Consider the following 1037224-nt stretch of genomic DNA (forward strand, 5'->3'; position numbering starts at 1 on the left):
TGAAAAGGACACTATAAGAAACACTGACCTGATCAGCTCTTGTCCTGACTCTAGATGTACAATGTAATATTTATCATTTTTAGTATTTGTTGTTGTTGTTGTTGTTGTTCTAGTACTAGTGGTTGAACTCTGTAATTAACACACAATTATTCTTAAGTGTTTAAATTTTAACTGAAAAGTGATCCCTGTTAAATTTAAGAGTGGAAAAAGAGAGGGAGGCGATGTACAATTTGGGACATGCTCAATCGGACTTGCCCCAAATGGTGGAGTTAGAAATGTGCCAGGGGATTCCAATACAATCCCATAAGGTGGCATGTACTAATGCCATCTCACTAGTCCAAGTGATCAATTTCAGTTCACAATTGATGACTCTGATAAGTCTAAGAGTCAAAGGGATCACACAAACAAGACAAGTGTCTGCTAATACTAACTGATAGAATCAAAAAGGGAGAGAAGGATCTAACATGGGAAGCGGGATACACAGCAGACTCATAGAATGGCAGATGTCCTAAATAACACTCTGGCCTCAGAATCAGCCCTTAAGGCATTCAGATCTGGCTGAAGAGCCCATGAGAGTATTTCAGGCATGGAAAGCCAAGATACCATGGAAAAGAAAAAGACCTAAATGAAAGATCTCTGTGAGTGAGATCCCAGTGGAAAGAATGGGGCCATCAAAGAAGGAGGTACCTTTCTCTGAAGGGAGGAGAGAACTTCCACTTTGACTATGACCCTATCGGAATAAGATCAAAGTCAGCGAACTCTAAAGGCTTCCATAGCCCTGACAACTCGTGACTAGAGCCTAGGGAGATTGCTGACACCATGAACAGGAGTGTCAAATTGTTAAGTCAGCAACAGGAGTCACTGTGTACTTACACCCCATGTGGGATCTGTCCTTAATGTGTTGTCTATTGTGAAGTGATGCTATAACTAGTACTGAAACAGTATTTTTACACTTTGTGTTTCTGTGTGGGTACAAACTGATGAGGTCTTTACTAATTATATACTGAATCGATCTTCTGTATATAAAGATAACTGGAAATGAAAAAAAAAACAACAACCCTGGTGTTAAATTGGAAATGGCATAGAAAATTAATTTTAAAAAAATATTATGTAGGATCTCTGTCTTTAATGTGCTGTACACTGTTATTTAATGCTATAACTAGTACTCCAACGGTAGTTTTTTCACTTTGTGTTGCTATATGGGGCAAACTGTTGAAATCTTTACCTAATATATACTAAACTGATCTTCTGTATATAAAGAGAGCTCAGAGTTCTGGCCACCAAGAACAGGGCTCTTTTTGCCTACCCTGCCTTTACTGTGGGCATTAATAGTCCCATATCTTCTCCTTCCACAAAGACTGTCCGAGCCTCAACTCTGTATTCAGAAAGAGTGAGATGTAAACCTTAATAAAGCTGTAACCACTGATGTCATAGTATCACCAAGAAAGGTTACAAAAGGAGTAGGGCATCTGAAACCGTCTAGCTACCCATGTACCTTGGTGACTTAGGAGAGCCAGGCTGGAGTTCCAGGTAAGCACCAGCCAGGCAGGGTGGCAGAGACGGGTACCTGCGGCTCTTTCTCCAGCCTATGGCTGCTCAAGTTTGGGCAGCTCGGGGAATAGGAACAAACTTTCCCGTGCTTATATGACCAAGCCTGGTCCAAGGATAGGGCCTGGGAGCTCAACAAACATCGTGATAATAACAGCCCAGGAGCCAGGGGCTTTACATTATCGGGAAGCCTCCTACCATCCCTTGGAGTTACACAGTCTTTTCCCTGCTTTACAGGTAGGACGTCTGAGAAGCAGAGAAGCACGTGGCATTCCTAGCACCTACAGCTTCTCTGTGGGGAAGGTTCCATTGTAGCCCAGGCTGCCTGACTCCAAAACTGAATGTTCTCTTTCTCCTAAGTTCCACTGCCTCTCCCAGGGCTCTGCCTCCACCCCATCATACAGAGTGTGGGGGAGGGGCCGCCATCTGTGCCTGTGCAGCAGGAGCGCTTGCCACTCACCGGTGGAGTCAAGAGAACTTATCGTACTGTGATGTGGGGAATATTCAGGGATTTAGAACACAGGCCTGCACATAGCAAGTACCTAGTAGTCGCTGGTTCCTGTTGTCATTGTCATTGTCATCCTCATCATTAACCCATCCTCTGATCCAGGTCCCTATCTATGCCATCTGTGTCTCTACCCTCAGGAAACCCTAGATCCTCCCACTCCTGTAAGAGCAAAATCTGAAATAAGAGCTGAAACAGTGATTTTCAGGATGTGACCTTATTATCCGCAATATTAGCATCAGCTGGGAACTTGCTAAAAATACAAATTCTCAGGCCCTATCTCTGACATAATCAGCAATTTAGTGTGGAGACCAGTGATGTGTGTTTTCACGAGCTTGCTGGTGATTTCAGAGTATGCTAGCATTGGAGAATCCCCAGGTAAAGGGATCTACCAGCTGCTATAATAGATAACATCACACACACACACACAGATGAATTTTCTCTTATTCACACAAAGACCTAATAATGTATATTTCCGATGACTGGGACGTTGTCCCCCAAGGGGAATTTTGTGGATCCAAACATCTTCCATCCTGTAGCACTACCATCCACCAAGGCCCTGGACTCCTGTGCATCTAGCCAGCAGATAGGTGAGGAGAGAGTCCTACGTTGGAGGATTCTCTTGGGTCATGGTAACTGCAAGGGAGGCTGGGAATGCAATCAAGCTAAGGGCTCTGGAAGAAGTGGGATCATAGAGATTTTGGTGAACACAGCAATGATCACACCAGTCACTCAACACCCCTCCTGGCCTTTCCCTGGCCTCCTTCTTCTGATTAATCTCCCACAAGTGAGGTTTGATCCTGGACATTGGAGAGAAGTCCAGGAAAAATAAGGGGCCTAGGATTATTGAGCTCTAACCCCATGACTGATATTATGCCAGCCACTGACAATAAAAAAATTATATATCCTATAAACAATATAGGAATTTTAAGACTCACTCTGATAATAAAATTCTACTATCTCATATTTCTTAATCCTTAACTGGGTATGTTCCTGACCTCTTTTGTAATTCTTGCAGGCCATTTTTTTGCAAGAGAATGTTACCCATGAAAGCAACAAGAATGAGAGATCCCAGGTATTCAGGGAATCTGGTAAGAAGCATTGAGCGAGGTAGCCCAAAGCTGCCCAGATGGGAAAATAATAGGGAGGAGCACATGGGAAGACTCAAGATGAAGACTGGAAAAGGAAGGTGAAGAATGAGTGGCCAAGGAGAAGGGATGTTGACCTTAATCAGAGCAGAGCTGGTTGTCATGAATGCTTGTAAATTAGGCTTTGGAAGGCAGGTGATGCTGAATCTCACTTCTTCAGGCCCGTTTGCCAGTGGATCTTCAAGCTACAAGAAGCTGAGCAGATTGGACAAGAATGACCACAGGGAGTTTCGTATTTCTTGGAGCCAGAGACTCCTGCAGATTCAAAGGACTGACTACACCTTCTGTGATAAAGGAAGCTAAGGACTAAAGTGGCCCACACTCTTGAGTAAGTTGTTCTAACATAACTATGTATCTAGTAACAATTCTATGAGGACATTTCAAAAAGTTTGTGGGAAAACAGTAAAAAGATAAGTTTATTTGAGTGAAAAACAATTTTAAAATCCATCCATAGTGTTTTCATAATGTGCATTTTCATGCATTTTTAAAGGCCCTTCAGATTTGGCTTCATGTTACGTGACTAAGACAATGCCTTCCTCTGCCAGCCACAATCCCAGGCTCTCCTATATCTACCAGCTGCCAACCAAGTCCCTATAAGATGGCATTTAAAAGCTGTCACTCACTGTAAGCCCTGAGTTCTGATATGTAACTTGCAGCATGGTGGGGGCTGCACCCCTACCTCTTTACTTTAGGTCAGAGATCAGAGCCTAGCACAGGTTATTCAGTGGGAGCTCAAAAATTTCCACTCACTTAAGTGGGAGAGGCTGAAAGGTTTCATTCATTCATGCAATTTACCATCCAACTCTCATGCATGTTGAATTATTCCTTCCTTTTTCTTATCTTCCTGCTTGTAGCATACTCAGTGCTCTTCCATTTAAAACCAAAGACCACTTCTCTGGACTTCCCATTATCTTCTCTACACTTCTCCCAGAACCTCTCCCTCTCAAATTCCTTTGCAGACAATTACCTGATTGTCTGTACTGGGAGATTTTTTCCCCATTTATAGATAATTTCTTGGTTTCTGGCAAATTTTTCCCATTCCCATGACTTTAAGTATAATTTACATTTTGATTGGTAAACCTCGATCTCCAGCCTAGACCTTTGAATCTGTGCATCTAGATACTCTTTGGGTCTACTCAACTGAATGTCGACTGACACATTTCAAAGTCAACATGTCCAAAGCAACTCCTATCTGCCCCTAAATTCACTTCCTCTGGAGCTTCCATATATGGATGGCACCTTCAATCACCCCATTTACCTGGGTGCTACTCTTGACTCTCCATTCTTCCTTACTATACACATTCAACCAAACAGTAAGAATCTAGAGATTCTCCATCCCCTATAATATCAGCTCTTCTTGCATTCTTTCTTTAGGGGACATGATCACAGAGCCCTAAAGTTTGTGAAGGGTAGAGAACCTAGTCAGAAGCTCCTGGGAATTTGAGGACCAGGAGAGTCTAATGCCCCAGAACACATGGTCCTTGCTAGGAGCCTTATCAGAAATTCTTCTAGAGCAATGGCTCTTGGTGGCATCTCTAATGTCCCTCTCTACCACACCTATGTGGACTCTGGTCAAAAACCCACATGGAGGAGCCGGCACTGTGGTGTATCAAGTAAAGCCACCACCTGCAGTGTCAGCATCCCATACGGAAGCCAGTTTGAATCCTGGCTGCTCTACTTCCAATCCAGATCTCTGCATGACCTGGGAAAGCAGTAGAAGATAACCCAAGTCCTTGGATCCCTGCCCCTGTGTGGGAGACCTGGAAGAGGCTTTGGACTGGCACAGCTTTGGCCATTGTGTCCATTTTGGGAGTGAATCGGGAGACGGAAGATTTCTTTCTTTCTGTCTCTTCCTCTGTCTCTGTAAGTCTGCCTTTCAAACAAAATAAAGAAATCTGTAGAAGAAAGAGATATCAAATCATTCACTCTGAAGTCATTTCCGAACTCTGATGCCCAACCCTAAAGCATCTGCAGGATAGCCAGTCCTAGCTAGGAAAGGCTCAGGGGCCTGCCACCTTGGTGCCCACATGCTTGGAGTGCCTCTACATCCTTGGCCCTTTTTCTCTCTTCTCTTGTTGATGTTCTGGGTTCTGGGTAGTTCATACCTCCTCCCTCACACCTTTTCCAAGACATCATTCCATGTGGGTTTCTTTCTTTCTTTTCCTTTCTTCCTTCCTCCCTTCCTCCCTCCCTCCCTGCCTTCTTTCTTTCTTCCTCCCTTCCTTCCTCCCCCCCTTTCTTTCTTTCTTTCAGATTTATTTATTTATTTATTTGAAAAGCAGAGTTACAGAGAGGAGGCAGAGGCAAAGAGAGGTCTTCCATTCACTGGTTAACTCCCCAAATGGCCGCAATGGCCGAACCTGAGCCAATCCAAAGCTAGGAGCCAGGAGCCTCTTCCAGGTCTCCCACATGGGTACAAGGGCCCAAGTACTTGGGCCATCTTCCACAGCTCTCCCAGGCACATTAGCAGGGAGCTGGATCAAAGATGGAGTAGCCAGGACTCAAACCAGTATGCATATGGGATGCTGGCGCTGCAGACGGTGGCTTTACCTTCTACATCACAGCGCAAGCATTATCTCTTTCTTTTATCTCTGACATCTAGACCATCCACAAAGTACCTTAAAAATGAACCCTAAATCGAACCATTTCTCACCACCTCTCTCACTACTATCATTGTCATGTGTGTGTATGTGTACGTGTGTATACAGAGAAAGACACTGTCTTCTACCCTAGAAAGTAAGCTACATCGTAATAGGGCTCTTGTTTGCTGTTTTATCCCCATAGACCAAGGAAAATAATTTTTGTACATATTTGAGGGCTAATGGATCTTACTAAGTAAATAGATGGATGAATGGATACATGGATGGATAACTGAATGAATTAGAGAGACTGTATAGATGATGTGGAAATGAGTTCTTCTGTAGCTGAAAGTGTGTATCAGTCAGAATTACATGGGTTATGCTTCAGTAACACGCAGCTCCAGAGTATTGGTGATTTAAAATATGAAAGCTTATTCCTCACCAGATATCCATTGTGGAGCACCAGAGAAGCCTTGCTCACTGTAGTCACTCAGGGGCCCAGGACCGTGGAGGTTCTGTGTTGACATTGGTTTCACCAAGCAGGGAAGGAGAGTGTGGTAGCTCATGCCCTGGGAGTAACAGTTCCTTCTGAGTGTATTACTTCCACTCATGTAGCTAACTGAAGTTAGTCAGATGGCCATGCCTAATCATAAGGGAATTGAAAGTGCCTGCAAGGAGATAAGAGGAATCTCTGTAGACAGACTCGTGATTACCAAGGCGAGTGGGTTATGCCCATGGAGAGAGAAGTGTGTGAAATGCCACTGGTGTCAGAGTAGGGGAGTGAATCTGTGTTAAACTCCAATGGAAATCATCAAACGATAACAGGGTTATGAAGATCAGTTGTTTGCATTCTCTCCCCAGATTGCCTAGCCCTTGCCTTAGGGCTGGTCTAGTTCCCCAGGCCTTCCCCTGGGTCAATGCCATTCTGTTGGAACAGACAGGCTCGGGCTCCGCCGTACCTCAACACCAAGTCTGCTTCTCTCGGGAGGACCTGTAGTACTTTGAGCCTTGCTTTCATCAAAATAAAGGCCTTTGACTCTTGGAATTGGTGATCTGCCCACCTCCGTAACAGACCAGCAGTTCTATCCTTCTCAGTTTCCCCATACTGCATCTAAGCTACTTTCCACTTTCCATTGCTCCTTCATTTCTTCTGAGGATTCCTGGTGGATGTATGGCTGCCCTTCTTCTAGCCTCACCCCACAGACATGCACTGACTCTCCTGTAAGATAAGACAGAGGCACCATGGGAAGAACATGATTTTAGAAGGAGACTTAAGCCCAGATCCTGACTTTGCCACTTACTGGCCACCTACAGCTGATCTCTTTTATAGCAAATTGGAGATAAAAATATCAGCCTCCATGGATTTCTGGAGGAGTCGAATGAGAAAATGTATATAAATCACAGCTGGTTTGTTGTGGTGAACTCATGACCATGTATCAAATCTTCCCTACTAGACTGAAAAGCCCTCGATGGAAAGGGTCTGGGTTATTGGACACAATGACTCCCTGGCTCTGGATCTAGAGCAGTATCCAGAACCTAACAGGGGTTTAATAAATTTTTTTCTTTTTTTTTAACTTTTATTTAATGCATATAAATTTCCAAAGTACAGCTTATGGATTACAATGGCTTCCCCCCCCCCCCATAGCTTCCCTCCCACCCGCAACCCTCCCCTTTCCCACTCCCTCACCCCTTCCATTCACATCAAGATTCATTTTTAATTATCTTTATATACAGAAGATCAGTTTAGTATATATTAAGTAAAAATTTCAACAGTTTGCACCCACATAGAAACACAAAGTATAAAATATTGTTTCAGTACTAGTTATAGTGTTAAATCACAATGTACAGCACATTAAGGACAGAGATCCTACATGAGGAGTAAGTGCACAGTGACTCCTGTTGTTGACTTAACAAATTGACACTCTTGTTTATGGCATCAGTAATTACCCTAGGCCCTTGTCATGAGTTGCCAGGGCTATGGAAGCCTTTTGAGTTCACTGACTCTGATCATATTTAGACAAGGTCATAGTCAAAGTGGAAGTTCTCTCCTCCCTTCAGAGAAAGGTACCTCCTTCTTTGATGGCCTGTTCTTTCCACTGGGATCTCACTTGCGGAGATCTTTCATTTTGGTCATTTTTTTTTTTTTTTTTTTTTTGCCAGAGTGTCTTGGCTTTCCATGCCTGAAATACTCTCATGGGCTTCTCAGCCGTTTAAAAATTTTTTTCAATGAATGTAAAGTGGTTTGTGTGTGTGTGCTTACACACATTTATGCATACAAATGTAAGACCTGTATGTGTATATATAGATGCTATATATACATATCTCTATGTTATAAATATGGAACTCTGACGTGGACAGATAGCACAGATATCAAACCAAAGCTGGACCCGCCTCTTTTAAGCTGGTCTGCAGTTGGCATTATCTTTAAACTTATCAAGAATTAAACACATTATTAAAGTTTCTCAAAGTGACTTCCCTCCCAGCTGGTCTTCAGGCTGCAGTGAGATGACAAAAATCTGACATCTTCATCATAAAATTACTAAAGCATCCTTCTTGAGTTGTCACTTTGAAATATTTGCCTAATTTAGCTGGAGTTTGGGTTTAATTACAGGAAAAATGTGGGCTTGAGTTAGGTTGAATTAGATTTGGGGAAACAAAGAGCAGATAACTGGGTCCCTTTCAGTTGCTGAAAGACTTTTGCTGGCTGGATAACACCCAGAGAAGACCGGGCTTGTCAAATAAAGCTAGAGACACAAAAGAACCTTGGAAATTTCTTTGGAGAAAAAGAGAAGGTCATGGAACAGGAGTACAAGCAGACCTCACTCTAGCTTCAAATGCATCAGTGTCACTCCAGGGCCTCAAGATTTGGGCCACAATGAGTAGCCTGCCACCCCCGCCCCAGGATCTCGCCACCCTTCCAGTCTTTGCAAACCTCCTTGCTCCTGTTTCCAGTTGTAACCTCCGCCACTGATTTTGTGGACTTCAGGGCTCCCCCAGCTTCTGTATTAATTGGTCTGGTTTCACATCTTCTCCTCTGCAGCGGCCTACACTGGGCTGGCCTAGTCCATCAGTTAAAGAATCATTGGGCACTTCCTACATATCCACCATGCTTCTAGATGCTGGAGAGAAAGCAGTTAACAAAACAAAATAAAATTTTCTGGCATCAAAGAGGAAACAGACAATAAAAATAAACCACATGGATAAACTATGAACTCTTTGAGATGGTGATAATTGCTTTCTATATTAGTTCCTCTTTTTTATGACTGGTAAGTGAAAGTAGAAAAACAAATTTGTGCTTGATTCAATGTATAGGGTTTTTTTTTTTAAGATTTATTTATTTATTTGAGACAAAGCCACAGACAGAGAGAAAGAAAGAGATGTCTTCCATCTGCTGATTCACTCCCCAAATGGCCTCAATGGCTGGAGCTGGGCTGATCTGAAGCCAGGAGCCAGGATCTTCTTCCAGGTCTCCCAGATAGGTGGTGGGTTCAGGGTCCAAGCACCTGAGCCAGCCTCCACTGCTTTCCCAAGCCATTAGCAGGGAGCTGGATCAGAAGTAAAGCAGCCAGGACTCCGGCTGACACTCATATGGTATGCCAGCTCCACAGGTGAAGGCTTAACCTACTATACTCAGAGCTGGGCCTGATGTGTGGTTTTTAAAAACATCTTCCATATATCATCTAAAGACTCAGGCAAACACCCGTACCCTTCCCTAACGTGAGACCATTAACTGATACCTACAGCATATAACAGGTCTTTATATTCATATGGAAAAGGAGCTGTTTAAGACACTGCAGACTACAGAATGAGAGGTCTACTGGGGATAAGAATCACTGTGAGCTGGGCCCCCTGACCACGTGACAGCATCCTAGAGAGAAGCATGGATCTTCCCAACCCAGCCCCATGGAAATAATCATTGCAGAAGTCCTTGTCCAGGGAGCACCTTCTATGGCCAGACGCCATGCCAAGCCCTCGACGTAAAATGCCTTTTTAGTCAGTAGAAAGTTCTCCCTGGTAATCCTCACAGCTCCAATAACTGTGGGAAGTACATGGAAATTACTAGCTGCTATCAATATTACTGTTTCTAAAACTACCGTTTTCCCCTGCATTAGAACAATCTGAACATTGTTAGACAAAGACATCTAAGTAATTTTAAAATTATTTGAGTCATGACAGAGAGACTCACAACTGAAATATTTACCTTTCAATTTCAGGTGAGGACGTTCCCAGAGATGGAAGATGTGACAAGTTTCTGCATCGCGTGAGCTTCAGAGAAAAGTTCCCCTGACAAGCCATGTGCAGAGACAGGAACTACTGATTAGTGAGAGGATTAATTTTATCTGCAAGGGAAATACAGTTAGATTTATAGCATGAAGGGCTGGGAAGGTCCTTTGAGGTCTCCTGCTCAGCCCTTTTACCTCACAGACGGGAAACGGAGGCCCAGAGCCGAGAAGGGTGGCCTCGTGTTTCACCCTTTACACTCCCCCCTCCAACCCAACTCCCACACGAGGGCTTGTTGAATGAACAAATGAATAAAAGCAAGGGGAATTGGGGGTCTTGGTTCATCCAGTCATTTATTCAACAAATATTTACTGAGTATCTACTATAGTCAATGGACATCTAGCCATAAGCTCGGCAGACAAAAATCTGCCCTCTACTTGACCTTCCCTGTAAGGAGGAAGCAGACTGCATAGACTGCCACACATCATACAACCTACCCAGAGGGAGCCAGCATTGTGGCACACCAGGTTGAGCTGCCACTTGTAATGCTGTCAACCTGCATGAGCACGGTTCAAATCCTAGCTGCTGCACTTATGGTCCAGCTCCCCGCTAATGCACCTTGGAAAGCAGAAGATTGCTGGACCCAATGGGAGACCTGGATGGAGTTCCAAGACTTCTGACTTCAGCCTGGCCCAGCTCCGGCTATTGAAGCCCTTGGGAAGTGAACAAGCAGATGGAAGATCTCTTTTCCTCTTTCTCTATAACTTTGCCTCTCAAATAAATAAAAATAAATCTTGGGACTAGCACTGTGGCATAGTAGGTTAAGCCTCTGCCTGTGGTTCTGGCATCCCATATGTGCGCCAGTTCAGGTCTTAGCTGCTCCACTTCTGATACAGCTCCCTGCTGTGTCCTGGAAAGATGGCCCAAGTGCTTGGACCTCTACACTCATATGGGAGACCGAGAAGAAGATCCTGGCTCCTGGCTTCGGATCGGCGCAGCTCCAGCCATTGCAGCCATTTAGGGAGTGAACCAGCAGATGGAAGACCTCTCTGTCTGTAACTCTGCCCCTCAAACAAATAAATGAATATTTAATGAATAGATACATAAATACATAAATTCTAGGGAAAAGAATAAAGCAGGAAGAAGAACCAGTGAGGGGGAAAGTAGGAAAGTGAAGGGGGGAGGGGAAGACAGTGAAGCAGAGAAAGGGAGCCCTGTGGCTATCTGGTGGACAAAATAAAGAGAGAAAATCACAAAGGAGAAGGTAGAGGCCCGGGGTGTCCAAAGAACCGAGGAAGCAACTGTGGCTTCGGTGGACAGAGTGAAGTATGAGCTGTTGGATGAGAGTCCAGAGAGATAAGAGGGAGTGACCTGTCCCGAGAGTCCCTGTGTATCAGTTAGTTTCCTCGCAGATATTCGGGCCCCTTCCTGTGCTGCTCCCTTGGCATTTGGCTTCTGGAGAGGTTTGGCCAATGGCTACACTGTCAGATGAAAGAGAGAGAGAGAGTGAAGAAAAACTGGGTTTATCTTCTACTCTGTTTCAAGTAGTGTCTCTTGGGGGAAACAGTTTCCCATGGCTGCAACTCCCATCTCTCCCTAGGGAAGTGGTGCACCTGTATTTGCTAATTTAGGGATTGCCTCATCTTCCCTTAGTTGTTTTTCTGTCTCTTCCAAGATATTTATAACTCATCCCCCATAGTAAATGATCTCTACTTAATTATCTGGACATATTGTGGTTCCTACTGGACTCTGATTGATAAAACCCTCACAGACCCCTGTAGGACTTGGTCTCTTTTTTTTTTAAAGATTTATTTATTTATTTGAAAGGTAGAATTACAGAGAGGCAGAGAGAGAGAGGTCTCCCATCTGATTGATAAAACCCTCACAGACCCCTGTAGGACTTGGTCTCTTTTTTTTTTTAAAGATTTATTTATTTATTTGAAAGGTAGAATTACAGAGAGGCAGAGGCAGAGAGAGAGAGGTCTCCCATCTGTCGGTTCACTCCCCAGATGGTTGCAATGGCTGGAGCTGTGCTGATCCAAAGCCAGGAGCCAAGAGCTTCTTCCAGGTCTCCCACACGGGTGGAGGGGCCCAAGAACTTGGGCCATCTTCTATTGCTTTCCCAGGCCATAGAGAGAAGCTGGATTGGAAGTGGAGCAGCCAGGACTCGAATGAGTGCCCATATGAGATGCTGGCACTGCAGGCAGCAGCTTTACCTGCTACGCCACAGTGCCGGCTCCAGGACTTGGTCTTTTACTCCAAGTAAAAGAGGCAACCATTGGTGAGCAGAAACCCATGAAGAGCTTTGAAAGCCTGGATTAATGCCTTCCGAATGAATGGAAATGAGGATCTCAGAAACTTAGAAGACAAGGATATGTGCTTTCATGTTCTTAAGCAATTTTGCAACTCTTTGAACACCTGGAGATGACAGCTAGGGCTGTCATTGAGAGGACTTCAACACAGTAGAAAATGGATTTTCTCTAGTTGATTTACTGGAATGGTGCCAGTGTCAGCAGAAAGGGGAAGAAAAGCTAACCCTTGGGGATCCCCTGCAATACCCTAGGCGTCCTGCCAGGCAATTTCACATGGGAGGGCTCACTTCATCCAACAAGGACACTGGATATTATTGCCTTTATTTCAAAAAACAGAACCTCTGAATTTCGGAGAAGTTAGTTAATCTAAGGAAACACATCTTCTTAGTCCATCAAAAAGTGGATCAAGAATTTGTCCAGCCAGCGCTGTGGCTTAACAGGCTTATCCTCCACTTTGCGGCGCCGGCACACCGGGTTCTAGTTCCTGTCGGGGCGCCGGATTCTATCCCGGTTGCCCCTCTTCCAGGCCAGCTCTCTGCTATGGCCTGGGAAGGCAATGGAGGATGGCCCAAGTCCTTGGGCCCTGAACCCGCATGGGAGACCAGGAGAAGCACCTGGCTCCTGGCTTTGGGTCAGCGAGATGCGCCGGCAGCAGCGGCCATTGGAGGGTGAACCAACGGCAAAAAGGAAGACCTTTCTCTCTGTCTCTCTCTCTCACTACCAACTTTGCCTGTCAAAAAAAAAAAGAATTTTTCCAACCCTTAGAGGTGGCTATCAAGAAGCCAGAGTAGAGGAGCCTTTGGGAAAAGTCCTTGTATGTGAAAGCCAGGTCTTTGGACTAAAAGTCATTTTGTCTCTCTGAGTCTTGATTTTCTGAAATAATGTCAATGATATCTATTTCAAGAATGGTAAGAATTTTGTAAATTCTGAAGCTCTATTATGAAGACTGTTAATCTGAGGGTCATTCCTGAACTTTGAGTTCCATGAACCCCTTGAATTTGATGCCAAACCTGATAACTGCAAGCACAGCTCTGCTACCCCCTCAACAACCTGAGTTTTCTCTTGCCTCTTCTAGCTAAGCTTCCTGCTGTGCTGGAAGTGATTCTGTTATTTGAAGAAAGTCTTTTTAATACCACATGGCTCAGAAATGTAAATCAAACCATGTAGTCTAGACTTTCAGTCTTGATCTGCCTATACACAGATTTTGCTTCACAGACCATCCTTAGAGCCCAACCCCTGCCTTATATGTGACTCCTCTGCTTGTGCCTTTGTGACAAGAGAGTTTGTGGCTTCCAGCAGCAGATTTTCAAAGGAGAAAATGGTTCACATTTGTTGAGGGGCACCATTTTAGACAGACATATTCAACCGTTACAATTTTTAAATGATGAATATGCTATGATGATTATAATTACTATACATTTAGTGAGCACCTACTCACTAAATTATGTCAGGCGTAACTCAAGAGTGAATGAGAGAGGTTTATATCCCCAGAGGGCTCCCAATGCTGTGGGGGCAGCAGACTATACGCAGTTGGCAGGTTTCTTGGACTAAGTGGGATATAAGCTGAATCCTAACGAGAACCTGAAGAAAAGAGAGGGGCCTGCTGACCAGGAGGGATGTCCTGGGCAAAGGTTTGGAGGGAAGAATGTGGCAGAGTCTGCTCAGGGAAGGGTGTGACTGGAGTAGAGAAGCAGAAGAAGTGGGCTTCAGTGTCAGCCAGGATACAGACTCTACTCTCCGTCCCAATTTCTATAACCCATTTGGCCCTTTTGTTCCCCTAAGTACCCATTCTGGGCAAAAGTACTCTGTGGATTCCCAAAATTGTGTTGTCTTGAGGGAGGCAGACCCTTAATCTAGGTAAAAATGAGGCAGGCAGACTTGCATTCTGCTTCATCTATTGGCCAGTAGGGTGACCTTGGACAAGACCCTTCCCCTCTCTGAGTCTCAGCCTCTTCATCTATCAAATGGGAATGAACATACACTTCCAGCAGTAGCCAACAAGGTGTTTGGCACATAGTAGGAACTCATCTCATGTTGAACTACCTTCTCACAAGGGGCAGCAAATGAGACTGTAGATGGTCCAGTGATTGAAAGAGGAAGGACAGTCCCAAGTCCTGTGCTGGAGCAGCCTTCAGCCCTCCAAGAGGCTGCAGACATTCAGCCCTCTCCCATCACACCGGACTCCTTCTGCAGCAAAGGAGACAGGAGGGAGATTCATCACTTGTGCAGGCTGTGGCCAGACACTGGAACTCTCCCATCGCATGCTAATGCCATCGGCCCTTGCTGCGATGTGCTGTGCTTTCAGACAAGTGTCTCTGACACCGATTCACCTCTGGAAAGAAGAAAGCTTACATTGTTGATATGAAGGAATACCAGAAGAAAGAAATCTGCCTGAACAACAACTCTGCCCAGGTCTCATCCTTCTCAACTTCTGCGTGAGTTTAGATAACGCACCCTACTTAAGAAGGCCATCATGCTATCATTCACTCTCTGCACTTTGAGCGGACCCTGTGCTGGCCTGGGAGCACCGAGAAAGCACAGAGAAGACCTATGCTGAAGAAGCTCACAGCCTAGGGGCCGATAACAGCTCAGCCAATGAAGGCAGAGGATGGAGCTAGCCCAAGTAGCTGTGGGGATGGGGAAGAGACCACCCACTACTTGGAAGTGGGAAAACTCATGCTCATTTGGAAGATGTCAGGCTCCCAATAGGCTGGGCCCACCTACAACTCCAGAGCTCCCTTCAGCAGCAGCTGTTCACACCATCTGCCCCAGCCATGCCAGTGACTTGTGGCCTTTCATCTGTACCAGTCTATTTCATGCATTCACAGAACCAGGTTTGGGAACCAATGAATAAAGGGCCTTTCAGAAGAGTGTTCCAACAAAGTCTTCTAGCTGATCGCTGAGCCGGATCTTGAAATAAGTAGGAGTTCACCAAAGGAGGAGTCAAGGGGTGTCATCCCGCATTTGGGCAAAAGAGAAAGCATACGCAGGGAAGAGTAAGATCGTATAACTAAAGCATAAAGTAAGGGTGGGAGAATGGTGGGAACTCAGTCTGAAGACAAAGCTTATGGCTGCCAAAGCCCTCGATGCCAGGCTAAGGGTTGGGACTTTATACTATAAATGATGGAGAGTCCTTCAGTGGTTTGGGTTTTGTTTGTTGTTCATCTGTTAATGAGAGGCAAAAAGACAAAGCAGGCTTCCATCTACTGTTTCAGTCCCCAAATGCCCAAGACAGCCAAGTCTGGACCAGGGTGAAACTGGGATCCAGAAATTCAATCCAAGTCTCCCACAGGGGTAGCAGATATTAACCATCTGAGCCATCACCACTGTCTCCCAGGATCTGCGTTAGCAAGAAGCTGGAATCTGAAGTCAGAGACAGAACTCGAACCCAGGTACTGTGATATGATATGAAATATGTTAACGCGTGTCTTAACGGCTAGGCCAAATACCTGCCCCTCAACAGTTTTTTTTTTAAGTTTTTGCAATTTAGTAATCCCCATGAAAAATTTGCGCAATCACTGTAAATAAGATCACCGAAGAATCTTGACTCTTTGAACTTCTTGCCAGCACCAACCCCTGACCTTCTTCATCTTGTTCTTGCACTCCATTCACTGCCCTCTTGAGGGTGGTTTTTTTTTTTTTTCCTCATACAGACCTTGTCTTGCTAGTCTCTGTTTGAGTTCAGGGAGACCCCACGCAGTCATGGAGGAAAAGAGCTGACTGGTTTTTAAGCAAGGTGGTGACTTGCTCAACCACAATAATGATCCTGACATCCTTCAAGTGAGCTCGTAAGAGACCAGGCTTCTATAAGTTGGTGGATAAAAAGCTGCTGAAATTTGACCCAAAGGCAAGAAAGTGCATTCCAGGCTCCAAGGAAGTTTCAGGCGATCAACCTTCCCCCGCCAGCCTGCGAGGGGACGGAGGCTTCCCAAGGTCATCCTGTCCTGATGGCCTTGGACGTCACTACAATTTCTCCCCCACCTTCCAAGACCATTGCCTTTCAGCAGTCTCTGTACCAAGGACAGATTTGATGGCGAGAAAATGGCCCACTGGAGAAATAAAATGCTTGTGTTTCTTTAGCAGGGAAAGCTGTGAGGTTTTTTTATTATCATTATTATTATTTTTCTCTGAGCTGAACAAGTGACAGGACATAATAATATCATTTATTCTAACTTGCTCTTGCAAATCAGAACTTTTTAATATTTTCCTTTCAAATGAAAATGCCATTTATCATTATCAAATGAAGTGCTAATGAAAACAACATGTAGAAGAAACACATTCACACAGCAGAGCATGATGGAGCACCTTGTCAGCAGTCCATAGTCTTGCCGTTAATTTGATTTCTGCCAAAAATCACTTAAGTGAGACTTGGATATTTTTTTTTCTCAATGCTCGAGGCCCTTCTACTGAGGCCTGTTTATTCCCCTCTCCTGAGAAGGCACTGAAATCCCAAGTCAGTTTGAATCTGACTTTTAATGGAATTCCCATTGATTGCATAAAAGAATTGAGCATGTCTGGAACCATTAGGAGCTATGCTCGTCTGTCTGAGTCTTATTGCTCATTTCTTTCACCCAACACAAATTTGGCTGGTGGGCCTTGGCTGTGTCCTTATTCAGGGTGTGTGTGTGTGTGTGTGTACTTCAATCTGTATGTGACTACATGTTTTTTGACTGCAAACCACAAGGGTAGCAGTCTGCATATTCACTAGGGGAAGCCCAGCATCTGATCTACTTCTTGACACATAGTAAGCATTCAATAAACATTTGTAAAATGAGTCAGTAAATGTGCCTGCCCACTTTCATGGAGCATGGGCATATTTCTGGATGGGTTCAAATATGTGAGCTTCTGCTCCCAGGGTGAGACCTTCAAGGGTGGGAACTAGCCCTGAATCTCTAGTGTTTGTAAAATGCCAGTCACATGGCAGGCGCTTGGTAAGTATTTGTTTTTGTAAAACATTTATTTATTTATTTATTTATTTGGCAGAGGAACAGAATTTGGAGAGAGACAGGGACAGTGAGAGAGAGAGAGAGAGAGAGAGAATCTTCCATCTGCTACTTTACTTCCTCGGAATGGCCTCAACAGCCAGGGCTGGAACTCCATCTTGGTCTCCCAGTGGGGTTTCAAGGACCCAAGCGTGTGATCCATCATCCACTGTCTTATCCAGGTTCACTAGCAGGGAGGTGGATTGGAAGTGGAGCAGCCAGGACTCCAATATGGGATGCTGGCATCACAAGCATCACCTTAACCTGCTGTGCCAAAATCTAGGCCCCTCATATTTGCTACCCATGTCTACATGAGTTTCCATATTTTTAAAGATTTATTTATTTATTTGAAAGAGTTAAATAGAGAGAGAAGGAGAAGCAGAGAGAGAGAGAGAGAGAGAATCTTCCATCTGCTTGTTCACTCCCCAATTGGCTGCAATGGCAGGAGCTGTGCCGATCTGTAGTCAGGAGCCAGGAGCTTCCTCTTGGTCTTCCCATGTGGGTGCAGGGGCCCAGGCACTAGGGCCATCTTCTGCTTTCCCAGGCCATAGCAGAGAGCTGGATCAGAAGTGGAGCAGCTATTGCAGGCAGCAGCTTTACCCACTATGCCACAGCGCTGGCCCTGAGGTTTCCATATTTTTAAAATTGTGGTAAAACACAACATAGAATTAACCATTTGAAACGTACACTTTGGTGGCACTTAGTTCATTCACAATGTTGTACAATCATCACCTCCCTCGAGTTCCAAAACATTTCATCTCTCTAAAAACAAACGTTGTACCCATGGAACCAGTCACCCTAACTTCCTCCTCCCTCCAGCCCCGGTAACTCCTAATCTGCTTTCTATCTCTGTGGATTTACCTGTGCTAGAGATTGTATATAAATGGAATCACGTACTATGTGACCTTTGTGCCTGGACCCTTTCACTTGGCATAATGTTTCCAAGGTTCTCCATATATGTTATCTTGTTCATGTATGTTTAAGTCTGTAGCAGGGTGCTTATGTGTGTGCTTTCTGGCAGCACTGTTGTGTCCCTCAGAGGGTCTGCCTAGGGCCTGATGAAGAAGAGCTGAACAGCAAGGAAAACTCGCTATTCCTCTCTCTCACACCCTGCCAGGAACTTCTGGACCTTTGCATGGACTATTTCTTGGACCGCATCACCTTTCCTCACCCCCACATCTGCTGTTGCCTTGAGCACTCTATACATGCCTAGAGAACTTAGCAAGCTCTCCAATGTGAATCCCATAGCTTTGAATACAGACACCTTTCTTCACTTGATAAAGCATAGCTAAGGTTTCTTCAGCGGTCAAGGCTATGACATGGAGATTGTTAACTGTTGGTATATGATTGGCCAAGGCAGTAAGTTCATGAAAATGGGTTGCAAGAAACATGCAAAAAGCAGCAATCTGAATGATTCCTTGGTGATCTATCCATGTGTTAGCTACTGCGGGCAGCCTTTCCCGAGCCTGGGTTGGGTTACAGGACTCTCTCTGGACTGCCATAGCTCCTCTGCGCAATCATTGCCAATTCGTCTTTCTCTCTGCCTTCTAGCTCATGAGTTCCTAAAGAACAAGAGATGTACCTTCCTTACCTGTGTGTTCCCAGTGAGCATGATAACTCACTTATAGCAAGTATTCTGCAGGTATTGGTTAAATGAAGTGATTAACTAATTTTGAAAAAAAAAAAAAAGTCATTCCACAGGGACAACAGCCTATACAAGAGCCCCAAGGCATGAGTTTGTTAGAAAAGATAAAATAAAATAATAAAATAAACACAGCAGTTTGGTATGAGCTAGCACTATGAATGAAAGTGAGTTGAAATACGAAGCAGTAAGTAGGAATGGCCTGTCATGAACCATTGCCTGAGGGCAATGGGAAGTCCTTGAAGCATTTAAGCAAGGACCCAACATAGTCATGTTTATGGATTAGATAATTCCTTTAGTTACCAGGTGAAGAATGGATGGAAGAGGAGCAGAGTGGGTAAGAGTGGTCCATTTAGCAGATAACTACAGACATCGAGGCAAGCAGTGACACTGGCTTAGACCAGGATAGAGGCAGTGGAGTTATAGAGAAAAACTTGAAAAGTACTCAAGAGAGTGGCCCATGAGCTAGAGCTGATCTGTGGGCTGGAACCTGTCCACAGCAAGGCAAGTGCAAAAAAGGGGAGAAGGGGAAACATGGACATAGAAAACTTTATGACAACTTGACATGGTCAAGACATTTTCTTTGCAGCTTACAAAAGTACTGGTCCTCAGCATTCTGCAGATAGAAAAATAAAATGTCCTGAACCTAAAGACATGCTAACAAGGGGTCTGTTTGGAGGTGGGAGAGAGGAGAATCCGAGACGCCTCCACCAAGACTATTAATGACAGGGGCCATGTCTGAAGCATTTACCTGTGTGTCCTCAGACCCTGGGGAAGGAAACAATTGTAAACCTGAACTCCCAGAAGCTGAACAATGCCAGGACTTCCACAGCATGCCAGGAAAGGTAAAGACAAAAGACTTGGCAAAGGAAGATTGTGAGATCTGAGCCCAGTGGCCATCAGCTGTAGAGGAGTCCAGCCAGGCTTCCACCTTCAGCTTCTTTCAGCTTTGCCCTTGCCCTGCTCTGAGGCATAGGAAATTATAAGCTTGTGCAGAAACTGGGAGTCAGGCTGACCTACTTCCTGGCCTCTGCTTAATTAGCCACCAGGGACTGTGACCTCAAGAGCAGTGTGGCACTGAGACCATGAGCTCTGCAAATAGGCTTCCTGAGTTTGAACCCTGACTCCACCACTTACTAGGTATAAAACCTTGACTATGTTTCTACACCCCCTGAGCCTATTTCTTTGGGTTGTTGTGAGAACAAAATGAGTTCTATGTTAAGCGCTTATAACAGCACTTGGCATATGGCAAGAGTTCCATGTGTTACCCATTCTGACTACAGTTCTTGCATTGGTTGCTTATACTTTCTAAGCATCTAGTAGATGAACCTTCTTTCTCTACATTCTTTGTACCACTGCCCTGGTCCAGGCCACCACCATTTCTACCCAGACCTAGCAAAAGCCTCCTCCTCACTAGCCTGTGGGGTCCTCTCTTACTCTGCTCGGTCTCTAGAATGCTCCTTCTGAACATGAAGCTGGCATGTCTCCTCCCTGCTTAAAATCCATCAGTTGGTGCCGACCGCCGCAGCTCACTAGGATAATCCTCCACCTGCGGCTCCAGCACACCGGGTTGGGGCACCAGATACTGTCCCGGTTACTCCTCTTCCTGTCCAGCTCTCTGCTGTGGCCCAGGATTGCAGTGGAGGATGTCTCAGGTCCTTGGGCCCTGCACCCGCGTGGGAGACCAGGAGAAGCACCTGGTTCCTGGCTTCAGATCAGCACAGTGCACCGGCCGCAGCGCGCCGGCGGTAGCAGCCATTGTGGGGTGAACCAACGAAAAAGGAAGACCTTTCTCTCTGTCTCTCTCTCTCTCACTGTCCACTCTGCCTGTCAAAAAAAAAAAAAATCCATCAGTTGGGCTCATCCTGTCCTTTGCCCCCAGGATGAAGTCCAGACTCACAGACATAATTCACAAGGCCTTGCATGATTCATTTTTTTCTTACCCTACACAGCCCCAATATTGACCACAATTTCTTTTGCCCTCCACTATGGGTTACATGAGCCTTACTCAGTTTCCTAAATGGCTTTGGCATTTTCTGATTCATTGGCTTGTGCTGCCATCCCCAACTCATTTACCAAACCAGTTCTGCTGCCTTCAAGTCTTAGCTCAGCAGTTGCTTCTTCAGAGTTGCTTTTCGTGACTCCCCAGGCAAAATTAGGAACCACTTTTTTATGTTCCTAAAAGTCCTTGACATAGCACTAATCCACAGTGTTGTGTTTGCTTGAACATTTCTGCCTCCCCAGACTGCGAATTCCTCCAGGGCAGACCCTAGGCTTGACTCATCTGTGTGGATACTTGACAAACCCATGTGAAATGGAATTGAATTGGAACCAGCCCAATACTGCATTTTTAAGAGCCAGAAAGCAGAAAAAAGTGGCTGGATCCAACTTCTCCAGGAGCGGCTCGTGCGTGGGCAAGGGGAGCATGAGATGTTCTTTTCTCACACCATCCTCTTCCTGCTGCCAACCCCCTCCTAGCTGCGTGAGTCTCGTGCATCGACTCCAGACTAGATGGGCTTGGCAGTGGCTGCCTGGCTGGGTGCCCACCACACGTGGGCGCCCAGGAAGTATGCTGAAAGGAGATGAGCACCACCCAAGCAGTCCTGCCCTTCAACTCCTACTATAGGACGTTGGGGGTAGGAAGGGATAGAGAGCAGAAGCTGGGCTACCTGTACCTACAATATCTCTAGGCCTCAGCCTTCCCTTCTATGAAATGGAATCAGCACTCCCCACCATAATGGTTGTCAGTGGAAGTCAAGGGTATCACAGATGTGGGCACATAGTGGGCACTTTCTGCTCCTGCTCAGACTCTGTTAACTCTTGGAATCACCAGGGTAACTGAAGTGAAGAGAGTCAGGAAAAGTACAACTTGGGTGGATCCCACTTTGGGGCAGCCGAGGTGAGAATATTTTCTGCAAACATAGGATATATTTTGTGGATTGAGATTGTTTGCAAAAAGCTCCCACAGGCAGTGAGCCTGGGCACATATTTCTAACAGGATGCAGAGATGAGCAGTTCAAAAAACAAAGATTTGTATGTACATAGGAGTTGCAAGGGAGAGGACTGAAACCCAGTAGACTGGGTAGCACCAGTTGTTTACTCTGGGGACCATGTGGCTGGGTAGGGGTGTGGCTCACTGCCACTGTCCAGTGTTGCAGAGTCTTGGACTGCATATTGCTGCTCCAGGAAATTTCAACATTCAAACTAGAAGTGTTGTGAATGTGTGTGACTTTTATAGCATTGTAAACTCAAGCAATTGTAAGTTGGGAATTGTCTGTACTCTACTGCCAATAATAGCTAATATTTATAGAGAGTACTTACTATGGATAGGACACTGTGAAGGACTTGGTACGTATAATCTCAAACCTCACAGCAACACCGTGAGGAAGGTATTACTGCTATTGCTCCCATTTCACAGATAAGAAAACTAAGTCAGAAGGAGTCAAGTAATTTGCCCAAAGACCCATTCAGCAGCCAGGATTTAGATTCAAAGCCATATGGTTATCTGCTCTTTCCATGCTGTCCTGGATGTGGTCCACTGCTCTTCCATGTGCCAACAGGGCCAGAAACCTGAGAAGTTATTTATCAGGTGCCCGTGCCACCTGAGTTCCAGTCTGGTTCTGCAGTTGGAAAACACGCATGGGCCATAAGAACACAGGGAGAAAATGGAAGCCATTTTTGACTTTTATCACCTGTGGGAGTACAGACTCTTGGATTCCAGTAGCTGCACTGACATCAGTTCCAGGCATGTGTCTGTAGAGGAGGATGCCCAGCCTCTACTGTCCCCCTTCTACTTCTCCTGACCCAGGTGCAGTCACGGTTCCTTGCAGGTGCTGATCTCTGGAAGCAATCCCTTCCCCCGCTTGTTTTCCCACCATTGGATGGCTTTGTGACCACATGTCTCTGAAATACCCAGAGAGATTTGCTTCATGACTGGCACATTATTGCTCTTTCTACTCTTTCAATCAGAGGCAACACTTTTAGGATCAAGGTGTCAGCCAAGTAGGCTGGAGGCAATGCTGAAGCCTTTGTAGGACACTGGGGATCCACAGGGGAAACCAAGATAAGCATCTACTGAGCCAACACAAAGAAAGGAGGGTGGAGGTCAAAGGGTTCCCATCAGGCACCAAATATGCTAGGCTCAGGCCATGAGCCTAATTCCAGAGCCCATCCATTCTTGAGGCTGGGACAGTGAGCCAGCCAGCCAGCTTCAGAGTGCCTCAGGGCCTGAGTGATGCATGGGAGCCTTGGAGCTGGGAACTGAGCATGCTGAGAGATGCAAGGTCAGCACAGTATTTTCTGCCTACCCATAGGAATCAATGCACCTTGGGTTGGCTAGTCTCCTTTGAGAAGCTGACTGAGAGCAAGTTTTGGGGGATGGGTTCACATTTCTTACCAGCTGGTTGTGTGTGTGACCTGATTGCCTCCAACCTAAGCTTCAGTGTCCTTGTTTATAAAATAGGGGGCTGCAAGGCCCCACTGCACAAGCATGAAGACTGAGTGAAGCTATGCATGTGAAGAACCTCTCCCAGCTCCTGGCCCACTGTGAACGCTTAACAACTAAGTCTTACACTCTCTCCTCTTCTGAAGCAAAGCCCCCTTCCTTAGTTTGTGCCTCTCAATGTCCATTTTAAGGTCTGAGAAAATGAAGACCATGTTGTAGCCTTCTTTGCCTTGCTCAGAGAGCCTAGTTCATTTAAGAATAATAATAGACTGTGTGGCCAGTGCTGTGGTGGAGCAGGAAAAGCCCATGATGCCGGCACCCCATATGGGCACCAGTTTGAGTCCTGGCTGCTCCACTTCCAATCCAGCTCCCTGCTAATGCTCCTGGGAAAGCAGAGGAGGATGGCCCAAACACTTGGGCCCCTGCACCTATGTAGGAGACCCAGAAGAAGTTCCAAGCTCCTGGCTTCAGATCAGTCCAGCTCTGGCCCTTGTGGCTATTAGGAAGTGAACTAGAGGGTGGATGATCTCCCTCTCTCTTTCTCTCTTTGTCTGTAACTGTGCCTTTCATATAAATAATTTTTAATATGAAAGGCACAGTTACAGAGAGGCAGAGGCAGAGAGAGAGAGAGAAAGAGAGACGTTCCAAAACCAGGAGCCAGAAGCGTCTTCTGGGTATCCCATGTGGATGCAGGGGCTCAAGTGTTTGGGCCATCCTCCTCTGCTTTCCCAGGCGCATTAGCAGGGAGCTGAATCCAAAGTGGAACAATCGGAACTTGAACCGGCACCCAAATATGCTGGCAGCACTGCAGGCAGCAGCTTTACCTGCTACACCACAGCGCCAGGCCCAATAAAGAAATCTCTTTTAGGCCAGCACTGCGGCTCACTTGGCTAATCCTCCACCTGTGGTGCTGGCACCGCAGGTTCTAGTCCCAATTGGGTAGCCGGATTCTGTCCCGGTTGCTCCTCTTCCAGTCCAGCTCTCTGCTGTGGCCCGGAGAAGGCAGTGGAGGATGGCCCAAGTGCTTGGGCCCTGCACCCACATGGGAGACCAGGAGGAAGCACCTGGCTCCTGACTTCGGATCGGTGCAGTGCGCAGGCCATAGCAGCCATTTGGGGGGGGTGAACCAACGGAAGGAAGACCTTTCTCTCTGTCTCTCTCTCTCTCTCTGTCTTACTCTGCCTGTCATCAAAAAACAAACAAGCAAAAAAAGAAATCTCTTTTAAAAAATTAGACCATTAATAGTAAATAAACCTTCACATTCATAAGAAGATGATAAGAAAAGAAGCATCTCTGTTCAGCTGAATATGGTGCACTGAGAAAGACTAAAGTTCAGGATCTGGTCAATTTATATTGATATAACTCGGTATTTCTCTATCCATCTCCTTCCTTGCCTCCTTTGCTTTCTCCCACAAAGTTTACCTTCTGGGCCTGGAAATACAAACATCAATAAGTCCTCACCCTGTGGAGCCCAGCTTCTAATGAGGGAGATAGTGGTGTAATCAGGTGACAGCCTGCACCTATGGAGCACTGGAGGACAATGCCAAACGCCTGAATGGGTGCCCAGACAGAGGGAAGCACAGTGGTGTGGAGTTAGGAGAAGACCTGAGGAGCCCAGGAGTCTTCCTGGAAGAAATCGCTCAGAACCAAAGACTGAAAAGGACTGATACGAAAAGGCAGCAGCAGGAAGACACGGGAAAAGGAACCCAGACACAGAAGGCTCCTGGGGTTCACCTCTGTGAGGTGGGATAAGAACACCCGCTGAACAGGGTGATCATGGGATGACGACAACACAGACAGGACCTGAGGAACAGTGGGAGTCAATGAGTGGCAGGAGCCTCCTGACACCATTGCAGCAATGGTCTTTCCCAATGGACTAAAAGCCCAAAGTTAGAAGGATGCGTGGTTACAATATTCTGTTTTAGTTTTTTAGGGCAACTCGTTTAGTTTGTAGAAAAACCAGTAGGTGGTACGGAGTTTCCATATATTCCCCCTAACCCTCACATATATTCCCCCTAACCCTCAATTGTTCAAGTCTTACATGAGTGTGGTACGTTTGTTGTTATTGATAAAACACCCCTGGAAAATGCTTCGCTGGCTTTGACATGAGGAACAGCTTGGCACCTTCCCCACTGGATCTCTTTTCAGAGCAGGGCTTGCTACTAATTGCAAAATAAAATAACAGTGATATGAGTGAACATTGTGGTGCATCAGGTTAGGCTGCTGCTTGAGACTCCCTTGTCCCATCTCAGAGTGCCATTTCAGATTCCAGACGCTCTGCTCCTGATCCAGTTTCCTGCTAATGCACCCTGGGAGGCAGCAGATGATGGTTCATGTGCTTGGGCCCCTGCCTCCCAAGTAAGAGACCCAGATAGAGCTCTAGGCTCCTGGCTTCCATCTGGCCCAGCCTTGGCTGTTGTGGGAATTTGAGGAGTGAACCAGAGATGGAACATCCTCTCTCCCTCTCTATCTCTCTCTCTCTCTCTCTCTCTACCCACCCTTATGAAAATAGGAAAATAAGCAAACATTTTTTAAAAAGCGGTGAATAAGAATCCAATCTCTTGCCCACACCCCAACACACACAGCCCTGAAGACAGAAGCACCCACAACATAAGCAGGCTGAGGGACTCCTCAGCTTTCAGGAGCCCACTCAAATCTCATTTCCCATCTGATCTTTTAGGTTTAGAGCACCGGCACACACGAAGAAACCATCCTTGACTTTCTTTTTCCCTCTTGACACAGAACAAGTTCTTGAACTTGTCAAACATAAATGCAAAATTATGAAAAACAATCATAAGTAAAAACTTCAGTTATTAAAATGTATGGGGATTAATTATTGATCTGATGATATGCTGAATAAAAAGAAAGAGACACGCTTGGATAAACGGAAATCGTTTAAAGTCATTAATATACATGTGTTGACTTTTCCTCGTCTACACTGGAAGCTGCAGCAGGGCCGCATTGTCTAAGAAGTAAGAGCAGGTGACAGTGCCACGCTCAGCCTGATGTGCGATGTCTCTCTACTCACACGTATTCATTTCTGCCAAATTAAAATGAAGGTGCTCTCCCTGCCACAGGCCATGGCAACGTGTAATGCAAATACACATGCCATTGGGAGACTTCGCACACCAGCCTGGAGCTGTTTGAGAACACACAGGAAACTGCAGCGATTTGCTGCTCCCAACACTAGGCAGTGCCTAAAGCGGGCTCTTCCAGCAGTGGTGCCACCTTGGCTCTCCTCCTGTAGGAGGCCCTCCCCCTTGCCACTTCCAGGTGCAGTGCCAGCCCTCAAGTCCTGCACCAATGCCCTGAATTCCATTCCAAAATGATCCTACCTCTGTGAGCCTTGGTTTTCCCATCTGCAAACTGGTTGTCTTGCGCCAGGAGGCCTGGTATCATGGTAAAGACCCGAGACTGTGGAGTCAGGCAGACGTGGCTTTCTAACTATGGGATCCTGAACTGCGTGACCACCCTGAGACCCTACGTTATCAGTAAAAGGAGGAAACGGGGACTGGCATTCCAGCACAGTGGATTAAGCCATGGCCTGCTATGCCAGCATCCCATGTTGGAGCACCTGTTCAAGTCCTGGCTACTCCACTTCCGATCCAGCTCCCTGGTGATGTGCCTGGGAATGTAGGAGATGACCCAAGTGCTTGGGCCTCTGCCACCCACATGAGAGGCCCCGATGGAGTTCAGAGCTCCTGGCCTTGGGCCTGGCCCATCCCCAGCCATTGCAACAATTTGGAAAGTGAACCAGTGGGTGAAAGGCCCTCCGTTGATCTCTGCCTTTCTTTCTTTGTCACTCTATCTTTCAAATACATAATTTTTTTTAAAAAAGGGAAAAAATAGTCATATAAACTTCATGGATTGTTTAAGGATGTGATAATATATTAAAGTAGCTGGAGCTTGGCACGAGGCAGGGCTGCTACAATCAGCAGCTACTGCTATTGTTGTCTTTCTCACAGCTAAATTAAATCATCTAAATTATGTGAAAACAATAAACATTTCCTCAAAATAGTTTCTCAAATTAAAAAAAATGCACACACACAACTAGTTCTAAAGTCACTTCTTCCAAGTTCTTCTGGTACACTGGCGAGGCCAGATGACATCTGTTTACACGCTCCTCGGATCTCTGCTGAATCCTTGGCAGCAGGATGCAATTGGAACAGATTTAAGTCTGCTCATGTGCAATTCTTCTCCTGCAGTTCCACATGCCTAATCCTGTTTGTCTGTGTGGCCTCCTCCAGGAAGCCTTCATGGAGTGCCCCACCTCCTATGTTCACTCTGGAACCTTGAGTTATAGTTGTTCCTGCAGGGAGGGCAGGACCTGGGCCTGACCTAGCTCTGGAACCAAAGGTTGAGCACAAGGCCCAGCCCAAGAAAATGAACAAAGTAGCTAGATGTATGACACATTTACTCTGGGTTGGGCACTGGACTGACCAATTCACAAACACAATTTCACTTAATCTCAGAGAGCTTAACGTGATGAGAAGAAGCATCCCTCAATTGCACAGATCAGGAAACGCAGGCTAAGAGCGGTCAAGTCCCTTGGCCTGCGTCACACAGCTAGTAAGCGGTGGATCCTTCTCAGACTCCACATCTGTCTTCCTAGAACTTTTTTTAAAAAATATTTATTGATTTATTTGAAAAGCAGAGTTACACAGAGAGAAAAGGAGAGGCAGAAAGAGAGAGAGGTCTTCCATCAGCTAGTTCATTCCCCAACTGGCTGCAATGGCAGGAGCTGCACCCATCTGAAGCCAGGAGCCAGAAGCTTCTTCCAGGTCTCCCATGTGGGTACAGGGGTCCAAGGACTTGGGCAATCTTTTTCTTCTTCTTCTTCTTTTTTTTTTTTTTGTTTTTGTTTTTGTTTTGACAGGCAGAGTGGACAGTGAGAGAGAGAGACAGAGAGAAAGGTCTTCCTTTTCCTTGGTTCACCCCACAATGGCCGCTGCGGCTGGTGCACTGCGGCCAGCACACCACGCTGATCCAAAGCCAGAAGCCAGGTGCTTCTCCTGGTCTCCCATGCGGGTGCAGGGCCCAAGGACCTGAGACATCCTCCACTGCAATCTTGGGCCACAGCAGAGAGCTGGACAGGAAGAGGAGCGACCGGGACAGAATCCGACGCCTCGACCGGGACTAGAACCCAGTGTGCCAGCACCGCAGGCAGAGGTTAGCCTATTGAATCACAGTGCCAGCTGGGACATCTTCTACTGCTTTCCCAGGCTAAAGCAGAGAGCTGGATTGGAAGTAGAGCAGCTGGGACCCGAACCGGCACCCATATGGGATGCCAACACTGCAGGCAGCAGCTTTACCTGCTATACCACAGCACCGGCCCCTCCCTATAAATTTAAACCACTCTAGAACCTCCACCTGAACCACTGCTGCTTAGAAAGAAGAGAGGCAGAAAGAGGAAAAATTACATCACTTGCCCCTCAGCTTGATTGGGGCAGGAGCATCAGTTGGGAAGCTATTCCCGGCATCCCAGTGGAGGGTGACAACGTCCCCTCCAGGGCAGGGAAAGAACAGGAAGATGTTCAGGAAGGAGTGGGTGCTGAGGGAGATGGAGGATGGATGGTTAGACGGCAGTGCTGTTGACAAAAAGGTCGACTTTGAAGCATCACCTGATCGTCATCATCAACCACTGCACTGACTACTGGACATCACTCTCCCCCTCGGGCCTCGCAGCGCCTTGTGAGCAGCTGTTCTTGTCCCTACTTTACAAAGAGAGGATGCGGGCTTCCAGGCAAGACCATACTGGTGACAGCCCCAATTGGCGAAAATTACTTAGACCATATATACATATAAATGTTTTACCTTAAATAAATATGTTTACCATGAAATGTGTTATCTGGCTTTTCAACCCTTCCCTCTGACGTGAGGAGGTTGGGGTAGCCCCTGTCCCCCACTGTTTGCCCCAGACCACATTCCAGTGTAGGGAGTCTGCCAGTCAATCCTAAGGCGTTCTCCAGGCACTTCCCCCAGCAAGTTTAGAACCAATGGAATAGACAGCCAAGGGTTCTTTCAGGAGCAGGCAGACAAGTGTCCAGTCACCAGTGCACTCAGATTTGTGATGTACACCTGAGGCCTACATTCCACTGCTCCTGAAATCCCCATCGTGGCAGCCCCGGCATCAAGGTCACAGCCACTTGGCACCCCCACCGCTGGAGAGCCATCAGGATGGGGTAAATGCAGCTGTTCTTTTGAAGGAGTAAGTTGAGGGCACTTAGCGAATCAACTTCCTAATGAATCTTTTCAGGTCTAGGTGGAAGCCGCTCCGTTACTATGGAACTTGGCTTGATTTGAAAATTAATGTGGTAATTTACAGCCACTCTGTCAGGCAAGAATTAAATGAAGGAGAGGGAGAGTGAGAGGAGAGATACATCTACAATGACAGGCTCCAGAGGCACCAGTCCGGGCATATCTATAGAGACCTGGGCCACATGCATGGCACCCGGAAGGTGCCAGGCTAGACCCATGTAGGACACAGGCAAGAGGGACACTCTGCAAAGCGGATCCAAAAATCGACACCCCAGGCCCTGTTGGAGGGTCTTCTCGTTAGGGATTATTTACACACACACACACACACACATTTTCTATTCCCTGGCTCCCACGATTCTTGTCCTAGTCTCAGTATTTTTGCCATGTCTAAAAGTCACTCATACCATTATTTATGTTATATTTTTCTTTAAAGTTGCTCACTTTGCACCTTTTTAAAAATAAATATATACATATCTGTTTTTAAAAAGGTTTATTTATTTGAAAGTCAGAGTTACACAGAGAGAGGAGAGGCAGAGAGAAAGGTCTTCCTTCCATTGGTTCACTCCCCAATTGGCCATAATGGCCGGAGCTGTGCCGACCCGAAGTCAGGAGCCAGGGGCTTCCTCCAGGTCTTCCCACGTGGGTGCAGGTACCCAAAGACTTGGGCCATCTTCTACTGCTTTACCAGGCCACAGCAGAGAGCTGGATTGGAAGTGGAACAGCCAGGACTCAGGCCTATAGGGGATGCCAGCATTGCAGGCAGCAGCTTTACCTGCTACACCACAGCACAGGCCTCTCAGTTTGTACCTTAAATGAATTTTATAGATGTCATCATAATTGGAAAGCCAATATTACATACCAGAAAGAGAAAATAACTGTAAAATTCATTACACGAAGACAAAACAAAATTACTGAATTCTAGAGCAGACGTTTCCATCGAAGGTTCTGAGTTTGACACCTGCTCCTGTTGGGCAGTGTTTGAGGGGTACTCAAGGCACCCTCTGCAAAACCAAGGTGTAATCAGAGGGAAAGAAGTGTTCAATGGAAACCACTTTCTCCCTCTGTGAATCAGTGTTTTCAATGCTATAACCTTCACATTCTCTTTGACCAATATTGACATAGCATGTGCAATGTATCAGAGGCTATTCTAAAAGCTTTATAGAATTAAGTCATTTGATCCATTTAATTCACATAATCACCCAGTGTGGTCTAGCATTATTCTTATTTTAGAGAGCAGAAACTGAGGCATGGAGAACTTTAATAACTTGCTAGAGATCACCTCAAACCATCTTACTTGTGTGCTGGTCCTTCCACTCTGCAGTGGAGCACACGGCCCAGCGCTCCTCCAGCCACTGTGCAGCCAGAGCTGCAGGCCCACAGCCAAGGGCACTGTGCAGCCAGGGGACCTCCAGATGGCTGCAGGTGGATTTCACAGAGCCCAGGCCTGGCCAGTGTTTTATCGGGGGTATCTCCCTTCCCCCTTCCAGCCATTCCTGCAAGGCCCTCTGGTACCTTCCCTCTGACTGAAAGCCTGGGTGCTATTGTGCTCCACAAGACACAGCTGGAGGCCGACCCAGAAAAGCATCTCCCACAGAAGAGAATGGAGTGGTTTCCGAGGGTTTGGCTTTTTTTAAAAGATTTTTATTTATTTATTTATTTGACAGGTAGAGTTACAGACAGTGAGAGAGAGAGAGAGAAAGGTCTTCCTTCCGTTGGTTCACTCCCCAAATGGCCGCCATGGTCGGCACTGTGCAGATCCAAAGCCAGGAGCCAGGTGCCTCCTCTTGGTCTCCCATGTGGGTGCAGGGGCCCAAGCACTTGGGCCACCCTCCACTGCCTTCCCAGGCCACAGCAGAGAGCTGGACTGGAAGAGGAGCAACCAGGACTAGAACCCAGCGTCCATATGGGATGCCAGCACCGCAGGTAGAGGATTAACCTAGTGTGCCACGGCACCAGCCCTGGCTTTTTTCTTTTTTTTAAGATTTATTTATTTTTTGAAAATCAGAGTTACAGAGAGAGGGACAGGAAGAGAAGTATCTTTCATCCACTGGTTCATCCCCCAGATGGCAGCAACAGCCAGGGTTGGGCCAGGCCTAAGCCAAGACCCAGGAGCTTCATCCAGTCTCCCACCTGGGTGCAGGGACCCATGGACTTGGGCCACCTGCTGCTGCTGTTGCAGGCCATTTGTAGGAAGCTGGATCAGAAGTGGAGCAGCTGGGACTCAAACTGGCGCCCATAGGATGCTGGCATCACAGGTGGCTCTTTATCTGCTGCATCACAACACTGGCCCCCACATTTTTTATAAGGAAATACAACATAAGCCCTTGAGCTGCTGTGTTTGTCTGCATTGGAGGGTGTGCATGGGGTCAATGGGGAGACAAGAGATGCTCTGTGGAGGGTTTTGTTATCGGCTGCCTGTGCAAATGCAGGCAGATGCCGGCAAGAGGCCCTCTCTGGGAGTTCCACGCCAAAAAGCCCATGTCTGGTTCTGGTCTCACAATGGAAGGTGGGCTGCAACCCTAACCAGAGGCTGGGATGGGTGACAGAGGCCCTACATCATTGTCATGAGGCTAGAGGTGGAGAAGAGGCGATATTTGGGGATTTGGTAAAACGTGATTCTCTCTGCTGCTTCAAGTACATGAGCCTTGCCCAGTCTGAACAATGGAAAGTTGTGAATCTTTCAGAAGGAATTCTCAGAGAAAGATGAAATAGTATGTAGTCTCTGACACTTTTTTTAAACAATTTATGTATTTAGTTTAAAAGTAGAGTTACACTGTAATTAACACACAATTATTCTTAAGTGTTTAAATTTTAACTGAAAAGTGATCCCTGTTAAATTTAAGAGTGGAAAAAGAGAGGGAGGCGATGTACAATTTGGGACATGCTCAATTGGACTTGCCCCAAATGGTGGAGTTAGAAATGTGCCAGGGGATTCCAATACAATCCCATCAAGGTGGCATGTACCAATGCCATCTCACTAGTCCAAGTGATCAATTTCAGTTCACAATTGATGGCTCTGATAGGTCTAAGAGTCAAAGGGATCATACAAACAAGACAAGTGTCTGCTAATACTAACTGATAGAATCAAAAAGGGAGAGAAAGATCCAACATGGGAAGTGGGATACACAGCAGACTCATAGAATGGCAGATGTCCTAAACAACACTCTGGCCTCAGAATCAGCCCTTAAGGCATTCGGATCTGGCTGAAGAGCCCATGAGAGTATTGTAGGCATGGAAAGCCAAGATACCATGGAAAAGAAAAAAAAAAAAAAGAAGAAGAAGACCTAAATGAAAGATCTCTGTGAGTGAGATCCCAGTGGAAAGAACGGGGCCATCAAAGAAGGAGGTACCTTTCTCTGAAGGGAGGAGAGAACTTCCACTTTGACTATGACCCTATCAGAATAAGATCAAAGTCAGTGAACTCTAAAGGCTTCCATAGCCCTGGCAACTCATGACTAGAGCCTAGGGAGATTACTGATGCCATGAACAGGAGTGTCAAATTGTTAAGTCAACAACAGGAGTCACTATGTACTTACATCCCATGTGGGATCTGTCATTAATGTGTTGTCTAATGTGCAGTGATGCTATAACTAGTACTGAAACAGTATTTTTATACTTTGTGTTTCTGCGTGGGTACAAACTGATGAGATCTTTACTAATTATATACTGAATCGATCTTCTGTATATAAAGATAATTGCAAATGGAAAAAAAAAAAACCTGGTGTTAAATTGGAAATGGCATAGAAAATTAATTAATTTTAAAAAAAAATATATTATGTAGGATCTCTGTCTTTAATGTGCTGTACAGTGTTATTTAATGCTATAACTAGTACTCCAACAGTATTTTTTTCACTTTGTGTTGCTATATGGGGGCAAACTGTTGAAATCGTTACCTAATATATACTAAACTGATCTTCTGTATATAAAAAGAATTGAAAATTAATCATGATGTGATTGGAAGGGGAGAGGGAGCGGGAAAGGGGAGGGTTGTGGGTGGGAGGGAAGTTTTGGGAAGGGGGAAGCCATTGTAACCCATAAGCTATACTTTGGAAATTTATATTCATTAAATAAAAGTTTAATAAAAAAAAGTAGAGTTACAGAGAGAGACAGAGACAGAGACAGAGATAAAGAGAGAGACAGAGACAGAGATCTTGCATCCACTTACTCATTCCTCAAATGGCCACAACAGTCAAGACTGGGCCAGGCTGAAACCAAGAGCCAGGACCTTCTTCCTGGTCTCCCATGTGGGTGCAGGGGCCCAAGGACTCGGGCCATCTTCCACTGCTTTCTTAGGCGCATTAGCAGGGAGCTGGATCAGAAGTGGAGCATTCAGGACTTGGCTCCCAAATGGGATGCTGGTGCTGCAGGCCATGGCTTTAACCCTACTGCACCACAGTGCTAGCCCCAGCCTCTGACATTTAAGAAGAAAAACAAGGATTTTATCTTGGCCAGAACTAAAAGCATCTTTCCCTCATGGGAAAGAGAGAAGGCTCACAAACAAGGCCAGATCATCAGCAGAAAAGGATGCATTCCTTCTGCAGGTTTGGGTTGGAGGGTGGGTTAAACCTGGGACCCTACTCTAATAGTCAGCATTGGCTGAGTGGTTCTGTAGGGTCAGGTTGCATTTTGCACGCCTGGCCTCATTTAATCATCTAAAGAGTCCTGAGGTTGGTGCTTTACTATTCCCATTTTATGGATGAGGAAAGAGGGGAAGATTAAGTAGCTTGGTCACAGCCAGACCCCAGGAGGAGGCAGAGCAGGGGTGTGGAGTCTCAGGCAGGCCCCTGGTGCCTTTCTCTAGACTGCACTCAGTGTCCCCAAGAGGCAACCAGGCGCCATGGCCTCTGTGACTCACACGTCCCAGGAGCAACCAGAGCACATCTTTAGGAGAGCATCTCTCATGTCAGTCAAGGCCTCTCCCGGGAAGAAAGGGTCATAATCCTCATCTGGCTGCTCGGAGGGGCTGGAGCACTTGAAGGAATGTAAAGGCCCCGCCCTGGGGACTGCGGCAGTGACTGCCTCTTCCTGCACCTCCCCAGGCCTTAGATTGATCAGCCTGTGCTACTGCACTCCGATCCCACATCACCAAGGTCCTCACCAGGCCAGGACGTGGCTCGTCTCAGCAGCTCAGTGAGCCCCGTGGCTACAGCAGCAGCCCCACCAATGCACTTGAGGGTCACTTCTGCCAGTTCTCCAGGCTTTACCCACTACACCACAGCACCGGCCCCTAATGTTCCTCATTTAGAGAGAGGAAAACAAGAAATAGAGACAAAATGAATTATTCATGATTATCTAGTCAATAACTGGCAGAACCGGGATTTGAACCCCTACAAGTTTCTCTAGAAAGATGAAAAAACGTGGTGAGGCAGAGGCAAGCTGCTACCTGGTCAGAGGTTTGATTTTGATGTATGATCCTATTCAGGGAGGTCCAAACTAACTTTTCAGCTAAAGCACATCTTTTTGCTGATCCTTTACAGCTCATTGATGGCTCCAAGTCCAGCTTTCTGGGATGAATGAGAAGCGTCAGTAATTCCACCTGTTCCCATGGCCACAATTACACCCAACTCACTGCAGAACAGAAATCCCAGGTGTGGAAGCACAGGGGCATAGCAGCACAGACTAGAAGAAGGTGTAAGAAATGGAATATTATTCAGCCACCAAAAATTTGATATGCTGACATTTGCAGCAAAATGGACAGAACTTGAAATTACTAAGTGAAATAAGTCAGGCACATAAAGACAAATATCACTGCCCTCTCTAATATGTGGACATGAAAAGAAAAATCGATCCAAACTCAGAATGGTGATTACCAGGAGGTGGAAATGGTGAGGGGAAGGGGATTAGGAGTGTGGATTGCGGGTACTGAAGCACAGGTGGAAGGAATAGGTCCTAGTGTTACACTGAGCAAGGGGCGACTACAGATCACAATTGTGTAGCACGTGCTGCAGAAAGGACTGAGGGGAAGAGCTGCCAGGCTCCAAACACGCAGCAAGGGTGGGGAGGCAGGGATACTGATTGCCCGATTTCAGCCATTTATGCCGTATGCCTGTGTTCAAATATTGTGCTGTGCCCCAAAGAGATAGAGAAATATTACATAACAATAAATTTCTTTCAGATAAAGAAAACCATGTGAGATCTGATGCTGAGTATGATTCTGTACAAGTTTCTGATCCACTCCGAGCTCTTTCCTTGTCTGAAAAACAGGGCTACAAGACCCACCTCAGAAGTTTTGGCAGGGTCTAGTAACACAGTGGATGTCAAAGCTGTGAGCAAGCAAGAAGCAACTCAACCAACGGCTATTCAACAAGGACCTATCTGTGCCAGGCACCATTGCTACCAACAGGGGTGGGGTGGGGACGAAAACCACCCCTCTCCCTGTGGAGTTCACATTTGGAGGTGACATTTGCAATGGAATAATTCCCCAGATCAGGTCTTCACGTGGGAGCCATCTGCACTTACAAAACCACATGTTCCTTCACATACCAGGACCTGAGTCTTCAGTGACAGGTAGCCCACTGCCCCACCCAATTCTGCGCCCCTTCTTCTTCCTCTGTCCCCACCCATGTCCGTTTGAGGCGTCTTCCCATCCCTTCTGTTCCCTGGGTCTACTTCCCCCCTTTCTAAAATAAGGAGTTTGGAGCAGGTGGATTTGCAGGCCCTTCCGGGTGGTCATGCTTGGATGCATGGTTTGTTACGCCTTCCCATCTTCATATGGCGAGGACCTTTGGAGATTACCAGGGAAATCCTCATGGAGACCAAGTCATGATTTTAGTCTTTGGCCCCATTGAGCACCTGTAAGTTCCCTTTACCTCTGGCTGAGAACACGTGCAAATTCTCACTCCGTGCCTTGGCCTGTGCTGCTTCCTGTGCCTGAGGCCTGTCCTCCATTCCTTGCTTTACCTCCCCCATGGAAATTGCCTCCTCCTTGTTGGTCTGTGTTTACATTCAGTACATCAGGGCATAATCTCATTTTCTGAATGTCTCCTACTATCATAAGAGCTACTCCATGGCAGGAACTATATTTTCCAATGCTGTGCCCCCATCACCTAGGCAGGTACCTGGCTCATAGCAGTTGTTCAGTTGATATTGGATGGGATGAAGTGAATGTGACTTAAAGTCACCTGCAGGAGTTCCCAGTCTCAGGAATTGGCAGATGTAGGGCTTGAACCCAGGCCTGGGGACTCCAAGTCCAGCACACACCATTTCCATGCAGTTCCAGTGGCATGGAGAAGTCCGCCTGCCAGAGGAGTGGCCTCCCCCTGGGGTGGAGGAATCCATGGGTGGTGAGGCCTTTTGAGAAGGGGTTCAGGAGGTTGGGATATGCAGGTACTGTTGTCCCAACAGCCCAGTCCCTGGTTGGCTGAGGGCTTAAGTCAAGACACACACACATGCGCACACACACACACGCACACGCCTCCCACTGTTTCCCCAGACCTCTGTCAGTGCAGTGGGAACCTGTCTTTCTGAATGAGATGTGAGGAGACAGGGAGAGCCAGGCACTCCCATGCCTGCTGAGTGCCCAGTTCATATTCCTGCTGCGACTGTATCTGAATTTGCAAATCGTCACCCCTCGCCCCACCATCATGTGTCATCTTTTATGCATGGCCACCTCGGCTGCGCTGCTCGGCCAGTTGCTATGCAACCGACGACCGCGCCGCGGGGGCCTGACATTAGTGAAAGCAAATTGACCAGAGGAGCCCTCATCCCGCATGCAAAGCAGCCAGGGCTGCGGTCTTCAGAGAGGCTGTGAGAGCAAAAGCCCGGCCACCCCTCTTTCCATTGGGGCCAAAGCCCTGGGCCGCAGCTCCCCAGACCCAGTGGCAGACCAGGTAAGACCTGGCCGGCTCTCCTAGCCCAGGAAAGGCTGAAATCTGGCGACAGGAGCTGCCTCCAGAAGGGAGGAGGGGGAAGGCGTCTTCAGGCTCTAAAATTCTCAGCATCCGCGGGGTTGGACCCTGGCTCTGCAGGAAAGGGAAAGAGCTACCATTCACTGAGCACTTACTATGTGCTAGGCATGGTGCCAAGTAGAGCACAATGCAGAAGGCTCCACCTCCCGGGATTCCAGCCCAGCTCCACTGTTACTCAGCTGTGTGCTTTGCATGCAAATCATTTGTCAAGACCGACCCAGCCACTGAAGGGGGGCTGTCCTTAGATGTCTGAGAGTGATACAAGGCTGGATAATGAGCTGGAGGGCAAGGGAGGCAGGAGAGCAGCGGGAAGGAGAAGATGAGAGAAGGCCAGGAAGGGGGGCTGTAGCTCGCACACCTGGTGCGGAAGGCCCCTGAGCCTCCTGCTGCGGTGCCCACAGTTCTGATCTCTCCTCTGCTTAACCCCTCACCTTCGCCAAGAACTTGACCTCACCACTGCCCACCTGAGCATCTATTGTTTCGCTGTAGGAGGCAGAGCAAGGGCTTTGGAATTGTTTCGGACTGGCCTCAAATCTCAGCTCTCACCCTTCCTAGCTATGTGACTACAGCTATATGCTTGAATTTTGGTTTTTCAATCTGTAAAATGGGCATGAAGATAGATACCTACCTAACAAGGGTAAACGACGGACATATATAAAGTGCCCAACAGAAAATCAGTAATCACCCTCCTGCCCCAAAACTCTTCAGGGGCTCCCAATTGTCAGAAAAACAGGTGGGTGGGGGTTGTGACTCAGCAGGTTAAGCAGCCGTTTGGGACATCTCATGTTGGAGTGCCGGAAGTCCTAGCTGTTCCACTTCCAATCCACCTTCCTGCTAATGCACCTGGGAAGCAGTAAGTGATGTTCCAAGTGTTTGGGTTCTGGACTCATGTGGGAGACCAGCAGGAATTTCTGTCACATAAAATAAATAAATCACTAAAAGCAATTAGAAGAACAGGTCAGCATCCTTAGTGCCTCCTGGCCTCACCCACCTCCCCAGTCCTCCCCTCTCCCACCCTTGAGCCTCCCCCACGTTTTCTGGGGTTGCTGCTTCTCCCTAGAAGTCCCTCCCTAGCTATTTGTTTTCAGAAGGCTAACCTGCCTCTTGACTTAGGAAAAAAAACCTACAATGCAGCTTCAATAAGCAAGCCCAGCCCAGCAGACTGCCCTCCAAACCATCCCATGGGAGAAGGAACAGGGGAGGAGTTTGAGGAGGGTTCCCATACTTCATGATGCAATCTCAAAGCTCAGTCGCCTATTGCAGAATTTCATTCTGTGGCTCCTGCAACCTCAAGCACATCTCCCCTGAGGGCAGGCACAAAGGCAGCCTCAGAAGGCACAGCCCAGGCACTTGCTGGACACCCAGCATGGTTCCGGGTACCATAACAGCACCTTGCTTCTCACCAGTGTTTACCACGTCACAACCACTAATTGATTCACAGCTATCTGTTGCATACCAACAACGTCTTCAATTTTGTATCGATCATTATACTGATATACTCCATTTACTGAGGAGGAAACTGAGGCACAGAGATGAAACGTGACATGTACACAGTGGATTGATGGGCAGGTAGGGAGTTCCATGTGAGAAAGTGCTATGAGGTGGCAATGTGTGGACTTTTTCTATATATTCAATCACCATTAATGCTTGAGACCACTCAAAAAAAAATTTGCAAGCAGCTGGTGTTGTGGTACAGAGGGCTAAGCCACTCCCTGTGATACCTGTCTTTCATATGGATGCCATATGGAGTCCCTCCCAGCTGCTCCACTTCTGATCCAGCTCCCTGCTAATGTGCCTGGGAAAGCAGCAGAGGGTGTCCCAAGTGCTTGGGTTCCTGCACTCATGGGGGAGACCCGGAAGAAGGTCCTGGCTCTGCTGCAGCTTGGCTCAGCCCTGGTTGTTGTGGCCATTTGGGGAGTGAACAAGCTGATAAAAAACCTTTCTCTCTCTCTCTCTCTCTCTCTCTCTCTCTCTCTCTCTTCTCCCCTCCCTCCCTCCCTTCCTCCCTTCCTCCCCTCCTCTCTGTAACTCTGCCTTTCAAATAAATACATAATTTGGAGGTGGGGGAGGGAAAGAAATGCACAAGTTGCCAAGCAAAAAGATATTTAGCTGTTCTTTGTAAGGGTAGAACCTCCACCAAACCCAGAGAAAGGCAGCAAAGCACATGTAGAGGACAGCAGCTCAGCCCTGAGCCCCAGGGCAAGCTTCCTGGAGCCTGTCTTTCCTCTCTTGAAAATGAGAGGTAAGTTATCCACCTGACTTCCAGGCCTACTTTGAAGGGCAAAAATGTTACAAACACTATAGTGCTATGTATGCAGTCTTGCTAGGCATTAATATAACCTCAAAAGTGGCCTTACTCCAAACCAGAGGTCACAACCTCTTTCTAACAAGTACAGTTCTTTAATTATTCAATGTTGAGAACTGTGTTGTTGTTTAAAAGAAGGTATGCCATGGTATTGCCTTTGGGTTGTATTGAAAAGCATTTCTTCACTATTTGGACTAATTTCCAAACAAATTAAAAACTGTTGTAGCAGTCAAGCTCTGACTGCTCCATCTATTCGATTTAGAAGATGGCACATTCCTTAAAACACAGATATAAACAATTCTGATTACACAATCTGATTTTATAATGAATTTTCTGCCTGGGAAGGCAAAAGTTCCTTTCTTTGCCCTTGAGTTCCTGACTGGTCTCCCACTTCTGACAGATTCTTGGTTAAAGAACACTAGATTCTGTCACCTGGGATTCTGCTGCATGTAAAAAGACAAATCTTTCCTCCAATGTCCCTTGATCACAGAAACAGCCAGGTAGACGAAGTCAACAACTTCATCTATGGGGCCGGTGTTGGGGCACAGGGGTTAAGCTGCCACCTACAACCCAGCACCTCATATGAGCACCGGTTCAAGTCCCAGAAGTTCCACTTCCAATCCTGCTGTCTGCTGATGCACTTGGCAAAGCAGTGGAAGAGGACCTGGGTGCTTAGGCCCCTGTCACCCACGTGAGAGACCAACATGAAGTTCCAGGCTCCAAGTCTCAGCCTGGTCCAGCCCTGGCCATTGCTACCATTTGAGGAATGAATCAGCAAACAGAAAATGAATCTCTATGAATCTCTCTCTCTCTCTCTCTCTCTCTCCCTCTCTCTCTCTTTCTCTGTAACTCTGTTTTCAAGCAAATAAAGTAAATCTTTTAAAAAAAGAAAAAGAAGTTTGCCTATGACTAGGCAGCCTTTATTGGCTCCTGTCTTTTCCCAGTGCAGGCACAATGAACATGTCCTCATCAGGACATGGTCACTCAGCCAAGCAGCACTGGTCAGCAGCCTGTGCAGGCTACACTCTGTGCCAGGCTGTGGGGCAGACAGCCAGCAAGGCTCACAGTCTACTAGAGGTATGAGGCTGAAACAGGTGAAACAAGGAGAGGAAAACCTGTGTGCAAGGAGCTGTATAAATAGCAAAGAGGGTTGGCCAGACTGAACACTGTGAGGTAATAGGCATATTAGATGGATCCATGTTTCATCTATGACCAAGTTCAAGATTCATTCTGGGGCCAGGTTCTTGGTTCAATCAATAGGTAGGATCAGACCTCAGCCTGGGACCAAGGTCAGAGCTCAGGTTGTGACCAAGACCAAGGTTTAGACTATGATCAGGTCTAGGCTTAGTCTATGACCAGGATCAGAGCCCAGGCTGAGGCCAGGATCACTCAGCCTATGGCCAAGATTAGGACTATTGGGACCTGAGGTCCAGGACCAGTCTCCGGCCAAGGCCAGACTAAACTGTGGACAGATTCACAGCATAGTTTATGATTGTGGCTGTGGGATTCATGAATGGTTTAGACCCAGTGTCTGGTCAAGGATTCCATAGTCCAATCAGAGAGACAATTACATTATTACTCTACCAATTTTTGAAGTCGTGATAGAAGGAAACATGAAAAAATGAAAATGCAGTAGAGTGTCATATGTTCCAGTCTCAGGGCCAGGAACCACCTTCTAGGGATGGTGGTACTAGGCCTATGTTCAGAAGGACATGGGTGGCTTCGTTTCAATGTCCTTTCCCATATCATTGTTTTGAGTGTATGACTTCATTCCTTCTGTGGTTCTCCAACTTCCCCCACACTCTGTGCTGTGTCCAGTGTTTATTGGAAGGAACATTCTTACTCCACCTGTGGACAACCAGGTCCTGGGGAGTACATCATTGTCTTCAACCTCAGTAACCCCATTATTTCCATCATTCAGGCATTCTGTTTGGCCCTGACTGATTCTCAGACACCTTTGCCTCTTAGGTTGCATGAACTGGATTTCTGGGCAAGGATCCATTTACTCCCTGTACTTCTCATCTCCATCTTACAGAACAAAGGCATGGACCTTTTCTACAGGGTTAGACCCAATAACCCACAGAGGAGTAGCCTGGAAGAGAAAACCATTCAATGAAGTCAAGGAAACCAGAGGAGCTGTGGAGCTTCAGGCAAGATTTCAGCCACTCTGAGCCTCAGCTTCTTCAATTGAACGGAGCTGGCAGCTGTCTTGCCTCCACTCCAGAATTGTTTTATAGGCTTCTAAGGAGAATAGTGATAGAAAAGGCTCTGGAGATGGGAAAGATGACAACAAATCACTCTTGGATGGATGCAGGACAAGTCCAGCTTAGTTTCACAGGACTGGCCAATTCTCACTGGGGCACTAGGAAGTGGAATCTATGGTCCCCTGTGTCTGCTCACAGCCCATGAACGGGAGGAGGGGATAAAATGTTACTTAGCCATTGCTCTGGGGCATGAGTACAGTTTGCATCCATTGTTACACCAGTTCACGTACCCACACATGTGTCTTAAGCTGATTTCTCAGAGCAGACCTTGACGTGAATATTCATATTTCCAGGAGGAACCAGTGAGAGAACAGGGAAAATAGGACAAGAAGGGGGAGGAGCCAGACAAGGGGCCATCTTGGACAAAGTCTGGCAGAGGGTAGATTTTTAGCCTAATCCTGAGGGAGTGTAAATCATCCAGGCTCAAGGCAAGGAAGCTGGGCTTTCACTCTCTCCCTTCCAACAATTCAACACTTGTTGGCAAACTCCAAACCCTTTGGCTACTAGTGGGCCAGTGCTGATGTCCAGTGAAGAGCTACAGGTGCTATTGAGAGCACCGGAAAGGGACCTGTGTAGAGCACCAACACTGTCTGCTCTAGGGTTCCTGTGAGTGTTGGTTTCCCCAGGCTTTGTGTTGCTTTCCTTGGCCTCACTGGCAATCCCTTCTCATTGTCTTTTTTTTTTTTTTTTTTTTTTTTGATACAGTATAACTCCCTCACAACATTTTAGTAACCCCAGGTCAGTCTTACAGTATTCACTGTTACTAGCCAAGTAATGTCCTATAAAGCCACAATTTTAAAAAGTAAGCTATTAATCCTCAGTGACGTGCCCCTATGCTGAAGGGTGGCCAACACATAAGATGTCACAAGGTACGGACCTCAACCTCACGTTCACCATCTGTGTCAAGATTGAGTCTCAGCTCTATCTGAAAAGCCAGCAGTTTGCACATTACTGGGACATTCCTCAGGCCCCATTGTCCTTTTTGAGCTCCACTTCCTATCCCTTAAGTGATGGCATGTTACCTGCTTAGAACACTTCCCTGGACCCTGGCTGCCTTCTGGATAAAGCCCAAGGCCCTTCATATGATTAAGAGGTTCATTTGGCCCAGCAGTTCAAAGATTTATTTTTTATTTCTTTGAAAAGCAGAGTTACAGAGAAAAGGAAAGAGAGGGAGAGAGAGAGAGAGAGAGAGAGAGAGAGAGATATCCTCCATCTGCTGGTTCACTCCCCAAATGGCTGCAGTGGTTGTGGCTAGGCCAGACCAAAGCCAGGAGCCTGCAACTCCATCTAGATCTCCCATGTGTGTACAGGGGCCCAAGCACTTGAAAAATCTTCTGCTGCCTTCTGAAGTGCATTAGTAGGGAGCTGAATCAGAAGTGGAGCAGCTGGGTCTCTAACCAGCACCCACAATAGGATGCTAGTGTCACAGATGGCACTTAACCTGCTACACCACAATGCTGGCCCTGTACAGCAGTTTAAGATGCTGCTTAGGACACCCATGGTTCAAGTTCCACCTCCACTTCTAAGTACAGCTTCCTACTAACGTGCACCCCAGGAAGCAGCAGGTGAAGGCTCAAGCACCTGAGTCCTTGCACCCACAAGGAGATACATATTGGTTTCTGGGCTCCTGGCTTTGGCCTGTTTCTTTTTTTTAACTTTTATTTAATAAATATAAATTTCAAAAGTACAACTTTTGGATCATAGCAGTTTTTCCCCCCGTAACCACCCTCTCATCCACAAACCATCCCATCTCCTACTCCCTCTCCCATCCCATTCTTCATTAAGATTTGTTTTTAGTTATCTTTATATACAGAAGATCACCTTAGTATATACTAAGTAAAGATTTCAACAGACTGCACCCACACAGACACACAAAGTATAGAGTACTGTTTGAATACTAGTTTTACTGTTAATTCACATAGTACAACTCATTAAAGACAGAGATCCTACATGGGGAATAAGTGCACAGTGACTCCTGTGGTTGATTTAACAATTGACACTCTTATTTATGACGTCAGTAATCAGCCGAGGCTCTTGTCATGAGCTGCCAAGGCTATGGAAGCCTCTTGAGTTCACCAACTCTGATCTTATTCAGACAAGGCCATAGTCAAAGTGGAAGTTCTCTCCTCCCTTCAGAGAAAGGTACCTCCTTCTTTGGCCTGGATCTTGCAGATATTTGGGGCATGAAGGATTAGATAGAAGGTCTCTATCTCTGTCTCTCCACCTTTCGAATAAATATAAGTAAATAATTAACTTTTGGGGGCCAGTGCTGTGGCATAATGGGTAAAGCCACCACCTGCAGTGCTGGCATCCCATATGGGTGCCAGTACAAGTCCCAGCTGCTCTACTTCCAATCCAGCTCTCTGCTATGGCTTAGGAAAGCAGTGGGAGATGGCCCAAGTCCTTGGCTCCTACACTTACATGGGAGAACCCAGAAAAAGTTCCTGGCTCCTGGCTTTGGATGAGCCCAGCTCTAGCCTTTGCAGCCGTTTGGGTAGTGAATCAGTGGAAAGAAAATTGATTCTCTCTCTCTCTCTCTCTCTCTGCCTCTGCCTCTGCCTCTGCCTCTCTGTAACTCTGCCTTTCAAATTAATTAATTAATTAAGTTTAAAAAAAGTCCCTTCATGATCTATTCTCTGCTCACCACCCTTAAGCTGCACATGGCCTCCTCACTCTACACCAATCAGACAAGAACTTTCTGGACATGGGGCTTAGTGGAAGGCCCTGGGTATCCTTCAAATAGCCCAATGGGGATTACAGGAGTACAAAAGGAAAATTCAGAGTTTGTGGAAATAGAGATAGAGTACCCAACCAGGCTGGGTTCCATGAAGACTTCCTGGGAGAATAAATGTTAAGACAAGGGCTGTAAAGTAGAAAAAGAGTGCTCAAAGCAGGATTGGCTGCAGGTGGGGGAAGGCAGGGAAATGTGTGAAAGCAGGCACGGCAGAGGGCAGTGACAAACTAAACACCGCATTTATGCAGTGAGTCATGAATGAGTGACTATAAAGATACTGCGTATACTGGGCTTTGGAATTCAAAAGCCTTAACTCCTGTCACCTCAACTTCCTCACTGAGAAACATCCAACAAAGCATTTAACTGTTCTGAGCCTCAGTTTCCTCATTTGGGAAATAGCTTAATGCGTATATTTAATATGAGAAGATGGGAGGCCAGCGCCATGGCTCACTTGCCTAATCCTCCGCCTGAGGCGCCGGCACCCCAGGTTCTAGTCCTGGTTGGGGCGCCGGGTACTAGTCCCGGTTGCTCCTCTTCCAGTCCAGCTCTCTGCTGTGGCTCAGGAAGGCAGTGGAGGATGGCCCAATTCCTTGGGCCCTGCACCCGCATGGGAGACCAGGAGGAGGCACCTGGCTCCTGGCTTCGGATCGGTGCAGCACGCAGGCCATAGCAGCCATTTTGGGGGTGAACCAACAGGGGGAAGACCTTTCTCTCTGTCTCTCTCTCACTGTCTATAACTCTCTGTCTCTCTCTTTGTTTCTCTCTCTCTCTCTCTCACTGTCTAACTCTGCCTGGCCAAAACAAACAAACAAACAAACAAACAAACCGAGAAGATGGGAGTAAAAATATTTTGTAAATTGCAGAGTCCTGTTCAAATACTGGTATTTATTCACTCATTTATTTATTTATTCCAAGAATGGTTTTGAGTCCCTTCTCTATTCTAATCCATCTGCTGTGAATCTGACCTACAAAGAGGAATTAGATGGGACTCTGCTGACAAATAGAGAGGAAACAAGTTTAGGAAAAGGGAAAGAAAATAAGGAGAGAAGTTTAGCTCCAAATGAGACAAGATGCTGTAATCATGATCTGGGAACTCAGGGACAGCCAGATACTGTTGTCTAAGGAGGAAGATTTCCCAAAGAAGGCCAGATTTGTAAAATTGTGCCTTTAGGGACAAGTGAGGTTTGCCTGTGAAGAAGGGGTCCAGGTAGAGAAACATATATGAAGGCACAGAGGCATAAAAGGGCAGTGTGTTTAGGCCACTGGGAATGGTATAGTGTCCATGGGATGGTGTTAGGATGTGGGGAAAAATGGGAGAATCTATTGAGGACAACTGGTGGCCAGGGAGTCTGAATATTTTTCTACAGGCAGTAGAGAACCTCTTTGGCATAAGAGTTGCAGAGGCCTGCAGATAAGAGGAATACGTGGGCAAAGACTGCTGGAGGCCCAGGAGGAAGAGCTGTGGGAACAGTACCTTAAGAACTGGAGAAGGAAGACTAGCACAGACATTCCCTGAGAGGGGCTACCCAGAGGCACCTTTCCCAACCAGAGTCCTCACCACCCCCCAGAAAAAATCCACACACACACAAAAGGAACTGGAGAGACTTCTGGACCCCACAAACATACCACCAACATGAAGCCACCACCATCAGCACTCACTTCAAGAATCTCTCCCTTGGACATTTTCTCACCATAGAAATTCCTGCCCAGCATGGTTCTGCTTAAAAACTCCTGTTCAAACATCCTGGTGGTCATTGCATGACATTTCCTGGTTATCTTAATTGTGTTTCTACTGGCATGGTGCAAGATGAAAACCTTCTCTTTTTTTAAGATTTATTTATCTATTTGAAAGTCAGTTACACAGAGAGAGGAGAAGTAGAGAGAGAGAAGTCTTCCATCCGATGGTTCACTCTCCAAATGGCTGCAACGGCCAGAGCTTCACCGATCCGAAGCCAGGAGCCTCCACCAGGTCTCCCACATGGGTGCAGGGGCCCAAGGACTTGGGCCATCTTCTACTGCTTTCCCAGACTATAGCAGAGAGCTGGATCAGAAGTGGAGCAGCCTGGACTAGAACCGGCACCCATATGGGATGCCGGCGCTTCAGACCAGGGCGTTAACCCGCTTCGCCACAGCGCCAGCCCCAAAACCCTCTAGTTAGTAAAGAATATATCTCTGAATAGCTTCACTGGTTATCTATTTCTGTGTAACAAACTATCCAAAACTTAGCCGGCACCGCAGCTCAATAGGCTAATCCTCTGCCTTGCAGTGCCGGCACACCGGGTTCTAGTCCCGGTCGGGGCACCGGATTCTGTTCCGGTTGCTCCTCTTCCAGGCCAGCTCTCTACTGTGGCCAGGGAGTGCAGTGGAGGATGGCCCAAGTGCTTGGGCCCTGCACCCCATGGGAGACCAGGAGAAGCACCTGGCTCCTGGCTTTGGATCAGCGCAGCGTGCCAGCCGTGGCAGCCATTGGAGGGTGAACCAACGGCAAAGGAAGACCTTTCTATCTGTCTCTCTCTCTCTCACTGTCCACTCTGCCTGTCAAAAAAAAAAAAAAAAAACTATCCAAAATTCGTCAGGTTAACCCAATCACCTATTTATATTATGATTTTGTAGGTTGGTAATTTGGGCTCTCCCTAGGTGGGTGGTTCATATGCTGGTCTTGGCAGAGCTCATTTGTGTGTGTGTGTGTGTGCGCGCGTGCATATAGAGCTGTGGGTCAGTTGGTTAGCTCTGCTTCTGGAGGTTGGTTGTTCATCAACAGAGGTGATAGGGAGCAGCTTACCACATGTCTCTTATCATGTGCCCAGCCTGGGGTCAGTCACATGCTGTTAGTCTCAATGTTCCAAGAACAGCAAGGGAGGAGGTTGCAAGTCTCTTGATCTAGACTTGGGACTTCCCCATGGGCTGGCTCTGTGGCATAATAGGTTAGGCCCCTGCCTGTGGCACCAGCATCCCATATGGGCACTGGTTCAAGTCCTGGCTGCTCTACTTTTTTGATTTAATTATTTATTTGAAAGTCAGAGTTATACAGAGAGAGAAGGAGAGGCAGAGAGAGAGAGAGAGAGAGAGAGAGAGAGAGAGAGAGAGAGAGACGGGGAAGGGGTCTTCCATCTGCTGGTTCACTCCCTAGATGGCTGGAATGCCTGGAGCTATGCTAATCTGAAGCCAGGAGCCAGGAGCTTCTTCCAGGTCTCCCATGCGGGTGCAGCGGGCCCAAACACTTAGGCCATCTTCTACTGCTTTCCCAGGCCATAGCAAAGAGCTGTATCAGAAGTGAAGCAGCTGGGACTCGAAACAGCACCCATATGGGATGTTGGCACTGCAGGTGACAGATTTACCCCCTATACCACTTGGCTGCTGTACTTTGAATCCAACTCTCTGCTGGCTCACCTGGGATAGCAGTAGAAGATGGCTCAAGTGGGAGACCCGAAAGAAGCTCCTGGCTCCTGGCTTTAAATTGGCCCAGCTCTGACCATGGCAGCCAATTTGGGAGTGAACCAGTGGGTGGAAGACTTTTCTCTGTCTCTACCTTCTCTCTGTCTGTAACTCTGCCTCTCAAATAAATACATCTAAAAAAAAAAAAAAAGAAAAGAAAAGAACTTACCCCAATGTCATTCTTTATATTCCATAGCAAGTACAAAGTCAACCTCAACTGCACTTCACATCTTAATCAGAGAACTTGTAAAATACTGTGGCTATTTTTGCCTTTTACCACAAGGTATATGATCTTTTTTCCCATTAATCTTGGCATCTGCAAGGAAGAAAGGATAGAGAACATTCCAAAAAAAGGTTTTTGTTATTGCTATTAATTAAACTATTGCTTCTAATCATAAAACACTGGGAACCTAGTGAACTTCCTGTTGCTTATTATTATATATTATTATTTATTGATATAAATAATTTGCCAGAGATCAGCTAAATAACTGTAGAAAAATATACACAGCACTTGTACACAAGGAGCTTACATAGAAAACATCGTAAACAAGTATTTCAGTGATTTGGTAAGTATTATGTTTGAAAGTTTTATTGCCTTAGTGATCTTTTTCTTTATGATTTTTGTCATTGGAGTACTGAATTTCAAATGTTACCCTAGACCAAAATTAAATAAATATTGTTTTTCCTAAAGGATTTTTGATAGGAGGAAGTTGTACCCCTGGCTAGAGGCTCTTTTTTTTTTTTTTTTTTTTTTTTTGACAGGCAGAGTTAGACAGTGAGAGAGACAGAGAGAAAGGTCTTCCTTCTGTTTGTTCACCCCCCAAATGGCTGCCACGGCTGGCACGCTGCGCTGATCCAAAGCCAGGAGCCAGGTGCTTCTCCTGGTCTCCCATGTGGGTGCAGGGCCCATGCATTTGGGCCATCCTCCACTGCACTCCCGGACCACAGCAGAGAGCTGGACTGGAAGAGGAGCAACCGGGACAGAATCCGGCGACCCAATCAGGACTAGAACCTGGAGTGCCGGCGCCGCAGGCAGAGGATTAGCCTAGTGAGCTGCAGTGCTGGCCAAGGCTCTTTTAACTTGGCATTCCCTGTGAACAAATGAAAGTCCAACTAGAAGGTTGAGACCAAAAGAAGGAAAACCTCAGTTCATCTCCAGGCCTTGGCTCCTCCTGGAAAAGACCAATGCTATTATATTTTCTCATTGTGTCCCTTTCCCAGGTGCACGCCATTCTAGAGAGGTTAGAGGCTCTATTCCAGCAGCCTAGGCTTAATATTAACACCCCAACTCCAAGCTCTTTTCTGGTCCATATCTCCTCTTGGGTCCCACTATGTTCTGATATGCAACCTGGTGTGTAACTGGACCTCTTAGCAGTATTTGACTGGATTTCATTCTAGTAGATGGATGGATGGACACACACACATACACACTTATCTTCATTCCCTTAACATTGTATTAGGGACACTACTTTAAGGGCCATAAAATAAATAAATCAATATTAAAGTATTATATAAGAAAAACTGTTCAACCACCTCTCCTTGGAAGATCATCATTGAAACTGGACCAGCTCAACGGTGGGCATGGCTGCAAGAACCCTCTCTCTCTTACTGCCTGGGCCTTGGCCTGGTATTTCCTTGAATCACAGGGGTAAGATTTAAGACCTGGATTTGCATATTGGTGTCCTGTTATGGTCTGGGGAAATGCAGCCTTAATGAGTCCCAGAGAAAGAAGCATGGGCCAGCTCAGCTGCTTGGTGTGCCTGAGTTCTAGGCCAACATGGCTCTAGATTCCATCTTCTTGGAAATGCATACTCCGTGGAGCAGAACATGATGGCTCAAGTAGATGGGCCCCTGCCATCCATGTGGGAGACCCAGACAGAGTTCCAGGCTCTTGCCTTAAGCCTGGCCCAGCCTAAGCTGTTTTGGGCATTTGGGTAGTGAATTAACAGATGGGAGATTCATTCTCTCTCCCTTTGCCTCTCCCTCTCTCTTTGAAATTAATTTCAAAGCATTAAAACAGAAATATGGAGGAGAGAAAGTAGGGAAGGGGAATCTCTGTTATGATGGGATACACCTGATCTCGGATCTCTCAACCACAGCCTCATTGTGTAGCAAGCTTATCTTACCAATATTGCCAACACCCAGCATGAGATGTAAGAAGGAAGCACACTTCACTCATTTATTTGATTAAAATCTACTCCTATGTGTAGTGCTTTTCTAGATGCTGGGGTTGCAACAATGACCAAAACAGATCTGAACTCATGCCCTTGGTGAGTTTGTAGTGTGTTCAAAAGGTAAATAGCAAACAAGATACAAAAGAAGAAAGAGGAAATGAGCAATGTTTTGAAAGATAGTTTTAAGTGGGAGTGGCCAAAATAGGTCCCAAGGAGAAAGTGACATTTGAGCAGACATTTGGAGCAAGTGAAGGAGGGAAGGGTGCAGGAGAGCAACACAAAAATGTACCCCAAAATGGGAAGGAGGCAGGTCACGGCGAGGTTCCCAGGAGTCAAGAGAACACCTCTGTCTGCCTGAAGAGGACGAGGGCAGTGATCAGGGAGGTGAGAGCTGAGAGGGCATGTTAGGTATACACTGGAGTTTGTCCAACACAAACAGGCAGAAGGGAATCCAGCAGCAAAAGTGTGTATGAAAGAATGATGGAGCCAGAAACATGTCATGGTGTGAGCCACAAAACTCAAGAGTGGCTCAATGACTTACCCAAGGTCACTTTAATAGATATAAAGCAAATCCATGTTGGAGAGTGGTGAGTTTAGGGGCTGGAGGAAGGACAGGTGTGTAGCCTAGCAGTTAAGATGCCCACATCCACACTGGAGTACCTGGGCTCCATACCCAACTCTGGTTCCTGACTTCAGCTTCCTGCTAATGCAGACCCTGGCAGGCAATGGTAATGTATCAAACAGTTGAGTCTCTGCTACCCACACAGGAAACCTGGGTTAAGCTCCTGGTTTCATCCCAGCCCAGCCCCAGCCATTTCAGAAACTTGGAGAGTAACCAGAGGTTAGGAAATCTCTCTCTGCTCCTCAAACAAATAAATGTAAATTTTTTAAAAAATAAAGGAGAGTGAGAGTTGTGGTTTAGCAGGTTAAAGCTGCTGCTTAGAATACCTGCATCTCATGTCCAGAGTGCCTGAGTTCAAGTCCCACCTCTACTTCCTATTTCACTTCCTTCTAATGTGCACCCTGGAAGGCAGCAAATGGTGGCTGGAGTTCTTGGATCCCTGCCATCCACATGGGAGACCTGAATGGAACCCCTGGTTCCTGACTGTGGCCTGGCCCAACTCTGATTGTTGTGACATTTTGGAAAGTGAACCAACAAAAGGAAACTCGATCTCTCTCTCTCTCTCTCTTCATTCTCTCTCTCTCTCTCTCTCTCTCTCTCTCATCTCTGTCTCTCTGCCTTTCAAAGAAATAAATAAACATTAAAAATAAATAAATAAGTGTAATGAGTACATTCAACCCTTAGTGGGCTCTTACTGCAAGGGAAGTGCCATTAAATTCCTTCTTTTTGTTGGGGCTGGTGCTATGGCACAGTGGGTTAAAGTCCTGGCCTGCAGTGCCGGCATCCCATATGGGCACCGGTTGCTCCTCTTCTTTTTCTTTTTCTATTATTTATTTGACAGGTAGAGTTATAGACAGTGAGAGAGAGAGAGACAGAGAGAAGAAAGGTCTTCCTTCCGTTAGTTCACTCCCCAAATGGCTGCTACGGCCGGCGCTGAGCCAATCCGAAGCCAGGAGCCAGGTGCTTCTTCCTGGTCTCCCAAGTGGGTGCAGGGACCCAAGCACCTGGACCCATCCTCCACTGCCCTCCTGGGCCACAGCAGAGAGCTGGACTGGAAGAGGAGCAACTGGGACTAGAACCCAGCGCCCATATGGGATGCCGGCGTGGCAGGCGGAGGATTAACCAAATGAGCCACAGCGCCAGACACAGCTGCTCCTCTTCTGATTCAGCTCTCTGCTGTGGCCTGGGAAAGCAGTAGAAGATGGCTCAAATCCTTGGGCCCCTGCACCCACGTGGGAGACCCGGAAGAAGCTCCTGGCTCCTGGTTTCGGATCAGCACAGCTCTGGCCATTGCGCCCATCTGGAGAGTGAACCAGCAGATGGAAGACATTTCTCTCTGTCCCTACTTCTCTCTGCAATTCTTTCAAATAAATAAAGTAAATCTTTAAAAAAAAATTTCCTTCTTTCTGTTGACCTCCTTAACCCTCACAGCAACTCTCTGAAGGCCATTCCTCACCTGGTTTTACTAAAAGAGCTCAGAACTCACCCAAGTCTGCACAGCTTGTGAGTGCTGGAATCACGTTTTGATGCCAGCAGGGAAGCCACACACTCTGCCTCTGCAGCTCAGAGCCCTAAAACTGCACTTTTTCCCACCAGGCTAGGCAGTGAACTAGCCTTCTGCAGTTCACATGGTCCTGCCCTTATTTCCAGGCTGTAAGAAATGAACTTCCTGGGCCGGGCCGGCATTGTGGCATAGCAGCCAAAGCTGCCACTTGTGACACCAGTATTCCATTTGGGTGCCAGTTAGAGTCCCAACTACTCCACTTTTTTTTTTTTTTGACAGGCAGAGTGGACAGTGAGAGAGAGAGAGACAGAGAGAAAGGTCTTCCTTTGCCGTTGGTTCACCCTGCAATGGCCGCCGCGGCTGGCGCGCTGCGGCCGACTCACTGCGATGATCTGATGGCAGGAGCCAGGTGCTTCTCCTGGTCTCCCATGGGGTGCAGGGCCCAAGCACTTGGGCCATCCTCCACTGCACTCCCGGGCCATAGCAGAGAGCTGGCATGGAAGAGGAGCAACCAGGACAGAATCCGGCGCCCCGACCGGGACTAGAACCTGGTGTGCCGGCGCCGCAAGGCGGAGGATTAGCCTAGTGAGCCGCGGCGCCGGCCCCAACTACTCCACTTCTAATCCAGCTCCCTGATAATGCTCCTGGGAAAGTGCCAAAGGATGGTCCAAGTGCTTGGGCCCCTGCACTCACATGGGAGACCCAGATGAAGGCCCTGGCTCCTGGCTTTGGGCTAACCCAGCTCTGGACGTTGCAGCCATTTGGGAGTGAACTGATGGAAGATTTCTCTGTGTGTCTGTCTCTCCTCTCTCTGTGTAAGTCTCCCTATAAAATAAATAAATAAATCTTAATGAATGTCCTGAGTTGACAGAGTAGGCCCCTGAGGCCCAAGGAGGTGAGCGCCCCCTGAATTCCCACAGGCAGCGAGGGAGATGACTTCTGTGTGCCAGGGCACGACGCCAAGCAGCCCCACCACAGCAGATTCTCTTCGCCTTATAGACAAAGCACCTGCAGCCCATTCATTTTGATGCCTCTCAGTCTTTTTTCATTATTGCCAACCAACAGAGTCTTTTAAGCATTTTAAGTTTATTTATTTTTTATTTATTTGAAAGTCATAAAGAGAGAGAGAAATCTTGCATCTGCTCGTTCTTTCTCCATATGCCCACAACAACTGGGGTTGGGCCAGGCCAGAATTCTATCCAGGTCTCCCATGTGGGTGACAGGGACCCAAGTACTCAAGCCATCACCTGCTGCCTCCCAGGGTGTGCGTTAGCAAAAGCTGGATTGGAAGCAGAGGTGGGACTCAATCCCAAGCCCTCCAACGTGGAATATGAGCATCCCACAGAGCAGCTTAACCCACTGTGACACAATGCCCACTCCTAAGCATTTTTTTCTCCTTCCCCAATAAAATGTTAAAGCCACATATATACTCTGTATATGTAATGTATGTATACATGTATTACACATTTTTTTAAAAAAAGGTAAGCTCTTGGGGCCTGTGCCATGGCTCACTAGGTTAATCCTCCGCCTGCAGCGCCGGCATCCCATATGGGCGCTGGGTTCTAGTCCCATTTGCTCCTTTAAAAAAAAAAAAAAAAAAAAAAAAAAAAAAAAAAGGTAAGCTCTTATCACCCACACACCCAAGAACCACTTAGCACCATTTGAGGGGTAATATCACTGCCTCTGAGAATGGATGATCTAATTTAATCCGTTTGTTTCATGGTTGAAGAGAATGACACTGAGGAGCACTAGTGACTGCTTTCAAGTCATTTAGCTCAGACCAATGGAATCCAGACCAAATTTCAGGTCTCAGGGCCAGCTTGTGGTGCAGTAGTTTAAGCCATTGCTTACAATGTCACCATCTCATATTGGAGTGCTGGCTCAAGTCCCGGCTGTTCCACTTCCAATCTAGCTCCCTCCTAATTTGCCTGGGAAAGCAGCAAAACTTGGGTCCCTGACATCCACATGGGAGACCCGGATGGTGCTCCTGGCTCCTGTCTTCTACCTGTCCCAGCCATTGCTATTGCAGTCATTTGGGGAGTCAACCAAAGGATTAAAGATTCATTCTCTCTCTCTGTGTGTCTCCCTCTCTCTCTCTCTCTCCCTATCTCCCTCCCCACCCCCATGTCACTCAGATTTTCAAATAAATAAATAAGCAAGCATCTAGAAAAACAAAATCCCAGGGCTCCTGGCTGCTCTACCCTGACATGGCCTCAACACAGCCCTGGAGGCCTTCACTGCCTTGCCCCCCTACCTGTCACCCCTGCCTTTCCTTCCACACCCCAGGGCTTCATCCAAACTCAGACCTCCAATTTTCCGAGACCTCCAATTTTCTTTCTTTGTTTTTTTTTATTTGACAGGTAAAGTTATAGACAGTGAGAGAGAGAGACAGAGAGAAAGGTCTTCCTTCTGTTGGTTCACCCCCCAAATGGCCACTACGGCTGGCACTGCGCCAATCTGAAGCCAGGAGCCAGGTGCTTCTTCCTGGTCTCCCAAGTGGGTGCAGGGACCCAAGCACCTGGACCATCCTCCACTGCTCTCCTGGGCCACAGCAGAGAGCTGGACTGGAAGAGGAGCAACAGGGACTAGAACCTGGCACCCATATGGGATGCCAGCACCGCAGGCGGAGGATTAACCAAGTGAGCCGCGGTGCCAGCCCTCCTCCAAGCCCCCCTCCAATTTTCTTATTCTGAAACTAAGGCCCCAGGTGCCTCCTAGTCTCCATGAGTCAACAGCCACAGACTAGTCCATCAGGATAGCCAGGGGTCAGCCAGGGCTCCCTTTACAGGGGGCCAGCCTGCAGGACCAGTGCTGTTCAGCTCAGGTCTTCATGTGGGGCCAACAGAACTCACCCTGGCAGCCTCCTTGGAGGCCCTGCCCCATCACCTTTTCCAAATGCAAGACAAGCATAAAACTACTGCAGCAGTGGAAAAAAAATCAACTTGGAAATAATTAACCAGTAAGGCAGCCACCCATAATGATATTCTGCAGCACACTTTGGGGACAGTTTGCTGCAAAAGCGCCCGAGCACTCCGGTTGTTTAATTAACATTGAAACGGCAGTTCCACAAGAACTAAAAACCCTGCTAATTTATGTGTCTCTTAATGATGCTCATTTAAATACTGTCAACTTTCCCTCGGTTTAATATTCATGATTTTGAGTCATTAAAACACCATGATCGGCTTGGGTGAGGGGAAGCAAACCCAGAAACACAAACTGTCTAAAGGCAACAGTTCCCGAGCTGCTACCTTTCCCTGGCTCCTGGCACAGGCTCAGCCCCTGGAGAAGCTGTGGACCAGCTGGGGTGTTTTCGGGACTGGGGCAGAGCAGGGGGTGGAGTGTGGTTTTATCCTTTACTGCCCATTCACCTTCAAAACCAAGTGGGGCCCATTCTCATTGTCAGCAGCGACCGAGCTGAGCAGCCCAGCTGGCAAAGGCAGGCACTTGATCTGCACCAAGAGACCAGGCTCCAAGCGCCAGGGTGTCCAGCAGTATTTTAATCACAGCTAAGAGACTCCGCTTACCCTGAGATATATTTCTGGGAGAGAGGGGCATGAAGGGCTGGTCAGGGTCTGATGCTCGTGAGGTGAGAAGGCACGAGTCTCAGAAAGGGGTGGGAAGGCCCTTAAGGAAAACATGCAGGAAGCGTATGCAAGGCACCACCCACAAGCTGCATACACACACACACACACACACCATGCAAATTATAGTGAGCCCACGCAGATAATGCAGATTCAACATGAGCGAACACTCACTGAGACACATGCACACTCTGTAATAGCACATGGAAGTCTTCAAGGAGAATTTGATTCATCCCTTTCAAGATTACTAACTCTGACTACAATCCACACAATATGCTGGGCTCTGAAGATTCCAAACTGATCAAGTGGAGCAAGAAGACAGCCAACAGGCAATGACCAGAAGAAAGGACATGAACCAACGCAGGTGAGGGTGGGAGGGTGTGGGGAGCACAGAAGGGGCATGTGGGCGGGAAATGGGACTGGCATCTGAACACCAGGCTGACACAGGGTTGCACTTCCTAAATGCTAGTTCCCAGGCACTTCTCAGTTCTCTCTGCAGGATCTGTTGACAACACTGGGTCCTGCTTTCACTGAGCTCAAATCCAAGTACGAGGCCCAGTCAAATCTACCAACATCTCCTTATTTATTTATCCCTTTCTCAAGCACACAGATCATGACAAGTATCATGGAAGTGACTGGAGCAGAGGACAGAGTCCAGCTTCCACTCCACCCAGAGCTGGATACCACTTGTTATCCATATGAGCCTGGGCAGAGTCAGGTGATAAATGTCTAAGCTTCTTACCTGTGAATCTGAGAGATAGCACCCAATAGCATTCTTACTGAACACATCTGTTAGCAAATGTGTCTTCCCCACTAGAATGAGCTACCCTGGAGCAGGAACAGTATCTGATTCAGCTCTATATTTTCAGGGCAAGGCACAGCGTAGGGACCAGACGGCTGCTGCGCTAAACCGAACGGCTGACTTCACAAGAGGGGCTCAATGGACAAATGAAACAAGGCAGAAAAGGGGCACTTTGTGGGCTGTCAGCAAATTACTTGTGACATGAGAGAGAGGATCAAAGCAGGTTTCCAGAGAGAGTATGAACCTAAAGTGGCCACTGAAGGGTGGTACAATGCAGGCCAAGGAGAAGAGCACCTGCAGTGGAAGGCACAGAATGTGAAAAGGTTGGGCCGGGAGAGCTGCACCTGCCTGTCTCCTTCACTCCACACCTGGCGCCACCCTTAGGCCTTCCTAGATGGTATCAGGCTCTCTTGCAGCCCCTTTTTGTTCTCTGAATATTCAACTTTCCCTGATCCTCCAGCTGACTTATCATGCTTCAATAACTGGTTCAGGAGCCACCTCTTCCAGGTAGCCTCCTCTGATTCCCACCCTCTTTCAGGTGCCTTGTCTGGCTCCTGCAGCCCCTCCATTCCTACCTTATTATACCATGTGGCCATCACTGGTGATGCTCGTGTATCTATGCCCAGCATCCTGCAAGAGCCCGGCACAGCAAAGTTTGTGCCTAATAGATGGTACAGTGGTTCATTTCATGTGTCAACTTGAGTGGACCATGGGGGGCCCAGACTGAGCATCATTTGGGCTGCGTCTGTGAGTGTGTTTCTGGATGAGATTAGTGTTTGACTTAGGGACTCCGGAAAGCAGATTACTCTCTCCAATGTGGGGGCCTCACCAAATTCATTGAAGGCCTAAAATAGAACAAAACAAGGAGGAAGGGGGACCCATCTCCCTCCTGCCCACCTGCTTAGGCTGTCAATCTTCTCCCTCCTTAGAACTGGGATTTACACTAAGTGCCACCCCTACTCTGAACCTCAGGTCAGTGTGACTGGAGTCACACTGGAATGACACCACTGACTTCCCTGGCAGGGGACCTAGCTTCCCTACTGGCATAAGCCAATTCCTTATTACATACATCATATACATAATTATATATTCTCACTTCTATATGTAACACATATAGAGTTAGTTAGAAAACTGACTGGGGCCGGTGCTGTGGCATAGCAGGTAAAGCCACTGCCTGCAGTGCCAGCATCCCATAAGGTTGCTGGTTCGAGTCCTGGCTGCTCCACTTCTGATCCAGCTGTCTGCTATGGCCTGGGAAAGCAGTAGAAGATGGCTCAAATGCTTGGGCCCCTGCACCTGCATAGGAGACCTGGAAGAAGCTTCTGGCTCCTGGCCACTGTGGCTGTTATGGCCATTGGGGAGTGAACCAGTGGATGGAAGACCTGTCTCTCTCTCTTTCTCTGCCTCTGCCTCTCTGTAACTCTGCCTTTCAAGTAAAAAAAAAAAATTAAAAAAATAAAACTGACTAAGACAAGTACTGATGAAAAGCAACAGCAATTAAGGAATGAAACCCCCACATCCACTGCACACGGACAACCCTCAGTAGTGGTTCCCTGAGCTAAGTCACCAAGGCTTAGGCCAGCTCTTTCTTTTTTCACACTCCGCACACCCCTCCCCCATCCAACTGTCATCCACCAGGGGTCCTATTTGCTAGTAGGCTGCTGTTCCATACCTCCCTCCCTCTGCTTCTCTTTCCCCATCCCACTGGCCCCCGCTTGGGCCCACCAACTCTCCAATCTTTTCACTCCTCCTTGCCTTGAGCTGCCACCCCTCCCTGCATATGCGTAGCCAAAGAAACTGAACTAACAGCCAAAATCCTTCCTCAGCAGAAGTCCAGCCTCCTGGCCTGACCCGGGAGGCCCTCTGGGATATGTGCAGTGCCAACCTCTCTCCCTGCCTGGACTTCCCATCTCGCCATCCTGCTGGCTCAGTCATTCTCTCTTTCACCTCCAGGCTTTTCATCTGCTGTTTCATCACCTGGGAATGTTTTTCTCCTCCTCACCTCCCCTTTCCCAGGAACCTTCACTTTACCTTTCCACTTGCACTTCCTTATCACCTCCTCTGGGAAGACTTCCCCGATCCCCCTCAGGCAGAGTTAGCCCTCTCCTATCTTCCTTCGGTCTCTCTGTCTCTCCTAGGACACTGGACATTTGTAAGACAAGTGGGAACACAGGTCACGTTCTGGGGTGGAAGACAGTCTCCTGGAGGGCTCACATCTTCCCGGCTTATTTCACTCTGATGGGCAGCTCTAGGATGCTCCCCTAGGCCTGCCCAGCGCATCTGTGTGGGCTGTGCCAGGGCAGTGAAGCTGCTGGGGCAACGTGGCTTCCTCCTGACCTTCTGCCTCTGCACGTTTCCCTGACTCACTGATGGAAAACATCCACCCCTTCTGGGCCTCTTCCTTATTTCATCACTTTAATAAATTAAGAACAGATTGAAAAGCAGGAAACATTGTCTCCCGGGCCCCAGCACCCACATTCCAACTCAATTACAGGATTTGTTTTTTGGTCTGGCCAGACGCAGAGGCAGCTGGGATGCAGAGGGAGAGAGAGAGACCAAGAAGGCAATTCAGATACCAGCTCAGCTACTGATGAGTGACCTCAGGCAAATTCATTGACCTCGCTGAGCCTCTTCATCCTAACCCCAACTCGCCTTATCTGGAAGGTGGGTAGCTCCCAGGGTGGTGGGAGAGTATAGAATGGCATAGGGTAACAAGCTGCCTTGTCAACTGTCCAGTCCTAGGCCCCAAGAGACATAGGTGGCTGCCAATTCTCTTGTTTGGAGCTGACGGGGCCTCAGGTCCTCCCTCCTTTCTAATAGTTTAGCCCTGGAACTTCGAATGGAAACTCTTGTATTCCTTGAGGTTGGGCCTTCATTCTCCTACTCCTTATAGCAACTAGCACCAGGAAGAGGAGTTCTATTGGCCTTTGGTAATATACACAAATGTTACTGCTGCTGCTGCTGTTTTCAGCTGATATCTGGAGTGCCATGTTGGGAAAAACAATAGGTCTGAGTGGGCACTGGGAGGCATAATTTTGTTCCAAGATGCACCACTTGATTTCTTGCCAATTGCGTCATTTCTGTGGCTTGAAGTTTCAGTTTTCATGTATAAAATGAGGGCACATGGAGAATAAGTCAATAGTCCTTGTCTTGATAAACTCATAGGTGGCCATTGACATCAGATAACTAGACCTTTTATAAACTGTAAAGCTCTGTTCCAGTGTAAACAGTTGTTAATAATTAATTAATTAAAAAGGATATTAATAATTAATAATGACTAAAGAGTGATGAAGAAGAAGAACATTCCAACTAGATAATAATGACTCCTCTTCTTCAGGGAAGAGAATTGCATGCCCTCCTTTGATCAGCCTTTCTGAGTTTCTTATAATCCATGACATAGGAAGTCCATTCTGTAACACAATCAACTCATGCGTTAGGTTAAGCCATTCTCATTTTCTGCTTAGTTGGGAAGGAGAATAAGGTCACCATATTCTTTAAGAAAACTTTCACCCAATTTAAGACATTTGTAAGACATACTTCTTCCTTCTGACAAGCTATCTGAAGAGTACATTGGAGGGAACTGATGAATTCTGTTTTGGAAGGGTAGGTTAGAGGTGCATGTAGAACTTTCAACTGAGGTGCACAATAGGCTAGCTGGAAATAAAGTCTGGAGATTCAACAGAGTGCTCTGTGCTGAAAATAGTAGTTCAGGAGGCCTCAGAGTAATGGTAGCAGATGAATAGCTTCAGTCTCATTAAACCACTCTCCATTTCCTGGCCAAGCCATCTACCTTCAATGCCTCTCTGCCTTTGTTCCTGCTGTTTTCTCTGCGTAGAACGCCCTCTCTCCCTTATCCAGCCTAAAACCTTATGCATCACTTCCAGAGAGGCCCTAAAACTGCTAGAGATTTCACTCTTGCTTCAACAAAGTATTGAAAGACAGCTTCCTTGTTCCAGGCGCTGCACAGTAGCTTTATAAGCTATATCCGATTTAGTCCTCACAATACCACTATGAGGTATTGTGATGTAAAGACACTAATCATTATCCGCATTTTAGAGATAATAAACAATTTTTTCCAAAGCCATCGGCTAGTTAGTGGTAGAACTAGGATTCAAATCCAGGTCTTCAGATAAGACTTTTGGAGATTTCACAACTATAAAATTCTGCCAATTACTGCAAGAGCAAAAAATGTAAGGCAAGGGTGGACTAACTTCCAGTTCTAATATAGACTCAGATAGCAGTTTGTCTGAATTTAGGAGGGAGTCATTCTGGCTGGGGGTTGAGTTGATCAGGTGTATCTGCTGGTCACCGGCCAAGGCCTTCCTTTGTTTCAGGAGGTCTTCGCTGAGATTAGCCTCCCCTAGAGCTCTCCATGGTACTGACACAACTTCCCATTCACCAGCCCTGAAACTTGATGTGTTCTCCCCATAACCCCTGTGTAGATTTGTCATGGATGGGATGTTGGGCATTTCCCAAGCATATCCCCCATCTCAGTGCCCCAAACTCATAACAAACCAGAAAAAGTGTCTCTTCCTACTTGAAAAGAACTCGCAATCACAAGGCATTCATTGAGTAGAGTACCCAAAAGGGTCTTGCTTCAATTATGGACAGTAATTAGCTCCAGAATGGGAGCTACTATGGTTCTGCTTAGCAAATCTTAAAATAAAGATCCAAAAGGATCAAATGGTTTCCAAGTAACTCAACTGCATCTAAGAACAAAGGTCAAGAATATTTAGAAAAGTATAAAAATATCCAGTCCCCAAAAAGGTAAATTCCACAATGTCTGGAATCCAATCAAAGACTAGCAGGCATGCAAAGAGGGAGAAAAAAATATGGCCCTGGGGATAAACTCAGGAGAAAACATCAATCAATAAGAACTGACCCAGATATTAGAATTAGGAAACAAGGGTGTCTAATAAGTTATTATGACTCTATTCACTGTATTTAAAGCTAATTAGTCATAGAAGATATTTAAAAAGACCTAAATTAAATATCTACAGGTGAAAACTGCAATGTTGAAACAAAAAGAAATATTCTAGATTGGATTAAAGATAGATAAGGTCTTGCCAAAAAAATAAGTAAAATTGAAGAAATAGAAACTTTTTAAAACTTTTATTTAATAAATATAGATTTCCAAAGTACAGCTTATGGGCCGGCGCCGTGGCTTAACAAGCTAATCCTCCACCTTGCGGCGCCGGCACACCGGGTTCTAGTCCCGGTTGGGGCGCCGGATTCTATCCCGGTTGCCCCTCTTCCAGGCCAGCTCTCTGCTATGGCCCGGGAGTGCAGTGGAGGATGGCCCCAGTGCTTGGGCCCTACACCCGCATGGGAGACCAGGAGAAGCACCTGGCTCCTGGCTTCGGATCAGCTAGATGCGCTGGCCACAGTGGCCATTGGAGGGTGAACCAACGGCAAAAAGGAAGAACCTTTCTCTCTGTCTCTCTCTCACTATCCACTCTGCCTGTCAAAAAAAAAAAAAGTACAGCTTATGGATTACAATGGCTTTTTCCTCCCCATAACTTCCCTCCCACCCACAACACTCCCCTCTCCTGCTCCCTCTCCCCTTCCATTCACATCAAGATTCATTTTCAATTATCTTTATATACAGAAGATCAATTTAGCATATATTAAAGAAGAAATAGAAACTATTGAAAATGATGGATGGGAGAAAAGGAATTTTTAAATGAAAATATCATCAGAGAGTTGTGGGACAACTTCAAGAAACCTAAAATTTGTATAATTACAGTCCTTGAGGAAGAGGACAGAAAAATTATTTGAGGAAATAATGGCCAAAAGTTTTTCAAAATTTCATTAACATTTCCAGAACCAAGAAGCCCAACAAACCCAAACACAAGAAAAATTAAGAAAACTACACTAAGTCACATTATTGCCCAATTTCTTAAAACTGGTGATGGAGCAGGCATCATGGCATAGCAGATTAAGCCACTGCTTGACATGGACACTTCCTATATCAGAGTGTAGGGGATTAGGTCACAATTCTGCTTGCTTTCCAGCATCTTACTAATGCAATTGATAGTTAAGTAATGGCCCAAGTATTCAGGTTTCTGCCATCTATATTGGAGAGCCAAATGGTCTGGGTTTCTGGCTCCCAGTTTCAGCCTGGCCCAGCCCTGGTTGTTGTGGGGATTTGGGGAGTTAACTAGTAGATGGAAGATCTCAATCTCTCTCTCACTTTCTGTCTCTCTCTTCCTTCTCCTCTCTCTCCCCTTTCTCTCTGTTGCTCTTTCAAATTAAAAAAAAAAAGATAAAATCATAAAAACCATCAGAGAAAAAGAAACATATAAAGATGAACAAAGATAAGATAAAAACAACTTTTTGTTAGAAATAATGGAAGCCAAACAGCAGGCATTTAGCTTAGCAGTTAAGATACCTGCATCCCACATGGGAGTGCCTGGGTTCAATTCCCAGCTCTACCTCTGACTCCAGCTTCCCTCCACTGCACAGTGATGGCTCAAGTAATCGGGTTCCTACAACCTACGTGGGACACTTGGATTGCATTCCTGGCTCTTGGCTCCACTCCCAGTCTAGCTCCAGCTGTTGTGGGTATTTGAACCAACTGATGAGATGTGATAAATAGAGAGAGAGTGAGAGGGAGAGAAATACACAGATAGAGATAGAGACATGTCTTCTCTCTGCATCTTAAATGTAAAAGAAATAACTGATATAAACCAAAGTCAGTGGAGCAGGATCTTTAAAGGATAGAAATGAACCTCTATCAACTTAGAATTTTTTAAAAAGATTTATTTGAAAGTCAAAGATACAGAAAGAGAGAAGGAGAGACACAGAAAGGCAGAGGTCTTCCATCCACTGGTTCACTCCCCAAATGGCAGCAACAGTCGGAGATGGGCTAGTCTGAAGCCAGGAGCCAGGAGCTTCTTCTGTGTCTCCCACATGGGTGCAGGAGCCCAAGGACTTGGATCATCCTCCACTGCTTTCCCAGGCACATTTACAGAAAGCTGGATCAGAAGTGGAGCAGCCGGGACTACAACCAGCACTCATGTGGGAAGCCAACATTGCAAGCAACAGCTTTACTTGCTACAACACAACACTGCTCCCTCCCCTTTTTAAGATTTATCTATTTGGAAGGCAGAGTTACACACACACACACACACACATACAGAGAGAGAGAGAGAGAGAGGGCCAACCCAGAATTCTATACCTGATGAAACTATCTTTCAAAGGTTAAGAGAGAATAAATCTTTTTCTGACATACAGATGTAAATATGGATACTCACAATGGGATGAAGAGTATCAGAAATGGCAACTACATCAGTAAGTATATAACATTTTCATATTATTATTTAAATCTCTTTAAAGGATAATCGGCTCTTTAGACAAAAATAGTAACAATGTATTGTGGCGTTTATAAGAAAACATGTGACAAAATTAACATAAGAACCAGCAGGGAACAAATGGAGGCAGATTATTGTAAGGGTCTCACACAATACAAGGAAGTTTCAAAAAGTCATGGAAAATGTATGTAAGAAAAATTATGCATGGATTTACTTTTTTCTGTACCACAGTAAATGTATCTTTTAATTTCATTTTTCTATGAGCTTTTAGAAGTTCTCTCACATGTGAAGTGTTACAATAGCATTTGAAGGTAGACTGTGATGTTAAAGATGCATACTACAAACCCAAATGTAACCACTAAAATAACACATCAAAGAATCCCTAAACCAACAAAAGAGATAAATTGGAGTCATTAAAAAATATTGTGGATCCCAAAGACAATAGGCTGAAAGCTCCCCACTTAATAACTGCATCAAATGCAGAGGGCTCCTCGTCCCCCAGAGCCTGTCTAAAGGGGCATCTCCAGAGCACTGAGCCCTCACAGCCATCCTCAGAGGCAGAGAGACCACCGTTCACTCTCGCCTACCCTAGATTGGGAAGCTAAGCCCTCCTGAGGGAGGGTGATGCACGGGTCAGCAGCAGGTTAGCCAGTGCACCCTGATCTCATCCTCCTAAGCCGAATCTGCTTCAACCAAGCCCTGAAACAGAGTCCTCCCTTCAGAAACCCATTTATTCCCACCGACCCCCACTCTTCCTTCGCTCTCCCGTTCTCTTTCTCTCTCTCTCTCTCTCTCTCTAGAAGAAATACAATTTGGTATGAATTAATGATGAGCCTGCCTGGCCAATTACCAAGGCTAAGTGCTCTCCCACTGGGAGTGGCTCCACACAGCACTAAGTGATGCTGGACGAGGGGAGGGCCCCGCCCAGCCAGACCTCGAGCCCTCCTGGGTCCAGGCTCAGAGGAAGCAGCTTTCCAATTAGCTCTTGCCAGACAGACTGGCTTCTCCGCACAGCAAATTGGGTTACAAAGCTCTCCCCCAGCTGGCCTCCCAGCCTGGCCCCACCCACCCCAGCAAAGAAGATGCTAATCAACCGTGAGGCAGACCATAGGTTTCAGGCAGCCTTGGAGGGAGGTATGCATAGACCTAGGCCCTGTCCCATTCAGCGGCACCCCATGAGCCTCTAAATATGCCCTCCACCTCCCAGACAATGGCTTCAGAACCTTGGAACGCAGGCACCTGCGCTAGACTCAGAAAACAGTGCTGAGGGAAAGAAATTGAAGTCCTAACACCTTCTCCATGCCCACAACAGGTCCACAAATAAGGTGGAAGTGAGGGACATCTCTCTCTCCCTCCTCTCTCTCTTTCTGTTTCTCTCTCTCTGTCTCTCAGACATCAAGCTGGGTTTTCTCTGATTCTTCTAGTCTTCTCTGGCCATTCAAAGACAGCCCAAAATGTCACTGGAGAGAAACGCTGAGAAGAGGGGAGACACGGACCTCATTATGCTGCACTCCTGACCCTGTATCCCCCCCCCCCCTTTTTTTTTTTTTTTGTAGCCCAGAGTTGGCCTAGAGTCCTTGCGTATCTAAGCAAGGAGGGCCTGGCCTGCTCTGCCACTCCCCCTAGTGGGCATCGCGGTGTTGCAGCGCCGAGCTTCCTCCCTCTGAGAGTAAAAGCACAAGGCCTCCTGTGTCTCAATTCACAGACTTTCAGAGACGTTCTCTTACTTGACCCTCACAATAACTCTGCTAGGCAGCTGAGAAAGGACTGCGGCTCCATGTGAGGACTCAAGAAACCCTTGCAGACACGTGCAGAGAGAGCGCAGAGCCAGGGTGAAGGAGGGCTGGTCCTGAAGCCCGGTTTTCTCTCCAAGCTGCCGCTGCACGTGGGGTGCTCTGGGCTCCCCGACAGCATCCTGTGCTTGCTTACTGGCAGGCTTCGGGCAGGGGGTGGCTTCAACTACGCTGTAAGCTTGCCCTTACATCTCACTCACACCAGGCCTAGCTCAGAACCCAGGTTAGACTGGAAGCAACAGGGAAGGGTCCTAGCACAATTTAGCCTCGTATAAAGCCAGGCAGCCAGCACACACTGATGAGCGCCTACCTGATCCAGGTACTGGGGACGCCAGACGAATGAGATCAAGTTCCTGTCCTCAGGGAGCACAGTGGCTCTTTAGGAAAATGGACAATGAGACAATAGACAGTATGAGCAGGGCTAGCCATGGCAGAGGTGCCACAGAGGCTGGGAGGGGTCCGGGGTGGGTGGGCAGAAGCACAGGTAGGAATTCAGTGGGCCAAGAGGAAAGGCTGGGCAGGCAGAGGGCACTTCAGGCAGGAGGAACTAAGAAAAGCGAAATCACAAGATGCCTTCTGGAAAGTTTCCAGTCTGGTTGTAGCCTGAGGCATGAGGGTGCAGGGAGGCCGAGCAAAGGCGGAGAGGTGGCAGGGCCACACCATGAGGCTTCTTGTGGGCCCAGCTGTCCAGGTCAAGGCTCTGTCTGGGCCAGCTCTCTGCAGCATGGTGGCTGCAGTCCCACAGCGAGCCGGTTTATGGCCAAATGTTCTTCCACCAGTCGGGGAGCTGAGCAGAGACAGCGCCTCTGGGGAGTGAGCAGCTGGCGATGCTGAAAAGTGTCTGCCAGGAGAATTCAGCTGAGAACACTTCCCATTCCCAGGAGGTCAAAGGGCCCTGTTGTTTCTTCCTGGTGGAGGCACTGAGATCACACTGTCATTCATAATTCACTCAACAAACACTCACTGGGCTCCTGCCTGTGCCAGGCTCTGAGCTAAGCTCTAGGGGCACAGAAATAAAAATACATGGGCCCTGCCCTTGAGAGATGCAGCTGGGGGTGGGGTGGGGAGACAGACTAGGAAATTATCGCAGTTGGGGGTGGGGATGGGTGTGGAAGGGGAGTAGCAAATCTGCGGGAACCAAAGCAGGCAGGGGAGTTTGTGCTGGATTTAGAGGGTGGGTTAGAGTGTGGTGTGCAGGCAGGGGCATTCTAGGAAGCAAGAGGAGTGTGCAGAGCACAAGGTCATATGACAGGGAGGTAGAGACCCCAGGGAGCAGGGAATCAGCACCCACAAGCCTCTACCGTGGCTGGCTCTCCACAGGACCCAGTGAAGAAGTGAATGAGCAGGGGTGAACAACTGCAGGAGGGAGCTGGTGGCCTACGTGGTGGGGGTTAGACCCCAGGACACTGGGTTTCCCCACATGGAGGGGCAGGGATGCTACCCGGGGGTCAGGTACGGGTTTGATAAAGAGAACTTTGGCAGAGACTGTGAATGACTGAAAGATGAGCTCTGATAGATCTCTCTATCCTAAGAGATAGGATGGGCAGGGCGAGGGAACCGAATGACTAAAGGAGGAGATAGTCATTTGTATCCTGCTTTTTAAAAATTGCCACCCTCTGGGGCAGGTATTTGGCTCAGTTGTTAAGACACCACTTGGGAGGCCTGTATCCCATATCGGAGGCCTGGTTCGAATCCTGGCTGGTTCCAGCTTGCTAAGGTGTACCCTAGGAGGCAGCAGGGGATGGCTCAAAGACCTGGTTCCCTGCTACACAGGCGGGAGACCCAGATTGAATTCCTGGCTCCTGGCTTCAGTCTGACCCAGTCCTTGCTGTTAAAGGTATCTCTAAGAGTATACCAGCAGATGGAAAGTATTTCCTCTCTTTCTCTCTCTTTCAAATAAAAACAAATGAATAACTGTCATGCCCGGAAAAGTGAACCTCTTCTGCAGGGTAGATGTGAGGGTTGAGGATTTAATTAAGCCTTAACTCCAATGGAAACCTCTGGCACAGACACTCCGTTCACCCCTAGTAATAAGAATCAACACACAATAAGATCTACTGTAACTGACTCTCTATAGACTCACAGAGTGGGTAAGGGAATGAGCAAAGGATGACCAAACAGATGAGGAAATTGATGACCTGTGGGTCCCACCAGATGCATTGGAACACGCAGGTCCCTGTGCTCTGCCACAAGTTCAGGGGAGATGGCTGCCCAGAAGCCCAGCTTAATGGTGAGTGCTTCTTAAAGAAACGCGGGGGAAGGTGGATCTCAGGAGCATCCTTGGGACTTGGGGGCCTGGCCTTCACTTGTTTTGCTGGTGTCATATGATGGAGGACTGATTGATCTGTACCTGACTCTGAAGGGCTCCCATCCCTAGAACACGTATTTGGATCTGACTGTCCCGTCCTCACCATACAAACCTCAGTAAGTCAAAAGACAACACTTAAGAAATGGAATAATCCTCAGGGAGTAACTGGCATCACCTAGTCACCTACTATGCACAGGTACTGTGCTAGGTCCATCATGTCTACTATCTCATTAAATATAGCAATCCTGGCCGGCGCAGCGGTTCAATAGGCTAATCCTCCGCCTACGGCGCCGGCACACCAGGTTCTAGTCCCGGTCGGGGCTCCGGATTCTGTCCCAGTTGCCCCTCTTCCAGGCCAGCTCTCTGCTATGGCCCGGGAGTGCAGTGGAGGATGGCCCAAGTCCTTGGGCCCTGCATGCCATGAGAGACCAGGAGAAGCACCTGGCTCCTGGCTTCGGATCAGCACGATGCGCCGACCTCAGCACACCGGCCGCGGCGGCCATTGGAGGGTAAACCAACAGCAAAAGGAAGACCTTTTCTCTCTGTCTCTCTCTCACTGTCCACTCTGCCTGTAAAAAAAAAAATATATATATATATATATAATATATATATAGCAATCCTGAAAATAGCAGGGGTGGTTTATGCATATTTTACTGTTGCAGAAACTGAGGCATAGAGAGACTGTAACTGTCCCAACTGGTCCAATAATATCATGGACCAAATCTACCGATTTATGTAGAATTGAAGCAACACATTGTAGAAAGTTGGAAAAGCCAAGGAAAAATACTTGCAATTTCATCGTCCTAACAGCAAGCATGATTTTGCATGTCTCCGGTGTGTTTGGTACATACCTGAGACTTTAGTATTCAGACAATTTGGTCTTCCTTTTTCCTTATTTAATACTATACCACAAGCTTTTTTCCAGGTTACTGTGTTGCCTTCAGAACGGTCAATTTCATGGCTGTAGATGGTCAAATCCAAGTGTAAACACAGACTTTACTCAACCATTCCCCATGGTTAGGCCCTTATATTATGTCCCCTTACTTGATATTATAAAGAATCTATCGATCCTTTTATTTTGGATCATCTTCCTTTGGCAAGTATTTTGCTTAGGGCAGACTCCCAGAAACAGGGCATTTTGAAGACTTATATTCCTGCTACCAAATGCCTTCCCCGTGGGATCTTTCTCCCTACTGCCCCAAATCTCTTCAGCAAACCATCCCCCATACCACACGTGCGCATGCGTGCACACACACACACACACAGCTCCTGCCTGGCCCCATCTTCTCATCTGTAAGACAGGGAATGGCCCTGCCCTGCTGACCTCAGAGGCTGGCTTCACAATGCTGCAGAGACCCCACAAGGGGCAACACAGCGTGGCAGTTAAACGGTAGAACCTTGGTGCCAGACTGCCTGGGTTTGATGCCCAACTCTGCCACTTAGAAGCTCTGTGGCTTTGGGGAAGTTACTTAACCTCTCTGTGCCTGAGTGTCTTCATCTGAAGGACATCAGTGATGACAGCGATGGCAATCCCCAGGGCTGTGGATAAAGCTTCAAGCAGCCGCAGGTCTGCTGTGGGAGGCAGCATTAGCAGAGAGAACTCAGCCTTCCTCCCCACGGGCGCTGCCCGAGAGGCTTTTTGTGGGAAGGGCTGATGTAGCTCTAATGGCAGTGACCATCACCCCTCCCTACAGCCTCCTCAGCAGTGCAGGGTCTGGGTCTCTCCTGGCCCCCTCCACTCCGCCCTCTGGCTGCTGTGACCTGATCTTATCCCTTTCTCATCAGGCTGCCTAAGTGACCGGAAAATGCAAACGCATCCCCAAATGCAGGCACTGCCCCCCCCACCCCCCTTCCGGGAAGCAAGTCCCAGCGCCAGTCTGACGAGCAGCACTTAATTCTTTATTGAAAACCATTAACGGGCGTTCAGTTCTCTGAGCCCCAGTTTCAAATTACCCACAGGAAGCGTGGCCTGAGAGTGGCTTTCAAGGGCAGAGCCATCTCCTGTGGCAGACTGGCTCAGGACCGTGGCTGCAAGGAAGGACGGCAGACCCCTCCACTCTGCCCATGCGAAACAGCTGACCGGGCACCCCCTCGCCCTCCCGAGTGAAGCATTGTGCCTTCACCCACCCCAGAGGAGAAATCTCCTGGCCTCAGGCTCACACAGGCAGGCAGAGACTGAAGCCCACAACCCTCCCGACACAGCTCACAGCCCACCCACAGTGGGACCTTGGCCTACGGAAGGTCCAGCGGTGGAGGGGGGGAGATAGGTGAAGGAGAGCGGACCCTTGCCCTGGAGAAGCTACCAGTTTTGGCTGGGAGGAGACAGACCTAGAGCCCTAGGTTCTATCCTCAGAGCCACTGGTTCTGTCCTGGACCTTGCTACCAACTAGTAGTCACGCTGCGGCTGTTAAGTACCAATCATGGGCCATGAAGGGACGGTCAAGGCTAGGGGAGCTGGACGGGAGGAGTGAGGGGTCTGAGAAAAGCGTGTCCTTGGTTGTCTGAAGATTTCTGGACAAAAGGAAACTTCATTCATTCATTCCCTGCGAAGCTCTTAAGATCACCTGTGTGCTGGGGACTGCACCAAGTACTTTTCGAATACTTCTCACCGAATCCTCCAGTGGCCTTTGAGGGAGAAACTATTGCTCATCCCCACTGCCCCATGAAGAAAATGAGGCTCAAGGAGGTCAGATGACTGGCCCACTATCACACATCAGTGTCAGGCTTTGAACCCAGGCTACCCTTCCACCAAGACTCGAGCTGCACTTTGTATGACTAGCACCATTGCTATCCTACAAACCACCATACACTGACCCCAGAAGAGCACCAAAGCAGTGGAAGAATGAGAGCTGACCAGATGAAAGGGGCAGGAAGGATGTCCCGCCCACGGGCAAGAGCATGGGCTAGGGCAATCAAAGGACAAGGCACCTTAAGGCAAGTCAGGAGTGAGCGAGTGAGCACAGAGAGCAATGAGGGGCCCTGCCGTGGGGAGAGACGGAGGCCTGTCAAATGACAGGGTGTCTGAAGCAGACTTCATAAGAGTTTTATCCGAGAACAAAGTGTTCTGCTGTGCACCTTGCCTCCTCCTCATGGTGACCCCAAAAGCAGCCAAACAAGGAGACCCTGGGCTAGGAGTGGCAGAGCCCAGGCCCCAGCCAGAGGCCTGTTTCTAGAGGGTGTACTAATACCTATCACTCTCTCTGAATCAGAGACAGTCCTGCGCTACAAAGGGGCCCTAACACCCACTTCCCAGCAATGTATATACATCACCGTACTTAATTATAGTTTGGAAATAATTGATTGGATTTTATTCTAATTTATCTCCTGCAAATGTAGATGCTGAGGCTCAGAGCTAGCAGGGCTTTGCCTAGGGAAATGTGCAGAAAATGCTTGATCTAAGATTTGACCTTGAGTCTGGTGGATTTCCCTGCTGCTCTGTCACTTCCACCCACCAATCCTAGTTTAGCCCTCTGGAATCCAGCACAATGAGCCTGCTCCACTACCCCTTTGGATTCATGAAAACAACAGATGGGTCCCCAAATCTCCTTTTTCCAACAAAACAGTCCCAAATTTTCACCCACAGGATTTCCCGACCCTCAACAGGGTATAGATATCCTTGAGGAAGAAACAGGACAGAACGAACCACAGAGGGACACCCCGGTGCCCTGACCAGCAAGGAAAGAGCCCCAGCATCAGCACCAGCAGCCAGGCACTGAGGCTCGGTCACAGCCGACTCCCCGGGGAAAACAACAGTCACAGCCTGTTTGTCTCCTGTCCATAAACGGCCATGGCGGTGCTGGATATTTGCTCTGAGTGCCAGGGGACCCTTCTCTGCCCAAATCTTGTCTCTTCCCTGCCCTGGATGGCCCTTCTTTGAGCTGGATCCATTTTCTTGGCCACCTTGCTGCAGGTGGTGCACACTCATCCTAGAAAATGCTGACCTCTGCTCCACGCCGCCTTGTCGGCAGTTTCCCAGACATATCTCGACTGTTTATTTATTTATTTTTGTGTTAGCAAAGAGGAGAAAATCACATCGGCTACAATGAATACTAATGAAATGCCTTCGTTAGCTTCCTTTGTGATAAGAATGAAAAATTGGATTTCCATAGAATCGCAAGCTGTATATTTCTTTCTCCCAACCTTTTTTTTTTTTTTGCCCTTTCCTCTGATAGCAAGATTAGGGACAGCCAAGAAGGAGAATAAAGTCATTTCATAAAAAATATCTGCATTTTTAAGGGCGCCTTTGTTGCAGAGGGACGTGGCGGTGCAATTTCTCCAAACCCACTTTTCTCAGCCTGTAAAGCAAATGTACCTATTTGTCCTCTGCTGCAACAATGCCAGCTGCATTCAATCAACTGAGAAGCTGCAAGCCATAAACCTTCTTCCCCAGCTAAGGGGGGGGGGGGGGAGCAAGAAAGGAGGCACGCTATAAAAATTCATCAGAATAATGTAGGGATGAGACGCGTTCCGATCGCCGGCAAGCAATCAACCAATCACTCATCCCGTGGCATTTACAGCACGTCTCATTCCCCTGTTCCTTAAGGACAATTGATTTTTCCTGATTCCATTAGCATAACGGCGTGGAAAATGTCTGCAGTGCAATATTTCTGGAAAGTTCCAACAAGTAGGCTGGGCACTGGAGTGTGACCATCTCCATAAAGCTTCCTCGGGCTCTGCGGCAGACGCCGCCACAGCCACCGCAGAAGGCCCAGAGAGCCTGGCGCAGTCTCCAAAACTTGGGGGCCAAGGGCATCTCGAGTGTGTCAAAGCAGGTAACTTGCACAAATACAAAACCTGCCACCTTCTCATCCCTAAACACAGAAGAACTCTGTTCTACAAGATGAGCTGCCGTGGGGTAGCGAGGAGCAAGCAAAACCCACCCAGCCCAGGAGGGACAGCATCACAGGTGCAGAGTCCATCTGTGGCCTTCAGAAGCTCCTGGACCCAGGAGCTACAGAAAGAACGCTTGCTGTGATTACCCCCTCATGTCCCAGGAGCAAGGCTGCAGGGGCGGGGCTCAGGAGCCGTTCTGCTCCTCTGTCAGCTGCGTTCTCCAGCACAGCCGTGTTGCATGAGGAAGGAGTCTGAGGCGTTTGGAGCCACGCAGATCTAGTCTGCAATCCTCTTTCTTTGCGTGCTTGGCCACAAGCCACCGATAATTAATGCCTATGAGCCCAGGCTCTTTATGAAAACTGGGGGGTTCACCACTTCACTGGATTGGGAGAGAATTGGATGAGAATGTGGGGATGCACCTAGAATGGTGCTGTTGCACAGTGACTGTGCAACAAATCAAAGCCTCCTCCCTCCCTGCAGTTCATTTTCCTCCTATCCCCCAGCAACACTACTCCCTCAGTGTCAGCTTCCTCTGGTCAAGAAAGTGAGGCTTCCCCACACCAAAAGGCAATGTGTAAAACCCAGAATGCTGCCACCCGCTCTGGCAAGCAGGATTAAAACCTGGATATGCCTTGTAGGATGTGCTTGGGGAGACTGCTGCTGTTGCTTCAGTCTCCTGAGTCATCCCTGCCTCTCCTCTCACACCCCTGTTCTCAAGCTGCACCTCAGAGATCTTTCTAAAACACACGTGTGACCTTGTCACGTCCCCTGCTTAAAACCTTTCAGTGGCTCCTCATGGCCATTTGCTTTCTTAGGAAACAAGCAATGATTATCTCAGGTTGGGCCCCCTCCAGGAAACTTTCTTAGACTCCCACTCTCTTTTAAAATCCTACAACCCCTGTGCACATCTCTTACTGTGTTCATGTCTTCCCATCCTACACTGTGGGCTCCTTCATGGCAGCGTGCCAGTTCTGTGTCCCTGGCACTCAGAGTGCCTGATACCTAGTAGAGGCTCAGTTGATGTTTGTTGAGAAAACCAACTTACAAAAGCAGTGCTGATCTCCTTGGCTGAGACAGTCAGCTTCCCTCAGTGTTTATAGAAGGCATTGTGGGTGCTGGTCATGGTCCTGAATCTTTCAGCACTGAGGACAGAACAAAGCAGTGATAAAGAAATCTTGAGTGTGATGAAAATAGCCCTCATTTATTTAGATACTCTGTAAACAGCCTGTCTTTGGATAGCACAGGGAGGTCATGGATTCTAGGGATTAGGTTCCAGTCCTGGCTGTGATGGGAAAACTCTACTCAAGGCACAAAACATTTATGGATTTCCATTAATCTCATCTGTCAAATGGAGATAAAAGGTGACCCTCCTATGTCATCAGAGTTTTCTGAACATTACAAAAGATGATGCCTATGGATCTCTTTACAATTTTTTGTTAAAGAGCTTTCCATTAAAGACCTTGGAGTTTCCTTACAGCCCTTTCAGTGTCACTGATCATGAGATATCTGCACTGGCCAACTCCACCTGCTCACCTCCAACTTGCTCCTCAGCCCATTCCCACATGGCTTCTAGACTCACTTATCTGACTAAACAACTCTCAACAATGACCTCCTGCTGCTAAACCCATTTTTCAGTCCTCATTATACTTGCTTTCCTAGGGCTATGCTTCGTCCTTCCAAGCACTTATCTCAGGATGTAATTATATATTCATTTATGTGACTGTTTTATTAATACCTGCTCCCCAACTAGACTGAGAACTCTATGAGGTTAGGAATTGTGTCTGTGTTTTTCTCACGATTGCACTCCCAGATCCTGGCACAAGCAGCTCCCTCATGACTTGGCAGGAAGGCAGGCAATGTGTCCAGAGCAGTCCTGGTCATGTCCAGTTCTTGGACAGCAACAGGAGGGCTGAAACCCCTGTGAAGTCCCAGAGTTAACTCCTGACAGTGCCAGGACTTCAGAATTCAATATTTCTTGACTAGACACCGGATAGTGATAAGATTAGGAGAGTGAATGTCAAGGGGTAAGAATGCTGACAGGAAGCAGCTCACAATCCTATTCAACCCCAAATCCCAGGAAATAGGAATGGTCAGTCTCAGGACTTGACATCCCTAAGGTCTAGCACTGAACTCCAGGGTGAAGACCTGAAACAGATCTGGTACTGAGTTCCTGCTCAGTTTCCAACCTGTTCACTCAAGAAACAAACCATCCAATACTTTCCTGAGAATGAGAGAACATCAGTTTATGACTCACTCTTGCAGGTAACACAAAACACAGAATATTTTACTAATTTGAAAGCCAGGGAAACTGAGATGCCTTCATACATCCTTGGTGATGCAGAAATAAGATGCACTAGCCAGGGTTTTCCAGAGGAAAAGAACCAATTAGGGAGTGAGGGAAAGGCTATAGATATAGATAGACATAGACATAGACATAGAGATAGACATAGACATAGACATAGACACAGATAACAAGGGATTTGGTGTGGGAATTGGCTCATGCTATTATGAAGGCCAGGGAGCCCCTGTGATCTGCCATCCACAAGCTGGAGAACCAGGAGCACCAGAGGTGAGATTCAGGCAGAGTTCAAAAGTCTGAGACCCAGGAATTCTGAAGTCCAAGGATAGGAGAAGATGAGGGTCCCTGCTCAAGCAGAGAGGGTGACCTTGCCTTCCTCCACCTTTTTGTTCTATGCAGGCCCTCAGTGGGTTGGATAATGCCCCCCCACACACACACAGATTGGTGAAAGCAGATCTTCACTCAGTCTGCTGCTCCAAATGCAGTTTCCTCTGAAAACACACTCACGACACAGCCAGAAATAGTGTTTTCTCTGGGTCTCTCTTAACCCAGCCAATATGGCATACAAAATTAACCATCACACAGGGGTTCTGCCGCCATAACCTTCGGCTACAAACTCCAACACCTCTCTTGCCGGCTGTATGCCCCGAGTCAACACCGAATTTCTGTGGATGAAGGTGGCATTGCCTCTGCCTTCAAAGGGTTAACAGGCTGGTGATGGGGAAACGAAATGTCAGAATGTGATTAAAAGCCCCAAAGACATCGCTGGGAGAGGCTCACAGCTAACGGGGACGGAAGCTCTCCAGAAAAGACATCACCTGAGAATTGAAAGATGCATGGGATTTTAATGGCAAAGGAAGGCGAAGCTTTCCTGGTGAGCGAAGGAGAGAGCAGGCATGCTCCTGGGATGGGAAATAAGCCTGTTTGACTGGAGGGCATGAGGGGTGTGTGGCAGAATAGAAAGGGAACCTGGGGCTATAACAGTAGTGAAATGGGACCTGGATGCCACTGAACTGCTCAGAGCTTAAGGAGCTTGTCCCAGGACACAAAGAAGCAGTGCGGCAGCTGAGGACTGGACGCCAGCACTCTACCCCTTCACTGTCTGCCCTCATATTCAACACGAACAGCGGCCAGGAGCACTGGAAAAGTAACAACCAGAATTAGTGTGGCTGTAAGGGAGGGGCATGAAGACTCTGTTTGACAAATAGAAAAGTGAATTACAGGATGAAAGCAGGGAAACGTGTTCTGCTGCCTATCAAAGCCGTGCTTGGAATATCTCACTTGTATGAATGGATATTAATCTGCACTGCAGGCACATTGTGCTAATGCATTAGACATCCCTCTGGAAATTTCTTTGGAAATAACTGTCTTTGCTACGACTTCTCGGGAACACTCAAGAGTAAACTTCAGGCCCCCTCACAAATTCTGAATTATCACAAATTGTGAATGTAAGAAGAGGGAAGCCGAGGTTGGAAACAAGTTGGCTCATTGACACATTCAGCAGCTTTGGAATGTTCTATCAGAATGTTGCTGCAGCCCCCAGACTCTGACTCAGCCAGGCCCAAGTCCCAGGACCCACTCAGACACTGACCGGCTCTGTGACCCTAAGACCTCCATTCTACCTCTCTGGGCCCATCTCATATTCTAAATATAAAACAGATCAGGTAATACATCTGGAGTCCATCAAGCACCCACAGCCTGGAGGATAAAGACAGCAGAGAAACAAAGCAGGTGAGGCGGGATGCCCGCTCACAGGGACGCTTCCAGGCTGGAGGCAGACAGCCTTTTGGGTATTTCTGGGAAGCCTGAGGCCAGCTTTTCCTCCTGCCTTTCTGAGAAGCACCAAGCTTATCCTTTTACGTAAGCTATTTCTTACTGTTGTCAGGCAGGTCCTTATGTCTCGTGAAGCTCAGAGAGCTTAGTAATTTGCCCAAGATCACACAGCAAAGGGGCAGCAGCAGCTGTGCTTTCAAGGCAGGGCCTCTCTAAGTGTAAGGCCTGTGTGCCCAACCTCTACACTTATGCCTGGTGGGCATCATCACGAAAATCTAATCTGCATATTCACCTTGGAATTCTGGGAAGAAGTAGAGTTCCAAAGGCATGGGACAGAGGCAGTGTTGTAGCACAGTGGCTTAAACCACCACCTGCAATGCCAGCATCCCATATGGGATGAAGCCCCAGCTCTTTCACTTCCAATCCAGCTCCATGCTAATGTGCCTGAGAAAACATCAAACAATGGCTCAAGTATTTGCCAAGTATTTGCGCCCCTGACACCTATGTGGTAGACTCCGATGGAGTTCCAGGCTCCTGGCTTTGGCCTAAAGCAAGATTATCTCCACGCAGCATGGTGATTTAAGGTAGATGCTCCACTTGAGGTGCCAGACAGTTGAAGCATGAAGGTGTCTGTGCAGAAGTTAAAGGCCCAGAGGTCACAAGGGGACCTTAGCTTAGGACTTCAAAAGCAAAGGAGGTAGGCAGCACTCATCCAGGTTGAGGTTCTCAAGTTCTTCCTGCCTCCCACAAGCACAGGCTGTGCCAGCATGGAGCCTGAAGTCTGAGCGAGGGGAAGAGGCTGGACCCTGTGTGAGGCTCATTCTCTTAAGGTGGCACACCCATGATTCAGTAAGAGCAGGGCCAGGTCTTCTGCACACTTCCAAGCCTTGCTTGGCGGCATTAGCTCTGAGGTGCTTTCCACGACCTCTGGCCTCGGTTTGATTAGGCCCTCCAGCTGGCTGTCCATTGTGACATGTTCCTAACCACACAGCCGCTGCAGTGCTCCAGCTGTCTCCTTGTGCACAGAGGGAGAGATTCTCTGGGGCACAGACCAGCATCCCAGGCAGCTCCGGGTCCCCAGTGCCTACCGTAGAATCCTGCTTGGTGCAAACTCAGGGGCTCTTTGCTGAGCTGCATAACACAGAGAATGAGGATCCTGAAAGAACTGCAGAGGCACAAGAAGAGTAGGAGGGAGGGGCTGGGGGGGCAGTTCCTGGAAGATGGACGTGCGGAAAGGAGAGCTTTGTTCAAGGAAAGGAGGAGGCCAGGCCCAGATCCTGCCCCGCGGGCTGGGACTGAGTCGAGCTTCCTCCCAAGGCCAGTCCTAGAGGGTGTTCAGATGACGTCACTGCTTCCGGGCGCTGCAGTGGTGTTCATCAGCAACCACGGGGCTGTTCTAACGACGCTGAACTAATCTAAACCACTTTCAAGCTGATGGACACCTTTGGGGGCAGAAATGCAGATGGACACTGACCTTTGCTGAGAAGTCTCCAAGGTTTAAACTGGGCTGACTGTCTGGGCAGAGCCTTCCTCTGGCCTCCCCGTGTCGTGGGGTGCTGCCCTGGGCCTCTGCCGACCGCTCTCCTCCACCTTTGCCATGCATGGTTGGCTCACATCTCTGGGCCTCTGCAGATGCTGCTCCCTCTGCCAGAAACCTAACCCCCACATCCACACCCCAACCTCACCTACCCAATCGCTCCCCAGCACGGGCTCTGACACATATTAGAAACTGGCTGAGTTTGGGTTTCCCCAGAAGCAAATTCTAAAACACAGGTTTGAGGGCAAGTAGTGCCTTTGGAGGGGTGGGGGAGTGGGCTACCTATTCAGCATCCCCATTGGCTGAAAGCTGTTCCAGGCCAGGGGCAAGAGAGAGTGGCATGAACACCCTGATACTCCGGACAGATCTGAAAGGTAACAGCTGACACCAAAGGAGGAACTCAGACCCCTCCCAGCCCTGATATGACAGTCTTTCAATTCAAACATCTTCCTCCTGCCTCTTCGGACCATCCCACTTGGGTGCACAGTCCCCCAGCACAGGAAGTAAAAGCCACCTCCGGGAATTCAGGGGAGAGGAGCTTGTCTTCCTACCTCTCGCACCTCCCACCAAGCTAAGGATCCCAGCACACTGGCTACAGGAAGCTCCAACCCAGAGCCTGGGCTGGGAGCCAGGATCAAGTCCCAGCACTGTGTGACCTTTAACAAGTCACTTCACTCAAGTCTCAGTCTCCTCTTCTGTAAAATGGCACCCCAAAGGGTTATGGTGAGCTTGTGGGGAAGCCTCAGCACACAGTAGGTACTCAAGGACAGGCAATTCACATCCTTTGCTATGAACAAGTGTGCTGCTATTTCCACTATGGAAAAAAAAATCTTAATGTTCACTTTAATTCTAAGCCCCGGAGGCCTTTAGCAGGGCTGACAACTTTGTCTGGAGGATGGTAAATATTTGTCTATTTCAGAGGCAGCATTTATCTTCCAAGGAGCTCGTGCCAGTCCTTGTGCTGACAAGAAACTTGTGTATTCATTACCCTAACAACAAATAGATTGTCAGGCCTGCAGTCTCCACACATGTGGACATGGATGAGCCCGCTCCGAGCCAGTCCAGGCTCTGGCCAGCTCTGGCCAGCAACCAGGGTCCTGGTTACCTTCCACGCTTTGCCATTTATTATTTAATTTGTTCTACCCAAAAGCTCCTCATTTCAATTTATTTATTATTCATTATTAATTTAATTTGAAAGGCAGACCAGCAGAGAGAGAGAAAGATCTTCCATTCATTGGTTTACCTCCCAGATGACCACAACAGCAAAGCTGGGTGAGGCTAAAGTCAGAAGCCAGGAGCTCCATCCTGGTCTCCCACATGGCTGGCAGAGGCCCAGTTGCCTGGGTCTCACTCTGTGGCCTTCCCAGGCACATTTACAGTAATGCCGGATTGGAAGCAGAGCAACCGGGACTCAAATCAGTACTCTGATATGGGATGCCAGCATCACAGGCGAGGCTTAAACCCCTGGACCACAATGCCAGCCCCAGCCCCTCCTTACTGAGTCCACTCTGTGAGCCTGGCCCTGAGCTGGCCCTCGGCTGCAGGAAAGAACAACACAAGGCCATTGTCCTCAAAGAACTCATGGTCTAGACAGGAGCAGATGGTGATAAAAACAATAATGATGGTGGTAATGATAACAATAATAGTAACAGAAAGCACTTATTCTGAGCCAGGCATTGTGCTAAGTGTTTTTTTTTTTTAACTTTTATTTAGTAATTATAAATTTCCAAAGTACAGCTTATGGATTACAATGGCTTTTCCCCCATAAAAAAACTTCCCTCCCACCCACAACCCTCCCATCTCCCGCTCCCTCTTCCATCCCATTCACATCAAGATTCATTTTCAATTATCTTTATATACAGAAGATTGATTTAGTATATATTAAGTAAAGATTTCATCAGTTTGCACTCACACAGAACATAAAGTGTAAAATACTGTTTCAGTACTAGTTAATAACATTAATTCACATTGAACAACACATTAAGGACAGAGATCCTACATGAGGAGTAAATGCACAGTGACTCCTGTTGTTGACGTAATAAATTGACACTCTTGTTTAAGGTGTCAGTAATCTCCCTAGGCTCTAGTCATGAGTTGCCAAGGCTATGGAAGCCTTTTGAGTTCACGGACATCGATCTTATTTAGACAAGGTCATAGTCAAAGTGGAAGTTCTCTCCTCCCTTCAGAGAAAGGTACCTCCTTCTTTGATGGCCCGTTCTTTCCACTGGGATCTCACTCTCCGAGATCCCTCATTTAGGTGTTTTTTTTTTTTTTTTTGCCAGAGTATCTTGACTTTCCATGCCTACAATACTCTCATGGGCTCTTCAGCCAGATCCAAATGCCTTAAGGGCTGATTCTGAGGCCAGAGTGCTGTTTAGGACATCTGCCATTCTATGAGTCTGCTGTGTATACTGCTTCCCATGATGGATCGTTCTCTCCCTTTTTTATTCTATCAGTTAGTATTCACAGACACTAGTCTTGTTTATGTGATCCCTTTGACTCCTAGACCTATCATTATGATCTATTGTGACCTGAAATTGATCACTTGAACTAGTGAGATGGCATTGGTACATGCCACCTTGATGGGATATTGGAATCCCCTGTGTGCTAAGTTTTTTACACATGCTAACTCATTTATCCCTACTAACAAGTAGATACTATCATTATCCCATTTTATTGATGAGGAAACTGAGGCAGAGAGAATAAAGGGCTTGTCCAAGGTCACTCCTATAGAGAGCAGCACAGAACAGGGGCAGATGCCAAAAGCGATGTAATAATTATGCAAGTACGATAAATTTTTCAGTGGCAGCCACAAAGCTTCCCAACTATTCCTGCAAGATGCCAGATACATTCTTACCTCAGGGCCTTTGCACCTGCCTTTTCTTCTTCCTGGAACAGACTTTCCCCAGGTACCCATCTTGCTCACCTCTTCAGGGCGCCCTCCCACACTTACACTTGTAGCCCCCACCTGGCCCTCCTCCCACTCCCCACCCCCTCCACCATGCTTAATGAGCTTCCAGAGCACCCCCCACCATGGGTGAGGTTCACTTGTGCTCACTGACTGCCTCCTGGCACTAGAATGTGCACTCATAGCAGGAAGGACAGAGCCTGGCTCACGGAAGGTGCTCAGGTTGTGGGGAATGAATTACGCCCTGGGGTTTAAAGATGACATCTCCATAGCCTTCCCTGAGCTGCGGGTCTCTCCTGAGATCCTGACCCTCTTCCCGCTGTCACCCTGCCACTCTCCCTGGGGGATTTCACTCCCTCCCTTCTTCAGGTTCTTCCCTCCTCCAAGGCCTCTTGGATCTCTAGCTGTAGATCAGAGCTGGCCCCCGGGCTCACCCGTATGGGTGGCAATTCAGGCAACGTCTCCACCCAGGTCCCACCTGAGCCAGAGTCCACCACCTTCTGCCCAAATGTGCCCTCCTCCTGGGGACCCATCTCACAGCCATCCAAGCCAGGAACCCGAGGGTCAGCCTTGACTCCTCCCCTCAGTCAATAGTCTCAAGTCCCCCAATGCATTGCTTATCCACCGCTTGTCTTTCTCTACCTTAATTCAGGCTATCGTCACAGGGTGATGCTACAGTCTCCCTCTGGACTGTTCTGCCAGCAGTCCCTCCCTGGGAGCCCATCCTCCCTGGCATCTCTGACATGCTGGGATGCCCAGGCAACTGCCCTGCTCTGCAGTCTTCAGTGGCTCCCCAACACCCAGCGACCAAGGCCAAGTCTCAGCCCCACCTCCTTGCTGTCCTTGGCCTTCTCCAGTCCCTAGGCTGTTTCAGTTTCCCATGCCGGGCTTGGGCAGCTGCCCCCTTAACATGAAACGTCCATGCCTGTCTCCTCTGCATGGAAAGCTCCTCATCACCCTTCATGATCCCACCTAGCTGTCACCTCCTCCATGCAGCCTTCTCTGAGAGGAGAGGAGGCGGCCTGGTGAGGACATGGACGCAGGGGAGGATGAGGCACGTTTGGGGAAGAATAGACCTCGCAGCTTCGGGGAGCCCTGGTCAGGGCTGGACTTCTGGAAGCTTGTGCAGTTGACCTCGCTGCCAACTTTGGGGGGACGGCTTGTCCTCATCTTTGGCCAGGCCCTCACTGTGAGTGCTGACGGGCCCGTGGACCACCTGGGTCTCAGAAGCTTGTGTCACCCGGAGCCTGGTCCCAGGGCAGTGGGGAGTCTGGAGGGAAGAGACCCCTCCAGTCACCTGAGGCAGCACCTCTCACCACTGGCCAGAGGTCAGGGCCCACAGTGACATTTGCAGCTAGATTAAGGCACTACAGCCTGGCCGGAAAATCCCAGCAGTGAGACAGAGCCATGACTCGGCACCTTCCACAAGGACCAAGGTCTGTGGAGGTAATCCTGGGTCAGGCGGGGTCCCTCTGTGGGTCCTTCAGAACTTGTTCCAACCTACCTGCAGTGCTCTCCAAGAAGCCCTCCCTGACCCTGCGCCCCTGGTTCTGTCACTCTCTCTTACACACTGGTCGCAGAGCAAGGCTGCAGTTCCTGATGGGCAGAGTCTACCCCAGGGCAGCTCTGCAGCCCCAGTGCCTAGCCTGGGGCCAACATGCGTTTCTGTTCCATATCTAACCTGCCAAGCCCTCCCCAGCCTATAGCCTGTGGCCTGGAATCAAAAGCCTGTGGCGCTTGCCAGGTGCTGTGCCCTAGGAGATGCTTTCGCCATCTCATCCCTGGGCTCCTTGGGGAAGATTTCTGGGCCTCCAAAGCACTGGGTCTGTTCCTGACCTGCTAGGGAAGAAGAGGGGCCAGGCCTTCCCTGTGAAAGGCCTCTCTGGATAAAATTAGAAATTTAACCACCTGCCTGAGGAAGGCACTGGCCAATCAGGGGACCCCTGCTGTGCTGGCCATTAACCCTGCACTTGCTGGACCAGAGGAATGAGGAGCCCAGAAGGGAGGACAAACAGCGATTTGCCAGCCAGTGTAAACATTCTGAAAACCAGTGCAGCTGTACTGTGCTGTCCCTAACAGCCCAGCTGTTAGATCTGGGTATGCAAGGAAGGGGACCCCTGTCCTCGTCCTCTAGGAGTTGACTGCCCAGTGAGGACGTGCAAGACAGGTGCTACAGAAGAGCTGCACGCACAGTGTTCCTGGGTCCAGGGAAGAGGGAGGTCTGGGCTCAGCTGAGTCTAGGCTGTTGGAGGAGGAGGCATCTTGCTCAGCCTGGAGGTCTGCCTGGGTCCAGAGGAGGCAGGGAAAGCAGCCAGGACTGGGACTGCGACTGGGACCATGAGGAGCACGGAGAAGGAACAGGGCCAGCAGGGAGTATGGGAAGTGATAGAGGTGAGGCAGGCAGGGCTCAGCCTATGTGGGTGGGGATCCTCTGCCAAGCCCAGGAGTCTGGAGCTACATTCAGCTGGCAGAGGAAAGCCCAAAGTGTTTCAAAAAGCTGAGTGGCGGGGCTGGAACTGGCAAGAAAACTGCGTCTGGCTTCAGTGTAGCAAGCGGGGCAAAGCAGGGTGAAGCAGGACAGAGGGGAGGCAGGGAGGCTGCACAGGGACTGCAGCAGGGCCTCAGCCGAGGGGCATGGAGAAGCCAGTGAGACGGAGTGGGAAAGCTGGGGGGTGGACGTGGGCAGCGCCTTGGTGGGAGGAAGAAGTCAGCCACAGTAGCCCGGCGGCAGGAGCACTGAGCTGCACCAACACAAAGACCAAGGGGCCCTGCATGGATTTTGGGTTTCATCCTCATGCACGTAGCCAGGTCTGGCTGCAACAACCAAGTACAATCGACCACCTGCGTCCCCAGAGGGCAGCACCCATGTTGTGACTGCCCCTGACCTTGGAAGAGCACTGGGGGAGCATCCCCAACACATGCTTCCTTTGCTCTCTGCCTTGCAACAGTGGCTCTGCTGGCCAGGTTTGCCAAGGGCCTTGGGCAGCAGTCAGCCCATCAGGGACGAGCAGTAAAGCAGGCACAAGGTCACGGTTTGAGGCTGAGCCAGGAAACAACATCTCAGGCAGATGTCCCCAAGGCTGCCGTTACTTGGCTGTGAAATCTGAAGGGTGTTGGTGCCTGCCCCTTAGCTTCAGCTCCATCACCACTAGCCAGCGGGCCATTCCTTACCTCACCAGAGCTTGGTGCCTCTGCTCCCTGCCCATCTTCTGCTCTGTGGTGACAAACCAGCTACCTGACCCCTCAGCTGGTCCAGAGACAAGAACAACTATTTATTAAGCACCAGCCATGTGCCAGAATTTGTGACAGACACTGAAAACACAAACACACACACACACAGAGTCTGCACTGCAGGCAGACACCTACATAAAATGATCGCCATTTTAGAAATCAGAAAATGAGACTCTGAAAGGCTCAGTCACAGGGGATAAAGGGCCAAGCTGGGATTCAGGCATGGATTTGTTGGATGCTAGCAGGCACACGTTTTCTGTAAGACCAGACATGTTCCCAGGTACAAGAATGAGAATGGGACTCCTTATCACCATCAGGCCCTTCTGCTCTCTGCATGCTTGTCTCCCACTCTGAAATAGAAACAAACCACCAGAAATGATATATTAACTGCCTGTCCCCTAACCCTTTAGAAAAAAAAAAAAAAAGCCTATGGCCAGTGTTGTACGGCCAGTGTTGTGGCTCAGCAGGTTAAGCTTGCGACACCTGCATTCCTGTATTGGAGCACCAGTTCCAATCCAGCTCCTTGCTAATGCACCAGGGAAGCCAGCAGATGATGGCTGTCCCGACCCGCGGGACAGCAACTGGGGTCGAGTACCTAGAAGGAGAAATGAGAGGGGCAGGAGACACAAGGATGGCAGCAAGACAAGTGCTGATCAAGCTGCAACTTTATTTTTTGAACTGCTCACTATATATCATTGAGGCATGGGAAAGAGGAAGGGCTTGTCTTCGCTACTGCAGTGCTGACGCAATCAAGAAAAACCCGCGGGGCCCTATTACGGGAAGGGGCCCTGTTACGGGAAGCTACAAGATTAGGGAAGGGGGGTAGGGCGGTTACAGGCGCATGGCTTCTACAAGATTAGGGAGGGGGGCAGGGCGGTTACAGGCGCATGGCTTATAGTACATTTTATCTGACACGCCAGGTTTTTCTATTACCAAGAGGTAAGGCCACCTACTGCATGGTCCCTGACATATCCCCCTTCTTTATCAATTTAAGAAGGATAGCTGTGGTTTAGGCCAAGTTTGACGAACGAGCAGTGCCTGTCTTAGGAATCGACCCGAAACCCTAACACCTCTTACCCGTCGCTGGATATCCTTGCCAGTCCCCAAGGACTCCTGTCTTAGGCGGGTGTGGGTACGGGAAGGTGCCCGTCATTGGCTTACTGCTCATTTTATTGATAGGCCTGGGGCCCTTCCTGGGCTCCCGACTGGACAGCAATGAACGGGGGAAGGTTAGCTGTTGAAAGGACCGTGACCTTATTGGCTATACTTTATTGGCCGGAGAGGGGATGATAAGTTTCCATGGGATCTTGCATGGCTAGACTCTGGTAATGTATTTGAATTGGCCTGGCTGCCAAATTGTCTACTTGTTGTTTGATGAAGGCCACGAGTCTATTGAAGAGACAAGGACCTACAGATAGTATAATAAGTATTCCAGCAAAGGGGCCTAGAAGTGGCAACAAATAGGGAAGCAGTCCATTCCATCCAGTCCAGAAGGGGTTTTCAGCCAGGGCACGTCGACGACGTTCCAGGTCTTCTTGAAGTGTTTTGATTTTATCACGAACAATGCCGGACTTGTTGGCGTAGAAGCAGCATGTTTCCTGTAAAGCCAAACAAATACCTCCCTGTTCGGCAGTAAGCAAGTCTAAGCCTCTACGGTTTTGGAGAACGACTTCCGCTAGGGAGTCAATTTGATCCTGAAGGTCCTGAATGGTGGTGGATAGGGTTTGTACATCATTAATAAGCTGTTGGGACAATTGTCTATATTTGTGGACCGCAATTCCTAGTCCTGTTGAACCTGTAACCATCGCTGAGGAGATTCCCAATGTAGCTATTAAAGGAATAAATTGAACAGCTCGTTTCGGTCGCCCCGCAATATAATCAAAGGAGGGGATGGGAACAGGGGTATCTCCCGAAATGATTTCAATATTGGGGAAAAGCGTAGCATGTGCGCAACTACCGCTCCAATTTGCTGGTAGGACAGTATAGGCTAAATTATCCTTGCATACAAATACGGTGGAATTGGGGGCGTAAAGAGGGAAATCTATTGTTTCATTATCTGTACAAAAGGGAGCGAGGCCTACATCAATATTAAAGGAATTATTAAGGGGAGGTTTATAAAGGCAAGTGATGTTTTCAGCTGGGTAAGGAAGAACAGGAAAGGGATGTGTAGGCTGAGCGTTAGAGGAATCATTAAACATAGAGGTACTATTAAGCGGTAAAAATACGGCAAGAGGAAGGGGGGGTCCCTGGCGCAGACAGAGCCAACAGCTGTTTGCAAGGGAGGGGTTAGAGATATTAAGTAATTTATGGGACTCGGTGAGGATATCGGCGGTGTTGGCATCTAAGCCTTCCATTCCTCGAGATCGGATGTTAGCCAGAGGGTGGTATTGGAGAGAAGGATAAAGGCTTTCGAATGCGGTTTCGAGCATCTTTTGTGTTTTTAACCTGGTAAGTGTGTCCTGAGGGCCACCACCATCAGACACTCCCACAGGGGCTGCAGGGTACCAGCAGGCCACTTGTCCCTTAGGGGGGCAGGGAGGAGAGCTGAGGCGTGAAGACGATAAGTCTCCTCCAAATATTCCCCCATGATCTCCTGTTATAGTGGCAAACAATAAATGTTTACTCCCCTCATTACAGGTTTGATACTGAGTATAACAGGAGGAGTGCACAGAGTAGTGGATAGTACTATTGCATTCTGATGGGCATTGATCCTCAGGGCGGGAAGAGTCTAGTTTAGGTTTGAGAGTACACTGCCATTTGGAATCTGTGGCAGCCCGATATGCAGTTTTATCTCCACAGTCATGTGTAAAATGAGGCTTACGATTGAGGACTCGGGATCCATAGGAGGTTGATGTTTGTGGGAGTAATACTGTTATGCCCCCCGAGCAGGTACAAGGGTTATGCTGTTGAAGGAGTTTTTGAATGGCCTGAGGGTTGTCAAACCCTGCAAAGACTGGTGGAGCCCAATGGATGGTGTAGATTGCCATTATCAGGAGAGCAAGGAAGAGGGACATTTTGTTAGGGCCCTTCAGAGGGGTTAATCAGTGAGCCCTCAGGAAATGTGGTAGGGGAAGAGCGAATAGAGAGAAGATAAGATACACAAATAGCAACAATGGCAACAATACCGACAATAACAAGGAGTCCTGTAATGAGTCCCAGTAGAGTCCAGCCGGGTCTTTTCATTCCTGTAAACACAAGGGGAAAATATCCTCAGGGCCAGATGTAGGCTCTGGTGTAGGGTTAATATTAGAAGAGTTTGACGAATTAACTTGTTTAACTAATCTTTCAGGCAGCCATCTGGGTGCCGATTGCTTTTGATCCAGGATGCAGGCTGAGCCGCGGCCCCAGATAAGTACTGGATCTGGGCCATGCCAGCTGTTGGTGAGGGGGTCTCGCCACATCACCATAGGTGGAGCCGTATTAGGGGAAGGGTGCCAGTGACGGTCAGCAGCGGAATGACCATTATTATCCAAAGTTAAAAAATTTGTCACAAAAAGCGCATGATTTAAGCGATCGCGGGGAGAGGTAAAAGAGAAGGAAGTGGCTTTAAGCCGAGTGAGCCAAGTTTTTAATGTTTGGTGGGCTCTCTCAACTATTCCTTGTCCCTGTGGGTTATAGGGAATGCCTGTAGCATGGCTAACATGGAGCGCTTCACAGAATTGTTTAAACTTAGTGCTGACATAAGCAGGACCATTGTCTGTTTTAATTTTAGCAGGTTTTCCCAGGACAGAAAGGGCAGTGACAAAGTGTGAGATGACATCCCTAGCAGCTTCTCCTGAATGGGGGGAAGCAAAGATAAAACCACTATACGTGTCTATAGACACATGGAGATACTTTAATTTGCCAAATTCTGGGAAATGCGTGACATCCATTTGCCACAACTGATTAGGGAGAAGACCACGCGGATTGACTCCTAAATGCGGTACAGGGAGGCTTGTGATGCATGTGGGACATTGTTTTACTATTTCACGAGCCTGATCTCGTGAAATCTTACAAAGTAAACGGAGGGATTGAGCATTTAGGTGATGTAACTTATGTAATTTTTGAGCTTCTTGTACTGATCCCATAATTATGGGGAAGGCAAGCCTCGTAGCTGCATCTGCCTGGGCGTTACCTTCTGATAGTGGCCCTGGTAGGTTTGTGTGTGCCCTGATATGTCCCAAGTAGAAAGGCTGTTGTCTCTTGTGAATTAACTTTTGAATTTGTGCAAATAAGGGCGTAGCGTTAGAAGTTGTCTTAAGAAAAGGGGAAGTTTCGAGTAACGGGATAGATTGAGCCACATATGCACTATCAGTAAAGATATTTACAGGCTGATCGAAAAATTGTGTAAAGACTTGAAGTACGGCATACAGTTCAACCAACTGAGTTGACTGATAAGATGTTTTAAATACATGAGAACGGTTATTTGCCACGAAGGCGGCCATCCCATTGGAAGATCCATCTGTAAACACCGTGACAGCCTTTGGAATGGGGTTACTTTTTGTAATTTTTGGGAAAATGAAGGAATAGGACTGGGCAAACTGTAGTACCGGGTCATCAGGGAGGTGATTGTCAAGAATCCCCATAAAGCCTGACATGGCTATTCCCCAGTCGTCAGATGTTTGAAGAAGGAACTGGGTCTGTTCTTGAGTATATGGCACTATTATTATATCGGGATCCTTTCCAAAATACTGGCGGGAAAGGGAGCGAGCCTTAATGATTAATGAAGTGGTTTGGGAAGAGTATACAGAAATTACCTTAGACGAGGAGGTGGGGAGATGGACCCAGAAAAGAGGTTGACCCTTTTTACCAGGTGTGAGGGCCTTTTGCCAAAACACTCCAGTGGGCGTGTGTGGCGTGGCTAAGACAATAAAAGTTAAAGGGAGGGTATACGAAATTTGAGAGACAAATTGTTGGCTGATGGCTTGTGTTACTTGGTTTAACGCCTCTCTCGCAGCCGGGGTGAGTTCACGGGGGGAAGAGGGATCTGAGTTTCCTCGAAGGATGTCGTAAAGGGGCAAGAGAGTGTTGTTAGGGACCTTTATATAGGGCCTGAGCCACTGAATATCTCCTAAAAGTTTTTGAAAGTCGTTAAGGGTATGGAGGCAGTCTAAGCGAAACTGGATGCGAGGCACGAAAACCTCGTTTTGTTGTAATTTTAAGCCTAAATAGGTAAAGGGGTCTTGTAACTGAACCTTATCAGGGGCAATTTGTAAACCAAGGGCGAGAAGGGTTTTAGTAAGGTCCGTGAAGCAACGAAGTAGGTTTGATTTATTTTGGGCTGCCAATAGAATATCATCCATATAATGTAAAATATAAAGATGTGGCCAGCGTAAACGAATTGGGTCTACTGCTTGTGCCACAAATTTTTGACAAAGGGTGGGGCTATTGGCCATTCCTTGGGGTAAGACCTTCCATTGAAATCTTTGCATTGGTCCCTGGAAGTTAACACGGGGAAGGCTAAAGGCGAAGAAAGGACGGTCATCAGGGTGTAAAGGAATAGTAAAAAAGCAATCCTTAAGATCTATAATTATTTTAAAATAACCATTTGGAATGGCTACAGGGGTGGGGATGCCAGGTTGGAGGGCACCCATGGGTGCCATGACCTTATTAACGGCACGCAAGTCCTGTAAAAGGCGCCATTTGCCAGATTTTTTCTTTATGACAAAAATGGGTGTATTCCAGGGAGAATTAGAAGGCTCTAAGTGTCCAGCCTCGAGCTGCTCCTGTACAAGCGCTGTAGCGGCATTTAGTTTTTCTTGAGTAAGCGGCCACTGGTCCACCCAAACAGGAGTTTGAGTATTCCATGTGATTTTATCTGCATGGGGTACAGGAAGGCCAGTGGCCGTTGCTAAAAATCCGAATATCCGAGCCCGTGTTTATCTGTTTTAGAGGGAGTTGTAATGGGTTGAGTTATGCCCTGTCTTGTTTTTCCAAGTCCCGTGCCAGGCACATAATCCATGCGCAGCATTTGTTGTGTGACCACGTTACTAGGGCTGCACAGGATAACTTCCATTTGGGAGAGAATGTCACGTCCCCACAGATTAACAGGAAGGCCTGGTAATACAAAAGGAGTTACAGTGCCCTGATTGCCTTCACTATCCTTCCAGTGTAATACCTTTGAGCTGACTTGGGGGTTATTAGATTGGCCTATACCTTGTAAGTCAGTAAAAGATGCGGTCAGCGGCCAGTGGGTGGGCCAATGATCTTGAGATATGACCGTGGCATCCGCCCCCGTATCTAGAATGCCCTTAAAATCCTTTCCTTCAATAGTAAGGGTTAGTGTAGGTCTATTTTTTGTGATTGGCTGGACCCAATAGGCATCCGAGGAGCCCAAAGGGGTAATGCCTCGGGGCCTGGAGGAAATTGAGGATGTATTTTTAGTAATTAAAGGCATAAGAATTAGTTGTGCTAGGCGGGTGCCCTGTGGAACGGCAGCCACTCCGTTAATAGCGGCTGCTAGAATCTTTATTTGTCCGGTAAAATCACCGTCAATAATGCCAGGAAAAACTTGAATGCCCTTAAGGGTGGCTGATGCTCTACCAAGAATAAGAGCACAGGTACCCGAAGGCAGAGGGCCCCACACCCCTGTAGGGATAATTTGTGGGCCCTGGGTGGAATCTAATATTGTATCGGAGGCGGCACAGAGGTCCAGTCCTGCGCTACCTGGGGTTGCTCGTTGGAGGGAAGTAATTGTTGAGGCATTTGAGGAACTTGTTGTTGGGCTTGGGCCTGAGGAGGGACAAACCGTATCGCCCCAGGGTTTGTCCTTGGATAATTTGGGGCCAGGGGCTGGCCCCTCTGGGAGTTTCCCGGCAGCCTAGGAGGGAGGGGCTGGCCTGAAGAATTAGTCTTTGACCTACATTCATTTGCCCAGTGATAACCCCTATGGCATCGAGGGCACAGGGTGGAAGGAAGTGGCCTACCTGGAGGGGATGGGGTTATATTTTGTGCCATAGGCCTGGTTGATGAGGCAGTGGGACAATCACGGGCAAAATGTCCAGGCTGTTTACAAGCATAGCAAGTGGAGGTTTTTGCGGAGGGGTTGTGAGCCGATTTAAATGCAGCTCCGATAGCCAGACCCATAGCGTGGGCTGATCCCACGCCAGCGCAGAGCCTCACGAATTCTGAAAGGTCATTTTTATGTTTATGAGGCCGAAGAACGTCCTTACAAACTGGATTGGCGTTTTCAAAGGCAAGGTGTGTAACGAACGCGCTTCCACTCTCTCCCGGGCCGACGAGTCTCTCAGCTGCCATATTAAGGCGCGAAACGAAATCACTATAAGGCTCGTCGGGCCCTTGTTGAACTTTAGCTAAAGAGGCGGTGACCGCTCCTCTCTGAGGGAGTTTTCTCCATGCCCCCATGCCGGCAGTGCTAATTTGTGTTAGTAACCCAGTAGGGAATTGGGCTTGTAAATTATTGGAGTTATACGGGGGATCTCCCAAAAGTTTTTTGAGGGTCCAATGTTTTGATGAGACTTTAGTAAGGTTTTGTTGAGCTAATTCTTTACAAATTTGAACATAATCAGCCCTCCACAGGACGTAATCACCCCCGCTGAGAGTGGCTCGGGCAAGAAAATCCCAATCATTAGGCGTGAACCAGCGGGTTTTTTGGTTTTCTAATAAGGCCTGAGTGTACGGGGCGGTGGGGCCGTATTGGGTGCAAGCTGTTTTAAGTTTTTCAATAAATTTGAGACTAAGCCTTTTGTAAGATGACGGTTGTCCATCTCCCGGTCCCTGATGGGGGGCCTGATCCTCTCCCTCTGACCCCGGATCCTCACTGTCTTCCTCATGTTGGTGGGGTGAATTATCCTCATCCTCATCTTCCCCATCAGTGGTAGGGTCGGACTGGCCTTGGGCTTGTCTCCTGGTTACAGGGAAAGCCAGAAGGGGTTGGGTTTTGGGCTTAGTGTTATTTTGCTTAGATCGTGGAAGGGGTCGTTCCAAGGCGAGATGGCGGAGCTCATCATCGAGGGTTCTTAGTTCTTTAAGGAGCTGGATGTGCTCCCGCCTGGCTTGAAGTGACTGCCGCAGAGCCGACAAGTCAGGTATAGGTGGGTTAAGATCGTGGAAGGAGGGGGCGCAAACGGTAAGGGGTAGGTGAGGATTATATGGCGGGGGTTTAGGGGGATCTGGGGCACTATGGGCAGTCTCCTCTCTCTCTTCAAAGGCTGACCGGTCTCGAATAACAGGATATAGTTGGCCCGTCTTGTTGGAGAGGGAAGGGGTGGGCTCCTCGATCACATCTGGGGGGTCATCTGGGGTGCCATTATCAGAAACAGGGGGCATATCTAGAATGACAGAAGGGCATCTAGAGGGGGGTTGGGAGCATCGCCGTAGCGTCTCCTCGCCTTCCCTCACCAGGGCGTCGACAGCTTTATCTGTATGCCGGGTTTTTATAATATCATTAATTAGATTCCAATATGAAAAGATGGTAATAGGCACCTTGGCAGGGCCAAAAGTCTCATGGAAATCTTTTAGACAACTTCCAACTCTATTCCACTTAACCTCGTCGATTGTGCCTTCCTTGGGAAACCAGGGACACAGTCTTTCTATATGATCAAAAAACACTTTTAAATCTTTCTTTTTAACCCGAACTCCTCGTGTCTTGAGAGTATCTTTGAGGCTTTTAATGAACATTTCCCGTGACGATAATGCCTGCCCCATGGCTGTCACTTACCTTGCGCCGTCTTCGCTCCTCAGCGTCGACCGATGCTGATGATCTCGGGTGGGCAGTTCCGAGCTGGTCGCACAATCACTTGGATCCAAGTTTTCCTCCTGGAAGGCGGCGTTTCTCCAATCTTACAGGCACTTCGAGCCCCAAGGGCCACACTCGAGCCCCACGTATTTGGGTCCATTCCATCCACATAAGAGATCTGGATGGAGTTCCTGGCTCCAGGCTCGATCTGGCCCAGCTCTGGCTGTTGTAACCATTTGGAAAGTGAACCAGTAAATAGATTCTCTTTCTTCCTTCCTTCCCTTCTCTTCTTCTCTCTCTCTTTCTCTCTCTCTCTTTCTGTGCTTCACATAAATAATAAATAAATTTTTAAAAAAAGAAAATCTGGAGGCTGGCATGGTGACATAGTAGGTAAAGCTGCCACTTGCAATGCCAGCATCCCATATGGATACTGGTTCGAGTCCCAGCTGCTCTACTACCAATCCAGCTCCCTGCTAATGGCCCGAGTGACAAGAACAACCATTTAACAACTCTTCCAAGGTCAAAAGCAGCAGAAGATGATCCAAGTGTTTGGGCCCCTGCCACCCACATGGGAGACATAGATGAACTTCCTGGCTCCTGGTTTTGACCATCTGGGGAGTAGGCCGGCAGATGGAAGATTTCTGTCTGTCTCTCCCTTTAACTCTGACTTTCAAACAAATAAATAGATCTAAAAAAAGAAAAAAGAAAGTCTATGCACTTTCTGGTGGAAAACATAAATGCAGTTATGATCCCATCTCCTCGTTGTTCCTAGGGAGTAGTAGTTATGAGGTTAGACTTTGGTGTCATTCAGGCCTGTCACTTACTAGATGTGTGACCTTGGACAGGTGTCTTAACACTCTGAGGCTTGATCTCCTCATTTGCAATGACCAGAGTCTCCTTCTCGTAGGTTTGTAGTAAATCCACGTGGTGCCTTTGACAAGCCTGACCCGCAATGCTGCTCCGTAACAGCAAAGTCCACAGAACAGATTGTGGATCCAGACCGGCTGGATTCCAATTCTGGCTCCACAGCTGGGTGAACTTGGGAAAGTTATTTAACCTCTCTGTGTCTCAGTTTTCTCATATGTAAAATGGGATACTTACTGAACCTCTCATAAATGGTTGTGAAGATTAAATTAGTCAGTACGTGTAAAATGCCTGGAAATGTCTAGGCATGTTATCAGCACTCAAGACGTGTTACCTATCGTAGGCAGCCCTCACCATCTGCTGCAAAACAAACTACAGAAAATCCTTTACAGACTTGTTGACTCCCTCACAAATACCCGACACCCTACAGAGAACAATTAGAAGAAGGGAACTTGGACTGGGGGGAGGTGATAAATTGAGATTAGCAGGTTTAAAGGGCCAGGTTGATTGTGGAAGGTTGAAAAGGAACTCAGTGCCAGGTGCTGGCTAAGACAGAAGGAACACTCACTCCTTCTCTCCTCCCTCTTTCTCTCAACTGCTGTGAAAGTAAAATGGAATGATGATGTGTGGTAGACTGGCTAGCTCTTGCCCTGGGTCCTACCTAGGCTACACTTCTCCGCCTCCTGACATTAGGATGAGTTTAAGACTGCCTCATAGCCAACGAGATGTGAGCATAGTGACACAAGCCTCTTCCTGACCGTCATGAACAGGTCTATGCTCTTCTCCTTTCTACCTCTGGGTACAGTTGCAAGCAGACCTCTGGAGCACATGTTGAACCTGGCACAGACACGATTTGTAAGGAGCCTGAATCTGACTCACCACATGGAGATCAGCCCATCAGTGCAAATCCCATTCTGGGCTTTACCAGAGAAAGAACTGACCTCTTGCAGTGGCTAACCCGTTATGGGTTTGCGTGTTACAGCAGTTAGTGATAGCCTAGCCAAAGAGAATGCTTTCAAGCTTAATGCTGTTCCTGGAACACAGAGAGCATCCAGTCTGAGATAGCCAGGAACTCAGGAGCTCAAAAAGTCCAACAGTGTTATAGGGCACCATCAATGTCAACATTTGAATTTTAGAAAACAAGCCTTTTGTTCTCTGTCTCTTCCAAACCCAAAAAGTACAGAGAAGAGCCTATTTGTTTCTCTGTGAAATAGACAAAGTAATTCACATCCAAGAGGGTAACCCCAAAGAAAAAAGGAAACAGTTATAATGTCTACCATTTTATCAAAATACCTACTGTGCATCAGGCATTTAACTACTGATTTTACCTACACTATCTCTTGTATTTTACCTAAATACACTAAGAGTTCCCATATCACAGATGAAGAAACTGAGGCTCAGAGTTTAAATAACTTTCCCGAGTCACACAGATAGTAAATAGACTACCCAAGACAGCATTTGAATTCAGATCTGACTGGCTAAGGCCCAACCCCCTAAACCACTGGCCTTCCCTGGACAAAGGGAATCACCTCCAAGGCTTGTTTTTGTTGGATTGACTCCACTCCTGGACAACAGTTGAGTCTGGAGTCACAAGGAGCAAGAAACTGAGTCTAAGATTTTGGGTCCTGCTGGCTCAACCCTTCTCTCCAGGCTTAACCCATCCTCAGCTCCTGGGACCCGGCAGCTGCTGCCAATGCCAGCATTGGTGCAGAATGTGAAAAGCTAGAAAGAAAGCAACTCACCAGCAGGGAGGAGGGAACTTGTCACCCCACTCCCCTCCACCCTATGCCCAGACTCCCAGAAGGCAGCTGGAGATTGGACCCTGGCTTTTTCCCCAAGGTCACCTTCATGACAATTCCACCAGGGCTCCGGCTGGCAGCACCCGCCAACGCCAGGCCGTGATGGATTACTGCTCGCTCTGGCTACTGTTCACTGCACAATCCAATCTAGCAGACACACATATTTCTCAATTCAGGGACTTCTTTTATTTTATGAAAAATCAGCCAGCTGCTCAGGCATGAGTGGCTGAGCTTGGCAAGCACCATGGATTTTGTGAGCTTCCTCCAGCCCTGTTGCTTTCCTGAACTTCTCTTGCCTTTGCCCTGGTCTACCCAGTACCCACTCTCAGCCTTGTAAAGTGTGGAAGAGCCCAGGTTTGGAAACCAGTTAGTCCTAGGTTCAACCCCACTTCTTCCACTTGTTCTCTAGGGAATTTTGCACAATTCTCTCAAGTTTTCTGAGCCTCAGTTTCCACCTGCAGAAGTGATAACTACACTATCTGCACCTCAGAGTTACTAAAAGGCACAATGAGGCATGGGTGTGGTATTCCTGGCACAGCCAATAGCTCACCTGCACCCCTTATGTATAGGAACTAGCTCCATTTCCTCTTTTCCACTTTCATTCTTAACCAATTTCTCCTTATTCTTTCTGTTTTCTGTGCCCCCTCCTCTCTCCTTTGCTCTACTGTAGTTCATGTCAGTCTTAAAATTTCCAGAGCATGCCCCAGACTGCTCTATTGTAAAAGCCTGAGCAGTTACCATAATAGGCCTCTTGAACTAAACTTGTTCTTTACTTTCTGCCTTTATCTGAGCAACTATGGCCTACCTTGTGTTGCCGTTAGAACATATTCTTTATGACCGAGATAAGAATGATGCTTTGACAGGGTCCCTGACCTCCAGAAAGACTGATTTCAATGCCCCTATAAGATGTGCTGTCACTATCCTAAACTGTAGTGAACCATTGTTTCTACCTCTTTATCCTTCACCCTTCTGATTGAATGGGATACCCCTGACAACTCAGAGAGTGGGAAGTGGGAAGTGACCAAGAAATTATCTTTATGAAGCTGGGTAAACACAAGACAGCAGCCTGATCTGGCCCATGAGCCCAAGTTCCCCGCCACCTCATGGACCACTTGAGTCATGTAGATCACAAACGTTTTGTTCGTTTGTTTGTTTTTGTTTTTTTGACAGGCAGAGTGGACAGTGAGAGAGAGAGACAGAGAGAAAGGTCTTCCTTCTGCCGTTGGTTCACCCTCCAATGGCTGCCGCAGCCGGCACACTGCACCGATCCAAAGCCAGGAGCCAGGTGCTTCTCCTGGTCTCCCATGGGGTGCAGGGCCCAAGGACTTGGGCCATCCTCCACTGCCTTCCCGGGCCATAGCAGAGAGCTGGACTGGAAGAGGGGCAACCGGGATAGAATCTGGCGCCCCAACCAGGACTAGAACCCTGTGTGCCGGTGCCGCAGGCAGAGGATTAGCCTATTGAGCCACGGCGCCAGCCTAGATCACAAACTTTTAAATGGGCAGAAGAGGAAGGAGATGGTTTAGCTATGAAATCAAAGCCAAATTAGTGCTGTAAGAGAAGGTAAAAGCAAGCACAGTCTCAGACGATATCTCCATGTCTCTTTTTCCTGCTGCCAGCTTGAGGATTAAAGCAGGTTGTCCTTCAAACCAAGGACCATAGACTGTGAGGCAAAGAGAGCCACTCCCCGAGTGCTGGCCCCAGCAGCCAGAGCAGAGATAGAAGGCCTAACGTTCCTCAATCACCTGTTACCACATGCCAGCCCCACATACAGCATCTTTCCAAATATCCTGATTTCTCTGCCTTTCCCACGTACTCAGCCACTGTCCAAGCTCTCTAAGTAGCTATCAAATCTGCCCCCTTTTCCATATTCCCACTGTGTCTTATTCCAGACCCCACACTGTTACCTGGGTCACTGCACCAGCCTCTTCCTTGGGCTTTCAGCCTTTCCTCCACCCCAGTTCTCTCTGCACAGCGACAGAGTGATCTTTTCAAAATGCCAAACCATGTCCCTTTTCTCTTTGAATCCTCCAAGGTCTGCTACTGTTTTCAGGTTAAAATAACTTCTTATATCAGCAAACTTCTGTAAAGGACCGGGAAGCAAATTTTGCAGGTTTCATGTTTGTATTGGTTCTGTTGCAGCCACTCAGTTGTGCCTCTGCAACAACAGCAACAGGCAGTAAGCAGATAGGTGGGTGTAGCCATGTTTCAACAAAAGTCAGCTTTAAAAATAGTCAATCAGCCAGATTTGGCCAACAAGTCACAGTTTGACAACCTCTGTGATTTAAACCAGCTCACAATGCCCAGAGCAACTTGTCCATTGCCTCACAAAGGTTGGCCTTGTCACTCCCATGCAACCATTTGTACTTTACAGTCCACTTACATAGCATTAGGGAACTTCAAAAAGTTTACGAGGGTGGGGCCAGCACTGTGGCATAGTGGGTAAAGCCGCCACCTGTGGTGCCATCATCTCATATGGGAACCAGTTCAAGTCCTAGCTGCTCCACTTCCGATCCAGCTCTCTGCTATGGCCTGGGAAAGCAGTAGGGGATGGCCCAAGTCCTTGGGCCCCTGCACCCACATGAGAGACCCAGAGGAAGCTCTTGGCTCCTGGCTTCAGACTGGCTCAGCTCTGGCTGTTGCAGCCATCTGGGGAGTGAACCAGAGGATGGAAGCCCTCTCTGCTCTCTCTGCCTCTGCCTCTCTGTAAATTTGCCTTTCAAATAAATAAGTAAATAAATCTTTTATCAAAAAAAAGTTTGTGGGAAATGTAATTAAAGAATAAAATTAAAAACATAAGCTTTATTCCCCAGCATAAACTCCATCAAGTTCAAGACATTTTTGGAAGTGATGTTACCACTCATGTGACCATCCCTGAAGAACTGAGGGTCCTGAAATGTAATCACAGCAATGCAGTCTTTTGCTCTGAAGAAATATGGGTGCCCTTTAAAGGTCTGTAATATTGGGAAACAAAAGAAGTCATCAGGAGCCAAATCAGGACTGTCAGGTGGATCTCGAATGATGTCCCATTGAGACTCCTGCCCTTGTCTGGTTTTAGGAATGAGCAGGAGCATTACTATGGTGGAGAAGGGCTCTCTAGTGAAGTTTTGAACTAGGAATGTTTCTGCTAAAGCTTTGATTAATTTTATCAAAACACTCTCATTATAGGCACATGTTACTGTTCTCTGGCTCATCAGAAAATCAAGAAGCAAAATGCCTTCAGCACCCCAAATCACTGATGTCATCATTTTGCTCTTGATCAGGATCAGTCTGCTTTTCCTTGAGCTTGACCATTTCCACCTTTGGAGCCATTGCTCTGTGGCTTGTCTTCAGGATCATACTGGTACAACCATATCTCACATCTTTCTATAATTCTTTGAATAAAGTCTTCAGTATCTTGATCCTACTTGTATAAAATTTCCACTGAGAGCTCTGGTCTAGGGGTTTGTGTTTGACATGGTGATTAAGATGCAGCTTGGGTTACCTGCACAGCATATCAGAGTGCCTGGCTTCAACTCCTAGTTCAGCTTCCAACTCCAGCCTCCTGCTAATGTGCACCCTGGGAGGCAGCAGAAGATGGCTCAAGTAGTTGGATCCCTACCCTCCATGAGGAAGACCAAGTTGAGCTCCAGGCTCCTGGTTGTTGTGGGTATTTGAGGATTGAACCAGTAGATGAAAATTGCTCTGTGTCTCTCTCTGTCTCTCCAGCTTTCAAATTAAAAATAATAATAATAAATTTAAAAATATGTAAAAGCTCTGATGTTTTCTGAAGTTAATCTTGGTACAATACTTTCAGCACCAGAAAGTTTACTCCACTTTAATTTTTTCAGCCAGAATTGTACACACTGAATCAGTAGAGCTATATATGGTATTGACTATTGTTTCTTCTGTTAATCATCGGTCCTCTTCCATTAGGGCATGAACAAGATGAATTTTTTTCCTCACAAATTGATGTGGATGGCCTGCCACTGCCAGCTTGATTTTCAATGCTGTCTTAGCCTTTCTTAAAATGGGCTATCCTGGGATTGGCACTGTGGCATAGTGGGTAAAGCCACCATCTGCAGTGCTGGTATCCTATATGGGCACCAGTTCGAATCCCGGCTGCTCCACTTCTGATCTAGCTCTCTGCTATGGCCTGGGAAAGCAGTAGAAGATGGCCCAAGTCCTTAGGCCCCTGCTCCCAGGTGGGAGACCTGGAGGAAGCTCCAGGCTCCTGACTTCAGATCAGCCAAGCTCCAGCTGTTGCAGCTGCTTGGGGAGCGAACCAGCGGATGGAATACCTCTCTCTCTGCCTCTGCCTCTCTGTAACTCTGCCTTTCAAATAAATAAATAAATCTTTAAAAAATAAAATGAAATGAGTTATCCTTTTGTAAACTGCTGGTTTCTTGGGAGCATTATCTCAAAAGCATCAATGGTTTTACCATTCTTCCACCCAAGCTTTACTATAAATTAGATGTTTGTTCTTGCCAAAATTTTAGCAGAATTCATGTTGTTTTGTTAGGAACCTCAGGCTGCATTTTATCAAACCTCTAATCATGCTGGTCCCTCTGTCCATGTCTTCCCTTCACCACTCTTACTCTTCTAACAAGACTCAACTCAGTGGTTGGAGGGAAACTTGGTGATTCCTGTCACAATGTGAAATACATATACTTTCTGTTTGACTCAGAAATTCAACTTCTAAGAATTTGTCCCACAAATTTACCTACAAGTGTCCAAAGATGTATCTATGAGAATGTTTAGTGTTTGAAAAATGGAAACAATCTAAATTTCATCTATAGAAGATAGTGACTGAAGTATAGCATGCACATATAGTGGATATTATGCTGAAGTTAACAATAATACAGTAAAATGTAAAGAGGTAGATTCAGATGTTCTGAATGGAAATTATTTCCAAGAGTACTAAGAAATCAAGATGCAGAATTTTGTATATGGCATAATCCCATTTGTTAAAGAAACATACACACAAATGTTTGATAGGTGTAGAACAACTAAAATGATACAAAACATGTGAAACAATTGTTATCCGTGAGGAATGGAACTGCATTGAAATGTTGTATCCGGGCTGCCAGATATGGTTGTAAAGCTTGTGCACTATGCAAGTGCACACACTGAAAGTAGAATGGCAATGGTGTCCCCTGGAGTTGAACAAGACAGCAGCTGTTCTGGTTTTGGAGAAAGGAAACTTTCATTACCTACTCTTTCATATGATTTTAATTTTTATAACACCAAAGTCTGGAGCCTGAGAATTAGCCCTAGATGTGAACATGGTACTACATCTATCTGTCTGCCTGCCAAGTTTTGAGTCCTTTGAGAGCAAAAAGCCTACCTTATTCACAGCACAGTGTAGACCACACTGTCGAAGAAAAATGCAAAAGATACAAGGAGAACACAGGTTAGCCTGACGTGCAGTGGGATCTCGCCAGACAGAAAAAAACAGGGAAGAGCACTTACGCCAAAGGGAACACCAAGTACGAAGGCTTAGATAGGTGAAAGAAGTTGCATGCTCACGAGGTGTTCAGAGTAGTATAGAGAAACAGACTGCGTGTGAGCATGTGGGCCTTAGATTTAGCAGTCCCTAAACCTCCTGTGCACCAGAGAGTGTGCTGGACAAGTTACAGTCTTCCGCAAGGCCAGGCCAGGCCAGGTACACAGAGCACGACAAGCCATGCCTTTCATGATTTCAGCGCTCTCAGGAAGGAAAAGAACATGAGAACAAGCTCAGAGCCCTTAATTTAAGGCAAAACATTATGCTATCCTGGAGGGGCTGGAAGAGTGGATTCATGAAGAATCTGGCACAGGACACGGTACACAAGGATGAAGAAGGTTTCACCAGGCAGAGACAGAGCAGAGTGGGGCGGGCTTGACAACATCTGAAGCAGAGGAAGGGAAATAAGAGAGCTGAGCCCTAGGCCATGGATGAAGTGGGCAAGGTTGTCTGGCTGGCTGGGGAGGGCTTTAAACATGAGGCTAAGGATGCTGGCCTGTTTCCACGCCATTGGTAGAGTCTGGGTTTCCAGCTGACATTCTCGGAAGCCGAGGGTCATTATCTAGGACATTAAGTGGCTAATGGGCCCATCTCAGTGCCCTGTGCAGCCCAGAGCACAAACGTTTTCCAAATGCTGTTTTTATCTCTTGGCAACAGAGAAGCCAAGCCCTCCAAGAGACAAGCCCTATGCTTGTGTGGTTCACTCTGCTCTCTACTGCTTATGGCCTAACGCCCTGAAAGGGTCTCTTCCTCATTGCCCCTGCAGCCCAGCCCAAGCCAGCTCAGCCTTCCCTGGAAACAAAGCCGAGCCCACACCTGCTCTCTCTGACCTCATTTCTTCTCCACTAATTGATCAGAGCACAATAACAGCAGGCAGCAGGAGGACTGGTCCCTGACGGGTCCAGGACTCAGGAGAGAGCCTCAATTATTAATCCTGAGCCAGCTGCTGGAGCCATAGGCCTCCTGGGTGCCCAGAAAAATGGCATCACCCTACGTAAGGGTGATGTTAGTGTCGAGGGTGGCTGGGTGATACCCAGCAGCTCTTGGGCTATACTTGGAGCCATGGGGCCCCAGACTCTGGTGCCTGCCCTGGCAGTGGGGAGACCTGCTGGCCACCACTGATGATGCCCAGGGTGTGGCCATTTGGAAGGCCCCCAAAGGACACCCTCTCCATATGCTTCTGCCCATCTGTAGTGGATTCTCTTTCATGTTGTCTTCCTTTCCCAAATATGTCCCCTGGGTAGAACCAGAAGGAGAACAGTCCAGAGATTTTCCAGGCAACCTGGCTAGGTCCAAGCTTAGTACCTACCAAGGTTCATAGCCACGTCTTCCTAGGGGACTGGGATGGAGACATGAACACAATTCCCCTACCTCTGCTGGATCCAGCTATACCCAAACTCCATGCTATCTAACACAAGACTTGCCTCTTCCAGGCAGTCTTTCCTGATTGCTTCTGCCCTCCCTGGCTCATTTCTGGGCTGAATTCCTTTTACTGAGAGCCTCTCTGTGGAATTCACAGAATTATAACTTGGTTTCCAGTGTTCTTTTATTGCCATGTGCTGCTGTATTCAAATGCAGGGCTCTGTCTTCTCCTTGCTTATGGGAAAAGGGGAAAAGCATGGGATTGGGAGACATAAGAATAGGTTTCAAGCCTGGCCTCTGCCACTACTGAACTCTATGACTTCAGAGAAGTTGCTCAACCCCTATGACCCTCAGGTTCTTAATCTGCAAAATGGAGATGATAACACCCCAGCCTCCAGGGAACACACAGTGAAGGGACAGTGGGGCTGCGCCATCCCTAACTCCTACCCAGGAAGCTTCACCCTCCCCTTGGGACCCCTACCCCCACTCCCACAAATGCTGTGCTGTGTACTCCCAGCAGAACCTTCTACTTTTTAATTTAAAATTAACTGGCACAACCAGTTAAAGCCCTGGCCTGAAACACCAGCATCCCATATGGGTGTCAGTTCCGGTCCCAGCTGCTCCTCTTCCAATCCAGCTCTCTGCTGTGGCCTGGGAAAGCAGTAGAAGATGGCCCAAGTCCTTGGGCCCCTGCACCTGCATAGGAGACCCGGAGGAAGCTCCTGGCTCCTGGCTTCAGATTGGCACAGCTCCGGCCGTTGCGGCTGTCTGGGGAGTGAACCAGCGAATGGAAGACCTCTCTCTCTGTCTCTACCTCTCTCTGTAACTCTGTCTTAAAAAAAAAAAGATATAAAATAAGGTGTGCGTTGATGACTTACTGCAACCACCAGGCTCCTTAAAATGAAAGTCCCTGGTAGAGAGGACCTTGGGATATCTTTTAGAACTCACTGGGGTTGCAAGGAGGGGCTGAGGGACACAGAAACTATGGGAGCCACTCAGAAGTAGGCCAAGTCCTAGATCATCAGATAGTAGCTCAAAACCCCTTCCCAGTATTCCTACCAGGCTTCCAGTATTCCTCTGAGCTCATCTTCTCATCTGGGGACAGTCCTACCTCAAAGCATTAGTGCAAAGAAAGACAACAATCTCTGAAATGCCTTATACGTATGGTTTCTTTGTTTTTTGGGGGCTTAGGTCAGCTTTCTTTAGGGTAATTTATATACTATAACATTTATCAATTTCAAGTATATATCTCAATGAGTTTGTCCAATGGATATATTCAAGTGGTTGCCACTGCAATCATAATAAAGAACATTTCCAACACTCCCAAATCTTTCCTGTGTGCCCTTCAGTCAGCACACTTGCCCTGCTCGTAGCCCCTAGCAACCACTGATCTGACTTCTGTCGTTACAGTTTTCCTTTTCTAGAATTTCATGTACATGGAATAACGCATTCTGGAGTCATGTCTCGCTCCTTTCACACAGCATCATATACTTGGATCCACTCACAGGGCTAGACTTGTCATGTCGGTAGTTTATTCTGTTTTACTGATGGGTAGTTTCCCATTGTGTGAATATACAAGTTTGTTCATCCATTCACCAGTTTGATGGGCATTGGGTTGCCTCTATATCTTGGCTATTCTGAATAGCACTACTACAAACTTTGGATCCAAAAGTTACGGTTGTCACTGCAGAATCACAGAACACCAGAGCTAGACGGGTCCTCAGAGATCACCCAGCCTGTCTTCATCGTCACCTTCACTCCTCATGTAGTCTAGGAATCAGCGGCATCAGCACCATGGGAGTTCATCACAAATGCAGAGTCCTAGGCCCCACCCCAGACCTGGGAATCAGAATATGCACTTTAGCAAGACCCTGATGTGCTTCAGAGAGGTACTCAAGTTCCAGAAGTACCAGTCTGGCAGGCAAGAGATGGATTTGGGATTAGATACAAAGCTACCTGACTCCCAAGTCAAGCAACTTTCCCCGCATCACAGTAACTGGCAATGAGGGAGGAAGCCAATTCAGGTTCTGGAAAGCCCCACTAACCTGAGAGGGGTCTGGCTGGGTCAGCCACGAACAGATCTGCAGCTGCCCCTGTGGCCTCTTGGGAATGTAGGGACTTTCAGTGTCTAGGTCAGCTTGGGTCTCAGAAGTCCTGGGGTCCTTAATTGCATATCTTAATTATTTATTTAGATGACAATGCTGTTAGCATGCAGAATTAATGACAACCTTGTGGTCCAGGTTGCAGCAGGCAGAAGGGGAGGCTGAAAGATTCCTGGGTGGGACTTTCAGAGCCCTGAAGTGCTTGATATACTCACTTCTCACAGATACCGCCTTAACTGCATCATGTCCGCCACAGACACACACGTGCAAAAGTACACTTTCCCTTAAAGCTTACATCAGAGCTTGACTTGTTTCCCGGTTTAACACTGTATCTAATAGTTCATGGCTGTTATTAATGGGTGATGATTTCAGAATGATGAGTGAGAAGATTGACAGTCATGAAACTTCCCTTTATCCTGTAATTGGCTCCAATGGTGTATTTCATTAGGAAGCACGCAAACAACTTGGTTCACCCCAGCAGGGGCTGCCCAACCAGCAAATTCAGCACTAAAAAAGAGAGGCTATCACTCTGAAGTATCTCTGATCTCCAGACATTTACTGAGTGCCTAAAGTGTTTGCCAATTGAAAGCAGGGGCAGGGAGATGTGGATGGGCCCTGCTCCCTGGGAGCTTACAGACCAGTGAGGGTCAGGGGAGATACAGGAAAAAAACTGAGACACAAATAAATAACCATACAAGGGAACCTACCCATGATCAGTGTTGGTGTTTCTGTAGCTTGCAGAAGAGAATCCCTGTGTCTGGACTGAGCAAGGCTTTAAAGAAAGAAAAGGGGAAGATGCCCCGGAAAGGGAGGGCAGCTAGAGCAGAGGTGCAGCAAAGGGAAACAGACATGCTGCGCATGGCCCCTGTCTGTGGGGTGTGGAGTGAGAGAGCCAGTGCCCAAACCAGGCTGAGAAGGCAGGACTTTGTCTTAAAAACAGAAAGGGTGGGGCCAGTGTGGTGGTGTAGTGGATTAAGCCATTGCCAGTGACGCTTGCATCCTATAGGGGTGCTGGTTCGAGTTGGGGCTGCTCTACTCTCAGTCACACTCCCTATTAATGTGCCTGGGAAAGCAATGGAATATGGCCCAAGTGCTTGGGCCCCTGAACCCATGTGAGAGACCCAGAAGAAGCTCCTGGCTCCTAGCTTTGGCCTGGCATACCCCTGGCTGTTGCAGCTATTTGAGGAGTGAACCAATGGATAGGAGATTTCTTTCTCTGTGTCTCTCCCTCTCTGTAATCCTGCCATTCAAATAAATAAATCTAAAAAAAAAAAAAAAACAGCAAGGGTCATGGAAGGGTTGAAGCAGGGGCCCAGGATGGCCATGTTTGTAACTTAATCTTGAGGAAATTAGAGACCCATAATGTATTAAGCACAGGAAGAAGCAACGTGGGCACCAGGGTAAAGGCTGTGCATCACCAGCACCTTGTTGCTTGTTAGAAGCACAAATTTCTGGGCTCCACTCTGGGCCCAATTAAGGAAAGCTCTGAGGTAAAGCCAGGAAATCTGCTTTAGTTTAAGAACACTGATTCTAGTTCTGTTTGAGAACATTCATTTTAAGCCTTGCATTTTCCACAAGGGAAGACTGACGCCCAAGTAACAGAACCAAGCCTCCTGACTCCAGAGGCCACTCCAAGGTTCCTCTCTCACCAGATTGATTAAGGGTGTGTGTGTTTTGGTTTATTTCTAAAACACCCGTACTAGCAACCCTGTGCCCTTTATATATCCCCAACAGGACTATCTACCCACATCCTCCACAGTAGGAAACATTTTGGTCCTTTCTACTCATCCTTCTCCATTTGCTGCCCTCCTTCAATATCCCCTCCCGCCCAGGCCATTCCATGCAGAGCAGCCACAGCTGGCTCAGATTAGCCTTTGCAGGGTTTTCCTGTTGCTGTAGAGACACTAATGTCCCCCTGCATCTGCTGAACCCAGGTGAGGGGTGTCACATGAGCAGATTAGCAGTAGGCAAAGGAGGAGTCAGTCTAATTGCATTTCATGACATAGAACACAGAGACCTCATTAAGGGTCAAATTCTGCAAAGCAATTATAGCTTCTTCCTTATAATCTTTAGCCTACCCTGCTCTCTAGCCCCAGATCCTTGGAACTCGTTTTCACAAGTAGGCTGGGGGTAGAGGATATTGAGTCATGCCTCTTAGTGCAGATGGATCTGCCTTAAATAAAGACCAGAACACAGACTTAGGTCGAACAATAATATGCAACTCTTAGTACAGTAGAGGAAATATAGTTAACAGTAATTTATGTACATTTCAAAATAACTTGAAGATTTTGCATCTCCTTACCACCGAGAAATGATAAATGTTTGAGGTGAAGGATATGCTAATTACCATCACCCGATCTTGACACATTATCATACAGTCATACACACATGTATTGAAATATTTCACTGTACCCCATAAATATTTACAATAATGTGTCAATTAAAATAAAGTGATAATATGCATCCCTTATATAGTGCTTACTCTGTGCTAGGCACTGTTTTACATTTTTATTCTTTGTAAGAAAACAAGGAGGTAATTACTATTATGAGTCTCAGATAAGGAAATTAAGACCCGGAGAGGTGAAGTGACTGGCCCTGGAGCTTCAGGCTAGTGCATGGAAGAGCTGGGACTCAAACACAGGCAGTCTAGCTCCAGAGCCCATGCTCCTAACCACTGCTAAACCTTCTGTGGCCAAGCCCTATGCTGTGAGCTGGACAAAAAGATGAACCAGAACCAGCATCAGGGGAGCTCACAGTAGAATGGAGGGACACAGTCACTGACACAGGCAATAATGACAGTGTGATCAGGGTGGAGACAGAGAGAAGCCTCTGGCTTTGGGGACCCCCAAGAGGAATTGTACCATCCCAGACTGGGCATCAGGGAGCATCTTAAAGGACAGGGCACCTGGATTGCTCCTGAAGGATAATCATCTGCCAATAATTGCTGCCCAGGAGGCAAGCCAGCATTTGCTGTGCCTGGGCCAGCACTGGTCCTGATAATCCCTTCCCCTTCTAATTGGATCTGTGCAATTCTCATCCAGATTTGTCCTGCCGAGAGACGACTCAGCCAAGCCCTATCTCCTGGATTCAGTGTATCCAGGCCCCATCAGAAGTCCTCGCTTAACAAGCTCCCAGGCTTCCATGGCCACAGAGTGGAAGAGATTCTTTACAATAACCCCTCCCAGGAAACAATTCAATTATGCCCCAAACCCAAGTCAGAACGATTCTCCTCTCTTCTCCCTTCCTTAGGATATTTATGGGAAATAGAGCACACATGAAGAACTAGCTTCATCCATCTGCTGCAGGGGTTTTACCAAGGAAGGGCCATGAACAGAGAAGTGGACAACTACTCCTAGACCATGGTCTGTATTATGGAGAGGATACTTCTCCACTGAGATCAGAAACAAAAGAGAGCATATTTGGGCTGAGACAGACTGAGCAGCTGAAAGCATGCTTAAGGGGTATGCCAGCTGTGCCAGCCTCCCATCTGGAATCCTTTGAACAAAGAAAAAGGTACAGGTGGTTCAATGTGTGATTTTGAAGGAAGAATGCATGCAAGTGAGACTTCCAATCCAACTCTGGGAGACATTTTACCAAGCACTGCCAAGGCTAAGTACTGAATGGGGGATAAAGACTGGCTCTGCCCCCCAAACTGACTTGCATGAAGACAGAGTTCTGGGCACTAGGTAAGTGGGGTGGACAGAAAGAAAAGGTGAGGTGTTTGAGACTCAGCTTCGGGGCTGAGTCCCAGTTTTTTCATCTGTAGATGAGGCCAATCACCCTTGATGGGTCCAACGTCTCTCACACAGCCGCTGAGGGCAGTGGATGGGATTGCTGCTGTGAATTCTCTTTAAACATAGATTAAAAGTATAAGTGTGAGTTCAGAATAACAATGCCCAGCTTCCCATTCAGGAATACAATACAATTTAGCTTGTTTACATCTGCCATTGTAGAATCACACATCTCTTTTCATTTTGAACAATTCCTGTGAGGTAAATGGGACAGGGATTATCCCATTCCGTAGACCAAGAAGCAGGTCCCAGAGAAATGTGTGTGTGTGTGTGTGTGGCATTGGATGCAATAACAATGAATGCATACATCACTTTATTACCTTATACTAAAGCACTTTCCCTAGAATGTTTCCTCATTCTTGCCACCTTTAAAAAAAAAACAAAAGATGCTCCCTCCCATTTTATAGTGAGGGACTGACCCTCCATAAATAAGAACAGCAAGGCCTGTGCCACACAGCCAAAAAAACAGAGTCAGAATTGGAACTCAGCCCTTCAGATTCCAGATTCAGTGTCTGCCTCTCTGCAGTGTCCCAGCTGAAGCCACTGTTCAAGCATACATTCCTTCTAGTCAGTGGCTTTAGAAGTTAGGAGATAGGTTTTAATTTTTGGTGCCTGACCTTGACCAGTTCAAGTCTTTTGAACTTTGAGTGTGCTACTCTTTAAATGGATACCTCTTGCATTCTAAATGCTCTGGGTCTCATACAGACGCGGTCATCACCTCTGTTGTACTTTGCTGTACCTACTCATGTCCGTGTCCCACCTTCTACAAGTCTGGGAAGCCTTTGAAGGCAAGGACTCAGTCTTACCTCATCCCTGTGTCTACACACAAAAGCCTCTTATCAATGTCATTGTGATAGTGGACATTCATCCTCACTTTTCTGGATTTCAGTTCCCCTCTCTCTCAAATGAAGGGGTAGAGGTGGCCTGCGCCACGGCTCACTTGGCTAATCCTCCACCTGCGGTGCCGGCACCCCGGGTTCTAGTCCCGGTTGGGGCGCCGGATTCTGTCCCGGTTGCTCCTCTTCCAGTCCAGATCTCTGCTGTGGCCTGGGAAGGCAGTGGACGATGGCCCAAGTCCTTGGTCCCTGCACCCACATGGGAGACCAGGAAGAAGCACCTGGCTGCTGGCTTCAGACCAGCGCGGTGCGCCGGCCACCGCGGCCATTTGGGGAGTGAACCAAAGGAAGGAAGACCTTTCTTTCTGTCTCTCTCTCTCTCACTGTCTAACTCTGCCTGTCAAAAAAAAAAACTGTTCAATTTAAAGAGAATGGTGCTTCCTCTACTTATCAAAATCTCCCTCACCCTCTAATGCCAAGTCAGCTCCCTCCTCCCCCCCCCCCGAAGATTTCTCCATTCCCCCAAAGGTTTTGAGACCACTTCCTCTCCTGCAATGCCACAGCAGTCACTTTCTGTGCCACTTACCAGTTCTCCACACCACCTCATTCTATTAACTGCTTCCTGAGTACTTATGCCTTTTTCCACATATTGGAGCATGTAGCTTATCTCCACAATTGGATTTAGCTTGAGAGCATGAGCCATGTGTTTCTATCTCCTTACTTTGTAAGTCCAACCTTAGGTTCATGGATAAGAACTGGGAGAGTTAGATCCTTCTCATAACTTCTTCATTGATTTTCTGTGCAGCCTCCCATGAGCCACAAGACACATGAGCTTCAGTTTCCTTTGGCATATGGTCAGACTTACATAACCTGCTTCTAAAATTATTGTGAGAATCAAAACTGGACAATAGGCAAAAGGTACTTGGCAAATTATAATAATCTTGCAAATGGAAAGGATTGTGTTAGTCTCATTGGTATTTTGGAATGGCTGCTATTGGATTTATTTGTCTATGAAGGAATAGAAAGAGCATGCATGTGTTCGTTTCTTCAAAAAAGTTTTCCAGGCAGTAGGCAGGTTCTAGATGACAATGAAGGTGAACCAGACTTGACCTGTACCCTCAACGGCCTCCCTGACTACTGGAACATCTCAGTTAAAAGAGCACTGAATTTACAGCCAGAGATTAAGACTTGAATTTCAGTTCTGTCACTTATAAGTTAGGTGACCTTCGGTCAAGTCATTTGAACTCTCTGAAATTGAATTTTCTTACATGTATTACAAGGTAGTTCAACCAGCCTTCCCTTCCAATTATAAGAGTCTTGGATTCTAGAAAATAGGAAAATTTGTAGGGGCCAGCACTGTGGTGTAGGGGATTAAACCACTGCCTGCAATGCCAGCATCCCATATGGTCTCTGGTTCGTGTCCCAGCTACTCCACTTCCAATCCATCTCCCTGCTAATGTGCCTAGGAAAGCAGCAGAAGATGGCCTGTTTGGCCCCTGAAACCACATGAACTACCTGGATTAAGCTCCAGGCTCCTGGCTTCAATCTGGCCCAGCACCAGCTGTTGCAGTCATTTGGGGAATGGATCTGTGGATGGAAGATGTCTCTCTGTCTCTCCCTCTCTGTGTGTCACTCTGTCCTTCAAATAAATAAACAAAACACACCTTTTTAAAAAAAAATTGTGACATCTTTTTAAACTTTAGTAGATCTGGGGTGGGGGTACACTTGGTTAACTTCTGAGTGGCTGCTGTCAAGGATAGGAAATTGAAAAGTGCATCACGCCTAGAGCAGAAGGTGCTGTCCTCACACAGCACCTCTCCTAAGCACCACCCGGCCCTTTCCTGCCTGTGTCCTTTATCCAGGCCGTGACTCAGAGGCTGTTTCAGCACCACGGATAGCTCTGTGGTGCTGCCCCCATGGCCTGGAGCCTAAACAGCCCTTTCCACCAACAACCAGATGTTGCTGCTTTCTCAGCCAGCTTAAGGCTAAAACAAACCTTTTCAACCAGGGTTTATCAGAGTTTCTAAATTACATACTGGGAAGAAATTTAATTGGTTTAATTAAGAAAGTTTATTTCATGGTAATTCAGTTTTGTTATGCTGCGAGACTTAATGCGTCCTCTGGTGGGAGCGTCTGTTATAAATATTCATTGCCTCACTCAAATACCCTCTCCTGGTCCTAATCTCTGTTCCCTACCCCCATAGAGTTTGAAAGTGTGTCTGAAGGATAGTGGGGAAAGTGAGGCCTTCCTGAGCAAGGACACCAGGCCAGGACAAAGTCAACTGAATTCAGCATGGAAGGCTTAGAATGTGGGCACTGAAAGAGCTTCTGGAAGTATAGCATGCTGCTTCTGAGGTTTATAGATAGGCACAGGGAAACTGAGGGCTGCAGGAGGAGGAGCAGATCACAATGTGAATGACAGAGCTGGAACTAGGTGCCAAGTCTCCTGACTTTCAAGGCATTGCTTTTGTCTCCCAAATTCTCAATCCAAGTTATTTTCAAACTAGCTCTAGAGACCATATGGTCACCTGTCTTACATACAGAGGAGAATACCAAGGCCTAGACAGGAGGCTGACTTGGTCTAAGCCACACACCACTCCATCTCCTTCCTTCTGCATGATTCCCTAAGCCCTGAGAATCATGAAACTTCTGCAGAATCACCTCCAGCAAAAACACCACAGTATTACCTTTGTACACCTGATGCTAGTCATAGTGAAGACGTAGAAATGAGACTTGACATTGTCCTTCCTGAAAGGAGTTTATAGTCCAGTTGGGCAAAGGAGATATAGTGAAAAATAAGATGCAAAATGAACATCCCTTGTGTATTATTGAAATAAACTACTCGCAGTTTCTCTAGCGTGCCCTGTTTTTTCATGGTGCTGTGCCTTCGTACGTGGACATCCTTCCCTAATGCCACAGCCTCATCAACCCCCATTCATTCTTCAAGACCCCAGAAAATCTTTCCAACCCTCCCCGGACACCACAACCATGACTAAATCCCTCTTTCCTCCATGCCCCATTATACTCATCCTATCCCATAGCATTTGTTACACTGCACAGTACTTTTTTAGCTGTCTGTCTCCCCACTAGGGTAAGCTCCTTGGAATCGCCAGTGCCAAGAACATCGTCTGGCAAAGACTAGAAGCTCAGCAAATACTAGCTAAATGGATGAGTGTGAAACTGATTTAATGCAGAGTTTCAGCTCACTGGGTTATAAACCTGGAATAGTTTTATTTTTCCAGTAACTGCTACCAACTGTGCTCTGTTGAACAGCCCCTCACACCTTTTCCTGCTGGGTGGTAGGCTGAGGCCATAACTTTTCAGTCACTTTCAGTGATTAGAGCAGTCTCATTTGAGTTCCTTAGGACTCAGTCCATTTACTTGTGTTTTTTTTTTTTATTCCTATTCTTGATTCAAAGCCCTTCCTACCCCACCCCTGTAATTCTCTACCCCCTGTCCTCATATCCCTAACCTACTTCTGGCTCTACATGAAGGGAGTAAAGTCAGAGTTCAGTCCTCTCCTTCTTCCACTGCTCTGGTGTTGGGGTACAAGGAGAGAGGCAAGAAGTGGCAGACTCCTAGTTTGACTGCTCCTAGTGAGGCAGTTCTTTCCTACTTGTGTCCTAACCACTGAGCTGGTTTGTTGGTGGTGAGCTCTTTAAAGGTGCAGGGGAGGCCCCTGTAAGCTCTGCTGAGGGCCCTCTGTGAGCTGTTCCTTATGCATGGTGATCCCCATCGGGATTTGCCTCATAATTGCCTGAAACCCCTCCCCCACATACACACACACACACAGTCTCACAACCCAAACCCCTGATGCTTCTCATTGCATAAGGTCTCTAATCTCATCCGATGTCTGCTGGCCTCAACCAGAGGCCTGTGAGCACATCTGAGACCTGAGTGGGAGGCGGGGTTCTGTCCTTGCCTCTTTTCTCTGCCCAAACAACCATCTCTCCCCCATTATGACAAGTCAGGAAATACAAGTATAGGAAGGAAAAGTGTCAGTCTTCCTTTCCTTGGAGCTCCCTACCTCGCCTCCTGAAGGGAATGGGATGAGAGGTAACAGCTTTCCCTCTCCTGACTCTCCTCTTCTGGGGACTGTTTTTGCTTAAAACCAGGAGCCTCTTAGCCAGTACTGTGGGAACGCAGCCACACTGATCAGTTTCTTCAAAATGTGGAGACTTTGGGTGTTTTTCTAAGCTATAAACTTTAGGTATCAAATACTGGGGGAGAAAAAAAGAGAGAAAGAGGAAGGGAAGGAAGGAAGGAGTGAAAAAGATCCACTCTGCGCCATTCTGTCCTTTCCACTGGTTCCTGGAATTGGGGCTAGCACAGGAGAGGTTCAGAAAAGATGGATTCCCTGAGGGGGAGGATGGGAGACAGGGAGAACTTCCTCCAGGGAAGAGGCTGAAGCTGAACCTGAAAGACCAGATAGAATTAGAATTTCTGAAGAAAAGTAAAGGGCAGCTTTGGCATGGGGGAGGTGAAAAGGAATAGTTAAGACATTGTATGATGGATAGCACAGTGCTTACCACATAGTAGCCACTCAATAAATAAAATGGATTACATTTAATCTGCATCTGGAAGCTCTTCCTGAAAGAGAAAAATAGCAGGGAGTGTGCAGAAAGACTTAATTCAGATCACCACCCTCCCATTAATGTGGCATCTTCTCCAAGTGATCAGACCTCTCTGAGCCTTTATTTTCCTATCTGGAAAAAGATGGATAATAAAACCATTTAGAGGATTGTTGTGAGAATTAACAAGGTACTTGGTACATTGTAGCTGATAAAATGTTCTGTTCTCTCAAATAGGTTTATTCTCCTCCTGGGCACAGAGCTCAACTCCTTTGCTCAGCCTTCTTGAGATACCATGAACTCAAATTCTGGTCAATGGAATGTAGGCAGAAATGAGGCAGGCCCCTTCCAACCCTGGCCTCCCACATGACTGTCCATGCTTTCCCTCACCCTGACAGTGAGGCTGAAAGATAGAAAGGAGCCACTCCCGAGAGCTACCTGGCCAACTTTTTACTATGGTGGAAGAGAAATGGACCTTTGTTATTTATTCCACCGGGACTGAGGTTGTGTGCTGCAGCAGCAAACATTAACTACTTCTACTAACACCCACATAGGAAATTTGATAAATGTTGGTCCTTACTATTAGTCATTTTTTATATCATTCTCTAATTCACAATGTCTTCATGTAATTGATCCTCACAGTGCCATTATAATAGGAATGGAAGAGAAGAGAAGAGTACTCCATTTTAGAAATGAAGGATCTGCGGTCAGATGTGCTAGTGAACAGACATATCCACTAATCATACACAAGGAAGTCACATGACCAATACCAAAGCCACTGTACTCAAACTCCTCTTATCCTACCTGAGCCCCAGAACCAGCCCCAGCACATCCTGGGATCTGTCCAGGCTGGAAGGCGATAGTACCTAATGGGAACCCAAAATATCTAGGGGCAGGGGCAAGGCTTGTGACAAGGCTTGTGTGTGGGCAGAGAGGCCAAAGCCAGGCAAGATGACATCATCATTGTTTGAGAAAACACATGGAAAGAATGAGGAGATATGGATTCTACCTCTGTTTGCTAGCATCTTGCAGAGTGATATTGGGCAAGTCACTGTATCTCTCTGAACTTTGATTCTAAATCAAAGTCAGCATCAGGACTGAGGGGGTTAGCCTTGCTTTCTGAGTTGGTGGACAGCTACCCATCTCCAGAGGACTTCAGGATATCTCCTCAGAGGCCAACTGAGAGTGGGCTGGTTCCAGCCCTCACCCCTACCTCATGTAGTTCCTCATCCTCCAAATCCCCAGCCAAAAGGCATCTGTCACCAGAACAAGTGGCCACCACTCCAGCAGGAAGCAAGAGCCAGGAATAAATGGTGGTTTGTTGAAGCAATGGTTTCCAGTAGCAAGTCCCTTTCAGGATGGATTTTTTAAAAAATTATACTTGTTCACTAATTAAGTTGAGACACATAAATATTTCCAATGTATAGGTAACAAATGCCTCCATCTAAGGAACTTAGATGCCCTCAAACTGCCAGCCCAGTGAATTACCACCCACCAGGGCTAGAGGGACCTGAGAGCAGAATCTACAACATGAGATCTGAAGAGAGGGACTCACAGAAGGTCAAACACAAACCAGAGGCAAGGGCGAGAAGAAAATGAAGGCTGTCTCAATCCTGAGGGTACTGTAGAGCTGGTAATTGTTACTAGTATAAGTTCTATCATTACCGTCACTACTATTGTTATTTTAGAATGGCATAGATCTAGGCTTGAAAATGCCTCTTCCCTTACTATTCTTATACCCCTCCTTTTTTAAGATTTATTTATTTATTTATTTAAGGTAGAGTTAGAGAGAGAGGGAGAGACGTAGAGAAAGGTGTGCCATCCGCTGGTTCACTCCCCAAATGGCCGCAATGCCTGGAGTTATGCCAATCTGAAGACAGGAGCCAGAAGCTTCTTCTGGGTCTTCCACGAGGGTCCAGGGGCCCAAGGGCTTGGGCCATCTTCCACCGCTTTTCCAGGTCACAGAAGAGAGCTGGATTGTAAGTGGAGCAGCTGGGACTTGAACTGGCACCCATTTGGGATGCCGGCGCCTCAGGCAGAGGATTAACCTACTATGCCACAACACCAGCCCCATGCCCCTCTTTAAGTCACAATTTTTCCATCTGTAAATTGGGTGAAAATTTCCATCATGTCAGGATGATCAAAGGAAACTATATATAGTGTCCGGCACTCGGTAATCCTTTGGTAATTCTTAACTAACATTTAAAAATAAGTAGGAGGGGCCAGCATTGTAGAATAGCAAGTAAAAAGCCGCCACCTGCAGTGCCAGCATCCCACATGGGAATCAGTTCATGTTTCGGCTGCTCCACTTCCAACCCAGCTCCCTGCTAATGGCCTGGGAAAACAGTGGAAGATGGCCCACTCACATGGGAGACCCAGAAGAATCTCCTGGCTCCTGGTTTTGGCCTGGCACAGCCCTGACCATTGCGGCCATCTGGGGAGTGAACAAAGGGACAAAAGATACCTCTCTCTCTCTGTCTCTCCCTCACTCTCTGTAATGCAAATGAATAAGTAAATCTTAACAATAAAAAGAGAAAAATACCCAAAAGTAAAAAGCAGTACTGTGGTCCAAAGCAGATATAGAGCAGAATCGCCAGGTCTAAACTCACTGCATTTATGCTAATACCTTGGTTTCTTCATCTTTCAAATGCGGGCAGTGCCGATGCTGCCGCTGCGGCTGGTAGTATTAGCACACGCCTCAGAGGGTTCCATGAGCATAGACACACATGGTCAGTACTATAAAAGTGCTAGCAGTTAAGACACAGGTTAGGGTGCCCATGTTCTATATCAGAGTACCCAGTTTGATACACAGCTCTGGCTCCTGATTCTGGCTTCCTGCTAATGCAGACCCGGGAAGCAGCAGGTGATGACTAACTAATTGGGTTCCTGCCACCCATGTGGGAGACATGGGTTGAGTTCTAGGTTCCCAGCTTTGGCCCCAGCCCAGCTCCAGCCGTTGCAGGCATTTTGGGAGTGAACTAGCAGATGGACAGTTCTTTCTCTCTCTCTCTCTCTCTCTCTCTCTCTCTCTCTCTCTCTCTCTCCTCAAATACATTGCCTTAAAACTGCTAATGCTTATTATTTGTCACTTTGTCCCACTCCTGTTTGGGTTTTAAAGGATTTTCATGCCAACCTCTCATTGTGGCCTGGAAATTGAAAGGGCAAAACTTCTTTCATCTCCTTCACAGAGGCCTAGTGATTTGCCCAGGCCACACATCAGAGACTGGCAGAGCGAGGACTTGGACTCCAAGTCCAGCTGTGAGTCTTACACCCTCCCTGGCCCCTGACAACAGCTACCTTGGGCCACAGGGCAGAAGGAGGAGAGAAGGGTTTTCCAGCTGCCCTACTCTGGCCCTGTGCCAGGCACCCCAGGGGCTGAAAGGGGACCTAGGGGGCAATGAAACAATGAGATGAACGAGAATGGATCACGCTGCATGGCTGGTTTCAAAAGTGGGCAGAGGACGAAGAGACAATCATTTCACTGGATTGATTTCACCTGTAGGGCCATTAACTTAATGCCTCCCACTTGGTTAGAAGTCTAGCCAAGCCTGGCTGAGCCTCTGTAGAGGGCAAAAGGGAAGAGAGGGGTCACCATGGAGGAGGCCAGACAGAGTCAGGACTAGAATGAGACCAAAAAAAAAAAATGCCTAAAGGGCAAAATTCAAGGAGGCCCTCACCCTCAGAACCCTGCAAGTGCCTCCCAGCATCTCACTGGCCTTGCCCTAGCCCTGATCATGAGGCAAGAAAAGGCCCCTGGGCCTGGGCATCAGGACCCGAGTGCAAGCCCTGCTCCTGCCGCTTGCTGGATGTTCACTTTGGGCAACTGGGGGTGCCTACCTTGAAGGACGGCATGAGCGTCACATAGATGGCAGCCTTGGTGACCACCTGTTCTGCAGGCAAGGAGACATGTGTTCTAGCCTCTCCCAACATCAAGGTCAGCTGAGCCTGCCATTGTCCTCCTTAGCCACCCCCTCCGCAGCCCAGGCTGCACAAACACACTTAGCCCAGCCACACATCCTGCAGAGGCTGCTCTGCCCTCCTCACCTCCACCCTAGGCCACTCAAGCCCTCTCCTCACCACCGTGCTCCTCCTTGTACCCTCACCCCTTAGCTCCATAGGACACCTGACCTTCTCTGACTCTGAATCATCTTCCATGTGCTGGCCTTGAATCTCCAGCAAGAAGGTGTAGCAGTTCATTGTGCCTCCCCACGCTAATCCTCAATGTGACTTTATGTGGAGACAGGACCTTTATGGAGGTAATTAAGGCTAAATGATTCCATAAGGGTGAGAACTTTGTCCAATAGGATTGGTGTCCTCATAAGAAGAGAATAGAGGTCTGTGTCGTGGCACAACAGGTTAAGCCACTGCCTGTGACATGGGCATCTCATATCACAAAGCCAGGTCAAGGCCTGGCTGCTTCACTTCCAATCCAGCTTCCTGCTAGCCTAGGATCAAGTGGTTGGGCCCCAGCTGCCCACATGGGGATCCAGATGATTCCAGTCTTCTGGTTTCAGCCTGGCCTAGCCCTGGCCATTGAAGCCTTTTGGGGAGTGAATTAGCAGATGGGAGATTTCTCTCTCTCTCTCTCTCTCTCTCTCTTTCTCTCTCTCTCTGTCCCTTCCTCTCTCCCTCCTTCTCTCTCATTCTCTCTTTCCCTCACTCTCTGCCACTCTGCCTTTCAAATAAATAAAATGAGTCTTAAAAGAAAAAACAAAGAACAAGACACCACAGACAAAAGACCATATAGAGCCACAGTGAGAAGGTAGCTGCTTGTAAGCCAGGAGGACAACGCCCATCAGAAACCAGCCTGACAGCACCGCAACCTGGGACTTGCAGCCTCCAAAACTGAGAAAATAACATTTCTGTGGTTGAAGCCACCCATGTCTGCGGTATTCTGTCCTGGCAGCCTGAGCAGGCTAATACCAAGTGCCCAAGTCACCTCTCATTTGTCACCTTTGGTGGTCACTTCCTTTCTCTGAAAAAAGGAGCCAGCTATATGGAGAGAAACCCAGGAGCATCTTCACAGAGGAGACGCTCAAAAGGGAGGTGCTGGCAGCAAGGATAATTTTCAGCAGAGAGAAGTCACCCAGCAAAGCCCTGGAGGCTTGCAGCAGTCACACCTGCACTGCCAGGTAGGGCATGGTCTGAAGGTGTGATGCACAGTGAGGTTCAAGGGCAGGGACAGGTCATGGGGCCCCTCTTGGGCCACAGGAGGGCTGTGTCCAGTGGAAGGGCCACTCTGGCTGCCATTTGGGGCCCAGATTGGAAAGGGAGGAAGGAAGCTGATACGGGATCTCTAACACAACTGTGGGGGGAGGGACAGTGTGCATGGTGTTGGAAGAATGGACAGATGTGCTGGTCTGGATAGGGGACGGGACGGGAGGGTTGGGCTGCATCCTCGTATTTACCTGGGCAGCTGTGGATGGGGCTGAACTGGAGTAGGGAGGAGCGTGGCTGTGGAGGTGCTTTACGAGTTGTGGGAGGGGCCAATGTCACCCAGCCACCTACAGAACACTAGGAACCCGAGAGATGCTCAGTGAACACTGACTGCACGAACAGAATGGAAGCTTATCACCTTGGCCACACCCTTGCTCCAAAATGGGAATCCTGACCCCATCTCAGCAATCCCTTCAATGACCTCACGGGCCCTCTCAACAAACCACACCCCAGCAGGACCAGAAGCAGAACTCAGACCCTCCAGTCTAGAGACCACGCGCTGTGGGAGCAACGCCAGCCCCCTCAGTGCCTTGTGCAATCCCTGCAGTGCCTGCCCTAGGCAGGGGGCATCAGCCTCACCTTCAAGACGAGGACGCCAGGACTCAGAATGCTGCAGCCACTGACTCAAGGCTTCCCAGGCTGGGCTCCCTCACTCTGTCCCATGGCCTTGGTTGCCTGAAAGATGGTGAACAAGAAAGAACTCCTGGAAGTCCTCTGCTTCCCTATTTGGCTAGAAAACCCTTCTTTTAAGAAGATATGTTTTCAGCCGGTGCCGCGGCTCAATAGGCTAATCCTCCGCCTATGACGCCGGCACACTGGGTTCTAGTTCCGGTCGGGGTGCCGAATTCTGTCCCGGTTGCTCCTCTTCCAGGCCAGCTCTCTGCTGTGGCCCGGGAATGCAGCGGAGGATGGCGCAAGTCCTTGGGCCCTGCACCCACATGGGAGACCAGGAGAAGCACCTGGCTCCTGGCTTCAGATCAGCACAGTGCGCCGGCCGCAGCGCACAGGTGGCAGCGGCCATTGAGGGGTGAACCAACGGTAAAAGGAAGACCTTTCTCTCTGTCTCTCTCTCACTGTCCACTCTGCCTATCAAAAAATAAATTAATTAAATTAATTAAAAAAAGAAGATATGTTTTCAAGGCCAGCACTGTGGCACAGTGGGTTAAAGCCCCAGCCTGCAGTACCATATGGACACTAGTTCTAGTTTTGGCTGCTCCACTTCCAATCCAGTTCTCTGCTATGGCCTGGGAAAGCAGTAGAAGATGGTCCAAGTCCTTGGGCCCCTGCACCCACGTGGGAGACCCAGAAGAAGTTCCTGGCTCCTGACTTCAGATCAGCCCAGCTTTGGCCATTGCAGTCATTTGGGGAGTGAACCAGCGGTAGAATCTCTCTGGTTCTACTTCTCTCTATAACTCTGTTTTTCAAATAAATAAAATAATTCTTAAAAAAAAAAAGAATAAGAAGAGATATCTTTTCAGCCTCTCATTTATTCTTCATATTTCAGTCTTGGGCCCCAGCTTTTAACTGAATCTGCTGGAAGATATAGCACTGCCGTATGTCCGGCCACTTTTCTGGGAGGTTCGGCTCTCCGTCACTGATTATCCTTGCTTCTCCTTAAGAATATTCATTCATCCCATCCCACCTAGGGCCCAGTAGGCCCTCCCTGAAACACATAATTAGAACAAAATTGGAAATTCAGAGTCAGAACAGGATGGGGAAGCCGAGGCGCAGAGAGGTGAAAGGCCCGACGGGTTGGGACTCAGCTGGGACTTGACTCCAGGCTCCTATCTCCCACTCGGGCCTCTTCCCACCGCCCTGGCGCACAGTACATAGAATCAGAAACCACGTGCAAGTCCCTGCTTTGGGTCCGTTCGCCGCTTCTTTGAGATGGATTTTGCGGTTCGGTTCCCCAGACCCAAGCTGTCCGCTGGGCTCTCCGGCTTCGGAAAAAGAAGCACCAGCGCACGGCCCTATCTCCTCAGTTAATCCTCCTGTCTACCCTGCAGGTGGAGTGATAATGTCTCCATTTCAAAGATGGGCCACGGGGACGCCCCACGGCGTTCACAGGATGCGACGGGCGCCGCTGTCTAACAGCCGGCTCTCCCTCCCACACCGGCCAAGTGAGCTGCCACAGGTTTTTTCCCTCGGCGGCCCCATCTGGAAAAGAAGCAAGTGTGGCTCCCTGGATTTCAGAGATCCAAGGGGGAGGAAGTACTAAGAGGCACGACCAGAAGAGATAAAAGAGCAGCGAGCCTGTGCAGACAGAGGCCGCCAACAGAGAGCTGCCGCAGAGCAGCAGGGGCGTTGCCCACACCCGCCCCAGGCGCCCTGTCAGTCTGACTCAGGCCCTTGCAGATTGCGCCTGGCTTCCTCGGATGTCCCCCCACCGATAGCGCAGTGTCTGACGGGCTTCCCTCAGTCTGCAGTTGGCTCCCGGACTTTTGAGATCCTCAGCAAGGTTCACAGCCTCCATTCCTGCCAGGGAAGCCAGAAAAGGGAAGGGGGCGGGGAGTGACAGGGAAGCCAGTGCGCCTGCGTGCCCTGTGAGCAGGGCCAAGTCACCACCGTGCCAGGCACCGCCATTTCAGCCAGAGGCTGGCGTTTTGGGGCAGCGGGTTAAGCTGTGGCTTAGCTTCCCATATCTGAGCACTGATTCAAATCCCAGCTGCTCGGTGTCCATCCAGCTCCCTGCTAATGCACCTGGGTAGGCAGCAGAAGACAACCCAAGTGCTTGGGCCCCTGCTGCGGGTATGAGAGACCTGGATGGAGTTCCTAGTTGGTGGCTTTGACTTGTCCCAGCCCCAAGCATTGTGGCCATTTGGGGAGTGAACCAGCAGATGAAGATCTTTCTCTCTGTGTCTGTCATTTTGCCTTTCATATAAATAGAATACATATTGTTTTTAAAAGCGCCTGAGCTGTGTGAGGCACAGTGCAGGGACAAACACAAAGCTGAAACAAAGAGTCAATCCAGTTGAAACTCAGTTTCCACATCTGTACAATGGAACCGACTTTTCTCATTTAATCCATAAGCAAAGCTATCAGGTCAATGAAATGTTAACCCCGTGAAAATTCATAGGAAGTGAAGTGCTCAGTGAACAAGAGCTATTGCATTGCAGAAAAGCTCCAGCTGGTGCACCCAAGTGTTAACATCTGCTGCCATTCACTGGACAATTCCTCTGTCCCGTGAACTGAGTCCATGATATCTCCAACCTCCACAGAATCCTACAAATCCCAGCATCTCCACTTGACACCTCAGGAAATTGAAGTCCCCAAAAGGAGGAACACCTTGCTTCAGGCCTCCCAATCAGGTTTCCACAGGTCTCCTCCTGGCTCGTACTGCTCTATGCCATGATCGGACATTCATACTTCTGTGCTGCCAGGGTGTGTGAATGTGAGCATGTGTCTGGCTCCAGCTATGGTTCTACCTCGGTGGAGGCAGCCCACCTAAGAGGATGAAATCATATGCAGGGAGAAGCAAAGATAAAATATGGGAGGATGGGGAATGAGCAAGCAAGTGAGAGAGAAAACAGAGTTCACGGCCAAAGATGGCCACTCTAGGATAATCCCAGCCAGCTCCCTCCAAAGTTCATTTGTTTGCCTGCTTTGAGAATTAGAGAAACAGTGAGACAGACAGAGCTCCCATATTCTGGTTCAAACTTCCCAAGTACCTGCAAGAAGCCAGGGATGGGCCATGCCAAAGCTGGAAACTCCAACCAGGTCTCCCAAGTGGGTGGTAGGAACCAGTGATTTAATTCGTCATCACTGCCTCCCAGGGTCTGCATCAGCCATAAGTTGGAGTCAGGAGCCAGAGCCTGGTATTGAACTCGGGCATTCTGATGCCAAGCCCATGGCCGTTTAGAGTTTCCCTGTTACAGAAGCTGGTGTTAAGTAGAAACCAGGACCTTGGTCATTCCAAACTCCTGTGCAGAACTCTGGAGAGCTTTGCTGTGTCTCTCGGTTCCCTCTGCCTCATCCTCCTGCCCAATCCCACTCACCCATAACATCTGGCTCTACTCTCTCTTCCTTCACAGAGAAGTAACTCCCTTTCCCCCCACACCCACCCTCTAGGCTGAGTGGACTCCTCCCCGCTCTGCACCACATAGTACCCAATATTTAGTGAGTACTGACTATGTACCAAGGTCTGTGCTAAGACGTTACGATCATTATCTCTGCTAAGCCTGGCAACCGTGTACTGGATGCCTGTATTCCCATTTCAGAGATGAAGCACAGAGGATCAAGTCACTTGATCAAGGTCACACAACAAATAAGTAGCAAAGATAGGATCCCAACCAGGGCTGGCTGACTCCAGAGGCCCCACCCTTAACTGTAACACGGCCCTGCCTCTACATAGCCCCATTACTATTCTCACATCCTGTAAGAATTTCCCCTGTGGTGGTATTTTAAAATGCAAATTAAATATAATATGATCCTTTAATTAGAGAGAACAATTGATACTGAGCAGATCACGGGAAGTGGAAACACAGTGGAGAGAAGGAATCTGCTGCAGGGGAGCCAGCAGAAGGGACGGTGGGGACTGGGCAAGGGGGTATCCTGATGCCTTTAGGATGCTATCTTGGAGGGACTTGGCATTCCGTTACTCCAGTAGTGGATGTCAAGGTGACTGGAGGGTGAGAGCTGTCTGGGCTGGTGACAGTTCTTGGCTGACAGGAGGAAAAGGCTGCTGCTCTTGAGTAAAATTGTGAGGGAGCCTAATGCTGGGTTTTCTCTGTGATGCTAAGGCTTTTACAGCCATACACTTAGAACTGTAAAAGTACTTTTATTATTGACTTTCCCGAAGGGAAAATAACTTTGCTATGGTGAGTCTGAAACTCTCTAGCTCCAACCTCTTTTTCCCCATTGGAACAACTGTTTCTGTAATTCTATTTTTCATAACACAAGATTTCTTAGGAGTAAATCTCCACCTCTTAATGGAACATAGCATGTGACTTGTGACTTGTGACTTGTGACTTGTGACTTTCAGGATGTCTGTCTCCTTAGTTGAGCTCCATGAAGCTGAAACTAGGTCTGCTCCATTGCCAGGGCCTCAGAGATTGGTTCAGAGACCAGCATGCCTGGCATGGAGCAGGTACCCACCTCAGTTACCACCCACCATCCCACCATTCCTCTTGAGAACCAACTTTTATGTCCTCTATCTGTCGTGTCTTTTGGAGAAGATAACGTCACCAGCTGATCTGACCCACTCTGACCATTCTCCCACGAACAGCCTGGATAATTGCCCAGAGCCCATATTCATGTGAAATCACAACTCCCACCATCACACATTGCAACAATTACCAGTGCAAGACTCAAAACCTCTGTGGCCAGTGTTGTGGCACAGCAGATTAGGTCAGAGGTTGCAATGCTGCCATCCCATGTAAGAGTGCAGTTTTGAGTCACAGTTGCGTGCTTGCAATCCAGCTTCCTGCTAACATGCCTGGGAAAGCAGCAGAAGAGGGCCCAAGTGCTTGTGCCCCTGCCACCCATGTGGAAGACCCAGATGGAGTTCCTGATTTCAGGCTTCCTCCTGGTCCAGTCCTGACCATTGTGCCCTTTGGGGAGTGAACCAGTGGATGGAAAATTTTTCTCTCTGTGTCTCTACCTTTCTCTGTCACTCTGTCTTTCAAATAAATAAATGGAAAACTTTCAAATAAATAAATGGAAAACAACAACTTTTAGAAGCCCAAAGAGACTTGGATTCAAATCTTAGCTCTACAACTCCCTAGTTCAGTGGTCTTGGTCAAGTCGTGCAGCCACTCCAAGCATCAGTTTCCGCATCTGTAATGGAGATAATAACAGCTGGTCCACAGGGTTCTTGTGAAGATGAAATGAGATAATGCAAAGAGCTAGCATAGTACCGGACATAGAGGCATTACCTAGATGGGAGTTGCTATTACTTAGTACTGTTTCTTCCCCCTAGAAGTCCTAAGAAAGAGGCAGAGATGGTTCAGATATTATTTCATGTGACAAGATGCAGGAAGCCTAGGTGGTGAGCCCTGATCACACAGGCCCCACGGACTCCTCCTGCTCCCTTCCTGCCTGAGCACACAGCAGGCCCCAGGGGCCCACACAAGGCAGGAAATGGTGCCATGAATGGAGGGCAGGCAGTTCGCCTAGTGGTGGAGCGTTTGCCAGCCAAGCCTACACAGTCAGATCCAGTGCACTGGATCTACACTAGCTCTGCTTCTCTCAAAAATCCCAAGGCCACATTAGTCACAGGAGGTTGACTACTGGCCACCCAGGGTCCTCCACCAAGAGCTGGGGGCGCTGAGCTCTGGCTTCTGCTTCATGAGTCAGCAGCTGTGTGACTGACAAAGGCACTCCCACTCTTTGAGCCTCCATTTCACATGTGTCCTTCTCCGTGGATGCTAACAGCTGCTCCGAAACGTTACTCAAGGATCCGATTAACTACTGCACACACAGTGCCTAACACAGGACCTGCTTCACACAGGTTTGCTCCACAAATGGAAGTTGCTTGAGGATGATGATGGTGGTGATATTGGCCATGACCATGATGATGTCAGAACATCTCTCCTCAGGGCTCCGTGAGATACGGGGGCCCACCTGGGTAAGGACTGAACATGCTTCTCCTCATGGGTCAAGGGACACTGTTAGAAAACATAGTAAGGGCTTCCTGGTCTGGCTGAAAAGCCCCTGAGAGCATTTCAGGCATGGGAAGCCATGACACTGTGGCAAAAAGTGTCCCACATGAAGGATCTTGGTGGGTGAGACCCCAGAGGAAAGAAGTGGCCAGCAAAGCAGGTACTTTTCTCTAAAGGGAGGAGAGAACTTCCACTTTGCTTATGGCCTTGTCTAAATACTCATGGAGTCTGTGGATTCAAAAGGCTTCCATAGCCTAGGCAGCTCATGTCAAGAACCTTGGTGGTCACTGTCGTCACACATAAGAGTGTTAATTGTTAAATTAACAACAGGAGTCACTGTGCACTAACTCCCCATGCAGGACCTCTGTCCTCAATGAGTTGTGTTATGAGAATTAATTGTAAAACTAGTTATCATGGGGCCGGTGCCATAGCACAGTAGGTTAGTCCTCCACCTGCAGCGCCAGCATCCCATATGGGCACCAATTTGAGTACCGGCTGCTCCTCTTCCAATCCAGCTCTCAGCTGTGGCCTGGGAAAGCAGTGGAAGATGGCCCAAATGCTTGGGCCCCTACACCCATGTGGGAGACTGGGAAGAAACACCTGGCTCCTGGCTTTGGATCAGCACAGCTCTGACCCTTGCAGCCATTTGGGGAGTGAACCAATGGAAGGAAGATCTTTCTCTTTGTCTCTCTGTCTCTCCCTCTCACTGTCTGTAACTCTACCTCTCAAATAAATAAATAAAATCTTAAAAAAAAAACTAGTTTTCAGTTTGTGTGTGTGTGCAAATTGTTTCAATCTTTACTTAGTATAAAGTTGCTCTTCTTCATACAAAGTTAATTGAAAATAAATCTTAATGGAGAATGGGACTTGGAAGGGGAGAGGGAGGAGGAGGAGGGGTAGGAGTGTGGATGGGAGGGTGGGTTCGGTGGGAAGAATAACTAAAGTCCTAAAGTTGTGCTTAGGAAATTTGTATTCCTTAAAACACAAATAAATAAAAAAGAAAAGAAAACAGAGTGAACCCAGGTGCCAACCGACGTCATTGTGCCCAAACCTCCTCTGCTTTCACCTCTATTCCTCAAGTCCCTGAGGGAAGGAAGTGTCCAGGACAATAATTGGAAAATGGGTGGCTCAGTCACACTGATTTTTAGCAGATACTTTGGCCCTAAACCCAGCACTGAGAAGGAGCTGGCCCATGGGGAGGGCTCAAGCCCTCTGGTCAGAACCCAAGCAGGTCCCCCAGCCATGAGTAATGAAAGTCCCAGAATTACAACACAGCTGCTCTGAGCCTGGGAGGAGGAGACAGAGGGTGAAAGTGAGAAGCTTTGAGCACTGTGGCTGCCCTGGGCTACACAGAGAGCTTCCAAAGATCCAGGGATCAAGAAACACCCCAGGGGATTGTGGTGTTCGGTGGCAGGGGTTCAGACACCACTTGGGAAGCCTATATCCCATATGGGAATGCCTCAATTTGAGTGCCGCTCCATTCCTGTTTCCAGCTTCCTGCTAATGCACACCCTAGAAGGCAGCAGGTGATGGCTCCATTACTTCCTGCCATCCATTGGGACACCAGGATTGAGTTCCAGACCCCTGATTTTGGTCTGGCCCAGCCCTGGTTGTTGTAGGCATTTGGGGAGTGAGCCAGATGCAGATGCCAGTGTTCACTGTCTCCCCCCTCCCCCATTTCTCTCTCTCTCTCTCTCTCTCTCTCTCTCTCTCTCTCTCTCTCTCTCTGTCAGCATTTGCTAGCATTTAAACAAGCAAATAAATAGAGAGTCCAGGCTGCTGCAGGGGGAGAAAAAAAGGCCACACCCTACAGGCTGACCTTGACCACCTTTGCAATTTCCAGAAAGCCCCAGGTCCAGAAAGGACCACTTAGTTCATCTCTCCTCTGAAGGACAAGCAAGAAACCCCTAGACTCCACCAGGTCCTCTGAGTGGGCCCAACACTAGTAGCTGGTGCTGGGGCTACAGCACAAGCCCCAGCCCTGAACCTTCATCTTCCACTGTTCCCAGGTCTCTGCTCCTGCGAGGTCAGCCCCTTGCTTTCACACCGCTTCTGTGCCTTAGGATCCTGCCCGAAGCCTCCAGCTTTGGGTTCCATGCCCATACCACCCCCAGCTGTGGCAACAAGACCAATATGCCTCCACTTCATGCAATCCCATCCCGCTCTAATTCCGGCTGCCTCCAGGGAGCCCTTTCTGCCTTCCTAAGTGCCCTGCTTCTTCTGAACTCCCCCAGCCCTTTCTCCCTAGTCTCTGCTGTGATAGATGTGCCATAAAACCCTTTATCAGAGAGCACCTTGCATTGTTCTATGGTTGTATATGATCCTGATTCCCCAACTATACAGGAAGTCCCCTGACCTCTTAATGTGGCTGAGCCTAAGTTTCCACACATGTGAAACAGAAACATTCACAAATAGAATTTTAGCACCTACTCTATTCCAGCCCTAATATGAGAGCTTGTGGAGAACACAAAAGAGGGAATGCATGGTCTTTGACTTCAAGCCTCTCCAGTCAGTTAAGAACTCATTCATTCATAACTGGAGCCCAAGACAGTAAGAGATAAAGGGACAAGAGAGGAGGACACCATAGTGGGGAGGGTTCAGAGCAGGGAAAGATGTGGGGAGGCTTCTTGCAAAGGCAGTATTCAGGCTATTTCATGAGAGATGATGGATTCCAACAGATGCGAAATAGAGCATTCATGGCAGGATATTACGGGCAAGAACTTTAGAGATGAGAAAATTTCAGAGCCTATGTGGGAACAGCACGCATTTCCATTTGCCCGGAATATACAGTACTAGCAAGGATGTAGAGGAAGCGCCCCTGATTGATTCAGACTTTCAAGTAAAGAGCCTTGAATGCTACAGCCAGTTTGGTAGACAATTTGCCATTGTCTTAACTGGTAAAAATTTGCATATGTTCTCAGTAACCTTACAACCCAGCAATCTCACTCTTAGACCAACATTCTCCAGAGCAGCAATTAAACTGTAGTCCAGGGACCAGAGGCTTTTTCATATAATCCATGAAGTCAAAAGACGTTATTTGACATTTTCACTCTTCTTGTCCCACAAATGCGTGGTGGAGATTTTCAGAGGATGCATGACACGATACTGCAACAGGTTGGACAGAAGCAGATATGAGAATTCAGTTGTCTTCTGTTAAGCTAGATATAAAAGAGATTTGAAAAAATGCACATAGTGCTACACTTCTCATTTATTTTGTCTTAAAATAACTATTTTCATTAAAACTGTGATTTATGTTAACATAAATAATGTCATTTAAAATAATAAACAATTTTTTTGTCTTTTAACCTCTATTATATAGTGAATAACCACTGATAAATTTTAAAAAAATAACTACACATAAAGAAAAGCTCTTTGGGAACCTGAGACTAACATGTTTGCTAACCACTGCCCTAGAAAACTCCTGCCATGTGTGCTGGGGATGGGAGCAGGAGGTCTGTAATGGACCATCTCAGCAAAACATTCCTGTAACAGAAACCTAGCTAACAGCAGAAACTGGAGATAACTCAAACATTCACAAGCCGGTAAATGAACAAATAACTTATGCTGTAGTCCCACAATGGTGTGCAGTAGCCCCCTGACTTATGGGAGACGTATTCCAAGACCCTTTCATGGATGTCTGACCCCACAGACAGAACTGACCCCTATATTTACAGTATTTTTTCATATACCTACATACGTAAATTTGATGCCTTTCCCATGTTACCAAACACTGTTCATGCACTGTGGCTACAGCTTTTGCAGTATGAGGTGCAACAACAAAACTAGCACAAATCTCTTTTCTCTTCTTCAGAATTGTGTGGATATATTTGTTCTTTCTGTAGATCTGAGTGAACTCAGCATATGATTTTTTTTTCCTTAAGTTGAGAACTCTGAGCTAGTCACTTGAAGGAAACACTTTTTGGCTTCTCTTTGGCAATATCTGAATTGCCAACATCACAACTCTTGTGCCTTTGGTCCATTATTAAGTAGATACGGGCTGACCTGCATGAAAGCACTGAAATACCGTGGCAGTCGAGCTGAAAACCAAACAGTTGCTGAGTGATTACGGGTTGAGCAGGGTATACATTGTAGATACACAGACAAAGGGATGAGGAGTCGTGTTCTGGGTGGGATGGAACAGGATGGTGAGGTGTCATTATGCTACTCAGATCAGTGTGCAATTTAAAGCTTATGAATTGTTTATTCTTGGGATTTTCCTAATATTTGCAGTCCACAGTTGATTAAGGGTAACTGAAACTAAGGAAAATAAAACTGCATATATGAGGGGGGGGTGGCTACTGTTACACAGCATTAAAAATAAATGAACTGCAGCTAAAAAACAATAGGATAAATACTCACTTGGTTAATCCTCCACCTGTGGTGCCAGCATCCCATATGGATGCCAGATTCTAGTCCCGGTTGCTCCTCTTCCTCTCCAGCTCTCTGCTGTGGCCCAGGAGGACAGTGGAGGATGGCCCAAGTCCTTGGGCCCCTGCACCCGCATGGGAGACCAGGAGGAAGCACCTGGCTCCTGGCTTCGGATCGGTGCAGTGCCATCTGTAGCAGCCATTTGGGGAATGAACCAACGGAAGGAAGGCCTTTCTCTCTGTCTCTCTCTCTCACTGTAACTCTACCTGTTAAATAAAAATAAAAAATTATACATATATATATGTATATATATATAGACTAAAAACCAAGACAGGCCAGAGAAGACAACATACAATGTAATTTTTATAAAAATCAAAAGCAAACTAAACTAAACAAGTATACTTAAGGATACACACATATTGATAGGAGCACGTGTCATGGCACAGTGGGTTAAACCTCTGCTTTTGTTACTCTAATCTCATGTTGGAATGCCAGTTCCAGTCCCAGCTGTCCCACTTCTGATCCAGTTTCCTGCCAATGCATCTAGGAAGGCAGCAGAAGATGGTTGAACTGCTGAGGCTCCTACTACCCATGTGGAAGACCCAGATGGAGATCTTGGCTCTTGACTTTGGCTTGGCCTGGTCCTGGTTGACATAGCCACTTCTGGAGTGAACCAGTGGATAGGGGATCTATCCCTCTGTCTGTCACTCTGCTTTTCAAAGATAGGTCTTTTTTAAAAAATGCATATTAAGAAAACTTTTTCATATAAAAAGCAAGAGAATGATAAATACACGATCCACTCTCTTGGGTGGAGACCGAGGATTTAGAAAAAGGAGGAACACACATGGAAATAAATTGTCGTTGATAGTTCCAGTTCTCACGGCAGATAGTGGCATGTGGCAGCCATTTTGTTACTGTGCCTCCTAATTACATAGATGACACATCTGTTTTTGTATATGTATCAAGGATAATTTTTTTTTTTGACAGGCAGAGTGGACAGAGAGAGAGAGAGAGAGAGAAAGGTCTTCCTTTTGCCATTGGTTCACCCTCCAATGGCCGCCGCAGCCGACACAGTGTGCTGATCCGAAGGCAGGAGCCAGGCGCTTCTCCTGGTCTCCCATGGGGTGTAGGGCCCAAGCACTTGGGCCATCCTCCACTGCACTCCCGGGCCACAGCAGAGAGCTGGCATGGAAGAGGGGCAACCGGGACAGAATCCGGCCCCCCACTGGGACTAGAACCTGGTGTGCCGGCGCCGCTAGGTGGAGGATTAGCCTGTTGAGCCACGGCACCGGCTCAAGGATAATATTTAAAAGATAACATAACCCCTAACACTCGACCCAGATTGTAGCCTCTAAAGACCATTTTCCACTTATGAGGAACAAGGGCTCTCTGGAGTGGCTGTCTGCAGGTCTAGTGCAGGAAGTGTACAGAATGGAACATCTTGTCATTCTAGAAAGTAGGGGAACAGATACTACTGGAATGATAACCAAAAGGATTCAGAAGACAAGCTGAAGAGGTTTCCATTAGCCAAAAATGGGATAATTTGAGCATCAATAAGGATAAAAAGCAAAATGGATGGAAAAAATCATTTACTTAAGCTCCACAAATTCAAAATTATACAAAATAACTTTTGGGGGGCTGACCCTATGGCACAGCAGATTAAAGTCCCTGCCTGCATACCATATGGGCGCTAGTTCAAGTTCCGGCTGCTTCACTTCCAATCCAGCTCCCTGCTAATGTGCCTGGGAAAGCAGCAGAGGATGACCCAAGTCCTTGGGCTCCCACACCCACATGGGAAACCTGCAAGAAGCTCCTGGCTCCTGGCTTCGGATCAGCTCAGCTTTGGCCCTTGTGATCATTTGGAAAGTGAACCAGTAGATGGAAGATTCTCTCTCTCTCTCTCTCTCTCTCTCTCTTTCTCACTGTCTCTGTCTCTCTGTCTCTCTGTCTCTGTAACTCTCTTTCAAATAAATAAAAAAAAATCTTTAAAAAATCATTTGCTTAAGGAACCAGTTCAATATTTTAGAAACTGAAAACAAACGGAAAGAAGCAGTGTTTACCCTGCCTTTCCTGAATGAACCAAATATTTGAGCTCAGACTGAGCTCCTTAGTGTTACCAAACAGTTTATGAGATGTTACTCTTTAACACAGTCCTGCTAACTAAGGAAAAAAAGATAGCTTTAGAACGCCACTCTTGTGCAAACTCGGAAGAAATGATGGATCCCATCGGTGAGCATCAGCGACTGCTAACAGCAAAAACCGAAATGACAACTAGATGGTTTGCACCTCTCTGTAAAAGTTCATGCCATCACCACTGAAGCATTTCTTGCCAAAAAAGCAAATTCGAAATCCGGGCATTTGGCACAGTGGTTAAGACTCTGCTTAGGACACCCACATCCTATATCGAAGTGTCTGGTTCAAGTCCTGACTCCACTTCCAATCCTAGCTTCCTGCTAATGCATCCCCAGAAGGCAGTGGTGATGTCTCACTTGGGGTCCCTGCCACCCATGTGGGAGACTCAGATTGAGCTCCTGGCTCCTGGCTTTAGCCTGGCCCAGCTCTGGCTATTGAGATCATTTGAGGAGTGAATAAGTCTTTCAAACAAAATGAAAGTAGGTAAGTAAATATTTTTACACAGAGAATAAAATGAAAAATAAATTTTAAAAAATCAAATCTTGGACTGGCACTGTGGCGTAGCAGGTAAAGCTACTGCCTGCAGTATCAGCATCCCATATGGGTGCCGGTTCAAGTCCCAGCTGCCCCACTTCTTATCCAGCTCTCTGCTATGGCCTGGGAAGGCAGTAGAGGATGGCCCAACTCCTTGGGCCCCTGCACCCATGTGGGAGACCCAGAAGAAGCTCCTGGCTCCTGAGTTTGGATTGGTCCAGCTCTGACCGTGGCAGCCTGTTGGAGAGTGAATCAGCAGATGGCAGACCTCTCTCTCTCTCTCTATCTCTCTCTGCCTCTTTGTAGCTCTGCCTTTCAAATAAATAAATAAATCTGTTTAAAAAAACAAATCTGAATCTGATGAAGTTTCTAGATTTAACTACTGATACAAAGGAAATACTAGGGACAGATGAACACATCCCCTGTCATCATGGCACTCATTTAGCAACATCCAGATGTGGGAATCAGGATGAGCAGTCCAGCTTCTTCAACAAATACGTAGTTGGGGAAAAAAGAAAGAGAATCCACAGATTAAAAGATGCTATCAGCCAAGTGCAACATACAGAATTCATGAAGATCCTAAGTCAAACAAATTCTGAAAGGAGAAATTATGAATTAACCTAAGAAATTCAAACACAAACTGCATATTTTACTATGTTAGAGAATTTTCTGTTTTTTTAAGGTGTAGCTAGGACATTATATTATATATCTTTTTTTATTAAACTTTTATTTCATGAATATAAATTTCCAAAGTACAGCTTATGGGTTACAATGGTTTCCCCCTCCCAAACTTCCCTCCCACCCACAACCCTCCCCTTTCCCGCTCCCTCTCCCCTTCCAATCACATCATGATTCATTTTCAATTCTCTTTATATACAGAAGATCAGTTTAGTATATATTAGGTAATGATTTCAACAGTTTGCCCCCATATAGCAACACAAAGTGAAAAAAAAATACTGTTGGAGTACTAGTTATAGCATTAAATAACACTGTACAGCACATTAAAGACAGAGATCCTACATAATATTTTTTTAAAAAAATAATTAATTTTCTATGCCATTTCCAATTTAACACCAGGTTTTTTTTTTATTTCCAATTATCTTTATATACAGAAGATCGATTCAGTATATAATTAGTAAAGATCTCATCAGTTTGTACCCACGCAAAAACACAAAGTGTAAAAATACTGTTTCAGTACTAGTTATAGCATCACTGCACATTAGACAACACATTAAGGACAGATCCCACATGGGATGTAAGTACACAGTGACTTCTGTTGCTGACTTAACAATTTGACACTCCTGTTCATGGCGTCAGTAATCTCCCTAGGCTCTAGTCATGAGTTGCCAGGGCTATGGAAGCCTTTAGAGTTTGCTGACTTTGATCTTATTCCGATAGGGTCATAGTCAAAGTGGAAATTCTCTCCTCCCTTCAGAGAAAGGTACCTCCTTCTTTGATGGCCCCGTTCTTTCCACTGGGATCTCACTCACAGAGATCTTTCATTTAGGTCTTCTTCTTTTTTTTTTTTTCTCCCATGGTATCTTGGCTTTCCATGCCTACAATACTCTCATGGGCTCTTCAACCAGATCCGAATGCCTTAAGGGCTGATTCTGAGGCCAGAGTGTTGTTTAGGACGTCTGCCATTCTATGAGTCTGCTGTGTATCCCACTTCCCATGCTAGATCTTTCTCTCCCTTTTTGATTCTATCAGTTAGTATTAGCAGACACTAGTCTTGTTTGTGTGATCCTTTTGATTCTTAGACCTATCAGAGCCATCGATTGTGAACTGAAATTGATCACTTGGACTAGTGAGATGGCATTGGTACATGCCACCTTGATGGGATTGTATTGGAATCCCCTGGCACATTTCTAACTCCATCATTTGGGGCAAGTCTGATTCAGCATGTCCCAAATTGTACATCTCCTCCCTCTCTTTTTCCACTCTGAAATTTAACAGGGATCACTTTTCAGTTAAAATTTAAACACCTAAGAATAATTGTGTGTTAATTACAGAGTTCAACCACTAGTACTAGAACAACAACAATAACAACAAATACTAAAATGAATAAAGTATTACATGGTACATCTAGAGTCAGGACAAGAGCTGATCAGTTCATTGTTTCTTATAGTGTCCATTTCACTTCAAGAGGTTTCCCCTTTGGTGCTCTGTTGTCGTCGATCAGGGAAAACAAATGATATTTGTCTCTTTGGGACTGGCTTAATTCACTCAGCATGATGTTTTCCAGATTCCTCCATCTTGTTGCAAATGACTGGATTTCATTGTTTTTGACTGCTGTATAGTATTCTATGGAGTACATGTCCCATAGTTTCTTTATCCAGTCTACTGCTGATGGGCATTTGGGTTGGTTCCAGGTCTTAGCTATTGTGAATTGAGTTGCAATAAACATTAATGTGCAGATCGCTTTTTTATTTGCCAAATTAATTTCCTTTGGGTAAATTCCAAGGAGTGGGATGGCTGGGTTGTATGGTAGGGTTATGTTCAGGTTTCTGAGGAATCTCCAGACTGACTTCCATAGTGGCTTAACCAGTTTGCATTCCCACCAACAGTGGGTTAGTGTCCCTTTTTCCCCACATCCTCTCCAGCATCTATTGTTGGTAGATTTCTGAATGTGAGCCATTTTCACCGGGGTGAGGTGAAACCTCATTGTGGTTTTGATTTGCATTTCTCTGATGGCTAGTGATCTTGAACATTTTTTCATGTGTCTGTTGGCCATTTGGATTTCCTCTTTCAAAAAATGTCTATTGAGGTCCTTGGCCCATCTCTTAAGTGGGTTGTTTGTTCTGTTGTTGTGGAGTTTCTTGATTTCTTTGTAGATTCTGGTTATCAACCCTTTATCTGTAGTATAGTTTGCAAATATTTTTTCCCATTCTGTCAGTTGCCTCTTCACTTTCCTGTTTCTTTTGAAGTACAGAAACTTCTCAATTTGATGCAATCGAAATAGTTAATTTTGGTTTTGACTGTCTGTGCTCCTGGGGTCTTTTCCAAGAAGTCTTTGCCTGTACCTATATCTTGCAGGGTTTCTCCAATGCTCTCTAATAATTTGATGGTTTCGGGTCGTAGATTTAAGCTTTAATCCATGTTGAGTGAATTTTTGTGTAAAGGTGAAAGGTAGGGGTCTTGCTTCAAGCTTCTGCACGTGGAAATCCAATTTTCCCAGCACCATTTATTGAATAGGCTGTCCTTATTCCAGGGATTAGTTTTGGATCTTTGATCAAATATAAGTTGGCTGTAGATGTTTGGATTGACTTCTGGTGTTTCTATTCTGTTCCATTGGTCTATCCATCTGTTTCTGTACCAGTACCATGCTGTTTTGATAACAACTGCCCTGAAATCTGGTATTGTGATGCCTCCGGCTTTGTTTTTGTTGTACAAGATTGCTTTGGCTATTCGAGGTCTTCTGTGTCTCCATATGAATTTCAGCATCATTTTTTCCAGATCTGAGAAGAAGGTCTTTGGTATCTTGATTGGTATTGCATTGAATGTATAAATTGCTTTTGGGAGAATGGACATTTTGATGATATTGATTCTTCCAATCCATGAGCATGGGAGATTTCTCCATTTTTTGGTATCCTCTTCTATTTCTTTCTTTAAGGTTTTGTAGTTTTCATCGTAGAGATCTTTAACGTCCTTGGTTAAGTTTAAGCCAAGGTATTTGATTGTTTTTGTAGCTATTGTGAATAGGATTGATCTTAGAAGTTCTTCCTCAGCCGTGGCATTGCCTGTGTATACAAAGGCTGTTGATTTTTGTGCATTGATTTTATATCCTGCTACTTTGCCAAACTCTTCGATGAGTTCCAGTAGTCTCTTAGTAGAGTTCTTTGGGTCCCCTAAATAAAGAATCATATCATCTGCAAAGAGGGATAGTTTGAGTTCTTCCTTCCCAATTTGTATCCCTTTAATTTCTTTTTCTTGCCTGATGGCTCTGGCTAAGACTTCCAGAACTATATTGAAGAGCAGTGGTGAGATTGGGCATCCCTGTCTGGTACCAGATCTCAGCAGAAATGCTTCCAACTTTTCCCCATTCAATAGGATGTTGGCCGTGGGTTTTTCATATATTGCTTTGATTGTATTGAGGAATGTTCCTTCCATACCCAGTTTGCTTAGAGTTTTCATCATGAAAGGGTGTTGTATTTTATCAAATGCTTTCTCTGCGTCTATTGAGAGAATCATATGGTTTTTCTTCTGCAGTCTGTTAATGTAGTGTATTATGTTGATTGTTTTGCAAACGTTAACCGTCCCTGCATACCAGGGATAAATCCCACTTGGTCTGGGTGGATGATCTTTCTGATGTGTTGTTGCATTCTATTGGCCAGAATTTTATTGAGTATTTTTGCATCTATGTTCATCAGGGATATTGGTCTGTAATTCTCTTCCAATGCTGCATCTTTTTCCGGCTTAGGAATTAAGGTGATGCTGGCTTCATAGAAAGAATTTGGGAGGATTCCCTCTTTTACGATTGTTCTGAATAGTTTGAGAAGAATTGGAGTTAGTTCTTCTCTAAATGTCTGGTAGAACTCAGCAGTGAATCCATCTGGTCCTGGGCTTTTCTTTGTTGGGAGGGCCTTTATTACTGTTTCAATTTCTGTGTCAGTTATGGGTCTGTTTAGGTTTTCTATGTCTTCCTGGCTCAATTTAGGTAGGTTGTATGTGTCCAAGAATCTGTCCATTTCTGATAGATTTCACTGTTTGCTGGCATACAAGTCCTTGTAGTAATTTCTGATGATTCTTTTTATTTCTGTGGTATCTGTTATTACGTTTCCCTTTTCATCTCTGATCCTATTGATTTAGGTCTTTTCTCTTCTTTTTTTAGTTAGTTCGGCCAATGGGGTGTCAATTTTGTTTATTTTTTCAAAAAACCAGCTCCTCATTTGGCTGATTTTTTGTAATGTTTTTTTGGATTCAATCCTGTTGATTTCTTCTCTGATTTTAATTATTTCTCTTCTCCTACTGGGTTTGGGTTTGGGTTTGGTTTGCTGCAGATTTTCTAGATCCTTGAGATGACTTGAAAGCTCATCTATTTGGTGCCTTTCCAATTTCTTGATGTAGGCACCTATTGATATAAACTTTCCTCTTAACACTGCTTTTGTTGTAGACCATAGGTTTTGGTATGTTGTGCCTTTATCCTCATTTACTTCCAAAAAATTTTTGATTTCTCTTTTAATTTCTTCTATGACCCATTGTCATTCAGGAGCATGTTGTTCAATCTCCATGTGTTTGCACGTGCTCTAGGGATTCCCGAGTTGCTATTTTCCAATTTCATTCCTTCGTGGTCTGAGAAGCTGCATGGTATGATTCTAATTCTTTTGAACTTGCTGAGACTTGCTTTATGGCCTAGTATGTGGTCAATCCTAGAGAAAGTTCCATGTACTGCTGAGAAGAATGTAAAGTCTTTAGATGTAGGATGAAATGTTCTGTAGATATCTGTTAGATCCATTTGGGCTATAGTGTCATTTAAATCTACTGTCTCCTTGTTGATCTTCTGTCCTGTTGATCTGTCTATCTCTGAGAGTGGAGTATTGAAGTCCCCCAGTACTATTGTATTGGGGTCTAAGTCTCCCTTTAAGTCCCTTAACAAGTCTTTTAAATAAGCTGGTGCCCTGTAATTAGGTGCATATACATTGATAATCGTTATATCTTCCTGTTGAATGGATCCCTTAATCATTAAATAGTGCCCCTCTTTGTCTCTCCTAACAGTTTTTGTGGTAAAGTTTATGTTGTCCGATATTAAGATGGCTACGCCCGCTCTTTTTTCATTTCTTTTGGCATGGTATATATTTTTCCAGCCTTTCACTTTCAGTCTGTATGCATCATTGTTGGAAAGATGAGTTTCTTGTAAGCAGCAGATAGATGGGTTTTGTTCTTTTACCCAATCAGCCAATCGGTGTCTTTTAACTGGACAGTTCAGGCCATTAACATTCAATGTGACTATTGAGAAGGAGTAACTTTGCCCTGTCATTTGCCAAAGATTTTTTCTAATATATGGTTTGAGACTCCTGTGATCTTTTGCTGTGAGGTTTCCTTCCTTTATCTTCTTTCATATTGGTGACCGTGTTTCTGTGTTTCTGTATGTAACGCATCTTTAAGCATCTTTTGCAGGGCAGGATGAGTGGCGACAAATTCTTTCAATTTCTGTTTGCTGTGAAAGGTCTTTATTTCACCTTCATTCACAAATGAGAGCTTTGCAGGATATAATATTCTGGGCTGGCAGTTTTTCTCTCTTAGTACCTGGGCTATATCTCGCCATTCTCTCCTCGCTTGTCGGGTTTCTGATGAGAAGTCTGCTGTGAGTCTAATTGGAGATCCTCTGAGAGTAATCTGGCGTTTCTCTCTTGCACATTTTAGGATCTTTTCTTTGTGTTTCACTGTGGTGAGTTTGATTACAACGTGTCGTGGTGAGGATCTCTTTTGATCATGTTTATTAGAGGTTCTATGAGCTTCCTGTACTAGGATGTCTCTGTCTTTCTCCAAACGTGGGAAGTTTTCTGCTAGTATCTCACTAAAAAGGCCTTCTAATCCTTTCTCCCTCTCCATGCCTTCAGGAACTCCTAGAACCCGAATGTTGGGTTTTTTAATAGTATCCTGTAGATTCCTGACAGTATTTTTTAGATTTCTGATTTCTTCTTCTTTTCTTTGATTTGACTGTTTCCTTTCCTGTTCTCTGTCTTCTAATTCTGATATTCTCTCTTCTGCTTCACCCATTCTGTTTTTAAGGCTCTCTAATGTGTTTGTCATTTGATCTATTGAGTTCTTCATTTCATTGTGGTTTTTTGTCACTATCACAGTTTCATGTTCTACTAGTTGTTTCATTTCATTTTGATTCCTCCTTAATATTTCATTTTCACAAGAGAAATTTTCTATCTTGTCCATTAAGGATTTCTGTAGTTCAAGAATTTGTTTTTGAGAACTTCTTAATGTTCTTATCAATTTTTTGAGATCCGCTTCTTGCATTTCCTCTATCTCTTCATCTTCATAATCTTGGATTGGGGTGTCTTGTTCATTTGGGGGCATCATAGTGTCTTCCTTGCTCTTGTTACCTCGGTTTCTACATTTGTTGTTTGGCATGTTGGAGATAATTTATGGTTTTTTTTGTTTTGTTTTTTGTTTTTTGCTGTGGTGTTTTTTTCTCGTTATACTATGCCTCTAAGTGGGCTGTCTGCTTTGATGGATCCTTAGAGGCTGTGATGGGTGTGGCCAGAGAGCTCCACTTGATTCTTCAGGTTTAAGGCTGTGCAAAAAGCGACTCACCCAGATTGTTCTCTCCCTTGCTCCTTGCTGGATTGCTCTCTCTCTTTTTTTTCTTTTTTTTCTTTTTTTCTTTTTTTTTTGACTCAGTTGGGAAGTAATTCCGCATAGGTGAGTGGAATTGAGGGTAGTTGAAATCTGGCCTCTGTGAGTATTCGTTTGATCTACCCCTGGGACCACACAAAGAGTTTATGCAGCCCTCAATGTGTTCTCAAGTTTCACCAAAGTTCCAAAGTTACTGAGTTTGTGAACTCGTTGGCGGTGCTTTACATATGTAAAATGGCTCCTGCTCTTTGTTTTGCTCGGTGAGTGAAGAGAGAGGCCTCTGCTTTTCCCCCCAAATGTCTCGGGTTTCTGACGTCTTTGTCTTACCTTCCGTTCGTTCCCGCGCTGGCGAGATTCTGCGGCTCGTCTCCCGCAGTTGGGTTTCCACGCGGTGGGCTCCCTGTAGGTCCTCTGTGTCACATCCACTAGATCCGGAAGCGTTTCCTCTGCAGTTTTTTTCTTGAGTCTTTTCCTGAGGCTACAGTAATTCCACTTTTATGAAACTTTATTTTCCCAAACTACGGCACACGTCCTCACTATCCGCCATCTTGGCTCCACCCCCTATATATCTTAATACATCTTTATAGATGTGAAGAAATGTTGTCTAGGTTTTCCTGTGAAATAATCTAGAGACAGAATAGGGTGGGAAAAATGGGTGAGAGGGCCCAGCACTGTGGCACAGGGGGTTAAAGCCCCTGCCTGCAGCACCAGCATCCCATATGGGTGCCAGTTCAAATCCCAGCTGATTCTCTGCTGATCCCACTCCCTGCTAGTGCATCTGGGAAAGCAGTAGAAGATGGCCCAAGTCCTTTGGGCCCCTGCACCCACCAGGGAGACCTGGAAGAAGCTCCAGTTTCCTGGCTTAGAATTGGTCTAGATCTGGCCATTGCAGCCATTTGGGGAGTGAACCAGCAGACGGAAGACCTCTCTCCCTCTATCTCTCTCTACCTCTCTCTGTAACTCTGCCTTTCAAATAAATAAATCTTTAAAAAAAAAATGGTTGGACATTGAAGTGAAATGGACACTATGAGAGACAATGACATGGTCAGCCCTTGTCTTGACTGTTGAGGAACAACTTACTATTTTATTCCTTTAGTATTTTTGTTGTTGTGGTTGTTGCTAAGTGAAATGGACACTATGAGAGACAATGACAGGATCAGCCCTTGTCTAGACTGTTGAGGAACAACTTACTATTTTATTCCTTTTAGTATTTTTGTTGTTGTGGTTGTTGTTGTTGTTGGTCTTTTTGTTCTACATAAGACCACTGGTTGAACTCTGTATTCAATGCACAGTCATTCTTAGGCATTTAAAATTAACAGAAAAGTGATCTATGTTAAACATAGGAGTGGTAATAAGAGAGGGAAGAGATATATAGGTTGGCACATGCTCACTTGGACTTACCTCCAATGGTGGAACTAGAAATGTGCCAGGGGATTTCAAATCAGTCTTACCAAGGAGGCAGGTACCAATGCCAGCGCACTTGGTAAAGTGATAAGTATAAATACACAACCGATCAAAAAGATAGGGTATGTGTCGAAGAGATTTCACAAATAAGACCAGTGTAAGCAAATAATGAAGGATAGAATTAAAAGGGAGAGAATGATCCTGCGGGGGAAGCAGGACACACAGCAGACTCATAGAATGGCAAATGCCCAAAACAGCACTCCTGCCTCAGAATCAACCCTTGGGACATTCGGATCTGGCTAAAAGGTCCATGAGCGTCTCACAGGCATGGAAAGCCATGACACGGTGGCAAAAAACAATCTAAATGAAAGATTCTGGTGAACAAGACCCCAGCAGAAGGAACAGGCCATCAAGGAGAGAGGCGCCTTTCTCTGAAGGGAGGAAGGAACCTCCACTGTGACATGGCCTTGACTAAACAAGTTCAGAGTCGGTGAACTCAAGGGACTTCCACAGCCTAGACAGCTCATAGCAAGAGTCTCGGGTGATTGCTGACGCCATAAATAAGAGTGCCAATTGTTAAATCAACAACCGGAGTCACTGGGTACATGCTCCCCACGTAGGATCTCTGTCCTTAATGTGTTTTACTATGAAACGTAAAAACACTACTAGTCGAACAGTACCCTGTACCTTGTGTGGTTGTGTGAATGCAGCCTGTTGAAATCCTTGCTTAGTATATACTAAGTTGATCTTCAGTATAGGAAGGTAATTGAAAATGAAACTCGATAAAGGGCGGGATGGGAGAGGGAGAGGGGAGGGCCATGGGAGGGAGGGAGGTTGGGGGGGAAGCCACAACAATACAAAAGTTGCACTTTGTAAATTCACATTTATGAAATAAAAAAATTTAAAAATTTTTTTAAAATGGGTGGAGCAGATGGAACAAGGTTGGTCATGGGTTGACCACTGCTGAGGCTGGGTCCATTATGTTATTCTCTCTTGTTTGGTATTTGTTTGAATTCTCCATAATTAACGTTTTTGTAAAGAACAAAGGCAAAACAAAGATCCTTCCAAACAGCAACACAAAGGCAGCAAAGCAGCAGGAAGCGGGTGCAGCCATTCCAGTGGAGGCTGCTGAGGCCTGGAGAGAAAACAAGAGAGGCAGCCTGGGAAGAGCAGGGATGAGCTGGCTTGACTTGTGCTGGCTCGGAGAAGCCACACACCCTCGCTCAACAGCCATGCAGAAATCCATGTGTCTTGGAAAAACCGCCTCGGGATCATTTTTTTTAAAAGTCACAACTAAGCAGATCGGCTCCAGCACCGCCATGGAGGGCCCTCCTTCACACTGCCCAGACAGCGGCTGATCCTCCCCCGGGCTTCCTGTACACACACCAGTCCAGCGTCTGTAACAGACAGCTTTCCCGGTTCCACAGTGACTCAAATGCGATGCAGCTTTCGGTGTCTTGGAAACCATCAGAGAAGGGAGGAGACCTGCCAGAGGGCCAGGAGTGCATCTCAGATTAAACAGGTTCACCACACCTGAAAGAGAGAAACTGAGGCTCAGAGCATGGGTGCTGTGCACCAAACACAGGGCTCACCCATGGGCGAGCCAGCAGGGAAAGCAGGAAATGGAGCTGAGCCCAGCCCTTTGTCCCCTGCCAGGCGGCCCCTGGGTGAGTTCTGCATCTCTCTGAGTCTTCAGCTCCCCACCTGTAAGCAGCGGCCCGTGGTCATGCGTGCATGGCACAGCAACCTGCAAGCAAACATGGCTTTTAAACTGTCAAGAACATTACACTCATTACTCCTGGGCTATTATTTATGATATAGGAAATTCAAACCTGGAGCCTCCTACCTGGGGCCATTCCACCACGTGATCACCAACCATAGACACTCCCTGGGCACCGGCCCAGTGTCAAGCACAACTCCCCTCTCCTTACCTGCCTGTTCTTGGGTAGACGCCATCAAGTCTTCCTGTCTGACACTCGAGGAGCTTCCAGCAGAGGTTAGGAGCTCAAGGCTTTCAGCTGAGAGGGACTGGGCAAGGGGGCGACAGATAAGCAGCATTTTAAAACAAGGAACTGGGGCCAGCGCCATGGCTCACTTGGTTAATCCTCTGCCTGCAGCGCCAGCATCCCATATGGACGCCAGTTCTAGTCCCGGTTGCTCCACTTCCAATCCAGCTCTCTGCTATGGCCTGGGAGAGCAGTAGAGGATGGCCCAAGTCCTTGGGCACCTGCACCCACAGTGGGAGACCAGGAAGAAGCTCCTGGCTCCTGGCTTCGGATCGGCGCAGTTCCAGTCATTGCAGCCATTTGGGGAGTGAACCAATGGAAGAAAGATCTTTCTCTCTGTCTCTCTCTCCTCTCTCTCACTGTCTGTAACTCTACCTCTCAAATAAAATAAATAAAATCTTTAAAAAAAAAAAAAGGAACTGTTTTTCACCCCATGATCTCTGGTCATCCTTTGGAAAAATCCATGGCTCCCAGCAAAAGTTCAAATCTATGGGGACTGAGAACTGCTAAATGTCAGCCTTTGGGATTTCCCCTACCCCTGCCACCTCCCATCCAGGTCCCTCTGCTCACCCAAACCAGGGCCCCTCCCCCCATCCTATGTTAGGGAGCCCCACCACCCAGACAGAAGCCAAGTGAGCAACCCTGGTGCCTAGTCCCAGTCTTCCATACCCCACAAGAAGATGGATATTATTATCATTATTGTTGTTATTATCTATTGAGCACCGTCCAAGGGCAAGGCTCTTCTGTTGTTGAGAACACATCAGAGATACAGTAAGGACACAATCCATGCCTTGTGGGGCTTTCATTGTCATGGAGGGAGGCAGACAATAGACATAACAAGTGCATTATGCGTCACACCAGAAAGCACAGGAAAAAGACTGGGGTGGCAGTGATCGGGGTGCTGGGTGGTGGGCTGTCAGTCTGCATCCCCACTGCCCCTGCCCAGGCCTCATGCCCTGCCACATGGGCCACTGTCACAGCCCCCTCCCTGCCCTCCCGGACCCCAGCCAGCCCCTGAAGTCAGGTTCACCTTGCTCCTCAGATCTGTCAAACCCTGTGCTGACTCCTGCTGACAGCAAATCCCTCCCGTCCCTGGATGTGCCTGCAGGTACTGCCTGTCTGCTCGGCTTCAGCACCCACCACACGCCTCACACGCCCCCACTACACCAGCAAAACTGCCATTCCTGCCAGTCCTGACCCTCCCACATGGATGCCCAGGTGCGTCCCGAGTTCAGCAGCTCCCTCGCGACAGCCCACTGTTCCTCCCTTTGCGGGTGAATCTTGCCCTAAGAGAACCTGAGAACTCAGGGTCGCTGCTACCTGAAGAGGTGGCAAAGAGCGTGGGCACCGGGTCCTCTGCCTGGCGTGCGTGTTGTATGCAGGCTCACTGGAGCGCGCCCTCCGGAGTCACCTGCACCTAGGTGTAACCTCAGTGGGCTGCAATCGGCAGCTTGTCTGAGCCCACAAGGAACTTTGGAGCTGGGCCCTCAGGACTGCCTCAAACTGAAGGTTGAGGGCCGGGCTTTTATCTCCCTGCATCAGCCAGTCACTGGCCACAGCCATCCCCAGTGGAGGGTTCTGCAAGGGTGAGGTGGTTCCTGCAGGCCAGGGCAATTCCCAACTGGCAACCAGCAGCCAGCATTCCCAGAGCAGCCAGTGGTGGTGGCTCCCGGGAGAGCAATCTGGACAAGGTTCACTACAGCCTCCAACTGACCCGAGTTTGAAACTTGCTCCTGTCACTCACAGCTGTGTGATCCTGGTAGAGACAATAATGGGCCCTGCCTCTCACTGGATGTTGGGAGAGAGACGGCAGCTTTAGGGGCCGGTGCTATAGAGTAGTGGGTTAAGCCTCCACCTGTAGTGCCAGCATCCCGTATGAGCACTGCTTTGTGTCCCAGCTGCTCCTCTTCTGATCTGGATCTCTGCTAATGGCCTGGGAAAACAGTGGAAGACCACACAAGTGCTTGGGCCCCTGCACTTGCAGGGAGACCCCAAGGAGGCTCCTGGCTCCTGGCTTCGGATCAGCTCAGCTCCAGCCATTGCAGCCATTTGGGGAATGAACTAGCAGATGGAGGACCTCTCTCTCTGCCTCTCCCTCTCTCTGTAGCTCTGCCTCTCAAATAAGTAAATAATTCTAAAAAAAAAAAAAGATGTCAGCTTGAATTTCAATGTTTCTCTCCTCTCCTTCCCTATACCTTCTCCCCCAAAAAAAGATAGTAAGGAAAAAAGAAGCTCAAGAATTCATCATTAATAAGTGAAAGAGCTCAACACATTTCTGTAAGACTGAAGGGGGATGAGGGGTGAATTTTGCAGAGGGCAGAAGTCACAGTACAACCTAAGCTTTCAGCACCCACCACCACTGCATGAGTGCTCTCAGAAGGGCCTTTGTGGGCTGGAAATCAGCTAACCTGTGCCCTGGCAGGCCCTGTGCATCTCCTGCAGCTAATCTCTCTGCTTTCCCAGAAACAATTGCTTATTCCCAAACCTGTTTATGCCAGTTGTACTAGCTTTTATAATTATGTGATTCAATTTAATATTAATAAAGCAATAAAAAATGATTGTGAAAAGGGAATTGTTTTTATGAAAACTAAGTTGAAAGATTCAATGAAGGCAGATTACTATAAAAAAAAGTGTTCAGATGACTTACAGACAAGCAATTGTAATGCATTGGGAGGAAATCACACAAATCTAGAAGGCAGAGGGAGAGTACACAAGACAGAACTCTTCTACCCACTGGTTCACTCCCCAAATGGTCACAATGGCCAGCTCTGGGCCAGTCCAAAGCCAGGAACTTCTGAGTCTCCCATGTAGGTGCAGGGGCCCAAGCTCTTGGGCCATCTTCCACTGCTTTCCCAGGTGAATTAACAGGAAGCTGGATCTGAAGTGGAGCAGCCAGGACACAAACCAATGGCTACATGGGATGCTGGCATCATAGGTGGTGGCTTTACCCACTAGGCACAATGCAAGACCCCAAGAGAAGATGATTTTTAAAGAAAAAATAAAACCTCCCAGAACTTAAAGACATGTCTCCATATTGGAAAGGGCCACCCAGGGCCCCACAATGATGACCAAAGTCACCAGCATGTCATTTGCATCGTGAAATTCCAGTATTCTGAGGCTAAAGGGAAGATCTGCAAAACTGTCCAGAGAGAAAAGATACACAGAAAAAGAACAGGATTCAGAAGGAAGACGCTTCTCCGCGGTGACTGCAGGAGCACGCAGTCCCAAAGGAGGAGTTCCACCCCAGAGTTCTATGCTTAGCTCAATTATTGATCAAGTTCAAGGGCAAAATGGAGACACGTCCACAGACCTGAAAATCCCTCACCCCTGCCCAATGTCTTAAGAAGCATCTGAGTTTCCAATACAGAGAACTGAGAAACAGGGGCAGGGGGAGATGGCCTTGGGAAAGAGGACCCCTGCAGGCAGTGGGTAGCACAGACCTGAAGGGCCAGAGCTGGAGACAGAACCGGGGACATGATGGAGACTTTGTGGGCACGAGGGGGAGGATGGGAGGAGAGGTGACTGGCAGTTGTGACTGAGCCGAGGGGGAACCGAGCTACATTTACTTAATAGCAACACTTAGTTCCCTACAAGTAGTGCTTCGGGTACACTGGGCAGGCCATGGCACTGGAGGACAGCTAATTCTGCATTTATTCCAACAGGAAAATAATAGGTAATGTCTAACATGAGTAAATTAAGAAATAGCCGTATAAGCATATGATTTTGAAATACGTGAGTAAACGCCAGAAAATACAGGTGAAAACGACTAAAATGGTTGCCCCCCGTGCAAGAACCGGGAAGATGGATCGGGTGAGGCAGGGGACGGCTGTTTTTCAATAAAAGCCTTTCAATTTGCATCCGGCCTGGGCCTCAGATTTCCCAAAGCATTTCCACACTCAATATCTCATCCGCTCGCTCCAGGAACTCCCCATTGCAGACGCAGGAAAAGGGGGGCCCAGACAGGGACAGGGACCTCTCAAGGTCACACAAGAAAGCCTGGACCCCCAGCACAGGTTCTGTGGATCCCACCCCCACCCCGTCCCCCACACCCCTCTACACAGCGAGAGCCAGAAACTGGCTCAAGGTCAGCGGGGGCGCTGGACGGCTCACCCTGTCCCCTCGACGCGCCAGACCGCGTCGCCGATCTCAGCCCCGCAGCCGAAACGTGGGCGCGGCCGACCTCAGCCAGCCACTGCCTCGCGCCGCCGCCGTGACCACACTGTCCTTGGGAGGACACGCGGGGGAGCTGCTCACGGTGCGGCAGCGCCCCCTGCCGGGCGCTCGGCTCCCAGCCTCCGGGAGCGGTGCTGGGGACAGGAGTCCCGCGCCGCCCACGACCCGGGTTCCCAAGGGTGGCCGACCGGTGGCCCAGGCAGACTGGACTGGAAGGCGCCCCCTCCAAGACCACAGGCTGTGTCGGCGGCTCGGGGCCCCTCCTTGGACAGGCTCTGAGGCAAGTGCGGGTGAGCACCTTCCCGAGGTCATACGGCACGACAGTGGCACACCAAGACTCGGACCCGCGCTCCCTGTGGAACCTTCCAGGGGCCCACACCGCATGCTTTCCAAAGCCCCTGGGACTGGCCTTTTGGGTTTTGGGGTAGAGCCAGGGACGTGGCAGGGAGTTGGAGCTTCGCGCCGTTGACAAGCACGTCCGGGTGGCCTTGGGAGAGACCTCCCGCGTCTGGGGGCCGTGGTCCATTCTTGGGGCGGGTGACCTCCAAGGGTCCTTCCCGCGCCGGCAACCGGGCTGCGTTCCGCCTTTCGCAGCCGCTCTCGGCCGACCCCCCGCGGCGGAAGGACGACGTGGCGCGCGGGCCAACTGCGGTCCGCGCCTCCTCCGCCCGGGTGACACCCGTGGCAGGCACCAGGGCAAGTCTGCGGGTGCGGGCCGCCGCGCTGCGCTCCCGGCGAGAAGATGAGCTCGGGCCGCGTCCGGGCCGCAGGAGCGGTCCAAACACCTCTCTCCGCGACAAGTGTCCGCGGACAGGGCTTCTGGAGCCGCGGGGTCGTGGTTAAGGGCGTGGACTCTGCAGCCCGACTGCCTGAGTTTGAGCTCTGGCACTGTCTTTCCCCAGCTGTGTGACCTTGAGCAAATTACCATCAAGTCTGTGTCTCAAGTTGTGCCACCGTAGAACGGGGGTCATTCCTAGCACCCCTACACTTTGGGCAGCCTGAGAGGTAGGTGCAGTTACCCCGGTTTAACAGTCACAGGTAGACTGTCACTTAAACAATGTCACCCAGGAAAAAGGTGGTGGAGCTAGGACACAACTCAGTAAATCTGGAGGCAGGGCCACTGCTGTCATTCACAGGCTAGACCGGGGCCACTGCTGTCATTCACAGGCTAGACCAGGATGACAGCAAGCACACATAAGGGTTGTCGGGAGACATCTTTGAGCTGATATAAGTAGAGTGTTGAGAATGGTGCCCGGCACATAGTGCTGGCTAAGTGTTACTGGGATGGTTCCCTGAGCACCTGCTGTGTGCCGGGCCCTGCACCAGGCACCCAGGATACAGCAGGGGGCAGCTCGTCCAGCCTGGAGGGGCAGATGCTGAGCAAACCTGAGAAGATTCAGGGTGCTCGAGTCAGGGGCCCAGGCCAGAGGTGACCCTGCTGCAGGGGTTGTGGGGGACGGCAGGTGGGCGGGCTCTGGCAGGATTGCAGCATAAAGGAACCCAGAGCAGGAGGCAAGTGCTGCAGGCTGGGGAAGCAGGCACGTGCAGGGGGGTGGCCTCAGAGTTGAGCCTTGTGAGCCAAGCCAGTGGCTGGCACAGGTGAGAGGGGGTGAAGGCCCCCTCCCTCAGTGGCAGCTGCTTGCTCCACCCCTGACCTGGAGTGACCTGGAAGTCCTAAATCCCCTTAAGGTAGCAATGATTTGCAAGTTGGTTTGTATTCGCAGAAGTTGTCTTGGTGCACAGAACAGCTCCCCAGGCCGGGAGGGAAAATCTGTGTTGTGAGAGCCGGGACAGGAGGCCTCAAACAGGTGAGCACAGGAGGCTGGAAAACCAGCTGGATGGCTGGTGCCGCGGCTCAATGGGCTAATCCTCCTCGTGCGGTGCCAGCACACCGGGTTCTAGTCCTGGTCGGGGCTCCGGATTCTGTCCCGGTTGCCCCTCTTCCAGGCCAGCTCTCTGCTGTGGCCCGGGAGTGCAGTGGAGGATGGCCCAAGTGCTTGGGCCCTGTACCCGCATGGGAGACCAGGAGAAGCACCTGGCCCCTGGCTTCGGATCAGTGCGATGAGCTGGCCGCAGTGCGCTGGCCATTGGAGGGTGAACCAACGGAAAAGGAAGACCTTTCTCTCTGTCTCTCTCTCCCACTGTCCACTCTGCCTGTCAAAAGAAAAGAAAGAAAGAAAGAAAGAAAGAAAGAAAGAAAGAAAGAAAGAAAGAGAGAGAGAGAGAGAGAGAGAGAGAGAGAGAGAGGAAGGAAGGAAGGAAGGAAGGAAGGAAGGAAGGAAGGAAGGAAGGAAGGAAGGAAGGAAGGAAGAAAGAAAGAAAGAAAGAAAGAAGAAAGAAGAAAGAAAGAAAGAAAGAAAGAAAGAAAGAAAGAAAGAAAGAAAGAAAGAAAGAAAGAAAGAAAGAAAGAAAGAAAGAAAGAAAGAAAGAAAGAAAGAAAGAAAGAAAGAAAGAAAGAAAGAAAGAAAGAAAGAAAAGAAAACCAGCTGGAGGGCCCTCCCAGTGCCAGGGAAGACTGCTTGTTCCCAGCGTCCTTGCTGAGGCCCCAAGAGACGCTAAAGGGATCCGGGTCCCACTCTGCTCAGATAGCCAGTGCTGTCGGGCTGTCTCCTACCGCAGCTGCCCGCAGCTGAGCTGGCAGCAGGGGCGTGTGAGCGGAGGTGATGGTCCAGCTCACAGGCTCTGTGGAGAGCTGTGGAGAGCGGGCAGGAGGACTCCCGGAGCACCGGGAAGCGGCACACGGCTCTGAGCCCCTCTTTTGTGTCAGGCCCCTGAGTAGGGGGTGGCTGGGTGAGGTCTGGGTGAGACTTCCTCTTCCCCGTCTTGGATGTGCTGGAACCAAGACTCTAGAGGTGCCTAGCTCACCCAGGGTCACAGGGCTGGCCAGCAGCAGGGGTGAGATTTGAACCCTAGCCTGGTCACATTAGGATGGGAACTGTTTCTAGCACATTCCAGTGCTTCCTTGGGGAGGCCCGATTGGGGTTGGGGGTAACAGGCAGGCAAAGGCAGAGAAATGCAGGCCCCCAGGGCCACACACAGTCAGCTGGGCTGAGGCCTCCTCCCTCTGCAGGTATTTTTAAAACCACCCACCTCTCAAACTCTTCTGGTTCCGTGCTTTAAAGTTCCTCTGAAAAGTTGGAATAAATTTGCCTGTCTTTTCTCCCAGACAAATGCAGAGGAGGAAAAACAAAAAGAGCACGTATTTTACAAGCGCAAATTTGGGGCAGTGACACCTCCAATCATCATTTTACGGCACGATGATATACAGTAATTAGGTGTCAGGAGTAATCTATGGCCATAAGAACAGAGTCATTGCTGTGAAGAAAAAACCACTCTTTCCTCCCAGAAGGAAGCCTGGGGAGCTGGAGAGGAGGGGGCGGAACCCAAAGCCAAAGAAGGCGCTGCGCAGCTGCCGACTGGGAACGGGGTGAATGAGACGCGGCAGCTGGGGTGGGTGCCCACCAGGGAGAGGGGAGAGGGGAGGGGGCCCTCCTCCCAGGTCAGGGGGCAGCCTGGGTTTGAGTCCAGCTCCTGGCTTGGACTCCCCTTTCCTGCTGGGTGAATCTGGCCAAAACGCTTGCCCTCACTGGAAGGCATTTTTGGAAACTGCTGGGGCTAGAGCCTGCTTCCCAGGGTTTCTGGGGGGTAAAGTCGACCCAGGGCCAAGGAATGGGGGGAGATGGACATGAGGGAGCAGGAAAGGCCTCCAGACTGTGGCACTGGCCCAGACAATGGTGTAGCAAGAGCAAATCTGTTCCAAATACCTGCTTACTGGAAAAAATGTTTTTAAGACAGCAGCATTCATGAGAACTGCCAATTCCTTTTATTTTCTTTTTTTAAAGGCTTTTAAAAATTAATTTACTTTTGTTTGAAAAGCAGAGAAATACAGAGAGAAACAGAGAGATCTTCAATCTGCTGGGTTTTTTTTAAAGATTTATTTATTTGTTTGAAAGTCTGAGTTACACAGAGAGGGAGAGAGAGAGAGAGAGAGAGAGAGAGAGAGAGAGAGAGAGAGAGAGAAGAGAGGTCTTCCAGCCACTGGCTCACTCCCCTATTGGCCACAACTGCCAGAGCTGCACCAATCTGAAGCCAGGAGCCAGGAGCTTCTTCCAGGTCTCCCACATGGAGACCACATGGGTGCAGGGGCCCAAGAACTCGGGCTATCTTCCACTGCTTTCCCAGCCATAGTAGAAAGCTGGATCGGAAGTGGAGCAGTGGGGACTTGAACCGGCGCCTAAATGGAATGCCGGCACTGCAGGTGATGGCTTTACCCACTATACCACAGTGCTGGCCCCTCAATCCGCTGGTTTTTTCCCCAAATGCCAACACCAAGGACTGGGCCAGGCAAAAGCCAGGAGCCCAGAAGTCCATCCACGTCTCCCACATGCATGGCAGGGATCCAAGGACTTGAGCCATCATCTGCTGCCTCCCGAGGTGCACATCAGCAGGAAGCTGGATCAGAAGCAAAGCTGGGACTCAAACCCAGGCACTCTGAAATGGGGTGCAGGGATCCCAAGTGGCAGTTTAACTACTGCATCCACCCCATGCTTTAATTTCTGTGAGATAAAATGCTGAGCTTGGGCCAGCGCTGTGGAGCAGTAGGTTAATCCTCCACCTGCAGCGCCGGCATCCTATATGGGCACCAGTTCAATTCCGGCTGCTTCTCTTTCAACCCAACTCTCTGCTGTGGCCTGGAAAAGCAGTAGAAGATGGCCCAAGTCCTTGGGCCCCTGCACCGCGTGGGAGATCCGGAGGAAGCTCCTGGCTCCTGGCTTCAGATCAGTGCAGCTCTGGCCGTTGCGGCCATTTGGGGAGTGAACCATCGGATGGAAGATCTCTCTCTGTCTCTCCCTCTCACTGTCTGTAACTCTACCTCTCAAATAATAAATAAAAATATTTTAAAAATGAAATAAAATGCTGTGCTTTACCTTTATTTTCTAAACAAAAACATTGCCCCAAAGGACACTTCGTATCTGACAACCTGGGCTCATGGCCTCTACCACTTCCTCAAGCAAGTGGCCAGATCACTCAGCCTCCAATTTCTCATTTACAAAAGGGGGAGGATTGCAGCAAGGTGGTTGTGAATCCAGTATGAGACAATACAACCAGATCCCAGGCCAGCATCTGGGATGAGTTTGCCCTTGTCGCCCACAGATCTCAGGTGTCACCTTCTCAGGGAAGCCTTCCCTGACCACCCACCTGGAGGAGGAGGTCCAGGCCCTTGCGGCTTAAAATTCCCCTCTTCTCCAGGGTGAAAGCTCTTTCCAGGGTGAAAGTCTTCCTGCAAGAATGGAAGCTCCATGAGGCCCTTCTCTGTCTTGTGGGCAACTACAGTTCTCCCGGCACATGATAGGTGCCTAATTAAATTCTTGTGAAATAAATGAATAAATACAGAACACAATAGGTCTCAGTGGTGTTAGCTTTTCTCTTTCCTCTGCCTCACCCTGTCCTTCTTACCACTCTCTTTTAGCCAGGACCCCAGGGATAATGAGGGAAGCAGAGGAGCCCCACTCAAGTGGGCAGACTTGCAGGTCTCTAAGACCTGACATTCCCAGTCTGTGCGGTCACAGGTTGCACTGAGACGTCTAGTTGGCGTCTTGCTCAAAGGTCGTAAGTGACAAAACCCAAACAGGTCCTAAGTGACCTCGGAAAGCACAGGTGCAGAGCACAAGCTTCCCACCACTGCAGCACAGGCCTCTCCTAACCTATGTGTCTGAACACTGCTGAGCCCAAAACAGCTCTCAGTGCTTCCCACGCACTATCTTTCTAAGTGATCTGATTCTCAGAGGTAGGCACTATTGTCTATTTTACAGTTGGGGGAAATTGAGGCTCAGGAAGTGTGCAAAACTTGCCCAAAGTAATCTACGAATCAGTGGTGAAACCCAGCCTTGCACCAAGGTGGACCTGACTTCAAACCTGTCAATGTTTTTCAGTAGATTTTATATCTTGAGCAGTTTGAGGTTCACAGCAAAATTGAGCAGAAAGTGCAGAGTTCCCACATAATTCCAGCCCCCCTCCCCCCACATGCACAGCCTTCTCCATGTCAACATGCCACACCAGAGCAGTACTTTTTCATAATCAGGGAACCTGCAATGCCACATCATTGTTGCTCAAAGTCTATAATCTACTTTAGGGTTCACTCTTGGTGTTTGGACAAATGTATAATGACATGAATCCACCATTAGAGTATGTTCACACAGAAAGTATTTCATAATATTTCATACAGAATAATTATACTACCCTAAAAACCCTCTGTGCCCCACATGCCCCTCTGCCAGCCCCTAGAAACCACAACTTTTTGCTGTCTCCATACTTTTGCCTTTCTTGTAACGTCACATAGCTAGAATCATACAGAATGTAGCCTTTTCAATTGGCTTCTTTCACTTAACAACAAGCATTTAAGTATCCTCCATGCCTTTCCATGGCTTGAGAGCTCATTTCTTTCTAGTGCTGAGTAATATTCTGGATGTACAAAATTTATTTATTCATTCACCTACTGAAAGACATCTTGATTGCACCCAAGTTTTGGCAATTATGTACAAAACTGATACATCCTTGTGCAGTTTTATGTGTAAACATAAATTTTTAACTCATTTGGATAAATACCATGAATGATTGCTGGATCATATGGCAAGATTATGTTTAATTTTGTAAGACACTGCCAAACTGTCTTCCAAAGTGGCTGTACCATTTTCCATTCTTGCCAGCAATGAATGAGAGTTCCTATTACTTCACATTGGACATTGTTAGTACTCTGGATTAGCCATTCTAAGAGCTGTTAGAAATGAGTAGTGTTGTTGTCTGTTTTAATTTCCAATTCCCTAATGACAGGTGATGGTGAGCATCTTTTTACATATTTATTTGACACCTATATTCATTCTTTGTAGAGGTGGATGTTCAGGTCTTTTGCGCATTTTTAAATTGGATTTCTCAACTTTTTTATTGTTAAGCTTTAAGAGTTCTTTGTGTATTTCAGATAGCAGTTCTTTATCAAATATGTTTTTTTGCAAATATTTTCTCCCAGTCTTTGGTCTGTCTTCTCGCACTTCAACATTGCCTTTGCAGAGCCGAAGTTCTTAATTTTAATAAAGTCCAACTTATCAGTGATCTCTTTCATAAATCATGGCTTTAGTGCTGCATATACAAAGTTATTGACAGGGTGGGGTGTTTGGCACAGCAGTTAGGGTGCCTTTTGGACACTCACATCCCAGTAGCAGATGCCTGAATTTGAGACCAGGCTCTGCTCCTGATTCCAGCTTCCTGCAAATGTGCACCCTGAGAGGCAGCAAGAAATAACCAAGTGCTGCATTCCCTCCCACCCTTGTGGGAGCTCTAGATTGAGTTCCTGGCTTCTGACTTCAGTCTGGCCCAGCTGTGCCCGTTGTGAGCATTTGGTGAGTGAACCATCAGATGGATGATGTGTGTATGTGTGTGTGTGTGTGTGTGTGTTTCTATTGTTCTGTCATTCAAAGAAATAAAGATAAATAAGTTTTTTAAAAGTCATTGCCATACTCAGGATCATCTATAATTTCTCCCCATGCTATCTTTCAGGTGTTTTATCATTTTATATTTTACATTTAGGATTATGACCCATTTTAAGTTAATTTTTGTGGAAATTTCAAGGTCTGTATCAGATCCATTTTTTTTTGCATGTGGATGTCCAGTTGTTCCACAATCATTTGTTGAAGAAACACTCTTCTCCATTGTACTGCCCTTGCTCCATTGTCAAAGATTAATTGATTACATTGATGTGGATCTATTTATAGGCCTCATTATTTCTGTCTCATTGATCTTTTTTTATTCTTTCACCATGCCACACTGTGTTTTTTAAAAAGATTTATTTATTTATTTGAAAGTCAGGTTACACAGAGAGAGGAGATGCAGAGAGAGGGAGAGAGAGAAAGAGAGAGGTCTTCCATCTGCTGGTTCATTCCCCAAATGGCCGCAACGGCTGGAGCTGCACCTATCTGAAGCCAGGAAGGAGCCAGGAGCTTCTTCTGGATCTCTCACATGGGTGCAGGGGCCCAAGGACTTGGGCCATCTTCTACTGCTTTCCCAGGCCATAGCAGAGAGCTGGATCAGAAGAGGAACACCTGGGACTAGAACTGCCACCCATATGGGATGCCGGCGCTTCAGGCCAGGGCGTTAACCCACTGTGCCACAGTGCCGGCCCCTACACTGTATTAATTTTTGTAGCTTTATAATAAATCTTGAATTTAGGTAGTGATAATTCTTAGTGCCAGCTATGTTGGGTCATTTGCCTATCTATAGAAATCTTAGTCTCAGTTTGTCATTATATTGGATTTATATTGGATTATATTGAATTTATAGATCAAATAAGGAAGAACTGACAAATATATAGAGTCTTCTTGTCCATGAACATGGGAAATCTCTGCATTTATTTTTTAATTTTTTTCACCAGATGTTGCAATTTTCTCACATGTATCTTCTACACATGTGCTACATCTATACCTAAGTATTGCATCTTGGTGGGTGCCAATGTAATGATAGTGTGCTTCATTATTTCAAATTCTAGTTGCTAATTGCTGGTATATGGGAAAGTGACTTTTTTTATATTAATTTTATATCCTGCAACTTTTCCATAATTGTTTTATTAGTTCTAGGAAGGCTTTTTTTTTTTTTGTCAGTTCTTTCAGATTTACTGCATAGGTAATCATGTCATCTGTGAATACTATTTTATTTGTTCCTTCCGAATCTTATACCTTTCCTTGTCTTGCTTGGACTTCCAGTACAACACTGAAAACAGGGTGAGAGGGGGACACACTTGCCTTGTTGCTCATTTTATCAGAAAAGCTTCTAGTGTCTCATCCTTAACTATGATGTACTTGCAGTTTTTTGTAGATGATCTTTTTATTATTATTATTATTGCACATCATTCCTTTATTACTCTGATCTGGAAAAAAGATTTGGTTCAGTTATACTCAAGATGAATACTGGGCCCCCGTGGCAGGGCCAAGCAACTGGAAAATATGATTCAGAATTAGACAGCAAAAGACAAACTTGGATCAAAGAGGCATTTCACTGCTACAAACAAGGCAGGGAAAGGCTCTTTCTTTCTTTCTTTTTTTTTTTTTTTTTTTAATTTGACAGGCAGAGTGGACAGTGAGAGAGAGAGACAGAGAGAAAAGTCTTCCTTTTTCCGTTGGTTCACCCCTCAATGGCCGCTGCGGCCACTGGGCTGCGGCCGGCACACCACGCTGATCCAAAACCAGGAGCCAGGTGCTTCTCCTGGTCTCCCATGCAGGTGCAGGGCCCAAGCACTTGGGCCATCCTCCACTGAACTCCCGGGCCATAGCAGAGAGCTAGCCTGGAAGAGGAGCAACCGGGACAGAATCCGGCACCCCGACCAGGACTAGAACCCAGTGTGCTGGCGCCACAGGTGGAGGATTAGCCTAGTGAGCTACGGCGCCAGCCGGAAAGGCTCTTAAGATGCATACCAGGAGGCACTCCTCCCCCTTAGAGGCCAGGCTTACCCTTTATTGATGTGATAAATGGGTAATTTTCTGGTGACCACAGGAGGGACTTTGAACTGCCACTAAGCACCCCAGAAGGGCTATTGTTTACTATCAGTTTATATATATATATGTCTATAAATTATATATAAATTATATATAAGTATATAATTCATTTTATATATACATATATTTATATATACAAATACATATTTAATATACATATATAATTCAAATATATATAATTCATTTATATGTATATAAATAGTGGTGGTTTGTGTAAGTCACCATGCAGGTTACATTCACCTGCCACTGGAATGACTAGACACCCACACACATACACACCCCACACCTCCCTCCCACAGTGAACTGACTGCAGAAGCACACAGGACAGGCTCCTGGAAACATAGCAGACTCTCCTTATTGGTCAGGACTTAGCATGGTTCCTCCCTTTCCCTATTTTAGCAGGCCCTTTGTAAATAGGGCACTATCACACATGGGCATTTAGATCTCTCAACTCTATTGGAAGAGGACCCTTCTCTCTGCTTGGACTGAGAGCCAGTACCCCAGGGTTGCTGTCCTAAGTAGATTCTGTGAAGGGAGTGATGCAGGAGACAAAATGGCTAAAAAGAACGCAGGAGCCACCGGTCCCCACCTGCAGCTACAACCTAAGGTGCCTACAGAGGTGATCAGTGTGACGTGCACAGGGGACAGGTGCAGAGGAATGAGCAGGTGGGAAGGGTGGTCCTGGGGATAGTGGTCTGCCTGCTCCCCTGCATTTCTTGACCTTGACCTGGGCAGGCACAGCTTCCATGGCTTTATGCACGGTCTATTCATGCCCCAGGTACTGCATGGGCTTGTTGGGCTCCAATTCTCGTCAAATTCATGGGCAATGGGAATACCAGTGGAGGTTCAGCTCCACAGTAGCCTCTTCAGAGACCCTCCAGATGCTTGGCAATGCCCCAGAGGCGGTTGCCATGGCTGCACCCAGTACCCATTTCTCCTTGATCTGGGGACAAGATCTCTTCATTCCAGAAAGGCGGGGCTCTGGCTACAGTGTCCATCAGACTCTCACAGGAGGGCAGCTGATGCACAGTGAGGTCTGCATACCTGTGATCCTCACCGATGTTCCTGCAGTAGTGGTGGTCAGGCTCCAAGGTGGGTGGAGAGACATCAAAGGAGCGCCCCTAGAGCTTCCCCTGGGCCTCACCATGGTAGCCAGCAGTTTCTGCTTTATTGAGGCCAGTCAGGCCTCATGGTGCTGCTCACTGACGCTACAAGTCCTCATAACCGCAGCCACATCTGGTCAGTGGCAGTGGCATCCAGCACCGTCCAGAGGGTCTGGATGGTTCTTTTCTGCACCGAGGCGAAGCAGATGTCAAGTTCATAGCCACCGTCTCGCAGGGCCTGCCTGCCGCGCCTGGCCTCCTTGTGGCCAGCACGGCTCACGGCTCAGGTCAGTGTCGTACCAGCCGCTGAAGCAGTTCTCCAGGTTCCAGGTGCTCTTGCCATGCCATATCAGCATCAGCTTGTAGCCGGCCATTGTGGCAAGGCAGAGATGTGGCGACAACTCTGCACATGTTCTTTAACAAGCTGAGAAAGTTGCATTCTATTCCTAGTTTTCTGGGAGTTTTCTTTAATATCATGAATGGGTGTTAGATTTTGTCAAGTGCTTTTCCATATCTACAGATGAGATCATAATTTTTCTTCTTTAGCCTATTGATGTGATGATTCACAGTTGATTTCCTAACATTGAGCCAGCGTTTTGTACCTGTGATGGATTCCACTTAGTCATAATGTAAACAAACTTCTCAATATTTTAAAGTTTTTCTTATGGACATTTTCAAAAACATATAAAAATAGAGCAAATGATGATCCTGCACATGACCATCTCCCAGCCTCATTGGCTACCAACCCCTAGCCAGTCTTTTAAATTTTTATTATTTATTTCTATTATTTATTCAGAAGGCAGAGAGACAGACAGATATTCCACCCACTATATCACTTTCCAAATGTCCACAACAGCAAGGGCTGGGCGAGGCCAAAGCCAGGAGTCAGGAACTCCATCTAGTTCTCCCACATGGGTGGCAGGGACCCAAGTACTTGAGCCATTAGCAAGAGACTGGATCAGAAGCAGAGCTGAGACTCAAACTCAGGCATTCCAGTATGGAATGCAGGCATCCCAGGCAGCATCTTAACTACTGTGCCATCTTGATTCATCTGCATTCCTACCCACCCCACCACCCAACTCCTGAGATGTTGTGGGGCTTTTATTTTTTTAAGGTTCATTCACTTATTTGAAAGGAATGTTGCAGAGAGAGAGGGGTGGAGTGGAGGGTGGGAGAGATATCTTCTATCAATTAGTTCACTCCCCAAATGGCTAAAATGACCAGGGCTGGACCAGATTGAAGGCAGGAGCCTGGAACTCCATCTGGATCTCCTACATGGGTGCAGGAGCCCAAGCACTTGGATCATCTTCTGTTGATTTCCCAGACACATTAGCAGGGAGCTTAATCAGAAGTGCTGCAGCCATGACTCAAACCTGTGCTTATATGGAATGCCAGCATCACTTGCTGTGGCTTAACCTGCTGTGCCATGATGCCAGCCCCTGGTATGTTTTTTAAATCAACTTCTATTCATTTCATCCATAAATATTTCAGCATGTATCTCTAAAAAGTAAGGACTCATTCTCAGTTTTAAACAAATACCCTTATCCACCTTAAAATTTTAAGATTATTATTATTAAAAATGCAGCCAGCACCCACAGTATTTTCAATGTTGGTATACAAAGTGCATACAGAAAGTGTGCTAATTACACATGTACAGTCTGCTGAGTTTTCTTTTTTTTCCCCAGAAATCTTTTATTTAAGGTATACAAACTTTATGCATTTCATAAATACAACTTTAGGAACACAGTAATTCTTCCCACCATACCCATCCTCCCACCTGCACTCTCACCCTTCTTCCTCTTCCCTCTCCCATTCCCATTCTTATTTTTTACTAAGATTTATTTTCAATTAATGTTATTAAGTCTATACTAAGTAAATAGTTCATCAAATAGTATGGGAAAAAAAATGTTCCTCAACAGTCGAGACAAGGGCTGCTCAAAGTCATCGCATCTCAAAGTATCAATTTCGGCCGGCGCCGTGGCTCACTTGGCTAATCCTCCACCTGCAGAGCCAGCACCCCGAGTTCTAGTCCTGGTTGGGGCGCCGGATTCTGTCCCAGTTGCTCCTCTTCCAGCCCAGCCCTCTGCTGTGGCCCAGGAAGGCAGTGGAGGATGGCCCAAGTGCTTGGACCATGCACCTGCATTGGAGACCAGGAGGAAGCACCTGGCTCCTGGCTTCGGATCAGCATGGTGCACCGGCCGTAGCGGCCATTTGGGGGTGAACCAAAGGAAGACCTTTCTCTCTGTCTCTCTCTCACTGTCTAACTCTGCCTGTCAAAAAACAACAACAACAAAGTATCAATTTCACTTCTATAGATTACCTTTTAGGTGCTCCATTAGTTGTCACAGGTCAGGGAGAACATATGCTTTTTGTCCTTTTGGAACTGGCTTATTTCAGTAAGTATGATGTTTTCCAGATTCGCCCATTTTGTTGCAAATGACAGGATTTCATTTTTTAACCACTGTGTAGCATTCCATGGCATACATATCCCATAATTTCTTTATCAAGTCTTCATCTGATGGACATTTGGGTTGATTCCATATCTTAGCTATTATGAATTGAGCTGCAATAAACATGGGGTATGGATAACTCTTTCATATGCTGATTTCATTTCCCTTGGGTAAATGCCCAGGAGTGGGATGGCTGGGTCATATGGTAGGTCTATATTCAGATTTCTGAGGTAACTTGATACTGTCTTCCACAATGGCTGCACCAGTTTACATTCCCACCAACAGTGGATTCGGGTACCTTTTTCCCCACATTCTCGCCAGCATTTGTTGCTTGTTGATTTCTGTATGAAAGTCATTTTAACGATGGTGAGGTGAAATCTCACATGGTTTTGATTTGCATTTCCCTGATGGCTAGTTATCCTGAACATTTTTTCAAGTGTTTGTTGGCCATTTGGATTTCCTCTTTTGAAAAATATCTGTTTAAGTCCTTTACCCATTTCTTTTTTTAAAGATTTATTTATTTATTTGAAAGTCAGAGTTACACAGAGAGAGGAGAGGCAGAGAGAGAGAAAGAGAGAGGTCCTCCATCCGATGATTCACTCCCCAGATGGCCACAATGGCCAGAGCTGTGCTGATCTGAAGCCAGGAGCCAGGAGCTTCTTTCCGGTCTCCCACATGGATGCAGGGGCCCAAGGACTTGGTCCCTCTTTCCCCTACTGCTTTCCTGGGTCATAGCAGAGAGCTGGACAGGAAGTAGAGCAGCCAGGTCTCGAACCAGCGCCCATATGGGATGCCGGCACTTCAGGCCAGGGCGTTAACCTATTGCGCCACAGCGCCGGCCCCCTTTGCCCATTTCTTAACTGGGTTGTTTATTTTGTTGTTGTTGAGCTTCTTGATCTCTTTATATATTCTGGCTATTAATCCTTGATTAGTTGTATAGTTTGCAAATAAAGCCTTCCATTCTGTCAGTTGCCTCTTCACTTTCCTAAATATTTCCTTTGCAATACAGAAGCTTCTCAGTTTGATGTAATTCCATGTGTTAATTTTGGCTTTGATTGCCCATGCCTGTGGGGTCTTTTCTAAGAACTCTTTGCCCGTGCCAGTGTCTTACAGGCTTCCCCCAATGTTCTCTAATAATCTGATGGTACCAGATTATTATTAGGTATTATTAGGTCACAGATTTAGGTCTTTGATCCATTTTGAGTGGATTTTTGTGTAAGGTGTAAGGTAGGGATCTTGCTTCATACTTGCACATGTGAAGATCCAGTTTTTCCAGCACTGTTTGTTGAAGAGACTGTCCTTGCTCCAGAAATTGATTTAAATGCCTTTGTCAAAGATAAGTTGTAGACACATGAGTTGATTTCTGAAGTCCCTATTCTGTTCCATTGGTCAATCATCTGTTTTTTTGTTTTGTTTTGTTTTACCAATACCAGTCTGTTTTGATTATAACTGCCCCATAGTATGTCTTGAAATCTGGTATTGTGATGCCTCTGGCTTTGTTTTTGGTGTATAAGATTGCTTTAGCTATTCAGAGTCTCTTGTGTTTCCATATGAATTTCAGCATTGTTTTTTCTATATCTGATAAGAGTGTCCTTGATATTTTATTTGGTATCACATTGAATCTGTAAATTGCTTTTAGTAGTATGGACATTTTGATGACATTGATTCTTCCAATACCTGAACATGGGAAATTTTTTCCTTTTTTTGTGTATTCTTCCATTTCTTTTATAATTCTCATTGTAGAGATCTTTGATGTCCTTGGTTAAGTTTATTCCAAGGTATCTGATTTTTTTGTAGCTATTGTGGAGTGGGATTGATCTTAGAAGTTCTTCCTCAGTGATGGCATTGTCTGTGTATACAAAGGCTATTGATTTTCGTGTGTTGATTTTAACTCCTGCCATTTACTCTTCTATGAGTTCCAATAGTCCCTTAGTGGAATCTTTTGTATCCCCTATATATAGAAGTATGCCATCTGCAATAGGGATAATTTGACTTCCTCCTTTCCAATTCGTATCCCTTTGGTTTCCTTTTCTTGCCTAATGGCTCTGGCTAAAACCTCCAGGACTATATTGAATTGAGAGTAGGCAGCCTTGTCTGGTACCAGATCTCAGTGGGAATGCTTCTAACTTTTCCCCATTCAATAGGATGCTGGCTGTGGGTTTGTCATAAATTGTCTTGATTGTGTTGAGGAATGTTCCATCTATACCCAATTTGCTCAAAGTTTTCATCGTGAAAGGATGTTGTAGTTTGTCAAATGTTTCATCTTCATCTATTGAGATAATCATATGGTTTGTGTTCTTTAGTTTGTTAATATTTTGTATTACATTGATTAATTTGTGAATGTTGAGCCATCCTTGCATATAGAGATAAATCCCACTTGGTCTGGGTGAATGATCTTTCTGATGTATTATTGGATTCAACTGGCTGGTGTTTTGCTGAGGATTTTTGTGTTTGTGTTCATCAGGAAAATTGGTCTGTAGTTCCCTTTCTCTGTTGTATCTTTTTCAGGTTTAGGAACTAAGGTGATGCTGGATTTATAAAAGGAGTTTTGTAGGATTCCCTCTCTTTCAATTGTTTTGAATATCTTGAGAAAAATGGAGTTAGTTCTTCTTTAAATGTTTGGTATAATTCAGTTCTTCTTTGAATGTCTGAAGCCATCCAGAACTAGGCTTTTCTTTGTTGGAGGGTCTTTATTACTCATTCAATTTCTGGCTTGGTTACTGGTCTATTCAGGTTGTCTATGTCTTCATGGCTCAATTTAGGTAGGTTGTATGTGTCCAGGAATCTATCCTTTCTTCTCAGTTTCCCAATTTATTGCCATACAGCTCTTTGTAGTAATTTCTGATGATCCTTTTTATTTCTGTGGTACCTGTTGTCACATTTCATTTTTCACCTCTAATTTTATTGATTTAGGTCTTCTCCCCCCCCCCCTTTTTTTTATTAGTTAGGCTAATTTGTTTATTTTTTTTAAAACCAGCTCTTCATTTTACTTTTCTTTTGTATTGTTCTTTTGGTTTCAATTTTGTTTATTTCATCTTTAATTTTAATTATTTTTTTCTCCTACTAGTTTTGAGTTTGACTTGCTATTGTTTTTCTAGGTATTAGAGATGCATTGCTAGCTCATTTGTTTGGTGCCTTTACAATTTCTTGGTGTAGGCACCAACAGCCATATCCTGTTATAACCAGCCATAGCCTTTTCTCTTAACAGCTTTGGCTGTATCCCATAAGTTATATATGTTGTATTATCACCGTCATTCATTTCCAGAAATTTTTTGATTTCTCTTTTGATTTCTTCAATGACCACTGTTCATTCAGGAACATGTTGTTCAACTTCCATGTGTTTCTTGCTGATTTTTCACAAGGCCCACTGCCTGCCACCCAGACCAAAACACAAAACACAACATTATTCCAGAAGCCCACTTTACCCTAGAGTAATTCCATCATGTTCAGAATACAAACCCGAGGTTTTTGGGGACACAGTCAAACAAGAGTAGAACCGTCCCAGAGCTCCATGATCCCCAAACACCTGCGACAGCCAGTGTTATGCCCATAAAAGCTAGGAGCCAGGAACTCAGTCTAGGTCTCCCACATGGGTGGCAGAGACCCAACCACTTGAGTTGCCTCCCAGGGTTTACATTAGCAGGAAGCTGGAATCGGGAACCAGAGCTGGGTGTCAACCCTAGGCTCTCAGATATGGGACACAGGCATCCTAACCAGCATCTTAACTGCTAGGTTGAACACCCAGTGATAATCTTTGTATCATTTCACCTTCACTCTGACCTTGTGAGGTTAGCACAAGAGGCAGTTCACTTTCTCCCCCATTTTATGTATCAAGAAATTGAGGCTTGGAGAAGTGATATATGTGCCCCAGTAGAGAAAAAGGGAGGCAATTGCTTGTGTTGGGAGCTTAGCATGATGTATGTCATGTAAACCTCACAGCACCCCTAAAAGGAAGCTGAGGTCCAGGGAGATCGAGCAACTTAGCCAGATTGCACAGCTGATAAGTGGCAGAAACCAGGATATGAATCCAGCACCACTCACCCTCCCCTGGGCCACCCCTCCTGTTGAATCTGAGACAGTCTCACTCACATTCATGGTGGCCACCCAGCCCCTTGCATTCAGCTTTAACCCAATTCACGTCCATTCAGCTTTAACCCAACACAGTCACCAAGCATCCCAGCGTGGCACAGAATTACAGTAGTGATTCCTTCGGTCCAGCACCAGGCCTTTCCCAGGGCACTGAGATTCACGGACCAGAAGGAAAATGAGCACCCTCTGAACTCCAGAGGCAGGGAGGCAGGGAGAAGAGTGGCTCCAGAGCACTAAGAGACAATCGGTCATCTCTGATGCCCTCCATCCCTCTCCCTCTCCCCTGCCCCCTTTCCCACAGGCAAGCTCCCTGGTCCCCAGTGCCTTCAACAAGTGAAGGGGTGAAAGTTAAGGCCAAGCCTCAAAACAGAAAGACAAAGGAGAACAGTGGACATCAAAGTCGCTCCCGCACCAGGCAGCGGGCACCGCCTCCCAGACCAGTGCCAGCTGGGAGACCCCAGTCACTGCGATTCTCTCAGCTTCTCATTACCAGCGACCTGTGACCAGTGCTACAGAAAACCAGAGCGGGGCACAAACGGAGAGAACAGGAAGACGGGCAGGTGGAGGAGCAGGTCGGCCAGCGATGGGTAACGGCTCTTAATTCTAACCACCTCTGATTTTCTGCCTGGTCGTTGCCTGCAATTTCTCTTTCCCCTCCTCCCCATTCCCAGCTGAACAATGATTTCCAAATTAGCGGCTCATTCTGGCTTTATCGTACAGTACATCCGTGGGCAGCACACTTCTCTCGTGGGAGACACCAAATCAGTGAGTGCCCTGAAATGGACCCCCTCTTCCAGAGCAAAGGGAGCTTGGGGGCGTGACCTTCAGTAAGGTATTTGACCTCTGAGGTCATCAGCTTCCTCATCTCTAAAGCGGGGACAGAGAAAGATTGATGTGCAAAGCGTCTACAGAGCCAGGCACACACTAAGTGCTTAATACATGCCAGCTGATATTCCTGCCAGCACGAACAGCAATGCCAGCTGCAGCTTCGCGGCAGATTCTGCCCACCTGAGGCACAGGATGCCCCCGGGGGCGGCAGGGTTGCTGTCCAGCACTGGGGTTTCACCAGTGAGGCTCGGCTTCGGTGCCTCTGGGTCCTCGGTGCACTGCTGGCCCACAGTAGTCACTTCCTCCTTCACCTTGGAGAACTCCATGCCGTTTCAAGACCCAGCCTCCGTGACTTCTCAGACCACTGGCCCCTCTATGCTCAGTGCATCCTGGCCTCATGGCGCAGAACCTGTGCCCGGGAGCCCTTCTGGAGTCCCTCCTTGTTCTACTCAGCCCAGCTTCTAAGTCCATCAACACAGAGAGGGAAAATACAGAAACACGGCCAACCTCAGCCAGACACGGAGCCCAGCTGTCACCAAAGGGGACGAGCCCCGGCCCTGGCGGAGCACCCACTGGTGGCTGGGCCCCCGTGTTCCTTATGGCCCTTCCTCCCTGAAGGGCAGGCGCTACTGTCCATGCAGAGATAAGGAAACTGGAGCTCTGGGAGGGAAAAGGACTCTGGGCCGCACAGCCCGCGCTGCAGTCCCTCCGTAACATTCACACCAGCTCAAAACCACGGCCTGCCTTCCTCTTCGCCCTAAACGCTCAGCCCGGACAGCCCCTCTGCCCAGCGTGGGTCTCCCGCAGTCCCAGGTCACCCACCCGGAAGGCGCAAGATGGCAGCTTGCCTGCAGCCCATTAGGATGTAAACCTCGTTCTGTGGGAAGACCCTGCTCCAGGGACCCGGAGCTTAGTGCTTAGTGCGGGGAAGGAGCGCACACGCCGCAGCCAGGCGCCGGCTGGGGGGCACTGGAGGGCACGGCGGTCCCTGGGACCGGGCGCCCTGAGTCCGTGAGAGCCCCCTCTCCTTCTTCTGGCCCTGGGGAGGCTGTGGGCGTTTGTTGAGCGGTGTTCAGAGCTTTGCAGCCGCCGCCTGCAGGGAGGCCGCTCTTGGCTTCTCAGCCCCTGCAGCTGCCGCCTCCCGCGGGACCCAGGCTGAGCGAAAGGTAGCAGCCTCTGAGACTGCAGGTCCGCCCCGGCTCTGCCGCCCTTGGGGACGTGACTCACCCTCTCTGAATTCCTGCTTCAGGTTCTTTAAATATAAAAATGCGTCCGGTCGCCAGATGACTCCAGGGCCCCTTAGTGGGCCTCCACGGGGGCACTTTGCTGGAAGCCTGGGCTGACAGACATTTCAGGGTTCTCTCCCCTCCCCCCACGGAAAAGACAACTGAGCCCAGACCCTGCCTCCTGGACACCCCCCGCCCCCAGGCCCCAGAGACAGACTGCCCCCTCTCTGCTCAAGTCCTAATATTGGTGTCACGAGGCCAAAGCTTTCTTTACCGGTCTCTCCCCCAGAAGGCACACTGAGACCACGGTGGGCGGTGCTGCCACCAACAGGACTGGGGGCTGCAGGGGCCAGACCCTGGGCAGGGCACATCCTGTGTGCCACATCAGCTCGGAATCCTCAGCACTGTGACTGGACATCCGCCCCGTACAGAGGGCCTGGTGGAGCAGGCAGCTGACTCTGTGTGAGGGAATCAAGGAAGACAGCCTAGAGGAGGTGACTTAGGAGCTCCCATAAGGCCCTCTCCTTGACCCCTCCTGCCTTTGCAGTCTGGGGGCTGAGGTCCATAAAGTTGTTTTTCAAGTTCAGATCCTGGGCTGTTCAGGCCCCAGCCCGGCCCTGGCAGAAGCAAAAGTTCTTCTCAACATGCCCTTGTACTATTCAACCTAGTGCAGGCCTAAAACACAATCTTTCCCGGTGCCGTTGAAGTGTGGAGCAGGGAAGGTCTCCTCTGCCAAGGAGCAGACTGTCCTGGCAGGCATTCTCAGGGAGGAGGGGTTTGGGGAGAGGGGGAGAGTAGTGCAGGAGCAGGCCATGAGGGAGAGGGGGGGAGGCCAGGGGAGCCAGCGGGCCCAGCTCACTCCTACGGAGCAGGGCGAGGGGCTGGTGTGGGCGGCTAGCCCCGAAGTCACAGCAGCAGTGTCATCTACTGCAGCTGGAGCTCCAGGAGAGGCAGGGCCCTCGGCCACAGGCGTGTGACCGCGGCAGGCGGCTCATGCCCCACCGGCTGAAAGCTGAGTTCGACTCAGGAAGGGGCAGGCTGGACCTGCACGTTGGGGACATCGTGCCCAGTTGGGGGCTGAGGGAGACCATGGAAGTGATCTATTGCGGGTGGAAGATAATGGGGAGATGATGGGAGAGAGTCTGCTGGCAAAGGTTCCCATCTGCCTTGCTACTGTTCAAACTTCCATGACCTCTGATTCCTCGTAACTCCTAAAGAGAATCTGAATGTATGAAAATTTTTGCCAGTGCAGAAATAGATACACCCTGGGATTGTAATGGCTTAATGCAATGGAAATGTAGTTCCTTCTCCCGTTCCTGCTCAGACATCCTTCCACGTGCTCATTCAGGGACCCAGCCTCTTTCCATATTGTGGCTCTGCCAGCCAATAGGTCTTTGGTGTGCTCGTCATCTGTCCAGAGATGGAGAAAGAGCATGGAGGATTCCCTGGGTGTCTCAGCGCCAGGCCTGATGGTGGCCTGCACTCACTTCCACCCACCTGTGTTGACCATAGCTCAGCCCCACTTTCCTGTCCAGGAGACTGCAAAACAGTCTGTGTGCCCAGGGGGAGAGGGCAATGGGTGTGACGAACAACCAGCCGGTGCCTGTCACTTCAGATCACCCTTGACACTTGGAATCACAGAACTTTAGAACTCAGAGAACCTTAAAAATATGTCATCTGGAACTTCCAAATCTCAAAGTTACAGAGTCCAAAAATAGTCTAGAGCCAGACCCTGAAGAGCGAGTCACAGACCCGCCCATTTCCCCTGTAGGCCGCCAGTTACCTGAGGACGGGGAGTGCATCTTCTGGGTCCCTCCCCCCCCCTCCCCCCCCCCCGCGTGCAGTGACAGCAGCATCGGTGGTAGGTGTAGAAAGGTGCGGTGCCTACCATGCACCAGGCACTCTTCTAAGCACTGTGAATATTTTAATTCCTTCAGGAGCCCCATGCTATTATGCCCTGCTATTATCCCCAGTTAACAGAGGAGAAAACTGAGGCAGAGAGGTTAAGCACCCTCCAGAGCGTCAGGTGTTGAACGAACATGAATTGCCATCCCCATCTGCCTCTTTTCCCTTTCCTTTGTCTCTCAGTTGCAAGAGAAAGACAGTGTGAGTTGTCAGGCATGACTGAAACAGGGAAGAGACGCACAGAGGGAGAACAACGCCCTTTGTCGTTTGCTCCCCAAACTTCACGGACATCACAAGGGGAAAGTCAGTCTCGGGGCAGAACGGGGAGCTCTGGCAGGGCTTCCCCCTTCCCGGGCTCGCTGCACCTAATGAACAATCAACCAAATGCCCGGCACAGTCCCCTTCTACATCTGTAACATGCTGACAGTCTCCAAATGCCAGCCTCCGCCTGTGTGTCAGCGAAATGTCACTGGCGACATCTGATGCAATTTGGAGATGAAAGTAAATCCGATATTATCGCTGACTAAACAACCACAGGGCAGTCAGAGGGCCCCGGGGCCCCAGAGCAGGAAGCGGAGAGAGGCAGCTCCTCCCCAAGCCCCAGCTGCCTGCGGGCAGGAAACCAGCTTGCCCGCCTATTTCTGTGTGTCGCGGGGAGTGGTCCCCAGACCACCTGGTTGGGAGCAGGGGCTGTATCCCGTCTCTGAGCCCCGGTTGCCTCACCTGCTAAAGAAGCCCCAGGGGAGCATGGATGCCCTGTGGTGTGTAGTCGTTCGTCAGCCAGCCTCGAGTCACTGCGCGGCTGGTATGTGACAGCTGGGTTCCGGGTGCTGGGGCTGCAGCACTCCCTTGGTTGTCCTGACCCCCTCTGGATTCTGTAGGCCGCATGAGGGAGGCACCTTGTCCACCTTGGTATCCTTCCTGGCCCATATCGACTCCAATACGTGTCCATGGGATGAAGGCACAAGGGCACCTGTCTGTCCGCCCACGGGCCCAGGAGCTTCTCGGGGGCTGTGTAGGCCTCAAGGGCAGGGAACAGGTGTCTCTTGTCTCCTGGTGCCCAGTTTCCATCAGAGCAATGACAATCACGATGCAGACTGGAGCATCAGCATCGTAGACAAGGAACTGCTGAGGGAGGCTCCCAGCTACAGGAGACGGAAAAGACAGGACTACGAAACACAATACTCGCACGTGATCCCTGGCTGGATGACAACTGGAGGGAGAAAATGCACTACAGGGCATTACTGGGTCAATGGACAAAACTGAAATAGAGTCAGAATTCATGGAAGTGTTTCTATTGCTGCTAGAACAAATGACCACAAAGATAGCGCCTTAGAACACACACCTCTGTCTGGGATCAGGCTACACTGGGGAGGCCAGCCTTCTGTCTGCCACAGAGTGTCGTCTCAGCGCTACATGTCCTGGGGTGGTGCCAGCCCCGTGCTCACGCCGGGAAATAGCCTTCTTTGAATACCTGCACGGAAGCTCTCAGGGCAGAGGGTTGCATGCATGCAGCTTTGTCTCAGAGCAGCTCAGGAACAACAACACAGTGTACACAGAGCGAGGAATGTGGTGACTTCCAGCAGGTGACTGCAGTGGAAGGGAGCACTTGGCAAATCTGGAAATCTGAAATAATTTCTTTTAAAGAAGATGTATTTGAAAGGCATAGTTGGAGAGAGAGAGGAGAGAGAGGAGAGAGAGAGGAGAGAGAGAGAGAGAGTGAGAGATCTTCCATCCACTGGTTCACTCCCTAATTGGCTGCAATGGCCGGAGCTGTGCCAATCTGAAGCCAGGAGCTTCCTCCAGGTCTTCCACGTGGGTGCAGGGCCCCAAGCACTTGGGCCATCTTCTGCTTCTTTCCCAGGCCACAGCAGAGAGTTGGATCAGATGTGGCACAGCCAGGACTCCAATCGGCACCCATATGGCATGCTGTTTGTGGCCTGCACCAGCTTTACCCACTACGCCACAGTGCCAGCCCGGGATAATTTCTCAAGTGTGTGTGCGTGCAAGTGGAGTCTCAGTACGTGGGGCTGCCAAGAGCAGGGAGAAAGTCTTTCCTGTGCCTGTTTCCGTCTGACCATCTGAGCAGAGCTCCCCAGGGATCCACACTGCAGACAGGAGAAACCCCATGTCACTATGTCCATCACTGGCATCCAGGCTCCTCCCTGACCTCCAGCCTCCTCCTCTGACAGCCGCCTCTTCATCTCCCACCGATTTCACCATCATCTCTCGAAACCGCCTCACACCAACTGCTCCCTTTAAGTAATTGTAGCCTCTGGTCACAGGTGCGTCCTGCGTCATTTCACTCAATCCCGACAGCAGCCCTGCAAGTCAGGTACCAGTATTTTCCCTTACAAATGGTGAGCAAGAGGCTCAGAGAGGTTAAGTGGCTTGCTTAAGTGGACACAGCAAGATCCAGACTTTAAATCAGATCTGATTCCAAAGCCAGTGCACGCACTGCACTGCCCCACCCTCCAAGAACTAACAAACATTTCCTAAGCCCGCACTCCGCGCTGGGCTCGGTGCCAGTCACCAGGCACAAATGCAGTGAAGCCCCGCCCCCAATCTCCAGGAGGGTGGCTCTGGCCCGGGAGACAGGACCGGGGCGAAGGCGAGGGTCGGCGGCGTCAGGGACCTGACCTTGAAGCTCCTTCTAAACCGAGTGGTCCTGTAAATAGAGGTGAGACGTCCTTCCTCAGCCCCCAGATCTGGGAGCCAGGCGTGGCCCGGCTTCTGCCACTCTGGGCTGGGGCGTTTGGCTGACGTTGTCTGTGTTAGTCAAGGCTCTGCTGCCCTCTCGTGGTCACTATGGAGATGACGGGCACGGGGCCTCGCCCCCCAGCGCACGCCTCGCCTCACTCTCGCCCTAGCCGGGAATCCGCGCCGCTTCCCAGGCTGCCAGGTGGAGAGGCCTGGGTTGGAGGTCCCAGTCTAGCAGGCGTCAGCGTGCTTCACCAGGGGAGATGCTCAGCTTCGCTCAGATCCAAAACTGTGCCCCTCCATTAACTCCCGACTGAGCCCGGGGCCTGAGCCTGGCCTTGTCCACAGACAGTTCTGACTTCGGCTGTCTGGCTGTCTTGACCAAGGCGATCCTCAGACCCCGCTGGAGGTCTGCCCTTCCCCTCCTGGGCCGCTCCCCAGGAGCACTTCCGCCGCACCCGGCATCCCGGGTTTCCAGAGCGCCTCTGCTTCTCCTTGTCCCCCACCCCCACACCTCCTGTGACCCACGCCCATGTCCCGGCCCCACCCCACCAAGGGCTGCTCTGGGCTTCCAGGCTGGCCACCCAGGCCGCAGCTGTTCCCCACAGGAGCCCGCGCTTTCTCGCGGCCTCACACTCCCTCCTGCTCGCCTCTCACTCCCCCTCGCACATCACAAACCTCTCCTCCAGCTTCTGTCCAAGTCCAGCCTGCGCCCTCCCGGGGCTCCCACCATCGGCGCGCTGGCCTTGGCATGGGGAACAGGTCCCCCAGTCTACAACGCCTTCAAGTTTCTCCAGCCCTAAAGGCAATGAGTCTCCCTCAACCAGGTGCCCCTTGAACTAGCACCAGTCACCTCTTCACAGCCAAGCATGTTCTCACTCTGCAGCCAAACCTCTTTTGTTTTTTGGAGACAATAGAGAGACAGAGGAAAGCTCTCATCTGCTGGTTCATTCCCCAAAAGCCTGCAATGGCCTGGGGTGGGCCAGGAGAAGCAAGGAGCAAGGGACTCAATCCCACATGGTTGGCTGGTGGGAGCCCAACTACTTGAGCCAGCACCTGCCGCCTCCCTGGGTGCATGGTCGAGGGAAGCTGGAATCAGGAGCAGAGCCGGAACTCCGGCCCGGGCACTCTGATACGGGATGCAGGCATCCCAAGTGGCACCTTAGCCACTGTGCCGATCGCCCACCCCTGCCACCAGACTCCACCTGCACCCTCCCAGCACTGCCCTCCCCAAGGTCCCCAAGCATCCATCACTCCCTGCCCAGCTGCGCCTGCAGCCACCACTCCTGGTTTTGCTCCTACTCTTCAGACTGTTCCTCCTCTGCCTGCTTCACAAGCCACCCTTCCCCTGCCTGTGTGGGGGTGACCATGCTGGTGGCCCCAGCCTCCATCCTAGGCCCCGGCTCTTCTCTCTCCACTCACTCTCTTTTGGAGATCTTGGTTATTTGCATGTCAGCTGGCATTCTTGGTTATAAGTACCAAATTCTACTGGAGTCAGCTGAAAATAGATTATAAGGATGTAGGGGATCACAAAGTCCCAAGGATCTCAGGATGTGACTGGAACCAGGGAGCCTCTTGGTCTTCCTGCTTTTCTCTGAGTATCTACCTCATTTTTCTCTTTATTTCCCAATTCATATGACAAAATTCCCCTGAGATACATAGCTCCCAAATTTACCCCTCAGTTCATAAGATTATCCAAGTTTAACAAGAATCTTTGAGTCTCAATTCCAAGTTCAAAGAGAAAGACCTTGATTGGCCAACCAACAAGTACCCTCCCTACTCTTCAGTCAATCAACAACAGCCAGAAGCTGGGGTTTCTGAAGAAGATGTCAGTTCTATGGCAACCAAGGGGATGGGTCAGGGTGAGACACACAGGTCCAGAAAGACAGGATGAGACATACAAGTCCGGAAAGGCAGATACACTGGGCAGATAGAGCACTGGTGACATAGGTAGGGAGTGGAAAGGTGGGATTTAAAAATGGATCTGTCCAAATGCAATGCCAGGGTTCTTTCCACCATGCTGTTCCTCACAGAGGATATCCGCTTGTTTTTAATGTATTCATCCATCACTTACTGGAACAAACTGAGGGCTGAGTTCTGAAGTTCCTCCCACTGTGAACAACAATTAGGGAGTCTATACAGGCTATTGACATGTCACCATGACGTCATATCCAGCTTCTGCTTGAACACTTCCAGGAATGGGGAACTCATTACATCAAAAGAAAGTCAAATCCATTATTGGTCAACTCCAGTTAGGAAGATGATATCCAGGTTTTAGAGAGGAGCTCTGAGATTTAGCAGGTCCAAACCCTCATGTTCTTCAGGCAAATAAATGACTCTGTCTTCAGGATGTGAGTTGTCACTCACACCCTTACAAAGGTAGCAGCTTAAACACAGTAAGAATTCTGTTCCCCTCTTCCTGTGCGCAGGAGTAGTCAGGGAATGACTGGTAGACTCTCCCGGGGAGAGGGAGCCAGGCCTCTTCCATCCAATTTCTCCAATATGTTTGGTTCCATTTCCAAGGATCCACCATGGTGCAGGGTGGCCACTGGTAGCAACTTCTATGCCCACATTCTGTCCTAAGTGAAGAAGGGCATACCAATACCCTACTGACATCTCAGCCAAGTTGCAAGCATCACTTTCATTTATTGCACGTTCACCAGAAGGTACCCATACAGTTGCCTGGAGCTACAAGGGAGAGTGGGAGCACAGTGTTGACTCAGGGCAACTCCATGTACAACAGCAAAATAAGAGTTTCTGAGCCCTGGGGACCAGAGGTCTCTCCTGTAGGAGTCCTTCCTTGTAGCTGCCTCCCATTCATCTCCTCTATTGGAAATGATGCTCTCTGAAGTCACTTAGCACAAAGCCATGCCCTTTTTCACCCAACAGCTGACGCCAACTCACACCAGATCATGAGAGCCCTTTGTTAATATTTGGAAGAATTCTGCAAACCAGTTGTTCAACATTGCCACTACTAAGAATTACAATATATAAACTTACAATTAAATAAGCTACATGGAAAAACTAAGGTAATCAACACACATGCATAATACAATGCATAAGCTCCTGCGGCAACTCAGGCCGACCAGGTCTACCTGGGACAGGTGCTACGCACTACCGCACATCACGCCACAACTCCGAGCTGCACAGCAGGGAGAGGAGTTACAAGCACTCCAGGCTCGGGTCAGTGTTCTGTTGATTGCTAGACCGGGACTCAGCACACAGTGGCCAACAGGAGACGTTTGAATATTGACCCAAGAGTGATTTTTGGTTTTTAAAAATGTTATAAAAATAGAACAAAGGGGAACCTGCCGGTGAGACCCCAGGAAGCTCTGAAAGCCTAAGTGGTTAGCATCTGGCCCTTTACAGAAAGAGCGTGCGGCCCAGACATTAGAGAGAGATGGGGAAAATGTCAACAGTGCACATCCTCTCAAGTCAGGCCTCAGCTGCCACATCATAGCACGCACGCATGTTTGAGAGAATATTTTTCAAGCATTTGAAGACTGTGATCAAATGCACAAAAAAATCACTCACATCTTTGACAAACAGGTGAAACTGCAGAATATGTGGTGCTGACGCTGAAAGAGGTTTATTAATGACTATAATTTGATGTTTGGGAAGCTGTTCTAATGTAAATCATATATCAGATTTAATGACAGCAGATTTAGGGAAAAGGAGCAGATTGGGATACAATTCTATTTGTCAAAATATGGTTAAATCACAACCATCAGCTACAGATACGAGTTTGGGGTAAAAAAAAAAAAAAAAAAAAAAAAAAAAAAAAACAAAACAGTGAAAGTGGGAAGGCAAATATTTGGCATAGCAGTTAAGATGCTACTGGGGACACTTGCAGACCATAGCAGAGTGCCCACACTCCAGTCCTGGCTCTGCTCCCAATTCCAGCTTCCTGCTGATGCACACCCAGGGAGGCAGCAGGCGACAGCTCAGGTGGTTGGGTCCCTGCCCTGCCACCCATGTAGGAGGCCAGGATTGAGTTCCCCACTCCCAGAGGCCTGGCCCAGCCCCAGTTATTGCAGGTTTTTGGAGAGTGAACCAACAGATAGAAGATCTCTGTCTCTCTCTCTTTCAAATAAATTAACTATTTAAAAAAACAACAGCAGGGGCCAGTGCTGTGGCATAGTGTATAAAGCCACCACCTACAGCGCCGGCATCCCATCTGAGCACCAGTTCCAGTCCTGGCTGCTCCACTTCTGATCCAGCTCCTTGCTAATGCACCTAGAAAAACAGCGCAGTTTGGCCCAAGTTCTTGGGCTCCTGCAACCACATGGGAGCCCAGGTGAAGATCCTGGCTCCCGGCTTGCAGCCATTTGGGGGGCAAACCAGAGGACAAAAGGCCTCTCTCTCTCTCTCTCTCTCTCTCTCTCTCTGCATTTGCCTCTCCCTCTCTGTAACTCTGAGTTTCAAATAAAATAAATAAATCTTTAAAAAAAAAAACAGTGAAAGTTTGTGAATCAATTGGCTATATAGAATATACAATAAAAGAGTAATGTATATTTTATTATCTTAGCATTGTTGTTTCAAATCTGTAATAAACGCATGTGTGTGTAAGTCTCCCGTTTTGGAGAGCCAGTTGTTAAAACTTTGCTGGACAGTTCTTCAATATCAGCAAACAGGAGGGCAGCTCCCAAGCCTTAAGAGGCCCGGCTTGCCTGTGTCTGCAGACACCCAGGCCCTCCGTCTGTGGACCTGGCCTCCACTTGCTCTGTTCTCTTTTTCTGGAACCCTCACCTTCCAGAATCCAGACCTCCAGTGTCTGTTTGCACATCATCCATCTCTGCCTCTATTTTTCTGGTTAGTTCCTCAGCTTTAGCTCTTAACTCCTCAATCGAGTTTTTCATTTGTGCTCTCAAATATGTAACACCCAAGAGTTTCTTCTTCTTGACCGTCCCCTGTTAAGGCATCCTCTTCTGTAACAGGAGAAAAAGCTTCTCTTGGCTCACTAAAGGTATTAGTGAGAGCAGATTGGGTTTTTTATAAAAACATCCTCTCCCTCTTTCATCTCTGCTTCTGCCAAGTAACTTTAAAAAAAAATGAAGTGCAGAGATACAAATAGACAGAAAAAGAGGGAGCTCCATCCTCTGGTTCACTCCCCAAATGCCAGATATGGCTGGTATTGGATGAGGCCAAGGCCCAGAATTCAATCCAGGTCCCCCACGTGGATGTCAGGAACCTAACTGAGCCATCGCCGCTCAGGGTCCCAGGGTCCGCCGGAAGCTGCAGGCAGGAGCCGGGGCCAGGGCTCAAACTCAGGCACGCTGTGTGAGACACGGACGGCTTCCCTGCTCGGCTGAACGCCCTGCCCCCTAAGTAGCTTTTCTCGGCTTGATTGGTATTTTGGTTTTGTTTCTGTCTGTTCTATGAAGCTCTCCTTGGCTGATTATTTTTTGCTTTTTGCCAAGTCTCCTCAAACAAATGACTGATTCTTCCTGTCCTGGAGCACAGAAAGTGCCGGATGAGGCCAGAATATCTTCGTGACAGAAAGTGCCCAGAGGGTGCTGGAGACACTAAGCTGTCACATCAGCCAGGCCGTCCCATCAGGCTGAGCGTCCGAGGGCCCCGCAGGCTTCAGCAGAATAAATGAGCCAGCTTGCAGGAGCTCCCAGTGGACAAACCTGGGAAAATAAAAATATGGCAAATTGAGCACGAAAATATATTATCAATGTGAAGAAACTGAGCCTAAAATGCATGTCAATAATAACAGACTAGAGCTCATAGCTTGAATATGGTCCTTAGGTCTACACTGGTACAAAGTGAATGAAAATACTTCACAGAAAAAAAACAACTAATAAACTGGAAGGAACGGAGAAATTAGCAACTCACACCAGATAACAATCGATTCAAACAGGAATCACCAATGAGGCCCAAGTGGTGAGTGGCAGATACTTATTAATTACAAAATAAAACCAGTGACTTTACACTGGGAAACCTGACCGCTCCCTAGAAGTGTGATTAGAGCTAATGACGCCAGTACTGTGGAAGTGGACTCCAGGTGCCTCCTGGAGGGGCACCAGCGACACCCTGCAGGGCCCCTGTCAATCAATGTCATGAAGGCATTGAGGAGCTGCTTCTGAGGGAAAAGAGCCTAGCTAGACAGGACAACTCAGTGGAGTCCGGGACCCGGCCTCTTCTGCCGAGAAGGACGTTACTGGCCAGTTAGCAAAGCCCGCATTGAGTCTGCAGGTCGGATAACAGCGCTGAGTCACTGTTGAGTTCAGTGCTAAAAAGAATTTCCTTTGTTCTACGAAATATTAAATTATTTGGGAGTAAAGGGGCATCATCATAAAAAGCGCATAGACAGATTTTAAAGGGAATATTGTGATTCTACTCTAAGTCTGATGTTATTAGAAGCGGAAACAGTTGTTTTATTTATTTTTTATTAAACTTTTATTTAATGAATATAAATTTCCAAAGTATAGCTTATGGGTTACAATGGCTTCCCCCTCCCAAAACTTCCCTCCCACCCACAACCCTCCCCTTTCCCGCTCCCTCTCCCCTTCCAATCACATCATGATTTATTTTCAATTCTCTTTATATACAGAAGATCAGTTTAGTATATATTAGGTAACGATTTCAACAGTTTGCCCCCATATAGCAACACAAAGTGAAAAAAAATACTGTTGGATTACTAGTTATAGCATTAAATAAGAGTGTACAGCATATTAAAGACAGAGATCCTACATAATTTTTTTTAATTAATTAATTTTCTATGCCATTTCCAATTAACACCAGGTTGGTTTTTTTTTTTTTTCATTTCCAATTATCTTTATATACAGAAGATCGATTCAGTATATAATTAGTAAAGATCTCATCAGTTTGTACCCACGCAGAAACACAAAGTGTAAAAATACTGGGAAACAGTTGTTTTAAAGGAAAAGGTTAAAGGTGATTGGGAGCGCTGAGCATAAGGGTCTGGCTGACGGACAGCCGCTGCGGACTGGATCATTTCAGTGGGTGTCCCGCCCCCGCCAGCACCCGGGGTCATCTTCCAGTCTGCTGCCCAGAGGTGTCTGCCTGGCCCTCAGGTACCGGGTGCGCACTGAGGCGGGGGAGGGTGTGCCGTGCCGGGCGCGGAGGCCGTGACCGCTCCCTTCATCGCCTGTTTTCAGCGCAGAGCTCCCGCCCTCTAGCGCCCCCTGCGGGAGGCCGCAGACCCTCTGTTTGTCCTCGGTAAATAAGCGCCTCGCCTCCTCCCCTGTTGCGGGAGTTGCCATCTGGCCCCTAGAAGGGCCTGCGCTTTTGGGGGTCCCCAGAGGAAATCCATTTGCTTGGGGTGTCAGATGGAGCTTTCTGGGGTCTGCTGAGTCTGTGTTGCCCTCCCGCTGGCTCCCAACACGCTGCTGCAATAGTGAGGTATGATCTGCTTGAAATTTGCTGAGAGGAAATCTTAATATTCTCATCACCAAAAAGCTCAAAGTAAGTGTGTGACGTGACGGATAGGTTAGTTAGCTTGATTGTGGTAATCATTTCTCAATGTATACAGACAAGGGTACCCAATAGCTCATGGAGTGTACCTGGGAGGCAGCAGGTAACGGCCGAAGCACTTGGGTCCCTGTCACCCAGGTAGATTTAGATTGGGTTCTGGGCTCTGCCTTTGGCTGGCTCAGCCCTGGCTGTTGCAGGCATTTTGGGGGTAAACCAGTGGATGGAAGACCTCACTCTCCCTCTGTCACTCTCGTTGTCTTCCTCTCTCTGTCTTTTAAAATAAAGATTTCTTTAAATTCAAAAATGTCATGGAAAATGAAATTAAAAGATGAGTTTATTTGAGTGTAAAAATTTAAAATCCATGTACGAGAAGTCTTTAAAATGATCATTAAAATGTACATTGTGAAAAAACTATGCATGGATTTCAAATAGCAAACTTCAAAATATCACATTGTATATCTTAAATATATACGATTATATTTGTCAATTATACCTCAATAAAACCAGAGAAAAAGTATAATGTTGCTCCTACCATCTCCTCTGCTGTTCTCTTTATCTTGTGGCTTTAAATATTTTAATAAGAGCTCATCACTGTCTTTTTAGTGGTTTCAGGGGAAAGCACATATGTCTTTGTCACGCTTAGCTGGAAGTCCTCTGCTGCATTGCCCAATCTTTCCACAGCGACCCTGCACTACTTGTGCAATTTTAAAATACACTTGGGCACATATAAGATTTAGACATTGAGGGGCCAGCACTGTGGCGCAGCAGGTGAAGGCCCTGGCCTGAAGTGTCAGCATCCTATATGGGCACCGGTTCGAGACCCGGATGCTTCACTTCCGATCCAGCTCTCTGCTATGGCCTGGAAAAGCAGTAGAAGATGGCCCAAGTCCTTGGGCCCTGCACCCGCGTGGGAGACCCAGAAGAAGCTCCTGGCTCCTGGCTTCGAATCAGCGCAGCTCCAGCCATTGTGGGCAATTGGGTCATGAACCATCGGATGGAAGACCTCTCTCTCTCTCTCTCTCTCTCCCCCTCCTTTCTTTGTGTAACTCTGACTTTCAAATAAATAGGTAAATCTTTAAATAAAAAAAGATTTAGACATTGTGAAGCCATACAAAACAACCTAGGAGGAGGATGTTCAGCAGGCTGTGGGAAGAGGCGGTGATGTAAGAAAATTAACTGAAGGTGGCTTGGGTTCAATCCCAGCGCAGTATTTCCCTGACAGTGCCACAACGGGGTACACCTGCCCTGCGCGTGCAGCAGCTTCCACGGCTGCGGGAAAAGCGCGTGCAGGGCGAACTGCACCACGTTTGTGGACTCCAGAGGCAAACAGGGGCTCCTGACCGGGCCAAAAGTCAGCTTTGGGCCTGAGCCTGAGGCAGGAGCTGGGCAACTCCCAGGGACAAGGCAGAACTGAGGCTACAGCCCGGCCTCCGTCCGCCGCATTAAGAACAAGGACAATCATAATGAAACCCGGGGAGTGGATCGGGTCAAACACCCGGTGCCGAAACCCTAGGGCGGCCGCACGGATGCAGAAGGCGCCCCACTCCCGGGTCCACCAGCTCACGTCCAGGGCCGGTCCAGGTAGGTGCGCTGGGCCCAGAGGAACGCGGAGCCGCCTGTTCACGGTGGGCCACACGGGGGCAGCAGAAGACCGGCGGAGAAAACCGAGGGTCTTGGGGACGTGGGTGCGAGGGCAGGAGACGGAGGAATCGACCCAGAGAGGGAGGGAGAACACGGGCGCGCGCCGCAGGGCGCAAGCACTGAAGAGGCAGGGCACAGCCGACACGTGCGGTGTGGCCGCGGCAGGAGGCCCGCGCTCCGGAGGGTGCTGAGGGCGAGAGGGCACGCAGTGGGCGGTCGTGTCACAGATCAGGCACCAGCCGGTTCGCTGGCCAGGCCATTTAACGTCCCTGTGCCTTGTGAGCTACCTGGAAGAACGCGTGGGACAAGGCTAACGCGCCTCGCCCGTCCGCCGTGCGGGTGACGGGGCACTCTCCATCTCTTGTTCCCCTTGAAGGAGAGCCCTGGGATTCCAGGGCCGCTGAAAAATCCCACCCCCACCCCCATTTTATAGATGGAGAAACTGAGGCCCAGAATACTGTATGACAGAATTCATAAACCAGGTCGTTCGAGCCTTGCTTCCCCACTCCTCTGCCCCGGCGAAGAATGGAAAGCGGCCCCGCCCCACACCTGGGAGCTGAGTGTAGCCCCCTGCCGCCCTGGGCTCCCGCTAGCAGGGAGGGAACGCAGGGGCTGGACAGGCGGTGGGAGGGCTGCCCGCGCGCTCCCCGGCCCTGCCAGGGACAAGAGGAGAAGTGTCCTGGTGCTACTTCTGCCCCACACCCTCAATTTCTGGCCTGCTGGAGACAAGTGGCACCAGGAGAGACAGCACATGGCGGAGGAGAAGGGCTGCACCTGCTCAGCGTTGGCGGCCGAAGCCCTGGAAAGGCTGCGAAACCTCTCTCCCCCGCCGCGGCCTCTTCACCTGCAAGCCCAGGAGACCTGTGACCCTGCCTTCCTCACAGGCCGGGGGGGGGGGGGGATGGCAGGAGGTCCTAGATGCCATGGGGCAGCCCCGCCCCCAGGCTGTGCCCAGTGCACCGTGGTGCCACCGTCTGCAAAGGCGGAGCGCTGTGGCCGGGTTGTTTCAAGAGCTGAGCTCTACCGACCGCCTTCATCAGATGGAGCACCCTACTGGGCAGGGTTGAGGCCCCCTGGGAGATGCACAAGCAGTAGAGCTTGGTCCTTTCCCCCAGCAACAGTGACAGAGCCCCTGGCGCCTCCCCAGCGCAGAAGAATGTGTGTGAAGCAGAGCAAGCTTTGGCCAATAGTCCCTCAAGGAGCCCAGGATTAGCCCCTCGGGGCCCACCGATGGCCCAGTAGTTGTGTGTGTGTGTGCGCACACGCCCTTGGCCCTTGGCCCTCCCTCTCTCAGCCCTGACCCTACGCCCGCTACACAGAGCCCGCTAGACAGAATGAATGACACCCCAGCCTTCTCCTTCCGCGGCAGAATCCTCTGCCAAGCCCCCCGGAAACACACGCCTCCCCCTCACCTTCCCCAGCTGCTAAACATGCCCCCCACCACGGGCCGACCTCTCCCCTAGCTTCCATCCCCACCCCACCCCCAGCCCCGCCTCCTCAGCTTTCTCAGCGGCTCCGAACAAGCATGGCGAAATTTCCAAACAGAACGCAAGGCAAGCTGCTCTCTGTTTGCCACGGCGACACTCCGTGGGGACCCCTGTGCTCCTTCCACGCCAGGCTCGGGGCTTTCCCCCTGCCTCTCTGCCCACATGCCCCTCCTCACCTGCACAGACGAAATTCCGAGCCCAGCCCCGCAGGCCCGGCCCTCTGCATCCGCACCAACCGTCCCACGCTGACCCCCAAGTCAGAGCCCAAGCTGGAGCAGCGGCTCCCTGCCCTGGACGCAGCCCCTCCACGCCGCAGTCAGCTGCAGTGCAGCCAGGAGCTGCTCTCAGCACCAGGGCGGCCAACATGTCCAGCACAGGCCCACCTGCCTGCAGTCAGTCCCAGAGGTCACTTTTGCCTCCTCTGGGAAGTCTTCCCCCCTTGCCCCAGGCACCATGAGGGGCTTTCTCCACGTCCTGTTATCTAAAGAGTGAACGCACAACTCCAAGACCAAGGTCAGCCTTCAGCCGTGTGGTGGTCTCTTCTTGCTGGGGGCTGCCAGGCTTTTAAGAATGAGACACCAGGCCAGCGCTGTGGGGTAGTGGGTGAAGCCGCTGCCTGCAGTGCCCACATCCCATATAGGCGTTGGTTCAAGTTCCGGCTGCTCCATTTCCGATCCAGCTCTCTGCTATGGCCTGGGAAGGCAGTAGAGGATGACCAAGGTCCTTGGGCCTCTGCACCTGCATGGGAGACCCAGGAGAAACTCTTGGCTCCTGGCTTCAGATGGGAGCAGCTCCAGCCATTGCGGCCAGTTAGGGGGTGAACCAGCAGATGGAAGACCTCTCTCTCTGCCTCTCCTCTCTGTGTAACTCTGACTTTCAAATAAATAAATAAATCTTTAAAAAGAGAGAGAGAGAGAGAGAGAGAGACACCACCCACGGTGTTAGAGAAGTACCACAAATCTGGCAGTTTCAAACAATGAGAAGTCTTCATCTCCCAGTTCTGAAATCCAGGTGCCGGTGCCTCAGGTCCCTGGTGAGGCTCTGGGAAGAGTGTTCTTGCCCTGTCCAGCCCCTGGTGCAGGCTGCAGTGCCTGGGTCCCTCCACCAGTGACAGCACAGCCCCAGCCCTGCCTCTGTCTCCCCCGCCCCTCCTCCCTCTGTGCCTCTGTTTTGTTTGCTCTTCTGGGGATGCCCAGACTCCATGCCCTCCCTTGTTCCTGGGACCAACTCTGAAAAGAACCTATTTCCAAATGAGATCACAGCCTGAGGTTCTCAGTGGACACGAATAGTTGGAGAGACAAAGCAGGAGAGTTTTAATATTGATTCATTTGTTTATTGTCTGAAAGGAAGAGAGAGTGAGCCCTCCCATCAGCTGATGCACTTCCCAAATGCCCGGAGCCAAAGCCAGGAGCCTGGAACTCCATCCAGGTCTCCCACGTGTGTGGCTGAGACCTAAGTGCTGGAGCCATCACCTGCTGCCTCCCCGCGTGCGCATTAGCAGGACGCTGGAATTGGAAGCGGAGCCATCCTGGAGCTGTGGGATGAGGCTCCAGCTGCCCCAGTGCACCTTGCTGCAGGAACATACGCTCTGTTGTCTGCCTTCGCCGCCCTCCAGCGGAAGCACTTTTGGGACCACCTCCCAGAGGAGCTGTTGGCACACAAGCCTTCTTCCCAGGATGGAAAAAACCAGATCTGGGCAGAGAAACAAGGCCTGTTGGCCTTACTGCAGTCCCGCCCATGGCACACAACGCCATGCATGAGCACAGCACAGCACAGTGGAGCTCCACTTCGGGCCAGGGCTGGACTAGGGGCAGGGCTATGGTGATGAGGGGGCTGTTATATTCCTTGCCTTCCTGTAGGCTCTACTCCAAGCAAGACTGGCTTTCAAGAAAACAGAGGCTGTTGCCCACTGGGAAAAAAATCCACCTAGGAATGTTAAAAAGTGGGGAAAAGCACAAGTCACCCCAGAGCCAGAACTAAAACAAGTGAGCTGGTCCTCCTTTGACCTGGCAAATACCCACTGAGCACTGATTCAAGCTCTCCTGGGCAGGGCATGAACATGTAAGCAGTAAAAGAGAATACCCTGAGGTCAGTGTTCAGCAGAGAGCACAGCAAATGTGGCAGCACCAAAGAGGGCCCGACTCCTCCTGGCAGGCTGGGAGGACTTCCTGGAGTAGGTGTCACCTGAGCTGGATCTTGAAGGACGAGAAGGCATTTGCAAGATGCAGAAAGGGGAAAATATTCTAAGTAAAGGAACCTCCACATGGAAAGGCAGGCAGGTATCAAATTGGGTCTGTTCGGGAACTACGCATGGTTTGGGGTGGCGGGGTCGGAGGAGAGGGTGCAGAGGGAGGAGAAGCAGGCAGGGGCAGGTTTGTGAGGGAGCTCCTGTGTAGCCTGAGGTCTTCAGACCTCCGAAGACTCGGTGTGCTCCTCGGCGGGGTGAGCCCCGTGAGGCTGTTGTGAAGACAGGATGCACCAGCACAGGGGAAGATCTCTGTAGACGTGGGCATCCTCCAGCCCCGGGACCAGTGGAGAACTGCACAGAGACGTGGATTTTCAACGGCACAATGGCGAGGGGTCAGCTGGTATTCTAGAGATGAGGCAGACGGGCAGCCAGCTAGAGTTCTGACTCATAAACCAACAAATATCAAGAGCATGGAGGCAGAACACTGCCAATCAGTTGCTACCATGGAAACATCGTAACCCAGTGAGTTTGGAGACTTGAGCCAGGTCCTGGACGGAGTCCTTTGATTAAAGGAGTGGTCAGATCACTACGATGCCATAGCAAGTGAACATAATACAGACGTGGAAAAGGAAATTCAACGGCTATGTGTTTTCCATAAACTTTTGAAGATCTCTTATTTTACTCCTTTCCCTAAAAGCCCTGTGAGCAGTTACCACATTAGCTGTACACTGAGAAAAGAGAATATCCAAGGTTTTTATAGCTTCATTAAAGTATACTTGACAAATAAAAATTGTATGTATTTAAAATGTATTTAAAAGGTACTTCAAAAAGTTCTGCAAGGAGCAAGTGTTTGGTCTAGCATTAGGACGCTGGATGAGATGTCAGCATTTCACATTGGAGTGCCGGGGTTCAATTTCCAGCTCTGGCTCTGGCCTCCAATTCCAGCTTCCTGCCAAGGTAGACCCTGGGAGGCAGCAGCAATGACTCAGGCAGCTGGGTTCCTGCCAGCCACATGGGAGAGCTGGATTGAAATCCCAGTCCCTGGTTTTAGCCTCCCAACCACTGAAGGCGTTGGGGACTGGACTAGCAGTTGGGTGCTCTCTCTTCCTACCTGTCTGTCTCTCTTTTCTTTCTGCAGCACTACACCTCTTGAATAAATAATTATTTTTGAATTTCTAAAAAATGAGATTAAAAGTTTATTTGGGTGCAAACATTTTTGAGATCCATGTAGTTTTTCATCATACACATGTTCCATGAACTTTGTGAAGTGCCCTCATACAAGGCAATGTTTTGGCATACATAGATACTGTGCAAGGATTACCACAATTCAACTGCTTAACATGTCCATCACTTCACACAGGTGTGATTCTGTGGTACATGTGGTGAGAACACTGATCAGATCCCTTAGCAAATTTCAAGCATGCAATAGAGTCACCATGCTGTAAATTAGAGCTCCAGAACTTTTGTTCCATTTGACAAACAACTTCCCGTTTCCCCCCTCTCAAGCCCTGGCAAGCAGCACTCAGCTCTGCCTTCAGGATTCAAGTTTGGGATTCACATCTAAGTGAGGTCATGCTATCGGTGTTTCTGTGTCTGGCTGATTTCACTTAGCGTCGTGTCCTCCAAGCTCGGCCATGTCTTCCTAAATGACAGAATTTCCTTTTCCTTCTCTTTTTAAGGCTGAATAATATTCCACTGGATGTGCAAGGGTATTTTAAAAAGTTAATGAAAATGGAATTAAATGATGTTTATTTTTTTGCAAAACTTTTAACTCCATGTGCAGTTTTCTCATAAGTTGCATTTTTCCATGAACTTTTTGACGATCCCCTCATATGCAAAGAGCGAGAGAGAGCTTCCATCTACTGATTAACTCCCCAAATGGCCACAATGGCTGGGGCTGGGTCAGACTGAAACCAGGAACCAGGAGCTTCATCGGGGTCTCCCATGTGGGTGGCAGGGGCCTACGCACTTGACCCATCATCCAATACTATCCCAGGCACATTAGCAGGGAACTGGATCAGAAGTGGAGCAGTCAGGACTTGAATTGGAGCCTATAGGGGAATGCTGATATCGTGGATGACTTCTTAGCCTGCTGTACCACAACATTGAGTCTGTGGGTCACTTTGGGTGGCATGGACATGCTAACAATATTAATTCTTCTGATTCATGAAAATGAGATGTCTTTCCATTCATCTATGTCTTCTTTAATTTTCTTCACCAATGTTTTACAGTTTTCAGTGTTCAAGTCTTTCTCTACTTTGGTCAGGTTTACTCCTAAGTATTTTATTTTTTTGTTGCTGCATACATTTCATTGCTTTCTTAATTTTCTTTTCCAATAGTTTCTTTTGTGTAAAAATGCAATTACTTTGTATGTTGGAGGTTTTTTTGCTACCACTTTGCTGAATTTTTTTATTAGCCCTAACAGCTTTTTGTTGTCATTGTATCGTCAGAGTTTTCTACATATATCATCATGTAATCTGCAAATTAAGATCATTTTACCCCTTCTTTTCTGATTTGGATGCCTTTTATTTCTTTTTATTGTCTAATTGCTCTGGCTAGGACTTCCAGTACCATGTTCAATAGAAGTAGTACCAGTGGGCATTCTTGTCTTGTACCAGATTTTAGAGGGAAAACTGTTGGCTTTTCCCCCATTAGCTACAGTGTTAGCTGTAGACTTTTAACAGTCTTGATCATGTTAAGCTCCTTCTATAACTATTTTGTTGAGATTCTTAATCATGAAAAAATTTTAAACTAGATTAGATGCTTTTTCTGCATCTATTGAGATGATTTCTGTGGCCTGCATGTCCCCCCAAATTTGTGTTGAAACTTAATCCCCCGGTGGTGGGTTTAAAAGGTGAGGGGGTTGGGGAAGAGGTTAGGTCACGAGGGCTCGGATGTCATGAAAGAATTAGCACTTTAGTAAAGAGCTGGAGGGAACAGATTAGACAACTTTTGCTCGCTTGCATTTTGCCCTGCGAGGACACACGTCAATCCTCTCCAGAGGATACAACACAGCACCACTTAGAAGCAGAGAGATTGGGCCCTCATCAGCCACTAAGCCTCCTGGCACCTTGATCTTGGACATCCCAGCCTCTAGAAGTAAGAAGAAATAAGTATCTACTCCTTATAATTGTCCAATCTCAGGTGTTTTATTATGGTGGCACAAAGACAAAAATCATATGGGTTTTTCTTTTATTAATGTGATGTATCACATTGGTTGGCTTATAAGTTAAACCATTTTTGCATCCCAGGGATAATTCCCACTTGGTCATGGTATATAATTCTTTTAATGAGCCGTTGAATTCAGTTTGCTAGTATTTTATTGAGAACTTTATATCTATATGCCAGGGACATTAGCTGGAGTTTTCTACTTTTGTGGTATCTTTGTCTGGGTTTAGTATCAGGATGATGATCATAAAGTGGTTTTGGAAATGTTCCCTCTTCTCATAATTTTTGGAAGAGGTTAAGAAGTATTGGCATTAATTCTTTCAAATATAGTATTATTATTATCAGCTATAATTTATCAATTTCTATGTCCTAGGCTTTTGCTAAGCACATTCATTGCATACTAAGTATGTTTTTTAAAAATATTTATTTATTTATTTATTTGAGAGTTACAGAGGGAGAGAGGGAAAGGCAGAGAGAGAAAGATCTTCCACCTGCTGGTTCACTCCCCAAATGGGCACAACTGCCGGAGATGGGTGGGTCTGAAGCCAGGAGCCAGGAGCTTCTTCTGAGTCTCCCACATGGGTGTAGGAGCCCAAACACTTGGCCCATCCTCTGCTGCTTTCCCAGGTACATTATCAGAGAGCTGGATTGGAAGTAGAGCAGCTAGGGCTTGGACCAGCACCCATATGGATTGCTAGTGCCACAGGCGATGGCTTTATCCACCACATCACAGCGCCAGCTAAGTATGTTTATATTTGTAACATTCTTAGAACACTGCCTAGACCATAGTAAACTCTGCATTAGTATTAGCATTACATTTAAAATTTTTATTTTTATTGTGGTAAAATATTCATAACATGAAATCTACCAATTTATCATTTTAAGTATACAGCTCAGTAGCATTAAGTACATTCACCTTTTTCTATCTAAAATAATGAGAAACTAGATATGTGTAAGGTGTCAAATTATAGGCTCACAGATTACTTACAGGGCATGTGGTGCAAAACACACTTGAGTGACAGCGGAGTCAGACTATCGCCACCTGAATGCACTGGCCAATTCTCACATCTCTGTCGGTGGGACTGTTGGACATGGTGTGCATTCTGATGGTATGTTATATACACAGCATCACCTATGACACATGCTTACCAAAAAAGAGAAGACGCAGACCAGTGAAGGAATGACTGAATTTTGAGGGAAGTGGCGGAGGAAGAACTCTGGGACTCAGCGAAGGAGTGATAGGAACTCTAAACAGCACAGAGACTGGAAATGGCAACATGGTGAGAGGAACGAAATGCATTGTAAATATGACTCTGACTTTCTGGCTATAGGGAACTCCACAATGTCAGGAAAAGACCAGCAGGAAATCCCCCAGTGCCCCTATCATCACTGTGATCAGCAACCCTAACTATAGGAGAACTATACAGTCCTCACAAGCTTTAAATCCAGTGTGGAGAGCTTCCGGGGGCCCGTGACTGCTTTGCTCCAGAGAAGTAACTCACAATCAGCCTCTGCACCAGCCCCCCAGAACCCAAGCAGCTTTTAGCACAGTGCGGTCATCACAACACCTTCACGGCTAGAATCCATCATGCAACCCCGAGATCTCAGCTGCCACCTAAAGCCCCAGGGCCAGTGCTCACCTCCTGGGACCTGGGGACAGGTCTCTCCATGTCCCATGGCTCTAAGGCCACAGCTGCCATTGCCACAAGCCCTAGCACCATCAGTGCTTACCTTGTGGGTCAGGGGGACGGGTTTCTCCAGAACCAGCAGCCCTGGGACTGTGGCTGCCACTGCAAGTGCCCCGATTCCACCAGCACTCAGCTTACAGGGGCTGGGGCCTGGGGCAGCCTCTCCACAGTCTGCAGCTTTTGGGTCATGGCTACCACCACCATTGGCACTCCATTCTGCAGGGCTGGGGGCAAGCTCCTTTGGAGCTCACCTGCATTTCATATTAGAACGCCTGTTTCAAGTCCTGGTCATTCCACTTCCATCCAGTTTCCTGTTAATGGTATCCTGGGAAGCAGCTCAAGCATTTGGGTCCCTGCCACCCACGTAGGAGACCAGAATTGAATTCTTGGCCCCTGGCTTTGGCCTGGCCACATCTTGGCTGTCGCATACATTTGGAGACTGAACCAGCAGAGGGAAGATCTTGCTCTGTCAGTTGCTAATGCTCTCTCCCTCTCTCTCTTTGTCTGTCTGTCTCTCTCTGTCTTTCAACTAAAAATAAAGTCAACAACTGATTGTTTAATAAAAATTATTTCTTGAGACATAAAATAAAATAATATTTAAAAAGAAAGAAATCACACAAGGGCTACACTTCTGTGTTCACTTAGAACCATAGCCAAAGCACTTATCCAGCCAATACCTTGTATCCCGTCTGTGAAAAAGTCTTTTCTGGGGCTGCTGCTGTGGCATGGCAAGTTAAGCTGCCACCTGAAGCACCAGCATTCCATATGGCTGTTCTTCCAATTCAGCTCCCTGCCAATGGCCTGGGAAAGCAGCATGTGAGAGGCCCAAATGCTTGGGCCAGTACACTCACGTGAGAGGCCCAAATGAAGCTCCTGGCTCCTGGCTTCTGCCTGGCCCAACACATCTGTGGCATGAACCAACAGATGGAAGACTTCTCTTTCTCTCTGTTTCTCTCTTTCTGTATCCATCCCTTTCAAATAAATAAATAAATCTTTTTAAAAAGTCTTTTCCTATGAAAGCTATTCCACACAATTGGGAGAGGTGGTTATTACACTGGGTGTGCCGACATCAATGATGGGATGCAAACATCAAAAATCAAAAAAGCATGACACCTGCAAAGAAACAGAGGTATTCTGCAGAAATAGACCCTAATGAGAAGCAAATCTATGAAATGTCTGAAAAGGAATTCAAATTACAGAGGAAATTCAGCAAGATGCAAGAGAATACCAATAGGCAATTCAACTAAATAAAGAAAATAATTGACACTAAGCATGAGAAATTCAGTAAAGAGACAGAAATTATAAAAAGGAACCGAACAAATCTTGGAGGTGAAAAATTCAATCCAACAAAAAATACAATTGAAAACTTCAATAGCAGAAGAGACCTATGAAGCTTGTGAGCTACCACTAAGGCAACAAATATTCACATTTTGGAGATTTCAGAAGGAGAATAAAGGGGAGAATTCATTGAAGGCAAATTTTTTTAAAGATTTTATTTATTGGAGCCGGCACTGTGGTGTAGCAGGTAAAGCCGCCACCTGCAGTGCCGGCATCCCTTATGGGCACCAGTTTGAGTCCTGGCAGCTCCACTTCCAATCCAGCTCTCTGCTATGGCCTGGGAAAGCAGTAGAAGATGGCTCAAGCCCCTGGGCCCTTGCACCCACGTGGGAGACCTGGAAGAAGCTCCTGGCTCCTGGCTTCAGATCGGCGCAGCTCCGGCCATTGAGGCCAAATGGGGAGTGAACCAGCAGATGGAAGACCTCTCTCTCTCTCTGCCTCTCCTTCTCTCTGTGTGTAACTCTAACTTTCAAGTAAAATAAATAAATCTTTTAAAGAAAGATTTTATTTATTTATTTGTGAGGTTGAGTTACAGACCAAGAGAGGGAGAGACAGAGACAAATGTCTTCTATCTGCTGGTTCACTCCCCAAGTGGCTGCCATGACCAGAGCTGGGCTGATCCAAAGCCAGGAGACAAAAGGCATGAGCTTCTTCCAAGTCTCCTATGCAGGTGCAGGGGCCCAAGCAGTTGGGCCGTCTTCTTCTGCTTTCTCAGGCCATAGCAGAGAGCTGAAGCTGAAAAGAAGCAGTCTGTACTAGAATTGGCACCCATATGGGATGCCAGAGCTGCAGGCAGAGGCTTAGCCCACTATGCCACAGTGCTGGCCCTTGTTGAAGGCAAATTTAACAAAGTAATAGGTGAAAATGTTCCAAGCCTTGAAAAAGAAATGGACATCCATATTCAGGAAGCCCAAAGGACTTCAAGTAGATAAGATCTCTTCCACGGCATATTTTAGTCATTGTCAAGATTAAAAGAGAATTTTAAAAACAGCAGGTGAAAAGTATCAAGTCACATATAAAGGAATCCCCATTAGACTCACAGCAGGTTTCTCAGCAGAAATCATATAGGCCAGAAGAGAATGTGGTGATAAATTCAAAGTCCTGAAAGAAATACACTACCAATCAAGAATATATATAACAAAACCATTTTTCAGAAATGAAAGGGAAATGAAGTCTTTCCCAAATTAGCAAAAACTAAGAGAACTCATCACCACTAGACCAGCCTTTCAAGAAGTGGTAGGGGTTGGGGCAGCATTGTGGGGTAGTAAATAAAACCTCCATCTGTGATGGGCACTGGTTCATGTCCTAGCTGTTCCATTTCTGATACAGCTTCCTAAAGTGCCTGGGAAACAAGTGTAAGATGGTCCAAGTGCTTGGGCTTCTGCATCCATGTGGAAGACCCAGAAGAAGCTCCTGGCTCCAGGCTTCAGCCCTGCCCAATCCCAGCCTTTGCTACCATTTGGGGAGTGAAACAGTGGATTGGAGATTTCTTTATGTGTAACTCTTTCGAGTAAAATAAATAATTCTGAAAAAATGTTTAGGGCGCTCTTTCACTCCGTCTCCTGATCTCTCTCACTCTCTCTGTCTCTCTATGTGTGTGTCTCTTGTTCTCTCACTCTCTCTCTCATTCTCTTTCTTGATCTTTCTTACACTCTCCTCCCTCTTTTCCTTCTTCACCCCTTCCCTACTATCTGTCAGGTTTCCCCCAATAAACTTTTCCCTTACTCCAGTGTTTGGTGTGTTTTGTGACGGCCTCACATTGGTGCCATGACTCGGATCCAGGCTTCCCCAGGATCCGAAAGGATGCTCTCCTTTTGGGGATCTCTGAGCTGCCTTTGGGTCCTGGATTTCTGCCAGTCACAAAACACACGCCCGGAACTCCTTCCACGCCACTGAACGCTCTGCGATCTCCATCCACACACTGGCCTTCAGACACAGAATAGGACATTCCCACGGTGACTTCTACTGCGAGTTGTGGCTCTACTCCCGTCTAAAAGTCCTAGTACCGGGAACAGACCACAACTCCCTAAGGACTTTTGGTCCTACAGACTCTGTCCAGGCAACAGTGGGTGTGGTTGACGATTCAACCTCCTATTTCCCTTCTACGGGCTAAGCTCTGGGCTCCAGTGGGCACTTGGGTGATGACCCCCACCCTCTGTTCCCATATCCTCTCGTCAGTCAGACAGCCAGGAACTCGAGGATGCCCAATATCTGCCGATCTGACTCTACAGGTCGCCATGGGAGCTTCTTTCTTCCTGCATTCCAATCAAATAATATGGTCCCTCTCAAATTGGCTCCAGACCGCAAACACTGACCCTGATAGCTTTATCACTTCTGTGAGTGATCAGGAAAATGCAAGGAGATCCGATATGTTCAAGCTTTTTGTATCTTTGATCTAAACCTTCTATGTGCACTTTCTGCTCTCTGGCCCAGGTCCCTTGGGCCTCCAAAGTTTCCACTAGCGGTCAAGGGCCTGAGCGGAAACATCTTCCTTCTACATTTGCGGCTCCCACCCTGCACTGTCTTGGCTCACTGTACCTTCTCCTCCCACCTAGGAATTCCAACTTTATCTTAGAACCAGGCCTGGTCCAAAGTTACTCTCCCAGTCTTAACGATCCTCCTGAAAGTTTGGGAAGGGCCGTCTCATGCTTTCACCCTCCAGCTCTTGTCCTCCAGCTGGTCTTTACCCCTCCCTATCCTGTTCCAGTTTTACCATAAGAATAGCAAGGGAGTGGTAATCCCATCCTTCTGAGCTCCCAGATTATTGAAACAAATTAGGTATCCCACCCTTCTGTTGGCTCTTTTCTTTTTTTCTTTTTTTTTTTAACTTTTATTTAATGAATATAAATTTCCAGTGTACAGCTTATGGATTACAATGGCTTCCCCCTCCCATAACTTCTTTTCTTTTATCATGAGCAAGCCAGACAGGAAAATTAGGTCTTTTGACCTCCACACTAGTGGACTTCTTGTCTTTGGTGCATCGGCCCCTGGCCCACAGTCACCTTTGGGACCTGTCTGGCAGCTGCCTGCACTTTTGTTTCAGAGGCAGTCCCAAGTGGCTGACTGTTGACTAGGGCATCATGGGCCTAGGGTGTTCTTAGGGTAAAAAAAAAAACTGTAACTAGATGCTCAGTTTGAAAAAATTTCTCTTTGAATCTGGGAAGATCACTACCTTTAAAAATACTGCTTTGTAACTTGCTGAACTTATTTTACAATTTATTTTAACAGGTTTCCAGGTGATCAGTACTCAGTGAAACAGAAGTGGGTAATTAGTATTTTTTTTAGATGAATGTAATTTTAATTTTAATTGAATTCGGATGGAGATATAATATAATATAATATCAGCATCTTAAGTCACTTAGGTGTAACTGCTAATTTAAATTGGGTAAAGGCAAATGAGATAAATGCATCTAATTGTAAACTTTGGTACTCAGCATGTTATATTCTATAGAAAAACTATTTGGGTTTGTTTAACAAATATGTTTTCATAAACTATCCATGAAAAATAGTTCAACACTGCTTAAAGTAACTCAGGCTGAAATTTGATGTATAACCTTATTTTAAAATGTTGTCTTAATTTGGAGATTTTTATCAGGTTGATTCCAAAGGCAAGTCAAGAAAATTGGCAGATGGAAAACATCACAAGTATAGAAATGTGTGTTCGGTAAGGAACATTAAGAAGGAAAGAGTATTGAATAAAGGACATGGTTTGTAAGAATGACTTCATCCTGATGGCTAGTTTACTCTAGACTGGAATGGAAATGATAGAACATTTCAAGTAAGTTGAAGATGGTGTGTGGAAGTCACAGAAGGTTATGAAAGAAATTTTTGGATACAAAAGCTATTACTCTATTTCTCTTTTACATAAATGTAGAATCTGATCCTCTGTTAAAGCAATGAATTAAAATAATCGATTATGTTCTCTTAATGTCTCTGCTAGGTCCTATTGTTTAGAAACAGCTGAGTTTTTATTAAGAGTTATGATTTATTTGAATATATGCTTATTATAAATCATATGAATAATCACCTTGTAACAATGATCTAGTTTGGTCTATATGATGTCATGATGTTAAGGGATCTTATTTCAACCAGGTATTTTAAGCCTTCTTGGCATCCTTGACAGGCATTCAAAAAAAAAAAAAAATCAAAAATCAAAGTTCCAAAGAATTTGGACTCTGAAATTTCCAGTAATTTGGATTTTGATTTTTCCAGTTTGGGCCCAACTGGAAATATTGAAGAATATATGTCTCTCATCTTGTAGAGACACCAACTAATCAGGCTATTTGGAGTATATTAGAAGTACTGTCAATGGCCGGCGCCATGGCTCACTTGGCTAATCCTCCGCCTGCGGCGCCGGCACCCTGGGGTTCTAGTCCCAGTTGGGGCGCCGGATTCTGTCCCAGTTGCTCCTCTTCCAGTCCAGCTCTCTGCTGTGGCGTGGGAAGGCAGTGGAGGATGGCCCAAGTGCTTGGGCCCTGCACCTGCATGAGAGACCAGGAGGAAGCACCTGGCTCCTGGCTTCAGATTGGAGCAGCACACCGGCCACAGTACACCAGCCGTAGTGGCCATTTGGGGAGTGAACCAACAGAAGGAAGACCTTTCTCTCTGTCTCTCTCTCTCACTGTCTAACTCTGCCTGTCAAAAAAATAAAATAAAATAAAAAGAAGTACTATCAAGATATGAAGTTGTGCTAAAATTTCAAGGTTTTTTAAAAAAGATTTATTTATTTATTTGAAAGTCAGAGTTACACAGAGAGAGAAGGAGAGGCATCCGATGGTTCACTCCCCAACTGGCTGCAATGGCTGGAGTTGCACTGATCTGAAGCTAGGAGCCAGGAGCTTCTTCCAGGTCTCCCACATGAGTACAGGGGCCCAAGCACTTGGGCCATCTTCTACTTCTTTCCCGGAGCACAGCAGAGAGCTGGATTGGAAGTGGAGCAGCCAGGACTTGAGCCAGCACCCATGTGAGACTCCAGTACTGCAGGTGGCAGCTCTACCCACTACGCCATAGTGCCGGCCCAAAATTTTAAGTTTTTATAAAATAAAATGCTTCTGATACAAATGTCTGAAAGTTAAAAAGTAATGATCTTGTGTTACTAGACATGGTGGTTATCTTAATGAGAAAGGTCCAGAGGCCTGAAAGGGTTAAATGCTTTGTGGAATCCTACAGGTGCTTTTGAAAATACTGTGTGAAGTAAGCAAGTGCCTCTTGTTGGTTAATAAGTTTATAATAGTAAACATGGCTATTTGAAGTCTTATGTCATCCACAATTTTGTATATCAGATTTGCTGCTCATAAAACTAAAACATTGTTCTGTGTTTAGCTGTCCTCCTCTAGGTTCTGATGAACTTTTCCCATCCACTTCTATTGTATTCAGTACTTTGGGATGGTTCTGTAAACAGATGAAGCCAATATCATACCATAGGTTCCAACTGAGAAAGTATGGTTAACTGAGGTTACTAAGAGCAGAAAGTAGTTTGAATCAATCAGCAGTTTACAAAAAGGAGTTAAAGATTTTTGAAAGCTATTACTGAAACAGCTGAAACTGCTTTTTTGTTCTATCTTTTATGTTATACGTGTATACATAGTGTATGTCTACATGGGAAAATTTATTAATAACTGTTTGAATTGTCTTATAGATAAAAGGTTGCTCATAAATTTTTTTTTTGACAGGCAGAGTGGACAGTGAGAGAGAGAGATAGAAAGGTCTTCCTTTGCCGTTGGTTCACCCTTCAATGGCCACCGCGGCCAGCGCGCTGCGGCCGGCGCACCGCGCTGATCCGATGGCAGGAGCCAGGTGCTTATCCTGGTCTCCCATGGGGTGCAGGGCCCAAGTACTTGGGCCATCCTCCACTGCACTCCCTGGCCACAGCAGAGAGCTGGCCTGGAAGAGGGGCAACCCGGGACAGAATCCGGTGCCCCAACCGGGACTAGAACCCGGTGTGCCGACGCCGCAAGGCAGAGGATTAGCCTATTGAGCCGCGCCGGCCATAAATTTTAACTGCTAAAATTAATCAAAGTTGCATTTTGATTCATGTGACCTGAACCTCTGTATCAGATGTCTTAAATCTGTTGGTAGAAAGAAACTAAAAATGCTTTTATATGCTTGTGCTTGAATTTGCTGGTTAAACAAGCTACCCCTTGTTTGATATTTAAGAGATGTTTCCAAATACATGTATTCTTAAAATTTATAGAAGGCATTGGACCTTCTGGTAAATGTTTTCCTAAGTTGTTATCTAATGGTTGAAATTGCTTGCTAAGTTTTCATTTGATATTGCTATTGTCAGTAAGCTGTCTGGGACTTGCTCCCTCATTTCTCTATTCTAAACCCAACTTTTCCCTCATTTCTCTATTCTATTCAAGGTGGGAAACTGACTATATTGAATGAAGGGCTCTCTAGGATGCACAATTTTATTTTTAGACCTTATAAAAGGGATGGCTAACATTTTCTATAATACCATAGCCAAAATGAGAGCTTAGATTATAATTTCACAGCTAGATTTACTTCACCATTGGCACAATAAACAGGCAAAGCCTCTCTTTCAGACCAAACAAAAGGAGAGCCAGTTTTAAAGTAAGGATATAGCTTTCCTCATGGGCATTGTCTACCCCAGAATAAACCACTATCAGAACATACCTGTGACTATAGACTTCTGGTTTAGGCCACTGAAGATTAGAAGTGGGACTTGAGCAACCCCTTGACTTGCATCCTCTGGTCTGCTTAAACAAAAACCAGGAGAAAAAGAAAGCCAGGCAACAGAAGCAATGGGTGGCAGGCCTATTAATGGCTGATCTGTACAGTGATCTGCCCTCAAGGAGACCCAACAGGCCAGTCCACTGCAGTGGTTTTCGATGTGGAAAGCCTGGGCTTCAGCAGAAGTCAGCTTGTGAAGAGTGCTGGCAGCTCTGCCAGCTAGGATTTGGATCACTGGAATTGGAACTTCCCTGGAGTAGAAGAACGCCCAGGTCAGAGCCACAGATCTTGCTGGCTCTAAGCTGGCAAGCCCTTCACTCGGCCCAGCTTCCAAAGTAACCACTGCTGCTGAGGGGACAGCCAAGTAGGGTGAGTAACATTGCAGGCAGGACTGTAAATTTCCTGTTAGAGATGCCACCTGCCTTTACCTGGCCAGCTCTCCTCCCGGGCAAGCTAGGTAATGGAAGTCAGCAGGGTGCCTTCCCCAGGAAGTTCACACCTCCCTTCGGATGTACCCCATGTGAAGAGATAGATAAGTCTTGGCCTCATAACTGACAAGGCCTTAAAACCCACCTGATTATTATTAAGCCCCTTCTGTCAGTTTCTATTTGCCTCTCAGATGGAGAACTTATTCGTGACTTAGCACCATTCTTAGGTCCTCTAATAATGATTCTGTCCTTTGTTCTAGACCCTGTCTAGCCCACTTGGGGCCTCATTCCTTTGTAATCATAGCCTCTACTCTAACATCAATGGCTCTACTCCAGACCTGTGTGTATTGATGGTCCTCCCCCAACTCAATGTTGTATGATTGTTCAGAATTTCTCTACAGACAGACCCCTCTACCCGGAAAAGATGAGTGGCTTTTCTCCCGGTCTTGGTTGGGATCAGCTTTAAACTACATCCATCAGACGGTCTTCACAGGGGTCCAGAGACCCCCCTCATTTCCTCTCCTTTATGAAATCCTCTCATTTATTGGTTAATGCCACTCTTGGGATCATTGGTTGCTATTCGCACTCTGTCTTTTATACTACCGTGTCTGTTTAAGTGTTTACAGGAGTAGATAATGGAACAAACCAAGGCCTTCACAGCTGGGCGTTCAACCAAATGCTGCTGCAGGGATATACTCAGCTCCCCACCCACAAGACAGCGGCTTGAGACAATGCCCCATGACAGCAGAGAGTGCCTCATTGCCCCATGCAGGCAGGAAGTAGCTCTAAAGACAGATCATCGTCCCTTTCCCCTCCTGGGCTTTTTGGGCTAATGTAACCCCATAAAACTCCTGCTTTTTAACAAACAAAAGGGAGAATACTAGTAAAATGGCATAGTCTTATCTATGGGGCAATCTATACCCCAACACCATCCTAGGCTCTAGCGCCCACTGCCATTGCTAGAAGCCAGGTGACCACATGGCCCAACCACCAGTGTCAGCTCCACCCCATCCTAATGGGATTTGCTGCTCCTACTTCCCTGCCCAGCCTCCCCCCCCGACCCGTAAAATTTTAAAAGGACCTGTTCTTGAACATGTGGCTCTCTTTCTCTCCGTCTCTTGATCTCTCTCTGTCTCTTGATCTCTCTCTCATTCTCTCTCTTGATATCTCTTATGCTCTCCTTCTCCCTCTTTTCCTTTTTTGCCCCTTCCCTCCAGTCTGTTGGGTTTCCCTCAATAAACCTTTTCCTTTAAAAAAAACAAATGTTTAAGGCAAAAGGACAATAGCCACCATCATGAAAACACATGAAAGAATAAAACAGACACAAAAATGAAAATGAGAAAGGAATCAAAACTACAGAAAACTACCAAACTACAATGGGAAATAAAAAGAGAGGCCAAAGTGAACAAATATACAAAATAATCAGAAATCGCAGTAACAACCTTGTATTACCCATCAATAATAAACTTGAATGTAGTGTGTTCAATTTTCCAATCAAAATATACAGACTGGTTCAATGGATTTAGAAAGGCGGGAGGGGCTGTCATTGTGGTACATTAGGTTAAGCTGCCACCTGCAATACCAGCATCCCATATGAGTACTGGTTTGAGTCCCAGCCATTCTGTTTCTAGTCCAGCTCCTTAATAATGTGCATGGGAAAGCAGCAGAAGATGGCCCAAGTGCTTGTGCCCCTTATACCCACACGGGAGACCCAGTTGTACTTATGGGCTCCTGGTTTCTGCCTGGCCCAGACCTAGTCATTGCAGCCATTTGGAGAATGAATCAGAAGATGGAAGAGCCGGCGCCGTGGCTCAACAGGCTAATCCTCCGCCTTGCGGCGCAGGCACACCGGGTTCTAGTCCCGGTCGGGGCACCGGATTCTGTCCCGGGTTGCCCCTCTTCCAGGCCAGCTCTCTGCTGTGGCCAGGGAGTGCAGCGGAGGATGGCCCAAGTGTTTGGGCTCTGCACCCCATGGGAGACCAGGAGAAGCACCTGGCTCCTGCCATCGGAACAGCGCGGTGCGCCGGCCGCAGCGCGCTACCGCGGCGGCCATTAGAGGGTGAACCAACGGCAAAGGAAGACCTTTCTCTCTGTCTCTCTCTCTCTCTCACTGTCCACTCTGCCTGTCAAAAAAAAAAAAAAAAGAAGATGGAAGAGCTCTCTTTCCCTCTGTGTGTCTGAGTGTCTGTTTCTTCCTCTCTCTGTAACTCTGCCTTTCAAATACAATAGATAAATCTGGAAAAAAAAATCTTACTATATGCTGCCTACAACGAACTCACCATTAAAGAATACATACAGTGAAAATGAATGGAAGGGAAAAAGATATTCCACGCAAATGGAAAGCAAAAGCAAGCAGGAGTAGCCATGCTTATATCAGAGGAAATGACCTTAAATTATAAAAAGGGACAGATATCATTTATCAATATAATAGGATCAATTCAACAAGAGGATATAACAATTATAAATATAAGTGCACTAACACTGAACCACATCAGAGATGAGCAATACGAAGGAGAAGGTAGACTTAACAGACATTTACAGGACATTTCATCCTTTATTTTTATGGGTACATGCAATATTCTCCAGTGTAGATCTTACGTTAGTCCACAAATCAATCTCAATAATTTTTAACAGAATTCGTACTCTTGGCCAGCGCCGCCATAGCTCAATAGGCTAATCCTCCATCTGTGGCGCCAGCACACCGGGTTCTAGTCCCAGTCGGGGCGCCGGATTCTGTCCCAGTTGCCCCTCTTCCAGACCAGATCTCTGCTATGGCCTGGGAGTGCAGTGGAGGATGGCCCAAGTGTTTGGGCCCTGCACCCTCATGGGAGACCAAGAGAAGCACCTGGCTCCTGGCTTCGGATCAGCATGGTATGCCAGCCGCAGCACACCGGCTTCAGCGGCCACTGGGGGGTGAACCAACGGAAAAGGAAGACCTTTCTCTCTGTCTCTCTCTCTCTCACTGTCCACTCTGCCTGTCAAAAAAAAAAAATTCTATGGGGTGGAAGTCAGTATTGTGGCACAGTGTTGTGGCACAGCAAATGGCCACATAAGAAAGGTCTGGGCCATATACCTGGAACTCCATCCAGGTCTCTTTGTGGGTGGCAGGGACCCAAGGACTTGGACCATCTCCCACTGCTTCCCAGGAGCATTAGCAGGGAGCTGGATCAGAGCAGAGCATCTGGGACTCCAACCAGCACTCCGACTTGCAAGTGTCACAGACAGCAGCTTAACCCACTGTGCCACAATGCTGGCCCCTGCTTATTCACTAAACAAATGTTTGTTTTTAATTTGTATATATTTTTAAAATATTAATTTATTTAGTTATTTGAAAGGCAAAGCAACAGAGAGGGATGGAGAAAGGGAGAGAGCTAGGGAGGGATGGAAAGGGAGAGAGAGATCATTCAACCACTGGTTCATTCCCCAAATGACCACAACACAGAAGCTTGGAACTCCATCCAGGTCTCTCACTTCTTCTGCTGCTTTCCCAGGTGCATTAACAAGAAGCTGGATTGGGGCCAGTGCTGTGGCACAGCAGGTTAAAGCCCTCATCTGAGGCACCGGCATCCCATATGGGCGCCGGTTCTAGTCCCAGCGCTCCTCTTCCGATACAGCTCTTTGCTATGGCCTGGGATTGCAGTAGAAGATGGCCCAAGTCCTTGGGCCCCTGCACCTACGTGGGAGACCCGGAAGAAGCTCCTGGCTCCTGGCTTTGGATTGGCGCAGCTCCGGCTGTTGCGGCCATCTGGGGAGTGAACCAGCAGGTGAAAGACCTCTCTCTCTGTCTCTACCTCTCTCTGTAACTCTGTCTTTCAAATAAATAAAATCAATCTTTAAAAAACAAAACAAGACAAAACAGGAAGCTGCATTGGAAGCATAGCTGCTAGGATCAAACCAGTGCTTCTGCCCCACAATATCAGCCCCTGTTTTGTTTGTTTGTTTGTTTTTTGTTTTTGTTTTTGTTTTTTTATTCTGGTATCTTTGATAATTTCTCCTGTATTCCACTTCAAAATTTTATTCTTTTTTAGATGAAAATGTCCATTCTTTTCATTTTATGGGGCTTAGTCAATGGCCTTCTCCACAATTTTTTTTAAAAGATTTATTTTAGTTTTTGAATGGCAGAGTTACAGAGAGAGAGGGAAAGATAGAGAGATCTTCCATTTTCCGGTTCACTTGAAATGGCCAGTGCTGGGCCAGGCTAAATCCAGGAGCCAGGAGCTTCTTCCAGGTCTCCCACGTGGGTAGCAAGGGCCTAAGCACTTCCTAGGCACATTAGCAGGGAGCTAGAACGGAAGTGAAGCAGGTAGGATTTGAACCATCTCCCTTATGGGATGCTGGCATTTCAGGCAGCAGTTTAACTCCTTACACCACAACCCCAGCCCCTGCTCCATGATTTTTATGTGCCAATCTTTAAGAGCGAGTTTCAGTAGACATTGTTCAAGGTTGACTCTGAATCATCGCAGATATTTTTGTGTCTTATTAACCTTATCTAAAACTTCATGGAGTATAACAAAAGATAATTCTAAAAGTAAATCATGTTGGGGACCAGCGCTGTGGAGTAGCAGGTAAAGCTGCTGCCTGCAGTGCTGGCATCCCATGTGGGTGCTGGTTCCAGTCCTGGCTGTTCTGCTTCCAATCCAGCTCTCTGCTATGGCCTGGGAAATCAATGGAGCATAGCCTAAGTCCTTGGACTCCTGCACCCGCATGGCAGACCTGGATGAGGCTCCTGGCTCCTGGCTTCGGATGGGCGCAGCTCTGGCCATTGAGGCCATCTGGGGAGTGAAGCAGCAGATGGAAGACCTCTCTCTCTCTCTCTCTCTCTAACTCTGCCTTAAATCATGTGAATTAAAAGATAAATTATTAGCTCTTATATCCATGCTTTAATTTACATTGCATAATATTCCAAAAGTTAACATTAACTTTTCAAAAATTGTCCTTACTGTGCACACAGCTTCATTTGCCTTGGGTAGTCTATTTCAATGTTGTATCTACATTCGTCAGCAGTTTTTATAAGTGAGGTAAGATTGAAAAGGATAATGTTTCTACAAAGTTTGAAAAAAAAAAAAAAGTCACACATTAAAAAGAACTTCCAAAAGTGTGAACTCCATAAAGGTTCAGAGAATGTACAAAGCATAGATAAGTATTTAGGATTAGTCTTTGATTTTTATCTGAACTACACGATGAATATCAAACAAAAATATTGCCCTCAGAATTCACACTTTGAATTTTAAGCACAAAATCTCCATGGGGTCACATAGAGTGACGGAACTCAGATTCTGAATTTAACTCACTATGTTATTCTGATTTACTTTATAGCTACTGTTTTGTTTTGCTTTTTTGATTTTCATCTATCTAAAAGGCAAAGTGACATAGAGAGAGATAGAGATCGGGAGTTATAAGGAGATAGAGATAGGGAGTTATAAGGAGAGGAAGGGGGAGAGGGAGAGAAAATCTTTCATCTTCTGGTTCACTCCCCAACAGGCATGGCACTGCCCAGCCAAATCCAGTAGCCCAGAACTCAATCTGGGTTTCCCATGTGGGGCCCAAACGTTGAGCCATCTTCTGCTCCTTCCCAGGACGCATTGGCAGGAGGCTGGATAGGCACTCTAATTTGGGATGTGGGCATTCCACGCGGTGGCTTAACCTGCTGTGCCACAACTACTCTAAGCACAGGAATGCTTAGTGCCACTGAGGTGGGAGTAATGAACTGCACCCTAAGTAAATTCCACTGATTCCGACCCTCACAAGGCTCCTCTTGAAATAAACACTGAGTGTGCGTCTGTCGGGGCCTGCCACCTAACTGGGAGTCTTCTGAATTGACTCCCACATTGAACACAAGTTTATTAAAGGATGAGTAATTCAAAAGTGATCATTTTGTTCTGGTTTCAGTTAAGATGGAACAGCACATACCAACTCGTCTCCCACACTGAACACAACGCAATATCCTGGAAGGAATGCACGGAGAAGGGTGAGCATTTGGCACAGCAGTTAAAATGCCTCTTGGGATGTCATCATCCCAAGATGTCACCATCAGAGTGCCTGGGTCTCAGTCCCAGCTCCATTTCTTTCGTTCTTTTTAAGATTTATTTGAAAGGCAGAGTTACAGAGAGACAGAGAGAGAGAGGTCTTCTATCCACTGGTTCACTCTCCAGATGGCCACAACAGCCAGAGCTATGCCGATCCAAAGCCAGGAGCCATCTGGACTCAAGGACTTGGGCCATCTCCCACTGCTTTTCCAGGCCATAGCAGAGAGCTGGGTTGGAAGTGAAGCAGCCAGGACTTGAACTGCTGCCCATATGGGATGCTGGCACTTCAGGTGGTAGCTTTACCTGCTTCACCTCAGTGCCGACCCTCCTTGCTCCATTTCTGATCGAGCTTCCTGCTAATGTGCCTAGGAAGCAGTAAATGATGATTCAAGTATATGAGTCCCTCCACTTACATAGCAGACCCCAATGGAGTTGCTGGCTCCTGCTTTTGTCCTGGCCTGGTCCTCGCTGTTATGGCCATCTCTCTGTCACTTTGCCTTTCAAACAAAACTTTTTTTAGAAAAAGTAAAATAGCCTCAAAAAATTAAACCACTATAAATCTAACACATAATTGTGATCAGTATACAGAAAACATACTGTGCTGAAAACAAAGTGCTGATAAAATAAATGAAATAATGCTTAAGTGGTGGGAAAGACATACCACGTTCATGGGTTGGAACGTTCTATACATTTTAAATTCTCTCAAGATCGATCTATAGGTTTAATACAATTCCAATCAGTTCCAATCAATTCCTAGTATCAGCTCTTGTGTACATAAACAAATATATTCTAAAATTTAAATGGAGGAATGAGCTCGTGGGTTAAGATACCACCTGAGATGCCTGCATCCCAAGTTAGAAGCTCCACTTCCAACTTAGCTTCCAGCTAATGCATATTCCAGCAGGCAGCAGGTGGATGATTTAAGTACTTGGGTCTCTGCCATCTACATTGGATGCCTGGATTGGGTTCTGGGCTCTTGGCTTCAGCCTAGTCCAGCCCTGGCTCTTACAGGTATTTGGAGAGTGGAGTAGCAGACTGGAGATCTCTCTCTCTCAAATAAATAAACATTTTAAAAAATAAATGGAAAGCCAAAGAACAAGAATAGTCAAAACAGTTTTGAAAAACAAGCATAAATTTGGAGGATTTTAGCAAAGGAATAGATACATAGACTAATGGAAGAGAATATAAACAGACACATACAAGTGTGGCAAATTGATCTTTTGGCAAAGCTGCAAAGACAAGTTGGGAATATTTATTTTCAATAAATAGTGCGTGGAACAATTGTTCATCCAAATGGAAAAGAATAAACTTAAACTTAAACTTCATATCACATAACAATTAACTCAAAATGAATCATGGATCTAAAGTCAAAATGCCAGAGTATTAAGATATTAGAAGAAAATGTAGGCATAATCTTTATGACTTTAGGTAAGACAATGAGTTCTTAGATATGACAACAAAAGCACAGCCTATTTTAAAAATTACCAAGTTGGACTTAATGAAAATTAAAGACTCAACTTTGTGAAAGTATTGTTAAAGGAATGAATAAACAAGCTATGGGTGTAAGCGTTTGTGATAGCTGTTATGGCACTGCTTGGCATGCTCACGTCCCATATCAGAGTTCCTAGGGAGTGCCAGGGTTTGATCTAAGCTCTGATCTCCATTCCAACTTCCTGCTAATGCACACTCTGGGGACAGCAAGTGAAGTCCCTGCCACCTGCCTGGGAGGCTTGAATGGAGTTCCCAGATCCTGACTTTGGCCTGGCCCAGACTGGGTTGTTGTAGGCATTTGGGGAGTAAACCAGCAGATGGGAAATCTCTCTTTATCTAACTCTTCCCCTGCCTCCAATCTCTCAACCTTTCAAATAAGTAAAACAATTTTTAAAAAGAAAAAACAAGCTGTAGACAGGAAGAAAATGTTTTCAACAAAAAATTTTATCAAAAATACATAGATAAATCTGAATACTGAATAATAAAAAGAACAGCTAAAACAAGTATAAGGAAGAAAATAATAAGATTAAAGTGGACATTAATAAAAATAAAGCTGGAGTGGGCACTGTGGCACAGTGGGACAAGCCTCTTAGAACTCATGCATCCCATATTAGAATGCCAGTTTGAGTCCTGGTTGCTCCACTTCCAATCCAGCTTCCTGCTGATGTGCCTGGATGGGCTACAGATGAGAGACCAAGTACTGAGGACACTGCCACTTATTTGAGAAACCCAGATGGAGTTACTGGCTTCTGGCTTTGGTCTGGATATTGTGAGCATTTGGTGCATGAACTAGTGGATGGAAAGCGCGCTCTCTCGCTCTCTCTCTCTCTTTCTCTCTCTCTCTCTCTCTCTCTCTGCTTTTTGAATAAGTAAATAATCAATTTAAGAAATGTGTGTTTAAAAATTTTTTAAAGAAAAATAAAATTAAGAAACAATTCCATTTATAGTAACATCAAAAAGGATAAAATAGGGGCTGGCACTGTGGCTTGGTGGGTAAAGCTGCCGCTTGCAGTGCCAGCATCCCATATGGGCTCCAGTTTGAGTCCTGGCTGCTCCTCTTCTGATCCAGGTCCCTGCTATGGCGTGGGAAAGCAGTAGAAGATGGCCCAAGTGCTTGGGCCCCTATACCCACCCGGGAGACCCGGAAGACGACCCTGGCTCCTGGCTTCGGATGGGCACAACTCCAGCTGATGTGGCAATCTGAGGAGTGAACCAGTGGATGGAAGATACCTCTCTCCCTCTCTCTCTCTCTCTCTCTCTCCCTCTCTCTCTCTCTCTTTCTGCCTCTGCCTCTCTGTAACTCTGCCTTTCAAATAAATAAATCAATCTTTAAAAAAATAAAAAAGGATAAAATACTTAGGAAAAAATTAACAAAATAATGCAAAACTTATACTTTAAAAATTATAAACATTCTTGAAAGAAATTAAAATTCCAAAAAAATAGAAAGACATCCCATGTTCATGTATCAGAAAATTTAGTATTTTTAAGATGTGAATACTTCTCAGATTGATCACAGATCCAACACAGTCCACACCAATATCCAGCTAACTTCTTAGTTATGAGTTTTTAATCCTGAAATTCATATGGAAATTAATTAGGCACAAAATAACCAAAATTATCTAGAAAAAGAAAACAAAGTTGAAAGACTTCTGCTTCCAAATTTCTAACTTACTACAAAGCTCAAGTCATCAAGACAGTGTTGTGCTGGCATAAATACAGACGTAGCCATAAGCCCTCACATTTAGGATTGAGTTCTGTGAAGGACCAAGACAACTCAACAAGGGAAAGAAACATGGCCAGTGTGCTGTGGCGTAGTGGGCTAGGCCTCCACCTGTGGTACCCATGCTGCTCCTCTTCCAATCCAGCTCTCTGCTATGGCCTGGGAAAGCAGTAGAGGATGGCCCAAGTCCTTGGGCCCCTGCACCTGCATGGGAGACTCGGAAGAAGTTCCTGGATCCTGGCTTTGGATCGGACCATCTCTGGCTGTTATGGTCATTTGGGGAGTAAACCAGCAGATGAAAGACTTTTCTCTCTGTTTCTCCCTGTCTGTAACTCTGCTTCGCAAGTAAATAAATAAAATCTTTTAAAAAATAATAATAAGGGGAAAAACCGTCTCTTCAACAAATGGTGCTAGGGGCCGGCCCTGTGATGTAGTGGGTGATGCCTCTGCCTGCAGTGCCGACATCCCATGTGGGCGCCGGTTCAAGTCCCAGCTGCTCCACTCCTGGTCCAGCTCTCTGCTGTGGCCTGGGACAGCAGTGGAGGATGGCCCAGGTCCTTTGGCCCCTGCGCCCACGTGGGAGATCTGAAAGAGGCTCTTGGCTCCTGGCTTCGGATCGGCACAGCTCTGGCCGTTGTGGCCAATTGGGGAGTGAATCAGTGGATGGAAGACCTCTCTCTCTTTGCCTCTCTTTCTCTCTCCATGTAACTCAGACTTTCAATTCCTTGAGCCATAACCACTGGTTCCTAGAGTCAGCAATGGCAGGAAGCTGGAGTCAGGAACCAGACCCAGAAATCAAATCCATACTCTGATATGGGAGGGGGGTGTTGTAATTGCTAAGCTAAATATTCTCTCTGATATTAAAAACTTTCATTCTTCAAAAGACACCACCAAGAAAAAAACAAACTGCAGAATAGGAGAAAATACTTGTAAATCATCTAGCTAATAAGGGGCTTAAATCTATATAAAGCATTTCCACAACTCAGTAAAAAGACAAATAACACAATTTCAAAATGGGAAAAAAAAACTTGAACAGACATTTCTCCAAAGAAGATATACAGATGGCCAAAAACACATGAGAAGAACCTAAACATCCTTAACCATGAAGAAAATGCAAATGCAAACCACAGTGAGATACTGCTGCATAACCACCAGGATGGTTAGCATAAAGAAGATAGACAAGAACAAGTGTTAGAGTCATATCTATGAAATATATGAAATCTGTTCTCTTTATAGTAATAAAAATTTTTTAAAATAAATAAAAGAATTAACGAAGAAAAATGTTGTCAGGGATATGGAGAAATTTACACCCTATTACACTGCTGGCGGAAATGTAAAATGATATAGCTGCTATGGAAAATAACCAGGTTATTCTGAGACGTAAGTTAGCCAAAAGGTTAAACACACAGAGTTATATGATCCAGCAATTCCACTCGTAGACATATACCCAACAGAAAAGAAAATGCATGCCCACACAAAAACTTGTGCACAAATGTGCACAGCAATACTATTCATGATAGCCAAAAAGTGTAAACAACTAAGATGTCTATCAACTGATGAATGGATAAATAAAATGCCATGTGCATCTATATCCAGATATGTGAATATTATTTTATAGTGAAAAAGAATGAAGTATTGATGCATGCTACAAAATGTTCTTTAACTTTGAAAAAACTGGTATGTCCATGCAATCAAATGCTACACATCAGCAAAAGGCGTGGACTATTGACATATGCAACAACTTGACTCTCAAAAGCCTTATGCTGAGTGAAAGAAGCCAGTCTCAGAAGGTTACATAGTGTATGATTACATTTACATAACATTCTGGAAAAGAAGAAACTGTAAGAACAGAACAGAGCAGTGGATGCCAGGGGTAAGGAGTGGAGAAAAAGATTTTTTTTTAAAGATTTATTTATTTATTTGAAAGTCAGAGTTACACAGAGAGAAGAGAGGAAGAGAGAGAGAGAGAGTCTTCCATCCACTGGTTCGCTCCCTAGATGCCACTATGGCCAGAGTGGTGCTGATCTGAAGCCAGGAGCCAGGAGCTTCTCCCAGGTCTCCCACGTGCGTACAGGGGCTCAAGGACTTGGGCCATCTTCCACTGCTTTCCCAGGCCATAGCAGAGAGCTAGATAGGAAGTGGAGCAGCCAGGTCTCAAACCGGAACCCATATGGGATGCCAGCACTTCAGGCCAGGGTGTTAACCCGCTGAACCATAGCACTGGCTTTTTTATATATATATATATATAATTTTTTTTCTTTTTTTTTACTTTGCGAGGAAGCCCCGCCGCTTGCGCTCGCGCACGCGCACTTGCGCTCCAGCGCCTTTGCCTCTCCGCCCCTCGTGCCTCGACTGGACCCTGGCCCGCCCCCCGCCCTGTCTGTCAGCGTCCTCGAGAGCCAATCCTTTTTTTTTTTTTTTTTGACAGGCAGAGTGGATAGTGAGAGAGAGAGAGAGAGACAGAGAGAAAGGTCTTCCTTTTTGCCGCTGGTTCACCCTCCAATGGCCGCTGCGGCCGGTGCATCTCACTGATCCGAAGCCAGGAGCCAGGTGCTTCTCCTGGTCTCCCATGCGGGTGCAGGGCCCAAGCACCTGGGCCATCCTTCACTGCCTTCCCGGGCCATAGCAGAGAGCTGGCCTGGAAGAGGGGCAACCAGGATAGAATCTGGCGCCCCAACCGGGACTAGAACCCGGTGTGCTGGCGCCGCAAGGCAGAGGATTAGCCTGTTAAGCCACGGCGCTGGCCGGGTTTGATCCTAAGAGCAGCACAAGCAAGTTTTCTGGGGTGATGGAACACTTCTGAATGCTGATTGTGATGGTAGTTGCACAAACCTATCTATAAGTTCAACCTTTTAGAAATGTAATGCAAAAACATAAATTTACAAAAATGAAAAATAGTGACAATTTTATATGTATGTAAAAAAGACATATACATTGCATTCATATATATAAATAATTTAAATTCAAAGATCACTATAGGGGCCAGCACTCTGGTGCAGTGAGTAAAGCCACCGCCTGCAGTGCCAGCAACCTGTATGGACATCAGTTCAATTTCTAGCTGCTCCACATCCAATCCAGCTCTCTGCTATGGCCTGGGAAAGCAGTAGAAGATGGTCCAAGTGTTTGGGGCCCTGCACCCATGTGGGTGACCTGCAGGAAGCTCCTGGCTCCTGGCTTCAGATCGGCCCAGCTCCAGCCTTTGCTGCCATTTGGGGAGTGAACCAGTGGATGGAAGATGCCTCTCTCTCTCTTTGACTCTGCCTCTCTGTAACTCTGCCTTTCAAATAAATAAAATAAATCTTTAAAAAATCACTGCAGAGATTGTTTAGAACTTAGCCCACCAGCAAAGGTTTTTTGAGGTGAGAAATATTTTCTTTTATTTTGACATTGTTTAGATTTGTTGGGATATGGTAACAATTTTAGAAGCAGACCAACTTTTAGTCAATAATATTATTGGTTTCTTTTAAGATTTTATTTATTTTATTTGAGAGTTAGAGTTACAGACAGTGAGAGGGAGAGACAGAGAGAAAGGTCCTCCGTCCACTGATTCACTCCCCAAATGGCCACAATGGCCCAAGCTGCGCCAATTTGAAGCCAGGAGCCAGGAGCCTCCTCCAGGTCTCCCACGTAGGTGTAGGGGCCCAACGACTTGGGCCATCTTCTGCTTTCCCAGGCCACAGCAGAGAGCTGGATTGGAAGAGGAGCAGCCGGGACTAGAACCTGCGCCAATATGGGATGCCGGCGCCCCAGGCGGAGGATTAACCTACTGTGCCACAGTGCTGGCCCCAATAATATTATTGTTTTAAATTCCCTACAGTGTGCACTCTTACTCCCTTTCTCTGGAAAGGACAGCTCCCATCTTCCCAACCCTGGTTACACTCTCTTCTGTGGTTCTGGAATAAAAGCTCTTGGGCACAGAAAAACTGATTCTGGATGTTAGAAATCACTAGGCGGGGGCTGGTTGTGGCGCAGCAGATTAAGCAGCTGCCTGCAGTGCCAGCATCCCATATGAACAGGGTTCTGGCTGCTTCCCTTCCTATCCAGCTCCCCGCTGACTTGCCTGGGAAAGCAGAGGAAGTATGGTCCAGGTCCTTGTGCTCCTGAACCCACATGGGAGACACAGATGGAGGTCCAGGCTCCTAGCTTCAGCCTGGCCCATCCCTGGCCATTGCAGCCATCTGGGGAGTGAATCAATAGATGGAAGATCTCTCTCTACCCCTCCCCTCTGTCTTTCCTTTTATTTGTAACCGTGCCTTTCAAATATATAAATCTTCAAATAAACTAATTAAAAATCAAATAAAAATCAAATCAATGGGTTGAAGGGCCCAAGGGCTTTGAGGAGGGGAGCTTGACAGTATGTTCTGCAGACGACCAAGTCATCATTCCAGCAAAATCAATTTTTAAAGCACTCAAATGTAGACAGTTGGGTAAATTTTGACATATATTGGGTATTTTGTAACATTAATTATTTTAATTAATAATTATAATAATTAATTTATATATAATTACAATATGTTGATGATCAGTGATTTGTAAGAAAATGTCCTCATGTCTTAAAAAATATATATTTTAGGGGCCAGCATTGTGATACAGCAGGTTAAATCGCTTCCTGCAACAATGGCATCCCATTCTGGAGTGCTAGTTCAAGCCCAGGTTGTTCCACTGATTCTGATTCAGCAGAAGATGGCCCAAGTACCTGGGCCCTTGCCACCACCCTGGGAGACCGGGATGGAGTTCCTGGTTCCTGGTTTTAGCCTGGCCCAGCCCTGACCATTGCAGCCATTTGGGGAATGAACCAACAGATGGAAGATCTCTTGTTTTCTGTCTTTCTCTCCCTCTCTGTCACTCTGTCCTTCAAATAAAATAAATCTTTTTAAAAAAGAAATACATATTTAAGGGGCAGGCATTTGGCATAATGGTTTAGACACCACTTCGGATACCTGTGTCTCTTATCCAAGTGCCTGGGTTTGAACCCCAGCTTCACTCCTAATTCCAGCTTCCTGCTACTGTACACCCTGGGAGGCAGCAGGTGACAGCTCAGGTACTTGGTTCATAATCACCAGTGTGGGAGACCTGGAATGAAATTCAGGCTCCTGGTTTCACTTAGCCCTGCCCTGGCTGTTGTGGGTATTTGGGGGGTGAACCAGCAGATATAAGATTTTTTTAAGTTTTCAAAGTAAAACACACATCAGAAAATCCCAGAAATATTGAATCATTTACTGCCTGCACCAGCAAACTCTCACTCCAATAAGGTCCCATGACCCTATGGCCCATGATGATGATGGTGTTGGTGTTGAACCAAAGAAAGCATGGAGCATCTCAGTGTTCCTTGGAAAAGAAAATGAAAAAGCCAGGAGTATCTCTATAAAATGTCTACCCTAAAGTGCTTGAAAAAATTGTTTAGGGCTGAAAGGGCAAACATTCAACTATTCTGAAAGCATGGTTTTCCAGCGGGCCCATTGCCTGCAGAAGCCCAGTAACAGGGCTGACTGTAGAGGGGACATGGGCTGCCGCAGCCTGCTGTGCATCCATCCCGTTTGCCCTTGTGGAACCATCTGTCCCCACATGCCTATTTGTGTGTTTTGTTGGGCTGAGCACTCCTGTCCCATTTCAGCAGTGAGAGCAGGGATTGGGCCCAGCCAGGCAATTATGAGACTGGTTCTGGGATGGGAAGGTGGCAAGAGTCTAGCCAAGGAGTCAGTGCCAAGACATGCTGTTTCACTACTGGAAGAGGAAGTAACACACAAACCTGAGGCCATCGGTGGCCATCTGCACTTCATTTTGAGAAAGCCTACCAGATATGAAGTCAACTTAGAGTACGCTGCTCTAGGAGAGAAAAAGAGCCCAATGGGGGTGTCGGAGCACCGGACTCCAGCTAGTCCTGGAATACACTTTGGACATTTTAAATAAATAAATAAATAAGAAACATATAAAGACTCATATTTTTACTTACTTATTCATTTGTTCAGAGACAGAGAGAGATGGCCAGAGAGAGAGAGAGAGAGAGAGAGCTCCCATCCTCCAGTTCACTCCCCAAATGCCCACAGTTACCTGGGCCAGGGAGAGGCTGAAGCTGGGAGCCAGGAACTCAATCCAGGTCTCTCATGTGGGTAGCAAAGCCAATCAATTGAGCCATCACCACTGCCTCTCAGGCCTGCATTAGCAGAAAGCTGGAGTCAGAAGCCAGAGCCACGTATCAAACCCGGGTACTCCAATATGGGGCCTGGGCATCTTTAGAAAAAAAAAAAAAGCTTTATTTATTTATTTATTTGAAAGGCAGAGAGAGAGAGAGAGATTGAGAGAGAAACAGAGAGAAATGTCTTCCATCTACTGGTTCAATCCTCAAATGGCCATAAAGCCAGAGCTGGGCCAGACTGAAACCAGGAGCCAGGAACTTCTTCCCATCTGGGTACAGGGGCCCAAGCTCTTGGAACATCTTCCACTCTTCCCAAGCTATTAGCAGAGAGCTGTATCAGAAGAGGTGCTGCCAGAACACAAACAAGAGCCCATATGGGATTCCAGCACCGCAGGCGGTGGCTTTATCAGCTATGCCACGGCACCAGCCCCATGGGCATCTTTTTTTAAATATATATATATATTTATTTTATTTTTATTTGAAAGGCAGAATTACAGAGAGAGAGAGAGACAGGGAGACACAGAGAGAGGTCTTCTACTCACTGATTCACTCCCCAAATGGTCACAATGGCAGGGGCTGGGCCAGGCTGAAGCCAGGAGGCAGGAGCTTCTTCCAGGTCTCCCAGGAGGGTGCAGGAGCCCAAGCAGGTGCATCAGCATGGAGCTGGATCAGAAGTGGAGCAGCTGGGACTCAAACTGGCACCCAGAGGGGATGCCGGCACTGTAGGCAGTGGCTTAACCCACTGCACCTCAGTGCTAGCCCCAGGACATGAGCATCTTAACCAACATCTTAGCCCTTAGGCCAAAAGCTCACCCCTGGACATTTTAGTTTTTCATAAACATTTTAGTTTTTCATAGAGTTTTTCATAAACATAAAGAGGGGGAGGAGGAGACTGAGAAATTGTCAATTGCTTCTTGTTAGGTGGGCATAACTTGGGTGTCAACAGCCTGCAAATACTAGTCTCATCACTTCCTATAAGGCTAGGTGTAAAGGACCACATGGCTTCCACTTGGCTCACTGCGTCACTTTCCTTGGAATCCCAGTCAACATGTAAGATGTCAGATACCCTGAGACCACCATGATGGAAGGACATACAGGTGCTCCCCTCGGCTATCCAGCAGAGCCCAGCCTTCCAGCCATCCGTACTAAGGCATCAGACATGTGATTGAAGCTGGCCTGCACCGCCCCAGGCCAACACATTCACCAGCTGAATATCATCAAGAGATCTTGATCAACAACACATGCAGCACAAGATGACCCAGCCAAGATCTGACCAAATGCCAGACCCATACAAGTATGATATAATTAAAAGGCTGACTGTTTTAAGCCACTAAATTTTAGGGTTATGTGTTATGCAACACTGGTTAGCAGGAATAGGAAGCCAGAAAGTTAGGTATACCCATCTTGTTCAGTGGCAAATGCAATTTTTAATGGGACCTGATGCGTTAAGAGAAAGAAGTCACTTGAGCATGTGCCTAAAGTGCAGGAGCTTGAGAGGGACCTGTGCAAGTGAGGAGCTCCACTGGTGTTGTCATAAATGTACGTTTGGGGCCGGCACTGTGGCATAGCAGGTAAAGCTGCCGCCTGTCATGCCGGCATCCCATATGGATGCCGGTTTGAGTCCCGGCTGCTCCACCTCCGATCCAGCTCTCTGCTATGGCCTGGGAAGGCAACAGAGGATGATCCAAGTCCTTGGGCCCCTGCAGCCACAGGGGAGACCTGGAAGAAGCTCCTGGCTCCTGGCTTTGGATTGGTGCAGCTCTGGCCTTTGCGGCCAATTGGGGAGTGAACTAGCGGATGGAAGACCTCTCTCTCTCTCTCTCTCTCTCTCTCTCTCTCTGCTTCTCCTTCTCTCTGTGTGTAACTCTGATTTTCCAGTAAATAAATAAATATTAAAAAAAAATAAATGTATGTGGTGGCTGGGCCTCGGGGAGGGGAGGGCAGTTCTCAAAGTAGAGGATAAAGGGAAAGGCTGTCCAGGCAGAGCAAGCTGCATGGCAGAGGGGCAGGAAGGTACCCGTCTGTTAGGTGGGCCTGAGGAGCTCAGCGCAGCTGGATACAGAGGCACAGCGAGGTGGGCATGGACAAAAGGGGAGAGGGAGAAAGGCAGCAGCAGTTAAAGCCCAGGAAGGGGACTAGTGGGACAGGGACAGGTAGAAATGGTGCCATGGCAAATCCTGGGATAGGCTTCCTAGAACAATGATCTTTACAGGGCGTGAAAGTTTAGGAGAATGATTGTAAGAGATCAGTCCGCTTGGTATGAGCAGAAATGGAGAGGCCGAATGCCCATCGTTCGGGTTTGTTTCAGCACCCCTCACAGGCCCACGGCCTCCAGTAGGGAAAGTCTCGGTTCCATGGGAGATGTGGAGGTGGGGGAGCATGCAGGGCCTCCTCATTCCTCCCACAGCCCCACTGCCGGCGGCCGACTCGTTCTCCCACTTGCTATCCACACTTTAGAGGCCCTGTGATAAAACCATTGAGGCCGCTGTTGAGTCAAGGTCTGGAGCAGCTCAGTGTCAAAAAGTTCATGATGAAATCAAATTAAAAGTAAGTTCGTTTTGGTGCAATATTTTCTTGAAATCTACATGCGTTTTTTTCATTATACACGTTTCTCATGCAATTTCTGAACGTGGAACCTATTTTCTTGTCTCTGCTCCAAGGGCTCCTGTCTCTAGTCCCCAGCCCAGACACCTGGGGATCAGCTAGGAGCCCTCATCCTGGCTTATAGGTCTTGCAGGGACCTTTTCTTTCCTTCTCCCTGACCCACGCATCATTTTTTTGGCATTGCCACTTTCCCTAGCTGCTCCCGGGAAGGGTGGGGCCTTTCTCAGCACAGCTGTCCAAAGCTCTCGGTTCCATTGCTCTGAAACCCAGGCGCAGGAGGCGCTGCACGGTCTGACCTCTGATCCCTGCTCTCGGTCCCCACTTCTTCCCTTGCTGTGTGTGGGTCCCTGCTTCGCTCCCCGACCTCCCGCTCAAGGCAGCGCCGCCCTGCACTGGCCCTCAGGCCTGGGTGGCAGCCTCCTCTGCTCCGAGAACCTCGCGGCCCCGCCTGTCTCCGTGACCCCTGGCTCCGGGCAGAGCGTCTCCCTCACTCTGCCACACGGCAGAGGATTCAGAGCCCCACTTGCTCGGGTCCCTCAGCCCCCTCGGAGCTGTTCGCGCCTCTGCTTCGTGGGACAAGACCCCACCGAAGGACACGAGGACTGTGGTCGGGAACACCTGCCTAGTGGGCAAGCGCCGAGCTAAGAGTTTTTCACACTTTATTTCGTCTCGTGCTCACAGCGCCAGAGACAGACGCCGTGTCATTGAGGAGACAGCGGAGGAGGTTCAGGCGTCGCCCGCCTCGCGCGGCGCAGGCAGACCTGGCGGCCGGCCGCTCCCGGCCACCTCCGCCGTCCGCTGCCCGCCTCCTCCCAGCGCCCCGGCGGGCGGGCGGGGCGCCTGTCGCGCACTTGGGTGTCGCGGGGCCGTGGGATGGGCCCCGCGCACAGGAAGTACACACTCGGTCAATATTTGCCCACCCAAGTAATCCGCGACGAATAACCGCGGCCGGGAACCAGCCTGGCTGTGGGCTGCGGCTCGGGTCACCCACGCAGCACGGTCCCGCTGGGCAGCTCGCTTAGGACACAGGACCTGGCCGCACCGTGGGGCCTCGGCAGAATGTAGCCGCTTGGAGTGCGGGGGCCAGCATTTGTAATTCCGTGAATATTTCTCCAACGGTGGGAGCTGCCTCGCCGGGCCCAGCGCCCTGTCCTCTCAGCGCCCAGGCAGGCTCGGCTCCAGCTGGCTATCGGGGAGGAGTAGAGAATCAGCGGGCACAGTAGCGGCCAAGAAGGGAACTCCATTTCCCCCTTCCCTTCCCAGGAGGCAAAGCAGCAGCGCGGCCGCCGCCTCCTCTCGCCCCGGGGCACCCAAAGTGGATGCCAGCGGCCCTCCGGCAGCAGGGCCTCCCGCCCGCGGCGGAAGCTCTCAGAACCTGGAGGCCCCATTGCTGCCTAGGAGGCCCTGCGAGAGTCACTGCCGGTGCCTGCGCCTCGCTCTTCCCGACTGCGCAGTGGGCGCTGGGTCAGGCGCGCGCCGAGGGCTCTGACCCACCACCACCCAGGACGGCGGGTGCCCGGCCTGGGCCACCAAGTCGCGCCGGCCGCAGAGGGGGAGGAGCCTGGGAGCCCCGCGGCCTCGTCCTCGGGTCCCCACTGCCCATGGCTTATTCCTGAGCACTCAGAAGGGGCTGGCGGGGCGGCCCGGGGCAGGGCAGGGCCTCTCTGGGCTTCTCCCCTCCGGGCCACAAGTGAACACGGGAGGAGTGTTTCGGCAGAGCTCCCCGCCTTTGGCCAGTAGAGACGGCTCCTGAGAACGGGAGAAGGGCCACTGGGCCATGGAGAGGAAAGGAGATTCCGGCCCGCGGACAGTGGGACAAGTCCCTGGGTCACTCTGGACCTCAGTTTCCTCCTCTGTAAAATGGGGCCGGAGATAAACGACAGCGGGGTTCTCCCCAGGCTTGCTTCGAGGATGAACTAAAAATAGCCATCCTGAAATCCTCCAGGCTCCAGAAGTTCTCGGGAGCAAGCCTGAAGAGCCCGCAGGCCTCCCACCCACCGCCCAGCCTCCAGCCCTGGTCTAACCGCCGGCGGGACCCCAGGGGCCACCAGGGACCCAGTGTAGGTTCCTCTCGAAACCAAGAGACCTGGATCGATCTCAGGTTCCCCCCGGGTGCGGCGAGGCCAGGCCGGGGCTAGGGAGGTTGGCACCTCCAGGCAGAGCCGGATCGCAAGGCCTCGGAACCCGAGCGGGGGCCGCGGAGCGCGCGGCGAGGAGGTTCGCCCTCAAAGGGGCCCCACGCGCGTTCCCGGACCTTCCCCTCCTCTAACGCGCCCCTCTTTTCTCTCTCTTCGCTCCTTCTTCCCCCTAGCTTCACTCCCTTTCTCACCCCAGGTCTCTTTTGCCCGCATCTTTCTCCTCTCGCTCCTTCTCCCCCCACTTCCATCTCCTCGTCACTCTCGCACTTTATAACCAAACAGCCAACCCCCCTTTCCAATTAAAGTGGAATTAGGCAACTCAATCAAATTAGTTCCCCCATTAAAGCCCTTCTTTATTAAACCGTTTTCTTGTCCTGCTATTAAGTTTCACCGCCTGGCGGAACTCGAGCCGGCCCCAGAAGTTTACCTTGGGAAGTCGCCGGGCCCAGTCTAGGGGAGGGGGCGCCCCATTTCCTAAAGAGGGGGAAATCACCCTTAGGGGGAGCAGGAGGATGGGAGAAGAGGGTTGGCTGAGGAGCCGCTAATTTGCTCCACTCCGCGTGAGACGAGAAGTAAAACGGGTACTGGGTGAGATCTGTCCCAAAGGCGCGTCCTCACCGCCTTTCTCGTTCGACACGGCTTCGCGGGAGGGCAGCAATCCTCCCCCATCCAAATAACTCCGAGCCCGCAGATCGGTCGCGGCCACCCCTCCTCAGCCTTCGTTGGCATTTGTTCCAAACGTCTCCAACGAGGGCGGAGCGCACTGTGAGCCCCGGGCTGCACTTAAATCCGCGCCCCCGGGGAGAGCAGGACCTGGGCCTCCACACTCGCAGGAGCCCAGTCTGGGTGCGCGCGGCCTGCAGACTGCGGACCCAGAGCACAGACAAGGCGACCCCGCGTCAGCCGGAGCTGGGAGGGTGCCCGGGGCGCAGCGGGTACGGCTCCTCCGTTTCGAGTCGCGCGCCGGGAGCCACAGGTAGTTTCCGCTCCCGGGACCCCCGAGGGTCGGGCACTGAAGGGTCCTCGGTAAAGATTCTCCCTGGCACCCGCGGCCCGCGCGGCAAATCTTTTCCACCCGACAGCCCGAGGAGCGGGACGGGATATGGCGTTGTTTTCTTAGAAAATAACATTTATTTCTAGCTCATATCTATGCAAAGGAAAGCACAAAGTGAGCGGTGCTCCGCAGCAGCGATTCCCGCTGCCGGCCCTTCGGCCAGGGCGTGTGGCGAGTCCTGGGAGGCGAGGATGGGCCCTCAAGCGGGCGGTTCTGGCTCAGTCACGCGTCACTCTGCTCCTGCTTCAGCGCGCACCTCGACGGCCACTTAGCGAGTGAGACCGGCCGCAGGCAAGAGGGGCGGGAGGGCAGGGTTATTCCCGAGTTTACAATATAGTTAACCTATAAAACCTGATAAGCACAATTGCGCGCATAGTCTAATTTTTTCCATTTTGTCCTTTTTTTTTTTTGCTTGTTTTTGAATGTTTTTCACGTTAATACCGAGGTCACCTACAAATTACAATTAATAACTTAGAATTCCATTTTATAACATTATACACTGGCTTGTATATATATATGTATAGATTATATATAGATTTATACATATATAAAAACTCACACTGCACCAAGGAAACCCATGCTTGTCTGCATAAGCAACAAAGAGAGCGACAAATACCGCAACGAGGAAAGTGCACCTTAGAACTTGTTTCCTTTTTTTTTTTTTTACAATTGATATATATGTGTGTCCCAAAGACTCGACTCAGTGCCAAGAGATTTATACATCCTAAATTTATATTTGTTAGAGCGAATATTTTTAAAAAAAAAAAATTTAAAGGGGTAGGGAGAAACACCGAAGAGACCCTCGGACTATCCTGCCATCCATTTGAGGGCGCGGGAGAGCGGGGTGACCGAGGCTGAAGGCGCGGCAGGAGCCTGCGCGGCAGCCGCAGTCCGAGAATTCTCCGGAAAGGAGGGTTGGGGGAGCACTGGGGAGGGGGCCGCCCGCAGGAGATATGAGGATCTGCACCTGTCGCTGCTCCCCTTTGATCAGCCTCTCCGCCCTCCAAAACAAGACAGAAAAACCACCTTGGGGCGGCGGGACCCCAGTCAGGGCGCAGAGAGCACCCCGGGCCGCGGAGGGGTCGGCCCACGGGTACAAGGCTGGGGTGCCTGTTTCGGGGTCGCCCGGCTGCCGGGCCCCGCGCCCTACTGCTTTTCCGGCGCGCCGTTGACCATTGGCCCGTAAAGGCCTCCGCCGTAGGTCGGCTCCTTGTGCACAGCAGCGGCCGCGGCGGCCGAGCGGTCGCGCATGAGATCGCTGAAGGCGTAGTCCATGGGCGGGCGGAAGCCGAGCGTGGGCACCAGGCCCGCAGTGGAGTAGGGCGCCATGAAGGCCAGGCTGCGACTGTGTGCCGCCGCCGCCGAGTAGGCCAGGCGCAGAGGGCTGAGGCCGAGCGGCGTGCCCAGAGGGTAGGCTCCCGCGTCGGCGCCGAAGTGGCTGGCGTTGGGCTGCAGTGGCGAGAAGGCGGAGCGGCTGCTCAGCGAGCCCAGCGCCCCGGGCGCCATGGCGCCGGCCAGCAAGGGTCTGTGGTGCGGAGGTGCTGCGGGCCCAGCTTGCAGCGGCGCGGGCAGCCCGGGACCTCCGGCCGCGGCGGAGGCGGCGGCGGCGTCGACGCGGCCCGGCCACGCGTCGTCCGCAGCCGCTGCCGCACCCACCGCGGCCTTATCCGGGAGCGCGGTGGGGCCCAGGCCGGCCGCCAGGCCTCCGCGGTGGTGGTTCAGCACCTGCTCGATAGCCTGCACCACGTCGCCGCCGCAGCCCTGAAGCACCAGCTCCAGGACGCCCCGCCGGTGGCCCGGGAAGACGCGCGTCAAGATGTCCAGCGGCGTCCGCTGCCGCGGACCAGGGCCTCCGCCCAGCCCTGGCGCCGGGGCGGCCTCGGCCTCTTCTTTGTCAGCTTCCGAACCGGACTCGGAGCCCAGAGGGCTGGCGGAGCCCGGGCTGTCCTCCTCGCCGCCGCCACTGGGGCCAGCGCTGCTGGGGCAGCTGCCACCCGCCTCCTTGGAGGACCGGGCCAGGGGCGACCCCGAAAAGGACTCGCCGTCGCCGTTCTCTGAGCCTGAGCCGGGCCGCACGTCTGGGGACGACGTCCCGGGCCCCGAGTCCGCGCCGTCGGGTGACAAGGGTTTCACCGGCGGCGGCTGCGGGCTGCCCGGGCGGCCCGACTGAAGCAGCGTCTTGGGGAACAGGTCAAAGGTCAAATTTCTGCAGCTTGGCCTCTGGCGGGGGAGAAGAGGGGGCAGTGAGGAGCGGTGTCAAGGAGCCAGCAGCGCTCTCAGCGGCTCAAACCCTTTGATCCCAGGTTTCTCTCTCCCCCTGAGCCGCACACCCCCCACTCACTGCGCTCCAGGGCTCCCCTTTCTGATGCGGAATCCCTGCCTCTCTGCGCTCCTCCAGCCCTGCTTCTCTTTCCCTGCCCAGGGTCTCACTCTCTTTTCTGAACCCAGAACTGCAGCCTCCTGCGTGCTGGACTCCAGGTCCAGAGCTGCCTTTCCCGCCTCAGCGCACCAGCACCTCCACCCTCAATGCCTTCCCCGGCCCAACCTGCCCTGGAGCAGTGGCTGGGTCCAGGGTTCAAACAGGAGCCAACTTAACGTCTACGTATCCCATACACTGCAAAGAAAACCTCACTCCTGGATCCCAAACGCAACCCTGCCCTGGGCAGCTTGGTCTGTTAAGGGACAACACCTTGGGTATCTAGCAGGTTCTAGCAGCCAGAAGTAGAACTATTTCCCACAACTGAGACCTGAGAAGTTCTTCCTCCCAAACTGGGAGTGGAGCCCCACTTCCCCTACCCGCCAAGGCCCCGGCCCAGTTTCGGCCAGAGAGAAGAGGGTGGGCTAGGCAGGTAGGAGACAGGGAAGAAAAGGGACCTAGGAAGTGAGAGGGTGCGTGCCCCAGGCAAACGCGGACGCGTGGAGGAAGAAGCGAGACAGGAAAGGAGGGCGCAGCACGCGGCCGTTGGGGATAGTTGGGAATCACCCGGAGACAAGCAACTGCGGCATCTTTAGTGCCTGGGGAAAACGAAGCGGGCGGGGGTGGGGGTGGTTGGAGGGGATCGGATTTCTGAGGTGAGCTAGGAAGGAGCCGAGGGAAAGGCGCCCGCCACGCCAAGTGCGGAGACACAGACAAGATACGAAACGCGGGGTTCGGCTCTGGGGAGAACAGCCCTCCAAGTGAGCGGGAAAGCAGGGACCTGCCCGCGTTTGGGTAGCGAAAGAGGTGAAAGCGTCTACATTTGAGCCCGCGGTGGGAAAAAGTCAAGTGCAAATGTTCCACAAAGGGGAGAGAGGAGATGCAGATGTCTACGCCTGACTTCAGGGGCTGGGTGCACGGTGAACTCTGACACTCGGAGTTTGGAGTCAGCGATTTTACCCTCTCGGTATCGACACAGGTCTCCGGACCGTAAGCCCGGGGCTCCGACCCCGCTGCCCCAACTCCCCCGCCCCGGCCAGGCCGCGCTCTCACCTGCGCCCCCTGCGCCTGCCGCGCCGCCTGCAGTCCCCGCGGGCGCTCCAGCTCCTGGCCCCCCGCCGTCGGCGGCGCACACCGAGCCAAAGACCTCGTAGGCGGGCCGAGGTGGGATGATGCCGTTGGCGGCGGGCCAGCGCCAGGCCCTCGGCAGTGCCGTAGAGCAGCTGCAGCTCGCGCGCCTCGTTCTCCTCTTGCGCCTGCTGCCTGCGCAGCGCCACCTGTGCGGCCATGACGCGCTGGCGCTCGGCGATGAGCGTGCACTTGGCGCACAGGCAGTCCTTCCAGCGACAGTAGCGCTTGTGGCCCTTGAGCGCCGACACTACGCCGTGGTTGCGGCAGCGCGCGCACTTAGGGGTCCGCGGGGTACTTCTCGGCCGCCCGCAACAGCAGCGGCGGCGCCCGCAGCAAGCCGCCTGCCACGCTCACTGGCAGCGACGCGGCCGCGGCCTGCGGCCGCTGCCACCGACGCCACCGACGCCACGGGCGGCCCTGTCGCAGTCGCAGCCGCCGTCGCCGCGCCGGGCACGCTGGGCAGCTCCGAGCGCAGCTCCATGGCGGAACCTGACCTGGAGAAAGGTGGGGAAGGGGGAGAGAGCTGGGTGAGGAGCCACCGTGCGCTGGGCTCAAACGCAACCTCGAGGGGCGCAAGCATAGGGAGGAAAGCTTGGGCCGCGGAAGTTGGGGTAGTGGTTGCCAAATGCTGGGAGGAGGCGCGCTGGGAACTCCTCGGGAATCGGAGCTCTCCTACCCCTGCCCGTCACAGATGCTCCTGTGTCTGATTTACGTGCGGGGTGTCAGATTTCGTTTGAATCAGTGGTTCCACTGAAGGGGAAAAAAAGTAAAAAGACAATGTTGAAAGCCCCTGGAGCAGATGGACGTAACAAGAATTTGAAAAAAGAGAAAATATCCCCCAAAGCTTAGCTTCATTGGGGTGAGTTGGGTGGAGAGAAATGTTTGCACAGTGGTCTCGGATTAGAGAGGAAATCTGGGCCCATCAGGCTGACGACAGAGGCAAAAACAAGAAATCCCCGAGCCAAACGTGGCTTGGTGGGACGGTGAAGGGAAGGGCAGAGGTACCTAGGCAGAGAGAGGAGTTGGCTGGAATGGAGTTTTGTTTTTAATGTGGATGGGAGCAGGAGAGTTTGAGAGAAAAGTCGGGAACAGGAAGCTTAGCTTTTGCAAGTAGAGCGAGGGCCGGGGAACTGCCCATAACTCCGGGACAAAGTTAGGCCCTGGGACCATGGACAATATGGGCCCTAGGAGGCCCGCATCACGGGAAAGAGAATGGGTGTGGAGCTGAGTTTCCTAGGCCTTGAAGACAACGTTGAGCTGAAGAAACTTTCTTTGGATAGGCAAACACAGCCCGGAGATCAGCTCGGAGGGCCAGGGAAACCTCCACAAGCAGCCCTTACAGGTATCTGGGACCCCCGTGCACCCACCCGAGCGGAACAGCAGTGCACAGAACAGGACTCCGCTGGGAAAGGCTGGCGGCTGGCTAGGGTAAAACCTGTGGCACGGCTTTCAGCCTTGGAGTCCGGAGAAGTCGTTAGAAAGGGCAGGAGCAGCCTGCGAAACGCTAGGCCTTGCTGGAGGGGGCCCTTTTTCGTTGGGCACCTCACCCCTGCCCTTCCCTCCAGGTTTAGGGAAGGAGTCGTTAGACACGCCCTCCCCATGCTGGTGTCCCACGGGCCCCCGCTGGAGCGCAGGTTCCCTCGTTCTGCTCTCAGCCCAGTTTCTGGGACTTGGATGGCCCCCCAGGCCACAGTGGAGCAGAGAAGTCGCCTCCGCAGTTGGCTGGGACCGGACGCGGGAGTCCCTCCTGCGCCGCAGCTCCCGAGGCCTAAGCAGGCCCAGCGCTCAGCCTCCGCCGGGGCCTCCTCTGGGCCACTCCCCCACCCGTGTTCCCGCCGGAGCCCGGAACCGAATTCTGGTGTCTCGGTCCGAGACTCCCAGCCCTCGTCCCTGTGCGCGGTGCCTTCGCTCCCCATACCTCTCGGGCCTCCCAGTCCCCAGGGCCCGCCAGGCCAGGGCCTCCGCAGCAGGGGCCACAGGCCGAAGGGCTTCCTCTGCTTCCTCTGCGGCCCTCAGCTACCTGCCTTGGGCTCCGGGGTCCTCCTCCTCCGCGGGCGCCGCACGCGCCTCCCGGCTCCGCTCGCGACGCTGGCGCTCTCGGCCTCTTTCCCTTGCCCCCGGCCCCTTATCTGACCGCGTCACCCTCCTTCAGTCACCATCTCCGAACTTCCGGACCCCCTCAGAAGGCGGCGCGGCCCGACCTTGCCGTCGGAAAGCCGAGCCGGGGGCCCGTGTAGGGGCCGGCCAGCCAGAACCCGCGAGCCAGCTCTCGCAGTGCCGCGTGCCCTCGAGGTGCGCGCCGGACGCTGCGCGCAGCCGGGGCCCAGTTGCCCGGCGCTGCCAGACTCTCAATGAGCCCGCTCGCCCGCTCTATTGTTGCTCCTTAGGGCTCCATTAGACAGAATTGGACAACAATGTGGCGCCTGCCATTGGCCAGGGGAGGCAGACGGCGCTCTGATTGGCCGGACCCGCGCCCGGGGAGCCCCTCATTCTACAGTGTCCGAAAGATTCGAAACTCCAAAAGCGCCACTGTGTGCCTCGGGGAGGGGAGGGGGCGCGCCGGGGAAGGAAAAAAGTGGGCGAGGAGGAGCATTGAAAATACCGTGACAAGTAGTTTCCGTGCGCCCGCGAGCGTGTGAATTGCTCCTAATTACCGTGTCCGGTGCGCCTCTCTACGTAGACGGGTGTAACCCCTGGGCTCCGGGGGCGCCGGCTCGCCCGCGCCGCTCTCCTGGCCGGGGGGCGCTTGGCAAGGCCGAGCTTCCCTAGTGGCCTCGGCGGCCCGGGGCGGGATGGGGGCAGGTGACAATTCAATTACCGCGGTCAGGGTGGGGGTGGGACGGCGGTGCGGGGTGGGGAAGGGAAGGTGTCTACGGCATAAATGCCAAGACAATTTTTTCCTGCCTCTTTCCGGCTCGGTTTCGACTTTGCTCCCAAGTTCAACGCATTTGGGGTGGTTAGGGCTTTTTTTTTTTTCTTTTTCCCTCTGCAGTCTTCAAAGCTCAATGCCTTTATTTTAAAAGTCCTGATATGATAGGCATCCCGGAGGGTAAGTCTGGCCCGCGGGGGAATTTTTCGCTTTTCATTGAGGAGCCCAGCCGGGGGAAAGGAGTTGCGCTTCCTGCCGGCGCCCGGCGCGTCCCAGTGACTTTCCCCGCCCCCCACCCCGGCCCTCTACTCCTCCCCTCGTTTCTCCAGCACCTTGATGTCTTTTCTGTGGTGGGATTGGGGGTTTGGGTCGTTGTTTTCAATGGACGAACAGTTTGCTTTCTACCATTTTTAAACGAAAGTCAAAAGCGGCCTCTGTGTCTCCCCAGATCTCTTGGAAGCCAGACGCGCCTTCACCTGCGGGTCCCTCCCGGAAAGAGGCTGCGGCCCCCCGGCAGCGCTTTTCACTTTCGCTTTACTTTCCCCGTCCTGACGTCACGGCCCTGAGGAACAGCTCCGTCTGCAGAAGAGGTAACAGGTTTCGGAGTTTGTTCCCCTCAAGAACGGCAACGTCGGGAGCCAGCGCCGCGGTCCTCGCCCGGGCGCCCTCGGTTCCTCTCGCTCTGCTTCCACCTCTGTGCCTTTTCTGTCTTTCCCCCTCGTGTTCAATTACTCCCATTTTTATTCCCTGCTTTTCTCGCGCGCGCGCCTTCGAAGTAAAGAAAATTCGTTTAAATAACGAGAAAAACGAGCTTCTCTGTTGTCCCCCTTCTCTCAAGACCGTGCGTTTCTGCGTGGCTCTTTGCAACTCCCAGGGTGGCCGGGATCTGGCCCACGCCGTCTTGGGCGCGGGCTTCCTGGGCGCGCAGACTCGGCCCAGGGCACCGCGGCCTGTCTGGCACCACACGTGGGTCGTGCCCTGCCAGCCCCAACGCTTCTGACCCACGGGGCTAGGGAGTGCGGGAGCCGCCTCCTGCCACAGGGCCCCACGGAACCTCGCGCCCTGGGCGACCCGCGGCGCGCTCCCCTGGAAAAAGCCAACCCAGAGGTTGGGCTGGAGGGGCCTTGTGGAGGATGTGCCCAAGGGCCGGCAGGAGCGCTTCCAGAACGCTGGCCAGACCGAGCCTGTGATGGCGACAGCAACCTGGCCGCTGGCTCCCAGCAAATCCCGCTCACTGGAGCCTGGGCGTGGGTTTGGGGAGAGAGAAAGGTCAGCTTCCGTGAGGGGGCTCTGCGTGCAGTGCGCGAAGGGGAGTGCGTCAGGGATACCGGGTCCTCTGGCGCTCCCACCACGGGCGCCTGGAGGTTGTGAGCCGGAGTACTGCACCCTGGCGGGCAGCGCGAGGGAGCGCGCAGAATCGCGCCGGATTCCGCCTGGGGCCGCCAGCCGCCTGCTCCCTGGGCTCGTGCAGACAAAGGTTTCGGGAAATAATTTCAAGCCCCAAACGAAATAAACTAGACAAATCTGCTGAGCTTCCTGGGCGCGGTGACCCAGGTACCCTTCTTGGCGCTTGCAGCCGGGCCGCTGGGAGATTCCCCCCACTCTAGACCTGGGGGAATCCGCGGAAGCCAAGGTCAAGTCGCGGGGATTCGGACACCCGGAGCTCTGTGGCGGAAGTCTAGGGAACCTCGTTTTCTCAGGAGGGGAAGGGGCACGCCCTGGGACGCAGCCCAGCCCAGACAGATGGCATCCTCCCACCTTCACGGCAGGCGCCGGTCTTCAATCCACCCTCTTTCCGCGCGTTCACATCCCCGCAGGTCCGGGACCCGCAACCTTTCCGCCCTCACCCCCAGGTAGGGGTGCCCGCGTGAGTGAACGTGTAAGGGAGGGAGGCGGGGGAAACCCGTCGTAGATCCACACCTGGGCAGGACAGAAAGCCCCTCCCCAGATTTCCAGTCCCCCCTGATCCAGACCGCAGTCTGGAGAGGAGAGGATCTGAGGGGGTACACGCCAGCCAGGGGTGACCGGGTTGAGGCAGCAGGCGCTATCCCTCCCCGCCCCCCGCAACGAGTGAGGCTTCACACTTGGGCGCACAACCCCGCACGTGTGACCTCACTTCGCAAAAGTTTTGGCCACACCCTCACAGCTGCTTGCAGTGGGCGCCCACGGGGGCGCGCTCACCTCTGACGCTGCCCTCCCACCCAAGGGAACCCCTTTAGAGAAAGTTTGACCTCACAGCTTCTCATAAGCGTGCTGTCAGCCTGCGACGTCCACTTGGCGTGTGACTTAACACCCAAGAGCCCACAGACCGCCACCTGGGTGACTGCACACCAGACACGAGCACATCCTTGCGTGTAACCCCGCGCTGGTCCGCGGAGCCCCAGCCCGGCTCCGCGCTGGCCGTGGACACCGGAAGCCGGTGGAGTGGACCTCGGCCACGAACCAGGCGGCTGAGGGCAGAGGCGGTCCTCTCTCGAACACGTATAATGGTTTGCTGACACCTGTGCGGTGCCGGGGCTGGGGTCCCGAGATAACACCCAGCCAAGAAAAGCCGCCCCGCCCGCGGTGTAGACCGACCCCTTCCCCCACGCCCACACCAAGGCCAGGGTCCAAAGGGACTATCCTGGTGGAGACCCAGGGCGAGGCTGGGGTTGAGGGCGCGGTGTGGGGGCGGGGGCCGAGGGCGCGAGTTCGGTGGTGCTGAGTGGGAGAAGGGCCGGGGGCGCCGCTGGGGGACCCCGGAGGCGCTGACTTTTGCGCTGTTTGCCCGCAGCCTCGGAGCAAGCAGACGCCATCTGTTTGCCGGCTGCGACGCGTCCCGTTTAATTACCCTCCCGGCAGCCTAATAGAGATGATATTAAACTAAATCTTTCTGACATTAAAAGTAATTATCCCCAAACCGGTGGCTCCGGGACGGAATCGTCCCCTCCCGCCCCCACCGCTTCCCCGGCCGCGCCGGATTCCGTTAGTTTGGCTGAAACTCTTCACCCGGGAAGGGGGCGCACAGGAAAACTGGACGGCGCCCTGGGGAACAGGCGTCTCCGCGGGCAGGCCGACCCGCGGTTCCCGCACCGCCGCAGGCGCTTCCGCTCGCGCGTGGACGCAGACACGAAGCTTTCTTCCAGATCGACCCACGTTGATTTCAACCCGCAACCTCGCGCAGCCCTGAGTGGATAGGGCGAAGCGCGGCCTGGCTTGCTGTCCATGACCCCTGACTCCCCAGAGAGGGCCCTTTTCCGTGGTCAAAGCCACGAATCTAACCTAGGCCAGGGCCAGGGACCAGGTACAATTTCGGAGAGCCAGAAAGAACCGCGGTTCTGGGTTTCTAGGGCGCTCTTCCTGTGAGGGGCCCTGTGCCAAGCGCCTCTCCTAAAGTGTGTCACCCACGTCACACCGCCCTCTGCGGAGCAGGTCCTACTCCCTCACTGGTAAGGAGAGAAAACGTGGCCTCGTTTCCCACTAGTAGGCAACAGGGCGAATTCGAACCCGGCAGTCCCGCATCCCACACCGATGGTTGCACAGTTCCACGCGCGGGCTAAGGCCGGGCGCCGCGAACCTCTGCCTGGCATAAGGCCTCCCTCGGTACCCGCTAGGCCCGGCTCCGGCTGGTGCTCAGCTTCTTCCCGGGTCCTCGATCTCCCACCGAAGGAGGCGAGGAGCCAGCTGAAAGGCGAGAGAGCAAGAGCACTGCCACACGGAACCCCGGCGGCCACCGCGCTCCTCCGGATCGAGCCCCTGCGCCCACCGTCGCCGACTTATTTCCACGACCTTCTGGTTGGGCGCTTCGGAGCCTTGGACAAGCGCGCGGAGAGTAGTGTTCACCGCTTATTTGCCTCTTGTGGAGCGCCTACTGTGTACCGCCGCTAAACGCTTGGTGTGGGCAGTTGGTTCCACGTTTTAGACACGAGGAGGCCAGGCGACATAACTTGCCTGGGGCACGGTGCTGCTGAAATCCAGACCCAACACTCACTCTCAGAAGACTTTTTTTCTCCTCATCTAATGTTCTGGTGGGTAGGATCAGAACAAGGGGTTTCCATTCCGTTCAGTTTTAATTCAGTTCACCGATCCATTCACGGAAACACTGGAGAAAGGGCCATTCATTCTTGTAACGGCATTTGTTGAGCGCCTAGTATGTGCCAGGCCCTGAGGACCCAAGATAAATCAACCATGATGGGCCCTCGCAGAGCCTGCGGTCCAGCTGGGGCGCGGTCACCCAGAGCCTAACAGAACAGGGGTGCAGGGGGAGCCTCCATTCTCGGACCGGGAAAGGATTCCTGGAAAGAGACCCCTGTGGTCTTTAGGTTTCCCAAATGGAAACACTGTTATAGCAAAATGTGCTATTAACCATTTCAGACATTTCAGCAAAATGCATTTCATATATATTTTTAGAAACTTTTTTGTGTACCCATATTTACAAAAATATACTTTTTATTACTTGATTTTGTTGCTTATAAATATGATAAACACTTTTCATAGTAATATATCTACAAAATTTTAAAGGCTTTTAAAAATATTCCATCATATGGATGTATTAATCTCTATATTAATGAGTATTTAGTTTGTTTTCACTTTTTGCTCTATTAAACATTGCTACCATGAACACCCATTGTGAATTTGCCTAAATATTTCCTTATGCTAAATTCCTGGAAATAAAGATTGAATGGTGATATCTTTTTTTAAGGCTTTTAATAGCTAACTTGGGAAAAGGTTGTGTCATTGTACACACTCAACGGAAGTGCATCTTGCTGATCTTTTCAATCTTTCCCGATCCAGGCAAAACCTATAGTATCTCATTGTCTATGTCATTTGCATCTCCTTAGTTTTCCCCTTATGTTTTGGCCACTTGTGTGTGTGTGTGTGTGTGTATTTAAATTATTTGTATGTACCGTTGCTTATTCATCTATCATAGAGCTTCTCTTTTCCTTAATTTGTCAGAGTGATTTATGCATCAAAGATAGTAGTAGTGTCCTTTCCTCTGCAACGTGTGTGGATTTCCTGATTACTCTGTTTTCATGTGTCCTGTTGTGCTGTTGTTTTTCTGGAGTTGTAAAGTCTTTTATGTAGCCAAATGTGTTACCTTTTCCTTACGGATTCTGTTTACAGTACCATACTAATGATTTTTCAACTCAGTCTTCTAAAGTATTAACCTATATCAGTTCTATATTTTACATCAGCTCTTTTTCATGATTTACATTTATATCTTTAGTTCATTTAAATTGATTTTGGTAGAAGGTGTGACATTTGTAACTTTCCCCCAGTTGATCACCTAGTTAGCATAGCACTGCTGAGTGATCCAGCCTTCCCTGATGCAGCCGAAATCTCAGATGGCTTGGGCAGGTTTCGGTACTTCCTCTTCCAGGGACCTGTTTACTCTCCTGCCCCAGCCTCACCATTTTAATTATTTTAGTTCTGTAACAGTTGGGAGGGCAAGTCATATTTATGGTTCCTGATTCTTCTTTTTCAGCATTCTCGTGGCTATTTTAAAAATACAGTCTTCTGACTAAACACAAATTTTGTAGGTGCAAAGAAAAATTTAAAAAAAAATGGAACTTTGATTTAACTGTCTTTAGAAATTAACTTGAGGAAGAGTAGGCATCTAGGACATGGTGACTTTGTTCACAACTCCTAGCTCCTCTGGTGAATGCTGTTTCCTTCCTAGACTTCTCTTTCTCCTCATTTTCTGTAGCTACTGAAATGGGTGCTTTTCACCCACTGCATCTAACCAGTTAGGATGGAAGCATGAGAAAGTTACTGATCATATTTATCTTGGAACCAGTCTCTTTTCTGACCTCTCTCTCATTTAAAATCTGAAATTCTCACGTTTTCCGGGCTGAGTCTGGAAGGACCTGGATTGACTAGGAGGAGGGAGGGCAGGGATGCAGAGAACACAGAGCGATTTGAAGGTCCCCTTCTGGGGCTTAGAGGACAGTGTGCACCTGCAGGGTGCTCGTCTTTGAACTGTGCTCCTGGATCCATTTCCCGAGAGGACCCTTGGAAATGGTAATTCTAAGAATCAGCTTCTGGGATGACATGCTACCCAGCCATGAAGCCTCTGCCAAGCTGTGTGACCACAGATGAGTTGCCAGCCCTCTCTGGGCTTTCCTCTCTGCCACTCCAGGAGGACTGCAGCAGCCAAACCACTGCAGGGGATGGTGGGGCGGGGAGGGAAGGGACTGGAAAGGGCAGTAGGGCAGCTGCTGAGCCAGATCAGCCTAGGTTTTAGTCCAGTTCCCTCCTCAGAAGTGCAGGGCTTTAGCAGCCACATTCTCTCAGCCTATAATCCCCACTCAACAAACCCAAGATAAGAGGCGTGGATCTGGGAGGAGGAAGGCTGAGTGACCCCTGTAGGCCCCCTTTCCTGCAAAGGAACGCTCCCCCACCCTTGGCTTCTTTCCCTTAAATAAGGGAAAGCCCTACTCAGCTTCTTCCACTCCCACCCCACCCCCATTTCCTGTTGGGAGCACAATCTCTTTCTAGCTTGCATGACTGGCTCAGGGCCTGCCTGGCCGGTCCTGCTCCAATTTGGAGCGGAATAGATTTTGTTAACTCAACGTATGCACTCTTTCCTGTTGGGCTTGGGGTAGAGGAGCTGGCTCACACATGGCCTCCAGGCTGGAGCTGGCAGTGGTGCGCAGGTGCCTGCCTCCTCTGGCTTCACAGTCCCAGGCCAGTTACCCTGAAGACTCGTGCTTTGGGCCCTAGCCTCAGCTCTCTTGTCTGAGGCACAGCAGGCACGTGTGCGCGGGCTCTCCCAGCGACTCTGCACTCTGGCTTCTCTGACACCACATACCCTCTAGCTGCTAACGGGGAACTGAGGCACAGAGAGGCACACAGTGAGAATTATTCCTTATATCTACAGAAGAGAGACTGGTGGGAGACGAGCAAGTGGAGGTGAGGCCACGTTTCCGGCCACATTCGCGGGGTGGAGGAAAGGAGCCTCTGTCTTTGAGGGCTTCTCCCCCCACCCCTTCTGTGCGCTCACAGCCTGCTTCTCCCTCGCCCCGTGCCCCCAGCTCACCGTTGTGTTCTCGCTGCTGGGCAGGTGTCTGGAAGCTGAGCTGGACTGGAGCCCCCCCATGTAAGCTGGGGGTAACAGGAACTCTCACCGGGTCACCGGGAGGAGTCAAGACAGCAGTTCACGCGACCTGGTTCTCCGTCTGGCACCCAAACACTCGGAGCTTCAGTGTTACTATTTGCTAAACAGTTGCTGAATGAATGTCTCTTCACTTTTACTCAGAAAAAACCTGCTTCCTTCTTAGCACCTTTTTGCCCCTAAGAGGAGGAAAACTGGAGAGCTGGAGCTGGCCACAGGAGGTGCCTTCCCAGGTACCTGGGACTTTGAACCCTAATCTGAGGACTCCCCTGGAACCAGAATTCTGGTGGATCTGCATGGCCCAGAGACCTTCCAGCCGGCCTGGGGTGCTCAGGGTCCCAGAGGTGCTCTGGCTCCTCTCCCTCCCTAGGTCACCTCACCCATTCCACCTTCTATCCTCTCAAGGCTCCATTAATTGGAACATGTTTGCTATGAAGCCCAAAATGAAACTGGACCCAGTGAGACACAAGCAGCACAGCCCAGGGCCTGCCCCACACCTCTCTGGCAGTGTGCCCTCCCCCCTTCTCAAGCCTCCATTTTTCAGATGTACCTGGACACCGCTGGGTTCCCGTGGGGCTCCCCAGGACAGTACTTTTATTTCAGAGAGCCTGTTCTTCCCTGTGCCTGTGACTCCCATCCCATGTAATAAAACATGAAATGCACCATTCGGAGAAACTGAGGCATACAGGGGATAGCTGTGCAAGCCAGTTCCTCGCTGATGCTTGCCGTGGTTACAGGTATTGTCAGGATGGAGGCCCTGGGCGAGTCACTGCTCTGCCCTGGGCCCTGGTATCTCCATCTGGAGAATGGGTACAAGCAGCCCTGTTGCGTGAAAAAACTCAGAATCACGAAAGGGACCTGGTGGGCTCAGTGCTCATGGGGGACGCTCAGCTGAGGCCTTGGGCCATCTCTGAGAATACAGTAACCTTGCGGGCTACACACCTGGCTTCCCTTATGTGTGCTTCTCCCTGTCCCCAAACACAGGGAGAAATGTTTCAGAAGACTCTCCTTGTTGCCAGCTCCTCAGAAAAGTCCTTTACACACGTTACTCATGTGTGTCCAAGGCAGGCAGGCAGGCAGGCAGGCAGCGGAGACCTGCGCGCGAGGGCTGGCTCCATTCTTTTTTTTTTGACAGGCAGAGTGGACAGTGAGAGAGAGAGAGACAGAAAGAAAGGCCTTCCTTTTCTGTTGGTTCACCCTCCAATGGCTGCTGCGGCCGGCGCACCGTGCTGATCCGAAGGCAGGAGCCAGGTGCTTCTCCTGGTCTCCCATGGGGTGCAGGGCCCAAGCACTTGGGCCATCCTCCACTGCACTCCCTGGCCACAGCAGAGAGCTGGCCTGGAAGAGGTGCAACCGGGACAGAATCCGGCGCCCCGACCGGGACTAGAACCCGGTGTGCCGGCGCCGCAAGGTGGATTAGCCTATTGAGCCGTGGTGCCGGCCTGGCTCCATTCTGATGCTGTGGGGTGCCTTCCTTCTCTGATGCTGAATCTCAAGGACTGTGAGGCTCAGCAGGCCCGCTGGGCACAGGGTGTTCTCTGGGCAGAGCCTGCAGGTGGGGTCTACCTCTCCCCTGGCGTCTTTCTGCTCAAACATACCGTGGGCCTCGTGGGGGTTCCTACAGCCCTTGGAACGCCTTGAGCTCATCCTGAAATTGGGGGCCCCAACCTACCCCAGCTTGAAAGTTCTGGGTCAAGGCTGGAGGCTGGGAATCACGTTTAACAAAAGGCCTCAGTGATGAATGAGTGAGTCAAAACCAATGCAGTCTCCACAATGGAGAAACAATACTTGCTTTGGAGAGACACCGCCCGAGCGTGGGTCGTGGCCGTGGACTAATGGCCTCTCCAAGCCTCAGTTTATCAATGTAAGAAACAAGAACAGTAAGATCACATAGTTTTGCAGTTCAGCCATTTCTATCACATTTATTGTCTGTGCAAACAATCACAGCAAGGTAAAAACGGCCATCCTAGGGCCACACACGGGGATGAGAAGAGGCCCTCACCTTGTCCCAGGAGGTTTCCTGGAGGAGTGGAGCGCAGCAGTAGTCGAACTCTGCAGCCAAGCTGCCTGGGCTGTATTCCTGGCTCCGTGGTTTCCTAGCCGTGTGACCTTGGACAAATCACCACATCCCTGTGTCTGCTAACAACGTGGGGAGAACAGAACCAGCTGCTTCACAAGGTTGTTGTGAGGAATAATGAGTCAATACAAGTACACCTGTCCATGCCTGACTTAGGAGCACAATACACATAAGTAAGTGTATTTTTATCCACAGGCATTGATTTGTGCTGAAGGATAAAAGAACAATTCAGCTTGACTTGACGCTCATGGAGTTGATACCTTAGGCAACATCTGAGCTGCTCTCCAAGTACAACATGCCTCTTCTCTTGGTAGGGTTTGAGAGGAGACCAGAGGGTTGATGAAGGAACTCAGGGACCGCTGAAGTCTAGCAGCCCCCAGACAGGAAAACTCCGCAGACAGACGGAGGAGGGTCTTCCCCTGAGGCAGGAAGAGACAGGGGAGCACAGGGTCCCTGAAGGCAAGGTTGGGACGTAGGAGCATCACTGGGTTTCCGTGGAAGCCACACCTCGTGAAGCTCCTCGTAGAGGAGGGTACCGGGGCAAACAGAGGGCCAGTTTCTTTCCTCCATTAGCTGTGTGTTTCCGAGACAGCGACACAATGTCTCTGAACCTGTTTTCTTAACTGTAAGATGAGAACAATAGCACCAACTTTGCAGAGTAATTCTAAGGATGGCGTGGGAGGACACGGCATACGAAGTCCCTAGCACCGTGCTGGGCATGGCTACGTACTCAATCCCAATTCCTTTACTCTTTTTCTTTCCTCAGCAGTCCCAGTTGGTTTTGCTGCAGCTCCAATTAATTAACTGCTTCAGTAACCACTGAGCGCGTGACCGCGATGCGGCAGACCCTGCGCTGGCTCTGGAAGTGAAGACAGAATTAAGATCTGTCTGTGCCCTCAGTGTTCCCAGACGAGCTGGGTGTTAGAGACTTTAGTGGCCACCTTATTAGTACACAGATACCATGCTTGCTTTGTTTAAATTGAGTTAATAAATTCAAACTTACTGTGTGCTTATTAGGTGCTAGTCATTTTGCTAGGCTTTGAGGATATGAAGTTACTCAGACCCTTTGGGGGTTGAGAGTCTGGGGTTGGGAGAAGGAAGGACATGTGAGCTCAGTTACGTGATCCAGTGCTAGCCAGGAAAGGGCAGATTCACAGCACAGGCGGCCGTGAAGGGGTGTGTGGCCAAGGTGGAGGAACCATCTTGGATGAAGCCAAGTCCACACTGAGAGTGAAGGATGGGTGGGCTGCAGAAGCCTGGGTGGGGGGGGGGGGAGTAGGGAGAGTGGTGTCTAAGGCCAGAGAGGACAGCGAGCTGGAACTTTCAGCAAACTGCAGATAGCTGGGGGAGGGGGCGGTGAGGGCAGACTGGCAATACAGATGCCAAGGAGGTGGGGGCCTCATGACAGGCGTTTTCAAGCCAAGCCGAGGGTCTGGGTTTTGTCTGCAGGGTAAAGGGAAACCTCGGCGAGGATCAAGGCAGGGGTGTGACATGGTGAGGCGGGTGTTTCAGAATGCTCTCCTGGCAGCCATGTGCAGACCGCTGTAGAAGAGAAGGGACTGCAGGAGGCAGGTCGGTGAGGATGTGGTCTTACAGCCATGTGAGAGATGGCCACGGTCTCAAGGGAAGGAATGGCAGGGGGGTGTGGATTCTGGAGGAGTCAGGGAGGTAGAAGGTACAGGGTTCGTCTCAAGTCACTGCATGCACTTCAAAGTCAAAGGCACTGCTTAAATTCTGGCTCAAGCCACCTTGGAGACTGAGTTTTCTATGAAGCTGTGGGTTTCTCTCTCTTAGCACCCACCAATACTTTAAAAAGTTATTGTTGTTCTAATTACGATTTGAAATGCCTTGGTAAGATGTCGTACTTTCCTTGAAGGCAGAATTGCAGTGTCCTGAACACTGCAAGGCAGGGGCTTTGGAGTCAGGATCTGGGTCCAGAACTCTGCTCTGCTCTTTATTAACTGTGGAGCTCGCGCCAATCACTTCATCCCTTAGAGCCTGCAGCCTCTTCAAAATAAGGGCAAGACCGTCTGTTGCTGTGAGGTTATGCAAGGTAGGGTCTGCAACGTTCGGAGCGTGGTACTAGGCACACTTAGCATCCCCCCCCCCCGCCCCATTCTATCCCAGGCTTCTCCTTATGGACACCAGTGCTGCAGGGACTCAGGGACTCAGTGCGCGGCTCTTCGACTCTTCCTTGAAGGGTCCTAGAAACAGTGCTCTTGGACTTGTATTCACTCTGTTTTGTAAAAGGGAATTTTGAAATTTGTTTTCATCTTATTTCAGAGAAAGGAAAGGGGAGAGAGGAGGGCGATAGAGATGCCCAGAACAGCCAGGTCTGGCCAGGCTGAAGCTAGGTGCTTGGAACTCCATCTGGTCTCCCACTTGGATGGCAGGAACCCAAGTACTTGAGCCATCAGCTACCTTCTCAGGATATGCACAAGCAGGAACCTAGATCAGACACAAAGGAGCTGGGACTTGAACCAGACACTTAACATGGGATGTGGGTGACACAAGCTTCAACCACGGAGCCAAATGCCTGCCCCTGTGTCCACTCTTCATGTCTTCTGTGTCTTCTCCCATAAACTGCCACTTCCCACTGCTGGCATCACCACCTCTCCTTTCCTATCATAATCCCACAAGAGTTTGCAGAACAGATAAAAGCTGTTCTAAGTGCTTCACCTTAATTCAGTTAATCTTCATAAAACCTGATCCCCCAGGTACTGTTCTTATTGCCATTTTATAGCTACAAGCTGAGGCACAGGAAGGTGAAGTGACTGCAAGCACACACTGCTAGTGAGTGGAGGAATGGCCTGGACCCAGATGATGTGGCTCCAGAGGCTGTCTCTCTCTCTCTCTCTCTCTCTCTCTCTCTCTCTCTCTTTTTTTAAGATTTTTATTTATTTATTTGACAGGTAGAGTTACAGACAGTGAGAGACAGAGACAGAAAGGTCTTCCTTCTGCTGGTTCACTCCCCAAATGGCCGCCACAGCCAGAACTACGCTGATCCGAAGCCAGGAGCCAGGAGCTTCTTCCGGGTCTCCCACACGGGTGCAGGCGCCCAAGCATTTGGGCCATCTTCCACTGCCCTCCCAGGTCACAGAAGAAAGCTGGACTGGAAGAGGAGCAACTGGGACTAGAACCGGGCACCCATATGGGATGCTGGCACCACAGGCGGAGGATTAACCTAGTGCGCCACAAAGCAGGCCCCCAGAGGCTGCCTCTTAACCACCCGTTACCCCCAAACCCCACGCCAAGAACCGCAGTGTGCAAAATAAGTTAACAGACCGAACACTGGAGATCTGCTGTTTTTCCTTCGACCAAACTTTCCAAGGGAGAAATTAAATGCAGAGGGAGGTTCAAGGCAAGAAAGCCTACTGGTTGCATTTCATCCTTTTTGGGGTTTGACATAAAAAATATGACTTTGTAAACAAAATGGACAGATTCAACTTCCCAAATGATCTGATGTTTGCATGGTGTCAACAGTGGTTCTTCAAGGCCAGTGCTGTGGCACAGTGGGTAAAGCAGCCACCTGCAATGCCTGCCTCCCATATCGGGAGCTGGTTCAAGTCCCCGCTGCTTCACTTCTGATCCAGCTCTCTGCTATAGCCTGGGAAAGCAGTGGAAGATGGCCCAAGTCCTTGGGCCCCTGCCACCACTGTGGGAGATCTGACTCAAGTTCCTGCTCCTGGCTTCAGCCCCGCTCAGCATTAGCCACTGCAGCCATGTGGGGAGTAAACCAGCAGCTGGAAGTTAGTTCTCTCTCCCTCTCTCTCTCCATAACCTTGACTTTAAAAAATGGATAGATAAATCTTTCTTTTCTTTTTAAAAGGTGGTTCTTCAATCTTTTTGATCAACAGTTCCCACTGACCATCTAAGAAATACAGATTCCATTTCCAGAAAAGACATTTACCTTTTTGTTTGTAATTGTAGAGGATTCCAAGATCCATTCTTGGAGATGAATGAAGTGAAAAATCAGAGGTTAGGGCTCGAGTCCTGATTCTACTGACATCTGTGTAACTTTAGACCACTGGGCCCTGCATTCCAAAGTGGAATGCCTGTCCCTGCCTCGTCTCCCTCATAGCAGTGGGCTGTGGCAGAGTGTGGAGGCTGTGGTACGCTACAAAGCGCTACCTGAATGTTGTCAGGACACTGACGTTCTGAGAAGTTACTCACCTTCAGGTCAACAGGTATCAAACAGGAAGACACTGAAATGTTTAGAACGTGTATGGATCAAATGATATCATGCATGAAAAAGGGTTATATAGACTGTAAAGTATGATGCCTATGTGAGTTACTTGTGGGCAGAGTTAGGACTCCATGTCCCATCTACCTGTGGGACCTAGGACTAGGTGGTTGAGAGGTTGAAAAGCTTGCGTGGAAATGTGTCAGCGATGCTACTGATGGGAATAATTAAGATCCTTTCTTAGACCCAAATGAAAAAAATCCATGCTTTTGAAGACATTTGCCAGCACTCTGCTACCTCTTAAAAGTCCATTCCGGGGCAAGTGTTTGGCATAGCAGTTAAGTGGCTGCCGGGGACACCCACCTCTCATGCCAGAGTTTCTGGTTTGAGTCTTGGTTACTCTGCAACCGATAAAGCTTCCTGCTGATGTACCTCCTGGGAGGCAGCAGGTGATGATGGCTCAAGTACTTGGGCCCCTGTCATCATGTGGGAGACTGAGTTCTGTGTTCCCAGCTTTGGCCTGGCCAGTCCTGGTTGTTGCAGGCATCTGGGGTATGAGTCAGTGGATGGAAGATCTCTCTTCATCTTTCTCTGCTTTTCTAATAAAAGATGAAAATATGAAACAAAACCAAAAAATCTATCTAACTGAGTTAGCACACTTAGGTCAGCATGTTTAGCTTTTGGGAGTTGCAATTTTTTTTTAAAAAAAAATTTATTTATTTATTTGAATGCTAGAGGTGGGGAATGGAGAGAGAGAGAGAGAGAGAGAGAGAGAGAGAGAATATCTTCCATCTGATGGTTCATTCCCCAAATGGCAGCAACAGCCAGGCCTTGGCCAGGCTGAAGCCAGGAACCTGGAACTCTATCCAGGTCTTCCACATGTGTGGCAAGGGCCCAAGCACTTGGGCTATCTTTTGCTGCTCTCCCAGGTGCATTAGCAGGGAGCTGGGTAAGAAGTGGAGCAGCTGAGACATGAACTGGTGCCCATAGGAGATGCTGATATCGCAGATGGTAGCCCAACCTGTGAGCAACAATGCAATTTTAATGTGGGAATAGTAATTTGAATGCAATCACAAACTTATTTCACATTTCTAATGTCACCAATAAGTAAAATCTGTAAGAGCCTAAATCTTATTCTCTTACATTAAAAGAAAGATCCCATAAAAATGTGCTTGTCCAACTCCAACTGGATGCTTGCACCTGTCTGTTCCCTAAAACTATCAGTGCCAGAGAATTGCAACATCTCAAACTAGAGTCCTCTAAAAAAACTGTACCTTCTGAAAGGCAACAGGATACTGGCAAAATTTCTCTAAAGGAGAACAACTTTCTAAAACAAGGATGAAAAAGCATATATCAACTTGTTTTTTTAATGGTACATTTTTTTAAGACTGACTTATTTATTTGAAAGGCAGAGTTAGAGAGAGAGAGAGAGAGAGAAAGAGAAAGAGATAGAGAGAGAAAGAGAGGCAGGCAGGCAGAGAAATCTTCCATCTGCTTGTTTACTCCCCAAGTGGCTGCAATGGCTGGAGCTGAGCTGATCTGAAGCCAAGAGCGAGAAGGTTCTTCTGGGTCTCCCACGTGGGTGCAGGGGCCCAAGCACTTGGGCCATCTTCCACTGCTTTCCTAGGTGCATTAGCAGGGAGCTGGATCAGAAGTGGAGCAGTCAGGACACGAACCAGCACTCATACAGGATGCCAGTGTCGCAGGGGGAGACTACCCACTATGCCACAGGGCCGGCCTCATGTGTGTATCAACTTTACACATTTAGGTAGCATTTAATAATTTTTATGAAATTGTTTTCAGAGTAGTCTACATTGTTGGAATACAGAAGTAAAGATAAGTAGGAGGGAACATTATGATGTAACCAAATTCAAATCAGATGGAACAGGTTGCACATGAAAGTGAATTCAGAGTCCCTTCCCTCAAAGCCCTACCCACACCCCAGCTGCTGTTCCTGAGTTTAGGACTGCAACTTCTCCATAGCTTCTACAGAACAAGAGCTCCTGGAAGAAAAAAAAGCTGATGCCCCAGTGCCCCTTAGTACTGGAAATGACTATCCTGTGGAGTCTCTTGGTTAGGAGGTAGGGGTGGAACTGGACAGGAAGTGCCCTGGTTGAATTCCTCCCACCAGTGGGTGTTCCTCTCAGTCTCTCTAGAGAGGCTCCTGGGGCCACAGAGGGTCCACACTTAGACGCAGCACTAGTCTATTAGGAACACTTCATTTTTAAGAGTGTCTACAGGAGGTCCCTGGTTGAAACATCAGAGGAAAGACACAAGCTGGCAGTAGGCCAACACCTACTTGTGGACAGAGGGAAAATGACCAGGCATATCTCCAACTTTGGTTAGAATCTTCTGAGAACCCCTTTACGAGGGTTGGGAGAACAAATGCAGAATTTAGACTCTCTTTTTGAACAACCCCTAGGATAAAGACCAAAGGTGATACAAAAACAGACATGGAGAAGCATTCTAAGATTAAAAAGAAATCACTGCCTGTGAAGGTACAAATTGTATTCCTATGAACTAAACTCCAAACCCCAAATCCAGATTAACAAAAGTCCGCATTTACTAAATCAAATTCAAAACTGCTCAGTGTAGTTCCAGGCAAGACAAGTCCTGTGAGCTGAGCCCCCAAGTTTGCTCACATAAATATATCACGTCTAAATTTTCAGCCATAAAAAGAGATTCCTTTCATTTGAGAAGGGAATTCTCATCTAATCCTCAAATGATAAATGAATGAAACAGTAGAACCAGTTCCCCATTACAGAAGAGCTCATGGGGCAGCTGATCTGATTTTGGTGACAGGTAAGAATTGTGTTCGGTGTACACTGATGAACTAGCAACCTGGGTGCTGGTATCTAGGAGGTTCCAACTGCCAAAATGCAAACCTAAAAGCAGTTTCCTAGAGCTGGTGTGGATATCAAAGCCTTGGTCTGGTCCTCTCCACGCACTAGGTCCTCATTCAAACTGCGCTCCTCCGTACTTTCCCAGGCTGCAGAGGAACAGCAATGTGTCCAGGGACTGAAGGCAGAAGCAGTGAACAGCTATCTTGCCTTTGTGTGAAATGCAGTCCTCAAACAAAACCTTACATCTTAGTACAGAAGTCACAAAGTGCCAACAAAAGTGATATGCTTTTTTTTTCCTACAACGTTTAATCTCCACACCAAGAATGTCTCATTTGTCTTCCCCCCCAACCCCGCCTCTTAAAATTAGGTGACAAAGTAGAAATCCAGTCATGAAAATAAAAAGGCAGTGTTGTATGAGGCCTGGCTCAATGAGACATACCAAATATCTCAAGCATCTTGGCGTTGCAGGTCAGAAAGAACTGTCCCAGACACTGTGGGGAAAAGACGGGCACCGGAGAGGTAAAAATTCTACACAGCGATCACTCACACGGAGCAGTGCATTCCTTAGTTATTTTACGAGGGTCAAGTGCAGGGGGAGAGGGGACAGCAGAGCTGTCATTCTCTGGAATGAAGGTCGGGAACATATACTCGTGGAGGGGAAATTTTAAGTAGGTATGTTTATTATTACTTTTTTTCCCAGCAATCTTGCAAGAGGCAGAAGTGTGACACTGAATTGAGTGAGACGAGAGTGTGGGTGGGTTGGCGAGGAGCCGTTCTCTTGATGCAGGCCGCTGGCTTGTCAAGGAATGGCTGGTTCCACCGCTGGGCTTTGTTTACTCTTTTGCTTCAAGGAAAAGGGTTTCTTGAGGGAACAACTTTACCTCCAATAATGATTTATTTGGGTCCAGCTGAGTTACCTGAAAAAAAAAACAAAAAAACAAAACACACATACACACACACACACAAACATATACACAAATGTTCAGGAGACTGGAACAAGGACTATTTTCTCCACATGGCATTCATTTTATCTATGCATGGTGACTTTGAACTTACTGTGCACTGGCACGAGCATTTTTACATTATTTCATTTCATCTTAAAAATAACCTTGTGTAGGTACTACTTCCATTTTTAAAGCATGGAAAGCAGAGTTCAGAGAGGTTGTCTTCAAGTGTAAGTCAAGTGGAGGAACTAGGAGCATCTGTCCTCAGGGCATAAGTTCTGGAGACTCAACCTATTTCTGGGGGGTGGAGCTCCCTTGCGTCCGGCACAGCACAGCCTGGCCAGCAGAACAGGGGCCCTCAGGAAAGATGCTGCCTAAACAGCCAGTCAGCATTCCCAGGGACTGCCACAGGCTCAGTTCATTCCTGATAGCAGGGGAGCCTTTTCGAGGGTGATCTTCCTGCTAACACTACATGCAGTAAACTGTAGAATGGCCATAAAGTGTCCAAAAATGAGTGTTTCCCTTAGTGAGGGAGGCTCCCTATGGAGGCCTTGCAGTCTCTTGCTTACTGTGAAAAAAATGAGTCAAATGCCATAATGCAACTTTCTGTTTAGAAATAACAAAATAATTATTGCATATAACCAACAACAAAGTAAATATAGACAAAATGTTCTTGACTCAATGGACAGGCTAGTTATACAGGGATTTTAAATTAGTTTTAGGGGGCTGGCACTGTGGTGTAGCAGGTAAAGCCACCACCTGAAGTGCAGGGGACATCCCATATAGGTGTCGGTTCGAGTCCCAGCTGCTCCACTTCTGATCCAGCTCTCTGCTATGGCTTGGGAAGCAGTAGAAGATGGCCCAAGTGCTTTGGGCCTTGCAACTGTGTGGGAGATCTGGAAGAAGCTCCTGGCTCCTGGCTTCGAATTGGCCCAGCTTGGCCGTTGCATCCATCAGGGTAGTGAACCATTGGATGGAAGACCTCTTTCTCTCTCTGCCTCTGCCTCTCTGTAACTCTGCCTTTCAAATAAATAAATAAATCTTTAAAAAAAAATAAATTAGCTGTATGCTCTCCTAGGTCAGGGGCAGGGATTGTTTTCCCAGTCTGAGAGTGACTGTAACAAAATTTTTAAAAGTAGTCAGGATGGATGTGAAGATGAAATGAGAAAAAACATTATTAGCACAGCACAGGTATTTAATAATGGCTGGTGTGTGTGAGAGCAACTAAGGATGGGTGGACACACAGACCAATGGGCAGCTATGAGTGATATGAGGCCAGAAAAACCCCAGATAGGCTTCAAGCTGCTGCTCTGCTAGATATCATGAGGGCTTCTGGGTCTCTGAGGCAGGCAATCTTGTCTTCTGCTCCACTCTAGCCACTAATGAGCTGGCCCTGCTATCTTTTTCGGGCTGGGGGAGGAGATGCCCTGGGGGCCAAGGCCAAGTGTCACAGGAGCTGGCAAGCTGAAAGGGGAACAACACTATCTTCAACTGTATCCATGTGGAAATCTGGTATGCCCAGGAGGGTCATCAAGAAGATGCATCCGCCCCTAGAATCCTCTCTGCTTATAAGAACCTAGAACAAAGCTCACTCTACTCGTATCTCTTGGGTTGTGGGCAGATGGGCCCCCGCACAGTGGCAGGAGGGCCCGGCCTGCTGTCTGTCTTCCAGCGCAGTGGGGCAAGCTGCTGGCAATGTTTACCTACTTCCCCAATCACCGTGCAGGCCTGCGCAGGCTTCTGTCAACAAACAGAGCTGTGCTGTCTCTGCTTCCCACTCTTTGGCATTTTCTGTCCAGCTGCTTCTGCTATTGTTCTTAATTAACATGCCAGAGCTCTTCCGGCATCTTCTACTTTGTTATTTGTGGTTTGTAAATATGATGTTTGCTGGCAGAAAGAAAACCCATAGTAGTGCCAGAGCTGTGAATGCAGGCAGGGTTATGTGCTAGGAGGCAAAGGAGGCTGGGAAGTGGAGTATCGGGCCTGAGTTGCACTCTGCCAGGGTTATCAATATGCAAGGTCAGAGATTCATAAGTCATATCCAGTTGTCACAGAAAACTGTGTCCAAGAAAAGGTAAGTGATTTATTTTTCAGACAATTTAAGTGAGAGAGGGTTTGGAAAGGAGGACCCTAAAATTTCTAGGATACCTATTACTTGCTAGGCATTTAAAGTATATTATTTCATTTAATGCATACCACAACCATGTAAGGTAGTGAAGATGAGAAAATTGAAGCTCAGAGTAGATACAATCTGTTTAAGGTCATACAGCTAGAAAAGGCCTGTGAATGTAGTATAATGGTTAAAAAGAGCAATGCAAACCTAGATTCAAACCCTTCTGACCTAGATGACTGTGAAGAAGTTACACAACCTGGGAGCTTCAGTTTTCCCACCTATAAAATGGGACCACAGTTTCTCTAACTTCATAGGTTGATGGTTAGATGGAATAGCGCTGGAAAAGCTTCCGCAATAGTTCTTGAGCAGACACGGTGCTTGGAAGGTGGCAGCCACTACTGGCTGGGCACTGCCTTGGGTAGGAGCCCTAGACTTTCCAATTTTCAAGCTGAAGCTCTTATCTCTGAATCCTCCTGAAGCCTTTGTTTTTAGCCCAGCTCCCAGCAGGAGTGTTGCCTTCTCTCTCATGTACTGCCTCACTCTCTGGAGACCCCTTTCTAGAGCTTCCGTGAGGCTGCGGTGCCAATGGACTACTGCAAAGTGAACAAGGCTCTGCTGGGGTGCTCCCTCCCATGTCCCAGATCCAGCCACGTTCTCCCTGAGGTCTTTTTAGACAGGCTTTTAAAACAACCAAAGCTAAACTATCCATTCTCGCTTCCCTGGCATGGACAAATTAACTAAGGGAAACGTAGGGGGTTATAGACACCATGCTTCTCCTCAGCAAGATACTGGCCAGACTGATTCCTGTCTGCAGTTTTCTGGGTCCCATTCAAGAATGGCACAGATGGTTCTGGGTCTCAGCTGCTTTGTTTCCCAACTAGGCCCCTGCTAATGTGCCTGGGAAAACAGTGGAGGATGCCCAAGTGGTTGTCCCCTGCCACTCACATAGGAAACACAGATGGAGTTCCTGGTTCCTGGTTTGAGCCTGGCCCAGCGCTGGATGGAAGCAGATGGAAGAGCTTTCTCTGTTTCTGTCTTTTGAATGAATGAATGAATGAATGAATAAAATAAATAAATCTGGGGGTGAGGTGGAGAAGATGGGCATGGTGCATGCCAGGAAGGACCTACTGGTAGGGAGGAGCTGAAAAATTGTTCTTTGAGAAACAACCCAAGCACTGGAGATGTCTGCCTGGAGGGCACTGAGAAGTGGTTGTGGGGCTGCTGCTACAGGGACAAAGAGGGGCCGTGTCAGCCTTCTTTGAGTATCTGAAGGGCTGCATGTAGAAGACAGAGCACATGTGTTCTACGCAGCTCCAGTGGATAGAGCTAGGGCTGGGGAGTTAAATTGTGGGGAAGCAGAACTCAGCCAGGCAGAAACAATTTCTTTTGAAGAGTTATTTATTTATTTATTTATTTAAAATGTTAGAGTTACAGAGAGAGAGGAAGAGACAGAAACAAAGGGAGAGGGGGAGAAAGAGGGAGAGAGAAAGAGGGAGAGGGGGAGAGGGGGAGAGGGGGAGAGGGGAAGAGGGGAAGAAGGAGAGAGGGGGAGAGGGGGAGAGGGGGAGGTCTCCTACAGAATGTCAGAGGCCCAAAGACTTGGACCATTATCTATTGCTTTCCCAGGTCATTAACAAGGAGCTCAACTGGAAGTGGCACAGCTGGGACTCAAACTGGCATCCATGTGGGATGCTGGCATTGCAGGTGGTAGCTTTACCTGCCATGCCATAACACCCCCTGAAAGAACTTGTAAACAGATACAGCAGTAGCTGTCAATGTTGCTACCAGTGCTTTTCTCTTTTACCTTGCTTCTTCCTCCTCCTCCTTTTATTTTCTTGTTTTTTAGTCATCATCATCACAGCAGCAACTATCATTTACTGAGCCCCTACCAAATGGCTGGGAGCATGTTAAATACTTTGCAGATATAGTTCCTTAACTAGTCTTCACAATGGTTGCATGAAATTAGTGTTGTTATTGATTGGTTACAGCCAAATTTACCATAGGTTATCTTGCCAAAGATCTGACTTCAAGCTCATGATAATCTGAATGCATCTGGCCACATGTGGCTAGGCCATCCTGGGGTAACAGAGTGGGAGGGAGAAGTGAGGTTAGTGAACTCTGCTCTCCCTAGAGCATTCAAATAGGGGCTTACTAAAAGATGATGAAGATAAAGATGCTAGTAGATGCTTCACTGAGCATCTACTTTGTATCAGAAATATTCAAAGCACTTTACATTTACAGAATAATTTAATTTTCATAGTAACCCTCTGAGGTGGGTGTTATTATCATTCCCATTTTAGAGATGAGGATACTGAACCACGCAACAGATGAAGTAACTTGCTCAAGGCCTCACATCTATTAGTGCAGAGCCAGAATACGAATGGAGGCACTCTTGCTTGGGCCTATCTGACTACCAGATTCTACCACCAAGGGATGGTGCTGAGAGTGGGATCTACACAGAAAAAGAAGCTGGAGAAGATCCTAAGGTTGCTTCTAACCAAGCTATCAGGATATAAAATCTCCACCCGAAAATGGCAAAAGGTCAAGGGTCAAGGGAAAAAAAATTCCTGAAATATTTATAAAATACGAATACAAAAACCCAATGTGAGCTTGTGTTTTGCCATTTACTTGGGACTTTACTGAATTATTGACTCTGTAAATCAACAGAGAAACCCACCCTTTGGGAAACCCCTTAGAGGAGGAGGGGCGTTCTCAGGTACGAGGTATTGGCTGACTATCCAGAGTTAGAAAATGAAAGTCAACCACCTTGACATTTTCTTCACTGTACTTTAGAAAACCTGAATTGATAGGTTTTCTTATTAAATTAATAATTTAGCAAATGGCTTTGTGAAACAGTTTATTATTAGCAAAAATGGGACATATTATGGGACATATTCTCTGCCAAATAGAGCTATACTTTTTTTAATATATTGCAGGCCACATGCGTGACCTTCCCTTCCTTCCCTTCTTTCCTTTCCTTCCCTTCCTTCTCTTCCCTCCCTTCCTCCCTTCCTAGATTTCTTTTACTTATTGGAAAGGCAGATACAGAGAGGGAGGGAGGGAGAAATAGAGATTTTCCATCTGCTGGTTCACTCCCCAAACTGCTGCAACCAGGAGCCTGGAACTTCTACTGATCTCCCACATGGGTGGAAGGGGCCCACACACTTCTTCCTCAGGCTCATTAGCAGAGAGCTGGATGGGAACTGGAATAGCCAGGACTTGAACTAGAGCCCATATGGGGTGACAGGCATTGCAGGCGGTGGTTTAATCTGTTATGCCACAGTTCTCGATCAATTTTCTCTGCAGTTAGAAATTTCACATACATTTTACTTTTATTACTTCTCTGGGTTTCAATTCCTTTTCTACAAAGCATAACATTGCTATTTGGAAAAATGTGAACCAATGAGACAGAGTCTCACCCTTGGTCATGCTGTGAATTCCAGAATGTTAAGGTACTGAAGCTTCTTAAATGCCAAACAGCCCTTCATTTCTGGTGGGCAACCTGGGGCACTGAGAGGTGTCTGTGACTGGGCTCAGGTCACACAGTTGAGTAGCAGCAGACATGCAGTTCTACTCGAGTTTCTGCCTTGTTTTGGGGATCTTTCTAGCCACATAGTTCTACCTCTCTCTTGTTTTTCATACCTCGAGTATAAATACACTACAACTATTACCAGGCTGGGAACTACTTGAGGGCAACAGCTAAGTAATACTAAAAACAGTAACAGCAGTGATATTTGTATAGTACTTTATAGTTTGCAAGATCTTTATAAATTATTAACTCACAATCATGTGGGGGTAGGTGTTACTATCAACCCTTTTTTTATTTAGTTTTGCTAAGGTATTGCTTTTATTTTGAAACTTAGTAAAGGAGTCTGGATCTAGTATTTTATACTTAGGAAAAGGGATTATCTTTTAAAAATATTATCAATGTATTTTAACAGCTTACAGAAGAAACAGAAGAAACACACTGCAAGAGTACTTGGAAATCAGCCTATTGGACTTGCCTATGATCATACATATAAGTGGTAGAGGCAGAACCAGAACTCAGGCCTTCTAATTTTTCTCATAATTCTCATAATAACACCTCACCCCCTTATACAAGTGGCCTAATAATGTTCTCTCTTACTCCATGAGTTATAGCCTTCAGGTTCAATGTGTGGAATCGGGAAGTAAAAAACTAAGAAATGTTTTTCAAAGTATTTTCTAACTTTGAATAACATTTGCACTTCAGAAAATTCCAGCACCTTCAAGACAGAAAATCTGTGTTGTCAAAAGTTTGCTGTAGTATTTATTTGCCTGTTCACTTCTAGAGACCAACTACCACCATTTTCCAGCCTGCGTAACTGGGCCACTGTGACCAGAGAGACCCCTGCACAGTCTGGCTCCAAGGAGCAACCCTGGGAGAACACTTCTAGTTCATACAGACAGCAAACACCAGGACTTAGCTCATGCATGTCTTCTTCCTCCCATCAATGTGAGAGAGAAGCTGGTCCCATCCCTCAGACACAGACAGACCACAATAAACGTCCCCAGGCTTAAGGAAATCCATCCGCTTAGTTATGGACTATGTTTCTGAAAGTCCACCCTCTCCTTCAATTCCCCAGCAAGCTCAGTCTCAGAATTCCTGTGCAGGCTACCAAGGCTGTATGCTGTCTCATGCTGTCATTGTGGTCCTGGTTCTAGCAATATGACTGTGGACAAGGCACTTTTCTAGGCTTTAATTTTTTCATTTAAAAAAGATGTGGTGATGGGTAGGCATTTGGTGTTCAAGACACCTATATTCCATTTTGGAGTGCCTGGGTTCAATTCCTGGCTCTGGTTTCTGAATCCAAATTGCTGCAAATGCAGATCCTATGAGGCAGTGGAGATGGCCCAAATGAATGGGTTTCTGCCACCCACATGAGAAATCTGGACTGAATTCCCTGGCTTTCAACCTTGGCCTGGCTCAGTTCCAGTCACTGTGGGCATTTGGAGACTGAACCAGGAGATGGGAGTTCTGTGTTTCTTAAAAATAAAACTTTTTTTTTTTTTTTGACAGGCAAAGTTAGACAGTGAGAGAGAGAGACAGAGAGAAAGGTCTTCCTTTTCCGTTGGTTCACCCCCAATGGCTGCTGCGGCCGGTGCGCTGTGGCTGGCGTGCTGCGCTGATCCGAAGCCAGGAGTCAGGTGCTTCTCCTGGTCTCCCATGCGGGTGCAGGGCCCAAGCACTTGGGCCATCCTCCACTGTCCTCCCGGGCCACAGCAGAGAGCTGGCCTGGAAGAGGAGCAACTGGGACAGAATCCGGCGCCCCAACCGGGACTAGAACCCAGTGCCGGCGCCGCAGGAGGAGGATTAGCCTAGTGAGCCACAGTGCCGGCCAAAAACAAAACTTTTTTTTATGCTAGGGTTAGTGTTTCTTTGGAGTCAACAGGACTATAGGTGGGCCTTGGAAGTACAAACACTTGGGTTCAAATCTCAGCTCTTAGCCAAGTCCGTGGGATGCTTCCAGTTTCAATTTCCTTTTCTACTGGGTGAAAGGATGATTGTGGGGATTACACCACAGAGCCTGACATGGAAGCTATAATGATTCAGTACTTGTTTTATGTGTTAGTAGATATCAGCTCCATGGTTTGAGCTCTCCAATGGTTGGGATGGTTGAAGTATGATCTAGGGAAGGATAAGGAGGTTGGATTTCTACTGCTGTAACTCCCTAGCTCATGTACTATGGGCAAGTTACTTAATCTCTGGTTCACTGTTTCTTTATTTATAAAGTCAAGACATTTTTTGTCTCCCAGAATTGTGAGAATCCAGTGAGAGCTTATAATCTTTACTATGGGGAATATTTCTTTCTTTCTTTTTTTTTTTTTTAAAAAAAATATTTATTTATTTGAGATACACACAGAGGGAAAGACAGAGAGAAAGTTCTTCCATCTACTGGTTCACTCCCCAGATGGTTGCAATGGCCACAGCTGGGCCAATCCAAAGCAAGGAGCCAGGAGCTTCTTCCAAGTCTCCCATGTTGGTGCAGGGACCCAATCACTTGGGCTATCTTCCACTGCCTTCCCTGGCCATAAGCAGAGAGCTGGATTAGAAGAGGAACAGCCAGCCGGTGCCGTGGCTTAACAGGCCAATCCTCCGCCTAGCGGTGCCGGCACACCGGGTTCTAGTCCCGGTTGGGTCGCCGGATTCTATCCCGGTTGCCCCTCTTCCAGGCCAGCTCTCTGCTATGGCCCGGGAAGGCAGTGGAGGATGGCCCAAGTGCTTGGGCCCTGCACCCCATGGGAGACCAGGAGAAGCACCTGGCTCCTGGCTTCAGATCAGCGCGACGAGCTGGCCGCAGCGGCCATTGGAGGGTGAACCAATGGCAAAAAGGAAGACCTTTCTCTGTCTCTCTCTCTCTCATTATCCACTCTGCCTGTCAAAAAAAAAAAAAAAAACAAAAAAGAAGAGGAACAGCCAGAACATGAAACACATCCATATGGGATGCCGGTGCTCAAGTGCAGGCTTGGCCTACTACACCACAGAGCCAGCCCCACTTTTTCTTTTTTTTAATTTTATTTAATTTCATATATACAGATTTAGGAACACAGTGATACTTCCAACCCCACCCTTCCTCCCGCCTATACTGCAACCCTTCTTCCTCCTCCCTCTCCCATTCCCACTCATAATTTTTATAAAGATCTATTTTCAGTTTACTTAATGATCATATAGTTAACCCTACACTAAGTAAGAGTTCAACAAATAGTATGAGGAAAAAAAACACCGTTCCTCAATGGAAGAGACAAGGGCTATAAATAGTCATTGAATCTCAAAATATCCATTTCACTGTAATACATTACATTTTAGGTATTGTATTAGTTACCTTGGATCAGAGAAAACATATGCTACCTGTCTTTTTGGGACTGGCTTATTTTGCTAAGTATATTGGTTTCCAATTGTGTCCATCATGTTGCAAAAAAATAGGATTTCCTTCTTCTGTTTTTTTTTTTTTTTTTTTTTTTTTACAGCTGAGTAGCACTCCATAGTGTATATATACCATAATTTTGTTATCCAGTCAACAGCTGACGGACATCTGGGTTGATCTTTTTTTTTTTTATTTATTTATTTTATTTATTTTTTAATTTATTTTATTTATTTATTTTTTTATTTTTTTTGACAGGCAGAGTGGACAGTGAGAGAGAGAGAGAGACAGAGAGAAAGGTCTTCCTTTGCCGTTGGTTCACCCTCTAATGGCCGCCGCGGTAGCGCGCTGCGGCCGGCGCACCGCGCTGATCCGATGGCAGGAACCAGGTGCTTATCCTGGTCTCCCATGGGGTGCAGAGCCCAAACACTTGGGCCATCCTCCACTGCACTCCCGGGCCACAGCAGAGAGCTGGCCTGGAAGGGGGGCAACCGGGACAGGATCGGTGCCCCGACCGGGACTAGAACCCGGTGTGCCGGCGCCGCAAGGCGGAGGATTAGCCTGTTGAGCCACGGCGCCGGCCGATCTTTTTTTTTTTTTAAGATTTATTTACATATCTGAAAGGTAGAGTGACACAGAGAGGGACACACATACACAAACACACACATACAGATCTTCTATTTGCTGGTCTCTCTCCAAATAGTCTCAATGGCTGGAGCTGTTCTAAGCTGAAGCCAGGAGCCCAGGACTCCACCCAGGACTCCCACAGGGGTGGCAGGGGTCCAAGTATTTGCGCTATCATCCATTGCTTTCCCACATGCGTTAGCAGGGAGCTAGATCAGAAGTGGAACAGCTGGGACTGGAACTGACACTCATCTGGAAGGCCAGCATCACAGGTGGAGGCTTAACCTGCTGAGCCACAATGAGAGCTCTGGGAAAATTTATTCATATTCACGTTTCCAAGTGGAGGGACTTGTTTGTTGAGTCTGAGAGAAGAATCTGAACTTAGCCTCTTCCTTTCCCTTTTCCTGAGCTAACCTGCTCTTTTGCAGGTGGACAAGTCTGTCAACTTCAGGGGCGAGAGCTCTATCAACAAGCCCCTGGGCTGCAGATCCCAAACCACATAATCCCTGATCAACTCTTCAGGTAACAAAGGTGATCATTTGATCCCCACTTGAGTCCTACATCTATCTTTCAACTGTTCTTATGTCTTTCAATCAGTCTTGAACCAGTTAAATGAAGGAGCATTATTTAATGGCCCTTAAAGCCCCAAATACTTCTAATGAATAGGAAATTGCTTGACAATTATGATTTATATAACATGATACAAGGATCATAGCCCTTTTTTTCTCAAAGTCTTTTTGTTCTTTATTAAAATATGAGAATGTCAACCAGTCAAGGCATGTATCAACTTTAAAATACAGTTCCTATCTGTAACATACAGGTATAATAAAGCTTATTTTTAAATAGAAGTTTCTGGGGCCAGCGCTTTGGCGTAGTGGGTTATCGCCCTGGCCTGAAGCGCTGGCATTCCATATGGGTGCCAGTTCTAGTCCCGGGTGCTCCTCTTCCAATCCGGCTCTCTGCTATGGCCGGGGAAAGCAGTAGAGGATGGTCCAAGTCCTTGGGTCCCTGTACCAGCGTGGGAGCCCTGGAAGAAGCTCCTGGCTCAGGCTTTGGATTGGTGCAGCTCCTGCCATTGTGGCCATCTGGAGAGTGAACCAGAGGATGGAAGACTTCTCTGTCTCTACCTCTCTGTGTAACTCTTTCAAATAAATAAAATAAATCTTAAAAAAGAGCGAGAAGCTTCTTTAAAGTTATTTGAGCACAAAGCAAACGTGCTAATAAACTTCCTTCTGAAGAATGCCCACATAATAATAATAATAATAATAATAATAACTATTATTTACAGCTTTCAAAGCACTTACAAATGTATTAAACGTCAAAACTACCCTAAGAGATTGGACTCATCTTACAGATGAGAACGGCAAAGCCCAGGCAGGGACATTGCCAATACAAAAATCACATGGACAGGAATTACTGGCGCTCACGCTGGAACCTGGTCTTCTCACTTCAAATTCCAAGCTCCTTCTACCCTGAGAGGCATAACAAGGGCTTCATTATGCTAAATCTGCAGATTCTAGCAAAAGTGAATGTATCTGCTTTAACTTTGTTCAAAACTAGCATTTACTTTGAAGTTGGGTGAACAATTCACCTTTTTGGCTTCCTAGGAGTAGCTTATTCTATTAGTTATTCTATTAGAAAAACATATTTAATAAATAATTGTTAACAACATGACTCCAAAAAAGGCTACCATTTATCAATTCTATGAGATAAGTATTCCTATTACCTCCATTTTGTAGATGAATTCTCTGAGGTTAAACATGGTTATGGGGCTTGCCCAAGATTACAAAGCTAAGAAAGATAAGGCCAGAATTTGCACCCAGGTATGTGAGCTAGCAGCCTAAATCCAACGCACTGCCCTTCACTGCCTCTCAACTTTTGATCCTACTTCTAAACAGAGAACAGTTACCATGACTAACTGGCTTTCCCTTTGGGCATAAAGAAAGCTGCACTCTGCAGCTGTGTCATGGCTCCTGTTCCTATTGTGGGATGGGCTTTGTCATTCCCGGTAGGAACACAAACTGTCTTTTGTTACTGTCAACTTAGTCCTAACAGCTAATTGCCCATTTTCTTTAAACACCTTTTGGGAATCCCCAAAGAGGACAGTTACACAGAGTATCAGAGGGAGAACTGAAGAGCTAATCTGTTGGTCATGTGCTGATCAGGGTGTAAAAAGCCTTTGGTAACTGAAGTCCTTTGCAAACATAAGGGATCACTATGACTACTATTAATGGTAATGAACAACAACAATAAGCACACCACAACAATGCCAGTTGTAGCTCTTGGCAACTTCTCTTCTATCTTTGTTGCAGGTGGTAACATATCCCCAAAAGGAACTTCCAATCTGGAGAGGTCTCCTTATGCCACTACTCTATGGTTGATCTTCAAATCTGCTTCCTGTGCAGCTGCTGGGCCAATCTGTTTCCCTGAACCACAGGCACAGTGGCATTTCCAGAAAATGATGACAGATGCTGTGTTTCCCATTATTGAGCAACTGGGGTATTAGAGAGCGAGGTTGAGTGTGCTGCTGTGGCTATAATGAGCAAGGTGCCTAGGACATTTCCTTTCTTTGCTGAGTTTTTTTTAGGTGAGAAGAATGGAGAAGGAAAGAAAATTAAATGAAGAACCAAGGGAGAGAAGGTTTAGGTGACAAAGAGGTGGTGTCTTGTAAACTACCCAGTTGTTCTTTGTTTTCTCACATAATAATGGTAACAACAGTTAACATTAATTGAAAGCCTACTAGGTGCTAACTATGCTAAATATTTTATAAACACTACAACAATCTGATGAGGGAGGTACCATTATTTTCACTTTAAAAATGAGGAATAGAGGCTAAGAAAGATTCTATAACCTGTATAAGACTGCACAGACAGAAAGTGGTAGAGCAAAGACTTAAAATCAGATATGGCTCCAAAGTCCACGTTCTTAACCACTACCCAAGATTATTTCGCATTGTAATCATGCGTTGGACTACTTATTCCAAGTCTCTATTTGGAACAACTGTCCTCTTCTTGTGACTGAAGTGCATGTTCTCTTGTGACATAGTGTATTATTACCTTAGGCCTCTGGACTAATTTTACTCATCTAGATCCTCAATTACCATAGAGTTAGTTATTGTTAGAGCTGGATGAGTCTTTGTGAGACAGAAGACATCTCTGTAACATGCAGACAGAAAAGCCCTGAGAGTGGAACTTACCCAATGTTACTCAGTAAGGAAATGTGGATTCTTTATTCCCAGCCTATGCCTTTAGATGGGCTATTTAATGAATAACTCTAGAATGTTAATAATGTTGAAATAGCCTCAATCTTGGCACACTGTTGGAGACACCATGGACGTGAAATAAGAGATGTCACCCTCCCCTTGTATTGGTATCCTTGATGGTGGCATTGGTCACCATTCTATTACACAACAATGTTAGATGGGAAGGCAAAGAGGAAATAAAGGATTCTAACAACAATGGAGTGAGGAGGGAAAGTTCTTTTTCATTTAAAAATAAGAGATCTGGTCTGCAGAATGAACATGAAAATAAAAGAAACAAGAACACCTAAAGAATATAAAAAGCATAAGAACAGACATGTCTCCCACTCTGGGAAGTCAGTTCCCAAGATAAGTCCTTCATGGGATCTCGAAGATATCATTTCTAGTAAATAGCATGTTTACTCCTGCCTCACACACCAGCTTGCAAGCTTGCTGTCTCTAAAAGCAGTTAAACAGGGGATAGGCAAATTCAAGTATGGGATTCTGTAGCATAACAAGAGAAACCCAGTGCAATTTAGTCCCAGCTGTGTGTCAACAGCCTGGTCTCCTCATCCCCTGGGGCAGGCAGAAGCCTCAGGACTGGGCTGCTTCAGACTCTGGACAACCACATATACACCATTTTCAATGTGTGTGGTCACTGCAAAGGCAGGGAAGCATTCATCTAGAGGACATGCCTCACTTTCAGAGGCGGCGCCAAGGAAGGCAGCCAGGTCCTTGTTCCTGGGATGCCTCTTATCAAAGATTGGTCTGCAACATTAACCACCATGTTAATGAGCAGAGTATTAAGAAACAAATGACAGCTACCTGTTCACTGGTTAGGTTCAGAGCTGTTAATTCGGCTTAAGTTTTCTGAGAAATCCTGATGATTGCCAGCCCCAGAATTTCACCACTGGGCGCTGATAAAGAGTTAGTAAGGCAGTAAGAAAGAGCCCTGGTTGTTTTACAACCTGGCACCACAGGTATGTTCTTGAGCAAGTAATTTAACCTCTTCTCACGAGATTAAATTCAAGTTTCTCTATGTAAGCTCCTAATATCACCCAACATCCAGCAGTCCCACATTGAGCCATTTCCTTCTGGCTCTTGTCCGTCATACTACACTTCCACTTGAGAAAGAGCTAAACAGAATGTCTGTTCCTATCCATATCCCACGTAAGAGTTTTTAAATGATTCATTAATGAAACAGGACTGTTCCCTTTTGCTTTGGCTCATTTTCCCAATTTGTTTCTGATAAGGCTCACAGAAGGCCTATAATGGATGACCTGTCTGGATAGTTTGGAGCTTAAATGCCTTATTAGTAAAGTTTTGAAAAAAATTCTTTCTCATGGGCTCCACAGAGATCTGATGGGGTGCACTAGAAGTGCTCTTCAGGCCGAGTGGCTAGGGAGAAACTGAGCATTTTGGGTGCATTTTAATATCTAAGCAGGGCCACGAGAACTGGTGTGTGTGTAACTCCGCACGCAAACACTGCTCAAGAACTGGAGCTTTGAACAGGAGTTAAAAGAGTTGAGTCCCTAACGACATACAAAAGACTTGCTGGTGTGATTTATTCTGATGTATTTACTTATCCAATTACCAAAACAGCAGGAGATCATTAAATTTTCTAGTTACCAGATGCAGCACATTCAATATCTTAAATGTTACCAAGGCTCTCTCTGAGCTATTTTGATATTACATTTCATCTGCCCAAAAGCATATGAAACTGGAAGGCAAGAATCATGAAAAGAGCAGGTATTTTCTTTGAAGGCTATTCCAGTAGGTGCCTGTACAGTACCAGACATTTACCAGAAACTCCCAAACTCTTGGGCTTAAGGGAAAGTAACATGAGGAAGAACAAAATTATTTAGGAAGAAAAGTAGTACTTGAAGGTGGCTGGAGACATCCATTTTTACCTGGACAGTCTTTTCTTCATGGCCATTTCTTATCAGTTCAATCCCTGTGTCCTTAGAGGGTGAGAGCTCAGAGTGTCAGAGCACAAGCATCCTCTGTGAGACTGCAAACCTGTCTCCTGGTATACTGCTCTGACGACCTGTGGTCTTGGACAAGTCACTCTTTCATTCTCAGAGTTTTATTGTCCCTTGAACAAGAATGTTGAATTTTGAAATCCATGCATAGTTTTTTCATAAAACACATTTTCATGAACTTCTTGAAGGGTCCTTATTAAGTATGGATTTCAAAGAATTTTTTCCACCAAAAGAAACTTTTCTTCTCTATAAAATTTATTTGAGAGGCAGAGAGACAAAAACAGAGTGCTCCCATCCACTGGTTCACTCTCTAAATTCCTTCCTAGACCAGAATGAAGCTGGGAACTCAATTCAGGTCTTCCACCTGGATGGCAGGAACCCAACCACTTGAGCCATCACTGCTGCCTCCAGGATCTACATTACCAGTGGCTGCAATTAGGAGCTGGAACTGGGGATAAAACTCAGGCACTCTGGTGTGGGACATGACATCTTAACCACTGTCTTAATCGCTAGGCTAAATGCCTGCCCCAAACCTATCTTTATTTTTAAAGGTTTACTTATGTATTTATTTTAATTTGAAAGGGAAGGAGGGAGAGAGAGAGAGGGAGAGAGAGAGAGAACAAGAGAGATTTTCTGCTGGTTCACTCCACAAATGCTTGCAACAGCTAGGACTGGGCCAGGCTGAAATCAGGAGTGAGGAACCCCATCCAGGTCTCCAATGTGCGTGGCTGAGGCCTAACTACTTGGGCCATCTTCTGCTGTTTAGCAGGGAGCCATATCAGGCCAGGCTGACATATCACATAACACAGATACTGTGATATGGGATGTTAGTGTTGCATGCAGTAGCTTAACCTGCTGTTCCACAATGCTGGCTGGCCCCTCCTTGAATTTTTTGAAGTATCCTCATATATCCTTTAAAGCTCAGCTCAAATGCTACTTTCTCCATGAAACCAGGCCTGAGTGACAGAGTTTAATCCCCTTATCCTATTCCTGTAATAGTTCATCATAACTGACAACTTCTCCCACTCTGATGGAACACAGTGACATAAATGTTCATCGTGGTCTCTCCCTCCTGGACCTTCTCCATTGCTCTGCATGTGACCAAACCTTGTTTGCTGAATGAACACCTTTGTTTTATCTTAGCTTCTTCCAACAAGGCTCCAGACAACATGAGCTGGCAGACTCAAGGTCAGTGTTTAATTGGAATGGAGGTACTGGCAGTGCCAATCCTGTCCTTTGCTAAAATGGCACTCTATACTTTGACTAGGCAAGGGGTCCTACAGGATCTAGCTCAAAGGATCATCTAGGGTCTCATGCTGAGTTACCTGCCTATTGTCTCTTTCAGGCAATTTTGCAATTATTTATGAGTCTATCTCTTCAGTTATGTTGAATTCTGAAGGTAGGTTGAATTCTGAAGGCACAAGAAGTTCCACTGGCCACCTGTCCCTAGGACCTGGTATTCTGCTGGAAACAATATGAGTTCACAAATTTCTGTGGAAAACTGAACTACTGAATGACCGAATGAAGTTTCTTCACTGCTCTCCAAAGCCCCCATCAATCCAAAGACACGGCATTTAGAGGAGCTGTGTCCTCAGACCTCTTTGTCCTACCCTCACTCCCAGAGCAGGCAGAGTGTCAGTGACACTGTTAGCAGGTCATTCTAGTAGGTCCCTTGGCTCTGGACATTCTCTGGTCCTAGCCTCAATCAGTCCTGCTGCATAGACACAACAGCTGATAACAGGTTTCCATCAGTTACCCTTTCAGAAGGGACAGATTTTTCCCTATTTAAACTGCTGTTGGAATTGGCTAATTAGAAGGATTTAAAAAATCTTAATACTCTAAACAGAGAAAACTGGTTCTGAATTATTAAGCAACATTTTCAATGCATTTGAATAACCTTAAGTGACTTAGCTGCCACCTGATCCTAAGCTCTGGCTCAGATAAATAAATGTGAAATATTGTCAAAGCCTCAGCTTATAGAAGCCTCCAGCTACAGTAAATAAAAGCTTAAATCCCAACAAACTGCTTGGGACACAGATATTCTCATATAAGAGGAGAGAAGATGGTCTTAAAACCAGCTGAATTAGGAAAACAGTGGTTTTGCTCTAGGGGGTTATCATTGGGGCAGGTACTAGCAGCATCCAGGTCATTTAACTACAGAAACACATAGTAACAGAAGCTGAAAGAAGATTAAGAAAGAACCATTTTAATTTCTTTATATTTCAGATGATGAACATAAGATCCAGAGAGAAGCATTTGCCTTGCTTAAGATGACACAGTAGCTGAAAGAATAAAGATTTTGCCTTAGGATGCCTGGCTCCCAGCTTAGTCCCCTTCCCACTGCACCATGTTCTTCTAAGAATGTCCTGGTGCTGATGTCAAAATTACTGGCTGACATTTGGCTGCTAAAAGATACCTGAAAATTGGAACCAGATGTGTCATAAAACACTCCATGTTTGTCCCCCCAGATCTGGGAGTTCTACTTCCATGGCCACGCAGGGAAGAAGCAGAATAAAGGGAGGGAGGGAAAGAAACAAGGAATAAATGAGAGTGAATATTAACTCTAACATTACTCATGATTTTCTGCCTGGTGATTTAGAAAATACAAAAACAAACAAAAACAGCAGATGCACAAATGGCCAGGAACATTTTATTTTTCCTCATGTATTTACTAAACAAATATTCTCTGAGTATTAATGACATGAAAGAAACTGTGGTAGGTTCTGGAATATAGTAACTAGAATATAGTATTTTTGTTTTGTTTTGTTTTGCTTTTTTTGTTTGTTTTTTTTTTTTTTTGTTTTTTTTTTGCTTTTGACAGGCAGAGTGGACAGTGAGAGAGAGAGAGAGAGAGACAGAGAGAAAGGTCTTCCTTTTGCCATTGGTTCACCCTCCAATGGCCGCTGCGGCCGGTGCACCGCGCTGATCTGAAGGCAGGAGCCAGGTGCTTCTCCTGGTCTCCCATGGGGTGCAGGGCCCAAGCACTTGGGCCATCCTCCACTGCCTTCCCGGGCCATAGCAGAGAGCTGGACTGGAAGAGGGGCAACTGGGACAGAATCCGGCGCCCCGACCGGGACTAGAACCCGGTGTGCCGGCACCGCTAGGCGGAGGATTAGCCTGTTGAGCCACAGCGCCGGCCTAGAATATAGTATTGAACAAGACACTGTCTTTGTCTTCAATGAGTGCAGTATAGGACAGAAGTCAGACGAGAAAATGGCACTCCACAACTGAAAGCAGTAAGGAGCTATGAGAGGGGAGCACAAGGACACTAAATGCCCAACTTGGTCTTAGGTTGGTGATGAGCTTCATGCTTCTCTTTCCTCCCACCTCATTCTAATAGGTACAACTATTTTCTATAATCCAGCCATTTTACTAATACTTTTATGTAAAATAAACCAGTATTAGTATGACACACATACTACTGTGTGTCAGGCTCTATGTAAAGAAACAATTAGATAAATTACATAAAATCTCAAATAACTTCAAACTTAATGTGTATAATTCTTAAAATCTAAAACAATATATATCTTGGCCGGCGCCACATTCACTAGGCTAATCCTCCGCCTGCGGTGCCAGCACACCAGGTTCTAGTCCCGGTTGGGGCACCGGATTCTGTCCCGGATGCCCCTCTTCCAGGCCAGCTCTCTGCGGTGGCCTGGGAGTTCAGTGGAGGATGGCCCAAGTCCTTGGGCCCTGCACCGGCATGGGAGACCAGGAGAAGCACCTGGCTCCTGGTTTCGGATCAGCGTGGTGTGCCGGCCGCAGCGCACTGGCTGTGGCAGCCATTGGAAGGTGAACCAATGGTAAAGGAAGACCTTTCTCCCTGTCTCTCTCTCCCACTATCCACTCTGTCAAAAAAAAAAAAAAAAAATTAAAACAATATATATCTTATCTTCGCTTTGCGACTATGTAAACCTGAGCCAACCATTTCTACTTCTGGTATCTGGTTTTCCTAAGCTTTGGGTAAGTTATTTTTCTGTTTCTGCATCTCGGTTTTGTCATCTACAAAACAAGGGCCTTTTCAAGCTCTTACAGTTTAAAATTCATGTATGAAAAGGGCCTGTTCATGCAAGGTTTACACAAAGCCAACTAAAGGAAAGAAGGTGAAATGAATTTAGACATAGAAAATGAATCTACAGGATTTGGGATGCAACCATAAACATTAAGCCTTGAGGTCTTGGCTCTGGGTGAAGAGTAGGGTGTGGCCTGGGTGAAGCAGGTGCAGGCTGGGGCTGGGACTGGCAATGCAGGGAGGCCTGGGGGATTTGGCATGTTGATGCCTGTGCTAATACACTCTGGAACCCTAGCACTGGCTTTGAAAATTACAAGGAGTGTCTAGAAAAGGTTAATCTGCGTATATACACGTTTGCAGTTGTTTGTATTTACAATCAGGTTATTATACAGACTTTAAGTGAGCAAAGGATCTCTGTAGAAGCACCTAGAATACTGAGCACAGAGCTAATGATTTTTTATTCAGAGCTGGACAGAATCAGATTGAATTATAGGTACAGCCTTCAGAAATTCATTTGATTTCTGATAGAGCAATTTTGTGTGGTATAATGCTTTATAAATACCTTACAAATTAAGTTCTGGGCAGAGTAGTTAATTTTGGAAAGGTTTAAATACATTAACATATCTACACATAATCAGTAGTAGTCACTCCATTTTACATTCAGCATAGTATGGGAAAAGGACGTGGGTTTTGAGAATCAAATACTGTTATTGACACTTCTTGTGCAACCTTGAGAAATTTAAACTCTTTAAGCTTCCCTATTCTTATCTGTAAAGTGGGGGCAATATCTATTTTGAGAGAACTAATATATCTGAAGCACTCAGCATATAACAGGGACAAAAGAAATGGCTATATTCATTGTTGTCACTCCCTGCCATTCTAAGTCCTTGTAAATGAGTTAGAAAGAGGCAAGGGCAGATTTTATTAAGGCTCTGAATTCTACTCAGCTCCCCTGAAATGGCTGTAATTACCTCAAATACATTTAAAAAATTCCTTTGTGTATTCCTTTGATCCAGTCAGGAGCACAAAATGATGGGTTTTCTCATATCATGATTGGTTCCCACAATACTTCTGTGTTAGCAAGATCTTTTCCCTTTCTTCCCATCAACTTTATCATAACAGCTTATTTAGATTGGGAATTTATGTTCTAGTGTTTTATAAATATCACTTCGTTTTTACAACAGCCCTGTGAAGTATGTGCTATCATCATCATTATCTTTCAGATGAGGAAACTGAGCTACACAGAGGCTTAGTGATTTACCCTGCAGAAAACAGGAAAGGGCAGAGTTGAGATTCAGTCTGAGACTCCAGATCTGTAACAGCTACCCTATGCTAACAATCACTTGTCTTCTTTAAATCTGCTCCAGTCACCTACAGAGGCATATTCTGCTGTCAAGCCAACCTCACAGCTTAAAATTCTTTATCCTCTGCTAGACTTTCTCTTGCCCCCCTTCCCCCAGACTCAAGAAATCCTAAAGTGCTACCCTATCTGCCTGTCTTGATTTCTCCTGTGGTACTGCCATCTTTCTAGTCATTCAGCCTGGGACTCTCCAACTCACCTCTGCCAACTATGTCTTAATAGCCTCCTTGCAACTCTGACACTGCTGTACAGGCACGGATCCTTCTTTCCTCTTGATTCTGCTGTTGCCTCTTCATCCCTATTGCTGCCACTTTAGTGCAGTCTCCCCACAGCCTTTGTTTTGTCTGCTGCAATAGTCCTATACAGGCTCTCCTTACTCCAATCATTCCTGATCAAAACAATCAACACGGCTTAGACAGTGAGAATAAGACATATATGTGGAATCAAAAGGTCGAGGTAGAGCCACTGCTCTCCAATTTATTAGCTATGTCAATTTGTATATACTACTTGGCAGTTCCAAGCCTGAATGTGTCATCTTTAATACTCACCTAAAGTAGTTCAAAGTAGCACTTAGCATGGTTTAATGAGGACAAGAACTTTGTCCCCTGTTAGTGAACATATAGTATGAATAGTTCTATGACAATCTTTTCATAGACTAGTTCTTAGAATAGTGCATAGTTCTCAAGACAGTTCATAGAATAGTTCTTCACAAAACAGTTCACTACAATATCCCTAATGTCTTGTGCATTAAGAGGTACTCAAAATTTTTTGCTATATTAATGTATAGAAAGCTTTTCAGGATTTTTCATTTCTTATTTCCCTCCATGTCTGACTTCATACTCTAAATTCCAATCACAGCAAACTGTATAATTCCCCAAGCATATGATATAGGCTTATATTCTGACAGTTTTGTTCATATTTGTTCTGCTTGGCAACTGCTCATTTCTTTTTTAAAAAATCATTTTATTTTGAAATAATTATAAACTCATGTTGCAAAACTAGTAAATTCTTGTGTGCCATTCACCCTGCTCTTCCAATGGCATTTAATATAACTACAATTTAACATCAAAACCAGCAAGTTGACATGAATGATTCTGTTAATTACATTCAGGTTCTATTCACATTTTATCAGTTTCTATATATACTCATTTGAATGTGTGTTTATGTGAACATGCAATTTTATCTCAAGTACAGATTTGTGTGCCTACCACCACAACCAAGAGATAGAATGAATCTGAAAAATTTATGGTCAGGGGCCAGTGCTGTGGCATTGTGGGTAAAGCCACTGTCTGCAGTGCCAGTATCCCATATGGGTGCCGGTTTGAGTGCTGGCTGTTCCACTTTTGATCTAGCTCTCTGTTAATGTACCTGGGAAAGCAGCAGGAGATGGCCCAAGAGTCTGGAACCCTGCCATCCATACTGGAGATCCAGATGAAGCTCCTGGCTTCTGGCTTTGGATTGGCCCAGCTCAGGCTGTTGCGGCTATTTGGGGAGTGAACCAATGGATGGAAGATCTCTCTCTGTCTCTCTGTCTCTTTCCCTCTCTCCATAACTCTGCCTTTCACATAAACAAAATAAATCTTTAAAAAAGAAATTAAAATAACACTCACCCCCTACAAAACCACTCATTTGTTCTCCATCTCTATAATTCTGTCAGTTTAAAAATGTTATATAAATGGAATAAGACAGCATGCAATCTTTCAAGATTGCCTTTTTTTTTTACCTCAGTGTATGCTCAGTGATTCATTCAAGTTGTATGTATGTTGTTGTATACATATGTATGTATTCAAGTTGTTGTATGTCATTCTGGGGTGGGCATTGTGATACAGCAGGTTAAGCCACTGCTTGAGCTACCTGCCTCCTATATTGGACAGCCAGATCAAATATTGGCTCCACTTCCAATTCAGCTTCCTACTAATGTGCCTGGGAGGCAGCAGATGATGGCTCAAGTACTTGAGTTAATTCCATCCACATGAAAGACCTGGATGGAGTTAGTATCTCCTGGCTTCAGCCTGGCCTGGTCCTGGCTATTGCAGGCCTTTGGGGACTGAACCAGCAGATGGAAGATGTGTTGCTCTCTCTCTGCCTTTCAAATAAACAAATAATCCATAAATAATTACATTTTTTAACAAGAAAAGAATTAGTCTTTATTGCTGAGTAATAGTCCACTATTCTTTGTTAAAAAGCAACGTGTTTACACTCTGTTTCTTCTGTGTAGATTTACCAACATCCAGGTAGAACTACACAATCCATTCTTCCTTGGGTTCCCACCACAGGCAATGACAGCATTTTTGACCTTTGAATATCTTGACTTATTTATACCACTATAAGGCCTTCGGTGACATCTTTGTATCTCTGGCACCCAGCAAGTGCATGGTAAAGCCAGGTAAGTATTAAATGTTTATCAAGGGGCTGGCACCGTGGTGTAGCAGGTAAAGCCACCAAATGCAGTGCCTGGCATCCCATATGGGTGCTGGTTTGAGTCACGGCTGCTTCTCTTCTGATCCAGCTCTCCGCTATGGCCAGGGAAAACAGTAGAAGATGGCCCAAGTCCTTGGGCCCCTCTACCCACGTGGAAGACCTGGAAGAATCTCCTGGCTTCAGACTGGCGCAGCTCCGGCCATTGTGGCCATCTGGGGAGTGAACCAGTGGATGGAAGACCCCCGCCTCTCCCTCTCCCTCTCCCTCTCTCTACCTCTCTATAACTCTGCCTTTCAAATAAACAAATAAATCTTAAAAAATGCCTATCAAATTAATGAATATAGAGTTGTACATAAAAGTATCTTGAAAGTGGCAAATGCTAGTTAAATCTTACTAAAAGCCTACAAAGCATAAAAAGCACAGGCAGTTATCATTATCTGCAGATCCCTTATTTGTGCATTTGCTTACTTGCAAATTTTTTTTTAAATCTTAGAATCAATACTTAGAGCACTTTCACAGTTACTGGAGGACATGTGCAGAAGGGTCAAAAGTGGTGAGTGTTTAGCTGCCTGATGCTGCCATTCCTAGCTAAGGCTGAACAAGGTAACACTCTTCTTTTTCAGCTCTCATACCATGTACTGAAGTGCTGTCTAGTGTTCCTAAGTACAGCAAGGCTGTGGTGTGCCTTAAGAAAAAACTATGGGCCGGCGCCACGGCTCAATAGGCTAATCCTCTGCCTGCGGCGCTGGCACACCGGGTTCTAGTCCCGGTCAGGGCGCCGGATTCTGTCCCGGTCGCTCCGCTTCCAGTCCAGCTCTCTGCTGTGGCCTGGGAGTGCAGTGGAGGATGGCCCAAGTCCTTGGGCCCTGCACCCGATGGGAGACCAGGAGAAGCACCTGGCTCTTGGCTTCGGATCAGTGCAGTGCGCCGGCTGCAGCGGCCATTGGAGGGTGAACCAACGGTAAAGGAAGACCTTTCTCCCTGTCTCTCTCTCACTGTCCACTCTGCCTGTCAAAAAAAAAAAAAAAAAAAAAAAAAAAAGAAGAAGAAACTATGGTTGTTAGATAAGCTCCATTCAGACCTGAGCTTTAGGACCTTGACTGTGAGTTCTGTTCTAAAACCAGTAGTTCCCTGAAGCCTATAGAATAAAATTCTAATTTCTTAATTTTAAGTACATCATTCACTATAGTCCATACCACTCTCAGAGACATTTATGTGCAGTCAAATCTGTGCATTCTTTGTATTATGCCTACCTTGGCAATAAGTGTTCCATGCCTACCAGAGTGGTCACCAACTTTATCTCCCCTATCATGTTTGGCCCTTGCAGACAAGACCATGTCACAATCATTGTCACACCCTCCCTAGCGTGTAACTTCCATTCACCTCCCTCCTGCCCACAATTCAGTGAGCTGCTACTTTGTGCCAGACCTTTGTAGGCCCTGCAACAGAAACTCTGCATACAAAGTAAATCACAGTGTAGCTACTGCTCCAAATGATTTTACACAGCGCAGGTCCCAGAGGCACCTGACATAAATGAGGCAAAAATATTTATGAGGAAATAAGCCTGAGGACAGGAGGAGAAAAATAATTTTCAGAGTAGAACAAGAAACAGTGATAGTGACGGGAAACCATAATGAAATGAAGAATTCAATAGATCAAATGACAAACACATTAGAAAGCCTTAAAAACAGAATGGGTGAAGCAGAAGAGAGAATATCGGAATTAGAAGACAGAGAACAGGAAAGGAAACAGGCAAACCAAAGAAAAGAAGAGGAAATTAGAAACCTAAAAAATATTGTTGGGAATCTACAGGATACTATTAAAAAACCCAACATTCGGGTCCTAGGAGTTCCTGAAGGCATGGAGAGGGAGAAAGGATTAGAAGGCCTTTTTAGTGAGATACTAGCAGAAAGTTTCCCAGGTTTGGAGAAGGACAGAGACATCCTAGTGCAGGAAGCTTATAGAACCCCTAATAAACATAACCAAAAGAGATCCTCACCACGACACATTGTAATTAAACTCACCACAGTGAAACATAAAGAAAAGATCTTAAAATGCGCAAGAGAGAAACATCAGACCACTCTCAGAGGATCCTCAATTAGACTCACAGCTGACTTCTCATCAGAAACCTTACAAGCGAGGAGGGAATGGCGAGATATAGCCCAGGTACTAAGAGAGAAAAACTGCCAGCCCAGAATATTATATCCTGCAAAGCTCTCATTTGTGAATGAAGGTGAAAGAAAGACCTTTCACATAAACAGAAACTGAAAGAATTCGTCGCCACTCGTCCAGCCCTGCAAAAGATGCTTAAAGATGTGATACACGCAGAAACACAGAAACGCGGTCACCAATATGAAAGAAGGTAAGGGAAGGAAACCTCACAGCAAAAGATCACAGGAAACCCAAAAATGATAGGGCAAAGTTACTACTTATCGATAGTCACATTAAATGTTAAAGGCTTGAACAATCCAGTTAAAAGATACCGATTGGCTGATTGGGTAAAAGAACAAAACCCATCTATCTGCTGCTTACAAGAAACACATCTTTCTAACAAAGATGCACACAGAATGAAAGTGAAAGGCTGGAAAAAGATATACCATGCCAACAGAAATGAAAAAAGAGCGGGAGTAGCCATCTTAATATCAGATAACATAAATTTTACCACAAAAACTATTAGGAGAGACAAAGAGGGGCACTATTTAATGATTAAGGGATCCATTCAACAGGAAGATATAACGATTATCAATGTATATGCACCTAATTACAGGGCACCGGTTTATTTAAAAGACTTGTTAAGGGACTTAAAGGGAGACTTAGAGCCCAATACAATAGTACTGGGGGACTTCAATACTCCACTCTCAGAGATAGACAGATCATCAGGACAGAAGATCAACAAGGAGACAGTAGATTTAAATGACACTATAGCTCAAATGGACCTAACAGATATCTACAGAACTTTTTATCCTACACAGAAAGATTTTACATTCTTCTCAGCAGTACATGGAACCTTCTCTAGGATTGACCACATACTAGGCCATAAAGCAAGTCTCAGCAAATTCAAAAGAATTAGAATCATACCATGCAGCTTCTCAGACCATAAAGGAATGAAGTTGGAAATTAGCAACTCGGGAATCCCTAGAGCACGTACAAACACATGGAGACTGAACAACATGCTCCTGAATGAACAATGGGTCATAGAAGAAATTAAAAGAGAAATCAAAAAATTTCTGGAAGTAAATGAGGATAACAGCACATCATACCAAAACCTATGGGATACAGCAAAAGCAGTGTTAAGAGGAAAATTTATATCAATAGGTGCCTACATCAAGAAATTGGAAAGGCACCAAATAGATGAACTTTCAAGTCATCTCAAGGATCTAGAAAATCAGCAGCAAACCAGACCCAAACCCAGTAGGAGAAGAGAAATAATTAAAATCAGAGAAGAAATCAACAGGATTGAATAAAAAAAAATTACAAAAAATCAGCCAAACAAGGAGCTGGTTTTTTGAAAAAATAAACAAAATTGACACCCCACTGGCCCAACTAACTAAAAAAAGAAGAGAAAAGACCCAAATCAATAGGATCAGAGATGAAAAGGGAAACTTAACAACAGACACCACAGAAATAAAAAGAATCATCAGAAATTACTATAAGGACTTGTATGCCAGCAAACAGGGAAATCTATCAGAAATGGATAGATTCCTGGACACATACAACCTACCTAAATTGAACCAGGAAGACACAGAAAACCTAAACAGACCCATAACTGAGACAGAAATTGAAACAGTGATAAAGGCCCTCCCAACAAAGAAAAGCCCAGGACCAGATGGATTCACTGCTGAATTCTACCAGACATTTAAAGAAGAATTAACCCAAATTCTCCTCAAACTATTCAGGGCAATCGAAAAAGAGGGAATCCTCCCAAACTCTTTCTATGAAGCTAGCATTACCTTAATTCCTAAGCCAGAAAAAGATGCAGCATTGAAAGAGAATTACAGACCAATATCCCTGATGAACATAGATGCAAAAATCCTCAATAAAATTCTGGCCAATAGAATGCAACATCACATTAGAAAGATCATCCACCCAGACCAAGTGGGATTTATCCCTGGTATGCAGGGATGGTTCAATGTTCGCAAAACAATCAACGTGATACACCACATTAACAGACTGCAGAAGAAAAACCATATGATTCTCTCAATAGACGCAGAGAAAGCATTTGATAAAATACAACACCCTTTCATGATGAAAACCCTAAGCAAACTGGGTATAAAAGGAACATTCCTCAAATACAATCAAAGCAATTTATGAAAAACATACGGCCAGTATCCTATTGAACGGGGAAAAGTTGGAAGCATTTCCACTGAGATCTAGTACCAGACAGGGATGCCCACTCTCACCACTGCTCTTCAATATAGTTCTGGAAGTCTTAGCCATAGCTATTAGGCAAGAAAAAGAAATTAAAGGGATACCAATTGGGAAGGAAGAACTCAAACTATCCCTCTTTGCAGACGATATGATTCTTTATTTAGGGGACCCAAAGAACTCTACTAAGAGACTATTGGAACTCATCGAAGAGTTTGGCAAAGTAGCAGGATATAAAATCAATGCACAAAAATCAACAGCCTTTGTATACACAGACAATGCCACGTTTGAAAAAGAACTTCTAAGTTCAATTCCATTCTCAATAGCTACAAAAACAATCAAATACCTTGGAATAAACTTAACCAAGGACGTTAAAGATCTCTACGATGAAAATTACAAAACCTTAAAGAAAGAAATAGAAGAGGATACCAAAAAATGGAGGAATCTTCCATGCTCATGGACTGGAAGAATCAACATCATCAAAATGTCCATTCTCCCAAAAGCAATTTATACATTCAATGTGATACCAATCAAAATACCAAAGACATTCTTCTCAGATCTGGAAAAAATGATGCTGAAATTCATATGGAGACACAGGAGACCTCGAATAGCTAAAGCAATCCTGTACAATAAAAACAAAGCCCGAGGCATCACAATACCAGATTTCAGGACATACTACAGGGCAGTAGTTATCAAAACAGCATGGTACTGGTATAGAAACAGATGGATAGACCAATGGAACAGAATAGAAATACCAGAAATCAACCCAAACATCTACAGCCAACTCATATTTGATCAAGGATCCAAAACCAATACTTGGAGTAAGGAGAGTCTATTCAATAAATGGTGCTGGGAAAAATGGATTTCCACGTGCAGAATCATGAAGCAAGATCCCTACCTTTCACCTTACACAAAAATCCACTCAACATGGATCAAAAACTTAAATCTACGACCAGACACCATCAAATTATTAGAGAGCATTGGAGAAACCCTGCAAGATATAGGCACAGGTAAAGACCTCTTGGAAAATACCCCAGGAGCACAGGCAGTCAAAACCAAAATTAACTATTAGGATTGCATCAAACTGAGAAGTTTCTGTACTGCAAAAGAAACAGTCAGGAAAGTTAATAGGAAACCGACAGAATGGGAAAAAATATTTGCAAATTATGCAACAAATAAAGGGTTGATAACCAGAATCTACAAAGAAATCAAGAAACTCCACAACATCAAAACAAACAATCCACTTAAGAGATGGGCCAAAGACCTCAACAGACATCTTTCCAAAGAGGAAATCCAAATGGCCAACAGACACATGAAAAAATGTTCAAGATCACTAGCAATCAGGGAAATGCAAATCAAAACCACAATGAGGTTTCACCTCACCCAGGTTAGAATGGCCCACATTCAGAAATCAACCAACAATAGATGCTGGAGAGGATGTGGGGAAAAAGGGACACTAACCCACTGTTGGTGGGAATGTAAGCTGGTTAAGCCACTATGGAAGTCAGTCTGGAGATTCCTCAGAAACCTGAACATAACCCCACCATTCAACCCAGCCATCCCACTCCTTGGAATTTACCCAAAAGAAATTAAATTGGCAAACAAAAAAGCCATCTGCACATTAATGTTTATTGCAGCTCAATTCACAATAACTAAGACCTGGAACCAACCCAAATGCCCATCAACAGTAGACTGGATAAAGAAACTATGAGACATGTACTCTATGGAATACTATACAGCAGTCAAAAACAATGAAACCCAGTCATTTGCAACAAGATGGAGCAATCTGGAAAGCATCATGCTAAGTGAATTAAGCCAGTCCCAAAGAAACAAATATCATTTTTTCCCCCTGATCAGCGACAACTAACTGAGCACCAAAGGGTAACCTGTGGAAGTGTAATGGACACTATGAGAAATAGTGACTTGATCAGCTATGGTGCTGACTGTCGATGTACAATGTAACACTTTATCCATTTTAGTTTTTTTTTTTTTTTTGTAAACCCTGTAGTTAACACAGAATTATTCTGAGGTGTCTAAATAACTGAAAAGCGATCCCGGTTAAATATAAGAATGAGAAAAGGAGAGAGAGGAGATGTATAATAGGGGACATGCTCAATTGGATTTGCCCCAAATGATGGAGTTAGAAAAGTGCCAGGGGATTCCAATACAATCCCATCAAGGTGGCATGTACCAATGCCATCTCACCAGCCCAGGTGATCAATTTCAGCTCACAACTGATCACACTGATAGGCCTAAGAGTCAAAGGGATCACACAAGCAAGATTAATGTCTGCTAATACTAACTGATTTAAAAAAAAAAAAAAAAAAGGGAGAGAAGGATCCAACATGGGAAGGGGGAGACACAGCAGACTCATAGAATGACAGATGTCCTAAATAGCACTCTGGCCTCAGAATCAGCCCTTAAGGCAATTGGATCTGGCTGAAGAACCTATGAGAGTATTTTAGGCATGGAAAGCCAAGACACGCTGGGGAAAAAAAAATATGAAGAAGAAGAAGAAGACCTAAATGAAGGATCTCAGCGAGTGAGATCCCAGTGGAAAGAACGGGGCCATCAAAGTAGGAGGTGCCTTTCTCTGAAGGGAGGAGAGAACTTCCACTTTGACTATGGCCTTGTCGGAATGGGATCGAAGACGGCGAACCCTAAAGGCTTCCATAGCCTCGGCAACTCATGACTAGAGCCTAGGGAAATTACTGACGCCATAAACAAGAGTGTTCAATTGTTAAAACAACATCAGGAGTCACTGTGTACTTACATCCCATGTGGGATCTGTCCTTAATAGGTTGTTGAAGGTGAAGTAATGATATAGCTAGTACTGAAACAATATTCTTACACTTTGTGGTTATGTGTGGGTGCAAACTGATGAAATCTTTACTTAGTATATACTGAAGCGATCTCCTGTATATAAAGATTTTTTAAAAAATTATTTTGCAGAATCTCGGTCATTAATGTGATGTACACTGTTATTTAATGCTATAACTAGTACTCCAACAGTATTTTTTTCACTTTGCGTTGCTATGGGAGAGCAAACTGTTGAAATCTATATATATACTAAACTGATTTTCTATATATAAAGAGAATTGAAAATGAATCTTGATGGAAATGGAAGGGGAGAGAGAGTGGGAAAGGGGAGGGTTGCGGGGGGGGGGGAGTTGTGTGTGTGTGGGGCCTTTGTAATCCATAAGCTGTACTTTGGAAATTTATATTCACTAAATAAAATTTAAAAAAAAATAATTTTCAGGATTGTTTCCAACTACAAAATATCTCTGTTGATTTGGCAAAACAGAAAGCAGATATTTAACACCAGGTATTTCCACTTGGCATCATTTTCAACCTTTTGTTATTAGGCATGAAAGCATACTATTTTCTATCTTTACTTGAAAGCTGATAGCTTCCAAACAGTTAATATTAGAAAAATGCTATTGTTTTGATGTGGTTTGTCTTCCAGAGTCTGTGTATTGGAGTCCTCAGTGTGGCAATACTGGGAGATGATGGGGCCCAGTGGGAGGCCCTAGGATAACAGGGATGTCCTCTGAAGAAGGATTAAGGTATTTCTTGTTGAGAGCCTGGTTACTTCTCATGATAGCACTGTTATAAAAGCCTGAGCCTGGCCCCATTCAGGCTCTCTCGGGCCTCCTTTATCAAGATAATTCCTCTTTCCACATGTGCTCCTGCTACTTTTCATGGTGTCTTTGTCAGAGATTGCACTATACTGTTTGAACCTTTAGCTTCCAAAACTAAATCAACGTCTTTCCTTTATAAAGTTAGTATGCTTAGGGTACTTTGGTACAGTAATGAGAAATTAATGCAACAAAGATTCTTTACTTTCTTGAAACCAAAACATAAAAGAGAGACAGGAAGGAGGCAGTGAAGCTTACTATCACACCAGCTATCATTATTAGATTTTTACTCTGTATTTAATGCTATTTATAAGCCATTTTACATTATTTCTTTAATGCTGACAACAAGTAGGCATTGTTACTTCCATTTTAGCAATAAGTGAAGTAATCTAAGATCACTTAGAGAGGAGCAGATCCAAAATTCAGGACAAGCCCCAGTTGCCTAAACAGCTTGTGTGTGTTTTTATTTCAGTTCTACAACATCTCTGAAATGTGACTGAAAGGGAAAGCAATGTTAAAAACAATCGTGCTTATAGTATTGGTATATATGTGTTAATAAAACAAGCAAAGAAAAATCCCAACTCCCCCCCTTTATTTTAAGTAGCTGGTTTGAAGAAAGTGTTCTCCCTGGCACTGAGGCGAAGTGGCTGTAGCCCCAATGACAAATGCAGGGCCTCTGAACAGACAATTACAGAGTTTGGGGAAAATTTACATCAAATATGTTAGTATCCTACAAAGGAGGTGATGGCCATCTTGACTGCACTTCCCTTAAATTTTCTTGAAAATACAAGGTTAACTGGTTCTTCCTCTGAGATTATTTTTAATCTCCGCCACAGGACTAAATTCCACCTTAAAGTGGAAGGTAAAATAAAATACTTTGAAGTTTCTCTATTTACAGAGTTCCTCCTACAGTTCTAGCAGTAAATCCTAGAAGTGATTTTGAGATTTGAATATATTAAAAAAATAACACTACATGTGCAGAAAAGGGTTAATATAGTAGGGCTAATTGCTATTTGACTTCACTTGGAGAGGACCCTTGGAAAGTTACACTTCATTTCCCCTGGAATATTGTCCCAAGTACATCTCTTTGTTGATTTTGCTTTGTAACCTTTCAGTCATACACTGAGTCCCATGAGTTTTGCTAGGGAATCACTGACCCTTGGAATGGTCTAGAGGATTACCCAACACAGCTGATGTCAGAAGTGAGATTGAATAGACTGACCCTGAAGTCCTGGAATATAGTGAAAATTTGTTTAGGAAAAGAAAGGATGAATGGGCAGGGTATGATGATACAGAATCATCTATCCATGGTATGAAACAGCAACTTAGCTGCTGCTGTGAGAGGTTGAAGTTACCTATGGTTATATAAAATGACAGATCTGGGGCTGGTGGTGTGTGATGCAGCAGGTTAGGCCTTCACTTGTGATGCTAGCTTCCTAAATTGAGATCTGATTCCAGTCTTGGATGCTCCTCTTCTTATCCAGATTTCTGCTAATGTACCTGGGAAGGCAGTGCAAGATGTCCCAAGTACTTGAGCTCTTGCCACCCATATGGTAGATGGGGATGGAACTCCTGGCTCCTGGGGTTGGCCAGGCCCAGACCTGGCTGTTGTGGCCACTTGGGGAGTGAACCAGTGGATGAAAGATCTGTCTCTATCTCTCCTTCTCTCTCTATTGTGATGCCTTTCAAATGAATAAATACATTTTTTCCAGTTTTTTTATGTCATTAACCATTTATTTTTCAGGAAAAGAAACATCAACTGGTTAAGAAACCTGAGAATGGAATACACATAAACAACAGGTGCTCAAAATTTCCAATTAAGTTTTAAGTTTGGGTTGATGTTTTAAAGTCACTTGGAACCAAAGAACTTTCAAAGTAGTTATTAAACTGACACTACAAAAATAATACAGTGGGGTTGACATATATGTCAAATTAAAATGTCAAGAATGGATTGCAAAATTTAATACAATTCACTGATATGTATTATTTTAGTCAGTTCTTGATAAAAGGAATAGTTTGGGGTTGCACTGTGGCATAGCAGGTAAAGCCTCTGCCTGCAGTGCCAGCATCCTCCTATATGTGCACCGGTTTGAGTCCTGGCTGCTCCACTTCTGAGCCAGCTGCCTGGGAAAGCAGTGTAAGATGGCCCAAGTGCTTGGGCCCCTGCACCCAAGACCAGAAGAAGCTCTTGGCTCCTGACTTCAGAGCAGCCCAGCTCTGGCCATTGCGACCATTTGGGGAGTGAACCAGTGGGTGGAAGACCTCTCTCTTTCTGTCTCTTCCTCTAACTTTGCCTTTCAAATAAATAAATAAATAAATCTTTTTATTATTGTTATTTGAGAGGTAAAGTTACAGACAAATTCTTGCCTTTGCTACTGCTCCTTTTGGACTTCTGAATCCACAAATCCTAAGTGTCTGGATCTGACTAAGCCTGAAAAGTGTCCACAGTGAGCTGTTTCATATTTCAGCCTCAGATTGTGCTGTGTTGAGCTAAAAGAAGGCACAGGCTCCAAAACCAGGACTTCAACTCTAGAGTTTCTGTAGACTGAGTGCACCCCTCCGGGGGGACCTGATAATGTGAAAACATCCTGGATACTATCTGTCCTGTCTGGTCACATAGGAAAGGACTTTTTTTTAAAGTAATTTTTTTTGGGGTTTTCCAATTTTCATTTATTTGAGAGGCAGAGAGAGAGAGAGAGTGAGCTGCCTATCTATTGGTTCACTCCCCAAATGACCATACTTGCCAGGGCTGAAGCTAGAACTCAACACATAGGTAGCAGGAGCCCAATTACTTGAGACATCACCCCTCTTTTAGAGTTGGTCTACATTAGCAAGAAGTTGGAGTGAGAAGCCAGAGCTAGGAAATGAATCCATGTAACAGGCTTCTGAACCTCTAGGCTGAATGCCTACTACTAGAGCTTGCTTTCATTTTGTTTTGTTGGTGGGACCACCTGAAATCACGCAGCCAATCACATTATGTGTTAGAAACTGATTGCATTCCTGACACGTGATTCCTGATAAACACTGCAAGTTGAGGGCAGGCACATAACAGATGTGCTATCTCTGCCCACTCCGGACATCAACTTTCAATTTCCTTTGGAGGATTCTCACTGCTGTTGACTTCTGTTTGACTTTTTAGATCAGCTATAGTTTGTATATATAGTTTGTATGTATAGTTTGCAAATTTTGACTAATTTATAGCTTGACTCCACCCCTCCCACCTTTCTTATGATACACATTCTGATTATTACATGCACCTGTTTTCAAAAAACACATTGATCTTTTCTGGGCTGTTCTCTACACACCTAGTAAAGATGAAAGGGGTAGCAGGTTATGTATATTCATTGTGAAATTTTTTTATAGCTCAAGATTTTGTCCTGAATTATTCCTGAACATGATGTGTCATTCTGGATAAGTTTGTATATAAATTCTTTTTTTTTTTTTAAGATTTATTTATTGTTATTTGAAAGGCAGAGTTACAGGGAGGCAGAGGCAGAGGCAGAGAGAGAAAGAGGTCTTCCGTCTGCTGGTTCACTCCCCAGGCCACAATGGCTGGAGCTGCGCCAATCCGAAGCCAGGAGCTTCTCCCAGGTCTCCCATGTTGGTGGAGGGGCCCAAGGACTTAGGCCATCTTTCACTGCTTTCTCGGGCCATACCAGAGAACTGGATCGGAAATGGAGCAGCTGGGACTCGAACCAGAGCCCTTATGGGATGCTGGCACTGCAGGTGGAGGCTTTACCCAATATGCCACATTGCCTTCCCCTAAATGATTTTCTATAAAAATGCTTTTGTCCCTCTTGTATACCCAGAGGAAAGGTCTGGATGAAAGTAGGGGATGATTTTTTAAAATGTAGCTGTGGCACAATGATTTTTTAAGAATGGAGAAAACAAAACTCTGGCTACAAGGGAGGTGAAGGGGAAGGAAGATGGAATTAATGATTTTTTTCAGAATGGTTCCTGGAAACCTTCCTCTCTTCCAGAAAGTAAATCTCCTATGTTGCCTTTCTAAGCTGCTGTGAGTCCTTTGCATTCAAACTGACTTCCACGGCTACCATCATGCATAAAGTGGGGAACCGTGAAACAGTAGGGGGGCTGGTCTCAGCTTCTACACTTTCTATTCAAATTACCTCCAGGTGTTATCCACACTCTGAGGCGAGTGTCATAGAAAAGCAAAACTATTTGGAACTGACCATGTTAGGCAGTCACTTGGAAACTGAGCACTGAACTCTATGATTTGGATTGAATGAAAACTCTAGAAAGGCCCTACAGTGGGAGGCCACATGCTAGGGGCCCTGTTAATTTGCACTGCCTAATATATGTCCTGCTTGAGCTGTCCTAACAATTGTAATAGATCTGTTTCCAGGGATACCACATGTATCGTCTGGAACTGTACTTCTGGTGTATATGCTATTATGATACCACTTTAGTCCAGGAAGGCCTTCAGGTCAGCTTCAACTTAGCCAGAGCTGCGCTGTACTGAATTGATGGCTTGATTCCAATACAATAAAGGTTTAACATGGAAACTTAAGAAGGTGGAAGATGGGGCCAGCACTGTGGCGTAGTGGGTAAAGCCACGGCCTACAGTGCTGTCATCCCATATGGGTGTTGGTTCTAATCCTGGCTGCTCCACTTCTGATCCAGCTTTCTGCTATGGCCTGGGAAAGCAATAGAAGATGGCTCAAGTCCTTGGGCTTCTGCACCTGCGTGGGAGACCCAGAAGAAGCTCCTGGCTCCTGGTTTTGGATTGGTGCAGCTCTAGCCATTGGGGAGTGAACCAGTGGATGGAAGACCTCTCTCTCTCTCTCTGCCTCTCTGTAACTCTGCCTTTCAAATAAAATAAATAAATCTTTAAAAAAAAAAAAAAAGAAGAAGGTAGAAGACACCAAATGGCTTTCCAAGATAGAACTTAATGGTTAGTGGAATTTGTTTTAACTGACAGGACCCTGAAAAAGGACAACAAAGATCAACTCTGCAGGTTGTTTTCACTCTAAGTGCCCATGCCTAATAATTTTTCTGTAAAAATGCCTGGGTTCTGGGCCAAGGGACTACTCTGTGCAGAGAAAGGTTAACATAGCAGGCCTGACGGCTATTCATTGAAAGGCCTACCTACAAAGTTGGCCTGTGGCTAAGCATCTGTGAACTTGGGTTTCAGAAGTCTTCCCACTATTTCCAGAGCTGATAAGAGTGCTCATTATGCCTAAACTGAGCAAACAATATGGTTTATACTGAACATTCGCTTCCTTCTGGGAGTCTTGCACATAGATATGTGCCAGGTGGAGGGTACCTGCCTGGTCAGCCCTGAATAAAATCTTGGCCTGGGGCTGGCATTTGGTACGGTAGTTAAGTTACCACTTGAGAGACTCGTTTTCTATTTCAGAGGGTTTGGCTCAAATTCCAGCTACTCTGCTTCTTTTTTTAATTTTTTTTTTGTATAAGTTTCATGTATTTCATATATACAAATTAAGAAACAGTGATCCTTCCCACCCTACCTCCCTCCCACCGACCCTCCAACCTTTCTTCCTCCTCCTTCTCCCTTTCCCACTCTTAATTTTTACACAGATCCACTTTTAGTTTACTTAATGATTGTAAGGTTAACCGTATACTCAGTAAAAAGTTAAACAAACAGTCTGAAGAAAAAAAAAATACTGTTCCTCGATACAAGAGACAAGGGCCATAAACAGTCATCAAATCTCAAAATGTCCATATGTCCATTTCACTCCAACATATTACATTTTAGGTACTCTATCAGTTACCCAGATCAGGGAAAACATTCTATCTGTCTTCTTCTTCTTCTTCTTTTTTTTTTTTGACAGGCAGAGTGGATAGTGAGAGAGAGAGACAGAGAGAAAGGTCTTCCTTTTTGCCGCTGGTTCACCCTCCAATGGCCGCTGTGGCCGGCACATCTCGCTGATCCGAAGCCAGGAGCCAGGTGCTTCTCCTGGTCTCCCATGCGGGTGCAGGGCCCAAGGACTTGGGCCATCCTCCACTGCCTTCCCGGGCCATAGCAGAGAGCTGGCCTGGAAAAGGGGCAACCGGAATAGAATCTGGCGCCCCAATCAGGACTAGAACCCGGTGTGCTGGCGCCGCAAGGCGGAGGATTAGCCTGTTAAGCCACGGCGCCAGCCTCTATCTGTCTTCTTGGGACTGTCCTATTTCACTAAGCATAATGGTTTCCAATTGCATTCGTTTCTTTTTCTTTTCTTTTTTATAGCTGACTTGTACTCCATAGTGTATATATGCCATAATTTCTTAATTTACAGGGCCAGCACTGTTGCATAGTGGGTAAAGCCACCACTTGCAGTGCCGGCATCCCATAAGGGCGCTAATTTGAGTCCTGGCTGCTCCATTTCCAATCCAACTATCTGCTAATGTGCCTGGGAAAGCAGTGGAAAATGACCCAAGTCCTTGGGTCCCTGCATCCACATGAGAGACCAGGAAGAAGCTCCAGGCTCCTGGCTTCAGATTGGCCCAGCTCTGGACGTTGTGGCCTTTTGGGGAGTGAACCAGTAGATGGAGGACCTATCCTCCCTCTGCCTCTCTGTAACATTGCCTTTCAAATAAATAAATTAATTAAAAAAATTTTTTTAAGGATTTATTTATTTATTTGAAAGGCAGAGTTACAGAGAGGCAGAGGGAGGCAGGGAGAAGGAAGAGAGAGAGAGAGAGACTGACTTATATCCACTGGTCACTCCCCAAATGGCCACAATGGCCAGAGCTGAGCAGATCTGAAGCCAGGAGCCAGGATCCTCTTCTGGGTCTCCCACGTGGGTGCGGGGGCCTAAGGACTTGGGCCATCTTCTGCTTTCTCATTCCACAGCAGAGAGCTGGATTGGAAGTTGAGTAGCCAGGACTTGAGTCATTGTCTATATGGGATGCTGGCACTGCAGGCGGCAGCTTTACCTGCTAAGCCACAGTACTGGCCCCTAAATAAATAAATCTGTAAAAAAATTTCTTTATCCAGTCTTCAGTTGATGCACATCTGGGTTGACTCTGCTTCTTATACAGCTTACAACTAATGTGCACAGTGGCAGGTAGCAGGTGATGGCTCAAGTAAGTACTTGGGTCCCTGCCACCCACATGGGAGACCTGGATGGAGTTTTGGGCAACTAGCTTTGGCCTGGTCCAGCCCTGGCTGTTGTGGGTATTTGGGAAGTAAACCAGGGGATAGAAGATTCCTTACCTCTTTCAAATAAAATGAAGATAAAAAAAAAAAAAAAACAAAAAAAAAAACCACTCACTCACAATGCGTTTTGGCCCAGAATACCTATACACTTCCTTGGTTGGTATATTTCCCATGTACTGTTTTAAACTGTTCCTGGGGAAATCAAATGCATCCTCTATGATTCCACTTTTAGTTTAAAAGGATACAAGGCAAAATCAACAAAGTGAAAAAGAACCTGGGACAAAGTTGAGAGGAAACTGGTACAGCCTTCCAAGTGGCATCATAGAGGATGCCACACACATAAAAAGCACAGGACTGGATGGCTTTACTGCTGAATTCTACCAAACCTTTAAAGAAGAACTAATTTCAACTCTTCTCAAATTATTCAAAACAACTGAAAGGGAGGGAATCCTCCTAAACCTCTTCTGTAAGGACATGATCACCTTAATTCCAAAACCAGAAAAACAGCAAAGAGAACTACTGACCAGTATCCCTGATGAACATAGATGCAAAAATCTTCAATAAAATACCAGCTAATTGAATCCAACAACACACTGGAAACATCATCCCCCTGGACCAAGTGGGAATTATTTTAGAGCTCAACATACACAAATCAATAAATGTGATACATCACATTAAGAAACTGAAGGAATAAAGCCATATGATTATCTCAATAGATACAGAGAAAGCATTTGATAAAATACAACATCCTTTCTTAAAGAAAAAAGATCTTAAGCAAATTGTGTTTGGAAGGAAACACAATCAAGGCAATATATGACAGACCCACAGCCAGTATCATGTTGAATGAGGAATAGCCAGAAGCATTTCCACTAAGATCTGGTACCAGACAAGGATGCCCATTCTCATCATTACTATTCAATATAGTTCTAGAAGCTTTAGCTGGAGCCATTAGGCATGAAAAAGAAATCAAAGGGATACCAATGGAAAAGGAAGAGGTCAAATTATACTTGTCTACTGATTATGTGACCCTATACATAAAGGAACCAAAAGACTCCACTAAGATACTATTGGAGCTCATAAAAGAGTTTGGCAAAGTTGCAGGATATAAAATTAACATACAAAAATCAATAGTAGTGGTTGTAAGAATTAAGTGAGGTAATGTGAGGGCATAGACATGGCATATGATGGGTCCTGAGAACATCTGAGGCCTTAAGATGTGTAGACCTTGTGCTGGGAAGAAACAGCACAGCTCACCAACTGGACTTCCCCCTAGCCAGGGCACTGTGTGTGGGAAGAAACCACATCATCTTAATATGAGTCCTACTTTCCTCTAGGGAAGCATACTCTCCCATTCTCTCTACAGATTTCCATTTCCACAACGCAAAACCTCTCAGGTAGGGGTGCATAGAAATGTAACAACACCAGAGAGACTTTTCAGTGAGTTGTGTTGGTACATTTTTCTGTTTTGTTTCAATAAGATGGACCTAAAGCTTTCAAGAGGAGGTAGATCTCTAAGGTGAAATTTGTCTTTAAAATTTTTAGGGGTAATCTGATGATCTCTTTGGTTTTTACAGCCTTTTTCAGATTTCATTCAAGTATGGGAGTTAACTATTATTGATGTCTTACTCCGTGCCCTGCACAGACACTTTAGAAAGTGTTCTGTACGGGCCAGTGCTGTGGCACAGCAGGTCAAGTCGCCGACTGCAGTGCCAGCATCCCATATGGAGGTCAGTTCCCTGCAACCGCATGGGAGACCTGGAAGAAGCTCCTGGCTCCTGGCTTCGAATCGGCACAGCTCCAGCTGTTGCGGCCAACTGGGGAGTGAACCAGCAGATGGAAGACCCCTATTTTTCTCTCTGTCTCTCCTTCTCTGTGTAACTCTGACTTTAAAGTAAAATAAATAAATCTTTAAAAAAAATAAAGTGTTCAGCCGGTGCTGCGGCTCAATAGGCTAATCCTCCAACTGTGGTGCCGGCACACCAGATTCTAGTCCCGGTTGCTCCTCTTCCTGTCCAGCTCTCTGCTGTGGCCTGGGAGTGCAGTGGAGGATGGCCCAAGTGCTTGGGCCCTGCACCCGCATGGGAGACCAGGAGAAGCACTTGGCTCCTGGCTTCGGATCAGCATGGTGCACTGGCCGCGGCGCGCCAGCCGCAGCGGCCACTGGAGGGTGAACCAATGGAAAAAAGGAAGACCTTTCTCTCTGTCTCTCTCTCTCGCACTGTCTACTCTGCCTGTCAAAACAACAACAACAACAACAACAAAAATAAAGTGTTCTATCATTAAACTTTATACAAATACTGAGGCATAAAGTAGACCCATTTTATAGGTAAGACAAGTGAGGATGAGAGACGTTAAGTAATATTTTCAAGGTAACATATATAGTAACTGGCACAGTTGGGTATTCTCTTTATCCTAAACAAAAAGCTTTTCTGTATAAGGTTTTGGAATCCCTAAGAGTCACCTTCTGGGTCACTGGTTTCTTAGGATGACTCACAGGACTCAGTGTGTAGTTCTACTCATTGCTAAATGGGAGCTTCACAGGATACACAAACAATGTCATGGCTAAGAAAAATCTTGGGAGATCAGTCCTAATCACAACAGCTATGAAAAAATTTAAATATCTTGGAAGAAATTTAACAAAGATCATGAAAGTTTTTATAATGACAATTAGAAAACAGTAAGGAAAGAAATAGAAGACAACACACATAAAAAGGAAAATTCTTTCAAGTTCATTTATCGGAATAATTAATATCATCAAAATGTCCAGACAGTCCAAAGCAATTGATAGGTTCAATGTGATTCCAATAAAAACACCAAGGACATTCTTCTCAGATCTACAAATAAAAAAAATCCTAAAATTCATATGGAAACACAAATGTCCCTGAAAAGCTAAAGCAATCTGAAACAATTAAAAACAAGGCTGGAGGCACCACAATAGCAGATTCAAGACATACTACAGGGCACTTATAATTTAAACAGCCTAGTAGTGGCACAAAAACAGACATGCAGACAATGGAACAGATTAGAAACTCAGAAATTCATCCATGCATCTACAATCAACTGATCTTTGGCAAAACTCCCTGGGGAAATGACAGTCTCTTCAAAAAATAGTGTTGGTAAAATTGGATCTCCATATGCATAAGTATGAACCTAAACCCCTACCTTATACCCTATACAAAAATCAACTCACAACAGATCGAGAATATAAACCCAAGACCTGAAACCATCAAATTGCTACAGGAAAACATAGGGGAAACACTGCAAGACATTGGCTTAGGCAAGGACTTGGATATGACCCCAGAAGCACAGGTAATAAAAGCAAAAATAGACAAATGGGATTATATAAAGTTAGGAAGTTTCTGTACAGCAAAGGAAACATTCAACAAAGTGATGAGGCAATAGACAGAAAGGGAGAAAATATTTACAAACTATATATCAAATAAAAGGTTAATATCCAGAATATATAAGAAGCTCAGAAAACTCAATAACAACAACATAAAATCCACTTAACAAATGGGTTAGAGTCTGGCATTATGGCATAATGGGTTAAGCTGCCACCTGTAATGCTGGCATCCCATATGGTTGTTGGTTTGAGTCCTAGCTGCTCCACTTACGATCCAACTCTCTGTTAATAATTTGCCTTGGAAAGCAGCAAAGAAGTCCCAGGTCCTCGTGTTCCTATATTCTTGTAGATGAAGCTTCTGGCTCCTGGCTTTGGTCTAGTAAAGCCCTGGCCACTGTGGCCATTTGGGGAGTGAACCAGCAGATGGAAGACTCCATCCCCCACCCCTCCCCCCTGCATCCCCTTCTACCTTTCTCTCTATGTAACTCTGCACTCCAAATAAATGTCTTTTTTTTTTTTTTTAAGATATATATTTTTTTTAATGTGAGAGGCAGAGTTACAGACAGGGAGAGGGAGAGAGAGGTCTTCCATCTGCTGGTTCACTCCCCAAATGGCTGCAACAGCAGGAGCAGGGCCAATCCAAAGCCAGGAGCCAGGGGCTTCCTCCAGGTGTTCCCTGTTGGTACAGAGGCCCAAGCACTTGGGCCATCTTCTGCTGCCTTCCCAGGCCATCAGCAGGGAGCTGGATAGGAAGTGGAACAGCTGGGACTAGAACTAGTGCCCATAAGGGATGCCAGTGCTGCAGGCGGAGGCTTAATCTACTACACCACAGAGTTGGCCCCAAAATAAATCTTTTTAAAAAATGGGCTAAGGATATGAACAGGTACTTTTCAAAGGAAGAAATACAAATAGCCAACAGACACATGAAAAGATGCTTAGGAACACAGCTTTCAGGTAAATGTAAATAGAAACTACAATGAGGTTTTACCTTACCCTAATTAGAATGGCTATTATCAAAAAATAAAAAAATATTAAATGCTGGTGAGGATGTGACAAAAAAGGTGTCCTAATGCACTACTGGTAGGAATGTAAACCAGTACAGCTGTTATGGAAGACAGAATGGAGATTCTTCAGAAATCTGAAAATGGATAATCTACCTATTCCACTCCTGGAAATTTACCCAAAGGAAATGAAATCAGCTATGAGCTGTCTGTACCCCCTTGCTTATAGCAGCTCAATTCACAAAAGCTAACATATGGAATCAACCCAGGTGTCCATCAACTGACAACTGAAGAAACCAAATATACTGGGTGGAATACATCCTGTCTTTCAAAACAAAATGCATGCAACTGCATGCATACAGTAAGCGAAATAAGCTAGTTCCAAAAAAATCACGTTTCTCTGATTTGTCATAACTAATATATAGAGTACACAAATATAATGTATATAAATGAAACTGACATCTTGAGATTTGATTGCTGTTTATAGCTCTTGTCTATACTCTTGAGAAACAGTGATTTTTCTACTTAGTACTTGTTGAAACCTTTATTTACTGGAGGATTAAGATTGTAATTATAAAGTAAACTGAAATTATGTCATTGCAAAAATCAAATGATAGAGATGGAAAATTAAAGGAAAAATAAGAAAGGAAGAATAAGGGATGATGGGAGTGAGGGAAACAGTGGAAAGTATCATTATGTTCTTAAAACTATATACATATGAAATACATGAAATATGTTCCCTTTGTATAAATAAAAATGTTTTAGAAATTCTCACAACTACTTCATATATGACTATTATTAACTGTATTTTACAGATGAAAGGACCAGATTAGAGAGGTGATGTGATTTGCCCAAAGTCCCCCTAACAACTGACTCTTCATGTCATTATACTCTGTCATGACTGCCAAGGCTTAGAACAAATCCTCCCTGCACCAAGGGGACCACAATAAATAGAGCCCTTTGTTCCAAGGAAGGGTCTGTTATAGTGCAAGTGAAAAATTACAGGTCACACTCATATTGAGATGAGGGATGCATCTAAAAATTTATTTTTTAAAGGCTACAGACAGATCAAAAGTAGTGACTTGCTGGAGATGGATCAAAGCAGCTCAGCATTACCAACTCAAACAGTACAGCCCCATCTGCCATTTATCACAGTGCATCTGTGAGGACCAATGGTACTATCCTTACTTGAAACATGAGGTAACTGAAATACAGTAAAGAGAAATGATGTTGTGAGTGTAACTCAGAAAATAGGTGTAAATGCCACAATTAGATAAAGATAGGTTTGACTCCAAGCATAGAGAGGGAATAGGAGAAGCTACAGAACCATTTATCAAACATTTAGGTTAGGCACTGTTAGCCTTTACATACAATCACCTCTCCAGAATTTTCTCCTGCCTGGTATCATTTTTACAATCTTGTTTTAAAGACTGAAATGTCTTTGACTATTCTTCTGGCTAAAGTCTTTTTCCATGCTAAAATCATCTTTCCAGGATGCCAATGAGATATAACAAAAAAAAAAAAAAAACCTGCACCATCATAATTTCTTTTTTTTTTTTGACAGGCAGAGTGGACAGTGAGAGAGAGAGAGAGAGAGAGACAGAGAGAAAGGTCTTCCTTTTGCCGTTGGTTCACCCTCCAATGGCCGCCGCGGTAGCGCGCTGCGGCCGGCGCACCGCGCTGTTCCGATGGCAGGAGCCAGGTGCTTATCCTGGTCTCCCATGGGGTGCAGGGCCCAAGCACCTGGGCCATCCTCCACTGCACTCCCTGGCCACAGCAGAGAGCTGGCCTGGAAGAGGGGCAACCGGGACAGGATCGGTGCCCCTACCGGGACTAGAACCCGGTGTGCCGGCGCCGCAAGGCGGAGGATTAGCCTGTTGAGCCACGGCGCCGGCCAACCATCATAATTTCTATCTCTGCCATTTCCTGGCTATGTGATCTTAGATAATGTATAATTTCAGTTTCTTTTTGTAAAATGAGATGATGTTATCCTGGTATAATAAATGTTAGACATGGTTCTTTTATTAGAATTTTTTTAACCTATTTGAAGGGCAAAATGATAGAGATAGGAAGGAAAGAAGGAAAGAGGGGGCGAGGGAGGAAGAAAAGAAGAAACAAGTATCTTTCATCTGTTGGCTCACTCCTCAAATGTAAACAACAGCCAGGGCTGAAACAGGCTGAAGCCAGAAGCTATGAACTCCCAAGTGGGTCTTTCATGCATGTGGGGTTGCAGAGACCCAAGTATTTGAGACATATGTGCTGCCTCCTAGAGTAAACATTAGCAGGAAGCTGGGATCAGAAGTGGAGGTGGGACTTGATCCCAGGCACTCTGACATGGAATATGGGTGGTCCCATGCAGTGGCCTAACTTGCTGTGTCACAGTATTCATCCCTCTTGGAGCTTTGAACTACTTATCTAAATTGTAAAGTAAGGATATACCAATTTTAGAGGAGTGTTGAAAGAATTATTTATCATACCTATAAAGTCCCCAGCATGCTAAGACAGCATGATCATTACTTCATAGGCTATTTGTTCATTTGCATCACTTAGATAGTTGCTGAGCACTGATTAGGTTGTAGGTACTACTCTTGATAGCAGGAACATGGTCATGAACAAATAAAGTTCCTGCCCTCAAAGAGCTTTCATTTTAGTAGGGGAGACAATAAATAGCCAAATATCTATCATGTCTGATGGATAGGATACTCTATATTATACTGAGGTTGTTAGTCTGGCAGGATAGGGAAGGTGAGTAGGGAAGGAAGACTGATATTTTATATGGGTTGGTCAGGAATGAATGAAATTAATGACAAGGTAACCTCTGAGCAGAGACTGAGGGGCAATAAGGATATCTAGAGGAAGACTGTTTCAGTAGAAGAAAATGCAAATACAAAGGCCTAAAGTGGTTAGATGTTGCATGATGCTTTCCAAGCAGCAAGGATGTAAGGGTAACTGGAAATGACTGTGTGGGAGAGGGGTCTGAGAAATGCTATGGAGTTCAATCAAGAAAGGTCTTTTACTCTGAACTAGAAGGGGAATCATTAAAGGGTTTAAAAAGAGAAGTGTCCTTAATGTGTTGTCCAATGTGAACTGATGCTATAACTAGTAATAAAACAGTATTTTTACACTTTGTGCTTCTGTGTGGGTGCAAACTGATGAAATCTTTACTTAGTATATACTGAATCGATCTTCTGTATATAAAGATAATTGAAAATGAAAAGAAAACCTGGTGTTAAATTGGAAATTGCATAGAAAATTAACCAATTTTTAAAAAACATCATGTAGAATCTCTGTCTTTAATGTGCTGTACACTGTTATTTAATGCTATAACTAGTACTCACACAGTATTTTTTCACTTTGTGTTGCTATGTGGGGGCAAACTGTTGAAATCTTTACTTAATGTATACTAAACTGATCTTCTGTATATAAAGAGAATTGAAAATGAATCTTGATGTGAATGGAAGGGGAGAGGGAGCGGGAAAGGGGAGGGTCGCGGGTGGGAGGGAAGTTATGGGGGGAGAAGCCATTGTAATCCATAAGCTGTACTTTGGAAATTTATATTCATTAAATAAAAGTTAAAAAAAAATATAAAAAGAGAAGTGACATGATTTGCTTATTAAAAAAAAAACTCACTGACTTTTTTTGAAAAAAGATTTTTACGTGGGGGAGGGGAAAGAATTGTTGGAGGCTGACAGGTCAGTTAGATAGTGAGGACATCATTACAATAATCTGGACAAGAGATTACAGTGGCTTCTGCTTGGGCTAGGGCTTAGTTGTAGAGGCAGTGAAAAGCAGATAAAATCAGCTTTTAATTATGAGTTTCATGAAAGAGGAGTCAAGGATGACTCTAAGATTTCTATCCTGACCAAAAAAAAAAAAAAAAAAAAAAAAGAAGCTGCCATTTAATGAGATGAGGAAGTCTTACGGAAGGAGCAAGTCTGGGGGAGGGCAGAAACCAGGAGCTCAATTATGTCTATTTGAGATGCTTATTAGACATAAAGGGTAGGTGTTGAGTAGGCAGTTGCACAAACAGATGTCTAGAGTTGAGAAAGGAACCTGGGATGGACACACTGGATATATATATATATATATATATATATATATATATATATATATATATATATATTTGGAAGTTATAACGCTATTTATGACATTGAACATCACAAGACTAGATAAGATAATGAAGACAGAGATTAGAGAACTAACATTTGTTGAGCATCTGGTATGTGACAGGCAATGTGAATATGGATGGTATGGAGTAATGTATGAGGAATTATTATTGTTTTGATGATAACCAGAACGAATATATCATTTCTTTACTCAATAAACTTTACATGGAATAAAGAAAAGTTTCTTTGCCTAGTATCCCAGGTTTTATACATTCTGTCCTTAAAACTTCTTCAGTCTTTTTCAAGGGTATTACTAACAAACCCAAGATTATAGCCAATTTGGTCTACATTTCATTGTCTTGACACACCTGCTTTCCAACATTAGCTCCTTTCCTGAAGCTGTCTCAGCTTTGGAGAATGTTCTTCCTTTATCAATTCACCCAAAATCCTATCTATCTCACCATTTTGTTCAGTTGCTACCTCCTTTTCAAAGCCTTTTTTGGTCATCCAGACCAACTGGGATCTTGGACAACTCTAACACTGACTGTTTCTTTTATCTGTCTATTCTTTGGACTAACTGCATGAACTGTACCATGGGATTATTTGCATGAGAGGCTAAGATATTCTCAAATGGGGGATAGTGTCTTACACTCAGCATAGTACCTGATAAAATAAAAGTTTGCTGGATAAGTAGAGTATGAAACACAACTAAATAACTTACCTACATTATCTGTGACCCAGGAAAAAAATAATAGAGACAACATGAAGAAATTAGAGATGATGAAATCTTTTCAAATATGCAACAGTTTGCTTTTTTACATTAAAAATATTTTTCTAGATGATAATCAACTACACTAATGTATTCTGTATCTGGTTCTGGAGGCATATATCTAGATTTGTGTCTGGTTCTGACTGTGAGCAAATTACTTAACCTCTTCTGTGCCTAAGCTTCTCCTTCTCAAAGTGGGGACGGTATGAGTATTTAGCTTTAGAGTACTTTCTAGGATTAAATGAGATAATGCATAAGTGGCATTTAGAATAGTGCTATTACAGTAAGCCCTCAATAAATATTATTATTACTTAAAAATGTATACTGAACACTTGGTTGTTGGATAACCATCATGATCATTACTTTTTTTTTTTTAAAAGGCAGAGTTAGAGAGAGAGACAGAGACAGAGAGAAAGGTCTTCCTTCCATTGGTTCACCCCCCAAATGGCCGCTATGGCTGGCACGCTGCGCCAATCTGAAGCCAGGAGCCAGGTGCTTCCTCCTGGTCTCCCATGCGGGTGCAGGGCCCAACCACCTGGGCCATCCTCCACTGCCTTCCAGGGTCACAGCAGAGAGCTGGACTGGAAGAGGAGCAACTGGGACAGAATCCGGCGCCCCAACCGGGACTAGAACCTGGGGTGCTGGCGCTGCAGGCGGAGGATTAGCCCGGTAAGCCGTGGCATCAGCCATGATCATTACTTTTCATATTTGAATAGTACCTCACAGTTTACAAAGCATTTTCATGCACATTGCTTTATTTGAGTACTATTGTGTTCCTCAAAGAAAAGCAGAATTTACTGTTTCTATTTTATAGAGAAGAAAATGGAAATTAGAGAAGGGGTTTGCCTGTTTCACACTGCACATTTCACATTGCTACTGAATGACCTACTGTTTCTCAGTCCAATGCTCCTCTTCCATAACTTTGTATGCCACTGCTTTCTTTTTTAAGAACTTTTCAAATTTATTTATTTGCATGCATTTCATAAATACAACTTTAGAAACATAGAAACACAGAAACTTCTTGCCGTACTCGCTCTCCCACACTACCACCCCTCTACCTCTTCCCTCTTCTGTTCCCAGTTCTGTTTTTCACTAAGATCTATTTTCATTTAACTTTATACACAGAGTATTAATTCTATTCTAGGTAAAGAGTTCAACACTTTTTATGGGAATGAAAGACAGAAAGGAAAAATTGAAAACAAAAACAAAAAACTATTCCTCTAAAGTACAGACAAGGGCTGTTCAAAGTCATTGCATCTCAAAGTAATTTCACTTTTTTTTTTTAAAGAATTATCTTTAATTATCTTTAAAGAAAGAACCCAAGAATAATACATCTTTTGCTAGCACTTAGACATAATTATCACTTATGAGACATAAGAATATCCTCCACTTAATACATTAAAACGAAGTAGTTCTTTGAGAATAAATTTTACTATTAAGTCTCATAATACAATGTGAGGATAGAGTTCCTGCATGGGAAGTTGATGCACAGTGACTCCTGTTGTTTATTTAATAATTAACACTCTTATGTATGATGTCAGTGATCACCTGAGGCTCTTGACATGAGCTGCCTAGGCTACGGAAGCCTTTTGGATATACAAATTCCTTCAGTACTTCGACACCACCATAAGCAAAGTATAAGTTCTCTTCTCTCTTCAGAGAAAAGTACATCCTTCTTTGGTGGCCGCTTTTTTCCACTGGGGTCTCACCTACAGAGGTCCTTCATGTAGAACACTTTTTGCCACATTGTCTTGGCTTTCCATGCCTGAAATGCTCCATTGGGTGTTTCAGCCAGACCAGAATGCCTTAAGGGCTAATTCTGAAGTGAGAGTGCTACTCAAGGCAATCGTTATTCTACGAGTATACTGTATGGACTGCTTCCCATGTCAGTGCATTCACTCCCTTTTAATTCTATTGGTCATATTTATATGATCACTTCAACACTTAATCCTAACCATATAATCTCTATAATACTTAAAAGCTATTTTTACCACCCAGCTTAAGGGGATTTGGGTTCCCATGGCAAATTTTAAAACTGTACCCTTAGAAGTAAGTCCGTAGGAATGTATGCAGAACTACACTGCTTTACAGTTACAAATTTCACACATTTCACAATTATAACTAGGACCATGGTGACAGTTGCCATTATGCTGGCTTCCCCACGCACACTCCCCCCCTTCCCTCTCTTGTTCTCACTCTTATTTACTAAGATCTATTTTCTGTTAACTTTATACACATATGGTTAACTCTATGTTAAGTAAAAGTTCAAAGATTAGCATGAAAGAAAAAAGATAAGGAGAATATGATAAAGGAAAAGAAAATAATAATAATAAAAACATGTTCCTCAACAGTCAAGACAAGGGCTGTCCAAAGTCATTGCTTCTCAAAGTGACAATTTCACTTCTACAGGTTGCCTTTTAGGTGCTTTATTAGTTATCACAGTTGAGGGAGACTATATGGCATTCATCCTTTTGGGACTGGCTTCTTTCACTAAGTATGATTTTTTTAGTTTCATCCATTTTGTTGTGATTGGATTTTTTAACTACTGTATAGTATTTCACAGTGTACATATCCCATAGTTTATTTATCCAGTCTTCAGATGATGGGCATTTGGGTTGATTATAAGTCTTTGCTATTGTGAATTGAGCTGTGATAAATATGAAGGTACAGATAGCTCTTTCATATGCTGATTTCATTTCCCTTGGATAGATTCCCAGGAGTGGGATGGCTGGGTCTTATGGTAGGATGGTAGGTCCGTATTCAGACTTCTGAGGTATCTCCATGCTGTCTTCCATAGTGGTTTTACCAGCTTATATTCCCACCAACAGTAGATTAAGGTACCTTTTTCCCTACATCCTCACCAGCATTTGTTGTTTGTTGATTTCTGTATGAAAATCATTCTAATGGGGGTGAAGTGAAACCTCATTGAGGTTTTGATTTGCATTTCTCTGATGGCTAGTGATCCTAAGCATTTTTTCAAGTATTTGTTGGCCATTTGGATTTCCTCTTTTGAAAATGTGTAAGTCCTTTGCCCATTTCTTAATTGGGTTGTATGTTTTGCTGTTGTTGAGTTTCTTGATCTCTTATATATTCTGGTTATTCATCCTTTATCGGCTGTATTGTTTGTAAATATTTTCTCCCATTCTGTCAGTTGCCTCTTCACTTTGCTGATTGTTTCTTTTGCAGTGCAGAAGCTTCTCAATTTGATGTAATCCCATTTGTCAATTCTGGGTTTGACTGCCTGTGCCTCTGGGCTCTTTTTCCAAGAATTCTTTGCCCATGCCAATGTCTTGTAGGGCTTCCCCAATATTCTCTAACAATTCGATAGTATAGGTCATAGATTTAGGTCTTTAGTCCATTTTGAGTGGATTTTAGTGAAAGGTATAAGGTAGGGGTCTTGCTTCATGCCCTTGCATGTGGCAATCCAGTTTTCCCAGCACCATTTGCTGAAGACACTGTCCTTGCTCCATGGATTGATTTTAGCTCCTCTATCAAAGATAAGTTGGTTCTAGATGCTTGGGTCAATTTTTGGCATTTCATGTGGGAGACTTGGGACAGTGTATCTGGTTTCTAGCTCTAGCTCCAGCACAGCCCCAAGTATTGGAGGCATTTGGAAGTGAATCATTCAGTGGGAATTCCATCAAATAAATTAGAAAGTAATTTTAAAAATTACTAGGCTTATTTCCACTAAGATCTGGAACCAGAGAAGTATGCCCACTTTCACCACTGCTATTCAAAATATTCATGGAAGTTTTAGTCAGGGCTGTTATGCAAGAAAAAGAAATCAAAAGGATACAAATTGGAAAGGAAGAAGTCAAATTATCTCTGTTTGCAGGTGACATGATTCTATATATAGGAGATCCAATAGAGTTCATTAAGAGACTATTATAACTCATAAGAGAGTCTGGTAAAGTTGCAGGATATAAGATCAACACACAAAAAAGGAAGGAGGAAGGTGGATGGGAGCATGAGCAGGAGGGAGGGTAAAGTGGGAAGTATCATTATGCTCCTAAATCTTAATATATGAAATACATGAAAATTTTCACCTTACATAAAAAAGTTGCTAAAAATATAAATAAATAAATAAAAAGATCAGAACAAGAATTAGTTATGTAGGCAAATGTTTGGTATAGTGGTTAAGATGCCACTTGGGATGCCTATATCCTTTGTCAGAGTGCCTGAGTTCGAGTCCTGGCTTTGCTCCCAATTCCAGCTCCCTGCTAGTGTGTACTACAGGAGGCAGCAGTAATGGCTTCAGTAGCTGGGTGTCTATCACCCATGTAGGTGACCTGGGTTGAATTCCTAGCTCCTAGATCTGGTCTGTTCCAGCCTGGCTGTTATGGGCATTTGGGAAATGAACCAGCAGATGAGAAGCAGCTCAACTGATCTCACTGTGCCTTTCAAACAATTACAATTTAAAAAACAGGGGGCCAGTGCTGTGGTGTAGCGGGTAAAGCTGCTGCCTGCAGTGTCAGCATCCCATATGGGTGCCAGTTCCAGTCCCAGCTGCTCCAATTCCCATCCAGCTCTCTGCTACGGCCTGGGAAAGCAGTAGAAGATGGCCCAAGTCCTTGGGCCACTGCACTCGTGTGTGAGACCTGGAAGTGGCTCCTGGCTCCTGGCATCGGATGGGTGTAGCTCTGGCCATTGTGAACCAGCAAATGGAAGACCTCTCTCTGGCTATCCTTCTCTCTCTATTTAACTCTGCCTTTCTTTCTTTCCTTCTTTCTTTCTTTTTTTTTTTTTTGATATTTACTTCTTTTATTTATTTTAAAGGCAGAAAAGAGAGTAAGAGAGAGAAAGACAAAGACAGATATCTTTCATCTGCAGGTTCACTCCCCAAAAGCCAGAGTTGAGTCAAGCCAAGCTGGGAGCTGCAAGCTGAATCTAGGTCTCACACATAGGTTACAGAGACTCGGTCCCTTCAGCTGTTATCTTTTTTTTTTTTAATTTCATAAATGTGAATTTACAAAGTGCAACTTTTGTATTGTTGTGGCTTCCCCCACAACCTCCCTCCCTCCTGTGGCCCTCCCCTCTCCCTCTCCCATCCCGCCCTTTATTGTAACTCTGCCTTTCAAATAAATAAATAAATCTTAAAAAAAAAAGATTACATGATACTGCATGAACTAATGAATAATTATGTAATGTTACGGCTTTCTTTCTTTCTTTTTTTTTTTTTAAAGATTTATTTTATTTATTTGAAAGACAGAGTTACAGAGAGAGGTAGAGAGAGAGAGAGAGAGAGAGAGAGAGAGAGAGAAGAGAAGAGAGAGAATCTTCCATCCAATGGTTCACTCCCCAAATGGCTGCAACAGCCAGAGCTGTGCCAATCTGAAGCCAGGAGCCAGAGCTTCTTCTGGGTCTCCCATGTGGGTGTAGGGGTTCAAGGACTTGGGCCATCTTCTACTGCCTTCCCAGGCCACAGCAGAGAGCTGGATTGGAAGAGGAACAACCGGGACTAGAACCAGTGCCTATATGGGATGCCGGCGCTTCAGGACAGGGCTTTAACCATCTGTGCCACAGCGCTGGCCCAAGAAAACATTTTTCGGAAGCTATCTATACCTTACAGCAATCTGCAAAAGTATAATTTTGTGAATGAATTGAAACATTTCTTTTCTCTCTACCCAACTTCCTTTAGAATTTAAACTATTCATGAGCAGTCTTATTTTTATGGCATTACAAGTTATTTGTATAAGTTCAGTAAGAATCCACCTTCATTATAACCAATATACTAGTTATATTACCAAGGCTTTGATTGGATTGTCATATTTGAAAATGTACACAGAATGAAGTACCCTCAGGTGAAGTCTGAAGTTTGACTTGGTTTGGTTTCCTATCCTTGAGAGGTTTTAGAAGTCCAATCTGAGGTCCTTACTAAAAGTTCCAGCAAAGTGAAGGTAAAAAGACTATTACAACTATTACATTCATTGTTCTTGCTGCACTTAGGTAAATAATCAGGTCAAGCTAAACTTTATAAATGAATGAGTCTTATCTTAATTATCTTTGGTAGAAATGGGAACGATATATAGAGAAAATGTTTTCTTTAAAAAACAAACTGTAGTATACTTGTTATTAGATTATAGCTCTATTCATTGTTTTCAAGTTTTTAATCTACCCGTAGACAAGACTGGATCCCGAATTCTTCCAGTTTCCTCCAACATTTGGCTGTAACTCTCAAACTAAAGACAAGCACTGCTCTGCTCCTGCAGCCCTGTAAACCAAAGCTAGAGAACTCAACACAAATGGCAAGGGACAAGTATCATGTCTAACTTGGGGGCCACACAGAGAGTTCCCTAAACTGCCTAATGCCATAACAAGAGATGTTCAGACTACAAACAAGGATGAGAAGTCCATAACTTCATTCTGTGGACAGCTTTTCCAAAATGTTAGAACAAGACTCCTCATCACAATGGGACTCTGACCTCTCAATCTTTCCTTGCTTATGCCTACCTCCTTTACTTAGCAGGATAATTCTGTAATTAGAATTTCACAATCAGTATCTCCTATGGGTAAATTTATCAAGTGTTGGATCTGTCATGTTAAACCTAAAACTTAACATGACTTAACAGATCCTTTAGTTTCACCTAGTGGGTAACTTTATTATTGTTGAAACAGTCCCTTTTGTAGAATCAGGTTTCTAAACTCACTAGCTCCCAATCTCTGCTTTAATTTAACCCAGTCATAAGATGCTAGATAACAGATTGGACCCTTCTGGCTGAGCAGACAAGAGTCTGTGCAGTTGTCAACACTTCTTACTGTATATGGATAAATATATCAAGTATTACAGAGACTCAGTTACAAGAAAACCAATGACTAAAATAGTTGGGTAGATTCCTCATCTGACCCATCCTTTGACTTACTCAGTTTTAGCTGGTTTGGTTCATAAGAACCCTAGCTAAGGAGTGTATTTCAGGGTTTTGGAATTATCCTCTTGGTAGTCTTAATAGTAGTCTCTGTGATGTTCTATATTCTCTAATGTTTCCAATGTTTACATGTGGCCATCTGCTGAATGTGAAATGGTCTCTCCCAGGCTGGAATGACAAAACCTCAAAGAAATGTGTGATCACAAGGACACTGTAATCTATAAACAATAATGCGCTGAGCTTAGAAATCCAAAATGATGGCAACTTAGGTCAGTGTAATGTTCTAAGTTTTGATTGCATTCTCATGTAGGTGACAGCCTAACCAAAAGGAGGTAATTGTTAAAACTATGAGAAGCCATTGTTTTGCATTGAGTTCCTGCTTTAGGCCCTAACAGACCAAAATGGAGTCACTCATGCTAAATGCCACATAATTAAATTTTAAGGAACATATACCAACTTTAAAGAAGCAAACAGATACCAAAATAGACAAATTTTTCATCAAAACAGGAATCTGGTCCACCTGAGTCAATGTAGTAAGTCCCCTCCACTTTAATCTTTATGAAAAAAATAACCTGAAGTCACCTGACATTAACTCATCAGGTTCCTTTCCATTTCTTTCCTTCTTTCAACTTTACAAAACCCATTGCTCTATTGATGCTCAGTCAATGGAACCTCTCATTCTAGTTTCTAGAATGGAATGTATCTCAATTCATAAGCTGCAAACAGAAGCCATTAGATTTCTAACTAATATTGTTGTAATTTTGTCTTTTTAAAAAATTACTTATTTATATTAGTTAAGAGAGAGGGCGGGGGGGGGGGGGCTCTCATCCACTGGTTCACTCCTCAAATGCCCCTTAGAGCTGGGACTGGGCCAGGCTAAAACCAGGAGTTGGGAATTCAACTTGAGTTTCTCACATAGGAGGCAGCGATTCAACTACTCAAGTAATTTACCTGCTGCATCCAATAAGTGCACCAGCAGGAAGTTGGAATTAGGAGCAGAAGCAGAAATGGAAGCATAGCCAGGACTTGAACCTAGGTACTCTATTATGCAGGCATCCCAACTACTATGTCAAATGCCCACCCTGTAATTTTGTCTTTTGACATCATATGAAACACCAGTTCTTGAAGCATATCCCTTTTCCACCTTTTCTAGTACTCTCCAGTTATTTTCAATATTTTTTAAAAAAGATTTATTTATTTATTTATTTATTCATTCATTTGAAAAGTAGAGTGACAGCAAGAGCAACAGAGAGGTTACCTTCCATCCTCTGGTTCACTACCCTAATGGCTATGATAGCTGGGGCTGGGCTGAGCCAAAACCAGGTGCCAGGAACTCCTTTGGGTCTCCCACATGTGGCAGTGGTCCAAGCACTTGTGCCATGATCTGCTTCCTTCCCAGGCACATTAGCAGGAAGCTTCATCAGTTATGTATGGGAAAAGTCTCTGACTGATGTATATATGAGTAGGCAAAAGAAAGCAAGAAGGAGGCAAGAAGGGGAAGAATTGTGGGGTAAAGTAATGAGGATGGACAGTGGAAAGAAGTGGGGGAAAAAAAGGACATAATAAGATTTAAAGGAAAAAGGTGAGAATGGGGAAGTAAGGAGGAGAAAAAAAGGGAAGATAAGAAGTGACACAGAAGAGGAAGACTGGGGAATACTGATAATCTAATACTAGTGGCAAGAGAGACAATCAGCTTTTCTGGGAAACACCAGTATATGGGCCACTGTAGGTCCAGATATCAGACTGCCCACTTTCTCAGGAAAGCTACTAAATGTGATAACTATGATGGCCTGATTGATTCTAAGCCACTCCAATCAGAACTCGCCTTGGCAGCATTTCTATATATCAGTTCCCTCCTACCTAATTCATAAAGCTTTCCCCAAGAACCCTACCCTCAATGTGTCTGGGAGATAGATTTGGATCATTTCTCCTGCCCCTTTACTAGCCATCAATAAAGGCTTTATTTTCTCAAAACACCAATACTGGGAACAGTGGAATAAGCTGCCACTTGCCATGACAGTATCCCTTATCAAAGTGAAAAAGAAAGGAAGGAAGAAGGAAAGAAGGAAGGAAGGAAGGAGGAAAGAAGGAAGGAAGGAAGAAGGAAAGAAGGAAGGAAGGAAGGAGGAAAGAAGGAAAGAAAGGAGGGAGGGAGGGAGGGAGGGAGGGTAGGAGGAAGGAAGGAAGGAAGGGAGGGAAAGAAAGATTTATTTATTTATTTATTTGAAAGGCAGAGTTGGGGGGAGGGGTTCAGGAGAGAGAGAGAGAGATCGATCTTCCATCTGCTGGTTAACTCTCCAATGGCTGCAAGAGCTAGGGATAGGACAGGCTGAAGCTAGGAGCAAGGAACTCTTTTCTGGTCTCCCACATGAGTGGCAGGGGTCCAAATACTTGGGGCATCTTCTGCTGTCTTCCCAAGCACATTAGCAGGAAGCTTCCAGTCCACAGCACTGGCCCCAGTAAATCTTTTTTTATTTTTATTTTTTAGATTTTTTTTTAAACTTTTATTTAGTAAATATAAATTTCCAAAGTACAGTTTATGGATTACAATGGCTCCCCCCACAAAAAACTTCCCTCCCACTCGCACCCCTCCCATCTCCCGCTCCCTCTCCCATTCCATTCACATCAAGATTCATTTTCAATTATCTTTATATACAGAAGATCGATTTAGTATATATTAAGCAAAGATTTCATCAGTTTGCACCCACACAGAAACACAAAGTGTAAAATACTGTTTCAGTACTAGTTATAGCATTAATTCACATTGGACAACACATTAAGGACAGATCCCACATGAGGAGTAAGTACACAGTGACTCCTGTTGTTGACTTAACAATTTGACACTCTTGTTTATGGCGTCAGTAATCTCCCTAGGCTCTAGTCATGAGTTGCCAGGGCTATGGAAGCCTTTTGAGTTCTCTGACTTCGATCTTATTCAGACAGGGTCATAGTCAAAGTGGAAGTTCTCTCCTCCTTTCAGAGAAAGGCACCTCCTTCTTTGACGGCCCCCATTCTTTCCACTGGGATTTCACTCACAGAGATCTTTCATTTAGGTTTTCTTCTTCTTCTTCTTTTTTTTTTTTCCAGAGTGTCTTGGCTTTCCATGCCTAAAATACTCTCATGGGCTCTTCAGCCAGATCCGAATGCCTTGAGGGCTGATTCTGAGGCCAGAGTGTTGTTTAGGACATCTGCCATTCTATGAGTCTGCTGTGTATCCCGCTTCCCATGTTGGATCGTTCGCTCTCTTTTTTATTCTATCAGTTAGTATTCACAGACACTAGTCTTGTTTGTGTGATCCCTTTGACTCTTAGACCTCTCAGTGTGATCCACTGTGAACTGAAATTGATCACTTAGACTAGTGAGATGGCATTAGTACATGCCACCTTGATGGGATTGTATTGGAATCCCCTGGCACGTTTCTAACTCCACTATTTGGGGCAAGTCCGATTGAGCATGTCCCAAATTGTACATCACCTCCCTCTCTTATTCCCACTCTTATATTTAACAGGGATCACTTTTCAGTTAAATTTAAACACATAAGAATAATTGTGTGTTAATTATAGAGTTCAACCAATAGTACTAGAACAAAAAAAAATACTAAAAGGGATAAAGTATTAAATTGTACATCAACAGTCAGGACAAGGGCTGATCAAGTCACTGTTTCTCATAGTGTCCATTTCACTTCATCAGGTTTCCCCTTTGGTGCTCAGTTAGATGTTGCTGATCAGGGAGAACATATGATATTTGTCCCTTTGGGACTGGATTAATTCACTCAGCATAATGTTTTCCAGATTCTTCCATCTTGTTGCAAATGACTGGATTTCATTGTTTTTTAATGCTGTATAGTATTCTATAGAGTACATGTCCCATAATTTCTTTATCCAATCTACTGCTGATGGGCATTTGGGTTGGTTCCAGGTCTTAGCTATTGTGAATTGAGCTGCAATAAACATTAATGTGCAGACAGCTTTTTTGTTTGCCCATTTAATTTCCTTTGGGTAAATGCCAAGGAGTGGTATGGCTGGGTTGTATGGTAGGGTTATATTCAGGTTTCTGAGGAATCTCCAGACTGACTTCCATAGTGGCTTAACCAGTTTGCATTCCCACCAACAGTGGGTTAGTGTCCCTTTTTCCCCACATCCTCTCCAGCATCTGCTGTTGGTAGATTTCTGAATGTGAGCCATTCTAACCTGGGTGAGGTGAAACCTCATTGTGGTTTTGATTTGCGTTTCCCTGATTGCTAGTGATCTTGAACATTTTTTCATGTGTCTGTTGGCCATTTGGATTTCCTCTTTTGAAAAATGTCTATTGAGTAAATCTTTTTTAAAAAATAAACATGGATTCAGGCCGGCGCCGTGGCTTAACAGGCTAATCCTCCACCTTGTGGCGCTGGCACACCGGGTTCTAGTCCCGGTCGGGACACCGGATTCTGTCCCGGTTGCCCCTCTTCCAGGCCAGCTCTCTGCTGTGGCCAGGGAGTGCAGTGGAGGATGGCCCAAGTCCTTGGGCCCTGCACCCCATGGGAGACCAGGAGAAGCACCTGGCTCCTGCCATCGGAACAGCGCGGTGCGCTGGCGGCAGCACGCCTACCGCGGCGGCCATTGGAGGGTGAACCAACGGCAAAAAGGAAGACCTTTCTCTCTGTCTCCCTCTACTGTCCACTCTGCCTGTCAAAAAAAATAAAAATAAAAATAAATAAACATGGATTCATAAAAATGGTAACAAATCGGGGTGGTGCTGTGGCACAGCGGGTTAATGTCCTGGCCTGAAGCAACGGCATCCCATATGGACACCAGTTCTAGTCCCAGCTGCTCCTCTTCCGATCAAGTTCTCTGCTACGGCCTGGGAAAGCAGTGGAAGATGGCCCAAGTCCTTGGGCCTTTGCACCCGTGTGGGAGACCCGGAAGAAGCTCCTGGCTCCTGGCTTCAGATCGGTGCAGCTCTGGCCGTTGCGGCCAATTGGGGAGTGAACCATTGGATGTAAGACCTCTCTCTGTCTGACTCTCTCTATGTAACTCTGACTTTCAAATAAATAAATAAATCTAAAAAAAAAAAAAATGGTAACGGGGCCGGCACCATGGCTCACTTGATTAATCCTCCACCTGCAGCACCAGCATCCCATATGGGCGCCAGTTCTAGTCCCGGTTGCTCCTCTTCCAGTCCAGTTCTCTGCTGTGGCCCAGGAAGGCAGTGGAGGATGGCCCAAGTGCTTGGGCCCCTGCACCCGCACAGGAGACCAGGAAGAAGCACCTGGCTCTTGGCTTCAGATTGGCACAGTGCCAGCCGTAGCGGCCATTTGGGGAGTGAACCAACAGAAGGAAGATCTTTCTCTCTGTCTCTCTCTCTCTCTTAGTGTCTACAACATTTACCTCTCAAATAAATAAATAATGGTAACAAATCAAGACAAAATTAATTACATAAGACAATGAATAGAAGGTTTGATGGTTTCTGCGTCTTTTATTTAAAACATTGTTTTTGTACTTAGACTGTTTTTAGTTTCAGATACCCTAGAAAAGCTTTTCCTTGAGACGTCTGTAATTTACAACATGTTAGTTTTCTTTTGTAAACAAGTGCATAGCATCTACCTTTTCCTCCTTACTTAATTTCTCCAAAGTTAAAAAAACAATGAGTATTTTTTTGGCAGTAATGTGATTGTTTACATATTCAGTTAAAAAATCTGTTCTTTTCCTAATAGGATATAATTGAAAACACTGGCATATTTAGAAGTACACACAAAATGTCTTGCTTCTAGGGTTCCCAGCCTTACTGTGAGTACATAAAATTGTCACTTCTTAATTGGCCCTGAAACATCAAAAAATTAGGGACTACAGATAAAAGGCTAAAGTTTGTCTTGATTTGACTTCCTAAACTTGGAGTTTTATGTATTAAGATTTATTTATTAACTTGAATGGCAGAGTTAGAGAGAGAGGGAGAAACAGAGGGAGAGAGAGAGAGAGAGAGCTTCCATCTGCTGGTTCACTCCTCACATGGCCACAATGGCCAGGGCTGGGACAGGCTGAAGCCAGGAATCAGGGGCTTCTTCCAGGTTTCCCATGTGGGTGCACGGGCCCAGACACTTGGGCTGTCTTCTGATGTTATCCTAGGCACATTGGCAGGGAGTTGGGTCAGAAGTGGAGCAGCTGGGAGTTGAACTGGTGCACATATGGGATGCTGGCATTGCAGGCAGTGGCTTTACCTGCTATGACACAATGCCAACAAACCTGGAGTATTTAAAAAAAAAAAAATCCAGGGCCAGTGCTGTAGTGTGGCAGGTGAAACTACCATCTTTGGTGCCAGCATCCCATATGGGGGCCGGTTTGATTTCCTGATGCTCTACTTCTAATTCAGCTCCCTGCTAATGTGCCTGGGAAAGCAGCAGAGGATGGTCCAAGTCCTTAGGCCCCTGTGCCCAAATGGGAGGCCCAGAAGAATTTCCTGGCTCCTGGCTTTGGACTGGCCTAGCTCCATCTGTTGTGGCCACTGGCAGAGTAGAAGATGGAACTCTCTTTGCATCTGCTTCTCTGTGACTCTGCCTTTCAAATAAATAAATATAAAAAAATCTGAGATTACTATCTATTAATTTTCTTGTTGCACTCAGGCAAATCGTCAACCCAAACCTATAATACATCTGTTATTAGATTATAATTCCATTCATTATTTTGATACAAACTTGATTTGCCTGTGATATTACTGATTTTATTTTGTACTTTACTCAAAGAAATATTTATTGACTTATTTGAAAAGCAGAGTTACAGAGAGAGAAGGGAGACAGGGAGAGATCTTCTATTCACTGGTTCACTCCCCCAAATCACTGCAATGGCGAGGACAAGGTCAGGTCAAATCCAGGAGCCAAGATCTTCTGGGTCTCCCATGTGGTACATGGGCCCAAGCACTTGGGGCAATTTCTGCTTTCCCTAGGCCATTAGCAGGAAGCTGGATTGGAAGTGGAGCAACCAGGACATGAATAGGCACCTATATGGGATGTTTGTGTTGCAGGTGGTGGCTTTACTTGCTACGCCACAACATTGGCCCCCTGGACCCTATTTTTTAAAGATTTATTTATTTTTTTTGAAAGTAGAGCAGCTGGGACTTGAACCGGCATCATTTGGGATACTGGCACTGTAGATGGTGACTTAACTCACTAGCGCCTGACTTAACTTGCTGTGTCACAGTGCTGGCAGGGCTATTGTACTTTAATTTAAAATTTTAAGTCTGTCAAAATTCTGCGAAAGTGTAACTCCTAATAAAACAATGCTGGCCCAATTTTTTGAGATGATGACTATTACAGAACAGATAAAGTTAAATTTAACAAATAGATTCCAAGTAAACTTAGAGCCTAAGAAGCACTCCTTCCAAAACCTCTTTGTTGTTTAATATGCCTAGAACAGTTTTGACACTAATTACTGGTTGTCAATCACTCCACTGTGGGACTAGATTAACAACCAGCATTAGTCCATCCTGGCAACACGGGACAAACAAAACCTAGGTATAGGATGAAACTGATCAGCAATGCTTTTAAAATTTTGATCTCAAGATGGGGATATAAAGATTATCAGAATCAAGATGGAGTTACTTGTGTTAGTTTTAAACAAAAATAAATAAAGCTGGGAAGTCATGAAGTGTTCTCATATATGATTGCCTGATAGTAACTCTCACAAAAGGCTCTGCCTGACAGAACTGCCACCCATACAAGGAACTAACATTTAAAAAAAATTAAAAAAAAAAAAAGATGTTAACTGCATATGATGACAATATTGGAGAAGGCATTCTTGGGGGCTAGTGTTGTGACAGAGCAGGTTAAGACACAACCTGCAACAACACCATGTCATAGGAATATCTGTTCAAGTCCTGTTGCTCCACTTCCAATCCAGCTCTTTCTCAAGTACCTGGGAAAGCAGAGAAAAATGACCCATATGCTTGGGTCCCTGCCACCCAGGTGGGGAACCTGGATGAAGTTCCAGGTTTCTGACTTTGGCCTGGTTCAGCTCTGGCTGTTGCAGCCATTCGAGGAATGATCAATGAATGGAAGATCTCTCTCTCTCTTTGCTGACTCTCCTTCTCTCTCTGTAACTTTACCTTTCAAATAAATAAATCTTGAGAAGAAAAAAAAAAAAAGGTATTCTTGGTATTCTCACATCTGTTGCTGGTGTCTGCAAAAACCAGGACAAGACTTAAAATCTATAAACTACTATTGGTCAGATAATAGCTTAAAACACTGTTAGGAATACAAGTGCTCAACAGACATCTCTGAATTCCATCCCCTGTATAGTTTCAGATAACCAAGTTATTTTAGACTATTAGATAAACAAGGAGGATTTTAGGCAGTTTCTCAATATCACTTCCTGTACCTACATTAACACTTCTGGAAAAATAAAAATCTGAGTAAATAAAGTAATACAAAAAGATACATGGTTATTAGAATAGAGGAGAGAGGATCCTCTACATGACTTGTTCAACTATTTGCAAGCTCAACTGGCTTTTCTGCTAGGGACTACAAATTTTTATAATTCATGTGGGCAATTTAAATTAATTAAAATGAATTTAATTCTTAGGGCGGGTATTATAGAACAAGGGGTTAAGCCACTGCTTGAGACACCCACATCCCATATCAGTGTGCCAGTCTGAGTCCTAGCTACTCTACTTCTGACCCAGTTTCCTGCTAATGTGCCTGGGAAGTAGCAGATGATGACCCAAGTATTTGAGCTCTTGCCACCCACACGGACAACCCAGAAGCCAGGAGGGTTGGCTCCTGGCTTCAGTCTGGCTCAACCTCAGCTGTTTCAGCCATTCTGCGAGTGAATTAGTGATGACAAGATCTCGCTGTCATTCTGCCTTTCAAATAAATAAAATAAATATTTAAACAGTTAATGCTCATTATGCTCAAACTGATTATGTTTTACATTTCCAGATTTTTCCAATAGACTCCACCTAAGATTGTGCTGATACACAATCAGCTTCTCCACAGACCAAATCCTGGAACTCAAGAATATTTGAAATTAAATAGAAAACAGTTTCTTTCTTTAGCCCATAATCTATGCCCCTGGTCAGTAGGAAGTAGCTAGAGTGGTAATGACCCTATTTCCTCAAGAGTGACGAACGGGGGCCAGTGCTGTGTATAGCAGATTGAGCTTCCGGAAACCTGCAGTGCCGGCATCCCATATGCACACTGGTTGAAGTCCCAGCTGCTCCACTTCCAATCCAGTTCCCTGCTAATGGCCTGGAAAGCAGTGGAAGATGGCTCAAGTGCTTGGGACCCTGCATCCACGTCAGAGACCCAGAAGAAGTTTCTGGATTTGGATCAGCCCAGCTCTGGGCCATCTGGGGAGTGAACCAATGGATGAACTTTTCTCTGTCCTTCCCTCTCTCTGTATCTCTGCCTCTCAACTAAATAACTCTCTCTCTCTCTCTCTCTTTTTTTTTTAAAGTTTACATACTATGTGATTTCATTAAAAAAAATGATGAACAACAGAAAAGGAGAAGTGATACCAGACAACTTTCCTTTAAGTTCCTGCTTTCTCAGGAAAGCTGATTCACATCATAGCAGTACAACTGGCCTGACTGATTCCGAGCACCACCTACCATTCACCCCACACTCAACCATAAGAACTTGTCTCCTCAGCAGTTTCTACATTTAAGCTCCCACCTACCTAAACTAGAAAGCTTTCCCCAACATGTCCCACTGCCTCCTATCAAGGAGGCAGATTTGAGCTATTTCCTAAGCTTCCTCACTGGTCAACATTAAGGCTTTTCTTCTTTCAAAAAACCAGCATTTTGCGTATAATTGGGAGCAACAGACAGTGATATCTATCTTGTTCTGTAACTGGCAGCATCTCTTACTCTGACTCCAAGACAGGGTGACTAGTGGTTTCAACTTGGTTTTTAGGATTCACTCCCAGGGAAATGCCCAAATAAAGCAGATGGAACACTGATGTTCATATGGTTCTAGTATGTCAAACAGGTAGAGCTTAGTGACCTAAACTCAGGGAATAAATAGTATTATTCCTCTTGATAACTGTTATTAGCAAAATGAAAAAAGAAAAGAAAAACAAGCAAATGAAACTCACTGAAAACAAATAGCTCAATGTTCCTAGCAACTCGACAACCAGCTTTTCTGGGGAAAGCCAGTGTCTGCTGCTATTTTAGTCATCCCACAGTACTCAGGTTCAGTGAAGTATACCCAGCAGACATTTAGTAAATAGTTGGACAGCTGGGAAATCTTAACATGAAGGATTGTTTTGGAAGGGAACAGGGGCACAGAAGAAAGTTTAACAGGCCCTCTGGTGAGAAAACCAGTCTCTGCTTTGTGGAAAAAAGGCTGAAGACACAATAAGACTCCCAGAGTTAAGTCTTATATTATTTGTTATTAAAGAAGCAAGGTTTTAAGATGTGCTTTTTAACAGTCTTTAGTTTGGCTGTAATTTAAGATGACTTTTACAAATTAGATCCTAATCCTTGCAGACACAGATGGCTGCTACAGAATAGCCTTGCAACAACACCAGTTCTTCAACTTGAAAGAGCAATCAGAGAAGGATGAAGGGCCATTAACTCTCACCCTACCCCTGGCTCTGAGAGAACTAAGGAGTCCTGGGTGGGCTTTCTGGGTTTAGGACTGGAATCTGGGTGGGCCTAGGGCATCTGTACTCATTAGGAAGAAGCTCTCTCCTTCATTCTGGAACCAGAGATTTAGGGGGCCCTGAGGTCATTAAATGTTAAAGTTGAGTAACAGTTACTGAATGCCTACAAATGAGGCACCATGGTGGTAACTACAGAGGAGGCAGATTTGAGGAAGATATGAACTCTCTGGAAATCATTATGTAACAATAGGACAAGCACTATTAGAATATACAAACTGCAATGGTCCATAGTAGGGAGCTTGGGAGAAAAGAGAGGGCTTCACAGAGGGAATGACACTTGAGCTAGACATTAAAAGATGAATTTAGGGACTGACGTGTTGTAGTGAGTTAAGTGACCGCCTGTGATGCCGGCATCCCACATGGGTGCAGATTCAAGTTCCGGCAGCTCCACTTCTGATCTCTCTCCCTGATAATGTGCCTGAGAAAGCAGCAGAAGATGGTTCAAGTGGCTGGGACCCTGCCATTCATGTGGGAGACCTGGATGGAGTTCCAGACCCCTGGCTTGTGGCCATTTGGAAAGTGAACTAGCAGATGGAAGAGCTGTGAGCTGGTTTTCCTTCTCGCTTTAACTCGGCCTTTCAAAGAAATAAGTTAATTAAAAATAATAAAAATAAAAGATGAATTTAAACAAGAAAATGGGGAGGGTAGACATTCAAGGAAGAGAGAACAGAGTATATAAAAGTGTAGAGGCAAGAGAGTTTCTTGTGCTTTTAATCAATAGTGAATTTCCTAGTGATAGAAAATAGAAATGATAGGCAGGAATGGACCAGATGGTAAAGAGTTTCCAAAAACATTCTAGGGGTCCTTATGTATCCCTAGGGTCACTAAAGAGTTCTAAGCAAGAGGGAGTGATCACTCTCTGTGAGAGAGAATTTAAGGTTTATCAAGGACCATGAGAAATGGACTTGTAATGGGTATTAGAGGCTCCTGATTTCTTCGATAGGAGCAAATCTCTCTGGTTTGACTTTTTCTCTGGGGAATTGGGCCTACCCTGGTCTCAATTAATTGTGGGATGGGGATGGAAGTAGAAATGGGGTCAGATGTGAAAGGGACATTGAGAGGAGAGACCAGATTGAATAGTTTACATCAGCAGTACAAAACAGAAGGTGAGTGATGGAATACCGTATTAGAAGTAGATTCACTCTAAGTGACTAGCTCTTCATTTAGAGCTAATTTGTACTGACACAATACAGTCTGTACTGAAAGGGCTGCAAACTTGCTCAGCAGAACTCAATGCTACTCATAGGTAGCACTCCAAAGTTCCTCTGTACTTCACGTCACAGTTTCCTTGCTTGCTTTCAACAGTTTCCCCTGCTTGCTTTTATTTTTTAATTTATTTTTTATTTTTTAATTTTTTGACAGGCAGAGTGGACAGTGAGAGAGAGAGAGTGAGAGAGAGACAGAGAGAAAGGTCCTTTTCATACATGAGTCTTAAACTGTAAGAGCTTGAAAAGGCCCTTGTTTTGTAGATGACAAAACCGAGATGCAGAAACAGAAAAATAACTTACCCAAAGCTTAGGAAAACCAGATACCAGAAGCAGAAATGGTTGGCTCAGGTTTACATAGTCGCAAAGCGAAGATAAGATATATATTGTTTTAATTTTTTTTCTTTTTTTTGACAGGCAGAGTGGACAGTGGGAGAGAGAGACAGAGAGAAAGGTCTTCCTTTGCCGTTGGTTCACCCTCCAATGGCCGCTGAGGCTGGCGCACCACGCTGATCTGAAGCCAGGAGCCAGGTGCTTCTCCTGGTCTCCCATGGGGTGCAGGGCCCAAGTACTTGGGCCATCCTCCACTGCATTCCCGGGACACAGCAGAGAGCTGGCCTGGAAGAGGGGCAACTGGGACAGAATCCGGCACCCCAATCAGGACTAGAACCCAGTGTGCCGGTGCAGCAGGCGGAGGATTAGCCTATTGAGCCGTGGCACCGGCCCTCCCCTGCTTGCTTTTCATAATCTACATTTTTACCCTGTGGGATGAGGTTGCTAATATTGATAAAACAAAACAAAACAAAAACCTACCTTCTTTTAAGAGGTCTGCTCTCTGGGCACTTTCAGTAATCAGGCTTAAACATTAATTTGAGGGGCCAGTGCTGTAGCAGAGTGGGTAAAGTCACCACCTGTGATGCCAGCACCAGTTCAAGTCCCGGCTGCTCCACTTCCCATCCAGCTCCTTGCTAATGTATCTGGGAAGGCTGTGGAGAATGACCCAAGTGCTTGGGTCCCTGATACCTGAGACCTGGATGAAGCTGCTGGTTCCTGGCCTCATCCTGGTCATTGTGGCCATTTCGGGAGTGAACCAATGGAGAGAAAATCTCTGTCTCTTCCTCCCTCTCTTTGTAACTCTGTCTTTCAAATAAATAAATAAGTCTTTAAAAAATTAATTTGAAAGAAAATAAAGTTTAAATTTAAAACCCATAAAGGTCCTTAGACTCCATTTCTTCCAGTACTCTCATTGCATTTATTTATTTATTTATTCATTCATTCATTCATTCAAGATTTATTTATCTGAGATGCACAGTTACAGAAAAAGAAAGGAAGAGATACATCTTCCATCTGCTGGTTAGCTTCCCAAATGGCCATAATAGCTGGAGCTGGGTCAATGAGAAATCAGGAGCCAGAAGCTTCTTCTGGGTCTCCCACACAGGTGCAGGGGCCTAAGCACTTGGGTCTTCTTCCACTGCTTTTCCAGGCCATAAGCAAAGAGCTGGATCAGAAGTGGAGCAGCCGGGACTCAAACCGGAGTCCATGTAAGATGCTGGCACCTCAGGCAGAAGCCTAACCTACTAAGCCATGGTGCCAGCCCCTAGTACTTTCATTTTAAAAATGAGGCCCAAAAGAAGAGTGACTTAAAATCTAAAAGTTGGCAAGAATTAATTTAGCTCCTAAATTTTAATGTTCTCAAGGTGTCAAGTTTGTCATAGAACATAAATAATAAGAATCAGGGTGATCTTTAATATCTTTTGACATTGCTTCTTTTATAAATATTTAAATGTTCAACTTCAGTGACAGATTTAAGGTAGCTTCTTACCTGCCTCCGTGGCAAGAACATGTGCATGTATGTGTTCCCATGTGCATTTTTGTGTACCCTCTGTACAAACAAGGGGGAATGGCTTGGAGCAGCAGGTGGGGCTAGTGAAAGGACCTATGACTAGCACTTGGGGTCCAACATGGACAATCAGGCTTAGAGATAAGTGAGCGGTAGGACCCTCATTCCACCCAGTGGGGATTTGTGGCTGAGCAGAGAAGCTAAAACTATACCACTGGTTTCTGTTTCAGTTTGAGGGATTTAGATGAGCCCTAACTAACTTCTTGTTTTTGGTATCTTGGGCAAAGTCTAAGTTACTAGACCTACATCATAAAGGAATCACAGAATATTAAGACTATGTATCTTTGGAGTTAAGCTAACTCAAGTATCATTCTATACAAAGCAGGAACACCAAGAACAGACCCCTTTTATGCATATCCATTATTGAGGAAAAGAATAGTACTTGATTATCTCTAATGACAGAGAAATTACTACAACACTAGATACTCCTTTCTTAGAAAATGCTTTTGTACATTAAGTCAAAATTTGCCTCCTTTAACTTTCAACTCTTTGGTACCAGTTCTGTCTCTAGAGCCTTACAGAGTCAGATCCCTTTTCTATATGGCAGGCCTTCAAGGGGCTGAAGAAAGCAAACACACCTCTGTGGTCTTTGTTCTCTAGAGGAAATGACCCTCAAATGACAAGATTTCCAGTTCTTTCAAGTTCTAAATAGATCTGCTGTAGACATGCAATTTCTCCAGGTTTCCTATTTCAGCACAAAGCCTAAGGACTCTTCAGGAATAGTTTAAAGTAAGGTGGAATAGGATGACCAAATTCTCCTCTTATTGAAACTATGCCTCTAAAAATGCAGCTAGCCTTTTTCTCAGTAGCCACAACAACATTATTAATGTTTATTCAGTTTAATCTAACCATAGCCTCTGCTAAAGTAATATCTCTATGTATTTCTATAAAATTTCAGCAGTACCATTTTGTCTATATTTTCAGTATTTTAAGGTTTTCATAAATCTTATTTTTAATAATTTGTAAGTCTGATAAAGTCTTCACTTAGGATGCCAATAAATATGGTGGGAAATAAAAGATTAAATGCAGAGCCTCTTGGTTCTCTGGAGTGAGATGATAGTCAACACTTTCTGACCACAACCATTTAATGAATCTACCTAATTGTAGAGCTACATCTCTCTACTTTGTCTAAAAATACAAGAGTCTATTAAATATGTTGGTTAAATGCAGGTACTTAGTAAATACAGGTCACCATCCCTGACTTCCAAAGCTAATAAGACCAGCAAATCATAAAATACTGGTAGGTATCACTTGCTCTTAGTGAACCTATAATCATCAATCTTGATTCACTGTTAAGTTGTTGGGCATATAACTCTCAGATATACTCTGAGGTATACAAAGATGAGACCTCAGGAAAGGCTGTATGAATGCCAGAACAGGGGAAACAGCTCAACACCTAGAAAGGAAGAAATACCTAGTACCGACATAGGATACTAGGAATATGTCTGTGGGCCTAGAAAGCCATATCTTCTACAAAAAAGAGAGAATGATGTACAGAAAAAGAAGGTCCCTGGGTATCTTGTACTGGCCTGAACTCTACAACTTTTCTTGAACTATTTTGTACAGCCCTAACGATGGAGTATTTCCCATTTATACACACTCCCTGAGATGAGTATGACAACTTACGTCTCTCCTAGGAAAGGTGCTCAATAACTTGAATTCATCCCATGGAAATCCTTTGGAAGCTACGAAATCAAAGACAATCTGGAGCTTATTGCTGGCCAGGAAACGACGCTCCAGGAACTCGCCACTGGGGGTCCGGATCCGCAGTTTGCTCACGGGCTCAGCATTTTCTTCCTTTGGCTCTGGAGGCAAGGCTTGCTCTAAAGAAAGCCGGATGGCCTAAGTAGGACAAAAATCAGGTGTTAAAATGTGGGATGGATGGAGGGGGAGGGTGTGAGGTAGGACGGAGATTGGAGAGGATGAAAAGAAGCTGCTGCTTTCTGGAAATTCATCAAAAAGTCATTGCTCCATTTATTAACCAAGCCAAAAGCTCAACAATAGAATTGTGTTTTTCATTTCTTAATATTAGCCCAACAAGCAATTAATTAAAATAATCCCACCTTGATGACACATATTAAATTGATACGTAACTACATCAAAAAGAAAGGCCGGGCTGGCGCTGCGGCTCACTTGGCTAATCCTCCGCCTGCAGCACTGGCACTCCGGGTTCTAGTCCCATTGGGGTGCCGGATTCTGTCCCGGTTGCTCCTCTTCCAGTCCAGCTCTCTGCTGTGGCCCGGGAAGGCAGTAGAGGATGGCCTAAGTGCTTGGGCCCTGCACCCGTGTGGGAGATCAGGAGGAAGCACCTGGCTCCTGGTGCAGCACCGGCCGTAGCGGCCATTTGGGGGGTGAACCAACTGAAGGAAGATCTTTCTCTCTCTCTCTCACTGTCTAACTCTGTCTGTCCAAAAAAAAAAAAAAAAAAAAAAGGCCCTTTTTTAAAACTAAAGAAAATTGTGAACAAGGAAACAGCCAACTGCTTCCTTTCTTGAGTATGAATTAAGTTCTTTAGAAGTATTCATGAAAAATATACATGCACATATTTATATTGGTGAAAACATATTTCTCAAGTAGAAATAACTGAAGAGTTTGCAGAACTTTGCATAATATGTTAATGTCAAAATAGAATGGAAAGATTCTGTTTAGCGTGGTAAAAATTTTTGGAAACAGTGGTGATGGTTTTATGACAGTATTGTGAAGGTAAATACTATGAATGCTATTGAATTTGCTCATTTTCTAAAAAAGATTTATTTATTTATTTGAAAGTCGGAATTACAGACAAAGAGGGAGAGACAGAGAGAGATCTTCCATCTGCTGGTTCACTCCCCAAATGGCTGCAATGGCTGGGCTGAGGAAGGTTGAAGCCAAGAGCCAGGAGCCTCATCCAGGTCTCCCATGTGGGTGCAGGGGCCCAAGTGCTTGGGCCATCCTCTGCTGCTTTCCCAGGAGCATTAGTAGGGAGCTGGATCAGAAGTGGAGCATCCAGGACTTGAACTGGTGCCCATATGGGATTCCAGTATTGCAGGTGGCTTAACCTGCTACACCAAAGCGTCAGCCCCCTGAATCTGTACATTTGAAAATGTCAGATATCTGAAATATATATATTTCATCTCACTTTAAGTTTTTTTTGTTTGTTTGTTTGTTTTGTTTTGACAGGCAGAGTGGACAGTGAGAGAGAGAGACAGAGAGAAAGGTCTTCCTTTGCCGTTGGTTCACCCTCCAATGGCCGCCGTGGTTGGTGCGCTGCGGCTGGCGCACCGCGCCGATCCAATGGCAGGAGCCAGGTGCTTCTCCTGGTCTCCCATGGGGTGCAGGGCCCAAGCACTTGGGCCATCTTCCACTGCACTCCCAGGCCACAGCAGAGAGCTGGCCTGGAAGAGGGGCAACCGGGACAGAATCCGGTGTCCCGACCGGGACTAGAACCCGGTGTGCCGGCGCCGCAAGGCGGAGGATTAGCCTAGTGAGCCACAGTGCTGGCCTTCACTTTAAGTTTTTTTTTAAAAAAGGAACAAATTCAAATAACAGGTTTTCTGAAAGCAGGAGACCACTGTCCTAGTTCCAGCTTTGCCTCTTACTTGCTATGGGATTTGGTCAAGTCTCAGGATAGTTTTCTGGACCTATGAGCAAACACTTCATTTTACAGATGTGAATACTGACTCAAATAGGTCAGATAAATTGCCGAGAGACCTCATGGCTATAGCTGGGCTTAAACTCAAGTTTCTTAGATCTCAATCTAAAGTAACTATAATATTTCACATTCATAACATTTCACTGGAAGGAAGTTACAAGTTTATAATGGGGGCTGCACTGAGATAGAGAGGGTGAAGCTACCGGCATTCCATGTGGGCACCAATTCAAGTCCCCGCTCCACTTCTGATTCAGCTCCCTGCTGATGCACCAGCGAAAAGCAGCGAAAGATGGCCCAAGTGTTTGGGCCCATGCGAGAGACTAGGATGAAACTCCTGGCCTCAGCATGGCCCAGCAGTGGCTATTGTGGCCATTTGGGGTGTGAACCAGTAGATGGAAGATCTCTCTCTTTCTCTCTTTCTTGCTCCCTCTTTAACTCTGCTTTCAAATAAATAAATATATCTCTATTAAAAAAAGTTTATAAGGTCTATGAAGTCCCTGCCTATATTGGAATCCATGACAGAAATTCACTAAAATCTATTTTTGCTCCTAGCAGCCTGAGAGGTTCTGTAGTTGAAGAAGTCTGGTATTAGCATGTTCTGCTTCATAGTAACATTCTGTCCAGTGCTGGGCCAGGCTGAAGCCAGGCGCCTAGAACTCAATCCAGATCTCTCACGTGGGTGGCTGGGACCCAAGTGCTTGAGTCAATACCTCTGCCTCCCGAGGTCTGCATTAGTAAGAAGTTGGAACTGGAAGTGGAGTAAAGACCCAGACCCAGGCACTCTGATATAGAATGCGGGTATCCTAAATTATGTCTTCACATTGCACTAAACACCCCCTCGAAAGTAATGTTTTTAAAACATCTAGCAAGTGCTGACACAGGGTCAGCATTCAATAAATGAAAAATGCTGGGGTCGGTGCTGTGGCGCAGTGGGTCAATGACCTGGCCTGAAGCGCTGGCATTCCATGAGGGCACCAGTTTGAGACCCGGCTGCTCTACTTCCTGTCCACCTCTCTGCTATGGCCTGGGAAAGCAGCAGAAGATGGCCAAGTCCTTGGGCCCCTGCACCCGCATGGGATACCCAGAGGAAGTTCCTGGCTCCAGATCGTTGCTGTTGTGGCCAACTGGGGAGTGAATCATCGGATAAAAGACCTCTCTCTCTCTCTCTCTCCCCCTCTCTTCTCTCTGTGTAACACTTTCAAATAAATCAGTAAATCTTTAAAAAAAAAAAAAGAAAAATGCTTAGGATCAATTCACATGCTGTATAACACTGTGATCAACAAATGACAGCTATTGTTATTATTATTTTTGTTATGATTATTCCTTTGTACCTACTTTTAAAAATCAAAACAATGTGATATTTCCTGATTTTTCTCCTATTCTTCCTTTAATCCACCTGTCTATATGTTTTCTATTTTGACATTTCCCTGCACAGTACAACAACAGATGCTACATTATTATCTGAACTCAACCAATTATATATTACAGAAGAATAAACAACAGTAGCTCATTGATTCATTCAATGTGCAGACAATATCTGCTACTCAATGTATGCAGTCTCTGGGGCTTTTTACTAGTAAGAAAAAAGACCTCAGATACCCCACACCAATAGAACCAATGTGGAAAACAATGCTGAGATATAAGGTAAGCCAGCAACCCTGGGATCTGCATACCCAACTGTTTCACTGGACAAAAGGCTAAAAACACATCAAGAGTTTAGTTTCAAATATGATAGTTAAAAACAAAGGCCTTATGTAAGCAAACACTGTTGTAAAACAACAACACAAAGGGCACCTACACTCAAACAGCAGTCACAGTAAACACTATTGTTAAACTTCAATTTGATTTGTTCAACAAATAGTTTTTTATTTGCATTATTTTAGATTTGTAATAAAACACGGAAACCTGGTATAAGTTAGAAATATGAACTGATCCTGGATTTTTTGTTGTTGTTGTTTTTATAAAAGTACCTGAATACTGAAGCATTCACATGAGGGATGAGAAATAGGGACACTGTTTGAAATGAAATTAGGCAGTGAAAAAGATACACAAGAAAGACTGTTTCTACATATTTTCCTTTTAAACAGAAATCATAATATACCATTTTCTTACAATAAAAAGCAAAGACTGGTTTAAACATATACAATCACACTCAAATACATGCACACACACAGGCCTGTAGGTTTCTATGAGCATATACTAAACAACAATTAGTAGCTGGCTAACACTTTGTGTTAAATAGGCTAACACCTATTTATTGTGCACCTTCTATGTGTCAAGCATGATTCTAGATGATGAGAAAACTGTAGTGAACAAAACAGATACCAATTTTTGCCTATATGGACCATATATTCTAGCAGTATGTAGATTAAAAAAATGAAGTCAGATTAAGGAAAATATATAGCTATCACATAATGATGAGTACCATGGATGAGTGAAGGAAATGTTGGCAGAAGGAAGGGAGAGCTATAATTTTAAATATTGCAATCCTCAGTATGGAAAGGCCTAAAGTGCAGGGTCTTAGTCCACCCGAACGAGGATGGACTGGGCCTGAGGAAAGGTAAGTGCGCCACTTGCCCGTTCCCCAGCCTCCTGATCCCGGAGACAGTCAGACGCAGCGGGGAGCCAAGTCTAGTAGCAAGGACTCATTTACTTTGTGCGTAACAGAACTTTTTATAGCACAAAACTGCAGAGTCATTGGGGCAGGGCTAAGGACCAACCAATCACTTAAAAAATGACCTTGGGGGGGGGGGGATTTCTATAGGACTAGCCCTATGTCTATATACTTGTTACTAGTTTTGTTGCCTCCCCTGATGTTGCGCAGCCAATTAGTTTTAGTGGTAAACAACTTTGGATTCCGCCCATCTTACTTCCTCTGGGCGCCATCTTACTCAGCTCCGCGCGGCTCCGTTCTGCGCAGCTCGGGCGGGGGCACCCAGGGGCAGCTGCGCATGCGGAGCCCCCGGGCCTGGCCTGGCTGCACCATGGCCGCGCTCATGCCCCGCACTAAAGGAGAGAGGAAGCCACGTGGACTAAAATTTAGATATGTATGGGTAGGAGTCACAGATAATGCCAAGGTCTTGGTGCCTGGCTTGATTGAAGAACAGTAAGACACTTAACGAGGCTGAAACAGAATGAACAAAGGGAAGAGGGTAGGAAGTAGAAGAAACAAAGTAGACTGTATGATTAGGTTATGTATTACATAGAGTAAAATCCACTCTTTAAAATGTATAGTTCTTAGCTGGCACTGTGGTGCAGTGGGTTAAGCTGGCATCCCATATGGTCATCACTTTGAGTCTCAGCTGCTCCACTTCTAATGCAGCTCCCTGCTAATGAGCCTGGGACAGCAGCAGAAGATGGTCCAAGTGCTTGGGCCCCTAAATCCATGTAGGAGACCCAAAAGAAGCTTCTGGCTCTTGACTTTGGCCTGGTCCAGCTTTATGGGGAGTGAACCAGCGGATGGAAGATCTCTCTTTCTTTCTCTAATTCTGACTTACAAATAAGTAAATAAACCTTTAAAAATGTTACATAAGCGTCATCCTTCATTTAGAATAATGCACTTGAGATTCTTCCATGTTACTGAATATGTTGGTTTGTGCCTATTTATTGCTAAGCAGTATTTCATTGCTCAACTACAGTTTGATTACCCCTTTTCCACTTTAGTTGTTTCCAGTTTTTGATAGCTACAAATAAAGCTGCTGTAAATATTTTCATACAGACTTTTGTTTGAATGTAAACTTAACTGCTACTCCCATTTCACAGGTGTAAAGACCTAGGAGTGTGACTGCTGGCTTATGTGTGTTTAAGTGGATGTGATACTTTGCTTGCCCATTACTAAGGTTTAAGAGTTCTAGTTGCTCCTCATCTTTGTTAATATTTGGTATTGTTTTTTCCTTTTAAAAAGCCATTCCAAATGGTGTGCATCTATTGTGATCTTATTTGGCATTTTCCTAATGACTAACAATGTTGAATGTATTTTCATGCATTTATTTGCCTTCTATGTGTTTTCAAATATTTTCTCCATGATATATTTTTTAAAGATTAATTGAAAGGCAGAGTTACAGAGAGGCAGAGGAAGAGAGAGGGAGAGAGAGAGGTCTTCCACCTGATGGCCCAATACCCAGATGGCTGCCAATGGCCAGAGCTGAGACAATCTGAAGCCAGGAGCCAGGAGCTTCTTCTGGTTCTCCCACATGTATGCAAGGGCCGAAGGACTTGGACCATTTTCTATTGCTTTCCCAGGCCATTAGCACGGAGCTGGATCAGAAGCGGAGCAGCCAGGACTTGAACCAACGCTCATATGGGATGACAGCACTGCAGGAAGCAGCTTTACCCACTGCGCCAGAAGACCAGCTCTAGCTTCAAACTTTTTGATAATAATGGTCTTTAATACTACTTAACTTTCCTACATGAAGAAGCACTGAGGCTTTTTGCCTATGAGTACACAGGCAAAATATGTAACTTACTTTGTCCTAAAGGTTCTATTAGCAAAAGACAATAGCTTTGTGTACATTCTTTCCCACCTCTGATTTTCTAAAATGTGGGCTTTTTAACCATAGCACTAATTATTGAACTATGTTCTAAATTTGTCCATATACTGTTTTCTGAGTAAGCCCTGTGTCTTTGTCCCTTTGTTCATGATTATCCAGCCCATACCCTGCCTTTTGCCCTCCATCCAACCATTCTTGCATCTACTGATCAATTCAATCAAAATGTTCTTCTACTTCCTCTTAAACTATCAGAATCCCTCTACTCCCCCACAGCTTTCTCCCTCTGTGAAGTCTTTCTTATGGCCATCTTAATCAGAAGTTATCTTTTACCACTATGTTCACTACTTGGTGTTATGTTAATGGTTTTTATAACGTTTAATACATTTTCCTAGAGTTATTTGGTTAAAGGAAGCTGTCATACATGACTTGCTATTGTAGCTTTTGGATATAGCTGGGGATAGTTTTTACTATATCACAAACCTTCCTCTTTGAAGAGGAACTACAGGAAATACTGCTCTATGGTCACAGTGCTAGAAAAATCTGGCATCTTCTGAGAGATTAGCCTTTTTCTGATGTTATAAAAAAAGCATAACTTGCAAGCTATCATATTTTCCTTTGTTTTGGCCCAAGAGAAGGATAGCGCAAATTTTGAGGCACATATTGAGCACGTCTACAAAGACCTATCAGATGCATTTGACGTCTGTACTGGATTATCTGTTGTCAACATGCGAATATTACTTTTTGATCTATCTTCCTTTATTTGGTTTCTGCCTTGAATTCTGTATGTATCTTTTCTTTTTTTCATGCCTTTGAATTTCATGCATTTATGCGTGAGTTGAAACTGATTTTAGAAAGAAAAAGTAAATACATAAATTAGTAAAATGGGAGATCTTTGCTTTTCCTTCAGAATGGTCTTCAACATTAAGCCAAAAGCATGCCCCTAGAATAGTCTTACAACTTCTTCCCTTATCATGGACAAAGACCAAATCAATATACCTTTCTACATTTTACTGATTCACTTCAACAGTTACACATAGCAAAATGAGGTCAGCTACTAAGGAATTCCCTATGACCAAAGTCATTTGACTATTCAATGCTCCATTTTTCTAAAGGATATTGAAATGCTGGAGATAATAAAAATAATAAAACCACTCTTATTCCTCAATGTAATTGTATGGGTTAGGGTTTCCAGTAAGAAGGGAGGCAGTGTTACTGCTTCTAATCCAGGTTATGTGTTCAACCAGTTTGGTGGCCACAGGCAAACTGTCTAATCTTTCTGGGTCTCAGTTTCTTCAGAGATTGCACAATATCAGCTTTTCCCTGGTATTTGGTTTGTAATGCCTAGTGTGCTGAATCATATTCACTGCTGTCCCATGAAAAAAAGCGTCAAATTAATTTAGATAAGACTGGATTAAATTAAGATAAACACAATGTGGCTTTTAAGAGCTTTTAATTATGTCTCAAGTGAGGAAGGGTAGAGTGCCTTTGCACTCTATGCATTTTATGGTAGCAAATCAATGGACAAGTCCAAGTAATAGTTAGCTGCCAAATCTGATCTTCCCTCCTTTCCTCTATGCCTCATCCTTAAATGCTAGTGGCAAGAGTATATACACAGGTTGAGGCTATCCCTCATCCGACAATGCGTGGAGTCAGGAAGAAATGTTTTAGAATTAGAATTTTTTTTTGTTTTGTTTTGTAGTATTTGCATGCACTTAATGTGTTATCTTGAGGATGAGGTCCAAGTCTAACCATTGTTAAGTCACTATTGTTTCATACATACCTAATACACACAACCTTATGGTAATTTTATATAATATATTTTAGTGCATCTGCATTTTGACCAGTCACATGGGATCAGGTATGGAATTTTCCACTGGTACCCAAAAGGTTGAAGCTTGGCATTTTGGATTTTTAATTTTATGGGATGCTCAATCTGTACTGAGTTTTGCTAAAGGATATTTATAGGTTTTTTTTTGAGAGGTCAGGCTTTACCTACATTTGGAAAAAGAGCAAAAATTTTAGTCTGGTAAATTAGGTAAATCATCTGAAGACAGTACATATGCTACCAAGGTCTAAATCTGGAACATGCAATTAATTGTGTATCTTTGACATTTTAGCAAGACAGTACAGCTGAAGATACATTTAGCTATTAAGATAAAGAGAGCATATGTGAAAGAACATGAAGATGCAAGAATCCTAAGTTCTTGAATTATATTTCTTTTCAAAAAGTATTTATTTATTTATTTAATTGAAAGTCAGGGCCGGCGCCGTGGCTTAACAGGCTAATCCTCCGCCTTGTGGCGCCGGCACATTGGGTTCTAGCCCCGGTTGGGGCGCCGGATTCTATTCCGGTTGCCCCTCTTCCAGGCCAGCTCTCTGCTATGGCCCGGGAAGGCAGTGGAGGATGGCCCAAGTCCTTGGGCCCTGCACCCGATGGGAGACCAGGAGAAGCACCTGGCTCCTGGCTTTGGATCAGCGAGATGTGCCGGCCGCAGCAGCCATTGGAGGGTGAACCAGCGGCAAAAAGGAAGACCTTTCTCTCTGTCTCTCTCTCTCTCACTATCCACTCTGCCTGTCAAAAAAAAGAAAGAGTTACACAGAGAGAGAAAGGAGAGGCAGAGAGAGGGAGAGAGAAAGGGATAGAGAGAGAGAAAGGTCTTCCATCCGCTAGTTCACTCTCCAATTGGCTGCAATGGCAGAAGCTGTGCCAATCAGAAGCCAGGAGCCAGGAGCTTCTTCTGGGTCTTCCCACATGGGTGCAGGGGCCCAAGGACTTGGGCCATCTTCCACTTCTTTCCCAGGCCATAGCAGAGACCTGGATCAGAAGTGGAGCAGCTGGGACTCGAACCGGCGCCCATATCAGAGGCTGGCACTGCAGGTAGGGGCTTTATCTGCTAGGCCACAGTCCTGGCCCCTCAACTGTATTCCTTAAAGCAGCTTAAAAGGATCTCTCTCTTATCTAAAGTTTTGTGAAACTGTACACACATGACCCATCTAGATAAACATAATAAATGGCCATGTGCTGGAATGGAATTTGAGAACAAGTACAAGCTTTACAGTCATAAAGACTTAAGTAAGAATTAATTGTTCTCATTTCTCCATGTGTGAGTCAATGAGCTAGTTTTCTCACTTATAAAGAGAAATCGCTACTCTTGTAGTTTGTCTTAATGGTTAATAAGCGAGCATATGTAAAGTAGAAAACCTGATACACAGAAGATGCTCAACAAAATAATTTCTATCTTCAGAGTGCATAGATTAAGGCTTGTCAGGCCTAGCGTCTTCTTTGTATATGATAGGTACTCAGGAAGTGTTTGAACATGAATAATAATTGATTTCCAAACGATCAGAGTTCATACATCTTTTAAGATCTGACTCAAATATTACTTTTATCATATGTTGTCTGATAATCAAAGTTGTACAATATTTTTCTTCTCCTCTGAACTCCCTAAGTATTTTGCTTTTACTTCTCCTAAGCAATTTGGCATTTTTATTGATTCGCTCTTACTTGTAGACATGTATCTTTCTCTCTAAGGTGTAATCTTTTCTTGCAAGTAGAAAATATTTTATTATTCTTTTACTTCTCCTAAGCATTCTGGCATTTTTCTTGATTTGCTGTTACTTGTAAACATGTATCTTTCTCTCTAAGGTATAATCTCTTCTTGCAGAAATATTTTTCTTGCAGAAAATATTTTATTATTAAATTATTATTAAATAAGAAAATATTTATTATTATTTTATTATTCAATAAAATATTTTATTTCTTTCACAGTACTCCGCACAGTTCTCATTCAAAAACCAAAGCTGAATCAATGGAAGAGGTGGTATCCTTGACTAAGAATGATGACTAATGGAGTTTTCCTCAGCCACAGTCAGGGCCCCCTCCAGATCATTCTGTCACATGTTAGATGGCTGCTTTCTTGTGGCTGGCTTTGTGGTACAGCAGGTTAAGTTGCTGCTTGTAATGCCATCATCCCATATTGGAGATCTGGTTCAAGTTGCAGCCATTCCGCTTCTGATCCAAATCCCTGCTAATTGCATCTGGGAAGGCTGATCCAGCTCCCTGCTAATGTACCTGGGAAGGCAGTGGAAGATGGTTCAAGCGCTTGGGTCTGCCACCCATGTGGAGACCTGGATGGAATTCCTAGCTCCTGGCATGGGTCAGGGTTGTGGCTATTTGGATAATGAACTAGCAGATGAAAGATCTTCCTCTCTCTGTAATTATGCCTTTCAAATAAACAAAATAAATCTTGAAAAAAAATATGGCTTCCTTTTTAAATAAGTAAATCTTGCTAGGGCTGGTGCTGTGGCATAGCAGGAATAGCCACTGCCTGCAGTTCTGGCATCCCATATGGGTGCTGGTTCAAATCCTGGCTGCTCTACTTCAGATCCAGCTCTCTGCTATGGTCTGGGAAAGCAGCAGAAGACGGCCCAAGCCCTAGGGGCCCCTGCACCCATGGGGGAGACCTGGAAGAAGTTACTGGCTCCTGGGTTTGGATGGGACTAGCTAAGGCCGTTACTGACTTCTAGGGAGTGAACCAGTGGATAAAAGACCTCTCTCTCTCTGCCTCTGCCTCTCTGTAACTCTGCCTTTCAAATAAATAAATAAAATATTTTTTAAAAAAGTAAATATTGCCATTAGTCTCATGTATAGAATTCTCAAAATCATTTTCCATGAAGCCATCCTGAATTATGACTCTCCTGACTTGCTTTTTGCTTGTTCCCAATGGACTTTCAGCCTGCCTTTCTCTAATTTTTACATATAGTGCTATAATTTCATTTTTATAAGAGTATGAACTCCTAAAGAGCAGGATCCATATCTATATCACTATTCCTTAACAGATTTTGCATACATAGTAAGTATTCAAAGAATGTCTGCAAAATGAGTGAATGAAAAATTCTCTATACTGGTATGGGTATGATATGCAAAAACAGCACTCATGCTAAATGGATTTCCTGTATTTAAGGACCCAAAGTAAGATGATGCAGAAGTAACTAATCTTCAGCAGGTAAAGCCTGAGGAAGGGACAGGAAAACACAATGTTTATATTATTGTAATGAGACAATATCTAAGAAGGATGGGAAGCATTTCTCAGGCAACCAAAGAGAAACAGAATTGAAAACAACAGAAAACTACAAATCTAGTACAAGATCAAATTTTCTAAGAGTTCCATATAATAGATCAGGAATGATTATTTTAAGGAATGGTTTAGTTTTCTACATCAAAATGAGTATGGGAAAAGTAGGAAAAAGTAAGTTGCAAGAAATATTAACAGCCAGCCTTGATACTGAATACAGTGGAAATAAACTCAGTTTTTAAATAATTTTTCTTTAAATTATGCCCTACCTCACGTTCCTCTTCTTGCTCTTTGCGAATCTGCTCCAAACGAAACTGTTCTGCCATCTCTCTCTCATGAGCTTCTCTCTGTTGATAAAATAATTGGGGCACAAGCAATCAGTAAGTACTTGTTTATCTCAAGGGGCAAAAAAAAAAAAAAAAAAAAAGGCACTGGCTACCTGGCTACATTCAAAAGGCTTACTCCCAATATGACCCAGAAGTACACCTTGGTAATGGAATGTTTTTCTCTGGAACAAGAATGGAAATGAAACCCATAACGAAGCACAGCTCTCCAAGCATGTTGAGTTCTTACTCGAACACCTTTCTTAACCCTGTGTAATGTGATATTTAGGTCCTTCAGGATCTTCCTTGTTTTTTCTTTGTGGACTTTTCTGCTCTTTTTTTCCATAGCCAAATCAATTCACATCACCTCTATGCACCCCCATGCTTTCTGACTTCTAGGCACTCACTCAGACAAGATCAGACGTGTTCAGGGTGGAATGGCTGTAGCCACTCACTTATATCATTTCTTCTCCCCTCCCACTCTCCTTCTCTGTTTAGTTCATGTATTAAACATTCTCCAGTAAATTCTCACTTCCTGGTTTTCAAAAAAAAGCTGGAAAAAATTTTCCACTGAAACTCCTGCTCACTGAACTGTCACAAAATGCACTGCTTCCCTTATGACGCTTTGGATCCTCACTTTATGTTACAACCACCTGTGTTCTTGACCACTCTACCACCTTGTGAGTCTTCCTTTCAGAACAGAAACTGCCTTATTCATTTTCATCTCCTTCAATGCCCCAAAAAGAAGCAGGTGATCAAGAAGCACTCGTCAGTGGTTCTCTACTCTGACTGCCCATTAAAACCACCGAAAGAACATTTCAAAGAATGCTGGGTTCTATCACAAGAAACAAAATAGATGCTAGGTTCATTTTTGTTTTTCATTTTTAATGATTCTTGACAAATTTTATTTTCTCAAAATGAACTATGCTTTAAGAACTACAGACAGAATTATAATCTTTTGGTTAATGGAATCTAGCTTCCTACATTGCAAACTCAATATTTTTAGGGATCAAGTGATAAAAGGGTTGGAACTTAAATAATGAAATACTTTTAGGATTGAGTTCTTTATATCCCAGAAGTACCTTGACTAAACCTACCTTTGCTCTGTCAGCCTCAAGTGAAAGGCGATAGGCCTCATCTTGCTCTCTTTTAACATTTTCTCTGGCTTCACGTTCATCCTTAAAAGAAAGAAAAAAGATTCAAATTTGTTTTACCTATTCTTTAAAAAGAAAAGAAAATCAATTATAATACCCTTATTTTTATTCCTATGTGAATTTATTATGAAATAAGGAACTTTCAGTATATAGCAGATAAATAAGTATATAAACCTACATGATACATAGTGAAAACAATGTTTGAATTCTGATTGTACTACTTACAAACTGTATGACTTTGTGTTATTTAACCTCTCTACCTCTCAGCTTTCTCAACTGTAAAATAGAAATATCTGTTTTATATTGTTATTATGAAAATGAAATGCAATAAAATATAAACTAGCAAAACATCTGACACTTGTTTAAGTTATTAGTCCTTTCTCTCTTCCCCCTGATAAACTTGGAGACTTTAGGATTGGGACCAAGGACTGACTAGGAAATAGTCCCCTGGTCAGTACAGAGAGAGGCTAAAAGTAAACATCTTGGTAAACCTCACTCCACACCACTAAGTTTTCGTCATTAGATAATCTCACTACAGCTGAACTCATACAGTGTGGATAACAGAAGTTACCTAAGTTGAAATTTTTTAGAACATGTTTAGCTTTTCAAGTGAGTTTATATGTACTTAATAAATACCAAATACCTTGTCTAACTCTGTCAAATAAATAACAAAAAAATAAATAAATAAATACCCATACCTGTCTAATCATAGTGTAGGTTCCCCTTTTAGTCATTTGCATATTAGGTTGAACTACATAAAATCACACACTTGACTTTTTGTGACTACAGAACTGGAAATTTCATATGGCTATTTTTTAAAATCTATTTATTTAAAAGGCAGAGAGACACAGAGAATGGGAGGCAGAGATTTTCCGTTATGTTGCTTCACTTCCTACATGGCCAAGGCTGGGCCAGGCTGAAGCCAGAAGCCAGAACACCATCCTGGTCTCCAGTGTTTGTGGCCCAAGTACTTGGGCCATCTTTCACCGCCTTCCCAAGCATAATACCAGGAAGCAGAGCAGTTGAGACTCAACCAGCACTCCCATATGGGATCCTGATGTAGCAAGTGGTGGATTAACCTGCTCTGCTACAACACTGTCCCCCATATAGTTTAACTGCATATTTTCTTTTTCACCAATTTACTATGTGCTTATTTAAGGCAGAGTATATGCTCATCATTTTCTTGAGTGCTCTTTCTAATGTCTATTCAAGAGTGACCTGCTCTCTGATGGTTGATACTTGTACTTTTCAAAATAACTAATTCCAAAAGCACTGGTTTAAATAATACTGATTCCTAATTTTTAAAATAAAAAAATAGGAAGAATTACATGCTGTTCACCTGAAGCTATTATATTAGCCATGATGAAAGGGAAAGGACATGTGGGAACAAAATATCAGTAACCCTGTTTAACCTAATTGGCAGACCACTCAGGTTGCAAGGTAGTCAGAATACTTCATGTGTTGTGTAACACACATGAATAAAAATGGATTTTAAAAGCTTGTTGGAGGGGCCAGGGTTGTGGCATAGTAGGTAAAGCTACTGCCTGCAATGCTGACATCCCATATGGGCACTGGTTCATGTCCTGGCTGCTCCACTTCTGACGCATCTCCCTGGTAATGGCCTGGGAAAAGCAGTAGCAGACAGCCCAAGTCCTTGGGCTCAAGTGCTTGAGTAGGAGGGAAGAAGTGATATAAGTGAATGCTAAGGAGCCAGAAGCATGCGGGTGGATTAGGTGATGTGAACTGATTTGGATACAGGATTTGCCACTGACATGGGAGACCTAGAAGAAGTTCCTGGCTCCTGGCTCTGCCTGGCCCAGTCCTGGTCATTGTGGCCATCTGGGGAGTGAATCAGTGGACGGAAGATCTCTTTCTCTCTCTCTAACCCTTTCAATAAATAAATAATTTTTTTTAAAAAGCACCTATTAGATATCTATATTTAACAGCTTATATTTTAAAGAATATTTTAAAAAATATTTTCATTTAATTCCAACTATCTCTCACTTTAGTCTATTTAGTGAGGTTTAACTATAACTAGATGTAACAGCCTAACAAGGTGAATTTTGTGTATTTCCTTTTATATTTGAATTTCCCTAATTCATTACTCTGTAAACTCTGTCCTCTACCCAAAACACAAGTTTGTACCAAGTAGCCACTTAACAGTTTATATGGCTATAGCTGATCTATATTTGATACATTCTTTCTCTGTTTTTCAAGTAATTGAGGAGAGTTAATAGGAAGATAAGCAGACTTGTGTTAAAGTCCTAACTCCGCCAGCAGCAAACTATGCATTCTTAGCCAAGTAATATCTCCTTTTTCGGTCATCTATTTAAAGACTTCTAAGGATCTTGAGCTTCTGTGGATTAAGTCTGTATTTCCAAATTTATATATCTCTAGAATATAATTGACAAATTATGAAGTAATCTTATCTTTCTATATTTGAAATGGAGAACAGTTGTCAATTTTTTTTTTTTTTTAATTTGAAAGGCAGAGTGACAGAGAGAGAGAGAATCTTTCATCCACTGGTTCACTCCCCAAATGACCACAATAGCCAGGCTAGACCAGGCTGAAGCCAGGAGGCTAGAATTCCATCTGGGTCTCTCACATGGGTGATTGGGACCCAAGTACTTTAGCCATCACTTCTGCTTCCATGGTCTGCATTAACAGGAAGCTGAAATGAGGAGCAGAGCTGGTATTTGAACCCAGGCACTTCATATAGGATGCAGGTGTCTTAAATGGCATCTTAACCATTTTACTAAATCTACCCTGAGAAATATTTAAGGTATTTAAAAATTTAAATTACTTTCCTGAATTCATGCCTTCACATTAGTTTACAGATTAGGTTTATCTCCCAACACTCTATACTTTCCTTTTAAAGCATTTATCACTATTGCAATTAATTAATTATTATATAATTAGTTAGTAAAGGATTCCCCCATGATACTATACACAGTGTGTATGCATTGCCTAATCTTTGAGAGGTATTTAATAAGCATATCTTGAATAAATAAGTAAGTTTTCCAGGCATAAAATATTTAATTGTTTGCAGTAAAAACTGAGGAAAAAGATAAGAGCTTATCCACAAAGTGGCACTATCCAAGTCAATGCATTTACTGGCTGGGCAAGAATGATAAGTTATAATATTATGTACATACAACAAGGGGACAAGCTTCACAGGTGGAAGCCCTTGGAGCACAAGTACAGTATATAATAAAAGTATCTGAAGTAAACAGTTTTGTTTCAGAACAGACTGGTGCAGATACAAAAGGGCATTAAATACAGGGATCTCAGCCAAACAGTGTGGCAAATGCTGAAACAGGATTTCCTGAACCAACTTTCTTCCTTCTTGTCTTTTCTTTCTTCTGTTTTCCTTTCCTCTCATAGTCATTAGGCACCAATTTCATATTAGGCATCACATTTGCACAGAGGACATAGATAAGGGGAACTGTTTATTAGGGGAAGACATGGATAATCATGATTGCAGCACTTTCACATTAGTTTACTGATCTAATGTTAATAGTTCTCAGTGCTCACGCTTTACATTATTTTTTTCTTTTGTTCCTTAAATAATGTTGTTCTTCTACCTTGGAAGACTTCCTGTTCCATCAGCCTTACCATTCAAAATCTGACCAGTCCTTCATACACTTTAAAAATATACAAGACCTTTCTCTCTCTGTCTCCCTCTACTGTCCACTCTGCCTGTCAACAACGACAAAAAAAAATTTATACAAGTGACTGGCAGCAGGCTTTCAGTAGTGGTTAAGAGGCTTGTGTCCATACTGAAGCACCGCAGTTTGATTCCCAACTCTGGACCCTCCAATCCTCACTAATGTAGACCTTGAGAGGCAGTGGTGATGGCTCAAGGTTCCTACAGTCCACATGGGGGGAGACATGGATTACAGTTTTGGCTTCCAGCTTCAGCTTAAAGCCAGCTATGGGTATGGCAGACTAACATGTCCTAAAGAGTCACTTAGGAGATGAAGAACTGAAACATTAAGAAGGTAATTGATTTTCATAATCCCATCCTAGCTGGAACTTTTCATTTGTAGTATACTTGTCATTGCTCTCCATACTACCCTGTGCTACACTCATTAGTGTATTTGCCTCACTGCTCCCTAACTGAAAGACTCCATTTTTTTTTTCTCTTTGTAGGAAGAATGCATGGAATTTGAAGTGCTCGACAGTAATGTATCAAAAGCTCTGAGGGGCTGACACTGTGGCGGAGCAGGTAAAACTGCCACCTGCAGCACCTACATCCCATATGGGCACTGGTTCGAATTCCAGCTGCTCCACATCTGATCCAGCTCTCTGCTATGCCCTGGGAAAGCAGTGGAAAATGGCCCAAGTCCTTGGGCTCGCACACCTACATAGGAGACCTGGAAGAAGCTCCTGGCTCCTGGCTTCAGATCAGTGCAGCTCTGGCCATTGTGGCCATTTGTGGATGGAAGACCTCTCTCTGCTTCTGCCTCTCTGTAACTCTTTCAAACAAATAAATAATTTTTAAAAAATAATGTATGTACCTTTTTGCTGATCTATAGTAACCCAGTCTTTTTAAATCCTAATTGTTGAATAAAACAGAAACTAAAATGAAATGAAAGTAGTATTTCTTAAGTGAAAGATAGCTGAGATGTTATTTTTGCTTCCAGGAGAGCCATATAGAGGAAAGGCAACCCATATTATTTTAGAATAATGGTGATATACTAGGATTGAGATTGAATCCTTTAGCAGCCAGGCAGGATATTGGAAGACAAGACCTGTATTTCATTTTGAACACAGTCCCTACAAAAGGTTTCCAAACAGACATGTAAATTTCTCACACAGGAACATGTTCACTAAGAGTATACACTACAAGAAAGTAACACAGACACAAACATGTATTTCCTTTCCAATATGGCAGCTTTGTTACAAGGTAGGTCTTGCTATGTGCTCTGGAGATTTTTTGGGAGTGTGTGTGCATCTGTATGCCTATGTGCAATGGAGAGATGATACGGTGGTCTCTGATAAATCCTACTACTGCACTCAGGAATCCTTCCTGAAACCATACAGATAAGATGGAAGGAGGACGCTTACTTTCAATTACAGGTCAGCAAATTATGGTCTTTGGGCCAAAGACCATAAATAAAATTCATGTAAATAAATTTTTGTAATAATAAAATTTTTTGTAAATAAAATTTTATTGGCACATGGCTATGCCCATTTATTTATGTATTGTCTATGGCTATTTTTGTGCTATAGTAGCAGAGTTGAGTAGCTGTGACAGAAAACATACAATCCCTAATGCCAAAATATTTACTATCTGGAGCTTTCTAGACTTTCCAACCCTTTAAAAACATTATCAATGCTGATTACAGCCTTTTACATTTTCAATTTACTAAGTAGGGAATAAAAGCCTAATGGGATTTGAAGTTTATGGGCAACTTCAAGAAAAAAAAAGTATCTAGTATGTCTACTACAAAATAATCAGAAGCTATAATCTAGCTCTGACATTACTGTGAAAGATTGAAAATCACATATCTCACAGCAGCAATTTCAAATTTTATATGGGCTAAGAAATAGAAGGTCTTGAGAGGGATTTAATGCAATATATAGAAATAATTTGATTAATTATATGGGCCGGTGCCGTGGCTTAACAGGCTAATCCTCTGCCTTGTGGCGCCGGCACACCGGGTTCTAGTCCCGATTGGGGTGCTGGATTCTATCCCGGTTACCCCTCTTCCAGGCCAGCTCTCTGCTATGGCCCGGGAAGGCAGTGGAGGATGGCCCAAGTCCTTGGGCCCTGCACCCGCATGGGAGACCAGGAGAAGCACCTGGCTCCTGGCTTCGGATCAGTGCGATGCGCTGGCCGCAGTGGCCATTGGAGGGTGAACCAACGGCAAAAAGGAAGACCTTTCTCTCTGTCTCTCTCTCTCACTATCCACTCTGCCTGTCCAAAAAAAAAAAAAAAAAAAAAAAAAAAAAAAAACTTAAAAAAATTATATGAATGCAGGAGAAGACTGGACAGGTTCTAATCATCTAGGAAAAAAGGAGAAATAATTTCCAACTCTAGACGTACTTGAAGAAAACCACCTGTTTGCAGGCTTTCTGTTCTGAACCACTTGGTATTTGGCTTAATTTTGAGCCATTATTCCATTCCACACCTACTATCAGGAATGCACTAGGCCAGGTACAAAAAGAAAGAGAAATATTAAAATAGCTTACACTTCTGAAAAAAAAAAAAAAAGATACCCCCTTCCTAATTTTAAATGAGATTTTATAATTATATACTGCTGTTACCAAATTACTATTATTGAAAAAAACAGTATTAATAAAAGAGTGACCTTTCTAAAATGCAAATCATATCTTAATATTCCTTTCTGATAGTGATTTCCACATACTTTAAAAAAGTCTAAACTTCTTAGCACAGCAGGCCTCACACACTGTAGATCAACTTCACTGTCCATTTCCTTTCCACATACCCTGATGTTGACTCACACAAACTCTCTCAAAACTCCCTGGACAGACTAGGCTTTTCTATGCCTCCCTGCCTTTGTACACATACCATTTATCATTGGCCTGGACTATTCTCCTTTCCCTCTTCTTTAGGCAAAGTCACTTCATTTTGTGCTCTAAAGATTATAACGCATCATATAATTATATATTTATGTATTTTTTTCTCTCACTAGACTGTGAGTACTTACAAGGCAAGGACATTGTCTTATTAGCTTCTGAATTTCCAGCATAAGTTAATATATGGTTGGCACTTGATAGATACTAGTAACAGTAGTTAACATTTAGTGAATGATTACTGTATGTCAGGTACCCTTCTAATCACTTTATACATTATTTTATTTACTCTTCATATATGTTGTGGGAGAAAAGAGAGATGATGGGGCCGGCACTGTAGCTCTGAGTAAAGCCACTGCCTGCAGTGCTGGCATCCCACATGGGTGCCGATTCCAGTCTTGGCTGCACCACTTCTGATTCAGCTCTCTGTTATGGCCTGGGAAAGCAGTAGAAGATGGCCCAAGTCCTTGAGCCCCTGCACCCACATAGGAGACCTAGAAGAAGCTCCTGGCTCCTAGCTTCGGATTGGCCCAGCTCTGGCTTTTGAGGTCATTTTGGGGGGTGAACCAGTGGATGGAAGACCTCTTTCTCTGTCTCTCTCTGTGTCTGCCTCTCTGTAACTCTGACTTTCAAATAAATAATCTTTTTTTAAAATTTTATTTATTTTATTTTTTTTGACAGGCAGAGTGGACAGAGAGAGAGAGACAGAGAGAAAGGTCTTCCTTTGCCGTTGGTTCACCTTCCAATGGCCGTCGCGGCTGGTGTGCTGCGGCCGGCGCACCGCGCCAATCCGATGGCAGGAGCCAGGTGCTTCTCCTGGTCTCCCATGCGGGTGCAGGGCCCAAGCACTTGGGCCATCCTCCACTGCACTCCCTGGCCACAGCAGAGAGCTGGCCTGGAAGAGGGGCAACCGGGACAGAATCCGGCGCCCCGACCGGGACTAGAACCCGGTGTGCCGGCGCCACAAGGTGGAGGATTAGCCTGTTAAGCCACGGCGCCGGCCTCTTTTTTTTTTTTTTTAAGAGATAATTATGTACATGAGACTGATCTCAAATATGTCGGTAGCCTTTGCATGCTAAATGCTCCTGTTTCACTTTCTTTTAACTGACATTATTGCCGTTAGCCCTTTCTTGGGGTCTGAGCTTTCTAAGATGGCTTGAGGGAAATGTTAAGAATGAGAATGAGCCAACAGCTCTACTGAGAAAATGTATCTTCTTATGTAGGATGCTAGGTTATTAAGACACTATCCTCTGTAACATAATATACATGGGAGATATTTCTTTTCAGGCATCAAATATTTCTTATGATAACTTTCGAGCACAGTGCTTAGCACACAGTAGATGTTAAATAAATATGGACTGAACTGAACTAGAACAACTGACTTTCTAAGGCACTGTGCTCAAACTACTTGGTTGGTGTGAGAACAGAGGGAGGAGAGATTTCAGTAGTTAAACTACTTTTATTTTTTTGGTGAGTGTTTATTTATTGTCAAGGGGTAGGGGAAAGGGAGACAGCAAGAGACAGAAAGAGAATGAATACACAAGAATATCTTCTATCCACTGGTTCACTCCCCAAATATCCACACACAGCCAGGGCTGGGGAAGGCCAAAGAAAGGAGTTCAGAATTACATTTGGGTCTCCCATGTGGAGTAGCAGTGGCCCAAGCACTTGAGCCATCATCTGCCACCTCCTTGGATGCATTAAAAGGAAGCTATACTGGAAGCAGAGTAGCTGGGACTTGAACTGGCACTCAATTTGGGATGTGGGAATCCTATGTGCTGATTTAACCTACTGTGCTACAATGCCCACCCCTACACTGTTCTTAAGGAGAGTAATTAATTAGGCATCAAAAATATTTTTTCTTTGTGAATTTCATATCAGGATAGATATTTAAGTGGTATCTGGTATTTTCTAAGTATTAGTATTTTCCAAGTATCTGATATTTTCCAAAGAAGATAAACAACTGGCCAACAAAGATAGAGAAATATAGCAAATATCATTAATCATTTGGGAAATGCAAATCTAAACCACAATGAGATACTACCTCACACCCACTTGCATGGCCATTTCTTTTTCTTAAGGAAAAATTACAAGTTCTGGCAAAGACATGGACAAATTGTACCCCATGTACACTGCTGGATGGAATGTGAAACAGGGCAGCCACACACCCTAGAAAACTGTATGGTGGGTCCTCAAAGACTTAAACATAGAATTATTATGATCCAATAATTCTACTTCTAGGTAAGTAGTCAAAAGAATTGAAAACAGGGACTCAAAGAGATATTTATATGTAAATGTTCATCATATCACTATTCACAACAGCCAAGAGACAGAAACAGCCCAACAGTCCATCTAAGGTAAATGGATAAAACAAATGTGGTATGCTCATTGAATGGATATAATTTAGCCACAAAAAAAATAAAGTACTCATACATGCTACAACATGAATGAACCTTGAAAAAGCCAGACACAAAAAGCATATATTGTATGATTACATTTACTATGTTCATATAACAACTAGAACACACAAATCTATACAGACATAAAGTAAATTAGTGTTGCCAAGTACCGTGTGTAGGAAGTAGGGGAAAAGGGAGTGACTATTTAATGGGTATGATGAAAATGTCTTGGAACTGGACAGACATGATAGTGTACAACATTATGAATGCACAAAATACCACTAAATTATACATTTTGAAAAGGTTAACATTTTTAAGTGAATTTAACCTAAAAAAAAAGTATCAAAATTATAGAAGGCAATCACATGAGTTGCTGTCTTGATAACTACAAACAACAAAGATGTGAGGAATACTTTCAATTTGTTGCACTCAAGGTGTAAATAATGAAGGCACTGTTTGAAAAGTTGCATTAAACTGGCATTGAAAAAATGTGCTGCCTGGTGGTATGGGCTTCATGGTGTACTGTGGCTAGGACTTTCATTTTCTAGCCAATGCCGTGGATTCTAGTACTTATTCCATCCTGGTAGCAAGAACAGTCTAAAGAAAGGTTTCAAACTGAGACGACATGGTTTGAATTCTGGGTCTGCCATTTAATTTCTGTGTCTTTGGGTAAGTTCCTTGACACCTTTCAACACTGATCAATTTTATCTCTAAAATAGGAAAAAACCTTTTAGCTAGAAAAAAGATTTTACTTATTTGCTATTTATTAAAAAATTTTTACTTATTTGCTATTTATTTGAAAGGCAGAGTTCTAGAGGGAGGGAGAGAAAGGGATCTTCCATCTATTGGTTTACTCCCTACATGGTTACAATGGCTGGCACTGGGAAAGCCTGAAGCCAGGAGCCAGAAGTTTCTTCTGGGTATCTCACGTGGGTGGCAGGGGCCAAAGAACTTGGGGCATCTTCAGCTGCTTCCCTAGGTACACAAACAGGGAACTGGATTGGAAGTGGAGTAACTGGGACATGAACTGGTGCCCAAATGGGATGCTGGTGCTGCAGGTAGCAGCTTAACCCACTACGACACTGCACCATCCCCAGTTCCCTTTTTTCTAATAGCTAGATGTATGACCTTAGGGCAAGCAGTTGAATTTTTCCTAAGAACTGCCTAAGGAGGACATAAGTAAATGATCCCTTGCAAGTAGCATCATTTTTCTAGCAGTAAAATGGAAGTAGCAGAGAAGAAAAGCAGGGGAAGGGTCATGATCAATCACATGCACATGAATCTTGGGTTGCTTAAGTATCTGCCCATCTGCTATACCCTGACCAAGGCATTCTGTAAGCGTGTTCCTGGATTGGTGTCTTAGGGCCTCATATAGGAACATCAGAAGTTCTATTCACTGATTACATACTAGATATAATTTGGAAGAAAATAGTTAGACTAAACTGAGAATACGTTTCAAAAGTCTGATGAAATTCTTACTGTTCTTATAATGGTACTTTAATTTCTCTGAAATGCCAAATTTTAAAAAGATAGCCATTTCCCTTTTAATTTTTACAGTCTATCTGGTTAATCCACTCTGTTGGTTCTGTAAGCATTCAAGTCTGCCTTCAGTAACCACACTCTAAGTGCAGGCAGTGGGGGCAAAGGGTAGGAGGGCCCAGGGCAAGCTCATAGATATGCTCTACTTTAGATCAGCACAGATAGAGGAACAAATGGAGAAACATATGGTGGAATTATGCTCTGAAATGTACTAGTTAATGGAAATCAGCAATGACTTGGAAGCCTGCATCTCTATAGTAAGAATAAATTCTGTGGTCTTAGGCCCAATTTATCACTGTGGTTTCTAGTCTATAAAAATTCTTGTTTCATTAAATCTACCATTAACAAAGTATTTGCAAAGAAAAATATATTAAGTATGAATGAATATCCTCCTATCTATATATCTTTGAAAAGATTTACTTCTTTGAAAGAGTAATACATGCACATCAAGAAAGAGAGCAAGAAATTGATTTTCTATCTGCTATTTCACTCCCCAAAGGGCTGCAACAGCTGAAGCCAGCAGCCTGGAACTGCATCTGGGTCTCACACATGGCAGGCAGGGACTAAAATACTTGGGCCATAATCTGCTGCTTCCCAGGCACAGTAGCAAGGAGCTGGATCAGAAGAATGGCTGGCACTCAGATATGGGATGCAAATGTTGCAAGTGGCAGCTTAACCTGCTGTGCTGTAAAGCTTGCCCTTCCTACATTAATGTGTGTCTGTATATAAGATTCCTTAAAATCATGACATAGACCAAATCTGTTACAAAGTGATTATTCAAATCTTTGAAAATAAGCACATATTCAAATAACCCATAGCTCTTAATAAAAATGCAGAAGTTTTTGAACAATTAGAATTTAACAGACATCAAGAGAACATAATAGATTACTTTAACACATTGCTTTAACAGAGCATCAGAGTTTAATTCTATGTCAAAGAGAAACTGAGCTTCCTGTGATCTTTTGCTGTGAGGTTTCCATCCTTTACCTCCTTTCATATTTGTCTGTAAATCATGAGTGAACTGCTGGTGCTTCAAAACAATGAAATTAGAATTAAGACAAACCTGATATTCAACATTCTGCCAGAGATTATCTACTACATCAAAAATAGAGCCTAAACCTTAGACTAACTGGTTATTTTTAAAACTCTTGTTACCAAGTTTTAAATAGAGAAATTTCAGAAGAGTTCATGTAGGACTATGAAAACAGAGAGATGAACTCAAAGTACTAAGTAACTTGTAAGTGCTGAGATTGTCTTGCTTTGCTAGAATGTCTCTGGAATTTCCGGTGGAGATGTTTAGAAAAGATTCTTTTTCATCTGGATAGAACTGGTATGTGGGGTGAGTTGAAAAGCTGGATTTAAGACTGGTCTGCTAATTTCTTTAGTGGCAAGATTTCAAATGATGGGTTGCTGTCTCAGTGTCTGCTTTACAGGAAATTAGCATAAACTGAGTTTTTATTAAGGCTAAATGAATCCAGAAACAAATTACAAATTTTCCTGGAAACTTAAGACTCCAACCCACATGTTTTTTAAACAAAATGTCTCAGTTTGGACCCTGGCATCTCTCTCCCTCTTTTTTAAAAGAGTAATTTATTTGAAAGTCAGAGTCACAGAGAGAGTGCACGCTTGAGGGAGATCTTCCATCCAATGGTTAACTCCCCAAATGGTTATGATGACAGGGAATAAGGCAGGATGAAGCCAGGAGCCAGGAGCTTCTTCCAGATCTCCCACATGGGTGCAGGGGCATAAGCACTTGGGCCATTTGCTGCTGCTTTTCCCAGGGCATTAGCAGGGAGCTGGATCAGAAGTGGAGCAGCAGAGACACGAATTGGTGCCCATATGGGATGCCTGTACTGCACGCGGCGGCTTTACCGGCTATACCACAGCCTCCAGTCCCTGTCATCTTTTGGTCAGTCTATAGCCTTAATCTCTTAATACATCTCCCAAATTCCAGTCCTTCTCCATAAAATTCATTCATTCATTCACATTTATAAAACATTTATTATACACCCAGTAGATGTTAGGCCTTGTGTTACAAACTAGAAACAGTATGATGAGTAAGACTTTCTTTTCTCACCTATTTATGGGAAAGAGATGTATAAACTTGGAAAGGAAGGCAAAATATACGAGGGCCCATTACTGGTGAGTCATTTTACATATACTGTTTGTTTTCAACCCTAAAATATCACAATAGGGTTTCATTTTCACCGGACAAATAGGGAAACCAAGATGTGAACTGGATATGTAATTTGTCCATGGTATATACATAATAAGGGAGTGAATAGCACTTAGGTCTGTGTGATTCTAAAGCAAATCTTCTTTCCACTAAGCCAATGGTTCTCAAATTTGATGATACATAAAAATCACTAATTACACAGGAATTTGTGAAAATACAGACTCTCTCGACCACCAGCAGATTGTGATTTAGCAAATCTAGCATAGAAAGCCAGAAATCTTAGACATGTGTACTCAGTGGAACACACTTTGAAAAGTACTGAATTTCAAAATGCATACAAAATAAAAATTATAACAAAATAGTACCATGGTAAAGATATGAACAGAGTGAGCAAATGCCAGAGCCATCAGTATTAAACTTCCTAAATCACAAATCTAATTATGTGAGTTTCTACTTTGGAGAAGTAATGAATGAATACTCATTGCCCACAGTTTAAGGCTTTTTTTTATTAAAAAAAAAAAAAAGATTTATTTTATTTATTTGAAAGCCAGAGTATATATAGAGAGAATCTTCCATCTGTTGGTTCACTCCCCAAATGGCCACAGGCCAGGGCTGGGCCGGACAGAAGCCAGGAGCTAGGAGCTTCTTCTGGGTCTCCCACATGGGTGCAGGCCATAGCAGAGAGCTGGATTGAAAGTGGAGCAGCTGGGACTCAACTGGCGCTCTTACAGGATGCTGGCGTCACAGGTAGCGGCATTACCCACTATGCCACAACACCGGCCCCAGCTTAAGGCTTTCTATAGAAGAATGTAAATATACCTTCAAGGAAAAGGTGCCCTAATACAGAGTTTTGAGCTCCTCATTCTTTCCTTCTATGAACAAGTCCCTCTTACTGCATTATTTCTCCCACATGTTCCAAGCTCCATTACAGTTCCAAATTGTTAAAATGCCCTTCTTCCTCAACCCAAGTGATTACCTCCTATTCATTCTTCCAAATTCAGTTCATAGTATTATTACTTCAGAAAATACTTCCTGAGTATTTATTAGATGTCAAGCATCGGTCTAAGCATTAACACATATCACCTGATTTAATCTTTGCACGTACCTTATTAAGTGGCTACTAATAGAAGGAACTGAGTTAAATAAAGATTAAGTGATTTTTTTTAAAGCTAAAACAGCTGCTCGGTGGCAAGTTAGGATTCTAATTCAGTCAATATTCTTCTTAAGCTCTTGACCACTGATCTATAGCTGTCTCTGAGACAGTGAGTAACTCCTGGAACAAAGAGACTCTTCCACCTACCCAGGGCTAATTCAAACCAACTCTTCCTTTAGATTCCTCTAGCCCACTCACATGTCTTCTTCTTCTCAACTTCCTTCCACTCCACTTGCACATGGACTATATCTCCCCACTGTGAACTTAATTTTTCTCTAATTACTTCAGATACTGAGGTTTTAGTATTAGAGTTAAGTGGGAAGCTTGCTGAGGGTAGAAACTGTGTTATCCTGTACAGCTTGGCCTGTGCTTGTCACATAGCAGGCAGTGAAAGAATTTTTCAGGGCAATACAGGGTAAGCATTTTACTGGATTAATTGTGTTCAGTAGTTAAAGAGAAAGCACATGAATGGGTAAGGAGCAGTCTCTTGAAACTTAGAAGTGAGGGAAGAGTGGCTATGTATATGTTAGACAGTTTCTTCACAGAAGACTGTCATTTTGAGAAGTAAATATAAAAGGGCTCTCAAGCATAAAAAGGTATGCTCTCCACGGTTGGTTGGTCTGGACTGTCAACATGAAATCCTGTAGTTCCATTTCCTAGTAAATAAAAACTAGATACCTACAGGTATACATTCAAATTGATCTTTGGAGCAAAAAACTATGGAGGTTTCAACTTCTTCCCAGGTAAAATACGTGCACAAACACTTCGGGTAGGCTGCAAAGCTGAATCTTTCTATTGCTTTGCAAGAATAAACAAATTCAAGATGTTCTTTGTCTCAGTTACACCTGGTATATTTGCAGTGAACAGATGCAACAGCTTGTATTCTTTGTGGTTTACATATAATTATTCTATCCTCTACAACTTCTAAAGTAGAATTAAATCTATCATATATGTGTATAATATAAAACTTATGAAACAAGATTTAAAGAAATACTTTATAGCAAAGGTATAATTTTTAAAGCAAAAATGTTATTTAAAAACAAAACAACCCCTTCACCAACTTGCTGAAATTCAAAATCATTTGCAAACCTCCTCCCTAATCCCCCACAACTTACTTGATGTCCCATAACTAAAAAAATACTTAAAAAAACACCAAAGGGAAGAAAAATAACAATAAAAAACTAGACCCTTTATATATATATGTATAAAATCTTATTTAATCCTCAAATCATGCATAACGGCTAGGTAATTATTATCTCCATTTCACTTAAGAGGAAATTGGACTCACTCAACAGGTCAGAGGCTTAGGAATGTATTTTATTTTATTGATTTAATATATTTTTAAAAATTATAATAAGAGCTCAAGAGAACGAGAGAGAGAGAGAGAGAGAAAGAGAGAGAGATCAGGCGCTCTCATCTGCTGGTTCACTCCCCAAATGCTTGGGAGCCAGGAACTCAATCCAAGTGTCCCATGTGAGTAGCAGGGACTCAACTACTTGAGCTATCACCATTGCCTCTCAGGGAGTGCAATAGCATCAAGTTAGAATGGGAGCAGAGATAGGACTTGAACCCAGGCACTCTGATGCAGGCATTTCAAGTGGTGTCTTAAACACTGCATAAATGTCTGCCCCAGGAATGCAGTATATATTTATATGATTGTACAATCTTAACTGTTGTCTTTAAAATCAGATTTTTCCAAATGGCACATTACTTGTGAAAATCATTAAATGTTCTGTGCCTCAGCTTCCTCTTCCATAAAGTGACTTTTAATACTTGTCTTTCAAATTTGCATTTGGCCTGGTTTTATGCCTACTATCATAGGCATGCAAAAAGGTTAATAAAACATATTAAAAAACAATTTTGCTGAAATCCATTTTAAAGTCCATTCTAAGGACTACTTTCCTTGTTCTTAATTTTATTCTCAAATGAATATACAGTAAAATGGATCCTTTTGGGTGTACAGCTCTATGAATTCCAACACAAGTATTAATTTATGTAACCTTCACCACAGTCAGAATATAGTTTCATCATCCCAAAAAACCTCTCTTGGTAACCCTTTCCAGTCATACTCTCTCCTGAATCCTCGAAATTTTTCATCAGCTCTCATTCCCTATAGCTTTAATCTCTCCAAAAATATAATGTAGTAGGATTCTATAGTATGGAAAGTTCAGAAACTGGTTTCTTTTACTAAATATAATTCCCTTGTGATACACTGAAGCTGTTATGTGTTTCAATAGTTTGCACCTAATTTATTAGTTTTCATTTTATTTGAAACGCAGAGAGCAAGTGAGAGAAAGAGCCAGAGAGTGAGCGAGAGCCAGAAAGAGAGAGAAGAGTTGATTCACTGGTTCACTCCCCACATACCCACTCTAGCCAGGGTTGGGCCAGGCAGAAGTCAGGATCTCCCACGTGGGTGGCAGGGACCCACGTACCTGAGCCGCCACCTGCTGCCTTCTAGGATATGTAATAGCAGGAAGCAGAATAGAATGCAGAGGAGTCAGGGCTTGACCCAGGCACTCTTCCATGGGATGCTGAGTGTTCCAAGCAGTATCTTAGTCACTGTGCCCCCAAATGTTTGACCAGTTGTTCCTTTTTATTGTTGAGCAGAATTGTCATTAACGTAACAGTCTGTCCATTCACCTACTGAAGTTATTAAATTGAAGACCACAAATTTGGGTTGTTCTGTTTCAATAATTATGAATAGAGCTTTGAAGAACATCCGTGTACAAGTTTTTGTGTGAACAAAAGACACAGTTTTCAAGAATAATACCTAGGACTCAGTTACTGGGTTATGTGTCAAATATATGTTTAACCTACTGGCAAACTGTCAGAACTATTTTTCAGAGTGGAAGAACCATTCTTTATTTCTATCAGTTTCAACTGTTCTCTGTTAGGCATCTTATCACTCAAGGAAAATAAACATCTTTAGTTCAAGGCCTTAAAGCTATGAAAAGCTATAAGTATTTCAGCACAAAAGTGGTAAATTGCTTTAATAAAACAACAATGAGCAGCTAAAAATTCATAAAGCAATTCTATTAAAATAGTTTTCTCTAGTCTGCTGGAATTTCCTATAGGGATGTTTTCTGTTTCTGGATATTTAAAAAACAAGACCTAAACTTCCAACAACAAAAAGAAGTGTGGAATGAGGAGAACCATTTCTTCTTTGCTTTGACTAACTCTGATGCACTTTATGCTACAAATGGTCTGCAACAACGAGTATAATAAGAAATGGGAGGTATATATAATATATATGGCTATTGTTGATGTAAAATATCTAATCTGAAATCAGAATCATTCTGCCTAACCAAGTGGCTCTCACTTTATTTTGATGGGTGTCTCTTTTGGCTGATAGTATATTTTAATCTAGTAATCTACTGAAAAGTAACCTTTATTCTAGAAGAAAGTTCTCTACAAATCTACCTGCCACAATTTTGCTAATCTTTTGAGTTTCAGCTTAAAAGAATTTTCCCCAGTGTGACCTTTTTAACTCAATGTGCTTCATAAACCTCCATCAAGGCAATTATGTCATTACACTGGAATCCTATACTTGCATGTCAATGAAATTCTAAAGAACTGTGTCAGCCTTCTATCTACTGGCATTGAGCACAATGTAGGCATACAGCAGGTCCCTAAAAAAAATGCAGAGTTTAGTGGCCAAAACAAATAAATTAATGGTGGATTGCCTGTTGAACAATATATCATCTTTAGGGCTCAAATGTTTCCTCCTCTGTGAAGTCTTTTGTGTTATGTCTGTCTTTGCTTACTGTCATTGCTGTTTTCATACTAAATTACATGTACTTGTTTCCTGGGATGACAGGTAATTGGATAGGGTAAGTGGAGTGAAAGCAAACTTCTAGCTAGAGGAAAGGTGTTAGAGTATTCTCAGTATCTCCTACGAGAGGCAAAAATATCAGAGAAAAGTAATTTGGTACAGCAAAAGTGATTCATTAAAAATGCTAAAGAAGAGGCCCATGTGTGGCCCAGTGGATTGAACCACCATTTGTGACACCAGCATCCCATGTACGCAACTGTTTCAGTTCCAGCTGTTCTGCTTCTGATCCAGCTGCCCGATAATGCACCTAGGAAAGCAGCAGCATCTGGCTCAAGTGTCTGGGCTCCTGCCACTCACACAAGTCCCCCGGATGGAGTTCCAGGCTCTTGGCTTTGGCCTACTCTAGCCCTGGATGTAGTGGCTATTTGGGGAGTAAACCAGTGGATAGAAGATCACTGTGTCTCTAACTCTGCCTTTCAAAAAATATTAAATAAAATATTTAAAAAAACACTGAAGGGGTGAGTGGGCCTTTAGTAGAGGTAATAAAATGCCTCCATCCATATTAGAGTTTGATTTCTGACTCTGGCTCCTGACTTCAGCTTCCTGTTCATGTAGATCCTGGGAAGCACCAGTGATGACTGAAGTACCTAAGGTTTTGCCACTCACATGGGAGATCTGGCTCCCAACTCCTGGCTCTGGCTCTCACCATGTCCCATTCTAGCAGTTGCACACATTTGGGGACTGGACAGTGGATAGGGGACCTGTCTGTCTCTCATGAAAGGCAGAGTGACAGAGGGAGAAGAAGACACAGGAAGGGAGATCTTCTATTCCCTAGTACATTCCCTAAATAGCTGCAATAACCAGGGCTGGACCAGGCCAAAGTCAGGAGCCAGAAACTTTATTTGGATTTCCCATGTGGGTGGCAGGGGCCCAACTACTTGGGACATCTTCAGCTGCTTTCCCAGGCCCATTAGCAGGAAGCTGGATTGGAAGCAGAGTAGCTGGGACTTGAACCAGCACTCCGATATGGGATGGCAGTGTCAAAAGTGGAGGCTTAAACTGCTGTGCCACAATGCCTGCCTTGAGAAATCCTTTCTAACTATAAAGATGGATCCTTCTGTAGTCTTATACGTTGTATAATAAACTTGTTAGAGAGATTTTCATAAGGATAGGCTTTGGCTATCTAAATTTAGATAAGTTCCTTAAAGAATAGGATTAGCCCTCATACTATTTAAAAATGAATTTTTAGTCAAACATTTTATATATATATATATATATATATATAATGCACAACATAATGTTTTGAAATATGTATATATCATAGCATGGCTAGTCAAACAAAATATCACATGCATATTCTCACATGGTTTTGTGTGTATGTGATGACATCTTATACCTTTTTTTAGTCTTCTCATGAAACAACCAGTAAAAGTTCCTCAGTTTGGTAGCAAACAAATTCAAGGTAAAGGAAGAATATCCATGGAAAAGTACTTTTAGCCCCCAAGCACCTTCTCAAAAACATGACCAACTAAGTGAATGGTCCTGTAGGAAAGAAAAATTTCTGAGGGATACAACTGTCTCCCAAGATAGGGATTTAAGTTAGTGTAATACTTAGGACATGAACAATTTCTTCTAACTCATTTTAAAGGATTTCTGGAAAGGGAGAAAATGTTTCAGTTAATATTTTCTTTTAGTGCTTGTCAGGTTTATGTTATCAGGAGCGTCTAAATATCCACTTGAGAAGACTTTAGAAGGTTTACTTTTTTATGTGGAGAATGCTAATATAGCTACTTTTTAACACAATATTAAATACAAGAAACTAAAATAACTAGATGTATTACCCCCAAAGCCAGCTAATATTTCATAACTAGAAAAGTAAACATACTTTGTTAGGCCTTACTGTTACTGAAAGCAAAAGTTGGACAGGTTGGGCCATCTATTTAACAATGAATGCTTTTACAGTAATAAGTGGTGACAGCCCAAATCGAAAAAGACTGCATTACTGAGATATCATCAATTGTGTTCTGTCATTACACAGCAGCTCCACCCAGTCTAAGCTTGTCAAAAAGTGTTACTGTAATCCATGAAGAAGTCTCCACCTCAGGCAAAAGACCCAAAAATGTGAAGGGGGGGCTCTGAACAGGTGTGTTGAATTATAATGCCAATGATGAGTCACAAATCTCTTTACATTAGTTTCATATATGACAATAATTAATTTCAACTCTGAGGTGTCATGAATGGATGAATTAATCTATTACCAGGCACTTTAAGAGCAACAAATGAAAATAAAGAGGGTGTGGCTCTATCTTTTTAACAGTGAGCACTGTGCCATGCAAAAAAGTAGACAGTTATGACAAACTCTTTTTCTACTCAAGTGAATATGATATTTGGGAATCCAAGCATGTCTCATTTATTCTTTAGGTCAGCCCAATTTGATTCTGCCTAATCTTGGTAAGAGCACTGATCCCATGCATCTTGAACATAATTACAAGGTATCATGATATATGAAAGGCATGTGAGTGTGTATTCTGGATTTTCCATAGTTTTGTGACATTTGAATAACCTCTACAAGCCTCAGTTTCCTCCTTAATAAAGTATGGCCAATAACTATCTCATGAAAACTGGAAGACATTTACACAGAGTATTGATCACAATGCTTGGCACTAACACTCAACATATGCTTAGTTCCTTCTTTAAGCTACTTCGCCTATCATCCTTGTTTTCCTAAGAGATGAAAGTATGGGATTGAATGCAAAGTAATAAACTGCTCATGATTAAAGCTCATGAAGGCAGAGCTTGAATCCTTTCTACTCTGTCAGTTCCTCGTAATCTTCAGCAAGTACTGAGCTCAACAACCAACAATTTCTTAAACTGCCCGTTAACAGTAATCTCCCACTTCTCCACACTCAAAAGAACTAAGCATTGTATGTATTCATGTACTTTGTGTTCTTTCTTTTTTTATTATGGTAAAAATATACATAAAATACAACATACTTTAAGTACATAATTTAATGGCATTAAATGCCTTCATAATGTTGTGCAATTGCCATACCATCTATTTCTGCAGCATTTAAAAATCACCTGAAAAGGAACTCTGTACTCCTAAACAATAATTTCTGTACCACTCCACTAATGCACTTTTTGTCCCTATGGATTTGCCTATTCAAGACTTCTTTTTGGCAAAAATTTGCCTATTCAAAAATCACTTAATATTTGTCACTTTGTGTCTGGCTTTTTTTTTTTTTTTCACTTTAAGCATAATGTTTCCAAGTTTTATCCGTGTTGTAGCATGTTATCAGTATTTCAATGCTTATTATGGCTGAGTAATATCTCATTATATGGCTATATCACATTTATTTATGCATTCACCAACTGATAGACATTTGCATTGCTTCCACCTTTTTGCTATCATAGAATGAACATTTGTGTACATATAATTATTTGAGTCCCTGTTTTCAATTCTTTTGGGTATACCCAGGAGTAGAATTACTGGCTTTTATGGCAATTATTTGTTTAACGTCTGAGGAACTGCTGAACTGTTTTCTACAGTGGCTGATGTTTTACCTTCACTGCAATGTACAAAAGTTCCAGATTTCTCTACATCCTTGCCAACACTTTATTAATTAGAGTCATTCTAAGGGCTATTTCATTGTGCTTTTGATTTGTAGTTCCTTAATTACTGATGATTTTGAATATTTTACATATGCTTGCTGACCATTTGTGCATATATATATATATATATATATTTATTTTGAAGAAATATCTATCCAACTCCTTTGCTCATTTTTGAATTGATTTCTTTTTATTATTGAGTTAAAGGAGTTAGCTATATATTCTGGATATTAAACCTGTCTGAGATGAGTTACAGTTTTGTTTTTTTTTTTTTTTACTTTCCTACAGGTTGTCTTTTCACTCTATTAACAGTAGCTCTTGATGCAAAGTTTTAAATTTTGAGAAAATCCAGTCTATTCTTTCTTTTGTTAGCTGTGTTTTTGGTGTCACATTAAGAAACCATTGTTGAATCCAAGCTATTCCTTTATGTTTTCTCTTAAGTATTTCATATATTTAGCAATTAAGTTTAGGTCTTTAGTATATTTTAAATTCATTTTTGTACATGGTATAAGGTAAGGGATCAATCCCACTCTTTTGCATCTAAATATCCAGTTTCCCTGGCACCATTTGTTGGATACTGTTGCTTTTCCCATACATGATCTTGGTATCCTTGTTGAAAATCAACTGACCACATATGTGAGGATTTATTTCTGGGCTTTATTTTATCTCTCTGGTTTGTATATCTGTCTTTATGCCAGTCCTGTACTGCTTCCATTACTGAGTCTTTGCAGTAAGTTGCGAAATAAGGAAATGGGAATCTTTCAGCACTGCCTGGTTGGGGGTCCCTAGAGATTTCATATAAATTTTAGGATGAGTTTTTTTTTATTTCTATCAAAAAAAGTCTTTGAAATTTTGATGGGGAGTCCACCAAATTTGTAGATTGTTTTGAATTTGCTTATTGTTAAAATTATGCTTTTCAATCTATGAAGAGGGTGTGTTTTTCTACTTAATTAGGTCTCCTTAATTTCTTTCAGAAGTAGCTTGTAGTTTGCAGTGGACAGCTTGAGCTTCCTTGGTCAAATTTCTCCCTAAGTATTTTACTTTTTCAAAAAAGATTTTGTAAATACAACTATCTTCTTAATTTCCAGTTCAGATTTCTTACTGCTACTACACAGAAATGCAACAGATTTTTATATGCTTATATCATCTGCAATTTTGCTGAGTAATTTACCAGTTCCAAGACTATCTTTGGTACACTATCTTTATTTTATATTATATTTTGCATATATATATGATCATGTCATCAGTGAATACAGATGACATTAGGTCTTCCTTACTAATCTGGATGTATTTTATTTCTTGCCTATTTGTTCTGACTAGAAGTTCCAGTACTGTTGAACAGCAGTAGTCAAAGTAGGCACCCTTGTCTTTTTCTTGATGTTGGGAGACAAGTTTTCAAGGTTTGATTACTGAGCATGTCCGCTGTGGTTTTTGACTAAATGGTTTTTATCATGTTGGGAAGTTCCCTTTATTCCTGGTTTATGTTTTTAAAATGTAAGAGTGTTGGATTTTGCGAATTATTTTCTGTATAAATTGCATCTCATTAGGTTTACAGAATAAGTTGTATAATAATGTGAACATAAAAAATTGTGTGCATAGTCCTAGCCAATTCATTCATGTTAACCTGTATTCCCCATAATTAATTTATAATAAAGTTGACTTTAATTCCTTTGATATTGAATACATGATACTGGCCCATGTGCAAACTGCCAACTTTGTGAAAACTGCTAAGATTATAACTTTTAGATTAAAAAATATTTAATTAATACAAGTAATAGTTTTTAAATCAGTTAGAAGGTAACTGATACATTTGAAATATTTTACCAACATTATTTATATAGTTTGTTGGATCCCACTTTCAGCAGAAGTCATCTTATTTTCTTTTTTTCCTATCATTTGAAAATCCCAACTTGAGATTAGTAGAAATGAAAGCAGATGCTTGTCAGTTCTTTTTTTTTTTTTTTAAAGATTTAATTTGTATATTTGAAAGACAAAATTACAGAGAGAGGTAGAGCCAGAGAGAGAGAAAGGTCTTCCATCTGCTGGTTCACTCCCCCAATGACTGCCAACGGCAGGAGCTGAGTCAATCCGAAGCCAAGAGCCAGGTCTCCCATGTGGATGCAGGGGCCCAAGGAGTTGGGCTATCTTCTTCTGCTTTTCCAGGCCATTAACAGAGAGCTGGATCAGAAGTGGAGCAGCCAGGACTCAAGCCGGTGCACATATGGGATGCCAGTGCTGCAGGCTGGGGCTTTAACCCACTGTGCCACAGCTCTAGTCCCTGTCAGCTCTTTCATTTGTGTCTGAATATTTTGATCAAATGAGGACCCAAGAGGCTGATGTTGTGGTGCAGTGGGTTAAGCTTCCGCTTGTGACGGTGGCATCTCATATGAGCACCAGTTTGAGTCCTGGCTGCTCCACTTCCGAACCTGCTCCTTGTTAATGCACCTGGTAAGGCAGCAGAAGATGGCTCAAGTGCTTGGGAGACCCATGTAGGGGGATCCATATGGAATTCCAGGCACCTGGCTTCAGCTTGGCCCTGCCCTGGCCATTGTGACCTTTTGGAGAGTGAATTAGAGGATGGCATAGAAGATCTCTCTTTCACTGACTCTCCCTCTCTGTATCTCTGACTTCCAAATAAATAAAATATAGCTTTTAAAAAAGGATCCAAGTGGACATATTTCTTTTTTTTTTTTTAAGATTTTATTTATTTATTTGACAGGTAGAGTACAGACAGTGAGAGGGAGAGAGAGAGAGAAAGGTCTTTCTTCCGTTGGTTCAATCCCCAAGTGGCCACAACGGCTGGAGCTGTGCTGATCTGAAGTCAGGAGCCAGGTGCTTCTTCCTGGTCTCCCATGAGGGTGCAGGGGCCCAAACACTTAGGCCATCCTTTACTGCTTTCCCAGGCCACAGCAGAGAGCTGGATTGAAAGAGGAGCAGCTGGGACTGGAACCAGCGCCCATATGGGATGCCAGCACCGCAGGTGGAGGATTAACCTATTGCGCCATGGCACACCAGCCACCAAGTGGACATATTTCTAATAAAATAAGTGTAATAAAAACTCTGTCACACTTTTAAGTCGATGAGGTTAAACAAAAGCAAAATATGAAAAGCTGACCGCTTAACCTTGGGAGATTACTAGCGCGTTTTTTTGTTGCTCTTACTCTAAAAAAATGTTTTTCAGTGTTCTGTTGTAGCTTTGAGGACTTAAAAGATGATCTATTACGTATCTTTGATTTCTCACATTAAAAAATAACAAAAAGTTTCAAGTTTTTGAAAAGATCAAACTCTTGATAATGAAAGTTCATTTTTTCTTAAGAATAAAGTTCTTATATATTATTCTAAAAATTTGAAACCATGCATTTTTAGCACTAATAGATCTCAGAAACACAAACTCTATTGCTAAGATATAAATTTGGATGAGTTCTGTGGATTTTTACCATATAGGATTTGTGCCATGAAAAGTTTTTTACTTCATGCTTCATTACAGAAGCTAATGCTCACACTTTTCTCTCAGATTAGAAGATCTCAAACTTCAATGTGCATCAGAGTTCCTTGGAAGACTTGTTAAAACAAAGATTCTGGGTCCCACCCTTGTAATTCTGACTCAAGAAATTTGGAGTAAAGCCCAAGAACCTGTATTTCTTACAGAATCCAGGTCATACTTAGAAAACACTGCCTTCAATAATCAGTACACTTGAGGAAACAGATTCCCTTTCTATTATTTTAAACAATCTATTAGAATAATTTCCACTATAGCTGCCAAAGGTATTAGCAATTTTTACCATTTTCTTCAATGTTATATCAACTATTAACTACTATTCATTGTATTAAAGCTGAATGTAGATTGACATTCAAGTGCAATCATTTTTTATTTGAGTAGCCATGATCTTCCTTCAGCAACCTTACTGAACTAAGTTTAAAAAAAAAGATTTATGGGCCGGCGCCGCGGCTCACTAGGCTAATCCTCCGCCTTGCGGCGCCGGCACACCGGGTTCTAGTCCCGGTCAGGGCACCGATCCTGTCCCGGTTGCCCCTCTTCCAGGCCAGCTCTCTGCTGTGGCTAGGGAGTGCAGTGGAGGATGGTCCAAGTGCTTGGGTCCTGCACCCCATGGGAGACCAGGAGAAGCACCTGGCTCCTGCCATCGGAACAGCGTGGTGCGCCGGTCGCAGCGCGCCAACCGCGGCGGCCATTGGAGGGTGAACCAACGGCAAAAGGAAGACCTTTCTCTCTGTCTCTCTCTCTCTCACTATCCACTCTGCCTGTCAAAAAAAAAAAAAAAAAAAGATTTATGGGTGCTGGTACTGTGGCACAGTGGGTTAAAAGCCCTGGCCTGAAGCACCAGCATCCCATATGGGTGCCAGTTCTAATCCTGGCTGATCCTCTTCCGCTTAAGCTCTCTGCTATGGCCTGGAAAAGCAGTGGAGGATGGCCCAAGTGCTTGGGCTCCTGCACCCACATGGGAGACCCAGAAGAAGTTCTTGGCTCATGGCTTTGGATGGGCACAACCCTGGCCGTTGTGTGAAGCAGTGGATGGAAGACCTCTCTCTCTGTCTCTACCTTTCTCTGTAACTCTTTCAAATAAATAAAATAAATCTTATTTTTAAAAAAAGATTATGTAAATTACATAGCATACAATTAATCCATTTAAAGTGAAAAATTCAATGCTTTTTTATTTTTTTTTAAAAAGACTTATTTTATTTACTTGAAGGGCAGAGTGATTGAGAGAGAATGACAGAGAAAGAGATCTTTCATCTGTTCCCCAAATGGCTGCAACTAGTAGGGCTGGGCCAAGGTGAACTCCATCTGGGTCTCCCACGTGGGTGGCAGAGGGTCAAGGATTTGGGCCATCTTGTGCTGCTTTCCCAGGAGTATTATGAGGGAGCTGGATGGGAAGTAGAGCAGCCATGATTCAAACCAGCACTCCAACAAGGGATGTCAGTGTCACAAGCTGTGGCTTAACCTGTTGTACCACAACACTGGCCCCAAGCAACACATGACTATACTACAGATAATTCAATGGAATCACTGAAGTGATAGGTGGAATATACCAATGTTAAGTTTAAATAAATTCAGCCCTAGGAAGCCATCACCCAAACCTGTTCACTAATTTTATTTTAATTGCAGGATTAAGATCACATTTTACTTGTAATGTAAAAAAATCCTTGCAATGCACAATTAAAAGGCCAATGTTTCTTGCCTTTTATTCAGCATATAACAAATCATTATGATCTAAGCAAAGTTCAAAGAGGTGTTTTTTTTTGTTTGTTTGTTTTTTGTTTTTTGACAGGCAGAGTAGATAGTGAGAGAGAGAGAGACAGGTCTTCCTTTGCCATTGGTTCACCCTCCAATGGCCGCTGCGGCTGGCACGCTGCGGTGGCGCACCGCACTGATCCAAAGCCTGGAGCCAGGTGCTTCTCCTGGTCTCCCATGGGGTGCAGGGCCCAAGCACTTGGGCCATCTTGCACTGCACTCCCGGGCCATAGCAGAGAGCTGGCCTGGAAGAGGGGCAACAAAATCTGGCGCCCCGACTGGGACTAGAACCCAGTGTGCCGGCGCCGCTAGGCGGAGGATTAGCCTGTTGAGCCATGGCGCCGGCCAGAAGTCTTTAAACTTAGAAAAGCTTTTGCACAGGAGCACCAGTTATAAAACCTGATAACTTTCATGACACACTAAAAACAAAGAGAAATCTTTACCTCTTACAGTTAAATTTCAATAAAAATTCAATTATATGGAGCCTTGGATTTTTCTGTAACCCTCATATTAAATTTTGTGCTCAGTATTAAAGGAATTAAAGTCAATTTCTTTACCAATGAATTATGGGGAACACAAATTAAGATGAGAGAATGTACTGGGAATATGCATGCAAATATTGTGCATTCATATTATTATACAGCATAATCTGTAAATCTGATACTAATGAGACTCAAGATTTAAATGGCTGAAGGATGTATTTAGTGAATTATTGTCAATCAATGCCTCTGTTCTAGGATAAATGTAATCTTGAATGGCAACACACCTATTATTACAAATTCCTAACTAAGTACAGTACTTCATTATTTCAAAATGTCACTGTCAATTTTTAGAGTAACAGATAAACATCTTTCCATCATATACTTGATTGCCTTTCTTTCAAAGTAAACGAAACACTATCAAGAAAACTCAAAAATTTTACAGCAATAAATAAACCTAATGAATATTAAAACTAAACCATAAATAGCAGACAAAATTTTCATATTGTTATTTTAATCAGGGATTATACCATTGTGACAAAATAGTTTTTTAAGTGTCTTATTTCATGTAAAATTAATTTATTCAATGTTTAACAAATATCTGAGTGCTAACTTTGTCCTGGGCATACTGTTAAGAGATAGATTTACAAACACAAATTTGTTATGAATCCTGCTCTTAACGAATTCACAGGCTGTTGGAAGACAGCAGTAAGTAAAATATAGTAGTACAGGGTTACGTTAAAATTGTCTACATGTTTCACATTTGCAGTAACTACATGGTACTTCTATTAACAACACTCATATTTTATCATTACACAGAAACCACACTCACCCTTATTTGCTCTATGTAAATCTTGTTTTTTAAAAAGTAAAAGCAGAAAAATTAAAAGGATAATTTTACAAATATCTGTGAATTTAGCACCTCAAATGAGAAATGCTAGTATTTGTCTCATAATTTATCTTAAGGCTATTTTTCAATTCCAGAAATTTCTCTCTTGAGTATTTAATGGTTACTTTAAAATATTATAGCCTCTACTGGCTATATGATTTTGTCCAGTTTTCCCTATTTTGAATCCCAGTTTTCTAATCTGAAACGTGGAGATAACAGTAACAATCTGTGTTAGTTTATCTCTCATTTGTCTCTCAGGATCCATGCTCTACACAGCTTTTTCTTAAGGAGGTTGTCACGGCTTTCAGCCACTGACTGGGTTAGGTAAATAGGAGGTACTGGAATAGACCGTGATAAGAAAGGAAGACATGATGATATATGTTAAATTTTCAGCACAGTGCCTAGCACATTATAGCTACTTAGTAAGTGTTGAATACTATTATCTTTATCAGTGTACTGCTGTTATTTTATTTAAAGTTCTATGCTCATATTATCTATAACATCTGAGTATGGAACAATAAAAAAATTCAGAATTCTAGAGACTTTTTACTGATTCTCACAATACTTAAAAATACATCCAAATATAAAATGTGTTTATTGTCAATCAATCTCAATAGTTAAAAAGTGTCAGGGAATCTTACAAGTGAGTGATAAAACCTATATAGTAGGCCGGCACCGCGGCTCACTAGGCTAATCCTCTGCCTGCGGTGCCAGCACCCCAGGTTCTAGTCCCGGTTGGGGCGCCGGATTCTGTCCTGGTTGCTCCTCTTCCAGTTCAGCTCTCTGCTGTGGCCCAGGAGTGCAGTGGAGGGTGGTCCAAGTGCTTGGGCCCTGCACCCACATGGGAGACCAGGAGAAGCACCTGGCTCTAGGCTTCGGATCAGTGCGGTATGCTGGCCACAGGGCGCCGGCTGCAGCAGCCATTGGGGGGTGAACCAAAGGAAAAGGAAGACCTTTCTCTACCTGTCTTTCTCTCTCACTGTCCACTCTGCCTGTCAAAAAAACAAAACAAAAGAAAAGAAAACAACAACAAAGAAACCCAAACCTATATAGTAGCCATCATTTCCTGGAGAGTAGTATCTTCCGTAAACATGCCTGTGAACTCATTTCTCTGAAACTGATCTCCTGTCACTACCCCAAATCTAGAAAAGTGTAAAAAGCCTATAAATTTAAACAAATTATTGAGCCTTGGGGTGATGAAAAGAATAGACAGAATGGTAAACCCAACTGCATAACCTCAGATGCTATATCACGTGACAAATTAACTCATGAAAATCCTGTGAAAGGTCTGCTTAGCCTTGTCCTTACCTCATCCTTTATGTCTTCCTGTTGCTGGGCTGTGAAGATCTCCATTGCAGCCATGAGTCTCATCATTAACTCATCCACTGTTGTGTTACCTAACAATACATAAAGATGGCCAAACCTTATTTTAGACAAAGTTTTTATATGCAAATTCAACTGATTAAGTTATTTAAAAGTAGAAAGGCATTTTAGAAGTAATCTGAAAGGACTAACTATAGTCTAAAATTTATGGACTAGTATACTAATGTCTAGTTAAAATACTTTCATGTTTTCATGTAAATTATTTTTATGTTCAATGAAAAAGTAAAGTACTATACCAGCAGCTAAAGAGTTAGATTTGAAGAACTTTTCAAACCACAAAGATGAATGTCTAAGTCATGAGGTTTAAAAGTTCTTTCAAATTATGAAAAGATATCAGGGGCCAGCGTTGTGGTGTAGCAGGTAAAACAGCTGCCTGTGATACTGGCATCCCATATGGGTGCCAATTCGAGTTCACGCTGTTTCACTTCCTATCTTGCTCCCTACTAATGGCCTGAAAAAAGTAGTGAAAGATGGCTCAAGTCCTTAGGCCCTTGTCACCCACGTAGGAGACCTAGATGAAGCTTCTGGTTCCTGGCTTTGGCCTGGCCCAGCCCTGGACACTTATGGCCATCAGGGTAGTAAACCAGCAGATGCAAGATCAATTTCTCTATCCCTCCTTCTTCTCTTCATAATGGACTTTCAAATAAATAAAAATAAAAAAGATTTATCCATCTAGCTCTTTTGAAAAAAAAATCTACTTAATAAGTAACAACAACTAACAAATGTTTTACATGTCATTGATCAGGCTACATACATACATATATTCTATATTATTTAATCTACAAAAATTCTATGAAGAGGGTTCTATAATTTGGATTTTAAGGAGATGGAAAATGAGCCTTAGAAAGCTCAAGTAATATACCTAACCAAGGTAAAGCTGCTTAAGTGATGGGGCCAGAATTAAACCAGATGAGTCTGACTCAAAAGCCTGCCCTCCTGGTGCTGTGGTGCAGTAGGTTAATCCTCCATCTGTGGTGCCAGCATCCCATATAAGCGCTGGTTCTAATCCCGGCTGCTCCTCTTCTGATCCAGCTCTCTGCTATGGCCTGGGAAAGCAGTATAAGATGGCCTAAGTCCTTGGGTCCCTGCACCCATGTGGGAGATTCAGAAGAAGCTCCTGGCTCCTGACTTTGGATCAGCGCAGCTCTGGCCATTGTGGCCATTTGGGGAGTGAACCAACGGAAGGAAGATGTTTCTCTCTGTCTCTCTCACTGTCTGTAATGCTACCTTAAAAAAAAAAAAAAAAAAGCCTGCCCTCTCTGCCAGTACAGTGCACAGCCTTTACTTAGATTTATTTCCTGGGGCTGGCATTGTGGCACAGCAGGTAATGCTGCTATCTGCAGTGTCGGCATCATCATACGGCTGCTGGTTCAAGACTCGGCTGCTCCACTATCAATCCAGCTCTCTGCTGTGGCCTGAGAAAGCAGTAGAAGATGGCTCAAGTCCTTGGACCCCCGCACCTTTGTGGGAGATCCAGAAGAAGCTCCTGGCTCCTGGCTTCAGATCAGCTCAGCTTCGGCTGTTGTGGAAGACCTCTCTCTCTCTCTCTGCCTCTCTGTAACTCTTTCAAATAAGTAAATCTTAAAAAGTTAATTTACTATCACTAAAAATTCTGTTATCAAACAGTAATTTCAAAAAACTTTATTTCTTCTTTGTTCAACTGATATTTTCCCCTTTCACCTGCTTTCAAATGAACATAATTTTATGAACATATTAAAAATGTTCAATTTTCCTTAATATCATTTTATCCATATCCAAGTCAATCACAAACATATAGCACACTCATGTCATTTCCTGTATGCATTAAATCCTTGTTACTTGCTTGGGATATACCTACAAGAAAGATATTCATGAGGCTATATTAAGATATGGCAATTACCTCCTCTCAAACCTATAGGCATAAACAGTTAAGTTTTTCTTTAGGGCCTGAGAAGAGGTCTCTTGCTCTAGTAATTAAATGAATAGGACAATGAAAAGCAAGCATCCTTGCTAGTGCTTTTCCAAAGTAGGGCTTGACAAACACCATCTTCCAATGGCCCTTTCCCTATTTTTCCTTATGATTACTAGCAACATGAGATTAGGGAGCATCTGTGGTCCTTAATAAATGATTCAATGCATTCACATCAGCATTACTCTTTCAATAAATAAAATAAAGGACAAATGTTATCTCTACACTAAGAAACAATAATTGGTTTTGGAATCAGAGCCCCCAATGTAGCTTTGCTACTTATAAGCTATATAACTCAGTACCTAGAAATTGTCTAGCTCATGACAAGGGCTTAATAAATATTTGTTTAATAAACAGATGATGAGTAAGAGAACAAGTAGATTGGCACTAAGGACCAATTTCCTTATTATCAAAATGAAGATAATAATGAAGATAATACTTTTCTATAAGGTTCTTAGAAGGATCAGAGATAACGTAAAACAATCAATGATAGTTATTAATATATATGACAGATGGCACAAGACGTGCAGGAGCACCTTCAATGTAGATTTTGTTACTGGGCAAGTCTCTGGATTTCCTTTTCTCATTTGCAAACTGTAGTGACTACAACTTACAGCATAGGAAATGAATACTTTATGGAGTATGCTAGAATAATCAATGGGAAACTACTATAGTTATTATAGTAGACCACATACCAGCCATTAATTTTCAGGCTTAAGCCACTGCTCATCAGTTATGCATCAGCTCTAACTAGGATCCACTGTCAAATTGGACTCATAGGTAATTTACACTTAAGTCTAACGATCCAAGAGAGGGAAAAGGAACCAGTTAATGCAGTTCAGGGAAAATTTACTCATTATAGATTTTTATAGTGTTCTAAAGAATTTCTACTCAAAAAACTTTTGTTGATGTGGGTTTTAGCTACCAATAGTTACTATGCTGGAAATTAAAACTGAAGTATTTAAAGCATTTATCATTCATTTACAAGTGATGATAACAAACCCATTACATATTAATATAAATATTACATTTTTATGAAAAATATTTTTAAAGAAAGTTTTATGAGAAGAGCGGCACTGTTAATAGTTTTGCAAATCTTTGTAATGTCTGCCTTAAAAAAAAAAACTTTATTTTCATATCTCCTTCTGTATTACACCAGGTATGCTGTGCTGGTTGCAATTTATGAAAAAAAAAAAAAATCTTGCCCTTCATGGATATGCAACTGGAAAAGGTAGAAGTATTTTAATAAATAATTGGGGTTTTTCTTGGTTAATACTACACTGAAATTAACATCAGCAAACTTTTCTTTTTTTTCCTTTCTTTCTTCTTCTTCTTTTTTTTTTATTTTTTTAAAGATTTATTTACTTGAACAGCAGAGTTACAGAGAGAGAGAGAGAGAGAGGGAGAGAGAAAGAGGTCTTCCATCCACTGGTTCACTCCCCAAATGGTCACAACAGCAGAAGCTGGGCTGGTCCAAAACCAGGAGCCATGGAGCTTCTCCTGGGTCTTGTGGGTGCAGGGGCCCAAGCAGTTGGGTCATCATTTGCTACTTCCCCAGGTGCATCAGCAGGGAGCTGGAACAGAATTGGAGCAGCCAGAATACGAACTAGAGCCTATGTGGTATGCTGGCACCACAGGCGGTGGCTTTACCTGTTATGCCCTAGTGCTGGCCCTGCAGAAGTTTCTTCAAATTAGATACATCTGGCATTTGAAATCCTATCAGTGAGCTTTCTATATGTTGGTATATATATATATATATTTAAAGATTTGGTATATATATATTTAAATTTTTAAATATATACATTAAGATTTATTTTATTTATTTGAAAGACAGAGTTATAGAGAGAGGTAGAGACAGAGAGAGAAATCTTCCATCCGCTGGCTCAATCCCCAGATGGCCACAACAGTCGGAGCTGCACTGATCTGAAGCCAAAAGCCAGGAGATTCTTCCAGGTCTCCCAAGTAGGTGCAGGGGCCCAAGCACTTGGGCCATACTCCACTGCTATTCCAGGCCATAGCAGAGATCTGGAGCGGAAGAAAAGCAGCCGGGAATAGGACTGGCACCCATATGGGATACCAGCAACTCAGGCCAGGGCTTTAACCCACTGCACCACAGAGCCAGCCCCTGTATGTTGGTATATTAAAATCAATAGTCTTTCAAGTGGATCTTCTACTCATGTGTAATTTTATATCACAAATTAGTCATTTGGAAAACCTTCATTCATAGATTTATGTATTTCTTCTGAAATTAACAAACTTCATTACATGACATCGAAAACTTATATTGCTAATACCACCACTGATGTCATCAGAAAAACATTTCAGCTGTCTATGTCAGAGGATACAAATTTTTGTTTGAAAACTCAAATTTTATCATTGGTGACAAATATCATCAATTCTTTTAATCAGAAGTGATAGATTAACTTTGTTCATTTTGGAGAAAATGTCTGCCTAATACCAAATATGCCTATCATATATTTTTAAAATTACTTTTACTTTCTTTATTTGGAAGGTAGACATACAGACACACATACACACACACAGATACAGACAGGAGATATTCTATCCTCTGGTTCATTCCACAAAGACCCACAACAGCTGGGATTGAGCCAGACCAAAGTCTGGAGCCGGAACTCAATCTGGGTCTCCCAAATGGGTGGCAGGGATCTAAGCACTTCAGTCATCAAAGCTGCCTCCCAGGGTGTACATTAGCAGGAAGCCGGAATTGGAAGCAGAGCTGGGACTCAAAACTAGGCAATGCTAAGGGATGTGCACATCTGCTATACCAAATGCCTGCCCAGTCACATTTTCAAGTAAAAATTATTTCTGTTAAAAAAAAACAAAACAAAACAAAACAAGTAGTTCATCTCTAATAAACACACAGTACTTTATCCATATCTCCCACTGTGTCACACAAACTAAAGGATTAACATTTAATAAAAGTAATAATTTTTATTGCTTCACTAAGGATAATTCTTAAATGACTTTCCTTTCCTTTTGTTCTTCTTCCCCTTTTTACCTGCATGTATGTGGCAGTGAAAAATATGATATTAGTATAATTTTGTGCCATGGTCTGATTTGTGCTAACATATCATCAGTTTTATGAATCATTGCTTTTAAGTGACTAGTGTAAATGTCAAGGCAATAAAGATTTCTTTTTTCTTAAGATTTATTTTATTTTATTTTTTATTTTTATTTTATTTTTTTGACAGGTAGAGTGGACAGTGAGAGAGAGAGAGAGAGAGAGAGACAGAGAGAAAGGTCTTCCTTTTGCAGTTGGTTCACCCTCCAATGGCTGCTGCAGCCAGCGCACCGCGCTGATCCAAAGGCAGGAGCCAGGTACTTACCCTGGTCTTCCATGGGGTGCAGGGCCCAAGCACTTGGGCCATCCTCCACTGCCTTCCTGGGCCATAGCAGAGAGCTGGCCTGGAAGAGGGGCAACCAGGACAGAATCCGGTGCCCGACCGGACTAGAACCCGGTGTACCGGCGCCGCTACGCGGAGGATTAGCCTGTTGAGCCACGGCGCCGGCCTTAAGATTTATTTTATTTATTTGGAAGAGTTACAGAGAGAGGTAGAGACAGAGATAGAGGTCTTCCATCCTCTGGTTCACTACCCAAATGGCCGCAACGGCCGGACCTGCACCGATCTGAAGCCAGGAGCCAGGAGATTTCTCTTGGTCTCCCACGGGTGCAGGAACCCAAGCACTTGGGCCATCCTCCACTGCTATTCCAGGACATAGCAGAGAGCTGGAGTGGAAGCGGAGCAGCTGGGACTAGAACCGGTGCCCATATGGGATGCCAGCGCTTCAGGCCAGGGCTTTAACCCATTGCGCTACAGCGCCAGCCCCAGCAATAAAGATTTCTAAAAAAAGTATTATATTATGAGAATAATTTTGACCATGCAGATCCCTGAAAGGTTTAGGCTATCTTTGGAGTCTATAAACCACACTTTGAGAATCCCTAGCTATTGTAATACTGCGTCTGACAGTGAAAGCAGGAATAAAATGCTATGCTATCTTCCTTATCCATTTATCCCATGCCAATCAATTACATCAGCAAGTCTTTATTTTTTTTTTTTAAGATTTATTTTGACCGTCAGAGTTATAGAGAGAGAGGAAGAAAGAGAGAGGGCAACAGATCTTCCACCCACTGGTTCACTCCCCAAATGGCTACAATGGCCAGTTCTGGGCCAGGATGAGGCCAGAAGTTTCTTCTGGGTCTTTCACATGGGAATCAGGGGCCCAGGTAATTAGGCCACTTTCCACTGTTTTCCCAGGACTTTAGCAGGGAGCTGGATTGGAAGTGGAGCAGCCAGGACTCATATCAGAGCCTATGTGGGATGCTGGTATCACAGGTGGCAGCTTTAAACACTACACCACAATGCTGGCATCAGCAGGTCTTTTCTAACACTGCTTATGAATTGAATGCTTTAGTTACTGAGAAACATAAAGTACCACAAGTCTGTTTTGTTTGGGGTTTAAAAGCACTGGAATTTAGATTACCCTTTCTGTATTAGACTTAAATGAGGACAGTATCCCAGACATAAGAAATCTTTTTCTTGGTAGCATAAAGTTACACTGTTTTCACTTTAAGTATTGCCACAAACAAGTTAATTTTATACCATTTCCCAGAGGGCAGTAGTAACAGCAAAAAACAAAAACTGTATTCTTTTTTTTTTTTTGGTCACGAAAGTATACTACTGTTAAATTCATAGGCATCTGATAGCTTCATGCCTCAGGGTTGTATCCTAGACATGGAATCACACAAATCAGGAGAAACAATTGCCACTGTGGACAATTCAATTTGCAATCTATGGTCACTGGGTTTTCCAAATAACTAAACAGAAGCATTTCTTTCAATTAATACACACTACTATCATAAATCAATATAAATAAGAAACATTATATTTGGTAACTGATTATGACCTAGCTGCTAGTTTGGAGAATTTTGCAATTCTGAACATTTGAGTTGAAAATTTCATGTCATAAGGACTGTACAATTATATCAATATGGTTCTCTTGGATTTTTATGCAGCATATCTTATTTTCTATGGCACTTTTGGAAGACATTTTTATTCAAGAGGTTCTATATTTTAAAACACAAAGACATTTACCAATACAAAGACATACTGTCAGCTTTGATGTTAAAAATCATAAAGTTACAATAATGCTCAAGATTCTACTTCTCTTGTGACATGTACCTTACCTTGGATCACATTTAACACTTCGTTAGATGACCGCTTTCCCATAATAATTAGGAAAAGTGGAAACTGGTCTGTTTTCTGGGTCCGAATGGTTTGTGCAACAACACTGCCAAAATGTCTGTTACACATCGTCAGAAATCTAAAACAGGAAACAATTCAAAGTAAGTTTTATTTCACTCTAAAAACAACAACAAAAAACTGATTTACTAGTTATGTAAAAATTATACAGCTTACCGATATTAATTTATACAATCTTGCTATACTGAGTTCAACTAAATCTTAAATGATATAGAAATGATTAACATATTGAAAAGCAGAAGACAATTTAAATGATGTCTGGGGCTGACATCATAGGATTCTTAGTCTAAAACATGCAAGCTGAACTATCCTAAATTATAAGAACAAAACATAAATTCTGAGATGAGAGAATTTCTTAAATAGGACCAACAGGATAGTGTGGTACAAAGGTAAATTGATAAAACTTATCCCAAGAAATCGAATTTAGAAATCTTTTCTCAAGTCTCCAAATGAAGAACTGTACTTCAGAACTGTTTTCTCCAGTAGTAGAGGTCTTCTAGTTTCATACTTAGTATGGGATAAAAATAATAATTCTAAGCTTTTAACCAAAAAAAGCACAGAGATATTAGCATACCAGAGTCTAGCATTAGTATTCTTAACACGATCTGGAATAAATGAAAAAACTGATAAAGCTTTTCTCTTCTATTAGAGGACTGTTTGAAATTAGCATTTCTTTCAAGAGAAAAGGGTAGCTTATGATATGTTTTCAGATCTGATGGTAAAAAGTAAATGTCATAATAATAATGAATTATGAAAGACCAAATGCAAATATAGAATGCTTTAATAAGATCCAATTTAATAAAGTCTGTAAAAATAATGGACTTTTAATAACACAGGTCACAAAAGGCAAAACAGTGGAAATTCTGGGGACTAGCCACTGGTACTGGCTTATTAATTCTTAATTATGTTCATGAAAGGCAACTTAAATCGTGTGTTTTCTTATGCCTTATGAAAATATTTTAGGTAACAACTCCTCTGAAATGTATGTTCTAGCTGATGAGCAAAGTTCTGTCGTCACATGCATTAGAAGGTAAATCTATTTGAAAAGACAAGCAGCATTAAAATGTCATGTTCTCAGATTCATTTGATAACCAAATTTAAAACAGAATCAAACCTCTTAATTTTTAAAGACAATATATTTTCTGTCTATAGAAATCCATCTCTGAAATTTAGGCTGAATTACCTATAAAACCTGTGCTGTGACAGAAGAAGTTAAGGTGCACTAAGACTGTCAGCAAGAGTGTCAAGACAAGTTAGCACCATGCAGTAAGTTCATTGGGAGGTAGGCTCATTTACACAGTTAGATCAGCAATAACCAGACCTTATGGCAATTTGAAATGACAAGGCCTTAAGAAATCCATCATCAGCCATGAAATATCAGTGCCCCCATGAAAATTCAAAATCTCCACATTCCACAACTATTATGGGATAAAAGGTGCTCAAGCAGCCTAAGCCTCCATACCAAATTTCACACCCATATAGCTTTAACTCAACAATGGAGATGTTTAGGTCAGGGGACTTAGAAAGTTAGGATCTCATTTTTCTTTCTGCTTCTTAGCAAACTATTTTAAATCAGTCTTGACTCTGATCTGATCACTGTCAACCTCTAAAATTAAAGATGTCAAAAACAGTTGGAATGCCATCTCCCACAAAAAGAAACTAAGTCCTTGTTGCTTTCACACCAATGAATTAAATGGATATCACACTATAGAAGCCCATCACAGCAATAGCCTTACAACTGAGAGTAAATACTATCAAAACAGTATGCCCTCCTCCCATAAAAGGAAGGAAGAAAGCAAGAAAGGAAGGAAGAAAAGGAAGGAAGGAAGGAAAGGAAGGAGGAGCAAGGAGGCTTAGTGGTATTAAGAGTTCCATTTCAAGGTATTTTTGCCGAGAAACTGTATAGTTCCCAAATTCTCTCTTTGTGAAAATGAGTAAGAAGTCAAAATAATTATGAAAATGTAGGTATCTGATGGGCTTTAAGTAGCATGACAAATTTCACAACTATTCAACACACTTTCAAGGGATGTATAGTCTTCAAAGGCACATAGCCATTCAATTAAATATAAAAAAAAAACAAAAAACACAAAGATATCAGTTTTTTTCTAAGTATCAGTAAATCGTTCCAAACTTCTGGAGCTAGTTGCGAAATATACAGGGATCACACACTGAGGCCGACTCTCTCTAGTAGCTTTAATTCTAATCAAAGAGAGACTGTTAAAATTTTAATTAATCTGGGCAGCATAGTAGTACTATATTTAAGCTACTGCTTGGGACACCTACATCCCATATCAGAGTGCCTGGGTTTGAGTCCCATCTCTACTTCACATCCAGTTTTCTGCTACTGCCTACCCTAGGAGACAGCAGATGATGGCTCCAGTGCTTGAGTCCCTACCACCCCTGTGGCAGATCCAGATGGAGTTCCTGGCTCCTGGCTTTTACCTGGCCCAACCCCAGCTGTTGAAGGCAACTTGGGAGTAAACCAATGGATAGAAGATCCAGTGTTTTTTTTTTCTCTCTCTCTCTCTCTTGCTCTGCCTTTCAAATAAATACAACTTTAAACATTTTTAATTACTCTGATTCATCTTCTTAAATTCTGAATCATGTCTGAGATTTTTCAAACTGCAATCACTGAGAGTCTGTACAGTCAATGGACATTACCAACTTACAAAATTTCTACTGTCCAGTTCTTCCAATATAATTAAGAAGTACTTGAGGTAGCACTTCACAGCACTGACATTCAATCTTTCTCAAAGCTAAGAGGCTCTGCTTCTCCTTCTTAATTTTATTTACAGCACAAAGTTATCCACAACACACTACCTACAGAAAAAAATTCAGCTCAGAACATCAGAAGAAAAACAAAGATGGGAAAAACAAGTCATTTTAAGAGAAAAAGTATGGTTCTTACAATTTTACAGAGAAAGCTCCCATCTGCTGGTTTACTCCCCAAATGTCTATATCTATATCAGAGTGTCTGGGCTCAAGTCTTAACCTCTAGGTCAAATGCCAGCTCCTAATAATGTTAATTTAAAATTAAGAATTGTTATCAAAATTTTTGACTCTTTCTCCCTGAACCACATCTTTCTGATAATGTATGAATCACTTCTCCAAAATGAGAGATTACTGTGCGGAAGAAAAGAAATGTTTAACCATACGAAGGACTTCTCTAACATTGCTGAGCTAAGCCTTTCCTTAGCTGCAACTGCTTACATTCCATTACTTCTTTTGAAGCCATGTCAGTTTAAGCGTGTAAAACAGGCCAAACAAGGAGTTTTTGCTATAGTAATAAGCCTCATCATTTACACATTCATGTGACCTGGGTGTGTTCAGTGAAATTTATGTAGATCTATAGAAAAATAAGAATGTTAAGACAGAAAAAGAACCTCACATCAAATATATACCCAGCTAAAATGGAATTCTCCTTTCCCCTTTAATAGGAAAATAAAATCAAAGCCCTTTAACACATGAAGTGACACCTATCAAGTCACTAGCTCTGTCAAGAATACCACAATCATGCCAAAGAGTGCTGTTTTGAAAGGTAGAGTTACAGACAGTGAGAGGAAGAGACAGAGAGAAAAAGGTCTTCCTTCCATTGGTTCACTCCTCAATTGGCCAATCTGAAGCCAGGAACCAGGAGCCAGAAGCTTCTTCTGGGTCTCCCACGCGGGTGCAGAGGCCCAAGGACTCGGGCCCATCCTCCACTGCTTTCCCAGGCCATAGCAGAGAGCTGGATTGGAAGAGCAGCAGCCGGATCTCAAATCGCGCCCATATGGGATACTGGCGCTGCAGTCAGAGGATTAACCAGCCCCTTTTGTCATTTGAGGATGGCTTTGATTGCTAGAAGTAGTTTGATTTCTTTGGTTCAAACTGAGTTAGGGAAACAGGGTAAATGAGTAAGCTGGGGGAGTCTGACTAAAAGGGCAGTGATCATCAACCTTTGGTGACCTACGAATCACCTAGAAAGTTTCATTAAAAGGCAAATTCTAGGGCTGGTGCTAGGGCACAGCGGGCTAAAGCCATGGCCTGCAGTTCCCGCCATAAGGGCACCAGTGGATGGAAGATCTCTCCTGTCACTCCTCTCTCTCTATACCTCTGTCTTTCTAATAAATAGATAAATCTTAAAGAAAAGAAAAGGCAAGTTCCTTAGCCCCATCCTAAGATTCTGATTCAGTAGATCTGGGGTGAGGCCCATATCTTGTTTTTGTTTGTTTGTTTGTTTTTTAATTTATTTATGGGGCCAGTGCTGTGGCACAGTGGGTTAAGCCATGGCCTGCAGCGCCATCATCCCATATGGTCAATGGCTAGAGTCCTGACTGCTCTACTTCCAATTTTGCTCCTTGCTAATGCGCCTGGGAAAGCAGCATAAGGTGGCCTAAGTGCATGGGTCCCTACCACCCACATAGGAGACCTGGAAGAAGCTCCTGGCTTCTGGCTTTGGCTTGGTCCAGTTTCAGTCATTGTTGCGGGGCATGATCGCAGCCATGGCGCGGCCAGGCCAGGCCCGGGGGCTCCGCATGCGCAGCTGCCCCTGGGTGCCCCCGCCCAAGCTGCGCAGAACGGAGCCGCGCAGAGCCGAATAAGATGGCGCCCAGAGGAAGTAAGATGGGCGGAATCCAAAGTTGTTTACCACTAAAACTAATTGGCTGCGCAACATCAGGGGAGGCAACAAAACTAGTAACAAGTGTATAGACATAGGGCTAGTCCTACAGAAATCCCCCCCCCCCCACGGTGATTTTTTAAGTGATTGGTTGGTCCTTAGCCCTGCCCCAGTGACTTTGCAGTTTTGTGCTATAAAAGGTACTATTATGCACAAAGTAAATGAGTTCTTGCTACTAGACTTGGCTCCCCGCTGCGTCTGATTGTCTCCGGGATCGGGAGGCTGGGGAACAGGCGAGCGGCGCACTCACCTTTCCTCGGACCCAGTCCATCCTGTACGGGTGGACTAAGACCCTGCATCTGTGGCCATCTGGGGAGTGAACCAGCAGACAGAAGATCTCTCTCTCTGACTCTGCTTTTTTCCTCTATAACTGCTTCAAAGGTAACACTGATGATTTTGACTTTTTCTATCTGATAAAAAAGTATCATAACATGGCCAAAAGATAAATGACAAATGGATAAAAATTTTGAATTTCAAGTCACATAAAAAGGTTAATTTCCTAAACATAAAGAACTCTTATAAACCAAAAATTAAAAATCAATAAATAAGACAAAAAGACAGCTCCCAGAAAAAGAAACAGTAATGACTCATAGGTATATGAAAGGTTACTGAAAATAACTCATAATGAGCTAATACCCAATTAAAGCTATATTAAGAAAGCATTCTTTACTTGTTAGATTAGTAAAGATAATTGCACACATTCTTTCCCCTCAGCAATTCTATATCCAGGTCTTTAATTTATTTTCATGTGAAAATCAACTATGTACACAGTTAATTACTGTGGGTTTGTAATGACAAAATATTAGAACTAATCCAAATGTCCATCAGTAGAGCCTATTTGAATAAAATAATACTACTTTAATGAAATTTAAAGAAAACTATGTAGCCATAAAATAGAGAGCTCTTTATAAACTGATAATGGATTATCTTTAAAATCTAGCATGAGTAGAAAAAGTAAGGGGATCAATAGTCTGTACCATCAAACAGAAAATATGGATAAATAAGAAACTCAAAATATTGTCTCTGGTTCTCAGGTTCATGATCCTGATTTTTAGCAATGTGTAGTTTTTATATAATTTTATTCTATGACAATGTGATTTAGAAAAGTGGTAAAACATCCAAATATTAACATACTAAACAAAGAACAAGTTAGTGGAAATAGCATAGCATTATGGGAAGAACAAAGACTTTGGAGTTGAACTTGATCTTGATAGTTGTTTCTTATTATTACTTATAAGTTGTTTCTTTTTTTTTTAAATTTTTTTTTTTTAATTTTTGACAGGCAGAGTGGACAGTAGAGGGGGACAGAGAGAAAGGTCTTCCTTTTCCATTGGTTCACCCTCCAATGGCCACTGCGGTAGGCGCGCTGTGGCCAGCGCCGCGCTGTTCCGATGGCAGGAGCCAGGTGCTTCTCCTGGTCTCCCATGGGGTGCAGGGCCCAAGCACTTGGGCCATCCTCCACTACACTCCCTGGCCACAGCAGAGAGCTGGCCTGGAAGAGGGGCAACCGGGACAGGATCGGTGCCCCGACCGGGACTAGAACCCGGTGTGCTGGCGCCGCAAGGCGGAGGATTAGCCTACTGAGCCGCGGCGCCGGCCATAAGTTGTTTCTTTGGATTAACTAAATCTGAGCCTTTTTAAAAATTTTAAGACATACAAATTTCATGTGTTCATATATATACATTTAGGAAAAAACTTCCAACCCTACTCTCTCTCCCACCCATGCTCCCACCCTTCTTCCTCCTCCGTCTCCTATTCCCACTCTTAATTTTTACAAAAATATATTTTCAGTTTACTTTATACTCATAAGATTAACCCTACACTAAGTAGAGTTCAACAAATAGTATGAAGAAAAAAACACTGTTTGTTCCTCAACAGTAGAGGCATGGGCTGTAAACCACCTTATACATTACATTTTAGGTACTCTATATTAGTTACCACAAATCAGGGGAAACATATGGTGACTGTCTTTTTGGGACTGGCTTATTTCACTAAGTTTAATGATTTCTAGTTGCATCCATTTTGTTGCAAAATACAGGATTTCATTTATTTTTTAGTTGTTGAGTAGTGTCCCAAAGTGTACATACTCCATAATTTCTTTATCCAGTTATCACTTGATGGACATCTGGGTTGATTCCATATCTTAGCTTTTGTGAATTGAGCTGCAGTGAACATGAGTACAGATAATTCTCTCATATGCTGCTTTCATTTTGTTTAGGTAAATTCCCTGGAGTGGGATAGCTGGGTCATTTGGTAGATCTGTTTTCAGATTTCTGAGGTATCTCCATACTGTCTTTCATAATAGCTGTACCAACATTCTTTAGTTTTTTCTTTTTAAAGATTGATTGATTTATTTGAAAGTCAGAGTTATACAAAGAGAGGAGAGGTAGAGAGAGAGAGGTCTTCCATCCGATGGTTCATTCCCCAATTGGCCACAATGGCCAGAGCTGTGCGATCCAAAGCCAGGAACCAGGAGCTTATTCCAGGCCTCCCACGTGGATGCAGGGGCTCAAGGACTTGGGCCCTCTTCTACTCCTTTCCCAGGCCATAGCAGAGAGCTGGATCATAAGTGGAGCAACTAGGACTTGAACTTGCGCCCGTGTTTCAGGCCAGGGTGTTAACCCACTGTGCCACAGTGCCCAGCCCCTCCACCAACATTCTTTGCATTCCCATTAACAATGGATTAGGGTACCTTTTTCCTCACATTCTTGCCAGCATTTACAGATTGTTGATTTCTGTCTGAGAGCCATTCTAACTGGGGTGAGGTGAAACCTCATTGTGGTTTTGATTTGCATTTCCCCCATAGCTAGTGATCCTGAGCATTTTTTCAACTGTCTGTTGGCCATTTGAATTTCCTCATTTGAGGGGTGGGTATTATGGCATAGCAGGTAAAACCACTGCCTGCAGCACCAACATCCCATATGGGTGCTGGTTCAAGTCCTGGCTGCTTCACTCCCGATCCATCTCCCTGATAATGTGCCTGGGAGGGCATCAGAAGATGGCATAATCCCTTGGGCCCCTGCCACCCAAAGAAGCTCTGGCTTCCGCCTGGCCCAGCTCTGGGGGTTGTGGCCATTTTTGGAGTGAACCAGTGGATGGAAGATCTCTCTCTTTCTGTAACTCTTTCAAATAAGTAAATCTAAAAAAAAAAGCCCGTTCAAGTCCTTTGCCCTGATCCTGTTTTTTTTTTTTTTCTTTTTCTTTTCTTTTTTTTGCAGATGACACAATTTTAATATGAGTATAGAAAAACCCACAGATTCCCACAAAAATGTAAAATAAAAACCTGTTAAGTGAATTTATTAAGATTACAGGATACAAAGCCGGCGCCGTGGCTCAACAGGCTAATCCTCCGCCTTGTGGCACCGGCACACCGGGTTCTAGTCCCGGTCGGGTGCCGGATTCTGTCCCAGTTGCCCCTCTTCCAGGCCAGCTCTCTGCTGTGGCCCAGGAGTGCAGGGGAGGATGGCCCAAGTCCTTGGGCCCTGCACCCCATGGGAGACCAGGATAAACACCTGGCTCCTGCCATCGCATCAGCGCAGTGCGCCGGCTTCAGCGAGCCAACCGCAGCGGCCATTGGAGGGTGAACCAATGGCAAAAGGAAGACCTTTCTCTCTGTCTCTCTCTCTCACTGTCCACTCTGCCTGTCAAAAAAAAAAACAAAAAAACAAAAAAAACAAGATTACAGGATACAAAATCAACATATAAAACTCACTATTTTTTTTAAAGATTTATTTATTTATTCGAAAGTCAGTTACACAGACAAGGAGAGGCAGAGACAGAGATAGAGAGTGGGCCCATCAACTGGCCCACTCCCCAAATGGCTGCAATGGCTGGAGATGTGCCTATCTGAAGCCAGGAGCCTGGACCACCCCCTACCCCCAAGTCTCCCAAGGACCTGGGCCATTCTCCACTGCTCTCTTAGGCCACAGCAGAGAGCTGGATCGGAAGTGGAGCCCCCAGGACCCAAACTGGTGCCCATATGAGATGCCACTGGCAGCAGCCTTACCTGCTACGCCACAGCGCAGGCCCCAAAACTCATTATTTTTATACACAAATAACGAAATTGTTTTTTGCAATAGAGAAATCAGGAAAGCAATCTCATTTATACTAGCTTGGTAAAAAAAAATTCTGAATAAATTTAATCAACAAAATAAATGATTTACACAATAAAGATTGCAAAACATTGGTAAAGAAATTGAAGGGGCTGCTCTGTGGCATAGTTGGCCAAGCATCCGCTTGCAGTGCTGGCATCCCACATGGGCACCCGCTCCAGTCCCAGCCGCTCCTCTTCCAATCCAGGTCACCACTAGATCTCTATCTGGGAAAGCAGTAGAGGATGGCCCAAGCCCCAGGGCCCCCGCACCAGCATGGGAGACCAGGAGGAAGCTCCTCCTGGCTCCCGGCTTTGGACCGGCCCAGCCTCAGCCATTGTGGCCATCTGGGTAATGAAGCATCAGATGGAAGATCCCCCTGTCTCTCTGCCCCTGCCTCTCTGTAACTCTGCCTTTGAAATAAACAAACAAATCTCTTTAAAAAACAAATCTTCTTTAAAAAAGAAATTGAAGAGAATATAAAAAAAAAGAAGACATCCCATGTTCATAAATTAGAATTCATATTGGTAAATTGTCCATGCTACCCAAAGCAATCTACAGATATACTGCAATTCTTATTATAACACCAATGAAATTCTTCACAGAAGTAGAAAAACACTCTTAAAATTTGTATGAACCAACTTATAAAAGACTTCAAACAGCCAAAGCCATCTTGAGCAAAAATAAGAAAGCTGGAGGCAAAAACCATACAAAGCTATAGTAAGAAAAACATCACAGTTATCAGCACATAAACAGACACTAGACTAATGGAAATGAATATAGAACTCAGAAATTAATCTATGTACACACAAGCAACTGATTTTTTTTTTTTTACAAAGATACCAAGAACATTAGAGAAAAGAAATCCTATTCAATAAATGATACTGGGAAAAGTGAATAGCTCTATGTATAAACTGCATATCTGTAATGCCTCAAAATACATACCTTTTTTAATAGAAAACTTTTATTTAATCAATATAAATTTCAAAAGTACAACTTTTGGACTATAGCTATTCTTCCACCCATACCCACCCTCCCACCAGCAAACCATCCCATCTCCTACTAGCTCTTATTTATGACAAAAGTAATCACCCAAGGCTCTTGTCATGAGCTGCCAAGGCTATGGAAGCTCTTAAGTCCACAAACTCCAACCTTATTTAGACAAGGCCACAAAGTGGAAGTTCTCTCCTCCCTTCAGAGAAAGGCACTTCCTTCTTTGATGGCCCATTCTTTCCACCAAGATCTCACTCACAGAGATCTTTCATGTAGGTCATTTTTTGCCACAGTGTCTTGGCTTTCCAAGCCTGAGATACTCTCATGGGCTTTTTAACCAGATTCGAATGCCTTAAGGGGGCTGATTCTGAGTGCTGTTTAGGGCATTTGTCATTCTACATATCTGCTGTGGATCCTGCTTCCCATGTTGGATTGTTCCCTCCTTTTAAATTCTATCAATTATTATTAGCAGAAACTGGTCTAATTTATGTGATCCCTTTGACACTTAATCCTATCTTTAAGATCAGTCATAAACTTAAACTGATCACTTTAACTAGTAAGATGGCATTGATACCTGCCAACCTAATGGGATTTGGAGTCCCATGGCAAATTTTTCACTTTACCCTTAGGGGTAAGTCTGAGGGAACGTGTGCCAAACTGTACATCTCCTCCCTTTCTTATTCCCACATTTATTTCTAACAGGGATCAATTTTCAATTGGATTTAAACACCTAAGAATAATTCTATGTTAAGTAAAGAGTTCAACCAAGTTCATAACTGATCATAAAGATAGAATTAAGTGAGCCTGTTTTATTAATCTATAAAATAAAAATAATATCTGCTTTTGGAATTGGTTGTTGGATTAATAAATACTACTACTTTTTCCTTCATTTTTTATGCTTCAGAGTAAAATTAATGTGCACTTTCCCAAATTAAATATTTCATAGAATGTTCCTTAAAATAACTTATAGCAGTAATCTCAGACTCATATACATACAGAAAAGTTAATTTAATATCATGCTTGTCATTATATTATATTGCTATATAACTTTTAGATTATAAATTATGAGATAATGCTCTATTCTAGCATAGAGACATTTGAAGACATACTTTTTTTTTTTTTGACAGGCAGAGTGGACAGTGAGAGAGAGAGACAGAGAGAAAGGTCTTCCTTTTGCCGTTGGTTCACCCTCCAATGGCCGCTGCGGTAGGCGTGCTGCGGCCGGCGCACTGTGCTGATCCGATGGCAGGAGCCAGGGGCTTATCCTGGTCTCCCATGGGGTGCAGGGCCCAAGCACTTGGGCCATCCTCCACTGCACTCCCTGGCCACAGCAGAGAGCTGGCCTGGAAGAGGGGCAACCGGGACAGAATCCGGGTGCCCCGACCGGGACTAGAACCCGGTGTGCCAGCGACGCAAGGCGGAGGATTAGCCTAGTGAGCCGCGGCGCCGGAGACATACTTTTTTGTTATCATGTTCTTAAATTTTTTCTAGCTGCCAAATTTGGAGATTTTGTGGCTATTATTACGTAAAGGATTTTCAATGTCATCTATTTCAGGGTTGGTTGGTTTCTATGGGAACCTTGGCATTTATATATAATTTCCTTAGTTCCTGAAAAGAATTATCACTCTAATAGATTAAAAAAAAAAAATGTGAGAGTGCGTTAGTAGGAGTTCCATGCACAGAAGGGAAGTCTTTAAAAAAAAATAAATGGACAACAGCAGTCACTCATCAAAGCATCTGAGCAAGAATCTACTGCAACTCAGCACTTGATAATGGCTCATTTGAGACAGCTGATGGTTGACAAATGAGATGAGACTATGTTGACTCTGTATGCTTTCCCTCCACACTTCATACATTATGAGTTGAATCATCAAAAAGGCATATTTAAGGACCAATTATTTATGCTCCCTAAAGAACTGTCATTATTAAAAAAAGATTTAACACAACTACACAAGCGATTAATATTGAAAACATCTATTTAAAATATCTTCTGTAAAACAACAGGAGATAACTATTGCTTTTCCCAATGGCTCTCAAATAGGAAAATCATGCAGCAAAATTCAACATTGAATCTGATGCTAGGAAATCCTAAGATTTCCTACAAATATATTTCCTGTATATCCTATATTTCCATTTCTCAGAAAATGATAACTATAAATGGCAAACTGAAAGTTTATGGTATCATATCTGGCACACAGAGAAGCATACTTAACATCTACCAAATGGACAAATGAAAAAGTATATAACTATGACATCTCCCTTTTCTCTGTTAGATGCCGAAATTACAGAGCTGAATTCAGTGTTTAGGTATAACGTTTAAGTCAATCCAAATGCTTATTTTTTAAAAAACATTTATTTATTTATTTGAAAGAGAGTTACAAAAAGGCAGAGGCAGAGAGATAGAAGTCTTCCATCTATTGGTTCACTCCCCAAATGGCCACAATGGCTGGAACTGTGCCAATCCGAAGCCAGGAGCTTCTTCTGGGTCTCCCATATGGGTGCAGGGGCCCAAGGACGTGGGCCATCTTCTACTGCTTTCCCAGGCCACAGCAGAGAGATGGATAGGAAGTGGAGCAGCTGTGACTTGAACCGGCACCCATATGGGATAGTGGCAATGCAGGCAGCTGCTTTACCTGCTATGCAAAAATGGTGGTCCTCCAAGAGCTAATTAATACTCCTTTATTTCCCACTTAAATTTTATTTTTCTGTTTAATATCCCATTTGTTTTTTCTTTTAAAAAGATTTTTTTTTTTTAATTTGAAAGTCAGAGTTACACAGAGAGAGGAGAGGCAGAGAGAGAGAGAGAGGTCTTCCATCCGATGGTTCACTCCCCAATTGGCGGTAATGGCCAGAGCTGTTCTGACCCAAAGCCAGGAGCCAGGAGCCTCTTCTGGGTCTTCTACACGGGTGCAGAAGCCCAAGGACTTGGGCCATCTTCCACTGCTTTCCCAGGCCATAGCAGAGCTGGATGGGAAGTGGAGCAGCCGGGTCTCAAACCTGCACCCATATGGGATGTTGGTGCTTCAGGCCAGGGCGTTAACCTGCTGCGCCATAGTGCCTGCCCCATATCCTATTTATTCTTGTTCAGCAATTCAATCAATTTTTGACAAAGATTTATTTATTTGAAAGGCGGGGTTACAAAGAGGGAGAGGCAGAGAGGCAGAGTGAGAGAAGTCTTCCATCTGCTGGTTTCACTCCCAAATGATCACAATGGCCCGAGCTGGGCAGACTAAAGCCAGGAGCCAGGAACTTCATCCAGGTCTCCCATGTGGATGCAGGGGCCCAAGTACTTGGGCCAGCCTCTGCTGCCTTCCCAGGCTCATTAACAGGGAGCTGGATTGGAAGTAGAGCAGCCAGGACTCCAACTGACACCCATACAGGATGCCAGTGTTGCCAGAGGTGGCTACACCCACCATGCCACAGCGCAAGCCCTCCAATCAATTTTTTTTTGTCTTTTGTTTTGTTTTGTTTTGTTTTTGACAGGCAGAGTGGACAGTGAGAGAGAGAGAGAGACAGAGAGAAAGGTCTTTGCCGTTGGTTCACCCTCCAATAGCTGCCGTGGCTGGCACGCTGCGGCCGGCGCACCGTGCTGATCCAATGGCAGGAGCCGGGTGCTTCTCCTGATCTCCCATGGGGTGCAGGGCCCAAGCACTTGGGCCATCCTCCACTGCACTCCCGGGCCATAGCAGAAAGCTGGCCTGGAAGAGGGGCACCGGGACAGAATCCGGCACCCCAACCGGGACTAGAACCCGGTGTGCCGGCGCCGCAAGGCGGAGGATTAGCCTATTGAGCTGCGGCACCGGACATCCAATCAATTTTTTAAAGTAGTCAAATTGTAAATGCTAAAATGGAAAAAACAGATACATGAAGGTTCTTTAACAGGTATGTAGAAAAATGGGAATTAAAGATAAATTTATTTTGCTACAATATTTCTTTGAAATCTATACATTGTTTCTTCATAATATGCAGTTCCATAAACTTTTGGTTTTTAAAGATTTGTTTAGTCTATTTGAAAGGTAAAGTGTCAGAGAAAGAGAGAGAGAGAGAGTTATCTTCCATATGCAGGTTCATTGCCCAAATTGCCGCAATAGCCAGGCTGGGAAGCTAGAAACTACATCCAGGTCTCCCATATAGGTAGCAGGAATTCAACCAATGATGGTTCATATGGGTCCTTGCCATCCATGTGGGAGGGATCCTGGCTTCAGCCTGCTCATCCCTGGCTGTTGAGGGTATTTGAAGACACAGCCAGCAGATGGAAGATCTGTCTCTGTCACTCTGCCTTTGAAATAAATAAAAATATTTTTTTAAAAAGAACTCCTTTTAAAAAAAAGTTCAGAGAAGTAAGCTTTTTTTCTCAGTCCGCTAAAAAATCTAGAAAAGCCACTTAAACAAATGGTTTATGAATACTCAGAAAGAATATAGTATGATAACTAGAAGGCAGCATAAGCCATTAAGAATGCCATGCCCAACTAACCATGAGCTTCCTAGACTAAAAACTCACAAGTATTTTATAAGCTTTAACATTTGGGCTTCAGTAAGGCCTATAATGAGATATTTCACAGAATCTTTCCAGATAAGATTTAGAAATACAGGCAAGGTTAGTAAGTTCATTTTTCCCTAGGAAACTGACTCAACAGAGTACCACCAAACTGAAAGTGGTTTCAGTTTACCACTTGGCTTTTCTCTACCAACATTTTCATGTCTAAGACAAAGAAATCATCGACAGACGCAATGAGTATTTTGCACCAGACTTTTAAATCAATTTTACCATTAATTCTAATAACAACTCTGTGAGGAATATGGTTTCATCTCCATTTTACCACACGAAAACTGCAATATAAGAGGTTTAAGCAACTTGCCTAAGGGCACTATGGTGACCTACTGGCTTAGATAGTAGCATAGCAAGAATTCAAATTTTGGAATGATGAAATCCAAAGCTCATTTGAATTATTATCCAATATCCTGTCTTGCACACCTACAATATCCAACAAACAATTATTAAACATTGTTAGAAACAAAAATGAAAAAATTGATATAACTCTTGCTCTTATAAAGCTTACAATCTAGTGGAAGAATAACAAATACATTTTAAAAAAGCAAAAGTAATAGCTTATGGAAAGTTTTGGGAATGTATTACAAAAGATAATGATGGTAAGAAGCTTCCTTTAGAAATGATCACTGAGAGAGAGAGAGAGACAGAGAGAGACACAGAGAGAGAGAGACAGAGAACACCTTCCATCCACTGGTTCACTTCCCAAATGCCTGCAAGTCAGGAGCCAAGAGCTTCTTCTGGGTCTCCCACGTGGGTGCAGGGGCCCAAGCATTTGGGCCATTTTCCACTGCTTTCCCAGGCCATAGCAGAGAGCTGGATTGTAAGTGGAGCAGCTGGGACTAGAACTGGCACCCATATGGGGTACAGGCACTGCAGGTGGCGGCTTTACCTGCTATGCCACAGCCCCGGCCCCACAGATCTTAATCAAATAGGTCAAGCCCCTATTTACAGACTAAAATAAAGATCTGGAAATATAATCACACTTGCATTCTATCATCTTATTCTTCCTAACTTCCAAACTGACTGAAACTCACTTCTTAATTGCTCTCTATTTTATAATTTATGAAATGGTTATACTGAAAATCATTTTTTAAATAATGATTGACATATTTATGTACATAAAGATTTTAAGAAATAATAGATTGTGCCAACACTGTGAGGTAGTGGGTAAAGCCACCACCTTCAGCACCAGAATCCTGTATGAGCACTGGTTTTGAGCCTCGGCTGCTCCACTTTTGATCCAGCCTCTTGTTAATGTGCCTGGGAAAGCAGCAGAAGAGGGCGCAAGCCCCTCGTCCGCTAGGAGACATGGATGAGGCTCCTGGATCCTGCCTTTGGCCTGACCCAGCCCTGACAGTTTTGGCCATTTGGGAAGCGAACCAGCAAATGTGAAATCAACTTTCTCTCTCTCTCTCTCTCTCTCTCTCACTCATTGCCTCTGCTTATCTGTAACTCTTTCAAATAAAATAGTATTTTTTTAAAAAGAACCAATAGGTTAATATTATATAGCTTTCATAATAGCCACAGTATCCACTTTTGCTGCTGAGACTGAGTGATTTCTTTGGGAACTCCTCAGAGAGTCTAACATCTCATTTATACTGGGAATGGGCAACATAATTTCTCAGACTGAGGCATAGCAAAGCTTCTTTATTTTTCATGTAACCTTGCCTCATTCCTTTCTTAATTGAAGTGTATAGAAAAGTATATGGTAAAGAAGACTTTTTGAGCGCTGATTAAGTATTGAGAAAAAGGGTTCATGAACAGACTGTTTTGGATTCCTTAAAATGTTGCTGCAGCTACAGGCTGAGTTAGCCAACAGTAGATAAAATGATAGATGGCTTTTTAAAAAATCCTGATACTTGGGGTGGGCATTGTGGCACAGAACGTTAGGCAGCCATTTACAATGCCAGAACTGTGTATCAGAGTGCCTGTTTGAGTCCTGCTTCCTACCTGGCTTCCTGCTGATGCACCTGGGAAGCAGGTGGAGGACAGCCCAGGGTGCTTGGGGCCCTGCCACTCATGGGGGAGACCATGATGGAGTTCCTGGCTCCTGGTTTGGACCTGGCCCAGCCCTAGCTAGTTGTGGCTGTCTGGGAAGGTAACCAGCATAGGGAAGATATTCCTTTATCTCTCTCTCTCTTTTTTTTTTTTTTTTGACAGGCAGAGTGGACAGTGAGAGAGAGAGAGAGAGAGAGAGAGAGAGAAAGGTCTTCCTTTTTGCCGCTGGTTCACCCTCCAATGGCCGCTGCGGCCAGCGCATCTCGCTGATCCGAAACCAGGAGCCAGGTGCTTCTCTGGTCTCCCATGCAAGTGCAGGGCCCAAGGACTTGGGCCATCCTCCACTGCACTCCCTGGCCACAGCAGAGAGCTGGCCTGGAAGAGGGGCAACCGGGATAGAATTTGGCGCCCCAACCGGGACTAGAACCTGGTGTTCCGGCGCCGCAAGGCGGAGGATTAGCCTGTTAAGCCACGGCACCGACCTCCCTTTATCTCTTTCCCCATTCTTTGTTGCTCCTCCTTTCAGACAAATAAATAAACAAATAATCTTTAGTCCCTACATTTGTGAACAATAAAAACATATTACCCTTTTCAATTACCCTAATGCTATTATATTTAGAGACACAAAAATATGCTTGAGGCAAGGACATCAAATCTATTCCCTAATAATTTCCTGCACACAGAAGACACAGCCTTCCATGTTACACCCAAATTTCAGACAGAAATTTTCAGGATTTTTGGTAGTGTATCTGGCAAATTAAATCACTACAACTGTTGGGCACTGCAACCTCTTTGAGACTGACAGGCAAATATTGAAAAAAGAAAAAAGTCAGTTTCCATATATAATTTTTTATGATGAAATAACATGTTTGTTTTATAATTTCTCTGTTTTACTACCAATACTTATGAAAGAGGAACAATATGCAATTAATAAAATGGTATAAGTAACATACTAGTAAAAGCTGTGCATAAACAATCATGCATATAAAAGTTATTAATAATGGCAGAGTATTTAAAAAAAAAACACAAATTGAGGGGACCGCATCATGGCATAGCATGTTGAGCAGCCACCTGTGATGCTGGCATTCCATATGGCCACCGGTTCAAGTCCTGCTGCTTCATTTCCAATTCAGCTACCTGCCAATAGCCTGGGAAAAGCAGAAATGGCCCAAATGCTTGTGCCTCTGCCATTCTCACGAGTGATCTGGAAGAAGCGCCTGGCTCCTGGCTTTGGCCTGGCCCAGCACAGCCATTGTGGTCACCTGGGAGTGAATCAGTGGATGGAAGATCTCGCTCTCTCTGTCTCTCCCTCTTTCTGTGTAACTGACTTTCAAACAAACAAATAAATCTTAAAAACAAAAACAAATCAGAAAGCTTTTCAACTTTAGGCAAGAAGAAAACAAAAGACATGATGGGGTGTAAATATTTAAAAAAATTTTTTTAATTAATTAATTAATTTATTTTTAGACAGGCAGAGTGGACAGTGAGAGAGAGAGACAGAGAGAAAGGTCTTCCTTTGCCGTTGGTTCACCCTCCAATGGCCACCGCGCACTGCGCTGGTCTGAAGGCAGGAGCCAGGTGCTTCTCCTGGTCTCCCTTGGGTGCAGGGCCCAAGCACCTGGGCCATCCTCCACTGCACTCCCTGGCCACAGCAGAGAGCTGGCCTGGAAGAGGGGCAACCAGGACAGAATCCAGCGCCCTGACCGGGACTAGAACCTGGGGTGCTGGCGCCGCAGGCAGAGGATTAGCCTATTGAGCCGCGGCGCCGGCTCTTTAAAAATTTTTTTTAAAGATTTATTTATTTATTTGAAAGGTGGAGTTACAGAGAGGGAGAGGCAAGAGGCAGAGAGAAATGTTCCATCCGCTGGTTCACCCTGCAATGGCCTGGGATGGGGCAGACTGAAGCCAGAAGCTAGAGCCAGGAGCCAGGAGCTTCATCTGAGTTTCTCACGTGGGTACAGGGGCCTGAGTACTTTGGCGATCTTCTGTAGCCTTCCTAGGCACATTAGCAGAAAGCTAGTTAGGAGTGGAGTAGGCAGAGTTCAAACCAGCACCCATATGGGATGCAGTGGCTTAACTGGCTATACTACAGCTCTGGCCACCATTGAGGTTTTATAAACATCTTACTATTTAGAAGTTACTTTTTAGCAACTTACTTTTCAGACGTGCTTTACTAGATGACTCATTAGAAAATTAATGCTTTGTATCATCAGATAACTCATGATTTTTCAGCCATATTTATTTGAACCTGTATACTCTAAAATACTAGTATAGGGGCAATGTTGTAGCAGAGAGGGTTAAGCTGTCACTTGTGATGCTGGCATCCCACATGGTAGCACCGGTTGGAATCCTGATTGCTCGACTTCCAATCTAGTTTTCTGCTAATGTGCCTGCAAATGCAGCAAAAGATGGCTCGCGTACTTTGGCCCTTGCTATCCATGTTCTGGCTTTGGCATGGCCCAGTCCTGACCAACATGGTCATTTGGGAAACCAGAAGAAAGAAGATTTCTTTTTCTCTCTGTCACTCTTTAAAATAAATAAAATAAATCTTTAAAATCCTCCACCTAGAGGTGCCGGCACACCGGGTTCTAGTCCCATTCGGGGCGCCGGATTCTGTTCCGGTTGCCCTCTTCCAGGCCAGCTCTCTGCTATGGCCTGGGAGTGCAGTGGAGGATGGCCCAAGTGCTTGGGCCCTGCACCTGCATGGGAGACCAGGAGAAGCACCTGGTTCCTGCCATTGGATCAGTGTGGTGCGCCGGCCGCAGCGCACCAGCCGCGGTGGCCATTGCAGGGTGAACCAATTGCAAAGGAAGACCTTTCTCTCTGTCTCTCTCTCTCTCACTGTCCACTCTGCCTGTCAAAAATAAAAAATAAAAAAATATATATTAGAATAACTAATTAGCTTTGGAGATTTAATGTACATGAGTATACCATAAGGGTTCAAAGGAAAGGAAAGAATTTAGCAACAGATCACAAAAAGGAGCAAAGGCTTGCATATTATTAATTTTAATTCAATATATCTCAAGACAAGACATTCTTTTAACTCTGTGACTCTCATAATTAATATATTTAGAATATTCTAAGCACAGAGTGTGTAGCAGAAAGACCAAGGAGACCATCAACAGAATAACAGGACAGATACAATGCCAGAGAAAAAACAGGATTAATAAAAATTTACAATGTTGTCCTTTGGATTGGCTTGTTGATAGCATCATACTTGCATTGTTCTTTTCTAACAACAGCTTTCACACAGGCATTATTTACAGCTATACCTAAGTGCACACTTCTTGAACAGCACTAATTAGATTACTGTGGAGGGAAAACAGGCTTTTAGTTTTCCAACATAAGTATGCTTTGATTCAGATACAATGCATACACCACTAGGCAGTAATAATTATAGTTCTAGGCAGTAGTGTGCCAAGTATCCAAATCAGAGTTAAAAGTGTTTGAAACTGGGTGATTTTAAATCATCTTGAAAAGCATTTTTAAAAAGAAAATCTATTTTAAAAAGAATAAAGGATATATTATAAACAGTTTAGCCATCATCTATATAGAAACTGGCTTGTTCAGAGGCCATCACCTTTTATCCACCCCCCCCCCCCCATCCTTTCAGTAATATTAGGAAACTATTCACAAGTGCACCCCTGGACAATGCTGAGCAGTAATTATGACTTGCTGACAAAAAGATATGAACAATTACTGAGCCCATTTTGAAACCTTACACTAATAAAGTCATTAGATGCTGCCCTTGCCATGATCCTTCTAAAAGCTTCTGAAGTTACAAGAACACACGGCATTGTTTGCAGGGACAATTGCTGCTGGCAGAACGCAAACCTTGAGTTAAACCATGCTGCAAATTGATCTTGACATTCTGTTAAGACCGCCACTAAAAATCAAAAGCAGAGGAGAAAAGGAGAAAATGAGTGGGTAGGATGTAATCATGGAACAGGAGGGGTTCCTCCTCACCTTCTCTCCTCCCTCTTCACAAAACAAACCAGGGAGAAAATGACAAACTCTCCTGGTGTTTTGGAACCTTTATTTTAAAGCATTAATTAAGCCCTTGACCTGGGATGTTCAGGATGGCAATACACTTCCTTTAAAAGTACTGGAAGGAAAATGTTGCACAAAGGCAAGAAAGAAGTTTGGGGGAAATTTTATGGAAATCTGCTATAAAGGCTCTCTGGAAATCCCTGTAGCTTGATTATATCCTGTTTATCTATTTTATCGCCACCTCTGCAGAATTCGTATCTGCTCCCAGTGGAGCAGACAGACACTAACACTTCTTGTGTCTTCCATGCAGACCCCACACTTGGGCAGCATTTGCTGGATCAAATGGAAGTGTAGGGTTAGAGTAACATGGTCAGCTAGGCTTCAACCAAGCATGAATCACTGAGTAGTCTGGAATTAAGGGTAAGCCACTGTGAATATGGCTAATTACTGGGATGGAAAGTAAGGTGAAGACAGTCTACTGATAATAAGCACTTTAAGTCAATTAACTCTTGCCAAAGAGTAAGAAATGTGGGAAACTATCACTTGAATATTAAGGCTAACAAGTACCTGTCAGCACAGCAGCGGAAGTTTGCAGTGACCCGAAATGTTGCACCCAAGGGCATTAAGTTCAAAAGCTAATACTGAGAGGCAATAGAATTCTGCCTGTGAACACTGGTACTGTGTATACAGAATATAACACAATGCTATGTATATGTCACAGGCAACTCACGTAACCCAGGCACTATCAATTTATAGGGAACTATTTGTAGCTACTCTGAACACTGCTTAGAAATAGTGTGCAATGCCTGATTTAACACTTTGTAGTATGCACACTGATGTGTGAAACATATTCACCTCAGGAACATAGATATAAGCAACCCATTCTTTAGCACTCATAGCTGGCTGACTAACCAGCTGGCACTGTAGTGAAATTCAAAGTTTCATTCATGTTTTCTAGAATCAAATGGTTTAACCAGAACCTGTGCTTTTCTGTGAGCTCCCCAGGTCATAACTCAAGATATTCACTAAACTACATAATACTGGTGGTTAACTGTGAACATAGGTTATGTGACTTTCCTTGATGAAGCAACTTCAACCAAGAACTCACAGCTCAGCATGAAGGGCAGGCATACTTATGTGCCAGTGCTCCCACGCACCCAGTATTTAACTAAGTAACTTTTAGTGCACTACTTAAGATACTGCCTGGGATGGTCAGATACCATATTAGAGTGCCCGGGTTCCAATTCTGAATATGTCCCCTGGGAAGCAGTGGGAGGCAGCACAGGTATTTGGGTCCCTACTCCCTATGAGGGAAACCCAGATAGAGTTTTGGGTTCCTGGCTTAAGCCTGGCCTAGTTATGACTATTACAAGGCACTTGAAAATGAACCAGTAGATGGAAGATCTTTCTGTCTCTCTCTCAAATAATAACAAATAATTAAAAGGTATTTTAAATTTTTCATTTATTTTCACTTTATTTGAAAGCCAGTGAGCCACATGGAGACAGACAGATGGTGGCAGGAACTTAAGTACTTGAGCCATCATTTGCTGCCTCCCAGGGTATGCATTAGCAGGAAGCTGGATTAAAAATGGAAAAGCTAGGGCTTGAACCAGGCATTCCAAGTCACATCTTAACCACAGCACTAAACACCTGCCCCTAAAAAGCTACAATAGAGGGACCGGCACTGTAGCGCAGTGTGTTAAAGCCCTGGCCTGAAGTGCCAGCATCCCATAGGTTGCTGGCTCTAGTCCCAGCTGCTCCTCTTCTGATCCAGCTCTTTGCTATGGCCTGGGAAAGCAGTAGAAGATGGCCCAAGTCCTTGGGACCTTGCACCCACATGGAAGACCTGGAAGAAGTTCCTGGCTCCTGGCTTTGGATCGGCGCAGCTCCGGCCGTTGCAGCCATCTGAGGAGTGATCCAGAGGATGGAAGACCACTCTCTCTGTCTCTACTTTTCTCTGTAACTGTCTTTCAAATAAATAAAATCTTTTTTTTTTTTTAAAGCTATAATAGAGAGAAGCAAATGAACACTTACTGTATTGGTGTCTTGATGGTGACCAATTGAAAGGTGCCCGACTTCTTGGTATATCTTAAGATGTAACCAGTCTAGCACTCATGTATCATGTATATATTTACTTTATTCAATGGTACCACCACTGCAGAAGGTTCAGTTGTACAAAATAGCTCAGTTTGGAGAGCCAATTGCTTCTGGGGTGTTACAGAGACCTGGTGAAGTCTGAAGAAAAACTCTGGAACTACTGAAAAAAAACTCATCTGGTTTGGAATGCAAGCCTCTTTTCAGATGTGCAGAGGGAATCCAGACACAGGACCACAGGCCACAATATTCTGGGGCCCTACAGGGCAAACAGATGATGAGGTACTCAGTTTAGATATTTTTAACTCATACTATAATTTTTTTAAATTATGTATTTGAAAGTTAGAGTGAGAGAGAGAAAGACAAAGCTTTTCCATCTACTGCTTCACTTTCCAAATGCCTGCAACACCTTGGGTGGGGCAGGGGTGAAGCAAGGAGCCTGGAACTCAATCTGGGAAAGTTTCCTGCTGCCTCCCAGGGTTTACATTGGCAGGAAACTGGAACTGGAGGTAGAGTTGGAACTTGAACCCACACACTCTGATATGCAGGTGCTCTAAGCAGCATCTTAACCACCTGAATAAATGAAATGATCGCCCCTTAGCTTTATTAGTCCTATTAGTAGCTATAGGGAAAGATCACACATTTAGAGAAGGTAGCAGCATTTCTGATGCTCTTGCCATTATTCAAGGTGGTTCTCTCTTATCCACTGTTTTTCATTTAACCTATTAGCATTTATTTATTATCAATACAGCACTTCAGTTTTTGTCATTTATATGTTACAATCCAGAAGGGTTTAAACGTATTTTGACTGACATGTAATAATTGTTCATCTTACAGGGTATAGTGTGTACTCATCGAATCATGGTTATTACCATTTCTTTTATTTTGGAGGCTTTGAGTGCCTCTCTTTTAGTTCTTCATAAAATATAAAACAGGTTTTAGTGAACTATTATTACCTTACTGGTAATGTGGAACACTAGAACACATTCTTCTAACTAACTGCTTTGGGAACAATCTCCTTTTATTTCCCTTCCCCATTCCCAGGCTCTAGTAATCACCATTCTGCATTCAGATCAAAATAAACTTTCTAATTCCTCATATACCACATTTCTTTATTCATTTGTGAGTGAGTTCCTAGTTTGATTCTTTATATTGGCTAATGTGAATACAGCACAGGCACTTTGCTAAAGCAATGACATTATAGATATACCTCCCTTAGGGAGTGGACAACCTTAATACATAATAAAGTGTAATAGTACAAGTTAGTATAGAGATTTTATGGGAGCATATAGAAAATACATTTTAACTCATATGGAGGCAGGGGAAGGATGAGGAGAGGCGAAACTTCTTGGAGGTGATATTTTTTCTGGATTTTAAGAAATTATTCCTTCATGATAAGCACTCAATTACTATGAATATACTGTACACAGAAATATTATTAGACCATGATGGCTTTTTATGTTATACATATAATTTAATATATGATCAGCACTTCACAATCTGCCTGTAAGCATAAGTCAATTTTAGGATGAATCATTAACAAAAGGATGTCTTTCGATCTGTCCATCCTGACTTTAACCCTCTTCTGTTTCAGATCATACGAGATTACAAGACCAGCTCCCTCTAATCTTTCTCTCCTCCATAATTATCTCAACCACTGATCATTCATTCCAGATATCTAATTATGAGGCTTATTATTAACCTTTTTGTAAAGAATAGCAAAATCTGTAACCCCAAAAATTAGGAATATTAATATAAAATTTCTCTTTTAAAAGTATTCATTTATTTGGAAGGCAGAAGACAGACACACAGAGAGAGACAGAGACAAACACACAGAGAGAAACAAAGAGATCTCCCATCTGTTGGTTGATTCTCCAAATGCCTGTAACATCAGGGGCTGGGACAGGTTGAAGCCAGGAATCTGGAACTCAATTCAATCTCCCATTGAACTACTTCAACTACTTCAGCTGTCATGGCTGCCTCCTAAGGTCTGTATTAGCAGAAAGCTGCAATCAGGAGCTAGAGCCATAAATAAACCCAGGTCCTCTGATGTGGAACTTGGTCTCTTCTTCTTGTCTTTTTTTTTTTTTTTTTTAAATAAGATTTATTTATTTCCAAAGTCAGAGTTACAGAGACACACACACACAGAAGATAGAAAGAGGAGAGAGAATCTTCCATCTGCTGGTTCACTTCCCAGATTGCCCCAACAGCCAACACTAGGCCAGACCAAAACCAGGAGCTGGGAGCTTCATCTGGGTCACCCACATGGGTGGCAAGGTCCCATGTACTCGAGTCAGTCTCCCACTGTTTTCCTAAGCACATCAGCAGGGTGCTACATCAGAAGTAGAGCACCTGGGACTTGAACCAACACCCATATGGGATGCCGGCATCACAGGCGGCAGCTTAACTCTATGCTACAATGCCAGCTCCAAGAGACCTGGCATCTTAACTGGCTTTGCTAAACTCCTGTCCCATCCACACTCTTAAAGTATGTTATATAAAACTCATATATCTTGCCTTTTAGACTATGAGTGTTTGCAGAGTTAGGTTTGTATCTTACTCAACTTTTCATCCTCAGTGCACAGCACCATTCTTGGTTCATATTAAATATTCAGTGTTTACTCAATGAATAAAAATGAAGGAATATACACCTTTCTTAAGATATTTTTAGTTACTTTCAGAAGTGATTTTGCAGGATCTACTTGCTTACAGTTATCTATTTTTTTTAACTCTTTCATTTATAGGTATATCCAACATTTCTATCAGGATCACTGGTCAAATAGATATTTAAGAAATTATACTTTCTAGCACATCTCTTAAGACTAGCAAGTACTTTCTGCCTACTGCTTTAAGAATGGTTCTGAAATCTAATCAGAAATGATAGTTAACAAGACTACACAATCACCCAAGCAAGAAAGTTCCACTTAAATATGCCATCTGGAAATTATAAGCAACATTCTAGGACAGAGTAAGACACGTACATTTATTTTTTAAATATTTACTGAATTTCTTTCTCCCATAATTTTTAAAATACCTTGTTTTTAATGAGACAAATAAAATGAATAAGCCCTTCTTATTTAAAAATTTAGTAAGAGAGAAGAGAGATGCTAATCACTAACTGGTAAAGTCTAGTGTTTTGGTCTATAATTGGAGTGGTTCAAAATCAATTAGAAGTTATTATTATTTTTTTTTTTGACAGGCAGAGTGGACAGTGAGAGAGAGAGAGAGAGAGAGAGAGAGAGAGAGACAGAGAGAAAGGTCTTCCTTTTTGCCGTTGGTTCACCCTCTAATGGCCGCCGCGGTAGCGCGCTGCGGCCGGCGCATCGCGCTGTTCCGATGGCAGGAGCCAGGTACTTCTCCTGGTCTCCCATGGGGTGCAGAGCCCAAACACTTGGGCCATCCTCCACTGCACTCCCTGGCCACAGCAGAGAGCTGGCCTGGAAGAGGGGCAACCGGGACAGGATCGGTGCCCCGACCGGGACTAGAACCCGGTGTGCCGGCGCCGCAAGGCGGAGGATTAGCCTGTTGAGCCACGGTGCCGGCCAGAAGTTATTCTAATACATGTTATACAGACATAAGTTGTTCAATCTAAGTATTCAATTTAGAGAAAAAGTTACTAAAATAATTTTAGAGGCTGAAAAATCCAAATCAACATATTCTGAAAAATACAAATCATCAACATATTCTGCAGAAATGTTTCTTTTTTTATTCCAGTTTGTTAGAAAAATCAGAAAATTATAATAGCAAATGACACTTATATTAGGGTCACTTCACCAAAGTGTTCCCTTAGCCTAATATCCTTCACTTATCTTCTATACACACAAGAGATTAAAAGTAAATTTCGATTGGAGGACTAATGTTTCTATAGACTTAATCACAGTACTCCTTTAGCAAAAGTGTATGACATTAATGTCCCCAGCCATACTCAGGGGGTGCGCCAAGAAAACCACTATGGAAACATCCAGACTAAGGAACTCACAAGCCTGAATTTTTCTCTACAGTTTTATATGGCTAGCCTGAGCTGGGATAGCAAATTAAGACCAGAGACTATCCACTAGGAATTTATTTCCAAACTGTTCGATCTGTCATAATCACAGTTAGAAGGAACTTCACAGTCTAGAAAACTCTTCCATATTTCCATATATTAATATGTCCCATTTAGTAATATGTGAATCTCTCTGTGGTAATGTACAAATAACAGTATAACTACTTATTTTTAAAAATATTTACTTATTTGAAAGGGCCACGGGGTGGGGGAGAGGGGGAGAGAGAGAGGGAGGGAGAAAGGGAGGGAGACAGGGAGGCAGGGAGGGAGATCGATCTTCCATCTACTAGTTTATTTCCCAAATGGCTGCAAGCCAGGAGCTTCTTCTGGGTCTCCCACATGGGTACAAGGGCCCAAGCACTTGGGCCATATCCCACTGCGTTACCAGGCATATTAGCAGGAAGCAGGATAGGAAGTAGAACAGCTGGGTCTGGAATCAGTGCCCATATGGGATGCTGGTGTCACAGGCAGCAGCTTTATCTGCTATACCACAATACTGGCCCCAGTATAACAACTTTTGATATGCAGCCTACTGATCATTAAATATTAGTATAAGCAGTCTTTCACTGAATTGAGTGAAAATTTCAGGTTTTGTTATTCAAAGTTGAAAACATCCAATGAATGATTCAATCAATTTTAGTGATAAGTATCTTTGGATAAATGTAATGTTAAAATACAAGAAAGACTATAAAGCAGGAAACCTAATGAGATAACTTTATTTAGATGTATCTATGATAGGTGCTAAGCAAATTATCACCAAGTTAAACCTTTTTTATGGGCAATAAATCAGCCTAACGAATTCTCTTACAGTTTCATATATCAAAGGAAATCAACTTTATTTTGGAATATGCCAGTTTAATGAACTTTTATCTTGTGTGTGTAAAATCTGTACTTTCCGGCCGGCGCCGCGGCTCACTAGGCTAATCCTCCGCCTGCGGTGCCGGCACACCGGGTTCTAGCCTTGGTCGGGGCGCCAGATTCTGTCCCAGTTGCCCCTCTTCCAGGCCAGCTCTCTGCTGTGGCCCGGGAAGGCAGTGGAGGATGGCCCAAGTGCTTGGGCCCTGCACCTGCATGGGAGACCAGGAGGAAGCACCTGGCTCCTGGCTTTAGATCAGCATGGTGTGCGGGCCGCAGTGCGCCGGCCGTAGCGGCCATTGGAGGGTGAACCAATGGTAAAGGAAGACCTTTCTGTCTCTCTCTCTCACTGTCCATCCTGCCTGTCCAAAAAATAAATAAATAAATAAAAATCTGTACTTTCCCATTTGCCTTAATAGTACCAGTGATGGAACTATACATTAAAAGTGGCAATGTAATTTTGTTACTTTAATATAGAGGAACATGATACCGTAAAGGAATTTTAAATTTTTAATATGGACAGAATTAGATTTTGAATAATGATGCTACCTTAAATTTGAGAAACCATTCCATTCTCTTTCACTGCATTGCCTCATTTGTGGTTCCTATAATTGTTTATTAAATTGAATTCCTAGGTGTTTCTATTTTTAGTTTTTAACATCACTTGTTTTATTTTGATGGCAGTTACTTAATAACGGATGCTACACTTTAAAAAATGAAGACTGAAATATTCTATCATACTTCATAGTCGGTCCTGCAAGTCATTGAGAAATAGCTCTAAAGCCTTAAACAAGGCCTTTATTTAGTGCTTTTAAAAGAGTGTCATAAGGAGTTAATAGGACACAGCTGTACTGGCTCTTTCTAATAAGCAGCTTCTGTCGCTTTGGTCACCACAGGTGTCTCTGTAACCTGCAAACTCTTATTACTAGTGTATCAAAGTTGTGCTACTTAACAGACTTCTTTAGTAAAACATAACAAAGCAATTACATGGCTGTTGATTGCAAGTCATAAAAAAAACCCCTCAAACACTGTTTTTCAAAAGAAACTACACTGCAATTTTTTGTCATTGTAAAATAAAAGGAACTAAGGAATTAAATGGAAGATAGAACAAAATAACAGCAGGTAGCCTGCTGAACTTAGCCACTACAGATGGTTTAGAAATAGTGTTTCCTTCTCTATCAAGTTTTGGATAAAAGGAAAGGAGGAGATTCCTTACTGCCAGTGAATGGCAAAAGATTTAGCCAAGTCTCTAGTCTACGTATTTTACTTCATGAAAGACCTTCGATGCTGCATTTTTATCTGTTTTTGGCACTGCTTTTCATCACCTTTAACTGAGTGTGAATAATAACCTAATTTAATTTAAACAAATACAGGTGCTAAAGGTTCTTTATTTATGTATAACGGAATATTTCCAAGGCAGAAAGGAGTCATCCTGGAAATTTCCTAACCATTTGCTTAAAGAAATGAAGTATTAGATGAAGAAATTGCTTCAACATTGTTTTGCCTCACATTTAAGGGAAGAATCATCTTTCTTTTCAGATTCAGATTACATAAAACAAAATCTGAATGATGACCACAAAAAGCCAGTGAGCTGTACAATAAAAAGACAAAACAGATGATTTCTAATTGTTATATAATTGCTTAAATTAGGTAGCTATAATAGGCTTGTGTTGAAATGAATTAATTTAATCTTCTTGTTCATAAGCCATCAGCCTTTGATTATGATTGTGTTAACACACCCATAGTAGCATCATGGGATGTTACGGACATATGTGAAATTAAACATGATTAAACATATTTGAGATGGGAAGCTCAAATAGGCAAAATATGAAGAATTATTCATCACTTACAGATATTATGATTAACAAACTAAGTAAACTTATCCTCACAGTTAGGAAAGGGATTTTTTTTCCTATTGAGAATATGGATGTATTGCTGGCTCTGTGCAAAAGAATGTGTGCAATAAAGCGATGACATCAATTAGCATATGCTAGAGTTAAGCTATTTCCAATTCCACTGGACTGGTTTAGAATGTCCTGCCTTTTTCACTGAAGTTATTAAAAAATAAACTTACCACTAGGATTGTGTATTAGATTTACTTTGTCTTTTCTGGACATCATTAAAAACATTTTCTTTAAATGTTCAATAACATTTTAGAAATGTAGTATACCTGTTTTATTGCAAAAATAGAGGACAGACATGTGTTTTTGTTCTTAGATTATTTTTGAATTTAAGAAGAATGTTTTATAAGTTAAGGTATTAGTTTCATAATTTTAAATAACTACTCATGTCAGCCAAAACAAATAGCTTTTATATATTGAAATGTAATGGTAGTGAACTGAGTGCTAAGGATGAAAAATGCTTATGATGAGAAACTAAACACAATGATATCTTTAAAAAAAATTAGCAGCCCAACTTAACCTGTGAACAATAGTATTACCTTGCTCTGTTGGCATCCTTTGTCAGATCCCAAGCCCAGGTTATAAAATTTTGACTCAGATAAGAAACAATAGATTCAGCACAAAGCATTTGTGAGCAGAACACATTGGTTAGTACACTTTCATCATGGTGGAGGTAGATAGCAAGAAGCTTTCTCTGAAAAGAAAAGAAATGAAAAGATTGATCAATGATAACATCCACCACTGGTAATATTTCTTGAATTTCAGAGAGGCATTGAGGCATTATCAATCTATAGAAACAACAGAAACAAAAATTAAATGCTATTTTCTAGAACAGTATCTTACATTTCTCACATTTGGAGTTCCTAAAGCATCTACTAACATGAATAAATTTTGCTTCCCTACACGCTAAAGAAGCTCCAATAATTACAATTAGCTTAAAACACTGCCATTGCATAGTTCTGCTGACATGTATAAGCCCATCTCAAGCAGATATCCTATAAAATTGAATTTTCCTTAAATTAATGGGTTTACTATTCTTTACAATTATGTATTTAACATGTAAAAAGAAATATTAACTTTGAACTACCCAACTAAACAGAAAAAATATTGATTGAATGGTAAGATCCCTCTTACATACTTTTTTCAATATGAACAGAGAAAAATCTCTTCTACTTGAAAGGAAAGGTCTGAAATGAAGTTTTACTTCCATGGGTAATTACAAATTCCTTAATGTGCTCCTATAAGTCCTGATTTAAGAGCATGTAACATCTTTATCATTTTAAAAAGATAGAAAAAAATATTTAGTTTACATGTATTGTTTCCTCCTTATTTCAGAAAATGTTCCATGTGGTTTCTAATATGGAAAATTATAATAACAGTTTGGTCTCTTAAAAGTTTCCCCTTTAACAGACATTCAATAAAATAAAACTAAAAACTGAAATCGAACAACATAGCTCACAACAAATCAGCTTTAACCACAATAAAATGATGAAAAAAACAAAACTGTTGTTGATTTAACTTCTTAGTGCCACTTTACAGAAAAGCTGAATGTGAAATTAGTTAAAATGATCAGACAAAAAGGAAAGATAGAATTTGATGGTAAAAACAACCTACAAACCAATCTGTGTAATTCTACCCAAGGAAAATTTCAAAAAGCTTAGGCTGTTTCCCCTCATATGAAATAACAGTGTAATAATAGTCAGTATATGAAAATTTGCTTGTGTGGGATTCTAATCAAAAGAAAGACACTTAAAGAAAAATATAAGGGTCATACTGATGAAAGACTAATCAAGTCTGATGCTTGGAATTATTCTGATAAAGAATGCAAACAATAATAAAGTTCTTAATAAAATATTTTCTGTAAGGGAAAATTTTGTACTAGATGAGGACAGCCAGAGGTAGACAGGCACATTAAGATTCTAAAAGCATGTACTATAATAGGATACCCTATTAGTCACTCTCACAACCATTACGGACTTTTATCTTCAGAATAACCCTGTAAATAGGTACTCTTCACTTCATTAGTACATGAGGAAACAGAGGTTTAGAAAACTGATCTGTCCCAAATTTCCACGGCTAGTTGGCAAGAAATATACTGGGAACTGGAACCCAGATCAACTGACCATGTCTAGTGTTCCTTCTCTGAGACTACTGAGGCAGCAAGAATATCAGCACTTAAGGCTTGTGGGAATGCTCATGTAACATGAAGATGCCAGACTGCATATAACATCAGTGCTTCTGGGCTTCTGGAACAGCAAGTAATGGGACTAAGGACAGGACTTCTAGGTATAAGTAGCTCCTCAGAACTAAGCTTGCTTTTACGTGTTAATTCACTTATTCAATCATTCAACAAGCAGTTGTTGAAATACTCTTTGTCAGGCCCAGCAGGAAGCACAGGCAATAAAACGGTGAACAAGAAAGACTCAGGGTTTCTTCATCTATGTTGATATCTGCAGATAACAGTTGCAGGGCTTCTGGGAAGTTTGTTAATCTGATACATTGTTAGAGAGATACTTATCTAGTAAATTCCTACTCAACCTTTAAGGATCAAAACAAATGCCTCTATGAAACTTTTCCTGCTCTCTCTTTCCATTAGTATTACAATTGTTTACCAGTTTCCCCTCTAGACTAAGTCTCTCAAAGGTGAGGACTGGATCTCCTTGAGTCTTCTTTATACCCTAAACTAGCATGGGTCACAGCCAGTTTAAGGAAAGAAACATAAATGCTGATATCAACTACAGTCTGCTGGCATAAGAGACACCAAATGGCAGCAGCAATGCCAAATCAGTTTCAGTAAACCAAGCAATCTGCTGCTTTAGGGAAAAGAACATGAACCCATCAGCACTAACAAATTCAGAGCTCCTCTTCTTAGGAGCTCTCTCGCTGAATAGACAGAGGGATGTCAAACTCTAATTCGGCTTGATCGTATCTCAGCAACTACATTTAATGAGACACTGGGAACAAGGGAGCTGTCCACTTTTAAATCAGCATATTTCTAACCAAACAATAGCAATGGCTAAATCTTTAAAATGCCTATCTCTCCCAAGAACATTGAAACTGAACATTTAGACTTTGAGAAAGAGATTAGTGATCCACATTGCTATCTCACTGATTTAATTTAAATGCTCTTCCAAACCAAACACACATGTGCCAAAGAGACTACCAAGAAACCCAACATGCAGAGTTCCCTATAAGTGCAGCCGACAGTGTTGACTGAAACTAAACTTGGAAATCCAGGGGCACTAATGCACAATATCAAGCAATAAAACAGCATCTCTTTGGCAATATTTAATTTAAAAAAGAAAAAAGAGGCAGGCGAAGATCAGGCACTGTCTGTTTTGGAAGATCAACCATTCTGCATTTCAAAGCATTGGTCCCTGCAATATCCAGGTTACTGTGCTAGAATCTCCACTATTATATCGCAGTTGTGAGAGGGAGGGCAAAGATGTGTTTACTCAGTGATTAGGCCCTTAGAATAAGCCTCTAGCTCCTAGAGAGACAGCTCACCACTTATTCATTTGGGCCAATTCACAAAGCCTAGGAAGATTAAACATCCATGCTGAGAAGACAAGCGAATGCAGACGGCGAAAAAGAAATAAAAATTCTTTAAAAACTCTGAGATGACTTCATTATTTTTCCACAAGGAAACTTTAGGAAAGTGTTTAGTTAGAGAAAAACCCACATTGACCTCTCTCTAAACCCTTAATCTTTCCTTTGTGGTGGCACTGCTTTGTGGTAAGCGACTGGCTCGCCTCGCCCCTCTTTTCACTGGAAGCTGAGAGAAAAAAGGCTCTGGAGAAACAGTTTTCGTTCCAGGGACACAAACCCCTGACACTGTTAAACATGAGATGCCAGCAAAATACACTTAAAAAAATTCCCACTTTAAGCTCTAAACTGAATGTGAGAAAAGAGATGATAAAGAGTATCAGAAGAGAATCTTCAGGATGAGGGTACTCTCCTAACAGCTTTGAAAGGGAAAACTGAATACTCTTAAAATAATCTTTTCTTTCTAATATGCTTCCAATAAAAATTTTTCTCCTGCTTTTATGACAGTAAGCAAGTAAAAAAATAAAGACTTAATAAAATGCGAAGACATTAAATCTGGGCAACAGAAAACTCTGATTAAATTATAGGCATGGCTAAATGAGCTATAGACTCAGATTTCTGATTATCTTATTGAGCTCAATTAAGCACAGGCCAAAACAGTGAAAACTGGGTTCAACATATCAACCAATCTGGGAAAAGTTGAAATGGCAAAGAAACCGAAAAACTGCTTTTGTGAAGAAAGAGCAACTAGTACATAAAAAAAGCGTAAGAAAATGTTGTCTTCCAATACTATAACCAGTTTTCCTTTTGGCCCATTAATAATTTATTTCAATAACATTTACAGAGTGTCATGTAGTAGGCACTATGAATATATAGATGAATAAAACAAAGTTCCCTTGCTATCAAAGAACTGAGCGTGTGGTGGGTGGTGGTGGTGGTGGGGAAAACATTTAATTGTGGCACTGTATAACCAGTGGTAATACTGGAGCATTAAAGAGAATGTATTTTATTTGTCCTTTCTAATTTGGAAGAAAGGGTTCTATGCCTTGTAGACCACAAAGGCAAGCAACTCTGCTATACTATGCGCAAACCCACTGTTTGTGACAGTTTTCATAACACAACATAAAGGAAAGTCTCCAGGTTTTAAGTTAATAGAAAGCTCTATTTTCAAACCAGTTTTGCTACTTATCAGCTATGTGTCCATGAGGTACAATGAATTGTTAGTAAAGATTGGGGATAAAGTACATTAAGTACTTTTTTATGATTCCTGGCCCATCACAGTTGCTGAATGAAAGTTAGCTATTAAGATATTTGTGGACTGTCTATGCAAAATAAAGCATTTTGAAAGCAATTTCAAGAGAAATGATAGCTATGAAAATGAATTAAAGATTAAGTAGATCCTTCACCTTTCCTTCTGGCAGTAATGTCTGGGATGCTTATTGTGTCCCTGCCTGTAGTGCCTCACTAATCTTCACATTCAGATCCAGGAGCTAAGTCATTAATTGATGCCTAGGAAACATCCAGAAACTAATGTGACTTGGCCTTGAGCTACAGATGCTATTGTATTTAGATACCTAGTATCACACAGAACATTACAGCTGGAAGGATTGAACTATATCTCAAAATAAGCCACTTAGCAGACACTCAGGAAGTATTTGCTGATGGAATAAAAAGGAAGTTTCTTTTTTAGTACAAGAATATCTATAATCTGTGTGCTTAATGACTTTAAAGCTTATATGACAGATAATTTTTATCAATGGTATTTAAGGTTTTTTGAGTCTAAGAATTAAAGTATAAAATAATTACCTTTGTGTACACCAGGACCTGATTTCATTTCTCTTCTTACTCTTTCTGCTATTTTTCCATTATCATTATCATTACCATAATAATCTGAATAATTATCACGATGATTCATTTGTTTTTGTTTTAAATTTGGAATGGTTTAGAGATACAAACAACTGATACACTGGTAGATCAACATTCATTTATCCTTTATGTAGATTTACTAATTGCTAACCTCTTGCCATATTTGTTTTCATTAATCTTTTTTTTTTTTTTTGACAGGCAGAGTGGACAGTGAGAGAGAGAGACAGAGAGAAAGGTCTTCCTTTTGCCGTTGGTTCACCCTCCAATGGCCGCCGCGGTTGGCGCGCTGCGGCCGGCACACCGCGCTGATCTGATGGCAGGAGCCAGGGGCTTATCCTGGTCTCCCACGGGGTGCAGGACCCAAGCACTTGGGCCATCCTCCACTGCACTCCCTGGCCACAGCAGAGAGCTGGCCTGGAAGAGGGGCAACCGGGACAGAATCCGGTACCCCAACCGGGACTAGAACCCGGTGTGCCGGCGCCGCAAGGCGGAGGATTAGCCTAGTGAGCCGCGGCGCCGGCCTTCATCATTCTGTTTTAAAATTCTTTCCCTAAAACATTTGAAAATTGTAGACATTATTACACTTCCACTCTAAATACGCTAGTATTTGTCTCCTAAGTACAATATGCTCCCTTACATAACCATCACATCTTTATCATACCCAGGACACTTAATGGTTACACAGTATCATCTAATAGAGGGTGCATATTTAAATTTCCCAAGTGTGCCAGTGTCCTCTGTAGTTATTTGTTGTTTTAAATTCAGGATCTAATTTGGATCATTCTAGTATACGGTTTACTGCCAAAATCCTTGAATATAGATGTCCACAGGTCCTACCCAGCATCTAACCATGACTCAGGTAAGTGCATGTGAGAACTGAGGCAGGGAGGGATGAAGCTACATTGTCCGAGTTAAAATTCCCACTTTGCCACCTGTTAGCCACACAACGTCGGGAAAGTTACTTCCCTTTTCTATGCTTGGGTATGATATAATTCCAGAGTTGTAAAATCCAATGCTCTGTCTGGATGGGAGTGGTGAGTTAGTAAAGCTAACGAATCAGTGATCAGGAGTGCTGTAGTAATAAAGGTGGTTTCAGGGTCTAGGCATGAGAATCAGACTGGCTGTTTCTTTGTGAAAGTGATACGTGATCTGACGTTTATTTATTTATTTATTTTTAAAATTTTATTTAAGTTATACAAGTTTCATGTATTTCATTTATATAGATTTAGAAACATTACTTCCCATCCCACCCACACTCCAACCCTTCTTTCTCCTCCCTCTTTCATTCCCACTCTTAATCTTTGCAAATATCTATTTTCAGTTTACTTAATACACATAAGGTTAACCCTACACTAAGAGTTCAACAAATAGTATGAAAAAAAAAATCACTGTTCCTCAACAGGAGAGAGAAGGGCTGTAAACAATCATCGAATCTCAAAATGTCCATCTCACTCCAATAAATTACATTTTAGGTCCTCTACTACTTTGTGATGCTGACAAAATTTTACTGTACTTGTTTTAAAGATGTTTGTTTCATTTGTTTGAAAGCCAGAGTGAGAGAGAGAGAAACAAATATGAGAGGGAAAGAAATCTTCCATCCACTGGTTTACTCCTCTTATGACCTCAACAGTTGGGGCTGATCCAAGCCAAAGCCAGGAGCCCTGAACTCTGGGTCTCCCATGTGGGTTGTAGGGGCCTAAGCACTTGTGCCATCCTCTGTTGTGTTATTCCAGGTGCATCAGCAAAAGCTGGATGGGAAGCAAAGCAGCCAGGACTGGAACCCACACTCCAATTTGAAATGTTAGCGTCACAGGTAGCAATTTATCCACAACGCTTGATGTTAAATTCATAATTTTTTAAAGACATATACTCATTTATTGATTTGAAAGTTAAAATTACTGAAAGAAAGGGAAAGAGAGATGTTTCATCTGCTGGCTTACTCCCCACATGGCACAATGGTGATTGCTAAGCCAGGCCAGAGCCAGGAGCCAGGAGCTTCCTCCAGGTCTCCCACATGGGTGGCAGGGGCCCAAGGACCTGGGCTATCTTCTGCTATTTTTCCCAGGCCATGAGCAGGAAGCTGGATTGTTAGTGGAGGAACTAGTTCAGGAACCGGCACCTGTATGGGATGCTAGTGTTGCAGGCGGTGGCTTTACTTGCTACACACAACACTGGCCCCCAGATCCTATTTTTCAAAGATATTTAAAAAATTTTTTTAAAGATTTATTTATTTATTTTAAAGTCAGAGATATACAGAGGACTGGCAGAGAGAGAGAGAGAGAGAGAGAGAGAGAGAGAGAAAGAGAAAGGGGGGGGGGCTTCCATTCACTGGTTCATTTCCCAATTGGCCCCAACGGCTGGAACTGTGCTGATCCGAAGCCAGGAGCCAGGAGCTTCCTTGGGGTCTCCCACGTTGGTGAAGGGGCCCAAGGATTTGGGCCATCTTCTACTGCTTTCCCAGGTCATAGCAGAGAGCTGGATGGGAAGTGGAGCAGCTGGGTCTTGAACTGGCACCCATATGGGATGCCGGCACTTTAGGCCAGGGCATTAATCCGATTTATTTTTTTGAAAGGCAGAGTTACAGAGAGTGGGGTTGGGGAGAGAGAGAGAGAGAGAGAGAGAGAGAGAGAGAGAGAGATTGATCTTCCATCCACTGGCTTACTTTCCAGATGGATGAAGCGGCTAATGCTAAGCCAGGCCAAAGCCAGGAGCCAGGAGCTTCTTCTGGGTCTCCCAGATGGGTGCAGGGGCCCAAGCACTTGGGCCATCTTTCATCGCTTTCCCAGGCGCATTAGCAAGTAGCTGGAATGGAAATGGAGCAGCTGGAACATGAACTGGCAGCCATATGGGATGCCGGCATTGCAGGCATCAGCTTTACTTGCTGCACAATGCTGGCCCTGTGGACTCTAAATTTTAAATTTAGTTGATAGAAAAATAAGCATGAAAAACAGAAAAAATAAAGAGAAAACTTTTGGAGAGTTCCAGTGGGGCCAAAGAACTCCAAGCTAGAATGACTGTGTAGGTTGTATTGAGATGAATCGTTAACAGTTTGTCTTGTTTGTCTGCAAAGATGATTTCAGAGATCAACAGGCAGCAACCAATGTGGAGAAGTTCCAAAAGGAAATAACCAGTTATTGAAGATGAGGTGATGCCAGGGAGATGCCTTTTTCATCTCATTTCCTGCAGCAGAAGTAGGGATAGCATACTTTGAAGGATGCAGATATCTCTGAGTCCCACACAGAAGCAACTGTCATGTGGATATCAGAGGATTTTGAAAGAAGCTTAATGTAAAATCCAACTCTCATAAAACAAGCTTTAAAAAAATACACTGCATAGATTTTTATATTTCATTGCTAACACACTGCAATACTTAGAATATAAAAAAATCTAGGAAAATCAACATGTGACTAAAGTTTTTATGAATAAAGAAATTAGAAGCTCAATTGACTGGATGCTCTTTGGGGAAGCTAGGATCCTAGAGGGAGTTTGGAGGCATGGAAGGGTAGCAGCAATGTTCAAGCTAGACAAAGATTTTCCAGGAGAATACTCAGAAGCAGTACTAAGACTAGAAAATGATCCTCTTAATGGTTTTGATCTTCTACTATTCTTTTTTTTTTTTTTTTAAGATTTACTTTAATTGAAAGTCAGAATTATACAGAGAGAGAAGGAGAGGCAGAGAGAGAGAGAGAGATCTTCCATCTGTTGGTTCACTTCCCAATTGAATACAGCGGCTGGAAGCCCGGAACTTCTTCCAGGTCTCCTATGTGGGTGCAAGGGCCCAAGGACTTGGGCCATCTTCCACTACTTTCTCAGGCCATAGCAGAAAGATAGATAGAAAGTGGAACAGCGGGGACTCAAACCGGTGCCCATATGGGATGCTGGCACTACAGTCTACTGTTCTGAGAGGGACAATAGCACCCTGAGTCCATCATAGCCAGAACAACATGAGTGTGAATGTGAAGCGCACATTTTTTTAAAAAATTATTTATTTATTTATTTGAAACTTGGAGTTACAAAGAGAGAGAAGGAGAGGCAGAGAGAGAGAGAGCTAGAGAGAGCGAGAGAAAGGTTTTTCATCGTTGGTTCACTCCCCAGCTGGCTGCAACGGCAGGAGCTGTGCCTATCTGAAGCCAGGAGCCAGGAGCTTCCTCTGGATTCTCCCAGGCAGGTCTTCCACACGGGTGTAGGGGCCTAAGGACTTGGGCCATCTTCTGCTGCTTTCCCAGGCCATAGCAGAGAGCAGGATCAAAAGTGGAGCAGCTGGGCCTCGAACAGGCACCCATATGGGATGACAGCACTGCAGCCGGTGGTTTTACCCCCTACACCAAAATGTTGGCCCCGAAGTACAAATTTTCAAAGGCAGAAGTGAAAAGCACTCCTTTTCCTACTTTTAGGCCACTGAGGAAGAGAAAAAGAACATACAGACTATTTCTCTTTTCTATTGCCACATTCCAAGGGTGTAAGAACCACAAAAACAGAGAATTAGAGATGAATTAACAAGAATTTTTCTTTACAAAAGTTTTGATAATACTGCATTCTTACAGAAAATCATAGGAATTACAATCATTTGTGGGTATATATGTTCATTGCTTTTTAATACCATCAGGTATTGTCTGACAGACAGATTTCAAAGCAGAATATTGTAAATTATAAAAAACAAGCTGAGTTTAAACACAAAGCCATGGTAATTATTAATTACTCATTTAATAGGAGTGGCAGAGACATTATAATTGCTGCTGGCCTGGCGCCACGGCTCACTTGGCTAGTCCTCTGCCTGTGGCGCCGGCACCCCAGGTTCTAGTCCCTGTTGGGGTACCAGATTTTGTCCCGGTTGCTCCTCTTCCAGTCTAGCTCTCTGCTAGAGAATGGCCCCCTACACCCGCATGGGAGACCAGGAGGAAGCATCTGGCTCCTGGTTTTGGATCAGTGCAGCGCACTGGCCATAGTGGCCATTTGGGGGGTGAACCAACGGAAATGGAAGACCTTTCTCTCTCTCTCTCTCTCACTGTCTAGCTCTGGCTGTCAAAAAAAAAAAAAAAAATTACTGCTGGCCTGAGGGAAATGACCTAAAAATCATTTAGAAAACAATCTTTGTAGCTCTGGCTAGTGAGAAGAGAGAACAATTCTTGGGAATTCAAATAAGAACCATGATCAGATGAAAGGAAAATAAGGTATGGAAGTTGCTACTTGGGGTTAATCTAGTCTGGATTGTATGCAATAGGGCAGAGAGAACTTCAATGCTAATATGTGGTCCACTCTTTCTAACAGAGAACACCTATTGGGATTTGGAGTAATGGTGCGGTATACATCTGCATGTCCCAGAAATGCCAGATTACATAGATTTGAGGCCCAATACATGGTTGAAGTAGTAGCAAATGTTTAGTCTGGTCTGGGTACTTTTACTATTTATTATCTAACTAGCTATCTATCCATCTAGCTACACACAAATGTAATTTTTATAACATAATAGCAAATATACTATATATGCTCGTATGCATTTCACTTTTTTTACTTATGTCTTGAAGATCATCCCATATCAATACAAATGAAGTGGTTTCATTCTTTAAAAAAGATTTATTTTATTTACTTCAAAGAGTTACAGAGAGAGGTAGTGAGAGAGAGAAGTCTTCCATCCAGTGGTTCACTCCCCAAATGGCTGCAACAGCTGGAGCTGAGCAAATCCAAAGCCAGGAGCCAAGAGCTTCTTCCAAGTCTCCCAGGTGAGTTCAGTGGCCCAAGGACTTGGGCCATCCTTCACTGCTTTCCCAGGTGCATTAGAAGGGAGCTGGATCAGAAGTGGAGCAGCCAGGAGTTGAACCGGCATCCTTAGGGATGCTCACACTGCAGGCCAGGGCTTTAACCTGCTGGGCCTCAGCGCCAGCCCACTAAGTGGCTTCATTTTTTTTTCATGGTTACATAGTATTCAATTGTATGAATGTGTCATTATTTATTTAATCAGTCTTACTGATGGAAATTTAAAAGTTTTTGGTATTATAAACAATGCAATAATAAATAGTCCTGCATTAATCTTATTTTTCTTAGGTATTTATGTACAATTTTGCTACTGAAATAAGCAAAAATGGCATACTAGTGTTTTTTTTGGAAAAAAAAAAAAGTTTACTTGAAAGCCAGAAATACAGAGAGAAAGGGAGAGAGAGAGAGACAGAGAGAGATAGACCATCCATCTACTTTCACTACCCAAATTGCTGCAACAGCTGGGGCTGGGCCAGGCTGAATCAAGGAGCCAGGATCTTCATCCAGGTCTCCCATGAGGATGCAGGGGCTTCCACATGGTGCAGCACTGGCTGTTGCAGTTCTCTGGGGAGTGAAGCAAAGGATGGAAGATACATAGATCAGTCTCACTGTTATTCATTTATTCCTTCAAGTTCATCTTTGCTACATATTAATTTTTCCATGTTACAGTTCAGACACTGTCACTTTGTTATTCAAAAGCTAATCCATGGGGCTTAGCAGGTAAAGCCGTTGCCTGCAGTGCCGACATTCCATATGGGAGCTGGTTCGAGTTCTGGCTGCTCAACTTCTATTCCAGCTCTGCTATGGCCTGGGAAAGCAGTACAAGATGGCACAACTCCTTGGACCCCTGTCCCCATGTGGGAGACCCAGAAGCTCCTGGCTCCTGGCTTTGGACTGGCGCATCTCCAGCCATTGTAGCCAACTGGGGAGTGAACCACAGGATGGAAGAACTTTCTCTCTCTCTGCCTCTCCTTCTCTCTGTGTGTAACTCTGACTTTCAAATAAATAAATCAATCTTAAAAAAAAAAAAAAAAGCTAATCTCTGCCCAACACGAAAACATGTCTTTATCTGGCATTCAGGGATTTCTAGGATTAGACACCTCCAGACTTCCATCTTCCAGCCCTATCTCCCATTGCTTTCTTACACACACTTCAGACCAACTAAAATGGCCAATTCATCTTTTCTAACATGTATGTATGAATAATTCAGCTATGATTAAGGTAAGACTTCATTATTCCAATGTAGGTTTATTGTCAAGATGCTTTTACTTCCAGCTCAGAGAAAACAGAAGTTTATATATGTAGTCAGTATCAAGGTCTAGTCTTTAGATCCAAATGTGCCTAATTCAGTCAATTTCTATGAGCAAACATTTCCATAATGTTTGTTATAGGTTTCAAAGATGTTTTACATGTATATTATTAAGTTTAGATTAGACAACCTTTTAAGGTACATACTATAATCCAAAGTTTCAAATGCTAAAAAAAATAGATCCTCAGAGAACTTGAATATACTGGTTATTTTTTTTCTTTGTTTGACAGGCAGGGTTAGACAGTGATTGAGAGAGAGAGAGAGACAGAGAGAAAGGTCTTCCTTCCGTTGGTTCACCCCCCCAAGTGGCCGCTACGGCCAGCGCGCTGCACCGATCCAAAGCCAGGAGCCAGGTGCTTCCTCCTGGTCTCCCATGCGGGCGCAGGGCCCAAGCACTTGGGCCATCCTCCACTGCCTTCCTGGGCCACAGTAGAAAGCTGGACTGGAAGAGCAGCCACCGGGACAGAACCGGCACCCCAACCAAGACTAGAATCCAGAGTGCCAGCGCCGCAGGTGGAGAATTAGCCTAGTGAGAAGCGGCGCTGGCAGAATATACTGGTTATTAGCTAGGAAGTAGGAAGCTAGAATACAAACCTGAATATTCTGATTAGTACTCTTTCTACCAGATCACGCTTTTTAAGTACTAGGATTAGATATGAAACACTTATTGAACTGATATGTGAAATACGTGGAGACCCAATTTAGCTTTTTATTGTTTTAACATAAGTAATATGAATAAAAAATATTTTTTAAAATCAGGGAGGGCCTTTTAGAAGAAATAATACAGAAATAGGTAAAGTCTATAAATGGAACTCAGTCTTACTTTTGATATTTTAATAAATTTTACTAATATTTGTTTTTCAAATATGGTTACCCCAAACCAGGAGGAAAAGAAAGCTAGGCATCAGAAGCAATGGGTGGCAGGCCTATTAATGGCTGATCTGTACAGTGATCTGCCCTCAAGGAGACCCAACAGGCCAGTCCACTGCAGTGGCTTTTAAAATGGTAAGCCTGGGCTTCAGCAGAAGTCAGCTTGTGAAGAGCCCTGGCAGCTCTGCCAAGAGTTGGATCACTGGAAATGGACCTGCCCTGGAGTCGAAGGATGCCCAGGTCAGAGCCACAGATCTTATTGGCTCTAAGCTGAAAAGCCCTTCACTCAGCCCAGCTTCCAAAGTGACCACTGCAACTGAGGGGATGGTCAAGTAGGGTCAGCAACATTGCAGGCAGAACTGTACATTTCTTGTTAGAGATGCCACCTGCCTTTACCTGGCCAGCTCTCCTCCCAGGCCAGCCAAGTAATGAAAGTCAACAGAGTGCCTTCCCCCAGGAGGTTCACACCTCCCTTAGGATATACCCCATGTGAAGAGATAGGTAGGTCTGGGCCTCTGAATTTACAAGGCCTAAAGCCCACCAGATTATTATCAAGCCCCTTCTATCAGGTTCTATTTGCCTCTCAATCAGAAAAATTACTTGTAGCTTAGACAGCACCTTTCTTAGCTCCTCTAATAATGACTCTGTCCTTTGTTCTAGACCCTGTCTAGCGTACTTGGGCCTCATTCCTTTGTAATCATAACCTCTACTCTACCTAGCCTATTCAATAAATGGTGCTGGGAAAATTGGATTTCCACGTGCAGAAGCTTGAAGCAAGACCCCTACCTTTCACCTTTACACAAAAATTCACTCAACATGGATTAAAGCTTAAATCTACGACCCGAAACCATCAAATTATTAGAGAGCATTGGAGAAACCCTGCAAGATACAGGTACCAGCAAAGACTTCTTGGAAAATACTCCAGCAGCACAGGCAGTCAAAACCAAAATTAACATTTGGGACTGCATCAAATTGAGAAGTTTCTGTACTGCAAAAGAAACAGTCAGGAAAGTGAAGAGGCAACTGACAGAATGGGATAAATATTTGCAAACTATACTACAGATAAAGGGTTGATAAACAGAATCCACAAAGAAATCAAGAAAATCCACAACAACAAAACAAACAATCCACTAAAGAGATGGGCCAAGGACCTCAATAGACATCTTTCCAAAGAGGAAATCCAAATGGCCAACAGACACATGAAAAAATGTTCAAGATCACTAGCAATCAGAGAAATGCAAATCAAAACCACAATGAGGTTCCATCTCACCCCGGTTAGAATGGCTCACATTCAGAAATCTACCAACAACAGATGCTGGAGAGGATGTGGGGAAAAAGGGACACTAACCCACTGTTGGTGGGAATGCAAACTGGTTAAGCCACTATGGAAGTCTGTCTGGAGATTCCTCAGAAACCTGAACATAACCCTACCATACAACCCAGCCATCCCACTCCTTGGAATTTACCCAAAGGAAATTAAATGGGCAAATAAAAAAGCCATCTGCACATTAATGTTTATTGCAGCTCAATTCACAATAGCTAAGACCTGGAACCAACCCAAATGCCCATCAAAAGTAGACTGGATAAAGAAATTATGGGACATGTACTCCATAGAATACTATACAGCAGTAAGAAACAACGAAACCCGGTCATTTGCAACAAGATGGAGCAGTCTGGAAAACATCATGCTGAGTGAATTAAGCCAGTCCCAAAGAGACAAATATCATTTGTTTTCCCTGATCGGTGACAACTGAGCACCAAAGGGGAAACCTGTTAAGTGAAATGGACACTATAAGCAACAATGAACTGATCAGCTCTTGTCCTGACTTTAGATGTACAATGTAATACTTTATCCTTTTTAGTATTTGTTGTTGTTGTTGTTGTTCTAGTACTAGTAGTTGAACTCTGTAATTAACACACAATTATTCTTAGGTGTTAAATTTTTAACTGAAAAGTGATCCCTGTTAAATTTAAGAGTGGAAAAAGAGAGGGAGGAGATGTACAATTTGGAACATGCTCAATCGGACTAGCCGCAAATGGTGGAGTTAGAAATGTGCCAGGGGATTGCAACACAATCCCATCAAGGTGGCATCTACCAATGCCATCACACTAGTCCAAGTGATCAATTTCAGCTCACAATTGATGGCTCTGATAGGTCTAAGAGTCAAAGGGATCACACAAACAAGACAAGTGTCTGCTAATACTAACTGATAGAATCAAAAAGGGAGAGAAAGATCCAACATGGGAAGCGGGATACACAGCAGACTCATAGAATGGCAGATGTCCTAAACTACACTCTGGTCTCAGAATCAGCCCTTAAGGCATTCGGATCTGGCTGACGAGCCCATGAGAGTATAGTAGGCATGGAAAGCCAAGATACCATGGAAAAGAAAAAAAAAAAAAAAGAAGACGACCTAAATGAAAGATCTCTGTGAGTGAGATCCCAGTGGAAAGAATGGGGCCATCAAAGAAGGAGGTACCTTTCTCCGAAGGGAGGAGAGAACTTCCACTTTGACTATGACCCTATCAGAATAAGATCAAAGTCAGCGAACTCTAAAGGCTTCCATAGCCATGGCAACTCATGACTAGAGCCTAGGGAGATTACTAACGCCATGAACAGGAGTGTCAAATTGTTAAGTCAGCAACAGGAGTCACTGTGTACTTACACCCCATGTGGGATCTGTCCTTAATGTGTTGTCTAATGTGAAGTGATGCTATAACTAGTACTGAAACAGTATTTTTACACTTTGTGTTTCTGTGCGGGTACAAACTGATGAGGTCTTCACTAATTATATACTGAATCGATCTTCTGTATATAAAGAGAATTGGAAATGAAAAAAAACAACCTGGTGTTAATTGGAAATGGCAAGAAAATTAATTAATTAAAAATATTATGTAGGATCTCTGTCTTTAATGTGCTGTACATTGTTATTTAATGCTATAATTAGTACTCCAATGGTAGTTTTTTCACTTTATGTTGCTATATGGGGCAAACTGTTGAAATCTTTACCTAATATGTACTAAACTGATCTTCTGTATATAAAGAGAATTGAAAATGAATCTTTATGTGAATGGAAGGGGAAAGGGAGCGGGAAAGGGGAGAGTTGCGGGTGGGAGGGAAGTTATGGGAGGGGGGAAGCCATTGTAACCCATAAGCTGTACTTTGGAAATTTATATTCATTAAATAAAAGTTTTAAAAAAATTCTATTAAAAATAAATTGATTAACTAATTTAAAAAATACTTCTGGGGCAGGCATTGTGGCATAGCTGGACCTGCATGGAGGGAGTGGGAGCACACGGCTCAGGACACAAGCGGCAGAAGCAACGCACCAGCGCTGGAACACGAGGTGAGCCGAACCTCAATAGCCCAAGACACCAGCGGGAAAGCAGAAGGAGGAGCCTAGAGGGAACGAGGCTTGAAGCCCCGTGGGGAAAAGCTCACAAGGCTAACTAGAAGAGAGAGGAAAAAAAAAAAAAAGTGACCGGTACGGACATGAGTTTCTCTCTCTCCGCTTGCCTCTCAAAGGCGAGCAAGACAAGAGCAGGAGCCATTTTGGACATACGTCATAAGTGACATGATCTCAGGGCTGCACCCGCCCACAGCCAAGCAGAAAAACCTGACTCTGGGGGTGTGAAATAACAGGAGGTTAGGACCTAGTGGATGTGTGGAGCTAATGAACTGAGACTGTGAAAAAAGACGGTGGGTGAGAGAACTCACAGAATTCAGGTGAGTACTCTCCAGAGACGCTACAATTCGGTAACTTTGGAAACCCAGTGGGAGACTGCAGAAGAATTTGAGCCCACACAGAGGGCAGCAGAGATTCCCTGTGTGGTCCTTGGGAAACAGCTTCCAATCTCTGGCTCCTGTGGGTATATCATTCGCCTGCTAACTACCTCCGATTCTGCTCAGCTGAGGGAGGGAGGGAGGGAGGGAGGAAGGAAGGAGGGAGGGAAGGAGGGACGGAGGGAGGGAGGAAGGAAGGAGGGAAGGAGGGAGGGAGGGAAGGAGGGAGGGAGGGAGGGAGGAAGGAAGGAGGGAGGGAGGGAAGGGAGGGAGGGAGGGAGGAAGATATACCATGCCTAACCTGGGAGTGTCACCTTTGGCACACTCTTAACCCTGAGGAACCAAACAGCTCTCTGGCCACACCCATCTCAAGCCTCTAAGGCTCCATCAAAAGCAGACAGTCCACTTAATACAGCCATAGTATAAAGAGAAAAAAAAAAAAAAAAACAGTGAGGGAAAAAGAATCCAAAGAATATCTCCACAATGCCAAGCAACAAATGCAGAAACAGAGGAAACAAGAACAAGGGAGACACTATGCTTCCCCTCAATGAACAAGACACCCCAAGCCAAGATTATGAAGATGATGAGATGGAAGAAATGCAAGATACAGATTTCAAAAAATTTATAAGAACATTTAGAAGTTTTCAAAAACAAATGCTTGAGCAACATAAATCCTTACTGGACAAGATAGAAAATCTCTCTCGTGAAAATGAAATATTAAGGAGGAATCAAAATGAAACACAGAAACTAGTAGAAAAGGAAACTGTGATAGTGAAGAGAAATCAAACTGAAATGAAGAACTCAATAGATCAAATGAAAAACACATTAGAGAGCCTTAAAAACAGGATCAGTGAAGTAAAAGAGATAGTATCGGATTTAGAAGACAGAGCACAGGAAAGTTTACAGTCAAACCAAAGAAAAGAAGAGGAAATTAGAAATCTAAAAAATACTGTCAGGAATCTACAGGATACTATTAAAAAACCCAACATTCGGGTTCTAGGAGTTCCTGAAGGCATGGACAGGGAGAAAGGATTAGAAGGCCTTTTTAGTGAGATACAAGCAGAGAACTTCCCAGGTTTGGAGAAGGACAGAAACATCCTAGTACAGGAAGCTCATAGAACCCCTAGTAAACGTGACCAAAAGAGATCCTCACCACAACACGTCGTAATCAAACTCACCACAGTGAAACATAAAGAAAAGATCCTAAAATGTGCAAGAGAGAAACGCCAGATTACTCTCAGAGGATCTCCAATTAGACTCACAGCTGACTTCTCATCAGAAACCCTACAAGCTAGAAGGGAATGGCGAGACATAGCCCAGGTACTAAGAGAGAAAAACTGCCAGCCCAGAATATTATATCCTGCAAAGCTCTCATTTATGAATGAAGGTGAAATAAAGACTTTTCATAGCAAACAGAAATTGCAAGAATATGTTGCCACTCGTCCAGCCCTGCAAAAGATGCTTAAAGATGTGTTACACATAGAAATACAGAAACATGGTCACCAATATGAAAGAAGGTAAAGGAAGGAATCCTCACAGCAAAAGATCACAGGAATCTCAAACCATATATTAGAAAGTATCTTTGGCAAATGGCAGGGCAAAGTTACTACTTAACAATAGTCACATTGAACGTTAATGGCCTCAACTGTCCAGTTAAAAGATTGGGGAGCTCCGGAAGATGGTGGAATAGGGAGGGAGCACACCGATGGTCCCTGAAGGAAAAGTTCGAGGAGAGGGAGAGAATTTGTAGTTTCATGGAAAGGGAAACTCTTCTGAGACTGGGGAGACGGGGTGGACCTGCGAGGAGGACGCGGACACCTGAAGCGCAGGACAACAGCAGGAGTGTGTATGCACCAGCGCTGGAAGCTGAGGTGAGGCAGGGCACTCACCCAGGCACCGCTGCACCAGCCGCTGCCGCCCTTCCCCTCCAACCCACCCTGGGAGGAACAGTGAGACATGCATGACTGAGTGGGGGAGAAAATCGAAAACAGAATAGAGTAGCACCTGCGGAAAGAGTGCACGATTCATGGGGAGAATTGAGGGACTACACATGCCAGGTTCCCTTGTTGCCTCCACCCTCCCCCAAATCGGAGCTGCAGCGGGTGGGAAGCAGACATCTTGTTTACATTCGGGCTTAAAGGTGAACTGCCTCTGCCTCCACGCTAACCTCTGGAGGCGGAGTCCAAAGGTGGAGTGGAGCAATAGGACACTCCTTGAGCAGGGGGTGGGCGCAGCGAGGTAGGGCAGCTCAAAGCCGCAACGCAAGCCTACTCAAGTTACCAGAGTGGGGGGAAAATCGAATAGCACCTGCGGGAAGAGGGGACAAACCGAGGGATCAAAAACGCCAGGATCTTCCCCACAATCAGAGCTGTAGCGGGCAGAGAGCAGCCATCCTGTTTGTTTACATTCGGGCTTAACAGAGGCTGGCCTCAGCTCCAAAGGAGGAAGCAACAGGGGCAGAGTTCAAAGGTGGTCGCACTGAAGACACTGTGAGGGTGAGTGGCTGACAAACGAAAACCAGGCACAGACCCGTAAGGGGAAACATAGGAACAGGGAAACCGGCCCCCAAGGGGCGGAGATTGGCACCTCAAAGCCCTGACATCAGCCCACTCAAGTTACAAAAAAAATAATAAATAAATAAGTAAAAAATAAATAAACAAACTCTAGGAGGTAGAGCAGCCTGCTTACACTGGATATTGGTACAGCCCCACAGCAGCCTATAGCAGAGGGAAATCAACCTGAAAAACAAACCAAACACAATGCCAAAAAACAAAGCAAAAACCCAAAATAAGAATATAGAACATATAAACTTGCCAATGGAGCAGGCTAAACCAACCATAACAGAGGGTGAAGAAGAAGAAAAATTTGAAACCATGCCAGAAAAAGAATTCAGAAAATTAATAACCAGATTACTTAAAAATAATGAGAAACAGATTTGAGAGCTGAACGAAAAACAAGCCCAAGGATTAGAGATCCTAAAGAGAAGCCAGAATGAAATACTGGAAATGAAAAACTCAATTGACCATATAAAAAACACCGTGGAATCCCTCGGAAATCGAACAGATGAAATAGAAGAGCGAATATCAGAATTCGAAGACAAACTTCCAGAAATAATAGTCAGTTCAAACGCAGGAAGAAGAAATTAAAAAATACGGTCAGAGACCTGCAAGATTCAATCAAATGGTGTAATGTTCGGATAATAGGAGTCCCCGAGGAGGTGGAAAGAGAGCATGGATTGGAAGGTGTTTTCAATGAAATAATATCAGAAAACTTCAAACAAAGGCAGCTCAATAACAACACCCAAATTCAGCAGATAACCAGGACTCCCAACAGGAAAGCCCAGAAAAGAAATTCACCGTGACACATTGTGGCAACACTCAGCTCAGTGACACACAAAGAACAAATCCTAAAATGTGCCAGAGAGAAACGACAAATCACATTCAGGGGTAAGTTAATCCGACTCACCACAGATTTCTCATCGCAAACACTACAGGCAAGGAGACAATGGCATGATATATTTCAAGTTTTAAAAGACAATGCCAACCTAGAATACTATACCCTACAAAGCTATCATTTCTGAATGAAGGGGAAATAAAGATCTTCCAAGACAAACAGAAACTGAAAGAATTTGTATCCATGCGTCCAACCCTATAACACTTGCTCAAAGACGTGCTGCACACAGAAATACAAAAACAAGTACTTCACTACAAAAAAAAAGCGAATGTAGAGAAAGCTACAAACAAAGTTCAAAATACATAAACAGCTCGTTTCAGGAAACATGACTGGGAAAAGACAGTACTTAACAATAATCACACTAAATGTGAATGTCTTAATTCTACTACCAAGAGACACAGACTAGCTGATTGGATCAAGAAAGAGAATCCATCTATATGCTGCCTTCAGGAGACACACCTTATCAGCAAAGATGCAAGCAGACTGAAAGTGAAAGGATGGAAAAAGATACTCCAAGCTAACTGAAATCAAAAAAGAGCTGGTGTGGCCATCCTAATATCAGACAAAATAGACTTTAACAAAAAACCATTAAAAGTGACAGAGAAGGGCACTACATAATGATTAAAGGATCTATCCAACAGGAAGACATTACTAATATAAATGTATATGCTACTTGAAAGAATTACTAAAGGATTTAAAGGGAGATATAGATTCAAATACAATAGTAACAGGGGACTTCAACACCCCACTCTCACCAATGGACAGATCAACCACACAGAAATTTAACAAGGAAACAACAGAGCTAATTGATGCTATAGACCAAATAGACATAATAGATACCTTCAGAACTTTCCACCCCACAGCCACAGAGTTCACGTATTTCTCCCCAGTACATAGAACGTTCTCTAGGATCGACCATATGCTAGGCCATAAAGGGAGCCTCAACAAGTTCAAAAAATTTGAAACTATACCATGCAGCTTCTCAGACCATAGCGCAGTGAAACTCGAAATCAACAACCCAAGAATCTCTACACCATATGCAAATATATGGAGAATGGACAACATGATCCTAAACGAACAGTGGGTCATTGAAGAAATTAAAAGAGAAATCAAAAGATTTCTAGAAACAAATGAAAATGATAACACAACCTATCAAAACCTGTGGGACACAGCAAAAGCAGTGCTAAGAGGAAAGTTTATAGCAATTGGTGTCTACATCAAGAAGCTGGAAAGGAACCAAACAAATGAACTCTCCATGCACCTCAAGGATTTAAAAAAACAGCAGCAAATCAAGCCCAAACCCAGCAGGAGGAAAGAAATACTAAAGATAAGAGAAGAAATAAACAGAATTGAAACAAACAAACAAAAAAAACAATACAAAAGATCAACAAAACCAGGAGCTGGTTCTTTGAAAAAAATAAACCAAATCGACACACCATTGGCCCAACTAACCAAAAAAAGGAGAGAGAAGACCCAAATCTGTAAAATCAAAGATACTAATGGAAATGTAACAACAGACACAACAGAAATAAAAAGAATCATCAGAAACCACTACAAAGAGATGTATGCTAACAAATTGAGGAACCTGGAAGAAATGGATAGATTCCTGGACACATATAACCTTCCTACCTAAACTGAGCCCTGAAGATATAGAAAATCAAAACAGACCCATAACCAGGGAAGAAATTGAATCAGTAATAAACGCACTACCAAAAAAGAAGAGCCCAGGACCAGAAGGCTTTACCGCTGAATTTTACCAGACATTTAAAGAACAACTAACCCCAGTTCTTCTCAAATTATTCAAGACAATTGAAAGGGAGGGAATCCTCCCAAATTCTTTCTATGAAGCCAATATCACCTTAATTCCTAAGCCCGGAAAAGATACAACAGAGAAAGAAAACTACAGACCTATCTCCTTGATGAACACAGATGCAAAAATACTCAACAAAATTCTGGCAAACCGAATCCAACTGCACATCGGAAAGATCATTCACCCGGACCAAGTGGGATTTATCCCTGGTATGCAGGGATGGTTCAATATTCGCAAGTCAATCAATGTAATCCATCACATTAACAAATTGAGAAACAAAAATCATATGATTATTTCAATAGATGCAGAGAAAGCATTTGACAAAATACAACACCTTTTCATGATGAAAACCCTAAGCAAATTGGGGTTAGAAGGAACATTCCTCAACAAAATTAAGGCAGTCTATGATAAACCAATGGCCAGCATCATATTGAATGGGGATAAGTTGGAGGCATTTCCATTGAAAACTGGCACCAGACAGGGATGCCCACTCTCACCATTGCTATTCAATATAGCCCTAGAAGTGTTAACCAGGGCCATCAGGCAAGAAAAGGAAAGTAAAGGGATACAAATGTTGCGGGTGGGAGGGAAGTTATGGGGGGGGGGGAAGCCATTGTAATCCATAAGCTGTACACTGGAAATTTATATTCATTAAATAAAAGTTAAAAAAAAAAAAAATGGGAAAGGAGGAAGTTAAACTATCCCTATTTGCAGATGACATGATACTATATATAGGTGACCCAATAAATTCCTATAAGAGACTACTGGAACTCATAGAAGAGTTTGGTAAAGTAGCAGGATACAAAGTCAACGCTCAGAAATCACCAGCCTTTGTATACGCAGATAATCCTGTGGCCGAGGAAGAACTTCTAAGACCAATCCCATTCACAATAGCCACAAAAACAATAAAGCACCTTGGAATAAATTTAACCAAGGATGTCAAAGACCTCTATGATGAAAATTACAAAACACTAAAGAAAGAAATAGAAGACGACACAAAAAAATGGAAAAACCTGCCATGCTCATGGATTGGAAGAATCAATATCCTCAAAATGTCCATTCTCTCAAAAGCAATTTACAAGTTCAACGCAATACCAATCAAAATACCAAAGTCATTCTTCAAATACCTAGATAAAACAATGCTGAAATTCATATGGAGAAACAGGAGACCGAGAATAGCTAAAGGAATCCTTTATAATAAAAACAAAGCTGGAGGCATCATAATTCCAGACTTCAAGACATACTACAGGTCAGTTATAATCAAAACAGTCTGTACTGGCACAAAAACAGATGGACAGACTAATGGAACAGAATAGAAACAACGGAGATCAATCCAAATATCTATAACCAACTCATATATGACAAAGGACCTAACACCAACCCCTGGAAAAAGGACAGCCACTTCAACAAATGGTGCTGGGAAAACTGGATGTCCACATGTAGAAGTATGAAGCAAGACCCCTGGTGAACAAGACCCCAGCAGAAGGAACAGGCCATCAAGGAGGGAGGCACCATTCTCCGAAGGGAGGAAGGAACCTCCACTGTGATACGGCCTTGACTAAACAAGTTCAGAGTCGGTGAACTCAAGGGGCTTCCATAGCCTAGACAGCTCATGGCAAGAGCCTCAGGTGATTGCTGACGCCAAAAATAAGAGTGCCAATTGTTAAATCTACAACGGGAGTCACTGGGTACAGGCTCCCCACGTAGGATCTCTGTCCTTAATGTGTTTTATTATGAAACTTAAAAACAACACTACTAGTCAAACAATACCCTATACCTTGCGCGGTTGTGTGAGGGCATCCTGTTGAAATCCTTGTTTAGTATATGCTAAGTTGATCCGCTAATACTAACTGATAGAATCAAAAAGGGAGAGAACGATCCAGCATGGGAAGCGGGATACACAGCAGACTCACAGAATGGCAGATGTCCTAAATAGCAGTCTGGCCTCAGAATCAGCCCTCAAGGCATTTGGATCTGGCTGAAAAGCCCATGAGAGTATTTTAGGCATGGAAAGCAAAGACACTCTGGAAAAAAAAAAAAAAAGACCTAAATGAAAGATCTCTGCGAGTGAGATCTCAGTGGAAAGAACGGGTCATCAAAGAAGGAGGTACCTTTCTCTGAAGGGAGGAGAGAACTTCCACTTTGACTATGACCCTTTCGGAATAAGACTGGAGTTGGTGAACTCAAAAGGCTTCCATAGCCTTGGCAACTCATGACTAGAGCCTAGGGAGATTACTGACGCCATAAACAAGAATGTCAAATTGTTAAGTCAACAACAGGAGTCACTGTGTACTTACTCCTCATGCGGGATCTGTCCTTAATGTGTTGTCCAATGTGAAGTGATGCTATAACTAGTACTGAAACAGTATTTTACACTCTGTGTTTCTGTGTGGGTGCAAACTGATGAAATCTTTACTTAATATATGCTAAAACGATCTTCTGTGATGTGAACGGAATGGGAGAGGGAGCGGGAGATGGGAGGTGTGCGAGTGGGAGGGAAGTTATGGGGGGGGGAAGCCATTGTAATGCATAAAGTATAGTTTGGAAAATTATATTTATTAAATAAAAGTTTAAAAAAATAAATAAAATGTATTTATATAAAAATGTAAAAAAAATCTCTGTATTATTTTCATTTTTTCCAACATTTATATAGTAAAAACATTTTCCTAAAAATGTTATATTAGCATTTTAAGTCATCTCACACACGTTGAGGATGTTGTTCTAGCTGTCATATGAAATTACTCTAAAAGATACTGTTCTGCCTTTAAGGAATTTCAATTGAAAAAATAACACAGACAAGATGAGCAGACTGGGCATATTTTCCAAAGCACAAAGAAATTTGTTTGCCGGGTTTTCTGGATGATGGGCTGCTAAAAACTCACCAGCTACAGCTGTGATTTTAGATTTGTATAGATATTATTTTTCTTAAAAGACATTAATTAATGATGGCATTAAATTTCTTGCAACCCAAGGTATTAGAAATAACATTACTTTAAAATGGGCTGATTTTTAAAAGTAAAGATAATAAAACATGATAATAAGCACTGTTAGAGTGAAACACTAATTTTAGTGATGGAAATGCTCATAGGGGTTCTTAAAATTCCTTTCTGGAACTTTCCTTCGAGCTAGTTTGTAAACTAAATGAGAAAATTAGTTTTGTTCTTAAATTTTTAAAAATTTATTTATTTGACAGGTAGAATTATAGACAGTGCGAGAGAGAGAGACAGAGAGAAATCTATTTAATTGACAGGCAGAATTTTGGCAGTGAGAGAGAAATAGAGAAAGGTCTCCCTCCGTTGGTTCACTTCCCAAATGGATGCAACGGACGGAGTTGCACCGATCCAAAGCAGGAGCCAGGTGCCTCTTCCAGGTCTCCCATGCGGTGCAGGGGCCCAAGCACGCAGGCCATCCTCCACTGCTTTCCCAGGCCACAGCAGAGAGCTGGACTGGAGAAGGAGGAACCAGGACTAGAACCGGCACCCATATGGGATGCAGGCACTACAGGTGGAGGATTAACCTAGTGCACCACAGCACCAGCCCCGTTACTAATTTTTTTTTCAAATTTGTCCAAAACTGTAATAGCACCTCCTATTTTAGCCTCAATGTTGGGCATATATATGGTAATATATATATATATATATATATATATATATATATATATATTTTTTTTTTTTTTTTTGCCAGTATTCCACTTAACCCTTAGAATAATCAGATCAAGTGGATATTATAGTCATTATTTCCTTGCATTTCTTTTTTCAGATTAGGAACAACCCATTACTTGTTTGAGGTCACAGTACTATTGAATGGGAAATAAGGAATTGAGCACTGGATTCCTTAATTTACATATACAATATTTAGAAGAAACACTGAGTCTAAGGATAGCAGATAGAAGAGCTCCCTCATAGATACAGGGTTGTAACAGGACTACTATCAAAGCCCAGTCTCCCAAAGGGATGCTTAGGAAAGGAAACAACCCTGGGGCCAGTGTTGTGGCTGTGACATAGAAGTTTAAGTTGCCTCCTGTAGTGCTTGCATCCCAAAGCACGGGCTCAAGTCTCAGCTGCTCTACTTCCAATCCAGCTCCCTGCTTATGCACCTGAGAAAGCAGCAGAGGATGGTCAAATACTTGGCCTACTGCACTCATATGAGAGAGAAAGAAGCTCCTGCTCCTAGCTCAGTCCTGGTTATTGCAGCTATTTGAGGGAGTGAACCAGTAAATGGAAGATATCTCTCTCTTTTTCTGTTTCTACCTGTCTTTCAAATAAATAAATGAATAATTTTTAATGGCATTATTATCAGAGAGATGAAATACACATTTTTTTTCCAAAGATTTATTTTATTTATTTGAAAGAGAGTTACAAAGAGAGGTAGAGACAGAGAGAGAGGTCTTCTATCTGCTGGTTCACTCCCCAGGTAGCCGCAATGATTGGAGCTGCGCCAATCTGAAGCTGGGAGCCAGGAGCTTCCTCTGGGTCTCCCAGGTGGGTGCAGGGGCCCAAAGACTTGGACCATTTTCCACTGCTGCTACCCCAGGCCATAGCAGAGAGCTGGATTGCAAGAGGAGTAGCCAGGACTAGATCCGGCACCCATATGAGATGCCGACACTTCAGACCAGGGTGTTAACCCGCAGAACCACAGCGCCAGCCCCAAAATACACATTTTTTTTAAAAAAGGAACAATCCTTTACAAGGGAGATAAGCTTTGGCATTGGGATTTTTATCGTTGTTGAATTTTAGTTACTACAAGTATCTAACCATTCTTTAGGGTATATCTGATTGTGTAGATGAGAGTTTCAGAGGCATAGGCATGAGACATGGTGAGGCCATTAGGAGAAAAAGGAATCTTTAAGTCCCAGGGAATGATGGTATGACCAGTGGTAACTCTCTTGCAAACTTAAGGAGGTAAACATTGGCTTTACTTATCTAAAGATAACACACAAATTTTATTCAAGAAGTGTCTTTTAAATGCCTGCCAATGCCAGGGAATCACAGCTCTCACATTGTCTCACTTATATACAGCTCCCAGGCTCATGCCTTACAAAGCAACTCTCTGCTCTGTTTTTTCTTTTGCTCTAGTAACACTAAACTAGTTTTCGTTCCCTCATTTGAGTCTCACGTTGCCCTTATTTTGACTTTTCTTTGGTGTAGAATTCTATTATTTGGCCAAGTATTTTTACCTTTTCAGATTCAGGTTAGCAGTATCTCCTCTAGAAATCTTACTCCTAAGGTTGCTGAGGGAGCTATTCTCTTTGCTTTGATAGCATCATTATATTATATAGATCTATTTGTATTGTCTTATCTTTCAGAACCTCTAGAGTGAGTTTATCAAGGGCAGAAAACTTCTATATCCCAGATACTTAGTGGGTTTAAGAAAATTATTTAAAGCCCTCATTTGGAAGAAAAGAAAGAAAGACGCTGAATTTAAAATACGTGCTTTACTGCAGCTAGAGCTCTGCATTGATAGTAATGTAAATTCCTCAAGAAATAAGCAGAAAGAACTAAGAGCACTCTCACATCATCAAGTGCTCTCAAATGAAATCAGTTTGAAGCAGTTTTCATTAAGATGGATTGAATGTGGCATCGTGAGAAACACTTTATCAAATGTAGTGTTTTACTTAGTGATTAACTATATACCAGTTGATGAAGCTCCCCAAATCCTTTGTAATCCCACCACTCCAATAAACATTTAATGAGTATATAAGTTCAAAAAGCCTAGCAGAGGATTTAAACCTTCAATCTTGTTTTTATTTACTCTTGAAACTCAATTTCTCACTTCAAGTAAAGAATGTTGGTGCTTGAGGCTCATCTGTTGTCCTGGTAAAATTAATGTGCCTCCCACAGTTTAAATTAAACATGTGATATTTAAGATGAAAAAACTTTAGTAAGAGTGCGACAGTGTTAGTCACACTCACTTTAAAATGTCTGAGCATAAGCAAGTTTCTTAAATATAACTTACTCAGAAACTTTAAAAAATAATATTAAATAAGATTAATTTTAACTCTCATGTGAAATCTGAAAAGAGATAAAGTTTAATAATTGAATTTTGCACTGCAGAAGTTAACAATGAAAAATGAAGTGTGGAGGTATTTTGGAAACCATAACTTATATGTATTAGAACAAGAGAGCTGTTATTTGGTCTCTACTACTTAATATTGATGTATCTTTGGGCAAGTTATGAAGTTTTTCTGAGTTTTCTCATCTTTAAAATGGGAATATAGATACTGTATGTCCCGATCTCACTAGTTTGTTGTGGGGTTCAAATGGGATAGGTAAAGGACACCATAAGGCACAGAGCATCATATAAATCTAAAGTAGTACTACAATTACTATTTTGTACACAGAGTTAAAAGAATATGTGTACTTACCAGCTGCTTGAACACTGCAATAAATGTACCTATGTAGCTTTAATTTTGAGTAACTATTCTGTCATGAGGTTAAATTTTACTTAACTTTAGAGAAATGTAGTAAACTGCATAAATGGTTGATTTAAACTTTGAAATGAAAACAACTCTGGACCAGGGGAGAAAGATAAAGACATTTTAGCAGTACAGGGAAGTCAATGAATTTTGGTGCAAATCTCAAATTAACCAAAATATTTAATTACATGAACCAATGATGTTCACCTGCTAAAATATTTAGATACTAATCAAAAGCAAACAATCAATTGTTTCACTGGAAATATCTAGGATTTAATAAACAGGAGCTTATGGTCCTCAAGGAATTATCAGTGTGAATAAATTCAGATACCAATTTATGATACAAGACAGTAAAATTTTTTTGTCTATAATATGTTGTTATTTAAATATCTGCATTTAGAGCTTTACCGTATGAGGTATGCATACTCATGGTATATCTTACAGATGCTTTTGAAATGGGATTTTAAAAATATCTTTGCCTATTTTGGGAGCTATAATTTAAGGTACAAAATGCCCCAACATTAGTAGTTACCTCAACTGCAATCTTGCAGAGAAACAGACAGATATATCCCAAACATATTCTTATTGCGGAACGACTTTGATAAATGGATGAAGTAGAAGCTATAATCAGATATTCTTTGGAACATATTTACATCCAGTAAAAAGTGGCTGTGTATATATAATAGCAAGGGGCTACACAATGAAAGATTTCATAATGGCTAAAAATTGTGTTAAAAACAGTATTACTTACTAGGCTTTCTTGCAAAAAAGTTTTTCACTTGAACTGAACAAAGCTTTATACTTAAATCTAGTATTCAAATATAATTTTTCATCCTTGAATTGATTGTGGTTCCAAAAAGAAAAACAAGGTTATCTATAAAGATATTCTGGGGATAATTGGTGAAGTCTGAATGCGTACTGGATATTAGATTATATAAAGACATTTTCAATTTTGTTATGTGTAATAAAGGTATTGTGACTGAGAGAGAATATAATTAATGATGGAAAATACATGATGAAATTTTTATGGGTCAAGTATAATGTTTATAATTTACATTGAAATGGTTTAGCAAATAATAATAACTATAAAGGGTATTCTAAATGTTTTGAAGAGTTTAAGTTTTATTAACTTCAAAAGCTTAACAGCTATGAAAATAAAAACATTAAAAACTTTATTACTTTATTTTATATTTGTTTTATGAATTGTATTTTTTTTCTGTTACAACAACATTCCTATTTTCAGCCAGAGAGGAACTGAAACAAAAATTATAAAAATTTATTCATCAAAATTACAAATCCAAGAAAGTTTATAAGATGTAAGTAATTGTTTCAAATATTGCTATTTTGTCAGTTTGTAGTGGTTAAACTTCTGAAGCTACTAAGTCATAACACTCTATTAAGACTTTAGGAAGCCTGAATATGGAAAAAAGTAAAACTTTTGAAATAAAACTTTATTTTTTAAGTGTGTATTTGTTTGAGAGGGCAGGGAGAAAGAGGGAATGATAGAGCTCTCATCTGCTGAGTCATTTCACAAATATCTACAATAGCTGGGGTAAGGTCAGATTGAATCCAAGAGCCAGGAATTCAATTCAGGTCTTCATATAAGGGCCAGGGCTGCAACTACTTGAGTCATCACCTGCTGCCTCCCAGGGTGTACATTTACCAGGAAGATGGAATTGGGAGTAAAGGTGGAGAATGCATCTAGGCACTCTCTTATGGGTAGTGGATACTCCAATATTGGCTTAACCACTAGGCTGAATATCTGTTCTTCATAATTACTGAATATTACATCTAAGGGAATTTGGTGTTTATTATACTATTCTATTTTTTGTATTAGAAACTTTTTATAATAAATGTTAAAATACTATGAAAGAATATATAGTTAAGAAAATGACCACATACTATCAAAAGGTGAAAAAAGCTACTTTAGAATTATAACATGATCCAATTTAATATATATTCATAAATATTCATGTAAACATACAATAAAATATGGAAAAATATATATCGTAAAGTTAATAGTTGATCTGTATTAGAATACTTTCTCTTTGCTTTCCAGCATTTCCCATTAACTTGTATTTATGGAATCCATTAAATATATTATAATAAACATGCATTTCTTTCAAAAATAAAAGTCATTTCATACAGATTTAGTAGTTAAAAAATAAGTGCTGGGGGCCGGCGCTGTGGCTCACTTGGTTAATCCTCAGCCTGTGGCACCAGCATCCCATATGGGTGCTGGGTTCTAGCCCCAGTTGTTCCTCTTCCAGTCCAGCTCTCTGCTGTGGCCCAGGAAGGCAGTGAAGGATGGCCCAAGTGTTTGGGCCCCTGCACCTGCATGGGAGACCAGGAAGAAGTACCTGGCTCCTGGCTTCGGATCAGCACAGCGCGCCGGCCGTAGCGGTCATTTGGGGAGTGAACCAACGGAAGAAAGATGTTTCTCTCTGTCTCTCTCTCTCTCACTGTCTATAACTCTGTCAAATAAATTTTTAAAAATGCGTAAAACAGACTTTAAAAAGCGTTATTCTATTATTTATTCTTAGAGTAAGGAACAGTTTGTTTCTCCATCTACTTTATTTAATTCTTAAAGATAGCTCCAAGTTTGCTAATTATCATCTTAGAATTCAATTTTAAAATCTATACACTATTACTTCCTCCCTCCCTTTTTCTGTTCATTCATTAAACATTTATTATCTACCATGTGAGTGACATAAGGGACACAGTTCCTACTCCCCCCTCAAAAAAAATCCAATCTCCTTGGAAGATATATATAAAGAATGGGTAGTTATAAACAATGTTAAGTGTAACAATAAGATAAGGATGGCTATGGCCATTGTGAGAGAAATAGAAGAACCAGAAAAGGTGAAGTATCAAAGGAAGAATAGGAGTCATCCAGGTAAGATCATGGTGAAAGCATACCTGGCAGTGGGGAAACATGAAAGAATAAGATTATAGGGAAACATAAATGGTTTACTACTGCCAGGTTTGTTAAATACAAGGGAGTGCCCTAGCTCATTTTCTGCTGCTATAACAGAATACCTGAGACTGGGTATATTAAATATAAGTTTATTTGGCTCATGGTTCCAGCGATCGAAGTTCAACTCTGAGGGGCCATGTCTGTTGAGGACCTTTTGCTGCATCATTACATGGTGGAAAGCATCAAGGAGGTGGGGGGTTGTGGGGTAAGGGATTTGGCACAAAGTCCTGAGACAATTAACCCATTTCTACCATAAGGTCCTTAATCCATTCAGGAGGACAGTGATCAAGGAAGTAAACATTTTTAAAGATACCACCTCTGGGGCCGGTGCTGTGGCGCAGTGGGTCAATGCCCTGGCCTGAAGTGCCGGCATCCCATATGTGCGCCAGTTCAAGACCCGGCTGCTCCACTTCCAATCCAGCTCTCTGCTATGGCCTGGGAAAACAGTAGAAGATGGCCTAATTCCTTGGGCCCTTGCACCCATATAGGAGACCCAGAAGAAGCTCCTGGCTCCCAGGTTCAGATTGGTGCAGCTCCAGCCGTTGCGGCCAATTAGGGGGTGAACTGTCGGATGGAAGACCCCTGTCTCTCTCTCTCTCTGTCTCTGCCTCTCCTCTCTCTGTGCAACTTTGACTTTCAAATAAATAAATAAATAAATCTTTAAAAAAAATAAAGATACTACCTCTGAACACTGTTAGCAATGGCATTTAAATTTTAACATAAAATTTTGGAGAAGACATTCAAACCATAGCAGGGAAGTAATGAAGCTGCTGTTAGGCAAGACACATTATTGAGTCTTACCTGCTGTGTCAGCATACAAATAGAGTGATGAGAACTTTCTTGCTCAGAATGTACGTTCTGAATTTTTGCTATAAACTTTAATATAATTGATTTTGAGATTATAAAGCCTGTTTCTATGTTTAAAAAATGTGTTTTTTTTTCCTAAAAGTGACTTTTGAGGAAAAATACTGTCATTATTAGATATCTACAGTAGCTCCCCTTATCTTTAGTTTTTCTTTCCACGGTTTTAATTATCTGTGATCAACTGTGATCTGAAAACATGAAATAGATAAATCTAGAAATTAAAAATTCCAAAATTTCAAATTGCATGCCAATCTGAGTAGTCTGATAAAATCTCATACTATTCTGCTCTCTCACCTTATATATTACTATACATGCTATTTTATTTGAGTATCAGAGTAGTCACTTCACTTACTTGATTGACTCTTGTGGTATCACAGTGCCCTTGTACTCAAGTAATCCTTATTCCACCTATGGTCCCCAAAATGCAAGAGTACTGATGGTGGCAATTTGGCTATCCCAAAGTGAAAAGGTGAAAATAAAATAGAAACAGACAGAAATGGGGGACATGGGAGGACGACCACAATAATGTAACTTTTATTTCATTATATTATTATAATTGCCCTGTTATATTTGTAGTTAATGTCTTACTGTGCCTAACTTAAAAACTAAACTTCATCATAGGTGTATACGTACAGGAAAACAACAAAATAAGAAATTTATTTTGCAATACTTAGGAGCAGAAGATTTTGTAGTTCTTCAGATCTAAAAATATTTTATTTATTAATTTTTATGTTATTTGAAAGGCAGAGAGACAAAGTGAACACACTTTCATCTGTTGGTTCATTCCCAAATGCCTGTAATAGCCAGGGCTGAGCCAGGACAAAGCCAGTAACCTGAATTTAATCCAGGTCTCCCATATGGGTGGCTGGGATCCAACTACTTGAGTAATCACATGCTACCTCCCAGGTTGTACATTAGCAAGAACCACACATGGTACTGGGACTTGAACCAGACCCTCTAATATGACCCTGTCAGAATAAGATCGAAGTCGGAGAACTCAAAAGGCTTCCATAGCTTTGGCAACTCATGTCTACAGCCTAGGGAGGTTACTGACGCCATAAACAAGAGTGTCAAATTGTTAAGTCAACAACATGAGTCACTATGTACTTAGGTTTCATGTGGGATCTGTCCTTAATGTGTTGTCCAATGTGAAGTAATGCTATAACTAGTACTGAAACAGTATTTTTACACTTTGTGTTTCTGTGTGGGTGCAAACTGATGAAATCTTTACTTAGTATATACTGAATCGATCTTTGGTATATAAAGATAATTGAAAATGAAAAAAAAAACTTTGCTTTTAAATTGGACATTGCATAGAAAATTAATGAATTTTTAAAAAATATCATGTAGGATCTCTGTCCTTAAAGTGCTGTACATTGTGATTTAATGCTATAATTAGTACTCCAACAGTATTTTTCACTTTATGTTGCTATGTGGGGGCAAAATGTTGAAATCTTTACTTAATATATACTAAACTGATCTTCTGTATATAAAGAGAATTGAAAATGAATCTTGATGTGAATGGAAGGGGAGAGGGAGCGGGAAAGGGGAGGGTTGTGGGTGGGAGGGAAGTTATGGGGAGGGGGGGGAAGCCATTGTAATCCATAAGCTGTACTTTGGAAATTTATATTCATTAAATAAAAGTTTAAAAAAACAAAATAAAATAAAATAAAACTCAAAAAATTTTTTAAAAAAATTTAAAATCTCTTATATCCATTGGTTCATTCCCCAGATATCCTCTGCCAGGGCTGGGCCAGGCTGAAGGCAACAGCATGGAGGTCAATCTGGGCCTGCAATATGGATGACAGCAACACAAGGACTTGACCTATTGTCTTCCAAGATGGAATCAGAAGAGGAGACTTGAATTCATGGCATAAGCATGTCCTAAATGGTGCTTTAACTACTGTACCAAATGCCTGAAAAGCTAAGAACAACTTAACCTATAATCTGAAACTCAAAAAGTGCTCAAAAAGTTTCAAATTTCAGGTTCCAAATATACAGAGTCTGGTACTGGGGATCTTGGAATGATTCCCCAGGGATAAAAGGGGAGCACTGGACTATTACATGAAATAATTACTTTGGGAAAAAGAATGAAAGACAAATTCTCTATCAAGAATCTGTCATTTTTGTAACTGAAAAGAATAAAAATATGTAGCATGGCTCCTTCTAAGCATGTCCATCTTTGGCTCACCCACCAAAAAAAAAAAAAAAAAAAATCCCTAATTCCAAATTTACAAGGCTTTCTGGAAGAGTCGGCAGTACCCTACTACACTAATGCTCCTCTGAAACAGGCATTTTGGTGAAGATTTGGTTGGTAGATGAACAAGAAACAAAATTAAGTCTTCAAACTTAAAACACAAAACATTAATCATTGCCTCAGTGGTATACTATGCACTTTTTTTTTTTTTTTTAGGATGCACTTTTAAATCAGTAAAGGTGGAAGATTGCACTTACATCTCGGGCTTTCACAAAGAAGGCCTCTTGAAAAGCAGCTTCTAATGAGCCAATAAAAAATACAGGATGGCAGTCACCATATCTATAGGAAAAATTGAATCTATTAATGAAGATACAGACCAAACAGTACAATATTTCTTTAAAAGCTTGGAAATGAGTTCCATTAGTTTTTAGAATTATTGGCCTATACTGATATTTGAAACACTGGAATTTCAAGTAAATTTAAGTAAAATAGAGTAAATAGATTTAACAAGTAAATGAAATTATGCTATTATAAAGAGTAATTCTTGATTAATGAGTTTCATAAGATTTTTCTGGTCTACATTAGCCTTAAATTCCCTTGTTACTTCATTTATTTAGGAATTACAACAGAGACAGGGAAATATTGTTTTTTCAGTTTCCAAATCATATTACATCAGAAAATAGCACTAAAGAGAAATATTATTTATACACCAAAGTTGAGGGTTAAATATTTATCCTCTTTAAATTTATTTCAGCAGACTTTCAAATAATATAAAATGTTTTATATTACACTATTAAAGAAAATGCTAAACAATTCTAAAATAAAAATGGAAAGAAAAAAATTCACTTATATTTATAATTTTAAAATTATCTTTTTACTTAATATTATTCTATCTGTTCTGGTATTCTATATTTTCGTTCTCTTAGGTATATAATTCAGATAGTAAGTCAGTGATTCATTTATTGAACTTCTATAAAAATATAGCAATAAGTTGAATAGATCTTTGAAGTAGCATAAATGGCTTAGTAGTTATATTACATTAAATGGTATGTGTTTCCCTATCTGGATAGTATAAATTAATAAGTCTATTCTTTGAATACTTTAAGAAGAAATCTTGAATAATCTATGATTAAAATTGCCCCAGAAAAATCACAGTTGCATACAAGAACATCAATTTTATATAGTTAATATCCTAACCCTACCTTGAAGAAAACTCTGCTGTAAATTGTAATAAGGCATCTCCTTCATTTTCTGCGTTTTCTGGCACTAAAAAACAAACAAAAGAAAAAACAAAAACAAAAAAAAACCAAAACAAATAGACACAAAAAACAAACCACATAACATCTAATCCCACATATAAGAAATATATGTAATCAATAAAGAGGAAATAAAATTAAATCTTAGCTTTTGTGATATATCTGAAGGGACATTTTAATTCAGCATACATTAGAAGATTTCATCAAGTTAGAATGAAAAAGAACCTTCAAAAAACTACCAGCTTACAAATTTTGAAAACTGACACAATCCTACTAAGCATTTAAAATATATGCCAGTCATCAAATAGGATTTCAGTGTTTTCTTGAAATAAATACCTTGTGATTATATTATATAAAAAGGGTCTTGAAATTATTTTAAAAGCCTTACAAATTGGGAAAGTAATAAGTTTTATGTAAATATCACATCTGTTTCGGCCCACAGAAGTTCCTTAATTTCAGAGTAAGTGAGTAATTTAAGGACATATGTTAGCAGTCACTTTGCATATAGTATTGCTTACTGTTCTACAGCATGCATCTCATAAGTGCAAGTGAGAGAGATGGCATATATATTTTTTTTTCCAAAGATGGCTACTATTGAATTAAAAAGTAGTATTGCTATTCTTAAAAGTGATTCTGTGATAGTATGATAGGAAACAAGTACAATCACAGAAAGTACAGCTGTTTGTTGATCAACCTCTAGGTTTAAAGGAAAACAAATCTTACCCTATTGTATATGTGAAACCAAAGTAACATTCTCTTGCATTTTTTATAAATTTTACTAATATGCTGGGAATTCGATGGCTTAATAAAATAAAAACAGAAAAGGCTCTTGTTCTAATAAAGACTGTCCACTCACTATATTTCATCTTTTCAAACCTGGAGGTCATTTAAGAGATTTTTAAGCTCACTGTTCTTGAAAGTTGTGTACTAGAAGAGAGAATTATAATATTGAACCCAAAGAGTTATCAATACTCACTCATTGGAGATTTTCTCAGGGCAGATGATGCCATGCCGAATACTTCTCCATCATCCACCCCAAATTCTGTAGCATCTTCAAAGTCATCTCCATCACTATCACTAACCATATGAACATCGGTGCTTTGCTATTCAAGGAAATTTCTGATTAGTTTCATAGTGATTTTATATTTATAGCATCAAATTTAATGCTATATAATCGTAACAGGACACAGTAAGTTTTATCAATACATCATTTAATAGAATAAAGCTAAGGCTTACATATATCTCTAAATCTGATGTGATTCCTATAGGCCAAAGGTTGGAGTGAAAATGAAGGATGATTACAAACTTAATAAAACAGATTACCTTAAGCTACAGGATATAGTTAAGCACTTTTTAAGTAAGGAAATGGGTACAAATGCACAGAAGGAAAAGTAAGCTATGGATGTCTCAAAAAGCTCACACTAATCTATATTGAAGACAGAACCAATGCTCAGTATTATCAAAGTTGGAATTTCCTTACTGCAATGGTTTTTAAACTTCTCTTTAGTGAAATGAGATAAATATGGTAGACTATCCTTATTGTGTTATTGGAAGATAATATGAACTACACTACTCTTTGTAAACTTAAAGCTATTAAATAAGAAATAAGCTTAAGGTATTAAAAACATCAGCTTTGGTAAGTAGACATTCAGCTGCCTGGGCCCAAATTCTGGCTCCAGTTCCTGATTCTAGCTTCTTCCCATTGCAGACCCTGGGAAGCAGAAGGTGACAGTTCAAGTAGTTGAGTCCCTGCTACCCACACAGGAAATCTGAATGAAGTTCCTGACTCATGGTTTTAACCAGGCCCAGTCCTGGCCATTGTGGGCATTTGGGAGACTGACCTTCGTGCCCTTCCCTTCCCTTCCCTCCCCTCTTGTACCCTCTTCTCTTTCTCCTTCCCACTCCTCTCAGTTTATCTCTCAAATAAATTAAAACAAACAAAAAATCAACTTCAAAATATGAACTAGGCTGCTGTTTAGTTTAGAATGGGATTCCATGATCATGACATTTAAAACATTTGAATCAAGTTGTAAATATTGTCAAAAATACTCATGCTTCAGTAGAGAAGAGGTACAAGCAAGCTATCTGTTTAAATGCCTGTCTGTACCCTATTCAATAATTAAAGTCTACAAGGGCTATTTAGTAAATAAGATTTCTCTTTTAAAATATAGCTCTTTGTACTTAAGTTATAAAAATGGGAAAATAATTCCATCTTTTAGTCTACGCAGAAGATCCTGCTTTAGAAATAAATATCTGCCAGAAAAGCATTAAGATAAACACAATCAAAGACTCTTATTTAGCTACAGGGAATGTCAGAAATCAGCCAGTTACTGAATCACAGATTTTAAAGCTGGAAGAGATCTTAGAGATCTCTCAGCAGTAGTTTTCTACCTTATTTCAAAGGGTTACCCCTGCCCCGCATGCTCCACGGGCCCAAATAAAGCATGTATAATGACAATGCATAATATATTATGCAAATTACAATAGACAGAAGTAGAACTGCTCTGCTTGATGTTAGAGGGCTACGGCCATGAGTGTTTTAAAGCTCTTGGATTTGGCATTTTCTTCCTCCCACCCATTTGACAGGTAAGGTATCTCTGAAGAATCTCAGGATTCTGTGGAACCATTTTTAAAACCATTGGTTTGGTGGGTCTTGTTGTTTCAAATGTGGAGCTAAGATATTTACTCCATTTGACTCAGTATGTTCAGCATTTTCTCCTCGGGTATATCCAAACATTATTGCCAACAATTATATTTTCACTCTCATTTCTGTCTTTCTAATGCTTTGTATAGACAGGTAACAAAGATATACTTTTTAGATGAATAAATTAATTGTCTGTGCTATAAGCCATTTACTGCCTCTTCTGATTCTACCTCTATTTTGCACAAAATTTGTTTCTAAATGAGATCCTAATCCTTTCAATATTTTTTTCTGCAAAACCAAAATCTTCCAGTTTCAGCTATTCAATAGCTTAAAAATTCAAAACTCCTTCTTATTTCAAAGCAATCAGAGAGTCTCCTCTACACAATAACATATTTACTAGGATAACTGTGTTTGAATGTCCTGTTTCATGCAATCAAATGTCTGCAGCGTGAAGTTCACTTTAACACTAAGACTTAGTTTTAGATAAAGAATCAAGACCTACTGTATGTTACTTTTTAGTGCTTGGTCAGGTTCTCAACCAAGTGGAAAGAAAGGAAGGCCCAGGGTGACAAAACTTCTCACAGCTTCTCTTAGCTGAGCTATCCTCTTAGTCTTCACATAGTCTTGCCTAGTATACAGGCTTCTCTTTGAGAGGCACTAGTTTAAGAATAGTGGTTGGGGGACACAGGGAAGCAAAAAGGGAGATGTTCTATAAACAATTTCTCATTCTTTCATCCTTTATTTCACGGTGCTACATCTATCCCCTTTCTCAAAATTCAGCTTCCAATCAAATAATAGCCCTTTTTCAATACAACAACACTTTATTTCATACTGATAGTGATTTTGATTTATCCATGTGTCTACCTAAATCATTATTTGTCTTCAGAAAGTACAGAGTCCTCCAATCTCTTAAAATCCCTGAAAATGAAATCCTACAACCAAAACATCTTCAAAGGCAGGTATCTAAAAAGCCAATTTTGTTGAAAAAAGTATATTTCAAATATGAATTATTGAAGTAACTGCAAGAATGAGCTACTTAATTATGTATAAGGAACTCCCAATCTCTTCACATTTTCTTATCAGTCATCTAACAGGTTAGGGAAAGCTTTTTCTAAAAAATGAGATAAACAATCTTTTTTCATTAATGTTTGCTGATGAGAATAGACAATCTCTTGGTATCTGTTATAGCTGTCCTAAAATTGTTTGAATCCAAAGAAGCTATTGATTCAGAATTTTAAAAACAGCTCAAAATTCTGTGATTCTATTTTGGCCTTATTTTATTCATTTATTCCTTTCATCATTCAACAAAATTTTATGAATCCCTACTTAGTACCAAACTGTCTGAAGCTGTTTAAAAGACATAGCCCATGTTCTCTCAAGGAGCATTATCTATGATAATTAGATAATTATAATATTGAGTGATAAGTGTCATGACACATAAATTCAAAGGAGAGCAACAAACTCACTGGGAGTGGGAGCAACAAGAAGAAATTCTAAAGGAAATGGTGACAGACAAAAATTCATATTAAAACAAGCTTATAAATGAAGCATGTTTCATTCCAAAAACAAATTACCTGTTATGTTCAGGGACTAGGTTAAAAGGTAGGGATATAGGAATAAAACAAGACTCCAGGCTTCAAGAAATTCCCATTCAAAAAGATATTTATTTAGAATGTGGTATATGTGTGTGTATTTATAAGAAATACAATAAAGCTATAAACAAATGATATTGGAGAATAAAGGGGACAGTGATAAGTGATTTTAGAACTAGTAAGGAAGAGTGCAAGGTCTTACACAAGTGTTAAAACTTAACTCACACTTTGAAGAAAGGTATCAAGGTTCATGCGAAGACAGGGGCAGAGAGACTTGTAAACTAGGTAAAGAAAAAATTCAAGGAAGTAAGTATATATTTTAAAAATCAATAAAAAAATTCAGAAAGACAAAGTGAATCACCAGCCCTGTATGTAAGAAGAAAGTGTGGATTGGTAGTAAGAGAAAATGTTTGATGGAGGGCTGGTACTGTGGCGTAGCAGGTAAAAAGCTGCAGCCTGTGGTTCTGGCATACCATATGGGCACCAGCATCCCATATGGGCACCAGATTGCATCCCAGCGGCTCCACTTCCAATTCAGCTCTCTGCTACGGTCTGGGAAAGCAGTAGAAGATGGCCCAAATCCTTGGGCCCCTGCACCCATGTGGAAGACCCAGAAGCAGCTCCAGACTCCTGGCTTCAAAGCGGCCATTTGGAGAGTGAACCAGAGGATGGAAGACTGGTATCTCTCTCTCTCTCTCTCTCTCTCTCTCTCTCTCTCTCTCCATCTGTAACTCTGCCTTTCAAATAAATAAATATTTAGAAAAAATGTTTGATAGAAATTCAATTGTGGCAGTCCTTAAAAAGACGTGCTAAGATATTTGGATTTAACCCTGAGAGCAAAAGGGAAATCACTAATCGTATTCAGGCAAAGGAATGTTCAAGGAAATAATTCTGATGGCTGTGTGTGTGCCTAAGAGGGAGAGATAGAGAGACAGACAGACAGACAGAGAGAAGGTGTGATGGCATATGGCAGATTACACATGAAGATATGAGGAGGGAGACCAATTTGAAGTATTAGAAGTATTAGAAGTTAACAGCCTACACTTGAGCAACAGAAACTGATTAAAGGTGACAAACCAAAAATATAGTACAATAGAACTGAAAGAGGAGAATTGTTGACCAATGATCTTTGGGGAAGAACAAAATGGAAAAGGCAAAACAACATCAAGATGTCTACAGAAGGCCAAATCTGGTGAGGGACAACACGGAGGCTGGTTCTCATAAGAATAAACTTGAGGGGCCGGCACTGTGGTGCACTTGGTTAATCTTCCGCCTGCGGCGCCAGCAACCCATATGGGTGCCGGGTTCTAGTCCCGGTGGCTCCTCTTCCAATCTAGCTCTCTGTTGTGGCCTGGGAAAGCAGTGGAGGATGGCTCAAGTGCTTGCACCCCTGCACCCACATGGGAGACCAGGAGGAAGTGCCTGGCTCCTGGCTTCAGATAAGCGGAGCTCTAGCCATTGTGGCCACTTGGGGAGTGAAACAACTGAAGGAAGATCTTTCTCTCTGTCTCTCTCACACTGTCTGTAACTCGGCCTGTCAAATAAATAAATAAAAATCTTGCCAGCGCCACAGCTCACTAGGCTAATCCTCTGCCTTGCGGCGCCGGCACATCGGGTTCTAGTCCCGGTCAGGGCACCGGATTCTGTCCCGGTTGCCCCTCTTCCAGGCCAGCTCTCTGCTGTGGCCAGGGAGTGCAGTGGAGGATAGCCCAAGTGCTTGGGCCCTGCACCCCATGGGAGACCAGGAGAAGCACCTGGCTCCTGCCATCGGATCAGCACGGTGTGCCGGCCGCGCGCGCCAACCGCGGCGGCCATTGGAGGGTGAACCAACGACAAAAAAAAAAAAGGAAGACCTTTCTCTCTGTCTCTCTCTCTCACTGTCCACTCTGCCTGTCAAAATAAAATAAAATATAAATAAATAAATAAAATCTGAAAAACAAAAACAAAAACAAAAAAAAACCTTGAAGTAGCCTTAGGGCATCAGGTGAAATATATCATAGGTAGACAACAAGGAAAAAAAACTTTCCAGGAACTCAGGAATAAGATCAAGAAGAGACTTAGATTTGTAAGTAATCAGCATATATTTATAAATAAAAATATTAGCTACAGAAAGGAATAAGATCACTGTTGGAAAAATAGAGGGGGAAAAAAAGAATAAATAGAGGAAGAGTGATAAGGATAAGTATTTATAATACCTCCATATATGGTTCATATTTCTGTAACTTTACTTGTACCTGTATCAAGAAGAGAAACCAGTAAAACACTAAGCGAGATGGCTATAAAAGAAAAGCAAATTAATTCAGAGAAAGTCAAAGAAGGTCAGAAAATTCCTAGAATGGGAAGGAAGACAAAAACAAAGTAAATTTAGTAGGATTGGGGCCGACACTGTGGCATAGTGGGTAAAACACCACCCACAGTGCTAGCAACCCACATGGACAACGGTTCGAGATTCGGCTGCTCCACTTCTGATCCAGCTCTCTGCTGTGGCTTGGGATAGCAGTGGAAGACGGCCCAACTTTGGGCCCCTGCACCACATGAGAGACCTGGAACAAGCTCCTGGCTTCCGGCTTCGGATTGGCACAGCTCTAGCCGTTGCAGCCATCTGGGGAATGAACGAGCGGATGGAAGAACTCTCTCTCTCTTTTTCTCTCTTGGCTTCTCTTCTCTCTGTGTGTAACACTGACTTTCACGTACATAAATAAGTCTTTTAAAAAAATTTAAGATTAAGGAAGACAGGCTGGTGCTGTTACCTAGTGGGTAAATCTGCCAACTTCAAGTCCCAGCTGCTCCACTTCTGATCCAGCTCTCTGCTAATGAGCCTGGAAAAGCAGTGGAAGATGGTCCAAGACTTTGCACCACCTGTGAGACCCAGAAGAATCTCCTGGTTCTCGGCTTTGAATAGGCCAGGCCCTGGCCCTTGCAGCCATTTGGGGAGTGAACCAGCAGATGGAAGATATCTCTCTCTCTCTCACTCTCTTTCTGCCTCTCTGCCTTTCGAATAAATAAAGAAATCTTAAAAAGATTAAGGAAGAAATAGCTATGGTACATAACAAAAAAAATAACTATCAAAGACAACTAATTTAAATTCAGAAGAGGTGGAGTTCAAGAATCTACTATGCTCTGAAGAACTCTGGGCAAATGTCTTCATACTGCAAGAGCAGAATATGAGCAATGCTGACCCATGAAGTGTTGTGAACATTTAAAGATATGACATAGTATAGTATCTGACAAAAACTGTAAACTGAATTTAATAGTCGGATTCAATTTTAGTCAGATAAGAAGAAGCAAATTAGATTGACTTAAGTGAATAGAAGATGAAGGAGAATCATCCGGTGTAGATCATTCAAAGAAGCTTGGCTGTGTGTGTGCGTAGCAGGGGTGGTGATGGAGTTGCAGCTTGAGGGGGAGCCAGGTTTGAATGAATATTTTTCATGATGATAAGACCTGAACATGTTGTTAGGATGAATAGGAACTAGATTAGGAACTAGGAAGGGATAAAAATGCAAAAGACTGTATTTATCAGTTCACTATTGTGACAAAGGCAAGTAGCAGTGGAATCAAGATAATGAATTGGCAGAAGATAAACTCTTAACAGCAAAAAAAAAAAAAAAAAAGAACTTCTCAACTAACAAATTAGGGTAACAAATTTAACGTGAATATAAAAATAATGTGTGAATATTTAAACAGGCAAAGTTCATGAAAATCTCAATGTATCAGATCAACTGGTACAGTTTCAAAGAAGCATTAAACCAACGAGTGAAATAAATAAATATACATATTTTTGGGGGGTTGGTTCAATGATGAGCATTAATATGAGGAAGGAGTTGGATATTGAGAAGAACATATTAAGTTCAGTTTTGCAAAGAGTAAACCTGAGTGGTCATTTCAACAGAGCTATTTAGAAGGCATTCAGCTTGCTACATGTGGTATAATGCCATCCTCTTGTCTCTTGCTTACCAACATACAACGGTCTCGACAAGTTTCAAAAGTGAAATACAGATTTTGGCGATTACCTGCATTTGATTTCCTTTTTTTGTTTGTTTAAGTATAAGTTTCTTTATGGTAAGAATTTGCTTTGTTCACAGCAATATTCCCAGCATTTAGACCTGAACATGGCATACAGCATGTAATCAAAATTTACTGGGGCTACCTTCTACTGCTTTCCCACGCCATAGCAGAGAGCTGGATCAAGTGGGGTAGCCGAGTCTCAAACCGGAGCCCATATGGGATGCTGGCACTTCAGGCCAGGGCATTAGATCTTCTTTGATCTACTAGTTTTTCAGGAGCACACTGATTTGCATATATTTTGACTTTTCCAATTTTACTTCTGTTATTGACTTTTAGTTTCATATCCATGGTTAGAAAAGATGCTTGATATGATTTCAATTTTCTCAGACATTTTATGACTTTTTGTGGCCTAACATATAACCTATTCTGGGAAGCATTCTATACACATATACTTCAGAAGAATGTGTATTTTGCTATTGATGGATTAAATTCTCCAAATATCTTTTAAGTTTATTGGGTCTAGAACAGTTCAAATTCAATGTTTCCTTACTGATCCTCTGCCTGGTTTATCTGTTCATATATTTATGTATTTAGGTATTCGGATGTTGGGTACATACATATATTTACAATTACTATATCCTCTAGATGAACAAACCCACATTATTATATAATGTTTACCTTTGTCTCCTTCTACAGTTTTTGACTTAAAGTCTATTTCCTCTTCTACATGCCCAGCTATCCCCACTTTCTTTTGGTTTCCATGCATGTAGAATGTTTTTCTTCCCTTCACTTTAAGCCTAGGTGTGTCCTCAAAGATGTCAGTCTCCTGTAGGCAGCATATATTTGGAACTCTCACAAGCACTGTATATCTTTATTACTTCATTTACATGGAAGGCAATAATTGATAGGAAAGGACATTCCATTTTGAATTGTTTTGTACAGTCTTTGTTCCTTTATTCATCTCTTGCTGTTTTATTTTATGATTTGATGATTTTCTCCAGTAGCCTGCTTAGTTCCTTTGTTTTTATCTCCTGTGTTATCTATGACAGGTTTGTTTTTGTGGTTATAAAGAGGCTTACATAAAACATCTTATACTTAAAACAGGTTATTTTAGGTTGATAATTTTGATTGCATACAAAAAGTTGACACTATAATCCTGTCTCCATATTTTATGTTGTTGAAGTCATAACTCATGAAATTTCATGTTGAATATTTATGAACAAATTACTGGAATTGTAATTGTTTTTCATAGTTTTGCCTTTTAATTCCCATAGGGGAAGTATAACTAATTTCTATACCACCATTACAATGTTAAGAGTATTCAGAATTTGGCCGGCGCCGCGGCTCAATAGGCTAATCCTCCACCTGTGGCACTGGCGCACCGGGTTCTAGTCCAGGTCAGGGCGCCGGATTCTGTCCCGGTTGCTCCTCTTCCTGTCCAGCTCTCTGCTGTGGCCTGGAAGTGCAGTGGAGGATGGCCCAGGTTGTTGAGCTGTGTACCCGCATGGGAGACCAGGAAATGCACCTGGCTCCTGGCTTTGGATCAGCGCGGTGAAGCCGGCCGCAGTGGCCATTGGGGAGTGAACTAACGGAAAAAGAAAGACCTTTCTCTCTCTCTCTCTCAATGTCCACTCTGCCTGTCCAAAAAAAGAGTATTCAGAATTTGATTGGGTAGTTACTTGTACTAGAGTTTTACACATTTTTATGTTTTAATGTTACTAATTAGCATAATGCTCCATAGAGGTAGAGGAACCCTCTTCTGCATTTCCTGTGAGGTAGATCTAGTGCTTATGAACATCCTCAGCTTTTGTTTATCTGGGAAAGTTTATCTTTCTCATTTCAAAAGACAGCTTTGATGGGTCTCAAGTATTCTTGGTTGACTACTTTTTTTCCTTCTTCCAGTTCTTTGAATATATCATTCCGATCTCTGCTGGTCTGCAAGGTTTCTGCTGAGAAATCAGGTGTCAGTAGCAATAGTAAGACTTCCTTATAAATGATATGTTTCTTTTCTCTTGCTGTTTTCAGAATTTGAGTTTTGGAAACATGGTTATAATGTGTTTTGGTGAACTCTTCTTTGGGTTGAATTTAATGAGAAATCTCTGAGCTTCCTAAACTTGGATGTTCATATCTTTGCCAAGATTCGGAAAAAGTTTTCAAAGATTATTTCTTCAAGTAAGCCGTCTATCCCTTTCTATTCTCATTCTCGACATTCTACTCTGCAAATATTGCCCCTTAGTGGAGTTCCACAAACTTGAAGACTTTCTTCAATCATTTCATTCTGTTTATTTTTCTCCTCAAACTAAATGATTTCAAGTCACTGAAATCATTCACTTTTCAATCATTCATTTATGCTTTCTCCTGCCACATCTAGTCTGTAGATGAATCCCTCTATACCATGTTTTAGCTCAGTAATTCTATTTTTAAGATCCAAAATTTTTGTTTTCCAATTTCAGTTTCATTGCTTAGCTTCTTGTTGTACATTGTGTTCCTAAATTGTTTATTAACCGCTAACATTCATTAAGACAGTTATTTTGAACTCTTTATCAGAAATTTGTGTAATTTCAATTCTTGGGAGTCAATTATTACAAGTTTGTATTTCTGCATCAGTGTCATATTTCTCTGATTCTCCATGATCCTGGTATTCCAATGATGATGTTTGGGGATTTAAAGAATGTTCCAGACTTTATAGACTGACTTGAGAAAGATCTTCACTTGTGGGAGAAGTCGGGGGTTGGAAGGTGGTATTCTGTGGCTCTGAGTCTAAAGGTGTGAGGCACTAAGTGTGATGGTGAATGGTAACTGCAGATCTGTAGAGGGGAACCACTGAATCTCTTTGTCTCCAGAAGCTGGAGTCTGTGATACTGGTATTGACATGGTTCTTGTTGGCAACAGTTGTGAAAAATCTAGAGGCTGTAAGTGCTACTGCAGTCCTCAGCCTGTGCTTGTGTGTCCAACAGCTAATGGCCAGAGCTGACAGTGATGGAGGCCAGAACCAGTGGTGTGTACATGCTCCACAGCAGAGGTGGGCTGCAGTCATCTTCACACATAGGTGTGAGGGCTGGGAATTCAGGCAGGGAGTGGGGTTGAGTGTAGGAATACATGGGACAGAGGGGGCTGGAAGCTGTTGCAACTATGGTGGCGATGGCAGGAACTGGAAGGCAGGGAGAACTGTTTATTCATGAACGACTGTGGGAGCCAGGGCTTGCAGTATGCAATAGTCCAGCTGCAGGTGTCAGTCCTGGTCATATGTGATAGTGGGAAAAAGTATGTGATGGGGACTATTTGTGAGCACACATACAACAGTTGTACTGTGACCTTCAGCCAAAGCATCTGTGGAGGTAGCAAAAAGGGTGGCTCTGGGCAGAATGGATTGTGGCTGAGTCACCCAGAGAATGTGAAACCTGCTTCATTGGGATCCTGACTCAGGCAAGAGCTGCTCACATGGCTCTGAGGCTAAGAGAATTGGTGGGTGAAACACCCAGAGCCAAGGATGCTAGGCTGGGAGTTCTAGGACAGGGCAGAACACTTTGTCTATTTTTCATTTGGCTGCCTTTGCCTTTGGTATCATACATAGTCCAGAAATCACTACCAAATTCAATGTTATAAAACTTTTCCCTATGTTTTCGTCTAAAAATTGTATTGTTTTGTGTCTTACATTTAGGTCTTCGATCAAGTTTGCATTCTTTTATACGTTAGGTAAGGATTCAACTTCATTCTTTTGCATATGGATATCCAGAGTTCCAGCATCATTTGTTGAAAAGATGGTCCTTTTTCCTTTGTTTCATTGTCAAAAATCATTTTATCATATAACCAGAGTTCATTTTGGGGGTCTCTATTCTATTCAGTTAGGTCTATATGTCTATTCATGCCTGTGTTATGCCAGTATCACATAACTTTAATTGTTGTGACTTGGTAATAAGTTTTGAAAAGAGGAGGTATCAGTTCTGCTATTCTCTTCTTTTTCAGGAGCGCTTTGGCTATTTGAGGTCTCTTGAGATTTCATATGAATCACAAAAAGTTTTTTCACTTGGGTTTGGTGCTGTGGTGCAGCGAGTTAAAGCTATAGCCTGAAGTGTTGGCAACCCATATAGGCAATGGTTTGATTTGTGGCTGCTCTGCTTCCAATCCAGCTCCCTGCTAATGTACTTGTGGAAGACAACGTAGGATAGTCGAAGTCCTTGGGCCCTTGTACCATGTGGGAGATCTAGAAGTAGCTCCTGGCTCCTGACTCTGGCTATTAGGGAGTGAACTAGTAGATGGAAGATTGATCTTTCTCTGTCTCTCCTTCTCTCCCTCTGTTAACTCTACCTTTCAAATAAATAAATAAATCTTAAAAAAAATTTTTTCAGTTGTGCAAAAGACATCATTGGGATTTTGACAGAGATTGCCATGAACCTGTAGATTGCTTTGGGCAGTATGGACATTTTAAGATAAATCTCTTCACCCATGAATATGGAATGTATTTCTATTTATTTATGTCTTCTTTAATTTCTTTCAGCAATGTTTTATAGTTTTCATTGTATAAGCCTTTCATTTCTTTGGCTAACTTAGCTCCTAAGTATTTAATTCTATTTGATGCTATTATAAATGAAATTATTCAGGTTGAATGGAGTTATTCATTAACAGCAATGTATAGAAATGGAATGATTTTTGTTTGTTGACTTTTATCTGGTGATTTTGCTGAATTCGTTTTTTTTTTAAGTTCTAAATAATATACTGGTGGAATTTTTAGGGTTTTCTATACACAAAAGCATATCATCTGTGAGCATAGATAATTTTACTTCTTCCTTTCCAATTTGGATACTTTTTATTTGTTTTTCTAGTGTTACTGCCCTGACTAGAACTTCCAGTACTCTGTTGAATAGAGGTGGTGAAAGCAAACATTTCTGCCTTGTTCCTACTCTAAGAGGTAAAATCTTCAGTCTTTCACCACTGAACATGATAGCCGCTGTGGGTATTTCATAACTATATTGAAGTAGTTTCCTAATATTCCTAGTTTGTTGACTGTTTTTATCATGAACAGTGTTCAAATGCCTTTTCTGAACCATTTGAGGTGTTCTTATTGTTTTTCCTTCATTCTGTTAATGTGGTATATTACATTATGATCTTTTGCTTGTTATTAGTACAACAGACTCCCACCTGATTTCTCTGACATCAGATTTCTTTAATTTTTTTTTTTTTTTTTTGACAGGCAGAGTGGACAGTGAGAGAGAGAGACAGAGAGAAAGGTCTTCCTTTTGCCGTTGGTTCACCCTCCAATGGCCGCTGCGGCCAGTGCATCGCGCTGATCTGAAGTCAGGAGCCAGGTGCTTCTCCTGGTCTCCCATGCGGGGGCAGGGTCCAAGCACTTGGGCCATCCTCCACTGCACTCCCTGGCCACAGCAGAGAGCTGGCCTGGAAGAGGGGCAACCAGGATAGAATCCGGCGCCCCAGCCGGGACTAGAACCCGATGTGCCTGCACCACAAGGCGGAGGATTAGCCTGTTAAGCCACGGCGCTGGTCCAGATTTCTTTAAAATCTAGTTTCTGGGCCGGTGCCACAGCTCACTAGGCTAATCCTCCGCCTGTGGCACTGGCATCCCAGGTTCTAGTCCTGATTGGGGTGCCGGATTCTGTCCCGGTTGCTCCTCTTCCAGACCAGCTCTCTGCTGTGGCCCAGGAGTGCAGTGAAGGATGGGCCAGGTCCTTGGGCCCTGCACCCCATGGGAGACCAAAGACCTTTCTCTCTCTCTCTCTCTCTCTCTCTCTAGTTCTGCCTGTCAAAAAGAAAAAAAATCTAGTTTCTGCATAGCAATTAGAACAATATTCTCTAAAATGTGTATGAGGGGAGAGATCATTCTCACTTAAAAGTATATGGATCAGGACCGACACTGTGGTATAGCGGGTAAAGCCACAGCCTGCAGTGCTGGCATCCCATATGGGCACTGGATGGAGTTCCAGCTGCTCCACTTCCGATCCAGCTCTCTGCTATGGCCTTAGAAGCAGTAGAACATAGCCCAAGTCCTTGGGCCCTTGAATTCTTGTGGGAGACCCAGAAGAAGCTTCTGCCTCCTGGCTTCGGCACAGCCCTGGCCACTGCAACCATTATGGGAGTGAACCAGCAGATAGAAAACCTCTCTTTCGCTCTGCCTCTCGCTCTGCCTTTCAAATAACTCTTTTAAAAAAAGGAAAAAAAAAGGTTTATGGGTCCCCCAAGTACAACTTCTCAATGTGACATACAAAACCTGTTCTCTTTCAACATATCTTTCACGCCTTTGTCTCCCATTTTATTATGCACCAATATCAAACTGCATTTATCTCCTTCCATACACATCAGATCATACTATTTGTTCTGAATGAAATATGATTCCTGGGATTCTTTATTTGGATGACAGTGACTCATTCTTCACAATTCAATTTGGACTTCAACTTCTCTAGTCTTTTTAAAATATACTTATTCACAAATATTTATTCTATGTCTGGTACACATCGCACATTATGCTAGGCATTAGGGCTATGCAGGCAGATAAGGCAAAAAGGTTCTTCAATGAAAATGTTTTTGAAATTTACCCCCACCCCATCTGTTCCCCTAACATCTCATGTTTACCTCAATTTTTTTCTCATTAATCATATGTATGAAAATCTAAATTAATCTTACCATCATATACTGAGCATTTAAAAAATGTTTCTATAACCAAATCTATAAACTAATCTTTTAACATTAACTACATTTTGGGTTGGAGGAGGGGAAGAGTTATATGTTTCGATTGCCCTTTGGCTTCCTTCTCCTCCTCCTCCTCCTCCTGCACTGTCACTCATGCATTGTCAACTGAGCTTTTGGAAAAGAGGCCAGGGTCCACTGGGCCCCTGCACGGTCTCACCTAAGCAACTGAGAAAAGCAGGCAGAGGTACTGCATAGAATCAGAACTGTTGGGTGGGAGTTGGCATTGTGGCATAGTGGGTAGAGCTGCTGCCTGCAACCCCAGCATCCCATATCAGCGCCAGTTCAGTTGTTTCCAAGCTGTTCAACTTCCAATCCAGCTCTCTGATAATGTGCCTGGGACAGCACTGGAGTGTGGCCAAGTGCTTGGGCCCCTACACATGTGTGTGAGACCCAGAAGAAGCTCCTGGTTCTTTTTCTTTTCTTTCTTTCTTTTTTTTTTTTTTAAAGGAAAACATTTATTTAATTAATATAAATTTCAAAACTACAACTTTAGGGTTATAGCAGTTTTTCCCCCCATAACCACCCTCCCACCGGTAAACCATCCCACTTCCTACTCCCTCTGCCATCCCATTCTTCATCAAGATTCATTTTTAATTATCTTTATATACAGAAGATCAACTTAGTATATACTAAGTAAAGATTTCAATAGTTTTCAATGTGTCACACTGACACACCAAGTAAAAAGTACTGCTTGAAGATTATTTTTACTGTTAATTCCCATAGTACAACACATTAAGGACAGAGATCCTACATGGGGACTAAGTGCACAGTAACTCCTGTTGTAATTTAACAATTGACACTCTTATTTATGACATCAGTAATCACCCAAGGCTCTTGTCATGAGCTGCCAAGGCTATGGAAGCCTCTTGAGTTCACAAACTCCGACCTTATTTAGACAAGGCCATAATCAAAGTGGAAGTTCTTTCCTCCCTTCCGAGAAAGGTACCTCCTTTTTGGATGGCCCGTCCTTTCCACTGGGATCTCACTCACAGAGATCTTTCAATTAGGACATTTTTTTGCCACAGTGTCTTAGCATTCCACGCCTGAGAAACTCTCATGGGCTTTTTAGAAGCTCCTGGTTCTGGCCTAGCCCAGTCTAAGCTATTGTGGCCATTTGGGGAGTGAACCACCAGATGGAAGACCTCTCCCTCTGTTTCTCCCTCTTTTTCTGTACCTCTGTCTTTCAAATAAATAACTCTTTTTTTTAAAAAAAAAAAAAAAAAGGAACCACTGGGTAGAAGCTAGAAGGACATACATTTCAGCTTAAGCCATTTAACAATGGAACTTGTTGTCTACAGTGGATAGAACCATATCACTGGAGATAAAACATCAGCATATTTTGGGGGCATTCTGGTGCAAATATTTGATATCTACCATAAGATCAAATAGATGTTTCATTGAATGCAAGATGGAGGTGAGTATAAATGTAAGTTGGGCCAAAAGATCTCAAAAATCCCTTCCAGCTTTGTAATTCTTTGATAACATAAAAACTAAGTCAAAGCTTCTCTCTCTGTCTTACCAACTACCTGGAGGGACTGGATTTAGAATTAGAGAAAGAGGCCGGTGCCGTGGCTTAACAGGCTAATCCTCCGCCTTGCGGCGCCAGCACACCGGGTTCTAGTCCCGGTTGGGGTGCTGGATTCTATCCCGGTTGCCCCTCTTCCAGGCCAGCTCTCTGCTATGGCCCGGGAAGGCAGTGGAAGATGGCCCAAGTCCTTGGACCCTGCACCCCATGGGAGACCAGGAGAAGCACCTGGCTCCTGGCTTCGGATCAGCGAGATGCGCCGGCCACAGCGGCCATTGGAGGGTGAACCAGTGGCAAAAAGTAAGACCTTTCTCTCTGTCTCTCTCTCTCACTATCCACTCTGCCTGTCAAAAAAAAAAAAAAAAAAAAGAGAATTAGAGAAAGAAAGAATATTAATAGATTCATCTCAGATAACCTGATGTTAGGATACTATTGAAGCTGTGACTATTGCAGCTTGGCAAAGCCTCCTTACCCCACTCTAAACTCACAAAAACTGCTTCCCACTTTATGGCATTTACTTCTCTCTGTTAAAGGGACACATAAAATAGTGAGGAAGAGGAATAAATAAATGAAGTAAAGCAGTTACCTGTCACCTCTCAGGGCGCAGAGTAATTAAGTTTTGGTTAGAGCAAGTTGGCTACATTTTAACGTTAGTGGATTTATCCATAAAAAGTTGAGGTAGTATACTTACATACATTGCCATTATAAATAAACTCAAGCATTACAAAGAAATGTCTCATTAGATTATTTCTGGCAATTTCTGCTAAGCAGTGAAACTCAATATTATTTTCACAAGGATTAGTGAGATACAATGTTGGAAAAACAGTGTGAGCTTTAAAGAAAATTAATTTTTGGAGACTAAGTATAGCACAGTACAGTAATACAATAATACTTCAAATGGTTCATGGAAAATGGAATTAAAAACGTTTTAATGCAAAAAATTTTGAATCTTGAAGGCCATGCATTGTACTTTTATAATACAGTACTTTCCATGAACTTTTTGAATATCTCATATATTTGCAGCAGGGAAAAACGACTGCTTCTCCGAGATTTCTAGAAAACGTAAAAAATTAAAGTGGCAAATTCTCATTTTCATAGATGATCACAGAATGGAACTTCACTTAGACAGCTCTGTATCTCTTTCACATATTTAAGTGATAGAAATATGAGGATGTCCTGTGGCACTTCATTAATGAGTATCCAAACATATTAGTTTAAATAAAAATAAGCAATTACATTTTAGATAGAATGCAAGTGGAAAAAAGTTTTATTAGACTAGCCCAAACTTTTGAATACTTCAATTATAATCTCTTCTACAAAACTCAGGTGTAAATGATGTTTTCCTGTGGTATATAGTATGACCTTTGTTGGATACGCTTTTAAAGATGTAGTGATGGCTAGAACATACGAAGAACCCAAATAAACACTTGTTAGATGAGCAAGTTGTATAAGTCCATGTTCTCTTTCACTTTTTTTTTTATAGTCAAGGTTAGAGTCAGGCATGAAATACTATTGGCAGCCATGGAACAGAATTATGTTACTGCTTTTTAACAGCCTTCAGGTCCATATATCCACAGCATATACACAAACACGTTCAATCTCATTAGCTCTCCACTCTTTGTTTCTACAGCATCCTGTGCACATTACTGTCACTGTGTCTTCCCATTATACCATCATCAGCTTACTGAACTATCACCCTTGATTCTGAGCATCTTGGTATGGCTTCAGTGTGCTACTAATCTTTGTTTTCTAATAACAAGCACAACATCTAATTCATAGAAGTGTTCCGAACCAATATGTTAAAGAACTTCCAGGATCAATCCTAATAAATGTCTCATCTACAGTCAGCAGATACAAAAAACCCTGTGTTGATCTGCCAGTTCTAAGGAAAAATCATTTCAAAGAATCTACCGGAATCTTTTCTGTTGAAATACAGAAGTAGTACATTACCAATAACCTTGCACAAATAATTTCTCCCTTCAAGAATTTAACGAGATTTTATTCATGCTACATCAGCTTTATCAATTAAATGCTGTAATAAATAAAAAAGAATAGGAAGTAGGCAGGTGGGAGGAGGATAGTCAGTCTGTTCAGTGAAAAGCTGGAAAATGGGCTTACCTCTTCAGAATGTTCCCGGGTCTGTGACGGTGAAGATCTTCTTCCTACTGTAAGTCGATGGCAGGGATAAGATAGCCCTGATTCTGCAAGACACATCTGTAAAAAGCAGAATCCACAATTTGTAAATAAAAAAATGTATCCATGCTTCACAACATTATTTTGCCTTTCTGGTATTCTCTATTATTGTTAAAGGCACCTATTGATCCTTGAAATATTAGTTTCCTGAGGCTGCCATAACAAAATACCATGAATTCATGCCATAAACAATAGCAATGTTCCTGTCTCACAGTTCTGGAGGCGCCAAGTCTGAATCAAGGTGTCTATAGAGTTAGTTCCTTCTGAGGGCTGTAAAGGGACTCTGTTCCTTGTTTCCTACTTCTGATAACCCCAGGCATTTTGGGTCTTGAGGGTGGTATTCCCTCTGTGTTTTCATGTACTCTTTCTTCTATGTGCCTCTGTCTCTGTTCAAATTTCCCTTTGGATAAGGACATCAGTCCTATTGGATTTTAGAATCTCTTTATGTTTCACTGTGGTAAGTTTGATTACAATGTGTCGTGGCAAGGATCTTTTCTGATAATGTCTATTGGGAGTTATGTGTGCTTCCTGTACTTGGAGGTCTCTTTCTTTTTCCAAACTGGGGAAGTTTTCTGCTAGTATTTCACTAAAAAGGCCTTCTAATCCTTTTTCTTTCTCCATGCCTTCAAGAACTCCTAGAACACGAATGTTTTTTTTTTTTTTAATAGTATCATGTAGATTTCGAATTTGATTTCTAATTTCTTCTTCTTGTCTTTGGTTTCACTGTATACTTTCCTGTGCTCTGTCTTCTAAGTCTGATATTCTATATTCTGCCTGATTCTGTTTTTAAGGCTCTCAACTGCATTTTTATTCTACTGAATTCTTCATTTCATTTTGATTGCTCTTTAATTTCTCAATTTCCTGTTCTATTGAATTCTTCATTTCATTTTGATTCCTCCTTAAAATTTCAATTTCAGGAGATTTTCTTTCATGTACTGAATGGATTTCAGTAGTTCAAGCATTTGCTTTTATTACTTCTATGTAATCCATCTCATAATCTAGTTGTGTTCTTTTCGGAGTGTCATGTTGTCTTCCTTATTCTTGTTTCTTGGATTGTTGCGTTTGTGGTTCAGCATTTGTGGAGATACCTGTTGGTTTCTTCCTCAACCCCCCACCAAGGTGGCTTTTATCATTGTACTATGACTCTGTAGATACGTGGACTGTCTGCTTACAGTGAATCTCTAGAGGCTTGTAGTGGGTGTGGCCAGAGAGCTTTGTTCAGTTCTTCAAAGTTAAAGGCATGCCTAAGGTGACACACTCAGGTTTGGTAAATCTTCTCTTTTTTTTTTTTTTTTTAATCTGAAGGGAGGTATATTCTACTCAGTTGACTCTTCTCTTCAATGGAGACCAGTGCCTGAGCACTAGCCCCAATGGGTGTAATATTCATCTGCTCTCAACTTTTATTTCTTCTTCTTCTTCTTCTTCTTTTTTTTTTTTTTTTTTTGACAGGCAGAGTAGATAGTGAAAGACAGAGAGAGAGAAAGGTCTTCCTTTTTTTTGCCGTTGTTTCACCCTCCAATGGCCACCGTGCTGCGACTGGCACACGGCGCTGATCCAAAGCCAGGAGCCAGGTGCTTCTCCTGGTCTCCCATGCGGGTGCACGGACCAAGGACTTGGGCCATCCTCCACTGCACTCCCAGGCCATAGCAGAGAGCTGGCCTGGAAGAGGAGCAACCGGGACAGAATCCGGCGCCCTGACTGGGACTAGAACCCGGTGTGCCGGCACCGCAGGTGGAGGATTAGCCTATTGAGCCACGGCGCTGACCAACTTTTATTTCTTAAAGGTACATTTAAAAATTTTATATGTTCATTATGATCTCATGGAGATTAACTGTTTAATGGTGGCTACCAAAGACTGCTTGATTAATGTGGAATAAGTTATATTGAAATAAACATTCTGAAGTTTTACTGCACAGTAGGCTAACTACAGATAAGAATGTATTGCAAATTTCCTTAGAGAAAAAAATCATGGGGTGAATATTTGGTTTAGATGCCTACTGGGATACAAATATCTGATACGGGAAAGTCTGGGTTCAACTCCTGACTTTCTTTCTTTTTTATTGTTTTTCTTTTTATCTATTATTTATTTGAAAGGCAGAGTTACACAGAGAGAAGCAGAGAGAAAGCATGATTCTGCATCAGCTGGTTCACTTCCCAAATGGCTGCAAGAGCTGTGACCAGGCCAAAATAAAGCCAGGAACCTAGAACTCCATCCTAGTCTCCTACATGGGTGGCAGAGACCCAAGTACTTTGGATCATCACCTCCTGCCTTCTTGGAAGCATTAGCAGGGAGCTGGATAGGAAGCAGAACACCTGGGACTTAAACCAGAGTTCTAATGGGATGCTGATGGTGAAGGTGGTGGTTTAATCCATTGGGTCCCAATGCCAGTCCTCTGGCTCCATTTCTGATTCTAGCTTCCTATTAATACAGATACTTGGAGGCAGCAAGTGATGGTTAAAATACTTAGATCCCGGCCACCCTGGATTGATCTCCTGTATATAAAGATAACTGAAAATTAATCTTGATGTGAATCAAATGGGAGAGGGAGCAGGAGATGGGAGGGTTCTGAGTGGGAGGGAAGTTATGGGGGGGGGGGAGCCACTGTAATCCAAATGCTGTACTTTGGAAATTTATATTTATTAAATAAATGTTAAAAAAAAAGCTTTTAAAAACTAAAAGATAGGAGCGTGTATGTTTTTACCATAAGGACATGTAAAACATTTGAGGAAATAAATACCTTTAACATAATTGGACATTATACAATGTATATATGTATTGGAACATCACATAGTCCCCCAAAGAAAAAACATTGTATAACCATTAATGGTAACTTTAGGGAATACCTGTATTACAGTGCATATTATGCAAAGTACTTTAAATAGTAAATGCAGAAATGAAAAAAGAAGATGGGCTTATTTTGGTGTAAAAGAGTTTTATATCCATTTTTTTCATAATTTGTAATTTCCACAAACTTTCTGAAGACCCCTTTTTATGGTACATTCTGTACTAGGCATTTTATTCCAACATTATTTTAATAATTAGTATATCTGCATGATATTTGTAATGATGACATGTGTCTAAACAGAAGAATTAAAACAATTATCAAATATCAAAAGGGGGCAGATGGCACAGTTAACACTTAAGATGCCAACTGAGATAGTCCAGTCCTGGCTATGCTTCTCATTCCAGCTTCTAGTTAATGCATACCTTGGGAGGCAGTCAGTACTGGCTCAAATACATGGGTTCCTACACAGATGTGGGAGACATGCATTGAGTTTGAGGTTCCTAGTTTTGGCCTAACCCAGGTCTGACTTTTGTTGGCATTTGGGCAGTGAACTTGCAGATGGATCTCTTTTTCTCTGATTTTCAAATACAAAAATAAATAAATATTTAATAAAAAATTTTAAAATAGCTTAATCCACTGTGCCCCAATTCCAGCCCATTTTTACTTGATCATATTCAGCATTACAGCTATCACAGCTGGCTCAATTTATTTCATTTCAGTACAAATAAAAACAATATTAAGTTATATAAGAATCACAGGATAAACTTTGAGCCATGCTACTGTCATAATATTTTTCATTTGAAAAAACTCCTTATCCCCTACTCTGAAATCCTCTGCTAGTAAAATAGTAAATGTCATGGACAATCAGAAGCAAAGCAGTATAATGAAAAGAGATCTGTATAGAAGCCAAAAACTTCATCTCAAGTGCTACTTCACCTCACATCCTGCAAAATAATTTTACATTTCCAGTCCAGAGTTTCCTAATTTATAAACTGATGTTAATAATCTCTGCTTTGACCACCTTACTGAAAAAGAAACACTTAAAGACAGAGTTACATTGAAACAAGCCAGTGTCTGTGTGTCTGAAGATCCCCTGGAAGGAACAATTACTCAGAAAGAAATTTCAAGAAATTAGGGCATGGGTCAGCATTGTGGTGTAGTGGTTAAATCGTGGACTGCAAGGCAAGCATCCCGCATGAGTGCTGGTTCAAGTCCAGGCTGCTCCACTTCAAATCCAGCTCCTGGCTAATGTGCCAGAAGATGGCCCAAGTTCCTGGGGTCGGTCTCTCTCTCTCTCTCTCTCTCTCTCTCTCTCTCTCTCTCTCTTCATCTCACTAACTCTGTCTTTGAAATAAATAAAACATAAAAAAGAAAAAAAAAAGTTAAGGCTCAAGTATTTTGCTTGGGACTCATTACTTAAATGTACATAAAGGATAAAAAATATAGAGTTGAGGTTCCAACCTGGCTAAATTACTCAAGTGTCCAATGATTATGTACAAAGTCATTTAGAAATTCTGCACTTTTTGTACTGTAGTCTTCTCTCTCTCTTTCCCTTCCTTTGTTTAGCAGGGAGCTAGATCAAAACCACAGCAGTGCTCTCTCCTCCACATGGACACAGGACGAGCAGAGCAGAACTATTGAAAGTAAATACTTAGAAGAAGGAAGCTTCACAGAAACTGAAAAAAAACAAAGAACAAAATTAGCCTTCACTTATCATACTTATGGGCATTTCCAAAACATAGAGACCCCAGAAGGGATGAAACAATTGAGGCTCATGTTCCTTTTCCTTTTAGAAAGACTGAGTCAAAGAAAGGGGCAACAATCAGGACAAAACCATCCCTGCATGTAAACCTTAAGCCAGAGGGGGGCCCGAAGATGGTGAGATAGCAACAGGCCAAAATAGATAACTATCCAAAATAGATAGTTAAAAAGCAGAGAAGATACATGCCGGAGATAGAGCAGAGGCTGGTGGTAGACCCCAGCAGACCAGGTTAGACAGGAAATTGCCAGTCTACAGAGCTGCATATAGCAGCATGAGGGGGAGCTTGGCAAACTGCTTGTGAGGTTCCAAATAGGACAAAAGAGAAGGTATGGAGGAACAGAGAGGTTGGGCACTCCCCCTCCCCCGCCCATCTCCATTTCTCCCCACCCCCAACCAGACCTGCAACCTACCAAATTAAGCCATGAAGATATAGAAATCCAAAACAGACTCATTACCAACATGGAAATTGAACCAGTAATAAAGACCCTCCCAACAAAGAAAAGCCCAGAACCAGATGGCTTCACTGCTTAATTCTGCAAGATATTTAAAGAAGAATTAACTCCAATTCTTCTCACGTTATTCAAAATAATTGAAAGGGAGGAATCCTCCCCAATTTTTTCCATGAAGCCGTATCATCGTAATTCCTAAACCCAGAAAAGATGCAACAGAGAAAGAGAACTACAGACCAATTTTCCTGATGAATATAAACGCAAAAATTCTCAAGAAAATTCTGGGCAATCTAATTCAAAAATGCATCAGAAAAGTCATTCACCGAGACAAAGTGGGAATTATCCTGGATATGTGGGTATGGCTCAACATTCAAATCAATCAAAAAAAAGTCAATGAATAAATCAAGCAATGTGATACACATTAACAAACTTTAGGAGAAAAACCATATGATTATCTCGATAGATTCAGAGAAAGGATTTGATAAAATACAACACCATTTCATGATGAAAACTATAAGCAAATTGGGTTTAGAAGGAATATTCCTCAACACAATCAAGGCAATTTATGACAAAACCACAGTCAGTGTCATATTGAATGGGGAAAAGTTGGAAGCATTCCCACTGAGATTCAGAACCAGACAAGGATGCCCACTCTCAGCAATGCTATGCAGTATAGTCCTGAAAGTTTTAGCCAGAGCCATTAGGCAAGAAAAAGAAATCAAAGGGATTCAAGTTAGGATAGAGGAAGTCGAACTACCCCTATTTGTAGATGCCATGATTCTATACATAGGAGATCTAAAAGACCCCACTAAGAGACTATTAGAACTCATAGAAGAGTTTGTTAAAGTATCAGGATATAAAATCAGTATACGCAGACAATGCCATGGCTGAGAAAGAACTTCTAGGATCTATCCCATTCACAATAGCTACAATAAAAATACAAAACCCTTGAAATATATTCTTCCAAGGATATCAAAGATCTCTATAATAAGAATTACTGAACATAAAATAACAAAATAGAAGATACAAAAAAATGGGAAAAACTTCCATGTTCTTGGATTAGAAGAATCAGTATCATCAAAATGTCCAAAGAAATTTCCAGATTCAATGCAATACCAATCAAAACACCAAAGACTTACTTCTCAGATCTAGAAAAAATGATACTGAAATTCATCTGGAAACACAAGGGACCTCAAAAAGCTAAAGCAGTGTTATACAACAAAAGCCGGAGGCATCACAATACCATATGTCAAGACATATATACAACAGCCTGTGCCGTGGCTCACTTGGCTAATCCTCCACCTGCGGAGCCAGCACCCTGGGTTCTAGTCCTGGATGGGGTGCCAGTTCTGTCCTGGTTGCTTCTCTTCCAGTCCAGCTCTCTGCTGTGGCCCGGGAGTGCAGTGGAGGATGGCCCAAGTGCTTGGGTCCTGTACCCGCATGGGAGACCAGGAGGAAGTGCCTGGCTCCTGGCTTCGGATCGACGCAGCACCAGCCGTAGCGGCCACTTTGGGGGTGAACCAACAGAAAAAGGAAGACCTTTGTTTCTCTCTCTCTCTCTCTCTCTCTCTCACTAACTCTGCCTTTTTTTTTTTTTTTAATTTTTAAAGACATATATACAAGGCAGAAATAATCAAAGCAGGCTGGCACTTTTACAAAAACAGATGTTTAGACGAGTGTAACAGAATAGAATCGCTAGAAGTCAACCCAAGCATCTACAACCAACTTAGATTCAACCAAGGAGCTAAAACAAATCCCTAGAGCACGGACAGTCTGTTCAACAAATGGTGCTGGGAAAACTGGATATCCACATACTGAAATTGAAGCAGGACCTTTACCTTACACCTCATACAAAAATCCATTCAAAATGGATTAAAGATCTAAATCTATGACCTGAGAGAGCTTAGAGAGCTTTGGACCTTAGAGAGCTTTGGAGAAACTCTGTAAGACACTGGCACAGGCTGGTACCGCAGCTCACTAGGCTAATCCTCCGGCTGCAGCACCGGCACCCCGGGTTCAAGTGCTTGGGCCCTGCACCCGCATGGGAGACCAGGAGGAGGCACCTGGCTCCTGGCTTCGGATCGGTGCGGCGTACTGGCTGCAGCACATCAGCCGTAGCGGCCATTTGGGGGGAGAACCAAAGAAAGGAAGACCTTTCTCTCTGTCTCTCTCTCTCTCACTCACTGTCTAACTCTGCCTGTTTAAAAAAAAAAAAAAAGACACTAGCACAGGCAAAGAGTTCCTGGAAAAGATCACAAAGGCACAGGCAATAAAATCCAAAATTAACAAATGAGATTATATCACATTGAGAAGCTACTGTACTGTAAAAGAACCACTCAGGAAAGTAAAGTAGCAACTGACAGAATGGGACAAATTATTTGCAAACAATTAACACTCTTATGTTTGCCGTCAATGATTACACATGAGCTGCCAAGGCTATAGAAGCCTTTTGAGTCATGACCTCTGCCAGTATTTAGACAAGTCCATAAGCAAAGTGGAAGTTCTCTCCTCCTCTCAGAGATACTTCCTTCTTTGATGGCCCCTTCTTTCCACTGGGGTCTCACAGAGAATTTTAATGGAGAATGGGACTGGGAATGGGAGATGGAGGAAGAGGTGGGGTGGGAGGGAGGGTATGGTTGGAAGAATCACTATATTCCTAAAGTTATACTTATGAAATTTGTACTCATTAAAGAAAAAGCTTCTAGGGGATGGGGGGGAGGAGCAGTTGGGACTCAAACCAGAACGCCCATGTGGAATGCCAGTATTGTAAGCAATGCCTTAACCTATGGTAGCACACCACCAGCCCCTGTACTTCAGTTTTCTTATTTAGAAAATTATTCACCATTAACTTACAAAACATGGGAGACCTTGTGGATGAGAAACTATTGTGAAATAACCCTAAACCAGTGTAAGGATCCTGTGTTCTACTCTTTCCTGGACAAGAATATATTACTATATCAATGTGCCAATAGAGTGTCTTCTTAATCTAATATGAATTAGTTATAATAAGAGGTTATAAATTTTTTTTCCTTCCCATTAACAGCAAAAGTATATCAGAGTTCTATAAAAGGATCTCATAGTATACAGTCTACCTCCAGCAAATAACACTGTGGGTTATATAATTTTTTGGCCCCTGAAGTTGCATACTTAAAAACACTGCTGTGTATAATACTTTGTATATGGGTAATTTTTTTTTTTTTTTGACAGGCAGAGTGGATAGTGAGAGAGAGAGACAGAGAGAAAGGTCTTCCTTTTTGCCATTGGTTCACCCTCCAATGGCCGCTGAGGCCGGCTCATCTTGCTAATCCGAAGCCAGGAGCCAGGTGCTTCTCCTGGTCTGCCTTGCGGGTGCAGGGCCCAAGCACTTGGGCCATCCTCCACTGCCTTCCCGGGCCATAGCAGAGAGCTGGCCTGGAAGAGGGGCAACCGGGATAGAGTCCGGCGCCCCAACCGGGACTAGAACCCGGTGTGCCGGCGCCGCAAGGCAGAGGATTAGCCTGTTAAGCCACAGCGCCGGCCTGTATATGGATAATATATAGGAACAAAAATACTCAATAGAGGCTTCCTACATAGAAACCAATGGTCCTCATCTGAGTGAATACCATAAATTTAAGTCTGAAACCATCTGGATATATAATGAATAAGACTACAGATATTTGCAGTCTATAGTTAGAAGGGACAAAACCTCTTGTAACTCCAGCTTTTACTGTAAGCTACATGACAGCAGGAAAAAGGTCTGTTTAGTTCTTTCCTACATTTATCTTAAATTTCCTAAATTCTTTTTCAATGTTAGATTTCTGTAGTAAAAAATTTTTGACATTAAAGTGTTTCTAACATATGTGGTAATCACACAAGTAGTAACTGCTTAAAAAACTAAGCCATAGAAATTGTAAGAGCGATACAGACTTACAAACTCCCAGAAGGGGCTGGTGTTGTGGTGCAATAGGTTAGGCTGCTCTGCTTCTGATTTAACTAATGTGTTTGAGAAGGCAGCAGATGATGACCAAAGTACTTGGGCTGCTGCAACCCACATGGGACATGTGAGACACCAAGGTGGGGTTCTAGATTCTGGGCAGCAGAAGACACAAACACCAATAACATATATTTAAGTATTTAGAGAAATACTCCTATTACAGCATGCTCCCTATAGTACTTTATTTTGAATGACAACACACTGTTTGGGAAAGACAAATTAGCCTGAAATAACTCCAGCTATGATATTTTGGGTATTTACAGAGCTAGCCTATTAAACCTGCTAATAAAGAAAACAAAGATATGATTGTCAATTTTATGCTTACAGTTAGAGTTATCTCATAATTTTAAGTGTTGAAAGCCTTTGTAAACAAGCCTTTAAAAGAGATTATGGGCGTCCAGCATTGTGAGGCAGTAGGTAATTTGTCCCCTGTGACACCGGCATCTTATATGGGCACTGGTGAGTCCTGGCAGTTTCACTTCTGATGCAGCTCCCTGCTAATGTGCCTAGGCAAGCAGCAGAAGATGGCCCAAGTGCTTGGGCCCCTGCATACATGTGGGAGAGGCCTGGAAGAAGCTCTTGGCTCTTGGCTTTGGCCTGTCTCAATCTAGGCCATTGAGATCATTTGGGGATTTAACTTGTGTATAGAAGATCTCTCTCTCTCTCTCTGCCTCTCTGTGATTTTGCCTTTCAAATAAATAACAAACCTAAAAGAGAGACAGAAAGAGAGACAATGAAGCTTCTAATCCAGCTTCTTGTTAATGGCCTAGTGAAAGTAGTAGAAGATAGCTCAAGTACTTTGGCCCCTTTAACACATGTGGGAGACCTGGATGAAGCTCCAGGCTCCTGGTTTTGGTGGCCATTTGGGGAGTGAACCAATGGATGGAATATGTCACTCTCTGTCTCTCCCTCTCTGAGTAACTCTTTCAAATAAATAAACATTTTTTCCTTTAAAAAAGAAAGCTGTCATGGAATATGATGAATATACACCTATAGGGCAAACAAAGAAAAAGAAAAAAAAAAAAGAAACAAATTTTAAAAAACCTGTTCTAATGATTAAGTATTAGATTAATGCTGTCCACACAAGGTAGGGATAAGGATAAGCGACCATGGTAAAGCAATAATAAAATGCTGAGCAGACAACAGAATAAGAAAATATTGAGCGAGTACTTACACTTAGGTCTAGTAAGAGCATGTTATGCTGATGTAAAAGGTGCTGAGGGGCTGACATGATTGCATAATGCGTTAAGCTGCTGCTTGCCATGCTGACATTACATATGTACAACATTTCATGTAGTGGCTGGTCCACTTCCCATCCAGCTCTCTGCTGATGTGCCTAAGAAAGCAGCAGATGAAGGCCCAAGTACTTGGGCCCCTGAACTCACATGGAAGACCCAGTTGATGCTTGCTTCACCCTGGCCCAGTTCTGACCATTGTGGACATCTCAGGAGTGAACCTGTAGATGGAAGCTCTCTCTGTCTCTCCCTCTCTCTAGCGCTTTCAACAAGCCTTAAAAAAAAAAAAAAAATTGGGAACACACAGGGTCAGCTTTGTGGTGGCTCCATTTCCAATCCAGATCCCTGTTAAGGTGCCTGGGAAATCAGCAGCACCAGCCCAAGTATTTTTTTTAAAAAAGGATTCATTTATTTATGTATTTGAAACAGTTACACAGAGAACAGGAGATAGACTGGTTCACTCCCCAAATGGCCCACAAGGGCCAGAGCCACACCAGGCAAAGCCAGGAACTTCATCCAGGTCTCCCACATGGGTGGCAGGAACACAAGTACTTGGGTCATCCTCCATTATTTCATAGGCCATTAGCAGACAGCTAGACTGGAAGCAGAGCAGCTAGGACTCGAACTGGTGCCAAAATTGACACCAACGTCACACACACAGCAGCATTACCTGCTATACCACAATGCCCGACTCTATACTGATTTTAAAAAATCAACAGTGGGCAAATATGCTGGACCTTATCAGGTATCAGATAATGGCATCAAACTGTGCTACAATTTTCAGTGTTATGTACTCACTGTAAAAATGCCAGTTTTGGAGCCAGCAACGCAGTCATCCCACATTGGCATGCTGGTATCAGTCCCAGTAGTTCCAATCCCAATCTGCCTCCTTTATAAAGCACCTAAGAAGGGCAGACTATGGCCCAAATACTTTGACCCCTGCCACTTACATGGGAGAACTGAATGGAGTTCTTGGCTCCTGGCTTGGGGTAGGCCCACCTCTAACTGTCACAGCCCTTTGAAGAATGAACCAACAGATACAAGATATTTCTCTCTGTCTCTCCCTCTCTGTCACTCTGCCTTTCACATAAATAAAATATTTTAAAAATATCAGTTTCACTTAGGAATATCCTTACTGGATTATAAAAATTCTTACTTTCAATGAAATCTTGGTTCTTGAGAACATGTTCCTGTAACATTCTGTATGACAAACTGGAAGTATGCAAAGGACTACTGCTGCATACCAAAGTATGATGGTTTTGTTAAGGAAGCACTTATGCAGCAGTATGAGTTGTGTGTTGAACCAGACACTGTTGTTCATGGAACACCATTGCTAATTAAACAAATGATGGGTCAGAACACTGTGGCTATTTGAATTTGCATGTTTGGTGGGGTTTTTTCCTCCAAAATTAAGTAAACCTATTACTTTAAGGAACAGGTCTGAAAGTACTAATTGCCAATGACAAAATTTAAGTTTTTAAGTAAAAATTAAAAATTTAGGACACTATCTGATATCATGAGTTTGAAAACTTTTCAGAGCTCCAAGACTTCTGATGAGATAGGTGGTAATATTAACAGATGCAATTTTTTGATAACATATGAGATGTGTCAACATTTATACAATATGTATAGCTCAGAGAACCAATATTCTTCAAATGGATAATGAATGCAAATATTTTAAAATTAAATGAGTAACACATCTATGCAAAGTAAGACACCAGTGGTTCTTTTTTACTTAAAAAGATTTGTTTATTTATTTACAAAGCACAGTAACAGAGAAGAGAAAGAGTATGTGAGAGAGAGGTCTTCTATCTGCTAGTTCACTCCCCAGATGTCTGCAATAACTAGGGCTGGATCAAGTGGAAGCCAGGAGCCTGGCACTCTATCTGGGTCTCCCACATGGGTATCAAGAGCCATGCAATCAAATCACCTTCTGCTGTATCTCCAGACAAATGACCAGGGAGATGGATGGGTAGTGGAGCAGCTGGGATTCAAATTGGTGATCATAAAAGATGCATCACAGGCTGCAGCTTAGACTCCTGTGTCACAATGCCAGCCCAGATCAATGGAGTTTACAAAGTACAAAAAGTATACTGATACAGTTTCGATTTCATTACAGAAATGAATATTTAGGAAGTTACTAATTGTCAAATTTCAGTTTAATATCAAAGAAGAATATACACAATCATCTGAAAAGCCTATTTAAATAATTTACAGAGCTACAGATCTATGTATATTTTTTCCATATACCTCAACTAAAACAATGATACAATTAGTTAAATGCTAAGAAAAGAACTAGGAGAATCCAGTTGCCTTCTATTAAGTCAGATATTAAAGGGATGTGCAAAAGCATAAAAAGAATGTTATTCACTCACTGACTTTTTAGGAAATACAACTGTCTTTCATAAAAATACTGTTCCTGGCACTGGCTTCAGGTCCAGCTCCTAAAACCAATTAATGCAAACCTGAGAGGCAGCAGTGATGGCTCAAGTAATTTGGTTCCTGTCACCCATGTGGGAGACCTAAATTAAGTTCCTAATTCCTAGCTTTGGCTGCTGCTCTGTCCTAGCTGGTAGGGGCATTTGGACAGTGGAGCAGGAAATGGTAGCTCTATCTTTCTCTCTGCCTCTCAATAAGATGAGAGAGGAAGAAGGGAAGAAAGGATGAATGGGAAGGAGAGAGGAGGGAGGGAGGAAAGAAAAAGTGCAAAGTGATCCCAAGGTGACAAAGTTGTGAGCTACTGAATGTATACAGATGTGACTAATTTCTTTGAATAATAATTATTATTTGAAATAACAGAAAAACCTAAAGAGTATTTTCATTGTGAGATTTTAGAAATGTTCCAAAATTTTTCCTTTTAAACAATTATGAAAGCCTAAATTGTCTTTATTAACATATTAAAATGAGATATTAAGACATATGTAAAACAGCATGATCATTGTCTATCACTGACAAGTTGCTATTTTTTTAAAAAAGATTTATTCAGGGCCGGCGCCGTGGCTCAACAGGATAATCCTCCGCCTTGCGGCGCCGGCACACCGGGTTCTAGTCCCGGTCAGGGCACCGATCCTGTCCCGGTTGCCCCTCTTCCAGGCCAGCTCTCTGCTGTGGCTAGGGAGTGCAGTGGAGGATGGCCCAAGTGCTTGGGCCCTGCACCCCATGGGAGACCAGGAGAAGCCCCTGGCTCCTGCCATCGGAACAGCGCGGTGCGCCGGCCGCAGCGCGCTACCGCGGCGGCCATTGGAGGGTGAACCAACGGCAAAAGGAAGACCTTTCTCTCTGTCTCTCTCTCACTGTCCACTCTGCCTGTCAAAAATTTAAAAAAAAAAAAAAAAGATTCATTCATTTATTTGAAAAGCAGAGTGAGAGAGACAGACAGAAAGATCTTCTAACCACTAGCTCACGCCCCAAATAGCCACAGAGTTGACGCTAGCCAGGCCAAAACCAGGAGCCCAGAACTCCGCTGGGGTCTCCCATGTGGGTAGCAGTGTCCCAAGCACCTGGAACATCCTCTGCTGCCTTCCAAAGAGCAATAGCAGGGTGCTGGGTCGGAAGTAGAGAAGCCAGGACTTGAATCAGCAGTCTGATATGGGATGCTAGTGTCACACCAGCTTAAGCCACTCTGTCACAAAGCCAGCCCCTCCAACAAATCGTTAACAAAACACAATGTTATTATTTTAAAGCTTAGCTTTCAGAGTAAGGCTCTTCTTAATACTGTTTTTTTTTTTTATTTGAACTAGCTCTTGAAAGTGTTTTTTGCTTCACTGACAAATTTTAGCCTTTTCCCAAATAATATGCTTCAATAAGTCTCTTCTTAATTACTGATAGAACTTAACACATTTTTTGTTTTGAGTTTTGCTAAAAAAATTCTGACAAATCAGGAATTGAGGTTTAGGAGTGGTGGTGATGCAAAAGAGGGAAGCTTCAGGTGAGGGTGGGCGCTGTGAGGGGCAGGCAGCAATAGTGTCTCCTTCACCCCCATGCCTGGAATCCTCTCCAGAAGACAAAGATGATCGTGCTCCAGAATGGACAAATCTTCTATCATGTCTGCTGAATGTAGGAAGAGATGTCTGTCTCATCAGGCAGTTCACTAATATTGAACTCAAAGTGGTCCTGCACGTCACTGAGGATCTTGGAATCATTTTCATTTGACATAAAGGTGATGGCCAAACCCTTGGTGCCGAACTGTCCCACTTGGACCACCTGATGTAAGTAGGTGTCAGACTCCTCAGGCATGTCATAGTAAAAGAAACGAACACATTTTAAGAGGTTCAGACTAGAAGTTAGAAGACTTAAGTTATAGGATATTGGCTCAGCCATCAACATCCTTAATATCTCCTCTTCTAAAATATGGGACTGATCTGCCGAATGACTTTCCAGGTATCTTCCATGTCTGTGGGACTATGATTGTAAAACAACACTGAAAGGGTTTGGTTAAGTTACCTGCAAGTTCGTTATCCTGTAGGTGACAAACTCACTAAACACAACAAAACCAATCTGACATTACAGATTTCCTCTTTGTATTTTTTAAAAATCAGTTTGTAAAACATGATTCCCTCCTGTTTTTAAAAGAACATTAACAGGATAAAAGTCTGGTTTTTAAAAAGCCATATCTAGTGTCTGTCATCCTAACAAGGCACCAGCATAATTAATTCTATCCAAATTTGGGAATGCTATTGGGTACTAGCTTTAAACAGAATATTGCAATACCAGGAAGATATAAATGTATATATAAATAGTACTGAGTATTGCTTTATTGAGTATAACTCATAATAAACTATATTTTGAAGTGTACAATTTAACACATTTTGTCATATGTATACATACACCAATGAAATCAATGAGTATTTTAAAATATTTGAATAATAACTGCAATTATTCAGAGTTTAATATATATTGATATTACATAATGTGCTTTATCTGCATGACCCCATCTATTTTTCACAATAGTCCTGCTGGGTAGGTATTATTATAATCCTCATTTTAAGGATGTTACTAAACCGGCCGGTGCCGCGGCTCACTAGGCTAATCCTCCGCCTTGCGGCGCCGGCACACCGGGTTCTAGTCCCGGTCGGGGCACCGATCCTGTCCCGGTTGCCCCTCTTCCAGGCCAGCTCTCTGCTGTGGCTAGGGAGTGCAGTGGAGGATGGCCCAAGTCCTTGGGCCCTGTACCCCATGGGAGACCAGGAGAAGCCCCTGGCTCCTGCCATCGGAACAGCGCGGTGCGCCGGCCGCAGCGCGCTACCGCGGCGGCCATTGGAGGGTGAACCAACGGCAAAAGGAAGACCTTTCTCTCTGTCTCTCTTTCTCACTGTCCACTCTGCCTGTCAAAAAAAAAAAAAAAAAAGATGTTACTAAACCTTACACAGATTAAGAAGCTTGCTCGACATCACAGAGATATTGAATGGTATGCCAAAATTAACACTCAAGCATTTACATCATACAGCTAGTTAAAATTTATCTATTCAAATAACTATTAAGGCTTACTATATCTTGTCGTAAACTCTGACAATGTTTAATTTCTTTGGTTTAATTAAGATAGCTACTTCTGGACAGCATCAATTTTTCAAGTATAATATAATTAAGTTGCATGCCTTAACATACAAGTTTGTCTGCCATTCTTGACTACTCCACAAACTAAAAGAGCATGATCACAGAACAGCTTCAGAGAGGTAGAGTAACTGGTATAAGACAAATCAGCTACTAAGCACAAATGAGATTTGAATTCCAAAGGCCATGGAGCTTTTTATCACATTTCTAACATTTCACATTCTAACATTTCACAAATAATGAACCCTGAAGATGACTGTTAGATCATCCCTTCAAAATTTTCAGATGCTCATTGTTCAGCTGGACAGCTGAGTCATGAGGCTGTAATTTCATTCACTGCCAACCAGAGTGCAAATCAAAAAAGCTTATTTATTTTTATTCACAATCTAAGCTTTTTTAATGTCACTTAGGTGCTAAAAAAAATCACAGAGCTTTAATGTGTGGCAGGTTGAAGCAAGTTTATTAAAAATGCTAGTTACCAAGTGCATATTCACTTGTCTGGACTAGCCCACTGCCACATTCTTGTAGCAGGGTTAAATAGCAGTTTAGTCACCTCACAAAAAAGCACACTGTTAAAATGGAAGTGACAAATAATATTCTAAAACCAGTGGAATATTAAAGAGAGATGTGTAGGTTAAGATTAAGCATCTACAAGACTCTCGTGTAAATAAATAGCTCAAAAAACCATTCTTTGCCTGGTCTTGATGTGTTATACTCCTCAAGTAATTTGGCAAGTTAGTGAGGTTTAATAAAATAAACACCAACAGTAACAAATTCAGACTTTTTCCTGAGTACATAAATACAAATACACCATCATGGTAACAAGCATATTTGGAAGAAACAAGGATGGCTTTTATAAACAGCTTCATTTTTAGACTCTTAAGATACTAATGTTGAGAGACAGATAGGAATTTGGCACAGCAGTTAAGCCATCTCTTGGGACTCCCATATTGGTGTACCTGGGTTTGAGCCCCACTGTGCCCCTGATTCCAGCTTAGTGCTTGTGGGCCGCTATCTCAAACTTTCTTATAAAAACAAACTTTTTAAAAATATATTTATTTGAAAGTCAGAGTTATACATAGAGAGGAGAGGCAGAGAGAAAGAGACAGAGAGGTCTTTCACCAGCTGGTTCACTCCACAATTGGCCACATCAGCCGGAGCTGCACCGATCTGAAGGCTGGAGCCAGGAGCTTCCTCTGGGTCTCCCACACAGGTGCAGGGGCCCAAGGAGTTGGGCCGTCTTCTACTGCTTTCCCAGGCCATAGCAGAGAGCTGGATGGGAAGTGGAGCAGCCAGGACTTGAACCAGCATCCATATAGGATGCTGGCATTGCAGACAATGGCTTTATCTGCTACACCACAGCACTGGTCCCAACAATTTTTTTTTTTTAAGAAATACGCATGAACATAACTTATACTGCTTCTGACTTGTTTTTGTTGTGTTGTTTCTATTTTTTGAAGCAAGTGTGACTTTTGAAATCATCTGGCGCTATTTTTATCAAATCACAAACTGCCAACCTCTATGTTTCTCCATACTGTTTCAAACTTATTCTGAGTGTTTCCTAAGAAAATAAGGTTACTAAATACAAAAAAGTTTTGCTATCTGAAAAATATTATTTATATATTATAAAATATATATTACATAATAAATATACATTTAATATATTATATATAATAAATACATATAAATATATATTAATATATATATATATATACATATAAAGCAGCCCTAAAACCAGATAATGCCATAAAGAGATTGAGAGATGCTGGGAGCTGGCACCATGGCTCACTTGGTTAATCCTCCGCCTGCGGCGCTGGCATCCCATATGGGCACCAGGTTCTAGTCCCGGTTGCTCCTCTTCCAGTCCAGCTATCTGCTGTGGTCCGGGAGGGCATTAGAGGATGGCCCAAGTGCTTGGGCCCCCTGCACCCACAAAGGAGACCAGGAAGAAGCACCTGGCTTCCTGCTGCCCGCAGTGGCCATTTGGGGAGTGAACCAATGGAAGGAAGACCTTTCTCTCTGTCTCTCTCCCTCTCACTTTCTATAACTCTGCCTGTCAAATAAAAAAAAGATTAAGAGATGCTTACTGATGCAGATTTAGAAAAATTACTAAATTGACATATTTTATTAAATAAATAGATACCACAATATTTTTGTACTAAACAATTTACTTATTCCATTGAGTATGTCAGATAAGTCATACAACAAGAAATATGGTGCTAATAGGCCAGCTTAATACTGTGTCGTGGCAGAGTTTCTCTCATACCTATTTAAAAAAATACTTAGGTTTACCTATCCTGGACCAGCATTGTGGCACAACAAGTTAAGCTAAGTCCTGTGATGTCAGCATCCCATATCAGAACACTGGCTGGAGTCCTGGCTGCTTTCTTTCAGATCCAGCTCTCTGGTAATGCATCTGGGAAAGCAGAAGATGGCCCCAATGCTTGAGCCTCTGCCACCCACGTGCAAAATCCAGATGAAGTTCCAGGCTCTTGCCTTCTGAATGGTCCACTGCTGTCTGCTATAACCATTCAAATAAATAAATTTAAAACAAAAGAACTAGACTCAGGCAAGTGGGAAACTTAAAACAAAAGAAGTCATTTCAGTAGAACCAAGAGTTCTATTTTAAAGTAATCTTGCAAGGAAGCCAATTAAAATGGCCTTCATTTCTCTCTCTCACTTTTAAAAAGATTTATTTTGAAAGTCAGAGTTAGAGAGAGAGAGAGAGAGAGAGAGAGAGAGAGAGAACACAAAGAGATCTTCCATCTGCTAGTTCACTCCACAGATGTCCGTCATGGCTAGCACGGGGTCAGGCCTAAACCAGGAGACAGGAGATTTATCTGGGTCTCCCACGTGGGTTACAGGGGTCCAGATACTTGGGTCATGTTCTGCTGCTTTCCCAGGACATTAGCAGGGAGTTGGATCAGAAGTGGAACAAATGCCAGATTTCAAGACAACCTATAGGGCAGATATAATCAAAACAGCATGGTACTAGTACAAAAACCAATGGATAGACCATGGAACAGAATAGAAACACCAGAAATCAATCCAAACATCTATAACAATCTTATATTTGATCAAGGAGCTAAAAGCAATCCTGGAACAAGGACAGTCTATTCAAAAGATGGTGTTGGGTAAACTGGATTTCCACATGCAGAAGCATGGGATGGGAGACAGAGTAGGAGGTAGGATGGTTTGGGGGTAGGAGGGAAGGTATGGGAGAAGAATAGCTATAATCCAAAAGTTGTACTTTTGAAATTTATATTTATTAAATAAAAGCTTTTTATTTAAAAAAAAAAAAGTGGAACAGCTGGGACACAAATGCCCGCTATGCCACAACACCAGCACCCTAGTGTCCTCAATGCTCAATTTCTGCCTCGTTTTGCTTTACTTAACATAATTCCTTTTCAATGCACTCTGGTGCAGGGCACGAAAGGGAAAAAGAACATATCAAATATATTGTGTCTAATTAATAAGACTGATGAGGGGAAAAAGAGATATGGAGCATGTGCGGATTCTTTTTGACTCTGCCCTTCTTCCTCCTATTACTAGCAAACATGGATGCAGTTTTGAATAACTTATACTAAATATATAGCTACTCTGAGTATATAATTTAGTCACTCAATAAACATTTATTATGTTCTTATTTTATGACAGGCACTTGGATTTATATACCCTGGCCATATATCTCAGCTTTGAACTTTAATGTTATTTCCTAGGAAAGTTATTTGACCTCATGAGACCTCAAGATTCCTCTTCTTTTTTTTTTTGACAGGCAGAGTGGACAGTGAGAGAGAGAGAGACAGAGAGAAAGGTCTTCCTTTTGCCGTTGGTTCACCCTCCAATGGCCGCTGCGGTAGCGCGCTGTGGCCGGCGCACCGCGCTGATCCGATGGCAGGAGCCAGGTGCTTCTCCTGGTCTCCCATGGGGTACAGGGCCCAAGGACTTGGGCCATCCTCCACTGCACTCCCTGGCCACAGCAGAGAGCTGGCCTGGAAGAGGGGCAACCGGGACAGGATCGGTGCCCCGACCGGGACTAGAACCCGGTGTGCCGGCGCCGCAAAGCGGAGGATTAGCCTAGTGAGCCGCGGCGCCGGCCAAGATTCCTCTTCTAAAAAACAGAAATCATGTTTTTGTTGATAGTAATAAAAATGATAAATGAAAATGTGCCTGCAATGTTGAACTTAATTTGTGACTTTTAAAAAATAACAACATAATTCATCATTGCTCCATGACAAAAGGATTATCATATAGGTGTTTTCAGCTACAATGCCCAATAATTTCTTTCTCTAAGAGTCTAAGCCTGAATAACAGTATTGGTATTGTTTAAGTCAGCTTACATCAACCACATTTAACTTCATTAGTTTGTGTTCTGAAACATACACAGAGCATCTAAAAATATTACTTATTTCTATGCCAAAGATGTTGATCCATACTTAGCAATATATATATTTTTTTCTGAATGAACAAGGTAATTTTCAATCATTTAAGGGTTTATGTAGTCACTTCCTATAACATTCCTGTAAGTGCTACCCAGTGCAGACTACACTTTTTAGATATTTGAGCTCTGGCTGCTTCACTAAGAACCCATCTCTCTCTCTCTCTCTCTCTCTCTCTCTCTCTCTCTCTCTCTCTCTTTTTAAGGCAGAGTTAGACAGTGAGAGAGAGAGAGAGAGAGAGAGAGAGACAAAGGTCTTCCTTTTCTGTTGGATCACCCCCCAAGTGGCCGCTATGGCTGGCACATTGCGGCTGGCACGCTGCGCCGATCCAAAGCCAGGAGCAAGGTGCTTCCTCCTGGTCTCCCATGCGGGTGCAGGGCCCAAGGATCTGGCCCATCCTCCACTGCACTCCTGGGCCACAGCAGAGAGCTGGACTGGAAGAGGAGCAACCGGGACAGAATCCGGTGCCCCAACTGGGACTAGAACCTGGGGTGCCAGCACTGCAGGCAGAGGATTAGCCTAGAGAGCTGCAGCGCTGGCCTCTAAGAACCCATCTCTGACAGCACTCACTACCTGCTTATGACTGGGATTTTACAAAGAATATATTATAAAGTGATGCCCAAAAGTGAAACTTCCTCCAGCTTTCTCATCCAATTTTTGTAAGACAAACTTACCCTAAATTGGAAAACAAGTTATTAGGGTCAAAGGAAAGGGGTGTTCTCTCTGCTGTACTGACTCTGGGATACCATTTAAGTCTACTGACAACATTCACCTTAAATACCTTTAACTGTAAGCTACCTTTTTCTGTTAGCACCATTAAAGCAATGCAAGCATGTTCTTATATGGCTGTAGCCTGCAAGGTGAACTTGTATGATTTTCTCCCATCAATGCTGCTTGTGGTATGATTCCATGTGTGTAAAAACACTAGTGGGCCAATACAAGTGAAGAACACTGAACACAAAACAATGGTTCGAGATTAAGTTGCTAAATCTGTTTCATATTCATTATGCAACCCTGTTAACTTTGTTCTGTTTCATTGCCTGTTAAACAAATTGGACTTAACGGTTTCCAAATTCTTTACTCTCACCCTGAGCAATATTTTCAACCTAATATTCAAGATCATAACCTGACCTATCTTCCCACTTACTAGCTTCCATTACTTTTGTAAACTATTAACAGGTTGTTTAGTCATTTTCTTAAAAAAAAAAAAAAAGCCTGTACTTTCTTATTCCTAAGCTTTTGTTTGTTCCATTACTCTTGTCTGGGTTTGTCATCAACATTCTCACTTGTCCACTTAACAAGGATGTGAAGATTAAATGATAAAATGTAAGTAAAGGTACTTTCTCAAAACTCGTATCTTCTATAACCTGTCCAACTTCAAAATTTTCTGTTCTATAAAGCACTTGGTGTCTTAAAGAAGTCAATCATACCTAATGACAGTTAGACCAAACTTCCAGAAATAAAAACCTTTTTTTTTTCCAGCTCCTTAAAGGTAGCCCATAAATCCAGGTAGGAGCTGAGTAGACTTGGGTACTGAGGATGTCACACAGACAGGTTTTACATAAGCCATAGAAACTGAACTTGACTGAGAAGAAGAAAATCAAATTTCCATAGAATACGATTCTGTCATTTGACATTTGTGTAAGTCCTCCAGGGCATAGCTCTGTATGACATTTCTGTCACTGGGGAAAAGGTGCTCCTAAGAGAGATGGCAATATTGTCACATGGGTGGCAGAAACCCAATTATTTGATGCATCAATACTGCCTCACAGGGTCCTTATTAGTAGAAAGCTAGAGTCAGGAGCTATAACTTGGAATTGAACCCAGCTACTCCAGTGTGGAAAATGAGTGTCTTAAACAGTTGGCTAAAAATCCACTTACATTCATGAATGAAGTGAAGGCCAAGTAAGTTCTATTTTATTCTGCTATACCTAATCTTTGTTATCCTCTCTTAGCAAGAATGAACCTGGCAAACTTGCCACCTACAGATTAGAAAAATGAGGATCATATTTTTACCCAAGAACAAGGGGCTAATAAACAGCAGACTCAAAACTAAAATAAGCTGACTCCTAGTTTTTTAAAATGACATCTCCACTTGAAATATTAAACAACCTGGTTATTGTGTTATGTCCCTAACTGTTGGGCCACAGAAATATGGCAAAATTAAATTAAGAAAAATTAAATTATGAAATTAAATTATGGAAAAATTTGATTCTCTAGATATTGTTAGATTATGCATATACAGAACAATATTTTAAGGCATATAAAAGTAATGGAGGAAATACAGAAAACTTACTTTGCAAAATATCACCTGGCTTTTGTTTTTTTTCAAAGTTGGCTTCTATACTCAGGGAATTTATAAAGAATAATCTCACTTATACTTTTCAGGTGAAGCAAGCATAGTCAGTAGAATTATTTTGTTAACTAAATGCATACTTTAACAACACTAATGATAAGGAATGTGCTTAGAGAACAGACTGAAAAGTATTTATCAAATCTTCCTTACTCAAATACAGCAGTATTCATATGATGATGTGCAAGTATAACTTGTGCGGTTGTGTGAGTGCAGCCTGTTGAAATCCTTGCTTAGTATAGACTAAGTTGATCTTCAGTATATGAAGGTAATTGAAAATGAAACTTGATAAAGGATGGGATGGGAGAGGGAAAGGGAGAGGGGGAGGGTCACGGGAGGGACCACAACAATACAAAAGTTGCACTTTGTAAATTCACACTTATGAAATAAAAAATAATAAAAAAAATATGATCTTGTTTCATATGAACCAACTCTAGTACAATGAACACCCCTCAAAGTAAGTGAAAACCAAATATTCAAGCAGTTTTTCCAAATGCGAAAGTATCCCTTCTCAGAAGAGAATATAATTTTCAATACACCACTGAGACTTAACATCATAATGGTTTACCAGAACAAGATGCATGGAAAAGCTGTGTTATCAAAACTACTTACAACAAATAAATACCAAAAAGAAACCATGTGTGTATAACAAATGCATGGCGCCCAGCAATTTGTATTTAATGAAAATTGTTACACTATTATTGCTTAATTAGGATCTATGGAAATATCTCTTAAAAGATATGCAGCAGTTTAAGTTAAATGGGTGAAAATTCTATCTTGGAGGCAAAGTGTTCAGGTTATAAAAGCACCACTGCTTATTTTATCTCTCCACAAAGTGTTGCTGAGATAATTACTGCTGACAGCTTTATTCAAGGTTCATTTCACTTTTTCTGCTATTTTTCTCTGGTTAGAAGTTCAACAGAGCCCATGGGAAGCCACACCCCTCACACCTGTTAGGCTTCTTCATGTTTCTGAGGGCCAGTATGGACATGTCACTTCAAATTAGCATTGCACCAGGGTGCTAACTGTGACAATTACTTATCACAGGTTTAACTTAAAAAAAAAAAAAAGTTTCTAATTCAACCACAAAAACAGTGTCACAAAATGTAATTTTAACCTATTAGAGTAGGTTGCACAAAAAAACCATCGGATAGGTACAGAATAGATTTCCAGGGTTAAGCTCTTTGGGCAGTATCAGAATTATGCAGGAATGCTATACAATTGAACATTTTCCTTAAAATAAAACCAAACGAAAAAGGTCAACAAAGCAGAGCAAATGAATATACTTTATATCAACCAGCGATGGTCATGAGTGCGTCTCTTTAAGTTTTGTTCATTTTGCTAGAATATTTGATTCATTTTGTTAATGCTTTTCGGTCAAGTGATTAATTCAATATAAAATTTCCAGTTAGAGAAAAGCAGTTATTTCTAATCTTACCAAAAGAAAGACATAGTTTTATACTAGGTAGGAAGGAATCTTTTCTTCTAATATTTGTTATTTTCCACTTGCTAATCAGCAAACTGTCACTACAGAGGGTATACATTAGCACAAAAAGAAAAAGGGAAAACCTCACACACTTAAATGTGTTTCAAGCTAGTCATTATAAGCCTCTCTATTTCAAGCACAAAATAATCTCAGAAATATGCCACCTCTGAAAGACCTGGGATGGTTGGAGGTGGTTGATACAGACTGCTGTGAGGCTAATTGTGGATCTTGAGTTAATTACTTTCTGCTGATAGGGGATTTAAAAAATAAATAAAATGGTCTTTTATTCCATTTTTACCCAAGGAAACAGAATGATGATGGCTCCTTCATTATTTGCTGCTGTTATTTAGATGAGGATCCAGAGAGTCTGGGAAATATGTTTACACCATCATCAGTGCTAATGTGCTCTAGCAAAACAGTCATGAACAGATTTGTATTTGCCACACTGCAATTTTATTTATAAATTGTCAAGTGTCCATTACCTGTTCATAGTTAACAGGAATTCAGTGTTTTTACACATACACATGCACATGAATTGACTGGAGGACACAACAAGCCAGAGCTCTCGGACACTGGCTTTGAAACAGAATCTTAAAGACCTGAGCTCTCACGAAAAGCAAAGAACCAAGTAATGAGGTGGAACAAGAAATACAACAAAAGAATTTACTTGCTTGTTTGTGAAAAGTTGGTGAATGAAATCAGTTTGATAGTGATCATGTTATGGTAACATAATTTCAGTATCTTGACAGTTTAGGTGATAATTTTTAACTCATCATACATGGGAATTTCAAAATTTTCCTCAGGATTTTTTTTATAAAATTTAGAAAGTCACTTATTAACAAAAGCATAAAAAGTCAATATAGGAAATTGATTAAAAGAGTCCAAGATCTTATCAAAACAAACCTCTTGCCTTATTCTATAATCACAACATACTCACAGAGAATCAAGTTACAAAGGTGCTTTAACCTAAGGCTGGTTCCTCATTTTAAGTTTGATAAAGAGGTTCTTCTGTTAGTGGGAAAACCTCATTATTTTACACTGGTAACTGTAGCGCATCAAAACCACAGAACCTTCATATATGCAATAATACATCTAACGCCTGCTTTGTATGCATGGACCAACCAGCCATTTGGCACACGTCTAGTCGAGAGTGGGATGCCATTTACCCCACAACACTGTGCGACTCCGGATAGCAAACATAAGAGCTCTGGCTGTGTTTCCAGCAGCATAAATCCTTGGCAAAACCCAGGCAGTTATGCTAACAACTTTGGTCTTGGCATATGGACACAGTGCTGCTACTCATCTTGTCCTGGCTTTTTCTCCACAGACTCATAGAAGTCTGAATTAACCATATCAAGTTAGGTACACAAGCACAAATGGGTACTATCTAGAAATGAGGAAAAAGAATTTCACTGGGCTGGTTAATCCTTGCTGGCCCACCCCACCGAAGTGATTTTTCTCCTGCTTAGTATCCATAATCTTTACTGTGAACTTCTAAACATGAGGTTTAAAAGAAACATAACTTTCATTCTGTGTTTAGGTAATGTCCTATATAAAACTTGGGTTTTATATAATCAGTTTTAGTTACCAAAGTAGGTTGTTTTACATAGGCTAATAACACAACAAATGCCTGTTACTTTAATTCAAATAGGTACTTTTCCAACTTTCCTTTGTGAGAAAAAATATGAAATGCTTTTAATTTTCTGAAAAAATATATAATCTACCTAATTCTATAACCTGGAACCACTCCTAAAGAACCACTCCTAAGTGAGATAAGTACTAAAAATTATCATCAGAGTTTAAGTAGCAATCTGATTGACCTGAGGGAAAAGTATAAGGCTCAGAATTATTCTGACACGAGATGGCTTGTTGAGTTTAATTCAGTTGTCACTGATGTTCTAACATCATCAATCAAAATAAGTGAAATATAAACACAACTCAAATTCAATAACACATTAACATGAATTTATATATTTTCATCATTGATAAAGGCACACTAGTTTTATTTCACATTTAATGTTTACATATAATTGTTTTTGCATACTAATATATTTTGTCTCTGCAGACTTCATGGAAATTAGAGTAATTCAAATGTCATTTCAACTGTACTTTGTTAGCTATGATAGCTCTTAAATTTATAAAGCTGTATAGGAAAGCTAATAGAAACATCTTCAGATTGATGTGGAAACAATCTAATAACGTGTATTTGACATAAACATACTCTAACACACTTAAAATTTCTCACAGAAGAACAAAATCCCTAGCATTATTTTATTATTAATTATAGTTTTTAAGATTCCCATTTAAGTAAATGTAAGAACTAGTAAAGGGGCCGGCGCCGCGGCTCACTAGGCTAATCCTCCGCCTTGCGGCGCCGGCACACCGGGTTCTAGTCCCGGCTGGGGCACCGATCCTGTCCCGGTTACCCCTCTTCCAGGCCAGCTCTCTGCTGTGGCCTGGGAGTGCAGTGGAGGATGGCCCAAGTCCTTGGGCCCTGCACCCCATGGGAGACCAGGAGAAGCCCCTGGCTCCTGCCATCGGATCAGCGCGGTGCGCCGGCCGCAGCGCGCCTACCGCGGCGGCCATTGGAGGGTGAACCAACGGCAAAAGGAAGACCTTTCTCTCTGTCTCTCTCTCACTGTCCACTCTGCCTGTCAAAAAAAAAAAAAAAAAAAAAAAAACTAGTAATGGGGCTGGCACCTTGGCATAGTGGGTAAAGCCTCCACCTGCAGTGCCGGCATTCCATATGTGCACTGGTTTGAGTCCCCAGCTGCTCCACTTCCAATCCAGCTCTCTGCTATGGCCTGGGAAAGCAGTGGAAGATGGCCCAGACACTTGGCCCCTGCATCCTCCTAAATGATGTCATATGAACTTTTTCCCAGTAAAATGACATTCAAACCTATATGACAAAACCAAAACATTACCCAAACTAGACCTTTTCAACCATCTAACACTAAAGTCTTTGTTCAGTATGTCCTGGGGTAGAGAGAACAAGGAAGGGAGAAACCATATTATAGCCATTGCTATAGCATGAAGTCTACTAGGGAAGGAGGATAAAGCATCCTCCTGCTTTGTTAGCTCTAGGAGACACTGACCAAAATTAGTTTCTTTCTTTCTTTCTTTTTTTTTTTTTTTCCTTTTTTCTTGACAGGCAGAGTGGATAGTGAGAGAGAGAGACAGAGAGAAAGGTCTTCCTTTTTGCCACTGGTTCACCCTCCAATGGCCGCTGCGGCCAGTGCATCATGCTGATCTGAAGCCAGGAGCCAGGTGCTTCTCCTGGTCTCCCATGCGGGTGCAGGGCCCAAGCACTTGGGCCATTCTCCACTGCCTTCCCGGGCCATAGCAGAGAGCTGGCCTGAAAGAGGGGCAAATGGGATAGAATCCGGCGCCACAACCGGGACTAGAACCCGGTGTGCCAGCGCCACAAGGCAGAGGATTAGCCTGTTAAGCCATGGCGCCGGCCCAAGATTAGTTTCTTGAGCTTTTAGAATCACTATGCTGCCATTGGGACATACATAGGCAGTTTGGAGGAAGATGGCTGCAGTAATATACCCTAATAGAGGGAGACATCCCTGGGGTAGATTGTGTGTTGGGGGTTGGGTAGGTTGGGGAGTGCATTTGATTCCTCTGGGGAACCTTTGATAGTACAGCTGTGCTTACCTGGGAGCATGGTAGACACAACTGTTCACAAATAGATAGCAGCCTGGAGCTTTTTCTAGATTCTACTCTTTTCCCCCTGATCCTACTCTAGGATATGGTTCTCTCCTCCATCTAGGATTTGGTAATCTCATACTATTCCCTGATCTCTGTTTTCTAGGTCTCATCAATATCATCTTCTACAACATGTGCCTGTTCTCATCAGTTCCAAACTTTAGGGAGCCCTTTCTATATTGAATCTACTTAATGCCTCAAGTATAAAGGTAAAAAGTACTGGAGGACTTTGCTGGATTACATTCATTCATTAAAACAGTAACATTTGGGCTGGCGCCGCAGCTCAATAGGCTAATCCTCCGCCTAACGGCGCCGGCACACCGGGTTCTAGTCCTGGTCAGGGCACTGGATTCTGTCCCAGTTGCCCCTCTTCCAGGCCAGCTCTCTGCTGTGGCCAGGGAGTGCAGTGGAGGATGGCCCAAGTACTTGGGTCCTGCACCCCATGGGAGACCAGGAGAAGCACCTGGCTCCTGCCATCGGATCAGTGCGGTGCGCCGGCTGCAGCGCACCAGCCGCGGCGGCCATTGGAGGGTGAACCAACGGCAAAAGGAAGACCTTTCTCTCTGTCTCTCTCTCTCACTGTCCACTCTGCCTGTCAAAAAATTAAAAAAAAAAAAAAAAAGTAACATTTGGAGGAAAATATTTAACTTTGAACAGTTTGGGAATTTTCAGAAAATTTGGCTCCCATTAAATCTCTCAAGATCAAAGGACAAATGTAATGTGGAGGTGTAGTAAACCAGGAAGGCCATATAATTCCGTGGGAGTCACTTCTGAGGTTCCAGTCTAGATAAAACTATCTATGAGTTGTTATGATTCCAAAGTCATATCAAACAAACTTCTAGTTAGTCAGGTAATTCATTTCCATTACCTCATTTGATCTAAAAGCTGCTAATACATGCAGATGACAGATGAGAAAACCCAGACACAGCAAAATTATCAAATCAGTCTAAAAATACTTTAAAATATTCCATTACATGATCACATGTATTTTTTCTAGTGTTCTTGCCAAAGTCATATATCTCTGAACCTCAGTTTCCTTATTTGTAAAGCAGTAACTTTTGTGCTTTATTAAATAGATTATGAAAGAAAAATGAGTTGATCTACGTGAAAGGACTTTAAAACAGAAAAATAGGATTCGGTTCTCAATATATGAGAAACAAAACTGAAAAATAGATGATTGGTTTTATTCCTCCAACATTTACTAGGTTTATCCTAAGAACAAATTAAAGCAGCATTATCATTTATTTAGCTTTCCATATGTATTCATCACATGTGCAATAAAGTATTAGACCTTTAACTAAAATCCAAGTGTCATATAGTAAGCAGACACACAATAAAAATACATCAGACTACTAAACTTAACTAGCCAAAGTGAAACACGGTTTAACTCTCCCTTTTATCCTGCCCCGGAACCTGAAGCTGAATTAAGGCTTAACAACAACAGGGAAGAATCCACTATTAAAGCATGAATTTGACCTTACACAACTTTTCTTATCTTATACTCTGCCATTCCTTGTTTGTTCTTGTTATTCTTCTCTAATCACTCTGTCAATAAATATTAAGTACCTGCTATGTGTTTAAAGAGAGATAAAAAGAGCATGTATCCCTGCTTTTAAAGGGTTCACAAACACGTAATGAAATGAACTTATACACAACAAACGTAAATAACCAATTGTACCAATGTGCTGAGTTTCACAATAGATACCTTGGGAGTACAAGAAGAAAAAATGTCTAACCTCATCTTAAGACTTCACAGGAATTGTCACAAAGGAGTGCCAGCAGAGTTTTAAATTCTCTAAAGCTTGATTAAACACTACATTCTATCAACCTATATAGAGGACACCTGAAAGACTTAAATTGTGCAATTAATACACTATTTCTAAATGTTATATCGTTGAAATATTTGCAGAATTCAAACCCTGGGACTTAACGGGTTAAGAAGAAAGCCAAGAAAAGAGGAGATGAGAGGAGAGGAAAGGGATAATTCCTATCTGGCTGGTGGAATTAGATGGACAGTGGTATCACTGATGGAATAGGGAACTTCAGAAGAGGTTTAGATATGGCCAGAGAAGAACATGAACTCAAATTTGGGTATACTGAATTGAAAGTCTTTTGGGACCTCTAAATGGAGAGGAAAAGAGGCTCCTTTGGAGCAAACTTGGGAGGATTGTGAAGAAATATATTTGCTAATCACCATCACAAAGGCGATACTTTATGGGTGTGATAAGAATAACTGGGGAGAACACACTACTTCAGACAAAATGAGCACACGGACCTGAGCCCTAAGGAATTCTAGTATTTAATGACTAGGTAAAGAAGCAAGAGTTTGCAAAAAAGATTTTAAAAGGGGCAGGGGCAAGGGAAAACCAGGAGAATGTGGTGTTTAGGAAGCTAAAGAACACGTTACTGATTTTTTCAACAGAACTGAATGTTGCCATAAGGTATTTCAAATAGTCTAGAAGTATAAACTACCTAAATGTCTGCCCACATCAACAACTGAACAAATACATAATGTGGAATTCCAGTCAAGAGAATATTAAAAACAATGAGAAAGAATGATCTGTAATGATATATTAGAATATGGATTCACTCCAGGGAATATATCTAGTACAAGCAAAATTGGCATTTCCTTGCTTATAGAGCCCAATTCACAATAGAAAAATATGGAATCAACCTAGATGTCCATCAATTATGATTGGATAAAGAAAATGTGGTGTGTGTGTGTCTGTGTGCACGTGTGTGTGAGAGAGAAGGAATATTACTCAGCCATAAAAAGAGAATGAAATCCTGATATTTGCAAGAAAATGAATGGGGCTGGAGATCATTATTCTAAGCGCAATAAGCCAGACCCAGAAAGACAAATATCACATTTTCTCTTACTTGTGGAAGTTAACACATAGAGTATAAAAGTTTAAAAATATATATAAGAATGAAAGGGACTATTCTAAGGAGGAAGAAGGGGCATTTGCAGAGGGAGGTATACTTTTGCTGATGTTTTGACATCAAATACCTAATAACCATTGATTACTAAAAATGGAATAATCCAGATTATTAATAAAGTCATCTAGTAAAGGTTCCCTAGGAGATTATCCATGATCATCACATGCCTTAAGCCTATGCTAGATTTCGCTAAAGCTCAGATGGGTAGTTCCTCCAGATCTCAGTGTCCGTTTTCAATATACATTACTAATTTCTGTCCCAGTAACTTCTCCTACACTTGGAAGCCATAAGATGTAGGGTTACTGCCCTTCAGGACCAACATTAGCCAGAGAGGAGGGTAGAATGCTGATTACTATCTCACCTTTCCATCTGCCATGTGACCAGTCCTAGGAGGCACTCTGAATGCTTCTCAGGAGGTTCTAGTGGGATTACTTCCACGTACAGCAGTGACTCTGATAAGACCTTCCTCTATCAGCATCCCTCCTCCATGCTCCCTACTCCCTCTTTTCTACCCCTGGAATCACTACCTGAACACCCCTAACCCAAACCCACAGAACAGAATATGGATCCATCTCACCAATAAAGTGGAATAAAAAGAAGGGAAGGTAAGGATAGTCAGAGGGGGACAAATAGTACATACTATGCAATTGCACTCATATCATGTTCAAAACCAGGCAAAACAACTTCTTGGATAAAGACAGAGAAGAGTTCTAGAATGCTGGAAATGTTCTCTTTCTTAATCTGGATGCTGGTTACACATAAATAGTTATTTTAAGAAAATTCACCAAGTTCTATATTCAATATTTGTATACATTTCTCTGAATGAATGCACTCAATTAAAAAAAAAAACTTTTTAAACTGCTGCTAAGAAGTCAAGAACAGTGATGATTGTATGATTTAGCAACATAGTAGTCATTGGCATCAGAAGAAATGTAATTGTGGTGGAAAAATGGATAAGCCCAAGTGGTATAACTGAGATGTTGAAGAGGAAAAAAAAAAAATGGAGACAGTAAACACAGATAATGCTTCTAATTTTGGCAGCAAGGAAGAAGACAAAAAGTAGTAGCTACAGTCAGAAGCATTTTTTGTTTTTTTTTTCTTTATGGTATATGTATGTAAATATGGGTTCTTTTAAAATGAGAGACTTTACATAAGATGTTAATTATAATGAGAAAGAGATTATTGACATGGTTCCTAAAGAGATAGAAAGGAATGGGGTACAAAGCACAGGTGAAGAGATTTGATCTTACACAAATAGGACAAGAAACTAGGTTTTTTGATTTCCAAGTCCACTGCTCTTTTTCTATACAGAGTTATTTTGATTTCAAAGTGTAGGATGTGGGATTGTTGCAATATTCTTATGTTCCATGTAAAAGGGTTTCCAAGGTTTAAAATAACCTATAGTATCTTTCATGTTTATAATGTGGATAACATTTAATATCATTTTTGGAATTTTAAGGATCAATTAGTAAAACCTCAGCTAGTAGCTTTAGAAATGGGGGGCGGCGCTGTGGCATAATGGGTAAAGCCGTCGCCTACAGTGCCAGCATCCTATATGGGCACTGGTTCAAGTCTTGGCTCCTCCACTTCTGATCCAGCTCTCTGCTATGACCTGGGAAAGCAGTGAAGGATGGCTCAAGTCCTTGGGCCCCTGTACCTGCGTGGGAGACCCGGAGGAAGCTCCTGGCTCCTGGCTTTGTATTGGCACAGGTCCAGGTATTGCAGCCAATTGGGGAGTAAATCAGCAAGTGGAAGATCTCTCTCTCTCTGTAACTCTTTCAAATAAATAAATAAATCTTTTAAAAGGAAAAGAAATGAAGAAGGCTAAAATGACAATACCTTCTCATCCTTAGATGTTAAAAGCTTACAAGTAATTAAGATTGTCATCTGTTTCTAGACCAATGAAACGAGAAAGGAAATGAACTGGCAGTTATGGTACACACAGTGGTCAAACTTCACAGTCAATTACAGAAACAGGATTTATCATTGCCATCTTACATTCCATATAAATGGAATTACAGTCATACTTAATGTAGCATACTTATCATCAACTTGCTCCACAATGAACATCATGACATCTGAAAGCACAGGTGATAAGAGAGGCTTTCACAGACATACTAACATTTATCTTCCTCTGCTACTATGAACAACATATAGTGTGGTAAGGTCATTTGGGGTCCAAATACTGCTGCTACTTATTAAGTATGTGGTTATATGAATGTGCTTCAATTTGCTCACCTATCAAATGGGGCAAGATACAATCTTCATCTCACAGGGTTATCAAGGAGACTGATTGAGTTACTATATGTGTATTGCTAAGAGTAATGCTTTGTATATAGTAAGAATTTTTTAAGTGCTATCTACTATTATTGCTATTCCGAAAGAGAAATTCATCTTAAACTAAGATGAGTTTAAAGCAAAAGGACTAATCTTATGGAACCAGACAAATTGTTCAAGGAAAATTTCTAAATGTACACAACAGGCAAAGTTGTAAAACTGTATTTTTGGATAGGAAAAGTAACAACTTGAGTTTTTAGGTGCTTAAGAACATCCTTTATGGTATAGTGGAAGGAGATATCCTTCAGAGTCAAACCAGGGTCAGGATCTCCATTTCACTACTTCATATCTGTGTGTTGTTGAACAAGTTACCAAATCTTCCTAACCTTTCACATGGAAATATGGGGGTAATAACTTACTTTTAAGAAATGATTAATAGGAATATCAAAGACAAAACATTCAGCAACGTACTAAGAACAAAGGAGGGCAAATGCTTATTTATTATTATTATTTATTATTTATTTATTTTGAAAGAGTTACAGAAAGAAAGGAAGAGACAAAGAGACAGAGAGAGAGAGAGAGATCTTCCATTTGCTGGTTCACTCTCAAGAAGGCCACAAGGTTGGGGCAGACAGAAGTGCATAGTCAGGGCCGGCGCCGCGGCTCACTAGGCTAATCCTCCACCTGTGCACCGGCACCCCGGGATTCTAGTTTCGGTTGGGGCGCCGGATTCTGTCCCAGTTGCTCCTCTTCCAGTCCAGCTCTCTGCTGTAGCCCAGGAGTGCAGTGGAAGATGGCCCAAGTGCTTAGGCCCTGCACTTGTATGGGAGACCAGGAGGAGACATCTGGCTCCTGGCTTCGGATCGGTTCAGCACGCTGGCCGAAGCGGCCATTTGAGGGGTGAACCAACGGAAGGAAGACCTTTCTCTCTGTCTCCCTCTCTCTCACTGTCTTACTCTGCCTGTCATCAAAAAAAAAAGAAAAGAAAAGAAAGAAAGAAATCTCTTTTAAAACTCTGCCTATCAAAAAAAAAAAACAACAACCAAGAAGTGCATCGTCAGGATCTTCAACCAGGTCTCCCACATGGGTGGCAGGGGCCCAAACACTTGGGCCATCTTCTGCTGGTTTCCCTATCCATGAGAGGGAAGCTAGATCAAAGTGCAGTAGCTGGGACTTGAAACAAGAACCTATATGGCCCACTACACCACAACACCAGCCCCTTTTACTATTATTAATAAATAACAAAACAGTATCTGTAGATATAAAGGGAAATGATTAAACTTCATAAAGATTTTTGTTGCTGCTGTTCCCAGATTTCATGTAACTCCTATTTTTTTTTATTAAAATAACAGAAATCCAAGTTTTAAAGTTATTTTTGAGCTTCTACATTCAGAGGATAAGTTGTTATATGAGTAAAAAGAACCAATTCCCTGAATGTACCAACCATTTTTAAGTATGGAGTCTCTTTACATCTTTTGAGAGAATACATGCCCCTTCCCCCTATACTATATATGTTATGTTTTTTAGTTTGCTTTCTTGTTTGGTTTTAGTAGCACTTACAAATTGATATTTATCAATTCTAAAACACTATGGGAATGATACAGTCTTAAAAGACCATCTCAGTGAATGACAAAAATTTGAGAAAGTCTCCTAAATGGATAACCACAGCACTGAAAATCACTTCTTGTAATAATGCAATTCTTACAAATCTCGCTTCTTTCTTTGATTTAATATAACAAAGTAGATGATTAAGTTAACTAGCAAGGGGGTACCATGAGCACCATGGGGTAACACAGTGCTAATAAAGGTCTACTAAATATCATTTGAAAATGTCATATTTGTTTGTCACTAGTCTGAAGGTTACCCTTTTTTTTTGTCTGAATCACAAATATTTGGACTTTCTGAGAGTTGCATTTACATCTGCTCTAAATGAGACTGAAAGGTTAGAAACAAGTAACACAAATCTGATTTCCAGCTTTTCAGCTGCACACCTAATTTGAGATAAACTGATCTGTTTTTGTTAAGCCAAACTGCTCTTCTGAGCCTTCATTCATGTGCTATCCATATGCTTATTCATCCAACATGGTTTACAGCAATTAAGAAATTAGGAAACACATTTATCCTTTTCCTTCTCTTCAGATTCTCAATTTACTTCTCTGTTCAGTTCATGCTGTTTAAACTGTGAATTACATTTAAAATTTAGGGGTCAGATATTTAAGTGCTTTACATCTCTCATCAGATCTGCATGATTCAATTTGTAGTATTCGTGCTTCTTGTCGGTGTGCATGTGTGTTGTGTTTTTGGTGGGAGTGTAGGCTCTTTTATAGTAACATCAACTATACAGACAGTGGCTTCTGACTCTCAAGGTTTCAGGTACTTACCCATTACTACTGGAATTGTCCTGCAGAATTAACACTATTAATTCTTCTAGCAAGGAGTGTAAGGGAAAAATATAGGGGTTCTTCATTAACATGGAAAATGGAATTAAAAGATAAATTTATTTTGGTACAAACAATTTTTGAAATCTATGCATATCAGAGTACCAGTTTGAGTCCAGGCTGCTCTGTGTCTGATCCAGCTCCCTGCTAAAGCACCTGGGAAGGCAGTGGGCAACAGCCCAATTGCTAGGCTCCTGCCACCCAAGTGAGAGACCAGGATGGAGTTGCAGACTCCTGGCTTCAACCTAGCCCAGCTCTGGCTATTGTAGCCATTTAGGGAGTAAAACAGTAGAAGCATGATATCTTTCTCTGTTTCTCCCTCTCTTTCTGTCAGTATGCCTCTTAAACAAATAAAATAAATCTTAACAAAATTCATGCATAGTCTTTTCATAATACATATTTTCCACGAACTTTTGGAAGACCTCTTGTGATGGCTTTTTATGATCTCTATGATCTTTCCAGGTAAGATTCTATTTTCTCTAGTTATTACTTGAACTGCTCCTCTTCCCCCCTGTTCCCCATCACCACAGATGTTTTCTTCTGAATTTGAAGCACTTTATATGAGCTGCTGTTTATAAGCATCCATTTAAAATTATTTCATTGTTCAGAATACTGAAAAGTGTCTAAATAAAGCCACATGCTTCTAAATAATAAAATGTTAAAGCAATGGTTTAAAATGAGAAGATAATACACACAAAACAAAGATAACTTCTAAACTTTAGATAAAATAGCTAGCAGTGGAATAGCAGCAGTTAAGAAGCTGGGTACATACACTTATTAATCAAGCGGTTAACTGTACCAACACTAATAGCTTAAAATGTGAATTAACTTGTTTCATATGCTTGGGGAACATGTACTAAAGTTTTATTTGTAGTATCAGTCCTGTATTTTCTAACTTGTCATAATTAATTCAGTCCCCTTGCACTTTGAAATCTCCACAATAATAAGAACTTTATCAGGCTGGTGTTGGTATGAAGTGCCATAGCAAACTGAAATCCCACAGGGAGCAGTCCACAGACTTCTCTTCTAAGCAGCAAAAAGCTGTTATCATTTTCTGAATTACAGGAACTATAAAAGGACACTCTACTCAAGCTGCCGCTGAATGTCACCTGAAAAGCAATCACAAAAGGGCTCTGTCTTGGCTTATCTCTGAGCTCTGTCACTACGGCAACCAGCAGGGAATAAGTATCTGTGGGTCTATGAATTTCAGAATCCCATAAAAGCCAGGGCTAAAAAGGCATGTGCAGCCTCTCAGAGATTGACTGCATTAATACATTAGCAAATACTGTGAAACACTGGATAAATGTCAGCAATTATGGAAAAAGCGTCTAATAACGATATTCGTTGCCTGTCAAACCCCCGTGAGGTTTGATATGTAACTGCCACTCAAAGCTGTCTGTAATTTTATCTCTTTTATACATCTGAATCCACAGCATTCAAATTTGTACTTGGAAAGTAATAAACTGTAAAGCAGTTCATTCCATGTTGATCACAACTGTCAACAAACATACAATAAAAGAACAAAAAGATTTTCATTGGCTTTGGGAGCAATCAGTATAAGCAATCTTTTTTTTAAAAAAAAGATATGGAACAGCAATTAATCTGACTACTGATTAAGTTAGCCCAAACTCAGGAATCTACTTACTATGCATGAATGCTCATTTTAAGCCTTCTTTTTGGGTTAGAAAATCTCTAAAGAATGTATAGCTTACTAAACACAACTTTAAACATCCTATTTGTTTTATACATTAGAAAAATGCCAAGGAATTTCTGTTAGCTCTAAAACAGGGTATAATGATATTTTCACAATACAAAATTATAGGCAATTGATTATATATAAATTCCAACGGTTTAAAAGTGCAACATAATAAGCTGAGGCTGCTGCTCTTCACATTCATATTTCCAGTGCTGAAGAAAATGATTTATTAATAAATCTTATCACATATGTTACAGCTGTTCAAGTGTAATAACAGCATGTTAACTTGCAAACACAAATGCCGGAGATTAAGTATCACATATATGTATTATAAACAACCTTCCATTTCTCAGTTATAGAATAGGGTCAGGCACAAGGATTCCAACAAGACTTTTTTCAGGAACAGACAGAAAAGCATGACTTCTTAAAATAGAGTAGTGTATCTCTGAAGAAAGTAGCCATATGTACTGGAATACTACTCTAGCAGTTAGTTATTGCAATTTGGGGCCAACCACTGACTTTTCAGTGCCACATTTATCATTAACTCAAGAAACATTACTATTATTTTGTGCCAGAGACCACACTAGGCTCTTTAGATACAAAGGAATAAGACCTGCTTCCTGCCCTCAAGAAGCTCATATTCTCATAAAGAAAGTTATTAACAGTACTCATGTGCAAGCTAAAAGAAAAAGGTGTTTGAAGTAACTCTGAGGAAAATTTAGGATAATTTTAACTGTATTCCATAGTACGCTAATTCTACAAAAAGTTATATACTTGGCTAAAATAGGATCATCCTATGCTTTACAACTATATATAGTCATATAAATACTTAAATACTTCTCACTTATGCCTTTAGTGAATAATAGTAAAGTTCAGCTTCAAACTTATTGTAATTATATTAAGGCCCAAGTTTTCAATTCTGTATTTCAATGATATAAGAATTATTTCAAAGTTACTACAAATGCTACATTATTTATTGCTCAATTTAAGCCTTTGTAAGTGTCCTATACACAGAATGATAGGATATAATACATTAAGACACAGAAAAATTCAGCCTAATTTATCTACTTTCTTCAAGTTGAAACGCAAGTTTCTACATCATTTTTAGCATAATATCCGACTCCACAGTAATGTTGTTTTACAGATTCATCTTTTACATTGGGATAGGTCTAACACAGGAACATGTGAATGTAAGAAGACTGCAGTTTAAAATTATTACAAAAATATTGGAATTACATCATATCAGTCTCTGAAATACTTCTAAAATGGCTGATTAGAAATTCAATTTAATATATGCCATTTGGTTCTCCTGTCTGGCCCGATTTACGTACATCAGATACCAAAAATAGGTATTATGGTTCACTATCTCTCATATTAACAATAAAGTCTTCTATCCTTCCAGCAGTGAAAGAGCATTTCCACACTTCGTCATACTTAATAAATTTGACATCTTTGACTTCTTGTTACTGGTATCTAATGTTCACTCCTCAACTCTTGTCTGAATATCCTATGAAATAATCTTTTTCAAACATCTCTTCCACTCTGTTCACATGGTTATCATCATTAAGCTGCATGTGAAGTAACTCCCACCACCACTAGCATCAGAAGTCCACAGTCTTCACCCCAATCCTACTTTAGAGTCCTCTTCATTCAGTGAATTCATATGCATAGCTCAATAGATTTGCTCATGATAAAATATGAGTACCTCAGTTTTCAAGAAGCAGGAGGGAAGAATACATTAATTTTTTAGCTCTCTGAAATATAAGTTTAATAATGTTTTGGTTTTTTCTGTCAGTGCCTCCCTTCACACACAACTAAAAAAAACTCACTTACTGGGGCTGGCATTGTAGTGTGATGGATGAGGCCATTAGCTACAATGCTGGCAATACCATATGGGCACAGGTTCAAGTCCCAACTGCTCCACTTCTTATCCAGCTCCCTGCTATCAGCCTGGGAAATATAGTAGAATATGGCCTAAATACTTGGGCCCTTGCCACCAACGTGGAGACCTGGATGGAGCTCTTGGCTCTTGGCTTTGGCCTGGCCTAACCCCAGCTGTTGCGGCCATCTGGGGAATGAAATCGGGGATGGAAATCAATCAATCAATATCTCTCTCTCTCTCTCTTTCCAACTTTCAAAGATACAAATACATGTTTAAAAGTCATTTATAGACAGCCATAAGGAATGATCAACAACTACAGAATGAAAATTTGGCCCAAAATTATTAAGTACTTGAATACATACAGGAACTGCACTAAGGAATCATTAAAAAAAAAAAAATACACCCTCCCACTTACAATCCAATGGGTAAGAGAGAGATACAAGGAAAAATACAGTATCATAGAGAAAGCAGCATGGGCAGCATTATTAATATGAGAGGACAGAAGAAATATGGTACCTAAACCAGTCTACAGCATGAGGAAGGACCATTCAAAGCAAAGCAGATGAAATAAAGTTGTAAAGAAGTTGAAAATATGAAGGCAAATATTAAACAAACTAATAACATTTCATTAAGAATGATGAATCTTTTGAAAGGTTAAATTTTCCTTAATGAACAAGACAGGCTTAAATGTTATCTTTTCAACCTCACTTCAAATATCAATCAGTAAATACAGTATGAATTCAAACTGATAATTTTATATAGGGTAGTTTCATTCAAAAACCAGTTATTCAGCTGTTAATCAAAAGACCCTTTAGAGAGATGACAATTTATCAGGAAACTATTACTATCAATTGGAATTATAAGATAATTGCAAATAGCTTTGCAGCTAATATGTTAAGGCTGACTGCTTCAGCTATGGAAGAATCTAACTCATTCAACAGTTTCCCAAACATTTATCGCTATCCAATACATCATGCCTTTAACCTGTTCATTATGGTCATTATCTGATTCCTTTCCCCATCTCCTGCTCCATGTAGGCCGGGATTTTAAATTTATTTGCTGCTATATTGACAGTGCATATATAAATGGTTAAGGAATGTCAGGAAGCCTTATTCCAAAACATTTAACCATCATCAGATCAATGGTTACCTAAGTTCTTTGGCTATCTGTGTGTAGATGTGCATGCATATATAATTAGTATCCTGATAACATGCAACAAATATAAAATGATTTTAATATAATTGTAATGCCATTTAGATTTAGGTCAGATACTGGGAAATAGACTAATACTTCAGAAAGTCCATTCATGCTTATTGTTATTATAGCTCCCAAACCTCAATAAAGGCATACAGTTTCACCAGTGTGAATGCACTAATGGGTAAAATTGGACTGGATATTTTAAAATCATAACTATTCTGAGAAACATGGGCACTTAAAAAATAGCATGGTACAGAGACAGAGTAGCAACATTAGGGAGGTGAAACTGGGGTTAAATATTGGTTCTGCTTTTTGTCTTTTCATATACTAGTTAAAGTTTCAGATCAAGATATTCATCCCAACATACCAAATAAAAATAAAATTTACTGAGATCTAGTCATCTGTAGTAAAATACACCTATTTTAAGTATGGTTTGAGATAATATATAAATATACACACACACACACACATACACACTCTCTTAAAACACCAGTATAATCAAAATACAAAAATATTTCAATCACCTCTCAAAATTCCCTCATGTCCTCCTACTCAAATTGCAAACCTAACAAAAGTAAACATTACTCAATTAATTCATTTGATTTTAATGTTTAACTGTAAGATGTATTTATATAACCTAGAAACAGACTCTTCCAAATATATGTTTTCAAAATACTTTTTCTTGATGTTTGGCTTGTCCTTTTTCATTTTTTAATGGTATATTTTGGGATTCCAAGATGGCTGAATAGGGAAAACATATACTGTTTTTGGGAGGGGAAAATAGCAGGAAAAAAGTGGAAAAGTTACATTCCCAGGGGAAAGTTGTAGAGAAATCTGCAGCGAAAATTCTACAGAAGGAAAAGGTGTGGACATGCAGCAGCAAGCGTGCACACAACACATGATCCCCACAGCCAAGAGCCTGAGGATAAGACAGCTTCTGAGACTGAGGTGAGAGCAGCCTGAAGCAGCCAGTGCCACTGGTGATACTGCCAGAGAGAAAGCCACGTGGACTACACTGTCTTTCGGTATGGCCTCAAGCCCTAATGAGGGGCAGGGCACCAGCCTAACCCAGCAGAAAAAAAAACATGTCCTTTCTTCTCATCCCTTGAAAATGGTGCCTGGCAACCAGTGGGGAGAAGGTGCCGCTTTGACACCAGTAGCGGTGGTGGTAGGTCTTGTGCGTGTGGTGTGATCAGTGGATTTTACCAGAGGGAAAACTCCGTGTTGCCCACTGACTTTGAGTCTGACTGGGATGGTTGAGAGGGGGATGCCCACCCATGTAGGATTCTGAGGTGCCCCCATCCTTTCAGCCTATCATAGGCTCCAGGGCTCAAACCTCCAATGTAAAGCACCCACAGGTAGTTGGCTCTGGGAACATCTGTGTTCTCTCAATGGATGGGACAGGCTAGTAGGGGCAGCGCATATCCTCTGCACCTCATGACTGTGGGAGTAAGACTGTGTGTCTAAGACTGTGGGAACACTGTGACTGCACAATAGAGAGCAAGGTATAGCTGGGTCTCTGGATGATCACTGTGTTCCACACCAGAAGTTGAGAGCTCTCTGAATGCCTGGGGTGAGTCACTGCAGAAGTTTCCCTGCTCACACTGAGGACTGCACAGATCCTTTGTGCAGTTCATGTGGCAGTACATATAACTGTTGCATCCACTGTGGGCTAACCTAGGGAACTAACCACCTTGGGAAAGAGGAGATGAATGTGTGATTATACCAACAGAGGCGATCATATCCCCCCACCGCTGACAATACAGAAGATCTACCACATGCAACTTGGGTGTCACCCTGGAAATTCACTCCAACATACAGCACTGACTAGAGCTACCTGGCCACAGCTATCACACACCTCCAGGTATTCACTGAAAAAAAAAAAAAAAAAAAAAAAAAGATACCCCTCTAAGTTACAGAAGCATAGTTCAAATTTAAAAGCCTTCAGGAGAGAAAACCAGTAAGTATTTCCAAAAAAGCCTAAAAATAAATGCAGAAATTCAAGAAACAAAAAATAAGGAAGACAGTATTACTATCCCCAAAGGAACAGAACTATTCAATAACAGAATGTGAAGATGAAGAGACTGATGAAATGCTGAAAAGAAATTCAAAAGATTGATCATAGGGTTACTCAGAAGTAATAAGAAACAAATTGACCATTAAAAAATCAATATATGACATGGAGATAAAATTTTCCTATGAAATTGAGATTTTGAAGACAAAACAAACTGAAATATTAGAAATGATGAATATGCTGAATAAAAATATAGTGGAAAGCCTTTACAACAGACGTGGTGAGGAAGAAGAAAGAATATCCAAGCTAGAAGACAAACTTTTGAAAATATCATAGTCAGATAAGAAGAGGAAGAAGCAAGACAAGGAAAAGAAGGAAGAGAAATAATTAGAAAAATAAAAAATAAGGTTCAAGATTTATGGGATACTATCATTTGAAGGTATGGAAAGAGAGAATGAATTAGGAGGCCTATTCAGAGAAATAATCAGAGAAAATTTCCTTAATTTAGAGAAAGAAAGGGACGTCCAATAACAAGGAACACAGAATAGACAAAACAAGAAAAGATCTTCACCACAACACATTGCAGTCAAACTTTCAATAGTAAAACACAAAGAACAGATTCTAAAATGTATACAAGAGAAATGCCAAATTACTTTCAGAAGATCTCCAATAAGATTCACAGCTGATTTCTCATCAGGAACCCTTCAAACTAGGAAATCTTTCAAACAGGAAGAGAACTGAGAGACAGAGGACAAAAAGAAGGAAAAAAAAAAAAACTGTTAACCGAGAATACTTTACCCTGCAAAGCTGTCATTTATGAATGAAAGTAAAATAAAGACCTTCCATAAGAAACAGAAATTGAAAGAATTTGTCAACACTCATCCAGCCTAAAAAATGATGCTTAGGGATGTGCTACACATAGAAACACAGAGACAGTCATGATAATGAAAGAATGTGAAGGCAGAAAAAATTTCCAGTAAAAGTACAAAGAAAATCCAAAGCAAGCAAAAGGAATATTTATGGAAAAATGGCAGGGCCGAGTGGATACTTAACAATAGTAACCTTGAATGTAAATGGCCTGAACTCTCCAGTTGAAAAATACAGACTTGGCTGAATAGACTAAAAAACAAAATCCATCTATTAGCTTCCTATAAGAAACAACCCTCACCAACAAAATATACACAAAGTAAAAGAATGGAAAAAATATTCCATGTTAATGGAAAGCAAAAAAGAACAGGTGTAGCCATTCTATTATGAGACAAAATAGACTTTAACACAAAAACTCTTAAAATTGACAAAGAAGGGCATTATGTAATGATTAAAGGATCAATTCAGTAGGAAGATGTGACTATAATAAATGTATGTGCACCCAATTCCAGGGCACTTGGCCATTTAAAAGAAAGCTAATGGGTCTAAAGGGAGACGTAGGTGCCAATACAATAGTAATGGGGCACTTCAATACCTCACTTTCATTAAAGTATACATCACCGAGAGAGAAATCAACTAAGAAACCACATAGCTAATCTACACTATTGGCAAAATGTATGTAACTGATATCTACAGAACCTTTCATCCCATAGTTGCAGAGTACACAAGAAAAAGAAAGAAGTCAAAGGGATATAAACCGGAAAGGAGAAAGGCAAACTGTCCCTATTTACAGATAAAATGGTTCTATATAGAGCTGAGCCAAAAGAGTTCACTAAGAGACTATTGGAACTCATAAGAGAATTTGATAAAGTGGCAAGATATAAAAGTAACACATAAAAATCAATAGCCTTTGTATATACAGACAATGCCATGGCTGAGAAACAACTCTGAGATCAATCCCACTCATAATAGCTACAAAAAAATTAAATACCTTGGAATACATTTAGCCAAGGAGGTGAAAGATCTCTACAATGAAAATGACAAAACATTAAAGAAAGAGATAGAAGAAGACACAAAATAAATGAAAAATCTTCTGCATTTGTGGACTAGAAGAATTAGTATCATCAAAATGTCCATACTGCCCAAAGAAATTACAGATTCAATGCAATCTCAATCAAAATACCAATGCCATTCTTCTCAGATCTAGAAAAACAATGCTAAAATTCATATGGAAACAGGAGACGCCAAATAACTAAAGCAATGTTAAACAAGAAAAACAAAATTGGAGGCATCAAAATATCAAAGTTTAAGGCATACTACCGGGCAGTTATAATTAAAACAGCCTTGGTACTGACACAAAAGGAGACATGTAGACCAATGGAAGACAGATAGATAGGTAGGTAGATAGAGAGGTAGATAATTTCTTTATACAGCCCTAAGTTGATGGACATCTGGGTTGATTCCATATGTTAGTATTTGTGAATTGAACTGCAGTAAACATGGGGTACAGATAACTTTTCCATTTAATGATTGCATTTTGAGTAAATTCCTGTAAGTGGGATTGCTGGGTCACATAGTATATCTATTTTCAGCTTTCTGAGGTATCTCCATACTGTCCTCCACAATATCTGTACTAGCTTACATTCCCACCAACAATGGATGGGACACCTTTTTCCCCATGTCATCACCAGCACTTATTGCTTGTTGATTTCTAACTCATTGTAGTTTTGATTTACATTTCCCTCATGGCTAGTGATCCTGAGCATTTTTTCATATATCTGTTGGCCATTTGAATTTCCTCTTTTGAAAAACGCCTGTTCAAGTTCTTTGCCCATTTCTTAACTGGATTGCTTGTTTTGTAGCTGTTGAGTTTCTTGACTCCTTGTAGATTCTGGATATTAATCCTTTATCAGTTGTGTAGTTTACAAATGTTTTTCCTCATTCTGTCAGTTGCCTCTTCACTTTACTGATAGTTTCCTCTGTAGTACACAAGCTTCTCAGCTTCATTACTCTCATTTATCTATTTTTGCTTTGATTGCCTGTACTTCTGGGTTTTTTTCCAAGAAGACTTTGCTTATACCAGTGTCTTGCAGAGTTTCTCCAATGTTCTCTCCTAGTAATTTGATAGTATCCTGTTATACATTTAGATCTTTGAGTTGATTTTTGTATGAGGAATAAGGTAGGGGTCTTGTTTAATACTTCTGCACGTTGAGATACAAGTTTCCCAGAACCAATTGTTAAAGAGACTGTCCTTTCTCCAGGGATTGATTTTTAGCTCCTTTTGTCAAAGAATTGGTTGTGTGTGCGGCCGGCGCACCGTGCTGATCCGATGGCAGGAGCCAGGTGCTTCTCCTGGTCTCCCATGGGGTGCAGGGCCCAAGCACCTGGGCCATCCTCCACTGCACTCCCTGGCCACAGCAGAGAGCTGGCCTGGAAGAGGGGCAACCAGGACAGGATTGGTGCCCCGACTGGCACTAGAACCCGGTGTGCCGGCGCCGCAAGGCAGAGGATTAGCCTAGTGAGCTGCGGCGCCGGCTAAATGTTAATTTTTTGAAATTATTTTATTTGAAAGGCAGACACACACACACACATGGGCCATCTTCTGCTGCTTCCCAGATGCACAAGCAGGAAGCAGGATCAGAAAAGGAGGTGGAAATTGACCCCAGGTACTCAGATGTGGCATGCAGAAGTCCCAAGCAACAGCTTTACTGGCTACATCCTAACGTCCACCACCAATTCAACTTAAATTTTTAGGTGGTTGGTCTAAATTTTGCAATATGCATCTTAAATACAATAGGCTACCTTCAATTAATATAACATTTCATAGGTAATATAGGAATCCAACAACAGTACATTTATGCTTTTTTTATTCCACTACTGTCAAACACTTTACTTGAACATATTAAAAATTCCATACTGCTTGTCAATTTTCCTTTGAAATTATATTTAAAAAGAAAACTATTTTAATATTTAACCACATATTTATCAATACTTCACTCTTCATTATGCTATATAGATCCAACTTCCCATGTGATAACATTCCTTTTGCTTTAAAAAACTTCCTTTAATACTTCCTATTGTATATGTTTACTGGCATCAAATTCACATTTTGTCTGAAAAACTATTTCACCTTAAGATTCATTTCACTGGATATTAAATTCTAAGTTGTCAGTTTGAAAAAATCTTTCAGCACTTTTAAAATGTCATTTATGGGTCTGATGTTGTGATGCAATAGGTTAAGGCCATTCCAGCATCTCATATTGGAGCAACACTTCCAGTCCTCGCTATTCCACATCCAGTTCAGCTCCCTGCTAACATGCCTGGGAAGGCAACGGAAGATGGCCTAAGTACTTGGGTCTCTGCCACCTCTATGGGCATCTGGATGGAGTTCCAGACTCCCGGCTTCAGCACCAACCAGCCCTGGTCATTGTGGCCATTTGGGAGTGAACCAGAAGATGGAAGATACCTCTCTACTCCCACCCACCCCCCCGTTTCCTCTCTTTACTTTTCAAATAAATTTATCATTAATAAAATAAAATGTTCTATTGTCTTGTGGCTTGCATTGCTTCTGAAGATTATATGTCTGTTCACCTTTGTGTACTACATAAATTTTAAATTCTACTTTGAAGATTTTTCTCTTTTCACTCATTTCCAGCAATTAGATTATAATATATAAAAAAATCAAAATTCTTTGTGTTATTCTTTTGGGATTCATTGAGCCTTCAGGATTCATGGGTGCGGAGGGTCATACTTTTTTTTTTTTTTAACAGATATGAAAAAAATCTTAGTTCTATTTCTCAAAAAAAATTTTGCCTTATATATCATTACTTTCATCTTTACTCTCCTTCTATAACACCAGTTCCATGTATGTTCCATTGCTTGATTTTTTGTTCCATAGGTCTTTGGTTCTTTGTTCATTTATTGTCTGTCTTTCAGTTCAGACTGTTTTTATTACTGCTATCTTTGAGTCTGATGATCTTTTTTTGTCAATGTCTAATCTGCTATTCATCCTATCCAGTGACATTTTCATTTCAGAAACTGTATTATCTCTAGAAGTGATTCTCTATTTTATATATTCTACTCTCTCTCATTAATAATTATTTCAAAGTCCACTAACTTCTGCTAACTCCATTATCTTAGACATTTCTATGTTTCTCTTGAATGATTTCTTTTCTGGTTATAGGTCAGATTTGCTTGTGTGCTCACATTTATTTATTTATTTATTTATTTATTTTAACATTTACTTGCTTATTTGAAAGGCAGAGTGACAAGGAAAGAGATTTATTATCTAATGGTTCACTCCCCAAGGGTCTTCAATAACCAGGTATAAGCAAAGCCAAAGCTAGGAGCCAGGACTTCCATCCAGGTCTCCCCTGTGGGTAGAAGTAACCCAAATACTTGATCCATCATCTGTTGCTTCCCAGGTGCATTACCAGGGAGCTGAATCTGAAGCACAGATAACCTGAACTGGAAGCAAGCAGTCCAAAGTGGATGTGCATGTTTCAAGTGGCAGATTAACCAGCAGCACCACAACACCTGCTGCTACAGTAACTTTTGACTGAATGTTGAACTGTGTTTTTAGAAGCAGTAACCTGCTAATCAGCTCCTTTTTATGCTTGTTTTGAAGTTCTTAAAAAAGGAAGTCCTAGAATACCCTCCTAAGGGCTATTCACTGAGATGTCTCTACTATGGCTGGTAGGAACGTGAGCTATTTTCAGCTGCGTATGACCTCAGAGAGATGACTGCATTGTAGATCCAGTTAATTTGCTTTTTCCTGGCAGTTGTTCTTCTCCAACACTCCTGAAATTAAGCATACTCAGGCACAGATTGGTATTAACAACTTAGACAACTGATGCAGATTTCAGGAGCTTTTTCTCTCTGGGTACTCTGCCTTACAAAATCTAGTTGCCTTGGACTTCTAAAAATCCAAATTCCATCCCTTCAACTCAGTAAAACCACCAGGTTTTGTTTTAGTTTCTCCTTTCTGCTATAAACTTCAGAAATTCTTCCAGGTAGAATGTAAAATTATGAGAGGACTCATTTGTTTCCTTCTTTAAAATCCTAGACTACCTGTCATCTAATAAAACAGTTCTTTCATATATTTTATCTTGTCTTCTAGTTGTATACTGAGGGAGGGAAAATCCCAATTGTCCCCTCATGTACAGAAAGAGCAGTCCATAGGTTTAAGATTTTAATAAACTGAAATCAAGATTCACAGAACAAGATCTCAGTGTTGGTAAGATTCTTATACAGGGCTGATTTGCTTCTATGTGTTCTTACTCATATTTACTGAGTAAACACATTCCATGAAGGCCTCATCCACATTTCCAAGCACTCTCTGTTCAGGATGGAGTCCATTTCACAACTTTTCTTTCCTTTTAAACTCAAAACTTTCTTCTATTGCTTTCAAAGCTGTTCTTTCCCTTTGTTTAGTCACTACCTGTGTTATTTGTAGAAGACTTTATATATTGACAAGGGCAATGATCCCTCTGAAGCTACTGAGTCTCACCACCACTAGAAGCAACATTATCCATGACCTCACCAAATAAAGAAAAAGCCAGTGAAAATGTCCAAAGATTGCTTGAATCTGTCTGCTTCAGGACAAGTTAACACAATAATTTAAATAGCATAAGATGACCCTGAAGCTACTCAAAGAATGCTTCCGATTCTGCATGTGTATGATATAAAGAAGGTGCTTTCTCAAGGGAAAAGGAGTTAATGTTTGTTGAATGCCTACAAAATGCCAGACATTACACCAGGGGTTGGCAAACTTTCTCTGTAAAAAGCCAGATAAGGATATTTTAGTCTTTGTGGCCATATGGTCTTTGTTGCAACTATACATCCCTGCTGTTAGAAGGTCAATACTCCTATACATACTATATAAACAAATTAGTGTAATGTGTTCCAATAAAACATTATTGACTAAAATCATATTGTAAGTGGGATTTGGGCAGACTATCATAACTGCCAATCCCTGTAGTACATTATGTTCTTTGATTACTAGGTAAAACCATATGAAATGGCTAATATGCAATAATTTTTGTCCTTAAAAAGGACAATTTCATATGGTGCAACATGATATATTAACAGGCTTAATCTCCCCAATATATTTTTCAAAAAGGATGTATTTATTTATTTGAAAGAGTGACAGAAAGAGAGAGATCTTCCTACTGCTGGTTCACTATCCAAATGCTCATGAAAGCCAGGACTGGGCCAATAAAAAGCCAGGAGCCAGGAACTCCATCTGGTCTCCCACTTGAGTGGCAGGGACCGAAGCACTTGGACCCGCTTCTGCTGCCTCCCAGGCACAATGCCAGGAAGCTGGATGAGAAACAGGGCAGCGAGGTCATGAATTTGCACTCCAAAATTGGATACAGAATTCCAATGCCCATTCCACGACAGACTTTTATAGTTGCTAACACTGTCCCCATTTTGCAGATTAAGAAGCCAAAACTCATAAATTAAATAATTTAACCAAACAAGAATGTCATATTTGTCTACTAACTCGTTTTCTCTTTTGGTGACACACACAGTGGTGGAACAGATTGGTTCACAATGTAGTACTCTCCTTTCCAAATCTATAATTCTACTTAGCAGTAAGGAAATGTTTGGTTTTGGTGATTTAATTTTATTATAAAAAAAAGTAATCGGATTCTCAAAAAGTTATTGAGTTACTATAATCATAGAAACTAATCCTATAGCTGTTTTATGCCATAAATGTCAATTTAGTGGCGTTCTGAACAATTCAAATAAATGACTACACAAAACACATTTGATCTTACACAGCATACAAAAGTATTTACAATGTTTAGAATTTATAAAAGGGAAAACAAGTATACCAAAGTATATTTCCCACTACAGTCTACAATCCCTGAAGCAGAATCTTATCCTTGCAAATTTAAGAGGCAGCAATACTGGCCTATAAAAGTTACTCCACAAATGTTAACTGAATAAATAGATGGATGAAAAAAAACAGTAAGAGTCAAAGGTTAACCATATTAGACAGTTCAATGTTCAAAAGAAACCTAAGACTAACCATCCTTACAATTACCAACTCTTTAAAAAAAAATTAACAGAAAATATATTATGATGCATGTTTCAACAACATATGAAGTAGAGAAATGAATAAACTTTAATAAGGTGTTTGCATGAGTATTTCCTTTTTTCATTTTCATTTTTAATTAGCTTTAACAGATTCAATCTGTAGATATAATACTAACAATATGATGATATTCCCTTCCTCCCACCCTTCCCCCATCCTCTTTTCTTCTCTTGTTTTTTTTTTTTTTTTTTTTTTTGGTGTTTGTGATAACATATTTTAAAATTACAGTAAAAAGGCTTAATACTTCACTAAATAAGAAGTCTAACAAGTAAAATGCAAAAAGAACATAGATTAATGAGACTGTAGACAACAGCTAGAAACAATAACTGAATGGAAAAATGATCATTTCACTCATACACAATAAACTGTAAAGTAATCACAGATCATTAAAACTATAGTAGTATAATATTCTTAACCAAATAAGCAGAACCCAGAAAGACAAATTATCAGATGTTCTTCCTTATATGCAGGGGCTAAAATTTAAAAAACAAAAAAAAGAAAGAAAGAAAGAGAAGAAATGTCTATGTGTATCAATATTGCTGCAAATATAGTTTTGAACAACTACCAATGACCTCTGTTCTGTAGTTACAGAGACTTATGCCCAGGGAGTTTAATTATTTGTGATGACTCAGATACTAAGTGATAGAGCCAGGTAGAAGGAAGGAAAAGACAGAAATAAATAATAAAATAAGTAAAAAAATGAAAAGAGAAAGGGAAAAAAAATTAAGAAAAAGTAAAAAGAATTTAAATATAAGAACAGGACTATAATTTCTAGGAGGGTTGAACAAGGTAGCATGGGAAGAGAGAAACAGGCAGGATTTCTTAAAGATCTTAAAATAAGAATATTGTTGTTAAGTATTGTAAATGGTAAGAAGAGTACTACTAAATGACAGTGAAAGACAACAAGTAAATTTGAAGAACAAGATGAGTATTAAGCTAAACTGAGACATATATGGTATAATATTCAATCATTCATTCAACAAATATATACATATATTTCAAATATTTACTCTATGCTATATGGGAAAATAAACCTGGAAAGGAAGTTTCAGATAAAAGCATGGAGGATTTTGAACACAAGCATCAATCTATGTAGTGCCTTGAATTCAGAGGCTAGAGACGATCAGATCCTAGTCTTCCAGCCTCTCCCCTTAGCTTCAAGTTTCCTTACCCTGGTTTTATGATTACAAATCAACCACTTATTAAAAATTAACTCATCAAATTAAGGGAGCTGTGCAGCCAACCCTACAAGGTTCTAATCATTGGACTCATGAGATCATTTATCTCCCCTAGAGATAACATCTTGATGTCTGGTCTTGTTCTGAGGGATTTTTCATCCAGGAAGTCCAGGCCCAGAGTAAAAAGTAGCTACCCTTGCATATAGCCCACACACTGGCTAACGTTCACTGTGTTATCCTCAAAATTCTCTAAAAAACATCACCATCCAACAAAAGGAAGACCATGAGCACTGTTGACCAACCAGGGACCAACCATGCACTAAACACGTACTTCTCAACCCCGAATTCAATCTGTAAGAATCTTCCCTGCTTTCTTGGGAGCCTGGGAATTAAGGGATAGCTGCTGGGCTCCATACTCTGTGCTTTGCAGTTAACATTTCCTTTCTTCCACCACTCTGGTGTCAACGACTGGCTAGGGTTTTTTTGGGGGTGTGGAGGAAAGCGATGGTTTTCTATAGCATCTTCTGCAACTAGTTTTGGGGGTGTTCTAATAAGCATAAAAATCTAGCCATTTATCAGCAGATACTGAGTTGCCACTGAAGATAAGTAAGCAAGGCTAAATCTGATTCACACTGCACTTTAGCAATAGGCAGCAATGGACAGAATGACCATAGTGCAGGCTTATAATTTCCTTAGTTAGTAAGAAAAGTATGTGGTAACTCCAAGAGTCTGTATTTGGACAACAGCTCCTCTAAGGTGGGAGTAGGAGCAAAGTCAGGAATATGTCGACAACTAGGCACTTGCTAAACACAAGGCATCAAAGAGAAATCAAAGAAAATGGTCCCCAACAGAAAGATTAAAGTGACATTCCCTTATGCACAGATTCTTTATTATCTAAAAAAGGAGGGCAAAAGGAAGAAATGTACATGTTTTTTGTTTTGTGTTATCTTTGTGTAATGGTTTTGCCTACTGTAATCTCATACTCTCCATGTAAAAATATTTAGTAAGTAGCTATCGGATTCATAACACATGCCAGAAGACCTCTGATTCTAAAATTGAAATTTCTCAAATTTAACATTCCCTAGCTACTGACAGAAGAGTGGCTGAATACCAGTAATCTCCAAAGGGGAAAAAAAAAAGTATTAAAACAGAAGTTTTTTTCCTTTGTATAAGCATGATTAAACGCTGTAATTAAAAAAAAAAAACTACATATATTCAAATTGTCTACATTATAATAAGGTGTCTAGAAATAATTCACAGTGTTAATATTGTTTCTATTCTCTGGAAACCAAGTGCCTCCTTTGTTGAAGTGTAAAATGAGATTTCACCTACTTGTAACTCCTTGTTCTCACAACTGAACTGTCACAGCATGAAAATATTCCCCTACTGGTGAAGCTTTAGATACCTATTTTCCTGATGAAAGAGTACAAAAGGAGCTGAAAAAATTATTGACAATTCTTACAGTATCCCATAACCTATTAGAGTAAAACTGCAAACAAAGAAATATTTCAAATCTGAAGGGATATGAGTAACAATGTTTTAAATGCTTGCTGACTTCACTGAGTAGCTTGAAAATGTTAAAGACTAAAGTCTATCAGATTTGTAAGAGACTCAAGATTTTATAAAAATCTAATTATTAGAAGTTTGTTTCTTTGTCTTGTTTGCTAAATCAAAGGTTAATGAGAAGAATACTGAAGAAAACATCTCCTGTGTTTCTGCAAAAGTATTTATCAGGCAGTATGAACACATAAAGAAAAAGTGTTTTAATCTGCTTCTTCATTAACTCTTCAATAACTTCAACGGGCAAGCATTTGGCCTAACAGTTAAGACACTGGTTGAGAAACCAGAGTTCCACACTGGAGCATATTGGTTAGAAATCTTACTGGCTATCCAAACTAATAATAAGTTAGAAACCTTACTGACTATTAAGAGGCAAACCGATGATGGCTCAAGAAGTTGAGTTTCCATCAACCACACGGGAGACCTGAATTGAGTTCCCAGCTCCTAGCTTCCAGCCAGCCTGTCCCAGGATCCATGTGGGCAATTGGGGAGTGAACCAGTGGACAGGAGGATCTTTTCTTTCTCTCTCCCCATGTCAACCCCCAATAAATAATGCAATTCAATGGTTTTTAGTAAATGGAGATATGTGCAATCTTTACAACAATCTCATTTTAGGACATTTCCATCATTCCAAATCCATTACTTTCTTGATCTATGATTTATCCATAAATTCATGGAAGCCAATGGTATCTAAAGTTACTGTATATTGAAAGCCACATAAATTCTGTAAGTAGGCAGGAAAAGTGCAACTAACTTCACTTTTAATGACATTTGGTAACCAATTTCCTACTCTGGCACTGGGAAGCAAATGTTCAGGTGCTTCCCCTGAAAGTTAAACCATTCAAAGTATTAAGTTATGGCACACTATCTTGGAAAGAAATTAATTATATTTTTGTTGGTAACACATTTCAGGCTGTTTACACAGCTGACATTTCTCAGCTGTACCCAGTTCATGCCCAAAGCTGTGAGGACTATAATGTTTTGTAGCAGATGCCTCCACATGAGTGATTTCAGTAAGTATAAAAACATCACTGTTTGCAACAATACAGATTAAAAGTACCTGCTTTAGGAATGTTTATAGTCCTCGTGATACAGGTTTTATGACATTTATTTGGCTAAGATTTCCTTAGAAGACTACTTTTATAAGCCATTTTTGCCTCAATTCTAGCACCTCAGATATTGAATTTGCTGTGGTACCAGTTAAAAGCAGCTTGGTCCTAAACATCTTTGTTGTACCAAATCTCACAGCTCAGGCAACATCCTGCCAATGTGGCAACATTTGCTCTGGGGAAGCCTGGGCAGGCACCATTTCACAGGTTCTGGGACAAGGTGCAAATATAAATAATGAGGCAACAAGAATCAAGCCTTTTAATGGGGATTCCCTCTTGGCTTGCTGTGATTAGACACAGCATCAGGTAGCATTAGAGTCCAGAATATAGCGTATGTTAGGTGCCTTTATATTTTCCTATAGTAATGATAGTGTAGTATAAATATTTGGCAAAAAATAAAATGTTATAAAAATAAACATAAAAATGAGTCTCACAAAAAGACTGAACTACAAATTCAATAAATACCTAAACTGTATAAAGCACTATGTTACAGAATTGATCATATTTCATTGAATGTGCCTATTACTCTTAGAATTGCAGTTGATATGCCTGTTTCCAAAGTGTGTAGTCCAGGAACAATTGACTTTCCCAACCCTGAGAAGCGCCACATTCCTAGATTTTTTCTATTTCCATATATCCCTGGCTCTTAAATCAGACAACTATTTTTGCTTTATACTTTCTATTTGGAAATTTTCAAATAAACACAAAAATTGAGAAAAAAGTCAAATAAACCAAATATTTTCATCACTGAAATTCAGCAAGATTAACAGATGGCTAATCTGAATTACCTCTATCTTCACAGACCCCACAGATTATTATGAAGCAAATATAAGACACCATTTCATTCATTAAAGTCTCTCAATTCTTGCCTATGATCCTTTTCTGGAGTTAAATTAATATCAGTTACAATAATGATTCTCACTTGTTGATCACCTACTATGAGCCAGGTACTATAAACTAATTTTCTAAGAATGCTACAAATCAGTGAGGAAACTGAAACTCAGACTGATGTGTGCATGTCTTAATTAATTATTCAATTAATGTTACTATTTCTTGTAACAGGTATTTAGACAGTGCTAAGAACACTATTGCTTTCATCATGTCCCCTTAGATATAAACAGTAGGCTACCCTTTGTGAACACTGTTATTTTATTTTTATGAAAATAAATTTATTTTATATCAAGTTTCTCAGGTCAATATTCCCATAATATACTAGAATATCAATGCTAAAATAAGCTGTTCAGAAATAAATGCAAATGCCTTATACCTAATCAACTTTTTTCTGGAAAGGTTTTTTTTTTAAACTTGTACTTCTTTGAAAGGTAGAGTGACAGGGTAGAACAGACAGAGTGAAAACAGGAGAAAAAGAATGAGATCTGCAATCCACTGGTTCACTCCCCAAATGCCAGCAAAAGTCAGGGTTTATGCTAGGCTGAATGCAGGAACCAGGAACTCTATCCTGGTCTCCCACATAAATGGTACTTGTGTCACCATCTGCTACCTATGAGGCACACCAGGAAGAAGCTGGATAGGAAGCATAGTGTAATTGGGACTTTAAATCAGACATTTCAAAATGGGATGCAGGAAACCCAAATGACAGCTTAAACTTCTGCATCACAACACCTGCTCCCTAAGTTTTTTATTTTAAGTTTGCTATTTTCTGATTATTTTTAGAGTTTTGTAATATACAAAGCATTTTCCAAAGGCACAGTTTAATTAAACTCATGTAGTATTTACATACACAAATGTCTCAAAATTTCTTTTCCTCCACAAAGAATTATTTTTTATAAAGAGGGGCCAGTGCTGTGGCACAGAAGGTTAAAGACCCAACCCACAGGCGCGAGCATCCTGTATGGGTGCTGGTGGAGACCCAGCTGCTCCACATCTGATCCAGCTCCCTAAATATGTGCCTGGGAAAGCAGTGGAAGATAGCCCAAGTGCTTGGCCTCTGCACCCACAAGAGAGACTCAGAAGATGCTCTTGGCTCCTGGCTTCACATTGGATTAGCTCTGGCAGTTGCGGCCATTTGGGGAGTGAATCTGAGATGGGAGACTTCTCTTTCTCTCTCTGTCTCTACCTCTCCTGTAACTCTTTCAAATAAATAAAAAAAAATCTGGGGGAAAAAAAAGTGTATATGGTGGTGGTCTTGGAAGAGTAGTAGTTATAACCTAGACACAAACATGGTACTGATAAAAAAAAAAAAGTAATTCAATGTCAGCCATATCATTACTTAATTATCATTAAAAATACTTATAAAGTCCCAATTTCTTTTTACTTATTGATTTCAAAAATAAAATTAATTTCAAAATTCTTGAAGTAGTCTTCTATTTCCTTTAAAAAAAATGGTTATCGGATTAGAACAAACAAGTATATGGGGGAAAGTGACCAAAAGTAATTTCATTAGCCCTACTTGGATGATAAAAATCTGTCCTTTTTTTTTTTTTGACAGGCAGAGTGGACAGTCAGAGAGAGAGACAGAGAGAAAGGTATTCCTTCTGCTGTTGGTTCACCCTCCAATGGCCACCATGGCCAGCGCGCTGCAGCCAGTGCACCGCGCTGATCTGAAGCCAGGAGCCAGGTGCTTCTCCTGGTCTCCCATGTGGGTGCAGGGCCCAAGCACTTGGGCCATCCTCCACTGCACTCCCGGGCCACAGCAGAGGGCTGGCCTGGAAGAGGGGCAACCAGGATAGAATCTGGCGCCCCGACCTGGACTAGAACCCAGTGTGCTAGCGCCACAGGCGGAGGATTAGCCTATTGAGCCGCGGTGCCGGCCCAAAAATCTACTGTCTTAAAAAAAAAAAAACCTATTGTCTTGGAAAACAATGACTAGAAACAGGGTAAAGATAAGAAAGTTTTCAAATTTATAATAGAAAAGTCATTATAATATACATAAAATAGATATAAATGACAGACTAAATCTTCTACTTTTTACGGAAGTGAAATTTAAGGGAATGTTTAAGTGTTAGTGACATTATCTGTAAAATTTAATTGTTCATTTACTTTAAAATTTCTACTTTCATTCCATTTGAAAGGCAAAGAGACAGAGACAGACGGGGGCCAAAGAGACAAAGAGATCTTCCATCTGCTGGCTCAACCCCTAAATGTCCCACAACAACACGGACTGGACCAGGCCAACTCCAGGAGCCAGAACTCAATCCAAGCACTTGAGCCATCTCACACTGCCTCCTAGGGTGCGCATAAATAGGAAGCTGGATCAGATGTGAACATGAGACTCAAACCTAGGCAATCCATATGAGATACAGACATCTTAAACACTGCACAAAAATGCCTGCCCCTAATTATTTTTTAAAGCACCAGTCTACTTGGGAAAGAGTTTCATTTATTTTTCCAAAAGAAGATTTATTAATTTATTTAATTAATTGAAAGGCAGAGTGTTTGTGTTTGGTGTGTGGGTGTGTGTGTGGGAGAGATAGAGAGAGAGGGAGGGAGAGAGAGAGAGAGAGAGACAGAGAGAGAGGTTGGTTGAATCTTTCATCTGCTTGTTTGATTCCCAAAAGGCCACAATAGTTAGGGCTGGACCAGGCTAAATCCAGGGGCTTGGAACTCCATCTGGGTCTCCCACATAGGTGGCAAGGGACACAAGCTCTTGGGGCCATTTTTGTTGCTTTCCCAGGCACATTACCAGGGAGCTGAATGGGAAGCAGAGCAGCCAGGACTCTAATCAGCACTCTGATATGAGATCCTGGACACAATGCCAGATCCAGGAAAAAGAGCTTTAATATGAAACACTCTGCTTAGGTTGATTTTGAAAGATCTGTAATTTTGGGGGGAAATTTTTATTTTGAAAATGTCATTAGTGCTATCTGCCTAATTCTTCCCAATAAGGAAAAGTTTAATACAAATCAAATTACATCAATTTCCGGAATTGACTCTGTAACAGTATCAACACACATTGATGTTTTTGGCCTTCTAGTCTGCAAGCAAACTCAAATTATTACAACTCCTCTTACGTCAGTTTGGTTTATAAAATTCTTTCAATGGAATACTCAAAAACCTTGATTCTCTTGACTTATCAAAGTCACTTAGACTGCAAGTGGCTAAAAAGAGAGCTGGATATAAAACTAAGAACTTGACTGTTACTTACTGAGTCATCTGTGGCTGAAGCTGGCCAGCCCTCCCATAACTGATGTCGAACAGGGATACTTGTAAGGTCATATACATTTCTCTTTACCTATAAAAAAGGAGCACAATTAAGATAGTCTTTCTACATGACTTAATGATAGTTTCATATTAATTTAAATATATGTCCTGCTTTCTTCTAATTCAAAATAATAATTTTAAACCAGAAAAACACATATCAAAAATATTGTAAAAAACAAAACACACACCCAATTTAAAAAACAGATTTTCAATGAAGACTAGATGAAATAATAGTTCAAGACATATCCCGATGCCCAACCTCCACCCCCAACTCTTGGCTGACTTCAAGTTCATTTCCAATCAAGATACTTGAGGTACAAAGTATGCTTAGGACAAACTACAGGTGCAAATTTTTATATTTCATATTTTAACTACATAATGATTCAAACAAAAACATATATTTCAGGCTTTTGTGTGTAAAAGAGGAGTAGTAATTTTTCTCTGGGAGGGGATGGAGGTGGAGACCTGAAGCTGCCTCCGTTTTTTGGTGTAAGCTGCAATGATATAAAGACTAACTAGTAAAGCAGCACAGATTATTTTTTTGAAATCACCTCAATTTAAGAACTATTTCAATGGAACACATGTATTTTACTAACATTAGAGCCATCACTAATATACTTTTGAAATTATTTCTGAAAAGAATACAGTAAATGCTATTAAAGATTGTTTTTTCCTAACAGCAACTTTATTCCTTTTACTTTAAAAGGACAAGAAGTAGGGGTGGGCATTTGGCATGGTTTAGACACCTCTTGGGATTTCCATATCCAAGTGCCTGGGGAGGCAGGGACTGAGCTCCTGGCTCCTGATTTCAGCCTGGCCCAGATTGTGAGCATTTGAGGGATGAACAAGTGTATAGGATATCTATCTCTCTCTTGGTCTTTCAAGTAAATAAAATAAATAAAAATAAATAATAAATAAAATGAGAGGAGGTAAGCAACTTAAACAGAGTAAGATATTAGAAGGTTTAACTCGCCGGCACCGTGGCTCAATAGGCTAATCCTCCGCCTGCGGCGCTGGCACACCGGGTTCTAGTCCCGGTAGGGGCGCCGGATTCTGTCCCGGTTGCCCCTCTTCCAGGCCAGCCCTCTACTATGGCCCGGGAGTGCAGTGGAGGATGGCCCAAGTGCTTGGGCCCTGCACCCGCATGGGAGACCAGGAGAAGCACCTGGCTCCTGGCTTCAGATCAGCGCGGTGCACTGGCTGCAGCGCGCTGGCCGTGGTGGCCATTGGAGGGTGAACCAACAGCAGAAGGAATACCTTTCTCTCTGTCTCTCTGACTGTCCACTCTGCCTGTCAAAAAAAAAAAAAAAAAAAAAAAGAAGAAGAAGAAGGTTTAACTCTATGTTATGCAGTAATTTTGTATCATGTCTTCAGCTCTTTTTTTCCTACATACATACAGAAGTTATATTTTATGCTTTATTTACAAGTAAAATAAGTCAACAAATTGTAATTGTAATGGAGAGACCAACCATCTTAACTAGCTTTTAGGTTAGTTAGGGTATTATTACCCTACTCTAATAAATGAAATGAGTGTTGAAATGTTGCCCATAAGACTTTAGTATGGTTTTTCATACTTCAATAGGCAGTATTCATTCATGTTTTAAAATCCAGAACCTAAAGTATTGTGCATTCAATTACAGCATTTTGTTATCACATTACTCTTTATTATACAAAAACACATCTAAGTTATCCTTCCACTGAAATAGAGATATATGTTCACTAGAGAAAACAAAACACAGAACTTAATCTACTTTTTATCTCCAGTATACACCTGTGAAAAAAGACTTAGTAAATGAGATCTAAGGAGCTTGGGGCACAGTTAGATCTCCACTCAATTCAAACAAATAGCTTTTCTTCAGAGGTTCTTAGCAACGGACAACCTACTATGCAGTATTTTGTTTATACTCATCACATGAAGTTTATAAATTTTCATTAATCATTATCAATCCGACAATTTAACTAACCAAATAAAATTGGGCTAATGTCTAATCATTTTCACTAGCTGTGACTATTATGTTTAAACATTAGTGCTCTTAAGAAGAATGGTGCTCTATAAACCTAAACCATTATATTAATAAGAGAGAAAAGGACAGAGCTTGAAGTAAGAGTAGTCTTTAAAGTTCAGATAAAAACATCCTTTCTAGAATTCTTTCTTTTTGGATTATGCTGTCTAGATATACCAAACTTCATTGGCTACTTCTGGAAAAAAGGCAGGACAAATATTTTTATTTATTGGAAAGATGGCAAAGCTGCCCCCAATATTGGAGAAAATATACAGATAACTTTGGAGTGATATTCTTTAAATTTTACCTGAATTCCAAAATACAACACCACAGCATTATGAAATAAACAGTATTTTCTTCTTTCATCTAATAAACGGTAACTGCACTGAACTGAATAACATTCCTTTGCAATTCTAACCCTGAAAAGCATGTTCTGGCTATAGTGTTATGTTGGTATAAAGCACAATGCCACACTGATGTGTTAAACAAAAGTGATCAAAGTTAGAGTACTGTTAGCCAATGCACAAGTATTTGGCTTCATTGTTCTCCCCTGAATGACATCTGTTAAGCAATTTGTCATCGAATAAACTGGTTAATACAGACAGAACTTGGCTGAGAAGGTACCATGCAAAGCATATTAGGCTAATGTTTGATTGTTCCAATGCAAAGGCTAAATTCAAAGTATTCCAAGATTAAGGCAAAAGAAACTTCTTTTAAACCACAATTACTAAACAGCAATTCAAGTGAAGACAGATTGGTTTTTCAAAAGTAATTCCATGCTAATCAATGCTGTAACCAAAGGTATGTTTCACTATTACATGAAAGTAGCACAAGTGCTACAATAGCAAAAACACCAAATGAGAGGTGCTTTTATAACAAGAGATATAAAAATTCCATTATCTTTACTGATGATTATATTTAATTAAAATTTCAGATCACAATCCTACAGGGAAACAAAAAATCCAAAATGTACACAAAGCAAGAGTAAAAATGACTCTAAGAAATTAGTATTCTAGGAAACCTGAATGATAAAACACAGCTGTGTATAAAATGATGTAGATGAATTTAAAGTCATCACAAATCAGATGAAAGACACACAATCCTCTCAGAGGGAAAATGAAAAGGGATAGAGAGAAAAAGATAGGGAGAAGGGAAGAGAAAGAGAAAGGGCAGTGGAAGGAGAAGGAAAGGAAAAGCAAATTAACAGAGGGAGACAGATGGAGCCCTGAGAGAGAGGGAGAGAGAGACACAGATACAGAAAGGAGGGAAGAGAGTCAGAGAGAGAGGGAAGAGGAGAGTAACTGGAGATCTGAGAGTGCTTGAGAGAGTCAGAAAGAATACATATGCAGGCTGGGTTGCTGTGGCTGGCACATTCAGATGCCATTATTATTTTGCTGTCTCTGATGGAGTTTCAACACTGGAGACTGTGTTAAATTCCAGTTAGGGACAAGTGGCACTTCATAGGGTAACATTTCCTAAGGGCCTCTTTGTCTTACACATTTTCTTTGATCAGCACTGGCTCAAGATCATGCTGAACCTTCATAATCTTTTCGACACTTGTTTTGCTTTAAGCTCTAAATCTGTGTGACTTCAGGCTGTTAAACCATGCAAATGGTTCAATTAGTTGTGAAGGAATTTAATAAATGCATTGATTACCAGCTGAACATTAAAATTACATTCTAAACTAGACTGCAGTTGGATCAAGAGTTCTAGATTAATAATAGATTTTCCAAAATGTGATTTCTAGATTTTTTTTAAAAGGGATAATTTAAGTTCATCCTTGCTGTTTCAGGTAAAATAATTGTCTGTGAATGAGGAAAAAAATACAAATCAGATTACCTTGAAATAATACAGATTTATTACGGTACTGATGTTTCCTTATTATCTAGATTTTCATTGTCAACAAAAATCCATTTCAATTATAATTAGTGTAAAAAGCTAAGCAATAATTTCTACTTCAAGCATCTTATTTCTCCAATGGAAAAATTTTAATGCTAAACACAGCACTGTAAAAGACCTTTTTATTATGATCTGCATATATTAATATAAAATCATAAGTATATTCACTAGATACTCATCCCCTGTAAATTTTCAGTTTTTTAAATTAAATTTCATCAGAATAACTTAAATATATAAAACTTGCTAGATAATATCATCAGCTATAATAAAAATCATTCTTTGTGAGCCACATGCCAGTCAAACTATGAAAAGACATTTCAAGGAATTTCAAATGTCATTCAGATACTAACCAAGTGAAAATAGACCCTGGTTAAAATAAAATCACAAAGTCTGACATGTCTCCTAATGAGAAAACACTAGATTTTTAATCCTAACTTTGCAGAACTATTACTTTGAGCAAACTGGTAGAGCATTTCTGAAACTTAATTTGCCCAATTTTAGAAAAAGAATAAACTATGATAACTTTGGATTTTCAAGGCTCTAAAATCCTACGGTTTTAATGAAAATATTGGAGTTAATCCTAAGTGCAGGAAAAAAAGCAAATCTATATGAGATAGGAAACAATGAAGGAAAATTAAAAACTAAAGCAAGAAAATGAAAGAACAGTAGCATTAATAAATATATACAATGGAAAACTGCAAATATTTTAAGGTGAAAAATAGTATTTTAAGAATTTTTTTGTGAATGAAGGAAAATCAGCCTCTTATTACACTTTTTAAAAATGCTAATAAATATCTCCCTGCCCCAAAGAGATCTCATTTAAAAATAAAGTCTGTCACACTGATTTTCCCAAATAACTATCCTATCAACCAAATGTTAACAATGAAGTTATGGTTTTGGCAGAATACTACAAGATAAGTAATAAAGTTTTAAAGCTTTATTGATTTACTTCAACATTTTAAAGCATTTTGATTTGGCCCATCATTCTTTATATGTCCAATTTTTAATATAGCAAAAAACATAAAAGTAAAATTTGTAATTTCCATGGGCTTAGAATAGCTATCAGTAGTCTGGTGTCTAGATTTTCTGCATTAAGATACTATGTATGGCACATTACAGTCCTTACAAAAAGTACCCTGATAAACTACATACATCCAACTCATTCTCTTATCATTCCTAGAAGAAAAAGTCCTCTGGTCATGTTAGAAGTTGAATTTACCCAAATTTTAAATACACTGAACTTTTGAGTTCCCAGTGCTGCATGCTGTCAAAATATATTCTGCTTAAGAGTTTGCTAAATAATAACTGCACTGAACAAATAAGTATCTGTGTGCATGTGTTACATAAAAATAAGGCATCCACAGCAAGCTTAATTCCAGTTTCCTAGCAATCATTGGTGCTTGGAAAGAAGTAAAGTTAAGAAACCAATCATTTAATTCAGAGTGGGTTTTGAATATATACTTCAAGTCTAAGGACTAAGGACTAAGGATTTCTTTTCCTTTCTCTAGAATACTGTATACACATCACAGTTGCACATGGATTTGTTTTATTAAGATGCAATTTAAACCCTCTTAAAAATCCTTCCTGAATAAAAAAAAAAAAAAAATGCTTGAAACCGGATGGTGCAAGGGGAAAGGGAAGGTGGCATCAGTAATCAAATGTTAATTAGCAAGCTTTTTTTTCCTTCCCCCAGGGCTGGTCTGTGTTGGAGAATTCAAATCAGAAATCAATGCTCCAAGTGTTTAACTATTACTTCTTCTCATTAACTATTTAAAAGACTGAGCAATTCTCTTCTCCTAAAAACAGTAACTCAAGACATTTCTTTTTTTAAACATCATTTTCCAGAAAACAATGACGATGCTATTTCAGGAAAACTATAAAGCTGAAACTGCATTTAATGAGGCTTTAAACTGACTATATTCTGCATTTTTAAAACATCTTTTGGCTCTAACTGAACTTTTCATTTTAACAACTATAACATAGTTTTGCTTCGTGTAAAATTTATTTCACCTCTTATTCGCCTAAGAGGAAATTCGACAATTGGCATTTAAGATTAGCAGGATGATGATAATAAAGTTAATCAAATATGGAAAGTAACTTGAATGCATGACTGGAAACAGATTTTGACCATCTTGAAAAACTACCAAAGATTAGATGTACCATTAGAAACATGGTAAAATTACAATTTCCTATACTCACAGTTTGGTGTGAGTGAAAACAACAGCAAAGACAGAACGAATAACATGAATTTATTAAAGTGAATCTGTAACTTTATTTAAAGGCTGAGTCTGGATTTCAAGAAATGGATCGTTTACTTTTCTACAATATTGGTTTTCAAAGTGCAATGGGTGGACCAGCCTTATCTGGCAACTATTAGAAAATACAAATTCCTGAGCCCCACTGCAGACCTAGTAGATTGGATATTCTGGTGGCCCAGCAATCTGTGTTTTTTTGTTTGTTTTTGACAGGCTTTCTAAATAACTCTTAACAATATCAAGTTTCAGAAGTATTGCAGATTATAGATAGGCTCTTCCCAAAAGTCATGCTTATCTAGTTTACTGATTCTAAAATTCTCTGAACTCTCTAACAATGGACTATTCTTTTTAATTTTTGTTTATGTGTGAGGCAGAGAGACAGAAACAGAGTAAGACAGCACACAAGCACATGCTCCCGTCTGCTGGCACACTCCCCAAATGACTACATCAGCCAGGGCAGAACCGGCCTAGGCTGGAGCCAGGAGCCCAAATGCAATCCAGGTGTCCCAAGCAGGCGGCAAGAATGCATAATTTGAGCTATTACTGCTGTCTCCAATCTGGCAGGAAGCTGGAGTTAGGAGCAAGAGCTGGGAACTGAATCCAGCTATTTTTGATATGGAATGCAGGCATCTTAACAGAAAGGCTAAACACCTGTTGTTTACAATTTCTTTCTGAGAATGAATATGATGAACAATGGTTTGTTACAGAACTTCTAGACGTGCCATAATTTTGTTTCAGAGAAGATGCTACCTCTTCACTACAGACTTCATAGCGCCCTTAGCTTAATCCTAGTTTCTGCTAATTGAAAATCAGTACTAATACTCATTTTTCTTGCATCAAGCTTAAGTGTGATTGCTTTCTGGCTGTAACATATATTTAGAAATTGCAGTAAAATCACAAATTCACAATAAAAGATCTATTTAATATACTAAATAAACTAGGAAGAAATATCTGTGCATGTTGACTGAGTTGACAAAATTTCCTCAAGCATATGTTTGAGCTAAATGAAAGACTGAACAGGTTTTTTTTTTTTTCGTTTCTTTTTACCACTGATAGGCTAGCTGAAACAAGCTCCACAGGAAAAACGTCAAGCTCATCAGTCAGTCAAATAATGGCCTCTAGGACAATATTTCTATTCTCTGCACTTTGTGGAAGCAGAGAAAGAAAGTTTTTCAACATTTAATGGCTTAATAACACCAAGAAAATAAATGTATTTTACTTCATGCAATGAATAAAATGGCAGTCATTCAATTAAAAAACACTAATTATCTCAGTGATGTCTGGAAAGAAAAAGTAAACGGGAAGTGAACATGCATGGAGCATCTTCTATGAAATAGCTACTAGATTTTAACATATCTTCATCATACCCTTTTACAAAAAAGGAAAACTAAGAGTCAAAGATAAGATTAAAAATAATTTGTTCAAGGATGCTCAACTAAGTAAACAATAAGATCAAAATTTAATGTAGTTCTATGAAATTCTAAGTCTAGACTTTTTTTATTATAATGACATATCTTTTATTCGCCTGAATTTATTCTTCTGTAAAAGGGAAGACTGTAATAAATTATTTTTAAAATCATTTTCCACCTGGTACTTTTATAATCGTAATGTGCAAGAATTTTCTATGAGACCATTTACTACTATTTTAAAAAGTCTTCATTAAGTGATTACAAGTGAGTGGTCGACTGTGGGTGAAGCTTCCTTCTGTCATGAAAGCAAGGAGGCCTCTTCACCACTGTGGTGCTGCAACATTCAATGAAGAGCAGTTAAAGGCTGTCAACTTCCTACACTTAAGTGCTGCAGAGGAAGGACAACTGCCAGAGCAAACAGCAACTTGTTACTGTTTCAACAACTGAATAAGCTTCACAGTGAAGAGGATATTTCCTGGTGTCCCACTTAGCTGGGAAAGAAAGAGCAAGGTAAAAATTTCCTAGGGAAATAAATCAACAAAAAAGAAGAGCATATTAAAATAAACAATCATGATCATGTGAGCGTTAGCAAAGGCTCTTTCTTTTATAAACTTTGGGCCAATGTCTTCTAAGTCTCCTTCACCTCCTAATAACTTAAGGGTTTGGGCTGGAACCCAAGAATATGGAGACATTCTCGTACCTGGTCTGGTCCTTCTATTTAGCCCACTGACAGTAAGTCAATTATTCCCATCTTGTTATTTCAGTTTACCCTCTATTAACAACTGGGCGCTATTCCTAATTCCTCTTCTATTCTTTCCGTTTTGGAGAAATGAAACTCTTACCAAAAACAGTGTTTTATTTGCAACCTCTATAAAAAGTGGAAGCTCTAATAAAGACTATGTGGGGCAATGCCACTAATCTAATCTTTTTTTCAAAGAACCTGATTTTGCATCAGTTAAAACACAGCATGCATATGCATGAGAAAAAGCTACTTGATTAAATATCATTTTTTAAATTCTTGATTTCTCTTACTTCTAAATTTTTTTGATTAACAACCATTAATTCTAGAGCAAACTTCAATTTTAAAATCAAAATTCAATTTTAAGCTTTCAATTTTAAAAACACTTACAATCTTAATGTTTTCTAGCAAAGAACCATTTTTATATTTTGATGAAGACTACATCCTTTGCTACTCTGATAGCAATACATCGATGTTCAGATGTGATGTTTATGTTTGCTTTGCTGTTTTCTGTTACCCATCCAGGCCTTTGCCTTTTTCTGAGATGTGAAAAAAAGTGGTGGGAACCATTAGTAATAGAGCCTCAGTCTACAATCAAGTCTCTCATAATTTTATCTTTTCTTGTTAACAAAAAAATGCAAAAAACAAAGACAACAAAGGGACTTAGTGTTGGGGTCTGCCATGAATACTAAAGTGGGCTGGGGGTGTGGCTCATCAAGTGAAAATAAACCATTCAAGTCACCCACATCAAGAAGAAAGTTTGGGAACAACTAGGCCAGTGTTTGCATTGGGGCCCTGGAGTCAGGAGAGTTACATTTCCCTTCTCTCTGCTTAACTAAGGCACCAGAGGCAGCCTGCTTAACCTCTCCTTTAGGAAATATTAAGTAAACTCTACAATAGAACAGCCCTAAGAGATATTTAAAAGTGCATTTGGTTAGTTTTTTTGTTTTTTGTTTTCTGTTTTATTCTATCTTGCTACTGTCCAAGATTAGCTTTCAGCATTACTCTCCTCTATCTGAGAGACATGGATGCAGGAGAACAGAGCGGAAATATTAAAAAGTACCTGCACTGACCAAGAGCAAAGGTTTATTAAGAAACGGGCACTGAAATTACATACTTAGTTAATTTTAGGTAAATGTGGTAGAGTTGGTAACTGGCTCCAAAACACAATTTAATCAAATCTCATCAGGTAAACTGACACCAAGAAAGAAAGTCTACTATTATAAAACAAACTCTAATTTAGGATTGATGCTGCTCATGCTCTAAACTTCCATGCAACTGGCTTTTAACTAAGGCAGTTAAAATCCAGACCAAGGATTTCACTGACAGGACTTGCTCTGAATTGCAGAAATAGCTATCTTAGAAAGAAAATATCAGGAATACCTTAACATTTCCATTTAATGTATTTTAAGATCAGGAAAAAAATTTTAACCATATGATTCATTAAATAAGCACACATTCTAAATAAACTGCCTAAACTCTCTTGTTTAAAAAAAAATTACTCCTATTTATTCATTAACAAAGCTATTCCTTAGCTCATCCCTGCCATAACCTGCTCTATTGAAAACCATATGGGAAAGGACATTTAAAAACCGCCACAAACCATGGACTTCTGGTATTAGTGCTACACACAGCATACCCCTATTCATTATTCTACCTCCCTTGTTTAATCTATCATTAAGATTCAGTGACCCTACACTAAATTTAAAGCAGATCCTTCCTTCCTCCCATGCCTAAATTCACATACTTTTCTAGCTGGAGATGCCCTCAAGTATTAACAACTCTACGGGGTTTCTCTAATCTCAGCTCTGAACTATGTCATGCTATAGAACCAAGAAATTGCTGTCTTACATCTCTAACTATGGAGGCTGCCATAAAAAAAGACCATATAATTTACTTAATAAGATAGAGGAGGAAAAATCACCATTTAATAAACATTTTTTCACTGTATATGGCAAAAGACGCACAAGGAGACACTGTCATAGCTGTGTTGTCTTAAACATGAATAACACCTTCAGGACTTACTTCAACTGTATTCACCACAGCATTTAGAGCTTTAAATAAAGGTGAAATTCTCAGGTATTGAGTATATTAATAGATGTAAAGACAATGATAAGAAGAACAAGTTGATGTAAACATACACTTGATAACATCAACAATCACCTGGGAGAAAAAGATTTTAAGTTATCAAGAGTATTTTTAGAATGTAGTAAACTTTATTTTCAAATTACAAATAAAAAAATCTAATGACAATGTGGTAAAATAAAGGGTAAAATAAAGGTAAAGGTAAAGTATGATAACTTATCAGAGCTAAAAGAACTTTATGTGATGACAGAATGTTTATCTCTGCTATACAATGGAGTTGACATGCATGTGGCTACTGCATACATGAAATGTAGCTAGCCCGATGGAGGAACAGAATTTTTAGCTTTAAAAATTTTTTCAATTAATTTAAATTGCCACTCATACCTAGTAGTAACCTACTGGAAAACACAGTAAGATTTCTTAAGAAAGTAGAAAATATACAGCAATACATAACATAATGGTAGTTTCATGTTTCACCTCCTTCTTATTTATAGTCATCGAAAAATAAATGTAGAAACACCATAGCTAAATTAATGTCTCACACTCATACTTTTATTATTTTTAGTAATTTTAAAATAGCCTGAGAATAAAAACTATATGCATTAGTATACCAAAATTGAAAGAACAGAGTATAATGGGTATATTGTAATCATTAGATAGCCAAATATTCTTTAATTACAAAATTTAATGAAAACCTGTAATGTTCTACCAACAAAATGCTAGGAGAATTTCCCAACAGAATGATAAACTGATAAACCTTGTCTAAGTTTTGGGCAAGTATGTGGACCAATGGGTTAAGCTGCTACTTGGTAAACATCATCCCATATCAGAGTGCCTAGAATCTAAGTTCCACCTGTATTTCCAATACAGGTTCCTGCTAATGCATCTGAGAGGCAGCAGTGATGGCCAAGTGCTTGGGTACCTGAAAACCATGTGAGACCCAGAGGCAGTCTGTGGCGCCTTCTAGATATAACAAATACATTCACTGAATTCTAACAATTCCTCAGCATTCATTCAGATGTCCAGATAGTTAATGAAGGTGTACTGACTGACTAACATGAGTAAGGTATTATTTTGTAGTAATGACTAAAACAAAGCCCTTGCTTCACAGAGCTTATATTCATTTTTCATGCATGTGTATAAGGGTGAGGGAGAGTGAAGGGGGATGCAAACAGAAAATAAATTAGTGAATATATCAATAAGGTAATCTTAGAGTTAGGTAAGTGCTATGAAAGGCATAAAAGACCCCTGCCATTTGTTCTCTATGTTAAATGGGTTGCAACTTAAGTGAGAAGGCCTAAGACTCAGAAAGAATGCTCCAGACAAAGAAAGCATGAAATGCAAAGCTACTGTCAGGTTAAATTTATTTAAATACAGTTTTTATTCTCTCTTTACAGAATTAATTGGGGGTCCAAACTCTCCAAGTAAATAGCAAAAGAAGACTCCAAACGGAAAATCTCCAGGATATTGAAGCATTTTCTCTTTCTTAATGCACCACAACACCTCTCCAAAAATGATAATTTCTATAGATCATCTCCCACCTTCTTTTACCCTACCTCATTTCCTCCCAAAATAAAGCTTACTCACACTTATCAATTACTGGGATAACTTGGGACATGTTTTAGTTCAACTAAATAATCATAAATCCCAAATTACTGTAAGGTACAAATTAATAAAGTTTTCTACAATGATAGCTAACTCAAAGGGATATTTCAGAGATTCTGATCAAAGATAACTTATCTTCAAACACCGCTGGGTGTTGTTTGTATGTTTTTGCTCAAGTGAACAGATATTGTCATGTACTCCAAAATAAATGGCAAACACATTTGATCATATTTTATTTTTGTCACGTTTCACCGCACTATGCCAATATCAAATAAATTCAAGGATGTCTAGCCTTGAAAGTTACAGCAGCCTGGCAATTACATCCAATGAAAGTCACTTATTTCCGAGCATCATTCTCTGACACTCCTCAACATCACCACTTATTTTTCAGGTTGTATATTGAAAAAGTAAAGATGTGGAATAGCTGTTGCTAAAGGAGAACTACAACCCTCCGTCTTCAACATTTTAAGTGAACCTTTAAGTGTTCTACACTCGTGTATGTTTAAGATTGATTCATTTATCTACTCAGCATTTATTGACCACTTCCTATGTTCCAACCTCTCTGACATGCAGGGTCTACAGCAGCCAGAGACATTAAGACAAATGAATGAAATGTGATGGGGAAAAGGGCACCCAGCCTTAGTTTTGTGGAAGTACTTTGGAGTGTTAGACTATGGCAAGTTGGAGAGCATGCCCTAACTAAGAAGGCAGATGTTATGCCACAGCAGCTGACTGGTGGTATGAAAAACCTGGGATTCAGGGGCTGACGCTGTGGCAGAGTAGGTAAGGCAGCCACCTGCTGTGCCGGCATCCCATATGGTTGCAGGTTCAGTCCCAGCTGCTCCGTTTCCCATGCAGCTCCTTGCTAATGCACATGGAAAAGCAATGGTGGATGGCCCAAGTACTGAGGTCCCTACACTCACATGAGAGACCCAGATGAAGCTCCTGGCTCTTGCCTTTGGCCATTGGAGAACACCTGGGGAGTGAACCTTCAGATGGATACCTATCTCTCTCTCTCTCTCTCTCTTATTCTCTCCCTTTGCCTCTTCCACTCCCTCTCTGTAACTCTGCCTTTCAAATAAAAATTTTTTTTAATTATTTATTTGGGAGATAGAGTTAGACAGTGAGTGAGACAGAGAGAAAGGTATTCCTTCCTTTGGTTCACCCCCTAAATGGCCGCTATGGCCAGAGCCATGCCGATCTGAATCCAGGAGTCAGGTGCTTCCTCCTGGTCTCCCATGTGGGTGCAGGGGCCCAAGCACCTGGGCCATCCTCCTCTACCCTCCCGGGCCACAGCAGAGAGCTGGACAGGAAGAGGAACAACCGGGACCATATGGATACCGGCGCCACAGGCAGAGGATTAACCAAGTGAGCCACGTGGGCAGCCTCTCAAATAAATAATTTTTTAAAAACTCTAGGCTTCAGCATCACCAGAATTTTCTGATTCTTTGAGAAAAGAAGTCAAGAATCCTGTTCTGCTATAAATGGAAAAGCTCCTTAACTTTTCAATGTTGGCAGCCAGCTGAAATTTAAAGCATGCTAGGGTCCAAACTGGTAGCAAACAAAATAGGATAGATTTACCCATTTTTAGCCTCTGCATTAAAGAAACAAAAATGGATAAAGACACAAATTCTTGCCTTAAAGAAAAAAACTCACAACCCTCTAAGGATCACAGCCAGAAACAAATATTTATGATACAAAGAGACCACTAAAATGATAAAAATAACAATGGTAATAGTAAGGCATAGAGAAAAGGCAATTATAATAGCTACAGCTACCATATTGAGCGCTGAGGTAATCTATACATTAGGCATATGTTACATTTCATGTTCATATCAATCCTGTGAGTACAGAGATTGTTTTATTAAATAGTAGAGTAGGATTTTCTTTCTGACTTCAAAACTCTGTGGGTTTTTCCCTACCTTACTATATTGCCACCCATTACTCTAAACACACTTTATAAACATTTGAACCATATAAACATTTGAAAGAGAAAGTAATTCCTTTTTAGAAAAAAAAAAACTATTAAAATATATTATTTTCAATTTAATAATCATCTTGAAAGACATTATAAAGGAAAAGGAAAGATGTGATTTGTAGACATTAATTCTTGAGGTACAGTGTATCTTTGCACAATAAGGTTTTATTAAAATGCTGATATCTTAGGGGGTTAATGAATTATATGCACTCAATATGTAAGAAATATATTAATTCAACTAATTTATTTAGCAGAAATTCAAATAGCACTTACTGTGAGCAGGCAGTATTATACGAATTACACAGATACTATTTTACAGAAGAGGTATCTAAGGCACAGAGAGGATATACAATTTATCCAAAGTCACGTAACAGTAAGCACTAAAAGTAATATTATGCTCCAGTCTGCCTGGCACCAGAGTACAGACTCTGAACTACAGTGTTAGGCTACCTCTCAACTTTTTACTCCCATTGTGATAAACATGAAAAGGGCAATAAAAGGCATGCTATGACATATATTTGGTCTACAGAAAAATCAGCAACGTGACTCAGTTGCGTTTGTGTTGTTATAGTCTACACATTATTATATGCACATTTATCACTAATTTAATGAATACTAACTTGGTTCAGAAGCTATATCATCAAGATAAACCAATATAGAAAGAAAAAACATGAAATTTTATTAAATAAATTCAAACTAAAACAAAAAATTCCATTCTGCCCCTTTAATTCAGCAAAAGCTAAAAATATCGACAAGAATCTGCCATTGGGAAGAACATACTCATGCATATTCTAGCATGTTTCTCATCTATTGCAGGTGGTTGAAAAGTAGGAAAATCTTTTGAGGGGCAATTTGGAAATATATTTTAAAAGAGAGACAAGAATATGTCCCTTCAACCCAGCCATTCCATTTCTAAATAGTTATCACAGAAAAACCCATACAACTCACAGCAAGACTTGCCATGTCCTGTTTTTTAGATTTCCGAGTTCTGGAACTGTCTATACATGAAAATGTTATTCAAGTACTTCTTGAGACATTTAACAAAATAATATCATAATGGTAAAGTTGTTATTAGACTTTTCAACATCAATCTAAATATATGGGATAATCTTTTTGTTCTCACTATTCAGTTTACTTTGTAAATTGTGAAACAAATCTGGCAAAATATATAAACTACAAATGAGAAGAATTAATTTGTAGTTTGAGGATAATTTAATACTGTTTGATATAGTGTCTGTCCATTCAAAACACACTTGACTACAGGCCCTTTGCCTGCTCCAGCCAGCTTTAACCACAAATCCCTCACCTGCCTTCCTTCCCCCTTTATACTACCCTCACAATACAAAACCTAACAACTGCATTATGAATTTCCACGATCCTTAATAAGTCCAAATAGTATTAGCTTCATAGGGAAGTATATAGGAATGAGGTAACTAGGCAACTGTACTTTACTGAAACCACAATGCCATTTTTATTAATTCATGGGTCTGGCGACATTAAGCATATATCAAGGAAGAAGTTCATTAGTATCAATGTCAAGCACATATTGAAGGGCAAGTTCATTCACTAGGCGACCATAGAGAACCTTTTTGCTCTAACCTACATACTTGACATAACTCATCACTTTTAAAGTAAAACACAAAGAAGGTAGAAATTTGACAATATGATTCAGCAAAAACAATAGCTGCTTTTAAAAAATGTATGCCAGATCCCTTTACTTACCAAATATGACAAGCAATACAGAGTAAACCTTGTTTTGTAGCTACTATTGTGGCAACAAAACTACTAAGGAAAGTAATTCAGTTGCAATTTTTTTAAAGCTATGGTTATTATCCTTCAAGCATCAATTTCATTCATTGATTACTTCAATCTTTTGTTGTTGTTGTTGTTAATTTATTTGAAAGGCAGAAATTCAGAGAGAGAGAAGGAGAGAAAAAGAGAGATGTTCCATCCAATGGTTCACTTTCCAAATGGCTGCAAACACCAGAGCTAGGATGATCGAAAGCCAGGAACCAGCAGCTACCTCTGGGTCTCCCATGTGAGTGCAAGAGCCCAGGCACTTGGGCCTCCTCTGCTACTTTCCCAGGCGCATTAGCAGCAGAGCTAGACTGCAAGCAGAGAAGCAAGGAATTCAACCAGCACTCATATGGGATGCCAGTGCTGAAGGCGGCGGCTTAACCTTCTATGCCACAGTGCTGGCGCTCAATCATTCAACTGACCATTAAATTTGAGGTGCTTTCTACATTAACACACCCTTCAATAACCTCGTTAAATAGATAGCATTATTTCCATTTTACAGATGAGAAAAATGACACCTAAAGATTTGCTCAACTGATGTATCTACTTCTCCACATTCAGACATTTAATAGACAAATGTGATATAACCAAAACTAAACTACCTTCATTCCTAGTTGGCTCTGTTTCAATAAACGGCATTCCCATTATCTTAGTCAAAAAAAAAAAATAAAGGAAACTTCTTTCATTGCCTCTTTAATCTCATTGTCCACCTCTTTCAATACATAATTAAAGCAAGACTATCATCATTTCTCAGCTGGAGTATTACAATCCTCCCCCCGCCACTCTGTGTTTTCACTGTTCTTCTCTACAATCCATTCTATACAAAGAAGCGTTAATTTTAAAAATATACAGTAGGATAATGTAATTTTTCTACAAGTATCCAGTTACATTTATTATATAATAAAGATAATAAATATGTATTATATAATTTATTATATAATAATTATCAATTTTTAGAATAATTATTCTCTCATTCACTACAGTGCTATCTGAAGACTAAGATGTGATCCAAGCTGCATCATTTAAATCGGCAATAGGATTTTTCCTACAACTATGGGAAAGACAAAATTTATTAAAATTACTATACTGGTAGAATATAAACACAGAGCTTTATGTAGTAGGCTCTGTATCCTCTCAGGAGAACTGCTGAGTGTGAACAAAAAATCGTGGCTAGTGCTGTAGCATAATAGGGAAAATGAACACCTGCAATGCTGGCATCCCATATGGGCACAGATTCGTGTCCCAGCTAATCCACTTCTGATTCAACTCCTCACTAATGGCCTGGGAATAACATAGGAATTTGGCCCAATGTTTAGGTTCCTGCTTCCCATGTGGGAGACCTGGTAACTAGCTTCGGCATGGCCCAGGCCTTGCCATTGTGGCCATCTGTGGGAGTGAACCAGCTGACAGAAGATATACCCCCACCCCTTCTCTCCGTAATTTTGACTTCTAAATAAATGAATTTTAAAAACAAAAATGGTTCAGTAGAAAGCAGATGAAAGAGATGGACACATGGAGTGGCTTATGTTGGTTTGCGTTAGACTTTCATCACTTATGTGTATTATCCAAACACTGAAAATGCTCTATATATCATGGACTATGTTGGTAAATCCTGATATGATGAAAACAAACCTTTTTTCAAGGTATATGGAGGAAAAATGTCTCCTTAAAAAAAAGTTATTTGCATTTTCCCATGTGTTGCCCTCTTGATTACTTGCAACATTCTTACTTTTTAAAAATAGCTTATTTATTTTTTGAAGGGAAGAGTTACAAAAAGAGAGAAATTGACAGAGAGAAGGAGACTGTTGGTTCATTTCTCAAATATCCTCAATATCTGAGGCTGGGCCAGGCCAAAGACAGATGCCAGGGAACTCCATCTGGGTGTCCATTTCCAATATGGATGGCAGGGATGCAAGTACTTCAGCTGTCTTCCGCTGACTCCCTAGAGTCTGTTGGTTCATTTCTCAAATACCATCAATATCTAAGTTTGGGCCAGACCAAAGACAGGTGCCAGGGAACTCCATCTGGGTGTCCATTTCCAATATGGATGGCAGGGATGCAAGTACTTCAGCTGTCTTCCGCTGACTCCCTAGTGCATTAGCAGGAAGCTGGACAGGAACGGGAGGCAGAATTCATGCTTGACTCTACTATGGAATGTAGGCATCTCAAGCAGCAGTTTAACCTGCTATGCCACTCCCTCCACTCCTTACTCATTTTTTGATGTACAGCTAAAATATTGCCTCCTAAGAAAGCCTTCCTCAACCCTATGATGAAAGTTAATCTCACTCACTTTAGTCCCCATACAAACTTCTATTAAATTATCCTGAATATGCTTTATGTTCATTTCCACAGATACAAAGCCCACATACAAATCATCTATGTGCTATAAGCTGCTAGCATGGTGCTTAGCAGATAATTCGAACATCATGAATATCTAGTAAACATAGGAGTCTATGTTTCTTTTACACAGGCAAATCTTTATACAAATGCCCCAAATTTAAGATATTACATTAATTATCAAAAGAAAGTCACAAACAAAGAACCAATAGAAAGAAGAAAGGTATTCTATGAGGAGGATGGGAAAATGCTCTATGGAGGTGGCAACCTTTAACACAGACAGTAAAAACTTACTAGACATGGATATGCAAAGTAGAAGTAGCCAAAGAACAAGAGAGCAATGAACAAAGCAAAGGTACAAGAAATTGTAGACGTATACAAATGAAGAAAGCAGGACAGGGGCTGGTGCCGTGGCTCACTTGGTTAATCCTCCACCTGTGGCGCCAGCAGCCCTTATGGGCGCCAAGTTCTAGTCCCAGTTGCTCCTCTTCCAGTCCAGCTCTCTGCTGTGGCCCGGGAAGGCAGTGGAGGATGGCCCAAGTGCTTGGGCCCTGCACCTGCATGGGAGACCAGGAGGAAGCACCTGGCTCCTGGCTTTGGATAGGCGCAGCTCCGGCCATTGCAGCCAATTGGAGAGTGAACCAACGGAAGGAAGACCTCTCTCCCTCTCTCTCTGCCTTTCTTCTCTCTGTGTAACTCTGACTTTCAAATAAATAAATAAAATCTTAAAAAAAAAAAAAAAGAAAGAAAGAAAGCAGGACACCTCTGGGATGGTTGGAGCTTCTAGTGAACAAGTGGGTCTTAAAAGGTGAAGCTGTTTGCTTTTAGTTCACCACAATACACAGACATAAACAAAATAATTATTATTATTTTATAGGTATTTGGGGCCTAGAATATTATCTAGTAGTGCTGGTACACCTGAACTTGCTATATAACACTGTAGCATCCTCTGCCTTAGGTATACAACAAAAAGGAAGCAATGGATATACTAATAAATAATTCTAAAACAATCAAGGAAAAATCCATCTTAAAATTATAGTGATATGAAACTTGTATTGAATGCCTTATATTTTAGGATTGTATTAAGACCTCTGATTGAATTAACAGTTAATCTTCAGCCAGATCACTGTTATAGAGATGAGGAACCTGAGGATTTGGAGAGGCTAACTATCTTGGTCAGAGTGATAGTAGGTGGTGGACCTAACAGTGTTATATCAGTGTAAGAGAAGAATACAGCAAGTTTGACTAGAAGTTTCTCAGAGGCATTAATATTCTGTTGCAGCTGTTGAATTAGCTGCTAGGGGATATACCAGGCATGAGATAGGTATCATCTTGCTTCCATGAAGCCTATAGTCTAGTGCGAAAGATAGGTAAGCAAATGTTAATTACAAATCATGAATCATCTGAGGGAAACAAAGTGGATTTAATGACAGAAAGAAAAAAGTGGAAATATAGTTAGACTTGGGGGAATGGTGACAGAGAAAGTTTTTCTAAGAAAACAATGAGGAGCCAATAATTCAAAGGATGTTCCAGTCAGAACAATCAGAACAAAGGAGATGAGATAAGCAAGAGATCTGTGCATTTAAGTAAAGGGGTCAATATGCTGACTGAATAATGGTTGTGGGAGAAAGTGGGAAAAGATGAGACTGAGGAGGAAGACCCAATCACACAGATCAGCTCTTAGGAGATTACTGAAGTCAAGGTTAAGGCATTTGATTTTTTTTACTGTTATAGGAATTAAAGGAAATCATAAGCAATGGGGTAAATATGTTTTTTAAATATTTCTTTGGCTATTATGTGAAGACTAAAGTGAGGTTACAAGTATGAGAATCAAAGTAGGAAGATCCAACAATGCACTAGTACAGGTAAGACATAATGGTGGTTATACGTAGCTGTGGAAAACGAAGGCCCAACTTTCTAACATTCACTTGGCTGAGGAAGGTAGGTATTTACAATGAACAGACTTCATTGAAACTTCTAACCCTGAAACTGTCCATTTTACAACAGAGGAAACAAGTTGAGAATCAAATGAATCTGTTCAAGGCTTCATTCTTTCAACAAGACAGTATGACAAAAAACACAGGCTCTAAAATCAGATAGTCTGGATGTATATCCAGCTAGGCAGTACTGTTTGTACACTGCATAATTAATTTCCCTCTGCATCCAGAGGGCCACAAAATTTAACTATTTGTTTCAAAGTTGACAAAGCCCTGTTACTCAAAAATAAAAGATGGATAGGATTAAAGTACCCCTAAATGTCCCTCATAGTGGAAAATTTAGTAATTACGATTTTGTGTTAGAGCCACAATTGTGTATAATGGCTTCCAAGCAGCGAGCTGTAAATAATTTGTTCTTCAAAACAGTGGTCAAAAATATATAAGAATTATATATTTATTATATATTATATATTTATTATATATTATATATATAAAATACTAAAATACTAATCCCTCAAAAAATTTTATTGTATTTCTAATAGTTGCATTTCAATTTTGTTCTATGAAAAACACTTTTTTAAAAAGATTTTTTAAAAGATTTTTATTTATCAAAAGGCAAAGTTACAGAGAGAGAGAGAGAGAGAGGTTATCTCCCTGCTTGTTCACTCCCCAAATGTCTGAAACAGCTGGAGCAGTGCCAGGCCAAAGCCAGAAGCCAGGAGCATCATCCATTCTCCACATGGGTATTGGGGCCTGAACACTTGGCCCATCTTTTGCTGCTTTCCAAGGTGCATTAGCAGAAAGCTGCATTTGAAGTAGAGCTGGGACTTGAATCAGTTCCTGTAAGGTATGCTGGTACTGCAGATGGCATTTAATCCACTGTGCCATTTAACCCACCGGCACCCTAAAAAATGCTTTTGCTCATGAAAAAAGTATAACATTATGTAAATATTGTAAAGCACATAGTAAACTAAAATAACAAAAGTATGGCCATTTGTTATATATTTCCACATGCATTTGCATATCACAGACATTCATAAAAAGTTCCTCTACATGCATTTACTTTAGTAGAATCTGAATCACACATCTTGGCAGTTAACAGATTTAATCATCAAAACCATGTAGATTGACCATATATTCTATTTCTGTTAAATGACCTAAACAGGAAAAAAGCTCTAAGCTTGGACTGTAGGCTGGGGCTTTAACTCGCTGCACCACTGCATAGGCCCCATTAACAAAACTAGGATTATTATTATTATTATTGAAATAGCTTTTATCAGTTAATATTTCTATAAAATAAGAAAGGTTTTATTAAAATGTCATTGCTGGGGCCTGCACAGTAGCATAGTAGGCTAAGTCTCTGCCTGTGGCACCAGCATCCCATATAGGCACCAGTTCATATCCCAGCTGCTCCTCTTCCAATCCAGCTTTCTACTTATGGCATGAAAAAGCAGTGCAAGATGGCACAAGTGCTTGGGCCCCTGCATCTGCACGGAAGACCTGGAAAAAGCTTCTGGCTCCTGGCTACACATCAACCCAGCTCCGGGCGAAGTAGCCAATTGAGTAGCAAACCAGCGGATGAAGACCTTTCTCTCTATTTCTCGTTTTCTCTGTCTGTAACTCTTCCTCTCAAATAAATCTTTTCTCTCTGTCTCTCTCACTGTCTATAACTCTACCTGTCAAATAAAAAAACAAACAAAAAAAAAACGTTTATGCATCATGAATTTGAAGGATGATTTCAAAAAACTGAAAAGTACAAATGACTTGTAACATTATTTCCAAATTTTATTTTGTAGCAATTTTAAGTATTTTTGGCAATGGAAACCTTAATAGAGTAAGTCATTTTAATATGGTAATATTTGAATAATATTTTAAGGTCCCAAGTCATTATATTTTCATTTGTTTATCTTAATATCATCTATAAATAGAAGAATATCAGTTACCTCTTATAATGTAACAGAAAATATTTTAGCCAATTTGAGATGATTCACTATTGACCCCCAGCCAGGAAACAGAAAGGTTAGTTTGTAAGTGAAGCAAAAATGCCAGAAACTTAGCAGGCAGCAAAGTTATAGCAGGATTAGCTTAACAAGGTGATGATGGCAGGCACCGAGGCTCACTAAGCTAATCCTCCACCTGTAGCACCGGTTCTGTCCCAGATACTCCTCTTCCAGTTCAGCTCTCTGCTGTGGCCCGGGAAGACAGTGGAGGATCTCCCAAGTGCTTGGGCCCCGCACCCACATGGGAGACCAGGAGGAGACACCTGGCTCCTGGCTTCGGATAGGCTCAGCGTGCTGGCCGTAGCGGCCATTTAGGGGGTGGACCAATGGAAGGAAGACCTTTCTCTCTCTCTCTCTCTCTCTAACTCTGCCTGTTTAAAAAAAAAAAAAAAAAAAAAAAAAAAAAAAACAAGGTGATGAGACAGAAATGTCATCCATACAGTGCTACTGAAATGTGTGTGTTTAATAACCTTGATTTCCAGGGCCGGCTGTGTGGGGCAATAGATTCAAGTCCCATGTAGACACAGGTTCAAGTCCCAGCTGTTCCACTTCCATTCCAGCTCACTGCTACTGTGCCTAAGAAAACCGTGGAAGATGGCCCCAGTCTCTGCCATCCATGTGGGAAAGTCAGAGGAAGCTCTTGCTTCAGATCAGCCCAGCTCTGGCCATAAGAGCCATCTGGGAAGTGAACCAGCGGATAGAGTAACTCTTTCCCTATCTCTCCCTCTCTCTGTATCTTGGCCTTTTGAATAAATAATTGATTCTTCAAAAAAATAAAAAAATAAAAGACAAACAGCCAAGATATCCTGGTAAAATGGCTCTCCTACAACAAAAAGCCACCATTTGAAAAGTATGCTTAATTCCATAGGACAAATGTTCACACTGTAGCTGATTTCAAGCTGCAAACAATTTATAAGATTGACAAAATTACTGATTATCTAATAACCACCATTTTCTACTGACAGGAGTTAGCATCAAGACTATATGACTAGTAACTTCAATAAAATATTTGCCAAAAATACTGGCTCCTGGCTTTGGCCTGGCCCAGCCCTAGCTAATCTCTCTCTGTCTCTCTGTGTCTCTCTCTCTGTAACTCAGCCTTTCAAATAAGTAAATCTTTAAACACACACATATAGAACAGAGAAGATTATGGAAGGTTTTCTGAAGGATTTATCATCTGAGTATAGTTTTCCTGAAATAAGTAAGGGTACTTTGAAAAGTTTATGGAAAATGAAATTAAAAGATAAATTTATTTTGGTACCTAAATTTAAAGATTTATTTACTTATTTGAAGTGTGGATACAGACACACACACACATACCTTCTACCCACTGGTTCACTCCCACAACAGCCAGGTCTGTGCCAGGCCAAATCCAGGAGCCAGGAAATCCCATCCTAGTCTTCCACATAGGTGATAGTGGCCAAAGTACTTGAGCCATCCTCCTCTGCTTTCCCAGATGCATTAGCAGGAAGTTGGAAGCACAGCATCCAGGACTCAAATCATCACACTAGTACAGACCACTAGTATTTCAAGTGGTGACTTAACCCACTGTGCCATAATCCTGCTGGTCCAGGCACAAAAAAAATCTGTGAGCTACCTGCTTAGTTTTTTCATAATATGCAAATTCTATGAGCTTTTTGAGGACCCCTTATATGTGTCTTTGATTAGCATGAGAAAAAGTCAAGCTAAGAGAGAAAAGCTGAAGGAACTATTATGAGATAGATTCACATGCTTTTTATCTTTTTGTTCTTCTCTCATCGGTTATTTAACTCCCTAAATGTTAGCAACAGCTAGAGCTGGGCCAGGACAAAGCCAAGAGCTAGGAACACAATCTGGGTATTCCGTATGGGTAGCAGGGACTCCAGTACCTGAGTCATCAACTGCTGCCACCCAGAGTGCACATCAGCAGGAAGCTAGAATCAGGAGCAGAGCCAGGACATTCTGATACAGGATACAGAGTTCCAAGCAATTTTTCAATTGCTGTGTCAAATGCCTGCCCTTCACATTCATTTTTAAAGGACAAGTAAACTATATCAATTGGTAAAATGTAAGGTACAGCATAGAAAGAAAAGTAACTGTTATACAAATTAGTTTAGATTTACTAGTTACATTCACCAGTGTTGCCTCACTTTGATTCTCACAATTAAATATTACTGTTATGATGATTTTAAAAGAGAGGAAAGAGGGTATGTAGTAATATAGAAGGAGATGAGAAAGCCTAAGGCTACATTACAGACCATATCGATAAATGAAAGATTTAGGATATGGAATCACTGAAAGCACTAAAAATCAAACAATGGGAGAAAGCAATGACTTGACTTTATGGTATTTATTCATTTTATTTACTTGAAAGGCAGAGTGACAGAAAGGGAGAGAAGGTGGAAGAGAGGAAGGCACCAGGCGGGGGTGGAGGGTTGAGGGGTGGAGGTTTGGAATAGACATCTTCCATCTGCTGGTTTACTCCCTGAAAGTCTGCCACAGCCAGTTCTGGGCAAGCCTGAATCCAGGAACCAAGAAATTCATCAGAGTTTTCCACATAGGTAGCAGGGATCCAAGTACTTGAGCCATCACCTGCTGTCTCCCACTGCCATTAGCAGGAAGCTGAATCAGAAGCAAAGGTGGGACTCAATCTGGGGCCCTCCAATATGGGATTAGGATATACAAAGCGGTAGCTTAATCCGCTGAATAGCCACCCCAGCAATGACTTTATTATGACCTCAAGTATCATTCATTTATAGGTAGGTACTCAAAAAATTGAGAAAAATGAGTATTACTTAAAAATTATGCAAAGATTTCAAAATTTATTTTGCATTAAAATTAATTAATCCTTTAATTCTGTTTTAACATAAATTTTCTGAATTACTCTTGTATTCTGAATTAGTAATTCATTACAGCAGGAAGAGCTGACTATTGGGCCGTATACTTACATCAAGACCCACGTGATATACAGCCTCAGGAGGTGCTATTTTCAACTTGTACAGCCATATACAGGAGAGCTGACATAACAGAAGTTATAAAAATCAAATGAACTGGGGTGGTGCAGTGAATTAGTGTCAGCATCCCATATGGACACTGGTTTGAGTGCTGGCTGCTCCACTTCAGATACAACTCCCTGCTGATTCGTCTGGGAAAGCAGTGGAGATGGCCCACTGTACCTTCAAACCCTGTACCCACGTGGGAGACCTGGAAAAACTCCTGGCTCCTGACTTCAGCCTAACACAGCTCTGGCCATTGAGGCCATTTGGGGAGTAAATCAGTGGATGGAGATCAAATGAAATAAGGCAGAGGAAGGGAGTTAAAAAGCATAACACATTAACCCAGTGTGGAGCTTCCTGCACTCTGCCCCTCAACAAAGTAATAGACACTTTCAAGGTCAACAATCAGAATATCACTGACTTGAAGAGTATCTGAAGAAATACTCAGATTATGAAAAAAAATTCTCCTTTTCAATGAATATCTACAAGAAAAATAGATGATAAAATTTCCCTACAGAGAATAGTTTTTGTAACAGATTAGTATATTTATTCTCCAAAGAAAGCATTCATTCCATTCACTTATACAACAGTATAGAAGCACAATACTGACGGAAGCACTACATGAAATTAGTTACAGAAACTCTGCATGATGAAGTAAATAGCACCTCTTGATAATATCTTAGGAGTTTGTTCTCTTCAGATAAAGTAGGAATTTGTTCTCTTCAGACTTAACAAAAATGCTCATGAAAAGTAGTTCCACAAAATTATCCAATATAATATAATATAATATAATATATAAATAATAATATAAAACTCAAGAAAAATTTTCTCTAAAATTACTGTCTATTTTCTCTTGCTTTAACATCAAGAGAAAGGCAAAACACATAGTCACCATCGCCAAAAGAGTTCTTTGAACTCTTAGCAAATGTGAATAAATTGGAGTATTTGTATACAACGTATTTATATTTGCAGTACAAAGGTACTTCAAAAACTCTGTGGAAAATAGAATGAAAGATAAATTTATTTGGATACAAAAAATTCAAATTTATGCTATGAAGAGGCTTCAAAAAGTTCACAGCAGTACAGACATTTGGCAGAGCAGTTAAGATGCCATTTGGCATTCCCACATTCCATATTGGAGTGGCTGGGTAGGAGTCTGGCTCAGCCTCAGATTCCAGTTTCCTTCTAATGTACACCCTGAAAGGCAGAGATGATAGCTCAAGTACATGCGTCCCACCACCCACACAGAAGTCTGGATTGAGTTCCAGGCTCCTGAATTTGATCGGGCCCAACACAGGCTTTTGTGGACATTTGGGCTCTGAATCAGTAGATAGAAGATCTGTCTTTGGTTTTAGTCTTGATCTCTCTCTCTCTCTCCTATTCTAATAAAAACAAACAAACAAAAATTTGAAGTGCATGGAAAAAGGCATATTATGAAAAACTGTGTTGTGAATCTTAAATATTTTCTGCAACAAAATAAATTTATATATTAATTCCATTTTCTGTGAACCTCTGAAGTACCCTCATACTTTCTCCAGATATATTATGCCCAGTTCTCTAATTTTTTTAGTAAAATTTTTCATTTAATATATGTAGCTCTCTTTTAAGTCTTCATTTCTCCATTTTTGTGTGTGCTTTAAAGTGTATAGTTACACTGATTTTCAGTAAATTAAATGAGTTTTAAAATACATGGAATTACCATATGATCCAGCAGCAATTTCATTTATAGGTATATATTCAAAAGCACAGAAAGCAGAGTTTTGAAGATACATTTGTATACCCATATATATAACAATACCATTAATCAAATAGCTAAAAGGTGGAAGCAACCATAAGAGTTCATTCAAGGGGTGAATGGAGAAACAAAATGTGGTATATATGCCCATGCACGTATACAGAATGAAATACTGCAAGAAATGAAATTCTGACCAATGCTACCATACTAATGGATATTGATGACACTAATTTGAGTGGAATAAAGCAAGACATGAGAGGCCATATATTGTATAATTCCACTTATATGAAGCACCTGGAGTAGTCAAATTCTTTTTTTTTTTTTTTTTTTTAAATTTTTGACAGGCAGAGTGGACAGTGAGAGAGAGACAGAGAGAAAGGTCTTCCTTTTGCCATTGGTTCACCCTCCAATGGCCGCCGCGGTAGCGCGCTGCGGACAGCGCACCGCGCTGATCTGAAGCCAGGAGCCAGGTGCTTCTCCTGGTCTCCCATGCGGGTGCAGGGCCCAAGCACTTGGGCCATCCTCCACTGCACTCCCTGGCCACAGCAGAGAGCTGGCCTGGAAGAGGGGCAACCAGGACAGGATCGGTGCCCCAACCGGGACTAGAACCCGGTGTGCCGGTGCCGCAAGGCGGAGGATTAGCCTAGTGAGCCACGGCACCGGCCAGTAGTCAAATTCTTAAAGAGAAAAACTAAAATGGTAGTTTGGATAGCACCTAGTAGAAAGTTAAAACTTAATGGAAGTTTCAATTTGAGAAAACAAAAAGACTTCTATAGATGGAAATGATGGTTGCACATAAATGTGAATTTTATTTAATCCACTGAATCATGCACTTAAAAATGATTAAAGTGTCAAATTGTGTGTTATATACATTTTATAATTTAAAAAAACATAAAGAAGTCACATACATGGCAAACTGCCACAATTCATGCATACATAATACACACACATAAAAACACAAATATTCTAGAATAATTACATTAAGCTAATTAACATATCCTTTACTTCATTTAAAATTTTTGCAGTGGGGCCAACACTGTGGCACAGCAGGTAAAGCCACTGCCTGCAGTGCCAGCATCCCATATGGGCGTTAGCTCAATCTCAACTGCTCTCTTCTGATCCAACTCTCTGCTATGGCCTGGAAAAGCAATAAAACATGGCCCAAGTGCTTGGGCCCCGGTACCCATGTGGGAGACCCAGAAGAAGCTCTGGCTCCTGGTCGGCACAACTCTGGCCATTGTGGCCAACTGGGGAGTGAACTCCCGGATGGAAGACTTCTTTCTCTCTCTCTGCCTCTCCTTCTCTGACTTTAAGTAAATTAAATAAAATCTTAAAAAAATTTTTTTGCAGTGAAAATATTTAATTTAAAATTTAGGGGTGGGAATCTGGTCTGGTAGTTGAAATGCTGGTTAAGATGCCCATGTTCCACAGCGGTGTACCCGAGTTTGATTCCTGGCTACAGCTTCTGATTCCAGTTTTCTGCTAATGTGGACCCTGGGAGGCAATAGTGATAGTTCAAGTAATTGAGTCCCTGCCACCCATGTGTAAAAACCTGGATTGAGTTCCCTGTTCTGAGCCTCAGTTTAAGCTGAGCAGCAACCATTGTGAGCACCTGAGTAGTAAACCAGCAAATGGGAGCTCTCTCTCTCAGAAATAAATTTTTTTTTAAATTTTAAAAATTTAAATCTGCTTAGCAATATATATTGTAATTTTTAGAATTACTTATTTATTTACTTTTTTTGAGAGGCAGAAAAAGAAAAAGAATGTTCCCTAATCCACTATTTCACTCCTCAAAAGCCAGTAACAGCTGGGGTTGGGCCAAGCTGAAGCTGGGAGCTGGGAACTCAATATGAATCTCCCATGTGGGTGGGAGGGACCTACTTGAGCTGTTTATCTGCTTTGTCTTATGACCTGTACTGGCAGGAAGCAAGAATGGGAGTGGGGGAGGGACCAGGACTCAAACTCAGGCACTACCATATGAGATGCAGGCGTCCCAAGTGGCCTCTTCACTTCTAGGCTAACCAGTCACCACACTACACAATAGATCACTAAAAATTATTCCTCCTAACTGAACCTCTGTACCGTTCAACCAGTATCTTCCCATTCCCTATCCTTAAATCCCAAATCTACCCCAGCCTCCCATAACCACCACTGTATTATCTACTTCTGTGAGTTTGACTTTTTTAGACCTCACATGAGTGAGATCACATAATATTTTTCCTTCTGTAACTGACTTGTTTGACACAGCATAATGTCCAAAGGATCATCTTTGTTATGCAAAATTAAAGAACTTCCTTTTTTTTTTTTTTTTTTTTGGACAGGCAGAGTGGATAGTGAGAGAGAGAGACAGAGAGAAAGGTCTTCCTTTTTGCCATTGGTTCACCCTCCAATGGCCGCTGCGGCTGGCACATCGCGCTGATCCAAAGCCAGGAGCCAGGTGCTTCTCCTGGTCTCCCATGCGGGTGCAGGGCCCAAGCACTTGGGCCATCCTCCACTGCACTCCCGGGCCATAGCAGAGAGCTGGCCTGGAAGAGGGGCAACCGGGATAGAATCCGGCGCCCCAACCGGGACTAGAACCCGGTGTGCTGGCGCCGCAAGGCGGAGGATTAGCCTGTTAAGCCACGGCGCCGGCCAGAACTTCCTTTTTTCTAAAAGTTCAAATAAGGGATCCATTGTGTGTATATATAATCACATTTTCCTTATCCATTTCTCTGTTGATGGATATTTAGGTAGTTTCATAATTCTGGCCAGTTTCAATAATGTTAAAGTGAACATGGAGTTGCAGTTATCTCTCTGACATGCAGATCTACTGATTTCACTTCCTTTAGGCTTTTTATTTGTATTCTATAATGACTAAAGATGCCAGCACCACAGCGCTGGCCACCAGTTTTTAATTTTGATGAAGTCCAATTAACCTATTTTTCCTTACCTTATTTGTGTTTTTGGTGTCATATCAAAGAAATCATTGTCTGATACAAGGCCATGAAGACCGTTTCCTATGTTTTTCTCTAGGAATTTTTAAAGTTTCAGTTCTTTCATTTAGGTCTGTGAATAAATTTGAGTTAATTTTTCCACAAGATATGAGGGAATAGCCCAATTTCATTCTTTTGCATGTAGATATCCAGTTGTCCTAGCAACATACTTTGAAAAGATTATTGTTTCCATGTCTTCACATAGCTGTCAAAAATTAACTGACCAACAATATAAGGATTTATTTCTATACTCCTAATTCCACTGATCTATATATCTGTCCTTATGCTGTCACCACTGTATGAGACTCCTTTAAAATTTTAATTCACTTACAAAACTGAGGGTAATGATATCAAATTAAATACCATTTACTTTCTACTACTTCTCAGTATTATAAAATGTATCTATTATAAAGACTTGGAGCTGGAGTTGTGGCCAGCAGCACAAATGAGTGTCACATACGTGATGCTAACACCCCATATGAGTATCAGTTCAAGTCTCAGCAGCTCCACTTCAGATCTAACTCCCTGATAACGAGCCTGAGAAGGCAGCAGATGATGGTTCAAGTACCATGACTCCCATCATCCACAATGGGAGGTCTGGATGGAGTTCCAGGCTCCTGGCTTCAGCCTTACACAGCCCTGGCAGTTGTGGCCATTTTGGGAGTGAACAAGCGAATAAAAGATACCTCTTTTTCAGTGTCTCTCCCCCTCTCTATAACTCTGGCTTTCAAATGAACAAATCATAAAAAAAGGAATTATGTTTAAACAACTGATTTTTAATAATATGTTGCACCAAATGCATCAAAAGTAAAAAGTCTTCTTTAAGATAAAAATAAAAATTCTTTACTATCAAAGGAAAAAGATCCAAAACCTTGATTTATAGGAATTCAAGTACCATAGCAACAGAGAACACTATTTGGACCCTGAATTCCTTAACACCTCAAGGACTAAAGGACTATTTACATTTCATAGTGGCATATTTACACATTTACATATACAGTGACTTTCTATTGACCAGTTTTCTCACTCTTACTTCCTCTCATACATAGACACAAATGGTTGACTTGAAGTACACGAGACTTCTAAATTAACATGTAATCATCAAATTTTAGAACCAGAAAAATCTTTAACTCATTTCCCATGTTTCATACATGACAAGACTTAGAGCAGTTATGTGAATCCCACAAGATTAAATAGGAAAAAAAAAAGTATTAGAACTCAGGTTTCCAAATTTCTTTAAAAAAATTATTTATTTATTTGAAAGGCAGAGTTACACAGAGAGAGGAGAGGCAGAGAGAGAGAGAGAGGTCTTCCACCTGCTGGTTCACTCCCCAGTTGGCTGCAACAGCAGGAGCTGCACTGACCCAAAACCAGGAGCCAGGAGCTTCTTCCGGGTCTCCCACACAGGTGCAGGGGTCCAAGGACTTGGGCCATCTTCTACTGCTTTCCCAGGCTATAGCAGAGAGCTGGACTGGAAGAGGAGCAGCCAGGATGCGAATTGGCGCCCATGTGGGATGACGGCACTGCAGGTGATGGCTTTACCTGCTACACCACAGTGCTGGCCCCTCCAAATTTTTTTTCATCTCCTGGATATTGATTGATTTGTTATTTCAACAATCAGTTTAAAAGAGTGAGGTAGTATATTTAGTGCTAGAAACATAAAGATTAAAAGGCTGAGACTTCTCCCTCACAGAGCCAATGAAGAAAGAAAAGCAAATAGAAAATAAATAACAAGACATAGGTGTTGCAACAGGTTCACTGGGACAGAGGGATTTCATATATATTTTAAGGTTCTAAGACATTTTATATTTTAATTGGCAAAAAATTTTGGTTGTTGTAAACCATGAAAACTTCAAACAAATGAGAAGGTAAAAGGCCACTCAGAACAAAATAGATAATCACATGGCTTGTCAGTGACAGAAAGATTAGAACTTAGATTTCTAATATCCTAGAACAATGATCTTTCCTCTATTATAAGCTAACTGATTGCCAGTTGAAAAGTACTGTTCATCTGAATAAAATCTGGAATAGTTAATCCCTAGGTTAAGAAAATGTTTTAAAGAATTTAGGTAGGGGAAAGCATTTAATATGATGGGTTGAGCCACCACCAGCATCCCATGTGGGCACCAGTTCAAGTCCTGGCTGCTCAAACTCCAATCCAGCTTCCTGCCAGAGTTCCTAGGAAAGCAGTGGAAGATGGCCTGAATGCCTGGGCCCCTACATCCACGTGGGAAAACTGGATGAAGCTTCTGGTTCCTGGTTTTGGCCTGCCAACCCTAGCCTTTGTGGTTGGAAGGAAGGGGGGCAATTCTGAGATGACCCTCATTTAGGAGGAAGCAATCAAGAAACTATCAGATATTATAAGAATAACATAAATGTATTTTAAAGTTTTATTTTGCACCTTCATGCACTATTTTAAAGAAATAGTAGAGAATTTACATAACCAAATCAAAGAGACTGTCACATTACAACCAAAAAGAGCATGCTTATTTCAACATGAATAAACGAAATGCTTAAAATACTGAGATTTGCTCGGATAAGTTCTCTTTGCAAAAGCCTTCAGTAACAAATAATACTCTTACAGATGCTTTTGTTTTTCAATTAAGACATTCATTAACCACACTTACTATCTAACAAATTCAGTAGTAGGCCCTGAAATAAAAAGGTGAACTTGACACTTTCCTTTTTTTAAGGTGTGCATAGTCTAACAGGAGAAATAAATAAGTAAACAGTTAATTGCAAATTAGTGTGGTGCGTGCTATGACAGAGAGAGAAAGGACTCAAGAAAAAGATACCTAAAATAGATAAATACAAATTCACCCAGATTCCATAACCACTTGGCTTTAATCTACTTTTGATAGTTTCAACAAATCAGTTTTCTACCATTACAAAACAAAGATTGGCCATAAGTCAGAGGGGAGAAGAAGAGCATCATAAGTTCTAAAGCTAGTTCTTGGAAATCTAGAATAACTTTTGAACAATAAAGGATACATATAATACTAACAAAGTCTACTGTTTTGACACAGTTAGCATTTGTTTATATTTATAACACATGCATATATCAATCACACTTACTTTAGATCCATGCCTCATATATTATAACTTTCATTATATACAAACATTATTTACCATATTCAATTAATAATTACCAGGCCGGCACTGTGGCATAGCTGGTAAAGCTGTTGCCTGCAGTGCCAGCATCCCATATAGGTGCCAGTTTGTTCCCGGCTGCTCCACTTCTGATCCAGCTCTCTGCTATGGCCTGGGAAAGCAGTGAAAGATGGCCAAGTCCTTGGGCCCCTATACCCATCTAGGAGACCCAAAAGAAGCTCCTGGCTCCTGGCTTCGGGTCAGTGCAGCTCCTGCTGTTGCGGCCATCTGGGGAGTGAACCAGCAGATGGAAGAACCCTCTCTCTCTCCCTCCCTCTCTCTCTCTCTCTCTGTGAAACTCTTTCAAATAAATAAATCTTAAAAAAAAAAATCAGGACTCTTACAGAAATTTTATTATATTTCTACTATTTCAAATTTTAAGCAAAGTATTGATGTGTATGTACGTTATAATCAACAAAAAATTTTTTTAAAACTTTTGTTTAATGAATATAAATTTCCAAAGTACAGCTTATGGATTACTTCCCTCCCACCTGCAACCCTCCCCTTTCCCGCTCCCTCTCCCCTTCCATTCACATCAAGATTCATTTTCAATTCTCTTTATATATAGAAGATCAGTTTAGTATATATTAAGTAAAGATTTCAACAGTTTGCCCCATATAGCAACACAAAGTGAAAAAATACTGTTGGAGTACTAGTTTTATCATTAAATAACAGTGTACAGCACATTAAAAACAGAGATCCTACATGATATTTTTTAAAAATTAATTTTCTATGCCATTTCCAATTTAACACCAGTTTTTTTTTCATTTCCAATTATCTTTATATACAGAAGATCGATTCTGCATATACTTAGTAAAGATTTCATCAGTTTGCATCCACACAGAAACATAAAGTGTAAAAATACTGTTCCAGTACTAGTTATAGCATCACTTCACATCAGACAACACATTAAGGACAGAACCCACATGAAATGTAAGTACACAGTGACTCCTGTTGCTGACTTAACAATTTGACAGTCTTGTTGATGGCGTCAGTAATCTCCCTAGGCTCTAGTCATGAGTTGCCAAGGCTATGGAAGCCTTTAGAGTTCGCTGACTTTGATCTTATTCCGATAGGGTCATAGTTAAAGTGGAAGTTCTCTCCTCCCTTCGGAGAAAGGTACCTCCATCTTTGATGGCCCAAAATTTTTCCAGCAACAAAACAGTAGCTTTAAAAAAACACCATATTAAAATTCTCTCATAAATGATATGAAGAAATAATAAGGGAAACATCTACTAGTTCAATAGAAATAGTGATATTTCTATGATGATTTTTTCTTATGATGATGATTTTTATAGCACACTATACACAAACCTTTTAAGAAGAAATATTTCACATTTCCATCAGGCAAAGGCAGGCATGTAAATATAAAGTGCTTTTGAAAACAGAACACTAAAAGAAGTAGAAACAAATGCTAATGGCATAGTTTTTGAATATAGTATACACAATCTATAACTCTAATATTTGCTTTAGAAATTGAGTTTTTATTTAAAAAGTCAGGATTCTTTATACTTATCTCACTTATAATTAATTTTATTTAAACGTGATTTTCATTATATTCTGCCTTCATAATTATTACAGATCTAGTCTACCATACTGCAAACAGAAAAGAAACAAAAACAAAACCAGGGTCCCCAAACCAAAGCTTTATTAAAAAGGTCTAGAAGGTATAAATTCCAGAGTTGTTTATCTTTAAAATGTATAAAATAGAAAGTCCATTTTATTATTATTATACATGAGTTTCTCTTTACAAGATCAATTCCATTTAAAAAAAAAAAAAACTACCTGCTATTAGTGGCAAGGCAAGGGAAATTTTATCAATGTTATTTAATATTCTTCTCAAATCAATATGAAAACAATTCAGATAATATCAGTCAAACAGGAAGTTATGGTACTTTGATCTCTAATAATGAATGATAATTTACTTGCATAAGATAGTCTTATTTTCAACATTTTTTCCTGCCCTCATTCCAACAGGGTAATCCTAGACTTCCAGATCAGTATATTTTATGCTTCTCTCCCAAAATACTTAAAAGAAGGTTAGCACTTTAGCAAGTAGGGGTTATTTAATGCTACATATCCTATCACAAATAAAAGCTCAAAGGAGAAAATATTCCCTTAGATATGTATAAGCATCTTAAAATTAGGAGTTCTTCTATCAGTTTCTGGAATTTGTCAAATCACAATTATTTCTTCATCGGATTTTTTTTAGCTAAAACACCTACAACAAACATTTGGCTTTTTTTTCATGCCTTCAATTACTCAAAATTTCCAACATCAAGTTTCTTGAAAAGTATTCCATAATCAACATGTGGAATAGCTGTACTTGAGGAGGAAAAGAATACTTCCTTGCCTTCATATTACATAGATGTCATCTCTGTACACTGTAGGCTACAATTCTATTGGGTTTTTTTAATCCAATTTTGCAATCTAAGTACAAATAATTTGTTTTCTTATGTCACTCATAGAGCTTTCCCAGTATTATTCTTTCCCAAAGTACCTTCTCTCATTTCCCCTTTCTAGCAAGTCCATGTTCAGTATTATTTTTCCCCACTGCCCTCCCTCCACCCCCCTGGGCATTAGCTGTAAAATAGATGTAAAGCTTGGTGTAAGTCCAAAAAATTTATGATCAAAATACATACTTAGCAAATTGTTTGGCTAAATCTTTCATGTATGATGAAAGATTATTACCACAATTCATTAGCAAATTATAGACTTTGAAATGTAGGCAGACAAATATTTGGCCCTGTATCAATCAATTTGGACCAGCTGGGTAGAAATTCACACAATCCCAGGAAACCTGGGAAGTGAGGTGCTCTTTCATTTTTCATTCACTTGAAACATTAAAGAAAAATTATCATTCTGTAAAAATGTCCACTTCTCAAGATTTTAGCAGAGCCATTTCAGAATGGATTTAATTTTCAGTCAATTATTACTTCAGTGACCAATAAACTGATCATTTTTCCTGCAAGTTATTATGGAAAAATAGTGCTAAGTACACATAAGGATAGCCTAAATACTTACCTATTATATTCTAGTTTTAAAAATCAAATATTTAACAACAGTTTTATTTCTTTAAAAAGAGGGGGACATTTCCATACACACTAAATAATCCTAGAAACTAATTTTCCGTTATTAATGATATGTAATTAACATTCTTCCTCTGAGCCTCCCTACCCTACTGAGGTGCCCCTATCAAAGATTCTGACTGATCCTATATCAGTCTGTTTTGGTTAAGCTACAAGGCCACATATAGGGGCAGCTGCACTTTGGGAGCAACTTAAAACAAATTTCATCTTAGAGGCATCTAATCCAGTGCTTGGTACAAGACGCATGGAAAAGTCAGTGTCAAAATTAAACAATGAAGGCTTTACGTTGAACAGATGCTTTTGCCTTGCAGCTGTAAAACCTTAGAACAATCCAGTATTCTACTGTCTGGTCACGCAATGACCACAAAGCAAGGAATACATTTTGTCATTTATTCAAAACATTTGCTATGAGCTTTTAATGTCTCTTTTCTTTAAAAAAAAATTTTAAAGGAATATATTGAGAGTAACACTATATTTTAACCTTAAATTGAGCAATAAAATTTCTTTAAAATAATATTTATCACAATAAATATGAAAAAGAATAATTCCCTGAATGCATAGCATTAATACAAAACACATATGAAACAAAAGAAAGTTTATCATAACCAGATGTCATCAGAGGTTATGGTCAAACAATTTTTGGTATATAAGGATAAACATGTAAATAATTTTTACATGCAAGTCTTAACATACCTAATCTTAGTCCAGTTTATATTTTTGAGCACTTTATATTCATTTATCAAACTCTGATTTAATTCTGCGTCTGTGTATTTTGTAGAAGTGTCAGGAGGAATGAGGTTACTCCTTATTTTATGGCTGGAGGATAGATATTTAATAGTTAAAATACGTCTCAGTTTAAGTAATATGATAGTCTATGAAGAAATCGCAGCCTTTCTGAACCCCTAACCTACAGGAGAGAACCTTGTCTTTGGCATTCAAGAACGTAGAGATTAATATTTTAATACTGAAATAAAATCTTCTTCATTAGGAAACACGCTCCAACCACTGTTCTATGAAACCAAAGAACCAGCCCTACCTAAATAAGTGACTGCATGGTCATGATCAAACTACATCTTCTAACTGAGGTTTTGGCTTTATCGACAGTTTTTTACTGTACCTCCGAGAAAGATCCAGTAGCTTTAACTTTATTTTTTATGTGTACTGAAGAAATAACTTAATTCAGTGAGTTTTTCTTAATCTTCAATTTTTTTCTTGAAATACTTGTCTCCCTAAGGATATCAATTCATTAACACCTCACTGCTTAAAAATTTCATTGGATATTTTGTTGTTTGAAGGTTTGGGAATCCCCTTATGTTTCTTCCCACCCACAACTTATATTTCAATGAACAAGTCCTAAAGTCCACAGTAGGAAATGAATCAAATTTTATTTTAAATATCAAATAAAACAAGCTAACCTTTCCAATTAAAAATGCTTGAGAAATAAAGATTTTCGTGGTTACTTACAAGTTCTCTAAGAATATAATTAAAACCATATTGCTATAAAAAGCTTATTGGTACATTATGCCTATTGAAATATAAATTCTAGAGAGTCATTTAAATAGATAAGCTAAACACAGAAAAGACTATGAATCAATAATCTTCTTAAATACTACTGGTATAATTTTGTTGTATTCTCTGCTAATGGTTATAGTTAAAATTATAATGATGTGGAATACTGATGTCAGTGCTATCTAAAAAAGTAAACTATTCCACACAACTGTAATAAGAATTCAACTATAAAAACATACTGACATATATTCCTAAATCTGTTCCCTGTATCTTAACCTATATAGCTTATAAAAAATTACAGTGTCACTCTGGCAAGTCCAACAATGTACATGAATAGCTTTAAGGAATACCCATAAATGTGCACAAACTGGATATGTAAATATACTTATTTCATAATAACATTGGTTAATAACAAGAATTATGCTAATAGAAGTGCTGAAAATATTTTGTTTGACTGTATAGTCCACTTAAAGTTACTAATTACACAACTCCAATTAACAATGTACTTTATTACATTACATATTTTTATGGGACCACGCAGAGATTTACAGAAATTATTGGCTCAAATAAATGGCTCTCCTTTAAGTGCATTTTATCCCTCCAAGTTCATTCAATAACAGCAATATATTTTTAAAGTATATATTTTACTCAAAAAATACATAAATAAGTCACAAACCAAAAGCTAACAGATGTGTGACTTCTAATTAGTTATAATAATCTCTGCTTCAATGCCATTAGAATGAGTCTTTCTTTTCTTTTGAAATCTAAAAAAGCTTTCCTTTGAATTTTAAACTGTCAGGGTGCTTCAAAGTCAATGTACTAAATCTGCTTTGATTAAAATTTTAGACATCTACAGTGATAACTTTATGAAAGGAAAATATTAAATTATAATTATCCTAAACAGACACAGTCTTGTGAAACTAACCCTACATTCATGTTAAAACACAAAGAGTTGAATATAATGAATTTGATTCATCCTCGGACACAAAGCTTCACCACAGTAAACTCAGTCAACTGTTGCTCTTGCGCCTATATTCATGGTGCTTAAATAGCGCACTTTAAAACAAAAAAAACTCCAATTGGCTTTTCATACATCCACCCTCCCCAAAAATAACGCACTTGAAAAACTCAAATGATATGAAAGGCTTCAAGGCCTCTTTTCTCCCTTTCATACTCCTTTTTTTTATTTCTGTTTGCAGTAATCTGCCTTTCTCTTTCTCTTTCTCATTGCTACGGAGCAAGCGAGGAGGCTCAGAGCTTTGAAAAGGGGGCTCAGTGTGTAATGGGCCCACTAGAATTAATTTACTTGCACCAAATCCATTGAGCACAGAAGTGCCCCCCCCCATCTCTTCTCAAATCATTTGGAGTCGAACACAGCCCCCAGCCTTTGTAATTCTAGTAAAGCACTTAAAGTGCACAGTAGGTGTTCATGAGGACCATCTGGTCAAAAGCAAAACAAGCTGCTGATTTTGCCTTTGAATAGAATGAAGCAAGTGTGAATTAGTCTCTTCAATTAGCACTATTACAACCTGTCAAGTGCATATTGTAAAACAGGATTATTACAGTATTGGTCACCAGTGCAATTATTTACTCTCTGCCTTTTCTTGCATGTAAAAAATGTCTTATGTTCATTAGTTTCTGATAACAGAACATAATTTCTCTTAACCTAGGCATTTCAAAACTACCAACACACAAATCAGCTTATGAAATGTGCCTGGCTAAGATATTAGGATGCACATATCTTAAGTAACAAAGGGATAAAAAACTGTCTTTAATTCTCAACAAAATTTCATTGTTTCTATCTTCTTGAAATGCAGATGAAGAAATACTTATATGAATTGAAAAGATTTCCAACACAAATTACTCTAAAATAGAGTAGAAAAAAGTCTTTTCAGTTCCAAAGATTACACAGTAAATAATACTTAAACATATTTCCTAAGGGGATAATTTATTACAAATCACAGAAAACTTCAATATTTATAAAATGATCATTACTGGTTTGTTTATTTGATATAGCATGATATAAAGAGATCTCAGTTTCAAAATGCATCTTGAAACTAATAATATATATGCATATTTAAAAATTTCTTTTTCTGAAAACTGAATAAAGATTTGAATTCATTGGCCAGATGCTTAAGAAATTATCTCTTTCAGTCTTGCTAAGAGGTCATTTGTGATTTCAAATTTTTATAAAAAAATCAACTATGATATATGCTAATTAAAACTCCTCATTCTAATTGGACTACTATATCCCATTTATCCTGCACTAAAAACAAACAACTTAAACTTTTAATTAAATAAGCATTTACTCTCTTGCATATGCATATTTTCAGTTTTCCCACTCTTCACTTCTATGCCAGTACTCCCCCCACACTAGAAAACGAACAGTAAACTATAAAATCACCCAATACTTAAAACATTTACAGAAAAGCAATGCTACCTAAGACATTACAGTCAATTCCCTATTAGAAAACAGCACATTAGTATAATCTATAAAGACTACATATTTAATTACTGTTACTGGTTAAAAGCGTTAAAAGGGAATACTCCAAAATATATGTCAAGCATATATTTTGAAAAAGTAGCAAGTAGAAAAGTAAAACATACAAAACCTAACATGAGGATCAAATTTTCAAAATCAGCAAGGTAACCTCATCATTTCATAATTACTTATAGCCATGAATTTTGAAAGGACTGGTATTATTTATGTATTTAGTTCATTTATTGATATTAACTCAAACTCTATTACTTTCCCAATTTTAATCACTAGTACTACTAGTGTGTTTTACTACTCCCTGCAACATCTCTCTCTATAGCCTGTCAAATTTCCTCTTTCATTTCCATTAAGAACAAAATCAACATTAATAAGGATTCTGGAAATAAAATGAAACTTGGGAGAAGATTTAAATAATTCCAATAGCTATTCATAGAGCTTCTTGTGACAAGCATGATGATAAAATAATCCATGATTCAGCACTAAAAATGCTTCAATTTTATCATTCTAATTCTGGTTCATGTGTATACTCTTTTAAGTTTGGAAGACATCTACAAAAATAAGAAATAACAAAGATTTAGTTTCCAAGAAAAGTTGGCTGAATTTCAGGGACTTTATATCCTTTACAACACCTGGGTTTAGGATCTTCAGAAGGCAAATAAAACTTTTTTTTTTCCTTTTAATGTAACCCATAGCAATTGCATCTATATACCACAGACCTCTCAGAGTTTAATACAAAATTACTAGAATCTGTACAATTAAATACTTAAAAATCTGAATTCTCATTGTAGAAAATTCATTAAAATAAGGTAACCCTGTTTAAATTTTCAAGGAAATTCACTCTTAAAGTGTGTGAAAAGTAATCAATTTAGGATACAAAAAGGTGGGAAAAGATAGTTACAAAGTTATTGTCATCTTATCTGATAATTTTTACAAGCCATTTGTCATAAAGGAAAAGAGAAAGGATTTTTCTTATGACTACTTGCAACTCTCTCCATTCTGACCTTTTCATACCATCACTGCCTTCTCAATTTAAGAGGGCAATGTAAGTAGTAGGATTTGTAAAGAGCTTAAAATAAAAAACAAAATCAAAACCAAAAACCCTTAATAATTAGCTAAATTAAAAGCTAGAGCACCCAAATGACACAAGCCTACATTGTGAGGCAACAGACCACAGAGCCAGAAAGAACAAACACTTACACAACTATTGGTTTAGCACCACAACTTGCATGACCATATGGTCACAGAAGAGTTTATCTGACATTCAAACTACATCTTAGTTCGGTTTTCTAATGTGGTATTTTAAAAAATGTATTTTGTCTAATTAAAAGTTGAAATCATAGTGCCTCACAACTTCAACTCTTCTTTGTTAAACAGAAACTTCCCTCTTGGGAAAGAATATTACAAATGCTTTCTTTAAATATGCAAAGCTTTCAAAAACTAAAATACTTTTTTTTCACCTGAAACACGATAATGACATACTCTAATGGAAAAAATGATCAGGGATATTTGTTGTTTTTTAAAAATTTGTTCCTTTCTTTTAATATCTTGTATTGGTCAGAATTCATTCTTGAATTTATTAGTACTGAATAGAGACTCCAGAAACTGGTGACAGAGATTAATTTACAATTTAGGATATATGGCATCATTAAGATTCCACATTATCAGCAGAAGTATTATCACTTATGAAATAAAATTGCAATACTACTTCAAGATTATATTTTCATCTTGTACAACTAAACTGATTTCCAATCATCCAGCAAGAGAAATTGTACATATTTAAGTATCACTATGGATCACAGGGCTGTAGATAAAGAATACCTCATACATCTGAAACCATCCCTACCTCCATCACAGGTTGAAGGAGAAAAGTTACAGAACTAGGCTTAGGGAAGAGATTCACTTTTTTTCCTAAGTTACACAGAATAGAACCTATATGTACCTGTCTACTCATATATCAGCAACTGACATTAGAAAAAACCTGGAGTTTCTCCCCTGGCAACCAGCATTTCAAAACATTACTTTAGATTAACTAAAAGGAAGAAAAAAGATACTAATTCTTGCCAAGAAAGATGCAGGATATGTCTTTGCAAAAATATTTCTGGAATATTCTTCAAATATATTTAGAAAGTGATATGAAAAAAGATGTACTGTTTTCAAGTCCCTGAAGCTTAAAATATATTTGGTAACCTAAATGGCAGTCCACAGAGAACAGTTTCAGTCAACTGTGGCATACAATGGCACATTTACAGAATTTTAAATATTTCTTTTAATAATTGATGCAGTCATTTTGAATCATTCTGCATAGGATATCAGGTGTGAGCAGATTGCATTAACGCTGCTTAAACATTTCAACTTGTCAGTATGGCCAACTCGATTTCGGAAATATTTGCAGTATTTTCCCATCGAAACAGTAATAAAGGCAAAATAAATATATGCCACTACTTTATAATCACCGAACATTAATGAATATTTTATGTCTTTTTAAATCTCCCTGTTTAATTTAAAAGGGTGAAATTAAGTCTCCTCCCTGCAATATGCCAATTATCTGTAAATCAAACAATAACTTGGCCATTATGCTCCTTTTTGTTAATATAAGAGAAGCTAATTTGAAAACACTGAACGGCATCTTTAGGCTATCAGCTTAATAGTCCTTTCTGCCCTCTTGTGGGAGAAAGTTGAAATACACTCAAATTATAGAAATCAGCAATGTTTTTTTAAAAAAGGAAAATTCCAACAAGAAAGAAAAAGAAGGCATTCTATATTTATCATGTATTATACTGTTCTTCAATTCAAAAAAGTAAATTAACAATACAATGAAATTTATGAAACTTGGGGGGATTTTGAAAATATCTCCTTGTTTATAGTAACACACACAATTTAGATTATACTATCACAAAGATCCTGTAATAACTCTAAAGTAGAACCATAGTTAAACATTATATCTGATGTAAAAACAAAATGATTCTTCCAAAAATTAAAATTGAAAATTTAGAGAACAGAATATCTATTATACAGGTTAAAAATGACATGGTATTTTATATCTTTAGCATCCTGGGAAAAAATTAACTTTAGTAGCCAAAAATAATCTGATTTTCAAAAGCTTTAGTTACTAGTAAAGAAACTATTAAAGTGACTGATGAAAAAATTAATTTAAAAGAATGAGTTGTATATGTCAAATTCCGAACTTGGGATTCACTGACAAAATATGGAAAAGGAAACCATCAACAGTTTAGTCTATTACTGAAACAATTCATATACTTCTGATTAGGGTGAAAATGACTTATTCTTTCAAAGTGACATCTGTGATTATTTTAAACAATCTTGTCTAAGAGAAAATTTATGAAATAATCCAAAATTAAGAATGAATTTCTTTAAAAAAAAATAGCAGACAAAATAACTGTGGCTTTCATAACTTGAAGGTTAATACAAATAGTCATTATTTCTGTGTTTTCAAACACAAGTCCATGTCAATGTCCCAGTTTTTCCCCCCAGGAGATAAATTATTGGCTTTTAGGTAGATGGGGCCAAAGGCATACCAAGAAAGTATCTCTTCTCTCTCTCGAGGGAGGTTCTTCTTTGAAACAGTGGCCCTGGTTGACCACATTGAAAACAATATTGATGCTATAAATAGATTCTTCCCAGATATTCTAAACTTAATGACAATCTCCAATAGGATCTTATTACTAATGCCATAGGCTGGGATTGCACGGCTTAAGATACGGCTCCTCAAATTCCTTTTAGAAACATACTACATAATAGAAATATTTGAGAACCTTTCAAATAAAATATAAGCAGTCTCCAAAATGAATGCTGTCAACAATTTCCAAGTTCATATCTTGAACAGTTACTATGAAATCATGAAACATCACATAATAATGAGTTATTTTTAAAGAAGTTTTAAATTGACTAGTTTAAGAATTATCAAGACTTCCCATTTACAGCAGCTATCTTCTAGGTCAAGTCATTTAGTTTATCTACAGTAATCGCTGATGCTCCAGTTAATTAAAATTAAAAACCCAATAATGAAACATAAAGAGAGTTTCCAACCAGAACAGATAAGCCCTCTTTAACAGGGTCAACATTAGCTATAATGAGCTACCTTTATTCCTTAGCTGTGAGACATAACTCACCTCTTGAATGGTACTGCTTCCTGAGAAGTTCAGGTTGTACTCCCGCTGGACTTCTCGGTGGGTGATGATCAGCATGAAGTTTTGATTTAATGACTCCTGCAGGGCACTGAAAGGGTTGAAAGAAAAACAAGGAACTTAGAGATGAACAAGTTCTGGCTTGCTTTACAGCTAGCTGTAAAAACCCCAGGAGTACCCTAACCTCCACACAGGCCTGTCTGGGCCCAATGTTATCATCTTTTCAGCTCCTAAAGGCAAGACAGCATGCTGAGAACAACCAAGGGGAGCTAACCCGTTAACTCCTTCTCTACCAAGGTGTCCTTAAATTTCAATTCTAAATACTTTGCACACATAAGAATTTTTTACAATAGCTATTGTCTGCATATGTATTTTTTCCAAGAGAACCAACTGTCAATTATGAAATTCCAAATATGCCACTAAATATTTATTCAAGAGGCTCTGGTTCAATTCCAAGTGAAAGAGCTGTTCAGAAAGAAATCAAGTAGGAAGCAATTCTTTATACTCAAGGAATGCTGTACATAAATATAGTTTCAGTCAAAATTCAGATGACAGTGAAACCTACAGAATTTATTTGCTACATGAAAATTCCTTCAAAATAATTGTGCTTTCACTTAATATTCAGGAATATAAAGAATTCAAAACTGTAAAATAGAGAGAAAAAATTTCTGTGCCAAGGTATCAAAATATTAGAAATGTACCTGAACCATGAAGAATCTATGAAATTAGTCACATAAATTAAGAAACACAAGTAACAGTTCTGTTTTTAATATCAGTATTAAAAAATACTATTCTCAACAGTACTGAAAATATATCTCTTCTATGTCCAAATAATCTGTTCTGCCTGCCTCAAGTGTAACTTTGCAATGCCTAAGTTATGAGGAAAATATGTGAGGTACTGCTACATAGTTCTGGCCTTCAACAGTCCTCCTTTGCCGATCTGTAATTATGTAATAAACAAACATCAGAATGACTAGAACCAAGCAGTTTCTTTGCCTGTCCTATTGTCTCCCTCAGAGTTCACAGGTTAATTGCAGTTTAAAAATTCCTAGGAAGCACCAATATATAACACGAAATATTGATCAAAATCAAGGGAAATTATACCCAACTGAAATAGAATTTCTTGAGGCAAGGACATTTGTTATTGTATCCTTAGCACCTAAGAATAATGTTTCACACACTGTGGATAGTATTTACTGAGTAATGAATAAGCTGTGAATTTCCAAAAGGCAAAATGCTTATTCACCTTTGAATCGCACACAGCAGTGTTGCCTTCTGATAAACAACCATGGGAATTAAGATTTTGAGTCATTTGTTTATCAACATTAACTTGATGTATTGCATCATTCCAGGTACTAAGGTATCTGGCCCAAATAATACAATGCCTATCCATGGACAACTCCTAGAGTAATAATACAGACAGACACACACAGTTATAGTATGCACATAATAAAACAGTACAATTGAGAAAACTGAAAAAAAGAAGTAAAATGAAACCTGAGAAGGAAATGCTTAACTCTGTCTCTGTGAGAGGGAGATGCTCAAGTTGAAACAGGAATGATAAGGAGAAAGAACCTTAGAGTTCATCACTAGGAAGAGATAAAAGCTTTGTTTTCTTTGGGTAAGTGACACAGATGGCATTTTTTAGACAAGGAAATAACAAATGGAAGACCACAACATGTTCCTTCAATTATTTAGCACTTATCCGTGTTCATTACTTTCCTAGTTGGTACAGATACAATGATGAAAAAGAAGAACATAGTCCTTGTTTTCATACACTTATTAATTCTAGTAAAGCAGACAATGATCAGGTCATATGAATTTTAGAGAATATTTTAGAGAATATTACATGATATGAAGAAAATAAAACAGGATTGTAAGATAAAAGTTAGCAGAAAGGCAGAGTCAAAGGAATTACTTTCAAATTTAAGTTGAGGCTGCTGTGATAACCAGAAGTTAACAGGGGTCTGATCATACAATTCCTTGTAGTAACTACAAAGGAAAGCCCCTGGAGGGTTCACAAAAGGAACCGGTAAGATCATATTTATGTTTACGTTTACACAAAACAACTCCACTTACTCTGCTACAAAAAAATATAGCACATAAGGAGACAGGAAGATATTCTAGGCAAGAAGTGACAGTAGTTCGGACAAGAGTAATGGAGGTAGAAACAATGAGGAACTCTTAGGTTCAAAACACATTTTAGAGGTAAAACTAAGAGTTTACTAATGGAATACAACAGAAAAACAAGGTTTCTGGCCTGAGCAAATAGAAAGGTGGAATTGCTTTAGATAAGTAAAACTGGGTTTGGAGGAGTTTGAGTGGGGAAAGTTGATAGTGAAAGTTTGAATATGTTAAGTTTGAAATGACTGTCAGATATCCAGAAAGAAAAGTCATGTACAATTTAGAGTCAAAGGTCAAGTAAAGAGCTCACAGTTAACAGCAGTTAGACAGTATTTAGACTTTCTGGCCAAAAGCAATCACCTACAGAAACAGTATGAATAGAAGAAAGGAGAGACCAAGATGGAATCCTAGAGCATTCTATTTTTTCAAACTAAAGCAGATAACCAGATGCCAGTTTAAAGGAGACAGATAAATGATTAGGGAGGTAAGAGAAAAATCAAGAAAATCCAGTATAATTAGGACAGGATCAATGAATGTCAAATGTTACTGAGACACTAAGGACAGTAAGACTAGAAAAATGATCAGGTTCAGGAAATGGTAAAAAGCTCAGCACAACTACAACAAAGGTTGTATGAGAGAAGCAGGGTAAGAAATTAGGCTTAAACAATAGGCTGGATCAATGTTCATACATGTAAGATAAATGAATTTGGGTTCAGAAATGGCAAGTAATGAGAAATCTAAAGTTCCAAGGCCCTTCATAACTTCCACAACTATTCTCTGAAATGTGGCTTTTATTCTAGAACTTGGCTTTCCCATGTCAAAAGCATCACACCATGATCACTTTGATCTCTATTCATGTTCTCATCCTCCCACCATGATCACTTCAATCTCTGTTCATGTTCTCATCCTCCTTTCCTTGCCGCCTTCCAAATACTATACAACTTTCAGGACTACCAGTTGTATGAGTATGTACTCTTGACCCCCTAATCTCCTCCAAATTCCTGTATCATAAGTTTGATTACCTAATTACAGCATGCCTTGTACAGTTTATATGTAGAAGTCCTGAATTGGAGAATATAAGCTTTTTGAGGACACCGATCTTATTTTTCCTCAGTATATCCCTTGACAACCAGCACATAAAGTGATTCAATTCAATCCTACAAATATTTAAGGAATAGTTCTGCATATTCTGAACTGCATATAAAAAACTACTGATTCTCATGTTTGAGTGTATCTGTGAGGTACCACTTTATTCATAAAGTTGTGATTCAGAAAGATTAAATCGGGGCCAGCATTGTGGCACAGCAAATTAGGCCACCGCCTATGACTGTAGCATCCGGTGAGTGCCAGTTCAAGTCCCAGCTGCTGCACTTCCAATCCAGTTCCCTATTAATGTGCCTGAGAATGCAGCAGCAGATGACCCAAGTACCTGAACTCCTGCCACCTACATGAGAGACCTGGATGAAGCTCCAGGCTCCTGGCTTCAGCCTGACCCAACCCTGGCCATTATGGCCATTTGGCGAGTGAAACAGTAGATGGAAGCACTCATGCGCGCGCGTTCTTTTTCTCTCTCTCTCTCTCTCTTTCTCTTTAACTTTCACTTTCAGAATAAAAAAATAAGTATTTAAGAGGAAAAAAAACCATTAAGTCATTGCCCAAATCCATGAAGCTATAAGAACCCTGTTCCTAACCCATATCTGATTCTATGCTCTTTCTATCTTAGCATCCTACCTCCCAAAAGGCTAGGATGCTTGGGAGATACAAAGATAAAAATAACACTTGCCATCTAGAAGTCCATTATTCACTCCTTATATAATTATTTGATCCCTATGTTTATAATAATACAGGAATAAAAAACATAATCACTGATCTCAAGACAGGCTATTCAGAGTGGTTCAAACAGATGTGAGAACTGTGACAACAGGAGAATACGTTGAAGTATATCCTCTGAAGGATGGATAATAATTTGACAAATAGATATGGAGGATGATTTCAGACACAGAATAGTTTGAACAGAAATGAAGACAGGAAAATATAACAAAAGGTATAGAAAGCAATGTGGAAGAAGTATAAGGGGAGGTGAAGAAATGTTTGTGAAAGAGAACCTGAAAAATACTATGAACCTACTACATAATAGAGGGCTTCAAATGCCAGGCTAAGGAGCTCAGAGTTTCACAAATCCTGATTAGTATATAGGGATCCGCCTTTCCTTTTACATATGTATCCATGCATATGTTTTAATATTTTTGGTCCTTGCCTTATTAAGCTTCTTAATCTTCACTAGCAGATTCGTGCAATAACGTTGCAGACAGGTTTGCCAGGACCAGCACTGACTGCCAAACTATTTTAGAAGAACATTATTTTAAATAAGTCTATTTCCACAATCCTGGATAGCTGTGGGGAAGGGTAAATTGATGAGAAAAAATATTTATAGCTTTAAATTGCTTGGAAGTCAAAGAGCCAGTACTTGCTAGTTGTTTTACACTGACAAATCTGTCACTCATTGTTTCAGCAGTATTTCCTGAGTGTCTCCTACATAAAGTCCCTTTCAGCAGTTAGTTACTACATAAATTCTCAGTTCGCTCTTCAGGAAAATGATAAAAATCTTTCCTTCACACAAATATGGTATTAAACTTTAAAAAGTGAAGAGGAAACATTTTTCGCATATAAACTGTAAGATATAATACAATTTATCAAAAATAGAATACTTTTGAAGGATACTCATACTTCAAAATCTTACAATTGCCGGTGCCGTGGCTCACTAGGCTAATCCTCTGCCTGCGGCGCTGGCACCCCGGGTTCTAGACCAGGTTGGGGCGCCAGGTACTAGTCCCGGTTGCTCCTCTAACAGTCCAGCTCTCTGCTGTGGCCCGGGAAGGCAGTGGAGGATGGCCCAAGTGCTTGGGCCCTGCACCTGCATGGGAGACCAGGAGGAAGCACCTGGCTCCTAGCTTCGGATTGGCGCAGCACGCCGGCCATAGCAGCCATTTGGGGAGTGAACCAATGGAAGGAAGACCTTTCTCTCTGTCTGTCTCTCTCACTGTCTAACTCTGCCTGTTAAAAAAAAAAAAAAAAAAAAAGTAAAATTAAAAAAAAAGATTATAAAAAAATAATCTTACAATGACAATGAAACAAGAACACAGTGCTTCTGTGGCCATTATTGTACATGATATCATTCTATTTCTCTGGAGGAGCTTATAGAAGATAAAACTTTCTTTGATCACTAAGCATAATTATATATTTTACCAGGGCCAGCACTGTGGCATAGTACATTAAGCTTATGCCTGCAGCACCCGTATCCCATATGGGTGCCAGCTCATGTCCCAGCTGTTCCTCCTCTGATCCAGCTCTCTGCTTATGGCCTGGGAAAGCAGGGGAAGATGGCTTAAGTGCTTGGTTCCCTGTACCCACGTAGGAAACCCGAAGAAGCTCCTGGTTCCTGGCTTTGGATCAGCTCAACCGCAGCCATTGCAGCCAGCAGATGGAAGACCTTTCTCTCTTTCTCTCCCTCTCTGTAACTCTACCTCTCAAATAAATAAATAAATAAAATATTCTAAAAAATTCTATATTGAACCTAATGTTATCCAGTTTGACAGTGTTCTTTTAAACACAGGTCTTGTTTGATGTTAATTTACCATATTAAGGGAACTTGTCAGAATATATTCTTTGGAGGAGACAACTGAGATATTATCTTTAACCTCAAGTTAGTCTGATTCATTCACAGAGCCATTAACAGTAATAGCTAGCCATTAACAAGTGCTACTATGTATCAGGCACTAAGAACTTCATACCAGCTTTATGAAGTTATTATTATCATTTCCATTTTACAGATGAAGAAACAATGCTTACTAGCTTAATATCATAGGGGAAAAAAGTAACAATGACCCAGTTCTAACACTCCAGAAATAACACTTATGATTTGCCCTCCAGGCAAAAGTGAAACCACCGTGCCATCTAACAAGAACTCTAACACTGATTTTTGTAAGCTGCTATAGAAACATGGAAGAATACTAAATGACACTAAGGATTCCATCTGAGGACATTGTGAGATGGTGGAACTGAATCTGCCGACATTTTGATCTTGGGATTTCTGGCCTCAGTAACTGTAAGAAATAAATGAATGTTTGTTGTTTAAGACACTCAGTCTGCAATATTTTGCTACAACAGCCCAAACTACCAAAAAGGGCTTGTAAGGCTTCTGTATTCAAAGCACTCAAGCAAAAAGTAGTTAGACACCTGTGAGAATATATCCAAACTGAAATCTCACTGATTAAAACCCATGGAAGAAAACTATATGCAATGGTTAAAACTCAGGCAACTCGGAAACACTTAACAACTGTACCTTGCGGCAGATGTGGTAGTGCAGCAGATTAAACCACTGCTGAGATCCCCACACTCCATATTAGAATGCCTGGTCCAGGTCCTGGCTACTTCATTTCCAAATCAGCTCCCTGCTAATGTGATCCTGGTAAAGTGTGGGTGATGATTCAAGCATTTGAGTCGTTGCCAAACCACATGGTTTGGAGACCCAGATGGAGTTCTGGACTACTGATTTCAGCCTGCCCAGCCTAGACTGTTGCAGGCATCTGGGAAGTGAAAGAGCAGATGGAAAAATGCTCGGCCTCACTCTTTCTGTTAAGGCCAGCCCAAAGCCAGGAACCAGGAACTGTATCCAGGTCTCCCACATGGCTGCAGGGACCCAAACACTTAGAACATATTCTACTGCTTTCCCAAGCACATTAGCAAAGAGCTAGGATTCCAACCAGTGTCTATATGGGATTCTAGCATCAAAGGGATCAGATTAACTGTGCTAAAATGCAACCTCAGGGCACAATTTTTTAAAATACGTTTTATCTGAAAGGGAGGGAGGGCAAGCCAATGAGCGAGATAGCTCCCATCTGCTGATTCAATCCCTCTAATGCCAGCGAACAGCCCAGCCTGGACAAAGCCAAACCCAAGAGTCATGAACTCAGCCAGAGTCTCCTACACGGAGAGCAGTAACCCAACTACTTGAGCTACATGTAAGGATTTGCATTAGCAGGAAGCTGGGCTCAGAAGCAGAGCCAGGATGTGAACACTGGCACTCAAACATGCATATTTGGGTTGTGGGCATCTCAAGTGGTGTCTTAACCATCACTCCAAATGCCCACCCTAGATTTTTTTTTAAATTTGTTTATTTGAAAGACAGAGACAGGGCTAGTACTGTGGTATAGTAGGTTAAGCCTCCATCTGTGGGGCCGGCATCCCATTTGTGGGGTTCTGGTTCAAATCGCAGCTGCTCCACTTCCATTCCAGCTCTCTGCTAATGGCCTGAGAAAGCAGTGGAAGATGGCCCAAGTGCACCCATGTGGAAGACCTGGAAGGAGCTCCGGGCTCCTGGCTTTGGATTGGCCCAGCTCCAACTGTTGTGGCCATTTGGCGAGTGAACCAGTGGATGGAAGACCTCTGTCTCTCCCTCCCTCTTTCTGAAACTCTGCCTTTCAAATAAACAAATAAATCTTTAAAAAAGAGGGAGAGGGAAAGAGAGAGACAGAGACAGAGAAAGAGAGAGAGAGAGAGATATCTTCCATCCACTGGTTCATTCCTTGAATATCTATAATGGCTGGAATTTGGCTACGTCAAAGCCAAGAGCTAGGAACTCCACCTGGGTCTCCTATGTCGGTGGTGGGGGTCCAGTTTTTTGTGTCGTCCTGCCCTGCTCTCCCAAGTGCATCTGCAGGGAGCTGGATCAGAAGCAGAGCAGGTAAGACTGAAACTAGAGCTGTGATATGGAATGCCTGGCATTACAGGTAACAGCTGAATTTGTCTGCTGTGCCACAACACCAGCCCCCTGGACCCAATATTTTTAACATCAAAAACACATTCTTGATCTGTGAAAATGGGAACAATGGATTTGTTGCCACTGCTACTTCATAACAGTATATGCCTACTGACATCTAGGAGGTATCAGCAGTAAAATTATACTTCTCAAATCAACATTGAAGTTGTAGTTAAGACAAATGAAGCATTAACACCAATATAGAGACTGAAAGCATCATTTTATTCCTGCTGTGTACATATGTTATTTCTTTTACTGCATTGGATATGTTAAACAAAAACATCAATATAAAATATACTTAAAAGGGTCACTTCCACTAAGCTTTATTTTTTTAAATGTAGCCTGTCATGGAAGCAAGAACATTTATTTCAATTATATGTTTTATTAGAAAAATGCAAATAATAATTTTAGAATCTGCTATTGAAATTTGTATTAATACTTTACATTTCCTTTCACAAAGTCCTAAAAATGTTTTTATCTCTGTCCCTTTGGGAATATTTTGTGGTTTATAATGATCTTTTTATCCTTTTAGATACACCATGATTTTAAATTAAAAAGCATGACACATGGCAATCTAAATTTCTATTCTAAACTTACAGAGTCATATGAGCTCTTGTCAACAAAAGACCAAATTTACTATAATTATGGATTATTTACACTAAAACAAAATAAGAAATCAATATGTAAATGTAATGTTTGTTGTAGCTAATGCAGCCAGCAATGACAGATTAGGTTCAAATAGCAATCAGGTTGAAAATCTGGCACATATGTAAATGAGCTAGGGCCTTGGTGTTTACTTTTGATTGTATTTCATTCAGGATTTTTAAAATGTCTCAGGAACAGCATAAAACTAAAATGTTAATCTTGCCACTATAAATATGATTTGAGCTCTGATCATAGCTGGAACTAGGTTTTGCTCCTGTCCAGCTAAACTAACATATGATACTCATAATTCAGAGCTGGAGATTACATCATTCTTAATTAACACTCTGCTACAGTTGTTAACATCCTCCAAGACATGGTGTTATCATCACCACAAGTTCTGTAACAATCTTAAAACCATGTTTAACAAAGGTTGGCCTCTTACTCTGCAGCTACTTTTAATTGCTTTCTTTGCTGGCAATTAAATATGCCTAGATAAACAAACATTTGGGTTCACATAATTCCTAATAACATTTTTCATGATGATTTGAAAGTTCAGGTGGCCTTATGTCTATAATTACTGTTTATCAATAAAGTGATATATTAGATCTAGCAAAATGTATTAACTAAAGTATATAAGATTAATCAAAATGTGGTAATTAGTGGTGATAGTGATATATTGTGATCCATCAAGTAGGTTTTCAAATAGAAAACTGTTTAAAACATAATTCCATCCATCCAAATTAAGTATGAGGATAAAAAGTACATTTATAGATATACTGATTTTTATTTCATGAGCTAGTGACCAAGTTTCTATTTATTAAATCAATCAGTTCCCCTCAGCTTAGAGAATACCTGCAGTTCTTTTTTCAAAGTGTGATGCTAACAAGCTAATCTCAGTAGTCACTGACCTATCAATAGGCAGTAAACTGTATAAGTGGGTTTGGTACATCACTCCAATTAGATGTGTTGTGATCTCCATTGGGCCTTTAATTGGGGACAAGTTTTTTCTTTCATCCAAACCGATAAATTTTCATGAATTATCCTCATTTCAAAGTTAACCACTTTATATTTTTTCTTAAAAGATTTATTGACTGATGTCAAAGGCAGAGTTACAGAGAGAGAGAGAGACAAACAGAAAGAGATCTTCCATCTGCTGGTCCACTTCCCAAGGGGCTATAGGATATCACCTTTGGAATCAGCTAAAGCAGTAATCAAATCTGATCCATTTTATGGCTTAGGGGAGCTGAAGTACAGAAAGAGGAAATTAAGTAGCTTATTCAGTCTTTACCATCTTCTCTAAGAATGATCAGAATGATGACTTTTGCTTTCTAGGACTTTAGGATATGAGAGAAGAGTATGATTAAATAAGATAGCATATGTGAGCATGGGACCTGGCACAGTGCAGGTGCTCAACAGGTCACAGAACTAATTAATGAATGAACAAGGACTTGCACTTAACAGGGCTCTTAATTCCAAATCACTCATCATCGTGCCTTTGAGCATCCTAAAGAGATAAGTTTTTAACTATAACTAAGGGTTCCTCAAAAGGTCAGAATCAGTATGTTCCTCAACAGGAAATTTCATTTTAATCTAGTTTATGTGTGAAGTAAACTGGGAGTAGTGCCAGCTGGCCTATAGTAGTTGCTCAATCAGTCCCTTAAATGGATGAATGAAATGATACAGCTCTTTCAGAAATAGCTGAACCGGGGAGAGCGGCAAGATGGCGGAATAGGAAGGGAGCACACTATTAGTCTGGGAGAGAGACAGGTTAATAACGGTGGAGATACTGCAGGGTCAAGGAAGAGTAGGGGATGAAACAGCAGAGGAAACTCTTCCGGAACTAGTGATTCACAGTGGACCTGCGTGGAGAGCGTGGGAGCCCAAGTTCGGGACACCAGCGGCAGACTCAACGCACCAGCGCTGGAACGCGAGGTGAGCCGAACCTCCATAGCCCGAGATACCAGCAGGCAAGCGGAAAGAGGAGGCTAGAGGGAACGAGGCTTGAAACTCCGTGGGGAAAAGTTCACCAGGCTAACTAGAAGAGAGAGAGGAAAAAAATAAAAAAAGTGACTGATACGGACACAAGTTTCTCTCTCTCCGCTCACCTCTCAAAGGCGAGCAAGACAGAGCAGGCGCCATTTTGGACATACGTCATAAGCAGGGCGACCTCAGGTCTGCACCAGCCCTGAGCCTAGCAGAAACACCTGACTCTGTGGGGAGGGGTGAAATAACAGGAGATTAGCATCTAACTTGGCAACCCAGTGGGAGACTGCAGGAGAATTGGAGCCCACACTGAGGGCAGCACAGATTCCCTGTGTGGTCCTTGGGAAAGAGCTTCCGATCTCTGGCTCCTGTGGGTATATCATTTGCCTGCTAACTACCTCCAATTACGTTCAGCTGTGCGGAATTACTTCCCTTTCGAATCAACAAAAGAAAGAGAGATTTACCACACCTAACCTGGGAGTGTCATCTTTGACACACCCCCAACCCTGAGGAACCAAACACAGCTCTCAGTCCACACTCATCTCAAGCCTCTAAGGCTCCACTGAAAGAAGACAGTCCACTTAATCTAGAGTCATAGTATAACAAGAAAAAAAAAAACACCACAGTGAAGAAACCAAATATCTCCAACATGCCATACAACAAACGCAAAAACCGAGGTAACAAGAACAAGGAAGACACTATGACGCCCCCAAATGAAAAAGACACCCCAATTCAAGATTATGAAGATGATGAGATCAAAGAAATGCAAGAAGCGGATCTCAAAAAATTGATAAGAACATTAAGAAATTCTCAAAAACAAATTCTTGAACTACAGAAATCCTTCATGGACAAGATAGAAAATCTCTCTCGTGAAAATGAAATATTAAGGAGGAATCCAAATGAAATGAAACAATTAGTGGAACAAGAAACTGTGATAGTGACGAGAAATCATAATGAAATGAAGAATTCAATAGATCAAATGACAAACACAGTAGAGAACCTTAAAAACAGAATGGGGGAAGCAGAAGAGAGAATATCAGACTTAGAAGACAGAGAACAGGAAAGGAAACAGGCAAACCAAAGAAAAGAAGAAGAAATTAGAAATCTAAAAAATATTGTGGGGAATCTACAGGATACTATTAAAAAACCCAACATTCGGGTTCTAGGAGTTCCTGAAGGCATGGAGAGGGAGAAAGGATTAGAAGGCATTTTCAGTGAGATACTAGCAGAAAATTTCCCAGGTTTGGAGAAGGACAGAGACATCCTAGTACAGGAAGCTTATAGAACCCCTAATAAACATGACCAAAAGAGATCCTCACCACGACACATCGTAATCAAACTCACCACAGGGAAACATAAAGAAAAGATCCTAAAATGTGCAAGAGAGAAACGTCAGATCACTCTTAGAGGATCTCCAATTAGACTCACAGCAGACTTCTCATCAGAAACCCTACAAGCTAGAAGGGAATGGCGAGACACAGCCCAGGTACTAAGAGAGAAAAACTGCCAGCCCAGAATACTATATCCTGCAAAGCTCTCATTTGTGAATGAGGTGAAATTAAGACTTTCCATACCAAACAGAAACTGAAAGAATTTGCTGCCACTCATCCTGCCCTGCAAAAGATGCTTCAAGATGTGTTACACACAGAAACACAGAAACATGGTCACCAATATGAAAGAAGGTAAAGGAAGGAAACCTCACAGCAAAAGATCACAGGAAGCTCAATTTCTCTTTGACATAGAATTAAACTCTGATGCTCTGTTAAATCAATGTGTTAAAGTAATCTATTATGTTCTCTTGATGTCTGTTAAATTCTAATTGTTCAAAAACAGCTGAATTTTTATTAAGAGCTATGGGTTATTTAAATATGTGCTTATTTTCAAAGATTTGAATAATCACCTTGTAACAATGATCAAATTGGGTCTATGTTATGTCATGATTTTAAGGAATCTTATTTCAACCAGATATTTTGGATTTTGAGCCTTCTTGGCATTCTTGACAGGCATTCAAAAAATCAAAGTTTCAAACAATCTGGTCTCTAAAATTTCCAGTAAATCCTGGACTTTGGTTTTTCCAGTTTGGGCCCAACTGAAAAAATCAAAGGACCTATGTCTCTCATCTTATAGAGACACCAACTAATCAGTCTATTTGGATTATATTAGAAGGACTGTCAAGATGTGATGTGGTACCAGACTTTAAGTTTCTATAATGGAAAATGCTATTAATACAAATGTTTGAGAATTAAAAAGTCTAATGATCTTGTGTTACTAGACATGATACTTATCTTAAAGAGAAAGCCCCAGAGGCCTAAAGGGTTAAATACTTGTAAAATCCTACAGGTGCTTTCAAAAATACTGTGAAGTAAGCAAGTGCCTCTTGTTGGTTGATGAGTTTATAATTTTAAACATGGCGACTTAAAGTCTTTTGTCATCCACAGTTATATATGATGTGCTGCTCATAAAACTAAAGCGTTGTTGGTTCTGTGTTTAGCTGTCTTCCTATAGGTTCCTATGGACTTTTTCCAGCCACTTTTATTGTATTCAGTACTTTGGGATGGCTCTGTAAACAGATGAAGCCAATAATGTATTAACAGTACCAACTGAGAGAAAGTATGGTTAACTGAGGTTACTAAAAAGAAAAAGCAATTCAAATCAATTGGCAATCTACAAAAAGAGTTAAAGATTTTAAAAGCTATTATTAAAATTGCTATATTGGTCTATTATGCTATGTTATATGTGTGTACATATTGTATGTCCACATGGGGAAATTTTATTAAGAGTTTTATTTTAAATGGCTTATAGATAAGATTGTCCATAAATTTAAGCTGCTAAAATCAATCAAAGATACATTTTAATTTGTGGGACCTGAATCTGTGTATCATATGTTTTAAACGTGTTGGTAGAAAGAAACTAAAAACATTTTAGATGGTTGTGCTTAAGTTTACTGGTTAAACAAACTACACCATGTTAGAAATTTAAGAGGTGTTTTCAAATACATGATTCTTAAAATTTATAGAAGGCATTGGACCTTCTGGTAAAGGTTTTCTTAAGTTGTTATCTAATGGTTGAAACGGTTTGCTAAGTATTCCATGTAATATTGCTATTGTCAGCAATCAATCTAGGACTTGCTCCCTCATTTCTCTATTCTAAGCCCGACTTGTTCTTTCATTTCTCTATTCTCTTCAAGGTAGGAAACTAATTCTATTATAAAGGAATCTGTAGGACGCACAATTTAATCTTTAGACCTTATAAAAGAGATGGCTAACATTTTTCTATAATAGCATAGCCAAAATAAGAACTTAAATAATAATCTCATAGCTAGATTCACTTCGCCATCAGTGAAGTATACAGTAAGTAGAAAAAACCTCCCTTTCAGACCAAAGGGAAAGAAAGTTTTAAAGTGAGAATATAATTTTCCTCATGGGCATTGTCTACCTTAGAAAAACTACTACAGAACATGCCTGTGACTATAGACTTGTAGTTCAGGCCACTGAAAATTAGAGATGGGACTTGGGCACTCCCTTGACTTGCATCCTCTGCTCTGCTTTAACACAAACCAGGAGGAAAAGAAAGCTCGGCATCAGAAGCAATGGGTGGCAGGCCTATTAATGGCTGATCTGTACAGTGATCTGCCCTCAAGGAGACCCAACAGGCCAGTCCACTGCAGTGGCTTTCAATGTGGTAAGCCTGGGCTTCAGCAGAAGTCAGCTTGTGAAGAGCCCTGGCAGCTCTGCCAAGAGTTGGATCACTGGAAATGGACCTGCCCTGGAGTCGAAGGATGCCCAGGTCAGAGCCACAGATCTTATTGGCTCTAAGCTGAAAAGCCCTTCACTCAGCCCAACTTCCAAAGTGACCACTGCAGCTGAGGGGATGGTCAAGTAGGGTCAGCAACACTGCAGGCAGAACTGTAAATTTCTTGTTAGAGATGCCACCTGCCTTTACCTGGCCAGCTCTCCTCCCAGCCCAGCCACGTAATGAAAGTCAACAGAGTGCCTTCCCCTAGGAGGTTCACACCTCCCTTAGGATATATCCCATGTGAAGAGATAGATAGGTCTGGGCCTCTGAATTTACAAGGCCTAAAGCCCACCAGATTATTATCAAGCCCCTTCTGTCAGGTTCTATTTGCCTCTCAATCAGAAAACTTAATTGTAGCTTAGACAGCACCTTTCTTAGCTCCTCTAATAATGACTCTGTCCTTTGTTCTAGGCCCTGTCTAGTGCACTTGGGCCTCATTCCTTTGTAATCATAACCTCTACTCTACCACCAATGGCTCTACTCCCAACCTGTGTGTACTGATGGTCCTCTTCCCCACTTAATGCTGTATAATTGTTCAAACCTGGTAAATGCCACTCTTAGGATCATTGGTTACTATCCTCACTCTCTTTTATGACCTTGTCTAAATATGATCAGAGTCGGCAAACTTGAAAGGCTTCCATAGCCTTGGTAACTCATGACGACAGCCTAGGATGGTTACTGGCGCCATAAACTAGAGTGTCAATTTGTTGGGTCAACAACAGGAGCCACTGTGCACTTGCTCCTCATGTGGGATCTCTGTCCTTAATGTGCTGTCCATTGTGATTTAATGCTATAACTAGTACTCAAACAGTATGTTTCACTTTGTGTTTCTATGTGGGTGCAAACTGTTGAAATCTTTATACTAAATTGATCTTCTGTATATAAAGAGAATTGAAAATGAATCTTGATGTGAATGGAAGGGGAGAGGGAGCGGGAGAGGGGAGGGTTGCGGGTGGGAGGGAAGTTATGGGAGGGGGAAGCCATTGTAATCCATAAGCTGTACACTGGAAATTTATATTCATTAAATAAAAGTTAAAAAAAAAAAAAAGAAAACAAAACAACAACAAAAAAAAGAAATAGCTGACCCGCCAGTGTGCTACTCTTATGGCTGAGTACTTTTATTTTCTAAGTGAAATAAGAATGATAGGTTTTAAACTATTTAACAAATAAAATAACTCACTCCAATTTCTTTTGATTTTTTTGTTGATATGGATTTGTCTCCTTTATGGTGGCATTTCAGCATTCAATATTAGTGAGATTTTACCAGTATGGTAGAAAGACATTAAGTTCCCAATAAATAACACTTTTCTGAAACTTTATATATGTACATGCTGTGGTTTGGATATGGTTTGAGTGTTTCCCATAGTTGCACGTGTTTGGAGACTGGGTTCTCAGTGTGGTGGTGGTGCCTAGTAGTAGGTCTGTAGGTCATTAAATAGGAGCTGCGCTCAGAGATTAGGTAGCTTTCGTGGGATCCCAGAACTCTACAAGCGAAAGTTATTATAAGAGTAAACCTTGACTGGGGAATGTCCAGCCATGGGCCATGTAAGCTCAAAAAATCATTTGGTCTGGCCTGCCAAAGCAATCACTAATTGGTCTCAAAATTCAATAAATCTATACCAAGATAATTTTTAAGATGATAATTCTGTATGGCCGGCAAATAATGTTATAAGTATCTAAATGAAAAAGGGTTCCCCTCCCATGTGAGCTTTCCTGTAAGTCAGAGCTCTCATGGATGTGACTTCTCTTGAGTTAAGGGAGTACACCAAAATCTAAAACTGTAGGAAACAGACAAGAGGATGAAAAATGTTATAAGAATTCGTATTTGCATTAGAGACTGTGAGGGGTAGGAGCAAAGGTGGGGAATGTCCAGTCCATGGGCCATTAAAAGCCAACAAAATCATTTGGTCTGGCCCTGCTAGGACAACAGCAGGCAGGACTCAAAAAAGTCAATAAATCTTTAACAGGCTAATATTTTAGCAGATAATTTTTTTTCCTTTTTTTATTGGGTTTTCTGGTTTTTAAGTTGATAATTTTATATGGCCCATGAATAATGTTATAAATAACCAAATGTCCCTCAACAGCAAAAAGGTTCCCAACCCTGGGTTATACAAGTAGTATGAAAACTACTTGAAAGCATCTTCAGAATGTCCTCCTAATAATTAAATCCCACAAGAGTTCCATAGTATTTCTTAGTGATCTTTCTCGGTATAATGAGGGCAGAAAGTGTCTAGAATGATCTCAATACACAGTGAGAAGACCGAAATAAGAAAAAGAACATGGTATATAGTATTTATATGAAACCACCCAGAAGGGGCACCACTTTGCTAGAATAAGACTAAGAGCACAAAGTGGATACCTATTAGCACTGCTGTTGGACTATTACTAGAAGCAGAGACAGAGAAAGAATATCTCAGTTTTTCTCTTAATTACTCAATGTAATAAACAAAGTGGAGTGCCTATTAGTGAAATTTAGAAGAGACTGCAAGGGGGAGGACAGTGTTGTGGCTCAAGTGAGAGTGCCAATTTGAGTCTCAGCTGCTCTCCTTCCAAATCAACTTCCTACTAAGGCACTTGGGAAGACAGTGGAAGATGGCCCCAGTCACCATATGGGAAACCTGGAAAGAGTCCTTGGCTCCTGGCTTTCAGTCGGCCCAGCCCTAGCTGTTGCAGCCTCTTGCGGAGATTAAGTGGCTGAACCATCTCTCTCTCTCTCTCTCTCTCTCTCCCTCTCTCCCTCTCCCTCTCTCTCTCTGACATTCTGCCTTTCAAATAAATAAAGAATTCTTAGAGAAGAGACTGCAAGTATCATGAGAATTTTATTTTGCTTTTCCTCAAGCTTTTACCTCTGCTACTAGGGAGGATAAAATTTTTGCCCGAGCTGATTTTCTCCCCAAAGAAAGAATTTTAATGCAAACATTTGTAAATTTCCCTCCCCATGCTAGACTTTTTTCTTCAAGGGAAATGAAAAGAGTCAACTAGAATTATTCAAAAGGTCATGCTGTGTACTAGGTTGGATTTCACGGAAAAGTGGGATGACACTTTCATTTCCTAAGTCCACTAAGTCTTTTCCACTTCTTACCCAGTGTGGTAGGTACACCCTGGAAAAAGCTTGTCTTCAGATCACTAAACTGTATTTGCTATTGTGACTAGACTGGAAAGGCAGGTTTACTACACTAAGTCTATCAGGCACTGGAGACCCAGTCACAACTCTTTCTATAGGTCACCTGAGCATGCAGGTCCTAAGATTCAGATCTGAAGTAAGAGGTGAAAGACCCCACTTAGGACTAAGATCTGAACCACATCTTTCATCCTTCAGTGCTTGCCTGCTAATAAAGCATTCTTGTTTTTCCAATTTGGCTACTGATCTTTATCAGTATAATCCACTACTAAGAATCCCAGAAGAAAGGAAGAGTGAGTGGTATCATGAATGTTTGAGAATCTAGAAAAGCCTCTATTTTCAGGTAATATCCAAGGCCTTGAGCAAAGCAGTGAACTTTCCAAAGTCTGACAGATCTGTGACACAGCTAGGCCTAGAACTCTGCTATCTTGATTCACAACTCAATTCCTTCCACCAGCACCTACAGAAAATATAACAACTCTACTATCTTTTTAATTTATGGCTACTGTCACCAGCTTTCCCACCAACAGTTACCAAGGACAAGAAAAGTCACACATTTTAATACCAGTGGTTTACTCAACTGCCAGAGGAACTCCAATTAGCACTCCAAATCTACACATGGTTACATAAATAGCAACTCATTCAAAGCCATACCTGAAAGCAACTCACAATTCAAATAGCACACAAGAGGGCCATATGCTTTCAGCATAATCAAAGCTCAACCATGTGGTCATTAGAAATCATTAATATATTAACGGGACCCATGATTCAGCACGAAAAGCTCAAAGTCCAAGAGCAACACTCAATTACTACTTCTCAAAGGGAAAACTACAAGCAAGGGATACTGTATTTTCTGTTATCTAGTCAAAATATTAAGAAAATTTATATAATGAAGGTGGAGCTACTTTTTTAGTACTTATTAGTTATGACTGAAGCAAGTTACAAAGATTGTATTTAATTTCCAAAGTGTCCATTACGTCCGTATCTAGTAAGTTGTTCATGAGCAACACCAAGACCAAAAATGTCAATCTTTCTCCAACTGTATTTATACCTGACTTTAGGGCTTTGGCACAAACCATAATACAAAAACTGTTATAAGAGCCAAAAAAGAGCAGTATGTAATAATTAAGGGATTGAAAAAAGAATATGTGTGACTATAGTAACTGTATATGCACTCAATGTGGGGGTGCCTGGCTATTTTTAAAAAATGTTGGGGCTGACACTATGGTATAGCAGGTAAAGCCACTGCCTGCAGTGCCAGCATACCATATGCGTACCGGTTTGAGTCCCGGCTACTCCACTTCCGATCTAACTCTCTGCTATGGGCTGGGAAAGCAGCACAAGATGGCCCAAGCCCTTCGGCCCTTTGCACTCACGTGGGAGACCCAGAAAAAGCTCCTGGCTCCTGGTTTCAGATCGGCACAGCTTCAGCCATTGTGGGCAATTGGGGAGTGAACCGGCAGACGGAAGACACCTCTCTCTCTCTGTCTCTCTTTGACTCTCCTTCTCTCTGTGTAACTCTGACTTTCAAATAAATAAATCAATCTCTAAAAAATAAATAAATAAATAAAGCAGGGACATACAGAAGAAATATGTAGCTGGAGGCCACAAAACTCAGGGTAGAAGAGATATAGGACTGAACAGTCTGACTATAAAACAGAGCTCCTGCCATTACAGCATACCATCATGGGAAAAAGCAAAATGAACACTGGACAAACACAAGGAGGAGAGATTGTCCACTTCCTAACATTTTGGCCTTATCTTTAAAATATTTTGTTCTCTAAATAGCTAGTCTCTGTTAAGAATTATGACATTAGACATTCACTCCTTATTTTTGATCTCTTTTAACAGGCAAATATCCTAAAAAATGTATCACTTTACAATATTCTTTCCATAAGTATTTCTAAGGTACTCTCAGCTATTGGGCATATAACAATAAACAAAACAAAAAGTTTTACATGAAGTAAGAGAAACAGACAACAAATGTGAATGTAAACATATTACTAATGCACTGTAGTGATAAAGCAGGCTAAAGAGAGTATGACAGAGGGATTTAGACAGGGATATCAAAGGAAGTCTTTCTGAAGTTGTGAATTTTGAATAAAGGCTTGAATACAGTGAAGGAGGAAGCCATGGTGATACCTGGGGGGAGATCTTTACTGGCATGGAAACAGAAAAGTATAAATGCCCTAAAGTATAAATAGCAAAGTATAAATGCCCTAAAGTTAAAGGTTAGAGAGAAAGTAAGGGAAAAGATTATGTAAGTCTTTCTTTTTTTTTTTTTTTTTTACAGGCAGAGTGGACAGTGAGAGAGAGAGAGACAGAGAGAAAGGTCTTCCTTTGCCGTTGGTTCACCCTCCAATGGCCGCCGCGGTGGCGCGCTGCAGCCAGTGCACCACGCTGATCTGATGGCAGGAGCCAGGTGCTTCTCCTGGTTTCCCATGGGGTGCAGGGCCCAAAGACTTGGGCCATCCTCCACTTCACTCCCTGGCCACAGCAGAGAGCTGGCCTGGAAGAGGGGCAACTAGAACAGAATCCGGCGCCCCAACCGGGACTAGAACCCAGTGTGCCAGTGCCGCAAGGCAGAGGATTAGCCTATTGAGCCATGGCACCGGCTTATGTAAGTCTTTCATAGGCCATAATAAGGAACTTGGATTAGATCTTAAGTTTGAAGGAAATCCAGTAGAAGGGTTTGAGCAGGTCAGAGATGTATTCAAGAAATATTTTTCAGAGATAGCTACTAATACAGTTAAACCTTAGTATCCTAGTTAAAAATAGGAGGGAGAATAAGAGATGAAGGAGGTAGTCTATAACTGTAAAGCATTATAGTTCTGCATACAGTCTTACAGACTTATTCTAAGGGTACAGCCTAAAAACGTGTCATAGGACACCAGGCCCATAAAAATTGGAGGTTTAAATGCCATCTTAACTGTTAAAATGATCATATTAAATGTCAAAGTCAACATACAAAAAGTATGTAACAGTGATCATACAAATAACATCAAGCCTCAGGTGATGTGATCACTGACGTCATAAATAACAGTGTTAATTCTTAAAGGAACAACAGAAGTCACTGTGCATTTACTCCCCATGTAGGACCTCCATCCCTAATGAGTTGTATTGTGAGAATCAACTGCAAATTTTGTTCCCAAACTGTACTCTATATGTTGTGTGTGTGCGTGGGTACAAATTTTTGAAGTCTATGCTTAGCATGGAGTTGGTCCTCTGTATATAAAGTCAATCTAAAAATGAACCATAATGAAGGAGATAGGAGAGGGAGAGAGAGGGAAATGGGAGTTGGAGGGGATGGGTATGGGGGAAAGAACCACTGTATTCTTAAAGTTGTATCTATGAAAAAATGCATTCATTAAATAAAAGCCTCTTTAAAAAAAAAATTTATTTGAAAGGCAGAGCGAAAGAGTGATAGAGCGTCTTCTATCCACTTTGTTTACTAAATGGCCGCAATGGCTGGAGCTGGGCTGATTCGAAGCCTGGAGCCAGGAGCTTCTTCCGCGTCTTCCATGTGGGTGTGCAGGGGCCCAAGGACTTGGGCCATCTTGCACTGCTATCCCAGGCCATTGCAGAGAACTGGATCAGAAGTGGAGCAGCTGGGTCTCGAATTTGCGCCCATATGGGATATGGGCACTGCAGGTGGCGGCTTTACCTGCTGCACCACAGAGCTGGCACCAGCTGGAATGCAGGCATTCTAAGCAGTGTTTTAACTGCTAGGCCAAAAACATACAGGTCCAACCCATATATGTTGAAATCAATTATTTGCAGCAAGCTAGGAGATATCATTTCATTATTATTTCATATATGAGGCCGGTGCTGTGGCGTAATGATTAAAGCCACTACCTGCAGCACTGGCATCCCAAATGGGTGCTGGTTTGAGTCCTGGCTGGGTCAGAGTTCCACTTTTGACCCAGCTCCCTGCCAACGTGCCTGAGAAAGCACAGGAAGATCTTCCAAGTGCTTGGGCCTCTGCACCCTCATGGGATACCTCAATGAGGCCCCTGGTTCCTGGCTTCAGGTTGGCCCAGCACCAGCCATTGTGGCCATTTGGGGAGTGAACCAGCAGATGGAAGATCTTTCTCTCTCTGTAACTCTTTCAAATAAACAAATCTTGAAAAATAAATAAAAACAAAAATTAATTCACATCTAATTTTCCAGTATAATAGTCTGGGAATCATGATAGTGATTCTTTGATACCTGTTTTCTGAAGTATGTAATATATGCTTAATTGGGTTATTCGAATTTTCTATAGCTACAAAAATTGATTAGCATTTAATCCATCAGTTTCTGAAAGACTTTGTGCACTATTGTGGTTGATCTACTGCTCCTTATATATCTAGCAAATTTGATGACCTCTGCACGCAAGTCCCCTGTCATACCTTAACTGCCTTAAATTCAACTTTATGTGATATTAATATTGCTATACTACATATTCTTTGTTAACATTTGTCTGAATAGTTAGAGTATCATTTCCTGTTCCTTTATTTTCTCTGTCCTTTGAAGGGTTGTTGATGTGACACAGCAAGTTAAACCACTCCTTGGGATCCCAGAATATCATACTGCAGTAACAGGTCAAGCCCCAGCAACTTTGCTTCCAATCTAGTTCCTTGCTAATGTGCCTGGGAAGCAGAAAATGATGGCTCAACTACTTAACTCCCTGTCAAGCATGTAGAAGACAGGAATGGAGTTCTGGCTCCTGGGCTGAGCCTTGCTCAGCCCCAGGGGTTGTGACCATTTGGGGAGGGAACAAGAGGATGAAAGATCCCTCTGTGCCTCTCCCTGTTATTCTGCCTTTCAAATAAATAAAAGTCATGTTCCTATTAAACAAAAAAAGAAGTTTCTTTGATAAATAACATATAGCCATTTTTAAAAATTCTAATTCAGAACTTCTATCTTTAACAGACTTCATATTCTGTTGTTTATGGGGAATTCTGACAATTTGCTGCAAGTTTTTTCCCATAATTTTTCTGCTTTCTACTCTCATTATTCTCCTGTGCTTTTTTTTTTTTTTTAAAGATTTAGTTTTATTTGAAAGAGTTACAGAAAGAGGTAGAGCCAGAAACAGAGAAAGAGATCTTCCATCTGCTGGTTCACTCCCCAAATGATGGCAACGGCCAGAGGTGAGCTGACCTGAAGCCAGAAGCCAGGAGCAAGGAGCTTCTTCCAGGTCTCCTAGGTGGGTGAAAGGGCCCAAGCACTTGGACCATATTCTACTGCTTTCCCAAGCCATTGCAGAGAGCTGGATCGGAAGAGGAGCAGCCAGGACTTGAACTGGCATCCTTATGTGATGCCAGCAGTGCAGGCAGGGCTTTAACCCACTGCTACACAGCACCATCTCCTCCTATGCTTTTTAATAATTCTACCTGCTGATGTATTGACTAAGTTTCTCATTTTCTCTTTTATTTTCCCCATGAAATATGTAGGTTAATTTTCTTCAGTGTATGGCCCTTTAGTTATAACTTTATATCCAAGTTTATGCCTTTTAATGTGGATTAAATTTTATCTAATCAATGTCTCTAGGCTTCAATTTCCCAGAAAGCTTGAAAGTTTGTCTTGTGGAAAACAAACATAACTTACTCTAAAATCATTTTAAATTCAGTTAGAGATGCTCAAATAATAATTCTGTCACTCTTTGCTTGTTATCTTTTTTCCCCAGAAAGAAATCACAAACTCAATGATTCAATTACCAAGCACCCCCTAGTGGAAGCAAAACCAAGTTAAGAAGTTCATTTTTAAAATAGAACATGATTTGAGATAATTTTCAGTGTCTACAGTTCTTAGGAAAACTTGAGAGTAAAATGGTTTATCTGTAAACAAATTAAGAAATTTAAGAACATGTCACATATGATTTATAATGTACTATAACTAAAAGTAAATTCACACATTGAAATTTTGTGAATTTTCTTGAAAATTACAAGTAAATAGTCTAATACCTTTCAAAGAGTATTTAATTAAAGAATTTTTTAAATTTCATTCCAGAGAGCAGACTCCAAAACAGAAGCTGCTTCTGAAATAAAGCTCTATACATTTACTTTTTCATCTATTTTAGACAACTTGATTTTCTCACCTATAAAACAAAGGCATTATAAGCCTGCATTATTGCTTAATTCTTATGAAGAGCAAGTGAAATCTGAATGAAAAGAATCATTAATATGTTAGCATAAATAAATCATTGTTATGATTATGTTCTGTGATATTTGTGCTCAAAATACAATGTAGCACTACTACCTAATGAATTTTTATAACCACTCTGGCAATTGTAAACAATGACCCTCATTTTATGTGAAAAGCCTAAGGCCCAGCAAAGTAGAGACAGGAATTCACAATTTTTCCTCAAATGCTTTTTCTTTTTGACAGGAAAGATAAATTATAATCACATTACTTTCCTGATTTATTTACCAAAAAATTAGTTTAGGGGTTATCTATCGCTTTAGACAAAATTAATACTTTGTGAAGAAACATATGCCTCTGCATTGGAGTAGGAATGGTAAAATCAAGCAACAAGACCTTGTCATACATCTGTACTGCAATTATTTTATTATTGTTAATTAGTATATTCTCTATCTTTTAACATCCAGCAAAAATACTTCAGAGAAAAACAATTAAAGCAATTAAATCAAACAAAACACCTCAAGAAAACGTATCATTTTTTCAAATAATCTCCTATTTGGGATGAAGGAGAGTTATAAGGATATGTATATAAAACTTCCCATTTTCTCCTGCCAATATCAGTGTCGTTTCATTCATTTGCCCAAATCCCAAATGTAACATCAAGCCTCAGAATTATTTTTCTTTTTTTTTATAAATTAGGTTACAAGTTACGAATCAGATTTCCCTGAACTCATCAATTATTTAAAAAAAAAAATCTGCAAGAACAAATCAATTTGATTCATTGGGGAGTCCAGTACAGAGCAAGTCTAACCATCTGCCATATCTGATAATACAATATGCTATATACCTCTCTAGGAAATTTGTATTAGGATTCCAATACAAATGGATAACAGAACTATTTTAACTTACTGTTCTATCAAAAAACAAGAATCAAAATCAACAGTAAGTATTACTGTTAGCTTTTAAAGTTTTGCATGGATTTTTTTTAAAAATAACCTTCCATGAAATCAACTTTAAAGATATATGTAGAGGGACCAGTCCCGTGGCGCAGCAGGTTAATCCTCTGCCTGCGGCACCGGCATCCCATATGGGCGCCAGTTAGCCCCAGCTGCCCCTCTTCCAATCCAGCTCTCTGCTATGGCCTGGGAAAGCAGTAGAAGATGGCCCAAGTACTTGGGCCCCTGCACCTGCATGGGAGACCTGGAAGAAGCTCCTGGCTGCTGGCTTCGGATCAGTGCAGCTCCAGCCATCGCCACCATCTGGGTAGTGAACCAACAGAAGGAAGACCTTTCTCTCTGCCTCTCCTTCTCACTGTTTGTAACTCTACCTCTCAAATAAATAAATAAAATTTAAAAAAAAAAAAGATATTTGTAGAAGCTGGCATTGTGGCACAGCAGGGCAAGCCACCACCTGTAAAAACAGTATCCCATATGAGGTGCTAGTTCGAGATCCAGCTGCTCCACTTCTGATCCAGTTCCCTGCTAATGCACCTGAGAAAGCACTAGAAGATGGCTGGAATGCTTGAACTGCTGCCAGCCACCTCACCATGTGCCTCCCTCAAGCTCCCACCTCTTTTGGGAGACCTGGATGGAGGTCCAGGCTCCTGGCTTCCACCTGACCCAAGTAGGGTCACTGCAGTCATCTGGGGAGTGTACCAGCAAAAGGCAGATATCACTCACGCTCGCTCGCTCTCTCTCTCTCTCTCTCTCTCTCTCTGCCTTTCAAACAGAAATAAATAAAAGATACATGTAATAGGAAAAAAAACTCAAGTTTTTTAGAAAGATATGTTGGACAAGCACATTGCAAGAAATAAACACCGCCTTTTTTAGTTAGGTTTTAATAAAAAGTACACTAATATATCTCTTACATTAGCAAGAATTTCCAAATCACCTCCTTTCACTACATCTTTTGTTTGCCTTTGAATTTTTCTCTCTCTCACTGTTCCAACACAAGAAATATCATCATTATAACTTGGTAAAATTTTACAAAGCCAACTAGGGAAAACTACTTTAATGCTATATGATACATTCCCTAATAAACACTGTGTGTCACCAGCACTGTAGTTTCCTGCTCATCTAGGGACTGAATGACTGACAATCAAACTAAAGTCAGCCACATGGCAATGAAGAACATTTCCATTAGCCCAGGAAGACATTTTGATAATCCATTTAATCACACTACTGGAAAGCAATAGATTATAAACAATGATGTCTCTTACCTGCTTTTAATTATGTGGATTACATATTGTATGACAGTGATTACACTTTTTCAACTAACCCAAAAAAACAATGTTCCACCTGACTAGATACAGAACTATACCTTTAACTCTTTATTTAATTTATCTCATCTGAGGTTTGTATTAACACTACTATAAACTCAAGGACTAAAAGTTTGTAGTTTCTAATTGTGTAATAGTGTCTAATCTCCACTTCCTATCAATATATTATTGAATCACAGAAAATAAAGAAGACTCTAAGACATCTTTAAATTCTAATCTTAAAACACACTACTAACAGACTAGCAAACAGCATTACATTAGATTTAACTTTTTCTAAAGATGTATTTATTTTATTTGAAAGAAAGAATGATAGATAGAAAGGAGAGACAGAAAGATCTTCTATCTGCTGGTTCACTCCTCCAAATGTCTGCAATAGCCAGGGATAGATCAGACCAAAGCCAGGAATCAGAAAGTCAACCTGGTCTCTCACACGGGTATCAGTACCCCAAGAACTCAGTTCACCTTCTGCTCCCTCCCAGGGGCATTAGTAGCAAGCTGGATCAGAAGAAAGAAGCAGCAAAGATTCAACCAAGCACTCCAATAAGGGATGCTGGTATCTGCAGTGGTTAACTTGCTGTACCCACAATGCCCATCCTGTAATTTCTACTTTTGATGTAGGTGAGGAGATGGCTAGCAAAGAGAAGCTGAGGTCACCAGCCCTTCCCTGCAGCTCCACCTGCAGCCCCAAAACCTCCCACCCACTTTTGTGCAGTAAAAAAACCATGCTTCTGTAAAACTGCCACTCAGAAGTACAGCTGGCCAATAATGTACAACATGGTTTCCAGTGCATCTCTGCAATGATCTTTAGCTAAGCATAATGCCATTGTAATAAAATTACCATAGCTGACATACCTATTCCATAATGCACCTGACACCATGACATTTCCTTGAGTTGGTTCTCAAATCCCACCCCCGTGAATGGTCAATTAAACTCCACTCCAGATACCACTCCCTATGCCTCCTGATCATATAAGGGGATGAGCCCAGACCTCACTGAGCACAGCTCACCTACCAGTGTGCCCACACTCTGACTTGAGTACATTCATTTGCTTTGCACACAAACAAATCTTGTTTCTCTGCTGACCTTTACCTACGTCTCTTCCACAAATTCTTTCTTGCATTACATGTAAGAACATAGATCATACAACATTTCAGTAAAGGCAAATTTAATTTTTGTTCTGCTACTATCTATGAAGATATTTGGTAGGTGGTATAGGAAACACTTGAGAATATTAAAAGTTTGACATACAGGTATCCTAACACAAAAAATAACCAAGTTTTATTTAAAAAGAAGAAAATCTGTATAAAAATTGTGAAACTCTAGAAGCAACTTGAACATAGTTCTGGGATTGTACTATATGGTATTATAGACTACAATTCATACATAAAAATTATTATTCTATCATTACCAGAATCACTGCCTTCATCTAGTAATAATATGTATAATACTGGAATATCCTATACATGTATTTATAAACTAAACAAAAAAAAAGGTCCTCTACTCCAAACTAAGAAAAAAAATTAAAAAGTAAGAGATTGAAATTCCATTCATTATTTCTTTTCCCTCTAATCTTTAAGTTTCCCCATTAGAGAAGTGACTATTTTTTTACTACCTTTTACATACTAGAGTTTTTCTAAAGAGCTTCTTTGGATAAGATTTTACCACTAAGACAAACATTCCAGATCAACTAGTTTGAAAACTGATCTACTTAATAGCTATTAATAAGTTAAAGCTTTCATGAGCTTTTTATTTGATTTAATTCTGATGTTTGTATAAAGATTAAGGCAATTTAACAATCAAACCATTTATTTCAGATTCCCAGGAAAAGGGAGCACCTTACCCAGCATGACTAGATGATGAAGATGGTGGCAAGTCTGGTGTAAGGACATAAAGACTGTTGTTTTTTGGCAAGTGTAGTGATTTTAAGACCGTCTGAAAAAGAAAAAATAAACAAAAATGAACAGTGATTACGTATTAATTTTTCCTAAATTCGTGAGGATACTGCAATTTTATACTTTGACTTTTTATTTTTTATACTATCCTAAATAAGGTAGTACAAAAGAACTAATGAACCCAAATAACCTTGTTTTAGACACACACACACACACACACAGTGACCTAGCACTTAAGACACCTACACCCCACATCAGAGTTCCGGGGTTCAATATTTATCTCCAGCTCCTAACTCCAGCTTATGGTAATGAAGACCCTTGTGGGCAGTAGAGATGATTCAAGTAGTTAGGTTCTCGACAACCATGTGAGAGACCTGGACTGAGCTCCTAGCACTGAGCTTCAGCCTGACTCAACCCTGACCATGGCAAGCATGTGAGCAATGAACCAGTGGATGGCAATTCTCTCTCTCTGCCACATGAATAAATAATTTAAAATCTCTTGTAAAGTAGAATTAAAAAATAAGTTTAATTCAGTATAAAAGATTTTTGAAATGCGTGCATATGCAGCTCTTCAAAAATTTCATGGAATAGGTCTGGCGCTGTGGCGTAGCGGGTAAAGCCATCACTTGCAGTACCGGCATATGAGCGTCAGTTCGAGTCCCAGCTGCTCTACTTCCCATGCAACTCTTTGCTATGGCCTGGGAAAGCAGTAGAAGATGGCCCCAGTCCTTGGGCCCCTGTACCTACGTGGGAGACCCCGAGCAAGCTACTGGCTACTGGCTTCAGATCGGCTCAGCTCTGGCCATTATGGCCATTTGGAGAGGGAACCATCAGAGGAAAGACTCCCTCTCCCTCCCTCTCTTCCTCTGCCTCTCTGTAACTCTGCCTTTCATATAAAAAAATAAACTTTAAAAAAAAGATTCATTTATTTGAAAGTCAGAGTTACAGAAAGAGACATCTTCCACTAGCTGGTTTACTCCCCAAGTGGCCACAACTGGTAGGGCCAAGCCAGTCTGAAGCCAGGAGCCTGGAGCTTCATCTGAGTCTCCCACATAGGTGGCAGGGGTCCAAGCATTTGGGCATCTTCTGCTGCTGCCCAGACCATTAGCAGGGACCTGGAACAGAAGTAGTGGAGCTGTGCAATGAACCGGTGCCCATTTGGGATGTTGACGTCACAGGCTGAAGCTTTGCCCACTATGCCATAATACCAGCCCCCTAAATGCTGGTTTTATCAAAATAAATGTATTTCTATTTTTGTTTTTATTTTTGCTAATATTAATTTGTTTATTTGAAAGGCAGAGTTACAGAGAGAGAGAGGGAGAGACAGAGAGAGAGAGGTCTTCCATCCTCTGGTTCACTCCCCAAATGGCTACAACAGCCAGAGCTGAGCCAATCGACGCCAGGATTCAGGAGCTTCTTTCAGGTCTCCCACAAGGGTGCAGGGGCCCAAGCACTTGAGCCATCTTCCACTGCTTTCCCAGACCATAAGCAGAGAGCTAGATTGCAAGAGGAATAGCTGGGACATGAGCCGTTATCTATATGGGATGCTGCTCTGCAGGCAGAGGCTTAGCCTACTGTGCCACAGCGCTGGCCCCTAAATGTATCTTTTAATTTTAGTTCTCCATGAACTTTTTGAAGTGCCTTCATGAACATACACTTCACATAAGTATATCATAAACTAGCACAAATCTAAATGTTAAAATATTCATCCTCTAGCTCAGGAAGAGATATAAATAGATAAGATAGGACTTACTAGTTTCTTCCCTAAGTCTACTGTGCAATTCACTCCATAGACTTTTTAGAAAAAAGAGCGATGTAGGTTTCCAGAGATCATTACAGATCTACAAAACAGAGCACATCAACTCAAGGATTTTATAGATGAGGACCTACAGCCTGATAGATCATGTAACTTGGATGAATTCTCCAGCAAATATTACCTAGATCACTAACTCTAGAGATCTCTTTGGTTAAAGTGCTCTGGTTGAAGCAAATGAACTACTTCTGGTCTACACATGACCTCTTATCTTGACAACCATACAAAATCTCACTAAATTTCCTTACTACAAAATTCACACACATTTCAAATTTCCAACTGCATGGTAAATGCTTGGTGAAGTATTTCAAACTTTTTTTTGACAGCAATTCATATTTATAAACACATCTTACATGCTAACCTAGGACATTACTCATTAAACAAATATTTTCTGAGTCACCTCCTCTGTACCAGGTAGTCCTATCCACTGGCAATACAGCAGTGACTATAATAGCTTAAAATAAAATTCTTAATCTTATGGAGCTTACCTTTTAGTAGGAATAAATAAAATAACATGCATAGCTGAATATAAAGTGAGAATTCGATATGGTTTATGAAAGGAAGGAATCAATAATGACCCTAAAGATTTTAGACTAAACAATGGGAGGATGAAGTTGCCATCAGATAACAGAAGGAAGACTGTGGATGTAGACTTCCATGTTGAAATCTCTTCTAAACATTCAAGTAAAGAAGAAAGGTAGGTAAGCAGCAGAATATATCAATCTGGAATTCAAGGAGCATGTCTAGTGTGGATATATAAATTAGAAACATCAAACTGAAAAAGCACATAGATGACAATTAAAAGCCATGAAATTGAACAAGACAACAGTGAATTTTGTGATGTGGTCACAGATGATCCTGACTAAAACACTAATAAGTCTCTGCTTAGACTGAGCTGTAAGGAAATGGGAGGACAGGAATTGGAGACAAGAAATAAGAACAATTCTCAGTGAACTTTTGTTATCAAGCTTACTACAATGAGGCCAGCAGTGTGATGCAGCAGGCTGAGCCACTGCTTGCAATGTCAGCGTCCCTATTTCAAGTCCCAGCTGCTCTGCTTGCAACTCATCTCTCTGCTAATGACTTTGAAAAAGCAGCAAAGGATGGCCCAAGTATTTGTGTCCCCACCACTCATGTGGGAGACTAGAATGGAGTTCCTGGCTTCTGGCTGCAGCCTGGTCCAGCTCCGGCTGTTGCGGCCATGAGAGAGTTAAACAGTAGATAGAAGATTTTAGTGTGTATGTGTATTCTCTCTCTCTCTCTCCCTCTCTCTCTCTCTCTCCCTCATACACACACACACCGTCCCCCTCTCTTCTTCCTTCCCTCTCCTTCTCTTTCTCTATACTTTGCAATTTCAATTAAATAAATCTTAGAGTGGGGTATGGTGAAATGCAGCAATTGCTAGAAGCAATAATAACATCATGTTGGTAAAAATTTACTAGAGAAAAATACTGATACAGGAGGGACAGGAAAGAATTAAATTGGAGCCTTTGCCTAGATAGGAGGGTATGTGTCACATAATCCAAAGCAAAAATGGAGGCTTATCTCAGATAAGATCTTGGACAGACAACTAGAGTGATACAAGAGAAAGGAGAGTATGTAAACAAAGACCGAATACAGAACTTGTGGAAATTCTCTTGTAATTCCATTTATCTCATCAGTGAAACAAACAGGAAACAACAAAGCCATCAGCTGAGAATGAAACGGAAGGAAAGGGATTCTGAAGGTCCGAGGAGGTAATAAGAATAAAATAATCACTTAAAAGAGTATTGATAATCCAGGTAAATTTGATTATCTAGCAACAAAAAGGGGCCCTCTAGGGTTGGACATTGTAGTACAACATCTCAAGCCACCACATGCAATACCCACATTTCAAATCAGAGTTCCAGGTTTGGGTTACAGCTATTCCACTTCAGATAAAGCTTCTCGCTAAAGTACATCCTGGGAGGCAAGAGATGATGGCTCAAGTACTTGAATCCTTGCCACTCATAAGGGAGACCCAGACAGAATTTTAGGTTCCTGGCTTCAGCCAGGCCCAGCCCTGGCTACTGTTGGCACTTGACAAGTAAGCCAGCAGATAGAAGCATATTCGTTCTTTCTCTTTCTCTCTCCCCTCTTCTCTTTCTTCCCCCTCCCTCCTTTCCCTCCCTCCACCATTCTGCCTTTCAAATAAAAATTACTTGTAGCTTAGACAGCACCTTTCTTAGCTCCTCTAATAATGACTCTGTCCTTTGTTCTAGGCCCTGTCTAGTGCACTTGGGCCTCATTCCTTTGTAATCATAACCTCTACTCTACCACCAATGGCTCTACTCCCAACCTGTGTGTACTGATGGTCCTCTTCCCCACTTAATGCTGTATAATTGTTCAAACCTGGTAAATGCCACTCTTAGGATCATTGGTTACTATCCTCACTCTGTCTTTTATGACCTTGTCTAAATATGATCAGAGTCGGCAAACTTGGAAGGCTTCCATAGCCTTGGTAACTCATGACGACAGCCTAGGATGGTTACTGGCGCCATAAACTAGAGTGTCAATTTGTTGGGTCAACAACAGGAGCCACTGTGCACTTGCTCCTCATGTGGGATCTCTGTCCTTAATGTGCTGTCCATTGTGATTTAATGCTATAACTAGTACTCAAACAGTATGTTTCACTTTGTGTTTCTATGTGGGTGCAAACTGTTGAAATCTTTATACTAAATTGATCTTCTGTATATAAAGAGAATTGAAAATGAATCTTGATGCAAATGGAAGGGGAGAGGGAGCGGGAGAGGGGAGGGTTGCGGGTGGGAGGGAAGTTATGGGGGGGGAAGCCATTGTAATCCATAAGCTGTACACTGGAAATTTATATTCATTAAATAAAAGTTAAAAAAAAAAAGAAAGAAAAAGAAAAAACAGATATGGGCTCTCTTCTAATGGTGGTATTATGATGGAGAATGCTGGGATGGGAGCCAAATTAGACAGAAACACCTGTTAGAAAAAGTAACATTAAGCTAAGACTTGAAGAAGGAAAAAGGGTCATTCCTTTACTGGAGATAAAGCATGTCAGCTTGTCGAATAGCATATGTCAGGTTAAGATGTTAAAAGCTTAAAACTACTAAATGATTTAAAAGGAGGTCCCTACTGCAGCACAGAAAGTGAGGTAAGAAAGGCTTAAGATGAGACTGTAGACAAGTGAAGAGGGAATAAACAGTATAATGCCTTTTATTTGATTTTATTTTAAAGATTTTATTTTATTTATTTGAAAGGCAGAGTTGCAGAGGTAGAGAGAGAAATCTTCCATTGCTGGTTCACTCCCCAAATGGCCACAATGGGCAGAGCTGAGCTGATTTGAAGCCAGGAGCTTCTTCTGGGTCTCTCATATGGGTACAGGGGAACAAGCACCTGGGCCATCTTCCGCTGCTTTCCCAGGCCCTAGCAGAGAGCTGGATCAGAAGTAGAGCAGCAAGAACTAGAACCAGAGCCCATATATGATGACGGCACTACAGGCGGCAGCTTTTACCCGCTACGCCACAGCGCTGGCCACATATAATGCCTTTTAAACTATAGTGAGTTGATTTGAGTTTTACTCAGAGTTCAATAAAAGAGCTATATAAATCAATTTTGTTAAAGATTTATTTACTTGAAAGTCAGAGTTACGCAGATTGAGAAAGAGAGAGAGAGAATAAGAGAAAGAGAGAGAGAGGTCTTCCATCCACTGGCTCACTCCCCAGTTGGCCGCAACAGCTGGAGTTGTACCAATCCGAAGCTAGGAGCCAGGAGTTTCCTCTGGGTCTTCCAATGCGGGTGCAGGGGCCCAAGAACTTGGACCATCCTGTACTGCTTTCCCAGGCCACAGCTGGATTGGAAGTGGAGCAGCCAGGTCTTGAACCAGCACCCATATGGGAAGCTAGCACTGCAGGTGGTGGCTTTACCCGCTACGCTACAGTGCTGGCCTCAATCAATTTACTTTTTAATTATTACTCTGGCTGCTGGCAGAGAATTCACAGGAAGAATCCATGAAAGGAATGATAAAATTATCATGTCAGCCTAGGCAAGAGATGTTAATGGCCTGGATTAGACAGCTACAATAAAAATATTGAGAAGTGGCTATAGCTGAAATGCATTTTGGAGATAGAATTTGTAGGTTTTACTAAAGGATTAGGTGTTGTAAGAAGTAGGAAAAGGGCCGGCGCCACAGCTCAATAGGCTAATCCTCTGCCTTGCGGCGCCGGCACACCAGGTTCTAGTCCCGGTCGGGGCACCGGATTCTGTCCCGGTTGCCCCTCTTCCAGACCAGCTCTCTGCTGTGGCCAGGGAGTGCAGTGGAGGATGGCCCAAGTCCTTGGGCCCTGCACCCCATGGGAGACCAGGATAAGCACCTGGCTCCTGCCATCGGATCAGCGCGGTGCACCGGCTGCAGCGCGCCTACCATGGCGGCCATTGGAGGGTGAACCAACGGCAAAAGGAAGACCTTTCTCTCTGTCTCTCTCTCTCTCACTGTCCACTCTGCCTGTCAAAAAAAAAAAAAAAAAAGAAGTAGGAAAAGATTGGTGACCATATTTTTGGATCTAGCAGTGGCTATTGTGAGTACACAGCTACCATTTATTGAGAAAATGGGACAGGAGGGAAATTCAACAGTTCCATTATAAGTATACAAAGTTTGAGATGCCATAGTACAAAAGTCAATAACTAATTTGCATATGAAACTCACAAAAGTATGGGTTGGAAAGATAAATTTGTGAATTATCACAAAATTAATGGCATGAGCACAGCAGAAATCACCTAGAGGAAAGAGTACTTAGAAATAAGTAACAAAGTATTCTTTATAATGAAAATTATGTTCAACTGATAGACTATATAGCTTAAAGGACATTTCCAAAATCATCGCCTTTCTCTTCACAAACTTCATAAGTCTGCCTCATAACCACAGGTTTCTCAATAAATGAATGAATAAATAATATTGCTTCATAAACAAATTCATTTTGCTGCTTTATTTTCTCAAGTTGTTGATTTACTCAGTCAGCAATTCAATGTTTTTTTATAAACCAATGTATCAATTAGAACAGCCATAGAGCCAGTATGGTTAGCAAACTGTGGCCCATGAAACAAATTCAGCCTGCTGCTATTTTCATATGGCTCATGAGTAAAGTAAATAAATATTTTTAAATGGCCTGGGGGGAAAAAATCAAAAGAATATTTCTGACATAGGAAAATACATAAAATGCAAATTTAAACAAGCTACTTTGAAATATAGTTATAACCACTCTTTCATTCATTGTCTATGGCTGTTTCACACTACATTAACAGAAATAAACAGATGCAGCAGAGCCAGAATGGTACAAACTATAAATATTTAATATCTGACTCTGTCCAAAAAGTTTGCTGACCTCTAAATAACGTGTGTATAAACTTAGGCATCTTGCCAACCTGAGATTCCTGTAAATATCTCATTGAAATACTCATCTCCATACATCAAATGAACTTAAATACTCATACTCACAAAGAACTGATCAAAAAGTTGAAGATTTTAAGCTTTGCTGCCCATTGAAATAATGAATCAGTAACTAGTATGAAACTTTGATAACTGTTTCAACCTCAAACATCTGAAAATTTATAGTAAATTAATTTCTTTCCCTCCTTCCCCACTCGTCCTGTAAGAAAAAGTGTGAATTATTTTATATCTGAGAACAGCAACTACTACCTTAAAACTACAACACTCTGTACTAATTCTTAAAATATAATTCATTATATATACCTGCCATTATCCAAGCAAAGAAATATTCTTACCATTTAAATCTTCCAAGTTTAAAACTTTCCTATTGTTATCTTTGTTCTATAATCAATACTTTCCATAAATGTACATATTGTATCTGACTTCTTTCAGGGCAATAAGTAACTGTTCAGTAAATTATTATTCCAGGGCCTTTGACACCCTAAGAGGTTTGTAAGGAAAAAAAAAAAAAAAAAAAAAAAAACAGTGCCAAACTTCTAAACTAGTTAGAAATAAGAAAAACATGCCACATAGTGTTTTCATTTACATGCTTAACTCATTTAAAACTGTTATTTGTTCAGCATGTAAATCATTTAGCTTGAAGAACATGGTTGACTCCTTAAACTACCTCACTATTAGAAAACATATCTATCTAATTAATTAAAACCAATTTTTATACATCATTTAGTCCATTGTAGAACTTAATTTTCTTTTATTTCCAGGCAATTAAGAGACTCACACTGTCTTCCACATCTCCAGTCTTCCAGCCTTTCAAGAGCATTTTAGACACAGGTATCTGAAGTTCATTTTCTAGAATCTGTTTAATCTCTCCTGTATAAATAAGAAGAGATCAAATATTACTAACAAAATAACACAGCCAACATTGTTCATATCCAGGACTAGCATTAATATTTGGCATACAGTGCTGTCAATGAATAAGAAATGTTTCAGTAATCCAAATATCAGATCTCCTTGATCAAACACATGTTGCATCTCTAAAGAACTCAGGTTTCAACATTAACTGTGATAAAAAGATGACAATAACTAAATTAAGCAGTTAATTATATAATCTATGCTTTTTTAAGTATGGCTTTTAAAAAGAAATAGGTATTAGTGATTAGGGGCTTGAATTAAGACTATTTCAAACTAATCAACTGACAACACCTTCAATGTGCTCAACATATGGTGGCAAAAGCAGTTAACATAAAATCTGAGTATAGGGAAAGTATAGGAAATTTGGGGTTGAAATTTTATCTCAGGGAAATCAAAATCTCAATAATTCTTATTTCTGTATCTATTCTGCCTATCTTACCTACTCCAAGAGTCTGAGGATGAAAGGAGGTAACATATATGAAAATAACTGAAAAAAATAAAGCCAAAATATATAATCTAGAAGAGAATTTATATAGCATCAAAGAGAAAAGCAACAGAATTAAAGAAAGTATGAAAAATGTGCTAGATCAAATAGCCAGAGAAGGCTTTGTGGCAGAAATCAACTTTCCAAACAAAGCTATGTGAAGCATAGCTATGTGTAGGACAACCAAACCATAACAGGCAAGGACACTGAATTCACTGAAGACAAAAGACTGAAAGGTTAAAAAAAAAAAAAATAGACATGGTGTTAGTGAAAATAATGAGAAATCACAATTTGCCAATGCTTACAAATCATTCTACAGGAATCAAGTCTACTTATAAGTTAATCAACTGATTACTGGTAGTATACTATAAACAAAGCATTAAATCAGTATGTATAAATCAACTTACATTAAATCGCTATTAGCCAATAATTTCTTTTTTTTTTTTTTTGACAGGCAGAGTGGATAGTGAGAGAGAGAGACAGAGAGGAAGGTCTTCCTTTTTGCCATTGGTTCACCCTCCAATGGCCACTGCGGCCGGCGCATCTCGCTGATCCGAAGCCAGGAGCCAGGTGCTTCTCCTGGTCTCCCTTGTGGGTGCAGGGCCCAAGCACTTGGGCCATCCTCCACTGCCTTCCCGGGCCATAGCAGAGAGCTGGCCTGGAAGAGGGGCAACCGGGATAGAGTCCGGCGCCCCAACCGGGACTAGAACCCGGTGTGCCGGCGCCGCAAGGCAGAGGATTAGCCTGTTAAGCCACGGCGCCGGCCTATTAGCCCATAATTTCATATTAACACATAACTCAATTACATTTATAAGAAGTTCATGAATTTTAAAAAGAGCCTGATAATTTTATATATTAAACAGCAAAAACTAATTCCACACTGACAAAGCAAGGGAGTGGGGAGCTTACACACAAAAGATCTACAGAAACAGAGCTGCTTCAGTAAGTAATGCTACTATCCAAGCATTCATGGCCTCAGTAATATCCTTTACTTTCCTAAAGAAAATTCCTATCTTGAAAATTTGATTAGTGATTAGCAATCATAAAAATTCTAGTTCTACATCATAGTTGTGGAAACAAACTTTAATCAACCCTAGACTTCAAAACTGTCACTACTATCAGAGGATCACACTGTTTAGGGAAACAGTAGAAAGGTGAACCATAATTTTTATACCAAATACGTGTAACACTGTCTTTTCACTTGCGGCTAAGGTTGAAAAGTTGTACTTCTCTGTAACTGGATTGATGCATTTGCAAGTCTATTCAGTGTCCACCTCACACTTCCTTCTCACAATCTTAAAAACACTCATCCTCTCATAATCTAAAATAATTTCCTACACAGAAAAAAAAGAGATTAAAAGTCCCAACTATTCTTTACAGATCACCTATGTACATGTAAGATAAAAAATGTCAAATAGCTTTTTGTCCCACAGGGGAGAGAGGAATAGGAAACAAAACCAGAACTATGACAGCAACCCGAGTTCCTCATATTTTAAAAAATATTCTCTATAGACCTCAATTTCTTCTTCTATAATATGGAAACGCTAGCTATAGTAGAAAAAATTCATTAGGTTGCTGTCAGCATTAAATGACACAAGTTATGCAAAAACATTCCTTAGAAACTAAGGAACTCAAAGTGTGGATTAGTTTGAGTTATATTTTTACACTTAATGAAGTAATCCACACATAAGTAAACTATAGTTTTTCAAGAAACTGCAATTTTTGCTTCTAGGATACACAAAATAATTTAGTGAGCAAAGCACTGGAATACAGCAATTTTTGAACCAGAATTCATATTCAGTCTGCCTAACTTCACAAGATGGCACTGACATTAAAAAACACCAATTCCCTTTCCCTCAGCGTCTTGCAAAACTGTGAAGATGTGTAATATCAAGAACAGTCTAAATCTTACAGCATACCTTTTAAAAATGGATTATAATTTACACATAATAAAATTCATTCACAAGTTTTGACAAATACATATGCTGCTGTTGTAACTACCACACAATAAAGGGTATTTGCGAAATCACAAAAGTTGGCTCATAACAAATCCTGCCTCCACCCAACCAGTGATCTTCCTCATCCTAACGATTAGTTTTGTCAGTTCTCCTTTGTGTCTGGCTTCTTTTACTTTGCGTATATTTCTGAGATTCTTCCATATTATGTGTGCCAATAAATAGTTCTTTTTTCATTGCTGATTACTATTCCATTACATGGAATAGTAGGTAACTTCTGAAATGGAGTCCCATGATTCCCTATTTCCTGATATTAATGTCCTTTATAATCCTTCCCCTTTATCCTTGAGTTGGACCTACATATTTGCTTCTAAAGAATGAAATAAAGGTGACAGGATGTCATTAGGTTACAAAAGACTGGGGCTTCCATCTTGTTCTGAGGCCCTCAGTATTACAGCCTACAAGGAAATGAATCCTACCAACAAACAAAAGTTGTCCCTTTTTTTTTTTATTTTCTATTTATTTGAAAGAGTTACAGAGACTGCAACAGCCAGAGAGACAGATCTACCATCCACTGGTTCATTCCCCAGATGGCTGCAACAGCCAGGGCTATGCTAGGAAAAGCCAGGAGCCCAGAGTTTCTTTGGGGTATCCCACATGGGTACAGGGCCACAAACATCTGGACCATCTTTCACTGTTTTCCCAGGCCACCAGAGGGAGCTGGATTGAAACTAGAGCAGCCAAGTCCTGAACCTTATCCACTACACCACAAAGCCAGCCCCTATAATTTTTTTTTTAAGATTTTATTTATTTGAAAGGAAAAGTGAGAGGGAAAAAAAGACCTTCCATCTACTAGTTCAGTCCCCAAATGGCTGCAACAGCCAGGGCTGGACCAGGCCAAAGCCAAGAGCCTGGAACTCCAAATCTCCCACATTGGCAGGATTCCAAGCACTTGGGCATCTCATGTTTCCCAGGGGCATTAGCAAGGAGCTGGGTCGAAAGCAGAGCAGTGAGGACTCAAACTGGCACTTTGTATGGGAGGCTGGTGTTGCAAGTTGCCTTTTTTTCCCCCTACAGCCTCAGGATGACATGTTGCTTACATTTATGCCATATTTCTGACCTACATAAACTTTGAGATAACAACTGTTATTTAAGTCTCTAAATTTTGGATAATTACACAGCAACAAATAATATATAAAGATATAGTACAATTTGTTTATCCATTTACCAGTTGAGAAGGATTTGAGTTCTGTTTTCCCTATTGCAAATAAAACTGCTATAAACACGTATTCTTTTGTGAACATATGGGTTGATTTAACTTTGGGTAAATACCTTAGAACAGAAGTGCCAAACTGTTTTCCAAGGTGGTTGTATCGTCTTTCATTCCAACAATGTTTCAGTTGTCCCCTATCACTAACAATAAAAGACCTTTCAATCTTTTAAATTTTAGTCATTCCTGGAGATAAAAAAGTGGTTTGCATTGTAGTCCCAATCAGTGTTACCTGACAATGAATGATATTTAATGACACTGAGAATCTTTTCATGTGCCTATGGCTTTTTTAATTATCTTCTTTGATGAAGTATTGACTATTTTTACAAGTAAACTGAACGTTGTGCTTGATTCCAGGAGGGAGCATTTTAGTCTTTCATTATAAAGTATTATATATTTGTTACATTTCTTCAGCAATATCCTTTATTCCTAATTTACTACTAGTTTTTGTTTCAACATGAAATGGGTTCTGAATATCGTCAAATGCTTTTTCCTCCATCAACTGAAATTATTTTCTTATTTATGTGCTGACAGGGTGAATTAAAGTGGTAGATTATAGGTTCAAAAACAAGCTTTGTGCTCCTGGAGTAAAGCTTACTTTTTATATGGTCATGAGGTTTATTTTACAACTAAGATTCGGTCTATATATTTGAGGTGGAGCTATTCAGATTTTGTTTTTTCTTTCTTGAGTGTGATAACTTTGGTCTTTAGATAATTTTTCTAACCTTTTAAAGTTTTATGTAACTTTTAAATTTATTGACATAAGTTTATTCTTATATTACCTCATGATCCACCTAATATCTATAGATATCTTTCAATCTCCATAGGAGCAACTTATGTTTTGTTTTGTTTTGTTTTTTTTAATTTGACAGGCAGAGATATAGACAATGAGAGAGAGAGAGAGAGAGAGAGAGAAAGGTCTTCCTTCCTTCCACTGGTTCACTCCCAAAATAGTCTTTGGACCCCTGCACCTATGTTTGGAGACTTAGAAGAAGCTCCTGGCTCTTGGCTTAGGCCTCGCCCAGGCCCAGCCACTGCAGCCATTTGGGGAGTGAACTAGCAGATGGAATCATTCTCTCTTTCCCGCTCTCTCTGTAATTCTAACGTACAAATAAATATTTTATTTTTAAAAAAACAATATGTAGGGCCGGAGCCGTGGCTCACTTGGTTAATCCTCCACCTGCAGCGCCAGCATCCCATGTGGGCACCGGGTTCTAGTCCCGGGTGCTCCTCTTCCAGTCCAGCTCTCTGCTGTGGCCCGGGAGGGTAGTGGAGAATGGCCCAAGTGCTTGGGCGCCTGCACCCACATGGGAGATCAGGAAGAGGTACCTGGCTCCTGGCTTCAGATCAGCACAGTGCCGGATGTGGCGCCCATTTGGGGAGTGAACCAACGGAAAGAAGACCTTTCTCTCTGTCTCTCCCATTGTCTATAACTCTACCTGTCAAATAAATTTTTTAAAAAATGATTTAAAAAAAACAATACGTAGCAATTTATTTTTCTGTTCACTACTTTATATAAATTTTGAGTTGCTTATTGTTTGGAGCTATTACAAATAAAGTTACTGTGAACAATACTGTCCATGTCTTTGATGGACATATGCTTTCACTGCTCTTGCATTAATACATAGGAGAAGAAACCCATGAGAGTTTCTCAGGTATGGAAAGCCAAGACACTCTGGAAAAAAAAAAAAAAAAAACCTAACTAAATGAAAGATCTCTGTGAGTGAGATCCCAGTGGAAAGAACGGGCCATCAAAGAAGGAGGTACCTTTCTCTGGAGGAAAGAACTTCCACTGTGACTATGACCTTGCTTAAATAAGATCGGAGTTGGCAAACTCAAGAGGCTTCCATAGCCTTAGCAGGTCAGGACAAGAGCCTCGGGTGATAACTGACATCATAAATAAGAGTGTCAATTGTTAAATCAAGAATAGGAGTCACTGTGCACCCACTCCCCATGTAGGATCTCTGTTCTTAATATGCAGTACTATGAGAATTAACGGTAAAACTACTACTCAAAAAGTACTTTATACTTTGTGTATCTGTGTGGGTGCAAACTGTTGAAATCTTTACTTAGTATATACTAAGTTGATCTTCTGTATATAACGACAATTGAAAATGAATCTTAATGAAGAATTGGATGGGAGAGGCAGTGAGATATGGGATGGTTGCGGGTGGCAGGGAGGTTATGGTCAGTATATTTTTAACTGTGTGAAAAACAGTCAAACTCTTCTATGGCAATGACTTCAAATTCATTAACATGTTCTTCTTCAATGTCTCATCTGCTGTTAATCCCATCTAGTGTGCTTTTCATCTCAGACATCATAGTCTTTATTTCTCAATGTTAAATTTAGCTCATTTTTATATTTCCAAGGATGTCTTTTAACAAATCTACTTTGTCTAAGAACATGTACAGTTGTAGTAACTGTTCAAATGTCATTATCTGCTAATTTGGTTACCTATATCAGTTCTGGGTTGGTTCTGATTTCTTTCCTGATCACATGCCAAGTTTTCCTTAGTTTGTATGCCTGCTAATTTTTAAATTTTTTTATTAGATTCCGACATTTGAATTTTCTCCTCGAGTACTCAATATGTTTGTTTTCCTATGTTCTTGAGATTTGTTCTGGGATATACTTAAGTTACTTGAACACAATTCAATCTTTTGGGGCTTATCTTTTCAAATTTGTTAGCACCATCTGAGTAGTATTAATCTACGCTACTTATTCCCCTGGATTATTAAGGCAAGATCCTTCTGAGCCGTCTATACAAAAACCCATGAATTATGAGGCTTTTTTTTTTTTTTTAATTTGACAGGAAGAGTTAGATAATGAGAGAGAGACGGAGAGAAAGGTCTTCCTTCCGTTGGTTCACCCCCCAAATGGCCACTATAGCCGGAGCTACACCGATCCGAAGCCAGGAGCCAGGTACTTCTTCCTGGTCTCCCACACGGGTGCAGGCGCCCAAGCACTTGGGCCATCCTCGACTACCTTCCCGGGCCACAGCAGAGAGCTGGACTGGAAGAGGAGCACCCGGGACTAGAACCGGTGCCCATATGGGATGCTGGCGCTGCAGGTGGAAGATTAACCAAGTGAGCCACGGCACCAGCCCCCCAAATTATGAGGTTTTTTAATCTAGCGTGTGGGAAAAAACAGTATCCCCAGCCTTGTTTTCCCCTAAATTTTTTGGTGGTTCCAATTCTTTTAGGAGTGAGAGCAAACCTGGTTTTTCTTATTCCTTCTTTTCAGGAAATGGAAACAAGGATTTAAGATAATTTAAAAAAAAATAAGATTATTTATTTGAAAGGCAGAGTTACAGAGATGCAGAGGAGGGTTGGGGGGAGGTCTTCCATATGCTGGTTCACTCCCCAGATGGCTGCAATGGCCAGGGCTGAGCTGATCTGAAGCCAGGAGGAGCCTGGAGCTTCTTCCGAATCTCCCACGTGGGTGCAGGGGCCCAAGCAATTGAGCCATCCTCTGCTGCTTTCCCAGGCACATTAGCAGGGAGCTAGGTCGTAAGTGGAGCAGCTGGGACTCCAGCTATGCCACATTGCCTTAAGTCACTTTGATCACAGATTTTACAACTTTCTTCTTTTGTAATTAAGCATCTTAGATTTCCCTCTCAACACTAATTTGTTGGGCCGGTGCCATGGCTCACTTTGTTAATACTCTGCCTGTGGCGCCAGCAACCCATATGGGTGCCGGTTCTAGTCCTGGTTGCACCAGCATGTGAGACCAGGAAGAAGCACCTGGCTCCTGGCTTCAGATTGGCGTACCGCTGGCCATAGCAGCCATATGGGGGTGAACCAACGGAAGAAGACTTTTCTCTCTGTCTCTCTCCCTCACTGTCTATAACTCTGTCAAATAAAATATATATATATATAAATACTAATTTGTTGGCATCAAACAGATAATGATGGTCATGTTGTCATAATTCAGTTCAAAATATTTTCTAATTTCCCTTGTGATTTCTTTTTTTTTTAATCTATATGATTTATCTGGAAGTATGTTCTTTAATTTCCAAGTATTCTGAAATTTTTCAGATTGTTTTAATTACTAACAATTTCATTGTTGCCAGAGAACACGGTTTTTTTAAAAAGATTTTATGCTTTATATTTGGCTTAGCATATTTCCCACTTGAATTAATATATCAACTGCACATTAAAAACATGAATTTTGGCCGGCGCCGCGGCTCACTAGGCTAATCCTCCGCCTTGCGGCACCGGCACACCGGGTTCTAGTCCCGGTCGGGGCACCGATCCTGTCCCGGTTGCCCCTCTTCCAGGCCAGCTCTCTGCTGTGGCCAGGGAGTGCAGTGGAGGATGGCCCAAGTCCTTGGGCCCTGCACCCCATGGGAGACCAGGAGAAGCACCTGGCTCCTGCCATCGGATCAGCGCAGTGCGCCGGCCGCAGCGCGCCACCGCAGCAGCCATTGGAGGGTGAACCAACGGCAAAAGGAAGACCTTTCTCTCTGTCTCTCTCTCACTGTCCACTCTGCCTGTCAAAAATAAAAAATAAAAAAAAAAACATGAATTTTGCTGTATTTATCAGAGAATTATCTATATAGTAGGTTAAATTAGTTTCTATGTTGTTCACATTTTCTGTTATTCTGAACATTACTAGAAGAGAGAAGTGTTATAAACTCCCATTACAATGTGGCTTTTTCCACTTCTAACTTCAGTTCTATCAGCTTTGGATTTTACATATTTCAAACTCTGTTAACTTGATAAATATACATTTAGGATATTTAATCTTCCTGATGAATAGGTATTTTCATCAGCATGAAATGTCCCATGTATTTCTCATAAAATTCTCTGACCAAAGTCTACTTCATTTACTATTAACACAGCCCTTTCAGCTTGTAGTGATTATTACTGTGTGTATTTTTAAATTTTTTATTTTTAAACTTTTGCACTTTAAAGTGGTTTTCTTATACATATCATATGGATGGATTTCCTTTTTATATTCAGTATGACAATTTTTAACTTCTAACTAAAATGTGAGGTTACTTATATTTACTATAATCATCTATATTTTTGTTGGATACAGCATTCTAGGTTGACATTTTATTACTTCATCATTGAAAACAAACTACAGTATCGTCTCCTGGCTTGCAGTGTTTCTATTAAGAACTCTATAGTCACTATTTTTAAAACTCTTTTCCTATATGAAGCACATCATTTTATTCCTCTGCTCGGCTTTAGTACTTTTATACTATTAATTTTCAATAGTAGAAATCTGGTATAGCTTCCTTTGAGTTACTCCTACTTAATATTAATAAGCTTCTTGGATTTTTGAATATGTAGTTTCATCAAATTTTGCTAGTACTGGGCTATACTTTAAAAATCCCCCTTTTCTACTATCCTCTCTATTTGCAGGACATTAATCACATGTTATGATCATTTTATATTTTCTTTACAGATCACTCAGGCTCCATCTTCCCTCCCATGTAAGCTGATGCCTAACCCCCACCCCCAAGTATATTCACCATTTATGCTTCAGTTTTCATTCTTCAAATATATTAGTCTTCAATAGCTAATCTGTGAAGTCCACAAATGAAATTTAATTGTAGCTCTTCTTTCTTTAACTCCAGAATTTTTATTTAGCTGTTTTATCATATTTATTCTTTATCTCATTAATTTCTTGTTTTCCTTTAAATCTTTAAGCATAGTAATAAGAGCTATATTAATATCCTCATCTGCCATCAAATCTGCTTTTTATAGATATTTTTATTTTCTATTTTTTCTTTGAGTTTTGGGTCACATTTTTCTACTTCTGCTATCTATTAATTTGGGGCTAAATTATATCAGTGATTGCTTGGATTTAGTAGTGTGCCTGTAAATAGTACAGAAGTTTATTTTAGCAGGTATTTACCTTTCATGCAGATTGGGTTGATCCTTTTGGGAATTCTTTACACGTTTTATCCAAGTGGATGGGGAGCAGTAATTCCCAAAACTATAGTTAACAGATTCCTAGCGGTGCTTGAGATTGATAACTCAAAGGCAATGCTAGGTAAAACCGCAGGCTTACCACAAATCAAAGTATTAGTGCTAAGCTAAAGTAGTGTAATGTGTTGTATTTGTTACCATCAAATACATGCATTTTAAAAACAACGCCTATTCCCTAATCTGTTGAACACATTAATCCTATTTTACATGAAAAATACCTACTTTTACATTAGAAAATAGAGTAGCATGCATTTCACATGATTGTATGTTAACATAATCCAAACTTTTTTTTTATTTCACAGGCAGCATTACACAATGAAAAAGAGAGACAGAGAGAAAGGTCTTCCTTCTGTTGGTTCACCCCCAAAATGGCTGCTACGGTTGGAACTACGCTGATCCGAAGGCAGGAGCCAGGTGTTTCTTCCTGGTCTTCCATGTGAGTGCAGGGGCCCAAGCAATTGGGCCATCCTCCACTGCCTTCCAGGCCACAGCAGAGAGCTGGACCAGAAGAGGAACAACCGGGATTAGAACCTGGCACCCATATGGGATGCCAGCACCACAGGCGGAGGATTAACCAAGTGAGCCATGGCACTGGCAACGTAATCCAAATTATTAACATATATAAGTTCACCTAACAACTTAACCTGAAGGTTAATAAAGATATTTCAAATAAAATTGTCTTTGCTTTTGGTTTCTTTAGAGTAATCTTTCTCTGGAATTTTCCACAGTTGAGTGACAAGAAAATCAGAGAGAGAGAGAGAGAGAGAGAAAAGGAGAGAGAAAGCTTGCCTTAAACCTTACTCAGCAGATACTCTTAATGTATTTAGAGCTGCGTGACAAAAACAATTGGTTAAAAGAAAAAAACAGTATTTATGCTCTAATACACTGAAAAAGTATTTATACTTTATCTGTCAATTAAATGCTCCAAAAACATCATTTTGAATACTATTAGTTTTCCTCAGAGTCCCAAATTTTAAAAAATATACTCTATGTATTCTAGTTACTATACAATTTAGGGCCTTTTGTCAAAGCCATTTGGAAGGAATTATGATTTAACTTTATAATCTCAACCTTTTATATTTGTGTAATTAAGGTAAATATAGGGGCAGGGGGAATTCTATCTGTATAAAACAAATGGTAGTTAATACATTCCAATTATTTCCTTTCAAGAAAAAAACACACAATGAACACTGGATACCATATATATATTAATCATTTCTAAACAGAATGTAGTATACTGTTGAAATATTGTGATCACTAAGATAAAAAGCATTATCCCTACTCTATTATTTGGTGAGTATTACTGAGCCAAATTACTGATCATCTCTGTAAGAGTATTTAAAATTATTTAAAAACTATGAAAACATTTCAGATTTACAGTGCAGATTATCACTTTTTTAATTAAAAAATGTCAACACAAGATGGCGCTAAATTCTCAAAAGATTAAAATGAAATCTAAACTAACTCAGGGTAGACACAAGGCAATCAAACCTGTCACCCAGAAGAAACAAAATATAGAGTAATACGTCATCTGATTTTTCTTAAGTACAATTCTCAGAAGCAAATTTCTTCACCATTTGTTCCACTGACATTTTTGTGACATTAGAAATATTTTACTATCTCCACTCATGTCCTTATTTAAACATCATAAGCCACCAATTCCCACAATACTTCTCATTACACTATGAAAGTCATTCCTTTGAGAAAAATCACATTAAGATTCTGTATTACAAAAGTCACTTTAGACTTTTAGGGCTGAAAAAGACCCTTCCCAAAAGATTTTTAAATTTGATCTGGGATATCTTTGGCCAAGAACAAGTAATTTAATGGCAAAACATGGGACCAGCATTATGGGCCAGTGAGTTAAGCTATGAAAATAGCATCCTATATGGAAGCTTGGGTTCAAGTTCCTGTTGCTCTGCTTCCAATCCAGCTTCCTGTTAACGTGTCTATGAAGGCAGCAGAAGATGGCACAAGTACTTTTGTCCCTTCTACCCATGTATGAGACCAGGATGGAGCTGATGGCTTCTGACTTCAGTCTGGCCCAGACCTAGTAGCTACAGCCATTTGGGGAAGGGGGTGAACCAGAGAATGGAAGATCTCTCTCTATGTCCCCTGCCCCCTTCACTCTAACTTTCAAATAAATGCTCCACAGCTTATACTTCTACACCATCTGACCTCACAAATTCAAAGATGCAACCTCTGCAGATCTTGCGGTTCATAATGTAAGTTTATATATTCACAAGTCATTTACATACACCTATAAACATTAAAACTAACAAAATGTGAATATCTGAAGGGTTCTGAGCCCAAAAGAATTCCAAAAGTTTGCCTACTTAATACAAGAGTATTTACATTTGGTTCTACATGATTTCAGAATATCTTATTTTTAATTTTATAAAGGTTTGCTTTTTTTTACTTCAAAGACTAAGAAAGATATATAGAGACAGGCCAGCGCCGTGGCTCAACAGGCTAATCCTCCGCCTTGCAGCGCCGGCACACCGGGTTCAAGTCCCAGTTGGGGCGCCAGATTCTATCCCAGTTGCCCCTCTTCCAGGCCAGCTCTCTGCTATGGCCCGGGGAAGGCAGTGGAGGATGGCCCAGGTCCTTGGGCCCTGCACCCGCATGGGAGACCAGGAGAAGCACCTGGCTCCTGGCTTCGGATCAGCACATTGCGTCGGCTGCAGCGGCCATTGGAGGGTGAACCAACGGCAAAAAGGAAGACCTTTCTCTCTGTCTCTCTCTCTCACTATCCACTCTGCCTGTCAAAAAAAAAAAAAAAAAAAAAAAAGATATATAGAGACAGAGACAGAGATCTTCCACCTGCTGGTAACTCCTCAAATTCTCACAACAGGTGGGTCCAAGCCAGAACAAAGTTAGAGGCCTGGGAATTCCATCAGGTCTCCCACATAGGTAGCAGGGACCCAAGCACTTGAGCCACCATCTGCTGCCTATCAGACCATATTTTCTACAATGGCCATACCATTTTACATTCACATCATTAAGGCACAAAGGTTTCATCTTCTCCATGTCCCTGCCAACACTTGTTATCTTCTGTGAGCATATGTTTTTGTATGTTTTAATAATAGCCTTCCTAGAGGGTGTGAAGTGGTATCTCATTGTGGTTTCAATTTGCATTTCCTTAATAATTCATGATGTTGAATTGGCTCTTTTTAAGATTTACTTATTTATTTTTCAATGTCAGAGTTACAGACAGAGAAGGAGAGACAGAGAAAGAGGGGTTTTCCCATCCACTGGTCACTTTCCAGATGACTGCTGGGCCAAGCCAAAGCCCCAAGATTCATCTGGGTTTCCTATGTGAATGGCAGGGACCCAAGTATTTGGACCATCTTCTGCTGCTTTTCCCAGGAACATTAGCAGGAAGCAAAATAGGAAGTGTAACAGCTAGGACAGGAACCGGTGCCCATTTAGGATGCCAACATCACAGGCAGTGACTTCACCTACTACACCAGAATACCTGACACCCTGAACATTTTTTAATGTGTTTATTTATTTGGGGAAATAATTATTCAAGCACTTTGCCTATTTCCTAACTGGGTTATCTAGTTTTACTGTTGAGTTGTAGGAGTTCTTTACATAGTCTAGATATTAATCCCTTTTCAGATATGTGATTTGCAAAGATTTTCCATCACTTTGCAAACTGTTCTTTACTGTTCCTAGTGCCCTTTGACACTATTTGACAGAAGTTTCTAATTTTGATGAAGTCTGGTTCATCTACTTTTCCTTTTGTTTCTATGATTTTAGTGTGATATAAAAGAAATCATTCCCAATCCAAAGTCACAAAGCTCTTCCTTTGTATTTTTTTCTGATAGTTTCATAGTTTGAATGCTTACATTTAGGTACTTTAACTTCTATTTTTAAACACCACAGACTATTGACAAGGGTGTAAGTTAATATGCCATTGATGGACATAAACTAATAAAATCTCTCTGGAGAGCAATTTGATAGAATTTAAAAATGCCTGTGCTCTCTAGCCCAATATTGTACCTCAAAGCATCCATATTAAGGCAAATATCACTGAGGTTCAAAAAGTTTCACTGCAGTGTGTTACAGTAAAAGATCAAGAATGGAGTAAAATTCAAATTAACTAGCAAACAAGACTTGTCCAATATATTGTGTTTTATGCTTTAAAAACAGCAGAGTAGAAGAGCATTGTAAATATATAAGAAAATGATGTCATAAGTAAAAAAGAGATCATAAAAAATCAAATATAGTCTAATCCTTATGAAATAGTTATACACTACAGTGAAAGTAGAAAGAAATAAAGTAAAATGTTAACTTTGCCCTTTTTTAAAGATTTATATTACTTTATTTATTTGAAAGGCAGAATGACACAGAAAGGGGGAAAGACAGAGATTTTTTCCATCCACTGGTTCACTCCCCTAATGGCCACAACAACCAGGGCTGGGCCAGACCATGGAATCCCATCTGGGTCTCCTATATAAGTGTAGGGGCCCTAGTACTTGAGCCATTCTCAAGTGAATTAGCAGGGAGCAGACTTGGAAGCAGAGCAGCCGTTGCTGGTGGCAACTTAAACTCCTACACTTTTTGTTTTCAAATTTTAACCAATTCATATTTTTTTTTAAATGAACACAGAAAGGGATGAGGAGACAAAGTATTTAAAAATAGGGTGGCACCTTCAACACAAGAAGCCAAAAAAGAAAGTATGAACAAAGCAATATAAGCTGATATATCTTAAGTACCAAATTTCAACCATTATCTAGAGTAGCACAAGGAATTTATTACAGATTTTAAACACAAAAATAATCTAGCTGTAGAGCAAAGAATCAAATGGGGAACAGAAAAGGTGAAACCTATTAGCAGAGGCCATTAAAAGAGCAAAAAAGCAATGACAGAAGTGTAACCTATCTATAAAAACAACCCAAATGGTGATGTGTGAGGCAGTAATGTGAGAAAAAGGCTATAGCATTGTTTCTAAGGATCTGGTTCTTGAGAGAGGTGTTTTGCCTGGCTATTAAGATGCCAGTAAGGATATCTATATACCATATCAGAGTGCCTGGGTTTAAGTTTCAGCTGTACTCCTGATTCTATCTTTCCACTAATGCACAACCTGGGAGGCAGTAGGTGATGGCTCAAGTAGTTGGGTCCACAGGAACTAGATTAAGTTCCTGGCTCCCAGCTTTGACCAGAGTTGTATGCATCTGGGGAGGTCAATCAGTGCACAGTAGCTCTCATACTCTGCATCTCAAATAAACAAATACTTTTTTTTTTTTTTTTTTGGACAGACAGAGTTAGACAGTGAGAGAGAGAGACAGAGAGACAGAGAGAAAGGTCTTCCTTTCTTTGGTTCACCCCCGAAATGGCCACTATGGTCAAAACTACGCCAATCCTAAGCCAGGAGCCAGATGCTTCCTCCTGGTCTCTCATGCGGATGCAGGGGCCCAAGCATTTGGGCCATCCTCCACTGCCTTCCTAGGCTATAGCAGAGAGCTGGACTGGAAGAGGAGCAATCAGGACTAGAACCCAGCACCCACATGGGATGCCAGAGCTGCAGGCGGAGGATTAACAAAGTGAGCCACTGCGCCAGCCCAATAAATACCTTTTTAAAATAAAAGATTTAGTTCTTGAATCAATTTCATCAGAATCTCCTGTGCTTATAAGTCTATTTCGAAAATGCAGGTTTGGGTGTTCTACTTCACAACAAAATTACAATATAGAATTAGAGATTCATAACACATTTAATCAACAACCCCCATGTGTTAGGTGATTTGATGCACACAGTATTAGAAGGACTCCTTTGGTGTTTAATAACTGCCAAAACCAAAGGATCAGCATGATAGAGGAGTAGGAAAAATGAGTTAGATATCAAGCATATTGGGGACTACCTCCTGTTGCGAATGGGTTTTCTATGATCAGTAGCTTTGGCACAAGACCTCTGATTCATATTGAGTTTAGTTTAACAATCACTTGTGCCCGAAGGTAGTTTATGGTCATACTATCCAATTGCTGAGTTTATCCTTTCTACATTGTATATTTTAACTTCTATAGCTGCTTATAATACAAGTTTAATAGAACATTAATGCCAGGACTATCCTTATGGGATTAGAAATGCACTGGCACACAGTAGATACATAGTGAAATAATAACTTAGAAAGCAGTGAAGAAAGAAAGGTAGGGTAAGACCAGAAAGGAAAGAGTACACATGTGTGTATACACGCACACACACAAAACACATATTTTGCTAACAGTTTGATCTTAAGCCTAAAAAGATAGCATGATGAGATCTGATAAATGTATATTCCTGTGAAACCAGAATAATCAAGATAAGGCCGGCGCCGTGGCTCACTAGGCTAATCCTCCGCCTTGCGGGCACCGGAACACCGGGTTCTAGTCCCGGTTGGGGCACCGGATTCTGTCCCGGTTGCCCCTCTTCCAGGCCAGCTCTCTGCTGTGGCCAGGGAGTGCAGTGGAGGATGGCTCAAGTGCTTGGGCCCTGCACCCCATGGGAGACCAGGATAGGCACCTGGTTCCTGCCATCGGAACAGCGCGGTGCGCTGGCCGCAGCACGTCGGCCGCAGCGCGCCAGCCGCGGCGGCCATTGGAGGGTGAACCAACGGCAAAAGGAAGACCTTTCTCTCTGTCTCTCTCTCTCTGTCCACTCTGCCTGTCAAAATAAATAAATAAATAAAAAATAAAAAAAAAAGATATAGAATATTTCTCTTAACACAAAAGATTCTCTTGTGTTCGCGGTCAATCAATCCCTTCCCCATGCCAAACTTCTTTAAATTTTTTTTTATTTATTTAGTTTCATTTTATCTGAAAGACAGAGAGATCTTCCATCTCTTGGTTCAGTTCCCCAAATGCCCTCATCAGGCATGTCTGGGTCACACTGAAGCCATGAGCCCAGAACTCCATCAATGTCTCCACATAAATGATAGGGACCACAGTACTTGACTCATCTTTTCCCTCCCAGGACCAGCAGGAAGGTATAATGGAGAGATGATCCACAACTTCAACCTGAGCACTCCGATACAGAAAGTAGGCAATTACTTACTTTTTTTTTTTTTTAAACTACTTGACAGAGTTACAGACAGTGAGAGAGAAACAGAGAGAAAGGTCTTCCTTCCATTGGTTCACTCCCCAAATGACCGCTATGGTGGGAGCTGCACCAATCCGAAGCCAGGAGCCAGTGCTTCTTCCTGGTCTCCCATGCGGGTGCAGGGGCCCAAGCACTTGGGCCATCCTCCACTGCCTTCCTGGGCCACAGCAGAGAGCTGGACTGGAAGAGGAGCACCCGGGACTAGAACCCGGCACCCATATGGGATGCCGGCGCCACAGGTGGAGGATTAACCAAGTGAACCATGGCGCTGGCCAGCAATTACTTTCATATTATATACCCAAAGCAATTGAAATAGTATGTCAAAGAGATGTTTACACTTGCCTGTACATTGAAGCATTATTCATAGCAGCCAAGAAAGGAAAACAACCTAAATGCCTACCGACAGTCATTTGATTTAAAACGTACAATATATACACAATGGAATACTACTCGGCCTTAAACAAGAACAGAATTCTGTCATTTGGTACAATATAAACGAATCCAGAGGACAATGCTTAGTGAAATCAGCCAGCACAGAAAAATATAAATTACATGATCTCACTTGTTTGTGGATTCTGAAAAGACAAACTCACAGAAGTAAAGTAGGACAGTGGTTATTTGAAGCTGGGGGAAGGTTAGGGAAGGTGAGGATAAGGAAAGAAGTTTGTCAAAGGGTACAAAATTTCAGATGGAGATGGGATCAGCATTCTGCAGTAGCAGATCCTGGCATCCAATATGGGCACTATTTCATGTTCTGGCTGCCTCATTTCTGATCCAGCTCCATGCCAATAGCAAGTGAAAGCTGTAAAAAAATTACCCAAATACCTGGCACCCACATGGGAGACCCAGAAGCGCCTGGCTTCAGCCTGCCCCAGTCCTGGTCCTTGTGGCCACATGGAGAGTAAATGAGCTGATCGAACATCTCCTGTGTGTCTCTCCCTTCTTCTCTCTCTGTGACTCTTTCAAATAAATAAACTTTTCTTTAAAAAAAAGAAGTTTCAGTTAGGAGAAATAAGTTCTGGTGATCACTCCAAGTGAAGAGAATTAATAATGCACAGCACATTTCAAAACTGCTAAAATAGCACATTTTAAATGTTGTCACCACAAAGAAATGGTGAGTGCAGTGCTGAATATATTAAATAGCCTGATTTGCTAAGTTCACAAGGTATATATATTATACCCCATAATATATACAATAATAAGCTGTCAATTTAAAATCTGAAACTAAGTTAATGAAATATTTCAATACATAAATAAAATCAACTACACAAATTAAGACCACCATTTGGGGGCCAGCACTGTGGCTTGACGGGTAAAGCCACCACCTGCAGTGCCGGCTGCTCCACTTCCAATCCAGCTCTCTGCTGTGGCCTGGGAAAGCAGTAGAAGATGGCCAAGCCCTTGAGCCCCTGCACCCCATGGGAGACCTGGAAAAAGCTTGTGGCTCCTGGCTTCAGATCATCGCAGCTCTGGCTGTTGCAGTCAGTTGGGGAGTGAACCAGTGGATGGGAGACCCCTTTCTCTCTCTCTGTGTAACTCTTTCATATAAATAAATCAATCTTAAAAAAAAAAAAAAGACCACAATTTGACATAATACTTATTCAAATTTTTAAATGACTCTAAAGTGATTTGTTTAGTACACAATTGTGGGCATGGAGGAAATAAGACATCAGTTTTCAGATGGATTAAACAATGCTGGCAACACACAATGTTTGCTGGCTTTCCTCCCCCAAAGTACAAGATATAATCAACCCTCTTCACATTTCAAAATCACAGTACCTTTGGTAAGGCAAGTAAAATTATTACCCTTTCCTTCTTTTCACATGCAAAAATGACATAAAAATACTTAATGTTTATTCATATAGTATGGATGAGTCATAGACAGCTTAATGCACTTTCCAAAGCTTACACAGCTAATCTAACACAGTCGAGACCAGAATCTAAGTTTATAGGTATGAGATAAAAACTGGTTCAAAATAATATGAACTACTTTTTCGGGTTGAAAATGTACTTTCCAAATATTTTAAATCTTTCTATATTCAATCTGATTCATTTAAAATAAAACACTATCCAATATAATAAAAGTAGCTTTAAGGAAGATTAAAATAAGAAAAGGAGACAAATGGTTCAAGTAATTAACAAGCCTATTTTTCTGCTACATTTCAGAAACGGAACAAGGACTATGCTGAACAGACCAAGACAAAGCAGGTATGGTTATAGTTCTGATTGAACAAACTTTATTAAACAAATATTTATAACAAACCAAAACTACAGGAAGAAAAAAGGGCAATAGAAACATTAACAGGCCAATGATATTACCACTAGGTGTCACTCCAATATAAAGTTCTTGATCAACTTTAAGTTTGCTTCATACCATGTTTCATCTTCCAGACAATAGCAGAAAATCTAAGTTGTCTTACTGAGCATTTCTTTGCATAAATTTAATTACGTGACTATAGCCACAGAAAACTTAGCATTTATTCAATTTCTGAATGAAAGTTAGATGTTGGCAACAATTATATTACAGGTCACATAAACTTTAGTGACTACATCTTTCTAGGATTTATTCATTTATTTATTTGAAAGACAAAACTACAGAAAGAAGAAGGGGAATGGAGAGAGAAAGAGAGAGATCTTCTCTCCGCTGGTTCACTCTGCAAATAGTCACAATGGTCAGGACTGCCTGAAGCCAAAAACATTAGCCTGAACTTCTGGGTTTCCCATGTGAGTGCATGGGCCCAAGAACTTGGGATATCGTCCACTGCTTTCCCTGGTACATTAGAAGAGAGCTGGATCAAAAGTGGAGCTGCCAGGACTCAAACAGGCACCTATATGGGATTTCCTGCATTACAGGCAGTGGCTTTACCTGCTATGCCACATTTTGCTAATATATTTTATTCATATATATCTTATATATATTATCCAAAAAGCAGAGAGACAAAGACAGGCAAACAGACATTGACAGTCGCCATCCACTGGTTCATTCTCCAAAGCCCACAATGGCCAGGACTTCAATATTCCATCTACTGGTTCATTCCCCAAATACACTCAACAGCCAGGGACCGGGTCAGGCCAAATCCAGGAGCCAGGAACTCAACCCAGGATTCCAGGTGGGTGACATAGATCAAGTTTTGAACTACCACTTAACAGTGGTCTGCAATGGTAGGAAGCTGAAATTAAGATCCAACACTTAAACCTGAACAACTTTAATATAGGACATAGGTGTGTTAATCACTAAGGCAAATGCATACACCTAAGATTTTATATTTAAAATGTCCTGTTTCTCCACCCTCCCCTGATTTTCAAATAATTTTTTTAAGGGGGCCATTTGGCTTGGGATGTTTGCATCCCATATCAGAGTGCCTGGTTCAAGTTTGGGCTCTACTTCTGATCTAGCTTCCTGTTAATGTGCACCTTGGGAGAAAGATAATGATGGATCAATTACTTAGGTTCCTGACAGCCAAATCACCTGGAATTACCTTCCACCAGGCCCAACCTCAACTACTGCAGGCATTTGGAGAGTGAAATAGTGAATGAATGAGATCTCTCTCTCTCTCTTTCTCTCTCTCTCCCTCTGTGTGTGTGTGTGTATGTGTATCTGACCTTCAAATAAATTTTTAAAGGTTACTTTTAATTTAGAAAAACTTAAAAAGAATCTATGGTGGTGACAAATAGACTCCAGCAAGACATCTTCAAAAAAGGTTATGGGAAATACGGATTACATAAAATCTGTTCATGGATTTCAAATTTTTTTCACCAAAATAAATCTATCTTTTAATTCCTTTATTCTACAAACCTTATGACATGCCCTTATATGTGTATACTGATGAGTATTTCAAAAAATTCCTGAAATGGGGCCAGAGCTGTGGCGTAGCAGGTAAAACTGCCGCCTGCAATGCCAGCATCCTACTTGAGCACCAGTTCAAGTTCCAGCTGTTCCACTTTCGATCCAGCTGCCTGCTAATGTGCCTGGGAAAGCAGTGAAAAATGGCCCAAGTCCTTGGTCCCCTGCACCCACAAGGCAGACCTAGATGAAGCTCCTGGCTCATGGTTTTGGCCTGGCCCAGCCCTGGCTGTTACAGCCATTTGGGGAGTGAACCACAGCTGGAAGATACCTCTCTCTCTCTCTCAACTATGACTTTCAAACAAATAAATAAATCTTTTTAAAAAGGTCTTGAAAGAACACTTGTTAGTGTATACTTGTATGACAGTACTTCAAAAAACATTCATGGAACGTTTAGGTATTTGGCGTAGCAATTTTGGGTTGCATGCATTCTATTTTGGAGCATCTTGATTCAAGTCTTAGCTCCATTAATCATTCCAGACTCCTGCCAACAGAAGGCAGCAGGTGATGGCTCAAGGAACATGATCCCTGCCATCCATTTGAGAGATCTATACTGAGTTCCTGCATTCAGGTTGGCATGGCCTGGCCCTGGTCATTGGAGGCATTTAGAGAGTAAAACTGCAAATGGGAATTCTCGTTCTCAAAATATACATAAATAAAAAAAATTTTGAAACGCATTCATATATTGTTCATAATATATAATATGTCCACAAACATTCTGAAGATCTACCACATATGCATATATTCACTTATTAAGCCATTCACTTCCTCAACAACTATTATTCTGCACCAAACACTGAGCCTGAGAAAAAATTTAGAGAAGAGTAAGACCTGGTCCCTAAGTTTTAGAAGTCAGTATTCATAAGGGAAACCTGAAACACAGGAAAGAGGAGTAAGTTTTAAAATTCATTTTTAGGAAAACAGTAGAGGAAGGCCCAGGTCCTTAGGCACTGGCACCTGCATGGGGGACCCGGAAAGAAGGTCCTGGCTCCTGGCTTCGGATCGGTGCAGCTCCTGCTGTTGCAGTCAACTGGGAAGTGAACCAGCAGATGGAAGACCTCTCTCTCTCTGCCTCTCCTCCTCTCTGTGTAACTCTGACTTTCAAATAAATAAATCTTTTTTTAAAAAATCCATTTTTAAAGCACAGCTCTGGCCAATTAGGGAGTGAACCAGCAGATGGAAAACCTCTCTTTCTCTCTGCCTCTGCTTTCTCTGTGTAACTCTGACTTTCAAACAAATAAATAAATCTTTAAATAAATGTACAAATGCAAAATGCTGTAATAATAAGCAAAAATACTATAAAATGGCACATAAATCACTTTTAATTTGATGTGAATGTACTTCAAAAACTTTTCAAAAAGTGGAATTAAAAGAAATATGCATTTCCATCAACTTTTTGAAGATTCCTCATAGAAGTTAAAAGTCAAAACTACAAAAAATATTGTAACTATGAAAATGTGCAAATGAATACGAAACATAAAACTACATGATATGTGACACCAACACCATAAAATGTTTGGAAATTCAGAGATGTAAAAGATTAGAGTATTTGTATACAATTGAAGTGAAGTTGTTATTAGCTTAAAATAGATGGCTACACCTATTAAATGTCTAACAGATGTCCAATATTGTTTTGGTAACAGAAGCAAAAATATCACTAGAGGATACATAAAAGAAAATGAGAAAGGAATCAATTCACGACACTACAAAAATATTAAAAGAAATAAAAAGTAAGGCAGAAAGGTAGGAAAAGAGGAGCAAAAAAGACAAAGTAACAAACAAAACAAAAACAGTAAATAATTTCCTATAGGTAATTGCTTTAAATGTAAATAATTAGACTTTCCAATCAGTAAAGAACAATTGAATGAATACAAAAATAAGATTAAAGTATGTGCTGTTTACAAAACTCATTTTGGATTTATATACATAAAATGTCTGAAATTCACGTCTGGCATTGTGGTACAGTAGGTTAAGCCACAGCCTGTGACACTGGCATCCCACAGGGGCACTGGTTCAAAACCCAGCTTACCATCCATCTCCCTGCTTATGTGCCTGGGAAAGTAGCAGAAGATGGCCCAAGTTCTTGGGCACCTGCCACGCAAGTAGAAGATTCAGGTAGTGGGGCCTGCGACATGGCTTGGTAGGTTAAGTTTCTGCCTACAGCACCTGTATACCAAATGGGCGCCGGTTCAAATCCCAGATGCTCTATTTCTGATCCAACTCCTCTGCTAATCCGCATGGAAAAGCAGCAGAAAATGGCCCAAGAACTTGTACCACTGTATTCATGTGGGAGACCTGGAAGAAGCTCCTAGCTCCTGGTCAGCCCAGCTCTGGCCATCGTGTTCATTTGGGGAGTGAACCAGCAGATGGAAGATATTCTCTCTCTCTCTCTCTCTCTCTCTCTCTCTGTCTCCCTCCCTCCTTCCCTCCCTCTCTCTCTTTTCCTCCTTCCCTCTCTCTCTGTAACTCTGCCTTGCAAACAAATATTTTCTTAAAAAAATCTCCAACAAAGAAACACTCAGGTCTCATTTGAGAATGCTACCAATCACATAACAGAATTAGCATTGAGCCAACCTCTCTCAATCATATCCAAAAGTTGAAGAGAAAAAAGTATATGCTAATTCAGTTTTACAAGGCCAGCATTATCCTGATACCAAATCCAGATAATGACACGACCACAGGAAAAGAAAACTATAGTCCAATATCCTTGATAAATACAAATGCAAAAATACTCAACAAAATATTAACCAGTGCCTTAATAGGATCATATATCAAGGCCAAATGAGATTACTTCAGGTTTTATATAAACTATTTCCACTCTCATGTTCACTGAAACATTATTCACAGATTAGATATGGAAACAATCTAAATGTCCACTGATAATTGAACTTTAAAAAAAAAAAAAAACAAAACTGTGCTGGGGCTGGCATTGCAGTGTAGCAGGTAGAGTAGCCACCTGTGATACAGGCATCCCAAAAGGGGCACTGGTTCAAGTCCCAGCTGCTCCACTTCCAATTCAGCTTGCTCCCTGCTAATGAGCCTGGGAAAGCAGCAGAAGGTCACCCAAGTGCTTGGGCCACTGTCATCATGTGAGACACCTGGAAGAAGCTCCTAGCTCCTGGTTTCAACCTGGCATAAGCCCTGGTTGTTGAAGGCATTTGGTGAATGAACCAGCAGATGGAAGATATCTCTCTTTATCTCTGTATCTGTAACTGTGCCTTTCAAATAAAATTTTTAAAAATCTAAAAAAAAAAACCTGAGTTTTATGTATCAGTTAAAGAAATTTTAAATTATTTTTAATGTATTACATATAATGATATATATGTTCAGCCTCATAAAAGAAAATTTTCTCATGTTACAACCTAGATGAGCCCTGACGATATTATAATAAATGAAATAAGCCAGCCACAGAATGACGAACACTACGTGATTCCACTGCTTTGAGGTATTTAAAGTAGTCAAACTTACAGAAGCACAAGACAGAATGCTGTTTTCCAGAAGCTCAAAGGGGAGCAAAATAGGGAGCTATTGTTCAGTGGATATAGAATTTAAGTTATACAAAGTAAAAATATCTACCTGTATATATACAATATCGTACTGTAAACTGAAAAATTTCTTAAGGGGGTAAATCTTGTGTTATGTGTTATTTACTATAGTTCTTTTTTTATGAAAAAAGGAAGTACAGAAAAACATTCAAGAACATGAAGATGGGCACAGGAAAGGTGACTAATCCAGGAGAAGAAACCAGAAAGACAAAACTACAGAGTTAATAACCTAGTCAGTGAACTGAAAGGAGTCTATTATGACAGGCACAGTGAGCAAAAATAGTGGAAATAGACAGTGAACAAAAATAGTGGAAATAGATGAAACAAGAAATTTAGGAAAGGACTTGATCATGCATGGGTTTAGATGCCATGTTAAATATTTGAATTTTACACTAAGGATAATAGAAAGCTTTTGAATGGTTTTAAGCAAAGAGAAAACAATCTGGACAGTGTTTGAGAATAATCATTAACAGTCTCGCTTTTCAAGGTCAATTAATAAAATTAGGGAAGATGATTCCCAAAATGAATATAGGCTAAATTTAGAAATATTTGGAATTTATGTTTACGGCAAAACTATATTACATTAGAAATTAATACATGGGGCCGGAACTGTGGCAAAGCAGGTTAAGCTGCTGCCGGCAGTGCCGGCATCCCATATGGGGGCCAGTTTGAGACCCAGCTGCACCACTTCTGATCCAGCTCTCTGCTATGTCCTGGGAAAGAGGAAGAAGATGGCCCAAGTCCTTGGGCCCTGCACCCATGTGGGAGACCCAGAAGAAGATCCCAGCTCCTGGCTTCAGATCAGCACAGCTCTGGCCGTGGCCAATTGGGGAGTGAACCAGAGGATGGAAGACTTCTCTCTGCCTCTGCCTCCTCTTCTCTCGCTGTGTACTCTGACTTTCAAATAAATAAATGAATCTTTGAAAAAAACTAATACAACTTCTGGTTCAACAACAGTGAATCAAAAAATCTGAATCACATATGATGAGTTCAACAAACTTGATAAAGTCTGTACAGAAACAGAATTTGAATTTCCTTTGATACAACAGCATTTCATCACTTGGCAGACAGAGATAAAAAGTTTTGGGAACATGTCTCATGTCTGACTTTTCATTTCCCACAGTGCTATGGTATGAACGTGTCTCCTTCAAAATCCAGATGTCACCAATGTGACAATACTAACTGGCAGGTCCTTTGAGAAATAAGTAGCAGGCTGGGTATTTGGCCTAGTGGTTGAGATGCCAGAAAGGAAGCCCATATCTGTGTGCCTGCGCAACTCCAGGCTCAAGCTCCTGATTCAAACTTCCTGCAAATGTGGACTGTGGAGACAGCAGTGAATGGCTCAAGTCTTTGGCTTCTTGCCACCCACGTTGGGGACCTGGACTGAGATACTGTCTTAATCATATCAATAATGAAACACTGGGTAGGAGTTTTATCTGACTCTCTCTCTTTCTCTTTGCTTCTCAAACAAATAATTTTTTAAAAAATGGTGAACAGGCCATGTGGGCTCATCCTCATGATTAGGATTAAATGGGCTTAACAAAGGGACCTTACCCTCTTTGCCATCCTGCTTTCTACCATGTGAGAACACAGCATTCCTCCTATGCAGAGGATGCAGTATCAAGGCCCCATTTTGGAAGCAAAAAGCAGTCTTCACAGATACCAAAATGCTGGTGCCTTGATCTTGGTCTTCCCAGCCTCCAGAAATGTGAAAAATCCTAGTCCTTACAAAGTACCCAGACTCAGGTATTCTAATGCAATAGCCCAAAACTGACACATAGTATCAACAAATGAGTGAGCTTCAGTTGTAAAGTCTGATATTTAAGGCACTTAATAATTAAGAGTATTTCTTAAAATTTGTAGATATTTGATTTATATCATCCTGAAAATAGCATCATATCCATTCCACATCCATGAAACAAAAAATTATTCTTAAACTTACCTCAACTTTAACATAATACTTAAAAACAGAGCACAATAATCTGCATGGGAAAATGTTTCAATTTAGTTTTTTCCTCCTTCTTTTTGGCAGTCAGCTCAGAAGAAAAGAATACAAACTGAATGCTTACCTAATGAACTACTTATTTTCAAAAGCTTTACAAGAAGAAAAACCTTACCAACAGTACAGCTGTCTTCAAGTACCACATCAACATTTCTGTCTCTGTACTCAACCCTGAAGTCTAGCATCCGGGGCTGCCTTTCCACAATCTGCCTGGATGGCATTACAGGTCGAAATGCTGAAGAAGAGGGAGTAGGAGCTGGAGCGGGATGTCTTGCTGGATCAAATGCAGGTCCTGGTATGGTCTCACCTCCATATTCACTAAAATGTTTACATAAAAGAAAAATTATCATCAATCAAGTCATTACATGATACCACTAGGGACCCTCTCTATCCTTGTTTGTGTTGTTGTTCTTATTAAATTTACCTACCCAATGTTAAAATCAAACAATTCTATTTGGTCCACTAAATTTCTCCCAGTGAAGATCACATTACTCTTCCTCCCATCTTTCTCTTTCTATGTTTCTTTGTAAGATCACATCATGATGATGTCTGCTGTGGGCATCTGGGTAGCAAACAGATGGGCACATGTACTCATTTGCCCTAACAAAAAAACAAATTATCTAAAACTTTTGTGTATAAAGAACAGAGTTTTTACTTCACCAATTCTCTAGTGAGAATTTTGAAGCTTCAATGACCTTAAACTATTTTTTCTACTTTAACAAAAAATTAGAAGCCATCAAGAGGAATTTCCCTTACCTTCTTAGTATTAATTCACAAACAAATTCAAATATGCCCTCTCTTTCTCTCTTCCAATAAAATAGAATGGGCATCATTTTTCGATTTGTGAAAACTCTAAAACCATATTCTCATAAATGTTACACTAGAGATTATCTTTTCTCTTCTAGTATGCTCAACATCTCCTTCTCTGTCAGGATTCTTCTGAATATTGAACATGTCCCAGTCTCTGCCTTTTCTCTTAAGATTTATGTATTTATCTGAAAGGCAAAATGAGAGAGAGAAAGAGCTATCCTTCACCTGCCATCAGACCTAGCCACAACATCCAGGTCTGGACCAGGCCAGAGCTGGAGCCAGGAACTCTATCCTGGTCTCCCTCGTGGATGGCAGAAGCCTAAATACTTGGGCCACCTTCAAATGCTTTCCCAGGCACAATAGCAGGAAGCTGGATCAGAAGCAGAAAGCTGGGACTCAAATTAGCACTCCAACATGGGATGCTGGCATCATAAGCAACAGCTTAGCCTGCTGCACCACAATACCAGCCCCACAGTCACTGCCAACTTAAAAAGTAAAAATAAAATCCCAACTCTGCCTCCTTAATAGTTAGGTGTCTTGTTTGTAACACAGGAAAAATAATAATATTTGCACAATGCCTGGTACCTAGTAAGATATCAAGCCTTACTCAGTGTGTGCAAAGCTAAAGCTCATTAATGTTTCCCCAAGCTTGATCCTCCTCTATTATTCCTAATATCACCAACCTAAGCCAGAAACCTGTGATGTCATCCTAGACCCCTTCTTTCTCCATGCCCATATCTAATCACTCCTTTCAATTTTGCCTCCTAAATATATTTTGGATAAGTTATCAACATTTACCCTCTGAAGCAGCCACCCTGGACTAGCCACAGTCACCTCTTATATGGACTAATGTAGGCGCCTCCTAACTAATTAAAACATATTCTTACTCCCCTGTATTCCATTCCACACCACCCCTTGAATTAAAGACGCAAATGCCTTCACATACAGTTTTCATCAAACTATAAGTTTGCTCTTTTGATAAACTGCCTATAAAGCTTTGTATGATCTGAATCCTACCTACCTTCCCAGCTTCAACTTTTGCTATGACGTCTCCCTCTCTATGCTAAAAGCCACAGTGGCTTTTCATTTCTTCTCTTGCCTTAATCTTTTCTTTTTCATGGGGGTACACAAGCTATCCCCTCTAGGAATATTCTTTGCTCCCAAACCACTTCCACTTCCAACTTTTTTGTAGCTAACTATATTCAACCTTTATATGTCAGATAGAATGTTTTGTTATGTCAGATTAGGTCTAATTCCACAACATGATTGCAAATAATGAGTATAAAATCAGTTGTATATTTGATATCTATGTCCTCACTAGAATTAAGTTCCACAAGGCCAAAGCTTACATTGTGTTTTTAATGGCTATATGTTGTAACTAAACTTGTAACATCCAGATTTTATAAAAAGAAGGCATACAAACAAAAACAGTAATTATCATTTAAATTGGATTTTCTCTGACTTGTCCTAGGTATTATCACTTTGTTGTCTCTCCCTGAGGGAAGAAGGTGGGGAGAGAAGAAATACAAAAAGTGTTCCAGTTGTAATATGAGTATTTTACACTAACATATTCCAATGCCACCAGCATATAAGACCAGTTATAAAATATCATTATTTTCATGCTGAATTTACACAAAAACAATGAGCCAGAAACTGATATAGAAACAGGAACCAAAAACATGAAAACTTAAGCACTGTTTACAGAATTAAGGAGAAAAAAAAATTTTATTTATTATCTTATTCATATTACTGCACTGAACAGAATTTACCCAGTTGATTCAGTAAGTTGTGACTAGTCTTTCAAAGACAAAAATACAACAGAACAGATATTATTGGTGTATGTCATTCAATAGTCAGGACCAAAAATTACTTCATAAATCTTTTTATTCTATTAACTATTTGCTTATGTGTGTTTTGGATTCCAAGTATTTTTCTTTGTAGGTCACAGTCAAAAAAAGTTCAAAATCAACTTGTTTAGGTGTCACCAGATTTCAGATACTCCAGTAATTACTGATCTAAAGACAAAAATCTACCCTCTCTCCCAGCTGTTAGATTGAAAGAAAGGAAATGTTGAAAGAAACTAAATATGGCCGGCGCCGTGGCTCACTAAGCTAATCCTCTGCCTTGCGGCGCTGGCACACCGGGTTCTAGTCCCGGTTGGGGCACCGATCCTGTCCCGGTTGCCCCTCTTCCAGGCCAGCTCTCTGCAGTGGCCCGGGAAGGCAGTGGAGGATGGCCCAAGTCCTTGGGCCCTGCACCCCATGGGAGACCAGGAGAAGCACCTGGCTCCTACCATTGGATCAGCGCGGTGCGCCAGCCGCAGCGCGCCTACCGCAGCGGCCATTGGAGGGTGAACCAACGGCAAAAGGAAGACCTTTCTCTCTGTCTCTCTCTCTCTCACTGTCCACTCTGCCTGTCAAAAAAAAAAAAAAAGAAAGAAAGAAACTAAATGTGTAAAGGAAGACAAAGTCTAAAATCCTAAAGAATGCCACTGCTGAATTCCAAACTGAACATTCTAAATATTATCAAAATCTGTGCAATGATAATTCACATCTCTAAAGTCTGTCAAAGCGTCCTAGAGAACCTATGAAAAACAGCTGAAGTTAGAAAGTAGGACACAGCTTTATTGTTTCTTCATTTCAAATCTACCTTTTTATATAGCCTATCAAGTGATGTTGTAGCTAGGATTCTACAAAATAGGTTTTTCCTCTGACACTCCGTAGAGATCAGTAGTTATGAGAAAAGGAGATCATGGGGCCGGTGTTGCAGCAGAGAGAGTAAAGCCGTCGCTTACTGCCAGAATCCCATATGTGTGCAGTTGGAGTCCTAGATGCTCCACTTCTGATGCAGCTCCCCGCTAACGTGCTTAGAAAAGTAGCAGAAGATGGCCCAAGTTGTTGGGCCCCTGCATCCAGGTGGGAGACCCAGAGAAAAGTCCTGACTCCTGGCTTTGGTCTTGCCCAGCCCTGGCCATTGTCACCAGTTGAGGAGTGAACCGGAGAATAGATGATCTCTGTCTCTGCCAATCTGTCAATCTGTTTTTCAAATAAAATAAAAAAATTTTTAAAGAATAATAGATGTTTTCATAATACACACGCATACCAGATTAGTAGACATGTTCCACAAAACTGCAGGAGCTTGCCAACTTCATAAAGTTTCAGGGGTCTGGTGGTTAAAAGCACTTCAAGATAAAAAGTCTATTGCTGTGACCTATACTTCTGATCAATAAAGAGATAAAACTAAGTTAACAATGGAAGAAAATATTTGGACTGGAAAGAAAAACAGTAGCTATGTATCATATGCTAGTAGCCACCCCAAATAGACTACTACAGCACTATAGCCCTAACCAGAAATATTCCTGAGAGATGACAGTGAAAGAAAGCCTCCTAGTGGAGAGATCTTAATAATGTACCACAGTTGACCATTTCATTTGGAAACAGAAATAGTCTGAAGTACACAGCCATAGTGAATCATGAACAACAGCTAATAAGTTGGACATTTAATCAGGACATGGAAAGAATAAAATTGGAAATTTGAATGCCAAGGAGGTCTAGGAAAGAGATAACAGACACAGTATATATTTGTTTCTCAGGTGAATGAGCTCTATGCTATCCAATAAAGAAAAGCCCCTGGGTAACACAGACAAGAAGCCATTATTCAGCAATTTTCCCCTTGTTACTCTGGAGCTGCCCAATACATTAATTTACAATATGGCCATGCCAAGAGAGAAGGTTAAGGATGGACACAACACCTTGGGCTAACTAGGAAAACTTCAGAGTGCCTAAGCTTCACACAACAGAAATGATTATTGAGTCCCCAACAGGGTACCACTCCCTAGAGGCCTATTAATAAATTATTTTCATTAAACAGGTGGTAGTGACCTGTTTTCACTGAAAGACACTTTTCTGGATATAGAACTGACTTTCCCGACAGCAATACTTCTAGCAATATCACTACTCATGGATTTAAGGAATACCTTCTTGATCTACACAGCTTCCCATACTACACTGGTCCTAAGAAATCCATTTCACAGCAAAAGTGTAGCATAGTTTATTTATGTATGCCAACACCCAGAAGTAGCAAGCTAGACAGAACAATAAAATGAATTCATGAAGCTGGACTCAGTTATAGGGAATGGCATTGTAGCACAGCTGTGGCCTGCAACACAGCATCCCATATAAGCACCAGTTTGAGTATAAGCTGCTCTACTTTTTTTTTTTTTTTTTAATTTGACAGGTAGAGTTACAGACAGTCAGAGGTCTTCTTCTGTTGGTTCACTCCCCAAATGGCTGCCACAGCCGGCGCTACACCGATCCAAAGCCAGGAGCCAGGTGCTTCTTCCCGGTCTCCATGTGGGTGCAGGGCCCCAAGCACTTGGGCTATCCTCCACTGCCCTCCTGGGCCACAGCAGAGAGCTGGACTGGAAGAGGAGCAACCAGGACTAGAACCCAGCACTCATATGGAATGCCAGAGCTGCAGGCGGAGGATTAACCAAGTGAGCCATGGCACCGGCTCCAGCTGCTCTACTTTTGATTCTGTTCTAATGTACCTGGGAAAGCAGCAGAGGATGGTCTAATTACTTAGGCCCCAGCATCCACACAGGAGACCCAGAAAAAGTTCAAGGCTTCTAGCTTCAGCATGGCCCAGCCCTAGGAATTGGCCCAGCTGCTCTACTTTTGATTCTGTTCCTTGCTACTGTACCTGGGAAAGCAGCAGAGGATGCCTAATTACTTAGGCCCCAGAATCCACATAGGAGACCCGGAAAAAGTTCAAGGATTCTGGCTTCAGCCTGGCCCAGCCCTAGCAATTGGCCACCAGGGGAATAAACCAACAGATGGAAGATTGATTGATATCTCTCTCTCTCTCCTCTCTCCATCTCCGCTCCCACTCTTTCCCTCTCTATCTCTTTCTCTCTCTTTCTGTGTGTGTGTGTGTGTAATTCTTTCAAATAGAAAAAATTTTAAAAAGACTCAGCTATGATACAGTATGACAAATAATAACCTCAAAGCTTGGGATACACTTTAAAGGATGTGGTACATTCCTTGTATTAGTGGCCAAAACACCATGCGATTTCTCATACTAGCAAAAAACATATGTATGGAAATTAGGTGGTGGTAGTGGTTTCTCTTATTATGACTAATAGCTCACCAGAATTCTGTTTCCTGGAGCTTTAGGTTTTGACAGTTCAGAGATCACAAATCCAAAAGATGTAATGTTTCCATAATACTTCAATTGAATTAGAACATCAGATGTCACTTGGTCATTGTGTACTCTTCTATAAGACTGAACCAACCAGCAAAGCAGTTAAGTACTGGCTAGAATGACTGGTCCTGATTATCAAGAGAAAATTGGAGTTATTTCTATATAACAGATTATTTAACACCAGGAGATTTTCCAGGGGCAAGTCAAGTAGAAAATTACAATGAATAAAAAACGACAAAAGGCAGGTGTTTAACAAGCAGTCAAAATGCCAGTTAAGATATCAGTGCCACATATCAGAGTACTTGGATATAATACCCAGATCCAGCTTCCTTTCAAAGTAGACCCTATGAGGCAGCAATAATAGCTCAAGTAATTAGGTCCTACCATTTTTTACATGGGAGACCCGGATTGATTTCCAGTTCCCAGGTTCTACCTGGCACAGACCTAGCCGTTGAAGGCATTTGGGGAGTGAACCAGGGAAAGGAAGCTCTCTGTCTCAAAAGTGAGAAGAAAAAATGAAAAGTAAAATTTAAAAAACAGACCAAAAAGTCAGGAAAAGAAATTTAAAAAAGAAGACACAGTGAAGATTCTAAGTCAAAGAATGATGGGGGCCGGCGCTATGGTATAGTGGGTAAAGCCACCACCTGCGGTACCTGCACCCCATTTGGGCGCCAGTTTGAGTCCAGGCTGCTCTACTTCCAATTGAGCTCTCTGCTATGGCCTGGGAAAGCAGTAAAAGATGACCCAAGTCCTTGGGACCTGCACCCACATGGGAGATCCAGAAGAAGCTCCTGGCTCCTGGATTCAGATCGGAATAGCTCTGGCTGTTGCGGCCATCTGGGAAGTGAACTCTCCCTCTCTCTCTCTGCCTCTCGATCTCTCTCTGTGTAACTCAATTAAATGAATAAATCTATAAAAAAAAAAAAAAACCACAACCAACAATGATGGGGTTGGGGTTGATATGCCCACATTTAAAAGAATGGTGACCATTTGAGATACTGGCTGAATACAGAGGGAATATAGAATAACTAGCGGAGGAAGAAACTGAAAATACTAACTATGGCCTATAACAAGTAACTGAACAAGGAATTTAGCACAAACTTTCAACTCAGTTCTTGGAGTTTTCACACTGACTCAACAACATCATCTTAGCAGAGATGTATCACCCCAACAGTGACATCCACTTTGCTTCGGCATCAGCCACTAATGTTGGTTTTTTCAGCATTTTTTGCACAAGACACTTTGCAGTTTCTCACAGCTATACTGCTCTGAGAGATTCAACCTTGCCCTGGCCTCCCTTCCTCAATGTCCAGCAAGACACGTTCTTATCTGGGCCTAATGGTACAGCCACTTTCTGTAACCATCACATCTGGGTTATCTCAGTATCCCCATTTTGCTTTTTCAGGCTTCTCCATTTCTTTGTAATTGATCTCCTGTACAGAATTCTCTCTGTTAAAAGAGTTGGAGTGGTTTTTTTGGTTTATTAAGTCCTAATTCTAAGAGATAGTATGACATTTTTAATCACAGCAGACTAATTAGTATGTATTTTATCTACTATGATTCTTTAAACATTATCACTTGAAAATTTTCTTTTAAGTTATGATAACTCTATTTCAAGATCAATAAGAAAGAAAAGAACTTAAATTTTGCTTTGCTAGCAATCAAAACAAAAAGTGAGACAAAGCCAAAGAATCAACCAGTTAATCAATGTCCCCATCAGTTTTCACTATTGGCCTACAACATCAAAAAAACACAAACATACAATTATTGCCTCAAAAAATAATAAACATATTTTAAATGTTTAATATATTAAAATAAGGATTCCATAGCTTGACTTTCTATTTATTGTTTTCTATTTAACCAATATTCTTTTTTAAAGAATACTGGTAAGAAACGTTCCATGAAAAATATACTTTACGAGAGCGCCAAGATGGCGGAATAGGCAGGGAGCACACTATTAGTCCGGGGGAGAGACACTTTAATATAACTGGAGATACTGCAGGGTCAAGGAAGAGTAGGGGATGAAACAGCAGAGGAAACTCTTCCGGAACTAGTGATTCACAGTGGACCTGTGTGGAGAGCGTGGGAGCCCAATTTCGGGACACCAGAGGCAGACTCAACGCACCAGCGCTGGAACGCGAGGTGAGCCGAACCTCCATAGCCCGAGACACCAGCGGGCAAGCGGAAAGAGGAGATTAGAGGGAACGAGGCTTGAAACTCCGTGGGGAAAAATTCCCCAGGCTAACTAGAAGAGAGAGAGGAAAAAAATAAAAAAAGTGACCGATACGGACACAAGTTTCTCTCTCTCTGCTCACCTCTCAAAGGCGAGCAAGACAGAGCAGGCGCCATTTTGGACATACGTCATAAGCAGGGCGACCTCAGGTCTGCACCAGCCCTGAGCCTAGCAGAAACACCTGACTCTGTGGGGAGGGGTGAAATAACAGGAGATTAGCATCTAACTTGGCAACCCAGTGGGAGACTGCAGGAGAATTGGAGCCCACACTGAGGGCAGCACAGAGTCCCTGTGTGGTCCTTGGGAAAGAGCTTCCGATCTCTGGCTCCTGTGGGTATATCATTTGCCTGCTAACTACCTCCAATTACATTCAGCTGTGTGGAATTACTTCCCTTTTGAATCAAAAAAAGAAAGAGAGATTTACCACACCTAACCTGGGAGTGTCATCTTTGACACACCCTCAACCCTGAGGAACCAAACACAGCTCTCAGTCCACACTCATCTCAAGCCTCTAAGGCTCCACTGAAAGCAGATAGTCCACTTAATATAGAGCCATAGTGTAACAAGAAAAAACACCACAGTGAAGAAACCAAATATCTCCAACATGCCAAACAACAAACGCAAAAACCAAGCTAACAAGAACAAGGAAGACACTATGACGCCCCCAAATGAAAAAGACACCCCAATTCAAGATTATGAAGATGATGAGATAGAAGAAATGCAAGAAGCGGATCTCAAAAAACTGATAAGAACATTAAAAAGTTCTCAAAAACAAATTCTTGAACTACAGAAATCCTTAATGGACAAGATAGAAAATCTCTCTTGTGAAAATGAAATTTTTTTTTTTTTTTTGGACAGGCAGAGTGGACAGTGAGAGAGAGACAGAGAGAAAGGTCTTCCTTTTGCCGTTGGTTCACCATCCAATGGCCGCAGCGGTAGCGCGCTGCAGCCTGTGCAGCGCACTGATCCGATGACAGGAGCCAGGTGCTTCTCCTGGTCTCCAATGCGGGTGTAGGGCCCAAGCACTTGGGCCATCCTCCACTGCACTCCCTGGCCACAGCAGAGAGCTGGCCTGGAAGAGGGGCAACCGGGACAGGATCGGTGCCCCGACCGGGACTAGAACCCGGTGTGCCGGTGCCGCAAGGCGGAGGATTAGCCTAGTGATCCACGGCGCCGGCCTGTGAAAATGAAATATTAAGGAGGAATCCAAATGAAATGAAACAACTAGTGGAACAAGAAACTGTGATAGTGACGAGAAATCATAATGAAATGAAGAATTCAATAGATCAAATGACAAACACAGTAGAGAGCCTTAAAAACAGAATGGGCAAAGCAGAAGAGAGAATATCAGACTTAGAAGACAGAGAACAGGAAAGGAAACAGGCAAACCAAAGAAAAGAAGAAGAAATTAGAAATCTAAAAAATATTGTCGGGAATCTACAGGATACTATTAAAAAACCCAACATTCGGGTTCTAGGAGTTCCTGAAGGCATGGAGAGGGAGAAAGGATTAGAAGGCATTTTCAGTGAGGTACTAGCAGAAAATTTCCCAGGTTTGGAGAAGGACAGAGGCATCTTAGTACAGGAAGCTTATAGAACCCCTAATAAACATGACCAAAAGAGATCCTCACCACGACATGTTGTAATCAAACTCACCACAGTGAAACATAAAGAAAAGATCCTAAAATGTGCAAGAGAGAAACGTCAGATTACTCTTAGAGGATCTCCAATTAGACTCACAGCAGACTTCTCATCAGAAACCCTACAAGCTAGAAGGGAATGGCGAGATATAGCCCAGGTACTAAGAGAGAAAAACTGCCAGCCCAGAATACTATATCCTGCAAAGCTCTCATTTGTGAATGAAGGTGAAATTAAGACTTTTCATAGCAAACAGAAACTGAAAGAATTTGCTGCCACTCATCCTGCCCTGCAAAAGATGCTTAAAGATGTGTTACACACAGAAACACAGAAACATGGTCGCCAATATGAAAGAAGGTAAAGGAAGGAAACCTAACAGCAAAAGATCACAGGAAGCTCAATTTCTCTTTGACATAGAATTAAACTCTGATGCTCTGTTAAAGCAATGTGTTAAAGTAATCTATTATGTTCTCTTGATGTCTGTTAAATTCTAATTGTTCAAAAACAGCTGAATTTTTATTAAGAGCTATGGGTTATTTAAATATGTGCTTATTTTCAAAGATTTGAATAATCACCTTGTAACAATGATCAAATTGGGTCTATGTTATGTCATGATTTTAAGGAATCTTATTTCAACCAGATATTTTGGATTTTGAGCCTTCTTGGCATTCTTGACAGGCATTCAAAAAATCAAAGTTTCAAACAATCTGGTCTCTAAAATTTCCAGTAAATCCTGGACTTTGGTTTTTCCAGTTTGGGCCCAACTGAAAAAATCAAAGGACCTATGTCTCTCATCTTATAGAGACACCAACTAATCAGTCTATTTGGATTATATTAGAAGGACTGTCAAGATGTGATGTGGTACCAGACTTTAAGTTTCTATAATGGAAAATGCTATTAATACAGATGTTTGAGAATTAAAAAGTCTAATGATCTTGTGTTACTAGACATGATACTTATCTTAAAGAGAAAGCCCCAGAGGCCTAAAGGGTTAAATACTTGTAAAATCCTACAGGTGCTTTCAAAAATACTGTGAAGTAAGCAAGTGCCTCTTGTTGGTTGATGAGTTTATAATTTTAAACACGGCGACTTAAAGTCTTTTGTCATCCATAGTTATATATGATCTGCTGCTCATAAAACTAAAGCGTTGTTGGTTCTGTGTTTAGCTGTCCTCCTATAGGTTCCTATGGACTTTTTCCAGCCACTTTTATTGTATTCAGTACTTTGGGATGGCTCTGTAAACAGATGAAGCCAATAATGTATTAACAGTACCAACTGAGAGAAAGTATGGTTAACTGAGGTTACTAAAAAGAAAAAGCAATTCAAATCAATTGGCAATCTACAAAAAGAGTTAAAGATTTTAAAAGCTATTATTAAAATTGCTATATTGGTCTATTATGCTATGTTATATGTGTGTACATATTGTATGTCCACGTGGGGAAATTTTATAAAGAGTTTTATTTTAAATGGCTTATAGATAAGATTGTCCATAAATTTAAGCTGCTAAAATCAATCAAAGATACATTTTAATTTGTGGGACCTGAATCTGTGTATCATATGTTTTAGACTTGTTGGTAGAAAGAACCTAAAAACGTTTTAGATGGTTGTGCTTAAGTTTACTGGCTAAACAAACTACACCATGTTAGATATTTAAGAGGTGTTTTCAAATACATGATTCTTAAAATTTATAGAAGGCATTGGACTTTCTGGTAAAGGTTTTCTTAAGTTGTTATCTAATGGTTGAAACGGTTTGCTAAGTATTCCATGTAATATTGCTATTGTCAGCAAGCGATCTAGGACTCGCTCCCTCATTTCTCTATTCTAAGCCCGACTTGTTCTTTCATTTCTCTATTCTCTTCAAGGTAGGAAACTAATTCTATTATAAAGGAATCTGTAGGACGCACAATTTAATCTTTAGACCTTATAAAAGAGATGGCTAACATTTTTCTGCAATAGCATAGCCAAAATAAGAACTCAAATAATAATCTCATAGCTAGATTCACATCGCCATCAGCGAAGTATACAGTAAGTAGAAAAAACCTCCCTTTCAGACCAAAGGGAAAGAAAGTTTTAAAGTGAGAATATAATTTTCCTCATGGGCATTGTCTACCTTAGAAAAACAACTATAGAACATGCCTGTGACTATAGACTTGCAGTTCAGGCCACTGAAGATTAGAGATGGGACACGGGCACTCCCTTGACTTGCATCCTCTGGTCTGCTTTAACACAAACCAGGAGGAAAAGAAAGCTCGGCATCAGAAGCAATGGGTGGCAGGCCTATTAATGGCTGATCTGTACAGTGATCTGCCCTCAAGGAGATCCAACAGGCCAGTCCACTGCAGGGGCTTTCAAAATGGTAAGCCTGGGCTTCAGCAGAAGTCAGCTTGTGAAGAGCCCTGGCAGCTCTGCCAAGAGTTGGATCACTGGAAATGGACCTGCCCTGGAGTCGAAGGATGCCCAGGTCAGAGCCACAGATCTTATTGGCTCTAAGCTGAAAAGCCCTTCACTCAGCCCAGCTTCCAAAGTGACCACTGCAGCTGAGGGGATGGTCAAGTAGGGTCAGCAACATTGCAGGCAGAACTGTAAATTTCTTGTTAGAGATGCCCTCTGCCTTTACCTGGCCAGCTCTCCTCCCAGCCCAGCAATGAAGTAATGAAAGTCAACAGAGTGCCTTCCCCTAGGAGGTTCACACCTCCCTTAGGATATATCCCATGTGAAGAGATAGATAGGTCTGGGCCTCTGAATTTACAAGGCCTAAAGCCCACCAGATTATTATCAAGCCCCTTCTGTCAGGTTCTATTTGCCTCTCAATCAGAAAAATTACTTGTAGCTTAGCACCTTTCTTAGCTCCTCTAATAATGACTCTGTCCTTTGTTCTAGGCCCTGTCTAGTGCACTTGGGCCTCATTCCTTTGTAATCATAACCTCTACTCTACCACCAATGGCTCTACTCCCAACCTGTGTGTACTGATGGTCCTCTTCCCCACTTAATGCTGTATAATTGTTCAAACCTGGTAAATGCCACTCTTAGGATCATTGGTTACTATCCTCACTCTGTCTTTTATGACCTTGTCTAAATATGATCAGTCGGTAAACGTGGAAGGCTTCCATAGCCTTGGCAACTCATGACGACAGCCTAGGATGGTTTCTGGCACCATAAACTAGAGTGTCAATGTGTTGGGTCAACAACAGGAGCCACTGTGCACTTGCTCCTCATGTGGGATCTCTGTCCTTAATGTGCTGTCCATTGTGATTTAATGCTATAACTAGTACTCAAACAGTATGTTTCACTTTGTGTTTCTATGTGGGTGCAAACTGTTGAAATCTTTATACTAAATTGATCTTCTGTATATAAAGAGAATTGAAAATGAATCTTGATGCAAATGGAAGGGAAGAGGGAGCAGGAGAGGGGAGGGTTGCGGGTGGGAGGGAAGTTATGGGAGGGGGAAGCCATTGTAATCCATAAGCTGTACACTGGAAATTTATATTCATTAAATAAAAGTTAAAAAAAATAATAAATAAGAAAAAAAAAAGAAAAATATACTTTACATCTAAATTCAAGTAAGGGAACATTTTTACCCTAACTAAGCTGTCCTCTATAAACCACTCAAACCCATGAAGGCAGTGAACAAAAAGCGAAGCAAACAGAAATTATGTGTCACTCATTATTTAAAATTTTCAAAGTCCATACTATGCTAAATTTTGCGTAGCCCCTCTAAAAATCGCATTTGATTTAGAGATTTAAAATGATATGCAAAACATATTTTTTAATAAGTGGGCATTAGAGAAAGCAATATACAGAATTTAACTGGCTAAAAAAGGTATTTTCTAAAGGAGAAAACGTGGGCATTCATAGATCCTGAAAGCATAACAGTCAATTTTGAAAACAAACCTTTTCTTCTTTAGGTTCTGTCAATGAATTTCACAATAAGCATATTGTGTATCTGTCTAGGTCATAAACCAAATATGAATTAGGATATATCAGCAACTTAGTGAATAACTAAACTTACACTAATAATTTATAAGTTTTATTATTAGAAAACAAAGTATTTGTTCTCTATTAGAAGTAATTCACTAGCATATCTACCTAAAATATCTTCAAAAATAATTTTTAAAGAGGCTCCGTACAAGATGTTGAGTAAAATAAAATTTTAGGCCAAGATGTAATAAATACATTCACTTAAGTACACAATGTTTATGACTTAAAAAAATGGTTTACATTATGATTGTGTAAGGTAACAGACATTTTAAATATAGTGTGTTAGCAATATACTGCTTAGGGAAACAAGCCTTGGAGGAAGAGCCATAAGAATTGCTTATATTCCTGACTACAGCAACAACATGCTGAAACATCTGAACCAGGTTACTTTATGCATTCTTATCTCTACCTGTGCAATGAAGCATAATGAAATTTGCCTTTACTAGCTTACAACTAAAATAATAACTATGAAAACAAATTTATAGGAAGAAATATCATAAATTATAATTAAACGCCATGTTTTTCCCTTAAAAAAAAAAAAAAGGCTTAAAACATAGTGACAGATTTCATTTACTGCAGAACACAAGAGATCACAGAGAAAAGGCCGGCGCCGTGGCTTAACAGGCTAATCCTCTGCCTTGCGGCGCCGGCACACTGGGTTCTAGTCCCGCTTGGGGCGCCAGATTCTATCCTGGTTGCCCCTCTTCCAGGCCAGCTCTCTGTTGTGGCCCAGGAAGGCAGTGGAGGATGGCCCAAGTCCTTGGGCTCTGCACCTGCATGGGAGACCAGAGGTGCCTGGCTCCTGGCTTCGGATCAGCGAGATGCGCCGGCCGCAGCAGCCATTGGAGGGTGAACCAATGGCAAAAAGGAAGACCTTTCTCTCTGTCTCTCTCTCTCGCTATCCACCCTGCCTGTCAAAAAAAAAAAAAAAAAAAAGTCACAGAGAATGAAGAGCATGGTTGTTAAAATGAGACAATCCATGGCCAGCACTGTAACATACTAGGCTAAGCTGCTGCCTGTGGCACCAGCATCCAATATGGGCAACGGTTCATGTCCTGATTGCTCCTCTTCTGATACAGCTCTCTGCTATGGCCTGAGAAAGCAGTAGAAGATGGCCCAAGTGCCACCTGGAAGAAGCTCCTGGCTCCTGGCTACAGACTGGCCCACCTCTGGCCACTGCAGCCATCTGGAAAGTAAACCATCATATGGAAGACCTTTCTTTCTGTCTCTTCCTCTCTCTGTAACTCTACCTCTCAAGTAAATAAATAAAATCTTTTAAAAAAGAGAGAGAGGGAATCCAGAATTCATTACCTTCCACCACATGTGTGACACTGGGCAAATCCATGTAAAACCTCTAACCTTTAGTTTGTCTAGTAAGAAATAACATTTACCTCTTAAGGTTTAAAATCATTATTAAATGAAGAAAAATACATCAATTGCTTAGTACAATACTTTAATCTTTCAAAAAAATGTTAGTTTCTTTTGGACTATATGGATACATTAAGCACCACATTACCACTTTTGGATTCACAGAAATATCTGATTTCAAGAAAAGCCAGAAAGCACAGGAAAGTGGCTCTTTTCCCTCCAATATAGTTTACATTAAAAACTTCCTTTAGATTGCATATAATAACTACAGTTTTTAAAATAAAATCTGATAAAAGGAATTAACTATCAACACATCTATCAAAATGGTACAAATTTAATTATTTCCTATCTAAAGGTTCAGTGCTCTCTGAGAATACTATATAGCAAAGCAATTTCTTGATAGTACTTTGCATGAGTTTTCTGTTAAAAGTATGAAATGACAAACTACAAGTCATTTGTATACACAGACTGTATTCAACTTTAATATAAAAATAAAGTACAGGGGCCAGCGCTGTGCCACAGTGGGTTAACGCCCTGGCCTAAAGCACCGGCATCCCATATGAGCACCAGTTCAGGACCCAGCTGCTCCACTTCCGATCCAGCTCTCTGCTATGGCCTGGGGAAGCAGTAAAAGATGGCCGAAGTCTGTGGGCCCCTGCACCCACGTGGGGGGACCCAGAAGAAGCTCCTGGCTCCTGGTTTTGGATCAGCACAGCTCTGGTCATTGCGATCAATTGGGGAGTGAACCATCGAATGTTAGACCTCTCTCTCCGTCTCTTCACTCTCTGTGCAACTCTGACTTTCGAATAAATAAATAAATCTTAAAAAAAAAAAATCAACTGGGGCTGGCGCTGTGGCACAGAAGGTTAAGGCCCTGGCCTGAAGCGTTGGCATGCCATATGGGCGCTGGTTCTAGTCCCGGCTGCTCCTCTTCCAATCCAGCTCTCAGCTATGGCCTGGGACAGCAGTGGAAGATGGCCCAAATCCTTGGGCTCCTGCACCCACATGGGAGACCCGGAAGAAGCTACTGACTCCCGGCTTTGGATCAGCGCAGTTCCGGGCATTGCAGCCAATTGGGGAGTGAACAATCATATGGAAGACCTTTCTCTCTCTCTCTCTCTCTCTCTCCTCTCTATGTGTAACTCTGACTCTCAAGTAAAAAATAAACAAATCTTTAAAAAAAAAAATCAAGTGCAAAAACATAGATCATTACAACAGCCAGCACACATCACTCCTAGCTCTATGTAATCTGTTTTCACTGTTAAGCACCATGACAGAGTACAAAGAACATTATTTCATTTCCCTCTGATCAGCAGACATATAAATTTTCAGTTATATAAAATCCTTAGTGATTCTGAAGCTAAAAGACAAGGTCAGGAAGGAAACAGTTGAAAAATATTATTAAATTAATTGATTTTCTTATGTAGGTATGATTCATTCGTTTAATTCAAAACAAGCAAACAAAACTAAGAAAAAACATACTCGGATCAAAGTTAAACCCCAATTATTAGAGAAACTTTATGAAAAATATCCAGTATTGAATTCAGTCATGTAATATAGTAAACAAAAAGTAGACCCTGTGATGAGAGAATGAATGATGGAATGTTTTAAAAGGGACAGTTCAACACACAGCAAATACTATTAAATGTAAGATCCAAAATGTATTCAGAAACAAAGAGGTGAATCCATGAGGGTTTAGCATAGCAAAAATTCTGGCGCAAATTGGTAATAGCATTTATTTAAGAATAAAACTAGATTCATATTTAGCAAGCTAAAACTTTTAAAACCAAGAAAGAGAGAGACAGAGAGAATAAAGATGCTATAATCATCTGATTTAATTAATAATTAGGACTTCAAATGAATTGAATGGATTTGAAAAATCACAAAAAAAATAAAAGGGTATTTTCAGATATTGGAAATTGACGAAATTTACTCTGGACAAAAATTTCCCTGCCAATTTTAAAGGGGGATGAGAAAACAAGTCACAGACGTTCACCACTGCTATATTTTGTTAAGATTTTATTTCATGAATGCATTTTTCATAAGTAAAACTTTAGGAATATAGTGATTTTTTTCCGCCAATCACATTCTCCCACCCCGACTCTCATCCCACCTCCCTCTTCCTCTCCCATCTCCTTCTTCATTATGGTTCATTTTAGTTTAATTTTATATACAGAGGACCAACTCCATTTTTAGCACTGAATTCGACAATTTGCACCCACACACACAGACACACATACACATACACACACAACATATGGAGTACAGTTTGAGAACAAGATTTGCAGTTAATTCTCAGAGTACAACTAATTGAGGATAGATGTCCTAATGGGGAGTAAGTGCCCCATTTTTCCACTGAGGTCTCATAGAGATCCCCTGTGTAGGACATTTTTGCCACAGAGTCTTGGTTTTCCATGCCTGAAATTCTCTCATAGGCCTTTCAGCCAGTCCAGGAAGCCTTAAGGGTTGATTCTGAGGTCAGAGTGTTAATTACAGTGAATGTCATTCTAGGAGTCTGCTGTGTGGACTGCTTCCCATATTGGACATTCCTTCCTTTTTCAATCTATTTTAATTACCAGGCACTTGATATTATTTATATGATCACTTTTACACTTAAACCTATCTACATGCTGACATTAACATTTAATATGATCATTTTAACAATTAAGATGGCATTTATACCATCAATTTAATGGATATGGCATCCCATGACAACTTTTTAGGCTTTACCATTAAAAGTAAGTCTGTAAGAATGTATGCAGAACTATACTGCTTTACAGTTACAGACTACCGCCTCTGTCTCTAATTCCCACTCTTATTTATTACTGGGGTCTTTTTCCAATTGACTTAATATACATATGATAAACTCTACGTTACATAAAGAGTTCAACATATAGTATGAAGAAGAGAACAAAGGAAAAAAAAGAAATACAAAATAAAAAGTAACAATAAAAAACTGTCCCTTGACAGTCAGGACAAGGAATATTCAGGTCACTCTTCTTTTTTTTTTTTTTTTTTGTACAGAGTTGACAGTGAGAGAGAGAGACAGAGAGAAAGGTCTTCCTTTTCCGTTGATTCACCTCCCACACACACAATGGCCGCTGCGGCTGGCACACTGCGCCGATCTGAAGCTAGGAGCTAGGTGCTTCCTCCTGGTCTCCCATGTGGGTGCAGGGCCCAAGCACCTGGGCCATCCTCCATTGCACTCCCGGCTACAGCAGAGAGCTGCACTGGAAGAGGAGCAACCGGGACAGAATCCAGCACCCCAATCGGGACTAACCCGGGGTGCCGGCGCCACAGGTGGAGGATTAGCCTAGTGAGCCGCGGGGTCAGCAGATGTCACTGATTCTAAAGGTGTCAATTTCAGTTCCATAACTTTCATTTTAGAAGTGCTTATTAATTCTCACAGATAAGGAAGAACATACGATATTTGTCTCTTAGGGACTGGCTTATTTCACTAAGTATGAAGTTATCCAGCTTGTTTCATTTTGTTGCAAAAACCAGATTTCTTCCTTTTTTACTGCCATGTAGTATTCCATAGTGTCCATATCCCACAATTTCTTTATCTAGTCTTCTGCTGATGGGCATTTAGGCTGATTCCATTTCTTAGCTATTGTGAATTGAGTAAGCAGCAAATAGATAGGTGTTGTTTTTGTTTTTGTTTTTTGGGGGACAGTTAGACAATGAGAGAGAGAGACAGAGCGAAAGGTCTTCCTTCCGTTGGTTCATCCCAAAAATGGCCGCTATGGCTGGCGCACTGCACTGATCTGAAGCCAGAAGCCAGGTGCTTCCTCCTAGTCTCCCATGCGGGTGCAGGGCCCAAGCACTTGGGCCATCCTTCACTGCCATCCTGGGCCACAACAGAGAGCTGGACTGGAAGAGGAGCAACCGGGACAGAATCCGGCACCCCAACCAGGATTAGAACCCGGGGTGCTGGCGCTGCAGGTGGAGGATTAGCCAAGTGAGCCACAGCACCGGCCTGGGCTGTTTTGAACTGCCTTACAGTATGTCTTGAAGTCTGGTATTGTGATGGCTCCGGTTTCATTTTTGTTGCATAAGATTGCTTTAGATATTCCAGGTCTCCTGTTCCTCAATATGAATTTCAGCATCATTTTTTCTAGTCTGAGAAGAATGTCTTTGGTGTTTTCATTGGTATGGCATTGAATCTGTAAACTATTTTCAAAACAATGGACATTTTGATGATATTGATTCTTCCAATCCATGAACATGGAACATTGTTTCTGTTGGTTGTTTTTTTTTTTTTTATCTTCTTCTATTTCATTCTTTTATTTTTTGTAATTCTCCACATAGAGATGTTTGACATCCTAGGTTAAATTTATTCCAAGATACTTGATTGTTTTTGTGGCTATTGTGAATGGGATTGATCTTAGAAGTTCTTCCTTAGCCATGGCATTGTCTGTATATACAAAGGTTGTTGATTTCTGTGTACTGACTTTGTATCCTGCTAGTTTACCAAACTCTTCTATGAACTGTACTAATCTCTTAGTGGAGTCCTGTGCATCCCCTATATATAGAATCATATCATCTACAAATAGGTATATTTTGACTTCTTCCCAATTTTTATCTCTTTGATTTTTTTGTGTGTGTCTAATGGCTCTGGCTAAAACTTCCAGGACTGTATTAAATAGCAATGGAGAGAGGGGGCATCCCTGTCTGGTACCAGATCTTAGTGGAAATATCTCCAAGTTTTCCCCATTCAACACGATGCTGGCCATTGGTTTGTCATAAATTGCCTTGACTGTGTTGAAGAATGTTCCTTTTAAACCTAATTTGCTTAGCGATTTCATCATGAACAGGTGTTTTATTTTGTCAAATGCTTTCCTGCATCTAGTGAGTTAATCATATGGTTTCTGTTCCACAATTTCTTTCTTTTTTTCTTTTTTTTTTTTTTTTTTTTTTTTGGACAGGCAGAGTGGATAGTGAGAGAGAGACAGAGAGAAAGGTCTTCCTTTTTGCCATTGGTTCACCCTCCAATGGCCGCTGCGGCCAGCACACCACGCTGATCCGAAGCCAGGAGCCAGGTGCTTCTCCTGGTCTCTCATACGGGTGCAGGACCCAAGGACTTGGGCCATCCTCCACTGCCTTCCCGGGCCATAGCAGAGAGCTGGCCTGGAAGAGGGGCAACTGGGATAGAATCCGGCGCCCCAACAGGGACTAGAACCCGGTGTGTCGGCACCACAGGCAGAGGATTAGCCTGTTAAGCCACGGTGCCAGCCTGTTCCACAATTTCTTAATGTGCTGTATCACACTGATTGATTTTCGAATGCTGAACCATTCTATCAGCACAGAATATTTTTTCCATCCTTTCACTTTCATTCTGTATGCATCTTTTGTTAGTAAGGTGTGTTTCTAGTAAGCAGCAAATAGATGTGGGTTTGTTTTTTGTTTTTTCGTTTTTTTGTTTTTTTGACAGGCAGAGTTAGAGAGAGAGAGAGAGAGACAAAGAGAAAGGTCTTCCTTCCATTGGTTCACCCCCCAAATGGCCACTACAGCCGGAGCTGCGCCGATCTGAAGTCAGGAGCCAGATGCTTCCTCCTGGTCTCCCATGCAGGTGCAAGGACCAAGGACTTGGGCCATCCTCCACTGCCTTCCTGGGCCACAGCAGAGCTAGACTGGAAGAGGAGCAATCGGGACAGGATCCAGCGCCCCAACCAGGACTAGTACCCAGAGTGTCAGCACCGCAGGCAGAGGATTAGCCTAGTGAGCCGCAGCGCCGGCCGGGTTTTCTTTTTTAAGCAGCGCCGGCCGGGTTTTCTTTTTTAATCAATTAAGCTAGTCTATGTCTTTTAACTGAAAAATAGAGACCATTTACATTCAGTGTGACTATTATTAAATGTTGTCTTTTCTCTGCCATGTTTCCTTAAATAGAGCTGTTTATGCATTTTGGACTTGGTTCTTCTACTGGGTCATTTTCTACATTCATCTTCTTTGTAGTGAAGTTCCTACTTCCGCATACAGCACATCCTTGAGCCAATGTTGGGCACGAAGATACAAATTCTTTCAATTTCTGTTGTGGAAAATCCTTGTTTCTCCTTTATTCATAAATGAAAATTTTGCAGGATATAGTGTTCTGGGTTGACAGTTTTTTTCTGTTGGGACTTGGAATATATCTCTCCATTATCTCCTTGACTGTAGCATTTGCAGTGAGAAGTTTGTGGTAAGCCTAATTGGATTACCTCTGAATGTGATCTTGGGCACATTTTAGGATCTGTACTTTCTGTTTCACTGAGCTGAGTGTTGCCACAGTATGTCCTCATGAATTCTTTTTCTAGTCGTGTCTACTGGGAGTTCTGTGTATTTCTTGTACTTGGATGTTTCTTTCAATCTACCTACTGTAAAAGTTTCTGATATAATTTCATTAAGAAGGCCATCTAATCCATTCTCTCTTTTCATGCCTTCTGGAATTCCTATGATCCATACATTCGATCACTTGATAGAATCTTGTAAATCTCCAATCGTGATTTTTAATTTTCTAATTTCTTCTTCTTGTGTTGGGTCTGACAGTATTCTTTCCAGAAGTTTGTCTTCTAGTTCTGATATTCACTCTGCTATCTCATCTGTTTTTTATCTGGTGAACTGAATTTTTCATTTCCAGTATTTCCCTTTGGCTTCTCTTTGAATCTCAATTTCTTGGAAATGCTTTTCATTCAGTTCTTGAATCTGTTTCTGATTGCTTCAAAGTAATCAGATAATTAATTTTCTGAATTCCTTTTCTGGCATGGTTTCAATTTCTTCTTCTTCAGCCTCCTTTATTGAAGATTTAGATTGATCCATTGGCGAGTTCATAAATTCTTCCTTATTCTGTTTCGGGATTTTTCCTTAGTTCTTTCTCGATTTTGTTAGGTTTCTGATTTGTTTTATTTTTAAATGTATTTCTCTGTGCTTTGTGTCTGTGCCTGTAGCAAGTGGAAGCATGCACTACCTCCTGGGGCACTGTTTATTTCTGGGTCCTTATGGACTGGTTCTGAACTAAACTTCGTGCACCAGGGCTTTGGTGTACTAAGCCCCACCTCCTGGGGCTGGACTCCCTGCTCCTTTGTTCATAGAATGAGCTTGGGTTTTTGTTGTTTAGAATTATTCATTAATGTAAAACTTGTGTGATGGCTGAGAATTCACTCTGAATTGTTGTGATCCTTGTTCCCATGTGAGATGTGTTGTGAGGTGGCCCCCTCAATTGATGGGTTTGTGCGCAGGAGGTAAAAGCAGCAGCCCTCTGCCTTCACTCAAAAATGTAAACAATCAATATGGCTACTCCCCACTGGCTGTAGATCTGGTTGGGGAGAGGAGGAAGACACCAATGGATTGTGGTGTGTTCAACGTTTCTGCCTGTCATCCAAATTTCTCCTTCTTCCCACTTAGAGCTCCAAGTGCTGTTCACCAAATTTCCCCACTCATCACTCTGCATCTCATCTCTCTCACCTCTCATCTGGTTCTCTGAGGGGGAGGCAACCGTCTCCTTGCTGGGTCCCTGCGCCACTCCTTCTCTGCACTTCAGGTACCTCTCTGCTTCCCCTGGCATGGACCCAGGCAGTCTCTGGTGGACTCCCGGGCCACTCCGGACAAATTTTTCCTGATTCTGCCACCACCTTGAATCCTCTCTACTTGTTAATTAAAAATTTTGGGGGCCAGCACTGTGGCGCATCAGGTTAATGCCCTGGCCTGAAGCGCCGACATCCCATATAGGTGCTGGTTTGAGACCCGGCTGCTCCTCTTCCAATCCAGCAATCTGCTATGGCCTGGGAAAGCAGTAGAAGATGGCCCAAGTCCTTGGGCCCCTGCACCCATGTGGGAAACCTGGAAGAAGCTCCTGGTTCCTGGCTTTGGATTGTTACAGCTCCAGATGTTATGGCCAACTGGGGAGTGAACTAGCGAATGGAAGATCGATCTCTCTCTCTCTCTCTCTCTCTCTCTCTCTCTGCCTCTCTTCTCGCTGTGTAATTCTGACTTTCAAATAAATAAATAAATCTTAAAAAATAATCCATTTTTCCCTGCACAACTCAGAACGTCCCACTGCTATACTACCATATTGCTCCCTCCCAGCCCATCATTTTACCTGAAGCCATTAAACATTAAGGGTGGTACAGGCAACCAAACACAATTTTGCTTCAATCTAAAAATAGTTTCCTATAAAATAAGGCACTGTTTATAGTTCATTTATTAAGATTTTTGTGCTATATTTTTCCTCTCCAAAACAACCTCATTCTTCTACTCTGCTGTTTGTTTGCCTCATCTGCACTTTGCAGATAATACTTTACAGTGTGTTCTTTTAGTTCAGTACCAGTCTGCAATTTTAGTAGAGAAAAGTCATGAATTTCTTTTTAATTTAAACAACTGTGTTGAAGCTATTATAATTCTCATGGTCCCATATTCAATTTTACCTACTGGCAAAATCAAAAAATCACATTCTACCTTATAACATTAGTTTCTTCAGGTCAAACAGTTCAGTGCTCTGGGAACTTTCATTTATAAGGACTTTAGGTTAACTAATTGAAATGTCCAAAAAATAATGTCTATATTGATGAATGTATGCACCAAAAATCAGATGATCCATTAAACCAACCAACAAACAAAAAACTGTAACAACATTTTTTTGCTTTGTTCAGCTGTCATCTTACCATTAAGCAGTTTATAGCATACCTTTGTAGAATGCCATTCTCCTGGGGTATTACACCATTGATAGCTGCCTGCAAACAAGAAACAGAGGGCCATTTAAAGAAGCCGGTAAATGCTATAGAGTAAAGCAAGTATACTTTAAAAATTTAATTTAACCAGAATATTAAGTATCCTTAATGATGCAAAATACTGATGACTAAATTTTCTTTACTTCTCTTTAAAACAGTATTTTAGAAAATTTTTAGTAATGTGTTTGGCTTAAAAGATCCCCAAACCCTGAGGCATAAAAAGCCTAATTCCCCAGTCCTCATTCAAGCAAATTACCCACAAAACAAATTACCCACAAAACATATCTTTAAGAATGTCAAAACAAGTAAAATCTGTACCTCAAACTTTGTAACATTTTTTCCTTCAGAATGAGAAGATATAAAATCACAGTGAAAAACTCTATAATGCAAGAGTTAGCTTAAAAATTAAATTCATTCTTTCATGTTATTCTTTTTTGTATTTTATTTAAAGTATAAAAGTTTCATATATTTCATATATGCATGTTTAGGAACAACAGGGATACTTCCCATCCTACCCTCCCTCCTGCCCACGCTGCAACCTTTTTCCTCTTCCTCCCCCTACTCTCACTCTCAATTTTTACAAAGATCTCTTTTCAGTTTATTCTCATAAGGCTAAACCTATACCAAAAGTTCAACAAATAGTATGAAGAAAAAACACTCTTCCTCAAAAGTATAGACAAGGGCTATAACAATCATTGAATCTCAAAATATCCATTTCATTCCAATATATTACACTTTAGGTATTCCATTAGTTATCCCAGATTAGAGGAAACATATCAGTATATTAGGAACCGGTGTAATTCAATAAGAACAATGGTTTCCAGTTGCATCCATTTTGTTGCAAAAGACAGGATTTCATTTTTTTTTTTTCCAGCTGAGTAGTAATCCAGGGTATATATACCATAACTTCTTTATCCAGTCACCAGTTCACACACATCTGGGTTGATTCCATATCTTAGCTACTGTGAACTGAGATTCAATAAACATTGTGGTTCATAGGTGCATTTCTTTTCGTTTGAGTAAATTCCCAAGAGTGGAATGGCTGGATTATATGGTAGGTATTCCACAGTGGCTGCACCAGTCTACATCTTCACCAACAGTTCATTAGGTACCCTTTTCCCCACATCCTAGCCAGCACTTATTGTTCATTGATTTTTGTATGAGAGTCATTCTAACTGGGATGAGGTAAAACCTCATTGTGGTTTTGATTTGCATTTCTGTGATGGCTAGCGACCCTGAGCATTTTTTCAAGTGTTTGTTGTCCATTTAAATTTCCTCTCTTGAAAAATACATCTTCAAGTCCTTTGTCCATTTTTTTTTTTTTTTTTGGACAGGCAGAGTGGATAGTGAGAGAGAGAGACAGAGAGAAAGGTCTTCCTTTTGCCGTTGGTTCACCCTCCAATGGCCGCTGCGGCCGGCACATCTCCCTGATCCGAAGCCAGGAGCCAGGTGCTTCTCCTGGTCTCCCACACGGGTGCAGGGCCCAAGCACTTGGGCCATCCTCCACTGCCTTCCCAGGCCATAGCAGAGAGCTGGCCTGGAAGAGGGGCAACCGGGATAGAATCCGGCGCCCCGACCGGGACTAGAACCCGGTGTGCCGGTGCCGCAAGGCGGAGGATTAGCCTGTTAAGCCACGGCGCCGGCCCTTTGTCCATTTCTTAACTAGGTTGTTTGTTTTGTTGTTCCTGATTCTCTTGAACTTGTTAAACATTCTAGATATTAACCCTTTATCAGCCTGCATAGTTTGAAAATATTCTCTCCCATTCTGTCAGTTGCCTTTTCACTTTGCTGAGTGTTTCTTTTGCAGTACAGCCGATTCTCAGCTTGATGTAATACCATTTTTCCAGTTCGGCTTTGATAGCCTAAGCTTCTGGAGGTCTCTTCCAAGAAGCCTTTGCCTATGACAATGTATTCTAGAGTTTACACAATGTTCCCTAAACATTTGATGGTATCAGGTTGTAGATTTAGGTCTTTGATCCATTTTGAGTGGATTTTTGTGTAAGGTGTAAAGTAGGGGTCTTGTTTTAACCTCTGCATGTGGAGATACAGTTTTACCAGCATCATTTGTTGAAGCAGCTATCCTTGCTCCAGAGATTGATTACAGCTCCTTTTCCAAAGTTGGTTGTGCACGCATTAGGTTGGTTTCTGGAGACTTCATTAACATTTATTTTAAACAGCCAGGAGCCCTATAATGAGGTGCATGTACATATCTTCCTGTTGACTTGATCCCTTAATCATTAGGTAGTGCCCTTCTTGATCTCTTTTAGAAGTTTTTGTGTTAAAGTCTATTTTGTCTGATATTAGGATGGATACACAAGCACTTTTGTGCTTTGTTAGCATGGAATATCTTTTTCCATCCTTTCGCTTTCAATCTGCGTGTTTCTCTGTTGGTGAGGTGTGCTTCTTATACACAGCTAATAGATGGGTCTTGATTTTTAATCCATTCAGCAAGTCTGTATGCTTTAATTAGAGATGTTTGGCCATTTACATTCAATGTTACTACTGATAAGTATCAACTTTGCCCTGCCATTTTTCCATATATATTCCTATTGTTTCAATTCCTTTTGTATTTTTCTTGGGAGATTTTCTGCCTTCACATGTTTTCATAATCACTATCCTTCTGTGTTTTTTTTTTGTGTAGCACATACAACAGTTTCTTTTCTAACGCTTGACGAATGGTGACAAATTCTCTTGATTTCTGTTTTTAATGGAAGGTCTTTATTCACTTTCATTCATAAATGAGAGCTTTGCAGGGTAAAGTATTCTAAGTTAACAGTTTTTTCTTGTAAGACTTGGACTATGTCTCTCCATCATCCCTTAACCTGTAGAATTTCTGATAACAAGTCAGCTGTTGAGTCCAATTGGAGATCTTCTGAAAGTAATCTGGTATATCTCTCATGTACATTTTATATCTCTTCTTTATATTTTACCACAGAAAGTCTGACTACAATGTGCCATGGTGAAGATCTTTTCTGCTCATGTCTAATAAAAATCCTATGTGCTTCCTATATTTGGACATCCCTTTCTTTCTCCAAATTGGGGAAGTTTTCTGTAATTATTTCACTGAATAGGCCTTCAAATCCATTCTCTCTTTTCACACATTCAGGAACTCCTAAGACCCATATGTTGGGTCATTTGATAGTATCCCATAAATCTCCAACATTGTTTTAATTTTTCCAATTTCTTCTTTTTTTTAGTCTGACTAAAAAATTTCCAAAGATTTTTCTTTTTTTCTTTTTAAAGATTTATTTATTTATTTGAAAGTCAGAGTTACACAGAGAGAGGAGAGGCAGAGAGAGAGAGAGAGACGAGGTCTTCCATCCGATGGTTCACTCCCCAACTGGCCACAACGGCTGGAGCTGCACCGATCCAAAGCCAGGAGCCAGGAGCTTCTTCTGGGTCTCCGACACGGGTGCAGGGGCCAAAGGACTTGGGCCATCTTCTACTGCTTTTCCAGGCTATAGCAGAGAGCTGGTTTGGAAGTGAAGCAGCCGGGTCTTAAACCAGTGCCCATATGGAATGCTGACGCTTCAGGCCAGGTCATTAACCCGCTGCACCACAGCACCAGCCCCCAAAGATTTTTCCTATAGCTCAGATGTTATTTCTTCTGTCTCACCAAGTCTGTTGTGAAGGCTCTACACTGTATTTTTTATCTGATCTACTGAATTCTTCATTTCTAATATTTCATTTTTATTTCTCTTTAAAATCTCAATTTCATGGGAAAAAATAAGAATACAAATAAAATATAAGATCTTATATACAATATATATTATATATACATATATACATAATATATACAAAAGTTAGCTGAAGAGTTAAGTTCAATCTTTCATATTATAAACATTATTCTTAACAAAAAAAGCTGAGAAGAATGTAGTCTAAAGTCCTTTGATTAACCTAACATGGCAACTGTATCAAGTGAGAAAAGGACACAGTATTACAAGAGGTTTTCTTATTTTTTTTTCCCAAAGAAATCTTTTATTTAAGGAATACAAACTTAATGCATTTCATAAGTACAAGTTTAGAAATATAGTGATTTTTCCTATACACACTCCCAACTCCCTCCTCCTCCCCCTCCTCTTTCTAGTCACCTTCTCCACTAAGACACATTTTCAATTAATTTTATACACAGAAGACCAACTCTATATTAAGCAAAGAGTTCAACAATTTGCAGGGGGAGGGACCGTTTCTCAACAGTCCAAAAAAGGGCTTTTCAAAGTCACTGCATCTTGGAGTTAATTTCACTTTTTTTAGAAAATTAATTTTAAAGAAGCATCCAAGAATGATACATCCTTTGCAAGCACTTAGACATATCCATTACTTATTAGACATAAGAATATCTTCCACTTAATACATTAAAACAAAGTAAGTACTTGAGTACAAGTTTTATCATTAATTAAGGAAGCACCTAGGAAAACAAGCAATGGAGTCATAGGCACAACTAAAACTTCTGGAACATAAGAATATCCTCCACTTACTAAACTAAAAGAAAATAAATCTTTTTTTTTTTTTTTTGACAGGCAGAGTGGATAGTGAGAGAGGGAGAGACAGAGAGAAAGGTCTTCCTTTTGCTGTTGGTTCACCCTCCAATGGCCGCCATGGTAGGCGCGCTGCGGCCGGCGCACCACGCTGATCCGATGGCAGGAGCCAGGTGCTTCTCCTGGTCTCCCATGGGGTGCAGGGCCCAAGCACTTGGGCCATCCTCCACTGCACTCCCTGGCCACAGCAGAGAGCTGGCCTGGAAGAGGGTCAACCGGGACAGGATCGGTGCCCCGACCGGGACTAGAACCCGGTGTGCCGGCGCCGCAAGGCGGAGGATTAGCCTACTGAGCCACGGCGCCGGCTAAGAAAATAAATCTTTAAGAACAAATTTTAAGCCGGCGCCACTGCTCCCTTGGCTAATCCTCTGCCTGCGGCGCTGGCACCCCAGGTTTTACTCCCGTTTGGGGCGCTGGATTCTGTCCCGGTTGCTCCTCTTCCAGTCCAGCTCTCTGCTGTGGCCCAGGAGGACAGAGGAGGATGGCCCAAGTACTTGGGCCCTGCACCCACATGGGAGACCAGGAGGAAGCACCTGGCTCCTAGCTTTGGTTCGGCTCAGTGCGCCGGCTGTAGCAGCCATTTGGGGGGTGAACCAACGGAAAAGGAAAACCTTTCTCTCTGTCTCTCTCTCTCTCTGCCTAACTCTGCCTGTCCAAAAAAAAAAAAAAAAAAAAGGGAAGGGGAGGGAGGGGAGGGGAGGGGAGGGGAGAAAAAGAACACATTTTATTGTTAACTCTCATAATACAATTCTTTAAGGACAGAATTCCTGCATGGGAAGTTAGTGCACAGTGACTCCTGTTGTTAATTTAACAATTAACACTCTTAGGTGATCACATGAGGCTCTTGTCATGAGCTGCCTAGGCTATGGAAGCCTTTTGAATACACAAATTCCATCAGTATTTAGACAAGGCCCTAAGCAAAGTGGAAATTCTCTCCTCCCTTCAGAGAAAAGTAGAGGTTTCCTTATATAAACCATTTCTGAAATTGGTCTTCAAGCTCGTAAGCCAGCCAGCAGTCAGAACAGAGTATAAGTAAATGACCTGGCATGTTTGTTTTTGAAGGCTACTAAGCAAAGAGATTGCCACGTTCTAGACTGTGGGTAGGTAACAGAGAAAATCTCAGGGGTATTAGTGAGGGGAGAGAGCAGTGGGGGTAAAAAAAAAAAAAACTAACCTTTCCAACTTTGCCTTTGGATCATAACTACTTCCCCTTCCATCCCTTTCCCCATTCACATCAAAATGAAAATACAACAAAAACAAAAACAAAAAAAATTGACATTTCAAGGTTTTACCAACTGCCTGAAAATCCATTGCCTAAAGGAGTTTGTGTACTTTGTGAAACATTAACTTAAATATAACGACAGAGGTGGGTCAAGTCTACAATACTGCTCTACTGAATGAAAACAAAACAGAGTAAGATGACTGCTATGAATTTCAAGTTTTAAGGTCCAACTGTCAAAAAGCAATGAAATCCACAGATTAATCCAGATAGGGGATAGCAGAGAATCCTGACAACTATAGAGGTACATAAATTCTTTGAAAATTGATCTTCAAAACCACAAATTCAGTGGAATTGTCTTTGGCTAGTGAAAGGTCATTTATCCCTTTTCTGGTAACAACAATAATCCCATATACAAGATCTACTTGCTAAATAACAGTAAATCGTTAAGAGAACACTTTATGAAGCTGCAAAAGAAACAAAATACTAAAACTTGGAAAGATATGTTGTAATTTTTGACTAAAGAATGCCAAATATAATGTAAAGAAAACCATTGATTTAGAAAGTCCATAGTCTAAATTCATGCTCTTTCACTTATTCATCTCATTTAATGACCTCAACATATTCACTGAAATGCTTTAGTTCCTCATTTGTATAATTTCATGATCTCTTCAGCCAAAACAGGCCTGGATTTTTGGTTCTCCAAGGCATCAAATTCTTTTTCTTAAGGTCTCAGAAGATAATATCTCCACTTGGAATGTGATTGCCTTACTAGCTTAAATTCCAGTTCTAGGGGAAGCTTCTGTTAGATATACTTTTTTTTTTTTCCAAAAGAAACCCTTCCCTGAGCCACCCTCCACATAATTAATTTTATACTCTCAAATGGAACCCTGTACTTCATATTGATTATAATTTGCAAATGCTTATCTGTCTTTCTCATACTACAGTCTAGTTTTGTCTCTTCTGCCAGAAAAAGACAATAGCAATTTTGCTCATGATTTTATCTTTGCTGCCTGTAACAGTGAGTACACATAGAAAGCATTCAGTAATTGTTTTTAAATGAATGAATGAGGAATACAAAGCAAAGTCACCTAATCAAGACTTCAGGAAAGCTCAGGGAAAGCTCACTGGATGAAATAATATCTCAACTGGGAAAGAGGGATAAGTGTTAATTAGCAAGATGGAGGAAACAGAAGGTGTGTTCTATGAAGAAGGAACAGTAACACCTCCACTTTCCAAAGCTTTCCTTTTTAGGGTCTTAGATAATTCCAAATAGTAATTTTCTTGGGGTAAGAATATAGTCTCCAGCCTTAATCTTATATACATAATAAACTCTGTACATAAATATAATTCAACATAAAGATACAATAAAAGTATAATTTACTAAAGGAATATAGAACATGAAAGCATTTTTATGATGATTGGGCTGGTGTAGTGGCACAGTGGAATAAGGCCACAAGAGTACCAAGCCAGTTCAAGTCCCAGCTGCTCCACCTCCAATCCAGCTACCTGCTAATGTGCCTGGGAAAGCAGAAGTTTGCCCAAGTACTTGGGCCCCATCACCCATTTGGTAGACCAAGATGGAGCTTCTGGTTTCTGGCTTTAGCTTGGCCCAGCCCTGACAGTCACAGTCATTTATTTGGGGAGTTAACTGGATGAAGACTGATCTGTCTCTCTCTGCCTTCCCAATAAATAAAAATAAACCTTTTTTAAAAAAGTTATAGTAGATAACTACTTTTCCAGGTTTCAAGGCTTACATCACAGCATTATTCTTATTAGAAGCCTTCTCAGCCGGTCAATCTCCAAATTATTGATTGTGGATCACTGAAACTAAATACCTAAAATGTTTCAAATACAATAACTTATAAATAAGTAGAAAATTTATAAAATTAAACTTGTGAGAAACTGATAAACACATTTTAATTATATATAAAAACAGACATTAGCCAATATTTAGACTATAGACTATTCTGCATATTTCCTGTTTTAAAAGCCTGTGAACTAGGATAATTATTATTGCAATATTTTCTTTACTTGTTCAACTATCCAAGTTTTTCATCTCCTGAAAATATTTAAAGAAAAATGTTTTCTAACAAAGTATACTTTTATTCAATTTGGAATTATGGTATGGAACATTTCAAATTTTTCAAGTGTCTAAACAGATATATGACCCACCAAATCTAATATTTAAACATTCACAACTACAATCACAGAATCAATTGAATTCGTCCCCAGACAACCAAGACTGTCTCTCCTCTATTCATACTGATTGCTAAATACAATACTCTTCCTCTTTTCACCAATTCAAATTCATTCATTCATTTATTTATTCACTGAGCACCTGCTATAATCAAAGTAGTTTCTTAAATACTGAGATGAATACAAAGATGATATGTTCTTCCCAGACAGCTATGGAAACAAATGGTCGCAATGTTATGTGAAAAACAGTTCAGGATCACAAAGGAAGGAATGTCTATTGTTGCCTAATAGAGAGACCAAAACCCAGGTGTAGGGACCAAAACTATGACACAGCAGGTAAAGCTGCCACCTGCTGCACCAGCATTCCAAATGGGCACTGGTTCCAGTCTCAGATGCTCCACCTCCCATTCAGCTCCCTGGTAAGGTGCCTGGGAAAGCAGTGGAAGATGGCCCAAGTGCTTGGGCCCCTGTACCTGAGTGGGAGACCTGGAAGAAGCTCCTGGCCCCTGGCTTCAGATGGGCCAAGCCCCTCCATTGTAGCCATTTGGGGAGTAAACCAGCAGATGGAAGATATTCATTCATATTCATTCATTCTCTCTCTCTCTCTCTCTCTCTCTCTCTCTTTCTCTCTCCCTCCCTCCCTCCCTTCTTCCTTCCCTCCTCCTCTGTAACTCTGCCTTCTTCCTTTCAAATAAATTAATTTTAAAAATCTGAAAAAAATCCAGATACAAATCATTTCCTTCAAGAAAATTTAACTGACTCCCTCCAATGTTTTCTCAATGGTTTGCCCATTATTTTAATGTATATAACACTCACTCATCTTATCCATTCATTCAAATCATTCATTCACTTTACCATCAATTATCAAAAAAAAGTTATTTATTACCAACCCAGAACTATTTTGAGTACTGAGGAGAAAATTGTGAATAAGACAGAATCATTCTGTCATGGTTTTCCCCTGAGTAGAATGGTCTCATTTCACTTTAAAAAGAGAGGTTCTGAAGGAGTCCATCATTCTTCAGCTATGATCTCACTGGTATAATACTAATGAAGTGAGCTATGGGAGGAAAAAAAGTCTATTTTAAGATGAAAACTTCCCTTGCTACAGATGTGGTAGGCCACAGAAGCAACAAATTAAGTGTCCACACTAAAGTGGAGAGTTCTAAAGACAGATTGCAAGATTACGGCTGTAGGCTAATGTGGCTACAAACAGACTCTCCCATTTTTCTCCTTTTATCTGGGAAGAAAGAAAAAATATTTTTCATAAATATCCAATTATCCATTCATATCTATAATAGACTATTTCCAATTATTATTGTATTTAATTCTAAATCTTCCTCAAATATTTTAATCACTATGGTATCTTTTTCTAAACTTTCCTCAAGTATCCTACTGTGTTACTATTCTAAAGCTGATGACTCTTTCCTTCATTTATTAAAGAACATACATGATATTACAAAGGCAAAACAGTGCAAATAATCTGAATATCAGAATAAAAACTGGGAACAAAGGATGATACTTGAAGTCTTTTCCAGGGCTCTTTCAGGGAAAAGAGTCCAAATAGAAAGCATGAATTAAGTTCTTAGTGTATTTAGGCAACTCAAAGTAGCTGTGTGACTTCAGCAAAGGTTTAGGTCAGGAAGCAGTGAAAATAGTTCAAAACATATGCAAGAGTTGGATTAACAGAGGCATATAAAGCCATTTAGTTTTACTTAATCCAAAGATAAAGAGGAAGGGAACTGTTTCAACTTTTAACTTTGACCTTTAGAAACATCATTTGATCAGCACTACAAGATTTGAGTTGGGAAGAACTCAGAATAATGCTCAGGTTTCTGACTGGGTAGACTGTTCCTAGCCCATCCCTCCCAACCATGGAAAATTGCAAGCAATTCTAATAATTAAGTTTTTCAAGTTAAAAACCATGTAGCTACCTAGTTCCTTTTTTCCCCTCATATTCCGTATCTAATAATACATGAGGAATCTATGTATTATTAGATATAATTTCTAGAGGAATCTATTCTTTAAAAAGAAAAAAAGATTTTTAAATTGAAAGGTAAGAGTTAGACAGAAGTCTTCCATCCACTAGTTCACTCCCCAGATGGCCACAATGGCTAGGGCTGAGTAAAACCAAAGTCAGAAGCCAGGAGCTTCATCCCAGTCTCCCACATGGGAGGCAGGGGCCCAAACACTTATGCCATCTTCTGCTGCTTTACCCAGGCATATTATCAGGAGCTGAACTGGAAGTGAAGCAGCCAGGACTCAAATTGCCACCCATTTGGAATTCTGCCATCATGGGAGGCAGCTTACCTGCTGTGCCACAAAACCAGCCGTGAAGAATCTATTCTTAATCCACCTACAAAACTTAAAACCTCACTAATTTTCTCTGCTGCCACAATGGTCTAAAACACCATCAGATTCCACCTAGAACAGTATTTTTGTAGTCTCCAAACTAATCTCCCTGCTTCTACCCTTGGCCCACAGTCTATCGAGTAGCAGCAAGTATGATGCATACAAATGCCAAGTCAAATAAAATCCTTTTCCTGCTTAATAGGATCTAATGATTTCCCATATCACTGGAGTAAAATTCAAATTCCTTACTCTGACCTTACAAACTTCCTCTCTGACCTCATCTTCAGCCAATTCCACATTTACTTCCTGTAGTCACCCTGATTTCCTTACTATTTCTTCAACCAGCCAAGCATGCTGTCACATCAATCTCCTTCTTACTCTTCTGTCTGCTGAAATGCTCTTCAGATATTCACATGTATCAGTATCTGAATTCACTAAGGCTTCTAATCAAAGATCATCTCAGGCCGACCTTACCTAACCATCTTATCTAAAAGAAAATCCATTCCAGTTATGACACGCTAGCCAAATATGTGCATACTTGTTACTTTATTATTTGTCTTTCATCAGTAGAATCTAAGTTCCAAAGATTTTATTTTTCCTACTCATACATTCTCAATAGCAACAACAGTACCTGGTAGCTAGATGGTATGAGTTAATATTGAGTACACATGGGGCCAGCGCCGTGGCTCACCTGGTTAATCCTCCGCCTACGACGCCGGCATCCCATATGGGCGCCAGGTTCTAATCCTGGTTGCTCCTCTTCCAGTCCAGCTCTCTGCTGTGGCCTGGGAGGGCAGTGGAGGATGGCCCAAGTGCTTGGGCCCCTGCACCCACTTGGGAGACCAGGAAGAATCACCTGGCTCCTGGCTTCGGATCAGCGTAGCTCCAGCCGTGGCGGCCATTTGGGGAGTGAACCAACAGAAGGAAGACCTTTCTTTCTCTCTCTCTCTCTCTCTCTCTCTCTGTCACTGTCTAACTCTGTCAAATAAAAAAAATAATAATGAGTACACATGAATTTTTTTAAAAATTGTGAGACCATCATTGTGGTGCAGGTTTAGTTGACACCTGCAAACGCAGGTATCCCATATAAGCACAGATTCAACTCAGTTTCTCCAATGCAAATGTGCATAGTATAGGATAAGGCCCAAGTACTTGGAAACCTGCCAATAACATTGAAGACCAACATGGAGTTCTAAGCTCCTGGTTTCAGTCTGGTCCAGCTTTGGCATTTGGGGTGTGAAACAGTGGATGAAAGATATCTCTGATGGGGCTGGTGCTGTGGCACAGTGGGCTAAGGCCCCAGCCTGCAGTGCCGGCATCCCATATGGGCGCTGGTTCAGGTCGTAGCTGCTCCACCTCTGATCCAGCTCTCTGCTGTGGCCTGGGAGAGCAGGAAGGATGGCCCAAGTCCTTGGGCCCCTGCCCCCTTGTGGGAGACCCAGAGGAGGCTCCCTGCTCCTGACTTTGGATCAGCTCATCTCTGGCTGTTGCGGTCTTTTGGGAAGTAAACCGGCAGATGGAATAACTCTCTCTCTCTGACTCTACCTCTCTCTGTAACTCTGTCTTTCAGATAAATAAAATAATTCTTTTAAAAAAAAAGATATCTCTGCACCCTCACCTGCTAACTCTGATTTTCAAATAAATAAATCCTTTTTGAAAAACAGAGCGAGGAAGAGACAGAGACAAAGAAAGAGAGAATTTTCTACCCATTGGTTCATCTCTCAGATGGTCTTGATGAAACATCCACAGAGATATCCCATAAATTTTCAAGAAACCAGAGGATGGGAGAGGGGGTCAAGTTTGGCACATCCCGTATTGGAGAGCCAGAGTTCTAGAGCTGCACCCCCTTATGATTCCAGCCTCTTGATAACATGCACTCTGTGAAGCAATAGGTATTGGCTTCCTGCCATTCACATGGGAAACCCAGATTGAGATCCAGGCTTTGGCCTGACCCAGAACCAGCTGTTACAGAAATTTGGGAAGTGAATGAATAATGTTCAAATATAATTAGTTAATTAAATGTGTGAGTTTGGAGTCACAGGTTATTCATTCCCTTTTAATTATTTGGAAAAAACAGAACTACCACATGACCTAACAATTCCACTATTAGGTAGACTGCCTAAAGAGCTTAAAGCAAGATCTCGATCTCAAAGTGATATTTCTGTGCCCAAGTTCATAGCAGCATTATTCACAACAGTCAGAGGTGGAAGTCACTCAATGCCTTTTACTATATGAATAAACTAAATGTGATATACATACACATATATCCACACACAAACAATGGAAATATTAAAAACTGAAAAGGAAAAAAAAATCCTGTCACATGATAATACATGTAAATATTTTAATTTTTATTATTATCTATTGGAGAGAGAGAGTCAGACAGGGAAGGCTCCTTTCCAACAGTTCAGTCTCTACATGCCTGCAACATCTAGAGCCTGCAACAGGAAGCTGAAACTCAATCCAGATCTCTCATATGGATGGCAGGGACCCAAATATTTGAAGCATCACCAGATGCCTCCCATGGTACACATTAGCAAAGAGCTAGAATCGGAAATGGAGCTGGAAATAGATCCAAGGCACGCTAATAGGGCATGTGGGTGCCCCCAGGTACATCTTAACTGCTGCACCAAATGTCCATCCCACCAAATTTTTTTGACCAAAAGAAGCTTATCTTTTGGGGCTGGATTTGTGGTGCACTGGGTTAAGCAAAGGCATGCAATGCTAGTATCACATATGGGCACTGGTTCGAATCCCAGCTGCTCCACTTTGGATCCAGCTACATGCTAATGCACCAGGGAATGCAACTGAAGACGGTCCAAGTCCTTGGGCCGCTGCAACCCCATGGGAGACCTGGATGTGGTTCAAGGCTCCTGGCTTCCACCTGGCCCAGCCTCAACCACTAAGGCCATTTACGAAATGAACCAGTGGATAGAAGACCTCTGTCTCTCCATTTGTGTAACTCTACCTTTCAAATAAATAAATAAACAAATAATTTTTAAAATTCTACTTTTCAGTAAGCTTTTTCTAAAAATTTATTTGAGAGGTACAAAACCAAATAGGGCTCCCATCCACTGGTTCATTCCCCAAATGCTGACAATGGCTGGGGTGGCCAATATTCAAGAACTCAGTCCAAAAACTTAAACCATCACTTACTGCCTTCCAGGATGTACACTAGCAGAAAGCTAGAGTTGGGAGTTGGCACTGGGCATTGAATACAGGCACTCCAATGTAGGGATACAGGCATTTAACTGGCATCTTTACCACTAGGCCAAACACCTGGCTCTCCATTAACTTTTTTTAAAATACTCTCATATCCAAAGTATACAACGTAATGACTTCATACACATTATGTAATGATTATCACAATCGAACTAATCAGGGATCAGCACTGTGGCAGCAGGTTAAGCCTCCACCTGCAGCACCATCTCATATGGGTGCCAGTTGGAGCCCTGGCTGGTCCACTTCCAATCCAGCTCCCTGCTAATGGCCTGGAAAAGCAGTAGAAAAGTGCTAGTGCTTGGTCTCTGCACCCACGTGGGATACCCAGAAGAAGCTCCTGTCTCCTGGCTTCGGATCGGCCCAGCTTCGGCCATTGAGACCATTTGGGGAGTGAACCAGCCAATGGAAGACCTCTCTCTCCCTCTCTCCTTGTCACTCACTTCCTCTCTCCCTCTCTTCCTCTTCTCTCTCCCTTTCTCTGTTTGTAACTCTGCCTCTCAAATAAATATTTTAAAAACAAAATCTACACACTTGAATTTATAAAAAAACTTATCAACACACCCATCACTATACACTTAGTTACCCTTGTGTGTATATGCATAAGTAGGTGTTTGTATAATACACGTGTTTTTTTTTTTTTTAAAGCTCCTTAAGACCTTCTGATGCATAGCCAGGTTTGAGAAAAATTAGAGAGTTTTAGCATACCTCCTAGAAACCTATTAAAATGTTTTACTATACCATACCATCTAGAATTTATTTTTTGCCACAAGTCTTTTATTATTTAGAAGTTTCAATGTATAAACACAGGTCTTTCATAAACTCATATGTTATTAAATATACTCAAAGTAAGATCTTTGGAGTCAGAGAGCAATTGTATCCTAGCATCATCACTTACTAGCTGTATAATCTTAAAAAGTTACTTAATTTCTCTCTTCTTCAGTTTCTTCACCATAAAATAAGAATGGACAACAGTACTTGTTCACTGAATTTTCATGAAACTCATTAACACATTAAGTACTTAAATGGTACTTGTTACATAGTAAAGGACTCAGCAATGGTGAACTGCTTTTATTGTAATTAATGTCATACTGAGATTATTCCTTGTTTAAAACCACAGATAGTTTTTTAACAAATATTTGAAGGTAAAGAAATGACACTATAAATAAAGAGATTGTAGATAACTTATTTTTGGAAATAGTTTCTTTTCATATTTCAAATAACACTACCATCATCAAAGTGCTCTATCAGTTACAGGTAGGATGACAAGATCAAAGTAGAAGAAAAATGAGTAGCTTAACAGCTTCCTACTTTAAACTAAAAATTTATTTTTATTAATGCTGTTTATTTTTGCAATAGGAAAGTATTCCAACAAGCAATCCTAAAACAATTCCTAACAGACAAGTATTTGCTTTTTTTTTTTTTTATTTATTTAATTTAAAAGGTAGAGTTATAGACAGTGAGAGAGACAGAGAGAAAAGCCTTCCATTGGTTCACTCCCCAAATGGCTGCTATGGCCAGCGTGCTGCACCGATCCGAAGCCAGGTGCCTCTTCCTGGTCTCCCAAGCAGGTAGAGGGGCCCAAGGACTTGGGCCATCCTCCACTGCCCTCCCAGGCCACAGCAGAGAGCTGGACTGGAAGAGGAGCAACCAGGACTAGAACCCAGCACCCATATAGGATGATGGCGCCACAGGTGGAGGATTAACCAAGTGAGCCATGGCACTGGCCCCCAAGTATTTGCTTTTAATAAGTTCTTATTTGACTGTTTTTTCAGAAGCAGTGGTAGAGAAGCAAAACAATTTCAGAAATGTAACTATTCCACAATCTGTTATTTGTCAAATGGGAAAAGAAAAAAAAAGTTCTCTGAATCTTTCCAAGAAATTTGTTAAAATAGCCCAAAAGGAAGAAGTAAGACTGATTCAAACCAAATTAAAGAAAAGGGAATATCTCAAAACTAACAGTACCTAAGAGATTTACCTTTGTCAAGTAACATTCATGGGTGAAAAATCAAGTAGCAGAATGGGAATAAAAGTTACTGAAAACCAAAATCTCATTTACCAAAAGCAAAATTCAAGGAAGATGTTTTGTGTTACACTTACCTACTTCCTCAGTTTGTTTTTCCTTCAATAAGTCAAAAGGTGGTAATTAAGACTCAGGTCAACATCACATAAAGACCCACTCATCTCTCCCACAAAACCCCAACTTCAGTTATACAACAGTTGTATAAGAAATAAATGAGGTCTTCTCTATTCATTCTTTATCACTGACCAAGAGAAGGGAGAATGACAACTAATTTGCCTTTCTAGATTGTATTTGCAAACTAAAACATAAAAGCAACAGATGTGTCTGAAGGTTAGCACATTTAAGGTTTTCAGTTTAAGTCAGATGATGTCAATCTTTTGTTCAAGGTCTTCTACTGAGTTTTTCTCTGAAATAAAAAGATGTGTTACCTTACGATGTGTTACCTCTCCTTCATTCCTGAAATCTCTCTAAACTTCACCCCTTTCTACTTCCCTGTGCCATCTGTACCTCCACTTCTGTTTCTGGAAAACGTCGGACCTAATTTCCCACTTATGGGTCTTTGTACAAGCTACCATTTCCTCTGCCTAAAATGTTCTTTCTCCCAGATACATGGTTCACTTACTATCAGTTCTTTATTCAAATGTTCCTAAAAATCTGTAGACTACTCCCCCACCCCTCAATATAACTTTCTATGCTCTGCTTTAATTTTTTTCTTAGAAATTACTACTTTACAACAGGCTATAAATTTTTCTTAATAACATCATTTATGGTCTGTTTTCTCCCCATTGATGTAAGCATCACTACGACAGAAATTTTTATCTGTTTCAGTTCATGGCTATATTCCCAGCACTGAAAGAAAAGGAGTTTGGGGGTATTTGTTGTTGTTCTTAAGATTTATTTATTTATTTGAAAGGCCAAGTTACAGAGAGAGGGATCATCCAACTGCTGGTTCACTCCCCAAACGGCCACAACAGCCAGGGCTAGGCCAGGCCAAAGCTAGATGCTTAGAGCTTCTTCTGGGTCTCTCAAATGGGTGCATGGGCCTAAGGACTTGGCCATCTTCCACAGCTTTCCTAGGTATATTACAGGGAGCTGGATCAGAAGTGGAACAGCTGGGTCTGAAACCGGTGATCACGTGGGATGACAGCACCACAGGTGAAAGCTTAACCTGCTTGTACCACAACACAGGCACCATTTTCTTGGAATCTGGATCCCAATATACAGGGATTCATTTGCTATCCATGAGTTTTACAATGAAAACTTTTCACGTAACCTTTAATGGGATTATTTATAATGGCATTTAAAAGTTTTATTTAAGAATCTATAACCCTCAAATAATTATGAAATCTGTGTTGAATTTTTGTGTCATCCTTTTAGAATGATTTCACTGGATAATCTTTTTTTTCCAGTGTTCAAAACTAGAATTTTCTGCAGTTATTTCAGGCAATAATTCTTTCCTAAACAGTTTTTTTCAGACTTGAAAAATGAAATAATTATGAAGACTCAGCTGTAAGATAACTTCTTTGGTACAATTTTGGGAAAAGAATGCTTTGTGGAAAAGAACATGGTTTACAGAGTGAGAACAGGTGCAATAGGCAATGACATGTATTTGTCTGAAATAGTATCTTGCATATAATATGCTCCTTTTCCTCTACATGCCCTATTAAGGCCCAAAAAGATAATTAATAATGAATATTAAGTCACATGACATTTTCATTTGGAAAGTTATTAGCAAATATTTGTTTAGCATTTACTGTGTTTAAAACTTTTCTTTTGGGGCCAGCACCATAGCACAGCACGTTAAGCCACTGCCTAGGACTCCAGCAACCCATATAAGTACCAGTTTTTGTCCTGGCTGCTCCACTTCTGATGCAGCTCTTTGCTAATGTGCTCTGTCTCTCTGTTCCTTTGTCTGTAACTCTGACTTTCAAATAAATAAAAAATTAAAAATAACTAAAAAAAATTCCCAGGGAAAATATCATTCACAGATTTTTAAAGTACTTTATCTCAAACCACATAAGCAAAATATAAGATCTTGTGCTCTGGACGACTGAGGGAATAACTCTGTTAATGAGGGGACACTAATGTTTATTATGCAAATGAAGAGCTTAAATAATGTTATATTACACAGCTTGAAATATGTATGTGTCATCACTAAATTAAAAAGCTAAATATGGTGACTATTTCTTTTATTAAGCTTAAAAGTTTATATATTCTAGTTGACCAAAAACATTTTTACTACCTTGTCATTAGTAAAATGAAAATTAACTTACATTCAGAAACATATAACAAATCCTTTCATTTATTTTTAACAGCAGTTAGGTTCAGCTACTTCAGTAGGTACCCAATTCAAGCCTCTCCTCATTCCGGGAGCATTCTTAGTCATTTGTATTCCCTGTCAAGCTTTACTGCCTAAACCAATTTCAAGACACATATATGGACTACTCATTTAACATGTATTATACTCACATTTTACCTTAATACCAATCCATTCTATACTCTGCATCCACCCTGGCACTTAGTGATGATTGATTTTCCTGAAGAAAATATGGATCTGATGCTCCAAATATATTTAAAGAACAGCAAAACAAAGTAGCTTTCAATCTATTATCTAATACAAACTGTAGGACAATTACCTCAGGCTCAGTAAGTTTCAGCAATTTGCACAAGGTCAGCACTACTAAAATCCAGGGTCTTTCCAACTGCTAATTATTGCTTCTCTACTGACAGATTATCATCTGATTTGTACACTGATTAAATATTAGCACTCAGAAGTCAAAGTGCTAGAGGGTCACAAATTATTAGATTGGTTGAAACTTCCCTACTTTAGTCTACAAACTAACAAGCAAGCTTTATACGACTTAAAGTAATAGGGCAATCTATCCTGAGAAAGATTCTCTGATTACTTCCACCTAAACGAAAAGCTCTAGCACTTTTATTGGTCCACTGCCACACCACCAGAGGAAGAAATGAAAAGCAGGAGAGAGAGGAAGAACACAAAGAGAAATACTAATAGTGGTAGTAGAGAATGCCTGTGTGTCCAAGGCACATAATTTCATGATAAATTATTTCATCAGTATCCACACTGGAAATTTCTTTCTGGTCAGATAATAGTCCAGACATTTCTACTCAGAAAAGAATCTGTATTAACAGAAGATAAGGTACCCACAAATAATTGAGGCCTAATGATAAGCAGTATGAAACATGCATCAGTATGCCAAGTCGATGACATGGAAAGACTCCAGGTTGATGAGAATCAAAAGTTCAGTAACTGAAATCTTTCCTTCATTGCTTAATATTAGGGGACAGAGATGAAATAAATATAGGGAGAGAATGCTAAATAGCAATGAAGAATTATAGTTTTGGAGTCAGATATCTAAGTTCAAATAACAGGTCTATCACTGGTAAATTATCTGACTTTCTGACCTGCAAAGTGAAAGATGATAATAACATTTATTCTCTAGAGATACTGTGAGAATTAACAAAATTAATGGTTACAAACTGCTTAGGATAGTGCTGATACATAAAAAGCACTTGATATCTTTTTTTTTTTTTTTTTAATTCAAGGTAGGAGGCCAGCTTTTGCATTGCTTTTGTTGAGCAAGGCAATTTCTGGTAATAAGAGTGCTAAAATGGAAGTCAGGAGAACTGGCTCCATGCCCTGGCTTTCTCAACAATTTGTTCTTTGATCTTGGCCAATTTCTCTATCAGAGCCTTTGTTACTAAGTCTGTACTATTCAGGCTTTCAACTGATTAGATGAGACTCACAACACATTATAGTGGACAGACTGCTTTATTCAAAGTCCATCAATCTCATACAAAAGCACCTTCACAGAAATACCCAGAAACTGGGCTGACATTGTGACCTAGCAGATTAAGCTGCCATCTGTGATGCCAGCATACCGTGAGTCCTGGCTGCTCCACTTCTGACCCAGTTCCCTACTAATGCACCTGGGAATGCAGCAGAAGATGGAGTAAGTACTTGGGTCCCTGTCATCCATGTGGGAGATCTGGATGGAATTCCAGAATCCTAGCTTTGGCATGAACCAGCCCTGGCCATTGCAGCCATTTGGGGAATGAACCAACAGAGGAAAATCTCTCTCTTTCCTTCCCACCCCCGCCTCTGGGTCTGCCTTTCAAATAAATAATAAATAAAATCTTTTAAAAAGAGAGAGAAATATTCAGAATGTTTGTCCAAATATCGAGAGATGATAACTGCAAGCTGACAGATCAAATTAACAATCATACATCTATAAAATCCTTTCATCTCCAGATCTCATAACCTGCAACCTTCTCACCTGTGAAGCAACTTACTTCACAAAGTCTCCTGATTTACCTATATGGGATTTTCAGGAAAACTCAATGGACATATTTACAATGTATATATACACAAGAGTATACACATACACATAAGGAAACAAAAAAAAATTCTAAGAAAAACTGAATTAAAAATATATTATTATGGTGCAAACTTTTTTTTCATAACACATGGAAAATATATATCATAAAAAAATTCTGGATGGACTTCAGAATTTCAGCTCACACTCATTTGAGTCACCCCTACCCATTCAAATTGTCCAAGGTGAGGTCCCAGGTACCATCAAACAAACATACCGTTCTCAGTGAACCCTTTCCAAACTTCTAACACATTGAATCTGTGAGCATAATAATGTGTTTGTTTCATGCCATTAAGCTTTGGGTTAGTTTACTACACAGCAGCCGGAACACTTTTTCATTTCTAAAATTCAGTGTCAAGTCAGATAAAAACTGACAAGCACATAGCTCAGTGTCCTCCACATGTGATTTTATTTATGTAATCCTTAAACCCTTTGTTCTGGTGCTATGGTATAGTAGGTTAAGCTTCTACCTGCAGTGCCGGCATCCCATATGCACGCCGGTTCGAGTCACAGCTGCTGCTCTTCTGATACAGCTCTCTGCTATGGCTTTGGAAAGCAGTAGAAGACAGCCCAAGCAACTGGGCCTTGCACACATGTGGGAGACCAGGAGAAAGCTCCTGGCTTCTGGTTTCAGATCAGCCCAGCTCCAGACATTGCGGACATTTGCGGAGTGAATATCTCTCTCTCTCTCTCTCTCTCTCTCTCTCTCTCTCTCTCTGTCTCTCCCTTTATCTCTGTAATTCTACATCTCAAATAAATAAATTAAAATCTTTAAATAAAAAAAGAAAAAACCTTTACAATCCTGTGATGACATTATGATTGTAAAAGGACTATAGTTATTAATTTTGTTAAGACCTTACCGCTAGTGAATACTAGAAATGGAATTCTAAATAAAAACTTTAGTTACCGGACGGCGCCGTGGCTCAACAGGCTAATCCTCCGCCTTGCGGCGCCGGCACACTGGGTTCTAGTCCCGGTTGGGGTGCTGGATTCTATCCCGGTTGCCCCTCTTCCAGGCCAGCTCTCTGCTATGGCCCGGGAAGGCAGTGGAGGATGGCCCAAGTGCTTGGGCCCTGCACCCGCATGGGAGACCAGGAGAAGCACCTGGCTCCTGCCTTCGGATCAGCACAATGCACCGACTACAGCGGCCATTGGAGGGTGAATCAGCAGCAAAAAGGAAGACCTTTCTCTCTCTCTCTCTCTCTCACTATCCACTCTGCCTGTCAAAAATGAATTAAAAAAAAAAAACCTGTAGTTACCATGTCACATCCATATTTGGGGCCAGCACATTGACATAATGGGATAAGACTCTGCCTGGGGCGCTGGTATTCCATATGAGTGCCAGTTCATGTCCCAGCTGCTCCTTTTCCAATCCAGCTCTCTGCTTATGGCCTGAGAAAGCAGTACAAGACGCCTCAAGTGCTTGGCCCCTGTACCCATGTAGTAGACCTGGAGGAAGCTCCTGACTCCTGGCTTTGGACTGGCTCAGCCACAGCCATCGCAACCATTTGGGGAAAAGAACCCAGAGGCACAGGCAGTCAAAACCAGAATTAAGAACTAGTATTACATCAAATTGAGAAGTTTTCTGTAAAGCAAAAGAAATAGTCAGGAAAGTGAAGAGGCAATCAACAGAATGGTAAAAAATATTTGCAAATTATGTAACTGATAAAGGATTAATAACCAGAATCTACAAAGAAATCAAGAAATTCCACAACAACAAAACCCAATTAGGAGATGGGCCAAGGACCTAAACAGACATTTTTCAAAAGAGGAAATCCAAATGGCCAACAGACACATGAAAAAATGTTCAGGATCACTAGCCATTAGCGAAATGCAAATCAAAACCACAGCGAGAATTCACCTCACCCCAAGTTAGATTGGCTCTAATAAGGAAATCAACAAACAACAAATGCTGGCAATGATTTGGGGGAAAAAGCACACTAATCCACCGTTGGTGGGAATGGAAACTGGTAAAGCCACTATGGAAGACAGTTTGGAGATACCTCAGAAATCTAAATATAGCCCTACCACACAACCCAACCATCCAAATCCTTGGAATTTATCCAAGGAAAATTAAATTGGCAAATAAAAGAGCTATCTGCACCTCCATGTTTATTGCAGCTCAATTCACAATAACTAAGACATGGAATCAACCTAAATGCCCATTATCGGAAGACTGGATAAAGATATTATGGGATAGGTACTCTATGCAATACTACACAACAGGAAAAACAATGAAATCGTCATTTGCAACAAAATGGAGGAATCTGGAAAACATCATGCTGAGCAAAATAAGCCAGTCCAAAGGGAAAATATCATATGTTCTCCCTGATTTGTGACAACTGAGTACCTAAAAGGAAACCTGTAGAAGTGAAACTGACACTATGAGAAGCAATGACTTGATAAGCCCCTGTCCTGACTGTCGAGGAACAGCTTACTATTTTATTCTTATTAGTATTATCTTTTTCTACTTAATACCATCAGTTGGACTCTTAACACAGAATTATTCTTAGGTGTTTAAATCCAATTGAAAATTGATCTGTTAAAAATAAGAGTGGGAATAAGAAATGGAGATGTACAGTTCAGCACATGTTCCCTCGGACTTACCCCAAAAGGTAAAGCAAAAAACTTGCCATGGGACTCCAAATCCCATTAAGTTGGCAGGTATCAATGCTATCTTACTAGTTAAAGTGATCAGTTTAAGTTCATAACTGATCATAAAGATAGGATTAAGTGTCAAAGGAATAACATAAGTAATACCAAGTGGCTGCTAATAATAACAGATAGATTAAAAAGGAGAGAGGATCTAACATGGGAAGCAGGACACACAGCAGACTCATAGAATGACAGACACCCCAAACAGCACTCTGGCCTCAGAATCAGCCCTTAAGGCATTCAGATCTGACTAAAAAGTCCTTAAGAGCATTTCAGGAATGGAAGCCAAGACACTGTGGCAAAAAAATGACCTACATGAAAGATCTCTGTGAGTGAGATCCCAGTGGAAAGAATAGGCCATCATGGAAGAAGGTACCTTTCTCTGAAGGGAGGAGAGAACTTCCACATTGTCTAAATAATGTCAGAGTTTGTGGACTCAAGAGGCTTCCATAGCCTTGGCAGTTCACAACAAGAGCCTCGGGTGATCACAGATGTCATAAATAAGAGTGTCAATTGCTAAATCAACAACAGGCGTCACTGTGCATGTGCTCCCCATTGGGACCGCTGTCCTTAATGTACTCTAGAAAATACTACACAACAGAAAAAAAAAAAAAAGAAGAAGAAGAAGAAATCTGGTCATTTGCAACAAAATGGAGAAATCTGGAAATCATCATGTTGAGGGAAATAAGCCAGTTCCAAAGGGACAAATATCATATGTCCTGGTCTGTGACAACTATTGAGCACCTAAAAGGAAACCTGTAGAAGTGAAACTGACACTTGTACTATGAGAATTAACGGTAAAACTAGTCTTCAAATAGTACTTTACACTTTGTGTGTCTGTGTGGGGTGCAAACGCTTCTAATCTTTACTTAGTATAGAATTGATCTGTATATAAAGATAATTAAAAATGAATCTTAATGAAGAATGAGATGGGAGAGGGAGTAGGAGGTGGGATGGTTTGGGGGTGGAGGGGCAAGTATGGGGGGAAGAACCACTATAATTCAAAAGTTGTACTTATGAAATTTATATTTATTAAATGCTTTCTTTAAAAAAAAAAAAAAAGAATTGCTGATTCTCAAACTCATTCGACCAACAAGGATCCATGATGCCCTCTTGAATATTTTCAATAGGAAAATGTTTGTTCTCTCTGACATGATTTAATAGCTTAATGTTCAGAGTCCTCAAGTCAAATAATATCAAGCATCTGAAGTTAGTGGGCAGAAATTATGCTTATTTAATTCTCACAAATTAAGGAAAGTATATATGTACAAGACAAAATATAACACCAGTTTGGGATGGGGTAGGACTGGCTTTAAAATACTTTTTAAGTAAGTATGCTGGCATTATCATATACAATATACAAGTTTTTCCACCATGTGTTTTCCAAGGATATGGAGAAATTGGAATCCATGTCTACTGTTGAGAATGTAAGTTGACACAGCCAGCCACTATGGAAAACAAGGAGCTCAAAAAATTAAAAATGCAAAAAAAAAAAAAAAGCAAATATAATATGATCCAGTTATCCCATTCCTAAATATATAGCCTACAGAACTGAAATCAGGGTCTTGAAGAGATATTTGCACATCCATGTTCATAACAGCACTATCCAAATAGCCAAAGATGGAAGAAACTCAAATGTCCATCAAAAGATGAACAGATGAACAAAATGTGGTACATTTGTACTGTGAAATTACTATTCACCTTTAAACAGAAAAATGTCCTTTCACATGCTACAACACGCATGAATCTTGAGACCATAATGCTAAGTGAAATAACCCTGTCCAAAAAAAAAAAAATGCTATTTGTCTCTACATAAATAAAGTACCTAAACTAGTTAAATTCAAAGACACAGAAGGTAGAATGTGTTTATCAGGGACTGGGAAGAGAGAAGTGGGAGAATTGTTGTTTAACAGGCATAGAGCTTTCACTTTGCAAAATGAACAAGATTTGAGATCTATTTCACAAAAATTTGAATATACTTGAAACCACTGAACTCGTACAATTAAAAATTTTTAAGACAGTAAATTTTTTTACCTCTTTGTAAGCATAATTAAAAACATATTTCAAAAAAATGCCTTCAAACAAAGAGGAAAAAGGAAAGGAAAATTAAAATAAATATTCTCTAAGAATACTTTCCTCTCTTACAGGCCAATGTAATGTGAACTTTAAAAATATTCACATTGTAGATCAGTGTTGTGGCGCACTGGGTAAAGCTGCCACCTGCGACACTAGCATATCATTAAGAGGGCTGTGTTTTGAGTCCTGGCTACTCCACTTCAAATTCAGCATCTATGTACTGGGAAACCAGTAGAAGACAGTCCAAGTTCCTGGACTCCTACAACCCATGTGGGAGACCAGAATGAGAATTCTTGGCTCTCAGCTTCGGCTTAGCCAATTCTCAGTCATTATGCCCATCTGAGGAGTTATCTGGTAGATCGAAGAGCTCTTCCTGTCTACCGCTGCAGCCCTTCTCTGTTACTTTACTTTCAAATAAGTAAAAAAAAAAAATCTCTTTAAAAAAAAAAAAAAATTCACAATGGCCAATTCCTAAGTTAGTGAAATTGTTAGGCTAAATATTATTGGCAAAAACATGTGAAAATACTAATGCCTGTATAATGTATCAATTTACTGTAAAGAGTAACAGCTATGCCTCCATGTTTATTGAAGCTCAATTCACAATAGCTATTACATGGAAGCAACCAAAATGTCCATCAACCGAAGACTGGATAAAGAAATTATGGGATATGTAAACTATGGAATACTATATGGCAGTAAAAAAGGATGAAATCCGGTCCTTTGCAACAAAATGGAGCAAGCTGGAAAACCTCATACTTAGTGAAATAACTCAGTCCCAAAGAGACAAAACACCATATGTTTTCACTGATTGGGAGAATTAATAGCGCACCTAAAATGAAAGCTACAGAAGCAAAAATTGTCACTTTTAGAATCAATGTCTTAGCCGGCACCGTGGCTCACTTGGCTAATCCTCCACCTGTGGCACCGGCACCCCGGGTTCTAGTCCCCGTTGGAGCGCCAGGTACAAGTCCCAGTTGCTCCTCTTCCAATCCAGCTCTCTGCTGTGGCCCAGGAGGGCAGTGGAGGATGGCCCAAATGCTTGGGTCCCTGAACCCACATGGGAGACCAGGAGGAAGTACCCAGCTCCTGGCTTCAGATCTGCACAGCGCCGGCCATAGCAGCCATTAGGGGAGTAAACCAACAGAAGGAAGATCTTTCTCTCTCTCTCTCTCTGTCTCTCACTGTCCAACTCTGCTTTGCAAAAAAAAAAAAAAAAACAATGTCTTCAAGAATCCTTGACCTGATTGAAAAGAACAGTTTACCACTGTTACTTTTTACTGTGTATATCCTTTTTTGTTTTGTTTTGTTGGTTTTTTTCTGTTTTCTTTCTTTCTCACTCATTTCTCTATTTCATACTATATGTAACACAGAGTTAATTATATCTATTTTAAGGAAATTGGAAAAAAATTCCAGTTAAAAATAAGAGGGGGAATAAGAGATGGAGGAAGTAGTCAAAAACTGTAAAACAGTCTAGTTCTGCATAGAGTCATACAGACTTACCCCTAAGGGTACAGCCTAAGTATTAGTCATGGGTCTCCAAACCCATAAGAATCTGTGGTATAAATGCCATCTTAATTGTTAAAATGATCATATTAAATGTTAAAGGCAACAAACAGATCGGTCTAAGTTTAAGGGATGATATAAATAATATTAAGCAGGGCCAGCACTGTGGCGCAGCAGGTTAACGCCCTGGCCTGAAGCACCGGCATCCCATATGGGCACCAGTTCTAGTCCTGGCTCCTCTTCTTCTGATCCAGCTCTCTGCTGTGGCCTGGGAAAGCAGTAGAAGATGGCCCAGGTCCTTGGGCCCCTGAACCCATGTGGGAGACTGGGAGGAAGCTCCTGGCTCCTGGTTTTGGATCGGCACAGCTCCAGCCGTTGCAGCCATCTAGGGAGTGAACCCAGCAGATAGAAGACCTCTCTGTCTCAACCTCTCTATGTAACTCTGTCTTTCAAATAAATAAAAAATAAATCTTGCAAAAAATAATAATATCAAGTACCCAGTAAAAATAACAGAATTAAAAAGGATGGAAGGACCAACATGGAAAGCAGTCTACACAGCAGACTCCTAGAATGAAATTCGCAGCAAATAACACTCTGACCTCAGAATCAACCCTTAAGGCTTCCTGATCGGGCTGAAAGGCCTGCAAGAGCATTTCAGGCATGGAAAACCAAGACTCTGTGACAAAAAAAATATCCAACATGGAGGATCTCTGTGAGATCTCAGAGGAAAGAAAGGGTCATCAAAACTACAGCTCATGTGTCTGCCATGATCAGTCTCACCTGAAGCTCAAATGGGGAAGAATCCAGTTCAAAGCTCACTGATGAGATAAATGGCAAGACTTCATTCATTTGGGAATACTGAACTGAGGGCTTCATTTCCTTGCCACTATGCCTTACAAACATGACAACTTCCTTCAAAGCCAGCAAGAGAGAAAGTCTCAAACAAGATGAATATAAAAATTCTATATAACCAAATCACAAAAATAATATCACATAGGGCTGGCGCCATGGCGCAGTAGGTTAATCCCCTGCCTGCGGCACCGGCATCCCAAATGGATGCCGGTCCTAGCCCCAGTTGCCCTTCTTCCAATCCAGCTCTCTGGTATGGCTTGGGAAAGCAGAAGATGGCCCAAGTGTTTGGGCTCCTTCACCTGTGTGGGAGACCAGGAAGAAGCACCTGGCTCCTGGCTTCAGATCGGCGCAGCTCCATTTGGGGAGGAAACAAACAGAAGGAAGACTTTTCTCTCTGTCTCTCCCTCTCAGTGTCTGTAACTTTCTCTCTCAAATAAATAAATAAAATCTTAAAAAATAAAATAAAAAAATAATATCACATAACCTTGCTGAATTGGTTATAGGTAAGTCACAAGTTCTACCCACACTTGAAGGAAAGGTATTAAACAAGGTCATGAACAGTGAAAGGCAGGCATCACTAGGAGCCATCTTAGAGTTGCTACATAAAGTATCGGTCCGGCGCCGTGGCTCACTAAGCTAATCCTCTGCCTGCAGCGCTGGCACACTGGGTTCTAGTCCTGGTCAGGGTGCCACATTCTGTCCCGGTTGCTCCTCTCCTAGTCCAGCTCTCTGCTGTGGCCCAGGAAGGCAGTGGAGGATGGCCCAGGTCCTTGGGCCCTGTACCCACGTGGGAGACCAGGAGGAAGCACCTGACTCCTGGCTTCGGATCAGCACAGCCCGATGGCCGCAGCGCCTTGGGCCTTAGCACCCTTGTGGGAGACCCCGAGGAGGCGCCTGGCTCCTGGCTTCAGATCGGTGTAGCTCCAGCCTTTGCGGCCATCTGGGGAGTAAACCAATGGATGGAAGACCTATCTCTCTGTCTCTGCCTCTGCCTCTCTGTAACTCTGCCTTTCAAACAAATAAATAAATCTTTTAAAAATTAATGTATCTGTGAATTTATACATATACTTCCAAATATATCCATATGAATTCAAATATACTCATTCAAATTTGTTTTTACATTCCTATCCCTCTACTTAAGATACATATTAAATAAAGCCCATGAGCCCTAGGCAATACAATTAAAAAGAAAACTTAAACTAGGCACATGATAGTTAAACAGTTAAAAACCAAATACATAGTAAAGCTTAAAAGCAAAAAAAAAAAGGGGGGGGGGTACATTTAACTTCCAGAAGCAAAAGTAAATCCAACACCTTTCTTCCCAGAAACAATGGAAGCCTGATGAAAAGAAAATGTTTTCAAAGTAATGAGAGAAAAAAGTAAGCCTTCTTACCTAGAATATTTATATCTCCCCAAAAAAACACTTCAGAAATGATGCTGGGGATGGACAGACTAAGACTCTGGGCCAGAATCCTGTATGGGAGTGCCTGGGTTGGAGTTCCAGCTCCACTTAGAATTCCTCCTTCCTCTTGATGTTCATCCTGGAGGTGGAAGTTGGCAGCCCAAGTACTTGGGTCCCTGCCACCCATGTGGAAGACCCTAATTGAGTTTCATGCTTCTAGCTTCAGCCTGGCCAAGCCCCAGCTGTTACCAGCATTTGGGAAGTGAACCAGCACACTGATGACTTCTGTCTCTCTCTGCCTTTCAAATAAACAAAAACAAAAACTTAATTAATTAATTTTTAAAGAATGAAGTTAAAGAGCAGCCATTTAGCCTCATGGTTGAGATGTCCAGGTCCCAGCTCCAGCTCCTGCCCTGACCCAGCCCCACTTTTTGTAGGCATTTGGACAATGGGCCACAAGGTAGGAGCATATTCCCTCCCTCTCTTCCACCTTCCTTTCAAACAAACTTGGAGAAAAAAGACGACGACAAAGTGAAGACAATATGAAAAATGAATAAGATAATATTTGCTAAGAGGCCTACAATGAAGGGAAAAGTAAAAGATGTTCTTCAAGCAGAAAGAAAACAAAAGATAAAAGTTTTAAGACAAAATATAACATCTCATGTATATAGGCTAAATGGTCCAATGATTAAAAACCTGGACTTCAAATATATTTTCACAAATATTTGACAAGATACACATCTTTGGGGGAAAAAAAAAAAACCAGATACTTTTAAAAGTAGTTTTGAAAACTAGAAACAGAAATATCATGAAAATACTGAGAGCTACTGTAAATGTGGTTAGTATTAGACAAAAAAGACTTTAAGGAAAGAGGAAATGCTTTCCCATAATGATAAAAGGGTCAATCTGGCAGGGATAGGTATCATTCTGTCTTAAGAGCAGAGATGTAAAATTCCTAAATAAAACATAAGCAAAATATAAGAAGCAAATGAAAAACATTAAGTATAACATTCAAGTAATTCACAATATAAACAGGCTAAAGAAGAAAATGTCTATGGTCACTTCAATCAATAAAATCCAGTATTGATTCTAAATACTAAAAATAATTTTTTAAAAAAGTTTAAAATGTTATTTTAATTAAAAAAAAATAAGAGCAGGTGGTTAGGCTATCAGTAAAGATGCCAGTTAAGACACTCATGTCCTTTATTATACTTAGGTTAGACATCTATGACTGGCTTCTGAATCCAGCTTCTTCCTGGGAACAGAGTTGATGGCTCACGTGATTGGATTCCTGTTATCCAGATGCGAGACCTGGATTGAGTTCCCAGCTCCTGTCAGACTTAACCCAGTCCAGGCTCAGCCATCATGGGCATTTGGGGAGTAAAGCAGAGGATGGAAATGTGTGCTCTCACAATCTCACTCTCTCTCTCTTTGTATATATGCTTGCATGAGAGAGAGAGAGAGTGTGTGTGTGTGTATGTGTGTGTATGTTTCTCTGCCTCACAAATAAACAATTTTTTTAAAAAATGAAACATGATGAAATGCCTGTATGCCCAAAAGAATGAATAAAAGAAAAAAGGCTGGCAAGTATGAGCAAAAATGTACAGCAACTGGATCTCTTATATTCAGCCAATGAGAGACTAAGAGGTAGTTTGCTGTGCTGAAAATTACTCTTGTGAAAGGTACTAAATTGCACTCAGTGTGGAGGGCAAGTGGGTAAGAGAGGAACATTACTGTGAGAATATACTAAAACTGAAGTAGATAACAAAACAAGGCCAAGCAAAACAGTCTGTTGTTTGATGGGGTAAAATAAATCTAAAAAGGCATCATCCTTTAAGTACTTGTCCAATGAAATCATACAGTTTTGCTGTCACAGCATTACCTACTGTGAATTACTAATACAATGTGCCATGAACAGTAAATCTATTCACCTCCAACTAAGCAGTCTTTCATTCATTATAGTTTAACTTCAAGAGTGTAGATAATATCTGCTGCCTTCCTCAATAAATTCCACAAGAAGAAAAAAGGAATGTATTCCAGAGTTACGTAGGGAAGTGAGAATACCGCTTAGTATTAAAGGCTGTCAAAGACAACATCCTTTCCCAAAAGTTCATTTCTCTTTCAGAGTATTTTGTACTACTGAGTGGAAACATCAGGAAACTGAGAAACTAACCATTAAACCTTCTTGTTTCTGTTCCACTTGTTTCTTCTAAATCTGGGCAGTTATACTGTATCCTGCTTCTGAGAAACAAATTATTAACAAACCAAGAACCAACATCTCAGTTGTTTAAACCTCACAAATCAAATTGCTTTTGTGAGTAAAAAAAATTAGTCTAAACCAAAGTTTTTTAATAGTTCTTTGAAAGCAACTGTGAGGTCACAAAAATACTAATGGTTTGGTAATTAGATGAAACATAGATACTACCGAACCCTTGGTATCTTGCTATATCCCTTTTGGGTCCAGGTGGGCTGATGGAAGAGAACTGCATCCACATCACAGACACTCAGAATAAACAATCTACCTAACCCTCTCCTCATGATCCCCCAAGCATCATTTAAGACAGAGAAAACGAAAAAACAAAGACACAAAATTTTCTATAGTAGTAATTAAATACATTCAAACTGCTCATTAGATCAATTCAAACTGATCACCTAAGCAACTAATACATCAGTTATAAAACATGCTCAAGTTTTATCAATGTACTTCTTATCATCACAATAGATCCTATTACTAATTTATCAAATAATTTAGCTACAGTATTTTAAGACTTCCTCCCAAATTCAACAGTTTCTATATCACACTAAAATACAAAATGAATTTATATAAAGCTTTACTGAAAAACACAAAAAGGAAATTTGAAGAAATGGTGAGCTGACCTTGAATGGAAAGACCATGGAATGATGCCAATTCCTTTCAAATTAACATAAAAGACTAAAGAAGTTCCAATAATGATACCATCAGAATTTTTACAGTAAACTAGACAAAATATTTCTAAAATCAATCTTAGAAGAAAAAACAGTGGAAAATAATCAAAACAGTTTTATTAAAGAATATGCATGGGGCCGGCGCTGTGGCACAGTGGATTAAAGCCTTTGCTTGCAGTGCCGGCACCCCACGTGGGCACTGGTTCAAGTCTCGGCTGCTCCTCTTCCGATCCAGCTCTTTGCTATGGCCTGGGAAAGCAGTAGAAGATGGCCCAAGTCCTTGGGACCTGCACCTGCACAGTAGACACGGAAGAAGCTCCTGGCTCCTGGTTTCGGATCAGCTCAGCTCCGGCCGTTGCAGTCATTTGGGAGTGAGCCAACAAAATGGAAGACCTCTCTCTCTCTCTGGCTCTACCTCTCTCTATAACTCTTTCAAATAAATAATAAAATTTAATACTGTTAAAAAGAATATGCATACATTTGCCCCACTTCTGAAATTTAATATTATGAAGTTACATTCAAGTAAAATGTAGTTCAAGAATAAATTTTAATAATCAAACAGATCAGGGAGACACAAGATGGCTGAACAGGGAAAAGACATGCTGATTTTGACCACAGGCAGATAAAAGAAGAAAACTGGAATAACTGCATTTCTAGGGGATAGTTGTAAAGAAGTTTGCAGCAGGAATTCTACAGAAAGAACAGAGACATCGAGGAGCGTAGTAGAAAGTACAAACATGCGGCAGTAAATGGGGACACCACCAGTAACTCTTCTTGGAGTTAAGTGAGAGGAGTCTGCAGAAGCACTTGTCATTGGTGATACTGCCTGAGGGCAAACCTTGCTGACCACACTGACTTTGAGTCCAACATGGAACACTAGCCGGGGGTCAGGGTGCCCATCTATCCCTGTGAAGGGATAGAACATTGCTTTCCTCCCATGCCCTGACAAAAGGGGCCAGCAACTAGCAGGGTGGAAGCATCATCTTAATAAGGAAAACGGAGGCTGTTGTGACTCACACAACGAATTTTATTGGAGGGATAAATCTGCATTCCTCAACTGACTTTGAGTCTGACCCGGAAGATTGGCAGAGGGTGAAGTGCTCTGCTACCCTTACTCTATTATGGGTGCTGGGACTCAAACTGTGAAGGTGGAGCACCAACACGTAGTTGGCTCTGGGAACACCTGAGCTCTGTGGACAGGGTAGGCTCCCGAGGCTGACAGCGGGCCCTCTGTTCCCTTTGCCTACTGGAGCCCTGTGTGCTGGGCCTGTGGGAATTCTGTGACTGTCTGACAGGGTGTGGGGTGTAGCTGGGTCACTGGGTAATCACTATGTCTCGCTGCAGAGGCTCAGAGTTCACTGAGTGTCTGGAGTGGATCACTGCAGGGGGTTCTGTGCTCACACTGAGGACCACACTAATCCTTTGTGTGGGTCATGTGCCTGTGCAGGTGGGATTTGTAGCCACTGTGAGTTGACCCTGTACATTGATCACAAGGTCAGAGAAGAGGAGAGACTGTGATCACACCAGTCAGTATGTTCATACCTTCCTGCCAGATGACAAAAGAGATCTACTACACCCAATTTGGTTATCACCCTGGACTCCTGGCCACCCAGCACAGCCTCTGGAAATCCACTGAGGGAGCAGATGCTCCAATAAGCCAGAGTCATAATTCAAAGATAAAAACCAGCAGAGGATAAAAGTGTTTCCACAAATGCCTAAAATTAAACATGGAAACAGAAGAAATATGAACAAAGACGACAATATGACTCCCCCAAAAGAAACACATCAATATTAGAATGTAAAGACAAAAAAACTGATGAAATGCCTGAAAACGAACACAAAGAATAATCATAAGATTACTAAAAAAAAAACAGAGAAGCAAATACATGAGTTAAAGAAATCCAAATAAAACATGTATAAAAATTTTTCCAGGAGGTTTAAACAGAAATCAATATTAGAAATATTACAATGAAGAATATTAGAAAAATTTAGAATGAAGAATATTACAAATGAAGAATTCAATATGAGAAACAGAAAATACAATGGAAATCATAAGAACAGAATCAATGAGGCAGAAAAAAGAATATCCAAGCAAGAAGACAAATCTCTGGAAATTTAAAAAAAAAAAAAAAAAAAACAAGAAGAAAATTAGAAAACTGAAAATAGAGTTCAAGAAGGGAAACTACAGATTGGCCCAGCTCTGGCCATAGTGGCCATTTGGGGAGTAAACCAGTGCATGGAAGACCCCTCTTTCTCTCTCTCTGCCTCTGCCTCTCTGTAACTCTGACTTTCAAATAAATAAATGAATCTTTTAAAAAATAAAATAAAAGAGACATTGAACAATTTGTCAGCACTTGTCCAGCCTTACAAATGATACTCAAGGATGTGCTAAACAAAGAGAACAGTCAACACCAAGAAAGAATGCGATGGCAGAAAATTTCCTAGTAAAAGTACAAAGGAAATCCAAGGCAAATTATAGGAATATTTATGAAAAAATGAAAACACCAAGTTTTACTTATCAATAATACTCTTGAAAATAAATGGCTTAAATTCTCCACTTTTACCCAGTAATAGCTATTTCTTGGGCCTCAGTTTCTCACTTATAAAACAAAGTCAATACCCAGCTTCCACCTTTTGGAACTGCTGTATTACATGAGGTAATAGAGGTTAATCACTTGTCATAATGCTCAGTGCAAAGAAGGCCTTCATTCAGACATTAGAAGGTGTGAAGACTGTCAGGTTACAAAGTTGAGAAATCAAAAAATTCTGTAAATAATGGGTTTACAGTCCCTTATGGGCAAAAGAAACAAAGAAGATTATAGCAAGTGAGGAGAAACTGATATGATGAGATATCCCTTCAGAGTAACTTCTCTTTTGTCATAGCAAGCATCTGTGCAAATACAAACCAGTGTCTGATGGCCACTGATGAAGGGCAGTGCTTAATGGCTGGCTGCTTTCTGATGAGGACAGAGACTCATTACGTCACTTGTTAGACTATTCATTCATAAACCTGCAGGTGTTCATAACCCAGTGAAAAGTAGAAAAACATGGCACATTCGAGGACCTTTATAGCCCGGTCTTGAGCCGGGTAGTGGAAGAAACTGTTCTATGAAACTTTAGGATAATTGTTAAGATGTATCTCTTCAAAAGTGATCATTGGTGGATGCAAATGTCAAAAAGCAATTCAATGAAACAAAATAGGGCAGATTATGTGCATAACTTTCCTCGGTTTTAACCTTTTTAGTGTATATGACAACTGTATGCTTTTCTTGATACAAAATTATTTTGAAAATAGAAATTCAGGCTGGCGCCATGGCTTAACAGGCTAATCCTCTGCCTTGCGGCGCCGGCACACTGGGTTCTAGTCCCGGTCGGGGTGCCAGATTCTATCCTGGTTGCCCCTCTTCCAGGCCAGCTCTCTGTTATGGCACGGGAAGGCAGTGGAGGATGGCCCAAGTCCTTGGGCCCTGCACCCGTATGGGAGACCAGGAGAAGCACCTGGCTCCTGGCTTCGGATCAGCACAATGCGCCGGCCGCAGCGGCCATTGGAGGGTGAACCAACGGCAAAAAGGAAGACCTTTCTCTCTGTCTCTCTCTCACTATCCACTCTGCCTGTCAAAAAAAAAAAAAAAATAGAAATTCAAAGAAGATACAGAAATATTTGTGCTGGTCTGTTTCATTTTTATCTTGGGTGGGAACATGAAGTTAAGAATAAACACAAAGCACTCTCAATAGAGCTTTCCTTCAACATAACATCAATGTCAGCAGCGCAAGCTGCAGAATTTAAATGCAAAGTTCAAAAATCATTTCCTAAGAGCACAGAGTACTTAAAATACAGTATGGCTAGATTAATGTTTACTTATTTCACTTAGCACTGGATTATCAAATATCTTTCCCTGGACCTGCTGGAGCTTATAAAAATTACAATTTATTGAAAGAGTTTCATATATACAGAACACACCTTCAGTGAAACACATAGCAGAGCAATGCCTCCTGCTATTATATATGTCATAAAGTTAACATAAACAAAATGTTAAATGTACAAATGTTTCAAACTCATAAAAATCTATTAAAATATCTGCTTATACTACTACTCATAACTGATTGATTATCATAGTATCTTAATAGAAATGAGAGCAAAACAGATCTTTCAAAAATACTTCATGAAGCACACTGAGTATAATCTAATCCCAACCCTTTGGTTTATTTAAGGAAGTCCAGAGCTTCAGAGAGCTATAACTTGTCCAAGGCCATTCTCAATAAATTAATGGTAAGAGGTTTGAAAAAGCAGGGCTCTTAATTTAAGATTAATGCAATCTGTTTACCACTATAGTTTGTGGTCTAACACTTGATGTTTATATTAGACATTTGATGTTTATGCAAAATTACATAAACCATATTAATTTTATTCTCTCTTGACCTAAATTCTTCTACGCTAAACACAAAAACTGTGCAGTGGGTCACTTCTGGAGATCAGATTATAATTTGTAACCATTAAGAAGCACATTATCATATAAGAAGGCAGTCATGGGGAACAGGAAGAGGGGTGGGAATGTGGGTAGGAAGGCGGGTACAGTAGGAGGAATTGCTATGTTCCTAAAGTTGTATTTATGAAATGCATGCAAATAAACAAACAAACAAATAAATAAAAGCAATCATCTAGAGGCCCTCATTGTGACACAGCAGGTAAACCACAGTCAGGGAGATAGGCATGCCATATTGGGCACTGGTTCAAATCTCAGCTACTCCACTTCCCATTTAACTCCTTTCTCTCCCCCCTCTTTCTGTAACTCTGCCTTTCAAATATATAAATAAATCTTAAAAAAAAAAAAAAAAAGGCAGTCATCTGGTGAAAGATTCTAACTCATTGCCAATAATTTTTCTTTATGTACTTACTTTTCTAGGTATAAAAGAAAAATACTCATCATCAAGGAAGGAATCTCTATTCCAATGACATTCACCTTCTCTCAACTCTAAGTTCAGGACAAATGAAAATATGGCAACAGTCTGAAGTAGGTGGAAGTAGGGGAAAGCTAAGGGTTCATGTCAAGTAAAACATTAGGCCAAGATACTTCCCAAAAGGATTAAGGTTCAAGTTCTTTTTGTTTTCAGAATTTTAGTATATATAACCTAAACTTCAGTACCCCCCAAAATAAGAATTTAAAACACAAGATTCCGCAGCACTCCTTTGTAGGCAACATATATAATGAAAATAATGTGTAGGATCAAGAAAATAGACTAATGACAAGGAGGCTGGTGCTGTGTTACAGTGGGTTAAAGCCCTGGCCTGCAGCTCCGGCATCCAATATGGGCGCTGGCTCGAGTCCTAGCTGCTCCACTTCTGATCCAGCTCCCTGCTACTGCGTGCCTAGGGAAGCATGAGAGGATAGCCCAAGTCCTTGGGCCCCTGCACCCACATGGGAGACCTGGAAGAAGTTCCTGGTTCCTGGCTTCAGATATGCTTAGCTCTGGTATGCAACTCTGGCCACTGAGGCCATTTGGGGAGTGAACCAGTGGATGGAAGACATTCTCACTCATTCATTCATTCATTCAGCCCCCCCAGAACTCTTTCAAATAAACAAATCTTTTTAAAAAGAGACTAATGACAAGAATTTCTGGGTTTGGGCTATATTTTCATAAAGAATACTTGTTACTTGTGTGTCAAAATCTATAAAATATCTGTAGTCATTATTTTTCAAGAAGTTATTCTCATTCTTGATTATAATATACATACATAGATAAGAGACAATGTATCTTACTGATTTTTCAATACTGTTCTCAAAATCAGTGCTATAATTTTAATGTGTCCTGTAAATTTCATGTGTTGTTGGAAACCTAACCCCAAAATCCTATGATAATAGTATTTAAGAGGGGGAATATTAGGGAGATGACTGGGTCATGAGAGTTCTGCTCCCTCTATTCATGAATTAATGGATTCATGAGTTATCAAGAAAATGGCTTTGTTATTAAAGTGTGCTTTATCTAACATGATTGCTCTGCTCACCATGTGACACCCTCTACAATGTTCCAATACAGGAGGAAGCAATTACCAGTAGCCAGCACAACACTCTTAGGTGCTCTTAGGTTTCCAACCTTCAGACCTGGGACTCAAATAAATTTCTATTCTTTATAAATTACCTGGTCTGTAGTACTTTGTTACAACAGATCTATAACTAACACAGTTGTAGAGTATACATTAGCACATTTTTTTTAAGTCCCTACTGTAATGCACAGGCAAAGTACAGAAGACATTATGTAAAAAGTTACAGAGGAATTTTGAACAAATAATGTATTATTCAAAATACTTAAAAGTTGCAAACAGTATGAAAACAAGAGCAATGAGAACGGCATAGAGCAGATAGCCATGAAGCACAGAAGATCATTACTAGGAACAAAAGTGGATTTTCTGCAGAGCAAAGTCAGTTAGGAGATATATTTTAAAATAAAGCCAAAGTCTGAAGTTGCGTAAGACAGCTCAATACTTTTGCCTGGGCCCAATACACCATGATGGTGCAATTCTGCAATTCATGCCAGTTTGTCCAACCTAACTGCTATTACAATATTTTCTTAAACCAATTGACTCAGAAGCAGCTAGAAAGCAAATCTTACCATTCAATAACTAAACACTGGGAAAATTCTCCTTTTGCAACATTAGACAGACAGGATTGAGAAAATATTCACAAACAATGAGTGTTTTAACCTTCAAACCTATGAACACCAGACCAACAGGAAGCAGATAAGGAAAGAACTTGTATCATAGTCCACAACTTTCCTTTTGTCCATCCTATAGCTCTCGTGTCAGTACCATATAAGTGTAACTTCAAAGAATTTTTCACAAGATACCCCAAAGGTATATAAACTAAATAAAGGAAAGCACTTGTTACAGCAAAAGAAATTTGAATACAAGAATCCTGAAGACATAACTCCAAATGTTTCTGCCCCTTACTTCTTTACACAAAAATCATCTGTCATTAACACCATGCTTTGCTGAAAAACATATAGCACAGTGGTTAAATATAAATTTGAAGTCAGATCTAAATTTCAAAAAGTTCCAAACACAAAAAAGATAAGGAAACACTTCTGTTCCAAGCATTTTGGATAAGATACTCATAAAATTTTAATGAAATAAGCAATTTCAAAAGTATACGTAGTTGGTAGAAACTTAATTTACTGAAAATATCCTGGAATTATATTAGGCAATAAGAATCCAAAACTTTGGGGCCAGCGCTGTGGCACTGCGGGTTAATGCCCTGGCCTGAAGCGCCAGCATACCAAATGGGCACCAGTTTGAGACCCAACTGCTCCACTTCTGATCCAGCTCTCTGCTATGGCCTGGGAAAGCAGTAGAAGATGGTCTAAGTCCTTGGGCGCCTATACCCATGTGGGAGACCTGGAGGAAGCTCCTGGCTTCTGGCTTCGTATCAGCACAGCTTTGGCCATTGCAGCCAAGCGGGGAGTGAACCAGCGGATGGAAGACCTCTCTCTCTTTCTGCCTCTCCTCTCTCTGTGTAACTCTTTCAAATAAATAAATAAATCTTTAAAAAAAAAAAAAAAAAGAATCCAAAACCTTAAGAGGATGCACATAATTTGAGTCAGAAATTCAATTATGAATTGAATTCATTCAATTTCTACTAGGAAAGTAATAGATTAAATATGAAATATGTATGAACAAGAATGTTCTCTACTGTAATGTTCATAATGGCAAACTACTGCAAAATTCTTAAATGTACATTAGTATAGGACTAGTTGGTAAAATTATTATGTTACAAACACACTATTAAATACTAGGCAAAACTAAAAAAGAATGATGAACAGCCACACTGTGTTAGACAGAAAAAGATTCATGATATGCCAAGTGAAAATGAAGACTAAAAAACATTAGGTATAAAATAATTTCATTTACACTAGAAAAAAAGTTTAACCACAAAATTAAAAGAGATACTTAGGAATAATTTACTTAAAAGTGCAAAACAAGTATTATCTTCAAGTGACTGGATTAAAGATTATTACATGTTGAGTATTCCCTATCCAAAGTGTTTGGGAGCGGAAATGTTTCAGATTTTTGAATATTTACACAGATCAAGCACACCCAATCATAAAATATGAAATACAAATGCTCCAAACTCCAAAAATTTTTGGCCATCAAATCACCACTCAAAAATTTCTGGGTTTTTGAATATTTAAGACATCAGATTAGGAATGCTCAACTTGTAACATTTTCTTCTTTGTAATTTTTATGTTTTTATTTTATTATAATGAGCACTACTACTTTTATAGTTTGACAGGAAAAGCTTTTTATGTTTCAAATCTAAAAATATAACATTAGTAAATCTATACAAAGTACACAAATGATCAAGAGTAACTTATAGGAGTACACATTTGGCAAAGCAAAGATGCCACTTGAACACCTCTATCCAGATCAGAATGCCTGAGATTCAATACCCATCCAGCTTAGTCTCCTGATTTCCTGGTAATGTACACCCTGCAGGGCAGCAGGCAATGACTCAAGCAATTAAATCCTGCCATTCATTTGGGAAACCTACACTGAGTTTTCAGCTCCTGGCTTCAGCCTGGCTTGCACTAGCTTTGGTGAGCATTGAGAGAGTGAATCGGCAGATGGAAGACCTCCCTGACTTCCACCCTTCATCTTTGCTATTTAAATAAATAGCTTTCATTAGTTATTTATAGGAGACCAGTGTTGTGACATAGTGGGTTAAGCCATCACCTGTAATGCTGGCCAGTTTGATTCCCAGAGGTTCCACTTGAACTCCAGCTCCATGCTAATATACCTGGGAAAGCAGCAAAAGACAGCCCAAGAACTTGGGTGCTGTACACATTGTGGGAGACCCAGATGAAGCTCCTGGCTCCTCACTTCACCCTAGCCCAGCCCTGGCCATTGCAGCAATTTGGCAAAAGAACCTACGGATGGAAGATCTTTCTCTCTGTCCCTCCTTTTCTCTGTAACTCTGCCTTTCAAATAAATATATAAATCTTTTTATAAAAAATTTATTTTTTAAAGATTTATTTATTTATTTTGAAAGGCAGAGTTACTGAGAGGCAGAGGCAGAGAGAAAAAGAGAGGGGTCTTCCATCCACTGGTTCACTCTCCAGTTGGCCGCCAACGGACAGACCTGCGCCAATCCGAAACCAGGAGCCAGGAGCTTCTTCCAGGTCTCCCATGTGCATGCAGGAGCCCAAGCACGTGGGCCATTTTCCACTGCTTTCCCAGGCCATAGCAGAGAGCTGGATCAGAAGTGGAACAGCCAAGATTTGAACTGGCGCCCATATGGGATGCCAGCACTGCAGGCAGCAGCCCCACACACTATGCCAGAGCAATGGCCCCAAAAACAAGTTATCTATATAAATGCATGTAATATACTCATATGTAAATATGTACTTATATCCAATCTCACTTCTACAAGTACATATCTGAAATTTTGACTTTTGAACATTTAAAAATTACAGCAGTGAGGAACATGTGTGTCATCCTAATACAACCAATAAAGCTCCAATACCATTATACAATGCAGTTTTAGTTCAGTGCTATACTATACCTTGCCTTTTGAATTATTGCCTAAAACAGAAAAAAAAAAAAAAAATCAAAACTACCTCTAATAAACTGCCTGAAATTCATGAAGTAAACCACAGCAGAATGCCAATTCCTTAACAGCTGTAGAAAGAAATAATAATTTGTGAAAGTCCAAGAAAAGAATAACCAGAGTTATTCCGACAAGTCTGACTTTTCTTTCCTTCCAGGCATGTCCAACAAAGTACCACATGTGAAGATAAACCATAACATACAGAAAGGTAAGAGAGTAACTTTAGAAATCATCTAAATGTTCTTAGTATTCATAGTAATTTAATATTGAACTAAAGGTAAACTTCATATTAAAGACATGAAATTTAGATTTGCTCATTTAGATTAGATTTACCGATAGCCTGTGGTATGCAGAATCACCCATAATGAATGTTAAAGATATTCAAAAATTCATAAATTTTGATTACTTATTAGAGAAACAAAAAAGTACTTACCAGTAAGTCCCAATTATTTTGTTCAAGCAATGTAATAGCTTCATCAATGTTTTCAATGCCAGTACATGCCTAGAAACCAAGTAAAAAAGCATTTATATATAATTTTTGAAATGAGGTTATACTTAAAAATGTAAATGGCATAATATGCAATTTAAGTTCAGATAGGTATGCGAACATATTTAAGACACTAAAAGCCTAACACACTTGTGAGCATTTTACACATATATTTTTAACTGTTAATTATACAATAAATTTCCATTACTAGAAATAAAAATAAAGCAATAAAATCATGTTTGAATAGATCTCTAATTAACAAGAACAATTTTTATTAAGTTTCTAAGAGACACTCATATATAAATAAACAAATTTCAACCCAAACCTCGTACTTTATATAAAAGTTAACTTAAAAGTAGCTGTTAAATTTAAAGTCAAAACCTATAAAACTTCTAGATATATGCTAATACAGGAACCAACAAATACACTTGGTTAACAAGTCTACTGAGTTAAGATGTGCCACAAATGTAAAATAAATATGTAGAATCTAGTACAAAATTTAAATGTGAACTATTTCATTAATAATTTTTATCCTGAATACATTCAAATAATTTTTGACATATTGGCTTAAATAAAGCATAATATTAAAATTAATAATGCTCACTGCCTTATTGCTTTAACATTGATAATTTTCAAATTACTTGTGACTTTTATTATATTTCTAGTGTTGTTATAGAAAAAAAACATAGAAGGGGATGCACAGCATTTGGCACAGTGAGTTAAGCCACTGCATGTATGTCAGCATCCCATATCCAAAGGGATATTAAGCCAGTTCAAGTCCCAGATGCTCCATTTCCAAGAAAGCAGTGGAAGATGGCCCAAATACTTGGGCCCTGCCACCTATGTGGGAGACCTAGATGGATTTCCTGGCTACTGGCTTTGGTCTAGCCCAGACCTGGCTGTTGTGGCCATTTGGAGAGTGAGCCAGCAGACTGAAGGTATGACTCCCTCCCTCACTATTTCTCCCTATTTGATGCTCTGCCTTCCTAATAAATAAATATTCAAAACAGAAAAAAAAATAGGATATATTTTTGACCAGATTAGGCAAACAATAAACATGACAGCAAAAAGCACATTTCAAATAACTGATAAAATAGACTTCATTTAAAATTAGACCACTGCTCTTTTAAAGACACTATCAAAAGAACAAAATGCCAACTCATAGACTAAATGTCTGCAAAACATGTCAAACAGAAGATTTATAACCAGAACTTAAGAACTTACAAAATTCAATTTTTTCAAGATTTATTTATTTATTGGAATACAGAGAGAAGGAAAGAGAGAGAGAGAGATCTTCCATTTGCTGGTTCACTGCCCAAATGGACGCAACAGCCATGGCTAGGCCAGGCTGAAGTCAGGAGCCAGGAGATTCTTCGGGGTCTCCCACGTGGGTAAGGGGCCCGAGCACTTGGGCCATCTTCCACTGCTTTCCCAAGCACATTAGCAGGGAGCTGGATCATGAGTAAAACAGCCAGGATTTGAATCAGCGCCCATATGGGATGCCCGCACTGCAGGCGGCAGGCAGCTTTACCCTTACACCACAGTGCTGGCCCCCAACATCATTACTCTTTAGGGAAATGCAAACAAACACAGAGAGATACCATTTCCAAACATTAGAATCATTGTATCTCCACTGCCTAAAGACCCTGAAGTCTAACATCTAAAAATAACAACCTTGAAAGAGTAAAATCCCAAATGTTAATACCTAAAGCAGAAACCCAGAAAACCTCAATGCAAACTGAAAAAGGGCCCATATAAAGAGCTAAATTCTGGGGAAAATATTGGTGTGCATCATGTTTATATACAGCAAATACTTGGAAACCTGGGAAAACATTACGTTCGTTGTATCTGTGTGGGTATTTCCAGAGGAGATTAATGTGTCAGTCTGGGGAACTAAGGAAGATCAATATGGGCAAAGGACCAATTGGTCAAGGAACCCAGAGAGAACAAATCCAGAAGGTAAAATGGCCTCTCTCTCGAAGAGATGAAACAGTTTTCTTCAGCTGCCTTGAACATCTGAACTCCAGGCTTCCAACCATTTCACTCCAGGACTTTCATCAGCATTTTAGGCTTTTTAAATTTCTTTTTTTCAAACATGACTTCAAAAATACATTATTGGGGCCGGGGTTGTGGAGTAGCAGGTTAAGCTGCTACCTGCAAAACTGGCATACCATATGAGCGCTTGTTCATGTCCCAGCTGCTTCACTTCAATCCAGCTACCCGTAAAAGGCCTGGGAAAAGCAGCAGAAGATGGCCAAAGTGCTTGGGCCCCTGCATCCACATGGGAGACCTGGAAGAATCTCCTGGCTCCTGGCTTTGGCCTGGCCCAGCTCTGGCTGCTGTGGCCATTTGGAGAATGAACCAGTGGGTGGAAAATCTCACTTTCTATGTCTCTCCCTCTATCTGTAACTCTGATTTTCAAATAAATAATAAAAAAGAAAAAAAGTAAGTGCATTATCACAACATTAACTTTGTGGGGCTGGCACTGTGGCATAGCAGGTAAAGTTGTCACCTATGATGCCAGCATCCCAAATAGGTACCTGTTCAAGTCCTGGCTGCTGCACTTCCAATACAGCTCTCTACTAATGCCAGGAAAAGCAGCAAAAGATGGCCCAAGTGCTTGGGCCCACTTGGGAGACCTGGATGAAGCTCCTGGCTTTGGCCTGTCCCAGGACTACCCATCGTAAACGTCTAGGGAGTGAACCAGCACAGAGATCCCTCTCTCCTTCTCTTTCTCTAACTCTTTCAAAATAAATAATCTTTTTAAAAAATTTGACTTTGTTTATAGGCATTGTGTGGTTACACAAAAACATGGAAACGTCCTCAGCAATTGAAGAGATAGCCTTTTTTGTACATCCGCATCTTTGAAAGATATAATATCTAAAGATATCCATATGATGCAGTGACTCACTGTGGTTTTTTTGATGAAACCCATCAAAAGACTTAGGAAGTCCACCATGGTACTCTCAATGACCAGCAATAAAGCTAGGTGCATTCAATTACCAACCATAGTGATAGCTGTTTATACAGTACACCTATTTCTCTTTTGTTAATTATTTAATTATTTGAAAGGCAGCATTATGGGGGGTGGTGCAAAGAGAGAAAGAGATCTTCTATCCACTGGTTCACTTCCCAAATGGCTGCAACAACTGGGGCTGAAGTTGAGCCAGGCTGAAGCCAGGAGCTTCATCCAGGTATCCCAGGTGGGTGGCAGGGTCACAAAGACTTGGGCCATCTTTAAATGCTCTCTCTGACCAATTAGCAGGAAACTAGATAAGAAATGGAGCAGCCGAGACTCAAACAGTCATCCATAAGGGATGCCAGTGTCTCAGGCAGTGGCTTACCTTGTTATGCCACACCACCAACCCCGAGCTTACCTGTTTCTTTCTACTCATAATTGTTTTACCTATGTGACTGTTGTTACACCTGTGTTTCCAAAATATGTATGGAATTACTATTTTATTGTTTAATATGGCCTATGATGTGTTCTGACATGTTAGTTTCTCAAACAAATCCTCCTTTAAAATGTAAATATTAGAGTGGGCATTGTGGTACTGCAGGTACTGCAGTGGCTGGGATCAAGTCCCGCTCTATTTTTGATCCAGCACCCTGCCAATGTACCTAGAAGGCAGCAGTTGATAACTCAGTTACATGAGTCCCTTTCACCCACATGAGAAACCTGGAAGGGGTTCCTGACTCCTACTTTTAACCTGGCCCAGTTGTAGCAGGCATTTGGGAGTGAAACAACAGATGGAATCAATCACATACACACTCTCTCTTTCTCTGCCTTTCAAATAAATAAAAATGAGTAAACATTTTTAAAAACTTAAACAAATAACTTTGTTTTAAGGCAGAACTAGAGAAATTGAGAGAGAGAGAAATCTTCCATCCTCTGGTTAACTCCCTAAATGGTCAAAAACAGCCAGGTCTGAGCAAGGCTAAACCAAGGAGCCAGGAACTCCAACCTGGTCTCCCACAGGGGCAGGGGCCCAAGGACTTGAGCCATCATCTGCTGCCTTACCAGGCCCATTAGCAGGGAGCTGAAACAGAAGCAGAATAGCCAGGACACAAACGAGCACTCTGATAGGACATGCCAGCATCACAAGCTGCAGTTTAACCCTCTGCACCATAATGCCAGCCCCCAATAAACATCTTTTTAAGAAATTTTTAAATGATTTCTTTCTGTATTTTCAAGATTTTGAACTTTCAATATTTTAGACTTTATGGGGCAGGAGACAAGGAGCACGCACGGGTCTGTGCCTTGGCTGTCTCCCTCTTACAAAGCACAAATATTCAATCATGATGGCTCCAAATTGTCAAATTTACCTCTAATCCAAACCATCCTTAAAGGCTTCACCTCTAAACACCACAGTAGATTGTTTCCACCCTCTTAATATCTCACAATAGAGATTACATTTTAACATACATTTCCCGAAGGGGCAAGCTATATTCAAACCACAACACTGTCTATCTGTCTCTCTACCTATCACGTAAAAACAAAGCAAAAAGGCAGCCACCTGCAAACAAGAGCACCCTCATAAGAAACTGATCATGCCAGTACCCTGATCTCCAACACCCAGCATCCACAACTCTGAGAAAATAAATGTTCCTTTAAAAAAAACTTTTTTTTATTTTTATGTATTTCAACAGGAGGGTTACAGAGAGGGGAGGAGAGACAGGGAAAGAAAGAGAGAGAGTGAGCTCTTCCATCTGTTAGTTCACTCCCCAAATGGCCACAACAACTGGGTTGGTTGGTCCAAAGCCAGGAGCCAGGAGCTTCTTCCAGGTCTCCCACAGGAGTGGCAGGGACCAAGGACTTGGGCCATCTTCCGCCACTTTCCCAGGCGCATTAGTAGGGAGCTGGATGGCTGCCAACAGTCAGAGCTATGCAATCTGAAGCCAGGAGTAGGAGCTTCTTCGGGATCTCCCATGCGAGCACAGGGGCCCAAGGACTTGGGCCATCCTCCATTGCCTTCCCAGGCCATAGTAGAGAGCTGGATCAGAAGTGGCACAGCCAGGACATGAACCAGCACCCATATGGGATGTGGAGCTGCAGGAGTCAGCTTAACCCACCATGCCACATCAGCATTAAATGAACATTCTTTTTTTTTTTTTTTTTTTTTTTTGACAGGCAGAGTGGACAGTGAGAGACAGAGAGAAAGGTCTTCCTTTTGCCGTTGGTTCACCCTCCAATGGCCGCCGCGGTAGGCGCGCTGCGGCCGGCGCATTGTGCTGATCCGAAGCCAGGAGCCAGGTGCTTCTCCTGGCCTCCCATACGGGTGCAGGGCCCAAGCACTTGGGCCATCCTCCACTGCCTTCCCGCGCCACTGCAGAGAGCTGGCCTGGAAGAGGGGCAACCAGGACAGGATCGGTGCCCCGACCGGGACTAGAACCCGGTGTGCCGGCGCCGCAAGGCAGAGGATTAGCCTAGTAAGCCGCAGCGCCGGCTAAGGACAATGTATTATAAACAGTGTCGCTAAAGAGATAAAAATTATTTTAAAACAGAGCCCCCCAAAAAATCTACCATTTGCATCAAATGGGCACAACTGGAGGACATCATGTTGAGTGAAATAAGCCAGCCACAGAAAGACAAATACCACATGTTCTCCCTTATATGTGGGGGCTAAAATTTTAAAAAACAAACAAAAATGAAAGAAATGCCTATGTGTATTAGTAATGCTGCAAATACAGCTTTTGTGAAACTTTGTTTTATACCTTTGTCAAGCCAATGGTTAAGAATCTTATACTAATGGCTGGCGCCGCGGCTCACTAGGCTAATCCTCCGCCTGCGGCGCCTGCACACTGGGTTCTAGTCCCTGTTGGGGCACCAGATTCTGTCCTGGTTGCTCCTCTCCTAGTCCAGCTCTCTGCTGTGGCCAGGGAAGGCAGTGGAGGATGGCCCAGGTGCTTGGGCCCTGCACCCGCATGGGAGACCAGGAGGAAGCACCTGACTCCTGGCTTCAGATTGGCGCAGCGCACCAGCCACAACGCACCAGCCGCAGCGACCACTTTGGGGATGAACCAACGGAAAAAGAAAGACCTTTCTCTCCGTCTCTCTCTCACTGTCTAACTCTGCCTGTCAAAAAAAAAAAAAAAAAATCTTACACTACTATAGTTTTAAGGATCTGTGATTACTTTAAAATTTACTGTATATGGGTGAAATGTTCATTTTTTAGATTCAATTATTGTTTATAGCTGTTGACTATACTCCCAATAAACTAGGGTCTTTTTGCCTTTTACTTATTAAACTTCTTATTTGGTGATGCATTAAACCTTTTTACTATAATGTAAATTTATAAAATACTATCTTAAAAAATAAGAGAGAGGGAGAAGGAAGGAGGATAGAAGGGAAAGGGAGGAAGGGAATATCATTATGTTCTTAGAGTTATATCTACAAATCAAATTGCATCTGCTAGAAACTAATAAAAAAGTTTAAAAAGTGTATTTAATACACCTAACCTACTGAACATCACATCTTAATAACAGTACACTTTAGAGGATCAGTCAGTTTTTTAGCTAACTAGGAGGTTTGGCTTGCTGCTACTTAGCATCATATCACCTTACATGAAAGATCAGAATTCAAAATTCAAAGAAGGACTTCCACTGAATCTGTATCACTTTCAAAACACTTTAAAAATAAAATAATAAAATATTAAGTCAAACTATCATTAAGTTGGGGATGATATGTTTCTACATATGTGTGTGTGTACACACACACATATATATAATAAGTGTGGAACTATACAACCACACACACACAAACACACATACACACAGTTATTCACATCTGTATGTGGATTGCTGATAGAATTTACATCACTTTCCCTATGCACTATTACAGTTTAAGGATTTAATCTGCTGTGACATAATGAACTGTTTAAAACATTAAAAGAACAATAGAAAATATGTTAGTATTTATAGTATGCTGTATATTTCTCTACTTGTTTTTCATTAATAACAACTGTATGAAAATAATCTGAATCTGTATTCTTCTAATCCAGCTGCTCATCGTGGGAGGAAAAAAGCAATTCTGCTTAAAATCAGGATTCTCAGCCCTCAAGGCATTCGGATCTGGCTGAAGAGCCCATGAGAGTATTTTAGGCATGGAAAGCCAAGATACCATGGAAAAGAAAAAAAATACCTAAATGACAGATCTCTGTGAGTGAGATCCCAGTGGAAAGAACGGGGCCATCAAAGAAGGAGGTACCTTTCTCTGAAGGGAGGAGAGAACTTCCACTTTGACTATGACCCTATCGGAATAAGATCAAAGTCAGCGAACTCTAAAGGCTTCCATAGCCCTGGCAACTCATGACTAGAGCCTAGGGAGATTACTGACACCATGAACAGGAGTGTCAAATTGTTAAGTCAGCAACAGGAGTCACTGTGTACTTACACCCCATGTGGGATCTGTCCTTAATGTGTTGTCTAATGTGAAGTGATGCTATAACTAGTACTGAAACAGTATTTTTATACTTTGTGTTTACGTGTGGGTTCAAACTGATGAGGTCTTTACTAATTATATACCGAATTGATCTTCTGTATATAAAGAGAATTGGAAATGAAAAAAAACAACCTGGTGTTAAATTGGAAATGGCATAGAAAATTAATTAATTTGAAAAAAATATTATGTAGGATCTCTGTCTTTAATGTGCTGTACATTATTATTTAATGCTATAATTAGTACTCCAATGGTAGTTTTTTCACTTTATGTTGCTATATGGGGCAAACTGTTGAAATCTTTACCTAATATATACTAAACTGATCTTCTGTATATAAAGAGAATTGAAAATGAATCTTTATGTGAATGGAAGGGGAGAGGGAGCGGGAAAGGGGAGGGTTGCGGGCGGGAGGGAAGTTATGGGAGGGGGGAAGCCATTGTAACCCATAAGCTGTACTTTGGAAATTTATATTCATTAAATAAAAGTTTAATAAAAATAAAAAAAAAATCAGAATTCTACCTGCAGGGCTAAGATTTATTGTTCTCAGAAAGATACAACAAAAGTGGCCGGCGCCGTGGCTCAACAGGCTAATCCTCCGCCTTGCGGCGCCGGCACACCGGGTTCTAGTCCCGGTCGGGGCACCGATCCTGTCCCGGTTGCCCCTATTCCAGGCCAGCTCTCTGCTGTGGCCAGGGAGTGCAGTGGAGGATGGCCCAAGTGCTTGGGTCCTGCACCCCATGGGAGACCAGGAGAAGCACCTGGCTCCTGCCATCGGAACAGCGCGGTGCGCCGGCCGCAGCGCGCTACCGCGGCGGCCATTAGAGGGTGAACCAACGGCAAAGGAAGACCTTTCTCTCTGTCTCTCTCTCACTGTCCACTCTGCCTGTCAAAAAAAAAAAAAAAAGATACAACAAAAGTAATTAAGAGAAAAAGGGGATGAGATACAAGGGAATAAACAATCCAAGATCAATTATTTTAATTCTAAGATGCTTTATCATAAATAATACATAAGATTCCCTGAAACACACTGCAGTTCAATAAAACCAACTATTACAGTCAGTTACCAATCATATGGTTTATAAGTGCTATAAGCAGTCCTTTTACATAGTTCTTGAAGCATCACTACAAACTGAAACCACAGCATTTCTAAATAACTTTGATTAATGAAATTTCAAAGTACTTAATTTTTAAGGAAATAATGAATTTCAAAAAGGTTTTTTAAAAAGATTTATTTATTTATTTGAGAGAGTTACAGGCAGAGAGAGAGAGAGAGAGAGAGAAAGAAAGAAAGAAAGGTCTTCCCTCCATTGGTTTACTTCCCAAATGGCTTCAACAGCTAGAGCTGCGCCGATCCAAAGCCAGGAGCCAGGTACTTCCTCCTGGTATTCCATGTGGCTGCAGGGGACCAAGCACTTGGGCCATCTTCCACTGCTTTCCCAGGCCACAGCAGAGAGCTGGACTGGAAGAGGAACAGCTGGGACCTGAACCGGCGCCCATCTGGGATGCCAGTGGCATAAGTGGAGGATTAACCTACTGCACCACGGGCTGGCCCCTCAAAGAGTTTTTAAGATAACTTTCAATATTGTATAATTTGAAAACTTCATGAAAAATTCTATTACAATATTTCATTTTATGTCATAGATAGAAGGAACAGCTGATTACTTTATCATGATCAGGATCCTTCCATAATTATAGGCAAAAAGTGTTTAGAAATTATTATCATTCCAGAAATTCTTACTGCTTTTAATACAATACCTATCTAGCCACATATGATAACTGAATAGCTAAAAAATATCTTAAAAGTCAGTGTAAAAATACATTTAACTTTTTAAGATTTTATTTATTTGAAAGGCACAGTGACCACAACGAGCCAAGGCAGAAAGAGAAAGGGATCCTCCAGCCACTGGCTCATTCCCCAAATGGATGCAATAGCCAGAGCAGGTCAAGGCCGAAGCCAGAAGCCTGGAACCCCACTCAGGTCTCCCAACTGGGTAGCAAAGGACCAAGTACTTGAGTAATCTTCCACTGCTTCCCTAGGCAATTATCAGGGGGCTGGACCAGCAGCAAAGAATCCAACCGGAGCTCCGATATGGGATGTCAATGACACAGGCTATAGTTTAACTTGCTAAACCACCATGCCAGTCCCCAGACAGGGTAGGCATTTGATATAGCAGTTAAGTTGTCACTTGGAATGGCTGCATCCCACATCAGGGAGCCTGGTTCAAGTCCTGGATCCTCAGTTTCCATTCTAGCTTCCTGCTGATGCACAGTCCAGAAGGCAGCAGATAATGACTCAAGTGGTTAGGTCCCCACCACCCACAAGGACCAAGTTCCAAGCTCCTGGCTTCAGCCTTGCCCCATCCTCACTGTTGTGGGCATTTGGGAGAATGAACCAGCCATTGGAAGATCTCTCTCTTTCAAATAAAAATGAAAAATAAGTAAATATTTAACAAAAGAAAAGAAAATGCCTTAATAATAACTTTGTCAATTACATGTTAAAATACTACTTTAGATACACTGTTTTAAACAAAATATATTATTAAAATTAATTTATGCATATTTTTAAACATGGCTACTAAAAAATTTAAAATTACATATTCAGAAAGTTCTTGAAGGGGTGGTTGCTGTGATTTAGCAGGTTAAGCTGCTGCCTGGGAGGCCCACATCCCATACAGAAGTGCCAGTTCGAGTTTCAGTTACTCCAGGCTTCAAATCCACTTCCTGCTAAAGTGCCCCAGGAAAGGAGCAGATAAGGGCTCAAGTAATTAGGCCCCTGGAGACCCAGATGGAGTTCCTGGCTCCCAGCTACAGCCAGTCTAATGCTGGCTGTTGTAGGCATTTAAGGGAGTGAACCAGTGGATGAAAGATTCTTTCTCTTTCTCTCTGTCTCTCCCCCCTCCTCCCCCATTCCTTCCCTCCCTCTCCCCTTCCTCTCTGTCACTCTGATTTTCTTTTTTTTTTTTAAGAGAGAGAGAGAGAGACCTTTAATTTTTTTAATTTAATGAATGCATTTTTACATAGATACAAATTAGGAATATAGTGGTTCTTTCCCCCATACCCGCACCCTGCTCCCATCCCACCTCCCATTCCCTCGCCCATCTCCTTCTTCATTATGGGTCATTTTTAGTATAAATTTATATGCAGAAGACCAACTCCATGCTAATCATAGATTTCAACAATTTGCCCCCATGCCCACACACAACATACAGTGTCACTCTGATTTTCAAATAAAATAAATAAATCTTTTTTTAATAAATTAATGGAAGGAGCAGGAGAATGATTAGCCTAGCAGTTAAGTCACCATCTAAGATACAATTCGGGATTCCTGCATGCCATATCAAAGTACCTGGAGTTCAAGTCCTGGACTCTGCTCCCAATTCCATCTCCCTGCTAATGTGCTCCCTTTGGAGGCAGCAGATGACAGCTTAAGTACTTAGGTGCCTGTGACCAAAAAGGGAGACCAGAATTGAGTTCCAGGCTCTTAATTTCAGCCTGACCCAGTCCCAACTGTTCCAAGTATTGGGGAATAAACCAGTGAATGGAAGGTATCTCCCAGTCTCTCTGCCTGTCAAATTAAAAAAAAAAAAAAAAAAAAAAAAAAAAGGAAAAGATACATGCATTCCACATCAGAGTGCCTGGATTCCATTCTGGGTCCCAGCTCCGGGCTCCAGCTTTCTGCCAGTGCAGATCCAGGGAGGTAGCAGTGATGGCTGAAGTAACTGAGTTACTGCCACCCACACAGGAGACCAGGACTGTGTTATCAGCTCTGGCTCCAGGGTCAGCCCAGCCCATGCTATTGCTGACATTTCAGGGGTAAACAAGAGGATGGGAACGATATTTCTCTCCCTCACTAGGCTAATCCTCCGCCTTGCGGCGCCAGCACACCGGGTTCTAGTCCCGGTCAGGGCACCGATCCTGTCCCGGTTGCCCCTCTTCCAGGCCAGCTCTCTGCTGTGGCCAGGGAGTGCAGTGGAGGATGGCCCAAGTGCTTGGGTCCTGCACCCCATGGGAGACCAGGAGAAGCACCTGGCTCCTGCCATCGGATCAGCGCAGTGCGCCGGCCGCAGCGCGCTACCGCGGCGGCCATTGGAGGGTGAACCAACGGCAAAAGGAAGACCTTTCTCTCTGTCTCTCTCTCACTGTCCACTCTGCCTGTCAAAAAAAAAACTAAGTTCATGGAAAATTAAATCAAAGGAAGTTTGCTCTGGTGTAAAATATTGTGGGAATCCATGCACAGAGGAATTTTCAAAAAGCTCACAGAAAATGAACATTATGAAAAATTATGCATGAATTTCAATATACCCTGCACTGAAATAAGCTAATCTTTGAATTCCATTTTTCCATAAATTATCAAAAGTACCTTCATGGCTGGCGCCGTGGCTTAACAGGCTGATCCTCCACCTTGCGGCGCCGGCACACCGGATTCTATCCTGGTTGCCCCTCTTCCAGGCCAGCTCTCTGCTATGGCCCGGGAAGGCAGTGGAGGATGGCCCAAGTGCTTGGGCCCTGCACCCGCATGGGAGACCAGGAGACCAGAAGACCTGGCTCCTGGCTTCGGATCAGCACAATGCGCCGGCCGCAGCGGCCATTGGAGGGTGAACCAACGGCAAAAAGGAAGACCTTTCTCTCTATCTCTCTCTCTATCTACTCTGCATGTCAAAAAAAAAAAAAAAAAGTACCTTCATGTATGACCCATGTTACATTTCTATTGGATAGTACTGCCTTAAACTCATCTACCTTCATACAAAGTTACACAAAGTATGTAATAGAAATCCTACATTAAATCATTTGTGTTGACAGTTAAACCAAATTATATTTTGGAGTTATTTCTGGGACTATAAATCCTTTTCCCTATTACTCTCCAGTAAGACTTGGTGTTTATCAAACTATTTTTGTTTTCATAACTGTCATCTACCTTCCTGACTAGATTTTACTCTCCTGAAATGCATGAACCATGTTATAGTCACCTTTCTATTCCAAGTGCACAAAACATATAATATTTGTTCATATTTGATGCATATTCACTATGCTCACCTTATGCTCAAATTATTTCCTGTACTTATCATCTTCTCTGTCAGTTAAAATACTTCATTAAGTAGGCCTTTCCTTAATTACCTTAATTACCTTAAGCCCTGAAAGAAATACTTAACAGTATTTTCTTAAGATAGTGTGTGTGTATCACAAAGTCCCTGAGATACATATAATAAGCACTTAAGTCCTTATATTTTCTTTTCAAGATGTGAACGGTGTCTTGTTCATTTTTGCAGCTCTATCACTCATAACTATTTCTTTTTTTTTTAACTGTCCTAAATGGTTTATTAGGTATGAACTTTACAAACATAACTTGAGTTAGCAGTAACAGTGCAGCTGGAAGTTACTGCATTTTCTCCAGGCTATATGGCGAGAACCACCAATAGTGGGGTAGAACTTGTGGCCCTTTCCAAAGTCACAACTCTTGTGGCCTGCAGATGTCAGCCCACAAATTTCCCTGTGCTTGTGACCAGTCTGGTGATCCCCTGGGTGTCAGGATTTCTTCTGATGGCTTTATGGAATGGATCAATGAGGATAACCTCAAACAATTTGTACGTGCATTCTTCACCAACCCAGTAAGAATTCAGGATCATATGGTAATACTGTTTTTTTGATTACCCCTTTACATCATCCCAATTTTTAGACAGTTTTCATTTACACTGCTGGCTTTTGAGATCCCACTGGGGAAACATGGAGGAAGTAGCCTGAACACATATATACAACTTATAAAGAAAATAAGCTGGAAACCAAATCAGCAAGAGACTAAGAGAGGAAACCCTTCCTTAGTCAGTTTTTATTCCAAGAATCCAGGAAGAATTAAGCTCTGTGGTAGCTATATTTGTTGCAGCTACCTGGCTTGTCATTGAAGATGTATTACCACTTCATAATATAATTTGTTAGCAAGTGAAATCCCTCTCCCTTAAATTCCTTGTAAAAGCCAGAGTCCTTTGTATTATTTATTTTCTTTTCTTTCTTCTCTCCTTCCTTCCTTCATCTCTCTTCTCCTCTCCTCTCCTATATCCAATTTGCTTAAGGTCTTCATCAAGAAAGGATGTTGTAATTTATCAAATGCTTTCTCTGCATCTATTGAGATAATCACATGGGGTTTTTTATTTTTATAAAGATTTTTATTTATTTAAGAGGTAGAGTTACAGACAGTAAGAGGGAGAGACAAAAGTCTTCCCTCCACTGGTTCTCTCCTAAATGGCCACAACAGCTGGAGCTGCGCCAATCCAAAGCCAGAAGCCAGGTGCTTCTTCCCAGTCTACCATGCGGGTGCAGGGGCCAAGAACTTGGGCCATCCTCCACTGCTTTTCCAGGCCACAGCAGAGAGCTGGACTGGAAGAGGGGCAGCAAGGACTAGAACCAGTGCCCATATGGGATGCCGGCATCACAAGCAGAGGATCAACCCACTGCGCCAGGGCGCCAGCCCCAATCACATGGTTCTTATTTTTTAGTTTGTGCATATGATAAATCACATTTATTGTTTTTCATATATTGAACCATCCCTGCATACCAGGGACAAATCCCACTTAGCCCAGGTGAATGATCTTTCTTATGAGCTGTTTGATTTAATTAGCTAGTTTTTGTTTGCTTGAGGATTTCTGCACCTATATCCATCAGGGATATTGGTCTATAGTTGTATCTTCTGGTTTTGGAATTAAAGTGATACTGGCCTCACAGAAGAAATTTGGGAGGATTCCTTCCCTTTCAATTGTTTTGAAAAGCTTGAGAAGAACTGGAAAATGCTTCTTTAAAAGCATGGTAGCATTCAGCAGTGAAGCCATTCAGTCCTGAGCTTTTCTTTGTCGGGTTGGCCTTTATTACTAATTCAATCTCGTCATTGGTCTGTTTAGGTTTTCTATGTCTTTATGACTCAATTTTTATAGATTGTATGTGTCCAGGAATGTATCCCTTTCTTCTACATTTTCCAGATTGCTTGTATAACGCTGCTTGTAGTAATTTCTGATAATTCTTTTATTTCTGTGGTATCTGTTGTTACATCTCCTTTTTTTATGCCTAATTTTATTAATTTGGGTCTTCCTCCCACCTCTCCCTTTTATTTTTGATTAGTTGGGCCAATGGTTACTCAATTTTGTGTATTTTTTCAAAACTACCACCTCTTCATTTCACTAATCTTTGGTATTATTATTTTGGTTTCAAATTTGTTTATTTTTCTCTAATTTTAATATTTTATATTATTATAAATTATATAATATTATATTACGTAATGATATTATTAATATATTTTAATACATATTAATTTATATATTATATATTATATATTATAATTATATATTATATCGCCATATATATCGCCAATATATATTGCCAATAATATTATAACTATATAATATTATTATAAATTATAATTTTTAATAATATTTCTTTCCTCCTAGTAATTTGGTATTTGGTTTGTAGCTCTGTTATTTCTTTGTTGATTTTTTTGTCTAGTTGATCTGTCCACTGATGAAGGTGAGGTTTTGAAGTCCTCCAATACTAAAGTATTTTATCTTTTAATTGGAGAATTTAGGCCATTTACATTCAATGTTATTACTGATAAGTAATGACCTGACCCTGCAATTTTTCCATAAATACTCCTATTACTTGCTTTGGATTTCCTTTGTACTTTGACACAGATTTTCTTTGATGACTTGGACTATGTCTCTCCATTCTCTCCTAGCTTGTAGGGTTTCTGCTGAGAAGTCAGCTGTGAGTCTAATTGGAGATCCTCTGAAAGTAATCTGACATTTCTATAGTACACATGTGAAAATTCTTCTTCCATGTCATGTGTGGATTTCTTTAACTCATTAATTTGCTTCTTACTGCTTCCAAATAATCCTGTGATCAATCTTTTGAATTCCCTTTCAAGCATTTAATCAATCTCTTGGCCTTCACATTCTAATACTGTGGTCTTTTGGGGGAGTAATGCTGTCTTCCTTATGCTTGTTTCTTGAATTTCTGAGTTTATTTTTAGGCATTTGTGGAAATACTTGCTGTTTTTTCCCTTTGATAGTTTTTATCTTTGAACAATGCATGTGTGGCTTAGTGGAGTGTCTACTCTTTCTGTGAATACTAAGAGGGGTGTGCTAGGTGTGGCCAGGGACCTCTGATTACTGTTCTAGGGTGGGGCAGGTATGCAGGGTGACACCCAAATTGGGCATAGTAAATCTCCTCTATTGTCAGCAGGCTGTAAGGTGCAATCACCTCTGGTGGTGTAATCACATCCTCACCTCCTCTCTTCCAAGATGATCAATACTGGGGTTAGCCCATAGCGGGTACAACACTCACCTGTACTACCTAATGAATCACACACAAAGGATCTGTACAGTCCTCAGTGTGAGCACAGATCCCACTGCAATGACCTACCCCAGGCAATCAGGGAGTTCTGAGCCTCTGGCACCACACACAGCAATTGCCCAGAGACACAGCTACACCCTGCACCCTATTGTGCAGTCACAAAATTCCCACAGTCTCAGCACATAGGGCACGGAGGATCTACTCCACCCCACGAGCCTATCCCAACCCTGAAGACAGCAAAGATGTTCCCAGAGCACGCTGCCTGTGGGTGCTCTCTCTTGGCAGTTTGAGCCCTGGAGCCTGTGATAATTTGAGAGGGTGGGGGCACGTCAGAGTCCTACATGAGTGGGCAGCCCCTATCAACCCTCCCAGCCAGACTCAAAGTCAAATAGGGAACATGGATTTTTCCCTCTGGTAAGATCCCTGATCACATGCATACACAAGAGCTGCCACAGCTGCTGATGTCAAAATGGCGACTTTTCCTCGCCAGTTACCAGGTGCCCTTGTCTGGGGAGAAGGAGAAAGAAACGTGCCCTTTTTTCACTGGGTTAGGTGGGTACCCTGTCCCCCATTAGGGCTACAAACTGGACTCAAAAGCAGTGTGCTCTGCCTGGTTTTCCTCTAGTAATGTCACCAGTGGCAGAGGCTGCTCGAGCCTGCTCTCACCTCACTCTCCAAAGCTGGCACTTCCTCCAGCTCTCAGATATGGGACTGTACGCTGTGTCGATGATCGTTGCTGCACATCCACATCTTGCACGCTGACCCATGGCATCCCTCTTCCTTCTGTAAAACTTGCATGGAATGCCCTTCCTACACTTTTTTGCTACTATTTTCCCCTCGCCTAAAGCAGTATATCCTTTCCCTATTCAATCATCCTGGAATCCCCAATAAATCTTCTAAAAAATACATTATGCTAAGTGAAATAAGTCAGATATAAAAGTACAAATATTGTACAATTCCACATCTGTACAGTACCTAAAGTAGTCAAATTCAGAGATACAAAAGGAAATGGAAAGTTAACACTTAACAGGAATGGCATTTCAGTTTGGAAAAATAAAAAGTTTTGTAGATAGATGGGGATGATGGTACACAATATTAGCATATTTAATACCACTGAACTGTATACTTACAATGGTTACAATTGTAAATTTTATATTTTACCAAAATTAAAAAAAAACTTTACTGTTTCATGCAAATAAAGTATAAAAACTGGCAAAACTATACATATATAAAATTATAAGTCAAAATACCAAGTTACCCTGAAGGGTATGGGGATACTGACTAGAACGAAGAGATTACTGGACTTTATATTGTTTCCTTTTGTTTCTTATTTGTTTAAACAACATGAAATTTTGGTTTATAGATGGCTGTCTTCTCCCAGTTTCTTCTGTTTTTGTTCTTAAGATTTACGTATTTGAGCAAGAGAGAACAAGATCTTCCATCTACTGGTTCACTCTCCAAATGGCCAGTGAGAGTTAGGCTAGATCAAAGCCAGGAACCAAGAAATCCATCCTATTCTTCTACATGGGTGGTATGGGCCCAAGCACTTGGGCCATCTTCCACTGCCTTCCCAGGCACATTAGCAAAAAGCTGGATCAGAAGTAGAGAAGTAGCCAGCGCCGCGGCTCAGTAGGCTAATCCTCCGCCTTGCGGTGCCGGCACACCGGGTTCTAGTCCCGGTCGGGGCACCGATCCTGTCCCAGTTGCCCCTCTTCCAGGCCAGCTCTCTGCTGTGGCCAGGGAGTGCAGTGGAGGATGGCCCAAGTTCTTGGGCCCTGAACCCCATGGGAGACCAGGAGAAGCACCTGGCTCCTGCCATCGGAACAGCGCGGTGCACCGGCCGCAGCGCACTACCACTGTGGCCATTGGAGGGTGAACCAATGGCAAAAGGAAGACCTTTCTCTCTGTCTCCCTCTACTGTCCATTCTGCCTGTCAAAAATTAAAAAAAAAAAAAAAAGGAGTAGTGAGGCATTGAAATGGCATTCAAATATGGGATGCCAGCATCACAAGTAGCAGCTTAACCTGCTGTACCACAATGCCTTATTTTTTTCTGTAGTGTAAGTTACAATTTTATTTTTATATAGGTTCATCAAACTATACACTTAGGATATGTTTCTTTGCCATCTAAATATTGTAGAGTTTCATCCGTCACTGACTGAACCAGATGAAATCCCAAACCAACCTCTCTCTCTCTCTCTACTTCTGCCTCTCTGTAGCTCTGCATTTCAAATAAATAAATCTTTAAAGAAATAAAGATATTATACACATTACAAAATGGTGAGGAGTACCAACTTTAAAAACTGTAAGAGCTAGCAAGATGATTAAGGTATTTTTATTTTAATCAAAATAAGGAATGCTTAACATCATTAAAGGAAACAATATGTTTGATAATATTCTCACAGAATAACCAACAATATCTACTAGTTTTAGAAATAAGACAAAATGCAGTTCTTTAATGATTCATTTAGTTTACATGCAGGAAAGCAAGAAAGTATACACTTACAAAGTTCCTGCATTACATATGATGTAATAAATAAAATTCAAAGTTCTGTATAAGTTCTGACTTGGGTATAGCCATACATCACTTAACAACAGTATAAGTTCTGAAGAATTCATCTTTAGACACCATGGAGTGCAAACTCTATGGAGTGTACTTATACAAGCCTGGTGTAAGTCAATCCCTCGATGTGGCCTCTTAATATAATCAAGAGACCCAGCAAACACAAGATGTGTGAAGTTGCTACTGCTATAACACAGCATACAGCAAACTTATATTTTTTGTTAAGTAGAAGGGAATACACTCTAAAATAGTGATAAAAAAAAAAAATACAGTATAGTAGGGGCCAGTACTGTGGCGCAGCAGGTTAAAGCCATGGCCTGAAGCACTGGCATCCCATATGGGTGTCAGTTCTAGTCCCAGCTGCTCCTCTACCGATCCAGCTCTCTACTATGGCCTGGGAAAGCAGTAAAAGATGGCATAAGTCCTTGAGCCCCTGCACCCACGTGCGAGACCCGGAAGAAGCTCTTGGTTTCAGATCAGCACAGCTCCGGCTGTTGCAGCCATCTGGGGAGTGAACCAGAGGATGGAAGACCGCTCTCTCTACTTTTACCTCTCACTGCAGCTCTTTCAAATAAATAAAATAAAATACAGTACAGTAAATAAACCAATACTGTGCTAATTTACTATCACTTTCAAGTATTATGCACTATACATAATTAAATGCACCTTACTTTCATAGAACTGGTAGGTCTGTTTATACCAGCATTACCACAAATACTCAGTAAAGTGTTACACTATCATATTTCTACAGTTAGGATGTCAATACAGAAGAGGAACTTTTAATGTGCATTATAATCTTAGGAGCCCCTTGTCAAATATGCAGTATGTCACTGAAACATCATTGTGTAGTACATAACCGTACTAGCATATAAATTTCATCCTGGATAGTATAAAGAATGATACTTGAGTAAGAATACATGTTTTTGGGTTTTTTTTTGGGTTTTTTTTTGTTTGTTTGTTTTTGTTTTTTGACCGGCAGAGTGGACAGTGAGAGAGAGACAGAGAGAAAGGTCTTCCTTTTGCCATTGGTTCACCCTCCAATGGCCGCCGCGGTAGGCGCACTGCGGCTGGCGCACTGCGCTGATCCGATGGCAGGAGCCAGGTGCTTCTCCTGGTCTCCCATGGGGTGCAGGGCCCAAGCACTTGGGCCATCCTCCACTGCACTCCCTGGCCACAGCAGAGAGCTGGCCTGGAAGAGGGGCAACCGGGACAGGATCGGTGCCCTGACCGGGACTAGAATCCGGTGTGCTGGCGCCGCAAGGCAGAGGATTAGCCTAGTGAGCCGCGGCGCCGGCCAGAATACATGTTTTCTAAGCATATCTGAACTAAACAATTGAGTTGAATAAATTATATTGATATCCCACCAAAAGGAAAAAAATCTGATAATTTTTACACTGTTTATGTGGACTAAAACACTGAGTTGATTAAATAATCAACAGCAGCAGGTTACATTAATGTCCTTCCAATAAGAAAAATTTTGGTGAATTTTATACTGTTTATAATAATTTTATACTGTTTATAATAAATCTTCCAATAACAAAAACTAGAAAATATATTCATCATAAATGCTCATATTCTCCTTTCTATCCACAAGAGGGAGCAAACATTTACTACATCTTGGGGATTTCATTACACACTTGTTTTCACAGACTTCCAGGGGTCAATAACTAGAAAAAATAATAATAAAACTACCAAAAAATACTTATCATCTACCATGTTCCAGGCATAATGCAATAGTCTACAAATACAGTGGGTAACAGATACAGCTCCAGGGCCAGCATAGTGGTGTAGTATGTTAAACCATTGCCTGCAACGCTGGCATCCCATATGGGCACCAAATCGAATTCTAGCTGCTCCACTTCTGATCCAGCTCCCTGCTAATGTGCCTGGAAAAGCAGCAGGGGAAGACCCTGTACCCATTTGGAAGATCTGGAAGAAGTTCCTGGTTTTGGCCTGGACCAACCCTGGTCACTGTAGTCACTAGGAGAGGGAACCAGTGGATGGAAGACCGCTCTGTCTCTCCTTTTCTCTCTTTTTAACCCTGCTTTTCAAATAAAACAAACCTACAGCTCCAGCTCTAAAGCTTCATAGTACTTCAGGATCTAGAGTATACAAGTCATACTTAGCTTTTTTTTTATAACAGTACAATAGACTGCATTTCCTGACATGACATTTCTGACATGAAACTATAAATATGCTTTAAACAAAGTATCAATAATTTACAGCCTCCAACAATAAAAAACAAGTATGTATTGGGCAATTTTCTGCAAAAGAATGTAGAACATGCAAAGCAACAGACAATGGCTCAAGTACTTAGGACCCTGTCGCCCACATGGGAAACCTAGATGGAGTTCCTGACTCCTGGCTTTGGCCTGGCCTAGCCCTGACTGTTGCAGTCCCGAGAAGAGTGAACTAGCAGATGGAAGACCTCTGTATCTTTGTGTTACTCTGTCTTTCAACTAAAACAAAATAAGTAAACAAAATTTAAACCAAGGGAGGTATGCCTTACTTACTCATGTGGGACTTTATGTTACCATCCAGTCAGAACCGGTCATAATTACGAGGTAACTGCATTAATAGTAATACAATGTACAAAACTAGGAGAGAACCATTCTATTCCACTCCAAACCTCTTTTGGAATATTGTGTTCACTCCTGAGCTCCCTCTTTGAGATGCATCATTAACATATAAATACATCCACAAAAAAAAAAAAAAAAGAAAGAAAGAAAAACCTGAGTTACAAAAGTGGTAAAAATACCTGGTATACCAGGGCTTGGATAACAAAATTTAATGTAGAAGCAGATGTTTGACATGGTGGCTAACACTCCACTTGGGATGCCTGTATCCCATATCAGAGTGCTTGAGTTCAAGTCCAAGCTCTGTTCTTGATTTTAAAAAAGCTTCCTGCTGAGTCCTTAATGTGCTGTACATTGTGATTTAATGCTATAACTAGTACTCAAACAGTATGTTTCACTTTGTGTTTCTATGTGGGTGCAAACTGTTGAAATCTTTATACTAAATTGATCTTCTGTATATAAAGAGAATTGAAAATGAATCTTGATGCAAATGGAAGGGGAGAGGCAGCGGGAGAGGGGAGGGTTGCGGGTGGGAGGGAAGTTATGGGAGGGGGAAACCATTGTAATCCATAAGCTGTACACTGGAAATTTATATTCATTAAATAAAAGTTAAAAAAGAAAAAAAGTAACAGCAGACAAAAAAAAATAAAATAAATGGAACAAAAAAAAAATAAATAAAAAACAAACTGAAAAAAAAAAAGCTTCCTGCTAATACACACACTGGGAGGTAGCAGGTGATACCCAAAGTTCTTAGATCCCTGCCAACCACCAAGACCTGGATTGAATTCCCAGCTCCCAGCTTCAGCCTAACCAGCCCCAGCTGTTTGTAGGCATTTGAGGAGTGAACAAGCAGATGGGAGATAATGTCTGTCTCTCTGTCGCTCTGTCTCTCTGTCTCTCTGTCTGTCTCTCTCTCACGCACACACACTTCTTCCTTCTCCCTCCCTATTCTAAATAAATAATCTTTTAAATAAATAACCTTTTAAAAAATGTAAAGATGGGGCAGGCATCTGTAGCCCAGCAGGTTATGCCATGCCATCCTTTACAGTTTCTACATCTAATATCTGAGTTCCAGTTCCAGTCTCGACTACTCCACTTTCGATCCAGTTTCCTGGGCCAGCCTGACTGCTGCAGCCATTTGGAGAGTGAACTAGCAGACAGAATGGAAGATATATTCATTCTCTTTTTCTTTCTTTCTCTCTCTCTCTCTCTCTCTCTCTCTCTCTCTCTCTGTCAGGCTGCCTTTCAAGTAAATGAAAATAAATAAAAAATAAACAATAAAAAAACTTGATGGTAACATAGTTGCCTTCATGGGGGCAGGGGAGCTATTGGGAGAAATTCTGTATAGGTGTAGAGTAAATCAATAGATTATAAAGAGGTAAAATTTATGAGATTAATTACCTACAAAGTAATGATCTTCTAATTACCAAAGATGTTCCAGCAAAAGTTGGATATAAGAAAAGATACATAGAGGATTTTAGGCATGATTTTTTGCTACCAGATTTGCATAGTTTTTACCCACTACCTGATACTTAATTATATCCTGCTTTTTTATATAATCTAATATAGACTATTATATGAATGTATCTATTTTAACCACTAGAACTAAGTTCTACATTTCTCTATTGTTATTTTGTACTGTAATTACTATGAGAATTTTTAAAGTATCAACCCAATCAATTTTTATCACATCTCTCTAAATCTAATTTACCTTTTCCTAGATATAGTAGGCATTCCAAATGCTCAAGTTCATCCAACCACACATGAAAAATATTCTTTTAATTTTTTACTAAACATATACAGAATTTTTTTCTTGTCGTTATCCCCTTAAAAATACAGGATAACAGCTATTTACATAACACCTACATTATGCTAGGTATTATAAGCAATCAAGAAATGATTTAAACTATACAAGTTGATGGCACTGGTTGAATACAAATGTCATTTATATAAGGGACATGAGCATCCTCAGACTTTGGTACCCATGGGGGATCCTGGAATCAATAACCCACAAAGGAGGCCAGCGATGTGGCATAGTAGGTTAATCCTCCACCTGTGGCACCAGCATTCCATATGAGTGCCAATTCAAGTCCCGGCTGCTCCTCTTCCAATCCAGCTCTCTGCTATGGCCTGGGAGAACAGTATAAGATGATCCAAGCACTTGGGCCCCTACAGCCATGTGGGAGACCTCGAGGAAGCTCCTGGCTCCTAGCTTCGGATCGGCTCAGCTCCAGCCTTTATGGCCATTTGGGGAGTGAACCAGCAGATGCAAGACCTCTCTCTCTGTCTCTCCCTCTCACTGACGGTAATTCTACCTCTCAAACAAATAAATAAAATCTTAAAAAAAAAAAAAAAACTTCTAAAAAAAAAAATCCCACAAAGATCAAGGAACAACTATATAATGCCTAGAACAGAAAATATAGTCAATAATATTTTGTCAAGTAAATGAAAATATGATTGAAGACAATATCACAAAATGAGGCCATTTAAATATTTACCAAACAAATGAATGTCTGTTTTGCTCTCAGTACATACTGATTTAAAGCAGTAAGGATCTTTGTTTAAGATTTATTTATGGCCAGTGCCGTGGCTTAACAGGCTAATCCTCCACCTTGCAGCGCCGGCACACCGGATTCTAGTCCCGCTTGGGGCGCCGGATTCTATCCCGGTGGCCCCCCTTCCAGGCCAGCTCTCTGCTATGGCCCGGGAAGGCAGTGGAGGATGGCCCAAGTGCTTGGGCCCTGCACCCGCATGGGAGACCGGGAGAAGCACCTGGCTCCTGGCTTCAGATCAGTGAGATGCGCCGGCCGCAGCGGCCATTGGAGGGTGAACCAACGGCAAAAAGGAAGACCTTTCTCTCTGTCTCTCTCTCTCTCACTATCCACTCTGCCTGTCCAAAAAAAAAAAAAAAATTATTTATTTACTTATTTGAAAGGAAGCACTGAATGGAGAAAGGAGGGGTTGGGGGAGATAGAAATCTTCCATCCAATGGTTCACTCCCCAAATGGCTGCAACAATCTGGGCCAATCCGAAGCCATGAGCCAGAAGCCTCTCTGGGTCTCCCACGTGGGTGCAGGGGCACAAGGACTTGGGCCATTTTCCACTGCTTTCACAGATGCATTAGCAGGAACCAGAAAGTGGAGTAGCTGGGACTCCAACTGGCGCCCATCTGTTATGCCAACACTGCAGACAGCAGCTTAACCTGCTATGCCACAGCACTGGCCCCAGTAATAAAACTTTAAAACACTGCTTTTATTACAAACTATCACTGGTACTACCAAAATCCCTTATATACCAAATAGCATTTGTCACAATGACAACCATAAAAGAGATATTTCAGAATAAATACCTTGTTGGGCAAGATCCAACCATCCTACCTGGATTATTATGGCAATTGTGGGAAGCAACTAAAAGCAACTCTACAGTTCCATCTTTTACCCATGGGTAACAAATAGCAACTGCAGATCTCCCTTGGCCAGCAAGGAGGTCCTTGAAGCTACTTTAATGAAGGCCTCCTAAAAACCTGGTAAAAAAGCACACAGTACTGTGTTCTAGGGACAGCTAGTAAGTCAACAGTGCCCTTTCATCAAAGGATAACACTGTATCCATATTAACTCAGGGCACCTTCAGGATCTATCAACTGGAAATACCAAAGCTCTACTATAAATACACACATACTTACACAATGCACAAAATAAAGAAAAACCCTTCTGGTAGACATGTTGTTGGAAAAAGAAGTGGCTGTTTCTTAGCATATAATATTTTTATCTTGGCAAGTTAAATTATACTTTGGTTATGGGTGGGATTTACGACCTAACAAAATCTTTAATCCTGACAATAAAAAACATACTTCTTTTGGCATAACCCACCTTTTAACTTTATTCTCCACATATGTGTAAGTGGGTAAACTAATATCTTATGCAGAATTTCTCCATTCTTTTTTTTAGATTAATTTCATTTCATTTGAAAGGCAGAGTTGCAGAGACAGAGAGGGAGAGACAGAGAAAGATCTTCCATTCACTAGTTCCCTCCCCAAATGGCCACAATGAAAACCAGAAGCCAGGAGCTTCCTCTAGTCTCCCACATGGGTGCAGGGGCCCAAGCATTGTGGGCCATCTTTCCACTGCTTTCCCAAACACATTAACAGAGAGCTAGATCAGAAGTGGAACAGCCAGGACTTGAACTAGCACCTGTATGTCATGCTAGTATTGCAGGCGGCAGCTTTACCCACTATACTACAATGACTGCCCTTCTCCATTCTTAAAACAAATAAGCTATATTTAAGCACTATCTCATGCTGTTCTATTTATACAATAAAGGTAGAATAAAAAATAAAATTGCAAAAACAGACTGTATCATTGCACACAGAAAATGATACATCACTTAATTGAGCTTTTCTTTCTGTTTAATATATATTTTACACCATTTTAGGTTTCCAATTTTGTTAAAATATTTTTTTAAATATATATTTTTTTTAAAAAAGACAAATGGTATTAGCATCTCTTTGCCAAACTAATACCTGCCTTCAGTTATCTACATTTATTATATGAAGTTTATTCCTTAAAATTGTCATTTATTTTGCTTTTGAAACCTGCTAGTTTTGAAAGACTCTAGTACACCCCTTAAGTTTTCCAGTGACAGCAAACACAAGTACAGACAGACTTTTAGCAATCTTCTGATAAAATGTTATAATTACACAAAGCAATAGGGGCCAGCGCTGTGGGGCAGTGGGTTAAAACTCTGGCCTGAAATGCCAGCATCCCTTATGGGCACCGGTTTGAGACCCAGCTGCTCCACTTCCGGTCCAGCTCTCTGCTATGGCCTGGGAAAGCAGTGGAAGATGGCCCAAGTCCTTGGGCCCCCTGCGTCCACGTTGGGAGACCCCAAGGAAGCTCCTGGCTCCGGATTGGCGCAGCTCCGGCCATTGCAGCCAACTGGGATAGTGAACCAGCGAATAGAAGACATTTCTCTCTCTCTGCCTCTCCTCCTCTCTCTGTGTAACTCTGACTTTCAAGTAAATAAAATAAATCTTATTAAAAAAAACTGATAGTACTCCCAGAAAAATGAGGCAAAAATGACTTAGCATTGGAGCCAGTGTTATGGCTCGGCAGATTAAGTCACCATCTGCAATGCCAGCATCCCATTTGACCACGGTTCAAATCCTGACTGTTCCACTTCTCATCCAGCTCCCTGCAGGTACACATGGAAAGCCAGTGGAAAATGGCCCAAGGACTTCCCGCCACCCATTTGAGAGATGTGGATAAAACTCTTGGCTCCTGACTTCAGCCTAGCCCAGCCCCAGTAGTTGTACCCATTTGGGAAGTGAACTAGCAGATGAAAGATCTCCCTCTCTCTCTGTTTTTCCTTCTCTATATATAACTCTGCCTTTTGAATAAACATAAAACTTTTTAAAAAAAAATTACTTAGCATTAATACAGACTTAAGTAACATAATATTTTACAGACATTGATAAATTAGAAAAATGAATTTTTGAAAATACTAGTAACAAGAACATTTGGCTAGAGTACTAAATAACCCATAGTCATCACTGCCACACAATTTCAAGATAAACCCATTTTTTTCTTCTTTTGATTTCTTAATGTTGGTCATTCCATGAAAACTAGAAAACCTTGACTATTCTTTCTTTTTGTGTTCCACAAAGCTACAATAAGATAAAAGAATCAAAAAATATCATAATGCAGTTTCATTTGTTTCTTAAAAGACAACATAATAAAGTGCAGTACTATCAAATTTTTCCATGACTGTATCATAACAATAGAGAAAGGGAAATGTGTTCCCCCACTAGAGTAGAGGAGAAAACAATCCAAAGGGAAGTAAGCTATATCCTTCTTTAAAATATCATTTTCTAATTCAAATTAATGCTAATTTTACATAACTGCTTTCTAATGTTTTTCTAAACCACATATTTCTTTTTACCTATTCTAGTAAATTAAACATATATATTACATAGCTTTGAGTATTGTTTAACATACCCATTTGAGAAATATAAACATAAGATCCATCACTTCATAGTTAAACAGACCTGAGTTCCAATTCCAGCCTTGCAACTCATTATTTTTATTAAATAATTATTTAATCTTTTTTTATTTTGCAGTATTTACACCAATCCCAGCTTCTCATAGTAAATGGAAATAATGGCTACTTCAGATGAGATGAAGAATACCAATTAGATAAGACAAAGCAGATAAAATATCACAGAGCCCAGGAGAAAGAAAATGGTCAGAAAATGTTAGCAGTAGTTACTATAATTGCCATTTCTAAGGTCAATCTGTAAAATCAAGAATGACCTGAATTACCTACCCTGTAGAAAAGAAAGAACAAAGCAGCTGATGTCTCACTCAACTTAGTCTGTTAAAATTTCATAGATGCTGGGAGACACTAGATTCCTGGGTCAAGAATAAAATATTTTTTATTGCTCACAACTATAACAGTAACCAGAGTACAGGCATTTTTTTCACATCAGCTCCTGTGACCATTTCCAGTAGGGGTGAGGTAGGCCCATAGGGTGCCAGATGATATCTACACACACAGTAGGCTGCATTACAGGAGACAAACCATGAGCCTAGGAAATATGAATCTTACAATGGACATTAAGTGTGCTTGCCCTTTGCTGTTGGAGATACTATGGGCGGGGGGTCTTCAAAAAATTCATGGAAATGCATATTATGAAAAAACCTATGCAGAGATTTCAACCTTTTTGGCCTCAAACTTTAACTTATGACAACATGTCTGAACAGAGTCTAGATTGAGACACTAAGAAGGATAAGACATCAGTTAAGGGGGGAAAAAACATCACAGCAACATGAATTCTGCTAAAACTAAAGCAAAAACAAACATCAAATTGATGATGAACTTTGGCAGAAAAGTGGAATCACTGGTGCTTTGGGAAAAGTTTCTGGGGACAATGCCGCTGGAAATCAACAGTTTACAAATGGACGGGTTGCCCCACCCAAAGAATTATTAATTTGTTTATTTATTTGTAAGAAAAACTGATAAAGAGAGAGGAAGAGACAGAGACAGAAAGATCTCCTATCCACTGGATCACTCCCCAAATGCCCATAGTAGCCTGGGTCAGGCCAGGCAGAAGCCAGGAGCCAGAAACTCCATCTAAGTCTCCCTTATGAGTAACAGAAACACAAATATTTGAGCCAACTGCTGTCTCACAGATACATTATCGGGAAACTGGATCAGAAGCACAGAGTAGTCAGGGTTCAAACCAGGCATTTCATGTGAGCATCCCAAGAGGTAGCTTAACTGGCTGTGCCACATACTCATGCCTGGACAGCTCACTTTAACAAGGGATAAGACATCATTGAAGAGGAATCCCACAGTGGCAGATTATCCACACCAATTTGCAAGGAAAAAAAAGTAATCTTGCTTGTGCCCTAATTGAACAGGATCAATGATTAACAGCATAAACAATAGCCAACATCAAGGACATTTCAACTGGTTCAGCTTACATAATTCTCACTGAAACATTAGAGAAGATTTCCTACCCAGTGGGTACCAAAACTGTTGTGCCCAGATCAGCTGCAAACAAAAGTCCACCTCTTAATGGAAATTTGAAACAATTAGGATAAAGATCCTGAAATAGTTCTTCCAAAAATTGTAACAAGAAATGAAACATGACTTTACCAGTTTGATCCTGAAGACAAAGTACAATCAAAGTAATGGCTACCAAGAAATGGAAGTAGTATAGTCCAAGCAAAAACAGACTTACCAAGAGCAAAGGTCATGTCAACAGTTTTTTGTTATGCTCAAGCATTTTGACTGGTGACTTTCTAGAGGACCAAAGAATGAAACACCGAAAATCAGCCAAAACATAGGCAGAAAAATGCCCAGAAAAGTTAAGTCCTTCTCCAACAGAACAATGTTTCTGCTCATTCCTCTCATCCAACAAAATAATTTTCTAAGAGTTTCAACAGGAAATCATTAGGCATCCATCATACAGTACTTATTTGTAGTCTTTTGGCTTCTGTTTGCTAATCATAAAAATATCTTTATGGGGCCAGCACTGTGGTATAGAAGGTAGAGCCACCACCTGCAATGCCAGCATCCCATATGAGTCCCGGCTATACCACTTCCAATCCAGCTCTCTGCTATGGCCTGGGAAAGCAACAGAAGATGGCCCAAGTCCTTGGGCCTCTGCACCCACATCAGGGACCCAGAGGAAGCTCCTGGCTCCTGGCTTCGGATCAGCCCAGTTCTGACCATTGCAGCCATTTGGGAAGTGAACCAGCAGATGGAAGAATCTCAATCTCTCTCAATCTCTCTCTCTCTCTCTCTCTCCTTCTCTCTCTGCCTCTCCGTAACTCTGCCTTTCAAATAAATAAATAAATAAATCTTTTTAAAAAAATCTTTAAACAGCACCCAATTTTCTTCAGTTAATAATGTAAAAAAATATTGCATTAACATGGTGAAATTCTCAAAACCCTCAGTTATTTAGAGCTGGACTAAATGACTGCTATCATAACTTATAAAAGTGTCTTGAACTTGATAAAGCTTATACTGAAGTTTTTATTTTCCAAAACAGGGCTATACAACCCTGCAACAACTTGGACCTACCTTCCTCATCACTACCAAGGAATTGGACAAGATGAGAAGATCACTGCTGGGGAACAGCTATGTTCATAACAATCTTTTACTAAGGTACATGGACCAGAAGGAAGTAAAAGTGAGAAATTTGAGTCAATTTTTGGAAAAGCTATTCCAACACTCAACATTCATCCACATGAATGCCTTCAGGTTGCAGGGAGTACAGAAGGTCCATCAAATACCTTGACTGTCAACTCAATGTTGAAAGGATTTTGCAATAACAGGTGCATGCATCATTGTCAGGCTTCAAACAGTCCAGAAAGTCAAATGTACAATACAAACTAGTTTCTAGGACCACATAATGTGGCCAAAGTCAGGTGACTGAACTAGAATAGCAACATCACAAACAGAAAAAGTGTAAACAACAGTGACACAACACGGATAGCCCTAAGAGAAAGATCAAAGGTCTAATGTACTAGATCTGCCAGGTGCAGGTAAGAACCAGGCCCCATGCAACTAGTTTCTCCCATCATGTGACAAGTCAACTTTTGGCAGGGATCAGAAGTCTGGCATATTATGGTACCCTCTGTGTCAAAAACACAGAGTCTTACTTTGTGCACAGTTTATGATGGTTGATGCGCTGTCACAGCTGATACAATGAATACATGCAACAATGGTAGCTTTTAGCAGTGTAGACTCAATTAGAAAATGAGCCCTACATGAATGATCCAGGTGGTTTGATCAGCAGCTAAAAACTACTTTCATTGTACACCGCTTTAAAGAGAGCTTTCTTTAATCTGCCAGTCTACAGTTTTCCAAGTGGGAGACCAAACAGCTAGGCAATTAGTAAGACAAGGATCAATAAAAATATAGTAAGTTTCATCAAGGAGAGTTACCACCCAAAGCTTTAAGAACAGCCTTCAGTTCTAACCAACGAACAGAGCGATAATATCCATTACCAGTTGGTAAAGCTGGAGCAGGGAATGAACAGTCCCAAAAGCTGAGCGGAAACAATCAGTTTTCAGCTTGACTAAACCATCAGCAAACAAGGCCCAGTTTTAGAGTGAACTTCTGCGAACTGAGGACCCCACTGAACCAGTGGTTCACTTCAGACACTAAAGTAGAGAATAAAGCTTCCTCCAAAGGAGCTGAGCCATAAGATATATGTAACCCATCTCTCAGACAAAACAAGTTCGAATAACTTCACTTTCTGCTCCAGAAAGTGCAAAACTGCCTCCTTTCACACTCAGGGAAGGTATATACACATCTGTAACTGCCATCTAACAGAGGGCAGAACCACCCTGCCAGATGAATGCATCTTACTCAGTACACTGGAGGGACTCTGAAGCTGACTTCCAAACTGGTGAGAAAAAGTCCACCCTCCTTCTGAAGGACAGTTAGCAGCAACCACAGGAACATTCTTGTAGTCATCTTCAAACCTACTTCCTGGCATTCACCTCTCCAGTCCTACTCAGTTAACAGGCGGTAAAGAACAACTTAACAATTTGGTAAACATGTTTCTGCCAATTACCACAGACTTCCAAAACTGTTAACTAACCTTTCTTCTTACACAAAGTCATGTGTTTGTCAATAAGTCATCCTTGTTGCCAAAAAATGTCGAGAACTGTGGATGACCTAAGATTCACCCTTTTGCAACCAGATAACTGAACCTGCAAAGGTTCATGGGTTTTGGCAAAACACTGATCCCCCCAAGTCAGAGAGACAATGAACTTTATGATTCACAGAAATAATAAGAAGTCGGGGTACCAGAATTTACCTGCACTGATTGATTCTCCAGTCCCATTTCCCACAGGGCAATGCAAAGTAGGCCAACACATGCACATACAGTAGACTACATTACAGAAAGGCAACTCAGAGCCTAAAGGATCCAATCTTTTAGAGTAGAAAATACATATGCCTACCCTGATCTCCAGAAGGAGATATAAGGCTGTTCATTAAACGTACATTGAAAAGATAATAGAAACAAAGGCAGTCAGAGCTTCTACTCACAAGAAACACAGAAACTATGGAGAACTATATAACTATATCACAACACAGGATCACTTCAAAGGTTACATGTTAAGAGTTTCATATATTATCAGTCACATCCAAAGCAAATAAAAAGCTACTAGTCAATTACATTATTCTTCCCCTATTAGACTTGAAATAAGACTGCTGATTGGGGCCAGCACTCTGGTGTAATGGTAAAGCTGATGCCTGCAGTGCCAGTATCCCATAAGGGCACCAGCTGCTTCAATTCCGATCCAGCTCCCTGCTGTGGTCTAGGAAAGCAGCAGAAGATGGCCCAAGTCCTTGGGCCCCTGCACCCACCTGGAAGACCTGGCTCCTGGCTTCGGATCAGCACAGCTCCGGCCATTGCAGCCATCTGGGGAGCGAACCAGTGGATGGAAGACCTCTCTCTTTCTCTCTCTCTGCCTCTCTGTAACTTGCCTTTCAAATAAATAAATCTTTAAAAAAAAAAAAAAGAGCTGATCAGTCTCCACCTCACTTTAACTAGATGCCAAAGGATACACCTAAAATTTACTTTAGAAAACAGGTTCAACCACTACATTCCCTTGAGGGAAAATAGGGAAGAAAGCTGGGAGAGCACAAGAGAAGTTTTCCTCTCATTAACATTCCTTTATTAAATAGATTAATCACCCAAGGAATTAGGGTGAACTGAAAGAAAAGAAAAAAAAAAGGGACTCAAGCCTAACTCAAAAGCCAGCAATGGTACACATACCCTGAAAACTCTTCCTGCTTCCTTTACCACAACTTGACATCTCATTCTTTATATTTCAATTATTCCTCTATCACCACAAGTAAGTAGGAAGACAGGCCCAATCACTCTGCATTAGTTCTGCCAGACTTCCTTTTGAAATTATCTTGATCTCACTTTAAAGTTAATGACAAGTGATTTAACATAATGAACGATTTTGATTTGAAATTATTACGTCTTGGCCAGCGCCGTGGCTTAACAGGCTAATCCTCCACCTTGCAGCGCCGGCACACCGGGTTCTATCCCGGTTGGGGCGCCAGATTCTATCCCGGTGGCCCCTCTTCCAGACCAGCTCTCTGCTATGGCCTGGGAGTGCAGTGGAGGATGGCCCAAGTGCTTGGGCCCTGCACCCGCATGGGAGACCAGGAGAAGCACCTGGCTCCTGCCTTCAGATCAGCACGATGCGCCGGCCGCAGCAGCCATTGGAGGGTGAACCAACGGCAAAAAGGAAGACCTTTCTCTCTCTCTCTCTCACTATCCACTCTGCCTGTCAAAAAAAAAAAAAAAAAAAGAAAGAAATTAATACGTCTTAAAGTTTGAGAGTGAAACTGTAATCAGAAAGAGTGACTGACACAGCAATTCAATAAAGGCATTCAAATCTTAAAAAGTTCTTGGCCTCAAGCCCTGTTATTTGCCACATTACCCAACTGAGCTCTTCTATATAAGATAAAATGGAGGCAAGGTGTTTTTGTTTTTATTTTTGTTTTTTTATCAACAGTTTGTTCCTTTTTATTGTGAGTAGTACTTGTATACCACTGGGAAAGTTCTTTTTTTTTTTTTTGACAGGCAGAGTTAGACAGTGAGAGAGAGTGACGGAGAGAAAGGTCTTCCTTTCCGTTGGTTCACCCCCCAAATGGCCACTACGGCTGGCGCACTGCACCAATCTGAAGCCAGGAGCCAGGTGCTTCCTCCTGGTCTCCCATGCGGGTGCAGGGCCCAAGCACCTGGGCCATCTTCCACTACCTTCCCGGGCCACAGCAGAGGGCTGGACTGGAAGAGGAGCAACCGGGACAGAATCCGGCGCCCCAACCGGGACTAGAACCCTAGAACCCTGGGGTGCTGGCGCTGCAGGCGAAGGATTAGCCAAATGAGCTGCAGCACCAGTCTTTGTTTTGTTATTTAAAGATTTATTTATTTGAAAGGCAGAGGCAGAAAGAGAAAGGGGGGGGGGGGTCTCTTCCATCCACTGGTTCACTCGCCAACTGGCACAACAGGAGCTGCACCAATCCAAAGCCAGGAGCTTCTTCCAGGTCTCCCACATGGGTGCAGGGCCCAAGGAATTGGGCCATCTTCCACTGCTTTCTCAAGCCATAGCAGAGAGCTGGATCAGAAGTGGAGCAACTGGGCCTCCAAACAGCACTCACATGGGATGCTGGCACTGCAGGCAGCAGCTTTAACCACTATACCACAGCACCAGCCCAGGAAAATGTTTTGTATGTCTCTGTAAATGGATCACTTTAAGTTGTAAGCTTCAATTCAGCAGTTAAATTTTTATTCTCTCGATGACAATTTATGATTCCAAACCACGTCAACAAATGAAGCTTAAAATTACATAAAAATTTATAATTCTACTCTATTTGTACCATAACAACCCATACTAACAATATTTCTTCAATAAATATTCAATGAGCATCTCTTACTAGATAATATAGGAACAGTTAAGATCCAAGCAGTTGTTCTCCCAAAAGAGCTGACAGTAGGGAGAAGAAACATGTAAACTGATCACTGGTAATCAAACTTAAGACTCAAAAGAAGAGAAATACACGCAAGATACATAAAAATAAAGTAGCCCAAACTAGGCAGATGAAAATCACTGGTCTAGATCTGGGATCAGCAACCTTTCCTCTAAGGAGCAAAGTAAATATTTCGGGCTTTGCAGGACATGTAGTTAACTACTAAACTCTGCTACTACTGAGAGTAAAATTAGTCAAAGACAACATGTAAATACATGCATGACTGTGTTCCAATACGACTTTATTTATTAAAAAAAAAAAAAAGTGGCAGTTTAGCCCCCCAGGCTATAGTTGCTGACCCCTCATCTAGATCAATTATCTGAATTACAACTGAATATCCTGAGCTGCTACCAAGAGCTTGTTGTTTGGCCACTATCTGGCCTGATCTAGTCCAGTCTTCTGTTTACAGGTAGATAGGACTTTTCTCCGTTCTATGGACTGAATAACTGAAGCCCACATAGGATAATAAATGACTTGCTCAGAGAACCACAGCAAAACAAAACAAATATAGCTCTAGTCACTCTATCTATGTGCAATGCTATCTGCCCCTCCTGGAGGTAGGTAAGAAAAACTTTAATTTAATGGCCCTGGAAGCCATAAAAGCTGTCTCAGCTACTTATTATCTCTGTCACTGTGGCAAGAAAGCAACCACAGAGAATAGGTAAACAAGTAGATATAGCTTTGTTCTAATAAATCTTTATTTACAAAAACAGGCAGCTGATCTGCAACGTTCATAAAACCAGTCTAACAAACAAAAGGCATCAACCCAATCTAGAGACTGTTCATTCCACGACTTTTGTGAGCTTAGAAGAAAGGCACTAAGTAGTATACTAGGTCTGATGAGACACACTGCCAGCTTTCTCTTCCCCACTCTCCTTCCTTCCTGAATGCCTACTTAAATGCCAGGCGTTGTTCATTTATTTTACATTAAGTTTCCTCTCTTGGAGAAATTTCTGAATGGTATGTCTTGTTTTTCTTAAGAACTTGAAGGGATCTGACAAATGAGGTAGAAAATGAACATTCTTCCTAGTACCTGTATAAAATCTTTGCTTCAAACCAACCCGTGAACTTGGATAAGTCACTTCATTTTATGGCTTAAAATTTCCACCAAATGAAAACTGACAAGCTTCACACAGATCATCTCTAAAGTGGCCTTGAACATATACAAAAGTTAAAACTGTCAAAAATGTTAACAGCTAAAACTTAACCGAATACTTTCTATGTCAGACATGTTCTAATCATTTTACACGTTTTAACTCATTTTTCTTATGGGGAAACTGAAGCATAGAGGTGTGAAATGATTAGCCTAGGATTACAACATGTGTGATTGGCAGAGTTGTGTACAAATTCAAGTGATCTGAACCCAAAGTCCACGTCCATAACCACCAACCAATAAATGTCATTCTGCATGATAAAGCCTTGTTTTCCCAACAATCTATAACTCAGACACTAAAATACTTCATCTGTCCCTCAAATAAAGAGGACAGAGGAGAGAGGAGAAAGGAAAGAAAGGATTAATAACAAGACTACTTACAGCCATAGTACTCAATCTCCTGCCCAAATTACTCTCTCAGGAATGAAATATAATGCTTCATGAATATCTAGTTTCATCCCTAACCCACAACATCCCAAAGGCTACCTATCCATTAAGATCAACACATTTCTTCCCACACAGTCCAGCATCTTCTTATGTGGAAGATAACTCTTTGTGTCAACTTAAAAAAAATTGAGTATCCACAATTTCATTTAGAAGGAGAAAGGCTATGAAGGGGCAGAAACTACTTACAAGTGACTGCAATAAAGAAATGTCATGAAAGAGTCCACACTTCAAAGAGGAGTTCACATGCAAGTGAAACTTTCGAAGTCCCATGGTGATAGTGCAATAGAAGAAAATTTATAAAGTAACTTAGGCAGCAAAAGTATTACTAGTTGGAAAGACCAAGAGTAAGAAGAAAGGCACAATTGTGTGGTACAAGAAACATAACTGAAAGTAGCATCAAAATTAAAGCCAACTTAGAAAAGAAATAAAGGGACTCTCAATCTATGACCACTGGAAGGAGGTTCCAAAAGAATACTTTTTTTACAAGGCAGATATGGTTTTATTTTTGAGAAAGTCTGAAACAAATTATCACTACCAGTGAGACTTGTTCATTTTTTTCTTTCACTTGAGTAGAGCTATAACCTGCCTCTATATTATCAGCAATCTAAAACATAAATAGGCAATATATAAGATCAGCATGTGAGACTAATCTAAAAGGACACATCCCAAATAAAACTCTGTGTTATAAAATTTTATCTTAGAGGAACAAGAGTTGTGGTGCAGCAGGTTAAGCCACCTCTTGGGATACCAGCATCCTATATCAGAGTGCATGGGAGGAGTCTGTTACACACTTCCAATCCAGCTTCTGGCTAATGCACCTGGAAAGCAGAAGATGATGGTCCAAGTACTTGGGTTCCTGCCACCCACATGAGGGTCCCAGATGGAGTTTGTAGCTCCTGCTTCAGCCTGGCCTACCCCACAGCTGTTGTGGGCATTCGGGAAATAAACAGCAGATGGAAGATCTCTGTCACTCCGCTTTTCAGAAAAATAAATCTTTTAAAAATTTATCTTAGGGGACTGGCACTGTGGCACAGAGGGTTAAGCCATGACCAGTAGCACTGGCAACCCATATGGGCACCACTTTGAGTCCTGGCTGCTCTACTTCTGATACAGCCCCCTGCTAATGCACCTGGAAAAGCAGCAAAGGATGGCCCAAGTTCTTGAGCCCCTGCACCCACGTGGGAGACACGGAAAAAGCTCTTGGCTCTTGGGTTTGGCCTGACCCAGCCCCAGTCACTGCAGCCATTTGGGGAGTGAACCAGCCGATGGAAGATCCATTTCTCCCTCTCTTCCTCTCTCTCTCTCTCTCTCTCTCTCTCTCTATAACTCTACCTTTCAAATAAATAAATAAGCCTTAAAAAAATTTATCTTAGAGGAAAAACAAATTGGCGTAACACTAATCAAAAGGTTAAGGGAAAGAGAACTCATTTTATTGTTATGGTTCATCAGGACACAAAGTAAAAGGTAACTAATATTACTCATTATTTGATAGCACTGCAATTGTTTAGATAACTATTTTCACATATTTAAGCAATCCAAAAAAGACTTAAAAGTTTGATCAAATGATGTTTGATCTATATTTCAGTCTTAAAAAAAAAAAAAGCTAAAAAATTGCACAATTACAAAAAGAACAGATCTGGAACTTTCACCTGAATGATCTCTTTGTTACAAAAACTTTTTTTATTAAAAGATTTATTTATTTATTTAAAAGTCAGAGTTACACAGAGAGAGGAGAGGCAGAGAGAGAGAGAGATCTTCCATCCAATGGCTCACTTCCCAATTGGCCGAGAGAGAGAGAGAGAGAGAGAGAGAGAAAGCGGTCTTCCATCCAATGGCTCACTCCTCATTTGGCCGCAATGGCTGGAGCTGTGCCAATCCTAAGCCAGGAGCCAGGAGCTTCTTCCGGGTCTCCCACGTGGGTGCAAGGGCCCAAGGACTTGGGCCATCTTCTACTGCTTTCCCAGGCCATAGCAGAGAGCTGGATCAGAAGTAGAGCAGCTGGGTCTCGAACCGGCACCCATATAGGATGCCGGTGCTTCAGGCCAGGGCGTTAACCCACTGAGCTACAGCCCCTGTTACAAAAACTTTAAGCAGAGTGGGATAGACATGATTCATCAGTGTCTCCTTGTTTTTTGTTTTCTGGATTTTGTTTCGTTTTGTTTTAAAATTTACCTATTTATTTGAAAGGCAGAGTTACAGACAAAGGGAGGGACAGAGAAAGAGATCTTCCATCCACTGGCTCACCCCACAAATGGCCACAAAGACCTGGGTTGGCAAGGCCAAAGCCAGGAGCCAGGAGCTTCTTACTGGTCTCCCAAGTGAATGGCAGGGGCCCAGATACTTGGGCCATCTTCTGCAACCTTCCCAGTCACATCAGCAGGGAGCTGGATCAGAAGCAGAGCAACTGAGACTCTGAACCAAACCACAGCCCACTGTGCTGGGACAGGAACCAGTACCCATTTCAGATGCCTGCATAGCAAGCCTATCTACAGAACCAGCTCCTCTCATTTTTTAATACAGGAAATACCTTTCCAATCCCTCCTGGCTCTTGCCAGAGTGAACTCTGGGTGTTCTACTATTCATTCCTTTATCAGTAACATTTTATGTTAGCACTACGTATATTTAAATCAGAATTTTCATAGAATATTCCAAATCAAAAATTTGGTTGCTCTTAGTTCAAATTTAAAATAATTTATTAAATAGGATGCTTAAACTCTCTGCATTCAAAATTTTGATGGCATAGTCACTATGGAAAAATGGTATGACAGTTCCTCAAGAATTAGCATATAATCCACTAATTTTGCTTCTGGGTATATACCCAAAAGAACTAAAAGGAGGAACTCAAATAGGTATTTGTATACCAATGTTCAAAGCAGCGTTAATCACAACAGTCAAAAGGTAGAAACAGCCTAAAAATGTTTATTCAAAAATGAATAAACAAAATGTGGTATATTCATACAATAGGACATTATTTAGCCTTAAAAAGAAATAAAATTTTGATATATGCTACAACATACTTAAACGCTGGGAACATTACACTAAGTGAAATAAACCAACCACAAAAGGACATATATTGTATGATCCCACTTATGAGGTACCTAGAATACTCAAATTCATACATAGTAAGTAGAATGTAGTTACTAGGGACTGGAGGAAGTGGGGTACAGGGAGTTACTGTTTAATGAGTTTGTTTTGTAAGATGAACAGCACTTTGAGAATGGGTGATGCTGATGGTTGTACAGCAATATGTACAGTTAATGCCACTGAACTATATAATTAAGAATGGTTAAGAGCCGAGCATTTCGCACAGCGGTAAAGATGCTGCTTGCAGTGCCTATGTTCAAGTCCAGACTCCATTTCTGATCCCAGCTTCCTGCTAATGTGCAGCCTATGAGACAGAAAGATGGCTCAAGTACTTGGGTCCCTGCTCCTCACATGGAATTCCCAGACTAAGTTCCAGGCTTCTGGAATGGTGATTGGCATTCAACAAGTTAACCAGTGGATGAAAGAAAAATCTTTGTCTCTCTTCTATCTTCCCAAAAGAAGAAAAAGAAAAGAAATATCAAAATTGTTACTATAGGAAATTTTGTTATATGTATTTTACCACAATTCATTTTCTTAATTGGAGAGGTTCCCCCCCCCAGGGGGGAGGGGTTCTTTTAGAGTTCAATTTTGAATATAATTGTTTTGTAAAAAGCTCACTCATCTATAATGCTCCCAACCTATCCCACTAAGTCTGAGCTACAATCTTCTACCCACTACTTACTACCACTTCTCCAATGATTTTAACAGAAGTCCTTCTATCTTGCTTTTTAAAATTTATTTATTTGAAATCAGAGTTACAGAGAGAGGGAGAGACAGAGAGAAAAAAATCTTCCATCTGCTGGTTCACTCCCCAGATGACAACAGCCAGGAGTAGGCTAGGTCAAAGCTAGGAGTTTCATCCAGGTTTCCCACCAGGGCTTGAGCCATCTTCCACCACTTTTCCCAGACTATTAGCAGGGAACTGCATCAAAAGTGGAGTAGCCAGGACACAAACCGGCACCCATATGAGTTATCAGCATTGCAGGCAGTGGTTTTAATCACTATGCCACAAGGCCAGCTCCCAGAAGTCCTTTTTCTCATCAGCTGAAATTGTCAAAAAAAAATCCTTCACAAATTCTTTTTCATATTTAGACATTATATTTACTGCAACCAATTATCCAGCAGTGATAAAAATCTGACACTGATTTTTAATCAAATCAAACTACTAACACAGCACTGATCTCTCAAACTATAATTGATAATTATATTACATAGAATATAATTTTACTAATTTCACTTATGGGTGGGGAAATTTATTTGTCCTGTTATAGAAGAAGCCAATGTCATTCAAATATCCATATGCCAAATTTTGAATTGAATTTCTAAATAAAATAGATGGCTTTTTTATAACTGGACAATTGCTTACTTTTAAAAGTTAATCCTCTTGTAATGTATTAGAGGGAAATGGACATTTTGAGAATGGATGATTGTTTATATCACTTGTTTCTTCCCATGAGACACAATCTTTAGTTTTGTTTTATTTTGGTTTGTTTTCTCATCATACTATTTGCTGAACTCCTTTACTTACAGTAGGGTTAACTATATGATCACTAAGCAAACTGATAACAGATCACTGTAAAAATTAAGAATGAGAAGCTGGGGAAGGGGAGGTTTGGAATGTGGGCAGGAAGGAGGGAAAGTCCCACTTTGTTCCTAAATCTGTATATATAAAATAAATAAAACTTGCATAACTTAAATAAAACTTCAAAAAGTTAATCCTATAAAAAATATAAGAAACAGGGAGAATAATCTACTGTAAACTAAAACTAGAAGAGTAAACTGATATGGTATCATCATTTATAAGAGAATTACAGGCTCTTTTTTTCCTTAAGACTTATTTTATTTATTTGAAAGGCAGAGTTAGAGAGAGAGAGAGAAAGAGAGAGGGGAACTGAAAAAGATCTTTCATGTACTAGGTTCACTCCCCAAATGGCCAGAACAGCCAGGGCTGGGCCAGGACAAGGCCAGGAGCCAAGAACTCCACCAGGGTCTCCCATGTAAGTGGCAGGGGCCCAAGCACTCAGCCATCTTCTGCTCTTTTCCCAGGCACATTAGCAGGGAGCTGCATCAGAAGTGGAGTAGCCGGGACAGAAACCAGTGGCCAAATGGGATGACAGTGTCATAGGCTTTACCCTCTGCACCACAATGCCAGCCCCAGAATTATAGATACTAGAATACACAAAAGGTTAATGTGCTTAACATGTGTATTTTTAAAGATTTATTTATTTATTTGAAAGGCAGAGTTACAGAGAGGCAGAGGCAGAAAGAGAGAGAGACCTGCCATCTGCTGGTCCACTCCCCAGATGGCAGCAATGGCCAGAACTGTACCTATCCAGAGCCAGGAGCTAGGAGCCTCCTCCGGATCTCAACACATGGGTACAGGTGCCAAAGGACCTGGGCCATCCTCCACTGCTCTCCCAGGCCAGAGCAGAGAGCTGGGTCAGAAGAGGAGCAGCCGAGATTCAAACCTGCACCCATATGGGATACCAGCTCTGCAGACGGTGGCCCTACTCACTACACCATGGCACCAGCCCCATGTTTATAGTTTTATAAATAAATTTTATTTATTTACAAAATAAATATATAAATAAAAGTATATAAATATATATTTATAGAGTATATTTATAAATGTATTTATGTATAAATGAACATAAAATATATAAATTTTTAATCCACCAATAATATTTTCCTACCTATTTGACAATATAAAATTAACCTCAATATGTGGCAAACTGTTCACTGCATGAAAATAGCTATTTTTCCACATATGAACAACTGTACACAGCAGTGTCACTGATCTGAAAAGAAAAACTTACTAGGATTTGTTATGATCAAATAATCAATCAGTTTGGGAGGCAGGTGATTGGTTTAGACATTATTTGGGATGCCCTGCTTCCTATCAGAGTACCTAGGTACAAGTCCTGGCTCTGCTTTCAATCCAGCTTCCTGTTCCTTGGGAGACAACAGGTGACAGCTAAAGTATTTGGGTCCCTGCCATACACATGGGAAACTCTTACTGAACTCCTGGTTCCGGGCTGCGGCCTGGTCCAGCCCTGGCTAATGGAGGCGTTTGGGGAAGTGAACCAGCATATGGAAGTTACCTTTTTCTCTCTCTCTGCCTTTCAAAAAAATAAGTAAAAATTCTTTAAAAAAATAATCATTTTAATTTCCAAACCAAAATTCCTGTTTTTTCAGAAAACTACTTTGCGAGTAAGTACAAGAATCCTAAATTTACTGTCCTGTGGCTAATACAGGGTTAACTTAAGTAAGCATAATAATTGTGCCAAATACTATGAGAGAAAGCAGCTACAAGTTATTGAAGGAAAAAATTTGGTGACACCAAAACAAAGTTACAATTACCTTAAACCTTTCATTGAGATAAAATATTCTTTTTGTTGTTGTCCAAAGCCTTCCCCATCAGAACACAACTATTTTAGAACAGGACAAAATACAGTCCTATTTCACAACAAATAAAAGATTGAACTGGAGAATGAAAAACAAAAACAAAACGATTTAGGAAGACAAAAACCTCAGGACAAGCCTAAACCTACAAAACACCTAATTTTGTGACCAAGTTTTAAGAATCTTCCTGAGTTTGGAAGTTACAGTACAACCAATATGTACATATGTGCATATTCTTAATATATGAGCTACCACTAGATAACCAAAGGAGCAAACTCTGAAAATAGTCATCAGAACATTAAAATGTAAAAAGTAAGGGACTTTTAAAAGGGGCTAAAGGTGTATGGCAACAAAAATCTCAGTAAGGAAAACTCACTCTGCTAGTGTTAGACCATAGACCTCATGTAAAGACAGTGTTAAAGAATTAAGAGACTGCCTGTACTTGACGGTAGCTTCTAAGTTAATGCCAAAATGGTTTAAAATATCTCACCAAAATATCTTCTTGGCCAAACACCAAAATGCAAAAGTAGGGTTCATAGGGTATTAGTTCTAACTCTGAGTCTTATGACGAATACAGCTCTATTTTCAAAGGGCCTCCCTAAAATACGTGGATGCCAGTGTCACTGTCGCTGGGTTCAGCAAATCAATAACCTTTACTTATCCTTTAAGTTCCTTAAGAAACTACACCAAGCAAGCAACTCAAGTGTGTAGAGGGGAATCTGCGAATCTGAACCGGTAGTTTATTAAGCTTGCGAATTCATAGCAGACACACTCTAGAATATATAGTCTATCTGCCTCTTCCTTAACTTCTTATTACCCACCAAAGATTCCAATAAGGCATTCAAGTCTCAAATGTTTTTCCTCTTAGAAGAGGACCACAATGCCCTGCCTACCCTCACCACTCCCCATCATTCTATTCTTTTACTCTTTTAATACAATACACCACGCCCATAACACCACACGCTCCACACACATTACCCACACACACACACACACACACACACACACTCTATACTCGCCTCACGGAACAACGAACTGAAAACACCCCATATTTAATGGCTCCACACTTAATAGCCCCAAAGTCTACACCTTCCCCATATAATACAGAAAACACTCCACACATCCAGTTACCCAAAAATCGTAAGACTCCCCTCACCTCAAAAATGCCATTCAACCTGTACTGAACAAATTTCACCACAACACAGCCTAAGAATTATATGCTTCCCTACGGCTCACAACACACACACACACACACACACCCCAAGCCACAGGCGTAGAAAAGCCTAACCACAACACCGCAGCGTTCAAACAAACGCTGGGAAGAGGCCTCCCTTCTGGCACCAGGAACCCACGAGGCTGGAGGTGGAAGGAGAACACAGGGAAGATACTTCACCTGAAAATCCGCCAGGATCATCTCCCGGTCCATGTTGGACGCCATGGCGGCCGCCGAGTTCCGCCGCTCCTGGAGCGAGGCGCGCACCTGGGAGGAAGACGGCGCCTCCTGCGGCCGTCGCCGCCGCCGCCGCCGCCGCCGGGCGCCGAGGGGCTGGCGGGCGAGCCGGCGGGAGGGCCGGCGGGCCGGCGGGCGGGGCAGCTCGGGAGGCGCTAGGTACTCATGCACTCGGTAACCTTCAGGCGCCCCGGCCGCCCGCCCGCGCCCCGCACAGCCTGTGCCGCAGCCGCCCCGACAGGGAGGTTGGTCTGGATGCGAGACTGGTCTTACTGTCGCCGGCCAGGATGAAAGCTGGTGGCGACAGCGCGCACCCGGCTCCTTTCAACCGCGGCGAGACCGGCGGGGGCGGGGAAACCGAGAGAACGAGCAGGCGGGCGGACGCCACGGCCGCCTCCGCCTCCTCCGCTTCCTCCCTGGCCGCCGCCTCCGCCCCTGGTTGGCTAGCACCAGGGCTGTCGCACATTTTGCCTGTCATCGAGGTCGCAAAGCACCGCTTTGCGGCTGTCACGTGACTGCCCTCCTGTCAAGCGCCGGGCGCGCGACGAAGCGGGCGGGGATCCGTGCAGATGCCAACCTGTAACTGCGGGAGTTGGAGACCCGCAACAGGTTATTCCAGTTTGGATTTCAGCAGAAGGTCTGAGAGTACCGCCTCCCCCTGGCTGGGGCGGGAATCGGATTCTGCGACGCTCGTGGTTAGTCAACACACAGACATCCAGCTTCAAACCAGCTCAATACACTCTCATAACCGAACAAACAGCATTTAAGAAATGTACCTTTTCTCTAACAGTTTCCCCAAAACACAATCTCATATGCAGTCTCTATGCTCCATCTCATTGTTAAAACCCGCGTACATACAGCCACACCCAACCCCAGGCCCCTGACGCCTGCATCCTTAGCCTCATAACAGACTTAACAGCACGCCTGTGGGAGACGTGGAAGCTGAGAAAGGTGAGAATCTCCGGGCTAAGAAGAGCATTTTTTTAAACATAAATTTATTTATTTATTTATTTTTATTTGAAAGGCAAAGGGACAGAGAGAAAAAATGTTCTATCTGCTGGTTACTCTTCAAAAGGCCATAATAGCCAGGTCTGGACCAGGCCAAAGCCAGGATCCAGGAATTCCCTCGGATCTCCCATGTGAGTGACAGGTGCCCAAGCACTTGGGCCATCTTTCACTGCCTTCCCAGGTACATTAAGATTGAGCATTTTAAATTAGTAGTTATCAGAAATAAAAACCTTTGTTTGCTGCAGTGATAACATCAATTTTTTTAGAGTTGAGACATCTTTCAAATGGGAAAACTTGAGTCCAGCTTTGTATATCGATCTGTTAAAAGCCGGCGCCGCAGCTCGCTTGGATAATCCTCTCCCTGCGGCGCCGGCACCCCAGGTTCTAGTCCCGGTTGGGGCGCCGGATTCTATCTCGGTTGCCCCTCTTCCAGTCCAGCTCTCTGCTGTGGCCCAGGAGGACAGTGGAGGATGGCCCAGGTGCTTGGGCCCTGCGCCCTCATGGGCGACCGGGGGTTGTGGGGGCCGCGCACCTGTCTCCTGGCTCCTGGCTTCGGATCAGCACAGTGTGGCGGCCATTTGGGGGGTGGACCAGAAGAGGGAAGACCTTTCTCTCTGTCTCTCTCACTGTCTAACTCTGCCTGTCAAAAAAAAAAAAAAAAATATATATATATATATATACATGGTAGAGGGGCCAATGTTGTGGCATAACAGGTAAAGCTACTACTGCATTGCCAGCATCCCATATGGTCACAGTTTTGTGTCCTGACTGCTCCACTTCGGATCCAACTCCCTACTAATGCACCTCGGTAAGTAGTGGAGGATGGTCCAAATCCTTAGGCCCCTACACCCACATGGGAGGTCCAGAAGAAGCTCCTGGCTCTAGCTTTGGCCTGGTCCTGCCCCGGTTGTTGTGCCCATTTGGGGAGTGAACCAGTGGATGGAAGAGTTTCTGTCTCTCTCTCACTGTAACTCTTTCAAATAAATAAATAAATTTTTTTAAAAATCATTGATCATATACAGTAACATGTGATCACTTGCAATTGTCATACCGGCTAGAGGGAGATAACAGTAGAATATGCTCAACCTTGACTTGGAAAAATATCAGCTTCTAGTTTGTAATTCGGGGCATTTACTTGCTTTGGAAAGGATATAAAAGCCTGAGAATGTTAAGTAAGATTGCTGATTTTAGGCTATAGAGCTAAAATAGAAACTAGTGAAATCATCATATAGAAGCAAGGTCAAGGTTTCTTAAACTGGGTATGTATTCATGAAAAGTCTGAGTTAAGTGTTCATTTTTCCCTGAACATAAAGAAATACACTCTGTTGTCTTAATGTCTAGGTTTATTTTTTGTCTTTATGCTCCCTTTCTATAAAGGCACTGGTCAGTAGGTTCCTGGTCATTGTTTGCTCATTTATTTTTGAGAGGCAGAGACAGAGCTCTTATCCATTGGTTCACTTCCCAAATGCCCACAATGGCCAGTGCTGGGCCTGGCCAAAGCCAGAAGCTGAGAACCAAAATTAGGTCTCCCATTGGGTGGCAGGGACCTAACTACTTGAGCCATCACCTGCTGTCTCCCAGGGTGCACATTATCAGGAAGCTGGAATCAGGAGTGGAACCAGGACTCAAATCCAGGCACTCTCATTATGGGATTGCAGTTATTCCAGGCAGTGTCTTAATGCTAAACCAAATACCTGCCCTTTTGTGTATTTTCTTCAGTGAAATTAGTCCCGCCTATAATTCTTATGTGATAATCTGTGTCTAGATCAGAATTAACTAAATGAGGAATAGAGGCTTCCATAGTCAGCTATATGAATTGATCTGCCATCCCTAAGGAGAAATTCCAAAATTGGGCATAAATATAAATCATGAGAAGAAACAATGCCAACAATGTAAATGTGGCAGTTCACTTGCCCCATTCATATAAATCACCCTCAGTACAAAGCAGGTGAATAACTTTCTGGTTACATGGCCAAAATAAATACAGCCCTGAAAAGTTGAGGCCAACCCTTTGCTTGACATGTGTGTACCTCAGAAACCATTCCAATCCTGTGCCACTCCCTTTTTCCCTCCCTCCTCTCCATCTGGAAATTAAAACGATATAGTGACATATAAAGATGGGAAGAGTGCATTTAAGCAGATAAGTTTTAGTACTGCTATAGGAACTTTTTTAAAAAAGATTTATTTATTTATTTATTTATTTATTTATTTGAAAGGCAGCATTACAGAGAGAGAGAGAGAGAGAGAGAGAGAGAGAGAGAGAGAGGTTTTCCATCCACTGGTTCATTCCCCAGATGGCTGCAACAGCCAGAGCTGTCCAGACTGATCAGAAGCCAGGAGCCTGGAGCTTCTTGCGGGTCTCCAAATGGGGTATAGGGGCCCAAGCACTTGAGCCATCTTCTACTGCTTTCCCAAGCCATAGCAGAGAGATGGATCAGAAGTGGAGTTGGAACTTGAACTGGCACCCATATGGGAAGATGGCCCTGAGGGCAGCAGCTTTACCCACTTTACCACAACGCAGGACCCTTCTATGGGAACTTGAACAAGTTAAGTCCGTCTGGCTTCAGCTTCTGACAGGATTATTTTATGTGATAACTGAGAAAACAATCATGAAACTGCACAAAAAGCATAACATTTCATAAAATAAAAGAGGTAACAGGGTAAGTGGAAAGTACTGGTTTTTTTCAGATTTTTATTTTATTTATTTGGTTGACAGAAGGGAGAGGAGGAAAGGAGGAGAGGAGAAGGGAAGAGAGAGATGGAGGGTGAGGGGAGAAGGGAGAGAGAGGGAGAGGAAGAGGAAATCTTCCATCCACTGGTTCACTCCCTGAATGGCTGCACAGCCAGGGCTTGGCCAACCTGAAGCTATTTCATAAAAGCATAGATTTCATAGTCAGCATTCCTGCATTTGACTTGACTCTACCCCTTGATAAAAGCTCTCTGAGTTTGTTTTAGCTTTTTTTTTTTCCCCTAGAGGTTTTGTTTTGTTTTGTTTTGCCCCTAGAATGGAGTTTTAAAAATCTTACCTAATGGCCGGCACCGCGGCTCACTAGGCTAATCCTCCACCTTGCGGCGCCGGCACACAGGGTTCTAGTCCCAGTCGGGGCACCAGATTCTGTCCCGGTTGCCCCTCTTCCAGGCCAGCTCTCTGCTGTGGCCAGGGAGTGCAGTGGAGGATGGCCCAAGTGCTTGGGCCCTGCACCCGCATGGGAGACCAGGATAAGCACCTGGCTCCTGCCTTTGGATCAACACGGTGTGCCGGCCGCAGCATGCTGTCCACGGCGGCCATTGGAGGGTGAACCAACGGCAAAAGGAGACCTTTCTCTCTGTCTCTCTCTCTCTCACTGTCCACTCTGCCTGTCCAAAAAAAAAAAATCATTACCTAATGATTTGCAATGTTGAGTGAACAATGCTTGTGAAAACTCATAAACTTTAAAATCCAAACATATTAGTCATTATTTCTCTGTATACCAATTACTAACTGCTTTTCTCAGGGCCACTCCTTTCATAAAGCTTAAGCCATCCAGAAGTTTTCTAGTTTCAGAGCCAGAATTGTGGTACCTCAGATTGAGCTGCTGCCTGCAATGCTAGCATCCCATATTTCCAATACCAGCTCCCTGCTAATTCACCTGGGAAAGCAGTGGAAAATGGCCCAAGTGCTTGGGCCCTTGAACCCACGTGAAAGACCCTGATGGAGTTCCAGACTCCTGGCTTTGGCCTGGCCAGGGTTAGCCCAACCTTGGCCATTGTAGCCACTTGGGGAGTGAACCAGTGTATAGAAGATCAATTCTCTCTCTCTCTCTCTCTCTCTCTCTCTCTCTCCCCTTCTTGCTCCTCCCCTCTGTCACTCTGCCTTTCAAATAGATAAATCTTTTATTAAAAATAATTTTTCTACTTTCTATTAACTGATTTTACTATCTTTCCAACATAATTTAGTGCTACAATAAGTTCTGTTAACTTTTATCTCTGATTGTTTCATCTGTGTATATTTTATCTCTCCCCGAAGGATGAAAGTTCCTTGAGAGTATAAGTGATTCCATCTCATGTGGGTTTGTTTTTAAAGATTTATTTATTTATTTTGAAAGTCAGAGTTACAGAGAAAGAAGGAGAGAAAGAGAGAACTCTTTAATCCGCTGATTTATTCCCCAGATGGCCACAACAGCCAGCACTGGGCCAGTCTAAAGCCAGGAGCCAGGAGCTTTATCCAGGTCTCCCACATGTGTGGTAGGGGCCCAAACACTTGGGCCATCTTCCACTGCTTTTCCCAGGCCAGCTGGATTAGACGTGAAGCAGCCTGGACAGGAACTAAAACACATATGTGACGCCAGTGTTGCCGGTGGCAGCTTTACAGGCTGTGCCACAATGCTGGCCCCCATCTTGTGTTTTTTTATATTCACAATAATCCATATGTAGCAAAGTCTTAAATACATAATCTATAGTCAATAATTTTGAATTTATTTTTATTTTGTATATTTTATGTATAGGTACATTACATACCTTATTTAATCTTCAAAGCAATCACTTTACAGAATAAAAAGCTGTTCTTGGAGGTTAAGAATTGCTCAAAGTCATGCTACAAAGTGACAGACCTAAGTCAAAACCAGTACTAGAGGCTGGCATTTTGGCGCAGTGGTTAAGCTGTAGCCTGCAATGACAGCATCCCATATGAACATCCTATATGAACTCTCCAACATTGGTTCGAGTCTCAGCTGCTCCATTTCTGATCCATCTCCCAGTTAGTGTACCTGAGAAAGCAATGGAAGGTGGCCAAAGTGTGTGGACCCTTGCACTCATGTGGGAGACCCAGATGAAGTTCCAAGCTCCTGGCTTTGGCCTGGCCCAGCTACAGCCTTTGTAGCCATTTGGGGAGTGAACCAGTGGATGGAAGCTTTCTCTCTTTCTCTCTCTCTCTCTCTCTCTCTCTCTCTCTCTCTCTCTTTCTCTCTCTCTAATAAATAAAATAAAAGTATTTAAAAAAATACTCTCTTTCCACTTACCCTGTTACCTCCCTACAACTCACCCTTCAGGCTGCTAACTATATACAGTTCCTGAAGAAACTTTGTTCCCTATGACCTAACTACTCATTTTGTATATCTATCCATTACCCAAAGTCATTGTCAACTATAGAGAAATGAAGGAGAGGAAAATAAATATTGAATTAGGAGGGGGGAAATCTACTTATTTTTCTTATCTCCATGATTCCTTCCTTAAGAGAAACAAATTCATTTGAGTATTACAAACTAAGAGAATAAAAACGTAGAGAAAATCTCTATCCATAAACATGAGCATCAAAAAAATCATTTAAACCTATCTGTTCTCATAGATGGTCCTCTGTAACAATTCATGGAGTTTAGCCTAATTCAAATATATTTCTAAAATCTCCATGTTCTTTGGTCTTCCTTCAGTTTTTAAGAGAAACATCATTTAATCTTTTTTCCCAATATAAATAATAAGGTATACTTGTACTTTATTAAAGTTTTATTTGTAATTATTTGTTTACAGAATACCAGAAAAGATACATAATATTCCTATATGCTTTTTATCCATCTCCTTCTAATGTTATCACTTTACAAAGCATGGTACATCTATCAAAACTAAGAAATTAACATTGTTACAGTGCTACTAAATAAATTCCAGAGGGGCAGGCACTGTGGCACAGTGGGTTAAGCCATCTCTTGCGATGCCCATATCCTGTATCAAAGTGCCTTGTTCAAGTCCCAGCTATTTCCCTTCCAATCCAGCTTCTTATGCATTAGAAGGCAGCATATCATGCAAGTACTTGAGTCCCTGCTACCCACGTAGAAGATCCAGATGAAGTCCCTGGCTCCTAGCTTCAGTCTGGCCCACAACTGGTTGTTCTGGGCATTTGGGGAATGAACCAGTGGATAGAGGATCTCTCCCCCTACCCCATCACTATGCCTTTCAAATAAATAAATATTTCAAATAAATAAATTGTATAGACTGTATTTTTTACACTAACGTGCTTTTCCTGTTCCAAGGCCCAATTCAGAATACCACATTCCATTTAGATGTCATGTCTCTATAGCCTATCTGTGACAGTTTCTTACACTTGACATTTTTGAAGAATAATTAGGAGCTTTATAAAATATCTCTCATTTTTGGCTTTACCTAATGTTTTCTCAGAACGGATTTAGGAATTTTGGTGACAAATATCATAGAAGTGATACATCCTTCTCATTACATCATATCAGGACCATGTATTATCCATATTACTTATTACTGGTAGTATTAACCTTGCTCCTTTGGTTAAGATAATCAAGTTTTCTTTAAAAATAAAAAACACAATACTTTTTGGGGCTGAAGTTGTGGTATTGTGGGTAAAGCTGCTGACTGCCACACCAGCATCCCATATGGATGCCAGTTGGAGTCCTGGCTGCTCCACTTCCCATCCAGCTTCCTGCTAATGCACCTTGGGAAGCAGCTAAAGATGGCCCAAGTCCTTGGGGCTCTGCACCCATATGGAAGACCTGGAAAGAAGCTCCCAGATCCTGGCTTTGGCCTGACCCAACCCAGTCATTGTGACCATTTGGGGAGTGAACCAGTAAATGGAAGACATCTCTCTCTCTCTCTCTCTCTCCCTCTCTCTCTCTCTCTTTCTCTTTCTCTCCTTCTATCTTTTTCAAATAAATAAATATTTTTTAAAAAAAGAACTTCTTAAAATTCATGAGAGAATACTAATTCTACTACAGTTAGATCCATGCTAAGTAATCAAATATGTCTTTCATCTAATGATTTATTGTTGTTTAGATGTCTAGAGGCTAATCCTGCACTCTTTTTTTTTTTTAAACAGGCAGAATGGATAGTGAGAGAGAGAGAGACAGAGAGAAAGGTCTTCCTTTTTGCTGTTGGTTCACCCTCCGATGGCCACTGCAGCCGGCGCATCGTGCTGATCCGAAGCCAGGAGCCAGGTGCTTCTCCTGGTCTCCCATGCGGGTACAGTGCCCAAGGACCTGGGCTATCCTCCACTGCCTTCCCAGGCCATAGCAGAGAGCTGGCCTGGAAGAGAGGCAACCGGGATAGAATCCGGCGCCCCAACTGGGACTAGAACCCGGTGTGCCGGCGCTGCAAGGCGGAGGATTAGCCTGTTGAGCCACGGCGCCGGCCTCCTGCACTCTTAAGTAATCAAAAAGTCATAAAAATTGTGGACCCAAGATCTGTGTTCAAATTCGCTGTCTACTACTTATTGACTTTCCATCTCTATCAACCCTAATTCCCTCACCCAAAAAATGGTGATAATAATCATATTTATATCATGTATATATTTTATAACCATCAACACTATACAAATATTAATTGTTGCTATTATGCCCACAGTATGAGTTGCTTAATGGGCTTTTGTTTTTCCATTCTTTCTTTATAAAAGGACTTTCATAAGTGATGTGAAGACCCATATGAAAACACCTGCTGAATCTCAGAAATACAATGTGAAAGCAGGGCCGGTGCTGTGGCGTAGCAGGTAAAGCCGCTGCCTGCAGTGCTGGTATCCTGAGTGGACACCAGTTTGGGTCCCAGCTGCTTTACTTCCAATCCAGCTCTCTGCTATGGCCTGGGAAAGCAGTAGAAGATGGTCTAAGTCCTTGGGCCCCTGCACCCACTTGGGAGACCCAGAAGAAGCTCCAAGTACCTGGCTTCAGATCGGCCCAGTGCTAGCCATTTGGGGAGTGAACCAGCAGATGGAAGACCTCTCTCTCTCTGCTTCTGCCTCTCTGTAACTCTGCCTTTCAAATAAATAAATAAATCTTTTTAAAAAAGTTAAAGGTACAATGATAAAAAAGGACCCCCCTGAGATACCACTCTATTGGTCTATAAATACAACAAAGAACATTTTAAGACCAGATGAAGAAATTATATATACCATATACAAATTCCAAAAATTAATCATTCAAAAATTTGGGCATATTTGCATCAATGAGGGAAAAAAAAACACAAAATAATTGATCTGTTAAGTCTTTTAAAATGATTGAGAAGTGCTGAAGGAAAAGGTTTCCATGACTGTTAGGATTTAATATCCAGCTATAAAGGCTGTATTTCAGTACTGGAGGGAGATGTTATCATGTTAAGAGAGAAACCACTACTTCTAGTCTAAGAGTGCTTAACTTTGAATCTTTCTTGTACACCATGTTAGAGAATAAGCTTATTGAAGGCAGTGATAGCCTTAAATCTATTTCAGTGAACTAGCACTCTTCAGTAAATATTAAATTTTCATTGATGAAACTTTGCCATGCTTACTTCTGTTCTCTGAACTAAGATTATAACCTCTGTGTCGCTGGTCCTGGTTTACAGAATAGGGAGACTAAGCATGTATGTTAGGATACCAGCAAAAATCATACTTAAATATTTCCCCAAAGAATCTAATATTTAAGCAAAAGCACTTGAAGTAGTCATCATAAGCAATATCAGAACTGTGTTGGACTTTTTTCTTATTTTGGGTTTTTGTATTATTTTAAACTCTACTTACGACATAGAGGTGGCAGGATATCAAAATCTTTGCAGTACTAAGGACCTCCAGAACTCTTAATCCAGCTCTGTGTACAGGCATCTTAGGTTGGCATTAATTTTACATACTCAGTTATTCAGCAAAATTATTTTATTTCATGAAACTTGTAACATGTATATCCATTCTTTACACAGTAAATACAGTTTAAGATTCTTCCTCATTACAATACTTTCTCTAAGCAAAAAATCATAACAAATGTTAGCAAGTCTCATAAATTGGACTGCTGCCAGTTACAAGTTAACAGAGTTACTATACCATCATATCTTCCAGCTGTACTGAGAGTACATAGTTCTCAGAATAATCAACAATAAATTATTATTTATTACTGGTATAACTGGAATCTTAAATATTCTACTTGATGTGTCTCAATTTTAAAAAGGAATTAATTTCTTGTATTGTAGTTTGCACTTGTTTCACAAGTTTAGTTATCTGGGAAAAGAACTCTGGTTGTTTGTTCTCTCCCTCTCTCTTTCTCTCTCTCTCTCCCACTCTCAATTCAGCTAAATAAATTACTGCCAGATTCCCAGCTTCAACTCTCCCACTACCTATCAGCCAGTCTGATTATCCAGATGTTTCTGGTGTGTTTTGCTGTTAATACTCCCAGTACACTTCAAGGAGTTGGGTACAGATGTTGCTTGAGGATACGCTTACCAGACGCTGGTACTAATTAGACCACTTGTCATTTTTTGCTTGGTTTCATTTTGACTACTGGGTGCATCATGCAACTGTGTTGGTTATTTTTAAGAGCATGAAAATATAGAAAGCAGTAGTTAATTAACCTCATATAACTAAACAGGAAGTTAGCAGTACAGAGGCTTGGAGTCGGATGAGTGGAGTAAGATATAGGGGAAGAGAATTTAGGCACTCCACCCTCCCTACCCCTACCCCTAAACACCAAGCCTGCATCTAAGTAGTAAGTAGTTTCGGCGACAAAGACATGGCTTCGTTAGAAAACTCTTCCCAAGAGCTGTTTTAAACTTTGCTCGAAAATCAGCTGCTTTTCTCCGTTTCCTGCAAGAACAGGAATAGTTCATAGTGTAGTCCAAAGTTTGAAGCCCCATTTAAGGTTTCAGAGTTCACTACGATCTCTTGCCTGCACCACGTCTTCAGTTTTCGTAGAACTCAGTCTAAAAGGCTTTTTTCTTTTTCTGAGCAAGGTGCTCACTGTCAGCCCAGGTCTCTCCCCGACCCGGCGTCCCCTCAGCCGCTGGCGTCGATCTGGCAGGTGCGAGGCCGAGGCCCGGCGCTGAGCGGAGGAGGCCGAGTTTACACTGGGCGCGGGCCTAGCCGCGAGCTTCGCGAGCCTGGCCGGGGAGCGCTGAGGCGGGTCAACCTGCCCGCTCGGGCTGGGGAAAGGCTCCCTCAGCGCCAGTCCGCTCTCCGCCTTCAGCAGCCAGCGCCGCCGAGCCGCCGAGGCCAGGCGGCGCTCCACGGCAGTCGTAGCTGACGCGCCGCGCCGCCGCCCCTGTAGGACTTGGGCGACTCGCAGACTCCAGCCCGCCGGTCGGCCGGAGCGAGGCAGGCCGGCTCGGCCGGGCCGAACGCCGCTCCAGCTGGAAGGCCGGCGGGCGGGAGGTGGGGAGCGAGAAGGCGGGAGGAAGGGCGCGGGGCAGCCCGGGCGCCGCGCGCGAGGCGCCGAGCGAGAGCGCCACCAGGGCGGGGGCGGGGCGAGGGCGGGGCCCGGCCTTCCCGCTCCCGCGGCGCCGCAACTCCGCGGAGCCTCCTTAAAACTCTGCCGTTAAAATGGGGGCGGGTTTTTCAACTCAAAAAGCGCTCAATTTTTTTCTTTTCAAAAAAAGCTGATGAGGTCGGAAAAAAAGAAGAAACCGGCACCGTCTCTGCAGAGGCAACAGAAGCAGCAATTGTTTCGGCGAGAAAAGCAGCAAGGGAGGGAGAGAAGGAAAAGAGCAGAGAGAGAGAGAGAGAGAGAGGGACGACGCGCCAGTGCCCAAAGGGGTGAAAGGGTGCGGGGACCCGCGATTTTAGGGGACCGGCTACAAAAGAAACTGTCACTGGGAGCGCTGCGGCGAGGGCGGAGTGCTGCCCGGCTCCGCTCCCGGGCACAGCTGGCTGGCGGCTGCTGCCTAGGCGGCGGCACAAGCTAGGGGCGCAGGCCGGGGGACGGCGAAGTGGCACCGGGCGCAGAAGCTGCCGGGCTGACGCCGAGAGGGCGGCGGGACTGGCTGCGCCCCGGAATTGTGGCGACTCCCCAGACTGCGAGCTTGGCCTGCGCTTCCCAGGAGCCTCCCCATCTCCGGAGGCTCCCCCAGAAAACTGGAACAGGAAGGCAAGGACAGCGGCGGCCGCCGCTCCGTGAGCGCCTGCGGTAGAGAGCCCGAGCTGGCTCGGTCGTAGGCGGGAAGTTCCCGGCCGGCTGCCCTGGGCGGCCGCGATGCTGCCGCGAGCCACCCCAGCGGCCGGAGCCCCGTAGACGCTCGCCGCGTCGCCTTCCTCCCGCCTCAGGCTGCCGGGAGTCCCCGGACCTGCGGGGGCCGGCATGACGGGCTGGCCGGGGGCCTGCCGCGCGCCCGGCACCCTCCGGAGACGCGCGCCGAGCCGGGCTCCCACGGCCTCTGAGGCTTGGCGGGGCTGCGGCAGCCCGGCCGGCGGGCTTTGGAGCCTTCCCGCACGGCGTTAGCTCGCAGCTCGGCCCGGACGGAGCTACGGGCTTGCCCCGGAGAAGCTGAGAACACTGGGGAGTCCTCACGACCTGTAACTCGAGGGCCACGGAACTGCTACCGCCGTCTGCCTTTGGCGATCGTCTTTAACCCCCGGAGCACGGCAGCATCCTGCACCGCGGCGCTCTCCCTGCAGCACTGGACTGAGGACTCCCCCTTGGGCTAGACGGATGGAAACCGAGTCTCTCCGAGGACCTGGCCCTGCAGTTCTGGCTCGCTCGGCTCAAGTCACCACCGCGAACAAGGGTGGGTTAACACTTTTTCTTCCCCCCGCCTCCCCCCCTCGCCGTGTCTTCTCTTCCGTGGTATTTTCTGCCCTGATCCAGTCCCTTAAGTCTCCGCGCACGTTCCTCCTAGAGAGCTGCGGCGTAGGTACGTGACAGCTCTGCCTACAGCTTAACGTCCAGAGCAATTAACCAGGAATGTACGTTTGTCTGCGTGTCTCTGTTCAATCACCAGAATTCTTCATAGGGGTTAAGCTGAAAAAGCAAGGCGAGGAGCCCCTCTCCAATGGCTCAGTTTTGCTGAATAATCACGTGTGAATCGAGGGGCGGGCTTTTGGCAGGCAGATCTTACTAGTATTTACTACCAAGCTCTACTCCAGATTAACCATCCCAGTCCTTCTGTCAGTCTCCGATGCCATCATGCAGCCTGATTAGGAGCAAAGGAAAGGGGAAAAAGGAAAACAACTAATTCATCTTTTCCCGATCGTCAGGACCCTAAAGAATGGCCGAGCCTTGGGGGAACGAGTTGGCGTCCGCAGCTGCCAGGGGGGACCTAGAGCAACTAACTAGTTTGTTGCAAAGTAATGTAAACGTCAATGCACAAAATGGATTTGGAAGGACTGCGCTGCAGGTTGGTATCCAGAGAGGTGGGGAAAACAGGTTAATAACGTTGCCTACGTGACCCGGGTTTCTAGAATGACAGCTTTTAAGCTTTCAGGGGTACAAAATTTCACTGTTTTTAACCTAGTTGGTTGCCATATTTTATATCTTTAAATGGATCCAACTCTCCAAAATGACGTACTTTGAACGAACTCGTTAAATGCAATAACATCCTCGATATCAAGTGGATGCCAGGTTTGGTCTTAATTTTTGGAATGTTTTTGTGACGGTGGGGGATTTTAGAGTAGTCACAGCAGCGCCGAGGTTTGTTGGTTTTGTTTTGTTTTTAGACAGCTATGTAAACACATTATGATCATTATTTGAAGTAAATATACTGGTATTAGTGGTTTCACATACTTAGCCCCCAAATAATTGACCTTAACGCTAATTTTCTTGACTACTAATAAGGGTGTTTTTCCTTCAGATGTTTCACATTTTGACAAAGGGCTTTTCCTCCTTTGGAATGGGTGGCCTGGGCACCAGGGCAGGATGTACATTTCACAGCTAATGTGATACCATCCACTCATTCAGGAGTGAGGAGGAATGAAAAGTTGAATTTTCTAATCAGAGCTCATTGCTGTGTTTTTCTCTCTGTGGTCAGGCCGTGGTATGCTCTAATTTTCAGTAATTAAATTTACAGGCAACATTGACACATGTCCAGCTGCCAAGTATTGTACCTGATTAATTTTTTTCCTCCTCTAAACGTTGTCGAGTAACTTAGTTGAAAGGCTTAGAAACAGAAAAATGGCAAATTAATCTCAAATTGTTGCTTTTATCAGAGTTCTGATGACATTCTTATGAACTATTCTTGTTCGGAAATGCAACACTTGAAGCTGGGCTTTGTTTCAATTATAAGAATTAGAAATTTAAGTGGCAGGACGTACACTGTTAACAGACGAGGTCCATTCAGTCTGTACATTTTAAATCAGAATATGCTGGCCTTGCAAAAATTACAATATTAAGAAAGATTTATGCAGATACTAAATTATTTGTCTTGTTATTTCAGGTAGGTTATTTAGGGAAAGAACTTTTTTTTTTTCCTTTTGCCACCTAATAGTTTTAAATAGATTTGGTGATAATAGCAATGCCACAAATTTAATATATTGAAAACTCAAGAGGTTATATAAATCTCACAAAGAATCAGCCACTTAACCCATGTTCAGAATAAGATTTTACAGGACTTTTGACGAACAGAAAGACTGCGAGATCAATACTATTTTTTAAAAAGCTTTCATACATATTTTTAATACACTCTGCAATCGTATTTATATTAAACATTTATTAAGATACTAATACCCATGTATTGCGGCTTAGTCTTAGTACAAATAATGAAACACACACACAAACAAAAACAGGAGGCTAAAGGCTTATTTTCAGTATGCATGATCCTGATTCTGAAGTTGTGTCATAACTACAGAAAGAACTTTCTTCAAAACCATCTCCAATATCACTATTATTTTCTGTGAAATATGGCAAATTTTCTTTTATTATAATTTTGTTTATTGAATTCAATTGCAAAAGCTTTTTCGCCTTTCCTAGTGTAAGTTTTTCAATCAGGGTAATGTCAAAGGCCTTAATCGTACATTTGCTTTTCGAAGATCCAAGGTGTGTCTCTTATTTTTTTCATTTTAGGCCCTAAAATGTGACTAAAACTTTAAGGACAGTTGTGGCAAAAATTATATTGTATTAATTTTTAATAACCAAAGAATGTATTTCACTGAAGTTCTTAAAAAATAAATTATGTGTCATTTTTACCACTCTCACAAAGGAAGGGCTACAACTCAATAGAGTTTTATCAACGAGGAAGCTTAGTATCTTGGCCATCTATATAATTTGAATTTATAAAATATGTATTCTAAATATATTTTATTACTTACCTTGTGATTATTTTAAACAAACATTTTAAAGATAGATCAACTTTGTATGTATTTTCCAGTGAATTAGCTTTCAATTTCATAAGCATTTGAATGTCTTACTCTTCATTGTATTTATTATAAATTTAGATCATTACGAATATATCTAAATATAAATGAAACCAGTTAAAATGCTGATAATTTCTAGCATATTAATGAGAGTAATATTTTCACAACTAAATCATATATATTTTATACTTGCATGCTGCTGTACAAGATATTTTATAATTATGAGAGACTAATAGAGACCTATTATTAGAGTGAAATATGTTCAAGCAACAATAGATAAGTCTTTGAGTTGTGATTATTTGTATGTTGATAGCAAATGTAAAATGTTGGCACTATACAAATAGCCATTCCTAAATACTTATAATAACTACAAAAGAAAATAAGATGGGGTCACCGGCTGATTATTAAATGAGTTCAAATCACAAGACAAAGCTGCCCGTGACCCAAAACCTACATTAGGTATCTTATTTTTTCTTCTGTTGATCTCTTGAAAATCAAGAGGTTACTCAGAACTCTGAGAAACAATAAGTAATATAAAAGGATGACTGTTTCATTCCTTTCAAGAACAGTTTGCCACAAAATCATTTCCTGTCTACTGCAAAGCATATCATGAACTTAGTTTTAGATAAATTGATTTAATAAGCAATATAGAACGCTGTTCCTTATTAACACCTTAATAATCAGTAACATTTTGCAATTTGAAATGAAGGATCCTAAATACTGAATACACTTAGTAGTCTATATTAAATAACTTGTGAAGAAAAATGCTTTTTAATAACATGGAAGTTTGGGACTGTATCTATTTGGAAGGAATTTGTGAAAATTAATCCTTTAAGAAAATATTGTCTGAATTTTTTATAGATCTGTGTTGTAGATGGTAGTCTCATGTATTGAAACACTAATTTTTAAGTTCAAAGAAACTTACCATCCTTATTTGTTTTCAGTGGCTATTTAGAAAATAAATTTTATCTACATTTCATTATTCATTTCATTAATACCTCAGAAAGATTCATTGAGCAAGAACAAGCAAACAGAAGGAAACCCTTATTTAAACCCCAAGTCCCACTTCTTTCATTTTAATAAATTCATGAAACCACACAAGTCTTCGTGGAAGATCGAGAACTGAATTGTTAGTAAATTATATATAGACTGTACAGATCTTTTTTTATTGATCAGTTGATTCTACTTTTGGTCCCCTTTAAGACAGTCCATCAAAGAAGTTCAATTTTTTAGAACTTTTCTTCTACTTTTATCTATTAGTTCTTTCCTGCAAATGTGCCCTTCCAAACTCCATCCTATGGATCTTCCCATAGAACTACATCAAAATAGTCACATAAATGGAAGGGCGGTTAGTTAGTTTATTCCTGTAGCCCAAGAGCCTGAAGGATTCTACCATTTCTACTTCTCTTCTAGGTTATGAAACTTGGAAATCCCGAGATTGCCAGGAGACTACTACTTAGAGGCGCTAATCCCGATTTGAAAGACCGAACTGGTTTCGCTGTCATTCACGATGCAGCCAGAGCAGGTTTCCTGGACACTTTACAGACTTTGCTGGAGTTTCAAGCCGATGTTAACATCGAGGATAATGAAGGGAACTTGCCCTTGCACTTGGCTGCCAAAGAAGGTCACCTTCCGGTGGTGGAGTTCCTTGTGAAGCACACGGCCAGCAATGTGGGGCATCGGAACCACGAGGGGGACACCGCCTGCGACTTGGCCAGGCTCTACGGGAAGAACGAGGTCGTTAGCTTGATGGAGGCAAATGGGGCGGGGGGATCTGAAAATCTGCAGTGAATGTAGGGAGGGCTGTCCCAGGTTGCCTCTACTTTGTCAGTCAGTTGGTTGGCTGTGCTGTTTTAATACCGTTTGTTAAAATACGGCTTTGTCATATTTTAAGCAGCTAGTTAAATGAAACTACGTAAGTGGAAATCTTTAAGCAACATCTTTTTCACCTGCAAAATCCTGAAGTCTAATGTGTAATTGCAAATAGCTTTGGCTTTCTTCTGAATATTTTATCTTTCTTTGATTTTTTTCCCCCTTGCTCTACCCTTTGCCAATCTCAATACCCAGCTTGGAGACTGTTTTTAAAATGGTTTGTCCTGATGCTTCTTTTACCTAATTAAAACACTTTTTCAGAACAGGACAGTGTTTTGCTGTGATTTTCACTCCTCTATACCCACACATAACTTGCCATTTGCTAAGGAGCACTGTACTGAAAGTTGATATTTTAAGTCTGAACATTAGAAAGTAGGCCAATTGGAAAATTAGATATGTGCTCTTTATCAGTTATTCCTTTCTTGTCTCCTCAACTGCCCCCTCACAGGGATTTTATTTGGTGCTAGTTTTAAAAGAAAATGCCACCTTGAAAATTCTTATCAATAGTTGGCTTTTTAAATCACAAAATTAGACAATTGATTAAATAATACATTCTTAAATTATACCATAAGTGTACTAAGTGTAATCTTGGCTTTTTTCTTCCTGAATGTAAAATTACAAAATGTTCAAGTATTAAAGTAAAATAAAAAAAACTGATTTTTAGAGGATAAAAACACAACAAAAAGAAATGTATAAATCATATCTAGAGTCCATAACTGTTTTAGGGTCTACAGAATAATAAATTTAGAAACTTAAATAAATAAGCCACTCCTACATATGATACTTGATTTCCACAAAACTTTTTAGTAAGGGACTATTAAATCTTTTTAGGAATATGTTTAGGTAAAAATAAAAAGTTGTGAAGGAAATAGAAATATCTCAAATTCCCAAAGGATTTTCAAGCATCTACTGTTTTCTCTGTCATTTTAATTTAAGATTTTTCACCAAAGAATTTCAATGCAGTTACCATTTATAAATTTATAAATACTTGATTCATCATCTCCCACATGAACAAAGATGTTTTATGTGAAAGTTCCCTCCTGCTTCATAAGCTTCCCTGCCCTCACTCCAAAAAGAACAAAATACTTCAAGGTTTATTGAAGGACATGGTTCTGATGCCTGCCCTAACAAGGACTGGAATGGTTGCAGGCAAGTGGTTTTCAATAATTTATTTTCCATGTAGCACAAAAGAATATAAGAGAAAAAGATTGATCTTTTTCACTTTGTACTAAATTTCACACTCCTTAAGTTATGTGCAACAAGACTTTGACTTCTGCCACCATTAACATTGCTAAACAAATGTATTTTAATGGCAGCATGAAATTAAAATACTTCTTATAGAAAAAAGTAGAAACATGATTTGAAGGAAAAGTGTGTTATATTCTGTACTTAAAAATGGGTCTATACACAAAATATACTGTTTTAGTAAGCTGAATGTTTTCTAAACACTATTACTGAAGGTAGCAACTTAAAAAGACATCTCCCAATTGTAAAGCTGGAGATTTCTGAATTTAAGGGCCAGTTTAGTGGACTTTACAGCCTCCACATGTCTCACCATTTATGTTATTCCATGAAGGAAAATTTCCCTTTAGAGATTCCAAATCTAAAGGTATAGGACTTCACAAAGCAAAAGAAGTTTTTTCTGCAGTGGCTTTGTTCTCGGGTGGTGGAAGCACAATAGAGGGAGAGGAAGCTCTATCTCTTCATCAGCCTAAAATGTGCTAGGTATTAAAACACCGCTACATTACTCTGGCTCTTTGCAGGAAGTAGCTTTGTTCATCTAAGTATTTCAGAAATGAGTTATGTGGTCCCCTCTAGGAAACACGAAAAGCCATTATTCAATCTCAAAAACCTCGACGCTATTCAGCAATACCCTTGAACATGCTGAAATGTAGAGGACAGAGAAAGGGTGCTGCTGAGTTTAATGGAGTGTAATTTGCAGCGAGCGGAGGTGAGGAGGGGGTCTAAACTTATTCGGATTCAGAGAGTGGGAATGCAGGTGCTAATTAATAGCGGGCTCAGAGCCCCAGGGAAGGATGAAGGACAGAGGAGCGCTCTCAAATTCAGGTCTTTCCCCGCATCCGCACCCGCACCCGCACCCGCACCCGCAAACAGGCTCAGTGTTGCCCAGTAAAGCTGAATCCAGGCTTACATCTAGGGCGAGGTGGGGGTAGGGGGCTACTAACAGCATTCTGGTCCCGGAACCACTAAGAGAAGCGTCTTTTATCACATTTCGGTAGTGGACACTGGTTTTCTGCTAAACATCATGCATCTCGCCATGGCGTGATGAGCTCATGTACACACACCACCCTGGGCAACTTCACTGATACCTGAGTGTTCTGTCCTGGGAAAGCAAGTCACTGGATAATGTGATAAATATCCTTTATCCTACTGATCAAATGCACACTGTGGGATCCTTGGATTCAGACTGATTTCGAAATCTCAGTTCCCAGAAAGGTACTTTTCGGCTTTTTACCGGGCGTAGAGTTTAACAGCGCAGAAGTGCCAGCAGTCACAGAGCTGGGAACGAGAAAGGGTCGCACTTGCAGCATTCCCGACTGCCCTAAGCAAGCCTCATCTAAAGGCTGCGGGGGGGAAAGTCCCTGTCTCGATCTCCGGGGGCTGTTCTGCGTTTGCCCGGCGGTTCTGTGAAAACAGATAGATGCAGGGACCTAGAGGTCTGAGGCTCGGGCTAAAGCTCTGCCCGTGAGCCAACCCCGGCCCTCTGGAGGGGCTGCGAAGCTGTCCTTTTTGCCTATCTGAAACTCTTTCTCCAGACTCCCACTCCAGACCCCCAGCGCCCAGGCGAGGAAGCTGGAGCCCAGAGCTCCCTCAGGGCGCGCAGAAGAGCCCGGGGTGGGGGTGGGGGAGCTTCAAAACCGTTAGCTCGCATTTTTTCCTCCCTCCCTAAGGTTTCTTTTCTTTTCTCTTCCTGTCCAAATATTTCAAATTTCCCCGCCTTAAATAACAGTCTCCTTTTATTTAGCTAGTTTCTCCGGCAGGTTTGGCCGCCCGCTTGTCTCTGCCCCACTACGGGTCCGGCGCGCTTCAGCGCCTCGCTGCTGCCCGCAGCCCCCGAGCGCTGCCCCCGGCCCAGCTTGCGCGTCCCAGGGCGCGCCCGCCGCAGCCGCGGCCCCCTCCTGCCGCGACCTCGCCTGACCTGGCTGTCCCGGCACCCAGCGCCAACTAAGGCCGCCCCCCACCCGGACGCCTGCCCGCCTGCCCGCCCGCCTGCCTGCCGCCCCAGCTCGACTTCCCTCCCCGGACTTTGGAGCGTCTTCTGCTTTTGGCTTTGGATCCCGGTAGCCCTGGACCTGCGGGAGGGCCGCGCAGATAGGACGCAGCGGAGGAGGCCGGTGGCCGGAGCCTGCCCCAGCCCCCACCCGCGGGTAACCTTGGAGGCGCCCTCGGAGTGAGTGTGTGCGCTCCCGCGCCAGCCGGCCGGGGCGAGCTGGCGCACAGCGCAGCGGGCTGGAGGCGGGAGCTGGGGGCGGGGAGGAGGAGCGGGCCCCGGCGCCTCCCGGCCGCCGCCGCCGCGCCCGGGGAGCTGCGGGTTACCCGAGCGGCCAGGCACTCCCCGCCCCTCCGGTCCCGGCCCTCAGGCAGCGGTCCCCGAGGACGCGGCAGCCATCCCCCCGGGTGGTTCCGGCGACCTGTGCCCGAGGGACGGGGGCCGGAGGGCAGCGTGGGAGCAGACGCGAGCGGGCCGGTGAGTGCCCGGCTCTGCAGAGGTGAGCTGGCGGCCGGAGCGCCTCGGTCCCCGGCGCCGGGGCCAGCACTCCCTCCCCGCCCCCGGCCCCCCCCGCGACAGCTGAGGACAGCCGGGCTCCGGGCCGCGGGTGCGACTGCGAGGAGGCAAGCGCCTCTCCGGCTTCTCAGCCCCCAAGGCTGTTCGCAAAGTTGCGCTACGGTTCTGCTCGCCCCCGACCCCCCATAAGCCACTAGACTTCCGGGACGGAAAACGCACGTCCATTCGGGGAGACCCTCAGCTTGGGACGTGGGCGATCGCAGGAGGGCTGAGGTGCGCGAACCCCCTAGGAGGGGTTCTGTGTTTTCATCCGGAGCTCTTTGGAAAATCTAGGGTGGATTTTCCGCTGAAGATACCTCAAAAGAATTAAAAATTCCCCCAGATCTGGATACAGACTCGGTACATGAAGTTAAATGTTTTTGCCATCTGCCGTAGAAAAACAGTTGTGTGAGTTTCAGGTATTAGGATGTGGGTTTGGAATTTTCTGCGCTTTTAATCCTCAGAGACGTTGAATAACAGCGTACTAACATCCGGCAAATGAGCCAAGGTTATCCTTGCCACCACAGCACCTGCAAAAGCACAAATGGAACTGAAGCATTTTGCTTCCTAAGTTCTAAAATGGCTTCTGAACTGTCCAGAGGTACCAGCACGCACGGGGAAGGGGACCAGGGAACTGGAGGAGAGTTTGTACATATTTTTAAACGACATAGATGTTAGTACACTAAAATTCTTCCACCTAGCCCCTCTCTCCCCTCCAGCCCCCATCCTCATAGGTCGAGGAGGAATTTCAGTGCAGGCCTATCCAACAATTCTGTATACAGCCTTTTTTTCTTGCTTCCCATCTCCCCCCTCCTCCAAAAGAACACAAAACAACCGGCCAAAAACATCAGCTCTTTTGGGGAGGAAGTAAAAAACCACCAATCCTTATCCAGCTACACGTCATTTATTTTGAAAACTAAGGAGAACTGCAAACACCCAATGCTATGAAAGAAAAACTTACCAGGAACTCAATGCACTTAATTGGTGTAAATAATATTGTCTAAATAATAACATTGTCTGTTAGCATGAAAATGATGGGACCATTCCTGGAACTCATAGGTGAAAAACTCAAAACTCTTTCTGGAAATTTTTGGACTGACTTCTGCTCTTCTTTATATTACACCAGTGCTGTAGTTGAAAAAATTGATATTTTATCTTGACCATAAAAAGCAGTATCTTACCAACCAATTTTATTTTACTTATGTGCCTTAGATTTTCAGATTAATCATATGAATAATGAAAGTTCACATGTAAAGGAAAACAACCAAATTCTTGATCACAACCATATTAAAATATAGTCCACTCCTCTATCCTTTGTCAGTGTACAGTTTGCACAGCTTGCTGGAAAAGAAATCTATCCTGAGTTTAAAACTTATACTTTGGAAACATAATTTCTTTAAAAAAAAAAAAAACCTTACTGGTCTTTAGGAGTAAGTGTTCTGTAGTTTGGCAATTCTGTTGTACATATAATGCAACACTATCTCCTTTTCTTATATTTTGGAACTATTGCACATTTTGGGCCCAAATAATTCTTGTTTCACAGTTTTCTCCTTTAGATATATTTATTAAAAAGAGACTGTTCTCAATGATGCAGCAGCATTCTGATGCCCATGTGCTAATTCAAGCACTTCACACCAAACCTACACAGCCCATTTAGAAATGAACATGGATTTCTTCTTTTGTCAAAATCTGGAACAGATATGAATGAATATTAACATTTGAAAGGCCTGGTATAATTAATATGCAGATTAGCAATGATGTAGTGTGGTGATGATTCAAAATAAAATAGAAATACTCATATGTTAGAATAAGTGGAATGAGATGATTAGATTAAGCAGCATCTGATGAGTGACAGTATAATATACCTTATCCCTCATTTTCTAATTCCCAGTATTTAAATAAGCAATAATCTGTGTTGTAATATGCTTTTTAACTGTTAAAAATACTACACACTAATCATCATAAGATAAAAATCATTCTGGAGTCCCTTTTTCAATGTTAGGTAAAAACATGATTAAAAGCAGTAGTTTTTAATATTTCACTATACAGTTGCTTATAGTTTTGGCTAACCCCCATATTTTTGTTTTAACTTTTCTACTTTTTTTGCCTCCAGATTTTAGGTAATGAACACAAATAGTGTGGAGATAGAGGTTTCCAAGTTTCTTTTATTCCTGCTTTCTTAAGCCATCTATTATTTCTCTATTCAAAAACATTACTTGAACTTTGGAAATAATTTTTAGTGGTGCTAAAAAGTAGCTATTATCTTCATTAATTATTGGCCTATAAGTGAAAAAGCATTCAATCTGAATAAAAGTATGGAAGTTATAGTAATTGTGTATTTATGTTTCAAATATAAATTAGTTGAAATGCTAAGAAATATTTAGTATTTTGACATATGCTAAAACTTCCAGCATAGAATCAAGAACTAGAAAACTCTGAAATTTATTTTTGCTCTTTGAGGATAATTGAATGTATTTAAGATTTCCATTTTCAGATAAGGCTAATCGCTTTAACCAATAAAAAGTTAAATTGTTAATACTTATGGAAAAAATGGAGAGGACTATGATATCAACTCCAAAGCAATTTTTATGATTCCTACTGGTAAATTATATATTTTAGAGTTTGTTATTTTATACATATATTTACACTTAGCAGATAAACCAAGGTTTTCTATGTTTATAAATATATATTTGCACTATGCAAGTGTCAAATAATGCTTTTTGGTTCTGCCTTATATGAATACTTTTATAAATGTGTATGTATATTGAGATATTTCTTACTAAAGTTTAGTAAATGGATATTTTGACCAAAGACTACCAATTTGCTTCACATTACTATTTTAAGATGTTATATTATGATCTACTACTAAAATATAAACTGACAATGTTTTAGATTTAGGTGAGGTCATTTTCATTAATAATCCAGGGAAGGATCTAAATTAAAATTTTAGAACTAAATACACTGATGTAGGTCTTAGTTTTATCTAAGCCATTATTTTATATTCTTGACATGGAGCAAATATATTTTAAAAAATCCACTTAACACCTATTACATGATGGTCAATTTGCTAAAGAATCCAAAAACCAAGACAAAAAAAAAAAAGCAGAGCAGAGCAAAGACATCTCCCCCCACTCCCACTCCCCCTAAAAAAAACCCACAACAACATGTTTTCATTATGTCACAATGGTAAATATAAACAGATTAATTTTCTAGATATGGACAATTTTCCAGTTACCCCCTGAGCTTTTGTATCATTTTCACTTAGTAATGCTTTTAAAACTCATAGCTGAGGGAAAACACCACTATTTATGGTTATATGCATAATTTATATATATAATATCTTTTACTTACATACAACAGACACATGTTCTATCCAAAAATAGCAAGCTCAGCACCATTCTGAAAGGGTGAGTGGTTACAGTTGAACATCTGGACTAGACTGAGGGGCTGTTCAATGTGAAGCCAGCGTAGAGCCACATGGGAAAGAACACTGAACTGAGTGTATGCTGGCTAATTTGCTCAAGAGTAATCAAAATGGCTCTGAGCTAGTATAAATTGCCTACAGTTGTTTAAATATATGACACAAATAACTCTATACAAAGACAGTTAAAAGAAGGAACATATATATATGTTTATATTTAATCCAGAAGGAGATCATAGATGTCATAGGGAAAATATTAACGTGGCAATGTAATGCAGATTTGTGCATAATAACATCAGCTGAAGGTCAATGGTTGCTCTCCATTTCTCCTTAAAAAGCATGTTTATTGTGTTTTAAAGATTTAAGATACACAGTTCTTCAAATATATGACTGTTGTCATATATTAACATATTAATATTCTAATTTTAAATTCCCACAAAAAAGTACTCCAAAATACTCTTTTAGTTTACCAGATTCTACTGAAAGATCTAACACTATGCTAAGATCGGTGGTAAACTTTTTGGTTTGCAACACAAAAGGATTTTAGAGATCAGTGCTTTCTAGGGAAATATTCTGCCTTGAATTACCAGGATGAAGAACTGGGAATTTTTAATAGCACTTTTTTGTCTTCTACAACAAGATTATATTGAGAATCAGTGTGAGATTAAATTATCATTTCTATAGTAAATTAATATTTTTATCAGTGTTTTGAGTTTAAATATGTAGAATTTAAACAATAGAAGAGTATAGGACTATTTTGAAGTTTCTCTACTCAACGACAGAACATATTGGGAAGAAATCATCAGACATAAAATTCAAGCTACAGAACAATGATATTAAATCAACTGGCAGAAAAATTGTCTCACTCAGTCTTCTGGGGAAAATGAATGGTAAGAAAAAATATTTAAATATCTTTCATTAGATTAAAAGATTACCTCAGTGGATAAGAGATTCATTCTCTTTTTCTCTCTCTCTGCTTCTCAAATAAATTAAATAAGTAAATATATTTTTAAAAATATTATTGATCTCTTTTCCAATAGAGTAAAATCCTAGGAAATAAAATCCTAAATATTTAGGAAAGGGATATGAACATCCTAAAATCAAGTGATCTGTCTTTATGAAATATGATAGTAACTGATATGAGAGGATTTTCTCAAGATGTTTTCATATCATTATGAATATGTTAGCATGAAAAATTGGCTCAATAATATCTTGAATTTTTTGAATTTTTTATTTTTATCATCATTTGCAGGCTATTAATCATATGTATACAAAGAAAATAGGAAGTACTTTGATAAATGTCTTTTCTTTTTGGTATTTCTCAATTTATCCACCTACATTTTAGTGACAGAAAAGAAATGCATAAACAAATTAATATGTCAATATTTATCTTGCATCTGTATTACCTAGTTTAATATTCATAACCTCTCTATAATTCATATATATATAATTCATGTATATATTCATATATATATTCAACCCTCAAGAACATATATATTCATAACCTCTCTATAAATTGGGCTTATTTTACAAATCAGAAAACTCAGATTTGGTGATAAGCAACTTGTCCATATCACAGGCTAGTAATTTATAGTATAAGGATGCAAATTTTCCACTGCATTGTGGCCAAATGGAAAGATCTCTCAGGAAAATGACCACAAATCAGTCAACTCAACACTCACATATTAAGCACCCATCATTATGGTCACTTAATAGGTTTACTATCTTGGGACCATTTATATATGAGGTTTTCCACTTCTATAAAATGGGGATAATAGTACCTAATTTGCCATGTTGTAAATAATCAATGTGTGTACAAAATTCCTGGCCTCAGTGAGCCTTTAGCAGATAACTACTAAAGCTATTGAGGGAATACAGAGTAATATCAATTCATTATTGATCTCAAGAGACTGAAAAACTTCTTGGGTAAATAAAGTTCACATATGGCATAGAAATATAAAAACTGGAAAGTGGGTAGGGCATAAGCAAGTGCATGGTAATGTGCAGTGTAGATTGCACCAAATTAGGGGAAAATCATATTAGAAGGTTAATGATATGGATTTAAATATCCTAAAGTAGAAAACTTCCATTACTAAGAAGAAAATGGGAAAGTTGCCTAAAGATGATTGTTTTTCCAGCTTATAATCTCTGAGAGTGCCTATATCTAATAAAAAATATAAGGTGGACAATGGAAAGTGATTGCATAGGGAGAAAATACGTTATGATGAGCATATATAAGCAGTATCTTGAAAGGTATATTTCACCATTTTAGAATAAGTGACTGTGACACTGATTCAAATACAATATAAAAATAGCAAGGCGTTTCATAATATCACAAAATTGGGTCTATATGTAATCAGTATCAGACAGTGAGTGGCATTAAAGCCATGTAAATGTTATTTCTAACTCTGCTACTTACTTTGTGTCTCAGCTTGCAACAGGCACTTAACTTTTCTGACCTTCACTTTCCTCGTTTGTTAACTGGTTGTAATACTATATACTTTACAGGCTGTAATAATTACAAATAAAATTTATTAATAAACTACTTCAGTCTCTAATATGTGACACTTGGAAGACCATATACCAACAGATTTCCCCAGACTTAGATTTAGTTATATTAACAGAAAGAAAAGAAAATCCTTCTAGAGACCCATGACCCAGAGTAATACAGACAGTTTCTGATTGAAAATAAAAATAAAAACTTTGAATTAAGACTTAAAGTTGTCACTCAAAGCAACTTTACACAACCATGTATCTGATTAACATCTAAATGCAGTTTTATTTTTTAAATCTTTTTTTTTAAGATTTATTTATCAATTTGAAAGCTATAGAGAGGGAGAGACAGAAATCTTCCATGCATTGGTTTACTCCCCAAATGGCTGCACCAACCAGGGCTGGGCCTGTCCCAAGCCAGGAGCCAGAAGCTTCTCTGTGGGTACAGAGACCCAGGAACTTGGACCACTGCCATCCTTGGCTGCTTTCCCAGGTGCACTAGAGGGAAACTGGATTGAAAGTGGAGCAGCTGAGACTCCAACTGGCGCCGATGTTGGATGCAGGCACTGCAGGTGGAGGCTAACCTTCTACCCCACAGCACAGGCCCCAGGTACATTCAGTTTAATAACCACATGTGTAAGATACTGTTCTGAATGCTTAGTTTACAGACATGAATCAGACACCATTTCAACCCTCAAGAATTAGTGATTTCATGAGAGGAACAAAATGCTAATGCTGGGTACAATATAGTATTAGGCACAACTAAGGCATAAAATAATAATAACTTTAACTTGGGAAATAATAATAGTAAGTACCTGGGAGAAACCAAATTCCATTTCCAAAAAGCTACTTTTTAAGAATCAAATAGACTTCCATTTCCAACAAAATGAAGACTAAGAAGTCTTCTTAGAACAAAACAAATAGATTTCTGAATAAAATATTTGTAAAACATATTTTGGAATGCAGGGTTGTGTTGATAAGAAAGTAGGGGAAATCTACAGCTATCAAAAATGAATGAAAGTGAATCCTGATGCCAGCTGCTGTGGGGGGAGAGGCACCTATTGATCCTTGAAATATTAGTTTCCTGGGGCTGCCATAACAAAATACCACGAATTCAGTGCCGTAAACAATAGCAATGTTCCTGTCTCACAGCGCCAAGTCTGAATCAAGGTGTCTATAGAGTTAGTTCCTTCTGAGGGCTGTAAAGGGACTCTGTTCCTTGTTTCCTACTTCTGATAACTCCAGGCATTTTGGGTCTTGTGGGTGGTATTCCCTCTGTGTTTTCATGTACTCTTTCTTCTATGTGCCTCTGTCTCTGTTCAAATTTCCCTTTGGATAAGGACATCAGTCCTATTGGATTAGGGCCCACATTAACACCCTCTTCTTAACCAGATAAAAGCAAAGACCCTCTTTCCAAACAGTCACATTCACATGTACTAGGGATTAGGACTTCAACATCAACTCATAATATCTGCTGAACTATAGTTTTAATTTTTTTTTTTTGACAGGCAGAGTGGACAGAGAGAGAGACAGAGAGAAAGGTCTTCCTTTTGCCGTTGGTTCACCCTCCAATGGCCGCCACGGTTGGCGCGCTGCGACCAGTGCACCGCGCTGACCCGATGGCAGGAGCCAGGTGCTTCTCCTGGTCTCCCATGGGGTGCAGGGCCCAAGGACTTGGGCCATTCTCCACTGCACTCCCTGGCCACAGCAGAGAGCTGGCCTGGAAGAGGGGCATTAATTTTTAAGAGACTCAGAGGGATAAAAGCCAAAGTTTAGGGCCATTACAAGGCAGGAAGACTGACAGAAGCCTAAAGGGGAATTCTAAAGGAAACAAGTGGATTTAAATATTCAAATATTGGGCCAGCGCTGTGGCAAAGTGGGTAAAGCCACCACCTGCAGTGCCAGCATCCCATAAGGGTTCTGGTTTGAACCCTGGCTGCTCCACTTCCGATCCAGCTCTCTATTGTGGCCTGGGAAAGCAGCAGAATATAGCCCAAGACCTTGGGCCCCTGCACCCACGTGGGAGACCCAGAGGAAGCTCGTGGCTTTGGATCAGCGCAGCTCTGGCCCATTGCAGTCATTTGGAGAATGAACTAGTGTATGGAAGATCTCTCTCTCTCTCTCTCTCTCTCTCTCTCTGGCTCTACCTCTCTCTGTAACTCTGCCTTTCAAATAAATAAATAAATAAATCTTTAAAAAATAAATATATATTCAAATATTTTGCTCCATCATAAATCCTTTATTGGCAGTGTTTTATAATTATTGCCTGCTTTATTGTGGCTTATTTCTTCATTTTTTGCATGCCTTGAAGAGAAGTTTTTCACTTAATGAAGTTAAGAAGAGCTGTATAAACTGATATGGAGTAATGAATGGATAAATATGATATACCTATATAATGAAATATTTTCAGACAAAAAATAAAGTACTGATTTATGCTACAACGTGGATGAATCTCAAAAACATGCTGGCACTATGGTGCAATAGGTTAAGCCTCTGCTTGTGATAGTGTTGACATCTCATATCAGAGTGCCAGCTCCAGTACCAGCTGCTCCCCTTAGGATCCAGCTCCCTACTAAAGTACCTGGGAAGCAGCAGAAGATGGCCCAGGTATTTGGGCCCCTCCACTAACATGGGAAACCCAGATGGAGTTCTGGGCTCCTAGCTTTGTCTTTGCCCAGTCCAAGCTGTTGCAACCCTTTTGGGGAGTAAACCAGGAGGTGGAAGATCTCTCTCTCTCTCTCTCGCTCCCTCACTTTGTCACTCTACCTTTTAAATAAATAAATAAATCTCTTAAAATTTTTATTTAAAAATGTGCTGAAAGAAACTGACACAAAAGACCACATAGCGTATGATTCTATTTATATCGAATGTCCATAATAGGCAAATATCTAGAGACAGATAGTAGATTAATGAGGGATCAACATTGTGGTGCAGTGGACTAAGCCACTGCCTGCAACACCAGCATCCTGTATGAGTACAGTTTGAATCCTGGCTGTTCCACTCCCAATCCAGCTCCCTTCTAATGGCCTGGGAAAGAAGCAGAAGATGGCCCAAGTGCTTGGGCCCCTGCCACCCATGTGGGAGACCCAGATGAAGCTTCTGTCTCCTGGCTTCAGTCTGGCCCAGCCCTCCCTAGCCATTATGACCATTTGAGGATTGAACCAGTGCATAGAAGATCTCTCTCTCTCTCTCTCTCTCTCTCTCTCTGTAACTCTGCCTTTCAAATATATATATATATATATACACATACATACTAATATATATATATATATATTTTACAGGCAGAGTGGATAGTGAGAGAGAGAGACAGAGAGAAAGGTCTTCCTTTTTGCCGCTGGTTCACCCTCCAATGGCCGCTGCGGCAGGCACATCTCGCTGATCCAAAGGCAGGAGCCAGGTGCTTCTCCTGGTCTCCCATGCGGGTGCAGGGCCCAAGGACTTGGGCCATCCTCCACAGCCTTCCCGGGCCATAGCAGAGAGCTGGCCTGGAAGAGGGGCAACCGGGATAGAATCCGGCGCCCCAACTGGGACTAGAACCCGGTGTGCCAGAGCCGCAAGGCGGAGGATTAGCCTATTAAGCCACGGCGTCGGCCAATATATATATATATATATATATATATATATATTAATGGTTGTTGGGAATATGAAAGAGGGGAACATGAAATGACTGCTAATGGGTACAAAGTTCCTTTTTGAGGTAATAAAAATGTTCTTTTTTTTTTTTTTTTTTTTGACAGGCAGAGTGGACAGTGAAAGAGAGAGACAGAGAGGAAGGTCTTCCTTTTGCCTTTGGTTCAGCCTCCAATGGCCGCTGCGGCCGGCGCACCGCACTGATCTGATGGCAGGAGCCAGGTGCTTCTCCTGGTCTCCCGTGGGGTGCAGGGCCCAAGCACTTGGGCCATCCTCCCTCTGCACTCCCTGGCCACAGCAGAGAGCTGGCCTGGAAGAGGGGCAACCGGGACAGAATCCGGTGCCCCAACCGGGACTAGAACCCGGTGTGCCGGTGCCACAAGGTGGAGGATTAGCCTGTTGAGTCAAGGCGCCGGCCAATAAAAATGTTCTTGAACTAGATAGTGGTGATTATGGTTCAACTTGATGAATATACTAAAAACTAGTAAATTGGGATTGGTGATTGACTTAATGGTTAAGTTGTCACCTGGGATGCTTGCATCCCATCTCAGAGCCTGGGTTCAAGTCCCAGCTCTGCTCCTGATGCTAGCTTCCTGCTAATGTGTGTGCATCCTAGGAGACAGCAGACAGTGGCTCAAGTAGTTGGGTCCCTGCCATTCACATGAGAGACCTGGATTGAGTTCTTGGTTCCTGGCTTGGGCCTGGCCCAGCCCCAGCCATGGCAGCCATTTGGGGAACGAACCAGCAGATGAAAGACTCTCTCTCTCTCTTTCTCTCTGCTTTTCAAATAAATAAAATAAATATATATTTTAAAATATTTTTTATTTATGTGAAAGATAGAGTTACAGAGAAGGAGAGGGAGAAAGAAAGAAAGAAAGAAAGAAAGAAAGAAAGAAAGAAAGAAAGAAAGAAAGAAAGAAAGAAAGAATATCTTACCTCTGCTGATTCACTCCCCAAATGGCTGCAATGGCAGGGGCTGGGCCGGACTGAAGCAAGGAGCCAGAAGCTTCATCTCGGTCTCCCACATGGCTGCAGGGGCCCAAGCACTTGGGCCATCTTCTGCTGCTTCCTCAGGTGCATTAGCAGGAAGCGGGATCTGAAGAGGAGCAGCAGGGACTTGAGTAGGTACCCATATGGGATGCAGGTGCTGCAGGAGGCAGATTAACTAGCTATACAACAGTGCTGGCCCCATAAAATAAATCTTTTTAAAAAGGGGGTGGGGGGGAACTGTTATAGATTAAAAGTGAAGAGGGACAGGCATTTGGCACACCAGTGAAGATACGGCTTGGGACACCCATGTCCCATGTCAGAGTGTCTGGGGATGAGTCCTAGCTCCATTCTGGATTCCAGCTTCCTGCTAATGCATACCCTGGGAGGTAACAGGTGATAGTTATTTGGGTCCCTGCCATACATATGGAAGACTGGAAATGAGTTTCAGGCTCCTGGCTTCAGCCTGGCTCAGCCCTTACTGTTGGGGCATTTAGTGGGTTAGCGAGATGAGAGATGTTTGTCTCTTTCCGCCCCCCCCTCTGCCTTTCAAATAAATCAATTTTTAGAAAATTTTAAAGGAGAATGACTAAAGATCCAACACCTGCAGCAATTATTAATTACAACAATTTGAATTCTCAGTTAAATAAATGCTAGCTCCAAGGGCTGGTGTTGTGGCATAATGGGTTAACCTGCTGCCTGAGATGCAGGCATCATATATGGGTACAGATTTGAGTCCTGGCTGCTCCACTTCCAATCCAGATCCCTGCTAATGCACCTGAGAAAGCAGCAGCAGGTGGCCCAAGTAACCCATTAGGAAGAACTGGACAAATCTGGCTCCTGGCTTCAGCCTGGCTCGGCACTGGCCATTGTGGCAATTTGGGAGGTGAACCAATGGATGGAAGATGTCTCTGTGTCTCTCCCGCTCTCTGTAACTCTTTCTTTCAAATAAATAAATCTTTTTTTAAAAAAGCTAGTTCCAAAGGACATTTTCATTAGCATATAATAATTGTACATATTTATGGAGGACAGTGTGATATTTCAAAACCTGATCAATTCAGGGTCATTAGCATTTCCATTTCATTATTTATGTGTGGAGCCTTTAAGCTCCTCTCTTCTACAGCTTTCATTTTTAAGATTTATTTTATTCTTATTTGAAAGGCATAGTTACAGAGAGGCAGGAGCAGAGAGAGAGAGAGAGAGAGAGAGACAGACAGAGACAGAGAGAGGTTTTCCATCTGCTGGCTCACTCCCCAAATGGCCACAACGGCCAGAGCTGTGCCGATCTGAAGCCAGGAGCCAGAAGCTTCTTCCAGGTCTCCCACACAGATACAGGGGCCCAAGAAATTGGGCCATCTTCTACTGCTTTCCCAGGCCATAGCAGAGAGCTGGACTGGAAGAGGAGGGACTGGAATCAGTGCCCATATGGGATGCCAGCATTCAGGCAGTGGATTAACCCACTATGCCACAGCGTTGGCCCATCTTCTACTTCTTTACTAAATACATAATAGATTATTTTAAACTGTAGTCACCTTATTGTGCTGTAGAACACTTGAACTTCTACCTATTCCTTCTATCCAGCCGTGTTTTGGTATTCATTTTCCAAACTCCCTCTGCATCCTCCTGTTCTCAACACTTTCCAACCTCTAGTTATCACTATTCTACATTTAGATTGAGATTTTTTTTATAGGTTCCACATGTGTGTAGGTGAGAGAGTATGTGATATTTGTTTTTCTGTGTCTGACTTATTTCACTAAACATAAATGTCTTCTAGTCTTCTAGTACCATCCACTTAGCTGCAAGTGACAGTTTTATTATTTTTTATGGCTGAAAAACATTGCATTGTGTATCTATAATATTTTCTCTTTAACTATTAATCTGTCAATAGACACCTAGGTTGGTTGCATGTCTCAGCTATTAGGAATAGCTGCAATAGACACGGGAGTACAAATATCTCTTTGATTTGTTGATTTCATTTTCTTTAGATGGACGCACTCCCAACAATGGGATAGTTAGATCATAACATAGATCTTTTTTAGCTTTTTGAGGAGTCTTCACTCAGTTCTTTATAATGGTTGTTATAATTTAAATTCATACCAACAGAGTATGCGTTCCCTTTTCTCCATAACTTTGCCAGAATCTAAAAAATATTTTTCAAATATTATTTGTATGAGAGACAGAGAAGGTAACAGATAGAGTGAGCTCCTATCCACTGGTTCGTTCCTCAAATGCCAGCAGTGGTCCCTGGCTGGGACTAAAACTGGGACATGGGAACTTAATCCAAGTCTCTCACATGGATAGCAGGGACCCATCTACTTGAACCATTACCACTGTTCCCTGGGATCTGCCTTAGCAGAAAGCTCGAGTCAGGAGCTGCAGATGGGTATTGAATCCAAGTACTTAGAAATGGATATGAGCTTCTTAACTGGTCTCCCAACATGAGGACAAAATGTACCCCATCCCTCTTTTTGTCTTTTTGGTGCTAGCCATTCTAATTGGGTTGAGATGGAATCTCATTGTGGCTTTGATTTACATTTCCCTGATAGGTAATGATCTGAAGCATTTTTCTTTTTTTTTTTAATTTTTTATTTATTTTTTTGACAGGCAGAGTGGATAGTGAGAGAGAGAGACAGAGAGAAAGGTCTTCCTTTTTGCCGTTGGTTCACCCTCCAATGGCCGCTGTGGCCGGCGCATCTCACTGATCCCAAGCCAGGAGCCAGGTGCTTCTCCTGGTCTCCCATGTGGGTGTAGGGCCCAAGCACTTGGGCCATCCTCTACTGCCTTCCCGGGCCATAGCAGAGAGCTGGCCTGGAAGAGGGGCAACCGGGATAGAATCCGGCGCCCCAATCGGGACTAGAACCCGGTGTGCTGGCGCCGCAAGGCGGAGGATTAGCCACGGATTAGCCACGGCGCCGGCCACATTTTTCATATATTTGGTGGCCATTTATATATCTTCTCTTGAGAAATGCCTATTTAGATCATTGCCCCCCACCTTTTAAAAAGATTTTATTTATTTATTTCAAAGGCAGAATTACAGGGAGAGAGGAAGAGACAGAGAAATCTTCCATCCACTGGGTCAGTCCCCAAATGACTACAATAATCAGAGCTGGATCAGGCCAAGGCCAGGAGCCAGGAGCTTCTTCCTGGACTCCAACATGGAGGCAGAGACCCAATAACTTGGGCCATCTCCCACTGCTTTCCCAGGCACATCAGCAGAGACCAAGATTGGTAGTGGAACAGCCAGGGCTTGAACCTGTGCTCATATGGGATGCCAGCATTGCAGGTGGCAGTGGCTTTACTTGCCATGTCACAATGCTGGCCTTTTTTTTTTTTTTTGGAGACAAGGGCTGTTCAAAGTCATTACATCTCGAAGTTAATTTCACTTTTTTTTTTAGAAACTTAATTAACTTTAAAGAAGCACCCAAGAATCACATCTTTTGCGACCAATTAGACACAACTATAACTTATGAGACATGAGACCTCCATTGAATACATTAAAAGAAAATAAGTCATTGAGAACAAGTTTAATCATTAATTAAGGAAGCACCTAAGAAAACAGTTATCATTTATCAGGTTTTTTTTCATTTATCAGTTCTATTAATTTTCTGGGAGGAGTCTTTAGGTTTTTTTATAATATAGAATCATCTTACCTGCAACAGAGATAATTTGATTCACTCCCTTCCTATTTGTATGCCTTTTATTTCTTTCTCTTCTCTAATTGCACTGGACAAAACTTCCACTACTATATTGATTAAGAGCAATGAGAGTATATATCCTTGTTTAATCCATATTTTAAAGGAAACAGCTTTTTCACATTCAGTATAGTTTTGGCTTTAGGTATATCATATATATCCTTTATTATGTTGAGGTATGATCCTTGTATATGTAATTATTTAATGATTCTTTTATCATGAGAGGATATTGAATTTTATTGAATGCTTTTCTGCATCTGTTGAGATGATTTTGTGATTTTTATCTTTCATTCTGCTGATATATTTATTGATTTGTATATACAGAACCCTCCTTGCATGGATAAGTCCCACTTGATAATAATGAATTATCTTTTTGATGTGCTGTTGCATTTGATTTGTTAGTATTTTGTTGAGAATTTTTATATCTATGTTCTTTAGGAATATTGGTCTATGGTGTTTGTTGTTGTTGTGTCCTTGTCTAGTTTTGGTATCAGGGTAATGCTGGCTTCATAGAATAAGTTTGGGAGAGTTCCCTCCCTTTCAATATGTTGAGATACTTTGACAATAATTGTTTTAGTTCTCCATAAAAGTTTGATAGAGGGAAAGCATTTGGCCTAGCAGTGAAGCTACCAGTTGAGATGCCGACATCCCATATTGGATAATGTGGGTTCATCTTATGGGTCTGCCCCTGATTCTTGATTCCAGCTTCCTGCTAACGCATACCCTAGGGGGCAACAGGTTATGGCTCAAGTACCTGGGTCCATGCCATGCTTGTGTGAGACTTGGATTGGGTTCCCAGTTCCAAGCTTTGGCCTGGCCCTGTTGCTTGAATTTGTGGAATGAACCAGTGGATAGGAGATCTCTCTCTCTCTCTTTTTCTCCCCTTCTCTCTCTTCCTCCTTCTCAGATAGATAGATAATTTTATAAGTTTTGTAGAATTCAATAGGGTAGCCATCTGATCCTGGGCTTTTCTTTGTTGGGAGAGGTTTTGTGACTGATCCAATCTCATTATTTGTTATTGGTCCATTCAGGTTTTCTATCAGTTTGTGGTTCAACTTTGGTAGTTTATGTAGGTCTAGAAATGTATCAGTTTCTTCTAGATTTTCCACTTAATTGGCATATGATTGCTCATAATAGTTCCTAATGATCTTTTAGGTTTTTGTGGTATTCAGTTGTAAGTTTCCAATTAAAAATTATTATTCATTTATTTGAAAAGCAGAGTTACAGAGAGAAGGAGACACAGAGAGATACCTTTCATCCCCTGGCTCATTCTCCAAATGGCTATGACAGCCTGGCTGGGCCAGGCTGAAGCCAGGAGCCTGGAACTCCACCTGATCTTAAGGCCATCTCCCACTACTTTCCCAGGTGCATTAGCAGGGAGCTGGATCAGAAGTGAAGAAATGGGGACTTGAACCAATGTTCATATGGGATGCTGGCATTACAGGTTGTGCCTTAACCTGCTGCACCACAGGCCCTGTGATGTCTCCTTTTTATCTCTGATTTTATTTATCTGGTCTCCTTTCTCTCTCACTCTCTCTCTCTTTTTAAATAGTTTAGTCTAGCTGAAATTGTCTTTGTTTATCTTTTAAAACAAGATCTTCATTTCATTATATTTTGAATTTTTTGTCTCTATTTACACTTTGATCTTTGTTATTTCTTCTCTTCAACTAACTTTGAATTTGATTTGTTCTTGTTTTTCCAGATCTCTGATATCAAAGGATATGTTTTTATAATATATTCTAATTTTATTTATTTTCTTTTTATTTATTTGAAAGGCAGTCTATCTGACTGACTGGCAGATAGATGGAAATCTTCCATCCACAGATTCACTCCCCAAATACCTTTATCAGTTGGAGCTGAACCAAACCAAAGCTGCTTTACAGATTTTGTTTGAGGAGCTAGAGCTCTGCCAATAGGCATTGGCAATGGCTGGAATCCCTGCCATTTTTGTATAGAACTATTGAATTTTGGAAAGGAGAATCTTAACAATTAGAATTTGTATACTTGGACCACAATAAAGAACAAGGATATGAACCATATTAGAGAAGGGAAAGCACTTTTCACTTTTCCTGGATGTGGGAGTTGAGAGACTTCCCTTATCAAAATCATGACACCACTTGGCTTGATCCCAAATGCTTTGGATGTATTTTTCTATGAGCCCATTGCTATTATTAATGTAAGTGCAGCAGATGTTTTAGTCATTGCACATATTCTTCCTTGTTTTGCCGGTAGGTAACCTAAGGCTAGTCGGTTGTCCATGACTACTTTAGCTCTGGAATCTACAGAATCACGTAGTGCCGTCTTTTACTCACTTGCAGTAGAAACTGACAAGAGACCAGACTGCACTGAGGCAAGATTTGGGCTTATGCTGGAGCACAAGGGAGACAGCACAGAGGACAGAGCTTCCACCAACTGGCTCTACAAAGGGAGCTCAACAGGGGACTTTATTGGGTTGGTGAGGCATGACTGTGCCCTCTTCATCTCTGGCTTGTCCCTTTGCACACAGCACTTTGGTTTGCATTTGGCTCAGTATTCTGAACAAACACAGCTGCTTCTTTTGCATACAACACACTCAAAATGGTGGTGTTGCTTTCCTCTGCCTCCCCAGGAAGGTCATATATTGGTCATACTGGATTAGTCGGGCATGTGCATGGGTTGGGAAAAACCTCTTTTTGGTTGGGGTCTGGATGCTCCTTGCTGCTGATTGGTTTGGAGCTGGGTAAAGTGGATATGTGATCGGGTTGGGAGGCGGACACAAGGTCATGTCAGGAGGGGCTTGATTTTGAGTCTTGTTTCTATCCAGACTCCTTTCTATGCCGCCACTCCAGGTTTTTGTGTTCACAGGGTTGCAGTACTCTCGCTCAAAATGCAGCTTCAACTTTTTGCTTTGGTTCTTCTGTGCTTTTTAGCCATCTTGGTTCTGCCCCAAAATAAAAAAAAAAATTTAAGCAAATTAGCAAGTAGAATCTAGCAATATGTAATATATCTTGAGTAACTGATGTTTAGCTCAGAAGTCCAAAGCTGGTTTAACGTTCAAATATCAATTTAATTCATGACATGAACAAAATTCAGAAGAAAAATCAGAATTATTTCAATAGATGTAGAAAAGGCATTTCTTTTTTTTTAAATTTTTATTTATTTATTTTTTGACAGACCGAGAACAGTGAGAGAGAGAGACAGAGAGACAGAGAGAAAGGTCTTCCTTCTGCCGTTGGTTCACCCTCCAATGGCCGCTTCAGCTGGCGCACCACGCTGATTTGAAGGCAGGAGCCAGGTGCTTCTCCTGGTCTCCCATGCGGGTGCAGGGCCCAAGGACTTGGGCCATCCTCCACTGCACTCCTGGGCCACAGCAGAGAGCTGGCCTGGAAGAGGAGCAACCGGGACAGAATCCGGTGCCCCGACTGGGACTAGAACCCGGTGTGCCGGCGCCGCAAGGCGGAGGATTAGCCTATTGAGTAATGGTGGCGCTGGCGAAAAAGCATTTCTAAAATACAATATCCACTCATGAGAAAAACTCTCAAGAGGTGAGTGTTTGGCCAAGTGGTTAAGATGCTGCTTTGGGCCGGCGCCGTGGCTCAATAGGGTAATCCTCTGCCTGAGACGCCAGCACACCGGGTTCTAGTCCCAGTCGGGGCGCCGGATTCTGTCCCGGTTACTCCTCTTCCAGTCCAGCTCTCTGCTATGGCCAGGGAGTGCAGTGGAGGATGGCCCAAGTGCTTGAGCCCTGAACCCGCATGGGAGACCAGGAGAAGCACCTGGCTCCTGCCTTCGGACCAGTGCAGTGCACCGGCCACAGCGCGCCGGCCACGGTGTGCCGGCCGCGGCAGCCATTGGAGGGTGAACCAACGGTAAAGGAAGACCTTTCTCTCTGTCTCTCTCTCTCTCAATGTTCACTCTGTCTGTCAAAAAAACAAACAAAAAAACCCAAAACAACAACAACAAAAAAAGATGCTGCTTTGGATGCCCACATCCCATTTTGGAGTGCTAGTGTCTGAGTCCTGGCTCCACTCTCAATTCCAGCTTCTTGCTAATGCAGACCTTGGGAGGCAGCAGTGATGCCTCAAGTATTTTGAGTTCCTGCCAAAGTAAGGAGACCTGGATTGAGTTCTCTGCTCCTGGCTTTGGTCTTGTGCAGCCTCAGCTCCTGTAGACATACAGGGAGTGAATCAACAGATGAGAGTTCATTTTCATCCTTTCTTTCCTCTCCCCCCTCCCATCTCTGTGCCTCTCAAATAAAAATAAATACATTGTACAAAAAGAAAACCCTCTCAGAAAATAGTAAGAAAATAGAACTTTGGGGCCGGTGCCATGGTTCACTTGGTTAATCCTCCGCCTGCGGCACCAGCATCCCATATGGGCACTGGGTTCTAGTCCCGGTTGCTCCTCTTCCAGTCCAGCTCTCTGCTGTGGCCCGGGAAGGCAGTGGAGGATGGCCCAAGTCCTTGGGCCCTGCACCCACATGGGAGACCAGGAGGAAGCACCTGGCTCCTGGCTTTGGATCAGCGTAGTTCCAGCCATAGTGGCCATTTGGGGGGTGAACCAATGGAAGGAAGACCTTTCTCTCTGTCTCTCTGTCTCTCTCTCTCTCACTGTCTAACTCTATCTGTCAAATAAAAAAAAAAAAAAAGAAAATAGAACTTATTTAATCCTAAGGGCAGTTAGCAAAATTTATAGCTAATCTCATACCTAAGTATTAAGTTGAATACATTATCTCTCAGATCAAGAACAAGGCAAGGATGCATGCTCTCACCATTTCTATTCAATGCTACACTAGCTATCCTAGCCAGCTGGCTCCAGCACAACACTGTAAAAATGCACCTAACCTTTGACACAGCAATTCTACTACTAGGAATCTACTCTAAGGAATTCTAAATTTCTCCAACTCATTTGTACAACCATTTATTTGATATGTCCTATTGTGCATTCAGTAGGTATCTCAAATTTATGAAGTTCCAAACAAAACTTTTATTCCATAAAATCTGTTTCTTCTACATTTCCTACCTTAGTAGATGGTCCACTATCATCTAAATGCTCAGAATAATCAATGTTGACTTTTTCTGTTATGCCACCTAAAATATTAGCAAATTTGACTGCATCACCAAAATATATTTATATTTTATATACACACATGTATTGTTGTATATATATGGTATAAGTCTGATGACATCTTACCTTTTTCATTATCATGCTTCCTTTATTAATTAGTTGGTATACCAATCTCTACAGTAGTCACTGTGATTTTATCTGGCCAACACCGAGTCAAGCTCCTCTCTGAGGGCTTTTAGTCAATTCCACCCAAAGCACTTGGATAAATGGATAAAAACCAAAAGATTTTGGCTATAATGCTGCAGGATGACTATTTAATTTCTTATTTTTTATGTTATAAACAATAAATGATTTAATACATAGGTAATAGATTAATTTGGAAAAAGAAAAATAAACCTAACATTTAGTATTTAGAGTACTTTATTAATATTCTCATGGGTAGGGTATTTTCAAATGTGAATTAATATTATGCAACCCAGACAAATCATTTTTTTTTAACAGGCAGAGTGGATAGTGAGAGAGACAGAGAGGAAGGTCTTCCTTTTTGCCGCTGGTTCACCCTCCAATGGCCACTGCGGCCGGCGCATCTCGCTGATCCGAAGCCAGGAGCCAGGTGCTTCTCCTGGTCTCCCATGCAGGTGCAGGGCCCAAGCACTTGGGCCATCCTCCACTGCCTTCCCGGGCCATAGCAGAGAGCTGGCCTGGAAGAGGGGCAACCAGGATAGAGTCCGGCGCCCCAACCGGGACTAGAACCCGGTGTGCTGGAGCCGCAAGGCGGAGGATTAGCCTGTTAAGCCATGGCATCGGCCCAGACAAATCATTTTTAACATATTTTTAATTATCTAGAGTCAGGTTGTTCTTTTAAAAATTGTGTTAATGGTTAAAATTTGTTTCACATAGAACAATGTGATACTATATGCAAATTCATGGTAAACTATTCTCCATGACAAAAATACTTTCCAAAAGTATTCTTTAATTCATTGCTCAGAAACTTAAAATTAAACATAAAAGACCTCCTTTACACCTTTGTTCAAGTGTCTTTTATAATTTCTGTTTAGTTTGTCACTGATTTCTCTGGTTTCTTCATTAAACCCCCTGAGAATAGTTTTCTTCATTTGAAATACATAATTACCAAATGGGGCACAGTTCTAAACCTGAAACATTCATAGTCTCCTAAAAGTTACCCTGATTATTTAACTGTAGTAATTACCTTATGTGCAAAATTTCACATTTATAACTCTTAAAAGAAATAAGTTCTTTACATTTAAATGCAGATGATCAGAGCAGACACTATAGCACAGTGAATTAAAGCCCCAGCCTGCAGCTCCAGTATCCCATATGAGTGCCAGTTCGAATCCCATCTACTCCACTTCTGATCCAGCTCTCTGTTATGGCCTGTGAAAGTAGTAGAAGATGGCTCAAGTCCTTGGGTAACTGATTTCAAATAAATAAAAAATAAATCTTTAAAAAAGTGTAGATGATCTTTGCTGTTCAAGAAAGTTATATTTGGGGGCCGGTGCTGTGCTGGCATCCCATATGGGTGCCTGTTCAAGTCCTGGTTGCTCCACTTCTGATCCAGCTCTCTGCTGTGACCTGGGAAAGCAGTAGAAGATGGCTCAAGTCCTTGGGTCCCTGCAGCCACATGGGAGACCTGGAAGAAGCTCCTGGCTCCTGACTTCAGATCAGCACAGCTCCAGCCATTGCGGCCATTTAGGGAGTGAACCAGTGGATGGAAGACCTCTCTCTCTCTCTCTCTCTCTCTCTCTCTCTCTCTCTGCCTTTCCTCTCTCTGTGTAACTCTGTCTTTCAAATAAATAAATAAATCTTTTTTTTAAAAAAGAAAGTTATATCTGTTGGATGGATTTATACATTCAATAGATGTTTATAAACTGCATCCAACTATGCCAGTATATATGAGGACTGTAATAGAGTTAAAATACAATCAAGAAGACAGACTTCACTTGTGCCTACGTAGAAACACAATTTTTTTTTTAGATTATTTCTTTGAAAGCCAGAGTTACAGAGAAGGAGAGGCAGAGAGAGAGAGCGAGAGAGAGGTCTTCCATCTGCTGGGTCACTCCGCAACAGCCAGAGCTGTGCTGATCCTAAGTCAGGAGCCAGGAGCTTCTTCCAGGTCTCCCACATGGCTGCAGGGACCCAAGGACTTGAGCCATCTTCTGCTGCTTTCCCAGGCCACAGCAGAGAGCTGGATCAGAAGTGGAACAGCTGGGACTTGAACTGGTGCCCATATGGGATGCTGGCTCTGCAGGCAGCAGCTTTACCTGCTACGCCACAGTGCCGGCCCTGAGAATCACAATTTTTGCTTACTTATATAGTTGTGTTTTGTGCTGCCTCTATATAATCTAAAAACTTAAATATGATTATTTTCAGCCAATCTCTCAATGCCTTGCTCTCAGTGACTCCCTTGTCTCTCAGATCTAATAGTGCTAGTGGCTTCTGGCTGTCTTTTGTTCCTGGGCAACTTTTCTTGTTTTCTGTCTTAATCTTATCCACATTCTGCAGATGATCCCTTTGTATAACTCTCTTAATTTAATCCTTTTGAGTATGCCACCAATTTTTTATGCATATGGATCTTGATTAATATCTCTTTTAAAATCTGATCTGAATAAAGGTTGATGGTTGAAATATTCAGATCCTCGTTAGTTATCAACTTGCTAGGTAAATGCATTAAAAGGCAAGTTCCTTATGTCCAAAAGTAACATTCCCTATACCTCCTTTATTCTCCATATCAACATCTTGTTTTGATAATCCATATATATTCCAAAACTTTCATCTAAAATTTGATTATTTTACTTGCTTATGTTACAGTGTTCTCCAGTGGACTGTAAATTACATGAGGACAGGGGTCATGTTTATTTTTTTCACCATTATGCCTTGTGACTGCTGTATAATACATGTTCAGGGCCAGTGCTCTGGTGCAGTATGTTAAAGCCCAGGCCTACAGTGCCGGCATCCCATATGGGTGTTGGTTCAAGTCCTGACTGCTCCATTTCTGATCTAGCTGTCTGCTGTGGCCCAGGAAAGCAGTTAAAGATGGCTCAAGTCCTTGGGCACCTGCACCTGCGTGGGAGACCCAGAAGCTCCTGGCTCCTGGCTTCAGATGAGCTCAGCTCTGGCCACTGTGGTCATTTTGGGGAGTGAACCAACATATGGAAGACCCTCTCCCCTCTGGATCTGCTTCTCTTCATAACTCTGTCTTTCAAATAAATAAAATAAATCTTTAAAAAATACATGCTCAATAACTTTTTACTCACCCACTTAGCAAATATTAAGTACCTACTAAGTTTCAGGTACTGTTTCAGTTTCTAGGAGCAGAAAAAAATGAGCCAACTTCCCCCTCTTGTAAAATTAATTTAAAAAATCTCATTTTAAATATTGAGCTATATGACATTACTATTCCTTACATTAAAAAAATTCTATGGACTAATAAATTTGGGAAATAGTTACTCCAAAGTTGAATTGATTTTTTTTTAAAAAAGATTTTCTCAGTTACTTTAATATAAAAATATGAGTTTACAAAAGGGAATGGCACATATACAGTATTTCCCAAGGTTTAAAATCACACATACCAGGGCCGGCACTGTGGCAGCATCCCATATGAGTGCTGGATCAAGTCCCAGCTGCTCCACTTCCGATACAGCTCTGCTATGGCCTGGGAAAGCAGTAGAGGATGGTTCAAGTCCTTGGGCCCCTGCACCCATGTGGGAGACCTAGAAGAAGCTCCTGGCTCCTGGCTTTGGATAGGCCCAGCTCCAGCTGTTGTGGTCATCTGGGGAGTGAACAAGCAGATAGAAGATCTCTCTCTCTTTCTCTCTCTGTCTGCCTCTGCCTCTCTGGAAATCTGTGTTTCAAATAAATAAATAAATCTTTTTTAAAAAATCACACATACCCCTTTCCAATAAGTAAAAAATTAAGATTTCAAAGTAGGCCATCACTTTTGAGGGGAGGGTATGGTTGTTGTTTTGGAATAGTTTTTTGTTTTTTGTTTTTTTTGTTTTTTGACAGGCAGAGTGGACAGTGAGAGAGAGAGAGACAGAGAGAAAGGTCTTCCTTTGTCGTTGGTTCACCCTCCAATGGCTGCTGCGGCCGGCGCACCGCGCTGATCCGATGGCAGGAGCCAGGTGCTTCTCCTGGTCTCCCATGGGGTGCAGGGCCCAAGCACTTGGGCCATCCTCCACTGTACTCCCTGGCCACAGCAGAGAGCTGGCCTGGAAGTGGGGCAACCGGGACAGAATCTGGCGCCCCAACCGGGACTAGAACCCGGTGTGCCGGTGCCGCAAGGTGGAGGATTAGCCTATTGAGCCACGGCACCGGCTTGGAATAGTTGTTTTTAAATAGTTCAAGGAAAGTTTGACTAGAGGTGCAAATTATCTAATTCTCTCCCATTTCTCATCCTCTAAGCAATTGATTAAAAATGTACATTTAGGTGGGTTAAATTGCCACTTGATGTCCCTATCTCAAATTGGAATGCCTGACTTTGAGTCTCAGCTCCACTTCTAATTCTAGTTTCCTGCAAATGCACACTACTGCCACCCAATGGGAGACTCAGATTATGAGTTCTCAGCTCCTGGCTTTGCCTGGGCTGAGCCCTGGCTATTATAGGCATCTGGGGAGTGAACAGCAGATGGAAGATCTCACTGTCTCTTTGCTTTCAAATAAAAATAAATAAATAAATACTTATAAAAATGTAGAACATGGGGTGGATGTTTAGCCTATTGGTTAAGATCCTGGTTAGGATGCCTATGTCCCATATCAAAGTGTCTGGGTTCTATATCTTGTTCTATCTCCTGACTAGCTTTCTGCTAATGCAAACCCTGGAAAGCAGTGGTAATGGGTCAAGTAACTGGGTACCTGCCATCCACATGGATGATATGGATTTTGTTCCCAGCTCCCAGCCAGGCCCGGCTGTTGTGAATGGACCAGTGGATGGGTGCGTTTTCTCTATTTGCCTCTTAAATTTAAAAAAAAAAAAGACATACACAGTGGCCAGTGATCTTTATGGATTTGAGGGACAGATATGCCTTTTTTAGACGATACTGAAGAAATTTAAATAGTTCAGTGGTTGACTCATCAGGTGACGTACAATTGTAACAGATATTCAGTATAATAATTTGCTTCTTATGGGGTGTGTGATTCGGATCTGGCTACAAAGCCCATGAGGGCATCTCAGGCATGGAAAGCCAAGACACTGTGGCAAAAATGATCTACATGAAGGATCTCTGTGAGTGAGATCCCAGTGGAAAGAAGGGACCATTAAAAAAGAATGTACTTTTCTTTCAAGAGAGGAGAGAACATCCACTTTGATTATGGCTCAGTCTAAATACTGACAGAGTCTGTGGACTCAAAAGGCTTCTATAGCCTTGGCAGCTCATTACAAGAGCCTGGGTGATCACTGACGTCATAAATAAGAGTGTCAATTGTTAAATTAACAACATGAGTCACTGTGCACTTACTCCCCATGTAGGACCTCTGTTCTTAATAAGTTGTACTATGAGAATTAGCGGTAAAACTTGTCTTCAAACAGTACTCTATACTTTGTGTGTCTGTGAAGGTGCGAACTGTTGAAATCTTTACTTAGGATAGAGTTGGTCTTCTGTATATAAAGATAATTAAAAATGAATCTTAATGAAGAATGGGATGGGAGAGGGAATAGGAGGTGCGACAGGAGTGGGGGTGGGAGGGAGGGTATGGGGGGAAGAATTGCTATATTACTAAAGTTGTATCTATGAAATTTGTACACACTAAATAAAAGCTTTCTAAAAGAAAAAAAAGGGGTGCATGACATTTAAATGGTTGGCATAATTTCAAAAGCATCAGAGTTTAATTCAGGATAATACCAATAATGTCTTAATCTTTATATAGCAAATCTAAATAGAGTGAATCAATACATAAAAATGAAATAAATATTCTCACTGCATTTTAACAAGATCAGAAAGTAAATCTGATTTTGAGAAGGAAAGAGGCTAAGCACTGAAATGTACTAATTTCAAATTTAGCTGTTCAGGTTCTAAGACAGCTCCATTCTTAATTAAAAATGATTGTTATAATAATGACATATTCTCCATCTAGCAGATATCTCCAGCATCCACATCACATATTGATAGCTCATCTTTGATTTCAGTCACATCTGTGTTAGGCCATTCCAGTTCTCCTTACATGGTCAGTGTCCTCCTCAGATAAGCTTTTCTGCTCCATGACCTCCAGACATGAGAGCATGTTCAGCTCATTTAGCAAGTGTAGCCCAGAGTAAGAGAGGGGTGTGGTGCAAGGAGTTGGAAATAGAAGGAGAAATTGAGTTTTGAGGAGATGAAAAGTAGTTTTCTACTAGAGTTGTACAATTAAAAATACTAAGGCAATATAGTATGATTTCTGAATATGAATTAAGGGCCAACTTGAGATTAGTGACAGTAAGTTTATTTGCTTGTTATGAATACATTTTTTATTAAAAACTTTTATTTAATGAATATAAATTTCCAAAGTACAGCTTATGAATTACATTGGCTTCCCCCCTCCCAAAACTTCCCTCCCACCTGCAACCCTCCCCTTTCCCGCTCCCTCATCCCTTCCATTCACATCAAGATTCATTTTGAATTCTCTTTATATACAGAAGATCAGTTCAGTATATATTAAGTAAAGATTTCAACAGTTTGCCCCACATAGCAACACAAAGTGAAAAAATACTGTTGGAGTACTAGTTATAGCATTAAATAACAGTGTACAGCACATTAAAGACAGAGATCCTACATGATATTTTTTAAAAATTAATTAATTTTCTATGCCATTTCCAATTTAACACCAGGTTTTTTTTTTCATTTCCAATTATCTTTATATACAGAAGATCGATTCTGCATATACTTAGTAAAGATTTCATCAGTTTGCACCCAAACAGACACACAAAGTGTAAAAATACTGTTTCAGTACTAGTTATAGCATCACTTCACATTAGACAACACATTAAGGACAGATCCCACATGAGATGTAAGTACACAGTGACTCCTGTTGCTGACTTAACAATTTGACACTCTTGTTTATGGCGTCAGTAATCTCCCTAGGCTCTAGTCATGGGTTGCCAAGGCTATGGAAGCCTTTAGAGTTCGCTGACTTTGATCTTATTCCGATAGGGTCATAGTCAAAGTGGAAGTTCTCTCCTCCCTTCAGAGAAAGGTACCTCCATCTTTGATAGCCCCGTTCTTTCCACTAGGATCTTACTCACAGAGATCTTTCATTTAGGTCTTCTTTTTTTTTTTTTTTCTTTTCCATGGTGTCTTGGCTTTCCATGCCTACAATACTCTCATGGGCTCTTCCGCCAGATCCGAATGCCTTAAGGGCTGATTCTGAGGCCAGAGTGTTGTTTAGGACATCTGCCATTCTGTGAGTCTGCTGTGTATCCCGCTTCCCATGTTGGATCGTTCTCTCCCTTTTTGATTCTATCAGTTAGTATTAGCAGACACTAGTCTTATTTGTGTGATCCCTTTGACTCTTAGACCTATCAGAGCCATCGATTGTGAACTGAAATTGATCACTTGGACTAGTGAGATGGCATTGGTACATGCCACCTTGATGGGATTGTATTGGAATCCCCTGGCACATTTCTAACTCCATCATTTGGGGCAAGTCCAATTGAGCATGTCCCAAATTGTACATCTCCTCCCTCTCTTTTTCTCACTCCTATATTTAACAGGAATCACTTTTCAGTTAAAATTTAAACACCTAAGAATAATTGTGTGTTAATTACAGAGTTCAACCACTAGTACTAGAACAACAACAACAACAACAACAACAAATACTAAGAAGGATAAAGTATTACATTGTACATCAAGAGTCAGGACAGGCCAGTACCGTGGCTTAACAGGCTAATCCTCCACCTTGCGGCGCCGGCACACCGGGTTCTAGTCCCGGTCTGGGCATCGGATTCTGTCCCGGTTGACCCTCTTCCAGGCCAGCTCTCTGCTATGGCCCAGGAAGGCAGTGGAGGATGGCCCAAGTCCTTGGGCCCTGCACCTGCATGGGAGACCAGAAGAAACACCTGGCTCCTGCCTTCGGATCAGTGAGATGGGCCGTCTGCAGTGGCCATTGGAGGGTGAACCAACGGCAAAAAGGAAGACCTTTCTCTCTCTCTCTCTCTCTCACTAACCACTCTGCCTGTCAAGAAAAAAAAAAAAAAGAGTCAGGACAAGAGCTGATCAGGTCATTGTTTCTTATAGTGTCCATTTCACTTCAACAGGTTTTCCCTTTGGTGCTCAGTTAGTTGTCACCGATCAGGGAGAACAAATGATATTTGTCTCTTTGGGACTGGCTTAATTCACTCAGCATAATGTTTTCCGGATTCCTCCATCTTGTTGCAAATGACCGGGTTTCATAGAAACATTCCTCCTGCTGTATAGTATTCTATGGAGTACATGTCCCATAATTTCTTTATCCAGTCTACTGTTGATGGGCATTTGGGTTGGTTCCAGGTCTTAGCTATTGTGAATTGAGCTGCAATAAACATTAATGTGCAGACGGCTTTTTTGTTTCCCCATTTAATTTCCTTTGGGTAAATGCCAAGGAGTGGTATGGCTGGGTTGTATGGTAGGGTTATATTCAGGTTTCTGAAGAATCTCCAGACCGACTTCCATAGTGGCTTAACCAGTTTGCATTCCCACCAACAGTGGGTTAGTGTCCCTTTTCCCCCACATCCTCTCCAGCATCTATTGTTGGTAGATTTCTGAATGTGAGCCATTCTAACCTGGGTGAGGTGAAACCTCATTGTGGTTTTGATCTGTATTTCCCTGGTGGCTAGGGATCCTGAGCATTTTTTCATGTGTCTGTTGGCCATTTGGATTTCCTCTTTCAAAAAATGTCTATTGAAGTCCTTGGCCCATCTCTTAAGTGGGTTGTTAGTTTTGATGTTGTGGAGTTTCTTGATTTCTTTGTAGATTCTGGTTACCAACCCTTTATCTGTTGCATAGTTTGCAAATATCTTTTCCCATTCTGTCGGTTGCCTATTCACTTTCCTGACTGTTTCTTGTGCAGTACAGAAACTTCTCAATTTGATGCAATCTCAAATGTTAATTTTGGTTTTGACTGCCTGTGCTTCTGGGGTCTTTTCCAAGAAGTCTTTGCCAGTACCTATATCTTGCATGGTTTCTCCAATGCTCTCTAATAATTTGATGGTTTCAGGTCATAGATTTAAGTCTTTAATCCATGTTGAGTGGATTTTTGTGTAAGGTGAAAGGTAGGGGTCTTGCTTCAAGCTTCTGCACGTGGAAATCCAATTTTCCCAGCACCATTTATTGAATAGACTATCCTTATTCCAGGGATTAGTTTTGGATCTTTGATCAAAGATCAAAGATGGAGAGAAAGGTCTTCCCTCCATTGGTTCACTCCCCAAATGGCTGCCACGGCCGGCGCCATGCTGATTCAAAGCCAGGAGCCAGGTGCTTCCTCCTGGTCTCCCATGCGGGTACAAGGGCCCAAGCATTTGGGCCATCCTCCACTGCCCTCCCGGGCCACAGCAGAGAACTGGACTGAAAGAGGTGCAACCGGGATTAGAACCCGGTGCCCATATGGGATGCTGGCACTGCAGGAGGAGGATTAACCAAGTGAGCCACGGCGCGGGCCCCCAGATTACTTCTTAAGGTGCCAAAGAAGATTTTGTTGGAAAGACAGTGAAAAATGCAAGACAGAAAAAGTCTTGGCAAAGTTCAGAGTTCTGTGTCATCTCTTCAATTCTGGTGGAGGCACAGAGGCATAACAAAATTTATCATGTATAGAGTGCCAAGGCAGTGTACGAGAAATAAATATAAGAAAAGCTTGTGGTCAACTTATTACAGTCTGGCTTCAGTTCTGACAACTTTCCCCCAAGAAGCGTGCCACAGAGCCAGATTGTGTCTTCTTTTTATTTTATTTAAAAATTTTTATTTTATTTTTACTTGAAAGGGAGAGAGAATGAGTCTGGGGGAGAATAACTCCCATTCCCTGGTTCACCCCCCAAATGCCAGCAACAGCAGCTAGGAACTCAATCCAGGTCTCCCGGGTAGGTGACGGGGACCCAAGTTCTTAAGCTATCACCTGCTGCTTCCTAGGCTGGGCATTTGCAGCAAGCTGGGAATCAGCAGCAAAGCTGGGATTTGAACTCAGTCACTCCAATCTTGGATGTGGGTGTCCCAAGTGGAACCTTAACTGCTATGTCAAATGACCACCTTTATATTGAGTCTTCTTGAGATGGATTCCATACAAAAGGGGCATGTGGAGGGAGTGAGGTGACTTCAACAGATGAGTAGACTGCCAGAAACCAAAGATGGATTTTTTTTTTAAATACGGTTGAGAAGAATTATAATCAATAAATTGGAACAGGCAATTATACAGAGATTATACAATTATACAGTTATACAGAGATACTCAGGAATTAGAAAAGGCTTACAGAGAAGCCCACACAAGGGCTCTGCCAAAAACACAGCCATGATTGCACAACTGCCACTAAGACCCTAAAGGCAGATTATAATTCCATCAGTCAAGTGAGATTTTTCTGCCTCTTACCTTTCCTCCTTTCTCTTGGTCCAATCCAAATATAGCCTTGTGAATAAGGGAAGAGGAATGGAAGAACAAAACAGCAAAGTAGAAAAGAAGTCAATTATGTCACTGTCCCCAACAAAGGATTTCACAGGTCAACCTGGGTAGAAGAGAAGTTTAAACTGTGTAAGAGTTTGAAGTGGGAAAGTTAGGACTTTTTTTTTTTTTTTTTTTTTTTTTTTTTTTTTTTTAGCTTTAATGGAGAGGACTCATTTATTTGACTGGAGAATTTTTTTAAATCATTAAAAGTGACCTGAAATTATGGAACTTGCCTGAAATATCATCCAGGGATGAGGAAGAAAAATTAAATACAACAGGCTTAAAAGGAGTTGGTAGGAAAAAATAAAATTACTTTCTGCTAGCACTGCACCAGGCCCAGCTTGTCTGGTGAAAAGATTATAACTATAAGAAGGAAAATGGTTAGCATCATAAGTAAAGAAGAAAAGTTCTATTAGATTTGAATGGAAAAAAAAAGAATCCCCAGGAAGTAAGAAAAGGCATCATTTGAGCAGGACCTGAAAATAGCAGTGTATACTTCAGAGGAGGCAAGAGGAAGGGAGCTATGGAAAAATTTAAAGGAAAGAATGAAGATTAGTAACAAACAGGATTTATTAGCCTGGTTCCTTAGGAAATTATCCTGAGGTAAAGCTAAAGTGAGGAAGAGTGAGGAATAGGGGAATCGAGGAAGAGAGAAACTGGTAGTGATTTCAATGTGTTACACTACTGAATTGGCCATTATAATTCTCAAAATTACACAGCCAGAAATTTATCCAGATAGGGCATCTCCAGACAGATTAGAAAGAAACATAAAGCCTCAGAAAAGTCAATTGGAGAACACTGGAGAAGGCATTTAGTAGTTGGCTCCATCCTGTGTCCTGTTCCCTACTGCCCAAGGTTTACCCTCACAGCGTTAATTTTACTCAATATCTCCATTTCATCTAGCCTCTCCTGCACTTTCTGCATAAGCAAAACCGTGATATTTTGCAGCACAATCCTTCATCTGAGTCTAGAATGTGCTGGAGGCGTCAGAGACCTCTAAGATAGAGTTTTGAAACCACGGGGGGGGGGGGGGGGGGGGCGGGAGAGTGGTGGTGGACGGCGCTGTGGCTTGGCGGGCTAAAGCCCCAGCCTGCAGCGCTGGCATCCCATACGGGCTCTCTGCTGTGGCCTGTGGAAGCAGTAGAGGATGGCTCAAGTGCTTGGGCCCCTGTACCCGCGTGGGAGTACGAGAATAAGCTCCTGGCTCCTGGCTACAGATCAGATCAGCTCAGCTCAGCTTCGGCCGTTGCAGTCATTTGGGGAGTGAACCAACGGAACGGAATACCTCTATCTGTAACTCTTTCAAATAAATAAAATCAATATTAAAAAAATAAAGAAACCACTTGGGGGGCAGGTGCTGTGGTGTAGCAGGTAAAGCTGCCGCCAGTAGTGCCAGCAGCCCTCATGGGCACTGGTTTGAAACCCAGATGTTCCTCTTTCAATCTAGCTCTCTGCTATGGCCTGGGAAAGCAGTAGAAGATGGCCCAAGTCCTTGGGACCCTGTACCCGCGTTGGGGACCTGACGGAAGCTCCTGGCTCCTGGCTTCAGATTGGTGCAGCTCTGGCCATTACTGCCAATTGGGGAGTAAACCAACAGATGGAAGATCTCTCTCTCTCTTTCTCTCTCTCTCTGCCTCTTCTTTTCTCTCTGTGTAACTCTTTCAAAAACAAATAAATCTGGCCAGCGCCGCGGCTCACTAGGCTAATCCTCTGCCTTGCGGCGCCAGCACACCAGGTTCTAGTCCCAGTCGGGGCACCGATCCTGTCCCGGTTGACCCTCTTCCAGGCCAGCTCTCTGCTGTGGCCAGGGAGTGCAGTGGAGGATGGCCCAAGTGCTTGGGCCCTGCACCCCATGGGAGACCAGGAGAAGCACCTGGCTCCTGCCATCGGATCAGCGCGGTGTGCCGGCTGCAGCGCGCCAGCCGCGGCGGCCATTGGAGGGTGAACCAACGGCAAAGGAAGACCTTTCTCTCTGTCTCTCTCTCACTGTCCACTCTGCCTGTCAAAAAAAAAAATCTTTAAAAAATAAGTAGAACAGCTGGGACTTGAACTCATGCCCATATGGGCTGCTGGGACCACAGGTGGTGACCTTATCTGGTACGCCACAGCGCCAGCCCCAGAGCATTACCTTTGAAAAAGCAACAGTATTTCCAACAGACTGTTTAGTAGAAACTAGAAAGACCATGAATGACATCATTCAATTGCCAAAAGAAAACATCTCTCAGTCTAGAACTCTGTACCAAGAAAAAGATCTTCAAAATGAGGCAAAATAAAGATAGTCTCAGAAGGAAAAAAAAAAGAAACAAAACTTGTGCAACTATAAAGTTCTAAATTAAGTTCTTCAGGTTGAAGGAAAATGATGCCAGCTGAAGCCCAGAGCTTCAGAAGGAATGAAGTTAACAGTTTAGGTTATTATAAATGAAACCAGACTTTGAAAAAAACCAATAACAATAATAAACAGTGTCTTGTGAGGTTTATTATATAGTTAGAAATAAAATATATGATACTAATGACAAAAGGAAGTGGGAAAAATGGAATTAAATTGTAAGATTCTTCTATTGTGGTAGAAGTACCGATTTACATTCTCAGTATTTACTATGGACTAATAATTGAGGATAAAGAGATTTTAGAGTATTGTTCAGTTTGGTGGTTACTAACCATATGTTACTAGTGAGTAACTGATGTGATCAATTCAAATATAGATATGCTGTAAAATAAAACACCAGATTTGGAAGCTGTAGTCTAAAAAACAAAATAAAGTAAAACTCTCCTAACAATTCTGTATATTAATTGCTCATTGAAATGGCAATATGTCAGATATGTTTGGTTACAGAAAAGCATTAATTAATATCACTTCTGGTTTGGTTTTTTTTTTTTTTTTTTTTTGGACAGGCACAGTGGATAGTGAGAGAGAGAGAAAGGAAGGTCTTCCTTTTTGCCGTTGGTTCACCCTCCAATAGCCGCTGCAGCCGGCGCGATGCGGCCAGCGCAACGTGCTGATCTGAAGCCAGGAGCCAGGTGCTTCTCCTGGTCTCCCATGCAGGTGCAGGGCCCAAGGACTTGGGCCATTATCCACTGCTCTCCCGGGCCACAGCAGAGAGCTGACCTGGAAGAGGGGCATCCGGGACAGAATCCGGCGACCCGACCGGGACTAGAACCCGGTGTGCCGGCACCACAGGTGGAGGATTAGCCTGTTGAGCCACGGTGCTGGCCTAATTAATATCACTTCTGTTTGTTTTTAATGTGGCTACCACGAAATTTTAAATTACTTGTATGGCTTGCCTTATATATTCATTGGACAGAGCTGCTCTAGAGAAGTGGTTCTCAACTAGAGTCGACTTAGTCACTCCAGATCATATTTGGTAATGTCTGAAGATATTTTTGAGTATCAAATGAATATTATGTTGAATAAAAGAAGACACAAAGAATCTAAAAACAAGACGAAGCAAAAGAGCCCATGGTAATGTAAGTTAGAACAGTGGTGTTGGCCGGCGCCGTGGCTCACTAGGCTAATCCTCCGCCTTGCGGCGCTGGCACACAGGGTTCTAGTCCCGGTAGGGGTGCCGGATTCTGTCCCGGTTGCCCCTCTTCCAGGCCAGCTCTCTGCTGTGGCCCAGGAGTGCAGTGGAGGATGGCCCAAGTGCTTGGGCCCTGCACCCCATGGGAGACCAGGAGAAGCACCTGGCTCCTGGCTTCAGAACAGCGCGGTGCGCCGGCGGCCATTGGAGGGTGAACCAACGGCAAAAGGAAGACCTTTCTCTCTGTCTCTCTCTCACTGTCCACTCTGCCTGTCAAAAAAAAAAATTAAAAAAAAGAAAAAAAAAGAACAGTGGTGTCTAGGGCTGGTGCTGTGGCACAGCAGGTTAAAGCCCTTGCTTGAAGTGCCGGCATCCCATATGGGTGCCAGTTCTAGTCCCGGATGGCTGCTCCTCTTCTGATCCAGCTCTCTGCTGTGGCCTGGGATAGCCCCTGCACCCATGTGGGAGACCCGGAAGAATCTCCTGGCTTCAGGTCGGCACAGCTCTGGCTGTTGCAGCCAGCTGGGGAGTGAACCAGAGGATGGAAGACCTCTCTCTCTAACTCTTTCAAGTAAATAAAACAATCTTTTTTTTTTTTTTTAAGGAAGAACAGTGGTATCTGGTTGAGGAGTGGCTATTTCTTCTTCTTCTTTTTTTTTTTTTGACAGGCAGAGTGGACAGTGAGAGAGAGAGAGACAGAGAGAAAGGTCTTCCTTTTGCCGTTGGTTCACCAACCCCCAGTGGCCGCCACGGCTGGCGCGCAGCGGCCGGCGCACCGCGCTGATCCGATGGCAGGAGCCAGGTGCTTCTCCTGGTCTCCCATGGGGTGCAGGACCCAAGCACTTGGGCCATCCTCCACTGCACTCCCTGGCCACAGCAGAGAGCTGGCCTGGAAGAGGGTCAACCGGGACAGGATCGGTGCCCCGACCGGGACTAGAACCTGGTGTGCCGGCGCTGCAAGGGGAGGATTAGCCTAGTGAGCCGCGGCGCCGGCAGAGTGGCTATTTCTAAGAAAAGGACATGTGAGAACCTATAGTGTTGGATATGTTCTTTATCTTAAGCTGGGTGGTAGTTACAGAGGTGTTTATATATTTCAATGCATAGAATTGTGGACTTACGTACTTTGATATATGCATGTTGTATCTCAATGGAAAATAGTAGTATGGCTACCACTAAGAAATCTGATAATATGTCATATTGTGAAAACAGAATTAAATTATAATTTCTTCTTGCTTAATTAAGGGGTTACCTTTTGAGAAATGCATCATTGGGTGATTTGTCATTGTATTAACATCACAGAGTGTACTTATACAAACCTAGATGATATCATTTATTCACACATAGGCTATAGGTTGTAAATTACTATAATTGCAGTCCATTACAGATTGAAACAAAATTATAGAAAGATGCTTCTTGACCTGGACCTTGCTTTCCCAGGAATATTTCTCTATTCTAACAATAGCTTCCTTTTTTACTGGATATCCTAAACTATTTAGTGTTTGTGTGTTTGTTTTTATAATATATTATACATCCTTAAACCTCTTTGCCTTTTTTTCTTCTTTATTGACAGGCAGAGTGGACAGTGAGAGAGAGAGAGACAGAGAGAAAGGTCTTCCTTTTGCCATTGGTTCACCCTCCAATGGCCCCCGCGGCCGTCGCGCTGCCACTGGCGCATTGCGCTGATCCGAAGGCAGGAGCCAGGTGCTTCTCCTGGTCTCCCATGCGGGTGCAGGGCCCAAGCACTTGGGCCATCCTCCACTGCCTTCCCGGGCCACAGCAGAGAGCTGAACTGGAAGAGGAGCAACTGGGACAGAATCCGGTGCCCCGACCGGGACTAGAACCCGGTGTGCTGGCGCCGCAAGGCGGAGGATTAGCTTATTGAGCTGCGGTGCCGGCCACTCTTTGCCTTTACAAATGCTATTGTCTGCCTAGAATATGCTTATCCTCTTACCCTACCCCACTCTTTCCCTAGTAATTTCCATAAAATTAACTGAATCCTTCACATCCAGAAAACTTTCTCAAGCAATCTCAGACATAATTAGGAATCTCTTTTGGGTTTCTCTAGAACCCTAGCCTAGCATTTTTCTTCTTTTTTTAAGATTTATTTATTTGAAAGGAAGAGTTTAGAATAAGAGAGAGGTAGGGAGAAACAGAGTTCTTGCATCCACTGGTTCACTCCCCAAATGGCCTCAAAGGCTCGAGCTGGGCCAGGCTAAAGCCAGGAGCTAGGAGCATCTTCCATGTCTCCCACGTGGGTTGCAGGAGCCCAAGGACTTGGGCCATTTTCTACTGCTTTTCCAGGTGCATTAGCAGGGAGCTGGATGGGAAGTGGAGCAACTGAGACTTGAACCAGTGCCCATATAGGATGCCAGCACTGAAGGCTGTGACTTGACCCACTGCATCACAGTCCTGACCCCCTAAATGGCTGCAACAGCCAGCTCTGAGCCAAGACTAAGTCAGAAAACCAATGCTTCATCTCGTTCTCCCAGGTGGGTGTAGTGGCCCATGCAGTGTTGAAGCGCTGCCCATATGGGATGCCAGGGTGGCAGGCAGCAGTTTAACCAATGAGCCACAACGCCAGCCCCTAGCATTTTCAAACTGATAAGTTTCTGTTACTTATCTGACTGTCTCACTAGAATGTAGAGTCCTTGACAACAGGAATTTTTATTTGGTTTTTATGACATTAATACATTGCATAGAATCTAGCATAATGTAGGCACGACAGAGGTTTTTGTAAGTGACTGAACAAGAGCACATCTAGGAAACATTCTGGTAGGATTCTTTTTTTTTTTTTTTTGACAGGCAGAGTGGACAGTGAGAGAGAGAGAGACAGAGAGAAAGGTCTTCCTTTTGCCTTTGGTTTACCCTCCAATGGCCACCGCGGTAGGCGTGCTGTGGCCGGTGCACCGCGCTGATCCGATGGCAGGAGCCAGGTGCTTCTCCTGGTCTCCCATGGGGTGCAGGGCTCAAGCACTTGGGTCATCCTCCACTGCACTCCCTGGCCACAGCAGAGAGCTGGCCTGGAAGAGGGTCAACCGGGACAGGATCGGTGCCCCGACCGGGACTAGAACCCGGTGTGCCGGCGCCGCATGGCGGATTAGCCCAGTGAGCCACGGCGCCGGCCCTGGTAGGATTCTTATATTGAGCATCTGCTACATGCTCAGTACATCTGTGGTTTTCTATGGCCCATAGGTTAAAAAGACAGAATTCTAGAATTCCCAAATACAGCAACAAGGTACTAAATTTATTTTCTTCAGTTACAGGGAGACATTCAAATACAGAAAATTGCTCATAACCTCAGAAACCATTTTAGTAGCCAAGTGATAGATTTTAGTAGCCAGTGGATAGATTTCGCAATACAGGTCGGACAATCAATAGATCTACTTCCTCTCCTTAAGAGTAGTCATAAGAGCAACAAAAACAGCACATTCAGCTAGCACAGCTTGTTCATATGGTCATTCTCAGGAACACAGCAGCATTCAACACTAGAAGATACAGAAATGGCTGTTTTGGGACAGGCATTTGGGCTAGTGGTTAAGACACTGGTTAGGCAGTCATGCCCAGTATTGCACTACCTGGGCTCAATTCCTGGCTCCCGCTCCAGTTCCCTGCCAATGCTAAACCCTGAAAGGCAGCAGTGAAAGCTCAAGTAATTGGGACTCTGTTGCCCACATGGGGGACTTGGACTGACTCCTCCCCCACCCACTATTGTGGCTATTGGGTGGACTGAACCAGCAGACAGGAGTGTCTACACTTGGTCCCTTTATGTTCCTCTGCCACTTAAATATGAAGAAAAGAAATGGCTGTCTTCTTGGCACTTTTAATATTCATTTATTATAGCTAACATTTTGAAAGCAACTGTCTTCATTTATACAGGATTAATCATCTTTCAATATATACTGACACTCATACAGATATATCTAAAATTTACCCCATTTGTATTATTACAGTATAATTTTTTCCTTTAAATCAACAGATGTTTTCCGTATCACACTAAAGTTACTAGAAACCATAAATGCTTGATTTCTTTATTCATTTAAAGTAACTTTTAAATTGAAAACATTAACTTAGTAAATGTAAAGTCAACTGTGTTTTTAAGACATGATTATCTCATTTGTTTCATTACACATTAAAAACATTAGAAACCAAATTTAAAATCCTCAAAGGACATAAATTGGCTGCTAGTCAATTGCTCAGAAACCAATGTAATGATCACATGTTGAACTCTACAGTAGTTGGTTATTTTGTTTTACTTTAACTTCTCACCATCATGTTCCTGCTGTTTTTGACAGTGATCTGATAAAAAAATTTTTAACCAGAATATATCCAGAACATGTTATAAAATTTGGTACACTATTGTCTAAATAACTTATGATGTTTTAACAGCAGGAAATCCTGTTACTGAATTTGTTAATATTCAATTACTTCTATTAGGATTTTAATGGTAATTGTGGTCTTATAAACATATGATCAAAAGTATTATGTGGGAATGTGTACACAAAACCAAATTCGGGTAAAAATGAACTACAGTAAACTTTTAACAGAAATGCAATTTGAGAATTTAGAAATTTGTCATTTTAATGACACAAGAAATAAGCATTTCTTCTGAGAAGCCACCTGTAACACATTAAGTGTAAATCATAGTTTCTCAAGTGCTGTTTTGGGACTTTTATGTTGCAATTCCAGATGCATAAGTTAAGTTGGTTAAGCAAGGGTATTGTTGCATTTGGAGTGAGCAAAAAGAAAGTGATGAAAGACAGGCCTTAAAATATGTTAGAGGAGAAACACTTTGGAATTTAAACTTGATGTAGAGTAAATGTGAGTAAAATAACCTAACATAATAATTGAGATTTTAATGTATAAACATTTACATAGCACAGAATCATTTATTCAGTGAACCTATTCGATTTATTCTTATTAAATCACAGCATAAAAAATTCCCTCTTAATTAAAAATAAAACACCAGTCTATATAAGAATAAAAACTATTTCAACATTAAATGCACTATATAAATACAGAGTTCAATATTAACCCTAAGTCCCTTAAAACTTTTACTAAAAAATCCTCATAATTTTTAATAACACTTTTAGAGTGCTTGCAATGTACCAGTTACTGTCTTAAGTATATTAAAAATGTCACTAAATTCTTATGATAGCCACATAAAGTAGATACAGTTTTCCTCATTTTACAAATGAGGACACACATTGCTTTACAGTGGATAAACCTCCAATACACAGAATTTAAATAATTTGCCAAGGTCACAATGCATAAGTGGCAGGACCAGACCTGAACCTAAACAATCACACCAAAGTCTATGAACATATCCATTATATGTTATGCTGCTTTCCCAATGTCTACTATTTTTAAAATCTTCAGAAAATTAGCTAGTATCATAAAATAACATTTTTAAAAGATTTATTTATTTGAAAGGCAGAGTTACAGAGGGAGAGACAGAGAGAAATGGAGCAGCCTGGACTTGAACCATGCCCATATGGGATGCAGGTAGTAGCTTAACCCTCTTTGCTACAAGTCCAGCCCCTAGAAAATAATATTGTAAAAATTTTAATTGATAGAAATGTCAAAGAACCTAATGGCTAAGCTGATTTTATATATTTTATTAGAATTCCCCATAAATACTTGAATTCTTCATGAAGATCTTCAACAAGAGTATATAGGAGTTACCTAAACACATTTCTACTAAGGTAAATACTTTCATTTTCACAAATTAATATTTTACTAAAATATGTCTCATTCAAGCTTTACCCTATTTTATCCTACTTCTTAAAGTTATACAATGTTAATCTTACTCTTCGTTTACACTGCTTCCTTCCATATGGGTGAAGAAACTAAGTATGTTCTCTCTTTCCTCCTCCCAGGCTAAACATTCTATTTCCTTCCAAATTTCTTCATGTACACAGTGGAATTTCCTCATATTTCAATTTTTTTTGTTTTCTGGAAATTGTCCAATTTGTCTTGCATTGCTTAAAGTGCACCATTCCCAAAATGAGTTCCATTCTCAAGGAGTATTTTGACCACAATAGTATTTCATGCTAAATACTATTAATATAGATGAGTACTTACTTTTTTGGATGGCAGAATTTATCAACTCACATCACTTATCATAAAATAAATCTTGCTTCTCAAATAAAATTTTAAAAAATAAAACAAATTAAGGTTTTTCCACATTTGTTGCAGCTAATAAACATAATGCATTGTGCAACTGATTTTTAGACATAAATTCAAAAATTATTTAACCTTATAAAATTAAGTCTTATTGAAGATCAGTCCATTATTCCAGTCTTGAGAGCTTCTAAAATCTTGAACATTTCATTTGGGATGCTACTAATGCTCATCCAAAACATCCATTTAACACCAACCAGGAAATAAAGATTTATTCCTAGCTTTTTTTTTTTTTTTTTTGACAGGCAGAGTGGATAGTGAGAGAGAGAGAGAGAGAGAGAGAGAAAGGTCTTCCTTTTTGCCGTTGGTTCACTCTCCAATGGCCGCTGCGGCCAGCGCATCTCGCTGATCCGAAGCCAGGAGCCAGGTGCTTCTCCTGGTCTCCCATGCGAGTGCAGGGCCCAAGGACCTGGGCCATCCTCCACTGCCTTCCCGGGCCATAGCAGAGAGCTGGCCTGGAAGAGGGGCAACCAGGATAGAATCCGGCACCCCAACCGGGATTAGAACCCAGTGTGCCGGCACCACAAGGCGGAGGATTAGCCTGTTAAGCCACGGTGCCGGCCACTCCTAGCTTTTAAAACATTTATGTAAATAACTTTAAATTTCATAAAAGTCTTAGATGTTCCTAATCATTATGATAGTAGATATGCCTGCTACAGATTTGCCCTATTAACGTTTCACAAATCATACACTTACCACAATTAATGAGACAATATTGATAGTTACTAAGTGAAGTCCATAGTTTACTTAGATTTTCCTCTGGTTTTTCCCAATGTCTTCTTTCTGTTCCAGGACCCCAACCAGGATAACTATTATCTTTAACAGCCACATCTTCTTGGGTTCCTCTTGGTTGTGACAGTTTCATAAACTTTCCTTGCTTTTGGTGGCCTTTATAGTTTTGATGAGTACTAGCCAGGTATTTTGTAGAATGTACTTCAGTTGGATTTTACCTGCTATTTTACTCATGAATAGACTGAGGTTATGAGTTTTTGGGAGAAAGAGCACAGAGGTAAAACAGCATGATCATCAATCACATCATAATAACAGTACATGCTATCAATGTGACTTATCATTGTTGGTCCTAGCCTTGGTCACCTAGCTTTTCATAGTGTTGTCAGGATTCTTTACTGTAAAATTTCTCTCTCTCTTTTTTTTTTTAAATTTCTTTCCATATTTTACTCTTTTAAAGACAATCACTACATGTAGCCCACGTTAATGAAGCGGGGATTTATATTCCATCTCCTTAAAGGCAGAATACCTACATAAATTATTTGGAATTCTTTGGTACAAGATATTTGTCAGCTCTTCCTTGTGCATTATTAACTCATCCAATCTTTCATTTATACTTGTATGGACTCGTGGATATTTATTTTATACTTCGTGTTATAATCAAATACTATTTTATTAGTTTTACTCAAATTGTTTCAGTTTTGGCTATTGAGAGCTCTTTCAGCTGTCCACTGTATCCCTCTGACATACTCCCATCATAGTGGACTTTCTTTTTTAAAGTACTTTCACTTTCCAGCACTATTACTTTCTGGATCATCTTGTATATTTCCTTCCCATTAGCCATTTCTCTCAGGCCTCCCACTAGCTTTTAATTACCAAATATTTCCTTTGTTCTAAAACATACCAATGACTCTTACTCACTGAGTATTATTTTTAATATAGTTAAATACTTTCTTTATTGCTTACTTATCACATCAACATGTCCTTGGTCATCCATCATCTGTTGTCGAAAGAATAGGTCTAGAGAGTGTTAGCTGAAATCCAGACACAACTGATAACAGTTTCCTTCCTCCAATAAAACTCTATTAAAGGGGCTGACGCTGTGGTGTGGCGGGTAAAGCTGCCGCCTGTAGTGCTAGCATCCCATATGGACGCCAGTTCAAGTCCCGGCTGCTCTACTTCTGATCCAGCTCTCTGCTATGGCCTGGGAAAGCAGTAGAAGATGGCCCAAATCCTTGGGCCCCTGCACCTGCATGAGAGACCCAGAAGAAGCTCCTCACTCCTGGCTTTGGATCAGCTTTGCTCTGGCTGTTGCAGTCATTTGGGAAGTGGATGGAAGATTCTCTCTCTCTCTCTCTCTCTCTCTCTCTCTCTCCTTCTGCATCTCTGTAACTCTGGTTTTCAAATACAATAAGTAAATCTTTAAAAAAATGTCCAAACTACCCCAAAAAAAGTCTATTACAAATTTCTAACGATAGTAACTAAAATAAAGAAGGGATTTATTGACATGATTGCTTATTGAATGCAGGCTGACTGCAAGTACAAGAACAAGGTATCATAACCTGAAGATAAGTTTTATTCAGTAAAACAGTTAACAATGCAAACAAGGGGTAGGTGTTTCTAACAGGATGCCATTTAGGGTGCCCATTTCCCACGACAAGAGTGTCTGGGTTTAACTGCAGCTCTGGCCCCCAATCCAGCTTCCTGCTAATGCAGACTCTGGGAGGCAGTCGTGATGGATAAAGTGGTTGGGTTGCTGCCACTCACATGAGAGACTTGGATTGAGTTCCCAACTCCAGACTTCAGTCCCTACCTGTTAGGGGCAGCAGATGGGAGCTCTGTCTATCTCTGTCTCTCAAATAAAGAAACATAAATAAATATTAAACAAATACTAACATGCATAAATGGAAGACAACATGTGTCAGATAATTTGTGATTATCTCTTTTCACAGTGGGAAAATATTTATTAAGCTGATGGTGAACTGAGAAGTCCTACAGTGCCAGAAAAACAGCTTTTTGAGATAGCTTACAGGATAGCAATGAAAGAGTTGGATAACTGGAATTATGAATAATTGTTAAGGAATACTATATTACTGAGGAGACAATATATATATAGGAATATTTTTTTTTTTGACAGGAAGAGTGGACAGTGAGAGAGAGACAGAGAGAAAGGTCTTCCTTTTGCCGTTGGTTCACCCTCCAATGGCCGCCGCGGTAGCGCGCTGCGGCCGGCGCACCGCGCTGTTCCGATGGCAGGAGCCAGGTGCTTCTCCTGGTCTCCCATGGGGTGCAGGACCCAAGGACTTGGGCCATCCTCCACTGCACTCCCTAGCCACAGCAGAGAGCTGGCCTGGAAGCGGGGCAACCGGGACAGGATCGGTGCCCCGACCGGGACTAGAACCCGGTGTGCCGGCGCCGCAAGGCGGAGGATTAGCCTGTTGAGCCACGGCGCCGGCCTATATATAGGAATATTTAATAGTGCACTTTGAGATATCTATTATAGTGCTTGGAAGAGATTGAGTCATTATTGAAAACATTAAAATAATTTGAAATGGCACATTTTTGAGGAGGGCCTATGCAATCTTTTTCAGATTACAACCCAAGCATCTCTAGAGATCAAGTTCAAGATGCCATTAATTTAATCATCTAAAAGCTGTATCTAAAGTCAAAGCAAATGTTGGCATAACATGCTCCTATCATAGAATCAAAAGGACCAAGACATTTGCTTTTAGATAATTTTAGCCAATTGTTTATTTCCAGTTTCTGAGTATCTGAGCTTTTGCCCTGCCTCCAGCTTCTAGTTCTAGCTTTCTGCTAATTCAGACCCTGGGAGGCAGCAGGTAATGGCTCAAGTAGTTGGGTCCTTGCCACCCATGTGACAGACTTGGATTGAGTTCCTAGCTGCTGTCTTTGGCCTGGCTCAACCAGAGTTCTTTTGGCCACTGAGGAAATGAACTAGGGAATGGTAGAAACACAACCACTTGAGTTATCACCAGGGCCAGGAGTTGAATCCAAGCACTTAGATGTGGGACATGTGCATCCTAACTGGCGTCTTTATTTTTTTTTTTAAGACTTATTTATTTGGAAGGCGGGATTATAGAGGGAGAGGGACACATATACACACAGAGATCTTCTAACCATTGGTTCACTCCCCTAAAAGGCTGCCAACAGCAGGGCTAGGCCATACCAAAGCCAGGAGCAAGGAACTCTATTAAAGTCTCCCACGAGGGAGGCAGAGCCTCAAGCACTTAGTTCATCTTCTGCTGCCTTCCCAAGGGCATCAGGAGGGAGTGGATCAGAAGTAGAGCAGCCAAGACTTGAATCAGCACCCTTGTGGGATGCTAGTGTTGCAGATGGTGGCTTAACTTGCTGCACCACAACACTAGTTCCCCAACTTGCATTGTAATCACTAGGCAAATCGCTGCCCTCAATATAATTTTAAATAACACAAGAGTCAGATGCAGCAGATTCTGGCTCAAGGAGATGGGCTCCTGCCAGCCATGTGGGAGAGCTGGATTGAGTTCTGGGTCTTAGCTTCAGCTTGGCCAGGTCCTGGATGCTATAAGCATTAGGGGAGTGGAACAATGGATGGAAGATCTGTCTCTCTTTCAATAAAATAAAAAAATAATAAAAATTATGTTAACCTACAGATCAATAAATAAATCATAGAGAAATTGAAAGCATTTTGAAAAGAATGAAAATTAAAACACAACATAGCAAAACTTGTGAGACAAAATCAGAGCCTAGATGAAAATATAACTTTAAATATATATATTAGAAAAGAATAAAGGTTTCAAAGCAATATTTTTTTAAAAATTTTTGACAGGCAGAGTGGACAGTGAGAGAGAGAGACAGAGAGAAAGGTCTTCCTTTGCCGTTGGTTCACCCTCCAATGGCCGCCGAGGCCAGCGCACCACACGGTTCCGAAGTCAGGAGCCAGGTGCTTCTCCTGGTCTCCCATGGGGTGCAGGGCCCAAGAACTTGGGCCATCCTCCACTGCCTTCCTGGGCCATAGCAGAGAGCTGGCCTGGAAGAGGGGCAGCCTGGATAGAATCTGGCACCCCAACTGGGACTACAACCCAGTGTGCCGGCGCCGCTAGGCGGAGGATTAGCCTGTTGAGCCACGGCGCCGGCCAATATATACATTTATTAAAGATTTATTTATTTATTTGAAAGTCAGAGTTACACAGAGAGAGAAGGAGAAACAGAGAGAGGTCTTCCATTCACTGGGTTACTCCCAAAATGGCCACAATGGCCAGAGTTGCGCCGATCCAAAGCCAAGAGCCAGGAGCTTCTTCTGGGTTTCCCATCTGGGTGCAGGGGCTCAAGGACTTGGGCCATCCTCTACTGCTTTCCCAGGCCATAGCAGAGAGCTGGATTGGAAGCGGAGCAGCCAGGTCTCGAACCGGTACCCACATGGGATGCTGGCACTACAGGCAGCAGCTTTACCTGCTATGCCACAGCTCTGGCCTCTCAGGCCAATATTTAAGCTGCAAATTTACATAAGAATCAAACAAAGTAAATTAAACTCAAAGCAAGCAAAAGGAAGAAAACAGTAAACAATAGAGAGGAAATCAATGACAAAGGTAATAGACACAATTTTAAAAATCATTGAAACCAAAGTTGTTAAGATAAAGTTGTTAAACCTTTAGCTAGATTGAGAATGAAACAATGGGCAAAATAAGGAATGTACAAGATGATATGTTTATCACTGCTAATCCTACACACCAAAAAAAAGTGTCAAAGGGATTATAACAAATAGTTTAATGCCAAGTTAGATGATACAGATACATTCCTAAAAAGATTCAAATTGCCAAAACTGACCCAAAGAAGGGGACAGGTTTTGGTCCAGTGGTTAAGATGCCCATGTCTGGGGCCAATGCTGTGACGTAGTGAGTAAAGCCACCGCCTGCAGTGCTGGTATCCCATATGCATGCTGGTTTGAGTCCCAGTTGCTCCTCTTCTAATCCAGCTCTTTGCTATGTCCTAGGAAAGTGGTAGAAGATGGCCCAGGTCCTTGGGCCCCTGCACCTGCATGGGCGATCTGAAAGCAGCTCCTGACTCCTGGCTTTGGATCTGCCCAGTTCTATCCATTGCAGCCATTTGGGGAGTGAACCAGTGGATGGAACTCTCTCTCTCTCTCTCTCCTCTCTCTCTCTCTCTCTCTCTCACTCTCTGCCTCTGCCTCTCTGTAACTCTGCCTTTCAAATAAATAAGTAAATCTTACAAAAAAAGATGGCATGTCTGGGGCTGGGGCTGTGGTACAGTGGGCTAAGCCTCCACTTGCAGCACTGGTATCCCACATGGTATGCTGGCACTTCAGGCCAGGGCGTTAGCCTGCTGAGCCACAGCGCAAGCCCCCAAAGTAATTTTTAATGTCTGAAATTTCATGAATATAATATGCCAAATTATCAAAATAAAGGATAAAAGCATGATCATTCCAACTGATACAGAAAAATAATTGATAAAATTCACTTGTTCATGATAAAATCTTTTGCAAACTATAAATTAAAGCAAAATTCCTGAATCTGATAAAGAGCAGTGAACAAAACCTTACATATCTAACACAGTATTTAATGATGCAATGTGAAATACTTCCTCCTAATATGTGGATCGGATCAAATGTCTTACCGTTTCTATTCAACATTTTATTGGAAATTCTAGTCTGTATAATATGGCTGGCAAGAAGGATTAAAGCACACATACTTAACTTTATTTCCTTATTCTTATTTGTTTATACTGATTATATTTATTGAAATGTAATTTTATGTCTGTCGAATCTAACAATAAAAACAGCTTATTTTTTACAATTTTAAAAAAAAAGGTTTATTTATTTATTTGAAAGGCAAAGTGACAGAGGGAGAGACAGAGAGAAAGAGATTTTCCATTAACCAGCTCACTGCCCAGATTGCCACCAACAGCTAGGGCTGGGCCAGACTGAAGCTAGGAGCCAGGAATTCCATTCGGGTCTCCCACGTGGGTGGGTAGCAGGGACCCAAGCACTTGGGTCATCATCTGATACCCTTCCATTAAAAAATCTTTCCAAGCATTTATTTTCTTATCTAACTTTTCAAATATTTTGTCAAATAGGTTTCTGCCATTGCTTATATAAGTTTAAAATCTTGGTTATATCTGTGATATTCTTTTATCTCTTTTTTTCTGGATCAGTTCTGCCTCAGTGTGCTATTTGTGTTCCCAACATACTAAAGCAATAGAGAATCAATCACCAAGCAATAAAAGCCTTTTTTCCAACTTGGATCACACGCTTTGTCACTGTTGGACCTGTATAAAGCAACATGGAAGAGAAAGGAAGGTAACTAAAAGTCTCTCTCCTATCTCATCCCTTGTCTGTGTCCCTAGCCCTCACTGATTCCAGTACATTCTTTTTGCTACATTTTGCAGACATTTTCACTATTTTTAAAGTTTTCTCATAGTCTTTGAGTTAGTTGATGAGAATGTATCTGAAATGTACCAGCTCCTCTTTCTGTGGCCTTTCCTGTGTAGCATTCAGTGGAGGGAGCCAATGAATCTGTGAGAGTCTGTTAAGAGACAGCAAACGGGTGGGAGTTGGCACAACAGAAGGGAGTTCCAGGGCCAGTGCCATGGCTCACTAGGCTAATCCTCCGCCTGTGCCGCCAGCACCCCGGGTTCTAGTCCCGGTTGGGGCACCGGATTCTGTCCCGGTTGCCCCTTCCAGTCCAGCTCTCTGCTGTGGCCCGGGAGTGCAGTGAAGGATGGCCCAGGTCCTTGGGCCCTGCACCCGCATGGGAGACCGGGAAGAGCACCTGGCTCCTGGCTTTGGATTGGCGCAACGCACTGGCCATAGTGGCCACTTGGGGGGTGAACCAACGGAAAAAGGAAGACCTTTCTCTTTGTCTCTCTCTCTCACTGTCTAACTCTGCCTGTCAAAAAAAAAAAAAAAAAAAAAAAGAAAGAAAAAGAAGGGAGTTCCAGGCTCTTGGCTTCAGCTGGACCATCCCTGGCCATTGTGGCCATTTGGGGGATGAACAAGCAGATGGAAGATTCATTCTCATTCTATCTCTCTCTTTTCTCTCTCTCTCTCTCTGCCTCTCTCTCTTCCTCTCCCATCCCCCTCTCCCTCGCTTTCTCTCTCCCCCTCTCTCTCCTGTCTCTCTGTCTTTAAATAAATAAATAAATAAATAATTGAAAAAAGAGAGACAGCAAACATACTTGTTATTTGTATATAAAGAATTTAATAGGGGCCGGCACTGTGCCATAGTAGGTTAAGCTGCCACCTGCAGCACCAGCATCACATTATGGGTTTCAGATCAAGACCTGGCTGTTCCACTTCTGGTTCAGCGCTCTGCTAATGTGCCTGGGAAAGCAGTGGAAGATGGCTCAAGCCTTTGGGCCCCTGTACCCATGTAGGAAACCTGGAAGAAGCTCCTGGCTCTTGGCTTAAGAATGGCCCAGCTCCAGCTGTCCAGGCCATTTGGGGAGTGAACCAGCAGGTGGAAGACTTCTCTCTCTCTCTGCCTCTTCTCTCTGTCTCTCCCTCTCTGTAACGCCATTTTTCAAATAAATAAATAAACAATCTTTTTTAAAAAACAATTTGATATAAAAATTTTATTCTAGATAACTGGAAGGGTAAATGAGCTGTAAGGTATCCCAGAAGTTGGAACTCCAGGAAGCAACTGTCACCTCTACATCTGAGAGGATAAGGGGAAGGGATTGGAGTTACTAAATTTTGGAAACTGAAGGAAAGCATGTCACAGATATAAAACTCCGGTATCTCAGAAGGCAGTGTTGCGTGGTAGCCTACTGCTGGCTCTGAATTTGAATAGGGGCCTATAGGCTTGGGATCCATACCTCTGAAGAGGAATACCCAAAGGCTGAAGCTAGTGCCTTCCAGGGAATAAGGAACAATGAAGTGTGTTCTGCAAGCTGATGGGATTGTCACATTCTAGATTTTAATGCTGGGATAGGAAGGAACTCCTGCCATGAGTGAAAAATTGCTGGGTTGCCACTCATGGAAATTTTAAGTAGACAGGGGCCCACAAAAAGCTCAAATAGAACAAAGGAAAAAGAACAATTTGTTTTTCCTCAATCTTTAGTCTCTCTCAATTGCCACCGATTGGCAGAACCACTTTTAATCATTCAAAAGCCATGTTAATAGGCTATGCTATATTTTTAGGTTAGTTCTCTCAAACTCCACATGTTCGGAGAGATAGGAAAGCTTTAAAAAAAATACAATCTCTCAGACTCCTTTGCAACTGAGGTTCTAGATATAGATCACCTTCCAACGATCTGGAAAGTCAAAAGTGTCATAGATGCCATTTAGCTATAGTTCTGTTGTGTAACTGTTAGAAAGTAAGGGTTGGGGCTGGCGCTGTGGCACAGTGGGATAATGTCCTGGCCTGAAGCGCCAGCATCCCATATGGGGGCCGGTTCGAGACCAGGCTGCTTCACTTCCTATCCAGCTCTCTGCTATGGCTTGGGAAAGCAGTAGAAGATGATCCAAGGACTTGGACTTTGGCCCTTGCACTTGCATGGGAGACCCACAAGAAGCTCCTGGCTCCTGGCTTTGGATTGGCGCAGCTCTGGCCATTGCGGCCATCTGGGGAGTGAGCTATCGGATGGAAGATCTCTCTCTGACTCTCCTCTCTGTGTAACTCTTTCTATTTTTCTTTTCTTTTCTTTTTTCTTTTTTTTTTTTGACAGGCAGAGTGGACAGTGAGAGAGAGAGAGATAGAGAGAAAGGTCTTCCTTTTTGCCGTTGGTTCACCCTCCAATGGCCGCCGCAGTTGGCACGCTGCGGCCGGCGCACCGCGCTGATCCGATGGCAGGAACCAGGTGCTTCTCCTGGTCTCCCATGGGGTGCAGGGCCCAAGCACTTGGGCCATCCTCCACTGTACTCCCTGGCCACAGCAGAGAGCTGGCCTGGAAGAGAGGCAACCAGGACAGGATCAGTGCCCCAACCGGGACTAGAACCCAGTGTGCTGGCTCGCAAGGCGGAGGATTAGCCTGTTGAGCCGCGGCGCCGGCTCTGACTTTCAAATAAATAAATAAATCTTAAAAAAAAAAAAAAAAGAAAGCAAGGGCTGTCAATGTGCAGCTTCCCACACTAGCATTCTAGTGTCCTTGACTCTGTGAGTAAAAAGCAGTGACCACAGCAATACTTCTCCACCTGAATTCACACTTGGTAATATTCAGTTTGCTACATTAGATATTCACTCTTTTTTGTCCCTCTACCTGGCAATTAATATTTTAATTTTTCTTATTTCATTTTTCTGGTAACAAATATAATTCAAGTTTATTTGCTTTGTTTGCTTAAATACAAAGTTAAACACAAGCAGGTACATTTGATCTCACATTTACACACTCTCATTGGATCCTCCTCCAACTTGTTGGCCAGTGCAGGCTGGCAGGGAGTGGGGGCTGGGAGGAGACTTCCTTAGGTAGCACCATTGTGAGGCCTGGGGTAGAAGGGGAGTGAATTGAGGACAAGGATAGAATCTCATACCTGTCTTCATTCATATTTACTCAGGACTATCAGGGTGTGCAGGAGACACCAAGATATGCTCCTGAGCCCTAGCCTCCTGGAGTGGGAGGGAGAAGGAAGCCGCTCCTCCTCCTGCCATCTTCCTAGTTGAGGTAAAAAGTTTAGCCTTATGCTTAATCCCTGGCCACTGGGCCTTGCTTGCTCCCCTGAGCACCTAGGTGTCTTTGAGGCTGGTAGTGAGGGAGGGGCCAGGGTCCTGGGCTGTGGATTAGATACTCATTCTTCACCTTCTTTGTTGTAATCCTGAGTTGTGGCAACAGCTTCTTAAAGCATAGATGCAGTGATGGCCTCAGTGGCAACTGCCTCCTAGTATATGACTCCAGACTTATTCCTGTAACAATTACAGGGTTTTCAGTCAAGAATAGGCTCCCTTAACTTTCTAAGCATTTTGTGAGCACCTAATTCCCAGTACTAAATCCCACTCTTGCTTAAAATATCTGGTATCATTTATATTATATGGACCAAACGCAGAATGACAGAACATTTAATGTAAGAAATGGGTGATGCTATAAAAAATTACTCAAATCTGTAGCATTTGCCTAGTAGTCTGGCAGTACTTGGAAAGGAAACAACTGCATGCCAGAAGGCTGATTATCTTCCTTTGCTGTGGCAAAACAGTTATGAAATTGTTGCCTATGATATCTCAGGGGTAAAATATGCTGACAGACCTAGAGCTCTGGATGCAGAAGTTGTAAAGTATCAGAATGTAATGTGTATTGTCTGTTCCTTGCTGGTCGCAGCAAGATATTACAAGAAAACAATGAGTTCAGGCAAGAATTGTCTAATTTTCAAGCAGAGGTGAAAGAGAGTTCAGTTCTGTCAAAGCAACCTCTCTCTGTCTGTAGACTACAATCCAAATTGACACATAACCGGAGGATTCAAAATATGTAAATACTTAGTTCCTCCAAACAAGAGAGTATAAGGCTCCAGACATTATTCAAGCTTCTTCCATTAAGATTTTTCTTCCAGAAAATGGCAGCTGGTATGTCTGCAAAGATTAGATTAAGGGTGATGTTTTTCCCGTTCAAGTGTGTTATTAGTTTAAGTGGACTCATGATAACTGCCATTAAATGAGGAAGGTAAAGGTCTTGTACAGACTGAAAAATACAATTAGTCTTGAGGAGACAACCTGGAGTATGATTACTAGCACATAGAATCAGAACTCTGCTAAATATTTTGGAAATTTTGGTTGCTACAGAAACCATAAGCCTGGTTCATAGAATTCTTTGTGTCTAGATATGGATCTCTTTGAGTTTATCTTACATGGAGTCCTTTGAGCTTCTCTGATGTGTAGACTAACGTTTTTCATCAAATATGAAAATTCTTTGATAAATATTTCTTCAAGCATTCTTTCTGTTTCTCTGTCTCTTCTTCTTGGACTATTATTATGCCTATGCATATAAGAATCCATACTTGAGAGTATTTAGTATGGGAAACAAAAAGAAAAATGAACAAAAATGAAGTTTCAGAGACCAATGGGACAACATCAAGAAGATCAACATATGCATTGTAGGAGTTTCAGAAGGAGAAAGAAAAGGAAGAAAAAATGTTTGAACAAATAATTGATGAACATTTCTCAATTTTATGAAAACATATATCAATGTAACTGAATGGATTTTATGTGGAATAAATTCAGAGATTCACACCCATACACATTAGATTATTACAAAGACAGAATCTATTTAAAAATATTTATTTATTTATTTGAAAGGCAGAATTACAGAGAGGCAGAGGCAGAGAGAGAGGAGTCTTCACTCCCCAGATGGCTGCAATGGCTGGAGCTGAGCCGATCTGAAGTCAGGAGCCAGGAGCTTCTTCTGGGTCCTGTTTTCCCAGGCCGTAAGCAGAAAGCTGGATTGGAAGAGGAGCAGACAGACATGAACCTGTGCCCATATGGGATGCCAGCTCCTCAGGCAATGCAGGCCCCAAAGATAGAATCTTAAAATAGCCAGGGAGATACAACTCATCCTGTAAAAGTATCCTCAATAAGATTAATAGTCGATTTCTTATAAGAACTCTTGATGGTCAGAAGGCTATGGAGTAACATGTTCAAAAGTACATACTATTAAAAAGAATTGTATGCCCAGGAAAATCATCTTTCCAAAATTAAGGAGAAATTAAGGCAGCCTAAGATATACAAAAATTGAAAGGATTTATTGCTAGCAAACCTGTACTACAAGAAATACTAAATGGAAACCTTCAGGCTGAAAACCACAATGTGATATTTCTCATCTGTCAGGTTGACCAAACTTTACAAGGTTTTCAACACACTATGTTGGTGGGGCTATCAGAAAACAAATGCTCCCATACATTGCTGAACAGAAATGCAAAATAATATATTCTTTGTATAGAATAATATGGCAATATCTAACAACTTGCATATACATTTCACCTTTGACCAACAAGCTCAGATCCAAGAATTTATCCTGTTGGCCGGTGCCGCGGCTCAATAGGCTAATCCTCCGCCTGTGGCGCTGGCACACCAGGTTCTAGTCCTAGTCGGGGCGCCAGATTCTGTCCCAGTTGCCCCTCTTCCAGGCCAGCTCTCTGCTGTGGTCCAGGAGTGCAGTGGAGGATGGCCCAAGTGCTTGGGCCCTACACCCCATGGGAGACCAGGAGAAGCACCTGGCTCCTGGCTTCAGATCAGTGTGGTGCGCCAGCCGCAGCGCGCCGGCCACAGTGGCCATTGGGGAGTGAACCAATGGCAAAAAGAAAACCTTTCTCTCTGTCTCTCTCTCTCTCACTGTCCACTCTGCCTATATAAAAAAAAAAAAGAAGAAGAAGAATTTATCCTGCACACCCCCAACAATATGAAAAAATATGCATCCCATGTAGGAGACCCAGAAGAAGCTGGCTCCTGGCTTCAGATCGATCCAACTCCAGTCGTGGAGGCCATTTGGGGAGTGAACAAATGGATGAAAGACCTCTCTCTGCTTCTGCTTTGCTGTAACTCTGCCTTTCAATAAATAAATCAATCCTTAAAAACATGCACGAGATTGTTTTTTATTGATGATTAGACAACACTGAAAACAATCTAAATAGTGAAACACAGGGGATCAGTTGGATAAATTATAATATATTTACACAAAACACTATGTAGCTGTAAGAGTGAAGATCTGCGTGAACCATAAAGGAGTTTCCAGGATATGTTGCAAAGTGAAAAAAGTAAACTAAAAAGAGTAAATACATTAACTTTTGTATAAGATATAATCAGAGAATATGCATAATCCTACTTATTGTTACAAAAATTAAAAGAAAGGTAGAAGAACAAATCAATAATGTAATTGACTACTTACGGTTGGTGGGAGAAAATAAAGGGGAAGGGTCAGGTAGGGTAGGGTAGATAGCTTCCATGATGGCCCCAATGATGCCCGCCTCATGGTATTCATGCTTTTTTGTAGTCTCCTCTTTGAATCTGGGTTGGTTTGTGTAACCAGTAGGATATGTGTGACTTCTAAATCTAAAGACATTGTGCTTTTCTTTGGTATCTGGATTGGCCCCAGTCTTTTGCCCTTGGGGAAGCCATCATACAGGGAAAGAAGTAAAGCTGACCCCCAGGTAAGCCCTGTATGTATAGAAACCAATAACCAACACCAACCTTCCTGTCATGTGATTAATTCACCCTAGAAGCAGATTCACAAGTGCCAGTTAAGTCTGTTCTGTTTGTAATAATTTCATATTAATGAAAATGATGAGAAAAAAGTGCTGTTTGACACTTGACATTTTGTGGAACAAAATTTAAAAAGTAAATAAATGTTCACAATGCCTAAACATTTTTTTTGTGTGTGTGTGTGACATCAATAATGGGAGAAGGGAGCTACAAAGAAGCAGTTTTGCATGTGACAGAAGTAAACTGATATCAATTCCAATTAGACAGTTTGGGATGATGAAAAGTTCTGCAGAGTGATAGTGGTGACAGATGCACGACAATGTCAATGTACCTTAATGCCACTGAACGGTGTCCTTAGAATGGTGAAAATGGTAACTCCGCATGGCATTACTGGGCAGCCCAGCTCTTCTCTCTCTCAGGCTTGCAGGGAAGCTGAGGTGCTTATTGCTCAAGACAGCTGATGACAATCACTAAAAAGGCAACAGAACACCCTGACTCCACTTATCTTAAGAACTGTCAGGAGCCTGTGCTAGAGTTAAGAGTAATAACCGCAGACAACTGACGAGCAAGCCTTGGCTTTTAATTCTTTTTTTTTTTTTTTGACAGGCAGAGTGGACAGTGAGAGAGAGAGACAGAGAGAAAGGTCTTCCTTTTTGCCGTTGGTTCACCCTCCAATGGCCGCCGCGGCTGGTGCGCAGCGGCCGGCGCACCGCGCTGATCCGATGGCAGGAGCCAGGTGCTTATCCGGGTCTCCCATGGGGTGCAGGGCCCAAGCACTTGGACCTTCTTCCACTGCACTCCCTGGCCACAGCAGAGAGCTGGCCTGGAAGAGGGGCAACCGGGACAGAATTGGTGCCCCGACCGGGACTAGAACCTGGTGTGCTGGCTCGCAAGGCGGAGGATTAGCCTGTTGAGCTGCGGCGCCGGCCTGGCTTTTAATTCTAACCAGGCTAAAAGTGAGAGGGCCTCTCACTCAAAGATTTCATAGTGAATTGTTAAAAATATATAAAGTCTGAAGGAAAGGACATTGATTTTTACCTTAGGTTTTTAATTTCTCTGAAAGTTGCCTTAATTGTAGAATCTCCAAATAACTATGTACTGTTTCATTTTCAACAAATATTTATTGAATAGCTACTACATGATAAAAAAGATTAAAGTTAGGCCCCTCATTATAGTTTGCTGGGGAAAATAAACATCCATTAATTGTAAAACAAATACTTCAAGTACATATAATACCACAGGTATGAATAAACTTCTTACTTCTGAAAGGTTGACTGTTTTAATGAGTTTAGAAAAATACATCAGAGCGGGGCTAGCATTGTGGCACAGTAGGTTAAGTTGCTGCTTGCAATGACAACATTACATATCAGAGTCCTGGATGCTGCTTCTGATCCAACTCCTGCTAATGTGCCTGGGAAAGCAGAAGATGGCCCAACTACTTGGGCTCTTGGCACCCAAGTAGGAGACCTGGATGGAGTTCCTGTCTCCTGGCTTCTGTCTGCACCAGACCTGGCTGTTTGGCCATTTGGTGAGTGAACCAGCAGATGAGAGATCTTCCCCTCTCTGTCACTCTACCTTTCAAGTAAATAAACCTTAAAAAAAAAAAAAGGAAAGAAGGAAGGAAGAAAAATTTCAAGCCAGAACTATATAATAAAGTTGCTATCAAATTCTTGACCCAGTGAAAATGTAAAGTACGGCAAATAATTTTTTTTTTTTGACAGGCAGAGTGGTTAGTGAGAGAGAGAGAGACAGAGAGAAAGGTCTTCCTTTTGCCATTGGTTCACCCTCCAATGGCCGCCGCGGTAGGTGCGCTGCGGCCGGCGCACCGCGCTGATCCGCTGGCAGGAGCCAGGTGCTTCTCCTGGTCTCCCATGGGGTGCAGGGCCCAAGTACTTGGGCCATCCTCCACTGCACTCCCTGGCCACAGCAGAGAGCTAGCCTGGAAGAGGGGCAACCGGGACAGGATCAGTGCCCCGACCGGGACTAGAACCCGGTGTGCCGGCGCCGCAAGGCGGAGGATTAGCCTAGTGAGCCACGGCGCCGGCTAAATAATTGTTTTTTAAGCCACTATGTTGGGGGGCAGCAATAGATAATTAAAGAAGTAATATTTCTCAGAGTATACCTTTTATATAGTTTTTTGATTCTTAGAATCATATTAATGTAGGAGCCGGTGCTGTGGCGCAGTGGGTTAAAGCCCTGGCCTGAAGTGCCAGCTTCCCATATGGGCGCCAGTTCAAGTCCCGGCTGCTCCTCTTCAAATCTAGCTCTCTGCTGTGGCCTGGGATAGTCTAACTCCTTGGGCCCCTGCACCCACATGGGAGACCTGGAGAAGGCTCCTGGCTCCTGGCTTTGGATTGGCGCAGCTCCAGCTGTTGTGACCATCTGGGGAGTGAACCATCAGATGGAAGACCTCTCTGTCTCTTTCTCTGTAACTCTGTCTTTCAAATAAATAAAATACATCTTTTTTTTTTTTAAAAAAAGAATATAAGCTTTTAAAAATTGTAGAAAGATGCAATGAAATGATATATTTGTTTTGGTGCAAAAAAATTTGAAATCCATGCATAGTTTCATAAAAATGCATTTTCCAAGAACATTTAAAAATATTTATTCACTTGAGAGGCAAAGAGACAGAGACAAAGAAAGAGGCAGAGCCCCCATATGCTTGTTCATTCCCCAAATGCCTACAATGGCTGTGGCTAGACCACAGCCAGAGCCAGAAGCCAGGAACTCAACACAGATCTTCCACATGAGTGGCAGGGATGCAACTACTTGAGCTATCTCCTGCTGCCTCCCAGGATCTACATCTGTAGGAAGCTGGAATTGGAGGCAGGAATTGAACCCAGACACTCTGATAGGGAACACAGGCATCTTAACTGCTAAACCAAGTGCCTTGTCCCTCCACGAACTTTTTGAAGATCCCCCCTTATATATACATATGTGTTACCACAGTTAGAAACCTGACTACCAATAGCATCACAGCATCAATATATTTACTTATTTATTCAATTTTACAATATACAAGAAATAGTATAAGAACTACTTATAACCATACCTCTGGAAAAATAAGCCAACCAACTGGTCAAGCAGATGTTAAAATTTGTTTAGACTTCTACATATCTGTTTTTAGATTGAAGTCATATAGTCAAAGAACTGGGTTCAGAAGTAACATCTATTAATTAATTTATTTTCCTTCAATATGGTTATGTTATTAATTTGGAATATAGTTAGGCTTGGGGATTTTTGTTTTGTTTTTTGCTTACATTTGATTTTATAATTTTCCCCTATTTTGTTAACTTGATTTTATCTATTGAACATATAAAATATTAATATGATTCTTTTTAAAAAGGGGAGTAAAAATTTAGAATTAATAATAATTTATTTATGACATGAATAAATAATAAAATATTATCCTAACAGTTAGATAAATGGGAGAAAAAATGAAATTCCTTCCTTGCAGGAGAATGCTAACTAATAAGTATGGGCAGAATGATAGTGATAGAAAAAAAATCACTCTTTTTCAATCTTCATAGTAGTAACTGATTCAGGCAAGAATAACCTATGGATGATAAAACTATTTAGTGAAAATTTGAAGAGGAACAGGATATTTGCATAGTATCCAACTGTGTCCCTACAAATTAATTACAGATTATGTGGGAAGCTGGCACTACTTACATATTATTTGGCCAAAAATGTATAACCTGAACATAATAATGAGGAAGTATCGGATAAACACAAATTGAGGGATATTCTGTAAAGCGACTGGCCTATGCACTTTAAAAATAATAGTATCTGGGTCAGCACTGTGGTGTAATGGGTTAAGTTGCTGCCTGCAACACCAGCATCCCATGTAGGTGTCAGTTCACGTCCTGGCTGCTCCACTTTGATCCAGCTCCCTGCTAATGTGCCTGGGATTGCAGTGGAAAATGGCCCAAATGCTTGGGCTCCTGCACCCACGTGGGAGACAGGGAAGAAGCTCCAGGCTCCTGGCTTTGACTTGGCACAGCCCTGGCAGTTGTGGCCATTTGAGGAATGAACCAGAAGAGGGAAGATCTCTCTCCCTCTCTGTCTCTTCCTCTCTCTCTGTAATTCTGCTTTTCAAATAACTAAAAAATAAATCTTAAAAAAAAAATCAAGATCATGAAAGGTAAAGGTTGAAAAACAGTTGCTTCAGACTAAAAGAGACAGAAGAGACACAATAGCAAAATAAATTATGTAACACAAGATTAGATCCCAGATCAAGGGGAAAATGTGCCATAATGGACACTACTGAGTCAACTGGAAAAAAACTGAATATGGACTTGAATGTTAGATAATACTGATATATTGATTTCTTTTTTGAGAGGCAAAGAGATGGTAAAACAGAAAGGCATATAGAGAGACATACAGAGCTCCTTAGCTGCTGGTTCATTCACCAAAGCCCACAATGGTTGGGGCTGAGCTAGTCCAAAGCCAGGAACCAGGAACTCATTCAGGTTTCCCATGTGAGTGACAGGAACCCAGTTGCTTGAGCCATCACAGTAGCTCCAAGGGTCCACATTAGCAGAAAACTGCAGTCAGGAGCTGGAGCCAGGTACCCAACCCAGGTTCTCAAATGTGGGACTTGGACATCTTAACTAATTTCGTAGCTGCTAAGCCAAATGCCTGCCCCCTGTATTGACATTAATTTTCCTAGATTTGGTCACTATAATATGTACATATAGACAGATGTTTTCATGTTTTTCAGAAATACACATGAAAGTATCTACAGTCATTATATCTACAACTCTTTCAACTGACTCAGGAAGTTTTATACTTATACACATATATATTTAATATGTATGTTTATGTATGTATTTGTGTATATGGGTGTGTGTGAGAGATGATAAACAGAAAATAGCAAAACATTTACAATTAGTAAATTTGAGCGAAAGATATTCAAGATTTTGTCCAAGTACTGCTATTTTTATCTTTCAAGTTTGAAATTATTTCAAAATTTATTTATTTATTTATTTATTTATATTTTTTGACAGGCAGAGTGGACAGTGAGAGAGAGAGAGAGAGAGAGAGAGAGAGAGAAAGGTCTTCCTTTGCCGTTGGTTCACCCTCCAATGGCCACTGCGGCCGGCGCGCTGCGGCCGGCGCACTGCACTGATCCGAAGGCAGGAGCCAGGTGCTTCTCCTGGTCTCCCATGGGGTGCAGGGCCCAAGCACTTGGGCCATCCTCCACCGCACTCCTGGGCCATGGCAGAGAGCTGGCCTGGAAGAGGGGCAACCGGGACAGAATCCGGCGCCCCAACCGGGACTAGAACCCGGTGTGCCGGCGCCGCAAGGCGGAGGATTAGCCTATTGAGCTGCGGCGCCGGCCACAAAATTTATTTTTAAGAATATATTGGGGCTGGCGCTGTGGTGTAGCAGGTAAAGTCTCTGACTGCAGTGCCAGCATCCCATATTGGTGACAGTTCGAATCCCAGCTGCTCCACCTCCTATCCAGTTCTCTGTTATGGCCTGGGAAAGCAGTAGAAGATGGCCCAAGTCCTCAGGCCCCTGCACCTGTGTGGGAGACCTAGAAGAAGCTCCTGGCTACTGGTTTGGATCAGCCCAGCTCTGGCAGTTGCAGCCATTTGGGAGTGAACCAGCTATGGAAGACCTCTCCCTCCCCTTCCCCCTCCCCCTCTCCCTCTCTTACCTCTCTCTCTCTCTACCTCTCTGTAACTCTGCCTTTCAAACAAATAAATAAATCTTTAAAAAAAGAAAAGAATATATCAATTACCTTTAGCCATATAACCCCCTGTGTTTTTATTTTTTAGTCAGTATATCTGTTTTGAATGAACAGATTATCTGATGATGAGTAATGATGAATAACTATTGAAAGACAGGAAAAAGAAGGCAATCATCAAAAGGCTGCAAAGTTCAGAATGAGTCCAAAAAGAAACAATATTTGTGAATAGTTGCATCACCAAAACATAATTTATGAAAAGCAATTCTTAAGCAATGAATTATGTTGCAAACAGGCTACTAAAATATGGGAGAATATCTAGATTTTTTTTTCAGTAACTTACCTAATTCAAGAATGAGGTAGAAAATATATTAGAACTCTTGTATGAAAGAATTGGCAAAATCTTGTGATGGGTAAGTCAAAAACAAAAACTGTGCAATCAAAGAAGATTTCAGTTTCAAGCATAGTTAACTATGGATAATTGCATCCCATAGAAAAACACAAAGGGATAATAGTTTAGTGACAAATTTTTGCTTGCAGACAATTTAATCATAGACATTTACATACTTCTTCCTTTCTACAATGAAGTTTTCACATTATATTTTTTTTCCTTCCTAGCTTCCACTTTCAGATGATATCTTAAGTTTTAATATATTCTTGCTGCACACCATTGGCTACATTTGGAAATTCTCCCCACTCACTCATCAAATTCTTCAGCTTTTCCTTCAGAACACTCCTAAATGATTATATTAGAAATTTCAGCAACATATCCATCCTTACTACAGCTGTAGTGACATAAAATGATGACAGTTTAAAATATTATTAACTGTTATATGTGGTTAATTTAACCATTATTATTATTATTTTTTTTGACAGGCAGAGTGGACAGTGAGAGAGAGAGACAGAGAGAAAGGTCTTCCTTTTGCCGTTGGTTCACCCTCCAATGGCCGCCGCGGTAGCGTGCTGCGGCTGGCGCACCGCGCTGTTCCGATGGCAGGAGCCAGGTGCTTCTCCTGGTCTCCCATGGGGTGCAGAGCCCAAGGACCTGGGCCATCCTCCACTGCACTCCCTGGCCACAGCAGAGAGCTGGCCTGGAAGAGGGGCAACCGGGACAGGATCGGTGCCCCGACCGGGACTAGAACCCGGTGTGCCGGCGCCGCTAGGCGGAGGATTAGCCTATTGAGCCGCGGCGCCGGCCAAATTTAACCATTATTAACTATATCAATTACTAAGTATATTACAACATAAGCCTTAGAAACCATCATTGTTTTCTGCATATTTGTTAATTTTCTTTGCTAACCACTGTCTTAGACTGCTAGGACTGGCATCCAAAATACCATAAACTGGGTGACCTAAACAACAGGCATTTATTTTTTTCACAGTTCTGGAAGCTGCAGTCTGAGATCCAGGTCCCAGAATGGTTAATTTCTGTGACTGCTCTCTGTCTGGACTGTAAGTGGTCATCTCTGGCTATGTCCTTACATAAGTGAGCACAAGAAAAAGACAGCAAACTTCCTGGTGTCTCTTCTTATAAAGGCACTAACCCTATCATGACAGTCTCCACCTCAAAATTTCATCTAACCCTAATTACCTCCTCAAAGCCTCATCTCCAAATATCATCTCATTAAAGGTTCAGGCTTCATTAAATGAATCTGAGGGATACTCAATTCAGTCCAAAACAAAGACTTTGCCTATATCTAAATTTAAATTACACTAGTTAATTGGATACAATTTTGATATTACTTTTAGTCCTCCATTAAAGACTGAGCAGATCATGAAAAACATAGCCATTAATTTGCAAAGTGTAGAAGATATAACTCACTGTGGTGCAGCGAGTTAAAGCCCTGGCCTGAGGCGCCAGCATCCCATATGGGCACTGGTTCTAGTCCCAGCTGCTCCTCTTCCCATCCAGCTCTCTCCTATCTCCTGGGAGGGCAGTAGAAGATGGCCCAAGTCCTTGGGCCCCTACACCCGTGTGGGAGACCCGGAAGAAGCTCCTGGCTCCTGGCTTTGGATCAGCACAGCTCCGGCTGTTGCAGCCATCTGGGGAGTGAACCATTGGATGGAAGACCTCTCTCTCTGTCTCTACCTCTCTCTGTAACTCTGTCTTTCAATTAAATAAATCTTTAAAAAAAAAAAAAAGATATAACTTATGTGCCTGTTAGCAATTTGAATATCATTTCACTGTAAACAATTCCTTCTGAAGAATTATATGTTTACAAAAAATATAAAAGTCAGATATTAAAATACAGTAATTTGAAAACTGCAAGTATTATTATAGTAAACACATGAACATTTAATGGCAATTTTGTCATACAATGGAGTGTCAAGCACCATTTCTCCCTTTTAATTCTCAAATTCCCATGTTAACATGTTAACCATGGCACCATCTTGTGGATATTTTACCAAATAGCTGGGTTTTACAAACACTTACATGGAAACAATGTAAGTTATGGAAAAAATATGAAAGCTTGAAAATGAAGTTTAAGGAATACAATAAAACATTGGCAAGTGGGGCCGGCACTGTGGCGCAGCAGGTTAACGCCCTGGCCTGAACTGCTGGCAACCCATATGGGCACCGGTTCAAGACCCAGCTGCTCCACTTCAGATCCAACTCTCTGCTATGGCCTGGGAAAGCAGTAGAAGATGGACTAGGTCCTCGGGCCCCTGCACCTGCATGGGAGACCCGGAGGAGGCTCCAGGCTCCGGATTGGCACAGCTCTGGCCATTGCAGCCAATTGGGGAGTGAGCCAGCGGATGGAGAACCTCTCTCTTTGCCTCTCCTCTCTCTGTGTAACTCTGACTTTCAAATAAATAAATGAATCTTTAAAAAAAACTGGCAGTAATTTTCATTCTCTTTCAAAGGGCTTCAACTACATAATGGAACTAGTACCAATGTGATTATGTTTTCTTTCTTAAAAATTATATGTATTTCTTTTATTTATTTGAAAGGGAGGGAGGGAGAAAGGAAGAGAGGGAAAGAGAGAGAGAGAGAGAGAGAGAGAGAGAGAGAGAGAGAGAATCTTCCATTGGCTGGTTCACTTTCCAAATGCATGCAACAGCTGGGCCTGGGTCAGGCCAAAGCTAGGAGCCCAGAACTCAATCCAGGTCTTCTTCTTCTTCTTCTTCTTCTTCTTCTTCTTTTTTTTTTTTTAAGATTTATTTATTTATTTGAAAGTCAGAGTTACACAGAGAGAGGAGAGGCAGAGAGAGAAAGAGAGGTCTTCCATCCATTTCCATTGGTTCACTCCCCAGTTGGCTGCAACGGCCGGAGTTGTACCAATCTGAAGCCAGAGGCCAGGAGCTTCTTTCATGTCTCCTATGTGGGTGCTGGGACCCAAGGACTTGGGCCATCTTCTACTGCTTTTCCAGGCCATAACAGAGAGCTAGATCAGAAGTGGAGCAGCTGGGTCTTGAGCCAGCGCCCATATGGGATGCTGGCACTGCAGGCGGCTGCTTTACCCGCTACGCCACAGTGCCAGCCTCCCAGGTCTTCAGTGTGAATGGCAGGCACCCAAGTATTAAGGACATTACCTGTTGCCTCCCAGGGTATACATTATCAGAAAGCTAGATCATAAGTGCAATCAGGACTTGAACACAGGCACTCTAATATGGGATGTGGGCATCCCAAGCATCATGATAACCACTGTGCCAAACATTCATCCTTATGTTTTCTTTATAAAGTATTTTCTGTATTGTTTATGTAAAATTTCAAACTGGTCAACTGGTGCTAACACATATCAAATGGATATTTTAGCATGATATATTATAGTTGTATAGTGTATGTATAGTGTGTATAGTGTATGTTTATATATATATAAATGTGTATACGCTGCACACTTTACATTAAAATTCAGATTTTGTGAAAAAATGGTCATTGATAGAGTACCTTTTTAAAATGTTTTTTTAAAAGAGAAAAACTTCTATGAAGTCTCAATATAATTACCCATTGGCTATGAATCACTTACTTTGAAACAAATTCTTCTTTTAAAAAATTTATTTATCTATTTGAAAGGCAGAGTTATACAGAGGCAGAGAGAGAGAGAGAAGGGAGAGAGAGAGAGAGGTCTTCCATCCACTGGTTCACTCCCCAAATGAAGGCAATGGCTAGAGCTGTGCCGATCTGAAGCCAGGAGCCAGGAGCTTCTTCCAGGTCTCCCACACGGGTGCAGGGGCCCAAGGACATGGGCCATCTTCTATTGCTTTCCCAGGCCATAGCAGAGAGCTGAATCGGAAGTGGAACACCTGGGACTTGAACTGGCGCTCATATGCGATGCCAGCATTGCAGGTGGCAGCTTTACTCACTACACCACAGCACCAGCTCCTCAAATTCTTCTGAGGTAGAATAAAGTACAACAGTAACTTTGAACTACTTGGGGAGACGTAACAAAAACTCTGATAATACAAAATTAAAAACTGGGGTGGAGGTTCTGGTGCAGCAGTTAAGATGCTTCTTATGATGCCCACAATCAATATCAGAATGCCTGGTTTGAGTCCTGGCTCTCTCACTTCCCATCCAGCTTCCTGTTGTTGGGTACTCTAGGAGGCAGCAGGTGCTCAAGTGCTTGGGTCCCTGCCATTCACAAGAGAGCCTGAAACCGAGTTCCAGATTCCTGGGTTTGGCATGGCCCAGCCTCAGGTGTTACAGGTATTTGGGGAGTAAACTGCCACTTTGCCTTTCAAATGAATAAAAACAAAATAAATTAAAACTATGTTGTTATTTTAAGATGAAGTATTTAAATATTTTTGATTGTAATGTTATATTCAATATAATGATGCCTCAATTAAAAGTACTAATCACATAATGTTTTAATGACTTTTTCCAAAAAATAATGGGTGTAATTAATGTAATTTTTAAAATGATTATAGAAAGTGTTCTTCTGTAACACTTTCATTTTGAAGGTTCAGCATTTAGAGGTTATAATCACATTTAACCTTTCCACTGTCCATATTTACAAAAGAGAAAGGAAAGGGAAGTAGTATGTATTGCACACCAGCTATAATATGAGGCATTTAGATGCATTATTCAATACAATTCTTTCAAGATTTTTTGAGTTGGTACAATTGTTCCTACTTTGCACATGAGTAAAACTGAGACTCTGAGCAGTTACATACCTCACCCAATGTCACACAGTTAGTAAGAAGCCATGGTTTTGGGCCGACGCTGTGGCTCACTTGGTTAATCCTCTGCCCTGTGGCTCCAGCATCCCATACAGGCACCGGGTTCTAGTCCCAGTTGCTCCTCTTCCAGTCCAGCTCTCTGCTGTGGCCCAGGAAGGCAGTGGGGGATGACCCAAGTGCTTGGGCCCCTGCACCCACATGGGAGACCAGGAAGAAGCACCTGGCTCCTGGCTTCAGATCGGCACAACTACGGCTGTAGTAGCCATTTGGGGTGTAAACCAAAGGAAGGAACACCTTTCTCTCTGTCTCTCTCTCTCTCTATAACTCTACCTGTCAAATAAATAAAAAAATAAAAATAAAAAAAAGAAAGAAAAGAAGCCACGGTTTTAATTCAAGTCTTCACAGCCTAAATTCTTGTTAGAATACAATCCTGCTTCTTAGAAATTCAGACATAATGGGTTAAGCCGCCACCTGCAATGCTGGCATCCCATATGAGAGACCTGGTTGATCTGCCTTCTTGCTAATGTGCCTGGGAAAGCAGAGGAGGATGGCCCAAGTACTTAGGGCCCTGCACCCACCTGGAGATCTAGAAGTTGTTCCTGGCTCTTGGCTTCAGCCTGGCCCAGCCCCAGCCACTTCAGCCACTTGGGGATTAAACCAATGGATGAAAGATATCTCTCTCTCTCTCTCTCTCACTCTCTCTATCTCTTGACTCTGCCTTTCAAATAAATAAGAAAAATATTCAAACATATAATGAAATTATTTAGCTTGGAGATTTAAAATAGAATTTAAAGACCTGTGTACTAAAAGTCCTACTGGTATGCCAAATGCAAAAATTGCTTATTTTTTTCCACATGCAAATTTTAAATGTCCTAAACTGATTATTTTGAGTTTTGAGACAAGATTCTTCTAATATTACATGCTATGAAACTGTAGGAAGGGTAGGCATATTGTTATTATAACATACTAGATAATTGTTATTATACTAGATAATTACAAACAAGAATAGAACATAAAGGGAAGATAAATTTCCTTAATGAGGGACAGGCCAATGCTGTGGAGCATTCGGTTAAGCCACACACTTGAGATGCCCACCTTCTATATCAGAGTGCTAGTTTGAGTCGTGGCTGTTCCACTTCTGATCCAGCTTCCTGCTAATGTGCCTAGGGAGGCAGCAAATGCTGGCCCAAGTATTTGGCTTCCTGCCACTCATGTGGGAGACTTAGATGGAGTTCTAGGCTCTTGACTTTGACCTTGCCCAGCCCGAGCTAACGTGGACATTTGAGGAGTGAACCAGAGGATCAAAGAATCTCTTTCTTTTTGTCTCTCCTTCTCTCTCTGTCACTCTGCCTTTTAAACAAACAAATCTTTTAAATTTTTTCCTTAATGATTAATATCCTTTTAAACACTATTTTCTCTGATGAAGAATGATACTCTAAAGTCTTTATTTATTTATTTATTTGACAGGCAGAGTGGATAGTGAGAGAGAGACAGAGAGAGAGGTCTTCCTTTTTGCCGTTGGTTCACCCTCCAATGGCTGCTGCGGCCGGCACATCTCGCTGATCCGAAGCCAGGAGCCAGGTGCTTCTCCTGGTCTCCCATGCGGGTGCAGGGCCCAAGCTCTTGGGCCATCCTCCACTGCCTTCCCAGGCCATAGCAGAGAGCTGGCTTGAAAGAGGGGCAACTGGGATAGAATCCGGCGCCCCCACCGGGACTAGAACCCGGTGTGCCGGCGCCACAAGGCAGAGGATTAGCCTGTTAAGCCACGGCGCCAGCCCCTAAAGTCTTTAAAACAAATATTTTCTGAAATTCATTTATTATAAAGAGAGGTGAAACAAAGCTTGAAAGAAATTGTTCAACTTAATTCTGTGTTACTTGCATAGCTAGGTCACTGAGGCTATATGAGTATATAACTACAATCTTTGGTCCTTGAAAATGTCCTTAGTATTTTTTGAAAATAATCTAAAATTAAGTAACAAAAATATTCTCTGTTATATAATAACAGTTAAAGAAAATTTTCAAAAATTGTTTTTTCCCTTAAAAAAGTCTTGCATCAAAAACATACAAATGGGGTCAGGGTGCTGGTTCCAGTCCCGGCTGTTCCAATTCTGATCTAGCTCTTTGCTATGGCCTGGGAAAGCAGTGGAAGATGGCCCAAGTCCCTGGGCCCCTGAACCCACGTGGGAGACTCAGAAGAAGCTCCTGGCTCTTGGCCTCGGATCAGTGTAGCTTTGGCTGTTGTGGTCATCTGGGGAGTGAACCAGCAGGTGGAAGATCTCTCTCTCTCTGCATCTGATTCTCTGTAACTCTGCCTTTTCAAATAAATAAATAAATGTTTTTAAAAAATACAAATCCCTTGGATACCTTTGCATAAGAAGTAATTTTGAATTATTGTGTAATATAATTTGTTTCCCTAAATTGGCTAAAAGTTGAATTTATCATCACGTTTGTGAAGTTGTAGTAAAATGGTCATCTTCATATACTGTTTTTTTTTTGTTTTGTTTTGTTTTTTGACAGGCAGAGTGGACAGTGAGAGAGAGAGACAGAGAGAAAGGTCTTCCTTTGCCGTTGGTTCACCCTCCAATGGCCGCCGCGGCCAGCGCACCGCACTGATCCCAAGGCAGGAGCCAGGTGCTTCTCCTGGTCTCCCATGGGGTGCAGGGCCCAAGCACTTGGACCATCCTCCACTGCACTCCCTGGCCACAGCACAGAGCTGGCCTGGAAGAGGGGCAACTGGGATAGAATCCGGCGCCCTGACCGGGACTAGAACCCGGTGTGCCAGCGCCGCTAGGCAGAGGATTAGCCTGTTGAGCCACAGCGCCGGCCCCATATACTGTGTTTTTTAAAGATTGATTTATTTAATAATTTGATATGGTCATTTTGGGATATGACTCCCATTTTTAGCCCTTGTTTATTCTGTTGTGGAACTGTGGTTTTCCTACTTTTTACTTGTTGAATATTAGGACTAGTGGTGAATTAAGACTGTGAATATAGAGTGAATTACAATTATGTCTATAAAAGAAGAAGAGAGGGGAGAAAGGGAGAAGGACTAGAGGTAGCAGGGGAGAAAGGGAAGAGTGGTTGTCTTCTTGGAACTGTACCTATGGAACACCTAAAATCTGTTCTCTTTATATTAGTAAAAAAAAATTTTAAAAGAATCTATCCCTAGATTTTTCTCAGATAACACTAGGAGGCAATAAGTCTTTTTAAAAAATGACAAATGTACATGCTCTTTACTGCAACAACTCCACTTATAGGAATTTATTCTATAGGTATATTCACATATATATGGAAATATACATGTAAAGAATTACTCAGAATTTGTATGAGCAAAGGAACTTCATATAAAGCATTTAATGGCTAGTTAAATTATGGATATTTACATGATATAAAACGAAGCAGCTGACTGTTTACACCAGGTGCTTGAGAAGAAGGGAACTGAAATGGAAGGTAAGTATCTTATTATTCATTTGTGTCTTCTGAATATTGAACTTGACTTTATAAACTCTTAAAAATAAATAACAGAGTTCACCACCTGCTCCCCAAGTCAAGTTCATCTCTCTGCTCTGGCTTCCCAAGGAACTAAGACCTGAGATGGGCAGCCTAATGTGATAAATATTTGTTCCAAAATCCAACTACATGATGACGACAAACTTTACAGCACAATGGGCCCCTGGTCCATGGCTCTGTTCCAACTATTTTACTTTATTTTAAAGATTTATTTTATTTATTTGAAAGACAGAGTTACAGAGAGAGGTAGAGACAGAGAGAGGTCTTCCATCCACTGGTTCACTCCCCAGATGGCTGCAACAGCCGGAGCTGCGCCGATCCAAAGCCAGGAGCCAGGAGCTTCTTCTGTGTCTCCAAAGTAGGTGCAGGAGCCCAAGGACCTGGGCCAACTTCTACTGCCTTCCTAGGCCATAGCAGAGAACTGGATGGGAAGAGGAGCAGCCGGGACTAGAACCTGCACCCATATGGGATGCCAGTGCTTCAGGCCAGGGCTTTAACCTGCTCCGCCACAGTGCCGACCCCTCCAACTATTTTAATATCAACCTCTCCAACCTCTGGATAATCCAAGGTTTTAGGTGGATTCAGACTCCATTTTTGTTATTTTTGTTTTTTTAAAGATTTAGCTATTTATTTACTTGAAAGGTACAGTTACAGAGAGAGCAAGAGATCTTCCATCTGCTGGTTCACTCCCCAAATGGCTGCAATGGCTGGAGCTGGGCCAATCAGAAGCCAGGGGCCAGGAGCTTCTTCCAAGTCTCCCATGTGAGTGCAGGGGCCCAAACACTCGGGCCATATTCTGCTTTCCCAGGTGCATAAGCAGGGAGCTGGATCAGAAGTAGAGGAGCTGGGACTTGAAGTGGTGCCTGCATAGGATTCCAGAGCTGCAGGTTACCTGCTATGCCACAGTGCCAGGCTCCAGACTTCATTTTGAAGTTTGAAAATGCTGATTCAAATCTAACATGAGCCAATGGTAGAGCAGCGACTTGTCTAAGGTCACACACTCAGTATAATTCCAAAGCTATGTCACTGTCTGCCAAACTGCAGCCCTTTCTTCTGAATCCCAAAAAACACTTTTTCCCTGGGCACAAATATTCATATAAATATAATAATTAAACATAGAACATTTAAATGTCTAGACACTTCAGGATTCTCTTCTTAAACCACTTCTGTTCTTAATTATCCCAGCCCTGATAGCTCCTTGAACTCCAGACCTATTTATGTAATTTCCTCATTGGCACTTCTATTTGAATATTTAACCATATTTCAAAATTAATGTTAAAATTTGACTTGATATTTACTCTCAATTCTTCCTGACAACTCCATTCTTTTAATTATTTACACCAAAAAACGTGGTGTCATCTTCTGACTCCTTTTTCTCACATCTCACATTCATTTAGATAGCATATCCTATTGGATCTACCCTTCAAATATACATGTAGCCAGATTTTTATCATTCTTATAGTCCCCACCGTTATCAGTCTGGTCAAAATTGTCATCATCTCTCATCTCAACTATTTGAATATCCTCTCTTAAATGATCTCTTTGTTTCTTCTCTTGTCCCCCAAGTCCCAACCCACCTCCCAGAATTGATTCTCAATATACCAGTCCGAATACTATTGTTAATATCTGACATACTATATCACCTCTCTTCAAAACTCTTTACTGGATTCGCATCCATTTCAGAGTTGAACCTAAGTTCTTACTATGATCTATATCACCATAATCTGGACCTCCCATTTTATTCCTGTAATATTATATTAAACAATTTTAGGCATAGGCCTCACTCTCACTTTCTTGACTCAAGAGCTACCTTCCCTTTGTAGTCTTTCTTGGCCAACTTACCAAAAGCCTTCCCAACATTCATATCCTGTGTCTCTGCTTTAATTCCTAACTTTTCATTATTTTAACTATAAGTGTCTATTTTTCCCACACAATTATTACTTTATTAAAATACTACCAGTGACAAAATTTTAAGTTCCTTGAGTCACCACCACTCAACTTTGTCTTTCTCTACATTATCGAGTGTGGAACACTAAGGAGCCCTCCTCTTGCATTTTTTTTCCCCAGAAATCTTTTTTTAAGGAAAATAGACTTCATACACATGGTGATTATTCCCATATAAGTGTATAGTTAAACTCTTCATTTTGTTTGCTGTTTCCTCCCATTACAATGCATGTATGTGGAGAGCAGTGAATGTTTTAATTCACTATATCCCCAATATCTATGAAAGTGCCTAGAACATAGTTGATAATTAATATTTGTTGGATAAATAAATGAAGGGATGAGGTGAAATAGAGTTGGAGATGACTACCTTTCAATTTTGTTCCCAAAATCCTTTTTTTTGGGTTACTTTTTTTAAAAGATTTATTTATTTTTTTGAAAGTCAGAATAACACACTGATAGAGGAGAGGCAGAGAGAGAGAAGCCTTCCATCTAATGGTTCACTCCCCAATTGGCTGCAACAGCCAGAGCTGTGCCAATCCGAAGCCTGGAGCCAGGAGCTTCCTCCAGGTCTCCCACATGGGTGCAGGGGCTCAAGGACTTGGGTCATCTTCCACTGCCATCCTAGGCCACAGCAGAGAGCTAGATGGGAAGAGGAGCAGCCGGGACTAGAACCGGCACCCATATGGGATGCCAGCACTTCAGGCCAGGGCGTTAACCCGCTGTATCACAGCGCCGGCTCCCTGGGTTACATTTTTATAAAACAAAATATAAAGATCAACAATATAGTTTGATAAATTTATATAAATTTATACTCATGGAACAATAACTATAATCAAGATACAGAATGCTCTATCACTCCAAAAAGTTTCCTCATGTCCTTTTCCCCTAAATCCTCCCACATTATCACAAGTTAATTTTGCCTACTTTTGAACATCATAAAAATGCAATAATATAGTGTTTATTGTTTTGGTTTTTCTCTATTTGTTTTCAACATAATGTTTTTGAGATTTAGACTTGCGTATACATGGTCAATAGTAGTTGAAGCAGTTTGTTCTTTTTTCTATGGAGTACTATTCCATTGTATGAATACACCACAGTTCATTTAGTTAATCATTTGTTGATGGATATGTGTGTTACTGGCTACATTTTTGGATATCATAAAGCTTATATTAACATTCTTACATAAGTTCTTTTTTTGGATGTTTCATTGTATAAAAGATTATAATTTGTCTTGAGTAAATACTTGGAGTGGGATTGTTGAGCTGTACAGTAATGTATTAAGTATTTTTAAAGGAGTCAAACGATGCTTCAAAGTAGTTTGCCATTTTATAATTTCATCAACAATGTATGAAAAATTTCAGATAAGATTTTTTGTTGTGTTGTTGTTTTCAACAATTAGTTTTAAGTGTTTTTAATAGAAGGTAATATGGCCATGATAAAGAATAAAGACTCTAGAATGAGTCCGATTTTGAGAAAATTCTTTCAGATATTTTTTAACATTTTTATTTTTATTTATTTATTTGAGAGAGAGTACTCCCATCCCTTGATTTATTTCCTAAATGCCCGCCAAGGCTGGAGCTGGACTGGGCTGGTCCAAAGCCAGGAAGTAGGAACTCAAACCAGGGCTCCCAAGTGAGTTTCAGGAACCCAGTAATTTGAGCCATCAATGCTGACTCTCAGGGTCTGCACCTGCAGGAGGCTGGAGTCAGGAGCCAGAGACAGGCATTGAATCCAGGGACAGGGACATCCTAACCTCTAGATTAAACACCTATCCCTCCTATAAATTAGTATTGCTCATTTGCCATCCACATATCCTTTGTAATATCTGTGAAAATTTTCATCATTTAAAATATGTATTTTGTGTCTTCTTATTGTGAGAATTCTAATTATATTTTTTAAAATATTTATTTATTTATTTGAAAGAGAGAGAGAGAGCGGGAGAATCTTCCACCTGCTGGGTCACTCCCCAAATAGTTGCAACAGCCGGAGCTGGGCTGATCTGAAGTCAGGAGCCAGGAGGTTCCTCTGGGTCTCCCATGTAGATGCAGGGCCCCAAGTATTTGAGCCATCTTCCACTGCTTTCCCAGGTACATTAGCAGGCAGCTGGATTAGAAGTGGAGCAGCCAGGACTCAAACCAGCATTGCAGGCAACAGCTTTACCTGCTATGTCACAATGCCAACTCCCTCAATATATTCTAGACATAAGTCATTTATCTGGTTTGAAAATATTTTCTTACCACTGGCGCTTGGTTTTCATTTTCTTAGCAATATGTCAAAGAGCACTTTTAAATTTTGAAGCCATCTAATTGGTAAGTTTTTCTTTTATGGTTCATCCTTTTTGTTTCCCAAGAAATATTTTCCTAATCTAAATATTTTGTTCTAAAAATTTTACATTATTAACTCTTGCATTTCAACCTAATATTCATTTCAAGTAATTTTTTTTGTATATAAAATAGGGAATTTAAAAACTTGTTCACTGGGGTGTTGGTGCTGTGGTATAGCAGTGAAGCTACCACCTGTGGTGCCAGCACCCCATGTGGCCACTGGTTCAAGTCCTGGCTGACTTCCAATCCAGCTCCCTGGTAGTGTGCCTGGGAGGGCAGTGGAGGATGACTTAGGTCCTTGGGCACCTGCACCCCCACGGGAGACATACAAAACTCCTGGCTTCAACTCAGCCCAGCCTTGGCCATTGCAGCCATTTGGGGAATGAACCAGAGATGGAACATTCTCTCTCTCTCTCTCCCTCTGCCTTTCAAATAAATGAATAAATCTAAAAAACAAACAAAACTTACACCATAGCCCTATAGTTTAAATATTTTTTTGTTCTTTCACACACAGATGTTCCATTGCACCAGAATCATTTGTTGAAGAGTCTCTCTGGGGCCAGTGTTGTGGTATGGTGGGTTAGGCTGCTGTCTGCAATGGTGGCATCCCTTATGAGTGCCAGTTCAATTCAAAGCTGTTCTACTTCCAAACCATTCCCTGCTAATGTGCATGAGAAAACAATGAAGGGTGACCCAAGTGCTTGGCCCCTGCCATGCAGATGGAGTTCCTGGCTTTGTTTTGGTCATCTGGAGAACAAACCAGAAGATGGAAAATGTCTCTGTGTCTCTCCCTCTCTCTCTCTCTCTCTCTCTCTCTCTGTAACTCTGCCTTTCAATAAAATAACCAAATCTTTTTTTTATTATTACAAAAAAAGATCTTTTTTCAGGGCTGGCACTGTGGCACAGCAGATTAAAGCCCCAGCCTGCAGAACCAGTATCCCATGTGGGCACCGGTTTGAGTCCCAGTTGCTCCCTTCCAATCCAGCTCCCTACTAATGTGCCTGGGAAAACAGAGGAGGATGGCTCAAGTGCTTGGGCCCCTCCACCCATGTGGGAGACCTGGAGGAGGCTCCTGGTTCCTGGCTTCAGATCAGCTCAGTTCTGGCCATCATGGCCATATAGGGAGTGAATCAGCAGATGGAAGACCTCTCTCTCTCTCTCTGCCTCTGCCTCTCTGTAACTCTGCCTTTCAAATAAATTAAAAAAAATTTTTTTAAATGGTCATGAAATGAGTATTAAAAAAACTATTCACTGATTTCAAAATGTTTTACACCAAAATACATTTTTCTCTTAATTTCATTTTTCCACAAACTTTTTGAAGTACTTTTTTATTTTGAGCCTTTTTTTTTAAAAAAAAGATTTATTTATTTATTTGAAAGGCAGAGTTATAGAGAAGAAGAGGCAGAGAAGTCTTCCATTCGCTGATATACTCCCCAAATGGCTGCAATGGCTGGAGCTGCACTGACCCAAAACCAGAAGCCAGGAGCTTCTTCCAGGTCTCCCACGTGGGTGCAGGGGCCCAAAGACTTGGGCCATCTTCTACTGCTTTCCTAGGCCATAGCAGAGAACTGGATCTGAAGTGAAGCAGCTGGGTCTCAAACCAGCACTCATATGGGAGGCCAGCACTGCAGGCAGAGGCTTTACCTGCTATGCCACAGCGCTGGCCCCTGTGTTTTGAGTCTTAATATTCATGATGATAATACCTCTCTCCATTTATTTAGGCCTTTTAAATTTCCTACCAACATCTTATATTTTTAGCCTACAAATCTTGCACGTATTTTGTTAGGTTTATCCCTACTATTTATTTTTAAGGTATAGTAGATGATACTTTAAAATTTCAATTTCTAACTTTTCACTGATAATGTGTGTAAATATAATTGAGCTTTGTATATTGACTTTATATCCTGAAAACTTACCAGATTCACTTACCAGTTTCTGTAGCTGTTTCCAGTTCCTTTTGGATTTTCTACAATTCATTCATTTGTAAACAAGGATAGTTGAATTTTTCCTTCCCAATCTATATGACTTTCTCTTTTTCTTTTCTTATTGAATTGAAAAGGATTTCCAGTGTAATGCTGAACAAAATTGATGATGATGTAGCCTTGCCTTGTTCCTGATCTTGAAGTAAAAGAGTCTAATATGTTAATTGTAGGTCTTTCATCTTCATCAGGATATCCTGTATGGATAGGATTTTTTTTTTTTCAGTTTGAGATGTAGGGAGATAAACAGACTCATCCACTTGTTCATTTCCCAAATGCCCACAATTGCTGGGGCTGTTAGGCTGAAGCTGGGAGCCAAGAACTGAATTTAACTCTCTCACCTGGGTAAGAGGGACCCAACTACTTGAGCCATTATCTGATGCCTCTCATGGTGTGAATTAGTAGGAAATCAGATTTGGGTACGGAGCCAGGACTCAAACCACACACTAGATAGGACATTTTTTCCCCCAATATCCATTCATATATTTGAAAGTCAGAGTTACAGAGAGGCAGAGGCAGAGAAAGAGAGAGAGAAAGTCTTCTATCCACTGGTCCACTCTCCAGAGGGATGCAAAAGCCAGAGCTGCGCCGATCTGAAGCCAGGAGCTTCTTCTGGACCTCCCACAAGGGTTCAGGGACCCAAGGACTTGCACCATCCTCCACTGCCCTCCCAGCCCATAGTAGAGAGCTGGATCAGAAGTGGAGCAGCCAGGGCTCGAAGTGGTGCCCATATGGGATGCAGACACTGCATGAGGTGCCTCCATGTGCTATACCACAACACCGGCCCCTAGATAGGAAATTTTTATCCAAGTTTTTAACTGGGGCCAGCGCTGTGGCGCAGAAGATGAATCCTCTGCTGTGGCGCTGGCATCCCATATGGGTGCCGGTTCTAGTCCTGGCTGCTCCTGTTCCAATCCAGCTCTGTGCTGTGGCCTGGTAAAGCAGTAGAAGATGGTCCAAGGGCTTGGGCCCTTGCACTGCCTGGGAGACCGGGAAGAAGCACCTGGCTCCTGGCTTTGGATCAGCACAGCTCTGGTCGTTGCAGCCATTTGGAGAGTGAACCAATGAAAGGAAGACCTTTCTCTCTGTCTCTCCCTCTCACTGTCTGTAACTCTACCTCTCAAATAAATAAATAAAATCTTTTAAAAAAAGTTTTTAACTATATCTATTGGGATAATTTAGATTTTCATTTTCATCTCTTAATATCCTAGTTACTTTTCAGTTAAAATTTAAACACCTAAGAATAATTGTGTGTTAATTACAGAGTTCAACCACTAGTACTAGAACAACAACAACAACAACAAATACTAAAAAGGATAAAGTATTACATTGTACATCTAGAGTCAGGACAAGAGCTGATCAGGTCATTGTTTCTTATAGTGTCCATTTCACTTCAACAGGTTTCCCCTTTGGTGCTAAGTTGTCGCTGATCAGGGAAAACAAATGATATTTGTTTCTTTGGGACTGGCTTAATTCACTCAGCATAATGTTTTCCAGATGGAGATGTACATTTTGGGACATGCACAATTGGACTTGCCCCAAATGATGGAGTTAGAAATGTGCCAGGGGATTCCAATACAATCCCATCAAGGTGGCATGTACCAATGCCATCTCACTAGTCCAAGTGATCAATTTCAGTTCACAATCGATGGCTCTGATAGGTCAAAGAATCATAGGGATCACACAAACAAGACAAGTGTCTGCTAATACTAACTGATAGAATCAAAAAAGGAGAGAATGATCCAACATGGGAAGTGGGATACACAGCAGACTCATAGAATGGCAGACATCCGAAACAACATTCTGGCCTCAGAATCAGCCCTTAAGGCATTCGGATCTGCTGGAAGAGCCCATGAGAGTATTGTAGGCATGGAAAGCCAAGATACCATGGAAAAGAAAAAGGAGAAGAAGAAGGAGAAGAAGAAGGAGAAGGAGAAGGAGAAGGAGAAGGAGAAGGAGAAGGAGAAGGAGAAGAAGAAGAAGAAGAAGAAGACCTGAATGAAAGATCTCTGTGAGTGAGATCCTAGTGGAAAGAATGGGGCCATCAAAGAAGGAGGTACTTTTCTCTGAAGGGAGGAGAGAACTTCCACTTTGACTATGACCCTATCGGAATAAGATCAAAGTCAGCGAACTCTAAAGGCTTCCATAGCCCTGACAACTCATGACTAGAGCCTAGGGAGATTACTGACGCCATGAACAGGAATGTCAAATTGTTAAGTCAGCAACAGGAGTCACTGTGTACTTACATCCCATGTGGGGTCTGTCCTTAATGTGTTGTCCAATGTGAAGTGATGCTATAACTATTACTGAAACAGTATTTTTACACTTTGTTTTTCTGCGTGGGTACAAACTGATGAGATCTTTACTAATTATATACTGAATCGATCTTCTGTATATAAAGATAATTGGAAATGAAAAAAAAACCTGGTGTTAATTGGAAATGGCATAGAAAATTAATTAATTTTTTTAAAAAATATTATGTAGGATCTCTGTCTTTAATGTGCTGTACAATGTTATTTAATGCTATAACTAGTACTCCAACATTATTTTTTTTCACTTTGTGTTGCTATATGGGGGCAAACTGTTGAAATCATTACCTAATATATACTAAACTATTCTTCTGTATATAAAGAGAATTGAAAATGAATCATGATGTGATTGGAAGGGGAGAGGGAGAAGGAAAGGGGAGGGTTGTGGGTGGGAGGGAAGTTTTGGGAGGGGGAAGCCATTGTAACCCATAAGCTATACTTTGGAAATTTATATTCATTAAATAAAAGTTTAATAAAAAAAATCCTAGTTACATTATTTATTTTTCAAATTATCAATCTCACATTTTTAAAATGAACTTTGGTAATCATACAATATCCTTTTTATGTAACAATTATTTGCTATTGCAGTCATATGCCGTATAATGGTTTTTTGTCAATTACTGAATACATATACAATGGTGGACTCATAAGATTGCAATGTAACTGAAAAATTCCTATTGTCAAGTGTATTAGTCATTTTGTCACCAAAACAAACCCCTGAGAAAAGACATTTATGAGGAAGAAGGTTCATTTCAGCATACAGTTTCAGAGTTCATCATCTAAGGTGAAGAGGTGTGGTGTCTGGTGAGGACAGTAGATGACTGAATGCATGAGGAGGAAGAATTACATGACGAGTCAGAAGCAAATACAGAGGGAGGGAGATGGAGGAGAGAGGAGGGAGGGTAGGGGAGAAGGGTGAGGAGAGAGAGAGGTGTATCAACTGGACCCCCTCCTCAGGCTTATATAACCAACCATCTTGCAAGAACAACCCTCTGAGGCCATACTCCCAAAGACCTAAATACCATATGTAGATCCAGTCTCCATCTTCTCCCAGTAGCATCATCACCCTGAGGCCAAGCCTTTACACGGGGGCCTTTTGGGGACACTGAAACTGATAAACCAACTATAGCCCAGTGTCATCGTAGCCATCCTAATGTTGTAACTTAATGCATTACTCACATCTTGCTGGTACTGCTATTGTAAACAAACATACTACACTGTCAATCATGTAAAATATAGCACACAGTAGATGTGTGATAGTCTAAACCATGATTTTTGCATACTGATTAAGTTACCTAATGACACATTTCTCAAAATGTATCCTGTTGTTAATGCATTGCTGTATATATTAAGGATTTTTGCATCTATGTTCATGAGGGATAGTTGTCCTTAGTTTTCTCATTTCTTTTCTAGTTTTTTTTTTTTTTTTGAATGGCAGCGTGGACAGTGAGAGAGAGAGAGAGAAAGGTCTTCCTTTTGCCGTTGGTTCACCCTCCAATGGCCGCTGCGGTTGGCGCGCTGCGGCCGGTGCACCACGCTGATCCGAAGCCAGGAGCCAGGTGCTTCTCCTGGTCTCCCATGGGGTGCAGGGCCCAAGCACTTGGGCCATCCTCCACTGCACTCCCTGGCCACAGCAGAGAGTTGGCCTGGAAGAGGGGCATCCGGGACAGGACCGGTGCCCCGACCGGGACTAGAACCCAGTGTGCCGGCACCGCAAGGCGGAGGATTAGCCTAGTGAGCCACGGCGCTGGCCTTCTTTTCTAGTTTTAGCATCAGGGGATGCTGGTCTTTCAAAATAAGATACGAAGTGTTCTGTTGTTTTCCGCTTTCTGAAAGAATTTATATTGGCAATATGTCCTCATTAGATGCCTGATAGAATCCATCAGAGGAGTCACTGAGACTAGAATTTTCCTTGTGGACATGTTTTAAATTAAAATATAATTTCTTTAATAGATATATAGCAATCATATTATATATGTTTTCTTAAGTGAACTTTGATGGTGACTTTCTTTTTTTATTTTTTAATTTTTTTTTAAATTTTTTTAAATTTTTTTTTTTATTTTTGACAGGCAGAGTGGACAGTGAGAGAGAGACAGACAGACAGAAAGGTCTTCCTTTTGCCGTTGGTTCACCCTCCAATGGCTGCCGCGGTAGGCACGCTGCGGCCGGCGCACCGCGCTGATCCAATGGCAGGAGCCCGGTGCTTCTCCCGGTCTCCCATGGGGTGCAGGGCCCAAGAACTTGGGCCATCCTCCACTGCACTCCCTGGCCATAGCAGAGAGCTGGCCTGGAAGAGGGGCAACCGGGACAGGATCAGTGCCCCCACCGGGACTAGAACCCGGTGTGCCGGCGCCGCAAGGTAATTTTTTTTTTTGACAAGCAGAGTTAGTGAGAGAGAGAGACAGAGAGAAAGGTCTTCCTTTTCCATTGGTTCACCCTCCAAGTGGCTGCCTTGCAGCCAGCGTGCTGCACTGATCCAAAGCCAGGAGCCAGGTGCTTCCTCCTGGTCTCTCATACAGGTGCAGGGCCCAAGGACCTGGGCCATCCTCCAATGCACTCCCAGGCCACAGCAGAAAGCTGGACAGGAAGAGGAGCAACCGGGACAGAATCCGGCACCCCAACAGGGACTAGAACCTGGGGTGCCAGCGCCATAGGCAGAGGATTAACCTAGTGAGCTGCGGCGCTGGCCCTGCTGGTGACTTTCAAGGAATTTTTAAGTTTGATATCTTATAATATTGTGATGAAGTTTTCATCATATTGTGTCCTAATGCTTATAGTATCTCTAATGGTTTCCTTTTTTTTTTTTTTAAGATTCATTTATTTATTTGAAAGTCAGAGTTACACAGAGAGACTAGAGGCAGAGAGAGGTCCTCCATCCGCTGGTTCACTTTCCAATTAGCTGCAACGGTCAGAGCTGCGCCAATCTGAAGCCAGGAGCCAGGAGCCTCCTCCAGGTCTCCCATGTGGATGCAGGGGCCCAAGGACTTGGGCCATCTTCCACTGCTTTCCCAGGCCATAGTAGAGAGCTGGATCGGAAGTGGAGCAGCCGGACTCGAACCAGCGTCCACATGGGATACTGGCGCTTCAGGCCAGGGCATTAACCCACTGCACCACAGCACCAGCCCCAATGGTTTCCTTTTTTTTAAAAAAAAGATTTACTTATTTATTTGAAAGGCAGAGATATATAGAGAGAAGGAGATAGAGAGAGACATTCCATCTGCTGGTTCACTCCCCAAAAGAGCACAATGACCATAGCTAGGCTAGGCTGAAGCCAGTATGCAGGGGCCCAAGGATTTGGACCATCTTCCACTGCTTTCCCATGTGCATTAGCAGGAAGCTGGATCAGAAGTGGAGCAGCCAAGACTCGAATCAGTGCCCATATGGGATGCTGGTGGAAGCCCAACCTTTACGCCACAGCGTTGGTCCCAATGTTTTTCTCTTAATTCTTAATATTAGTAATTTCTATCTTCTCTCTGCTTATAACTAATCAAATTTGCTAGAAGTTTACATATTTGATTCTTTCAAAGTACTGACCTTTATGCTAATTGACCTTTAAAAAAAATTTTTTTTCTGTTTTCAACTTAATCTGATTTTTCTCTTTTATTTTTTCCTTTTGCTTACTTTGGATTACATTTGATTTTTCTCATGGCTCAAAAAATATTATATATTTGAAACTGTTGTTTTCTGATGGAGGCATTTAATTCTGCAAACATCCTACCTTAGTTGCACTGTACAAATTCTAATATGCTGTATTTTTCTCTTATTTTTCTTTCAAGATTGTTTTAAAATTTTTTTCAGATACAGTAATTCACATACACTATGACTCACAAACTTAAAGTATATAATTCAATAGTTTTTAATATTTCATAGGGTTTTAAAATCATCTGTCTTAGTCCATTCCTGCTGATACAACAAACTGTCTTAGACTGAATAATTTATAAACAAGAGAAATGCACTGCTCATAGTTCTAGAGGCTAAGCAGTCTAAGATCTAGAGACCAGCAGATTTAGTGTCTGGTGAGGGCTTGCTTTCTGCTTCAAAGATGGTAACTTCTTGTTCTGTCCTCACATGGTGCAAGGAGTATATACACACACACGTGTATCTTGAAATCATACTGAATTTATTTACAACAATTTATCAGTATTTATTTTCTATATTTGCAAAGCAGAGTTACAGAGAGAGAGGGAGAATAGAGAGAGATCTTCCATCCAATGTTTCACTCGCCAAATACCCCAATGCCTGGGGCTGGGACTGGGGCTGGGACAGGCCAAAGCCAGAAGCCAGGAACTTCCTCCAGGTCTCCCATGTGGGTGCAGGGGCTAAAGATCTTGTGCCATCCTCTGCATTAGCAGAGCACCCTCTGCCATCCAGAGCATTAGCAGGGAGCTGGATCAGAAGTGCAGCAGCCAGGATGTGAACCAGCACCCATATGGGATGCCAGCATTGCTGGAGGTGGCTTAACCCAGTATGCTGCAGTGCAGGCCAGGCCCCCAACAATTTATTTAACAGGTTTTTAAAAATTTTTTGCAAAGCTGGCATCCTACATGAGCGCCAGTTTGAGTCCTGGCCACTACACTTCCAATCCAGCTTCCTGCTAATGCACCTGAGAAAGCAGCAGAAGATGGCCTAAGTCCTTCCGCCAGGCTCCTTGTTTCAGCCCAACCCAGCCCTGGGTCAGACAGAAGATCTCTGTCTCTTTTCTCTCTATAACTCTGCCTTTCAAATCAACCAATCTTAAAAAAATTAAAAATTATCCTTAGGGTTTATATATATACATATATATATACACACACACATATAAATATATTTGTATATTTGTACATGTTTATGTAATCTGCCGAAGAAATCTTACTTTTTTCCCCAATTTGAATTTGGATGCCTTTTATCTTATTGCTTTAGTGATAACTTTCAGTACTATGTGGCATAGAAGTGGCAAGAGTGGGTATCCTTGCCTTATATTGGATGTTAGAATGTAAGTTTTCAGATTTCCCCCAATGACTATCATGTTAATTTTTGGCTTTTCATGTTTATTGTGTTAGATGTCTCTTCCAATTTTATTTTGCTGAGATCTTTAATCATGCTGGGTTGTGTTATATTGAGCTAAGTTCCTTCCATATCTCTCTTTTTAAAGATTTATTTATTTATTTGAAAACCAGAGTTAGAGAGAAAAAGAGAGACACAGGAGGTGAAGAGAGGGAGAGAGAGGGAGAGAGGGAGAGAGAGTCTTCCATCTGCTGGTTCACTCCCCAAATGGCCAACTGGCCAGTCAAAACCAGGAGACTGGAATTCCACCCTGGTCCCACACATGGGTGGCAGGGGCCCAAGCATATGGGTCATCTTCGGCTGTCTTCCCAGGCACATTAGGAGGGAGCTGGATGGGAAGTGGAGGAGCTGGAACTTGAACCAGTGCTCATATGGGATGCTGGCATCGAAAGCCACACCTTAACCTGCAGTACAATAATGCTGGCCCTGCTTCTTTCTCTCTCTCTCTCTCTCTCTCTCTCTCTCTCTCTCTCTCTCTATCTATATATATATATATGTGTGTGTGTGTGTGTGTGTATATATATATATATATAAAGATTTATTTATTTATTTTGAAAGTGAGAGAAAGAAAGCGAGAGAGACAGAGAGAGATCTTTCACCGCTAGTTCACTCTGCAGATGACCACAACAAATGGGCCTGAGCCAGGCCGAAGCCAGGAGCCCGAAACTGCATCCGAGTCTCCCACATGGGTGTGGGGGCCCAAACACTTAGGCCATCTGTTGCTTTTTCCCAGGCCATTAGCAGGGAGCTGGATCAGAAGTGGAGTAGCTGCGACACAAATCACACCTATTTGGGATGCTGGTGTCACAGGCAGTGGCTTTTCCTGCTACATCACAATGCTGCCCCCCCCCATCTATTTTTTGACAATTATTATCTTTAAAAGATTCAAAGTTTATCAAATGCTTTTTTCTGCATCTTTTGAGATAATCTTGTTGGTTTTTAAATTTCATTGTGCCAATATGTATATTACATTGATTTGTTGAACCATATTTACATCTCAGGAATAAATCTCACTTGGTTATGGTTTATGATACTTTTAATGTGCTACTGAATTTAGTTTGTATTATACTATTTTTGTACTTAATGTTCATTATAGATTTTGTTCTTAGTTTTCTTTTCTTGTAGTGCCTTTGTTTAATTTTGATATCAGGGTAATGCTGGCCTCACAGAATGAGTTTGGAAATGTTCTCTCTTTTTGGATCAGTTTCTGGAAGAACAGTATTAGCTCTACTAATGTTAGATGGAATTCACCTGTGAAACCTTCTTTGCTGATTCAATCTCCTTACTTGTCTGTTCAGGCTTTCTATTTCTTCTTGATTCAGTTTTGGTAGGGCTTATTTTTCTAGTAATTTATCTATTTCTTCTAAATTATCCAGTTTGCTGGTATATAATTATTCATAATAGTTACTTATGATCCTTTTTTTGTCCTTTGTAATATCTCGTTTCCTTCCTGATTTTGAGTTTTCCTCCTGTGTTCTTAGTTAAGTGCTTGTTGATTTTATATTTTTAAAAAACTGAAGGGAAGTGGCCAGTTCTGTGGTGTAGTAGGTTGAGCCACGCCTTCAGTGCCTGCATCCCATATGGGCACCAGTTCGATTCTCAGCTGCTCCAGTTCCGGTCCAGCTTCCTGTTAGTGTGCCTGCAAAAGCAGCAAAAGTTGGCCCAAGTACTTGGAAACCTTCCACCCACGTGAGAGACCAGGAGGAAGCTCCTGACTTTTGGCCTGGCCCAGCTCTGGCTGTTGTGACCATCTGGGGAGTGAATCAGCAGATGGAAGATCTCTCTCTCTCTTTGTAACTCTATCTCTCAAATAAAATAATATTTAAAAAACTGATAGGGAGTAAATACACTTTTTTTCTCAACCCTTATAAGTTCATAATTGGGACAACTTCTGTATCAATAGACTAAAAAGAGAAACACAAACCAGTTTCCTAATGTGTGTAATACATACCATATGAGAAAAATCTCAGAAAAAATTGACTCAAGGCAGTGTCTGAGGAGTCTGGCTTTCATAATACAGCTGTCTAAAAAAATAAACCAAACCAGCAAGTTTCAGACAAGTGACAAGACAAGGAAAGCAATTGCCGGCTTCCAGCACCAGCAAACTGCGGCAGGAGAAATATATGGAAATACACTAATGGAGTAAAATTTACTCATAGATACCTTTGTTGCCCCTGAGCTGACAAAGGGTTGTCTCTAGTAAAGGAGAATTTACATCCTGTATTTAAAAGGGGAAAGAGCAGAAGATAGACCAGATCTTTTGTCTTTGTAAACTTCTGTCCTCCTTCCGGGGTGGGGAAACTTCTTTTGCCAAGAGCCATTTGGGTATTTATAACATCATTCACAGGTCCTACAAAATTATCAGCTTAAAAACTAGACTGATATAGATTTATTGAATTTTGAATCCTCCCTGCAGTTGCCTTGGCAAGACCAGATCAAATGATTTTGTTGGCCACATACTGCCTGCGGGCTGGACATTCCTCACACCTGTGAGGCAAACAGGGCAGGCAGAGAAATCTCCTCCACCTGAATTGTCTTCAGCTTAACAATGCTTCAAATTTTCGGGAGGTTTATTCTGGCCTTCCACAGAACCAACTCTTGGTTTTACTGGGTTTTTCTATTTTTTAAAAAATTCTGATCTGATCTTCTGTATATAAAGATAATTGGAAATGAAAAAAAAAAAACCTGGTGTTAAATTGGAAATGGCATAGAAAATTAATTTTTAAAAAAATATTATGTAGGATCTCTGTCTTTAATGTGCTGTACAATGTTATTTAATGCTATAACTAGTACTCCAACAGTATTTTTTTCACTTTGTGTTGTTATATAGGGGCAAACTGTTGAAATCCTTACCTAATATATACTAAACTGATCTTCTGTATATAAAGAGAACTGAAAATGCATCTTGATGTGATTGGAAGGGGAGAGGGAACAGGAAAGGGGAGGGTTGTGGGTGGGAGGGAAGTTATGGGAGGGGGGAAGCCATTGTAACCCATAAGCCGTACTTTGGAAATTTATATTCATTAAATAAAAGTTTAATAAAAAAATAAAAATAAATTAAAAAAAAATAAATAAAATTCTGATCTAATCTTTATTATTTCCTCTTTTTTTGGGGGGGGCTAGTTTTGGGCTTAGTTTTTTTTTCTCTTTTTCTAGTTCCTTGGGGTATAATATTAAGTTGTTTGAGATATTCTTTTATATAGGCATTTATTACTATAAAATTTCCTGTCAATACTGCTTTTGCAGGGTGGACATTTGATACAGTAGTTAAGGCACCACTTGGGATGTTTGATCCAATATCAGAGTTCCTGAGTTCAATTCCAACAATGCTCCCAATCTAGCTTCCTGCTAATACATATCCTGGGAGGTAGCAGATGATGGCTGAAGTACTTGGGTCCCTGCCACCCATGTGGGAGATCCAGAATGAGTACCAGATTCCTGGCTTTGGTCTGTCCCATTTGGGGAACGAACCAGCAGATGGAAGGTCTCTCCTTTTCAAATAAAGAAGGAATATATCAAGTACTCTGAATACTCACTTTCAGCCTATGTGTGCCCTTAAATCTAAAGTCATATTATACAATATTATATATTGTAGACAATATATAAAAGAATCTTGTTTATTTTTTAGTCATTCAGCTGCTCTATCCTTCTTGGTGAGTTTAATTTGTTTATATTTAAAGTAGTTATTGAGAGATGAGGTATTACTATTGTCATTCTGTTGTTTTGTCTCCTTTGTGGTTGTTCCTCTCTTGATGTATATCTTTTTGTTTCTTTGGTATTGATTTACTTTGATCCTTTCCTCCTTATGTTTTGTGTATTAATATACACTTTTTCTTTGTGGTTAGCTTGAGGTTTGACAAAAACACTAAAAAAGTATTTATTTACTTACTTATTTACTTATTTATTTATTTTAGAGAGACAAGACACACAGAGAGAATGAGTTTCCAATTGCTAGTTCATTCCCACAAGAGCCCACAAGATTCTTGCTAGGGCTGGCTAAATCTGAAGCTGGAGGATGGGAACTGAATTTGGGTCTCCTGCCTGGGTGGCAAACACTTGAACTATCATCACCTGTTGCCTCCCAGGGTGGGTATTAGCAGGAAGCTGGAGAGAAGCCAAGACTTGAACCCAGGCACTCTGATCCGGGATGCAGGCATCTTGACTGTTTTGCAAACTGCTATGCCAAACGTCTTCCCCTGAAAAAGCTGTCTTGTTTTAGTAATTTGTTTTAAAATGATAACAACTTTAATCATTTATGAAAAGCTAAGACTTTAACTCCCTATTCCAACACTCTGTGTTCTTGTAGTCAGAATTGAATTCCTTTTTATATTGTCCATCATCTGACCAGTTTTTACCTTTTTTCTATTAAAAAGGGTTAAAATAATTTAGGCACTGCCATTACAATTGTACTTGTCTATATATTTAAGTGTAGGTTCTGTGTTGGTGTCTAGCACCCTATGAAAGGCCTGGGTATTTCCTCTTTTCCAGTGCACACTGATGGAAATGGGCAAGGTTCCTTTTGAGGAAGGCTTGCAGAAGAATTTATGCGATGCATTTGTGGGAATAGTATAGGGGCTTCCTCAAGGGGAGCCAGCCCTTCCTACTAGTCAAAAGGCTCTGGGGCTGTGAATTAATTTTGGCCTGGATAGTGGATGAGCAACTAGATTCTCAACGTTGGCTAATTCAGCCTTCTTGCTATCATATCTAAAGATTTTTCTCTATTAAATAGACCAAGTAATACTTAAGCAGAATATTTGTTTATTTTATTCCTAGAGATATTACCAATAAGCCACTGCCAAGAATTCTTGTTGACCCATTTTCTCATTACTTGTATGTACCTGCTTCCCTCTATAATAAATGTGCCCACTTTGTATTTAGCAGTCAACTACTGTCTTGTAACTTTTGCTGCTTTGGGGTCCCAATATCCTCCATTAAAATCCAGGAGACCATATTAATGGCCGTATCCTTCATGATCACACACAGCCCACAAACAACAGCAACCACAGATTTTCCAAGGATGCATGCTGCTCAGAAATTTGCTTTCTAGACTGTAAAGAAAAGACATTCATGGGAAAGTGATACATGCTGTCGGCTACTATATGCTGCTGGCTGTTACATAATGCAGGTGCAATATATGACAGAATCCTAATGAGAAAAGCATACTGGTTCTTTCCTTAGTATCCTTCTAGCACTTTATCATAAGGAAGATTAACACTGCATCAGCAAGTAAAAAGCAAATGCTTATAGGTTCCAATTCCATTTTATAGATTAGGCAATGAAAGTATGTCTGGAGCTGAGAGGTAATGACAATATCTCTCAACAAATTACTTATTAATCATAAAGGTAGGAAATCTGATGTCTTGCTCAAATTACCAAAGTTAACATCAACAATGATAGAACAAATCAGTACCATGTGTTACATAACAGAATGCAATTTTTTAAAACCAAGAATAACTTTTTTGATATTTCTGACAAAAAAAAGCATTACTTGACTCTAATCATCAGGATACATCAGAAAAATCCAAACTGATGGGCAGTATACAACATATCTATCCTGAAATTTCTTAAAACAGTTGAGGTTTTGAAATTTAAGAAAGACTAAAGAACTCTTTGAAACTGGAAGAGACTTGAAGAAATCTGACTATATTGAATCTTTTTCCTATAAAATATATTATTGGGATAGTGAACCTTGAGTGATTTTTTTAAAAGATTTATCTTATTTATTTGAAAGACAGACTTACAGAGAGAGAGAGAGAGAGAGAGAGAGAGGTATTCCATCCTCTGGTTCACTCCCCAGATGGCCACAACGGCCAGAGCTGCGCCGATCTGAAGCCAGGAGCCAAGAGCCTCCTTCGGGTCTCCCTGCAGGGGCCCAAGGATTTGGGCCGTCTTCTACTGCTTTACCAGACCATAGCACAGAGCTGGATCAGAAGAGGAGCAGCCGGGAGTATAACCGGTGCCCACATGGGATGCCGGCACTGCAGGCCAGGGTATTAACCTGTTGCACCATAGCGCCGGCCCCTTGGGTGATATTTTTGGGAGATCTTTATACTGTTGTAACTTTTCTGTAAGTTAATTATTGTTACAGTTATTTCAAAACGAGTAAATAAAATAAATAGGATTGTGCTATCTCACATACCTGCATGTCTCACAGAAGCAAATGCAAATTCCTAAGAATGTCTTCAAAGAATTCCTACAGGAGTATGCATTTGGTTTAGGGGTAAAGACACTGGTGTCTGAGTTCAAGTCCTGGCTCCACTCTGAGATCCAACTTCCTAAGACATCCCCTGGGAGCAGCAGGTGACAGCTCAAATAGCTGGGTTGCTGCCACCAGTATGGGAGGCCTGGATTGAGTTTTCAGCTCCTATTTTTGGTCTGGGCCTGCAACAGCTACTGTAAGCATTTGAGTAGTAAACCAGAGAATGGTATATTTCTGTCTATCCATCTGTCTTTTCGTCTACTTCAAATAAAATAATTAATTAGTTATAAATAAACAAAAGAATTTCTACAGATTAATTTCCAAAAAATATAAACTCACATTAAAAACAAAACTATTAGGTAGGTATTTGGTGTAGTGGTTAAGCTATTGGTTGCAATGCCCACATGCCATATCAGAGTGCTTGGGTTTAAGCCTTAGTTCTGTTTCTGATTCTACCCCTACTAGTGTGTACCCTGGGAGTCAGCAGGTGATGCTTGATTGCTTGGGTTTACATTACCACATGTAAGACCTGGATATAGTTTCTGGTTCCAGGTTTTGGCCTGGCTTGGTCCCAGTTGCTGCCGGTGTTTGGGGAATGAATCAGTGGATAGAACCTTTCTTTGTCTGTCTCTGTTTTTCTGCCCTTAAAAAAACATTTTTTTAATTGCAAAAACTCAAGAAACAAAATATCATAAGTCAGAGCCAACAGTAAAAACAGGTAACCGAATTAGATCCAGAGAGACTTCAGAATCATTACAAACATGATATTAAATGTTCAGCTTCCGCTATTGTGCCTGGAAAGGTAATAGATAATGGCCCGAGTTCTTGGGCCTCTGTCACTCAAGTGGGAGACCTAACTGGAGTTTCTGGCTCCTAGTTTCAACCTGGCCAAGTCCAAGGCCTGGCTGTTATGGCCATTAGGAATGTGAACGAGCAGATGGAACACATTACACTATAGAGTATTGGTTGTTGGCCCTATCACATGGCTGGCTGGCACTTGTTACTCACTGCTGCTACCCACTCAGCATTACCAGAATATATCACACCACATATTTCTAGCCCAGAAATATCAAAATTAAAAACTCAAAGTGTGGTTTCTACCAAATGGGTATCATTTTTGTACAATTGTAAAGAAGAAAATTCATTAAGTTCAAACTTCATAAAGCAGGAATCATCTAAACAGATTTTTATCTGGTCTCCTTTATCTTATATATTACTTCTGTATTTCTTCTATATTTATAATCCTAGTTCTAATAGACACAGGAGATATTAATAATTAGAGATTTTTTTTTCTTTTTTTCTTTTTCTTTTTCTTTTTTTTTTTTTTTTTTTGACAGGCAGAGTGGATAGTGAGAGAGACAGAGAGAAAGGTCTTCCTTTTTTGCCATTGGTTCACCCTCCAATGGCCGCTGCAGCTGGCGCATCTCACTGATCCGAAGGCAGGAGCCAGGTGCTTCTCCTGGTCTCCCATGGGGTGCAGGGCCCAAGGACTTGGGCCATCCTCCACTGCCTTCCCGGGCCATAGCAGAGAGCTGGCCTGGAAGAGGGGCAACCGGGATAGAATCCGGCACCCCAACCGGGACTAGAACCCAGTGTGCCGGCGCCGCAAGGCAGAGGATTAGCCTGTTAAGCCACGGCGCCGGCAATAATCAGAGATTTTAAAATTTGTCTGTCAGTAATTGATGGATCACATATATTTTTCAAAAGCAATATACAATATTTGAATATAATTAATCTTGATTAAATGGAAATACTTAATCATTGCATTTAAAAATTTGTGTTTATTTTCTCATAGTTCTTTTTAAATTTATTTTTAAGGAACATAAGTTTCATAAGTCCTATTTTAGCAATATATTCTTCGCACCATACCCACCCTCCCACCCACACTCCAACCCCTCCTCCTCTTCCCTCTCCCCTTTCCAGTCCCATTCTCCATTAAGATTCATTTTCAATTAACTTTGCATACAGAAGATCAAACCTATAATAATTAAATATTTCAACTATTTGCCCACACGTGCACACACACACACAAAACTGAGAACTAGTTTTAAAGTTAACTCTCATAATAAAACTCACTGAGGACAGAGGATCTGCATGGGGAGTTAGTGTACAGTGACTCTTGTTACTTTAACAATTAACACTCTTGCATGATGTCAGTGACCATCCAAGGCTCAGGACATGAGATGCCTAGGCTATGCAAGCCTTTTGAATCCACAAACTCCATCAGTATTTAGACAAGGCCATTGATTCCATGTGTTAGCTATTTTGAATTGAGCTGCAAAAAACATGGGGGTGCAGGCAACTCTTTTATTTACTGATTTCATTGCCCTTTGGTAAATGCCCAGGAGTGGGATGGCTGGGTGATACAGTAGTTCTATATTCAGGTTTTTGAGGTATCTCCAAACTGTCTTCAATAATGGCTTTACCAGTGTACATTCCCACCAACAGTGGATTAGGGTATCTTTTCCCCCACATTCTCTCCAGTATTTGTTGCTTGTTGAATTCTGTATGAAAGCCATTCTAACTGGGGTGAGGTGAAACCTCAGTGTGGTTTTGACTTGCATTTCCCTGATGGCTAGTGATCCTGAGCTTTTTTCATGTGTATGTTGGCCAATTTGGTTTCCTCTTTTGAAAAATGTCTGTTTAAGTGCTTGCCCATCTTTTAACTGGGTTGTTTGTTTTGTTGTTGTGGAGTTTCTTAATCTCTTTGTATACTCTGGTTATTAATCCTGTATCAATTGCATAGTTTCCAAATAATTTCTCCCATTCTACCAATTGCTTCTTCACCTTCCTGAGTGTTTCTTTTGCAGTACAAAAACTTCTCAATTTGATGTAATCCCATTTGTTAATTTGGACTTTGACTGCCTACCTATGCCTCTGGAGTCTTTTCTAAGAACTTTGCCTGTGCCAACGTCTTGCAGGGTTTTCCCAATGTTCTCTAATAATTTGATGGTGTCAGGACATAGATTTAGATCTTTAATCCATTTGAGTGGATTTTTGCATAAGGTATAAGGTAGGGGTCTTGCTTCATACTTCTGCATGTGGAAATCCAGTTTTCAAAGCACCATTTATTGAAGAGACTGGGATTGTTTTTAGTTCCTTGGTCAAATATATTTCTTTCTTTAATGTTTTGTAATTCTCATCATGGAGATCTTTGACAATTTTGGTTAAATTAGTTCCAAGGTATTTGAGGGTTTTTTTGTAGCTATTGTAAATGAGATTGATCTTAAAAGCCCAGTCTCAGCCTTGATGTTGTCTGTGTATACAAAGGCTGTTGATTTTTGTGTATTGGTTTTATATCTTGCTACTTTACCATACTCTTCTGAGGTCCAAACATCTCTTGGTGGAGTCATTTGGATCCCCTATATATAGAATCATGTCATCTGCCAATAAGCATAGTTTGACTTCCTCCTTCCCAATTTGTATCCCTTTGATTTCTTTTTCTTGCCTAATGGCTCTTGGCTAAAACTTCCAGCATTGTATTGAATAGCAATGGTGAGAGTGGGCATGTTTGTTTGGTTCCAGATCTCAATGGTATGGTTCCAACTTTTCCCCATTCAGTAGGATGCTGGCCATGGGTTTGTCATAAATTGCCTCGATTATGTTGAGGAATATTCCTTCTATACCCAATTTGCTTAGAGTTTTCATGATGAAAGGAATTTTTTTATCAAATGCTTTCTCTGCATCTACTGAGATGATCATATGGTATTTTTCTCTACTTTGTTAATGTGATGTATCACATTGATCGATTTGTGAATGTTGAACCATCCTGCATACCAGGGATAAATCCCACTTGGTCCAGATGAATGATCTTTCTGATATGTTGTTGGATTCAATTGGCTAGAATTTTGTTGAGGATTTTTGTGTCTATGTTCATCAGTGAAGTTGATATGCAATTTTCATTCTCTGTTACATCTTTTTCATGTTTATGAATTAAGGTGATGCTGGCTTCATAGAAAATTTGGGAGGATTCCCTCCCTTTCAATTGTTTTTGAATAACTTGAGAAGAATCAGAATTAGTTCTTCTTTAAATGTCTAGTAGAATTCAGCAGTGAAGCCATTCAATCTTGGGCTTTTCTTTATTGGGAGAGTCTTTATTACTGATTCAATTTCCTTCTTGGTTATGGGTCTGTTTAGGCTTTCTATATCTTCAAGGCTCAATTTAGGTAGGTTGTGTGTGTCCAGGAATCTATCCATTTCTTCTAGGTTTCCCAGTTTGTTGGCATACAGCTCTTTGTAGTGATTTCTGATGCTTCTTTTTATTTCTGTGGTGTCTGTTGTTACATTTCCTTTTTCATCCCTAATTTTATTGATTTGGGTCTTCTCTCTCCTTTTTTTGGTTAGTTGAACAATGGTGTGTCAATATTGCTTATTTTTTCAGAAAACCAGCTCCTTGTTTTGTTGATCTTTTGTGTTGTTTTTTTGGTTTCAATTTTGTTATTTCTTCTCTGATTTTAATTATTTATCTTCTCCTACTATTTGGGTTTGGTTTGCTTGTGTTTTTCTGGATCCTTGAGATGCACTGATAGCTCATTTATTTGGTGCCTTTCCAATTTCTTGATTTAGGCATCAATTGCTATAAACCTTCCTCTTAACACTACTTTTGCTGTATCCATAAGTTTTGATAGTTGTATCATCTTCATTTGTTTCCATAAATTTTTTGATTTGTCTTTCAATTTCTTCTATAACCCACTGTTCATTCAGAAGCATGTTGTTCAGCCTCCTTGTGTTTGCATATGCTCTAGAGATTTCTGAGTTGCTAATTTCCAGCTTCACAGCATTGTGGTCCAAGATGATACATGGTATGATTTGTTTTTTTTTTTTTAATTTGCTGAGACTTGCTTTATGGCCTAGTATGTGGTCAATACTAGATAAAGTTCCATGCACTGGTAAGAAGAATGTGTATTCTGCAACTGTAGGATGAAAACTTCTGTAGATATCTGTTAAGTCCACTTGGTCTATAGTATCAATCTGCTGTTTCCTTGCTTGTTTTCTGTCTAGTTGATCTGTCCATTGCTGAAAATGGGTACTGAAGTCCTCCATTACTATTGTATTGGAATCTGTCTCCCTTTAGATCCATTAACATTTCTTTTAAATAGCCAGGTGCCTCTGGCCTCAGAATCAGCCCTTAAGGCATTCAGATCTGGCTGAAGAGCCCATGAGAGTATTTTAGGCATGGAAAGCCAAGACACTCTGGAAAAAAAGAAGAAGACGACCTAAATGAAAGATCTCTGTGAGTGAGATCCCAGTGGAAAGAACGGGGCCATCAAAGAAGGAAGTACCTTTCTCTGAAGGGAGGAGAGAACTTCCACTTTGACTATGACCCTGTCAGAATAAGATCGAAGTTGGCAAACCCTAAAGGCTTCCATAGCCTTGGCAACTCATGACTAGAGCCTAGGAAGATTACTGACGCCATAAACAAGAGTGTCAAATTGTTAAATCAACAACAGGAGTCACTGTGTGCTTACTCCTCATGTGGGATCTGTCCTTAATGTGTTGTCCAATGTGAAGTAATGCTATAACTAGTACTGAAACAATATTTCTACACCTTGTGTTTCTGTGTGGGTGCAAACTGATGAAATCTTTACTTAGTATATACTGAATCAATCTTCTGTATATAAAGATAATTGAAAATGAAAAAAAAAACTTTGCTTTTAAATTGGACATTGCATAGAAAATTAATCAATTTTTTAAAAATATCATGTAGGTTCTCTGTCCTTAATGTGCTGTACATTGTGATTTAATGCTATAACTAGTACTCCAACAGTATTTTTCACTTTGTTCACTTTGTGTTGCTATGTGAGGCAAACTGTTGAAATCTTTACTTAATATATACTAAACTGATCTTCTGTATATAAAGAGAATTGAAAATGAATCTTGATGCGAATGGAAGGGGAGAGGGAGCAGGAAAGGGGAGGGTTGCAGGTGGGAGGGAAGTTATGGGAGGGGGGAAGCCATTGTAATCCATAAGCCGTACTTTGGAAATTTATATTCATTAAATAAAAGTTTTTTAAAAATAAATAAATAGCCAGGTGCCCTGTAATTAGGTGCATATATGTTTATAATAGTTATATCTTCCTGTTGAATCGATCCCTAATCATTACATGTGCCCTTCTTTGTCTCTTTTAACAGTTTTTGTGTTAAAATCTATTTTGTCTGTTATTAGAATGGCTACACTAGCTCTTTTTTGGTTTCTGTTGGCATGGACTATCTTTTTCCATCCTTCCCTTTTCAATCTGCATGCATGTTTCTCGGTGAGATTGTTTCTTGTAGGCAGCAAATAGAAGTGTTTTTTTAATCCATTCAGCCAGTCTGTGTCTTTTAACTGGAGAGTTGAGGCCATTTACATTCAAGGTGACTATTGATAAGTAACAACTTTTCCCTGCCATTTTTCCAAAAATATTCCTATTTTTTCTTTGAATTTCCTTTGAACTTTTACTGGGAGATTTTCTTCCTTTACCTTCTTCTGTAGTGTTGACCATGTTTCTGTGTTTCTGTGTCCAGCACATTGTTAAGCATCTATTGCAAGGCTGGATCAGTGGTGACATAGTCTTTCAATTTTGATTGTTATGGAAGGTCTTTATTTCACCTTCATTCATAAATGAGAGCTTTGCAGGGTATAATATTCTGGGTTAACAGTTTTTTTTTTCTGAAGACTTTGAAAATATCTCACCAATGTCTCTTAGCCTATAGGTTTTCTGATGAGAAATTTGGTGTAAATCTAATTGGAGATCCTCTGAAAGTAATCTGTCATTTCTCTTGTGCACATTTTAGAATCTTTTCTTTATGTTTTACTGTTGTGAGTTTGATTACAATGTGTTGTGGTGAAGATCTTTTCTGGTGATGTCTATTAGGAGTTCTGTGTGCTTCCTGTACTTGGATTCCCTTTCTTTCTCCAAATTAGGAAAGTTTTCTGTTATTATTTCACTAAAAAAAACTTCTAATCCCATCTCTCTTTCCACACCTTCAGGAATTCCTAGAACCTGTATGTTGGGTCTTTTGATAGTATCCTGTAGATTCCCAACAGTGTTTTTTAATTTTCTAATTTCCTCTTTCTTATTTTTGATTTGAATGAGATTTCCTGAGATTTGTCTTCTTAATCTGATATTCTTTTTTCTGCTTCATGGATTCTGTTGTTAAGACTTTCCACTAAAATTTTAATTTGTTCTATTGAATTCTTCATTTCATTTTGCTTTCTCTTTAAGATCTCATTTTCGTGGGAGAAATTTTCTTTCATGTCATGTGCAGATTTCATTAGTTCATGCATTTGCTTCTGATTATTTCTATGTAATCTTATGATCTCATCATCTGCAGAATCTAGTATTGAAGTGTTGTGTTCTTTTGGGAGCATCATCTTGTCTTCTTTATTCTTTTTTTTTTTAAAGATTTTATTTATTTATTTGGGATGTAGAGTTAGAGTTACAAACAGTGAGAGGGAGAGCCAGAGAGAAAAGTCTTCCATCTGGTGGTTCACTCCCCTATGGCTTCAATGGCCAGAACTGGGCCGATCCAAACTTAGGAGCCAGGAGCTTCTTCTGGGTCTCCCCTGTGGGTACATGGGCCCAAGGACTGAGGCACCTTCTACTGATTTTCCAGGCCACAGCAGAGAGTTGGATCAGAAGAGAAGCAGCTGACACTTGAACTGGCACCCATATGGGATGCCAGCACCACAGGCTCAGAATTAACCCAGTACACCACAGCACTAGCTCTATGTCCTCCTTATTCTTGTTTCTTGATTTGGTGCATTTGTTATTCAGCATTTGTGGAGATACTTGTTGGTTTCTTTTTTTTTTTTCATCTCATTGGAGGCTTTTATCTTTGTAATATTCCTCTGTAGATTAGTGGAGTGTCTGCTTTCAGTGAATATTTGGAGGTGTATGGTGGTTGTGGCCATGGAGTTCTGTTCAGTTCTCCAGGTGAAGGGCATGTCTAAGGTATTAGATCAGGTTTGGCGTGGTAAATCTTTTTTTTAATCAGAAGGAGGTTTATTATGCTCAGCTGAGTTCTTCCCCTCAAAGGAGATCAGTGCCTGAGTGCTAGCCCCAGTGGGTATAATATGCATCCGCTCAGCCCCAAGGACCACACAAAGGATCTGTGCAGTTCTCAGTATAAGCTCAGTTTCCCCAGCAATGTCCCTCATCAGGTAACCAGGAAGCCCTGAGCGTGTGGATTCTCCCACAGTGACTGCCCAAAGTCCCAGCCATACCAAGAGTCCTCCCACAGAACCTCAATTTTTTTCACAGTCCTGGCACAAAAGCCTCCCACATCCATGTGCACCCAGCCCCCATTAGTTCTCACCAGAGTCAGGAGTCTCCACTTGGCTGGTTGCTGGGTGGTATGTGAGATGGTGTAGCTGTTACCTACGTCCAAAATGGCACCTGTTCTATTGGCTTGTTACAGCATGCTGTTGTAAGGTAATCAGAGAGAGAGAAATGTGTCCCTCCTTTTTTTCTCTCTCTCTAGTTTGTAAGGTACACTATCCCTCATGGGGCTCCAAGCTGGTTCCCTCTAGGGTCTTCCTGAAGCTTTATCGCCAGTGGCTTGGGCTACTGCAGTCTGGTCTCACATCACTCCAATGCTGGTATGTAGGCTCTCGGCTCCTGGAGTCCTCGGTTGTGGGCATCCATGCCCTCCACGTAGCTCCACTGTGTTCCTCTAATTTGCATAGAGTTTCCTCTGCCATTTTCTCTCTAATTCTCTCCTGAGACTGCACTCTCTCCACTTTTTTTTTTAAACAATCTTCTCCTAGACTAGACCAGTAAGCTCCCTCCCTGCTCTGCCATTTTGGAAGCTCTTACTAAATTGCATTTTTTTAAAAGAGAGAGGGGGAGGGAGAGAGGGAAGGAGGAAGAAAGGGAGAGAGAGAGAGAGAAAGAGAGAGACAGGTTTCACTCCCATCTCCTGGCTCACTTCCCAAATGCCTGCAATGGCTGGAGCTGGGCCAGGCTAAAGCTGAAAGCCAGAAACTCAATCCATATCTCCCATATGGGTGGCAGGAACCCAATTACTTGAGCAAGTACTGATGCATCTGTTAATCTGCATTATCAGGAAATTGGGATCAGGAGCTAGAGCTGGGTATTGAACCCAGGCACCAGGGTATGGGTCCTGGGCATCTTAACTGCTGGCTAAACACCTGCCCCAAGCATTGTTTCTTAAACTGAATAACTACATATTAATCGGGTCTCAACAGGAAACATGGCATAGTTGAAAAATATAATTCAATGAAGTTTTTTTTAATAAAAGGATATTTATAAGATGTAGGTATAGGGAAACCACAGAGGTATTTCACTATCCCTGCACCTAATAGTAGCCTAGTATCACCACTCCTAGATCTAAAGACACAAGGGGAGAGAAGTTTTCATAAGTTGAAAATAACGAATTGTGCAGAATTAGCTATCTTGAGAAGAACAATGGCTTTTAGTCAAGAGATACAGCAACATGACCTTGCAGGGAAAAATCCAGAGGGTAATTACCCTGACTTCAGTCTTATCCCTCCCTCCAATCGCCTGATGGAGATCTTTTTCCTGGATTACTTACTGTAATAACTTCCTGATTATTGTTTATACTTCTTTCCCTGTTCTCCTTCAGTATTATCAACACAGTAGCCAAAGCCATCCTGTTAAAACACACAGCAGATCCGATCACTCATCAGTTCAATGTCCTTCAACAGATTCCATCTCAGAACAAAATCAAATAAGTCACTGTGACCCATATGGCCCTTCACGAACTGACTCCCCTTTCATTGGCACTCCAATCTTATCTTACTATCTATGCTTTCCATATTTGGCTCTGCCACACTGACCTGAAAGCTTCTGCACTTGACACTGCTTCCATTGGATTGCCCTTCCCATAGATCTCTTTGGCTCTCTCCCCTGCCTTCCTTAAGGTATGGTCCTCTCTAGCCACACAACTTAAAACTGCAACAATTTTCACCACACACTTCCTACCCCCATTCCCCACTTGACTTTTCTATTCAACTCTTACCAACTAATGGGCAACATATTTTGCTGATTTATATTTATCTTATTGTCTGCATCTCCAACCAGGATGTGAACTACATGAAGACAAGATTTCTTATATAATTGATCCCATGCCACACACAAAGTAAGAAATCAACAAATATTTATTGGATTAGTGAATGACAGAATATGGTTTAAGAAGTAATAAAGTTAATCTACATTTTAAATCCATTCAGAAATGCCTAATTATTTTCACCAATTTACATAAGGGTTTTCTTAACTGCATATGGTTACTAATGCTAGCCTGGCTTGCTAATTTAGAATTCTATTCCACTAGATGTTATCTACTTTTATTTTGTGACCAAAATGGAGCTAAATTAACTTCAAAGCAATGGCTAAAAATATATAGAAGGACATGGCAGGGACTTTGGAATCGGACTTAGATTTATATTCTGGATACTACTGATATTGTAGGTTATTTAACCACTGCATGCCTCCATTATTGTAAAGAAAATGTGAAATAATGTAAAGAAAACATTGGCTTAGGAACCTTAGTCTTGAATCTCAATCTAGCTTGAAACTGGACAATTTATTTATCATAAGTTTCACCTATAAAATAAGGGTATCTCCTTTATAAGATTCTTATAAAATGTGCAATTAAGCACCTGATGCAGAAGATAAGCAATAAACTTTAATTTTTATCGCTAATATAGGATATTCAGTAATTCTCTACCCAATATACTTTTGTTTATTGGTTAGAAGACACCCATCCTAGGACCTAGAGGTATTTTTTTCATGACTGCTACTCTAAGAAGTCTAGGGTGATTGCTCTAGACACTAAAACCAGAAGCATATTGCTATTAGCAAAGTTTCATCCACAAACACACATTCCTAAAGGAATGGAAAGCAAATAGCAAAGACTACAACCTTACAACATTCCTTTTGCATACATTTTCTGCTTTCTATTACAGGTGGAATCTCACTTTAATGAATACCATTTTACACATCTGTTTCTGCATAGTGAGGCTATTTTTGTGTTCTAACAGATGGGCCATGGGAACTGGGCTCTGCTGACTTGGCTACAGCATATTATATAAAACAAAAATTTGTTCTTCCCAAAGTACTATCCCTGCAGAGATACGTTTTTTAATTAAAGATAATTATCATTTTAATGTAATATACTTTGGCCTAGGCTGTTACCACAAAAGTGGACCAAGGGTTAAATGGGAGGATAGCAAAGTAGACTGGACAGCAAGAGGAAACAAAGGAAAATGGAGCAAAGCCCTCAAATGAGGTCAGAAAGTACAAACCTTAAGCCAGAACTCCACTTGTAAACATAACTCCTCCTCCCAAGGACTACCTCACAAGTTACATCCTCTACAAAGCCTTTCCAATTCCCTCTAAACATACATGTTTAATATATATGTAGAACTCAGCTGTCTCTTGTACTCCCACCTGTTCTGAATCTGGGTAATTGAATTTATCAGCATTCATCATGTACCTTGAAAAGTAACTGTTTTCTGCTCTGTTGCTTTCCCCCACCAAAACTGTGAGCTCAAAGAACTAAAAGGAAGATTGACTGAACTTCCTGTGTCCAGTACCTAGCCCAGACTTAATATGCAATAAATGCTCCTTGAATTGACTATATATGGAGAAGCACTGAAATGCTTGAATTGAGTATTTTTTCCTAACGGGTGCTTCCTGAGAGCAAAAAATATGTTTCATTTCCTCAGGATTTGGCACATCGATTCTCAGTGCTGTGTGCTGATTGAAAAAAATCACTGAAATTAATGTCAAAGTTGATAAAACTAAGGTCAAACTGTCTTTCAGCAGTTGTATGCACATTAAAGCTATGCGGCTGACTTAAAGCAAATACTAAATGACTAAAATATACATACCCTTTGCCCTTGGAGATCCAGCCAGAGGCCTTTCACTGCAGCCACAAGAAGTACAGGCAATGTTCCCAGCCCAGGAGCGCGGAAGGACATGGCCCACCACTGAGTGCAGGGAGCTGCCGAGAAGAGTTACCTCAAACGGCCCCGAAATCAGACAGGAGACTGTGGAGGTGGACTCAGAGAGTCTTTCAGGAACCCAGCAGATGTGTCCGTCAGCTGACAACTTGAGCCAACCATTACAGACATTCTCCAACTGCAGCACCCTCGTTTTCCCGCCCTCCAAGCCTGTTTTCAAGCCGCCTGTTGAGCGCAAGCTTTCTGCCAGGACAGCTTCCCGCCAGGCGCAGGGGCATCGCAGGGTGGGAAAACCGAGTTCACGCTTTGCTTCTAGGCTTCCGGTTGTCCTTTTCACAACTCCTTAGTGTCTTGGGTCGTCTCTCTCCATTACCGCTGCACCAGCAAGCTTCAAATGCTCCCAGAGAAAAAAGGTCCCCACTCCGTGTACTCCTATGAAGATTGGTGACCTCCATGGAGTCTCCTGGTGGCAGATTTGAGTAAGCAATATAGAACTCACTTTTACTCTGGTTTTCTCTTGCACTTTTTCTTTGCCATTCACGAAGGTTTGGGGACAATGGCTTCCCTCTCTGGTCTACAGTTGCTGGAAGAGTCTGTGCTGTAGTTGACGCCTCAGACTTGAATCGCTCTGCCTGTAAGGGGAAAGCTTGATTCTTCTTGAGGAAGAGGGGCGGGCATTTGGTGCGGCCACTGGGAACCTCGCTTCTTGGGACATCCGCATCCCATGCCGAGGGCCTGGGTTTCCGTCGCCATTTGGCTCTGCTGATTCCAGCTTCTCTTTATGTGCACCCAGAGAGGCAGCAGGTGAGGGCTCAAGTACTTCCCACCCGCATCTGGAAGACCCGGAATTCCAGGGCCCCCAGCTTTTTGACCTGGCTCAGTCCAGATTGTTAAATTGGGAAGTGACCCTGCTGATGAAAGATTCTGTCCATGTCTCTGCTTTTCAGTAAGTATAAATAAGTAAAACATTTTTAGAGAAGGAAATGCTGATTCTAACACAGAAAGAGAGGAGGGAGAAAAAAGAAAAGAAAAGAAAAGAAAAGAAAAGAAGGGAAAAAATGAAAAGAAGAATTGCCCTATTCTGGGCTTTCCAGAACAGTCTTTTATAGATTCTATAGTCGTAATGATGTTTAATGCCTTAAGGCACACAGTAATATCTGTGGTTACCTTATTGCAAAATTAAGATTTGGACCTTACAAAAGAGTAAGACATAGAACGTGATGAAAGCAATGAATTCTACCCCAATCTACTTTCCATTAGCATAATACTAATACTAGCGAATACTTTTCAAATAATTCTAGCAAATACTTTTCAAAATGCAATTACTTGGGGCTAGTGTTGTGGTGTAGCAGGTGAGGTCACAGCCTGTGAAGCCAGCATCCCATAGGGGTGCTGGTTCTTGTCCCAGTTCCCCTACTTCTGATCCAGCTCTCTGCTAATGGCCTAGGAGAGAAGTCGAAGATGGCACAAGTGCTTGGGCTCTGGCACCCATGTGTGTGACCTGGAGGAAGCTCCAGGCTCCTGGCATTGGCCTGGCCAAGCCATTTGGGGAATGAACCAGTAGATGAAAGAGCTCTCTCTGTGTCTCTTCCTCTCTCTAACTCTGCCTTCCAAATAAATAAGTTAATCTTTTCTTTAAAAATGCAATTAATTTTATTCATGTCAGAAATGATGTGTATTTATTATTTGGAAGGCAGAGTTACAGAGAGAGAGAGAAATCTTCTCTGGCCCACTTCCCAAATGGTCACAACCACATGGGGCAGTCCAGGCTGAAAGTAGGAGCCAAGAGCCTCCTCCAGGCCTTCCAGGTGGGTGCAGGGGCCAAGGGACTTGGGACATGTTCTGCTGCTTTCCCAAGAGCATTAGCAAGGGGCTGGATCGGAAATGGAGTAGCCTGCAGTCAAAGTGGCATCCGCTTGGGATATGGAGGCGGCAGTTTAACCTGCTGCACCACAGCACCAGTCCCTAGTATTATCTTTTTAAACTATATCTGCCACCCTTCTCTGGGTTTATGCCACATCTAAATTTAATTTTGAGTAAGTTAACAAAGTAAGTTCAGAACAAGTTAGAATGTAGTAAAAATACAACAGAATGTAGGCTATGTAGAGCCAGATGGACCTGAGCTCATTATTTATTAGCTATGTGGACTTTAAGCAATTTATTTATCTTAAATTGAGTTCCTCCATAACTTAGACTCTGAGATAGGAATTGGGGTACAAAGAACTTTATGTGGAAAGCTTTGTGAGGGAGATGCGGAAGGAAAACCAACAAGAAATATGTTAATGAGTATGTTATCATTGAAGAACTGGAACGCAATTTGACTGAATATCCTCTAAGAGACTGTATAGAACATAACTCAGAATTATTCAATGGAGAGACAAGACAAGCGGGATATTTATCCACCAATTCCCTTCCCTCAGTGGTAGAGGGTTACTATTAAGAGTGTCAACTTCCTATTAATTCCCTTGGCAGCCTTCCCTTGAGCAGCATTCTTCTGAAAATTGCTATTGTAGCTGCAGATGGCCTCAATGGTGGGCCAAAGGAATATGAGCAGAGCACTGATGATATCTGTTACATCCAGTAAACCTTAATTTCTGTCTTTGTAAACTGGAGATAATAATTATCAATCTCAGAGAGTGATGTTAAATCCTTGCACCGCCAAAAATAGTAAAAAATAATTTCAGTATGTTAATGCAATTTATACATTTCAGTTTATACATTTATACAATTCAGGCTGGATATAAACCAAAAAACAATTAAAGATAACTAAAGTAACTCCAGGCCGGCGCCGCGGCTCACTAGGCTAATCCTCCGCCTTGCGGCGCCGGCACACCGGGTTCTAGTCCCGGTCGGGGCACCGATCCTGTCCCGGTTGCCCCTCTTCCAGGCCAGCTCTCTGCTGTGGCCAGGGAGTGCAGTGGAGGATGGCCCGTCCTTGGGCTCTGCACCCCATGGGAGACCAGGAGAAGCACCTGGCTCCTGCCATCGGATCAGCGCGGTGCGCTGGCCGCAGCGCGCTACCGCGGCGGCCATTGGAGGGTGAACCAACGGCAAAAAGGAAGACCTTTCTCTCTGTCTCTCTCTCACTGTCCACTCTGCCTGTCAAAAATAAAAAAATAAATAAAATAAAATAAAAAAATAAAAAAAAGTAACTCCAAGATTTTATAGTAGAAAATAGAAGGCATTAACTGACCTTGACTATGAGAGTTAGAGAAAAATTTGGGAGATGTTACTTAAGTTTAGGATTGATAAATAAGTAGTATTTAGACTGGAAGATTACAGATCAGACTTTTTTAAAATTAATTTATTTATTTGAAAGGTAGAGTTATAGAGAGGCAGAAGCTGAAGCCGAGAGAGAAATCTTCCTTCTACTGGTTCGCTTTGCAAATGGCCACAATGGCCAGAGCTGGGCCAATCTGAAGCCAGGAGCCAGGAGCTTCTTCAGGTCTCCCACACCGGTTCAGGGATCCAAACACCTCGGACATCTTATGCTGCTTTCCCAGGCCATAGCAGGGAGCTGGATAGGAAGTGGAGCAGCCAAGACTTGAACCAGCGCCCATGTGGGATGCCGGCACTGCAGGCAGTGGCTTTACCCACTACATCACAGTGCTGGCCCCCTTGATGATTTCTTTCATTAATGTTTGACAATGTATTATAGAGATGAAAGACTTGGGCCATCTTCTACTGTTTTCCCAGGACATAGCAGGGAGCTGGATCAGCAGTGGAGCAGCCAGGTCTCAAACCGGCACTTATATGGGATGCCAGCACTGCAGGTGGTGTCTTTACCCTCAACGCTACAATACAGGCCCCAGATCAGACTGTTAATAATGGTTATCTATAGAAAAGATGAGTGTGTGTGTGTGTGTGTAGTTGGAAAGGGGAGGTCAAGATGAAAGAATACTTAATGTTTTTCTACTTTACATATTTTTGTTGTGTAAATGTTTTATAAAAAAACTAAAATCACCACTTGCTGTGTGACTAAGGAAAAAACATTAGGGCCAATATTGTGGCATAGTGGTTTAACACTGCTGCCTCTAGCACTGGCATTCCATATGGTTGCCAGTTCAAGTCCCAGCTGATCCACTTCCAATCCAACTCCCTGCTAATGCACCTGGTAAAGCAATGGAAGATGGCTCAGGTGCGTGGGCCCCTCCACCCACATGGGAGATGAAACTCCTGGCTCCTGGCTTTGGCTTGGCCCAGCTCTTAGCCATTGCAGCCATTTGGGGGAGTGAACCAGCGGATGAAAGCCTTCTCTCTCTCTCTCTCTCTCTCTCTCTCTCTCTCTCTCTAACTCTGTCTTTCAAATAAATAAAATAAATCTTAAAAAACATTAGCTTGAAGATCTAATATATGCCAGCCACTATAGTAAATGTTCTGTATACATTATTGCATTTATTTCTAAGTCGTCATTGTATATAAATTCTTATAGCTGGTGATAAGAGCCATAATTTGAATCCAGAGTTTTTCCAGAGTCAGATCTCATGACTGTTAACACCTTTAGGGTTTAACAAATCCTAAGATTCTGGCGCCCCGACTGGGACTAGAACCCAGTGTGCCGGCGCCGCAAGGCAGAGGATTAGCCTATTGAGCCGTGGCGCTGGCCAATGCCTGACTTTTAAAAATTAGTATCCTAGAGCAACCAAAATCAAAAGAGTATAGGGAGAAAAAAAAAACTCAGAATTAATCCAGCACAAGAAAGGGGTGGTGGGTGGTGGAGATAATAATGACAAAACACCACTACATGTCTGAGGCATGATTCCCTAGGCATAAAACCAGCTACAACATGGAACTGAGAGGAAGAGAAGAAATCAGAGGTGTCTAGAGTATAGAAGTGACAAAAGAATTAACATGTGCCAGGCACACAAAGAGAAGAGAAGAAGGTAGTTTGAGGAAGAGAAAGGTCCCTGGGGGCATATTTTTTCATGGTTGAAGGAAAGACCAAGAGAAATAGCATGGCCCTGGACACAGGCTTCATGTATGGGGAGTTGGGTTAGGAGTACCAAGTTCAACTTTCCATCTCTTTTATATAAGTTCTGCATGATTTGAATTTCATTATTGTGAAACTGGAATATAGAACTAATTGAACCTTGTTCAGGCTTCCTTTTTCTATTCAACCAGAAGCAAGGGGAGCATTTTCATTTCCTTTCCAAATTAGTGGAAAGAATCTGAGATACTCTTGGAGTAGGCTGGCAGGGGGAAAAATAAATAGAAATCTCTCCTGGACATTATCTGTCCTAAATAGACCTGATTTATTTGGCTAAACTCTTTGCCTTCCCAAAAGTCACTGAGGTCTTAGAAAAGAATCTACAGGGCCGGAGCAGTGGTACAGTTAAGCCTCTGCCTGCAGTGCCAGCATCCCGTATGGGCGCTGGTTCTAGTCCTGGCTGCTCCTCTTCTGATCCAGCTCTCTGCTATGGCCTGAGAAAAGAGTAGAAGGTGGCCCAGGTGCTTGGGACTCTGCACCCACATGGGAAACTGGAAGAAACTCCTGGCTTCTGGCTTCAGATCAGCACAGTTCTGGCCATCGTGGCCATCTGGGGAGTGAACCAGCAGATGGAAGACCTTTCTCTCTGTCTCTCCCTCTCACTGTCTGTAACCGTACCTCTCAAATAAATAAATAAAATCTTAAAAAAGAGTCTACTACTATGATTCTATATTTGTGATTCAAAATGAAAGATAGAATGTATTTCCTTTAAAAATGAACTTGATTATGCTAGGACAGAATCTAAATACAAAGAGTAATAGGCACTGAAGTAATACACTTTTCTATCAAATGAAAACAGGATGATCTGAAGGAATATGAGATCTGGAGTAATAAGAGAATTGACTTCAATTATATCTATGGTCTAGGGAATCTTGCATGAGGCACTCATCTCTCTGAATTTTGATCAAAATGAAAATAAGAATTGCCATGAGAAGGTTGAGATGATAAATACATAACTAGCTAAAGCATTGCGTAATATATACCTCTATTCAAACCCTTCAAATGAAAAACACATTAGTTTATTTTATCTGAATATACTGCCCTATTATACTCCCCCCTATTTTTTTTGGTGTGTTAAGTTTTTATAAAAAGAGCTATACATTAATGCATTAAGTCCCAAGTTTTCGATTTTGCAAGTATTTCAATGACAAGATTTGCTTCAAGTTACCATAAATGGTATAGTTATTGCTCAATTTAAATTTCTATAGATTGCCGGTGCCGTGGCTCAACAGGCTAATCCTCCACCTAGCGGCACCAGCGCACCGGGTTCTAGTCCCGGTTGGGGCACCGGTATCTGTCCCGGTTGCCCCTCTTCGAGGCCAGCTCTCTGCTGTGGCCAGGGAGTGCAGTGGAGGATGGCCCAGGTCCTTGGGCCCTGCACCCCATGGGAGACCAGGATAAGCACCTGGCTCCTGCCTTTGGATCAGCGTGGTGCGCCAGCTGCAGTGTGCCGGCCACGGCAGCCATTGGAGGGTGAACCAACGGCAAAGGAAGACCTTCCTCTCTGTCTCTCTCTCTCTCTCACTGTCCACTCTGCCTGTCAAAAAAAAAAAAAGTCAGGCATCACGACATCTTGTAGTGTGAAGATTAATCTTTCATTGGCATGTACACCATTTACATATTCTTACTAGCTTAATTTTTTAGATATGTTAATGCTAAAAGAGCTGTCTGCACTAACATTGAATTACACTGCCAAACCCCCTTTCATTAATTCAGACTTAACACTTGTATGCTTAGCTGCCTCCTCCTGATTTTTGAGGGTTTAATGGTTTGTTTGGTTTTCCTTTAGTGCAGCAAATGGGGAGAGCAGTCAGAACACTTGGGAGTATACAAAGACCTAGCTCTAAGAGAATTTATAATCTAGCAGGAGACATAACCTCTCATCAGTAGGAGCTCCTGAATTTCTTTGAACAAAGAGTTTAAGAATGGGTATTCTCACTAACTGATAGAATAAAAAAGGGAGAGAACGATCCAACATGGGAAGTGGGATACACAGCAGACTCATAGAATGGCAGACATCCTAAACAGCACTCTGGCCTCAGAATCAGCCTTTAAGGCATTCAGATCTGGCTGAAGAGCCCATGAGAGTATTTTAGGCATGGAAAGCCAAGACACTCTGGAAAAAAAAAAAAAAGAAAGAAAGAAAGATCTCTGCGAGTGAGATTCCAGTGGAAAGAACGGGCCATCAAAGGAGGAGGTACCTTTCTCTGAAGGGAAGAGAGAACTTCCACTTTGACTATGGCCTTGTCGAAATAAGATTGAAGTCAGCAAACTCAAGAGGCTTCCATAGTCTTGGAAACTCATGACTAGAGCCTGGGAAGATTGCTGACGCCATAAACAAGAGTGTCAAATTGTTAAGTCAACAAAGGAGTCACTGTGTGCTTACTCCTCATGTGGGATCTCTGTCCTTAATGTGTTGTCCAATGTGAAGTAATGCTATAACTAGTACTGAAACAGTATTTTACACTTTGTGTTTCTGTGTGGGTGCAAACTGATGAAATCTTTACTTAATATATACTAAATCGATCTTCTATATATAAAGATAATTGAAAATGAATCTTGATGTGAATGGAATGGGAGAGGGAGCGGGAGATGGGAGTGTTGTGGGTGGGAGGGAATTTATGGGGGGGGGAAGCCATTGTAATCCATAAACTGTACTTTGGAAAATTATATTTACTAAATAAAAGTTAAAAAAAAAAAGAATGGGTATTCTCATCCCACTCCTGGGAATATACCGAAAGGAAATGAAATCAACAAATGAAAAAGTTATCTGTACCCCCATGTTTATAGCAGCTCAATTCACAATAGCTAAGATATGGAATCAACCCAGATGTCTATCAACTGATGACTGGATAAACAAAGTGTGGTACATATACATGATGGAATATTATTCAGCCATAAAAAGAATGAAATCTTGTCTTTTGCAGCAAAATAGGTGTAACTCGCAACCATTATGCTAGTGAAATAAGCCAGACTCAAAAAGACAAATATCATGTTTTCTCTGATTGGTTGTAGCTAATAGAGTAAAAAAAAAAAAAAACAGCTTAATGTATATCAAGCAAAATTGACATTTTATGATTTGATTGTAGTCTATACCACTGCAGAACAGTGGTCTATCTGTCTTTTACTTGTTGTGCTCTTTGTTTAGAGGAGCATTGAGTCTGGGATTGTTAAGTGGAAAGTATGATGTCACAAAAAATTAAAAGAAAGGAAAGAGAAATATATCATTTTATTGGTGGAATTTATGAAATTCATGAAATCTGTTCTCTATATATTATTAAATAAGGTATTAAAAAAGTTTAAAAAAGAATTGGCATTCTAACTGGAAGTGAGGCATAGGAGGTTTCTCTTGCAATTGCCTCGCATAGCAAGCACACAATTTTTAGATTTTTTTGGGGGGGATGGCTTTGGTAGAGACTGACTGAAATTAAGTGACCAAATTGTCCCTTGAGCTGCCAGTCTCTTTCAGATTCAAGTTCTGATTTTATGTATTTTTTAAGGTCACATATCCATAAGATAGGCTGATAGTGCTGCAGACAAACCACAAACAGAGGCAGGAGAGGAAATTAGTTCCAATTGTTGAAATCTAGGGTACCTTCATAGAGAAGGTGGTATTTATTTATACTGAAACTTTAAAAATAGGTCAGCCTTCAAAATCTAAAAAAGTGCATGAAAGCATTTCAGAATAATGGAACTGGGTAACAGTGAAAACTCTGGGGTATATTCAGAAAATGGTAAATACTCTGGTATGAAAGGCCATACATGAGGAGTTTTCAAAAAGTTTGTGGGGGGCTGGCGCCATGGCTCACTTGGTTAATCCTCCGCCTGCGGCACCGGCATCCCATATGGGCGCTGGGTTCTGGTCCCGGTTGCTCATCTTCCAGTCCAGCTCTCTGCTGTGACCCAGGAGGGCAGTGGAGGATGGCACAGGTGCTTGGGCCTCTGCACCCACATGGGAGACCAGGAGGAAGCGCCTGACTCCTGGCTTCAGATCGGCGCAGCGCCGGCCATGGTGGCCATTTGGGGAGTGAACCAACGGAGGGAAGACCTTTCTCTGTGTCTCGCTCTCTCACTGTCTGTAACTCTACCTGTCAAATAAAAAAAAAAAAGTTTGTGGAAAATAATCTTTATGATGCCTGGACTTCAGGAATCTTGCATCCAAAATAAGCTTATCTTTTAATTCTGTTTTCTCACAAACTTTTTGAAGTACCCTTACATATATGAGGAATTAAAGTGGTAAAAAATTGAAATCCATACCTACTTTTTTCATAATATGTATTCTCCATGAAATTTTTGAAGTCCCTTTGTATATATCAAGTAAATACTTTGGGAGATAGAATTTGAAAGATAAGTTGAAGCAAAACTCTGATTAAGTAACTAAGGTAGCAATGTTGCGAAGTATTGGAGCAGGAACTTGAATTCAAATCCTGTGTCTGCAAACTGCATTAATTCCTTAGCTCATGTTGCATACCTAGCAAAACTAATTTGTTGTCTTGGTGCTTTGTGTTATTTGTTCATTAAAACATCTAGAACCCTATACTAATACTAAAACTTTAAGAAGCCATTCAAACTGTTTGAGCAAGACACTGGTTTTTTTTCTCCCTTTGTTTTTCTTGCTGGTGTCATGCATCTCAGTCACTTCTCTCTTTATGGTACAAATTGGATGATTATGCTTTTTCCCCCTCCATATGTAAAACTGCTTTCTTACCTTGCATATCTGCAATCTTTCTGTCTTAAAGCAGATGATAAAGTGTCCTCCAACTCTGCTTTCCAGCCTCTAAAGTTTAAAAAGGTAAACTGAGTTTTCAACATCCTTCCCACTCCCCAGCACCTGATAACCACCATTCTACTCTGCTTCTGAGTTCAAGTTTTTTTAGATTCCACACATGTGAGGGCATACAATATTTATCATTCTGTGCCTGGTTGATTTCACTCTTCCAGGTTCATCATATTGTCTCAAGTGACAGGATTTTCTTCCTTTTTAAAGTTGAATAGTATTCCATTGTGTATACATGCCACAATTTTTTAAAGATTTATTTATTTGAAAGGCAGCTAGTTACAGAGAGGCTATTAATAAAATGGTATGGTCTAGTCCCGGTCGGGGTGCCGGATTCTATCCCGGTGGCCCCTCTTCCAGGCCAGCTCTCTGCTATGGCCCGGGAAGGCAGTGGAGGATGGCCCAAGTGCTTGGGCCCTGCACCCCATGGGAGACCAGGAGAAGCACCTGGCTCCTGCCATTGGATCAGCGCGCTGCGCTGGCCGCACCGCACCTACCACAGCGGCCATTGGAGGGTGAACCAACGGCAAAAGAAAGACCTTTCTCTCTGTCTCTCTCTCTCACTGTCCACTCTGCCTGTCAAAAATTAAAAAAAAAAAAAAAGAAAAAAAGAAAAAAAAAAGTGACCAAATGGCCCAAATCACAAGTGTCAGCTCCACCCCTACCCTAACATGATTTGCTGCTCCCACTTCCTTACCGCTGCAAAGGTATATAAGATCCGTTCTCCCAGTACAGCTGCTGTTCTCGCATGCACGGGGAGGCAGCCTGTCAGGTTTCCCCCCCTGACAATAAACCTTTCCCCTTACTCCGCTGTTTGGTGTGTTTTGTGGTGACTTGAGGCAGAGGCAGAGGAATCTTCCACCTGCTGGTTCACTCCCCAAATGGCCACAACTGCAAGAGCTGGGCTGATCCAAAGCCAGGAGCTTCTTCCAGGTCTCCCCCAGGGGCCCAAGGACTTGGGCCATCTTCTACTGCTTTCCCAGGCCATAGCAGAGAGCTGGATCAGAAGTGGAGCAGCTGGGACACAAACCAGTGCCCGTATGGGATGCCAGCACTGCAGGTGCGGCTTTACCTGCTATGCCACAGTGCCAGTCCACAATGTCCTATATCCATTCATCCCTTGATGGGCACTTTATCTTGACTATTGTGAATAATACTGCAATGAACGTGGGAATTCCAATATCTCTTTGACATACTGATTTCATTTATACCCAGCATTGGAATTGCAGTATCACATGGCAGTTCTATTTTTAAATTTTTGAGAAACCATTATACTGTTTCCCTAATGGTTGTAGTAATTAACACCAATAATCTGCAAATGTTCCCCTTTCTCCACATCCTAACACTTTTTATAGTTAATCTTTTTGATAATAGCCATTATCACAGGCATGACATATTGTCTCACTATGGTTATAATTGCATTTCGCTTATGGTTAATGATTTCTCCCACATGGGTGGCAGGAACCCAACTACTTGAGCCATCACCTGCTGTCTATCAGGAAGTGGAATCATGAACAGAGATGGTACTGAAACTCAGGCACTCTGATAGGAGATGTGGGTGTCCCAAGTGACATCTTAACTGCTGTGTCAAATGCCCAGGCCAATTAGCATTTTAAACATTTAAAGTATTAGATTCATCTTCATAATCATTAGGGCAAATATAGTAAAGAAATATATCATATGTCCACATCTTCTTTCCTTTAAACTCTTAAAACAAGTTTTTGGAAGATTTAAGTTCAACAATGGGCTATAATAATACTTTTATTTAACTTCGAGGTAGGAATACATGTGGCCAGAAGAAAATAAGTGCATTGAATACGATGGAAATCACTGATACTTACAGGTAATGTAAGCTGCAAAACTCATGATTGGCCGGCACCGCGGCTCACTAGGTTAATCCTCTGCCTGCAGGGCCGGCACCCCGGGTTTTAGTCCCGGTTGGGGCGCCGGATTCTGTCCCAGTTGCTCCTCTTCCAGTCCAGCTCTCTGCTGTGGCCCGGGAGTGTAGTGGAGGATGGCCCAGGTCCTTGGGCCCTGCACCTGCGTGGGAGACCAGGAGAAGCACCTGGCTCCTGGCTTCGGATCGGCGCAGTGCACTGGCCGTGGTGGCCATTTAGGGGATGAACCTTTTTTTAATGCTTTTATTATTTTTTAATGTGTAGGTTCTAAAACATTTTACTTGGAAATTTTCACAAATAGGAAAAACAAAATAAACACCAGCATGAATACATATTATATACTTCAATAATGGCTATATTAAATGTATATTAATGTAATACTTCCATAACATGATCTCATCTCATATTGTGCTAAAAATGAATATATAGGGAAATAGGAGAAACTATAGAATCCTGGATTCTGTGACAGTTGGGGCACGCTTATTGGAGCCAGTGAAAGGGCCCCAAAATGAACAACACATTTTCTAAAGGGATACAAGGAATAGGAAGCATTAGAATTTTTGGTTAATAATCTGGAAATTTTATTTTTTAAAGACTTATTTTATTTTATTTATTTGAAGGACAGAGTTACAGAGGGAGGTAGAGATGAGAGAGAGAGAGAGAGAGAGAGAGAGAGAGAGAGAGAGAGAGTCTCTTCCATCCACCTGGTTCATTCCCCAAATGGCCACAATGGCTGGAGCTGAGCTGATCCCAAGCCAGGAGCCAGGAGCCAGGAGCCAGGAGACACAGAGAGAGAGCGAGAGAGAGAGTCTCTTCCATCCACCTGGTTCATTCCCCAAATGGCCACAATGGCTGGAGCTGAGCTGATCCTAAGCCAGGAGCCAGGAGCCAGGATCTTCTTCCAGGTCTCCCACACAGGTGCAGGAGCCCAAGGACTTCGGCCATCTTCTGCTTTCCCTGGCCACAACAGAGAGCTGGATCAGAAGTGGAGCAGCCAGGACTTGAACCGGCGCTCATATGGGATGCGGGCACTGCAGACCTTGACTTTAATCCGCTGTGCCAGAGCACCAGCCCCTGCAGATGTTTTAATCATCTTCTATTCTTTTCCTTTTTTCCTGAAATTCTTTTATTTATTTTTCATTTATTTGAAAAACAGAGAGAGAGAAAGAAAAAAGATCTTCTGTCCTCTGATTCACTCCCCAAATGCCTGCAACAGCCAGGGCTGGGTCAGGCTGAAGCCAGGAGCCTGGAACTCAGTGCATGTCTCCCTCATGGATGGCAGGGACTCAATTACTTGAGCCCTCACCTGCTGCCTCCTAATGTGCACATCAGCAGGAAGATGGAATCAGAATGGTCAGCAGAATTTTAAAGTGAAACCTGAGAGATTTAACATTTTGGTGGGTTATTTTCTTTTTCCTTTTTTTTGCTTTTTTATAGGATTAGGATAAATTTTTTGGATGACATTTTTAAATTACATAACAGCCAAAGGCTGAGTATTCCACTAAATAAAGAGTGCAGGGGCCAGCACTGTGGCATAGTGGTTAAAGCCACTGCCTGCAGTGCCGGCATCCCATATGGGCACCAATTCAAGTTCCAGCTGCTGCACTTATGATCCAGCTCTATGCTATGGCCTGGGAAAGCAGTGGAAGATGGCCCAAGTCCTTGGGCCCCTGCACCCATGTGGGAGACCCAGAAGAAACTCCTTGCTCCTGGCTTTGGATGGGCCCAGCTCCAGCTGTTGTGGCCATCTGGGGAGTGAACCAGCAGATGGAAGACCTTTCTCTCTGTTTCTCCCTCTCACTATATGCCACTCTACCTCTCAAATTAATAAATAAATCGTAAAAAAAAAAAAAGAGTGAAATAGGGGCCGACACTGTGGCGCAGTAGGTTAATCATCTGACTCTGATGTGCCAGCATCCCATATGGGCGCTGGTTCTAGTCCCAGCTGCTCCTCTTTTGATCCAGCTTTCTGCAATGGCCTGGGAAAGCAGTGGAAGATGCCCCAAGTCCTTGGGCCCCTACACCCACGTGAGAGAGCCAGAAGAAGCTCCTAGCTGCTGGCTTCAGATCAGTCCAGCTCTGGCTTTTACGGCCATGTTTCACAAATGAAACTTTCACAAATGAAAGTTAAACTTCACAAATGTCACAAATAGGGTGACATAAACTAGCTGTCACAATGTAATTACCAAGGCTAGGAGTTTGGGAGTGTAGCTCAGAGTAGATGATAAATTTTAAGGCCAAAATATGTTGATGGGGGTGAGGACAAAAGTACCTGCAGTAAACAGTTGGAGTGCCTAACTTTGAGTTCTGGCTCTAGCTCCCAATTCTACCTTCCGCTGATGCAGACTCTGGGAGGCAACAGGTGATGGACTAAGAGTTTGGGTCTCTGCTACCCACACAGGGGACCAGGATTGAGTTCCTGGCTTTGGTCTAACCCAGCTCAGGCTGTTGTAGGCATTTGGAAGTGAACCAACAGATAATAGTTCTCCCTCTCTATTTCTCTGTCTTAAAAAAAAACTATATTTAAAAAAATAAAAAGTATTTAAATAATAAAGAAAAGAGAAAAAGGAAAATAATAGCTAATGGCTGAAACTTCTTCCCTTAGTATTAGTAATGGTTTGGGGTTCTTCTTTGGGGATAAATGGAGAATGTCAACAAAGGCAAGATGGGATCCACTCACCAACTCTTTTTAGCATTTTTCAGACTCTATATTAGGTTACCTCTCCCCCCCAAAGAAACCTTTTATTTAAGGAATACAGACATCATGCATTTCATAAGTGCTGCTTTAGGAATATAGTGATTCATCCCACCCTATCTACCCTCCCACTCCCTCTCTTCCTCTTTCCTCTCCCATTCCCAGTACCATTCTCCACTAAGATCCATTTTTTATTAACTTTATACACAAAAGATCAACACTATACTAAGTAAAGAGTTCAACGAAAACACACACACACACACACAAAAGCAAAAAAAAAAAAACTGTTCCTCAACAATCAAGGCAAGGGCTGAAGGGCTGTTTAAAGTCATTGCATCTTGAAGTTAATTTCACTTCTTTTTTTTTAAACTTAATTAACTTTAATGAAGCACCCAAGAATGATACATTTTTGGGAGCACTTAGACACATAATAATACAACATTATACATAATACACGTAATACAATTCTTTGAAGACAGAGGTCCTGCATGGGGAGTTAGTACACAGTGAACCTTGTTAATTTAACAATTAACACTCTTATATGTGACTTCAGTGATCACCCAAGGCTCTTGACATGAGCTGCCTAGGCTATGCAAGCCTTTTGAGTCCACAAAATCCGTCAGTATTTAGACAAGGCCAAAAGCAAAGTGGAAATTCTCTCCTCCCTTCAGAGAAAAATACATCCTTCTTTAATGACCACTTTTTCCATTGGGATCTTACCCACTGAGATCCTTCATGTATGACATTTTTTGCCTCAGTGTCTTGGCTTCCCATGTGTGAAATGCTCTCTTGGACTTTTCAGCCAGACAAGAATGCCTTAAAGGCTGATTCTGAGGTCAGAGTGCTATTTAAAGCGATTGTCATTCTATGAGTCTGCTGTGTGGTTACTTCCCATATTGGAGCATCCACTCTGTTTTAACTTTATCTATTATTATTAAACCCTTAATACTATCCATATGGTCACTTTAACACTTAAGATGGTATTTTTTTACCACCCAGCTTAAGGGGATTTGGGGTCCCTTGGCAAGTTTATTAACTGTATCCTTAGAAGTAAGTCGTTAGGAATGTATGCAGATCTATACAGCTTTAAAATTACAAACTTCATAATTACAAGTTTAGGAACATGGTGATTCTTTCCACCATTCCCACCCTCCTACCCATACTCCCAAACCCTCTTCCTCCTCCCTCTCTTATTCCCACTCTGAGATCTATTTTACTGAGATCTATTTTCAATTGACTTTATACACATATGCTTAACTCTATGTTAATTAAAGAGTTCAACAAATAGTATAAAAAAATGTTCCTCAACAGTCAAGACAAGAGCTATTCAAGTCAATGATTCTCAAAGTGTCAATTTTACTTCTACAGATTGCCTTCTAGGTGCTCTATTAGTTATCATGGGTCAGGGAGAACATGTGGTATTTGTCCCTATAGAACTGACTCATTTCACCAAGTATGATGTTTTTCGGATTCTTCCATTTTCTGGTAAATGACAAGGTTTCATTTATTTTACCAATGTGTAGTATTCCATAGTATATACATCCCATAATTTCTTTATCCAGTCTTCAACTGATGGGCATTTGGGTTGATTCCAAGTCTCAGCTCTTGTGAATTGAGCTGCAATAAACATAGGGATGCAGGTAACTCTCTTATTTGCATTTTCATTTCCCTTGGGTAAATTCCCAGGATTTGAACGGCTGGGTCATATGAAGGTCTATAGCCAGATTTCTGAGGTATCTCCATACTGTCTCCCATAGTGGCTTTACCAGTTTACATTCCCACCAACAGTGGATTAGGGTACCTTTTTCCCCACATCCTCTCCAGCATTCTTTGTTTGTTGATTTCTGAATGAAAGCCATTCTAACTGGGATGACATGAAACCTCATTGGGTTTGGATTTGTATTCCCCTGATAGCTAGTAATCCTGAGCAGTTTTTCATGTGTCTGTTCTGTTCTGTTGGATTTTCTCTTTTGAAAATGTCTGTTTAAGTCTTTTGCCCATTTCTCCACTGGGTTGTTTGTTTTGTTGTTGTTGAGTTTCTTGATTTCTTTATATATTCTGGTTATTAATTCTTTATCAGTTGAATATTTTGCAAATAATTTCTCCCATTCTGTTGATTGTCTCTTTACATTCCTGAGTGCTTCTTTTGCACTCAGTTTGGTGTAATCCCATCTGTGAATTTTAGCTTTGATTGTGTGTGTCTCTGGGGTCTTTACCAATAAGTCTTTGCCTATGCCAATGTCTTGCAGGGTTTCCCCCAATGTTCTCTAATAATTTGAAGATGTCATGTCATAGATTTGGTCTTTAATAAATTTTGAGTGGATTTTTGTGTAAGGCATTAGGTAGAGGTCTTGCTTCATACTTCTGCATGTGGAAATCCAGTTTTCAAAGCACTATTTGTTGAAGAGACTGTCCTTGCTCCAGGGATTGGTTTTAGCTCCTATGTAAAATATAAGTTGGTTGTAGATGCTTGGATTGATTTCTGGTATTTCTATTCTTTTCCATTGGTCTATACATCTATTTTTGTACCAGTATTAGGCTGTTTTGATTATAACTGCCCTGTAGTATGTCTTCAAGTCTGATATTGTGATGCTTCCAGTTTTGTTATTGTTATATAATATTGATAGCTATTTGGTGGTCTCATATGTTTCCATATGAATTTCAACATCATTTTTTCTAGATATTAGAAACATGTCCTTGGTATTTTGATTATATTGCTTTGAATATATAAATTGCTTTTGGAAGTGTGGACATCTTGATAAATTGATTGTTTTGTAATTCTCATCCTAGAGATTTTGAACATCCTTGGCTAAATTTATTCTAAGGTAATTGTTTTTTGTAGCTATTGTGAATGGGATTGATGCTAGAAGTTCTTTCTCACTCATGACATTGTCTGTGAATACAAAGGCTGTTGTTTTTGGTGTATTGATTCTATATCCTGTGACTTTACCAAACTCTTCTATGAGTTCCAGTAGTCTCTTGGTAGAGTCTTTTTATCTCCTATATATATAGAATCATGTCATCAGCAAATAGGGGTAGTATGACTTCCTCCTTCCCAGTTTGTATCCCTTTGATTTCTTTTTCTTGCTTGCTGGCTCTGGCTAAATCTTCTAAGAGCATATTGAATAGCAATGGTGAGAGTGGGCATCTGGTTCCAGATATCAGTGGGAAGGCTTCTGACTTCTTTTCACCTTCATTCATAAATGAGAGCTTTGCAGGGTATCATATTCTGGGTTGACGGGTTTTTTTCACTTAAGATTTGGAATATATCTCACCTCCTAGTCTTCAGGTTTCCACTAGAAGTCTGCTTTGAATCTAATGGAGATCCTTTGAAAGTAATTTGGTATTACTCTCATGCACATTTTAGAATCTTTTCTTTATGTTTTAATGTGGTGAGTTCGATTACAATGTGTCATGGTGAAGATCTTTTCTGTTCATGTCTATTTGGAGTTCTATGTGTTTCCTGTACTTGGATGTCCCTTTCTTTCCCCTAATTAGGGATGTTTTCTGTTATTATTTCACTAAAAAGCCCTTCCAGTCCTTTCTCTTTTTCCACCCCTTCAGGAACTTCTAGAACCCATATGTTGGATTTTTTTTATAGTATCCTGTAGATTCCCAACAGTGTTTCTTAGTTTTCTAATTTCCTCTTCTTGTTTTTTGTCTGACTCATTGATTTCTTCTTTGGTTTTTTGCTGTGACAGCTTTTATCTTTGGACTGAGTCTGTGTGGACTAAGTCTCTTCTTGGCTGTTTGTTGGGCACAGACATGAGCTGACACAGCTGCTACGGATGTCCCAAATGGCACCCATTCTGTATCAGCTTATTACAGAATGCCATTGCGAGTGATTGAGGAGAAACATGTGCCCCCTTTTTTTTCTCCTCTAGTTTGGCAGGTACACTCTCCCCAACAGGGCTCCAAGCCGGATTCCCTCCAGGCTTTTCCTGCAGCTTTATCACCAGTGGATTGGGCTGCTGTAGTCTGGTCTCACCTCTCTCCAAAGCTGATGCAGAGACTCTCAGCTGCTGGAGTCCTGGTTTGTGCCTGCCCACACCCTCCACGTGGGTCCGCTGTGTCCCTCTAATTTTCATGAAATTTCCCCTGCCGTTTTCTCCCTAACTCTTCCCTGAGACTTCACTCTCTCCACTTTTTTTAAACTATCTTCTAGACTAGAGCAGTAAGCTCCCTCCCTATTCCATCATCTTAATCCTCTACCTCTAGATTTATTTCTTTTATTATTATTATTATTATTATTATTTGATAGATAGAGTTAGTGAGGGAGAGAGACAGAGAGAAAGGTCTTCCTGCTATTGGTTCACTTCCCAAATGGCTGCTATGGCCAGAGCTATGCCAATCCGAAGCCAGGAGCCAGGTGCTTCCTCCTGGTCTCCCATGTGGGTGCAGGCACCCAAGCACTTGGGCCATCCTCCACTGCCCTCCCGGGCCACAGCAGAGAGCTGGACTGGAAGAGGAGCAACCAGGACTAGAACCCAGTGCCCATATGGGATGCCAGCGCCGCAGGTGGAGGATTAACCAAGTGAGCCACAGTGCCAGCCCCCTCTAGATTTATTTCTAATGCAAGTGATGGGATGCTTGTGGAAGTCAGATATTTAAAAAATAACTCCAGCTTTAGTTCTGACTTATTGAATATTTAAAATTAGACAAACTGGATGGGGACTCACAGAATAATCATGAAAAGAAATCCTTTATTATAAATGTGTTGGTGATTCCATTTATTGAATTATTTAACATTTCCTAGCTTGACATGTGCAACTTGTGGTTTTCTTGCATACAAGTCAATTTTGCATAACCTTAAGATAGTTTTCAGGGTTATGCCTGCTTTACCATCATCCCATATGGGTGCTGGTTTGTATCTGGCTGCTCCTCTTTCAATCCAGCTCTCTGATATAGCCTGGGAAAGCAGTGGAAGATGGCCCAAGTCCCTATGCCCCTGCACCTGCATGGAGGCCTGGAAGAAGCTCCAGGATCCTGGATTCAGATCAGCTGAGCTCTGGCCATTGTGGCCACATGGAAAATGAACCAGAGGATGGAAGACCTTTCTCTCTGTATCTCCCTTTGTCTGTAACTCTACCTCTCAAATAAATAAATAAAATCTTATATTAAAAAAGATAGTTTTCTCTCATTGCCAAGTGTTTGGAGCTATGCTAGGGATGGTAATGAGTAAGGAAACTGTTTTTCTTCCTTCATGCTTACTTCTGTGTTAGATTTCAGTCAGCCCTTGGCTTGGTTATTTGGGATGCTATAACTAAATACTTTATACCTAGTAATTTGTAATCAATAGAAATATAATTGTTTGCAGTTCTAGAGGCTGGGGAGTGCACCATCAAGACTCTCGTGTATTCATTACATGGTGAAGGCTCAGTCTTTGCCTCCAAGATAGCACTTTATTGTGCCCTTACAAGGCAGAGGGGCCAAGGAGCCACCTTAAACCTCTTCTATAAGGGCACCAATCCTTCTAATCATTAAAAGGCCCCACCTCTTAATACTGCCACAGTGAAGATCAGGTTTCAATATGAATTTTAGAGGGACACCTTCAGAACACAGTAGTCCTACTATGTTGCTTTTCTTATCCAATGTGGTTACTTCTTTGTAATAATCTCCTTGAACAATCATTGAAAATTAATGATTTATGTGGGTTTTTTTGTATATTGTCACTTTAAAAATAAACCTTAAAGATATAATTTGGGAGTAGGTACTTGGCCTGGTAATTAAGGTATCAATTGGGACACTCACATCTCATTTTGGAGAACCTGTATTTGAGTCCTGACTACAATTCTGATTCTACTTTTCTGCTGATGTGAGGCAGCAGGTGATGGGTCAATTAATTGGATCCCTATAGGAGATCTGGATTGGAAACAGGTAGTAGTGATGGTTGTACAATTTTTTTTTTGACAGGCAGAGTTAGACAGAGAGAGAGAGACAGAGAGAAAGGTATTCCTTTTTCCGTTGGTTAACCCCCCAAGTGGCTGCTATGGCCAGTGCAATGTGGCCGGTGCGCTGCACCAATCCGAAGCCAGGAGCCAAGTGATTCCTCCTGGTCTCCCATGCAGGTGCAGGGCCCAAGGACCTGGGCCATCCTCTACTGCACTCCCGGGCCACAGCAGAGAGCTGGACTGGAAGAGGGGCAACTGGGACAGAATCCGGCGCCCCAACCGGGACTAGAACCCAGGGTGCCGGTGCCGCAGGCGAAGGATTAGCCTAGTGAGCCGCGGCGCCAGCTGGTTGTACAACTTTTAAGTATCATAATGCCACTGAATTTTACACGTAAAATAATATAAATACATTATTTCTGTTTTATCTTGATAAACTATTGAAGCTGCTATTACAAAACTGGGTCAAGACACCATTAATTTAAAAAAACTATAGTACTGAATACAAGGCAATATTTTGCCTCTTTTATATGTAGTTTAAGTGAATGGGAATATACACTTTTTTATTTTAAGATGTATTTATTTATTTAAAAGGGAGAGTTATAGACACAGAGGGAGAGCCAGAGAGAGATCTTTCATCCACTGGTTCACTCCTCAAATGGCTGCAATGGCCAGGAGTAGGCCAGGCCAAAACCAGGAGCCAGGAGCTTTGTCTGGGTCTCTCATGTGGGTGGCAAGGGTTCAAGTATTTGAGCCGTCTTCTGCTGCCTTCCCAGGCACATTTGCAAGGAGCTAGGTCGGCAATGGAGCACCAGGAACTTGAACCGGTGCCCATATGGTATGCCAGCATTGCAGGCAGTGGCATAACACATCATGGTACCATAACACCAGCCCCAATGTATAATTTTAAATGTTTACAGACACATCTATAAGGTTGCTTGCAAAATATCTTAATTGTATCTATCTCATTCTCTAAGGCTTGAAAGTTTCAATTTATTTTAGATCAGATTAGTATATTTTTCCCCTTTCGTTTTTTCTAATTTTGAGAGGGTTAGATTAATTTGTGGTCGTATATTTGGTGATTTCAGAATATATAATGAGCTTAAATAAATATAATTGCTAAATTCCTTTCAGAGTCTCATCAGGATTAGAGAGGAATGGGAGACAAAATAAACAGTACTTATTAGGGGTAATATTCCATGATGTTGTGGAGGTTGGAGTTCAGTCAACTCAGTAACAACTCACCTCAGTTACATTATTAAAGTAGGCTGTCACAATTTAGGTGACAATCACAGTGACAATAAGATAAAGTTCTAATTTTGGACAGGAGAGGTTTACTTGAAGTTGTCAAATGGTAGCAGTTACTCAAAAGATCTTGAAGTAGAATAAGAATGTTTTGGTGATTATCTTCTAGGCTGGCTCTGTGCCCAAGTAGCAGCTGTCATTGTTCCTTTGGTAGGAATTTGGTAACTCAGAGTTTCCTTCTTGGTCATAAGCATTTGGTTTCTTTCTTCTTTCTAATTACTCTCATCTTATACATCTATTAAGGTCTGACTTAAGTCCCACCTCTTCCCCAATTCTTTGGTATAATAAACATTTATGATGTGTCAGCCATGTGTAATTTACATTCCTGGGAAACAATCCCTATCCCAATATAGGAATCCCAAGGCTTTGAAGCCACCAATTAATCCCATAATCATGACTTTGTCTTCGTTGATCTCTTGAGACCCTTTAATTTACAGTTTTCCTTTGGGTAGCATCAACATTATAATTAGACAGGGATATATTTCAGAAATAAAAGCACTAATCTCCAGTCTTCTCACATATAGTCTATTATATAGTATCAATACCTACTTACGTCATTGGGCAATAAAGCACCCCATAGAAACTTAGGAACTTGTTATTTGTTTTATAAATCACAGTATTTTCCTTAATTTTGTGCTATTCACTAAAAAGAAGTAATCTATCCCTGGATATAAAAGGAATACTCAAGTACATCATTTTATTTTTTTTCCAGTTGTGCTTTTACTTTTTTATAATAAATGTAATATGTAAAAATATACAAAAGGAAAATTTAAATTGTGTGAAAATTTTATTTTCCTTTTGAAATTTGAATTGAAGCATCTTTAGAAGCTCATAATACCATTTATTAATAGTATCAGTATTATTTCTACTTGTTTAATTGCATTTCTCTCAGATATTTATTTAAATCTAACGATGCACACTAACAAGATGCTTTGTGAAGCTGATGACTTAATAAAAATAATGAAGCATTTTATATTTTATTCCTGTGCCAAAAGCCTTAAAGCTACTTCCCAAAAGCTATAAAAACTGTTTCTTACAGCTATAAACTAAACTAATGCCCACCAGAGGATGCTGCAACTGCATGAAGAAAAGCTAACAACGGCCCAGTGACATCACATCTTCATCTAACTCAACAAACCTAGTACTAAATACTTAGTACTTTTCCTATACAGTGGTGCACATTCATCTCTTGGTCAATGACTCACCATAACGGAAGGAAAGCTACTGTAGAGAAAACCTAGGTAAAGTCAGAGGAAACTTGGGAGATGGAATTGAAGACCCCCTGGAGAAGGAGAGTGGACCTCAGACTTCTGTCGTTCTGTTCTCTAGCGGTGTCAGATGTTCAGCGTCTGCCTGCAGGTCCTTAACAAGACTCCCTGCAGCTAGAAAACATTCTGCCCTGCGGGACTGAGTTAGTGACAAGACAAGCAGTGATGCTTTCAGACTGACAGTGCAGATCTTCCTGTGGACAGTATTACAAGAATACACATTCTCCTGAGGCGTTTTTGCAACTTCCACCTGGTTATAGGTGGTTTCTTCATGATCTTTGTCAATCTCTAAAAGGATCTTATTTGCCCAGGTGCTTATTACCTTGTCCTTCCCAAGTACAATATGAGTCCCGTCTCGTCTATCTTACTCAACACGTATCACTGCCTTCTAGCACATACAACCAGCAGGTGTGCAGTAAACATTTGTGGAATTAATCAACTCTACTTCCATTGTGTAGTGACTCTTCAAATGGGAATAAGAACCCTACTCTGTGCCAGGCTTCAGACTACATTTATTTAAGGATAAATTTTAAAGTGTTGAGACACAGACATGAAGAATACATTGCCCTTTCCCTTGAAGCACTTCCAGTGAATTTTAAAAATGTGTATCTGCATTACTTTCTTTATTATTATTGTTATTATTATTATTTTGACAGGCAGAGTTAAACAGTGAGAGAGAGAGAGAGAGAGAGAGAGAGAGAGAGAGAGAGAGAGAGAGAAGGTCTTCCTTTTTCCTTGGTTAACCCCCCAAGTGGTCATTTACGGCCGGCGCACTGCGCCGATCCAAAGCCAGGAGCCAGGTGCTTCCTCCTGGTCTCCCATGCGGGTGCAGGGCCCAAGCACTTGGGTCATCCTCCACTGCCTTCCCGGGCCACAGCAGAGAGCTGAACTGGAAGAGGAGCAACCTGGACAGAATATTTCACCCCAACTGGGACTAGAACCCGGGGTGCCGGCACCGCAGGCGGAGGGTTAGCCAAGTGAGCTGCGGAGCCAGCCATCTGCATTACTTTCACAAAGAATTTAAAGTAGCTTTCAGTGAAATTCATATATAGTAGAACTGATAAAGATATAAAAGATTAAAACAGAAGTAAAAGTAAAAGGCATAATTTAAACATTTGAGTTAAAATAATTTTCATATTTAAGCATGAATTTTAGTTTCGAATTTTCTGATATGCAAGGCTAAGAAACACAGGGTGTAGAAGTCTTATTATCTGACAAATGAGCATATCTGACAATTGGTTTAAAAAGAATGTTTCTTGATACTAAATTCTGTTTGTGGCACAAACCTCCTTTATTATAATAGACCCTTATAATTACATAATAGATAATAAACTTAATTTTAAATGACTGTTCCCTGTTCAATCATTTATTTGATCCCTGCTAAAAGATAAATACATATTAAAATTTAATTTATTGGCCGGCACCGTGCCTCACTTCGTTAATCCTCCGGCTGTGGCGCCGGCAACCCATATGGGCACTGGGTTCTAGTCCCGGTTGCTCCTCTTCCAGTCCAGCTCTCTGCTGTGGCCCGGGAGGGCAGTGGAGGATGGCCCAAGTGCTTGGGCCCCTGCACCCACACGGGAGACCAAGGAAGAAGCACCTGGCTCCTGGCTTTGGATTGGCGCAGCACTGGCCGTAGCGGCCATTTGGGAGGTAAACCAATGGAAGGAAGACCTTTCTCTCTGTCTCTCTCTCTCTCTTACTGTCTTTAACTCTACCTATCAAATAAATTTAAAAAATTTTTAACTTATTAAAGACATTTATATAGAAATACTAATATCGTGTGGCTTAGATATACCTTCTAGTGGTGTCACTTAATGAAGATAATCTTTGCTTACTGAATCCTTTCTATTGGGCCTGGCATTGAGGCGTAGTAGATAAAGCTGCCACGTGTGATGCTAACATCCCAAATGGGTGCCAGTTTGAGTCCTGGCTGCTCCACTTCCAATCCAGCTCCTTTCTAATGGCCTGGGAAAGAAGCAGAAGATGGCCCAAGTGTTTGGCCCCCTGACACCCATTTGGGAGACCCAGATGAAGCTCCCTGCTTCTTTCAGCCTGGCCCAGCCTGGCCGTTGCAACCGTCTGGAGAGTGAACCAGTGGATGGAAGATCTCTCTCTTTCTCTGTCTCTCCCTCCCTCTTTCAAAAATAAATAAATAAATCTTTTTAAAAAAAAAAATCCTAGCTATTTTAAATGTCATTTGTCTGTCTTGACTTTGATTAGCTAGATAGCAATCAGATCACGACAGGGATACAAAGACATTTATTATTTATTAAAGGAAAAATTTTCTTTCATATGGTAGGTACACAGGTCGTAAAGTGGATGGGATGATCTATTTTTGGAATTAAGGATACTGTTTTTTATTTTCATGAAATTAATAATAACATTTTTATAACTTTACAGCTTTTAATTTTTTTATTCAGTAGCACCTACTCCCCAAATCTCCATCTGAGGTAGACATCAAGAAGTAGAAGCAGAATTCAACTCAGAAATTCTGCATTGAAGGCTCATACCTCTTCTGCTAAACCTAGACAATCTTTATGTATTTGTTATAGAAATGGATAGATCTTATTTATCAAGGCAGTGATTAAAAACATTCATAAAGAGCAACTCAAAATTCAGAAAAAAATATACTCAATAAATGGGAAAGGGTTACAGAAACTCTGAATTTCATTCCTAGACCATAGGCTTCTCAAAGTGAAAAACAACAAATATTCAAAATTTTTAATACTCTCAGCCTTTGCTATCAGGAAGGCTGGAAGTGGAGATCTGCCATAGTCCCGGTTTGGGGTAGTCTCTCAGCTGCTCACCTTGTGACCTATTTGCAGAGGAGGGATCACAGAAACGTTCTGCTCCTGCAGCTGTGCTAGATGGGGAGCTATTTGCTCTCCATTTCCCCTCCATGCCTTTCGCCCTACAATCGGGAAAAGCCTCAGTGGCTTCCAGAGTCCGAGGGATTCAGTGACCCAGCAGGATGCAGACAAATCAAGACAATCAAGATCCAAGAAAGGACTTTGGTGTGACAGGGCGTCTTCACTGGCCGCCTTTCAGGCATTAGGGGATTTCCCCTGCGCACTCTGCTGTAGTCAGAGCCGACACTGATGCCAGCACACTTGCAGGTTCCTATTGTAAGACCCACTCCTTCGATCTAATCAATGATCCGCTTAGCGTGGAGCAGCCCTGAGGAGCCACTCAGTGCTGATTGCACCACTCAGCGAACTCCATGGCCGGATGTCATGTAGGAGTGCTACCCCTGAAGCAGGCTGCGGGAGATCAGCGTCCTCATCACTTCCTTGCCGTCTTCTAGGATTTGGCGGACCCTGCAGTCACACACAAACCGCTGGACAGCATAATCCGTCAGGTAGCCTGAGGCTCCGTGCATCTGTAAAGCCTGCTTGAAGATCTGATTACTAGCCAGAAGTGTTCCAGACTGCTTCTGGACATGGAGGTGGTCTCAGGTGAGGAGTAGACCACCTTTAAAAAAAGAAAAAAAAAATACAAGTCCCAAGAGTATCTGCAGTGACAACTATGTTTTCTTTTATATTTAAACACCAGAGAAATTTCTTGTATTTTTTGTTTGTTGCCGCTGTTGTTTTTATTACTGAACAGGGAACAAATTATTTTGCTTTGGACTGTATTTCTTAGTAAAGACCTTATTGTTATAGCTTGGCATTTTTCATAAATGACTTGCCTACAATATCTGTCCATTGGAATATTAATTATACAACTTACACATAATATAAAACACAGATTGGATGAATGAAATTACTTAGCACTGGGGGCTGGTGGTGTGGGACAATGCTGACGTCTCATATGAGTGCCAGTTCTAATCCTAGCTGTTCCACTTCCAATCCAGCTCCCTGCTAATGTGCCTGGGAAAGTAGTAGAAGATGGTCCAAATGCTTGGGTCCCTGCCACCCAAGATGGAGTTCTGGGCTCCTGGCTTCAGTCTATTCCTGCCCAGGCCATCTGGGGAGTGAACTAGTGCATGAAAGATCTTTCTCAGGGCCTGCGGTGAGTGGAGCCGCCACCTTCATTGCCAGCATCCTGTGTAGTCACCAGTTCAGTTTGTGTCCGGCTGCCCTACTTCAGGTCCAGCTCCCTGCTGGTGGCTTGGGAGGGGCAATGGAGGATGGACAAGGTCTTTGGGCCCCTGCACCCACGTGGGAGACCCAAAAGAAGCTCCTGGTTCCTGGCTTCAGCCTGGCCCAGCCCTGGCCATTGAAGTCATCTGGGGAGTGGACCAGTGGATTGAAGATCTCTCTCCCTCACCCTCTCCCTCTCCCTCTCCCTCTCCCTCTCCCTCTCCCTCTCCCTCTCTCTCTCCCTCTCCCTCTCTGTAACTCTTTGAAAATAAATAAATCAATCTTTTTAAAAAAGAAATTACTCAGCATTATCCATCTTGAAAATGGAAAGTATTTTTCTAAGTAGAAATGCTGGTTTTGGAATAATTGATATTATTTTTTTCTGATTTGTGGTGATATGATATGTAAAGACATCAACTTTAAGGTATGTGATATTCTTTATGTCAGGAGTGTAACAACTTATAAGGTTTTATAGTTAGAACACATTCTTTTTTATTTTTACCAGATATTTTAATTTTTTAAGTTTTTATTTAATGGATACATTTTTTCATAGATACAACTTTAGGAATATAGTGGTTCTTTCCTCCATACCCACCCTCCCACCCCTAATCCCATCCCACCACCCTCTCCTCTCCCATCTCCTTCTTCATTTTGGTTCATTTTTAGTTTGATTTTACATACAGAGGACCAACTCCATGTAGAACATATTCAAAAATATAATACAAAGTAAAGGTTCAGTATTGGAAAATTATTTTTTTAATTTATTTACTTGTTTGAAAGGTAAAGTTACAGAGAAGAAGAGGCAGAGGCAGGGAGAGAAAGAGATCTACCATCTACTGGTTCACTCCCCACATGGCCACAATGGCTGGGGCTGGGCCATTTTTGCTGCTTTCTCAGGTGCATTAGCATGGAGCTGGATCAGAAGTGCTTGGGCCCCTGCACCCAAGTGGGAGACCCAGAAGAAGCTACTGGCTCCTGGCTTCAGATCAGCTCAGCTCCGTCTATTGTGGCCACTTCAGGAGAGAACCAATGATGGAAGATCTCTCTTTCTGTCTCTCCTTCTCTCTGTCTGTAACTCTGCCTCTCAAATAAATACATAAATCTAAAAAAAAAATGTGTCATTTCAAGAGTCAGTCTTGTGGCACAGTGAGTTATGCCTCCTGTGACAGCAGCATCCCATATGGTCACCAATTCAAGTTCCTGGTGCTCCACTTCCAATCCAACTCCCTGCTAATGTGTCTGGAAAAGCAGCAGAAAGTGGCCCAAGAACTTGGACCCCTGCCACCCTCATGGGAGACCCATGAGGATGTTCTTGGAGTTCTTAGCTCCTTGCTTGCAGCCATTTGGGGAGTGAAACAGTGGATGAAAGCTCTCTTTCTCTTTTTCTCCCCCCAGACCCCCACTCTGGTTTCAAATAAATTTTTTAAAAATTTAAGAAATGTATTATTTCTTTATAAGTTATAATAGTTTTCAACTATTTCTGTATATTAGAGAATGGACCAGGTGTACTTGAGATGAACATATATTCTTTCATTGTTAGGTTGAATCTTGTATAAATGTCAGTTAGATCCAGTTGACTGATGGTGATATCAACACATGGCTTCCAAGTTATCCCTAGGGATCTCCAACCCACTCTGCCTAAAAGGAGAAAGAGCATGGAGAAAAGCGCTTGGGAGGTTTTTATGACATCACTTCCATTCAAATTCTATTGGTTAGAACTCAATCACATGGCTTCATTTAGTGGTAAGGGAAACCTGGATACGTAGGCTAGCTTTTTGTCTGGGAAGAAGAGGAAAACATATTTGGACAAACAGTTAACAATTTCTTTCTGTGTTCTGGAAGAACTTGTATGAGATAAGAAATACTTGAATCATGGGTATTCAGTAGAAATTTTAAAGTTGTTGGGGCCTACTATTTTCTTTGGGGGAAATGTTGTTTTTTGCTTATTTAATTTAATGGATACATGTTCATTTAGGTTTTCTGTTTCTTTTTGAGTCACTTTTTGTAAGTCACTTTTTAGCTGTATGTTTTATGTTAGTTTTGAAATACATTAGAATAAATTCATTGAAAGTATTTTCTTTTAACCTTTGTTGTATCTGTAATTATATTCTTTTATCATTTTTAATATTCTCCCTTAAGCTTTTGACTTTTTTAATTTGGTTAATCTTGCTAGAGATTTGTCAGTTTTACTAGTCTTTGCCAAGAATCTTGATTTTTATTTCATTAATTTCTGTTATTGTTTCCTTGCTCTACTTTCTTTGGGTTTACTTTGCTGATATTTTCAACTTATAATATGGATACTAAGTCCATTGTTTTTCAACCTTGTTTTCTAATACATAGTTTTGGGCTATCCATTTCCCTTACATTCCAGCGGTTTTTATGAAAGGATTTATACATAATACTTTTATTATTGCCTTGTTCTGTGCTTTTTCTAATTTCCATTGATTTACACTTTAATGAATGAGGTTTTTTTAAGACTTATTTATTATTTTGAATGAGCTGCAGAAAGGAAGAGACAAAGATCTTCCATCCACTGGTTCACTCCCCAGATGGCTGCAATGGCCAGGGCTGGGCCAGACCAAAAGCAGAAGCCAGGAGTCTTTTCTGGGTCTCCCATGTGGGTGGCAGGGGCCCAGGTACTTAGGCTGTTATCTGCTGCTTTTCCCAGGTTATTATCAGGGAGCTGGATTGGAAATGGAGCAGCTGAGACCTGAACTGGTGCCCATATGGGATGCTGGCATCACAGGTGGCAGCTTAACCCACTGCACCAACTGCCTGCCCCAGAATGAGTTTTTAATAGTGTGATTTTAAATTTCCACAAGCTTGGGAGTTTTTCCCAGGGTATATTTTAGGTTATTAATTTGAAAATTTTGTTGTTGGAAGAGAATGTGGTATGTATTATGATTTCATAAAAAAATTGGATCTTGCTTGATAACCTGACATATACATACTAAGTTTGAGATGTTCTCCATTTATTATGTTATAAATTTTTTGCAACATTATCTTATTTATTCCCTACTGCAATAATGTGAGATAGTATGCCTTCCATTTTTCAAGTGATAACATTAAGATCCAACAATATAATAAATAACATTTCCAGTTTCACAGATCCAGTTAGGCTTAATCCAACCAAAGCAGACATCACTTATAAACAAGTAATGTGAGCAACTTTAGGTCCTGGTTATGAGTAATCAAAAAATAAAGCAGGACTTTATAGTACTGTAAGTACTGCAAAAAATAAAATCCTTGGTATAGATACATGATAATTCTAGTTTTATATATGTACATATAAATACATATATTTATATGTATGTATATATATAAATTTGGCAATGATAAGTTCTCAGGCAATGTTTACCTTTTGTCTTGCCTGTATTTTTCTATCAATCTTCCTTTGTCTTTATTTGTTCCAGTATGACACCTATTGCATATATTATATATAACATATAAATATATTGCTAGATGGATAAACAGACTGAGGAAGAGAGACCTACAAAGGCAATAAAGATGTAGACAGAGAAATGGGAGGAAGACCAAGTGAATACGGATTACAGACACCAGGGAAAGAGAAAGAAATACCCATAGTGGGCTGTTTTTTTTTTTAACCATTGATCACTTTACAAGTAGAAGTTATGAGGAAGTAGAAATTTGTATTTTAAGAATTTTGACTGTAAATGGTAATGGAAGGATCAGCTGTAAGCTGGAGCACACTGTGAGTGAATGGTGAGTTTCATTTATTTTCAGACTAGAGTCATAATAAAGTTTAAGACTTAAGCCTGGCTGTTTCTTAAATTTTGTTAAGACTTGAAGGCCAGCCCCACCAATTCTTTTTTTAAAACATTTTTTTGATTTGTGGGTCTAGCATTGTGGCATAGTAGGTTAAGCCATTGCCTGTGACACCAGCATTCCTTATGAGCACCCTAATGGCCTGAGAAAAGCAGCAGCAGATGGCCCACACACTTAGGCCTTTGCTACTCACGTGAAGAACTGGATGAAGCTCCTGGCTCCTGGCTTCGGTCTGGCCCAGCCCTGTTCATTTCGGCCATCTAGGGAGTGAACCAGTGGATGGAAGTTTTCTCTCTATCTCTCTCTATCTCTTTAACTCTGACTTTCAAATAAATAAATAAATCCTTAAACAAAACAAAACAAAATAAATTTTTTTTATTTGTTTGAAAGGCGGCGAGACTTAGAGAGAGACAGAGAGAGAAGGCTCCCATCTTCTGGTTCATCCCTACATTGCCTACAGTAGTTGGGGCTGGGCTGGGGACAAGGCCAAAGCTGGGAGCTGGAAACACAATCCAGGTCGTTGAGCTATCAATTTTTTTTTTAATTTTTTAATTTTTTTTAAATTTTTTTTTATTTTTGTCAGGCAGAGTTAGACAGTGAGAGAGAGAGACAGAGAATAAGGTTTGCCTTCCGTTGGTTCACCCCCCAAATGGCCGCTGCAGCCGGCGTGCTGCACCAATCCAAAGCCAGGAGCCAGGTGCTTCCTCCTGGTCTCCCATGCGGGTGCAGGGCCCAAGCACTTGGGCCATCTTCCACTGCCTTCCCGGGCCACAGCAGAGAGCTGGGCTGGAAGAGGAGCAACCGGGACAGAATCCGGCGCCCCAACAGGGACTAGAACCTGGAGTGCTGGCGCCGCAGGCAGAGAATTAACCAAGTGAGCCGCGGCGCCGGCGAGAGCCACCAATTCTTAACAAGAATTTGGCAATAGAAAATTTTCAGGCAATATTTAACTTTTAAAAAAATCTCTCCCTTTCCTTTAAAAACTATTTTATTTATTTTATTTTATATGAAAGAGAAAGAGATCTTCCAACCACTGGTTTGCTCCCCCAAATGCTCACAACAGCCAAGGCTGGGCCAGGCTAAAACCAGGATCCAGGAACTCCATCCATGGGAACAACCTCCCATGAGGTTGACAGGGAATCAAGTACTTGAGCCATCATCTGCTGCCTCCTAGAGTATACTTTAGCAGGTAGCTCTATTGAAAGCAGAGAAGCCAGGACTTGAACCAGGCTCTCTCTCCAATACAAGATGCAGATGTCCCAAGCAGAGTATTTTTTTTCCCAAGATTTATTTATTTATTTGAAAGGCAGAGTTACAGAGAGGCAAGGCAGAAAGAGAGAGAGTCTTCCATCCACTGGTTCACTCCCCAGCTGCCACGGTGGCCAGAGCTGAGCCAATCAAAGCCAGGAGATAGGAGCTTCTTCCAAGTCTCCCACAGGATACAGGGGCCCAAGGACTTGGACATCTTCTACTCCAAGCAGAGTCCATCCACTGCACCAAATGGCTGTCCCCCTCTGCCCTGTTTTTCTATAGATCTTCCTATGTCTTCATTTTATACTTATTCTATTATAACATCTATAATACTTTTTATTTACACTTTTTTTCTTACATATATGTCCATACTACTAAGCAATGTACTCATACTTCCTAAGGTGAAGAACCTTTTGTTATTCATGTTTTCAATACTAGCATAAGCATAATGCCTATCATTCAATCATCAAATATTCAGTTTTTGAGTAGCCAGTCATTATTCTAAATTCTCTTTTTAATAAGATTTATTTTATTTATTTGAAAGACTGAGAGAGTAGAAAACCAAACCAAAAAAGAAGGAGATGGAAACTGTACAAAACCAAAACTTAGGTTTCAAATCCTAGCAGGGTCAAAGAAATGTGCCTTGAGCCTTTACTCTGCAGGAAGCCCTGTGTAATTCCCTAACTCAGGGTCTTAAAGTGTATTAGAATTGCACAGGAATTGAATTCAGGCCTCCCACTCTCTTGGTTAATGTCTTAACGATGATATTTAAAATATTATATAATTTAATTTTACCTAGAGAATAAAAATAAATGTGTGAAATAATATTTTATAATTGATTCGTATAGGTTTTTTTAACCAGTTAACCTATTTTCTGGCTGCTGGCGCTGTCAGTTTGGGAATCGGTTTCTTTGCTTTGGCATCAGCTTTGTGGTTCCTGATTTGCAAAAGAAGGTAAGATTTATTAGAATTTTTGTTCAGCTTTTTTTTTTCTTTTAAAAATCCAATGAAGAACTTTTTAAAATAGTATCAAGCATAAATAACTATAATAGTAGATTCTGTAATCTGGGATTTGGTTTCAGTTGTTTTGGTCAGGGAGGGAAGCAATACAGGTTTTAAAGAAGAAGGAAAAGGGCCGGTACCGCGGTTCACTTGGCTAATCCTCCACCTGCGGCACCAGCATCCCGGGTTCTAGTCCCGGTTGGGGCACCGGATTCTGTCCCGGTTGCTCCTCTTCCAGTCCAGCTTCTGCTGTGGCCCGGGAAGGCAGTGAAGGGTGGCCCAAGTGCTTGGGCCCTGCACCTGCATGGGAGACCAGGAGGAAGTACCTGGCTCCTGGCCATTTGGGGGGTGAACCAATGGAAGGAAGACCTGTCTGTCTTTCTCTCTCTCTCACTAACTCTGCCTGTCAAAAAAAAAGAAGAAGAAGAAGAAGAAGAAGGAAAAGAACTAGAATAAAATGAGGTATTTAAAAAAAAACTTTAGGAAAGTAAACTTAAAAAATAAGTTTATTTTGGTGAGAAAATTTTTGAAATCCTTTCAGGTGCCTCTATTGCTATTATAAGCAATCATTATGCAATAAAATTTTGAGGAATAACAAGACTTACTCCACTTTCTAGAAGACATGGGCTTAAGTATAAGGCTAGATAATTTAAAAAGTTCAACTCCAAACCTAGAGGTTAAAAACATTACTGAGAGATGAGGTGAGCATTTAGCCTAGCAGTTAAGATGCCAGTTAGGATGTCCATATCCCTTATTGGAATGCCTGGGTCCAAGTTCCAGCTCTAGTCCTGACTCCAGCTTCCTGCTAATGCAGCCTCTGGGAAGCTGCAGGGGATAGTTAAATAGTTAGATCTCTGCCACCATGGGGGAGGCCTAGATTGATTTCCAGGTTCCTGGCTCCAACCTAGCATCCTCAGCCCTGGCTATTGTGGGCATCTGGTCAGTGAGCAAACAAATGAAATATCTCTATTTCTCCCTCTCCTTCTCCTCTATCTCTCCCTGTCTCTCAAATAAATGAAAATAAATCACTTTATTTTTTTTCTCTTTATATACAGAAGATCAGTTTAGTATATATTAGGTAAAGATTTCAACAGTTTGCCCCATGTAGCAACATAAAGTGAAAAAACTACCATTGGAGTACTAATTATAGCATTAAATAACAATGTACAGCACATTAAAGACAGAGATCCTACATAATAGTTTTTTAAATTAATTAATTTTCTATGCCATTTCCAATTTAACACCAGGTTGTTTTTTTTCATTTCCAATTCTCTTTATATACAGAAGATCAATTCGGTATATAATTAGTAAAGACCTCATCAGTTTGAACCCACACGTAAACACAAAGTATAAAAATACTGTTTCAGTACTAGTTATAGCATCACTTCACATTAGACAACACATTAAGGACAGATCCCACATGGGGTGTAAGTACACAGTGACTCCTGTTGCTGACTTAACAATTTGACACTCCTGTTCATGGCGTCAGTAATCTCCCTAGGCTCTAGTCATGAGTTGCCAGGGCTATGGAAGCCTTTAGAGTTCGCTGACTTTGATCTTATTCCGATAGGGTCAAATAAATCACTTTAAAAACCAAACATATTACTAAAGAGAAAAGCACTCTTTCTTTAGGGACTATTTAAGAAAAGAGCTGGGCCAGTGTTGTGGTGCAGCAAGTTAAGCTGCTGCCTGCAATGCCAGCATCCAGCATGAGCACTGGTTCAAGTCCTGGCTCTTCCACTTCCATTCAAGCACTCTGCTAATGTGCCTGGAAAAGCAGCCAAAGCTGGTCCAAGTGCTAGGGCCCCTGCCACCCATGTGGAAGAGCGTGATGGAGTTCCAGGATCTTGGCCTCAGCCTGGCCCAGTCCCAGCTGTTGGAGGCCATTTGGGAAATGAATCAGTAGATGGAAGATCTCTCTGTCTCTCTTTCTCTCTCTTCCTCCCCTTCTCCCTCCCTCTATATCCATCTTTCTCTGCCTTTCAAATAAATAAATAAATCTCTTTTTAAAAAATAAGAACTGATGAAATGCTCTGGTATAGTCTAAAATAGTCTCTTGATAGAAACAGGAAAAAAAAAGATTGACATTTTAGTTCCTTTCAACTCTAATATTTGATGTTTCTAATTATATAATTAATTCAACATTTGTATTGTCTGATGTTTAGAAGATGTAAATTTTAATATGATCTTCTCAAATGGCCACAACAGCCATGTCTTGGCCAGGCTAAAGACAGGAACCATGAACACCACTTTGGTCTCCCACATTGGTGACAGAGGCCCAAGCACTTGGGCCATCTTGCACTGCCTTCCCAGAAGCAGGTAGCTGGATTAGAAGTGGGGTAATGTGGACTCAAACCAGCACTCCCAAATGGGAGTGTCATGGCTTAACCCACTGTGTCACAATGACACCCTTTTCCCCCCATTGCTTTTACCAGAAGGACAAAATAACATGCCTTTTAAGGCCCTGCATTGTCTGCCTATGCATGATCCTCAATTTAATCCCCCACTTACCCTCTTGATTTCTGTCTTTCTCCTAGATTGCTCTAATCTGGCCACTGGATCTTTATATATTTGATATTTTCTCTGCTTGGAATGTAGTTACTTACTCTTCTCCCCTCTTGCACCAAACTCTACCTAATAACTAATACTATATCTTCAGATTGCCGAGATCAATCATCTTTTCCTCAGGAAAGCCACCTTTGACTTTTCTAACCAGATTAATTTCCCTTGTTACAAACACAGTACCAGGTAGCTCTCCTCAATAGCACTTCCACATTTGTAATTTTTCTTTTTCTTGTGATTATTCTATTAATATCTATCTTCCTTACTGGTGTTTAAGCTAGTAAGTTCCATAAGGGTACCTGTGCTCTTTTTCTTCCACCACTATAAAAATACACACAAGGGTCCCTCAAGAAATTTGTGGGCCTGCGCCGTGGCTCACTAGGCTAATCCTCCACCTTGCGGCGCCGGCACACTGGGTTCTTGTCCCGGTCAGGGCGCTGGATTCTGTCCCGGTTGCCCCTCTTCCAGGCCAGCTCTCTGCTGTGGCCCGGGAGTGCAGTGGAGGATGGCCCAAGTCCTTGGGCCCTGCACTCCATGGGAGACCAGGAGAAGCACCTGGCTCCTGCCTTCGGATCAGCGCGATGCGCCAGCTGCAGTGCGCCGGCCGCGGTGGCCATTGGAGGGTGAACCAACGGCAAAGGAAGACCTTTCTCTCTGTCTCTCTCTCTCACTGTCCACTCTGCCTGTCAAAAAAAAAAAAAAATTGTGGAACAATGGAATTAAAAGGTAAGTGTATATTGGTGCAAAAATTTTTTGGAAATCATCCATAATTTTTTCATAATGCAGACTTTCATGAACTTTTTGAAATCCCCCTTGTATACATGAATTTCAGAATATTTTTGCAGCAAAATAAGCTTGTCATTTTTTTAGAAGCAGAGTGAGCTAGAGGAACAGAGAAAGAGAGTCTCTCCACCTTCACTCCCCAAATACCCGCAATGGTTGGGACTAAGGACCAAAGCCAGGAGCGAGGAATTCAACCCAAATAACCCATGTGGGTGGCAGGAACTCAACTGCTAGAGCCGTAGTGGTTGCCTCCCAGGGTCTGCATTTACAGGAACTTGAGTCTGGAGCCAGAGTCCAGATTCAAACTCAGATATATAATGTAGAACGTCTTATAGTGGAAATCACACAGTATGTAGCCTTCTCACGTTAGCTTCTTTCACTGAGTATGCACTTAAGTTTTCTCCTTGTCTTTTCATTATTTGGTAGATGATTTTTTCTTAGTGCTAAATAATATTCCATTTTATAGAATGTTATTTTTCAAATGCTTAAGTTTAGAATGACCATTTGAAGTTACTTTCCTAATCAGCTGACATTTTATTTGAGCTTCATTGTTCTTAATTATATAACAACCAGAAAGAAATATTTCAAAGATTTGTTATTAATATTCAAACTGAAACTATTAACCCTGCATAAGTAGCCTAATTATCTTCTATAAATAAAACAGGTAGCTTAATTTATGTTACATGAGTGAAATAGGTATAATGAAATCTAACATGTAAGAAGAAAAAAATAAATATGCTATAATATACTTATTCTGACTTTTAAACCTTTGTGTATAGATATTGGAATAATTTCAATTGGCTTATAACTCATGTTTAACAATAATCTCTACAAACTGTTTTTCAGAGAAATATTTCAAAATTCCAAGTTTAAAGCAACTGATGAGAGATGCAGGCAAAAGCAATCAAAGGCAAAGATTAAATCTCATTCTCAGTGTGTTTTTATCTCTCGAAATTTTCATACTGGAAGATTCCAATTACAGGTAGAACATAATATTTCATAGCTATCTTTTCAAATAATTTATTTTGATATTATGTCATTAGCATTGTTATCTTTAAATTTGATGGACAGAATATCTACTATTAATTTTTGAAAAATTAATGCAGAACTAAGTGTAAATTACCCAAACTAATTAAAATTTACACTATAGAAAAACTATATATATATTATATTTCTCCATATCATTAGTCCAAGAACCTACATTCTCCATATTGGTGGTATTATTAGGGATGAAGCTAAATGGAATAAGAAAAACTGATTATGATGTTTGAACTTTTTGATGCAATGTTGGATTTGGTTTGTTAATATTTTGTTGAGAATTTTTGCATCTATGTTCATCAAGATATTGGTCTGTAATTTTCTTTTTATGTTGTGTCTGTCTGGTTTTGGTGTCAGAATGATGCTGGCCTCATTTTAAAAGTTCCAAGTTTCTCAATATTTTGGAATAGTTTGAAAAGTATTGCAGTTAGTTGCACTTAAAATGTCATAAAATTCAGAGGCTCTTTAATTGTGACAAAGATACTAATATCTAACAGGGGAAATATTGTGAAGAGTAAACTGGAGCTCCTTGTATTATTATCTCACAAAAATAAAAGGTTAAAAAAAGAGATTAAATATTTAGTCTGGAAAAATATCAAAGCTTAATTGCATAACTTAACTGTTTTTAAGTTTTATGTTACAATCAGTTTAAAAAGTTATAAAGGAAAATCTGTGCAATCATCATCTTCTTGAGCATCATAATCAAAAGCTGATTTTGAATCAATGATTTGCATCTGTACTCAGAATTTTTGACTATTAGATAAATATTATGTTTATTTGTCAAACGAAAAAACTATTCTGAAATAAAGTGCTAAAAAAAGAAAGAAAAACTGAAAGCACAATTATCAGGCGTGTCAGAGGAAAGACATTTGGAAATAAGACATGCTCAGATAGCTTATCCAAACCAACTAATTAAAATTAAATTCAATTTCACAAGAATATATTAAGCCATTATTATAATCAAAATGCTGGGGCCCCCTGTTGGCAATAGTAAGATATGGCCCTTACGTTCAAAGTGCTTGTGTAGTACAAGTGAGAAAGGTGGACACACTATTCAGTGTCTTATGTGGGAGGTGTCAAAACAGTGCTATGTGGACAAAGAAAAACTAGGTAGAGATCAGCAGAAATTTAAAACTATGGTATAGCTAAGCAAAACAAATACTTTAGTGATCCCATAGCATTAATAGATAGAGACAAACTGATAAGATGCCAAAGTTTTACTATACATCCTGAATTTTGAACTCAAGTTGAACTCAGTACAAACATTATTGAGTGGCAGCACTAGTTTTGCCAATTAGATTATATAAACAAATAAGATAAGAGCCTAGCACTAGAAGAGCCCCAAGTTATTAGAAGAGAAAAATATGCAAAATAATAAATACAACCTAATGTGATGAGAGTTCACCAAGTTGCAGAAGTGCAGACAAGGGAGGCCTAATTAAGGGGAGCTTCAGAGAAATGACATTTTTAATTGTTCTGAGAAATGAATAGAATTTTGCCAAGAGGAAAGAGAGCAAAGGACATTTTATGTTCAAAGATTTGTAGCTACAAAAGGAAACAACATGTCCAAAGGAGACATTACAGTATTTGGAGCCTGGAATTCATTGAAGGGATTGGCAAAAAATATGTTGGAGATGAGATTGTAATGAGCCTCTTTTGCATTCTTAAGGATTTTGAATTTTACCCCGTAAGCTTTCCAAATCTACTGGACGCATTACAGGATTATGGTCAAGAGGTAGACTGTAGAACCAGATCACACAGGTTTGAAAACTGGCTTTGCCACTACTAGCTGTGTAATGCTAGAGAGGTTACTTAACTTCCCTTTTCTCAGTTTCCTCATCTTCAAGATGAGGATATTGTTACCTCTATAGATTTGTTGTGAGATTAAATGAATTTGTATGTGAAAATCATGGAGAGTAGTGTTTGGGACATAGTGAACACTAACCAATATGTTATTATTATTACTGGAAGGCTTCAAGCAGGCATAGGTAAAGATCAACTCATAACTAAAATTTTCAAATGAAGGAAAATAAAGAGATTGCATTTCAATACATGCCTTTAACACTAATTTATTGAAAACCCGTCACATGCTAGACATTGTACTAGGTACTAGTGATTTACTGATGCCACCATATTTAATGGTGGATACATACAAATAGACAATTACAAAAATATGAGTGCAATTTTAATTAACTTGTTTATTATTCATTCAGCAAATATGGAGAGGAGCTTCCAAAAGTTTGTAGGAAAATGGAATTTAAAGATAGTCGGGATATTCTGTGAGCTTTCTGAAGCCCCTTATATGCCAAGAATTGTTCTAGGCAATTGGGAATTTGGGGATGAATGAAGGGGACAATAGTCCTGTTTTTGTGGAATTTATAGTATAATGGGAGAGATGAACAGTATACAAGCAAACACAAAACAATATTCAGAATTCTGTTCTTAATTTTCTAATTGAAAAAAAATCTGTACATTTATATATACATCATTAACAACATGTTTTGAAATATGTATACATTGTGGAATGATTAAATTGAGCTAATTAACATATGCATTATTTTACATACTTTTTTTGTGGCAAGAACACCTAAAATCTACTCTTAGCAACTTTCAAGAATATATTGTTGTCAACTATAGTCACCATATTGTACAATAGATCTCTTGAGCTTATTCCTCCTGTATAACTGAATTTTTTTTATTCTTTGACTGTCTCCTTACTCCCAACCCCAGCCCCTGGTATCTAGCCATCATTCCTTTTTTTAAAAATTTTATTTATTTATCTGAAAGTCAGAGTTAAGGGGGAGGCAGGGGAGAAATCTTCCATCTGCTAGTTCACTCCCCAAAAGAGCCAGGCCAGATTGAAGCTAGGACCCAGGACTTCTTCTGAGAGCCAGGAGCTTCTTCCAGGTCTCCCACGTGGGTGCAGGGGCCCAAGCACTTGGACCATGCTCTGCTGCTTTTCCAGGTGCATTAGGAGGAATCTGGATCTGAAGTGGAGCAGCCGGGACTCAAACCAGTGCCCATATGGGATGCTGGTGTCACAGGTGGCAGCTTTACCAGCTGTGCCAAAATGCTGGCCTGGTATTTCACCATACTACACTGTGCTTCTATAAGTTCTACATTTTTGGATTCCACATATGAGTGAGATCATGTAATAATTGTCTTTCCGTGTGTGGCTCTTATTTCATTAGCATAATGTTCATCCATGTTGTTGCAAATGACAGTGTTCCCTCCCTCTTTAAGGCTATTATTCAGGATTTTTGATAGCCAGTGATAGGAGCCCCACTCAAAACACAATAAGGAAGAAAATATAAAAAGAATAAAATGATGCTGACCTCAGCCACAATACTATTTTTTTGTCTCAATTTCTGCCTCTGTATTGACCATACAGACTTCTGTGCTGCAGAAGAATGAAAATTACAACCAAAAACATAGTTTAATATAATAAAGAACTATAATTTGACTTTTTAAAAAAGTTTTTAAGATATATTTAATTTATCTGGAAGGCAAAGTTAGAGAGAGAGAGCGAGAGAGAGAGAGAGAATCTTCCATCACATGTTCACTCCCCAAATGGCCACAACAGTCAGGGCTGGACAAAGCCGAACCCAGGAACAAGAGCCAGGAGCCTCATCTGGTCTCCCATGTGGGTGCAGGTATCCAAAGACTTGCGCCATCTGCCACTGCTTTCCCAGGCACATTAGCTGGGAGCTAGATCAGAAGTGAAGCAGCCAGAATTTGAACCAGTGCCCATATGGAATACAGCATTGCAGGTGGTGGCTTAACCTGTTATGCCACAATGCTGGTCCTTTAAAAAAGATTTTATTGTGAAATATTGCACATACACAGAAAAATAAACACATACACAATTTAAAGAATTACAAATGGAGTTTTTTATCTTTACAGTTTTTCCATGTCTGTTGTAGATTCCTGGAGAATATATGTTGCTGTATGTTGTTTTTTTTTTTTTCTTTTTTTCTTTTTCTTTTTTCTTTGACAGGCAGAGTTAGACAATGAGAGAGAGAGACAGAGAAAAAGGTCTTCCTTTTTCTGTTGGTTCACCCTCCAAATGGCTGCTATGGCCAGCACGCTGCGCCGATCCGAAGCCAGGAGCCAAGTGCTTCCTCCTGGTCTCCCATGGGGTGCAGGGCTCGAGCACTTGGGCCATCCTCCACTGCACTCCCTGGCCACAGCAGAGAGCTGGACTGGAAGAGGAGCAACCAGGACAGAATCTGGTACCCCAACCGGGACTAGAACCCGGGGTGCCGACGCCACAGGTGGAGGATTAGCCAAGTGAGCCGCGGTGCCGGCCTGCTGTATGTTTTTGAACTCCATATCTAATCTTCCTTTTTTTATGCAGTATTATATTTCTGAAATTCATCCAGATTGATGCACATAGCCACAGTTCATTATTGTTACTGTTATTTGGCATTCTATTGTACAAATAGAATTTAATATGTTTGATATGTGGGTTGCTTTTAGTTGTTTCTTTAGGAAACTTGTATAAACATTATATTTACTAGGAAATTGCTGAGCCATGGAGTATGTACATGTTCAACAATATTAGATAATTTCAAATTATCTTCCAAAATAGCTGTATTAATATACATTCCCCTTAAGACATGCGTAAATGCTTCATTTTTTAAATTTTTTTCTGTTTTTTATTTCTTTTTTTTTATTTCATAAATGTGAATTTACAAAGTGCAACTTTTGTATTGTTGTGGCTTCCCCCCCCCAACCTCCCTCCCTCCCGTGGCCCTCCCCTCTCCCTCTCCCATCCCGCCCTTTATCGAGTTTCATTTTTAATTATCTTCATATACTGAAGATCAACTTAGTATATATTAAGCAAGGGTTTCAACAGGCTGCACTCACACAACCACACAAGGTATAGGGTATTGTTCGACTAGTAGTGTTTTTAAGTTTCATAGTAAAACACATTAAGGACAGAGATCCTACGTGGGGAGCATATACCCAGTGACTCCTGTTGTTGATTTAACAACTGGCACTCTTATTTATGACGTCAGCAATCACCCAAGTCTCTTGCTATGAGCTGTCTAGGCTATGGAAGTCCCTTGAATTCACTGACTCTGAACTTATTTAGTCAAGGCTGTGTGTCACAGTGGAGGTTCCTTCCTCCCTTCAGAGAAAGGCACCTCTCTCCTTGATGACCTGTTCCTTCTGCTGGGGTCTTGGTCACCAGGATCTTTCATTTAGATTGTTTTTTGCCACCGTGTCATGGCTTCCCATGCCTGTGAGACTCTCATGGACCTTTTAGCCAGATCCGAATGTCCCAAGGGTTGATTCTGAGGCAGGAGTGCTGTTTTGGGCATTTGCCATTCTATGAGTCTGCTGTCTGTCCTGCTTCCCCTGCAGGATCATTCTCTCCCTTTTAATTCTATCCTTCATTATTTGCTTACACTGGTCTTATTTGTGAAATCTCTTCGACACATACCCTATCTTTTTGATCGGTTGTGTATTTATACTTATCACTTTACCAAGTGCGCTGGCATTGGTACCTGCATAAGTGCTTCATATCTTCAATGAATATTGATATTTTTAGGCTAAACTTTTGACAATCCAATGAGCATTTAATGGTATCTCACTATTTTTTTAAAAAAATAGATTTTTTTTCAAGTCAGTTTAAGCTTGCAGCAAAACTGAGCATAAAGTAGAGGTCCTATGTATCCCTTGATGTGCACAGACTTCCCCACTGTCTACATCCTTCACTAGTGTCCATTCATTAGAGCTGATGAATTCACATTGGCACATCATAATCCCTACTTTACATCAAAGGTTACCATTTAAAAAAAAAAAAGATTTGGCCGGCGCCGTGGCTCAACAGGCTAATCCTCCGCCTTGCGGCGCCGGCACACCGGGTTCTAGTCCCGGTCAGGGCACCGATCCTGTCCCGGTTGCCCCTCTTCCAGGCCAGCTCTCTGCTGTGGCCAGGGAGTGCAGTGGAGGATAGCCCAAGTGTTTGGGCTCTGCACCCCATGGGAGACCAGGATAAGCACCTGGCTCCTGCCATCGGAACAGCGCGGTGCGCCGGCCGCAGCGCGCTACCGCGGTGGCCATTGGAGGGTGAACCAACGGCAAAAGGAAGACCTTTCTCTCTGTCTCTCTCTCTCACTGTCCACTCTGCCTGTCAAAAAAAAAGAAAAAAAAAGATTTATTTATTTATTTGAAAAAGTTATAAAGAGAGGAGAGGCAGAGAGAGAGAGAGGTCTTCCATCCACTGGTTCACTCCCCAGATAGCTGCAATGGCCAGAGATGTGCCCATCCAAAGCCGGGAGCCAGGAGCTTCTTCCAGGTCTCCCATGTGAGTACAGGGGCCCAAGGACTTGGGCCATCTTCTGCTGCTTTCCCAGGCCATAGCAGAGAGCTGGATCGGAAGTGGAGCAGCTGGTACTTGAACTGACGCCCATACTTGCACTGCAGACAGCAGCTTTACTCACTACGCCACAGGGCCGGCCCCAAAGGGCACTCTTGATATGATGTATACTGTGACAAATGTATAATGATACGTATCCACCTTTATAGTATCACCACCAGTATAGGATTGTTTTACTGTCCTAAAAATCCTTCCTACTCCTCCAATTCATACTTTCTTACACCTTAACCCATGGTAACCACTGATTGTTTTTCTGTTTCCACGATTTTCGCCTTTTTCAGAATGTCATGAAGTTGTAATCCTATAACATGCAGCCTTTTCAGATTGGTTCCTTTCACTTAGAAATGTGCATTTAAATCTCTTCGTGTCTTTTTATGGCTTGATAGCCCACTTCTTTTTAGTGCTGAATAACATCTATTGTTATTTGTTTATCCATTCACTATGGAAGAAACCCTTAGTGCTTTGAAAGTTTTGGTAATTATAAATAAAGCGGCCATATACATTTGTGTGGAGATATTTGTGTAGACTTGAGGAGTTTTCAGCTCATTAGGATAAATACCAGAGAACATGATCACTGCATCCTATGGTAAGAGTGTGCAATTTTATAAGAAACTGCCAAATTATCCCAATGTAGCTATATCAGTTTGCATTCTCACTAGCAATGCATAGAGTGCCTGTCGCTCCACATCCTATCCATCATTTTGTGGTGTCAGTGCTTGGGATTTTCACCATTTATTCTAATAAATATCTTCTTATTTTAATTTACATTTCTGTAATGACACATGATGTTGAGCATGTTGGTATCTTCTTATTTTAGTGGTATCCTATGTTAAGTTGCATTTTTCTAGTAATATATGATGTTGAGAATGTTTTCATATTATTACTTGACATTTGTGGATCTTTTCTGGTGTGATATCTGTTTATTTCTTTTGCTTTTTTTTTATTTATTTTTTATTTTTTTGACAGGCAGAGTGGACAGTGAGAGAGAGAGACAGAGAGAAAGGTCTTCCTTTACCATTGGTTCACCCTCCAATGGCCGCTGATCCGATGGCAGGAGCCAGGTGCTTCTCCCGGTCTCCCATGGGGTGCAGGGCCCAAGCACTTGGGCCATCCTCCACTGCACTCCCTGGCCACAGCAGAGAGCTGGCCTGGAAGAGGGTCAACCGGGACAGGATCGGTGCCCCGACCGGGACTAGAACCTGGTGTGCCAGCGCCGCAAGGCGGAGGATTAACCTAGTGAGCCCCGGCGCCGGCCTCTTTTGCTTATTTTTAATTGTGTTATTCATTTTCTTATCATTGAGTTTTTACTAATCCTTTGTGTATTTTGAATACATAGTCCATTGTCATATCAAATTGGCAAATCTTTTGCCAATATTTTTTCCAAGTCTGTGACTTATCATTCTCTTGATATCACATTATAGTTTCAATTTGTATTTTTCTGGTAACAAATGAAATGATTGTTTTTTCTGAAGTTCATTGGCCAGTATAGTTTCATCTTATGTAAAATGCCTTTTACCAGCCGGCGCCGTGGCTCAATAGGCTAATCCTCTGCCTGTGGCGCCAGTACACCGGGTTCTAGTCCCAGTTGGGGCGCCGAATTCTGTCCCGGTTTCCCCTCTTCCAGTCCAGCTCTCTGCTATGGCCCGGGAAGGCAGTGGAGGATGGCCCAAGTGCTTGGGCCCTGCACCCGCATGGAAGACCAGGAGAAGCACCTGGCTCCTGCCTTCGGATCAGCGTGATGTGCTGGCCGCAGCGCACTGGCTGTGGCAGCCATTGGAGGGTGAACCAACGGCAAAAAAAGGAGGACCTTTTTCTCTGTCTGTCTGTCTGTCTCTCTCTCTCTCTCTCTCTCACTGTCCACTCTGCCTGTCAAAAAATAAAAAAATAAAAAAATAAAATAAAAATGCCTGTTATCTTTTACCGTCAAGTTATCTTTTTTTTTTTTACAATGCTTTGAAGAATCCCTTTTTTTGTACTATACCTAATCCTTTTTCAGTTTTATTGATTTAATATCTTAAGCCATTTCTGCTTTTCTTTGCATTATTTTATGGTATGTTTTGAATAATAAAAATTCTTTGATTTTTTTTCACAGGCAGAGTTAGACAGTGAGAGAGAGACAGAGAGAAAGGTCTTCCTTCCGTTGATTCACCCCCCAAATGGCCACCACGCTGGCGTGCTGCAACCGACGCACTGCGCCGATCCGAAGCCAGGAGCCAGGTGTCTCCTCCTGGTCTCCCATGCAGGTGCAGGGCCGAAGCACTTGGGCCACCCTTCACTGCCTTACTGGGCCACAGCAGAAGCTGGACTGGAAGAGGAGCAACCGGGACAGAATCTGGCGCCCCAGCTGGGACTAGAACCCAGTGTGCCAGCGCCGCAGGTGTAGGATTAGCCAAGTGAGCCGCAGCACCAGCCAATTCTTTGATTTTTAATGTATCCTAATTTCCAGCCTGTTCCTTAATGATTTTTTTATTTATTTAATGAATATAAATTTCCAAAGTACAGCTTATGGATTATAATGGCTTCCCCCCCCATAACTTCCCTCCCACCCGCAACCCTCCCCTCTCCCGCTCCTTCTCCCCTTCCATTCACATCAAGATTCATTTTCAATTCTCTTTATATACAGAAGATCAGTTTAGTATATATAATGATTTCAACAGTTTGCCCTCACGTAGCAACACAAAGTGAAAAAATACTGTTGGAGTACTGGTTATAGCATTAAATAACAGTGTGCAGCACATTAATGACAGAGATCCTGCATGATTTTTTTTAAAAAAAGATTGATTAATTTTCTATGTAATTACACCAAGGTTTTTTTTTTTTCATTTTCAATTATCTTTATATACAGAGGATCGATTCAGTATATACTAAGTAAAGATTTCATCAGTTTGCACCCACACAGAAACACAAAGTGTAAAAATACTGTTTCAGTACTAGCTATATCATTACTTCACATTGGACAACCCATTAAGGACAGATCCCACATGGGACGTAAGTACACAGTGACTCTTGATGTTGATTTAACAATTTAACACTCTTGTTTATGGCATCAGTAATCTCCCTAGGCTCTATTCATGAGTTGCCGAGGCTATGGAAGCGTTTAGGGTTCGCCAACTTCGATCTTATTCCAACAGGGTCATAGTCAAAGTGGAAGTTCTCTCCTCCCTTCAGAGAAAGGTACCGCCTACCTTGATGGCCCCGTTCTTTCCACTGGGATCACACTTGCTGAGATCCTTCATTTAGGTCTTCTTCTTCTTCTTCTTTTTTTTTTCCAGAGTGTCTTGTCTTTCCATGCCTAAAATACTCTCAGAGGCTCTTCAGCCAGATCCAAATGCCTTAAGGGCTGATTCTGAGGCCAGAGTGCTATTTAGGACATCTGCCATTCTATGAGTCTGCTGTGTCTCCCCCTTCCCATGTTGGATCCTTCTCTCCCTTTTTTGGTTTTATCAGTTAGTATTAGCAGACATTAGTCTTGTTTGTGTGATCCCTTTGACTCTTAGATCTATCAGTGTGATCAATTGTGAACTGAAATTGATCACCTGGACTAGTGAGATGGCATTGGTACATGCCACCTTGATGGGATTATATTGGAATCCCCTGTCACGTTTCTAACTCCAAATGATTTATTTTTTAATCTATTCCAAAGTTAGAAATATGTTCTTCTGTATTGTTGTCTAAGAAATGTATAGTTTTGGCTACATAGGTCTTTAATTCATCCAAAATGGATTTTCATATTTAGTGTATACATGAATCCTGTTATAATTTTTTCTGTATGTTTTCCTACTGTCCACTAGTATTTACTAAAAACTCTTTTGTGATTTTGAGTGGAACTTCACCACAGTTGTAGATCAATATGAAAAAACTAATTATTTGTAATATTCAGTCTTATAATCCATGAACACATTATGTCTGCATTTATAGGTGTTATCTTTAAATATGTTTCAATAAAGCTTTATGACTACATAAAAGCCTTGCACATCTTACATTAGCTTTTTTACTGAAAATTTGATATGTTTGTGCTTTTTGATATGACTTAAGTGGATTTTTTATTTTCAAATAATATTAGATTTATAGGCAGTTACAAAGATAATACAGAATTCTCTTATATTCTTCATTCAGTTTCTCCCAGTTTTAAAATCTTAAGTGACATTTGTTAAAACCCAGAAACATTACTGGTATATTACTATTAAATAAACTCCAGATTATATTTTTATACAAATGTACAATAGTACCCTATTACCCACTGGGAATACATTCCAAGACCCCCCGAAGATGCTCAAAACCATGAATAGTACTGAACCCCATATAAACTATTTCCCCCTAAGAATACCTACTATGATAAAATTTAACTTTTAAACAAGGCTTAATGATGTTAACAATAACCTAATAATAAAATAGAATGATTATAACAATATACCATATCCTCCACCTTGCGGCACCAGCACACCAGGTTCTAGTCCCAGTTGGGGCGCCGGATTCTATCCCAGTTGCCCCTCTTCCAGGCCAGCTCTCTGCTATGGCCCGGGAAGGCAGTGGAGGATGGCCCAAGTCCTTGGGCCCTGCACCCACATGGGAGACCAGGAGAAGTACCTGGCTTCTGGCTTCGGATCAGCGAGATGCACTGGCCGCAGCGGCCATTGGAGGGTGAACCAACGGCAAAAAGAAAGACCTTTCTCTCTATCTCTCTCTCTCTCACTATCTACTCTGCCTGTCAAAAAAAAAAAAGAAAAGAAAAAAAAACAATATACCATAATAAAAGTTATATGAGTATATTTCTCAAAATATTGTGTGGCCACCCTACTTCTTCCTGTGGTGATGCGAGGTAATGCAATGCCTACTTGCTGAAGTGAGGTGAATGATATAAGCATTACATGATATAGCCTTAGACTACTATTGTAAGCAGTACTTGAACACAGGCACTGTGATACCTTGACAGTTGTTCTGTAACCATAATGGCTACTAAATGCCTAAAGGTTGGGTAGCATGGACTCATACAGTGTGGATAAATTGGACAGAGGGATGTTTTGTGTCCCCACGTGAGGTTTCATCACACTGTTCACAATGGCACACAAGTCCTGTTTTTGCTATGTCAAGACCTAATACAGGACACTACATTGCATTTGTTTCCCTGGTTTGCTCTCCTCTGTTACTGTATCTTAATCTCTCTTGTTTTACCTGATCTTTAAATTTTGAGGTATTATTGGTCATGTATTTTGTAAGATCTCCCTCAATTTGACTTTGTCCAGTGTTTTTCTCATTATTACACTGGAGTTATGACTTTGGGGGAAGAATATGACTGCAGTCATATTGATAAGATTTTTTAATTATATATGTATTTTAAATTATACATTTAAAAATAATATATGTAGGGATGGGTATTTAGCATAGTGGTTAAGATACCCATTAAGACACTCATGTCCCAAATTGCAGTGCTTGGAATTGAGTCTTGGTTTCTGCTCCCAATTCCAGCTTCTTGAGAATGCAGACCTTGGGAGGCAGCAGGTGATGTTTCAAGTAATTGGGTCCCTGCCACTCACACCAGAGACCTGGATTGTCCTCCCATCTCCTATGTTTGATCTGGAAGCAGATTTGGCTGTAGCAGGCATTTGGAGAGTGAACCAGCAGTTGGGAGCTCTGTCTGCCTGTCTCTGTCTCTTTGCCTCCCAAATTAAAACTAATTGTATGTAGATGTATAATTTTCTATAATAGAATGCAAAAAACTCAGATACCCCCCCTCAGTGAGCACTAATAATTGTATACACAACCAACACTCAAAACAAGATATTTTTAGCCTTCAGGAAGTTTCTATATATCTCCTTCTAGTCCGCTTCTCTACCAACACCAGGCATAAATTTTCTGACTTCTATCAACAAGTCTTTGAAGCACCATTGATCTTCATCTGTTCCTAAATTTCATGTAATTTGAATCATACAGTATACCGATGGTCCCTGACTTTCGATGGTTAAACTTAACAATGTTTTAAATTTTCAGTGGTTGGATAGTGAAATGCCTTCAGTGGAAATCATTCTTTAAATTTTGGTCTTTTTCTGGGCTAGCAACATGTGGTATGGCATTCTCTGGCAATGGTGGGCACGAGCTGCAGCTCCCAGTTAGCCTGCTTTCTAAACTCTTAAAGATAGATCCCTTCCTGCTGTACCCCATGGCCACCAGGTTTGTGGGTCACTGGGGGATTCTCTTCAGCCCTATCTTCTAATTTATATGCCTTGGAAATTTTCTTTCAGCCTTGTTGTTCCATACTTGAAAGAAAGCTGATGCTGCCCCACCTCTGTAAAAGTAAGGATTGTCTTGGTGAAGTTTCTCCCAGCTCTCAAGTCTCCTAGATTTGAAAATCCAAAGTTACTAGGGTAGAGAGCACTCTCCTGTTTTTTGTCTAGTCCCCCTTAGCTGACAGCCTGGTATGTTTCCTAGTCCTCATTTTTAGGGTGCTGCCTAAGGACTTAGAACAAGTAGGAGGGGCAGGTGTTATAGTGCAGCAGGTTCATGTCCCAACAACTTGCTCCCTGCTAATGTGTATCCTGGAGGACAGCAAGTGATGGCTCAAGAACTTGGATCCCTGACACCTCATATGGGAGACCGGCCATTGTGGCCATCGGGAGTGAACCAACAGAGGGAAGAGTTCTCTCTCTGTCTCTTTTCCTGGCCCTCTTTACCTCTCTCTCTTTCTCTCAAAAAAAAAAGCCACTAGGAAAGAATTGTAGGGGAATTATTATGAGGTACTGATTTTCAGTTTAGGATGATAAAAAGGGTTCCGGTGATATATGGTGGTGATGGCTGCATAGCAACGTGAATATGTTTGATGCCACTGAACTGTATCTACTTAAAACTGGCTTAAATGGTGATTTTTTTTCATGTATATTTTATTGCAATGTTAAAAATTAAAAAGGATTGGGCTGGCACTGTAGCGTAGCAGGTAAAGCCTCTACCTATAGTGCTGGCATCCCACATGGGCACTGGTTCAAGCCCCAGCTGCTCCATTTCCGATTCAGCTCTCTGTTATGGCCTGGGAAATCAGTAGAAGATGGCTCAAGTCCTTGGGCCCCTGCACCTGTGCGGGAGACTCAGAAGAAGCTCCTGGCCCCTGGCTTTGGATCAGCTCAGTCTCTGTTTTCTGTTGTATTGTATTGATTTCTGCTCTTATTTGCATTATTTTCCTGAGCTCAGCTTTTTGATATATTAACTCCACCCAATTCAAAGGGATCAGTAACCATTGCCTACCAAGAGTAACCTCTTTGGAGGCATGTGGTACAACAGGTTAAACTGCCATCTGTGATGCTGGCATCCCACAGGGGCATCACTTCAAATCCCAGCTGTTTCACTTCCAACTCAGTTCCCTGTTAATGCACCTGGGAAAGCAGCAGAAGATGGTCCTAGTGTTTGAACCCCTGTGCTTATCTCAGAGATGTGAATGGAGTTCCAGGCTCCTGGCTTCAGCCTGGTCCACCCCTGGCCATGGCAGCCATCTGAGCATTGAACCAGCAGATTGAAGATCTCTTTGTCTCTCCCTCTCTCTGTAACTCTGCCTTTCAAATAAATAATCTTAAGGAGAAAAAAAGAAAAGACAAGTAACTTCCTGCAAAGGGAGGAGCAAAGGTTGTGACATGGGAACGAAAATACCTAGATTTTCCTCTGATAAACAAGAAGAATGGCAAGAACTCTCCTTTAGTTTGCTATGTTCAATGGATGTGTGGAGTGATAGTAGGAATAAAAGATCAAATACTTATAATTTTCCCTAGGGTAGTGAAAATAATTGTAGCTAGTGTAGTAGAAAGAGAACCAGAGGGCAGTGCGTTAAGACATTGTTTGGGACACCTACATCTCATATCACAGTGCCTGGTTCAAGTCTCAGCTCTGCTTCCAATTCCAGTTTCCTGCTAATATGTACCAAGAGATGCAGCAGATGATGGCTCAAGTATCTGAGTTCCTCTAACCCACATGGGAGACCTGGATTGACTTCAGCCTGGTCCACTCTAGCTGTTGTGGGCATGAACCAGAGGATGGAAGTCTTCTGTCATTCTGTGTCTCTCTCTGTCTTGCAAATATATCTTTTTAAATAAATAAATAGGAAGAGATCCAAGAGGTATCTCAATAGCCTTGTAAAGAAAATATTTTTTTTTTTTGACAGGCAGAGTGGATAGTGAGAGAGAGACAGAGAGAAAGTTCTTCCTTTTGCCGTTGGTTCACCCTCCAATGGCTGGTGCGCTGTGGCCGGCGCACCGCGCTGATCCGAAGGCAGGAGCCAGGTGCTTCTCCTGGTCTCCCATGCGGGTGCAGGGCCCAAGCACTTGGGCCATCCTCCACTGCCTTCCCAGGCCATAGCAGAGAGCTGGCCTGGAAGAGGGGCAACCGGGATAGAATCCAGCACCCCAACCGAGACTAGAACCTGGTGTGCTGGCGCCGCAGGCGGAGGATTAGCCTGTTGAGACACGGTGCCGGCCGTAAAGAAAATAAATTTAAGAGGGAGGTTAATCCTCCGCCTGCGGCACCGGCATCCCATATGGGTGCCCGCTGCTCCTCTTCCAATCCAGCTCTCTGCTGTGGCTTGGGAAAGCAGTAGAAGATCCTTGGGCCCTGCACCCGCATGGGAGACCAGGAGAAGCACCTGGCTCCTGGCTTCAGATCAGCGAGATGTGCTGGCCGCAGCGGCCATTGGAGGGTGAACCAACGGCAAAGGAAGACCTTTCTCTCTGTCTCTCTCTCTCTCTCTCACTATCCACTCTGCCTGTCAAAAAAAAAAAAATCTTTAAAAAAAAAAAGAAAATATTTAAGTGGCAGGAGTTATGAACCATGCATGTGAAGTGTATATGTGTGTGTGAGTGTTTTTTGAACCATTTGAGAGTTTTTTTCTTTTATTCCATAATACTTTTGTGCACATCCTAAGAATTAGGAAATTCTCTTGCATTGCTAGAGTGTAGTTTTAAAATTCAGGAAATCCAATATTGATTCAATATTTTCATATAATCTACAGTCCCTATTTTTGTCTATTTTTTTCAATAATGTCCTTTATAGAATTTTTTCTCTCTAGTACACAAGCCAGTTCAAAATCATATTTGCATTTAGTTGTCATGTCTCTTCAGTCTTTTTAAGTCTCAGTTCCTCAACCTTTCTTTGTCTTTTTTAATATTGGCAGTACTTTATAAATAATAAACTGCTCGTCAGTTTGGCTTTTCACATCTGAAGGCATACAATATGTGTTTATCCTTAACTTGTGATTTCAGTTTGATCACACAATTGAGATAGGGTCTGTTTTTGCCCCACTGCACTCTTTCTTATTTCCCTTGGATTCATAAGCAGTCTGTGTGTTCACACTGAAATCTTGCAAATAACCTTCCCTTTATCAAACTTTACTTTCTACGTATAGAAATTATTCTTACCTAAACTAATCTTTCCTGAACTATAGCAAAATAATGATTTTCCAACTCCAACACTCCATTGTCACTTGACTTTCTACTGTAACAGTCTCTCCCTTTTTCCTCATACTGTGTATTATCAGTATGGATTCAAGGATCTCCATTTTATTCTGCGGGTAGTACTATTATCATTATCTTAATGCTCAAATTTTACCAAATTTATCAGTAGGAACTCCTTCAAGTTTGCTCCTTTGTCTTTTTGATATGTTCCCTCCAATGAGTCCTTCCTTCCTTGCTGATATATAGCATCATTTCTAATAGCTGAAAGAATATTCATTGTACTGATATCTATAATGCATTCAATTATTTCCTTATTGTTAGAATTTTAGATTGAAGATTTTAAAAATGTTAAACAATATCAGATGAATATCCTGGTAACTGAATATTGGCACAAAACCAAAATTATTTACTTGGTGTAGCATGTTCCTAAAAATAGATTTGTTAAATTTTCCTCCAAAATATTGCTACCTTTATTTACATGTGTATAAGAAAGCCCATTTTATCCCCCCTTGGGCCATACCTGGTCATTCCCAGCCCAGTAATAATCAGCATTAGTTGGGGAGCCCATTAGAAATGGAGAATCTCACACTGAGCCCACTCAGGCTTAATGAGTCAGAACATTCATTTTAACCAGCTCCCAGAGTTATTTGTGGGCACATTAAAGTCAGAGAAGCAATATTATAATATACTTTATACAAGAGTTTCAAAAGGAATCCAGGCAAGGTAAGTTCAAGAAGCCCATCAGCAATTATTAGTAAAAGGTAAAAATGACAAGTTTGCTTTGAGAAAAATGTTTGTGTGTTAGAACACACATATGTATCCTAAGCAAATCTTTTTGGGACTCAAGGCAATGCAGTCAAGACAGAACATTTACACATTTCCTCCAGAACACAACAGGTTATTATCTCTTCAGTTTCATCTTCTCCCACTTCATCCCAAACACCCTAGACACCAGCCCATTGTTTCTCTAGTAGTCTAAGGAAAATCTGAATTAGAATCTGCCGCAGACCGGCTCTCGCGGAGACTCAGACCGAGGGAGAACGAGGGGCGAAGGCTCTTAGGAGAATCAGGAATCGGCGGGGAGAAATGACAGACAGACACACACGTTATGAGTATGCTGCTGCGATTTATTGTAGTAAGGCTTGGGTTTATATAGTAAAGGACAATGCTACAGGCAAATGTAAAACTTTTATCACAAAGGTTGACAAAATGAGTTAAAACAATGATGTCATATGAGTGGTTTTATGAGGAACATAGTGGGGACATTGTTTTTAGACAATTTACTGAGGATGAGAATTGACCTTTGGCTTAGTTTTGTTTTATGAATTGTTTAGGGGAATTATTACCCAAAGTTTTGTTTGTTTTTTAGATACTTGGAGATAATCCCTGAGCAATCTTAACATTTTTCTGTTACTATAATGGGAACCTAATGATATGTTTTGACTTGTATTTCTAGCTTCCTCGTAAACAGCTTTAGTAAACAGAGGGGCAAAGATTGTTTGAATTTTTCCATAATTTTATGGGAAACGTTAACTTTTTTTTCTTGATTTTCTTGTTTCTGATAATTGTGAGAGCAAGCAGTAAAGTGTAAACACAGCTGGTAGATAATGCATAATGAGATCATCAACAGAGCAGAGACACAGTGTCCCCAAAGTCAGCAAGGACATGTCTTCGGCTCCCCTCATGTGAGTCGGGGGTCATTACAACCACGGACTGCACAGGAACCGCCTGAGGCTCCACTCCACAGAGCGCTAACCTCAAACCCTGCAGCCTTAGACCCCCAACGCAGCAACATCTTGCCACGCAGGTATCACAGCTGTGGGCGTGGCAAGAATCACTTACAGAGTGTGTTCCAGTGCATACTGCCAAGCCCTCCTCCCAAAACACCTGCTTCAGATGGATCTGATATTGACTCTCCTCATTTTAGTTCAAGAATCAGTTTTTTTAAAAGACTTATTTATTTGAAAGGGAGAGGGAGAGGGAGAGAGAGAGAGAGAGAAAGGAGAGAGAAGAGAGAGAGAGATCTTCTATCTGCTAGTTCACTCCCCCAAATAGTTGCAATGGCCAGGCCCGGGCCAGACCAAAGCCAGGAGCCAGTAGCTTCATCCAGGTCTCCCACATGGGTGCAAAGGCCCAGGTCATTAGCAGGAAGCCAGCTCAGCCGGACTTGAACCAGCACCCATATGGGATGCTGGTGTCACAGGCGGTAGCTTAACTCTCTACACCACCACTCTGGCACCAAGAATCAGTATTTTAACGAGCATTCTGATGCTCTAAATCTGAAAACTATTACACTACTGCACTTCCCAGACCACATCTTCCCAGACCACATCACATGTTTTCTTTGCTATAAAAGAATATTCCCATTTTTATAAAAGGCCTTCAGTAAGGATTCATTTTCTTGCTAGTTAGTAAATGTTAAGTGAGTAAGCCTAGGAATTCTAATTTTTTTTTAGCTCTATCTAGTTCTCCAAGTTAGTGGGGTCAGAGAGAAGACACTTGTTTGAATCTTTGGATTCCCAGTCCTGGAGACTGCCTTCTTGAACCAATCCAAGTTCTGTTCAGATGACACCTCAGCACTTTTCCCTTTCCAGCAGTTTATTTAGTGAAATTCATATTGCGAGGAAACATTTTCCAGCTAAAATTTATAGTGTTAAAACTTATTACTGAGCTAAATATGTAAATCAAATATATATTTTAAAATTATATAAAACTGTTAAGTTTTTAAAATAAAAATAACTTTTTTATATAGGAGGAGCAAAGAAAACAGGAAGCAGCACGTTTAAAAGGTATTTTTTCTCAACAGTTCATTAGACGAAATCTTAACTGATGACAGTTTGTGGCTGTAAAGAATCAAGAACTAACTGAAATGTCATTTAACTATGTCAAAGCCATGCAGATTTAAGTAAAACATTATTAGTAGGTGATGACCTTTTTTTTTTTAAGATAAACAAAACTGGCACTGTCATATTTTAAGTTAAAATGTGAAATTAAATTTTTTTTCTTATGTGTGCTAAGTGGTACCATATAGAAGTGCTAAAGGATCAAAAGACATGAGTTTTTAATGTAACCCTATATTGCATGTATCATAGTACCTCAAAACATTACCACCTACATAATTTTAGAAATGCCATCTATAAAATATAAGATATTCAAAATATCTTTTAAGATTAATGTACAAAATAGTATAATACATATTTTAGATATTCTTAAAAGTGATATTTTCTAAAACTTAACAATTTTAAATATCAAATGTGCAGCCTAAATAATATAATGAGAAAAACATGAGACCTAGAGTAATGAAAGTATGGACTGAAATCCATTTATTTTAATTAATTTATTTGAAAGGCAGAGTTACAGAGAGGCAGGGGCAGAGAGAGAGAGATCTTCCATCCGCTGGTTCACTCCCAAAATGGCCACTACAGCCAAGCTGGGCCGATCCAAAGCCAGGAGCTTCTTCCAGGTCTCCCATGCATATGCAGGGGCCCAAGCACTTGGGCCATCTTCTGCTGCTTTCCCAGGCCATAGCAGAGAGCAGGATCGGAAGAGCAGCAGCCGGTACTCGAACCAGCGCCCATATGGGATGTCAGCACTGCAGGCAGTGGCTTTTACGTGCTACACCACAGCATCGGCCTCAGAAATCCATTTTTATTTCATTTGTAATAGGTCATTTCTCTAAGTCTCAGTTTCTTCTTTTGTGAAGTGATGCTAACAATAACTACCTTGAAGAATCACTGAGAGTATAAATGAGACAAGGGATAATGTCAAAATGATTTGTAAACTGTAAGGCTCTAAAGGCATGTTAGTTATTTAGGCTATAAAACCCACCCAAAGGCCATTCCCACTGGATATCAAACATTTTGAATTTGCCTGTTCAAAGAGACATATTTTTTTAATTGGTGTTTTGAAAATAAAGTAGTACTTAAATATAAATGGTTAAGAAACTATCTTCTGGCTGATAAGTATTGAAAGGGAAATTTCTTAGGTCAATTAAATTTAGCAAAGTTTATTTGAGCAAAGGAAAACAAAAACTAAAATTATTCTAATTGAGCAGCTCATAAAACCAGAGCAGGTTCTGGGAACTACAATGAACATTATGATCAGACAGCATTTACAGAAAAATGAAGGTGAGAAATAGAAAACAACTTAATTGACTATAGCCAAATCAGTCAAGTTATCAATTAGTTACAGGGCTTACAGCCTAATCAGTTAACTGGCTATAGGGCCTTCTGCAACCAGCCAAAGCTCATTTACTGTGATTAAAATTTATATTGGCTTGATCATTTGTGCCTAATATAGGAGCCTAGTCCAAATCAATGGCTTCTTACAATTTTATTTAACTTAAGGAACATTCCAGAACTGAGATGTCTAGCTTAAGGAACATTCCAGAACTGAGAGGTCTAACCTAATTAGATTTTTTCCCTGTTAAAAACATATGGCTTTTATTTAGGCTAGAATTTTACTCTTGATTATCATGAAAATATTACTACTTCCCAAGTATACATTGAATTGTTTAGATGATTGTAGCAACTCAGAATTTCTTTATTCTGTTCATTGTAATCCTAGAGTCTGAATTGATTTTTTTTAAAAGTTGCCTTTTAATTAAAATTTGGCTCATGAATATTTAATATTCATAATGAATCTGATTTTTTGCAGCAATTAAAGATCACTCTAAAGATGAATTCCACCTTGCAACACAAAAGGGTCTTTGTCAGCCCCCAGAGAGTAGCTCCACAACAAATGGCAGCAGTGTTACATTAAGCTTATCAACTTTACCGTCTGATTCTTACTACAGCCAAAGTATAGACGCAGCTGATGACTGGTTTTCTGATGATTCCCTAGTGAAAAAGAGCTCTCCAAAGCCTCTTCTCAGGGAACCTCTAATGGAAAAAGTATTTTCATATCTATCTTCCTTTTCAAAGGAAGATTGTACTGAAAACGTAATGAATATTACACTACATGATGATCAAAAAGAGGAAAGCATTAAGGAAACATTTTCACAAAGAAACTCAGAGGTTGAAATACAAAACCTTCAACATAATATTGAATGACTTTTCTTTGGAAACCTTATGTACACTGACATCAGGTAAAGTTAAAACTGAATTACCATCCATTGAATCTCCTAACATGTTCATGCTAATACTGCTTTTCCTGTACTTTACCATGGAGTGGTCCCACTTACCTTGCTAGTTCTTATTTCTAGAAACAAAATTAAAGGAAGAACTAAAGGAATATCATGAACATTAAGCCTAACCCCATGTATGTCATCAAAAAACAAAAATTAATAGGAATGTACCTCAATATAGAGGAGAAATACTTGAAGAAATCTTCAACACAAATACAATATATTTTTGAATAAAACCTCCACAACATTTCCTTATGCTTTGGACATTTTCAATTTTATTTCAGTGTGGGTAAGGCTGGGTAGAATACCTCCATCAGTTTTTCTGAATTTCAAACATACAAATCGCCTCTAGATCTTAACATGTCATGCTTTTGGTAAACAATATAATTTGCTTCTACAGGGGAACTTAGAACACTGCAAAAAATCCAGAAAATAATCTTCTTTTCTAATGGTCCCCCAAGCATTGGCTTAACCCACTATCGTCAGCCCCATCTTTTTTTTTTTTTTTTTTTTTTTTTTTTTTTTTTTTGACAGGCAGAGTGGACAGTGAGAGAGAGAGAGAGACAGAGAGAAAGGTCTTCCTTTGCCGTTGGTTCACCCTCTAATGGCCGCCGCGGTAGCGCGCTGCGGCCGGCGCACCGCGCTGTTCCGATGGCAGGAGCCAGGTGCTTCTCCTGGTCTCCCATGGGGTGCAGGACCCAAGCACTTGGGCCATCCTCCACTGCACTCCCTGGCCACAGCAGAGAGCTGGCCTGGAAGAGGGGCAACCGGGACAGGACCGGTGCCCCGACCGGGACTAGAACCCGGTGTGCCGGCGCCGCAAGGCGGAGGATTAGCCTGTTGAGCCACAGCGCCGGCCAGCCCCATCTTTTGTTCTTAAATTATTCGTACCAAGGCCTGTACATCTCTTGCCAGAAGATAAATTATATAAATTACAATAAATGCCAAGGGACTTGTCTCAAATAATATGAGAGCATTATCCAGGCCTATGGCTTCTCACCAGAGAGACTATGAAAGGGAGTTAACTCTCTCTCTCTTTTTCTCTCTCTCCCTAGATCTGTAAGGAGTAGTCAAAATCAAAATTTTAATCAGCCTCTATCTCTTGGTACCCTGAAACTTCATCTTACTGACCATCCCAGAGAAGAGTATTATCTCTAATTTGGGTAAGGTTCTAAAACTTCCCTAGGAATTTGGAATTGGAGATAAGAAATTCAAGGATTGGTCTGACTAGTCTCTGGAATAGAGGAAATTTAAACTGGGAGTTGCAGGCTCCCATGTCCCATTGTGTAGCTTAGGAAGGAGAAGCAACAGATCTGCCATGAGAGAGCAGTGAAATATTGGCAAGTGCAAAGCGGAGATGAGAGATCAGGATAGCATGATTCCTAGCCGTCTACCGTGTTCCAGCCCTTGGTGAAGCATGGCTGTAATCCCTGCCCCACACTTGGTGAGCTATCCTTGTATCCTAATTATAAATGACCCTTTTTGTTTAAGCTGGCAAGATTTGATTTCTGTTACTGGCCATTGTACCTGAGGCCTAATTGTTTTTGTTGCATTTCTAATGTACCCTTGTAATATTTTATACATTTATTCCTTTTATAGAAATTAGGGAGAGTTTTGCTTCTGTTACTACAACCAAAGCATCCTAACTGAATTTTTATCTGTAATACTAGTGAGAAATAGAGATTTGTGCATATAAAGTAACTGTTATCCTATAACAATATAAAAATTGAATTTATTTCTTAAAACAACACTTTTTTATTAAAATATTATTCCATATTATTGGTGTATATATTAACCTCTTTTAAATGCCCAGTGAATTGTACTTAAGAAATTAAATCAGTCTAAAATAATCCTATTTTCAAGAACTGTAAAAGATACAAAATTTCAGCTTCTATGCAATCTGACAAATTAGCCTGCAATAATTTCATGTCTTTTGGATCAGAGACAAAGAACAGTTTAGTATCCGTATCAATAGCAGAAGCCAGACTATCATCACTTTCGCACCATTTCCTGAGCCCCAGTTCTTCCAGGATGGTGTAATGCCTGCACAAGCAGTGGGAAAAAATTTAGAGAACCTGATATTTTATAATGGACAGTAAAGCATGCCTGCCCTTTGCAGGGAACTGCTACATCTTCCAAGTTTGTTTGCCATTAAACATTATTGAGACAATAATTGGGAATATAAACAATCTTATGGGTTTGCAGAAATACAAGAAATGTATAATTAGCTTGTCCAAGGGTACTAATTACTGTTCATTTGATTACAAATTCTGAAAAACAATTAAATTAGCTTAGGAAAATTATTTCATGGCCAGAATCCAAATGACAGTAGGACAACTAAATGTAGGAGACACAAGTCTGCAAGCTCTCATTTATTAATGATGATGAAATAAAGACCCTCCATAACAAACAGAAATTGAAAGAATTTGTCACCACCCATACAGCACTAAAAAAAGATACTTAAGGATGTGCTGCACACAGAAACAAAGGAAGAAAATCTCCCAGTAAAAGGTCAAAGGATATTCAAAGCAGTAAGAATACTTTTGGAAAAATGGCAGGGCAAAATCATCACTTATCAATAGTCACCATGAATGTAAACGGCCTCCCAACTCTCCAGTTCAAAGACACAGACTAGCTGAATGGATTAAAAAAACAAACCCATCCATTTGCTGCTTACAAGAAACACCTCTCACCAACAAAGATATAAGCAGATTGAGAGTGAAAGGATGGAAAAAGATAGTCCATGCCAACAGAAACCAAAAAAGAGCTGGGGTAGCCATCCTAATATCAGACAAAATAGACTTTAACACAAAATTGTTAAAAGAGACAGAGAAGGGCACTATGTAATAATTAAGGCATCAATTCAACAGGAAGATGTAACTATCATAAACGTATATGCATCTAATTACAGGGCACCTAGCTATTTAAAAGAAATGTTAAAGGACCTAAAGAGAAACATAGACTCCACTACAATAGTCATGGCGGACTTCAATACCCCACTTTCAGCAATGGAAAGATCAACCAGACAGAAAATCAGCAAGGAAACAGCAGAGTTAATCAATGCTATAGACCAAATGTACCTAATTTTTCATCCTACAGTTGCAGAATACATGTTCTTCTCACCAGTGCATGGAACTTTCTCTAGGATTGACCACATACTAGACCATAAAGCAAGTCACAGCAAATTCATAAAACAAAATCATATCATGCATCCTCTCAGACCACAATGGAATGAAGCTGGAAATCAGCAACTCAGGAATCTCTAGAACATAAGCAAACACATGGAGACTGAACAACAAACTCCTGAATGAATAGTGGGTCATAGAAGAAATCAAGAGAAAGCAAAAAATTTATGAAAACAATTGAAGATAACCATACAACACATCAAATCTTATAGGATACAACAGAAGCAGTGTTAAGAGGAAAGTTTATAGCAATTGGTGCCTACTTCAAGAAATTGGAAAAGCACCAAATAAATGAGCTATCATTACATCTCAAGGATCTAGAAAAACAAAAGAAAACCAAACCCAAAACTAGTAGTAGAAAAGAAATGTTAAAATCAGAGAAGAAACCAAAAAATTGAATCAAAAAATACAAAACAAATGCTGATCATTTGAAAAAATAAGCAAAATTGACACACAATTGTCCCAACTAACCAAAAAAAGGAGAGAGAATACCCAGATCAATAAAATTAGAGATGAAAAAGGAAATGTAGCAACAGACACCACAGAAATAAAATGAATCATCAGAAATTTCTACAAAGACCTATATGCCAACAAACTGGGAAAAATAGATCAATGGATAGATTCCTGGGCACATACAACCTACCTAAATTGAGCCATAAATATATGGAAAACCTAAAAAGACCCATATCCAAGACAGAAATTGAATCAGTAATAAAGACTCTCCCAACAAAGAAAAGCCCAGGACTGAATGGCTTAACTGCTAAATTCTACCAGACATTTGAAGAAGAACTACCTCTAATTCTTCTCAAGTTATTCAAAACAACTGAAAGGGAGGAAATTCTCCCAGAGTCGTCTTATGAGGCCAGCATCAACTTAATTCCTAAACCTGAAAAAGATGCAACTGAGAAAGAGAATTGCATACCAATTTCCCTGATGTACATAGATGCAAAAATACTCAACAAAATTTTAGCCAATTGAATCCAACAACACATCAGAAAAATCATTCACCTGGACCAAGTGGGATTTATTCCTGGTATGCAAGGATAGTATAACATTCACAAATCAGTCAATGTGATACATCACATTAAGAAACTGCAGAACAAAAAACATGATAATCTCAAAAGATGCAAAGAAATCATTTGATAAAATACAACACCTTTTCATGATGAATGCTCTAAGAAACTTGGGTATAAAAAGAACATTCCTCAACACAAGGCAATTTATGACAAACCCATGGCCAGTATCCTACTGAATGGGGAAGAGTTGGAAGCATCCCACTGAAATCTGGTACCAAACAAGCATGCCCACTCTCACCATTGCTATTCAACACAATGCCGGAAGTTTTAGCCAGAGCCATTAGGCAAGAAAAAGAAATCAAAGGGATATAAATTGGGAAGGAGAAAAATCAAACAATCCTTATTTGTAGATGACATGATTCTATATATAGGGGATCCAAAAGACTCCACCAAGAGACTATTGGAACTCATAGCATAAAAGATTTTGGTAAAGTTGCAGGATATAAAATCATTACACAAAAATCAACAGCCTATGTATACACAGTCAATGTCAAGGCTGAGACTGAGCTTCTAAAATCAATCCCATCCACAATAGCTACAAAAAATATCAAATATCTTGGAACAAATTTAACCAAGGATGTCAAAGATCTCTCCAATGAGAATTACAAGACATTAAAGAAATAAATGGAAGAAGATACAAAAAATGCAAAAATGTTCCATGTTCATGGATTTGGAGAATCAATATCATCAAAATGTCCATTCTTCCAAAAGCAATTTACAGATTCAATGTGATGACAATCAAAACACCAAATATATTCTTCTCAGATCTAGAAAAAAATGATGCTGAAATTCTTATGGAAACACAGGAGACCTCAAATACCTAAAGCAATCTTATACATCAAAAAAAAAAAAAGCTGGAGGCACCACAATACCAGATTTATTTAAGACATACTACAAAGCATTATAATCAAAATAGCATGGTACTGGTACAAAAACAGATGGATAGACCAATGGAACAGAATAGAAATGCCAGAAATCAATCTAAGCATCTACAACCAACTTATAATTGACCAAGGAACTAAAACCAAACCCTGGAACAAGGATAGTCTCTTCAACAAATGGTGCTGGGGAAACTGGATTTCCCCCTGAAGAAGTATGAAGCAAGACCCCTACCTTACATCTTACACAAAACCCACTCAAAATCGATTAAAGATCTAAATCTACTACCTGACACTATCAAATTATTAGAGAACATTGAGAAACTCTGCAAGACATTGGCACAGGCAAAGAGTTCTTGGGAAATACCCCAGAGGCACAGGCAGTCAAAGCCAAAATTAACAAATGAGATTACTTGAAATTGAGAAGTTTCTGTACTGCAAAAGAAATACTAAGGAAAGAGAAGAGGCAACAGAAAGAATGGGAGAAATTATTTGCAAACTACGCAACCAATAAAGAATTAATAATCAGAATCTACAAAGAGATCAAGAAACTCCACAATAACAAAACAAACAACCCAGTTAAAAGATGGCAAAGGACTTAAACACATATTTTTCAAAAGAGGAATTCCAAATGGCCAACAGACACATGAAAAAATGTTCAGGATCACTAACAGTCAGGGAAATGCAAATCAAAACCACAATGAGGTTTCACATCACACCAGTTAGAATGGCCCTCATACAGAAATCAACAAACAGCAAATGCTGGAGAGGATGTGGGGAAAAGGGCACCCTAACTCACTCTTGGTTGGAATGTAAACTGGTAAAGCCACTATGGAATACAGTATGAAGATACCTCAAAAATCTGACCTACCATATGACCCAGCTATCCCACTGCTGGGAACTTACCCAAGGGAAATTAAATCAGTAAACAAAAGAGCTATCTGCACCTCTATGTTTATTGCAGCTCAGTATCATTGCAGCATCAACCGAAGACTGGATAAAGAAGTTATGGGATATGTGCACTATGGAATACTACACCGTAATAAAAAAGAATGAAATCCAGTCATTTGTAACAAAATGGAACAAGCTAGAAAACTTCATATTAGTGAAATAACCCAGTCCCAAAGAGACAAATACCATATGTTCTCCCTGATCTGTGAGAATTAATAGCACTTCTAAAATGAAAGCTATAGAAGTGAAATTGACAAATTTAGAATCAATAACTTGTTTGAAAGCTTTACTTAATATATGCTAAATTGATCTTCTATATATAAAGATAATTGAAAATGAATCTTGATGTGAATGGGAGGGGAGAGGGAATGGGAGAGGGGAGGATTGTGGGTGGAGGGAAGTTATGGGTGGGGGAAAGCTATTGTAATCCATAAGCTGTACTTTGGAAATTTATATTCATTAAATAAAAGTTAAAAAAATTCAATGACTTGAATAGTTCTTGTCCTGTCAAGGGACAGTTTTTTATTGTTACCTTTTATTTTGTATTTTCATTTTTTCTTTGTTTTCTTTTTCCTTTCTCTTCTTCATACTATATGTTGAACTCTTTATATAACATAGAATTAATTATATGTATATTAAGTCAATTGGAAAAAGATCCCAGTAAAAAAATATGAGAGGGCGGGAGGAGGCAATCTATAACTGTAAAGCAGTACAGTTCTGCATACAGTCCTACAGACTTACTTCTAAAGGTACAGCCTAAAAACTTGTCATGGGACTCCAAACTCATTAAAATTGGTGGTATAAATGCCATCTTAATTGTTAAAATGATCATATTAAATGTTAAAGTCAACATATAGATAGGTGTAAGTGTAAAAGTGATCATATAAATAACATCAAGTGCCTGGTAATAATAATAGAATTAAAAAGGAAGGAATGTCCAATATGGGAAGCAGTCTACACAGCAGACTCCTGGAATGACATTCACTGTAAATAACACTCTGACCTCAGAATCAGCCCTTGAGGCTTCCTGGTCTGGCTGAAAGGCCTGTGAGAGCATTGCAGGCATGGAAAGTCAAGACTCTGTGGCAAAAAATAGCCTACACAGAAGATCTCTGTGAGACCTCAGTGGAAAGAAGGATGTACTTTTGTCTGAAGGGAGGAGAGAACATCCACTTTGCTTATGGCTGTGTCCAAATACTGATGGAGTCTATAGTCACTAAAGGCTTCCATAGCCTTGGCAGCACATGGCAAGAGCCTCAGGTGATCACTGATGTCATAAATATAAATAAGAGTGTTAATTAAAGGAACAACAGAAGTCACTGGGCACTTACTCCCCTACCTGGGTTGTACTGTGAGAATTAACTACAAATGTTCTCAAACTGTACTCTATATGTTGTGTGTGGGTAGGTGGGTGCTACTGTTGAAATCTGTGTTTAACATGGAGCTGCTCCTCTGTATATAAAATCAAACTAAAAATGGACCATAATGATGAAGGCGATGGGAGAGGGAGGTGGGATGAGAGTCAGAATGGGAGGGTGGGTATGGGGGAAAGAAACACTGTATTCCTAAAGTTGTACCTGTGAAAAATTCATTCATTAAATAAAAACTTTTAAAAAATGAGATTACTTGAAATTGAGAAGTTTCTGTACTGCAAAAGAAATACTAAGGAAAGAGAAGAGGCAACAGAAAGAATGGGAGAAATTATTTGCAAACTACGCAACCAATAAAGAATTAATAACCAGAATCTAAAAAGAGGTCAAGAAACTCCACAATAACAAAGCAAACAACCCAGTTAAGAGATGGCAAAGGACTTAAACACGCTTTTTTTTTTTTTTTTTTTTTTTTTTTTTTTGCCAGGCAGAGTTAAACAGTGAGAGAGAGACAGAGAAAGAGTTATAGACCGTGAGAGACAGGGAGAAAGGTCTTCCTTCTGTTGGTTCACTCCCCTAATGACCGCCATGACCAGCGCTGTGCCAATCCGAAGCCAGGAGCTGGGTACTTCCTCCCGGTCTCCCATGTGGGTGCAGGGACCCAAACACTTGGGCCATCCTCCGCTGCCCTCCTGGGCCACAGCAGAGAGCTGGACTGGAAGAGGAGCAACTGGGACTATTACCCGGCACCCAACCCGGACTAGAACCCGGGGTGCTGGTGCCACAGGCAGAGGATTAGCCAAATGAGCCACGGCGCTGGCCCAAACACACATTTTTCAAAAGAGGAAATACCAACGGCCAACAGACACATGAAAAAATTCAGGATCACTAGCTATCAGGGAAATGCAAATCAAAACCACAATGAGCTTTCACCTCATCCCAGTTAAATTGGCTGTCATACAGAAATCAACAATCAACAAATGCTGGAGAGGATGTGGGGTAAAGGGAACCCTAACTCACTGTTGGTTGGAATGTAAATTGGTAAGGCCACTATGGAATACAGTATGAAGATACCTCAAAAATCTGAATATAGACCTACCATATGGCCCCGCCATCCCACTCTTGGGAATTATCCAGGGAAATGAAGTCAGTAAATAAAGAGTTATGTGCACCCCCATGTTTATTGCAGCTAAATTCAAAATAGCTAAGATGTGGAATCAACCTAAAGTCTGTCAACTGAAGACTGGATAAAGAAATTACAGGATATGTATACTATGGAATACTACACAGTGGTTTAAAAAAAAAAAATCCGGTCATATGCAGCAAAATGGATGAATCTGGAAAACATCAGACTTAGTGAAATAAGCCAGTCCCAAAGGAACATATACCACATGTTCTCCCTGAACTGTGAGAACTAATAGAGCACCTAAAACAAAATCTGTAGAAGTGAGATTGACACTTCAAGAAGGGATAACTTGAGCTGCCCTTGTCTTGACTGTTGAGGAACAGTCTCTCTCTCTCTCTCTTTTTTTAATTTCTTCATATTGTTTGTTGAGCTCTTTATGTAACATATAGTTAATCATATGTGTATAAAGTCAATTGAGAATAGATCTCAGTAAAAAATAAGAGTGGGAATAAGAGAGGGACGAGGAAGTTTGTAACTGTAAAGCTGTATAGTTCTGCATTCCTACAGACCTACTTCTAAGGGTACAGTTTAAAAACTTATCATGGGATCCCAAATCCCATTAAGCTAGGTGGTAAAAATGCCATCTTGAGTGTTAAAGTGATCATATTAAGTGTTGAAATGAACATATAGATAGAATTAAATATTAAAGTGATCATATAAATAGGATCAAGTGTCTGGTAATAATAGAATTTAAAAAGAGAATGTTCCAACATGGGAAGCAGTCCATACAGCAGACTCATAGAATGACAATCACTTTCAGTAATACTCAGACCTCAGAATCAACACTTACGGCTTCCTGGTCTGGCTGAAAAGCCCATGAGAACATTTCAGGCATGGAAAGCCAAAACACTGTGGCAAAAAATGTTCTACATGAAGGATCTCTGTGAGTGAGACCCTAGCAGAAAGAAGCAACCATCAAAGAAGGATGTTCTTTTCTCTAAAGGGAGGAGAGAACTTCCACTTTACTTATGGCCTTGTCTAAATACTGGTGGAGTTTGTGGATTCAAAAAGCTTTCATAGGCTGCCACTGTGGTGTAATGGGTAAAGCCACCACCTGCAGTGCCGGCATCCCATATGGGTACCGGTTTGAGTCCTGGCTGCTCCACTTCTGATCCAGCTTTCTGCTGTGACCTGGGAAGCAGTATAGAACTACCTAAGTCCTTGGGCCCTGCACTAGTGTGGGAGGCCTGGAAGAAGCTCCTGGCTCCTGGCTTCAGATCAGCCTAGCTCCAGCCATTGTGGTCATCTGGGGAGTAAACCAGCTGATGGAAGACCTCTCTGTCTCTCTTTCTCTGCCTCTGCTTTTCTATAACTCTGACTTTCAAATAAATAAATAAATCTTTTTTTTAAAAAAGGCTTCCAGGGCTGGTGCTGTAGCACAGTGGGTTAATCCTCTGTCAGTGGTGCCGGCATCCCATATGGGTGCCAGTTCTAGTCCCAGCTGCTCCTCTTCCAGTCCAGCTCTCTGCTGTGGCCTGGGAAGGCAGTGGAGGATGGCCCCAAGTTCTTGGGCCCCTGCACCCACGTGGGAGACCAGGAAGGAGCACCTGGTTCCTGGCTTTGGATGGGTGCAGCTCCAGCCATTGTGGCCATTTAGGGAGTGAACTAACAGAAGGAAGACCTTTCTCTCTGTCTCTCCTTCTCACTGTCTGTAACTCTACCTTTCAAATAAATAAATAAAAATCTTTAAAAAAAAAAAAAAGGCTTCCATAGCGTAGGCAGCTCATGTCAAGAGCCTCAGGTGGTCACTTATGTCATACATAAGGGTGTTAATTGTTAAATTAACAACAGGAGTCACTGTTTACTAACTTGCCATGTAGGACCTCTGTCCTCAGTGAGTTGTATTATGAGAACTAACTGTAAAACAAGTTCTCAAATAGTTTTTTGTGTGTGCCAATTGTTGAAATCTTTAGCTAGTATACAGTTGGTCTTCTGTGCACAAAGAAAATGACTCTTAATGGAAAATGGGACTGGGATGGGGAGAGGGAGGAGGAGGGTGGGTGGGAGTGTGAGTGGGAGGGCAGGTATGTTGGTAACTATATTCCTAAAGTTGTACTAATGATATTTGTATTCCTTAAAAAATAAATTTAAAAAATTTAATAAGGTAAATATATAGTCAAATTCAGAATATTCTAATACTGTAATGATGGAGCATAAATCACTTTTAACTATGTATAAAAGTTAAAAGATAAAATTATTAAAAGAACTATAGGTGGCCAACATTGTGGCATTGCAAATAAAGCTGCTCCCTGTAACACCAGCATCCCAAATGGATGCCAGTTCCAGCCCATGCTACCCCATTTCCAATCCAGCTCCCTGGTAATATGTCTAGGAAGGCAGCAGAAGATTGTCCAAGTGCTTAAGCCCCTGCCACCACATGGGAGATGGAGTTCCTGCCTCCTGGCTTTGAGCCAGCCCCTGCAATTGTATCCATTTGGATAATAAACCAGTGGATGGAATATCTGTCTCTCTAACTCTCCCTCTTTCTCTGTGTAACTCTGCCTTTCAAATAAATTAATAAACCTTAAAAAAAAAAAGACTCCACTACATGCTTCATATAAGAGATTAACTTCAGCTTTAATTTCCAGTACTTGGATAGTCTTAAATCCCTTTTCTGACAACTTGGATCAATAAGACTCTACCTTGGGGCCCGTGTTATGAAGCAGCAGATAAAGTAGCCGCCTGCAACTCCAGCATCCCATATGGGTGCCAATTTGTCTCCCAGCTACTCCACTTCTGGTCCGTTTCTATGCTAATGGCCTTGGAAAAGGAGTGGAAGATGGCCTAAGTACTTGAGCCCCTGCCACCCACGTGGAAGGCCTGGATGAAGCTCCTGGCTTTGGCCTGGCCCAGACCTGGTCATTACAGCCATCTAGGATAGTGAACCAATGGATGGAAGATGTCTCCTTGTCTCTTCCTCTCTCTCTGTAACTGACTTTCAAATCAATAAATAAATCTTTAAAAAAAAATACTCTACCTTTCTGCTTTCAGTTCTATTCCCCAGGTGCTACAGAATCAGGAATACCCTAAGAGGGAAAGCCTATTAAACATATGTCTTACCTAATATAGCTCCCTTCTTTCAAACGTCAGATCTCCAGTTCATGCCTTCTTTTGGCTGCCTTCACGTTTTCTTCCTTTTTTTCTCATATATTTACTTTATAAAAAAAGCATTAACAAAACAACCATTCACAGTGATTGTTCATAGTTATGGAGTACAATGTGACATTTCAATACATGAATGTGTCCCAGGGCAGGGTCCCATATGAGTGCCCATTCAAGTCCTGGCTGCTCCATTTCCAATCCAGCTCCTTGGTAATGCTGGGAAAGCAGTGGAAGATGGCCCAAGTACTTGGGCTCCTGCCACCTACTTGGGAGACCCGGATTAAGCTCCCCTAGCCATTGTGGCCATCTGGGGAGTGAACAAGCATTTGGAAGATATCTCTCTCCAGGAAAATAATATTCTCTAGGAATCTAAATTTGCCAGCTAGTTTATGTCTACTCAGATATAGCAAGTATATCAAAAAGTAAAGCATGTTATGGGAGCTGGCATTGTGGAATAGCAGGTTGAGACATCACCTGTGATGCTGATTTGAATCCCAGGTACTCTGCTTTTGATCCAGCTCCCTGTTAACTCACCTGGGATGCCTGCATTCCATATCAGAGGGCCTGGTTCAAATCCCAGCTACTCTGCTTCCGATCCAGCTTCCTGCTAACATGCACCCTGGGAGGCAGCAAATAATGGTTCCAAGTACTCAGGTCCCTGCCACCCACATGGTAGACTCTGACTGAGCCCCAGGCTCCAGGCCATGGCCTGGCCCAGCCCCAGCTACTGCAGGCATATGGGGAGTGAACCAGAATATGGACGATGTCTCTCTCTCTCTCTCTCTCTCTCTCTCTCTCTCCCTCTCCCTCTCTCTCTCTCAAAGTGAAAAAATATTTTAAAACTAATAAAACAATACTATTAATAATAATAGCTGCTTTAAGTATTGATAAAAAAAAGTTGGAGAGCCTGACAAAATCAGTTATAGGAAGAGCAACAAGCTGAAATCTTCTCTAATGTGCAGTGTCTTAAGTAAAAGGGCCAGCACTGTGGGCTGTAGGCTAAGCCTCCGCCAACAGTGCCAGCATCCCGTATGGACACTGGTTCATGTCTCTGCTGTTCCTCTTCCAATCCAGCTCTCTGTTACCAGCCTGGGAGGGCAGTGGAAGATGGCTTAAGTGCTTGGGCCCCTGCACCCACATGGGAGACCCAAAAGAAGCTCCTGACTCCTGACTTCGGATCGGCTCAGCTCTGGCCATTGCAGCCATTTGGAGAGTGAACCAGCAGAGGATGGAAGACTTTTCTCTGTCTCTCCCTCTCTCTGTAACTCCACCTCTCAAATAAATAAATAAATCTGAAAAAAAAGATAAAAGATCACTATGATAGTATGTAAAGTGTTCTTCAAAAATCCAAGTATGCTATTTTGAAACACCTGTAACTTAACATCATCCTCCAAGCTTAAGTTCATAAAAGAGATTCTAGACCATCAATACAGTTAAAGCCAACTATTTCATATCTTAACTCTTCTATTCTTTTTCTTTCTTCTGTTCTTCCATCTGTTTTCTGCTATGTACAAAGTTCTGTAAGGAAGCTATTAGGTTTTGTAACAAGGGCTCCCTCTGTTGGCTGTGTAGCAACAAAACAGCAACCATTTGACTTTCAGAAGAAACGATTGCTTTAGATATTTACAGTAATTCCATTTTGTTTTTAAGAAAATCTAAGACCTTACTCATAGGTTACAATAATTTATAAAGTATTCAAATAAATGTAAAGTACAGTTATTAGATCTTTTAAGTTTAAACCAAAGGAATATTTTTGTACTTGCAGTCACCATTTTCATTGGCATCATTCCATTTCCTCATCAAAGAGTCACTTATGTTTATTAAGTTGGAGAGTTATTTGAATTTCATAATAGAAGTACCCAGAATGTTATATCCTGTTCTGTCCACAGTCATACAACTGAACTTTATTATCACTTATCAGTAATACCACTACTTGGGAATGGCACTTCTACAAAACTCCCAGATGGCCTAAGCCCATGACACGATGGCTCCCAATCGCTCCCGATGAATTCCTGGCAGAGGCTGCAGTGAAATTGCCACCAGGTAGGACTGCCTCGAAGGGCTGCAATGGAATCGTACGCTCATTCCACAAAGACTCATTAGCACTTGCTCTGAAACAGCTCTCTGCTTGGGAGGCAGGTTTATAACACGCACTCTAAGCTCCCAAACCCCTTAGTCAGTGAGAACGATACTGGGCAACCAAAGCAAGACCTCCAAACAGAGTGTGGCGAATGTAATGACAGTGCTACAATATGCCATAAAAGCAGAGAGAAATATTAAATATAATAGAGAGAAGTCAGGCAGACATTTTACAGTAGGTACCATTTGGCTTGAATAGGTCATAAGTTCCACGGTGGCAGGGTATTTGCCTGTGGTTTTCATGCTACATCTAAGTTCCTGCAACCATGTCAGCCACATAGTAAGTGCTTCATAAATTGTCACTGAGCGAGTGATTAGATTTTTGAAATGAATAAAAATTTTACTGGATGAGCATTGTGGTATAATGCATAAAGCCTACACCTGCAATGCTGACATCACATATGGGTGCTGATTCCAGTCCCAGCTGTTCCATTTGTGATCCAGCTCCCTGCTAATTTGCCTGGGAAAGCAGCAGAAGATGGTCCAAGTGCTTGGGCCCCTGCACCCATTTGGAAAACCTGGAAGAAGCTCCAGGCTCCGGGCTCCTGGCTTCAGCCTGGCCCAGCCCTGGCAATTGCAGCCATTTGGGAAGCAAACCCATGGATGGAAGAACTTTCTGTCTGTCTCTCCCTCCTCTATAACTCTACTTTTCAAGTAAATAAAATAATTATTTTAAAAAAAGAATTTTATTGGCAGAAGAAGTCAGAAAAAAATTTCTCTTTTGAAAATGCCTATCCTCAAAAATCAAAGCTTTTATTTGTTTTGTTTATCCTGCCCAAAGCTTCCCCCTAGCTTTCTTTTCTTTTTAAGATTTTCTTTATTTATTTGAGAGATAGATACACAGACAGAGAGAGGGACAGAGAGAAAGGTCTTCCATCTGCTGGTTCACTCCACAATGGACCATTTTTTTTTTTAAAGACACAGAGTTACAGAGAGAAGGAGACACAGAGAGAGAGCTCTTCCATCTGCTGGTTCACTCCCCAGATGGCCGGAGCTGAGCCGATCCAAAGCCAGGAGCCAGGAGCTTCTTCTGGGTCTCCCACATGGGTGCAGGGCTTGGGCCATCTTCCACTGCTTTCCCAGGCCATAGCAGAGAGCTGGATCGGAAGAGGAGCAGCCAGGACTAGAACCGGCGTCCATATGGGATGCCGGCGCCTCAGGCCAGGGCTTTAACCCGCTGCGCAACAGCACCGGCCCTGGACCACCTTCTACTGCTTTCCCAGACCATAGCAGAGAGCTGGATCAGAAGTGGAGCATGCAGGGCACGGACTGGTGCCCATATGGGGTGCCGGCACTGCAGGCGTAGGTTTAGCTTAATACTTCACGGCACCAGCTCCTCTTTTATATATATATATATATATATATATATATATATATATATATTTATTTTTTATTTATTTGAAAGGCAGAGTTACAGAGAGAGAAATTTTCCACCTGCTAGTTCACCCCCAAAATGGGCACAACATTCAGGGCTGGGCCAGGACTCGAACCTGAGCCCATATGGGATGCCAGTGTCATAGGTGGGGCTTACCATGCTACGGCACAGTGCTGGCCCCTCCATTTTCCTTATGATAAAGTATGGTGACTGTCTACTTCTCTTGAGTTATATCCATGTATTTAATACATAAACCAGTAAGACTGACAGATTCTGATATGGAATGGACATTCTTAATTTCATTTAGCAGTCCAAAACCACATGATATTATGCCGTGTGAATTGCTCATATACCAGCTAATTTAAAATATAATATGGGCTATTAATAAGCACACTGATCTTCCCGGTTTCCCCTCTTCCAGGCCAGCTCTCTGCTGTGGCCAGGAAGTGCAGTGGAGGATGGCCCAAGTCCTTGGGCCCTGCACCCCATGGGAGACCAGGAGAAGCACCTGGCTCCTGCCATCGGATCAGCGTGGTGCACCGGCCGCAGTGCGCCTACCGCGGCGGCCATTGGAGGGTGAACCAACGGCAAAAGGAAGACCTTTCTCTCTGTCTCTCTCTCTCGGTCCACTCTGCCTGTCCAAAAAAAATAAATAAATAAATAATAAGCACGCTGATCTTGTGCATATATGTCTCTCTGTAACTCTGCCTTTCAAGTAAATACATAAATCTTAAAAAAAGAGAGAGAGAGAACTGACTTCTACTGGAATAATTTCAAAAGTTAATTTTCTTTTTTTTTTTTTTTTTTATTGACAGAGTTAGACAGTGAGAGAGAGAGACAGAGAGAAAGGTCTTCTCTCCATTGGTTCACCCCCCAAATAGCCGCCACGGCTGGCTCTGCGCCCATCCGAAGCCAGGAGCCAGGCGCTTCTTCCTGGTCTCCCATACAAGTTCAGGGGCCCAAGCACTTGGGCCATCCGCCACTGAGTTTCCTGGCCACAGCAGAGAGCTGGACTGGAAGAGGAGCAACCAGGACTAGAACCCGGCGCCACAGGCAGAGGATTAGCCAAGTGAACCATGGCGCCAGCCCCAAAAGTTAATTTTCTAAAAAGGTTAATACCAGGGACTTATTCTAACTCTAGCTGACAGTGTCTTCTGATCATTGGATGTGAATTCTGTTGCTGTATTTTTTTAAATTGTCCCTTTTAGTTTCATTCTGTTCTGGCCATCCCCATAACGTTGATTAAATAATCCCAAGCACTTTTTTTTTTGGACAGGCAGAGTGGACAGTGAGAGAGAGAGACAGAGAGAAAGGTCTTCCTTTACCATTGGTTCACCCTCCAATGGCCACCGCGGCCGGCGCACTGCTGCCGGCGCACCACGCTGATCCGAAGGCCGGAGCCAGGTGCTTCTCCTGGTCTCCCATGGGTGCAGGGCCCAAGCACTTGGACCATCCTCCACTGCCTTCCCGGGCCACAGCAGAGAGCTGGACTGGAAGAGGAGCAACTGCGACAGAATCCAGCACCCCGACCAGGACTAGAACCCAGTGTGCCGGTGCCGCAGGCAGAGGATTAGCCTATTGAGCCGCGGCGCCGGCTCCAAGCACTTTTTTTTTTTTTTAAGATTTATTTATTTATTTATTTATTTGAAAGGCAGAGCTACAGAGAGGCAGAGGCAGAGAGAGAGAGAGAGAGAGAGAGAGAGAAAGGCAAGGTCTTCCATCCACTGGTTCACTCCCCAAATGGCTGCAACAGCCAGAGCTGTGCTGATCCAAAGCTAGGAGCCATAAGCTTCTTTCGGGTCTCCCACGTGGTTGCAAGGCTTAGGCCATCTTCCACTGCTTTCCCAGGCCATAGCAGAATGCTGGATCGGAAATGGAGCAGCCAGGATTCGAACCGGTGCCCATACGGGATGCCAGCACTGCAGGGAAATGATGAGATGGGGCTGCTGATGTCAGTTGAAGCCACATTATGAAGGGTTTTGCTGAGTCTTTAATTTTTAGACAATGAAGAATAGTTGAAGAATTATGAAACACCTACAGCTAAGAGCAAGTTAAAGATGATATTTGTGCGTATCAAATGAAGAAGACCAGGAGAGCTATGTGGGGCCATGTTAACAGCTCGTTGGACCTTATGGTAACTGACATCAGTTATATATTCAGGCTATAGTTACATGATGTCAGCCTTTTAGATGAAAACGGAAAACTTCAGTCAAACATCTGGTTGTTTAGTCTACCCAACATCAAAGGCCCGGCTGCTCTGACGCTTTCAGATGTTGGCTGCATGGTTTCGTTTTCATCTCCGTCTAAGAGGCCTGCTAGACACAATCACTATGATTTTTGTCAGCTTTAGGCTTGAGGGTTTTTTTTTCTTAATTATAAAAACATTTTTATAACAACATAAAAGGATTTTTAAAAAATGAAAAAGAAAACCTCCCTAATACCATTTCTCTAAAACAAGTGGTTTTATTTTTGCGTATTCTCTTTATAAGCATATAAAGGCTGCATCCCTTACCCAGAGTGAACACATGCTTATGTCCTTTTCATTGCACTTATTGTTATATCTTAATTTTAATGTAGCTCATACTTTTAAATATTATGACATAGTAATATTAACTGGATATGCAGGAATCTACTGAATTTTTACACTCTCAGATTATTAGAAATTTTTGTGCCTCTTTCTTAACATGAATAGCTTCTTTGTTCATGGACTCTTTTCCTCTAAATAATTTCATAGGACAGCCAGTTAAAAGTCAACCCATTTTTCTGACTCAATAAGATTTCTAGGGGACAGCATGATGCCACGCCTGGTTAAGCATCCCTTGCAATGACAGCATTCCATATTGGCGTGGAGTACGTTTGAGTTCTGGCCGTTTTGCTTCTGATTCAGCTTCCTGCTAATGCACTTGAGAAAGCAGCATATGATGGCCTAAATACTTGGGCCCCTTCCACCCATGTGGGAGACCAGGATTTTTCAGCCATTTGAGGAATAAACCAGTGAACAGGAGATCTTGCTCTCTTTCTCCATCACTCTGCCTTCCAAATAAATAAATCTTCTTTTAAAAATGCTTTATAAACCCTAACAACACACACACAACACATACCCAAGCATAATAGTACAGATATTGAAAACACAAGAACAAAGAAAAACTTACTTTAAAAAGTATATAGATTTCTGGCCAGTGCCGTGGCTCAATAGGCTAATCCTCCGCCTGCAGCGCCAGCACACTGGGTTCTAGTCCCGGTCGGGGCACCGGATTCTGTCCCGGTTGCCCCTCTTCCAGGCCAGCTCTCTGCTGTGGCCCAGGAGTGCAGTGGAGGATGGTCCAAGTCCTTGGGCCCTGCACCCACATGGGAGACCAGGAGAAGCACCTGGCTCCTGCCTTCGGATCAGCATGGTACGCCAGCCGCGGCGGCCATTGGAGGGTGAACCAATGGCAAAGGAAGACCTTTCTCTCTGTCTCTCTCTCTCACTGTCCACCCTGCCTGTCCAAAAAAATAAATAAAAAGTATATAGATTTCTGTATCTCAAAGGAATTATACAAGTTTATACTGATATCAACAATATATGAGTTCCTACAGTGGATTCCCCACATATAATTTCACCACAGTCTTATCAATATTAAGGCTATAACTTCAGTGTTTTAATTTCTAACTAATTTAACTGATTCAACACATTTCTCTCCAAATCAATAAAATGAGAACAAACGATTTTTTAAAAAAGCATAAACTTGTGATCAAAGAGAATGCAAAGATAAAGGTGTTAGTGGACCTGAACACATTTTTATTTTTCTAATCCAGCATTTTCTAAATGCATTATTTGATAGGCAGATAAAGAAAGAAACTGAGGGAGGAGGGAAAGAGAGAAAGAGAGTGAGCAAGCTCGCATTCACTGGTTTCAATCCCCAAACATCCGCAACAGCTGAAACTTGGTCAATTTGAAGTCAAGAGCAAATACCTCAATCCAAGACTCCCATGTGAGAGTCAGGAACCAATTACTTGAGCCATTACTACTGCCTCCCAAGATCTGCATTAGTGGGAAGCAGGAGATAGGAGCAAGAGCTGGGTATCAAATCAGGTACTCTGATATGGGACAAGAGCATCTTAATTGGTGTCAACCAGTAGGTCAATGTCTGCCCCCTAGTGGACACATTTTTAGAAGTGGGGAACTTAGTGGAGTTGGGAAAGATTATGCTTAGGAAATTTCAGTGGGAAACTATAAAACTAGTAATAATTCTTATTATTACAGTTGAATAGATATATAATTCTGGGGGTGGGCACTTGGCCTAGCAGTTAAGAGGTTGCTTAGGGTGTCCATGTCCCATATTGGAGTGTCTGGGTTTGATTTCTGGCATTAGCTCTTGACTACAGCTGTCTGCTAATGTGAACTTTTGAAGGCAGCAGTGATGGCTCAAGCAATTGGATCCCTGCCACCCAGGTGGGAAACCTGGGTTGAGTTTCTGGCTTCAGGCTTTGGTGCCCAACACCAGCCATTGAGGGCAGCTGGGGAGTGAGCCAATGGATAGGAGTTCTCTCTCTCTCTCTCTCTGCCTCTCAGATCATTCAATAAATAATGAAAAACCAAAAAGAAAACAGAAATATATAGTATAGTGCTTTTTAGGGCTCAGCCATTGTTATAAGCATTTTACAAATATGGGCTAATTTAATCCTCACAACATCCCTTGAGCTAGGTGCTATTATTTTCACCGTTTTCCAAACAACGAGATTGAAGCATGAAGTCAAATAACTTGCCCAAGTTCATATAGTCAAGCTTCAATCAGAAGCTAACTGGGTCCCAAGTCCCTTCCTTTAACCACTATACTGAATTACTTCTGAGAAAAGCTCAATGATTTGAAACACAGAGCACTGTGGAAGATGGGGAACAGATGTAGAGATTGGTTGAAAATCTGTATATGGAGAAGTTGGACCTACAGTTCCTTTCCCTGACTCCTGCCACCCTGGGTTAGAGATTTGGATCCAGGGAAAATTACACATGAGGGACCAAAGCTCAGGGAGGTTAGACAGCATAGTAGGGGGAGGGAAGAGCCAACTCGAAACAAAGAAGTGAAGGTCAACTAACTGAATGGCAAGGCCTCTGGCCCCTGTCCTACTAGACTGCAGCATTTGGGCAGCCCAGAAGTCATTCCTGCCTCTGCTACCCAAGGGAAGCAGTAGAGAAACTGACCAGCCTCCAAAAGACAACAGACTGATATTTTGAGGTCTTCAGCAAAATGGTTATGTGTGAAGTTGCCAATCAGAAAGTCCCACCTATTCACCCAGAGCTTTCAAATAGCTTTTCAGTGCCTACAGCTAAATATTCAGGGCCAGGAAAAAAAAAAAAAAAAAAAGATCACCAGATAGCTGGGAAAAAAAACCATAATGAGGGAAGCCAATGAAAAACAGAAAAATAGAACTCAAGGAAACTGATAAATTAGGGAACAGAAAACATTTTTCGATGATATTCAATGTACTCAGAGAAATAAGAATACATAGTCCATTCACGAAACAAGGCTAGTATGCTGAGACTGGTGTAGCAGTGCTACCTGAGACACCAGCATTCCATAGCAGAGCTCTGTCTCTGATATGGCTCGAGTCCCAGCTGCGCCACTTCCAATCTGGTTCCCTGCTGATGGCCTGGGGAAAGCGGTGAAAGACAGCCCAAATGTCTGGGGCCCTGCCACCCATGTGGGAGCTGGGATGAAGCTCTTTGGCCTGGTCCAGAGCTGGCCATTACAGCCATCTGGGGAGTGAACTAGCAGATGGAAGATTCTCTCTCTCTCTCTCTCTGTAACTCTTGTTTTCAAAGTAAATAAATCTTTTTTAAAAAAAATTGGTTGTTGAGCGAGAAAGTAGAGACAAAGAAAAGGAAATTATTAAGAAAGAATAGCCGGCACCGCGGCTCACTAAGCTAATCCTCCGCTTGCGGTGCCAGCACCCCAGGTTCTAGTCCCGGTTAGGGCGCTGGATTCTGTCCCGGTTGCTCCTCTTCCAGTCCAGTTCTCTGCTGTGGCCCGGAAGTGCAGTGGAGGATGGCCCAAGTGCTTGGGCCCTGCACCCGCATGGGAGACCAGGAAGAAGCACCTGGCTCCTGGCTTCGGATCAGCGCAGCATGCCGGCCGCAATGTGCCAGCTGTAGCAGCCACTTGGGGGGTGAACCAACAGAAAAAGGAAGACTTTTCTCTCTGTCTCTCTCTCACTGTCTAACTCTGCCTGTCAGAAAAAAAAAATTTTTTTTAAACAAAAGAAAGAATACAAGGAAAAAAATTTGAGAACTGACAAATACATGATTCCTGGCTTAACAAGGGCCCAACACAATTTTTTTAAAAAATTAAGTCATTAAGAACACTAGGAGGGACAGTGCTGTGGCGTAGTGGGCTAAGCCACCACCTGCAGTGCTGGCATCCCATATGGGCATTGGTTCAAGTCCTGGCTGCTCCACTTCCAATCCGGCTCTCTGCTATGACCTGGGAAAGCAGTAGAAGATAGTCCAAGTCCTTGGGCCCCTGTACCCATGTGGGAGACCTGGAGGAAGCTCCTGGCTCCTGGCTTCAGATTGGCCCAGCTCCAACCATTGCAGCCACTTGGGGAGTGAACCAACAGATGGAAGACCTCTCTCTCTCTCTCTCTCTCTCTCTCTGCCTCTGTAACTCTGTCATTCAAATAAATAAATAAATCTTAAAAAAAAAAAAAGTGCTGTGGTGTAGTGGGTCAAGCCACTGCCTGAAGCGCCAGCATCCCATCTGGGTGCCAATTTGAGTCCTGGCTGCTCCACTTCTCATCCAGCTCCCCATTAATGCACCTGGGAAAGCAGAAAGGATAGCCAAGTGCTTGGGCCCCTGCACCCATGTACGAAACCTGAAAGAAGCTCCTGGCTCCTGGCCTGGCCCTTACCACTGAGGCCATTTGGGGAGAGAACCAACAGATGGAAGAACTGTGTGTATGTGTCCCTGGCTCTCTCTCTGAAAATCTGCCTTTCAAATAAATAAAATAAATATAAAAAAAGAACACACACACCCCCCCCCAGCTATGGAGTATCCAAGAGAAAACACAGCTAGTCCACCAGAAAGTTAATTATCTGGGACTTGTCCTCACCCCTGTGAACAAAGACTGGCCCCAGAGGGGATATAGGCCATTCAGCAAATTCCTACTCTTAACAACCTTAAGACAGCTCCAGATATTTCTCTAACAAGATACAGATCCATAGATACAGAGAAATAGCTCTTACATCAGGCTCCCAAGAGCAAGCCAGAACAGGAACTCCTGCTTTGGGAAAGAGAACAAAATACTTTTCACCCAGTGAAAAGCTGCCTTGACTAGGACCACACTCCAGGGTTGCTAACCCTAGTCGTTCAAAGCAGGCAGGCAGCTACACAGGCTAACTGCTACTGAAGGATCATCTGTGCCAACCTCCAAGAACGTTTTGGGGTCACACTGGAGAGGTACAATACCATATTCACAATTTCTTGGATGAGGTCAGACAACTCCAGGATCAGGCCCAGCAGGGCTGGAATTTCTGGCCCAAAACTGAGTCATGGAAATGACTCTCCTTAGCCCTATGGTTCCCATACACTTACTGTTTCTCTTTATACCACCTGTCTTTGATGCCCTCATTTATTCTCTAACAGAACAGAAGCCGTCTAGCTCTGGATGATTAAGAGACAGGCCTTCCAGCCTTTCCTCTGGGATCATGTGAGCGACCCTCTGGACTGCACATGACAATCTTTTCCAAGGCCACCCTCAAACACCATTGGACAGACAGGCAGCAAGAGAATAACCAGTTCTCTACTCATATGTCGGCTAGAAGAAAACACAAGACAGATTTCTTTTTAGAAAACGTTTATTTAATAAATATAAATTTTTAAAGTACAACTTTTGGATTACAGCAGTTTTTCCCCCCCATAACCATCCTCCCACCTGCAAAATTCCCATCTCCTACTCCTTCTCCCATCCCATTCTTCATTAAGATTCATTTTTAATTATCTTTATATATAGAAGATCAACTCTATACTAAGTAAAGATTTCTACAGTTTGCACCCACAGATACACGAAGGATAAAGTACTGTTTGAAGACTAGTTTTACTGTTAATTCTCATAGTACAACACATTAAGAACTTAGATCCTACATGGGGAACAAGCACACAGTGACTCCTGTTGTTGATTTAACAATTGACACTCTTATTTATGATGAAAAGACAGATTTTAATCCGTGCTACTCCTATAAGTTCATGTGCTATTTCTCTTGAGGGGGAAATGTTAAGAGAGCAAGGTAGACATTAGCCTATGTGTGTATCAGGGGCCAAAGAAAATGGGAAGTTATTGAAGAAAAATAGGAATTTTTATGGTTGAATGAGGGAAGAAATGTAGAAGCAAGCGTGACCAGAAATTACATACCTAAAGTATGGCTTTTGTTCAATAAACTTGTTAGGTGGGTCCTGGGGGCAGCTTAGGGGAATCTCCCTCACCCTACACCAAGGGGCTATTAGCTCCACTATTGAGTTCTGGGAGGAATCTGATGGGTTCCACGTCCAGAGACCTCTCCACCCAGTAATATCCCAGAAAGGGACATGTGACCTAATTTCTATAAAAACTCATCTGAATGCAGACTGGGCTGTCTCTTAGTCCTTTACTGAGATGCCTGCCTGGTCTGTCCAGTGTACTCTTTTCATTACTTCTCTTCATTAAACTTTACTAGCATGCTTAATGCTACTATCTGTCTCACTCCTGAATTCTTTCTCCTGCAAAGACAAGGACCCCCAAGCAAAAAACAAAGTTCCACTCAAATTGTTTTTCAACCTACAATTCTATATCCAGAGAACAATCAATCATACATGAAAGCAAAACTAAAGCATATTGAGACTTGCAAAGTCTATAAAAAATTACCTCTTGTACCTCCATTTTCAGGGAGCTATTACAGAATGTGTGCCACCAAAATGAAAATAAACCAAACACAGATAAAGACACGGATTCATAAGACATGAAATATAATACAGGAGAGAGGCCAAGGGAATCCCCCAAAATGATGATAAAGGAACTTCTAGTATAACAACTGCTCAACACTTGTAAATATTGGAACCTGGGGGCCGGCGCCATGGCTCACTTGGTTAATCCTCTTCCTGAGGCGCTGGTATCCCATATGGGCACCGAGTTCTAATCCTGGTTGCTCCTCTTCCAGTCCAGCTCTCTGCTGTGGCCCGGGAGTGCAGTGGAGGATGGCCCAAGTGCTTGGGCCCTGCACCCGCATGGGAGACCAGGAAGAAGCACCTGGCTCCTAGCTTTGGATCAGCATAGCGCCAGCCGTGGCAGCCATTTTGGGGGTTGACCTTCGGAAGGAAGACCTTTCGCTCTGTCTCTCTCTCTCTCACTGTCTATAACTCTACCTGTCAAATAAATTTTAAAAAATAAATAAATAAATATTGGAACCCAAGGATGAAGAGCTCCAGGAGTTATATTTTCAGAAAAGTAAATAAAACTGATGAATTATCTGATATATTTGATCACATGGACAATTGTGACAGAGAATTGAGCAAATGAAAAATAGCATTAAGATTTCCAATAAGAAAAGCATGTAAAATAAAGGAAATATGATTATAGCACAGAGCTTACTTTAGCAATAAACAACGTTTACAATAGCTCAGTAAATATTTAGTTAAAAATTACATTTTAACTACATAAGGGAGGGGAAATAAGAGTCTAGATTGATGAAAGGATGGGGCTGGCAGTCACAGTTTTTCATCGTAAGCCTTGTAATATTAACTGAGTTTTTAAACGATATATGCCTTTGATTTTTTAACTTTAAAATAATTTAATGTTATATCAATTTTTATTTTTTCTTGAACATTAAATCACTTTTCATTTGAATTTCCTTAACTGAAGAGTTTTACCATGTATGCTGGCTATATATTACCTTACAAATTTTTTAAGAATTATTTTATATATTTGAAGGTGGAGTGACAGGGAGAGAAAAAGAGAGAGAGAGAGAGAGAGAGAGAAAGGGAGAGAGAGAGAGATCTTCCATCTGCTGTTTCTTTCCCCCCAAATAGCTACATTGGCCAAGGCTGGGGCAGACTGAAACCAGGGGCCTGGAACTCCATCCAGCTCTAGGGAGCTGGACTGGGAGTGGAGCTGGGACTGGAATGGTTACTCATATGGGATACTGGCATCACAGGCAGCAGCTTAACTCACTGCACTGCAATACCAGCCCCTTAACATTTTATATCTGTAGCAGTGGAGATAAATAAATGAGCAAAAGTGACCCTTGATCCTTATGTAATCAAGTGTTATTAGACAGAAGTGCTGCATTAGAGAAATATGGAGGGCCCCATGGGGGCAGAAAGAAAGGCGTATCTGACTTTGCCTTGAGAGAGGGAGATCTGAGTCCCATCTAAAAGGAGGATAAGTTTAGCTTAACTTGCTAAACTCATCTCTGGAATGCTTTCCAGGGAAATGGGCTTCACGTGCAAAGGTTTGGAGGTATCAGCAATTTGGTCAAGCTGGGGCAGGCTAAAGGTAAGTAATGCGGGACTTCTGTTCAGTTTCGTTTGGGCTAGGCCACATTTTGTGGACTTCCATGGACATTTTAAAATCTCAGAGATATGTCTGTTCCTTTTTCTTTTTTAAAGAAACTTATTTTTGTTTATTTGAAAGGCAAAGTGACAAAGACAGAGATCTTCCATCCACTGGTTTACTCCCCAAATGCTCACAAAAGCAAGGACTGGGCCAAGCTGAAGATAGGAGCCTTGAACACAATTGCATTTCCCATGTGGGAGTCAGAAACCCAGCTATTTGAGCCATCATATGCTGTCCTCAGGGTGTTCTTAGCAGAAAACCAGAATTGGAAGCAGAGGCAGGACTGGAACCCAGGGACATTGACACAGGATATGGATGTCCCAAGCAATGTGTTAACTGCTACACTAAATGTCCACCCCAATGTATCTGTCTGTAAAATGCAAGTGGAGTCCTGGATCTGAGGTAGAAATAATACAAACAATTGTAGCGGCGCAGTGTCACAGATGAGAAGGTCAAGAAAGCATGAAAGCACTCCAATTCTTCTGGTATGGGTATCCTCTAATGGCCTCGGTGTATCTGACTTGCCCTGTGAGGACTGCTGACTTTCCAAATGAAAAAAATGAGCATTTTATCCAAATCTCTCCAAGCCCGAAAAAAAAAAAAAAAAAAAAGCAACATTTAACCATCTTTCCACATTCAGTAACAGAATGCCTAGGATTAAGTCCTGCCCCTGCTCATGTGCCTGGGAGGCAGCAGATGATGGCTCAAGCACTTGGGTTTCTGCCACCCATGTGGGAGACCCAGATGGTTTCAGACTGGCTTCAATCTGGCCAAGCCCTGGCTGTTTTTAGGCATTTGGAAAGTGAACTGGCAGATAGAAGAAACCCCTCTCTCTCCCTCTGTCTCTTTCTCTGCTCCCAACCTCTCTCTGTCACTCTACCTTTCAAAAAAAATTAAATTAAAATACAATAGAATACTATGTCCTGTAGGAAAAAGATACTAGCAATGAAAGTAAGCAATCCATGGACCCCTTGGTTCCCTTACCTACATCCTCACTGCTGCCTCCTAGCTAAGGCCTAACTAGCTTCTCTTTGCCTCAAGTCTCTTTCATTCAAAATCACTTTCCCTGCTACCGGATTGTGCTTTCTGAAACAAAGACCTAATCAAGTCACTCCCCAAATTTAAAAACACAGAGGAAAAAAAGAAAAACTTGAAAAACAACCTAAGTGGCTATCCATAGCCTACTGGATCAAGTCCCCACTCATTCACATAGCATAGCATTCAAGGTCCTCCATTACCTACATTTCTGGCACCCTCTTCTTACCATTTTCCCTCCACCTCCCAAAACGCGTGCGCGCGCACACACACACACACACACACACCGTTCTTTCTTTAAATTTATTTCCCTGAATGTTAGAACACAGTAAACTTTTTTGTAAAAATAAAATTATATATTTGAAAGGCAAAGTTACAGAGAGAAAAGAAGATGAAGAGGAAGAGAGACAGACAGACAGACGCTGGTTCGCTCCCCCAAATGGCTGCAATGGCCAGGGCTGGGTAAGGCTGAAGCCAGGAGCTGGGAACTCCATCGAGATCTCCCATGTGGGTGGCAGGGGCTCAAACACTTGGGCCATCTTCTGCTGCCTTCCCAGGCATATTAGCAGGGATTAGAAGTGGAGCAGTGGCCGGCGCTGTGGCTTAACAGGCTAATCCTCTGCCTTGCGGCGCTGGCACACCGGGTTCTAGTCCCGGTCGGGGCGCCGGATTCTGTCCCGGTTGCCCCTCTTCCAGGCCAGCTCTCTGCTATGGCCCGGGAGTACAGTGCTTGGGCCCTGCACCCCATGGGAGACCAGGAGAAGCACCTGGCTCCTGCCTTCGGATCAGCGCGGTACGCCGGCCACTGCGCGCTGGCTGCGGCGGCCATTGGAGGGTGAACCAACGGCAGAGGAAGACCTTTCTCTCTGTCTCTCTCTCCCTATCCACTCTGCCTGTCCAAAAAAAAAATTATTTGAAAAGCAGAGTGACAGAAAAAAGAGTTCTTCGATTGGGTGGTTCACTCCCCAGATGACCACACGGGCCATCCTCTGCTGCCTTCCCAGGTGCAAGAAGCACCCAGGACTTGAACCAGAGCTCTGATACAGGGTGCTGGTACTGCAGGCAGCAACTTAAACTGCTGCATCACAATGCTGGCCCCTACATATGTTTTTCTCTCTTAAATGCCCTTGTCCTACAAATCTTCTCCCTTTAAAACCCAGTTGAATTGTCTTTGCTTAGAGTTCAAAGTACGATGTTTGGTCCAGCTGGGTCAAATCCAGGTTTACTGAAAATGTGCCCTTGGGCAAGTTACCTAAACTCTTAAGTTTTCTCACTAATAAAATCCTATTTCATGGGATTAGTCTGAGACATCAATAATACCTGAAAAATACTGACAGTAATGTCAGGCATCTACTTAAAGCTCAATGAATGTTAGCTCTGGTTTAAAATAATAATAAATAAATAGATGAAAATGTCCTGTTTTCTGAAAAGCTTTTCTCATTTCTCCAAGGAAAATTAATCTATTATACTGTAATGCATTTGTAGTGTTATATTGATTATGACATTTACTTTCACATCTCTTTGCTTTCCACAATTTCTGGCAGATATAATGTGTACAAAAAATTTTTTTAAAGATATATTTATTTCAAATGCAGAGTTACAGAGAGGAAAAGAGAGAGAGAAAGAGAGATATCTTTCCATCCGCTGGTTCACTCCCCAAATGGCTGCAACAGCCAAGGCTGGGCCAATCTGAAGCCAGGAGCCAGGAGCTTCTTCTAGGTTTCCTATGTGGGTGCAGGGGCCCAAAGATTTGGATCATCTTCTGTTGCTTTCCCAGGCCATAGCAGAGAGCTGGCTTGGAAGTGAAGCAGCCGGGACTCGAACTGGTGAGCATATTAGATGCTGAAGCTACAGGTGGCAGCTTTACCAGCTATGCTACAGTGCTAGCCCCTTCATATTATTTTTTAAATGAAGTAATATTTACCCTTGAAGTCTTTTTTTCTAAAAAAAGATTATTTATTTGAAAGTCAGAGTTACACAGAGAAAGGAGAGGCAGAGAGAGACAGAGAAGTCTTCCATCTGCTGGTTCACTCTCCAATTGGTCGCAACTGCCAGAGCTGCGCTGATCTGAAGCCAGGAGCCAGGAGCTTCTTTCTGGTCTCCCATGTGGGTGCAGGAACCCAAGGTCTTGGGCCATCTTCTACTGCCATAGCAGAGAGCTGAATCAGAAGAAGAGCAGCCGGGACTTGAACTGGCGCCCATATGGGATGCCAACACTACAGGCAACAGCTTTACTCTCTACGCCACAGCACCATCCCCCGCCCCAAAGTTTTTTAAAACATAGCTTCTTTTCTTTTTTTTTTTTTTTTTTTTTTTTGGACAGGCAGAGTTAGACAGTGAGAGAGAGAGAAAGACAGAGAGAAAGGTCTTCCTTCCGTTGGTTCACCCCCCAAGTGGCCGCTACAGCCAGCGTGCTATGCCAATCTGAAGCCAGGAGCCAGGCACTTCCTCCTGATCTCCCATGCGGTACAGGGCCCAAGCACTTGGGCCATCCTCCACTGCCTTCCTGGGCCACAGCAGAGAGCTGGACTGGAAGAGGAGCAACTGGGACAGAATCCAGCACCCCAGCCGGGACTAGAACCTGGGGTGCCGGCGCCGCGGGGGAGGATTAGCCAAGTGAGCTGCGGCGCCAGCCTAAAACATAGTTTCAAAACTACTAGACACAGATTCAAATTCTGCATCAGCTACCCACTAGTTATGTGCTCTTGGATGGCTAACAAAACCTGTCTGGAACTTCATTTTCATTTTGATAAAAAGGATAATGTCACTTACCTGATTGAGGATCTAGTGATAATTTTGTCATCAGTGTCTCTCATGTTCTGCAGATACAGCCTGAGACATTTGGCCAGGGATGGAAATCTCTACAAACTGGCCTTTTCTACATTTCTAACTTCATCTCTCCCATCCTCTCCCTCTTTTTCAAAAGATGGATTTATTTATTTATTTATTTATTTGAGAGGTAGAATGACAGAGAGAGGGGAAGAGAGCAAAAGAGAGAGAGAGAGAGCACTTCCATCTGCTGATCCACTTCCCAAATGGCAGCAACCTGGCACTGGGCCAGACCAAAGCCAGGAGCCTAGAACTCCATCCAGGTCTCCCACATGACACAGGCCCAAACACTTGGGCTATCTTCTGCTGCTTTCCCAGGCACATTAGCAGGAAGCTGGATTGGAAGTGGAGCAGTGAGCTCATATGGGATATGGATATTACAGACGAAAGCTTAACCTGCTGTGCCACAATGCCAGCCCAACCCCTCCTTCCCTCTTGAACTTGCTACTTCAACAGTTCTGAGATGACTACAATTTCCTAAACTTTACAGACCTTTGAGTGTTTGTATGTACAAAGGAGTTTCAATTTTCACAGAAATGGAAATGAAAGATAGTGCAAAGTCTTCATGAATTTTTTTTAAAAGACAGAGAAATATCTTCTATCCATTGGTTTGTTACCCAAATGCCTGCAAGAGTTGGGGCAGGGCCAGGCTGAAGGTAGGAGCAAAGCACTCTATTCTGGTCTCTCACATGGGTGGCAGGGACCCAAGTATAGGAGCCATCATCCGCTTCCTCCTCGAGTGTATGCTAGCAGGAAGCTGTATTGAAAGCAGAGGAGTTGGGGCCATCGCTGTGGCGCAGTGGGTTAACGCCCTGGCCTGAAGTGTCGGCATCCCATATGGGCACGGGTTCAAGTCCTGGCTGCTCCACTTCCCATCCAGCTCTCTGCTATGGCCTGGGAAAGCAGTAGAAGATGGCCCAAGTCCTTGGGCCCCTGCACCCACGTGGGAGACCCGGAAGAAGATCCTGGCTCCTGGCTCCTGGCAGTTCTGGCCATTGCGGCCAATTGGGGAGTGAACCATCAGTTGGAAGACCTCTTTCTCTCTGCTGCCTTTCCACTCTGTGTAACTCTGCCTTTCAAATAAAATAAATCTTAAAAAAAAAAAAAAAAAAAAAAAAAAAGCAGAGGAGTCAGGACTTGAACCAAGCACTCTAACATGTGATATAAGCATTCCAAGCAGTCCCTCAACCTGCTGTGCCACAATACTTACTCTTCCATGAACTTTTCTGTAGCTCCTATATACTATTCATTCTGCATGGAGTGTCCCTCCCTTCTTTTCTACTTATTCAGCTCTCATTCATCTTCAAAACTCATTGAAATATTTGAGAACCTGATTATACTGGTATATGTTCTATGTGCTGTGAAAAACAGCCTCACCTGTCTATTCAAAAGATGGACCTGGACTCAGGACTCAGCGGTGAAAGAGAGACTTTATGAATAGTCTGGCAAGATCAGGCATCTGGTAGGTACGCAGGCATCCTCGGGGCAGTTTACAACAAGCAATTTATTCTCTAAGATGCAGGTCCCGCCCCCAGTTGACTGAGTACTATTGGGTTACAATCATCCCGGCATTTGCTTCAGCTGTTTTTGGCCGCGCCTAACATCCTGTTTGCCTAAGAACTTTCCAGATGCATGTAACCTAGCTGTTATGCTAGCTAGCTACGTATAACTTTGCACAAATCTGCAAGCTGTTATGCTAGTTACTTGTCTACTCAGAGCTAAACACCTTGCTTTGAAAATGAGCCAAAGGTCTTTAATTCTCACTTGTGCCTCCAGTTATCCAACAATGTCTAGATGCCATCTGAAGTGGTCCAAACTTCCTCAACTACAGTCTGCATTGTAACTAAAAAACCAGAGCTGTAAAATCCCTTTACCCAACTAGGTTAACACTACAAAAGCTAGGGAAATAGTTCTAGAGAGAGCCCAACAGTCAAAAAGTATCAAAGTTATCCACTGCTATGAAACTAACTACCCCAAAGCTTACTGTTGGCTTAGGCCAACAAGCATTTTATTATATGGCACAGTTTTGTGAGTCAAGAGTTCAGTCAGACCTGGGCTAGTCACTTTTTCTGCTCCAGCTGAGGTCAATGGGGGTCACCCAATGGTATTCATCTGGCTTCACTCGCCTGCCCTGAGTCCTGGTAGGAAGGACTGCAAAGCTGAGTTTTGGGGGAGCCTTCCTCCCTCCCCATGTAGTTTCACTGTGTTCTCCCTAGCAGAGTAAATGGTAGCTCAGGACTCCAAGAGATGGTGTTCAGGAAGTAGACGTTACCAGTCTATTATTTACTTGGAAAGTAGTACAGTGTCATTTCTATAGCATTCTTTTGTCAAAGATTTATTTCTTTATTTGGAAGGCAGAGTTAGAGGCAGAGGCAGAGAGAGAGAGAGAAGAATGAGGCCTTCTATCTGCTGGTTCACTCCCCAGATGGCCAGCTAGAGCGGGCTAATCCAAAGCCAGGAGCCACGAGATTCTTCCAGGCCTCCCAAGTGGGTGCAGGCCATCTTCCACTGCTTTCCCGGGCCACAGCAGAGAGCTAGATCCGAAGTGGAGCAACCGAGACTCAAACCATTGCCCATATGGGATGCTGGCACCACAGGTGGCGGCTTTACCCTCTGTGCCACAGTGCTGGCTTCCTCTATAGCATTTTATTGGTCAAAGCACTCACAGAGCCCATCCAGACTCAAGGGAAATAGACAGAGACCCCACCTGTCAATGGTAGGAATATCAAAGAATTTCCAGCCATCTTTAGTCTGCCACAGATTTAGAATGCCCTCTGGCCATAGATTATTTACATTCCTTCCATATGCAAAGACACATCTTCAAAGAACCTACCAGCACAACTCATCCCATGACACCATCAGACTCAGGATCCATATCTATCATCTTATCATCTAAATGGGTGTGGATGTAGTTCCTAGGGTGTAGCTTCTTGAGTATCCTTCCTTTCAGCCTGGAGACCTGTGAACTCAAGAGATAGTTTTCAGCCCCTTACACACTCATCTACAGTGGTGAGACAGGCTTAAGATAACTGCAATAGACACTCCTATTCAACAAGGGTGGTGACGGAGAACAAAGGCACACAGCAGTCACTGGTGCCTAGAAATTCTAAAATCCAGCAAGGCACGTGTTGCTGGTTTCTTAATAAAGACTTAGTCCTTCTCCATCAAAATGATTGTCTGCGACTTTTGATTCTGCCCTCACTCATCCCTCCTTTTCCCTATGAGTCCATTTTTGTAGTTGAATACTTTCCTCAGCCTGCTTCCTGCTCAAAGGAGGTTGGAAGTCCAGAGATTTCTTTCTATTTTGGATTGTCTTTGTCAGTTTGGGACCAAACTAATGCAATATTTTAAAAATTGGGGAGTTTCCTATGTATCAAGTTATACTCCACTCTGTTAGCAAAAAGCCACACCCACAGATCTGTTCAGATAGCCTTTCTCTACCTCGGGTGCCCTGTGAAGTTCTGGGGAAGCACACCCAGGATTATGAGAAACTGTTTGGCAGAGAGGCCCTATGAGATCTGCCACGTGGGTGCAGGCACCCAAGCACTTGGGCCATCTTCTACTGCTTTTCCCAGGCTATTAGCAAGGAACTGGATTGGAAGTGGGACTCGAACCGGCCCCCATATGAGATGCTGGTATTGCACATGGCAGCTTTACCCATTATGCCACAACAAAAATCCCTAGATTTTTTTTCTATTTTTAAATTTTTATAATGCTTACTTGTTAAAACTTTCCAGCTCCCTACTAATGCACCTAGGAAGGCAACGGAAGACGGCCCAAGTGCTTGGATTCCTGCCACACACATGGGAGACCCCTGGCGACGGCCTTGTCCAGCCCTTGCCGTTGAGCCTATTTGGGGAGTGAACCAGCAGATGGAAGATCTCTTTGTCTCTCTCTCTCTCTCTCTCTCTCTCTCTCTGTAACTCTGACTTTCAAATAAATAAGTAAAAAGAATCTTTTTAAAAAATGAGTGAAAAAAACCAGATACTTTTAAATTAAAAACAAAGACATAAACACACACATTAGCCTAGGCCTTCACATAGTCAGGCTCATCTACGTCAGCATTCTACCTCCACATTTTGTCGCTCTGGGCGGGCTTTGGGGCAGTAATACACTTGCAGCTGTCATCTCCTCCAGGAACAACATCTTCTGGTCTCCTGAAAGCCTGGCCTGAGGTTTGTGCCACTACTTTCAGAACTATGTCCATGGTGGCTTGCTTGCTTTGTTTCTTTTTGTCATCACAGACTGTCTTAGAGGCAGCCAATGCACCATAAACAGCCCTCTCTAGCAATGAAAACCTTTTGGGGTTGGAGTCCTGTTTTCAAACTTTTAAGGAGCTCATTGAAGTCTCTAAGAGCTTCTGCTAAACCCTTCCCCAGGAAGCTTCCTGGGGTTTTCTTCTCCATTGCTTCCTTTGTCTTTTGCCTCTTCTTCAGCTATGTGTTACTGTTCCAGTCCCAACAACTCCTCTAAACCACTTCCTCAGAAGCCACTCAGGAGCTCCTCAGTGTCATCCTCACCCACACCCAGGTTAAAGTTGTTTGAACTCTCAGCCCAGGCCTGATTGATTTTTGCCACCTCCTCATCACTGGTAATCGCTGTGACGTCACGAACGGGCCTCCTGAGTGTCTTCTTCCTGGTGGCATCCATACACGCCTCGGTGATACCACCTCAAGCCCCAGCAAGTTTCTTGATACAGTTATAGATGTTATTATTATTATTATTATTATTATTTTGACAGGCAGAGTGGACAGTGAGAGAGAGAGAGAAAGGTCTTCCTTTTCCGTTGGTTCACCCTCCAATGGCCGCCGTGGCCGGCAGCACTGCGGCTGGCGCACCACGCTGATCCAAAGCCAGGAGCCAGGTGCTTCTCCTTGTCTCCTATGCGGGTGCAGGGCCCAAGGACTTGGGCCATCCTCCACTGCACTCCCGGGCCACAGCAGAGAGCTGGCCTGGAAGAGGGGCAACCGGGACAGAATTCGGCACCCTGACTGGTACTAGAACCCGGTGTGCCGGTGCCACAGGCAGAGGATTAGCCTATTGAGCCGCGGTGCCGGCCCAGTCATAGATGTTAAAATCCTTCCAGAATTGCGTCAGTGACTTACTCAGTTGCAGCAATGTCTGGGCAAAGATCCTCTTCAGGTGGTAGCCCATAAAAGCTGTGATACAGTGGCAGTGTTCAAATTAAATATATATATTTAAAAAGACTTCTTACTTAGTTGAAAGGCAGAATCAGAGAAAAGGGGAGAGAGAGAGAGAGAGAGAGAGAGAGAGAGAGAGAGAGAGAGAGAGATACTGATCTTCCATCCACTGATTCACTCCCCAAATGGCCACAAGGACCAGGGTGTTAACCCACTGCACCACAGTGCTGGCCCCAAGGGAACAGGTATTTCAATGTTGTCTCTTTTTTTTTTTTGACAGGCAGAGTAGACAGTGAGAGAGAGACAGAGAGAAAGGTCTTCCTTTTGCCGTTGGTTCACCCTCCAATGGCCGCCGCGGTAGCGCGCTGCGGCCGGCGCACCGCGCTGTTCCGATGGCAGGAGCCAGGTGCTTCTCCTGGTCTCCCATGGGGTGCAGAGCCCAAGCACTTGGGCCATCCTCCACTGCACTCCCTGGCCACAGCAGAGAGCTGGCCTGGAAGAGGGGCAACCGGGACAGGATCGGTGCCCTGACCGGGACTAGAACCCGGTGTGCCGGCGCCGCAAGGCGGAGGATTAGCCTGTTGAGCCACGGCGCCGGCCTCAATGTTGTCTCTTAACTTGGGCAGTAGCACTGGCCTCAGAGGAACATGCAACAGTCACTCTTTCACCAGACACAGGTGTCCGAAGCAGAGATGGTTATATATATATACACACACACACATATACATATATATATACACACACGCATGGGAGCAAAAATACGAAAACAGTAGAATAAGGATAAAGATCTGAATTTATTTCTGCTAATTTTCTGTTCACCTGTTCTCCGTCAATAAGGAGGAAGAATCCAATCCACTACTGGGCCTCAAATATTTCTCTCATCATCTGGAAAATGCCTATTAGTTTTAGACTCAGAAACCTTATCATTTCTTTTCATATGGTACTACGGGACAATGCTATATACCTGTGGGGAAAAAGTATGAAAAATAAAATTTTTAAGAAAAAAATATATGGGGCCAGTGCTGTGGTGTTAGCGGCTAAAGCCACTGCCTGCAGTGCCGACATCCCATATAGGTGTTGGTTCAAGTCCTGGCTGCTCCACTTCTGATCCAGCTCTCTGCTATGGCCTGGGATAGCAGTAGCAAATGGCCCAAGTGCTTGGGCCCCTGCACCTGCGTGGGAAACCCAGAAGAGGCTGCTGGCTCCTGGCTTCAGATCTGTGCAGCTCTAGCCATTGCGGCCAACTGGGGAGTGAATCATCGATGGAATTCCTCTCTCTCTCTGACTCTCCTCTCTCTGTGTAACTCTTTCAAGCAGAGTGAGTTATCTGTTTACTTCCCGACTGGACTTTGGGCTCCATAATTAGCAAACCGGTGTGATAGTTTCCCTAGTACTTAGGATTGGGTCTAGCACAAAATAAATAAATAAAATAAATCAGCAAATGGTGGATAACATAAAAAGAGTCCAGATCCTCTTCTTGTTGAGTGAATGATGCTCAGGAGAACCACGCTCATCGTTCTTGTTTCCCTCCTTGCACACCTTGTTTGAGCTGTTCATTCACTCAAGCAAGGAGCAGGCTACGCTTCCTTAGGCAGAGCGCTGGGGCTTGCACAGAGGAGGGGCAGATGATTCAGCGTGGTCAACTGTGACAGAGAAAAGCTCAGGGTCTAAAAGCCCAGAGGAGGTGAAACCCAGAGTGGACTCAGGAGAGGCTTTCCAGGGGAAATGAAGTTGAGTCCTGGGAGTCAAGTGGGAATAATGATTAGCCCGGTGAGAGGCAGAAGGTCAGAAGCGGGGAGAAGTAGGTTTTTTGCCAGAGAAACAATATGGGCAAAAACCTCAGCTAGAGGCAACAGTCTCTGAGGTATCCAGAAGTACCTTTGGGGACCAGCGCCATGATGTAGAAGGTTAAGCCTCTGCCTTCAGTGTCGGCATCCCTTATGGGCGCCGGTTAGAGTCTGGGTTGCTATGATCCAGCTCCCTGCTAATGCTCCTGGGCAGGCAGCAGAAGATGCCCCCAAGTCCTTGGGTCCTTGTACCCACGTGGGAGACCTGGAAAAAGCTCCTGGCTCCTGGCTTTGGCCTGGCCCAGCCCAGGCTGTTGTGGCCATCTGGGGAGTGAATCAGCAGATGGAAGCTCTCTCTCTCTTTCTGCCTCTCTCTCTCTCTGTAACTATGCCTTTCAAATAGATAAATTTTTTAAAGTACTTTGGAAAGCTTGGAATTTACAATTTCTGAAGGATGGGACTATGCTTGGCGAGGCAGTCGGATTTGAAAGTCATTCATTTAAAGATTGCTTTAAGGACAATATTAGGAACCCTTTGGAGGTTTTAAACAGGAGAATGACTTCACTCTATTTACATTTTAAAAAGATAAGTCTTTCAACTGTGCAAATAATGGATTGGATGGGGGGCGGCAATAATGAATACAAGAACAGCTGAGTCTATTGCAGGAGCCTGGGCAAGAGATGACCATGGTGGTTGGGAGTGTAAGGAAATGGAACATTCTGGGAAAAGAAATGGGAGAAGGAGCTCTCTGGCTGTGATGCAGGACAGGAAAGTGACTGAGATCGGGAGGGTTCATTACTGAGACAGGAAAAGTGGGAAGCCCTTTAACATGTTAACGACGGTACGGTGATCCATCCACTCAGATAAGGTTTATAAACAGATCCCTTAGCAGAGGGTGGTGAGAACACTGTCAGAAGAGTGTACAGGTAAGAGCTGCGACGTCGACGGCGCGGGAGCCGCGTCCGCAGGGGAGCGCGGGAAACCAGAGGCTTCCGAGCGAGCGGGGCGAGGAGCCAAACTGTCAGGGACAGAAGCAGAAGCTGACGCAGCCCCAGGAACAGCTGCTGGAGGAGGGCGGGGCCAGCCGCGCCGCTAGAGCCGCCTTCGCCGGCTGGCGCCGGGGGCGGGACCAGGGCACGCACGGCGGGATGACGCAGGGCCCCGGCCGGCCTCGTTCTGGCCGCCGCCGCCGCGCTGAGGCGGACTAGGATGAGGCCCGCGGCCGCGGCGCGGTTGTCGGCGGGGGCAGCAGCAGCAGCTGAGGCAGCAGCTGAGGCAGCCGCGACGGCCGCGCCCCCCCCTCCTGACCTGGATTAAGCCCAGCAGCCCCGTGGCCGCCGCCGCCCCGCGGGGGGGCGGGGTGGGGAAGTGCTTCGTCTCCCCGCCCCCCCCGCGTCGCGGCTTCGCCCGAGGCAACCGTCGCGACCCCAGCGGAGCCCGCGGCCCAGCCCTGAGCCCCCACCCCCGGGGCCTGGCATGAGCTGCCCCTCGGCGGCGCCGGGGGGCGGGGGAGCCGCCGCCGCCTGAGCTCCGGCCTGCCGCTCGACCCCACCTCGCCGACCGAGGCTGACCGCGGAGCGTGCGAACCACCCCGCCACTGCTTTCTTCCCACCCCGGATCGCACACACCCGCCCCGGAAGATGGGGAACTGCCTCAAGTCCCCCACCTCGGATGACATCTCTCTGCTTCACGAGTCTCAGTCCGACCGCGCTAGCTTTGGCGAGGGGACGGAGCCGGATCAGGAGCCGCCGCCGCCATATCAGGTAGGGGAGGGTGTGTGTTGGGGAGGAGGGGTGCGAGGACTTGCAGCTCTGGCGGAGATCGAGGGGGCTTCTCGGCCGTCTCTGCCCCTGGCCCCGCGGAGGCCTGCCCAGGGGGCGTTGACCCCCGTAGGGCTGGCTGAGGGCTTCTCCCAGTCCGAGAATAGAGGTGCTCCTTCCCCTCCCCTCGGGCGTGCCGTGCACAGTACTCCCTGTCCTTGAGTTCTGGGATGAGGGGTATGGGATCGTAGCCCCTTGGCCAGTGTCTGGTGGTTCGCTTGTGAACTTTGGGAGTGACATTATTTTCCTGCCTTTATGTCTACATCGTATGATTTTCTCATCGCACCGCCAGCTGGATTATGGGTCGGGGAGAAGTGGCTGCCCCCACCCACTCCATTTATATTTTCATGTGATTCCCCCCCCCCCCCCGTCTTTGTTAATTGGATCTGGTAGGTGTTCATTTCTTAACTTAAGAGCCGGCTCTCCAAGTGGCGGTTTGAGCCCCAGCGACTATTATAAATTTGTTTATACACACACACACACACATTTTTACCCCCTCCGCCTTTGCTCCACCCTTATGACATACCTTTTAAATGTGCTGACTTAATAAAACTTGATTATCTTGAACTTTGAAAACCTTGAAACCTGACTTGGGAATTGCCTTGCGTTACATATGGTCCTCCTTATATCAAAGACTCCTAAATAGGTTTCATTGCTTTTTGTACAACCATTAGTCTCAGTTGTGTTACAGAATTAGTGAGGAGGTTAAGAGCTCTGGAAAACTCAATAGATATGCACATGTTATAATTCATGATACATCCAAAAACTTTTCTTCTGTTTTTTCAGGTTTAAATGATACTGAGTAAAAACTTTTTTTTTTTTCCAGAAAGGTTTGAATGGTAGTCCTTAATGTTTTTTCCTGAAGGGAGTTTAGCTTTCTAATTGGGCAGTCGCCTTTGTTGTTTCATGTGATGACATCATTATCTAGTGTTTTCTTTTGTCATACCTGTGTGAACCAGTGTCTCATCACACCAGAAAAACCTGATCACATACATATGCTAATTTTCTGACTAAAACCCTGTGGGGGCCTTTCATGGATACTAGTGAAGTCCAGTCTTCCTGGTGGTGTACAGAAACCCTCATGACACCTCTTACATTCTGTATTCCAGACTGTCAAATATTAGCTGTTCACACCTCTGCCTTTGCTCCAGTTGCTCTCTTCTTGGAGCCCTTCCCCCAAGGTTGGCCAGGTGGACATCTAATCCACTTTAAGGACTCAGCTGTCAGATCTGAAGTTGTGCAGTTCCTTTCTTTCCTCCCCATCCCTCATCTGCATCCAAGGGAATGAACCAAGACCTATAACACTTCAGTGTTACATCTTTGTGTAGGTGGATGTATATCTCACCCTGAGGTGTTCCCTCCTCCCTAAATTTACATCGCATGAGGTAGGGACTATGTGATTCCAGTTTGCTGTTATATCCATTTACACACTTGGTATCTCTTAGACTGTGTAAATTGTCATAGGGGTGGTAGTCTTTTTAAATCCAAGCTGAATCTGAATGTTGGTCCAAGTATTTTTGAAGCAAGTAAACAGTTTATGTTTCATTCTTTGTCCTCTGCCCCCATATAGACGATGTAACAAATCTGCTTATTTTAGTTTCATGAACAATTTTTTAGGCAAATTTTTTTATTTCAAAATCTGCTGTGCTCCCTAATCCCTTTCCAAGCAAACTGAATTATTTTTGACTTGTTGCTATCTTTCTCCTATCTTGATAATTGTAGTGTTAAATAGCTTTAGAATTTATGGGAAGTATATTTGCCCTTTCCAAAAGGACTAGATGGTAATGAGAGCTTTTTGGTATCATGAGCGTTTTTTTGGAAAGGTGTCATTTTTGACAGTGGATGTTTTTGTGGTTGCCCTTTCCTGAAGTGAATGACCCATATACTGTTGTAAATTTAGTATCATTTGGAAGAAAATAATTACTTTAAAAGATGGAAACAAAAAACTTAAAATTGTCCACCTAAAGAAAGATTTTTTGGAACAGTTATTTTAAGTGATCTCAAAAACATCAATCCAAGGTAAATGATTTGTAATATTTTCATTTGATAAAAGTTACTTTTTTCAAGAGACAGTATGTAATTAAAATAAGGGCTGTAGGAATATTGGCTCATTGCTTCAGACTCAGATACAATGGGATTTTGAAAAAGGAATAGCTGATTACACAGGTAATAGAACATGTGAGGTTGTTTTTGTGTTTATGTTGTGCAGTGTACATATATGCCAAGAGCCTCTGTAAAGTAGGTTCTAGTTGTTTTCTACTAACAAAATCTGACAGATTTGTTTATATATTTGTTTAAAAGTTAGCCCTGTACAATTCTGATCAAAGTTGATAGCAAGTGTACATGTCTCTCCTGGGTTTCTTTTTTCTTTATTTGTTTGAAAGGCAGAGTTACAAAGAGGCAGAGGCAGAGAGGCAGAGAAGTGTTCTATCTACTGGTTCACTCTCCAAATGGCCTGGACAGCTGGAGCTGGGCCATTCTGAAGCCGAGAGCCAGGAGCTTCTTCCAGGTTTCCTACATGGGACTTGGACCATCTTTGCTGGTTTCCCAGGAGCATTAGCAGGAAGCTGGACTGGAAGTGGAGCAGCCAGGGCACTGGTGCTGCCAACTTAACCTGCTATACCACAGTGCCAGCCCTGCTTCTGGGCGTCTTTAGTAAGTCTCCTAACTGGTCTCCCTGCTTTTACCCTTGCCCTCCCTGTAGCCTGTCTGCAACATGGCAGCCATAGTGATTCAGGTAAAACAGATTATGACACACTGCTCAGCCCTCTGTGGGTCTCTATTTCATTCTAAGTAAAAAACAAATTCCTTGCAGTCTCCCATAAACCCTACATAATCTTTTTTTTTTTAAAGATTTATTTTTGTGTATTTATTTATTTGAGAGGTAGATTTACAGACAGTGAGAGGGAGAGACAGAGAGAAAGATCTTCCATCTGCTGGTTAACTCCCCAAATGGCCGCAACAGCCTGAGCTGAGCCCATCCGAAGCCAGGAGCTTCTTCCAGGTCTCCCAAGTTGGTGAGGGGCCCAAGTGCCTGGGCCATCTTCTACTGCTTTCCCAGGCCATAGCAGAGAGCTGGATCCAAAGAGGAGCAGCCAGGACTAGAACCAGCACCATATGGGGTGTGGGCCCCTACATAATCCTTACCCCCTGTCTCCACACACACCTCTTGTGACACCTTGTATTTGTACTTTTCTACCCCCTGCTGGCTCCTTCTAGTCTCACTGGCCCCTTAGCTGTTCCTAGGATAATCCAGGATCTTTGCCCTGTTCATTCCTTTGCCTGGAATACTCCTCCATAGTTACCAGCATGGCTGACTGACTCCCTCACTTCCTTCAGGTCTTTACCCAAATGCCACCTTCTAAACCCTCTGACTGCCCTTTTTAAAAATGCAACCTGCTTCAGCATCCTAAAACTCTCTCTTATCCTGTTCTATTACTTTCCACATAATATTTATCACTTTCTAACGCTTAGGTTGTTATCTGTTTCCTCCTGCCAGGTGGAAAGAAGGTGTTTTTACGATTGGTGTTTTTTTTTTTTTTTCTAAAGATTTATTTATTTATTTGAAAGTCAGAGTTACACAGAGACTGAGAGGCAGAGTGAGAGAGAAAGAGAGAATTCTTCCATCCGATGGTGCACTCCCTAATTGGCCACAACAGCCGGAGCTGCGCCGATCCAAAGCCAGGAGCTTCTTCCGGGTCTCCCACATGGGCACAGGGGCCCAAGGACTTGGACCATCTTCTACTGCTTTCCCAGGCCATAGCAGAGAGCTGGATGGGAAATGGAGCAGCTGGGGCTTGAACCGGCGCCCATATGGGATGCTGGCACTGCAGGTTGCGGCTTTTCCCGCTACACCACAGTGCCTGCCCCCAGTTGGTGTTTCTGAAGTATATGGAACAATATCTAGCACATTTCAGGCACTTGGTAATTTGGTTAAATGAATGGATTTCATTTAAATGAATTAATATGTTTCTTTTGAGGCAGTTGCAGTTGAATATCTTAGAATAGTGTAGAGAGGGTAAAGATTAGTCTAGATTTAAAAAGTCAGATTCCAATATGGAGTTAGTTTACAGTTGTTTATCTTGTATATGTCACCTCAGCATATTTGTTTTGGGGCAACTGTTGTAGCACAGTGGGTTAACTGCCACCTGCAATACAGGCATCCTATATGGGCACCCGGAAGAAGCTCCTCGCTCCTGGCTTCAACCTGGCCCAGCCTTGGCTGTTGCCCTCATATGGGGAGTGAACCAGTGGATAGAATATCTCTCTCTCTCTGCATCTCTCCCTCACTGAAACTCTGACTTTCAAATAAATAAATCTTTAAAAAAAGAAAGATATTTCTTTTATGATAAAGTACTTCAGTCCCTATCCTTAAAATATTGCAGGGAAGAGGTGTTTTTCTTGAATTATAAGTTCGGAAAAAAATTTGGTACACCTACCCAGTTTTTGTTTTTATTTTTTTCTTTTTTAAAAGATTTTATTTCTTAAAAAAAAAAAAAAAAGGTTTATTTGAAAGTCAAAGTTACACACAGAGAGAGAAGGAGAGGGAGAGAGAGATCTTCCATCCACCGGTTCACTCCCCAGTTGGCCGGAGCTGCGCCGATCTGAAGCCAGGAGCCAGGAGCTTCTTCCAGGTCTCCCACATGGGTTCAGGGGCCCAAGGACTTGGGCCATCTTCTACTGCTCTCCCAGACCACAGCAGAGAGCTGGATCAGAAGTGGAGCAGCTGGGACTCGAACTGGTGCCCATATGGGATGCCGGCACTGGAGGCAGTGGCTTTACCAACTACACCACAGTGCTGGCTCCAAGATTTTATTTATTTCAAAGGCAGAGGTAGATTGGGGTGGGGATGAGAGAGAGAATCTCCCATCTGCTGGTTCCTTTCCCAAAAGGCCCCAACAGCCAGCACTGGGCCAGGCTAAAGCCAGGAGTCAGAAGCTTCCTCCAGGTCTCCCATATGGGTGGCAGGGGCCCAAGGACTTGGGCCATCTTCGCTGCTTTTCCAGGTATATTAGCAAGGAGCTGGATCAGAAGTGGAGCAGCCAGGACTCAAACCAGTGCCCACATGGAATGCCAGTCCCCCCCCCCTTTGTATTTTAAATTAATTTATTTCAAAGAGTTTATAGAGAGATAGGGAGAGACAGAGATATCTTCCTCCCGTTGGTTCATTCCCCAGATAGCCACAACAGCCAGGGCTGGGCCAGGCCAAGCCAGGAGCCTCTTCTGGGTTTCCCAAGTAAGTTCAGTGGCCCAAGCACTTGGTCCAGTTCTTCACTGCTTTTCCTGGGCCATCAGCTTGGTGCTGGATCATAAGTGGAACAGCTAGACTTGAACTGGTGCTTATATGGGATACTGTTGTTGCAGGCAGCAGCTTTACCTGCCATACCAACGATACCTGCCCAGCACACCTACCCAGTTCTCTTTTTCCTGAATGCTTAAAAGAGTATGAAGGAATTCATCCATGGCAGTCTTAGTGGAAGGGCAGTGAGAGGGATGCTAACTCATGAAAGGCAGGGAATGAAGTTTCATCAGGACGGGACCATTTAGACAGCCCATTTCTGAGAGATTTGTGTCAACAGCTTGAAATACCACTCTGAGCACTTTCAGAACCCTGTTTGTCTTGTGCTAATTTGGGGGTGGCATTCTATTAAAGGAACTTGATATTCATTGAACAACAAACCACTTTATAGTTTTTGTATCTAGTTATGATAGAGATTTCTCAGTTGTGCAGAAGTTATATAGTAGTTTGAGATTTCCCATTCTTCTTTCCCACCTTACACTCTTTGATTAATACACTTGAAATTTTAAAATCAGAAGAAGAAAATAAGTTAATATAGCTCTGGTTTTGGAGTCAGATGGACTGAATTCTATTCTAGCTCTATATATAAAATGTGAAAAAGGGAAGAGATTTTATCAGATAATGCTTTGAGGAACTTTTTTCACAAATAAGACATTTTTGATGTTTTACATTATGACTTAATAAGTTTCTTCAAGGTACTTTTTTGTTAAGACTTGTTCTATTCTAAGAAATGAAAAGTACTTCTCTCCTTTAAAAATCCAGTATATGGTACTTGTTTTGAAGCATTTAGAATGTAGTATTAATGCTTCTGATACCTTATGAACGTAAATTTATGTATTGAAGGCTTTTTTAAAAAGTTTAAATTTAAACAGTTAAAATTAACAGTTTACCATATTTTGTCAAAATCACCCCAAAATTATTTCACATAGTTTATTAAACAAATCATTTAACCTTTAAAAAGTTCACCTTGATTGAAGTTTTATCCTTCCTATGAAGAAGTTCTGCCTTCTCTTTGCGATACAGATCAACTTGTTAATAAAGCCTACTCTGGCCATTTTTACTCTCCAGATTTGTCAGGAGTATTTTTTGTTTTTGTTTTAAAATCATATATTGGCTTGTTAATTAGTGATTAGTATCTTAATTTTTGTGGTTTTTTTTTTTTTTCAGATCACAATTTCCTCAATAATTAGAACAATATATTGGACTTTAAAAAAATCTCTGGCATAGAATGGCATCTTAACATACTGTAGGCACCCAGTAAATATTTCATGATTGACTTAGAATTGCACTGTGGCTTAGCAGGTAAAGCCACCGCCTGTAGTGCTGGCATCCCATATGGGCACTGGTTCAAGTTACGGTTGCTCCACTTCCGATCCAGCTCTCTGCTATGGCCTGGGAAAGCAGTAGAAGATGGCCCAAGTCTTCGGGTCCCTGTATCCTTGTGGGAAGACCCGGAGGAAGCTCCTGGCCCCTGGCTTTGGATCAGTGCAGCTCTGGCTGTTGTAGCCATTTGGGGCAGCCAATTGGGGAGTGAACCAGTGGGTGGAAGACCTCTCTGTCTCTGCCTCTCCTTCTCTCTCTATGTAACTCTGACTTTCAATTAAATAAATAAATCTTAAAAACAAAATATTGTGCCTTCTCCTTCTATTGTCAGTATCATAATTAAGGCCCTCATTAGTTAGCAAAACAATAACTTAATTGATGTCTTCTGTGCCCCATGCAGGTCATTCCGTGCTGCTAGATAAATTCTGTCACAGATCGGATCTCTTGCTTCTGTATCATTAATGATTCTTCAGGACTAACAACTGTAGATCTGTCGTAGCATTCAAAATTATGGTCTAGATCTTCATGTTTTTAGTTCTACGTAGTCTTGTACTTCCGTTTATACAACCCTTACTCCAGTCAAATTGAGCAATTTTCTGTATTCCATATATGCTGTTTGCCTGCTTCTGTTTTTGTTTACTTTATTCCCATTACCCGGAATGCTTTTTTAATCATTGCCATTTTGGCTAATGTTTTAAGATATGAAATGTCATGAATCTGAGAATTCTGATCTCCCCAAGGTAAGCTTTTCTTAATCTGAACTTCCCTAGCACTTTGTTTACCATTCCTAGGACACTTTAACCTTCCTATTCTAATTACTTGTGACAGTGTCACATTTCCTCTGCTAGAATCCAAGTCTGATTCATCTTTGGATAACTGTGGCTATGCTTTTCACATAACCAGCACATTCTTGAGTGAATGTGAAACTCAGGCATTGCATTTTGCTGTAAAACTGAAGCTTTATGGTTGCTTGATTCTAGCTAAAGTGTTCCCAGAATTCTTTGCTTTAGTATTCCTTTTTTTTTTTTTTTTTTTTTTTAAGATTTATTTATTTGAAAGGCAGAGTAACAGAGAGGAAGAAAGGATATCTTCCATCTGCTGGTTCATTCCCCCAAAAAGCTGCAACAGCCAGGGCTGGGTCAGGTTGAGGCCACTAAGCTCCATCTAGGTATCCCACCTGGGTGGCAGGGACCTAAACTCTTGGGACATCATCCACTGCCTTCTTAGGCCTATTAACAGTGAGCTGGATTGGAAACAGAGCAGTTGGGATTCAAACATGCATTCCAGTATGGAATGCTGGCATCACAAGCAGTGGCTTAACCTGCTGTGCTACAACATTAATCTCCTGGGCCTAGCATTTTTAATTTATGAAGTACATGAGCTTTGGGAAAGTTCATCTCATTCCTTTTTGTTTGTTTAAGTTTGATTTTTGTGTTCTGTGGATTTCAGCTTGCCTAGTTGTCTTTTTATAGATAAGCAACAATTATTTGCTATTTATTTATGTGAACATTATTGCAGTTTTTTGCTTTTTAATGCTGATCTCCTATTCCTACTGTCCTTTAAGGTTGTTCACTGGTTTTAAAGCTTATGCACCTTTAAGTGTAGGACAGTGTGTCAGAGTTTAATTCTAGAGCTAATTATAGGGTAACTTGAGAAGATATGGGCAGAGAGTTTCTTGGCACATATGGTTTGAGAACTTGATTTTCTTAAAATATTTTAAATGTAATACTTACTGGAAACCTCTGTTGTAGAATTTAGATCTTTACAAATTTCAGTGAGGTAGAATGGGATTTTTAAGGGCTTAATGTATTTTGGTTAGTTTCTTTTAAGTAGGAAAATTATCACAGGATGGCTACTATACTTTCTCCATGACTTTTTCCTCATCTTGTGCCAATTACATTGTCTTTTCTTTACTATGTCTCAGCCAAGGTAAATTCTGGAAATGAGGGGGTGACAAGGATGATTGTAGCTATAATCGGAGAGAAATATTATATTTCTTATCTTGTCTCAAGGTGTTTCTGAATATATATTTTCTCCTATTACCTTCAAGTTTAGAGTTTCAGAGTGATGTATTCCTGACCTGTATTCAAATAGGTTATTAACAATAGGCTGTAAGTAGAGAGTTGTTTAGTGGGTATAGAGTTTCATTTTCACAAGATGAAAAGTCTTGAAGATGGATAGTGGTGATGGTTGCACAACATTGTGAAAGTGGTTTTTTAAAAAAATTTTGAAGATTTATGTATTTGAAAGAGCTAGAGAGAAAGAGATCTTTCATCCACTGGTCGGCTCCCCAGATAACCACAATGGCCAGGGCTGAGCCAGGCTGGAGCCAGGCTGAAGCCAGGAGCCTCATCCAGGCCCCTCACATGCGTGGCAGAGGCCCAAGCACTATGAAGATCCTCTGCTGCTTTTCCCAGGCCTTTAGCAGGGAACTGGATCAGAAGCAGAGCAGGGAGCTGGTGCTGTGGCGTAGCAGGTAAAACCACTGCCTGCAGAGCCAGCATCCTGTATGGGCACCGGTTCAAGTCCCAGCTGGTCCACTTCCGATCCAGCTCTCTGCAGTAGAAGATGGCCCAAGTGCTTGTACACCCTCATGGGAGACTTGGAAGAAACTCCTGACCTCCTGGCTTCAGATAGGCCCAGCTCTGCCCATTGCAGCCATTTAGGGAGTGAACCAGTGAATGGACGATATCTCTCTCCCTCTCTCTCTCTCTCTCTCTTTTCTTATTTATTTATTTATTTATTTGAAAGGTAAAGTTACAGACAGTGAGAGGGAAAGACAGAGAGAAAGGTCTTCCTTCCGTTGGTTCACTCCCAAAATGGCTGCAACGGCCGGAGCTGCACCAGTCTGAAGCCAGGAGCCAAGTGCTTCTTCCTGGTCTCCCATGTGGGTGCAGGGGCCCAAGCACTTGGGCCATTTTCTGCTTTCACAAGCCATAGCAGAGAGCTGGATTGGAAGAGGAGCAGCTGGGACTAGAACCGGCATCACAGGCGGAGGATTAACCTACGCGCCACAGAGCCAGCCCCAACTCCCTCCCTCTCTCTCTGCCTCTGCATCTGCCTCTCTGTAACTCTGCCTTTTAAATAAATAAATAAATCTTAAAAAAAAAAAAAAAAAAAAAAAAAAGAACAGCTGAGACTGGGATGCTGGTGTTGTAGGTGGCGGCTTTACCTGCACATTTTTGTTATCAATTTATTTGAAAAGCAGAGTGACAGAGAGGGCGAGACTGACAAAGAGATCTTCCAGATGGCCCAAGTCCTTGGGCCCCTACACCATGTAGGAGACCTGAAAGAAGTTCCTGGCTCCTAGCTTCGGATCAGCTCAGCTCTGGCTGTTGAAGTCATGGGGAGTGAACCAGTGAGTGGAAGACGTCTCTCTCCCACTGCCTCTGCCTCTCTGTTGCTCTGTCTTTCAAATAAATAAATTTAGAAAGAGAAAGAAAGATCTTCAGTCCACTGGATCGTTCCCTAAATGGCAGCAATAACCAGGGCTGACTCAGGGCAAAGCCAGGAACTTCATCTAGGTCTCCTTTGTGGGTGGCAGGGGCCATTTTCTGCTGTTTTCCCAGGCATGTTAGTAGAGAGTTGGAAAGGAAGAGGAACAGCCAGGACTCAAACCAGTGCCCATATGGAATGCCAGCAACATAGTTGGCAACTTGGACCCCCTGTGCTACAATGCTGGTCCGTGAATGTGTTTTATGTCACTGAGCTATACATGTAAAAATGGTTAAGGTGGTAAATTTTATTATGTGTATTTTAAAACATTAAAAATAGAAAGCAATAGGCTATAACAGTTTTGTTCAGAAGTTGACTCCTTGCCAGTAAGTTATAATATTGAGTAAACAAAACTTATGTTTAATGCTCAGAATTCAAGTGGCAATAGTGATATAAATGAAAGTATGAGGTGGTGACACAAATTGTCAAGAGCAGGAATGTGAAGGATTTGAGGAAGAGATTGCTATATAAGATTGAAAAGTGAAGTGATAGGAAGAAATAAATATTATCACTTCTTGGGAAATTATTCATTTTGGCTTTTTTTAATTCTCAAAGTTTTTTATTTTGATGAAGAATACTCTAAGTTAAATTTTATATGAATGCATATACCTGTCTTTTAATTAAATAGCCAACCTGAAGTATGCTCCCAGGGGCCAAGTAAGTAATTATCTTCCTAATCCAGAGAGCCTACAGTAAGGTAACTAAGGGATGTGACTGTGGGAATGGAGAAAGCAACCTTCCAAATATGTTTCTAAAATTATTAAAATGTTCTGAATACTCCTGAAGTTGAATGACTTTGAGAAAAGTGAGGCTTTTATAATTGACTCAACTAGTTAAAATTACATGTAAATTTGTAAAATAATTTAAACTTTTATATTTGTGAAAGAAAAAATAAGTAGTTTACTATAAACTCTAGGTGGCAAGGCCTTAAGGATGAAAACAGGGCACTTGATCCCTAGTTTTCTTTTCTTTTTTTTTTTTTTTTTTTGACAGGCAGAGTGGACAGTCAGAGAGAGAGAGAGAGAGAGAAAGGTCTTCCTTTGCCATTTGTTCACCCTCCAGTGGCCGCGCGGCCGGCGCATCTCGCTGATCCAAAGGCAGGAGCCAGATGCTTCTCCTGGTCTCCCATGCGGGTGCAGGGCCCAAGGACTTGGGCCATCCTCCACTGCCTTCCCAGGCCATAGCAGAGAGCTGGCCTGGAAGAGGGGCAACCGGGACAGAATTCGGCGCCCCAACCGGGACTAGAGCCTAGGGTGCCGGCGCCGCAAGGCAGAGGATTAGCCTGTTAAGCCACGGCGCCGGCCCCCTAGTTTTCTTCTGTCAGCGAATGTGTGTTAGGCACCAAAGGGAAAGGAGAAATGAGTCCCTGATCCATAAGGAGCTGACATTTCAGTTAAGCAGACAAGGCATATATACAAATATATATATATATACACATATATATTTATAAAAGAATTCGTGTGAAACAGTATATAATCGAGAATTGTCATAGACTTGAAATTGGAACATCAATTTGATTGGACAGCGAATCAAAAATTAAATTCTGAAGCCTTCATATGAAATATTACATGAAACTTCAGTGTGAAAAATGAATTAAAAAAAAACAACAGAGCCACCTTAATTAAGTTATGAGTGGGGGAGCTTAGAGTCAAAAGAATAATCCATAGGTGGAGGGTATAAATTGAGACCAGGAAGTTGTTCTCAGGTATTTCAAAAAGTTCATGGAAGATATGCATCTTTTAATTGTATTTTCCTCATTTTGAAGTTCCTTCATGCATCATTAGGTGCTGAATAGAATATGGTATTTTTATGCAATTGAATATTGGACAGCAATGAGAAAGAATTTGAACTTTTGCCATTATATAACCAGCATGAATTTCATAAGCAGTGCTGAAAAGCACCAGTGTATTAAGGTTGTGTCAATTTGGGGCTGTAGAAAGCTTCTGTGAACATTGTACACAGGCTGAATTTATCATGGCTATGTATCCAGGAGTAGAATTACAGCATATTGGAGGATGTGTGTATTTAGTTTTTGTTTTTATTTTGTTACAGAAACTCATCAAAAATAAGATTGATAATTGTTTAAATACCCATATTCCTACCACCTGGATTCTGCAGTCAGCATTTTACTGTTTTCACTTTAATACTCCTCAGTCTGTATTTTTGTTTTTATTTTTTTCTTCTACTTTATTGAGATACGATGGACAAATATATATATATACACATATATATATATGTATACACACACACACACACTATATGCAGGGTGATGGCTTGATATTTATTACCAGAATCAAGCTAGTTAACAAATCCTTCATCTCACATACATACCTTTTGTTTTGTGGTAAGAACATTTAAGATCTACTTTGGGGGCTGACATTATAGTGTAGCCAGTTAAGCTGCTGCCTGCTACCTGCTGTGCTGGCATCCCATGTGGGTGCCGGTTTGAATCCCCTCTGTCCTACTTCTCATCCAACTCCCTGATAATGCACCTGGGAAAGCAGCAGCAGATGGCCCAAGTGCTTCAGCCTTTATACCCACATGGGAGACCTGGATGAAGCTTTGACTGTCACCATGTTGTTAATAGATGTCCAGAGTTGTCCATCTGTTTTACTTTAGACATTCTGTTAGATGTGTTAAGTATTTTATTGTGGTATTATTTATTTTTAATTTTTATATTTAAAGATTAATTTATTAGAAAGAGTTACAGAGAGGTAGAAACAGAGAGAGATCATCTGTCTGCTGCTTCACTCCCCAGATAGCTTCAATGGCCAGCACTGGACCAGGCTGAAGTCAGGAGTTTCATCCAGATCTCCCACCTGTGTGGGAAGGGCCCAAGCACTTGGGCCATCTTGCACTGCTTTTCCCAGACCATTAGCAGGGAGCTGGATCAGAAGTGCAGCAGCTGGGCCACAAACCAGTCCCTGTATGGGAGGCTGGGAGACAGGCTTTACCTGTTAACTGTATACTACCATCTCCTTTTAGTGGTTTTAATTTGCATTTCTCCAATGAGTGCATTAATTGTATGCTTGTTGGCCTTTTATATATTGTCTTTATGAAGTCCTGCCCAATTAAAAAATGTTTTTGGAGGGAGGCAGTGAGACAGACAGATCTTCCATCTCCTTGTTCATTCCCCAAATGCCCACAACAGCGAAGATTTGGCCAGGCTGAAACCAGGAATCAGGAACTCAGTACAGATCTCCTGTGGGGGTGTCAGGGACCCAAGCACTTGGGTCCCAGGATACACATTAGCAGGAAGCCTGAGTTGGAAGCAGAGTTGAGATTGAATCCAGGCACCTCAATATGGAATATGGATGTCCCAAGCAGCATTTTAAGTACTGGGCCAAACACCTGCCCCTGTTCATCCATATAAAGTACACAATTAAGTGGTTTTTAGTATCTTCATGGAGCTGTACAACTATTACCAATCAATTTTATAATCTTTTTATCACCTCAAAAGAAATCCTATAGGCTTTACCACTCCCCATTTTACCCACCTTACCCAGTAGAGTGAGTCCAACAGAGGAAGAAGATGACTGGGATGAAGTATTCTATACAGTGATAGCTGAAGTATTGAGACTCCTTTATAATGATGTGGATCTTCTAAAAATATCTCTAATCATACAATGGTGGGTTTCATATGGCACAAAAATGTTTCATTACATTGATAGGAATACTCATATGTATGACATGTTTTGTCAGTTGAGAATCAGTGCCCCCCTCCCCCCAACCACACCCTTTGTCATCAAAATTCTGAAGTTAGCAAATTGTTTTGTTGCCATGTCTGCTTTCCTATCTTTGGTTGGTGATTTCCCTTTTTGTTCTAGGTGATTCAAGACTCTGTCTAACCTTTCTCCAATTAAGTGATGGTATTTATCATTAATTTTGATGCCTTAGTACCAGTCAATAACAGCTTTATTTCAGTATAATATAGATGTGTTTTATTTAGTATTACCACTCTAGGTGTTTGTATATTTAGCTTTTAGACCCATTTCCCCTTCTTCCCCCCTGTAATAGCTGGGGGGCTTGTTCAGAAAAATCACTATCTTAATGGGACATGTGTCTCATACTCTGCAGCTTTCATATGAGACCAGAAGCTGTCAAGTCTTTTCTTTGTCCTATCAGGTAACTGTTCTAAGACCTTAAGTCAGTGGTTCTCAACCAGGGTGAATTTTATCTCTGGGAGACATTTGACACTGTCTTAAGATATTTTTGTCAACCTGTGGTGGGGAAGAGTGTGCTTGTGGCAGCTAGTAGAGAAAGGAATATTACTGAACATCTCCTGATACACAGGTAGCCCCTTACAACATAGAAATATCTGATCTAAAATGTCAGTAGTGCCTAGGTTGAGAAACTCTTTACCAAGCAAACTCTTTGCCATTCTGACTGACCTCAGGTTTTCAATTAAGTTCCTGTTTCTTCAGCTGAATAAGGGGATGACTGTTGGCAAAGATTAATATATGAAGACATTTAGTACCTGATACACAGTAGTAGATACTCTGCTGAATAAATGGATTAGGTTTTTTTCATATGTCCTATGACGTACTCCTTTCTTTCGATCATCCTGATTTTGTTGAGATTCTCCTGTCCTGTGTCTTGATCTATTATCGCTCTAAATCACTTACATGTTATAGAAATGCCTGCACTTCAATATCTAAAATACATCTCCTAGACTGTTTCTTAAAGTTTTCTTTTTTTTTTAAGATTTTATTTATTTGAAAGATAGTGTAACAGAGAGAGAGAGAGGGAGAGAGATCTTCCATCTGCTGGTTCACTCCTCAAATGACCACAATGGCCAGGCTGGAGCCAGGAGCCGGGAGCTTCTTTTAGGTCTCCCATGTGCATGCAGAGACCCAAGCACTTGGGCCATATTCCGCTGCTTTCTTAGGCACAGAAGCAGAGAGCTGGATTGGAAGTGGAGCAGCAGGACTCACACCAAAGCCCATATGGGATGCCGGCCGGCATCACAAGTAGCAGTTTTACCTGCTATGCCACAACTCCGGCCCCTCTTAAAAGCTTTTGATTTTTGATTATGAAAATCATCATCATAATATTGCTGGAACAAAATGTTATTTAAATACATTATTTTCTGTTTTCTGTGAATTAAAAATTGGTAAGGAAGGTAGGCCAAACCTTAAGTGTGTCAGTGATTTATTGTTTTCTTTGATCAGAACCAGTAAACTCTACATGAAAGATTAATAGATTGTTGAAATTTCATCATGTACTACTAATTGCAGGTTGGTGTTAAGTATGAATTATGTTTTGGTAGTTGGCTGAGGCTTACTAGTGACCTTTTTTGCGTGCATTTTCCAGCATATAGATTGTGCACAAGTTATGTTTTTATTTAAGCATCCTAATTTTGTGATATTTTAAGTTATTTTTAAAAATTTATTTTCTACCTATCGTTCATTGCCAATATTTAGAAGCACATTTGATTTGTGTGTGTTCTTGTAACCTGCAGCCTTACTGAATTTATTCTAGGAGGTTTTGGTTAAAGTCCCTGAGACTTTTTAAATAGAGACATGACTAGTAGCCTATTTTATTTTTCACAGATTTATTTGCTTTTTTGAAAGAGTTACTTACTTGAAAGAGAGAGACATTTTTCATCTACTGGTTCCCTCCCCAAATGTCTGCAACTGCTGGGGCTGGGCCAGGCCAAACCTAGGATCCTAGCACTCCATCTGGATTTCTCATGTGGGTGTTTGGGCCCAAGTACTTGGACTATGTTCTGCTGTAGTGCAGTAGCCGGGAGCTGACTAGGAAGTGGAGCAGCCAGGACTCAGAGCTGGTGATCATGTGGGATGCCAGCATCACAGGTGGCAGCTCAACATGCTGCACCCAAACACCAGCATCTAGTTGCCTATTTTTAATCATATTTTGGGGTACATTTTTGTAAAACACTAAAATCCAATTCTGAGTGTTTAATTTTGTGACTGATCTTCAACTAAGTCCTTTTTTAAGCTTTCATAGTTCTTCCCTTTTCATTCTCACTCCTTCCCCCAGAAGTATCTGGAACACTGACTTCTGAGCATATCTTCATCTCATTTGATTAATTCAAAATTATTGGAAGAATAGGTTGACTGTGAAGGTAGTAGAATTGTGCATCCAGGGTCTTTTGAATTCTGTAGAACAATTTGTGTTAATGAGTGAAATCATTCTGTTTTATTCTTCCATCTGCTTTTAAAAATTTCTCAGGTAGTTCATTTGTTAGTGTGTCTGTGGTTGTTTCTTTTAAAAATTTGAATGTTAAAACCAGATAATCAGGCTATGAGGAAATCATCATAATTCATTTGTGAATAAAATATGTGGAGTTTAGATAATGTGAACATTTTGAAGTTTGGCACAAATTTGCTCAAGTGAATAAAATAAATTTTAGCAGGAAATTCACATGCGAGAGTTGAGGGAGACTTTTTTTTTTTTTTTTTTTTGACAGGCAGAGTGGATAGTGAGAGAGAGAGACAGAGAGAAAGGTCTTCCTTTTTGCCATTGGTTCACCCTCCAATGGCCGCTGCATCGTGCTGATCCGAAGCCAGGAGCCAGGTGCTTCTCCCGGTCTCCCATGCGGGTGCAGGGCCCAAGGACTTGGGCCATCCTCCACTGCCTTCCCGGGCCATAGCAGAGAGCTGGCCTGGAAGCGGGGCAACCAGGATAGAATCCGGCGCCCCAAGCGGGACTAGAACCCAGTGTGCTGGCGCCGCAAGGCGGAGGATTAACCTGTTAAGCCACGGCGCCGGCTGAGGAAGACCTTTTAAAATACTAACACAAAGGGCAAGCATTTGGCTTAGCAGTAAAGATGACTATATCCCATATAGGTTTATATTGGTTGAAGGCTGGATTCAGGAGCCAGAACCAGAGTCAGGAATCCAACCCAGGTTTTCCATTGTAGGACTCAGGTGTTTTAACTGCTAGGATAAATATTAGTTCCGAAATCTAGGGTCTTAAGCTCAATATAGTCTTAAAATTGAGGAGTGTTAGGATTGAAGTCTACAGATAGATAGAACTCCATCCAGTATAATGTATTTTTTTAATAATCTTATATTTTATTCATTCAAAAATACTATCTGAGAAAGGATACCTAGCTTTCATCAGACTGCCAAAGGTTTCCATGGCACAAAAAAAAGCTTAAGAACCTGAGAAGCAGTCTCTGAGTTTTAGATCATGAAACCCATATTGGTTCCAGAAACCACAAAGCCTGTGGGAGTTTGAGCCACAGAGTGGTGATAGGTATATGGTATAGGAAATTACTTGAATTTCGTGTTGCTCTACTGTTAGGTAGGTTATCAGAGTGCCTTAAGATTAATTGGGAGGTGCAGCATTGTGGTGTAGCAGGTAAAGCCGCCGCCTGCTGTGCTGGCATTCCATGTAGGCGCTGGTTCGAATCTGGCTGCTCCACTTCTGATCCAGCTCTCCACTATAGCCTGGGAAAGCAGTAGAAGATGGCCCAAGTCCTTGGGCCCCTGTACCCAAGTGAGAGACCCAGAGGAAGCTCCTGGCTTCGGATCAGCACAGCTCCAGCCGTTGTGGCCACCTGAGGAGTGAACCAGCAGATGGAAGATCTCCATCTTGATCTCTCTCTTTCTCTCTCTCTCTCTCTCTGCCTCTGCCTCTCTGTAGGCAGGGTTACTCTATGAATACATCTTTAAATACATAGGTTACTCTGTGAATACATACTTTAAAAAGAAAAAAGATTACATAGCAGGGCTGGCACTATGGCATATTAGGTTCAGCATCTGCCTGTGGCACCAGCATCCCATATGGGCACTGGTTCAAACTCCGGCTGCTCTACTTCCAGTCCAGCTCCCTGCTGATGGCCTGGAAAAGCAGTAGATGTGGGAGACCCGGAACAAGCTCCTGGTGCCTGGCTTTGAATTGGTCCAGCCCAGCCTTTGAGGCCATTTGAGGAGTGAACCAGCGAGTGGAAAACCCTTCTCTCTGTCTCTCCCTCTCTCTATAACTTTGCCTCTCAAGTAAATAAATAAATCTTTTAAAATAAGTTTAAGTAGCATGAAATGGGGCCATTTATAAAAAGTGACATTCTGGCTGGCGCCGTGGCTTAACAGGCTAATCCTCCGTCTTGCGGCGCCAGCACACTGGGTTCTAGTCCCGCTTGGGGCGCCGGATTCTATCCCGGTTGCCCCTCTTCCAGGCCAGCTCTCTGCTATGGCCCGGGAAGGCAGTGGAGGATGGCCCAAGTCCTTGGGCCCAGCACCCGCATGGGAGACCAGAAGAAGCACCTGGCTCCTGGCTTCGGATCAGCACGATGCGCCGGCCGCAGCGGCCATTGGAGGGTGAACCAATGGCAAAAAGGAAGACCTTTCTCTCTGTCTCTCTCTCTCACTATCCACTCTGCCTGTCCAAAAAAAAAAAAAAAAGTGACATTCTGAAATTTATTGAGAAAATTAACTCAAAGGACAATTTCTTAGTGATGGCCGAAAAAATTTTGTTACAAGGAAAACAGCTGCAGTATCTCAAAAATTGCTAAGACTGTTGTGGACTTTCAGACTGTTTTGGCAACTCAAATTTTTACATTATTTATCTATTCATAAAAATGGAAACACATATGTATAAAATGGAAACAAGTTTCAAAAAAGCATTATTGAACTTTACTGTATATGAAGTGTTCTTTTTTTTGTTTTCCTAAAGACTTATTTATTTGAAAGGCAGTATTACAGAGAGGAGGGAGGGAGAGGTTTTTATCCCTTGGTTTACTCCCCAAATGGCAGCAGTGTCCAGGGCTGTGCCAGGCTGAAGCCAGGTGCCTAGAACTCCATCTAGGTCTCCCATGTGGGTAGCGGGGGCCCAAGCACTCAAGCCATCTTCCACTGCCTTCCAGCATTAACAGAGAGATGGATCAGAAGTGGAGAAGTGGAGACTCCAACCAGTGCTCAGATGGGGTGCTGCCATCACACGCAACGGCTTAATCCACCGTGCTACAATGCCACCAGACCCAAAGTATTCTATTTTCTAAGAAGTGTTAAGTGACCCTCCAAAACTAATTTCATAACCCATAATATAATAGGTCATAACTTTTAGCTTAAAAAACAATATTCCAAGTTACAGAGCCAAAAAGGTAAGATTTTAAAAGAAAAATATCTTTTATGTCTAGATCTCAAAGGAGATCTGGAATCCAAACTAGCTTTCATAAGAGCATTTTAATGAAGTTTGTATACTAGGAATTGCTGTTAATATGGCTGTGCCAGAGCTTTTACATTTATTTATTTATTTTTTAAAGAAACTTTGGGGGCTGGTACTTTGGTACCACCACCTGCAGCGCTGGCTTCCCATATGGGCTCTGGTTCTCCCACGTTGGTGCAGTGGCCCAAGGGCTTAGGCCATTGTCCACTGTCTAGCAGGGAACTAGATTAGAAGTAGAGCAGGCCGGCGCCGAAGCTCACTAGGCTAATCCTCCGCCTGCAGGGCAGGCACCTCAGGTTCTAGTCCCGGTTGGGGCGCTGGGTTCTGTTCTGGTTGCTCTCTTCCAGTCCAGCTCTCTGCTGTGGCCTGGGAAGGCAGTGGAGGATGGCCCAAGTGCTTGGGCCCTGCACCCGCATGGGAGACCAGGAGGAAGCACCTGGCTCCTGGCTTTGGATCGGCGCAGCGCCGGCCATAGCAGCCATTTAGGGGGTGAACCAACGGAAGGAAGACCTTTCTCTCTGTCTCTCTCTCTCTCTCTCTAACTCTGCCTGTCAAAAGAAGAAGTAGAGCAGCCCGGGGGTGGGGGGTGCAGCAGCGCCATGGCTCACTTGGTTAATCCTCCGCCTGTGGCGCCAGCATCCCATATGGGTGCTGGGTTCTAGTCCCAGTTGCTCCTCTTCCAGTCCAGCTCTCAGCTGTAGCCCAGGAGTGTAGGATGGCCCAAGTCCTTGGGCTCCTGCACCCGCAGGGGAGACCAGGAAGAAGCACCTGGCTTCAAATAGGTGCAACGCCGGCCATGGCGGCCATTTGGGGAGTGAACCAACGGAAGGAAGACTTTTCTCTCTGTCTCTCTCTCTCTCTCTCACTGTCTATAACTCTACCTGTCAAATTAAAAAAAAAAAAAAGTAGAGCAGCCAGGTTGTGAACCGTTGCCCACATGGGATGTGGGTGCTGCGGGCAGTGGCTTAACCTGCTACACCACAGAGCTGTACCCTCAAAATTTTTTCTCCCTTAATATTTAATTTACTTTTTTGAGATAACACATTTTAAATTTACATTATAGTCAAAGGCTTACTGGCTGTTCTAAATAAAGAGTTCAACAAATAAAAAGTAAGAGACTAGAGTCCAACAGGAAAATAGGCAAGGTTCATAAACAATAATCAAATGAAAATATGTTAAACTCAAAGTAAATTTCAAGGTAGTCACAAAATCATGGAAACTACAGTATATAATTTCTTTCAATTTGTTTAACAAAGTTTTAAAACAGTTTGACAAAGCACTGTATTTGCAAAAACTGATACACATGGGAATTCCTTTTTATTCCCTTTAATTTCAGCTTCTACATATAAAGGAGAGCATGTGGTATTTGTCTTTCTGTGTCTGGCTTCTTCCACTCAATGTCTTTTAAGGATTTTGACCTTTATCCTAATGCAATGGAAAGCTAACCACAGAAGGATTCTAGGAGGGGTTGGGAAGGATGTGATTAGGTGAATTAGATTTGCATTTTAAAAAGATCTCTTGGTGGGTGTGTGATTATACAAATTAAATTAGTATTTTTTTTTTTTTTGAAGATTTTTATTTGAGAGATAGAGTTACAGAGAGAGAAAAAGAGAAAAAGGTCTTCCATATGCTGGTTCACTCCTCAGATGGCCACAATGGCTGGAGCTGGGCATATCCGAAGCCAGGAGCTTCTTTCAGGTCTCCCACATGGGTACAGGGATCCAAGGGTTTGGGTCATCTTCCTCTGCTTTCCAAGGCCGTAAGCAGAGAGCTGAATTGGAAGAGGAGCAACTGGGACTCAAACTGGCACCCATTAGGGATACTGGCTCAGCAGGTGGAGGATTAACCTACTACGACATAGCGCTGGCCCCTTAAGTTTGTATTTTTTATTTATTTTTTTTAAAAGATTTAGTTTATTTATTTGAAAGAGTTACAGAGAGAGGTAGAGACAGAGAGGTCTTCCATCTGCTGGTTCACTCCCCAGATGGCTGCAACAGCCGGAGCTGCGCCCATCTGAAGCCAGGAGCCAGGAGCTTCTTCCAGGTCTCCCATATGGGTGCAGGGGCCCAGGGACTTGGACCATCTTCTGCTTTCCCAGGCCATAGCAGAGAGGTAGATCAGAAGAGGAGCAGCGCCCATATGGAATGCTGGTGCTTCAGGCCAGGGCTTTCACCCACTGCACCACAGCCCCGGCCTCAAGTTTGTATTTTTTAAAAGATTTATTTATTTGTCTCTTTAAAGCCAGACATCCTACATCTTTTTATTTACTTTCCAACTGACCACCAATAGCCAGGTCTGGGCAATTCTGCATGGCAGGGACCCAGGTACTTGTGCCATCTTGTGCTACCTTCCTAGGGGCGTTAGCAGGAAGTTGAATTGGAAGCTGAGTAACAGACTCAGCACTTCTGTGTGGGATTCCTGTGCTGGAATGACTTAACTCACTGTACCACAAAACCAGCCATAGATTTGCATTTTTAAAATATCTTTCAGAAAACAAATCTCAAGAAACCAGTAGGTGTTATGGGAAGGAAGCCATAGCATTAACAGAGGTGAGAGATTACTAACTAGGGTGTTGGCAGCAGAGAATTATGGATAAATGCTATTGCTATTTAAGAGACAAGCAGTGGAACTTAGTAATGGATTTAGAAGATTTGAACATAGAAACATGAAGAATTGGTTGGTGAGAAGATTGGTGGTGAAGAGGTATAGAAATGATGAAATAAGGGATGTTGAAAGGGAATTTGTTTTTAATGAGAAAGATTGATCATATTTATAAGCCGATGGGAAGGATCCAGTAAAAAGAAAAGGTAGAATAGAGAGGGCAACAAATATATAGGATTAGGTTTCTATTCAAAATAGAAATAATAGGATTGGCCTACATAAAAGAAGGCAAAGTCCTTATTAAGTAATACATTCTTGTGATCACATTTGTAAGTGTACAGATGAAACGTTTATTGTCTTCCACCCACTCAGTTCCACATCCCTTGGGCGACTGATGTTAATGAGTCCTTCAAGAGATTTTATATACATGCAAATGTATATAAAATACAAAGATCATCCCCTGTTCCTTTATACAAAATATAACCTACTGTACATCTAATCCTGCAGTTTTTTCCTACTTATTGTACTTTGAAGATGTTCCCTATCAGTGTATAAAAAGCTTTGTTCTTCTCTAAGACTGTGCAGCATTTGCTGTGTGTACCATTATTTAACCAATTTATTTGATGGATATTTAGTTTTTACCATTGTCTGCCAGCTCCTCTGTTTTAACATGATAAAAAAAACTAACTATACATATGGTCAGAGCTGTAGGTTTGACACTTAAGAAGTTAAGGCTGGTGCTTGGCTCACTTGGTTAATCTTCTGCCTGCGGCGCCGGCATCCCATATGGGCGCTGGGTTCTAGTCCTGGTTGCTCCACTTCCAGTTCAGCTCTCTGCTGTGGCCCAGGAGGACAGTGGAAGATGGTCCCAGTGCTTGGGCCCTGCTCCCGCATGGGAGACCAGGAGGAAGCACCTGGCTCCTGGCTTTGGATCGGCGTAGCTCTGGCTGTAGCGACCATTTGGGGGGTGAACCAACGGAAGGAAGACCTTTCTCTCTGTCTCTCTCTCTCTCTCACTGTCTGTCAAATAAAAAAAAAAGTGCCACAGGTTAAAGCCCCAGCCTACAGTACTGGCATCTGGCTGCTCCACTTCCAATACAGGTCCCTTTTTTTTTTTTATTATTAAAAGATTTATTTATTTATTTGAAAGTCCGAGTTACACGAGAGAGGAGAGGCGGGGGGAGGAGGGTTGTCTTCCATCCGTTGGTTCACTCCTCAATTGGCTGCAACAGCCAGAGCTGTGCCAATCTGAAGCCAGGAGCCAGGAGCCAGGAGCTTTTCCAGGTCTCCCATGCAGGTGCAGGAGCCCAAGGACTTTGGCCATCTTCTACTGTTTTCCCAGGCCTTAACAAAGAGCTGGGTCAGAAGTAGAGCAGCTGGGTCTTGAACCAGCGCCTATATGGGATGCTGGCGCTTCAGGCCAGGGTGTTAAACATGCTGCGGCACAGCGCCAGCCCCAATACAGCTCCCTTTTAATGCTGCTAGGAAAGCAGGGGAAGATGACCCAAGTCCTTGGGCCCCTGCACCAATGTGGGAGACCTGAAAGAAGTTCCTGGCACCGGCTTCAGATTGACTCAGCTCCAGCAATTGCAGCCATTTGGGGAGTGAACCAGCGGATGGAAGTCCTCTCTTTGTCTCTACCTCTCTCTCTCATCTGTCATTCTTTCAAATAAGTAAAATAAATCTAAAAAAAAATTTTTTTTAAAAAGAAGTTAAGGGTCCCAAATAATGAGTTTAGAGAGCTGGGGTGTGGAGACTTACTTGGTCAGACAGGGAGGAATATTTCTTTCACCTAGGAAAATAAAGCCTTTTCAATAGACCAAGAAGAAGTAAGGAGCCATTGAACCAAAAAATTGGGGTTAATGGCTAGAAGAATTCTTGAAACAGCATGCTTTTTGTCATTCAAAAGTCACTTGGAAGTCACCTTTTGATAGAGAAGAAATACCTCTACTTTTGGTAGCCTCAAATCACACTGTATTTAAGGTTAAAAGGAAAAAGGAAAGTTAAATGGATCTGGTTCATTTATAGGGCAAAAACTATGTAAACATCATAAGAAAACATTACTGCCTAATTTCTAAGGGATTACAGATTTCTCCCATTGTTTTTCAACCAGAGAAAAATTTAATCCAAAGTAGAAAAGTGGAAGCCTGAGTTATAAATTTACAGAGTAATATAAGACATTTTTAAGTTTATAATGTTTTCAACTTTGAGTATGTGATGTAACTAGCACTGTTAGGTACTGTGTGCCAAGTGTAAGATTTAAGCAGGAAATAGTACATAGTCCAAGACAAGAAGATGTTAGAGGAGGCTTGAGGTGGGAGAACTGATTTTTGGATAAAGTTGTTGGAGGAATTTCATGAGAGACTGGGCATATCAAAAATCAGACTTCCTTATCCTCTTGTTTAATCAGCATCAAAACCCGAGGATTCCTTTTCAGTTACCCAAGCTCAAATCAGTATTTCTGTATATTAAAAGGCCAAACTTTTAAGAACATGTGATGTCCTTTACATTATAACTCTTGGAAATTTGACAGAACAGATGTGACAGAATCATAGCTATTTTGTAATATCAGACTGAGCCAAATTTTCTTTATTTCTGGTATACAGTTTATCATTGGATTTTTTTTTTTTTTTTTGACAGAGTTAGACAGTGAGAGAGACAGAGACAGAGAGAAAGGTCTTCCTTCCACTGGTTCACCCCCCAAATGGCTGCTACGGCCGAAGCTATGCCGATCCAAAGCCAGGTTCCAGGAGCTTCTTCCTGGTCTCCCATGCGGGTGCAGGTGCCCAAGCACTCGGGCCATCCTCCTCTGCCTTCCTGGGCCACAGCAGAGAGCTGGACTGGAAGAGGAGCAACCAGGACTAGAACTGGCCCCCATCATTGGATTTTTTTTTTTTTTAAGATTTCACTTATTTATTTGAGAGGCGGAGCTACAGAGAAAGAGAGAGACAGAGACAGAAAGGTCTTTCATCCGCTGGTTCACTCCCTAAATGGCCACAACAGCCAGAGTTGAGCCAATCTGGAGCCAGGAGCCTCCTCCAGGTCCCCTATGTGGGTGTAGGCAGGGACACCACTACCTGGCCCATCCTCCACTGCCCTCCCAGGCCATAAGCAGAGAACTAGATTGGAAGAGGAGCAGCTAGGACACGAACCTGTGCCCTTGTGGGATGCCAGTGCCATAGGCAGAGGGCCAGCCTACTATGCCTAGCACCAACCCCAATCATTGGATTTTAATGTTAGAATAAGCATGATTTGTTTACTTCAGAAAGATTATGAAATTTCTTAAATACTGTCCTTTGATTTTGTCTAATATGTTAAGGTATAAAAACAAAGCTGACTTGCATTGATTTGCATACATTTGAATCCCCAGTTACTTTACTGAAACCAAAAATTTTTTTAGCTGATAGTAGTTCCCTAAGTGCAAGGAACTCTCTAAACAATGATAGAGTAATTCAATATGGTTTTTTGAATTTATTTTTTGTTTATTTGAAAGGCAGAGCAGTAGAGAGAGGAATATACAGAGAGGGAGTCGGGGGAAGGAAGATCGTCCATCCTCTGATTCATGAACTCTATCCAGGTTTCCCAGATGGGCAGCAGGGGCCCAAGCAATTGGGCCATCTTCCACTGCTTTCCCAGGCACTGTAGTAGGGAGCTGTGTTGGAAGCAGAGCCCACGGGTCTCCAACCAGCACTCTGATTTGGGATGCTAGTGTCACAGGCAGTGACTTAGCCTGCTGTGCCACAATACCAGCCCCTCACTGTGTATTTTAAATGGGGCTAATGCATTTCCAATTTTGTATGAACCTGAAATACATTATGTAAGTAAAGGAAGGGTGAATGAAGGAAGCCAGGCACAAAAGATCAATTCCATTTATTTTAGAGTGAAAACAGAAAGATGTGTGAATACATTGAAATGCCACTAATTGTTCACTTTGTAATGATTTTTTAAAATTTTTTTTAAAGATTTACCTATTTATTTGAAAGGCAGAGAGAGAGAGAGAGATCTTCCATTTTCTGGTTCATTTCCCAAATGGCTCAACGGCTGGGACTGGGCCAGGCTGAAACCAGGAGCCTGGAACTCCATCCAGGTCTCCCATGTGGGTGGCAGGGGCCCAAGCATGTGGGCCATCTGCTGCTGCTTTCCTGGGTGCATTAGCAGGCAGCTGTTTTGGAAGTGGAACAGCTGGGACTTGAACTGGTGCTCATATGGGATGCCAGTGTCACAGTCAGTGGCTTAACCTACTGTGCCTCAATGCCAATCCCATGAGCCACCTAACCTTTCAAAGCAATGTAAGACTCAGCTATAGGGGCCGGCACTGTGGCACAGCTAATTGAAGCCCCAGCCTGCAGTGCTGGCCCCTGCACCTGTGTGGGAGACCCAGAAGAAGCTCCTGGCTCCTGGCTTCGGATCAGCTCTACTCTGGCCATTGCAGTCATTTTGGGGAGTGAACCAGCGGATGGAAGACCTATCTCTTTGGCTCTGCAGCTCTCTGTAACTCTGTCTTCAAATAAATTAAATCTTAAAAAAAAAAAAGTACATAAAACTAAAATTAAAATTAAAGATTCAGCTATAATGGGTGGAAGATCTAGCACATGCCTGCTCTTTTTCTCTGTCACTGTCCTCTTCAAATAAATACATCTTAAAAATACCTATATTATTAAGTCATTTTGTCAGCAGAGTTAACCTTTAAGTCCCAAGTTTTCATTTCTGTGACTATTTCAACAACATAATATTTGAAATTACCGGACTGTCATATTTACAGCTTAAATTAAATCTTTATAGGTGTCCTATATATAGAATGATGTGACATAGACTGGTGCTGTGGCACAGTGGGTTAAGCTGTGGCCTACAGTGCCAGTATCCCATATGGTGCCGGTTCAGGTCCCAGCTACTCCACTTCCAATCCAGCTCTCTGCTAAAGGCCTGGGAAAGCAGCAGAAGATGGCCCAAGTTCCTAGGCCCCTGCACCCACATGGGAGACCCGAAAGAAGCTCTTGGCTCCTGGCTTCAACCTGACACAGTCCCGGCCATTATTGCCATTTGAGGAGTCAGCCAGCGGATGGAAAATCTCTCTGTCTCTCCTCTCTAACTCTTCCTTTCAAATAAGTAAATAAAACTTGAAGAAAAAAAAAAAAAGAATAGGGATGATGATGTAACAACTAAATAAAAAAAATGATGGGTCATAGTAGGTTAAATATCTATATCATGTGTATATATGTATATATATAGTGATTTGATTTTTTTTCATTTTCTGTTCAGCTTACAAATTGGGTATTCTAATGATAACTTCAACTTGATAACACCAACTTTGTAAACTTTTACTTTATTACAAAAGTAGTAATTGTATATTAACATTAAATAGAAATAAAAATAGGGCCAATATTGTGGTGTAATGGGTTAAGCCATTGCCCGAGATATGTGCATCCCACGTGGATGTCAGTGTGAGTCCTGACTAATCCACTTCCAGTCCAGCTCCTTGCTAATGCTCCTGGGAAAGCAACAGAAGATAGTTTAAGTCCCTGGGCCCTTGTACCCATGTGGGAGAGCTGGATGAAGCTCCTGGCTTTGGCCTTGCCCAGCCCTGGCTATTGCAGCCGTTTGGGGAGTGAACCAGCAGATGGATGAGCTCTTTTCTGTCTCTCCCCCTCTCTCTGTAACTCTGACTTTCAAATAAATAGAATCTTTAAAATAAAAACGAAATAAAAACTAACCATGGGGCCGGCGCTGTGGCGCAGTGGGTTAATCTATCGCATCCCATATGGGCGCCAGTTCAAGTCCCAGCTGCTCCTCTTCCAATCTGGCTCTCTGCCGTGGCCTGGGAAAGCAGTAGAAGATGTCTCAAGTCCTTGGGCCCCTGCACCCACATGGGAGACTGGGAGGAGACACTGTAACATATATGTAATAGAAACGTATAATATTTTTCCATCCTTTTTATTCTCAGTGTTTTTATAAGCATTTTCTGGCTACCTCATAGTCTTCAGGGTTATTTTTTAAAGTCATTAAGTATGTTGTATTAATATTGTCCTATACATTTTGGTTTTTTATTTCTCAATATTTCAAAATACATTTATTGAGTCATGGTCATAGTACTACTTATGGTAGAGGTGGAGGAGATGGTCAGGTGTGTTTCTTATCCAAGAATTATGCCAAGAGATTTTTATGAAAAAGTAGTATGCTGACAGTTTTATTTTCAAAATAAATAACTTGTGGGCAGGTATCCTTGCATAGAACATCTTTACATTTGAGTTCTTAGAATAATAGCACTAATCTTTTGTTTTACTGACATTTGGAGTATTAAGATATAACTCTCCCTCCCTCACTTCTTTTCTCCTCCTACATTAAGCAAAGTATGGAAACCAAATTAGGCTTGAGGACAGATCTTCAAGGCTGAACCCAATTTTGCACTTTTAGACATGTAACTGTTAACACATAGTACAACCTGAGTTCTCTAATTTTTTTTAAGGCATTTTACACTGGTTTAATATAATGTCAACCTTGACATCCAGTGTCTAAAATAATTTTTCATAACTGAAATCACAGGTGACTCCCCCAAAAATTGAACATTGTTAAAATTAAAAACTTGTTCTTCAGAAGGCACCATCAGGAAAAAGATACCCAATAGAAGGTGAGAAAATATCTGCAAATTATTTTTCTGATAAGGAACTAGTGTCTGTTGTATAACAAATACTTACACAAAACTCATTCATAAAAAAACAACAATTGTGGGAAAAGATTTTTAATATCATTTGCTTGAAGGAAAATGCTACTCAAAGCCAGAATGAGATAACTATATTCCCACTAGGATAGCAGTAATCAAAAAGATAGGGGTGGATGTCGTGCTGTGGCACTATGAGTTATACTGCAGCTTGCGACACCTGCATTCTGTATGTGAGTGTCTAGTTTAAATCCAAGCTCCTTTCCTTCCAATCCAACTCCTCTGCATCATGGACGACAGCAGATGACGACCCAGTAATTGGGTTCCTGTCAACTGTGTTTTACCTGGGTGGAGTTGGAGACTCCTAGTTTCAGTCAGGCCCAGCTCTGCCTGTTTGGCCAATTGAGGAGTGAACTGGTGGATAGAATATCTCTGTCTCTCCTTGTCTCTCTGTTACTCTGCCTTTCAAGTATACAAAAATAAATAGCATTTAAAAATAATAATAAGGGACCAGTGTTGTGGCATAGCAGGTTAAGCTACTGCCTGCTACACAGTATCAAAGCACCAGTGAGTCCTGGCTGTTCTACTTCCAATCCAGCATTCCTGCTGTTGCATCTGGGAAAGTAGAGGAAGATGACCCAGGTACGTAGGCCCCTGCCTTTTCCATGGGAGACCCAAAAGGAGCTCCTGGCTTCAGCCTAAACACAGCCATTGCAGCTATTTGGGGAGTGAACAGAGATGGCAGATCTGTCCATCTGTCTCTGTCTCTGTTACTCTGCCTTTCAAGTAAATAAATCTAAAAAAAATTAATTTTAAAAAGATGAGTTTGGGCTATAATGTAGAGAAATTGGAACCTCACGTGGTCCTGTTAGAAATGCAAGTTGGTGCAGGTGCTCTGGAAAACATTTAGGCAGTTCTTCAAAAGGTTGAACAGAGTTCTTTTAGGTATACACTCCAGAAAAATGAATACCTAGCTCTTTATACTTGTACATGAATTCTCACAACAGTATTATAATAACTAAAAGGTGAAAACAACTGAAAAATAATCAACGACTATCTAAAATGTGGTATGTCCATAGGATAGAATATTCAGCAGTGAGAAGGAATGGAGTTCTGACATCTGTGCTGGAACATGGATGAACTTTAAAAGCATGCTAAGGGAACAACCAGCTGCAAAAGACCACATATTAGTATGGTTCCATTTATATGAAATGTCTGTACTAGGCAAGTCGGTATGAAGTGGGGAATAGACTTTTAAGTTTTTATTCCAGGTCCCTGCCTCATACCTAGAGAAACATTCTAAGTACAGGCACATAAAGGCACATAAAATGATTAAGTTTTACTTAAAGCATGGAAAAGTAAGGGTGCGCATGTGTGTGCACATACATACACACAAGCATGGGTTGCCCTACACAGAGAAATACCTGACACGAGTGGGCAGTGGGCCCCAAGGAGAAAGGGGGAAGGAAAAAGAGCACCCCAGCACCTCCTCCAGTCGTGGTCTCTGGTGGAAGAGCGAGCTCCCTCAACTTGTTGGCCTATTTTGAGGTGGGGAGAGGGCACCTCTACAGGCATAAAACCACCTGTTTTACAATACCTCCATAAAATTCCTTGTGGATCTTAATATTCATATTTCCATGGGGTGTTCTCTCCAGGTCCCAGATGATGAAGTAGATGCATGGGGAAAAGGAGTGTTTTTATGAGGAGAAGGATAGTATTCCACATGGGGTGGGATCTTATGGCTTGTAGGTAGCTCCATCTCAGCTGTCCTAACTAGCTGCGGGCCTATCCCTGTATCAGGTAGAGATAGAAAAGCAGATCAATGGTTGCCTAGGTCTGGAGAGTTTAGGGGAAATTAGAGGTGACTGCTAATGGATATGGGTTTCCTTGGGGTGGGAGATGATGACGGTATACTAAAATTTACTGCTGATGGTTGCATAATCCTGTGAACATTAAAAACCATTGGATTGTGTCTTTTAAACAAGGCAGTTAGCTGCTCTCCTGTGTCTGTATCCAGGGATGTTAGGGTTTTTCATTTGTGGCATCCCCTAATGTCTAATGCACTCCATATTCTAGTCTGTCTTTAATCTCATTTCCTATATATCCTAAATTTTCACATGTCTCTTCTTGGCTATTCCATGACCTCTGGGAATTTGAGTTCACCCCCGTTCATCAACCAGGAAGTACAAGTTAAATGTTGGCTATTTTACAGGTCCATTGGAAAGTATGCCTGCCCCAGAATTTTTCAGGTCATGAGCAATTTAGGGATAGTAGATATGGGTGAGGTGGATATGTTTGTTTACTGTCTCTGCATTCGCATATTAAAAGGAGTTTAAACTTTACAAGGGCAGAGGATTTATCTGCCTCAACCCACCACATCAACTATCTGTCTTGATTACTGCTGTATCTCCTATGTCTAAAACATCATCCGGAATGTGGTTAGATGTTCAGTAAAGATGACAGTTGGTGCCTCGTTCATAATGAGACCTTGATTTTAGCTGTCTTGAAGGATGAAAGAGCTTATCTAATGAGTTGCTCATGCTGAGTTGCCTATAGTGATAATCCCTACTAGTTCTCTCCCTATTAGGATGCTTTACAACCCTGTAGAGTAAGAGCTTAGTTGATATCTATTTCATGGAAACAGTAACATTTTCAGGTCATTAAACAGAACAAACCCCAGCCCAACTTCCTGGAAATAGTGCTCTTTTTCCATGCAGACCACTCTGATTTGTATACTATCTCATTGAATATAAAACCATATTTCACAGTATCATACATGTGATGTGATGTTGACTTTTATTGCTCTGTGTGAAATTATTCAGGAACTATATAAGTGCTACTCTTTGGGAAGTTTTGTTTTGATAAGGATTCATGGCTCATCAGGACCAGAATACACATTGAGACCAAGTATTTCAAGTCCTCCTTTTATTAAGTATAACTCTGGCAAACTTCAGAAAAAACATTCCCAGTAGGAGAGTGCAGCTGTGAAGCGGGTGGTGCCAGCAACAGCTTGTAAGGCTGTAAGGAGAAAGATCAGAAGAGCTGGCTCTGATTTCTTACTGGAGGAAAAGATACAGCTTTTGGTGACAAGCTGCATTCTTTAGCAGTGACTTTATTTTTCCTTCACCACAAACCAGACTTGTACTATTTCCAGCCTAAGCACATCATGTAGGCACTTCCCTACTGCATTGTTTCAGTTTCTGAAATGGTATCATGCTCCCTAAATTGAGTCCAACTTTTAATGCAGTACCTTTCAGATGGACACATTTTACACTTCATCTGTTTCTTTTTTAGTTTATAAAATCCTTAAGATTAGGGCCTAATACATTCTTAACAACATTCATCATCTTATAGTTATTTCATTATGTATTAATAAATAGTTGGAATGCTTCTGAGATTTTTCTCATCAGAAAATCAGACCTTGCTTCTTTGGTATCTGACCCTGTCTTTTCCCTTTGTCCTACCTCAGCATATTTTATAATCCTGTGTGCTTTTCTTTTCCACCCCATTCTATGATGCTGTGTTTTTCCATAACACTCACTTTAAGGTTTTTCTTTTTTTTTTTTTTTCTTTTTTTTTTCTTTTTTTTTTTTTTTTTTTTTTGTCTTTTAAAGATTTATTTATTTGGGGCTCGCACTGTGACACAGTAGGTGAAAACCATAGCCTGCAGTGCTGGAATGCCATATGGGTGCCAGTTTGAGTCCTGTCTTGCTGCTCCACTTCTGATCCAGTTCCCTACTAATGCACCTGGAAAAGTAGCACAGAATGGCCCAAGTCCTTGGGTACCTGCACCTTCATGGGAGACCCAAAAGATACTCCTGGCTCCTGGCTTCAGCCTGGTTCAGCCCTGGCTGTTGTGGCCATATTTGAAAGGTTGAGTTAGAGAGAGAGAGAGAGATCTTCCATCCACTGGTTCACTCTAAAAAGGACCCTGGAACTCCATTTATGTCTCCCACCTTAGTGCGGGACCCCAAGTACATGGACTGTCTTTTACTGCTTTCCCAGTGGCATTAACAAGGAGCTGGTTCAGAGATGGGACAGCTGAGGCTTGAACCAGCACCATTGTGGGATGCTGGCATCACAGGCAGTGGCATAACCCACTACGTCACAGGGCCAACCCTAAGTTTTCCTTTTCTTAAAGGCAAATGCTTTTCCTTGAGTTCTTTCAGGGTTTTTGTATATATATTGTTTTGCTTGCAGGCTTGCATGGAGGACCAAAGAATGCATTAATGAAAAAATTGTTTAAAGTTATTTGAACTTCATTTGCATCTCCAATTGTAGATTCTTTGTTACTCAAAATTGAGACTCACAGGGCAGGCACATGTGTATCAATAATGAGGCAATGGAAGTTAGATAAGGCTATAAGACATTTAAGTAGATGATAGGGATAAAGGGAAGAAGTCAGGGGGAATCAGGAAGGATGAGACATCTACCTCGGATGACCAGTGATGTCATTGTAGGAAGGCTCAGATATTGAGCCCCCATTGTATGGTGAGTGCTTTACTTAATCATTCCTTATAATACTCTTTTATTTTAAAGATTTATTTATTTATTTGAAAGTCAGAGTTACACAGAGAGAGAAGGCAAGGCAGAGGGAGAGAAAGAGAGAGAGGTCTTCTGTCCGCTGGTTCACTCCCCAGTTGGCCGCAACAGCTGGAGCTGTGCCAATCCAAAGTCAGGAGCCAGGGGCTTCCTCTGGATGTTCCCACACAGGTGCAAGGGCCCAAGGACTTGAGCCATCTTCTACTGCTTCCCCAGGCCACAGCAGAGAGCTGGATCAGAAGAGGAGCAGCCGGGACATGAACCGGTGCCCATATGGAGTGCCAGCATTACAGGCAGCAGCTTTACCAGCTACACTACAGCGTCAGCCCCTATAGTACTCTTTTAAGATTAAGTGTTTTGTCAGTTTTGCTGATGAGGAAAATTTAGTTAGTCTTAGGGGGAAGTCACTTGCTTAAGGTTGCATGACTGTTAGTACCCTAACTGAAGTTCCATGAAATACAGAATGCTCTTTGTATACTTCTTTGCCATTAACCTAAATGGGGGACATGACAATTCTGAGTTTAGAAGGATATGGAAATAGAAAGTATTTAGTTTAGACTTATTAAAGTTTGTGCAGGATTGGTAGGTAGAATTTGAAAGAGGTATTTTCACTTGGAGAAGAAATGTTTGGTCATTTGTCATTTTCCTGTTTGGTTTTATTGTGGCTTAATCCAAATCATCATAATGTTTTCACAATTTGTTTACAATTTCTAACATGCACATCACATGGATTATCCTGAGTGCTTTAATTTAATTGTTCAGTTATCCAGTAATGTTTGAGTCTCAACTATGTGGCAAGTACTATGCTGAGAAGACTCTATATAATAGCATGCAAAACAGACACAGTCCCTGCCTTTATCAAATTTAATCTAATGATGACAGAAGGCACTTACCAGAAATCATTCAGATTATCCTAACATGAAATAATGTTTTATATTCATAGGCATAGAGGTGAGAGCAGCCAATTGAATCATAGATTATTCTTGCTTGATATATATCCAGGGACCTTTCCATTTAAGAGTTGCTGTTTGGGGCCAGGACTATAGGCTAAGCCTCTACCTGTGGCATCGGCATCCCATATGGGCATCGGTTTGTGTTTCACCTGCTCCTCTTCCAATCCAGCTCTCTGCTAATGGCCTGGGAAAACAGTGGAAGATGGCCTACATGCTTGGGCCTTGGAACCTGCGTGGGTGGCTCAATAGGCTAATCCTCTGCCTGTGCCGCCAGCACACCAGGTTCTAGTCCCAGTCAGGGCGCCAGATTCTATCCCGGTTGCCCCTCTTCCAGGCCAGCTCTCTGCTATGGCCCGGGAAGGCAGTGGAGGATGGCCCAAGTGCTTGGGCCCTGCACCCGCATGGGAGACCAGGAGAAGCACCTGGCTCCTGGCTTCGGATCAGCGCGGTGTGCCGGCCGCAGCATGCCGACCGCGGCGGCCATTGGAGAGTGAACCAATGGCAAAAAGGAAGACCTTTCTCTCTGTCTCTCTCTCTCACTGTCCACTCTGCCTGTCACAAGAAATAAAAAAAAAAAGAAGAAGAAGAACCACCTGCGTGGGAGACCCGGAAGGTGCTCCTGGCTTCTGATGGGCCCAGCTCCTGCCATTAGGGAGTGAACCAGCAGATAAAAGGCCTTTCTGTCTCTCTTCCTCTCTCTGTCTGTAACTCTGCCTCTCAAATCAATAAATAAAATCTTAAAAAAAAAAAAAAAGAGTTGCTGATCTCCAAATTCTTTGGGCCTCTCTACCTATTGGTAGTTTATGCTTTAATTAAATACTACACTTGAAGGCCAGCATTTTTATTGATTAGCAATTCAGTATGTTGGTGATTTTTTAAGATGTATGCTAGTCTCAAAGAATGTACTTTTGAAGTAAAGTGTTATGTTGTATACACACACTTAAATTAAGTATTTAACAGTTGGCTTGGAATTGTTAAATACAGTGAAATGAAAAAAAACACGGTGGGGCGGTGGGGAGCGGCACTGTGGCCCAGCAGGATAAAGCCCCAGCCTGCAGTGCCAGCATCCCATATGGGCACCAGTTTGAGTCCCGGCTGATCCACTTCTGATCCAGCTCTCTGCTATGGCCTGGGAAAGCAGTAGAAGATGACCCAAGTCCTTGGGCCCCTGCACGCATGTGGGAGACCCAGAAGAAGCTCCTGGTTCCTGGCTTTGGATCAGCTCAGCTCTGGCCATTATAGTCATCTGGGGAGTAAAGCAGTGGATGGAAAACTTCTCTTGCTCTACCTCTCTCTGTAACTCTGTCTTTCAAATAAATAAAGTAAATCTTTAAAAAAAAAAAATGGAGATAAGTTTGACAAGTGACTATACTTTTAGCTATTAATAGATAACACTTTTCTTAGGCTATTTATTTGTCCATCCATTTAGTGAGTGTTTCCTGAACTCATTTTATGTCAGAGTGCTAAATCCTGAGGAGTCATTGAGGAGCAAATATAGACAAAATTCTTTTTTTAAAAAAGATTTATTTGAAAGAGTTACACAGAGAGAGGAAAGAGAGAGAGAGAAGTCTTCCATCTGCTGGTTCACTCCCCAGATGGCCACAATGGCCGGAGCTGGGCTGATCCGAAGCCAGGAGCTTCTTTTGGATCTCCCAGGTGAGTGCAGGGGCCCAAAGACTTGGGCCATCTTCTACTGCTTTCCCAGGCCATAGCAGAGAGCTGGATCGGAAGAGGAGCAGCCGGGTCTTGAACCAGAGCCCATATGGGATGCCGGTGCTTCAGGCCAGAGTTTAACCTGCTGCACCACAGCACCAGCTCCGTAATTCTTTTTTTTTTTTTTTTTTTTTTTTTTTTTTTTTTTTTAAGATTTATTTTATTTATTTGAGAGGTAGAGTTACAGAGAGAGGGAGTAACAGAGAAAAAGGTCTTCCATTCACTGGTATACTCTTCAATGGCCACAATGGCTGAAGCTGGTCCAATCAGGAGCCAGTAGCTGCTTCTGGGTCTCTCACATGGGTGCAGGGGCCCAAGGACTTGGGCCATCTTATACTGCTTTCCCAGGCCACAGTAGAGAGCTGGATCAGAAGAGGAGCAGCCAGGACATGAACTGGTGCCCATATTGGATGCTGGTGCTGCAGGCAAAGGCTTAGCCCACTATGGCACAGCACTGGCCCTCAGATAAAACTATTAATCTCCCAAATTTTACAATCTAGTGGGGGAAGACAAGACACTCAAATTTTAACTAAATGCAAAATACAATTTTGACAAATGCTTGAAGTTACTTGAATACTCTCATATGAGGCTGTAATAACAGAATGGTTAGGGAAGGTTTTTGAGAAAGTTAGTTTGAGCTCTGTGTCTAGAGGATGTATATTAAGTAAAGTGATGGGGGAGAATGCTTCAAGCAGAGAAGCAAGTGCTCTGATCTTTGGAGAGATTGTTCTTCAAAGAATCAGAGAAGGCCTTTGAGGCTAATAAGCAGTACAAATGTATTAGAGGATAGGTAACCCTGTAGACTCTGCAGGGCCTTGGAGGACTTGCTTAGAGCTTTGACCACCTGGCTGGTGCTGTGGCATAGTGGGTTAAGCCTCTGTTTACAGCTAGGCATCCCATATGGGTGCCAGTTCTAGTTCCGGCTGCTCTTCTTCCAATCCAGCTCTCTGCTATGGCCTGCGGAAGCAGTGGAAGATGGATGGCCCAAGTCCTTGGGCCCCTGCACCCATGCGGGAGACACAGGAAGAAGCTCCTGGCTTCTAATCGCCCAGCTCTGACCATCGTGGCCATTTGGAGAGTGAAGTGGCAGATGGAAGACCTTTCTATTATCTGTCCTTCTCTCTGTAACTCTACCTCTCAAGTAAATAAATAAATAAATGAAATCTTTAAAAAAGAAGAACTTTGAAAGGATTGCTCTAACTTGTAGGTAGAGGATGTAGAGATTTTGCTAATACTGCACACTGGGGAAGAAATAAGAGCTTAGACTGGGATATTGTCAGTGGACGTGGAAGGAAATAGGAAGTAAGTGTTTAGCCTGTCAGTTAAGACATTTGTGTGCCATATATTATAGTACTTGGACTCAGTACCCAGCTCGACTCCTTACTCCCATCTTCTTAAAGTAGACCTGGGAGGCAGTGGTAAGGACTCAAAGTTGGGTTGCTGCAACCCATGTGGAAGATCTGGATTGTGTTCTGGCTTTAGCCTCCCTCCTCCCATCGCCCAACCATTACAGGCATTTGGGGAGTGAACCAGTACATGGGAGCTGTGTCTTGTTTCTCTCCGTCTATTCAACAAATAATTCTAAAAGATTGCATCTATATTAGTTTATTAAATATACCCTAATAAAATACCACAAACTTGATAGCTTAAGCAATAATTTATTTTCAATATGTTTTTTATTTGAAGACTTTTTTAGATGTTTTTATTTATTTTTAAATATTTTTTAAAGATGTTTTTATTCATTTGAAAGAGTTAGAGAGAGAGAGAGGTCTTCCATCTGCTGGTTCACTCTCCAAATGGCTGCAATGGCCAGATGGGCCCATCAGGAATCAAGAGCTTCTGGGTCTCCCACGTGAGTGCAGGGGCCCAAGGACTTGGACCGTCCTCACTTAACAGGTTAACAGGAAGCTGGATTAGAAGTGGAGCTGCTGGAATTCTAACTGGTTCCCATATGGGGTGCCGGCGCTGCAGGCCAGGGCTTTAACCCTCTGCGCCACATCGCTGGCCCCTTTTCACATAGAAAATTAAATCCAGGGGCCGGCGCCATGGCACAGCGGGTTAACGCCTATATGGATGCCGATTGGAGTCCCGGCTGCTCCACTTCCGATCCAGCTCTCTGCTACAGCCTGGGAAAGCAGTAGAAGATGGCCCAAGTCCTTGGGCCCCTGCACCCACGTGGGAGACCTGGAAGAAACTCCTGGCTCCTGGCTTCAGATCGGCACAGCTCTGGCAGTTACAGCCAGTTGGGGAGTGACCCATCAGATAGAAGACCTCTCTCTCTCTCTCTCTGACTTTCAAATAAATATATAAATCTTAAAAAAAAAAAAAAGAAAGAAAAAGAAAACTAAAATCCAAAGTCAAGATATTTGATATCATCTTAGACCTCTTTCCTTGGCTTGCAGATGATTGCCTTCTCACTGTATCCTCACACGTTCACCCATTTGTGCTTTCCTCTGTACTAAATTATATATATATATATATATATATATATATATGTATGTATATATATATATATATGTTCAGAAATACTAGTTCAGTGCTAGTGCTGTGGTACAGTGCAGAAGCCATCGCCTTCGATGCCTGCATCCCATATGGCCACCAGTTCAAGTACCTGATACCCCACTTTTGATCCAGCCCCATGCCACTATGCCTGCGAAAACAGAAGATGATCCAAGTGCTTGGCCAGTTGTACTCACTGGGGAGACCCAGATGGAGTTGGAGGCTGCTGGCTTCGACCTGACCCAGGCCCAGCCATTGCAGCCAGTTTAACTGGTGATTGAGAGATTTCTCTCTTTCCCCTTCCCCCAATTCTCCCTGTCCGTAACTCCGCCTTTCAAATAAATAAATAAATATTAAAAAAAAAAACACACAAAAAAGAACAATACTAGTTTCTTTAGGATTCTTTCCAAATTTCTTCGAGAAAATGGGTGAAACACAAGTGCTAGATAGTTACTGTTGTCAAATTCAAAGCATACTATTTTAACCAGGGAGCTTTCCTAATGAACACTACAAAATCTGAAAGCACAGGAGTCTGTGCAGGCACCATTCATCACTGAACATCATCTGGAAAGTGTGTACTTTTTGTTGTCAGCTCTGCACTTAGGCCCTGGAACATAGGATATTCAGAATTTTTAATGTTTCATTTGTTTTCACTTGGGAATGAAACATAACTGCCATGCAATTATAAACTGTATCGCTGATTTGGGGGTCTTTACGACAGTTCCTCATTCTTAATAGGAGAACTCAGAGGATTCAGTATATAATTGTATTCACAGCTATGACTTATTTTACAGCAAAAGAATGGAAAGCAAAACTTGAAAGGGGACAGGTGCAGAGGAAGAAGTCCAGAGGAAATTAGGCACAAGTTGTCAGTAGTCTTCTCCTATTGGATTCACAGAGGACCTGCTTAATTTCTCCACTGTGCACTTGTGAAGGGTTGTCCATCAGGGAAGCTCATTGGAGTCTCATGTGTCCACAGTACTGAATAGACACCCACTGCCTACCACATAACCAAAATTCAGGCTTTCAGAAGGAAAGCAGGTGTTCAACATAACTCATATTGTTTACACAGCGAGTTTAAGCACTGTGGGTCAGCAGTCAGGGAAAGGAGGGAACCATCCCCCAGTACAAATATTTTTAAAAGTTGCTGCTTTTATACTCCTATCTGTTCCACTCAGTGTCTTTCTCATTACTAAATAATTAATTGATAACAAGGATATCACACCTTTTTTAAATGGATATGATAGAAATTAAAATATGAAGTTAGGAGTATGTGGTAAGAAGGGTGAGGCCACATGCATCTTTAAATACCAGGATGCCTTAGTCATTTCCTTCCTTCTGTGTTTTTCTGAAAAGATGCATGTGAATCAAAATTAGATTGTCAAATCATTTTAATTATCTAGAAGGTACTGAGAAGGTACAAGGTACTAGAAGGTACTGGTTTAACACAAAACAAAACCACCAAAATGGCAAATATATCCATAATGTGAATTTTATGGTGGCGTAGTAATTTAAGACGCTGCTTAGGAAACTCGCATCCTATATTGGAGTTCCTGGGTTTGATTCCTGGCTCCACTTCATATCTAGCTTCCTGCTAATGTGCACCCTGTGGGGCAGCAGGTGATAGCTCAGATGTTAAGCCCCTGCCACCCACTTAGGAAGCACATATGGAGTTTCTGGTTCCTGGCTTTGACGTGCCTCATCCCTGTCTGTTGCTAGCCTTTGGAGAGTGAACCAGTGAATGGGAATTCTCTCTCTTGACTCTATGACTCTCAATAAAATCTATTTGTTTGAAAGGGGCAGAGAGAAAGGGGAGAGGAAGAGAAAGAAACAGAGGTCTCCCATCCTGAAATTTCCAGATGCTAGTAGCCTCTATGACTGGGCAATGCTGAAGCCAGGAGCCAGGAACTCTGTCGAAGTATTCTCTGTGGGTGGCAGGGACCCAAGTATTGAGCCATCGCCCACTGTCCCAAGGGTTCAAGTTAGCAGAAAGCTGGAATAGGGAATAGATCCAGGACTTGAACCTAGGCACTCTGGTATGAGATGCCAGTGTCCCAAGTGGCATCTTTACTACCATGCCAAATGCCCTGCCTGTGTAGTACAATTTTGTTCTTCTTTTCTGCTTTCTGTGTTCCCTATAAACAAAAGTGAATCATAAGACTGAAGAAATCTAGCCACAAAAAAATGCGTGCTTAGAAATTTTTACCTAAAATTCTCTCCTACATTGCACCGCATCCCAATTCTATTTCATTAGAGTAGCTCAATTTTAAATATTGTGGTTACAAATACAATTCCTTTGAACAACAAAAAAATTTGTTTATTTGAAAGGTAGAGTTACAGAAGCAGAGAGACACAGAGGTCTTCCATCTGCTGGTTTACTCCCCAAATGGCCACAATAGCCAGAGCTGATCCGATCTAAAGCCAGAAGCCTGGAGCTTCTTCCCTGTCTCCCACGTGGGTTCAAGGGCCCAAGGACTTGGGCCATCTTCTGCTGCTTTCCCAGGCCATAGCAGAGAGCTGGATCAGAAGTGGAGCAGCTGGGACTCGAACCAACACCCATATGGGATGCTGGCACTGCAAGTAGCGGCTTTACCCACTATACCACAGTGCTGGCCCCTGAACAAAAATTTTTTGTTTCTTTAAAAGCCTATTAGATTTGGGGCTTACATTGTGGCATAGCAGGGTAAGCCACTGTCTGCAACACCTGCCACTCAGTGGGCGACCCAGTAGGTATGGCTTCTGGCATCTTCATGGCCCAGCTTTGGTTATTGTGGCCATTTGGGGAGTAAATCCTCAAATGAATCTCTGTGACTGTTTCTCCCTGTCTCTCTGTAAGTCTACCTTTCAAGTAATCCCTCCCCCAAAAAAATTTTAAAGGCTGTGTTAAATTTTTAGACTAGGTAGTTTAAGAACATGATATCGGGGGCCGGCATTGCATTGAAAAGTAAAAAATTGATAGTGTTGAGGCATATGCCACAGGTGAATTCACGAAGAAAATATTCTTGAAGAAAAGTCGTTTTGGGGGGCTGGTGCCGTGGCACAGCAGGTCAGTGCCATGGCCTGCAATGCCAGCATCCCATATGGGTACCAGTTAGATTCCCAGCTGCTCCACCTCCAATCCAGCTCCCTGAGAATGCAACTGGGAAAGCAGTGGAAGATGACCTAAGTGTTTGGGCCCCTGCACCCACGTGGAAGACACAGGAAGAAACTCTGGGCCCCTGGCTTTGGTCAGGCCCAGCCCTGGCTGTTGGGGCCATTTGGGGAGTGATCCAGTGGATGAATGATCTCTCTATATATGTATCTTCTCTCTCTCTCTTCAACTCTGCTTTTCAAATAAATAAATAAATTTGAAAAAAATTGGTAAACTGACATAATTCCATCGCAACATATAGAATATTAAATTAGCTTATTGAGTACAGTCTGGTTCATTAATTGCTTGACAGATCTGTTTATATTGATTTATCTGTTGGTGTATTCAGAATGAGCATATCTGGGTAAATTCTTCATGTGGAACTACTTAAATTAACATTCCATGCAAGTTTTTAAGTGTTGCTTGTTTTTAGATCCTTTAAAAGTAGGTCACATATCTAAATTTGAATTTTTTATGTATTTTTTGTTCTAGTAGCCAATATTAAGACACAATCTGCACAGTAGGCCAGTTTGCTATCTCTCCCAGGACCCCTTTTGCTTACTATATGTAGCCTCCTACCCCTATTAAAAAGGAAAAGCATGATCTCTAGAAATTTTCTTTAAAAGTAATCATTTTCTCCATTTTTAAAAATTTAGGAACAAGTTCCTGTTCCAGTCTATCATCCAACACCCAGCCAGACTCGGCTAGCAACTCAGCTGACTGAAGAGGAACAAATTAGGATAGCTCAAAGAATAGGCCTTATACAGCATCTGCCTAAAGGAGTTTATGACCCTGGAAGAGATGGATCAGAGAAAAAGATCCGGGAGTAAGTTTTAATAAATTTATACTTTTCCTCATGTACTTTGGAAGTCAGACATGCAAGAGAATGCTTAAATGTAGCAATTTGAAGGATTTTCATATCAAAATAGCTAGAAAATGGTGGCACGAATTCTGACCATTTATACTCATGCTGCCTATCCACTTGGATTACAGTTGATAATTATTTTTTTTATTTTTTATTTATTTATTTTTATTTTTACAGGCAGAGTGGACAGTGAGAGAGAGAGAGAGAGACAGAGAGAAAGGTCTTCCTTTTTGCCGTTGGTTCACACTCCAATGGCTGCCGTGACCGGCGCGCTGCGGCCGGCACACCACGCTGATCCGAAGGCAGGAGCCAGGTGCTTCTCCTGGTCTCCCATGGGGTGCAGGGCCCAAGCACTTGGGCCATCCTCCACTGCACTACTGGGCCATAGCAGAGAGCTGGCCTGGAGGAGGGGCAACCATTACAGAATCCAGTGCCCCGACCGGGACTAGAACCCAGTGTGTCGGCGCCGCTAGGCAGAGAATTAGCCTGTTGAGCCACAGTGCCGGCCCTACAGTTGATAATTAGTCATTCAACCATGTGAATGTGAACTGAGACCCAATATACAGATATACCCATAGTTTGAGACAGGTTCTATACCCAATAATAAAACAGAGTCCTAGGGCTCTGTTTCCAGAGGTGTACCTCACTCCTCTCACTAAAGCTTTATGGACAAAATACTCAGTGGAGATAGTCTTATTTAGGCAAAAAAAATTATGCAAGCTGCATTCATGTTTAGGACTTCAGTAATTTGTAGTATTGGAATTCTTCAATAAGTTATGCAGCCATTAAACTTGTTTCTTAAGGGTTTTTAGTGATAGGAGAAGTCCTATTTATTTCTAAACTTGTGAAATCTATTAAGCCTGATGAATTGAAGATGAAATTTTACTTATGGGGAATTTTTGTTCCCAGGGCATATATTATCTACGAGGTTTCCAATGAGAATAGCTGTTCTTTTAGGTTGCAAATGGCCTCACCAAAATAGACACGTTGTGATTTACTTTGTTGTAGTTTGACTGTTGGAAGTTCACAGCACTATTTAGCACTAATACTTAAGAGCATTGACACTTAAAGAGTCTAAACACTGATGAAACACTGCAGAATGGATTGCTTCTTGAGCCTGAAGAAACCGAAGTTAATGAAGAGAGCTTTAATGTAGAGCAGCCCCAATAAGTAGGCTGAAATTAGTGCTTCTGTTTTTACATGTCATTATTAAAATGAGAATTACATTACTCTGGGATTACACTAAAAACTCAGTACAAAGAACAGGGTTGATAAAATGATGATTGCCTACCTAAAGATGCTTTCAGGTATCTCCTAATGTGTAGCTGTTTTATAAGCTAGCAGTGGACTTGATCCCCAGTGTGACACCTTTTTATTTGCTCTGTTGACTCTGTTGATTGCTCTTAAGTCTTGCAAATTCCCAGGGAACTGGAATAAGACAATATGTGTGAATCAGCACTCACTAGGAAAAGTTCAGTTTTGGTGATGACTGAAATGCCATTCTAATGTATTGCTTGGATTAACACTGTTTTTGTAATGGGATTTTGAAGAAAATTCTGAGTGGGCCACTTCTCTAAAAATGCCTTCTGATTTCTCTCCTCACCCCCAACAGGTGTGTGATCTGTATGATGGACTTTGTTTATGGGGACCCAATTCGATTTCTGCCGTGCATGCACATCTATCACCTGGACTGTATAGATGACTGGCTGATGAGATCCTTCACGTGCCCCTCCTGCATGGAGCCAGTTGATGCAGCACTGCTTTCATCCTATGAGACTAATTGAGCCAGGGTCTCTCGTCTGACTTCAAGTGAACCATCATTTTGGTGGTTTTGATCTTTTGTCACTGAGCCCAAAGAGCCAGGAATTAGGAATTAAGATCATGCACAAAAGTTTCCTAAATATTCCTGGATGGCTGCAGATGTTGGGGGAAAGTATGTGATATTTTAGAAACTAGGGGGAAAAGTAGGATGGTATTTTTATGTAAAGCCTTGACCCAGTGTTTAAAAATATAATTGTATTTAGATCTTGTAATTGCTCCAGTACATAGGAATTGTGTAAAGTGTTACAGCAGCTGTATATGTTTAAATTGTGTGTGTTGAAGATTAGGAAAAAGATAGTGGTTATTTTTCCTAAATGAAATAACGTTCTCCCCACCCACCCACCCTACTCAAATTCTTTTCTGAAGTTGCTGGCATTTGGGTCAAGGTTTTATTAAAAGCTACATTTTATAACACTGGCACAAAAAAAAAGTAGTTTTAAGCTTGTTTGCACAGTTCTTTTTTTCCATTGGAAATGGAATTCATTGCCTTAGGTCTTTTTAAATAGTGTATTATTATCGTTGGGGCTGGCTCTATGCTTGAAAACCAGTTTATTTATAACCTGTTATAAGTGCTATATTCTGTTTGCAGTTAGGAAATGCAGAATTCAAAGTGGTCTCCTAGCTTGTAAGCAAACTGAGATGCACTATCCCTTTTCTATATATATTTAAAAAAACTGAGTCAATGGTGTCAAGAAATAAATTCTAGCAAAGTGGGGTTTAATATTACCATTTCCTATGTGTTTTATCTAATTCTTTTGGTTGTTAATATGGTGATAATTGAAAGTCAAGGTAAATTTTAAATATTAAGAGTTTTGATTTATTGAATTATGCCACCAGTGCTTATGTAAAAATAAGTGTAGCACCATGGTGAAACTTAAATGAGAAGTAGTTTCTCAGCTGTAACACTTTTGATTTATTCTCTTTCCTGTGATCTCCTTCCCTGTTGTCTTGAACCATAGCAAAAGGATACTGCATCTCTCATCACTGTAGTGCTGAGGTTATTGAAGTTCTATAAAACACATCTCAGTCTTTGTTCTTGGGAAGATACTTGTTAAGTCCTGCTAGCTAGCTGATGAGACAAAGCAGGGAGAACCAAGATAAATATGTTTCATGTTTGCACACAAATGCAGAATTTGTATAACCACCCGACTTCATGGTTGTGATCTCAAAAAAGAAGGAATTTCTTCTTTATCTTTTTCTTGCAGTTAATTTAAGAATAAATCTCTAAGCTTCTGAAGTGTTAGAGGTAGGGATGGTCTGGTAATGATGTAGTAGTAATGTTTCATTTAGCATGTGTTTGTTTTTCCTTATGTACTCAAAGGTGACTTATTTGTTCAACTCAGTGATACTACAGCTAGCTAAAAATCGTTCGTTAGCAAAAGGAGAAGCTGTCTCAACGAAGAACTTGCTAGTTTATATTGAGTTGAATTTTGACTCAGTTTTGTACATTCAGAAGATGAGTATCTTGAAGGTTCTTTATAATTACATTATAGAGGGCTTCAGTATGGTATAAGTACTTTGAAGATTGAACATTCAACTGTAGTATCCATATGTTAGTTAATTCCTTGTGAGCCCCATGATGGAAAGACTTAAAGATGAATTTGAGAAAGAGTGAATGAAATTAGATTATCAGGTTCTGTTAAATTGTTACATGTATCTTGCTTAAATTTCTGTTCATTAATTTATATCCACCCAATTACATAAAGCAAATTTTGAAGAAACCCCTGAAGTTGTGCAATATTTTCAGTGACAATTTTTTATTATGTTTTCTACTTAAACATGTATGTGTCATCAAGTATTATAGTCAGATTTTCTTTTTTTTCTAGATTAAAGTTGGTAAATGAACTTTTTTAAATCATCTTCTATGTTACAGTTAGTCTTTCTTTATTACAAGGCTTCTTTCACAGAAGTTTGGTGGTAATAATGAAGGAACCAGTATTGAATGGGATAATTCGTTTTTAGGAATTTTGTATTTAACTTTGTTCTTCACATTGATGTTAAGAATCATCAATTTTGATTTTTACTAAGTTGTTAAATAAACTTACAATACAGCTATAAAGGGCTCAAGTTAGAGTTAATTACATAAGAATATTCTAGATATCTAACCCTTTAAAAGTTATGTATAAATTTAGTTATTCAAATTACTTTTAAATGTACATACACTCACACACATGGTGTATACATTTGTATACTTCAAGGAATTTTTTAAAAGTTTACTTGAGAGAAAGAGAAAGAGCGAGTGAGCTCCCTTTTACTGGTTCACTCCCTAAATGACCACAAAGGACCGCTGGGGCTGGGCCAAAACCAGGAACTAGGAACTCTATCCAGGTCTCCCACGTGGGTGGCGGGAGCCCAATCACTTGAGCCCTCCCTGCTGCCTCCCAGGATCTGCATTAGCAGGAAGCTGGAGTTAAGAGCCAGATACCAGTATGGAACCCAGGCACCTTGTTTCCGGGGCACCGGTGTCCTGAGGTCCTAATCACTAGTGTAAAACCTACCTGGGAAGTTTTGTTTTAAAGTGTTTTTTATTGGTTGGCATTTTGCATCATTGAAGCATATACTTAGACTTGATCGATTTAATGTTGCTGAAGTCCGGTGATAGGAACAACCTTATTTAGATACAGGCATGATGTGTTTAGGCTCGGCTTCAGGATTTGAAATGTCTCAAAAAACCATTTCAGGAAAAAATTAAAACAGTCCTGGACTCAGGATACCTTCATCCTGAGTATCACGGGCCTGACAGTAATCAGCCCTCCGTATCAGGTAGAAGCTTCGACTGCCTGATATTACCCATTTGGGAGACATGGCTGAATTTCTTCCAGTGTTTCCCCTTCTCTCTTCTTGGTCCAGTTTTCAGGTATTTTCTATTTGAGGCCTCTTGTTTCCATCAACTTCATTTCTTCCCTACTCATTGGGGTGCCTTGATTTTTCCTGCTGCCTTCAGGAGTAAATCATTGCTGTAGCCTAACCTGTCAACAGAGTGAGTGGAACCACCCTGAGCTCTTAAAGATAAACACAAAGCCAACCTAGGTATTTAGTAAGTGCTTGTTAAATATAGAGTAGAAATGTTCAACCTACAAATTCTCCACCATTGCATTAAATACTCATTAGTCCACTTTTAAGAGACTGATTACTTTCCAAATGCCTGCTGCAGCCAAGGCTGGGCCAGGCCCAGGTCAGGAGCCCAGAACTCAGTGCAAGGCTCTCAGGTGAGGACCTCAAGTATTGAACCTCCCAAGGTGCTCATTAGCAAGAAGCTGGAATTCAAAGTAGAGAACTAAGACTCAATCGAACTCAGGCATATGGAATGTGGCTGTCAAAAGCTACATCTTAACCACCACTAAATGCAAGCCCCTGTAGTGTTACCTTGACAAAAGAAACAGGTCCTACCCTGGGAAGACATTTTCAGATGGGCCCTTATTGCAAGTTCTACTCTCAAAACTGAAGCTTTGAGTTAATGGCTTTGAAGATAACCTCTGAAATTAGAAGTCCTGTTCATGACTATGGATTTGGCTAAATTGACTTTCTGATTTCCTGTGAAGAGCAAAGAACCTGAAGTGCTAATTCATACTCTTTTTTTTTTTAAGATTTATTTATTTATTTATTTTTGGACAGGCAGAGTTAGAGAGAGACAGAGAGAAAGGTCTTCCTTCTGTTTGTTCACCCTCCAAATTGCCGCCTCAGCCGGCACGCTGCGCCAATCTGAAGCCAAGAGCCAGGTGCTTCTCCTGGTCTCCCATGTGGGTGCAGGGCCTAAGGACTTGGGCCATCCTCCACTGCCTTCCTGGGCCACAGCAGAGAGCTGGACTGGAAGAGGGGCAACTGGGACAGAATCTGGCACCCCAACCGAGACTAGAACCCGGAGTGCCGGCACTGCAGGCGGAGGATTAGCCTAGTCAGCTGCGGTGCCAGCCTTATATATTTAAAAGGAAGAGTTATAGAGAGGTAGAGAAGTCTCCCATCCACTGGTTCACTCCCCAGATGGCTGCAACGGCTGGAACTGAGTTGATCCGAAGCCAGGAGCATCTTCCAGGTCTCCCACATGGATGCAGGGTCCCAAGGACCCGGTTCATCCTCTACTGCTTTTCCAGGCCATAGCAGAGAGCTGGATCAGAAGAGGAGCAGCTGGGACTTGAACCGGCGCCCATATGGGATGCCGGCACTGCAGGTGGCAGCTTTACCCGCTACGGCATGGCGCCAGCCGCCACACTAAGTCTTAGTATGTGATTCTCACTTAGCTTATTGAAAGCCTTCTGTTTTTCCTAAGTCCAGCAGCTGGAGGAAAGAGGCATTATTTTTATTAGCAATTCAGACACACTGAAAGCAATTGGTGCTGGAAACTGACTCCCTTGTATATTGTTATATAACCCAGTCTTCACAGGAGCTAAAATAATTTTTTAAATCTTCTATTTGGAAAGCAGAGAGATCTATCTGCTTCTTCACTCCCCCAAATCTCTGTAACAGCACAGGCTGGGTAAGGCTGAAGCTGGAGCTGGGAACCCAGTGAGTGACAGTGACTTAAGTACTTAAACCATCACCTGCTATCTCTGGGGTGTCTGGGACTCCAACCCAGGCACTTAAGTAATGGAATATGGGAACCCCAATCAGTGTCTTAATTGCAATGCCAAACATCCATCCCCAGCTAAAACAATTTTTAGTGAATAAATCAGATGTTGTGCTTCCCCTGTGTAAAACATCAATACTTCTGTCAGGATGGGCATTGTGGCACCATAGATTAAGCTGCCCTTTGGGACACCTGCATCCTGTGTCAGTGCCTGGCTTGACTCCCAGCCACTCCATGCCTCTGGCCCAGCTTCCTCGTGCACGTGGGAGGCAGCTCATCCAGGCCTAAGAACTTGGGGTCCTACCAACCACGTGGGAGACCTAGTGGAGCATCTGGCTCCTGGTTTCAGCCTGGCTCAGCCCCTGCTGTTGCAGGCGTCTGGGGAGTGAACCAGCAGACAGAAGATCCCTCTCCATCTCTTTCTATCACTCTGCCTTCCAAACAAATCTTAGCGGGGAGGGGGGAATAGCTTCCCATCACACTGACAACAAAATCCAACTCCTTAGGAATGAGCTGGCATCTGTCTCCATTTTTCACTTTTGCCCTGCAGCCCTCCTGCATGTTGTTCAGATAGCTGACTGCTTGCCCCATTTGTTTCCTGCATTCTTTCAGTTCTTGTTAGTCTTCCCTCTCAGAGCAGACTCCATGACAGCTGGACAGTAGTTATGCACAGCTGTATGTTAAGGAAGGCACGGAGAAAAGAGTGGGGGGCAGAAACGTACCTAAGGAATCAGAGAGGGAGCGGCCATCCCGGGGTGGTTCTCACTGAAGAGTCTGGAGGATGGCGAAAGGGCAAAGGGAAAGCTCTCCTTGCGCGGCCACTTCCAACAAGCCTTGTCTCTAACTTGGGCCTCAGTCTGCATCCACTGACCTCATCCTCCACCTGCCACTGGAAAGCCAGCTTCGTGTATGTCGGGAAGAATCTGATATTGGCTGTAGAGTGTCTGCCCAGTACTCAATCTTCCCTTTTAGCACTGAGCGTATGACAGATACACTGATTGGAGCACCTCTCTCCCTTCTGAGGTGCTGGGGCTCCAACTTCAGCGTGCATCAGATTTGCCTAGAGGGCCTTGCTTAACACCCCACTTGCTGCACCTCAGCCCGACAGCTTCTAGGTCTGAGTGGGGTCTGCAATTGGGCATTTCCAACAAGTGCCCAGATGGTCCTAACGCAGCTCATGTGAGGCCCTGCACTTTGAGAATCGCTTGCCTACGGGATCAACAATGATCAAAGCCAAACTGCTTTTCTTTACCTCAATTTTTTCATACTGGAGTTAGAAAAAGCAGCTGCCTGCTTCGCTGGCCCTAAGCTCTAAGGACTGGAAGCCTGAACTGCCATGGCCCCCTGCCACATAGGGAACCCAGGTCAGGAAGGTATCCCACTGCCTGCCTGCAGTGTATGTGGGCCTTCTGAGTACAGAGGCTGCGCTAGGTGATTGATCGATACGCTTGCATCAGCAGCCCTACGAACCAGTTAGCATTAACTCCCGCTTTACCTCAGAGGGAACTGATTCTCTAAGGAGTAAGTGATCCAAGTAAGCTTTGGATACAGTCCGTGCTTTTATCCACTACCCAGTGTGATTAATAGAACATAAAAGTCAGACACCGTTAGTTAGACCAAGCTTTTCTCATTTTCTCATACTGTGAAATGGCTTGCGGCCTCTTTTCCGGAGATAACTGAAGAAGGCCAAGTTTAGCCCAGCAGTGACAAAATTCTGGCGCATGGACTACTTTGATCTACAGATGGGATGTGCTTGTCCAGCCAAACCTTACAAGTGCTTAAACTGAAAAAGCGTTTGAGGAGCTGGTGTCATGGTGCAGGGGGTTAAGCCGTTGCTTGCAACACCTGCATCCCATATCTGATATGGTTCGAGTCCCGGCTGCTCTACTTCTGATCCAGCTCCCTGCTAATGCGCCTGGCAAAGCAGCAGAAGACGGCCCAAGTGCTTGGGCCCCTGCGACCCACGTTGGAGACCCAGATGGAGTTACTGGCTTCCGGCTCCCACCTGGCTATTATGGCTATTTGGGGAGTGAACCAGCTGATGTGAGAGTGATTTCTATCTCTCTCTGCACCCCCACTCCACAGCCTTTCAAATAAATCTTTTTTAAAAGAGTTTTTGGAGTGCCTTCTCACTTGCCAGTGCTCCTGCCCCTTGTCTTACTGCAAAGCCCTTCTGTCACGGTTTGTACCCACGCCTCTGTCCAGGCCTGCAGCTCTGCTTTGTGTAGGCTTCACCTCCCAGCTCTCCCTGTGGTTGAGCTCAACTTGTCCCCGTGGGGATTACATCACACCTTTTCTACCTTTTTTTTTTTTAAAGATGTATTGATTTGAAAGGCAGCCCCTCTACCTTATTTTTATGAACAAATACTGTTGCTTAAGGACGGCTTTTTATCTTTTGACCTTGTTCCAATCAGACCTTCCTGCTCCTTCAGGCCACATGGCTCGGGGGACGCATATGACACAGATATGCTATGTGTTCCCAACCAAGAATTTCCCATGGCTGGGTTATTAGCTAACACCTTCCCATCCTTAACCGTGGCCCAAGAGTCACTATAAGTTGGGTCTTTTTTTTTTTTTTAAAGATTTATTTGAAAGGCAGAGTTACAGAGGGGGGGGGGGTTCTTCCATCTGCTGGTTCACTCCCCAATTGGCTGCAACCACCTTGGCTAAGCCAAGCTGAAGCCAGGAACCAGGAGCTTCTGGGTCTCCCACATGGGTGCAGGGGCCCAAGGACTTGGGCCATCCTCTGCTGCTTTACCAGGCGCATTAGCAGAGAGCTGGATTGGAAGTGGAGCAGCCAGGACTCGGACCAGCATCCATATGGGATGACGGCGCTGCAGGCCACGGCTTTAACCCACTGTACCACAGCATGACCCCAGTTGGGTCTAACCTTAAACTGCTAATTTTATAGTTTGATCAGCAATTCGGGAAGTATGGGCTTGAGAGTTCAGCTGCCTGTCTTCAAATCTTTCTGCTCCATGAAAGCTGTGTGATCACAGGCAAGTTACTTTTGTTTCAGTTTTCTCATCTATAAAATGGCCACAATTGTCCCTACTTCACAGGGTAACGGTGGGGATTACATATAGGTAAAGTGCTTAGAATAGCAGCCGGTAGATAGCAAGCACTTAATAGCAACAATTCTTTCCTCCAGAATACACAGTGTCTACGTTCCAGAGTGTTCATTAACGTGAAGGAAAGAAGCCGAGCCAAATCCAGGCCTCTGTGAGACAGCAGCTATGACGTCTCTGAGTTTCATCAGCTTTCTAGCAGAAATCTGGCATCGTGTGACTTTGGAGAGGGTCCCATTTTCTTGCTTAACAGTTGACTATACCCTGGAAGCAATCCATAAACTTCATTTATAAATGGATTTTTCAAACCCTCACGTGAGGTGCCTTGCTTGTGGGTCTGTCTACTTCATTGATCAATGGTAAAATTTGCACCAGATTTCACGGGAGCTGTGCTGGCCCAGCAGACAGGCATTGCCAGCCTTGGGAAGTGGCACTGGGGTGGATATGGGAAGTTCTTGGTGCTGAATTAGTGGGAGGGGCTAAGGACACACCAGGACACTTGCTGAAAAGGCACTCTGTGAGGTTTCAAATTCGAAGCAAACAAGATCGTTGTCTACTCCGCATCATCTTAGAAGAAATTAACTTGGGAGTGACTCCAGAGAAAAAGCGTCTGCACTTGGTTCCTGTTTCAATGGCTCCAGCAGGCCAGAGCCTTCAGAAAACCTCCCAGTGTCATTCTGAGAATTCTCTCACCCAGACCTCAGCCAAGGCTTGCGTCGGGGCTGGCCTTGTAGGGGCCTCGCTTTGATGTCAGGTCATGGCTTTTTGCTGTGAATGACGGTAACTGTCTTGGAGACACTCCCATTCCGACTCACAAGATAAGAGAATAGGGAAGGCAGCCAACACATGGGAGAGCCGATTAGGGACCAGCGCGCTGCTGGAAGCCGCCCTGCCAGCGAGGGCCCCGGGCGGGCGGGGAGAGGGCTGAGTGGACTTGCCAAGGACCTCTTCAGATCACATTACACACGCGCGGTCTCCCTAACAACTGAGTTCTCCTGTGGGGCCCCGGATTGCGACTCTGCTAAATGGGGATTACTTGCTCTCTGTGTGTCCTGGCTGCGACAGCTCCCCGCGGAAGGAAGCCCATTATTCCTGTGGGGACACACAGCCTTTGGTGGAAAGGCAGGAAGGTGTACCTGTCGCCTCATTTTGCAGATGCAACCAACTGGACCGCAGTTAGACTCCAAACCATCGAGAGCAGGGAAGAGCCTTAGTCCACACTTTCCCAAGGTCGCTTTGCAAATCCACGACAAAGCAAGGGCTGGGTCACCTGGTCAGCTCTGGGTGCCAGGCCCCGGGAGGGAAGACTGCACTCTGAGAAGCCCACCCCAGGGGCAGAAACCCAGCGCTGTCGCCCTTTCAGTGAGCTTGCCTGGCAGGAGCTGCAGGCGGGACAAAGGAGGCGAGCCCCCGCTGAAAATGCACTGGCTAAGGCCTGAAGCCCAGCAGGAAGTCAGCGCCCGGCAAACCTGGAGAAGCAAACCAACGACACAGAATTTTAAAATGAAAGCGAACGCAAACAAAATGGATGTTGCAATAAAATGTCTTTGTAAGCTGCAAGTTCGAGGATTGCGTTTGGCCCCCGGGGCCCTGTGCGCTTTAAGAAGCATCAGCGGCCTTCCAACAGGTGAGGAGGCCGAGAAAGCTTGCCGGGCGGCCTGCCTCGAACCTTGCACTGGGACGGCCTGGGGCCAGGCCGCGTCCTTCGGTCCTGCTGACCACACGAGGCCGATTTCCACCCTGACAGGACTCGATGGCAAAGGTGCCCGAGATGCGGATTGTGTGCTTTGTCCCGGCCTTTCGAGGACGGGAATGCGCTTCACCTAAAGCCCGGACCTCCTCCGCCCTCAGCCGCAGGAGGCCGCTGCCCGCGGACGCGTGGGTGACCCGACCCGGGCGATGCTCAACACTGCGTGGCGCCCGCCGCCGCGCGGGCCGGGCCACCTGGCCTCACTGCTGCTGTCCCGGCGGTGACCCGGGCAGGGGCCAAGGTGACGAGCTCTGGCGTTGGGCTGCGAACCGTAGACTCGGGTGCTGGTCCTGACCTGGAGTTCTCACTTTCACGGGCCCAGAAATTGCAAATTCAGATGCAGTTAGGGCCAGAAAGCAAACATCAGCTCGGGCCGATTCCTGCGGAATTCTATGCAGCGAATAAGACACGCGGGTGCCAGGTCTTTTTCCTGGTTTTCTTCTTCTTGTCCTCCCCTCCTCCTCCTCCTCCTCTTCCTCCTTCTTGGTTAGTTACCAGAAACCTGATTCATGTGTGCCGTCTCTTCATGTTCAAATGTCGGGAACTTACAAAGTTTGAAACATCAGGTTGTTCAAGCAAAACGTACACGGACCAGGTAAGCTTCTGGTCAAGGCTTTGCCCTGCCTAAGAATTCAAGCAACACATATTTTATTGAAATGGATGTTGCATGATCTCGTAAGTGAATAAATTTTATTACTTAAATGTATTTTTGCTCTTAACTGAAAAATCTAAAACATTTACAACAGGCCAAGAATACCTGGTCCATTTCTAAGAAAAACAAGCTGTCAGAAAATAAATGTGGCTTGGAGTGCAGCACAGACGATGTTTACGACGCGTGGATTGGTCCCAGCGCCGTCCGTGTGGCCCACAGCGGGGGCGCGGGTGGGACTCTGGGAAACCCGCTACCTCCCGAACTTCCTGGCTTCGGCACAGAGGGAGCCACACCTTGTCAGGCCTCGGCATCCCCCTCACCACTGGTGGAGACTGATTTTTCAACAGAAACTCACATTTTATCTCACTAAAAAGACCGCCCAACTTTTAGGTTGGAAAGTTAGAAAGGGAATGAAAAGAAGTGAGGTGGTGGGTGTCTGTGTCCGGCCTCGGGCCCAGCCCCCAGCAGCGTGGACAGCTGCTGAAGCTGGACAAGCACGTCGGCCAGTGGCGTCAGAGAGATCGACCTCCAGAGCACAGAGTGAAAACAAAGATATACACAGAGTTGGTTGGTTGTGTGTGTGTTTTTTTTTTTAAAGCCAACTATGATCCCATCAATGTATTTCTTAGGAAAATGTAAACTGTTCATACATTCTCTTAGACATCACAGTGAAAAACAAGTACCCGTATGTGTGAAGGGCAGGCAGAGGGCTCTACCTGCTCTGCCCTTGGCAAAGGCCCTTGGCCGCACTGGTGAAAACGCCAGCTTTGCTTCTGCACAGATACCACATCATGCCATCCCCGTGGAGCACCGGTGGACCCCAAAGGCAGGGCAGGGCAAGGGGAAGGGGGGCTTTGAAATGTTTCCAGGAGCTCTGTTCAGCAGTCTGTCCTTCCAGGCCAGGGGTGCCGCACAAAGCTACAAGGACACTGATGAGACTATGGGTCTGCTGCCATTCTCTAGGGAAGACTTGGCTTGCAGTGTGGCTGCCTGGATTCGAAAATGTGTCCTTGACTCCATGGAGTAATTCTTGTAGTTCTGCCTGGAAGTGAGTAGAAAGTCAGGCCCCCACGCGCCGGGGCCAGGCAGCCCTCCTCCCCGTGGGAGCTGCGTGAGCTCCGGGCCAGAGCTGGCTTCCAGAGGCTTGAATCCCCGGCTGCCCCGCAGGATGGTTACCTGGAAGGCAGTGTGGCCCCTCACCCTGGTCTCATGCCCTCTGCAACCACTCCTGGTCCTGTTGGGTTCCTAAGCTGGGAGGGGTGGTTCTGGGAGGTTTTTGTTTGTTTGTTTGTTTGTTTCTTTTTTTTTAAGATTTATTTGTCTAGTTGAAAGAGCTACAGAGAGAAAGGGAGAGGAAGTGCTGGTTCACTCCCCAGATGGCCCTAACAGCCAGGGCTGGGCCAGACCACAGCCAGGAGCCTGGAGCTCCATCCTGGTCTCACACAAGGATGGCAGGGACCCGCTGTCTTCCCAAGCACCTTAGCAGGGAGCTAGGTCGGAAGTAGAGCAGCCGACACTCCTACCAGCACTCGGGTAAGGGATGCAGGCGTCCCCTGAGGCAGCTTAACCTGCCGCTCCAAAGGCCAGCCCCAGTTCTGGGAGTTCAGATCCCTGGCCTGGAAACAGGGAGCCTGGGTCCTCACACCAGTCCCTCCGTGGGCTCGCAGTGTGAACCTGGCCACTCGCGTCCCGCCTCCGGGCTTCAGTGGCTCGATCGTAAACTGGGAAAGAAGCCTTTCTCTGCCAGGCGACTGCTGGGTCGGCGAGGACACAGGCCTGGCCTCCGCGGCCACCCGCGCCCGCGCCCGGAGCTCAGAGGGAGCAGGGGAGGGCTGAGGCGACCCGGGCCTTACTTGGCGGACTCCAGGAGCCTGATGGCCTCTTCGTTTCTGCCTTGCTCCATGAACAGCAGGGCCAGCTCCAGCAGGGCGTTGGGGATCAGGTAGTGGTCATATTTAATCTTCTTTTCACTGTAGAACAGGGTGGGCATGGCGCTTAGGCTTTGCCCTTGAGACGTCCTTCAGGTCCTCCCCGCAAGCAAGCTTCCCCCAGACTTCACGTGAGGATTCACTGACCCGAATTCCTAGCTGCCCGAGAGCCGGGTCCCAGGACGGCCTTTTCCAGTGCCAGGCCCAGGGCTCCCCCATGGCCTGAGCACCGAGCCCCCTGTCCTCCAAGGTGAGTGGCTCCTCAGACAGCAAGGTCTGCCTCACGTCTGGCTCACGTCTGGCTGGCATCTGGCCCCCTCTGCCCCCTGCCCCGGAGCCCTGGAGCCACGCTTTCAAGACGCAGGTGTGCCCTGCCTGGGACACTTCCTGGCTCTTGGCTGCCGCAGGACAGAGCCCAGCTGTGCCAGCAAAGGTGCAGGCCCCTGTCGGCGCCGTCTTCCTCCCACCGCCTCCGCCCTTCCTCTCTGACTAACCCAGACGGGGAAGGCCGCGTCACTGTCCCCCCCACGCAGGTGTCCCTCCCACGCACTGGCATTGGCACGCGCAGAACCTACTCCACCTGCAGCTTCCTCCCTGCCTCCTCTGCCTGACAAACTCCCCCGCTCAAATGTCCCTCCTGGAAAGCTTCCCCTGGGCCTGCCGTTAGGTTGGGTCCCTCCTGAGGGCACCTCTGCCCCTCCGCGTTTCCCCAGCACAGCCCTCCGGCCCAGCACAGAGCTGCCGCTGGACCAGGGCAGGTGAGTGGCAGTCGGCCAGGCTCAGCCACTGCGTGGGCGGAGGAGCGCCCAGCAGGCCCGGCCGGGGGCAGCGGCGCAGGCACTTACTTGGCCGAGATGCTCCGGAAGTTCTCCTCGGCCTCCTGCACGCGGCCCAGGTACTTCAGACACAGGCCTTTGAGCAGCTTCACCAGGCACTCGTCGTCCGCCGAGAACTCATTCTCTGCAGCCCGGGAGGGGGGGACACAGGGCCTGCCCGTTCGCACAGCAGCGGCTCACAGGGCCCCGGCTGCGCAGGGGCCACGCTCCCCAGCCTCAGGGGTCACACCGAGGAGGACACTGAGTCAGGGACACCACCGTGAGGTCGGGAAGGACCCTGGACGCCCAGGGGAGCCTCCGCCCTGGCCAGGGGACAGAGGCCAGCTGGCATGGAAGCCAGTCCGGAGAGACAAGGGCCAGTGGCCAGGGTAAAGGGAGACGGAACTTGAACTGTGGGGCCCAGGGCAGGCCAGAGGGTTCGAGGGCTGTATGCACTCACCTGGGCTCTTCCCCAGCGTCTCTTCAGCCCTGGTGATCACCTCGAGCATCCCGTCCGTGAGCTCCGGCTGCTTCCCCATCACGGCGTAGCCATTCCAGATGTACATCATCTCCTGAGGGGAGGTGGGCAAGTCCGTCCCAGGTTTCCTCCCCAGTGGGCCCTCAGTGTTCCTGCGCTCGGATCAGAGAATCACTAAGAGTCCTTCTAGCTCTCATCTTCTGGACAAATCTCAGCCCAGCTGATGAGACTGTGGGCTTGGGGGTGGAACGGGGGAGCCCTGTCACTCACCACTGGGGCCTCCCTTAGTCCAGGGAGGACTTAAGGTGCGCCGAGATGCTCACCGTCCTGTCTGTGCACAGCTGCCAGCAACTCCCTGTTACTTTTCCGCCGTGGACTCCTGGGTACCCTTTCGCCCTCTCCCCCAGCCTTTCTGTGTCAAAGCTCTTGCCATCGTTTGAGGACCAGGCCAGGCCCCACCCTCTCCAAGAAGTCTTCCTCCTTCCCCCAGCAGGCTTGGGGTATGCTATACTGCAGAAACCATAATTTACTTATGTACTTTAAGACAACAGGGTTTGAGTCCGTGTCACCTTCTTGCTTATTTCCCTAAAGCAAAAGGTTCAATAGTGGCAACTCAGTCCGTTTCTTTTAGAATTACATTACCATCACGCAAACTATAAAACACGCATCCTGACTCTTTTTTGCCTTGCCTGACAGGAAGCTCATAATACTAAATTAGGCCAGCGCCACGGCTCAATAGGCTAATCCTCTGCCTACGGTGCCTGCACACCGGGTTGTAGTCCCGGTTGGGGCGCCGGTTCTGTCCCGGTTGCCCCTCTTCCAGAACAGCTCTCTGGTGTGGCCCGGGAGGGCAGTGGAGGATGGCCCAAGTGCTTAGGCCCTGCACCCGCGTGGGAGACCAGGAGAAGCACCTGGCTCCTGCCTTCGGATCGGCATGGTGCGCCGGCCGCAGCGTGCCAACCACAGCGGCCATTGGAGGGTGAACCAACAGTAAAGGAAGACTTTTCTCCCTGTCTCTCTCTCTCACTGTCCACTCTGCCTGTCAAAAGAAAATACTCCCCTCACTCATTTGATGGTAATAACTTCACTGTATATATTAAGATATCTTTTAACTACTTAGGAATATTCAGGACATAAGCTCTAAAATTTCCATATAAATATTAACTCTTCCATTTACAAAATGTCTAATGAATTTTAGCAGTTGACTCTCATAACTGCTCTATAAAATAGGCAGTGTGTGTGAGTGTACTTCCAAAAGCTCATGGAAAAAAGAAATTCAAAGATAAGTTTATTTTGGTGCAAAAAATATTTTGAAACCTGAGCATATTTTTTTCATAATATGCATTTTTCCATGAAATTTTGAAGTGCTCTCATATTATCTTCATTTTCCATTAAGGGAATACTGTTGTATGAAATGGGCAAGGAATCTATTATTTTTAAATTCATTTTACACTGAGGGAAGAGGGAACCTATGTAAGAGTCCACAGTCAGTGAGAGGGAGGGCCAGGCCAGAAATCGGCCTCTGAAGCAGCGCTCCTTCTACGAGCTGGCCTGCCTTACTGTCTGAGTAACAGCAAGGATTCTTAGCAAACCGGAACCTTATCTGATGCCTGCTCAAATCCCGCAAGGAATTATGGCTCACAATGTGGCCGCTGGAGCCAGACTGGTGAGTTCAAATTCTGCCTCTGCCACTCACTCGCTCTGTGACCTGAACAAGTTATTTTATCTCTGCTTATCTGTTAGGCCTCACTGCCCCCATCTGTAAAGTGAGGGCCTCACAGAGGAGGCAACAGGCAATGAACGGAGCAGGTGTCCAGTAACAACGTCGGCTCTTCCTGCTATGGCCTGCTCAGAGCTGACTGTGAGGCCGGCCAGGCGAGGGGACAGTGTAAACAACAATTACAACACGTGACCAGCCTGAAACAGGCTGGGGACAAGGGTGTGGGCTGCCCAGGAGCGCCATTCCTTCTGCCCGCAGGTACCTGCAGCCTGCTCACCTGTCCCCAGGTACCAGCCCGTTCTCCCCTGTGCTCCTCTGCCCGAGTCCCAGGGGAACTGTGAAACCCTCTCCCGGCCCCTGAGGCATGAAGACTGAAGACCTGTTTCCTTCCTCCATGTCCCGTGGGTGTGGCTCTCAGCCAGCCCCCCGAAATCCCAAACCACAGGGCAGGGCCCGTCCAGCGCCTCCTACCCACCAGAGCAGGGACTGGCAATGAGACAGGGTTGGGGGAGAGGTAGCGTCTGGACTTCCGGATGGCAAACTTCTCTGTGGGTAGAGATTTCCCAGCGATCTTGAGTTTCAGGCCTGGCACGGCTCTGCAAGAACAGATGGGGGCAGGGTGGCGATGGGACAAGGATGAGTGGAGTAGTGGAGGCCTGAGGGCCCCAGCCCACCCGCCCCGCCGGGCCCCTCTCTGGCAGCGACAGTGCTGGGATGTACAGAGCCTTCCAGCTCTGACACAGCCTGGGGCTGTGGTCTCATTTCTCAGGCCCTGTCCCCGGGCCTGGCGGGGCAAGGGGCTCCTCTACAGCAGCTGGCAGAGGTGACAAGGTCCCCAGATGCCCCTAGGCCTGACCTGCCTCCTCCACCTGCAGGCCCCACGGGAGGTCTCATCCCAGTCTCACAGGCGAGACCAACACCCAGAGAGAGTGGGACCCGAGATCAAACCGCTCGAACCCCTAATTAACTCTGGCCTCGTTGAGTTGTGGCCTCCTCAGTGCTTCCCAGTGGCAGAACAAAATGAGGACCACAGCTGGGTGAGACGCCACATCGGGGGCCTTTGTCACCCAGCGCCGTCCCACACCACCTCCTGCCACACTCGCTGGGCGTGGCTGGGACCCCAGACCTGAGCTCAGGCAATAACTGGATGCAGGTGTGGGTCCCCCAGGCTCCTCCCTGCTTACTCACCCTGCGAGCTCTCAGGGCCTCCGAGCTCTCATCTCTATAAAACAGATGACGCACCCCCCTCGCCAGGCCTCCTGGCACAGTTCCGGGAGCTGGGGGTCTGGAGTTCTCCGGAAGTGACACAGGCCCCATCACTGGGACAACAGGAGCCGGGGAAGCTTGGAGGATACCCACTTCCAGGGCCGTAAGTGCCCGGAGGGAGGCTCAGTCTGTCAAGGCCGAGCTCTGCCCTGGGCCTTTCTGACCCTTGGGAGGGGGCAAGCGCCGTGGCACAGGCACAGATAAGCGTGAAAACAGCTGCTGCTTGGTGGGCAGCACGCACGTTCCAGGTCCTGTGCCAGCTCTTCCAGGATGTTATCTGGCTGACTCACAAACAGCCCTGCAAGGTGGCGGCTGCTGTTCCCGTTCGATAGATGGTGACGCTGTCCCAGCGACACAGCTGACAAATGGCAGAGGCTAGACGTGATCCTGTTGGATTCCAACCCTGGGGCGCTCTACTGTGCTTCGTGGGGGGCGTCAGGCTAAGGCAGCTGCCCGGAAGCACCCTGCCCTCTCTGTGCCTCAGTGGCCATGGCTGTCCTACAGACCAGCAGGAAGAGGCTCAGTGGTGACAGAACACCTCGGAGCGGACTGGAGGGGCTGAGACAAAGGTGGCGCTGGCAGCGTGGGGTGGCTGGGGCTGCCTGGGAGCTCAGAGCAGGAGGGCAACCACCCGCAAGTCTGGGTGGCTCGGGCAGAGCCTGTCCACAGTGGAGGCCTCCCACGGGGCACTCGGGGGACCCACCTAAACAACTCCACCTCGTCATCCCCAAAAGGCTTGTAGTCCTCCTTCCCAAACATGCTGAGGTAGGCAGCCTTCATGTAGATGTAGGTGGCCTGCGCGAGACAGAGCGAGAGTCAGCAGTGCGCTCCCCTCCCTCGGCACAGCCAAGCTGGCTCCAGACCTCACCCCGGCCCAGCAGAGCGGCTCACGTGCTCCCAGCCCCGGGGAGAACTGAGGGTGAGTGAGGGGCCCAGAGCAGCTTAGGACTCCAGGGGAAGCTGTGTCAGACGCGGCACTGTCCACCCTGAGGCTGGCAGGGAAGGGCCCAAGCTCCTGGAGGGCCAGGCGTGGCAGACAGAGCCCCATATGGAGGCACAAGGACCCAGGGAGCACTCGGCTTTGAGGAGGCATGACTTCAGAGTGGGGCCCGTGGAGGCCTCAGGGAGGAGTCCAGAGGCCCGAGAAAGGGCCTGGCCCGCAGGGATGCCAGGGCTGTGTGCCGGCAGGAGACAGGTGTGCACTGCACCGCCTGTGTGACAGCCTGGGGACAAGTGTCTGCGTGCCAGGCACTGCACACACGCCCCTCAGCCCACCCAGATAGTGCCAGAGAGGAGCCTGGACCCCACCTCTGCCTCCCGGGATCTGTCACACACACACCCCCCCAACGCGGAGTCAGCCCCCTCAAGGCCACGCCCGGTGCCTAGAAGTCCCAGAGAGCAGCTTGGCTCCGTGCTGCCCTCCAGTGCCCGAGCCTTGCGCCACAGCTCCCGCCTCCTGCGGGTGCCTGGAATGAAACTCGGGGAGGGCGAGGAAGGCGGCGAGACCTCCTGTAGAGCCCGGTCCCTGGGGGAGGCGGAAAGGCGCCTCCACCTGGCAGCCCACCCCGGCTGGAGCCCAGCGCTTCAGTTCGCCTGTATAAAACGGGAGGACAAGCGAGGGCCGTGGGCTGTGGCGGGAGGTCACCCCTTCCTGTCCCGCTGGCCTGCTCCTGCCGTGCAGGCAGCGACGCCTCGGGGCTTTACGCCCTGTCCAGCTCGGCCCTGAAGGCCCCCTCACGCCAACCCCACACGGACGCCCGCTGCTGCAAGCCGTTTCCCACACCGTCGCCACCCTGACCGCGTCCGAATCTCCCGGAACTGCAGTGAGCGCCCATCACACCGAGGACCGGGTCCGAAGACCCTGCCATGGCCGCGAGGCGCCCCCGCCATCTCCACGCGGGCCTCGGGCTGTCCCCGGAGCACCCGCGCCCCACCCGCCGCCCGGCCCCGGGCCCCGCGGCCCCCGACACCACTGACTCCGGACACGGGTTGGTCGGTGGGCTTCTCGCCCTCCCCTGACTGGGACGCCAGCCTTGGCCGGGGGCTGTGCGTTGGCCGGCCTGGACCTGGAGCCGGCCCGTCGGGGAGCCCCGCAGCCAAAGCCTGAATCTAAGCCGGAGGCTCCCTCCCGCCCCCTGCTGTCGGCGTGCGGCCCCTGCAGCCCCTCGGCCGCGACCAGTCCCGGCTCCCGGGCTCCTCAGGCCCCACGCCAGCCTTCCCCGACCTGGGATGCCACTGTCCCTGCCAGGCTCATTCCTCTCCAGGCCTCCTCTGAGCCGCCGGGAGTTAGGAAGGACGCAGGCACTCAGCCATCGCGCCCATGCCAGTCCTGATCCCCCAGGGCTGCCTGCCTGCTGACTCCGCGGGGGCCTGTGCCAAGTTAGTCTTTGTCCTCAAGTTCACAGCAAACGCTCAGGGGAAGGGTCCCTCCCCGGCCCCCTGCGCTCAGCCCGGGCCCCTCACCTGCCACCCCCCAGCGGCTCTCAGCAGCACCCAGCTCCTGCTCCCTCCTTGTGGGATGGCCTCTCAGGCCTCCATCCCACCACCAGATCCCCCCTTCAATGCCAAGCTCCCTATTGCTGAGTCTCCCGGGCCTGCCCTTGCGCTCCTAGAATCCCCCATTACAGCAGTGACCACGCTGTCACCACCTGGTTCCTGGCCACTGCAGCTGCAAGCCCTGGGGGAAACCCAAAGGCCTCCAAGGGTCCACTTTGTGAAAGATGGGGGAGTGGGTGCTTGCGGCCTTGGCCACAGGCCGCGTCTTTAGAGCTGGAAATTAATGTCCACGGTGGTGGCCCAGCGCTGGAGGCCCCGGCACTCAGGATGCCACAACCCAACTTGTCACATGAACACTGGAGGGGGCAGTCCAGGGAGGGCTATGTACCTGAAGCCAAATAGTGCTGGGAACTCAGCAGCCTTCCTGGGCCTGGGAGGCCTGGGCCTGGCCCAGCCTCTCACAGCAGCTGGTGGTCTCCCCAGGGTGGGTGGACCCAGCTGCTGGACTCATGCCTCAGGAAGACTTGGAGAGTTCAAAACGGCTCCCCAGGGCTTTGTTCTTGGGTGGGTGGGGGGTGAGGAATGGATGCCAGGGCCCATGGGCAGGGCCTGGGGATGCCTCTTCAACAGCTGGGTGGTCTCTGGACAAGCTCAGCCCCTCGGGGAGGCCTTGAGATCAAGGGGAAAGCGAAGGCCTCAGAGTCGCACAGAGCTGTCCTCGAGTCGCCATCTGTCACTGACAGCTGTGGTCACAGACCCTGTCTCAGCCTCAGGGTCCCTTCCGGTGCCTCGCTGGATGAGGGAGCGAGACGCACAGCCAGAGCTCAGTGAAAGCCCCGCTCCCTCCCGGGCCCAGCTCAGTCTGGGCTGCAGACGATCAGAGGGGAGGGCTGAGAAGCCGGTGCCTAGGTAGACAGTTCTAATGGCTGCCGGCGGCCTTTGCCCCCAGCGAGGCTCACAAGAGAGTGCTGGGATGGATTAGCGATGTCTGTGATGGGCAGGGAGTGGGGGGGCAGGGAGCTACTGGGGCACGTGGTTCTGTGTTTACTGATACCAGGTCAGAGGCTTATGAGCTAGGGGCTTCTGAGACTTGCTTCCGACTGCTGCCTGTGCATCCTTACAACGACAACAGCTCTCACTGTTGTTAAGCTTCATCCAGGGGCAGTGGGCATCTGTGTGTCTTTGCTTTGCCTCCGTGCATCTCAGTCCTCTGCCCACCTCCCCACCTCCCCTACTACTTCCAGGTGCAACCCTTCGTTTTTCTTCTGGAGAACCCCTGCCCCATTCTCAGTCCATGAGCAATCTTCCATCCCTCTGTCCCAGACAGATATGTGACCTAAGCCAGACCAGTGAGGCTCCACTGCTGAACTTTGGTTGGAACCAAGGGTTAGAAGTGAGTGGGGGGCCGGCACTGTGGTGTAGCAGGTAAAGCCTCAGCCTCCATGCCGGCATCCCATATGGGCGCCAGTTCAAGTCCCGGCTGCTCCACTTCCAATCCAGCTCTCTGCTGTGGCCTGGGAGAATAGTAGAAGATGGCTCAGGTCCTTGGGCCCCTGCACCTGTGTGGGAGACCCGGAGGAAGCTCCTGGCTCCTGGCTTCGGATCAGTGCAGCTCCGGCTGTTGCGGCCAATTGGAGAGTGAACTAGTGGATGGAAAACCTCTCTCTCTCTCTCTCTGCCTCTCCTTCTCTCTCTGTATAACTCTTTCAAATAAATAAATAAATATTTTTTAAAAAGTTGTAAGGAGCAGCCCATGGCCACCCCATCACACCAAGAGAAGCTTGCTGAACAGCAAAGACGTCACAGAGCAAAGCACAGCCACAGAGACCAAGCCCAGATGACGTGAGTTGAGTTCCTGGATCCAGCCCTACCTGAAGTCAGAGGTGGCCAGAACTTTCAGTCCTAGGAGCCGATGAGCCTCTTGTGTTTTAGACTCGCAGTCTGATGCAGTGGCCCTTCGCCCTGTGTGGCTTTAACTGCACAGTGCTCGCCTCGGCATCGTGAGCCATGTTTCTGTCCCTTGTGACTGAAAATCGTGTCTGACAGTAGGGTTCTAAAGTCGCTGCCCCTCACTCACGGCCTTCAGCCCCTCCCACCACTGCGTCCTTCTAGTTTATGGTTCTCTTTAGACTCCAGCCGACACATCTGTGTTCAGCTAGGGGGTTGGCCCTTGGTCTGGGGTCCCATGGCCAGTCCGGGTTGGCCTTGGTCCCCAGTGCCTCCTGACCCTGGTGTCAGCCCACCTTGGACCAGGAGTTCTCCTTGCTGAGCAGGTCGGCGTAGAAGTAGGCCATCTTCCACTGGCCCTTGTAGGTGAAGCACCACATCAGCTCCCAGTAGCACATGTGGTGGAACTGCTTCCAGTGCTGCTGGGCCTCACAGCACTCCTCGAACCGCCGGATGGCCTGCGAACAGCAGCGGCTGCCACCTCACCCTCCACGCCTCGGCCGGGGCAACGGCTCAGCTGGGGCGGGGAGCCAGGAGACCTGGCCTCCAGGCCTGCTTCTGCTCCTTGTCTTAAACGACCTCGGGCCCGGCTAGTGCCTGTCTTCGGGACTCCGGAATTATGGTCACACAATGAAAGGAGGGGCGCTAATGGAGGCTTAACTGGCAATGGGTGTTAGAGCAATATAGTAATGTCTGTGTCTCTGAGCAAACCCCACAGGTTCCAGCAGTTTCCATGAGGTTACGGGCCTGGGGCATCTGCCCTGCTGCCTGGGGAAGCACCAGGAGGGCCGGCTGGAGACCCCAGTGCTGGGGGCCAACACTGCAACCCCACCCTTCCCAACCCTCCTGCGGCCCACTCGCCAGAGTCCAGCCTGACCACACTCGGACAAGCTGCCCTTCTCTTCTCTTGCCTCCCTCAGGCACCTCCCTGGCCAGGCCAAACCCTACAGACCTCCAGCCCCTGGTCAGGATCCTACCCACCACAATGCCACCTCCTCACCATCTTCCCAGCCTGCCTCTGGGTGGTGGTGGGGGTTGCCTCTCTTGCCCCTCTTTCTTACTGGCTCTCTTTTGGAGCCTACCCCCAGCCTGCCCTGCTCTGGGGGTGTCTGTGTGAGCCTGACTTCCTGCAGCCTGGGAGACCGTGGCGAGCCCCATCACTCACTGTGTCAATGTTGCCTTTAATGGCTTCAATCCGCCCCGCGAAGAACAGGAAGATGGCGCCCTGCAATGACATGTACCTGAGTCCCTGAGGGTCCCTGGCATCCTCGCGGGCTGGGGATGCCCGGCAGACGGCGGGGCTCACCTTAGGATATCGATTCAGGTAGGGCTTCAAGAGCTTCTCTGCTTCCTCAATGTTGACATTCCCAGTACCTGGAGGGAGGGGTGGACACCTCCTGCAACCCTCCCGGCAACCTCCCAGCTGCTTCTGCAGGCCTCTATTTCCCCCTCTGTGAAATGGGGATAACAATGCTCCTTATCTCCAGGGTGATGTGAGGATCAAGTAAGATGGTGCAGAAATCCCCCTGGCACATCACGGGGCTCCACAAGCAGGTCCATGCCCGCCCTGGCTCTGCCCAGAACCACAAGGGGCTGCGATGGCATGCTTCGTCCCATCTCCCCAAGGAGGACACAACCACCCCCATTCACACAGATGCGGGCTGGGCTGGAACCTGGTCACGCTGTGAGTGACGCAAGTGAGTGGTCAGCAGGGAGGCCTCAGGACGGGAGATCCAACTCTGGGAGCCTCAGCAGGGTCTCCAGCCCCTTGCCCTCCTGTTGCCTGCTGTTGTGGACAGGCAGACCCCAGGGCCTGGGGTCTCTCTGGGAGCTCCTACCGAGCACAAAGGTGAGGAAGGTGTGGTAGCACAGCAGCAGCATGACGCACAGCACGGCGCGGAAGCTGTGCCCCGACGCGCCCTCCTCCAGCTGCAGCAGCCCGTAGTCCTGGAGGACAGGAGGAGAGGCTCAGGTCCCCGGGGAGTAGCAGAGCATGCACTGGCACTGGGCGCTGCCGAAGCAGGGCTGGGACAGCACCGGAGTCGGGGCTTGAGCCCTGGAGGCTAGGGCAGATGCTCCCGGGGTTGCCTGACCCGGCCAGCGGCTGCAGCCTCAGCTCCCTTCCTAGGTCAGGGGGACACTGGTGCTGAGCTCAGAGCAAGTGGCTGACCAGGTCCCAGCATCCCCTACCTCTTCAACAGCCCCTGCCCATCCCACCCTGGATGCACCTGCTAAGCTGCCCTGTGATGGGAGCTGAGGGCCTGGGCAGCCCAGGTCCGGTTGGGAGGAAGGGGATCATCCTAACCACAGGTGCCAGGCATAGATGCAGCCATGGGGACTCGGGTGTGTGACTGCTTCCAGAGAAGCCTCCAGAGCTTGGTTTTGGGGGAATGGGCCCAGGCCCCGCTGATGCCTGCCTGCAGTCTCTGTCCCTCCATCCACCCTCCAGAGCACTCTTGTGCTTTCTAAAGCACAGATCTGGCCTGCCTCACCCCTCCCTGGCTCCCCTGGCTCCGGGCTGGCATGGCAGGCTCCTTTCACCCTGGCCAGCGGGCGGCACCACCCTTGTGGGCACCACCATGCTGAGATCCTGCCCCTGACCTAAGGGCCTTCTTAAAATGGAATGCAGAGGGACGTCAGAGCCTCAGGCCGTGGAGGTTGCGGGCCACAGGCACAGACAATAACAAGAGTAAGGGGCCACGCACAGGAATCCGAGTCCCTCGGCGGGGAGGGTTCCCTTCTCAGCCCAGGAGAGAGGCCCAGTGCTCACATGCACCAGCTCTCTGGCCCTCACTCCCTTGTCACACAGGCAGAGTCCTGGCTGACCACATGTTCTTCTGGCCTCTCCTAAGGCTCAGCCTCATCATGTTTGCTTTTATGATTATGTTCTTCTTGTGCCAGATAATACAGGTTTGTGTACAGTAGTGTTTCCTTTAACAAATGTAAATAAAAAGTATGAGTCATCTTCCAGTAAAGTGATCTATAAATAATAATATAGAGGACTGTGTGGGCCCAGCGTTGTCGCATGGCCAGTAAAGCCACCGCCTGCGAAGCCGGCATCCCATATGGGCGCGGGTTTGTGTCCCAGCAGCTTCTCCAATCTGGCTCCCTGCTACTGGCCTAGAAAAGCAGCAGAAGATGGCCCAAGTGCTTGGGTCCCTGCACCCACATGGGAGACCTGGAAAAAGCTCCCGGCTTTGGCCTGGCTCAGCCGTGGTCATCTGGGGAGTGGATGGAAGACTGCTGTCTCTCCCTCACTCTCTATAACTCTGACATTCAAAATAAATTTTAAAAATATATATTTTAAAAAAGAGCAGAGGTCTGTGGTCCTGGCAAAAACCGGCGAGGCCAGAGAAAGTACATGTTACAGAAACGCTTACCCAGTTTGCACAAAGTCCCTTGTTTTACTCAAAGAGGCTCATAGGAAGAGACAGGGAGAACAGGGTCAGGCTAGACTGATCTGGGCTCCTGACTCCAGGGCAACACTCCATCCCACCACACCACAGGCCTCCTCCACCAGGGAGTCCTCTTGGGGTAATACTCAGATTCCCACCCTCAGGAAGCCTCTGGGAGCCTGAGTTCTGCTTCCTCTAATGTCTGTGGGCATCTCCCAGGTGGGGAGGCTGTACAACCAGTCCTGGGCCAAGGACTTGGTCAAGGTCCTAATGTGAGAAGGTGGCTGGGTGTAGCGCGGACAGGCTCCTCATACCTGTCAGGCCCAGAGAATGTGACCCCAGACCAGTGCCCGGGCTGCCACCTCTACCCCAGAGCCCCACCACTCTGGGAGGGACCCGGCGGGGGCTGCGGCCCTGTTCCTTGCACAGAGACAAGGGGCCCAGACATCAGCCCAGCTTGTCCCTGGCTGAGCAGCTCTGGGTGCCAGAAGACAGGCGGTTACCTTATTTCCTGAAAACCCCACAAACTCGAGCAGCCGCAGGATCCGAGTGGGAAGCATAGACAGCGTCTGCAGGGACAGGGCAAGGGGCCGGTGAGGGGCGCAGCGTGCCCTGAGACCTGCTCCTTGAAGACGCTTTACCTGGGGGGACACCCTTCCCTGTCCCTGACACTCGCATCCTGGCAAAGGTCCCCCAGGAGAACCCTCCTCGCACGAGCAGGCCCAGCTCCTCCAGCCTCCCCCACGGCCCACAGTGGTCCCTCGGGTCCCTCTGCTGCGACTGCTTCCCCACCTGGACCATCCAGGATCCTCTAAGACCCAAGTGGGTACACCTCCCCAGGAAGCCTGCATGCCCCGCTTGGGAGGGGCTGCGTCCAGGCTGTCTCCCCCTCCCCTGCAGCCATGATGCTCCTCCAGGGCAGAGGGTGTATAAGTTCTGGGGCCACAGAGACTCACACCACTGGGCTTTCCCACCACCAGGCCACTTGGGAGGAGGCACACAGTTGGACTCTCTGGGGCTGGCTCCAGCGCCTGCCCACCCACACCCCAGCTCTGGGCCCTCGGAAGGCTGGCGACACGTTGTCACCCTCACTTCTGGGACCAGGAGAGCCTGGCGCCTGGCCAGGCCCCGAGGGCCCTCAGCGGTGACCATGCGTGGGCAGGGACGTGCAGGGGAGACGTGTCTCAGCCCGACACGGCAGAGGGGCCCCGCTCACCAGGTTGAAGGCTCCCACGCCAAGCTTCACCCCTCCTTCGAAGTGCCTATGGCTCTCTCCCTTGCAGTACTGTGAGGACTGGACCAGGCTGTCCAGCTCCCTGCGGAGAGAGGCACGCCTGTTAACCACCTCGTGCTGGGGGCTGGGGCTGCTCCAGCTGGGCCCAAAGCCCCCCACCTCCCCAACCCCACTCCTGTCCCTGCCCCAGCCAACCTCCCAGGAGCCACAGCTACACAGGGCCGGTGGTCCTGAGAGGTGAGCCCCCACGGTGCTGCTGCCACACTCCTCACCCCTCACAGTGGCCCTAGTGTATGCCGTTCCTACTCTGCTGTCTAGAAGTACGTGGCTGGACGGCTGTCTGCGGAGAAGGGTGTGGAAGAGGGATTGTCCTGGGCTTCACAGGGTACTGAGCAGCACCCGGCCTCTGCCCATCAGATGCCAGCTGCATCCTCTTGCCAGCTGGATTACCAGACTGTCTACAGACAGTGCCAAAGCCCTCTCAGGGGCACAGTCTCCCCCAGGTGAAAACCACAGGGCGAATTTAAACACCCCCTCCTACAGGAAGCCTTCCTGAGGCCTCTTGGTTGGGAGTCGACCCTCTTTCTCCTGGTCACCCACTGCTTGGAGCCCAGAGCCCAGCCCAGCTCTTTCCTGGGCCACAGGCATCTTTGGGGCTCCCAGCCAGCAGGCACTGGCTGGGGCTCCTCTGTGCCAGCACCGGATGACAGCAGGGAGCAAACCAGACTTCGATCCAAAGTGCTCCCCGCAGAGCACGGCCGACCCTCCAGTCACTAGCAGGGTGAGGAGTGCCTCCGAGGAGAACCCCGGGGCCTGACCTGGCCTGGGGAGGTGGCCTCTGAGCTAAAACCTGAGGATGAGGGTGACCAGCCTGGAAGTGAATGGCAGCACGTCCAGGAGTGTTGGTCCAGACAACTGAGGCCCCGAGGGAGCAGAAGCTGGCCGAGGTCAATAGCACCCCGGCCAGCACTCCACTGCACGCACATAGCCGGGCAGCCCTGCTTACTTGTATGTCTGGTAGCTGTTGCGAACTTTGATGCCACCCTTGATGAAGCTCACCATGTTCTCATCCTGCAGGAGAGACACATGTGAGTGCCGGCCCAGGTACCTGTGGGCTTGAGAGGGACCACTAGAGACTCTGGGCCTTGGATCTGGACATGGGAGGCCCTGATCCACGAGGCAGCTGGGGGCGGGGTAAGCCAGACACAGCCTCTAAAACGCCCAGGGCTCACCCGCAGTGGCCCCATCTCCGCCTCACAGGTGCACACGTGGTGCTCGCAGACAGGCGATACCCACAGGCATTAGCAGGGCCACCCTCCAGATACATGGGCTGGGGAGAGGAGGATGCATGCTTGTTTGGGAACTGTCTGTGGTCTTTATAACAAGTGGATATGTATCACATTTGTAATTTAAAGCACCAGGGCTGGCGCTGTGGTGTAACAGGTTAAGTCACTGCTTCCTAGGTTCAAATCCCAGCTCTGCCATTCGCTGATCATGTGACCTTGGATAAGTGGATCCTCTGTCTCCCCTTCACAGGTGTCTGAGATGAAGATTATGTAATACATGTAAATGTAGGCTAAAATACCCTGTAATGTTCATGAAGTTGGCACAAGTTATATGTCTGGTACATGGCGGGTGCCACAGGCATTTGTTAACTGAACCTAGTGTAAGGCAAGCCCCTGAGTGATGCTTAACAGACCACAACGGGGAAGCAGGACTCAGTGAGGCGGGGAGCACCTGTGGCCAGCGTTGAGGAGGGACAGCCCGTCACTTCCTCGCGGAGCCTGGCCGGGCCAGGTCTCAGCCATCGCCTGGATGATGTGGTTGCAACAGACCTGTGGCTGGGGCGTGGGGCGGCGCCTTCTGTAACTGCAGCCTCCTCCCAGTAGGGGTTCCTACCTGCAGGAAGGTCAGGGCTGCTCTCTGCAGCAGGCACTCGGCGTAGCAGACCTCAGCGTGGATTTCCTCTGTGGGGAGGAAACCGCAGCCCTGTGGCCTCCTGGGACGCTAGGTAGGCAGCTTGGGCTCAGTGCTGCTGCCCCAATGCCCCAAAGCAAGGCAAGCCTGTGTCTACCTCTCCTACCTCCACCCCATCTCTCTCCCACCTCCATCCCCCTTCCTCACCTCCACTCTCCCTCTCTCCACCTTCACTCCTCCCATATCCACCCCTCCTCCTACCTCCACCCCTCCTCTTACCTCCACCTCCTCCCATCTCTGCCCCCCACCTCCACTCCCCTACCTCTAGTCTCCCTCTCCTCACCTTCACCCCCCACCTCCACCCCTCCTCCTATCTCCACCCACTCCCACCTCCAACCCATCTCTCTTCCACCTCCACCCCCTTCCTCACCTCCACTCCCCCTCTCCCCACCTTCACTCCTCCTCCCATCTCCACTCCTCCTCCTACCTCCACCCCTCCTCCCACCTCCACACTCCCTCTCCTCTCCTTCACCCCCACAGACCTCCAACCCCTCCTATCTCCACCCACTCCCACCTCCACCCCATCTCTCCCACCTTCAGCCCTCTTCCTACCTCCACCCCTCCTCCCATCTCCATCCCATCTCTCCTACCTCCACCCACTCTCACCTCCACCCATCTTCTCCCCACCTCTACTCCCCTTCTCCTCACCTCCACCCCTCTCCCTACCTCCACCCCCCTCCCCACCCCCACTCCCCTTCTCCTTTCATCCCTCCCCCACCTCTCCTCCCCTCTCTGCCCCATCTCTCCCACCTGCTCCCCCTCCCACCTCCACCTTTTCTCCCACCTCCATCCCTCCTCTCCCCACCTCTACCCCAGCTTGTGCAGGCTGGATTCCCTTGGAACTTGTTCAGCCAATCCCAAGTTCACTCACATCTCTCCCCCGGGGGAGGCCTGCTCCCACCCTCCCCCAGACTGGCAGCCAGGCCCTGTCCCTGTCTGTCCGGGGCCTCCTGTGTACACTGTGCACCTGCACAGTCAGATGCAGCCTTTGCTGCGGGGCTCTTCCAGGGCTCTCAAGGTGAGTACAGCATCAAGCCCCTGTGCTAAAGAGCCCCAAACCGCTCAAGGCTGTGACTTCCAGGACTGCCACATGTGGTCGCGGCACAAGGACACTGTGCAGGCCACAGAAGCCCAGACCGGCCCGCCACGGCCATCAGCTGCCTCCTCTGTGTGTCAGCTTCTACAACACATTCCCCTAGGTACACGAGCACACCATGGTAGTTAAGTCAGCAAACCTAACACAACTCAGAGCGCCCCTTGGCCTGAGCGGCAAAGCTCACGGCCCTGGGACAGCTTCTCCCTTCCTTGACTTCTGCTGGTGACGCTGTCAGATAAGCAGGTTTCACCACAGAGCGCGTGTTGAGGGACCCAGTGTGAACCCCAGGGCCCAACCCTCCAGGTTGAGCGGCCGTCCCAGGTGCCACACCTTCTGTGAACTGCTCCATGGTGGGCCGGTGCACCAGGCTGCTGAAGGAATCTGTCACAGAAGACTTCCTCCGGTGCCTAGGAGGGAACGGGGCCGCAGTCATTGGGTGACTGTGAGCTCCCCCAGGGCCTGCTCACACCTCGGCCCCTGTGGCAGCCTCTGCTCACAGCCCCATCCACCTTCTTCCCTCTTCCCTGGTCACCCTTTAACGACCTGGCTCGGGCGTCACCTCCTCCAGGAGCTTCGCCAAGTCACACTGAGATGGCACAGTCTGTGCCTGTCTCCCTGACCAGGTGGCGTGGACATCAGAGTGGCCCAGGTCTGATGATTCTCAGCTCCCAGTGCCCAGCCCAGGGAGCGAGTGGCAGCCAGTGAGTGACACACGACTCTGAGGCTCTGCCAGTTCATTCATTCCAGCCGTGACTGCCCACCGGGTGCTAGCTGTGCATCAGCTCCCGTGACAGGTGCCTTCGAGCAGTCCCCGGGACAACTCGGAGGCGTATATCACACCCACCTCAGAGAGGCGGAAAGTCACAAGTCCAGAGTGGGGCCTGCCCAAGGTCAAACCACAGGGGTTCCTGGGAGCTGCTCAGGGACTGGCTCAGGCAACAAGAGAGGTCAGGGACCACGCCTAGGACTTGGGGACACAACCTCTTAGCCGAAAGAAGCAGTGCTGGTAGTGGCATTTTAGGTGTTGGGACAGGTCAGGGTGACAGGAAGGTAGGGCTCACAACCCCTAACCCCTGCCCCCACCTCGTGCCCTGACCTCTGACACAGTGACTGAGCTTCCTTCATCATGTTCCCGGCAAGCAGGATGTCCTGTGGGTCAAAGGTCATCATGGCCTGCATCTCGAGGATGGTGGCATACGTCAGCGAGTGGTACATGCTCTCCTTGGTCCTGCCAGAGAGAGGGGACATTGAGAGCACCAGCTCCTAGAACTCCAGGGGTTCTAGGCCTCCCACCCTCTTCCCAGTTCGTCTTCTTCCTGCTGAGTGGTCCTAAGTGACCTTCCGAATCGGCATCTGTTTGGCAGGGGGCAGCAGGCTGCTGTGAGCACGAGAGACAGCTGAGCCGTGTGTTGGCCTGAGTTGCCTTTCCCTATGCTGGGGCCTGCCCCTGCCTTCTGCTCCCACAGCCAGCAGGCTGCCCCAGGCCCCCCTGTCTGGAGACCCTTTCTACCCCAAGCCTTACTCCAGGTCTCCTCCCAACCCCACTCCCTGGACGTCTGCACAGGCCACCTCTGCCTCCCCCAGCCCATCATCTGACCACGGTGCTCTCCAGGCTCCATGGGGTGCAAGCTCCGCCCACCTCCCCAGCCCTCTTGCTGCTTCTGTCTTCCCGTGCCCCTCCCTGTGAGCGCAGCACACTCAGGACTGTACCCCACTGCACACACAGACGTTCCCACACTCCCCCCCTCCAGGCTTTGTCCATGCTGTTCCCTGGGCTTGGAATGCCCTTCCCTGACCTCAGCAGCTGACTCAGCCATGAAGGGCCCTCCTGGGGGACGGATGCCAGCACAGGCCCGGCTCTCTCCCTGGACGGCCGCCTCAAGCACAGAACAGGTGAGCCCCGTCCCCAGCACTCTGTGACAGGCTAAGCGTCCTGCCGCCTCGCTTCTCAGTTGAAGCGTGTTCAGGGGTGGAAGCCTAACACACGCGGTCCCTCTCCCTACTTGGAGGAGTCACTTCACAAGTCTGGGCCTTGGTTTCTGCTTCTGAGCAGGGGTGAGAACGCTGCCTGCCCGGGCCCTGTAGGCCTGCAGTACGAGGCTGACTGGGGCCCCTCACCCCCAGCTCAGCAGGTGTGGCAGTGCTCCGTTCCCTTCCCCAAGGGCCCATCGTTAATTATTGATGAAAACGCCCTGGCCGGCTTGCAGAAGGTTTACATACAGCTTGACTGTGCCATCATTGTGACTTGACCCAGGTCCCGCCTCTCTCCTTCCTAAAACACCCGGAAACCAAGTGCCCATCAGCTGCTACGGTCTTTGAGGATCAGAGGTTTATGGGAACAGAAGCCCCTGCTCTGGCCCTGGCTGGCCTGGGGCAGTGGCTGTAGCGAGGGCGGGAGGCCTGCAGAACTGGAACTTCAGAGTCCCTCACACACAGGTTACAGTTCTGGCTTTGTCAGCTCCAGGTGTGTGACCCTGGTGAGTTACATGGCCTCACTGAGCTTAATTTTCTCCCCCGTAAAATGAATATAATCACCCTTCTGTTCCAGGGCTTTTATTGTTTGTCTTAAAATTTTTATTTATTTGAAAGAGACACACAGAGATTGTCTACCTGCTGGTTCCCTCCTTAAATGCCTGCAACTGCCAGAGCTGGGCCAGGCCAAAGCCAGGAGCTCAGAACTCAATCTGGTTCTCCCACAAGGGTGGCAGGGACCCAAGAACTTCATGACCTGCTGCCTCCCATGATGCCATTGCGGGAGGCTGGGTTGGAAGTGGACTAGCTGGGACTCGAACCAGGCACTCCGATATGGGATGTGGGGGTCCCTACTGGCAACTTAACCACTGTACCAAACAGCTGTCACTTTAGGACTTTTTGACGGGCTTAAACAGGATGCCCAGGCCAGGAGCCACATCATCAATGCTCAACAAATGTGAGTCCCTCCAGGTCCTGCCTGGGTCAACCGTTACTTCTCTTGCATAAAAACCTTCCCTGGGGGGCAGGCCTTCGGCATGGGGTGAGATGCTGGTGCGGAGGTCCACACCCCAGATCAGAGTGCCTGAGTCTGAATCCTGGCTCTGCTTCTGATTCCAGCTTCTTGCTAATGCACGCCCTGAGAGGCAGCAGGGGATGCCTCAAGTACTGGGTCTCTGACACCCACATGGGAGACCGGGGTTGAATTCTGGGCTCTTGGTTTCGACCTGGCCCAGTTACAGCTGTTGTGGGCTTCTGGGGAATGAACCAGTACTGGAAGATCGATGTCTTTTTCTCTCTGTTCCTTTCAAATAAATAAAAATAAATTTTTAAAAATCCAAATATTTAAAGCAACAAATACTGTAAATCCAAGAAGAAAGCAACAGAGCAACAGAAATTGTAGCAGGAAGCTAGTCAGCATGCTAGTTAGACATGTTAGACAAAAATGAAAAGTCAACAAGGCTTGTTTCCAGTTTGAAACATTCGTACATAGATTTTAAAATGTGTGCAGTAATTAAGCTACCACTTTAGAGATCTATAACCTATATCAGAGTGCCTGGGTTTGAGTCTCAACTCCACTTCCAATTCCAACTTCCTGCTAATGTGCACCCTGGGAAGCAGGAGGTGACGGCTCAAGGAAGTAGGTCCCTGCTGCCCAAGGGGTAGACCAGGATCCAGTTCTGGGCTCCTGGCTTCATCCTAGCCCAGCCTTGGCTGTTGTGGGTATTTGGGGAGGAAACCAGCTCTCTCTCACTCTGTCTCTCTGCCTTTCAAATGAAATGAACATAATTTATTATTTTTTTTTTTTAAAAGAAGCTGGCAGCACAGTGACCACCCAAGATGGCCCCCCCCTTCCCAGCTCTCAGACTTGTGCCTCTCTCTTCCTCTTCCGCTGCAGGTCTGAGCCTCAGAACTCAACTCCACCAGCCCAGTTCCACCTGCTAAGCCCTGCCTAGTGCTGGGCCCAGGAAGAGGGACCGCCCCACCCAGGCAACTGGCAAACAAAGTAGAATTTCTGGTCTGAGGCCCAAGCCTAGCATACACCTGCAGCTATGAATCCTGGATCCTCCCTGGCCTACTACCTGGAAGCCTCTCAACTCTGAACTGAACTAGAAAATGGGGTGCGGAGGCATGACAAACTCCAGACACCCCAAGTTTAGTTTGCACCCCCACAAGTTCTTATTTACACATAGAGCATTCAGACTCTTCTGCTCAACTGAACACAGCTCTGGGACATGATGCCCACTGGGGTCCCATCTTCTAGGGCCCAGAGCTGCTGTCAAGATGGGGAGGACACTGGAAAAGCCATCAGCAGAGCAGAGTGTCGGGACTGGGGGCTCCTGGCCACCTGCAGGTCAGCTAAGCCAGAGGCCTCAAGTCTTTCCTTTCTCAGCCCACACCCAAGATGCAGGCCTCATCAGGTTCCTGGTAGCCAGCCTATTCTGCCTTTGTCCCCACCATCGGGGCCTCCTTACCCCAATCTAACCCCACCGCTCCTCCCTGCTCCTCCCTGTCCCAGCCGAGGGTTTCACACTTCCCCAGGACCTCTAGGCTGGAAGGTCCCTCTGGGCCCCCAACTCTCCACTCCTTCATCCCCATGAACAATTCTGCAACCAAACTTCCTGGCTCTCTCAGCTGTCACCTCACTGCCCTCCTCTCTAGCCCAACCTGCTCCGAGGGGACTCCACCCGCCCAGTGCACCTTGCGTCACTCTGCCTTCTACCTGTCGGAAGCTGCCACAGCTCTCCCCACTCAGCCTGTCTCTACTGCTCAAATGCACCAGACCCTCATTCCCACAAGGCCTGTGCACTCACTGCTCCCTGTGCCTGGAAATAACCCTCTCCATGGGGCCAACTCCTCAGCCAGCCATCTCAGTTTAAGTGTCACTTCCGGGGCCAGCTTCATGGGTACGTGGCTTGTGTAACAGCACAGGGCCCTAAGCTAAGAGGCTGCCTAAGGTGTGGCTAACAGGGTGTACCCCAGAGGCCCATGAGTTAATGGTTTGACCCCCAGCATCTTATGTTAATGGATTAAGGATGGAAATTACCCCGTTATGGTATGTGTAGGTGGCCCTTGGGAAGTGGTTACGTTGGGATAGGCAGTTAGGGTGGAGCCCCCAGGACGGAACTACAAGGGCTTTATAAGGAGAGGCACATGCAAGGTGTGCTCTGTCTCTCTCTGCTCTGTGGCTGGCCATGTGACTGTCCCCCCTGCCACCCTCCAGCCTCACCAGATGCCTGAACAGTCAGATCTTGGACTATGAAGCTCCCAAAGTGTGAGCTTCCTAAGAAGCTCCTCTCAGGCATCTTAGCTGTAGTAATGAAAAGCTGCCAGGGCCGGCGCTGTAGCGCAGCAGGTTAACACCCTGGCCTGAAACCCCGCCATCCCATATGGGTGCTGGTTTGAGGCCTGGCTGCTCCACTTCCGACCCAGCTCTCTGCTATGGCCTGGGAGAGCAGTGGAGGATGGCACAAGTCTTTGGGCCCCTGCACCCACGTAGGAGACCAGAAGAAGCTCCTGGCTCCTGGCTTCAGATCAGTGCAGCTCCAGCTGTTGCGGCCAGTTGGGGAGTGAACCATTGGATGCAAGACCTCTCTCTCTCTGCCTCTCCTCTCTTTGTGTAACTCTGACTTTCAGGTAAATAAATAAATCTTTAAAAAAAAAAAAAAAGAAAGAAAAGCTGCCAAACATGAGTCCAGTGCTTGGCTAAATTCTCTGCAGCCATTGTCTTGAAACTCTTAATCTTTTTTTTTAAACAAATGGCCTTTCATTTTCAATTTGCAATGGTCCCTGGGAACTATGTTGCTGGTCACAAAGCCTCCTGACCAGCCCCCTCCCCCCGTGATCTGGGGTTGCTGTACACCCCTTGGGGCTTAGTTCACTGTCTCCTTGCTGCGCCCTGAGAACAGCACACTTGCTCAGTACCTCAGACACACGAGGCACTCAGGCTGCACTGTCGAAAGAACCAGCAACAGCTGGCCAACTGCTCCCTCCCCTTGACACCATCTTTGTCTCTCAGAATGGCTCTGCCCTGCAGTCTTAGAAGTTGCCCCCCCTCTTCCCCTGCCCCCCAACCTTCCTCCCTTCCCACTCTACTCATCACTCCCACTGCCCCAGCCCCTCACTTCCCCCTAGTCCTCTCTTCCTGACCCCTCCACTCAGCATCCCCATACCAGCCCCAGCTTGTCAAAATACTCAGTGCCAAGCCTTCCAGCTCGCTGCTGCTCCCAGCTAGGAACCGCAGCCCGGGAGCCAGATAACCACTCCCGTCCTCCACACTCCCACTGAGCCAGGCTGGAGAAGGCCGCCTCGACACCCCGGCTGGCCCAGCTCAGCTTCGCCCCAGTGCAGATCCCCTGAGAGGGGTGATGAGGCGTGGGGACTGCTGCCAGAGGGACTCATTCTTTTTTTTTTTTTTTTCTTTTTTCTTTGACAGGCAGAGTTAGACAGTGAGAGAGAGAGACAGAGAGAAAGGTCTTCCTTCCATTGGGTCACCCCCCAAATGGCCGCTACGGCTGGCGCACTGCACCAATCCGAAGCCAGGAGCCAGGTGCTTCTCCTGGTCTCCCATGCGGGTGCAGGGCCCAAGCACTTGGGCCATCCTCCACTGCACTCCCGAGCCACAGCAGAGAGCTGGCCTGGAAGAGGGGCAACCGGGACAGAACCGGCGCCCCAACTGGGACTAGAACCCGGGGTGCCGGCCCCGCAGGCAGAGGATTAGCCTAGTGAGCCGCAGCGCCGGCCTGGGACTCATTCTGATCACCATTCCCTGGGACCCCAGCACTCTGCAGGAGCTGAGCCAGACAGGAGAAGGAGAAAGCGGGTCAGTGAGTGCAGAGAAATGGAGTGAGTTGGCCGAGGCCCCTCAACATCTGCTCTTCCTTAGGGCTCGGGGGCCGGATATGGCAGTGCGGAGACCAAGCCGGGGCTGAGAAGAGGGGATGAGGGAAAGTAGGCAACACACAGGACGGGACCCCTGCCTCAGTCTCAGGGCTCAAGTGGAAGCCCCCAGAGTTCTCTTTCCAGGCCCAACATTGGAGGACCCTTCTCTGCGGGAGCTGAACCACCCCAAAGACTAACTCCTGGGGCCAGTTCGCTGCCAGAGCACCCAAAAGCCAATCCCACCACATACAAGGCTGCTGGCACTGACTTCCCATCAGCCCCTGAGTGGACTCAAAGAGGACCAGACAGCCAGCAGGGATTGCCAGGTATTGAAGGAAAGGCCCCCATGAGCAGTGGGTTCCCACCATTAAACAGAACTCAGGAACTTGGGGAAAGCCAGGAAACTGAGCACAGAAAGCAAGAATGGGGCCAACACAGGACTCAATGGCAGTGTTGAGGAAATCCCCCCCACATCTCAGGGTAAAACAAGATACAGGGATGGGGAAAAGGGGGTGGGAGGGGGGCAGGGGCTTGGAAGAGGACAGATCCAGGAAGACCGACTCCTGACGTGGAAAAATCCCAGAAAGGGAAGCCGAGGATGGAGGGGCTGCAGAGCAGAGCTGCCCAGAGCTGAGAGTCTCCGAGTAAAACTGCAGAACAAAAAGTCCTGCTCTAGCACCTCACTGCGAAATGCTAGATTTGCTGCAATAAGAACCAAAAAGATTCCAAACATTTCCAGCAAAGGGGAAAAAAGATCACAAAGAGTCAGGGTTCTCACAGCTACATCAGAAGCTGGAAAACAGGGGAGCAATGCCTTCGAAATTCTGGGGGGAAATTTATACTCATGCAACCAACTCCTTCTTAGGAAAATTCTGGAGGACATGCTCTGGTACAATGAGGGAGGAGACAAGAAGATCCAGGATCAGGGAGACAGGAGAGAGACACAGAGGAAGCTCCAGGAGGCAGCTGGGAGGAGGCCAGGGGATGGCTGTCCCCTGGAGGCCACATTTCCAGGAAGAGAAGAGGCTGAGAGCTCACATGATATTCTTAGCATTTTGGGAAAAACAAAACAAGACAATGGTTAATTCCAGGAAGGAACATAATCTAATACACAAACTTGTCCCTGCAATAAGCATTAATTACAAAGCTATAATAAGGTAAATATTGATTACTGATTTAGCCTAATATGAGTACTGTGATATAAGGGGGTGAGGGGAGGGAGGTGGAACAGAGGTATAAGAAAGCTCAATTCAGGACAGGTGTTTGGCCTGGCAGTTAAGACACTGGATGCAATGTTCCCGTCCGTATCCGAGTTGCCTGGATTTGAGTCCAATTCCAGTTTCCTGCTAACGCACACTTGGAGAGGCAGCAGGTGATGGTCCAAGTAGCTGGGTCCCTGCCACCCATGTGGGAGACCCATGTTGTGTTCCAGGCCCCAGTTTCAGCTTGGCTCAGTCCCAGCTATTGCTGGCATTTAGGGAGTGAATCAGCAGAAGAGAGCTTGCTCTCTTAGTCTCTCCACCTCTCAAATAAATAAAAATAAAAATTTTAAAAACAAAGTGAAATTCTTGACTACCAGTAGATGAAGCTTGAAAGTGATACATAAAAAAGAGAATTTATTGGTATGTGAATTGTATCTCAATTTTTACAAGAAAGTAGGAAAAGTAAAGGTAAAGAGAAAGCAGTGTAAGTGCATAATTTAGAAAGTGAGACGGTGAACACCAGGGGAAATGGCTAAATGAGTAGCCTCAACAATATCCTGAAATGCTCAGTAATGTAGGCAATGTAAGTTTTTAGGGTTGGTGGGGAGAAATAAAGGAAGGGGTCATATTAGAGCCGATCAGGAGAAACCCCAAGGGGATTCAGTGAAAACAAGAGATCAATGGCCAGTGCCACGGCTCACTTGGCTAATCCTCCGCCTGCAGGGCCGGCACCCCGGGTTCTAGTCCCGGTTGGGGCGCCGGATTCTGTCCCGGTTGCTCCTCTTCCAGTCCAGCTCTCTGCTGTGGCCCGGGAGTGCAGTGGAGGATGGCCCAAGTGCTTGGGCCCTGCACCCGCATGGGAGACCAGGAGAAGCACCTGGCTCCTGGCTTCGGATCGGTGCAGTGCGCCAGCCATAGCGGCCATTTGAGGGGTGAACCCATGGAAAAAGGAAGACCTTTCTCTCTGTCTCTCTCTCTCTATCTAACTTTGCCTATCAAAAAAAAAAAAAAAAAAAAAAAAAAAAAAGAAAGAAAGAAACAAGAGATCAAGTACAAAGAGGCCTCAAGAAGTAGGGCCAGTGGCCAGTGTTATGGCACAATGGTTAAGACACTGCCTGCATTGCTAGCATTCTATATGAGCATTGGTTCAAGTCCTAGCTTCTCCACTTCTGATCCAGCTCCCTGCTCTTGTGTTTGGGAAAGCAACAGAAGATGGCCCAAGTGCTTGGGCTCCTGCCATCCACATGGGAGACCCAAATGGAGTTCCAGGTTCCTAGCTTTGACCTGACCCAGCCTTGGCTATTGTGGCCATTTGGGAAGTGAACCAGTGGATGGTTCTTTCCCTAACTCTGTCTTTGAAATAAATAATAAATCATAAAAAGAAAACAAACAAACAAAAGCTGCTTGGGACGCCTATGTCCTCTATCAGAGTGTCTGGTTAAGCCCTGCCTCCTCTGATTCCAGTCCAGCTTCCTACTAATGCACACCCTGGGAGGTGAGTGCTTGGGCTGCTGCCACCCACATGGCAGACACAGATGGAGTATCTGGCTCCTGGCTTAGGCTTGGCCCAGACTCGACTATTGCTGGTATTTGGGGAATGAACAATCAGACAGAAGATCTCTGTGTGTTTGTTCCTGTGTCTCTTTGTCTTTCAGATAAAATGAGAATAATTTTTTTTTTTTAATGAAACCTGGTGCCAAGGAAGTTACAGTGATCTTGGTGAGAGCCTGGTTGCTCACAGGCTACAGGGTGGGGGGCCCAAGCCATCTGTATGGGACTTCTCAGGGCTCGTGTTGATTCAGAAAACTGAAGGCATTCGGTTACACAGCGTCCCTCTCACACAAGACTTCTGGTTCTCCATGACTTAACACAGCCCATCCCTGTATGCACGTGCCAGCACGTGCCAACACGTGCCAACACCATGGCCTCCACCCCAACCCGGGCCTAAGCCTCACCTGGGCTGGAGGTAGCTGAGTGCTTCTGAGAACTGGTTGGTGAGGAAGAGGTCCAGGGCCGTCATGCACTGGTCCAGGGCCTCATGGAGGCTGCTCACAGGCGTCCTGGGGGAGAGACACGGGTCTGATCCAGAAGCCCTCCACCCATCCTGGCCAAACAGAGCCTCACAGCCCCACTCCGCCTCCCTGGGTGAATGCCTGGCACAAGTTCCTCCAGGCTACCCACGCGATACTGGGTGCAGGGACAACTGGGACCCATGTCTTGCTGTTCCAAGGGTGGGAGGGGATCTACAATCCAATAGGGGGTGAGGGTGGGGCTGAAACTGGGGCTGAAGGTGAGACAGGTGTGGGAACAAGTCATCTTACCCTCCACAGGGGTAAAGGGAGTCTTTGTGGCCCTTCTGACCCATCGGGCTTTGCTGCCCCCCCCAGGGGGGTACAGCCCACCCACTAAGTCTCACTTGAGTCCCTCTCTCCCTCCTCCGCCTGCCTCCCAGGCCTGCATTCTAGAACCCCAGGCACTGTCACAATGGGCTGTGGGAGGCAGCAGACTGTCAGAGTGGCTCAGGGCTTCTTACACCCAATCACCTTCCCCATGGCACCTGTGCTACACCCACGTTTCTCTACTGTTCTTACCACAATTTGACACAGGTTATTGTCTACTGATTATTCTGCTTGTTATCTGTCTCCCTCCGATCCCTGTTGTGTCCCCAGTATCTATCTAGCCTCTGGCACAAAGTAGATTTTTAATGAATATCCATGGGATGAACGAATGGTGCAAGTTTAGGAAAGCAAACCCCTGACTTTTCCGGGCTTCAGCTCTCCCATCTGAATAGTGAGGTGAAGCCAAGAGAGCCCAGCAGGTTTGACTGTGATGGTTGATTGAGAATGCCTCTTCTCAAGGAGCCTTCTCTTGAGTGAAAGAAGGTTCCAGAAAGGGGCTCAATGACCTCCCTGAAGAGAAATCTTATTCCCCAAACATAAGTTAAGAGAAAGTCCCGGCCGGTGCCACAGCTCAATAGGCTAATCCTCCGCCTTGTGCTGCCGGCACACCGGGTTCTAGTCCCAGTCAGGGCACTGGATTCTGTCCGGTTGCTCCTCTTCCAGGCCAGCTCTCTGCTGTGGCCCAGGAGTGCAGTGGAGGATGGCCCAAGTGCTTGGGCCCTGCACCCCATGGGAGACCAGGAGAAGCACCTGGCTCCTGGCTTCAGATCAGCGCGGTGCACCGGCTGCAGCGTGCCGGCCATGGCGGCCATTGGAGGGTGAACCAATGGTAAAGGAAGACCTTTCTCTCTGTTTCTCTCTCTCTCTCACTATCCACTCTGCCTGTCAAGAAAAAAAAAAAAAAGAGAGAGAGAGAGAGAGAGAGAAAGTCCCTTTTCCAGTAGGTAAACTACACATAACTTGAGGTCCAGCCCTAAGGTTTCCTCCTCCATGATGTATCTGTAGATCTTCCCAGGAGGACTGAAACACGTGTCTTGTCCAGAACTGAACTCTTGATCATTCCCAAATCTGCTCCTTCCCAACCCCTGCCATTTTAGTAAGGGACAGCGCCCTACCCAGTTTTTCAAGCCAGGAATCTGGTAGTCTTCCTGGAGGCATCCCTCTCCCTGACCTCTGCCCTCCGCTGTCACTAACCCTATGGATTCCACTTCCCAACACCTCTGGACCCTTTGCCTTCTGTGCCCAGTGCCGCCAGCCCGGGCCTGAGGCCGCCCCTGCCACTCCTGCCAGCCCATCCCCTTTTCTCTCCGCTGTTGAATCTTTTTATTCTACTCCTTTATCCAGGCCTCTTGCTTCTTTCCCATCTCTTTTACTCTGTTGCCATCAGTAATTTCTTTAGATCTTTCATTTCACTTGTTCTCGTTTCAGTTGTATCATGTCTACCAAGTTTTTCATTCCAATTGCATATTTTATTTTTCAATTCCTGATTCCACTGAAATTTCAGATTCTTTTTCAAATCTGTTTGGTTTTGGGGGCCACCTTTTGTTCCTTGCTTCAATTTCTTTATGTATTTTATACACAATTACTTAGATTCTCTAGCTCATAATCCTACCACTGTAGTCAGGGAAATGAGTTGTGCTCCTTGTTTCTGGTGCCTGTCGCGCACAGTGGCTTGTTTTATGCGTTTTCTAATTTTATTAGGAACTCATGTTTGACTGATCCTACAAGGACCATGGGAAAACATATTCCTCCAGAAAGCTTCTTCACTTACTTGGCTAGGTTATCTTGGGCACTACTACCAATTAAGTTACTATTTAAGTTATTATTTATGATTTTTGGGACTGCAAAGGTACTGTGCATGCAAATCTAAAAATGTGTGTGAGGGCAGCCCAATGTTTAGAATTGTCTAGGGGATCTCCCTCCCCTCCTGCCCAAACAGTGGTCTGCCTTCGCAGGTGGGTGCATCTCTTTTCTGGCTGATCCCCCGTTTGTAGCCCTTGGAGAGCCCCAGAATTATTGAGGGTAGTGGGCAGCAAGTCTCAACTCCTCACTCTAAGTGTGCAGGCCCAGGCCCAGGCCTAGACCTTGGCTGGCATTGAAACTCAAGGTTCTCAGTTTCTGGAATCTGCAAATACCCTACAGTTGCTGTGGTTTCATCTCATTTATTAGCTTCTTCATTCTTAGCCTAAGAGAATTTCAATAGCAGTTCAGGAACGTATATCACAGGATCAGCCTCCAGCTAGTGTTTCTGAGGGAGAAACATCCTTCTCTCTAACCGCTCCCCTTCATAACGGCCAAAGCTACCTTTTTAAAAGCCAGACTTAGCCATGCTACTTCTGGACTTAGAGCTCTTCCCTGCAGGCAGGTGCCTGGCCCAACAGTTAAGACAGCCACATCCCATATGAGAATACCTGGGCTCGCGTCCTAGCTCCTCGCTCAAGTCCAGCTTCCCGCAGATGCACACTCTGGGAGGCAGCAGTGACAGCTCAAGTACTTGGGTCTCTGACAGCCATTAGGGGGACCTGGATTGGGTTCTGGGCCCAGCCCTGACCATCAAGGGCATCTGGTGAGTGCATCAGCAGATGGGACACTCTGTCTGTCTGTCTGTTCCTCTACTTCTCAAATAAGTAAATATTAAGATCGTTCACTGGCTTCCCATCACTCTTAGGGTAAAGTCCAAGTTCCTCTCTATGGCCTAAAAGGCCCCACCCAGAGCTGTCCCTGCCTCTCTCTTCAGTAGGCATGGACAGTGTCTGTTCTCCTTTGTGCCAAGACACAGCCTAGTGCCCCATGTGCAATCTGTCCAGCTCTGGGGGTGAGTAATGAAGAGGCGGTGCACACCTGTGGTCTGGGTGCTCCGCTACCAATCTCCCCTTGAACTCTCAAAACGCCCAGTGAGATGGGATTCTTACCATTCTATAGGTGAGAAAACTGAGGCACAGAGGAGAGGTGATGGCCAAGGTCACGAGCCCAAGTGTGGGCTGTAACCCAAGCTTCTACCTGAGACAGTGCCTATCAGCTCAGCCCTCAGGAGTCAGGCTTACATCAGCCCTAAACAATTCCAGAACCAAGAGCATGCTTCCTATGTCTGCACACACACCTCACCTTTACCACCCCCACCCTCCACCAAGGAAGAGGCCTGCCTGCTTGGTCTCCCAGGACAGAAAAGAGCTCAGCCCAATGGACATCCTCCTCTGGCAGCCCTGGCACACATCTGCCCGAGCCGGGGGCAGGCCTTGAGGCGGATGTCTTCCCTCCTTTCCACTCCTCTCTAGCTGATGCAGGCCGAGGCAGAGGCGGACGCCATGGTCAGGACTGTGATGATGGAGGCTAGAGGGCCACCATGGGGCCCTCAAAGATACTGTCAGGAAAATACAGCCCCAAAACAGGAACAAGATGGACAAAGAAGCCAAGGATGGTGGAGACATGATAAGAAATCAGGAGGCACAGACTGGCAGGGCCAGCTAAACAGAGGGGGAGGCTGGGGCTAGCTGGGAGCTTTGTGAAGGCTGGGAACTTTTTTTTTTTTTTGACAGGCAGAGTGGACAGTGAGAGAGACAGAGAGAAAGGTCTTCCTTTTTTCCGTCGGTTCACTCCCCCAATGGCCGCTGCGGCCGGCGCACTGCGGCCGGCGCACCGCACTGATCCAAAGCCAGGAACCAGGGGCTTCTCCTGGTCTCCCATGCAGGTGCAGGGCCCAAGCACTTAGGCCATCCTCCATTGCCCTCCCGGGCCACAGCGGAGAGCTGGACTGGAAGAGGAGCAACCGGGACAGAACCAGCACCCCGACCGGGACTAGAACCCAGTGTGCTGGCACCGCAGGCGGAGGATTAACCTATTGAGCCATGGCGCCGGCAACTTTTTTTTTTTTTTAAGATTTATTTTATTTCCTTGAAAGGCAAAGTTACAGGGAGAGTGGGAGAGACAGAAATCCTTCATCCACTGGTTTACTCCCCAAATGGCTGCATCGGCCATGGCTGGGCCAGACTGAAGCCAGGATCTTCTTGCAGGTCTCCCACGTGGGTGCAGGGGCCCAAGCACTCGAGCATCCTCTGCTGCTTTCCCAGGCCATTAGCAGGGAGCTGGATCCAAAGTGGAACAGCCGGAACTTGAACCTGCGCCCACATGGGATGCCGACACTGCAGGTGGTGGCTTTAACCACTCTGCCACAACCTTTGCCATATCTGACTTAATAATAGCATTAACAGCACCCCCTACCACCAAGAGAGTATCACTGCAAATTTTATCTAAATTGACGAGTACATTATTGCACTCCATCCTCCTACCTGCTGGAGCTCTTATCTGTGTTTGACAGATAAGGGAGTGAAGGCAGTGAAGACAGAAAGGGAGGCTGGCAGAGGACAGAAACGCTTTCTGCATAAGCACAGAGCCCAACACTCCCCTGCTCTGGCTGTGACTGAGGTCCCCCCGTCCCACAGCTGTCCCGCCTTCAAGGCCTCTCTGCTCTACAGCACCTTTCTGGGCCCAAGCAAATGCTTCTATGCAGATGGTGGCCTCGCCGTTCTGCCGGTTGAACAGGGCAGGGGCCAACCCCAGGGGCTTTGGCACAGTGGTGGGAGCCCCTCCCTTGCAGATCCCACCCACAGTTGAGGCCCAAGTGGAAGGAAGTTGGAGGTGGGAGGGGGGTGGCGGGCAGCCTGCAGCTATCCCACTGCCCTGGCCCTCCCACCTTTCTACTAGCTGAGGGTCTCATGGACAGAGTGGGAGAGAGCTGAGAGATGCTGTTCCTGCTGGGAACAGAAACCCCAGCCCTGCTGCAGTCAGGACCAGGTGGGTACCAGCGGAGGAAGGTTCCAGCAGGTCACTCAGGGGGCAGGGGGCAGTCTGGAGTATAAGCTGCTTCGAGCTCGGGCTCTACCACAGGCATACTTTGGCTCAGAGGTAAAGTAACACGCCCTGTGGCTTCCAAAGTCATCTTTCTTTTAAACTTATTTTATTTTTAATTTATTAGAAAAGCAGAGACACAGAGAAAGGAAACAGAGACCTTCCATCCACTGGTTTACTCTCCAAAGGCCTATAACAACCAGGACTGGGCCAGGCCGAAGCTGGGAGCCAGGGACTCCATTTGCGTCTCCCACTTGGGTGTCAGGGGACCCAAGTACTTGAGCCATCACCTGCTGCTTCCCAGGTGTGCATTCGCAGGAAGCTGGAATTGAGAGCAGAGCCAGGACTGCAACCCAGGCACTCCAATATGGGACACAGGTGTCCCACGCAGGGTCTTAACCACTGCACCAAACTCTTGCCGCGCCAAATGATTGGTCTGAATTGCAAATAGGATTGTGACTCTCCTTCCCAGAGTGTCCCTTGGCTGAGCATAAAACAGTATCACATGGCACAGAGTGATGTGGCATGGCCTCATGCAGCAAGGCCTTCAAGAGTTTTCAGGGTGGACAACCCTAGACTCAAGCTGCGCTCAGCAATTCTTTACTTAGGAAAGTTCTTTACTTAGGAAAGTTTACTTTAACTTGACTTAGGAAAGTTCTTTAACCTCTCTGAACCTTAGTTTTCTCATCAATGATATGGGATTGACAGTACCTCCCTCCCAATCACGTTGTGAAGAATGACTGGGAGCCACGTAAAGCACAACAAGACATACTCAGCATGTTTTTCTAACATCTCAAGGGGCATCAGTTTTATAATGAAACTACGTAACTTTGAAAAAATGAGTGCACCATGGCGGGCATGCGGCATAGCAGTTAGGACTATCCTGTATCAAAGTGCCTAGGTCTGAGGCCAGGCTTTGCTTCCGATTCCAGTTTCCTGCTAATGCACACCCTGGGAGGCAGCAGGTGATGGTCCAAATAGCTGGAATCAGCAGATGGGAGATCTCTCTTTGCCTTTCAAACAAATAAAATAAAAAAAAATTTTAAACTGAGTTCCCATATCCTACCATCCAGCAGTTTCTTTACTAGGGGGTACTCTGAATAAACAAACACTCACATATGCGCAAAGGACAACTGTCCAAGAATATTCACTACGTGAGTAGCAAGAGCCTGGAACCACCTCAGTGTCCATCAGGGGGGATAAACAAATGACGGTGTCTACATGGGGTAGTCAGCATACATCAGGACCAGTGGGGAGCAGGGCTGTAGCATCAAGAATGCCAAATTTCAGAAGCCCGTTTTTGGGTGAGGCGAAGCAAACTGCAGAATGACACAGGCTGTACCCTCCATCTATGTAAAACTGTAAAGTAAGAACAAGCTACACCTCTACAGCAGAGTAACAACCCACAGGGCGATGAGGAAACCTGGATTCAGGATGGTTGCTCCCTCTGGAGGGGAAGGAGGGGTTTTCCAGGGCACATGGTCTCTGCCACGGTTTATTTCTTTAATATAGAATGCAGTAATTGGGACATTATGTTAATATCTGACAAAGCTGAGTGGTAAGGGAGTTCATCATTTGCTATATTCTGAAGCCTTACAAACATCTCGCAATGTTTAAAGTGGTGGAGATCTCCGATGCGGCTTGCTCACCGGTGACCATCACGCTCGGGGCTGGGCCCAGAGCAAACTCCGCTGGTGTTTGCGGAGTGACTAAGTCTACATGGAGGTGGAAAGGGTCCTGCCTGAGCTCTCCTCTGTCCAGACCCCACCGGGGGGCAGTGACCTCAAAGACTGGAGCCTGGCAGGTAAGGTTCAGTCCTACAGGGACTCCCAGCAGTACAGGAAGAGCGAGCCTGCAGCCACAGCAGGGCCAGAGGCCCCGGCCCCACACAGGCCCTGTGGCTGCTGCCAGCTGCCAGCTGGCACCTCCTCATCTCCCTGTTCCTGTGTCAGGCTCAGGCCTTTGGCAAATATTGTCACTAGTGGTGAGGCTCCAGGCAGGATGGGCACCCCTCCCAGCTCACCTGGGCCGGATCTCCACCCAGCAACCAGGGCTCCCGGCAGCTGCCCCTACCTACGGTGGCCCAGGGCAGCAGAGGGCTGTGTTAAGTCTCCCAGCGGTTAGCAGCTGGCCCTGCTGCAGGGCCCTGGAAGGCGCCCCCTGAGGGTCCTCGGTGGGGTGGGGTGGGGTGGGGCGAGGCTGAGCCGGGGTGGGGGGCAGCCACGCAGACAGTGCCAGCGCTCCCCTCTCCATACCGCTTCCCGCTGCGCCTCAAGGGCCCTGCTGGACCATACCCCAGCCCTCGGAGTCCGTGAAAATCCTGAAGATGATGGCTTCATGGGCTCCGACACCAGACTGAGGTGGGTTCACACCCCTGCCCCAACTCTTACCTCCTGGGTGACCGCAGACAAGTCACTTAGGAGCCGTGCCTCAGTTTCCTCATCTGTTACGGGGTGACGGTAACAGGCCGCACCCACAGGTATAAACGCCAAGAGGCAGGTGAGGGGAGGCTGTGACTATGGCTGAGTGAGAAAAAGTTGGGGGGTGGGGCGGGGAAGGCAGACCTGGGGTCCCCAAGTCCCGATCTACCTCCGGGGACAGTTCTCGCTGCCTCCCTCCCCCTCACCGCCGGCGGCCGCGACCCGGGGAGGCGCGGGGTGGGGGGGCGCCGCGCCGGCCCAGCAGGGGGCTGGAAGCCGCAGTGCGGGCCGCGGGCCGGGTGGTGCGGGGCAGGCCTGGCCCCAGCCCGCCCCGGCCCCCGCCCGCGCCCCCGGGCGCCGCCCCAGCGCGCACTTACCCCGCGGGCAGGGCGCCCGGGGCGCCGGCCGAGGTCATCGCCGAGGGGGGGCGGGCGGCGCTGCCCCCGCCGGACGCCAGCCGCGGCCCAGGTGCTGCCGCCGGAACCCCGAGGCCGCCGCTGTGCCGCCGAGCCGCGGACGCGGCGGCCGGGGAGGGGCGCGCCGGGGGCGGGGAAGGCGGCGGGGCCGGGCCGGGCCTCGGTCTGCCCACCCGCCGGGGCGGCCCGGGCGGCCGGGGCACGGCGGGGGCGGGGGCGGCCCCGCCCGGCCAGTGCCGCCCGGCGCCCCCCACCCCGCGCCGGCGGGCGGGCGTTCGGGGCGGCCCGGCCCGGGCCAGGGCGCTCCCCGCACAGACGCCACCGGGACCCGAGCGCCCGTCTTCCGCAGACGCCCGCCCTCTCTGGGGCCAGAAAGTTCTCCCAGGCCGGCGGTCCTCTGTCCTGTCACGCCCCAGCCCCACCTGAGCTCCCGTCACCCCACAACGTTAATGGGGATGGGGGGGCTCCCCAGAGAACGGCACAGCCTCTGGCATCCGGCGTGGGTTCGATTCCGCCCACTTGCCCAGGAGACCAGAAGGCGGGAAAGAACGCGGTCCGGTCCGGTCCTCACGGCTGGTTGGCCAGTTCACACTCGCCTTCTCAAATAATCCCCACCACTGCCGTCTTACAGATGGGGAAACAGGCGTGGAGTTACGTGACGCCCTCAGGACCACTCACCTAGTAAGTGGCAGCCTGGGAATGGAACCCAGCCTTCTTGACTCCAGAGCCCGTGATCCAGCCCCGTGCCCGTCGGCTCCCTCTCCTGGGGCCCCTCAACCTGTGCGTGGGTCACCCGCAGCACCCCCAGATGCCCACTGTGCACCCAGCCCTGAGGTGGGTGTTTCAGCCGGGGCAGAGGGCAGCCTGGCCTCTGGGCACACAGCACCGCTGGCCCATGAGGGGTTAACCTGCTGCCACCTCTAGGCCCCAGATGCTCTTAGCCATGACTCATCACAGCACAGGCTGCCATTAGCGCTGTCCCTTCACAAAGAGAGGCAGGACAGGAGGAGGGACTCCAGCTCCCCCTGGATCAGCGCTGAACTCGGGGGGGGGGGGGGGGGGTAGAAACAGAGGACTTGGACCAGATGCCAGCCTGGCAGGTGAGCTGGTAGTGACGGGGGAGGTCTGGGGGACTATTGCTTAACTCCAAACAGGCGGTCTGGAACTGCAGCCAGCTCCCATGCTGCCCGTGTGGAGCAGAGCCCAGATGCTCACTTTCAGAAGTCAGCCAACCTCTGGGAAGCTCATCCATGGGCATCAAAAAGCTAACTACAAGAAGTAGGCTATCATGACCTCCATCAGCAGCTATAAGGAGACCATGAAGGAGAGCCGGGGGCTTCCTGGAGGAGGTAGGAACCCTTGACCTTCCTGTTATTTAATATAGGTTAATGAAGCTGTGGAGAGGGTGTCCCCGATGGGAAACAGCATGGATGAAGGCATAGCATAGGCAGGGGAATACTGTCGACAGCGGGTGTTTGTGAGGCTGCTGAGACCCGTGATGAGGCTGGGGGCCCTGTCATGAGCCACAGCTCTCACCTCTCTAGGCACCTGCACTTGCTCTTCCCTCAGCCTGGAACGTAACTGCCTCCCTTGGCACTTATTATTCACTCATTTTCCAAGGGTGGGTTCAGACTCTTACAAACGGGAGACCTCTTTTCAAAAAGGAGTACAAATTTGCCAATATAGGGGCAGTGCTGCGGTGCATTGGGTTAAGCTGCCCTGTGAGACTGGCATCCCTTATGGGAGGGCCAGTTCGAGTCCTGGCTGCTCCACTTCTGATCCAGCTCCCTGCTAACACAACTGGGAAAGCAGCAAAAGATGGCCCAAGTACTCAGGCCCCTGACATTCATGTGGGAGACCTGGATGAAGCTCCTGGCTTTGGCTTGGCCCAGCCTTGACCATCATGACCATCTGGGGAGTGAACCAACAGCTGAAAGATTTCTTTACCTTTGTCTCTCCCTCTTTCGCTTTTCTCTGTCTTTCACATAAATATTGAAAAGGCAGAGTTACAGAGAGAGAGAGAGAGAGAGAGAGAGAGAGAGAGAGATAGATAGATAGATCTTCCATCTGCTGGTCTATTCCCCAAATGGCCGCAACAGCCAGGACTGACCCAAGCTGAAGCCAGGAGCCAGGAGCTTCTTCCAGGTCTCCCACACAGGTGCAGGGGCCCAAGCCATCTTCCGCTGCTTTCCTGAGTACATTAGCGGGGCATTTGATTGAAAGTGGAGCATCCAGGACTTGACCTGGTGCCCATATGGGATGCCTGAGCTGCATGGAGTGGCTTTACCTGCTATGCCACAGCTCTGGCACCTAAAATAAATCTCTATAAATTGGGGATAATAATCCCAAATTCCCAGATACTTGGACCGTTACTGGGCTGACCCTTTGTCGTCTTCCCCTTTCTCAGTGCCTCCCCCCAGGCCTTTCCCTGTGGTCCCTGTCAGCCCAGATCGCCCCCCCCCCCCGCCCCCGCTTCAGAGTCCTGGGCCCTCCCAACCCAGCTGGACCGGTGTCTGCAATGTGGGATTTCCTAAAGTGAGCGAGCGCCACCTCTGCAGGTTACAGGTGCGGACATCTGAATAATTCACAAGTGAACAGGAGTATGCACAAAGGGCCCTGAAGAGGACCGTGATGTCACAGCTCTCAGATGGCCCCCCGGCAAGGGCCCCTGAGGGAGGATGTAGGCCTGCTCCTTGGATGGGCCTCCCCCTCCCCATGGACTCTACCTCCCCCTGGCTCTGTGGCCTTGGGCAAGCTGCTGCCTGCTCTGGCCCTTAGTTTGCCTCTTCCCACCAAATATGAAGGGAGAGAAGCTTGGTACAGGAGCTCAAGGCTCCTCCCGGCTCTGATGTCCTCCCTTCTATGTGCTGGGCTTTCCTACCAAAGTCTGGCCTCTGGGAGCTGCCCTGGGCAGCGCAGTCCTGACTGAAGAGCAGAGCTCTAAGGAGGGTGTCTAACATCGAGCATCGTCCTGCCAGGGCTCAGCACCCAGGCTGCAGAGCCAGGAAAATCTGCATGGACTCCTGGCCTCACTGGATCCTGGCTGCGCAGCCCCAAGCAAGTCAGGGAATTAGCTTGAGGTAGGGTAGGGAGTTATTCCAAGAGCAGGTTCAAAAGCCAGGTCTGCACCCCAGCTCTAACACCAGACCAGAGACTTTTTCTCAGCAACGGGGGTGAAGACGGCACCAGCCACCCTGGGTTATTGCAAGGATTTTCTTTTTTTTTTCTTTTAAAGTTTTTATTTATTTTTCCCCAAAGAAACCTTTTATTTAAGGAATACAAACTTCATGCATTTCATAAACAATTTTAGGAACATAGTGATTCTTCCCACTGTACTCACCCTCCCACCCTCACTCCCACCCCCTTCCTCCTCCCTCTCCTATTCCCAGTCTTATTTTTTACTAAGATCTATTTTGAATTAACTTTATACACAGAAGACCAACTCTCTACTAAGTAAATAGTTAAAAAAAATTATATGAAAAAATAAACTGTTCCTCAACAGTTGAGACAAGGGCTGTTCAAAGTCATTGCATCTTGAAGTTAATTTCACTTTTTGTAAGCATTCTTCTTTCTCTCTCTTTTTTTTTTAGAAACTTAATTAACTTTAAAGAAGAACCCAAGAATGATACATCTTTTGCAAGCACTTAGACATAACTATTCCTTATGGGACATAAGAATATCCTCTACTTAATACACTAAAATGAAGTATAGTGTATTGAAAACAAGTTTTACTATTAATTCACATAATACATCTCTTTGAAGACAGAGGTCCTGCATGGGAAGTTAGTACACAGTGATTCCTATTGTTAATTTAACAATTAACACTTTTATGTATGATGTCAATGATCACTTGAGACTCTTGATATGAGCTTCCAAGGCTATGGAAGCCTTTGAATTCACAAATTCCTTCAGTATTTAGACAAGGCCATAAGCAAAGTAGAAGTTCTCTCCTCCCTTCAGAGAAAAGTACATCCTTCTTTGATGGCCACTTCTTTCCACTGAGGTCTCACCCACAGAGATCCTTCATGTAGGACACTTTTTGCCACAGTGTCTTGGCTTCCCATGCCTGAAATGCTCTCATGGGCTTTTCAGCCAGACCAGAATGCCTTAGGGGCTGATTTTGAGGTCAGAGTGCTACTTAAAGTGATTGTCATTCTATGAGTCTGCTGTATGGACTGCTTCCCATGTTGGGGCATTCTCGCCTTTTTAATTCTGTTATTATTACCAAGCACTTAATCCTATTTATATGATCACTTTAACACTTAAAGGATTTTCTTTTAAGGTTTATTTATTATATCTACTTGAAACACACACACACAAAGTTATTTTAATCCACTGCTTTACTCCCCAAATGTCTGCAAACAGCCAGGGATGAGCTGGGCTGAAACCAGGAACTTGGGACCCCACCCGTGTCTCCCACATGGATGGCAGGGGCCCAAGCACTCAAGCCATCATCTGTTGCCCCCAAGGATGCATCAGCAGGAAGTTAGATGGGAAATGGAGCAGCTGGGACTTGAACCAGCACACTGACATGGGATGTGGATAGCCCAACCTGCTGAGTCACAATGCCCACCTCTGTTGCAAGGATTAGATGAGATAATACACATAAGGCACAGGGTCTTTTCGTGATTCTTTCAACATTAGTTTCTCATCTATAAAGCAGGAATAAAAGGATTTCCATGAATATTACACAAGCAAGTGGGCCTGAAAGGGCTTTGGAGCCATGAGAGGAGGAGTTGGTGAGGCAGCCTCCGGGGGAGGTGGGGGGTAGAGTCAAGAACAGGAGACTCGGGGCTGCAGTCGGGCTTCCTCACTTTGATCCAGGGCAGTACCCTTTATTTCCCTGGGCCTCCCTGGTCAGAGCCGGGAGGGTTACTGCTGAGGACCAGGGAAGGCAAAAGCAGGAACCAACCCCACTCCCACGGAAGAGGCCCCCTCGGGAGCTCCCTGCTTCCTTCGGGTCCTTAAAAGTTACAGTCTGGTGCCAGCCAAACTGGTGGGGAACTGGAGATGGGTCTCCTCTCCCCTCGGGCTGGGGCGATTGCTCTAGACTGAATGTTGGGGAACCCATCCCTCAAGTTCATTCGTTGAAGTCCTTCCCCCGGTGATGTTATTTGGAAGTGGGGCTTGGGTTGAGCCCTCACCAATGGGATTAGTGCCCTTGTCAAAGAGCAAGGCCCCAGAGAGACCCCCACCACCGTCGCCATGGGGACGCAGCCGGAAGGCACCGTCTGGGAGCGGGGAAGCGGCCCTGTGAGAGATGCACTTTTGTTCACGAGCTACCCAGCATATGGCATTTCGTTACAGCACCCAACCGGAAGGTGGTGAGCCTCGGGGAGCTCTCGGCCGCCAGGCCAGGGAGGCCTCGGTGGCCAGGGAGGGAGTGCCTGGATCTGGCAGAGCCGCAACCCTGGGAGACCGGTGGATGGCCAGGCCCGCAGATGCAGTCCTCAGGGCATTAGAAACAGCTGGGGGACTCTGACGGGGGAGGGTGTGTGTGCTCCAGATAAATGATGATCTGGGTGCTGCATGCAGCTCGTTCAGGTCTGGTCAGTAGCCACATCTCTTCCAAGCCTTGCCCCTCCCACCCAATATCTGGCTGCTGTTTCCATCCCTTCCTCTCCAGTCCCATTGGCTGAATGGGAGGAGCATCCTCTATTGGCCCCACCTCTCGGGCACAGTGATTGGTTGAAGGAAAGGCCACTAAGAATAGTCCCCTGGGCTTTTTCAAGCTGGAGCTGGCGGAGAAGAGCAACCTTTGGTCATGATCACCAGCAGGCTCTCAGCACCGTGCTGGGCACCCTTCTCATGCAATCCTCAAAGGCACCCCGTGAGGCAAGCCCTAACAGTCCCCTCAATTTACAGATGAGGGAACCCAGGCACTGAGAGGTTAACAAGCCAGTCAAAGCCATTTCAGGCTCGGGGCTCAAAGTCAGCCTAGAGGGTGGGTATTGTGGTGCAGAGGGTTAAACTCCCACTTGGGTCACCCACAGCCCATATTGGATGACTCTGGGCTACTTTACTTCCTATACAGCTCTATACTAATGTGCCAGGGAAGGCCCTAACAACTTGGATCCCTGCCACCCACGTGGGAGACCCTGATGGAGCTCCTGGCTCCTGACTTCGCCTTGGCCCAGCCCTAGTTATTGTGGCCATTTGGGAAGTGAACCAGCAGATGGAAGATCTGTGTGTGTGTGTGTGTGTGTCTCCCTCTCTCCATGTTACTCTGCTTTTCAAATAACTACATAAAGTTTTCTAAAAAAATCCGCCCATGGGGGCCCGGAGTACTTTCCCTTGATTTGTAACTTGCAGGATTTGAGCCTGGAAGCCTCTGGCAGCCAGGCCTTGCACTGAGCGAAGAAACAGGTGAGCCCTAGGAGAGCATGGAGATGGCCACACCAAGAAACTGAATTGAGTGGCTAAGACTTTCGGGGAAGAACAAGTCAACTCAAGTCACAGACTTCAAGAAACTTCAGGAAATGTGGCATGCTGGCAGAGGCACAGTTGGAATCCCAATAATTTCTTTCTTTCTTTTTTAAAAATTATTTATTTGAAAGGCAGAGGTACAGAGAGCAAGGGAAAGACAGAGAGATCTTTCATCTGCTGGTTTGCTCCCCAAATGACCACGGCTGGGCCAGGAGCCTGGAATTCCATAAAGGTTTCTCACATCGGTGGCTGGGTTCAAACACCTGGGCCATCTTCCACTGCTTTCCCCTGCTTAGCAGGGAACTGGGTCAGAAGCGGAGCAGCCAGGACTTGGACTGGCGCTCATACAGGATGCTGGCAACACAGGCAGGAGCTTACCCCGCTGTACCACGATGGTGGCCCCTACCCAATAATCTGTTTCTAACTGGCCTCAAAGAGGACCCAAAATGTCCAGGTCCAAGTCCCCCGTAACTGCTAAGCAGAGTGAAGGTCACTTGGCGGCTTCTCATGGTACAGTTGCAGGGAATGAAGATCTGAGGGTTCGCCACCTTTTTTTTTTTAGATTTTTTATTTATTTATTTGACAGGTAGAGTTTGCAGACAGTGAGAGAGAGAGACAGACAGAGAGAAAGGTCTTCCTTCCATTGGTTCACTCTCCAAATGGCCTCAACTACCGGAGCTGTGCCGATCCGAAGCCAGGAGCCAGGAGCTTCCTCCTGGTCTCCCATGCGGGTGCAGGGCCCAAGCACTTGGGCCATCCTCCACTGTCCTCTCAGGCCACAGCAGAGAGCTGGACTGGAAGAGGAGCAACCAGGACTAGAACCCAGCACCCATATGGGATGCCAGCGCCGCAGGTGGAGGATTAATCAAGTGAGCCATTGCACTGGCCCCGCTATGTGCCTTTCACACTAGGGCCCCCTCTCCCCTCTCCCCGTGCTGCACAGCAGCCCTCGGCAACAGCGGGGAGATCAGAACCCTGAGAATACAAGCATCAGTGTCAGACACTTGGAATTTTATATATTTTATTATTTTCTTTGAGAGAGAGAGAGAGAGAGAGGTCTCCCATCTCCTGGTTCACTTCTCAAGCGCCCTCAACAGCTGGGCTGGGCCTGGGCCAGGCTGAAGCTGGGAGCTGGGAACTCAATCTGGATCTCCCACATAAGGGGCAGGGACCCAAGTCTTGAGCCATCACCACTGCCCCCCAGGATCTGCAGTTAGCAGAAAGCTATAAACAGGAGCTAGAGCTGGAATTCAAACACAGCTACTCCAATATGGGATGTGGCCATCTGAACTGCTAAACGCTCACCCTGAAACTTGGGATTTTAAATCACGAGTCTGAGATTTCTAATCACTTCAACTTGCAGGATCTGAGAATCACAAAAGTGATAACTTAGCACTGGCCTCAAGTCCCAATCCATCCCAAGGAAGGGACCCCAAAGCCACCAAGGAGTTCATCACCAGATTAGAATTTCCCAACATAGAGGCATCAGAGGGCCCCTGCAGCTCAGGCGCAAACCAGGAACAAGATTTCTTTCTACAGCAGCCCCTGCAGGCCCCCAGCCTCCTTGGGTGGACCCCTCCAAAACTGGTGGGGCCCTTTCCTCCCTCAGCAACTCTGCCACTTAATTACTCTTTCCAAAGCAATCCGCCAGGGTCAGCGCTGTGGTATAGTGAGTAAAGCCACTGTCAGCAATGCCGGCATCCCATGTGGGGGCCAGCTCAAGTCCCAGCTGCTCCACTTCCAATCCAGCTTCCTGCTAATGCACTTGGGAAAGCAGCAGAAGATGGCCCAGGTCCTTGGCCCATCACCCACGTGAGAGACCCAGAAGAAGCTCCTGGCTTCTAGCTTAGATTGGCCCAGCTCCAGCCATTGTGGCCATTTGGGAAGTGAACCAGCAGATGGAAGACCTCTCTCTCTCTCTGTGTCTTTCCCCCATTTGTGTATAACTCTGCCTTTTAAATTAATAAATACACAATTTTTAAAAAAAGCAACCTGCCTGCCTGTACTTCCTTCCCACTGTGTTGCTGTGCTGTCTCCTACCACGAGTGGGGGTCTAGGTGAGGAAGGGGGTCATATCTGTAGGTCGAGTAAGTGGTGGTCCATGTAGCAAGATGCTCGGGTGTCAGGAACAGTCCCATTCCCTTTTCCAAACAGTTCCGGGTTATCCAGTCCGCATGCCTGGAACCCCACCATTAATGCCCAAACTGTCAGAATCCCCCCTGTTCTATGTGAATAACCAGGAAGGAAGATCATCTCATACCAGTGCCAAGAGGGAACTAAGCTCAGAGCTGAGCTGAGCGGCTGGCTGGCAGGTCCTTCACAAGCCCAGTGAGGAGCTGTTAGCTTTCAGCTGAGTACACGCGGCTCACACAGATCCAGTCCCTGAGTCAAGGTCACAGAGCTGGAAAGGACTTGGGAGAGCAGGGGTCTCACCACTCCCCTTAGGCTCTGCTGTGGGACAAAGACACAGGGCAGCATGCTGGGTGAGAGGGGAGGGCTGAGAGGTCAAAGGTTGTGAACTAAAAGACTAGAGACCCAGGTCTGGGCCTCGGAATGAGACCATGCAGGAGCAATGGGTGCCCCTTCCAGCTGAAGCGTAAAGGCACGTGAGCGCGGGCGCTCTCACACACACACTCTCGCTCACAAAGGCCCTCAGCGGGAGGCGGAAGCCTCTGTGTGGCCAGAGGCCCCCTTGTGCAGCTCTTCCTTACAGTCTCACCTCCCTCCCACCTTGAATCCGAGTCTCGCCTCCCAGCCTGTCTGTTCACCACGTGTCAGTTCCTCCTTCTTCGCTTCTTCCCCCAGCCTCGCCAGCTTCCCCATCCACACCGCAGCGACTCTCCCCTGGATCATCAGGCCTGCCTCCGCTCTGGTCTCCCTGCCTCCAGTCTTGCGCCACACGGCGCCATCAGCCACATACACACACTGGAAGCTCACACAGAGCCCTGGTGCCACAGACAGAACACAGCTGGATTCTCACAGGCAGGGAGGTCCTGGGCAGGCAAGAAATCCCCCTGGACACAGACTGTCCTCACCAGCCGGCCAGAGGATCTTGCCCTCCTCAGAAAATTGTTCCCAGAGATCCTCATCAAAGCTGAAATGTGGGGCCAGCACGGCAGTGAGCAGGTTAAGCTGCTGCTTGCAATGCTGGCATCCCGTATCAGAGCACTGGTTTGAGTCTTGACCACTCTTTCCCATCCAGCTCCCTGGGAAGGCAGCAGATGATGGCCCAAGGACTTGGGCCCCTGTGTCCCACATGGGAGACCCAGATGGAGTTCCAGGCTCCTGGCTTTGGTCTGGTTCAGTCCAGGCTACCCTGGCTGTTTGGGGAGTGGACCAGAGGATGGAAGATTCGCCCTCTCTGTCACTCTGCTTTCAAATAAATAAATAAATAAATCTTCAAAGAAAAAAATGTTTAACTGCTCTGCCTAAATCCCTCTAGTTTCCCAAACAACAGTGAGATCAACTTCTTGCCCACTGGTTCTGGCCGGTATGCCTCCTGGATGTTGCCAGGTATCCATCCTCAAGCCCCTCCCCCTTCCTGTTCCCCACACTCCAGGCTTCCGTGTGAGCTGCCCTCATTGCCAGCAATGGTCTGGGTGTTATGCACCACATAGCCTCGCCGTAAGCCTCACACGGCACCTGCTGCCGACTCTCCCACTGGAACAGGTCTCTAAGTCCGGGACATGTATTTCTGCAGCAACACACAGCGCCTGCAGCCAGTCCTCAACAAGGGTGGCTCAAAGACTGACAAGAACCCTGAGACAGAAGCCAAGACGCTGGAGCCCTGGGGACCATGACCTCAGAAGGGCTCCCCTAAGAGCATCAGGAGTGGAGAGAGGCGTTCCGGGCAGCCCAGGACAATCCCTGCAGAGCGTGGCCAGCTGGTGTTGCTGAGACAGAGTGAGGGGCAGGGAGGAATGGGTAATGTACCTGCGCGGCTCACAGCCTCTCCCTGAGGGCCTTGGACTTTAACCTTTAGGTGATGGATTGCCATGGAAGGGTTTTAAAGCAGGAAAATGACACAGCCTGGTTTGCCCTTTAAAATGGATGTGTGGTGAGGGGGAGCCTGGAGAGGCTGGGAAAGTGAGGGCCTGGCCCAGCCCTGGCCCAGCCCTGGCCGCTGTGGCCATCTCGGGGATGAACCAGTGGAGAGAAGCTCTCTCTCTCGGTCTCTCGCTCTCTCTGTACCTCTTTCTTCCAGTGACAACCAGGAGGTAAAACCAGCAGGCCTTAGCGGCCGGGGTGGGGTGAGGGAGTGGGTGTCAGGGATGACTCCCAGGTTTTAGGCTTGAGCAACTGCCTGGATGACTGTGCTGCCGAGATGGAGACACATGAGGAGGAACAGGTTTGGGGGTTAAGATGCTGAGTTAGGCTTGAGGCGCTTGGCAGGGCCACTGATGGTGCTGGGGGCACAGTCAGCTTGCCCTCTCCCAGGGACAGCAGGCTGGGCTCTACGGAAATACGGACTTGTGGGAGCAGCTGTCCCTTCTCATGGAACACTTTTGTAGGCACCAACTCATCCAGCAGGTGGGGCCAGCTCGGTGTGTGTGTGTGGGGGGGGGGGGGTAGCACAGAGGAGGACATACCCCTAAAGGGCAGAACTTGGAAGAGCCAAGGTGCACAGAATCCCATCCAAGACTAAACTGGGAACCAGGAGGCCCCACCCTGCTGCCCTGCACCCAGGACAACCCTTCAGGCATCCTGTGTGC

General features: G+C 42.9%; 6 protein-coding genes and 1 pseudogene across 11 annotated transcripts; 3 read left to right on the forward strand and 4 right to left on the reverse strand.

The window, feature by feature from the left end:
• Positions 1 to 158325: 158325 nt before the first annotated feature.
• On the reverse strand, positions 158326 to 159207 carry LOC133759084 (phosphoglycerate mutase 1-like; annotated as a pseudogene).
• A 61213-nt stretch (positions 159208 to 220420) lies between these two features.
• DMRTA2 (DMRT like family A2) lies at positions 220421 to 223302 on the reverse strand. Its single transcript, XM_062193335.1, is given in 6 exon segments — positions 220421 to 221470; positions 221472 to 221494; positions 222744 to 222876; positions 222878 to 223111; positions 223113 to 223196; positions 223198 to 223302. Coding segments are annotated over 6 exon segments (1629 nt in total).
• Positions 223303 to 242545: 19243 nt separating this feature from the next.
• Positions 242546 to 718757, reverse strand: FAF1 (Fas associated factor 1). Its single transcript, XM_062191295.1, has 19 exons — positions 718614 to 718757; positions 675106 to 675174; positions 633673 to 633719; positions 609902 to 610104; positions 583532 to 583623; positions 575458 to 575549; positions 547715 to 547820; positions 503558 to 503644; positions 445374 to 445469; positions 427761 to 427887; positions 426731 to 426794; positions 425786 to 425867; positions 391223 to 391377; positions 361432 to 361568; positions 354203 to 354291; positions 325025 to 325105; positions 323874 to 323951; positions 312035 to 312250; positions 242546 to 242803 (listed from the first exon to the last, which is right to left on the reverse strand). Exons 1-19 carry the CDS (start codon positions 718656 to 718658, stop codon positions 242720 to 242722), a joined length of 1950 nt encoding a protein of 649 aa, XP_062047279.1. The 5' UTR covers positions 718659 to 718757; the 3' UTR covers positions 242546 to 242719.
• A 12006-nt stretch (positions 718758 to 730763) lies between these two features.
• Positions 730764 to 736050, forward strand: CDKN2C (cyclin dependent kinase inhibitor 2C). Of its 2 annotated transcripts, XM_062191296.1 has the most exons (3): positions 730764 to 731120; positions 731590 to 731729; positions 735094 to 736049. In XM_062191296.1, the coding sequence occupies exons 2-3, from the start codon at positions 731601 to 731603 to the stop codon at positions 735469 to 735471; spliced, it is 507 nt and encodes a 168-aa protein (XP_062047280.1). In that variant the 5' UTR covers positions 730764 to 731120; positions 731590 to 731600; the 3' UTR covers positions 735472 to 736049. The 2 variants fall into 2 exon arrangements, with proteins under 2 accessions (XP_062047280.1, XP_062047281.1); XM_062191297.1 differs by lacking the exon at positions 730764 to 731120 and having other exon boundaries at positions 731152 to 731729; positions 735094 to 736050.
• Positions 736051 to 739145: 3095 nt separating this feature from the next.
• On the forward strand, positions 739146 to 896734 carry C5H1orf185 (chromosome 5 C1orf185 homolog). Its single transcript, XM_062193336.1, has 7 exons — positions 739146 to 739283; positions 778362 to 778442; positions 785818 to 785962; positions 864961 to 865111; positions 871624 to 871729; positions 875969 to 876104; positions 896630 to 896734. Exons 4-7 carry the CDS (start codon positions 865096 to 865098, stop codon positions 896732 to 896734), a joined length of 363 nt encoding a protein of 120 aa, XP_062049320.1. The 5' UTR covers positions 739146 to 739283; positions 778362 to 778442; positions 785818 to 785962; positions 864961 to 865095.
• A 38487-nt stretch (positions 896735 to 935221) lies between these two features.
• RNF11 (ring finger protein 11) lies at positions 935222 to 981287 on the forward strand. The gene is made up of 3 exons (XM_062191299.1): positions 935222 to 935478; positions 977537 to 977706; positions 979358 to 981287. Exons 1-3 carry the CDS (start codon positions 935356 to 935358, stop codon positions 979527 to 979529), a joined length of 465 nt encoding a protein of 154 aa, XP_062047283.1. The 5' UTR covers positions 935222 to 935355; the 3' UTR covers positions 979530 to 981287.
• A 7867-nt stretch (positions 981288 to 989154) lies between these two features.
• On the reverse strand, positions 989155 to 1026121 carry TTC39A (tetratricopeptide repeat domain 39A). Of its 5 annotated transcripts, XM_062191304.1 has the most exons (20): positions 1026048 to 1026121; positions 1017962 to 1018066; positions 1009049 to 1009180; positions 1008283 to 1008359; positions 1006779 to 1006846; positions 1005886 to 1005950; positions 1004862 to 1004961; positions 1004149 to 1004214; positions 1002089 to 1002197; positions 1001557 to 1001624; positions 1001416 to 1001475; positions 1000547 to 1000708; positions 996511 to 996602; positions 995017 to 995137; positions 992804 to 992915; positions 992374 to 992488; positions 991454 to 991570; positions 990577 to 990642; positions 990341 to 990398; positions 989155 to 990300 (listed from the first exon to the last, which is right to left on the reverse strand). In XM_062191304.1, the coding sequence occupies exons 1-20, from the start codon at positions 1026083 to 1026085 to the stop codon at positions 990226 to 990228; spliced, it is 1806 nt and encodes a 601-aa protein (XP_062047288.1). In that variant the 5' UTR covers positions 1026086 to 1026121; the 3' UTR covers positions 989155 to 990225. The 5 variants fall into 5 exon arrangements, with proteins under 5 accessions (XP_062047288.1, XP_062047287.1, XP_062047284.1 ...); XM_062191300.1 differs by having other exon boundaries at positions 989157 to 990642; XM_062191301.1 differs by lacking the exon at positions 1026048 to 1026121 and adding an exon at positions 1025641 to 1025698 and having other exon boundaries at positions 989157 to 990642.
• Positions 1026122 to 1037224: the final 11103 nt, after the last annotated feature.

The sequence above is a fragment of the Lepus europaeus genome, chromosome 5 (genome assembly GCF_033115175.1).
Source record: "Lepus europaeus isolate LE1 chromosome 5, mLepTim1.pri, whole genome shotgun sequence".
NCBI lineage: Eukaryota > Metazoa > Chordata > Mammalia > Lagomorpha > Leporidae > Lepus > Lepus europaeus.

What these genes read in the sequence shown, in the direction of transcription:
- CDKN2C (XM_062191296.1), top strand. Translation starts at nt 731,601, where the DNA reads ATGGCCGAGCCTTGGGGGAACGAGTTGGCGTCCGCAGCTGCCAGGGGG. An exon ending in TTGGAAGGACTGCGCTGCAG is followed by an intron (nt 731,730 to 735,093) that starts GTTGGTATCCAG and finishes CTTCTCTTCTAG; the next exon opens with GTTATGAAACTTGGAAATCC.
- RNF11 (XM_062191299.1), top strand. Translation starts at nt 935,356, where the DNA reads ATGGGGAACTGCCTCAAGTCCCCCACCTCGGATGACATCTCTCTGCTT. An exon ending in AGCCGCCGCCGCCATATCAG is followed by an intron (nt 935,479 to 977,536) that starts GTAGGGGAGGGT and finishes TTAAAAATTTAG; the next exon opens with GAACAAGTTCCTGTTCCAGT. An exon ending in TCAGAGAAAAAGATCCGGGA is followed by an intron (nt 977,707 to 979,357) that starts GTAAGTTTTAAT and finishes CACCCCCAACAG; the next exon opens with GTGTGTGATCTGTATGATGG.
- TTC39A (XM_062191304.1), bottom strand. Translation starts at nt 1,026,085, where the DNA reads ATGACCTCGGCCGGCGCCCCGGGCGCCCTGCCCGCGGG. An exon ending in GACGAGGTGGAGTTGTTTAG is followed by an intron (nt 995,138 to 996,510) that starts GTGGGTCCCCCG and finishes CTGTTCTTGCAG; the next exon opens with AGCCGTGCCAGGCCTGAAAC. An exon ending in AGGCTCCTGGAGTCCGCCAA is followed by an intron (nt 990,643 to 991,453) that starts GTAAGGCCCGGG and finishes ACTCACTTCCAG; the next exon opens with GCAGAACTACAAGAATTACT.
- C5H1orf185 (XM_062193336.1), top strand. An exon ending in TTCCTGATTTGCAAAAGAAG is followed by an intron (nt 871,730 to 875,968) that starts GTAAGATTTATT and finishes ACTGTTTTTCAG; the next exon opens with AGAAATATTTCAAAATTCCA. An exon ending in CTGGAAGATTCCAATTACAG is followed by an intron (nt 876,105 to 896,629) that starts GTAGAACATAAT and finishes GATTTTTTGCAG; the next exon opens with CAATTAAAGATCACTCTAAA.
- FAF1 (XM_062191295.1), bottom strand. Translation starts at nt 718,658, where the DNA reads ATGGCGTCCAACATGGACCGGGAGATGATCCTGGCGGATTTTCAG. An exon ending in ACAGCAGAGTTTTCTTCAAG is followed by an intron (nt 425,868 to 426,730) that starts GTAGGGTTAGGA and finishes TTTTTCCTATAG; the next exon opens with ATATGGTGACTGCCATCCTG. An exon ending in TCTTTGTGAAAGCCCGAGAT is followed by an intron (nt 391,378 to 425,785) that starts GTAAGTGCAATC and finishes TTTTCTTTTCAG; the next exon opens with AGAAAGCTTCTTGCTATCTA.